This window comes from Sciurus carolinensis, chromosome 1 (genome assembly GCF_902686445.1).
Source record: "Sciurus carolinensis chromosome 1, mSciCar1.2, whole genome shotgun sequence".
NCBI lineage: Eukaryota > Metazoa > Chordata > Mammalia > Rodentia > Sciuridae > Sciurus > Sciurus carolinensis.
In genome coordinates this window covers 36,821,340-37,971,275 of record NC_062213.1, presented here as the reverse complement: position 1 = coordinate 37,971,275, position 1,149,936 = coordinate 36,821,340, and the positions used below count along the sequence as shown (strand labels likewise).

The following is a 1,149,936-nucleotide window of genomic DNA, read 5'->3' as shown; positions in this document are numbered from 1 at the left end:
ATTAAAGACTTTCGCCCTGAAACAATTATTTAGAAGTTACTTTGATTTTTGAAAATTAATATTTGTTACTTTCAAATTCAAAATTGTAAACTTTTACATTAAACATGTCCACTTTATTATTCTATTTATAAATCTAATAAACCAATGTCTGATCCACTTGGTTAATCATTTTAAACTGTATTTATTAATTTAATAACTTGACTTTTTTTGAAACACATCAATTTTATGATTAACAAACTTTTCCAAATTCTTAAGTAATTCTCATTAAACTAATAAACAAATGCATATGGTGAGTTGTAATTTCTCTTAAAATTCCAATATAGAGTATAAACTTATAAAAGATTTTTAACTTAAAATCAAAAGCTACATCAGGTAGTTATACATTTAAAATCAGCATTACAAGGTTAAATTTTAGATGCTTCATCAAACATTAAAAGTAGTTCTAGATGGTCATTGTGGTGCTCACCTATGTAATCCCAGCGACTAGGGAGCCTGAGGCATGAGGATTGCAAATTCGAGGCCAGCCTCAGCAACTTAACAAGATCCTCAGCAACTTAGTGAGACCATAAATAAAAAATAAAAAGGGCTGGGGATGTGGCTCAGTGTTAAAGAACCTGGCTTCAATTCCCAGGACCAAAAAAAAAAAAAAAAAAAAAAAAAAAAATTAATAAACATTTTAAAAAAGTATTTCTAATAAATACTAATAAACATTAAAAGTGCTTAAAATATCAAAACTAAAAGCTTTTAAAATATCAAATGTATAGATTCCTTAATACAAAAAAACACTATCAAGAGGTTTGATTTCCTTCATCATATCTCTATTTAATTCTAAACCTTCTCAAGATTGAGGGAGATGCATATCCATTAGAAAACAATCACATCATTCTAAGCAAATCTGGGAATACCTTCCCAAGAAATGTTTGGGTTTACATCCTTGGCTATGAGGTCCCTGTGATCAGAGAGTCCCTTGGCCTCTTTGTCTCCAATTCTTGCCTTCTCTCTCCTGGCATCCCGAAAAAAGGGGGTGCAACTTTCTCAGTGTAAGTAGAGTTGGCCAGGGACTCTCCCCACCGCCTCCTTCAAGGTTTGTACTCCTCGCTCAGGATTTCAGCGCAGTCGGGAATCCCTGGAGGCCCTGACCTCCTCCCCAAAGGCCTGTTCTGGGCCAGTTCTCATGGAGGACATACTACATACTGCAGCCTGAATGTCCTTGATCTATGGTCACCCCATAATGGGGAGAAAAGTACATCGCTGAGATTAAATTCAGTCCACACAGCGCCTCCTTGGAGAAAAGAACTGTTTTTAGCAAAGCCCTTTCTTGTGCCATCTCCATTATCAACAGGCAATCTTGAAGGAATGGTATGAATAAGGTCGGAGTCCGATGGCTTCACATAGAGGGAAGGGGAAGAAAATTAAAGTGAATGGGGAGAGACAGGAGGCAAGCTCTAAGAAGTAAGGCAGTTGGACTCTATGGGGAGGGCGCCTGCCAATTCTCCATGACAGGAAAGGGGCTGGTCATGGCTCTCCCCATTCCCCTCCCTCTTTGACCTTGGCAGTGTCTGATGCATTGTGGCTGGTCAGAGCGGGGAGAGACTTACAATCAAGAGAGCACCATGGGAAGCCCGTCTCAACTGACCAGGAATAACTTGATCACGGCATTGGCTGGAGTGGAATGGAAGCCACAGACTGAGGAGAGTCTCGGGGACACTGGGGAAAGTGAGAGTGAGAGTCCCAGTGACAGTGAACAGGGGAGACATTTGAGGAAGGAATGAAGTCAGACACGGTGCAGGGAGATCAGGGAGGCCAGAGGGAGGTAGAGAACATGGGGGAGCCATTTGAATAGGATATGCCAGGACCTTCAGATGGGATCTGAGGCAGGGAATTAGTCCACAGCAGCCATATGTGGAACAGGGTGAGTGACGTGAGTTTCTGAGGGACTGAATTTAGAGAGGAGAGCACGGAGTGTGTCCAACCAGACTGTGAGAACTCCGTACATCAGGATTAGGGAGATGAGGCGTGGGGAGAGGAGCCTTTGAAGAAACTGGAGAGGAATGTTGTGGAGGAGAACTTGAACTTGGATATTGCCAAATCACAGAGACTTGAGGGGCAAAATTAGCTTATTACAAATATAAATAAAATGCACAATTCAGCTCAGTCCATTAACCACTCTTAAAGGCCTTCTGTATACTTGACTAAGAAAATATGGACAGAGGTTAAACAAGGTCCCCAGGGCTGACCAGGGTAAAGCCACTTTCTAAACCCAGGGAAATTCACCTAGAAAATGGTCTGCCTGGGTGTGGGGGTGCGTTACCAGGAGGGCCACAGCCAAGCTGAAGGTCGGTGGTCAGCTTTCACTTGGGAATCACACTCACCCTGGGGGCCCAATAAGGCACAGATGACTGGGCTCCACCCCTGGGGTTTCCCCTTCAGGAGGTCGGGGGCGGAGCCTGAGACTAGGCACTTCTTTCAAGACTGCAGGTGATGCTGAGACTGAGGGTCGGGCAGCACTCTGCTGGGTTGGTGGTTGGGGGACACAGTGCTTCCCCCTCCTCCCTTCTCCATAAATCCTGGCTTCTGATCCCTGACATGCCTTTATTTCCTCTTGAGTCTTTTCATCACAATTTAAACAGCTGCTATAGCAACTTCTAACCCTAAAATATTGTTTAAAAGGTGCAGCCTTTGAAACTGGAGCTGGGGTGGAGGTGCGGGAAGGTAATCACTGCTTAAACTTCTCCCCACTACCCCCACATCCCACCGTGCCTCCCCAGCCAGCCCCACCCCTGCCTCTGATTATGGCAAATGTGTGTTAAAGTTTCGAGTTCCTATTTGTCTGCCACAGAAAGGCCTTCATCAAGAACTTGAAAATAAGGTACAGCGGCTCCTTCTTTTTGGTGCTGGAAATTGAATCTAGGCCCCCCCCTGTGCGTTCATGAGGTCTACCACTGAGCTCCAGCCTCAACCCCAAAGCTTGCCTCTTAAACTATGAAATCTACACTCAAAGGATCAAAGCATGAGCCAAAAGGATGGCCTTTGCTAACAGGGCCTTTTCAGTAACTACAGTAGAGGATTAATGAGAGAAAAGCACCCAGGCCAGGGATGGGGGAGCGACGTAATAAGGGGATCACAGAGGCTGGCATTGGCCCTGGATATGTAGGCCTTAGGCAGGGAAGAGGTAATACTAATTGATAGTCTTCTACTATCACGATTCCATCTGCAAGCCTTCTCTTAATGTGGAGATAGAGGCATGACACTTTTTAATCCTGATTCCAGTAGTTGATTGACCTAGTATCCATTGTTCTGAATTTCATTCATTTCTGTGGAGAGGTGTGTTTTCCGGAAAAAAAAAAAAAAAAATACACTGGTTTTTTACATTCTAATACAACAGTTTTTAGGAAAGTGTATAGTTCCTGTTGAAATTGGTCTGCTCATATTCCAACTTGATATATTTTTATAAGCAATTACTTAATTTCAGCCTGCCACGAAGAAATGGATCTGTTCTTAATATGCTAATGAAATCAGGTTTCTGAGACTGCCAGGTTGAGTATCAGATCCAGGACTGGTAAATTCACCAAGGGAACATCTTAGAAGACAGGTTGCTCATTTTCCCAGTTATTTCTCAGGATGTGTAATCACAGGGTAGGATGACAGGCAGCCACAACCCACCCTGAAGGATCAGAGAATTCTTGGAGATGATAACATCTGATTTTATCTTAAAGGGTGAGTTAGAGTTTGCTGTAAAGGGAGGTGAGCAGGGCATTCCCTGCATAATCAAGGGCAGAGAGAAAGAGCAAGTATAGAGAGTTGTGGACTTGACAAGTAAAGGCTGGAGGGTTGAGGGTGGTGGCTGAGAAATAGGGGTCATATCAAGGAGAACCAGGAGTCTCAGGGGAAGGAGGGAGCCCTTCATCTTTCTAAGCAGGAGAACAGGGAGAACTTGGATATATCCCTCCTGTTTTAGGGTAGCATATGGTTTTAAGTAGGAGTTAGTCCAGTTGCAGTTAGGTCCTCGTCTAGAGGAGAGATGGTGAGATCTGAACTGTTGTAGTGGAGGAGAAACATTTAAGAAGCAAACATCGGTAGGATTTAGTATTTGAACACAAAAAAGAAGAATAAAGGAAGGATAAAGGAAGGATAAAGGATAAAGGAAGGATAAAGGATAAAGGAAGAATAAAGAAGGATAAGGAAGATGGTGGCATCTAGGAAAACACCCAGGTTCTTGTTTGGATGTTTGAGTAGATAGTGGACCACGGGGTTAGTCTCCCAGGATTTATTTTGTAAAATCAGGGAGCAGGGGATAAGTGGAGTAAAAACAATGAGATTTTAAAGTACAGATGGTCAGCGTTCAGTTATATGACAGTTGTTGGCTGCTCAGAGGGTAAGTTAGAGCTAGATATAAAGATCTGTAGGTTATCCACGCAGAACCAGTAATTAAAAATATGGGACGGGATGAGATTGCACAGGTAAGACAGAGAAGGACACGGTCCAAGGAAAAGTCCCTGGGCAGCAACTCCTACGGAGTAGGCAGAGGATGAACCCATGGAGAGAAATAGTAGTCGGGATACCAGAAGGAGAAGGAGAACACAAGAGTCACAGGAGCCATGAGAACAGTGTCAAGGAGAAATCTAGGGACTTAAAAACGCCCCTTGGCTTCTACACAAAGGGCGCCTTTGGCAACCCTGCTAATGGTGGCCTCAGGGCTTTGGTGGGAGCAGTGGACTGAGGTGTGGGTGGGAGGGAGGAAGTGAAAACGGTGCTTGAGGAGCACCCTTCCATAAGTATTACTGAGATGCGGATCTACCCTGAGATGCTGGTGTGGACACGTTTGTGTCTGAGGGCCTTCCTTTCTTTCTGCCTTCTTCTTGCCTACAAAGCAGCTAGGAACACCCTGAAGCAGGCAGGAAGAAACCTTGAGGCCAGTACTAGTAGAGGAGTCAGGGGTGAGCCCTTTCCCCGATATCCTCGCTATCACTCTCTCACCGGACACCGCTAACCTCCATCTTTTTGCTTCCCTGCACTGGTGGATGAAGGATCCCCGTCCCCCAGTCCAACAGAGATCCCTCCTCAAAGGCGGGTAGGAGTCTGGAGGACCCTGTAGGAATGTGTACATCTCGCAGTGCTGCAATTTGGCTAAGAGGAAGAGGACGATCATCTACAGACTCTTGAAAGCATGTTTTCCTGAGCCCCTTCCCCTTCAGTTTGGGACAGAAAGCAAAGGTGATACCCCTGCTCTGATTCCTCACACCTTGCCCAGACCCCCATTTCTGGGGTCAGGAGAGCCAGCATTTCATGCATACAAGATTCCCCATCATTCCTGAGGAGTTCAGGCTTGTTCCTACTCAGCCACTTATGGATACTGGCTTTCTGGAGGAGAAGCATATTTAAAGTACAATTCTCTAACAGCGGGGTGGAGGAAAGTCCCAGGGCTTCTTTCCCTGCCAGGTCAAGTTTGAACTCAATTAAAATGGTGTGTGTGATTCTTCTGAAGGAAAACCTGTCTCTCACCTGGAATCTCCCCAGGTTCTCAAAAGCAGGGCAAAAACAAACCAATCAACAAGGAGGAATTAAGTCCCTTCCCTTTGTCAATGGTGGGTCCTTCCCATTCTACTCCAGCCCTCAGCCAGAACATAAGGGCTTCCCTACTTACCACCAACAGGGAATCAGCTTTTTGAAGAGGAAGGAAGTCTATTTAGCCTACAGTTTTGAGGTCATTCTGGAAGTTTTGTCCTAGCCCAATAGGTTGGGATCAGTCAGTCATACAGATTCTTCTATAAGCTTGCTTATTGAAAGTTTCCATGCTTCAGGGAACAAACAAAGCAAAACAACAAAACTTTTAGAAGAGAAAATAGAAGAGTGGGAGATAACAGAGAGCACACACAGGATTCACTGATGGGATTTTGTTTGTGTATGTGTGTGGGCCTCTCACGTGCTAGGCAAATGTTCTACTACTGAGCTATACTCTCAGACCATTGCTTTAAGCCTAAAAGACTCAAGCAAGCCTGAAAGAAAAGAGTCAATGGACAAAGACTCAAGATATAAGAGAGACTTTCAGTGATGGAAGTAGACCCCAGAGAAGACAGGATGAGGCTTGTGACAGAGGTCAGCAGCTGGGCAGCTGGCTCCATACAGGATGAGTGATGCTCTCTGCTTGGAGTCTAGCGGATGCTGATGCTGCATAGAGTCAGATAGAACCAGTCACAGAAGACGCTCTTGGGAGGATCATCTGAATTTTAAAGGCATTCAAAGTCATCTAATAAACTGCAGAGTGACTCCTTGATGAGAGGAATTTTACTTATTCCATTCAATCCTTACGACAATCCTATAAGGTAGATATTGTTCTTATTATATAATAGAGGAAAGCACTCAGAGAAGTTATATGACATGTCCTATGTCACACGGCTTGCAAGGTGCAGACCTCGTTTTGAATGCAGGCTTGCTTAGCACATGTTCTTCGTGTGACTCCAGGCCTTGGAGCAGAGTAGTTCTGTCTGTCAAGGAACTACTATGTGGGCGGTGTTGGGGGCAGTGAATCTTTTCATCTCTGAAATCACCACAGGGATTTTATTTCTCTAGGAGTCAAGCTTGTCCTGGTTTCCAGATTTTCGAGTTTGTCTAGAAATCTGTCCAATTGCAGCAAACAGCTCAGGCCCACCAAGAGCCTGACAAAGATTTTTGATTGTGAAAACTTTAACCAGGCTTCTGAATTTTCTGCTAGACCCTCCTGAGCCTTTTCTTGTATAAATCTAGCTTTATCAAAGAACCCTGTTAAGACAACTTAGCTGGGCCCCACACCACCCTGGATATCTGATCACCCTTGTTGTCTTACTGAGATCCTCATCTTCCACCATCCCCCAAGTGATGTCTGAGCTGGCCTTCCTTCAGCAGGAATCCTGTTAGGTCAGTTTAGTCACAATTCCCCTTAACCCTACTGCTTCCTCTTAATAATTTTCTTTTTTTTTTTTTGAGGTTTCAACATTTATTAATGTTTCTCATAGTATTTTTCATATTTTTATTGTTTGCTTAATTTAAAATAATTTATTATTTTTAGATATATATGACAGCAGGGTATATTTTGACATATTTTATACACACATGGAGTGCAACTCATTACAATTTTGATCCCATTCTTGTGGTTGAACATGATGCAGCGTTAGACTGGTTTTGTATTCATATGTGAACTTAGGAAAGTTACATCTGATTCATTCTACTGTCTTTTCTATTCCCATCCCCCTCCCTTCCCTTGATTCTCCTTTGTCTAATCCAAAGAACTATACTTCCCCTCTCTACCCTCCCTTGTCATAGGTTAGCATCCACATATCAGATAGAACATTTGGCCTTTGTTTTTTTGGGACTGGCTTATTTCCCTTAGTATGATAGTCTCTAGTTCCATCCATTTACTGGCAAATGTCATAAATTCATTCTTCTTTATGACTGAGTAATATTCCATTTTGTATATGTACCACATTTTCTTTATCCATTCATCTGTTGAAGGGCACCTAGGTTGGTTTCATAGCTTAGCTATTGTGAATTGAGCTGCTATAAACATTGGTATGGCTGTTTCACTTGTACTATGCTGATTTTAAGTACTTTGGGTATAAACTGAGGAGTAGGATAACTGGGTCAAATGGTGGTTCCATTCCAAGTTTTCTCTTAGTAATTTTCTACCCACCAACCCGACACTACTCATTGGCTATGAATTCCCACTTGCTCATGCTGCAGTCAGAGTAGAGCCCAACTTCTCTCCACCACTGTAAGACACTGTCGCAATGATTCCTGGAGCTATCACTGTGGTCCTAAATAGAGTCTTCATTAACAAATATTATTGAATAATTTTTTCTTTAACAGGGCTCAGTGGGTTAGGTAATAGTATAGTAAAATTTTGAATTAAAAATGGGTTAAAAAAGTTGTCTGATTTTTTTTTGTCATATTCATTCAGAAGACAGGATGAGGAATACCAAATATTTGTAGTACTGAAGATCCTTAATCAGTAAGTATAAATGAATCCAAAGACTTTGCATACTGTGGATTGCAGAGCAGAGAGAGCGCATCTGACAACCCTCTAGTAACAGCGCTTAAGGAGAACTGCTGTGGGCAAAAGTCCTTTTTTGTTGGCAGAGCTACCTCAGGACTTTGCATTTAATAAGTAAGTTTGCGCCATTATATATAGCTACGATTTTAAATGTGTTTAATTCAACATTTACGTACATAGACCAATATTCCCTGAATGATCCCCTCAATCCCTTAGAAGGTCTTACTAAGTTGCTGAGGCTGGCATTGAACTTGTGATTCTCCTGGCTCAGCCTCCTAACTTGCTGGTATTATAGGTATGTGCTAATGTGCTCAGTAATCATACTATTAATTAGAAAAAATTTCAGAAAAAAATCAATGTAGAAAATTAAAACTACCCAGCTACAGTCAGAATTAACAATTTTTCAGTGAATCATATACATATCTTTCATCAACTCCTTTCGGATATTCTTAATATATGACTTTGTATTTTGCCTTTTAAAAATAATTTTGCCCTGACTTAACCTCATTATCATACAAATTATTTGAAAGTGTTATTTCATTGGTTTGTGGGCACTTCTTTTTGGTCTCCATGAAACTGCCCTGGCAGCCATGCTCTGCTGGAGTTTAGGAACTCTGCCTTCATATGAACCACCATCTCCCCCCACAATTCCTGCTTAGTCAGTAAGTGCAGAGATACCTCAGCATGAGGCAGGGTCTTCCCAGGACCTGTCTCTAGAGTCCTGGGGTCCTCCAGAACAACAGACTTTGCCTCAGTGCCCTCATGCCAGCATCTCACCGTCCCTGCCACCAGGAAGAGGTCAACCCTGCAGGGCCTTTGGTGTTTGCCCACCTGGTATCATCTTTTGCAAAGCAAAAGGAAAACACACAGCCAGATGTAGTGATGTACACCTGTGATCCCAGCAACTCGGGAAACTGAGGCAGGAGGATCGTAAATTTCAGGCCAACCTGGACAACTTAGCAAGAACCTGTCTCAAAATAAAAAAATAAAAAAGGGCTGGGAATGTAGCTCAGTGTAAAGTGCTCTTGGGTTCAATTCCCAGTACCCAAAGCATGGCTGGGGTGTAGCTCAGAGGTAGAGCAATTGCCTAGCCCAGGATTAAATCTCCAGAAATGCAAAAAAAAAAAAAAAAAAAAAGGAAAAGTAATGAGGACCCTGAACGATCCTCAAATGTAGGTTTTTGTCATCTGAAATTTCCAGGGATGAGTTCTAGGTGGTTAGTTCTGAGCTTTTACCTTCCCACCACCCCTGGGGTCAGTGATAATGGCACAGCCAGGTGTTGCCTGCTCACCATACACTAAGCACAGAGTGCTCACCAGCTTCAACAGTGAGCTCACAAACTCACCTGAGCCACTTGGATCACCCCCATGACAGGGCCAAGCCCCACTGACAAGAGGAACTTGCCTGTTCCCTCCGCACACTTGAACTGGTCTGAACTTTCTGAGTTGCTCTCACATGCACCTGCTTCTGACTGCCCCCAATTCATCTTGCCACCTTTATCCTGGCCTTGCCTTTTTGATTTCCTCCCCACAACCTGGACACCTCTAGACATGACTCCAGAGCCGCCCTAGGGATGGAGCCCATCAGGACCAGCTAAAAGCACAGTGAGAACCAGAACCAGATCAAAGCCAGAGACCAAACATCAGTAAATGTTCCCTGTTCTCGTTGAGTGTGTGCACATGTGGCACATGACTCCTTGCTTTGGTAGGAGGGAACAGAGAGAGAGGAAGCCGGTGATGGCAGCTAGGGTGGCAGCAGCTAGATCCCAGGCACTTCCCTGCCTACCTGTCTCCCAGTCCTAATGAATGTTTCCAACCTGAATGTTTCCTTCTGAAATCTTCAGCTCAGTAATGTAAGCGTTTGGGGTTCCCCTTCTCCCTGTGGTAACTCTTCCCCACTGACCTATCCTGCCTTCCTCAGTCTGCAAGATATGCAGATCAAAAGACTGGTTTAGGGGGAAGGAGAATAACTTCTGATCTCAGTACCATTCAAAAAATTCTCAGGGCGGTGTGGTGGCACAGGCCTGTAATCCCAGTGGCTCAGGAGGCTGAGGCAGAAGGATCGTGATTTCAAAGCCAGCTTCAGCAACTTAGTGAGACGCTAAGTAACTCAGAGAGACCCTGTCTCTAAATAACATTAAAAAAGGGCTCAGGATGTGCCTCAGAGCTTAAATGCCCCTGGGTTCAATCCCCAGTAACAAAAACAAACAAATAAAATAAAATTCTAAGGGATAAGGTCAGAGGCCACATTTAAAGAGGGATGGGGAGCACATGAAGACTTGGATCCTGAAGCCAAGGAGGGTGTGGGAAGGAGCTCTGCCCACACTTGCTGAGTAACCTGGGCATTCTTTTATGTTGTAAAGTTTAGCAACTTTGACCCTTATGGGGACCTCATTGAATCAAAACTTTTTGTATACCCACTTTTACAGTTTATTATTATTATTTATTCTTAATCACTACTAACTATTGGGGCACACCATAAATTTTGGTCACCTTGCATTCATTTCCTTGAATCCTTAGAATGACTGTTCAAAATAGATGCTGTTGTCTACCCTTTTATAAGGAAGTTAAGGCTTAGAAGGTCAAGGAGTTTTTATAAGATCACACAACTAGTGTGATGGAGCTTAGCTTTGCAGTTGGGTCCATCTGATTCCAAACCTACTGGCAGTTAAGTCCACCTTCCATATTGTAGGGTTCTGCATCTTTGGATTCAACCAATGGCAGATGACAAATATTTAGAAAAAATTGCATTTTATTGAACATGTACAGATTCTTTTTTGTCTTGCCATTATTTCCAAAAGAACATACAATATGACAACAACTACCATAGCATTTACATTATATTATGTATTGTAAGTAACCTAGAGAGGATTTTAAGCATGTAGGAGGATGTGCATGGGTTATATGTAAATACTACACCATTTTGTATAAGGGACTTGAGCATCTATAGATCCAAGGGGAATCCTGGAAATAATTCCCCACAGATACTGTCCAATGCAATAGTTAGTATTGACTGCATTGCATTGACTGTCCAATGCAATAGTTAGTAATGGGTACCCCAAGCCTGGGTGCACATCAGGTATGTGAATGTGACAACTTTAAAACTTTATGTGTATCTTCTGTAGGAAAAGGATAATAATAGTTCTTAACCTGTGGGATTTTTATGTGAGCATTATGTTAACTTTTGGTATTACCCCTTCTATGTATATGGTGTGGATTCTTTTCTAAGTAATTTTATCCCCCTGTGGTGCTGGTGATCAAACCTGAGGCCTTGAATGTGCTAGGGAAAGGCTCTGCCATAAATTACCCCCTAAATTTATGTGTATATTTTTTTCTTTATTGGTTCACCATAACACATCTAAGATCTGTCCATATGTCTACTGGTACAGTGCGCTTATTCTGTAAACTACATATGGTAGGTCCAGGATTAAGTCATCCTTTTGAGGGCATTTTTTCTAGTCCCACTCTGATGAAGACAATGATGAACATGTTGCTAAAAAAGAAAACTTTGACTCTGGTCATTAGCCAGTTTCCTTTCCAGGCCAAACATCAGCCAGTGAGCCTACTGACTGGGTAGAGGTCCCTCTCCAGGGAGAAGAGGCTGTCTTCCTGGTAGGATGGGCTCATAGCATCATGCACATCCAGTTTGGGTTTACGAGGACGAAAGAATTATTTGCAAAACACGCTGTTCCTAGTTAAACTGCTGCTATATTTTGGCATAGTTCACATAACCTTATGCACAATTAATTGAAAAATAGTCTTTGGTTAAACAAATTTGCTTTTTAGCTCTGGGCTACTAGACAGTACAATTGGTGGACTATACAAAATTTATCTTTAGCAGCTAATGCAGAACTGATGGCTGATTCTGTCTCAATTTCTCAGGTTCTGGTTGGAGTTAAGTGTCTTGGATGACACCGATTTACATTATATAACTACAATGGGGAAGATTTATTCTAGATATGAGCAGTTTGAGAAGATTGGAAGAGTCAGAAAGAACAGGGACCAAGAAAATGTGGGAGAAAGGATATTTAGGGACCAGTGTTGCCAGGCTTAGGACAATTCTGGGAAGAGTTCAAAGAGTAACTCTGAACCAACACTGACTCCGGCTCTGATTCATTTTCCTTCCTTCTTTGCCCTTCTTTCTGTTCTGCAGTTGAAGGTTGGTGTCTATGGGGTGCACACATGGGCACCCTGTCTGCTTGCTCTCAGAGGTGGGTTTAGCCAACGGGAGGAGCTCTTGTGTGCTTAGGGACTGGAAATCGAGATCAGAATATTTATTCTCCCACATGTTCCTCTGGTTCTCCAATATGGATGGTAGTAACTGTGTCCTCTTAGGGACAGTTTCATGGAGCAGACCTTTTCCCATGACTCCAAAGCTTTTAACCCAGCTCTTTTAATGGCATTTCTTCTCCCTGACTCTTGGCATGGGGTGGCGATGTCTTCTACTATTGCTGGTCCCTAGGTGTCTCAGTATCTCTTACTACCTCCCCTTTGGGTATCTTAATCCTACCTATATTTGTCTTTTCATTAAAAATCTCTTTATAGGGGGCTAGGAATATAGCTCAGTTGGTAGAGTCTTGCATGCACAAGGCCCTGGGTTCAATCTCCAGCACCACACACACACACACACACACACATACACACACACCTCTTTATAGTGGTGGGTGCCGTGCGTGGTATATGCTCGTAGTTCCCTACTAAGGAAGCTGAAGCAGGAGGATCACTTGAGCCCAGGGGTTCAAGTCATTGTGGGCATCATAACAAGATCCTATCTTAACAGCAGCAACAACGATCTCTTTATATTCCAGCTGAGCTGGCCACCTGTCTCCTACCATGTCTGAGATTTTTAGTTTCCAAATGAATTCATAGAACATGCCTGGTGTCAAGCTGGGTGAGAGGAACACCCATTGACTTACTGTATTATACATTTTGTGATATCTCTCTTTCCTTCTCCTCATCTCTGGGATATCTCTGAAAATTATACCCTCCGAACTGACAGGAGATGAAGCTAATATCCCACGCTCATTTGGAAGAGGTAAATGAGCAAATGTCTTTTGCAAGTCCAGTGCCACCTGGAGAGAGTACTCAGTGCCTGCTTTATGATTGATTGATTGATTGATTGATTGACTATTGATGGGAAGATACATCTTTTTCATTGAAATCCCTGTAATCACTTTCTTATCACAGGCAAAGAGTTTCATCACTGTTATCCTGGAAAGGATTTGGTTTATTTTTAAACTATTGATGAATCTGATTTTTTATCACCAAAGTCTAAGCCACTGCCTACAAGTAAGCATGCTTCAGTTGCACAAATCCAAACTGCTACCGAGTGGAAAGCTGATGGATAATAATACTTTGTTTTTGTATCACATGGCCTGCGTTTTTACACTCTCTCTTCCGAATGATCACATTGGCTTATTCCAATAATTTGTCAAGGCAGGCAGAGTTAATATTTTTTTTTCCATTTTATAGGCTCAGGTCATCAAATATTTGTGGATCCCCTATATATATATATATATCCCTAGCCCTCTGGTGGGCACTATGATACTGAGAGAAGGATGGTATGGTTTCTGTCCTCAATACAGTGTAGTGGGAAACACAGACATAGCAACTATGACGTAAGTGAGCATTATGTGAGATATGAAGTGTACCAAGAGGGGTAAGGACAAGCAAATGTCTTTGAGTACCCACCATGAGCCAGGTTCGGGGCTAAGGCCTTACTGTGTGGTCTGTGGATTATAGGCAACTGCTTTACCTAGGAACTTGTTAGAAATGCAGAGTCTCAGGTCCCACCCCATCTCAGACTTGCTGATGTAGAATCTGCATTTTTTTTCTTTTTTTCTTTCTTTTTCTTTTTCTTTTTTTCTTTTTACTTTGGTATTAGTGATTGAACCTAGGGATGTTAAACCACTGAACCAAATCCCTGGCCCTTTTTATTTTTGAAACAAGGTCTCGTCAAGTTGCTTAGTGCCTCGCTAAGTTGCTGAGGCTGGCTTTGAACTTGTTATCCTCTAGCCTCAACCTCCCCAGCCACTGGAATTACAGGCCTGTATCATGGCATGGGGTTGGAATCTGCATTTTAACAAGTTGTTCAGGAAGTCTCTAGGCACAGTGAAGTTTGAGAAGGACTGGGCAAGGAGACCCGCAGATTTTACTTGATTCACAATCACTGAGGTAGTTGTTGGTGTCCCCATAATAAAGGTGAGAGGTGGTTATACAATTCCTCTGCATGTCACACAGCTATGTCATGGATCCGGAATTTGAAATCAGGCCTGACAGACTCCAGGGCTCCATTCACTCTTCGACGCAGCTCCTTCTTGTCTAGGGGCCTCTTGGAAGCATCACCAAGGAGATGAAGCTTCAGCTGTACTTGGAAGGACCTCACGGGGAGGACTGGGCATTCTAGTCAAAATGCCACTTGAACAAATGCTTGGCATGGCTTTAGAACAGGGCTCGTCAAGGAGAGTGCAGAGAAAAAGGTGAGCAGACTGGAATCACATGACACAGGGCCTTGAATGCCAGGCCAAAGACTTGAATCTATCCTGTGACAGGATTTCACAACCTGCTACGGACCTCGTGACGTGAGCAGATAGCTCCCATCACAAACGCCTCAGAAGCCCAGTCTTGCCACTTTCTGAGTGAGTTTCAGATTCGGTTCTCTGGAAGCAGACACGGGGACAGACTTTGGAGTGGAAGATGTTCATTAGGAATCAACACCTACAAGAGGAAGCAGGGTGGGGCCAAAGAAGAAGTGGGTCCAACAAAGTCCTGGCCAACTTGGCAGAAAGTTCTAGAGTGTGACCTGTTAGGGCTGACCTGTCTTGGACTGAAGTGGCCTTTAAACCCCCACCTAACTCAGTCACTGATGCAGGCTACCCCAGGCAGGGTGTGACCTTGGGTGATGTGGCCTCTTGCAACTGGGGTACACCCTGAAAGAGGTAGTGCTATTAACTAAGTCCTCAAAGGTGGACTGAGTCCTCCCTTGGGGTGGGGGGTTATGAGTAGCACAGGTAGTGTCCTGTCTCCTCCAGGTAGTTTGCTTACTACTTTGTCTCTATCTTTTCATTGGCAAACTAGAAACAGTAGTATATCCTCACAGGGCATTGAGGGCATGATATTCCTGCCACATAACCCAACAGATACTAGTTATTATTGTTATTGTTGTTAAACTGACAATTCAGTGTGTATTTTCTCCTGTGGGATCCCTCAGACTTTGAAAATCCCTCCGTGTGACCCGAGGAACAGAAGAGAATCACGCACAACCCCAGCTTGCCTCCTGGTGGAGTTGAGCTGCGCTAGGTGATAGGAAAGACTCCACGGATTTAAAGAAGGGAATGACACTTCAATCAATAGTAGTTTACAAAGATAATGCAAGTTGGATCATGAAGGATGAACCAGAGGGCGCATTATTTGGTATAGGCTAAGCTTCTGAAGCAGAGACTCAAAATAAGACCCAAACAAGAGTTTCAAGTGAGTGATTGTGAGCCCCAGAGGGAGCATGGCTCCTTGAGGCCACTCAAGGACTCAGGCCCCCTTGTCCTATTGCCCTATTATCCTGTAAATGACCCTTGAAGTATAGTCCTGGACCAGCAGCAGCACCTGGCAGTTTATTAGACATGCAGTTTCCAGGCCCCACTCGGCCCTGCCAAATCAGAAACTCTAGGGGTAGTGTCCAGCAATTGACCCGTAGTTCACAAGCTTTCCAGGGTGGGAACCTGGTTAGGTGGCCATGTGGTCATGTGATCTACCTATCTATAATTAACCTTGAGACACATAGTCTCTATCTTGTAGAGGCCTGGCACCTGGTTAAAACATGGGATTCTATGATAAAATAAAATAAGATAAAATTAAATTAAATTAAATAAAGGGAATCCATACTGGCAGAGAACTAACAGCCTCTGCCTTCTACCATAATAGGCAGACAAAAAAGCGAGAGGCAGAATTAAAGTACTAGGTGTGGATTGGAGGAGCGGATGCACTTGAGAAATAAATTCTGTTCTGATGAATGATTTGACTTTGTGGTGAGGGAGAGGAGGGAAAAGTGGCAAGTCCTAGGTTTCTAGGCAAATGGATGGTGATGATGGTAACTGTTGGCCAGGATGCTGGAGGAGGAGGGAGAGAAGAATATGAGTTTATCTTACAATTGGTGGATCTGAGTTGATGAAAGAGCATCCAGGTAGAGATGCCCAGTCCTGTGGTAGTTGGCACCACCTGTCCATGGGCCCTGGCAAAGGCTGAGGTGAGAGATAGAGATTTAGAAAACATGGTAATCAGAAACTGGATGGCGACAGGATTGCCCGAGTGTGAGGCGTGAAGAGGAAGAAGTGCTGAGAGAGCCAACCCTTCAGAGAGAGCAGTGGAAGGGAGGCTTCTGAAGGAGACGAGAAAGAGCCAATGGAGTGGACACCAGCGAGGGGACGCTGGCAAGAGGACTCAGTGGTCAGTGCAGCAGAGGTGACAGGAAAAGCACTTAGAAGTGGTCTTTGATGACAAATGAGGCAAACTGAGACCCAGCCAGCGTGAGAGAGATGGCCAAGGCTCCCTGGCTAGTAGGTGGCAGAGCCAGGACTAGCCTGTCTTCTGATTGTGGTCTTCCCCTGAGAAGCTGCTAAGGTGGCCCTGTCACTCTCCTTGGAGCACTGTGCCTATGCAGAAGTCCCTAGTATTTATTCCTTCACCAAGCAGGGTTATAAAATGTGTTTTCTGATCAGTGACTCTCTATCCAGCCTTACGACTCGTTTCCAAAATTATCATCATTCCATCTTCCTCCTGTTTGATTGAGTGGACCCGCCCTGAGTCTAATTGTGACACAGCAGGTTGGTTTATGGGCTTCTCTCTCCTTCCAAGCATTCCAGAGACAGGTCGTCCTTTTCCCTGTGGTGTGTCTTGCCCAGTAGCCCAGCTTCCTAGCAATGCAAATAGTTGGGAAGAGGAAGGTCATGGCTACACAGCATGACTCACATTCAGGTCCATGGCACTACCGATCCTACCTTTGCATATTTTCAAATGCAGAAAATTGATATTACTGAAATGACCCAGAGGTCAAGGACGATTCCCACCAACGTGACCTCATTGTCAATGCTGCCTGTTTAGTCTGGAGGTTGATGTCCCACTTGGCACTATATAAGGTGGTTAATCTCCAAAGTGCTTAGTTTGGTTTTTTTTCCCTCTATTTCTAAATCTCTGACAAATGAGCATCAAGGAGTTTTCAAGGTAGCTGAAGTCTACAGCCACTTTGCTACTGATGACTATTTTTGCCTGTTGGAAAGACTTTGCAGCTACAGGGAAACTCTCACTATCCACCAACAGGCTTATTCTCCACCCATAGCCGTGTGCTGACTGCAAAGTGGCCCCAGTTTTTTGCATATCTTGTGAGATCACTATGGGAACACAGTCATTATGATACAGCAGTTCTTGTCTTGAGAACTTTTGATAGCTTTATTTTTTTATGGTTTCATTTCCTATTGATATGAGAGAGACTCTTCATAACCAAAAATAAACATACCCACAAATTTCAGGTTGCTGGTTTCATTTGTGAGCATGACTTTGTAAACTAAATTGAATAAGCCCAGACTTATGCAACTGTGTACTCTCATAACAAGTGAGTCACACAGGACATGATGTATGACTTTGAGTTTAGCGATTACTTATGATGTAGAACTAAGATGATAGCTGCCAGCAGAAACCAGGAATAATGCTACTAGTAAATATTACTGAATGTTCCAAAATATATACAACTCACTTTCTGCTGCTACCATTCGTGTCTAAGTTATCATGACATTGATGACATTGCTGCTAAACTCCTTGGACTAATAACCCATCTCCCTGCTTTTATTCTGACCCCCTCTATTTTCCACACTGAAGCATGTGACCCCCTTTTTTTCAGTGTTGGGGATCCAATGCAGAGCCTGGCGATGCTAGACAGCATTCCACCACCGAGCTACACCCCCAGTCCCTAGTGTTATCTTATCATGACAGATCAAATCAGGTTATTCATGATTAATGCTACTCTTGATAAATCAGTTCATGTTATTCATCTGCTTAAAACTCATCTGCTTTCCATCTCATCTCAGAATAAAATCTAAGCTCATCATCAACAGTCTGAGTCCCCAGTGATCTGGCCATCCCATGCCGTCACCACGGTCCTCCCTTTTATGATGATCTACCTGCAAGGACTTTTCTGTGTCCTTGTACACAGCCTGCCATGAACTGACATGCAGGTTGCACCCTGCATAACTCTGGGACAGGCATTCAGCAGAGTGGCATCCCTGCTTACCCACCCCAGTCCCTGGGACATCCACCTGCAGGTTCTTTGCATGGCTGGCTCCTTCATGCCATCCCCTCAGCAAATATTCTGCAAGGCCCTGTGTTTATCAGACAGGACTGGTTATATACTTTGCAGAACCCGGTGCAAAATGAAAATCAGGGCCCTTATTCAAAAATGATTAAACAGAGCAGTAAACAGAACACAGGGTGCTTCTGAGCACAGGGTCTTGTGCCACACCAGTCACATCCCCATGAGGTTGACACTGGCATCTGTCTCAGCTTCAAGGTTACTCTTCTGGGAGTGGGCGGGGCTTCCTTCTGCACCACCCAAACCAAAGCAGGCTTCTGATCAATCTGCAAAGGCATCAGCTAAGCACTCCGCCTTTCCAGATAAAGTTGCAGCATTTTAAATTACAAATGAAACAAAGATCCACAGAGGATTCCACTTGCTCTGAATTTTAAGGCAGAACATCCAATCAATTTAAAAGGTTTTGGTTTCTTTTTAATGAGGTTTTGGACAGGTTTTCATTTTTCTATAAATTGGCTTTAAAGTCAATGACAGGCCTTGTAAGTTGAAGAGAACATTGGTGCACGAAGGTTATAAAGGACCCATCCCGACATTATAAATTTGAAAAGGATACTGTGGTTGGATTTTTTCCTAATTAAAAACAATAGCATGTATTTTATGGAACTGAGGGTTTCATATGTATTAATGAAGTTGGTTGCATTTTAAAGTTTAATAGAAATTGCATGTTTAATAATTGGCTGTTTCCCTCTGCTTTTGGAAGTTCATTTTTGTTTTTGATGAACTAAAACAAAATTATTTAAGTATAATTTCATTCTTGAAAAGTCAAAGTTGATTTTTCTTGGCAAAAACTTGTAAAGTTTTTATTTAAAATACAGTTGGTTGAAAATGTATTCATTGCCTTCATTCATAAGACATTTATAAATATTGGATTATAAAGTTACACATATGGTATTTAACTCAAGAGAGAAAGAGAGAGAGAGAGAGAGAGAGAGAGAGAGAGAGAGAGAGAGAGAGAGACATATAACAGTTTCTTTAAATGTAAGATCTCACTTATGAGTTTCTTTCCTAGTCCTAGGAATCCAAAACTCTCTGTCTAAATAACAACAGGAGAGACGAAAAGTTCAAGGATCTGTGACAGTGAGATAAGGCAAGAACTGGCCACTTTCAGAGGGACGCCATTGCTTCAGGCCCTCCTCTGGCTAGTCCACGCCATCTGGGGACTCAGATATGGGTTTCTGTCGCAGATTACTCTTGGGTTAGTGCCAGGAGCAAAGGAGTTATAAAAATGCAAACATCCTGAAAGTACTTGTAATCAATCAAGAAAACATGTTTCTGCCTCAATTTTGTTAATTTTGTAAGTGACTATTAAATAAGAAAGAAGAAGAAAAAAGGAACAGGCTGAAGAATGGAATGTGTTTACATTTGTGTAAAGAACAAAAGCCAGAGGTAAACACCCATGAGTTACCTCAGGAGAGCTTTATCCTGGACTAATTTATGAAGTAAACAAACCCTGACTTCTGCTTTCTTACTTCTTTTGCCGTCAGAAAAGCAGCTGATAAACTCATTTATATTAGGGCAGACATGACTAATAAGGATTCATGGATTATCGTGCGCGGGAGTGTTTGCTGTAGAGCAGGAGAAAAGTGGCATTGTTAAGAGCTGAAAGGTTTTGTGTTTTTATTGTAAATCGCCAATTCATAATTGTATAAGTTTTTGGGATGCAAAATGATGTAATGGTTTAAGAATACAATCCATAGAAGCACAAAGAACTGGAAGTTTTGTTTTGTTTTGTTTTTGCCATGCTGGGGACTGAACCCAGGGCTTTCCACATGTCAGGTGAGAGCTCTACCACGGAGCTGCGCCTCCAGCTGAGCAGAAAGTTTTAATGTAGAATTTCAGCAAAGTCCCTAATCATCCTTGGACAGATTATTCTACCTTGAGAGGATTAACTATTTGCTGGTCCCCTTTTCTCTCTCTCATTCTCCACACCCACCCGCTTTCTCCTTGTTGGTTTGGACTAATTTTAGACTTACAGAAAAGCTGCACAAATAATTCAGAGAACTGCCCTGTGCTTCTCATCCAGGTTCTCCTAGTGGTGACATTTTATGTCACAATGGCACATTGCAAAACCAAGAAAGTAACATTGGAACGTGACTATTCACTAAACTTTCACTAGTCTTATTTGGATTTCACTAGTTTTTCCACTAATGTACTTTTCTGTTTGATCCAGGCTACCACCTTCCATTTAGCCTCCTCTGCTTAAAACCTGATCTAATCAGAGCTTCACAAAACAGCTCCCGAGGAGACCATGGAGGACCTACCTGCTGCCAAGGCGCAGTCCTCTCATTACCCACCCAGCAGCTTCACCTGGCCCAGAGGCTCCTCCCTCCTTTTTAGACAGAAGGTTTTTTGCTCTGGCTCTGAGGTGCCCCTTCCTCTTGTGCTCCCGACCCAGCCCTTCCCTGAGGCCCTTACGCCTGCTCTGCCCCTACTCTTCCCGTTTCAGGGAATGGCAGCTTCACCCTGAAAATCTTAGACTGACCCTTGATCCCTTTTCTTGGTTAATGCCCCACACTCACATCGGTCAGCAAATCCCGTGAGCTGCACCTTTGAAACTCCTGATGCTGATCGACTTTCACGGCATCTGTGCCATTGGCTGGTCCAGGTCACCATCCTTCAATGTAGATCACAGCAGCACCATCAGACTGTTCGTCCTGCCCCTGCCCCCTCCCCAATTTATTCTTTTATTGTTTTTTTATTATTATGTTTTGTTGTCGATGGACCTTTATTTTATTTATTTATATGTGGTGCTGATAATCGAACCCAGGGCCTCACACATGCTAGGCAAACACTCTTCCACTGAGCTACAACCCCAGACTCTTAATTGAGTTTTAACACAGGATTGCTTTTTAAAATCTAAGTCTGAGGTGTCACTTCTTTATTCAAAGCCCTCCATTGTCTCCCATTCTCATAGAAAGTAGACTCCAAAGTCATTACCAAAACCCCACGGGCCTCATAGTGTGCTAGTCACTATTCTCGGCACTTGACAGATGGTGGCTTACTTGATCCCCACAACAACCCTGAACCATGAGCACTATTATCAGTACCATTTTACACATGAGAATGTTGAGGCCCAGAGAGGTCAAGTAACTTGCTAGAGGTCACTCAGTTAGCAACTATAAGAGCTAGAATTTAAACCCAGGCATTTTTGATTTAAACTCCCTGTCTCTGAACCCTGGGCTGGATTATGTTCCTGAAATCATTTTTGCTCCCTGGATCTAAGCCTTTATCAAAGAATGGTCTTCTACTTTGCAAGTGCTTCTTACATTCCTCTATAAAATCCACCCAGACAAAACTTAGGTTAAATAACCTAACGGCAGTCACCGTAAGAGGAGCAAATACGATTTTGGTTCAAGATGGCGGACTAGAGGGCGGCTGCATTTCATGTTGCTCCAGGACTCAAGATTCAAAAGAGGAGATAGTGACTTGGGACCAACTCAAAGCCGCCCGGGGAGTTTCTCCCATAGGGGAGGCGTCCCCGAAGGGGCAGTAGCCCTGGAACGCAGAGAACTTTGTGAAGTACAGTGACTCGGCGGGTCGCCCCTCCCCCGCCGGAGCGGTAAAAACGGACAGCGAAGCGGAGCGAAAAATGGCGGATTGAAGTTTCCAGGACCGCGGGCAGATTCTCTAACCTAAGGAGACTCGTCTGCGAAGGGTGAGGCTCCCAAGCCCAGGAGGGAGGTCCGGGCCCCTGGGAACGTTGCCTGCAAAGGATGCCCCTGCCCAGGCGGCAAGACACACCTCCCCTGCTGGAGCAGTGAACTCGGAAAGCGGGGATCTTTGCAAGGGAGGTTGTGCGACACACCGCTTGGTTTTGAAGCGATCTGCCAGGGCTCCAGCGGCTGCCAGAGAAAGAGTGGGGCGGCGAGTTGTTTGGATCCAGCAACCGCCTGAGCAACGGGGAGGGGGCTGCCCAGAGGAGGTGGAGGTACGCAGTGAGTGCCTTGGTCTCCAAGCGCCCACACCTGGAGGAAGAGACGAGCGACGGGTCACTGGGGCTTGGAGCATATGTACGAGGCTCCAAGTGACTGCTCAGAGGGCGGGTCGCATAGCCAGGCGATTAGGTGCATAGCAAGGTCCGGTCCAGGGACCTAGGCACCTTTTCTTGAATGAACTACACAGAGACAAACTGAGGGGCGAAGTGAAGGTTCCAGGACTTCAGGCAGCGTCTCTGAGAAGGGACAACCTAAGGAGACTCGTCTACGAAGGGTGAGGCTCCCAGGCCCAGGAGGTAGGTCTGGGCCCCTGGGAAGGCTGCCCTGCCCAGGCAGTAAGACACATCTACCCTCATTGGAACAGTGAGCTCGGAAAGTGGGAGACCTTGCAGAGGAGGCCGAGCAGCACACCGCTTGGTTTTTTGGTTTTTTGGACCAATCTGCCAGGGCTCCGGGGGCTGCCAGAGAAAGAGTTGGGTGGCGAACTATTTGGATTCAGCAACTGCCTGAACAACGGGGAGGGGGCTGTCCTGAGGAGGTGGAGGTGCGCAGTGAGTGGCTTGGTCTCCAAGCGCCCACACAGAACACCTGCCTGGAGGAAGAGACGAGTGACGGGTCACTGGGGCTTGGAGCATATGTACGAGGCTCCAAGTGACTCTTCAGAGGAGGGGTCGCATAGCCAAGTGATTAGGTGCAAAGCACGGTCTGAGCCGGGGATCTAAGCACCTTTTCTTGAAAGAGCTACACAGAGACCAGCTGAGGGGTGGAGCGAAGGTTCCAGGACTGTGGGCAGCTTCTCTGAGGAGGGGCCACCAAAGGAGACTCGTCTGCGAAGGGCAGGGCTCCCAAGCCCAGGAGGTAGGTCCAGGCCCCTGGAAACGCTGCTTGGGAAGGCTGCCCTGCACAGGCGGTAGTTGTGGACTGAGGAGAACCTCTAGGAGGGGAACGGACTAGTGAGACCTCCCCACCGGGTGGGTCTTCCCCACAGAGTGAGGTTTTCCCACAAAGACAGTAAAACCAGAGACACAGGCCCAAACAGGCATTGCCTTAGCCCGCAGTCTAGCTCCCCTTTGGATGACCATTGGTCAACAAGTAGAGGCACCTCTGCCCTCTAGCAGGGAATATACCCCACCTGAAGACCACCACCCCTAGAGAGGCAGCTACCTAGGGGAACACCGAAGTATCAACTTCCTCTAAGACTTCAGGCTACTGAAGGATAAGAGGGGATACACTAGCAATCTTCAGGGACATTATAAGTCAATAGAGGAAATCTGCAACATCTCTGCAGTCCACTGATACCTGAACAATATGAGAAAACAAGGGAAGAAAATGCCTCAAACAAATCTGGATGTTATATCAATAAAATCCAATGACAGCATGGCAGAAGAAATGTCAGAAAGGGAGTTCAGAATGTACATAATCAACATGATAAGGGAAGCAAACGATGAAATGAAAGAGCAAATGCAGGCATTGAATGAACGCACCAATAGACAGTTAAAAGAGCAAATACAGGAAGCAAAAGATCATTTCAATAAAGAGTTAGAGATATTGAAAAAAACCAAACAGAAATCCTTGAAATGAAGGAAACAATAAACCAAATTAAGAACTCCATAGAAAGCACAACCAATAGGATAGAACACCTGGAAGACAGAACCTCAGATATTGAAGACAAAATATTTAACCTCGAAAACAAAGTCGAACAAACAGAGAAGATGGTAAGAAATCATGAACAGAATCTCCAAGAACTATGGGATATCATGAAAAGGCCAAATTTGAGAATTATTGGGATTGAGGAAGGCTTAGAGAAACAAACCAAAGGAATGAACAACCTATTCAATGAGATAATTTCAGAAAATTTCCCAAATCTGAAGAACGAAATGGAAAATCAAGTTCAAGAGGCTTACAGGACTCCAAATACACAAAATTACAACAGACCCACACCAAGGCACATTATAATGAAAATACCTAACATACAAAATAAAGACAGAATCTTAAAGGCTGTGAGAGAAAAGAACCAAATTACATTCAGGGGGAAGCCAATACGGATATCAGCAGATTTTTCAATCCAGACCCTAAAAGCTAGAAGGGCCTGGAATAACATTTTTCAAGCCCTAAAAGAAAATGGATGCCAACCAAGAATCTTATACCCAGCAAAACTTACCTTCAGATTTGACGATGAAATAAAATCCTTCCATGATAAACAAAAGCTAAAAGAATATACAAAAAGAAAGCCAGCACTACAGAACATTCTCAGCAAAATATTCCATGAAGAAGAAATGAAAAACAAAGAAGCAAATCAGCAAAGGGAGGAGATATCCTAAAGGAACTCTCAAATAAAGAGGAACCAAGTCGTGTCAAAAATAAGCAAATAAATGAATAAAATGAGTCAAATGACCGGGAATACAAATCATATCTCAATAATTACCCTGAATATTAACGGCCTGAATTCATCAATCAAAAGACATAGACTGGCAGATTGGATAAAAAAGAAAGATCCAACAATATGTTGCCTGCAAGAGACTCATCTCTTAGAAAGAGATACCCAAAGACTAAAGGTGAAAGGATGGGAAAAAACTTACCATGCACATGGACCCAGCAAAAAAGCTGGGGTATCCATCCTCATTTCAGATAAAGTGGACTTCAAGCCAAAGTTAATCAGAAGGGATAAAGAAGGACATTTCATAATGCTTAAGGGAACCATAAATCAGCAAGACATAACAATCATAAATATCTATGCCCCAAACAGTGGCTCACCCATGTATGTCAAACAAATCCTTCTCAATCTCAGAAACCAAATAGACCACAATACAATAATACTAGGTGATTTTAACACGCCTCTCTCTCCACTGGACAGATCTTCCAAACAAAAATTGAATAAAGAAACCTTAGATCTCAATAACACAATCAATAATTTAGACTTAACAGACATTTATAGAATATACCATCCAATGAAGAGTGAATACACTTTCTTCTCAGCAGCACATGGATCCTTCTCTAAAATAGACCATATATTATGCCACAAAGCTAATGTTAGCAAATACAAGAAGATAGAGACACTTCCTTGTATTTTATCAGACCATAATGGATTGAAACTAGAAATAAATGAAAGAGCAAAAAACAGAAATTACTCCAACACCTGGAGATTAAACAATATGCTATTATATGAGGAATGGATAACAGAAGATATTAGGAAGGAAATTAAAAAATTCTTAGAGGTAAACGAGAACAAAGAAACATCGTATCAAAATCTCTGGGACACTATGAAAGCCGTACTTAGAGGAAGATTTATTTCATGGAGCGCATTTAATAAAAGAAGTAAAACTCAAAAAATAAATGAACTAACACTACAGCTCAAAGCCCTAGAAAAAGAAGAACAGACCAACACCAGAAGTAGTAGAAGACAGGAAATAGTTAAACTCAGAGCTGAAATCAACGAAATTGAAACGAAAGAAACAATACAAAAAATTGACAAAATAAATAGTTGGTTCTTCGAAAAAATAAACAAAATTGATAAACCTTTAGCCACACTAACAAAGAGAAGACGAGAGAAAACCCAAATCACCAAAATTCGGAATGAACAAGGAAGTATCACAACAGACACGACTGAAATACAAAACATAATTAGAAGCTATTTTGAAAATCTATATTCCAACAAAATAGAAAATTTCGAAGATATCAACAAGTTTCTAGAGACCTATGAATTGCCTAAACTAAACGAGGAGGACATGCACAATTTAAATAGACCAATTTCAAGTAATGAAATAGAAGAAGTCATCAAAAGCCTACCAACAAAGAAAAGTCCAGGACCTGATGGTTTCTCAGCCGAGTTCTACAAAACCTTTAAAGAAGAGCTCATTCCAATACTTTTCAAAGTATTCCATGAAATAGAAGAGGAGGGAACCCTCCCAAACTCATTCTACGAAGCCAATATCACCCTGATACCTAAACCAGACAGAGACACATCGAGGAAAGAAAATTTCAGACCAATTTCCTTAATGAACATCGACGCAAAAATTCTCAACAAAATTTTAGCAAATCGCATACAAAAATGTATTAAAAAGATAGTGCATCATGATCAAGTGGGTTTCATCCCAGGGATGCAAGGTTGGTTCAACATCAGGAAATCAATAAACGTAATTCACCATATCAACAGACTTAAAGTCAAGAACCACATGATTATTTCAATAGATGCAGAAAAAGCATTTGATAAAATACAGCACCCCTTCATGCTCAAAACACTAGAAAAAATAGGGATAGTGGGAACGTTCCTTAACATTGTAAAGGCCATCTATGCTAAGCCCATGGCTAATATTATTCTTAATGGTGAAAAACTGAAAGCATTCCCCCTAAAATCTGGAACAAGGCAGGGATGCCCTCTCTCACCACTCCTATTCAATATCGTCCTTGAAACTCTAGCCAGAGCAATTAGACAGACCAAAGAAATTAAAGGGATACGAATTGGAAAAGAAGAACTCAAACTATCCCTATTTGCTGATGATATGATTATATACTTAGAGGAACCAGGAAATTCCACCAGAAAACTCTTAGAACTCATAAGTGAATTCAGTAAAGTAGCAGGATACAAGATCAATGCTCATAAATCCAATGCATTTTTATACATAAGTGATGAATCTTCAGAAAGAGAAGTTAGGAAAACTACTCCATTCACAATAGCCTCAAAAAAAATAAAATACTTGGGAATCAATCTCACAAAAGAGGTGAAAGACCTCTACAATGAGAACTACAGAACACTAAAGAAAGAAATTAAAGAACACCTTAGAAGATGGAAAGATCTCCCATGTTCCTGGATAGGCAGAATTAATATTGTCAAAATGGCCATACTACCAAAAGTGCTATACAGATTCAATGCAATTCCAATTAAAATCCCAATGATGTACCTTGCAGAAATAGAGCAAGCAATTATGAAATTCATCTGGAAGAATAAGAAACCCAGAATTGCTAAAGCAATCCTTCGCAGGAAAAATGAAGCAGGGGGTATTGCAATACCTGAACTTCAACTTTACTACAAAGCAATAGTAACAAAAACGGCATGGTATTGGTACCAAAATAGACAGGTAGATCAATGGTACAGAATAGAAGACACGGACACAAACCCAAACAAATATAATTTCCTCATACTAGACAAAGGGGCCAAAAATATGCAATGGAGAAAAGATAGCCTCTTCAACAAATGGTGCTGGGAGAATTGGAAATCCATATGCAACAAAATGAAAATAAACCCATATCTCTCACCGTGCACAAAACTAAACTCAAAATGGATTAAGGACCTCGGAATCAGACCAGAGACCCTGCATCTTATAGAAGAAAATGTAGGTCCAGATCTTCAACATGTCGGCTTAGGACCAGACTTTCTCAACAGGACTCCCATAGCACAAGAAATAAAAGTAAGAATCAACAACTGGGATAGATTCAAACTAAAAAGCTTTCTCTCAGCAAAGGAAACTATCAGCAATGTGAAGAAAGAGCCTACAGAGTGGGAGAAAATCTTTGCCAATCATACTTCAGATAGAGCACTAATCTCCAGAATCTATAAAGAACTCAAAAAACTCAACACCAAGACTACAAATAATCCAATCGACAAATGGTCTAAGGAAATGAACAGACACTTCACAGAAGAAGACCTACAAACAATCAACAAACATATGGAAAAATGTTCAACATCTCTAGTAATAAAAGAAATGCAAATCAAAACCACCCTAAGATTCCATCTCACCCCAATCAGAATGGCGATTATCAAGAACACAAGCAACAACAGGTGTTGGCGAGGATGTGGGGAAAAAGGTACACTCATACATTGCTGGTGGGGTTGCAAATTAGTGCAACCACTCTGGAAGGCAGTATGGAGATTCCTTAAAAAACTTGGAATGGAACTACCATTTGACCCAGCTATCCCACTCCTTGGCCTATACCCAAAGGACTTAAAATCAGCATACTACAGAGATACAGCCACATCAATGTTCATTGCTGCTCAATTCACCATAGCCAGATTGTGGAACCAACCTAGATGCCCTTCAGTTGATGAATGGATAAAGAAACTGTGGCATATATATACAATGGAATATTACTCAGCCATAAAGAATGATAAAATTATGGCATTTGCAAGCAAATGGACGAAATTGGAGAATATCATGCTAAGTGAGATAAGCCAATCTCAAAAAACCAAAGGAAGAATGATCTCGCTGATAAGTGGATGATGATACATAATGGGGTGTGGGAGGGGTTAGTTTTAGGGTTAGAGTGAGGGTTAGGGAGGGGGGCAAGAATGGGGGAAGGAAGGACTGTATAGAGGGAAAAGAGGGATGGGAGGGGTGGGGGGAAGGGGAAAAAAATAACAGAATGAATCAACCAACATCACCCTATGTAAACGTATGATTACACAAATGGTATGCCTTTACTCTATGTACAAACAGTGAAAGAACATGTATCCCATTTGTTCACAATAAAAAAAAAAAAAAAAAAAAAAAAAAAAAAAAAAAAAAAAGAGGAGCAAATACTTTTTTCAAACCTCTGTGACTGGCCCTGGGCTCAGTGGCTCACATCTAACTTTTACAATTTGGTAAGGTTTTTATAAGTGAGGAAATTGAATCTCAGAGACAATAGCTTGCTCAAAGTCTGGGAGTTCTGTCCCAAGCCTAAGCCCTCCCCTGCGTGGTTGGGCCTCAGACCCCTCCTCCCCAGCCCCACCCACCACTCCTCCATTGCTGTTCTGCCCCAGCCATATTCACTCTTGGCCTATTTGGGAATTTGCACATGAGGCCTTGATGGGCCTCTTAGTCACTTGCCTCCCCAGCCTGGGCGCAGCCCCACAGGTCAGGAGCCACAGGAACACTTGTTGGGGCTTAAGAAATTCTAGGGTCCTAATGCTGAAAAGTCTCCAAAAATAATTGGATCCACTATCCACCCCAGCAGGATCTCCTCCTACAATAACCCTTGATCATTTATTCACGCGGCAAAGAATGCCTACTACGTGCCAAGCAGTCCTGAGCACCAGGGACAGGGCCGCAACAAAACAGGTCCAAACTCTCATGTCTAGGAGGGTCCCTGACCCTTCTAGTGGAGGGAGAATGGAAATGAACAAGAAAAAAGCAAAATGTGTGAGATGTGAGGTGGTGATGTATGCTAAGAAGGAAAACCAAAGACAAAAAGGGAGAGAGAGGATAAAAGAGGAAGAATGGTATGTGAGAGGGAGAAACAGAGACCTCAGGTAGGTAGCCTGTCTGAGAAGGATCTCTCCCTCAAAGTCCGTCATCTACCACTCTCTTGAAAATGTCCGCCTACAGAGATGCCTTCAAAGGCCTGGTGGCATTTTTACAAGCTCCGCATCTTCCGCACCTCATCGATCTTCTTGTGGTGGTTTCTATCTGTCGTGGAGTCTGTCCTCAGTAGCTGCTCAGGTAAGCATAGTTGCTCTCTCAGGGCGGCCCTTTTCCTGTCCGAGGATAGTTATTATGCTTCCTCCCGATAATTCCCCATGACCCTAACATCTCGTTTCTTCAGTTATTTCCCAGGTGACGTGGTTTGGGTACCTATCACTCTTGTGGCCTTTAAATATGCTGCCCTTTGTCTCAAGAACAGAACCATTTACAGTGTAAAGCTGTAGGTAGTGGGTTGATCGATGCAGAACATTTCAGGTGGTTGTTCCTTGTATATGGACCTCCTGTGATCTGTCCTCCAGGGGTTCATGGACTGGAAGCTCAGTCCCAAGTGTGGTAAAGCTAAGATGTGGGGCCTAATGGAAGGTGTGTCAGGTGTTTTTGGAGGCATTGTGTGTGTGTTTATGGCACCCGGAGTGAGTTCTAGATAGAGGGTTATTACAAAAGAACAAACCTGGCTACCTCTTAGCTGCTCTGACTGGTGATACTATCTGCCCTTCTTGCATACACTCCTGTCATGGTACCACCTGTCCTTAGGCTGTCACCAGAAACCAAACCAACGGGGTTGCCCAATTCTGGACTTTCAGCCTCTAGAACTTTGAGCTAAATAAATCTCTTTTCGTTACAAGTTACACAGTTTCAGGAATTTTGTTATAGTTACAGAACACTGACTACTATAGGACCCAATAATTCTATAAAAACAAAAGATGTTTTTAGGCACTATCCTAATCAGAGCTTAAGACCTCAACAGCAGGAGCCAGACTAGAATCTTCAGAACTCCGAAGCCAGAAGAAAAACAGGTGCCAATGGAGGAGGAAGCTTTTTTCTCAATGGACTTTCCATTCAGTAGGGTTCCTAAAAGAAGACAAGCAAGGGAGCCAGGTGAAGAGAGGGTAAAGAGAGTCCACACTCCTCCTTACCCTCAGGAGATAGATTAGGTCCTGCCAGGTAGATAAGGCAGGGTATTGAGAAAGGGTTTGTAGTCAGACAGCTTATTATGGTTTTGACTTGTCTGCTTGACTTCTTGCGAGTGAGGTTAAGGATCTTTTTATATGTTTAAGGAGAACAATTTAAATTTCTTCTAAATATCCTTTGCAAATTTTTAAAATTTGTTTAAGTCTTTTCCTTGTTGATTTCTAGAAGATTCTTATATATTAAGGAAAGCAATCCTTTGTGTTATATGGCACAAATACTTTTTTCCAGTATGTCATTTGTTCACTCGATGTTTTTTTTTTTTTCTTTTATTTTTCAAGTAGTCAAATCTATCAGTCTTTTTATTTTAAACTTCTTCTCCTTCTTCACATATATCATGTTTTAAAAAGGCTTCTCCATTCTGACATTATAAAAATAATCTCCCATGTTTCCTTCAACTATTTTTTACTACTTAACTTTTTACATTTCAACCTCCGATTCATCTGAAATTCAATGTGGCACATCATTTATTTTTCATTTACCGTATGTGTCAGGCAGAGTATTCAGCACTTCACCTCACCTAGTTTAACAGTGAAAACCATGAAAACCTCTATTATACTATGGGAATATCAAAGCTTTGCAAGACTAGGGCCAAGATCCTGTGTCTAATGTCAGGACAAAACTCAATTCAGCCTGAGTCCAATTTTTACACATTTAACTATTATGATTAAGAGATGTCTTATGTTACTCAGAAACCCCTAATTTCATAACGTTACATTTCAGGAAAGATTGTTTGGTATGTGATGACAACTGCTCATTCCGTGAGGTGTAAAGAACTAGGAAGACGCAATGGGTTAGCCACTGAATGTGGTGAGTCCAAGTCACTCTGCAGCCTGGAAGCCGAGACTTATACTCTTCTCACAAAAATATGGGTGATTGGACTAAGTTACACCAGGGTGACAGAACCGTGAGTGTAAAATTAATATGAGTCTCCTGAACTCTTATCATGGGACAGCATGGATCCTGAAGTCTGGAGGAGGTTCAACCTGCAAGCAGAGAATAAATAGTGATTTTGATTGATTCTTAAATACACAACGTTTTACATTTGACATCTCTGAACTTAGGATGCCTCTTCTGAGCAATGGAGTCTTGTAATTACTGTTGGGCAGGTGACACTGTGAGGTAAGTGTCACTGCCTACATACATGGCAATTTGCTTTGTATTTCTGGTGGTATAAATGCGCAGTTATGACCCATCAGCTTTTCATTCAACAAACGATTTCAGGAAGTAATACAATTCTTGTTGTTTTCTGAAATCCTTTGTTAACACTTTCTTAAAAGATTCAGAAAAGAGACCAGCATTAAAACATGAGAGGTAGGGCTGAATCAATACTGACTTGGAAGAAAAGCTTTGAAAGAATTCTTTAAAGAAATGCTGCAGAATGAGAGAGAGAGAGAGAGAGAGAGAGAGAGAGAGAGAGAGAGAGAGAGAAAGAAACACATTTATATGCAACTCTGAAGTGAAATATATTCCCAAAGATTAGACTCTGAATGAGAAGTTGAGGAACAACTGAACCCATTTCTTTCTCCTATATTTTCTTTTGTTTTATGCACACTTGATATGTGACAAAAATCTCTTTGCTAAATAAATTTTTAGCAATAATAAGTGATTGATTAAAGTAGTTGATTTAAGCATCAGCAACGGTGACTGCAATCTTGACGCTTGGCCAATACTGCCAGACACCTCTGCTTCACAGTCTCAGATGGGCTGCATGGATCAATGATCGTTTGCTTGTGGATTGTCATCTGGAAACAATCCTATGTCTTAGAAACCTTAGCACGAGCTTTGCTCCCAGTGATTCTTGGAGGCCTGGTAGATACTCAGGCAAGTCCTTTTATTTCGAGATGCTTATTTCTTTTGTATCTCTGATCAAGACTCTCTACACCTTCTCCAGGGGTTTTCCTTGACAGCTGGTTTGTGTGACTAAAATTTGTGCGACTAAAATACTGACTCCACAGTTGTCTTTCTGGTATTCTTAAAGGCCAAGGCCATGGCAAAGCTTCCTGACCGACCTGTTCTGAGGCCAGAGTGAACTGCTCAGGAGCTGAGTCAGGCTCAGGAGCGCCAACTCCACTGTAGTGGCCCCCTGAGAAGTCAGAAAGCAATTCACATTTAAAATTTCTTTCAAGCATTGTAAAATAAAAGATGCTAATACATTACATTTTAATGTAACTGATAGTGCTTTTCCTCCTTCCTCTTCAGTGGTACTAAATATGGGTGCATCTTGCAATTGATGGCATCACAGGTTTGATGAGATAAGTTCACTTCAGCTTTGGAGGGGCTAGGGTCAGGCAGTTAGTGAGATATAGAAGTACTTTAGGTCATTTTGTTGTTGCATGTATTTAACTTTAAATTCAATCTATAGAAAACTGTACTAATGGCTGTAATTAATCTTTAGGGTTCTAAATTTTTCTTTATGCTTGTAGGCTGGGTGTCCCTAATTGTACTTACCATTGAAACCAGAGTATAGGATTTTACTATGGTCCTTATTAAATTTCCTCTTGCTGACTCTGGCCTGTTATTTCATCTGCCAAGATCATTCTGAATCATGATTCTCTCATTTGCTCTATTAGCTATCCCTCCCCTCTAGCTTTCTGCCATCTGTAAATTTAATAAATTCAACTTTCTATAGCTTTATCCAAATTACTAATAAAAATGTCGAGCAGCCCCAGGACAATTTTGTAGAACCCTGGTAGTCACCAGTGAGTTCCCTCAGGTTGGCATGAATCCACAGATCAACTCTTTCTGAATGTGGCATTTTATCCGACTGTGACTCCATCCAACCATCTGAAATATTGTGCAGGTTTTAGTCACCCTAGCTTTGATCTCAGACTAGACCCCAGTTTAACCTGTTTCACCACATACTAGCTATGTGATTCTGAACAAGTTCCCCGATGAATCTCTGCTTAGTTTCCTCATCCATAAAATGGGACAATTATTTTTACTTTATGGGAATGGGGTAAGGATCAAATCAATTAGTACTTAACAAAACATTTAGCATCATTCCTAACATACAGTAGACTCTCAGTACATAATGATTAGTCTTACATTTTTTTTCAGATTCCGCATCTTGGCCTATGAATGTTGTGAGAGAGACAGTTTGTTCAATGCCTAAAAAAACGAACAAAACTTAATTTCATAATACTACCATTTTAGCAATCTTATCAAGAAAAGAAAGAGGCTATTTTCATATGTGTAGTTTTTTTATTTATAACTTGACTACTTTCAACAACAAGTTGATGTGGCTTGAAAGACACATATACGTTTACTTGTGGTGACTCCAAGCTGACTCTTAATGATCAACAAGCCATTTATAAGTGCTTATAAACACTGTAAACCTTTCCCAAAGTTTGAGTAGGAATCCACATAAAACTAGTGATTCTATACATTTTAAAATCCCTCTTTTTTCCACTTATTGACAGTAAACATTTGCTTGTCTCCAAGTTTCTAGCATTTCTGCCATTCTCCATGATTTTTTTCTTTTTTCTTTTGGTCCTGGGGATTGAACCCAGGGGTGCTTTACCACTGACCTACATCCAGCCCTTTTCATTTTTAATTTTGTCCAGGGTCCAAGTTGCTTAGGATCTTGCTAAGTTGCTGCTGACCTCAAACCTGAGATTCTCCTGCCTCAGTCTCCTAAGTGGCTGGGACTACAGGCGTTTGCCACTGTGCCCAACCTCTGTGATTTCTTAGGTTGATGTTGATGTTTGTATGGCCACTTATGCAAGTTATTTTATAATCTTGGATATAGTTCATAGACTTTGCAGAATTAAATTCATTTGAAGCAGCTGGTACTGTCTTACTGCCTCCTTGGGTATCTTGGTCTTTCATTTCCTTAGAACTAGTATTGTTCTGCCTTTAAGAGCTGTGGTTTTAATCCTTTAGAGTACATTGGAATCCTTTGGAAGTGGTGGAGTCTATTAAAAATGCAGTTTCCTAGTCTGCTTCCTGAGATTTAGGTTTAGTATTATGAGATGGGGTCTGAGAATAAACATTTTAATAAATACTTGGGGTGATTCAGATGTACCACCTAGTGAGAATTACCTTATAGAGAAGAAAATGATGGAGAAGAATAATTTGATCCTGAGGACTTTTCCATATGATGTGTTAGCTTTATGGATCTGTCTCAAGCTTGGTCTTTTTGTTCTAAACATGTTATACAAAGTTCATTTGTTTAGCCTTTTTCACAAACCTCTGATTATTCTGGATTTTGTCCTTCTTGAACTAGTCACAAAGTCTGTGCCTTTAACAGATAATTATTCATGGTCCCATCATCTTTAGCATGGGTGCTTTAAAAGATGGAACCAGTTATCAGGGAAAACATTCGGCCTTTGGTTTTTTGGGATTGGTTTATTTCACTTAGCATGATATTCTCCAATTCCATCCATTTATCTGCAAATGCCATAATATTCTTCTTCTTTATGGCTGAGTAATATTCCATTGTGTATATATACCACAGTTTCTTTATCCATTCAACTGTTGAAGGGCACCTAGGTTGATGGGGGTGGGGGCTGGGGGGTGAGAGAAGAATGGAGGAACTTTAGATGACAGAGGGAAATGAGGCGGGGTATGAAGAATGGTGGAATGAGACAGACAACATCACCCTATGTACATGCATGATTACATGAATGATATGAATCTACATCATGTACAACCATAGAAACAAAATGATGGACCCCATTTGTGTACAATGAATCAAAATGCAGTCTATAAAAAATTAAAAAAACAAAAGAGCTGGAGCCTATCGCAGGGCTTTCTACCTTGACTGCTTCAGAGGCCCACAGGGCAGTAGCCTACCCAGTGACATTCAGCAAGGATCCTCGATAATGAGATGAAGGCCGTGGATGACAGAGAGAAGTGTGTGCGAGCTACTTATTAGGATGCCTATAGGAAAGTTGCCCAGAAATGGGTAATACACTGGAGCTCTGCCATTTGGAAGCAGTTGAGGTGAGGAGGGGGTGGACCCAGGCCAAAGCTGAAGCCAGTCCAGCCTTCTGGAACTGCTGGTGTTGACCTTCCCCTCTTCAGCTCCTTCCCTGATGCTCCCATCTGCTCCTTCCTCTGACACTGCGCACCTGTGCACACTCCCATTATTGCACATGCCATACTATATTTTAATTGCTCTCAACTTCTTAGAGGAAGAAATCATGTCTCTTCTACTTAAAATAAAAACAGTACAAAGCAAACAACAAAAATACTTTTACTTTTCTCACTACTTACAGCAGACACTCCATAAATATTTGCAGAACCAAACTAAGGACAGCAGATATTTGACGCGCGTGCTCACCTCTTCTCCGATACCGGGCAGACATTTAATGGATCTTAGCACTTTTTCCTCCTGAGCCTAGAAGCAGCCTCAATATCCTTCAAACATGGCTTTCCAGTCAAATCAACCAGAGCCGGCTTGCAAAAGCAAACCGACCTGCTAATTCGAAACAAAATGGAAGCACTTTTCTCCTATAGTTCAGTTGTTAACTCCATTCATGAAATTAAAAAAAAAAAAAAAAAAAAAAAAAAAAAAAAAAAAATATATATATATATATATATATATATATAAATTAAGTACTCGATGAATCTGTTCAAGTTGGTGGGATAAATACTAAGGGGAAAAGACAAAGAATTGCTTTGAGATGATGGTGCCCGAGTAGTCAGCCGCTTGCCATAAACAGATGGGTAGGTTTTTACACTTTGGAGATTCTGGAATGATACTGAAATTGTTTTAAAGAGAGTAATATCATAGGGAGGAAAAGTTTCCTCATGGTGCAGGATTCCTGGTTAGGGTCTGAAATAAAAATCGACAGATTAATGAAGAAAAGCATAACATTGATTTTGTGACATGAAAGACTTTCAGAAATAAAGACCTAAAGATGCAGGGCAAACTGTTCGTTTTATGCTTAGTTTTTATGAGACATGGACGGTTAGGCAGAAATACAGATGTCATTATTCCCTAAACAATGCAGTGTGACAACTGTTTACATAGCATTTACATTGAATATTTGGTATTACGAGTAATCTAGAGATGATTTGAAGTATACAGAGGATGTGCATGGGTTATACGCAAATATGCATCATTTTATATAAGGCACTTGAACATTTGTGGATTTGGGTATCTGTGGGGTCCTGAAACCAATCCAATATGGATACCAAGGGACAACTGTATTCAGCATGCCAAGGCACCGTGTTTTGCGTTATTGTGTTTGGAGCCCCAACAATTCTAAAACTCAGTATCTTATCTCATGGATCAGCAAGAACTGAAACCCTTCAAGTAATGATTTTTTAAAATTTTTTCAGTGCTGAGGACAGAGCCCAGGGCCTTGCACATGCTAGGCAAGTACTCTACCATTGAGCTGCACCCCAGCCCTAAATGATGATTCTAGTACCACATTTGGGCCTGCATTTCAGTTGGACCCAAAATCAAGGTGTAACTTGATGATCCTGACTTGTAATTTAATTTACATCAGGAGCCGGGGTGACATTTTTTGTGCTGAGATTGGGAGTGGGTGGGGATGGGGGTAGGGGGGTGAGGGATGGGCCAGGTGGGGGAGGGGCAAACAAAAACAGGGCAGTCTGGGAAGCATTTTCTTTCCTACAGCTGCCTTCACCCTGGCTTCCCCATCATTATCTATCACTCAACAATCCTGTTGTTTTCATTTTGCATTGGTAAAGTTCTCTTTTGCATATCGGAATAACCTGCCCAAAGTAGGTAGCTCTGGAGGAAGGCCAGACCCTCCATTTCCAACTTTGCTGCAAACCTGACCACTACAGTTGTTTTCTCTTAAATCCATCCTTTAAACTGCTCAATGATCCTGAAAAAAATACTTTCTCTTTAGTTCCAAGATTGGAGGGAAAAGGACTTAAAGGCATACTTAAAGAATTTATAAACTGAATTTTCTGGAGCCAGTCTCAAGGGAAACTGGATTTTAAGAGGCTATAAAGTAGAATGTGTATTTACTGGTCCCTACTAGCAAGTGAGATTCTCCAAATCAGAAAAAAATATTAAATGTAACTCCATATAAATATAGAACATAGTATGGAAAAGTGTTAAGGTACTACATCCCACTCTACCTTCAGAAACAGTCTCACGGTTCATCTTGGCCTCAAGATCAGTACTAAGGGCACAAATGCTGACTTCCTACACTGCGGAGCAGGGCAGGGAGCCTCCCTTAAACTTTTGTGCCTTCTTGGGCCAAATGTTTCCACTGTGCCTCTTCTTGAGGTTTTGGATGGGTTTTTATAGTCCTGTCTATTCTCTGTTCATGGGACTGTCAGATGCCATTCTTGACTCTTACAGGGAGACTTCTTTTCAAAATGCATGCTTATTTTCAAGTTATTGTTCCTAAGGGTTATGGGCTGGAAAACTGCAGCATCAGGTGTGTTTGAATTGTGTATAAAATCAGAGTTAATAGACTCTGAACAAGATCTTAGAGACTTTCTGCTGAATAAAGTCCATAAGGTAAGGTGATGAATCTTGGGCCACCTAATTGAATTATGTAGAGTCATTTTACACTTACTCCTGGATTCTTGGATGTCTGAGTTTGCTGGAAAAGTAATTTCTGGGTAAAGTATTGCAATTTTAAAATAATTTAATAGTGGTTAGAAAATTAAATTTTGAAAACAAAAACACCAAAACAATTTCCTAGAAAATTTCAAATATGTTCTGAAAGCTTGCTGTGATTTTTTTTCCTGAAGTACAGGAGACTTAAAAAACATGTTTGCAAGGACTGGGTTTGTGGTTCAGTGGTAGAGTGCTTGCATCACATGTGTGAGAAAATTTAATTTTGAAAAACAAAAATTTCCTAGAAAAATTCAAATATGTTCTGAAAGCTTGCTGTGATTTTTTTTTCCTGAAGTACAGGAGACCTAAAAAACATGTTTGCTTTTTCCATGTGTTAACTTGCTGAAAGCAGGGCATGTTGGGTGTTTAGTTTCTAAGGGTGCAATTCAAAGAAGGCTAGGAAGAGCAGGGATTTCCACATTCAGGATAAGGCCAGATAAGTATTCAGAACAAACTCCCACTGAGAAACAAGCCAAAAATATCCACACACGTGCACGCGCATACACGCGCGCACACACACACACATTTTTTCCCTTCTTAAGAGCATCAAATATCTGACAAGATAGTGAAAAAATAAAATCCAAAATCAAAGAGCAAATAAAAACTTTGAAAATTAAGTGGTGCTCTGAAGTTATTTTTGCATTAAGGGCATTTGCCAATTTAGGCAAATTTGAACCTTGATTCTGAGAGTTTCTTGGGACAAAGAGGACAGAATCACAGTCCAGGACCTGCCCCTTCCCTTACTAAAATGGGTCAATGTCACAGAACAAGGGTGAAACAAAAGTAAACGTGCTTCACTATCAGGTCCTGGAGATGATCTGCTGAGAAGAGTAGGGCAGTGGGAACTGCTCTTAGAAGCTGTAACTGCAGGTTGGTATTCCCACAGCTTTCAAATTCATGTCACTCCAATGTTCGAAAAATAAGTAAACAAAAACAAACAAACTAAAGAAAACAAAAACCTTCTGTAAAATCCTTGTGAATTTAGCTTAAAGTAACTTCATGTAAAGTGCCTCTGGGTCCTTGGAACAGGCAAATGAAAGGTATCTCTGGAGAAAATAAACCACCAGGAATGTGAGCTAGAAGAAGGAGACCAGCAAATGTTTCTAGTTTTGCAGTGATTAAATGGAGTATGAAAACCACTACGCTTAGGCAATTTAAAGAAAAACTGATATGGAACTATAAAAGTGACCTGGCAGATGTGAAAAAACAAACAAACAGAACTTCCTGAAATAAAACATGCAATACCAAAATTAAAAACTTCATAGATATGTTTAATAGCAGTCTAGACATAACTGAAGAGAGAATTAAAGAACTGAAATATAGATCAGAAGAAATTATTCAGATAATAACAAAGAAAATGTGAAAAAGGACTTAAGAGGCTTGGAGAAAAGAGTGAAAAGGTCCAATATTCCTTTAATCAGACTCTCAGAAGAAGAGGAGAGAAGGACTTGGAGAAAAAAAACATTTGATGATATAACAACTGAAAATTTTTTAGAACTGATCAAAGATTTCAATTCATGGATTCAAGAATGGTAAGCAGGAAACGAGAGAGAGAGAGAGAGAGAGAGAGAGAGAGAAATCTCCTGGTATCATCATTGTTAAATTAAAAAAAAATTTATGCATTTTTTTCAGTTGTTGATGGACCTTTATTTTATTCATTTATTTATATGCAGTGCTGGGAATCAAACACAGTACCTCACACATGCTAGGCAAGCACTCTACCACTAAGCCACAACCCCAGCCCATTGTTAAATTTTAATCAGCCAAAGATAAACAAAATCTTAAAATCAACCAAGGAAAATCTGATCTTCAAATTAGCAGTAACTAGATAATAACCAAATTCTCAGTAGTAACAAAGGAAGTAACCAGGAAAGCCAGAAGTCAGTGAAATGAAACCGTCCACAAACTTACGCTAGAATTCTACACCCTGCAAAAGTTATTTTTCAAGAATGAGGGTAGAATCAAGTCATTGTCAGATCCATTGGGAGCATTTGTTACTAGCAAGTTCTGACTTCAGCCCTTTCTTTCAGGTAGAATAAAAATGATCTCACAAGGAAGATTTGAATGGAAGAAAGAAAAAAGAGCAAAGATGGTGGTAAGTACATGGATCACGTAAATGAATATTGTTTGTGTGCGACAATGATAATAATACCTTGAAGGGCAAAACCAAACAATAATAAAAGCAAGAAAGAGAAACAATAATAGCATGTAAGGAAGGAAAAATGGAACCAAAACGTTGCCCAGCTTTTGGATCATGTGGGATAGAGTAAAGGCATTAGTTAACTTCAGGCTTTAAGTAAAGGGATACATATTAATTTCTAGTATAATCACTAAAAAATTAGAGAGTGAGAACCTCCATACCAATAGAAGGGGAAACATGGAATGATAAAAAAAAAAAATAAAATGATAAAAAAATTTAAAAATCAAATAATCCAAGAAAGCAAGAAAGGAAACTGTGTACAACCAGAGAAATGAAAGTTGTATTCCATTTGTGTATAATTAATCAAAAAATAATAATTAAAAAATTACACTTGCCCAACATCAAAAAAAAAAGAAGGAAAGAAAGAAAGCCAATGCTGCATAATTGTAACAAATATAAATGATATGACAGTTTTAAACTCCAATATATAATTATATTATAATGTAAATGGATTATATGAACAAAATAACAATAAGATTCAGTATATATAAAATTGAAGAACAGGCAAAACTAAAGGAAGGTGTTTAGAGGTCATGATAAGCTGAATAGTGACCTTACATGGTGAAAGGAACTTTGTAAATTTCATTAAGTCAAGGGTCTTGAGACAGAGAGATTATTCTGGATTATCTAACTGAGCCCATTGTAATCCCAAAAGTCCTTTTAAAAAGAGGCAGGAAGGGCAGAGTCAGAAGAGAACAGGGAGTGGACAGAGAGGAGAGATGTTTTGCTACTGGATTTGAAGATGGAGGAAGGGTCCTCAAGTCAAGGAATGTAGGTAGCCTACAGAATCTGGAAAGCACAAGGACACAGATTTTCTTGTAGAGCCTCTAGGATCATAGTCCTACAGGTGAATTTTATATTTTTTGTCCTCAGAAGTGTATGATAATAGATTTGTGTTGATTTAGGCCATTAAGTTTGTGGTAATATGTTATAGCAATAGGAAACAATACAAATGTGTGTGTGTGTGTGTGATTTATAGCAAAGCTATAAACAAAAGCAAGGAAATAATTACCACAGAAGTCCGAAGAGTGGTTCTGCTAGGGGTTGGGTAGAGAGACAAGGGGCAGGGCTCGTTGGCACTGGCAGTTCTGTGTCTTAGCATGGGTGGGAATTGTTACAGGTATAATTTTCTTTAAACCACCTACATATATTTTATCCACTCTTCCGGTGGTAGCTGATATTTCATTATAACAAAAATGTGAAAAGTAAAGGAAACCAAACCAGGAAGCCTTGAATTTAGAGGGGATTCATATGTGATTTCATTATTAATTAGTTTTTTTTTTTTTTTTTTTTTTGCAGTGTTGGAGATTGAACCCAGGGCCTTGTGCACGCCAGACAAGCACTCTATCAACTGAGCTATATCCCAAGTCCTATTAACTAGTTTCTAATCATTGAGAGACAGATTATACAATCTGTAGAATATTCCTGCTCCTTATAGGTCCCCTAATGTCTCTTTTCATTTGACCTCTCCTCTGCTCATGAAGTCCCCTTCCACAGTTGGGAATGGAAAGAATCTGGAAGAACGAAGGCCGTGTTGGGCTCCATTGTTGATTAACTACATGAATTTGGACAGTTACTTACTCTTGGTTTCTTGATCCATAAAAAAGGAGGGAATAATAGAATCTTCCTCTATAAGGTTGTTGTAGGAAATAAATGACATAAAACATTTACAACAACGCCTATGCTAAATGTCACTTCATTTTAAATTTCATTTTTCCATTCCTCACTCCTTAGAATGTTTATGGAACTTGCACCAGGCCCTTTGCTAGGGTCTTGCAGATGCAAAATCAAGTAAACCATGAACTCGTCTTTGAAGTGCTAGTAGTTCAGTCCAGGAAGCAGATGAAAACTCCATAATTGTAATGCAAAGAGTTGGTGGTATAATTAAGTTATAACCTGTGTGCTGAGGCATTCCAGGGGAAGTCTTTAAATCTGTTTGGGGTGGAGTGAGGCAGGGGACTAGTCAGAGAAGATTGCCCAAGACACTTGAACGAGTGTCTTGAGAGGATGAGCAAGAAGTCACCAGTAGGAGAAAATGAGGGAGGGAGTGATATCTCTATAAAAGGATCAGTATAGGCAAGCTTAGAAGGAGACACTGGACTGGGGAAATGATGGGTTGTTGGGTGTTACAGTTTGGAAGGACATGAGATTGGAGTAAACAGCTGTGGTCAGAAATCACGTGAAGGAGTTTGGACTTCCTTCCCCAGGCAGTGAGGGCCATTATAAACAGGGATTGGGATGATCAGAGCTGTGTTTCAGAACTTCCACTCTGTCTCTGTGTGGATGAGGGAAAGAAAGAAGACTGTAACAATCCAGATGAGAGACCTTGAACCTTGGCCTTGGAATAGATACAGGGACATAGATTCAAGAGATACGTAGCAAGAGTAGACTTGGTAACCCATTAACTCCAAGTGGATTTCTAGCTTGTGCTAATTATGATGGTGGCTAATAAAACTATTAACCAAGCTTAAGGAAAGCAAGAGCAGGTTGTAGGATGAAAATAATAGGAAATTTATTTTAGATATACTAGTAGGGAGTTGGAGATTGTGTTCTGGACCTCAGGTTAGAAATGAAATGTGGACATGGAGATTTGGAAGCCAGAAAAACATAAGTGGAGGTGTGGGGTGGGCCAGGCCATTGATGTTTGTTGAATCACTTGAAAAGAATGAGCAGGTGTGCTCACCGAAGAGCCTTTCATCCTTTGTATGTATATTGGACCTGGATTAAGAATGTTTCTGGCTGGGTGTGGTGGTGTATACCTTGGAGTCCCAGGTACTTTGAAATTTGAGGTGGAACACTTGAACCCAGGAGTTGAGACCAGCCTGAGCAACATAGTAAGGCCCTGTTTAAAAAAAAAAAAAAAAAAAAAAAAAAAAAAAAATATATATATATATATATATATATATATATATATATATATATATATATTGGGCTGAAGGCATAATTCAGTGGTAGAGCACTTGCCTAGCATGCATGTACAAGGCCCTGGGTTAGTTCAATCTCTAGCACCCAAAAAAAAAAAAAAAAGAAAAGAAAGAAAAAGAAAAGATAAAAAGCAAGCAAAAACTTCTGTTGAACATCTGCCTTTACCCAAGATCATTTTAATCTTGGTAAGCAACTTATTAAAAATTTTCAGCATAAATTTAAAAAACCCTAATGTTTACATTTTTTTCATCTGATAGTGCGATGTTCAATAATACACCTTGAAAGTTTCAGACCTTTTGAATGTAGAATCGTATAATTTTTAGCCCTGAAAGTGACCTTAGATGTCATTTGGTCTAATCCTTCAAAATTTTCAATGGAGAATCAGAGACTAAAGGGACAGTGCTTTGCCATGGTCACTTACCTGGGATAAGTAACCTACCCACTCTCCTTCCTCTCAATAGAGTTCCATCTTGCTACAGTTTTAGAATAAAGATGAAAATCCAGTTGTCCAATTGAAAGGCTTTCACTTATTTATGAACTTAATGCATATCTGTAACACTTGGGACTAGATAAGAACAGAAGTCAAATGTGATTAAGATTCTTCCTTTGTCTCCTTCTGTCCCAGGCTTCTTGGCAGAATGCATTTTTGGAGCTCCACCAGGACAGACCCAGAGGATAGGACAATGGCGAGAGTCTGATCTCAGGTAGGGTTGCCACGTTTAGCAAGTAAAAATAATGGATGCCCAGTTGATTTGGAATTTTAAGCAAAAAAATAATTTTTTAGCATAAGTATGTTCCAATGCAATATTTGGGGCATACTTATACTAAAAAACGTAATCATTGTTTATCAGCAATTTGCATTTAACTGGGAATCTTCCATTTTTTACCTGGCAACCTTGATCTTAAGGTAAAGGACACAGACTTGTAAACTTTGACAGATTAGTGAGGCAACCAGAGTTTGGTTGAGGAAAGATGGCTGGTGTTTTACCAAATTGCAAGTTTGGAATCATCCTGGAATCTACTACTCTTTGTGTAAAAGTCAAGCATTTTCATGCTCTGCCACTCCCATCCCCTCCCAGAAAATTGTAGCAAAATGTGAGACTGATCTTTCACAAGATCAGCAAGCCTGGTGGCGGAGGGGGAGGAGGGTAGGAGGTAGTGTTCTGGAGTGAAAGCAGCTGTAGCTCCCCTTTGTCTTCAATAGTATGGAAAGATGTTGTAGAAAAAGAATCAGAGGGCTGGGGATATGGCTCAGTTGGTACAGTGATTGCCTCACAAGCACAAGGCCCTAGGTTCAAATCCCCAGCACTGCAAAAAAAGAAAAAAAAAAGAATCAGAATTCATTACAGCAGCAGGGATTATGTAATGAAAACCAAAGCTAAATTGTAGAAAAATACAATATTACATCATGGAAAACCATAAAAAAGATTTTGCAAGACCACCTCTCACCCCAGCATCTAAGGCCAGCATCCTCCACGTAAGCCTCATTTAACAAGAGGCGAAGCATTGATGTCTTACGGTGCAGCTGGGAGCCTCGACACAAAATCCAGGGCTGAGCGATGAGGGCGATGAAATGCCAGCTGAGAGTCAGCACAGTAGCAGAGTTTGGCCACGCAGTCAGCAGCAGTAAGATATCATGTCGGTGCTAAGTATAAGAGTGGTCTTCAAGTTTGGCCACTGGTTACACTGCAACACAGCTGTGGGCCTCGGTCTGAATTTATGAAATTAACTGCCTACGTGGCTCAGATGTCCCTAGCTGGAAGCGGTAGGGGTGGTGGCATCCGTGTCAGTGGTGGTGGGAGAGGGGTACAGTGATTTGACAGATTGGAGGAGGAACGCAAGTTAATCAACCTATGAAACTGGAGCATAGTTGCAAGCATATTTGCGACAGCACACCTAGAGCCCTGGCCAGGTCCCTAGGGCAGTGGCAAACATCTCTTTCATCAGTTATATGAAACAGAAATGCTTTCATAGGACATTTGTGTTCAGTATTTTCTGAAAACTGGTAATTCAGTCTTAATGTTGCATATAGCAAAAAACAAATGTTGAAACCAGGACATTATGGGTTTAAGAATATGGTTAATCATAGGAAATCATATGTAGCTACCACAGCCAAAATTCACATCAAGCAACACATAATAGTTGTAAAACTTTAGTGAAAAAGGAAGCCAAGAATATTTCAGTATCTACCATGGCCAAGTGATTTATAAAAGAGCTTCTTATAAACTTATTCAATTCTTTTAACTAAAAAAAATTTTTGGTATTTTTTTGTGGTACAATACACATAACTTCAAATTTACCATGTTAGCCATTTTTCAGAACGAATTCAGTAGCACTAAGCATATTCTCAGCATTGTGCGACCATCACCACCATCTCCAGAACTTTTTCATGATCCCAAACTAAAATTCTACCCATTAAACAAAAACTCCCCATTCCCTTCTCCCTCCAGACCCTGCTTACCCCCTACTTTCTGCTGCTATGAATTTGCCTATTAGAGATTCCACTTGTATAAGTGGAATCAGGATATTTGTCCTTCTGTACCTTTATTTTACTTAGCACAATACCTACAAGGTGCACCCTTGATGTAACAAGTACTAGCTTATCTAATTCTTATAACCAACAAGATTGGTTCTATTATTATCCTAAGGAAATGACCTTGCCCCCAAGCACTGCATGCTATACCTGGAGTTAAAGTGAAAGCGAGTGACCTGTTCTGGTGGAACTGTCCTCTGATACCATAGACCACACCCAAGCCCTCAGAACCATCCTGGAAGAAGGTTCAATGATGAATTTCCAGGTGTTTCTAAGTTCTTTCAACTTTCAAGGAAAGATGAACAGGCTTGAAGTGAGGAATAGAATTGACTGATGACTTTTGAGGGATCAAAACCCAATTTGCCCAAAGTTGGTTTCAGAGGCCGTGAGCCCTAAATGATTCTGGAGTTCATCTTCCCATTCCCCAACCGCAGTGAGGAAATCACAAAAGAAACAACAGCAACTTTTTCAACTAATACGAGGAAGACTTTTTTTTTTTTTGGTACCAGGGATTGAATCCAGGGGCACTTAGTGGCTGAGTCACCTTCCTAGTCCTTTTAGATATTTTATTTAGAGACAGGGTCTCACTGAGTTACTTAGGTCCTTGCTAAGTTGCTGAGGCTGGCTTTGATCTTCCTGCCTCTGCCTCCTGAGCCACTGGGATTACAGGTGTGTGCCACCGTGCCTGGCTTGATGTCTATTTTTTTAAATTCTTTTATTTTGACACAATTTTAGACTTGCAGAAAAGTTTAAAAAATAACACAAAGGGGTTCCCTAACTGTTTCACCTAACTTTCCCTGAGTTTAACCTCTTGCATTACCACAGTACAATGATTACAATTCAGAAATTCACATGAGCACAGTACTACTACTGATCTTGCTCAGATTTCACCAGTATTCCCCTAATGCCCTTTACCTGATCTTATATCCACTCCAGAGCCTCAGTCGTCATGTCTCCTTCATCAGCTCCAATTTGTTGCAGCCTTCTCTTGTCTATCACAACTTTGACTCTTTTCAAGATTACTGCTCAGATATTTTATAGAATGCCCTTCAATTTGTGCTCGTCTAATATTTTCTCATAAGTACTTTGGAGTCATGCATTTTTGACAAGAATGCCCTTCTCAGTGAAAACTATCTGGGCAGTGCATATATCAGTGCTAATCTTGATTACTAAATTACAATGATGATGGGGATTTCTTCACCATTAAAGTCACTATTTTTCCCTTTGTAATTAATAAGCACAATGAGAAAAATGCTTTTGAGACTATGCAAATATCCTGCTTCTCTTCTAACTTTCACCCACGAATTTTAGCATCCATTGGTGGAGCTTGCCTGCAGCAATGATTATTGTAGTATTTTACTAGTGATATTCTATTCTCTTAATTCTTTCTACATTTATGCACTGGAATTCTTACATAAAGAAGTGCTGTCTTTTCTCTCACATTGGTTTTTATTTGTTTATTTGCATTTCAATATGGATGTATAGATATTTGTTTTATACTTTGATGCTTTAAAAATTAATTAGATGGCAAAATTATTTCTAAAAAAAATTCCTTTTCTCTCCCCCGTGTTCATTCTCTGGCCCACCTTGTGTGACTGCCTTACCCTGTAGTGGGTCTGCCTCTGAGCCATCCTGCTCTGAAGGAAGGAGAGGGAGTTTGTGGAGAGCCATCACTCAAAGCATGGACCAGGGCGCCTCTCCTTGCTGCGTGGGGCCAGCATTGAGGAGGTATGTCCTAGAATCTGCTGTGATTCACTTGGAAAGAGGGGTGGAACATCTGAGCACCACGGTAAGGTGAAAAAAAGGGTGTTGTGGTTTGGATATGAGGTGTCCCCCAAAACTCCTGTGCTAATGCAGGAATGTTCAGAGGTAAAGTGATTGCATCGTGAGAGCTGTGACCTAATCAGTCCTTCCTAGTTTGAAAGAACTGAGTGGTAACTGTAGGCAGGTGGGGCATGACTGGAGGAGGTGGTCACTGGGGGTGTACCCTGGAAGGACCTCTGAGGCTCCTGTCCTCCTCCTGCTTCCTGATTCCACCATGAGCTGAGCAGCTTTCCCCTGCTGGACCCTTCTGCCATGACATGCTACCTCACTTTGGGCCCAGAGTAATGGACTCAGCTATCTCTGGACTGAGACATCTGAAATCGTGAGCCGCAGATAAACTTCTCCTCCTCTAAGTTGTTCCTGTTGGGTATTTTGGTTACAGCAATGCAAACCTAACCAAAACAGATAGCTAATTTGGGGTGTCAGCTTAGCTTGATAGAGGAATACCCAGAGACCTGGTGAAGCATCATTACTTCTGTGAGGATGTTTCTGGAGGGGATTGGCTGTGGGTCAGTGGGCTGAGTGGGCTAGACCCATCCTCATTGCGGACAGCACCATCCAATCTGCTGGTGGAAAGTAGAAGAGGGAACTGTTCTCTCTCTCTCTCTCTCTGGCTCTTCCTTCTGCTATGGGACATGTTCTTCCTGTAGCTGGCCTTGCACAGCAGACTCCAGGTTCATTGGCCTTTGACCTTTGGGAGCTGCACTAGCAGCCCTACCGGGACTCCGGGTCCAGAACTGCTGGTTCTCCTGGTTCTGAGGCCTCCAGATTCTTGGACTAAACCACACTACTGGCTTCTCTGGCTCTCTCTACCTCTGCTCGTCTGTTCAGCCTCTGTGATCACGGGAGCCAATCTTGTAATAAATCCCTTTCTTAGTATATACTTTCTACTGGTTTTGTTTCTCTGGAGAACCCCAACTAATACAGGGGACCCTCAACTTCAGCATGGGCAGGAGAGGAAAGGACTGGTGCTTGGGAACACCTGGGGGCTGGTGAGGTCTCACACCTGGCATTTCTCAAGTCGAATAGCTCACATCTGAAAGAAAAGGTGATTATGTAGGTCAAAGTCTCCAACTGCAGAAAACCACAAATTAGCTGGGGTTACGCTCAAGGCCACCTCTGTAATGAATAGCTGTTTGCTTTTTGTTCTCGGTGATGATTCGGGCATATGAGGACAAGGTGATAATTTGGGTGAAAGGTCTCCTTTATGAAAGGATTTGCTTTGAATGGCAGAAAACAACCCCTTCTTCTCCTAGGTACACTTTAAAATTATTCCTTTTATAAAGGTAGGAGTCAAACTAGGACTTGGTAGTCTGGCCAAGAACTGGATTCAGGGTGTGAATGAGCCTTTTTGACTCTCTATGTATCCACACATCACCTTGGAATTCCCCAACCTGACCTTATGCATGCTTGTCCTATTGAATCAGAAGTCCCCAGTGATGGCACAGGGTGACCACCCTGCGGGAACAGGAAGAAGCAAGGCTCAGTCCTGCCGCTGTGCTTGTAAGTCTTCATATGGAGCCCTTCTATTTGGTCTCTGAGCTTCAATTTTGTCAGAAATGTAAGGCTTTGGCCTTTGCTCAGGAGAGCCCTGGTCCATGCAGGGCCCGGCAGATCTGCAGTTGGTAGTCACCTCCATTTTCTTTGGCATTCAGTGTGCATGGTGTGTGCAGGTGTCTCTCTGAATTCACCTGTGAGCACCTTCTATGTACCAGGCCCTACTCCAAGCACTTACCATCAGGATGAAACTTCCAGGTGGTAGTGATAGCCCATGTCATACACAGACTGAGACGCACCGATTCCCAGCATAGGGGAGGGCAGAGCGAGGGCTGAGGTCTCCCCGACTGCAAAGGGGAGCCTTCTGCCATCATGCCAGGCCACCTTTGGAGAGAGTATATCCCATGTCATACCTTCCATTCTTTACCCTGGTCATTCTAGGTGCTGGCACTTGGAACTTCTTCCTTGGCCTTGGGCTCTGGGTCTCCCTGGGGAAGAAACACGATGTATAACCTTCCTACCAGAGAAGTTCCTTTTCTTCAAATTGTGAGCTCTTGGGGTGGCAGGGCCCATGGTAGGAGAGTCAGAGCTTCAGAGCCCAGTGTTTCTCGTGGGCAGATTCCAGAATGACAAGGACAGAACCATACTAACTTGAACATTTTTAATCTTTTAAAAAATATTTAAAATTTTGAATGGACACATAATTGTGTATATTTATGGGGTACAATGTGATATTTCAATATATGTATGTAATGTATAATGATCAGATTAGGAAAGATTAGGGTAATTGGCATATCCATCAATTTGAAGTATTCTAATGCTTTTATATTTTATTTTATTTTATACTGGGGACTAAACCCAGGGGCACTTGCCACTGAGCTGCATTCCCAATCCCCTATTCCTTTTTAAATTTGATACAGGGTCTTGCTACATTGCTGAAGCTGTAATCCTCCACCCTCAGCCTCCCGAGTAACTGGAATTATAGATGCGTGCCAGCTATTTCAGTGTTTTTAGGTAATAAATTATAGTTCATATTTCCTGAGCATTTACAAAATGTCAGGCATTATTACAAGCACTTCACACACATTCTCTCACTAGTTCTTTCAACCTCCAAACTACAGGTCCCCAATCCCTTATGCAGATGTCATCCAAATGCAGGAATGTTTCAGAATCCAGAATTATTTATATTGTTAAAAAAAAAATCTATGCCTAGATTGTATTTTTCATAACAGCCCCCAGCAAGGTCTGGGGCAGTATCCATCATCAGTCAGTCATGTTAATGTTTCTCAGCAAACATGTGAATGGTCAGGATTACTGGGATAAGTAAAAAAACTATATAAAATCTCATAAGAATTGAGGTCAAGTTTTTCCATCAAATGAATGTCCATCTAACTTTAAAAATGATCTGTTTGTTTTCAGAGCCCTTTGTATTTCAGAATTGTTGCCAAGGGATTATGGATCTGGCAGATTATTATTCCCATTATATAGATGAGAAAACTGAGGGTTAATTAAGAGTCATTTGGGACCTTTCCCAGGTCATACTATTAAGTGGTGGAGCCAGGATTTGGACCTGGTCTGAGTACACACAGCCTGTTTTTACTTCTGCTCTAACTTCAAAGCTTCACAGGGCAGGAGATAAAAATAGCCAAACCCTGTAATAGCCAAACCCCATCTACTTCAATACTACCCAAGGAGCCACTTATGCCTCAATTCAAATGCATTGTCACTGGGAAAGAATAATAGGTTTTCTTACAAATTCACAAGATAGCATTTCCATATCCAAACACCTTTTCAAAGAGGTTGGGAAAGAAGAAAAAAAAAAAAAACAAAAAAAACAAACCAAAACTAAACACAGGCAAGGGCCAGGCACCCGGCTCAGTGGTGGTGCTGCTTTTCTAGCATGCAGAGGCCCTGGGGTTGATCCCCAGCACCAACAAAAAGAAAAAAGAAAAGTTTAAAAAACCCACCAAAAATGTCTGGGGAGGGGTGGGGGTATGTGACTTTTCCATTCTCAGTAAGAAAGTACTTTGTCTTTCTCTGTTCGTTCCACCTTCTTGTGATTTCTTTTGTAGTTCCATCTCTGGTTTCTGCTCACCTAGGCTCCAGGAGCTGCTGCTTCCCATTGCTGGCTGCCCTTGCTGCTGTTATTTTGGTCTCTTCCTCTTCCCTAAGATGGGGCCTCTTTACCACTCCATCGACCCCATTGTCCACTGCTCAAAGTTCTCACAAATCCTTCTCTCATCCATTGATTTCGACTTGTAAACCGAGTCTTACAAACCAAGTCTCAACAGCCACCTGCCTATTGAATACTAGAAAAATGGCATAATTTCACATAAACATCTTCAGCTTTATTCTAGAACTTGAAAGTTTGCTATTCCAAGTGAAGCAGAAGAGCCTGTTTCAGGGAACCATAGAGGAAAGAAGTGAGGTGTGTGTGTGTGCATGCGCACGCTCCTTTGCCAAGTCTCCCAGCCTCCTCCAAGTCACCAAGTATGTGAATACCTGGCCAGCTACTCAGCAAGACTTAGCTTCCAGGGAGCAGAGGAGAAAAGCAGAAAGAGATTTACTGTTTGGCCCTTGAATCTTTGCATTCCTGTTGATCTGGGTCTCCACTGAGTGATTATTGGCTACCTGTTCTGAATAATGAGTTCTGAGACGGTGATGAATTGATGTGGTTGACTTTGTCTTTATATTTTTTCAGTTAAGTATATTGTCCTTCGTAAGCCAATCTTGAAACATATCCAGACTTTTTGGTGGGGCAGAGCAATTGCTGTATTTGTTCAGTTTATTTGGTGGAGTCTGAGGATGAGGAAAGCAAAATGAATAGAAAACGATCTGTCCTCTTTTAAAAGTTTGTTTTTCCAGTGATCTTTCTTCTTGTGAAATCCTGTTTCACCCTTGATGATCTTATAAAAAATATTCTTTTGTTTTTCAAGTTATGAGAAGACAGACCACAGAAAGAAATGGAATACCACTAACTTTCATTAAGAACGAAAGAATATGTGTGTCCAGTCTCTTAATTAGAGAGATCAAAGGAGAATAATATATTTTAACTCAAAGTTCTTTTTTTTTCCCTCCAAAAGAATAGACCTCAGTGAAAGCAAGTATTTCCTAACCCAGTAAAGAAACCTGCAACAATCTATTCTACTAGTTAATGTACTTAGAGTTTCATGTTTGTCTGAATTACATTGTGGTGTGGTGGCTCCTATGCTCCCTGTCTTCCTGACACTTCCATGGCTTAATGGCTCAACAGGGACTTTCATGGGCACCTACTCTTCTGACAGTGGAGCATCTCACTTCTTCTTAGTGCATGTTCTGTAGAACAACCTCACACCAAGTCAGCCTTCTGACTACCCTGTCCACTGGTGCTAACATCCTCAAGTGTAAGTCTGATTTTTTCCCTCTTCCTTAAAACTCTCCCAGTGAACCCATTCATTTACAAAACGAAGTCCTATCTTCTAGGCACTGTGTTCAAGTCTCTCCATGTTCCATGCCTGTTATCTGCCTTTTCTTTTGCTGCTTCTTGCCTTGCATGCCTGAACAGCTCAGATGTTTCTGGCATGTGGGTTCACAGTGATGGACCTCTACACCCGAAGTTCTCAATACCTGGAATACTCTTCCCCTCCTCTGCCTAGGAGACACCCACGTGGTCACCCATGTGAACAAACATTTACCAAGAGTCTACTGTGTGCCTCGGGACAGTGGAGACACATGAATGAGAAGAATGGCCCTCTTCCTGACCACCCAGTTGAAACATCACTTCTCCAAACTCCCCTTAAACATCCCTTCCCCATCACCACTACCAATGCATAGTGGACAGTTTTTTTCTTTCTAATTTTCTTAGAACTTCTTAAATAATTCCTTCACTGCACTAATGAGATTTAACTTCTGTTTGTCTGCCTAGGCCAAGAATCAATGTCTGCAACTTTGGGGAGAAGAAGTGCATAGTTTAAGAATATGTTGCCCAGGCTGGTCTCAAAATCTTGGGTTCAAGCGATCCTCCTGCCTCAGTCTCCTGATTAGTTGGGACAACTGTGCCTATCAATGGGTGATATTTTAAGCCATTAACTTTGTGAAAATTAGTTGCACAGCAAGAAAAAAAAAAAAACTAATGCAATCTGATAAACTTGTGTTTAATTCCTGCTCTCTAGTTATTATTCATGTGCTCTTGGACATAATTCTCTGTACTTGAGTTTCTTGATCTGTAAAATGGGAATACTGATACCTCCCTTATGGTACATCTGTAAAGGTAAAGTGTGCTGGAAACATTAGGGTGCTCAAAAAAGTCATTTCCTTGAAGGCAGGGACCAGGTCTTTCCCTAATATCCTAAGGCCTCGCACCAGACGACCACATGGAAGATGTTCAAAGCACTTAAGTTGAATGAATAACAGTGCTCAGTGTCCTTAAAGAACTAATATAAGCCCACGCCTTTTTTTTTTCTTCAGCATTTTTTTTTCTGTGCTGTGTATTCAGTGCTAATACAGTCCTTGTTTATTCATATGTGAAATTGGAGATCATATAGATGGGCTTTCTGGGACCTTCTAGTTGCAAATTCCATGAAACTGATGAAACTTGAGATAAGATCTTGGAAGAAAAATATTAAATTTCAAAAAATATTAGTATTCTTAGAGAGTACCCCAAAGGAGTTATTTGTCAATGAGATATTCTTCTGTGCTAAGCCTCTCTCCTGAGCCAGTAACCATCTTCAAGACAAGATAATGAGTATTAATTTCCAGATGTCTGCACTGGTGGCTGCTGGTATTAGTGCAATGTTTTGCCAGCTGTAAATGCAAAAGAGTTTGTTTTGTTTTGCAGCACTGGATATTGGACCCTGGGCCTCGCACATGCTAGACAAGCACTCCACCACTGTGCTACAGCCCTAGGCCTTTTCATTTTATTTTGAGACCAAGTCTAAGTTTTCCATGCTGACCTTGAACTTGCTATCTTCCTGCTTCGGTCTCCCGAATAGCTGGGATTATGGGTGTGCACCTGCAAAATAATTTAAGTTTTTATTGGTTCTTTTTAGTTATATATGACAGCAGAATCCATTTTGATATAATTATACAAGCATAGGATTATTCTAGTTAGAAGCAAAATAATTTTTGATTGATAATTTTTGATAAAGACAAATTTGATTTTTTAATTTTCTTTTTGGTACTGGGGATTGAACTCAGGGGCACTTGACCACTGGGCCGCATCCCCAGCCCTTTTTGTATTTTATTTAGAGACAAAGTCTCACTAAGTTGCTCAGAGCCTCACTAAGTTGTTGAGTTTGGCTTTGAACTTTCTATCCTCCTGCCTCAGCCTCCTGAGTCACTAGGATTACAGGTGTGGGTCACGGCACCTGGCTAATTTTTTTTTTTACTTACAGTATTAATGTATAGTTCAGTCAAACATTTTCAAATTCTTAGTAATAGAAGGAGTATTGTATGGCTTAAAGGTAGAATTAAAGGAGAATTTAATAGGCGATGGGATTTTGTTTTGCTTATACCTTTTTCTGGAAAGTATGGGAGATTCAGTTCCTGATAATTGGCAGAGGGAGGTGATAAGGAATCCTGCTCTGTTTTCTTGTGGTTTGTACAAGTTGAATATGTATACATACACTTAATTATAAATATGAATGTTAGTATTGACTTCCATTGGGACGTTTAGCTACTATCTTTGGATGAAGATCCCAAAGGGATCCTGATTACCATCCAGAGATCAAGTTTATCCTCAGAGCTATTTTTCAACTTTAAGTGATGTCCTTATTGACAGGAGGGAATCAGAAATTCCTGCTCAAAGGAGCATGCTTTGGGTGGAGGACTATGGGGAGGACCATGTTGTACCAGCTCATTCTATCCTAAGCCACAAATCTTACATTAAACTTCTCAGTTAAAACCAGAAAGTGATGTTCCCAGAAACCCTCTGAAAACCAATCTGAGCAACAGTTTGTGAAGAATGAAATCTGGTAAGAATGACTAGTTAACGTGTGTGTGTGCGCGCGTGTGTGTGTAGCACTGTAGGTTAGGGAGTTAGTCAGCTCTTACAGAATATCCCCAGAACCCACAATTTCTTCATTGCCTGGGTAAGAATCCAGACCAAGGCAAAACCCCAGGCCTGGGGCATCCTTGGAAACCAAGGGCTCTCCTTCTCCCGTAGTGATAGGATGCAGAGTGGAGGAGGACTGGTCACTCAGGGAATGCCACAAAGTTACAAAGAACTTCCTGCCTGGTCTCAACAGCCCTAGGAGATAGAAATTGGTATCCTTAACCATGATTATTGTTCTATAGAGGGGGAAACAGTGTCCTCTACCTTTCCAGATGAGAGCCAAAAAATGATAAAGATGACCCTGAATTTTGTGATGTAGCAATTGTAACTAGACCATTTTAATTTGGGTTCTCAACAAAGAAGACTCAGCCTGGTTTGTTGTCTTATTTAAGTGACAATTCAGTGTATGGTCCGTGATTGAGTCAGTTCCTTCAGTTTGAGTCTGCGAGAGCTACAGACTCAGGGATGAATTAGTATGATGTCAGTAGCCCACAGGCGCCCGCGGATCCTAGGACCAAGGTAGTGGTGATTTGTTTAGACTGCATTTTATATTTAATTTTCATGAATTTTAAGGCAAATGTAGGTATGGCAAGAATGAGCCTGCACAAGCGAACACACACCCAGGCACATATGATTGGGTACAAAGTCCCCTAGACCCCAGGAATGCTCCTAGTTGGCAGCTGTGGTGGGCAAATCACATTTGAGAAGCACTGCTCTTGGGTAAGGGGCCACCTTTGCAGAAAGTGCAGGGCACACGGGTTTTAGGCACCTGCTTGCCTCTCCTAGAGCAGCTGGAAAGTGTCAGATTGGGCTTGTGAGAGACCTTGGCATAAAGAGAGATGGTCCTTGGGAGGGTTAACCTGTTTCCTTGAATGCATTTCCTACTGAGGAATTTTCATGGCTTTTTTCTGAATCCTTTTGTACCCCATTTACAGTGGTAAACAGGTTATGTGACACTGCATCCTAGTCTAGATCCTATTGGTAACAGCCGCAGACTAATAGCTGAAGGGGAATGATAATATTTTGCTCTTTTTCTTTTTCTTTCTTTTTTTGGTACTGGGGATTGAACTCAGGGACACTTAACCACTGAGCCACCTCCCCCGCCCTATTTTGTATTTTATTTAGATACAGGGTCTCACTGAGTTGCTTAGCTCCTCGCTAAGTGGCTGAGGCCGGCTTTGAACTCTGGATCCTCCTGCCTCAGCCTCCGGAGGCACTGGGATTACAAGTATGTGCCACCACACCTGACTGTTTTGTTCTTTTGAAGAAACTTTCAGCAAAATATTTGAGGCCATTTTACCAACAATTCATCACCCCCAGGCATAGTGAAGCCCGGGAACCCAGTGAGGAGTGAGTGAAAGGGGGTGGAGCTTCCTCCCCTGCGGCTTAACCCCTGCCTATAGATCCTGGAGAGGTGCAGCACCTCTGTGGCTTACCTGTTGCGTGAACATTGCTCGGAGCTCTCAGTTGCTTCCCCAGCTTGGAGGAGGCTGTGTCTGGGCAGGAAGTGCGCATGTACCATTCAAAGCAAAACCACTGCTCAGGAAGCCCCACCGTGTCACGTCCCTTTCTCCTCCCATCTTCTACCCCAGTTTGTGGCTCTACAAATCATCGTATTTGGGGTGCCTGTTCACCTGCTTCACCTGTCATGATTGTCATCCCATTTTTATGAAGACCAGCTTGGCCAGCTTTCTGTCCCTAGACTTTCTGTGGTGCCACCAGTTCGCACCCTGAATTCTTCCTCCGGGTGGAGTTCTTTCCTCTACCCGACTTCTGAAGGAAAAATCGAAAGCAATCACGTTTGAGATTTGTATTTGGGAAGACCTCACAGAACTTAGATAGGGTTTTATAGAGATAAGGGCAAAGCAGAAATGCTCCCAAGGATAAGATTCCATCAAAACCTAATCCTTACATTAAAGTCCCAAACAAATGCTTCTTTTGCCAAGTGGCATCCATTCCTTTCCATGTGCCTGGTAAGAAACTGTGAATATTTGTAGAAGTTAGGTGTGAGGGAAATCAGGTTTGTTTTCCATTTTTCCTTTGGTAGGCAGTAAGCTATGAATGCTTTCTTTAAGAATATTTGTAAATGCGCCCAAAGGTTAGCGAAAAATGAGAACATTGGATGCGGCAAATAATACCGGCTTTGTGTGTTCTCCCGGAAGTCCCCTGAGCTTGGATCCTAAGCTGGAATCATTTTCTCCAATATCCTAAGAGATTATAGAAAATAAAAGCTAGAGTAACCTGTGTAACCTAGAAAAGGAATGATTCCAAGCCAATAAAGGGACTCCTCAATTATCTGTAAGTAAGTGAACATTTAGAAATTAAAATGGTTGTGACAAAGCCCAAGCACTTAAGCGTTGCCAAGGAAGAGAGAGGCCCTTTGATGGACCCTGGGGCTTGTTGACTCAGTTTATACACTTTGCTACAAGACACGGTTACCTGACTTTTCAGACTCCAACCAGCATAGGGGAACTGAAAAGGGAGAGGAAAGCCAGCAGAGATCATATAAACAGCCAGGAAAGAAACAAAAACAAATATGCTTAAAGCATCATTTAAGGATTATTAATACACAATTATTATGTGTCAATTAAAAATAAAGCTTAAGAAAGATTTATTATCCATTATCCAGAGCATGATTCATCAAGAAAAAGTTAGATGATGCTCAGAATCCTCCTCAGAGTAGAGCAGGGACAGACGTGATCTCTTTGGGTCTTTTGTTAAAAAGTGGTTACTAGGCAGGGCTGCAGGCATCCAAGCCATCCCCTTAGGTGGAATGTGCTATTGCCCAACCAGGAAGGCTTCGTGGGGACATCCTTCCACTGCCATGCCAGTGGGGTGGGAGAGGTGCTGTTCCTGCCCTGACTCACTGTTGATGGGCAGTTGCTGGCTTCATGGGTGCTTCCCCTCCAGTAAAAAGGGGGAAGAAGCTCATGAGGGTTGGCAAGGAGCCTTGGAGACCTTTGATGGCAGGTTCTGAAACAAGGCCCAACTTCATAATAGGGCAATTACCCTTTAGACTGCTGGTGCGGAGACGCTGTAAACCACCTTCCTGGAACACAGACAAAATGGCACGAGGTGTTAGGCAGTGATATTACAACACCTGGAGGTGGGGTTGGGGAGGGAGCTGGAGAACTGGGGAGACGCTGGGCATTGAGAGACAAACCCTTTGGAAGGGCAATCCTCTGAGCCTGGGCCTAGCTAAGGCTGGGACCACTGGGAAGGGCAGCTTCCCACTGACCCCTTGACAGCTCCTTGGTTCCCTACCCACTCCCAAAAAGGAATCTGGAAGAGAGTTGACCCTTCTAGCTCCAGGCACAGCCAGGGCAGCCTCTCAGGCACTGTGGAAATGTGAGGGAGGTGACCCAGAGGTGGTCAAAACAAGCAGGGTGGTGACCATTTCTGCCACACTCCATGCCTGCTCCACCCCTGCATCCCATCCCCTCCTAAGTTCAGTAACAAGGCTATCTTCAGGACTATGCGTCCTATCCTAGAGACATGGAAATAAAGTGGGCAGGTGACATTTAAAAATATCCACAGAGGCTTTTCCCCTCCCTCCCCTGGCTCTTGTCTTGCTGTCCTATAGGAAACTGCCAGCCACAGGTGGCCACTGACCACTTGAAATGTGGCCAGTGCTATAAGCATAAAACATACAGCAATTCAAAGACAAATGCTAAGCAAAGGCAAATCAGCTTACCAATGTAACTCTTTAACTGCACATTGAAATAATATTTTGGATATATTGAGTTACACAAAATATGATTAAAACCAACATCACCTGTTTCTTTTTACATTTTTTAGAAGATGAGAGTACTAGAAAATTTGAAATTACATATGTGGCTGAAATTTTCCTGGATGTTACTGCTGGCAGCTCTTTGCCTCCCAGGCAGCTCAGCTTGCCTGTCTTCAGCTCACTACCTTAGGGACTCAGAGGAAAGCAGTCATTTATGACCTTTAAGTTTCAATTGCTTGAGCTTCTGGGGAAAAGGAAACAGTCCTGCAAAGGCAGTAGATCCATGGGATTGTCACGGATGATATCTCCCAGATTAGGCAAGGAATATTTGGTTGCAGGGGAAGTAGCAGAATTTGGGTCCTGGTGTGTCCCTGAAAAGGGGCACAGGGCCAGTCACACTATAGAATTATACTGAGCACCTGGCACGTGAGCAAGACACTCGTTCAGCTGCTGGGCTTCCAAAAGTAAGAAGCAGACAGAGCCCCTGTCTCTGGGCATCAGACAGAGAAGATACATGTAACAAATAAGGAAGATGGCTTCAGGGACTGCTAAGTGCTGTGAAGACTTGCTGGCGGGTCTGTGGAACTGAACGGCAGGGGCAACTTGGGACCCATTCTTCTGCCTTCCTCAAGCCAGAGTGGAAGTGGCTGTCTGATGAGTCTAGGTAGGCTGTCCAAGGACGGTGTCCCAGCTTTGCCTGGGCCGAGCATAGTGAACAGGCAGCAGAGAGATCCCAGGCCGCCTGGGAGAGCTGGGCCCATAGAGGCCACAAAGGACAGGTGACAAGAAGTGGGTGGTGAGGACGGGGGCAATTGGGACTCAGCTTGACATGTCTGAGTCATAACCCCTATGAATATCCCAAATAACTCTGGTCGGTTTCCCAGTCAGCACAGTGTCTCAACATACTACAAATAAACAAAACCATTAGATTGGTGCGTGGGGCTTTAAGACCAGACCTGGCACCATTAGCACCGGGAGTGCCTGATGCCCTTGGTATTAGCCTAAGATAAACCAGGTGCGTTCCAGCCTGCTGAAGTCACTTTTGTCCTGACCACTTCATAAGACCCCTACTTCTGGTCTTGCTGCCACCCAGGACCGCCATTCGTGCAATCCTGGACCTGTGTGTCTCTTTCTCAGGCGCATGGCTCATGTAATCACGTGCCTTAAGTAATGGGAGAGGTAAACAATTTACAAGATTTACTAAAGCAATGGTCTTGGACTTCTGGTATATTAAATTAGAAGTCTGCAGAGTGTTGCTGGTGGCAGGAAGGGGTTGCCTAATTGATTTTTGGTAAGTATCACCCACTTGCAGATGTTAGCCTGTGGAGGGTACCCATCTCCCTCCTAAACCCTTAGACCTCGTGCGACTCACTTGTCTTCTGTGTGAGGTTTTGCTCTTCCCTCAGTTTCTCTGGAAATATGGTTCCCATCTTGCCTGCTTTCTAGATCAATCTGCAAATCTGGGTTTTACGTATAGTATAGCTCTGCTAACTCTTGGGTCTTATTTGGCATTTCTAATTTTCCAGAGCCTTCTCCAAAGTTGCTAATTGAACTTTCTTAGAATGTCAGTTCCCTGTCAGTCTACTCCTTTTCATTAATTTGTTAAAATTCCATTTGTTCCATCAATTTGTAAATGTATTTAATTTCCTTCTATTTTTCCACTTGTGCCTCTGAATGTAATTTTTCCTCAGAGGTTTCTGTGAGTATGCCAACCCAGGGAGTCTACCCTCTAAGCTTCAACCAACAGTTAGGTGTTCTTGCTATAATTAAAGTTAAAAATGTGTTGTTTAATCTGCCTTGCAGAGAAGCAGGCACCTCGTTGGAATTTTTTAAATGTTTTGTAATAATCTAGTTAGCTTGATATTAAATTTCCCCCTCATGTTTATAGTTTATATTTTTCCCTTTTATTTTATTTCATTACATCTGATTATATCTTTTGTACAACCTGATTTAATTTATCAACCTTCCTTTGTATTATAAACCAATATTCATTTAATTACTGTGCAATTATTATTCATCTCCCAATTTATGTGAACTGCCCCTGCTCTCTAGGACTCCTACTCCGAAGGTAGCATGGAGCATCTGTGAGCTAAGCTTTGGTCTCTCTCATATGTGAGAAATAAACCTGGAGGGCTTCCTTAGTGAGAAGTTGGGCCTATTCCCCACCAACACAGTGGATATGTCCCCAAACACAGGGGAGGGTTTCAGTACTTGAACCCAGGTCCCCCACCTAAGTATGACTGTCTCCTACAGTGAGACAAGGTCTCAAGAGATACATAGCTTATAACAGGAGAATGAGGGGTAGCCAGGTGCTCTGTGGTCTTTCTTTTCTACCCGTAGCTTCTACATCTGTGGAAGTAGGAGATGTATCAGGGGAATGTGTACCCAGTAGTTTTAATGGGAAGATCTGCAAGTGGAACCCATTACTTCCGCTCACAGGCTCTCGGGAAGAGCCTAGTCATGTGGCCAACTTGCTGTAAAGGGTACTGGGAAATGTAGTCTTTGCTAAGTGGCCCTGAATTCAGTCAAACCCTGTTGAAGGAAGGGAAGACTGGATAGAAGGACAGCTAGCAGTCAACCACAGGTGTCATCACCATTCTCAAGTGCAACTAAGAACCTGAAGTACAGGACCCCAGAAAGGGAGCTGGTGGTCAGTCAAGTTCTCCATACACCTGTAGCTGTCATCTACCTCTTATAGGCCTTGTGTGGCCTCCTAGGCTGCTGCAGGATTATTTTCAGGAGTCTGCAAGGACAAACCTGTTTCGAACCAGCACTTTTTGAGAATTTAAATTCTTCAGTCTGTCCTGGGCTTTCTAGCACATTAAATGGTTTTTAGCTGCTCTCCCTCTGATTGCAGTGACTCTGTCTGTTTTCAGAACAACAAAGAAGGACATGCATGCTGACACATGGTTTGACAATGGAACAGGATACCTAAAAAGACTGGGAATTTTAGCAATTATGGTCACCCTGTTTGAGATCATATATTGTGTCATCTTACTCCTGAGGGAGTCCATTGAAGGGACCTGGGGATGCATCCTCTTTCCCAATGAAACTGTTATTCACACAGCTCCACACCCCTTCTTGACAAGCTACTGTGCACAAAAACACAATGACATGAAAATATCAAAAGAAACACTAGTTACCCAAAATAGGCTGATTTCCAATTAAGAGAAAAGGAAAGATTTTGCAGCCATATCTCTACAATAGTCATTAAACCACATTGCCTAGAACAGGACCAAGTCAGAAACGTTTGGCAAATACAGAACAGAGAAGAGACCCAATTAGCTGAAGATAAACTCTTATTACCAGACTGACTGGGATAAGATTTTCTAGGTGGTACAAATATTAATCGACCTTTATTGTTCCCCATCCTTCCTCAGCAAAGAAATTCAGATTCCTTAGCCTGGCATTCGGGACTTCAAAATTAAGGTCTTCATCTCCTTTGTGAATCGAGGTGCAAAGATACTAAATAAAACATGTTTTAAATGGTGTATTGTGATCAAGCGTGGTTAATTCTGGGGAAGCAAAAGTAGTTCAACATTAGAAAATCTGAATGTAATTCAGTATGTTAAGATATTAGAGGAGGAATACCATTTGAGTACATCAGTAGATGCTGAAAAGATATTTGATTTAATTCGGAACACATTGTTATTAAAAACATAGTAGATGAAAGAGGTAGAAGCAGCCACTGGGAACACTGTTAATGGAGTAAATGTAGTATTCCCAACAAGACGGTGTGTCTACCATTGCCATTATTCATTGACATCTACTACCATGGTAGGAATCCAATGAAATAGGTGCAAGAAAAATAACCTGAAGATAGAAAGGAAGGCATCAGCTGTCACCATAAACACTATCACTGCCCAGATAGAAAAGGCAAGAAAATAGAATGTGAGGTCATGAGAAATTATTGAATTAAAAAGGAAGATACAAAATCAACCTCTTGGAAAAATCACAAAAAAATGCTAAAATACATAGGCATACGTATCTAAAAAATATGGGCGATCTATGTGGGCAAAATTAAAGTTTGTGGAAAAACACAAAAGACATTGTGGCTGCTGGATGGGGAAATTTGTTATTATATAGATGTTGATTTCCTTGATAATTAATCTTATGCATTCAATTCAGGAACTAAGCAAAATTTTAATTGAAATTTTTGGTAGCACTTGGTAAACATATTTTAAAGTGCATATGTATGGCCTATACCTGGGAGGACAGATGGAAAGTTGGTAAAGTAATTGAATTGTAGAATATAGAGGAGAGGGACTTAGGCATGCATGTGTACCTGCCTGTGTTCATGTGCACGAGTTCAGAACCTTGTGCAAGAGTTCCCTAGACAACAAACTAAATCAAATTACAATATAGGGCTCATATGGATGAAATCCATCTGAGGAAAAAAAACACATTATTTTGGGGGGAAAAAGTGTAATGATATCAAATAGGAAAATGTAATCCATTATTCAAGGCTTTGTTATTGAGGCAGAAATGGTTGAATATACCAATGGGATTAAGAGAGTTTAAAAATAGTTATATATGTATGGTAATTTACTTTATAGTAAAGGCAGCACTTTCAATCAGTGGGTAAAATAATGAACTATTTAAATAAATATCGAACTTCCTGTTTTCTGTCTGTAAAGTGGTGCTAGTGGCTTCAGAGGATTCTTAGGATTACAAAATTCTATTCGGTCTTAAAAAGGAAGGAATTTCTGACACATGCCACATACAACATGGATGAACCTTGAGGCTATTCGGGTAAGTGATAAATATTGCATGATTCCAGTCCTGTGAAGTACTGAGAGTAGTCAGATTCATAGATACAGAAGGTAGAAAGGGTTACTGGTGGTTACTGGTGTTGGGACAGGGCAAATAGGGAACTAGTGTTGGGTTTTTTGCTTTGTTTTTGCTTTGGCACCAGGTATTGAACCCAGGGCTGCTTAACCACTGAGCCACATCCCCAGCCCTTTTTATCTTTTATTTTGAGAGACAGAGTCTCGCTAAGTTGCTGAGACTGGCTTGTGAACTCTCGATCCTCCTGCCTCAGCCTCCCGAGTCACTGGGATCACACTTGTGGTGGAACTAGTGTTTAATGGGTACAGAGTTTTAACTTTGCAGGTGAAGAGAGTTCTGGAGACAGATGGGGATGATGGTCACACAACAGTGATCGTCCTTCATGTCACTGAGCAGTGTACTTGAAAATGGTTAAAATTTTATTTTATTTTACTATAATTTACAAAAATCTTGTGATATGTATTACTTATAATTGTATGCTAATTCTACACCGTTGGAAGATTGCAACAAGTCCAGAATGTTCTATGTGGCTTCGCATTTAGGATTTTAAAAAATCTGTTTGTTTTCGTTCCTGTTCGTTTCTGTTTTTTAATCTTCTGAAGCGACTGAGAACAGGCAGGGATGGGAATACCCAGGTGTGGCAGGGAGGTCTCATGAAGCTAATGCCTGTATCGTTTTTCCTCAATACTTTCCCAGGACGTCTCCGATTGCTTTTTTTAAGGTGGGGGTGGGTGCAGTAGGAGTTTAAGTGGTTGTCACTTTGAACACTGTTTGAGTTGCCTCCCAAAAGAAGCCAGGTGGCCTGGGCTGTGGGTGTTGGTGTAAACAACCGTGGGTGGGTGGGTGGGCGGATTGGGTGCAGCCTCAGGCCTCCGCTCAGCAAGGCCAGACACGTACATTAGCACATTAGCACGGGGGCAGGGGAGCAGGGGACAGGTGCTTCCCATGACTGTCCTTTGGGTGTCACTTCTTTATACTTTGCCCATTATTCAGTTTTTCCTTAGGACACCGGGTTTCTTTGTCAGGATCTCTGGTCATGGATGAAGAGCAGAGAAGTAGGCATCTTCATGTCACCTCAACCACAAATACAGGACTGGGCCCATCTCATTGCCCTGGCTTCCCTCTCCCTACCAAGTGGCTTCCCAGCTCCAGGTGGCTGAGCCTTCTGGCCCTGGCCAAACCACAGACAAGGACCCCGTCAGACCTCCTGTCTCTGGACAGAGCTCTCCAAGGCCCTCTGGTCACATGGTCCCAGGACACAAGGAATTCTCTGGACTGGAGGATTTCCATAGTGCTTCAGTGCTCTGAGAAGCTGAGAGCTGTCACCTATCTTAATTTTCGGTGGGCTGAGTGGATACACAATGAGTTAAAATAGTAACTACCCTGGCATCTTTTCTTCCACTAAATGACATTCTCAGTTCTCAGCAGGGAGTTGAACTGAACCCAAAGTAGGAAACTGATATTTTAATTTGAATTGAAACTGAACTCAAATAACAATATTGTTCTCTCTTTGAAGCTTGAATTAGATCTGACCTGGACAAAATCCAGAAAATTTCTTACCCTATTTCTTCCCTCCAAAAACAACCCACAGGACCAACTGAGATCTTTCTGAATTCTGAAACTGTTTTTTGTTTTTTTACATTTTTCCACCTGAGTAGAGTAATAGGTCAAATAACTTTTTCCAAAAAAAAAAAGAAAAACCCCCAAAAAACAAAACTTCATGTTATCATGATAGAAGCCTGACCTCTCAAATGCAGATTTTATCTTTGCCATTGCAAGAATAATGTTTGTGAGCTTCGAGGGTTATTTTTTTTAATTAGAAAATTTTAAGAAACTTACATGAAATCGATTTGAAGTTCCATTTCATGTGTTAATTTTTTGTGTCTTTTGATTAAAGCAATAAACTCAAGCAACTACACAGAATTTTTGAAACTTTGGTGGTCATTGTATTCCTATATTTATGTTGCAGGGTCTTCAATGAGTATGAGCAGGGTGGTCATAAATGTAGACTCTACGTGTCAAATGCAGTTATCTCAAGATTTGGGACAACATCTAGAATACACTGGAGCTCAGGATCTCCTTGTAGAATGAATGAATTCAGGGGGAGGTCCCTTGACTACCTTCAATTCCGGGACATACTTGCTTCTATTACATTGTTGACCCTTTGATGTTGATTTCAAATGTTTTCTTGGCTCACATGTTTTGGTTTTCCAGACTTGTCTATGGGATCTCTCTCTCCCTCCCCACCCACCTCCACTTCCCCCATTCCTGGTGGGCATCTGTATTAATCATTTTTCATTTTCTTCCCGACTTGTCAATTCATCACCAGAGTCTGTGTGTGTCTGGCTTTTCTGAATGTTTGCTCTCCACTATGACCTTATCTTTCTTCACTAGAAGCTTCCATGTTCGTTTTTCTTAGTTGGAGTCATGTACTTTTAAACTGAGTTGAGAGGGACTGTGTATGATCTAAGAAATTGATTTTGATTTTCTTTAGACACTTAAATATTTCTAGCTCTCACATTTTGATTCAAAGTTTGACTTGGTAAATTTGTTCTATTTGTTTCTTCCTATTTTGTCTCTGGTTAGCACCAGTGTTTTCCCTTGTGCAATAATTGGAGCATTTCCCCCAGGTTGCACGTCGGAACTCCAAGCAGCAGTGAACAGGAAGAGAAGAAATTATTCCCATACCCCACCCCACCCCCTGATGAACCTACTGTAGTCTTCAAGTTGCTCCTTTTGTCGTTGGCTCCCCCATTCTTTTGATTTGGTCGATTGATTTTGGGTACTGGGGATTGAACCCAGGGGGCACTTTACCACTGAACCACATCCCCAGTCCTTTTTTTAAAAAAAATTTTGAGACAGGGTCTTGCTAAGTTGTTTAGGCCCTCAATAAGTTACTGAGATTTGCCTCAAACTTGAGATCCTCCTGCCTCTGCCCTCAGACCTTTTGGGATTACAGGTGTGTGCCAGGGTACCTGGTATTTCCCATTCCTTTTTTCCTGCAACAGTATCTCTATTTCTGTGTCTAATATTTCTAATTGCAGTTCCAATAACTAATGCTACCTTAAAATTTATTCCTCTAAGATTCTACCTGTACCCTATGGGGAAAGTCTGGTGGATAAATAATGACATATGGCATAGCCCCTGTGTCCCCAGCTATTTTCTGCTGAAACACTACCTTTCACTCATTGTGTCTTTAGCACAGAGCAAGTCTGTGAGGCAGCATCTCTTGAGAACTTTCCTCAAGAAGGACACATATCTTGTCTGTCAACTGAGGTGACTGACCCCTAACCAAAGGTGAGGGTGTGATCAGAACTAAGCGAAGGGGAATCTTGTCCTGTGGACATTAGATCTGAAGCCATGTGACAGATGGACCCTGCTACTGTCTGAATGTTTATGTCCCCTGAAAGTTCTAATGTTGAATCTTTATCTCCAAAGTGAGAGAGTCGAGAGGGCCTTTAAGAGGTGACTAGGTCTCCTGAGTGGGATTGGTGCCCTCATAAAAGGGTCTGAAGGAGTGAGCCTGCCCCTTCTGCCATGTGAGGACATGTAGAACACATCATCGATGAGGAGCAGGCCCCATTAACTCTACTGGTGCCTTCATCTTGAACTTCCCAGCCTCCATAATTGTGAGCAATGGAAATCTGTCATTTATAAGTCGCCCATTTTAAAGTAGTATATGGCAGCAGCCTGAATGGACTAAGACAAATCCCAGATGGCAAAGCAAGTCCATCCCAAAGGACAGGACCACCTGTTAATTCTGCTCCCTGGAGCTGCCCTAGTACCTGTCCCCTCTGAGGGCTCTTCCTGTCATTCTGGGGCTACAGTGTGGCCTTTCGATCCACTTCCGGTCTTCAGTCCTCCAGAGCTCATTTTCCTTATTTGGAACCAAAAAGTCCCTAGTCAGGGCTGGGGAGATAACTCAGCTGGTAGAGTGCTTGCCTCGCAAACACAAGGCCCTGAGTTCGATCCCCAGTACCGCAAAAAAAAAAAAAAAAAAAAAAAAAAGAAGTCCCTAGTGATATAAGTCTTTGCAATTATTTGAGGTCTTCTTGTGTTTCTTCACCGTGCTTTAGCCAAGACTTTCCGGCTGCTCTGTAGGTCCTCCATAGATGTGGGTCCTCAAACGTTGGCCACCAGATTGTTGTTGGTCTCTGAAGTCCACTTTGCCAGCCTCTTTTCAAATACCTGGGTGTCCACCTGTGCTTCTCCTGATTCCATTTTCTTTGCAAGTTATAGTTTGTATTAATTTTTTTTCTATCACTTTGGGATGCAGGGTGTATTTCACTGCCTTTTGGAGAACAATTGAAACTCTACCATTATTTATTTATTTAAACAGAAACCAGCTAAACCAGAATGAGCTCAGCCTATCAGAATCCCTCCCACCTCACTTTCCACCTGGGCTCCCTCTGACAGCAGATGACCTTTGGGTGAAGTTGGCACAGAGTGGCTAGAGAGAGGATTCCCAGTTGGGTGATATTTTCAGCATAGAGCAAGTCTTTGTGAGGCAGCATTTCTGAGAGATTTTATCTCTGCCTTCTTCTCCCCTCCTTCCTCTCTCTCTTGGTTTTCCAGTCTCTACATCTGACTCTCTGGGCAGATATGGTTCTGCTGACCCTCATTAATCACCTATCCTGGGAGGACTGAGGTTTCCCTCTGCAGGGCAGTGGCTGTGGGGAGAGCTCTGGGTGATTCCCTGGGTCAAGATGAATGCAGACAGTCCTTCCCTTGGCTTTTAGCTGTGTTGATAGGCTTGATGGCCTTAAGCAATGACAGGGGATATTTGTTTGCACCCACCCTGAATGGTCAGTCAGTCCTGAACTATCTCAGAGCAGAGTGCTCACAATAGTTAGACATGTCCTTCTGGAGGGCACCCTCTGGGTCTGCCTCCTCTTTCCACCTTGGCTGATGGAGTAAATTAATTGTTGATTGCAGTATGGCAGGGTACACACAGCTGCTTAATTTTAACCCCGACGAGCACCAGGACACAAGTGTCATCACAGCAAAGTGGGAAAGGGAGGATTCTAGGAGCTTCCTGAGAGGAAGTTTTCCTAGTATGTAAACTCTTAGGGTCAGCCTGGGCTCTGAGTGTGAAGTCCAGTTCTGCTCCTCAGCTGTCAATTTGGGCAAATTGCTTGTGTGTTCTGAGCCTTTTCTACAAAGTTGTGATAATATTAGTATCTATTTCATAGGATTTTTTTGTGATAATTAACTGAGATAAAACTTAACAAGTGTCCAGCCTGTAAACTGGCATGTAGTAAGAGTGCAATAAATGTTAGCTATCATTATTGGTAGTAAAATCATCATTAACTAGTCCCTGGGGGAAGAGCAATCTGTGTGCATTTGACCGGCATTGGGTCCTTCTGGAAGCAAAGGCTGCAGGAGGACCTCTTACCTGGGAAGTCAGAACTGGAGACCATGGTGGTCCCCCCAGATGGCAACAGAGGTCAGCATAAGACCAATCAAAGCCATTGCATGAGCCATGATATTTAGAACTCACCCCAGAGAGAAGAAAGAGGAGATGTGAACCCATAAGTTTTGGGGTAGAAAATATTCATACCTAAGTTCGTCCTGATAGAACTGAAGCAGAACTGCAGAACCATTTGGTATAAGGAGCAAAACAGCCCACCTCCAACCTCTCACCCCATCCTTCACTAGCACCCTTGTCTCCTGGAGGGAGAAGGAAAGTCTGGTCAGAAGAGTGGCAGTTACTGCTGGAAAACCCTACCGTGCCCACTTTTTGGTCTCTGTCGCTGGCATTGGAGCAGGAGGTTGACCCAGTGGTGTCTGGCGGGGAGGTGACTGACTTGCCAGCAGAGCATAGGTGCTATGATTTGGATGTGGTCTGACCCCACCAAAATGCATGTTAAAATTTGGTTGTCAACTTAGCCATGTCGGGAAGTGGTACCTTTAAGAGGAATTAGAGTCTTTCTTGTGAAACTGGATCCGTTCCCTGGAGAGTGGAGTGTCATAAAGTGGGTCAACTCCTCTGTCCTCTCCCTCTGTGCCACATGATCTCACTCACCATTCTCCCACATGCTTTGGCCACGTGATGCTGTCTCCATGTAACGACACAGCATGAGGCCCTTGTAAGTTGTGGCCACCCAATCTTAAACTTCCCTGCCTCTAGAACTGTGAGCTAAATAAACTTCTTTTTTAATTATTTAGTCTCAGTTATTTTGTTATAGCAACAACAACAAAGTAGATTAACACAATGGGGCAGCTGGATGTGCAGAGAGGCAGGATGGTCGTTGAGCTTGATGGTGAGAGGCAAGTGGAATGGGAGTGGGAGAGATAGAGTGGGAAAAGTTAGAGAGATGAGATTTTGGACCCAGGTGTCCAGAGAATGATGATGTAGGAGGAATAGCCTGAGGGTAGGGGAATCTGGCAAGTAACCTTTCAAGCTGAGCTAAGGTGCTATTAGGTTGTCCAAGCGGGCATTTTGGGTATACTCTTGGAAATAGGATCATAGGTCTAGAGTGGCACTTCTCTAACTTTTGAATTCAAAATCATTTTACACTCTTAAAATTATTGAGCACCCAAAGAACTTTCGATGGAATGGGTTTTATCTATCAATATTCATTGTATTAGGCATTAGAACTAAAACACAAACTACTTTTTAATTTGCATAAAAGTAACTACCATAAATCTATTATGCTTGTACATCAACAACATTAAGAAGTTTTCTGAAAAAATGTAAGTGATCATTTTCCATTTTCATAAGTCTCTTAATATCTGGTTTAACAACAAAAAAAAAGCTTGATTCTCAGAGCTGGTTTTACATTCAGTTGCTATGAAATATATTGTTTCAGTTAAAGTTTATGAAGAAAGTGCAGATGCACATAGGCAGGTGCTTGGACAAGGGATGATCTTACAGCTACCTCCACGAGGGATCTTAGAGCCACACTCTAGAACTCTTGGTCTAGAGAGAGTTCGTGGCTTTAGATAAATGTTTTGAAGTGGTCTGTTTAGAGATGATGGTTGTGATTTGAGAGTAGGACTCTTGTTGGGAGAAGGGAGAAAGACAACGCAGAGAGCCAAGATCTGACCACTGGGCACACTTGTCCAGTGGATCTTCATTATTCGTGAATTATCTACATGCAAATTTGCCTAGTTGCTAAAATTTATTTGTGATCCCCAAATCAATACTGGTAGCACATTTCGGTAGTCCTTTATAGTAGATGAAAATTCTGTCACCTCATGTGCATATTTTCTGCTAGTTCTGCTGGGGCTCAGAAAAACAGTTCAAAATGAAGGGCTCAGAGGCAAAAAGTTTCCCTCTGACCTCTGTCCTCCTGTCTCTCACCCTGTTCTCCTGAGGCAAGTCAGAGAAATTAGAATTCCTTTTCCCCAAGGTAGGTCATAGAAACCACAGCTCCTTTGCCCCAAAGTCAGTCATAACACCTAAAAATATCACTTTAGCATTTTCCTCATTTTTCTGGATAACAATTAGTCATAAAAAATAATTAAGACCCTCATTCGAGAGGAGTCCTGACTCATACCTGGAAAGAAGAAATGCTTACTGAACTGAGAAACCAAGAAGAAGCTGGACAGATGGACTGAGCTGGGTGTCCCCACTCCATCTGTTTCCATCAGCTCAGACCCTTTCTGCCCATTTTTCCACACGGCTGCCCCTACTGAGCAGAGCCTGCCCCCCAAAATGGATGCTTCCCCCAGGTGTTCTTCAGAAGCCTTCAGTCTTCAGTCTCCTGTGTTATGTGAGACTGTGATCAGATAGTCACTATGCTTTTCTCTTCTTACAGGTCTTTGGTATAGGGGTGCCAGTTATGACCCTTTATCGTGGGAAAGAAGGGAGTCACCCCCTTTTCCACCCCAAAGGTCCAACAAGGTGCAGTTCTGACTTCCTGGTTCAGCTTTCAGGATGTAATCCCAAGTCCTTTTCACTAGTCTGTTATGTTGCCCCCATCCCCCCTTTTTTTTGCATTTTTGTTGACAATTTTTAAAAATTTGTTTTTGTGGTCCCCCAGCATAGTGCTGAAGAACAGTACAGAGTTCCTAAGCACAATAAGACTGTGATGCACCTTACGGCGTCTAATACATGTGTTAGAAAACTTAGAGTGCTGTCGTCTGTGAGTTCAATGTTAATCAATATTTATTATATAAAGTGGCTTTAGACAGAAACGTACATAAGACAAGGTTATGTATTGATCACTTGACAAAAATGTGACCAGAGGCTCATATACTTATATATCCCACGTGAGCTCAATTCCCCTGTGAACTCAGGATTCGCTGATTCAGTATTTACAACAATGTCATGAGCAAAACTACCTTTAATAAAGACTGTACTTGGAGGCGGGAAGAGGGAAGGCAATCAGTGAAGGGTAGAGTACAAGTGAGAAGAGGGTAGGGGTCCTCTTATCAGAGGGAAAGCAAAGAGGAGCTGCTCAGTCCCTTCCTTCGCAGCACCACCCCAGGAGGCTCTCTTACCCGCTTTGCCACCTGGGCAGGTTTTTCCTAGACTTTTGCCATCGCTATGGTAAGTAATGCCTAAAGGCTGGGCCTGGCATTCCTTCCTGGGAAGGTAACCAGGGTAAGGCTGCCCTCCTCCTGTAAGAGCGGGCAGGGAAACAGAAATACCACGGCAAATGACAAAGATGAGCTTATGGAAAAAGGAACATTCGAGGCTTCTGCACTTTCTCAGGAGCCCTTCACTTTCTCAGAGGTAGACAGAAAGATGAAATTTGCCTGCAAAGGTGTTCAGGGTTACAACACAGACTCTCTTAGCCAAGAACTGCGAGAAGGCAAACACCTTTCCATTAACTCCAGGTGGAACACGGCTGCAAGGGAGGAGGTAGGATCCTTCTGTTTTTATGTAACTTGATGCCAGGTGAGCTGGGCCTGGCTTGCCACTCTGTAGACTGCACAGCTGCGGTTCGCTTCCACCACCTGGTGACCACACACTTAAATTGCAAGGCCTGCTTCTCAGGTCAGGGAAACATCCTTTGCCTCAATGGTAAAAACTTGGGATGAAGTTACAGCCAACAGTTGCTAATTCTTTATTAAGTATAAATAATGTTTGATAATTCTAGATCACACCGTACTGATTGCTGTCTTCTCAGGATCAGTGTGTAGTTTTTGGTGTTTTTCACCAATACCTGGAAGACATTCAGCTGTTTTCAACTTGAGGATGGGTGTTGACTGGAAGTCAACCCACTGCGAGGGAGGACCTCGCAGGTCTCCTCCTCCTGGCTCCCCAAAGACTTTCAGACCAAGCCTCAGGCAGGAAGCTGGAGCTCCACTGGCCTCAGCTAGTTTTACATCGGTGGGATCTAAAAAGCAAAGGCAGACTTTGAAGTAAACAAACACCCTTCTTCCTCAGAAGTACCCAGGACCTTAAAATTCCTGCATTGCTAATTAATTTTATTTCCTGAGTGTTCACTTTGAAAAAGTGGACATCTATTGTGTGGGGTGAGTTGTTAAGCCATTAACACTTTAATGTGAAAATCCTCACCGTCTTGGTTTTCCTAGAGGGTCCTGGAGTGGGGTTAAGGAAAGGGCTCACCGTGGAGGAGAGGGCCTCTGCTGTGGTCTTTATATTACCCTGGGGACAACAGGGTCAGGTAGCTCCTGGTAAGAGGCTGCCCGTGGTAACCAGGGCCTGCAGGAATGTGGAAAAACCCTGGTGGCCAACTGACCACAGGAAGTCACAGGGTGACTCTGCTCGGATGCAGGGCAAATGTTAAGGACTCATAATTTGGATTCTGTCTTTTCCTGAAGAAAGGAAATAGAATGAGGATAATAATGAGCAGACCAGCGTTTTCATCTGACAGAACTCAATTGGGGCTGGTCCATTGAGAGGGGGCTTGTACCCTCCACCATGCCACAGTCCCCAGAAGGCCCACCCGCTTCACTAATGTTCCCGGCCTGGCTTCTAAAACCATCTGAGGTTGTGACTCTACTTTCAAACACCAATGAAAACAACTAAAACCATGATAAAAGTGATGAAAATACCAGTAACAGCTATTTAATGTTTCTTCAAGTCAGATACTGTGCTACCAATGTAGCCACAGATTATCTCTAATTCTCACAAAACAGGGGTGTTTTTACCCCCATGTTAGAGATAAGGAAACCAAGTGACAAGCGGGAGATTTTTTAGTATTTGTTTGTTTGCTTTTTGGTACTGGGGATTGAACCCAGGGCACTTAACCACTGAGCCACATCCCCGGCCCTTTTTTGTTGTTGTTATTTTGAGTTGCGAAATTGCTTCGGGCCTCACTAAGTTGCTAAGACTGGCTTTGAACTCACAATCCTCCTGCCTCAACCTCCTGAGTTGCTGGGATTACAGGCGTGTGTCCCCCGACCCCCACACACAAATGGGAGTTTAGAGTCACATGCTTCTCTTCATATTTATGTTAGGACATTGCCATGGTAGATTTTCTTGGGTATTTATTTCCCCCAGTTTTTTGCCATTAGATCAAGCCCACTTTTGTCCAGTCCTGCTTCTGTATCATGGCCAACCTTCACCAAACCTGAGCATAAATATACACCAATTTCCTCGTTTCTTTGGGTCTTCATTTCTGGAGGTTTCCATGTCACCTAAAACTTAACATTAAATAAATTCGTATTTTTTCTCTTGTTAATCAGATTTTTTTTTTTTTTTTTTAGTTATAGATGGACACAATAACTTTACTTTTTTTTTTTTCTAATGTGGTGCTGAGGATCGAACCCAGTGCCTCACATGTGCCAGGTAAGCACTCTAACACTGAGCCACAACCTCGGACCTGTTAATCAGTCTTTTGTGATAGGCTGGCTCAGCCATGAACCCATTTGTGAAGAAAAGATATTTCTTTTCTCCTATGTCCCAATCCTCCCAAAATAATGACATCAATTTTGATCAGACAAGTTTTCAGTATTGTATCAGTCAAGATACAATTGGGAGACAAAAACTACATGGTAATTTGTATAGGGAAAATTAAGTATAAAGAAGTATAAGATGGAGCAGGGCATGGTGACACACACCTCTCATCCCAGCAACTCAGGAGGTTGAGGCGGGAGGATTTCAAGTTTGAGGTCAGTCTGGGCAACACAGAGACCCTGCCTCAAAAAAAAAAAAAAAAAAAAAAAAAAAAGCCTGGGCAAGTAGAGATAAAGCAACCCTAGGGTCAATCCCCAGTAAAATTCCCCCAACCAACTCACCGGGGGCCAAAAATAAATTACAATATGGAATTATTATAGTCATCCTACAACAGGATTCGGGCGAAAGAGAACTCTTTAAAGTCCCGTGGAGTTGAGCAAAGACACTCAGAAAGGAGTGTCCCTCCCTAAGCCTGGGGTGGCAGAGAGGTTTGCTGGGTTACTCCAGGCTAGAGCTGGGCCACAGTCACTAGACAAGCGGGGACATCACTCCAGGGTACAGAAAGTAGAAAGTCATGGCCAGGACTAGCAAGCAGGATCACCTCTCTGGAGAGCCGGCAGGACAGGCTGAGAAGCCAACACAGGGATCCAGGAGGTGCTGCTGAACCTCCATGGGGCTCGATGTCAACCTCCCACCAGCCTCATTCCCCACACTGCTGGCCACCAAACAATTAGTAGGAGCAACAGGCTGCACAGCACTGGAGACGGAAGACAGCCCCTCCTCCTGCCGCGTGCCTCGCGCGCCCTCTACTGGCAAAGCTTTTAACACCATGCCAGACCGCAGGAGAAACATGCTAAGAACCCAGATCCATTTTCATCAGGCAAGACGGTGTGAATTTGGAGCGATTTAAAGAGGCAGTATATTGATAACTGCACAAAAATTTGTCTCGGATTTTATGAACGTTATGAATAACTGAGTCATTAGTACACTTCTCTGTTCCTACTTAACTGCTGGTTTTCTCCTGTGCTGAAAAATTGACCTTGTTATTTTTGTTTCTTTAATCATTGTCAATCTCCAAACTCTACCTCAGATTTAGAAATCCAGTCCCTGCCCTCGCTCTGTCGGGACAGCAGTAGTCTCAGTTCTGACAACATTCAGTGCCAACCTCCAGTTAGGTGAGGGCAGCAGCAGAGTCCATGGTCATCAGTTTGAAGTTATCATTTTGCATCTTCAGCAGGATGGCCCCACAGTGGCCTGGGGCCAATTCGCAAATCACTGAGGCCACTAGGGCCTTTTCTCTGCCCTTTCCTTTCTTCTCCCCTAAAGATGATGTCACAAGAGCGATGTGCATTCTGTCAATCACTGCCCTCCTGACTCCCAGGTCCCTCATGTTAATTGAACACAGTTAACATAATTGCAATAATGTTGGCAGGACCAGCAATGGGCAGCTCGTTGAATGAATGACAAGGACAAGAACCATCATGACAGTTCAGACCCCTGCCATCAACTTTGAAAAATTCTCCTGATCTTTTCTGAATTTTCCCACAAACTATTCTTTTTGTACTAAACTATAAACTTCCTAAGGATTATCATTCTAGATAAATTATGTTTTAATAAATTGTATTGTTTTTCTCTTTTAATTACTAGTGTTATAGCTGAAAAGCATTCCTCTAAATGATTTCAACTATCATAAAATTCATATAATTCCTTTTTTTCTTTTTGAAGGTTAGATCTTATTTATTTGTTACTCTTAAACATTCATATTTTTGACTTGACTCAGACTTGGAAATGGATGTACTCAGCAAGGACAGCCTGTGTCTTTTGGTGATCTGTTCCTGGTGTTTTTCATAGACTTCTTTCATTCTCTTGGTCAAAAATTTAGCATATTCGGCAGCCTCTTCCTTATTCTTCTTAGAATGCTGTTTTGCTTCAGAGCAATATACCAGTGTCTGCATTGCAGGACACATGGGTGACAAGATGCTGAATCTTAGATGTTTTGGTACTGGGTTTCTTGCCTTCCTTGTTTAAGGGTTTCTGACAATATATTGGCAGACATCAGCTTCTTTAAAGAGACTGAAAAGTTTGTGGATTCAACTAGCTCTCTTGGGTCCCAAGCAATGAAACACAATAGTATCCATAGGTCCAGGAATATCTTTCTCTCTCTTTCTTTTTTTACAATAATCAAGTCGGGAATGCTCAGATTGGCATCCACAATGCAACCCCAAATAGATTCATGCTTTCTCTCTTCAGTTCTTGATCTGCCCCTTCACTTCTGTTGACCCAGCAATGGGTCAAGACACCTGCTTCACGCAAAAAAACTTGTTTGTTGTTCCTGCCACTGATTTGGACCACCTAACATATTTTTCACCCAGAGTATCAGCAGCAATTTCTGTGGCCATATGCTTCTCATATAAAGTGTGAAGTTTGCATTCATCATCCATTTCAATGAATTTTTGATGGTTGGGAAGGAGATTCTCAGCTTCATCTTGGTGCAGCTCAGAATTCATATAATTTCAATCAAACAAGAACCTATGCCTAGGCTGACTTTCTCTAGTACTTAGAATATCTCTCTCTCTCTCTCTCTCTCTCTCTCTCTCTCTCTCTCTCTCTCTCTTACTCTTTTTTGGGGGGGCAGAGGTTTCTGGGGGTTGAACCAGAGGCCTAAACCACTTAGCCACATCTCCAGCCCTTTTTTATATGTTATTTAGAGTCAGGGTCTCATTGAGTTGCTTAGGGTCTCACTAAGTTGCTGAGGCCAGTCTTGATCTTGTAATCCTCCTGTCTCAGCCTCCCAAGTTTCTGGGATTACAGGTGTGTACCATCATGCCTGGCTGGACACAAACATTTTGTGCTGGCCTTGTGCAGGACACTGAGTGACCCCCAAAGGATGAAGCACAAGTTTTTATAGTAGTTTTTTCAGATATCTAAGTAGATTGCTTTCATGGGAAGGTTTTACTTGTTTTTTCACTTCTTTTGAGGATCAAATAACTTTAGGATTCAAAGAAATGTGAAAGACATAAATTTCCATTCCAACAAGTTGATTGCAAATTGCTACCCAGGTAAACTGTTCGAGCCTGAAATATTAAAGAAACTCACTGTGTCCTTAAAAAGGGGGGGAGGAGGTTGGCTTTAGTTGATATTTACTGAATGAATGAATTTTCCAGATAGACCAAAAAAAAAAAAAAGTTTTCTCCAACTAGCATAGAAAGGGAAGTGGTAAAATGAGTTGTAACAGGCCAATGTTCAGATGATGGTAAATCCAGGGCTCCAGGCTTTGGTTAGAGGTCTAAGTGCTTAAAGATTATGTGAAGTTCTATTTAAAAGAAAAGAAAATGGCAACCAAAGTAGTTGGACAAAAATAAGTCGGAACTGACTGCAAATTAAGATTCCAGAATGATTAAAACTTGAATGTAAAATAAAACAAAGGCATAAAAATTAAAGAACAGAGTGTATGTGCATGCTTATTAGTCTTGAGTGAGAGAAACCTTGCTAAGCTAAAATTTCTGAAGTGGAAAAACATCCAGAATAAGACTGACACTTCAGAGGCAGTGACAGAGACTCTGATATACCAAGATATCTGTTGCAGTATTATTTATAATCAGAAACTAATTCATATCCTCAAATAGGAAGGGTGAACAGGTGTGACCTACTCCACACTTACTGTTATATTGCTGTTGTAAATGTTGTTCTAAAGGGATTTTGGAGGAGATCATTGGGAAATGTAGTGATAAACAAGAACTGCACATGCCTGCCCTCTTGGAGCCCCTGTCCTACTGGGAGAGACAGATAACAAGCAAGCAGACATAAAAGACAATTCCAGATTGCAGCATGTACACAGAGGGCTGTGGTGGAGGGTCACAAGTGGGTCAAGGGGGGCTATTTAGAAGAGGCATACAAGGAAGGCCTGTCCTAGGAGGTGGCATTTGAAGGGAAAGAGGAATCACGAGAGGGAGCTAGCAAAATCAACAGTCAGGCAGATGGAACAACAGTTTCTAAGATGCTGGAATCTGCTGTGTGAAGGATGGAATGGAAGTTGTGTGACCCCAGCAGGGAGCCAGGAGGAAGTTGGAACTCCAAGGAGGGAAAAAGTGAGCAAGGCCAAACCGCAAGGCCTTGTGGGCTGTGGATGGAATTGGGATTGGTTTCTCAGAATGGAATGCTCCAGAGCAGTTGGAGAGGAACGTCTCTTGGTCTAGAAGTTGCTGAAGACCTCAAGGACAAGGTGACAGGGACGCTACTTTAATCCATATTAAGTAAACAAGTCTGACATAGAATAATGTCAACTCTCTCATTTCTACCATAGCAAAAAATGACTAGGAAACCAGGTTTGCAAGCAAACAATAAAAAAGGTGACGGCGATTGCTTCCAGGTTGTGCAATGACACATGACTCTACTCGTTTCTCGTAGGTTCTTCTGTATCTCATCCTACAAAACACTAGAGGTGACTTTGGAACTTGAATATGTATCAGTCATGGAACTTAGTTGCAGATGACAGAATCCCCTCTTTCTATTGACTTGAGGGTAATTTTATCCTGGGTGTTCGGGTTGAGATTCCAGGAAGACAGAGAGCAAGCCTGGATACCTATAGCCGGGAGCAACATGGCCTGGACCATTTCCTAAGCCCATTCCAGACCTTCCAGGTTGCCACAGGCGCCACCAACCTCCGTGCCCCTGAGTGTGCTGATTCCACCATGGGAAGCCCATGTGCCGGGCACCCTGCTAAACTCCCTGGGCTCTCTCAGCAGGACAGACATAGATCCTCCCATGAAGTCCTCGCAGCCCAGCCTGGAAGATGAAAAGGGACTTAACTGTCACATGTTCAAAGGTACAAAAGATGGACCCGCCCACCTGCACCTGCAGGTATCAGCACACCTTCTGAGGAGGATGTGGGCCTGGAGGTGACCCCAGGAAATGAAAAGAAGTCATTCTGGGCAGAGGGAGGCCAGAGAGCAAGGAAACAGGGATGGAGGTAGGGACGGCGGGGAGCTGGGTGGAGTAGCTCCTTGTTTCAGGGACAATCCTTACCAGCCCTTTTGGCTCGGGATCTCCAAACTGAAGCATCCTCATGGTTCTGTTCCTATGACAGGATGGCCGCAATTAGTGAGCTTCCTCAATGTCCTCGGGCCTCACCAAGCCCCATCTCTCCTGGCACGTCACCAGCATCAACCCTTGACACATATTAGTCCTCTAGGTCCTGCTCCTCTCTTCTTTGCCTGGGTGTTACTGAGCTCCCAGAGTCAGTATGCCCCAAAGTGAGGCCAGCCCTTGTCCCAGGACTGTCTTCTCCCCACATCCTTTTTGGTGAGGGAAGAGGGCTGGTGGCCATACCCTGGAGCCTGAGTATGGCCTTTCTCCATGTCCCCTCCACAGTGTGTCCCTCTGTGACAGAGCTCCCGTTGCCTCTCCCTTCTCATAACTGCCTTTGGCTGCACACCCACCTCCTCTTATGAAGTCCCCAAGAGTTGGATGCAATTTCACATGGGGCTACTGAGACCACCCAGGCTGTGTCTTGGGAGACGGAGGAGCAGAATCCCAGAGCAGAGGACAGACAATGCTACTGCAGAAACAAAAGGGACACGAAGGGGAGGTTCGAGCCCACTGCAATGGCTTCTATCTCCCGGGAACTGAGGAATGGTCAGACCAGCCTCGTGAGACCCCTTCCCAAGGGTAGCCTCCCACCATCCTTCCTCAAGGACCCAAAGGCAGCAGAGAGGTATGAGGATGTATGCCCAGAACCCAGATGCTGGGCACAGCTGGGAAAGACCTCAGTTGGGCAGTGCCCCTGAGGAGAGCTGGGTCCTCTCTTGCCCTCCGGTGCTGTCCTCTGACCAGTGGCCCTTCTCCCCAGCCTCCATGCTCACTCCATCCAGGCATCCACCAGCACTGGCAGTGCTGGGTGCAGGTTCCAGGATCAGCACTAACAGCTGTAGTACCTCCCGGGGACTGAGGGCCAGGCGTCTGGCCCCACATACAGAGACTCACCTAACCCAGCATGGTTCAGAGGTGGCCACTGTCACATCGGTTTTTTTTTTCTTTCTTTATTTGGGTACTTGGGATTGAACTCAGGGTCACTCGACCACTGAGCCACATCCCCAGCCCTATTTCATATTTAATTTAGAGTCAGGGTCTCACTGAGTTGCTTAGCACCTCGCTGGTGCTGAGGCTGGCTTTGAATTCACGATCCTCCTGCCTCAGCCTCCCAAGCTGCTGGGATTATAGGTGTGCACCACTGTGCCCAGCTATCAAATTTGTTTTTAAAAAACTTTTTGATTTTTGTTCTTTTGGTTATACATGACAGTAGAATGTAATTTGACTTGTTTATACAAACATGGAGTACATCTTATTCTAATTAGGATCCCAGTCTTGTGGTTGTACGTGACGTGGAGATTCACTGTGGCGTATTCATATACGTACATGGGAGAGTTATGCCAGAATCACTTCACCGTCTTTCCCATTCATCCCCCGCACCCGCCGGTTCTTTCATTCCCCTTTGACTAATCTACTAAACTTCTATTCTTCTCCTCCCCATCTTGTTGTGTGTGAGTATCCACATATCAAAGAGAACAATCAGCCTTTGGTTTTTGGGATGGGCTCATTTTGCTTAGCATGACAGTCTCCAGAACCATCCATTTTCTGGCAAATGTCATAAAGTCATTGTTTTTTTATGGCTGAGTAGTACTCTATTGTGTATGCATACCACATTTTCTTTATCCATTCATTCGTTGAAGGTCACGTAGGTTGGTTCCATAGTTTAGCTATTGTGAATTGAGCTGCTATGAACATTGATGTGGCTGTGTCACTGTAATAAACTGATCTGAAGTCCTTTGGGTATATACTAAGGAGTGGGATAGTTGGGTCAATGGTGGCTCTAGTCCAGGTTTTCTGAGGAATTTCTATACTGCTTTCCAGAGTGGTTGCACCAATTTGCAGTCCTACCAACAATGTATGAGTGAACCGTTTTTCCCACATCTTTGCCCACATTTATTGTTACTTATATTCTTGATTGGCACATCCATTTTTAAAGAGAAACCAAGGCTCCCAAGGGACAAGGACCTTGCCCACAGTCACATCCAAGGCTTAGATCCTAGATCAGTCGGTCTCTGAAGCCATCTCTGAACAACAGAAATCCCCCAAGGGGACAGTCTGATCCCATACAGAGATGGGGTGGGGGGTGGAGGGAGGGTGCATCAGCTTGAGGCTGGGGCAGTGAACCAGCAGGGGCAGAATAAATTCCCCAGAAAAGCAGAATCTGGAAGGGTGAGGGGCACTGCCAGCTGATAAAGAGAGGAGCAGCTGTTCCTGGTGGAAGGCCAGCCTGTGCCCAGGTCTGGAGGTGGAACCCAGCCCAGGAAGTCTGCTCTGCCGTGGCAGCAGGAGCAGCAGGAGGTGAGACTGGAAGCCCTAGCCCTGTGGGTGGAAGTCCCGGCCTCCCTGCCTCCCTGCCTCCCTGGCAGCTCTGGCAGCTCTGCCTCCCCCTGCCTGTCTCCCTTTCTTTGCTGGCCCCAGGCTCAGTCACGGAGCTGTCTCCTCACATCTGGTGCTTCCACATTGTCCTGCCTTGGCTCAGACACTACAGACAGATTGCTGCATACTGAAGTGCTATAGTCACAGCATATCTGTAAAGGTTATGAAAAATTAAAATTTGGCAGATTTGACCATATGAAAAGCCAAAGGCTTCCATACAACCTGTTATATATGTGCCCCCCCAAATCATATGTTGAAGCCCGAATGCTCAAAGTGAGGGTATTTAAAGACGGGACCTTTGAGAGGTCAATGAGGTCATGAGGTCCTCAGTGTCCTCAAAAGATGAGACACCAGAGGGCTCCCTCTCTTTCCACCATGTGAGGATGCAATGAGAAGGCCAGCATCTGCAAGACAGAGAAGCCTCCCCAGAAATGTACCCTACTGGGACCCTGATCTAGATGGCCAGCTCCTGGAACTGTGGGGAAATAAATACCTACTACTTTAGCCATGGAATCTAAGGTGTTTTATTAGGGCAGCTACAGCAGATTAATACCCAGTCTAGGGGAAGGTTAAAGACCTGAAATGTGGAAAAAAATAATTTGCAACATAGGTAAGAGTAATGTGATCATAATATTCAAAGTTTTATAAAGAAACCAGCTAAAAAATGTACAAATATCTCAATAAAAAATGAACATGAAGAGACAGTTTATGAAAGAGCTACAAATTGTCAATAAACAAACACATTTTCTATCATTCTGTACAGAACAATGGATCCCAGATCTGTCCAGGACCTAGTTCCCAGGCCCTGTGATCACATTATCTTCATGTCAAAAGGGACTTTATAGATGTGGTGAAGTTAAGGATGTTGAGATGGGGAGATGATCCTGGGTTATCTAGTGGTCCAGTGTGATCACAAGGGTCCTAGTGAGTGACAGAAGGAGGCAAAGAATCTGGTTTGAGAAGAGACGTGATGATGGAAGTGAGAGTTGGAGGGATGACTTTGAAGATGGACGAAGGGGCCCAAGTCAAGGAAGGCAGGTGACTTCCATAAACTGGAAAAGGCAAGGAAATAGCCTCTTCTAGACCTTCTAGAAGGAAATGCAACCCTTCTGGTTCCTCGATTTCAGCCTGTGTGGGACTCATTTGGACCTCCAGACCTGTAAGATATACATTGTACTGTTTTAAGCCACCAACTCTGGTCATTTGTACAGCAGCAAAAGGAAAATAAGACAATTACTAGTCAGGGAAATATAAATGAAAAAAATGATACTTAAGCCTTTAGATCAGTATAAATGAACAGTGTTAACATGGTAGAATATAGACACACCGACGCCTTTGGTAGAATATAAACTTGTATGCCTCCTGAGGAGTGTCATTTGGCCATATCCATGAAATCTTTAAACATGAACGCTTTTTGAGCTAATAATTTTATTTTTGACTACCTCCCAAAGTACTGATTGCCAACTGCATTTCTTTTTTTATTGTAAACAAATGGGATACATGTTGTTTCTCTGTTTGTACACATGGAGTCAAGGCATACCATTTGTGTAATCATAAATTTACATAGGGTAATGTTGTTTGATTCATTCTGTTATTTTTCCCTTCCCCCCACCCCTCCCACTCCTCTTTTCCCTCTATATAGTCCTTCCTTCCCCTATTCTTGCCACCCTCCCTAACCCTAACCCTAACCCCTCCCACCCCCCATTATGTGTCATCATCCACTTATCAGCGAGATCATTCATCCTTTGGTTTTTTGAGATTGGCTTATCTCACTTAGCATGATATTCTCCAATTTCATCCATTTGCCTGCAAATGCCATAATTTTATCATTCTTTATGGTGGAGTAATATTCCATTATATATATATATCACAGTTTCTTTATCCATTCATCAATTGAAGGATATCTAGGTTGGTTCCACAATCTGGCTATTGTGAATTGAGCAGCTATGAACATTGATGTGGCTGTGTCTCTGTAGTATGCTGATTTTAAGTCCTTTGGGAATAGGCCAAGGAGTGGGATAGCTGGGTCAAATGGTGGTTCCATTCCAAGCTTTCTGAGGAATCTCCACACTGCTTTCCAGAGTGGCTGCACTAATTTGCAACCCCATCAGCAATGTATGAGTGTACCTTTTTCCCCATATCCTCGCCAACACCTATTGTGGCTTGTGTTCTTGATAATCGCCATTCTAATTGGGGTGAGATGGAATCTTAGGGTAGTTTTGATTTGCATTTCTCTTATTACTAGAGATGTTGAACATTTTTTCATATATCTGTTGATTGTTTGTACATCTTCTTCTGTGAAGTGTCTGTTCATTTCCTTAGCCCATTTGTTGATTGGATTGTTTGTATTCTTGGTGTAGAGTTTTTTGAGTTCTTTATATATTATGGAAATTAGCGCTCTACCTGAAGTATGAGTGGCAAAGATTTTCTCCCACTCTGTAGGCTCTCTCTTCACATTGCTGATAGTTTCCTTTGCTGAGAGAAAGCTTTTTAGTTTGAATCTATCCCAGTTGTTGATTCTTACTTTTATTTCTTGTGCTATGGGAGTCCTGTTAAGGAAGTCTGATCCTAAGCCAACATGTTGAAGATTTGGACCTACTTTTTCTTCTGTAAGATGCAGGGTCTCTGGTCTGATTCCAAGGTCCTTGATCCATTTTGAGTTGAGTTTTGTGCAGGGTGAGAGATAGGGGTTTAGTTTCATTCTGTTGCATATGGTTTTCCAGTTTTCCCAGCACCATTTGTTGAAGAGGCTATCTTTTCTCCATTGCATATTTTTGGCCCCTTTGTCTAGTATGAGAAAATTGTATTTATGCCAACTGCATTTCTAATGGAACTCTTCCACTAGAACAGAGGGAAGTGAGGCTGCAACTGCTAAAGCTGGGTTAGGGGCTGAGCTGATACCTGTCCTCACTTTGCCCTTGCAGAAGCTCCCTGGGCCTTTCCAGGGTTCCAAGGAACACATTTTGAGAACCACTATCCTAGAGGGATAAGTGGACAAACAAAAAACTATACAAGGATGTTTAATACAACATTATTTCCAATTGCAAAAAAAACACCTAGTCTCTCCAAAAAGAGACATGAAAAACTGCCCAACATCATTAATCAAATGATTAATTCAATGCAAATCGAAACCACAATGAGATATCAAACATGTATAGAAAAGACAGGTAAAGGGATATATCATAGCTTAGTATGGCTTAGATATGAGGGGTTCCCCCAAAAGCTCATGTGTGAGCCAGTGCAAGAAAGTTTAGAGAATATTAACCTAATCAGTGCATTACTCCTCTGGGTGCTGACTATAGACAGGTAGGCTGTGGCTGGAGGAGGTGGGTCACTGGGGGTGTGCCATTAGGTTTTACATTTGTCCTTGATGAGAAGAGAACTCCCTCTCTGCTTCCTGGCGCCATGTTCCCAGCTGCTTTCCTCTGCCACGCACCTCCGCCATGATGTTCTGCCGCCTCATCTCGGGCCCTGAGGAATGGAGCTGACTGTCTGTGGACTGAGACCTCTAAAACCCTGAGCCCCCAAATAAACTTTTCTTCCTCTAATTGTTCTTGTCAGGTCTTTTTGGTCACAGCAGCAAAAAAGCTGACTTAAACACAACAAGAACAGTGACCATCTCTGGGTGGTGGAATTAAGATGATCTTGACTTTCTCTGTTACACCTTCATGTATTTTCTGTTTAGAAAAATAAATATGTGTTTCTTTTACAATCAGAAAAAAAAGCTAGTTAAATCTTAAATAATGAATGAATGACGAATGCATGGTTAGACTGGGGGGGAGAAGAAAAAGGAAGTTAGAAATTGATGAGTTTAGAGAGCTGATGGAGTGGGACGTAAACATATTTTAAGTGACAAAGTTTGAACAAAGCACTAGCACCAGATACCTTCCCTGGCACCTCTAACTCCCTGTTCTCCCTTTACCACCTGACTCTGGGCCTGGGGAGACTGAACCGCCTGAGTCCTGTCAGCCACACCTTTGCCCTCTGATCGGTTCTGATGGTGCCCTGGTGGCGATGAGAGAGTGGCGGGTTGATCCCCAAGCTCCCTCCCTGTGTCAGTGCCAAGAGTGTGCTACAGACGGCAGCTCCTACCCTTCGGCTCCTGTCCCTCTGGGTTCTCCCCCGCCCCTCAGGTCCAGGGGTAAAAGTCTCCTGCTTTGATTATTCCCAGGGCCCAGGGTACTGCATGATCCCTTGTTAGTTTCTAAAAATTCCACCCATAACTTTGTAAACTAGCCATTTTGAATCTGTTGTCAGTTTCAAGCTAGAATCTTGACTCATACACAAGTCGTGTGTGTGTGTGTGTGTGTGTGTGTGTGTGTGTGTGTATTTCCTATAAAGCAGTATTGTTTTCAAAATATCTTAAACCTCCCCTCTCCTTTTTCTTTGGTGCTGGGGATAGAACCCAGGGGTGCATTGCCATTGAGCTACATCCCCAGCTCTTTCTAGTTTGTATTTTGAGACAAGATCTTGCTGAGTTGCTCAGGCTAGTCCCAAATTTGTGATCTTCCTGCCTCAGCCTCCCAAGTCACTGAGATCACAGGTGTGTACAACCCCGCTTGGCGTTAACAGTCCTATTTTAAAAATGAGAACACACCAAGTGTGTGTCATACATCTCAGTCCATAAATACAAGCACTAAAAAAATTTTTTTTAGATAATATTCTGTGGTCCAACTTACTTCAATTGTGCATCTTCATTGTATTGGGGAGGCAGATCTTAGGGTCCCTCAGTCTGGGACTTACTCCCCTACCTATCCAGTTCCATGACTCATAACTCCCAGTGTTGAGGCACAGCAGGCAGCATGTCATCTGGTCACATCATCTTCTTCTGGTGGGAACGTAGGGCAACTGCAACCCCATGTGCTCCTGTCGGAAGTGGAAATTGATATAGCTTCTTTGGAAACAGTTTTTCAGAATTTACCAAAGTTAAACAAAACATCGTCTATGCTCCAGCAAGGTCACCCCTAGTGACCTCTCCTAGGAAATGAATATGTACATACAAAAGAAGAATGTCTGTGACAACATTATTCTTAACAGCTCAAAACTAGAAACAACTCAGTGTCCACTGAGATAAGCTAATGTATTCACGCTATGGAATTTCGTACACCAATAATAATGTGACCTATTTATTTTTTGAGAATGAACTATGTTCACATGCAACACCAAAGAGAGGCTCTCATGAACATAATGTGAAGCAGAAGAAGACAAACACGACAGGACAGCCATTGGATAACTCCATTCATATGAATTTCACCAAACAGTAGGAGCTCATCCACAGCATCAGAAGTCAGGGGAGTGGTGTTGTAGGGAGACTGGAAGGGTGGATAATCCGAGGCACTCTGGGAGGGGCTGGGAAGGCTTGAACTTGAACTGATCATGGGTCACAAAGACAGGCTCAGGTGTGATGGCATCACGCTGTACTATTTGCGTCGTCTGAAATTCCCTGAAGCTATGTTATACACTTAGTTTTAAAAAAGCACAGTTGACTTATGTCCTAAGTCCTGTATAGACCCTAAAATGTTTTTAAACTCAAAAGCCGTAGAGATCCCTTTTTCCTCTGCTGTCACATTTCACCTCTAAAGTATTTGCCCCAAATAGCCCCCAAGCGACAAGTAAAGAGCAAAAAGAAAAGAAAATGGGTAGAGATGGGGGGAATTAATGAAAGAATATTGTTCTGTATAATTAATACATATTTTTTAACATGTAAGACCAATTTGTAATAATTATGAAACGGGTGGCAAAGTTAATCACATCCCAAAGTTCCACATCAGAGCAGACGAATGTGTAAAGGAGGGCGACAGAGTCATTCTATTTGGATTTCTCTCTGTTGTACACTGTACACAATTGCATGCATTTAAAACTTTGGGAGGAAATAGGATTAAGGTTGTGCTTTTTATTTTTATTTTTTTTTTTATCTTTTGGGTACTGGGGATTGAACTCAGGGGCGTCAACCACTGAGCCACATCCCAGCCCTATTTTGTATTTTATTTAGAGACAAGGTCTCACTGAGTTGCTCGGAGCCTCGCTGTTGTGAGGCTAGCTTTGAACTCTCAATCCTCCTGTCCCAACCTCCCTAGCCTCTGGGATTACAGGCCTGCGCCACCACGCCAGCTGTGTGCATTCATTTTCTATCAAAGTAATTTAACCCAAAGCCTTCCAATATGGGTATGTACAAAAGTTTAAATCTTTTTTTCAGTCATTAGTTTGGGGACTTGTACCAGCTAGGACTGCAGATATAATTTTCTGCCACTAGATGGCTCTGAGCCTCACAGTGGCGCAGCAATGAGGATTTCGTCTATTTATATAGACAGATCACCGACCCTCCTGTTACAGTTTCATAATCCTCTTATGTAATGCTTGCTTCTCCGTTGCGGTTCATCACTCAGAAGACGTGCAGGGGGACTTCAAGGACGCGATGCCCCAACACAGGGCTGGAAGTGTTGAGAGAAGTGTCTGTCCCTGTGACCCAGCAGAACCCCATCCCTCTGGAATTTGTCCCTGGAGATGCTGGTGAGCATGGAAAACAAAAAGCTAGCTGCCTGTAGCACGAAAGCAGCGGGATGCGGAGACCAAGTCATCCTCCTCTTACAATTTGGAACCAGCAGAGGAGCCTGTGGTCAGGGAATACTTCGGTCCCGCTTTTCTGCCCTGGCTGCAGGCGCCACTTGAAACAGCTAGGGTCCTATCCGCCCCGCCCCACCAGGGTCCCCGGGGACCAACACAGCCGAAGAACTCTCCCGACTCCTAGAGCCCGGGGCCAGGGCCTCGCATCAGTCTCTTGCCTACTGTGCTTTTCTGTACCTGCAGGGACCCCGGAGGACGCAAAACGTTTCTTGTTGGCGTTTATAGCGCGCACAGCACGTTGAGCGCAGTGCCTCACGCTCAGCAGGTGTGCGTGAAGCATCTGATGAAACCAAAGTGGGCTGGTGGAAAGCCGTTTATCTGAAAGGCTGACGAAATGATCACCAAGTTTTTGTTCTTAAAAAAGAAAATAGCTCATATTCTCCAATAACAGCAATTGCTTCTAATGAATAGCCCGGAATGGCCTCCTGGAGGCTGATGTGTTCAGCTCCTTAAATACTGCCCATTTTAGTAGAAGGGTTAAGTTTGAGAACTCCGGAGTAAGATTGTGTGGGTTAAATCCCAGTGTCTCTTAGCTGTGTGATGTTGGGTGAGTGATTAAACTTCCCCCACCCTAGTGAGGCTTCTGTAAAATGGGAACAATATTATTTCATGCGTTTGTTGTGAAGATTAAATAATACTCAACATGCTCAGCACAGCTCCTGGGACATGGTAGGAGTTCGATAGTGACCAAGAGTTAGGGTCCAAGCAGAATACCTCCAGCTGTAACCCTCTGTGTAACTTAGAAAAGTTGCCTAAACTCTCTAGGCCTCAATATCTTCATCAGTAAAGTGGGGATAATAGTATTTATCTCATAAAGTTGGTATGGAGAATAAGCAAGATAGGGAGTTAATATCTATAAGCAAGATATTAGTTACTGTTGTGACTCAGGACACAAAGGAAGTAGCCTTGGGTAGCCTTGGGTAACTTGGGCATCAGTCATTATACTAACTTTCAAATGCACGACCCTCCATATCACAGGCTCTGCATTTGCAGATTCAACTGGTCACAAATTGAAAACGTAGTGAGACCTGTGATGGCCGAGTCTGTACAAAGCATATTCAGACTTTTCCCCTTGTCATCAGTCCCTAAATAATGCAGTATAGCAACTATTGCATAACGTCTACACTGCATTCTGTATTAAAAGTAATGTAGAGATGATTTAAAGTACATGGGAAGATGTGTTTAGGTTATATGCAAATGCTACACCATTTTATAGAAGGGACCTGAGCATCCACAATTTGGTATCCACAGGTGCTCCTGCAATCCACTGCAGATACCAGGGATGCCTGTACTGGCAACTCCCTACCTTTTCTTTAACTCCCTACTCCCCTATGATTTCATATAACATTTTTACATTTACTGTTTAACTTGCATCACAAAACTACTCAGACCTTTTTTCCTTTTTTCAGGCCTTGCTTTAATTTTAAAATTGGTGGTGATTAGTAAAATAAGTGGTTCTCAAAACAGACAAGTGTCAGATCAACTCAGAGCTAAGTCAAAAAGAACAGAAACTCTTGGCCAGAGGGAAGGAGAGAAGGCAGGACAGCTGGGACTGACTTGTGAGCTTTATCAAAGCCAGTGGTTCCCACCCTTTTCTGACTGATGGGGCTTATGGCACTTTTGAAAATGCAGCAATAACTGTGAGTACTCACCCAAAGAACTGTACTTAGAACACCAGTTTCAAAGGGTCTACACAGGGTCAGATTGAGATCTGTGGCAAGATAGAAGTGGGCACCCCTTTCAAATTAGTCTTTGAAAAAAATTGGTATTTATTAGTAATATCAGAGAGAAACTAATTTTGTAATAATAAAAATCATGCACTTTTTGTGTTTGAGTTTAGAAGTTATCATATACATGCAGTTTTCTGAACTTCTTGAACCCATTTAAAAGTTAGCTGAATATCTGACTGAGCTGGGCGTGGTGCTGCACGCCTGTAATCCCAGCAACTGGGAAGTCTGAGGCAGGAGGATTGCCAAGTTTGAGGCCAACCTAGGCAACTTAGCAAGACCCTATCTCAAAATGGAAGGCAGGGAGGGAGGGGGCTGGGGATATAGCTTAGTGGTACAGTGACTTTGGGTTCAATTCCCAGTACCTAAAAACAAAGCAAAACCAAAAACCACCTGACTGATCTCTGGTAGTGAACTCAACCCCATTTGTACCACTGACTGAACGGAAGTAGCCACGACCAGCAGACCACCATGCAAAATCGCACAATAGAAAGAGCCCCAGGGAGGGGTGGTCTCTTTTTTCACTTGAGGCTGAAAGAGGGCAATTTTACGTTTTTCCCTCAGGCAAGGATTGTGTGTAGAAACCTGGGGAGCTGGTTCCGCCTTTCTTAATTACTTTATAGACAAGTACCTGAGCTTCCGCCAACCTACTACAATTCAGTTCACGTTTGGGTTCAGGGTTCAGGTTAAGACACTTGAACTAGACTGTCTAGGTTTAAACCCCGAAGAGGCCATTAGCAGATCTCTGTGTATGCAGATGCTTCCCTCTGACATGCATAATGATGGGACAGAGGTGGCCAGGAGGCAGAGAGGCCTACAGGAAAAGTAACTACCTGGAAGCCACAAAGTTGCTGTAGGCTCTCAGAGGGACCTCGTGTCCTGAATGCCCATGTGCCCGAGCAGCCACCTGGACTCTCTGCAATCAGGGACTTGGTCTAGTGTTGTGTACTAGGACTGGCACACCAGGCAGAGAGCACTTACAGCATTGTGAGGAGCCCTGAGTCTCTTTATCCATACCTGAGCGGCCAGGCCCGAGTGTCTTGGTAGCACAGGAAGCCCTTCTTAGACGGCTATGGGCCAGGCCCCATTTGGGGCCTTCTGCTCAGTGTGCCTGCACGGGGGTTTCCATGGGGTGGTTGTCCGGGAGAGGCAGACTGTGCTTACATTTGTTTTCAGAGCCAGGAATCCATGGGTCTGACAGTTTTGAAGATTTGGTTCATTCCCAAACACAGGGTGGTGATTGTCAGCAAGTCTGTGTCACAGCAAAGGCTTTGTGTGGAGAACCAGGATAAACAGAGGGCTGGGGCCTCAGGGGTGTCTGTCTTCGGCTTCCCATGGCTTTTGCTGACACTGACCAGCTCAATGCTAGGAGGAGGCCCCGGGGCTGCTCCCAGTCTGGCTGTCGGCAAAAATGTAGCTGTCAGTATTGAAATAGCGCCATGCTTCAGAGGCCTCAGGGGAGGCCATATTATGGAAAGCAGTGGTTATTGAAGTACAGTCCCCTTCGCAGAGCTAGGGACATAAACCAGGAGCTTATAAGAAAAGCAAATTCACAGACCCCATCTCAGCCCCTCAGTCAGCAGCTCTGGGCATGTGGCCTGTGTGTTAAGCCTTCAGGGGGATTCTGAAGCAGGCCCAAGTTTAATACAGGGATCCACGACCAGCCCTTAGTCTGTCTTTTTGGTGGCCGTGGGAGGCCCTAGGGACAGAGCCTGGTTATAAGTCCCAACATTCCCCCCACCCCAGGTGGATGGTGCCAGCTGAATAGGTTCCTTACCTAGGTGGAAAAATCTAAGGAGTCAGTCTTGGAGATTGGATCAGGGAAGCCTGAGGGCTCCCTGTTAAATTGGCACTGCCCACAGCAGTCCCAGGGGTGGGACCCAAGAACCAGAAACCTGTGCACCTCTGAGGAGGCTGGACCACGCCACATTGACGTCAGTTCTTGGGGACAGCGGAGCTGGTGCAGACATGGGCAAGGGATTTCTGAGCAGGAAGCAGAAGGAACAGGAAGCTGGGAGGCACGCAGGTGTCCCTGGCCCTGCTAATGGCCAACTTGCTCCGTAATAAAAGGGCTGGAGAGGTGGCTGGACATTTTTGTGACTCCCGTGGCAGAGGCAGGATTAATAGTCATGGTTAAAGACCTCCAGGCTGTGGCTACACAAGGAGGGGTCCTGTGCTGAAGAGCTCTGGGGAGCAGAGTGGGGTTTGTTTGTTAAGCCTGATGAGGCGCAGAGAGGCGCAGCACGCAGAAGCTGCTCCAGAGCTCTTCCCAGCCTGGGGACGCAGCTCGCAGAGCCCACAGCCCTCAAACAGGAGGTGGCCAGAGGGCAGCACCACACCCTTCCTGTGGGTGGGAAGGAGCCCACCTCCTGCTCTGCCCGCAGGAACTCTTCCTGAGGTCAAAGTAGGGGAGCCCGTGAGGTGCAGAATGCAGATCCTCCAGCAGCTGGTTCTCATCTTGACTAGAACATTGATTCCTTAGTACAAAAAACTCACCAAACCACTTTCATTGAGGAAGTCCAAAATAAAAACACAGACAATCAAATAAACAAATAACTCTCCAAATAAAGCTCTACAGCTCACTAGTTTTTACTTCTAAGTAGTCATTTGGCCATGGGGCAATGCTGTCTTTGCATAGCATAGTGGTAGGTATATGTATTCTGGAATCAGACTCTCTGGGTTAGAAGCCTCACATTGCCAATCACCTACTGTGCGACTTTAAGCACATAACCTAACCTCTTTGTTCTCAGTTTCTCCATCTATAAAATAGTGTTATTAATAATAATAACTACTTCATAAAAGCATTATAAAAATTAAGTGATATATATATCACTCAGAACAATAGCTGACTCATAGCTATATGTTACATGAGTGTTAAAAATGCTTTATGAGTGTTAAATAAGATTTTGAAGGAAGTCATAGTGGCTTTGTCATGTGTCAACTTGGTTAGGCTACATGACCTTTCCCAGAGTTCCCTTTTTAGGTTAGGGTAGGCCACAAGAGAGTGAAAGTGAAGCAGTCAGAGACTTGCAGCTGGAATGACTGGTGTTCAATTACTGATGTTCAACTCCTGGTGTGAACAGTGGGTTCTAGCCGCTCACCTGGGCCAGCAGACACCCACACCACACTGCCAGCATCGCAGAGCAATGATCTTAACTATCCCTGAGGGGCTCCAGCTCCTGCCTGTGACCCACCCGGTCCTTGTTCTTCCCAGGTCACTCCTTCCTTCCTGGCTCTGCACTCTGGACCTCAAGCTGATGTAGTACTGAATTCCAACAAGGCGAACGTGGGAAATAAAAATAGAAAAGTTTTCTGAAGCCGAAGGACATACATCTTCAAAGAGAAATATTGATAATATACAAAGAGTCTGCTATAATTTACAAGAAGGCATTCAGAGAAAAGACGGAGATGACAGAGAGAGAGAGAGAGAGAGAGAGAGAGAGAGAGAGAGAGAGAGGGGAAGAAACGAAGGAAGGAAGGGAGGAGGAAGGGAAAGAAAAGGGATGAAAAGAAATTAGCAATTTAAAGACCAGCAGAACTCCATAGTCACAAAAATATGAAAAAAAAAAATACCCAAATTCACCAGAGCTCAAAGAAATGGAAATTAAAGTAACTTTAATGTACCAGACTGGAAACAAATGAAAATAGCTATAATACCTATGTTGGCAGCATGCAGAGAAAAGGGGAGCCCCCTGCATGGTGGTGGAACTGCAAATGTTCCAGACTTCGGGAACACAATCTGACAACATCTATTGCAACAAAAAAGTTAGTTTTTGACTCAACAATTCTACTTCTGGGAATCTGCCCCACAGAAGCCAAAACGCCCAAGACTCATGTACAAGGAAGTTCACAGCCACGCTGTTGGCAATAGCAACAACCTGAGGCGGGGAAAAGGTGAGCATGGAGGAGGTAGAATAAGTCATGGGGCATCTGTGCGCTGGCTCAGGACACATAGGGAGGCTGGTGCAGGCTGAGCGGGGAGTACCTGGAAAGAGGACCAGGGTCTCCATACCACTGTGGAACCCATTACAGAATTTTATCTCCTCTTCTAGTCAGTTTTTTCGATGCTGTGACTAAGAGATTTGATAAGAACAATTGTAGAGGAGGAAAAGTTTATTTGGGGGTCACGTTTCAGAGGTCTCAGTCCATAGACAGCTGACTCCATTCCTCAAGGCCCAAGGTGAGGCAGAAGATCATGGCGGAAGAGTGTGGTGGGGGGAAACAGCTCACATGATGATCAGAAAGCAGAGACAGAGAGTCCACTTGCCAGATACAGATAAATACCCCAAAGGCATGCCGCCAGGGACCACCTCCTCCAGCCCTACCCTACCCACCTGCAGTTACCACCCAGTTAATCCCATCAGAGATTAAGTCACTGACTGAGTTAAGGCTCTCATAACCCATTCATCTTACCTCTGAACCTTGCATTGTCTCACTCACGAGTTTTGGGGGAACACCTCACATCCAAACCATAACATTTCCCAACACAAATTCTGCCCTCTCTCTCACTATCCTTTAAAAATACCCTGACCTGGTGTCCTTTTGAATCACTGTGAAGGGTGGAGTGACAGCAGGAGGAACTTTGAGAACCCCTGGACATTGAAATTTAACAAATAATAGCTGCCTTTTTAACAGTAATTCAGTGAGTGACGGTTGTGACAGAGCCACCACAGTGCCTGACATGTACAGTTATCTAATATCTGACAGCTGGGCTTCATTTGTAATCTACTGTCCTATTTTTAAAAGGTTAAGAAATGCTGACTGCTGTCAGGAAAATACATGCAGCAAAGCCCAGCCTCAGGCACGGTCCCCTTTAGGTGAGCCGCAGAGCGCCTGCAGGGCACAGACCCTGGGCAGTACCGCTGGTCAGGAATGCCACAGTGGCCTGACAACACGGGGACAGATGAAATCAAAATTGGTATGGAGATGCTGAGTTTGCAAATGAGAGCAGATTAAAAACAAATTTTGTACAGCAGAGAAATGCCAGGGAAAAGTTTGAAATGCATGAAACATTTTATAAATATATACAAATATGCAAAGGAAGGATGGACGCTGGCCCTGGGGCAGTGGCTTCCTCTGGCGAAGGGCTGAGAGAAAAGGCATTAGGGAGACATGAAACCTGACAGGTATTTTTTGTCCTTTTCTTTCCTTCTTTTCTCTTTCGTCCTGGGGGTTGAACCCAGGAGTGCTTTACTACTAAGCTACATCCCTAGACCCTTTCTTTTTGATTTTTATTTTGAGACCAGCCTTGTAAATTGCTGATCTCAAACTTGCAATCCTCCTGCCTCAGCCTCTCGAGTTGCTGGGATTACTGGTGTGTTACCACCGAACCTGGTTTGTTTCTTTAAAAGACATGAAATTTGAGGGGAAGAAGAATCTTTGTAGGTAGAGTTCAGTGGTCTCAGTGAGGATGATTTAGTCAACTGCACCGAAACATCCAGAAGTCAATAGGGAGCATGGTTTTACATTGGATCCCAGGATAGTAGAACTAAGGGACACCCCTGGCATCCGATAGTGTCATCTGAAGAATAATTAATACAAATAGTAATAGACATCACCATTTGCTGAAGACGTGCTGTAGGCCCTCCAACTCCATACCAATGTTGGTGTTCTGATTTTATGGATGGAGAAACTGAGGTGGAGAGTCTGGGTCTCAAGGTCAGTGTGGTAGAGTCAGAGCTTGAATTCAGGCCTGTTGAACCCCAACGTCTCTCCACTGTGTCTTGATGTCTTTATATACTTTTCCAATAAAGATTTAAAGCACAGCAGTGAGTTGTGAAACTAATTTCCATAAGAAGCTTAAAATAAAAATAGCTCAAGGAAAGGTTTGTGTAAGTTATTGGGTAACGGATCTGTTCTGGATATTTAGGGAAGCCAGGCATTGCAGCCTTCAGCATGGAGTGATGCAAAGCACATGTCCTTGGAGGGTCCTACCTTTTGTACCAGGACTTCTACAGTCCACGTGTTAAAGGCTTGGTCCCCAGGCTGGCAGTACTGGGAAGTACTACTGCATCTTTAAAAAGAGATTCTAGTGGGAGGTCCTTGGTCACTGGGGGTGTGTGACTCCATTCTCTCTCTGTTTATCTTGAGATGTGAGTCCTTGCTCTGACACTTGCTTTTGCTATGATGTGCCACTCTTGCCAGAGGCCCAAACCAATAAGGCTGTCAATCTTGGACTTGAACCTCCAAGACTGTGAATCAAAATAAACCTCTTTTTATTTCCTAAGTAGCTTGTGATGGGTATTTTCTTATAGTATCACAAAGCTGACCAATACAGGGACCATGAACAGAAGTAAGCAGTCAGAATTAATACGAAGACAGGGCTAACAATGAGACAATTTATGTTCTAGTCCATCTGGGGTTTAAATCCCAACTTTTCTTCTTGCTAGCTTCATGAGCTTGGGTAAGTTCTTTAAACTTCCCAAACCTTGGTTTTCTTATCTGAAAAGCGGAGATAACAAAGATCTCTGTGTTAGCCAACTTTTTGTTGCTATGATCAAAATACCTGACATTAACAGCTGAAAGGAGGAAAGTTTTACTTCGGCTCCTGGTTTCAGAGGTTTTGAGTCATGGTTGGCTAGCTCCATTGTTCTAGGCCTGAGGTGAGGCACAGCGTCATGGTGGAAGGGTGGGACAAAGGAAAGCTGTTCAGCTCATGGCAGCTAGGAAGCAAAGAAAGAGAGAGGGGAGGGGGCCAGGGAGAAGACCAGTCTTTCCAGGACAGCCCCCAGTGATCTACTTCTTCCAACTCAGTCTTACCTCCCAATGGTCATGAGGGCAGAGACCTCATGATCCAATCTTTGCCTAAAAGCTCCACCTCTGAACCTTTCTGCTATGGGGGGGCTATAATTTCAACACAGGAGCTTTGGGGGGACATTCTAGATCCAGACGGTAACAGCGTTTTCCTAAGCCTATTGAGAAGAGCAAAGATGATAAGCACAAAATATTTAGCACAGTGCTTAACATGTAGCATTCTGTCAGCATTGTTATTATTATTTAGCCCTTTAAACTTGAGTCTGTATCATTTAGATGTGTTTAGCTGCAAATAACCAAAAAAAAGAATTCACGCAGGCTTCTTTGAAAGACGTTTAATTTTCTCATGTAAAGAAAGGACAGCTCCAGGTGGGGTGCAGTGTAGCTCGCCAGTACTATTAAGGATTCAGACTCTATTATCTTCTTATCCTGTTGCCTCATGGTTGCAAGATGGCTGCCAAAATGCCATATGGCAGTGTTAGGGAGGATGAAAGGAAATGAGCAAAAAGTCATGAGCTCTGGTTTTTGTTGTGGTTGTTTATTTAAGGAGAAATTTAAAAAAAAAAATCTTCCTTCTAGACTTCTCATTACTCAGTGGTAAAGTCATTTAACAATCAGCTTTGAGCAAATGCTGATGGTAGCCCTGGAGGGAAGCCTTGGAGACTTCCTTCTATATCCTACATAACCTTGTGGATACTGCATTGTGGGAAGATGCAGGAGGTCTGGGGCAGGAGGGAGGGAGTAGTTATCACCTGGTACAAAAGCATTTTAATATTTTGTCAACTAATACACCATTCTGGTGGGTTCTAGCTAAATATTAGCCCCACCCTTATCCCTAATTGACTAGAACTAGGCCACACACTCACCCTGAGGCCTATCAGCACACAGGGAAATAGAATTGCCTGTGGTTTGAACTAATTATGATCCATTCTTCAGCATAGAAGAAATGTCTCCCTAATAATTGGATATAATAGTTCCTGTCAACAGGCGCACATTTGTGTGTTCATTTGACAAATATTTACTAATCACTACAGGTTGTGCGTGGCATGGAAGGTGGTGGGAGGTGGTGGGAGGTGGCGGGGAGAACAGAAACGGTGGGTCATCACCCAATATCCATAGTTTACATTTGGTTCCCTGTTGGGGGACATTCTGTGGGGTTGACAAAAGCAAAAGGACATGTCTCCACCATTAAGGTATCATACAGAACAGTTCCACTGCCCTGGAAACCTTCTATGTTCCACCTGCTCATCCCCCCAAATCCCGGGAATACTGATCTTTCCACTCTGTTCATAATTTTACCTTTTCCAAAATGTCATATAGTTGGAATCATATAGTACATAACCTTTTCAGATCGGTTGCTTTCCTTTGGTAATATCCACTCAAGGTTCCGCCATGATTTGACAGCTCATTTCTTTTCAGTGCTAAAAGATATTCCATTGTCTGGATCTACCACGGTTTATTTATTCATCCACCTATTGAAAGGAATTATCAGAAGGGTTTTTTTCTTACCTATAAAATGGAGACAATTAAAACAGTACCTTCCTCATGGAGTCATTACTAGAATGAAGCAGGAGGATGTTGGTGCTTAATTAATGGTTTCTACTGTATTACCCAAAGTTCTCATTCGGAGTTGTCATCATCTGCCCCACTGGATTTCCTTTTTGTTGATTTTGGTCAGTAGCTGGCCTTTAGGAAGAATGACACTTAAGTCATTTCTGGCTAGAGAGAGTTGAGCCTAATACTGTTGCAGGAAACAGACTGGTTGAGAAGTAGCAAGCAGCACTCCGAGAGGAGAACTCCAAACTTTATTTTATGCCAGCAGGCACAGAAGAAAACAAAATTCCAAAGTGGGGCTTTTTTCCTCTTTAAAAACAAAAGCCCTTCCTGGGTCCTTCCTGGTCCTGAGTCAGCACTTGGAATGAACTCCAGAATTCATGGTGCACGCCTGTAATCCCAGTGGCTCAGGAGGCTGAGGCAGGAGGATCAAAAGTTCAAAGCCAGCCTCAGCAAAAGCGAGGTGCTAAGCAACTCAGTGAGACCTTGTTTCTAAATAAAATACAAAATAGGGCTGGGGATGTGGCTCAGTGGTCAAGAGCCCCTAAGTTCAATCCCTAGTATCCCACCCCTCCCCACAAACATTCCTAATCTACTGAAGACCTTGTGCAGGGTCTCTAACATAAAGCATGCTCACAGAAATAGACAAGAAGAAATGGCTCTTTTCACAGGCATCTGTTACATTTCAAGAGGAGTCAGACTCCTAAGGCAGTTATTTACAATCCAAAATGTAGGGACCTGTGGTTAATTAGGCTTTCTGGAGAAAGACTGAGAGAAGAGAGGGGAACTGGCCCCTTCCCCGGGCATTGGTTTCTGACCGTAATGTTTTTATAATTTCATTTCACAACCAGGTCTGGTTTTGCCATCACAAACTACAGGCTGCCTGGGAAGGACACTCCGCCGCCTCCCGGGAAGGTTTCTGTGCCTCTCAGCCTTCATGTGGAATGCAGGTTTTTATCTAGAAGTCACTAGAAATGTGAGTTGCTTGTTTTTCTTTTCTTTCCAGGCAAAAGTTTATTTTTAAATAAATTGTTCCTTTCAGAACGAGGCCTGGATCTTACTGTTAAGTCACTTTATTCCAAAGCGGATACAATAGTTTACCTTGACTCACCGAGGACTCCAGGGTGCTAACCAGTGACCACGGCAGGGCCTGCTCATCAGCTCCGTTGTTCGTCTCTCCTGCTGGGGAGTTATCAGTGGTGTCACGATGCCCACGGGCTGTGACACAACTGCTTTGTAAAAACAGTAAGGATTAAATAAAAATCCTCTGTGAGCCATCCATTAGTCATCTGATCTCACCGGACTTGTCACTCTATCACCTGAGTCAAAATAAAGCCTCTTAATTTAATTCTTTTCTCAGGGAGGGAAATGTCTATTTGATCCCCAAATGAAACGCATGCTTCTGTAAGAGCTGACTGCTTAGGGAACACTTCCGCTTCCGGAGCACTGAGCTTCGACTGACTGGATGTTAGTCAGCCTGTCTCCCTGTGAAGGCAGCCTGGAGAGCAGGCCCCAGACGAGAACATTTGGCCTCCTGTGTGTTTCGCGCAGAGTGACAGGATGGCAGAGTCACCTCCACTTTCCCCAGCTCTCCAGGTCAGAGGACGGGGCAGGGACAGCTGCAGGGACACTGCAGCTCCTTAGGACAGAAAACACACTTTTGAGACCCCCAAATCCAGACCACCAGGGTGCTCCCCCACTGGCAAGGCTGCTTTCCTGATTGCCCTGCAAGAAAGGAGGTGGGAGCGAGGTGGTGGGGGTCTCTCCAGGGAACACAGGGCCTTGAGCAGGCCCAGCAGAGCCCAGGCTAGAGCACACCTGGTGCAAGAATCAGAGGTTGCAAGATTCCTCTTCTCTCCCCTATAGCCTCTGCAGGTTGTCCCTCTCTCCAAAAAAGCACATTCCTTAACCCACACCATGTGAATTGTGGGGTTCATCCCAAGTGCTGGCTCAGGACCAGGAAGGACACACCCATCTTGGCGCTGCATAGAGAGGCCTGCTCAGACCAGGCTAGATGACTGATTAAGCTCCAGGAGGGGTCCCCACCTGCCATGGTTTTGAATGCTTGTGCCCCCTAAATACACATGCTGAAACCTAATTCCCAAGGTAACAGTATTAGAAGGTGGGACCTTTGGGACACCTTAGGTCATGAGGGTGGAGCCTTCACAAATGGGATTGGAGACCTTATAAGAGACTCCCAAGAACCAGTTGGTGCTTCCACCATTTGGGGACACAGCCAGAGGTGCAGCTAGGAGAAAGTGAGCCCTCAACAGACACCAGTTCTGCTGGCACTTTGATCTTGGACCTCCAAGCCTCCAGAACTGTGAGCTACACATTCCTGTTGTTCAGAGGTCACCTGGTCTCAGGTGTTCTGTTAGTGACCAGAACAGACTAAGCAGCTCCCCTTTGCTTTCTCTTTCTCCAGGGACTATGTCTGGGTACAGCACCTGATGAGCATGAAACGTGTGCTTTCTACAGTCCTGAGAGTGGCCTTGTTAGCAGAGGAAAGCTTCTCACAGTCCCACAGGGTGCTTGTAGCTCCAGGTGGAGCCAAAGGACATTCGCAGAGCCTCCTTCTGCCTCACAGCCAGGCAGCCTAAAGATGGCACCAGGTCACCCCAGGGACAAGCCCATCTTCTCATACTGTGCTACCCAGTGGAGGTGGGAAACCAGGTCCTGTAGGCTCTAACTTGTGGAGAGGGGAACTGAGGTACAGAGATTGTTCCGGGTCATTTGGTTATTAAATGGAAAGACTGGGATTCAAGTCTAAGTGATCAGACTCTTAGCCTTTGGTGTTTCTTTTTTCTGCTGGGTTGCTTTACTAGGCAAATGAAGTTGCAAGGTCATCAACAGCTTTTAAGAATGTAAAGACTTTTGGGAAAAATAGAATCAGAATGCATTTCTCTTCAGAAATCAGGAAGGGGCTGGGATGTGTCTCAGTGGGAGAGTGCTTGCCTAGCATGTGCAAGACCCTGGGTTCAATCCCAGAACCGTAAAAATTAAGATTGAAAAAAAATAAACAAACAGAAGTCAGGGAGGAATACTCTTCCACCCCCCATCCCTGGGCCTGGGAAATGAGTGAGTAAGAGAGCTCTATTCTCTCTCCTACAGATGGAACCTTCTTCCATAACCTCCTGGTGCTCTCTCCCCTTCCCCACGCCCCCCTGGGTTTGGGCCATACCCACCCTGGGCATGTGCCAGCCTCCCCATCTTGGGCAGTCCAGTGGAAGAGTCTTGAACAGGGGGTTACACCTGTTCACTGAGTCTCAGGAGGTCTCAGACCTGCAGAACTCCAGGAGGTTCCACTCTTGCAGGTGGTCAGGGGTCTGCTGGTGGCTTGACCAGCTCCGGGCAGGGCCACTGAAGCTGCTTTGGACTGATGCTGGTTCTACTCTCGTACCAGCCAGCACGCTAGGCAGGCCCCAGAGCTGCGCCTCCTCCACTGCCAGGCCCTGAGACCCCCATTAGTGCTCAGGAGGCAAGCCACACAGCAGAGCCGTGGATGGACTCCTTGCTGTTGAGCCCTCTCAAGTGCTTGTCTGTTGCATTATCCTGTCCACATTTAAAAGGGTAAACCACCAACACCCTCTGTCACTCACGAGGCATTACCTCTCTATGCTGGGCACGGCCTCAGGGGCAGTTAAGGGGATGCTTACTCACTCTCTCTCTGGCTTTTGAATCATAGGGCAGAATGGCAAAAAGTTGAAAAGAGTTGACTCTCTGACTCTCACCCACCTGTCAAAGGTGCCCTGAAATACTGCCCCCCTGCCCCCACGTCCCTTGGTTTCCCTCTGTATTCTGGGTACTCCTTAAAAATGCACTCCAAATTGAATAGCTTAAAAGAAACTTTACTGTCTCACAGTCCTGGAGACTAGAAGTCTGGGATCAAGATCAGCAGGGTGGGTTTTTCTGAGGCCTTCTCCTGGCTTGCGACAGCCATCTTCACGTCCTCATTTTGCTCTCTACCGATGTCTGCCTCTCAGTTTCTCTTCTTTTTCTCTTCTTCCTTTCTGGTAGTGCTGGGGATTGAACCCAGGGACTTGACATGCCAGGCAAGTGTTCTACTGCTCCGCAACATCCCCAGCCCTTTTATTTTATTTTGAGACTGCCAAGTCTGGCCTGGAACTTTCCTCCTGCCTCATTCTCCAGAGTAGCTGGGATTACAGGTGTGTGTCACTGGGCCCGGCTGAAATTCTGCTCTTTACTAGGACACAAGAATTATTAATTATATCCTCAACACATTTATTTCCAAGTAAGTTTCCATTCGGAAATACTAGAGGTTAACTGTTCATTATAATTTCTGGGGGACTCAATTCAGTTCCTAACACCCTCCTTTCTTAACCCAATTTCCGTGACACCCTACCAGTTCTGTGAACTTCCATATATTATCCCAACAAATTCACTGAAGTTCACATGTGTCCTCCAGAATCTATTTCTGTTGCTGGCAATCCTAGAACTCTGATTGAACATGGGTTTCCATCAGTCAGAGGAAGGGTTCTACCTTCAGATGAAATTTTGACTTTCTGATCATTCCATCAGGGTCAGATGCCATTTTAACCAGCAGAACTTTCTTTACAGGAGTCAGAGTGAGTTGTCAGGCAATGACCCACAGCGGGTAAGGGACTTACTCTCAAAGGGGACCTCTAAAGACAGTGTCACTCACACTTCAGAGCTGACTCCTCAGGGGCAAGGAACGGGGAGAGGTATTTCCCACACCAGTCAGCCACTGCTAAGGGTTTGGGGGCAAGGAGGTGTGTGCACTCTCAGGCAGACCAGACCAGAGTAGTCCTCCAGCAAAGAGAAATGGCTGCAGGCTACTGGAAGAGCACAAAACAGCAAAGAGTTAAGTCAGAGGTGACGTAAGCAGGGCACTGGTAGTCTGCCAAAGTCTGAGTCTGTGGTCTCATTTCCTACAACAAAATCTTTGGTGTTGAGCTGGGCGTGGTGGTGCACGCCTGTAATCCCAGAGACTCAGGAGGCTGAGGCAGGAGGATTGAGAGTTCAAAACCAGCCTTAGCAATTTAGCGAGACCCTGTCTCAAAATAAAACATAAAAAGGCTGTTTTAGTCATCTATTTCACTCCTGTGACTAAATGATCTGATCAGCACAATCATAGAGGAGGAAAGGTTTATTTGAGGGTTCACAGTTTCAGAGGTCTTAGTCCATAGGAGTCCGGCTCCATTCCTGGGGACTCTAGGTGAGGCAGAACATCATGGTGGAAAAGTGTGGCAGAGGGAAGCAGCTCACATCATCAGGAAGCAGAGAGAGAGACTCCACTCTCCAGATACAAAATATATACCCAAAAGCCACACCCCAATTCCAATCTCCTCCAGTCACTCCCTACCACTTCAATTAATCCCATCAGGGATTAATTCACTGATTGGGTTAAGACTCAACATAGTCATTTCTCCTCTGAACCTCCCTGCATTGTCTCATATGTGAGCTTTTGGGGGACACCTCACATCCAAACCATAACAAAGGTCTGGGGATGTGTCTCAGTCGTTAAGTACCCCTGGGTTCAATCCCCAGTACCAAAAGAAAATAAAATCTATGGTGTCCGCCTTCCTGATTGGACCCTATGGGACCAGTCAGGCAGGGTGCTTGATACCCAGTACCACTCTGGTAGACTCTGCCCCATAGGCCTGGGCCCTGTTCTGCCCCAGCAGTGGTGCTGCCCACAGTTGATAAGCTTTTGGAGTTAGTGCCTCCTGTCACCCTTCCCAAGTGGGGTACACAGATAGTTCTGAGCTGTGATACCTATTAATAACAGCAGCCAAAATATTCTGTACCAAGTACATTACATATATATTCCCATTTCATTTTCATAATGATCCTATGATACAGGCATATTATTATCAAATGAGGCACTGAGAGGTTCAATAACTAATTCAAGGTCATGCTGCTAGAAAATGGCAGGACCAGGACATAGCCTGCTATGTTAACTTCTAGTGCCCTCTCCTGGCCAATACCCTGCCTCTATCAGTGTTTAAATCCCATTCAGGTCTTTTCCTCCTAACCTCTTCCTAACACCCACCCAACATTCCTCACTTCCTTTGATTCCTACTTCTTTAGGCACCATCCAAACCTCAATCTCACATGTGATGACTATGATGGCATTAAACTTACTGTCCCACCTCCAGCTTTTTTTTTTTTTTTTTGAAATTTTTTCCACCTCCAGTTTTATCTCTTTTATTTCTTCATTATGCAACATGCATTTACCAAGCACCTATTTCCTGGGAACCCTACCAGGCACTGGGGGTGCAGAGAAATAGGACAGGCACACACATAAAATGTAGTGTTCCAAATACAGGATTCGCTTTCTCCATCTGTACACACACCTTCTAAGGAGGGTCTCCAAGTTCCATTTCAGCCTTTAAGGCTTTTGTGAGATTGAGCAGAAGTGAATTGGAAAGGGCCACAAAACAAACAACGGAAGGGAAGAACCAGTTAGAACCAGGAAGGTGGAGTAGAAGGAGGGAGAAGAGCTAGTGGTGGGCATTGAGTTTCGTGCAATTTTTTTGGAAGTTTGGGGAGAAAAACAACCTTGAGAGGTACAACAGCCCTGCAGTCCCAAGTGGAATTTTCAGAAAGAGGTTTTTTTCTGAGTTTAGGAATTCCATCTTTTCAAGAAACTTCGACAGAGATATTGTAAAAATTTGCATCAGACTGATGCACTTTAATGTGATCCAGTGCTTCTATTGGCCACGAAGCGACCAAGTTACAGAAGAATAAGACATTGTTCTTTGTTAGGGGCACAGTCTAGTTGGCAGAGGCAGCCCGGTGCACAAAATAATTTCAATCCTTTCTACTCAGATTTCACTCTCTCTTTTCAAGGCCTTGCATGGTTTACCTGTTCTTATAGGAGAGAGTCCCCAGTGCTTAGCCTGGTGATCACCCATCCACTTGCTCAGTCAGCAACCTCGTCTATTCCCTGAACTCCCCTGATTAGCCAGCTACATGCCTTTTCTTTAAAGGTTCTGAGTCTCAGGTTTGCATCTGTGAAATGAATGCAAAACCTGTTTATTGTACTTGAAATTCAATACACAGAGAGATTTATGTGTAGAGCCCATTACAGTGGCCCAGAGGAGGTTCTCAATAAAATCCTATCACTTTGATGATAAAAGCAAACCCAATATGTGCTGGAGAGCCTGGTCTGCAAACAGGATACACGCCCACTCGGCCCTGTCCCATGCTCCAAGTGCAAACACTCTCTATAGATCAGCTAGTGTGCCCTGCCGTTGGTTCCACTCTTCCTTTTCTGATCCTTACCCTTAGCAGATATGACTTCTGCAGATAATTAGAAATGCAAAAATGGAAGTCTATTTTCCTATCACTGAACATAACCCTGCTCTTATCCTCATGTCTTGCTAAGAGTCATTTCATCATAACCTCAACGATTATCTTCTTTCCTACCAGCTGGTAGGATGTTCATTCATCTTCTTTCCCAGAGATGGGAAAATTATTTTTCCATCATCAACTTCCCACCCCTCTACCTCCTATTGAATTTACTCTAGGATTTCTGGCAACCTTTTCTATAAAGGGCCAGCTAGTAAATATTTCTGGTTTTGTAGAACATTCTCTCCCTGTGGCACCTACTCAACTCTGCTCTTGTCACTTGAAAGCCACTATTCAATATGCAGATGATGGGTGTGGCATGTTCTGGGGAATCTATATATACAAAACCAGGTCACTGAATAATAACCCTCTTATTTCAGTTTTAGAGAATTTAGCTTTTGATACCTAAAGTTAAACTTTTGAAATCCATAAGACTCTCCCCAACTTAAGCCTTGGTCCTTTTATCTGTAAGTCACAGCTATTATTAGTTATTACTGATTGCCTATTAATTATATTGCCTATTAGTTATTTGGTTATTGCCTCTCTGAAAGAGATTTAAGGAAGTCCCCTTAAGGTCAGGAGGCAAGAGGAGTCTGCCCTCTCCCTTGATATCTACTGAGCAGGAGGGTTCCTGATATAAGGGAACACAGGAAATTACCCCACTACTGAAATTATATCTTAAGTGGTTTTTAAAGAATGATTGCCAGACCAGCAGCACCAGATCCCCTTGGAAACTTGTTAGAAATGCGAATTCTTGGCCTGCCCCATACTTACAGAATGGGAAGACCTAGATGGATCCAGCATGCCATGGTTTCAGAATTCCTCTGGGGAGCTTCAATGTCACCTAGTTTGAGAACCCTTGCTCTTCAATTTTATATTGTGTACCTTGGTTTTTCTTGCTTCATATTTTTGTCCACGACATTCCCTCCTCCATGGGTTTCTGCCATCATCCATGAAAACCTTCTACCTCTGAAACTGTGCATCCATTTCCCTGTCCCTCCAGATGGCCATTGTTACTTCTTTTACCTTTTTGTGTGTCCGTTTTGCCTCTGTAATAAACCAAAGAGTGTTTGCCAAGGAAGAATCACGGTTTAACATGGTGGCAGACCTCACTTCACCTTGCAAACTTCCTCAGTTCAGTTTCTAGAAGGGTTCTAAGAAAGGATCTCGAAGCCTGTGAAATTTTAAGGCAAATTTTAAGGCAGGGCCCTAAACAGACCCTCTAAGCAGGAGCAGGAGATGGGACAGGGGTAGCTGCTGATCAAGGAAGTGACTCAAGTTAAACTTACCTTGATTTTCAGGAGCATAAGCCACCCCATTTGAAGACGGGCGTTGGCACCCTGTGCACCATGTCGGTCAGTCATGGACTGTGTGCCATACCAAGGAGCCTCACTTCCTGGAGGGAGCGGGGGTGGGGGAGTCACTTTTATCTAAAGGATGGCACCCAAAGGCCATCTGTAGCCACCATAATGGCAGCTGTGAGATGGGCACTTGGACCCCCAAAAGTGAATCTGAGTGGGGCTCTAAAGCCATTTCTTATACAAACTAGGTGTTAATAAATAGTGGGTGATTGATTAGCTCCTGCCCTCCCTACCCTCCTTTATACAGGAGAATACTACTATAAAAGAATACTATGGTGTGAGTGATCTGTCTAGTTCTTGAAGCATTTTATAGACACACAATATTGAAGAAATACCAAATTCACTTTGTGAACGGAAATAAAGAGTTGCCTAGCAAATCTATGCCTCTCTATCCGTGGGGGTGAGTGTGGACACAGGCGTGCAGGAAGAGAAGAGGTACCATCTGGAACCATTGAGACGCAGGGGAAAAGTTAGAGCCCCAAGCACCACAACCCTCCTTGACTAATGCAATTCGCGTGTTTCATCTGGAGGGTGAATCATCGCCCACTTTCTTTCTCTCATCCTCCCCAAAGTCCAACTGAACCAAGGAGGAGCTCCAGATGGTTCACCCACAAGTAGGTCTTCTTCCATGGTTCTGGGAGGATTAATTAGTCACTGCCATGAGTCTGAAGACCAAATCAAGAGGCAATATGTCTGAGAAGGAGAGAGGGAGGAAGAGACCGGCGGCTACTGAGGGAAGCACAAGAAGGGCCTGTGGATCACCCAGATGCTGTGTCACTCAAGAGCTCTTCTGAGAACACCAGTGCAGGGCGGGACCAGGTGTTCATTGCACACCAGCTCAGTGATTTGCAGGCCCAATGCACTTCAGAATCCCCCGAGAAGTTTTCAAAAAGACTGATGCCCAGGCCCTTCCCCTGAGATTCTCTTTCAAGTGGTGCATTGGAATCTGGGGATCAATATATCTCTTCTTAAAGCTCCCTGATGATTTCAGTGTGCACTTAGTGTGGAGGAACACTTGTAATACTTGTAGTTTATTTGAACTGCAGTTAAGGTTTATTGCATTTCCCAAAGTGTTTATTATCTGTCCATCCAGTCCTGTGTTTTACACTAGGGAGAATATAGGGCAATTGAAACTGGAAGGAGTGAAGGATATGGGAAATTCAAAGGTTTGGGTTCCAAGACCAACTCTTGTCACTTAACTATGTGACTGGGAAAGCCACCAAAGTCATTTGCTTCTCAGTTTCTTCACGGGTAAAAAAACTAGAGTAAGTAAAACTGAGGGAAACTGGGTTTAGCTCCTCAATGAGTTCAGAGTTCACATCAAGACAATTCACCATTCCCAGAATCCACTGTCTTAAACCTCACTGAACACGCGCTAGCCACACATAATTTCCTTCCTGTAGGAACAGCAGTGCTGGCCTTTGTAGCTTCCCTGCCACTTCAGCATTTTGTCCCCTCCCCCCCAGGCACCCAGAGTCCACTCCCTGAATGGCCTGGGTTCTTTCTTCTACTCTGCCTGTCATGCTGTCAGCCCATCCCTGTGTCCCCTCAGCTTCACCTCCTCACCTGCCACCATCCCAAGTCTCAAGATGAGTCCTCTCTCTCCTAAATCATCTCAGGGGATTGAGTTTATTCACACCTGTCTCTGTCTCTTCTGAATTCCTTACTATCAGTGGAGATAATTCAGAACCTATTCTTTCATTGCCATATGCACTGGTTTCCCCATGACTTTGGATGCTTTGTCGTCTGAAGGTCAAATCTTCTTAGTCTTCTATTACATGCTCCACCTAGGGACAGTTCCCACTGTGTGCCATTCACAGCACTGTCCATGCCTACAGGAAGAGAAACTGAGGCTCGGATGACATCAGCTTGTCTGAGGGCCTGGAAGAGGAGTCAGGGGTCAAGGCCACACTTGTCTGGCTTCAAAACTGTGCTGTTCCGACTACTCTACATTGCCTCCATGGTGGAACATTTGACAAATGATGAATTTGAACATCCATGAGTAAATGCAAGTGACCTGAGTGTAAAGGGCAACCTGGGTGGAAGGCAGGGAAGCCCCTTTGGTTCCACCTTCTCTAAACAGAAAATGGACACCTCTGCCCAACCCCAGTCTGAACAACTGTTTGGTACAGTTAATTTGTTAATTCAGCTTAATAGATAATGTCCAATCTGCAGAGCACAAAACTGACACAGAAATTATAAATTCCTCGAGGGTGGCACGTGAAACAGAAAGAGAAACAGGACCTGAGCTAAGCACCCCAGGTTTGAATTCTTCCACCTTCGCTGTTCATTTGCTGTGTGACTTTGAGCAAGTTACACTGCTTCTCTAGGTTTTCGTTTTTCTGTGGGTAAAAGAAAAGAGTAAGACTAGATGAGTGGATTCCAGTGTTGGTTTTGAGAGATGGAACCCTGTGGTGGGAAATGTTTTGTCTAAAGGATGGGAAGGCAAGGAGACCCATATGTTTGAGGACTCTTCTTCTTCCAGGAAATCCCTGGTCACGTGGGAGAACGCATTTGAAATCCACTGGACTAGAATATGAGCTCCCAGATGCCCCGCTGTGAAGTCCAGTAGTCTCGCTGCACCTGCTCAGTACAACCCCTCCAAGCAGCACTTCCTGCACTTAGGTGCCTACTTAATACTTCAAGATGTCGACTGGGGATTGTTTCTGGACCTAGTCCACAAGGCACAGTTTCCTCCTAAGTGCATTGCGGCTCCCCCTGCCTGACTTCCTCTTGCATCCCACCATCGGTTAGTTCTACTTAGCAAGTGTGCCTTAATTTCCTCTCTGCCAAATTCCTCTTTCCTTGTAGGATGAGCGAACCTTAACGACAATGATGCATCTGTACACCGGGGATTCTAGAAGAGGGGGACTTCCCAAACTATGTGTTCCTGTGAGTTCCACGACTCCCCTCTACCAGGAGCCTTGGGTTACCTCACTCAGCCCCAATCTGGGAGAGTAATATTTGTTCCCACAGTTGAGCCTGTTCCAGCCTGCACTAGAGGAGATGGTGTTTCCCGATCGATGAGGCCTTTATTAAATTTTTATAACTTGAAAGCTGTTGCAGGGCTAGATCAAAACCCAGAGCTTCTGGCCATGTTTCCAGCTCTTCTGTGTCAGTCTTCTGAGAAGCCGGTACCAATATGGGATTTAATGAGCCAGAGACCCAGAGGGGAAACACCTGTGAGGATACAGGGGCAGAATAGGAGAAGGCAGGAGAGATTTCTGACCACTGTGCAGATCGGGTGTCTGTGCAAGGAGAGTAGAAGTAACTTGGCTGCAGTGCAGCTCTGGGGTGGCTTGACCAGGTAATGGCGGGGGTCCCCAAGCAAAGGCTGTCTGTGCCGGGCAGGAAGGCCCAGTTATAGAACCTGTTGAGCCCAGTCGCTGGCTGGGAGCAGCCTGGGAAAGTGTGGTCTGGGTGAGGTCACCCTATGGAGAAACAGGAGGGTGCTTGTCAGGGACCAAGAAGTTCTTATTCTGAGAACATTCTGATCTTTACAATAAGCAGCAGCGCCCCTCCCTTCCCACCGGCGCAAACTTCACCTTCCCGGCGGCGCGAACCTCACCTCCCGGCCGGCGCGAATTTGCACCCTATCAGGAACCCAGCAGAAGAACACAGCCAACCAGCCTGCACCTTGTCACACCCCTCCTTCCCTCAGTATAAATACCCCTGTGTGAACAATAAAAATTTGCAGCTTGATCAGAATTCCTGTCTTGCTGCCTCTCCCTGCGTCTCTTGTCCCTTCATTCCTTCTCTCTCAGGTTTGCGGTCCCGTGTTGATGTCCCGCGGGTCGGGACAGTTGGCGCCCAACGTGGTCGATTGGAAACTTTGAGAAGCGGAACGCTGCCCTCCGGGGAAGACTTGGCCAAGCAGGATTCGGGATCGCCCTGGTAGACGCAACCGGGAGTCAGATCCAGGAGGAGAGTGAGGTCAGCGCAAGGTAAGTGACGTACCATGGGACAAGCAGTCTCGTCACATGATTTGTTTCTGACGGGTCTCGAGGAGGCCCTCAAGACTCGGGGAGCGCGTGTTAAGAAAAAGGATTTAAGATTATTCTTTTCATACATAGAGGATTTGTGTCCTTGGTTTCCCCTCGAGGGATCGATTGATGGTAAAAGGTGGCTCAGAGTAGGAGACTGCCTCAAAGATTATTATGAGACTTTTGGTCCTCAAAAGGTGCCCGTCACTGTCTTTTCTTATTGGAATTTAATTAATGAGATTCTTAAAAGTTCACCCTTTGACAGTGGTACTTTAAAACTTGTAAAGATTGGGGAGCAGGCAATGCAATCCACCTCTCGCCCCCCATCGGCATGCCCTTCGGTTAGTATTCAAATGCCCCCTGCTCAGCCTTCTCAGGACCCTGGGACCCTCCCAGACCCTGGGAACCTCCCAGACCCCACCTTACCAAAGGAGTCCCCTAAAAATCCCCCTAAGATTTATCCGGTTTTAAATCCCCATGATGAGTTGACCCCAGAGGATGAGGCCACCCTGGAGGAGGCAGTGGCTCAACACCATTTTCCAGACCTGCCACCTCTTACAAATCCACTTCCCACTTATACACCCCCTGCCTTTTGTGCTCCGGTCCCTCAGGGACCTACTGCCCCCCCAGACATTTTTTCCCCGCTTCCCTTGCCTAATCTAACCCCTTTACGCGAGTCTCTCCAACATAGGCGGGAACAAATCCAACTTTTAAAAGAACTAAAAGCCCTTGATGCCGAGCTTCGCTCACTGGCCTTGGGCACGGAGTTAACACAAACTGGCCCAAAACCCCTTAATACTCGTAAGGTGAAGCCACGTGGTCAGCCTGTTCTTGCCTTTCCAGTCACTCGCAGTCAAGCAGATCAGCCCCCCCAAACTGAAGCAGAGAATTTAGAAGGAAGTCAGGAAGAGGAACCAGGGGAGGAACAAGAGGTAGAACCAGAGAGGGAACAAGAGGAGGACCAGGAATCAGGGGATGAGGAGGAGCCCACCTCTGGACAGAGTGGAGCCCTTGGTTCTTATAAAAGGCTGAGCCTCCGCTTTCTTGAAAGACTTAAAAAGGCTTGTACACAGTATGGCCCCACTGCACCTTATACACTGGCCTTGCTAGAGAACCATAGTACACAGTGGCTCACCCCTAATGATTGGAAATTTTTGGCCCGAGCCACCCTCAGTGCAGGTGACTTCCTGTTGTGGAACGCAGACTTTAGGGAATACTGTCGGGAAACTGCCCAAAAAAATTCAACCAAGGCTTCCTCTAAATCCTGGACCTATGTTAAATTAGTGGGTAATGCGCCATTTGATACCAACCCTAAACAGGCGCGCTTTCCTACTGGGCTCCTAGCGCAGGTTCAAACTGCTGGTTTGCATGCTTGGAGACGGCTCCCTCAAAAGGGCTCGGCCACCACCTCCCTAGCAAAAATTCATCAGGGTCCAGACGAGCCTTATAGTGACTTTGTTGCCCGGCTTAATCTAACTGCGGAGCGCCTACTTGGACCAAGTGAAAACGAGAGCTCCTTTGTAAAATATCTTGCCTTTGAAAATGCCAACCCAATATGTCAAGATGTTCTTCGGCCCCACAAAGATAAAGGGGACCTTTCTGACTTCATTAGGCTGTGTGCCGGGGTAGGAACAGCCCATGCCATGGGTCTCGCCATTGGTGCCGCCTTCACCAAGGCCCTTCACCACCCTGGCCCACGTACTTGCTTTACTTGCAAACAACCTGGCCATTTTGCGCGAGACTGCCCAACAGGGAAACTGGGTCAAGGACCCATATTTCCTCAAACAGGGACTAAACCACCTCCGCTCACCCTTTGCCCTAAATGTGGTAAAGGTCGCCACTGGGCCAAGGAGTGTAGATCCAAGACCAATGCCCTTGGACAGCCTATTCCCTCTAACTTCTCGGGAAACTCCTCTCGGGGCCAGCCCCTGGCCCCGACCACCCCCAGAGCAAACCCAGGGGCAATAAGGTTTGTTCCCTCTCAGACTCCCAACCCAATCCAGGCTCCCTGTCCTTCTCCACAATCACCTCCCTCCAACGTGCTACCCCAGGCAGCGCAGGATTGGACCTCTGTGCCTCCACCGATACAATATTAGACTCTATGCAAGGACCTCAAATAATACCCACTGGGGTTGTAGGCCCCCCTCCACCTCATATGTGTGCTCTTATTCTTGGGAGAGCTCCTACCACCTTACAAGGTGTTCAGGTCTTCCCTGGCATCATTGATGATGATTACACTGGAGAAATTAAAATACTGGCCACAGCTGTTAACGGAGTAGCTGCCATCCCTGCAGGAACAAAAATTGCACAATTAATACTCCTTCCCCTCAATTCAGGAAATTCACCAGGAAACACAGCCTCTTTAGGTTCCTCTGATGTGTATTGGGTCCAACCTATCTCCCACAAAAGACCCACTCTTACCTTATTTATTGAAGGAAAGAAATTCCGAGGGATCCTAGATACTGGTGCGGATGCCACAGTTATTTCTCAAAAATATTGGCCATCAGAATGGCCCCTCACCTCATCACTAACTGACCTTAAAGGAATAGGGCAATCAAGAAACCCCTTAGTTAGCTCCAGGGTGCTTAATTGGACTGACACAAAAGATAACACAGGGAATAAAGGAACCGTTACCCCCTTTGTTGTTCCTGATCTCCCTGTCAACCTTTGGGGACGAGACATTCTAAGCCAAATGAAAGTTATTCTTGCTAGTCCCGACTCTTTAGTCACTCATCAAATGCTTCGTATGGGCTTTATCCCTGGTACAGGCCTTGGGAGGCTAGGACAAGGACAGGTTGAGCCTGTACAGCCCATACAAAAAACAGACAAATTTGGACTTGGGTATGTGGATTTTTAGTGTCAGTCCCTGACCCTCCTGTACCCCATGCAGACAAAATTATTTGGGAAACTCAAACTCCTGTGTGGGTGGATCAGTGGCCCCTTACCCAAGAAAAATTAGAGGCTGCCTCTATGTTAGTACAGGAACAGTTGACAGCCGGCCATGTGGAACCCTCAACCTCACCCTGGAATACTCCTATTTTTGTTATTAAGAAGAAATCAGGCAAATGGCACCTTTTACAGGATTTGCGCGCTATCAATAAGGTTATGCGCCCGATGGGGGCATTACAGCCAGGCATCCCTACACCGGTAGCTATTCCTAGGGACTATTATAAAATGGTCATCGACTTAAAAGATTGCTTTTTTACTATTCCTTTACATCCTGATGACAGACCCTATTTTGCTTTCAGCCTCCCCCGCATCAATTTTCAGGGCCCTATGCAAAGATTTCAATGGAAGGTCCTTCCCCAGGGTATGGCTAACAGCCCTAGTCTTTGCCAAAAATATGTTGCTCAAGCAGTAGACCCTGTGAGAGAGCGGTGGCCACAAGTTTATATATTACATTATATGGATGATTTGTTAATTGCTGCACCTAATACCTATGATCTTAATAATTGTTATTTGGATCTCTATAAAGCCCTTACTGCCTTGGGACTTCAGATAGCCCCTGATAAGGTTCAGACACAGGACCCCTACACCTACTTGGGCCTCAAACTTCAAACTAATCAAATTCAAATCCCTAATATACAATTGCGTGTGGACCATCTCCACACTCTTAACGATTTCCAAAAACTACTAGGGGATATCCAATGGCTAAGACCATATTTAAAACTGCCCACCTATGTGCTTTTGCCTCTTAATGATATTTTAAGGGGAGATTCTGACCCTTCTTCTCCTCGAGAGCTTACTCCCGAGGCACAGCAAGCATTAATTCAAGTCACAGAAGCCATTGCTCAACAATTTGTTACACAAATATCTTATAACCTTCCTTTGGTTTTGGTTATATTACACACCCCTCATACACCCACGGGACTATTCTGGCAGCGGGATCCACATTTTAAAAATAAAGGTTGCCCCTTGCTCTGGGTTCATTTGCCCGCCACATCCTCTAAAGTTATTGCTGTCTATCCTGCTCAGGTAGCTTCTATCATTATTAAAGGTCGCTTGCTTTCTCGACAACATTTTGGCAAAGACCCTGATAGCATTCTGATTCCATACACTAAGGATCAAACCCAATTTTTGCTACAGACGAGGGATGAATGGGGTATTGCTCTATCAGGCTTTTTGGGAATAATCGATAACCATCTTCCCAATGACCCCCTTTTGCATTTTGCTCAGTTACATCCATTTATTTTTCCTCGGGTTACTCGGAAGGCTCCTATTCCACAAGCCCTTACTGTTTTTACAGATGGCTCCAGCAATGGCCGTGCAGCCTTTGTTGTTGATAATCAGCCCACCACCTTTGACACTGCCTATCCATCAGCACAGCTTGTAGAATTGTTTGCTATAACACAAGTCTTTATGACATTTTTTGATAAACCTATTAATATTTATACAGACAGTGCTTACATTGCCCATTCTGTGCCCCTATTGGAGATTTCACCCGCCATTAAGGCTTCCTCCAACGCAGCCTTTTTGTTTAACCAGCTTCAACGACTAATTCAGGCTAGAAAACATCCATTTTTCTTAGGACACATTAGAGCACATTCTGATCTTCCCGGTCCCCTATCACGGGGTAATGCTCAGGCTGATGCAGCCACTCGGTCCCTTTTCCCAGTTCTTATTGGATCCATCCGAGAGGCCACAGATTTACACAAACTTCACCACTTAAATTCTCAGAGCCTTCGGCTACTTTGTAAAATTACCAGGCAACAAGCAAGGGAAATTGTAAAAGCGTGTCCTGCTTGCGTTGTCTCCCTTCCTATTCAACATCTGGGTGTTAACCCTCGAGGATTACTGCCCAATCAGATTTGGCAGATGGATGTTACTCACTTTCCTGAATTTGGGAAAACAAAGTACATACATGTTTCCATAGATACCTTTAGTGGCTTTATTTTTGCATCACCGCATTGCGGAGAAGCTACCAAGGATGTCATTTCTCATCTTGTCTCAGCCTTTTCCATAATGGGAAAGCCAGCACATATTAAGACAGATAATGGCCCTGCATATACCAGTACCAAGTTCAAACAGTTTTGTGCCACTCTTCAAATCTCTCATACTACTGGAATTCCATATAACCCTCAAGGTCAAGGCATTGTGGAACGTGCACACCTCACCTTAAAAACCTGGCTTACCCGCCTTAAGGCCTCTTCCCTTGCATTTACCACTCCCAGGGATCGCCTTAATCATGCATTATTTGCTCTTAACTTTCTTACCCTAGACAATGAAGGACATTCGACCGCAGACAGACATTGGCATCCCTCTTCTAGTTCTGCTCGCCCATCTGTTATGTGGCGCGATCCTTTAACAAATAAATGGAAAGGCCCAGATCCCATCCTCATTTGGGGACGAGGCTCAGCTTGTATTTTAGATCAAGAACAAGCAGCCCCAAGATGGTTACCAGAACGCCTGGTCAAACAGGTCAATGATTTACCACAACCCAGGGACGGAAACCTTCCCCCTGAGGATGAATCTTCCTCTCTTATAGATGCAGCTAACAATCTATGCGAAAAATCCCCTGAATGACAGACCCTGTTCTTGCACAACCTCTACAGCAGTGGCCTCAGGTACTGCTGGTTTGGGGGTCTCTCTTACTCAATATACAAAATTATCCAGACAATTGATTTCTGATGTACAGATACTCTCAAGCACCATACAAGATCTTCAAGATCAGGTGGATTCCTTAGCAGAAGTGGTCCTACAAAATAGGAGAGGTTTAGACCTTCTAACTGCCGAACAGGGAGGCATTTGTCTGTCTTTGCAGGAAAAATGCTGTTTCTATGCCAACAAGTCAGGAATTGTTAAGGACAAGATCAAACAGCTGCAGGAAGACTCAGAAAAACGCCGACAAGCACTGGCTGATAATCCACTATGGACTGGATTCAGTGGACTCCTTCCCTATCTTCTTCCCTTCTTAGGTCCCCTCCTTTGCTTGCTGCTTATTGTATCTATAGGTCCTTTGATATTCAACAAGATCATGGCTTTTCTTAAAGCTCAAATTGAGGCTATACAGGCGAAACCTATTCAGGTTCATTACCATCGACTGGAGATGATGGATCGTGATGATGATCTTAAAAGACCATCACCCCTGTGAGCTGAACTGGACAGCCAATGACGGGTAAGATTCGTGAGAGCTCATACCAACCTAAGACAGGAAATGAGGGCTAGAGCCTCATTATCCAATGACGGGTAAGGATGTTGTTCTGCCACGGACAACCTAAGACAGGCGCAGTTCCCGAGGGATTGTCACTCCAGCTCTGTACCTGTTCGGGCAAGCCGCGCCCCCGCCTCAGCGCATAGCCTCTATCACCCCCTTAAAATATGGCTATCGAAAAATGGTCAATAATTTTATATAAGAAAGGGGGAAATGTCAGGGACCAAGAAGTTCTTATTCTGAGAACATTCTGATCTTTACAATAAGCAGCAGCGCCCCTCCCTTCCCACCGGCGCAAACTTCACCTTCCCGGCGGCGCGAACCTCACCTCCCGGCCGGCGCGAATTTGCACCCTATCAGGAACCCAGCAGAAGAACACAGCCAACCAGCCTGCACCTTGTCACACCCCTCCTTCCCTCAGTATAAATACCCCTGTGTGAACAATAAAAATTTGCAGCTTGATCAGAATTCCTGTCTTGCTGCCTCTCCCTGTGTCTCTTGTCCCTTCATTCCTTCTCTCTCAGGTTTGCGGTCCCGTGTTGATGTCCCGCGGGTCGGGACAGGTGCTGCTGGAGGGTACCAGTGACCGGTGCTCCCAGAGGAGATTGGGGGAACTCTTCCCAGCTGCTGTGCCTCCATTCTTGATTCAGTGGATGTGGATTTCACCCATGGGTCCCAAGAAATCAGGGCATGCTTGTCATTGGTAACACAGACTATTGGAAGGTGGGCCACTGGCTGGCTCTGGGTGTCATTGGAGCTGGTAACTGCATATGTGGCAGAACTGGAAGACCTTGGCAGTGCTCAGTCCCCACTTGACTAGACCTACTGTGGGACATGTCAGCCAGCCCACAGTTAAAGCCCTTCTGAAGTGCAGATGTAGTGAGGGTAGTGCTCACTGCACACTGCAGCTCAAATCCATCAAAATGGCCTTGTACGATGGCAGCAGTTCTAGAAGAAATTCTGGGAGGTCTCATTCCTTGAATTTATAGGTAAGAAAATGGAGGCTCAGAGAGGCTGAAGTGACTGACCCAAAGCCACAGACTCAGTAAAGGGTGGGGCAGAGAGCAAAGTCCTTGTGATGCATGAAGAACACAGCTGTGTCTGGTTGACAAATACCCTGCCTTCAGGGAACCCATCCTGCTCTTGAGAGAGAGGCAATGACCACAAAAACTGATTTCGGAGAGCGGTGAGCACTATGCAGAGAATAAAATAGAGCAGTGGGACAAAAAGTGATGGGAGAGAAGGAGAAAGTGCTCAGAGAGGGCTTGGGGAGGCTGCTCTTTGGTGGGAGTTTGGCCTGAGTCCTGAGCCATAAGAACGGGCAAGCCATGGGAAGAAGGGGAGCAGAGGAGGTCATGTGATTTCTATTCTAATTTCATTGGAAGGCAATCTATGAGACAATAAATGGCACTGAGAGGTCAGTGAGATGGGGAAATAACTCCTCTTGGGGCAAACCCTGTCAGCTGTCATATTTTTGATAAGTGTCTGCACCGACGAGGACCCATCTTTCGGGTTGCCTCCAGGTACAGAGATGGACATTAACAACATTGTAGGAGAGTGGTGTTGGTTCTGGGCGGGGAGAGCAGAAGAAGAGCAGAGGAAGAGCATAAAGCTGTCCCTCTTCCTGCTGCAGCTTCCCCTGCAGAGCGTTCAGGTTCATTCTCAAAATCATGGTTCTCAACCTTAGTTCACTTTGGGAGAGCTTTAAAAAATTATAGGAGATGGATGCTGTGAAGTACACCTACAATCCCAGGGACTCGGAGGCTGAGGCAGGGAGATCACAAGTTTGAGACCAGCCTGGACAACTTAGGGAGAACCTAAGTAACTGGTGAGACCCTATCTCAAAATAAAAAATTGAAAGGTCTGGGAAGGTAGCTCAGTGGTAAAGCATCATGGGGTTCCATCCCCAGTACTTTAAATAAGTAATATGGAAACCTGAATTCTGCCCTCACTGATTCTGATTTAAGTGGTTAGATTATTTCCTTTGAGAATATAAAGGATTCTGAATATACAGTGCATGGTAACCAGACCATTTACAGAAATAGAACTCTGACCTGCAATCTGCACCAACCAGTCCAGGAAGCCAAATCCTAACCTCTGTAGCAACTGACCCCAAACACTCAGGACTCACCAGTGACTGCCAGATTCCCTAATATCTGCCCATTTCCCACTTAGGACCTTCCAGTGAAAGTCAAATACGCACACCTCACCTAACAGCTGGGTTAGGAGTTGGAGCTTCTCCATGTCTATGAGCCCCAATCAGAGCACATCTGAGGCTGTCCCTTTTCCCAACTCCTCTGCCTGCCTGTGAGTCTCTGCCAAACACAAGCATGGTGTCTCCCTTCCTTGCTAGAGCAAGCTCTGAACAAATGGCCTTTGTTTCATTGGGCTTGGGAGAGTTTTCATTTATTTTCACAGAAGCAGCTTGGAAATTGGGTCAGATGCTTCCCATGTGGTTCTGATAGACAACCAAGGCTCTAAATCAGTGGTTCTCAAATGTGGCCCCTAGAACGACAGCATTGACTTGTTAGAAAAGCAAACTTGTCAGCACAAGATCTATTGAATCAGACATTTGGGGGCATGCATTCTGATGCATGTCAAAGTTTGAAAACCACTGCCCTAAATAAACATATATTTAATAATATTGGTTTGAAGGGTCATTAAATCATTGCTCTCCTTGGGATGCCCATATGTCTCCATTTTGGAGGAACTTTATGTTCACCTATGAATAAAAACCTCTTGAGCATCTGGTGCTGTTCTAAACGCTTCACATACATTAATTTTTTGTGACAATTTTATGAGGTAGGAACCATTATTATTCTTTTCCTAGTTAGAATCTGAACTTGAGGAGCCTGGCACAGAGTCTTGCCATTCTGTCTGGCTTAATCTCTCAGTGGTCATTAGCTTGTTGACTGGCAAACAGTGTAAATCATACTCATTAATTCTGAACGTGGAAAGGTGGGGGTCATGAAGGAGATTCATATTGAGTAGAATGTGCAGGGATTAGGGAACTCTGAGGGTGGGGTAGGAGGCCATGGGAGAAAGATGAAGAGAGGAAGAGAGAACCAGGAGGCAAAGCTGACCTATTAGGTGCCTAGAAACATACCGAAGAGGGGAGAGGGGACGTAGGTACGACAAACACCGCCAAGCTCACAAGGACCCCACGTGTTTTGGGGATGCATCAATTTACTGGCTAGAGAAGAGGCCAAGGTCAAGCTAGCGCCTTGGAGCTGCTGTGGGAAGTTCACAATGAGGGGTGCAGGTTTGATTCCCGAAGCCTTCCTCTGTGTCCTCTTCCTCAACAGTCCCACCCAGGGTGACCTCCAACTCCACGGATCTGGAGGGAGTGCCTAGTTGAGAGGAGTAGTTGAGATTACTTATTACGTATTTCCGGTAGTGTGTCAGTGTGGACAGCGATGCTGCTAAGTGGGTCAGAGACTACAAAAGAGGAAGAATGGGGAAGGGGACAGAGAATAGAGGGTGTGAGAAAGTGGGGCTAGTTTTGAGGACACCAAGTTTGAGAGAGAAAGAAACTGATGAATTGCATTCTGTTCCTTCCCCTGAACCCCTCGAAGCAAGTTACATTGCTAGTAAAGGAGAATTGGTGGCATTATAAAATTAGTCTCATCTTACTGGTTAGTAATTATGAAATCAGGAGGAAGCTGAGTCTAGAAGACAGTGTGCCAGTCAGCTCTGTAACCTTGAGAAAATTACTCCTTTGAGAATATAAAGAAAGCTACTGACACTCTCTCCTCATACAGATGCACAAGCACAACTTTAAACAAAACCCCTGTAATTTGAGGGGACATGGATCCCGTGAAATTCATCCCAGAACCCCAAAGGAAGAAGTTCTGCTAGCAAGGATAAGTTAGCCAGGTACTTTAATCATCCTTCCAAATCCAGTCTCAGCTTATTAATTTGTAATGTAGCTCCCTGGAAATCTCTCTGCAATATTGAAATTCATTTGCTCACTTATCATGCTCTGCCCTTGAGACACTTGTGGAATTAGCTGCAGAGAACAATTCAGACGGACAGGCATCGTTTCTCACCTGATGTGGCATTATATCAGGAGTTATGTCCTGTCTTGCCAGCCCAGGATACACAATAAGGTTTTATCCCTGAAAATTCAAATGAAATGACTCTAAGCCCTCATCTTGACTATAAGGGCAACTCTGTTCTTATTACAAGGTTATTCTCCCCTAAATAATTTCTGAATACCCTGAGAAATAGTTTTGTGGTCAGTCAGGCATCCTTCTAGTTGCTTCTGAAGTCCATTACACCCCCTCTTAGGGCAGTTGCTGTGCTGGTCAAGGCATGAAAAGCCAGTCACAGCTCAGAAAGGACTTTCTTAGTGGGACTTTCTCTTACCCCATGGTGCTGCTGATGGAGTAGTGGGATTGGGGGGCGGGGGTTGGCTCTTCTGTAGTTTTCACTGACCAGTTCTCAGCTAACACATTACCTCACATATTGCTCAAGTGATGGACAGTGGGACATTTATCACCTCAGGAGCTACAGGAATATCAGTGCTCATGAGCTTACTAGTTCAGTAACTAAGTGCAGAAATTCAATATATTTACTTTTGCATTAAGTCATCCAGGCAATAATAAAATATTGTAATTGCCAAGCACAGTGGCAAACGCCTTATAGTCTCTGCTACTTGGGAGAGCTGAGACAGGAAGCTCACTTGAGCCCAGGAGTTTGTGGCCTGCCTGGGGAACATAGTGAGACCTCATCTAAATTCTAAATTTTATATGTCTATCTATCTATCTATCTATCTATCTATCTATCTATCTATCTATCTACAATAGATTACAAGTCAGTATTTACTATGTGTATTACCTCCAGCTCTTCCAGAAGGACAGTTCTAGCTTCCAGATTAAGTAGGCAGGGGTCAAGAGTCAGGACAGAAAAGACACGTTCCAAAAACATTTATCTCACTCTTACCCTTCCCCAAGGCCTGAGTTTAATAAGTGTGGTACAAAAGTGCCCTGGGGAGGGTAGCCAGTTCATCAGTCTTTCACTGCATTATGAATTTGTTTAACTAGACAGACGTCCTCCTAAAGGCTCACAGGTCTTTCCAGCTGAGAGACTGAGAAGTCTAATGGAGGACTGGGAGGAAGACCTAGCAGAGCCAGGAAGCCTTAGAAGGACGTGCTGGCAGACAGTGAGCACATTCTGGGAAGAGAGAAATGGGAATGGTGGAAAAACAAGATATCTAAGATCAATGTCCATTTATACATAAGCCCCAGCCCAGTGCTGCTCTTCCAGATTCACCCAAGAAATGGCCCGGAATGCCTGTTCCTGTGGGGTCAGGTGAAAGCCTCTCCCAGCGACCTGATTTCTGTTTCACACTGGAATGTGGAGAGTACTAATTTGCAAAGTCATTCTACAATCGTTTGCAAAATAAACCACCACCTCAGAACTTGGTAGCTTAAAACACCACCATAACCATCTTGAGCAACTTTTGAAAAAAGGATTTGAATCATTTACCCTGAAGTTAGAGACAAAAACCATCTGTAAAGACTGAACTCAAGTCCACAGGTTTGTGTGAGTGTGTGTGTGTGTTATTGTTCTGCAGGAGTATGGGCTCAATTTTGAAACTGCTCTCTGCATATTCTAGGATTAAGAAAATAAGACAATACATCATGGATAATAGGATCCAGGTTTTTAGCAACTGGGAAAGGTGAGCTCATGATTTGAAAAGTTTTTGGTTCTTTTGTTTGTTTGGTTTTGGTACTAGGGATTGAACTCAGGGGCACTTAATCACTGAGCCACATACCCAGCCCTTTTAATTTTTTATTTTGAGACAGGGTCTCATTATGTTGCTTAAGGCCTTGCTAAGTGGCTGAAGCTGATCTCGAACTTGTGAACCTCCTGCCTCAGCCTTCTGAGTCCCTGGGATTATAGACATGTGCCACCATGCAGCTGAACTAAAGATTTTTAATAAAAAGAGATAGGAGTATCCCTTCAACGCTGAACACTGAAGCTGAATCTTCTGATCAAATTACCTGGTGGATTCTCTCTCCTCACTGAAGTGGAACTCACTCTCCCTGAGTCCTATTTTAGCCAAGCTTACGTGACATCATACTGTGCTTGGCCTTGTTGCAGGCCAGAATCAAACAAGGTTTAATTTAGATCCATATGTTCAACCAGAAGCTGATGATCACAGGGAAGTATGACTCAGATAAGCAAATGACAATTTTTTTCCACTTATTTGATTTGACCAAATGTTTGTTAAACAACAAAAACTCTGCTAACACCAAGGATGCTAAGAAGAATAAAAAATAATCATAGTAAACAAAGAAGAAAGAAAAGTAGCAATTTACAGAAAGTTGTGAAACTCTCAGAAAAAAATTCAAATTTAACAGTATTCAAATTGGCCCAGTAATGTGACAAATAAACATTGCTTACCTCCTGATATAAGGCACTGAGAAAAATAAAACACCCATTCTGTTATACTTCTACAAAATATGTATGACATGAATTTAGTCATAATGAAATACCAGATTAAACCCAAGTTGAGAAAAATTCTGCAAAGTGACTGGTCAGTGCTTTTCAAAAGTACATGTTAGCCAGGCATGGTGGCATACACCTGTGATTCCGGAGACTGGAGAGGCTGAGGCAGGAGGATCACAAGTTCAAGGTCAGCCTCACCAATTTAGTGAGACCCTATCTCAAAATAAAAAATAAAAAGGACTGGGAGGGCATCTCAGTGGTACAGTGCCCCTGGGTTCAAGCCCCAGTATAAAAATAAATAAATAAACAAACAAACAAACAAATAAAACCAAAAGCGTAATGTCATGAAAGGCAAAGAAAGAGGAACTGGTGGAGGTTATGGAAAAACAAGGGAATGTAATTTATGATCCAAGATTTTCTTTTGCTATAAAGGACATTTTGGGGACAGTTGGCAAAATTTGCACAAGATAATAGTATCATTGAAAGTAATTTTCTGATTTTAAAAATCATACTATCTTTATATAAGAAAATTGTCTTGCTTTTAGGGGATACCGTCTTACAAGGCATAAAGTAGTATAGTGTTTACAACTTACCCTAAGTTGGGGACAAATGTTAACATTTGGGCAATTTGGGCAAAAGATTCTGGAATTTTTTGGTACTATGTAGTTCTATATATTTTCTGTAAATCTATAATTATATCAAAGTAGAAAGAATTTAAGAATGTTTTCTTATTTCTCCCAATCCTATTGGTGGTCTGGAGCTTAGCTGGTCAGCTTTTCTTCTGGTCTTACTTGGGATCTTTTGCATCTGCAGTCAGGAATATTCCAGATGGTTCCATGTGTAGCTCCTTTCCTCCTGTACTGTGGTGCAGGTGGCTTGGTAGCAGGGCTCAGCAAGAACACCGGGACAGAGATCTTCTCTTCCCATAATCTCAAAACTTCTCCCCTTCAGACTTTCCCACATGGTCCCTCCAACCAGGTAGCTGACTCCATTACAGAGGGACTACAAGTTGGTAAAAGTGCCAAAGTAGAAATCACCAGACTTTCTTGAGTCTTAGGGTCAGAAAAGGCATGTGTTACTTCCACTGTCATGAAAGTCTGTTAATTGAAAAGGGCCACTTTGTGTGACTTCACAAAGGTGTGGCTACTTGGGTGGTGAGGTTAACAAGATGCCGTATGTGGAGAGCAACTTCAATGACCCTCATAGCCAGGGTCCAATCAAGAAGCAGAAGCAGCTCAGGAAGCTGAGGCAGGAGGATCGTCAATTCAAAGCCAGCCTCAGCAACTTAGCGAGGCCCAACTCAGTGAGACCCTGTCTCCAAATAAAATACAAAAGGGCTGGGGATGTGGCTCAGTGGTTGAGTGCCCCTGAGTTCAATCCCCAGTACCAGGAAAACAAAACAAAACAACAACAACAACAGAAAGAAAAGAAACAACAACAACAACAACAACAAAAACCAGACCTCACACAATTGGGGGAGAAACTGAAGAAGAGAAATTAAAAAGGAATGATTTGAAGATTAGCTGAAGTGCTGGCATGGATGGCCAGGTCAGAGCTTATGAGGGAACCTGGGAAAGCAGGCCTGTCTACTGCTGGAGGAGGACCACAAGAAGGTTGGCAGAAAAGTCACAGGAGGTGGTCCCAGAGCCAGAGGGAGTGAGGACAAGATGGAATCCTGCAGCACCCCTGCATCCGTCTTTCTCCTGCTTAAACCATGGTGACTTTCAGAGAACATTGGTCACTGTTTTTCTACCCTCCAAATCTCACACAAATTTCTCTTTGGCCAAGTCTAATCTGGAACCACACTGTAAGGGGGATTGTGACAAATCTGGTTTCAGCCTAGCAGAGGTGACACAGTATAAAACCAGCAGAAGAGGAAAATGGAAAGGACTATGACTAAAGGCTTACAACTTGACTGGAAGCTGCAAGCACATTTCTTATAACTAGAAAAAGATTCCCATGCAAAGGGTCATAATTAAATATGTTTGTTAAGCCTCAGAACTGTAATGCAAATTGTAATCAAGAACATCATTTTTGGGCTGGGGATATAGCTCAGTTGGTACAGTGCTTGCGCTGCAAGCATAAGGCCCTGGGTTCGACCCCCAGCACCGCAAAAAAAAAAAAAGAACATCATTTTCCCATAGATTTGATAAACTGTATCCCCTCTGTACTATTGGCCTCCAACAAAACCTCAATTAACAAGAAACAGCTGAAGTTTAAAGCTTAGTCTAAATTCCTTAAAAAAAGATCAAAAGGATTACAGGAGTGTATCCAAAAATAGTTATCTAGCTTTAATTATGCAGATAACCAACATTTTTCTCTTTATTTCTACTTCCTAGGCAAAGTACTAAGGGTGTTATTTCATTTAATCCTTATTACAACCTTATAAAACAGGCATTATTATTCTTATCACCATTTTATAGATAAGGACTCAAGGGCACTGGTGGGGTCAGAAGTCTGCCCAAGGTCACATGCAGGAATGCGGCAAAGCCAGGGTTTGGACCCCTGCAGTGCAGTAGTGGAGGCTGCCCTGAACCCCTGAAATGAATGGTCTGTTATAATGTTTCCACGCCACCTATGCCCAGGGACTGGGCAATAAGAACGATGCTCAGAATGAGAGCCTTGGGCATCGTCAGACGCCTTTGTTGGTAATGACCTTGTTTGCTCATTTTGTCAGCCAAGATTGAGCCAAAGTTCACCATCATGCTAGGTTCCGGGTTCGTGCGGTGAGCAAGGCGTGGCCCAGACCTTATTCTGGAGCATATAGATGGTGGAGGAGGAAGCCATTTCTCCAGTGCGCTCACAAATGAGAGTGTAATTGCAGGTTGTGTCTATTTTCTTGGGAAGATGAGTCAACCACCTGCAATTCCATTATTTTCTGCATGTTTCAGCAGGAAAGTGTATATTTTCTGGAGAACCTTTTGATAAAAGGAGTCAAAGTCAATTACTCTCAGTGTCCCCACTCCCTGCCTCTCCCTCCATCAGGGTCCTCCCACAGCTGCAGAGGGCCAGGGTGGCACTCACCTCTCTGTCAGCTTTGCTTCCTCATCTCACCCTGACCTGCTTCTTTTCCCTCCTCTTCCTAACATTGCTTTCACCTGTTGGGGTTGTTGGGGTACCAGCTCACCCTCTGGCCTCTGCTACAGAAGTATCATCACACAAATTAAAGGGAAAAAATAAGTCGTTGGCTAATAATTGAATAGACTGTCCCAAGAACACTGAGGATGTTTTGAAACTGTGCAGTTATTTCCCCAATAGGTGCCATGGTGCTGGAAAGCAGCGAATGGATTTAAATCTCTCCAAGGAGGGTATGAGTAGAAAATACATAATTTAAATTGAAACAATCTCTCTTATGCCCTAAGAGTTAAATGTGGTTAGAAAGTTCCTTCATCCCAGTTCCCTTCTTAGGGACAATGGAAGCTAAGTTGACAGCATACTGCAAAGACCCAAAACACAAGGATAGGACTTTTTTTTTTTTTGCTACCATGGATTAAACCCAGGGCCACTTAACTGCTGAACCATCTAAAGAGCCTGTTTCATTTTAAATTTTGAGACACAATCACTAAGTTGCTCAGGGCCTTACTAAGTTGCTGAGGCTGGCTTTGAACCTCAGCCTCCCAAGTTGCTGGGATTATAGGCATGTGCCACCCAGCAAGGAAAGGACTTTTTATGTGTATCTTTGAGGCCCCGTGTTTTCTTTTGGGTATTGTTTTGCCTTGGGGAGTCACAGCTCCAAGGTGTTTTGGACTAATGCTATGTCTCCCCCAAAATTCACATGTTGAAGCCTAGTGCCCTATGCAATGGGATTAGGAAGAGGCCTTTGGGAGGTAATTAGATCATAAGAGCAGAACCCTCATGAATGGGATCAACAACCTTATGAGTAGCGACAGAGAGAGACTATAGGGAACCTTCCTCAAGCTTATCTGACAGCAGTCACTGACACCATGGTTTAAGTAAGCCAAACAGTCTGAACAGAGAAACTGAGGTAATGGTAAAGACTCGCCATGGAATGAAGGTCTTTGCAGTTGCCGAGGCTTGAGTTTGAGCTGAGGGTAGGCCTCGTTCCATCATGTATCACAGAAAGCTGTGATGTGAGCTCGCTCGCACTGCCTTGCCTCATGCTGTGTGCAGGAGCTTGCCATTCCTCCAGTCCTTTGTCTCAGACCTGTTGCTGGGCAGAATTGCTTAGGCATACTTGGTTTGTTTACACTACCTCAACCCTCGACGTATAGTTCACCTATGGCTGACTCTGTTATACTTTAACAAGCATGTTAACCTGATTGGATAATGTGGTCTATATATGTCTTGAGCAACCCTAAATAAAATTAGATCCGTGCCTTCAGAGTTCCATCTCCGATCCTGAGTAAGCACCTGGGTAAGGCTAGGTAGAGTAGGCATGGTTCGTCCTCACCCTCAGCAAACCCGTCTCTGAACATCTACAAGAGACAATCTCTCCATCATGGAAGGACGCAGCAGGAAGGCAAGAGAGCCCTCACCAAGAACCCAGCCAAGCTGGCGCCCTGGTCTCCAACTTCCAGCTCCAGAATTGTGGGAAATAAATGTCTGTTGTTTAAACTAGTCTGTGACCTTTTTGTTATAGCAGCCCAAATTGACCAAGATAGAGGGGTGAAAACATAAGGAAACAGATGCAAACATTTTCATATGCACAGAATTTCTGTATTCTTAAAGTTAATGCTTCAGATCTTTAACTCTTTAAGAATGACATGGAAGTTCCAAAACCTGCTGTAGCTAATGACTCACCAAAGTCGTGTCCCTGAGGCTGGTGGGAAGGAGTTAGTCACTAGTGTTGAGTGGGGTTAACTAGCCGCCCAGCCGTTCCTTCTCAGTGTGGCCGTGTGGTTCTCGACTGTTAACTTGATCTTATTTAATCATCACATCCACTCTCTGGGGCAGAGGAGAGACATCAAAGCTGTTCACAATTTGTCAGGCTCTTTTGTCTTTCTGGTGGGGAGGATTGTGCTTCCTTGCCCCCTTGAAATTAGGCTTCTTCATCTAATCTGCTCTGGTCATCAATGAAATTGGAGTGAAAGTGTCACATTTCATGGGCACAGAAGCCTTTGAACCCAGCCTGCCTTCTGCTGCAGTGATTTGGGAAGCACATGTTGATACAGAACTGCCTTAAGATCAAAACTCCCTGGCAAGCTGAACCACCATGGAGAATAGCATCTGAAGAATTACCTGGACCCACAGTGGACATTTTGCATAAGTGAGAGACAAACTGTAGTCACAGCAATGCAACTGAGATTGAGTCTTTGTTACTGTAGCAGAAAAAAAGCCTATGGTGCCTGATACAAGTAGAAATAATTCTGATTTTAAAAGTAAGGAAACTCTACGTGATGGGGAAATTTTTAAATTCAAAGTCCTCCCTCCCATAACTTATGACTTCTGTCTCTCCCTTTTTCCTTTTTCTTCTACCTTTTTTAAAACAGCACTACAACCTCCCCCTAAATTCCATCTCTTGCTTCCCTTGGTCCCCATGTTCTAGAATGAGGTCCCTGAGGGTAGAGATAATGCCATGTTGTGTTGGGCACACAGCAGTTGCTCAATAATGATTAGTTTAATTCGATCGCTTCCAATAATGTCATTCTTGCATTAGTTTTTGAGATACAGAACAACTCGTTGGGGCCCAAGAGATGTGCATGGTGGCCTTGGAGGAGACCCAGGGTGACACGGCAGGGGTCCTAGGCTTGCTACGGGGTGCAGGGTGGCAGGGCTTGTGTCGATGCAATTCTCGCAGGCCCACCAGCTCCTGCTTTTTCAGGGCCATTCTCAGCTTTCTCCGGCTGCACCCCTTGCTCCCTGCTGCCCCAGCGCTGACACGCCCTTGGCAGGCAGCACCCAGCTCTGGTACGTGCTGGGACTGGATAAGGGCTTCCTGGAGTCTGCCACCCTGCAGGCCGTACAGCCCTGGGTACTTCTTCCCACCTATTTGCTCTTCTCGTCGCCCTGGGCCAGCACATCGGGGATCTCACAGGGCTCACTATGCAACAAGGGCAGCTCCCCAGACATATAACTTTGGGAAAGAGGTGGACGGGTTGTTGAGCCTTTCAGAAGAAATACATGATTCCCTGTCCCTTAATATGTCAGGCCCCAGGACATGAAGAATGGGTTGGGTCTCCGCCTAGAATGCAGATGCTTTGGATTTAGTGCTCTCGATGTTACAAATTTTGTAGTTTCTGTAAATGAAGTCTATGTATCCCTGTGATCAGTTATTTGCATTTGCCATTATACCTTCAATTCATTAAGTATTAGCCCCTTAAAATTCAGGGAAGTTTAATATTTTTTCTTAATCTGTAAAATGTGGAAATTAGAATTGATTTCTTAAGATTTTTTGTGAAGATTAAAAGCATTAATAAAATAAAGTACTTATGGAGGAAAAACTTGTTGTTTGATTATTTTTCTTTTACTTTTTTTTGGGGGGGTGGTGGTGGTGGTGCAGGTGATAGAACCCAGGACTTCTTGCATGCTAAGCAAGCCCATTACCACTGAGCTACATCCCCAATCTGTGTTTTTTCATAATTGGGAAGTCTGAACATTTTGGGAACAATAAAATACATATTACCACATTTAAAAATTATTATTGGCAGACATTTGTAGAATACCAGACCACTGTGCTGTGAATTTTATGTAAATTAACTGGATCCTGATGTGGTAGGTAGTCTGCAATGTAACTGTGGACCAGTCTTCTCCTCCTGGCTTCACATGGCACTCCTTGCACCCAGAGGTGGAGTCTTTTTGCCCTTACCTTGAATCTGGTCTGTTCTTGAGATGGTTTTGACTAGCAAACAGGTGGAAGTGGCACTGTGAGTTGAGTTTAGCTCTTAAGAGACCTGGCAGCTTCTACTTACACTCTGAAGAACTCAGGAACCACACTGTAAATAAGTTTTTGTAGGCTACTGAATAAAGAGAGAAAGGGAAGAATCGAGGTACTGACATGTGAGTGACATCTAACTTTCCAGATGAGCCAAATAGTTAGCTAAATGAGAGTGGCCCTAGCTGAAGCCAAGGGAAGCAGAAGAACCACCCAGCAGAGCATTTTCTGATTTCCTGACCTGCAGCATCATAAGAAATAAATTCCCGTTCACTGTTTTGGGGTGGTTGCTGTACAGCAATGATTAATGGAAACACTTGATACCAACTTTATAGTGTAAGTACTACTGAGGCTGGGAGAGGTTAAGAATCTTCCTCTAAGGTCACATAGCTAATAAATGACAGAGACCAGCACAAGAGCCCAGCTTCATCTGATTCTAAAGCCTAACACTTGATCATACCCTATATTGTTTTCAAAGTCCATTCCTTAGTTTAGGAACTTTAAAATATATTTTTTTGTAACTTAGCCTTTTCATCAACTCAACACAATTAGTATAGGAGGAAATTCAGTGACAATTGCAAACGTTCCAAAAGTCATTACTTAGTCATCTCCTGAACTTCGTGTTTAAACCACTCTCCCTTATTAGTCTCAAGAAAATGAAGGGACACATCAAGGTCACCATCTCAGTCATTGTCATTGATAAGAGATGGTGAGTCTGAAGTAAATCTATTGATTAATATGTGCCATGTGACACAAGGGATGATAGTAAACATTTGTAAAGATCACAGGAACAACTAAGATTGTTTATTTTCAACTAGTTTTAACTATGTTACACATTCATGCATAATGTACTTAAGCGTGTGGCAGATTGTTTTCCAAAGATGGTCATATCAGTACCTCCCCTTCCACATTCTCAGTGTGCATTTGCCATTCCCCTGTCAGGTAGGGGGTCTATGTCGTCACTCCTTTGGCCCAGGAGGACTCCATGCTTTCTCCTATTAATATTGTACAGTGGAAACCATCCTGGGCCAGTTCCTGTTGTAGCCCTTACTTGGACTGACCCTTGGAATCCAGCTGCCACTTAAGAAAAGTAGCTGCCCTGAGACTCCCAGGCTGTAAGGTCAAGTCACATGCACAGTTGGCCCTGGGGGATGTGCATCACTGGGGGTTGGGGGTCAAGGAGCGCTAAATGACCCAGACATTAGAGAGAACCCCCTCCTGGAAGTGTGTCCTCCAGCTTCCCGGGGTTACACCACAGACAGATGTAAACCATTCAGGGGAGCCCTTTCCAAATTCCTGACTTACACAATCTTGAGAAAAATAAATGGTTGTATTAAGCTATTAAATGTTGGGGTATTTTGTTTCATAGCTCTAGATAACCAGAATACTGAATAATAAATGTTAGAAAATCATTCTTAACTCTTTAAATCATCATGTATTTAGGATATAAATCATATATTGCAGGCTTCCACAGGCTATGAGTTCCAAGGATACCATGTTAACATTAATGTCCCAAATTCGTAAGATCTGAGTGCTCAACCACCTGATTACAGAATGATAGACTCTGTCACCACCATTGCTATTTAATTCTCTGAGATACTTCTGGGGGTGCCTGTGTACCTCACACTAATCTACTAGTTGCAGTCACCATGGATGGTCCCCACATTATTCCTCTTTGGCTCCAAATCTTACTTGTTCCTGTCCACTGCCTGGGATGCTACTTAAAGCTGTCTCACCATCATCGCTGCTGACTGGTCTTGTCACAGGTTCTGTCCCTGGGTGCTCCCTTGGTCTTCAAATCCAGGCTTGTCAGGACAGTGCAGGATGAACTTGGCAAAACCAGGTGCTTCACCTCTGGCAATCATCCAAAGTAATGGCTTCTGTCCAATTCAAGGTGCCAGGCAGGGAACACCAGCACTCTGTTGACACAATGTTCTGATTCCATCTCCCAGCCCTGTGCTCACAGCACAGGCCACAGCACGACCCCCACCCACTACCACTTACAAAGCCACCACTCCCAGGCAATGGGTGGGTTCAAAGGAACTATCGGAGGAATACCAAAGTCCCTCTCTGGGGTCTGCCAAGGTGCCCTTTATAAAAATTTAAACTGGGCGTGGTGGCACATGCCTGTAATTCCAGAAGCTTGGGAGACTGAGGCAGGAGGATCATGAGTTCAAAGCCAGCCTTAGCAATTTAGGGAGACCCTGTCTCAAAATTAAAATACAAATAAAATTTAAAAAGGGCTGGGGATGTGGTTAAGTGCCCTGGGTTCAATTCCCAGTATCCCCCCAAAATTGAAAAGATCTTGGGGAAAATTAAGCAACAAACAAACAAACACAATCTATGAATGCACAAATCAACCCTTTTTAAGCATGGCCCATAACTAATAGAAACCTTAAATACATCTTTTCTCTTAGACTTTGCATTTCTGCTTGTGTTATACAGCAAGATGTAGATGTGGATAAGTACAAAATCTGAAAGATCTCCACATCAGAGGACAGGAATCAACCTCAGAGAAGGAGCAGAAAAAGACAGGGACGAACAGCAGGGAGAGGAAGAGAGGAGTACTGGGGAGGGGGTCTAGCCTGGAGCAGGGTCCCCCAGAGCTCAGGGTTAGGCTATAAGAGCCCCCTCAATAATGAATGGAGAGAGTCAGCTCTCTAGGGACCCCCTGGAGTCTCTATTCCTGAGATGGTTAAATTATTGATGGAAAATATTATGATGTTATGGCCTGAGCTGACAGCTGGAAGACAAGCTGACAGTAATTTAAATGGATTCTGTCCCCAGTCAAGTGAAGGCCACTCTTCACTTCTCAGAGATGCCTCAGGCCCCTGTCAGGAAGGCTGCTGAGGAGACTGGGGTTTCAAAGAGCCCATGACTCTCCTCGTCCATGACTAGAGGCAGTGGGAGACCTTAGATTGGATGGTGGGCTTATTAAGTGATGCTCTTTATTTATGTGTGACCCCCTGGGGCCCTTGATGACTCCTCCAGACCTTGGGACACGGGAGCTGGCTCTGGGGGTCTCCTAAGCTGCGCCCATTCTCCACTGTCATCAGCTGAGACTGCTGACCTAGGCAAGAGCCTGCACTAGTTTGCTAGGACTTCCATAACCAAACATCACAATCAAGTCTACAGTCTTGCAGTTCTGGAGGCTGGAAGTTCAAGACCAAGGTGTCAGCAGGGTCAGTTCTTCCTGAGAGCTGTATGGGAGACTCTCTTCCATGCCTCCCTCGAAGATTCTTTTTTTTTTTTGCTGCAAGATTCCATGCTCCTTGGCTTGTAGAAGCATCACCATGGCCTCAGCCTTCAACTCCATGTGGTTTCTCCCTGTGTGTGTTTTTTGGGTTCAAATGTCCCCTTTTGATAAAGAAACAGTCATATGAGAATCGGGTCTTCCCTAATCACCTCACCTTACCCTGATCATTGCAAGACCCTATTTCCAAACAAGGTCACAGTCACAGGTACTGGGGGTTAGGACTTCAGCTTCTTTCAGGGAATACAATGCAGCCTGTAGCAGCCCTTTTTGTCAAAGCTGGCATTTCTGTCCCTGCACTGACTCCTGGTCCCCATCACCACTGAAGTCCTGCATTCTGCCTCTCTTGGGTCCCAGCCCAGGACATTCTGGCCCACTCCTGGAGCTCTATGCCACTTCTGTGTTCAGCTCTGGTTCCAGAGCCCCGTTCAGGTCAGCACCCGACCTGGGAGACCCTGGACCTTTGGATGACACAGCTTCCTCTCTCGCTGTTGTTGGCCTTTTCAGCTCCTAAAAGGCTCAGACCTCTTCTGTTCACCTGGTGTGTGCAGGAACCAGCCCAGTAAACTGCTAAACTACATGCAGGGTGGGGAAAGGTAATCACCACCTCAATAAACTGCATGTGCTTCCGTGTCCACATTATCTCAAAAGCAAGGAGAAGTAAACCTGAATTGGCCTCTGGAGTCACTCCCAGGGCATAAAACTGACCTCAAGGGACCTGTGTACCAGTCCCAGCTCTCAAGTAGCCAGAGAGTAGCTTTGAGCAAATCACTTAACTTCTCTGGAACTTTCTTCCCTTACCTATAAAATGCATTCATTGAACTAGGTGTTTCTAAGTTCTTTGGGTTCTATGATTCAAGAAGGGCAGGTAGAAATGAAGCATGTGTCTGTATGACGTATGGTGACATATTCCCCCTGGAAGCTACCTAGGGCAGATAAAGTCTCTGCTGTTCTTTAATAAAAATTCAGGGGTCAGTACATCACCTGGGGAATGAAAGGTGCCCAGTTGATACTTGTAGACCATGTAGAAGGATCAACAAATTAATGAATGTCACAGAAATGCAATGCTTTTCATGAGTTCTGATCTTTTTATCCTTTCTCAGACAAGCTTGAAACAGAATCCTTTATTCTGTTGAATTGACTCCCCTTAGCAGAATAGAGCAGCAACAGCCTTGGGGTGGTCGTGGGTGGGCCCCACAGAGAGCACAGACCTGGCAAGGCGACTGCTGTCCAGACTTTTCAGGTGTCTTTGAGCTTCTCAGATCCTTTCTCAGAAGCACCCCTCTACCCTGGTGTTGACACATGCTCTCTGGCACTGACTCAATAGCAAAATTGTGTAAAACTCTAGCGCTTCAGAAAAAATTCCCAAGAAAGGGCAAGATCTTCAAACAAAGCATAAAAGCGATGGCTTCACTGTGTTTGTCTGTAGGTGGGAATCAAGGAGAACAAAAATATTCTTCCAGGGGAACAAGTTTTTAAGATTTTTTTTTTTTTCTTCTGAAAAAATTAGTCCTACTCTACCCTTCTCCCACTCTTGGTCCTTCCTTTATTCCCCAGAGTTAGAAAAATAATAACAAGATAAAGTAAGTCCAGGAAGAATAGGAGCAAAGGGGAAGGAATGGCCCAGAGACGCTTCACAGAATTCTGGAGAGATTTTTTTTTTCCCTTACCAGGAAAAGGAGAAAATTATGTGCAATTGGCATCTCAGCAAAAGAAAAACGGAAAGCTCTACTCTCCCTTCCCACTCGGCTAAGACTTTGCAGAACTTCCCGACTCTGCCTTTCAGATTATTTTGTCTAGTCATAGGCTCCATGACTTCTCTGCTTATCAGGATGACTCTCAGGGACTGGCCCAGGGGACTGGGAAAGTGGACACAGTGTCAAAGAGCAGGTATTATTGGGAGGTTACAGCCAGCTGTGGTGCTAGGCCCTAGGTAGCTGCAAAGATGGGAAGGCAAGGCCTTATAGCAAAGGCTATAAGACAGACCCTGTAGGTATTATAGTGACCTGTAGGAATGAGTTCTTAAGTCTACAGGGGGACAGCAGAAAGCCTTCACAGAAGGTTAAATGGTGTCAGCCAAGTAGAAAAACAAGGAGAGGGCAATTCCAGGAAAAGGGAAGAGCATGTCCAAAGGCACAGTGGGGTGATGGGCCCTGGTACCTGGTCACCCAAAGCAGTAAAGTACTACTAAATTGCAAAACTTAAGGTGCAAGGAGCAGGAGATGAGGTGAATCAGGCCAGAGGTTTGGATTGTTCCTTGGGGTGAGGAAGGAGTGTACAGGAAAGGGACATGTTGAGGTTTGTAATCTAGATTGAGTTCCACCCAAGATTATGTAACCAGAAAAAGGTGTCAGGAAGAGAATACAGATCTAGAAGCAGTATGGCAGGGTAGAGGTCAGGGGTCAAAGTTATTACAAACTATTCTCATGAGAACTAGCCCATTCCCATGATAATGACACTAATCCATTCATTAGGGCAGAACCCTCCTCATCTAATCTTTTCTTATTAACTCCACCTTCCAACACGGTTGTGTTGGGGATTGAGATTTCAACACATGAACTTTGTGTAACACATTCAAACCATGTGAGCATAATAGAATCTACACTTCAAGGTGTCGCAATTGTGAGAAATAATGCAGATAAGATGCAGGTAGGCAGTGCCAGGTTTAGAGGAAGCCCTTAGTGCATAGGAGCTATAAGTAGCAGCAGGATAGCAAAGCCCTTAGTCCCACTGAGACCATGCAGATTAAACAGTTATATACTTAGCAGCCACCCACTCCCTAAAAAGCAAGAGAAAAAATAGGCCTTCTTTTTGCTTATTACGGTGCATTGAAAATGCTACAAATTCTTTGCTACTCCTCTCATAGATAGGTGGAGTCTTGTCTTTTCCCCTTGAGTTTGGGCAGTCTTTGTGACTACTTTGACCAATAGATGTAAAACCAAAAGTGATACTCTTCCAGTGACCAGGATCAGACACTAAGGAACTATCAGCTCCTACAGTCTGCCTCTTGGAGCACTCTCAGAAACCCCAGGGTAAGGGTCCAGCTACCCTGAGCACATGCTAGAGATTCCACACCCAGGAGTTCTAGTGACAGCACCCCCACCCCAAACTCAGCCTGGCAGTGTCCCTACCAACACACAAGGCAGGTGAGTGAAGCCATCTTACCATATAGGTGACTTCAATCACTGCCCCACAGCAGAAGTTATCCCCTTGAGTCTTCCCTACGGTCCTAACTCTATTAACTCCTTAACTATAATAAATGGTAAATTTTAAGCCAATACACCTTGGGGCAATTTGTTATGTGGCAGCAATAGATAACTGAAAATATGCACATTCTTTAATCCTCATACTCTAACCCACTGAGATAAAAACTATTATTACCTGCATTTTGCAGAAGAGAAAACTAAGGTAAAGACAACCGAAGTCATCTCCTTTAGGGACTACTGGCAAGTGGTAAAGCCAGGCTCCGGCACTGACATATAGGCCCAGAGAGAGGCACTGACCCTAGTTTCAATCTCCATACTTACAAGTCCTTGATTTTCTTCTTCCACACCCCAAGGCGTAAAAGGGAGTAGAAAGGGGAAACAGGCCACCAGGCAGAGGGAGGCACCTGCAAGCCAGCTAGGGAGAGCTTGACCCTGTTCAGCATGCTCAGGCCCTCGCTTTGAGGCCAGGCTGTTTCAGTGTAAACCAGGTCTTCTACCTGGGCTGATAAAATGGGCGAAGCCTTTCTGGGACAACAGGACAAGTCTCTGCCACGTTCGCCAACCTCAGTGCCTGTCTGAGTCGTGTTAAGTCCACTACCATGTTGTGTAGAAGAACTTAACGTGCCAATGGCAAGGCAGATGCCCTTGGCTTCACTTGGGTGGTGGCCAGTGGGTCTCTGTAAGGGACTAGTCATCTCAAAACTTGAGTAAGGTGCAGGGGGCATAAGTTAGGCTGTCTAATCACAAGCTTTGCTTCATTTCATTAAATCACTTAGTCTTCACCTCCAAAACTTTACCTTAAAAACTTGACTTTGAGGTAAATATCACTATTCCCAATTTACACATAGGAAAACTGAGGCTCTAGAAGGAAAAAGTAACTTGTCAAACAAATACTTTGCTTTGGCTTCTCACATGAGGAAGCAAGGGTCACAAAACAGGGGACCAAAAATAACCTCACTCCATTAATGCAGTTGCCTGGGGCAGTCCCAGAATAGTCAAGGACACTGTAGGCTTTGCTGCTTGGTCCCAACATGCCTATCTTAACTGCTAAGCAGATTACTCCTGATATTAAAATGAGGTTAAAAAACAGAACTACAAGAGAATTCAACTTGTCATTTTGGAATATCAGAGTGGGAAGGAAGAGGATGTGAGAGAGACTGTGGGCAGGAGGCAGGCTGCTGGCATCGAGGGCATTATCACTCAAAATGGAGCAGTCAGAACTCTCATCATGGCCCATAGCCCGGCTGGCCAGGCATGGAGCAAGTGTCCCCACAGAGGGGTCAGGGGCATGGGCTGTTAATCACAGCTCTGCCCAGCTAGTGACAACTCATTGCCTACTCTGTTATGCAGTTTCTTAACTTTGGAATAAAGGTTTGGACTTAGGTGATCTTAAAGATCATTTTCAGCTCTAACCTCCTTGCTTCTCTGCTTTGGGGACTGGGGAAACGTTTTTCCTGTTTCTGTCTGCCAGGAGCTGAACCTTTTCAGCAAAAGCAATGATTTAAACAGATGACCAGAGTTCAGGTTCTGGACTTCCTCAGATCTGCCTCAAATTCTAACTCAGTCAGTTTTTAGTGGTGTGACCTTGGACAAGCTCTTCTCCCTTTCCACAGTCTCATTTTATCTGTCTATGTAATATGAATACCAATTGTTAATGTGTGTTATAGACTACATGTTTATGCACTATGAAAATCTCTATTTTGAAGTCCTCACTGGCAGTGCGATAACATTTGGAGGTGGAACCTGTGGGAGGTAAATAGGGTTAAATGAAGTCATGAGGAAGGGTCCCCATTAATGGGATTAATGTCCTAGTAAGAAAAGGAAAAGAAATGAGATCAGCTCTCTCTGGCAGACACTCTCTCTTTCTCTCTCCCCCCCTCTCTCTCTGTGCCATGAGAGAATGGTCATCGGTAAGCCAAGAAGAGAGCCCTCACCAGACCTTGAATCTCCTGGTTAGAATTCCTTAAAGCAAGACTTCCCAGCTTGCAGAACATTGAGAAATACATGTTGTTTAAGTCACATGTTATGTGATATTTTGTTTCAGCAACCTGAGCTGACTAATATATGTTGCAATGAAAAGAAAAGGCAGCACAGTTCTTGGCACACAGGGTCTGGTGAACAGGCATCTCTCAGTTCATTGTAACTATGGGTATGATGGTCTTGCCCCTGATTTACCCTGATGTCATCCTGATTTCTCCTGACAACTAGATCACTTTCTGAGAAATGGCTTGCCAGCCCGGGCACCCCAGTAGTTGCACTTTGTGGACTTCTTTATGCAGGACTGTCTTTGCAAATGCATTGCCCAGTCTCTGGGGTAAGAGATGGAAGTCAGTAATGACATGAAAGAGCACTATCTCATTTTCCCTATGTATGTAATGTGAATACCAATTGTTAATATGTGTCCTAGACTACATGTTTGTGTGCTGTGAAAATATGAAATGTCCCTTTGTTTCAGCAAGCCTGAATCTGTGGGACTGAACTTTCAGTGCCTTGCTCAGATAGACTCTGATCTTCTGCATTTCTAGGGACCTTAGTAGACTAGGAGCCAAAGGAAGTCATTCAGTCACATACTAACAAAAGGCTAGGTTCCATACCCAGTGCCATATTATTATTTTGACGAGCCAGAAAGAGAGTCCTCAGCAGACCTGGCTAGAATTCCTTAATGTAAGATTTCCCAGCTTGCAGAACATTGAGAAGTAAATATTATATGTGACTTAAACAATGTGTGGCTTAAATAATAATAATTTTTATTATTAAAGAAAGCTTCGAAGAATGTGTGGCTTTAATAATAATTATGTTATTACTATATTAATTATAACATTGTTATTATTATTGTAATACAAAGCTCCCCGCCCCCTTTCCGTTGCATCACAACCTAGCTTGTCAGTCTGAAAGCTGCTCTCCCCGCCCCTTCCGGTGCAGCCATTTTCCCCTGCCTCCCAACTACTGTCAGTCTGTGAACATCCTAGCTAGCTATTGGTTCATCAGTCAGCTTGCAAGTATCCTTCTCCATTATTGGTCCCCTGTTAGCCGAGGGGGGATTCTTAAAGATAGCTTCACCCCCATCTTTTCTCTCTTGCTTTTCTCTCCCCCTGACTCACTTTCTTTCTCCTCCTCGCTTTTCACACTTTTTCTTGTGCACGCCCTGCAGGGAGACACTCTGTTTGCTTAATAAACTCCCTTATGTGATTTCCCGTGTCTGGCGTGGTTTTATTATTGTTGTTATTGGATGTTTCCCCTTCCAAAAAAAAGCTTCAAAGAATGTTTTGTATTAGTCAAAAGTGATACATGCTATAGTTGTCACGGAGGACCAAATGCACAATAACAGGATGAGCCATTTTCTTTGATAAACCTGATAGCTTTCTGGTTTTCCAAGATACTAAAATGAGTTTCATTCTACCAATTATTGGAATGTACCCAGAATATTTGTTTAGTATACAGTATAAGCTTCCAGGATTCCAAATCTCTTACATGTAGAAAAAAAAAATCGCACATGTGAATATTCGGAATTTGAAGTTCCACTTAAAACTCTGCAGGGAACTCTTATCAAAGAGCATACTGATTAAAGGGTAGTATTTTGAGGGAAAAAAACACCTCACGCACTGTTTTGGGGGAAAAGTGGATAATAAGAACTAGGAAGGAATGATGCTCTTTTTCTGAGCTTGGAAGTTTCATTTAGCATTTTCAGTGGTGATGAGAAATGATGGGTGGGGTGGGAGTCACTGGAAGGTGCCGTGGGGAAGAAGAGCAAGGAGAGGCGTGAGTCAAGGAGGAATGCTGGGACAGGGGACCTCGTGGAGCTCAGAACCTGACTATTGTAGTTCCATGAGCATTACGGGCCCCAGCAAGCAGCCAGGGAGACGACTTCTGGTGCAAAGCTTTAAGCTGGCAGTGCTGCCCTGTTTCCTGGCGAGACTATGTCCCCTAAGACCTTGTCCTGGACTTGCTGATCAGTCCCTGGTACAACACAAGGCCTCTCAGACAGAGGTGACTAAAAGCCTTCAAGGATTGGCTTAGCATCTTGGAGGACCATTACAACCTGTTTCACTAAGATGAAGATAAATATAAGATGCTGATTATGAGTAAAGGAAACACCCCAATTCTGGGTCAGAACACCTGACCGACAGTTCCAGTGAAATCTATGAAGCCCAAACTCAGGAAATGAGTTATGTCATCTGGGGGTCACTGAATGGGAATAGGACATGAATTCAGTCAGCAGAGTGAGATAATCTATGGTATTCTCTTTTCCAAGGATGAGGAGCCAGACATGTTACAGGAGAATGTTCTGGTTTCAGTTTTGTTTTTTTCTATCTGGTGGAGAGGAAACAGGAGGAGAAATAGAAAGGAAAAGAAGCGCTGCCTGCAGAAAGTTCCAGGCGTAAGAGCTGGGAGTGTGAAAACACCATGACACTTTGGGGTGTCTTCAGATATTTAGTAATGGATAGTACTTCACTCAGAGGTACTGTTTTGTGAGCAGCTGTCATGGTAGAAATGTCTGAACATCAGGTCAGTCTTGATGTGTTATGAAGTCTTGGTTTGTGTGTGCATTGTACTGAGGTGTATGGTCCTCTCTCATCAGCATTGCATGACTTAATTTCCTCCTTTGTCAAGTGAACAGTTCTAAGACTCCAGGAGAAGGATTGGCTCTGTGGAGTTGGGCCAGGCTCGGAGGCACCTTCAGGCTACCTGTGGAAGGACTTTTCAGTTGTGCCTCTATTGTTTGAGTCTTAAGGTACTCAATCTCCCTGAGGGGGGTTGGAAGCTGCTTTTCCCTTCTCAAGGCTCCCAGGGAATCAGGGGAAGGCGGAAGCAGTTTGAGCTCTGTCACAGGCTTCAGAGAGTTCTAGGTGAGTAAGCACTGAAATTGTGGGAAGTTTCTGGACAGAGTTTCTCCACCAGCAATACTTCTACTCCTTGCTGGGGCAAGTGATTGCCATTCCACGTGTACAGATGACTCATCTGAGTGACTCTTTCCCTCCCAGGCTGTCTTCAGCAGTGTGGACATGGGAAGGAGATGCAGAGGAGAAAGGAATGATGCTTATCAAGTACTTCCTATGACCAGGCTCTGTACCGGTCACCATGTCAATGTATTTACTTATCCAAAATAACTTTGTGAGAATTTGGTCCCAGATGCTCTGGCTCTCCACCCACATTTGGATTCCACTTATTTCATATGAAGCTCCAGATACTGTCAGAAGAAACATCCAGCACATGGAAATAAGGCACATAAGGTGGACAGCACATTCTCTCAGTATCATAGTAGGTAAAATGTCACTTAAAGCTCAACCAAAATCTCACTGTCCAATGCAATAGCCACAGGCCACATGTGGTTAATCAGCTCCTGACACATGGCCAGTCTGAAATGAGACATGCTGTGAGCATACAATCCACACAGGATCTCAAAAGGCTTAGTATGACAAAATTGAAACATTAATGTTTTTATATTGAGTACATGATATTATTTTGGATATATTGGGTTAAATAAAACACATTATTAAAATTAATTTCTAATTTTAATTTTGAATTTAATTTTGATTTAATTTTTGTGTTTTTTTTTAATGTAGCTACAAAATTAAAATTAAGAATGTGGCTTGTCTTATATTTCTGTTGGACAATACTGGTCCAGTGAAGTATATTTAGCACATCTCACTGTTTCCTATTAAAAGTTAAAAGTCCCAGACCTAGTGAAGTTACCTGTTAATTTGTAAATAACTGTCCAGTAGAGATAGAAATAATTTCTGTTGAGTGGACAGACAACTCCAAAGATTTATGGCCTGCTGGATATTCACCAGTTTTACATCTAACCCTGTAATTGTACCCTAACATTTTGTTGTTAATTGTCTGTACATATCTTAGCATCTCACACATTATTAATACTGGTCATAACACCTTGTAGGTTTCTTTATTCACTGAGTTAAATAATATATCTGACACATGTTCATATACATTTTTTTCTGAAAGATGTGATTTTTACATTTTAGAACAGCTCTAGTAGGAATAGAATGCAAGCTACTTTTGTGATTTAAAACTTTCCAGTATTCACATTTAAAATCTAAAATTAAATTTAAAAATGTTATTTAACTCTATGTGCCTAAACTATTACGATTTTTACAAGTAATCAATATAAAAACGTTATCAATGAGAAATTCTGTATTTTTTTTCATATTGTCCTTTAAATCCAGCAAATCTCTGTTTGGACCAGACACACTGCATGTTCTTATTGGTCATATGTGGCAAGTGGCTACCATATTGGGCAGTGAAATTTTTGACCCTGTACTTAGAAGTAAGTGACTATGGTCAACAAATGAAAGCAGCTCAAGTCACCTAGGGTTCAATGTGAGCTGGAAGGCAGATGTCTTTACAAAGAGCTCTTCTGATGTCTAAGGCAAGCAGTGTCTGAAAGTCTAGGTCAGTGCTGGAAATCTGCCTTGCCTCCAGTAATTTCCTCTTCTCTATGCACTGGCTCCATGACCTTGAACAAAACACCTCCACTCTTGCATTCTCAGTTTCCTCATTTGAAACCTGGGGTACTGGATTTGAAGTTTCCTGAGTCCTTTCTGTCACTGATGTGCCATCACTATCTGAACTAACACTAGGGCAGCATCCTCTGGGGAAGGTGACCAACTGCTCTTGGAAGTTCTCAGGTGCCTCTGAGAATTCTTTCTGTCCTTGCTCATCTCTCCAATAAGTGGTGCTGAGAGGTTGGGTAAAAGATAGGAAGCTGGGCTGGGGAGATAGCTCAGTTGGTAGAGTGCCTGCCTTGCAAGCACAAGGCCCTGGGTTCAATCCCCAGCACCGCAAAAAAAAAAAAAAAAAAAAAAAAGATGTGAAGCTACATTCCTAACCAAGAAGTGGCTACTCCCTTTAGATAGGTGGGGGAAACAAGAGTGTGGACATGTTGAATTAGAGGAAATGCAAAATTGATCTAAACGGTCAATTATCTTCCTCTTGGGCCTACATGTGTGAGGATCTTTTGCTTCCTGAGCTATAGTTAATCTTAAGCAATAGATAAAGGAAAATGTAGTAATGGAATTCCTTTCGAGGATCCCCAGGGGACTGTAAAGGAAATTAGGAGCCAGAGTGTAACAAAGTAGAGAGGGAAATGGGGCACTGATGACTTACTTTAAAGGAGTGGAAACAAAATCTTGATTTTTGTGGTAAAAATCACTAAAGCCACAGATTAAGACAAGGGATTAGGCTGAGACAATTTATTTTAAATAAATCAGTGGGGGAACTCAAAATTGTATATGCCTTCTCCCAACCCAACAAGATATATATCATTAGTTGTCAGGGACCTAACAACTAAGTAAGGAAATAACTCATCTATTGTGTGCTCCCAAACCAGGACCTATGGGATAGAAGCTGCAGGGAGATCAATTTCTATCTGTAAGTACAGAGAACCTCCAGGGAAGGAAACACCCAAAAAATCAATGGGCAACCTCCAAAGGCAGGTCCCTGGATGTCCAGGAAAGGTCAAATGACTACCTGGAAGAAATAGTACACGGAGAAGCTTAGGACCCCCTTTCTGTTCTTCCCTATTAAGTTACCCGACTACATTGACATTGTTTAATAATAGTTGCTACATGTATTGAATTGTCACTGCACTCCATAAATATGTACAATTAAAAATATAAAAATAGAGCCACACATGCACACCTACAGTTTCAGTACTCAGGAGACAGAGTCTGTTGAGCCTGTGAGTTTGAGACCAGGTTGGTCAACATAATAAGATCCCATCTCAAAAGACCAAAAAAATTAATAAATAAAAATAAGTAAAACAACAAAATAGAGTTATGAGGTGGGAGAAAACAGTAAATGAGAAAAAATTATTTATTAGTATATTTTCCTATTAAAGCCTAATATTAAAACAAGCAAATGATGAGACATCAAAATAATAACTGCTTGAATCCTTATCAGACTGAGGGTCCTATACATTTATCTCTGCTTTTCCACATCACTTGATCCTGAGTAGATGTTGAATGAATCAAACAAGAAATGAATCAATGGATAAATGAATGAATGAATGAATGAATGAATATGTGATTCTTACATAAGAAAAGTAGTTAGGCTAAGTCATTTTCTCCAGCTCTGAGAAATAACGGTTCAATGAAGGAAGTATGGACAGGAGAATATGACTCCTTTCTTCTATGACAGGAGAATATGACTCCTTTCTTCTATGCTGAAACCTGGCAGGTGACAGTTCTTTCTCCTTACATTTCTTCAGAATAGGATGGCCAAGAGCTCATAAAGCAGGTCTCCTCCTCCTCTGGCTGGTGACTTCTTGGGGCCTTCTGCTGGCAGAGAAGGTGGAGCGGAAAGGGTAGCAGCGATGCCGTCTGTCACATCAGAGCTTTCCCATTCAGGCCAGTTCTCATTTGTAACAAGTCACAAGACTAACCTTATATACGAGGGTAGTAGAGAACTACTCAGTGGCACAAAGTATCTACTCCACTGCTTCCCCTAACTTGCAGCGTTTGAGGTATATTAATGACTCAAGTGCGTCAGAAGGGATAGGAACCATAGGAGTTCTTAGAGTAGATGTTAATCTGGGAGAGCAGGCAACTTCCATCCCCAGCGTGCATCAGTTCAGACCTTAGGTGGAAGGAACCACAGCGAGATGTGCTTGAGATAAACTTTGCTGCCTTCCTCCCCTAACAATGCAGGACTCTGTGCCCTTCCCTCCCTGGAGCATGGGGACATCAGTCATACCCTTGATAGGACATCTAATTGCCCTGTGTGTCTCCTGGGCTCTGTTTCCACCTGCATCTCCATGCCCATGATTCCAATGATGTCCAAACATTGGGTTCACCCAAATGTGCCTTCTCCTTCCCATCCCTGGTTCCCATTCTGTCTTCCCTTCCCCTGGCCTGCCTGCCTGCCTTCAAATCCAGGGTGCAGCTCTGCCTGATAAGCCTTGGATGTAAGTTAATTTGTCTAAATAGTTGCTTCAGTGCCAAAGCAGAAAGATGAGTACCAGCCCTGTGACCTTGTAGAGTAGTGAGAAATAAGGACATCTCCTGTTTGTGAAAATGTTTGAAAATTTCAAGTACCTCATACATGTAATGATATGCCATGATACTGACTAGCAAAGACAGGCATGAAGGCAAATTTGGAATTTCCAAGTCTATCATAGCTAAGTTTTTAGAAGAAAGTTGATTCATGGGATTGCTAGCTGTGTAAAGTGTGGGTGGCATCTGCCACACCACTTTCTTATGCTGCAGGTATGTCAGATGTGAAGGAGAGGAAATAGTCTTTGGTACTTTTTCCCTGTTCTATTTTTATCATGAAAGTCTAAGAATAGTCTTCTGGACATGGGTGGATAAGTGCACTGTGGAATTTTTTTTTTTTTTTAATTTCTTCTAGGCTGAGTTTTTGAAATTGAAGACATTAGATTCCGAGGTACCTGAGAGATGATGTGAAGAAGGAATGACTCCCTGTTTCTCTCCCTCTCTCTATTCCACTTTAACCTGGATGCCAGATGAAGAATAGAAGCACAAGAGCAATTAGCAAAACCTACCTGTCTGAGCCCTCCTGCTCGCTCTATCTTTGGAATCCCAGCTCCTTACAAATCCCCTTCTTGTTTGAGGAGAGTATCTAACTTCAAATCCCATCATCGGAATTCTTTTAACAGATGAGGAAAATGAGCTCAGAGGCAAGAAAGTTGTGACCTGTGCAAATGCACCGGCAATCAATCACTAGGAGATGTGACGAAGGCCTGATCTTCTCTCCACTGGCCCATGATAATAAATTCTTTACAAAGATAGTGTTACCCACTTTTACCTATCATTTACAAACATGGGTCAAAAATTCAAATTTTTTCCTAGTTATCCTTTTCGTCTTTATCCTTTAAGCAGCCAGTTCTCCTAAGAGACAACCAAACATTTGTTTTTTAAATATTCTTTCAGAAATTATTTTTATATAAGGAATTTTATTCCTTTTGCTTTTTGGTTTTTTTTAAACAAATGATCCTCATCTAGCTTATTTTACTTAATTTAGTTTGCAGATTTTTTTGTATGAGAATATAAAGAGCTTCCTTTTCTTTTTATGGCTGCTGTACGTATTGATGGAAATGTAAGTAACTTCAAGTCATGTGCTCTTTAAGCAAAACTGTACCGAATAGCTTTGTGTGTATATCAGCAGCATAACTTCCTAGAGGTAGGAAGTTACGTGTTGGAGAAACTGGATATTGCCAAATGCCCACCCAAGTGGTTTTATCAAGTAACTCCCCAGAGGGATGCCCAAGAACACTTTCTTCTCACCAATAATGTGCTTTCAAACTTTGTGATCCTTGACCATGTCTCTCTGCCCTTATGGATCAACAGCTTAGGCCTGACCAGACTTATTTCCTTTTGTATCCAAAATGACCTCCCAGTTAGTTTAAAACCAGATGTCACTCTTCTGGCAACTAATGAAATACAACTTTCTGGGAAAAACAAAGCAAATCCTTCCTGTAAGCCATGCCCAGTCTATCCAAACAGCCATTGCATTTTAAAGTATGATTTATTTTTTATTTAACCAAATTCCTTCTTGCCAAGATCACATTGGCTGTGTGTAGGATATGGCTCTCCCATGTTCGCTTAACACCCTGCACACAGGCATATAGGCACAGGCTTGGGCCGCAGTTTATCTGAGTTTTTTAGTTGTAGTTGGACATAATACCTGTTTTATTTATTTTTATGTGGTGCCGAGGACTGAACCCAGTATCTCACATGTGTTAGGCAAGGGCTCTATCACTAAGCTGCAATCCCAGTCCCTTTATCTGAGTTTTGACAGAGACCCTGTGAATTTTCTGGAACACAAAGGCAGGGAGGCCACTGAGGAGCTACTAAAAGGCCATCTTGAACTTGCCTCTCCTGTCCCCAGGAGAGGTTTCTCATTGCCTCCCAGGTTCAGATGAGGTGTGGGACCTTGTGCCCAGCACACCTCTGAATAGAGCTGCAGGACATAAAACCCCCTTGCTGCAGGCTGTGAGTGGCCCCTCTGGAATAGGGCACCATACAACTTTGATTACAGTCAGCTGGGCCCTCCCTATCATTATTTCAGTGTCAACTTTATGCAGGGAGGCAAGGATCTTGGAAGCTGACCCTTTGCTACTTCTTTGTGTATCTACATAAGTATGATAAACTGAATCTAAAAGTAATTTGTGGTCTCTTTTTTAATCAATCAGACCTTGGTGTTGGCCTTGTCTTGTGTTTTATGTGTGATTTTCACACTCTGCAGCACTTCACATTTTATTACTCATTTAATAAAAAACATATCACTTTCTTTAGGCCAGGCACTTTATAAGGTTCATTTAATACTTGCAACAACCCTATGAAGGAGATGCTATCCCCATTTTAAAAAGGAGGAAACCTGGAGCAACTAAGACACATGTCCAAAGCTGGGCACGATGGTGCAAACTGTGTAATCCTCGCTCTCAGGAGGCTAAACAAGAGGATCACAAGTTTAAAGCCAGCCTGGGCAATTTAGTGAGACCCTGTCTCAAAATAAAAAAATAAAGGACTGGGGATGTAGCTCAGTTGTAGAGCACTTTGGGATTCAATTCTCAGTACTAAAAACAAACAAACAAAATACAACAAAGATGACCTAGATCACACAATTAAGTGGCAAGCCTCACACCACTGCTCTGCTGTCAGTACTCTAAACCACTGTTTTGCTGCTTTACATCACAGAGTATGCACCTGGGGCACTCTTTCTTAACTGTGGTCTACACAACACTTATATCAGAATCACCAGGATTGCTCATTTGTCACGCGGTTTCTTGGACTCCAAATCTATGCTATGAGAATCACTGATAATGGGTCCTGAAATTTCTAGACACCTTGCAGGAAGATGTACCTGGAGGACAACAGACATGAGACTGGGTCTCTGAAGACCAAGGAATCACCATTAAATCTTGAACTCATCACCTTCAGACTCTATTGTGTGGAGAAAGATGATTCCTATTTGGCTAAGCCACTGAAGTTGGGTTTTTGTTATATGCAGCTGACTGTAATCCTAACAAATGCACAGTTTCTTTAAATAGGAATGATATATACTTATTGACAATGATATATATACGTATATATATTTATTTATTTATTTTCTGGAGCAGCACTGAAAAACAGAAATATGTGAGCCCCATTAAAGTAATTTAACATTGTCTAATAGCCACATTTTGAAAAGGTGGAAAAAAAAACAGGTAAGATTTTAGTAACACATCTTAACCCATTATATCCAAAGCATTATCATTTCAACATGACAATATAAAAATTTTCAGTGATATATTTTACATCCTTTTTTAAAAAGTAGTTATTTGTGATTCGGTGTGCATGTTACACATTTTGTTCATGGCATCTCAGTTCTGACTGGCCACATTTCCAGCCTCAGTGGCTACACACGGCAGTTGGCTGCTGTGCGGAACAGGACAGCCCTTCAGCTCCTCATCTTTGACCTGTTTCATTCCAGTTCCTCAAATGTGTCTGTACTGTAAGGGGAGCTTACAAGAATGACACCTGAGTCCTAGCTCAGCTACCATTATACGGCAGGTCTGAGCATTGTGGGGGAAGTGGGATTTCTTCAAGTTCTCTGGGTGATGCTAACGGGAAGTCAAGTTTGGCAATCACTGACCTTAAGTTTTTATTTCATGAGCCTCATTATCAGTCTGGAAGTAGTTGGGAGTTTATCTCAGGACCCTCTCTTTCCAAATAGGAACTAGCAGACTTACTCTGGATTCAGTCTGTGTCTGTCTCTGCCTCTTCTGCACACATACCCACTCTGGGCCCCAGAAGTGTTATTTAATATCACTGTATATTAACAGGAAAATATAGCTCTGGTTCCAGGCTGAGCAGACTGTACTTAACCATCAAAAAGGTATGCTCTACAATCTCAAAGATGACCGGGGTAACAACAGAAACTTGGAGCCATGAACACACAAAGACACGTGTTCTTCTGCTCGTGGGCTTGTAAATGAGGGCAATGTGCAGCACAGATACCTACCATACCTACCATAAAGCTGGCTTTAGGTTAGAGCTACAGAAGTCAGCTACACTTGTCCATAACATCTCTTCTAAATAATGAACCAGTAACTTAAAGTGTTATCCATACTCTGTGAAACACTCTTATATACTGAAAAAAAAAAGCAACTGTTAAATACAAAACAGAACAAGTTTATTTTAGAAATAAGGTCTTGAAAGCAAATTACTCAAGTGAGGATCACTCCCTCCAACCCCCAAAATATTTCTTGAGCACTTATTCTGAGTCAGCTATGATGTAACTTGATTGCAAAGCAAGAAAATGTAGTGTTGTTAGTAAGTAGTACAGATGTAGGGGTGTGGCTTAAGGTTTCTTCACAAATTCTTGCTCAGGATCCATTCTATGCCAGATTCTATGCTGAATGCTGAGAGAATGATGAACAGAACTGAAGTCCTGCCTTCTGGAAGCTGAAATTGTACTGGGTGCCGCACCTGGCTGGGGCACCTGCGGCCATGTTTGTCCGGAGGCTGGGCAGGCTCTGCTTCTCCTGACCCCTTGTGCATGCAGGGCTGACTGAGGACAGGCTTCATTATCAAGATTTCCTGCCTGAGGTCAGTTAGGTAACTGCAGCAAACAGGAAAGGTCTCCTGCTGGAAAGGGGTGCAAGTGTGGTGTTGGCACTTTATGTTTTACTTAAGTAACTTTAAGACAATGGAAACTGTTGAATAAGTAAGATATCCTCCACTTTTTTGAGAAGTTTTCTTTAATAACATTAGTACCAGAACAAAGACATATCATGTGCTTCCTCTTGTGATGCTCACACCACTTCAGTTAGATTATTGAAATCAAGCATGTGACCTGAACTTAATGACAAAACATTAGGGTAGGATAGGGATATTCGACAAATTTACTGGTCCATACTATTCAAGAACACCAAGAACTTAAAAGACAAAGCTGAGAAATTGTTTCAGAAAAAAAGAAACTAAAGATAAAAAGACACAACAAAATGTAACTAGAGCCTATGATGAGATCTTGGACACAGAAAGACATTCTTTTCCCCTTTTGCTACAAAGGTCATCTGGTGATACAATGGGCAGATTTGAATAAGGTTTGTAAATTAGATAATAGTATTACATTGCTATAAATTTTCTGATTTGGGTAATTACATAGTTTATATTTGCTTATGAGAAAAAAAAAACACTGAAATCTGTAGATGTAACAGGTTTCATAAACTTTTTAAAAAATTTAAAAATGGCAGAATACTTAATTCCTGCTCCTGTAGTTAAGAATATGCAGCAATCCAAAAATAGTCTTTAACTCCAAATAACCTAAAATAACAAAAGTACATGTCTTTTGATGAGAAGCCACTCTTCAGGACATGACAAATCAAGACTTTTTTCTTAATAAATGAGTAAGACTTCATCCTCTGGAAAAAGTAAAGCTGCTGTTTTGTTATTAGCAGAAAATATTTTATTTCCTAGGAAAAATACAGTTCTTCATGGTTAGCATTTTACTTTAAAGTCCTTCGAAGGAAAAGAAAATGAAAACAAAAATCAAGTAGGGAATGGAAATACGCTTTTTAGTTACAGTGGACTTTAGTATTCTATCAAATGACTTGTTACCAACTGTTCACTTTATATCAGTTCCCAGTGAAAACGTTATTTTCAGTATTTTTCCATTTTAGTTTCTATTCTTTCATGTTAATAATATTCAATATTTGTTTTAGAGTTTCTTTCCTGTGGCTCTTCAGTTCAAGTTTGTGGTGTGCCAATCCTTCAGTTAGTTCAGTTTAGACTTTGATATATATTTTTTATTTTTTATTTTTTTTTTTTACTGTGAGCTGAGATTGTTTTACAAGTGGGGATGAAAGGATCTAGTCCCACAGAGCAATGATTGTTAGAGTCCAGACTCCCTAACCACATTTCACAGTCCCTTCTCCTGTCCTCTCCTGTTTGGTCCAATGGATTCCAGGACCCGTGGGCAGTTGTCTCTGGGTCCTCACCTTTCCCACTCCATCCTTACCCCTAACTGCTCTGGTTCTACCTCGGTGCAGTGGGGTGCAAGCAGGAAGACTTACTTGACTGGAACTGAAGGAAAACTGGCATAGGTCTCTTCTGACCCCAACAGATGTTTAAGCCATTCTTCCTGGTTCCGTTCATCAATTCTCTAGAAACAGATTGCTGATTTATCTCTTGGAAGCCACCTCCTGCTTCTCTGATTTCTGCTGGTGTGTTCCATGGACTCTTTCTGTAGAGGATCTACCTCATCCAGGCAGCCCTTTTAAGCCAAGTTCTTTTTCAGATAGCAATGGGCTGCCTGGATCCTGGCCTACTGGAAACATGCCTACATTCCTTGCCTCCTTAGCCTTTAGGACTGTAGACCAATTCTGATGCAGTTACCTTCCATTCCACCATCCGTATGGCCAGCTAGCTCCCACCGTTTGGCTTAGACTTTCTGATGGGGCTGACAAGACCACCTACCACACAGATTACATTCCAGAATAGCCTGTGAGGTCCCAGCGGCACACCCTTTCCTTTCCACCACTGGGCAAGCAGATGATGGTGGAGAAATGCCTGGCACTCTAGAGCTTTTCTCTATAGAAATTCATTTCCCAATCTTTTGGACTGTTCAAGTTTGACCCTTTATAAGACTCTCTAAGGAGGAAAGAAGGTCTCCAAAATTGATTTTTCTGGGTACCTCTCTTGCAAATCCTGGAAAAGACAAAAAACAAAGACCCAAGGACCATATTTCTGTGTTTAAGGATCAAGTAGAATCTCTGTAGTCAGTAGATTCTTCCTTCAAAAAAGCAAATTCAGTTAAAAACAGAACTTGTGAAGAATTACAAAGTATTGAAAATCTCAAGATTTGGCTACATGTATGATGTGATAGGAGATGCCTAAGTGATTTGAACCAAATTGACTTCCTCAAAAATTTCAGAAGCTAGGAATCTTGAGACAGGCTGAATTTGCTGAAGTGGTTTGCTGAGTGTGATGTGAAATTCTTCAGGCCCCATAGGAATGAAAGACTCAGCACTACCAAAGGTTATTAAAGATGTTCCCGGCTCCCTCCTTTCAGAAGGTACTTCTAGTTCATTTAGTACTTCATAATACAGCCTTCCCCCGACCAAATTCTCCAGTTCTTGCTCTTTTAACGTTAACTGGAAATAAAACTAGCCAATTTGGGGGCAAATGAATAAGGTAGCAGTTTTTGTCTATGCTACAGTTCTATATGTTTTATTTACCTGTCATTTAAACAAACTCACTCTTTCCCAGATATTTTCTGCCAATGTTATTTTTACTTATTCAAGCAAGTTTTCAACTAATTTTTTGGCCTGCTGGATCTTGTTTTCGTTTAGTTCTTTTCCTTTCTGTAAATTCTGATGCCCAGAACAGAATCGCTGGATGCCCAGACTGTCAACCTTGTTCATGGAATGATCTTTCTCTAATGGGCATTTGTGAACCCACCAGCTCAGCCTGAAGCTGAAAGCATTACTTAAAATTATTACTAACATGCATTTGTCCATGTCTTCCTACCTTAGTCACTTCTACTCTATAGGCGACCTCTAATTAAATTTTTAACATTTTAAAAATTTGTTCTAATTAGCTATACATGACAGAAGGCATTTAGATACATCATACATAAATGGGGTATAACTTCTCATTCTTCTGGTTGCACATGACAGTTTCACAGGTCATGTAATCATATATGCATATAGGGTAATGTCTCATTCATTCTATCATTCCTATGCCCATATCCCCTCCCTTCCATTCACTTCTCTCTGCCTAATCCAGAGTTCCTTCATTCTTCCCTACTCACCACCCACCCCCAGCATTATGGATCAGCATATACTTATCAGAGAAAATATTCGGCCTTTGGTTTTTTGGATTTGGCTTATTTCACTTAGCATGATATTCTCCAGTTCCATCCATTTACCTGCAAATGTCATAATTTCATTCTTCTTTAAGGCTGAGTAATATTCCATTGTGTATATGTATCAGTTTCTTTATACACTCATCCGTTGAAGAATACCTAGGTTGGTTCCACAGTTTAGTTATTGTGAACTGAGCTGCTATAAACATTGACGCGGCTGCATCACTGTAGTATACTGATTTTAAGTCCTTTGGGTATAAACTGAGGAGTGGGATAACTGGGTCAAATGATGCAACCTCTAAGTTTTGAACTTATTTTTCATCACCTTGGTTGAAGTTTTATAAGCAAAAGATTTTATTTTTGGATTTTATAGGGAACATACCATACATATATAGTTATTTGGGTTTTTTCAACCAACATTGTTATTAATGTTCAACCATGTTGCCAACTAGTTATATAGCTCATTCACTTTCACTGTGGAAAATTATGTCATTAAAGTAAATAACCATCCATTCTCTTTTCAAAGGCTACTGGATTATTTCCAGTTTTTTGTTGATCCCAACAGTGCACCTGTAAATATTCTTTCATGACTTCCTGGTACATACAAGATCCCTAGGAGCTAACACTAAGGAGGATTACTGGGATGTGAATGTTCAACTTTACAAGATAATGACAAATTGTTTTCTAAAGGGATGTACCAATCTCAACTCCCAGCAGCAATGTGTAAAAATCTCATTCCACATCATTTACAACAGCTGATATGATCAACTTACACTACTCTAATGGAGGTAAAAAAGGAGGTATCTCCTTGTAATCTTGGCTTGCATTTCCCTAGTTAAATATCTCATATTTCACTGGCTCTGTATTTTCATGAAAATATCTGTTAACAATCTTTGCCTGTTTTTTACTTGGGTGTCTCCCCATCCCACACTTTTTGTTTTAAATTGATTTGTAGAGATACTTTTGACATTCTGTTGGTAGTGGGGATTGAACCCAGGGGTACTCTGCCACTGAGCAAAATTCCCAGTCTTTCTTTTGAGGCACGATCTTGCTGAATTGCTGAGGCTGGCTGGTCTCAGACTTGAAATCCTCCTGCCTCAGGCTCTGAAGTCATTGAGATTAGAGGCATGTGCCATCCTCATCTTTTCAGTTATATTTTGTCTCAATTGCCTTTTCATGTTCAGATGCCTTAATATGTAGTTGTTTCAAGATGCAGAATTTATCTATTCTCTTCTAGCTGGTGCTTTGTGCGTCCATTTTAACACTTTGAAGTCAACAAGTTACTCACATACATCCTTATGAACATCCCAGTTTGATTTTTTTAAGTCGTTTACTTGGAGTTGAATTCTGTGCATGGTAAAGAAACTAGGTGTATTCATGTAAAAACCTGTTTTGACAACAGTTTTAAACTCCTTCGAAAAATGTGATCTTCCAAAGTAGGTTCACAAACTTGTTTTGTAGATATTTCTAGTTTTAGAATTAGTCTTTTTTTGGCTCAAAATGTAAAGTCCAGCACATCCACATTTCCCTGAATGTCATCTGCATCCACCCTCCCCTTATAGCCTCAGCTGTGCAGATACATTAACACCCATGAGACTTGCTAAAAATAATGCATACTCCTGGGCTCCAACCTAAAAAATTAGAATCCTTGAAAATGGAAATAGGCATTTCAAACAAGTTCTTAAAGTGATTCTAAGGCATTAGAAATGAAAACTACAGGCTGTTAGAAAATGGTCTTAACATAGCCCACTTTTTACAATCTGAGAGTCCCCAAATGCTTGAGTGCACATTGCTTTCTTAATTTCCTAGCTCCTCTTGATGCTCTGATACATGCTCTACTGTCTATGAGGAGCACATTAATCTACAAGTCTTAAAACATAAATCTTCTCTGAAGAGACTAAATAGTGGATGGCTGAAGTAAACACCCAGTTGTTAGAAAAAATATATAAGCACCTATTGAAAAACATTAATAGGGGCTATAATTTAAGTGTTGGAGTTGAAATTAATACTGAGAAGCCTTTATGATTAGTCAATTTAAGTTTGGGTTTTCTGAAATGTCATGGAATGGATTATGATCAAATATTTGGATCTCTGGCATTACCCAGGGTTAAGTATGCTTGAATATATTCACTCTTCATTTCTGCATCCCAAAGTCACATATGCTTGCTTGTTCAGCATAATGACTGAACACCCTCTTACAAATCGAGTATTTATGGTAATACAGGACAGGTACAAATGTGTTCCAAATGGCTGGCCTATCAAGGGTTTATTCCAGTGATTTCCAAATTGTAACATATTTTGGGTTCACAGTCAATCAAACAGATTTCAAAGCATTCAAGTAAGTAGAATAATCAGATTTGGACTCATACAGGTAGTATTAGGTTAAAGCAGCTGTATTACTGTGTGATGGGTTTTCTCAGAGGCCTATCATGGAGTTTGTTAAAAACCAAAAACTTACCTAGACCCAACAGTCTTATTTTTAGTTCTTTCAACAATTATAGGGAGTTAGAATTGATCAATGAGATTGTGACTGTTAAAAGTAACATTAAAGATAAAAACATAGTTTCACGTTCAGGAAAAGGAGCCAACTAGCCATTTTCTAGTACTCAGTCTCATCACATTAAGATAAAGTTACCACTGTAATTTCCTATGTGATGTACATATAGCATAACCTACAGGAATGTGATAAGCACTATGCAAAACAGCATCAAATGAAAGTTTCTAACACACTGCACACTCTCACGCAATGATTATAATGCACTTGCATTCAAATTGTTTTCCCCCTATAAACAAATCATTTAAATGATGCTATTAAATGCTTATCTCTAAAATTGATTTTTTTTTTAAAAAAACACCTCACCATTAAGTTTCCAGTCACTCAGTTTCACTCTCAAGTTGAGATCTGACCACAAATAATCTTAAACTGCAGCTTCCAAATTAGTCTTGATTAGTTAGAAAAGATTTTGGGTTCTGGTGAGACTGGCAACTACTTTGTAGGGAAGAATGGAAGGAAAAAATATTGAGCCCCTATAATTAAGTCACTTGATATATATTCTCTCATCCTCCTGCTTGCCAAGTCTGTAATCTATATAGAATAAAAAACTAATAGAGCAGCCCATAGACAAAAGAAATTGCTTCCTTTTCCCTAAGCAGAGCACTGTCTCACTCTCCTAGGACAACTGTGGTCTTTCTTTTTAAAAAAACAGTTCTAATAATTCACCCACACAAAACATATCACTGGATTTTTCAATTTCCTGGTGTTATGTTGACAAAATAGACATGAAGCCTTGACTTGGGACAATTAGGGAAATAAGTTATAAACAAATTTATTATTCAAATTCCAAGGGAAAAAAAATCTTCCAAGTTGGAAATCATCCTTCATTTATTGGCACTACTATGTAGAAAACATTAAATCACTAATACCAGTAGAGTACTATCACAATTTATTTCAGAACTGAACTAGTTTAGATGATGAATGCCTGTAAGTAGCTAATAGGCAAACTTTGACAAGTTTCAGATTTTACTTTTAATTTACTTAAATGAGATCCCATCCTTAACTACTAACTTAATTAATTCTCCTTAGCTATAAAAATGATTATTTCACCAACTTGGCCTGGGGGGGGGCGTAATCCAGGAGAAACCAATAGGTAAGGTAGGAGCTGTGAAGAAGATACACTATGTTATCCCAAATGCATGAGATCTTTTCTCCTGTAAATAAAGACCCCAAGGCCTCCATTGCACTTTTATTTGAATGGACAATTGTCCCCAAAGGCCGATATTTCCCAATTTAATCTGATATCATAATAAAACAAGCAACAAAACAGTGTTTGGGATTTCAGTTTCTCACCCTCATCACCAAGACTCACTGCCTCCCATCATCAATATTTATTGAGCATTTACAGTGTACTAGGCACAATAGAACATACAGAAAACATTGTCCCTGCTCTTGAGGAGCTTACATTCTAAAAGGGGGAAAAAATACAACTCTTTTAAAATGGCATTTTGTTTGGTGTTTTCTGTAAAGTACTGAGGAAATATTCTGTAGGGTGAGCTTTGGGTATAACTTAGCCCCATCATTATTTAGAGAGAAAGAGGAAGGATTTTAAAGGCAGACAATGACAGACCATTCAGGATTGGTGGGGTTTACAGGGAGATAAACACAATCTCATCAACTAAGGAGAGATGTGCTGCAGTAAACAGGATATGGGAAATAGTTGGTGGGATGCAAGCAAAGGAAGCAGGGTGGGTATCTTAGACATTGAGTGGAGCCAGAAAGATCATGCGGCCTTTTCCCAAGTACATGGCCACCAAATAGGAATGGTTGGTGACAAGACAGAAGGCTAAAAAAGGAAGGTAATCTTGTGCACCTGACAAATAGAATAAAGGATCAAAATTGAAGGCAGGCCATAGAATATCAAGAAATTCTTAAAAACCAAAATGATTTGGAAGCACAAAACTTACAGTTAATGCTACCCAATGTCATGATGGGCCAAGAACATTGTGGCTTCCTAAGTTAGAAAATGCCATATACCAAAATTTTGAATGGAATATAATACACTTTTCCAATCAATCTCATCCTCCCCCAGAAAAAATTTTTTTCATTTTTTTTTGGGGGGAAGGAGGAGGGGGAACATGGGACATGGTTGAGAATGGTAGTTATATTAGTAGTATTTTTGTTGTTATAAACTTTGCATTTAAACTTGGTAAAAGCCCATTAGCTGCCAAGAGGGAATAAGGAATACATTTCCAAGAATGTACAATTTACTTTAGAGAAGTTTCAAAACCAAAAGACTAATTTACATGAAAAGCTGTAGAGAAAGTAGTTGAAAAGTCCATTCATAAAACTTTTATTCCACTTACATGAACTTAATACACGGGTTCTTAACAATTATGCTTGGATTGTTCATGAAAATTTCATAAGACATTAAACAAAGCTAGCCATCATCTCAAGTTATTTCCCTGTTAACTATTTTTTACAGCACATGCATGTTAGGCAAGTATCAAAAAAAAAAAAAAAAAAAAAAAATCACAAAAGCAAAAAAAAAAAAAAAACCTAAAAAAAAGTTAAATACATGGGTTTTGTTTTGTTTACTGCTGAGCTTGATATACATAAAGTAATGGATATCAAGCAATTCATTTTTACTGCATCTTTACTTTTACATTTGTTCTTAGGTTGCCTAAAACATTTAAATACAAATAAAATGTGTAGCAAAAATAATGAAAGCAAACAGCAGGTAACTTTACAAATAATGGAATGTGAACCGTTTCTGCCCTTATCCAGAGTAAATTGGGTCACAACTTTGTCCAAAGGAGCACTTCTGCAGCGGTAGTCAAAGCTGTGCACACTGAGATCGACTATTCCACAGAAACACATGATTCACACATGTAGGATCCATGGGATATCTGTTTCTACTACAGCCTTGTAAGTGCTCCAAGCCTTAAAGTACCCACAATAACTACACCTGTGACTGGAACCAATGATCCCTTTTATTCCCCACCAGGACAAACCAATATGTAGGCAGTTTTCTTTGCTTAGACATGGAAGCAGTTTTAACACTGGCCCTTGTGAAGCCACAATGTACCTAAAAGTACTATGCCAAACATTTATAACTTGTATAAAAATTCCACATCCCCATATTGGCCACCTCAAGATGAAAACAAATAACTCCCTAAATGTTAACTGGCTCTACTCCCCTAATATTAAACATAAAAACCACATGGGAAATATAGAAATTCAAATAGAAGTAACATAAACCTGTCATAAATCGTAAACAAAAAACTATTTGTGGGACAGCATGGATGACAAATGGTCTACTGTGTAAATTTTAGAATGAGGCAGACAAAAGTTGGAAGGCCGGTTAATTTTCCCCTCCTTCTCCTGCTTCAGCTTCGTCTCCTTGGGTATCTGATGTCCACAACTGGTTTGAAAAAAAAAAAAAAGGAAGGAAAGGTTTTTTCAGCATGTGTCAGTTTGGAAAAAAGGGAAAACTTTCATATGTATGCCAAGTCCTCAAATGTAATTATGCATTTCAGTTGAAAAGCATTCTTAAAAAGATAGCTCTACAGAAAGCAGCTTCAAAAATACTTCAATATAATACATTTATTTCCCTCCTACTGTCTTGTAAGCCTGATACATACACAACACAGATGTCTTCAAATAACAAAATCAGATATAGCAAACTCTGGTTACTCATAAACAGCAAAACAGTAAAATAGAAGAAATCAAAGTATTAAAAAACAAAAACAAAAAAACACTTAAGTGTCAAAAGCTATCAGAATATCTTGTCCAGAAGAAAAGCTATAATCTGAGAGATGTATATACTAGTTGAGTGCAACTAAAGCAGAATCAACCTAATTTGGCCGTGCTCAAGGAACTAAGGCTGACCACTCTCTCCTCATAGAGCTTAGACTGAGTTCCACTCCAAAGAAAATCCTACAGCGCATGAAAAGTCCAGTCAGCATCTACTCTCCGAGCTAAACTGCAAATTTAGCTTTTCTGACACTTTTAGCTTAGAAAAGCATACCTTAATTTTTATGACTCAAAATGAGTGCTGAACCAACAATATGGTCAGAATTGAATACTTTAAGAGGCAAAACCAAAACTTGTTTTATAATGTGGCAGATTACAATACTGATTCTACTATTAATTTTTTCCACTAATGTTACTATCGTGCAACAGGTGAAAAAAATTCCAATAATCCATTTATTTATTAATCAAATATATCTCTGGCCTGGAAAGAAGACTACTTCCAAGGTCACAGAGTTAGCCAAATGACCTCTTGTAGCCTGTGCTGTTACATCAACAAGGAATTCTGTGGGACAAGATGAAAATGCCTATGCGGTCTCTTTCTGGTTCTAGCCTTCAAGGAGTTTTGAATTTTATATATAAATGCTAAAAATTTGATACAAGATAGTTCTCTTTTTGGGGTAGTATTTTGATAATCATAGTCAACCAAATTCAGATTCAAATACTTGGTTAGGTTTTGGCAAAATTTCTTCACTTGAGGATCAGTCAAATCAACCTATAATTCTATCAGCTGATGATAATAATAAGGCTCAGAGAAAATATAGTAAATAGTGACAATTAGAATGGGAACACTGCCTTTCTTCTTACTCAGTTGTTGCAGTATATACTTTAAGCTATCCTGACACCAAAATTCAGCTGCCATGTGTACTTTAGATTAGGCCCTCTTGAAAAAGTGATGAGAACACAATATAGTAACTCAGGCTCTACCTTAGCACTTCCAACAAGAACTGTCAAGTTACTTATCCAAAAAAAAAAAAAAAAAAAAAAAAATTAAAATTAGCTAAGAAAGTGAAGTATCTCTTTCATTTGATATAAAGATTCTTTCATATAGGTTGGGTTTATTCATTGTGGTGCTGGTTATTGAACCTAAGGTCTCACACATGCTAGGTGACTACTTCACCACTGAGCTATACTCAGAATCTTTATTAAATTTATTTTGAAGACACAGGGTCTTGGAGAAGTTTCTCAGGCTGGCCTTGAACTAGCAATCCTCCAGCTTCAGCCTCCTGAGTAGCGAGGATTAGAGGTGTGCAACTACTATGCCTGACTCACTCTTGATTAAATAAAATACAAGTTCATAGATAGCTACAAATTGCATGTACTAAAGTAATTTAAGCTATTTAATTGGCAGTGGACTACAATGAAGTTGGAACTGAAACATAAAACAATATGTAGTCCCCCAAGAGAAATGTCTTAAAGCTAATAAAACCTAGCAAAACTAGACTACAATCTCTTAATTTCTACCTCTACCTGACAGAGATACATGGTGATTTTTTTTCACATGAACTTCAAACTTCAAATTTAATATTTATCTAAAGAGAAAGAATGGGACAATCTAAGGAACCAAGGAGACATAAACTAACTACAATCTGTGGATTTCATTTAGATCCCAATTCAAATAAAAAACTGTTAAAGAGGGTGGGAAGGAGGTAAGAATGGAGGAAAGAGGAACTGTGTAGAGGGAAAAGAGGGGTGGGAGGCATGGGGGAAGAGGAAAAAATAATGGAATGAATCAAACACTATTAGCCTATGTAAAAGTATGACTACACAAATGGTATGCCTTTACTTCATGTACAAACAGAGAAACAGTATGTACAGTATGTATCCCATTTGTGTACAATAAAAGTAAATTAAAAAAAAAAACTGTTAAAGATACTGCTGAAAATTGACTTAGATATTTCATATCATTTAAGGAACTACTGTTCATTTTTTGTGTGATGTTATTGAAGTTCTTTTTCTAAATATGAGTATAACAAGGACAATTATAGCCTTCTACAAGTTGTTCTTTTTTTTTTTTTTAAGAGACCAAGTAAAACAGATTTCCATTTGGATTCTGAAAAGCACATGAAATTTTTCAACTGATGTTATTATCAGTATCTTACTGCTATTCTATGCAAATATGGAAGCAACTTAATGAATAACAAAACAACTTCTAAAGAAATTTTAACATGGTCTCTACTTTTGATACTAAACTGTTCTGAGACTAATATGAAAACATTCAAGATCTGAAATGGAAAATGTCATTTAAAAATTAAAATTCATGGATCACAAAATTTTGAAAGTTAAAAAATTAATAATAGACCTGTAACTAAAGAAAAGTGTACATTTTTAGTACTTGTTTCTAACTACATGAAGACAGTTTTAACAACAGGGTAGACAGAATATTACATGTAATAAAAATCCCAGAAATTTTCCTTGAAGTAAAATGTTTCTTCATTCATATTAATCATTAATGATGCTACTATGTACTTACTGTCAAGTTGTCTCTCAGTAATTGCATTATTAGCGTGCTGTCTTTGTATGATTCTTCACTTAATGTATCAAGTTCAGCAATGGCTTCATCAAAAGCCTGTGATTTAAAAAGAAGTAAATTTCAGTGCTCAAATAATAAAGATTGGTAAATCTCCACATAACAAGTAAAATACATACTGTCTTTGCAAGAGAGCAGGCTTTCTCTGGTGAGTTCAGAATCTCATAATAGAACACAGAGAAGTTAAGGGCCAGACCCAATCTGATAGGATGTGTTGGCTGCATTTCCTTTTTGCTGATTTCAAAAGCTTCTTGGTAGGCTTGTTGTGACTGATCCACAATCCCTGGATAATAAAACGCCAAAATGTACTGATAAAGTAGTCTGCACTTAATCTTCATTCCTTGAATCAAAACTTTCATTTAATACCCTGTTGACTGAAACAAGCTTGTAATGACCTCAACTGAACAAGACTTTAAAAGGGGGTGAGGGGCTTCTTTGAGATCAGATTAGTCATTTGTTAATGTCAAAATAAAACAACCTTGTAATCTCACTGTTCCATTTTCAATACTTAGTTTATACTGCTTGTTAGTTATGCTGTGGCCATTTTTTTTTTTTTTTAACCAATTCTGGGAAAACATCTTTGTACACAAAACTTGCTTTTCAGAAAGCACAGACTTTAGAATAGCAATATTAAGCAGTAGATATATATATTCTCAGAACTCAAAAACAAAACCTACCTAAACATTTCTGCTTGTTATTCAGTGCTCAAAAGCAATTAAAAAACAACAAAAACTTGTTTTTACTTCAGAAGGCAACTACTTTCACACTATCACATTTTCACAAGTTCAGCCAAAAGGTTTAAAACAAAAACTGCATACCTTTCTTATCATCACCAGCAGCAACCTCAGCCAAGTAACGGTAATAGTCTCCTTTCATTTTCAAATAGAAGACTTTGCTCTCTGCTTGTGAAGCATTGGGGATCAAGAATTTTTCCAAAAGAGACTTAAGAAGAAAAGAAACAGATATAATAAGAACAAAACATTTACAATACAATGTAACTGCATTTCTTAAGCACATACTGTGGCCTAAGAACTTTCACACCCAATCACTGTCATTAAGATAATTAAGAATGCAAAAGGGTCATAATTTGTGGTCTAAAAATTAGTAGGATGCTTTGGTCAGTGATACTTAATTTGAAGTTAGTACTTGGTTTGTTATTTAAGTATAAAACTGAATAAAGGTCCTTAACAGTAGTTATTCTTGTGCTGGTTTCAATGAATATGAAGGATGATAGTTAATATTAAAGAACATTTTCTAACGAGCTGGCAAAATTTTCATTTAAATGTAATCATGGCATGAAAACACGAAGAACCTCAGACAGATCTTTTGGGCCTCTGGAAAAATAACTAAAGCAGAAACCATAATGTAACAACCAAAGTTCACGCCAGAGGAAGCAGAAAAAGAATTAAACTCATTTGTAAGAATACAATTTGAAGTAATACCTCACAACAGGTTATACCTCAAATAAAAGCTTAATTTTCAAAAGTAAATTAAGATAGTGAAAGGACTGAGATTCGCAAATCTAAAGAGTAGACTTTAATCTCATTAAAATCTTTTATCTAAAATACATGTTTAGAAATCATCACATAAAAGTAGATAAAAGTATCTTTAGCCTGTAGTTCTGTTTAAAACTCTTAACAATTTAAGCTTATCTGAATCCTAACATAGTAAAAATCACCTTCTACAACCATTTTAAAGCAAAAAATGTGACTGTATTGAAGGAGAAGGCTCTTAAATGGATTTTTTATTTTCATTTAAGGGGGAAGAAAATAATTTCAGTAGCAGCATTAGACAAAAAATAGGGCCACTCTCACCTAACCCATTCCCTTCTGGTAAGTGTTAAGTATACTCTAGGACTCAAAGTGAGGTTCATTTTTAACTGGACTCAATGAACCTCAAATACACCAATTCTTACAAGGGGGAAAAAAAAAAAAAGATGTAACACATGGTTTCTATTCCATAAGTTAGTGGCCTACTAGTGTGTATCTATTTATAAGCACAATCATTAGAAAAATGCTTTTTAATAATAATTCTGCATGTGTTTACCCACTATGTTCCAGTGGTGGGTAAATAAGACACTTTAACCCAGTTACTCACTCTGTATGTAGAAATGAAGACCATAAGCAGATACATTTTTAAACTGCACCAGAAAACTTAACCTCTTTAAACGAGATATTGATAAATGTTGCTAGAATTAGTAATTTATCTTTGTATTACCTTCTATATTCCTAAAACCCCTTATTTGACCCCTGGGGTAAACCATGCTAAACTGACAAACTGCCTGGGAATTAAAGTAACAGTTAAGTTGAACCCTGAATTAGCCACAAAATAATAACTTTAATGCTATCAACCAGCACCCATAAGAAACAGGTGGGCTGGATAACAGTAGTCAGGCTGCTCACTGACCTGAGGAACAACTGTCAACAGTGGTAAATGTTTCTGGCGAAACACTGACACTAACAAGTTGATTCTCCTTTTGTTCTCTTAGAGCCCTGAACTGTTGTATGAGAAGTTAAACTACCCTGTTAAAAAGAATGACATGCTACCCCCAGTCATCCAAGTGAAGCCATGTTAATTAAGATATTTTGGTTCCAGCTGAAATCACAGTTGAAAGCAGCAAAGAGTGGTTCTACTCAATGCCATATGAAAAAATTTCTATTAAGAGCAGGTGCAGTGGTGCATGCCTGTTTAGAGGTTTAGGAGGCTGAGGCAGGAGGATCTCGAGTCTGGGGAACTCAATGAGACCCTGTCTCAAAATAAACTTTTAAAAAATGGCTGAGAATGAGGATGTAGCTCAGTTGGTAGCATGCACAAGGCACTGGGTTCAAACCCCAGCACCACCACCAACACACACACACACACACACACACACACACACAGCAGCACATGTCAAAAACAAAGCCCTAAATTCAATTCCCCAGTACCTTAATGGGAGCTGGGGGGACTTGGGGTCTTTTTCAACTGTAAGGGAAAAATACAGAGTTTACTGGATTAAATTAATTGTAACACAAAAGAGAAACCCAGGTAATGTTAACTTGTCAAACTCAAAGAATAATGAAAGTTAATTTTCCAGATCTGAAAGACAAATTTTCCAGATCTGAAAGCAACAAATGCAGAAAGAAAAGAAAGAATAACGCATAAAAGGAAACAGCACTGATCAGAAAGTAGTGGAACAATGAAGCAAGGGAAAAGATGGAGGGAAAGTAGAAAACAGAAATGTAGAAAGGAATGATAGCCGTTTTCAAAATGTCCCCCAAATTAAGAGACTATCCTATTAAATACACAATGCAACCTTCAAAATTTTGTTCAACTACAAAAAGTATAAGGAAAGCAATGATGAGAACTTGAATTTACAAGGAGTGGTTGTGGGCACAGCATTATACAAGGAAGGTATTGCAACTTCCAACTATAAAATAAGGCTAGCTGGGTGTGGTAGCACATACCTGTAATCCCAGCGGCATGGGAGTCTGAGGCAGGAGAATTCAAAATTCAAAGCCAGCCTAAGCAACTTAGCCAGACTCTCTCAAAAAGGGCTGGGGATGTGGTTCAGTGGCTAAGCACTCATGGGTTCAATTCCCCGGTCCCCCATAAAGAGGTCTATGCTGTTTATTACCTAAGTTCAAATTCCAGTTCACTAACTGTTGTCACTGACAAAATTCTGCAATCTCCCTGGGCTGCAGGTTTCTCATCTGTTAAGAAGGTAATATCAACAGCTCTGGAAGGATGAATGAGTTAATATACACTATAGAAAACATTTAGTACAGAGTCTTGGCAACTAATAATCAACAAAGTAATGCTGTCATCCTTTTTTTTTTTGGAAGGAAAAATAATCTAGTATGAGCCAAGCTTTCTTTTCCTCTTTAAGTACTACCCAAGTTAATTAAGCAAATTACCTTAAGAAAACATGCATATTATAGTAATCTTAAAACAGCCTTGTAACCAGTCAACTCACCTTAGATTTTAACTTTCCTTTTATGTGAACTTATTTCCTCATATTTAAAAAATACCACTTTATTTCTCCCAACTGTGGTACTTATTTCTCTCAACAGGTATACTTTCCAGAAAAAAACCCTCAATATTAACAATAGTTTCATATTTATGGTTAAAAATTTTTTGCTCTCAAGACACTTTTATATTCATAAAAATATACTGCAAAGCTGTTAGGATCACAGTAATGAACTTTAAGTTTTTCAGGGTTCTCATTTTTATCACTTTCACAAATACCATTTAATTTCCTCGAAGAGCCAGGCTTACTTCACTGATTTTCAAGATGTTTGCCAAATACCCAAATCATATAATCAGTCTGTCTGTAGTTCTCTGAAGTAAAAAGAACATTCCACAATGACAGCTAGTTTAATACACAATTCAAATACTAACACGGATTTTCCCTGGAGACAATCATGGTACAGCCAAGCCTCCATATTCACAGGTTTCATATTCATGTATTCAACCAACCACAGCTCAAAAACATTTAAGGAAGGAAAAAAACAAAAACACTGTGCCTGTACAAGACACAATTTTTTTCTTGTCATTATTCTCTATACAATATAACAGAGCATTATATTACATTAGGTATTAAGTAATCTAATGATGGTTTCAAGTGTAAGGGAGGACACTTATTGGTTATGTGCAAATACTACCATTATTTTTTTTATGTATGGGACTTGACCATCAACAGATATGGGGGAGGGGTGTCTTAGGACCAATCTCCCATGGACAGGAGGACACGTGTACTTTTTATTCAGCCACACAAAGATGTCTGTAAGAACTATTATAATTAATTTTATTGTTCCAAGGATACTAAAACCTGAAACCACTCTTTTTTCACTATGAATCCATGGTGCATTATGAATTACTACCTAGATTAGTGCAAGGGAACCAGATATTTAGCCATCCTTGCTTTTATACCATCAGTGATGATGTCAAAACAGGGATAATAATTATTTAGTATTGTCATGAAAATAGTCATGACCTAATAATGGGAGTCATTCTAAAAAAACTCCCAAGGATCTCATACCACTTTTAAGAACTGTTGGTTAAAAGAAGTTTTGCTACGTTGTACACCTTAAAATATATAATACATTTTTTCCCCCAATCACACCTCAATACAACTGGAAAGAAACAGCTGTCTTAAATACTTAGCTCTAAATGCTATGTTCTCCCTAAAGCTAATTCTTATAAGCTATTCAGCTTCCTATACACTGCCTGTACCACTAATGTCTAGTGGAGAGTTTTTAGTTAAAGGAGAAAATACTGATTTCTGTTAATAAGGGACAGACATTTAAAAAAGCAGGCAGCTTGTCAATATAGGAAGAAGCATTAAGCGCGTGTGTGTGGCGGGGGGGGGGGGGGGGGGGGACGGACACCAATTACAAAATACCAAGTAAACAACACTACTCTTCAAGAACATAATTATTTTCTTGGCACTGAAATTCCCGGAAGGATACTCAAAGGACTAACAGAGAATACTTCTGAGGAAGTGGAATGAGGTCACAGTAGCTTAATTTTTTCACTCTATATTATATGTTCTATAACACCTGAATTATTATCCAGAGCAAATGTAATTTAAAATACACTTTGTAATAGTTTTACACCTTTAATTTTTCACATACACATGTATTCTTTTTTAAGACAGAATCTTGCTATGCTTCCCAGGCTGATCTTGAACTCAGGCTCAAGCAATCCTCCTGTCTCAGTCTCCTGAGAAGCTGGACTACAGGTGTGCACCATCCCCTCGTACACATGTACTGTAAACTTACAGGCTCCATAAAGACATTTTACACAAACATTAAATCCCAACTGAATCGCAAAATATGCATAATTTGAACAGCTTCATTTAAATAAAACAATACTTTAAAAGAATTTAGAGTGTGGAGGGAATTTTATTAGCTTAGTACCCCAAAGAAAACTTTTCAAAACAGTCTTCATGATTAAAAGCTCATTATGTACCAAACTTCTAATAGTTAGAATATGACAGAAATTACTGAGGTTGATGCTATGTCAGATAATAAATATTTTTCTAGAAGAGGAAAAAGTGTTTCCCTGAAAATCTAAGAAATTGCTCTTTTAAAATGACAAGTATCTGGGCACTACACTAAGCACATATGTTCAGAAAGAGTAGCAAAGGCACAGGCTAAGTACTTCTTAATTATACTTGCATGACCTTTGGAAAACTGCTTTCTATGCAATGATTCTTAAAGAGGAGGAACTAAGAAAAAGCCAGCAGAGAATGGGAAGATGTGAAGTAAATGAATTTGTTTGAAAGTCAGGAAACCTGATTTATCAACTGCCCCAAGATGAGATGAGAGTTTCAAAGAAAATTATGACACGACTGTCTAATTAACGCTATTTCACTACAACATTAGTTTCAAAACTCCCTTCCCATTTTACCCCAGGAAAGTACCAAACACTATCCATTATACCACTATTCCTTGGATTTCCTTACTAAGGCCACTTTTTTTTCTCCTTTCTTTTTGAAAAGGAATAAGAAGTTATAGACTAAACATCTTCAGACCAAACTCTTAAAAAAATTTAAAATTAACATTAAAAATAAAAACAAGTACTCAATTATTAAGAGTTTATATTTTGACCTCAGCTCTAATGAATGGTCATCTGCCACTATACATTCGGATTAAAACTCTGAGTTACATGCTATGATTTGGGTTTGGCAACTAGAATACATGAAGACAGATAACAAAAAATATATTTCAAAGGAAAATTACAAGTTACAGAACTGTGATCATATTTACCCCTTTGAAGAAGTAACCCACTCATTACAAATCAACATAACCTATAGGGAAGGCACTTTGGCAAAAACACATATTAGTACATAACCTCTGACAAAGTAATCATAATTATAGGGTGTCTATCTTTAAAAAATGATTCAAATGATCAAATGATTGCAACACAGGATGCTTTCAGAAGTCCTCCGTGCTGTTTAAATTTTAAAAATGTACTACTGGTTAAGTAACAGAACAAAAAATCACATGCCTCCCAATGATTCACTGAGGAGGACACAATATCAATTCCAGGATCCCTGTCAAAAACACAGTTATGAATTTAATGGTGCAGAGTAACAAGGCAAATAAAAATAAAGGGAAAATCTACAAAATAACTGGTAGGTACTCTTGAAAGTGTATCAAAACCATAAAAGGCAAAGATTGAAAAACTGACCCATGATAAAAGAGAGTAAACAAAATGCAAAGTGTATCCTGGATAGAATTCTGGAACAATCCAGGAAATACGGTGATAAAATTTATGAAATTTAAATAAGATCTGTAATACCTTATTATTTTTATTAAATTCCTGGTTCTGTTGGTTATACAACATGACAACATAATTTTCTCTTTGGTTATTTAATATTATGATTATTATCCATAAACAAATTTTAAAGAGAAATTCTCTTAAATAGTGATTACTTCTGGAAGATGGGACTAACACTGTTCATATACCCTCGTATTCTTTTGTACTCTTTTATTTTTTCAGTATCCATACTGTGCTGGTATTACTTTTGAATTCAGGAAAGAAATGGCACAAAAATATATTTTTGTAAAGAAAAACAAACTAGGAGTTATATTTTATAGAATCATTGAATTTTAAGGTGGAGGGGGGAAAAAGGTTCTCACCATGTCTTGATGGAATTTTTCACCAACTGGTTATAACATTATGTCTAATTTTCACAAAGGTAATTATGCATACAAAAGCAGTAGCAAAACAAATCAAACCCTAATGAGACATTCATGGGAGTCTGAAAATATAGCTGGACTAACTATGACAAGACCTTGCCAAATAAAGACCAAGGATCCATAAGCCTTTCCTCTGTTTGAGATTATACTATCAGGGTCTGTTCCATGAACACAACAAATCACAATACAGACATGCCTATTTCCAAACAAAGCATGCACAAAAAAAAGAGGAGAGGGAGGAAAAATAAAAACCCACCAGCAGTTAAAAGGAAGAAAGCAAAAATAGAGGTACAAGAGCCCTCAAATGTGATTCTCATTAAATACAGAAGCCAAAGTCTATCATCTTTAGTAAAATCAAAAGTGCACTCACAAAATCCCCCAACTCTCTTATAACAGAGAAAAAAAAAAGTTTCAATGAGGTGGTACTATGTAAGGGACTAAAAATATTAATGCTTACTGTATGACTTAATGTAAGTCATGAAACTGCTCATCTTTAGATTCTCAGTCCATTAAAATGAGAAAGTTTAGGCTGGAGAGCCCTTCAACTCTAAAAATCCAATAATTCTGTAAAACTCAATTCTCTATTTTGTTATTCAATTTAAAAACTCACAAAATACTCCACAAATGTCACTTGTTAAAAATAAAACATTCAATCTGGCATGGATTGAATTACTGGATACACCTGTAATCCCAGTGAATAAGAAAGCAAAGCAGCAGAAGGATCCCAAGTTCAAGGTCAGCCACAGCAATTTAATGAGACCTTCTCAAAATAAAATAAAAAGGGCTGGGGCATTGGTAGAGGGCCTCTGAGTTCTATTCTCAGCACCACAAAAATAAATAAAACATCTTCCTTAACAGGAAATAATTTAATTCCAATTCTCAAGCACAATGTAATTCAAGTTTCTTGTACAATTCTTCCATGCATAGAGAAAAATATTTACAAAACTTTTACTTTACACTGTAGAGTTACCCCAGCAACATATCATTCCTACATCTGTTAATATTCTTAAAAAAAAAAAAAAAAAAGGCATCAATTTCTTGCAACAGAGCCCTTCAACAGAGCCCATTAATCTGGAAATTAGTCTCTTACTCCCCCTTGTGGCTAGAGGGGCTTCCATTCATCTCTGAACTGCAACTTCCTCAGCTCCTTCCAACCATCAGAGAAAAGAACTACATTAAAAATGTTAATGACAGCCAGGCCCGGGGGCACACACCTATAATCCTAGCTACTCAAGAGGCTGAGGCAGGAGGAGAAAGACCCTCAGTAACTTAGCAAGACACTGTCTCAAAATAAAAAAGGACTGGGGATGTAAGCTTACTGGAAGAGCACCCCAAGCCATGCCCAGTAAATCCAAAAACTAATTTAGTAAATAGGTATTTCCAGACATTTTTACTTTATGCAATGTCTAGCCTACTGGAGTAAAATTTTAAGAGTTCTATGAGGAAGTCATATATAGAAAGAATTGTTTGACTTCAGTAACAGAAGACTGAAGATAAAAAGATAAGAGAATTTTTGGCTAGTCACTTAACTGAATACAGTTTTCAACAATAAACAGATGGCAAATCTTCACCCTTTAATTTATTAAAATCAATCAGGTATATTTGATAAAGCAAAGGTATACTTGAGAAATATTAATGCTACCCTAAAATACTGTACTTCCTGTAGAATGTAGTTGCTCCCTAATTTATACTCCAAGAAAATCAAGATTACTGCACAAAACAATGGCAACTTTATGTTAAGACTGTTATTTACTGCTGATTTTTAGAAAAATCAACTGGGTGAAATGACTAATAAGTGGGAATAAAAATTGCTAAGTTAAATCAGGTTCAGGGAATTGCTTGCCTCTGGATCACTAAAGATGGCAAAATAATCTCAAAGTACAAAGTTTTTTGATATTGTTGGTTAGTGGGGATTAACTCAAGGGCACTATTCCTCTGGGTTACATCCCCAGTCTCTTTTATGTTGAGACAGGGTCTCACTAAGTTGTCTAGTCTGGCCTCCAACTTGGGATTCTCCTTCCCCAGCTGCTGGAATCTGCAGGATTACAGGTGTTCCACTGCTACGCTGGTATAAAGTACAGTGTTTTAAAAAACATTTTAGCTGAGCACACATCTGTAAATCCCAGACTTGGGAGGCTGAGGTGGAAGGACAAAATCGAGACCAGCCAGGACAACTTAGTGAAATCCTGTCTTAAAATAAGAATAAATGAAAAGGGTTGGGGATATAGCTTAGTGGTAAAGTGCCCTGGGGTTCAATTTCCAGTACCACAACAGAAAAAAAAAAATTTAAACAAACCCCAAATGTAACCCCTAGAGACAATCAAATGGTAAAAAGTACCAAAAAGAACTCCCTGAGCAGTAATTGGTACCCATTAAATTTGACCCTCTTGAGAGATTTCCTTTTTCTCTCCTCCTCCAGAGCTCCTTTACAGATGGCCTCATCCTTGACCTAGGTTAAAGTTTCTAATAAACCAAGGCCCCATTCCCCCATTATTTTCATCACAAAACTTTGTTTGCTTAAAATGTCTCATTTTATACTGTTGTTTAAACTTGTATATACCACATTGCATATTATGTGTAAATTCCCTAATGGGATTACATTTTATTAGAACCTTTTTTATTTCTTGTGATACTGGGAGCTGAACCAAGGGGGCACTCTACCATTGAGATACATCCCCAATCCTTTTTGAGACAAGAGTCTTGCTAAGTTGCCCAGGCTGGTCTTGAACTTGCAATCCTACCTCAGCTATGGGAGTTGTTGGGATCACAGGCAGTGGAGCACTATTTATCAGAACCTTCTAAAGTCAGTTGAAGACAAGCTCTTCAATGTACTTTTTAATCTCTCTCTCTCATTATTTTAAAAATTTACTTGGTGGTGCTGGGGATTAAATCCAAAGTCTCACACATGCTAGATAAGTGCTCTACCTCTGAACTACATCCCTATCCTTTCTCTTTTATTCTTTGACTTGGTCTCACTGATTTGCCCAGGTTGGCCAGAAGTTGCAATCCTCCTGCCTCAGCCTCCTGAGTAGCTGGGATTACAGGCTTGTGCTAACACCACATTCAATCTAACTCTTATTTTATTATTTGTGTACATGTCTTTTTTCCTCTCTAGGTTGTCAAGACAAGAGCAGGGGCTTTTTATATTTATTATTCTATGGCAAAAGGCTTACAAAATTTTAGATAGTTAATAAACGTTAAACAGAAAAAAAGTTTCACAGTTAAGTCTGAAGAACCTGTACAAGTTCAACTCCCTAAAATAAGGCAGAATATACCTTAGTGTCCTTTTTAGAAATATTAAATGTGAATACCCTTCAAGGTTTTATTCCTGTGATCCAGAAACTTACTTATCAATCCAGACTTTGGATTTAATCCCCAGCAAACAATCTGGCTGGGCATGGGGGGGTGCATGCCTCTAATCCCAGGTACTAGGGAAGATGAGGTAGATGGCAAATTCAAGGACAGCCTGGGCAATTTAAATTTATCAAGATTCTGTCACAAAAAATAAAAAGGGCCAGGGGAGTCAGGTGTGGTGAGGCACATCTGTAATCCCAGCAGCTCAGGAAGCTAAGGCAGAAGAAACATGAGTTCAAAGGCAGAAGAACTGTGAGTTCAAAACCAGCCTCAGCAACTCAGCAAGGCCATAAGCAACTTAGTGAGAACCTGTCTCTAAATAAAATATAAAAAAGGGCTAAGGATATAGCTCAATGGTAAAGCACCCCTGGGTTCAATCTCTGCTCAATAAATACATACATACATACATACATAAAATCAAAGGGCTAGGGGGGATGTAGTGGTAGAGCACCTCTGGACGCAACTCCCAGTAAAGCAAAATCACCACCATCAAAACAAAACAAGAAGAGCCTGTAATCTCTTATTAGAAAGGAACAAGTAGAAAAACAGCATTTTGGGATGCTATTCTTCCCAATGACTTCCATAGTACTAAAGTACTCATCACATTGAATTGAAAACTTGCTTTCACTATAGTACAGCCTGTCTAATTAGAAGGTCCTCAATGTCAATTCCAAAGAATTCTATTTTAAGTAATGTATTTTTGGTGAATTTTCATCAAGAGTCTCTGGGTTGAAATGAGGTCCAAGTGCGTCATTCTAAACTCTGGGCAATGGTGTTTATTATGTTTTAAGAAGAAGAAAAGAGCTAACATTTCTGAGAAAAGCAAGTAATGAATGAGAATGAAGTCAAATAAATGAAATTCCAATGCAACAAAAATTGGCCACTCCCCGTAAATTAAATGTGATACAGGGAATTACTGAGGGGAAAACAAGCTGAGTATGACCTCTTGTACACAATTGCCCCTAGTAAAATGGGAAATGCTGTATTAGGGTAGCCTGGCATGATATTCCTCACAGGCCAAATTCAAATTTGTGCCACTTGAGAAATTAAGGATAACGTATTCCCCTTCAGTGTACTTTATTACAAATTAAATATCTCAGAAGTCAATGGTCCTGTTTTCAAGGAGATTGAGGGAATGGAGCCAATCTCCTCAAGTTGAAAACAACTTACTTATCAAGATTAAAGTAAGTTCTAAATGAGAGTATGAAACAAACCCCTTAGGTCAGAAAGAAGAGAATTAGCAATGGCTTGAATCAGGGACAATGAGAACAACAAATTAGAGCTAAAAGCTTTACATAGGGAACTTGGGCAAAGAAGGAGCAAATGAAAACAGCTTTTTAGAAAATTACAATGAGAAATATGTGCAACAAAGAACCGGGAAGTAGCAAGTGCAGGTGAATGACGAGCAGCAACAGTAAAAGAACGTTTATAATTTATCTTTTGTTCATTAAAATTAGATCAAGTTCATCCTCACAATATCATTTTTCTTACTTGTGAATGCACACTTCTTTTTTGAGTCTAATCCTGGGTAATGCCCGTGGGGGTGTATTATATAAATGAATATCAGCATGAATGTAAAAGACTGAAAACCTATGATCCAGGCAACACAGCAGTAACAGACTGTAGTGAGACAAAAATCGGGACAAGCAGCTTCAAAATGAAGATGAACTATGGCCTTGAATACACTGAAATCCTGAGTCCCTAAAAACCTAGGGCACACTTTATAATCCTCAATGTAAAACTCTAATAGTACTTTAAGAGCTATGGGAACTACGATGAAATTACAATAGGGATCCTAGGAATTCCAGAAAAGCTCTTAAAAGGCTTATTAGAATTTCAAAGAAGTGAAAGTTATTTAACTTAGTTGACATGAGAACACCCATAATTTGAACTTACAAAAATTTTCCTCATACATTCTTCAGTAACGTACAATCATCTATTTTGAAATCGAGAATTTGTGGTGGAATTAATTCAATACTGTAAAAGTTATAAAGGCAGACTACTTCCTAATATTGGGCTCCCTTTTTTAAGCACTTTCAGATGTGAAAACAGGAACTTTATACAGGGGGAAAAAACCTTAAGCCTTTCATAGGTTAAAGATGACCCAGAAATCAAAACCAATTCTGTAAAATTAGTGTGTAAGCAATGATTAAAGACCTGATGGAGGACATTAAGAAACTATTATTATTAAGAAGCTCTAAATTTCTTTATAAAACAGGATGAGACAAAATGTGGTGCTGTTTCCTTTTCATAAGGTATTTTCCCTGACCTTTAAAAGTTCCCAATCCTACTACATTTAGCATTACAGTAGGCCTTCAAGATCTGACTTGTATCCATCTCTCCTAATCTCATCTCTTCCAAAACTGGAAAAGGCTTTTAATTGCAGCAAGGCTATCCCTCCTAAAGTTCTGAAAGAATGATCTTGAACATAACAACTCTTGTTAAAAAAAAAAAAAAAAAATTAATTTTGTTGGATCTACTAGTTCCACTTAATATATAAGATTTGTTTATGCTAGGTTCTTCATTCCTAGAACACTGATGCCCATAAATCAGGCTCAATGCTTGAGGCCTGTCAGTTTTACAGTCACTCTCAGGAATACCCTTCTAAAAGCAATTACATGCTTACCAAGAGTCTGCTATTTGTTTACAAAATTATGCCACTATACTGGCTAGAATTATTTGAATGTTAACTAATGAAATACAATTATGAAAAGATGTGGATGAACAACTAAAAGATCAGGAAAAAACTGCACATATAGCCAATGGCCTCTTAGTTCTCACTCCAAACTGCATTTTATGGAGCATGCATTTGCATTTAGAAGGGTAGCTTATGCAAGAAATATAGAAAATGATTTCTGAACTGTGGATCTATACATATTTAAAGAAGATGTCTTAATTCCACATGAAAAACAGCCAAGTGAATATATGTTTTAATTTAAATAAATGTTTAAAACCAAGTATGATCACACATATGAGCCATTTTTCAAACAGCCAACATGAAGCTTCTACACTATCATTTTAGAGGTGCTACCAGGATTTCTTTAATGATAAATCAGCTAGTCTTAAAATGTAAAAAAATGAAAAAAATTACTCATTGTAAGTACAATCCTAAAATGGCTTATTTCCCACTTGTCTAATTAAATATATAAAATAAGGCCAAAAAGACTTTTTCTTAGACAAAAAAGCTGGATTCATTATATTTCACAAGTGTCTGTTATTCCTATACTTTTGAGACTTTCCTCATACTTTTCATTCTAATTTCAATCTCAAATACTATAATTTTCCCCCCTTAATTCACTTTTAACTATTTTCCCCATTCATCACTGAACATCTTCAGGTAATCCAGCATCTCTCACAGGTAGGACCTCATTCCTAAGTACTGCTTGCTACAAATGGGCAATCTGTTGCTCTTGATCACATTAATTGGTTATTCTCTTTTACACTAAACAAGGAACACCTGCCTGCCTACCTTCATCTTCCTTTTTTATCACTTCCACTTCACATAACTCAGACTGCCCAACTGTACAAAATACCACTCCTGAAAGCCAGTACTTACCATTAAAAAAGACTACTGAAACTCATTACCAAAATGACATTATCTAATTTATTCTTTCCTGGAAGGCACTATAGGCATCTATATCACATAAATTCTCAGTACTTTAAAACACATCAAAAGCTACATGTGACAGACATGTAAATATATGAAGTATTAAAGATGGGTAAGCACTGCAGAATTCTTTTAAGAGGTCCTTATCCCAATAAATGAACTGCCTAATGAGTTCTAGCCTAAAAACTAACACTACATAGAAGTCTTTTTAAAAGCCCAAGGGACCTATTGATAAATTAAAACTAGGCAAGAACCAAACTCTGCCTGGTTTCCTACTTGCCCCTGTTCTGCTTATTAGTAGAGTTCTGTGGGCTTAAGATAAAAATCAGTACTGGGCAACCAACCACAACTTAACACTGTTCCAGGCAAAAAAAATGTACAGCAGCATAGCAAAATGCAGTTCAGTCAAGTTACTGAATCACTATTACAATAGTTGATTACTTAACTGAAGTTGCCAACTGTTACAAATGGTAAACAATTTTACAGCTTCCTCTCTCCCAGACCTCCTTTAATAAGGAAAGAAAGTTGTTCTTTGCCTTATACCACCGTTTTCAAATTTTTAAATTGAACATTTGAAAATCTGATGGCTGGCATGGACCCTCTGGCCCCAAAACACACACAACTTCTTGGATCATTTAAAGCCCATTCATGAACTGAGTTGAGAGACCCCTGTACTATTACAGGCAGATTCATGACTGTTTTTAAAAGAGCCACAAAGCTGAAAACACAGAGGGAAGTCAAGGTGCTTTACCAGATTCTCCTCCTTCACAACCACCCTATGGGGTGGGGGTATTGCTCCTATTCAATTAGGTTTTCCAGTATGTATTTTCTTATATTTTCATTTTATCATTACTTCCAAGATAAAAATTGCCTATTTTTTGGCTGTATCTTTCAGATTTAAGCAGTATTAGCATCAGATTACCACTAGCATTAAGTCCCTCCAACCACCGAGAGAGCACCTGGCAGAAAAGGCAGACTGCATTAGTTCACGTACTACAATTTCAAATCAACAAGGTAATAATTTCAAGGGTATTTTGCATTAAAAAAAATGTTGTAAAGATTACTCCAGTGACCATTTCCCACAGTAATGCTCTGTAACTCCCATAAAGTAACTCTGGTCTTTTTCTGTCTGCTTCTTAAATAGCATAAACTAAACATTTGATAAATGCACATAACCAGAATGGGTTACTAAAGGGATTCTCAGAAAAACCGAGAACTCCAGCAATTAAGCCACTATTTTCGGGAAGAAAAGATACTGTCTCAGCTATTATGATATAGGTACTCAATATAACAATGACATCTTCTTGTTCATCACTGATGCTACCAACCAACATTAATTCTGCAAAAGAATTACGTGCTTTTTTTCCCCTCTGAAATTAAGAAAATCAAACAGCACATGCTTTTACTAATCAAGTATAATGGTTCAGGGAAAAAAAATTTAAGAGAAATGTCAGCTCGGCTACATTTCTTCCATTTTTACTAGAAAGAGGAAAAGGAATTTTATGTTCCCAAGTTAACATTGCCTCGGAAAAACAAGGTAGGGAAACACCCATATGTGAAGAATAAGGTTATCATCAATAAATGCTCACTTTTCCTACCAAGTTGAAACAGAAAAAGCCTAGGAATATTAGCAGTGCTGCTGACTTAATCCTATTATCCTCTTTCCCCAAAGTAAACTGGTTTATTTAACAAATACTTGAACACCTAATCTATATCATGAACCATGGAAAGATCACTGAGAGATTACTCTAGAAAAGACCAAGCATGGAAGCAAAACTTATTTAGAAATCTCTAAGCCATTTATAATGTAAAGGAATTAAACTTTCAAAGTGAAATCTGAGAAGTCAGTGCTATCTCAAAGAGGTGAACATGCCATGCCTAGTGACAGGAATTGACCCCTTATAAATTTTAGAGGGTATTTAGGGACTAATACAATCATCTTCATCCACTGCTTCTATGTAGGTTTCTTTTTCTTGATAAGGAAATCAAAGTTAGAACTGCTACAGTCTTTTCCTAGGAAAATCCTCACAAGAGTTTTTATACCTTGTGTGTGGAAAACATGCAAAGATCTATCTGGAATTGCAAATAAGCTTGTTAGTGAAGGTAAATGTTAACCATATCCCCCTTTATTCCTAAAACTGACTCCTATTCTAAGGGAAATTACAATTTGTTATATACCTCTTTAAAACTAAAATAAAAGTTAAGTACTTGGGGGTTGGGGGGATACCAGAAGGAAGGAAAGCAGAAAGGAAAAAAAAAAAAACAAAAAAAAAAAACCCATGTTTTATTATAGAAAAAATAACACTTTCAAAATTTAAATGCTTAATTTAGCAAATCATAAGTACATCATTTAACCTCAGTAAAAGTTTAATACTCCTTTTTTCATTTTAGAATAGCTATGATAGTAAAGATTTCAAATAAGCAAACAACAAAAATTAGACCCAAGACTGTAAAATGCCACGTGAGCCCACTTTAAAATAAAAATAAATAAATAAATAAAAAAGGTAGGCTGAAAAAAATGCCATGAGGAAAACACAATTTAGGAATTCAAACTTTTCCATTAATAAAAGACTAGTGTTAAAGGAACTGTAAAATCAACACAACTTTAACAAAACCAAAAACCCCACAACCACAGCAAAAAGAATCCTCTATTGCCCATTACAACAGTTCTTCCATGAACATGGTTCAAATAGTAAGTACTACACACCTGCATTTCCAGAGTCCCAGATTTAGTAACCTGTCCAGAGATTAGGATACTACTCATTTCTATATACCAGAGACCTGTCACACTAAGACCCAGTATGTGTAACCCTAAGTTCTATAACTATAATCATTTGGTAAAACCACTCAAGTATTATTCCAAAAACTTTCCATTTATTAAAAAGTATTCATATATATAAGATGTTATATGCTAGTTGGCTGGACTCTTTACTAGATTATTCTCAAACTTTCTGGATCAGAAAACCATAGCTTATACAAAGATATTAAAATTAACCAAAATATAACATCTAGTTCTTTTAGAGAAACAGAGCTTTTAACCAGTAGGTACTACATGTTTGAAATACTTCTTATATCTGGAAAATCAAGCTTGAGTTATTCATAACCTTTCACAGTGGATGTCAGTATTCAAAGGTGACTTCCAACACTTAAATACAGGAAGGGAAGGAAGCAACTGTGAAGTCAGAGTTTTCTGCATGGCTGACTCATTTCATTAACATTATAGCAGATAATCCAGAGGGGCACTATACATACAGTGAGTAACCTATTACTTTCCTTCCATAAAACAAAATATGTAAAATTCCTGTATCCATGTACATATATTTCAGATAATCACCTTTGGAATTAGTAGATATTTTAACCATAATTGAAATGTAATGCAATCTAGTTTTTTATTCCAACTAGTCTATAAGATATCTCCATAGCTTATTGTTTTTAGCAGAACTAAACTGATACTCATTATTGCATTTATTTTATACAAACTGTCTATAATTGTTCCAACACATTTTAAGTAATGAAACCTTGACGACTTCTAAGATTAGAACAATTTTCCAAAGAAAAAGAAAACCAAAGGGAGGGAAAAAGTCAATATTATAACTGATACTCATTATAAGAACCCTATGTTATAATGAAGCTAAACAGATTCTCACCAGTACATCATTGCAGATATCTCTTAGTTCAGTCTCAATTTTCTCTCTGTACTCTCGAGCCATCTGCTGCTTTTTCTCAGCACCTTCCGTCTTTTGCTCAATACTTGAGACGACCCTCCAAGATGACCTACGGGCTCCTACAACATTTTTATAAGCAACCGAGAGAAGATTCCTCTCCTCATTAGACAATTCAGCTCCTTGTTCAGTTACAGACTTCATGCAGGCTGCCATGTCATCATATCGTTCAGCCTGCTCGGCCAGTTTGGCCTTCTGCACCAGCTCATTTTTATCCATGGCTGTATGTTCTGTAGGGGGAAAAAAAAGGAGTATTCAGAAAATTTTCCCCAAATATACAGATCCAAAAATTATATATGGTTCATAAGCTATATTAACACCTCAACCCTAGTTGTCTGTGAAAGATTCTTCACATGGGGAATTAAAATTTAGGCATCTTAAGAGGATGATCATAATAGAGAAAAATTATCATACTCTCAGAGGTATACTGACAGCCAATTACATCAGTTTAGCAAAACTAAAACTGCTTAACCACATCTCTGCTTAGAATCTCATTTTACACAGGGTCAAAGCACATTTGGGCAAAAGGGCGATTTCAGAACCACTTCTTGGGTTACCCGACAAAAATCTCAAGTTGTTTCCAATATCACTAAGTGATCCAAAACTTATGCAGCTTTTCTTCATTCAGTAAAAACAATGCCTAAAAAGAACATTAAAATTTCTATACTTCCAGAACCATGAGTCATGTCAGTTTGATGTAATTCATGTCTTTTAACTTTCATCATACTTACTTTTGTCAGGAGTCAAAGTTTTAGTTGGTTCTATTCCCACCGCAAATCTACTAGATCTTACCAGCCAATTATAGCATGACAATTTTCTGGGGAAAACGAATATGGTTCTTCTTAGATATTTTGATTATTAAAACATCAAGGAGCAATATCTAACCCTAACACCTCATCTCTCTCTTGCACTTGCTTAAAAAATATCCAAAAGTCCTGGAACTCCAGTTCCAGTAACCACCAGTACACCCTAAAATATGTCACTTTGGAAGCACCCACAATGTCACTGCTCCAGTGTAAATGTAAGATCAATGCATTTTACTTCTAGCAGTAACAGCCTGATTATGTTATCACTCAAGCTGCCCTTTCCCATGTCTTTTCACCTAATTCACTTTCCCTCATTTTAAAGTTCCCTAGACTTCAATTTCTCTGCGGGTCTTCTTCAAAGATATCCTTCTTAAAGGGTCTGCAACACAGAGAAAGATACTAAACTACAAAGGGATCCCACAGAATGATGCCAGAAATGCGCCATTAAAAATTAAAAGATGGACAAAAGAGCCACTGCCACTCACACCATGAAAGGGGCATACACTTCACCATCCCAGGGAAATCCCACTTTTTAAAAAACCAAACGAGAACAGTTAGCACTATTTAACAAGCAATCACCTAGCTTCCGAAAGAGCTGTACTGTTTCAATGAATAACATTTGTGATCTCTTTCCTCCTGTTCTCGAAATATTAATTTTTCCCCAAAAAACTCTAAGATGCTCTCTGGTTAATACTGGGTTTAATGAAAAATGTTTAAAACCAATATAAAGGTTTCCCTCCCCACTTTGGTACAAGAGGAAGTGGATTAGGTTCTCATAGAATAACTTGGGTTCCCAGGTCTCGCCTCTACACTGCAGTGAAGACTCGCCGCACCCACTTAACCCTCAAATGACTTACGAAGTAGGGTAGGGTGAAAAGAAATCGCTCAGACCGTGACTTTAAAGAGCAAATCCTACGGTCCGCGCCATCGGCAACCACCTCCCCTCCTTGGCTCCGCCCAAGCCTGAGCCTCCGCACAAGTCCCCGACTCTCTTTGTCACAGCGGATCTGTGTCAAGGAGCCCAACCTACCGCTGAGTGTTAATTCCACCCCCCTCCCCAGCCGCAACAGAGCAAGAGGGAGGAGCAGCCCGCGCCCCCGCCCAACTCAGATGTGGGGGGAGCCGCCCGCCCCACCCGGGGGCAGAGACACCAGCGCCGCCCGCAAAAGCGGAACCGCTACCAGTCCCGCTGCGGACACACCCCGCTCTCCCACCGGCGTCTTCCCCACCACCGGACACCACGGGTGTCCTAGCAGAGTCCAGAAGCAGCCGACAGCTGCGGCAGGCGGGGGAGGGGGCGAGAGCCACACCCAACCCAGAGGGGCCACCACCGGCTGTTAGGTTCAAGCCTACCCGCCCCGCAAAGCAGGATGTGCGTCTCAATACCCGGCGCAGGGACCCTGCAGTTCTCCTCCTCGGGGAGTCTCCGACGCCGACCGCGGTCTTCCCCAGCCCCTGCTCTAGCCCAAGGGAAGCGGGGCCCCCACCCGCACCTCCCGCGCCCGTTCCCAAGTAGGAAAAGCCGGCCCCTCCCCCACCCCGACCGGGAAAATTTAAGTCCTTCCTCCCACTGCAGAACCCAGGAAATCCAGCGCTAGGTCCCAGCCTGGCCCCACCCCAAACCTCACTCGTAGTGGGTTCGCCCTCCACACCAGAGAGCGGTCTCGCCCTGGTATACCTGGCGGTACGCTGGCCCGGCCAGACCTCGGCCCGCTCTCGGCCAGGCCCTCCCCCCGCCCAGGTCCCCGCGGTCCCCAGCCCCTCCCCGCCGCCGCAGCGCGGGGCGCGGAGGCTGCGCCGCGGAGGAGGGAGAGGGGGAGGGGAACGGGAGGCGAGGCTAGGAAGGGGAGCCGAGGGGAGGGGGCGGCCTCACCTGCGCCACTGCAATGCCCGCCGCCGCCGAATCATTATCTCCGGCGGAAGCGAGGGGCAGGGGGGTGAGCACCGAGAGTGTGGGGGCCGCAAGGGTGGGGACGGATCGCGGCCGGGGGCGTCTCGGCCATGCCTCATCCGTCCTCCAGAGCCGGGGGACCCCCGGGGATCCGCGCGTGGGCGCTTCTCCACCTCGGGAGGAAGAGTGAGGGGAAAGATCGCCGATCGGCGCTGAGGTGTCGGTCCGGAAGCAGGTAGCCGGAGGCGGCCGCAAGTGCCCGCCCGAGCCCAGCGGAAGAGGAGCCGCCGCCCGTGTCCGCCTAAGGAGACTCCGCCTCAGCCCAGCGCCGCTACCGGGCGAGCGGCTGAGGGGACTCCGAGCCAGGACAGCTCCCACGCCTTCGCAAGGCTGGCTTGGGGCAGGAAAAAGCGGGGCGAGGCGGCGGCGCCCGGGTGCCTTACCTGTGTCCGGAGTGGGTGGCGGCGGACGGACGGGGGCTCAGCAGTCTCTGGGCGGCGGCGGCAGCGGCGAGGCTGAGACTCTGTCCCTGGATCTCGCTGCTCACAGGCTACAGCCGCTCCGCAGACACGGGGTTTCCTCCAATCACCAGCCCCGGCAGCAGGGGCACCACACGCACGATGACGTCAAACGCTGCTATGGCAACCGTTGATTGGTGCCCACAGCTCTCGGGGCCCAGCGCAACTGCCGCTCCCCAGCGCGCGCGCCCTGCCCGCCCGCGCTAGAGAGCAAGCGGAGGAGCGCGCGTCCTCGCCCGCTACCAACGCTCCTCCCCACCCTGCTCAGCTCTCAACTTTTCTGGTCCCCAGTGCACCTGGAAAGGGAGCTGCTTTGTTTTCCTCCCAGCCACTACCCTTGTTCCTCGCCTTCCCTTTGAGTTTCCCACAATCTTTCTGTTTCCCCGGCGATCTCTCTCGACTCCCTCTTGCTATAAGCCTGCGGGAAGGCAGCCTCTCCCCATCCCCCACCTTCGCCGTGGTTCGGACCTTCTGCGCCGGCGCCAGTCACTCCCTCTAGAAGGGGCTCCGGTTCAGCCACATCCGGGACCTTTTACATCCCCCCACCCCCCCTCCTCCCCGCTGCCTGGCTGCCCCGCCCTCCGAGCTCCGCGGTGGTAACTGCCCAGGGGCAGCCCCAGGGCGGGATGACGAGTGGCTAGGCGACTCTAGCATTATGAGCAGGACTGGCGGTGGGGGGTCGGGCGCGGTCAGACGTGGGGTTGGGGCACGGCTTGCTGCGCTGCCCGGCACCCGCCCGCCGCTCCCCAACGCCCGGCGGGACGACCTGGGCACGCGGCCCCTCCCTTCCTCCTTTCCTCCCTTCCGCTGCCGCAGCTTTACCTGCTGGCTCGAAGGAAGCGGCCTTAGACCTTTTAAGGCTCGGAAAAGAGAGTGAGGCGTCCAGCCCCCGAGTGTGGCTGAGTGACGCGGAGGCTTTCCAATCGGGAGCTCGGGATCTGCGCGCTGTGACAGCCGCGAGGGGACAATGGGTGGGCGCCGAGGTGGGGGCGAGGTGGGCCGGGCCAGGCGGAGCCGGCGGGAGGTGAGGCCGCTTTCAGAGAGCGGCAGTTCCCGAGGGGTAAAGAGGCGACAAACGGAGGGTCGGACGTGACCGTGGAAGCCTTAACAGGAAGCGAGGCGATGACACCGGCTCGAACGCACTAATTCGTTTTTCGTAAACTATTTTTTTCATCCAAATAAAGCTTTCACTTGAAGACCTCATACTGTATTGACTTAAAACATGAAAATCACTGTTTTTGTCTTTTGGAAGCAAGGTTTGTGGGCGTCGTTGTTCCCAGGGCCCTGGCCGACAGTGGGAGCGGGCTGCAGGCTTGATGAGGAGCGGGTACAAGAGCCTGGAAGTGGGGCAAGGAGAAGGGCGGAAATTGCAGGTGCTTGGGATGGTAGGTCCTCCACCCAGTCCACTGAAGGAAGTTGAAGATGCATTCACAATGTTAAGTGTCTGCCCCTTCGCCCTTTAAATGTTCTCGAGCTAAGAAAGAACAGTGCTTGATGCCCTGCAAAAACCACTTGTAAAGGTCATCGACTTTGTAGTTGGCGTAAGAAAACTCGGAACTCTTCAATTACCCTCATTGGGTGAATGATTTTTTTCTAATATATTGTTACTGAGCACCTGCAAGGGGCCTGCACTAAATACAGCACACAAAAGTACCTCAGGAATTTAGCCCCAAGTTCTCTAGCCGTTTCAATTTCTCACTAGCAGACACAAAATGATTCCTCACCCTCTCGAACTTTGTGATGGATACAATGTCGGGATGGCAACACTCTTCCCCAGATTACTTTTTGCCTGAAATGACTGCTGAGCTAAATAATATAGACCTAGCATTTCCAGTGACCAGTTCAATTTCAATGTTAATTTTCCTCCCAAGTTTTGGGTCAGCATAGCAGGGTGAATGGATGAACAAATTGATAGAGGTTTTGTTCTGAGATGTTAAAGTCAACTTGCTTTGACTCCCAAGTAATTTCAAAACTTTTTTAAGAAGTTGTTTCCAGACTTGGAGTAGACACTGGAAATTTGACAGAAGATACGATGTTAAATCTTTTTGACAAAGGAAAGTTTTTTTTATGTCAAATATATATTATATATATATATATTTATATATATATATATGTCTATATAGACTATATGCCTTTTGTTTTTAGAAAATTAAGGGATTTTTCACTGCATAAATAAACTGCAGATTTAGTTTGGGAAACAGCTAAGTTAGTCTTTTGCCTCATGCATTAAGTAGTAAGGTATTTTTTAGTGAAACAATAGGTGCTAGCTAGTAGGTTTTACAAACTCAAATCAACCCATGCACATATTAAAGATGGAATGAGGTTATAAGGAAACAGGAATAAGGTATGTCATGACTGCCTTAAGAGAAAAGTAATTTGAGCAATTAAGGAATAACTTATGGCAAAAACAAAACAATAAATAGAACCTGTGGACTTGACCGCTGGGAAATTAGTAGAGACTTTCACTTGTAGTCTGACCCGTTTAATTTTCTACTCTGCTTAACTCTTACCTCAGTCAAGTTGATAAACCTCTCTTTGCCTTGATATTCACAGCAATAAAATATTAGTAATAAAAACACTTAACTCATTAGCTGGTATTGAGGATTACATGAATACACGCACGTATATTTATTAGCACCATTCCTGGGGCAGTCATTTAACTATTATTTGTAAATGGATATATCCGATGGATGTATTCTATGCAAAGGGTAGTAAAAATAAAATGAAACTAGTTTTAAAATGTCTTTTTAAAGTGTGCGGTCTAAAGTTCACTCTGAAAATGAACATTTGCATTAGTCTGTTAGCACTAATGAGACATAAGTGATGGCACTAAATATTACTCCATTCCTCACAGGAGGCTGCAGTGATTTCTGAAGAGCTGTGCCATACATTATATCAGGAAAGAATTCCAGTAAATTAGCATGACTCCATCACTCCAATTGGAAAAAATCTCTCAAAGAATGAACTCATGAAGATGCGGCAGTTACATGACCTCTTAAATGTATTAACAATTCAATCAGGTTATAATCTCACTTTAACATTAATTTAGTTGTAGAAAGCCATGTTGTGCATGGGGCTTTGCAATCAGAAGTGAGCCCTATCTTGGTTTGTCATTCAGAAATATGTGACCTTAGGTTACTAAATTGGACATATTAATTCCAGATTCCATGAGATTATTGCAATGATTAAGTGAGAAAATAAGGAGAGGGTTGTATATAGTGCTATAGATCCTGACTATCTATTGCTGAAATAACCTGGAGTTAGTGGCAGAGGCTCAGTCTTCTCCAAACTCATTTTTTTAAAATCACAGCCACAGCTGTGTTCCTGCCCAGTCTCCCTTGTAGTTAGATATGATCTTGTGATTGAGTGCTAGCTATTGAGATACGACCAAAGTAATGTGCTCCGCCTGTGGGCCTGTCCATAAAATTTTCCCTGTTCGAACTCTGTTATGCTCCTAATGTGACTGCTGAATGGAAAGCAGTTGAAACCTTAGAGGAGGATGGGATTATAAAATGCATCCCCGAAAGCCCAGTAGACCTGCTTAATCAACTTGCAGTTTATTGAGGGGTAAATTCTATTTTTAAGACATTGCAATTTAAATTTTATTTGTCACCACTACTAGTTACTGTAATATTTAGATGTCCTTGGCAAGTCCAAAACATGGTAAAGACTTTTAAAAAAAGAAGCAAGAAAGAAAGAAAATGGGAAAAAAATAAAAGGAGAAGGAAAAAAAATGAAGAAAAGGAAAATTGATCTTGTGATAAAAGGCAGTTAAAATAAACATAAGTATTTTATTATGTTGACATCTAGAATGACATTAGAAAAGGAATATTTCCTCACTTAATTGTGAATTGCTCCTGCAGACTCACTATTTAGCACCTCCTAATAGCTTCATGACTGGAGACCAAACCTTTAACTCATACGTCTTCCTGAAGACGTTTCAGATCTAAAATGGAAAAACAGGTAAGTCATGGTTTCTTTTTGCAGAAACTCACAGTCTAAGGCAGATAGACAGCAGATGCAATTATAGTGCAGCAGAATGAAGTAAGAACTAATAAATATGAATTTGAGAAATCTGAACTATGAGCCTGTTTATGAAAAGGTGAGAAAGACTCTCTGAAAAAAACTAATATTCATTCTGAAAATTACTGATTTGATTGCAATCATAATCATGCTTTCTTGCCTCCAATGGCATTTTAAATTTTTAATTGCAGTTAAATTTTTAGTCTCCTATTCTTACCTTATGGGTCGCTGATTGATAGCATGTCTTCACATTCCATTGAGGACACAAACAGGCATTTTATAAAATTTTCCTCTTAAATTTTGTCACACATGTTCTTCCTTGGAGTCTTCAAACATCTATGTATTCCGTTTCCTTGCATTCTAGAATTTTGGGTAGCTCTTACAATGTGGTAGTGATTGTTTTCCTATTATAAGTCAATGAAGGAAGTTCCTTCCAAATGATGACATTTCTTTGCCTCTTTTTACTCTCCTCTTGAAAACTGATAGATCTAACATCATAGGACAGGGTAACTGTGTACTCTATTGCCCAAATTCTGAAATCAAACAAATGTTCACCTTTATCATTTACTGACCGGTCGCCATGACAACAGAAGAATCTTTCCCCCATCCAATTGTCCAGTTGTCTGCAACGAGGGGAATATATATTGTCAAGAATCAGAGGCTATCTGTGGTTCTTCTTTAATCAGCTCTGATAAATGGAAAAATTACAAACTTAAACACTGTGGACTGTCGTCGTGTTTCCGCATATGACCTTATCTGTGGTTCTTTATTCCAGGGATCTATCCACCACTTTCTGTAACCAACTGTCTCCTAGTCTTTGGTATTTTTCTTATGATTTCTCCTGGGATTTGTACATTCTGGTTTAATAAACATTTTGAAAGCTTAAAAGGTTTTTTTTTTTTTTTTTTTTTTGACGAGGTCATGTTATGTTGCAGGTGCAAATCTTAAACTCCTGGGCTCAAGTGATCAATTCTCCCACCACAATCTCCCAAGTATGTGGAATTTGAAAGTTTAAATTTTTCCCTATCAACTTTGCTCTTTTTCAGAGGACAAAGTATCCATAATAGAATTTCCTGATTTGGCCTCACATACAATGTAGACAGTGGAAATTACTCCTAGGTTCTTGCAAAAGGTTTATGCTTACTTTTCAAAAACACATGATCTTTCAATGAGAAGACAGGAAAGGTTATATTAAGAATCTTAACTTGGCACCATTTAAACATTTGAACCCTAAATCTTTAGTCAATGATAATTTTGCTATATATTTTTTTTCATTTTATAAGCAAATGTGAAGACCTTGATTTGGTGTGAAGCATTAGGAATAACTTTTAGAAGTGATCATTGGACCAGAAATGAGGGTGTTGGATTGTAATACCCTCAGAAACTTTGTCTGAATTTGGGAATCATTTCTATGGAGAGAAGGAAACAATTAAAATGAAAGTATTGGCACTACCCTGTCTGCTGGACCAATGGAGCTTGCCACCCTGTGGCCACGCCTTGAGGCATGTAAAGACATCTGGGAGCTCACAGTTTCAATTGTGCACTCATTTAACATTCAGAAATGATCAGTTCACCTTCAGAAGTAATCATGGAGTGAAGAGGTCAGAAGATCAAGTCCCTTTCTTGGCATGGATTTCAGTCCTGAGTACTCAGGAGTAAGCAAAGTGAACATTTGGAATTCATTGAGGGTTTAAAATACAATTAAAAAAATGCATATATATGAAAAGAAAAATTTTGTTTTATTTTTCCCCTTTCTAGCAAAAACACACATCTGAAAAAGGAATCAAGAATAATGTAAATTTCTGGCAGTTTTCCTGGGACCTGATATAAATTTTTCTTGGACCTATGAGCAGAATTTCTGTGTTCTAACTTCCTCCATCATTCCTCTGGGGCAATTGCTCTGAACTTGAAGTTATTTTTTAGGAGGTGGTGTCCCTAATTTTTTTAGTCATAAAATCCTCCGACATTCCTGAGATATTTCAATATTTCATTGACTTGATAGAAAATGTAAACCAAACCCACTATATGGAACATGAGATGGTTATTTTGGTCAAGTCAGATGTGTTTTTGACATTATTGACTTTTCACACAATTAATGCCTCACTTATTTGTTAAACATTGATTTTTTTTTTTTTTCCAGTCAGCCTAACACTGTCAGTAGGCTTCAGGTTTGAATAATTAAAACAAACAAACAAACAAACAAACAAAAAACTGTAGGAACATGTTAATTGGTAAGTGACCAGTGGAAGAAAAGCACACATGTCAATAGGTTTTCTAAAGGACCATTTGTCCAAAGATCTATCTAAGCAGTTCCGAGGTCACCTTTCTTTTGTGACTTTCCTAACACAGCTAGCCATAGCTTATGCATGCAAATGATACAAATAAGTTAACAATATCTCAGGTAGGCAGCCTCTGCAGAGAGGTTACAAGTTGAAAATGGTACCAAGGTCAAGTTTTAGAAAGAAAAATTAACCCTTGGCTACTGACAGAAAAGTTTGATTGTTCTATTAGAGAAAGCAGAGAGTCAGAGGACTGGAAGAAGTGGCTGTTGAACTTGCCCTGAGGATAAAGAGACTACCAAATCCAGAGACCTGAGGTACAGAGACAGTAGAGAGCACATTTCACCATGAGGCCTTGATTATTACATTCTACAATTCTTTGTCAAATGTCCCAAGGGCCTTTCTAGAAGGGTAAGTAAATAATATCAGGACCAGGGGATTCTGTAATGTCAGTAAAATGTTTGATGCCCCTGTGAATGGTTGTCCTCATCTTTAGAAAAAGAACAAAGCTGGGCTCAATGCTAGAATGCTTGCTTAGCATGCAGGAGGTCTGGGTTCAATATCTGGTACTGAGGGGGAAAAAAAGAAGGAAAAGAAGAAGAAAAAGAAAAAGCAGAACAACATCAATGGATATAGGTTCTGGGAAGGTCACATTTGTTCTTTAAAAAATATTTAACAAATGACTATTTTAGTTATTTTATAGATTGAACCCAGGGGTACACTACCACTGAGCTAGATCTTCAGCCTTTTTTATTTTTTATATTGAGACAGGGTCTCACTAAGTTTCTCAGGCTGTCTTCAAACTTGTGATCCTCCTGCCTGAGCCTCCTGTCCTTGGGTTTACAGGTGTGCACCACTCTGCCCAGCTGGAATAGCTGTTTAAATACCAGATAGATCAGGTGTCAAGACTAGAAAGATGAAAACCACAAAGACACTTTTGGACCACAATACAATCATATTTTGGGATGGGGGAAAATAAAATGGCCACTTCTTTATAGATAACTGGTAAAGATTGGTTCAATGAAAGAATAATGAAATAAAGTAAACAAATCTTTTTAAAGAAGAAATCAGCATCTTGGTGATTATTAATACTAATATATATGGATAATAACATGGATGTATGAAATTCACTGGTAAACACATTCTAAATATTTAAACCTGGAAATAGTAGGGAGTATTTCTAATTAGGAAAAGTGAATATATTTTATTTTACTCTATTTATGTTTGTTTCTTTGCAAAGAAACCTGGTCTAGGTTTGGTAGCAATAAAAATGAGATAGGGAGTAAAAATGAGGAAGAGAAACAAGACTTGGGTAATCCAGTTATGTATAAATACTAACAATAAATGGGACATTGTGTTTTCTGAAACATTTACTTAATTCAGGGAACAGACTCAAGAAATCATTTAAAATGGACTATTAAATTCCAAATATCATCTTTAAGTGTATTTCTGAAAATATAGAAAAGGATTATATAGATAAAGATATAGGATTATATAGAAAAACAAAACCTAATATTTTTAAAAGCCAAATTTTAATCCCTTGATGCATAGATTGTATTTATAGAAAGTTTTAAGAAAGGCATATTTTAAATATCACAGATTAGTGATAAGTTTTTAGCTTAAGTGCTACCAAAGAGAGTACATAAATTTTTAAATTGTTATTGATAATGAGGGTTTTTTCCCTCCATATGTATTTTTGCCTTGGTAATTTTGAACTTAGCAAAATTTCTTAGAAAAATGAAGTATTTATAATTATTGAATAAATGTAAATCAATTCATGAGTGTTGAATGTTTTAGCATTTTTACTTTTTTTTTTTTTCCCCAGTGCTGGGAATTGAACCCAGGACCTCACACATGCTAGGGAAGGGCTTTACCACATTCCCAGCATGTTGCATGTTTTAAATTTTTAGAAAAGTCAAAATTCTTGTTCAGACTTATCAAGAGATAGAGACTTGAGAACATTTGAAGAAGCAAAGTAAGTATGATCTTTGGATGGGTCTGTAAGTTTTTTCCTGTATACTTTCTTCCTTTTTAAAATATTTTTCCTTATTTTTAACTATGATTATTATCATATGTTAGTTGTAAAAAGTAATGATATTTACTGTGATATTTCTATACCTGAATATACCATGTGTGGATTGTGTCTACCCTCCATTCTTCTTTATCCCTACCCCCTCTCCTCTCTACCCAATCTCTATAGTCCCTCTTTTATTTTCAGGTAATTTAATTTTTCACATATGGGAGAACATGTACAATACTTATCTTTCTGTGTCTGGTTTATTTCACTTAACATCGTGTCTTCTGATTCCATCCATTTTCCTGCAAATGGCAGGATTTCATTCTTATTTATGGCTGAATAATAAATATGTATGTAATATATATATATATATATATATATATTCTATTTCTTTATTCATTTATCCATCGACAGCCACCTAGACTGATTCCATATCTTGTTCATTGGGAATACTGCCCCTTTCTTCTCATTTCTGATACTCAACTGAGCACATGGCTCTCTGGAATAAAGTCCATATTTCTTTCCTTCCTTCCTCTCTTTTTATGAACATGTACTTCTTAATTTTTATTTTATTACACATGTTTTTGGTGCATTATAATTGTACTTTATGATGGAATTTGTTGTTACATATTCATACATGCACACAGAAAGACAATATTATTTGGTCAATATCACTCCCCAGCACTACCCCACTCCCTCTGTACCTCCCACCCTTTGTCTCTTTCCTTTACTCATCTCCTTTTGATTTTCATGAGATCCGCTCACATTTTTCTTTTCCTTTTTCCTCTCTAGCTTCCCCACATGATAGCAAATATACGACCCTGGACCTGAGTTTGACTTCTTTTGCTTAACATAATGTTTTGTAGTTCTATTCATTTTCTTGCAAATAACATAATTTCATTTTTCTTTATGGCTGGATAAAACTCTATTGTGTATATACAGCACATTTTCTTTGTCCATACATCTGTTGATGAACACCTAGGCTGGTACCGTAGTTTGGCTATGTGGATTGTGCTCCTATAAACATGGGTATGCATGTTTCACTGTAGTATGATGACTTTAATTCTTCAGGGTAAATTCTAAGGAGTGGTATAGCTGGGTCATTGGGTGGTTCTATGCCTAGTCTTTTGAGAAACCTCATATTGATTTCCATAGTGATTGTGCTAATTTACAATCCCACCAACAGTGTATAAGTGTTCCTTTTTCTCCACATCCTCCCCAGCATTTATTAATGTTTGTATTCTTGATAATTACCATCTCTGGTATGAGATGGAATCTCAGTACAGTTTTGATTTGCTCTTCCCTAATTGCCAATGAGGTTGAGTATTTTTTCACATATTTGTCGGCCATTTGTATTTCTTCTTTTGAGAAGTGTTAAAGACCACATTTCTTAGCTTTCCTTTCAATTGAGTGTGTCCTGTAAATAAGAAATGGCCAAAGAGATGTAAGGATATGTTTCATGTGAGACCTCTAGAGATTGTCCTCTGGGTTATAAGTGTTTTGTCTTTTCCCCTTCCAGAATGTGGACGCAGTCAAGAGCCTGGCAAGTGAATCTGTGTGAGGCAGAATGCAAAGGAAAACAGAACCCTGAAGTTCAAGGTGGCTGGGCTCTTGAAACTTAGGCTTGCCAGACCAACCCTGACCTATGGACCTCTGCATTGTCGTTGCTCTTGCTGAGTAAAATTTTATGTAATTAGCCACTGCTTATTTGGAATTTCTGTCATTTGCAGTTAAACCTAATCCTAACCAATAGTGACCTAAATAGCCCTTAAATTGTTACATAATTCACATAGTTGTTGTGGATTCTATGGCTCTAGAGCATTTTCTGAGCATGAGTGTCTTTTAGTAGATTACATTACATTTTTCCTGGCTAGGATAACTGTTAAAATAATCTATCACCATATTGTATCACATTCATATCTACTATGCACAGTAATTCCAATGTCTCTTTTCCTAATATGTCAAAATTATTTTATTTTGTTTTATACTTTATAAAAATGTATAAATTATTTAATCAATGGTATATAAACATTAAGGAACTTTCTCTTTGATTTATGCATTTGATGCAGTTTTAAATTTTTTCTAAAATATTGAATAGAATTTACATCTACTAAAATTCAATAATTTTAGGTGAACAATATGGTGAGTTTTGATAAAACTTGCTTTCCCATCACTCCAAAATTTCCCTTGTGCCCCTTTGCATTCAAATGTTTCACCATACTCCCAGGTCTCACAACCCTTTTCTGTTAGTTTTTGCATATATATAAAAAATATATACATATATATGTACACACACACACGTATATATATGCAATTTTATATAAAAGAAATCATATAGTATGTAGTATTATCTGACTTTTTCACTTAGCAAAATAAAGCAGAGAAGTCCTATGTAACCTCTCTCCAGGTTCCCCCAATGGTACTGTCTTTCAGACCATAGTACAATATCACAACCAAGATATTGACATTGAGACAGTCAAGATACAGAACGCTTCCATCATCAGAGGAGTGGCCTGTTGTCCGTTTACAGTCACACTTTTCCCATCTCTACCCTCTCTACATGTCTTGCCAACCACTAATCTCTCTCTGTTTTTTATGATTTTGTCATTTTAAGAATGTTATATGCATGCAATCACAGTGTGTAGCCTTTTGGGGATGGGTTTGTGGCACTCACTCTCTGGTGATTCATCCAGGTTGCTGCACATATTGATGGTCGGCTCCTTTGTATTCTGAATAGTATTCCATGCTATGGTTATATCTCAGTTTATTTAATCATTCATTGTTTTACCCTTGGGTTGTTTCCAATTTGGGGTTATTACAAATAAAGCTGCTATCAGCATTTGTGAACTGTTTTTTTTGTGTGTGTGTGAACATAGGTTTCGTTTCTTTGGAATAAATGCCTAGGAGTGCAATTAATGGCTCATATGGTAATGAAATGTTTAGTTTTCAAACTAAACTGTTTTCCAGAGTGGTTATACCATTTTATATTCTCACTAGCAGTGTCTGACTGATCTAGTTTCTCTGCATCCTCACTGACATTTGGTAGTGTTAATACTTTTTATTTAGTCAAACTGATAGTTGGGTAGGGATTAACTCCTGGTGATTTTAATTTGCACTTCATGTTGGTTATTGATGTTAAACTTCATTCTGTGTACTTATTTGCCATCCATATGTCTTTTTATCCATTTTCAAACTGGATTTTTTTTTTTTTTTTTTTTTTTTTACCTCTTGAGCTTTGAGAATTCTTTGTATATTCTAGACACTACACCTTTGTCAGATACAGAGTTTGCAAATATTTTCTCTCAGTCTGCAGCTTATTTTTTTTGTATGTGTATGTAGTTTTTATATTTATATTTTAAATCATCCTAACAGGGTTTTTCACAGAGCAAAAGTCTTTAATTTGGATAAACCTAGTTTATCAGGATTTTCTTTATGGATTGTGATTTTGGTATCAAGTCTAAGGACCCTTTGCCTAGTCCTAAATCCCAAAGATTTTTTTTCTTCTACATATTTTAAATTTTCTAGTTTTGCATTCAAATTCATGGTCTATTTTAAGTACATTTTATATACTATAAAGTATGGAGGTCAGGTCAAAGTCCTTTTCTTTCTTTCTTTCTTACTTTATTTGCTTTCAGTTATGAATGTCCAATTGTCCCAGCATCATTTGTTAAAAAGTGTATCCATCCATCATTAAATTACTTTTTCACATTTGTTAGTCCATTTCTTTTTATTACAGAGTAATATTCCTTCATATGAATATACCCCAATGTGTTTATCTATTCACCCATTGTTGGACATCTGGTTATTTCTAGTTTTTGACTAGTGTGAATAAAGATGCTGTAAACTTGCACATACTGCTTTAAGTGTGGCCGTATGCTTTTATATTTCTGGGTTAAACATCTAGGAGTGGGATTGAGGGGTTAAATAGTAACTGTGGGTTGAACTTTATAAGAATCCATTTCCAAAGTGGAACCATTTTGCATTATTTTTTTCCATTTTGCATTCTTACCAGCAATATCCAAGTGTTCCAGTTCTACATCCTTGCCAACACTTAGTATTGTCAGTATCTTTGATTGTAGCCCCTCTTGTGAGTGTACAGTGGTATCTTGTGTTTTTAGACTGCATTTCTCTAACGGCTAATGATGTTGGGTATTTTTTTCATGTGTGTGCTTGCCATTTCCTTTTCTTCATTTTTAATTGGTTTCTTTGCTTTCTTGGCTGTGTTTTTAAAACCACAAATAAATATTTTGAGGGATATTACCTTCAAAGGAAGCCTGACAATTTTTTCCCAGCCTCAAGGGATCTTAGGTCATCAAGAAAATAAAAGTTACTCCTCATTTGAGAGAGAGAGGAAAGGGGGGACTTTCCTGGTTTATTTGGTGAATATATTTGAATGTCTGTGTGTAGTACTCAATTGTTTAAAGAAGGGTATATAGCAGTAACTAAAAAACAATACTTACTACTCATCCTCTGATGAGTGAAAGTGAACATGATATTTTGGTCATTCTTGTTGCTGATCTAAAGTGAATAACTTCGTTTCTTCAAGCCACCATGTTCTCATTTTAGTGAATTACTCTAAATAATTTTTCCAACCCTTCTCCAAGGTAATCATTCATTTCTCTAACTTTGAAAATCCCCTCAGTGTCTTGTGGTATGCATTTTAAAGGAATGGTAGTAAAGGTCACAAATCCAGAAAAGTTGTGACACCACAGGGAGATGGACAGTGTGAAGTCTTCCATCTTGCTTTTTGTTCCATTCAGGGATTCTTTAAGACCAGGGTCCACAAGGTATTCCAAGAGTCACGATGCCAAATCAGGAACGCAAGTTAATCACACCGTGAAAATTGTTAAAACGCTACTTAACAGAAGGCAATTCTGCTTCTTTCGTTCTGTAAATCAACCACTGGAGCACACATCACTAAAACAAAGAACTCTGCTGGCATCAAACTGTTCAGCAATGAACGGTACTGCCTCTGAGAGAGCAGCAAACTCCTCACCCGTGGGATATCCAAGCAGAAGTTCCATGGCATCTGATAAGTATGATATGGAAGTTAACAATTGGTTGTGTTGCTTAAAATGTCACATTAATTTCATTTACAATTTAATTTGATTTCATCCCAACTCTTACAAGCAACATAGCATAATGAAAGAGGTTGGGTTATTGAATCACTTGCAACCTCTTTCACCTGATATTCTCTTTCCTCATCTATAAAAAAGAGATAATGATACCAGACATAATGTGAACATTAGGAAGAGATAAAGTGTCTGGTACTATGTTTGGCTCTAGGTAGAAGTTCAATGAATAATTGTAATTCTCATATTTCAGGTTTCCTGCTCTACAACTTAACCACTTAAAAATTAGAAGTAGTGTTGGGAGTGTAGCTCAGCAAGCATAAGGCCTTGGGTTCTATCCACAGCACTGCAAAAAAAAAAAAAAAAAAAAAAATGCAACTTTTATTTTAAATTTATATTTTGTTATAGAACATTTTCATTCTCATATAAAAGTGGACACTTACCATGTACCAAATTGTGTGCCAAATGCTTTATATGTGAAATCTCACAAAACCAAAATGAAGTTGGTTTCCTTATTCTTATTTAAGAGAAAATAGAGACATACTTGCTCAGGATTCTTCAGAGGTAAAACTTGAATCCAACCTAGAACTGGAATCTGACATCAGTGTTTTTAACCATTATGTCTCCTTCCTCTCTCTTATTTTTATTTGCATTTTAACTTTTATCTAATCTTAAAACTCAACTTGTCTTAAACCTACCCTCAGCTGTTTGCAGATATTATTAATTGACTTATCTAAATTACTGAAGTTGTAACAATATAAACCTGAATATATGTGATCTGCTTAGCAGGTCTTAATTTTCTCCCATTGGAGTGTAAGATCTAGAAACTGATTTCATCTGTTACATGCTATTCGACTAAAAAATCTGCATTTCCTAAGGTTTATTATAAAGGTGAAACATTGGTTTTTGTTAATATAACTCTGATTTTTAATTGAAATAGTGAAAAGCAATGAACCAGTTTGAGTTTTATTCTTGTAACTTTTTCTTATTTCTTCTTTTGTTTTTTACCTTTGAGCCCTTTAAAATTTTAATTTTCACACTAAAGTTTTTTGTCGTTGTTCTTTTGGTGGTACTGAGAATTGAACCCAGAACTTTATACAGGTTAAGCAAGTCTCTATTACTGAGCTAAATCCCCAGCTCTTTTTAAATTTTATTTTGAGGCAGGGTCTCAATATATTGCCCAGGCTGGCCTAGAACTTGGAATTCTCCTGCCTCAGCCTCCCAGGTAGCTAGGATTACAGGTGTGTACTACCATGTATGCCTTAAACTTTTGATTACTGTTTCAAAAATTAAAATTTCTTGCAACATGACCTCTTAATGGTTCCCAGTTTCCATTTTAAACTAGCTTCTACCTGGGCAAAAGCTCAAGGAAATAGATGATTCTAACCTCATGATCTGAAAGTCAAAAAGAATTCTGCTATAAACATTGATGTGGCTGTGCTACTGTAGTGTGCTAATTTTAAGTCCTTTGGGTTTATAGCCGCTCAATTCACAATAGCTAGATTGTGGAACCAACCTAGATGCCCTTCAACAGATGAATGGATAAAGAAACTGTGGTATATATAAACAATGGAATATTATTCAGTCATAAAGAAGAATAATATTATGGCATTTGCAGATAAATGGATGGAATTGGAGACTATCATGCTAAGTGAAATAAGCCAATCCCAAAAAACCAAAGGCTGAATGTTTTCCCTGATAAGTGAATAATGATATATAAGGGGGTGGTGAGTGGGATTGAGAGAAGAATGGAGGAACTTTAGATTACATAGAGGGAAATGAGAGGGAGGGAGTATGAAAAATGGTGGAATGAGACAGACATCATCACCCTATGTACATGTATGATTACACGAATGGAATGAATCTACATCGTGCACAACCATAGAAACGAAATGATGGACTCCATTTGTGTACAATGAATCAAAATGCAATCTGTAAAAATAAAAAAAGAAAAAAGAAAAAAGAATTCTAATCATTCCAAATCTATAGTAGGGGGAGGAGATTACAGGAACTGGAGCTCTCCTACTTCAGTGTTGTGTGCATATATTTAGCTCAATTCTAATTTTTAGATACGCTTTGAAAGCTCCACGTATTGAGAGAATATATAAAGATTTGGTATTGATGGATTATTGAGATAGTATTTTAAACACTTTTGTTTATACTGTGTATGCCTTTAATTAAGGTCTGCATAAAATAGGGTCATGTTTATTAGATTGAGAACTATTAAAGTCAAAGACAGTTTTCTGTAACCCACAGGAAATAAAGAATGGAGGCTTCACAATAGAATCATAGAACCTGGACTTTACAATTCACAAGGTCAATTGCTCAATCAACGAATCCAGCTTTTCTGGTGGTAGGTGTTCCCTAACTCAGGTAGCAAATATTTCGGCTGTTGAATTCTTTTCATTGCTAAATAAGATGATGATGAAGAGGAAGAAGAAAAGAAAAAATAAACAGAAGGAAAAGTCCAATATTGAACCCAAACCTGGAGGTTTAAATCAATTTTTTCTTCTCCTAATGATGGTTATTCCAGTTCTAAGCACATCATTTGTTTCCTTTAAACCTGTTCCCTCAGGTAAAGCTCAGTGGTGCTTCCCACTGTCCCTAGTGGGGTTATCAGCCCCGCCTTGGATGGGTGCAGGGTCTGGGGAGATCACTTCAAACAAGTATCTTGGTCAGTGGCCTCTGTCACACACACCCTCAGGGTCAGGGGAAGGACCCTGTTGCAGTTAGGTTCTCCTGGCGGAAAGAAAAATTTTAAAAAAATAAATAAATAAATAAAAGAAGGGAAAAGAAGAGGAAGAAGAAGAAGCAGATTCCATAAGCAGAAGATCAGAAGTTGCTGCAGCTTGTCAGCAGGAACTCTGCCCCTGCAATGGCCCGCCTGTCAGAGGAGTTTAATGCAGAGTAGGAATGACGAGACCTTGGCAAACGATTGTTTAGTCATTGATTGGGGGTCTCTCCAAGAAGAGTGTGACTCTTATGGTTCGAATGTTCCCACCAAAACTCAGGTTAAAAGGTACTCAGAGGAAGGCCCAGGTGGAACCTTTAAGAGGTAATTAAGTCATTAGTATCATGGATTATAGATTAATGGATTATCTCTGGAGAGTGTGTCTATAATAAAAGCCAGTGTGGCTCTGTCTCTTTTATGCACCCCTTTTGCTCTGTGGTGTGCTGTGCCAGCTTGGAACTCCTTGGAGAGTCCCCAGTAACAAGAAGGCCTCCACCAGATGCAGCCCCTAGACTTTGCACCTCCCTGTCTCCAGAACCATGATCTGAACAAACCTTTATTCTTTATAAGTTATCCAGTGTGTGGAATTAAGTTATAGCAACAGCAAACCAATGAAGACAGTAACCTTAGCTTGAAAGCTGAGGCTGAGTCTGAAGAAGCTGACAGCTGGAGGCCCTTGGCAACGACCCTCTTACATCTGGGCAGCAAGTCACTTTCTTAAAGAAGGCTTGGAGCAACATGTTTGTGCCTGCCCCAGGAAGAAAGGAAGGGAAGAATCTAAAAGATATTTTAGAGAAATCTTGACAAGTCTTGGTGATTGGGTAGATATACAGAAAGGAAGGTCAAAGATAACCCCATAAAGCAGGAGAGTATTGCCATTGACCAATGCAATTTGCCTGGGTATAACCTCCATTCACCTTGCCCACAGCTGCCTTTCATTGAAAGTAGTTGATTATTTTTTGCAGAAATTGCCACATCTTGAGTCTTTGTGTTTAATGACCAATCACCTTCCTCAGCTGCAGCTGATGGGACTGGCCAAGGGATGGACCCATGGACAAAGGTAGCCAGCCATATCAGGCTGGAGGTGACTGAATGTGAAACTGCCCCTTTTGAATGGGGACAAACCAACTGTTTTTGTAAGACTCTAATGAGAGGTTGAAGCAGGTGCTCGAACTGTATCCTACAGAACGTGGAGTTATTATTCTCATTCTCTCCTTTTGCCTCAGCTGTCCAAATGGTAGTGGGACCTAGAAGCCCCATCACTGTCCAAAGAGGCAATATGTCCTTTGCTACCCGATATGTCCTTGCAGTAAACCCCAAACATCACGAGTGATCTGGGCATGCCACTTTCTTAAAGACAGTGTCCTTTAAATTTGAATGTGGTAATGCTGATGTTTATTTCTTCTTTGTGAGTAAAAGATGAGAACTGACTCTGAGCCTCTAAGAATTGTCCCTTAATTTTCTTTTGGGCAACCTCGAGCATGCACAGCTTGCTTCTGCACCTCCCTGGTTATTTTTCCCATAGCAGGAATGTCAGCTTGATCTGTCTGCTGCACTTTCATGGCGTTCCAAAAAACTGTCAGGCTACTGAAAGTAGCCTGAAGTGCTTATTCTCTACATAATATTTTTTCTGCATCATTTCACTCACTCACACTTAGTTCCAAAAAGAGAGAAAGGCTTCTGAAGTGAATGTCTACTTTTGTGCTGCCATAAAACAGTCCTACAATCTGTTCTTTCATTCATTTACTGGTTCATTCATTCCTTCACTCAATTTTGTCTCTCTCTACCACCCCACACGGTGTTTCCTGCTCACAGAGTTCAAAGGCAGTGAGTGAAAAGTGCATTTTAAGACCTTTGTGATTGCCCTTTATCGTGAACCAGGGTTTCCATATTTAATCATGTCACTTAAGCCAGATGTGTCACTTACATATAGTGTGAGTAGGATAAGGATACAACAGGATAGAACAAGGGATAATTTCTTGCTTTGCAGAGAATTCTTTTTCATTTTTAAAGCAAAACTATTCAAAAAATTATTCCAAGACAAAAAAAAAAATGTCTTGGAATTTGTCCATGAGTTTAAACTCTTTGCTTTATAATATTTGAATTTACACTTTACTTTTCTTAAAAAGTAGTCATAAAGTTAACTAGACATTATAATGCTCCCAAATAATTGTTCTTCACAATCGTAGATATCACATAGTGACAGCTTTGTTATTTTCTTCTCTTTTTTGGCTTATGCAGTAGTCCCTCCATATCCAAGGTGGGTACATTTCAGGATCCTGTGTGGCTGCCTGAAGTCATGGATGGTACTGAACCCTATCCTATGTATACTGTGTTTTATTTATACCTATGGTTAAGTTTAATTTATAAAGAAGGCATGGTAAGAAATCAGCAATAATCACTAATAAAATGTGGTAATGTGGCAATTACAATATACTACAATAAAATTTATGTTAATGTGATCTCTTTCTTCTCTCTCTCAAAATGTCTTATTCAGCTGGGCACGGTGGCGCATGCTTGTCATTCCAGTGGTTCGGGAGTTTGAGGCAGGAGGATCACAAGTTCAAAGTCAGTCTTAGCAAAAGTGAGGTACTAAGCAACTCAGTTAGACCCTAAATAAAAAATACAAAATAGAGCTGGGGATGTGGCTCAGTGGTCAAGTGCCCCTGAGCTCATTTCCTGGTATGCCCCCCCCAAAATGTCTTATTCTACTCTATTCACCCTCCTGCTTGTGTTAATGTGAGATGATATAATGTCAACATGAGGACATAAAATGGAGTTGCATACGCATTGTGACACACACTTGGTGTTACTGTGACAGTTGATCTGAAAACTGAGATGGCATATAAGTGACTAGTGGGTGGGTAGCATATACAATGTACAAACACTGGACAAAAAGATAATTCACATCCCAGGCAGAAAGGATTAGGATGGCATGAGATTCTAGCACACTACTCAGAATGGTGAGCAATTTAAAACTTATAGATTGTTTATTTCTGGAATTTTCCATTTAATATTTTCAGATCACTGTTGACTGAGGAAGAAAAATGACAGATAAGGAGGGACTGCAGTGTACGTCTGAAGATACTTTAAAAAACTGAAGAAACACTGAAGTATGACTTAAAACAGGTTAAACAACTCTCAAAATAAGGAATGAATATCCCAAACAATCTGTCATTTTGTGAGGTGCAAACAATAACGATGAAAATTACTTTTACACTAAAAGTAAATGAGACATTGTAAAAATATCTTTCAAGTAAGATAATCATGGAAAGTAATGTTGAGATGGTGAAGCCTCTTCTTGGGGGAAGGAGGGAGATGGTCATATTTTTCTTTTCCCTTTTTTAAGTAGTGACTATTTTCACATGATTCAAACTTCAAAAATCACAATACAATATACAATGAAGTCTCCTTCTCCAGAAATAGAGCTTCATAAATAGTCAGTTGATCTTTAATGAAGGAGCAAAGGCAGTATGATGGAAGAAAGGATATTGAATAACTGGACATCCACATGCAAACAACTGAATCATAAACCTAAATATAAAATGCAAAACTATAAAACTCTTACAATACCAAAGGCACTGCCCATGAAGAAAGAATTCATAAATTGGCCAACATTAGGATAAAAAGTTTCTAGTCAAGTGCAGTTGCACATACCTATAGTCCCTGCAACTTGGAAGCTGAGGCAGGAGGATTGCAAGTTCAAGGTCAGCTGGGTAACTTCGCAAATACATATCTATTTGAAAAAATTTTTTTTTTATCTGTGAAGGAAAGACACTGTTAGAATGAAAAGACAAGCCACGTACTAGGGAAAATATTGGCAAAAAGCATCTGATAGCCAGGCGTGGTGGCTCATCCCTGTAATCCCAGTGACTCAAGGGATGGAGGCAGGAAGATTGGAAGTTCAAAGCCAGCCTCAGCAAATCAGCAAGGCCCCAAGTAACTTAGTGAGATCCTGTCTCATACTAAAAAATAGAAGAGGGTAGGGATGTGACTCAGGGGTTAAGTATTCCTGGGTTGTAATCTCAGTATCCACCCCCCCAAAAAAAAATCTGATAAAGGACTGTTATACAAAATTCCAAAATGTAAAGAATTCTTTTACTTTTATTCTTTTATTTTTGGAACTAGGGATTGAGCCCAGGAGCATTCTACCTCTGAGCTACAACTCCAGATTTTTCTATTTTGAGATGGGAGTCTCCCTAAGTTGACTAGTTTGGCCTCAAACCTTGCCTAAGCTTCCAGAGCAGCTGGCATTACAGCTCTGCACCGCCATGCCCAGTTGAGCTTGACTTCTTAAAACTCAACAGTAAGGAAACCAGTAACCTGATTTTAAAATGGTCCAAAGACCTTAACAGACATTGCTTCAGAGAAGACATACTAGTAAATAAGCATATGAAGAGATGCTCCACATCATAGGTCATCAGGGAAATGCAAATGACAACATAAAGAGACACGACTGCACTTCTATTAGAGTGGCAGAAATTTGGATAGAAATCTGACAGCACCGTATGCTGGCAATGATATGGAGCACCAGGTACTCCCATTCTCTGCTGGTGGGAATGCTAAATGGGACACCACTGTGGAAGACAGTTTGGAGGTTTCTTACAAAACCAACTAGCATACAGTACAACAATCATACATTTTGTGTAATTCCAAAAGAGTTGAAAAAACCTGCACATGGATACCTATAGCTTTATTCACACTTGCCCCAAGTTGAAGGCAACAAAAATGTCCTTCAGGAGATGAATGGATAAATAAACTGTGATATGTCCAAACAATGGAATATTATTCAGTGCTAAAAAGAATGCTGCTGTCAAGCCATGAAAAACAATGGAAGAAACTTGAAAGTGTATTACTAAGTGAAGGAAGTCAATCTGAAAAGGCTATGTGCTATGTAGTTCCAGCTCTATAGCATTCTGGAAAAGGCAAAGCTAGAGAGATAGTTACAAGGTGAGTAGCTTCCAGGGTTTAGGAGGAGGGAGGGATAATAAGTGGAGCATAGAGGGTTTTTATGGCAGTGAAAGCAGGCCGTATGATACCATAATGGTAGACACACGTCATTATGTATTTGTCAAAATCCATAGAATGTTTGACACCAAGAGTGAATCCTAATGTAAACTATGGACTTTGAATGGTAATAGTGTAGGTTCCTCAATGGTAACAAATCTCCCATGCTGGTGGCGGGTGTTGATAACAGGGGAGGTGATGTATGGATGGGGCAGAGTATGTATGGGAAATCTCTGTACTTTTTGCTTAGGTTTCTGTGGACTTAAAACTGCTCTAAAAAATACAGTCAATTTTTTGTTAAAGAAGTCTTCCTTTCACCCCAGTCCTCAGAACACTTTCAGATTTTCTTGGCATTTAACCTCTCCCTGCCCACTGCCAATCACTTCCATTTTTTTTTCCCCCTTTGACAAATATTTATTAAGCACTGACCTGGAGCTAGACACCATTTCCTCTGCAAGGACACAGTAGAGAATAACATGAAATCTCTGCTCTCTGGAGCTGACACTTTAGCAGATTAGAAACAGATAGTAAGGAAAAGCTGAATACAGACAGTCATTGTCTTACAATGGGGCCACTTGCAGTTCCTCAGCTTTATGACAATGTAAAAGTAACACTCTTTCAGTAAAAATATTTGTAGTAACTTTATTCAGAATTCTAATTTTGAGTTTTGATCTTTTCTTGGGTTAGTTAGTGATCATGGAGTCTGAAACTGTCGCCTGATGCTGGACAGCGGCAGCAAGTCACAGCTCTAAGTCAGTCAGCCAAGAGCAGAGAGTCTACAGCATGCTCTGTTGCTAAGCTGTAATGTTCCATGAGGTATATTACATAAATATTTTTAGTTTACCATGGGACATGACCCAATCGTAAGTGAAGGATCATTTGTATGTGGTCTGGTTGAAGTTGATAAGCCTTATAGAGGATAAGTGCACCAGATCAGGGACTGTGGATCTTGGGAGGCCTTCCCGGTGAGGAGCTATTTAAGGAGATACCTGAACAAGGTATGTAAGAAAACAAGCCATAAACCCAGAGGTTAACCTTGAACTGGTAGATATCTTTCTTCACACTTCCAATAATATATATTAATCCAAACATATGTATATAAGAAAAGAATTTTTTTTTCTTTGTACTAGGAATTGAACCTAGTGGTACTTAAACACTGAGCCACATCCCCAGTCCTTTGTTATACTTTACTTAGAGACAGGGTCTCCCTTAGTTGCTTAGGTACAGCCATGTTGCAGAGACTGACTTTGAACTTGTGATCCTCCTACCTTAGCCTCCCAAGCTGCTAGGATTATGGGCATGCACCACCATGCCTAGTTGGAAAAGAATTTTTTTTATGTATAGGTGTTTCTTTGAAAAACAATATTCTTTTATGAAAAATGACTTACTTGATTGGATTTTTATAAATCAAATGTTTTGTATTTGATAATGATAACTTCATATGAGTTCCGGACCCAGTATTGTAAGTTCATCTAATGTCTCATCAATGAAGACTTCAGGGCAGTGGTTTTTAAACGGGTGATTTCATACCTCAGAGAATACGTGGCAGTGTCTGGAGACATTTTGGATTGTGACAACTTTGTTGGAGGGAGAAGTTGCTATGGGCATCAACAAGTGGAGACCAGGGAGGCTGTTCAACATCCTTTACCAATGTACAGGCCTGACCCCAAACAAAAAATTGTCTAGTTCCAAATAGCAATAGTGTGAAGGTGGAGAAACCCTGCTTTAGGGTTCTAAGCCCAAGTTAAAATTGAAGGACTGAGAAGGGGTCTGACCATGCATATCAGGCTAAGGCAGGGGTGTCTGGCTCTGTTTTATGTTGTTTTCAATCTAAACTCATTTTCATTCATTTGTTCACCAAACATTTATTGAGTGCTGATATTTAAAAAAATAGTACCATATATAAATACTTAACTTAGCAACTTAAAGTCACAATAAACGTTATTTTTTTCTTTACAGCTTCTATGCATGAGGAATTTGGAAGCGGTGCAGCTGAGTGGTTCTGGTTCAAGGTGTTTCATGAGGCTGCAGTCCAAATGTCAGACAAAACGCAGTTGTTTGAGGGTTGGACAGAGGCTGGAGGCTCTGCTTCTCAGGCAGCTCACTGGAGTTGATGCAGGTTACTGGCAGAAGATCTCAGTTCCTTGCCACATGGAACTTTCTAAGGCTGCTTTCTACAGCTTCTAAGGCTTCCCTCATAGCAAGGGATCCAGGAGAGAGCAAGGCAGAAACCACACCTTTTATTATCTGATCTTGGAAGTCACACAGTCACTTCTGCAATATTTTATTGGTTTTATAAGACTGCTCTATTCAATGTGGAAGGGACTACATACGAATGTGGATAATCAGAAGGTGAAAATCATGGGGTGGGGGCCTTTTGCAAGCCAGCTACCACACTGCCCCACTACGGCCAGACCCTGTTCTAGACGTGGGTGATATGACACAATAGTGAACTTGATAACAGGTAAGTACCCAGTTCGCATGGAGCCCTCTTCTAGCCCGGGGCAGATAAGTAATTGATAAGCTGATAGATTAACAGGGCAACGGCAAGTGCTAGATAGGAAATAAAGCAGGGAAGTGCAACAATGAGTGATGTAACGGGAGGCCTTGCTGAGACCTAAATGACAAGAAGGATGGCCCTGGGAACAACCAGTGACAGAGTGTTCCAGGCTGAGAGAACAGCAGGTACAACTATTATGAATCGCAACTGGTGGAACCTGGTTTCTATGTGAAGGCTGAGAATGTACGGTAACCAAAAGAATGTATTTTGTTTCACAACCCCTACTCCTACCCCTACCCCTACTCCTTTAAGGCAGGAAGTAGTATAGTAATATGAGTATAAAATGGTACAAACACCTTATGAACTTGTTCAGCAGTATTTGAATATGTGTCTGAATATGTGTCTCCTTTATGAATGAGGAATTCCTTCTAATAGCAGGAAAAATGAACGCAGGGTTCATCTAAAGACAGACAAATGTTCAAAGCAGCTTTATTCATAATGGTCCCAAGCTGGAAATCACCTAAAGGTCAACAACAAAGAACACATAAATTGTGATGTATTAGTACAATGGAATACTGCATGGGAATAAAAGAGAACAAGCTACTGTTATGTGCAACAACCTGCATGAATCTCACAGGTAGTACTGAATAAAAAGAGTCAGTCACACATGAGTACCTACTGTGCAATTCCACGTACACACAGTTCAAGGGTGTAAGAAACCAGCTCCTGATGACAGACACCAACAATGGTTTCTGGTGTGGGGTGGGATATTTTGACTTGGGGTGTAAGAAGACTCTATGGAATTAAAAATGCTCCTTGTATTGAACTGGGGGTGCAGCTCTGCGGTAGAGCACTTGCCCAGCAGGCTCAGGACCTGGGTTCAATCCCCAGCGTTGAAAAAAAAAAAGGAAAAAAAATTCCATAACTGATCAGAGTTAGCTCTGGCCGTATCTATCAGTAAAAATTCCCAAACCCAAGTAGCAAATTATATGCATAATTCTTATTAAAAACAGCAACCACCAGGTCAAGGTTTATATATGATTACATTGAAAATAAAATATGCCCAAAGGGTCTCAAATTTCATCTAGTATTCAAGCTTGCAAGCAGGAAAACTGAGGACATGGGGGCAAGAGTGGCCTTGGGGACCCACTTCTTTCAGAGGACAATCTTTACACTAAATTGCCCAATCCCCAGGGACCCACCCCAGGAAGGCCATCCAGGCCTGGGCATCCTGCTGGCTTTCCTACCAGCATCTTCCTTCTTTCTCTTCTATGCTGTCTTTTTGTTCCCTTGCTCTCCCCTAGACAAAAGGTGCTAAAAGCACCTTATTGTGGCTTTAAGTTGCTAAAGGAGGAGCGAGCACAGGTGATGACTCAGTCACCCAGGTAACCACACTCAGTGGAAGGAAATCTGCAGGGCTCCTGGAAGCCAGAGGAGAGGCGCCTGGTCTCTCCCTCTTTGCAGTTCCCTATGACATTTGGGAACATCTGGGGATGGGAGGAGAGTAATATTGATTGGCACCAAATTTGTGTTAAATTCAGTGCCACTGTATAGGAATAGGGAGCAGGGGGGTAAACTTACTTAGTACTTGAAACTATATATGTCCCCATAGCATTGGTGTCCCCTATCTCAGTAGTATGGATACACAAGGGCATGGGTTCTGAATTTTGGTTTTGTGGCCTGACTAAAAATAGCTACTTTTTAATTTTTTATTTATTTATTTTTTTAAATGTAGACTTGGTGGACAGGTGCTGTGTTAAATAAAACATCATTTTTTCACTTAATCTTTTGAACACCCTACAGGTCTGTATTATTATCCTCAGAGGCAGAGCTCAGAGAGGTAAGGTCAGACGTTCAAGGTCACCCAGCAGAGCCAGAAAAACAAACCTAGAGCCACTTCCTGTACGAAGTTCTTAAGACCCTCCCGCCTGCCCCTGGCCTTTCCTGTTCTAAGGAGGTGCTGAAAATGCTCCCCCTTCCAAACTTAAATGCAAGCTTTGCTACACAATTCCGTGAATGGAGCAAGCAATCTGATAAACTTTGAGCGTGGAAAATACCACATTTCCTGTCCACTGCAAATCACCCTGGCAGCAGATGAGCAGGCCTTTTCTAAGTTCTTTGCTATTTTATTACCTTCAGTCCCCAAAGAGTTGAACACCTCTTTGAATCCACCTGCACGCGGACTCGCGCATGCGCACACAAACACGCGACTCCCTGGTTCCAGGTGGATGCCTACGGGTCCTGGGCCTTTGGTGCACATTTCTGGTATGCATTCGTCACACTGCTCTTCACACGTTTGGCACAGGTGTGTGAGACCTCTACGTGCCTGGCAGTGTTCAGGTCCTAGCGATGCCACTGTGACCGAGACACGGGAGGCCTCACGGAACTTGCATTCCAGCTGGGGCGAGACTGACGATTAAAAAAACATACAGGGAACTCAGAGGGCAATGAGCGGCATGGAGAAAAATCAGGCAGGCGGAGAGGTAGGAAATGGGAGAAGGAATGTCACCAGTGGGTGACATTTTTATTATTTGGTGACTCCTGTGTCTTTTCTAAGACTGTGCCATCATGGTTTCTCAAGCGCGTCACTTTCACTCTGCCAGACCCTGTGACGCTCAAGAACGATGTGTTGACTGAACAAGGATCAGTTTCGTTGAGCTCATTGGTAGAGAAATAGTTTGCTTTTCATGGCATTTGACAAAAGAAGTGCTCCTTGTACTACTTACTAATGGCCCTTCCAAGAAGGAAGTGACTTGTTTATTTTTGGGGTGGGTTCTTGCTTTCTATGGTTTTTATCAGGACCCAGTGTCCACTGGCAGTGTTGAACAGGACTTCAACATGAGCCCACAGAGAACAAAAAATAGACAGACTTGGTCAGCAATGATGAAATTTATTCCTTTTATGGAAGAGATGAGAAATAGGAAATTAGAAGGCAAGAAATGATGCCTGTGTCAGAAAAGAAGACAAGAAAAGGCAATGAAAGGAAACAAGAAAAAAAGAGCATGAGATAAATATAAAGGGAATGAATTGGCAGTAAATAAATAAATAGCCAAAACCAAGCTCAGAAAACTGGAAGGAGGGGCATGGAGCAGAGGGGAGGGAGAGCATCCAGTAGTGAACCCAAGTGGGCAGATCCCAATTTATTTCTATTTTGAACTGATTGTGACTAATTCTGAAAGTCTGGAAAGAGCTTATGTCTCCCCCACCTTGCACAACTAGCCCAATTAATCTCCACAGTCCTTAATCTCAGACACATGTGCTTCTGAAAGAAACACCTCAGATGCAAACCTTTTAAATGACGGATGGTCCCAGAAAGTACCCTGGACTCCGTGCAGTCGGTTTCAAAGAGGGTCAAAACATGTCCCTTCTTGTGGAAGTTCACAGTGGAAAGCATCAAGAGGCATGTGCAATCTTAGTAGGTCTACAAGGAGAACTTTTCTCATTCCTCATAAAAATACTGAAAAATGAAGAGCTGAAAGCCAAGAATGAGGTCTCTTTCTAAGGACCACGAACCAACCTACAGTTTGACTCCTGGAAGAGGCAAAGAGATGGTGAGTGGTTGTAATGCAGGTGGCGGCTAGCGGGTGGCAGCTGACAGCCAGGTGGAAGAACCTGAGGATCACAGTGGGTAAGCTCTGTGTGGGTTTCACTATGCTCACCTCAGAATGTTCCAAGGGCTTTTCCAAATAGCAATATTTAAGCTCTCTTAAGAATTACATCAAAACTGGGGGCAGTGGTGCGTGCCTGTTATCCCAGTGACTTTGGAGGCTGAGGCAGGAGGATCACAAGTTCAAAATCAGCCTCAGCAACCTAGCAAGGCCCTAAGCAATTTAGTGAGACAGAGACAGAGTCTCACTAAATAAAATAAAATGTAAAAAGGGTTGGGGATGTGGCTCAGAGATTAAGCACCCCTGGATTCCATCCCCTTTACCAAAAAATAAAAAATTACATCAAGCTGGAGGCCCCTAAAGAAACTCCTCACCCCCTCTAGAGCCATCCACCCCCTGCCCCTGGGAGGGGCAGAACTGGCATTCACTGTCTGCTGTCTAATTTCTTCCAGCAGAACTAAGTATTTTCCTTCTTCTCATTCTTATATTCTGGGAGCTGACGGAGACACTGAGTTGTTAGGTAACTTGCTGGGGACCCCATGGCTAGTCCTGGCTGGAGTTGGAACTTGAACCTGACTCTGACCTTGCATTTACCCTCTTCTCACAGCACTAGGCTGCTCAGTGGTATTCATATGGGGGCAACCACAGGGCACTGAGAGGATATAGCTGCGAGATATTTATGGTTGTTTCTTTTATTTTTCTCCATTTTATCTCTCCCCAAATTAAAAAAAGGGGGGAAGTATTTTGTGTTGGAACACTGCAGAATAATAAATGCAATTTTAAATAAGATATTCATAAAGTTTTTTCAGCTGTATCTTTGACACAATAAAAATTTGAAAGGTGAGCATAAGATCCATGCAATAAGATCCTACATCCATCTGTATTCCTCTTCCATGTGAACTTGATCCAATGCTCCTGTTGCTTATTTATATATAAAAAAATTTTTTTAAAGCACCATTGCAAGGAGCATCTCATCATTAGCCTCAAGAAATTAAATATTCAAAGCTATCAAATAGAAATTCTCCCCACTTCATTGCTGCTCCAGGGGAGGGGAGGGAGTGATTAGAGCAATCTATATTTTCTGGAACACTTAAGAGTCAACAACTGAAAATGCATCCTGGCAGGAAGCGTTTTAATTATTAAGATAAGCACAGCATTTGTCCTGCAGACGTACTCTGAGAAAAAGCTTCTCCTAGAGCCAGAGTATGATCAGGAAGAGAATCTGCTCAAGGAGCAAATCGCGTGGCTTCATTTTTCAAAATGCTTTTGGATGAATGGACAGAGGGGGTCATAGTTTGTACAATACCAAAACCCAATGAGGTTTCGGTTACTTTGTTTTATGGACAGTAGAAGACAACAGAGATGGAAGATACCAGTTTTCAGTACAGAAGGCCCCCCAAAAGACAGAGAGAGGTGTCTGTGGTTTGCAGACCCTGCAGAAAATGGGCCAGCAGGGAAGACAATCAGGATCAGTGGTTACAAATTACTTTCACAGAGACACTCTTCAGAGCCAAAACCTGTTTCTTCCGACATCAAGTTGGGTACTCTCGGCCCTTGGGGCGACCCGTTTTAACCTACGGCTTCTCTGCAGCCTGGCCGCGGTGGAGTCCGAGTTCTGCCCTTGCCACGGCCTTGGTTCCCAGTTCCTACAGCCTGGTGGTTAAGATGTTAGGGTTGACCGCTCTAAGGTTCTTCGTTCCCTGCTGTTTTTGATTGATAATCTCACTGAGTTCCTGAGGATCTCACTACATTGAGGTTGGCCTTCAGCTTGCAATCTTCGTGCTTCAGGCTCCGGAGTTGGTGGAAATACAGGTGGCATTCAAGGGATTGGAGCACAGGATATTTTCGCTCCTGACCTGTCTGCCTTATCATTGTCATGATGCCATCAACTTTAAGTTTAAAAATAATATACTTGGCATCCTTAGTTGCCAAAAAAGTAAACCTTCAAGTGAGGAAGAAGAAGAGGAAAAAGGAGGAGGAGGAGAAGGAGGAGGAGGAGAGGAAAATAACCACGTAGGTAACTTCATTCATTTCAGCACTCACCCCCAGATGCCTTTACAACCTGCTCTTCCCCAACCAGACTTCTACCATGGACCCCTCGATTGACCCAATTTCTAAAAAGGGAACACCAAACTGCTTGCCCCATGCTGCCCCCTTCCAGCTCAAAGAAGCCAGAGTGGTCATTGGCCCCCTTTCCCTACAGCAGTAAAGGAGTTCCTAAAACTAGAGGGGGGAATGAAGCTAGAATTGGGGACAGGCAGTTAGTGTAGAAATACGGGATCAGTCAAATGGAGGAAATGAAGTACATGAAAGCCATCTGCCTCTGAAGTCTGGAAGTTGACAACTGCCCCTGGGAGAGTGGACTTTTTACATCTCACCTGCAAAACCAGCCCTAGTCACGTAGGCAGGAAGGAGAGAGAAGGCGGGAAAGAACGGGAGAGCAAATTTCTTATAAAAACAGAAACAGGAGAATATAAGATAAAGCTGCTCCCCGGCCCTTCACGTTGCATTCATTTTCCCACCTCCCCACTTCTTGTCAGTCTGTGAACATCCTAGCTAGCTATTGGTTCATCAGTCAGCTTGCAAGTATCCTTCTCCATTTTTGGTCCCCTTGTTAGCCCGGTGGAATTACAGCTTCACCACCATCTTTTCTCATGCTTTTCTCTCTCCTACTCACTTTCTTTCTTCTCCTCGTTTTTCACACTCTTTCTTGTGCACACCCTTTCTCTTTTCCTCTCATACCCTGCAGGGAGACACTCTGTTTTCTTAATAAACTCCCTTATGTGAAAAAAAAAAAAAAAAAAAAAAAAAAAAAAAGTTGGGTACTCTCCGGAGCTCCAGGAAATCCAAGAACACAATAAGGAATACAAAAAGCTGAGGTGGCACATACTTGTAATCCCAGTGACTTGGGAGGCAGAGGCAGGAGAATCTTGAGTTCAAAGCTAGTCTCAGCAACTTAGTGAGGTCCTGAGCAACTTAGTGAGGTTCTGTCCCAAAATAAAACATAAAAGGGTCTGGGGTTATGGCTCAGTGATCAGCCACCCCTCAATTCAATCCCTAGTACCAAAAACAAACAAAACCAAAACATTATTTCAAATCAGGAGTTCACTCTTTCCTAGGGTCTCAAGTCTATGTTTAAGAGTTTTTGCTTTAGATGAAGTTAAGCATACAATCAGAGATACCTGACAGATTCAAATAAGATGATCTTCATATAACTTTGACTTCCCCAAACAAGCTGCAACAAGCATAGCTATATGAATTAACCTTCTAACAAATTCTATAATTATCTATCCTCATTATACAGCATTATATTTTTGTACGTGTATACATTAAGAGTTTTCACTTGTTAAAACTATGCATTTAAAAAATATTTTACTATTTTATCCTGTTTTGTAATGTTCTCATTACAAGAAAATAAGACCCGGAGCCTCAAAGGGAACCTTCCTTTCCTTTGTTAACCTCTCCAAGACTTGATCTAAAAAACCAGTGTCCCTTTGCCAGCCATCTCTCCAGCAATGACCTTGACAAATACAATTTTATTTTTAAAGACTTCCAGTTCATTTCCACTTGGAAGGGATGAAAGGAAGCAAATCAAAATGCTTGTTAAGAAGCAGGAAAGACTCAGCTGAAATAGCTCAGCTGGAAGAGGGTTAGACTGAAGAAGCAGGAAGTAGCCGCAGTGCTACAAAACTCTGGGATTCAAAGCCATGCCCATAAATTACAGTGCTACTGAATTTATTGGAATTACAGAGCATGTCTGGCCACTGATGTAGGGAATGTGGTTAAGTTTTGCAGAGCACAAAAAGACAGGTGCAGCTCAGCTTCTGACACCTTCACTCAGGCCCTAGAAGGAACCAACCTCCACCTGTCCATGTTGAGGAAGAATAAAAACCATCTGGCCTTCAGAAAGGTAAAGCTGTGTGTCCCAAGAGCGGTGCTCAACATTCAAGGTCCTCTGAGATTGAAATGAAGCAATAAGTATAAGGACTCTTCTTTGAATAGTTTAGGAAAATGAAGGATATGAGAAAACATGAGGTGAACTGAACTTTTGTATTTGAGGAGGCTCCTTGTTCCCTCCCTCCCTCCTTTCCTTCTTCCTTTTTTCTCAGTCTATTTCTGAAAATGGATGGGTACTTCTTGTGTCTTGGGGGCACTTGAGGGGCACACACATTTTTTTAATAATGTTGATGTTTTATTCTTGACTTGGCTCCATTTTTCATAAATTGGCAAACCCTAAAAGGCTCTATTAGTGGTATAGAACTTCTTTTGTGTGAAAAAGGGCTTACAATTTAGAACAAAAAGCAATCAGCAAACTTGTAATTGACAATGATTAATTTGTTTGACTTCTATAGATATATATTTATTTTTTATTTTATTTTATTTTTTTGTGGTACTGGAGATCAAACCTAGGGCCTTGCACATTCTAAGCAAGTACTCTATCACTTAGCTATACTCCCTTCCAACCCCAATGATTATTTTTAAAAGAAAAAATATGCTACAATTAATAATTTAGTGGTGAAATAAAGTTGAACTTAATACTGTGTGTGTGATATATGCTGAGGATTGAACCCAAGGCTTTATACATGATAAGGGTAGAACTGAGCTACCCCCCTGCCCTGCACCCATACTCTTAAATAGGTTACTTTGATTTGTGAAGTATTGAAATTAAACATTGACTTTATTCAATTTTTTAAAAATTTCCATCTCCTTCAGGCTTAGGCAATTTTATTTCCGCAAAAGCAGATAAACTCTCGTTGTCGTGAATGCTCTTCCCCACCTTGTGCCTTTGGTTCTGTATATTGACAAGCAATTTCAGGTTCTAGTGATTTTGGAAACCTCAGGCAGCAGGGGCAGCCACAAGCCTGTCTCCCCTTTAAATCTAAGGCCTCTGTGGAACCAAGAGGGGGCCTGATTTGTCTCTAACCACAGCCACATTCCGGGTGAATGCCAAGTAAATATTTGTTGACCAAAGTGTCTAAATGCAAGTCATTCTTGAGGTTCTCTGGAAGTGTGCTTGTTATTTATTAAGCGCCCACAATGGGTCAGAAAGTCAATGAATTTCAGAGCTGGAAGGGATTTTAGAGGTGACCTGGTTCAACCCCTTCATTTTATAAACAAGGAAATTGAGATCCAGAGAAAAAGGCCCTGCCCAAGGTCAAACACATAGTACTCAGTAAAGCTGGAAATGAAACGCCCAACCCAGGGCTTCTCTCTCCTGCCACAGCTGGACCGCACTGGGTCCGGCAGTACTCCTGCTCTCTGGAAAGTCGTAATTTAATTATACCATTTTTTTTTTTTTTTTTTAGTGTAAAGTATTTGCATAAGAATGATGGTGATGGAATCTACATTTGGATAGATTAAGAAGAAGAGAAATAAACACCTCTCAGCATATATTTTAAAGCTGATTTGACTTGATTTATATTCTACTTTATTCTAAAAAGTTGTTCAGAATCTTCAAAAGGGCCGTGGTGGTGACCTAGGGCTGTAATCTTAGACGCTCAGGATGCTGAGGCAGGAGGATCTCAAATTCAAAGCCAGCCTCAGCAAATTAGCCAGATGCTAAGCAATTCAGTGAGACCTGTCTCTAAATAAAATACAGAAAGAACTGGAAATGTGGCACAGTGGTTAAGTGCCTCTGAGTTCAATCCCTGTTACCCAAAACCAAAAAAACCCAAAAAACAAAACAAAACAAACAAACAAACAAACAAAAAACAAAACTTCAAAAGGGCAAGAAAGAACAAGTAAGAGGAACACAATAAAATAGGTTAAAAAAGGTGACATAAAGGAAAATAAAGGTTGTAAAGTAAATCGGGCACTATAATGAGATTAGTGTAGAAAACATGTCAGGAAGTGCTCAAGATTTCCCGGAGGGAGACCACAAATTTTCTGCTAAGCCTGGTCAGAAGAAGGAAAGTGTGAGCTGTTACACAATTCCCAAATAAAAAACACACGAGCCCTGGAAAAGCACAACTCTTTTTACTAAAAAGCCCAGAAAGTTCTCCTCCAAGTGCTCACATACTCTGAAGTATATTAGGATCAACTGGAATTGGAATCACAGCCTTTCTGTTGGGAATCATCTGGTTCAACTCCCTCCCCAAGAACCGAACAGAGACCTCCCAAGGTCATGTCAAGACATGGGGTGTCTGGATGTGGGGAAGGTAGCCAGGGAGCCCATTCCATACACAGCAGAGCTCAGGAGAAGGTGGGGCATATCTGGACATAAACATTAGTGCCCTTCTACCTAACTCTGGGGTTCTTTTCCTCCTCTTCCTGGGTCTGGATCCCCAAGGCTGCTGTTAAGGATCCTCCAAATTGGTGCCCCTCCCCCCATCTGTCATGGAGTTCCTCAAGGCTCCAGAGGGAGGGTTCTCGGGGGAGGGTAGAGTGTGGGACCAACTTCTAAAAATGCTGTTTTTCTAAACTGATTGGCAGAATTGATTAAAAGATATGGAAATTATTTCCTCAGGTAAAAGGCAGGGGGCCATTTAGACCTCTAAATGCCCTGATATCCCTGAGGCTGAGTTACCATACCTGAGGGGGGAGGGCAGGGCAGGTTTCTGAAGCGACAGAGGAGCTCATTCTACCCTTTCTGCCTTAGGGAGAACACAGAAGAAATCGCTTGGGTCTCTTTGATCTTAAATAAAAAGGTTGAGCTAGTTTCCAAAAAGTTCTTTGTATTCTGGGTTTTATTTCTCATTTGGTCTTCTGGTCTACCTAGGAAAGTGCTACTGATAGAAAAACAAATTGGAATTTGATCAGCTAAAAAATATTAGGATGATATTCCACTACACAAGGGAAAAGAAATACGTGTCCACATAGAAAAAAATCATGTTTTCACTTTTAAACTTTACTCTTGATTTCCAACCAATTACATAACCTCTGTGGAAAATGTAAGAAATTTTAAAGAGTGGAGGATAAATGGTCCCATAATCTTATCCATCCAAATGTTTCCTTCCATTTTGTTTACAGGCATTATTTTATACATAATTAACTTTCGGTTAGAGAATTAACTAATTTGGAAATCAATTTCAAGTTGCAAGACTGTTCCTGGATTTGCTTTTGCTCATCATTCTTTAAGCCAGGACGGTTCCATTTCTTCCACCAAGAAATCTGCAAGGTTTGACTATAAAGCAATGATACAGATACAGCGAATCTCCCACAATTTAACCATCTGAATGAACATGTTCCCTTGAAGGTAACTTGGGAGAAAGTGACACGATACCATCATACATTTATTTTAATGCTGCTGACTTTGCTTGCAATGTTTCTAGAATTCCTCTTATGAAATTACTTTCAGAGCCTCTAGCACTTTCTTTTGTGCATTATCAGATTGACAAGTTCTCCTCCTTTGAGAGTGGGTTGGATACTCAGAAACTGCCAAGTTATTAGGGGTTATGTTGAATGAATAAGGTGAGTGATCCCTCAAGCTGGGTAATATTGTTTGTGGTTGAGAACATGTTGGGTCCAAAATGTAATGAAACTTATTTTTTCATTCAGTAATAGGATTTTGAAGAGGAAATGTTTTAGTAGAAGGGAGATTTTACCCTCTATGAATCCCAAGGAATTCTATAGTGTGGAGTGGAAAATTGTCTCCACAGGACTAATCCATATCGAGTCCTCTGACTTGTAATTACATTTCTAGTGGCCAAAAGCTGTTTGTTTTATAAGCTTCATGATAATTCCATTCTGAGCTTCTGGCAAAGCAAAAAGGATTCCATATTCAAATGTAAGACAGTCACTGAGGCAAATTGTTCTTAACCAACTAATTAACTAAAATCACACTTGCCATACCGTCATCTCGAGATGCGAAAGGCTCTTTCCAGCTTTAGTTTCCCTGTTACCCATTTGTAATGTTCTCTCCCTTTATTTTGGCTTGAACATTCTTTCCTTAGTTTCTACCTTGATCTGGTAGCATAAAAGAAAATTAAATGGCCCTGTTGTCAGTACAGATTGCTAATATTTCTGAAGGTTGTATGTAGAGTCATGTATGATTTTCTGAATCCTCAAGCTTGCATAATATTTTAAGTACAAAGCATAATTCTCAATGTTCTTTTATTATATTTCTTATATTGTGCAAGTTTTTTAAAAAATATAATTCAAGGATTTTAGTAAACAACTAGAAGAGCCAACAATATTTCCCCTTACATGTTTTCCTTATGAATTCCTCTTTCTTCCTGAGAAGTTGAGTTATATAAATGGTGTAGCTGGAAAAAAATACAAATATGTACACATACACATATTTAAAAATGTTCTTGCTGTTTTTCTCTTCACTCGTTTTCTCATTCCTTGAATACTAGTTTCCTTGTCTTCACTTAAATTTTTTTTGCCCTTTTGGGTTCATCAATTCTAAGAATTCTGTAAAGGATAAAACAAAATACTATCTGTGGTCTGTGTCTAATTATGCTGCCATTTGACTAAGAAAAAATGGAGCATGGGGAGCTGTACATATGTATTACTATGCATAGATTATTTCTATGTAAGACCTGGTGACATTGCTTGATTCTGGGAGAGGAATTGTATATAGCAGGGGTGGGGAGGGAAAGAATCCTGGCCTCATATCTTTTCTTTAACCTTTCAAGTTTTGAACCAAGAAGAATGCAATGCCAATTACTAATTAAAATCAAAACAAAACAAACTACCTGTATGTTTATGAAAAGAGAAGAAGAATCAAGGAAAAAGTAAAAAAAACCTCTGGAATTTAGTGTGAAGATCAAAAGAAAACCATTCTAGTCAGGCACAGTGGTACACACCTTTAATACCAGCTCTTCAGGAGGCTGAGGCAGAAAGATGGCAAGTTCCAGGCCAGTGTGAGCAACTTAGTGAGGTCCTGCCTAAAAATAGGATAAAGAGGGCTGGGGGTGTAGCTCAGTAGTAGAGTACTTGTGTAATATGTGCAAAACTTTCAGTTAAATCCTTGGTAAAAGGAAGAAAAAAGAGAAAGAAAAAAAAAAAAAGGAAGGAAGGAAGGTAGGAAGGAAGGAAGGAAGGAAGGGAAAGGAAAGGAAAGGAAAGAGGAAAGGAAAGGAGAACCATTCCCTTTCTTATTAACTCCATATCTTCTTCACTTCTTTTTCATTTGGGCCAACAGCTTACAGCTTCTGTTGATCCACTAAGAATTGAGAGCACACAGGTAGCAAGTGCATTAAGTATCCTCGAGCTGCCCTTAAACCCTGCAGTATCCTCAGTAGACAGCTGGGGTCCTTCACAGAACAGGGGCAGAGGTCACCCCCTCTGCTTCTCTCATCACAGCCTATTCTGGCTTTTGATCAATATGTTCAAAGCCAAGTCCTTCTTGAAGTTCTCCAGAAGTACTCCTGTCTTCCGCTATTCATTAAGTACCTGGGTTTCTCTCACCCCTTGGCCTTCTCTTTGTCTCGATAACTCTTGCCAACTTTGAGGCTTAGTAGCTGGTTGGATGGGCTGCCTCCTCCCCAAGTGGGAGAGGATGCCTCTGACAGTGGGGGAGATAGGAGGAGACCTTCTTGCCGTGTATTTCCTCTTTCCCCCTTACACCCCCAGAGCATAATTTAGGACCCCAAGTTTTATGCTTCCCTGTTGAACCTGACAAATGAATCCATGACTCAGTCAGTGAATAGAACTTGTCCATGTGTTCTGCCTTGCTTCCTAGCTGGAAGAGATTGTACTTGAACAGCTGTCTAGTTTTGCAGGGTTTCTAAGGAAGGGGATTTTCTTAGGCCCTGAGCAGAACAGACCACCCATGTTAAACCTGCATTCACTGAGTGCCCCTTCAGTTGAAGGGCACTGACATTTTCTTGCCATGTGATGGGTAAACACTCAAAATTTGAGTTTGAGTAGAAAGACTGTATGAAGAATAATATACTCAAATTCGGCCTCCTAGAAGTTTTATTTTTTTGTCCAGGTCTCTGTCTTTTTCAACATCTGTAATAAGGGCAAGGTAAATAGCCATCTTTTGAGAGCTAAACCATAAAAAGCACATTCTATGGAAAGTGCACTTATTAAACATGCTTATGCAATACAATCAGGAAGACTGATGACAAAGTAATTATCCAAAGAGCATTTGTTACATTGTGAAAATTTGAAGGTAAAAAAAATGATGTTTAGTAGGAGTAAATTAAAGTTCTGCATTTGGGGTTTCAATTGCATAAGCATAGGGTGAGGGAAAGGAGTCTTAGAAACTCTTTTTATGGAGTATTACAGATTTAACTGACTCAACCATTCAGTCAGCAATATCATGATGTGACTTTAAAATCGAATGCACAGACACTACTTTAAAATTAAGACACCAAATTTTGGGCTCAGGAAGTAGAAACCCTTTTTGGTCACATCGATCAGCCTGCAGTATCAGGGTACTACCTAAGAACATTTACAGGCCAGAGTACATCCAGAACAGTGATTTTTGAACTATGGGTTGCCACCCATAAATGAGTATGAAATTTATTTAGTGGATAGCAATCAGTATTTAAAAAGAAAAATAACAAAATGGAACCAAAAAAAAAAAAAAGAAAAGAAAAGAAAAAGAAAAAGGAATAGAGAGTAAACAAAAGAAAAATAAAGAATACCATAGTGCAGAATAAAATAGAGTTGAACTGGAAAATGTATGTGTTCATAGCAACTAATGAGGCTAAATATTGTTTTATGAAACTTCTTTTGCAATAATATGTATATAGATTATATATAAGATGAATTTCTGTGGATCATAGTTGACTGAATTTGAGAAAACATTAATGTAGAGAAAGATGGCCAGATAATGCAAGAGACCTCTTAGGATGTATTTACTTAAGAAACAGTTGCAATAACCAAGAATATTTAGCTTGAAGAAAAGATTAAGAGATGACATAAAAACTATTTTCTACTAGTTCTGGAATTGTCACAGAGAGGAGAGAATGACTTTATTCTCTGTTGACTCAGGAGATAGCAGTTCAAGGGAGGGATTTTTTAGATTACCATCCAGTTGACTATCTGACAATTGGAGTTGTCCATCAATGGAACTGCAAAATAGCACACTCCAGGAATGCTTAAGCCCAAGAGGGTACCATCTGTTAGAGTTATTGAGGCAGAGGATCCTGTATTGGGAAAGAGCTTGCTTAGACATCCTGAAATGTCTCTCAGTCATTTTGTTTTATCCCACGGGAATGTTTGAATTTTCTAAGTTAAGTCAGGCAATTAATTTAGCAGAAGCTTTAACCAAGTGGTTATCTCCCATGAATGGAAACGTACAAAAAAATGCAGTTCACTAATTTGCTGATTATTCTTACAATGTTCTTATAATATCACAACATTAAACATTTAGCCATGATGTATCTATTTTACTGATGAGATTATTAAGGTCACTTGGATACTTGGGTAGAAGTGAGAATAGAATTAGGGACCCCCGACTTCTAGGTTTTATACTTAACTATGGTAGCCTCTCAATCCTGAGCATCAGCAGTGACATTAGTCAGGTTGTGACAGAGACCCCTGAATCTCTTTCACAATACCTGCTTTCTCCTTGCTTGTAACAGAGCTACCAATTTTTATCTGGCACCATGACTGCCAATAAACACAGTATTTCCTAAGTCCTCTTGCAGTATATATGGCCAGTTGGACTTAATTAGGTAATACGAATGAAAGGCACTTTCAGGGAAACTCAAGAAAAAGAAAACTTAACTTCTCTACTTCTTCCTCCTTCCCTTTGTCTTTCCTCTTGGGTGGATTTCAAGCAGCCATCTTGAACCATGAAGTGGAAATCACAGTCAGAGGATGGTGGAGTCCTTTTGCTTAAAATCATACTATATCAGCCCTAGAGCGTTTCTTTTACAGACAAAGAACAAAACTTCTGTCCTATCTGTTATTTATTTGTTATATATAGTTGAAACCCAATCTTAATTGATAAGCCTGGTCTTTCACCTGTGGACATTGGGTACCTCACTTTTGTTTTCTGAGATATCCTGATGCCAGATATCCTGAAGTTAGAATATTAACATCTTTCATAATAGACAAGCACGTGAAAGTGGTTTCTGTTTAGCTCTCTCAGGATTAAGATGGGGTATATTTGCTCTTGTGGTGTGTTAAATGCTTCCTTCCTTAGTGGACACAATTGGTAAAGCTTTCAAAGGGTCCTGACTCCAGCGTTTAGAGATATGGACGTACCCATAGCTCTTCTTTCTTACAGAGAACCTGGGCAAAACAGTAACCCTTCGCTCTTTTTTTAATCTCCATTCACCCTAGCAAACAAACTGGACCTTGTTTGACCCTTCTTTACCACTTAATACAACTCAATGGGAGTTTAGTTGACCATGATTTGGGGCAGGATCAGGATGTCAGAGAACTCAGAGAACTTGTAAAATCCTTCCCATTTTCTCAGACAAGGGGAATCTGAGATGTTCCTAGCATCTTCACACAATCAGTCTAGCTGACATTAATTATTGCAGAGCCCTTGTGCAAAAGAGAAGAATGATGCATAAGCCACGAAGTGGAACTTTCTGTTTCTACTGCTACTGTCTCCTTTTAGATTTGCAGCAGCAAGTAGACGCTACTAGACCTTCTGGTCAGTCTGGTTCTATAACCAGACTTGGAAGTTTATCTTGGGACTTGAAATCACTGTGATATTTGAGGATAATAGAAGACTCTGTGTGTGTGTGTGTGTGTGTGTGCGCGCGCGTGCGTGCGTGTACTCGGGTGTGTGGTGCTGGGGACTGAACTCAAGGCCTCAGGCATGCTAAGCAAGCACTCAATCACTGAGCTGCTCCCCAGCCTTGGCAGAAGACTTTTTGATTCCTGGTTGTGAGCTGTACTCATAGTGGTATTCAGTGGTCTCTCTTGATGATCTCTGAGAAGAAATTTTACATATTGAAAATTAGTATTATGCTTATATGTCTTCCATAAGTTTATAAAATTAGAACAGAGAAAAATTGTTAAGAAGATAAGTCATGGTTTTGAGGCTATGATATCCATAGGAACAAAAATCCTGATGATGTCATAAAATTGAAAGATTCATGGCGTTATTGAACTTTGATCTAAAATCCAGAGTTCTGCCAAGAGTTTCTTTGAAAAGTTTATTTTGCTTTATGGTTAAAAATAATGCACATGTGTAAAGGGAATGCTATGCATATACTACAGGAGAAAAATAATTATAACCCACTGAATAGCACTGACAGCTACAAATATCTATTTCAGAGACAATCTAGAGTCTTTATAAGAAAATTCCATATTGAACTACAGTAGAACAAACCAGTCTTTGCAGAAACATCTGGTGTGATCCTGCAGAGCCAGCTTGCAGTCCTTTCTTTAGCCACCTCAAGCCTCCAGACACACTTTCTTTAATACTTCAAAAATATTTTTGCAAGTATTTTGTTAAAAGACTCATTCATAATGAGACATCAGAGAAAATTAGCATAAACCAATGTTGAGACTCAGAAAACAAAACCCCTAAGTATGGCTTTTGACCTTCTGAGTACTTTGAATAGGTTTCAGGATCAAGATCTCTCTGGCCTTTTCTTGTCCCCTACCTCTCTCCCTTTTGTTTCTCCCAAGCACAAGGAGGGCTTTTTCTGAGGTTTCCTTATCTAACTAAGGGAAGTTCTTCCAGAAGGAATGCATTTTTCAAGAGCCCTCTCCCTATAATCTCATCTAACAGGGGCCATTAACTTGCAGGAAAGACTAGGGTTGACACTTCACCTAGAGGCCAGATGAGCTTTGTCCTAGACCGTATCTGTTCTGGAGCCTATTCATCTCCCCTAAAAATCATTTACTCTCCCTCTAAAATTACCTACAGTCCTTTATAGGACTTGAAGAATGTATATAAGCTTCTAAATCTTTTTTTTTTTTGTACTGGGGATTGAAATCAGGGGTGCTTGAAGAATGTATATAAGCTTCTAAATCTTTTTTTTTTTTTTGTATTGGGGATTGAAATCAGGGGTGCTCAACCACTGAGCCACATCCCCAGCCCTATTTTGTATTATATTTAGAGATAGGGTCTCACTGAATTGCTTTGCACTACCGGGTCCAGTGAGCTTCTAAATCTTATTGGGCTACTGGTGACTCACTTTTCATTGTTGTGATGTTATGTTTGTAATAACGTTTGTGCCTTCTGTCACTCTCTCTAATGTCCATTTATTTCAGCAGACTCCATTATCAAGACTTCAGAGGGCAAAGGGGAAGTTACCTTCACTCCTATATTTCTAAAATTTAACTGCAACACACACACACACACACACACACACACACACACCTCTCTTTTTCTCTTATGCTTCTTTCCTTCCTCTCCCTCTTTTTGGGGTGCTGGGGATTGAACCCAGGGCCTTGTGTACGTTAGGCAAGTGCTCTACCACTGAGCCATAGCCCCAGCCTTCATTGTCTCTCCTTTAAAGTGGACCACTAGGTTGTCATGAAAAACGAAGACCATTAAAGCAAAAGGGTTTTATTTATTTTTCACATCAAGCCCTTTCAGAAGGAATTTTTTTCAGTGAATGTCTTTAACGTGAGATGCATGACTAAACCACAGTCACTACATAGCCATAAGAATGGAGTGTGCCAAGTGGTTAAACTGGGAGTCTTTTATTTCATATTTGACCTCACCCTGTGTCACTTTGGATCAATCAGATCCCACACTGCTCTTTTCACCACATATAAGGAGAGAGCAATACCTGATTCTTAAAGATAACAATACTTTATTGTCTTGGCTTAAAGGAAGTCTGTTCTCATGATCACCAATGTTTTATGAAATTAAGAATCATTTTAAAATTTGATGGGTCAAAAATTATTTTGATATAAAAATTCTGGTAGAACAAAAGTCTTAGGGCAAATATATTTTGCCCCAACAAAGCTCACTGAGTTAAAACTTACTTATGTTCCATCTGTACCCAGTCATCACAGGACCAAATGTAACTTAAATGCAATGTCTGTGAAATTCTGCCAGCTTGAAAATCTTCACCTAGAGGAGTTTGCTGACAAAGAGGTATTTCCATCCTGGGGACTGAAGGCTGCATTACTCAGGCTTTCCCTCCCAGGTGACTCTTTCCAGTATGATCACCAAATAAGGTGACCCTGCGGTGGAGCTAGCCTCCTATTTACTGGAATTGTTTATGAATAGGAGGATTGCTAAAAGGGTAGCCAATTCTATTTAGATGTCATTTTCTTTTCAATACTCTTGACTCATCAGCCAGGGAGAGGATTGGATACCTTATAGGAGAATGAATCTCAAACTTGGTGAACAATGGAATCACCAAGGAAATTTATAAATTTCTTGGCCTGGGCAGTGGGACTTGTAAAACGTTCCTCAGGTGATTATAATGAATGTGTAGGTTGGGGTGGGAGGAGTTGTTGAGAACCACTGTTAGAATTTAAAATGCGTATCCCTTTAATTCCAGAAGCCTCAGATGATAGTACAATTAGTTATCACTAATTGAGCACTTGCCGGGCCAAGCACTATGGTAAGTGCTTTACATACATGACGTCATTGTATCCTCACCACAACTGTGTGTCAAGCCCTGGTGATAATCTTCATCATCAGCCTAATGCAGCAACTATTAATTGAACACCCGTATTGTTCTAAACACCGTATGAATAAATAGATGAGTGAGACACAGTTCATGCCCTTGGAAACTTAACAGTCTAAGACAGCATGATAATGAGGATTCATTATGCCCACATTATAATGCAGGATACTCTTCATCAGGGAGTACAAATTACTAATAGTTTCAAAAGAGGGAAAACTGTGCATTGAAAATATTTAGAAAGATGATATTTGTGACTAGGTAGAATGCTAACGTCAGTTCCTAGTAGCCTCTGGGATATGTTAAATCTAAACCTTCCATGTAAATGTCCAATATAGTCTGATACATAGTTGGTATCCAAGAAAAAGAAAAAAAAAAGTCAATATTCTTTTTTTTCCCCAATTTACTTCTCAAATAAAGTTCAGACTACTAACATTTAGGGCTTTCTACAAAAGTCCTACAGGGTAGGTATTTTTTTTTAAATAAATAGATGATGAGATAGAACTAGTGAGGGAAAGAAACTTTACAAAGAACATACAATTGTTGTGCTTATGGCAGTAAGGTGAAGCGAACTGCGATTCCAAGATGGTACCTGGGAGGGTGGAGGATGGCAGCACCATCCACAGATGGTAGAGAAGAATTCAGGATAGATGCACTGAACCAGAATGTTGGTTGTACACACGTGTGGCAATTGGTGGCAGCAAAGGTGGAATTTGAGAAAGAAGCTGAGGCTAGATGCATGGTTTGCAAGTCGGCATCCAGGGCCAGGTAAGCATGAACCTATTTTCCATTTCTTATAATCCACTGGACTTTAGGACCTGGGCTCCTTCCTTTCTTGTTCCCTTCTTAGAGCCTGGGCAATCTGTAGCAATCTCAGGGATCCTGGCTCAGCTCCAGCTCACTAAAAGTACTAAGAATTCAGTAGACCATAGAGATTCAGCTCAGTCTCTAGATACTGGGGCTTCTTGGGAGTCTCAAACCTCACCAGACTCTTGAAATTTCAGCTATGATCTCCGTTCATAGGGCAGGGGATCTCTAAGCTAATCTGGTCTCTTCCTGGCTCTCAGGACTGGGAAAACTTGGCCTTTGGTCAAGCAAATGAGGCAGATTTCTGTAATTCTTCCCAGTGTAGCCTGACCACCTGATGGTAGCTAAGTGGATAGTGGGACGACATGCCCTTCTCTCTGTGACTGGCCTATAGAATATAGTCCATCCCAGCAGAGCCTAAGGAATGGGTTTGAGGTCAGAGGAATCCATTTGAGAAACAGCCATTCTCTCTAGTCTCATCTCGAACAGCTGTTCCAGCCACAGACTCCTGAAGCACAAAAACTAGCCAGGGATGGAAAGCCCTGCTTCTTTGCTCTTTTTCTGAACCCTTACATACTCTGAAGAACATCTTTTAATCCTAGACTGCATTAAAAAATTTCTGGGTACAGATTGTTCCAATTAAATTCTTAAATGTCAAAAGTTTCTTAAAATAAAACTCCTTAAAATAAACGAAATCAGCCATTCTGGATCATGGCCAACATAAATCAAAGTACCTAACCAGATGGGGAGTCTGTAAACTAAAGGTAAGAACAGTTGTTCACAGCACAGGGCCTGATGGGAAAAGCAAAAGGCTTTGCACAGGCCATTTTTCCTTTTCAAATTGTTTTTCAAAACACAGGCTAACAGCCCAATAAACAAATGAGTCATACTTCCTGCAGCACCTGTTCACAAACAGAAACCCCAAGACATGCCTGCGAGTCTTTGAAAAAAGAAGCCATAGTCCAGTTAGCAAAGCAACCGACTTTATTCACAGTGGGGAAGAAACCAGGAGCTCCCTGTGCAACCTGGAGAGAAGGCTGGGAGAGACGTCACTCACTGAAGTCTCCAGCCAGCCAGGATGAGGGCATCAGCAAGATGCAACCTGCCCTGATCCAGCGAGCATGGTTCTACTGGCTGTGCCACTGAGACCCGGTGGGGTCCTTGACAATGAGAAGATGCAGCTGTGTTCGAAATGAATTGTTTCTGTGCGAGCGCTGGCCACCCCATGAACATACACCCTGCATGGAACTGAATGATTGTCTCAGCCCCCAGAGCAAACCTAATTCTGCTGGGAAAGAAAATGCTTTCTAATAAACCGAAAGGAAAGTGACACCATCACGTCTCTTGCCACCCAACTGGGTGGGGACCCTGTGGGCTGTCAGCACCAATATGGGAGAAATGGGGCGGAAAATGGCCCAGGCCAAGGTCAGACAGAGACAAGAATAGAGGCAAGTCTCCAAGCCCTGGCTGTGAGCTGTCAGCACTGCGAGGCACTGGGCAAGGTCAGGATGGAGTCAACAACTGGAGGTGCCAAGTCAGAGCAGGGGCACTCCATGGACAATCCAGGAGCTGGGCTGGCTGGGCTGGGGAAGAGGCCAGGTAGGGAGCAGGGAGCTAGCTCCCACCTTTCTTCCCCTGGCTCACCATTACTCACCCTTTGGGCCTGGACATTGTTTTGTCATGGAAGCCTCTATTATACACTCTGCTACTACCCTGCAATTCACCTACATAATCCTTAATAACTGAAGATATTTGGTTGATGATTGATTTTGCAATTCCCCCTACTAGGACATAAATGCTCTGAGCTGGGTCCTGTGTCTGTCTCCTTGTATGATTCTGTGTGTGTCTTTTTTTATGGCTGCATCTGTATCTCTAGGACCCAGCACAGAGTGTGACCCATTGTCAGTCTTCAACTTACCCTATTGCAAGGAGAGAAATATGAATAAAGGTCATAAAAGTGGAAGAAGGAGAGGGAGAGGGAGGGAGGCTACGATGGAAAAACCAGAGGGAGGTGTACCAGAGTCTTCCTCTTATTCCAGATCCCCTTCTGAGGACCTCAGGGCAGGCTTATGAATGCAGGTGGGCTTGACTGATCCTGAAGGCACCAGCAACTGACCCACATGGTGCACACGGTGAGGGCATATGGTTACTGAGCCTGAAACATGAATCCCTCCTGGAAAAACAGTTGCATTTTCTTTCTTACTGTTTTATCTCCTGATGGGGTATTTTTCTTTCTCCAGTATTTGAGATGAAAACAAGCTGGAACCTGAAAGTACACTTCTCAAGGATGACGGTATGTTGAAAGAATGCAGTTAAAATGCTCATTAGGAATCATCCGCTGTTGTAAAGAAGGGGATAGGAGAACAGATTCTCTTAATCCTTGGATTTACTCAACAGGATTTTACCAAAACAGGATGAATCTCTGGGGGGGTGGGGGTGGGAAGACAAGCATTTACAACAGCACAGCAAACAAAATCTAATGAGAGACATCTGAAAGGGAGAGGCCAAGGAGTAGCTTTGAGAAGCCTGCACTTTACAGGCCGAGACTTCTGCCAATAGCATTGAGAACCATTGAATTATTAATGTGGGTTATTGAATCTGTGAGAGATGGGCATCCAGAAGTGAAAAGTTGGGACTATTGCTGAGGAGGGCAGTGGGGGAGGGGTCCTCAAACCATAATGTCCTCATGATTGACTTGGGTTGAGCAGGCCTGAGGTGGGGCTGCAAATTCTACTTTTTGACAGTCTCCTGGGTGATGCCCATGTGGGTGAGTTTTGGGCCACATGTGGGGTGGCAAGGTTGTAGACCACCACAAGGGGGTGAGATGCTGTGAGGGAAAGCATGGGTGAAGACAAGTAAGCTCCTGGTCTGGAGGGACCACCTCCAGGAGTTTTGTCTTTCCCTACAGGCCCTGGTACACAATAAACTCTCACATATTTCTGTTTTGCTTGGAGTCATTGGGTTGTAAGGAATAAAGGGGTCACTCAACATAATTTAAGTGATGAGATTTGTGGTGAAAAAACTGCAAAACAGTGAGAGTGATGGAAACTTCCAGAAAACAGAATCTGTGGACTAGTGAGGTCTCTCTAAAGTACTGGAACTACATGTCATCCTGAATCCAAGGGCAGCTCAAGAGACCTCAGGGGAGGAATTTGCCTGTCATTCTTCACCCACCCGCTATTGTTTGAAGGGCTTTCTTCTGTCTCCTAGTTTTTATTACCTTATGCTCCTCATGACTTCTGCCTGCTCACCGCCTCATTGAGCACGCCCTCTGACTCAGAGCCTCTGTTTCTTGTTGGTGTTACTCCACTAAACCCAGGACCCTCTCTAGTTCCTAATTCAGGCTCTCAAGAGCAGGCAGAGCACATCACCCAGCAGCCTCCTGGGCCATGCCAGTCCTTGGACCAGCAGGGCAGGATGGGCAGCTGGGTATAAGCCAACTGCCATGCGAGCAGGTGCAGCCTTCCAGGAAGGGCCTATTAAGGACATAGTGGGTGTGGTCTTTGCCTCCTCCAGGAAATCAGGGCTGGCTAAGATCCAGGTCCTTGGAGAGTTACTTGATCTTGCTTGTTCTCTGAGGCAAAAAAATATCTTTCTTTAGAAAACTTTCGGGAAACTTCCTATTTGGAATTTCTGGTCTAATCCACAGAAGTGGGGGAGGGGTCATTTTATAGTTTTAAAGGAGATGGTGGTTTTCCCAAGTCTTCTACTGGGGTTCAGAATGCTAATCACAGCTAAACCCAGGATCCTTCCCTGGACCTCCTGGGGGCAAGGAGTAGCTCAGGGTCAGTCTGTCCCTGTTTCTCCTGAGGGTTCAAGGGTGCATGCAACATATACATAGGTGCACATTTATTCATTCCTTCTCTTAGTATTTATGGAGAACCTGATATGCCAGGCATAATTCTTGGACCTGGGAATACAGCAGTGAACCAAAAAGACAAACATCTAGGTCTTTAGAGAGATGATGTTCAAGTGCAGGGAAGCAATTAATAAATACAATAAATACATGAACTATACCCCATGTTAGATGGTAGTAAATTCTTTGGAGAAGAAAAACAGCAGGATAAGGGGTAGGAAATATGGGTGAGAGAAAGGAGATGGCAGAAATTTCTAACAGCATGGGGAGGGCAAGGATCTTTGAGAAACTGACATCTAAGCCAAGCTCCGATGGAGGGGAGGGGAATTCTGAGAATTTTGTAATATGCCTCAGGATGAGACGCTAGAGGCACCTTGGAGTCTTGCAAAACCAGCGCTGAGAACTCTGGGGATAAACAATGGAGGAGTAAGAGCATGACAAGTCAGGGATATTCCATGACTGTGCCCCAAGAATAGCCCAACACAAATATTGTAGGAGCAGTGGCAACGAGAGGATCTGAGAAAGAGGAGCACTGAAGTCATGTGACAAATCACACACTGAAGTCATGTGACAAATCACAGCAAAGACGAGGTTCATTTCAGTGTGTCTCGCTTTCAACTTTTCTACAGCTTTGAGAAACTTCAAAACAATGGTGAAAAAAGTTGCCATGATAATGTCGGAGATCGGCCTATTTGGGGGGTAATGTGATGTCTGCAACTTTCTTTTCAATAGTTGATAAAAATACAGAGAGATAAAGCAAATATGGCAAAATATTACCAACTGAGGAATAGAGGTAAAGGATTTATAAGGTATCAGTCTTTCCGTTGTATTATGGATTTTTAAATTTTCAAAATAAAAAGTTGGATTTTGTTCTTTGGTATCTACTCAAAAGAAATGAAAATATATGACCACACACAGGTTTGTATGTGGCTGTTTATAGCAATGTCATTCCCAATAGCCCAAACTGGAATTAAGCCAAATGTACCTCAATTGTTCATGGATAAACAAAATGTGGCATAGCCATACAATGGCATGCAACTCAGCAATAAGGACCAACCACTGATATTTGCTGTAGCCTCGATCAACCTCAAAAACATGCAATGTGAAAGATGCTAGAAGCAAAAGATTACATATCATATGATTTCATTTGCATTAAAGCTCTTGAAAGGAAAAATCTATAGAGACAGAATGCAGATCAGTGACTGCCTGGGGCTGGGGTGGAAGTGGGGATTGCAAATGAGCATGAGGGAACTTTCTGGGGTAATGGGAATGTCCTAAAACTAAATTATGGTGCTGAATGCACACTCTACAAGTAATTTATGAAAAATCATTATATTGGCCACTTAATGAGGGATGAATTTTATTGTATGCAAGTGAGACTTCAATAAAGCTGTAAAAAAAAAGTTAAGAAAAAAGATGAAGGTTTACTTCTCCACCTAAGAATCTGCTGGTGTGACCATTCGTTCATCAAATGCTTTTCTGAGCCTTTACTATGTGCTAGACACCAGGCGCTAAACCCTGGGGGTAGAATGTTACATCAGGCCTGAAGTTTGGTATAATTTATGAGCTTTGGGGTGTGTTTTCCATGAGAGGTAGTGAGGTGTGGGCTGGATAACCTGCAGTTCCTTTTCCATCTGGTTTGTTTAGGTTCTGCTAAAAGCAACCTGGGACCAGAATTTGTATGGAGTTGTTTATTTGGCAATGAGTTGAATGGTGGCCCCCAGAAGATATGTTTGTATCCTAGCCTCTGCTACCTGTGAAAGTTACATTATTTGGGGGGGGGGGGTCTTTTCATTTGTAATTAAGTTAAAGATCTTGAGATGAGATATTCCTGAATCAAACCATGTGGGCCCTGCATTCATATCAAGTTTCCTTAGAAGAGACAGATGAGAAGACACACAGGAGGAGGCCGTCATGTAAAAATGGAGGCAGAGATTAGAGGGAGGCAGTCACAAGCCAGGGAACACCTGGAGCCACCAGAAACTGGAAGAGTAAGGTGGGATAGTTCCCTGGAGACTTCGGAGTGAGCACAGCTCTGTCAACACCTCGATTGTGGACTCCTGGTCTCTAAAACTGAGGGGAAAACGAATTTCTATTGTCTTAAGTCACCAGGTTTGTAGTTGTTCCTTATGGCAACCCTAGGAAAGGAAAGTAGCAGGTGACCCCAGAGGCACAGCAAGGGAGGGGGAAGGGAGATGCAGAGGGAGGCAAACCAGTAAAACAAGGTAAAGGAGTAGTTTCTACCCTGAGGACCTTCTGAGAGACTGTGAGGTAGGGGTGAGAAATATGGGGACCATTAGCTCATCCTTGCTGGTTGAGGGTCACTCCTGGGCCACCACAGCCAGGACTCCTGATCTGCAGAGCAGCTGCCAGGGTGTTGTCTGTACAGCTCTGGGGTGGGCTTGGGGACTTCTGACGGGATGGAGCCCTCTGGATCTGCTCCCGGCCCTTTGGCTTCATATCGATTAGCTGATAGCCCTATGCACACAGGTGTGGGAAGAAAAATGAAGGTAGAGACTAGCCCACTTTGACATCTAGACCAGTGGACTCTGGTTAGACTGTGCGAGGCTTGATCAACTTGTGCATAAGTACCTGGCAAGAACAACACAGTGATACTGACCCTCTTTTTTTTTTTTTTTTTAAGGATCATATTGGTTGGAATATGAGTTTTTTCAGGGATCCTTTGAGAATATATTTACTTACTCTGTTTATTGATATTAGTGGAGGGTTCTTAGGTTTCCATTATATGTGTCTTACATGTAAGCTCTACCCCGTTGCATCCAGCCAACCATCTTCTTGTGGTTTGTACTAGAAATGCTGCTAGATGCTGTGTGGAGATGGAATCTCCTCTGGCTCCAGATCTCGGGGCACCTAGCGCAGGAAATAAAACAGCTGGGCATGGCTATATACATATATATCCCACCCCTTCCTGATCTCTCCCAGCATCCTGATCTCCCTCACAGTCATTGCCAAGCGGGGCCCCCTCAGCTTTCGTCTTTACTAGTCTGTTTTTTGTTGCTCCTGGCCGGCAATCTTCTTTTCTGGTCTCTTTTCTTCTCGTCTCTCTGGGTAGAAGCCGGCAGTGCTTTTTGGCACGGCTGGGTGGGGAGCTCTCAGAGACTGTCTATGTCATTTTGCAGAGCTCTTGACATCAGACTTGGCATTTCAGATCCAGCTTCAAACATGGGTTAACTGGTGCCTTCATTCCTCCCACCCCTCAGTGGGGGTTCCAGGGTATGATTTAACACAGAATAAATGTGTATGTCCAGAATGAAATTTAAAATGTTATCTGCTCATTTTCAAACTCAGCTTCTCTTTTTCAGACTGGAGAAAGTGCTGGAAATGGCCTATTTTTGCTGGTGGGTTCCTATCAGTCCTCCTGGGTATGATCCTGGCTGCAGTCTCCCTCTTTTCTTAGCTGTTTACTTCTCTTATGAGTTGGAACCAGGAGGAAAAAGCATTCAGAGGACTCAGGTCATTTAGTTTGTAGCCATCTTTGGCTTGAATCCCTTTGACACCCTCTGACAAGCAGAAATAGCATCTTCTGTCTGTACTAATGGCATTATCTTAGCTGGAAGAAGGGATTTATTCCAGTGCTCTAATAATAGCTTACATCTACTGAATGCTTTCCACATGCCAGTGTCTTTGTGCTAAGTGCTTGGAATTCTTTATCTCCATTTTAATCTTTACAAAAACTTCATGAAGTCACTTTTATCATCCCCGTTTTACAGATGAGGAAACTGAGACTTGGGAAGTCTACACACCTGGTGGAGGCCACACAGATGTGGAGCTGGGAGTCAAGCCTAGGTCTGATTCTGAACACAACCTTCAGGGCATGTGGCCTTAGATCAGAGGAACCCTCAGGGCATGTGGCCTTAGATCAGAGGGACCCTCATCTTTTGCTCTTTTCAAGAGAGTGAAACAGGGAGGTTGAAAAGGAAACCACTTCTGAAAGTGTCCTTAGAGAACCGCACAGTTAGAAGCCAGGTCTAGCCAAGTCAGGGTAAATAAAGCAAGGGATGCTGGCTAATCACAGAGTAGGCTTTTTCATTTAGAAAAACAGGATCGCCTTTTTGTTTGGGGGGGTGGTGCTGGGGATTGAACTCAGGGGCTCTTGACCACTGAGTCACATCCCCAGCCCTACTTTGTATTTTATTTAGAGACAGGGTCTCACTGAATTGCTTAGCACCTCACTTTTGCTGAGGCTGGCTTTGAACTCGAGATCCTCCTGCTTCAGCCTCCTGAGCCACTGGGATTACAGGTGTGCACCACCACGCCCAGCAGGATTGCCTTTAAAAGGAGATTTACTGCAAGTGACATTAGAAGGAGAGTGTGAACACTTTGAACCATGGAGACGGAGGGGGACTGAGACCTGAGCATGTTAAAGCATGTGGAGCCACAGCAATGTTTCCTGGCACACAGCACAGCTCTAATCATTCAAGCTTGGTGTTCTTTGGGGTGTGGGGAGAGCAGGACAGAGTACTGACAACCGAGCATCGAAGGCTTCACTAGGGGCTGAGGATGGATGATATGGGGTCACATGTTCCTTCAAGTATCAGTGAATAAGTGGCACCCTGACCCCTGGCCTAGTCAGATGGTGGGTGTGGCCTGGCACGATGTCGCTGGCCCAGCCTGTTCCTGCTGAAGTATGACCTGGCTTCCTGTCTCTCCTGGCCTGGCCATCTGGCCTTTATCACACAGGAATAGAAGAGTAAAATACATAAGGAAGATGGATAACATTTAAGTGACTCTGAAAGTTTCGTGGCAACATGGACCTGTTTCAAAAATTATTTTTAGCTGCAGACATTTGGTCCCGGTGGGAAATAAAACTTAAAAGGACAGTTATAATTAGGTCACATTTGGAGAAACTTATTACATTTTGTTGGGGTGTCCCAGGAGTAGTGGATCTTAAATGATTTTAGTATTTAGATTCAATCGTGGTGCAGAATTCCATTTTTCTATGCAATCATGGGAAGCAAACAAGAGAAATTATTATTGCAGTGTTAGATAAAAGTAAAGACTGGAATACATCTAATTTAGGACAGAAGAAAGAGAAGTGTCATTCAGTTGTCTCCTCCCTCCTCTCCTTTTTTTTCTCCTAAAGTAACATCCAGCGAGGGTACCTGGAGACACCCTACATTCCCCATGACATGTCTCTTTACTTCTGCTCAGGATGACTGTTTGTTCAAAGACAATCTTTTTATTGCCCAAGTACAATTTAGTGAAGCAATTTAGTGGAGGAAAGGCTGGTGTCTTGTTGGGAACAAAATAAACTTTAATGGTGGCCTCAATATTGTTTCTATGATCTCTGTACAGGTTTCAGAGCTGAGGGCCAACAAGGGACTAGTTATAGGGCCCTTGGGAGTGTGGCTGGCATGAAAAGGGAAGAAAGGTTGGAGGTGGGGTGAGGAGAAGACAGTGGCCAAAACAAGGGGTCACACTGCTCTTCTGTGAAAAGTGTCCCTGGAGAACTTTATAGGACTGGAGACCAGCAGAGGCGCCAGCCCTTTGCCCTGGGTTCTATAAGCACTTGAACAAATGGTGAACTCTGGCCAACTGCCTTTTCCCCAGGCCATCCCAGATACTAAAAGGAAGATTTGAAACAAGGACACTAAAATTTATCTGTATGTTAGCAAATTAAAATGGGCCAGCAATGTTCTCTTCCTCTGGAAAATACATAATGCATTCTTAAAACTAAGCACCTGACCACAGAAATGATTTTACCAGATATCCCCTAATCTTTTCAGTTTATAACATCAGTGTTCTTTAGCATTCATCTGGAATTAAATCATAATTTGCCTTGGATAAGTGAATTCGTGGTCATTACCAGTTAAATAAGATAGAAGACTTGTACAGAGAGATCAAAGCTCTATGATCAAAGCTATATGTCCCCCAAATCCATTTGCATTTGATGCATGAGGGATGTTGCTTAGGGACAGATGGCCATAATGGGTTGTGTCCCTGACTGTAGAGAAAATGGTGATGAGTCAACCTTGGTAATCAGCAATGTGAGGGCTAGTGGCAACCATTCATGATGCAGTAGCCATGGCAACGGACAGCTCACCCTGAGCGTCCACTCCCTGTATCAGGTCAATGTCTCTAGTGTTTCCTACCTCGGTTAACTGTCTACCTACCCTACCACTCAGAAGTCAAAAAGTGTGTTTTGCTGTTGTGGAATCTATCTTGAGGAGATCAGTGGAAGTAATATCACTCAGGGAAGTCAGGGATCAGTGTGTCATCTATAGCTAGTGAGGTCGTCCTGTCTTCTAGGTCCACCTCACTGACCCAGGTTCTAGTCTACCCCAGCCCACTGTTCTCTATGTCATTCGGAAGGCAGGCCTTCCCTCTTATTGTGCTTCTGTCTGGAAGGCCTTCCTATGTACCTGGTAGACTAATCTGATGAATGATAGAAGCATTACGATTTCCAGAGCACACATCACCAACACCTTAACCTGGAGGTTACCCACTCCAACACTTACAGGACCCAGGCAAGTAATATAAGAGAGCATAGGTCAATTGGGGACTAGGAGAAGTGAAGAAAACATACTCTTTCATGATATGGGTACATGGTCCTGTGTTGTCAGACATATCCCCTGCCACCACCCCCCCTTTTTTTAAGAGAATTTAAGAATCTGGATTTGAATGTTATCTAATATTTAAACATTGGGTAATTAATTCAAATAATAACTCTCATAGATCAAATGAACAAATTAAAACACAAAACACACACACACACACACACAAACACACACACACAGAAAACCTCAGCACTGACTGGGGAGGAATCGGTCTGTGTGGTGGAATGTCCTCTTGGTACACAAAACTGAGGCCAGTGGTTACTTTGGGAACAGGAGTGGGAGTGAGTGGGGACTTTTGCATTTTTCTCAGTATACTTTCCTATTGTTTGAATCTTTGGCAATGAGAACACATTCATGTATTACTTTTACAATTATTTTTGAAAATCAACAATCTGAAAACTCCAAGAGAGAATGGATTTAGGAATTGGAAGACATTTAAGAATGGTTGGAGGTCGACAAATTGATTGCATGCAGAAGAGAAAGAAACTTGGAAAAAGTCAAGAAAGAATTTGAAGAAAGTAGAAAAAGATCAAAAGGATAATCAAGTTATGAAATTTAAGCAGGATCCTATAAAAATCAGACAAGAAAGAGCTCTTAGAAATTAAAAGTACAATATTAGATATAATAACATTCAAAAGAAGGGTGAAGTCAAAATTGGTGGGGTGGTATATACCTGTAATCCCAAATACTTGGGAGGCTGAAGCAGGAAAATTCAAGACCAGCTTGGCTATACAGAGAACCTGTCTTAAAAAACACAACAAAGAAAAACAAAACAAACAAAATAAAAAAGAAGTTGGTGAAATCTCACAGAAAGTTCTTACTATGAGTGAAGTTAAGAATCTCTTACATATATGAGTCACTTATTTTTCTTTTTCTCTAGACTCTGATTATGTCCTTTCCCCACATTTCTACTAGCTTTTGACTTTTTCCTTGTTGATTTCTAAGAGCTCTTTACATTTTAGGAAAAATGATTGTTCATGCTACAATTTTGGGGGGCAGGGGGAGTTTCTTTTGTCCTTACTATTCTGCTAAGTTTTCGATCCTATGTAGTAATATTTATAAATATTTTATTTTATAGATTCTGGGACTATAATTAGATTCTCCCCACTCAAAAATTATAAATAGGATATAATCCCTTTATTTTTCATGTTTTCTTCTAGCAACTTTAAGATTTTCTTTTCTACCTTTAAATCTTTGATCAATTTAGAATATACCCTCATATATAGGCCCAACTCCATCTTTCCAGATGGCTACAAACATACTCCAACTTTATTTTTTTTATTTGACATATGTATTACCATTATTTAAAAAAAAAAAAAAAAAAATTAGCAGCAGAGAAGCTGCCCTGATAACCTGATGTGGAGAGAGAAGGATGTGGAAGGGTCACATCCTTTTCTCCAGCCTCTGTGTCCCCTCACTCCTATGGTACTGTGCCCTGTGGAGGTTTTGTCAGGTGGGGATACTGGACTACAAAAAATAAAACAAAAAAAATGACCCCGAGTCATCGAAGCCCCTGAGGGGCCTGGTTGGGGGATCCGGCCATGCTCAGACACCGGAAGAGTGAGCTGGATACCAGACCCTGGGAGGGAGGCAGCAGGAGCAGCTCCGGGAAGTCATGGTGGAATTCCCTGCCACGGGGTGACTCAGCGTGAACTAACTTCCTGTGTGTCTGTGTTTAGGCTTCCAATCCCTGGGAGAGAGCATCTATTGGCTGGGCTTGGTCACTTGCCTCTTCCCTGTCAGTAACGGTCCTGGTCCTTGGATTAGCAGACTACCAGAGCCCTGTGGGCGGGTGGGGGGCAGTTTATCCAAGGAAGAAATGCTGGGCAACAAAGCCAAACAAAGCCTGGTAGCAGCTGCCCACAACATTTGTAAAAAATAGTAACAATAAAAATAGCAACTATTTGCTGACTGTTTTCCTAGAGACCAGGGACTGTGTTAAGTATTTTATCTCAGTTACCTTTTTCTTCTTTTTTTTTATTTTCTTATGTGTTCTAATTAGTTGTACAGGACAGTAGAATGCACTTTGATACATCATACATGGATAGAGTATAATTTCATTCTTCTGGTTGTACATGATGTAGAATCCCACGGGTCTTATAGCTATATATGTACATAGGGTAGTGATGTCCGATTTAGTCTACTACCCTTCCTACGTCCATCCCCCTCCCCTCCCTCATTCCCCTCTACCTAAAGTGCCGGCCTGTGAAATAGATATTGTTCTTCCCTTTGACAGGTGAGGAAACTAAGGCTAAAGAGAGAATAAGGGGCTTCTCGAAGACACAACTTGTTAATGACATAACCAGGGCACAAACCTGAACATGTCTGCCCCAACCCAGCCTTCTGCCTTGTAACCATGAGGTGACATTGCCCTCTGAGGAAGAGACTGAGCTCTGAATGCTGTGCCTCTGACCTCCACAGACTTCAAACAGTGGCACAGGCTTATTCTCCACCTAGGAGGCTCCTTCCTGTCCCCATCAGTCATCTGGGTGATCGCTGCTGTTCTCATGGGAGGCCCTGGAGGTTCCCAGCAAGAAGCTTCTCATTCATTCTTGCATCACTGCCATCTTCTGCAAAAGTCCTCTGGGCCAGCTGAGCACAGTAGGTCATCATCTCTTGCCACACGCATAGACTCTCCTTGGACCCTGCAGCCAATGTCTGGGAAGTCTGTGCACCTTCTACTCTCTTTCCTTGGGTTGGGGCACCTCCCCATTGCATGCACTGTGTGGGATACTGAGTGATGGCCTTTGTCCCACGGTCTTATTCCCCATAGTCTAAGTCAATAACTATCCCTCAAATAGGATTCATACAGGCAAACACACTGCCCTCCTTTCACCTGTCCTGGAGTCTTTTCAGCTGTGCCTGGATGACCGAATTAGAACTGGGTGCTGCGTAACTTATCCTTACCCTGGAACCTACCCCTCATGACATCCCAGTCAGCACCGGTAAGGGTTTCCTGCAGGACTACAAGTCCAGCAGTGTGCTGGCTCCTGTAGGCCACATGCAATCTGCAAAGTCTTCCAATTTCCTCCCTTTCACGTTGCAGAGATCTTCAAATTCTGCCAGTCCCTGGCACTTTGGGGGATGTCAGCTGCCTCGTTGTGAGGATATTCAACAGGACCACGAGGTACACAGGTGGAGCACAACCTGACAGCCATGTGAGCGAGCCATTTTGGAAACAGGTTCTCTAGATGACCATAGCCCTTGTTGATGTTTTAGCTGTAACCTCCTGAGAGTCCCCAAACCAGAACTGCCAGCAAAGGCGGTCCTGATCCCTGACCCACAGACATTGTGTGGATAATAAACATTTAGCTTTGTTTAATCCACTGTGTTTTGGGATACTTTGTGACAAGGAGATAGAGAACTAACATAATTTCAAATTTACCCAATGCATTTAAAATATGACTTGCTTTGTTAAAATTTGGTGTACTCTCAACTTTATAGGAAAGTGCAACGATGAATTTAATTACAAGTGCAGATATGTAAATAGGGAAAAGAGGTCTGGAGACATAAAAAGTGAAAAGTTCTCATAGTCCCCAACCTGGCCTTCATCTTGAGACTTGGGAATGTCCTTTGGAGGCAGTGAGTCCCTGGGAACGGCCTGTGTCAGCCATGATGGAGACACAAAGGCTGGAGCCCAGCTCAGTGGCACATGCTCAGTGAAAGCACTTGTCCGCTGGTTCAGTTGCCCATTGTTGGCTTATTAACGGTGCCTGCACATAATGAAGTGCAGGACTGGGGCCGGCTCCGCAGCTCCCAATCTGGATACAACAAAGGCTGCAGCTGTTGTTCTTGTCTTCACTTAACTTCAGAGTGACCTTAAATTATATCCCCAAGTGATGACACAGCCAGAATAGTATACCATTGGGGATGTTAATTAACCCCCCACAGGATACACAAGATAGAAAATAACCACTTAGAGAGCGGCACAGGCTCCCGCACCCTCTTCAGATTCACGTAGCCACCATTGCTCTGTAACACGTTTCTATTTACTGCTGTGAATGGTGCCAGATGAGAGGCTCAGGGGCCTTCCAGTGCCTGCCCTTTTGCCACTGAGAATCACCAGTTAAGGCCTGATGACCTGATCTTACAGAGGTATTTGGTCCATAGAACCCTTTCCTGCTCCTGGTGTCGCTACTTGCCTGGCTCACAGAGGTGCGGATAAGGCCATTCTGAGTGGCCTTTGGGCTATTTGAGAAACTTGATCCTCATGAGAATGGTTGGGTTGACTTTTAGCAGAATGATTGCAAGTTCTCCTTTGGCTCAAATTCTCTGAAAGTCCATCAGATAATGGGAGGAAAAGTAGGCAAGGCTTTCTATCAGCCTTGTTAACAGGTGGAAGCAAAAATTCATAAAAAGGGGTGTTTATGAGTATTGTGAAGAGGAAGTCGAAGTTTCCTGGAGATTTTGCTTGCTAGTGATAATAATAAGAACAATTATAATAGTAGGTGATGTTTATTGAGCATTTGCTCTCTGCCAATGGTATGCTAAGCATTTGACATCTATTTTCCTCTACAAGTAAAGTATTGCTTTTATCCCACTGAAACAGTGAGGTGGCTGAGATTCAGGATGGGAAGTTATTCTAGGTTACATGGTTGAAATACATTCTGCCTCCAGGTCTGCCCACCAAAGAACCCAGGTCTCTATCTAGATGTGATCACTGTCATGAACATTGGTGGTTTTGGAATGTCTACCTGTTCCCAAGATTGGTGAATGTGTTCCATCTCAAGACCATATATCCAGATAATGCCTGCTGTCAAAAAGACAGAAAAGCCAAAGGGTGGGTCTAGCCTGAGCCACCCCTCCATACTGCATCAGGTGTTCATGAGGATGATCCTGTGCTATAAAAAGATAAATCATTTCCTTCTCTTTGACAAGAAGAGAGGTGGATAGTATATTGTATAATTACAATTTTGGAGAAAAGTTGGTTCTTGAAAATGTCTATTAATCTGCCATATGCAGAATACAATTCCCAGTGATGTTCATGCAACAACAAAATCACCTAATGTGGCATTTCTCATATTGCAACCCCACTGTTAAGGGATATGTGACTGTGTTATGTATCATTCTTATATTACACAGATAAGAAAACCAAAGTTCAGCAAGTTTAAGCAACTTGCTCAACATTAGAGAAAGAATAAGTAGTTGAGGCACAGATTTGCAGACCGATCTTTTCATCAAATCCATGACTTTTTCAGATAATCTCTTGGCTTTTGGTTATGAGAGACAAGGAAGACATCGTGGTCAGGTAAGGTTCATATGTAGAGAAGGAATTGAGAACAACTTCTGTGAATATAACATTATAAAGTGACAATGATTTAAGCAAAAACATGTATTTGATCTCTTCATGCAGAATGAAAGCTTTAAAATAGTCATCATGAAAAACCATAACGTCTTCCAAACATTTCCAATGTTTGCAATTCCTCTTTGAAAACTGTATTTACAAAATTTCTCATCCAGGGAAGTTTGCTCTACCCTTTATGTCTTAATGGAACTAAGAAATATCTAGTACCATGGTAGGCAAATCAACTCAAGGTTGAACTGATTTTGATGTCACTGAAACAAGGGACTTTCAACTGGCAACTGGGATAAAGTGTCAATATACTTTCCTCCACTCCTGGTTTCCTTTGGTTGCAGTGGTTTGACCAAATAATGGTGTTCCCAGCTCTAACACACACTTGGCAGTCAGATTTACTTTCAAATGATTTTAGTTGTTTCAAAAAAAGAAAAAAAAATTCACTCATGGAGGAGTATTTGAGGCCATGGAGAATTTTCTGAAAAATTTGTAACAGGCCCTAGGGACAATTTGTGAATGTTGAGCCATGGCAGCATGGTTGGAAGAAAAGTGTACCACTTGGCTGTGTAAGCTCTGATTTATTTATTCAAATAACAAATAAGGTCAATCTTACTATTTTCAGTTACCCAGCATATCACACTAACCCCTCCTGGCACTTTGCACTTTGTTTCCTTGTGCTTCGCTGGCTGCCCTGGGTTTCTCAGTTGACATGGAATTTGGAAGTCTATCAATGAGACTGGATTTCACTTGGTAAAACAGTAACTGCAGAGGATAGGACTTCATGATAACCTAGTGCCTTGATTCTCCCGTGAAGACCAAGACTCCTTCAATATTCATGAGTTCTGTGTGGGATCTAGGAACATTGGTGTGGGGCTTGAATGAGAGAACCAGGGGATGAAATGAGCAATATTGTTAAGGGTCTCAGGTTTTACTCCAATTATCTCGCTGTAGAATGAATAATGGAAAGAGAAGAGGTGAGAGTAGTCAAGGGGACAGATGCTGTGATGAGGGTTTGTGGCATCTCCTTTTTGTCTGCCCTCTGGTGTTCCCATGATGAGGCTTTAATTTTCTCTGGGTGGTGTCTGGTGTTGGTACATTCCCTAATGTTAATAGAGCAATCATTGATTCTGCCATACTTATCCATGGAAGTTTGCTGTCCTCTGCACTTCTGCAATGGAGTTAAGAAACATCTAGTACAATGGTAGGCAATCAGCTCAAGTTGGTCTGAACTTGATGTCACTGAAACAAGGACTGTTCAACTGGCAACTGGGATAAAGTGTCAACATCATTATCAAACAACATTTATTGATATACCAATAAGTAAGTACCATTGTACTGCCTGTGAGGCATTAAGAAATCATACTCTCTAATGTACTATGTCTGAGTATCTAAATCAGACCTATTCAGACTTTAGTGCAAATGATAATTACAGGAAGAACTTATTAAAACAGCACCTAAGTCAGACTTATCCCTTGAAATTCAGGTTCCTGATGAACATGAACATCTTCATATTTGAGGACTTCAATGTTGATATGGATTCATACTTAAGACTGAAAGCCAGTGTCTTTGTGGAATATGGAGAGTGCACTAGAATGTTGAAAGGAAATTATAATTTTAAAAAAATTGCTATATCTTTATTTGCATTATATATTCTTCTTCAACACAACAGAGTGGGTTCACCTAGAGAAGAACTAATATTTTTGGGGGCAGTCTAAATGCATTTAGCACATTGCATTCCATATCATTCAAAATCCAATCAGAAAAAACTGAAATTATGCTAGGTATTTCAACCGAGGGTATTTAATACAGTGTATGGATTTCACAAGTATTGAAACATCCAAAAGGGAAAAGTGAAATTCATAAATACAGGAAGCAATCTTAGGGCTGGAGGGACAGAAGTAAAGAGGCATAACAAGAACCTAGGAATGCAGAGGAAGGGCCATCTTAGGAGCTGAGCTGCTGCAAGGTCATCATGTATCTGGTACTGGGGCTGCCAGTGGGGTCCTGTGTGGCTGGAGATAGAACAGTGGCTTGACCCTGAGGCTAAAAATATTAAATGATGCTAGAATTGTAGTTGTACAAAGCAAGGTGCAAGCATGGATGGAGTCCTTTCCGCTCTCCTGCCTTCTAGTCTTCCAACTGTACCTGCCAATTGCAGATCAGAATTGAAAATTGGTTTGCCAGGGAATTTGTAATTTTTAGCCTCCAAAGCCCCAGTATCACCAATTGCAGTACAGAAGGATACACATGGTACTGAGAGAGAGTAGATAAAGGCAAGCACACATTAGTCAATTCAATTCATACTCTGCAACCCTGTGAAGAGTAAGGCAAAGAACCAAAGTTCAACCACAAAATCTAATACCAGAATCTTTGCTGTTCCTATTGTAGTAATTTTTAAATGCTCTAACTCAGTTTATGCTTATACTTTACTCTTGACTATTTTCTCTGAACTTTTATTTAGTACTGGGTATGTACCAGGTCCTAAGTTAAATGCTTAGGTTATGTTTATCCTACTTAATTTTGAAAATTGTGCAGGTAATATTGATGCAAAGTTGCTCAATAAACAAGTGAAAAAAACCCTATGTAATAAAGCCTGTTTCTTGAATTGGGAAGTTGTGTGTGTGTGTGTGTGTGTGTGTTAGGAAATATCAATTAAGACCATTCTGGTGAAAAATACCATGATTAAAGAATATTGTCCTAAATCATTCAACATATTCTACTGATAAAATTCAATTAATTTCAGAGTATAATTGTTAAATATATATTTGTGTTCAGCACTAGAGATCCAGGAGATGCCAGAAAAATACACAATAAGGGCCCTGTTCTTAAGAAGTCTACTGTTTAGGTCTGAACAACAGCATGATGCATCATGAAAACATAAATGTTGGGGACACTGTGGGAAATCTTTGTAGGCTGTAGTTGTCAGGGAAGGTTCAGGGGAAGACATGTGACATGAGGGGACATGAAGGCAGTACAGGTGTAAAGAAGTGGATAGAACTTTCCCTGTTGGGGAAGAATGTGAGTAAAGGCTCAGAGGTGGGGCACAAACCCACCATTTTGAATGACAATGAAGGGAATATTGGTGAGAGAAGCAATGCCAAGTTGGCTAGTGGGGCTGAGTCACAGCTGAGTTTCCCAACGTCCATTCTCTCCATTGTTTTTTAAGTCATAGAAGTTTAAGTTGGGCACGTGGCCAGCCTCCTTTGCAGCTAGGTTTGATGGTGCAACTAGATTCTGGTTAATGGAATATCAGCAGAAGTGTTATGTGAAATTCCCAGGTTCGTGTTTTTTTTTTGTGTGTGTGATTTAAGTTCAAATATTTACAATAATCAAAGGAAGTATCAAATTGTTTTCTCAAACTGATACCATGAATACAGAGCTGAAATCTCTCTTTGGCTCCTCTATATGCAAAGTTGAATCAGTCTTCACTGAAGACAATATATTGTTAGTTCCATTTGCAGAAGGAAACAGCCATACAAGGTCCTAAAGAACACATGCTCCTAACCCTACCCTATATACCTGGAAGTCCTTGAATTCCAGTCCCTGCATGGGTAGGCTGTACACATGGGTGTAGAGCAAACCTACTGGTTCGTGTTTTAAAAGGAAATGGATTTATCCTCCACTCTTTCCCTTCTTTTCCTGCAGGCCAGAGGTGGACATGGTGTTGAATCTTCCTGGATTATATGGATAAGGATGACATTCTAGGGTGAGCAGAGAATGTGGAAGAATCTAGATTCCCAACACTGACAAACTGCCCTACTAGCCCTGGACTACCAGACAGAGACAGAAGCAAGAGGAAGACTCCATGTGGGAGGCACAGGGGACTTATTTGCTCTCAGGCACCCAGAGCACTGAATTGAAGATTCTGGCATTTGTCCATCTGAAGTGGAAATAGTTCCTCCAAATGTAACTTTACCTTATCCGCACATTTGCATGACTGCTACAGGGAATGTCATTTGGGAAGACCTTTTAGAGAATGGGTACAGCAGTGGGTAGAGCAATTTTTCTCCATATGTCAGGTAGGGACACTCAAGACTTTGGCCAAACATGTTCAGAAGAAATCAGGGGCTTGCTGCAAATCCAGAAAGCTGCTGTGAGATCTTACAGTTGGTGTGGGGGAGGTATTAAAAAACACTAATATTTCTGGAATTGAATGCATGAAAGATACCATAACTTAGAACAAGTTGCTTTTGAAATTAAATACATCTCTTGCAGATGGCCTGACCTGGCTTTTTGGTTGCCTCTTTTCAAAATAGTCCTCATTAAAGGATGAGTCATTGCATTGGCTCCAAATTTGCAGTCTCTTTCTTTTCCCTGGGCAATAAGCAAAGCTCTCAGAACCAGACTTGTGGAGAAGAGATGACTTTTGGGCTCTGGATTGTTTCAATGTTAAAGGCATAAGTAGCATTTTTAAAAAAAAATTGAGATGAAATTCACATAACATAAAATTAATCATTTAAAGTGAACAATTCAGTGGCATTTAGTACATTCACAATGTTATGCAACTACCACCTCTATCTAGTCCTAAAATATTGCCATTACCCCAAAAGGAAATCCTGTGTCCATTAAGCTGTTGATTCTTATTCCGCTCTCCCTGTGGCTCTTGGCAACCACCAATCTGCTTTTCATCTCTATGGATTTACTCTTTTGGGTATTTCATATAAATGAAATCATACAATATATGAGTTTACATATGGCTTTTTAAAAAATTATTTATTTTTATTTTTACAGACTTCATTTTGACTAAACATAATGTTCTTGAGGTTTATCCAAGCTGTACCATGTATCAGCACCTCATTCCTTTTTATGGCTGAATATTATTCCACTTATGGACCTACCACAGTTCATTTATTCATTATGTGTTGATGGATATTTGGGCTGTGTCCACTTTTTGACTATCACAAGTAGTTATTATGAATATGCAGTATAAGTATTTTGAGTGCAAAATGTCATTTTTAATGATTTTAAAGCTTGGGACTCAGGGAGGAGAAAATGAGAAGCATCTAGAAGCCCCAGTCCTTGTTGGTTTTCAATATGCAGGAGAATCAGGCTACATGAAAGGGCTACCATGTGGCTCACGGCCAGTTCTCATGGTCCACCACTGTTGCTTAACAAAGTGTTTTTGAGTGAGAGGGAGGCAGGGTCAAGGAGCCCCACTTCCTCTGTGCTGCTGCCTTTTCCTTGCCTTGAATATCCGGGCAGGCCTATGGTTGAGTGAAGCTAGAAGCCCCACTGCCTCTTGCTGTGGTCCTTCTCTACCAGGCTGTTCTTTTCATTGCTGCTTGATTCAGTTACTCAAGGTCAGTTGCACCCACACGTTCTGCAACCTGCTTTCATATGAAAAACCACAACTTCCCAGGTTAGACCAGAGGACCCCGGGCCTCCTGGTGGGAGAGAGAGGAATCTAAGAAAGGTGTCAGTTCTGCAAAAATAAGAGCTGTTATTTATTGATAGAAACTAGACACTGTCTGACTTAATCCATTGAAGAACCCTATAAGGCAGACACTATTATCTCTATTTGATAGACAAGGAAACCGAGGCAAAGAAATAGTAAATAGTAATAGTTTACTAGACTCATAAATGGCAAAGTCAGGGATCAAACTCAAGCAGTGTGACTCCAGGCTGGAATGTTCAATTCAATGGAATTTATTGGTAGCTGGGCCAGGAAAGAAAAGATGTGGCTGGGAATAGGTTCTGGGGACCAGAGAGGTGAGGCTGGAGAGGATCCAGGGAGCCAGGATAGTGAAGTGTACCCTGGATCAAAGTCTTGCAAAGTTGAGGAAAAGACTGGACCAGGCCTATCAAGGACTGAGGAAGGAATGGTCCTGGATCAGACCAGTTCAGGCACGAAGCAGTGTGCCTAGGAATCTCATCAATGAATGATTTATTCATTGGTAAGGGGTGCCTTAGACCAAGTGATGCTCGGGATATCAGCTTTGAAGCTACATCCTCCCCAGGATGTTTGGATTATCATTGTATAATCAGCAGTGAACTTGATGCCTAGAACATGGTTGGCACTCAATAGAGACCTGTTCAGGGGATGAATTAACACACACAGCTTCTCTGTGTTATTACAACTCTGATGAGCTTGTATATATATGTGGCTGCTCTCTGTATATAGTTTCTATATAGCAAGGCACTATATTTGCCTCCCATCAGGCAATTTGATAGTGTTTATTTTGTTTCTTTCAAAAGCCTGAATCTGGGATGCCTCAGATAAGTTCAAAGGGTATTAGTTTTCTGGGACGGCTGCAACATATTACCATAAACTTGGTAGTTTAAAGCCACACATTTTTTTTTTTTCTCTCCCATGTTTGAAACCCAGGAGTCTGAAATCAAAGGTGTCCAAGGTTTTGGGGGAAAATACTTCCTTGCCTCATCCAGCTTCTGGTGGCTCCACGAATGTGCATAGCCACAGTCTCCACCTCCCCTTTCCAATGCTTCTTCCTCTTCCTCAAGTGTCCCCTGCCTTCTCTTACAAGGAAACTTGTCATTGGATTTAGGACCCACCTGATAAGCATGATGATCTTGAGATTCTTAATTTAATTATGCCCCAAGAGTCCCTTTTTCTACCTAAGCTCATATTGACAGGGATTTGGGTGTGCACGGATCTTTTGGTGGTGGTGGGGCACCATTTAACCTTCTACCCAGGGTCCAAAGTTCCTGACTGGGATGAAGAGGAGCTGAGAGTCCCAGTGGGGCTAAATCCCACTTTGAACTCGCTTGTGTGCAGCGCCTCCCAGCAGCCCCAGGCCAGGCTGGGTCCTCCCTGACTCCGCAGAGTGGCCTACCTGGTCCCAGTTCCCTCCCCTGCAACCACAGGTAAACTCTGCAAACCCGAGAAGAGCTAAAGACACTCAGGAATTAAAAGAAGGCAATCCAGGTTCTCAGTCTGATGTGACAACAGAGGAAACAAGCCACCAGGGTAGTTTGACTGCAAGATCACACACTGAACTGGCTCATTTTAGCAACTCAATAAAAAGTCCTTGACAAACTGGAAGGGAGGACAGGTTGCAAGGCCTCTCTAGGGAGCAGGGGAGAGAAGTTAGAACTGGACAGCTGAGCAACAGGCTCTGCTTGGTTGTCCTAATGCCCTCCTGTTTGGCTACTTGGAAGCCATGATTTCCTTTGCCTTTTCCCAGACCCAGCTTTGTTCTTCAGCAGAGACTAAGCTGAAGTCTCTGGACCCCAACCACTGGATCCTACAACCCAGGCTAGGTCCTGAGGATGTGTGATGGGTCAACTTGCCTGGGTCAAAGTGCCCAGATCAAACATTATTCTGGATGTTTCTGTGGAGGTGTTTTGAGATGAGGTTCACATTCAGATCTGTGGACTTTGAGGCAGGCAGATTGCCTTGGTAATAAGGGTGAGCCTCCCAATCAGTTGAAGGCCTGAAGAGAACAAAAGACTGAGCCTTCCCCAAGCAAGAGTGAGCCGAATGAACTGCAATATAAGCTCTCCCGCATCTCCAGTCTGCTGGCCCATCCTGCAGAAACTCATCATTTTGTGAGTCAATTCCTTAAAGGAGGTTTCTTCTCCTCTCCATGTCCACATTCTATTGATCCTATTTTTCTGGGTAACCCAGACTCACACAGAACCCCTCTGCCTTCCCAGCAACATTCTTGAAAGCAGGAACACGGCTCTTCCGAGCTCTGTATACAGCCTCAGGCACCTTCCTTTGCCCTCCAGTCTCCATCTAGACCCCAGTTTCTAGCTCAGAGAAGTTCTGGCTTTGAATATAAACCAGATACTCCTTTGGGATCTATAGTTTATTTCTCTTTGTTTCAAACAGCTGATTATAATTTTACCCCAGCCAGGAGCCACCTCACCCACCAGCTCAGGAGGATTCATGGAGGGAACTGTTTGACTCAGGGGAATTGTCAGGGGAACAGAATCACAGATGGACCTGGCTGGGGTTCCAGAGGGGTCAGGCAGGCTGAATCAGACAGAAGGCAGCCCCAGAGCAAGTGACTGCAGAGCCTGCCACTGAGGGACACAGCCAATCAAACGTTCCCAACAAGCCTGATGTGAAGTGGGGAGCAGACAGGCCCAGGAAGGCAGGACTGTGTGGGTAAAGACTTGCCTGGCAGCCACCAGGGATAGGTCATGAACCAGGGGGGGTGAAGAGACAGGAGTGGGCCTGACAATTTTTACTGACTCGGGGAATTATTTAAACTGCCTTTGACCTTTGCTTTTGCCACTCAGTAAAGGGACAGGTAAGGTTTCACAAAGCGAAGTGTCAAAAGACAAGGTAACAACAAAGATCATAATTGGCTTTTATTTGCAGTTCTGGAATTGAGCAACACCTCATTCTGTAAAACAGGATGAGTGTTTCCATGAGCCTGTTTGATGAGCTGAGCAGAGGAGGTTGACCTCATAGACAGAAGAGGGCTGAGAAAAGTCAGATTGGTTCAAAGTCGTTGTGCTTTTCCTTATCATAATTGAAGCAGAGGGGACTCCCTTGTGTCATGCTGTCTTGAACTGCCTTGTTTAGGAAACATGACTATTCTCTCTCTCCTGGTTTCTTGGACTGTCTGACAAGCACCTCAGTTTCGGCTTGGTGATGGGGAACTTTAGCATCAATGACTCCATTTTGCTTTGGTCTTTGGGGTGTAGTTCAGGAGCTCACTTGGGTTCTTATACATGTTATTCAACAGAAGCCACCATTTGGTGGTAGGAAATGTCATCAGCGCTGGAAGGAAAGTTCACTGACAATTCAGGGCAGGAATATGGGAGAAGGGTCTTTCTAACCCACAGGGTAACCAAGAGTTCTCTCCTTATAACCCTGGAGGGACACTGCAGCATCCTGGAGGGCTAGAAGGAGAGACTGTGGTCAATATGATGAAGGCTCACGCCTGGCATTTAGAGCTCAACCAGATTTTAGAAATGTAGGAAAAAATTGTGACCGATTTTGAAATTCAGTGGGTGGGCAGACTGGTGCAACCATCTGCCTTTATCTCTGACTAGGCTATTTGACAAGTCTGGAGAAAGAAAGATGTTTGCTTATAGGAACCAAATGGTAAGAATCCTTGTCCATAGGAATGCAAATTTGTCCAGTGGAACGTGCTATCACCCTGTGGATACTGAGCAGTTCGGCCATGTCTGTGCGTCAATTCATGTCAGCATTCCCAAACTGATTGTAAATGTGTGCAAGTGTGAATTCTCTTTTGAACTCTTTTGTAATAGCACTGAGTCCTCTTATTAATTCATGAGTTAAATATAAGTCTTTGATGTATCTTCATTTTATATCTGAATGAGGGAAATGATTTTACCTTATTTTTAAAAATAATTATTCTTTGAACCCACTCTCCAAATTGAGACTGCTTCATCTCACTTAATTTCCTCTACAACAAACAAATATACAGTATGTATAATAAATACGTAATAGAGGTTTAATATGTTCACAGGATGGGATCAACCATGCAAACAAGTAGACACGTTTTCAAAATTTCTTCCTTCCTTATCTTAAAGGTGGTAGATGGAGGAGGGCCAGAGTTTCTGTGCCCCGAACTTGCCCTTCCCCCTCCCTCCACATAAGAAGTATTATATAGAATTACATAGGACTGTGAATACAACTCATAAAAGTGATTTAAAGGACTTACTGTGTTTTAAGAAAGGATTATGGTAATGTTGATAGTATAGAGATTTTTGTCATTCATGAGTTTGAAACTACCAGACGACTTCCTTCTCCCTCGAAAACTGCTTGCACCCTAATACCCTAATTGCACTCAATATCCAGATGCCTGGGATCCTAACACTATCACTTCTTTTATTTCACATTGCATTTCACTAGGAAGGCAGGTCTTAGGTAACTGAGGTCTTAACTATTTTGGAGGGGTACGGGGGATTGAACTCAGGGGCACTCAGCCACTGAATCGCATCCCCAGCCCTAATTTTAGTATTTTTTTTAGAGATGGGATCTCACTGAGTTGCTTAGCATCTAGCTTTTGCTGAGTCTGGCTTTGAACTTGTGATCTTCCTGCTTCAGCTTCCCAAGCCGCTGGGATTACAGGTACATGCCACCGTGTCTGGCTTAACTTATTTTTTTTTAACTATTATTGAAGTGAAATTCACATAACATAAAATTAACCATTTAAAAATGTCACTCCCTGGCAGCCACCAATCTGCTTTCTGTCTGTGTGCATTTTTCTGTTCTGGATATCTCATGTCAACAAACTCATCCCGTATAACCACTCCCAGGTAGATATGTACTTTAAATTCTGAAAGAATTTAAAGCAGGTATTCAAACAGATTTTGGTATACTTAAGTTCATAGAGGCTGAAACTAGGCAGTTTGCCCTGATTTGGGAAAGTTTCCCTCTCTGCCTGCTTCCTTGTGGTAGATACATCTTCCTTCATCTGAGCAGGCTGGGTAAAGGCCAAAATGATATTGGCAACCGAGGGGAGACAGGAGCAGTGCTCAGTTACCCCTGTTGGGTTGCTTGCTGATTGAGAAAACCCAAGTGATCAGTGACTGCTGTCCACTGAGGGGTGCTGACAATGATGATTCAAATGTACCCAGACAGGGGAGGCCTTGGGGACACCCTCAGGTGGCTCACTGAATTCCCAGGAAGCTGGGAGTGACTGCTATGGAAGCCACAGAAAAGGAGCCAGGGCAGAGTCCCTTGCCTAGAAGATGAGTGTTGCCTTGAAGTTTATTATAAAAAACAGCTGGATTTCCAGCCTAAGGCACCCGTGTGCCCATGAGCCTTCCTATGGGTGGGGCTGGGTTCTTGTGGTCATTCTGGTCATTGCCAGTAATGAGTCGGAGGCTGGCGGACCCACTGTAAAGCAGGCTGTTTCTAAATCTGTTCTCAGCTCATTAGTTGTGAAGCATTTTTATTCTAGCCCTCTGTGGGCTTGGCTGGCACTACAGCCCCAGGTCTGCAGATGAAGAAACTGAAACCAAGGCCTGTTCCAATATTTTCTTCCCTGTTCTCACTTCCGGCAATTATTATAAAGTGCACTCATTATCTTTACAATGGTTTAGAGATTAAAGCTTAATTCAGTTTGTTATTTCTGTGGCTTTGCCTAATAACATTTGTACCTGTACCAATGCCACAAGGCTATGGAGCCAAATGACTCCTTAAATCACCAGAGGCTGTAGCTTGCATCCTCAACTTTGTCAGAGGCAGTTTTCCTGAGAACATTTTAATGGGTCACCAGGGTTTTCCATGGGGACAGCTGTCTCCAAATCAGGCAAAATGGAACTTTCTTAAAAGGAAAGCTGACCTGCAGGAGAAAAGATCAGGTTCAATTTTTTTTTTTTTTTGGTGGGGGCAGTACTGGGGATTGAACTCAGGGGCACTCCATCACTGAGCCACATCCCAAGTCCCACATCCCGTGTATTCTATTTAGAGATAGGGTCTCACTGATTTGCCTAGTGCCTCTCTTTTGATGAGGCTGGCTTTGAACCTGCAATCCTCCTGCCTCAGCCTCCTGAGCTACTTGGATTACAGATGTGTGCCACCGCCCCTGGCAAGCTTAAATTTTTAAATGCTGTAGTTGGGATAGTTTGCATCTTTTGTTGGAAGTAAATGTGGACAAGGCCACTCTCCTCTTTGGGTAAGGTAGCTAGACAGGTAGTTGGGAACTAGACAGATCTGGGTTCAAATTCTGGCTCTGCCAGTGATCCACGTGATACGTGGACAAGTCCTTTAAACTCCCTAAACTTCAGTGTGCTCAGTTGTGGGGTAGGACAATAGAGCCAGGATTATTGTACTACTGCATGGGATAATCTGTGAGATAATTTACAGAAGGCCCTAAAACATAATAGGCACCCAAATATGATGGTATCAGTCTGAGTTTGGCCAAAAATGATCTGAAATATGGGGAACTTTTTTTAGTCTCACAAGGGGTGGCTTTGCTGACATCAGATCTAATAGAGCTTTTCAGACCTCGACTTGGCAGTGGTCTGAGGTTGTCTCCTATAATAGTGAGCCCTCCATTCACCAGGTATGTGGGTTATTCATTTTGAGGCTGAGCCAAGTCAAAGCAGTATTTTTAGATCCATAGCTCCTGGAGCAGGGACAGTGTCCAGAGAAGCCAAAGGAAGGGTAAGTTAGAAAAGGAAGGAGAGAACAATCTATTTTTTTCTATATTGCATTCAATGCTCTTTTGGTTCTATGTGAGCGAGCCAGATTCTGTCTGTCAATCATTCAATGGATGTCAGCTGAACGCCTGCTCTGGGGATGCAATTTCCACGCTCTCCTTCCGCACATACTCTTGCCTCCTTGCTCTCTGCTGCCCTGACATGGAAGGGCCACTGTGATGTGATACATATTTCCCCCCTAAGAAGAGGAAGGGGCAGGTGGGGCACACGGAGGGCAGTGTGAACCAAGAGAAGATCTGAGAGGGGGCAGCCAGAGAGATTTAGAAAGGAGATGCGAGACTAGAGAAGGCCTCCTGCCATGGGACCCGTGTCACTGAAAGCCACCCCTGGGGCAGCTCTGACGTCCAGGCCAAGGTGGTGGGGGTCTTGCTGAATAACCTTGACCCGACAACACTCAAGCTTCTTCTTTATCAACATTGCCTGTGTGAGACTGAGGGGACTCTGGAGAGATATGGCACTGTCACACAGAGCACAGCCAGACTCCAGGGAGGGACCAGGCAAAGGCAAAGACAAACTCAAGGGAGAGGGGAGTTGGTTCTGCCTGGTTTGTTCAGAATTACAGCTCAGAAGGAGCAATGTGTGCACTGCTCTGTTGCAGTGGAAACTGTGCCTGCTCAAAATTTCCCCCTTTTCCTTTCTCTTCAGCTTTCTCCTCCCTCAATTGCCCAACAGCCCAAGATGACTTCCAACACTGGCAGCATCCTTATCTTCTCAGGAGGTGAGAAGAGAGTTGCTAATACCCTCTGGGTGATTTGTTTAATTAAAGTTCAGGACATATGTTAGCTCTTGGCATAGGTGAAGAAATGGAAAGAAAATGAGAGGTCAGGTGAATTAATTACCCATAGCCAGGTCGGTAAGCTCTCCGGATTTCTTGTATCCTTTGTCAGTCAAAGAAAGGAGCGAAATGAGGAATCCTGGCTAGGTGGTCAGCTCTGTCTGGTGGAGTTCATGCCCGTGCACAAGTGATGGATTCCTTGTGGCATTAAGCACAATATAGTCCACATCGGTTTATATGTTGGATCTCCACTGGATTAAAATGGCAGTTGAATTTGTACTGCCTTTGTTGGTTTTGCAGTTTAACCAGACCTGCTGCATTGCTCCACCAGTCACTGGAAAACAAAAGTCCCCTCAGCCTGACACTTCTGAGACTTTGAAAGTCTCCCTGTTACACTCCAACTGGTTTTATAAGATCAATCATTTGAAGAGAAGAAATTGGCGATCCAGTGAGGTTCACTGTTTACTCTTGTGGTGCGTTTAATATTACCCATCTACGTCTTCAAACATTCAAGGCAAGTGGCCAGGCGAAACAGCACGATACCCTCAATGGGGTCCTCCCCACATACTCTCACCCCAGGAAAACCTGGAGTCTGCCTGTTCTGCAATTTCTATCTAACCACTAGATCCATTATGATAGAGAGTTTTTTTTTTTTTTTTTTTTTTGGTGCTGGGGATTGAACCCAGGGCCTTGTGCTTGCAAGGCAAGCACTCTACCAACTGAGCTATATCCCCAGCCCTTTAAATCTTGTAATGTGCTCTTTTGGGTGATGTTATTAGTTGTAGTACCATATTGGATTTATAAACACATGCCTTATTCACTTACTCATTACACATATGTCATATGTCTGTCACCACAGGTATTGCTGTTGGTGCAGAAAGCACAGAATTATTCCCTTTCCTCTGCTTTAGCCACTTAGACTTCTGGTAAACCTGCACCTTGATATTCAACCAAGTTACCTGGTGGAAATGTGGCCACTGGTCATGAGGCTTTCAGTATTTGTCATCCCTGTGGAAACATTCTGTCTTCTCCCTAATGTATGCAGAAGAAATTTGTGCTCTTTATTCATCATCTCAGTTTGGGTCACGTGATCACACCTAACTCTCTCTACCCTGGGCATTGGCACTTACCTTGGGTATGCCTGTATTAAATGTCTACTCACAGAGGTTAGGAGGCTAGTTTCTCACCGCCACATGTTTTCCCCAAATGGTAGTTTCTCAGAATAAGACAGCTTAAAAAAATAAAAATAAAAAAGGCAGCACATGGCCACTATGCTACCTACGCCTCCCCTGTGAGTCCCAGACCTGGATCACCTAGGAGCTTACTCAACATCTCCATTGGATGCCCCACATGCTCCTCCCAGGTACCATGTTGAAAACTGGATTCATCGTCTCTCCCCACAAATTTACATCTCTCCCTGCATACCTCATCTTGGCGAATCATACAGTCTCCCCAACCACCCAAACCAGGACCTGGTCATTGAACTAGGGTCCTAGAAACTCCTCTCCTTCAAGAGTGACCTGTCACCAGTCTACAGCATTTCCTTGTCTCTTTCTTTTCGCTAGCCTTCCCACCACCTCCTTTGTTTGGCTCATCATCATCCTCTCTTTCCAGATGGCTGTAGGGGTCCCTTAACTGGCTTTCTTCCCCTTAGCCTTGCCCCTCTCCAATTCACCTTGACATTTCTAGAACTAAAATTTGACCATGTAACTCACCTATTTCAAATCATTCAATGGCTATCCAGTTCCTTCAGGATAAAATGCAAACTTTTAAAACTTGGTATACAAAGCTTTATCTTTTATACAAATTCCCCTCACCTGGCTTGGGGACTATTCCTCTGGCTTTCACAGCCCACCTGACTGCTGTGGTAACTCACAAAGTTTGTTTGCATGCTTGACTCTCTCCCTAAGCTGGAGCTCTTTAAAAGCAAAGACATTGCAACTTGATTCATTTAAACACCTTTCCAAACCCCTAGTGCTTGCTTTCCTGTTCAAACTGAGAAGCTAAATTTCACTTGTGAGACTTTCTTGAGGCTGGGATAGGATCGTGATGGAGGTCCCATCAAGCAGATACACACCTGTGTGTGATCTCAAATAGACATGAGAAATGAAGATGGAATCTTCTGCAAACCTGGTGGCAATATCTAGTCTTTTTGGGGCAGGTATGGTTGAGTTTCTGAGATCCAGTCCCCAGCTCACAGTAGTTATAGCAATGATGCTTCCTTTAGAACATGTCCTTAGTGTGGTTGGTCATTTTCCTTGGTCCATACAGTTCTCAGCTGCATTGTTGCTATTATATAAACAAGAAGATTGGTCCTGGTCCTTCTCAAGATTCTGCAAACAACCTGTCTTTTAAATGACAAAACTCTTTCTGCCCACCCTGGTTAAGGGGGCACTGTTGTCTGCAACTAAGCACCTATTAATATGATGGTGTCTAATACATTTGTGTTTACGGTGTCTAGCACATTGGCTAACCCTTATAATTGCCACATGCTTGTTTGCTGAAAGAGTGGCTAAATGGATACATTTTTTTCTGCTCTTGGTGTGCTCACTATATGATAAGGGAAGAAAAATAAACAAAGAAAAATTTACGAGCTAGTAGCAAGACAAAGAGGTAAAGGTCACATGAGATAGCAGGAGAGTGGTATAAAGGTGAATGTTTCTGGTACTTTCTGGATACCTGATATTGAACTATGTCACTTTACACGTGATCTTTCTCTCTGTGATTTTTGTTCTTGTTGTTGTTTTTCTTTTATTGCAGGTCTGGGGATTGAACACAGGGCCTTGTGCCTCCTAGACAAGTACTCTACTGCTAAATCACATTCCCAGCCCTTCTTATTTCATTTTGAGACAGGGCCATGCTAGGTTGCCCAGGCTGGTCTTGAACTTGTGATCTTCCTGCCTCAGCCTCCTGAGAAGCACATTCTCTCTTTTAACTTTCACTGTTATTACTCTCATTTTACAGGCTAAAAGACTTGCCCAAGGTTGTAGAGTTACAAGTGGTAGAACTCATATTCAAACTGAGCTCCCTCTGACTAACACACTAAACAGTGGAGACTTTACCCCTATGTTCCTAAAAACCAGTCATTGTTAGATATTAATATTTCAAAATTGTTGAGGCCAAAGGATTAGAAAAAAGGAGTCTGACTGGAAGAATGAGTTAAGAATCTAGAAGAGGAGACGGAGCTGCTGTAGCTCAGTGGAAGAGTGCTTGCCTAGTTTGAACAAAGCTTCATTCTGATCCCCAGCAACACAAAATAAATAAATACTAATTAATTAATTAATTATTTCATGAATCATCTAGAGGAGAGATGGTAACAGCTCCAACAAGTCAAGAGTAGTGAGAACAGGGAGGGCTGAATGAATGTATTTGAGAAACATTTTAGAAGCACAAACTGTAGATTGTTTGTTCACATGTGGCAGGGCTAAGGGGGTGGCCAAGGCAGGGGGCTTGGGCAGCTGTGGGAGGGCGCCATTGGTAAAAATAGAAACACAGGTGAAGAAACTGGTGCCTTCCGATCTGATGCCTTCAGAACAATAGCTGGGAGGTCATGGAGCTATCCATTTGCCCAGCTCTGTGCTCCCCACGGCCCTGGAGCTCGGCCTAGTGCCCTGGGGTGCCTTGGCGGCTGTTCAAGCATGACTGGAATCTGGCTCAGCGTGAGGCCCAGTGAGCACAGAGCCTGGCGTTGCTGCATATTTAAAATTACTTGTCAGGCCAAGGAGCGACAGACAAGAAAGGCTCTGACGGGGGAAGGCAAACGTTCGCACTGTTCGGTTCAATAATTCAGCGCAAAGCCTGTCTTGGCTGCAGAGTTTCTGTCACAAGGAGAATTTTTAAAGTCAAATCAATTTCCGTGCTAAGTCATGCCTGGGCAAGCTGGAGAGTTGCCAAAAGACAAGAGAAGAATCCAGACCTCTTTATAAACAGGCCCTGAGAGATACAGGGTGCTGTTCGATAAAGCTGTCAGTCTGGTATCAGCAGTCAGGCACGTGACTCATTTGCATATGTCACTTCCTTCAGCATAATCCAGTCCCTGGGCCCCTAACTCCAAATCCTGTGGGCAAATAAAGCTGTCCAGCACAAGCTGCCACTACTAGATTCAGGCTGTACTTATGGAGGAGGGGTCTGGCCTCACGTCCCTCTTCCTTAGGCTGCTCTGGACCACCTGACAGTCCCTCTAACCAGAATGCAGCTTCTCTAAGTGAGGGCCATTTCAGAGAGCCCCAGGGACAGGTGGGGATAGGGGTCTGGGGTGGAGATTCCAGGTGGGGGAAAAGTAGTTGCTGGGGCTCTGTTAACCCTTGTTGCCAGCAGCCAAAGGCCTTGACTAGAGGGACTAGTTGAGACAGCTTTCTCAGCACGTTCTTGTCCAACCAGCCTGGAGGGTACACCCTCTGTGCAGCTGTCTCCTGACCCCTTCTGGCCCATGTCTCCTTAGAGTCCATCCCACCCTGATTGGGGGGTCAATGAATATGCAGAGAACCTGTAAGGAAACCTTGATGGGGTGCTTGCAAGTTAGAGTATTGATGTTTGTGGAATGCAAGCGACTGGGTGGGACTAGATTTGTGCCTTTTCAGAGTGGGACACTGGGCAAGGCTGTTTCCAGCAGGAAGAACCTGGCCTGGGTGCTCCAGCTGCGCTTGTCTGCTTGGCCTGTCTAAGGGGCCATATCCCAACTCATCCACAACTCCTTAGCAGAGCTAGCAGCTAGCAGAAACAGGGGACAACAAAAATATGTTCTTTCTTTGCAATCTGGTGCAGCCCTGGATCAGATGCCAGGTTTGGTGGTCAGGACACAAGACTGGATTTCAGCTCCCAAGTGCCCCTTCTGTCGGCTTCCTTGTGTAGGCGTTGGTGGCCCAGCTGTGGGCGGGGGCCCTGCCCATGAGCAGGACGCCACTGTGAGTGATGTGCCAGTTGAAAGTTGGGCTTTAGAGACCCTTTTGCAATTTCCTCCAGCTCCCACCATTGTGTAATTCATAATAAAAAAAACACTGACTCTTTAAAACACAAGCTAACACAAATGCTGAACTTCAAATGATTTTACTTGAGATGATTAGATTGCAACATGTGGGTGTTCTTGCTGAAACTGAACATTTTTTTTTCAGTTTTGTGGAAGGGGTCTGAGAAACCAGGTCTCTCAGCCAATATTTAGGCTGTCCCTTGGGCAGTCTGCCTTTGCACCGGGACCCATGGCTGCTTCCTTACCCTGCAAGCCCGTCTCCCAGGTCCCAGGTCTCTTCCTCTGTGTGCAGAACGCCTGACGCTGCCTGCCTTCTAGCCTTGCCCATCCCTCCGGGATTCCAGCACCCTGCTGGACGGGACGGTCAGATCTTGGCTATCAGAACTTGTCTGCCTTCTACTTTCCCTCTCATGCTGATTCCCCGAGTTTCTGGAGGGACTTTCTGGACTGGTCCCATCCCAGGAGTGAGGCAGTTTTGCCTGTACTTTACATTTAGAACCATCATCTTCCCAAACTCTGTCTGAATCCCAATTCCAGTCCTGCCAAGAGTCTTCCTCTTGCTATTCTAACTGGATCTGCTCTCATTCATCACATTTGGATGGTCAGGACAGTGGAGGAAGTCCAAGAAATCTGACTTCTTTGTGCCATTTGGTGGTTTTAAAATAAGTCTACTTTACACCCAAAATACAAAGAACCCAATCAATAAATGGGCTAAGGAAATGGGCAGAAGAAGATATACAGGTGATCAACAAATATATGAAAAAGTGCTCATCATCCCTAGTAATTAGATAAATGCAAATTAAAACCACCCTAAGATTTCATCGAACTCTAATTAGAATGGCTATTACCAAGAATACAAGCAATAATAAGCGTTGGTGTGGATGTGGGTAAAAAGGCACACTCATGCATTGCTGGTGGAGTTGCAAATTGATGCAGCCACTCTGGAAAGCAGTATGGAGATTCCTCAGAAAGCCTGGAATGGACCCACCATTTGACCCAGCTATCCCAGTTCTCGGTTTATCCCCAAGGACTTAAAATCAGCATACTATAGTGATGCAGCTACATCAATGTTCATAGCAGCTCAATTCACAATAGCTAGATTGTGGAACCAACCTAGATGCCCTTCAACTGACAAATGGATAAAGAAACTGTGGTGTAGATACACAATGGAATATTACTCAGCCATAAAGAAGAGTAAAATTATGGCATTTGCTGGTTAATGGATGAAGTTGGAAAATATTATGCTAAGTGAAATAAGCCAAGCCCAAAAAAACAAAGGCTGAATGTTTTCTCTGATAAGTGCATGACAATATATAACGAGGGGGTTGGCAGGGGGAAGAGAAGAATAAAGGAACTTTGGATGGTATAGAGGAAAATGGGGTGAAAGGGGGTGGAGGACAGAAAGATAGTAGAATGAAACAGACAGTATTACCCCATGTATATGTATGATTACATGAATGGTGTGAATCTACATTGTGTACAAACATAGAAATGAAAAGTTGTACCCCATTTGTGTACAATGAATCAAAATGCAGTCTGCAAAATTAAAAAAGATTTTAATAAAAAATAAAATAAGTCTACACATTACTTAGTACTCCTTCCTTTAAGAGGCGGCACTTGGTTCTTCCCCCCTAGAGTATGGCTAGACTTAATAAGTTGCTCATTGTGAACAGAACATGGCTTCTTCCTTGTTATCTCTTGAATTATTCACTCCAGGGGAAACCAACTGAGGACACTCAAGTGGCCCTGTGGACAGGTCCATGTGGCAATCAACTGTGGCCTCCTGTGAGTGGCCCACACTAGACTCACTCATGTGGCTGCCTCAGAGCTTCATCTTCACTTAGTTATACCCCTCTAATTCCTGCCCCTGCCGACCCTTCAGATGACTGTAGCTCCAGTCAACTTTTTAGTCCTGCTGAATAAAGACCCTGGGCCAGCTGGGTTGCTTCCCAAACTTCCACTTGGTGAAATAATAATAAATGGTTATTTTAAACTGTCAAGTTTGGAGGTAATTTGTTATGCAGCCATAGCTAACTGATACATACCCCGAAGATGAAACTGAAGAGGGGGATAGAAGAGGTGTCACAAAATTGCTTTTCATACAAGGAGCTTCCATTTCACTTAGTACCCCATTTCCTCAGAGAGGATCACATTTTAATAACTTGTTTATTTCTCAGTCTCCTAGATAAACCATGGTTCCTGAGAGCAAGCATTTTGACTTACTCATCTTTAGTTTGGCCAAATTCTAAAGTTACAGGCAATATAAAATTCTTTATTTCATCTAATATCTATTTGGGGTGTCTGTTCTGAGGCTGTCAGAAATAGCAAGTTCTGGGGTCTTCTACCTCTTAGATCCTTCTCTCAGTTCCTTCCAGGCCCCTTTTGGGTTAGGGGAAACATTTAGTGACCAGGGGACATATTTAGTGGCCACAGCAGGAGATAGGACATTCTGCCAGGTGTTCTCAGGCCCACTGGGACTCTGAAAGTCTTGTCGCAAAAAGGGCCTTGACTCTCAGATGACCCACTTGATCCTCTTCCCCAGAAAGGAAGCTCAAATTCTCCTCCCCCAGGCCTCTGCAAGCTTTGAACTCCCCATTCTCCTACTTTCTTCTTCACTCTTAGTTATTTTCCTCTCACTTCCAAATATATGGTTTAGGAACAGAGACATTTAGAGCCGTAAGGGTGTGTATGTGTATTTATGTGCATGGCTTTCAAGCTGAGTAGAAATTAAAAAACATTTTAATATCCAGAAAATCAGAAAATAATACTTTTGTACCCATTGCCAAGATTAAACAGATGCTAACACTGAAACATGCTACCATGTTTGATTTAGCTCTTTCCCTCTTAAAAAATAATCACTATAGACAGTGACAAACATACCCCTTTTCTTTGTTCCCTGGAAGTAATGACTATGTGGAACTGTTGTTCACCTGTCCCCTATGGATTCTTGCTCTTTTGTTTCTTGTTATGCATTTAAAAAGAATATGTTCTCTTGTTATCTACATTTTAAAAGTTTTACATACATGGTATCATATTGTACATAGTAATTTGTCACTTTTCCTGCTTCATATTATTCTTGTTTTCCTCATTTTAAGGCAATAATTTAAATATAGCACAATGCATTCTTTTTAAAAAAAAGTATACTTCTGCCTGTTTTGACAAATGTATCCGCCATGTAATTAACCACCATAATCAAGATACAGAACAGATTCATCACCCCAAAAGTTGCAATCAGGACCTTGATTTTTGACACTTATATACTAGGCTCTAGCAAATGGGAAGCCCAACCTTGCTTTCGAATCTCAAGAATGTTTTGTCTGCCTGTTGGTGATGTCATTCTCTGCCTGAAGCAGTGAATGCCTGAGAACTGAGGGGGAGTTGACTGGAGGCAGCTAGGCAATTCACAAACAGGAATCTTAGTCCATACCCCTCAATGAAATCCTAATACCCAACCACCCAAAGAAAGACTGGGCAACTAGTGAACGAATGAATGAAACGATTTGTGAGTAGGAAGGTGGGTAAGGGACTCTTCCTCTTTCTATTCTTTCTAAATACCAAGTATCACCAAAGAGACTTCAGGGCTGGATCACTGGTCCTCAGTGCTCTTCTTGTTCCTTTGGTCTCCAACTGCTGGGGAAGATAGGGATTCATTTCAACCCAGGGACAAATATGGATGTCCCGCATTCCCACCTCCGATATTGCTCAGTGCACTTGTGCAGGCCCTTCCTGGATTAGGAACCTGTCCCCTCAAGGCCCACCCCTGCTCTTGCCTGCCATCATTCACCCAATAAATCAGCAGCTCATTGGGTTTTCCCCCCATGAGGATAAATGAATTCACCTGAACTCCTAAAGTAGCAAAGTGTCAATAAAGGACTCCTTACAACTGTTAACTACAAGACTTAACCTTCTCAGCAAAGGCAATCGATGCTTCTCTCTGCATTTCCTCTGCCATCCAGGGAGCTTTGTCAGCAACTTTGGCTCCCAGATGATACGTATCTTCAAGAGAAAAATGGGTTATGATCGATTAGTAATGTCTGTATGAAGGAGAGCTGGAGAGAGCAAGAGAGTAAACAAAGTCCTGTATATTGACCAGTCCTGACTACGGCTTTGGTGAGACCATATTGCTTCTCCAAGATGTTAGGGAATGTGCCCTGTTGTGGCAAAGAGCCTTCCTGCCCTTCCAGGTCCAGTTTCTGATGGTGTCTCACAGCCAGCTGACCTAGGAAGAGTCTGGCTGGCATCATGGTGGTGACCTTCTTCTTGTAACTATGTTGAGAAGACACACAGCGACAGTAGGGTTGGGCACAGCAGACCCTCAGTGCTGGAGGCAAATCAATACAGATGTCTGAACTGACCTTCACTTCTCATTCAAAGTCTTGGCAGCAAGTCCAAGGGTGCTTTCATTATTTAGCATCCTGACTGAGCAAGAACTAGTGTGAGAGAATGAGCCACATGGGTCCTGCCATCTCACTCCTTCCTGTGATGAAAGAAGACAGGTCACCTGGCCTTGGGATTTCTAAGTTGCAATGGGAAAAAGAGTAGTCCTAACTCAAATCCACTTTCCAGTTGCCTGTGCTGGCCCTGCTGGGGAGGGCTATCCATTGAGGGCTTGTTGATGTTTTTGCTTCGGCTAACTGGTCACGATTTAAAAAAAAAGAAAAAGAAAAAAGAAAAAAAGCAAGGCAGGATCTGTGGGGTTTAAAAAAGAATTTGATAAAGCTTGAAACAGAGCTTTTTCCACTGCCCCATGGGGACTGGAAGGTTTCTATCATGTTCGGTGAAGGATAATCTCTGCACAGAGGATATGCCTTTACCCTGCAGAGCTGGGGAGAGATGGCCCCTGGGGATGGGGACATATGGGAAACAGTAGTCCAGAAAGCTGCCGAGGGCCAACCTCTGCTGATCTCCAGCTCTCACTGCAGATCAAAGCAGGCTCGTTGTGTCCATAAATATTGAATAAGGCTGCTGGGAAAATGAGATACCCTTAAAGGAGTTGGGGAGAGGAGGAGGAATACAGTGCAGAAGATGGTACCAGAAAATGCTGACCCTCAGCTAAGTGCTGAGAGAAAAGTCAGCAACAAAAGGATGAGAATGGATCCTATCAGGCTCAGCTTCTATTCTTGGCTTGGAACTTGCTCATGCACTGCTTTTAAGGTATACGCTGTGCAAGAATTTGTCTGGGTTAGAGCAGCTGGCAGAAAGAAAGTGCTCGCCTCTTGGTCTGGTTTCCTGAAGTTTCTTCCTTCAACTGTAAGTACAGGGCATTGAACTTCTGGGTAGGGCCTCAGTCTCCTGCACTGTAGGAGAGCTTTCTACCCTGTTCCTGGGACAATATTCTCAGGGGCCTTTCAGGGGTAGGCCTTCCTCCTAGGGAACCCAGTTGGTTAGGAAGCTTCCCTGTTCCCTCAAACCTGGTCCAGACCCTTCTGACTGCATCCACATAAGCCCAGTGCTCACTTCTGCCAGAAAACCGAGAGCCCTGGCTCGAATGTGTGTCTCTCTCTTCTACTGGACTAGGGTGGCCGGGTCAGGCTCGGTGCCTTCCTCACTGTTACATCCTCAGCCCATTGCTGGACCCAGGATTTAGTAAGTGCTTAAAAAATTCACTGAATGAATACATGAAAAATTATACAAGGACCCTCAGAGTGGGTCACGTTGAACAGATGTTCCTTCCAACCAGATAATTGCTGTGAGTTCTGTTCCTGTGAGATGCTAGGGATGGGACCCAGGGCCTTGTGCAGGATAAGCCAGCTCTTTACCACTGAGTGACACCCCCAGTTCTCTGAGTTCTTATTCTGACTTCTCCAGGGTAACTGTTGGCATCAACCAGGAGATGAGGTAGGGATGCCCCTCCTGCAAGAGAAAAGCCCTGGGTTTTCTCATCTACCTTTTTCCTTTCCTAGTGGTGCCCACCTCTCCCTCAGCTTGCCTGCCCTGGAGTGTGGTACACACAGAGACTCTTCCTTGCAGTGTGGCTAAGCCCTTTTGAAAAGGGTGGTAGGCCTGTATCAGGCCTGTGAAACACAGTGATTTCTGCTGTGTGGTTTAGGGTGAAAGCGTTTCATGAGTCTTTTCTCAGACTTTCAATTTCTCTCACCAACTCTGGCTCTAGGCCCAGATTCTTGCGGGGGGCAGGGGTTGTCTTTCTTTGTACTTACCCTGACTTATTTTTCTTGCCAAAGACTGAGACACCTCTCTTTCTTGCTCTGCTTTGCGAGTTCTTGGAAGAGCTGGGCACTTTTGGATCTGGGCTCCCTAGGTGTTCAGTTGAAATTCCTTGTGATTCAACCCCCTAAAGGATGCTGTAGGACCTGTCCAGAGTCTCCTGTGTTCACACTCTGTCTTTCTGAGATCTCTGTTCTCTGTCCTCCTCCCTCCCAGAAGCACTGTCCACTGAGCACATACATCAGAGTCTCACACCCCCCAGACTGGCCCTCCACAACCCCTGCTCTGCAGAAGAGTCCTCACTCCACCACATCCTCACCTGTGCTCTCCTGCATTCTCGCAGTGAATGCCCCCAACCCCAGCTATACCACTTCCGGGTCACTTGCCCATCTGGGGTCTCCCTTTGGCTCACTGTGCTTTGGGAAAGGGTCTTGCGGTTTCCAATGGTTACTCTCCTCTTTTCTCACTTCCTCTTCTAATGAGAAGGTGTCATAGACCTTGAGAAAGTGAGCAGGAATTTGCCAGGAGGACCAAGGGGAAACTTTATTCCAGGAAGAGGAAACAGTCAATACAAAGGCCCCAAGGAAGCAAACAAAGCGAACGAAGTGTGACGCACACAGCAAGGGCAGGGCGGGGTACCTGGGGAACTGGGTTAACCTTGCCTTGGAAAGAATATTCAGGTGAATCATTGAAATGGGGCAAGAGAGTTATTTATTAGCTCCATGTTTGCATTAATTGTTTCTCAGCTCATAGACAAAGGATTAGTCTTGAAATGGATAAGAATACTGGAGAAAAATTGATAAGAAATTGATTTTTTAAAATAGACAATACAGTAGAAAAAGAGCAAAAGATACGATCAGAAGTTCACAGAAAAATACAACTGGTTCTTATATACAAAATGTTTGACCTCAATAAGAGAAACGCAAATTAATTCTCTATTGAACAATGATTTTCACCTCCTATACTGGCAGAAATCCAAGAAATTGATAGCACATTCTGTTGGCTCTCAAGCATTGCTGGTGGAAGCATGAATTAGCATAAGTTAAATGGAGAGCAATCTGGCAATATCGACCCAAATTGTAAAGGCTTATTTCCTTTGATCCAATAATTGCTTCTGAGATTTTACTACCAAGATAGTCTATACATTTGTGAAATAAAGGATATTCAGGGTTATTAACTGCAGCATTGTTTTTATGGCAAAATATAGGCAGCAGCTAAGTGTCCATGCATAAGGTACCATTAAATAGCTTATGGTCTAATTCTACAATGGACTACTATAGAACTGTAAAAAAGAATGAGGATGTGCTCTCTGTACTGACAGAAAAGTTCCAAGACATCCAAGACCTATCATTAAATAATTAAGCAATGTGCAGAATAGGGTATATAATATGCTACATTTTGTGTATAATTGGATGGGAGAAAAAAGTATGCATTTTCTCATGAAACTATGAAGGAATTTGGGATGGATGCAAAAGAGCCTATGGGTATTTTCCAGGTGAAGGCAGAAGTGTGGGAACCAGGCAGATGTGGGGTGAGAAGGGACTTTTCACTGTGAACCTTTTCATATTTTCTTAGCTTCTGAATCATGCAAACATTTGCCCTAATCTGAACCTACATGAACAAAATTAATTCCTTGTGTTTGTAGTCTCATTTTTTTTTTTTAAGCACAGTTCTTCTGCAGCCTAACTGTCCAGAGAGCCCAGCACCTGGTTTTATGACTCACAAGCCAACTTTAGTCATCTTTAAGTATTAAAAAAATATTCCCCCCAAACAAATTCATTAATATTGTTAGAAGCTGTGGGGTATCACCCCCATAAGTGGTTATAATTCCCACGAGGTTGGAAATGTCTCTTCATTCTCTGGGGGCTCTGATTTAGGTTTCTGCATTTTCCCACAAGCTGATTTCCCATACAAGTCACCCTTTTCATTTGGTGTCTACTGGATAAAACCAGTGTCTGCCCTTTGTTCTGGTGTCTTTCTTGGGAACCCTCTCCCAAAGATGACCTCGCCCGGGAGCTGTGTCAACCAGCCTCTATCTCCATGCTGTGAGATCACTCTTCCAGATCCTGTGCTTTTTGCTTATCAAATGTGGTTGCCCAATTTGAACACCTTGTAAAAACACTTTAAATTACTGGGAGAAAATCCTTCAGACAAGGAGCAGCTGTGCTAGAGAGAGAGTCAGCTGCTAGCTCACCAATTTCTCAGAAGTGTGGTGGGAAGCAGAGTGTTCGAGAGTTCCAGGAGGTAAATGGCTACATACACCTCCACATGCCCTTTGGTTGGGATGTCACTACCTGAGACAATGGGTCCTTCCTTTCCAGTCATGTCCATAAATTGACCTCTTTAGGGACTCTATCCAAAATTTTTAGGAGGTTGTTGTGATTTAGATATTAGGTATCTCCCTACCCCAAAGCTCATGTGTGAGACAATGCAAGAAAGTCTAGAGGCGACATGATTGTATTATGAGAGCCTTGACTCAATCAGTGGATTAATCCCCCAGTGGGATTAACCTAGTGGTATCTGAAGGTGGGTAGAGTGTGGCTGGAGGAGGTGCGTCCCTGGGGGCACCTTTGGGGTATATATTTTGTATCTAGAGAGTCTCTCTCTCTCTCTCTCTCTCTCTCTCTCTCTCTCTCTCTCTCTCTCTCTCTCTCTCTCTCTCTCTCTCTCTTTCTCTCTCTTCCTCCCTCCCTCCCTCTCTCTCTCTGCTTTCCAATCATCATGTGAGCTGCTTTCCCCTGCCACACTCTTCTCCCATGATGTTCTACCCTCACCTTAAGCCCCAAAGAATGGAGTCGACTGTTAATGGACTGAGACCTCTGAAATTGTGAGCTCCCAAATATACTCTTTCTCCTCCAAAATTGTTCTGGTCAGGTCTTTTAGTCACAGTAGTGAAAGAGCTGACTAAAACAGAGGTCTTTGGGTCTTGGTTTCCCTTCTCTCGGTCTCATTACTTGGTTGGTGACACCTGTCACTCTTGTTTAAGCTACCTTACCACCTACTCCTCTTCAACAGATGCTGAATGGTTCAGTTGAAGTCGAATCAGATTGACTTGTTCCTCTGCTCTTATTCCCTACAGCTGACCTTTTGTACAACTTCATTTGTGCAGAGTATGCTTCCTTCCCAGGATGAAAGGTGTCTGCATCTCTGATTCTGCATGTTTCCTTCCAGCCAGTTTTAAACTCTTAGAATGCAGAGACTGCCTGTTTGACATCTTTCTTCACCCCACAGCCATTAACACACAACTGCCCCTTTGCTTATTGAACAAATGAATGAATGAATGGTTGAGTGGATTTCTACACTCTGTACTTAAATCACTGTCCAGTAGAAATTTCTATGATGAGGGAGATATTCTATAGCTTTGCTGTCCACAGCCACTAGGCACATGGGGCTCCTGAGCACTTGAAATGTGGTAAGTGCAGTTGGGTACTAAAGTTTTAATTTTAATTAATTTTATTAAATGGTCACATATTTAAGTGGTTACCATATCAAATGGTGTAGATTTCAATTATTGGCTTTATAATTTGACTAACTTCATTGATAAACTATGCAGCCTTCCCGAGATAATTTGTCTTGTTTCATAAGGCCCAGAAACTATCAACTCGTTTTGGAAATGCATTAGCATGTTTTTCTTTTTGGGAAAAGAATATTAGCACTTTCCATGATCACCACAGGTGAACAGAGGCCAAAAGGAAGGAGAGTGAATAGAAGTTGATTCTGCCTGCTTTTTTCTGAGAAAGATCTGCAGCCCCCAGGAGTGAAAATAGTCAGCCTCTTGGTGTATGACTCACCCTAGAGCCACCCCCTGCAACTGCTCCAAGCCCCCGCCAGCAGGCGGGCACAGAGTCAGGGCTGAGGCAGAGTGGCATGTGGTGAGTCACCGGCACCATTTCTCAGAACAGGTGTTCTTTGGTGAGATTCCTGGGAGGGCACCCCACCCAACCTGCCTTTTATGTGCACGGTGACTTTGGTCTGGTGACAGGCATGAAGTTCATTCCTGTTCAGGAATGAGTAAGCGTGGAGCTACCAGGGACTTGTGTCTAGAGACCCTGTGAGGAATTAGATGGAGGAGTAGGTTCTATGCTCCGGAGAATTCCCTGGATGTGTATCAGCAACAACTTTAATGCCAACAACGACCCTTTCTCCAACAGTTGGTCCATCTGGTTACACCTGTTGTTGCCACTGGTAAAAAGCAGAAGAGTTTCACACACAGGTGCCTGGGGCCGAGTAAGCCCAGCAGGAGGACAGCATGAGAGTGGGCATCCACATGTCCATGCATGCACGGAATCCCCTAGGTGCCAGTGTCCTCCGCTGCATGGCACAGGGCGAAGTGCTAACAACCACAGTGGACAGTAACTCCCTGCTGAATAAAGGCAGTTCCTACTGGCTTTCTGAGCTAGACAGTGTGCACAGAGCAAGATCCCATGATGCCAGGTCACTAAGCCAGAACTCCCACAGATGCCAGGGTCCTGGTGCTCTTATCCCTCAGGGGTATGGGCAACAGGTACATGCCACCTCATGTGCTCTAGTCGCAAGTGACACTGTCCCCTGTGGAGTGGCCCAGCCTGTTTTCTACTTCTTCTCTGGAAGACAGAAAGACTAGCACTGCGTCCCTGACGCAGCAGAACTCACAAGCGCCTGAGGCCCAAGGCAGTGTCTGAGAGCAGTCTTCTGTTGGGGGTGAGCCATTTTCTGGAGCCCAGAGTTGTTTCAACACATCCAACACACCCTACAGGCCCAGCAGGCAGGGTGGGTGACGCCTGTCCTGTACATGACACACCGGAGAAGCTCCGATTACCAGTTGCACAAACAATGCTGCATTCAGGAACCCAGGGAGCAGAGGGTGCTTGTCCCTCCACACCGAGGCACCTCACCCTGCCCTCACTGTGACTCTTCTGCTAATCACTTCTTCAAGTCCTTTGGAGAACCTGGCATCCAGGTACCCAAGCCCTGCAAGAATCAAGTGCAGACAGCATGGAAGTCTAGTGTCATTTGTCATCTGGACTTTCCTTCTTGAAATTTCATCCAGCTTTGTCTAAAAGACTGGTGGTTTCCATCTCCCTACTTTCTCAGAGCCATTCATGCCTGCAGATTGGGTTTCTGTGTCAAGTGTGGCTGAAAGGCCAGTGCAAGCAGGTCACCTTGGCTGCCCACAGGACTCCTTTCAGGTTTCCCAGAGAAGGATTCTGTCTCAGCCCACAGTGTGTGACTCCATGAGTTTCTTGGGATGCTGAAGGTTAATAGCTGCACAAACTGTTCCCTAGACAAGGGTCACTTATTTAGGGATGAGCCATCCCTGGGCAGCATAGTCACAGCTTTTTAGATTCTGATGACTACAAGACATTCTGAAGGTCGTACCTTCATTTTTCCGTTTTTGTTTTTTATCAGAGCATTATAGTTATACATAGCATTTGAGGTCATCATAACTTCATGTTAAATGTGAAGAAAACAGTGCCAAATACAACTTGGCCAAAGTCACTCAACCTGGAGGCAAAGCTCCCAGAACCTTGGATAGACAGGTGACCAAGGTAATGCGTCAATCAGTTGAGGTTGGTTCCCAGTGGTAACTGCAACTTCTCCTGGATTTCTCACTTACAAAAAGAAGGATAGATTCAGAATTATTTTGGTTAATGTTTCCCCTTTTCCCCAGCATCAGATCTCTAAATTTTATCATCTATTAAGTGGGATGATAACCTGTCCCCACTTTTATGATAAAGCACTTCACTTTTTCTTTTCTCCTAGATTGCACAAAGTGAATCTATGTAACTGGCTCATGTGATTGATTTAATATGGTCATAGGAGGAGGCGCAAGTGAAACTCTTACTGCCAAAACAGGCAAGTCATCTCTACGTCTTCGGTACTCTGGTTCCATGTGTCAAAAGACATTGAGAACTCTTGAGAGGAGTCTTGTCCAAGGTTGAACCAGGGACAAAGTTTGCTTCCCTTTCCATGGTAATGTCCTGTCAGTTGTCAGGAGATGTGGACTGTGATGGTATTGAGATGGGACTGGGAGGTTGTGATGGAAGTTTCGGACAGATGAACTCTTTTGACCTGGTGACAGTCTAGAGACTTGATGCCATGGAATAGGATATACCATGAGACCAGCGAAACTCCCTCATTTTCTGTGAACCAATGAGTCTCTTTCCTCCACCTTATTCTGGAGACACAAGGGTTAGAATATGGCCCTGTTAAAAGTAGGACCTGTTAAAAGAATCAGTTAATGTTTTCCACAGGGTTCTTTATAGAAAGTTTTTCTTAAATTGTCCCTTTGGAGGTCATTCCAGTTCTGTTCACGAAATAATGGCTAGTTAAGAATCTGGCTGTCAACCGTCCTCAGTGTCAGGCCTGTTCTGTGGTTGGAATCTACTTTTCTGGAGACGTCAGTGTTTTAAACTGGTACTTGGGCTGATGGTGTGGGTATCCCATGGCTCTAACACCATATTCACACTGTTTGGTAAAATTCTCTTAACACAACTTCACGTTCCTTGAGCCCAAATAATGTGGTTTATATTTTTTGATCTTTTAGTACATAGCCTGAGTACACTGTAATAGTAAACAACTTGATTTGAGTTTTTAAAGGCTTAAGTTAGACAAAAACATATTTACAGTAAAATACATATGTATTGTATGTGGAGTACACATGTACAGTAAAAGCATAGTGTCACTTATTCAAGTTGTCAACGAGAAACAGAATGGTTTTTCACAAATTATTCTGGTGGGAGACTTTGACTCCAAAGTCCAAGAGTTTTCAATAACATCCCTCAAAAAACTTGCTAGTGAATGTGGCAGAGGGCAGTCAGTTAGCCCAGAATGTGCGAATTTGGTATTCGCATATGTGAGGAAGACAGGTGACACCTCTGGAAAAAAAAAATGTTGAGAAAAGCCACAGGTATTGACCACATCCCCGCCAGCAGATGGTTTATCGCCCTAGTAAGTGTCAGGAGGATGCACTGGGCATAAATCTCAGGTATTTGAACAGATAAGGGGAAAGCAAGCCTTAAGAATGCTGTCCCTGGGCTGGAGAGCCGTGGCTGAGCTATGACCAAGGGTCACCATGAAGCATTCCTCAAGGGGCTTTTCACACACCTGAGGTCTGATGGGAAAGGAAGCTTAGTCCCCCCAGAAATGTTGCAACCAGTGTGCACCTGGAAATGGAAAAGAACACCTGGTTCCTGTCCTCAAAGCTGAGTCAAAGGCAGAGTGGTGCCTGACTTTTATTTAATTTTTTTTTTTTTAACAACATGAAGGGCTTATGCAGTCCCTGCCTTGTGCTGTGATTTACAGTTGACAGAGCAGGAGACAGGAATTCTAGCTCTGGAAAGTAGCACTTTGCTAGGGGAAAAGTAGCCCTTTACTAGGGCTCATATTTAAGTCCAAATTGCTCAGTTCTGGAAGGTTCTGTCAGGGCAGGAGGCTGAGGAAGGTTGAAGGGAGGAATTATTTTACTCTCTTGGGTCCTGGTAACAGATCAAGTATCAACATAATGCGTGCAGTTCAACCATTCCAATGTTAGTCCAAGGTCACTTGTTTCACTTTGAGGTAAAATGATCTAAGTTATAGCCTTAAATTTTTCAGAGGCATTCTTGAATTGGACTTTGGCCACACTGTGAGGCAGGCACTTGGGAAAACATTGTTAGTTTTGGAAACTGCTCCTTCTGCAAGGACCCTTACAGCCTGGAGAGGTTAATCCGTTTCTCAGGCTCCTCTTTGGGCCTGGAGATTTTAGCACCCTCTGAACTACTTTTCTTCTGGTTCCTGGTCAGAAGTATCCATATTTGCTTTTTCTGAAACACCCTCCCAATGCTGGGGGTAAAAAATACAACAAATAAAACCCAAATATAAGCCGAGTGTGGTGGCACACGCCTGTAATCCCAGAGGCTTGGAGTCTGAGACAGAAGGAGTTCAAATCCAGCCTTAGCAACAGTGAAGCACTAAGCAACTCAGTGAGACCCTGTCTTTAAATATAATACAAAATAGGACTGGGGATGTGACTCAGTGGTCGACGAGTGTCTCTGGTACTCACCCCCCCCCCAAAATATAAACTTATATGTTAGATTTTTGTGTTTGGATGCTGCTTAGTAATAGTAATGTCTGTTTCTTAAAAATGTGCTGTGGCCCAGTGGCTGATGTGACTCTGTGGTTGAGTGTGTGTGTGTGTGTGTGTGAGGCCCTGGTTTCAATTCCCAGCACCACAACCAAAAAAAGAAGAGAACAATGTGCCCCTCCCTGACTTACTTCGGTGGTCATGTCAACTTTAACAGTAGATTTGATGTTTGAAACACTGAATGTTTACAGGCTGTGGCCACCTCCACCAAGATCAGTATGGACAGGCCCAGAAAAAATGTGTGCTCATGAGCATGACCCCTTGGCTCACTACTCATCCCCATTCTGCTTTCTGTGTAGGGGACTCCACAGCAAATGGAGGGTGAAGGGGATTGAACTCTCCTGAAACCCTTCTTTCCTTTCCTTCCCAGGCCTGACTAGAGGAATTGCTTTATTGTGGAGTCAGGTGACACACCTGCGTGTCTTCAGCTGTGTTAACCTGGATATGATCAAAAGTAGAGGGGGCTTTGTTGTTTCCATAGTTAGGGTGTAGACCGAGGAGGGCTCAATGGAGGCTGGGGACTTTCCAGGGACATCTCTCGCCAAGCTTAAATATCCGGTGGCACTGGAAATGTACTCACTCGGGGTGGCATTGAGAATGACAACCTTGGGACACAGTGGTGAACTTTGAACTTTGAAATGAACCTCCAAAATGGGTATGTTTGACGTTTAACAACTGACTATCTGGTTGGAGAGAAACCCTGATATAGTATTATTTACCAATTTCTGTGGTGTAAATACTCCTAACCCACCAGATTCTAAGCTCTCAATATGATGTCAGTTGGCTTGCAAATTTCCTGAAAATCAACAACGAATTTTCACAAGTAAAATGCAGCTCCAGCTCACCACTGGCTCTAGCCCAGCCTGGTACTATTGAAACTGAACCCAAGACACGGAATGCTGGCTCTGGAGTCATAGAGCCTGGGAAGGACATCTAGCACATTCTGATTTTACTCTCTAAGTCTTACCAGACTCAAATAAACATGGGAGCCATTCTGATAAGGATAAATCCCTACTCATGATTCAGTGCAAGGGAAAAGGAGGTGGAATTTCATTGTCCACATCATTGTTAAGTATTTTCTGTGTATCACAATCAGTCCCAGGAGCTGGGAGAGACTCAGGAGGACCATGACCTGCCTTCATGGAGATCCCAACCGAATTGGAGGGACACAGAGGCACCTCCACCAGCTGCAGAATGGAGCAACGTGCAAAACCCCAGGAAGTATCTGATCCAACAAAGCACTGAAGGAGGAAGGCAGAGGACCAGTGTTCGATACAGATTCATGGGTCTGGGAGAGACATCACATATTTGACGAATGGATGTAAATCTTCTAGCAGGACAGACGCATGTAGGAGCACCTTAAACTCCGATTCACACCTAGAGTCCTTTCTACCCTAAGAGTTTTGTGTACAAAGGCATGGAGAAAATCTAGCAGAGGCAATCTACAATCATCTGCAAAATGGAGTGCAAAAGCCAAGGGTCTGTCTGTCGTTGAAATACAGACGCTGAGAGGATCTGCCTGGTGGGAACTGTTTGGCTGTCCTGCTGCCTGAAGCTAGGTACAGTTTCCTACTGTCCATCTCACTGGAATGAGTGGCCATAGCTAGTGGGGAGGAGGAGGAGACAGGGTGGGTGTGCAGAGTGTTGGGGGTGTACCAATTCTGGAAGGATGCAGAATAAGCAGCATTTTGGGTAGGGCCCCGGTGCCTTTGCTGATGTGCTTACTGCAAGCCAGTGCCCTCCAGCAGGGATGTGCTGGAGGATGGGCTCCCGCAGGGAAGACTGAGACACCAGACAAATTGGCAAGGCCCTCTCTGCTGTTTGTGGGGGAGTGAGTGTGCTGTGTGCCTGGGGGTGGGAACAATGGCTAGGCTGTTCCAGGGGGTGGGAAGGAGAGAGGAAAGGGAAACATCAGAATGCTGGGGCCCAAGTCCAGGACCTCCAAGTGAAGTCCCTGCAGGCGGTGCAGGCCATCTCATCCTCATCCTCATTTTGAGATGAAGGGAGCGCTGGCCGTTTGCACCCCTGGGGAATTTTCCCCAATCCTCCTACACGGTGAGGAAAAAAAAAAGAAAAGATGCTCTGCAAAGCCTGCGTGCCCGCCTCTGTGTGCCCGCCTGTCTGCTGCCTGGAGAGGCGCCTGCTCTCACCAGGCAGCCCTGCCAGCTTATGGAGCCTGGAAGGGTGTGTGGGAGCAGGGCAGGGATGCGCACCAAGAGGGGCCTTTGGGGTTCTGATTGGCTGTGGTGGGGACATCTGCTCAGCGGGGAGAGCAGAGCAAGAGGGTGCTTGAGCCAGAGCAAGGGTAATTGCTAGCTGGCTTACCGAGCTTGCTCACTCTCAGAAGGCCAGGAAGAAATGGTTTGTAAGTGGTGTAGGGGGCGGGGGGCGGGGGAGGAGAGAGAGAGAGAGGAATCACGAGAAAGCAACTTGAGAAAATAGGTAATATTTATCTTTAGCATCCTTTGTACTAATCAAAAGTAATTTAATGCATTTTACAAATAAATTTATTTGTCAAATCTGATCTACTTACAAATTGGAATGTTGATTTTGTTGTTGTTGCTGTTATTTGTTGATTTGTTTAAGAGATGTTAAGGAATGAGAACATTTGCTGGAACCACCAGGCCTTTCCTCCCTCTTGCTACTCCCTGCAAAAGAAAAACATCTTCCAAGAAAAATGGTCTGTTTCTCCCTTCCTTCCCACCAACCCACTACCTCTCATTGCAATTACTTTCTCTCCTTTCCTTTTTTCCTCTTACCAATTTATTCTGCTTAATTGTACATTTATTCAACCAGTCAGTTGATTAACCAACATATACATTAGAGGCACATATGCCAGGCGTTAGTATGTATAGGTGGAAAATAGTAAATAAGCAGATTTATTTTGTTTTGTTTGTTTTTGTACCGGAGATTGAACCCAGGGGTGCTTTACCACTAAGCTACATCCCTGGATCTTTTTATTTTTTATTTTGAGGCAGGGTCTCATTAAGTTGCCCAGACTGGTCTCCTGCCTCAGCCTCCTGAGTCACTGGGACTACAGGCGTGCATCACCACGACCTGCGAATAAGACTTTAATTTTCATTTAGTTTGAGAAAGCATTTTCTAACAGTTAATTTCACTCACCAAAGGAGTGTGTTCTATTAGGGAAATGTCTGATTATTTGAGCTACCAGAAGCAGGTTAAGATGCTGACAGACGATTCTTGCATCATGTGGGTTTGGCCCAGACGACACCTAAGGTTACTTTTAATGCTGATTCCATGATTTTGTTACTGTACTTTTTAATGTAATGGAAGACATGTCAGGGAAGGACTGAGGTCCCTATATTAGATTTATGTCCCCAACCCTCAAGGGATCAGTCCCAACAAAGTAAATGTCAAACAGGCTCCTGATTCACACTGAGCTCCTGTTTTCTCTCCAGCACTTGATTTCTTGGAAGTTGGTTAGACTGAGCTGAGGAATTAAGGGTCCAGGAAGCCTCTAGCCTGGCCACAGACCTTGTGGAGAGGAGGCAGGGCCTGTGATAATCCGTCTTGTACTATTTCCAGGACTTGACAGGGGTCGACCCCAACAAGGGTACAGGAATTCCCTCAGAATGGAGGGTAATGGCAGGAAGAAAAGGCAGAAAACTGAACACAAGACAGTGCTGCAATGGGAGGTCCAGCAGCGTCTCCAACTCTCACTGGGTGGAATGAAGGGGAGGTTTCACTTGGGGTTCACTCACTGTGCTCTCACCAGATCATTGTGCATGCCTACTGTGCACTCTGCACTCTGGGGCCTGCAGGTGGGCTGCCTAATGACACCAACCCTCCCCCTGTACCCCTGCTGGTAGGCTATGAGGACAGCTGCATTTCCGGGAATGAAGAGGACAGGGTGGGAAGAATCTCTTACTGCAGCTTAGTGCCTTCCCTTTGCACCTGGTGGGCACCATTCCTATCAGAAAAGGCCTGATTCTTGTCTCAAGTTCCCATGATGAACAGGGAGAATCACCCTCCTCTTGACTTCTGTCTGTAAACTAAGTATAAATGAGAAGTTTTTCCTTTCCTCTCTGGCCCGGGGCTACTCTGTACCACTGTGGGGCTTGGGAGATTTGCAGTGAAGTGTCTGTCAAAGGCAGTAGGGACCTGCCTGCTGTGGGTGATGAGGTACTTTCTCCTTAAGCTTTGGTATCCAAGGAGAAGAAAGAAGAGCAAAACAAGGTGTGCTAATAAAGGCATGAGTCTCAGGGTATTTGCTGTTGTTAGAGAGACCAAAGCCGCTGCTAGACCGGAAGCAAAACTTTGTCAAGGGTTTTATTTTAGAAAATTCAGAAGATGTGAGAGAGAGAGAGAGAGAGAGAGAGAGAGAGAGAGAGAGAGAAAGAGAGAGAGAATGAGATGAAGAAGGGCAGAGGTGCAGGTGACATAACAGTCATGAATACAGACTCTAGTAGTTGGATATCTGCGAAGATATTTGGATCTCTGGGAAGATCCTTTCTGCTAAGGGTTAGCACAATGCAAGAGAGAAATCATTTTTTGCTGTTTGCTTTTGCTCCTGCAGCTCTGTTTGCCTAGAATGTTCTGCCCATCTATTCTAAAGGGCTCAGTTCAAATACTCCATCCTTCCCCAAGTCTTCTTTAGGATCCTTGGTTAAACGTATAATGATTTCACCTTCTGTAGGTCAATAGTATTTGTTTTTTATTTGCATTTAAAATTTTTCTAATCATAGTAAAATATACATAAATTATGTAAATTTTACCACCCTAACCAATTTTAAGTGTGTGTGGCCCAGTAATGTTGAATATATTCACAAGCTTCAAAACTTTTTTGTCTTGAAAAACTGAAACTCTACCTACTCACTAACAATCCCCCATTGTCCCTCCCTCTGCCCCTGTGTCCACCATGCTGTTTTCTGTCACTGTGTTTGACTGGTCTAGGTGCCTCCTTAGTTGAGTCACACAGCAGTTGTTTTTATGACTCACTTATAGCACTTGGCATAATGTCCCTAAGGTTTAACCATGCTGTAACATGTGTCAGAATGTCCTTCCTTTTTAAGTAATACAAATTTGATTTAATTTCCTAATGGCATTTATAAGATGCTGTCTTATTTTTAAGCTGTGTATGCATATTATATTTTTCCCTATAGACTCTAAATCCCTTGAGGGCAGGGTCTGAGTCTCCCTGTTGAGTCTCCATTTTACCCACTAGCCAGTGCTTGTGAGAGTTTGTGCTAACTAAACATCTGTTGGGGGCTCAATTGCTCAACTGGGCTCTTCTAGCCCACTGTGTCCCTTCCCAACCATACCCTTTAAAGGTTCAAAAGCAATTTAACCATTCCATGTCATCAAGTTGAGGTGAACAGAAAGAAATTGGCCCGCCCTCTTCCCTAGTGTACTTGTACCAGTCTCTCATCTTGTCCTGGCTTAAGCCTTCTGCTTTCTTTCATGAAACACCTCCTTGGAGACAGGAAAGCTGACCTGATCTCCAAAGAACAGCAGAAATTCAAGATGGAAAGAATGAGGAGAGAGGAAGAGGGTTTATGCAAGAATAGAAGATGGTATTAAGATTTTCCATCCTGTTAATTTTCTGGTTATGAATGTCTTCATTTTTAGTAGGCATTTTCTAATAAATGCGGGGCCGAAAATAGGGGACAAAGGACTGTGGAGATCTTGTTTTTAATTGTACTAAGCATCCTTGCTGTGGTTTGAATACATCCTCGAAGTTTATGTATCAGAAGCTTAATCTCCAATGCAATAGTATCAAGAGGTGGAACCTTTAAGAGGTGATTAGTCACCAGGGCTCACCTTCATGAATGGACTAATGCCATCATCAGGGGAGAAGCTCCTGATAAACAGATGATTTCATCCTGTCTCCCCGCTCCCCTTTCTCTCGCACTCTCTCCTTTGCCCTCTCTCATACTTTCCTACCCTTCTGCCCCCTGCCATGGGATAATGTATCCAAAAATTTCTCACCAGATGCATGTCCCTTAACTTGGACTTCTCAGTTTCCAGAACTGTAAGAAATATATCTCTGGCACTCGCCTGTTATCCCAGTTACTCAGGAGGCTGAGGCAGGAGGATTGTAAATTCTGGGCCCGCCTCAGCAACTTAGCCAGACTCTATCTCAAAAAAAAAAAAAAAAAGAAGGGTTGGGGATGTAGCTCAGTGGTAAAACAGCTCTAGGTTTGATCCTCAGTATTGCAAAAAGGAGAGCAGTGTGGGGTGGCAGAGGGAGGGAGAAGAAATGCATCTCTGTTCTTTATAAATTATCTAGTCTCAGTTATTTTGTCATAGCAGCATAAAATGGACTTTCTCTCCCAATTTGTCCCTGTAGAAGATTTGCTTATTGTGCAACTCAGGAACAATAAGGGAAGACTTGCTAAAATTTGGCTTAGAAGGATCCTGGAGAGCTAAATGTAACTTCATGCTTGGTCTGTAATAACTATTTTTGGAGTTACGTTTGTTAGCTTGGCTCATAACCCTTCTGTTCCCTTTGTTCTTCCACAATCATTTTTTAAAGGGATTATGGAATGAACACAGGCACTGAGTCAAGCAGTTCTGTATTCCATGAGAGGTGTGACTTGGGGCAGCCATTTCACCTCACTGAACCTCAGTTTCCTCATCTGAAAATGTAGAAATAACACCTTCTCATTAGGCTTTTCTGAGGATTCAGTAAGATCATGTGTATATTCATTGCTCAGTTCAGTGTCTGGTACCCTGTGAGTGTATAATGTGCGTAAATTTCTTTCCCTTCTCCTCCTAAATTGCCTTGATGCCCCTCTGCTGAGAACTGTGGTCAAATTGGCTTCATTTGGATCCAAGATTCCACACCCATATTTGCTGCACTGGCTGTCTCTTCCCTTATTTCCCATAACCCCCATGGACACCCAGGGGAAGTTCATCTTTGGAAACTACTAGACCTAGTAAGAGAACAATATTCTGGTGTGGAATAAGCCCTTTTCAGGCCCAAGGGAGACTTGTTGGAAGTTGAAATTTTCAAACTCACAAGAGACTTCATAGAAGAATGAACCACCCACGGATTTCTCTTCCAAAGAATTTATTTCCATGTTGAGCAGATGGCTCTTGTCTGAATGTGTTAGTTAGCTTTCTGTTGCTATGACAAAATATCTGATATAATCGACTTAAAAGGAGGAAACATTAATATTTGCTGATGGTTTCATAGTTTCCAGTCCATAGTCACTTGGCCCCATTGCTTTGGGCCTGTAGCAAGGCAGAGCATCATTGTGGGGAGCGTGGGTGGAACAAAGCAGCTCACCTCATGGTGGTCAGAAAGCAAAAAAGTGAGGGAAGGGACAGAGTCCCAATATATCCTTCAAGTGTGTTTCCCTCAGTGACCTAACTTCCATTAGGCCCCATCTCTTAAAGGTTCCTTTATTTCCCAATAGCGCCACAGGTTGGTGACTGAGTTTTCAACACAGGCCTTTGGGAGATACTTCAGACCAAACCATAATATTTCATATGTTATTAGGGCTATTGGAGCTCAGTTTTCAGAGGAGTCCTCAGTTTTTGATCTACATCACCTTGATTAGAGAAGCCTAGCCTTATGGATTAGCACATGGGTGAGTGCTCAGCTAGCTCAGCACAAGCAGAGATATGAAAGCAGTTTCTGCCATAATCTACCAAAACGGGTGCCTCATTGATTCAGGATGCATCAAACTGAAAGCCTGTTTGTCTATTCTTCCTTCAAGGGCATTTGAGACTGAAATAACTACTTTCTGCAAGCAGGTGATTTTCAAAAGTTTCACGGAAGTAGCATTTGAGTCTGGCCTGACAAGATGGGTTGGAGTGGGAAATAGAAATATCTGGAAGAAGTATTCCTGGAAGCATGAATAGCAACAGCAAAACAGAAGTGGAAACTTGTAGTGGCCCAAATGGAGAAAAGTTTGCGGAATAAGATACAAAAATGGAATAATAAAAACAGGTACCCTGGCGTGGTGGCACATGTCTGTGATTCTAGCAGCTTGGGAGGCTGAGGCAGGAGGATCACAAGTTCAACACCAACCTCAGCAACTTAGCAAGACCCTGTCTCAAAATATACAATAAAAAAAGCTGGGGATGTGGTTAAGTGTTTGAGGACCCCTGGGTTCGATTCCTGGTACAAAAAGAAAAAAAAAAAAAAAAGGTAACATTAAACACTGTGTTAGGCATTCTCTAAGGTGGTCCCCAATGGGACCTCTGCCTCCTTGCCTTCATACCCTGTATAACACCTCTCTTTGAATGTGGGCTTCTAATGAATAGGCTATATCAGAAGTGATGGGCTATCCCCTCTGAAATTAGGTTATAAAAAGACTATGACGTCCTTCTTGGACTCTTGCTCTTTCTCTCTTTTGCGTTGTGTGTCCAGAAAACTAGCTGCAAGGTTTTGAGGCAGCCCTGTGTAGAGGACCACATGGTGAAGGACTGAGGCTCCCAGTGACCATGTGATTGGTCTGGTGTGTGCCTCTCTCCATCTCCAGCCAAGCCTTCAGCTCAGACCACTTGGTCAACTGTTTGACTGCAATCTCATGAGATACTGAGCCGTAAGTGTCCAGTTAAGCTGTTCACAGATCCCTCACCCACAGAAACTCTCAGGTAATAATTGCTGTTGTTCTAAGCCACTGAATTTGGGGTTAACTTGTTATGCAGCATAGTTCCAGACGCTGTGATAAGTACTTCCTATATCTCATATTTAATGAACAATATTAGGTGAGTATTTTTTTTTTTTTGTACCTGGGATGTTTAATCACTGAACCACATCCCCTGCCCTTTTAAAATATTTTATTTAGAGATAGGGTCTCAATGAGTTGCTAAGTGCCTCTTGCTAAGTTGCTTTGAACTCACAATCCTCCTGCCTCAGCTTCAGGAGCTGCCGGGATTACAGGTGTGCACCACCATGCCCAGCTAGGTGAGTATTATTATTTCGATTATTTTTAACTGAGATTTAGGCATCTGCCAAATACCTGTTCCCTGTCTAATAAGTGGAGAAGCTGTGATTTAAACTCAAGTGGTTATACCCTGGACTTGTACATGTAACTTAGGTTCTGTATGCTCTAAGAGTCCCCGTAGGCTACAGTTAGATCCACTCATTCTGCCCCACCTCCCTGAGGTCTGTTGGCTTCCCAGCCCTCAATGTGTCAGCAGAGCTGGATGGCGCCTTGGAAATTATTTCTCAATATCGAGTGGCCTCAGCAGGCTGAGCCATCTACTTGCAACTCCGTCCTCCTAGTCTCTTATTTCCTGCCTCTTTGCCTCTCCCCCAATCCTTGGCACTTCCTATGGTCTTGGAAATCAGGGTTAGTGGTACCTGAAGTCAGTGGTGGGAACTTTCTCTTACCCTGGACTGGAGCTTGTTTCCTTGGAGACCACATCATATTCTCCAGGACCCTAAAGATGCAACTTTTCCAATGACTTATAGCATGGAGCTGGGGGAACCTAGAGGAGGATGGAGAACTCCAAGTGTCCTTCTCATCTCTGACAAGGAAGTAGAAACTCTGTCCAGCCTTACTATCCTCCTGAGTTACTATTCTCTTTGCTTAGTTAATCTTCTTAGCTTGCTTGGACAATGGTTGGTTTCAGGGCATTCCTTGGAGGTTGGAACTTGCTGCTGCCCTTTAACCATGGGGCAAGGGGTGCAGACACGGGGGATGCTGCATGCTGGGTCCTGGGAGACTGTGGCGCTCCTTCCTGTCACGGCATTACTGGCCATCTCACCCAGACCTTTGACACATTGGCTGAGTCTCAAGAGCTCCACATGATTATCTTTGTTGAAAATGAAAACCAAAGAAACAAACTACTTAAACAAAATCTTAAAAGTTAGAAATGACCTTTACATCTTGGTTCTCTGTTAATCCTTGGCAAGAATGAACAGGGACCTAAGGCACCGAAGAAGCTTACAATGGGTGAATCAAGTCCAAAGGCAACCTCTCCCTGGTGGCAGAGGGCTGAGCTCTTGTCCCAGCCCCACCACTGGTGGGCTGGAGGATGTATCCTGGGAGGTTCACCTTACCTCCCTTGAGTCTGCTTCCCTATGTGTTAAACCAGGGGGCTGGAGCAGGGCACCCCTAAGATCCTTTCTAATCTCAACTGGGGAGTTGCACAGGACTTTGGCATTGCATTTAGAGAGCAAGGTACTCCCCCTTCTGTTTCCTTTTCCTCTGTCATGCAGGTCCCCCACCCCTCTGCTTCTTCTTGACCAGACTGGTTTACATGAACAGGGTTTCACACAGAAATGTTCTGTGGGTTTGAGGCTGCAGTGCTTGGAAGCCAACTCTCTGATAGAGGACCAAAGCGTCCTGGTTTCCCAGATGTATCTGAACAAGCCAGAACTTTCCTTTTAGAAACAGCCCAGGGTACTGGTCTCTAAGCATTCAAAACAGCTCGCCCAGTTCCCATTCACAGGTGGGGAATAGGGTGGAACAGTGACTAACTTTCAACCAGCTCCCTCCTTCCAGAAATGGGGCACCACACCACACCATAACCCTATCTGTAGGCTCCATTTGACAGACACTGAAAGTCAGAAAATGCTAGAAGCAAGACTAAAATTCAGGGGACCCCAAGTTTATAAGAGAAGAGACATTTTTTCATTAATCGATGCCACAGACATGTATTAGGGTTAAAGGAGCCTCCGCAGGGCATCTGGATTGGCTTTTATGTGGTTTATCAAGCAGAGAACTGAAATGATATGCTAGAGAATGCCTTTGATTTGCATTCTGTATTTCCTTTCACTCCCTCACCCAGCTCGCTGCTCACTCCGCTGGCTCATAGGACTGATTCGAGCTCTCTTAAAATCAGTTCAAGAAAATGTAAGTTGGAGACAGTTGGGGACTGTGCCTTCCCTCTGGTTTCTTACAGGACTTTTCTTTTTCAAAGGATGCTCTTTGGCCTGCATGGCGGAGGCTCCACCTATTATTGAAGGGCCAGCATGTAAACAGCCTTCCTCTATCTTATCCTGGTGAGGCTTATTAGGGGTGACTCATTCCCAGAGGTCCTTGCAGCAGGGCTAATCAGGAACTGCCTTTCCACCACCTTCACCTCTACCTCCCCTGCCAAGTTCCCCCAACCAGAAGCTCAAGGGCAGTTAAGTTTCAGGCCCTTTCCCTAGCAGTGGCTCTTATGGGTACTTAACCCTGAGGAAGTCAGACACCTAGGGGCGAGGTTGGGGAGGGGGTACATAGGAACCAGAGCTGGTGGTGGCAGGAAAGAAAGCAAATGCTTTGAAAGGTGAGCCAGATGGCAGGTCCCCCATGCCAAGGCAGGGGCTCAAGGAACACTTCATGCTGGAAGTATTGACTGCTTCCACAATACTGGGTGAGCTGGGAGCAGTGGCACACACCTGTAGTCCTAACTACTCAGGAGGCTGAGGCAGGAGGACTGTTAGTGTGAGGCTCAGTCTGGGAAACTTAGTGAGACTCTGCCACCACCTCCCCCCCCCCCAACACACACACAAAAGAAAGAGAAAAACATTTTGGGGAATAAGACAAATGATTGGATTTGAGGAGCTCAGTGCCCTTCATACTCATAATATTTTTATCATTATCCTGGTCTCAGTCAACAGAAGACCAGGAGGCAAGGGGACACTATCAAAATTGTGCCAGGTGTGGGGGACTGGAGGGGAACAGAGACAAGGCTGGCCCCTCCAGTCAGGGCTAGAGACCTCCTCCTACCTAGACATGGAGGGGAAATGCTTCTACGCGCAGGTCCTGGGGGCCCCAGTGGTGACGTGATGGGTCTAGGAGGCCAAGACAGGCTTTGCTGAAAAAGCGAGGTTCAGACTGATATCTTAAGGGGCAGAAGAGGGGACAGGAGTAGGGCCTCCAGGATAGAGGGAAGGACGCACAATGGCCCTATAAGAAAGCTTCAAGGAGCAGAATGTTGCCACTGAATATATAGTAGGGCAGCCGACATAGTGACAGTGATGATCCTGCGGCCTCTCTCCCCTTCCTGTCAAGTGCATCTGTGGGCAGGGTCCCAAGGCTCAGCCATCAGGCAGGGAGTGGACAAGGAAATAGCAGGGGGTGGGCTGGGCAGGGACGAAAGGCCAGAGAGACTGCTCTCCGAATCTACCTTCTGTGCAACCCGCCTTCCCCAATGCTGCAGGCCCCTTCTGGAGCCCGCCCAGCCTGAGCGTCCCAGGGGGAGGCTTCCCTGTGCCGCCTCTGCCCGTTACACCCCAGGTGTGGTGAGTCACCCACCTGCGTGGTGAGTCAGGGGAGGAGGCTAGGCAGGTGGGTGTGTGGCACGGCAGCGCACCCAACTTCCTGGGGGGCGGGGGAGCCATCCCTTGCCTAGCACCTGTCCCCAGGAGCTTCTTCACAGAAATCTGCTTGCCCATCCCCTGCAGGATGCCTCTACTGGTTCTCTCTCCTTCTTCCCTCTCCCCCACTCTCCCTCTCCCTCTGCTGTCAGCAGACTGCCACCATCACCATGGCTACGCTTGCTCCTGCTCCAGGTTCCACAATCAGCAGGAGTCAGAGCAGGGGGAGGGAGGCCGGTCTCATTAGTCTTCCTATTGAACTGGGTTCTTTGAAAATCAGCTCATGGCTGCATGCTGCAGATTCCAGACCCAGCCTCACCTTCCACAGACAGATGAGAACGACTCAACAGGACAACATATGGCCAAGGGGGCTTATTTGCACCATGAAAGGATGTACCCTGGCTGCCCTTTTTAAGCACCGATGTATAATAGTATGTTGATGTGACAGATTAGCCAGGATTTGATTCAGGCCCACACACTGTGTGATTTGAGGTAGATTCATAAATCTTTGGATGTCATGGGTAGCTTGGGGCCACATAGATCTGGATTCAAATTCTACCTCTGCCACTTACCAAAGGCATGGAGCAGGACAAATTGTGCATGTAATGTTGCTGGGCCTTAGTTTCCTCATCTGCAAAATGGGAATGAGAATATCTACTTTGCAGGTTGGGGTGATGATTAAAGGTAATTTATGCAAAGTGATTGCCACACACTAGATGCCAAGAAATGCTTGTTGTAGTTGTTATCATTTCAGAGTTCTGGGCCCTTTGAGATGCCCCACAAGTATTTGCCCACTCAATGGCAGCACCAAAGGCCATTTTCTAACCTGGGACAGAAGATTTCAAGATGGCGGGTGTTTTAGTCAGCTATTTCACTGCTGTGACTAGAAGATCTGACCAGACCAATTTTAAAGGAGGAAAAGTTTATTAGAGGGCTCACAATTTGAGAGGTCTTAGTCCATAGAAGGCTGGTTCCATTCCTTGGGGCTGGAGGTGAAGCTGAACATCATAGCAGGTGAGGGTGGTGGATGGAAGCAACTCATCATGGTGGTCAGGAAGCAGAGAGAGATTCTGCTGGCCAGATACAAATATATACCTAAAGCCACACCCCAATTCCCACCTCCTCCAGTCACACCCTACCACTGACTAGATTAAGACTCTCACAACCCAAGCATTTCTCCTCTGAACCTTCTTTCACTGTCCCACATGTGAGCTTTTGGGGGACACCTCATATCCAAACCATAACAGTGGGGTAGAAAAATTTCCACCCCATTGTCTTAATCTTCCACCAGACATATGTAACTCTGAACCTCAGTAGATAAAGATGGTGTCAAGGTAAGGAAATACCAGAGAGGAAAAGTCTATGATGACTGTCTCCATCAGAGGAGAGTGTTGCTAAGTTTTTAGAATTGGGACACTAGATGTGTGAAGGGAAGAAGGTGGGACCTGAAAACAGAGTATTTAAAAGTATTTACTTACAGGACCCAAACCCTATTCCCCTCGCTGCAGGAGAGGAAGTTGATTTTCTAAAGAAACTGAACCAGAGACCCTTTGTGCTGGTCACATCAGGTCTAGAGGATGGGTTGGGAGGGGCGAAAGTTTGTACACTAAATGAGTTCTCTCCCCTCCCCACATCCCTAGGTGACCTCAGAACAACAGGGCAGGAAAATGAAGGATTCTTTTCTGCAGAAACTGACTCATGCCAGAAAAACAGACCTTGGGAAGTTCTTGATCTCACTCTGGAGTAAAACCAGCATACATACACAGAACTTGAAATGAACTCTTTGTTTTTGGAGTTGCTTAGGGTCTCACTAAGTTGCTGAGGCTGGCTTTGAACTCTCGATCCTCCTGCCTCGGGCTCCTCCCGAGACTCTGGGATTACAGGCGTGCTCTGCTCTGCCCACCGACATGAATTCTTTATGGTCTCCTTAAGTTTGAGTGGCAGCCAAGGATCTTCACCAAGGAAAATATCCAACATGACAGAGAATAATGTAATTAGAGAGGAAAACAAAAGAACCCATGAAGACAATGGAAATAATGAACGAGTAGGAATAACTGAAAATAAGAGTGTTTTTTGAGGTGTGAGAGAAGATGTTGCATCCACAGGATGCGATGGAAAGAAAACAAGGCGGGACAAGAAGGAGCTCCTGGGAGTTGGAAATAGGGGAATGAAATTTCAAAAGTTTTATCACAGTGTTGGAAGATAAAGTTAATGAAATATCCCTGAAAGTCAAACAAGGACAATGGGAGGGAAAAAAAAAATAAGAAAATCACAAGAGCAATCTAAAAGGCCTAACATTTGATAAGTAGTTCTAGAAAGAGAGATCAGAGAAGATGGTGGCAAGAAATGATCAAAGAAACAACACAGAAAATAGACTAGAGGGGAGAGGCATGAGTCTTAACTGAAGTGCTCCAAATGCCCAGGATAATAGGTGACCATGCCCCCAGACCAACATACACCATTGTGTATGTTGGAGAACCAGAGGCAAGATCTTCGGAGTTTTCAAAAAGACAGCTTCAAAGTGTCCATGTAAAAGATCAAGAATTAGAACGACACTAAATTTCTCACTAGCAGCATGGGGAGAGATTCACATTGGTAAAATGACTTCAATGTTCTAAGGGGAAATTTTTTTTTTTTTTTTCTGCCTAAAACTCTATTTCCAGTCATGCTATCAATCAAGTGATTGACAGCATTAATCATTATTAATAAAGACCTGTTCAAACATGCAAGATATGCAAAAATTTACATTCAACATAGCCGTTCTTGGGAAGTTACAGGAAGATGTTCCACCACAGAAGAGGAAGGCTTATAATCTAACTAAGGGAAGAGCAGAAGGAAGTTCCGGAAGACAGTCAGAGGCAGGTCTAGGAACTAGCCCATCTAGGGTAGAGCAGCATTGGTATTTCTCCAGGAAAAATAATGGAATACTTATCAAAAGTTTCGAGATGTCAAAAATTATATAAAGAGCTGGGTGTGGTGGCACACACCTATAATCCCAGTGGCTTGGGAGGTTGAGGCAGGAGGATCACCAGTTCAAAGCCAGTCTCAGCAAATTAGTGAGGCCCTAAGCAATTTTGCAAGAACCTGTCTCAAAATAAAACATAAAAAGTGCTGGGGATGTGGCTCAATGGTTAAGCACCTCTGGGTTCAATCAAACAAACAGACAAACAATACAACATTGTGTAAAGAGTCAGTTGTTGGAGATATGGACTTAGGTGTTTAGAGAAAACAAAGCAAAAGCAAAATATTGAGGAATTATGACCTCTGGAAAGAAAATAGGTTGAGAAAAAGAAATCTCTCAGTTTACTACTTGGCAGAGCAGGGAATAATAGTTATTCTACATAATCATAAAAATGAAAATGCCACATATGGATTTAACCAAAAATTGGTAAACAATTATGTTGGAAGGATAGAAAGGACAGGAAGGGGAGGGTGAAGGATCTAAAATATTCATTTGCTATAGAGGAAAATATTTAAAATAAGTGAATCAAGAGAAAACAGTATATGTCTGTTATCTAAAAAGATCAATGTAAATACAAAAAATTTATGAATGCTGTAAGTTTTTGCTTCTGGGGAAGAAAAGGAAAATGACGTAAGAAGGTGGTCAGGGACTTTTAGATATATTTTGATAAAAATATAAATAAAAACAGGTAGGGGGTGCAACTCAGTGGTAGTGTCTACTTTGCATGTGCAAAATCCTGAGTTCAATCTCTAGAAAACACACAGAATTCTAAATCCAATGAAAGTAAGAAGACTGATCCACACAGTTCAAATGGTGGCATTACCTCCCAGTTAAAACCTCTGGTGTGCTTTTCAAATACTTCAATCATTAACTCAACAAAAATGAAGTACAGCTGTGGCCACAGCATTAGGAGAATACTAGAAGTGACATTTCTACCAATAGGAAATCACCAACAGTAACCAGCAATGGTTACCACGGCAAGGCACCCCAGCAAGTTAGACACCATGCTAATGCCTGTTTTAAAGGCAAGCACCACGACCCAAAGAGTTCAGAATATAAATAAGTTCCTGATATAGTGCGTGATAGAGATAGGACCTAAAGCCAGGTGCTCCGTGGCAGATTAAATTTTCAAAGATTCATTCTTCATGCTCTGCTTCCATCCCTCAGTGAAAGGTGAAGTCTATTTCTCCAACCCCTTGAGTCTGGGACGGTCTTGTGACAATTTTGACCAAAGTAATACAATGGAAGTGATGCTGGTTGACTTTTAAGCCTAGGTGAAAGCCTGCAGCTTTGGCTCTGATTCTGTGGGATGTTCCCTCTGTGACACTCCATTTTGGAAATAAGCTGCTATCCTGGGAGAAGCCTAAGCTACGCAAGGAGGCCTCATAGGCACTTTAAGCACATCCCAGCTGAACCAGCATTATTGACCAGCAATGCAAGTAGGGCCAACATCTTCGACACCAGTAGTGACTTCAGCTGACCCCAGCCCTGGTCACTATCTGACTGAAACTTCTTAGGAGACCCAGGGAAAGTCACCCAAATGAAGCATTGACCAGAACTATAAGAGATGATAGAAAGTTTTTTTGTTTTTTTTTTTGTTTTTTAAATCCACTAAGTTTTGGGGTAAATTTTTTGTCTGACAATAAATAAACAGAACATTATCTGACCCCAAGGTTCGTATTCTTTCCTCAACACCACCCTATAAGTATTCTCAGCATACACATTACTGGAATTTGAATGGGACAATTTTTACTTTCAGGACCTGCCTCCACACAATAGGACTCCTATCATCTGGCTCTTACCCACAAATCTGATAACCCTCCTTCTATACCATTGTGATAGCTAAAAAGGCTCTCACATTATTCCAGATGATTCCTGAAGACAACATCCCCAGGTGAAATCTCCAAGTAGACAAAGCCACCTTGAGATGGTTTAAAACTAAATTCCAAACATACACATTGAAAAGACAAAGAGGTTCTGTTAGCAGGATAAGATAGAAAGGGAAAACACACAGCGGTACCAGTCCATCTGCAAGCATCACCATAGCCCAACATTGAAAGTACTGAGTGAGACCTCTTTGGACCTGGTCTCAGGAGTCTTGCGGAGATGGTTCTGCAGGAACCAGAATGCAGGGGAAAGAGTGTGGGGCTAAGAGAGCCATAGAGTGTGGTTGGAGAGGGCGTTGAGATATCATGTGTCCAAGCCATTTTATACTTCACTGAAGCCAGAGAGAGGAAAATGCCAGAACTACAACCTAGGACTCCCAATCCAGCCCTATTCTTTGCGCCACTCAAACAAGGGGACAATTATGACTGAGGTTATTTAGATAGTCATATGGAAACATTTACTTTAGGCATGCAGAATGACGTTGTCCAAGTTGGCCTAACACAAGTGCTGGCTGTATTCATTTGCTGGGGCTGTCGTAACAAGTTACCATGAACTGACTGATTTCAATGACAGAGGTTTGTTATATCACAGTTTTGGGTGCTAAAAGTTCATGATGAAGCTGTCCACAGGGCTAAGTTCTTCTTAGGCCTCTGGGAGAGAATCTGTTCCATGAACTCCCCTAGCTTCTGGTGACTTGCTTGCAACCTTTGGTGCTCCTTAGGAGGATATCTACGTCAGTATAACATCATCTTGATCAATTGCATCTGGAAGGACTATGTTTCCATATAAAGTCACACTCTGAGGCATTTCTATGAATAACTATCTGTGGAAAATCCTATTGCCCCATGCTGGCTCATCACACCTGTATTTCCTGGTCCTCACCTGGCCCTCCAGCCAGGTGTTATGAATATGGGGAGGGGGGTTATGAATTTGGGGAGAGGGTATACATTTATTCAACTCATAACACAATGCAATGAACTTTTATGCTCTGTATTTCCCACATGAGAATGTTACCTTGGGTTTCTTCAACTTACATCTTGCCTTGACGCTATGCTTCAAACTCTTTATAACAATAGATCTGCTTGAAAAATCTCACTAGCCAAAATGAGCCAGGGGATCTATCTCATTCCCTGAGACAGCGTGTTGCAGCCTGAGATTTGCTTTGGTAACCATAGAAAAAGTCTGATGGGCCTCTACTCTGCTCTGGTGGACACACCTGTGATAGGTGTGACCTATCTGTGAGTCACACTTTGCCTTCAGAAGGATCCCAAAGTATATTAGCTGACTAAAAATACCCAGGAAGTGCAGCAATGTGGGGGGATGAGGCATCTTCTAGCTTTAGAAACCCCAAGTGTGAATGGGCTGACAATGGAGTTGAGAGAATTTGCGAATAGCCCAACGTCACTGGAAGTTCAGGGAGAAGTATTCGCTCATTTATTTATTCATACATTCTTTAAGCAAGTTCTTATTGAGTACCTGAGATGAGCCAGAAGACACTGAAACTTAAAATCTAGTGGGGAGAAAAGTAAACATACAAGGAATTTCTGTTTGTGATAAGTGATCTGAAAATAATCAACAGTCTGCTGTAATAGGCAACAATAAAGGTATCAGCTTTAAAGGAGGCCACGGAGCCCTGAGAGGGAACTCTGGAGTTGAGACCTGAAGGATTCAGACCAGGGAGCTCCAGGTGGCAGGAGCAGCTTGTGCAAGGGTCCTGAATTGGGAATGACCATGGTATGTTTAAAACCAAACGTTCAGTGGAGGAGGCAAGAGAAGAGGCTGGAGGGCCAGGTGTGGGCCAGGAAATACAGGTGTGATGAGGAGTCAGCATGGGGTGATAGGATTTTCTTTCTTTTTTTTTTTTTCTTTCTGTTTTTAAATAACTTTTATAATTTCCTAATGGATTTAGTTTGTGAATAAAAAAAACAAAACAAAACAAAAAACAAACAAACAAAAAAAAAACCGAACAAAGTGTTTACAGTAATTATTAAGGCAAAGTTGAACAGAACACAGTTCCTTTGCAATGTCATTATCTGACAGGCAACATGACTCCAGCGATCACACACATACAGTTGAAGGCAGCAGGTGTGTTTGCATCACAGATACCACCATATAGGCGGTTGCTGCTGTTATCAAAAGGGACTCAAGTCACAAGGAGCCAGTACCCAGTGCTCCCCAGCTTCCTACTACAGTGCAACACATCTCTTCTGAAGCAGGGTAGTGAATCCCAAGTCCCCATCCTGGACATCCTGATGTGCATGGCAGGTTCCTAGTCCTGCAGTGAGGCAGGCTGGCCCAGAAGGTTGGCATGTGTCCCCAGGTAGGTCTAGCTGCTTTAGAGGATGGATGCCTACAGATACTTTGAAAATCATCGAGGAATTTAAGTAGGAGAGTGACATGGTTTGATTTCTGTTTTAAAAATAATTCTCCTCATACTTCAGAATGGCGAAGATTAAAGTCTGAAACACATGGTGTTGACAAAGGTGTGGGAAACAGAACACATATATTTTTAGTGGAAGTATAAATTAATATAGACCCTAAGAAGATAAATATGTCAATATTTATGAGAAGGAAAAAGGCACAAATGCTTTGATCCAGTATTTTTCTTCCATGAATTTATCCTGCAGGTATGTTTCAACATCAATCTGTACAGTTATTCATAGAAGCATCATATATAATTGCAAAAAATCAGGGAAGACCTAAATATCAAAAAGGGACTAACTACAGCATATCAACTAATAAGGGTTTGGATAATAATTGAACGTTGACCTACACAATGCACTGCTGTGCAGCTGTAGCCATCGGGAGACTTCTCTATGTACTGATGTGGGTTAGACTCTGAGATATACATACAGTCAATTTTTGAAAGCAAGGCACTGAGCTTTGTGTATAGTGTCTATAGCATCTGAGTAAGTATAGTGTGTGTGTTTGTGTGTGTGTCCCTTTTGAACCTCCAGGAAGTAGGCACCAAGATGAAATTAGAAATGACAAAGACTTATTAGAGAAAATAACAACAGAGGGAAAAGATGAGAGAAAGCAGAAGGCAGAAGGGAGAACTTGGGAAAGGAGAGGAGGAAGGCTTGGGCAGAGGAGTGTCAGGCGCAGCGCAGCTCTGGGACAAGAGTGCCTGCTAAAGGAGACTTGTGTCGGGCAGACTGGCCCTGCCTAAAGTCCCCCACTGGGATCTGTCTGTATACATGCCTTCCGTGTGACCTGCAGAGGTTGCCAAGGTGCAGCAGCTGGAAGCTGCCTGCTAACTACGCTGCTCACAGTAGGCTCACTCTTGAGACAGCTGCGCTGTGCGCCTGCGTGCTGCTGCCGCATCTCAGGAGGAACGCAGAGGGCAATGCTGGCTACCTAGGGAGAGGAACTGGGGGCTGCAGCACGCAAGTGGGAGGCAGAATTTTTACCATATTCTCTTTTGCATCATTTCCATTTTTTTTTACATTTATTTATTTTTTGGTACAGGAATTGAACCCAGAGGTGCTTTACCACTGAGCTATATCCCCAGCCCTTTTGGTTTTATTTTGAGACAGGGTCTCATTAAGTTGCTCAGGGTCTCACTGAGTTGCTGAATCTGGCTTTGAACTTGTGATCCTCCTTCCTCAGCCTCTGGAGTTGCTGGGATTACAGGCAGGTGCCACCACGACTGGCCTTTTCTTACTTTTAATTCAATGGCATTTAGTGCATTCACAATGTCATACAATGCCACCTCTATCCAGTTTCAAAATATTTTCATCACCCCCAAAGGAAACCCTGTACCCATCAAACAATAGCTCCCTTTTCTCTCCCCCTCTTCCCTCCTCAAACCCCTGGCAACCACTAATCTGCTTTCCATCTCAATGGATTTACCTATTTTGGATATTTTATAGAAATGGAATTATATGACCCGTGTCCTTTTTTGTGGGGCTTCTTTCACTTGGCGTCATGATTTAAAAGGTCGTCCATGCCGTGGCATGTGTCAGCTCTTCATTCCTTTCTGTGGCAGGATAATATTCCACTGAATAAACGTACCACAATTCATCACCCATTCATCAGTTGATGGACATTTGGGTTATTTCCACCTTTTGGTTGTTGTGACTGGTGCCGCTATGAACATGTATGTATATGTATATGTTTGAGTACTCATTTTAAATTATTTTGAGCATATAACTGGGAGTAAAAGTACTGGATCATATGACAATTTCATGCTTTACTTTTTGAGAAGGGCCAAATCATTTTTCAAAGTAACTGCATCATTTTGTAACCCTACCAACAGTACATAAAATTTCCCATTTCTCTACAACCTTACCTTTTTTTTTCCCTTTATGATAGTCATCTTAACAGGTGGGAGATAGAATTGTTTGTATTTCCCTAATGACTAGTGACATTGAGCATCTTTAACTGTGATTGCTGCACATTTACATATCTTTGAAGAAATGTCTATTTAAGTCCCTTGTCATTTTTCAATTGAGTTGTTTGTCTTTGGTTGCGGTTGTTAACTAATCAGAGTTCTTTATATAATCTAGATACTGGACCCTTGTCACCATTGACATTTTCGTCCATGTGAATAGATTACTTAGTCAAAAAAGAAATAAAATATAAAATGCATTAAGGGAATAAAACTTTCTTTAACCAGAGAGGATGACAAGTGGAAGTGACGTAAGGATGGAAGCCAGGGCAGCAGTCAGGCTACCTCAGTCAGCATCCCTGCTGAGGATGGGTTTCCTGGGTGGAGGTGCCTGGCCCAGAGGAGGGGCAGGCTCAGGATGGCATTCTGGAGGAAGGGAATGAAGCGCTTGGTTTGGACATGTTGAGTCTGAAGTGCTGTGAGTCATCCAAGTCGTGATGCCATGTGAGGAGCGTGGTCTGTGAGTCTGGAGTTCAGACTTTCTGCTATGCTCTTCCCCCTGCAGAATACTGCCAGTATCTGTACTGGACAACTGGCCATTTTCAAGTGAGGAGAGAGACTCGCACACTCCTGGCGGCGGGGAGATGAACAAGGAAGTGTGGCAGATTGTGGTCGATTGGGAAGACAGCAGGCTCGGTCCCCAGAAAAGCATGGCACGATTTGCTTAGTAGAAAAGATGTCTCTGGTGGCAACATGGCAGATCAGAGGGAAGCAAGATGGAGGTGGTCTTACTCTATTTTCTGCTGCTATAACTAAATACCACAGACTGGATAATTGATAAATAATAAAGGGTTATTCCCTTCACAGTTTTGCAGCTGGGAGGTCCAGGGGACTTTCTGTAGAACCTGAGGCAACATAAGGCATCACGTGACTAGAAAGGCACACATAAGGGACTGGGCCAAATTGACTTTTATAACAGACCCACCCTCAAGATAACACTTTAACCCATGACAGGATTAATTCGTTCATGAGGGCAGAGCCCTTATGACCTAATAACCTCTTAAAGATTCCACCTCCTAATGGAATTAGATTTTCCAAAGGAATTAGATTTCAACATGAGTTTTGGTGGGGACATTAAACCTAGTGGAGGCAGAGGGAGGAATAAAGGAACTGAACAAACAGAGCTGGTGCGGGTGATGAAAGGGTATGGCTTAGATGAGGATGGGTTAGGGGGACAGGCCAGAATTACTGCCAACTTCCTGGCTTGAGTGACCGTATTGGCCATAGCACCATGTCCCCAGAGAAAATGCAGGAGGAAGAGCGGGACTGAGTTGGAGGAGGAAGGAGGAAGCAAATCCTCAACCAACTTAACCTTGACTCTGTTCCAGAACAGTCCTGGTGTATGAGGACGCCTTTCTGTGGCCACGCCACCACACCACACAGCAGTCCTGTGCTGGGAGCCACAGGAGATTTTTCTTCTACCCTCGTCAGTTTTGAGCCTTTCCTCTTGGCCCCCATATCAGACCTACCGTGAAAGCCTAACATGTGGCCATCGAACGGTCTCACTTCTGCCCCCACCTTCTTGTCCTAAATGGGGGCACCCACAATGTCCTCTTGACTTAGCTCTCAGCCTTCGGCCTTTCCCACATCTGTCTTTGGTACAGCTGCCAAACTCCTTTTCATGAGTTTCATCTTGCTACCGCACACTCCCCACATTCTTGTCAAAACTGCCAGTGGTTTCCTGTTGCCTAAGAGTTGAAATCCAGCTCCTCAGTCAGGCTTCATGGTCCTCATATTATGCTCTTTCCCTTCCTTTTACCTGTTAAAATACTTCTCTTCTCTCCAGCCCAGCAAAAGCAGTGCCCTCTCCAACCTCCCTCCCTCAAGGCAGCTTATTCCATTAAGCCTTCTCAGGCCCCTCTAGCCCTGCCGACTTCCTTTCCTGAGCTGTCACAGTGCCTGAGGGTCTTTGTCACACAGTTAGCACTTCCTGATATGGAACTCTGTGCCTTCATCACTTGCCTTCCCAATTTGCAAAAGACACTAAGGCTAGAATCCAGGGTGTCCTTCATGGAGAGAGGCCTGGCAGCTCCCACTGTCCCCAACCAATTCTCCTTCAGTTCTTGGTTTGATGAATAAGAAACTGCGCCAGCTTCAGACCATGACCTGACTGCTGCTTCCCCAGACCCCAGAGAGAGTCTTTTTCACAGCCCTGACTATGTGGGGCTGGGCCTACACTGGCCATTCCAAAACCCCGCCTGGGAAGCTGCACCCAGTAGTGCAGAACTACAGCAGAGGGGAAGTGGCTGAGGGCACCCTTCCTTTCACCTTTGGGGTCCTTCCAACCTTCCTTTCCTCACAGCTGGAGCCCTTGGCTGTGTTATAGGAAGGTAAATTCTGACTTGGTGGAAGAATTGAGAGGCATTTTAAAAAATATCAGCCTAAATATCAGATTAGGCTAAAGAGTTGTGAGAAAATTGTAACTTCCTTAAGTAAAACTAAAACCAGATCTTCCAAGGTTCACTACAAAGGAGGACTCTTGCAATGGTTTGGATCTCGAAGGTCCCCCAGAGGCCCATGTGGTAAAGACTTGGTCATGGGGCGGTACTATTGGGAGGAGGTGGAACCCTCAAGAGGTGGGGCCTTTGGGGAAGTCCTCAGGTCCCTGGGGCTGTGCCCTGGAAGGTAACTGTGGGACTGAGGCTCCTTCCTTGTTCTCAGTTCCACGACTCATGAGATGAGCAGTTCTGCTGGACCACACTGTTATGGCTTGGATCTGGAATGTTCCCCAAGGTCTTATGTTGAAAGCATGGTCCCCAGTGAAGGAAGGTTCAGAGGTGGAGCTTTTTCAGGCAATGATTAGATCGTGAGGCCTCTGACTCAGTGGGTTCATCCATTTGATGGATTAATCCATTGATAGCTAAATGGATTACTGGGAAGTAGGACCTACTAGTTGGAGGAAGTAGGTCTTTGGGGGCATGCCCTGGAAGGTTTGTCTTCTCCCTGGCCTCTTCCTTTCTTTCTGCTTCCTGGCTGCCATGAGCTGATAGCTTTTCCCCTCCGTGCCCTTCCACCATGATGTTTTGCCTCACCTGAGGCCCAGAGCAATGGAGTCTCCAACCATGGACTAAAACCTCTGAAACCATTAGTCAAAATAAACTTCCTTCTTTAAGTTGTGCTTGTCAGGTATTTTGGTCACAGTGATGGAAAACTGACTAACACATACCTTCCTGCTCAGATGTGCTGCCTTACCACAGGCCCAAAGCAACAGGACCAGCAGATCACAGACTGGAACTGCTGATGCTGTGAGTCAAAAAAATCTTTTCTCCCTATACATTGATGATGTCAGGATTTTGTCATAGCAATAGAAAGCTGACTAACCCAACTCCATACAAAAGGAGGAGCATTTTCACCTTAAATCTCTGTGATTCTGCTTCTCAGGAATCAATTCTCACTGGGACTCCCTGCCTAAATTAATCACTGCTACACAAGATGTGTAATCAATAGGAAATGATCAAAGGCCAAGGGATAACTAAAGGTTATGTGCATCTGCCCAGAGAGCCAGAGGCCCAGCCTGGCTGTGTAGAAGGCCAACACTTACTTGAGTTCTTGAATCCTCTGACTCCCTGCCAGCCCATAAATCTATGTTGGACTCATAACAGGCCTCTGATAAATATCTGTTAAATAGATGAATACATATAAATTATTGAAATTTTTCTCAGAAATCAATATATTCAGACAATGTTTCACAAATTGCTTGGGATTTTTCATACGTTGTTTTGTTTCACAACTCATCTTTGAAAAATCACTTTATTTTCATGGTTGGAGGCTCCCATGGCTAGAGATGGTTAGGACCACTCTGGATCCTGGGAACCATTATTGGTCACATTGTATCTTACTTCAAGGTCATATAAGAGGCACTTTGCTGCAATACAGGATGCTGTGCCCAGGACATGCTGCTATAGACTCAGGTCAAATCCATGACAATTATTAGGAGTTTTTCTCCCAATAGCGTGATGTCAAGCCATCGTCTCTTCTCATAAATAATGCTGGTTAAACTTGAGGTCCAAATTCAGTGGAAGTATCTCCAAAGCCGTAGAAGTAGGAAGTCATTTGGAAAATGGCTGACCACTGTCCATGTGGTTGCCTACCCCAGAAAGAGCCTGACTACTGAGCACAGAATGTCTGATACGTGAGGCCTTCTTGACTCTGTGGACACACCACCCTCCAAGGGTCACAGAGCCCAGCCAAACCTCAGCTTCCTGTTTTGCAGTTGAAAAAGCATGAGAATGGAGGAAAAAGCAAGAATGGAGGAAGTAGGGACTGTATAGAGGGAAAAGAGTGGTGGGAGGGGTGGGGGGGAAGGAAAAAATAACAGAATGAATCAAACCTCATTACCCTATGTGAATGTATGATTACACAAATGGTATGCTGTTACTCCATGTACAAACAGAAACAACATGTATCCCATTTGTTTACAATAAAAATAAATTAAAAAAAAAAAAAAAAAAAGAGTAGCCAGGCCAGAAGGGTCCTAGCACAGGGCTTCCTGTAAGTCAGACTAGGAGTCAGCCTGCTGAAAAACAAAAAAAAAAAAAAACAAAAACAAGAGCATGAGATTTATACCAAGACAGCCAAGATTCCAAACATTATGAGTTCAGCTAAGAAAAGTCAGGTGTGTGCACGTGCATGTGCATGTGCACACGTGTATGCACACACAACTGTGTTCTTTGTGGTCAGGTGGGAGGGGTGATGGCTAAGGAGGGAAGAACACTCTGGTTTGGTAGTTAAGAGCCAGTGAGACCTGGGCACAAGTGCTCAGTGCCATGTTCATGGGCTGTCAAGGGACAGCGCCTGGACCTGAAGCTTCAGATGCTTTTTAGACTCAAAGAGAGAAAGAGAAGAGGACTCCAGTGAGCTGGGGTGCTGGGGTGGGGAGATGGCCTTTGCCCCTTACCCTCAAAAGTACTGCTTCTTCTCTCTACTGGCTGCATGTGAGAGCTGGGCTGTGGCCTCAGCTGTTCCTCAGATCCCAGCAAGGTGGCCCGGAAGGTGAGGGGGAAGAAGGAGTAGGTTTGCCTCATCTGTTTGACTCATGGCTATAACCTGTCAGCACACTGACAGATTTTTGTTTTTCAATCAAATGAAACTTTTGTTGGTTGTTTGAGTGAAAAGCACAATACGCTCACATAATCAAAACCCTACCAAGCAGAGGGAAAAAAAAAAAATCAGTCTTTATTGTGTGAGCAATTGTGTGTTCATGAAAGCCACAAAGTATAATTTAAAGCACAGAATCTAAATAGACTTCTCTTATTAAACTGCTTGAATGCATTTTGTGTGTGTGTGAGAGAAAGAGTGTGGGAGAGAGCTTTTTCTTCTCCCCCATCCACCCTCTGAGGTGGGGTGGCTGCTCACCCACCATCTGGGGACAGTTCTACTGGGCAAGGAGGAGGAACTGGGTGATGTGGGCATGAGGCTCTGTCTGGGGCAGAGGCTCTGTCTTCATTTTTGACCCTCTGCAGGTCCAGCACTGTCCAGGACACATCCTGGGCATCCCTAGGTGCTGGTGAGGGAGTAACTTAGAAATCCTGGATGAGTGTTAAGCATGTATATATCCAGGGCCACAGCAAACTTCTGTAGGAGTTGTGAGACTCTGGCCTGTTCAGGTGAGCTCTCTGACCCCTGGGCTTTCTGTATCAGGGTCACCTCCAAGACTTGTCCTTAAACTCTTACAGCTGGGGCTCAGCCCTGGCCCCACCTAGGTGCAGTCACTCACTGACCCAGCATGGCTCCCCTAATTTCTTCAGAATTAAGCACCTACCTTGTCACCCCTCAGATGCCCAATGCAATTCTTGATGATTTCTGTAGCCTTGGAGATGGTCCCTTTAATACCTGTTCTCTTGTTCCTCGATGTCTTCCTCTTCATAGTCCCTAGACCTCACCACTGCCAAGAACTGCAAAGCCTCCTTAACTTTTCCCACCCCCCAACTTACCAGTTCTGCTCACTCCTTCCAGAACCTCAATTCTCACTGTTCTTTGACTGAATCACAACCTAAAATCACTGGTCCTATCACATTAACTGTCCCCTTCCACCCTCATGTTACCTATTTCTTCCTTCTCCAACATAAATTCCATGGTCAACCAATATGATGTCCCCTTCATGTGTGCATTGACCTGTGAATATGTTAATTCACATGGCAAAAGAAATTCTGCAGCTGTGGTAAAGGATCTTGAGATGCGGGATTGACCTTAATTATTTGGGTGGCCCAATGTAATCACAAGGGTCCTTATAAGAGTGAAGTAAGAGGGTCAAAGTCAGAAAAGGTGATGTGCCCATGGAGGCAAAGAGAGAAATTAGATGTGCTACATGGCTGGCTTTGAACTTGAACAAAGGGGTTGGGAACCAAGGAATGAGGTAAACTTTAGAAGTTAGAAAAGGAAAAGAAACAGATTGTTCTCTGGAGCTTCCAGTAGATATGTGGTCTTCCTGACACTTGATATTAGGACTTCTGACCCATAGAACTGTAAGATAATTAAATTGCATTTGTTTTAAGCCACTACATTTGAACTAGTCTGTTACAGCAGCAATAGGAAACTAATACAGCCTTAAAATCAGTGGCTCCCCTTTAACTCCAGGCAGTCATTCTCCCCTCTCTTTTACATTATTCAAATTGTCCCTCTCTGCTGGATATTTCCATTAATACATAAACATTTTGTTCTTTCTCTCATCTTTAGAAAAACACAAAACCTCTTAACTCAACATTCATCTCCAGCTACGAGTCTATTTCTCTGGTCCTCATTATGCTGAAGAGTTTGCCTTCCCTACCATTTCTCTGTTATGCCCAGCTCAATTAGCCTTGTCACCTCTCCACCCTTCCTCTGAAATTACTCTTTCCAAGATGGCAGATGACCCACAGTTACCACATCTGGTCCATTCTGCTTGTCTTCTTAGTTGACTCACCATAGCATTCGATACAATCAGCTATTCACTTCTTGAAACCTTCTCTTGATGGTTGTGGGAATCACATTTTATTAGTTCTCCTATCTTGGCGGCCCTTCGCTGTTCCCTCTGTGGGTTCTCCCATCTCCTGGGTTTCTAACTGCTGGTGTTCTACCCTCAGATCCCTCTCCTCTACCTATTCCCGGTGATTTCATCCAGTCCCATGGTTTCTAGAGCCATGTCTTGAGTCCGTACATCCAACTCTGGACTCGTGTGTCCAGCCACGAGTCCAGTGTCTCTACCTGAGTGCCTGTCACTATCTTACACTTACCTCTCTGAAACTAAACTTCTTAGTTCCTCTTTCTCTCACAGGCTCTCCCATCTCAAGTGATGTCATGTTGTCCTCTAATTTCCCAGGTGAAACACCTTGGAGTCATCCCTCTCAGCCACCTTGATTCACTCATTAGCAAATTCTTAGAACTTGACTTTTCATGACCTCTGCCACTCTGGCTATATTTCCAGTCATCTTTATCTTTCTCCTGGTTTAAAACGATGGTCATACCATATCATTCTTCTCGTTATTTCCATGACTTTAAACCAGAATCCTTTGAAGTTCCCATGAAACTCTCCCTGATTTGACTTTGTCCCCTGCCACTTGGCCTTTGCTCATACTCTGCAGCCCCCTACCCCCTGCTGGTCCCCTGAACATGCCAAGCACACTCCCCTCTCAGGCCTGTCCTGCTTGCTGACCCCTTGCATTTGATTCCTGTTGCAGCTGCAACAAATAACAAACTCAATGGATTGAAACAACAAAATGTATTATCTTACATCCTGGAGACCAGAAGTTCTCGACTCAAGGTGTGGGGGGACCTGTTCTTTCTGGAGGAGGGCCCATTTTCTTCCGTTTTGTACTTCTGTAGAGTCCGCCTGCATCCCTTGGCTCCAGGCCAGATCCTCCAGAATCAAAACCAGCATAGCAGCCTTTTCCTATCTTCCTCTAATCCTATCAATACTTCACTTTTTCTGACTTCGACTAGCCTACCTTCCTCTTGTAAGAACCCTTGGACTTACATTGAGACCACCCAGATAATGTGGGTTAATCACTCCATCTCAAGATTCTCAATTCAATCACATCTACAAAGTCTATTTTGCTACATAGAGCAACATATTCTTAGATTCTGGGGATGAGGACTTGGATATTTTGGAGGCCATTATACAGTTTACCACACTCTTTTGCATCAATTAAACTTCCTCTATTCACACGTCTCTTCTGCTTCTTTTAGCTCATATGCAACCTTATCATTAAGACCCCCACCTTGACCATTCCATGCAAAACACTTGTGTTCCCTTTCCTCCCTACCTGTGATTTTTATCCCTAGCACTCAGCATATACTGGCATATTGTAAGGGTTCTCGTTTTGTTTTTGTAGTTGTTTTTTGCAGCGCTGGGGATGGAATCTAGGGCTTTCACATACTAAGCAAGTGCTCTACTAGTGAGCTATACCACCAGCCCTTCTTGTTTGTTTTCTATCTCTCCCGATGAGGATGCAAGCTACATGAGGGCACTCCTGGTTTACTGCTAGATGCCTAGCAACCAGACTATGTCTGGCACATTGCAAGTACTTAGGCCTTCTGGAAGAATAAATGGCTTACAGCAATGTCAGTCTCCCAACATTAGCTATGGGTACTCAGTGGTGCCTGTAAGACACCAACAAGCATCAGGATACCCCAGCAATGAGCTAGTGTAAGGTAAGCTTCCCAAAGTAAACTGTGAAGTCCAACTTAACCAGCTTCTTCCTCACTGTGTCCATATAATGGTCATTCATTCCATGTGCATCCCTGACCCAAACACTGCCATGTTGTTTTACCAATCCTTCCATCACCAATGTGTTCCTCCCAGTATGGGAGGAACACAGGTGCCCATTTTTCAGAGGAAGTCTTTGTAAATCTGAGCTGCAAAGGACTTATCCCCACCTACAGATTCACATCTGCTGAGTCCAGAACTCACGTTCTTTTATTCATTTATTTTTTGGTACTGGGGATTGAACTCAGGGGCACTCGACCACTGCGCCACATCCCCAGTCCTATTTTGTATTTTATTTAGAGACAGGGTCTCACTGAGTTGCTTAGCACCTCACTTCTGCTGAGGCTGGCTTTGAACTCCAGATCCTCCTGCCTCAGGCTCTGGAGCTACTGGGGTTACAGATGTTGGCCACAGCGTCCAGCCAGAACTCATGTTCTAAAGTAATGTCCTTCCACCAAAACCAAAGAACAGCCTCCTCTCTGCCCCCGGACACAGGTGCAGTCATGCCAACACTCCTTGTTCTTGCCACAACTCCAGGAAGACAAGCTAGTTAGGTGCTCAGCTAAAGTCACATAATCATTTTATTCTACGGCTCCTAGCCTTACAGAAGGCCCTACTTCCTGTCCACCCCATGCCCAGAAAGCCCACCCCTTCCCCAGCACACAAGCTCTGCAGTCCTGGCCCTTCCATGATGCCTGAGCCCCCTCAGGCCAGGATTGAGCCACACTCCCTGCAGTAAAGTTTTATTGCACTTTTGAACAACTTTGAGTTTTTTTCAATCACTTCCCTAATACTGACAGAACACAAAGAAATAATGGAATTCCTAGAAGGTCAAGTGCTTTGTTGAACAGAGGTTGGCTCCATGTTGGTAGAAGAAATTATCTTAGACAGGCCTAAGGAGGCAGAGGATGCGGTCTCTCCCTCTCTCTTCCTCTGCCTCAGCCTGGCTGACTTTGGCTCCCGGCAGCTTCCATTCCAGGACTCTGCCCAGGAAGGCCAAGCCACAGCATTTGGGCCCAAATGGGAGAAGAGAATCAAGGCAACCCTAAAAGCTTATTGGACATTGCTTTCTGCTCGTCAATTAAACTGAGCCCAGCAACAGAGCTCTTAAACCAGGAAGGGCAATAAGTTAGAAGAAGAAAACAATTTCCCTGGACCCTTTGGTATTTTTCTCAATTCCTCCTAGCTTTCTATTTTATTGTTTGGGGGATTTTCTTTCTTTCCTTCTTCATAATGATTTTATGTCCCATCATCTTAAGAATGGAAGGAGTCTCCAGTGTTTCTTTGTTTGCCTCTCAGGCCTATAACTTGCTAGCTCCTGACTCCAATCACCTTGAGGCATTTGCCCGGAACACTAATGATCAATTAAAACATGGAGCCGCTCGCTGCAAAGGGGACTGGTATAGATTAAAATCCAGGGGACAAAAATGGTAAAAGGTCATTTCCTTTCAGACTCTGGGTTGCTTTTCTTTCCTCAGGCAGAACTCAGAGTCGAGCACTTCTGATTTTCCTAAAAGAGAGGAATTCCAGGCTTTTCTTATCAACTCCTTTGTTTTAACTAAGGCATTTCTCTTCACCAATGGAGTCCTCAAGCTGTGACTTCAGCCTCTTTCTTGTCTTTCTCTTTTTCTTTTTTCTTCTTTGGTACAGGAGATTGAACCTAGGGGCACTTAACCCCTGAGTCACATTCCTCAGCCCTTTTTAAAAATATTTTATTTAGGGACAGGGTCTCACTGAGTTGCTCAGGGCCTCACTAAGATGTTGAGGCTGGCTTTGAACTCGTGATCCTCCTGCCTCAGGCTCCTGAGCAGCTGGGATTACAGGTGTGTACCACCACACCCAACCAGGCTAACTTTTTTAAAGTTAGGTTTTGACTATTTTCCTGCTTTTCCCCCTACTTTTATCATCATAATTCTCGCTATTTTTTAAATCCCCTCTGTTTTTCCTCTCTTTCTAATTCCTTTACTTCATGTCAGAGCACCAAATGTCCTGGGGACAGTAGTGAATGTTTCACATTAGTGAGTGTCCTGTGCCTGAAGCTCCTGTCCACTGCTCACTTACCACCTGGCAGTTCAGTGTCACATGTCTACGGGACCGCTGGACACTTGTGGCTGCCAACAGGGGCTTGGGATTAGGGGAGCCACACAGGATACCTAGGGTGAGGCATTTAGGAACAATCCACCCTCACGGCCATGCGAAGGCAGCATCGGCACCCAAGAGAGCCTCCCTTGGCCCCAGCCCTGGTTGATCCTGTTCTCCATTTCCATCTTGGCATATAAGGGAACCAGGTCACTCGTCCAAGGTCAGAGAGCTAAAGAATAAGCAGAACTAGAACACAGGACTAGTTGACTCCAGGGCCCACACGCATAAGGATCATAATACATACCTCCCCAGAACATTCAAACAGCCTTAATGGCACCTTTGTTAAATAAGGAAGGGCCAGTAGAGCATTTCCAGATGTTTGAGGAAAGCCTCTAACACAAATGCCAGGGACCTACCTAAGCAAAAGAAAACTTCAGACTATCCCAAAGCTAAAATTAGGCAGAAAGCAGAAGAAAACTTCAAATAACTTGAAACCAATATCCTTGAAGAATTAGAAGATATTGCACCAAGAAACAAGAATAGGAAAAAAAAAAAAAAAAAAAAAAAAAAGGAAAAGCATTCAGAAGATAAGAAAACACTTGTAGAATTTTAAAAGTTCATAATGGAAATGAATATAGTAATCACTCCTCTTATCCATAGGGAATACAGTCCAAGACCTCTAGGGATGTCTGAAACTGCAGATACTTCCAAAACCTATATATACTATTTTTCCTATGCATATGTATGTATGCTAAAGTTTAACTTATAAATTAGGCACAGAAAGAGATTAACAAAAACTAACACTATAATAGAACAATTATAAAACATGATGTAATAAAAGTTATGTGGAGATGCTTTTTCTCTCAAAATATTTATTTTACTGTACTCCCTCTTCTTGTGTAAGATGATACAAATGCCTGTATGATGAGATAAAGAGAGGTGAATGAAGTGAATGAATACTGTGATGTCACATGAGGCTACTAGTAAGGGTTCCTTGACGTCTGACAGTCTATCTAAGGGCTACCGTGGAATCCTGATAGTCCCTCTAATAAGAGAGATGAGTAAAGGGAAGGCAGCATATACAGCATGGATACACTGGACAAGGGGATGATTCATATGTGGGGCAGGACAGAATGGGATAGCATGAGACTTCATCACAACTACTCAGAACAGTGCACCATTTAAAACATATGAGTTGTTTACATCTGGATTTTTCTATTTAACATTTCAGATCATGATTGACTCCAAGTCATCAAAACTATGGAAAGCAAAACTGCAGACATGGGGCGACTACTGTATTTCAATAAAAGAACTGAATAATACCGTTGAAGAAATCTCCCAGGAAAGACAATGATATAAGCAATGGGAGAGAAAAGATAAAGCCAGAGAACCAATCCAAGAAGTCCAACATCAAACTAATAGGAATTCCATAAAAGAAAGGGAAATAAAAATAGAGAGCAAGAAATAAAATCGTTAAGAAAATTTGTAGTAAATGCCCAGAGGATCTGTTAAAAATTAGATAAAACAGTGTGAAAAATGTAAAAGACCAGAGATAAAGACATGGTCACAAAATCTTCTAGAAGAAAATATATATAATAAAAAAATAAAAATATAAAAAATCAGGAATCTGAACAGTATTTGGACTTCTTATTAACACCGTTGGACACTAGACGACAACACTGCAATGCTTGTGAAATTCTGAAGGGCAATGACTTCTGAGCTGCTGGTTAAATGTAAGGATAAACATTTTTCAGACAAACAGTCTCAGTAAACTCACTCTCCATGGACCTTTCTCAAGAAGCTACTAAAATGTATCAACAAAACATGGATGTAAACTACCACCACCATCACCAACAGCACCAACAGACAGCCCAGGAAACGGGTAGTTGAACACAGGAGAGGTGAAGGGAAGTCCAGGGCAATGTGGTGCTGTCACGGGACAGGGCGACTAGTTCAGATGGAGCCACAGGATGGAGGACACCGGCCATCCGGAGTCAAGCAATAACAAGGGTAAGGTCAGAGATCTGACAGCAGCTTCCTGTGTTTGCTCTGTTAAGAAGTTTGGTGGAAGAGGTCAGAGAGTTAGTGAATGACACCTAAAAATCTGAGCAAATGTGACAAATGAGGTCATTCTTACCTCCAGGAAAAACATATATTGTACAAAAAAGGAAATGTAACTATAGTAAACCCTGAGGCTTAGCTGTGAGCAATACTTAATGACATTTGCAGAAGCATGTTAACGTAAATTGAGTATTAATTTATCCTCAAAGGGTGACATAGCATAGAGAAGAATGTTTGAGTGTGTATGTCACCACGTGTGTATATAAAAAGCGACATTCTCCTCTTCTATGGTAGGAAGTTAATACATGTCTACAATTAAGAGAAGCAAAAAAATATATATATTACTTAAAACTATGGAGGAAAATTCCAGAAAAATGTCTGAGTTGAAAGTGCTTCCCTCTGAGAAGTAAGATTCCAGGCTGCAACGTGGTCGGGTAAGGGATCCCTGTTTTTCGTTATAAAACTTATAGCACCTTTTGACCTTTTGATGTTTAAACATTTATTACCCCGATCAAAATTCATGTTAAAAGGCTTTTTTTTTTTTTTTTTTTTTTTTTTTTTGGTCCCGGGGATTGAACCCAGGGGCACTTAACCACTGAGCCACATCTCCAGCCCTTTTATTTTATATTTTTATTTTGAGACAAGGTCTTACTAAGTTACTGAGGCTGGCCTCAAACTTGCAATCCTCCTGCCTCAGGCTCCTAAGTCACTGGGATTACAGGTGTGTGCCAAAGCACCCTGCTTAAAAGGCCATTTCAAAATTAGCTTACTTGCCTTTTTTTCCTCACGAAACTAGAATCTAGAGAGGGAAAGCATTCCCTCCCTGGGCCATTTGGTCTTTGAACAGAATGCACTGTCTGACTCCTCCTACTTCTTCATTATGGAACAGAGCAGTCGTTTTAATAACCCCAAAGATCACTTAATCCTCAACCCAATATTTGACTCTGAAATTAATTTTATGGTTATATTTAACTATGCTTAGGTCATCAATTACATTGTGAAAAGCCAGATGGGGACAAATTTAAGGGCTGTCCACTTTTCCCATCATGCCTCTGTCTAGTTTACTCTTTCTCTGATGAAAAGTATCAATTGCAGCAACTTGGTTCCCTCCCTCTAATTTTGTCCTTTTCGGGTTCCCACCCTTTGCTAGGAACCAGCTATTCAATTCAGAGGCCCCAACCCTCCAGTCAAACCGTCCTTCCCTCCTCACTCTATGTTTATTAGCTCAACACTGACAGCCCCAGGGTGGGGTAGGGGCTGTGGAAAGTACCAGAAAGTACCTGCCTTCAAGGACTTAAAAATCCAGTTAAAAAAAGAGACCCTGACCAAACACTTCCCTCCCACAACAATAAAACCAAACCAAACCCCCGCTCTGTGAACAAAGCAAGACAGAGGGGTGAGATAAAGGACCATGTGCTATTTGCACCCCTCGCAGAGGAGTCTAGGACAATGGGCGTGGCCAGGGCAAGCTGCAGAGGGAGAGTCGTGGCCATGTGCTTAGAGGTCACATTCTGTTCAAAACCGTCTTCCCGGGGTCCTCTGCCTGGTTACGCTCTCCTCCTGCGGCCCCTGCCCGGAAAAGTAGTACCGCCCTCCCCGGGGCTACGGCTGTGTGTGGACACTGCAGTCACTCCACTGTGCGACAACTTGTTAGCTGTTTGGTTCCCCTCTGTACCCGGAGTCCCACGGGCTTGAGACAGTATTGTGACAGCCCAGCCCCAGGCTCAAGCCTGTGAGCTGAAGGCAAGAGGAAACATGAGACACTATCCCCATGGGCCACCCTCTCCCACCCTGCTGGGTTACGTCTGCACGTGGGGGTGGCGTGGGCAGCTCGTGAAAGAGGACCAGGAGTCCTTCTTAACGGGTGTCTGGGAGGAGAGACTGAGTTCCCGCTGGTTCCGGTGCATGGCAGACCCCAGGGGATCACACGTCCACCTCTGAGGGTGGGTAGGGTCAGCAGCCACATCTGCCCCATGAAGGCTCAGCAGGTGGAATGTCCCCTCCTGACTTCTCCAAACCACAGAGCTGAGCAGCTGCAGAAGTTGGCTTTTGAAGGGGAAGCTCTGAGTGTGGCCAGGATTGATCCTCAGACCTGTGGGTCTCCCGGCACCTGAGTCCATCTTTTAAGAAGAGACCAGACCTTCCAGGAGGCAGCCAAGCCCACTGGCTCTGAGGTTGTCCACCGAAGTTACCTGGCGAAGCTGATATCCAGTCTCACCTCACATGTCTCAGTGTGGCATCTGCCACCACTAAGTCAGCCTCTTCATTTGTAACACCTCTCTTATAGGTGGCCAGGCACAAACGTGACCAGCCCAGTGCCAGCACCTCAGGGTTTCATGGTCATTGCTCTGTCACTGTTATCCCAGCCCCCTGACAGGACCAGTGGCTCTCCCACGCAGAAGAGCACAGCGAGGCAGCATCCTAAAGCCTGACAAGAGTTCTAACCATGACTTGCATTTTTCATAATTCTGTTTTTCTCTTGACCCAGTTAAAAGAAGAAGAAGGTTTCCATCCTTTTTCTCTCAGGTGCAAAGGTCGTGCTCGTTTACCTGTCTGTGGGTGTAGTATATTAACCAGAGTGAGCAGGGGGACCCCGAGCATCTGCAGAAGACAGAGCTATGCCAGGTGGGGCAACGTCAGCCCTCTTGGGCTCTGTTTGGCATTGGGGGACTGGGGTGGGGGGAGGGAGAAGATCAGTAAGGACAACTCCCCTGACAGATAACTGTCTGGGAACCACGTAAAACGTTTTTAGAAGACATTTATGCCCAGAGCCACCTTCCGGCAGGATTCTCATTCCCTTGGTCTGGGAGGGGGCTGAATTGTAGGTCTTTTTATAAAGGTCCCTTCAGGATCATTATGGGTAGCCAGGTTGGGATGCTCTGGTCAAATACGACTGACTGCAAAATTAACTCCTTCTTGTAAGTAGTCTTTGGACAAACCACTCTGCAGGTGAGAGGCTTGCATGCGCACTCATCAGGGAACTCGGGTTTGCTCCTGGCTCTGCCTCTCCAGGCTGTGTGCGACCTGAGGCAAGCTATCTAGCGCTCCTGAACCTCAGTTTCCACATCCACAAAATGGAAATGATACGGACATTTCCTCTCACAGCGTCATAGGACTAGATGAGGTCAGGCATCTTGTTAGAGAAGCAGAACTATTAGGCAGGTAGGATGGATGGATAGATAAACAGACAGGACAACAGACAGAGAGGGTTAAGGAATTGACTCATGTTATCATGGAAGCTAGTAAGTCCCAACATATGGTTGGCAGGCTGGAATGCTGATGGGGTCATTCCAGTCCCAGTCTGAAGGCCCAAGACCCCAGGAGAGTCTGGATGTCGAAGTTCTAGTTCAAAGGCCAGAATGATGATGTTGCAGCTCAAAGTAGTCAGGCAGGAAGGGTTCCCATTTTCTCAAGCATGGTCTTCTTGAAGGAAGGCCAGGCATTGGTCTCTGCAGGTCTCCAGTTGATGGATGAGGTCCACCCCACTCAGGGAGCACCCTCCACTGTGCTCCGTCTACTGATTTGAATGTCAATCTGTTCCAGAAACACCCTTACAGACACACCTAGAATAATATTCCACTAAATGTCGAATGTTAAACATAAAATGAACTGTTACAAGAATGTAAAGATGGTGAGCTCAATACTTGACATGCAATTACCATTAATAGCAATTATTAGTTTTTATTATTATCAGTTGGAGAAACATATTCTTATTTCCGGTTTAACCTTCCGAGTGGAGAAAGTTTTGGAGTTTTTCCAGGTACTTGTCTAGTGGATTCTGCAAATTACCACATGCACAGCCTTACTCTAGATGGTTCCTTTTCTTCACGCTTTACCTGGAACTCCCAGAAAAATCCTCTGAGACAGGCTTTTGAGCCCCTTAATACATGGTTTCCACAGCATTTTTCAGGGGCTTTCTCATTTAACAATGGCTCCTACCCTCATAAAAATTCCATGACCTCTTCTTGAGCTGAATGACAAACTGAGCCCTGTGTCTGGGGCTTGGGCACCAGCTCCCACTTGCACGGTACAAATCTTAGACTCATGTGACATGCTGACCATTCACTCAAGGACACCTGCCTGTGTAGTCATTGGGCCTGAAAAAGCATGTCTCCCTTTCCTGTTTGGGAAAGGGTGGAGCGCCTGCCTCCCCCTCTGGCCCATGTACTGAAAATGTCCTGTGGCTTAGGATGGGGGCTTCCAGCTTTCTTCCTGCCACTGACACTGTGAAAGTAGGGACGGGCCAAGAAACCTGGACTCCAAGAGAGCAGCAGCCTGGGGTGCGCTGCGCATCCAGCCCCAGGAGCCAGAGGAAACCCTGGAGCAACAGGAGCAGCCAGGGAGCCCAGTCCTAATTCCTTGGCAAAGCCTCACCTCTTTCCTGGGGTTACTTTCCCCTCAGATCCTAAGAGCAGGGTACTGCCAGGATGGCTCTCCCCACTCCTCTGGATTCTAGAAAGATGGAAGCAGGAGGGACATATATGGAGGTAACACCAAAAAAGGTCAAATGTCACTTCCTGAGAAAGTGAACTATGACCTGTCATGCAAAGACAGGCTAGGCATTGACTAGGTGAAAGGAAGTGGAGCAGGAGAAGCAGATGTGCAAAGTACTGAGACAGGAAGAGGCCCTGAGACAGGAAGTAAGTCCTGTGGCTGGTACAAGTGAACAAGGGCGAGAGTGGAGGCCAGGAAGCAAATGGGTGCCTGTGTGGGCTTTTGAGATATGGGAAAGTGTCTTTACTCCTCAGACAGTGGGAAGTCCCCAGGGTCCCTGCCAGTGGGAGATGCTGTGACCAGATTTATATTTTAGATTTACAATCCTTTATTCTTTCTAACAGACAGACCGACAGGTCAACAGGTGTGGAGTGCTTTTCTGTGCCTGTCATCTAGAGTCCTTTGGCATCCTTCCAAATGGAGAGGAATACATGTCTAGTGAATAGAGGCCAAGGGAGCAGCTATACATCCTCCAATGTACAGGAGGCTCCAACAGAGAACTGTCTGGTACAAACATCAGTAGTGCTGAGGCTGACAAGCCTTGGCCTGGACCATCCTTTCAAGAAGGAAAGTTGAATAGGAGAGTAGTAAGAAATACAGCAGGAAGGAAAATGGGAGAGACACCAGCCTGAGAGTCCAGAGGAAAGGACTAGAGTCCTGAAGGCTGGAGAGGCCCTGGAGAGGGGGTTGAAGGGAATCTCCAATAGGAAGGACACCTACAGCCCTGAAACTATAGAAGAGAAAACAAGTGAGGTGTCTCAGTCCATGTTCTGTTGCTATGACAAAATACCACAGACTGGGTAGTTTATAGAGAAAAGAAGTTTATTGAGTTAGCGGTTCTGGAGGTTGGAAAATCCAAGGACTTCACAACAGTGTCTGGTGAGGGCTTTCATGCTCTGTCATCTTATGGATGAAAAGTAGAAGGCAAGTGAGCACAGGTGGAAAAGAGGCCCCTCTTCCCAGCACTACATTGGAGATGACTTTGGGGACACACCTAGCCACAGCAAGCAGGGAGGAGGTGGTATGTTTATAGGTGTGGGGCCACCTGCTGCAGGAACTCAGTTGTGTGACATCAAAGGAGAAGAGGTCTGCTGTGTTCAGGGTGGAGGGAAGCCAAGCAAGCAGGGAAGGGACTGTCCGGAAGTGTAGTGAAGAGGAGTGAAGATGGGCAGACCTGGCACGGGAGATGGATCGCAGAGGACCTGTGGGCCTTGCTGACATTGGAGGCTAGAGTCCGTGTTGGCCACAATCCTCACAGCAGTGTGGTTTTCTCCAGAATGCTCAGCACCCGGAGCAGCGAGGAGACTGCCTCCCATCAGGTGGGACTGATGCGTGGGTCCACAGTCGAGTGTGCACAGTGAGAATTTGCTGAGAGAAATGGCGGGAAAATGGTTCAGGTGATCAGCCCTGAGGCCTGGGTAATGGACAAGTCATTGAAACTCTCAAGCCCTCCACTGGATCATCTGTAAAATGGAGCTCACTGTACTTCTCTGTCCACCTCATGGGATGGGTGTGAGGTTCAGTGACAGAATTTATTAGAGGGGCTTTGTAAGCTTGACTTCCCAACCTGCCCCAACCTCGCCCTGTCAAATGCTAGTTATTATTATGAGGCCATCTGTCACCTCTACTGTCCTCCTTCACTCATTGCCCTCAGGATGGAGGATTCTGTCCTAGTGTAACGGCTGGGCAAGCAGAGTTACCCCGGGACACACAGCAGGCCCACAGATCCTCCGTGGCTTCAGGTTGCCTCTGCTAAGGAGGTTGCCTCACCCTGACCAGGCCTCTTTATGTCTATGGTGCTCTTGAGTCTGTCGTGTGACCTTTCAGCAAGGCTGGCAGGGGAGAGGATGTCTTCATGGCCACATGCTGCAAAGTCCAATTAGAGCCACTAGAGCCAACCAGGACCAGGGAAGGGGGAAGAGAAAATAGTGAGAAAAAGGGGTGGAGAAGCAGAAAGAAGCCCAAGATCCACGCTGGCAAAGAATTAAAGGTAGAAAAAGATGAGGGAATGGGTTGACCATAAGTGTCCTCTGTCTCTGAGTGGACACAGTCCACGTGACAAGTGGTAGACGCCCAGGCCAGTGGTGGAAGCCAAAGCCCAGTGCCACGGTGGGAGAAAGGAGAGACGGGACCACCAGGAGAGACGGGGAGAAAGGTAGGGCTAGCCCTCGGGGGCATGAGTGGAGTGCCCAGGAGACCAGAAACAGGGTCACCAGGGCAGGACCCACTCTGAGAAGGAAGATCAGACTAGTAATCATCACTGACTCGTTTGTGGCTCTGATTTGTGTCATAACAGTGACAGTCACCATTTGTTGGCCATGGACTTAGTCAGACACATTACCTGCGATGTTTATTTCATCCTAAGCCATCAGGCAGTTATCCACATGCTGCTGGCAGATGAGAGACTCGCCCCAGGTCCCACAGCCAGCAAGAGGCATGGGCACCTTGAACCCAGCTCACAGCCTTCCAGGCCTGCCTGCCTGTCCCCTTGCAGAACGCGTGACTCCTTGTTCCTCTCTCCTCATATACGGTGCCACCTCTTCTAGGAGCTTAGGCCTCCCCTAGAAATTCCAGTGGCTTCAGGCATGGTCAATAATTGCCACTGCTCCGATTTTTAAGGGACATTTTTTGAAGATAATGATATTAAAAACCCAAAGGATGTACTTCAATAGCACATTCAGTGCCTATGAAACCCATAACGGAGGGAATCTTTTTGAACAGAGGGCTTTCATGTCGTGGCCTCCACAAAATCATTAACTGCCTTATTCATTCCTTCACTTATTCATCCATTATTTACTTATTCACTGTAGTGCAATGGTAAAAAACCGGATTCTGGAGCCTGGCTACCTGAATCCAAAGTCTGATGTTCCCACTTAAGAGCTTTATGAACCTAATCTTTCTGTGAGTCAGTTTTCTTATCAGAAAAATGGGTATAACACCCTTGGAAGTGGGGTGAGGCATAAGTGGAGAAATTTCTCAAAACATCCAGACCTTGCTTGGGCTCAGTAAGGGACACCATGTGCCAGGAGATACCAAGTCCAATAGGGCCTGGTTCCTATCCTTGAGATGCCCACAGGTCAGTGAGGAGGTCAAGGCTGTTCTGTCTATCTCACTGACCAGCCAGGACCAGGATGAAATGAGGTCGCATCTATTTTGGCCTCTCCAAGGAGTTTTCTTTCAAAAGCAGATGCCGCAACACAGAAGGAGCCCAGAGGTGCCAGATGCTGCCGTTTGCCTTTGCACTTGGAATTGGCTTCCTCCCCAGGCGTGAAGACCTGTTTGAGGCCAGGTAGTGCTATGCATTCCTCTGATTAGGTTTTCTTCCTGATCCAAGAAACACCTGCCGGGTTGAGGCAGGAGAGGCTTTTCAGATGCCAAGGGTTCTTCTTCCCAGGAGGCTGCTGGCTGAGGAAGATCAAGTCCCAGTACCAGTAATGCTGACCCCAGGCATCTCACAGCAGAAAGCAGAGCCCAATGAGAAAAGCCACAGCCATAAGTAGGGCACTGGCTCAGGCTTTGTTACCTGCTAAAGACATCCGCTGCCCCCGGCGCTTTGTGCCTTGGCTCTTGGCTGCTGCTCCATCAAGGCGACAGCCTGTGATCTCTGCTTTTTTGCAGAGCTTGGGCAGAATAAGGCTGGAGTCTCATTTGTCTGTCTGAGAAGGAGACTTTCAGAGCCAGGCAGCTTGGAAAAATGAAGTGACAAAAGAAGCTGGCCAGCAATTAGGTAATGCCAGCCTGCCTGCTGGGCAGCCCTCCTCAGCTTGTTCCAGAGTCCACTAGGGAGCCCAGGGAAGGAGGAAAACCTGGATGCGGGGGTGGAGGTGCAGGGCCATGCACTAGGAGAACGGTCAGGGTGTGTGGGGGTGGAGGGACCTTGAGAAGTGGTCAGTGAGCTCCCCTCTCCCAGCCTCACTGTACAATTCTTCCTGGAAGGTTTAAGATCCTGTGGCATCCTGCTTTGATCACAGGTAACATGACAAGTGGTCAGAGGTGCCAGGGTCTTTCTCTTGTGTCCCTCTGGGGCAGGTTGCAAGACCCTCTAGAAATGACAAAGGCAACCCCAAGTTGTACCCACAGAGGTCGATTCTCTGTCATGGAAAAACAAAATGTCTGTGAATTTTTTCTCAGGCTTGTCCTCATCAAAAACCTTTACCAAAGGTCTATCTTTTCCCTCCAGCAAAGTTTGACTCAATAGAGGACCCATAAGGTGGGCCCAAGAGAATTGACAAAGCCCCAGGGTTCGTTTTCCAGGGATCTGCACCCTCCTCTATAACCAAGCACTTGAGTTTTATTTATTTTTATTTTTATTTTTTTTAAGAATGAGGATCTGGGTTTCTTTTAGGGAATCAGAAAAGACTAAAAGTACTGAATTTAAGTTCTGGCTTCACTATTTACTAGTCGTGTTCCTGTTTGCAAATCACTTAACCTCTCTGAATCTCAATTCTCTCACCAAATCATAGTTTATAGAACTGTTTCCCCCATGATTTGTCTCAGCTGCTCTTCAGAATTGCCCTATAACATAAGAGCGGTTGGGAAGTCCAGTTTTACACATGAAGAAACAAAGGCTTTGAGAAGTGAAGTTGCCTCTCTGGGCCCCACAGGGGCCAGGGACAGAACCTTGACTCCAAATTCCAACACTTACTTTGGGATCAGGAGAGATAAGAACCTCTTTTGTGGTGAAGATCATAGGATAGGACCCATTCATTTCTTTAGCAAACATCTGTTGGGGGACCTCAGAGCACCAGCCTCAGTCTCAAGGAGTGGAGGGTGGGTAGTGTCTCTGAGCAGCCAGGAGCTGGGCAGGCGGGAGCTGAGGTTAGGTACCATCCCTGGCCTGTCTGTCATCCTTGCAGAGTGAGCCAGCCCCTAGCTAGCGCCTGGTACGTGGCCACGGGCCATCTCTTCCCACTCTCCAGACCCCTCTTCCCAGGCACAGCCACCCTGTGGGGAGGCATCACTGACCCCATTACACAAATGAAGGGTAGGAAAGCTCATGGTGGGCTGTGTGTTAGAATCACCTGGGAAATTTAAATAGCCACACGAATGACAAGTTGAGTCCCAGGCTTATTTGAGGAACTCGGGGAGGGGGGCCAGGGAGGAGAGGGCGGTCTTAGTGGCTGGCGTCTGCTGGGGCATCTGACAGAAAACGCAGAGGATGCTAGTGGTCCAGAAGCAGATGTGTCAGCTTGGGAACCAGCGAGGTCCTTGGCCTCCTCTTTCTTGAATACAGAATGCTGTAGGGGAGAGAACTTGCCTTTGGGGTGGTCCAAGAGTTTCCCTCCTGCCCTCCTCTGGCCCCCTGGACAGGTGCTCTTGGGCAACTTGCTTGGCTTCTCCCAGCCTGTTTGCACAGGGGTGTTTGGGTGGTTCCCAAATGGGTAAAGCAATTTGAGGCTTCATAAATATGGGTTATCTCCTTCCTCTTCCCACTTCTGCTGCCCAAGTTTGGGTCATTTTTCTGTTTATTTCCATCTTCCCAGAGGAAATAAAACTCAGACCAGTTCTCCCTCTAATCAATGGTCCTGGCCAGGGACCAGATGGACATGGAAATGGGAAAGGAGAAGCTCTGAGATGCAGGTACAATCCTGCTATCTGCTATTTACAGCCTGTAGGCCTGGCAGGGTCTTGTCCATGCATGGTCCAGGCCTCGGTGTGGAGAGTCCTGTCAAGGGGACCTATCTGCTGTGGGTTACATGCATGAGTCCCATCAAGGGGACTTATCTGCTGTGGGTTACATGCATGAGTCCCATCAAGGGGACCTATCTGCTGTGGGTTACATGCGTGTTCCCAGTTGTTGGTGCTGAGGTGGGGGTGTGGTCACCCTGCCGGGTCTATGCAGGTAGGTTTGAGAAGTGAGGATTAAGGGCTGCCTGGAGGGCTAGTTGGCTAACAGCAGCCAGAAATAACTCCCTTAGGTATTTGTGGGACCAGAGGCAGTGTTACCCTAGGGCGAAGCTTATCGCAGTGCCTAGAACAAGGTGGAGATTCAGCCCATTCCTGTCTTGAAATAAAGTTCTTTGCTTTTCTTCCCTTCCTACCCCGTCCCCCAGCTCTCTGGGTAAGTGTCTCCCTAAGCTGGACACCTAGCAGTAACCTCATTGCCTCAGGAAGCTCAGGGTTTTTAAACGTACAAAACAGGTCTTTTAGAATTATCTTAGTCAACTATAACAAAATGTCATTGACGGGTCACTCAAACAACACAACTTTATTTTTTCACAGATCTGGGGACTGGAAAGTCTGAGATCAAGGTGTTGACAAGGTCAGTGTCCGCAGCAGACGATCCGCCTGGGGTGCAGATGGCTGCCTTCTCTCCATGTCCTCTCCCTATGGGGGGAGAGAGAACAGGAGTGAGTGCCAACACGCACGCGCCAGCTCTTATCTCTTCTTACCAAGGCTCTGTTCCCATCGTGACCTCATCTAATCCTACCTCCAAAGACCCAAATACCATTATTTTGGGGGTCGGTCTTTGTCTTAGTCTATTTTGTTTTAGTGGTTGTAACAATCCACTACAGGTTGGGTAATTATATTATAAAGAACAGAGATTTCTTTCTTAGTGCGGGACATTGGGAAGTCCAAGGCCAAGCCACTGCCTGTGGCAAGGGCCTTCTTGCTGCATCATACCATGATGGAAGGAGGAAGGGCACACACAGGAGAGAGCAAAAACTCTAGCGCACAGCCTCAAGCCCTCTTATGATGGGCGTTAATCCATCCACCAGGGCAGAGCCCCTTTAACACTTGCTGTGAGGTTACGATCTCCACACACAACAGACTTTACCATCTGAAACTGCAGGGAGGGAGAGATACAATTCAGCCCATGGCAAGAATCAAAAAGGATGACTTGACGGATGTAATGGCGTAGAGTTCTAAAAATCACAATAAACTGGAAAGAGAAGAGGCAAGAGTGAGACTTCTCCCCTCTCCCCCACCACCACTGCTATTGCCGCCACAAACACAAGAATGGTGCTCTGGAGGGCGGGGGTGCAGAGGACAGTCTGGGGTTTGACCCTGGAGAGGGTGAGGGACTGAAGACAAGCGACTCAGTGGAGGGTGTGGAGGAAGGAGGTGAGGAGGAACACGTCAGCAGGAGAACAGTTGCCATGCGGGGTTGGCGCCAGGTGGTCCTGCAGGAGACCAGATGGATGACAGCTAAGCTGACCCCTGTGAGCCACTCCCCTGCACCCAGGGGGCACTGCTCAGCCCCTGGGCAGTTCAGTGTCCACCCCTGCCTCAGAATGCACCTTTGCTAAAGGCTCCCAGTGTGTCTCCTACAGATCATGTGCTTGCTGTATACAGGCTTTCCAAATAACCTCCAATTTTCAAAGGTGAGAGAGCCATAAATTTCCCAAAAGTAAATAGAAGGGATCCTTGTATCCAGAGGCAGGGACCTGAGGTAAGGAAAAATCCTGCCTCCCAGCCTTGCCTCTCTGATGGGTCAGCCCCTCCCTCCTTATATAACCCGTGTGATTATATCAGAGCAGCAGTGCAGGGCAGCGGTTGGGTACCCTTGGTCACGTTTAAGTTTGGACTTTGCCCCTTCCTCACAGTGCAGTCTTAGGTAAGCTTCTCAATACCTCTGTGCTTCTGTTCCTCCTCTGAGAGATGAAGATGAAAATAATAATTCCTATTTCATAGGGTAAGAGTAAAAATTAGATGAATTAACTCGAGTGAAGTGTTTACACTGGTTCATGGCACACAAAACCTGTTAGTCATTATGAGTATTGATGAGAACACCCAGGGCCAGTGTCTGAGAGCCAGTCAGGAGAGATGAGGAGTGGTCAAAGGCAGGGGCTAAGGGCAAACAGGCCTGGCCTGAAAGGTGGCATCCCTTGTACCTAGCCTCCAGTCTCCATTTCCTTTTTTGTAAAATGTGGATTACATAAATGAACCTTTGCCATCTCTTCATGTAGTCAGTGTCAGCTATTTATGCCTTTTTTCAGTCAGGGAAACCGAGGCACGAATGCTATAAACTTGCCTGAAACAGCTTGGAAGTGGAAATGCTGAGATCTGAGTCAAAGTCATCTGCCCCCAGACACATATGTGTCCACACTTCAAATTGTTGAAAATGTAATTTATTTTTACTCATTTTTTTCCATTATGGGTTTTTAACAGGATAAGATGACATTTGCCAAGCAAAGGGATAAATTTGTCTTAAGACTAATTTTCAGTGAATTTTTTTCTCTATCTTCTTTTGATAGACTAACAGCCCTTAAACTAGAGATTATATAAAAATCCATTTGAGCTGACATCTACCTAGAAATAATAGACTCTTCTGGGTGTTTGTGTCTATTAGTAACTGATAGGCTTAAGGTAGAATATCCCCAAATCCACATACCATACCAACATCCCTATAAAACCAAACAGTGGCCTGGCCAGGTGGCGCACACCTGCAAACCCAGCCGCCCAGGAGGCTCAGGCAGGAGGATCATGAGTTCAAAGCCTGCCTCATCAATGGCAAGGCGCTAAGTCCTGTTTCTAATAAAATACAAAATAGGGCTAGGGATGTGGCTCAGAGGTTGAGTGCCCCTGAGTTCAACCCCTGGTACTCCCCAAAATAAATAAAAAGAAATAAAAACCAAACAGCATACAAATGTCAGAAGAATGCTTATCTCTGGTGGCATCCAATACTGTAAAAGTACAAGGGAAGTTTTTAGAAGCTTCCTGGGAATTACCCTAGAGTAGGTTTGGCCTGTGCTTATAAACATAAATGTGGGGACTGATGACCCTGCTTTGACTTCCACTTCTGCCAACTGCTCCTTGGGGTAAACTCCTCAACTTGTTATTATTCAGGGGCACCCATATGTGGTCAAAGGTTTCTGTTCATGGAAACTTCTACAACATCAGTGATTCTCAAACTGCACTGTACCAACCACCTATTTAAAAAACACCTGGCATGCCTGCTAAAATGGTTTTCAGCCCAGTTCTAAGGAATCTCATTCATTGGGAACAAAGCCAGGGAATCTGCATTTCTGACAAGTCCTCCAGACGGCCCCAGGCCAGCCACTCTCGCCTGCACCCCACACCTCAGGAACGTGCAGGGACCTGGAGCAGTCCAGGGTCCTTTCTGCACCCCGCTGCTCCAGGTCTGTCGTGGAGCTGTGCCCAAGCCCCTCACAGGTGTCTTAAAAGCATGCTCCCTTAAGCTGTGGCATCTTCAGGGACTGCGGCTGCTGCTTTGCTTCCTAATCTGCTCAAGGCTGAAGGCTGGGGTGACCTTGATTATGGAGTCACACCGTCTGAGGGTGGCCTGACTCCCCACCTCCCGAAGGGGTTTTGTAGAATAGAAGCCGCCTTTCCCCCGGCTCCTGTTCCTTCTAGCTCATCAGACAGGCCAGCTTCAGGACAGGGATGCATCCTCGCGGGTGGGGCCCTCTGGCCACTTGCCCGGCCGTGACTCAGCTTTGGCAGGCTGGCGCACAGGCCTGGGGCCCCGGGCTGTGCGGGACCGAAACAAAGCCGCGCTCGAACGCGCCCTCCCCGGGCCGCGCCGCACCTGCAGCGCCGCTTGGGCTCCCTCCCCTCCCGGGGGCGGCGCTGGCTGTTGCCAGGCAGGCCGGGCCCGCGGCGGCTGCAGTTGGCTCCCGGCCTCCCGCCGCCCGTCGCCTCCGCGCCGCCTCCGCCCGGTGAGTCACCCCGCCCAGCAGCCGCCGCCGCCCTGCCGCTCTCACGCCTCTGCGCCTGCGCGCGATGCACGCTGCGCCCCCTTGGCTCAGCACCCTGCCTTGGGCGCCGCAGGCCCCCGGAGGTCGCTGGGCATCGCCTCTCTGGCTTCCCAGCACGCGTGTTCTTCCTCCGCTGCCGGTGTCTGTACAACCGCGCACCGGCGGGAAGGACACCCTGTCACCGTCCTGTCACTGTGTCTCCCCAGCCTCCTGATGCTAGTCACATATCTCTGCCTCTGGTGTTAACACCCTGCGCTGCCTTCAGTCTTCCCCTTTGTCCTGCCAGTGGGCTGCCCGTGAAGCTCGCGCGGGAAGATGTAAAAATCCGATGTCAGGCTGTACCCACACCCTTAACTCAGAAGCGCGGGTAGGGGACCCAGGTAGTTTGTAAAGTTCCCCAGGTAATTCCCACTGTTTGGCCAGGGTGGGCAACCACCACCAGCCCTGGGCTTCTCAAATTTTAGTAGGCTTTGCTGGGAGCTCCATAAAATGCCGATTTCCCCGTTTAGTTAGTTCAGCAGGGCCTAGGAGGGGCTGTCAGTGTGCATTTCTGACATGTTCCCCATGATGCCAAGGTTGTTGATCTGAGAGTTACATTTGGAGTTCCAAGACACCCTCATTGTCCCTTTGTGTTTCCTCTAGTGATGAAGAAGACATGGGCTTTGGAGCAGATGGACATGGGTTTGTATCCTATCTCTGCCACTTCCTCGTTTGATGAAATTGGACTCTGGTCTTTGTGTGTAAATGGGGAGGGGAGAATGGTGTGAGGTGGAAGATGTCTAGGAGAAACCTGGTGGCAGTGAGTGAAAGTCAACTGTATTGGGATGTTTTAACTCCCCTAGGGTCCCCTTGGTGGAGTAGGCCAGAGAATGGCAGAAGCTGAGGAAGAACCTTCCAGGTCTCCTCTCTGCTGTCTCTTACAGGACAGGGTTGAAAGTCATATACGGTGCTGTCTCTCTAGGGAGCGGAAATGGTATCAGATTTGCTGTGGTTGCTGCAGTTGAAGGGAGGGAGGGGCAAGGAGGATCAGTGTCAGAGCCTGGAGCTGACCAGAGGGACCCCCGCCCCCTAGGCCTGAGTTCCCAGGAGAGGAGGTCTCCTGAAGGCAGAAGGGAGGCTGCAGGAGGGGTGCTCTGAGCAGATGGTAAGAGCCACAGAAGGCCAAAGAGTAGGATCAGGTTCCCAGGAGAGAGCTGCGAGAAAGGGGAATGGAGCCCAGAGAAGGAGAGCTTCCCCTGTTTTGTTTCTCCTGAGAAAAAAAAAAAAAGGTGTAGCCAGAGTTCACAGGCTTTCCTGAGACTACGTGGGGCTGCATCTGGACACCCCTCCCCAGTTGTGTGACCTTGGGCAAGGTAACTTAAGCCCTCAAGGCTGTGTTCCTTCATGTGTAAAATGGAGTCATTGTCATTGCTGACTCATAGAATTGTGTGCAGACTGAAAGATAATTTGGTAAAGCCTCAGATCAGTCCCTGTTGCACTGTGGGCACCCTGTGGGTGTTTGCTATTATTATTATTCTTCCCATTGGACAAGTGAGCAGCCTGAAGCTCCCAGAGTTTGACTCCCAGGCTTGTGCTGTCCTTTCTCTGGATTCCCCTCAGCTCTGAACACCCTTCGAAACACTCTTAGGACTTTGTCAAGGGCTGTGACCAGGCATGCTGATGGATGGTGGACTCCAGTCATGGTCTGGCTATCCTGAGTCTCCAGCTAGAATACATCTCATTTTGTGGTGCAGAGAAGGAGCTGGAAACCAGAGGCTCTGGATTAAAGCTTACCGCCTCCCTCAGGACAGTTGGTAAGGTCACATTCTGTGAGACTGCATATGACATGCCCAGGGTCTGCTTACAGGCAAGCCATGTGTAGGATTTTCTCTTGTTAATGCACATGAATGCAATTTCTTTTAAATCATGGTGTTCCAGTGTAGCTCTGATGGGCAGCTCAGTAGACAAACTGTTTTGAAACCCCCCCCAACAACAACCTGGGTTCCCAAGGTGCCCTCCGGACACACACTGCTGAGGTCATAGCTTGCTTCTGCTGTCCTGCATACCCTGCCTCCACTGTCAGCTATGCCCTTCCCCACCTTGAATTCCCATCACCAGGCAAAACACTTGACATCTAATCTAACCAGTGCTTGCTAAGCACTCATTAGCAATTTGAAAGTAACGGAAAGCTTCAGAACCCACACAAAGGCCTCACTTCTCTGGACCTCAGTCTTCTCATGTATGAAATGGGACTTGGACCAGATTTGATTTCTTAGGCTACCTCTGACTCTAGCAATTCCTAAGTTTGAAATATACTTCATCTCATCATAATCCACTTTAGTTTTTCATCCCAGAACACATTCCTGTATTTGACCTTGAATTTTGTTTGCTTCTTACTCAGGTAGGTGAATGAGTTTTATAAAATGACTGCAAATGCCCAGCTGGTTAAGGCCTAGAATTTATTTTCTTACTAAATTCTTCTGAACCAGGCCATTGGTCTGGTTTTTGTTAGAGGCACATGGAGCCCATCATTTTCAGTGGATGGAGTTCATTCTCCCTACCTCCCTTACCTTGGCAGCCTCTGCAACAGCCTTGGGCACACTGCCTCTGTGTCCTTGGTGGAGTGGACATCCCCCTACACAGACGAGGCCCTGCCCCTTCCCTTTGCACAGGGCTCTGCCTTGGCAGAGAGAATGTGCAGACTGCTTGGGTCAAGGGAAGGTGTCCCCCACCCCGGCTGAATTGAACTGGTCACATAGGCCCATGAGACCACCCACAGGAATAGATGAGTGACGCCAGCTCCCAGCCCCCTAAAATATCTTCCACATTTACTTGTTAGGGCTGAAAAAATCTGAACAATATAATTTCTAAGGGAATCTTTTCCCTTCCAGGGAAGCAGCCACAGTGGAATTTTCTGTAACATTAGCCTAATGCTTGGATACCTGCTGCTCCAAAGGCACTATATGGTAGATAATTTGCAAGGATGGTCACAACTCAGTATCCAAAAGTGAATCTGTTCCCTCCACTTGAATCTAGGCTGGTCCTATGACCAGCTTCACGCGGTCAAATAAGACAGAGGGATGCTGTTCCAGTCTGGGCGAGGCAGAACCAGCAGCCTACCCCGAGGCCTGAGTGTGTGAGAGAGGCCCTGCTCCGGCCAGCCTGGCCAACGCACATGGATCCATCCTGACATGGCACTGCTAAGCTCTGCCAAAGTTCTGGCCCACAGAATCGGGAGCAATAAAAACAATTTGTGATTTAAGACACCACCTTTTAGGTTTTTTGCTATGCATCAGTAAGTAACAAAAACGTCATAGTCTCTGGACTATAGCGTCTTCACCTACAAATGGAGCTTCTATCTCCATCTTTGATATTGGGCCTCTATAACTCATGTTCATCTCTCTTTCCATAAGTGTGTCTATCAACGTCTGGCTGCCAAACAAACAGCTAAAATCATGGGAAGTGCCCCCCAAACTCCAGAGATTACTATCACTCATCCACCTGGAATTTATCAAGGAAAAATGTACCATCTTAAAGCCCTGGCTTGGGAGTGGCTTTGAGTTCCAGTGCTGCCCCTTCCTGGCCATTTGATTTTGGACTAGCTTCTTTCTCCAGGTCTCAGTCTCTTCATCTGTAAAATGGGATAATAGTAGTACCTCCTTTAGTGCGAATGTGAGGATTATATGAGGTAGTGATGTCAGAGTGTTACTCAGCATGGTGCCTGCATGTGGAAGGTATTTAATAAAGTGTGCAGCTTTCTCTTTAAGGGCTCCTATGCAATTTTTTTCCCCACTTTTACATCTGTCTATAGAGGGAATAAAAATTAACCAAAACATGATAACCTAGCCCTGCCCCAGTCAGTAAGAAAATGAAATCACACATCCCCAGGGTCCTCATTGCATTGTGAATATCATCTCTGTAGATTTGGAAAAAATGTAAATGATTTCTCTGGTATAAACAAAAAAAATGTGGAAAGCACAAGAGGGACAGAAGGAAGGAGCTGGGTAATGATTTGCTTTGGTTTCTAAAAGGATATCGTTCCTTACATTTATGATCCGAGGATGGTCAGATAAAAGGGGTTAAGTTAATTTAAAAATGAAAGTGGCTTTGTAGGAATCAAGCAGAAGAAAGCAGCATGTTGGTTAGCACTTTTTCTCTTTTTTAAAAAAAGAAAAACAACAGTGGAATAAGAGAAATCAAAACCTAACCTTCTACCATCTGCCGCAGATGATTTTCTAGCTCTCTATAAGGATCTCATTAGCATCTTCCAAGAGGCTGATTGTAGCCACCAGCACAGCAGTGGTGCAGAAAGGGGCACCCACACCCCACTGCCCTGGGCACCTGCAGAGGGACCTGGGTCCTGCCAGGCTTTCCCAATTCCCTCCTTCAAACACAGTCCCACAAAAGAGCTCCTCCGTTGCAGCAAGGAGAGAATTACCCCTTTTAAAGGATCTGCTCCAGGCCCTGAGAACAATGAAAAGGGGAGATTGGCCTTCCAGCCTCCAAGCCCCTGAGGACAACACTTCAAACCTGCTTTGGCTACTGGTTCTGGTCTCCTGGGTCTGCTCTCTCTGCCCTAATCAAGAGCTGCATATTCTGGGCCTGCCAGATGTAAGGTTCAGGGAGAATATGCCCTCCCCTCTTCCGACTCCTCAAGGCGACTTCCTACCCCACTTCCCAGCAGAAAGCAAGATCATGCAAGATGGTTCTGAACTGGCTCTCACCTGCTTAGTGGCTGTGCAAGGAGAGTGGAGCTACTAGATCAAAGTGTTTCCAGAGGAAAGGAGGTGACAGCCAGGAAGGAATTCCTAAGAAATTTTAAGGAACTATGGCAGGCTTTCTCTCTCTTTCTCTCTCTCTCTCTCTTTCTTTCTTTTCTAAGAAGCTCATGAGGCTGGAAACTGAGTGTGTCTGTACACACATCTATACACATAGTAGCCTCCCTTATCTGTACTTCTGTCTTTCAAAGTTTCAGATACCTGCAGTCAACCACAGCACAATAAGTTTAAATGGAAAATTCAATATTTTGAGAGAGACATTATATTAATACAATTTATTATAGTGTATTATTACTTGTGTCCTATTTTATTACCAGTTATTATTAATCTCTTACTGTGTCACCTTTTATAAGTTAAGCTTTATCGTTGGTATGTTTGCAGAGGGAAGAACATAGTATATATAGGGTTCAGTGCTACTTGCAGTTTTAGGCTTCCGTAGAGGCATTGAACATGAAGGATCAAGGGGGACCACTACACACACACACACACACATGCGTGCGCGCACACACACACAGAGGTATATGTGTACATGTTCATATGAATAAAGTAGAGGCTACCCAGTGACTTAGTCTCTGTGGGAAGACTGGATTCCATGATATTCTAGATGGCTAAATCTTTTAGGCATTCATAATTCAACTGGAGCCTATTGCTGAGGCCACAATTGTAAAACCTCAAGTCCAAATGGTACCTTTGATTTGGTCCGGTGTGAACTTAAATTCAGTCTTTCGGGCTCCTTTGCCTTGGTCTCCCTAAGAAATATTCTAGCTCCCCAAGCTAAGTATAAGCCATTTTAGTGTTACCTTGTCTTCAAATACTCTGTCCACATGAGTTGGGGCTGCTTCTTCTTTGCTTTTTTTTTTTGATGGGGTTGGGGCAAGGACTTTAGAAGCTACATGGGCAGAAGGTGTGAGATAAACTAAAAATAGATCACGAAATCTCTGTTGGCTGGTTCGTTTAAATGCCGTGGACCTTGGACTGGAACTTTAAACCTTCCAGGTTCGTTATTCATGAAACTCAATGGCAGCCATGAATCACTCACAAAGTGAGTTTCAGTTCACTCTGTGAAGATTAGCACTTACTCAATTCTAATGTGAATCAGCTAGTCAGAGCTTTATGGCTATGAAGGACCCCAATACCAACTAGCTTAAGCAAATGTCAGGAACACATTGACCCATCATGGAATAGAGCTCACAGGCCTGGCCCAGACAGCAGGATCCAGGGACTAGATGAAGTCACCCAAGCTCTCTGTCTCCTGGTTTTAACTCTGTCTGTGGCTTTGTTCTCTCTTGGCTGACGCACAAAGGAAGCTAAGGACAGAGATAGTCCCACGTGTGTCACTGCAGCCAGCAATCCCTGAGGGAAAAAAGGTAGTTCTGCTAATACCTGTAAAATCAAGGGGGACAACTCTTGGTTGGTGCAGATTTGATCCCCCATCCATCCTCTGGGCAGGCAGGGGGCTGGGGTCTGAAGCACACAGCGTGGGGCAGGGCAGCAGGGGATGCTGTTACCAAGAGTAGGGGCCAAGGAGAACGGTGCTCCCCAAAGTCAGGTGTTTGCCCAGGCACAGCAAATTTGTTCTATGTGCACTAGAGCTTTCTCTTCTCTTGCCTCCAGATTCAACTTTTGTGGCATAGGTGCTACCTGGAGGAATCCGAGTCATGACTGGACAACAAATGTCACCCAGGTCCATTAGCAGGACTCCCATGTATAATTCCAGGGAAAGGCCCTTGCTCGCTTGGTTCTGTCCCTGGATTGAACCACAATGTCCTCTGACTGCAGCCCCACCCTGGCCCAGTGACAGTGCCACAATCCACCTTCAGGGGGATGGGTAAAACTTATCCACACCCAGTGGTTTCTGGGGCCAGTGGTTGCCCTAGCAGCAAATAGAAAGGTCTCCCATCTGGGCCAGACCCACCTTGTCTGACCCGGCCTGTGTCCCCATCACATACTAACAGTGCCATCTGGAGCCAGCTCACCTGGCTCCCTGGCTGTGCAGATGTGGAATTTCTCATCTCCTCTTCCCTACCTCTGAGGCCTGCATGCTCTTACCCTGTGGCTCACATAACATTGGCTGATCACACTGTCCTAAGCACTTCAATTATATTTTATACTCACACTGCCCTATGTGGTATGTATGTGTCATTATAATGATCCTCACATCACACACAAGGAAGCTGAGACTCTGAGGGGTTAAGCAATTTGTTTGAAATTACATGGCATTTCAGTGGTACAGTTGAGAAACCTCAGACATTATAAGTAGGTGGACCCTGGAACAAGACCAGCTTTGTCATGCTGTATGATCTTGGAGAACTTGTTTAGCTTCTCTGAGCCTCAGTCTCCTCATCTATAGAATGGAACTGCAAATTCTCAGTATTCCAAGACTGCTCCATCCTTTTCTTGGCCTACTTTCTCTTTCTATGTAATTCCATCTAGTCCTTCAGCTTTCAAATGCATCTACATGCTGGTGATTCTCAAAGTTATTATCTTCAGGTTGGCTTTCTAGAACTCTGGGCTCTGTAAGCCACTTGAAAATTCATTTGCACCTCAAAGTTAGCAAAATGGACCTATTGGTTTTCCTCCCCCACCCCAGTCATCCCAACCTCAGTGCAGGGCACCATCCTCTATCCAGCTGCTAGAATCAGCACCCAGAATTTGAACTGGATTCCTCCTATTGGTTACCTCATGATCCACCTTTCATTAATGTTCGATTGGTTCAACCTCCAAAATAGATCTTGAATGTAGAGCATCCTCACGGTTTCCATGGCCACAGCCGTCATCCCAATCCGGGTCTCCAGCCTGCACCACTACCTGCCTACTCCCAGGTCTCCCTCCTCCATCCTTCCTTCATCCACTCAAGTCCATCATTTCTGCCTCTCTGCTTAGAACCCTTCTGTGGTTCCCACTGCTCCAGGGGAAAATCCAAATTCCTTTCCATGATCTAAACAGTCCTACTGACCTTGGCCTCTGCTTACTCCTCCACATTCTCCCATCTGCTCTTTCCTGCTTGTTCTGTGACAGCACAATATCCATCTTGTTCACGGCTAGGGCGCCAGAGCCTAGAACAGTGCCCAACACATAGTAGAAGTCGGAGCTCAATTATGCTTATTTGTTGAGTGAATGAATGGATGACGGTGTGCCAGCCTCAGGGACCTTCTTTCTCTCTCCTGAACCCACCATGCTCTCTGCTGTCCTGGGGCAACTGCACCTGCTATTCCCTCTGCTGCCAGCACTCTTTCCCAAGCTCCACGCTGCTGATTATCATCTGTTTTTCAGATCTGCGTTCAGTGATCAGCTCCTCAAGCAGACCTTCCCTGGGTGCAACAGCAGAAGGAGCACATGGCCATCCTGCTCCAACATGTGACTTTTTCGGGGGAGTACCAGGAATTGAACCTGGGGCGCTCAGCCCCTGAGCTACATTGCCAGCCCTTTGCATTTTTTATTTTGAGACCGGGTCTCGCTAAGTTGCTTAGGGCCTCCCCTGCTAACTTGCTGAGGCTGTCTTTGAACTTGCAATCCTCTTGCCTCAGCCTCCAGAGTCACTGGGATCATAGGTGTGCACCACCACAGCGTGCTATGTGACTGTTTTTCAGAGTGTGGGTCAGCCCCTGAAATTACCTTCTTTGTTCATTTAGGTTGTCTTGCTCACCTTCATGAGGATGGGTCAAGGCAGGGGCCTCATGTTCCTTATTCAATGCTGTGTCCCACACCTAGAACAGTGCTTGGCATAGACCTGGTGCTCAGTAGACCACTGTGAGCGGACTGAACAACACTTGAGATTGCTAAGAGAATGAAACACAGATTAAAGCATATGTTAAAACAACCACTTTGGAAAATTGGCAGTTTCTAATAAATCTAAGCATATGGTGACAAGGAACAGCAGTTCTCCTGAATATACACAGGAGAGGAATGATGCATATATCCAGAAGACTCCTAGCCTAAGAATGTATGCAGCCTCATTCACAACAGCTTGAACCTGGAAATGACCCAAATGGCCATCAATGAGGGAATAGAAGAATAAATAAACAAATTATAATATGCTTTTGTTTTTGTTTTTTGTTTTTTTTTTTTTGGTACTAGGGATTGAACATAGGGGTGCTTAACTACTGAGACACAGTCCCAATGCTTTTTATTTTTTATCTCGAGACAGGGTCTTGCCAAGTTGCTTAGGGCCTTGCTAAGTTGCTGAGGCTGGCTTTGAACTCACAATCCTCCTGCCTCAGTCTCCAGAGCTGCTGGGATTATGGGAGTACGCCACTGACCGACAAAGAAGTTCTTAAATACTGATCAACACAACACAGGTGAAGCTTACAGACATGTGTTGATCCAAAGAAGTCACATAAGAAAAGGACACATGGTGTGGCTCTATTTATGTTAAAATCGAGAGCAGAGCCAACCACTCCTGCTGACCCCTTTCCAGTGCGACTCAGAGGCCGAGAGTGACGCACACAGTTTTTTTTTTTTTTTTTTTTTTTTGATACGTGGAAGTGAGAAAAACTGTAAGAAGGGGAGAGGATTTGCATTAAGGGATGCTGGAGGGGTCAGTGCGGATGCTGTGGGTGGAAAGAACGCCCGTGTCCGTGTAATTTTGGAAAGCTATGTGCAAGGCTGCCCCGGCCAGAGAAGGTTTGTGGAACAGCTAGAAAAACGAAACTTTCAAAGAACAGGAAGGAGGCTGCTGCGGCTTCACGCAGAAATCAGACCTCGGAATGTAATGCACACGAGTCTGTGACCCAGCAGTGACCGATGCTGTGGCAGGTGGCTTCCTGCCCAGCCAGAGAGGGGAGGGAAAGGGGGGCTGGGAGAGAGGTGACGAATCTTCTCTTGTGCTGTGGACCCTTATCCTCAGGGTCTTATGGGCCAGAGGCGTTCCTCCAGCAAGTGGAGGGCAAAGCCCCTCTTGGATCCCTTTTGACTTCATCTGAAACCACCAAAAGAGGAAACGAAGCAGGAGAAGACCTGGAAGGTATGGACCTAATAACCCAAGGTCAAGATTTCCTTAACAGTCAAAGACTCCAGAGGCAGCACACCTAACGGCACGGCCCTTCCTCCCTCCCTCCCCAGCAGCAGCCCTATAGTCATTTTCCCTGTCGCTTATCTGTCATGTTGCTGCAGTGACTTTAGCTAGTCAGGAAAGGAAACACAGACATCCAAAGGAAGAGCTCACTGCGCACCCAGAATTTTGTGAAACCTAAAGTCAGTCAAATTCAGAAAATGTGCATTGATAGGACCATAGAAGTAGACCACAGAGAAAGCACGACCTGGGGCTATAGACATGTGCCAGAAGGGTCATTTGAGGATGCTGTCCATTAGGTTAATTCTGCACGGTATTTACAGTGGTCTGTCTCATTAAATGAACTTGCTTTGAACTAATGAAAAACTTTTCCACTATCTGGTAAGTTGAGCATGTGTTTTATTATTTTCAATTATGTCTAGTTTAAAAAAAGAGAATTTCATAAGTGCTTTTTGGAAAGTGGGTAAATACCATTGAGGATCCCACATGGTGATTCTAATCTTGTTTTGGTTAAAATGCATGCATTCCCTCAAGCACTACTCCAACCCAAAGATAACCAAGGAAAGAAGATGAGAGAAGTTGAAAGTTCAAGAAAATGGAAATTTGGATTTCAGTTTGCATAGAAATGCTGAGTGTGTCATGTGGGACTGCAAACTGGTGCAACTACTCTGGAAAGCAGTATGGAGATTCCTCAGAAAACTTGGACTGGAACCACCATTTGACCCAGCTATCCTACTCCTTGGTTTATACCCAAAGGAGTTAAAATCAGCATAGTACAGTGACACAGCCACATCAATGTTTAGAGCAGTTCAATTCACAATAGCTAGGCTATGGAACTAACATAGGTGCCCTTCAACAGATAAATGGGTAAAGAAAATGTGGTACATATGCACAATGGAATGTTCAGCCTTAAGGAAGAATGAAATTATAGTACTTGCAGGTAAATGGATAGAACTAGAGAATATTATGCTAAGTGAAATAAGCCAATCTCCCCAAAACAAAGGTTGAATGTTTTCTCTGATAAGCTAATGCTGATCCATAGTTGGGGAGGTGGGTAGGGAAGAATGAAGGAACTTTGGATTGTGCAGAGGGGAGTGAGGGGAGGGGTGGGGCAATGGGGATGGGAAGGACAGTAGAATGAGACAGACATTATTACCCTATATACATGTATGATTACACTACTGGTGTGACTCAGCTCCATGTAAAGTCAGAGGAATGAGAAGTTAAGCTCCATTTGTGTACAATGTGTTGAAATGTGTTCTATTGTCATGTATAACCAATTAGAATTAATAAAAAAAAGAAATGCTGAGTGTGTTCGCTCATACCTAAAGTTAAGAGTGTTGTTGATTATCCCAGAATGAAATCTGGAGAAATCAAGAGGGTAACATATGAGATCAGTTTTCTGTGGGTGTGTCAAGGACCGAGTGAATAAGCTTCAGAGGATAAAAAGCCTGCAATTCCATCTCAGCAGTCAAGGCACAGTCCCAAGGATCACTGTGGGGAAGGGATCACTGAGCCACTTGCAGTGGGTAAAGGACTGGAAGAAAAGAGACCACGGAGCCCAAATCTTAGTGGTTACAGAAAAATGACTGAAGCAAATGATGCTGACAATAAGTTACATCAGCCAAGATGAAGTCTAATTAGTCTCAGGTTGCTTAGATAATGTGTATGCATTTTTCCTATTCAGCCCTCTTAGGTCTCGGAGGGAATTGCCAATCTCCATTTGAAGTGGTTCTGGTGAGTTATCAGTTAAGGCTCTTGGCCACTGGGGTGGGTTTATTTGGGCTCCCAGCAACAGTGATCGGAATAAAAAGGATGTGTGCAGACCTGACAGGGCAGAGCCATTGGTAAACAGATAGTGGGACAAAGCACTCTTTTTTTTTTTTTTTTTTTTTTTTGTCTATTGAGATCCTTGTACTGGGAAGTTGGCATCTGAGGTTGTGGAAGGAGGAACTTTCTATAGGAAGGAAGCAGGGAGAAACAGTGAGAGAACATGAGAAGAGACTTCCTCTTCTTGAACACTGGAATCTCCTGGAGAGCCTGAGAAAATACCGGTACCTGGGTGCCCGCCCAGAAGTTTTTACTGGTCTGTCCTGCTGCACATCCCGGGCCTTGCTCGGGGTGATTTTTAGGTGCAGCAGAGGAGCCGGACCACTCGTCTAGAGCACCAGATCACGGTCGACCCTCAAGGCCTTGATTCCGACAGCAGTTCCTGATTCTTTAACCCCCCATCTCATTGTCTCCAGCTGTGATAACGTCCCTTTTTTGTTGCTCATATAGTTTGTATTGGATTTCTATTTGTGACCGAAAGAAATCTAACTAACACACAAGGATCCTTCATCATTAGAGCCAGCATCCATTTGACACAGCACTGATTGAAGAGCAGTACTTCTGTTGGCTCATTTAATGTAATCCTGGATGGATTCCTGGAGTTCAAAAGCCATTTTTGCCCCCATTTTACAGATGAGGAAATGAGACATCAAAAGAGGAAATGACTCACCAAGATGAACACAACTAATAAAGTCAGAGCTGGAATGATTTCCAGAAATGGTCCTTACCCATCTCAGCTTACCACCTCCCAAGATGGAGCCAAGAAGGAGGCAGTGTCTCTACAGGAGTCCAGAAAGGGGATCTCTGAACAGCCTTTGCAGGAAGGTGCTTTGGGCTATAATACGGGGAAGACCCTGCTCCACTCCTTTGCACGATTATTTAACACATGAAGGGGGCAGTTCCAGGACTGGCTGATCCAAGGACTCATCTGAAGCCAGCAGGTACTAGCTTGCTCACCTTTCTTCTCCACAGTGGCCTCTTCTGTAGCCAGCTCCCCCAAGCAGACACGACAGATGCAGTCCCCAGATGTCATATCCTCATAGAACAGCACAGAGGAAGGGACTGTCTATCCACCTGTGTCTTTATCAGCTAGAACAGCTTATGCAAAAGGCCTGCCATAAAGTTCCCCTCACATTGCATCACAGGAAAGGGGAACAGGGCCCCAGGATCACTTGGTTCCATGGGCTACTGTGGAAATGTGCAGGGGGTATTTTTGGATATCACAATAATGTAGGGAGGGCACTAATCAGGTAGTGGTTAGAGGCCAGAACTAGACAACCCGCAATGCACGGATAGTTCCACTTTGTCACCTGCATGATTTTTTAATGTCTTTTTAACCATTTGCACAGATGAAAAAACTGTTCGGAATTATCTGAGCTAAAATCTGACTCTCTTTTATTTATAAACCCAAAGCATCTTTACAATACACTGTGTTTTCCAGGAAAGCGACTGTTGTGTACCTCAAGAAAAGATCATGTTCTGTTCTGTTTAGAATTTTTCCAAGAGTTGTTCACCATTTTGGAAAATCACATTCTCAACATCAGCCTCACTCATGGAATTCAAGACTCCAAAGCAGCAAGCTGTTTGGGCCTGCATTAGCAGCTGCCAAGGGGACAGTGATTCTGGATATGGATCTAGCACCTGTGACTGTTATTTTTTCTAAAGTAACCCTGCTCAATATTGCATTTAATATATTCTATTTTATTTTAAATTATTTTCTTTATATTCTACTCCATAATCCAGTTATTGAATGTTTTGAAATTATGACTGACAATGTTGGTATGCCCTATAGTTCCAGCACTCACAGTGCTGAGGCAGGACAATCACTTGAGCCCAGGAGTTTAGGGCCAGCCTGGGCAACATGAGATCCTGTCTCTCTTTTTTTTTTTTTTTTGCGGTACTGGGGATCGAACCCAGGGCCTTGAGCTTGCAAGGCAAGCACTCTACCAACTGAGCTATATCCCCAGCCCGATCCTGTCTCATTTAAATAAATAAAAAAGAAAGAAAAGAAAAGGAAGAAAAAAAAAAAAAGAAATGATGTGTACAGGTGAATCATATTACCTATACATTTCATTTGTAGTAAAAGGAAAGTTACCAAAATGTTTTTTTATAAAAAGAGGGGGCTGGCGCCTGCAGTTAGCTACTTGGGAGGCTGAGGCAAAAAGATCACTTAATTCAGGAGTTCAAAAACAGACTAAGCAACATAGCAAGACCTTGCCTCACATAAATAGATAGAAAAAGATAATAAATACGCTAGGAAAAAAGAAGGCGTTGAGTCTGACAGGGGTGAGAGTCATGGGTTTGACTAGTGACGAACGAGTCATTTCCTGGGGCTGAGAATGACTCGCCTCCCTGAAGCCCGCACCTAGGCCGAGTAGGTTGGGTACCAGGACAAAATCAGCATTTGTTTGGGAAGGATGAAGTGAGAATGGACCACAGAGTAGAAAGAGCATTGTCCGCGCCAAGCTGTGCCACCCAGGAGAGGAAGAGAGGCCCTGGAGCCAGAAGCAGCAGCTCTCCAGGAAGAGAGAAGGGGGTATTGTTGAGGAGGATGCGTATCCTTAGCCACCTCAGCCTTGATCAAATCCATTGACGGAGGCCACCTTCCTTCCTTTGCTTCCAATTGCACTAGGCAGTCTTCCGATGACCATTCTGGCCTTCAGTGGTGACTCTCAGGCCTGGCCACCAGGGTTCTGGTCCCTGAAAAGGAGAATCCTCAGTTATAAGCAGGCACTCTGGAATTCTTATTAATGTAGCATTCCTTGTGAACTTGGTTAAGTCCATCCGGAGTCTCAGAACCAAGTTCCTGACAAAGGGGTCCTAGGACTTGAGACACTGAAAGGGAAGAAAGACCACCTGGAGGGGTTGCTGCCCTGTGAGACCCTCTCTGGGTAACCAGTGGCTTCCCTGGATGGCAGGGTGTCCAAACTTCCCCTGGCCAGGCAGCCTTTGAGCTAATGAAATGCTGTGATACGGACAACGACTTGCAGAGCTAGCTAAAGGGGAGCGCTCTATCAGGGAGGCTGGAGATGCGAGGCCTGGGACGGCTACCGGGTGGTCCCGCAGGCCTCTCCCGTGGTGGAGGCTTTGCTGAACATTTCCAGTCTCTGACAGCTTTTGTCCTCTCTCTGAGTCACAGTAAGCCATCTCAGGACCTCTGTTATCACCAGTTCCTTCTTAAGGGTGGGAGAGAGATCCAACCCCACAGAAGCTTCAACTCAGGGCTGGTCCCCTGAGCCCACCCCTGGTGCCCTGGGGTTGGGCCACTCTGTTCTCTGTAGAGGCAGGAAGCCATGAGCAGGAGTCTTCATCACTCTTCTTTTGCATCTTAAATGTGCAGAGGGGCAAATGTTGTAGTTTAGGCCTCTGTTGAATGGACAGTTGGGGAACAGGTCCCAACAGGCCTCTGCTGCTGTGACAGAAACAAACACCAAAATATTCAACACATACAAAACTCACTAAAACCAAGGCACTGGCAGAATGAACTACCAGTTTTTCTCCCTTTAGGACAAAAGGGAGGGGACAGTTTTCTCTCTAGTCCTGAAGGGTATATGGTGCAGTTTTGCTCCTTGGGGAAATAAAGAAAAAACAGGACTCTTAAGCTGAGATACAGCCAGTGACCTTCCCAGACCCCAAGGCCTAGGACCCCAAATGCAGAAGAATTGCCTGACAGCCACAGAGTCCAGAGGTGCTGCAGTCCTGGAGCACCAAGGTGGCAGTAGCTTCCAGCCTGGTGACTGTTGTGAGGACACACCCAGGAGCTGTGGCTCAGGGCTGCTCAGGGAGGTGCCCTCCCTTGATGCACTGAGCAGCTGATGGCTATTCTTTCTGCAAACGTTTATTGTCACGTGTCTATTCTATGCTCAGCTGTTCTGGGGGCTCAAGGTGGGCCTGGCCATGGTCACGACAGAAAGCCCTGTCCCGGTGGAACAGGATGGCCTCAGAAAGTCCATTCTACAAATGTGACAGTGTTTTCTTTATACTTCTCTGTACACAACTGGGCTTGTGATACTTTTTAAATTAGGGGAAAAGTTATTCAAGTAAGTGATCAGAAATTGTTTTTTAATAAATATCCATGAAGGAAATAAAAATGTGGAAAGGAAATGTCAGGTAATCACACGTCTGCAGGAACAGCACACTTTGGACTCTGAGGGGACCCTGATGGGTGTGGACGGAAAATCAACACCAGACGAGTCTAGGTGAATCCATTCTGAACTCTTATTGTCCAAGAAATCCTGAAAGAGGAGCCTCTGTATCAGTCTTGTAATGTGCTGTTCATTGATTTAATTATTTGCTCAAGAAATGGTTTCTGTATTAGATTCAGGGGATTACAGAGATAAGCAAGTCATCGTCCTGTCCTCCAGGATCACATTCCTTTTGAGGAGCCGCTATGTTAACAGTTGCGCATGATGGAAGGGTAAAGGTGCCAGTGAAGAATTAGGGTGTGGAAGGGAGGGTGGGTGGGGCCACTTTCTGTGTCCACCATTTGATCCCTATTTTATCTTGGCCTGTAACACAGAGCGGGCTCTCACTTCCTGAACAAATAGTGTTCAGGCAAAGCTCTAGGAATTTGGTTGCCTGGTGAGAGGAAGGGTGGTCTTTGGCTAGTGCCTGTTTCAGCTGCCCTTTTCCTTACTTAGTAATACCAAAAATGTTGAGGTGCTCTGTCACCCACTGCTGACTCTCATCATGATCACTATACATCCTTGTGTTTTTATTTTTCTCTCAGTAGTTTTTTATTTAATTCCTCTCGTTTCATTTCAACCTGCTTTCTCATGATTTACTGCTCCTACTTCACAAAGACCATGTTCTCTTATGTTCTAACAAAGATGAAAAACAGTTTTCTAGAACTCTCTTCTGGTTCCTGAAGTAGATCATCTTCAGAAATACGCTCTTCCTCTAGGCTTCCAAATGACACTTCCTTTCATCTGTAGGATTCCGGAACTTTAAAACCAGAATCCATGACTCACTACATCTTTATTCACTTATTGATTCACCCAGTTAATATTTATCAAATATAAACCATGTACCTGGCCCCATAGTAGACACTGATAGGTCTGCATAAAGCTTAGAGTCTAGAGGGTATTGCAGGATCCAGAGAGTTACAATACTTTATAATAAAAATTTTAAGACTGAGTAGACTTGTCCATCCTACACTCTGAGGCATGAAACAGACATCATGGGAGAAAACACTGGAATGATAGGTTGGGGCTCAGTATTCTTGAATAATGTGCTAATAAGCTTAGACTTTGATGGGGGCTGGACATTGAGGGACTGAGTGCAAGGAAGCCAGTGAACCTTTTTAAAGCTGTGATTTGGGAAGTTACTCCAGGAGTCAGGTAAGAGGTGGTTTGAAGTGGAAAGATGGTGGAAGTAGAAGGTCAAAGAGGCAATCCCAGCAGGCCAGTGGAGGTACTGGGAGAACCTGGGTTAAGAGTAACAGCATTGGAAAATAGAGGCAGAACATGTGTGGAAGGATCTGGCAACTGAGGGCCTGTGGGTGGCAAGAAACAGACACTGAAGATGACGTAGTTCGAGACTGGACTTGTGGAGAGGAATAATATACACTGCTCGCTCTTTCCTTCACACTTTTATTCAGTGTATTAACCCCAACCTAGGCTGTAATACATGGAGTATTAAAAGGTCCTACAGGGCTGGGGCTATAGCTCAGTTGGTAGAGTGCTTGCCTGTCAAGCACAAGGCCCTGCGTTCAATCCTAAGCACCTTCTACAAAGAAAAACTCCAAAAAAAATGACTTGATAAAGACAGTAAGACTCAATCAACTGCAATTATGCTAAATCAAATCATCACTTGATTCTATGTTTCAGGGTCCAATGTATCTAGCTGGTACTTTTCATCATCAAAATACAGCTCCCTTCCAACCTAGCAATTCACTTTTTACACTCCCAAAGGGTAGGTGTTGGTTGTAATTTTCCATATGGAACCCATAGGGCAGAAAGATAGGAGACGTTGCCCAAACCACAAAAAGTATTAACTGTCAGGACAAAATGAAATTCTAGAAATTTGATCGCTCAGTCTCAAATATTCAAAACTATCACTATTTTGAAGGAAAAAGGTAAGATTAAGCTCAGCTCTGCTTTAGACTTAGCAAGATCTGTTTCTTCTCTTCAGTATGTGAATTCCCAGTAAAATTCCACTCTGATTTACCAGTCCCTGTGGGTATGATAGAAGTCACAGATTAGTTCTGATTAATTTCCATCATGAGAGAGAGAGTCAACTTTTGCTTTTCAGGGAGAGAGTAGAGAAAGAATGACATGGATAATTAAAATCCACAGATAGCACAAACACCCAATTTAACTGGCAGTTTCAAATCCTCCTCCACTGATTTTTTTTTTATTATTATTTTTTATTAGAGGTGCCAAGTAACAGGGCTCAGCCTACCTTTTGGGTCTGAATCTAGCAAATGTGAAGGCAATTTGCTTCCATCAGAAGGCAAGCAGGTGGGAACAAGAAGAACAATGAGAAGTCTGGATTGTCGGCCTTTCTCGGTTGACTAGTTGGCGCCTCTTGCCTACTCTCTGTTGGTTTCATTTAGAGGAATCGCACCAGCACTCTGAGCTTAAATTGCCAGCTGCCAGGCAAAATTTTTCCAAAGGCCAGTTGACTCTTTGTTCAGCCCCTGTTGGAGAATGCCTCTCAGTGTCAAGTGGCTTTGCAGTGACTGCAGGCAGAGCAGAGTGACAGAGCAGAAGCTGACCCCCAGGGACACAGGGCCTCCTCATTTGCCTCCAACTTCAGCTCTCACAGTCAAAGCTCCCGATAGGATCCAGACCCAATCCAACTTGCAACTGCCACCATTTTAGATGCCCTCAACCTTTGGCCCTCCCAGTCCTTCCCAGTGGCCTTCAGAGATGGCCCTTCCCTTCAAGGCTGCGTACCACCTAACCCAAATCATTCCTTGCTTCCCACCACTCCCCAAACTACATCACCCCTGGCCAGGTTTACTCACTTGTGCCAAAATATTTCTGTACATTTCACAACCTGACTTTGCTCTTGTCTCTCCATGGTCTTATCCATTCTCCACTTCCCTCCCTTGCTGAAAATCAGGCTACTTTTCAATATCCAGCCCTGTTTGCCCCATCTCAAAATGACCATTCCCTCTTATGATGATCCTTTATATGGTGTCTGTATGACACCCCATATGCTTCCTATTCTATCACGGTAGCTGACATTCTCTATGACTTCAATGTTCTCCAGAATGTGGGCCATGACCCATTAGACAGCTTTGAAATCATTTTAGTGGGTTATGACTTGAATTTTTAAAAAATGAAATAGAATAAAGTGCATTACATATAAACATATTTCTTACTTTTGTTTATGGTTAAACAGTTGAAAAATCGCTGGGCACAGTGGCACATGCCTGTAATCCCAGTGGCTGGGGAGGTTGAGGTAGGAGGATAGTGTATTCAAAGTCAGCCTCAGCAAAAGTGAGGTGCTGAGCAACTCAGTGAGAGCCTGTCTCTAAATAAAATAGAAAATAGGGCTGGGGGTGTGGTACAGTGGTCGAGTGCCCCTGAGCTCAATCCCCAGTACCAAAAAAAAAGTAAAAAGTCACTGCTTCATGTAATAATGATATTTTCAGTTTTTTTTTTTTTTTTTTTTTTAACAGAAAGCCTTGATCTGACCAGTTCAAATAACAAAGAATTTATTAGCTCACGTAATGAGAAGTCTGGAGACAGGGAAACTCTACGTTTGGTTTATGAGCAACTTATCAACATCAGGGACCTGGATGTTTGCCATCCCTGTCGTTTTTCCAGTTCCTTCTTCTCAGATTTGCAAACTAGATGCAGGGATTCCTTGCATCATACCAATATTCAGGGGCAGAAAAAAAAGGACCTATTTATTTTTTGACTTTTTTTACCTGCAAAGAATTTTTCCCAGAACCCTCCCTGCTCCCCAGATATCTTTCCTTTTGAGCTTTGAAGTAAATTGAGATAAAATGAATGATATGCCTAGCCAGGAGAGGCAAGGAAAACCGAAATTAGCTGAAGACAAGAGCACCTTCTTGTGAGCGTGCGTTTGGTTTTACTGGTCAGGAAAAGGGGGAGAGTGATGGGTTGGGGGTAGGACAGCCAAAGTCCCCATCAGTCGCACACAAGGTACATTCTAGTAAGGCCAGTGTCCCTTTCTTTTCATGTTCCCTGCAACACTCACCACATAGCAAGTCTAGACAGTCACTTCAGTTTCCACTGATAAATTAAATCAATCACTTTGCCTCAGAGTATAAATATTCATGGGATGCAGAGATCAAATATCCAATCTGAGATACTGGAAGCATTCTGCAGACATCGCTCATGGTTTGTTGATACCTAATTCACCAGAGACCAGGATTTTTTCCCAGTTCCTCATTTCTCTATCATATTATTAACCTGGCAATACCATTTAAATAATAAAATGCATATTCGTCACAATGCAGATGGCAGCCGATGGCTCCACAGATGGAACAGCGGCTCTCGAGACTCGATGGCAAGCGTGGAGAGACGGCCGCGTCAGAGGAGGAGAGACATTACGTCATTCCAGATTTGGGCTTTCTTTGGGAACCCTGGCAGGATTACTGCTGAATCATTCTGCCAGGCAAATTGTTGGCACGTTAGTTGGACAAAGGTCCCTGTCATTAAACTCTTGTTCCACCCCTCGCCTGGTCATTTTTCTATGTTACAATTTAAGGCTAGACTCAAAAAACACAATTATGTGGAATGATCATACCTGTCAGAAGCCAGTGCCGCTCTTGTATGCACATATGTGTGCGTGTGCATGTGTGTATGCACACACATCGTTTATCAGAGGAAGCACAGGGTTAAAGAACTCTGAACTGCAGTAAAGCTTTCATCTCTGAGGTAGTTAGAATCTTTCTGTTTGTTCCTGTTACAAATGCAAGATCCTTCCGTGCGCCCAGCAGATAAAGCCGGACTTGAGAGTGTTGTGCGTTTCCTTGAGTAGCAGCTTTTCCCTCTGGAGAAACACCGCAAACCTTTTCTCATCTGCCAGAACACAGGTGCACCTGGAAGACCTGGTGGGCCCAGGATGGGAAGGCAGCAGACATGGCTTTGACTCTGTTGTTCTTCTGGAGCTAACTTGTTGCTTAGTGGTGAGGCTGCCTTGGGTCAGTGGGCCTCGGGCCAGTCCCACTTGAGAGCCCCCTGTCAATCTTATAAGGTATTTACTCTTGCTTTCGAAATATTCTAGAGACCGTAGACCAGAAAGCTGAGGCAGGTGCTCAGGAACATTTTTTTAAACTTTATTTATTTATTTTTAGATGAACACAGCAACTTTTTTATTTTATTTATTTTCATGGGGTGCTGACGATCAAACCCAGTGCCTCATACATGCAAGGCGAGCTACCACTCTGTCACTGAGCCACAACACCAGCCCTCAGGAACATTCTTGAATGGATTATTGAACAGATGGCTTGGGATAACTTGGAGAAGGAAGTGGTAATTGCAGAGAGCCTGCGTGGCCTTACCCTCATTCTACATCATATCCCCGTAATCGAAAACAAGAGCTAGTATATCTTAAGTGCTTTCTATGTGGTCAGCACTATGCTAAGTGCTTCAGTGCATTTGGGTTCCACAACAAACTGCAAGCTAGGTGCCTGGAATATCATGGGAACTCGACTCAAATATCTGATTGAAGGATGAGTGCCTGCACACATGAGCGAGTGTAGTGAGTTAGTGGGATGTGCACGCGAGTGTGTCTTGTGCCAGAGGCCAAGTGTTCAGCACCTTTGGTCTGCTCACCTGGCACTCACTCATCCATATATCAAGCATCTAATAAATTATCAGCAAGTGCCAGGCACTGAGATAGGTGCTGGACAATTGAACCAGTGAGACACAGTCTCTGCCATTGAAAATCTCAGCTAGGAGAGGTAGGGGTGGCAGCTGGAAGCGGAGAGAAAGGGGGTTTAGAAAAAAGCTTATCGTATAACCAAGAGTTAAGTATAAAGTGACATACCAGCAAGAAGAGACTACTCCCTGGCTCCACCAGACCAGGGAGACTACAGGTACTCGGGACACTTCTAACCTGGCAGAGGCTTGGTTTTACATTTGGAAAGCTGTTGGCTTCTTTTCCCCATGATACATACTTTACCTTTCAAGGCAGAGGTCCTGAAGAAAGTTCTCTGGTCAAGCACAGTGGCTCAGGAGGCTGAGGCAGGAGGATTGCAAATTCAAAGCTGACCTCAGCAACTCAGTGAGGCCCTAAGCAACTTAGCAAGACATTGTCTCAAAATAAAAATTTAAAAAGGGCTAGAGATGTGACTCAGTGGTTAAGCACCCCCTGAATTAAGTCCCCAGTACAAAAAAGAAAGAAAGAAAGGAAAAAAGAAAGAAAGGAAGGAAGAAAGAAAGGAAGAAAGAAAGAAAAGAAAGTTCTCTGAACCATCTGGCACAGCCAGGGAAGAATCACTCCCAATCCCTGCCCTTTACTGACTCTCCTAGGTCTATTTCATCACCTAGAATTTTGCTATGGAGAAAGAAGAGGAGAAACTGATGGAATTGGAAAGACGGGATATGATCTGAACCCACAGAGGTGGGCAGTCTCTAATCGACAGAGGCACAGATGTGTCGTGGAACAGTGCTGCTGCCGCCGCTGCTGCTAAGGTGCACCCACTCACCGGCTTCTCCGGCACATGGCTGTGCTAACTGGGCCTGACACAGTTGGGAAGGAGGGGGAGGGCAGAGGCCGGGAGCTTCCTTTTCTAAAAGCTTTCTCCAGGCCTTCCTGCCTCTCCCTTGGAAGGTGGTGTCTGTGGGGTGAGGCCTACCACACTCCAGAAGAGATTGTCAGAGTGGATCCAAGTCCGTGACTCTGAGGCTAAGGTCTGCAGACCCCCGCCAAGGCTGTGCCTGGGAAAGCAGACCCTGCCTGGTCTCTTTAGGATCCAGGCAAGTCCATACTGCCTCCCTCCACCCCCGGAGGCATCCATGTCCTGATTGTATCACAGCTTCAAAATTCCCTGACTCATGCCATCTTCAGATTGTAGAGATGTGGTGTAGGCTGCCAGCTCCTCCCCCTCCCACCTGATTCGGCTATTTAATGACGTGTGTGTGTGTGTGTGTGTGTGTGTGTGTGTGTGTGTGTGGCAGAGGGGCCAAGAAGGAAGGGGCTGGGCAAGGGGAGAGGGGCTCCTGAAACCGGAAGGAGAGGCCCTTGTGTATGACTGACCCTTAACCCTGAATATGGGCAGGTCATAAAAAGGGACAACCTTTGAGGTCATCCAGGTCAGCTAAGGAAAAGTGACTGAGCTGGCAGGAGAGATTTCTCTCCCCCATCACAGTCGGATCTGTTCTCTTACACTTCTAAGTAGCCAGGCTGTCATGTGATTTGCTAGTAACCATGGCAACAAACCCCATTTCATGAAATGTATGGTGAGAGATCCCACAGAAAGATCACAGCGCAGGGCATGGTTCTTTGCCCAAAGGCAGCTCGCCTCCAACTCAGCCTGTCCTCCAGGACTGTGGTGGCAATTGTTGTTGCTGCTGCTGCTGGTGAAATGGCGGTGATTTGCCTTCTCCTGAGCCAGAGCCATTGGCTATTTTTTTTTCTCCTCCTGATACTTGTCTCCCCTATTTTGGAACACAGTCTCTGAAGATGAAAGACAAAAATAGCTCTCTCCAAAGGAGATGATGCTAGCGTGCATTCTGTGCTCAGAGATGGGCTTCTTATTGTAAAACACCCACCCCTAGCAACTCAGATCTGCAGGTCAGCGCTGCTCTCCTGACCACAGGAGAAAGCACTCGAGAAAGTCAGCAGGGTTAGCACGCTGCTGTCTGCCATGAGAAGCTGCAGAGAGCGGGGCGCAGTGGTGCATCCCTGTAATCCCAGTGGATTGGGAGGCTGAGGCAGGAGGATCACGAGTTCAAAGGTAGCCTCAGCAACTTAGCAAGGAGTTAAGCAACTCAGAAAGACTTTGTCTCTAGCTAAAATATTTAAAAAGATTGGGGATGTGGCTCAGTGGTAAAGTGCCCCTGGGTTCAATCTTTGGTACAAAAAAACACAAAACAACAACAACAAAAACACAAGACTTCAGAGAAGTGGGTTGCATCGTGATGGAAGTCAGCGTAGCAAGACAGGCACACTGACCTCCTGATCGCAGGTGTAGCTAGAGCAAGTGACTCAGATATTCTTTGTTGCAAATGAAGGACATACTTAAAATGTGGTGAAACTCAAATTGCTCAGTGATTCAGCACCCAGCATCCATGTGACTGCCACAGAGCAACATCTGAGCACGCACTGGGGCCAACCTGCCCGGTGCAAACAAGCAAGGCAGGTGCTGCCTTTTTAGCAGGATGCCATTACTGACTCAACCCTGTGCTGCCTTTTCTGCCCTTGAATCAGTCACTCAGTCTCTTCATGTGTCAGTTTCTTCACCTTTAAAATAGAGGAACATTTGTGTGGCCTTTCTCACTGGGCTTTGGCAACAATCCTATCTGATAATGTAGAAAAAGCACTTCAAAACTACACATCATTACAAGGTATCGTTATCCTTCTTCTTAGTTGTGGAAATCTCTTCCTAAAGGATTCAACCAGTTGGGATGAGTGAGTCAAAAAGTTATGTCAGCTCAGAACTGCAGAAGCCACCACAGGCTTCTAGTGTTCAAGCTAACAGGTGAGGAGTGCCAAGCAAAGGTCATGTTTCATTTAATCCTAACAACATCCTCATTGGTATATAATTTCCATTTTGCAGATGAGACCTGAGTTCATCTAGCCAGTGACAGAATCAGCATCTCGTCCTGTCCAGTCTGATTCTCAAGTCTAGGCTCCTAACCTATGACTGGAACATCGTATTGTGCCATTTGAAATAGGCTCTGTGCTGTTGCATAAACTTGCCAGGTGGTCTCCTGGGAGCTCATAGAGCAGTACAGTGCCTGTGTGTGTGTGTTTGTGTGTGTGTATGTGTGTGTTTATAAAGAGGGGCTGTTGTGCTGCTTTATTTTGGGGTCACTCATTTGTCCTATGCTGACATGACACCTTTTAGGGTCTTCATGGAAAACTAGCTCAGCCCAGAATGCTGTGTCTGGCCTGGTTTCAATGGTGACAACAGAAGAACAGCTAGTGAGCATATGAAGTCAGAGAAATGGAGTCATTGGACTGTCGTGGAGGCCGGAGAGTGGAGCCACAGGGTGGAACCTGGCCACCTAGATTGCAGCCACTTGCACTCTCTAATCTCAACGTCAGGATCTTCCAAAGTCCCTCTCCGCTCACCCTTCTGGACCCCACCAGTAGGCTTCCTTGCCTTTGTCTTCTGGTTCATCTGGTCAATGGGGCGCTCTGGCAGAGGGAGGTCAGGGTATTAGTCTCCTGGCTCCTTCCCTCCTGGGTGGCTGAGGGTTGGCTGCTCCTCACCCACTCAGAGATGAAGACCCCCACATGTTGCTGACCCTGGTATACCACACTATTCTTTGCAGGACTCCTTTCCTTGTTCTTTCTAAAAGTCCTCTGCTCACCTCTCCTCAGTCACCCAGCTGGAGCATGCTAATCTGACCCCACTGGACCCTGCCTGATACGGCTGGACACAGCACCTACCTCCCAGTGCTACTGGGGATGAAATGTGCCAATTCGTGTAAAGCATGGGCTTCGCATGCTTGGCAGGTAGAAGCAGGACTAGCCCCCTACCCCAGTGCGCTTGCGGATGGCCTCTCTAGGGCTACGGTGTGATCGGGAAACACCCTGACTACATAATTCCTGTGTCTTGTCCCATAGTCCAGCCTCCTTTCTTTCCCCAACTTTGGTTGGTTGACAAAAGGAAGCAGTGCATGTCAAATAAATTGAAGTTAGTAATTTATACAATGGGAAAAAGGGAAAAAAATCATCAAGTTCATTGGAGGAACAAATGAATGACCAAATAAACATATATGGAAGTTGTTCATTTATATTAAAAATATATATTAAGCTCCTGTCATATGCAAAAAAAAAAAAAAAAAGTTTAGCCAAATATTATAGAGGTGGTCCATTTTCTCACCAAGCTGTGATCAGATAGGAGAGATACACATTTAAACAAAGAGTATGGAGAAAGCCTTCCCCTTTTAACTAAAATTGTTGCAGGAGGATAAATGGAATGAGGAAAGTGATTTTTAATTGAGCTCTTACTATGAGCCAGCCCCAGAGCAAGGCATTTCTTTTCTTTGTCTTTCTTTTCTCTTTCTTTCTTTTTCTCTTCCTTCCTTTCTTCCTTCCTTTCTTCCTTCCTTCCTTTCTTTCTTTCTTTCTTTCTTTCTTTCTTTCTTTCTTTCTTTCTTTCTTTCTTTCTTTCTTTCTTTCTTTCCCTTCCTTCCTTCCTTTCTCTCTCTCTCTTTCTTTCTTTTTTTGTACCCAGGGGCACTTAACTACTGAGGACATCCCCAGCACCCCCCACCACCATTTTTAAATTTTGAGACAGGTCTCACTAAGTTGCTCAGGACTTTGCTAAATTGCTGAGACTGGCTTTGAACTCATGATCCTCCTACCTCAGGCTCCAGAGCCTCTGATTACAGGTGTTCACCACAATGCCCAGTCAGAGCAAGGCGTTTTATTTGTATATCTCATTTAATTTCACAGCATGGGGGAGGTAATTATCTCCTTTTTGCAATGAGGGAGCTGAAACCCAGAGAGTTAATATGATTTACCAAGATCAGTAATCATTCAGAAACATCCATTGAGCACCTACCATGTACCTTGTTCTGTCCCAGCTTTTCAAGAACTTATAGAGATAGTAACAGACATTTAACCAAAACTGGGCTATGGGCAGTAATAGTAATATGTTCAAGGCATCATGGAAACACGAAGGAGGTGTCCTCAAGTCAATGTGAGCTGTCAGGGAAGACTTAAGGGAAGACAGCCTGGGGAAGTGAGGTCTCAGAGAGCTATAAAGAGGGGTTGCTAATAGTCAGAGGTTAGGGACAGGGTGGGAGGGATATAGGGGACCTCTCAGGCACAGGGGGATCCATAATCAAAGAATATGGCTGCAGGGTGGCCAGCAGAGCCAGAAAGTGGACTGAGTTGCAGGCAGGGGCCAGACACTGGCAGAATTTGTTTTTTATATCAAAAAACCCAGACTGCAAGTCCCATGGCTCACTCTCAGGTAAAGGGTTTAAACAGGGGAGTCACATGGTCAGCTTTGGGTTTCGATAGATCATTCTGCTCTCAGGTGGTGGACGGATTTGTAGTAGACAAAGCTGAAAACAGGCAGACTTTGTAGGAGGCTTCATAATCATCAGGAGAAGAGACCGTAAGACCCTAAGCTAGGTCTAAATGATGGGGAAGAGGAAACTGTTTGGAGAACTACTTTAAGAGGTAAAATCTTAGGACTACGTGATTATTAACTTTGGAGACAATGAGAGGCTGGAGGAGACTGTCCTAGGGTAGATGGATGGATGGCAGAGCTACCAAGATGGAGACTGTAGAAGAAACAGCAGATTTGGAAGGCAGATTTGTCTTGTCATCCAGGATGGTGCACACCTCACTCTATTCTGATAACAGTTGCCAAGAAGTGGAGTCATGATCCATGCTGGGCAGGTCAGAGCTGCTCCTGGGATCTTGAATCTCTAGAAAGACTTAGTTTTTGTCCCCAAGATACCAGGTTGTTCAGTGGCCCCTTGCAGTCATTCTGGTTAACATCTCTTGTGCATAAGTGAGGCAGAACCAGTTCCTTGGGTTCCTATTGTAACCAATTAATAGAGAGATGAGGAGCCCAGCTTTGGATCTGGTGAGTTTCAGGTCCATGACACCCATGTGGTGGCCAGCAGCCCCAGGAACTATGAATCAGAGGGGAAAGAAAAGCCTGGGCTGGAGTTATCAGCACAAGGACTGCAGATAAAACCAAGAAATAATCAGACCACAGAGAGAGCATGGGGGGTGGGAGTCAAAATGGGCAGAGGAGAGAACCCCAGAGCAAGTACAGGCTGAGGGGAGGAAGAAACAGAAGTAGGAAATTAAATGGCCAGGGGGAACCAAGGAGAACCAGAAGAGCTTGATTTCATAGAAGCCAAGGGAATAAGAGTTTGCAGAATGAATGAATAATTGAAGATCTGAGCTGTGCATGAGCACAGCTGAGAGGGGCTGCACTTGGACTTGGTGGTAAGCAGTTGATGACCACGGAGCAGTAGAGTCATTAAAGAAGTAAAACAGAGTGAGGCCACGTGGGGCAGCAAGGTGCATCGAAAGGGAGGTAGTAGAGATGGTAACTTGGGGGAGTTTTAAATGAGATGGAAGAAACGTGATGGTAGTGGGGAGGGAGGGAAGTCAGATCCAGGAAGTGGTATGTGAGAAACACCCATCAGGACTAGCCTGACTCCAAAGTCTTCCATGCAAAACCTACTCTCCTGAGTTCTGAGAGAGTCAGGATTGGGATGGTAAAAATAACCCCCAGTGTGTGGAGGTCCTTCCCAGGTGGGAACTTTGCCTACCATGAGATACAACATGGCGGTGCCTCAAAGGAGCCGATGGAAATTTTGAAAGTAAGTCAACTGGAAGATCTCTTGTGCTGCTTCATGCCTGACTTGGTTCCTGAACAGGTCCAAACCAAGACAACTAAGTGAAGAAAAGAGCAAAAAAAAATCTATTTGCTTTATCCCCAGAATGGTTCCTTGTCATGTCTACTGAAGCTCCATTGAATTGTCTTCTGTATGTGTTCCCTTTTGTGTTCACACTAAAAGTCTCCTCTCCACCACTTTGAAATTAGTTTTAAGAATGACAATAACTGCCCCTGTGTTAGTTGATGAGAATATGTCCCTTCAGGAAGCCGTGGCCTGGCAGGTCCTCTGTGCTGACTCATGCTTCCTAGATAGAATTTTCCTTCAGATAGTTCCTGGCATAGGGTAGATGAGAAGAGAATGGAGCCAATGACAGGATTTATTTTTTTTTAAATCATAAAAAATACTTGAAATTATAAAATTTATTTTTGTACATTGTGGAAAGTTTGAAAAATTTAAAAAGACACAAAAATAGCTGGAAGTTCCATCCCTCCTAGTAACATTTTGGAATATTTCCTTCTAGCCTTTTCATCAACAGCTTGTCCAATATGGACAGTGTTTTTAAGGCAGCTCCACTGGTGCTCAGTCGCAAGGCTGTTTGGAGGGGCTACTGTACAGCAGGATTCTAGTCACAGCATCGAGGGGAAGGGAAAGGATGAGAAAGTTAGAAGTAGCAAGAAGTTCCTCGTGGTGGTCTTGAAGCAACATCTTTGGCAGAAAGATAGCAGCAAGAGAAAGGCCGAGGGTGCCCCAGAGTTAGATCTGGAGCCCGATGCTTGTCATATCACAGGTGCAGAGGTCAATGAAACCCAATCACTCCACTCGTCATTTCCATATTTAGGAAATTCTTCAGTTGCTCGATGGGTAGGGTGGATTAGTGCGCCATATTCTTTTACCTTTTCCATGATGTGACCTTGGGATGCCTCTTGGAGAGTTGGCCAATACCTTGTGGCCCCTTTGGTGTTGGACTTGACCATGTGACTTGCTTTGACTAACAGGAACCTTCTTGGAATTGATGTGAGCAGAGGCGTTCCATGTGCTTTTGTGGCTTGGTTTCCTCTCTTGCATTTCTGTTGTCTGCCTCAAGCTGGATTTACATGGATGGCCTCTGGCCCCAGAGGGAAGAGATAATTGGAATAGGTCTAAACACAACTAGCATCCTGGGTCCAGCCACCCTTCAGAGTCACAGCTGATCTGCACACCCATAAGCAATTAGTAAGTGCTTATTGTTGTAATGAGCTGGCTGCGTGGGATTATTTGTTACACGGCACTCCAGTAGCAGGCATCTGTCTACTGAAATTGCTCAGTCATCTGGACATTGCATTTCCTTTATCCCCAGAGTGGTTCCTTGTCGTGTCCACTGAAGTGCCTTTGAATTGTCTTCTGTGTGTTCCCTGATTTCTATTCTGGTGCCACCACCCATTCTAACTTTATAGCTGGGATCCTGCAATGGCTTCCTCGGAAAACTCCTGTTTCTTCCCCAGTCACTATGCTACAGGGTTTCAACTACCTTACAAACTCCTTGCACAATAGGAAAGCTCTGCTCAAAAGCCTGGGAAGGCTTCTGTCTTTTCAGACCCTAAGCAGCCAGGCAATTCAGAGCTAAATTGAATGCACAATTCTAATGACTATCCTTAGCCTAGGGTTCTGGTCAAATTCTCTCCCCTGTTTTCCATAGCTTTTGCCTTTTATCTTTATGGGATGGTCCTGGTGATTATGGGTCATTTAAGTTTAATAAAATTCTCAAATGAAATTTTAGAAACAACAAATATAAGCTTTGCCTCACATCAAGGTCAAATCTCTCTTTTTGATTTTCAAGTCCTTCCATAATTTGATTCCACTTCATTCATTATTTGACACAAAATAATAACAGTTATTCAACTCTTATTGAAGTGCCTATTATGTGCCAGACATCATTTTATGTGTTTGGCATGTTGTACAGATAAGATTATATTCAACCACAAGTAACAAAGACCCCAAGTAACAGTAGCTTGAATAAGATAGTTGTTTATTTCTCTTTCATGTGAAAGTAAAGGAATAGGACCCAGAGGACTGGTTTGATGGCTTTGCTCATGAAATCTTAGAGGTCACAGGTTTCTTCCAATCCACCATCCTTAGAGTGTCCACTGCACTCATCCTCATGGTCCAAAAGGGCAGCTAGAATGCCAGATATCACATCCACATTCCAGGCCACAGAATGGGAAGAAGGGATCCACAGGGTTCACTTGACAAGAACATCCATCGACAGTTCATTCTTTAGACATGACTCTGAATGACTGGTAAGAGTCACAGGCTTTGACTCTCTTGGTTTGGAATTTGCTTAGTGGGGGAAATGCTACTATTTAACAGATGTGAAATATCATTCTTGGATGAGACACAAAGCAACAACGGCATCCTCCAAAGGGAATAGTTTTTTATACACAAAGCATTTCCTATCAGAGCACATATAAATCTAGAGAACAGTTGCACTTTAAGAACAAACAGATGAAATACCTTTGTTGAACTGCAGAGTGGAGGAGAACGAGTCACATTATTTTAAAATTCGGTAATGCTTTTTACTGACTTTGAACAGAGACGAAAATCAGGACAGAGTGAGAAAAAACACTTCTGCGTGCACAAAACGCCCTCTCATGAGTGGAGCCGACTGTGATGCTCCTTGTGCTACAGAGAAGAACCGGCTCTCCTTCCTGGGCTTGGGAAGATGCAGCACCGCCCACTCCTGACCATGGAGAGGGAGGCTCCCCGGATTGACCTTCAGCATCTCTGCGCCGGCCCATCGAATGCACTTCCCAGAGCTGCCTTTCCCTGTGCCCTGCAGCCTCTGAGGGACACGCACAGGCCGCCTGGGCTGAGCCACACGTCTGGTTTATTCTCTATCCTGCGGTCTCTCCTCACCCATCCCTCCTGGCTGCTCCTCGCTGCTTCGGTCAGAGCTGGGTTCACTTCCAGGGCCTCTCTTCCACCCCACCCTCAAGGCCGACCAGACAGGTACACTTCTCCAACCTCTCTTTAAGTACCAATTCTTCTGACCATTTTTCTTGATCACTTTTGGAAGCAGAGAAGACTGACGCTCAAGTTAGCCCATTTCTTCTTTCAGAATTTAAGATTTTTCCTATTAAATCCATATCTATGCTCCTGGTACCATCCACTCAGCTGAGATGGAATGAATCAGCTCCCTCTCCTGCCGCTTTTCTCCTCACGTGGAATTCTCCTTCTCCTCGTGGCAGGCTGCCAGTTGTCTTCCCAGGGGACTGTTCTGTTGCCCCCTTAGTGCCATGAAGTTTTAGCTGGGCGTGGAGCTCTCCAGGGTAAGACTACATTTCCCAGACTCCCTTTCACCTGTGTGTGGTCACATGACCATCCTCAGGCCAGTGTGATTGAGAAGCCATGGATGCAGCTTCCTGGTTCTGTCCTTAGAATGACTGACCTCTTGGTATCTCCCTTCCTTCTGATTGGGAGGTGGTGAAGACTGGAGCAGTCACCTTGAACACACAGGTGGCAGGCTCATATTGAGGAGGGCAGAGCAAGTGAACTTGGATCACCTGCCTATCTTGACTGGAGAGAAAAAATGAACTGCCATTGTGGCAAAGCTCTGCATTTGGTCTGTTGTTGTCACAGCAGCTTAGCAGCTGAACCTGTGCTTTATCTCACTTATGAAAAACCCATTCTGGGAGAACTCACCTAGCTAGGACTGAACCTTGCCATCCTTGGAATCTCCCTTGGACCTACCTCTTGTGATTTGCCTCCCATTCTACCCGGACTCCAATGTTCTCTACGTCTTATTTGCTCTTTACAGCTTAAAGAGGGACAGGGACCAAATTTTAATCATTGTTTCATATGATTATCATACTGCTCTGTACATAAATGCTTCCCAATAAATGGACTGAATGAGTTAATAAGATTATCCTTTGTTCTCTGTACACACAATGAATTATCAAAATAAGGGGTTAGTCGTAGATGGTTAAATAACTATATCAAAAGATTGCTAGGTAAGAGATCGTTGTCAAGATAGAGGACGGGTGCCAAGCTGGCAAACAACTGGGTTTTCTCCTGCATCAATAACGTCAATGAAACATGGTCACAATACACATTGTCCTTGTGAATAACACAAAGCCAATAAACTAGATAAGAGACTCAGTCCAAAAGACCTAGAGACAAGAACAATGGGTAAAAATTAAACTTTAATCATGTTCTGGATATTGATTTAAAAGTAGGCAAAAGGAAAGAATGGAGGAGAGCTAGCTTAGCTGAAGATTATATAAAAACGGTGCAGGGATTTGGTTTGGAAGCCCAGTGTGAGTGCAGAATGGGATATGATGGCTGAGAAAACCCAGTGTGATTCTGGGCTGAATTTGAGGGCTATTCCCCGGGTACCTACTGGGTGCTGGGTGTCGTGTGGAGGAGAGCGTGAAGAAGGGGTGTCCCTCGCTTGCAAGCAGCTCACACAGATGTGGCATATGCTCCACCTGTGTCACAGGGTGGAAAGTGCTAGGTGCTGTTAGAGCAAAACGATGTGAAAGCTCAGCACACGTGTTTTGAGAAGGGAGTAGCTGACATGAGCTGCAGGGTGGGCTCGTGGAGAGCAGCAGGCAGGAGGAACCAGGAAAAAGGCACTCGGTGCCAGTCTCTAGCGGGTCTCCCGTGCCAGGCTAAGGAGATTGGGTTTTATGTGAAAGGAGCAGTAACGGAAGAATTTTGCAGCGGGGGAAAGAAGAATGGTCAATGATTTAGAAAGGTTCCTTTGGAAGCAGTCTGTTGGACAGAGTGGAGTGAGGAGACAGACTGAGAATTGTTAAATTGGAGGCCTCTTTTTGGAGATTGACTCTATTTCAGAAGTGGAGAAACTGAAGCTAAAGGTTTAAGTGCTAAGCCACAGAGATGATGGGATCCAGTTTACCCTGAAGCCAGGATGGTGCTTCCCGGTAGGGTACAGTTACTTTCTGTGACGATTAGGAAAGCATCTCCAGACAGACTTGATTCAAGGATACCCACTAAGTGGCCTGTCCCACAGTTCAGACAAAAAAATGACTGAACAGTGGAATCTGAAGAGGGTTGGTTATGGATGCTGCACAGGGTTGCAGGGAAGGAGGAGAAAACAATGACTGGCATTTTCATGCTGGGAGACAGGAAGGACAGCAGTGGGATTAATGCACATGGGAATCCAAGGATGAGGAAGGAGCTGGTGGAGCACCATCTTGGGTGGGTCCCTTTGAAGATGAAATGTGTCCAGAAGGAGGAAACCAGAAAGAAAATCACAGGAAGGAACGAACGAACTGCCGAGTCTAGAGAAACCTAAGGTGACTGCACAGTGAAGTTGAGATTTGGGGAGACAGATGGCTGGCTTCACATCCCTGGAGGGTCACCACAGGACAATGTCAAATTGCCTCCTAATTAGCTTTAGCGAGCTACCAATGGAAGGCACTGCTGAGTGACAGTGTTGTGAGGCTGTGGAAAGAGCAAGTGTCAAGTGCTGGGGGCAGATCATCACCTCTGTGAAATGATGGAGTGGCAGGGGCACAGACAGTGTCATGCAGACCTGGGTTCTAGTCACAGCCTACTCTTGTATTTTACCAGCTGTGTGACCTGGGTAAGTTGTTGAACCTCTCTGTGCCTCCGTTTCTATATGTACAAAATAAAGAAGCTGGACTGAAAAGGCTTCAAGGATCTCATCTAGATATAAAATCCTTTGGTTCTAACCAAGTAACTTGTGCACATAAAATAAGGGGGTGGAAGTTTTAGGGTTTTCTTATTTGGATTTGGCTCCTGTATTGTATTGATGATCAAGTATGAACAACCAGCCTGCTTCTGCCTCACTCCATGGTGGCGTGTAATGATGGAACAGAGCTGACATGTTCACAAAAGCACTTTTCTCTGTGGGTAGGAGTGGGAAATAGTCCCACTTAGCTGATATCACTAATTTTTAAAGAAAACCATCTGAGCTCCAGGGAACTGAAGATGGATGTAGGAGCCATGAGTCAGCCACTGAATTTCAACTGCTTTAATTTTACATTACAAATGACACAGTTTTAAAGTTTCTGAGATTTTATAAAACTTGTAAATTTTCTTCAAAAAGCTCATCCAGATACACCCAGATCCATGCTTAAAAGATTCAACATTTACTCTCATTCCAAAGCATCTTTGTAACAATGACTGTGTGCTTAGTTATTTTTAATGTAAAATTTTCTAGCACTTTTTGTAAAAACTGGATTCTTCTGATGAAAAACAGTTTTTGTTACCCCATGGGATCCCCCCCGCCTTTTCAAATTGTTTTATGAGGGATAATGTTGCTTAAAACCATCCCACGCTTCCATTAGAATTGAAATATTCAGAAGGCTTCCGCAAGGCAATGTTCGTAGATAGTTCCTTTAATCTTAACCATTGATCTTAACTTAAATATCATGGAAGAGAATTGTTTCCTTTCTGTGTCACATTCCAGTGACTCTACAAATCTTCAGGTACGGAACTGAAATATCAGACCTGTAAATGAAGAAAGCAGCATCTGTGCCTGCCACCCTGACCTCAAACAAAGCAGGACCCAGGGGCAGAAAAGAACTGCAGAGTCTGACTTGGGGATTGTGGAAAATAATTCTATCAAATCAAAGTTTAGGACAATCTTGGACTATGGAAAGAAGAAAGGAACATTTAGCACATTGTTAAAAATAGATATTCTCTTTAACCATAGACAGCTCTTGGACAGAGACACAGAGACAGATTGGGCCCAGTTTTAGTTCACTCTCTGTCATTTACCCATTCTGAGCCTCAATTTTTTCATCACCAAAATGGGGGTGACGTTACTTATTTCCTAACAGGGTATGTGTGTGGCTGATAGGAGACAAATGCATGTGAAATGCTTTGTGAATCGTACAGTACAGCAAACCTGGGGTCACGCAGTACTGTGTCTGTCAGGAAGCTCATGGCCAAGGCAACCTGAAAGGATCAGTAGCCTGTGTCTAATACACGCCCTTTCCTATCAGAGCTGCAAGCAGGATTCAGTTGGAAAGAGCATTATTAAGGGAAGGAATTGGCTCTGCAGATAGCAACTGCGATGTGGTGCCCTGTTTCTTGGCGTGGACCTCCCACTTGAACTAATTAAAGTTCTACACAGGTGGAAAAAGAACGTTCAACTTGAGATCCGCCATGTGGACCCAAAGGACGAAATTGTCTCTAGTGGGGTTTTTTTTTTTCTTTTTTTCTTTTTTTTCTGTAACAGAAAGCAGCATTCTCTTTGTTTAAAAAAGAAAAGTGAGGGAAGGAGAATGGGGAATGTATGTGGGTTTGTTCAAATGCTGGAGAAAATTGTTTTAAGCAGCTGGAGGAATAAAGGGGAGGAGCACTAAGGAAAGAATGTGCTAAATCGAAAGGTATAAGAAAAAACGCCCAGAATTGATTGAAAATGCTTTGGTGACAAGTGAGGCATGTAATGACAAGAAAGCAGAATGTGTGCATATTGAAGAGGCACATGTGGAAAACAGGTTTCTCTTTTAATTAGCTCTGCTGCGGGTGGGCAGGACCCATTCTCTCCACTCTGGCTGGCTCTTCGGCCCAGAATCCCGTGTGCGGTGCTAATGAGGCTGAGGCCAGTGCTGGTGGGGGCGGGGAACTCTGGCTCCAGACACCTTGAGGAGCCAGGAGCCTTCCCTCCAGCTTGCCTGATGGCCCTGCCTTTCTGGTTGGTGCTCAGCTGCTTGAAGTCCGATGTCCATGTTGTTCTTTGGATGAACGAATGACTCTTCCCTCCCTGGACCACCCACTGCTCCTTCTGAGATTTTATATTTTTCAGGAACATTCTGGAAAAATTTCTCATCGGTCACCAATGTCTGTCCTCTTCTCTCTCCATAGAATCTGCTTTTATCAGTTGTCCAAATAAAGGCATTTTCCAGACTTCCTCGCAGCTTGTGGTGTGTGTGTGTGTGTGTGTGTGTGTGTGCATGCTTATGTGTGTAAACGGAAGTACTGGCTGCAATCTCTGAGGAGGGGGCATTCCCCTCCCCCTCTCTCCTGCCTGGACTGAGGATGTAGATGCTGTGGGCCCTCTGGACTCTGCAGAAGAGGGCCATCCATGAGAGATGATGAAGCAATAAGACAGGAACATTGGTCCCTGACACCACAGAGCTCCTTGTACCAGGCCTGGGCTACAGACCCTTACACTATTAGGCAAGAGAAACAAACTTCCATATTGCCTAAGCCATTCATACTTTAGGTCTCTATTGCACACAGATGAACCCATAGTCCTACAAATGCACCTTCTTATCTAAATTGTACCTTCTTACCCTGATGATATATATTCAAAGAACAAATTTAACTTTGTCTACATCTGCAGCAAAGACAGTTTTAAAGGACTCAGCAGCATTTAAAAAAATCTGATTCTCTCCAAAAATATTCCAGAAAATTCATGTGATTGGAAAACTATACTAAAAGGATAAAAATGGGGCTCTTTGGGAAGCAAACACCTCCAAAACTTAGTCTTCAGCTATGTCTGCAGAACGCACATAGTACATGTCTTATCCATTTAGAGGTGGTGAACTTGGCCAGCAAAGCTTGCGGAGGCAGAGAATGTGGATGTGCATGGTGTGACAGAGGGTTGAGCTTTGGTCGGACAGCTACTGGGAAATAAAAAGTCAGCTCAGCTTTCTTGCTAAAATGGTTCTCTATTGTCTGGATCAGAACTGAGCATCAGTGAGTCACCAAAGTGAAAGCTAGAAAACAACAGCTGAGGGTGGACTGAGAGACCAATAGCCAAAGCCAAGGCTGTTGTGTATTTTTTCATGCACTATGGGGAGAGGGAGAGATTTTGAAGAGGAATAATGTAGCAGGATCCATGTTGGGCAGTTCCAAACTATACATAGATCTGCTCCTGGCCTGGAATAAAACCTCACTTTGGACAAGATCCTTTACATTAAACTTTGCCTCCATAAATGAAGAGGTTCACAACTACAGCTTTCAAAGAGTCTCAGAACTAGACGGAAGACTAGAGATCCCCCTTCCTCTAGGTTAAACATTGTTCCATTATCAGTGGGGTTTGGATATGGTTCAAACAACTGTAAATTCACCTTAATTGCCAGTAACTTGGTCTACATTTCCCCATCATATAACATGAAACTATTTTGAGTGATTTGGTCAGATGTAGGAATAACCTTTACAGCCGCCAGTACCCCCTGATGGACCCAAATAGGATGCTCTACTCTTCCTTGTTGATTCCTTTGTCAAGTGTAATGAATTATCTTTTAAATTAAGCATTCAAGCATTCTGTTAAGTTTTGCAGGAAACAGACTCAAACTTACTGGCTTGTATTGTCCATGAATTGCCTTTTGAACATTTCCTTGATTTCTGTCTTGTGGCCATTGTCATTTGCCGTGAACTTTAAGAACTTACCTATTCAGTTATTTCTGCAAATATATTATTTCAGTGCCCTGAAAGCAGGAGTTTAGGGCCTAGAGACATAAATATATTTTGCACTGCTACTCTATAGAATGTTCTCTTTTAACCATGTTTGTTTCATCCTTTCTAATTTTGAGAAGACAGTCTTTGATGGAGAAGAAATGAAAAGACAGACTTGGGTGGTGTGAAAAGAAAATAGGTATCCTATAGAATGAAAAGCCTTTTTAAAAGGTTTCAAAGTTTCTTGACCCTAGCCACACATTGAGTCACCTGTAAAGTTTAAAACAACCAACAAACCATGCCAGGTCCACTTCAGAGATCCAGATTTCACTGGGGTCTGGGGTGGGCACAGGCATCTATATTTTTAAATGTTTTCTAGGCGAGTCTAACATGCAGAGCTATGAATCACTGCAAACATAACCACTAGAAAAGTAGAACATTTCTTTCTTTCCTTTTTTTTTTTTTAAAGGCTTGCTTCCATAGGAAATCTTATCTATTGTCCTGTAAGTTAGGTTGCAGTCAAGCCTTGATAAAATGTATTTTTGGGCTGTAGCCCATTTACTCATGGGGCCTGAGCAACCAGAGGCGCTTGCTGACCTAGCTTGGTGATGCTGAAATGCTATTTTTGACTAGTCACCTGAGGAAAGTGTTTAAAATGCAGATTCCTAGAGCCATGGAGCCACCTCCCTCACCTTCCTTGAATTCCAAATTCTTTGGGAAGACAAGGCGGAGAAGGGAGATGGGAACATGCAGTCCTAACATGTAGGCCTGGCGATTCTGAGCTGCTCCCTACTCCAAGACCATAGTCTGAGCCCCTACAGCACACTGCCTTAAGAAACCCTGGAAGCTATTCCTTGAGAAAGCCTTAGTGTGTTCAAAGTAGAGTTTTTCAGTCTTAAATGTCAATGAGCAAGATCCTCACTGACCAAGCAGGCTGAGTTCAGCTCTACCCTTTGACTAGCAGATCTAAAAGGAAAACCTTGCTGAGTGTGGTGGCACACGCCTATACTCCCAGTAGCTTGGGAGGCTGAGGCAAGAGGATCACAGGTTCAAAGTCAGCCTCAGCAACTTTGTGAGGCTGTAAGCAACCTAGTGAGACCCTGTCTGTAAATAAATAAATAAATAAATAAAGGGCTAGGGACGTGGCTCAGTAGTTAAGCTCCCTGGGTTCAATCCCTGGTGATAAAAAATAAATAAATGGAAAACCCTAGGCTGGATCAGAGAAACAGATGCCAACACACCTGTTTTCTGGAAGGTTCTCAGCATTTCTGGTTTTTTTTTTTTTTTTTTTTTTTTTAACCGATCTCTCTCCAACACAGTGAAGTTCTGGTCTAACCTTCCTGCTGGTTCTTACTGGCTTGTGTTTTGCAGTGCTCTGCTGATACCTCACTTCCATTCAGCTGGGTATTCTAGCCCAGGGCCTCTTGAGGTACCTGGGTGACTTTCTCCTTTCGATCATGTGTGATAGTGTGACAGAATTGCTGTTTTAGGGCTCTATTCCACTTGTACCGTATTCTCTTTTGCCTTTTGGTCATGGAATACCAACAGTTGTCTAAGCTTTTTACAGTCCATACCTCATTAACAGGTCTCTGTTGTGGTTTGGATGTGAGGTGTCCCCGAAAAGCTCACATGTGAGACAATGCAGGAAAGTTCAGAGGAGAAATGATTGGGTTGTAAGAGTCTCAACCCAATCAGTGAATGGATCCCAGATGGGATTAATTGAAGTGGTAGGGTATGGCTGGAGGAGTTGGGAACTGGGGCATGGTTTTGGGATATGTATTTTGTAGCTGGATAGTGGAGTCCCTCTCTCTCTGCTTCCTGATGATGCGAGCTGCTTCCCTCTGCCATGCTCTTCTGACATGATGTTCAGCCTCACCTCCAGCCCGGAGGACTGGAGCCGGGGCTAATTCGCAGCTACTCTGTGAATGGACTAAGACCTCTGAAACGGTGAGCCCTCGAATAAACCTTTCCCCCTCTATAATTGTGCTGGTCAGATCATTTAGTCACAGCAGCGAAATAGCTGTCTAAAATAGTCTCCTAGACGAGAGTCTCCATCCCACCACCTGGGCACAGCTTTTGTTCTTTTTTTGTTCGATTTTTCACACTTTTCCTCTGATAGTCTCAATACTTTTTCTACCTGTATTTGAGAACTCTACAATGACACAATTTTCCTTCTTGGTAAGAATCAGCTCGAGATAGTTGACCCTCACATTTTCATTTGTCTTCTCAGCTATGACAAGTCAAAAATGTACTGAAGGTGCTCACTGGGCAGACCGGACATTCTAGCCAAGGCTGGCAGGGAGGACCTAGGTTTGTACGACATTTGGCCTTCTTGATTTGGAAGTGGGATTAGGAGACCCTGGCTACAACTACTGGTAAATTTTAAACTGCTCCATGGCAAAAATCACTTCTGACTCTCTTGCCTTTCATTTCCATCGGATATTCTCCATCAAGTTTCTTCACACAGATTTCTGGCTGTGTACTTTGATAGCTTTTGGTCATACACTGCTTCTCTGCTGCGCCTTTTGTCAGGGCTTCTGAATTCTCGCCTGAGCCCTGTTTTTCTGAGGTGAACAGGAAGTGTGATTTCTTCCAGGTGCTAACATCTCGAGTTCCCTTGGTTTCACACTCACTCTCCTGACTTGAAATTGGCCAGTTCATCCTTCACCTTTTCCTCCTGCTATTCTTCCACGCGAGTTACAGGATTCTCCAACGTTTTGTATCTGTGACATGTTTTCTTATGAAAAACTGCTTATGGTTTCACAGAAGCCATTTTCCAACCTCTCAAATTTGAATTTAAATTCTTTTTGAGGTTACTGAATCTTTACAAGCACATTCTTTCCAGTCTTCACAGGGCAAACTTGGGCCCTTGTTAGGAGTCCATCTTTCTGTCATACCACTCGTCCCCCAGGTCATCTGCTTGCAAGAGGCAATCCAGAGTTTGGGAAACCCTTACAAAATTAAGGCCAATCAAGGCTTTTTGGCCCTGACTTTTTGTGCTGTTGGTACCCAGTGAAGCTTTCTGTCCCACAGCCTGACTTGGGAGTAAGTGGTGCCGCTGTATCTCAGAATCAGAATTTATTTCAGGGTTAGTCTTAATGTCCCCAAGGCCCAGAGGCTGACCCCGTCCTTCCTGCAGCTGCTGTCCTTGGTGGTGGGCTGTTTTTGAGCTCTGGGGCTGGCCTGGTTTCTGTTATCATTCAACTTTCTATAGGAGTTGTAGACTCATTACCACAGGGCTATGTCAAAGACATCTGAGTGACCCCACCCAGGACCAAGCTCCCAGGACTCCCACCTGCCGGAAGCCTGTCCCTCAGTCACCAGCCGTGCTGACCAGGGATCCCTGCTGACCTGGGTGCTGTCCACCCTGGTCGCTGGGTAGCTTGTGCCCTCCCTTCTTGTTCTCCTAGCCAGGGGGATGAAAACTATTAGTCCCATTGTTCTTTTTGCAACTTCTACCCTTAGACAAATAAATAAAAATTATATGCTTCCTTAACTCCACATCCTCTTCCTGTGATGAAACCATCTCTCAGTTCCCTTTCACAACAGAACTCTTGAAAAGAGTCTACACGAGCTGTTTCTGCTTTCCCACATCCCAAGTCTTTAACCCACTCATTTGGCTCCCTTCCTTCTCCTCTATTAAGATGACCACCAGGCCCCAGGTTGCTGAGACTTCCCCTCTCCTTACTCCTCCCCAGGATGGCTGCCCCTTCCCTAAGCTTATGGGCTCTGTCTCTCCCTAGTTCTCTAAGAATCTGCCTCCTATTCCTCTACTGCACCTCTGAATGTTGGGGTTCCTCAGGGCTTGATCCTGGGACTCTTTCCCATCTGTGATCCTAAGTAACTTCTGCTCCTGTGGCTTTAAAAACATTCTACACGCGGACAACTCTGGAATCTGTACCTCCAGGCAATCTCCTGCCCAGAATCATGTGTCTGGACATACATGCTGCAAGTACAGTGTATTTGGCACTGCCACTTGGCTAAGGGGCATCCCAAATTCACGTCCAGAACTGTGCCCTTCCTCACACACTGCTCCCAATCTGTCCCTTCCCTCATCTTCCCTATCATGTCAGCACAGGGCATTGCCATCCACCCAGCTGAGTAAGCCAGAAACCAGAGTGGCTTGGTTGCTCCTCTTCTCTCCACCTCTAGGTATCTCCGGCCAGATCCGAGTCTCTGCCATCCTTCGCTTGGATTACTGTCACTGCAGATTATTCCTGATCTGTCTCCTACAGTCACACTCACTCCTTTTCAAAAGATCCTGCGCACAGCAGGTAGAGTGCTCTTTGCCAAACATACATCAGATCAGCCATCTCCCTCCTCCCGCTCACATTTCCAGGTTTAAACAAAGTCCAAAAGGCTGGCCGTGGCTGACGAAGTCTTGCACCATCTGGTTCCTGTTCATCTCTCAACTTCATCCCATCCCTTTTGTCCCCTGGAGTGGACCTTTTGCTCTGGCACGTGGGTGCTCTTCCCACAGCTACAATGGATGAAGTGCTTTCCTGTCTCTGGGCCTCTGTACTGCTATTCCTATAGCCTGCAAGCCCAGGTGACCGGACCCCCAGGGACATTTGATGGGCCCCCTCCAGGATGCCTCAGTAGAGAAGGAATGGCATGAAGTGGAAGTCCTTTCTTATCATGTTCAGGGTTGCATCTGGGTGCCTCTCACCTAGATCAATATTGAAAGGTGAGTTAGAAGGTATGTAAATTAGTGTCCCTGTCCCCTCCCAGGCTGCTTCCTGTCAGTGACCTAGCATAGCAGGTCTGGTGCTGGCCTGTCCCTGTCCTCCCTGGAATTTTCTCCTGGGCAACTTTTGCTTGTGTGTGATCACTGGCCCTTAGCAGCTCTCTCGGAACCGTGACACGGTCTGAGTCCTTTTTAACCGACTCTTCCTTGTGGCCCTTCTCTCTTCATATTGAGAGAACTGTGTGGTGCTATGAAGGCTGCCCTAGCCTACTTCTGCTTTGTCCCCTCTACCTTTTTATAGGCATCTCACCTGTTACACTTCCAATCCAATTTTGGCATCCGTTTCTGAGTCCTCTTTGGAACCTTGAAATATTCAGACTCTAGCTCTTATCAGATGCTACGTATAAAACCATCTCTTCAGTTCCCATACCGCTTCCAGACTTGGTCTTCAAGTGGAAGAGATTAAAAAATAATAAAACAAAACAAAACAAACCCACCTCTGCCCCAGAGCCTTTGGTTTGCCACCTATGACCAGGACTTCATTAAGCATTTGTCTCCACAGTTGTTAATAGGATGGGTAGCCATTGGCAGACACAGTACATTTTAGCGTATTTCAGGATTCTACAGAAACACAACCTTAAATTCACGCTTGGGGTTCTATAAATCCTTTAGTAACCAGGCAGCAACTGCTACTATTCCTCTCGGTACTAGTGACATAACCTTTGAAGCTTCTGGTGACTAGAAATCTTCATTAATTTTGTGTGCTCTCGAGATGCAGAGGGAGGCCTGCATTCTGATTTTAATTGTGCAGGGTAGCATTTCTTTCCCTTCTCCCATTGAAATTAATATGTATTTATTCCTACTCCATGAATACCAAAACTGTTGTCTGTTTTGTTCACTGCTGTACCCCACAGAAGGCAGCAAGTCATTTTGTGTTCAGCAAATTGTGCTACACCTAGGTGCTGTCAAATGATCTCAGTTAAACTTCAAAACAACCGCAGGAGGTAGGTACTGTTTTCGTTATACTGAAATTCAGAACAAGTGACTTTTCCACGGTCATTTGATGCTCTCCAATAATTCAGACACCAAATATTAAAGAAACATATCTACTAGGGTCAGACAAGGAGGTTGCCACATTTCAAATGAAGCAATCACGCCCCTAAACCAGCAGAACTTTTAACAGAATGTAATTACACCTTCAAGAACCTAGTAAAAGCTCAATAAAACAAATCTGGTAGAAGCAGTAAACCACAGGCAAAATTCCATTTTGTTTTATCTTAAAAGAAAATAACAAGGACATTTGTGTTAAGACAGTACCTCAGGAAGGAAAACAACATTGACAGTGTTCTGTTAACACTTACTACGGACGTAAGGAACACATTTTCATTAGACAAAAGCACAAAATAGGGCCACATCTTCTCAGAATGTAATAAAAGAAAATTTGTGTGTACAAGGAAGACAGGGACAGGGGATCACAGTGTTAGGAGAGTTAAGCAAGCAGGGGATGCTTTTCCCAGGTGTGGTGCTCCCAAGTTTTACATTTGGTCATTTAAATCATCCATCACATTCCTAAATTTAGTATTAAGTAAAAGAAAAAAATCCAGTGTGGGTTTTAGATGATCTATTGCTGTGCCCTTTGGCTACTTTAGCTGCAGACAAGGATGAACCCGCAAATGATGGAATTTAACAACTGGCAGGGCCCTTCCTAATCAAGCTAGACCTTGGGCCACAGTGCTCAGCAGGGCCCAGCAAGCCCCCTACTCTGGCAGGCATTGCCTCTTTAGTTGCTAGGTATAAAGAAGTGGGGAACAGGGTGGCTGAAGGGGTGGGCATCACTTGGGTCGTGAGGCTGGTGAAATTCCTAGCAGGCTACATGTATTCAACATGGTCACTAGCAGAGGCCATGCAGGCTGGTACAACTGAAGATCAGCTTTGGATACAGGTCAGTTGGATGCTAATTTTAACCCTTTATGTGAAAATGTTTGACACAGCTTTTCCTTTATTTTTACTTTAGATGAAACTAAAGAACTAGCTTAGAATAAAAGAGACTATCCTCTCTGTTCTGACATATGATTCGCTCACTGTCCTGGTGCATTTAAGTTATTTTATATGAAACAACTTTTTTCCTTTTAATCTGTCTTTTCCCTGGACTGAGGGTCATCACAACCATCACCAAAAGACACATTTATTCTTATTCTTAGGCCTACAGACTTTCAAGAACTAAACAGAAAAACACTAGCAACCCTCACTTTACATAATCATGCGATCAATGATTATGTAAATGAAGTTGGAGTGTTGAGCTGTGACATCAAGCTGCAGGCCTCCCTCACACAGGGAGCTTCTGCAGTACCAGTGGGCTGTGGCATCTCCTTCAAGTGGCACGCTCTATTATTAGAGCCTTTCATAACACAGCTCAATTAAATTCTGGTTTTGTAGAGGTGGTGAGCTCTGGAGCTGGAGCTGCTGAGGTGCTCTAAATCACAGAAGCCCTGCGTGGTTCAGAGGCAGTGTTCGTCACTAGGATGACCACTGACGAACAGGGTTTTTTTTTTCCCCCTTTAGACAATACAGGCAATTACTGAAAAAAGGGGGGAGGGGAAAAAAAGGAAAGTGTTATTTTAAATATGAAAACCAAAATCGAAACTAATCAACATATTAGCCAACAAACCAATCAAGATCAAAACAAAAGGAAAATCAGTTTTATGGTATGGATGGAAAAGCAAGGGACTTTCACTGATTTGTTATCTGTCTGTATCCTTGAATTGTTTCTCTCTAAAAAATACCTCAAGTTCTAGATTATTTTGGAACTAAAAAAGGTGTTTTCCACTATTAATAATTCAAAACATTAAAAAACTAAACTCTCTTGAACACTTCCACCTACCCAGACTACATACACAGCAGTACGTTTCAACAACACTGTATCCAGGAGGGCTCCCTTTAGATGGCTACCAAGAGGCTGCTGCTTCATCTTCTGTCATTTTAGAGATGAGGACAGTGAAGTTCAGGGCCTTGAGGTTGCATTTATAACTCAAAGTCAAATTCTAAGTGGCAGTGATGATTTAAACCTAGGTTTACCTGGCTAGGAAAGTCTTTGATATTTCCTCTACCTCAGTGATTCTAAAATATTTTCTTCCTGCTGTGACACATATGCCATTTTACATCCATGTTTGACACACAAATAGGAATATCTGTTGTCAGACATGATTCTTGACCAGCTGGCTGTAACTTGAGCTCTTCTCCTTTCTCTCAAAAAGGACCCTGAATTGCTATGGAGTGATATTCTTATGGGGAAAACCTTGAATCCCTTCTCACTGCTAGCTGGCCCCTTGCTTTCCACAGCAGGAATCCACACACCAGCACACCAAGTTTGACAAAATGGACTTTCACATCTTTAGGAAAAATCCTCCTCACAGTGTTGTGAGGTGGGAGAGGAGGTGGATTTAGAGGTGATGAAGCTAGGCCTCAGACACACTGCTGTTATTTGCTGCCTATCAAACAGGCTTTTTGAATGGTCCCTCTACTACTTTCCCATGCCAAACCTGGCTTTCTAACCCAGGTCAAAGGACAGCCAAGGTGAAAGCTCTAGGCATACTTCTCACCCAGGAATTTCACTTCCAGGAATCTTTTCAAGAAAATAACCACTATTATTATTATTATTTCTTTTTTTGACTGAAGAGAATAAAATGGACCTCAGGGTTGGTGGAAAAGGATATCATGAGCTCACTGGTATTTCTCTATTCAGTCCCACATGAGTGGCTCTGGGAAGTTCTGGTTTCATGCTACTATTAAAGACCAGTATATTGTATGTATAAAATATACAATAACATTGTATGTATACAACATAATCATTTAAGGATAAAACACTAAAGAACATAGGTTAAGATGTTATATTTAAATATAACATAGTCATGTCTAAATATTTTGCCAACATTTTGAGCATTAAGCTTACTGTGCCTAAAAAAGTGGGCTGGTCACACTACATTTTGAGCTGAGTCTTGCCAGATGGCAGGCAGGTGTGCTTGGGTCATCAGTGCTGCAGCCCCAGCACAGAAGCCCTGAGCCCATGTGCATGGCCCTTTCCTGTGTGCAGCTACCTGCATCTGGAGGCATAGCTGGACATCCACTCCTCCTTCCTTGAAGCCATGCTCCCTCCGCCTCAGCAAAGCGCTGGGATTGCTGAGCACTGCTGCTGAGCGCTAACCTGCGCATGGACACTCTTCTGGCACTTGGTTCCTATCCTGGGGTTCCCAGTCTTTGCCCAAACTTGTCTCACATTTCCTCTTTGAGCCTGTATTATCCCAGGCATCTTCCCTCCCCTTCCAAATGTTCTTTCAGTTACTTCCTCAGTCCTTTTCTACCCATCCCCTAAAAGTGAGGGTTTTCCAAAGTTTTAATCTTGGCTTGTTTGTTCTTTTGACTACATTTTGCCTTAAAGATATCATCTGTTTCTAAAGACTTCATCTTTATGCATATTTATGCAAACCTCTCTTCATCCTAACTTAAGTCCCAGTGTTCCAAACCACACATGCTAAATGCTCAAAAAATGATGCCATGGGCTGGGGATGTGGCTCGAGGTAGAGTGCTTGCTTAGCATGCACAAGGCCCTGGTTCGAGTCCCAGCACACCACACGCACGCGCACACACACACACACAGCATGCACGAAGCCCTGGTTCAAGTCCCAGCACAGCACACACATACACGCACACACAAGTGTTGCCATGTACCCTTTGCAAATGTTCTTTTTCAAGAGTTTACTGTGCCTTGCATTTTTTTACATGATTTGCAGAATATTTTATACACAGTACAAAGCCTTATTACATTTCATTTGCAAGATCTTATTAATATATAAAGAGCTGTTTCTGTGAGCTACTAAAAACTCTTCAGCTTAAAAACAAATGGGAGGAGCCCAAAAGAAAAACACAGCCAACCAGCCTGTGTCTCATCATACCCCCTCATTCCCTCAGCATAAATATCCATGAGAACAATAAAAATTTGCAGCTTGATCAGAAAAAAAAAAAAAAAAACAAAAAACAAATGGGAAAACAAAGTTCCTAGTTCTATGACAAAAAACAATGGTTTCCAAAATGAGATATATGTCTCCCAGGAGGCAACAAAAGATGATCTATTGGGATGTAGAAGTTATTAGAATACTTTTTCATCTCATCCAGTGAATGCTCTATAATTACAACTGAAGTGCACACAATTTAATCGGTAGTGTGTAGTGAAAAAAAATTTTAACTGATGGAATTTTGTGATTTAATTGTGTGATCTCGATCTAATATTATTACAATAGCACTTACTGGGTGATAAAATGCTGTTCAAAACTAAGTATAACATCTAGGAGCTTAAAAAAATGTAGAACACTGATTATCTATAGTCAGAAGTATACCTCAAGTCCAAGAATGACAAAGATATCCTAACTCCTATTCTGATGCAATATTCTTCCCATTTAAAATTTATAAGCATCAGAGAAAGATGAGAACAAAAAAAGATCAAGTAGTTTGTATGTTAAAATAAGTCCATATAACAGTAGTTCTTCCCAGCTGACAAAACTTGTTTAAAGTATAGAACTAACTATGGGTTTATAGGAACATGAATGACTTGATGTCAAAGGACTGCTGAGGGATTCCAATGGAGGAAGAATCTCAGTGCCTATCTAGTTACTTCCCAATAATTTGTAGAAAATCCTGTTGCACTGTCACAGATACAATAAGGTGACTTCTTTGCTAAGAACTTAGGAAAGGGACACTCATTCCCTAAGGTAAGCTATTCTGATACCGAACAGATCTAGGCACTGTAACAAAACAGTATTTCTTACATTACAGTGCCCCAGGAACAATAAAACACAGCCATTTTCCAAGTGTCTCTCCTGTAGGCATAGTTTAGTCTATTCACTATTCTAGACCTCTGCATGGAATCCTGCCAAGCAACATTTCACTGAAAAAAAAAAAAAAAAAGACCCCCCAATCACACAATTTCAGGAGAAAGCTACTTATCAAAGAATGAAGACGACTTTGTGTGATTAAGATATATGTTCTCTTAAAGTAAGGTTACATTCCCATCTTTTAAAGCAAAAGTAGTTATGCTTGGCTCATACAGTAAGCCTGCAATAAACACATTGGTTCTTATGTGAAAAAATGCCAAGACAGATTGCTGTCCATATTTTGGACTCATGCAATGCAATTTTCATAAACTCTAAATGGATTCACATTTATTCCATTTAAACTATTTCTTGTTGGTTTTACTTTGGTGTTCTTGAAATTTTTGAGCTGTAATTCTTTATTAGTTTTCTCTTCACACTTTGTGTCATCTACAAACTGATAACACACACACACATGCACACACACTTAAGCAGACAGGACAGACCTAAGTGGAACTCATCAAATTGATACATATCTATTAAAAGTTTCAGTATAGAAACTTAAAAAGGGGTTTACAATAAAATATATATTTACCTAGAGACCAAGAGCAAATTTATTCTGTACTTTTTTCAGTATTTTCTTTTGTGCTTTAATAGGTAAGACACAAATTACTTATCTCTAGTCTTCTAGCTATCTTTCTGTCTTTGTCACTTTTCTGGATTGACAATGGTGCAGACTTGATGTCAAATTCTCCACATTGTATGTGGTCTGAGTTATAATTAATCAAGCCCAAGTTTAAAGCCTAATGAAATCACTTCTTAGTATTTCATTGTATTAGGTTTGTTGCATTTTTACAATGAGTTTTACAAATTACAAGGCAAATAAAAAGGAGTTGGTATGTCAGTGCTACCTAACAATCATTCCTTGTTACTGCTGCACAATGAAAAAATTTTTCTTTATCACTTTTTAGGAACCTTACCTTCTAAAATTTAGTCTCTGAATACTATGTTGCAGAGTTTGCTGTCTTGTTTCATACTTACTATTATATATCTTTCCCCCACACTTAGAACACCTTTTAAAGTGCTAAACTTCATGAAAAAAAATCAGCATTTGAGTACTAAAGAATGGACAGCATTTCCATAGGAAGAAGTTGGATTGGGTAGTAAGAAAACAATACATTTCAATCCTAAGAAAAGCATAAACAGCAATGAGAAGGGTATGCATGGAGACACATTCTAAATTTCAGTAGGAGGAGGAAGGAAAGGAAGACAAGGAGTAGAAAGCTAACAGTTACTGAGCACAGGCACTTCTGCTCATTTTACTTATTTCTTAAGTTACAACAACCCTTGGAGGCAGGTATTTGTTTCTGCATTTTAAAAGATGAATAAAGAAATGGTAATTCAGAAAGGTAAGGTAATTTGTTCAAGCTCACCTAGGAAGATGCAGAACCAGATTTGAATTTGGGTGTTTTCCAGTGTTCTAAATGGATCGCTCAACCACAGCTTTAAATTCTCATGTTTTAACATCTTCCACCCTACTTTAGTGAGGAGCACCAGAAATATTTCTGCCTCTTCAAAACAAAGCTTAAAATACAGTCTATTTTGTTACTATGGAAATCATAAATATATACACATATGAAATAATATACAAAAATATGAAATAATAAAACCTAACAAAAAGCAGATTAGAAATAAGATCTAGAAACCCAAAAGGTTATTTTCTTACTATAACTTGCTGAATTAACAATGTAATTAAATTACTTTTCCTATTTCTTCATAGCAGGCAGGTATCAGTGAAAGAAAACCAAATTTCATTAGTCTTGAATAAAAAATATGCCTTGAATGGCAGTTTATACTTAAGTCACCTGGTAATTAAGAATTCTAGCAAGTACAGCAGACAGAACCTACAATTCTTTACTCTGGGTTATAAAATTTCACAACCTTGGTTATCTGATGTTCCCTGGCAATGTTCAGTTCTTCTTAGTTTCTTGTGGATAACAGATTGGGTATTTAGAAGACCCCAACAAATAAGTGAGTAATGGACATTTCACAAAATAGAAACTATATCTGGCTAACAAGTATAATAAAAATGGCTTAAAAAAAAAAAAGGCCTATAGACTCAACCCTATGGATGATCATAAGGTAGCCACAAATATTCTACTTACACAAAGTTTATAGCATGAAGAAAACTCCCCTTGTTATGTTAAACAAAAGAGTAAAATATAAAATATGTAAAAATGACTGCAACATTCATAAGTATGACTTAACTTTAAAAGCATATATGCATACGTGTGGACCCATGTGAGACAGAGATATTCTACTATTCAAAAAAGGTTTTGTAAAAAGAATTTAAAAAATTCCAACTTACTATATTCTCCAAATTTCTAAACAAAATGAAATGTATTTCAAAATGCATTACTTTTATAATGAAGTAGACAATAAATATCATGTACAGACACAATGCAGTCTGGGATCATTTAGTTCACAGGCCAAAATTCCAAAACACAGTTCTTTGGGTCCTTGAAGTACCACTGCATTAGAGAACAAAATTCTTGCCTGTTAATCTACATTTGTAATTACCTTAAAAATCAAATTAAATTCTGGACAGTATATTCAGTTAATAAACAAGGGATGGTATAGAAGAATGTAGAAAGATCCCATTAAAGCAATACCAATAGTTTTTCCAGTGATAACTGTAAATCTAACATACTTGCATCACACCCCTCTCCTTATACCCACAACCTGAACGGGTTCCCAGTGTCGAGAGTAATTTGAACAATTTACTGTAGTGTGCACACATTGCACAATCTGGTCCCATTCTCATTTCTCCCCACTCTCATCCATGGGCTCAAAGGCTCTCATTCACAAGACTGAAGCTCTGTCTGGCCTACTCGCTTTCTCTCAAAGAAACATTATGTACTTGCCTGAGTTTTTGCTCACTCAGCCACCCCCACCTTGCTTTCTCTATTTGCTCATTCTCCTTTCCCCACCCGCCAGCTGACACTGACTTCCTTAACTCGCCAGCCATCTACCCCCAATATCTACTATCCCTCCTCCATATTCCTATAGATGTTGTCAGTTATAGAAGACACCAAGCATCTAACCATGTAGCCTAAAATCATATAGATATATGCATTATCTCCAAAAGGTTATTTTAATATCTAAAGATAAGGACTTTTACTCTTTATTTATATAATACACTCACTTCTATAATGCTTTACAACTCAGAAAGCAACTTCACATATATTATTCTTAATAACTATATTGGTTACTTAAAAGAAGGCTTCAGTAATGTGTAGAAAACTCAAAGAGCTTATCCTCCCAAAAATCTGTGATGATGTTGTTCCAATTACCTTCAAATATTACTAACATTTCATAATTAAAACAAACAAAACCAGCAGCAGATCAACTCACACTCAACACGAAGATCTGAGTTTCTAAATATCATTCTCCAATCAAAGGACCCAAGTTTCCTTAGAGAAATGGCTAATTCTAAGGCTGGGAAAATACTAGATGAGCCTGAAGCATCTTATACTATTAATAGTAAGGACAATTCTCAAATCCAGAAAACAAAACAACCTCCACCACCAAAAAGATGAAGCATACCAAAAGAAACAGAAGTCAACTGAAAAAGCTGCCCAAACCAAAGTTGGAATAATGTGAATAACAAAATAAATAATGTCTTTGATTATGAGTCCATATAAATATAAGTGACTAAACAAGTAAATGGGGTAAAGAAACAAATATTCTATAAGAACCTCAGGGTTGGGAATGTAGCTCAGTGGTAAAGTACTTACCTAGCAAGTACTAGGCTCTGGGTTTGATGCCCTATAATCCTCGCTCTCTCACATGTAGAGACACATTAGATCAGGACTCCAAATAAACAAACATGCATAAACACACACACACAATCCCTCCAACAGGTAAGAATTAAGTCCCCATTCCCTTTGTGTAAGGGTTGGACTTACTCCCTAAAGTTGCCCATGGAAAGGAAAACATAGTAACTTCCCGGTAGAGAAACCTGGCAGACACTACTTTAATGAAGTAATGAAGGGTAGCATTACCTTTGCTAACATTGTATACCTGAGATGATATGATAAGAAGGGCACTATACTTCTGTGCCTTCTTTCTAATGATCTGTTATCCCAGGGAAACCAAGAGGCAAATGTCAGGCAAATCCAAAAGGAGGGACCTTCTACATCATATTTAACCCATGTAGATAACTGTCAGTGCATGAAAACCTAGGGAGACTGAGAAACTGTCACAGACCAGAGAAGACTAAGGAGGAAAAAACCAAGAGCAACGGGGTGCCCTGAATTGGATATTGGAACAGAAGAAGGTCACTCAGAAAAACTGGTTAAGAGAAACATACCAATGCTGGTTTCTTAGTTTTAGCAAACATACCACAGTAATATGATTGTATTAGGGGAAACTAAAATTTGATGAGTGGTATATGAGTATTCTCTTGTATAATTTTTCTGTAAGTCTAAAATTATCCCCAAACTAAGTATTTTCTCAAAAGAAAGTTGCAGAGATCCAGATTTAAAAAATATACAGAAATCTTCTATATCAAAAATGTAAAAACTTGATATAATTTTCAAAACTATTAGTACCAAGGTCACCTAAATTGCAGCTGATTTCCCTGCAAAAGTGTCCTGCATCAACAAGCAGTATTCTCAGCCCAAAAGGCCACTGTATATAAGTCTTCCTGGTGAAAGGATTATGAGGGAACAAAAGTCTGAACTTGGTACAAACTATAATATAAAGTTTAGATGAATGCCTGTGAAAAAGGTATTTCAAATTTTTATAATCTAATTCATTTTACTAGATATTTAAGTCTTAACATGATTTTTTTAAAGTAGAGAGAAAACAAATCTTGCCATGTTCCCATTTAATGAGTAAGAATTTCTGGTACTATAAAGAGCTTAAAAAGATTCTAGATCTGGAAAAAGTACCTTAGTTGTTTGATAAATGTGACCCAGAAACTAGATGACATTGTTATAGAGGAAATATGGTGTCCTTCTTGGCAATTAGGATTTAAATAAAGTAGAATCCAAAATGCAAGTCCCATTTGAAAATTTATAATACAAAAGGTAGTGACAAAGTGAGATACTTATTTGGTCTACAAAAAATAAGCCAATAGAGATAATGATGCTATGTACATAAAAAAATGAATAAAAGCAGGATTTTAACATTCATACTGAAAACATGCCCATATGAATACAAATAATAAATGAATTCTGTCTCTGTAGGTACAAATTTTAAATTTGGAGCCACATTATTATACACAAAGAATTGAAACTAAAGAATAGTGGCAAAAAAAAAAGTAACTCAGTAAACAACTTATCAAAGGAACATTTAAAATGAAAGATTATTTTTCAGTTTAACATGGTAATCCACAATTAATAATGACAGGATGAGTTTTTCTTAATAAAACATCTGTTTTCTCAAATAGATGTTTTATTAAATCTGCACAATGAAAGGTCTTATGATTTTAAAAAAATTTCAATGGTAAAATTAAGCTAGTTTGAACTATTTCAGAATGTAAAGTCACAGTAAACACAATCCCCTAGTGTTGTCTTTACTGCCATACACTCAAAACAACAAACCCCCAAACTAGAAATCTAGTACAAATTAATTCAGACTAAGTAGTTTAAATATGGCATTTCAATCATAGTTCGGACTGTGGTTGATCACTGTATTGTGGAAAAAGTTCCTCACATCAGCCACATTATTTATTTGGTACAGGAAATAAACCCAGGGGTGCCTAACCACTGAGCCATAACCCCACTCCTTTTTTATTTTGAGACAGAATCTCATAAAGTTGCTTAGGGCCTTGTTAAATTGCTGAGGCTGGCTTTGAACTTGCAATCCTCTTGCCTCAGCCTCCCAAGCTCTTGGGATTATAGGTCAAGTATGTTCCATATATTACAAAATTGAAAAACAAGGGATTGGTGGGTCAGTAATGTTGGAAAATTTTACCTTATTCATGCTGCATCTCAGGTTTGAATTATGATGTGATATTACCTATGTAGTGTCAAAAAATGTTACCATAAAATTCAAGGAAGTCAAGGTCATCAAGGACTTAACCATATAGTTCAATTAACTGATCTAAGCATTTTCTGTTTTTATATTATTTTTATGTTAATAGTCAATTACTTTCCCCTTCCAACAACTCACACTTATTCTAAATTGCAAGGTTTCAGAATGACAAACTCTTTCTGTTCATTCTTAAGAAGTATTCTACAGACCCAAAACAGACAAAAGAATGTAGGAAAAACAATGAAAAATGAAAGAAATCTCTTGTCACGCTTAGAACTCAAGCTACACTCAAGAGACAATTCTTTTTAAGTTTAGAAAGGAAGAAAAAGAGGCAATATCAAAACCTCTTAAAATGTAAAAGAAATTAGACTAGTTTAGTTTTCTTTAATATCTTCTTTAATAAGACATTACAGCACACAACTGAGGCCCCATTGTGTCAATTAAACATGGGGATATCCATTTGAAGAGAATGGAGACAAGTTTAACCTTAATCCCGTTTCTTTTGGCAACTAATGTAAATACAGAATGGCATTCTCTCTCAGTGTATTTTATCAAATTTTTGAAGACACCATAACAGTCTTTAAATAAACTTTGCTATTATCTGTTAAAGAATCTTCAAATTAAGTAATAGAGATATTTAAGACTTGGAATTTTTTCCTTATAGCAGATTTATCTCAAACACAAAAAGGGGATTGTACTAATAATCCCCATATTGAGAATTAATATCTTATATAAGATCAATTTGTCTATTTCCCTATCACTGAGATACAGTTAAATATGGTGTCTTCAGCTGCTTGTAAAAAAGGGTTAAATACAAGAACAAAAAATTTTATTCTGAATTACAGTCAGTAAAACAAATGAAAAAAAAAAATTAAACCAAAATCTGTGAATGGGTTTTAAATGATTTGTTATTAAAAATAAACATACATATGCTCAAAGCACTTTCAAAAACTTATATACTGTAATTTAACCAGAACTTCTACAACAACCACCACAAGAAATTAGGTAGAACTAATGTTCTGGCAATTGACATATTAGGAAACAACAGATATTAAGTATGAAACTTAGGAAATTAAATTAAATACATGAAACAAAAGGACTGTATTTTAAAAATAAGGGTCTAAGAATAGGAGTTGCTAAGAAACTATCAGCACTGAAGCTTTTCCTTGCAAACATCTTATTTTAAACTTACAGTGAAGACAAACAAGGTGGGCAGAGTATGTGGAGCTACAAAACAAATGCAGCAATGAGTTACAGCAGGAGGAGGGAATGCATTTTGTAATCCACAGGATCAGATATGCGGCTCTAAGCAATTAGCAGTAAATACTTGAGTGTTCTTCCTATCATGTTAATTTAAAAATTTAAACTGAGTTACAGCAGTTTCATTTGTACAAGTTAATAGTTGACAAAAGCAAATTAAAAGAACACTAAAGTTCGCTTTTCCTTAGTTGGGTAGCATTTACCTTATCCAATGGAACAAAACCACTTCCCCAACCTTAGTTCCAAAAGAATGAACATATTGGCTGATTTTAATACTTTTCTAGTTCAAATGGAAGTCATACTGTACACATGGTCTGATTTTAGGAAACACCAGAAAGCCAATTCCTAAAATCAACAATTCAGGAGAGAGGATTCTGGGAATTAGCCAACCACAAGTAATTCCAATATTCTTGTTAATGCAAATATTCATTCACAAAGTTGGCCAAATAACTTCCTAAAACTCCTTCAAAAATTAATGCTTCAATATCAAATTAAAGAACTTGAACAATTTGCAAAAAATCCACTATAATTTATAAAAGACCTTTTTACCAGTTCACATTTGTTCCATCATATTTTCTATTAAACAACAGGACTAATGATTATTTTGTTTTGACATACTTCAGAACTTTATCTTTTAGAAGGGCTCACTGACAATCCAACTGTTTTTACAAATGGATGAATTATCTACAGGGCACCCCTGTAGTTAAACCCAATTCATACAGGAAATTTAAACATTTCAATTCCAAACACATGAAATGATCATTGGGGGCATGATATATAATTGCAATATTCTAAGGCAGCAGGTAAGTCATTCTTCACCTAGATCATCAGCTGCCAATAAGATCATGTGCATAATTTAAATGAATGAGTCTGCTCTAGTTTAAGGAACCTGCACTGAGCTGAGAAAGGGAGATAAAAGTTGAACTTGCAATTCTAGTTGCTGAATTCATTAATTTTTATAAGGCAAATAAGGAAAATTAGAACAGAATTTGTAGAACCATTTATCCTGTGATGTTGTAAAATCAAAGTACTACTTTATTAAATGAGTTATTTTACACAATATGAACATCAATATAATTACAATTGTAAAAAAATTTTTATAACAAGGATGGACTGATTTTCAGATTTCCAAATCAGAGTCAACTGTACATTTACACAGAATTGTCTTTGCAATGAAGCCCAAAAGGGAACAGCATAAAAATGAGTGTTTCTGTAGCCCCTTTATTTTTGCTGATCAACAGTTTGTTAGAAAAGCAGCTGCAGGTTTGTTACCTAAGGTCTGAGACAGTAGAAGAGTCAAAGGTGTCATGAATTCACCTATAAAACATAAGGAAAATTTCAGTGAACAAATCCATTGCACATGCATTTGAAATGTCTAAGATGAAAGACTACATACACACACCACCATATAGGGTTAAAAAACCCAAACATATAAAAAGTGTAAACTGATTATTTTCAGAAAAGTTTACAGTGCATGACTACATTCTGTACTACCTACTTAGTAGCTTTGCTAATAAGCACATTAAATAAAATAACTGTAAAGATGTGCTCAGAAAATTGGTCTGCATTATTTCTGGGAAGAAGACCCTTAAAAACCTTTGAAATAACTATTACTATTTTCTTATAGCTAGTCAGTCTCTTTCATTCTTAAGCTAGAGATGGCTAGTGTCCATTCTCTCCCAATTTTGGTACAGTAGTAAAAATTTGGATGTTTCAAAGGCATGGAAGGCAAACGGTCTGAGAAAAAACTTTTAACAATTGTAATGCGTTCTAGTAAACTGTAAGTAACAATTGTTAAGTTCTAGTAATAAAGTTAAACATTAAAAAGTAGCAGTGATAAAGACTCAGAAGGCAGAAATTGACTTCACAGTTAAAGAAGATAGTTTTGCTCTTCTATCTAAGTATGACATTAAAAACAATTTAAAAAAAAGGTCAATTACCTGTAAACAACTTTATGCCTGAACATCAGCCAATTCTGGAGGAAGTGGAGTCTTAGGATGCTTGCTCTCAAAGTGCTGCTTGAAGGTCTTAGGGTCTGGCATTTGTGTCTAATTTAAAAATTTTGCAAAAAAGAAGAAACGGACTTCATGTGTGAAATAAAAAAAATGTGTTACCTTTTAAAACCCTAAACTTGTTCATAATAGACAATTATTACAAAATGTCTTTAAGCTCCAACAACTTAGCTACTAGCGTATCAAGAGGAACTTTGCAAAAGAAATTCCTAACATTCTTACATTTAACACAGAAGAAGAAAGTCACATAGGAAAGTATTTTGTTTATCTCATTCACAGCAAACAACAGTGATACTTACTGAACTCTTATTGGGCCAAATATATTACCTTAATTCTCACAGAACCTTCACAGTCATTCCTGTTCTACATGCTAAGGAAAAATACCAGAGTTCACTCTACCTAAGACTTGTTTTTAACCCAATGCTAGGCATTTCGGCTCTCAAATAACACACTGCATAGCAATGAATTCCTTGGCAAGGACCTTCATTTATTGACTCTTTAACATGCTCAATTATATAAAACATGAAATAAAAGGCTTTGAGTCTTTAAATATGTGGACTAACTCTTGTACTTTTAGATCAAGGTATTTCTTCATTACTAACCTAGTGAAATTCATTTTCACCAAACGGAATCAGAAGCTGCTCAGTTTCATCATTTTGAATGTGTCAAAGCTCAATATGAATAAGGAGTTTAGTGTAATACGTTCCCGCTAAATTAATGAGCTTTTTTTTTTTTTGGGTACTAGAGGCACTTAACCACTGAGCCACATCCCCAGCCCTTTCTTTTTATTTTTTGAGACAGTGTTTTGCTCAGTTGCTGAGGCTGGCTTTGAACCTGTGATCCTCCTGCCTCAATTTCCAAGTTGCTAGGACTATAGGTAAGCACTGCCACCCTCAGCTATTAATGAGATTTCTTGTGTAGTTATAAGCTTCTATTTCATCCATTATAACTTAAACAGATAACAAAAATCAGTTCAGCAATCACATCTTATCAAGATCCTTTGCCATCCATTACCATCGATTCCACTCAGGAATAGGGGCTGGAGAGATATGTGTGTGATTATGTAAGGACCAACCCCATTGTTTTATCCCTCTGGTACTTCCTTTCATTAATTAGGGTAATGAGCTTATACAAACAGGCAAGAGCCTGATTTGGGACTTCAGAAAAACTTCTTTGAGAGGCAGTGTGGAACAGTGTTCCAAAAGGTGGACTCAAGCTGGGTTGATTCCTATCTTTTCTATTTCATTAGCTGAATGGCCTGCATAAGTTACTTAGTTCCCATGACTCAGTTTACTCTTCTGTACAATGAGAACTGAAACTCATAGGGCTGTTGTGTGGGTTAAATGGGTGACTATCTGTAAAATACCTGGATTGATGTCTGACACAGGCTAAGTACTCCACAGATGCTGTTGTTCAATTCTTTAAATTTATAAAAATAAATTAATTCCGGTAAGAGCCTTCAACATGAATATATTCTATATGGTTTTCATATACACCCTAACTATGGATTTTAGTGAAAGGAAAAAAAAATGTAAAAGCCATATACATAAGTATTTTTCCTAGCATAATACAAAGTTTAGTCAAATAAAAATCAAGAAATATAGACCTAAGTTTCTTACAGAGTTCAAGGTATAATACATGCCCTCATGAAGACATCTTTATTCTACAAAAGGAAAAGGATTTTGTTTTCTTCTTTGTTTCCCACCTCATGGAGATCTGTGTCTGGCCAAAGAAGCCATGCACAAAGTTTTGGTGAATTAAGACAAATTCCTAAGATAACAAAATAACAAGCTGTCAAATCTACTATTTCAAATGCACCATCTATTTTGATAGGGTTACAAAATTTTAACCTATACAAATCAATTTACAATGAAAGAACTGTCCACCAAGCAATGTCTTTCAAGTCCTCTTACCCTACAGACAGTGCAGGTATATATTAAGGCAGCTTTGGCAGCAGCCTTTTGGTCATGTCCTTGTTTCTTCTTTTGTCCAGCCTGTTTTTTGGCATTTTTTTGCTGAGACTGAATCTTTTGCTGTCCACGAGCCATATCTAAAAACAGAAGTTGAGGCATTAGAGTGACTTAATTATTCTAATACTGAGTAATCGAAATAACTATCTCAGAGTTAAACCCTTAAATTTTATAAAAACTTTGGCAATCAAAATGTATGGGTTTTCAAACTCTCACAGACAATACTACTGGATTATAAACTAAAAAAAACTACTGAAAAAAATTGGTTGGCAGTTGTCTACGATCTAGTAATTCCTTGCTTGGTATATATTCAACAGAAATAAAAATGTATACACACAAGATCAGACAAGAATGTTCAGAAAACCTGTTCCAAAACTAGGAACAATCCAAATGCCCATCAATATACACAAACACAATACACACAATGAAATACTAAGCAGTAGTCTAAAATAATTATTGTTTCAAGTCAGACCATGTTTGTATATCAATGTTAAAGAAACCAGTTACAAAGAATATATGTTATACAAAATTCAGGCAAAGGAGCCTGGGGGTATGAGGCTGTGCTTGAGCATCAGCCTAGCCTGTACTAGGTGCTGGGTTCCAATCCTAGCACTGCCAGGTCCATGGCAAGGCTCTATAGTGAAAGAGGTCACATTGGGGTTTATGGAGCAATGATTTAGGAAGAGAGGACAGAGAGGAGCTTAAAGGATGCTGAAAATGTACTATATTTTGAACCAGGTAATGGTTACACAGGTATGTTTATTTGTAAAAATTCATTGAGCTATTTACCTAAGATTGTTCACTTTATTAAAAGCTTCCAAAAAATGTTTAGTTTTCCCCTATCATTTACTTGGTTACTTTGCAAAGCTACTTTCCCTTTCAGGTATTTACTGTTGTGACTTGCAATTCTTAAATGTTTAAGAGAAATAAGAGTTTTTAACTAATCCTTCTAAAGGAGATCATGTTACCAAAGGCGAATTGTTCTCTTAAATACTTAGGTTTCAAGAAATTACTGTGCCATTCTAAATTTTCCTAAAAAGTTGGTCACAATGAGATTTAATTAGTTTCCAGTTAAGAGAATGAACCTGGTGTAAGAGTAGGGACACTCTTACAAAGCTGAAAGGTATCACATTTTATTACTGATGATCAAAAGGGAACATATATGAATTAAAAATCATTGCCACTGAAAAAAGTTATTTTATTTTCTCATTAAAACCAAAGACTTCTATTAGACAAGTTAAAATTTCATAAAGCATCTATGAGTCTCAAGTGTTTTAAAAAATATATTAAAATTGGATCCTAAGTAGAACTCCTGAATATAGCTTTGATTACCATTACAATTTTTAAACTTTTAAATCACTGCAGAACATGAATACACAAGGACTGACATCAATTTCACCAGGAAAGAGCTGCTTTTTCTGATGGGAACCCTAATTAGATGATGATTATAAGGTCTAAGCATTTCATAGACACAAAACTCCCCTTCCACCTCCAAAAAAGGGGGTGGACATAGTAAGTAAATAAACTGATTAGACAAGTTCCCACTAGCATTATAAACTGAAAGTCAAACAATATAGAACAGGATCAATACTTTCCTTTTTTCCTTCTTCAAAGCCATTTGAGGTTCTTACCAATTATAAAAATGTTTAGTATGCTAGCTTAATATCAGAACCCCACTCCCACCAAACAATGGTGACTACTACTAGCTGTAAGCCCTTAAAACTATGCTTCAATTTTTCATTAAACCAAGGCCTTATTAAAGTCAAATGGCATTATTTTTTCAAAAGTGTACTTAAAGTATATTTGGATGAATGCAGTTCAATTTTTATGTACACAAATGTTTTGTAACATTCTTACTGTCTCAATGTCTTAGTATCAGAACCTTAAGTTAGAATAATCTAGTTATCTCTTGCATCTTCATCTTAATTCTTCCAATGTATTTTATGTGTGTTAATACACTGCTTTTCTGGATAAAATTGTTTTAAACAATTTTTAACAATTAAAATCCTAATTGTTATACTGGAGAAAAATCTTAAGCAATGGCAGACCACTAATTCCATAAGTTTCCTTGCTATCTAGAAGCTATTAACTATTTTGATAACATTTTCATGCAGTGATCTGTACAAGCAATGTCATAAGATGAACAAAATAAAACATTACATGACAGATTAACCCATTTTTCATTGTCACATATTAACAGCAACAAAAATAAGAACTTTAACAAATAAAAAGCAGCTGTCATTTGTTCTTATTTTTGAGACAGTAAACCAGGCAGAAGAAATTTTGCCAAACAGGCTAACAGCATGGGGTAGGGCCCCTAACTTCTGACAGCACACTGCACTGATTTCCCTTCTGAAAGCAAAAATGCAAACGAACAAACCACCTGCTTTTGGACAGCTCAACTTAGGATTGGTTCTCAAACCAATCGAATTTTCTGCAAAATCGTATGCATAACTGCCCCCTGATTAAATGTGACAAATCGAAAGGTAAGAAATAGTTCACAAATAACCTAAAATCTGAGTTATATTTAATAAGTCTTATTTAGTGCGGTTTTCCGAGAGGGCTGCAAAAAAGGAAGTTGTTAATAGAACGGACGAGTTCTTTCAAAATGAGCTCTCGCAGGAGGCAACAAGTAAGCCCTGTTCCAAAGATCCTTTTAAAAGCAAACCAAGTTATTAAGAGCAGAAAAGGATTTTGGATTCAGGAAGTAGGCTGATTATCCGTAACCTTCTAAAAGGAAGAGGCCCAAGCAGTAGTGCTCAACATCCTGACCCTAGTTTAAAACTATATCCATCTGGGGAGAAGGGCGGGAGAAATCACCAGAGTAAAGGGCTCCTACACTCAACACTCCAATACCCCAGTTGCAGCCTGGAGCACCTTTCCTAGGTCTTCTCCCGCCTCAGTGAGCCCCCTCCTCCTTCCTGCCACCAAAGACCACATAGCCCTCACCTACCCGCCAGTCCTCACAGACCCGGGCCCGAGATTTGTCAGCTGGAGGCCTTGGTGGTACGAAACCCGGCCCCTTGGATCGCCGGGAGCCCGGCCTCGAGATACTGACCAGCTGCTGTCGCCAGCGGGTAGGGTTACCGCTGCTCCCGCGGCCGGCCTGCGACCCGGCCACCTGCAGGGCCTGGCAGGCACCCGAGCTTCCCCTCCTTCCCGCGGCCCGCGCTGGGAAGGGCCCCGCCGCCTCCCGGGAGGCCGGCGCTCCCGCGCCCCTCGCGCCCCGCGGTCCCCGCCGCCCCTCGTCGGCCGTCCCCCACCCCGATTTCCGAGCGTCCTGCGGCGTCAGCGCCGCCCCTGCCGCCGCTCACCCGGGCCGGGACAGTCTTGCGTCGGAGAGACCGCGCAGCGCGAGAGGGCCGGGGAAAGTCGCGGAGGGAAGGAAGGGGGAGCGCGCCCAGCACCGCTTCGGCCTCCTCCACCCGCCAAGGAGGGGAAAGAGGAGAGCCGGGAACACAACAGCCCGCGCCTCGCACACCCGCCGCCGCCGCGCGCGCCCGAAGCCGCCTGAGCCTTAGGCAGGCTACTCGGCCTCGTGCTCGCGCACGCCGCACCGCGCTCCCAGTCACCCCAGCGCCGCCAGCGCCTCGCGGCCCCGCCCCCTCGCCTTCCTGCGGCGGCCTCCCGCTCCACCCCTCTCGCACGCCTGCACCCTTCCGGTCGCGAGGGCCAATGGCAGAGCGCCGCTATTACATAAGCGCGAGGGGCGGGGCCTCGCGGACGGGAACTGCAGGGGATGTCGCCCTCTGTCCCCAGGCGCTCCTCCCTCCCCGCGTGCTCTCTGGGCGGTTTCTACTACCGGCCCTGGCATCCTCGTGATCTCGGTCCTGTCCAGGGACGAGGCCACGGCGTGTTTCACAAGTCTCCCGCCCGCTCACTACCTCGACCGGCGGCTGGCCTCGGCCCCCGCGTCCCTTCTCAAGCGCCTTCCCGGCCGGCGTGCCCGAGTTGGCTGCGCCCTTCCGTACACCAGCTGAGGCGCCTGCCCCGGGCGGACCCCGTAGAGGAGCGCCGGGGACGCGCGGCACGGGGCACCCACCCGGGAACCCTCTACTCGCGGCCCCCGTCTGCCGTAAGGCCTGGGCCGGACGGCCTTTTACGGGGACGCGCCGCCTTTGTTCTCTCACCAGTCACCTTTTACCTCACTCCTACGGAAACCCCCAGTATTTTTACCAACGAGTTCGAGATTTAAGACTGAAGCCGCATTAAAAATTGCTGGCCATGCCTCCTTGGCCGATTTAGACAGATTACCAACAGTTTACTGAGTAGCTCATTTGTGGGAGCGGGGAGGGTAGATAGTAAAGTTCACCCTCCTCCGATTTACAGGCAGTGACAGTAAACTTCAAATATCTTATTGATAGCGACTGTAATTACATGTCTGTTGATGATCAGAAATGTCATTTTAGAAATGTGCTTTATTCGTTATTTTAACCCTCTACGACTTTGGTTTCTAATGAGGTCCATTGATGAACCTTCCCCTCAAAGGAAGCTTGTGCATTTGATGTTCTCACCTGGTCCATAGCCTTGAGTCTCCCAAATTTGTCTGTCAGTGACTAAGAAATGTTAGTTGAATAGGAACATATTCCAAATGACCTGAACTGGGATATAGATATCACAGACTTCTTTAAACTAGCCAGCAAGGAATTAGTTGCCTATGGGATTTTGAGTGGAATCAAATACTGAATGGAACATGGTGTGCAGTGACCTTGAATGTGCAGTCCTCCCTGCTCATCCTTTCAGCCTCTGACCTTCACTCTTCACACTCTTCCTTATTGACTTTTAAATTACACATTTTAATATTGTTAATATCTTTCTGGTACTAAGTTGTAAGTTCATCACCATAGGCCTATTGACTAGCAGTGTGGTTAAACATGGTAGGCACTGAGTAAGTGGATTTTGATAAATGAACTGTATCGTATCATGAAGCTATAACTTAGTCATCAGAAATCATAATCGTTTTGTTCCTGCTAATTAAGGAATGGGTTACTTGGAGGACCTAGAGATGGGAAATCCATGAATGACATGAAATGAAATCTGGCTGGCATAGATAAGTCTTAATTAGATAAGTGACTTCTGTTTGTAAAGTGGAATTAATAGGTCTTTTTCTTTTTTATACTATGGCCAAGATGATGTTTCCATAAAAGCCAATATTTAAGTTTTTGAGGTATATCTCCTTTCAGAACTTAGTAAGAGCTATAGACTTGCCCCCAGAATGTTCATGTACATATAAATATACATTAAAACTTACCCCATAGGTGGAGTTTCACAATCTCTGTGCCACGTATATTTGGATTGGATGATGCTTTTTTGTGGGAGTCTGTTCTGGGGATGGTTGGATGTTTAGCAACATCCCTGCTTTCTACCCACTTGATGCCTGTATCACCCCATTTTAGTTGTGACAATTAAATATCTTCAAATGTTGTCAATTGTTCTCTGGGGTTAGACTGTCCTCTGGTTGTGAACCACTGCCTAGAGGATATGCTGTAATGGTCCTGGATGTGAGGAATAGAAATGGATAAGATTCAACATCAGTGAAGTGATAAATGGTAAATGAAAAGCAGATGAATTAGCATGACTACCAGTTGGTGTCCTTATTGCTTAAGTTGCCCTGCCTATGTTATAGAAATGTGATAACAAATGGAATATGAACACCTTAGGAGATTTTTGTACACATTTCTGGTTTTAATTGTGAGTGCTACAGTACTTCTGACTGGTTTTTCTCTTCTGCCTTTAGACTATTACTCTAGGTAATTGAGCAATAAGCACTTGCTTAGTTTCTGTCCACAATCAAAATCAGATTAAAATGCTTCTCTGAAGACCTGAAAGGTTTATTTATTTGTATTCATGTAGGATTTTCTGAGATAAAAAGAGATGGTGAGAAATCAATATATTATTTCTGAAGTAGACATAGATATTCCAAATGACTTTTTCCAGTTTATCTGTGGCATGTAGGTGTTAATATCTAAATGTAGTAAAGTGTTCAACTCAGGGGTTTATTAGAGAACTAATGGGACAAAGTCCTGTCCCCATAGGGCCTTCTGTCAATAGGGACAATAATCTCAAAAACATTTTCTTTGCTGGTTCCTCCTCTTCTACTCAAATTCTATTTATTGACATAAATTTCTTGGGGCTGCAACCTGGGTCCTCTTGTCTTCTCTGTGCTCTTTTCCCTAAAGGAATCTCATTGTTGTGACTTTAAATATCAAACTTAAGATGATCCCCACATTTCTATCTGTAGTTCTGCCTTTTCTTCTGGGTTCCCTATCGACATTTCCAAAAGCCTAGTGCTCATCTCCACTTAGATATTTTATAGACATTTCACATCTGATACCATATTGTATTGAATCTAAGGTTGATTGTAACATGTCCACTAATATTAAAAAAAAATCAACTGAACTATGATACAATACTTGAACACTTTAAGATATAGCTTGATTTCAGAGAAGTCAATATAGGTTTAAAACCTAATGTGATATGTTGGAATAGCATTCAAAAGAGTAAAATACTTAGAAATGGCTTTACCAAGAGAAGTGTAAAACTTTTTTTATTCTGAACACTAAACAACATTGCTGAAAGAAAGAAGACCTAAATACATGAAAAGACATCCTAACTTTTTAAGATCAGAAGACTTACTATTTTAAAAATGAAAATAATCTCCAAATTTATCTATAGATTCTGTGCCGTACCTATCAAAACCCCAAATGGCATCTTTAAACAAATCAACAAGCCTATTCCACATCCATATGGAAGTTCAAGGAACTCAGAATAGCTAAAATAATCTTGAAATGAAGAACAAAGTTGAAAGACATACTTTCCAATTTCAAAACTACTACAAAACTGTATTAAGTAAGACAGTGTGGTATTGGCCTAAGAATAGACATATACATCAGTGGAATAGAATCGAGAATCTAGAAATAAACCTTAGCATCTAGTCAATTGGTTTTCAATACAGGTGTCAAAAATGTCAATAAAAGTAAGGAATAATTTTTTCAATAAATGGTGCTGGGACAACTGTGTATTCACAGGTAAAAAAATGAAGGTGAATCCCAATTGTGTGTCACATAAAAAAACAGGTCAAAATCGGTCAAAGTCCTAAAAATATAAAAATCCTAAGAAGAAAATATAGGAATAAATCTGTATGACCATGGATTAATCAAAATCTTAGCAACAAGTGCTGGCACAATGAATGGGAAAAGCCCACACCAAGAAATTTCACAACACTGGGAACAAAGAGAAAAGTCTCTAAAATTCCAGAAAGGGAAAAGTAAAATAGTTTCTTCAAAGAATTAAGAACAAAAATGGTGAGCTGGGGACATAGCTCAGTGGTAAGTGCTTGTCTAGCATAAACAAGGCCCTGAATTCAATCCCAGCACTGCCAAAACAAAAACAAAACAGAAAGGCATTGGAATTCCTAACAGCCATATTGAACATTAGAAAACAATAGAGAAAGAAATACAACATTCTAGGTATTGAACTATTTCACTTGTGTGCACCCTTCCTTACTGAGCTTATAAGTAGATGAGTTCTGCCACAGTAAGGGAGTAAACAGGGAAAGTGAGTGATGCAGGATTCAGGAAATAGGAGTTCAACCCACCAGCGAGATGAAGGAAACATGCAAGAAGAGAATGTAGAGCTCAAGATGGCAGCCTGCAGACTCTTAAACCAGTCAGCATAGTTCAATGCAGGAGAACCTTTCAGCAAATGAAATTAATAGATTGCCTTAGGAGTGTGAACTATAGAGAGATTGCATAACTTGGGTTTAATTGTAATAAGCACATTGGGCAAAAAAGTCAAGAATAAGCAAAACAATGATCAGCTACTTGAAAGATTAAAAGTTACACAAGAATGACAAGTTCATCATAGTGCATTCCATGACTCAGCAATGAATAGCATTTACATAATGAAAATAATGTAAATAAGGCTTTAACCACAATTCTAACTACAAATAAAAGTTTCTTGAGAGTACAAAGGAATGTAAAGTCTGTGTGGTGGGGCCTAGAGTGTGTCTTGTTGGGGAGGAGCTGAAAGAGAGTTACACTGCCATTTGTCAAAGTGGGAAATCCATAGAAAATGCCGAAAATTGAAGATGAAAATGCTTAAAACCGCTGAGAAGAGGAAATTTGGTAGGTGGAAAACTGTTGTTTTTTTCATAACTAGTTTTCTAGAACTAGTTGAATTTTTAACCTGTGTGCATTTTTACTGTGATAACTAAATTAAAGAAATGATTTTTATTTTTGATAGACTTCTCACCATATTTGTTTCTAGGCAGTATGTATGTCTTCATAGTACTCTGCACTTCAGAAAGGTACACAGGTCCAGGTATGATGACAATCAGTCCAGGCATCACTGGTACCCTTGGCATCTCCCTGCAATTAGAGTTTCTATTTTTCATTCCAGAAAGACATGCTTCATGTTCCACCATTCTGTTTTTCTAGTTCCCTGCATACCATCCTTTTTTTTTTTTTTTTTTTTTTTTTTTTTTTTTTGTGGTGCTGGGGATTGAACGCAGGGCCTTGTGCATGAGAGACAGGCACTCTACCAACTGAGCTATATCCCCAGGCCCACCATCCCACTTTCAGGCAGCTGAATGATCTAGGGAGAAGAAAGTATCTAAATTTAATGTAGCCATTCTTGCTGTCTTTCTATTATTACTTTTAAGCAGGGAGGTAGGGAACAGAACTAGACAAGAAAATCAAGAATGGAGTCATTCATTCTTTTCCAGGAAGGAATTCATACAGGTGTCTATTGGGTGAGGGATTGTGCCTTTTAGCCATGAAGCTATGTTGGCCTGATGGGTGGCCTTGACTGTTTGAGGTCTGTTGACTGCACTGATGACTTCAGGATGAGCCCATATACAGAAATATGTCCTGAGAATGGCTCCTGTAGTTTTCTGTTGATCTGCAAAGACTTGAAAAAAGAATCTCCACTTTATAACTTTGGAGGAGAGAAGACAATGAAAGGAAAAAAATTTTAGTTGTACTCTGAAATTTAACCACTTTTTGGCGGGGTGTGGTTATTAGTTCTTTTAATCACATGCTTAACTATATTCTGTGTTTGATTTTAATGTTACTTAAGCCGTTAAGCCTCAAAAGAATGTTTAATGACTGATTCCCCAGATGGAAAATGAAGTTGAACTGAGTGACTTCCAAGACCCCTTTAGTCCTTGGACTTCTGTGACTTGATGACTCAACAGAACATCATGGGTTTTAAGTGAATTTTATTTAGGCAGAGTAAAAGTCACTCCAAACTCCATCTGTATGAAAATTTAAAACAAGGCTGCTTACTACTCACATATTTAAAAAAAAAGAGAGAAATTTCTGTATTCCATAGAGGAGAACTAGTCAGTTGAGGGATAAATAGAAAATAACATGAACTAAGGGGAAATACTTATTGGAACTCTGATGACTGCTAATCATGACCCTTTTTTTTTTTCTATCTTATGATCTGCCATGGGGCTCAGGGTTTATATCCCTGGAGAGAGACAATCCCTCCTGGGGCTAATTCCTAAAGATAATACAACTTACCTCAGAATAACTTTCATATCTCAACCAACCAAGTCCAGGTCTACTCACAACCACCTCCTTTATCTAACTTTCATATGCTGTGTCAATATTTCTTTTTTTTTTAATTTAATAGTTTTTACGATTTATAAATGTCATTTTAAAAACATTAGTCCCTTAAATCATGTAGAAATAAGTATGCAAAAGGTTTGCCAGACAAAATGTTCTTTAAACATGTTTAGGTAGACAGATTATCTGAAATTCTGAAGTGTCCTGTCACTTCATTATTATGCTATGGCAGCCAAATAATCCTTAACTTCAGTTGAGTAAGCCGCCTAAATCCAGCTTCACTGCAGATTCCAACTTCTATATTATCTTCTGTCATTTGCCCTTCAAAACTTTCCTTTAGGGTTAAGATGGCTGTATGAATGGCACCTTCAAGTTCCAAATCTTCATTATATCTTTTCTCAAGGAATGTTTTCCCATTCACATAGTTCTTTCCCATGGCTGTGGCCTTCCAGGAAACGTGAGCTCCAGATGGATCTGACTGAAATAAATATGTTCGTCCCTCATTCCATCCACAAATAAGTATAAAGAAACTCCAAATGGATGGATACCACCTGACTGGGTGTATTCTTGCATCACAGAAGCTGCTGCTTGTACCAGCTGAGCCGTGGGGATGGGTTCTTGGTAAACTAGATGATATTGCTGAGCAAGTTTTCGAGCCCTGTGCACCCCATGTGGCCCTGTGTGGCTTGGCACTCTGTAATCTGGGCCCATGCCACTGCAGACCAAACCTCTATGTTTGGTAATTGGTTCCACTTTGTGTACACTTCGCTCATCATACAGAATGGATTTCTGTTTCTTTTCAGTTGCTAATACCACATGACTTGCAGCTTTAATTCCCACTGAAGGGACTCCTCTAGCTACAGCAGCCAAAGCATATTCAATCTGGACAAGTTTACCAGGTGGGCTGCCTTCAGTAGTCAGACAGGACAACTAAATGGGGCATTACTGATCCTTAAGAAAATGGGCACACCAGAATCCTTCCCTGGTTGTTATTTAAAATTCTACAGTGATGGTTTTCTTATATTGGGTACGATGTTTCACCTCAACTGAATATAGTCAGGAAAAGCTGTAACTGTGCTCTGCCATCTTTACCTGGAGAACCAAATCACCCATGTCGATATTTCCAACCTGCTTAGTCATCCCAGGACCACAGATGACTGGCCCTAGAGACCACTCTGATTGTCCCAAGCCTCCTGAAGTTATTCACACTGGCCAGCCCTATGCTGTTTACCCTGACTTCCTTTGCCTTCTCTGGGAAGCCCCAGTAAAGACTCTGGTCTAGACTCATCTTTCCTCCTTCTGCCTCCTGACCAAACTCAGTGCTCCCCATGTGGCCCTGTGTGGCTTGGCATGCCTCCTTCTCTAGGAAATTCAAGTAATAAGTTCTTCTTTCAATGGCATTGGCCTTCTTGTGTCATCACTCAGTCATTTCCATAATATAAAATCCTCTGGGTACAACAGGACAATGACCTGTGCTTAGTTCTTGTTGTCTGTAAACTCCTTCCCATCATCCTTTCCACTACAGTGGGTTGGTTTTCTTGTTCAGGATATCTTTTGATACCCCATTGTTCAACTCAGGCCCTGTGAGGGCTGTGTAGCCAACTTTCCAATATTTTATGATCACATATGAAACTTCTAGACTAGGCCAGATACCTCAAAATAAATGACTTTAATCCTAAAGTACAAGGTGCTAAAGGTATCTGGGGATAGGGATGGGGAGAATGAGAGTAGTCCCTGTAGCTATTATTTGTTTCTTCTGGAACAATTAGACATGGAACATACCCTACTGAGGCTAAGTCTTTAGTAGTCTCTTTTTATATAAAAGTCTCAAGATAATAGTATTAGCTACAATTTATTGGTGCACCTGATCAGTGTCCGTAACCCCTTACAACAAAATAGGTCTGATGATACCCAATTTATTGATAAACTATGACTACTAGAGATTTCTTGTTCTACAACTGCAAGATATATGGCTGGTAAGTAAGGGAGCCAGTATTGAGAATTCAGAACTGTCTGATTCTAAATCCTGATTTCTCTTCCCCATGGCATGCTGCCTGGAGAATGAATGCCAGTGTGGAGAATTCTGCTTCCAGCTGGCTGTGAATGGCTGATACGATGTATCAGACTTAAGATGGGCAACCTGTGTGCCAAATTTTATTGTCATGAACACACCCAGCTACCTTTCTGGGCTGCACAAGGAAGCCTCATCATGTCTGGCTTGTGTTTCTTAATCTGAAAAATTAAGGATTTGGAGTAGATTTCTTTTATAACAGTTTAGATTATCTTAAAACATGATTATAGCTTTGCTAATTATAACATACAAGAAATTTATTGTTTATACCCTTCTTATTTCTTCTTAACTGGAGTACCCAAATAGCCAAATGTGAGTTTTATTTAACTGACATTTTATCTTTTTTTCTTTCATATAATTTCAGAAAGTCAACAATAAACATGAATTGTTTAACATTAAAGAGAACTATCTTTAGTGGCTTGGAATTTAAAGTATGAATAAACGAAGGATGTCTTTAATAAACAGGTGATGTGTCATTTGGGGGAAATGACGTATAGGTTCATCCAATATAGCCATCAGGATGCTTTTGCATATTTGGTATAGTTAAAATTCCCAAGATGGATGTGTGTATACATGCCAGTCTTAGTAGTTAATTGGTCTCTGCTACAGCTATCTTTCTGTTTGTGGGAATGAATGAACATACACAGGTCCTCTTGACATATTCATCTTTTGACCCATGGCTTACATGTATCAGATGTTTGGCTTGCTAGAATTTGTGACCATAATAGTGTGTTATTATCTGTTCCATCGGGTGTTACACCCCAAGCACTTGCCCAATTAGCCCTAGAGTCTGCTCAGCTATCCTAACCAACCAGGAGATGTGAAATGCTTGCATCAGCTGGACAAGTCATGCTGCCTTACTGTGTCTCAGCTTTGACATTTGTCCACAGGGATAATCTAAGACCAACATTTTGCCCCATAGTTTGTTTTACCATCTAGAGGACTGCCTGCAAGTAGTTGACTTATTTCTGAAATAACCCAATGAACTGAAGGGAAAGATGATATGGAACATGAAAAACTATGGTATCAACTAAAAAGTAACTATAATTAATGGAAAACTTGTCTTTAAAAAAAAAAAGAAAATTTCACTTTGGGGAACAATTCAATATGGGGGAAATAAAGAGAAAGTAAGAGAAATAGAGATTTTTCCTATTTTTGAGCAAGAAGTTTTTGGGGAAACATATTTTAACATGATTTTTCTAGCTATTCAGTAAAATGCATATTGGTTATAACATGATGGGTCCTGAGTTCTTTAATATTCAGACAAATTATTTTTTTTTGTTTTATTATTATTACAATTATGAGAGTGTATCTTTCAGCTGGCACAGCATTTTCTGCTTTCATAATATAAAGTGCTTAGCTTGAATTTTGATCACAAAGTGGCAGAATGAAAACTTCAGGTCATAAATAGGTATTGAAATGTAAATGAAGGTAGAAGTTCCAAATTATTGGAAATGCAGCTGAATAAGCATTTAGAGAAGGGTGTGCTCCTAAATGACATCAATTTATCTGGTTGCTGCCTAGTTAGGAAAAGGGAGAGTCAACATGCTAGACAAGTCCAGCAGAGACAAATGCGAAGAGTCTGAAATTGTGAGTTCCCATGTCCTGTTCCCATACAGTGGCATTTGTCAGGTTAAGGGTGGAAAGATGAGAAGGGAGGGAGTGAGGGAATTGTCAAGGAATTTGCTTTTCAGAACAGTGCAGAACTGGCCATGGGATCTTCACGTTAAAGCAGGGGTTGATACTTTCAGAGTTTAGTGTCTGAGAGCAATCCTTTTTTTTTTTTTTTTTTTTTTTTTTTTTTTGCGTCTCATACCTGAATACTATATGTGCCATGTCCCTGATTCCTTTAATAATCTCTGGAGAGTTCCAGTAGCATGATGCACCTGCAGTATTACTACATGGACAGTCATTTCCAATGGTCCAAAAATATGCCCTCTGTTGGCAAGAGGAGCTGTCTTCGCAGATTTGATATTTTCTCATTCATCTTCCTCCTTCCAAACACAGTAAACCAGACAACTGTGGACATTTTCTTAAGTCATAATTGCTTGATTGCCATCCCAAAACATGTATCAAAGAAGGGAACAAGAGAGGGACTGGCTTAATTTAGGAATCACTATGAAAAATTAGAGGAGACAAATCAAGGCCTAATCAAACAGAATAATCTTGAGGTTGATCTTATGTATAAAACATATGTTGATTTCTATGAATAACTAAAATATGTCTTGCCTACTCACTTATTGGCCTTTTTCTAATTACATTGTAAGGTTTTTTTTTTTTTTTTAGCTCTGTACATCATTTACTTCTGCGGATAATTTGAATCTTCATTACAGCAGGAAAAGCATTTGCTTAAAGTAAGAAGGGTGCCACTGTATCTGTAAACAGTGTGAAGCAAGCGCTTTGACCAAGGGTTTAGAGGTTTGATGGCTTCTGGGTTCCTGCAGGAGTTGGGGAAGCTGGGATCACTGGAGACCATGGGGGTGATAGATGCACCTGATTCATCTTGTGAGCAATGAGAAGGGGTCGCTGCAAATCAATTGGTCATCTAACCTCTAAAAGAGAATAGAATTGAGTGAATGAACATGGCAAATCATTCTCATTATTATTTTTCATATAAACAAAACCCTCAGTTAAAGATCAGAGTTGAGACATGGATTGCAAATTTTGTTCTGTGTCCCGTATAATGAATTCCATGTTAAGGTCTGCAGATCTGTTAACAGAAGCAATAAAATATCTTCTATTATTCATTTTAGAAATGTGCACAGCTTCTGTGATTTCTTTTCTCTGCCACCCTGTGGATTTTACTTAAAACTGCAGCAGTGATATCCTGAGTTGAATGTATCAGTAGATGTTTGCATGGTTTGGAATTACCTCATTTGAATTTTTCTGAAGAATTGACATATACTATTAACAAACGTTTTTAAAATCCACTATAGGCTAATGACAAAAATCCCAAGGACATCTAGGTCTATTTTATAATTTTTTAAAAACAATTTAATTATTAAATTATTTTTAAATTTATGCCCATTTCTGTGTACATTTCTATGGGTGTACTTATGCCTGTTTCTATATTTGGGCAGGCATTTTGGTTGACTTCTCATTTCTTTAGGATTTTTTTAAATGTAAAAACTTTGAAGCATACTGGAAAGTTGGAAGAATTTTAGAGTACATGGTTATATATCTACCAGCTAGAGTCTACCATTAACATTGTACTTACTTGCTTTATCAGTGATCCACATACCTATCCCTCTATTAACCTGTTTTTTTTTAGCAAATTTTAAATTAAGTTGTAGACATTAATACACTTCCCTCTAAATGTTCTTCACTAATGAGAGCTTGATATTTATTTGTAGCTTTCTTTTGAGCTAAAATATTTGTACAAAGGGATGCTCTGATCTTAAGTACCATTTGATGAAATTTGGTCTTTTTTAACTGCCTATGATAAATAAAATGCTGTTTATTTATCCAGGTTCCTATTGATGGAAAACAGACTCCATTTTTAATTACTATGATAATATGCTATGAACTTTTTTCTGCAAATTCTTTTTTGAGCATCTGTATTTATTTATCTTGGGTAAATAACTAGGAGTGAAATACATAGGTCTTATGATTCATGAATGTCTAGTTTTGGAGAAATGGCCAAACTTTTTTCAGAGTGGTTGTACAATCTTATATCCTAACACAAGTGTGTGAAAATTCTCACTGCTCCTCATTCTTATCAACATTTGATGTTGTCTAATCCTTTTAATTTTAACGAAGGAGTACCAGGCCTATTTTCTGCTTGTAGGATTTCTCCATACATCAACTTTCCCATAATAAATATCATGGGCAAAGAGTGGGAGAATATCTTTGCCAACCATACCTCAGATAGAGCGCTAATTTCCAGAATCTATAAAGAACTCAAAAAACTCTACACGAAGAATACAAATAATCCAATCAACAAATGGGCTAAGGAAATGAACAGACACTTCACAGAAGAAGATGTACAAGTAATCACCAGATATATGAAAAAATGTTCAACATCCCTAGTAATAAGGGAAATGCAAATCAAAACTACCCTAAGATTTCATCTCACCCCAATTAGAATGGCGATTATCAAGAATACAAGCAACAATAGGTGTTGGCGAGGATGTGGTGAAAAAGGAACACTCATACATTGCTGGTGGGGTTGCAAATTAGTGCAACCACTCTGGAAAGCAGTGTGGAGATTCCTCAGAAAGCTTGGAATGGAAACACCATTTGACCCAGCTATCTCACTCCTTGGCCTATACCCAAAGGACTTAAAAGCAGCATACTACAGAGATACAGCCACATCAATGTTCATTGCTGCTCAATTCACCATAGCCAGATTGTGGAACCAACCTAGATGTCCTTCGGTTGATGAATGGATAAAGAAACTGTGGCATATTTATACAATGGAATATTACTCCGCAATGAAGAATGATAAAATTATGGCATTTGTAGGCAAATGGTCGAAATTGGAGAATATCATGCTAAGTGAGATAAGCCAATCTCAAAAAACTAAAGGACGAATGATCTCGCTGATAAGCGGATGAGGACATATAATGGGGGGTGGGACGGGCTAGCATTAGGTTTAGGGTTAGGTTTAGAGTTAGGCTAAGGAGAGCAGTAAGAATGAAGGAAAGAAGGACTGTGTAGAGGGAAAAGAGGGGTGGGAGGGGTGGGGGGGAGGGGGAAAATATAATAAACATCATTACCCTATGTAAACGTAAAAAAAAAAAAAAAAAAAAAAAAATATCATGGGCAGAGGATTTCCAGGTTCTTCTCAGGAATAGAATCTAAACTTCACTGCTACTCGATTCATGAAAAATTTTCTTCTAAGAAATAATTAAGAGCTAGGTGCAGTTCCGCATGCCTATAATCTCAGCAACTTGGGAGGCTGAGACAGGAGATTCACAAGTTCAAAGCCAGCCTCAGCAACTTAGTAAGACCCTAAGTAACTTGGCAAGAACTTGTCTCAACGAAACAAAACAAAACAAAAACACCCAAAAACAAACAAACAAAAACCCAGAAAGAAAGAATTCAAAAAGCTTTAATTTGCCACTTCCTCTTTGTATCTCTTTGTAATCGTTTCTTCTGAATTCTACTTCATGTTATACTTTTACCTTTCATGAGCAACACTGTCAGAAATAGCCACATGAAACTCAGTTTGTATTCATATAAGAAAGCTAATATAGTTGTAATCTATTACAGTAAGTGGTTCTCCCCAATCTCTTGTAATTCAATGTGGGGAACTTCTGTGCTTATTTCTCCTGAGCTGCTGAAAGTTTCTTGTTTGCTTGTCTTACAGACCCTGTGACATGTGACTGATCTTCTCTCCATTCAATCACTAGGAGGCCTAGAAATTGTGACCTACTTCCTTTACAAAAATTTCTAGTACATTAAACATTATTGTGTATGTTACCTTTGGCTTTGTTTTACAATGCCATCCTTGGTTTTCTCTTCATTTCCCTCTATTTACCTATTTTGATTCTTTTGTATTTTGTAAACCTCCTCAAATAATTCCCAGATTGAGGCTAGTTCACAAATAAATTAAAAATTAGGCTAGTTTGGTATAGTGTTTAAAGCACTGATTATTCAGAAAGAATGTGGCTAATAGGAAATGTTTAGAACAGAGATGAATCATAAGAACAGATTAAATACCATTCTTTTATAATTAGGGTAATTAGAATTGCTAGTCATTTAATAAGAGCAACATTATTCACAATAGCCAAAAGGAGGAAATAACCCAAATGTTCATCAATAGGTAAATGGATAAACAAACTGTGGCATATACCTATAATGGATTATTATTTAACCATAAAGAGGAATGGAATTTTGATACATGCTACAACGTGGATGAGCACTAAAAACATTATGCTAAGTAAAATAAGCCAGTCACAAAAAGATAATATTGTATGATTCCACTTATATGAGGTATTTAGAATATACAAGTACATAGAGACAGAAAGCAAAATAGACGTTACCAGGTTTGAGAGATGAAGGAATGAGGAAGTTATTGCTTAATAGTTACAGTTTCTGTTTGAGGTTGAGTTTTGGAAGTAAGCAGCAATGATGGTTGTATGACTTTGTAGATATTCTTCATACTACTGAATGTACACTAAAAAATGGTTAAAATGATAAAATTCCAGTTATGCATATTTTTGTACAATAAAAAACTTAAAAAACAAGTTAAATGCCATTCTTTTGTGATGTAGGTAATTAGAATTGCTAGTCTTAATGAGTTGCTAGTAGTTGTCATCTAGTTTTTTCAGAGGGTATCCTGGAACCCATGCTATGTAGTTGATTATTATAAAGAAGATCATGTTAAAGGGACATGTTATAATTGGGAGTCAGGTTTAAGAGTACATTACCAAGGAAGCAATATTATGTAAATTGCAGGGATGACCAGAAATAGCCTTTAAGAGTGGAGGCATTACAAAAGTTGTCAGAGCTTGGGACTCTGTGTCCCACGACAGTCATAAAAACAGAGGGCAATAGGGAAAAGCAGAACCTGACTCTGGACACCTGCTAGGCAGGAGACCCTGGGCAATGGGCTGAAAAATGCCTCTTTAGAAAAACAGTCCATCTCAGGAGTAGGCGGTAGCACAGAGAATCTGTGGAGGGAGCCAGGGCCAGAGGCAGGCAGGAAGTGGGTGTCTGGGAGGCTCTACAGGAGGGTCAGAGCCCCACCCACTGGGCAGGGCAAAGGGCAGGTGAAGTTAAGGGTCTTGGCCACTTCACAGATCAAGAACTCAGAACCAGGGTGTCTGGGGAAAGTTATCAAAACCTTAAGAAAATTCATATTTGAAATGAGATAGGCAGGCAGGGATAGGGAAAAGGAAAGATTGAGTCTGAAAAGAAAAGTGCCCACAAGCCCTTGGAATGCAGGAAACACCCATGAACCTTTGAAATGCAAAGCATAACCCAGCCCATGTCCTTAGCCCTTGCCCTTGACCCTTGATCCAAGCCCTTGTGTGCACAAAGGAACAGGAGGGGCAAAGAGCAAATGCTAGAAAAACTGGCACAAAATAGCATTACTCTGCTCTGCCTCTACCTCTAGCCCAGCCCCTAACTACTGTCCCTTTATAAATATTAATGCCCATGTCAAGGGCTTGCTGTCTCTCTCTATTGTGTACATCCCTTGCTTTACCCCAAAAGCTTCTCACTGTCAAGATGGCTACATTCTCACCTGAACGTGTATTTCTTACTTTAACCAAAAGATGTATGTCACTGGAGACAGCCTGCGTTCTCCCTTGAATGTGTATCTGCTTTCCTAAATAAATCTGTCATGGATCTGCTTTTCCTAAATAAACCTCTCCAGATAAATAAATCTGTGAAAAAAAGGATATTCATATTCTCCAATCTAACAATATGTTTTCAAGGGATTTGTTCCATAGAATCATCATCTAGTTTGAAGATGTAACTTTTAATACGAACCTTTTTTATAGCAAGAGTCCTTAAAATAATGAGACATTATGATAAATGTCCAACAATAAAGAAATTCATAGAGTAAAATAACATAAAGTCATTGAATATGTTGTTGTGGAAGATTTGGAAAGGCATGCAAAGATTATTTCTATTTTTGCAACTACTATAGACTATTCCTTGGTTAGACAGTACTCGAGTCTTAGTCCTGTTTATATAAGTACTCCACTAAAAAATAAAAGGAGATTTTATTGTCAATGTTTTATTTCTAAAACTATCTGGGTTATTCAGAACTCCTTTTGGTTACAGAGTGAACTTATGGGGTAAGAGAGGTCTTTCTTCTTATTATTTCATCTCATGTTGCTGAAGTGTTTTATTATCTTTAGATGTTTTACAGAAAGGATTCTTTTATGTCTGAATTCAGAGGTCAAAAACTGTATTTTAAAAATTTTGCTTTTAGCTGGATGTGGTGATGTTTGCCTGTAATCCTAGTGACTAGGAGGTTGAGGCAGGAGGATTACAAATTTGAGGTCAGCCTCAGCAATTTAGCAAGATGCTGTCTCAAAATAAAAAATAATAAGGGCTGAGATGTGACTCAGTGGTACAACACCCCTGGGTTCAATCCCTAGTACTGCAAAATTAAAAAGAAAAAGAAGTTGCTTGCTTCTATTATTGCAGAAGGGGCTATGCAGTAATAAATTCCACATCCATTCATCCATCCATCCATCCATATATACATCCATCCATTCACTGAACACCTACCATGCAACCTGGCTTTGTTTGCTTCATGTGTTGGAAAGCTAACATCAGACAAGCCCAGATTTCCAGGTAGCCTGTATTTTAGAGAGTGAAGGTGGGGCAGACCATCAATAAGTAAACCATACATGATTGTAGGTAATAATAAGTGTTATCAAAAATTGAACAGGAGAGAGCTAGATTGGTGGCTAGGTGGCTGCTGTAGGTATAATGACCAGGAAAGGACACTCTCTGACAATTGAGTATGCCCAGCCATACATGTCAGCAGAGTAAGAGGAGGTACAGGGTTCAATTTTATCCTTCACACTCCTGTTAAATAATAAACTATTATAGTTCATGTAATTTATAATTATATGCTCTGGGTTAGTATGGAAAGATGCAGGTGTTGTATTATTTAGAAGAAACTTCCCCAATAAATGTCATTCTTGACTCTGGTACCTGCATTACTGAAAACCCAGAAAAAATATGATCAGGTCATCAGTTTAGATTTTATAAAATGAACTTCAAAATTTCTAAGCTCAGGAAAGTTCTAGAATTGTTCTCTAAGTGGACTGAGTCCCAGACTTACTGCCCTGGGGTGGGAGTAGGGGATGCCTGACACCTGCAGGGTTGATGGGCCATGACGTCAGTACTCACCTGGCCAGTGCCTAGGTAGTGCCTGCCCTTCCTCGCCATCCTGTGCCAGACCATACAACAAGGTAGCGGCTGCTCTGCTGGAAACCACATAGTTCATTTTATTCATTCATTTGGCAATGATTTACTGAGCTTCTGCCATGTGCTAAGCTCTGGAGATTGCAGCAAGCTTATAGCCTCGTGGGAAAGGCAGACAATAAATGAGCAACTACAGGAAATTACAGCAATGTTATGTGAAGGCGTGTTGGGGACATGAAAAGGGTCCCTTCACTTGGTCTGGAGGTGCCAGGAAGGAAGGGTTTCCCAAAGAAAATGCTGTTTGTTTAAATTGGCCTGAGAGGCTGAGATGGGATGGGGTGGTGGTGGTGGGAGGAAGGTATGGGGGGAGGCACGCAGGGAGGGGTGGGTAGGGTGAAGAAGATAGGGTCATAGCAGCAGGAGCATGCGAGGCTTGGGGAGTCAAATGCTGGACTGTTTGAGGAGCTGAAGGCATGCATAGTCAGGCGTGGAGAACATGGAGAGCCACGAAGAGAAGGGGATCCAGAGGCATGCTTTTCTGTCCATTCATCATGTCTTCAACAGGAAAATTTCAAACATACAGGAGAAAATAATATAATGAAGCCCCATACCTTCACCCAGATCCCAAAGTCATCAGTTCAAGGTCAATTCATGGTCATGTTTTGTCTGTATCTCTCCCATTGTGTCAACTCCCCTTCCCCCACCCCCTGGATTATTTGGAAGCAAATCCTAGATGTCTTATCATTTCAATGGTGAATTGTTTTTGTATTCATTCTCCATTTATTTTATCTTCATTTCTGTTATAATATCTTCTTGTGGTAGACAACCAATAAATAAATTCACGTATCTGCTGGATCAAGAGATCAATATTGAGTGGAAGAGAGAAAGGCAGGCACTAAGTCAACAATGAAGAGTACTATCCTCCATATTGGAGTTTGGGCTCTATTCTATGGGTGCTGGGAACTGAGTGTAGGGTCTTGGATCAGGGAGTGACATAAAGAGGGGAGGAAGAATTAGAGGGGGTAGTTGCATTTGCAGAGAGAGTTTTGGAGGCTGCTTTACAAAATCAGGCAACTAGATTATGACTGTGTATGGGAAAGGGTAAGAAACGACATGTGGAAGAGAACTAAAGGCATGGGGGAAAGTCCAAATAGAAAAACAGGAAGGAAACTGAACAGTGGAAAGGACAAAGAAAAGCAATGAGTCAGAGGAAGATGGAGGAAGACGTTTAAAGGAGGAGGATGCTGAGAAATACTGACAGAGGGGACAGAGCACAAAGGGCCTGAAAGGTTTTCACCACTGATTCTCACTGGCCATGCCAAGCCAATGCCTGCTGAAAAGGGCTTGTCCATTTCCTGCCAGTTTTCTTTGCCTCAATGGGCAATGTGCCAACAGCACTCCAGGGGAGAAGTCTGGTCTCAACATCGGGTCCAAGGAGAAAGGGAGGAATAGAGGGAAGGGCAGTGACAGTAGTTCTCAGGGTCTTTGGGTATTCAAGGAGTACTGGACAATGTAAGGGAAGTGAAATATGGACAGGAAAAGAGCTGGAAGGGGGCTGGGGTTGTGGCTCAGTGGTAGAGCGCTTGCCTAGCACGTGTGAGGCACTGGGTTCGATTCTCAGCACCACATATAAATAAATGTATAAAATAAAGGTTCATCAACAACTATATATATACATAAAAGAGCTGGAAGGAATCGGGGAGGAAGAACCTCTAGCCAATTGGCAAATGGTTCAGGGACTGGTCTCTCCCAAAAATAGCTGGAATGGGAACAAGTGCCAGGACTCTGGACAGAAGACCATTGTCCCTGGCACATCTGAGTTGTGTTTAATAGAATGCCCACTGCTGAAGGCTGTCGTGGACGCTGGCACAAACCCAGCCCACGCTGTGCTCCAGGTGCGGGAGCTACCTGCTGTTCCTAGCACTACCACTCCCATCATACCTTTGGGATCAGGGTCTTGATGAAGAGCATCTTGCAAATGAACATTCTTTAGAACTTGAAGTATAGCAGGCAGGTTACCAGTATTTGAGATATTCCTATTTTCTAAACTGGCAAGATGTAATGAGGTTTCATGACCATCATTTATTTTAGGATTGGACAGACCTGGGGCTGCTTCTCCTCTATGAACCGGGTAGTGATGTGAGACATTTTCCTAATTATAGCCACCTCTCACCCCACTCCTTCCTCTGTGGTGTGAGGGGGACCAAGTCCTAGGATGGTGGGTAACAGTTGTGGTCCATGTTCACTTGCTGGGTGCAGTGATCTCCAGTAGCTCCTCAGCGTGAATGAGGCAAGGTTTATTTTTGTCTTTCTTCATTCTTTATTGGGACCAGCAAGAGGTCACCACCTAGAAGTGTGTTTGCTTGGCAGCCTTCACTTCACCCGAGTGATGGCTAACCTTAGACTGAGGTTGGCAGACCATTCAGAAATTACCCAGAGCTGTGTTCCCTGTTAGAGTTCAGATATTCCATGAGCCCCAGGAGTCCACATGCTAAGGGTTTGGTCCCTAGGGGGCGCTACCAGGAATTTGCGGAACTTTTAAGAGGTGTAGTGTAGTGGGAGGTCTTCCGGTCTCTGTGGGCATGCCCTTGAAGGGGATAGTGGAACTTCAGGCCTTTCCTCTTGCTGTCTTTCACTTCCCAGTCCTGGGTTGAGAGACTGCTCTGCTACACACCACCCATGATGTGCAGTCTTGCCACAAGCAATGGGACCAACACCCAATGATGGAAGGAAACTTCTGAGCCAAAATAAACCTTTTCACTTTGTCAGTTGACAACCTCAGGCATTTGCTACAGTAGTGAAGGGCTAACACACTAACAACTTTCATCAACAACTTTTAGTAAGCGATCCGGTGGCTTCTCTATCCAGAACTTGGGGGTTCGCTCTTTATGGGGATCCTGGGCAATGCTGTATGTGGCCAACCCTCCATAGACAAGTTTCAGCCTCTAGCAAAGGAAGACAATGTCCTGACCGAGGGCCATGCAGAGACACACTCCAAATGTCTTTGGCTTATTTGTGATATAGATGGACAAATCTTTCCAAAAGTCTTTACAGACACATTTGTACCAAAAGAGAAACTAACAGGGACAGGAGGTGGTGGATGTCTTTTATATGTTCTCAGCAAGAAACTGCATATGTTTTATTGAAAAGGCAGTAACCACTTAGCTAATCTCTCAAGAACATTTGTCACAGTTACTGTGTTCTTTGTTCTTCATGAAGAACAACCTGTGACATGGCAGTTTCTGGGGACTTCAGACACCATTGGATGATTTTCTTATTTCTCTCCTGTCCTTTCACATGGTGATGGATTGATCAGACATAAATGTCTGCCCTTTCATCTGAATATCTGTGCTTAAAGTCCCGAACAAAAGAGCAATAGTTCATCATGCTTTATCAGAGAATAGTTCTAGGTAAGAATGTGCTCTTAGAAACATGACCAGGGGATCATTCTGAAATTTATAGGGCATAATCACTTAAAAATAGCTTTCAACCATATATGTTCATGATGCTGCCTTAGTTAGAGATGGGCAGGAGTATCACTTAGATTTTGTACCAGGGATTGAACTCAGGGGGTACTCAACCACTGAGCCACATCCCTGACCCTTGTATTTTATTTAGAGACAGAGTCTCACTGAGTTGCTTAATGTCTCACTGTTGCTGAGGCTGGTTTTGAACTCAATCCTCCTGCCTCAGCCTCCTGAGCTGCTGGGATTACAGGCCTGTGCCACCACGCTTGACTCACTTAGACTTCTTAAAGTGTTAATTTGAATTGCTGTTAGACTCTTTTGAGGACATATTCTGCCCAAGGAAAAAACTTAACCTGACTTTTTCCCCTGAGTTCTGCTACATTGCCAGCAAGACATCCATCTTCATCTCTCTTTCTATTTCTTAAAGTTTAATACTTCAATAGTTTTACTTTTTGTACCAGTATCCCTTTAGTAGGCTCTCTACAGCTCCAGATATTCATACAATGAGGATTTTTAGAGCTGGAAAGAAATTGGTGCTTCTGCAGTCTTAGATTGTCACCTAGGGCAAAACTTCAGGTTACCAAGGAAACCAAATAGTCCAATATTGTTTGTAATAACTAAGTCAAAAGTGCTCTTTGTGCATGTGAAGAAACAAGGTGAAGACTTGGATGCAGTTGCTGTTGCCTAGGTCAAGAGTCTTTTAAACTTATTTATAGATTATTTCATACTCTGCTTTCTTTTCAGAGTCTATAAATCTTTCACCCTTTATAGCTAATTTTTACTCTTACTGTTAATCTGGAACTGGGACAAGGAAGGGAATGCTACCGCCCCCAGATTTTGTCCCTTCTGCACCGTCTCAGGCATGCATCACCTAAGGCTATTAGGAGGGGGTATGAAAGAGTCCCAATTAAAGACCAGGAAGCCATGATGAGAGCACAAGTGGAGACTAATTTGCTCACTGTCCCCAAGTTATAATTGGCATGTTGGGCACTGGTTTCTGGGACACAGAGAGTGAAGTAGAGAGATAGTGCTTGAGAATCCAGCTTTCTCACTTGGGTGGTGACACACACCAAGATTTGGAGCACAAGGTAGAAGCTATTTTAAAAGTGTGGATAGCAGGTTTCTCCAGTACTGTATTTGAGCAGCCCAGGGGATATGCAGGGGAAATGTAATCTTCCCCGGCTAACAAATGTTCAGGTTTCAACTGCCCTGAGAGATGTTTACAGGATTGCCCTGACTATGAACATCATGTGGTGAAAAGAGACACAACATTGATTCTTCTGGGACACATTCTTCCACTAACTAATTATGTGACTTTAAGGAAGCCCTGACTTTTCTGGAACTTCCCATTGCTGAAGACCCTGAAATAAGAAGACTTTAAAGGTGTCTTTCAACAGTGACATCCAGAGCCGAAGGTGTGTTGACCCACTGTCTCCTTTCCCAGGGTGGCATATTTACTCATTTGGTCAGTCATTATTTTTGTGCGTTACCATGGAGCAGCTATGTCAGCTAGTCCCACAGCTTGATCAGCTGAGAAAGTAAAATCCTTGCCTCTGGGACAGAACATTGCTTGCCTGTTGTGTTCAAATCTACTGCCTGGTATGACGGTTGCTCTCTAAAATAGTTGCAGAGTTTAGACTTTCACCACTGGGACAGTTTATGTGCCAAGATTTGTTGTCACACATACTTAAGTAGCCTTCTTGGTTTTTGTTTTTTGGTACTGGGGATGAACCCAGTGGCACTTTACCACGGAGCCACATCTCCAGCCCTTTCTATTTCTTGTTTTGAGGCAGAGTCTTGCTAAGTTGCTTAAGGCCTCTCTGAATTACTCAGGCTGTCTTTGAACTTGGGATCCTCCTGCATCAGCCTCTGGAGTCACTGGGATTACAGGCATGTGCCACCACACCCAGCTTGTTTTCTTTCTTTCTTTTTGGTACGGGGGATTGAATTCAGGGGCACTCAATCACTGAGCCACATCCCCAGCCCTATTTTGTATTTTATTTAGAGACAGGGTCTCACTGAGTTGCTTAGCACTTCATTTTTGCTGAGTCTGGCTTTGAACTCTGATCCTCCTGCCTCAGCCTCCGAGCCACTGGGATTACAGGCATGCACCACCGCACCCGGCTGTTTTCATTTTTTTTTTTTTTTTTTAATGGTGGTGAAAGTTATGTAACATAACATTTACCATTTTAAAGCGTACAATTCAGCAGCCTTTTGTGTACTCACAATGCTCTGAGACATTAACACGATCCAGTTCCAGGCTGTTTTCATCATCCTAAGAGGAAACCCTGTACCCATTAAGCAGTCAGTCCCGGGTCCCTCTTCGACAGGCCCTGACAACCACTCATCTGCTTTTTGCCTATATGAATTTGTCCGTTCTGGGCATTTCATACAACTGATAGCATACAGTAAGAGGTCCTTTGTGTCTGTTTCTTTCACTTAGCATATGTTTTCAAGGCTCATCTTAGGCAAGGCCATGCATCAGTACTTCACCCCTTTTATGACTGGATTACATCCTGTTACACAGAGACATCACACTTCTTTTACCTGTTCATCCACTGATGGGCATTTGAATTGTTCCCACCTTTTGGCTGTTGTGAATAGTTCTGTCATGGACAGTGCAAGTTTTTGTTTGAACACCTGGTTTTGCTTCTTTTGATTACATTCCTAGAAATGGAACTGCTGGGTCACATGGTAATTCTGTTTAATGTTTTGAGGAACTGCCAAACTATTTTCAAAAGCAGCAGGACCATTTTATATTTCCTCCCCCAGCAATGCATGATGGTCTAGGAAGGTATTTACTGTCCTTTACCTGGAGTTTGGTGTGCAGTGAGGCATTCTGGGATATAAGGAAGTCTTTCTCTTGTTGTTCATTCTCTGATCACACCTCCTGGTTGGTCCTCCTGGCTTGCCTTTCATGTTGCTCTGGATCCTGTCTTGGACATATAAGGTTTTTGCCTGCTAAGTATTCATACTATTCATACTGCTTCTTCTGGAAGCAGCATCCATAGCATTCTGATTGTCCTCTGAGGAACCAAGCCTTCCCTCAGTGCATGCAGTTTTCTGGTGACTATTACTGCAGGTATGTTCTCCATTACCTGCCAAAGAGAAGGCACCAGGTTCAAGCTCAACCAACAAGGTTCTCTCTGCCCTTGGAAACTGAATCTTGGTTGAAGAGAGGAAAGTATAGAAAATTGTTGAAGTCGACTCTTGGAAGAAATTTTTCATGTGTCCTTGTTACAGGAATCTTCAGAATTGTACTAGTTCCTACCCCTTCTAAGGGGTATTATTATTATTTAATAATAAATTATTATTTGCCTAAAGGAGCCAGAGTCTGATTCTGTGACTTTTAACCAAGGTCTTAGATAGATATGGAAACCAGTCTGAGTGCTCTCCTACATGGCTGGGACTCTGATGCTTCATGCTGAGCCTGCTGTGCCTCCCACCTATAGATCAGGGGCTTGATGGACAATACATGGAATTAATTAACTTGGCTAACATACCTGGCACTGTTGTCTGAGTGTGCCCTCCCAAAATTCATGTGTTAGAAACATAAACCCCAGTGCAGTAGTGTTGGGATGTGGGTCCTATCGGTGTTGTTAAGGTCATGAGGTTCTGCCCCTGTGATGCTCTGCTGCTCCTCTCTCACGTGAAGACACAAGGTTCATCTATTCCTTGTTTGCCCTTCTGCCTTCCACCATGTGAGGACACAGTGATAAGGCTCTCACCAGATGCCAATACCTTGGACTTTGAACCTCCAGAACTGTCAAAAATAAATTTCCGGTCTTAATTAAATTACCAATCTATGGTATTGTTATAGCAGCACGAGGGACTAAGATACTTGGTTGGACTTGCACCATCCATTCATCTGCTCACATCTCTATGGACATGGAACACCGGATGCGCCAAGCCTGAGCTCTCCTTGTCCAAGTGTACAAGCTATAGCCTACTTGTCTTCCTGAGGACTAGGTACAGCCCCGTTCTGATTCCTTTCTTTCCAACACCAGTTCTGTGCTTTAAAGTTTCCAACATTCTTCAGACCCAAAATGTTAATGAATTGACAGTGGAGAAAGGATCATATTTATTTAAAAAAATTTTTTTTTTAATTTTTACAGACTGCATTTTGATTCATTGTGCACAAACGGGGTACATCTTTTCGTTTCTATGATTGTGCACAATGTATTTTTTTTATATATATTGGAGAGCATGGGGACCAGAATAAGACCACCTGAACTCAAATCTCAGCTTTCCTACTGGCAGTGTGGCCTTGGGCAACTCTTTCAACTTCTCCTGAATCCCAGTTTCCATCTTTGTGAGATGAGAGTTGTGATGGTCCCTGCTTTGCTTCTCTCTCGGAGAGGTTGTAAGGATCATATCAGTTGACTGTGACAGCGGCCTCGCTTCCTTGCGATTCTCAAGGAGTAGGTTCTGACTTTTTTCTGCATTCCAAGTACTTGGCATGGCACCTGACTCACAGAAAATGCAACATGTTGGTTGAGTGAATCCACCTTGGGAGGGAGATGTTTCAAAACTCAACTAGAACTGAGAGTAAGTTGGTGATGGGAAAAAAAGAAGAGCAGCAGGTAGCCTCATTGTCCTGTAGTCTTGTTCTTTGGCTGCTCTTTTAGATTCCTTTATTCTGGACTGAACATTTAATCACACTGAAAATTCTGTTTTTTTTTTTCGTTTTCTTTTTTTTATCTCCCCCACTTGCTACTGAAACCAGAACTGCCTGAAAGAGCAGCTGAGCAATTCATCAGTCTCTCTGTGGCTTAGATGGAGATGCCAGTCCACTCTAAATGAGATTTCCAATGACACACAGGCTCCAGGGGGGATGTTACGATTTCATGGTCACACGTTGCAGGCATTGTTCTAAGCTTGCATGAAAGCTTTTGCTAAGCCCAGCTACCTCTAGGTTTCCACCAACGGCCTGGGCAAACTGCCAGTCCTCTGCCACATTCTTTCAAACCGGAAGGATTGCTGAGTAGCCCTCACAGATTTTTCTAGTTTGAAACTATCCAGCAGATATGGGCATGTACCCTTGGTATGAGGCAAAGACTGGAAAGTTTTTTTTTTTAGTTAATCAATATTTTAATTTTATTGAGGTAAAATTTATATATAATAAAAATTGTGGCTCTTAAGTATATAATTGTATACATTCTATTAAATGTATACACCTAAGTCACCAACTCCCCAATCAAGATGTAGAACATTTCTGTCACCCCAGGAAGTTGTTTTCTATTTCTTTCCTTTCAATATCTGCTCCATCTAGTAGACAACAATAGTCTTGATTTCCATTACCATAGGTGAGTTTTGACTTGTCTAGAATTTCATATAAATGGAATAAAATAGAAGGTACCTTTTTTCCTCTTTTTTTGCATCTAGATTCTTATTTTTTTTAAAAAAAATTTTTAGTTTTAGACAGACACAGTATCTTTTTATTTTATTTTTATGTGGTGCTGAGGATCGAACCCAGTGCTTCCCTCATGGGAGACAAGCACTCTACCACTGAGCTACAACCCCAGCCCTAGATTTTTATTTTTGATATTAAGCCTTGTTGCATGTATCCATAGTTCATTATTTTACACTGATGATTAATATGTCATTGTATAAATATGCCACAATTTGTTTATTCATAATGTTTTATATTTATCTTTGTTGTTGCAAGTATCAGCATTTGTTATTTTTTTATTGCTGAGTAATATTTCATTTACAGAAATATACCACAATTTGTTTACATATATTTTTAGTTGAGGGGCATCTGGGTTATTTCCATTTTTTTTGTCTCTCATGAATAAAGCTGCTATAAGAATTTCTATACAAGTATTGTAATGGAGACATATTTTACCTAGGAGTGGAATTCCAGGGTCATGTGGCAGGCATGTGTTTAACTTCATAAGAAACTGCCAGACATTTTTTCATAATTGTATCTTTTTACATTCTCACCAACGATATATGAAGTTCCAATTGTTCCATATCCTCACTTACACCTGTTCTTCTTTTAATCATTTTAATGGAAGTGACATGATTGCTATCTCAGAGCATCCTTGGAATTTTAATGGAATATCTGTTTGCTGTCCACAGCTCTAGAGAGGACAGGTGAGAGCAATAGGAGGACCCTGGTAGCAATTAGGGGTTTTGGCATTCCTTGCTCTCTCTCTCTCCCCCTCCTTCACCAACTTCCATTTAAATGTCCTTCACAATGTGAAGGAAATATGACCTTTTCCATTTTTAGAATTATTGCTATATTTAATATCCAGGTGGTTTCTATTTTGGAGTTGAATCCTTGAATTTGGGCCAATTGCTGTTCTATAAGTGAAGGGGTCCTTAAGCACCTCAAGAAAGATGCTTTCCTCTCACCTCCATTTCATCTTGGCCTTCTGGCCTTCTATAGCAATTATAATTTCACTGAAGGATGCAAATCAGATCAGACTCCCAGGCTCTTCAATTGTTTGAAGAGGAGCCCCAGGATTCATAGAACTTAATCTAGCCATCATATGAGCTTCCCCAAAAAGATGACTTGAAGGTTTTCAGGCTGAAATGGTGTCTCTCTGTAGATCCTTAGACATTCATCTTCAATCATGGGCTTATGGGAGCTCTCCAGGGTACTGGACTTCTGCCCCAAGTGTCTCTGACACCAGACTCTCCATGCCTGCATCCTATCACTATCTCCATGTGTCTTGACTACTGTCCTTCTGAGGTCTGCTTTTAATTCCAACACAAATCCAGAGGACTATCTTTAAGATATCCCCTCTACATTTCCATCACCTCAGTCACTACTTCAGGCCAAGCTACTTCCAACTTAGTGCTTCTCGAACTCTGAGGTGCAAATGAATCTCTTGAGGCTCTTATTCAGATACAGATTCTGATTCTAGGTCGGTGGAGGGAACCACAACTCTGCCTATCCAACAAACTCCCATGTGAATCTGCCGCTGCTGGTCTGTGGTCTAGCTCATCTTGCCACTTCTCTTCTTGTCCATCTCAACGTGAGCACAGGGTGTTTGCCGTCACTTCTGCTCGGAACTCACTCTTTTCAGTGAGGTTGCCTCCTAAATCTTCAGGGCTCAGCTCGAACATTTACTTCTTAGAAACATCGAACTAGAAAATGAACCTATGGAGAAAGAAACATGTCTATTTTGTTTACTGTTGTAATCCCAGCATATAGTACACACTCAACAAATATTTGAATGAATAAGGATAAATACTCCAAACCCTACCCAAGCTTGTCTCTATTAACATAGTTTTTCACCACTTTTGATTAGATAACTTGATTTTCTTGTTGGTACTCCAGTCATTGATTGTCACATTCCCAGAGAATTACCTCTAACTTTCTATATCTATATCTATCTATAAAATATATCTATATATATATATTTATATATATATATTATATATATATTTATATATATTTATATATATATCTATATATTTAGATATATTTTATATATCTATATTTTGCTTTATCGCTAGGATTTCATGCTCGCTTATTAATCCTACTTTCCAACATTAGTTCATGAACCTGAAGTACTGTTTTTGTTGTTTTATTCTTCTGTTTTAAAAACAAAAATTCTTACTCTCCATTACTTCTGAGTAGTATCCAAGCACTTAACAAGTTTCATTCACATTTATGGTCCCAACTAAGATCCTTACAGTGTCCATACCCAATGCAGCAAGATTTTTGGAGAGTCCCATCAAAAGTAGAGTTTATCGCTCCATCCCTTGAATATGGGTCTGTCTTGTGACTTGCTTTGGCCAGTGGAGCACACTAGAATTAACAGGGTGCCAGTTTTAGGCTGAAGTCTCAAGAAGCCTTGCAGCTTCCACTCGGTTTCAGGACCTCCCATGAAAAGGACAGCCTGGACTGATCTGTGGAAGACAAGAGAGCTCACGATGAGGTAGGGCTGGGACAAATTGTCCTAGTTGAAACTAGTTTTTGATCATCCTTTTCTGGGGTCGGGAGGGAGAAGTTCTATGACCACCCACCTATTTGGTTGCTCACAAGTGCTCCTAAGTCTCAGAAGTTGTACCCATGGTTATGGTTTACTACGGAAAAAAGACACGTTGCAGGATCAGCAAGTGGGAGTGACACATGAGGCAGACATGGAAGGGTCCAAGTGCAGGCTTCCAAAGTTTCCCTCCCGTGCAGGAGGAGGACTGCCTGGAACACACTTCTTCCTCTAGCACTGATGTTATCAAGTAACACGTCACAGAGTTTCTATCTGAGGAAGCTGACTTGAGACTCAGAGTCCAGGGGACTGGTCACATAAGTAGACGATGCTTATATGACCAGCTGCAGTTATGAAAAGTTCCTCCCACTGTAAATTACATTGTTTGCACAATCCAGGTAAGCAGGTACAGTGGTGTTCAGTGCCCCAGGTGTACAAAACAGCCTCACTGGTTAATGTGGTGGACAGAATGAGAGAACTGTTCCTTCCAAAAATATCTAAATCCTAATACCCAGAATCTATTAGTATGTTACATGACTAAAGGGACATTTCACCTGTGAGTAAGTTGAGGATCTTGAGTGGGAAGGATTTTCCTGGATTATCCACCATTAGGCAGGGGGGTTGGGATTTGGAAATGCTATGCTGTTGGTTTTGAAGATAGAGGAAGGAGGCATGAGCCAAGGGAATGTAGCTGACCTCTTGAAGTACAAAAAGCCAGGGAAACAGATTATTCTGTAGAGCCCCAAGAAGATATGCAGTCCTCACCCACTTCAAACCTTTTGTCTCTAGAGCTATAATTTGTTTGTGTTGTTTTAAGCCACAAGTTTATGGTAGGTTTTTTTTTTTGTTGTTGTTTTTTCTTTTTTTTTTTACATCAGAAATAGAAAACTAACACAATTAATATCAGGGAAGCTGCCAAGGGTCAGCTCTGTAAGCAGACATCATCTGTATCAGGCCACATCAGGCCCGTGATGTAAACTATCTCCTGTATAAGCCTATAGCCAGCCAATCACCAAATATGTGAGCAGAAGCAGCCAAGATCAGCAGAACTGTCTGTCCAACCCCCAGCAGACTGCAGAAGCATGAGTGAGCAGAGTCAAAGCCCAAAGAACTTCGATGCTGTGGGCAGTGATATTATTATTATGGGCAATACTTCCATTGTGGACAATAATACATGCTCTTTATCTTAAACCACCAAGTTTCATCATGGTTTGATACACAGTGATAGCCATGAATTCATGGAATGCAAAGCCTTCAAGTAGAACTGGGGATGTAGCTCAGTGGTAGGGCACTTGCTTAGCATTCACAGGTCCCTGGGTTCAATCCCCAGTCACACACACACATACACACACACACACCAAACCTTCAAGTGGGGAGTTTGGGACCGAATCCATATATTCTATCTTATTTCTTGTTCACAAACTTTGTTTTATTTATGCTAATCTATTTACTATCACCCAAATAATCCTTGTTCTGTCCTTATCTCCTTATCATCCCTGTATCTGGGATGTCTCTTACATTCACAGCTTGGCCTACTATTTCAGAATATAATTGACAGGCATTTGGCAAGCATTTTTGTGAGCATCTAAGTTTCCAAGTCTAGTGAGCTGATGCCATTTGGAATTTGGTTAGGATCATGCAGCGTGTTACTAGAATTAAACAGGCTTGTAAGTCCTTGCCATCTGCAAGCTCTCAAAAGAACAAATACTTTTAGAAAACACTCCTCTCAGATGAGAGACTAGAGTTGGTCAGAGCTGCCAAAGTTATTATCTTTTTTAATTAGTAAGAGGGAGGTGTATTGATTGAATGCTTATGGGACTCTTATTTCTTCAGTCCCAGTGCTAAGCTGTCTGGGATTCTCACTGGCATGTTGATTATTACTGTATTTATAAATGCTAAGAGCTTATCTGGCCAGAAGTTAGGCTGCTCATATTTCATTTTTTTGTCTAAGAGTTAAAGTCAGCTACAAAGGCTTGAAACCAGCCAGTGTTCTGAGGTAAAAGTCACAAATCTTGTGGACAATCACAAAATAGCAAGTTGGCAAATGCAGTTGGGTTGTAAAAAGGAAACACAACCACCAATATTTATGAAGTACTTACTGTCTACTGAGCCTTGGATGTAGTCTTGGGAATATAGAGGTAAATAACATAGAAAGAGCCCTTAATCTTGTGGAATTCATAATATAATATAAAAACAATAATAATTAAAATCCAGAGTGAGCAATTTCTCTAGGTCAGCAGTGACATATAAGGGCATTTGAAGATGAAAAAAAATCTGATGGTCATAATGTCATCCTAAGAATATTCCAATATCCTTTGCTTAATGTGACCTATTTATTTCTAGTTTTTGTGCTACTATGCCATGATAATTCCATAGTCAGGAAATTCTTATTGATGTTAGCTATATCTTAGGCACTTTGTTTGACACCAAGAAAAACATAAGAAAGACCAATAAATAAAAAAGATATAAGTTTCCTGCCCTCACAACTCATTCACTTCACCCAAACATTAATAGCAATAAGAACAAAATATCTGGACCACAAAAGTATGGTTCGCATTGCATTCAATCAATTTAATTAGGGTGTTTTATTTAAATTAACAAACACACTCATAAACATTGTACTTTTTTTAATGGTCAAGCTCTTTGATATAGATACTTGTAGCTCAAAAAGATGGTAGAGTTAGACTAGGAATAGATTGCAAGAGTGAAAGAAACGCTCTTGGGACTTCTGGCCACGTTTCCAATGGACATTTCCTCAACTATTTTGTCATTTGGATGGTGGATATCTTGAAAAGAACACTCGGTCTGAAATCATGAGTTCTAGTTTCTACTCCAATTTGGCAAATCATTTAGCCCTTTGTCCTGTGAAAGGGCTGAAAGGGTGTGTTACCTTTCCTCACTCATCAGGTCACTTCAGACACTCCAGTGACAAAAGACAAATCAAAGAAGAAAGCATAATGGATTTATTTGATCCAAGTATTACAAGACATGGGAACCCTCAGATTGTTGACCCAAAGATCCAGGAAAAACTGCCCCTTTTTATGCTTAAATTTGACAAAGAAGGATAGCCATAGAGAAATATGACTGGAGTAAAAGGACCTGACCTGATGTGATAGACAGGTGGGGAACCCAGCAAGACCTGCCAGTTCAGATTCCTCTCAGCCTCTCGAGGCAGCCTTCCTTCCTCCCAGGTGTTGGGCAGGACCCCTTCTGGAATGAAGGTCTTAGTATCTGATGTCAAAAAAAATGTAGTCCAGGCTGGGCATGGAAGTACATGCTTATAATTCCAGTGACTCAGGAGGCTGAGGCATAAGGATTGCAAGCTCAAAGCTAGCCTTAGCAACTTAGAGAGGCCTAAGCAACTTAGCAAGACCTTGTCTCAAAATTAAAAAATAAAAAGGGTTAGAGATGTGGCTCAGTGGTTAAGCGCCCCTAGGTTCAATCTCTGCCACAAAAAAAAAAAAAAAAGTAGGCCAGAGAATTTCTTTATGGCAACTCTTACACAGACAGGCAGGAAAAGTTAAAGGCATATTTTTTAGCTTTATGACTTGCTTTAGAGAAAAGGGGTTCCAGTTCCTATGACCTGCCTTGGGGAAGAGGAATTCTGGTCTCTATGACTCACTTTGAGGAAGAATAAGTAGCTAGAGGCAGGAAGACAGGGGGAGATCAGAAAGAAACCATGCATCTGAGGCCCTTTCAATGTCCTCCAGCTCAAAGTGCTCAGCATGCCACCATGTCACTTAGTATATCATTTTCTGAGCCCCAACATTCCCCTATAAAAACAGATATTTTATGTTGGTTCTACTCAGCTCCAAAGACCTTTAACTCTCTGATATATTTGTCTCATAAAGTTTTTATTTATATACCTGCACATGGCTTCTGAAAGTTTAAACTCATTAGCTAGAGGGAAAAACTGTCCTATAAGACTTATGATCATACAGCACTACCAATAACTTCAGGAGCAAGAACTCTGAAGGAGCAAAGAACACTTGCTTATCAAAGAAGGTTTCTTTGTGTTTTGTCCAGCAGGATCTGGGGCACTGGCCCTGCCGGATCACTGCTTGTGAAAGCCTGTTTTTGCAACTGTTTTAGGAAGAACATTTGGCTTTGATTTCAGGATGTTAGTTCTGGGTGGAGCTGGGGTGTGTGTGGCTTTTGTAACTCTGCCGACCCGTAGACCCATGGACTGGAACTGGTTCTTGGATTTGCCTTTATAATTTTTTTTTTTTTTCTGTTGAAGAGTATGAATGGTTTCTACCCTGGCAGTTGAGGAATCTCCAGAGATGCAGGTTTTGCAACTCAACTGCCTTAAAAGCAACCAAGGGTAGGATAGGGAGATTTTTTAACTTGAGGATGTAAAGAAGATTCAAACAAAATGAAAAGATAGTATTATTACTAAGATCCCACAAACAAGTATTGGAGCTTTAAGAATTTCAGGAGCCAGGTATGGTGGTACATGCCTGTAATCCCAGTGTCTTGGCAGGGTGAGGCAGGAAGATTACAAATTCAAGGCCAGCCTCAGCAATTTAGTGAGGCCCTAAACAACTTAGCAAGACCCTGTCTCTAAATAAAATATAAAAAGGGCTGGAGATGTGGCTCAGTGGTTAAGCGCCCCTGGGTGCAATCCCTGGTACCAAAAACAAAAACAACCTCCCACAAAAAACCCCCCAGAATCTCAGGATACTGATTAGAAGTGAGTGCATCCAATGGGTTCTCACTAAGGAATCCCGCACACAAAATCCCTGACCATACTGAATTGATGGCTTAGTTCTTAAACCTGCACTAAAGAACGGTGGTAGGGGTAAGGAAATATTCATGAAGCCATCTAGGGCATCAATATTTATGAAGAACCACTAATGCATTAAAACACAGGGCACAAACAACAGAGTGCATGCTGTTCTACAAGCTGTCACCTGGCTGGAGAGGAGTTCTTGTACTTCACTGAATGACATCTCCCCAAGTGGTCTCATGTACCCCCCTCGCTCCTCTCAATCATGGCTATTATATAAAGAGTCAACTTCTTGTTGCATTTTGCATTATTCCTGGTTGAATATTTCCTTTTGCATACTCATGACAAATATTTAATCCAACTGTGGTCTCTCTTGTGCTACAGTTGGTTCGAGAGTCTTCTGATATCTATTTACTGCTCAGGAAATGCAAGCATTTTAAAATATTACCTTGAGTAAAACACAATGTCAAAGTGTGTTTGCTCTGGGTAAAGCCTTTTGGACAGGCTAGACACCATAGCATGGAGAGGAAGGTGTTAGACTCTGGAGTGAGAGGCCCTGGATGGGACTGGCAGCTCAGTCACCTGCTGTTTTTGCGAGTTAACCCTAGTCTTTTCCATCTCTAGAGTGAACACTGTCATTCTACTCACCTCATAAGTCGTTGTTAGGATTACATGAGTTAATACATTGGAAGTTCCTGGGACACCTGCCAGGTATAGACTTTACTGGTGGTGACATATAATTTACTCCTGGGTCCTGGCTGAGCCAGACAGCCATTCAAACTGGGTAGTCTGAGTTGAGATTAATAAAGGGTCTGCAGGTATTTACAAAGGTGTGGGCAGGGTTTAAGGTTTTAGGTTTGAGGATAAGGAATGTTGAAGTGCTGCCAGCAGCAATCAGGCATTCCATAATGAGGTTTTGAATGTTCCACATACACTGCTGTGGTCCCATAATATTACGTGGAGATGAAAAATTCCTATTGCCTAGTGACATAGTTGGTGTCTTAACAAAACACATTACTCATGTGTTGTGGTGACACTGGTGTAAACAACCTAATGCTCTGCCAGTCTTATAAAGTATAGCACCTACAATTACACAATGCACCTAATGCTGGATAACAATAATAATGAGCATGTCACTGGTGTCTGTATTTACTACACTATACTTTTAATCATTATTTGATAATGTATTACTACTAAGGTTTAAAAAAAGGTTTACATAAAGCAGGATGCTTTACATCTTCACATCTTCACATCTCACATTTATAGCATCTTGATGGCATCAGGAGCCACGTGGACTAACTGACCTATGCCATGAAGGTTTGTGTAGGTGTACCCTGTGAAGTTCACACAATGAGGAAGTCGTCTAATGACGATTTTCTCAGAACATCCTCCTATGGTTAAGTGACACCCGACTTTAGTAGTGGTATGACCACTAAATGCATCAGGTAAGGAGCAATTCACAAAATGCAGAAAGGTAAGCTATGTGGAACAGCAACCCCCATAGGAGCTGTAGTCTTCTTAGAAGGGCACAGTAGTCCACTCCATCTGCAGGCGGGGAGCATCCTATCCCAGGGATAAATACTCTACTCCTCCTCCCCCCTCCAGTCTTCCCTCCCTCTCTCAGTTCCTGCCAGCACCTTCTTCTAGCTAAACCCACTGGAAGGAAACTTATTTTTGCAGTGCATGTGGGTCAACCTTTCAGTGCTCAGAGTAGGATGGAAAAGGCCAGCAGAAACTGCCTAGTAGAACTAGTATTAAAATCTCATCTGTTTCTAATAACTGAAGAGACAACTAGTCAATGTTAAGTTAAACGTTTGGACTACAGACTAACCAAAGAGAACAGCAGCTTGATTATGCTTAACTACAAATAGCATCAGAAACAGAAAACTCCCTGGGGTGGGGGTCCCTCAACAAGTAAATAAGAACCACTTCTAATTAGCACTTCAGCTGTGTGTAAATAGCACTTCTAAACCAAGTGAGAGTTTGAAGACAATTTGTTTCCTTAAGTAGTTTATACTCTCTCTTTTATTCAGCAAACATGATGATAATACAGTGGCAGAATTTGTTTAGCGCTCTTCTGAATTCATCATAATTCTTGATTTAGTTGAATCTCAATGAATAAAAATTCCGTTCTGATACGTTTCAAGTGACTTTGGGATATTCAAATTTGAAATTTGTACTCAATTTCTAGATCCTCCATTTAAAAAGTACCACAGAGTGACAAGAGAGATTTATTCTCCCATGATTCTGGAGGTTAGAAGTTCAAGACCAAGATGTAGGCGGTGCCATAATCTCTTTGAATGTGCTAAGAAATGATCTGCTTCAATTCTTTTTCCTAGCTTCTGGTAGTTCCTTTGCGGACTAGCATGATGCTAATCTTCACATGAAGTTCTCCTTTGGTGTGTCTATCTATGTCCAAATTCTCTCTTTTATGAGAACACCAGCCATATTGGATTAGGACCCATGCCGATGATCTCATTTTAACTTGCCTACCTCTGTAGAGACCCTGTATCCAAATCACATACTGAGCTACTGGAGGGAGTCATAATTAAACCCATAACAGGATCATTTTTGCCACTGTTTCCTCCTTAGAGCAGACAGTAAGAGCTGGTTGTGGAGTCGTCTCTCTGTGTCTTGCTTTCATTAACCTAGGTAAGTATCTGCTTATGATATGATGGGTTCTAGCTGAGAGTAACTTCATGAAACTTTGGGCTCCATCATATTCTTTAAGAAACAAGGAATAAGGGCAAAATTAATGGAAATCACCCAGTTTAAAGGAAATCCAGGGTTACACATGAGAAAACAAAGCCCCAGGAATTATGGTAGCAGCAGGAAGAAAGCTCCTTAGGGATTTGCTGGATGAATGTCCCTCTTGGAGTTAGCCTTTTCCTGCAACAGTCTTCAGGCACTCTCTGTAGACTGCCCAGGAGTCTATGACACATTTCTGGTCAAGCCACGTAGCCAGAACAGCTAAGACTGTCCCCCTTTCCACCCTACAGCTACTTGAACATGGCTAGCCAGTGACTTCTCCCCAGCTTCTTGTAACCATAATGATGGTCAATGGCAAAAGGCAACTCCTCTCTTCCTCTGGCTCTCCTTTTCCTGCTGGCCCTCCTCATTCCCTGGATCCCCTGCTCTTAGGCTTATTGCCTTTCTGTCAGGCAACCTCTTCAATGTTTCCCAGGATTTTGTTCTTGGTCCACCAACTTTTCTCCCTTTTTGTACTCCAAAGATAACTTGATTTGGTGCTAGGGTTTCAATCACAGCCTGTTATCTGATTTCTTGAAACCTGTGTCAAACAGAGCCCTGTGTTTTCTCTAGTAAGCAACTTGTAATGACGGCTGTTTCTGTCCCCTTCACTAAACCATAAGCTTCATAAAAGATGTCACCCAAGTCATGTTTTGTGTTTCCTTGTGTCTCCAAATGGTTGGCCTATGATCATCACTCAACAGGTATTTACTGAATTATATAAGACACAAATAGTGCAAAATATTTATCTTGAACATCCTTCCTAAGTTGCAGAGGCCTATGTACATCTGCCAGCTTTGTTTCATAGATGTCAGTGCATCCACAACTGAACAAGTCCTGGTCTAGTGTGCTTATGTCTGGATTGCCCTGATCTCCCATACGGGTAGCCTAAGAATTCATTCTTCACTCCTCTGTCTCTCTACATCCAATCAATTGGGAGACTCTTCCAAATCTGTCTCCTAAAATACTTCTCAAACCCATCCTATCTCTCCAGTCCATTTCCCCACTAGAATATAAGTTCCACGAGGACAGAGATGTTTGTTTTGTCCTCTGTAGTAACCACAGTGCCTAGATTAGAGCCTGCCACATAATAGATACTTAAAATATTTGTTGAATCAAGGAATCCTCCTGGGCCCTTAAGAACCAGCCTTGGAAGACATACAGGTTCCCATTCATTGCATTCTACGGATAAAATCATGTCACAAGGCTAGGGAAGATTCAAAGGCATGAAGAAGTAGACTCATCCTGGTGCTGTGGTTTCAGTTCACACATTGAAACCTAATCACCCAAGGGGTGATGTGGGAAGAAGGTGTCTCTGGGATGTGATTAAATGCTGAGAGTGCTTCCTCTGGGTGAGATTAGCACCCTTATAAAAGAGCTTAAAGCCGTGTGTCTGCCCTTCTTGCCTCCCTGCTCTTCTGCTATCTGAGGACACCGTGTCCACCCTTTTTGCCCTTCTGCTGTGTGTGGTCATAGCCAGAGGCTCTCACGGACGTCAAACTCTGTGCCTTAATCTTGGACTTCCTGGCTGGTAGAACAGTGAGAAATAAGATTCTGTTCTTTATAAGTTACCCATACTTGGGTATTGTGTGTGTGTGTGTGTGTGTGTGTGTTGCTGGGGATTGAACTCAGGGCCTTGTGCATGTGAGACAAGCATTCTACCAACTGAGCTATATCCCCAGCCCAGATATATTTTTTAGTAGCAGCACAAATGAACTAAGATGGCAAAAATTGTGAACACAGTAAGGTTCATCAGGAGCCATTATGATACTAGTAGGCCATACCATCTCTCTCACTGCCCAGGTTGTGCACAGTCAAATCTGTTCCCTACATAGCAGCTGATGCTGTTTCCTGAGGCATAAACCTGATGTTGTTGTCAATTCCTTCATTTTTTTTCCCCTAAAAGATGGAAGATACCAAAATGATATTCTTTGAATAACAAGTAATGAACTATAATTCCAACTCCATCTACTCCACTGGCAGTCTTTGGTGCAATGTGGAAGGAAGTCCATAAACTTGTACATTCACTGCTTGGTTTAGGAGATGACCACAAGGACATTTGACCCATCTGTGGACAGAACAGTGATGCCCCACTAGGGTGCGCTTGCTTTTGCAATTAGGCTATCTCCCCATTTTGTTTGTGGACTAAAATTTTAAAAGGGGATGTGTCAAAAGGGAAAAAACTAAATAGAAAGGAGACTCAGAAACTAAAGGCAGGTGATTTGGAATAGACAAAACCTGTTGGAAGAAGGGATGAGAAGGGAAATGAAACCCGGATCTTTTCTCACTTTTTAAATTTTCTTTCAATAACCAAAACTTATAATATGAAGCTGGAAATTATGGAGAATGTGCATGTTTTTCTTTATATTATTTTTAATTCAATATATAGGTTTTAAGTGTATGAGCGACATGGCGAGAATCAGAAATGCCTTTGGTAACAAGCATTGAAGTGCTATGCTGCCATCATTAGTACTGTAGGAAAATACTTCCTATGTGCCCGCCACATAATCCTGTGGATTTTTTTCTGGTTTTATTTCTGTATGGGCTCAGAGTCTCCTGCAGGAGATGACATGCAGAAACCCAAAATGATAAGAATGCAGTTACAGCCCTAGATTCACAAAATGTCTTTTTTGCCTACTACCTGACAAGGAGCTGTGGGGTTGAGGTAGAATGGCAAATGCAACTCAGCTATGGGGAAAGTTTGGGGAGTGAGTGGGTAAAGGTGGAATTCAACTCAAAAGGCACCTGCTCCTCCCTTCATTAACAGGCCCTAATGCCAGTGTGCAGTTTGTGGTCCTTATTCTGAAGTGGAAGCTCATAGAATGCCAGATGGGATGGAGTTAGCAGATTAAGAAAAGAATTAGTTGTAGCTCCAGAGAAAACCAGAGAAGAAGATATGCACTGGTGTCATGGGGTGGGCATCTGGAGCCAGGTGTCATATGTGAAGTGTGGCTTGCTTTCCTAACTTACCTGATGAGGTTGAGGATGCTGGAATGTTCATGTGGTGGCCACCAAGACAGGACTGCAGGAGCCTAGGACTTTGGAACTTGAAGACCCTAGAGGGGGCAGGGGGGAACAGACACGAGAAGAAACAATGGAACTGGAGCAGGGACCCAAGCACACCTGCCAGTGCACTCTGCCTTCTCTCTTGCTTGCAATTTGACCTTGAGACAGAATTTGGGAAAGTGCAAATGCCACCTTCCCCTCACAGAAGAGGAAAAAATTTTTTAATGTGACCTTGCTCAACCAGGTTGAGTACAGTGACCCCTACCCCACCCCACCAAGAGCAGTGTTCTAAGATCCACCATCAGAGGTCGCTTTTGCCTCCATCAGCAGGAAGTCCAAACTGCCTCACAGGGTTGTCTTCCAAGATATTACAGAGCCCCAAAGGGCTGCCCCAGGGCAAGAGGTCAGCTCTGTCTCTCCTACTTCATGGACTGAAACCAGAAGTCCAGTCATTCCATCAAAAGCACTTCTTATCTGCTATTGTTACTTCTGAGTGCTCTAACCAGATGTCTAGTGTCCCTGCAAGCTCTTGCCTACTTAAGAAAGACCCTCACTTTCAAGCAACTTCAACCCTCCTCCAACTGCCCTGGAGCTCCTTCCTCTACTTTTCTTCAGCAGGTTTCTTAGCCACACCTCTTTGAAAAGCATTCTCTCCTTAAATATCTCCATCTTCATCTATGTGAGCTCACAGAACTTGTGTAATGCCTGATATATGGGATAAATGTTGGTTGAGTAAATTCATAGAACAGTACCTTAGGAAATAGCTATGTTTATGGTATGCATCATGAAGTTTATTATTATTATTTTTTCTGGTGCTGGGGATTGAACCCAGGCCCTTATGCATGCAAGGCAAGTTCTTTACTTCTAGGATACATCCCCAGCCCCTTAGGGAATATCTAAAATTCCTATTTATGGTCAGGTAGACTAAGAAGTGAGTAAAGGAGAAAAACAGGGTATAAAGGTAGGTTAAAATCTTCAAGTTATATAGGAGATGTCAAAAATGCCATTAAATACTATTATTTGGATAATTACAAAAGTAAACATGCAAGTGTTTTTTTTTAAAATTAAAGATAAATGACTTTTTCAACACTCTGAAGTTATTGGTACAGGTGGCTACCTTGACTGTCACTTCACAATGTGGAGACTGAGTCTCAGGTTGGTTGAATGATTTGCCTAAGGTAACTTACTTAGTAAGCAGCAGAGGCAAGTCCTACACTGAGGACTCTACCCCCAAGTCTTTTCCTACTGAACCTCATATCTTCTGTCTGGCCCTCACATAAAACCATGGATTGATTGGTTGACTGGTTGATTTACTTATTCATTTGATAAACTCATAGCTTGAATTGAGCACTGTTTTAGGCATTAGGGAAATAAAGATAAATAAATGCCATATGCAGATAGCTCAAAGAGAGGAGTGATTTGTCCTGTTTGGCAGGTCACAGAAGGTGTGACAGGGCAGAGGCATTTGAACAAGGTTCGTCCTTCATGGTCAAGTGCACAAATCCCTCTTTAGGCTCAAGTTACATGAGCTATGCTACTGTAAGTTGCAGCTAGAAGAATCCTCCTGTGTGCTCTATGGATAAACTAGAATTTATTAACCAGGGCTAGGGTGTAGCTCAGCAGTAGAGGGTTTGCCTAGCATATGTGAGGCCCTGGGTTCAATTCCCAGCATAGGGAAAAAGAAAAAAAAGAACTTATTAACTAATCTCATAATGTTGGATATTTAGTTTTTTTTTTCTGAAATTTCATTATTAGTAACAAGATTATGGTGAACATTTTGCATATAGATTTTTATGTACATGTCCTGAAAGGTCAAAGATTATGTCTCAATTTGCTGTTATGTATTCTTTTCCAGAAAGATGTATTAAATACCTTCCATCATCATAGTAAAAGAATATTAAGTTTTACCCAGCAAACTGACTCCTAACTGCCAGACTCTGTAGTAGGATCAAGATAATACATATAAAACTACTTTACCAGTAGTTATTTGCTTTTCCTTTATTGTATAGCAGAACTTTTTCCCTGAGAAGGGAACAAGTATTATTTGAGTTCTTGGCATTGCACTAAGAACTTTATATACATGTTTAGTAAACTTCACAACAACTTTTTGAGGAATGGATTATGGTTATCCCCGTTTTACAGATGAGAAAGCTGAGGTTCATATAATTGAAGTAATTTATCCAAGGTCATATGCAAAGTCAGTATTTGAAACTAGGTCAGTCTGGTTTTGCGTCCTACCTTTTATCATTATCAGATTAAGTTGAAATGTGAAAGTGTGAAATAGTGGGGGCGTCAGACCTATGCACAGTTAACAATTCTACCAGGTGGAGTTAGATGATAGACAAGTTAAATAGCTGGTATATAAGGTAAATGTGCTCTTTCCAGGATGACTCAGCCCTAGCTCCATGACAGCAGTTGAAGAGGAAGAAATAAGCCATCTGGGATACCAGTTTCCATGGTGCTTTCCCCTCAATTTCCTCTTCCACCTATAGGCTTCCTTCAACCCAGCTGGAATATTCCTCACTAATGGCAGAGCTGGAGGTGGGTCCAGAATGCCCTTTATGTCATCCCATGACTATCCTCTAGTTTTTAAAAACTTCAGAGTCATTAAAGTTCCATTTTATTCTCATCAGTTGTTAATTATTAGACAGCTCTTTGTCCATAAATATCAGTTTTTCTCCTTTATGCCCTTGTATTTTTATTCAAATACATAAAACCTTACTTATTTATAAATGAATCCATTTTTATGCTACTAAAAACTCAAACTGAGTCAAATACTCCAGAGACAATTACTTTTCTCTCCTTCTAGCATTTTTTTAGGATCCTGTGAAAACTGCTCACGAATCTTTAGTGACAACCCACTAACTTCCATTCTCCTCCAGCTTGGGACTCGGGTATCCGGGTCTCAGACTGTGACTGCCGCTAAGCACAAGCTCAGTCTTCTTAGTTTTGGACCTGAGGCCTTGCACACACCTGTCATACTCCCACATCACCCCTTTGGGGCAAAGTGGAGTGAGCTGGTGGGATGTTACCAAGGTGGCACTTCCTGGTGATGAGACATGGACACTCTGCCAGTTGACTAGATTTGTGACCTCAGGTCAGCATCTAAACCTGTTTCCTCATCTTCAGAATGGTGATGAAAGATATTCTCAGAACTGTGTGGGGGAATAAATGAGATAAGGTATTTTAACCATTAGCCTGGGACATACCATACTCAAAGCATGGTGATTATGAGCAGTTTCGTCCTGGCAACAGGAAGGGAAGACATGTCCACTGTGACTGTTTTGGACACTCAAACAGTTATGCTTTGCCATCCCCTTGGCTCTGTGTTTTGTGCTCTGAGGACAGGAAAGCAATCACTGTTGAGCAAACTCACTGACATCATTGTAGATTCACTACCTCCTAGTTATTCTCAGTTGTACATTTTCAGACATTACCCTGATCCTGTTTTATCATCCATATTCCCTTAGAGCAAATCCAAATCCAGGGGCACGTCTCAGTCTTCATCTCACTTGGCTTCCTGCATGGTTATTGCATGAACACTGAAAACTGCAGAATTTAAGAAAGTTACTTTCATAAAATCAGAAGGTAAAAGAACATGAACATTCCTAATCTGTTTCAAATTATTTAGTTCCATCCTTATAACAAATCTAGATTCCATAGAAGGATTTGCTTATAATTCAGTGCTCACATACTACTCTATTTTAAATCTGCATCTCTCAATGCATGCTCTATGAGATGCCTCTTCTGAAGAATATTAGTAGGAGTTAACACAACAATACAGATAATCCTTTGCCATAATACATGAAAAAAGATGGGTAACACAAAATTTAAATCATGGGACCTCTCAGAGCCTTTGAAATTCAAGTGTGTACTGTAAGTCTCTAAAGGAGGCAGGCGAGAGTGTGCAATATTTTCCAGATTGGCTCTCAAGCTCTGTGAGAAATATCTCCCAGGACTCGTGTTCTTCTAAACACACTCTGAAAAACAGATATAAACCCAAGGAAGAAGAAACCACGATTGTTTTATACATTCAGATGTGGAAGTGAGCCTGAAAATAACACTTGGAAAGAGCCAGAGAAACTCTCCCTCTTACCAGATATCAGTAATGTAAGAGAGAGAAAAGGACAGCCGTCCTTGATGGATGTCCAGTATGAGGCAGGTCCACGCTGCTGGGGAAGGAAAAGTGTGTGTGGGTGGTGACTTGTCAGGGGACAGCAAATCTCATAGCTAATTTAGTTTAAGAAAATAATCATAGATAAGCCTAAGGATAAGATTTTAGCATTTTTAGAATAGCAAAAAATGGAAATAATATAATATCCAATAATGGGGGATTGAGTAAACAAATCATAATCGATTTATTTCAAATAACCATGTATTAGGCTTATTATATATAACCAAATAATAGCTAAATAGTAGATATAAAAACATATCAGAAGTCTTAAGAACATGAGATAATGTGTATTACGTTTGTTTGGACTTCTCTGGTACCTCCTCCCTTCCTTATCTTTGGGGCCCTCTAGGGTGATTCAGGACTGTGGTCCCACACTGCAGCTGTCTGCCCTTCTACCTCTATATCCAGTTAGAACCCAATGCCTGCTGTTCACTCCTCTGCTTTCTGTCTCATCAGTTGTTCTAGGAAGACCACTTGGGTGTTGGGGTGACCTAGGGGAAACAGATGATAGAGTCTTTTTTTAGGTACCAGGGGTACCAGGAATTGAACCCAGGGTGCTTAACCACTGAGCCACATCCCCGGCCCTTTTTCATATTTTATTTAGAGACAGGGTCTTGCCAAGTTGCTTAGAGCCTCACTACATTGCTGAGGCTGCTTTTGAACTTGGGATCCTCCTGCCTCAGCTCCCAAGAGATTGGGATAAATGATGGAGTCATTCAACCTCATTATTACATATATACATATCAAGCACTTACTGATAACATGTAGTTGCTGGGCAGTTAGGGAAGCCAGGTGAACCCTTGGGGCTACCTGACCATGCCTGAGTTTAGCTAAGGTGGAAGGTTTCATGAGAGAAGATAATACAGGATGAGAATCGAGAAGTAAGCTGTGAAGGATAGGTAGGTTTAGACGGAGGGGAGCAGAGAGCGGGTATGCCGGCGGTGTTTGTGAGGACTGTGATGTTTGACTTGCTGGAGCAGAGAAGTACATTTGAATAGACCAGAATGTAGACAGGTCCTGCAAGACCTCGGGGTGTTCACTGTAATGAGAACTTGTTATCCTCGAAGAACTGCAAGGGCTATAATCAAGTTTCTTCTGATTGCCAGCAACAGAAACCCCACCAGGCTAGCTCAATTAGAAGGAATGTTTATTGCAGGTCTCATGGGATCCTGAAGCTCTTAGCAATGAGGCTGCGGGCTTCCTTTCCTTCTGGCTTACTCCAGCCTTGGTTCCAGGCTGATCTCTCTGCAGACCAGTGCCCTCTGCAGGCTCATCTGCTTTCCCACTGCCCAGAGTCATCTCACCTACAGGACCTCTTAGCTCATTGGTTCCTATGCTCACGGACCCCATTCTCAGGTTATGAAAGGAGAATCTGATTCATCCCAGCCTTCGAGGCCGAAGGGGAATGATTTATTCTAGGTTCTCCTCTGCCCTCGACCACACTGACTGTGAACTTCCAAGGGAAGACACTGTGCCTGTATATATCCAGTAAGTGTCACTGACCTTGAAACTTGGTCAGTCCTCAAGAGATATTTGCTGCATGAATAAGATGGACAGTTTATGGGAGGATCACATCCATCCAGCCAGCTGTGGGTATAACTGAGTGTGCTCGGGAGGCCGAAGGTGCTGTGAGCACCAGCAGCCTCCTCCATAGCACCAGGAGGCACGAAAATAGCAATGGACATCTCTAGTGTCCATGAGTTTGTTAGAACCTCACTGAGTTGCTGGTTTAGATATGGTTGTCTTAAAGCTGATATAAATTTTGTGCTTAATTTTTACAACTCTCTGTGACTTAGATTTTTCCAATATGAGCATTCGTATCTACTCCTTTTTTTAAAATTTATTTTTATTGTAAACAAATGGGATACATCTTGTTTCTCTGTTTGTATGTGAAGTAAAGGCATACCATTTGTGTAATCATACATTTACATAGGGTAATGGTGTTTGATTCATTCTGTTATTTTTTCCCTTCCCCTCACCCTTCCCACCCCTCTTTTCCCTCTATACAGTCCCTCCTTCCTCCATTCTTGCCCCCCTCCCACCCCACATTATGTGTCATCATCCGCTTATCAGCGAGATCATTCGTCCTTTGGTTTTTTGAGATTGGCTTATCTCACTTAGCATGATATTCTCCAATTTCATCCATTTGCCTGCAAATACCATAATTTTATTATTCTTTATAGCTGAGTAATATTCCATTGTATATATATACCACAGTTTCTTTATCCATTCATCAATTGAAGGACATCTAGGTTGGTTCCACAACCTGGTTATTGTGAATTGAGCAGCAATGAACATTGATGTGGCTGTATCTCTGTAGTATGCTGATCATAAGTCCTTTGGGTATAGGCCAAGGAGTGGGATAGCTAGGTCAAATGGTGGGTCCATTTCAAGTCTTCTAAGGAATCCCCACACTGCTTTCCAGAGTGACTGCACTAATTTGCAACCCCACCAGCAATGTATGAGTGTACCTTTTTCCCCACATCCTCTCCAACACCTATTGTTGCTTGTATTCTTGATAATCACCATTCTAATTGGGATGAGATGGAATTTTAGGGTAGTTTTGATTTGCATTTCTCTTATTACTAGAGATGTTGAACATTTTTTCATATATCTGTTGATTGCTTGTAGATCTTCTTCTGTGAAGTGTCTGTTCATTTCCTTAGCCCATTTGTTGATTGGGTTATTTGTATTCTTGGTGTAGAGTTTTTTGAGTTCTTTATATATTCTGGAAATTAGTGCTCTATCTGAAGTATGAGTGGCAAAGATTTTCTCCCATTCTGTAGGCTCTCTCTTCACATTGCTGATAGTTTCCTATCAAACTTTTTAGTTTGAATCTATCCCAGTTGTTGATTCTTGCTTTTATTTCTTGTGTCTTATCTACTCCTTGATCAGCCTTCTCCTACATCTAATTTCATGTATTTTCACCTAATGATTATTTTAATAACCCATTGCCTTTGTATCTTAATAAAGTTATAAATCATGACAATACGCAATACGAGTTTTAAATGCCGTATGAATAAGGTGAAAATGAGTGAGTCAAGGCCAGAAGGCCTGCCTGGATGGAGAGCAGGTGAAAGGGATTCCTCTTCAGGTCCAGGAGGGAGTAGAAGCCTCTTCCCTCTTCATACTCCAGAGGAGATCAAGACTTTACCTTCCTAAACTTTGAGAGGGCCTTGGACTTTCTCTGCAGGTCACATGGGGACAGAGTAAACACAGGGCCTTTGATCAGAGTAGTGATGGGGTAGAAGCAGACAATCATTCGTATTAATATCTTTGTCTCCCTCTGTTGGACCTTTAGAATATTCTAGAATCTTCAACTGTACTTTCCAGGGATTCACCATGGTTCATTACAGGGTTAGCCAGGTTAACGTGCATGATGCACTGGTGTGAACTTTGTGAGTGGGTTTGCGTTCTGGTTCACTCATGTTTGCTTCTTGCCAGCAATATTCTGGATCCCACTCTCATCTCTATGTAGCTGCTGTGTCTCCCAGTCCTATACCTCTAAACTCACTAGTATCCCCTCTCTCTCACCTACCTCTGCCCACAATCTACCTCCACCTTCCAGCCCACCCTGTCTGTCCTGCCCTCCTCTATAAAGGCACAATAGGGTTCAAACATCAGAGTTTCCTGTCCATTGGTGACAAGGTTATTGTATCATCCTGCAACCTTCTCAGTCAAGGCCTTGGGAAGGTGGACAGTCTGAGGCACTCCCTCGCCCTCCACCTGATTTCTTTCTGCTGGCAGCATAGCTATGGCGGGCTCCCCCACATCAACCTCTGTCCTGTTGCCTTAGTAACAAGACTGAGAAAGTGGCTTTCCTGGTATCCAAGGTTACGCAGTGTTCAGACAACTGCTACATGCTTCCTGTACATGGATCCACAGTTGGTTCAATGAGAGGAGGTTTTAATTGCATGCAGGTGTATACAGGTGGCATGCCAGATCTGGATCTGATCATGAGATTCTCTTTTGTTTGTCTAACTATAACTCAGGGTTGTAACTAGAAATATTGAGTCCCCTTTGCATTGTTTAATGTGACCTTTCCTGAATCAGTGGAAACAGCTCCCCTGCCTTCTCCCCAGGGGTTAAGAGAAGTGGACTGTTAATGAAGGAGTGAGGAAAAGAGGGTGGAACAGGAGGATGAATATTCTTATTTATTTTTGGTTTAGCTAAATGGATTTTCAAAATAACAAGAGGGTGTTTCTTAATGTTTTATAATTCCAGACCTGGCTATCGTCTTGGGCATCTCCTCCAACAGTCAGGGGTCAGTCTTCTGGTTCAAGGGACACACATTGCCCACTCGAGGTGCTCAGATCTGAGGCAGCAGGTCCTCCTTCTGGTCTCTTTGTCCTCCACTTGGCTTCCTGCAGCTCCCAGCTTCTCTGCAGCCAAGTTTCTTCCCTAGCTGTCACCTCTCAGCCCAGCTCAGTGACAGCTTCCTCAGGCCCACGGGTCCAGCCCTGGACTCCTGACTCCATCGTGGTTCACTGTTGATGTCCCTGTTGTTTTCCAAAGCAGTTTCACAGACATCTCCTATGACCCTGGAAGGTGCGAGGGGGAAGAAGTCCTTAAGGGGCCCCTTGTGAAGAGTGAGCAAACAGGGACTTTGGGCAGCCCATGTGGAGCTGGAGCCCCCTGGGCCTGATGCCTGAGCTCGGAGGTTCAGTTCCTCTCAATTGCTTGGCTCTGTAATCAGGGAATGTGGTCCTGGTGAAGGCAAATCCACCACCTTGTTGGAGAGATTCCACACGCCCCTTTTACATGGTGTTCTCTCAGAGAAGTTGGGAGACATTAAAAAGTTTGTATTGGTTGTAGTAGTATGGTTTTCAGTCAAAGTTCACAGTTACAGTGACAATATTTTCCAAAATAAAAAGGATATGTGGTTTGACCAAGGGTTCTTTGTGATTTCTAAATTTGACTTATGAAAAAGAAAGTTCATAAAAATTATCTGTTTCTTAATTGTTTTCTTTGATGTGCAGGGAATTTTGATGCCACTTGTCAATTCTTGGTTTTATTTCCTAAGCTATAGGAGTACTTTTCAGGATGTTGTTGCCTGCATCTATATCTTGGGGTGTTTGCTGTGTGTTTTCTTCTAGCAGTTGTTAAGTTTCAGTCTTATACCTACGTCTTTGATTCATTTTGAGTTGACTTTTGTTCAGAGTGAAGGAGAGGGATCTAGCTTTATTCTTCTACTAAAGAATTTTTAAAAATACTCAACATCCCCCAAACAAGTAACCCATTCAATAAACAGGCAAATGAACTAAATAGACACATTTCAAAAGAAATACAAATGGCCAACAATTTAAAAAAATGTTCAAACATCTTCGGCATCAAAGAAATACAAATTAAAACTACATTGAGGCGGTCTAAGATTGCGGACAAGAGTGTGACTGCATCTCCTGTTGCTCCAGAACCCAGGATTCAAGAACGGGAGGCATTGAGAGACTCGGACTAAAATAGAGCCATGGAGTGAGTCTCCTCCACCGGGTGAAGCTCGGCCTGGGTGGCAGGCCTGGATAGGGGCGGTTTCTCAGAGCAGGGCAGGGCAGCTAGAGTCTTCCCTGGTAGCCCTGCTCCCTCTGGTGGTGGGCTCCTCCCACAGGGCCAGCTTCTCGGAGCAGACCGCCCAGTGAGAGCGTTTCCGCACAGAGCCAGCTCCAAGCTCTGGAACCAGTAGCGGGCTAGGGGTAGCTTTCTTCGGAAGCACTGCATTATCAAGTTCCTCCAAGACTTCAGGCTACTGAAGGCTGGGAGGTGATACACTGGAAATCTATAAGGACACTATAAGCCAATAGAGGAAATCTGCAATATCTCAGAGTCCCACTGACATCTGACCAATATGAGAAAACAAGGGAAGAAAATGTCCCAAACAAACCTAGATACTATATCAATAAAACCCAATGACAGCACAGCAGAAGAAATGTCAGAAAGGGAGTTCAGAATGTACATAATTAAAACAATCAGGGAAGCAAATGAGGAGATGTTTGAGCAAATGCAGGCATTGAAGGAGGAGATGAAAAAGCAAATGCAGGCATTAAATGATCACACCAATCAACAGTTAAAAGACCAAATACGGGAAGCAAGAGATCATTTCAATAAAGAGTTAGAGATACTGAAAAAAAAAAAAAAACTAACAGAAATCCTTGAAATGAAGGAAACAATAAACCAAGTTAAAAACTCCATAGAAAACATAACCAATAGGATAGAACACATGGAAGACAGAACCTCAGACATTGAAGACAAAATATTTAATCTTGAAAACAAAGTTGACCAAACAGAAGATGGTAAGAAATCATGAACAGAATCTACAAGAATTATGGGATATCATGAAAAGGCCAAATTTAAGAATTATTGGGATTGAGGAAGGCTTAGAGAAACAAACCAAAGGAATGAACATTATTTCATTGAATAATGAAATAATATCAGAAAATTTCCCAAATCTGAAGAATGAAATGGAAAACCAAGTACAAGAGGCTTATAGGACTCCAAATATACAAAATTATAACAGATCTACACCAAGGCACATTATTATGAAAATACCTAACATACAAAATAAAGACAGAATTTTAAAGGCTGCGAGAAAAAAGAATCAAATTACATTCAGGGGGAAACCAATAAGAATATCAGCAGATTTTTCAATCCAGACCCTAAAAACTAGAAGGACCTGGAACAATATTTACCAAGCCCTGAAAGAAAATGATGCTGGGTATAAGAATCTTATACCCAGCAAAACTTACTTTCAGATTTGACAACGAAATAAGATCCTTCCATGATAAACAAAAGCTAAAGGAATTTACAAAAAGAAAGCCGGCATTACAGAACATTCTCAGCAAAATATTCCATGAAGAAGAGACGAAAAACAACGATGCAAATCAGCAACAGGAGGCGCTAGCCTAAAGGAATAGCCAAATAAAGGAGAAACCAAATCATGTCAAAAAACAAAAATGAGTCCAATGACTGGGAATACAAATGATATCACAATAATAACCCTGAATGTTAGTGGTCTGAACTCATCAATCAAAAGACATAGACTGGCAGATTGGATTAAAAAGAAAAATCCAACAATATGCTGCCTGCAAGAGACTCATCTCACAGAAAGAGATACCCATAGACTAAAGGTGAAAGGATGGAAAAAACATACCATGCACATGGACACAGCAAAAAAGCTGGAGTATCCATCCACATTTCAGATAATGTGGACTTTAAGCCAAAACTCATCAGAAGGGATAAAGAAGGACATTATATACTGCTTAAGGGAAGCATAAATCAGCAAGACATTACAATCATAAATATCTATGCCCTGAACATTGGCTCATCCATGTACGTCAAACAAATCCTTCTTAATTCCAGAAATCAAATAGATCACAACACAATAATACTAGGCAATTTTAACACACCTCTTTCACCATTGGATAGATCCTCCAAACAAAAATTGAATAAAGAAACCATAGATCTCAATAACACAATCAACAATTTAGACTTAATGGACATATATAGAATATACCACCCAACAAAGAACGAATACACTTTCTTCTCAGCAGCACATGGATCCTTCTCTAAAATAGACCATATTTTATGCCACAAAGCTACTGTTAGCAAATACAAGAAGATAGAGATACTACCTTGTATTCTATCAGATCATAATGGACTGAAATTAGAAATAAATGACAGAATAAAAAACAGAAACTTCTCCAATACCTGGAGATTAAATAATACTCTATTATATGATGAATGGATAACAGAAGACATCAGGAAGGAAATAAAAAAATTCTAGAGGTAAACGAGAACAAAGACACATCATATCAAAATCTCTGGGACACTATGAAAGCAGTACTTAGAGGAAGATTTATTTCATGGGGTGCATTCAACAAAAGAAGTAGAAATCAACAAATAAACAACTTAACACTACAGCTCAAAGCCCTAAAGAAAGAAGAACAGACCAACACCAAAAGTAGTAGAAGACAGGAAATAGTTAAAATCAGAGCCGAAATCAACGAAATTGAAACAAAAGAAACAATCAGAAAAATTAACAAAATAGTTGGTTCTTTGAAAAAATAAACAAAATTGATAAACCCTTAGCCACACTAACAAAGAGAAAGAGGGAGAAAACTCAAATTACTAAAATTTGGAATGAACAAGGAAACATCACAACTCACACGAGTGAAATACAAAACATAATTAGAAGCTATTTTGAAAATCCATACTCCAAAAAAACAGAAAACCTCGAAGACATCAACAAGTTTCTAGAGACATATGAATTACCTAAACTGAACGAGGAGGATATACACAACTTAAATAAATCAATTTCAAGCAATGAAATAGAAGAGGTCATCAAAAGCCTACCAACAAAGAAAAGCCCAGGAACAGATGGGTTCTCAGCCAAGTTCTACAAAACCTTTAAAGAAGAGCTCATTCCAATACTCCTCAAAGTATTCCATGAAATAGAAGAGGAGGGAACCCTCCCAAACTCATTCTATGAAGCCAATATCACCCTGATACCTAAACCAGACAGAGACACATCGAGGAAAGAAAATTTCAGACCAATATCCTTAATGAACATCAACACAAAAATTCTCAACAAAATTTTAGCAAATCGCATACAAAAATATATTAAAAAGATAGTGCACCATGATCAAGTGGGTTTTATCCCAGGGATGCAAGGTTGGTTCAACATTCGGAAATCAATAAATGTCATTCACCATATCAACAGACTTAAAGTTAAGAATCACATGATTATTTCAATAGATGCAGAAAAAGCATTTGATAAAATACAGCATCCCTTCATGCTCAAAACACTAGAAAAAATTGGGGTAGTGGGAACATTCCTTAACATTGTAAAGGCCATCTACACTAAGCCCATGGCCAATATCATTCTAAATGGTGAAAAACTGAAAGCATTCCCCCTAAAAACTGGAACAAGGCAGGGATGCCCTCTTTCACCACTTCTACTCAACATTGTCCTTGAAACTCTAGCCAGAGCAATTAGACAAACCAAAGAAATTAAAGGGATACGAATTGGAAAAGAAGAACTCAAACTATCCCTGTTTGCTGACGACATGATTATATATTTAGAGGAACCTGGAAATTCCTCCAGAAAACTTTTAGAACTCATAAGTGAATTCAGTAAAGTAGCAGGTTACAAGATCAATGCTCATAAATCCAATGCATTTTTATACATAAGTGATGAATCTTCAGAAAGAGAAATTAGGAAAACTACCCCATTCACAATAACATTGAAAAAAATAAAATACTTGGGAATCAATCTCACAAAAGAGGTGAAAGACCTCTACAATGAGAACTACAGAACACTAAAGAAAGAAATTAAAGAAAACCTTAGAAGATGGAAAGATCTCTCATGTTCTTGGATAGGAGGAATTAATATTGTCAAAATGACCATACTACCAAAAGTGCTATACAGATTCAATGCAATTCCAATTAAAATCCCAATGATGTACCTTACAGAAATAGAGCAAGCAATTATGAAATTCATCTGGAAGAATAAAAAACCCAGAATAGCTAAAGCAATCCTTGGCAGAAAGAGCGAAGCAGGGGGTATCGCAATACCAGATCTTCAACTCTGTTACAAAGCAATAGTAACAAAAACGGCATAGTATTGGTACCAAAATAGACAGGTAGATCAATGGTACAGAATAGAGGACATGGACACAAACCCAAATAAATACAATTTTCTCATACTAGACAAAGGGGCCAAAAATATGTAATGGAGAAAAGATAGCCTCTTCTACAAATGGTGCTGGGAAAACTGGAGAACCATGTGCAACAGAATGAAATTAAACCCCTATCTCTCACCCTGCACGAAACTCAACTCAAAATGGATCAAGCACCTTGGAATCAGACCAGAGACCGAGCATCTTATAGAAGAAAAAGTAGATCCAGATCTTCAACTTGTTGGCTTAGGATCAGACTTCCTTAACAGGACTCCCATAGCACAAGAAATAAAAGCAAGAATCAAAAACTGGGATAGATTCAAACTAAAAAGCTTTCTCTCAGCAAAGGAAACTATCAGAAATGTGAAGAGAGAGCCTACAGAGTGGGAGAAAATCTTTGCCACTCATACTTCAGATAGAGCACTAATTTCCAGAATATATAAAGAACTCAAAAAACTCTACACCAAGAATACAAATAACCCAATCAACAAATGGGCTAAGGAAATGAACAGACACTTCACAGAAGAAGATCTACAAGCAATCAACAGATATATGAAAAAATGTTCAGCATCTCTAGTAATAAGAGAAATGCAAATCAAAATTATCCTAAGATTCCATCTCATCCCAATTAGAATGGCGATTATCAAGAACACAAGCAACAATAGGTGTTGGTGAGGATGTGGGGAGAAGGTACACTCATACATTGCTGGTGGGTTTGCAAATTAGTGTAGCCACTCTGGAAAGCAGTATGGAGATTCCTCAGAAAGCTTGGAATGGACCCACCATTTGACCCAGTTATCCCACTTCTTAGCCTATACCCAAAGGACTTAAAATCAGCAGCTATATAGAGATACAGCTACATCAATGTTCATTGCTGCTCAATTCACAATAGCCAGGTTGTGGAACCAACCTAGATGTCCTTCAATTGATGAATGGATAAAGAAACTGTGGTATATATATACAATGGAATATTACTCCGCCATAAAGAATGATAAAATTATGGCATTTGCAGGCAAATGGATGAAATTGGAGAATATCATGCTAAGTGAGATAAGCAATCTCAAAAAACTAAAGGACGAATGATCTCACTGATAAGCAGATGAGGACATATAATGGGGGGTGGGAGGGGTTAGTGTTAGAGTTAGGGTTAGGTTTAGGATTAGGGTTAAGGAGGATGGTAAGAATGGAGGAAAAAAGGACTGTATAGAGGGAAAAGAGGGTTGGGAGGGGTGGGGGGGAAGGGAAAAAATAATAACAGAATGAATCAAACAACATTACCCTATGTAAATTTATGATTACACAAATGGTATGCCTTGACTCCATGTACAAATAGAGAAACAACATGTATCCCATTTGTTTACAATAAAAAAAAAAACCCACATTGATTTAAAAAAAAAAAAAACTACATTGAGATTCTCTCTCCCTCCAGTCAGCATGGCAATCATCAAAAATGCAAATAACAAATGCTGGTGAGGATGTGGGGGGAAAGGAACTTTTAGATACTGTTGGTAGGATTGTAAATTAGAACAGCTACTACAAAAATCAATTTGGAGGGTCCTCAAAAAACTCAAAATTGAACTATAATATGATTCAGAAATATAACTCCTTGGCATTTTTCTGAAAGAATTAAAATCAGCATAATTTAGAGATACATGCACACCACAATAGCCAAATTATGAAACCAGTGTAGTTGTCAACAGAAGAATGGATAAAGAAAATGTGGTATACATATACCACTGAGTTTTATTCAGTCATAAAGAAGAATGAAATGATGCCATTTGTAGGATGAATGGATGAATCTGGAGTATCAAGTTGAGCAAGATAAGCCAGATTCAGATAGTCAAGGTGTTTTGGTCAGCTTTTTTGGTGCTGTGACCAAAACACCTGATGGGAAAAATGTAGAGGAGGAAAAGTTTATTTGGGGCTCTTGTTTTTAGAGGTCTCAGTTCAAGTTAGGCTTACTGCATTGCTTTGGGCCCAAGGTGAGGCAGAACATCATGGCGGAAGAATATGGTGGAGGAAAACAGCTCAGAACATGATAATAAGGAAGCAGAGAGAGAGAGAGAGAGAGAGAGAGAGAGAGAGAGAGAGAGAGAGAGTTACTCACCAGAGACAAAACATATACCCCAAGAATGACCGTGACCTATTTCCTCCAGTCATACCCTACCTGCCTATACTTTACCACCCAGCTAACCCTTATCAGTGAATTAATGCACTGATTAGGTCAAGGTTCTCAAAACCCAGTCATGTCACCTTGGCATGTTCTACTATTGTCTTACGCATTAGCCTTTGGGGGACACCTCATATCTAAACCATAACACAAGGATTTTATGTTCTCTCTTCTCCGTGGAAGTTAGAGGGGAAGAAGTATTGTTATAAAAGTAGAAGGGAGATGGCTGAACTAGAGGAAAGGAATAACAGAGGGAGGAGGAGAGAGTAAGGAGAGGTATTAAGGAGAACTGATGAAATTATGTTATATGCCTATATGAATATGCCACAATAAAACTCACCACTCTGTTATTAATATGCACCAATAAGAACTCACCTCATTCAGTTATACATTTAACCAATTGTCATCAGTAGAAAAAAATCAGTAGGAAAAAATCATGATTCCCCCTGATTTAAGTTTGGGACGTTTTTTGGGACATTAATGATGCTACATTGACCAGTTATGTTTTTAATTCACATGTTCTTTTTCTTTCAAGAAGATCAAAATGATTTCTAAACAATTTATAGTAATTGTTTTGTGAATATTGATATCAAATTCAAAGAAATTGAGCAGGGAAATGCAAATCAAAACTACACTAAGATTTCATCTCACCCCAGCCAGAATGGCAATTATTGAAAAAACAAATAATAATAAATGCTGGAGAGGATGTGGGGGAAAATGTGCACTCATCCATTGCTGGTGGGACTGCAAATTGGTACAACAACTATGGACAACAGTGTGGGGACTCCTCAAAAAGCGAGGAATGGAACCACCATATGAGCCAGCTATCTTCACTCCCTGGTATTTATCCCAAAGATATAAACGCAGCACATATAGGGATAGAGCCACTTCAATGTTTATAGCAGCACAATTCACAAGAGGCAGATTATGAAATCAACCCAGATGCCCATTGACAGATGAATGGGTCAAGAAAATGTGCTATGTGTACACAGTAGTACAATGGAGTTCTACTCAGTCATAAAAAAGAATGAAATAATGGCATTTGTTGGTAAATGAATGGAAATGGAGAACACTGTGCTAAGTGAAATAAGCCAGACTCAAAAAATCAAAAGCCAAATGTTTTCTCTCATATGTAAAAGGTAGGGCAAAATAAGGGAAGAAAGATGGTAGGGAAGGAGACTGCATATCATAAAGACATAAGGTAGATCGGTAGAGAAGAAAGAGAATGAGAAGGAGGAAGGAGAGAAGGGAAAAGAGTAGAAATGAGGAATGAATTAAACCATAGCATATTACATATATAAATGCACCCAAAAGAAATTCACCTGTCTGTAGAAAATACCAAGCAAAAACAAAGAAAGGAGTGAAAGGAAGATCAATAGAGGAGAGGAGAGAAAATAGGGGGAGGGAGGGTCAAGGGAAAGGGGTGAGGGGAAAGAGTGTTGAAGTCAAATTCCTTGTAGGTATTATTTTGTTAAAATGAACCCAAATGCCATGTGTTCTCATAGTACTCAAATACAAAATTAAAAAAAAGAAATTGATTGCTTGACCAGTCTTTGAAGATACATGACTGAATCAATGTAGAAGGGGGACCACAGGGTTCTGATTATTTATTATACCCTTTAAAAATCTAGATTAAAAAATTAGTGATGTCAGCTCTTCCAACTTGAAAAAAAAATATGTGCTTTGATTTCTAAGTCATGATTCATTTTCTGTAGCTTTTAAAGGAAATTTTATCCTGGTTTTGGGTGTTTTCCTGGTTGCCTTTTGAGGGAGTTTCAGAAGGATTTAATCAATATTCAGGTCAGGCAAATGTCTGGAATTTATAAGAAAGAGATTGTAAATTCTTTGCCGCCAGTGCTCTTCTAAAAAGAAAAGTAGGTGATGGCTATGTGTTGAGAGTTTATTTTATGAGAATTGGAAATAGTGAAATCTTTCGTATTAACTTGATTAAACTATGCTCCTGGGCAGCACAGCAACCATATCGCATCTTATAGGTTTTTAAATTAATAAAAACCTAATTGCAGTATAATTTTATGACATTTTTATATTGCTTATAAAATGATAATTATGCAAATATGAGAATACCCTTCTGTTGTGCCGCCCTGGGGGGGAATAGTCTATTAAACAACACTAAGCACCTTTAAGTTGCTAGTTTTACAACACCCACAAAATAAAGTTCCTTGTTTGTCTTAAAGTATTTTGCAAGAAAATACTCTTAAGATTTAATAAATGTTTTACAGCTTTGAAATACAGAGTTACATAGTAGCTTTTTAAAAACAGGATTTACCTTGTCCCTGTAGGTGATCATAAAAAATAAAGACTAGAAGAAAGCCACAGCAACTATGGTGGTGCATCCTCACCCTAACCACATGTTTTTATTTAACTTTTTAAAATTGCAAATCACCAACCACCAAAATGAGGTTCATTCGTGGTCACATGTCCAGGAGCTCAAGTTTCTTTCCACGTTTATTTCCATAAATGCTCAGAAACTCACGAAGGGCACACGTCCACATGCTAGGAGGATATTCACATCTTACCCTCTATCTGACTGGTATTCCAACTTTGAGCAGGTGCAAGATAACCTTTTCTGGAGTCCAGGTCTGCAGTAATTAAACTGCTTCCTGGGGAAACCACACACCAGAGCAAAACATGGTACAAAATGTAACCAGGGTGAACTGGATTCCAGAAACTGTCACCAGATTCACCCAGATTCGATGGTGTTACACTCACAACCAGCCACGGTGAAAATGGGTCATAAACACAGCTTGTATTACAGAGGCAGCCAGGTTTTGGGCGCTGCACCAGGATCCTCCTTTTCCTGCCTCCTGCCTTTGGTCAGGCGACACAGTAGCACAGCCAGACCTTGGTTCTGCTGCGCACCCAGAAAAGTCAATAGGGCTTCCAATTCTTATGCTTTTCCTCCACCTGCACAAAAGGGGCCTCTTTCTGCTTTCTAAATCAAGCCTCATACAGTGGGCAGAAGCTTTTGCCACTAGAACTTGAACTTGAAGGATGAAAGAGGAAAATAGAATTGAGTTGCCTTTGGGGGCTAATTGAAATCAATCTTGGATGGAATTAAGGACTTGCGTGTTACGGTTCTTCCTCTGTCTTCCCTACATGCTGCTCCTACTGCTGCAACTCCTGGTTTCCTGACACGCTGTGACAGGGTTAGGTTCTTCACAGAGCTTTGCACTGCCCATTCATTCTTCCCCATCTGTCCTTTAGAGCTCAGTCAGCCCTGTGTTCAGTGGTTCACCTCACATGTACATCTTTTGCTATGGACCAGACATTGTGCTGGGGACACAAAGATCTACTCTTTCAATCGCTCGATCAACCGTCCAAAGGTTTTGAATAGCTATTAGGTGTTTTAGATGTTAGTTATACAGTTAGAGAATAAAGTAGTCTTTGTGGAGCTTCGTGAAATGGGAGGTAGAGACAACAAATTACATCCATAAATCATATGCTATGTTATATAAGTGCCCCGAAGAAAAACAAAACAGGGAAGACACATGGGGAGGGTTACATGGGATGTGGCAACTTAAAATTGGGTGGTTAGGGGTGGCCTCTCTGTGTGATGATGTTAAGACCTGAGTGAGGTGAGGTGGCATGCCATTTGGAGCCTGGATGTGACAGTTGTTTCATGTGTCAACTTGATTGGGCTACATGATGCCCAGATAACTAATAAGGTATTATTTCTGGGTGCATCTGTGCGTGTTTCCAAAAGATATTATTTGAATCAGTAGAATGTGGAAAGAAGATCCACCCTCAGCGATGTGGGCAGTTTGCATCTAATCCCAAGAGAACAAAAAGGCACAGTTGAAAGGTGAATATTCTCTCTGTTTGAGCTGGGACATCCATCTTCTTTCTTCTGCCTGTGGACATCAGAGCTCCTGGTTCTTGGGCCTTTGACTGGGAGTTAGCATCAGCAGCTCCCTTGGTTTTCAAAGCCTTCAGACTTGGACTAAATTACCTCGCTAATTTTCCTGGTTCTCCATATGCACATGCATATGGAGGGACTTCTTAGCCTCCAAAGTCACAGGAACCAAGTTTCATAATCAATTTCCTCTTATATAGCCAAATAGATCCTATTGACTTTGTTATTCTGGAGAACCCTGACTAATATACAGGGGTAGAGCTGTGCAGTCCAAAGAAGTAATCAAGCAAAGGTCCTGAGGCAGGAGCATGCTTAGTGTGTTCTAAGATCAGCAAAGAGCCCAGGGTGGTACAGGATTCGTGAAGGAAGGAGTAGTGAAACTGTGATTAGAGAGGTAAGGAGTTGGGGAAGATCCCAGAGGCCTTAGAAGACATGAAAAGGATTATGACTTCAACTCTGAGTGAAATGGGAAGCCACTGGGGGTTTGAAGTAGAGGGGTGACATAATCTGCTGTGATTAAACTGGACTAATAAGGGGAAGAGTAGTCAGCTGTTCCCAACCCCTTTCTCCCTTGACATCTTACCATGGTGGAAAAGCTAAACCTGCATGGTCTCCACCTCTTTTGTAGAACATGGGACATAGTTCTTGGCCAGCGACAGCGAGCTTATTATCTACTGGTTTTCAGCAGAGCTGTGCTTTGCTCCCCTAAGCAAGGACAGTCATGGCTGCTGGTCAGAAGCCTTTCTAGCTTGGAATGCACATGTGAAGTGGCATTGTGACAACCAGCTTGCAACCTCGAGGTGGTAAACCCACATGCTAAGGACAGGACGGGGAAAGGTGGGCCGAGAGTGAGGAGGGTGAGCTGCTGGTCAGTGCAGGGCGCCTACCTCCAGACTTCCTTGTCTCCAATACCCTTCCTACTTAAGGCTCTCCAGCCAGGTGTTCTGGTCCACAGTGTTTCTAATTGGTGGAGCCGAGGCCTTCTAGACCAGGCAGAGTGGCTCTGACAGTGGACAGCGGGAACCGCTGAGGTGAGGAGTGATGTGAATGATCTTTTTTAAATCAATTTTTATTAGTATGTTATAATTCGACCTAATCGTGAGATACTTTGTGACACATTCTCACCTGTACTTAGCATAAATTTGGTCACGTTTATTCCCCAGTAATTCCCCTTTCCATCTGGAGCTGCATATTTCTGAAGTCTGGTCTTGGCAAGGAGGTTTCCCTGAAGTTCATGCCTAAGGACAGGCAGCAGGAAGTCTGCAGAGGCTGCACCGGCATGGTCTTGCCACCCACAGTCAGGCATCAGTGAGACCCTTGATCCTCAGGGTTGAGGGACAACTGGTTTCACTGCCCCTGCTGCTGAACCTGGCTGGGACACTGGGGACCAAGGTAGAGATGTAAGGTATAAGGGTTCAGTGCTTCATACTCACTATATTCTTTTTTTTTTTTTTTTTTTTTTTTTTTTGTGGTGCTGGGGATTAGAACCCAGGGCCTTGTGCTTGCAAGGCAAGCGCTCTACCAACGGAGCTATATTCCCAGCCCCTCACTATATTCTGATATAAGATACTTCTTCATGGGTATTGTCAGTAGCTTCATGGAAAATGGAGACTGTCAGGTGGGCACTGTCTGGGTCAGTGTGCTGTCCCCAGTCATGCTAAAGAGTGAAAGAGCAATGTAGCATTAATGATGGGTGACACATCATGCAGCACCCACACTCTCCTTGGGGACTTGGGGAAGGGGTGAACTCTATTGGTCTCTCCCCAGGGTCTCTCTCTCACTTACTCTCTGAAGAGTCAGACTACAGAGGATCTGCACCTGAGCCCCCAGGGACATGCTGGCAGAGAGTACAGCTCAGAGGAATTGCTTGAGTGATGTGCACTTGTCCTTCCTCCATCTTGAAGAGAACGGAAACTGGAGGACAGAAATGATCAGGGTTCATGTTGATCCTAATCCAGATTCAGTTTCAGAGGTCTCAGTCTATAGGTGGATGACCCTATAGCTCTGGGTCCATGGTGAGGCAGAGCATCATGGCGGGATGGCGTGGGAGAAGAAAGTAGCTCAGGCCATGGCATTGGAAAAGCAGAAAGAGCTAATTTGTCTCTTAGAGTGGGGATGAATGCTCGCCTGGCATGCATGAGGTCCTGAGTTCAATCCCAGCAAGATTGATCCATCTAGCAGCAGTGTGGGGACAGAATGGAGATGGGAGGCAGGAGGCTCACGAAGGGGCTGCTGCACCTGTTTGGCAGAGCTCGAGGCCAGGCCTAAAGGGCAGCAATAACGCTTTCTCACAGTCTTGCTGGCCTGCCCCTTCTGCTTGCTGTTCACACCGCCTCTCCCTGAGAGCTCTTCACTTGGGGCAACCTTCCCTTTGGCTCCCTTGGGGGCCTCCAACTGCAGCCAGATCAGTAGGTGACCTCATTTGGCTTCCCTTTCCCCTTTGAGCCTCTTGACCTTTCTGGATTCCTTCCACATCCATTCATGCTGGTGACAATGGAATTATGTGGATCAGTAGTCCCTCCTCAAGGGCCTTCATTCTAGACAAAGCCCTGCCTCTAAGAAAGGAGAAATGAGGAGCTTTGGACATATTACTTTAACCTTGGCAGACCCTGCTTCTCTAGTCTAAAGTTAGGGGAGTAAAAATGGAAGTTTTCTTGATGTCCTGGAACATTTGGCCCTAACCAGTAGTCAGATGGACAGCTGCCAACATCTGGACTGGGGACTCCTGGAAGTTTACTGCCTGCTCGCCCACCCCCCACACCCACACGGCCTCCTCCATTCTGTGTCCCCACCATTCATTATTTCATTCTTCAGGGTCCTGAAGGTCTCTGGACTTCCCACACTTTTCTACTCGTGTGCAAATAGCCCCGGAGAGGGCACCTATATTCTCTACCTACTGGCGAGGGAGCACAAGGTAAAGGAAGGACTTAGACCTTTTTTTTTTAAGTAAAAGTTGCTACTAGGAACAGAGCATGGAGGTGAAAAGGAAAGAGGGAACTGATGGGGAATATCCAGAATTAGGCTACCCTGGCTTAGAATCCACGCATCATGGAGTCAACCCTCCTGTCCCATCCTCTCTCCATCAGCACCTGGGCCACCTCCCTCCTCCCCAGCTCAGGCCTTGACCCAGTTTTGAATCTTCCTCTTATCACTACCCCCTACCTCCTGCCCTCTACCCAGTTCAGGTGACCACATTATCTTTTCTTCTCAGGGCCTTGGGATGTCTACCAAATGCTCATCTTTAATTTTTAAGGAGAGAATCTGCCACGCTGGAGGTAGAGGAATCTTTCCCTCTGAACGAGCCCATGCAGCTGTCCCCGGGCACACATACCCCAGACCTCCCAGGCCTTCAGTTAAGGCATGTGGTAGCATGACGATGGTGGTGGGGGGACTGTGGAAGAGCCCCCCAAGGCATCAGATCCAGGTGGAGCCTCTGAATGTAAGAGAACTGTCGCCCACATGGGGAAGACTCTGAGCACCCAGAGCTGGGAGATTCTCTGTCCCAGCATCTCTTCTATAGCCTTCTCTCTCTATTTTTTTCTTTTCTTTCTTTTGTTTTTTTTTTTTTGTTCCAGGGTTTAAACCCAGAGACGTTTAACCACTGAGCCACATTCCCAGCCCATTTTTTATTTTTAATTTTGAGACAGGCTCTTGCTAAATTGCTGAGGCTGGCTTAGGACTTGCGATCCTCCTAACTCAGCCTCCTCAGCTGCTGGGATTACTGGCACGTGCCACTGTGTCCGGCTCCTTGGCCTTATCAAAGCACTCTCTGTACCTGTGGGGAAGCAGGCAAAGGATAAGAAGGAACTCTAATGCTGCTCTTCCCTGAGGAGGTAGTTTCTATGTCGTGTAACAAATGACCACAAGTTAGCAGCTGAAAATAATTTGCTTCGCATCTCAGAATTTCCATAGATCAGAAGTTTGGGCATGGCCCAGCTGTGTTTCCTGCTCAGGGTGTTACAGACTGAGTTCAAGGTTCTCATCTTGAGCTCAGGGGCCTATTTCCAGTTCATTCAGGTTGTTGGTGGAACTTATTTCTTACAGTTCTTGGACTTGGTTTTCCTGTGTTCTGGAGGTGATGAATCTGTGCCATGACTCTTCTCTTAAGAGCCATGCCAAGTTGCCGGTGGCTGTCACTTCATGGTGAGGTGGAGTGGGCTTGGGGTGCAGAACAACAAAGGTATCTCTCAGAGTGACTTTCCTCCACTGCAGTAAGTAGGGAACAAAACCGACTTCCCAGCTGTCCACAGCTGGTGCGTTGGCCAGCTCCCTTTGCTTTTCCATGACTGATGGTGTCGACATTTTAACGTCAGCTTCCGCCATCCTCATTAGAAACACAACTTTGAATAAGAGAACATGAATTTTAAACCTCAGGAGTCAGAAAGAAGAGACTCTGTATGAGTTAAACCCAAGGTAGAGCTTCCAGCATTTAGGACATGTATACATTTGGAGGAGGAATCAGTAGGTCATGGCATAGAAATGCTGACTGGCCCTGAACAGAGTGCGTCCTTGCCCTGGGTCCATCTCCCAGGCCTTTGCAGAGACCAGTACCATCCTGGCATTGGTTCTTCAGACTTGAGTGCTTAATTTTTTGCTACCAAGGTTTTTGGCAAGACTTACAAAGGAAACAGGAAGCCAATGGCACAAAATGGCCACACTGTTTTATCAACTCGTGTGGACTGAGAAAACACTGCTTAAAGCCCCAGGAATGTGTGAGGGAAAACCTCGAAGCACCATGGTTAAGGCACAAGCTTTCGCCCAAGTCCTTTGAAGACCTGCTTTGCCATTGAATAGGTATTTGACTTTGGGAAGTTTCTTTCCTTCTCTGAGCCTCAGTTATCTTGTCTGTAAGCTGGGGACATACATGCCTACTGTGGGATGGTTTCAATGAGATACCAACACCCCGGCCTATAGCAAAGCACCTACCCACCCACAACAGGTGTGTATAAGGGACAGTGGGTGTGCCGTTGCACAGTCTTCCACGTCCTAGCAGATGTAACTCCCTCTACCAGTGAGAGCTTAGTCAAATCACAGGCAGAGTATGTCATAACTACTAAGGAGCCTCCTTTCAGGAGATGCTCTGAACCAAAACTGGGGTACCAAAGAAGTTTCTGATATGAGGGGATGATTCAGTTATGCTGGTGGATGCTTCAGAGTTAGCCAAAGAGGAAAATGTGGAAAGGTACTCCAGGGAGAGGGAACAGCATGTGCAAAGGCCCAGAGGTGAGAAACTGTGTTCTTAGCACTCTGCTGTTCGCTCCTGCTGAAGCTTAAGTCCCTTATGCTAAGTCCCTGCTCTGATGGCTAGAAAAATGCATGTGGGCATAAACACACACACACACACACACACACACAGAGTAAGTGTCACCACCTGTGTTGCTTAAAGATGTAAATGTTTGGCACATGCACATAAAATTGAACACAGTTTCTTTAAAGCCATGCATCCCAAAGTTCAGTGATGCTTCCAGTCTTAGGAATGAGAACCTATTCTACACACTGAGACCAAGAGCAAGAAGCCTGCTACCTCCTTGGTACTTCCTCTGCCAACCTTTTAGCTCAAGACCAAGCGCCCTGCTAAGCACCTGGGTGCGTGATGTCAGATGCATTTCTTTCTCCAGTCCCCTTAGCTTGGTCTGTTGCAGTTTCATTTCAGGCAGATACAGATCCCTTGGCAGGAAGACTGATTTGGTTGTAGCTTTTATTGTTGTTGTGTTTTGAAACTTGAATGGAAGCTCTTTGTACCCTTGGGCTTGTGACCTGGAAGGGGCAGAGACCCAAGGACTGTCTGCACTGACCGAGAGGGACAAAGTGCTTAGGGCTTCAGGTTTGCAGTTCTTCCTTTCCAGCGCTTTGATTTCATCCTCGTATCACATGCAGCTTTGTCTGCCTCCTGTCTTTTTCAAACTGTGCCACAGAATGACATCATTTGCAACAAAAGTATCTTACTCTAGATCTCCCAGAAAGGAGGAGGAGGAGGAGAAGGAGAAGAGAAGAAGAAGAAAACAGGTAGAAAGTCCTCATGCCAATGAAATGAAAACTGGGGCAGTGTCCCTATTCTTGGACTTCCCAATACTATAGTTCTATAGGAAATACGGCAGCAGAAGAAACTAAAGACTGTCCCACTTTTGGGACCAGGTCAGACCAGGTGGAGACCCCAGGCCACCCTGGCAGGGTCAGGCCTGTGACCAGCCCAATCTGCCTGCTCCTCTCTTCCAATGTTCCCTTCTGAACCTTGGGTTTCTCTGCATCTCAGCTCCTTTTCTCTCTGGAGCCTGCCTTTTACACACTGGGGTTGCTATGGTAATAGGAAAACCCTGTTGTGTTAGCAATTTTGTAGGGTGATAGCTTAGGCAGAAGCGTGAAACTGGTGTGTTTCTCTTTCCATGGAGATTGAAGCCTGTACTCCGAGTTTCCCGAAGAGTGAGAGGAGTTCTGGTCTACCCACAAGGGTCCAAACCACCTGGCGATAGGTCATCACCTGGGCCACTGCACGGGGATGGACTGTTAGACCTGCGCAGATCAGAAAGGAGGTTCAGGGGACAAGCAGTCCTGCCCCTTACTCCTTTGGGTAATGAGACAGAATCCAGGTGCCCTCATCGACATCTGAACAATCTTTGCAAGGTGAATAAAAGAACATGTGTTCTCCTTTTCTGTTCGGTCTGCGAGGGTTCTCTCTTCTACCTTCAGAGTTGTGTTGCTGGGGACAGAAGGGGGGGGCGCTGCAAGCTTCCTGAGATCACGACCTGAAACTCGTTTGCTTCTGTCCCCACTTCCTTTGCTCCCCATCTGGCCGGATTCCAAACTCAGTGGACACTCAATAAATGCTTATGCTGACTTGACCTGACTAGCTGGTAATCCACAGCAGTAGAGAGCGGAGAGTTGAGCTTATGGTAAAAAGAAGGAAGGTACATGGAGAGCCTCCTTTGGACAGAGTGATCTGGGTAGATATCCTGGATGGGGGAACCTTGGGTTATCACATGAGTCTTGAGACGTCTTCTCAGTAGGACTGGGAGTGACCCTTGTCTCCTCTCCCATGTGAACCCGGGGCAACCTATAATCTTGAATTCTACATGACTCTGTGATGTCTGTGCTTCATAACATGACCCACTAGCATATTCTGCCTCCCCTTCTACTCTTTTAAGACTCATTATCTTTTCCTATGCTTTGCAAAATAAATCATAGGGAGGTGACTTAGCTATTCATATTAGTGTTTTCTAGAAATTGTGGCCTCATAGAATGCTCATGACTAAGCATTGACATGGATCTTTTTTGGGGGGGGTACCAGGGATTGAATTCAGAAGCACTTGACCATTGAGACACATCCTCAGTCCTTTTTTGTATTTTATTTAGAGACAGGGTCTCACTGGTTTGCTTAGTGCTTTGCTTTTGCTAAGGCTGACTTAGCAAAATCCTCCAGCCTCAGCCTCCTGAGTTGCTGGGATTACAGGTGTGCACCACCGCACCCCCGCTTGACAGGGATCTTAAGTTCATGTGATATAATGAGTTATTCACAATATTTCTTCCACCCTAGAAATGATGAGCCATGTTTCCATCATCAGGAAAAGCCTTCTACAGGTTTGATTGAGACTGGAATTGAAATGGGGAGGGTCCCACTGGAATCTCGGGGACAGGAGTGGTAGATGTCAGGTGTGCTCTCTGTCATCTAGAGGGAAGCTCCTTAGTTGAAGTGGCACAGGAGCGCTGTGATAAAGGTGCTAGGGACAGCCTGGAACACATCCCTAGAGGAAGTCCTACACTTCTGGTTCTGGTGCCTCTTGTCTGCTCTGCCATAGATTGGAATTCACTGGTCCAGTCAGCACCTTATTTTTCAGGTGTGAGAAGCTAGGAGATCCAGAGAAGTGAATCCTCCAGAAACAGAGTAAAAGACAATGCTATATATCAAGTCCAGGTGCCCCAACTCCTGGTCCGGGTTAGGATGTAGCATAACATACAAACTTCTCAAAAAAACTCATGTGCTTTCAGAGGGAGAAGAGTAATAGATATTGATCTCTTCATCTATTAGTTTAAAATGCAGGAAGGAGAGTGTGCCCTGGGAGGTCCTGAAATAGGCTGAAGAAGGCGGGGACACCTGGGTATCAGCTAGTGGCATGCAAGAGGAAGGACTGGTGCTTGGTGGCACAGGAGGGTCCTGCTGCAGCTGAAAGCAGAGTGTGCTCTCCAGGCTGAACAGGACCGGGAAGGAGAGGGCTGATGCGCCTGCCGAGCTTGGTGCTGGACACTTGCCGCTGGTTTTCTCCAGGTGCTTCCGCCCTCCTCCTAGTGTCTGCGTGCATCGCCCTGCGTGCATCTGGCAGTGGGTGTTACCTCTCTATCACATGGTTAGCTCCCCAGGCAGGGAGACTTGAATTTGCAGCTTTATTTGTAGTTGCCTTTAAGTCTTTCCTGTCTTCAAGTCCCTGTGCCCCAGTAGGTGACAAATTGCTATATCTGTGAATACAATCTAAACAACCATGAACGCTGCTCTCCCAGTATGAGCAGGCTTCATAACCATCTCAGGGGATGGTCACAATGTTTAAAATCAGCATTCCAGGGAGGACCATGGTTCACTCACCACGAAGAAAGGACTCTTAGTCACACAAGGTCATCCTATCACTTTCCCAGGGTGGTCTAGACTAATCTCACTATTTCTTCTACTGCTTACTAAATCCCGAATGTTGCTGTTACATCTACATGTAAGTCCTAAAGACCCCTCCAGTTACATCTGTCCCAACCAACTGCATTGTCTCAATTTTAAGACCAGCTTCTCTTATGTTCATTTTCACAGGTGATTGCAAACCCCATAATTTTCTAAGTCTGAAATAGATAGCTCATTCTTGGTCCCTTTATCTCCTTTAACCCCTTGCTACTTTGCTGGATTTCGGGTGACCAACCACCCTGGTTTAGTGCAAAATTCAGGCAAGTCCTGGGAAACGAGTGATGAATTAGTCACTCTAGGTGACTTTCACCTCCCAAATATTTCTTGGTCCATTCCTCCTCCCATCTTTGGGGCTTCCCTGCTAGTCTAGATTCTTCTTGCCACTCTTCTGGAGCACTGCTTTGGCCTCCTAATGTGTCTTGATTCCTCCAGCCTCATCCTTCTAATTCACCCTCCAAAGAGTTAGAAGGACCATCTTTCCAGAAGTAACTCTGAGCAGGTCACTTTCCATCATGACTCCTTTGGCCCTTTTGACTTCTGCTTATAGGACAGAACCAAGATCTTTACTCCATACGCAGTGGCCTGTGTGATCTGGCCATGACCATAACTCCCAACTCTCACCAACTTGCCAGGCACCTTTATACATCAGAAAAACAAGTCAGCCTCTCGAATTCTCCATGCCCTCATTTCAAAGTATAGGCCCTTGCCTTGGTATCTTTGTTTCTGATATTTGCCTTAATTTGGGCTCCCAGAGAAGCAGAGCCCGAGACAAGGATTTGTATGCAAGTTAGATGGCAGGTACCAGAGAGAGGGAAGCATAAGGCAGGGGAGGAAGAACAGCCATTGAGTAAGTGTTCACAGTCACTACCAGAGGCCAGGGGGACCCACTTCTGACTGGACCTCAGAAGCTCATGCCACCCATTCTGTTCTGCTCCAAAGACGGGAGGCTGGAGCTGTTACCCACTAGCTCCCATTCCCTTTCATTGGGCATACCTCTGGGTTTAACATTACCCAAGTTGCAGGTCTGGCTTACAAGAGGGCTTAGGGTGGGAATCAGAAAGGTGCATGGTGCAGTTTCAGGGGAGCAGGGATGATGCACCAAGTCTGAGCCCAGTGCAGCTGAGGCTAGAATCAGAAGCAGACCAAAGGGAATTCTCTTTACCCAGCATGACCTTCCCCATCTTAGAGGCATCTTGTGGGGAGAATCCAGGCTTGCTCTCACTCATCTTTAAGACTCCCAAACTGGCATCTCCTCCCAGACTTCCTAACTGAAAGACTGCTTACTAAGGCAGCGCGTATCCCCTCAGCACCTGGCCTATGGTGCAGCTGAGGCCTGGCCTCCCTCGGTGCACATCAACCCCCAAATCTCATGTTTTCCTGGTCCAGGGCCTCAAAGCTAGGATTTATTCATATTATCACTTAAGTTGATTAGTATGTTGCCAGGCATTGTTCTAAATCCTTCATAAATTTTAACTCATTAACTTTTTATGAAAACCCTGTAAGCCAAGTATGATTATTCTTCCCATTTTACAACTAAGGAAACTGAATCATGAAGACATTTAGTAACTTGCCCAAGGTCACGCAGCTGAGCGTGGCAGAGCTGGGATGCAAACACAGACAAATAGCTCAGAAGCCAAGTTCTTCACCTGCATGCTCTCGTGCTAAGCAAGACAGGGCCCAGGGACACTTAATGGGAAGGGAGAGGAGCCTTAAAGGGACATATTAGTTTGCTAGTTCTGCCATAACAAAGTTGCACATACTGTATGACTTAAACACCAGAAATAACGTAGTTCTGGAGGCTAGAAGTCCAAGATTGGCAAATCTTAGAGAGGGTTTTGTCTCTCTAAGGGAGGGAGACAATCTGTTCCTTTCCTTCTGGTTGCCTCCAGTATTGGTAACTCGTAGATGACATTCTCCCTGTTTTCATACCATCTTCTTCCTCTATGCATCTGTCTCTGTTCAAATTTCACTCCTTTTAAGAGCACCAGTCATGCTGCATTAAGGTCCTCCCTAACTAGGTCATCTGCAAACACTCTATTTACAAATAAGGTCAGGTTCACAGGTATGGGGTATTAGGACTTCAATATCTTGGGGGTGGTGAGAGGGCTCACAAACTTACCCCATGGGAAGGGGGATGCTCTAGACTTCCAGGTCCAGATGGGTGATGGGGTGGCGTTTGAGCACTTGAACTCTGGATACCTGACCCATGAGGGCTACCCCCAGGCTCCTTGTGGTTTGATCTGGCTTTGACCTCTGTGATACATCTCATAACACACAGAGGGCAGCACTCAGAGTCGGCGAACGACATTTCTTTACTTTCCCCGCTGGTGGACCTTCCATGCTGTATGGAGTCCGCCCTGCTGAGCACCCTTGAGCTTCTGTTCTCAGCGCTGTCTCCTTCCCTCTCACTTCACATCCCCTGAGCTTTTCTGGTCAGAATGGCAAAAATCAAAGACATGGGCATAATGTTCCAGGAAGAATTCTGGGGGCAAGGAGATCCTTCAACATCACTGAGGCAGTTGGTACAGCATGTGTTTCTCTCAAAACTTTGGGGGTACTCTGGCTGGTCTCCATCTCTGACCCTGGGGATTTCTCCTCCCACTCTCAGCCCCGCCTTGGAAATCTCTGCCTGCTCAGGTAGACCAGAAGGCCTGGGAAATTGATGGCCTTGGGAAGGGGTCCTCAGGAGCTCCCTCTCTTCTCGGGTGGGATACTTCTGTTTCTCCTCAGGTTTAGACAGGTTGATTGGCAGCCCTTCCCTGTGCTACTTCCCTATTAGTGTCCCCTGCACTTCTTGAGTAAACTGCTTCACCTGAATTCTTACCCCCAATTGGCTTCTGGGAAAACCCAAAGGAGCACAAGAGCAGAGCTCCAGGCCTTTCTTTTTTCTTTTCTTTTCTTTCTTTTTTTTTTTTTTTGCAGTGCTGGGGATTGAACCCAGGGCCTTGTGCTTGCAAGGTAAGTACTCTACCAACTGAGCTATCTCCCCAGCTCCCCAGGTCTTTTAGATTCCTTAGAGCAGAATTTCTGAATCAGTACTGCCCCCAAGCCCTACGTGGACCTGGCTCTGCACCACCCACATTGGTACCCTCGAGGCCCCGGGGGGCTGTGAGCACTTCCATGTGGCTGGTGTGCCTGAAAAGCTGAATTTTACATTTTACTGAATTTCTATTTAAATCGCCACACGCTCATGACTACAGTGGCAGAGAGCGGTGTCCAGAGGACAGCCACATCTTTCCCTTGCTCTTCCTTCACAGCAGAATTAAAAAGTGATTTGATTTGTCCATATAAATGGGGCTGCTAAGGGGCAGAGCTGGGCTGGGGAGAAGACTCTGGCTTTTCACAATTTCCATTTCACCTGTTTCTCTGGAAGAAAGTTGTGTGGTTAGAGGATTATGATTTCTCTTCTGGCAGACACTGTCCACAAAAGAATCCCCCTGGCAAGGCTTGCGAATGATAGACTTCCCTGCAGTAATTATAAGGCTCTACCGCTCAGGACTTGGAGGTCTTGTAATTAGTTCACATAAAACCATTCCAGTGTTTTCTTCAGAATCCAAGCTAATTTAAGCCCCTTGTTCCTCCCTTAGCCACATGTTCTTAGAGACATTTCCCATTTTCTTGAGTGTATTTGGTTGTTGTGAGAGTTTAAGAGCAGAGTTCTTTGGAAAACCTTGAAGGCAATTTCCTTAAAGATAACGTTTACTAGTAACCATTTGTAGGGCGGAGAAAGAAATCAAAATCTCTTCTGCATAAAGAGTGAAACCAGGCCGCATGCCTGTGCCGAGGAAACTGCGATTGTGAAGAGTGTACTGCCAGCAGTCACATCTCTCTTGCTGCTGTCGAGACAACGACATCGTACAGTAAAGGGGTGAGGGCTTGGCCTTGGGGGTCGCCTTGATCTGGGCTTGATGCCTGACTCTTCCTCTCAGTGACTGTGAGACTTTGGGATGGTTTGTAAATCCTTCCTCATCTGTAAAATGGGCATAATAGCAGCCCCTGCCCCATAGCGGTCGTGTGAAGATTAAATGATTCAATGAAGCAACGTGTGTGCGTTAGAGGTCAGTCCTTGTGTGGTTTTAGAGAACACTCCCCCAGTGCCATTGTCTTTCCCATTTCTGACCTACCCACTCAAGGTCAATCCCAGCTCAGTCATGTATTGAGTGTGTGATCTTGCCTAAATTTCCAATGTCTTTACTTTCAAAGTGGATATAATTTCTAGCTTAAAGGATAGGAAGGAATCCTATCCTTCCTATCATTTGTAGAGAGTATTTGGCTTGCAAAATGTGCTGGTTTCACAATTATTATTATATTATTTTTCTACCTATAGGGATAGGCACAGAGTAGGAAAGTGACAAAGATCAAAAATCAAAGCTTTTTTGATTGAACGTCATCCTTCTTGTACTGAAAAATACCAGGCCTCTGTGAATTCACCTCAGTGAGCCAGTAGAATTACTTTTTGGTGGACTCTACGTCGCGTTCTATGCTACATTAAGACATACCAGGGATATACTCTCACTTGACTTCCTTGGTTTACTGACCATGTTCATGGATAAACTTTGAATTTTACATGTTAATTTTATGTTTTTGTGATATTTAAGTCCATTTCAGGGATGAGATGTTTGGGTTAGAAATAGAAATAATTAACATTGACTGAGCACCTTGTGTTCAGCACTGGGCCCAGATTTACTCATACCATCTCATTTTGACGGCAATCTGTTGCTCTCTTTCTAAGGAGCTATTATTATACCAGTTTCACAGGTAGCGAAACGAAGGCAAAGAGAGGTTCCATATATCACCCAAGATTACACAGAGCAGAGCAAAGTTTCAAAACCGGGCGGTTGCCTTTGGAAGGTATCTCCTAATTTCTCTGGAATCTCTTGTCAAATGACCCTCAGAGATACTTCAAGGAGAGTGGGTGAAGATGGGTGGAGCTTCCTGGTGGTCAACTCTATAACCTGCGGAAGACTTGACCTTGGGCATCCCTGCCTCTGCTCTTCTTAGAATTTCTCTGCTCTTTCCTATCCTTGAGCCATTGGGTGCCAATAGCAGTTCTACCCCCACCTACCCACCTCTCAAAGTCTAAGTGTGCAGCAGCTGTCCCCACTTGCCATGCAGTAGGGACAGCTCCTCTGCTTAGAGTCAAGGAACTCAATGAAGCATATAATGGGATTGTGGTTTTCCAATTGCTTTAGCTACCATCTTGGCAAATTGGTTTTCTGCTCCAGTTCCATTGCGCATCTTCCACCATGCTGATGTAAAGTAAGGAGAAGATTGGTGGCAAGTGAGAAAGTACTATGGGCTGGCATCATATTGCCGGGGATCAAAAGCAAGTTTGCTGGCTGGGTCTAATCTCTTCCTCTGTCTCTTTATCCAGAAAATTGGATGGTTATTATTTCACAAACACAAAAGTGTCACAAAATCCCCCCCATCCCAGTTTTTTTAGCAAGATGGCTTGCTCTGGAGGTTGAACAATAACCTAACATGGTCTGGATCCAGATCATGTGTCACATAATTCACATTCTTGGTCTCCTGAGTCACTGTCATTATCTAACCTCTTCTGAGAGCCAGAAGTGTGTGGGTGTAGATGGACAGGAAACCAGATAAGCTCCATCTGTGTGCACATCTGTTTCAGGACCTCTTTACCTGGTTCTGGAGAAAGGGTTTCACATTTAAAGCAAGGCGACTGGAAAATTGTCTGAATTTCTTAATCCCTCATTGGAGTCGGTGGACATTTTTGGACCGGAAGACGTATGGCTGCCAAGAAAGCCTGAATCAGAAAGCAGGAAGCATCTCTTTAAATCTAAGTCCTTTTTAACTGTTGAGTAAAAAATCAGAGTTCAAAATAGTGGCAGATTGTAAAATTGTTCTCAGAGTGAGAATTGTTCTCCAAATCTGGTCTTCGTTCCAAAGCATTCCTCTTCTCTTTAATCTCACAACTGCTGGGTTGGATTCTTCTTCTGCACCAGATCTAACTTCGCCTGAATGGGAAGCATCTTTGGAAGCTATCTCTGCAAAGTTATCTCTGAGTGGCAGAAAACGTTTAGGCCTTCTTGTCCCTTTCTCCATTGGTCACAGGCTCACTCCTTACATCTTTGTCCCCTGGTTTATGTGGAGAGTCTAAATAAAACCAGTCCTGGGGAACTCTCCAGGGGTGTACAGTGAGGGCGAGACTGAAGGAGTGTGTCCCATCCCACAGTGGTTGCTTTGTGTGGTGCGGCTTAGAGTGACAACATCCACACTCACCTGAGGGACTGGTGGCTTCTGTCCCAGGGACCTTGGAAACAGTCTAACTTGGGCTCTACTCTCAAGGGCCCAATGGAGCAATGCAGGTAACCTGAGGAAAGAGGCTGCAAAGGGGTCAAGAGAGGTGTGGTGTTTAGAAGGAAAGTCACTTTCTCTCAACTGCCTGGTGGGAAAGCTGGCCCAGTGTTGCCATGTCTTTTTTTTTTTTTTTTTTAAAGAAGTCAGAAGTACAGATTTTTTATTTAACACAACAGATTTTTTTATTATTTATTTATTTATTTATTTTGTGGTGCTGGGGATTGAACCCAGGGCCTTGTGCATGTGAGGCAAGCACTTTACCAACTGAGCTATATCCCCAGTCCAGAAGTACAGTTTTTTTTAAAAAATATAAAGTATCTCAACTTTTCAAGGTTGGGCAACTGCTATGGTTTGGATCTGGTTTCAGTGTGCTCCCCAGAGGTTCTTGTATTGAAAGCATAGTCCCAGTGTGGCTATGTGAGAGGCAGTGGAACCATTAAGAGGTGGACCTAGTGGAAGGTAATAACGTCACTGGGAATGTCACTCTTGGAGAGATTAAAACTGTTCTTGAGGAGTGAGTTAGTTCTCAGGAGAGTGGGTTGTTATAAAATGAGGCTACTTATGAACTTGTCCCCTTCCACATGCAGTTGTTCCCATTTCTACTTCTCTGTGATGTTGTGACATAGCCAGGAGGGCCCTCACCAGATGTGGCTGCCCAATCGAATTTTCAGCTTCCAGAACTGTGAGCTTAATGAAGCTTTTTACTTCAGTGTACCCACTGTACCCAGTCTCAGGTATTTGGGAATAGCAACAGAAAAAGGATTACTACAAGAACCAACCAACTGAAAAACCAATAATATTGCCAAGACCCAAATACAACATAACCACAGACTACATTTGGCTCTCAAACCACCCTTGGCAAGCTTTGGAGAATCCTCTCTGAACTGATGATTAGACCCAGGCTGGTGATCCACCTGAGGATATCATGGTATGAATTTTTGGTACTTGATCATATTTCAGTCTTTATTTTACATATCCTTATTTTTTCTTTGTTTCCTCCTCATCATTTAGTTCTATTGAATGTTTTCTTATCCAGTCGCATTTATCACTGAAGACACCATTCGGGAATAAAAAAGGGAAATGAATCATTTAACTACAACATACTTGTCAACATACTATCTTCCCCAATCTCCCAGGCCCACCTGTTTGGTCTCATTTTCAGGTGAGTGCTGATGAGTCTAAGACAATCATCACAATTCCACTCCTCTCACTAATGATTGGGTTAGGCATGGTCGTGTAACATAACAGTGGCCAATGAGATGCAAGGTGAAATCTAGGAAGAAGTACACTCTGAGAAAGTTTTCCTAATTGGAAAAGTTTTGGGTTCCTGAAACCATTGTAAGTCCTAGAGCTAACAACCATGGAACTTTCTCCTCCAACTTCTGGTTAGATAAGATAGTCAATTTTTCATATCATTCAGGCTATTTTTAATTAGATCTTTTTGTTGTTTGCAGTAAAAAACATTCAGACTCATGCCAAAAAAAAAAAAAAAAAAAAAAAAATTCTGAGTCCCTAACCAACCTTGCTCCACTCATGAGATCAGACTGTACCTATCAGAGGGGATAAGCTGGCTGCTCTCAAGAGCTGTCACATTGAGAAGACCAGATTGAAGACTACCCCTCCAGTGCTATTGCTAAGTTGGTGGAGGAAAGTCAGAGGCACATTCACTCAATCACATGTACTGAGTGCCTGCATGGCTAACCCTTACCTCCAATGGTCATGGTGAATAGGAACAGGGGGCACTAGATATATGTTTAAGCAGAGCCTTATAAAATTCTAGAGATGATGGGAGTGATTGTTGGGAAAATTGAGTAAATGCATTTTTTTTTTAACAATTTGTTTGGCTTCTTAAATTGTCAGGATTGTGTCTGGTTTTGCTGAATTTTTTTTTGGTATCAAAAATTTTAACCATGCTCAGCTCTCTTGTTCTAGGAAATGTGGGTTGCAACACGTAGTAGGAGCACCAGGGGCTCAACAACGCTTCTAGGTCATGAGTAGCCCTAAATGGATGAATAGTTCTGATGTGACAGAGCCTCCCACAGTGGACGTGGCCTCAAGTGTGCTGCCCTCTGGCCTGGGAGTCCCCTCCCTCATTCTAGATTTATTCCAAGACTGTTCATTTCTGGAGCATTGAGGCTACCAAAAACCCTATGGGTGATGATGGTAGTGGAGGTGGTGGCAGAGGCCGAAGCAACAGTAGTAATGGTCAATTCATTGAGGCTCTGTTCGTGTCATGCTTTTGAGGTGCCCCCCCTATATTAGCTCAGTTAAGTCTCACAACAAACCTTTGAACTAAGTTATCCCCATCTTACAGATGAGAAAACTGGGACCAACGTTATGAAGCTAGTGAGTGGCAATGCTGGGATTCAAAGGCAGGGGTTCTTGTTCTGGGGCTTGTGCCAAGTGGCTACACCACAGTTCTCCCAAGTGCTGATGGTACTTACTCCTGGGGACAGGAAGAAGGGATAGGAGGATTTTTGCTTCTCACTCTGTGTGATTTTGACTTATTTTTAAATCTTGAAGATACACTACTTTTAGCTGGGTTAAAAATACTAGACATGGCTGCCAGCACACACTCTTGGGCATATGTGTCTAGAGACTATACACCTTAACATCTGCTGTGCTAACTTTCACGAAAGCCCATATGCCTATATATCTTATTCCAAAAAAATCTCTCCCATTTCTCCATTGATGAGATACAGGAAGAGGGGAGATTAAGGATGGACGTTATTGTAACAGTGAGGAGACCTCCATATGGTCCTAGGCAACCTTGGCTAGAAAACCTTGGTGGAGATGGGGGTGGCAGTAAAGTGGGGAATTAGTCAAGAAAGGACAAACAGAAGGTGGGACTGATGGGGTGCTTATCTTGGCTCTTAGATTTCAAGGTACATAGCTCAAGAACTGGGCTACTGATGTTTTCACAAAATGATCACTGATTTTCTTGGTTAGATGATTTTCTTGGTTAGATGATTTTCTTTCTTCAGTTGGATGATATTGCTGTACTACAAATGCCGGCATGTGATCCAGCTACTATAGCTGGATGACAGTTCTCTCCCAAATTTACTGGCATGAAATGACCATTCGTGATGCTCCTGGATTCTGGAACTTGGCCAGGGCAGAGTAAGGATGGCTAGCTTGTCTCTGCTCCTAGTGACTGGGGCTTCAGCGGGAAGCCTGCAAGGCTGGGGGCCTAGACTTTCTGAAATTCATCCATTCACATGTCCAGTAGTGGAGGCTGGCTATTGGCTGAGGGCCTCAGTTTCTCTCTGTGTGGACTGCCCAGTTGGACTAATTTAGACTTCCTTACTGCCAGGTGGCTGGATTCCAAAAGCAAACATTGAGAGGGTTGGGGTGGAGGAAGAAGAGATAGTAAGCAATATCAGCACGAGATGGAAGCTGCGATCTTTTCATGATGTAGCCTCTGGGGTCTTGTAGCATCATTCACTTCACTATTCTCCAATGGTCTAAGTAGTCATAGGCTTGGGTCTAAATTCAAAGGGAGGAAAACAGACTCCACTTCTCAGTGGGTGGAAGAGTGTGTGGGATGGGTAGATATCTCCATCTTTGAAAAATACAAACCACCCATCATAAGGATGATGGCACCAGGGTCAATAATGGTGGCAGCAGCAGAATGAACCTTGACCATCCTTCCTCTATGAGAGAGACCACCACCCCTGTTACAGTTTAGAAAGACTCCTAAGACTGGTTTTAACAGGTATCCTATATCACATTCTGTCAGAGTCTTGTTCAGAGCCAGGTAATCTGAGAAGTTCATCTCTGTTAGTGGGTGTTAATGGGCTCCATATCCTATGAGAATTCATTGCATATAATAGGGATCTGCCTTTGGAGACAGGATTACTTAGCCTAAGTGACTTAATCATGGCCTAGAAGAAGGGAGTGTGCACATGCTTGGTGTCAGAGCTCATACTGCATGGGCAGCCATCTGCTTCCCCAAATATAAGCCAGACGTATATGATAGTTCGATTAGTGCAAGATTGTAAAATTTGGGTATCTACTACAGTATGGGCTTACAGAAGTCCCTTGTTTTCTGCCTCTCAAATTTCCATTTTGATCTGAAAAACAACATACTGATGTTAAAAAATAATGGAGTGGGCTGGGGATATAGCTCAGTTGGTAGAGTGCTTGCCTCGCATGCACAAGGCCCTGGGTTCAATCCCCAGCACCAAAAAAAATAAATAAATAAATAAATAAATAAATAAAAAATAATGGAGTGGTAGAATTAAAGATGATTTTGTTCTTTCCCTTTTCTGATTTTTTTCCTCATGAAGACATAAAACCTTTATCATAAGAGGAAAAATAATTATTTTTTAAATGTGTGTCAATGAGGACAAAGCAGGTGACCTGGGCTCCACCCTGCTCAGCCACTAGCTTGCAACACTGCCCAGGCCTTGCCATCTCTGTGGCTTTGTTTCCTCAAGGGTTGGTGTTGGCATCATTGTTAACTCTCACTACTTTAACACAGTGGATGAGATTATCGTATGAATGAGCAGGTGTCATGAATTTGGAAAAAAAAGGTATTATGCAGGGATCAGATTTATTATCTGATCTTTGTCTTCCTAAATAAACTAGGCTTCTTTAAAAAAATAAGTCCAAGTGAGACCGAGTTATTTCCCTGCTTACCATAACTTGCATGTCCACTGCAAAGTCTGAGACTCAAATATAGGATTCACAGCATGTTTTGAAGTTACACAAAGCTCCACAAGTCTCTCTTTCTTTGACATGTTTGTGTGTGCACACGCACACACACACACACACACACACACAGACACACTAGTTGTGATAAGAGGTTGATGGGAAGATTGCCTTAAGAGACATTTAGGGACTAAAATAAATTTCTTTTAGCATTCTCTTCTTTGGCCTTCTTGATATCTGTCTTAAAACTCTGCAGCACCTGTGAGCTAATAAATAATGTATCCAAAGAATGCTACGAATCCAGAAAGGTCACTGTTTACATCTCATCTGTCTGTCAGGCAACATTTTTGGTTCAAAGCAAAAAAGCAAGTTTATTTTGGAGACTGGTAGCTTGGAATAACAGCTGCAAAAAGAAATAGCAAATAAGACCCATCACCTAATCCTCTTTCTAAATGTTCACTTAAAGTCCAATTTTCATAACATTTGATTTCTCTTAATGAACAAAATCTGGCCAGATGGGGACATGAATATTAGGAAAACAGCATAACCTAGAATCCATCATTTTCAGTTTTATAGAAGAATCTGTTAAGTATTGAGGGCATACACAGCCTCAAGTTCATGTCAGTTCAACTGTGACCTGTCCCTTCCTTGTCCGCACAGGCGAGGTTGATGATGCTGTGGAGACCTATCACTGTGTCCTTGGACGCCCAAGCAATCCCAAGCAAGCCCTGAGCATTGTGCAGTACCACGTGCCTCTTGCCTCCAAACAGAGAATGCTGTGTGTTGAAAGACGTCAGCCCCACCTGCCCCAGACCAACCGTGGCTTCTGCATTGTTTCTCATTCTGCCCCAACTCCTTCCTTCCCATTTTTCCCCCTTGCTGATGATGTGACCTGCAACAGCCTTCTCCTCGGAGTCCTCTAACAGCCTCGAGGACCAGGCAGCTGGCATCCCCATCCTCCCAGAGAGGAAGCTCTTGCTCAGAGGCCAGGGGACCTGCTGAAGGCATACACAAATGGCCCAGCCAAGCCTGTCTGTCCCAATTCCTCCCTCTTGACCGCTATGCTGTCCTGCCTCCCCAGGCTTCTGATGGGGTCCACCTCTGGGTCTCCTTCCCACTGTCTTCTGCCTTCACCTGGTCGGGCTGGCACATAGGTTAATGCCTGTGTGCTTCTCTGGGCCACTCACCGTTGCTTCCTGTGTACTGTGTACTGTGGGCACCAAACCACCACGATTCAGGGTTCGGCAATTTGCGGAGTGTAATCTGTGAATGCTGGAAGTTCAGTTTTTGGGGAGAAGGGAGCACTTCTGTTCCTTTCTCAGCCTAAACAGAGATTGCCACCAGGGAACAAAACCTAGTCGATTTCCTCTTCTCTCCAGGCTCTGAAGTCTGATTGGAGCTCAGATCTTTGGTGTCTTTGTCCCAAAGAGCAGCCACTGCCTTTATAAATAAGCATCCCATCTCTGAAAGATGGCATCCTGACCTTGGGAGAGCTGAGTTACCCATGTTTACAGCAACTCCCACAAGTGAAAAGGTACATACTTCAGACACAGAAAAGCTATACCCCAGGTGACTCTGACCTCTTCTAACCTCCTCAGACGCCACAGTCCTGGAAGGAAGCCAAGCAATGATAGGCCTGCTTTGTATTTTTCCAAACCCACACATTTTTATCTGTTTTTTGTTAGGGTAGGCTAGTCGACATGGGAGTCTTTCAGAATGGCCAAAAACATATGGAAATTCCAAATAGGTTTTTAAAATTCAAAATAACGCATTCGACACAGAGATCTTACTCTACAAGAGAGAAAAATGTGCTTTTGTGTATTCTTTCTCTCATTTGCTCAAGAATATAGACTCCCATATATTGTAACAAAAGGCCTTGGGTCCCAGAGGCTGTGTGGGTTTGGATCCTGGCAGCCCTTGAATTCCAGCTTCTAATCTTTTACAGATTTTTCTATGAGACTCAACTAGAAATGTCTTCAAAAGGCAGCTTTCTAACTCTGCCACTGCTGGCTATTTTCTGGGCTCAAGTTCATGCCTTGGCTGTCAGAACGGCTTTCCTTAGAGAGGTGGACTCATTTCTCTTCAGCTCTTCAATCTGTATTTGTGTTAGGCTTGATCAAACTTTCTGAAGGACAACTAATTTCAAATAAGTGGCCACAGGTTCACAAATAGTCCACATTTCAAATACAGTATAGTAATGGGCACACATATAACCCATGTGAATCAGAGAAGGCAAGTGAGAGAGGAGGGTCAGCCCAGGACAGGAAGGGAATAAATCTGTCCACAAATTACATAATCCACAAATTATATAATACATTAGCAAGTAACATGTTAGCTCCCAAACTCCCAGGGAGAAAAAAATAATTTTTCCCTTGTCTTTTTCTTCTCTTTAATACCGAAAATGAGTTATGATGCAAAATCAAATGACTTCAAACCTATAATAACACCCACCCTTGGAGACAGTATTAAAACAAGTAGGGAATGACTCCTCTCCTTTAATTTCTCCTGTTACTATAACTACCACTACTAACTACAGCATTGGGACAGGCTTTCTCAGATTACAAAACTCTTGTTCCATTTGTCACCTGGAACAACTCTGTGACTTCTTGTTTCTACGATCTCTGCTTCAGAGGTGAGTTTTCTCATCTGTTTGCTACAGCTGTTTGACTCTGGAGAGGTCCAGAGTCAACACTATTGAATGAGGAGTCTCATTGGAATTTATAGCTGGAGGGCCCCTCAATTTCTACCCTCAGACTCTATAGAAAGTGATTAGCACACAGCATGTGACAACCTTCAACATTAGCTCCTGTTCACAATGGCTGTGTAACAATGACCCTAAGATGGAGAAGCTTCACTCCGCAATCATGTACTTAACTCACAATTTCGTGGGTCAGGAATCCAGGAGGATGTTTGTGGGTGATTCTCCTGCTGCCTCGGTAGGCACTGGTGTCATTTGGTGGTACTCAGCTGGCAGTTGGTCGGGTTGGGAAGGTCAGCGGGCTCCTGGACCTGGTAGGAGCAGTTGGAATGCTATGCTCAATTCTGCCCTGTTCCTCTCCTGGTGACCTCAGGGCCTCTCCCTGTGCTTCTTGCAGCAAAGTAGCTGGACTTAATGAAAGCTCAGATACCCTAGTGCTAGAGTTCTGAGTCAGAAAGTGAAAGTGACCCAAGTCTTAAGACCTGGACCTGGTAGTAGCAGGTTCAGAGTCACCCAGATTCAAGGGATATAGCAAGTTTATGTAACATCTGTACAACCCATACAAAGAGGGAGTCCCCAACTGATACTCTGTGATGGTGGTAGCTGAATAACTATTTATGAATGGATGCTTGCAGTTTTAAGGAATTTCCATAAAAGGAGAGAAAAGAGCTACAGGTTATCTGCTTTGGAATCCCCAGATACCTCCTCTCAGATCAATGGACAGCTCTGGATTTCCTGGAGCATGTTACTGTCAATTGTCCATCCTAGGAAGACCATCAAAGAGGAGAAAGTTCTGATGTGGTTTGTGAGCCTGGGTGTCCAGCAGCTCTTTCCTCCCTAGTGGTAGGATAACAAATGTCCCCCCCAAAGATGTCCACATCCAAGTCCCCTGAACCTGTGAACTTTACTACCTATAGAGAAAGGGACTTCACAGCTGTGATTCAGTTAAGGATGTTGTGGTAGGGAGATTATCTTGAATTATCTGGAGCGGGAGTGGGCAATGTAATCACAAGGACTCTTACAACAGGGAACCAGGAGAACAGAATGGGCGGTAGCGGAAGTGACATTGGCAGCGGCATGTTGGAGTGTCATGAGGAAGAGCTCAAGACCAGGGAATGTGCGCAGCCTCTTGAAACCAGAAGCAGCAAGAAAAAACACTCCAGTGGAGCCTGCAGAGTACAGCCCTGCCAACACCTGGGCTTCCCCTCTCAGGACATGTTGTAAGATTGGGAGTCCCTGGACCATTTCTGAAGCTGGGAGATGTAAGCAGCATCTTGGGTTTCCAACTTTAGTATTCTTTTGACTTTGCATATGTTTTGAATTTTCCATGATCAAAAGTGAAGTGAAAGAGAACTGTGGGGACAGGGCAAATACCAAGGATACGACTCTAGAGAGGGCTCTCTCCTCTGAGAACGTGTCCTCACTCTAGACCTGAGACTGGCCTCCCTGAGCACTTCCAAGTGTAAGGAAGACAACTGTGGTGAGCTGCTCCTGCTCAGCCTTCAGGAAAAGGTCTGCTCCAGCTTCTTGAAAAAGCAACCAGGAGATGCTCTAGGGCAGCCCAGTAGCATCTGTCACCACTCTGAATGGCACCAGTGAGAGGGACCCATCTGCCTCAGGGAAGATACACAGAGGAGGAAGACTCATGGCCCAGGGCTGGAGCCCATCAGGCTCAGAGAGTCCCCTGTGTCCTCTTTCCAGGTCAGAATGAGGACTCCCTTTCCCTTTCAGTGCTTGATGAATTCCAGAGCCCAAGGGGAGAGACAGGGAGTTCTGTACAAGGTCAGAAGCACAGGATTGGGTAGCAGCTCAGGCCCGTCACCTGCATTTGTCTGGGTAGAAAAACAATGGAGCTGCTCCTTTCCTGACACAGAGAGATGGTAGGTAGACAGTGCCCCTCCCACACAGGCCACTGGAGTGAATCCAAATTGGGGGAGGAGGGTGGCAACAGTCCCCCTACTCCTCAGGGAACAGGTGAGGAGTGAACTCTGAGGTCCAGCTTGACAAAATTTCAGCCAGCGACAGAGAATCCCCGACACGTTTTTACTCTTCTGAATAGTGCTTTCCATTCAGTTACAGGATAATTTCCCAAACAAATAGCATGACGTCCTACTTAGATATTCAGAGTTAACGTTCTCAACCCTGGCTGCACTTTTAGATCACCCAGAAAAGTCCCAAACCCTGGTATCTGAACCTGCCCCTGACCAGTAAAGTCAGCAGCCCGGGGTTAGCCAGGCTGGCTAAGTCCCCGGGTGACTCCAGTGTGCAATTATGGTCGGAACCACTTGGTTAGAATCATTCAGGTCTCAGCTCACCACCACCCCCAGCCCCCAAAAGACTTTCCCTGACCAGTCCTTCTAAAAGACTTTATTTGTAATTCTGAGTATTGATAACAGACATTACAGAAGAGTTATTTATTGAGTTCATTGTCTGACTGCTCCCATAGACAGTTCTGTGTGGGCATGACATCACTGAGTCATCTCATTTGCCCACCTCCACATCCCCACTACCCAGAAGTGTGCCTGGCACCTGGGAGCCACTCACTGAACAGTTGCTGAATGGATGAATAGACTAGAAAAACTAGAGACAATTTTGCACATTTTCGGATCCATTGTCAGTCGTGTTCTGGATAAGTAAAGTTTGTAAGGTTTCAGAAAAGAGGAAGGTGTGCTAAAGGACACTGGCCCTAATTCCAGACTTTTTTGGGAAAGGCTCCTGTTAAGGAGTTGATAGAATCCCCAAATTGCATTTAGACAGTCCCCGCAGAGCACGGTCCACAGCGCCACCTGCTGGACAAAACATAAAACTGTGTTTATTCTAAAAAGGGCAAAGGCTGTTTCAGGGCCGCTCTGCTTGGAAGAGAGCCTTATCCTGGGCATATCCAATTATTTGGAGGTACAGCACCATGTATGTGCATGTGAGTGTGTGGATGTGTGTGTGTGTGTATGTGTGTGTGTGTGTGTGTGTGTGTGTGTGTGTGTGTGTGTGTGAAGGGAGACAGTGATTGAAATTTCACCATGCCCAAATGCAAAACCAAAGCCCATCCCTCTAGGTTTGATCAAGGAGAGAAGAATCTACTGGGTCTGGGCCAGGGAAGTCAAACCTAATAATCTTGAAATAACTCTAACAAGTGAAAAAATGTCAAGCTTGAGCTCAGTGGGAGACACTGCTCTCTCTCTCATTCAACATCTGTTGCTCTGGGGCCAGACTGAGGTGACCACATAAAGGGCTGATTTTTGGTCTTTGATCAATTTCCTGGAGCTAAAATGACAGAGGGCCCAGCTGTTGAAAGAGCTATTCCAAGTACTTAAGAGGGTTTCCAAATGCTTACCTTATGTTCATTAAAATTTAGATGGGTTTGACATTTTTATATTGTAACCTGATCTTAAGAAAGAAATCTCCATTGTCTCTCTCTCTCTCTCTCACATACACACACACACACACACACACACACACACACACACACACGATTTAATATATTGAAAAGCCTCTCTTAGGCCCTTACAAGAATACCATAGTCTATAGTCTATTTCAACTTGACAATATTGAAAAAGGCTGGAAATCACCCTGGGAGAGCTGAGGTTATTGAATGCGCAGAGGAAAAAGTAGACTTAACAGAATCTTCCAATGAAAAATGAATTAGGTAGAAGTAGGACAAAAACTCTATGTGTGAGCTAGTTACACCATGGGGGCTTGTACTTCATGGAGTCCTGTGCTGGGGACATGAAGCCATTCTGTGATAGACATGCTGCCCTGTGTGGCTGAATTCTAAGGTCTACCAAGAATGTTATGCCAAGGATGGACACCAGTTGTTTTCCAAAGTTTGGAGGTGACAATAAAGAGGATCGGCTTCCAGTGTGGCTAGAGGAATGAAATGGAACATGGGGAGAAATTTCCCAACAGTTTTTATGTTCTAAACCAAGACATGGGGAGAAGCTGTAAATACTCTTTTCAGTGAATCTTTTCAAGTGAAGGTAAATTCTCATCTGAGATTTCTGGGATCTGAGTTTTGTTGAATTGGAGGTAGTGAAAATACTAAGTCAACACTGTAACTGTTTAGCATATGTTTAATAAGTACCAGGTCTATGTTAGGCCTGGTCTCTGGGGAGTATCTAGACATGCACTTGATGTGGTTCTACCCCTCTGGGAGGATATGGTGAGGGTAGGAGGGGCAGCAAGGAAAGATGTGAAGACACACTACGCACCCTGGGAAAGGTGGCTTCTTGTGGGGGTAACAAGATTGTCCTTAAACTGAGCCCTTTATTTATTATTATTATTATTATTATTATTATTATTATTATTTGGTGGTAGCCAGGATTGCACCCAGGGGCACTTACCACATCCCCAGCCTTTTTTAAAAAAATTTTTGAGACAAGGTCTCACTAAGTTGCTTATAGCCTTGCTAAGTTGCTGAGGCTGGCATTGAACTTGCAATCCTCCTGCCTCAGCCTCCCAAGCGGCTGGGATTACAGGTGTGCCCCACTGCATCTGGCTTTAAATTGAGACTTTCCAGGATGGGTTGGGTTTTGTTTGGTGGGCAGCTGGAGGTGTAGGACAGTGCACGGAGTCAGTCAAAGCAACATGGGTGTTGAAAACCCAGTCCTATAAAAATGCAAGTTAGGTCTTAGTGAGTCCTTTAGGCTGGTGCAGAGGGGTGCATGTAGTGGGGGCAGGGAGAGGGAGGTACTGGTGATAGACGAATCTGGAAAGGTAGTTATAGTGGCCTCAAATGCAAAGTTGAGGAAGTTAACCTTTGCTCCATTCAGTGACAACAGGATGCTCATTCTGACCATCGGATGTCAGTGATCAAGAAGAATGGTGTGGCCACGTATATCCTGAGCCTCCTTTTTATACTGCTAGCTGCTGGGACTCAGGGTCCCCTGTACATTCTGGTGAATCTACGAGGTAGAGAAGAGAGCGCTGGTGACTTCTGCCGCAGGAAAAGAGACTTTCACAGGAAAAGATGCCACATTCCATTAAACAGGCCTAAGTTAGCATTGCCTTAAAGCATCATAAGCAAATTTCCGTTTAATTATGTTTGTACATAATAATCTCATATGGACAATATCCCAGCTATTCTACAGACGGGGAGATGTATAAATGTCTTGCTCTTTTTCTAAAAGGATTCTGTTTTGGTTCATATTCTGTTGCTGTAACAGAATACCCAAGACTGGATGATATAGAGGTTTATTTTGGCTCAGTTTTCTGGTGGCTGCAAAGTCCAAGAGCCTGGGGCTGGAATCTGCTCAACTTCTGGGAGGACCTTGCGCTGCTTCTACTCCTGGCAGAAAGCAGGGGAGCGAGTGGGTGCAGCGGAGGAGACAGAACACGGGGCAGGCTCACTTTGCAGCACAACCCACTCTCAGGACAGGAACCTGCTCCCTTGGGAAATCAGCTCATTAACCCTTCGTAAGGACCTAATCACCTCCTAACACTGTTACATTGGGGGCAAACTTGAACATGCCTTTCAGAGGGCACAAGCCATATACAAACCTTAGCAAGTATCCTTCCTTGGTGTTTCGAGTGTGGTTTATCCCTGTTATTATAGTTTTTTATTTCCCCCTACACTGTATTTGCTCCCTCCAAAAGACCTAGTGCTATTTGAAAGCATTTTAATAACTGAAATTCAGCATTTGGGGAGTAAGATGAGCAAACTCATTAAAGTTGAATTTTGGAGTCATACTTCCTGAAAACATATTTGCTTTGGGAAAATTACTTGCCCTCTCTAGCTCTAAAGTTTCCTCATCTGTAAATTGGGGAAGCATGGTGTTATTACCTGATAGGCCTGTGAGGATCTAGACCTAATACCCGTGAATTGAGTAGAACAGTACCTAACACAGCCCAAGCCCAGCAGGTGCCACTTGTATCCTTCTTGTCCCTGGGTCACAGTTGACTCTGTGTTAACATCTCACCTGGTTCTCAGTCACCTTGGTTTTCTGATTCTTGCCCTTTCTTGCCTGGCCCCTACCTCCTCAACCTCAGGTCTTGCCTGCTCCTCCCTTTCCAGCACTAAACTCTGCTTCCCTTCCCAGATGCACTGAGCTCTTTCATGCTTCAATCTTTTTTTTTTTTTTCCCATGCTGAGGATTGAACTCAGGGCCTTCAACATAAGTTGCCCAGGCTGGCCTCAAACTTGTGATCCTCCTGCCTCAGCCTCTTGAGTCACTAGGATGACAGGTGTGAGCTCCCACACCCAGCCCTTCAGTGCCTTTGCACGCAGTATTCCCAGGATTTTTAACCTCTCTTCTCCACCATTTATACCCAGCACCGGGATCACCTGCCTGGGGAAAACTTACCTGCTCTACACCCCAGGCCTCCCAGCTGGGCCCTCCCCAGTGAGGGGGTGCTCTATCCTTTCTGGGCCTTTCTTGTATTACCTCACTGCACTCTTCACACTGGTGGGTGATTCCTGCTTCACAGGCCTGTCCCACTGCACTGAGAGTCCCCTGAACATGAGAACCTCATCTTACTCATTTCTATATTTTTATCACCCAGAATAACGTGAGACAGGGCAGGTACCTAATGAAGCTTTGCACAAACTGAATTAAATTGAGCTGAGAAGATTCAAGATCCAACTTGGAGCTCCAGATGTGTAAAAGATACCGTCTCAGGTGCCTTGGAGGAAGACGAATCAGGAAGTAGCATTCCATGCAGCTCATGGTCTATGTCGGGAGTCCATAGTCTGCAGGTGACAAGATCCAAGAGGAGCAAAAGAACAAGATAAATAAACACAAAATACTGTAAAGCTGGCAGCTACCAGGCACGGGTGCTGAGAATGGAACCAGGTGAATTTGGATCTAGAGATACTAGGAAAGCAGTTGTTTTAGGCAGCAAGGTAAATCTCATCCTTCACTTGAAGCAGAGATCTTCGTGTTTGTTTTAATTTGTATCAAACCTGGTAATATGCTGGAGACCTGAAGCCCAAAGTGCAGCATCTGGCACTTGACCCACAATTAGCTCTTTTATTCTTCCTTTTAAAATGGTACAGCAACCATCAGAGCTGTCAGATCAACTACCTGGCTTCAAATCCCAGCTCTGCTGTGACTTTGGAAGTTACTTAATCTCTCCATAATTCAACTTCTTCATCTATAAATTGAAGATGAAATAAAGAAAAGTGAATAACGTGTTTGGAACTTCTCCCAGTTCAGGGAGATACAAGGACAGTACAAGGATAGCAATAAGTGTTAACTTATTTAGCACCTACTGTCTCCCAGGCATGCAGTAACAATAATTTACTGGACAAAGCCTAATTATTACCGGAATGCCTAAAAGTTGGTACTCAATAAACGTTACTTAAATGGTAAGGTAATGCACTCTTCTCATTTAAATCCTTCTCATCCTTCAAAGTTAAATTCTTTCCTTTGGGAGCTCCTCTCTTTAGGCCACCTCTTCCTCTCACTCTTCAATGCAGTTCATTTGATATCAAACCGTAAGTGGCCTTGAGTTCTCAGAGCATGTATCATCATTTAAAATGTTGTCACCTACTTTCCAGGTTTATTTTGTCCTTTGGTGCTCTCCCTCCAGCACCCAGGACAGTGCCTCACACAAAATACTGCTTATTGACTGAATGAATAAAGCCTTTCTATTGTTATACGCCATTATTTTTATTGTTTGCTTTTTCTCCACTTTTTTCTTTATCTCCCAAGCTAAAGACTAAGTTCCTTGAGTAACTTTCTGATCATCAGTTCAGGATGGTTATGAAAATTAAATTAGCCAGGCACTGTGCCACACACCTGCAAGTTTAGCCACTCAGGAGGCTAAGGCAAGTTCAAGGGCAGCCTGGGCAACTTGGTGAGACCTTGTCTCAAAATAAAACATAAACCAAAAGGTGCTTGAGCACTTACTTGCCTAGCATGCGAAAGGTTCTGCGTTCCATCCCCAGCACCAAAAGGAGAAGAAAAGAAAAAAGAAATTCAAATCAACTCATTTAAGTGTCTAGCCCAGATTTCGGTGTACATAAAGGCCCTATAGATGTCAACTGCTTGTCTCTAATTCAGCCTTTCTTCTATTCATTTCATAAATATTTGCTTTCTGGTTACCATGCAAAGAACTAAAAGGAAGATTCTTAGACAGATATGGCATCTAAGACACGGACTGAGAAGTGTCAACAATGCTCCGTGAAATTGTCATATTTTAAATTCACAGTTCTGCAGGAAAGTAGTGGTATTTTTGTCACAGCCCACATCAAAGTCCAGATGGAGTGAGGGAGGGATGGAGCTGGGCCCCCTAACCCCCAGGAACTCTTAAGATTTCATCTCCTAAGTGATACTGTCCATCTGTTTCTGTAACTTCCTCCCCAACTTGACAAGTAAACCCTTAAATAGTAACTGCCAGCACTACTTCAGTTGTTTGGCTTCCTTATTATGTCAGAAAGCCAGCAAGGTGGACCCTTCATAAGCCGCATGATATTTGAGTTGTCCAGTGGACCGTTCTTGACCCCAGTTCCTTTGGATTTGTCTCTAAGGGGAATTCCATGCTTGGTTGTAACGAGCCAACACCCACAAATCCTGTGTAGAAACATCTATTATTTCAGCTGGTCCAGTACCGAGACCCCTTCTGAAGACAGAGCTCCCTAACCTTCCTTGGACCCCCTTCCCCATTTCAGACTCAGATGGATACGGTGGGGATGGTACCCCCTGAATATTTATTTATGTAGACAATCATTCTGAAAAGTAAGACTCCTTTTTTAAAAATACATAAAAACTAATGCTTGTTCTTGTAACTTTGATCTCTTGGATGTCTGTGAAGAGTTTCAAAAAAAAATAAAAATACAGAGAAAACATTTTGTTAGACATTGTGATTTGATTGGAAGTCTGATGGTCAGGCCTGGGGATATGATGAATGTGTTCAGACATCAAATAGATTTCTTGTTTTAGATGTTTTTCAAGCCAGAAGTTTTTGTTTTACTTTGTTATATATTTTTTTTATATGACTCAAGTTTTATTCATCACCAGAATTTATTATTCAAACTCCTCAGCGGCCCCAACTCCGATCTTGGAAAATGTGAGCCTTCTAACTCCGCTGACCGTCATGGAATGATAGCTGCAGATTGGAATAGGAGCCTTTGTTTTTCTTCATGTCAGGGCTAAGACCACACTGGCCAAGTTCCCAGCACACAGGAAGCCCAGATAGAACAACCACGTGGCCTAGGATTTTCAGTGCTCATTTTGAAAGGGTCCCTTTATCCCCGTCCACTTCTTGCTGGAGGTTCTACCATCTTTGTCACCTGTATTCTCAGTTCCTCTACCCCACCTTTCCTTCTCCTTCAGGGGTCCCTCTTGTTTTTCCAACCACTGGAATGTGGGTCTTTGGCTTTCTGCCCTTCTAATGGCAAACTGATCCTTCTATTCTAATGACCACTGTAGTGAAAAATGGTGGTGCTGCTTCTAATCCCATTGATTTCTTTTTTAAAAAATTATATTAGTGTGTTTTTAACCACACAAAGATACACCCAGCTCTGGAAGTGCCCAGCAATTTCCTCCATAGCTCTGAAGCCATTAGCCACTGATCATCAGCACCAGAACATAAAGCCCAGTTCAGACTGGGACAAGCGAAGCCATTTCCTACACCCACAGTTCCCTACGGACGAAGCTGTAGCTACGCCCTGGAGAGCCAGTCACTTAGATCTCACCCTTGCATGATGTGAGTTACAGTCCTAATGTAGAATGTGACTTCGTTTGGTAATAGGATGTTGCAGATATAAGTGAGGGAGCTGGGCAGAACCCTGGTGGAAGCCTTCCTAAGACCTGCTTTTAGTGGAGGCTATAGAACCTCCTGGGCAGAGTCTGCAGTCCATGCAGGTGCTACGCTATTGATTTAAAGGTAACTTAAACAATTTATCATCTCAAACATATTAAACAATTTATCTCAAACATTTGTAGTATTAAACACTAAAGATTATGCCATTGAAAATGTGGGAAATATATAAATTTCTGCTTTATTTTCATTTTCTTTTTTACTCCTCATATCTTCTATATTGCCTAAAATTAACATGTATTAACTTTGCAATAAAATTTTAGAACTTCAAAAAAATAAAAATAAAAAAAATAAAGGTAACTTAAGCTCTTTGTTATCGAACTAGTGGTATTTTCTTTGACACCATGTTCCTGAAAATTAAGTCCAGAATCACCATCCCCTCTCCTTTTCCTGATTAATGTCACCTTATCCTGGGACCCATACACACTGCGCCCTTTATTCTCAGCAAAAGGAAAGATAATTTTCCTTTCACAGCTTGGAGGATTATGGAAGCCTTCTGTGTGAATGAATGTGGTGTAATCCCAGCTCAGGAAAGTGGATGATGTTCAACTTTAGACCCATGAGCCTTTTCCATTTCCATCTCTTGTCTGTTGTTTTAATGTAAGGTCTTTCACCCTTAAATCAGAAGTCATTTGGACTTTAAGTAGATTAAGATGGAGGTAATCAAAGCATGAATTGTATAAAGGCATTTTATTTTTATCCTTACAGAGTTTATGCTGAAAAGTTTGTGCTCTGTTACTCTGACCTGACAGTCATTCATTTGGCAAGAATTAGCTAAGCATCTACCATGTGCCAGGCACTGGGCTAGGTGCAAAAATTACTGAGAAATTATGTCTCTTCAGACCCATGTCAAAACACTTCAGGAGTTGGGCATGGTGGTACATGCCCATAATACCAGGAGCTTGGGAGACTGAGGCAGGAGAATTGAAAGTTTAAAGCCAGCCTCAGCAACTTAGTGAGGGAGGCCCTCAGCAACTTCAAAAGACCCTGTCTCGAAATAAAAAGAGCTTGGAATGTGGCTCAGTGGTTAACCACCCCTGGGTTCAATCTCCCTTCAGTCTTCTTCACAATAACAGAGTTTTCTCAGCTTCTTTGAAAACCTGAAGTAAGAAAGGGCTTAGAACTCTGAGAGGCCAAGAGGAAAGAGCAAGGGTGGGGTCGGGAGCGGAGTGGGGGCACTTTTGAGAAGTAGAGAGGAAAGAATCTTTGCAACAACACATGCGACCCAAACTTCAAGTCTGCCGGTCCTTCCTTTCAGACCTACTCTGTGAATGCTGATTCCAGTTTATAATCTTAAACCTTGTGCTTGTGAAAAATCACATGGCAAGCTTGCTTGGTCAAACAGTCATGAGAATCACCCTGTTTGTTCCAGAGTCAAATGTGGCCCAGCTGGTGACCGAGGCCTGCTCTTTATGGCCAACTTGTTAGCAGCTTTGAAATAGAGAAATAGGAACTACAAAGGGATCCAAGTTCCCTCTGCCCCCTTCAATATTGTCTATTCTGAAAAAGAAAGAAAGAAAAAAAAAAAAGCATGGAAGAAAGTAAGAGAAAAGAAAAAGAGAAAGAAAGAAAGAAAAGAAATAAGAATTTGAGAATTTGGTTAAAGACTTCTGATAAAATTCATCTCTAGTTTCTGTTCTGGCACCTGCCTTCTCTGACTCCTGATCCGAGTTTCTTATTCAATTCTTACAGGTCTCTTCAGGCTTCAGTAGTCTTCAGATGATCTAAAATGAGTAAAAGAACAGTTGAACCTTTGGAGGCAACTGTCTCTCCTGAGTTCAGAAATCCCTTTTCCAGAGACCTCGCCATTCCTGCCCATCCCGATCTTGTGTCAGGACAACATTGCAACGACTCTCTGCCCCAAGCTCAGGAATTTGTTGATGAAGGGTTTCCCAAGGCCATCTTCTCCCTTCTCCCATCCACACTGGAATTTCATGGAGCAAATCCTTTGACTCAACCAGAGAAAGATTACTTAGTGCTTTCTTTCATCCTTCATTTTAATTTTCATTTAAATGCATTAAAACTTCACCATCTAAGGCTTTGATTTTCTTTTAACTACACTTCAAGGCCATTCAGGATTTAAAGACTAATCTTTCTGTTTCTAGTTTTTACTTTACCATTTGAATTAGTCAGAAAAAACCTTCTTTCTTTGTAAAATTGTCTTTGTGACTTGGAGGTTATTCATCTCCTAAAAATATTCTTGGGACACATACAAAGCTAGAAATGCATGCACATTATGCCCAGAAAGTAAGTACATAACCACAAGATTTTTGCATGTAATTTCAGTCATTCGTCTATTTAAACTTAGTACTTAAACTTTCACTAGTTACACTATGGAAAACTCATTTCTTTCAATGGCAGAGAAATGGGATTCATTATAAATGATTTTGTCTGGTAAGTGAAAGTTCTCAAACTGCATCAGTGATGACCATGTCCAAATAAGACCCCAGGAAAACGTACTTAGCCCTTCGAACATTCTTGGATTTTTCTTTGATGATTCAGGAGGTCTTCTTAGTCTTGCAGTACATTATATTCAGTGCTTCAGGGGACTATTGATAATCCACCCTGAGAGGACTATCTCAATTATTTGAACTGGGAATTTGGCACTCTGGACAATAGAGAGTTTATTCTAAAACATATCCATAAATATGTTTATTTATAAATGGCCCATTTTGAGCAGATTAAATGCTAACAGATAAGAAAGGATTTTTTCTCAAAATAGATAAGCAACTACAGATGCTAAGATCCAGTTGCTTTATTTATTTCTTTTCCCCCAGGGTAGGGACAGAAGGAGCAGCAAGGAAATACACACAGTTAACCATTCAGACTCTGGAGTTCCTGTTCTTTGTTTTTAGGAAACTTGAAGAGCAGAGTCCATGAGTTTCACTTGTCATCAGCCTGGCTGCTCATTTATTTGTTCTGTTTCCAAAAGTTATTTAATACTCACATTGTTCTGACTGTATGCCAGGACTCTTCAACTAAGATAGCCTTGTGTGGCAGATGAGCTGATGTCCTTTCTGATTTGGTTGGTGTTTGTTCTGATTAGGTGAACTCATGCCATGCAGGTTGTTAAATATTTAGATGTACATTTCTGTAATGGAATTGTAATGGAATAATAGTAAAATTGTAATGGAATAATAACTTATAAAACCAATCAATATTTTCTTGTTTGTTTCTTTTCTTTTTTTTCCCTCCAAGAATCTCATTGTGTTTCCTGGTACTGCTGTTAGTTTGCAAGAGCATACCAGCCTATGGTATTAGTCAGTATAAGCTAGATTTTGCTGCAGTAATAAAATGCAAAATCTCAAAAATCTGCAAAAATCTCAATGACTCAACATAATATAATTTCTCATTCATGTGGGTCACTTAGGATTCTACCTCATACTCAGGGACTCAGGCTAATGGATTATCTTATAGCTGAACCATGCAGGTGTGTCCTCCTCCATAGCCACAATAGGAAAACTGAGCACATGGAGATTCATATACAGGTGCAGAGACTTGACATTCTAATTTTAACCCACAATTTGTGGCCAGAACTAGTCGAGTGACCCTGCAAGGTCATGAAAGAGAAGAACAAGCAAAAATGTTGAGATAAAGAAAAGAGTCAACTGAGCTTCAAAACATTTGGTAATGAGAAAAGCTGGGAGATAAAGAGGTCTAAAATTGCAAGTATTTGGACTTTGAGCCTCAGTAACCATACCAAAGAATTAAAAGAGAAATATATTATATAATATGGACTGAGAGGTAGGAATGGTGGTATTTAAGAGTATAACGAACAAGTCCACTACGAAAACACGCTGTGATAACAGGCTGGAAATGGCAGCATGTATGTCTGGGAGGAGATGGTCTAAGACAACCCTCTGCATTCTTATTGATTTTTTTTTTTTTGGTACTGGGGATTGAACCCAGGGGCACTTTACCCCTGAGCCACATCCTCAGTCCCTTTATTTTATTTTGAGACAGGGTCTTGCAACTTAGCCCAGGCTGGCTTCAAACTGACAAACTTTCTGCCCAAGCTAGCTGAGAAGGCAGGGTTCCAAACCTGTGCCATTGTGTCTAGCCACATTCTTATTTCCCAAGAGCACCAAAAACATCCCCAAATCCCAGGGATGTCCAAGAAGGTGTCAGAGATGGACTGGGAGAGGGCCAGACAACCTGCCTTGTGGTAGGAGGATGCAGACTGTGTGGAAGGTTAGGTAACCTGGGAGTAGATGGAAAACAGAAGCCACAGCAAGAGCAGCAGAGAAGGCTGAGGACTGCAGACCTGCTGGATCACGTATGCCTCCAGGGACACATGGTGAGCAAGAACTCAGACTTTTGGACATTCTCAACACCCTTCCTTTAATGTGTAGCTCGTAACCATTTTCTTTCCACCCGCTGTGTACCACGACTAGATCCCTGCTCGGGTTCTTCCCCTCACACAAGATTCCCCAGCACTTGCCCATGTAATGCACACGTCTAAACCCAGTACAGAAGCAATGGGCCCCAGCAGAGGACTGGAGTGTCCTCGAGGTAGGGTGACTGGCTTTCCCCAGAGCAAGTGATTCAGGACAGCAGGATAGATGTCACAGTGCCTTTGATGGTCTAACCTTGGAAGTCACATTCCATCATTTCTACATTATTCTGTCGGTCCACCCCACCAAAGTCACAGGGACACAGAGTTAGGGAGAACAATGTCCTAAAAGGGGAACTAAGGTTTCATTATTAGAAGTCAAACGCATGTTGGGTAGGCAGAACTAGAGTCCACTACACCTGTAATCTGGATCTATTTCTTTATCCCAATCTGCTCTTAGAAAATTGAAAATGACTTGAAAATTCACCCAGAAGTGTTAAAACAATTGATGTTCTACAAAGAGTTATTCATCTTTACATTTTAATGGGAATATAATTTTAGTCCCAAAGAAGGAAACTATGATGAGGTAATTTTAGGAATTCGTGAAATACACATGAGAGTCTTTTGGAATAGGGAAGCAAAAGAGTCCTAGTGCCCCTCAAATGAAGTTACAGTCAGTTCTCTGTGTCCCTGGGTCCCACATCCATGGATTCAACCAACTATACATGGAAAAATATTTGGAAAACAAAATTGCATCTGCACTGAATATGTACAGACATTTTTCCTGGTCACTATTCCCTGAGTAATATAATGTAACAACTATTTGCAGAGCACTGACATTGTATCAGATATTATAAGTAATCTAGAGACAATTTAAAGTATATGGGAAGATGTGCACAGGTTATAGGCAACTACCATGCCATTTTATAGAGGGAAATTGAGCAATCTTGAATTTTGGGATCTGTAAGAAATGGATCCAATCTTCTGTGGCTACCCAGAGATTGTATTTCTTTTTCTTCTTCTTCTTTTTTTTTATTTGGAATCCTGTGCTATAATGTGGACCATGACTAACATGAGAAAAATGAATGAAAATAAAGCCCCAGACATTGAAGGTATGGAGGCTGACACCAGATAATGATCCCTACCTCTAATAAAACACTGATTTAACATCTTGATCTTTTCCCTCCCTCGCTTGCTTTCTCTCTCTCTCTCTCTCTCTCTCTCTCTCTCTCTCTCTCCCTCTCTTTTTTTCTTTCTTTCTTCTTCATTTTTTCTTAGCAACATGGTATGATTTAGGAAAATAAACAAGATTTCATGTCCTTTGTTCTGAGGAGACTGGAGAGATCATTTGGGAAGGACAAGGGCAAACATGTGAACCAGGTATGAGTTGCAGATCTGTCCAAGGAAGGAAGGTAAAAATCCTGTAACAGTAGGTACTTTTGTGATATTAAGTAAATGAATCTGATCATTGATCCCAAATCAGCTCATTGGAGTATAGTCAGCACTGAAAACAAAACTCTTGAATACACAAGTAAAAATTTGAATGTTAAATTTACATAATTTATACTTATGTTTTCAAATACTTTGATAATTATAGTCAGTCTATTATTTTTAGTTGATTGTAATGATTAAGGAGTTAGTTTCAGTTATTAGGGAATTTGAGAGTGGTAAGAGAAAAAACCTTTAGTACTGATCCTTAGAAACTATTTTCAATGAAATTGATGATCAAATATCTTTATTAAAAAACAGGATATTTGGGTTCTACTTTTTCTAAGGGCAACATTAACAATCAGACAACTTCAATCTAAATATAAATATAAAAATATGTAAAAGTAATACCAAGAACCAAGGAAATTGGAAAATGTCCATAGACCAGCAACCATGTGATGTGTATTTATTTAGGAAAACAATGCTGCTGCTTCAAGTAAAAGGGTCAGTTTTGTTGTGAAAAAAAAAAAAAAGATTGTATTTCTTTATCCCTACTTGTAGCTATTCTATATCTGTCCATTTTATGTCACATCTTAAAAACAGCTTTATTGAGATATACTTTATATATAACTATACATAGTTAAAAATGTATTATTTGATAAATTTGACTTAGATATACTCTCATGAAACCAATCAAGATAATAAAGATATCTTTTAACCCCCAAACTTTCCTGTGTTCCCTTGTGATCCCTCCCTACTGCCCCACCCTCAGTCCTACCTTGGCCTCCAGGAACCATTGATCTTCTTTTCATCACTATAGATCAGTTTGCATTGTCTATAATTTTATATAAATGGCACCATATAGTATATACTCCTTTTCCTTTGTTTTCTTTCACTAAGCATAAGTATTTTGAGATTCATCCATTTTCTGGTATATATCAATAGCTCCTTTCTTTATATTTTGGAGAACTACTTCATTGCATGAATATATCACATTTGTTTATGTTTTCACCTGTGGATGGACAGAACTTTCACATATTTTGTCCATTTGACCCCAAAGTATTTCATGTTTTCTGATGCCCATTGTAATAGTTTAATTTCTGATATTCACTGCTAGTTCATAGAAATAAAATTGATTTTGTACATTGGTCTTGTGTCCTTCAACCTCATCAAACTCACATATTTGTTCTAGCAACTTTTTGTAGGTTCCACTGGTGTTCTACATAGTCAAACATGTCTGCATATATAGATAATTTTATTTCTTCCTTTTCAATCTGGATACCTTTTCTTTATTTTTCTTGCTTTATTGTTTTTGTTAGAATCTTCAGTACAATGGTGATTAGAAGATATCAATGGTGAGAGAAGATATCTTTTTCTTATCTTACGCTGTGTTTGTTAGCTTTCTGTTGCTGTGATAAAATACCTGAGAAAATAAACTTAAAAGGAGGAAAGACTTACTTTGGATCCCATGGTTGCTTGACCCCATTGCTTTGGGTCTATGGCAAGGCAACCGTCATGGTACAGAATGTGTGGCAGAGGAAGCTGTTCACCTCATGGTGACTGGGAAGCAGAAAAAAGAAAGAGAGGAAGGGGCTAGGGACAAAATATGACCTTCAAAAGCATATCTCTAATGGTTACTTCTTCTGACCAGGACCCACCTTCTAAAGTTTCCAGCACCTACCAATATCCCATTAACCTATTAATTCATACATGGATTAATACATTCATGAGGACAGAGTCCTCATGATCAATTCACGTCCCAAAGGCCCCACCTCTGAACATTACTCAATTGGGGAGCAAGTCTTCAACACATGAACTTATGGGAGACATTTAACATCCAAATAGTAACATCCTCTTAAATAGAAAATAATCTTTGAAAGTACTGAAAGAGAGAAAGTATTTGTTTTTTTTTCCTACTAAGCACATTAACTGTAGGTTTTTGGCAGGCAAGATTTGTCAAGTTGATAAAGCTTAAATAAAATTCTCTTCTAACTCTTCTCTCTGTAAGCTTTTTAAAACTCAGGAGTGGGTATTAGACTTCATTAAATGCTTTTTCTGCATCTGTTACATGATCTTTTTTTTTTTCTTAACATGATGCATTATATTGATTGATTTCCAAATATTAAACCAATCATGCACTTCTGGGTTAAACTTCAATGATTTATGTACTGTTGGGTTTGAATTGTTAAAACACAAAGAATATTTGAAATTATAGTCATAAGGGATTTTGGTTTATGGTTTCTTATACTATCTTTGTCTGATTTTAGAATTAGGGTAATGCTGACTTCATAAAATGAGTTGGGAAATACTTTCTCCCCTTTGATTTACTGGAAGATTTTGCATAGGTTTGGTATTATTTTTTCCTTAAGTCTTTGGTAGAATTTACCAATAAAGCCTTCTGTTCTAGGAAGTGTCTTTGTGGGAAAGTTTTTAATGGCAAATTCATTATCTTTAGTAGTTATAGGAACTTTCAGTTTATCTATTTCTTTTCTGAGTAGGCTTGTTAATTTGTGTTTTTCAGGGACAGTCCATTTCATCTAAGTTGTAAGTTAATTGACGCAAAGTTGTTAACAATTCTCCATTGTTGCCTTTTAATATCTGTGGAATCTACAGCAATGCCATCTGTCTTATATGATACTTGTAATTTCTGGTAATTTGCATCTTCTTTTTGATCAATTTGGCTGGTGAGTTATAAATTTTATTGATCTCAACGCTTTTAGTTTTATTGATTTTTCTGTATTTTTTTGGCTTATTTCTTTTACTGATTTCTTTCTCTTTTACTGATTTGTAGGGAGCCATCCATATCTAGCAGAATCAAACTTGGCTGAGCCATGGAATACAGAGGTCTGTCTCGTGGGAACTGGTGGTCAAGGGAGTCTGTTTCAGATACTTAGGAGTAAGTGGCCCTGTATGGGAATGATTTACCATCTGATAATATGCTAGTTCCCTAAGCAAATGGCTTCCTTAACTCCACCCCCTCCTGTTCCTCACAGAAGACTCGCGCGGTTGGGGGCCCCTTTACCTGTGTAACTATAAATAAAGGTAAAGATGGGGTTCTCCATCTTGTTAGAGGCCAGATCTGGTATGGCCCAATCTGTCACACTCCTTCCATTTGAAAAGAGTATTGGCTCTTGTGTGTTTATTGATTAGATAAATTTATTGGTAATTAATTGATTTATGGCCGGCATCCTCATTCTCCAGCAATTAACCCTTCCCTCATCCACAATGGACATGGCAGAAACCCCCACACGGATTACTTTCTTTCTTTACTTTTCTTTTTTCTTTCTTTCTTTTTTTTTTTTTTTTTTTTGTTAGATGAGGTTTTGCGACGTGGCCCAGGCTGGTCTTGAACTCATGACTTCCTACCTCAGTCTACCTGGGATCATAGGTGTGTGCCTGCATGTCCAACTTTGATTTCTACTCTTATATTCATTATTTTCTTGAATTTACTTATCCCTTGGCTTCACTTGGTCTTTTTATTTAATTTTTTTTCTACTTTCCTAAAATGGAAGCAAAAGTCATTGATTGGAAGGCTCTCTTTTTTTCTAACATTAAGATTTGGCACTATAAGTTTACTGCAAAGAATTGCATTAGCAGAATTCACATTTTGAGTTTTTATTTTCATATAGTTCAAAATACCTTCTATTTTGCCTTTTATTTCTTCTTTGATTCATGGGTTAACATGTGTTATTCAGTTTCAAAATCCTTGGGGTTTCAGAGCCTTTAGTTTCATTATGGTCATAAAACAGGCCTAGTATAACTTGAACCTTTTCAGGATTATTGAGATTTGTTTTATGATCTAAAATATGATCCAAGCTGGTCACTGTTCTGTGAACACTTGAAAAGGATGTATATACAGATTTTTGGTGGCTTGTTCATAAAATGTCAGAAAAATTAGTAGATAATGTTATTCAAAGTTTGCATATCATTGTTGATTTTCTTTCTACCTGTTCTATCAATTATCGAGAAAGATTTTGAAATTATAGATTTTTAAATTTATATCTCCCAGATAAATCAGCTTTTGTTTTATGTATTTTGAATCTCTGTTATTAGATACATAAACATTTAGGATTGTTATATTTTCTGGATGAATGAATTTCTTTATCACTAAAAATATCTTTTAAAAAACCTTAAAAGTTGATAGACCTTTATTTTTATTCATTTATTTATATGTTGTGCTGAGAATCAAACCCAGTGCCTCACCCATGCCAGGCAAGAGCTGTACCATTGAGTCACACTCAGTCCCAAAATTGACTTTTATTTTTCATTCCTGGTAATATTCTTTGCTGACATATATTCTGGCTGGTACTGATAAGGCACTGGGTGCATTACTTCATTTAACACTAGCAATAACCCCACAAGGAAGGAGTAGGGGGTTCAGGTAGCTTATTCAGGCCCAGGACTTGAGGCTTTTAGTTTGACTCTAGCAATCATCTTCTTAACCAGTACACCATTAATAGGGACTACCATGAGCTCTTATGAAATCAAAGTAAAGCAATTACAATACTTTGAGAAGAAGGCACTTCATGTCAGGGTATCAGATAAACAAAGACAACTGGGGACAGTTACCTCTGCTCTCCGAATGCAGTACTTGCCTTTGCAGACTCCCATAACAGCCACTCTTGGAGACTTGCAGGTTTGACAGCTGATAGAGGTCAGTTACCCAGACCTCTTTGCTGCTTCCTCGGATAAAATTGTTGAGTTCACTTTAAAAATAAAATGTATGTTTGTAAGAGTATAACTTCACTACACTGACTTCTATTCCCTTGATAAGCTTCAGTGAAAATTAACCATTAAGGTAAAAAAACCACCGATTCTACCATCTGAATTATGCCTTTGCTTTCAGAATCTTGCATGAAATTTATGCTTTCAAATCATATTTCTCTTATAACAGTCCTGGAGGAAGTATGGTGGATGTGTGCATTTTCATTTTAAAAAAATGATTGTTTCTTTAACAGCAGGGGGGCTAAACACTTGTTGACTATGTTGTTGATTTTGCATGCTTGAGCTCTATGGTAGGTATTCTTATTTTCTTTTGGCATTGGGGATTGAACCCAGGGATGCTTTACCACTGAGTCACATCCCCAGCACCCCCCTTTTTGTCTTCCCATTTTGAGACAGAGTTTTTCTAAGTTGCTTAGGGCCTTGCTAAGTTGCTGAGGCTAGCCTTAAATTTTTGGTCCTCCTGTCTTAGCCTCCTGAGTCACTAGGATTACAGGTGTGCCCCATTGCACCTGGCTCAGGTATTCTTATTTTCATTTTACAAATGAAACTGAGTCTCAAGTTTACACAGTCAAGAAATGGGAAGGGGTGATTGTGACATCAGATATTTTTTCAGCACACAGCATGACTTCTTGTTTAAAATTATTTGTTCTAATTGGTTATATGTGACAGTAGAATTCATTTTGTTTTTGTCTTTTTTTTTTTTTTTTTTTTTTTTGCGGTGCTGGGGATTTGAACCCAGAGCCTTGTGCTTGCAAGGCAAGCACTCTACCCCAGCCCTAGAATTCATTTTGACACATTGTACACAAATGGAGCAATCATTCCTTTGGCACACAGCATGACTTCTGTTATCAGGCAATGCATCCATCATCATTTTCTTTCCATAATTCATATTTATTAAATGTAAAGGCTAAACTAAAATTAAAAAACAAAAGATTTAATCTTGTAATTTTTGCTTTTAAATGGAAGCATATTCCCTGCAGAAAGGGGATATAATTGGAAGTTGATGTTTGGGTTGGTGAGTTCTATAAATGTCATACTAAGTTGTGGGTTGGAACACAAAAATTGCTGCAACCCATATTTAGTTTAAAGACTGATAGCTGGTTCATTCACATTCTGACAGTGTTTGATACACAAAATTCTGCTGTGATGTTTTGACCAGCAGGTGGCGACATTGTGTCACTACGAATGCAAATCTTTATTAGAACTGCAGGACTTTGGTAGGCGGCCCCTCTGGGCTCTTGAAAAAAGGCGCTAGTCACAGAGGTCAGGGACCTAATGGAAAGAGGTAAGTTCTCCTAGTATGTTTCATTTTTTAAGAGATCCACAATCCAGTCATTTCAGCTCTTAAGATCTCACTCAAAAATCGAAACAGGGTAGAAAATAGAAGCATTTGCTCCAACAAAATGGTTGAGATTTAACACCTAGAGATGAATTCCTGTCACTTGTTTGTGAGAGAGGTACTGAGAACTTTCACTTGGGTCTAAACTGTTATTTTAGATATCGTTGTAATCTAACTGGCTTCTGGTACATAACAGATCAAAAATAGTTATTTGGGAGAAGGAAAATTGTTAGAGGCAAGTATGAAGGCTCAAGTTCAGAAAGCCACGTAAGACTGGGAATTTTAAAAAAAAGGAAAGAAAAGAGAAAAAAAAAGAACCAAAAAATTGGTTCTGGAAACTTGAAGACCTGGGACTAAATAGACAAAGACAGACAGGCCCTGAGTGCGTCAGTATATTAGGGCTCAGCTCAGCTGAGAAGGCTCCAGGCATCAATGTGCGGGTGAGAGATGTTTAGAATGCTCAGGTTTATAAAGCAAGCAAATGCACAAGGCAGCAGAGATGAAGAAAATTCCATGGCAATGGGGGGAAATGTTTTGCTGCCAGCAGTAGTTTCAGTGACTGGGAGAATGGATTCTGCCCAGTGAGAGGAAAAATGAGCTCTTGGGCTCTGGAGGCAGATCGCTGGGGAACACATCCCAGCTGAGGTGTGTGTGGTATGAGCCTCAGCAGGTGACTGGAGCTTCCTAAGCCTTGATGTCCTCATCTATAAAATGGGGACTGAAAGGTTTGGGTGAGCACAACTAGAGACAACGTAGCGCAGGCCAGGCTTGTGTTATTTTTCACTTTTTAAATTCCAGTTTAGCTAAAGTGAAAATGCGTCATCATAATCGCCACCATTATTAGGATTCCCAGAACCTTCAGTTTCCCCTTCCCTTTGACAGGCCTGGGGCTGGCCCCACACTTGGGTTCAGGGGTCTGGCTGCAGCTGGCAGTATATACCCTTCTCTGTGCTTGTTGCAAAAGTACCCAGCCCCCAGTCCTGGCTCTGTGATTAGGGGTCCCTAAATAATTGCTCTGTCTCCTGTGTCACTGGTCACTCCTGGTAGAGGGAGCACTCAGGGTCACTTGAGCACTAAGCAGTGTCCAGGGGAGATCTGGCTAAGCAACTGCCGGAAGATGGAATCCAGGTTCATGAACAGCACTGACCTCGGGATGAGCCACCCAACCCTGATGGAACTGCCTGTCTGATTCCTTTATGTGAAACATTCATCCCCCAACACCGCACTTCCCTGCTTCTCCTAGGTAACTATTTTTAGCATCTGGTGGCTTTGAGGACAGCTCAGGGTTCCCATGTTCAGCTGCAAAGTAGAATCCTGCTGTAGCAAAGTGCCATAAACTTGGTGGCTGAGGTAGGGCTCTCGCCTAGTGTACATGAGGCCCTGGGTTTGATCCCCAGCATTGTGAAGAAAAATAAAATGAAAGAAAGTTTACTCTCTCCCACTCTGGAATCCAGGGGTCTGAATTCAGTGCCGGCAGGATCATGCTCTCTCTGAAGACTCTGTGGGAGACTTGTTCTAGGCCTCTTCTAGCTGCTGGTGGCGCTAAGCTCCCTGGGCTTGTGACTCCATCATTCTGACCTCTGCCCCCATCTTCACGTGGCCTTCTTCTCTGTGTCCATGTTTTCTCCTCTTCCATTTCTCTTAGGGACACTTATCATTGGATTTAGGGCTCCCTTGGGCAATCCAGGATGATCTCAAAGATCCATCTGCAAAAATCCATTTCCCCCGATCAAGTCAACGGGTTGCAGGAGGTGGGCATAGCTTTTGGGGGGCTACCCGAAACACACCCCACAGTTTATCCCCTGAGGACCACTGAAGGTGGAGGGGAGCGGTGGAGGGCGGCTGTGAAGTTTATGGTTTTGAACCATCTCCCAGCCTATACACTAAGCCAGTCGAGGTACCCACCTACCCCTGCCCACCCCACCTCCTTTCTGCACACCCCAATGTCACACATACTGAGCACCAACTGGATAGATCTCCAGCATCTCAGATCCCTCTGTAGGAGGTTGGTTGCTGTCCGCCCCTTTCCACCCGTGCCAGGAACACCTGCCCCCTCAGAGCTTGGACGCTGCTGTCCATGAACCCAAGCTGAGGCCTCTGTGCTCTTCCTCATACCACAGGAGTGGGGCTGTGGTGGAAGCCGGCTCCTCCAGTTTCAGTCCTATCGAGAGCCCTCAGCACCTCACACATACCCTTCACACACGCACACACCCCTCTGTGCCTCAAGGTAGACAGTGGCACTGTTAATCCCATGGATTTTCTGAAGGCTTCTATCTACATCGGGCTTTTAGGAGTTGGCTCCAAGTTTCCTAAGGAGTGTCAATATTGTAAGAGGGTCTGTGTCTCTTTCCTCATTACTTTTCTGATAATTTAAGTGTTTCTGACTTGTGCCTTGTAAACATTAAAGTCAACCAAGACAGTAGCTGTTAAAGGAAACTAATTATTAGAGAATGAAAACAATTTCTGGATCTCTTGTTTCCTTCTCCGTCATTCAGTACTGTCTGTAAGCAGCTTTGTTTGTTTTCTAAGAATAGAAGAAAGTTGCTTTATTTATTCATGACAAGTACACAGTGTCTAGAAGAAGCTGGATTGAGTAGACACTTATATTTTGGATTTTCATTTTTGACTAAGAGTCTATGGAAACTCCTCTTTTCCTCCCCTCTCCCCATCCCGTTCCCCCCATCCCTTATCTGGGGTCCCCAAAGCACACAAAGTGTATTAGTCAGATTTTTGTTACTGTGATAAAAATCCTGAGAAAAACAACTTAGAGGAGGAAAGATTTGTTGTGGTTCAAGGTTTCAGAGGTTTCAATCTATGGTTGGCTGTCTCCATCGCTTCAGGCCTAAGGTGAGGCAGAACATCATGGTTGAAGGACAAGGTGGAAGGAAGTTGATCACCCTTAAGGCAACAGAAAGCAGAGAGAAAGAGAAAGGTGGGCGAGGGGCATGGGGCAAGATACAGTCCCCAAGAGCATGCCCCCAGAGACCCACTTCTTTCAACTAGATCCCACTGCTGTAGCTTCCATCACCTCCTAGTGATAACATCAAATTATGAATCTTTCACTGGACTAGTCCAGTGACGAGATCAGCGCCCTCACCATCCAGTCACTTCTGAGACCCCAGCACCAGCAGGAGAGCTCTGTGTTCTTGAACCACACACACAGAGCCGGCTCATCCAGCAGGCACAAAAGGCACGGCACCTAGGGCATACCATGCTTTTAGGAGCCCAGGAAAGTGTTCTTTAATTTTTTTAGTCTGGAAAAAAAGTTAACTTTAGTTTGAAGTAAGGGTGGACATGGAACCTCAGCCACAAGCCACGTTGTCCACAAGGGGTCCTAGATGGGGCTGAGTTGGATGGGAAGGGACCAAAGTGTGGAGAGTCTGGGGCCTTGCCCCTAGTCATGGCTCCATTTATAAGAATATCTCTTACCTGACTTTCTGTGGTAAATTTTGATGACTATTTGCTGGTTACACTGATGAATGCCAAAGCAGTTTTAGAGTTTGATCTTATAACATTCAGTAATCTGAAAATCTGCTGGCTATGCCTTATAGGTGGAAATTTACATATATGCAAATGAATGCAGCCAAATGCAAAGCAGCCCTTCAGGTCTTTCAGATTGGTAGCCCCTGAGATGGTCTGAGGTGGCGAATCAACAGATCCTTGCTTAAGGGGAAACTGTCTGATGGTTCTCTTTCTAATTCCTTAAAGTCAAAGTATCTAGCAGAACTTTCTAGTGAGGTCCTTAGCTTTGTTTATTGCACTTTCCTGTATGTGCAGCTAACTTTCATATTTACATTCCTAATTACCCACCTGCCCAGTTAGCTTGTATGTCTTTGGGGTATTGAAGATTCTTAGAATTTTTACTCTTTCATGAAAGAGTGTCAGGTGACATGCAACCAGGAGCTCCCAAGCTTGCCACCAGGGGACAACCTTTTACCTGGCTTGGCTCAGCCAGCAGGTGACTCCAGGAAGTTGAAAGTCTTCCTGGAGGCATGGCAGGGTGGGAGTGGCTTGTCTTTCCTGCAGGGTTAATACTGACTAGTGAGGTGCTGGTGACTGAACCCACTGTCTTGCCTATGCTAGGCAAATGCTCTACCACTGAGTTACATCCCCAGCTCTCCACACACCCCACCACCACTTTTTAAAAATTTCATTTTGAGACAGGATCTGGTTAAGTTGCTCAGACTGACTTTGACTAGTGATCCTCTTGCGTCTGTCTCCTGAGTCTTTGGGATTCCAAGCTTGCTGCACTGTACCTGCTGGCTTCTGGCTTTGCCTCAGTAACTAAGGCTCTTCCTGCCCTGACCCTTCATACTCTGGACTCCCACCCCCTTCTGTACGCTGACTGCCACTACCATTCTATCCACACAATCTTATTTCCCACAACACGCTGAAAATAGGGATAAAAATTCCCTTTGATTCATTTGCTCAGGTTCTTCTAAATTATCTTTCCCGTGTTTTTCTGGCAGAAGCTTTCTCCTGCTTCCAGGCCTTGAAGAAGTCTTGCTAGCCCTGCCTGGGACACTCTATCCCACAGAGCGGCTTTCAAGGTGAGGCCTAAAGTTGGATCAGGTGTCCCAGCCTTGGGCTGCCTTACGGTTTGAGTCTGGGTTAGCTGACAGGTGCTTCCTCAGCATCCTGACCATAAATTCCACCAAAGTGTGTACCTTGCTGGATCACAGTGGCGGCTTTGCTGTTGTGGCTCCAATCCTTTGCAAAGTCACTGTCACAGATAATATGTACTCAGCTCGGTTGATTGCATTAATAAATTAGCATTTTCAGAGAGAAGTGAAGGAAAACTCATTTACTTGAGAGATCCTCACAGTTCTGAGAAGCAAAATGGGTTGACTAACCTAAACCAGCAATAAATGGTACAATAAAGACTTAACCAAAGTAACCAAGTAGTTCCAGCACTTGCTTTTTCCTCTAGTTGTGTTCACAAGGATATTTTTTCTTCCATGTGAAATTCACTCAGCAATCTGCTGAGAGCTAGGTGCTCCCAATATATTGTAGTCAACTCTCATTGAATGAATGAAGGAATAAATAGATCAAAGAACGAGTGTCCTGCCTACATTTAAACTGTGTAATGTGAAGTGGACATACATACAGAAAAGTGCACAAAATCCAACTCTACAACACAAAAATTCTCACAAAGTGAACCCATTGAACCATCACCTCATGTCAAAAAATAGAACAATGCAGTACCCCAACAGTCTTTCAGTGTCCTCTCCCAATTACTGCCTGTCCCCTCCTCTTCACAAGGAACCACTTTCCTGACCCTTATCATCATAAATTTGTTTCATCTGTTTTCTATCTTTTCAAAACATTTTAAAATCTTTTTTTATTTTTACAGACTGCAGTTTGATTCATTGTACACAAATGGTATACAACTTTTCATTTCTGTGGTTGTACATGAAGTAGAGTCACACCATTTGTGTAATCAAACATGTACATAGGATAATGATGTCTGTCTCAGTCCACTATCTTCCCTTTCCCCACACCCCCATTTTCCTCTATACACTCCAAATTCCTCCATTCTTCTTTTATCCACCCCCAGCTGTTATGTATCATCATCCACTTATCAGAGAAAACATTCAGCCTTTGGTTTTTGGGGATTGGCTTATTTCACTTAGCATGATATTCTCCAACTCCATCCATTTACCTGCAAATGTCATAATTTTATTCTTCTTTATGGCTGAATAATATTCCATTGTGTATATATACACCACAGTTTCTTTATCCATTCATCTATTGAAGGGTGTTTCATATCTTTATCTAAATGAAATAATAAAGTACAATTTCTCTGCATCCAGCTTCTCTTAACATGTTTGAGAGATTCTAGTCTGTCATGGTATATATGTGTGATATGATTCATGATTTTTAATTTCAGTGATGCTAATGAGTGAGTCGTCATAATCATTTACAGAACTCATTTCCATTACTCTCAAGAAAATCATTCAATAATTGCATGATGGTATTTCCTTCTTCTACTGATAGAGAGACCTGTGTTCTTTCTGTCCTACCTATGAGCATTCTTGTCCATGGATTTTTGTGCATATAAATATTTATTTCCCTTTAGAATATTCATGAGAATAGAGTTGCTGTATCATAGTATGCATATGTGTAGCTTTAGTTGATAATGCCAAACTGTTTTCCAAAGTAGACCCACCATTGGCTGGGGATATAGCTCAGCTGGTAGAGTGCTTGCCTTGCATGCACAAGGTCCTGGGTTCGATCCCCAGCACCACAAAAAAAAAAAAAAAAAAGTACACCCATCAGTTTACATGCTCATCACAAGTGTGTGAACATCCCCTTTGGTTCACATCTTTCACCATCATTTGGTATTGTCCATCTTTTTAATTTCAGTGATTCTGGTGGGTGTGTTGTTATAATCATTATGGTTTAAATTTTTCCCCCCTGAAACTTGGGATTGAATCCAGGTGTGCCTTACTACTGACCCACATCCCTAGTCCTTTTCATTTATTTATTTTTTTTAAATTTTGAGACGCAATCTCACTTATTGCAAAAGCTGACCTTGAACTTGTGACCCTCCCACTCTTAAGTAGCTGGGATTATAGGCATGCACCTGTGCTCCTGAATGGTTTAATTATTTTTTGCCTGATTAATAATGAAATCAGTTTAGTGATCATTTGAACATCATCTTGGGTATGCAGTGTAGCTTCACGATCATTTGAATATCCCGTATGCGTGTATGAAGCAACTGTTCATGTCTCTTGCCTTACTTTCTATTTGGTGGTCTGCTGTTTTTCTTCTTCTCCCTCTCACTGTAGTGCTGGAGGTTGAACCTAGAGCTTCAAGAATATAAGAAAGCAAGCACTCTACCCCTGAGCTACATCCCAGCCCTTTTATTTTATTTTGAGACGATGTCTTCATAAATTGCCTAGGCTGACCTTGAATTTATGATCCTCCTGCTTCAGCCTCCTAACAAGCTGGGATTACAGCTTGTCTATAGTTCTTATAAAATTAGCTTGTAGGAACTCAACATATTCTGGACACTGTCTCTTTGTTGCTTACATATATTGTAAATTATAATCTACAGCTTTATTTTTTGTCATTTTGCTCTTATGCTTTTTTTTTTAATCATGAAAAATTTCAATGCATACAAAAATAGAGGAAAGTAATAGTTATGGTTGTCTGATACAACAAAAATACATGTTGGTCTTTTTAACAAATGGTGCTGAGAAAACTGGATATCCATATGCAGAAGAATGAAACTAGCTCCCTGTTACTCACCCTGCACCCAAGTCAAATCAAAGTGAATTAAAGACCTAGGAATTAGAGTAGAAACTTTGCAACTGCTAGAAAAAATAGGTTCAACATTCCAATGTATTGGTGCAGGCACCAACCTCCTTAACAAGACCCCTAAAATTCAAGAAATGAAATTGAGAATCAATAAGTGGGATAATATTAAAATAAAAAACTTCTGAGCAGCAAAAAAAAAAAAAAAAGCAGTTAAGAATGTGAAGAGAGAGCCTACAGAATGGGAAAAAAATCTTCGCTATTTACTCTTCTGACAGGAGATTAATATCTAGAATAAATATAGAACTCAAAAAACTAAACACCCTCAAAACCAAATAACTCAATCAGTAAATGGGCAAATGAACTAAACAGACATTTCATGAAAAAATAAATGCAGCCTGTGGCTCATACCTGTAATCCCAGTGGTTCAGGAAGCTAAGGCAGGAGGATCACAAGTTCAAAGCCAGCCTCAGCAAAAGCAAGGTGCTAAGCAACTCGGTGAGACCCTGTCTCTAGATAAAATACAAAATAAGACTAGGGATGTGTCTCAGTGGTCAAGTGCCCTGAGTGCAATCCCCAGTACCTCCCCCCAAAAAGTAATGCAAATGACCTACAAATATATGAAAGAATGTTCAATATTTCTAGCAATCAGGGAAATGCAAAGCAAAACTACAATGAAATTCCATTGCAATCCGGTAATCATCAAGAATACAAATAATAATAATGCTGGTGAGGATGTGGGAAAAGGCACACTTATACACATTGTTGGTGGGACTTAAAATTAGTACAACCACTTTGGAAAGCAGTACAGGGATTCCTCAAAAGAATAGGAATAGGACCACCATATGACTAAATTATCCCACTCCTCAGCATTTATCCAAAATAATTAAAATCAGCACACTGTAGAGATACAGCCACATCAACATTTATAGCAGCACAATTTATAATTGCCAAGTTATGAAATCAGCCCAGGTGACTGTCAAGAGATGAATGGATTAAAAAATGTGGTATATTTACACACAGTGGAGTTTTACTCAGCCATAAGAAGAATGAAATGATAGCATTTACCTGTAAATTACCTGGAGCACATCATGCTAAGTGAAATAAGCCAGACTCAGGGTTGACTATTTTCTCTCACCTGTGGAAAGCTAGAACGAAGTAGGATCTCACAAAAAGAGAGGGAAGATCAGTGGAGAAGAGGAAGAAGATTGAGGGGGAGGGTGGAAGGACAAGAAAAGGGAGGAAGTGTGGAAAGAATTGAACAAAATTAAACTATATATATGCATGAATATACCACAGTCAATCCCACCTTTATGTATATCTATAAAGCACCAGTTTAAAAACCAATAAATAGAAGGAAAACCAATCGAGTAGAAGAGGGGCAACAGGGGGGCAGTAAAAGGAAGCACTGGAGACTGAAATGGAGCAAATTAAATTCCATGCATGATTGATTATGTCACAACGAACCCTGCTATTATGCACTAATCAAAGTATCTTGAAAAAGAGTATTGGGCTTTGTTATGGTAGGCAGTTTAGTTAGTTGTGGATCTGTTTGATCCATTAGTGGATTATTTCTTAGCACACTTGGGAAGGTGACCTGGAATCGTCTTTGCAGCTATTTTAGCCCCACGTATTAAGTATGACTCCTCTGCAGTCTTCATGTAGTCAACCAGTCCTTTCCACTCTAGTTGGTAGGATTCAAACATCCCCTGGCCCAATGTGAAAATATGTCTTAGGTTAAATTTCTAGCAATATATTGCCGGATTAAAAGTCACATACATATTAAATCTTGATTAAATTGTTCTCCCAAGAGGGTATACCAGTTTCTTTTCTCAGTAACCACATATGAAACAACATGCATTTCAACAGCAATGAACACTATACCAAACTTGATTTTTGAAAATTGGATGGGTCTAACATTATAATCTTATTCTTCACTTTTTATGCTTTTTAAGATTATAAATTGAGTATTTTATGCTTAAGGGGAATTTGTATCTACTGACTTTTATTTATAGTTTATTTTTATACTTGATTATTTCTCAGTTTTTTAACAGATTTTTAGATGATTTAAGTTAAAACTTATACGTTAAAGGAATATGTTACATATAGTTTCCTCCCATTTGATTATCTTAGCTGTTTTTTAAAAATACTTTTTTTAGAGCAGTTTTAGATTCACAGAAGATTCAGAGATTTCCTATATACATCCTGCTCCTACACATGCAGACTCTCTCCATTATCAACATCTCCCACCAGGGTAGCATATTGTTTTTTATTTGATGAACCTGTATTGATGTGTTAATCATCACCCAAGATGCACTAGATTTCATTCTTGATGTACATTAGATGGGTTGGGCAAATGTATAGTGACAGGTGGGTATCATAGTATCGTACAGAGAAATTTCACTCCCCTAAAAATCCTGTGTGCTCTTCCTATTCACCACTTTCCCTCCTCTGGAAACACTGACCTTTTAATTGTCTCCACAGTTTGGTCTTTTCAAAGCTCGATAGCTCTTTTCTTTTTAGTGATGAATAACTTTCCATTTTCTCCATGTACCAGAGTTTATTTACCCATTCATCTACCGAAGAACATCTTGGTTGCTTCCAAGTTTTGGCAGTTATGAATTAGCTGCTGCATAAACATTCATGTGCAGGTTTTTCTGAGGACATAAGTGTTCATCTCCTTTGGGTAAATGCCAACGAGTGCAATTTCTGGGTTTGTATGGTAACAGTACATTTAGTTTTGTAAGAAACTATCTCCCAAAGTGGCTGTATCATTTTGCGTTTCCACCAGCAATGAAAGAGAGTTGTTTTGTTCCACATCCTCACCAACCTTGGGTGGTCAGTGTTCTGTTGTACAACTTAAGATGGTTGATTGCCTTGTGGCTTTGGGTCTTATGTTTTGCTCTGTCACTCTGAGCTTATATTTTATTTCTGTACTTCCGTAGTGTTTTTTTAAAATGTTAGAACATCTGTCTTATTTAGGATTTACTTTACGGGAGGAATAGAGGAAGAATCAAGTTTTATATTTTTTCTACATAGCTAGTCAGTTTTCCCACGATTTATTGACTAATCTAACTCGTCTGTCCGGTTTGGAATGCCACCTTTATAAGATACCAAATAAGCCTATGTGTTTGGCTTTCTTCATGGGTTCTTTTCCATTGCGTTGAATCACCTGTTTATTTCCTTTCCAAAAGAAAAATGGGACTCTGTTCATTCATAGGCTTTAATATCCAATAGGGCCTCCCTCAATACTGACTCTTTTTTTCCCCCAGGAATTTTCTTTGTACTCGTTCCTTTGAATTCCAGTTGTTCTGTAAAATTCTTTCTGTTACAGAATGCTATTTCGTTGAAGTAACATTAAGTCCATGGACTAATTGCTTTGAATATGGTTTGTCACAACCAAAACTCATGGTGAGGCTTGGTGCACAATGTAATGGTGTCATGAGGTAATAGGACTTGTAAAACGTTTAGGGGGACATGAGGAACCTGCCCTCAGGAATGGATTAATGTTTTTTTCAAGAGACTGGATTAATTCTTACAAGACTATATTAGATCTTGTGGGACCGTACTAGTTACCACTAGACAAGATTGTCATAAAGCAAGCTTGGCTTTCTCAGCTGGCTCTTACTTCCTCTCTTGCCATATGAATTCTCTCTCACACACACATACACCTGCCATGTGATGCCATCCACCATGAGGCCCTCACTAGAATCTGGCATTGGCATAATGCTCTTGGCTTCCAGAAATGTGAGATAAATTACCTCTTTTTCTTTATAAAGTACTCAGTGGCAGGCATTTTATTATAGTGACACAAAGCAGAATAGACTTTGATTTAAAGATATTTGACTTTTTTACAAAAAGTCCTCTTTTCCAAAAATAAGAATCTTACTCAAGCCTTTAATTTTTTCTATGTATAAGGTTTCCATATTTTTAAATTCAGTTTTTCATATTTTTTTTATTGGCTGTGTTAAATGGAATATTTCTCTTTATATTTCTCAACTGGTTATTGTTTGTTTGTATTAAAATACTATGTACTTTAAAAAATAACTACCTTTGGATATTCTCTTTAGTTCCAAAGTTTTGTGATGAGCTTCCTGAGTTCTCTAAAAATATAATCATCCTATCAGTCAACCATGATATTTTTGCCTTGCTTCTAATATTTACACTTCTTGTTTCTTTACCTAACTGCACTGGATGGTGCTCCCAGAACACTTAGGTGACTGTGGGGGCGTGAGCACTGTGTCTTGTTCCTGATTTGATGTTGTCTTTCTCTTTGGTGTGGGAAGACTTGCTGCTGAGTGGAGGGAAAGCTTCGCTGTTTCTTTCCGAGGCCAGGCTGGGAAACTGAACTTGGGGAGGGAGTTCTGCCTGGGGTCCAGTCACCCCCATGGGACTGTGCACTGAGGTATGAGTTCAGTGACAAAGGATTTGTTACTTGCTTTATTCACAAGGTGTCTCTCTCCATTGCAGTCTGTAAGAATGCATGATTGAAAGGAGTAGCTGCCTCCACAGGATTTGGGTATTTCTGGTCTCCTGGTCAAGCAGTTTTTCATATCATATGTCATTTCCTATATTGTATTTTTTAGTTATTAACTATAACTCATTTGCCTTTTGACATTTGTACCTTGTGTGTGCGTTTATTCAAATAGTTTCTTTTTCCAACTGCACTTGAAGTTTTTAAAGTTCGAATCATGTGCCTTTACACACAGCCAGGCCCAGCATAAAGCCTTGCACTCATTAAACCCTCAGCGAGTGATTAGCTGTAGCTAATTAAGTGAAAGCACTTTCAAATTAGGAAAGTATACTTTGCATAAGTCACATAAGTTCTTAACAGCGATGAGGGTGGTTGTCTTTGTCATCTCTTGGTGTCGTTTCCAGGATCAAATGAGAGAATGGACAGGACAGCACTTTGAATATGTGTAACATTACTCAAGCTGACTTTCCATTTCACGTATCATATTGTAATGAAGTGATGAGTTTTGTTTGTTTTCTTAACTAGACCATGACCTCCCCAAGGATAGGAACCAAATTGTTATTTATCTTTGAATTCCTGGCACCCACCCCAAGTCTTGACATGTCGTGAGTAATCAATGTATGTGGAACTGAAAATGTCTTATGATATGAGGCCACTTTTGCTGTTGGTCTGAGGGTCACATGAGATACAGCTCCCATTCAAAACAGTCACAATGGACCAACCACCAAAAAGAGGCCCGGTCCTGAGGACTTCCCGCATCAGTCCCTGGAGTTGCCCAACTCTGATTTTGATGGCTCATCTGGTAATTAATCTCATGCTACCTGGGGCTGTATCTACTGCTGTTAAGTGCTATTAAATTATTTTATCCTTTTACTATTTTTCTTTTCACTTAGGTCGTTCCCTAACCAGAAGGTATACAACTTAAGGAGAATGGATATTATTGTATTTTTAAAAGATGTCTGTGCTTCAGGCACAAAATAGTATCCCTAGTGCTGACCCAGGCTTTTCTGAAACCTTTTTCTTCTTTTCTATCCCTGAATCGATTCCTTAATTTCCTTAACTCCAGGCTTTCCATATTTTTAAACTCTGGAATCTTCTTTTGCTACTCTCTGGATGTTTGGTTCACTAAATGATACCAATAATCACCATTTATGGGGGGATGACCATCTGCCAAGCACTGCATGAGAACTGTTTTAGTCAGCTTTTTTGCAACTATGACAAGAAGACCTGATGAAAGCAATTTTAGGGGAGGGAAAGTCTATTTGAGGGCTCATGGTTTCAGATGATAGATGATTGGCTCCATTTCTCAGAGCCTGAGGTGAGGCAGAACATCATGGTGGAAAAGTGAGGTGGAGGAAAGCAGCGCAAGATGTGGCACCAGGAAGCAAAAAGAGAACTCTGCTCAACAAGGACAAAGTGTGAACCCCAAGGCCACACCCCAATGACTCACCGCTTCCAGCTACACCATACCTGCCTAGCTAATCCATTCAAGTGAATTCATGCACTGATTCGGTTAAGGCTTTCATAACCCAATCAGTCCACCTCTGAAATTTCTTGCATGGTCTCAAACATGAGCTTTATGGGACACCTCACATCTAAACCATAACAAGCACTAAACGCAGAGAAAGTGTCACCACACACACTTTGCAATGACCATACATTTGGAAGTTCTTTTCTGCTTGACTCAAACAAGACAATTTGGCCACTGGGATTTTTAGGAGGAACACACAGTCTCCGTGGAGAGTTTCAATTGCTCTACTTCATGATGTGATGAAAAGATTCCACTAAAACTTAACATGATTATTCAATTTCCTAGTTGACTTAGAAGATCTTAGAAACCCTTGAAGGTGCAACTTCTGCAGTTTTTTTAAGTGTAGAATTGCAGTGGGGATTTTTGAAAGGACACCCGTGTCTTTTGGCCTTCCTAGGTGAAGACCTTATTTGGACACCATATTCTGTGTGATCCCCTGTCATGAAAGCCTTCCAGGACCACGGAGAGGCCCTGGGGAATGAACATGTAGTGAGTCTGAAGGGCTCACCCTATAAATCTAACAGGGAAGGACACACCAGAATGTGAGTCTGTGCAGACTGGAATAGTAGTTGCTGAATGTTTCGAATTATGTCCCTCATGAGTGAAACTGAAATAGATATTTTGGTTCATGCCTCTGCATTTTTATATCTCTTTAAAAATCATGAACGTATACAACTACACCATTACATTATGTATAACATAAAATATATATAAAATGGGAACATTTGAAAAGATATGAGGAAACCTGGAAAAAAATTTTAACAATAACTTTAGTATCTGAATGAGACCAAATTATAGTGGAAGCTATATGATTGAAAGTTTTTTATTACTACTATTTTTAAATCTATTTCAGCACTCAATAATTCCATATCTGAGTCTAAAGTTGGCATATTTCAATCCTGGTTTTTGACAGCTGTCCAAGTCTTTTAAAATTACCTCATAGAGATGGCAAAGCCAAGCACAAGAAGTAGGTCACTGGCCACATTTACTGAATGATATTTGTTTTTTTTTACTTTGTTCACATTGTCCACTTTACAGACATGTAAATGAAAGTCCAGGGATGTTCAGAACTTCCCAAGAGCCCATCTCCTGAGCCCCAGGACAACACTTCTACACTCCAAGGAAAATATGGTTCCATCTATTTATATCTTGCTTTACAAAATCCTCATGTCAGTTCACATGTGTGTGTTTGGGGTTTGTCTCTCTTCAAGTAACTGATTTCTCAAGGCTAAAGTCTTTGTTTTGTTGTAGTCCCCCAGTGCCTAGGGGGCAGTGTGGAGAAAGGAGAGAGGAAGGAGTCGGCTTCCACGTCTCCTAACCCAGAGCCTCCACTAGCTGGGGCTCCCTAACACAGACTTTCTCCTCTCAGAGGAAGAGGTTCCCTCTTGTGCTACGGAGGCTTGCTGTCTCCTTCACTCTCCCATCTGAAAAGTGTCCAGTGGTTCCTGGCACCCTGGACCCAGCATGTGATTATCAGCCATCAAACTGACTTTATTGACCTTTTTGATCATAAACATTGGGGCAGTCGGTTCCTTGTTTGCAGTGGCTTATTAACTCACACACTGATTTACGAAGCACAGCATGGCCTGCAGTAGAAGTGCAGATTGAAAAGTGACCATGTATTCAAGTAAAACCTCAGAACAGGATTAGCCAGGACTTCCTGTGCTCCTGTGGGAAGATTGTGAAATGGCCCACTGAAACATCTTTGTGTGCTGTTTCTCCTAGTTCCTCATATTTCCCTTCTTATTCTTATGACATACGGATGCTGGGGGCACATATCACTCCCAGGTATTTCCACTGGCCTCCTGAGAAAGAGCTTCAGGTGGGGCCAAGGTGTCTCTGGAGAATGAAGACTGTGCAATCCAGTTCCCCTGGTGGCGCTGGCACAGGTCCAAACCCATTTCAGTTCAACAAGAGTGAACTGGAGCTCTATGGGAGAAACGAGTTCTTTTGTTTGCCTAACACTCATGTTGGTTCTTAGCAGATTCACACACACACACACACACACACACACACACACACCCTTTTGGGGAGGAATTGCTCCTTCTCCCTGCCTTCAACCATGTTGTTCTGCTCATGGCTGCCAATCACAACATCCCCATCTGATCACATTGAGAGTAGGGATATGACTCAAGTCATGCTTGAGAGTTCAGGGTAGACTTTGTAGGGTTGGAAGGCTTCGGTGATGGTGATGGATGGGGCACCACCGTCTCAGTGGACAAGGATGGGAAGATATGGAGGGAGCAGCCATGTTGCCTGTGCGTGGATTAAGTCCAGCCCAAAGAGCTTATGAGTCCCGAGAAGCAAAATGAGAGCAGAAAGACCGTCATCTTTAGCTACCACCCTGGCCTTTCCTAGACATGTGAGCTCCTAAATAACACCTTTCACCTAATCTAGTCTGAATTGAGTTTACATTACTTAAAATGACCCCGATTAAGACAACTCTCCCTTACCCAGTGCCTGGATCCATGCACAGTTTAAGAAGATGAAGATGAATATAACCTACATCTGTGTGCAAGGAACTCAGAGTCTATGAGAGATGAAAGACGACAAATAACAATGCAGAGGCTGCTGTGAGGGAGGAAATGAGTACCAAGTAAAGGTCGAGGAAAAGAGCTAAAAACAAATTGAAAGTTCAGAACTGGCCCGAAAGTCTCTGGAGACCAAGCAAATAAAGACCATGAGGGTGAGCGCCTGTCCTCTTCACTGACTAGAATTTAACTCACTTTCTCAATGTCCTAGATCCTCATCTGTAAATTGGGGATAGTAATAGTGCCTGTCTCGTTGGTGTGAGTGAATATTAAATGACAGAATGCTTATAAAACATTCAAAAGTTTAGAAATATTCATAACTGTTATCATCTTAGTCTAAGGACAAGGACCACACCCCTATGTTTTAGGGTTATACTTCTTCAGTGGGACTGACTAGTCAGGGCAAAACTTCCAGGAGGGAAACATCTTATACTTTTGCCTGATGGATTCATAAGAGAGGAATACTTACATCACTGGGTCATGACCTATAAATGAGTTCTGGATCCTTCTTTTTGGAGAGGAGAACCTCAGAAGGAAGGAGCGAACTTCACTTGGAACTCAATGGGCTCAGAGTAATATCAACAGAATCTAAGTGGAAGACAGAAAGTCCATTAATTTATGATCTTTAATATAGAGGTTTAATAATCTCCTGCTTGTTATTCTTCACAAAATCCATGGTGGTAATTTTATTTATTCAACTTTGCAAATTAATAAACAATGTATAAAAAAACACCATGAGGCAGAGTCCCAAATTTTCTTCAATGATGATTCCTCAAAATCTAAGACCAAATGAATCTAGTCCTAATTGTGCTTGCTGGACTTTCCTGGAAACTAGGACATAAAACAATTCTAATGAGCCTTGATGATTGGGTGATTAAGTTTTGCTTATTATGAAAATCCCTTCAGACATTGTACGTGGCAAATTATTGTGACTTAGCAGAAACAACACAGAATTGGAAATCTGGCCACAGCAACGCAATGGATTGAGCTAATATGGATGCTCCTCCTGCTGTAACTACACAGAAATGCCAGCTAAGATGCAACTACCTGACTTTTTCTGATTTAAGTATGAGAGAGAGAGAGAGGGATGAGGGAGAAATTCTTTCCAAGTGCCTGAAATGTAGAACCATAAATGAAAAAGATCTAACATAACAGTGATAAGATGTTATAGCTGGCTACTAAGCACATGGGTGTCTGTTAGGTAATTTTCTTTATTTCTTTATCAGTTTGAAATGTTTCATTATTTAAAATGATGATTGTAGTTACTTATTTTTTAGATCCAGGGTAAGTGGCCCAGCTGGAATTGAACTAGGGATCCACAAGCTTTACTCTCCCAAGGAGCTGGGTTTACAGGCATAAAAGTGCTGGTTTTTAAAAGGAAGAGAGAAGACTTTGCATTTGCAGTTAGTGCCTCTGAGTCTAATGCTGCTGTATGACTGGCAAATGGTTAACTCAGTTTCCTCGTCTGGAAGCTGTCAAAGGATGATTGTGGGCATTAGAAGAAGGAGGTAACACCCATGCCCAGCCTTTGGGCTCAGCATCCTCACTTTCCCTCCAATTGTTCCTTCTTCTAATCTATCAGCCTCATGAGGCATGAATCATGTTCTTGGTGACTCCTTCTGGATCCAGGATGAGGCCAGGGCCACCATGGACATGTCAATACTATAACATCCATGATCATCCAGGGCATCATAAATTTTTTTCCCTTTCATGATACAAAAATTTCCAACCGTCCAGACCAGTTTTTGTTTATTTGTTTGTTTTGGTTCCTGGGATTGAATCCAGGGGTGCTTACCCACCGAGTCACATCCTTAGCCCTTTTTTATATTTTTTTATTTAGAGACTGGATCTCACTAAGTTGCTTAAGGCCCCGCTAAGTTGCTGAGGCTGGCTTTGACCTTGCGATTCTCCTGCCTCGATCTTTGGAGTCACTGGGATTACAGGCATGTACCACTGTATCTGGTTCCAGGCCAGTTTTAAAACATGTTGTTCTATTTGGCTTGCCTGATTGTTTTCTCACAATTACAGTTAGGTTTGGTGTTTTCAGGAAGAATGTGATATAGGAGATGGTGTTCCTCTCATCATCCCATTTGTGTCATATAAATTCTGTTAGTTCCTTTATTGATAAGGTTGCATTTATCTCTTGGATAAGGTGGTGGCTCCTGGATTTATTCATTGTGAAGGTGACTTTTCCCTTTATAATTAATGAATAATCTATGTGGTTAAACAGCGGTTTAACATCACACAATGATTTTAACATCAATTGATATTTTGGCATGAACTATTACTTTGGTGGTTATAACATTCTTGAGTTTCTTTTTGTCTGGTTTCCTGTTCTCCATATTGTTTTACAGTTTCCTATTTTGATTTAGTCCATCCCTTGTGTTTCAACTCTCCCTAAATCCCTCACTTCTAAATCTGTGACTCATTTTCTTCTTGTCTCACCTGTTTGTCTTGTTGTGATCCACAATCTCATCTGGTTGGTGGTGTGCCTCCTTCAGGGTTTATTATTGTTCATTTTGTAACACAAAACCTCATGCTCTGACCTGCCTAGGTTGACCTGCAGACCAACTCTGCTGAACTGTACTTCCACATGTCCATCATGGACAGTCAGACACGATGGGAATGGTAGGTTCTAGGACTCTATGTAGTTTTCATGATTTCAAAACAAAATTTTAAGCCACATTCATAGTAAATAATGCACAAACACATGCACAGTTACCTGGTCTCTCCTACTTATGATGCATTCTGCTTCTATTCAATTTTATATTTTCAAAATGCTTGTCAACTACCTGATTTCATACAATGAGATGACTGTCAGTCCCATATTTTCCAAAACATTGTATTAAAGCTTAATGCACCAGATGCTCAGTGATCCCTCCTTCTTGTGAATACAGAACTTTCATTTGGTGACCACTCTGTCCCTGCCCTTTTTGAGTTTTAATTATGGAAACTTAGGGTTGGAAGGGCCCTCGAAAGTGTCCAGGTTCACTACCCACTTGGCACTTGAATCCCTCCACCATTATCCCACCTACTTGAACTATAACTACCTTCTCTTTAAACATTTCCAGTGATGCAGAGTTTATCATCCTTCCCACTTTTGGTAAATTCTCAATCCTGGCTAAGGCCATCATTTTATTTAGGGTCCCAGAGGCCGTGTAAAACAAGTTGAATCCCTCTTCCACTTGACCGATGACTGAAGATGGCCATGATGCTTTCAAGACCTTCTTTCTCCATTTCCATCCGTGAATCCCTGGATGGGTCCCTGCATGGTTTCTACAATTTCTGCCTTTGTGATCACCTTCCTTGGGGCACTTTGTCAATGTTCTTCTAGAACTGTTACTAGCATTGGGTTCATTATTCTGGCTCTTTTCTGTTGCTATACTTTCTCTTAGGTTGTTACCTACTTTGCAGTTTTATGTCTTGTCTGTCTTATTAATTAACATCCTTTATATATGGTGACTGAATTTTATAAAGTGAATGTACTTTACTTATGTAACTCTTACTTATGTAAGTAAGAGAGTCTTTATCTTCCAATAAAACAAAAGTACATCCAAATGAAGTATTTTAGAAGCTACATGCTCACTCTGTGAATACCTTAATCACTCTTTAGAAAACTGCATTCCAGCTGGGAGAGAATGATGGAGAAACATTTGGGGCAAGGCACAGAGGGGACTTTCAAATAAGTTCAGGGTTGACCTTGTAGAAGTGTGACCCATGCGGTCACATGGGGCTCCATTCTCAGAAAAGTCCCACACTTGGTTTAATGCCCTGCTGTAGTGGTTAGAAATTCTTGGTGTTGTTCCCCTTGAGCATGTGTTTTGTAAGTGAAATTTGATGAGATAGTGGAACATGAACGTGATCAGAGGAGAAACATGGAAGAAAGCAAAACTTGACATTTCAATGCATTTAATAGCATTTTGTTCTTGCTTTTTGAGCAAGGGGTCCTTCATGTTCATTTTGCATACAACCCCATAATTATGTAGCCAGTTCTGGCTAAGAGTCTATTTCTTAACCTGAATGGTAAATATGTAGGGATATATTTTATTATTCTTTAGGCAGTTTATATTTGTTTTACACTCTTTCGAATGTATGGTATTTTTAGAAGAAAGGAAAAGAAGATAAAATTTTAAAAAATACTCAAGAAGTGCTTTCAGAACCTGAGGGACTCTTTTTATAGCTTCAGGAAGGGCTGGTCTACCTTTTGGAAAATGGATTTTATTTTTAGGTGCAGTTAAAGTACTTTTGGAGATGATTCTGATGGAAATGTCTTTGGTAATGACTTTAATGGAAAATGTCACTTTAATTTACACACAAAATTGTTATTAAGACTGATTTCACATATGGTTTATAATAAAACTGAGTCTTACAAAGCTCTAAAAACTGTTTTGAATATACTTTGTTACACATAAGCATCACTAGCTTCCTTGGAAGCTTCTAGATTGACTGAAGGACCTGTGAAAGCCCCAGTACTGAAATGATTGTTTAGAAATTAGGCAAACAATTTAAAGTTCTTTTCTCTATGCAGTCCTTAGACACTGAGAAAGAATAATAAGAATTTATTTCACAATTTATTCTTCCAAAAATTTAAGGACAGTTTTCCTTGTGAGATAGCATAAATGACTTTTGACTTATAAAGGAATTATATTTGTCATTTGGCTATAATTTATGTAGAAAACGTGCATATATGATAAACAGGGTGTCCATAATCAACACTCCACTCCACCTGAAGACCTGAGATAAGGTTTGAAGATAATGTTTCTTTGCTTTTAACTAATCACCACCTTTTCCTCCGCTTGGCTTGACATTAGGTAGGACTTTATTTTTCTTTTCCATGACTTTAATCATTATGGTTTAATTTAGATAAAAATAGATGAGCCAGATCATTGTGTCTGAATTCTAATGTAATTTCTAACATGTTTAACCTGTAAATCGTGCTCTGCGTAATGACTTCTGGCAAGGGTAACACAGTGGACATAATTAATGACATTCACGGGCAACATTTTTCCATGATGCTAGTTTCTTTTCTTTCTCTGGAAGAGGAATGGGACAGAAGAGTCATTAAGGTGATAAAATAAGACTCCGTGGTCCATGAGACTTCCCATCTGGACCAAGTGCTTTCCTGCTTCACCAAGTCAGCAGTGAACCTGGTCGCTCTGTTCACCAGGAAAGGAAGGTAAGGAACTCTGGCACAGTCTCCAGGGAGCTGGCCCCCAGGTCCGAGACAGTGTTATTGTGGAGCCAGCTCCTGATAGCTTGCTAGAACCCGTTTTGCACACTTTTCCCAACTCCTTATTGAGTTAACTTCCTGTCAATAGCCTGAAATTGGCCTTGGTGGGATTCTTTTCACTAAGGGAACAAGAACAAGGAAAACTTCTCTTTTGGGGAAGCCCATCGTTAAAACACCAGCACTCCACTGGCCAACACCCTGACCACTGGGACCAGGGCCCACTGAGAGACAAACAGCAGCAGGTCCTGGGAAGAGTCCGGCCTGATGTCCCTTCACTCATGATTTACTTGATCACACTGCAGGGAAATAATCCAGGACCAAACCAGTGGAAACTGTTCTAGAAAACACACACCTGCAGGTTGGCTGACTCCTGCAAGGTAAGGATGAACAGAATTTATTAAATTGTCCTGACATTTTTCTACTCAACTATTATGGGAGAAGGGGCACGTTTGTTCTTCCATGTGCAGGTCTGGCCTGTCATGAGAACGAGAAAGATGTCCATGGGCACTCTACATTTGGAATACGCCCCTGAAAGCCACGTAGTCTCTTCGTATATGTGATGGTTTCTTTTGTGTCTAAACATCAAAGAAAAATAATAGAGAATTAGATAAAATTTTATTTGCTTAAGGAAAAAATATGCAAAGAAAATATTAATCGGGATTTATCTAGAAGAAAATGATCGAGTAGCATTGTTAGATGTCTTCCTCATGCTTTCCCATGTCTGTAGTTTTCCACTTGCTTTTGCATGTGTTTACACATCCTAGTGGAATGGAATGGGAACCATTTTGAATGACACCCGTTTTGTCACCCTCTGTGAATTTGGGTGGAGGGTGTATTGACCGGTTGAAGATGAACATTGTTGAAGAAATCCAGGGCTGAGTGTGTGTTGGATGGAGTCTGTCATCACTGTTATTACCTCTGCCGATTTGAAGTCAAAGTGTGCTGCTTCCATTCAAGCTGACATTATCTAAACTGAATGGGGAGGATGATGGATTGACTCCACTTACCAGAACCACACAAAGTAATACCCAGAAAAGCGCAGTTTTAAATATTTCTGTCTCTGCAGAAGTGAAATAATTTCTTTTCCCCCCTTTAAGACTCATATCCTGTTCCCAGTCTCATTAAATTGTCATTTTTGCATTCGAAATTGACATTACCGGTCACATCAGTTTTAAGCTCACTTAACACTGTGAATACTTTTTTAAAAAAAGAAATATAAAATGTTCACTTTGGAAATGTTTGGAGACTCTCTTCTACCTCTATGTGATTATATGTGGAGAAGAATCAAGGGTAACGGCTGCAGGAAGTGTGAGAAATAGGTAGCATTTAATTAAATGCGTTCTGGATGTTTGGGGAAAATATTCTAGGTTTATTCAACATTTGGGCAACTGCCATCTTTGCAGACTGCAGCTAATATTCAACTCTGGAGAAGCAAGCTTCCAATCCCAGAACTTATTAAATGCTAAATACCTTGTTGAAAAAAAGATCGAGGCTGAAAATGTCAACTACGAAATGTCAGAAAAAGCTGACGTTCTCAGAGCAATGTTAATTTGCTCTTCTCATTAGCTGCTTTCGTGTTGGTAAAGATGGGAAAATGTGACTCCCTCTGAGTGACGTGGAGTAAGCTCTTAATTAAGTTACAAGGTTCCTCCATTTCCTGGCTGGACACAGAAAAGACTTTGTTGGTCTGCTAGAACAAGAACAAAAGGGCCCTTTGTGATCCTGATGGGTGGAAGCTATGGCTGGGGAGAAACAAGAGGAGAGAAATGCTCTTGGAAAGACTCTGGGCTGTAGAGGGCTGGCCAGGGTCAGTCTCTGCTGCTTTATCATAAAGTCCGTTGCTTCAGTTTGGACATGGTTGGCGTGTATCCCCCAAAGATTCATGTCTTGGACCCTGATGTGGCAGTGTTGAGGTGGTGGAACCTTTAAGAGGTGGAGCCAAGTGGAAGGTGATTAGGTCATTGGGGGTGCACCTTCCAAGGGGATTAATGTAGAAGGTCTCAAGTGATTCCAATTCATTCTGGTGAGAACTATAAAGGAGCCTGGCACTTCCCTCCAAATCTCTCTTGTTTCCTGTCTCTTTTTTTTTTTTTTTTTTTTTTTTTATTGTATACAAATGGGATACATGTTGTTTCTCTATTTGTACATGGAGTCAAGGCATACCATTTGTGTAATCATACGTTTACATAGGGCAATGATGTTTGGTTTCCTGTCTCTTCATGTCATTTCTCCCTCTTGCTCCATGTCTTACATGATGCCACCCACGTCATGGTGATGTAGCTAGAAGGCCCTGACCAGAACTGAACAGAGGTTGGTGCCTCCAGAATTCTGAGCTCAATAAACTTCTTTTCTTTATAAGTTTTTGGCTTCAGATATTTTGTTATAGCAACACAAAACAGTCAAAGACATAGTTAATGACAATTGAATTTCATGATGACTGCACCCACTGAGAAGCAGGTGACCTTGGGACTCTGGGAGGTTTAGAATTCTGGGGGAACCACACAGAAATGGGACTTTGGCCACAATTTGGCTCACAATTTATTTTTAGGGACTAAATCTTACATTTTTTGTTTAACTCTCTTTAATTCCTGAATTGTTCTGGAAGCAATAGTCATCATTGGTTTCTTTTTTATTTCTCACCTATTCTTTTGTCCTGCTTCCAAGAGACCATGGCTCAATAACTGCTGCAATGGCACTCAGGTTAATGTCTTAATCTAAAATAAACCTTTGAGATCACCTGTTCCAAGTGCTTCAAAACTGGCCTGGAGAGGCAAGTTCCAAGAAAATGTACAGAGCCACCTGGTGAGTTAGGGACAAAATGGAAACTATATTTCCTGATCCTTGCTAGCCAACTGAATGATCCTGGATGTGGAATTTTAATCTCTGACTTGGATCCCATTTAAAATAGAGATAGCAATGCCTACTCCACATTTTCCCATGTGTGACAAATTAAATGAAATAATAAATTCTAAATGCTTAATTCAGTATCTGGGTTAAGATCTCATGATTTATTTATTTAGATTCCTTTCCTCCCCCATGCCAAATTCTCTTCTCCTTGGCCCTACATATGTTGCTCTAAAAAGGATTTCAAATGGGATGCTTTATGCATATTCTTTGTTTTCTTCTCTTCCTAACTCTAAACTCTTCGTTTATCTGCCTACTTGGGATTTCTTGTTAGGAAAGAACAAGAAATGTTGTTAAAGTGATGTCTAGTTGGTTCCTTGCAGCCAAAAACATCCCATTTACTATATCTGGTTCCTTTGAATCCTTGAAGAATTTTAATTTGGATCAAGTCCAATCAACTGAAAGCAAAGTTTAAGGTATATTCCTTAGAGAATTAATCAGAGGCAGTCCATAAACTCTAACCCGGTGATTCTCCACAGAGGCAGTACATTGTGATCCGCTGGAAACCTGCCCAAATACTAAGGCTTTTAAGAATGAAGAGCCTTTAAAATTTCATGCTAGTTGACTCAGAAATTCCACCTCCAGGAATCCGTCTATTCTAAGAAAGTAGAAATGTAGACAAAGAAATATGCTGAGAACATGGCACATGTATTTTTTAAAAGCATCCTCCAAGTACAGTTAGAACATTGAGGAATGATTAGGTAAAATATGATATATGTATAAACTATTTCAGATCCATTAAAATTAGACTTATGCTATTGTGTTGAAAGTCATGGCAGCATGCCACTTGGGGTGAAGAGCAACTGGAAGGGGCCAGGGTGGGGGGCTTGTAGGGTGCTGGTAAGATCTATTTTTTCATCTGAGTGCTGGTTATACAAGTGTGTTCACCTTGCAAAAATTTGTCAAGCTATGCTCTTGGAAAATGCACTTTTAAAAAGCACAGTAAAATATACATAAAAATTACTGTCTTAGCCATTTGACGTGTACAGTACAGTATGTAGTGTTAAGTATGTTCACACTGCTGTGATATCAATAGTTTCATCTTGCAAAACTGCCACTCTGTACCCATTAAGCACTGACACCCATTCCCCCTCCTCCCAGCCCCTGGCACCCACCATTCTAGTTTCTGTGTCTCTGAATTTGATGACTCTAGTTATTTGAAATCGCACAGTAGTTATCTTTTTGTAACTGTTTTATTTCACTTAGCATAATGTTTTTATGTGTCATCTGTATTGTAGCAGAATTTTCTTCCTTTTTAAGGGTGAATCATATTTCAGTATATGTGTATCCCACGTTTTGTTTACCTGTACATCTGTTGATAGATGCTTGAGTTACTTTCACCTCTGGGGACTGTGAATATTGCTGCTATGGACATAGGTGTACAGATACTGATTCAAGATTCTTTCAACATTTTTGGATATAGACACAGAAATGGTATTACTAGGGATATAGGCACTTTAAATGTATCTGTTGTACTTCAATAAAAATTAACTTAAAAATACTGATGTCTGGTTGTACCTCTAGAAGTTCTTAATAAAAGATCTGGGGATTGATCTGGGCATTAAAATTTGTGAAGCCTCTCCAGGGGGTTCTCACATACCACCAAGGTTGAGAAGCCATGCCCCAAGAGATGTATTTCGTACATTTTTGCAAATAATTGGCACAGAGATGTACATAAGTAGGCATCTTTTAACTTGGAATCATTTCCATCCCATGATGACCTGACCTGACCAGGATGGTGTCAGTCAATACTTGTGCTTCCCACCATTTGCAGGTAGAGGGAGACGGCACACCTGGGTCCTCAGCTCAGTCTTCGACAGTGAGTGGAAAGGGTTCGTCTTTCTACTGCTGGAACAATAGAGTGGGTGCCTTCGAAAGGCAACTGCAGGAATGCCAGGGAGGGCCTGGCTGACACACACATACGAAATATTTCTCCCTGAGAGCTGCCCTAAAGTTTTCTTCTCCTTTTTTGGCTTTATTTACAATCTTTCCAACAAATAAGAATTCCTTAAAACCTAACTGGCCCTGAAGGGTTTATATGTGGACTATTTGCCATTCAAACCATATTGTGAATTAGTTCAAATAGATGCTTTTCCATAAGAGATCAGGACGTGAACGCAGGGGTTTCCAGCCTGAGCATTGTTGACTAACTTCTGGCTAATTCTTTGATGGTGTGGGGTTGTGCTGTGCATTGTGAGACATTTAGCAACATCTCTGGTCTCTAGCCATGAGAGATGACAGCAGCACTCCGCCCTCAGTCATAACCAATGAAAATGACTTTAGACATTAATGAATGTCCCTCTGCAGTTGAGAATCATTACACTGAAGGAATTTGGAGGGAAAATAAAATTTTGAAACAAAGAAAAGTGAGAGGCTAGTTGACCTGGATACAGTTGATACCCTCTGACTTCTCATGGTCCACTTGTATGTCAGCTCCAGGAAACCCCCTGACTGTTGTAGGAGTGACATGCAGGTGCACCTTGGGAAATAGCAGAGCACTGTTATGAAATGCGCCTTGCACCTACGTGGACGCCGTGCCATCTGGCACCTTCCCACTCCCCTCGCGGTCCTACTGCTTCCAAGATGTGAATGTGGTGTGGTTAGGTTTATCATGGGAACCATCTTGCCTCAGCCCTGGAGCCACAGAGATGTTTTCAGTTTTCATGGTGACAAAGCTACGTCTCCTCAATGCCATGAATACAGCTCGTTCATGGACACGGCCTCGTGTCATTCACCACATTGAAGCACCCATACGAGTTCCCAAAGTGCTTTCAAATCTGCCCTGATTCTAATGGACCCTGCTGCTGAAGTGGAGGCTTATAAACACACAGATGGAAGGGAGGCGTGTTGCTGCTGAGGACTGAGGCCTGCTTTCCTGAGGGACCAGAACCTCTGGTGCAGGTCCAGCCACCTCTTCTTCTCAGCCTCTTTGTGGAGCATGAAACTTAAAAGGAACTTTCCAAGGCAGTTTCTGAGGGATACCTTTTCCCCTCCCACTTTGCTCTCTCCAGTTGGCTTCTGTTTCATCAGGACAGTGGGCTCCTAAGTCCCTCTCTGTGAGGAAGAGTCAGTCAGCACACATGGAGGTGCGGCCACCGCCCAGGCCTGAGTCTCCTCTGGGCAGCTCCACCCAAGTCGGCTCCTGCCCCAACCCGGCGGCCATTTTGCAATAAGAGGCGCTGAGTAAACAAAGCATTTGCCCAGGGAGATTGGCTCAGATTTACCAGAGGATGTGTGCAGGCTTTCAGAGCTCCTCGGCCCACAAGCTTTAACCACTGTACAAACTGATTTAGAACACTAAAGCGCAACTATTTGTTTAGCGCCTTTATTGACTCAATTCCGGCCTCTCAGGCAGGTGGCCTGGCGGCCACTCAGTCATTGTTCTGTCTTGGTTCTCCTCAGTGACACTGGTGGCCTCCCTGCAGAGAGTTCCTTTCTTTATTTCTTTTTCTGGTCCTTGAAAAATCGGCTATCAGCTCACACTTACAGGTGTAGTGTTTCATTTTTAAAGAGGCATAGTTCACTCAAGTCAGTATTTTCAGCTGTCACATGGGGTGTGTTGCGTAACAGGGACTTTTTGGCTTTCCTCTTGGAAAGCTTAAGGCTCATTTCACGAGGAGTGCTATCACTGTTCCAGTGTGTTAACTCCTTCTGATCCTGGGACCTCATTAGCCAATGGCTTCCAAAGTGCCCTAATGGCCAATTAAGATGGGTCACAAAGCTTCTGCAAACCTTACCTGGCGCCTGGCTCCACTGTTGATTAGACCTAAAGTAACATCTTGGAAAAAAGAAACAGGAAAGAAAAATATTTTCATGGTCCATTGGTATAATGATACCATTTATTAAGTGTAGACTTTAAGCAAAGACCTATGCCTAGTGTTTTTGTTTTAGGTGAATTGGCTAATGTTATCATCACCACAAACTTTCATCCTGCATCTTATTGCTATCTGTTATCAGACAAGGAAAGTAAGGACCAGAAAAATTAAGTGACTTGCCCACAGTCCAGAAGCATCTGGAGGCAAAGCAGGAATTCGAGCCCAAGTCTGTCTGACTCCAAAGTCTGTGCTCTGAACCCCACCTCAGCCATCTCTGTATGACCTAGCCACCTTCCTGTGCACCCCAGTCCCTCGGGAGAAAAGGAAACCCTACCAGACCCTAAGCGGGGATAGCAGTCATGGGGAGTGGTCCAGAGAGCTCTGTTGGCAGTGACACAGGACACACATTCACTCAGACACACGGGCACACACTTAGGTAATCACACACATACACATTTGCACACTCATGCATGAAATGCACATGCATGCATATACTTAGGAACACACGCACACTGCCACACCCACATGCACACTCACACATTCACAAAGTTCATCCTCAATACTTGCATGCATGTATTTATTCACACTCCCTCTATCTTCCTCTCTCACACTCACAAATGCATTCATGTAGTTACAAACCTCCCACTTACACAAATCCTTACACACTCACTCATATACATTCATTTATACAACACTTACACTTGCACGCATGCACTCTCACACGCACGGACACACAGATACTCGTGCACATGTATACTTCTCCCTTTCCTGAACAGCAGCCGAGCACACACTGTAGTTCAAGGTCAGAAGGCTAATACCCAACATCAATAACCTGATGGGGTACCATGGGGGGTCATGAAACTTTCCAAAGTCACTTGAAATGATCAGAGATCTTAACAGCAAGGACCCTCGACTTGTTGAAAGGAAATGTGGTCTCCATGCTAACTTTAATTGCCGTTAGCATTCATGAGTCAGGTGCTTGGCACCAGACCCTCTGCTCAGAGTACACCCTTTGGAGCCTCAGATGTTCACTCTGTGACTTTGGCAAGTAATTTACCTTCTTTTTGCCTTTATTTCCTCACCTGTGGATTGATGCTAATGATGGTGCTTGTCTTATAGAGTTATAAGTATTAAAAAGGCTAACACAGCTATAGGACCAGAGTGGAGACCATATGTGTTTAAAGAATGGGCTATCAATGGCTTGGCTTGGCTCCCCATTATCAATCAGTAACAGTGAACACTAACGGCCTACATGGATTTGAGATTTTGATACAGATATGTCTCCACAGAGACATTAATCAAGCTTTAAAGTCTTTCTGTTCTGGTGGCTCCAATTTGAAAACCCTTACACTGGAAAAAGTCGCAGGGAAGGGGAGATGGTCCTTTACCTTCTCAGTCTCAGAGAATCGTTGACTCCCTTAGGTGGCCAATAATAAACTCAGTCACCCAGATCAGACGGGCAGCATCACAGACTGCTGGAAAGGCCAGGATTGGCAATTTTCTGCCCCCCACTTTAGTTAAATTAATCCTCATTAATGAGAATCTTGCCAAACCCAATTGGAGAAGAAATCATGCCATAAATAGAATTTCATTTTTGCACTCAGCTTAAATTGAAAGAATTGAAAGAATCTAAGAATTAACATATACAACCTGTGATTCAAAGACATATAAGATACAAAAGATGGAGTTATATCTTTTATCTTCTATATAAGTTATAGAAGGAACTGAAATTATTTCAACTAAGAGCAGCTAAGTTATGGGCACATGATTTTTGTTGTTTCTTTCCTTGGATCAGCTCTGAGATCAGTTGTCAAATCCCCCAAGTCTTCATTATCCCAGTCACCATTCTCTTCTGGCTTGTTCAGCTGCCTGGGTCCCCTGGTGGCTTGTGGCATTGGCAGTAACTGAGGCCACACCTTTTCTCTTCTTTGCTGTGCTTTCTCTCTTCTTCTTTCCACTTTGGTCTTATGTGAGTGGATCTCACAGAAAGTTCCCAGAGCAAATGAAGTAGAGGTCCCTCTCTTTTCTATCACCTCCCACCCCCAAGGTAGGTTGATCAGAAAGACACGATTTGCCTTAGAATTCCAACTATTTCCTTATCAGAGCACTCATCTCATCAAAGGAGGGACCAGAAAGAGGATACTTTACAATCTTCAGAAGTACAAGTTCCTTTCTCCTTCACCCTGTTGGAGATGAATGGGGGTTACCCATGTGATTTTCCTTTATGATTTGTTTTTTGTTTAAGATTACACCCATGTTTACAAAATAATTCCTATCTATGTCTAGAGAATTGTTAGAGTGATATTCACTGAATACCAGGAAAGTGGCATCTAGGTTGATTCTTATTTATTATATTGATTTCTGCTTGTGCTTTGCTGCATTGATTGACTTAAAAGTGATCACCCATCTAATTCTGCATGTAAATATAGATAATTCATTTTCTATATAGCATTTTGCATGTGAATACATCACAATTTATTTATTCATTCTACTGTAGACAGTTATTTGGTTATTTTGCAGTTTTGAGCTATTATGATAAGTGGTATGAAGATTCTAGTATTATTTGTCTTTTGGTAAACATACGCAGGCATTTCCATGGGGCATGAGCATAGGAGTAAAATAAGATATCCAAATGTTCATCTTTACTGGGTACTACTAACAGTTTTCCAAAGTGTTTGTACCAATTTACATTCCCATCAGTTATATCTGAAGATTTCCATGACCCTGAAATGGAGAGTTTCAGTTTTTACAAGATTTGTGCTAGATGATAATTCTGGAAATATTTTTCTGAGTCTTAAGATGATGATAGATGGAGTCTTACTACAGGGTCCAAAGGACCATTCATTTTTTACTTTAATTTTCAGATTAAAATCTTCTATGAAATAGATGGAGGTGTATCTTATGCTTCCTGAAGAAGAGGGAATACAACAAAAAAGATAGAAATGCTTTTCCTAAGCACTCTGCTAAACCCCCTCTCTCCACCTCCAGCCCTGGGGCTTTGATTATATCCACACGCATATTTGTGAATTCGCTTCAGGAATGTCATGCTCATGCTGACATCTCCACGATCACATTTGCTAGTTTCAAATAACAAAGTCTGAGTCTACTACTCCTATGCCTTAGGTGTGTGAGAAGTTTTCTGTGTTCTTTTTCCTGTTATTTTTCTACTGCCAGTTTATTGCATAGACCAGGACTATTGAACTTCCAGAGAGAAAAAGAGTAAATTTAAAACTTCCCTACAGTTTTGGTGACCCAGATGGGACAATAAATATCACTCAACTCATTTTAGGGGCTGAACTCCAACTAAACCAGCACAGATTTAAGAAAACTAATTTTGAGGGGGTGTTTACAGCTCATAGCAGTTTGGTAAGGATGCAATTAGTAATAGTGGTCATGCTACCAAGGCTTGGCCTAGAATGTTATATCTTCAGATGTGACCAGACCACTTTAAGGAACTGAAGATGGAGTTTATGAAGTCAATAACTCTTAGAGAAACTGCCATTAGGGAGTATCAGTTATTCAGAACCAAGACCTTACCAGCCTCACCTCTCCAGAAAACAGGGACCCAGAAACTCCCCTCACCCGGACCATGTGAGAGCTGGAGACCTGGGCTGACTGCCTTGGAGGGTTTGATGCAGGCAGGCTGTCCTCCTGGAGTCTGAAAACCAGCACCTCTAACTGGGAACTACTCAGTGGCTGTGTACCCTTAACTGCTAGAGAACCCTTTTTCCTGAGTGGGGCAAACGATAGAACTTGTTCCTGTCAGGGAGTGAGGACATGGAGTTGCTCAGGATCCCAGAAAAACAGAAGACAAGAAGGAGGGACAGAGCAAGGAGTGGAACCAGTGTTCTCTTTTTATCTGGGGAAAAGTATGTCTGCTGGATTAATGAAATCGCGACTGCTGGCTTGAGTGACACCTTTGACTTCTTTGTGACTGGGCCCTGGGAAAACATGTTACAAGGAGTTGGGGGTATAGCTCAGTGGTACTGGTCTTGTCCTACATGCACCATAAAATAAATAAAAAGAAAGATGTTACAAGTAGCAATTAGAAGAAGTGTTTACTTTGAAGTTCAAAGTAAATAAATAAATCTCCTAAAGAAAACAAACATACAAACCAAAAAACCCCAAAATCTAATGCCATGAATCTTCCGAGCATCTTCTAGGTAACTGACCCGTTAGTTAGAAGGAACATATTTGCAAATTCTCTTGTCTGATTCAGTTAAAATTGTTCTGATAACTTTAAGTGGAAAAAGAAATCTATCCAGGTTCTTGAATGACTGTGCCTCAGATGCAGCTAGAAAAGCTCTTTCTTTTCCTTCCTTCCTTTTCTTCCTTCCTTTTCTTCCTTCCTTCCTTCCTTCCTTCCTTCCTTCCTTCCTTCCTTCCTTCCTTCCTTTCTCCCTTCCTTCCTCCCTTCCTTTTTTCTTTTTGTGTTGGACCTTGAACCCAGGGCCTTGTGCATGCTCTATCACTGGGCTGCACCCTCAGCCCCTGGGCAGCTTGTTAACCTATGGATTTCCCTGAGCTGGGTGTGTGGCTTACTGGTAGAATGCTTGCCTAGCATAGGTAAGGTCCTGGGTTCAATCCTTAGCACTGCAAAACAAACAAAAAATAAATTTCTCCATCCCCACTCTAGAAGGATGGAGTGGAATTCTTTGAGATTAGGACTTGGAAATCTGTGTTTAGGTTCTCAAGTGGTTCTGATTTGACTGGAGGCTACTGATTAGCCTTTGCTCTCAGTTTAAGAATATGATAACCCTCCAATGAAGATTCTATAGCAAAATACTAATCTAAGAAAGAAACATGAGTTAAAGATCAGAACTTTTCCCTCCTTTAAAATATTCTATCACGATACAATGCTTTGCACAGATGGAGGGTTCAGTTGTTGGCCTTGACTGTAGGGTCATAATAATAGTAACAATTGCGTGATACTTCATAATTTGCTGAATGCTTTCACATTATTTTATTTCATTTAATTGTTCAAGACCTCTTTAAGGTAGAGGTAATGATCCCTAATCTAGTGTCGAGGACACAAAGGCTTGGCAGTGAAGTGCCTCTGCTAAGGACATACACATAGATGGCAGAGCTTGGGCACAGATCTAATCTCTCCCCACCCCATGTCTCCAGGGATGAAGCGTTTGACGGCTCTGAATGAGTTATGAATCTCACCCAACCCCCTTCCCTTCCCGTTCCCTCCTTCCCTTTCCACCTTTCCTTTCGTTCTGTATGTTTTGAGTATCTCCCATGCAGCAAATGATCTGCAGTGTTCTGGGGAATGAGAGATTAAAGAGAAAGTCTCTACTCCAGAAAGATCACATTCTGGGGGGGAGATGGCAGATCGTTGTGGGTGATGCACCAAAGGTCAACGGGACAAGGTCAAAAGAGAAGAAGGGACCACTCCACGCTGGTGGGTATGTGGGATTCATATTCCCCAGTTAGAGGAAAAGTCCAGATTCCTAAAGATAAGAGGAACTTACTTTGATGTAGTCTCACTCCAAAGAGGGGCTATTTCACTTTGAAACAATCCCACTGCCTTCAATATCCTGTTAGTACGCCCTTCAAAATGTGTCTGTAGATCTTTTGTCTACGTTCTGTAACATGTGTTTATCCTTTCCTGATGGAATTTAAGAGCATGCCATCTTCTTAGTGGTTCACTTACATACTTTTAAAAGAATTGTCGATGTGCAGAGACCTTAAATAAATGTAGAGAGGGCCTTCGGGATTCCCTTCTTAGTCTGATATACAGGAAAAAACAACTTCCAATGTACCTGGATGCAGTTTTATTTATAATTGCCACCCAGGCTGGAGAAACTGTGGGTCAGTTGGTGTGTGTTTTCATGCATGTGCGGCAGAGTTTGGTAGCAGGTAAGTTTCCAACATACTATTTCAATTGCTGCTCTATTTCTGTGAGGTACATCATTGGGATTTTAATTGGAATTGCATTGAATCTGTATAGCACTTTTGGTAGTATGGCCATTTTGACAATATTAATTCTTCCTATCCAAGAACAGGGGAGATCTTTCCATCTTCTAAGGTTTTCTTTAATTTCTTTCTTTAGTGTTCTGTAGTTCTCATTGTAGAGGTCTTTCACCTCTTTTGTGAGATTGATTCCCAAGTATTTTGTTTTTTTCGATGCTATTGTGAATGGGGTAGTTTTCCTAATTTCTCTTTCTGAAGATTCATCACTTATGTATAAAAATGCATTGGATTTATGAGCATTGATCTTGTAACCTGCTACTTTACTGAATTCACTTATGAGTTCTAAAAGTTTTCTGGTGGAATTTCCTGGTTCCTCTAAGTATATAATCATATCATCAGCTGTTTGCATTAGTGGCAATAAACTACCCATTTTGTTTGCAAACACCTAAGTTGGTCGGTGCCTACTGGATACCAGCAATTTCTTAGGCACAGGGTCCCCAGTGGCAAAGGAGACAGATCTATCCCTGCTCCACACCTTTCCAAATAGACTACTGAGAACCAATTAGATCTTTCTAGAAGACTGAATGCAAGCATTCACTTTACATCATTGCTCACCCTGCTTGACGTTTCTGGATGTGTGACACACTGTCGAATGCCCCCGTATCCGTGGGCTTGTTCATCCTTGGGTTTCTGGGCCTCTGCATTTTTCTGAGTCCTTGGTCCCCTCTTCATTGTGTCCCCTGGACAACAGTGCATCATCTTCCCCTGCTTTCTTGCTCCACCATCAGCAACTTTTAATCTAATCCCATCTTTCACTTTTTCACTGAAATTATCTTTTTTTTTTCCCCTTTTCCCAACTCTAAATAATAATACCTGACAATTGTGTGGGTTTTTCAGGCATTTAACGGAGAAAGTTCCATCCTCACCTGAATCTGCAAGCATCTGTTGAGAGCCATGCATCTGCCAAGCACAGAGCTCTGCACCAGGCCTCTGGGAGAACTGGGGCTGGTCCCAGGAACTCAGGCTGTGACAGACTCAAGCACAGTCTCCTAATCCTTGACTCCAGTGCTTCCCTGTGTTGACAGGTGGTTCTCTAGGAAGCAGACCCTGAGATGAGGATTAATGTAAAAGAATTACTTTGGGGATCAGTGCCTGTAGAGGGGAAGGGGAGGAAGCAGGACAGGGCAGAGGGTAAAGCTGAGTTGCAGCACAACCTCAAAGGAAGGGTCAGTCAACTTGGATGACTCTACACCCTTCTGAGGGCTGGAGGTCGGGGCTCAGCAGTGGGGGAAGAGAGTCCGTTGTCAGCTGGGATGGACCTGGACAGTGCCTCCCAGCACCCACCACGCAGCACAAAGCAGCCAACTTGACTTGCTGCCTGGAAGCTTTGTGCTCAGTCAGTGCATGGAGGAGGGCTGAGCTCGGAGGCCAGGATTACTGCTGTGTGGCCCAATGGGTGTGAGTAAATAAACAACCAGATAAGCAAGCAAAGACCAAAGGCATGCAGAGGTAGGTGGTCTCATTTTCCTGCATCAGGTCTCCCTTTATCAATGCTATCCCCTCTGCCTGGAATGTTCTTCACCAAGTCTTCACATCTTTGCTTGCATAGGCCATCTTCTATGCTCCAATCTGTTTTAATATCCTACAGATCCATTTGCTTAATATCCTGTTCTTTGCCTTTATAAACACCTGTCATTCTGTGGCTGGTAGGGGACTATTTATTCATTGTTTTCTTCCTACTTTTCTGAGGGCCTCTTGAAGGCAGGCATTCTTTATTTTTAATATGGTATTCCTGCATGTCCAATGAGTTTCCTAATACATACATTGATGTTCAATAAACACTTTTGAAATGATTAAAATTGTAGTAGGGGCTATATCTAGGTTCTCTGCAACCAATAGAAAGAGATTCTGAAATGATTAAGTAAAATAAATATGGGGGCCTCCCCAGGATCACAGAGAAAGCTGGGAACAAGGGAAAGGAAAAAATAAATAAATAAAGAACCAGACACAAGGAGTCACAAGGCAGGAACTGGACAAAGCAATGTTTTTTGCTCTGCCATTTAACTTGAGTTGATTTCCATAGTGGAGAAGGATAGAAGTCTAGCCTGGGTCACATGCTGTTCCCCTAACTATAAGAGGACTGAGAGCTGATAACAATGCCACCACACTGTAGCTGAAAGAAAATCAGGATACAAAATACATTCCCTCTGCAGAGGGAGAAAGGAGAGTCCTACCTGCCTGGAAGCATCAGGGAAGAATCTATGGGAGCGGGCAGGCATAGGTCTACCTTGTTCATCTCTTATCCCAGTGCTGAGCATTATGGCTGCCATGCTGCAGATGTGTAGCAGACTCACCTAGGCCCATCCTCTGCCCTCAGCTCTTATCCTTTCTGTGCCTGCGGCTAGCTTTCCCTTTGCAATACTGAGACTCCAGCCAGTGGGCCATGCCTGCACAGGGACGGCTCTGCCGGAGTTCAGGAAGTGTTGGGCGGTTTACCCCTGGGGACAGTCTGCAGCCAGTGACGGCAAGGAGTGGTGGGAGGCAGTGTCTCAGTTTCCTTGCCCTGTTCTACACAATCGCCGGGAAGTCTCCACTGTGACTTCTTCCCTGTCACCCTCAGCGGTAACCTGCCCTCTTGCACGCTGTAGAGACCTCCTCCTTCCCTGCCTCACTTCCCCACTCCCCTGCTAGGGATTCCTAGGATCGCTCTCCACATAAAGGACTTTTGAATCTTTGTCCCAGGTCTCCTTCCCAAGACAGTAGGCCAGAAGGAAGGAGCTGAGGGACAACTGTCTCTTAGTCATTCAGCCTCAGGGCACTGTCCCTTGGGCTGACTCCTCCTTCCACTTCTCGCCCCTTCCCTCTTGCCCTCAGCTCTGGACCTTCCATATTGGCTGGCCCCAGGGATTGTGTGTGAGCAGAGTGGTGACGTCTTTCCAGCCAGCCTCAGGAGAACGTCACTGGGTGGACAAACTGCTGTTGAGGAACACCACACATACCATGGGGTGGTGGCCGCCAAGGTGGAATGGACGCGCCCTGGGATCCTTGCTGCTTCCACAGCCTCTCCTGTGGCTCTCCTCCTTCCTGGGACATGGGATTCCACAGACCACCCCCATCATTTCTAAAATGCTAACCCCAGGAGTATTGCCACATTAATTTTATTTTTTACATTATTTATTTATTTTTTACAGACTGCATTTTGATTCATTGTACACAAATGGGATCCATCATTTCATTTCTATGGTTGTGCACGATATGGATTCATACCATTTGTGTAATCATACATGTACATAGGGTGATGATGTCTGTCTCATTCCACCATTTTTCATACCCACCTCCCTCTCTTTCCTTCTATATAATCTAAAGTTCCTCCATTCTTCTCTTACTCCCCACTCCCTACCCCCATTATATATCATCATTCACTTATCAGGGAAAACATTTGGCCTTTGGTTTTTTTTGAGATTGGCTTATTTCACTTAGCATGATATAGGAGATCTCGAATAGCCAAAACAATCCTGAGAAGGAAAAGTGAAGCAGGAGGTATCACAATACCAGACCTTAAACTATTCTACAGAGCAATAGTAACAAAAACAGCATGGTATTGGCATCAAAATAGACAGGCAGACCAATTATACAGAATAGAAGGCACAGAGACAAACCCATATAAATACAGTCACCTCATACTAGACAAAGGATCCAAAACATACAATGGAGAAAAGATAGCCTATTCAACAAATGGTGCTGGGGAAACTGGAAATCCATATGCAGTCAAAAGAAATTAAACCCCTATCTCTCATCCTGCTCATTAATTTCTGGTCAAGGTGGGGAGCCCATCTCAGAGTGATCTTTAACATAGAGCTAACCATAACCTCCTTTTGCTCAAAAGGTTTCAATAGCTCCCATTGATTGTGGGATGACATTTGAATCTCAAAGTGGACTCCTCTGGTTCTTCATATCTGCCCTACCCACTTTCTGTCGGACCATCTTTGGTCACTCCTCCCAGGACCCTGGGAGAGCCACACTGGCTGCTATTCTCACTGTCCTACAAATGGGCAACCTGTTGTTCCATCCATGGTCTTTGCTTTTCCCATCTCAGTTGAGTGACCCTCCTTTTTTTTTTTTTTTTTGATCTCTTAAAATCTCTCTTCTGTGAGGTTCTTGGGAACACTTCCTGCATATCTTCTCTTTCCCTCTGCTGTGTTTTTACCATGACAGTAGCACTTAACAAACTTCATTGCTGTTGGTGACAGGCAAATCTGATTCTGTAATACAATGTAAGCAATCTGAAGGACAGGTTTGCAGTTTTGGATCCGTCTGTCACTAGAACTCCATAAATTTTATTAGGTTTTAAATGAGTAACAAATACTCTGTTTTTTTAAAAAAAATGCTTTTCTCTTTTATTGCTATCAGATCTTTCCAGAAGGACTAAATCAGAGATAAATTGTTTCTATAGAGAATTCATTTTAATATAATGTTTCATGAGACAGGGGTCTGAAATCAATAAACAGCAGGCAGCATTGAGAAATTCTAGAACTATTCCTGGTAGAAACCTGAAGTTTCCATTAGGAAACGAAGTGCCTGGGGCCAGAATCTTGGGAGAGTTTCTGGGACGATCTCTTCCTTAGACAGAATGTTTTAAAAAAGAAAAATTTTTCATATGGTTCTTTCAAATTAAAAACTCAAATACAATCAATGTATACATTTAAGTCCTCAAAAGGACTGATAGTTCCTCACCAACCTCTTGCAACTGCAATATCAATGTTCTTCATTTTTCTCTAAGAGATTAGAGCAGGCTTATGAACAATGAAGAGTTTACTAACATCAAAGAGAGACTGGGGTTCTAAAAGTTCAAGAAGTTTCTTTGCTAAGCAATTCCGACCATATTCTCAGAAAAAAAGTGAGGCATAATGCAACCAGTTTCTCTGTTATTAAGCAGGTGGGCACAACCATCACAGAGAAGTAGAGTCCCATCCTCTCCCCTCAGAACCTTGTTGGTTTCTTAGCACTTACTACGTGTCATTCACCATGAGCTTGAGCTCCATGCTCGTATATCTCATTTAATCTTCACAGGCACTTGGGAGATAAGAAAGACTTTTATGACTTGCATTTTGCAGATGAGGTTTGGAGAATTAAGAAACTGCCCAAGGTCATGGGGCTTCTCAGCTACAAGGCAAGAGTGGAATTCAATTCAGGATAACTCTGAAGCCAACACCCTTGAGCTGCTCCTTATGAACTTGCTGCATGTTAGAATCATCCTGGCATCTTGGAAAACTGCAAAAGATGTCCCATAAACAGCAAAGACAAAGAAAAAAAATATGAAAAAATATATATTACATATATATATATTTACATGGTGTTTGGGTTTTCTAGAAAAAAAATGGAGCAGAGGTGGGAGAGAGAGAGAGAGAGAGCATTGTGTGGAGATATGGTAGGTTACAATTTGAAATTATCAGGACAATGGCTAGGAAAATCATCTGTGAGCTAACATCAGAAGTGCCATGTGCATACCCAGGAAAGAGATTTCCACACAGGGACATGTGGCAGATACAAGGCTCCATTGTAGAGCAATTGACTGGTCTAGCCAGAGTGCCTGGGGTGGGGAATGGAGGCAGGGGAGCAGAAGATAAGATCAGGGAATCACGAGGGACCTTATAAGTCATCTTTTCCCTCTTACTGCGTAAATCTACAGGTCAAATTACTCATATTTTCACCTTTGTACAAATATTTAAAATAACATATATAAAAGTGGAATTGACCTGGATTACACTAAGGTTGAAGCATCTGAGCTAATGTTTGGAATACAGAGAGGTTAGGTCAGAAGATAAGGAAAGACGGGAGAGAGAAGCAACCAGAGAACCACCTGACCACCCACTGGGCCTTCACAACTGTAAATTAGGGAAGAACATCTGAAGAACAAATCAGAAATACAAGCTTCCTCATTTTAAAAATTATGGAACCAAGGATGTAAGTGTTCCCCCCCCACTGCAATTTCTATTTATGAAAAATCAGCAATTTTTTTCTCTCCTTGATTAATTTCTGTTGTGCCACCTACCTGGTGGCTTTGATTTTTATTCTACTCTCCTGAACTTGTCATGGGCTGCCTTTATTTAACCAGCCACCATAAACCTGTCTTCATCTTCTCAGTTGGATTCCCTTGCTCCACCCCTAACTCCAATTAGGCCACAGTCTTGGGTGGTGGCCATGTTCTTATTGTGGCCTCTGCTCTACAACCTTCCCCTGCTACAACCATCTTTTACGCCCTCAACCTACTTCTATTTCCTGGTCTTGGTAACTGGGATAGACTGTTCGAATGATGGCGCCTACGGAACCACACCTCAGAATACTCACAGCTTACGTGGTGCCTCCTAAATAAACTCGGGGAATGGGCCACATGACTGGCTTTGGTCAAAGGGAAATAAGATGCAAGTAGATGCCTCACTAGAGCTTACACATTGAGGCTTGTATTCTGGAGGTCATCTGCCATATTTTAAAGTCACTCAGGTTAGACTCATGAATATTGGTACTACACATACAGAGAGACCCTAAAGGGAGAGGCGCCATCTTGGACTGTCAGTTGGAGCCAAGTTCCCAGCTGAAGACAGTTGGGTTCTTTCAGCTACAACATGTAAACCAAGATAGCTGCCCAGCTGAGCCTGTTCAGCTCCCAGACTCATGAAAACTGAATAGACACTGTATTTGTTTTAAACCACTATGTTTTGTGGTATGTTATTACTCAGCAATAGATAACTAAATCCTCACGTCATCTGGATGAAAGACTGTATGTCCTGGGCCAGGCAGGCTTTCTGCATGCCTCTGACAGCCTCAGTTTCAGCCTGTTTGTCCATTTTCACCAAGACCTGTTGACCCAGCTTCACCTGAACTTGAGGTCACATCTGGTTCGGGACAGTTCAGCATTTTCAGCATTTGAACCTGCAGAGCAAGAAACAAATTGAGAGAAAACTGAATATATGAAGTGTTCATTTTTCTTGTGCTATGTTATGACTTGTGCATGACTCTTCCCAGTCATTCCTAGGGCTGTATTTTATCTGTCACTGTGCTGAGTCATTGTGCTGGGAAATGAATTTCTGTCCACATGTCTGTCAGCAGGGACCACAGATTTTATGATCTTCTTGCACAAGTGCACTTTTTCTAACAGCCTTTTGTCTGACTTTCTCTTCCTCCTGTCCTATAAGGTAAGGAGAACACCTTTGTTAACACCTTTACTCATTAATTTATTTCTTAAAAGTTGAAATTTCTTAAGACTCAAATATGTAAAATTTAGTTTTGGAAATACTTGAATAAAATACTATCTTCTCAGTAAGAGAGTTATAGTCTTTTTTTGTGTGTGTGCATGTGTCTGTGTGTGTGTGTACTGAAGATAGAACCCAGGACAGCTTTACAACTAAACTATATCTCTACTCCTTTATATTGTTTATTTTGAGTCAGGATCTAAGTTGCTAAATCTTCCTTTTGAACTTGCAATCCTCCTGCTTCAGCCTCCCAAGTTACTGGGATGACAGATGTGTGCCACAACACCTGAGGACAGTCTAATTTTGAAAGGATGAGTTGCAAGCTTATGCCAAAAAACTGGGGCATTAAATGTGCATGGAAGGGCTCCGGACTTTTGAAGGAGTGGTTTCCATTAGAAAACTGACCTCAGATGATTGCTAAGTATGACTTGTCTGGTCAGAATGACACTGGACCTTGTGCACCACAATTGCAGAGACGGTTGGTCTATGTCACCACCATGTTCTTTTTCTTTGGCATGTGGCACCGAGATGTGCTTAGCAAATACTCATTACACCAGTAAATGGATTATCTTTGTATGGAATTAGGTACTTTGGAAATAATGTTCCTTTCCTATAAGAAACCATATATTGTGATAAGATGAAAAGAAAAAAATGGAATAAAGAAAAAAGAACCCAATCAATAAATGGGCCAAGGAACTGGACAGACATTACAGAAGAAGACATATAGGCAATTAATAAATATATAAAAAAGTGTTCAACATCTCTAGTAATTAGAGAAATGCAAATTAAAACAACTCTAAGATTTCATTTACTCCAATTAGAATGGCTATTATCAAGAACACAAACGATAACAGATGTTGGTGTAGATGTGGGGAAAAGGCTCACTTTTACATTGTTGGTGGAGTTGCAAATTGGTGCAGCCACTCTGGAAAGCAGTGTGGAGAATCCTCAGAAAACTTGGAATGGACCCACCTTTTGACTCAGTTATCCCACTCCTTGGTTTATACACAAAGGACTTAAAATTAGCATACTATAGTGACATGGCCACATCAATCTTTGTAGCAGCTTAATTCACAATAGCTATTTTGTGGAACCAACCTAGAAGTCCTTCAACAGATGAATGAATAAAGAAACTGTGGTATATATACACAATGGAATATTATTCAGTCATAAAGAAGAATAATATTATGGCATTTGCAGAGAAATGGATGGAATTGGAGAATATTGTGCTAAGTGAAAGAAGCCAATCCTGAAAAACCAAAGACCGAATGTTTTCCTTGATAAGTGGATGATGATATATAATGGGGATGGGAGGTTGGGGGGTGAGAGAAGAATGGAGGAACTTTAGATTATGTAGAGGGAAACGAGAGGGAAGGGGGTATGAAAAGTGGTGGAATGAGACAGACATCATTACCCTATGTACACGTATGATTACACAAATGGTGTGAATCTACATCATGTACAACCATAGAAATGAAATGATGTACTCCATTTGTGTACAATGACTCAAAATGCAGTCTGTAAAAAATAAAAAAATTAAAAATAAAAAAGTAATATATGTTGGCTTTAGGTATTTTATAAATACAGATAAGTAAAAGTGAATAAAATTAAAACAACCTCTAAAAACAATGACAAAAATCATTGTCTAACCTGACTACCTATAACAAAAGAAAAATTATATTGTTTTGCAACTTGCTTTATTCCTTACTAATATAATATGCTTCCTTTTTCATTTTATTAAATCTTCTCCACTGTTATCTATTTTTGTGTGTGTGCACTGGGGTTTGACTCAGGGTCTTGCACATGAAGCTTGAGCTCTACCCCTGAGCTACATGTCTAGCCCCAGTCCTGTTTTATTTATTTAATTATTTGGGTACCAGGGATTGAACTCAGGGCCACTCAACCTCTGAGCCACATCCCCAGCCCTATTTTGTATTTTATTTAAAGATAGGATCTCACTGAGTTGCTTAGTGCCTTGCTTTTGCTGAGGCTGGCTTTGAGCTCACAATCCTCCTGCCTCAGCCTCCTGAGCTGCTGGGATTACAGGCAAGTGCCACCATGCCTGGCTTTCCTGTTATCATTTTATCTGGTTAAACTGTATTACTCTATCACATTGAGTGTGGTTACCAAATGTCTTGTTTTTGTTTTTGATGCTGGGGATAGAACCCAGGCCTTGCACATACCCAGTATGAAATTTACCACTGAGATATACTACCCCACAAATATTTTTTTACCAGCCCTCTAATTTTGGATGTTTATATAGTTTACACTTTTTAAAACTTCAGTTAACAGTGCTGTAATAAACATATGTGTAAAAACATCTTTGCATATTTCCATGATTATTTCCCAAGGCAAAATTCCTAATAGATTTCCTGAACTGAGTGGTTTGCATTTAAGACTTTTGAGATATATTGTTAGACTTTTCTCCAGAAAAACGTCATCACTGTTTCTGTTCCCTACATTAGCTCTTAGAGACTCATCACCACTGATTATTATTCTTGCCTTTGTTACCTGTGTAATACATAAAGTTTTTCTTTTATGTATTGATTTGCATATGCTCTTTACATAGGAATGTTACAAACTCCTTATCATAGGATTTGGAAATATTCTGCCTGTGTGGTCATTTGTCTTGTAGGTAGTATCTTTTGTAGTGATGTTGACATGTATATTTTTAAAAAAGTAAACAGTCAAATCGATCTATCTTTTTTCTTTATCGTTTTAACCTTGGGTACCATACTTAGGTTGTTTGTGTTCCAACTACTTAAAAAAATACTCATTTGTATTTTCTTTTAGTATTATTGTGGTTTTGTAAAGATTTATTTTATGTTTAATCTTTTTTGTACTCTTGCTCTTCAGTGTGTCTTTTCTTCTTTTTTCTTTTCTTTTTTTTTTTTTTTGAGGGGGGTGAGCTTAATTTCTTGTACTTCTTCAATTTCTTGAAATAGATGATGAGTATATTGATATTCAACTTTTCTTCCTTTCTGAATTGCATTTAAGACCCTATGTTGCTCTTCAACAATATCCCAAAAGTTTTGGGGTATGCTCCTTTTGTTACCATTCAAATTTCTGTTACGATTTCTTCTTTAACCCATTGATTATTAATATGTGTAATGTTAGACTTCTAAACATATGGTGAATTTCTAGTTAAGATTTGTTTAAAAATTTCATTTCTAGTCTAATTCTACTCCAAAGAACATATTTGGCATGACTTCTGTCTTAAAGCATATAGACAATTTTTGTTTATATTCCATGTGTGCTTAAAAAGAGTACCCATCTGCAGTGGGTGGGTGTTATGTTCTATATATGTCAATTAGATTAAATTTATTAGTCATCTTGTTCAGGTTTTTATCCTGCTGCTTTTATCAGATATGCAGACAAATGTGTTAAATCTCCCACTTTGATTTGGGCATTTTCTGTTGCAGTGTTATTCACAATGTGGTCTGCTGGTCAGTTGTAATCTGCAAACTGTCACCTAAGAGCACATAAGTAGGAAACTGAAATAAGCTTTTAGTAACTTTTTTATCAATTTAATATTGGTACAACATGCATACATGTGATCAGTGAACTTGTATTCTCTCCTTTTTTATTAATTCATTTTTATTGCATTTTATGGAAGAGTAATCTGCAACAGGTTAAATTTTTAATGTCCCTTCACCACAGATCCCATGAAAAGTACCACTTTATCTTGTAGCTCTGTCAGTCCTTGTTCATGTATTTCATCTATGCTATTAAAGGCATAGAATCTTAGAACTGCAAAAATCTTTCTAGTGAACTGAATATTTTATCTTTATGCTTTATCCCCATTTATCTCTGGATATTCCTTCTGCATCAAAAATCCACTTTTGTGTTATTAAAAAAAATGACTCCAGCTTTCTTTTTCCATCTACTTCCATACCTTTGTACTTTAGATGAATATTTAATAAGCAGCATACAGTAACTTTTTAAATCCTCTCTGACAAACTTTATTTTTTAATTGGAGAGTTTACGTATATTAAATGTAATTATTGAATATTTAGCTTTAATCTATCATTTTACTATTTGATTCTTTTCCCCTTGCTGGTCTAGATTCCTTTTGCCTTCTTTTTTTTTTTTTTTTTTTTTTTTTCTGCAGTGCTGGGGACTGAACCCAGGGCCTTGTGCTTACAAGGCAAGCACTCTGCCAACTGACCTATATCTCCAGCCTTTCTTGCCTTCTTTAGGGCTCAGAATTTTTTTAATATTCCATTTTTTCCTTCCATTAACTTAGTACTTCTATATAATTTTACTCTTCTGTAAAATATACATACTTTCTTATTAACGTCTAATATTGCTTGGTATTTCTACCCTTTTCCAAGGTAATATGAGAAACTTAGAATAACTCCAATTACCTCCTCATGATTTATATGCCATAATTTTTGTTTACTTCTTTATGTATACTTTACAGGAAGGTATTATTATTATTATTATTTTATACAGTCAGTTGTCACTTGAATTAATTATATATTTATCATTTTGTGCTTTTTGTTTTGTGACCTTCAGTACGAGATAATGCCATTTCCCCTGACTGCTCTTCATTTCTTTTCTTAATCTTTAGCTTTGAGAAGTTTTGCTATGGTAATTTTAATTTTATTTCTCATGGTTTGGATTTGTAGCACTTCTCAAATCTGGGGATTGATGTCTATCATCAGTTTTAGGTAATCACCAGCCATTATGTCTTGAAATATTGCTTCTGCCCCATTTGGACTTCTTTTTCCTGAAGAAATCCCAATTATACATGTATTACAAATGTTTCACTACATACTCTGGGATTGTTTGTTTGTTATAGTACTGGGAATACCAGATGTTGCTATGTTGCCCAGGCTGGCCTTGAACTTATAGGTTCAAGAAATTGGTGTCAGCCTCCCAAGTAACAGGGACTATAGCCAAGTGCCACTGAGTCCAGCACTTTATATTCTGGTTTTAATGCTCTTCATGATTTTTCATCTTTTTCCTCCCCTATGTGCTTTAATCTGAGCTAGTTTCCACTTTTCTTTCTTTTTTTAAAAATATTTTTAAATTTTCAATGGACCTTTATTTTACCTATTTTTTTATTGTGGTGCTGAGAATCAAACTTGCCTCACACATGCTAGGCAAGTGCTATACCACTGAGCCACAACCGAGTCCACATCGTTTCCATTTTTTTAATTCACTTTTCAACTTAGTCTTAAACTGTGGTTCAACTTATCCACTAAGTTGTTATTTTAATTATTTTATTTTCAATTTTAGAATTTCCATTTGGTAGGTGCTTTACAGTTTATAATCCTCTACAAAATCCTCAGTCTTGTGTTTTATCTCCCTAAACATAGTAAGCACCCTTATTTTAAAATACGTAATCACTCTATTTTCTGTATTTTCTCTTAATCTGTTTCTGTGTTCTCATATCCTTTTTGAATTTTAGTACAGGCATCCAGCATTGTGTGTTAGGTTACTTATTTTTAGGTTTCACATATTGCATATGCAAATTATAGAACAATTTGAGGTCTATGAGGACTTTATCTTCTCTCAGAAAAGATTTGTCTTGGCTTTTAGCAGGTACCTCAGGTTCTAACAATTCAGAATCAATCTGATCCTGTTTCAGGGTTTCAAATGATTGGAAATCATGTTCAATGTGAGGGTTCCTCTGTTCCTGCATTCACCTACCAGTTTAACCCTTCCAGATCCCAAACCAATATATTGGGAAATTTCCAGAAGTTTCCTTTTAAAATTATATTTAAAATTTTTATTATTTATATATCAATGTTTGGTCCCTTAGTACCCAGGCTCTCAAAACTACTGTAGTCTGTCTGCTCTGAAACTGGTCTGTACTTCTGGGAGCAAAACATCGCCACACACTGGACTTACTTCTCTGAGTTTCCTTAAACTCTTAGATCTTAACTCTTAATCTTCACTGGCTCTTTAGCTCTCAGATGCCTTCATATTTCATACCTTTTTTCAGATTTCCTGACTTCTCAGTAGGAACCTGGATCTGAATTGCCTAGGCTGTCACAGCAAGAAAACTAAAGTTCTTTTGCAAACTTTAATTCACTTGGGATAGATTTCATTTTGGGCTGAATTGTCTTTTTATTTATTTATTTTTTGTGGTGCTGGGAATTAAACCCAGGGCCTTGTGCTTGCAAGGCAAGCACTCTACCACCTGAGCTATATCCCCAGTCCCTGAGTTGTCTTTTTATTCCCAACATCATTCATTTAATATTTTCATGATTAAAAACCATCACCATTATCAGATTCAGATGTTTATACAACTGCCATATTCTGAATGATTATACAAGCATTTGAATCTGATTCTGAGCTTTTTATTCTGTGCTACTCTTAATATTTGAATTCCAGAACTATGTCATTTGCTGGTTCCAGTCTATTACTGTAATTTTATAATACATTTTAAATATGGTGAGAAAAGACTTCCTTAGTTTAGTTTTTTTCTCTCTCTCTCTCTTTTAACAGATAAATTTTAGAAACTTAATTATATTTCTCCACCAAAATATTAAAAATTTGATGGGGATTTTATTAAATGTATGTATTCGAGAATTCATCATTTTAATATAAATTTTTAATTCAGCAACATGCCTTAAATTTCTAATTACATAAGTCTTTTAAGATTTGTCCTAGCCTAAGGCAAGGGAGCTGGGCTCTTATACTCTCAAACTAGTTAATCATTGAATAAGTTTGGCCGAGGGAGGTATAAATCCCAGGTACTGCTTGTGCAGGTAATGTGTTCCAGTTACCCAAGGAAAGTTATTCCAAAGAAAAATCCATAGTTTGAAGTTATTAGAGGTCAAAGCACACCAAAACCAGGGAAAGGGCATGCAGTAAAGATGTGTGAGGGTGGGTCTCATGGAATTGATAGTTTTTGCTATAACACATTTGCCTGTTTGGAGTGTGTGTACATTTATCAGTCAAAATTTTTCACCAAATGTGTCCAGCGTTTTTTCTTGGAAATCTGCCAAACCTACTCAGAGTAGCTTCTGTAGAGCTACTTCCTGGGTAAACAATAGATCATTTCAGCTTCCTTCTTCCTTAACTTGGGCATCACCTACCAACAAAGTATTGTAAACCCTACTTTGCTATATTTTGCTATACTCCAACATCTGTAACTTTATATTTTAGAACAACCTTAACTCCACAGTTGCCCCCAAAGCTATGAAATACAAAACAACAACAAAGTGGTCAAGTAGAAATATTGGTAAAGTATCATCAAGTGTGTAAGCAAGTGGCAGAAAGGAATTACAAGTTAAATGTAGTACATGTGTCACCAAGCTGTTGCTTCAGTTCAGGACTGGGTCTAAGCTCTAAGAGAAGGAGACTGGGTAAATACCCACGGTGACCTCTTCTCACGAAAGGTAACATGTGGCAATGGAGAACCAGGAAGCCCCACCTGGGGAGTCTTATAATGAGTGAAAGTAACTTCTCAGAGCACACAGCTTGAATGCATCTGTCCGCAGTGGACTTCACTTCAGACCATCCTGGGATTCTAATGTGTTCTGACTTCTGAAGCATCTGCAGAAAGTGAGTTTCAGGGACCCCAAGAATGGGGAAAGAGGTGTCAGCAGCACTGTGGGACCGTATAAGGCTTTGGGAACAGCAATTACTATGAGATAGGTATTTCTCTAGGAAGTCAGAGTTGGAGCAGGAGGTGAGAGAGAGAGAGTGGATGTTTTGCAGCCCATGTTCATGAACACATCTGAGATCCTGCTGCAGATAGCTGGGAATGGGATGGAGCTGACTTTAAGAGAAAGAAGGCTAGAGGTTTCTGTGCTAGTTCAGGTCCTCCAAGAGGCAGACACCAAGTCAAGGTTAGATATGCAAAGCATTTCTTGAGGGTAATGCCTGTGATGGAGTAAAAGAAGGGATCTAGTGAAGGTGGGGTAAATTTCAGACCATGATGCAGGTCTGACTCCTGTGAAGGAGGATTAACTAGAAAGAAAGTCTCAGCCACATGGATGGGGAGTCATTAGCCAGCATCTCCTGGTGAGGAGTCCCGTGTCCTACAGGAACCCCATTATGTTCAGCCCTTGGCTGGGAGCAGCCCATGGGAAACACAGTCTTGGTACAAATGTGATGATGGATCCAGAGAGGTAGCAGTTGAACCCTCCCACTGTAGGAGATCTAAGCCTCTCCTCTTCATGGCTACCACAATTCTATACTAGCAGACAGGGCCGGGGCAGAGAAATACCTTTTAAGAGTTAAGAGATTTTGAAGCCCCAGTTTGAACCCTGGGCTAGTGTAATCTAGGTAGAAACTTGGATTGCAAAGGGTTACAGATTTTTAAACTTTGAGAGTTTAAAGAGTTATACATCTAGTTTTTGGAACTCCTTTATCCAGAATTGTGCTTTTATTCCCTCATGATGTCTATTAACTGAGGCAAACCTATATTAGATAATATTGGAAGGCGTCTAAGAGGTCCTGGGATTGCTAACTTGTACAGAGATGGCCAGAATGAGATTTCCTCACCTCAGCATGTCAGAAGATAATATATTTTCACTTTCTCTAAAGATACACAGGATTGGCTGGGGTGACAAAGGAGAGGACACATGAAGAATCCAGGAAACGGAGGGGAAATTACAAGCATCATCTACTCTCGCTGCTCAGAAAGTTGTCCAAGGAGTCCTGTCTGAGGAAAGAAAAGCTGCTCAGAACATTCAACATTTCACAACACTGGCAATTCCTCCCCCAGGAAGGATTTTAACAGACTGAAAATCTGACCAATATGCATTTGCGATGATGCCTTCTGTCAGGCCTGTCAATCCCGAATTATTTGTTCAGCTGGTGCTTCAGTCACATCAGGTTGAACTTGTTTGCCAACACATACACTAAGGGGTCACCCCTGGAAAGGAAGAAAGGTAAATATAGGGCAGGTAAAAGGAAATGTGTCAGGGTGGCCACTTACTGAACTGGTTATACCAAGAGGTAATGACAGCCAACAGCATAAATTTTTACTCTATTCCAAGGTTTGATAAGTTGGTACTTGAGAGATCACTAGCTACGATGTGGGGTATCCCATTTTAGTCTTTTGAGGGTGACATCAGAAAGATTGTTCTGTTGGTCCCACAATATTGTCCACTAGGACTAGATTGCTGAGACAGACCATAATGATTCTATTCAATTATTATTGAGCAAATGAATGCATGTGAAGAAATTTTAAGGCAGCTGTCCACTTCTGTGGTTGAACTCAGCTTGGAGAAATAACTTTCGTTGGAGTCATGGGACTCTTCCACCAAGGAGACAATGTCCTGGCAGCCGCCCGGACGTCTTCATCTGCGCAGCTCCAGACAACCCCGAAGTCCATCTTGTTTCTGTGCTTTCTCTCACACAATATGTTGAACCAGAGGCTGGAGCTTTTGGAAGACCAGATATTGCCTAAATCCTTTTCAAACACATAATCCAACCCTGTAGAAATGAGTAGCTATGGTTGAAGGGAGGGGGGATAGAAGTTGGTTGAAGAAGGCAGATGATTTGTGTCCATCCTTCTCCATTCCTATGAAGTCCTTAGAGCCTCTCTTCAGGGTACGATTTGAGAACCACTATGACAAAGGAAATCTAGAGGTGTATGGATTGCTCAGTGACATCTTTTCAGTCCTAGACTGCACGTTTGACTCTATGATTAGAGAATACCATCCTACATCCATCGGTCCAAGTTCCCTGGTGAATATAGATGAGCTTTTCTAGAAAGCTGCATAGTGACCTGGACAGAACATGAGCTTCAGATTCAGAGAACTGGACTTCAGACTTGACTCTGGCACTAATAAGCTGGTGATTTCTGCAAGTAATTGTTCCAAGTCTCAGTTTCCTGGTCTTTAAAGTGGGGCAAATAATATTCACCTCAAAGAACTGTCTGGGAAGGTCAAGTGTGACACGTACATGCCCTTGGCTGAGGCAGGGAAGAACAGCATACCCAAACGTTCCCCAGAAGCTCTTGTCTGATTTTTCTTTTGTTTGTTATTTCCACAATCCCACAGTGCTGGGGACTCGAACCTGGGCCTCCAGCATGAGAGGCAGGCACTCTACCAGGCGCGCTATATGGCCTGTTGTCTGATTTTTCTGACACCCTTTTGTACCTTCAGAGGTCCCATCTTTGGCGTCCCACTTTGTATCCGGCACTGCAGGCCAGTATCAGTGGGGCCTAGTGGGAAGTACTTAGGTCACTGGGGACCTTGCACTTGGAAGGAAATACTTGTCTCCTGAGTGAGTTATCACTAACAGGGGGTTGCCATCAGATTGGATCTGAGCCCTGTGTTGCTGTCTGTTTCCCTGTTTGATGGTGTGATCTTTTCCTCTCTCCTGCACTCTTGCCATCCGCCATGAGGTCCTCACCAGAGCTGAGCTGATACCAGTGCTGTGCCCTGAATCTCCAGAACTGTGAAATAAACACACTTCTTTTCTCTATAAAGTCAGCCTGCTGCAGGTATTTCATTGTAGTTAGAGAAAATAGGCCAACAGACTCCTGTCTTGGCTTTCCTGGAATCCAACCATGAGAGCCCAGGCACATCACCATAGTTTCCTCATCAGTCAAATAAAGAGCATGGATGGAATGATCCCTACAGGCATAAACTACGAATATGGTGACCTGAGTTACCTGCATCATTTGTCCCCTAGTGTCCCACCCTATGGGCACGTGGGAAAGTGGATGAAAGCCAACCTTTCCATGGGCTTGAGCCTGGGAGGCTTTAGGGCAGGCAGGGTACTCCCTGGGGTCATTCTCTACAAGTGACCCCAAATCTATGCCTTGCCTCTCTATCAGAGAAGTTTCATTTGATGAACTCACTTTTGTGAAAACTCTTTATACGCTGTGTGCCAAGTACGTGTCTTATGTCATGATCTTTCTGGATCTTGAGAAAAGAGACCCTCAGTTCTGAGGAAATCTAGCAGAAGCAACACTTTGGACTTATCCCAATTCTTGCTGAGACACCACCGGTGTCTGTAGCCGTGGTTTTGCAATTCTTTGATCCCCACAAACTGCTCCCTCTGTTCACTGTGGAAGGGCCAGCAAGAGTGAAAGGGTGTGGGGAAGTGAGTAATAGGGGGGGCAAGTTTGCGGAGCCCCATGACTGTGAAAGCCAGGTAATTTAATCTGGGGACTATCAGATAAGCAAACAAATCTGTTAATGGTAGGAAACCATTGTGAAGTCTAGCTTCACAAACGAAGAAGAGAGATTGGGCCAGATATTAAAGGACCCTTTCCCCTTCAGAGGACAATGTTTCTATCTTACTGCTGATTAAAAAAAAAAAAAAAAAAAAAAAGATGAGGCAGGCATTTACATTTTACTAAGAAGCATTATCATGGTAGATGCATGTCCCAAAAGATAAGAAGTCTGGCAGGGAACAAAACTCACAGACTTTAGCAGAAAGGAGGCAATAAAACAAGAAGCAAGAACCTCAGTGATTCTGAAGGAAAAATTGGAGGAGCCAGTTCACAGGCTGCCTTCCAGGCTCATCCTGGAGGCCAGGCAGGGTACCATCTGGTATCATCTCCAGTGACCCCAAAGTTGCACCTTGCCTGTCTAAATTATCAGAGGGATTGCATTTGATGAAATCATATATGTGAAAACTTTATACTCAGTGCTAAGTATGCATCTTGCGTCAGGCTTACTGTGGGTAAGAATACTTCTGGGTCCTAGGGGACCCGAGAATAACAAGGTGGGTGATGGCGATGGCAGCTGAGTTCTGACACTCTCCAAGCACTGCATGTGTCTTTATTCTTTGAGTCTTCACAGCAGACTCTTGAGGAAGCTACCACGGTCACTGTTTTACAGAAGGGAAACTGAAGCCCCAAGAGCCGAAGGCATTTCCTCACGCTTACAAAGCTACTCCACAGTGAGACAGGTGCTCCATCCGGCACCAAATTATTACTCTTAGCTCCCGTGCTATACAATGCAGGCGACAGTGAGCAGGGGACATGTAACGAGCACAAAATTATGCTCAGCCTCTCCCGAGCACCTGACATCTCAAGCCTCATTTCAACATTTACAGCAGCCCATAAGATAGGAGCCCTTTATTGTTGTTGCTGTTGTTTACAGAAGAAAACCATGAGACTTGATTGACTCCACAACTTGTCCAAGGTTACACAGTGATTCAAGTGATCGACTTTGGATGTAACACTGTGCAGTCTGATTTGCAAGCTCCGCTCTTTGCCATTGATTTAAACTTCAAGAATCCATCTGCCTCTCGCTGACCCAGCAGCACACAAAACCAGGATTTTTACAGTCAATCCCATCAGTTTGGAAAGTTCAGTGTTGTATTTTAACCACTTAAGGCCCTTCCACGGGAGCAATGTGTTGGCATCTCGTGGATCACCCACGATTTGGACCCTTGGAGCAGTTTCGCCTCTCCCCTATTTAAGCTTGGTTTGAAATATTTATTATGCACCCCCAGCAACTTCCCAGGCAAAGGTGATGCTCCATATGTAAATCAAAGGATGATAAACTCTGGCCCCCACCTCGACATCAAACTTTGTCCAAAGCTTTGCCAAAACGGATAGATTTGCAACTCGGCATTTATTTTGCTCCTCTTTTATATTCCATTAGGCTCCCAGCCCTGTCATTAGGGAGGGCCACACTGCCAGAACAATGCTGGCTATTCTACATTGAGCCTCTGCATGGTAAGAGGCTTGAGGATTTTCTAACACTGGACCTCCTTCAGCCTGAACATTCTAATCTCTTCTAGGCTTCCTGTCCCCAGATTTAGCATTGCCTCACCCATTTGAGACCTGCCCTTTTGAAAAGACCCACTAAAGCGTTTCTAATGTCCACCTCCATTTCCTTCAGTGAATTTAGATGTAAGTTTCCTGGAGTCTTATCAGAATGAAGGATCTTAGCCATTTCTGACGTAATCTACCCCCTTCTCAAATCCTCCTCATCCATCCCTTGTACTTTGGTTCCAGATTAAGAAAATATCAGTTCATCTATACAAATGAATGCAGGTGCTCCAAGGCCTTCACAATTTCTTTGTCCTTGTCTTTTGTATGACACATCATCTTTTGGCATGTGAAGGAGAAATTATTTTTTACATCCTTAATCTTTGTTTATTGTTAATTGCTTTTGTTCCTTTGGATGTTTTGAAATGACCTTTTTTATATCTTTCTATATGCTTTGTCTTTTGGAAGCAGGACCTGGACCAACTCAGTTAGCTCTGAGTTTTGATTTCTTGTCTGTCTGGTGGTTGGACCATGGTCAGTATCTTTTCACTATAAAGGACCGGGTAGTATATTAGGTTTGTGGGCCACGGGTCTCCATGGAACTGCTCTCTGCAGCCACTATACAGGGAAGGCAGCCATAGAAAATGATTGACAAGTGAGTTTGGCTATGTTCCAGTACAACTGTATTCATGGACACTGAAATTTAAATTCCATGTGATTTTCACCTTATATGAAATACATATTTCCAATTATTTAAAAATGTAAAAGCTATTCCTAGCTTGCCGGATATACAAAATCAGTCAGTGGAACAGATCTGGGCCTGGACTAGATGATCTAAATTTTCTCCTTTTTCAATGTCTCAGAAGTAGATAGGGGTCTTCTAAGCCCAGCAAGAGCCATTGCCCTGTTTACCAAAGAAAGGAACAGTGACCCATAAAGGCAAGGTGACACATTCACCTTCACAGAGATGGCATGTGAGCAGAAGCTGAATTCAGGGCAAGAGTGTGGCTATAGTGTGACTCCATGACTGCTCCTACCTCCGGCATGAGCTGGTGCCATTTATTAGCAGGATGGAGTTATAAGTTGCAAAGTGATTCTATTGACAGAAAATGGTATTTTGTGTCTTTGGATTTAAATAAAAACATGGCAGGAGCACTTTATTAGAATGAATGCTTCCATAAAACATGACAATTTGTGTTGAATATGCTTTTTAAATTATTGTTGTTATGATTAAGGTCAAATTAGACAACAGCTCAAATCAATTCAGGGCAATTTGCAGATGACTAACATTTGCGACATTTGAACTAAAAAAACATAAATAAACGAAATTATCTTTAAATAAGTGAAATTTTTCTTGGATGACTTGTACTAAGTATTAATAGACAAACAATCACCTTGATTGAAGAGCAAAGAAGATACACAGGGGAAAAGACAGTCTCTTCAATAAATGGTACTAGGGCCAGACCCAGTGGTGCAGGCCTGCAATCCCAGCAACTTGGGAGGCTGAGGCAGGAGGATCACAAGTTTGAGGACAACCTCAGCAACTTCCTATCTCAAAATAAAAAAAATAATAATAAAAACCAGACTGGGGACATAGCTCAGTAATAAAACATGTCTGCATCCAATCTCCAGTACCAAAAATCAATCAATCAATCAATAAGTAGCATTGGTGTTTCCACATGCAAAAAAATGAAAATAGATTCATATCTCTCACCATATTAAAAAAATCAACTCAAAACGGATTAGAGGGGCTGAGGAGATAGCTCAGTCGGTAGAGTGCTTGCCTTATAAGCACAAGGCCCTGGGTTCAATCCCCAGCATCCAAAAAAAAAAAAAAAAAAAGGATTAGAGACTTAAATGCAAGATCCCAAACTATAAAACTAAAAGAAAATACAGGAGAAGTACTTCCTGACATTGGAATGGGCAAGGATATTTTTTGAATAAGAACCTAAAAATGCAGTAACAAGAGCAAAAATAGACCAAAGGGACTGCATCAAGCTAGAAGTCTCCTGCACAACAAACGAAGCCATCAAAAGAATGAAGAGACGATCTATGGAATGAGAGAAACTATTTGAAAACTCTGCATCTGACAAGGGGTTAATACTCAGAATAGATATGGAATTCAACTCAACAACAAACAAAGCTCCCTAATAATCCAATTAAAATGGGCAAAATGACCTGAAAAGACATGGCTTAAAAGAAGACAAACCAATGGCCAATGGGTATATGAAAAAATGCTCATCATCCCCAATTATCAGAGAAATGCAAATCAAAACCACAATCTCACCTGAGCCCAATTAGAATGGCTATTATCAAAAAGACAAAAAATAGTAAATGTTAGCATGGTTGTGGAGAAATGGGAACACTTGTATACTATTGGTGGTAAATTACTACACTCATGGAAAATGCTATGGAGGTTCCTTAAAAAACTAACAGTAGCTGTGTGTGGTGGTGCACACCTGTAATCTCAGAGGCTCAGGAGGCTGAGGCAGGAGGATCTTGAGTTCAAAATCAGCCTCAGCATAAGCGAGGCACTAAGCAACTCAGTGAGACCCTGTCCCTAAATAAAGTACAAAATAGAGCTGGGGATGTGACTCAGTGGTGAAGTGCCCAAGTTCAATCCCTGGTAAACACCACCCAACAACAACAACAACAACAACAAAAAAAACCTAACAGAATTAGCATATGATCCAGAAATCTCACTACTGGGTATATACCCAAAGAAAATGAAACCAGTATATCAAAAAGACATCTACACTGTCATGTTTATTGCACAATTATTCACAATAGCCAAGATATGGAATCAATAAATGTCCATCAATGGATGAATGGATAAAGAAAATGTAATATATATACACAATGGAATACTATTCAGTCGTGAAAAAGAATGAAATTCGGTCATTTGTGGCAACATGATGAGCCTGTAGGACATTATGTTAAGTTAAATAAGCCAGGTGCAGAAAGACAAACCCTGCATGCATGTTCTCACTCATTTGTGGAATCTAGAAAAATTGATCTCATGAAAAAAGAAAGTAGAATGGTAGTTACAGATATTTGGGAAGGTAGGGATAATAATAATAATAATAATGTATATATATTATATATATATATCATATATAAGATTGAGTCCACCAAAGTTCAGGAGGCTTAAACTACGAGGGGTCTATTTTAACCTCTATTGGTTACAATTCAAATGGGTTGACTAGACAATAAGAAAGATCACTGCAAAAAAATAAAATAAAACATTACTTTTCTTTTCCCCTTTTGTATTTTACAAATGGATACAGTGTTTTGGAAAGGGTGTGTGTGTGTGTGTGTTGTGTGTGTGTGTTGCAGTGGGGACTGGGCAGCTGCTTTAAAAATTCAGTGTTCTTCCTTCCATTTTTGGTGAGCAGGAAGATGGAAGCAGAGTCTGGGGATGAGAAGGAATTTTATAAAAACAGCCCATTAAAAGGAGTTTCAGGATGGTGGGGAAGGAGGAGGAAGTGCCCCAGAAAGAGAAGACTGCTCCAGCAATTTTCATCTGGGGCTTGGCTTATTCTCCCTGGATCTCCACACTGTTTCTGCACTTCCTCAACTTCCTTGGGAGGCCCTGTACTAGCACCCAACTCTGGCCAGCACTGTCTAGGGACAAGGAGGAAGAGTCGTACAAAGCGAGGGACGGGCTACCACGCTGAGCTTTTTCAGACAGGCTGCATCCTCCTGGTCATACTGCTGGAAACTGCAGACTCGCTCACCTACCTTCGCTCTCCCTGAGGCTCTGCACTCACACCTGGAAGGGAGAGAGATTGGACGTTCTAGCAGCAACCCCAAATGGTGCATGCTAAGGTCTCTACCTAGACAAAGCCAATCCACCACCAGTCAGGCCTGTGTGATTCAGGAATTCAGCCAGACACACTAAGAGCCAAGGGACTGAGATCCACCCTTCGTGTGGAAACCCAAACGTGCGCGTTTCTAAAGTATTTCCCCTTCTTCAGGACTTTTTTTTTTTTTTTAAATCTGTTTAGTTGTAGATGACACAATACTTTTATTTGTTTATTTTTATGTGGTGCTGAGGTTCGAACCTAGCGCTTCCTGAGTGCTAGGCGGAGGGCTACAGCCCCAGCCCCTTCAGGGACGTTTTGGGAACTTAACTCCTCACCACACATGGATCCCAGCTTATCCATCGCAGAGTTGGAAAAAAAAAAAAAAAAAAAAAAAAGGCTTAGCTTTCTTTAGAGGAAACAGAGGCCCTGGGACTTGACTAGTCATTTCTGGTGGGATGGCTGCTTCCTGTTCCCGTGGCTATACCTGAAAGAAGAGTCTGGGCATCCCACGTGCATCGGTGCAAAACCCCTGGACCTCTTGCGCTCCTCTCTGCTGGCTCCATTCCCGGACATATTTAACGTCTACCCTTTCAGTGCTATCTTTCTTTTCCTACCCATTTCTAGATCTTTAGACTTGATTCACGTTTGTTAATTTATTTATTATTTATTCTTGTCGTCCATATCCAGGGTGGTCATGCCCAAGTGCCATACTGAGGATACATGAGAGGGAGAATAGATAAAGGCGGTTCTCTGCTTTGGGGATTTACAGTTCACCGAGGAAGACGATGGTCAAGAAATAACCATCTGCCTACTTCCCTCCTTAGGATGTGGTGAGTGCTGTGTGGGACACGAGTTCACTCAACGTTCCTAGGGAACCTACTAATACCAGGCTGAGGACACAGTGTCCAGCACAAGGACAGTCCCCTTCTGCTATTCCTCTTTTCATGGAAACAGACCATTAACCAAATAGTCACATTCATGAATGGTACAATCACACTCTGAGGGTATAACAGGAGGGCTTAACAAAGCCCAAAAGTCAAGGGTGGTCTCTGGAACCGGTACTGAAGCAGATACCTGGAAGGTACACAAGAGTCAGGGAGGCCCAGGGAACTCTGGTGCCTCTGCCACATACACACCAGCAGGGTTACAGGGTGCCCTTCCATGGATGTGGTTTCTGCTCCTGCCTTTTATCTTTATTTGGTCTTGCCAGGAAACCACACAGACTACTCCAAACCCCCATCGCTCACCCAGAACTATACCAAGGCATCGGCCTACCTGGTCAGCATCCCTGATCCCTGATTGCATATTTCACACAGAGAACATTCAACTGCTTTGGCTTTGCTGACCTCTTACCACAGGGTCCAAACATAATAGTCACTCATTAAATTGCAACATTTAATATCAAGTACTTTATTTCAATTTCTTTGGTAATTACCTCTGATTCTTAGTGGGTAGGTGGTCTCTTCCATTATTCTCATAGTCCCTTGATCTCTGGGGAAAACTTAGTGCTAACACACTTCTAACTGCCTGATAACTACCCACAAACACAATGCCAATACTGAACTTCTATTTTTGTCTCTTTTTACTTTGAGAAACCCAAACCCCGTAGCAGGCCACCCTTGCTTGGCCTCTCCTTATTCAGGGCAGGAGGAATGTGCAGGGCTTGATTGACTTGCTCAGGACAATAGGACAAGCAGGCGCAGGGAAGCATGGCTGCTCATTCAGGGACACAGCTTGGGTGACAAGTCCACCTCCCCGTCACCATTGTCACCATTTACTCTTTTCAGTTCTTGCTCACCAGGCGTGGCTGGGCTCAGTGACTTCAGGAAGGCTCTGAGCCACAGGAACGCAGAGTTCTTGTCCTGTTTTCCCAGTGGGTCTCTGAGCAAGCCAGTCAAGCACCTGTTGGGACTCTGTGAAGAAAGAGCCCCAGGACAACCCTCCAGCTGACCTCTCTGGAGGTCAGAGGGAGTCCTCATTAAGAAAATTTGGGGAACATTTAGCAAAAATGAATTTCAGGGTTAGTGCTCAACTTGGTTCACACTAAAGCCCTTGGTGCTTTCAGGAGTGATGTTGAGGAAGGTCAGGTGCTGCAGACGGCAGGCACTGGGGGCCAGGGAACAGCAGAGTCTGGCCCAGGCGTCAGCCGCACACTCATCTAGAGGACACGGACTGCCTTTTCTGGCACTTGGCTGCCATTACATGCAGTATTCCTGCCATGGGAACTGGCTGCAAGACCTGACTGCTCAAGCGGCCACCAGTTCTTGTCTTGGGCTGTTTTGAAGGACCACAATTCATTTCCCTGGTCAGGAGGTGGGCGTCCCTTTGATCCAAACAACCACTTCCTCTGATGACTTTCTCCTGCCCTAATTCTTGAATAGATGTTTCCTTTTTCAGGATAAGATGCATGATGATTTGAAGGTTCCTGGAAACCATTAACCTACTTAGGTCTAAGCTTTACAAAGGGATTTTTTAATTGCCTACACAATATAGTCCCCATTTTAAAGAATAAAATAGAGAAAACCAGGGGAAAATACCTTAAACATGGCTGCTATAGGTTAAGTATCCCTTATGAGAAATGCATAGAGAAGAAATATTTCAGATTTTAGATTTTGAAATACTTGCATAGATATACTGTCAGATTTCTGTTACTATAACAAAATGATTGAGGCAACAAATTAAAAAGAGAAAAGGTTTATAAGGGTTCACTGTTTTAGAGCCTTCAGTTAATGATCAGTTGACTCTATTGATTTTGGGCCTATGGTGGGGCAGCACAATGTGGCAAGGAGCATGTGGTAGAGCAAAGTTGCTCACCTCGTGGCATCTGGGAAGTGAAAGAGGGAGAGAGGAGGGGAAGAGACCAGAGTCTTACAGTCCCCCTCCAAGGAATGGACCAAATGACCTAACTTCCCTACTGTGCCCCACTTAAAGCTTTTCACTACCTTCCATTAACACCACAGGCTGGGGATCAAGCCTCCAATTCATGTGCCTTTGGGGGAACACTTATCCCAACCATAGCAACTGGCATTCCAGGTTTCAGATTTTCAGATTAGAGATGCTCAACCTGTATTACCATTTTGATGTGTTTTTCTCTCTTTTTTCCCAAATTCATTTTTTTTTTTAACAAGGCCATCATAAATAGGCATTAAATTCAGGGCCCTACTTTGCTTTATGTTTCTATCTACTCTTCATCATAATAACTGTAATAACTTTGAATGCTTAGATACCATTCATTGAAAGAACAGATCCTGTTTATCCTAATTGTTCCTTAGATTTTACATTGTCTTGCTTCCAGTCCTTTCACTGTTTGGGATGGAGCTAGAAGGATCATTTCTGTACAAGATCCATGGAATGATTCTAGGGAAGGGCCTGAGTCATGGGGCAGGGTGGCCCTTTCTGTTAAAGTTGGCTGACATCAAGAGCGTCTTCTGGGGTGTCCACCTGAGACTAATTTCAACTCGGTCAGGCCGTATTCCAAATTGTAGGTAATTTACATTGCAAAAATCAGTGCCTCGTTAGAGACAAATTTAGCAAAGTGGGACTTCTGTAGTAAAGACAAATATTTGGTGGCATATAAGAGATCTACAGGCAGGTCTCAGGAAAGGCCTGGACTTGTAAAGTCACCAAAAACTTACCTCATTTCTCATTGCTACACATATTTACTTCAGGTCTCTCCATCTTCTGAGTACATGATAGGTGGAAAGTAGCCACTCCTTAGAGGGAACGTTCCAAAATCAACATTCAAGAGGCATTCCTGAGGGCTGGGGCTGTAGCTCTGTGGGAGAGCATGTGCTTAGCATGTGTGAGGTCCTGAGTTCCAACCCTAGCACAGAAGGAGGAAGAGGAGGAGAAGAGGAGGAAGAGGAGGAGAAGGGGAGGAGGAAGACCTCTGTCTTAATCTCTACTGAAAATTCCAAGGACAAAGAATCTTGTTAGGCTCAGTGGCACACACCTGTAATCTCAATGACTCAGGAGGCTGAGACAGGAGGATCACAAATTAGAGGCCAACCTAGTAAACTTAGTGAGACCCTGTCTCAAAATAAAAAATAAAAAGGACTGAGAGTGTAGCTCAGTGCAGTTAAAGAACCCCTGGATTCAATCAATCCCAGTACCTTTTAAAAAATAATCTGATGGCTCCATTTGGTCTGGAATCTCCTCCTTCACTCAGCAGAGGCAGGGAGGCACACGGCCTCGTGCCCACTGGAGACCTGCTCTATTACTCACATGGCTCATGTTTCCCTGCCCCCAGCCAAGGCCAGCACCCCCAGCTGTGCCCTGGACCTGTTCCCTCTTGCCTTCTCACGACACAAGCAACTGTTCCCTCCCTCTCTGACATCTCAGTTTCTCCCATCACTCATGTCATTTTGTCACCAAGCAAACATGTTCTACTATCTTTTAACATAAATATTAGATCTCCCTTGGCCCCTGTCTCTCTCCACTTAATACCCAATCTCTGTTCCTCTTGACTGATAAAAATCTTAGAAAATTATTGATATGGTCTCCATTTCCTCGTCTTCCACTCTCTTCTCAGTCCCTCCAATGGGATTCGCCTCCTTCCAGTTCCACTAAAATTGCTCTGGTTAAGATCAACGATGACCTGGTCTTGCCCTCTCTGTCTCCCCTCTAACCGCTATTTCGGAACTAATCCATACAGTTGGCCGCTTCTTTCGTGAAACGTTCTCTCGAGGCTACCCTAGCTAATAGATGTCCTGGTGTGGTGCCCAGACTCCTCCTGTGGGACCAAAGAACTGCTTGCTCCAGTAGCCAGGAACATTGGTGACTGACTGATGGCCCCGGGCTCAGTCCCCCTCTGGAAATCTCTCTAGGGTGAAGGAAGCTGGCTTGACCCAACTTATGCCCCTTGCCCATGGCTAGCTTGCATTCAGGACTGGCTGGTGTGGTTGGTGGCAGAGTCCAGTAGCCCACCTCGATCTGGACCAACCCTGAAGGACCACCAGAGTGCGTTGGCTTCCTGTGAGATGGTCTGTGGCTCTGTTGCAATGACATGACCGTTCCCTTGCCCTCTCCACCCTATCCTGCCCCCTCATTTCCTGGCAGGTGCTATTTCTAAGACCTCCCCAAATCTCTGACTCAGCATTCGTTTCTAAGGGGCCTGACCGAAGCTACCAAAGTCTGGGTTTTCTTCTTTCTGTCTGTCACCTGAATTTCTCACAAGTTTGTTCAACTTTTCTGTTTTGTTTTGGTCACAACAATTTTAAAATACTTCTCTTAAAACTTTTTATTTAGACTTTATATTTCAGAGCAGTTCTAAGTTGAGAGTAAAATTGAGCAGAAGGTACAGAGAAATCCCATATGCCTCTGCTCTGCACATGCACAGCCTCCTCATTACAACATCTCCCACCAGAGCCATGCATTTGTTAGCCATGGACACATCTTTACCACTTAAAGTCCTCGGTTTACACTAGCACTCACTCTGGGTGCTGTATGCTCTGCGGGTTTGGATGGATGTATGTTACAGAATCATGGACTTGTGTTGCTGCTGTAAGAATTCTCTGTCCTTCTCTGCATTCTCTGCCAAACTTCTGGCAACCACCGATCTTTTCACTTCCTCCAGAGTTCTGCCTTTTCCTAAAAGGAATGGTGGAGTATGTAGCCTTTTCAGATTGGCTACTTTTTCTTAGTAATATGCATTTAAGCTTCCTCCATGTCTTTCCATGAAAATATTTCTTTTTTCTCTTCCCCTCGCTGCTTCTGTTCTCCACCTTCTTTTCTTTGTATGATCTGACTGTTACACAGACGCGAAATAGAAAACTAATAAGACAATGGTCCCATCTAATAGTTTTCTTTAGAAATAACTACACTACCCAGTGGCGGTGTTTAAGTGCTCTTGCTAAGGAAGCAAGAAATTGCTGGATGGATTTTATCCACTGGGTCAGATGATGTAAATCCAGCAGGAACTGATACTGTATTCTTCCATAGTTAATTAAGTACATGCATTGAACCCATGGGTGCAAACCTGAAAACTTGATTTGAAAATCAGACCAGTGATGATAAAATTATATACTTTGTTGCTATTTTGTTGTGTGTATATTTCATTCTTTACTTTAATTCATTCTTTCCTTTAATTCACTCTTTCCTTTAATTCACTCTTTCCTCTAATTCACTCTTTTAAGGACCCCACTTCTGGCAATAACAAACCCCTTTCTGTGATAATGACATCAGTCCACTCATGAGAACAGAGTCCTTGTGACCTAATCACCTCTTAAAGGCCCCACCTGCCAACATTTGCCTGCGGGATTAAGTTTCCAGCAGATGAACGCTGGGGACACATTCAAATCATAGTAGATGCATATTCCACTAGGATTGCTGTGAATTCTATATTGGAATTTTTTATAAAACAGCTAGCAAGAGCCTGGCACTCGATGGGTATGAGTTCAGGAAAGCCAGGCATTGTGCACACCTGGAAACCCAGGACTTGGGAGGCTAAGGCAGGAGGATTGTAAGTGTGAGGCCAGCCTGGGCAACTAGCAAGACCCTGCCAAGAAGAATAAGGAGAAGAGGAAGAGTGGGGGGATAAATACACATCTGACTGGGTCGGCTGAGTCCTGCTGCTCAGATAGGCTCCCTGGCTATAATTCCTCACTTTTCCCCTTTCTGTTCTGTCTGAAGGCAAAATGGACCCATATGAATTAGGTGACGAATTTCTCAGGTCACAGGATGAGGATGAAAGTTACAGGGTAAAGAGTGAGGCGATCAGAAGCTCTGGCATCTTCCTGGCCCTGCCTTTGTGACCTGGCTTTCTGTCATCTCCTCTGCATCCCTCCTTCCCGCAGCTAGCACAGGGTTCTCTCAGGATTAAAGCTATCCCTCAAGCCCCTCCAATCCACAGGCACCACCTGACTCCTGGACTCCCTGGAGGGGTGATCTGTTGCCTGCTTGGACTGGATGACCAGTCACATCCCTGGTCTGTACTGAGCCTCGGCTTAAAGGACCTGGTCTCAGCCCACTGCTTAGTGTCTGTGGTCCAATGCCCTGGTCAGAAAAGTACACCCTGTGTCACAGAAAAACATCTGTTCAAAACGGTTCAGTAGACAAGGATCGATGGTCAACAAAGTACCAGGGATTATAAGAACCTATAAACGTGAGATACTATATGCATCTAGACATAAATGGGGACACACAAGTCAAGTGCACTTTCCCTGACCATCCTTGAATGGGTTAGAAATTTGGGAAAGAGAACTTCTTGAGTTTGGCCTCTTTTCTCTTGAAAGTGCCCACCCTGTGGCCCCGGCTCTCTCTGCTGAGAAAGAGCTCTCATATGTCCCCTGGCTGCCTGTTCCTTTGGGAATTTGGAAATGAGGACATCAGCCACTTTCCGACATACTTGAATTCAGTTCTTGGTGACAGGTTTTCCTTTCTGATTTGCCGTGTCTCCTGTAGTCTAAACACAGGATAACAATAGTCCTAAGACGTCCTGCTTTGAACTACTTGTGCAAAGAGGGCAATAATCAAAACAGTTCCTGTCCTATTTCAGGAGAGACAACTTCCCTCCTTCTCACCTCCTTCCCTGTCCCATCAGCTCTGTCCTCGCCAGATCCCATAGGAAGGCTCCCTCCTAGTGGTTGTCTTAGCTTCATCAGCTCCTGCAGCTCCTTTCCCATCAAGCTCTCTCTTAGGAGTATGACCCTCTTTCCCCCTCAGAGCATAGTGGCTGCCCTTTGGCTCCCAAAGATCTTCTTGCCAACACCCAACTCCCCTTGTCAGAGGGTACCCTGTATTTAGTCTTAAGGAGCAAGTGACTTGACTTTTTAAAAAATTCCATCCTCGAGGCTGGGTAGCTCAGTGGTAGAGCTCTTCCCTAGCATGTTGAAGACCCTGGATTCAGATCCCCAGCACCACAAAGAGTTAAAATAAATAAGCTGGTGTGTGCCTGTAATCCCAGCTCCTTTGGAGTCCGAGGTAGGGTGAGTTTAATTTCAAGGTCAGCCTGGGCAATTTAGCCACACTCCATCTGAAAATAAAAATCGAAACTGTCTGGGGTTGTGACTGAGTGGTGGTAGAGCCCTGGGGAGCCCTGGGTTCAACCCCCAGGCAAGTAAAAATAAGTAAATAAACTCTTAGAGACAGGTGTGGATATGGATGCAGGGAGATAAGAAGTCTATTTTATCTAGCAATTGTCAGAGCACATAGAAAAGGTGAACCCAAGAAAGGGCCCCACAGGGCTGGGGATGTAGCTCAGTTGGTAGAGTGCTTGCCTTGTAAGCACAAGGCCCTGGGTTCAATCCCCAGCACCCCAAAAATAAAAAGGCCCCACATGTATTCAATGAATCTATAAGAGAAACATGAAGAAATCCATTGTATGTTGGCTTTTGGTGATAAAAACGAACCAACATGGAGAAGAGGACATGCTTGCCTTTAGCGTTCGTCTTCACCTTCCTGCATCCCTTCCTCACTGGCTATGGAGCTCCCACTTGGCTCTGTCCTGCGGGCCTGGAGCTGGTCCCATAAGATCATTCTCACTATGGAGACAGAGAACCCCAAACTCTTGGTGGTGCTTGACACAGAGGAATGAATCACTAATGGAGAATTTAAAAGAGACTGTTTATCTTTTGGAGTCAAATATGGAGCAGGGAGATGGATTGAATGGATCCAGTCTTAGCTATTGCACACTGACTAATGCTATCTTGCACATGTCATGCTGGCCCAGAGGCCGGGAACCACTTGGACACTTGTGGAATTGCTCTACAGTGCCAAATCATGAGGGAGAAACTTTCTGAATTCTCACTGATTTTCTTGTTATTTCCCCAATCTTCAGACACTTGGGTGACTGGATAAAGGCCAGTTTCCCTGTGCTAGAGACACAAATACAGTTGAGTCTCCTTTCCACCCTGGGGGACCTCACAGTCCAGGAGCGAGCACACATACTGTTCATCTCCTGAGGAGCTCCTGCAGGAATAGCTCACTACAGGAGCACCAAGGAAGAACAGGAAGGTAACCAGATGGAGAAGGGCTGTAGGAGGGTCTTCTCCAGGCCATCTTGGGCCCGATTCAGGGAGTTTTAGGTCCAGACCACCTGACCTCCAGGTGGGGTAGGGAGTGGGATAGGGCAGAGACCCAGCTGACCCTTCATTGCCTGGGGTGAGAGGACCATTTTCTTAGAAATGTCACCTACCCTTCTACAAGTCCCTCCCATTTTAGTTCATGATTCCATAGGTGTCCTGACCCTGAAGTTCTGCTGGGATTCTTCTAGAAGCCACCTAACCCTGTCCTCAACACCTGACTAAGATAGAGTTCTCTAGGGAGACACCAGGCATTTTTTTCCCAAGAGTATTCTATGTGAAGCCCCAGCAACGACTGAAATTTGCTGACACTAACAGGCTGTCAACTCCAGTTCTCTGCAAACCACAAACTAGAAGATGGATGATTCCATTTCACCTCCCTCCTCTGTTGACCTCCACTTCTGGTCAAAATGCAAGATTCTGCAGCTATGGAGACTGTTATCCTTAGAATGTTCCATGTTTTCTTTCAAATTCTTCCTGTTAGTACTGACCTTCCTCCAAATTTGTTTCCATGTGTACCCTGAACCTTTTCTTTATTGAGATCAAACTCTTCTGCATCTTCCTCCTTGTTGGCACAAAACTTTTCTCCTTTCTTGATTAAAATCTAAAACCTGGCACTTTCCCAAGAGCCTCCTTATTTACTGTCCTTTTAAGGGGACATCCCTCCTTTCTCCCATTTGTTGCCTCAGATCCTTACTTCACTCTCTCATGCAAAAATCTTTACTTCTTTGAGATTCATGGACTCATGTCATTTGACCAACAACGAAATCCATTGCTGTTCAACTATAGATTGTTCACTCACTTTCCTTGGGTCATTGAGATCTTGTCTTCCGGCTCACACTTCTCCTTTCCCCCTAAACCCTGCCATCATCACAGAGACCATAAATGACTTTGTGGACAACCCATTCAACATCCTAGTCTCAAGGTGTCTGATGCTCTCTGTTCCAGCAACCTTACCTATGCAGCTTGCCTATCCGCCTATGTTCCTTCCTTCCTTCCTTCCTTCCTTCCTTCCTTCCTTCCTTCCTTCCTTCCTTCCTTCCTTCTTCCTTCCTCCCTTCCTCCATTTCTTCCCATAAACATTTATTGAAGATCTCTGCCAAGCACTGTGATCCACACCCATCACTCCAGTAGAAGGAGTCAAAGATGTTACTAAATATGCTCAGTTGGTAGTAATTTCTGGAGGTGATTTTTCATCTCATGCACAGATATCTGAAGAGCCCCAGTCCCTCTTTGCTCTCCATCCTATACTCACTTCCTGGTGATCTCATCCAATCTTAAAGTTTTAAAACTCACCTTTATACTGATACCTACCAAATTTGCATCTCCCATCTTGTACCTGTCCCCTAAATTCCAGTCTCATATGTCCAGTGATGACTTGTTATACCATTTTAAATGTCTCCAAATACACTCCTCATTCCCAAGTTTCCCTATTCCTACCCTGTACTGTAGCCTCTTCCTTCTTCAGACTCCATCTCAGTAGAATGGCAACTCCATCCTTCCAGTTTCTCAAGAGAAATCCCTGGGGCCATGCTTGACTCCTCCCCTTCTCTCACATCTACTTTCAGTTTATCTGCATATCATTTAGGTTCCACCTCCAAAATAAATGCTGAACTGACCAAGTCTTTCCATAGACGTACTCCTACCACCTCTTCCAGGCCACCATCACCCCTCAACTGGGTTTTTGCAGAAGCCTCCTAACTGGTCTCCTGGCTTCCATGCTTGCTCTTCTCCTATCTAATCTTGACACAGCTGTCAGAGGGATCCTGTTACAACCTTCATCAGATCCTGCTACCCCTTTGCTACAAATGCTCCAATGCCCTCCAATCTCCAAGTAAAAGCCAAAGTGTCTCAGTGGCCTTTAGGTCATGACTGACCCACTCCAACCTTGCTGACCTACTTCCTGTCACTCCCTCCTCTTCCTCCTCCTCACTGGCCTCCTGGCTGTTTCTTAAAGGCACCAAACACATTCCGGGCTCAGATCCTTTGCTCTTGCTCTTCCCTTGGGGTAGGAAAATCTTCCCTCAGAAATTTCCCTGCCTCCTCCCTCACTTCCTGCAGACCTCTGCTCCAGTTCTGCCTTAGTGGTAAGGCCTTGCCTCGTCAACACCTGACGTAAGTTGACAACGATCTCGCTCCTGCCTCCTGTTCTACTGCCCCCTTACACTTACCACTGCCTGCTGCATGTATTTATGGTTTAGCTTTGGTGTTCTCATCCAGGAGGAGCCTGGCTTGATAAAGTCAGAGACTTTGTCTACTTGACTTACTGCTGTACCTCCAGGGCCACGAGTTCCTGATGTGCAATGAGGTATGGTGGTGATCTAGATCTAGGATTCTAGTTGTTGAGCCTTCCTACCCACTGACTCCTTTAAATGAAACAAAAGAGTGGAAGAGGTGGGAAGAGTCGGGGGTCTGGAGACACATTCACTGTCTCCCCTCCCCAAGGAAGTCCCCAACATGCCTTGGCTGATCCCACAGGCATCTGAAGAGCACAATTCAAAGACCAGTGACCCAGGAGATAATGTCAAGCTTGTGACTGTTTATGGGGTTAGAGGATGTTTTGTCCTGTGTCTCTTTGGACACATACATGGGTTCTTTTAAGATGTTCTCTAATTTAAATACCTCTATCTCTTAAGAAAGTCACTCTCCTTCTAAGAAGATAGAATTTGCTTCGCAGGGATCCACTTTTTGATGCAGTTTTCTGGAACACTGTATGGTTAAAAGCAATGACTTCTTTGGACGCTTCTAAGTGGCAGGTGAAGAATAAGAAACTAAGATGTTCGTTTTCCAACACTTTTGCAAAGTGGCTGTCTTGTGCTGGGTGCCTGCGGTGACTGGAGGTTCCACTGAGAACCAGACAGGGAGAATCCCTGACCTATGGAGTTGACGTTTCAGAGGGCCATGCAGATAGAAGACACTCCATAAGTAGAGGAATTATTTATTTTGGGGTAGTGTTGCATGCTATAAATAAGATTAAATGAAGACCCTGTCATGGAGAATGACCAGGGATGTGTGAAATAACTGTAGATTTGGTCACTGTTCAATTGTCCTGAGAATCAAATGAATTTCCCTGTCTCAAGACTACACTGTAAAATTTAGTGTTCAGAATGATTATCCAGAGGAGCTGAAATATTAAATTTTTATATTTATATTTCCTCATTTCAAAGGAGAGAAAATAGAAAGGAAAAAGGAAAGAAGCAGGAAGAGAAGGATAAGACTATGTTCTAGAAAACTTTGCTACGAGATACACACAATCCAATTAACCTAAGCACAACATGCCCAATGAATTTCTGCCCATCAGGAACTCACGGCACTAATTAAAGCTACATCTTGCTGCTTTGGCTATTTAGATAGGAAATCTAGAAACTAGTACTTACAATTACTTTATTTTTTCCTGATTTAAAAATCACCTTTCTTCAGAGAAAATTCTGGACTGTTTTTAATAACTAAGTGTCTTGCATTCTAGTCTATCTCATTCCATAATTTACTTCCTTTTGGATTTATGAATGATATCTTCATCATCTGTGGTCTTCGTGTAACCAGGAAGAAATATGTCTTCAAATATTACACATTTGGGGGAGCTGGGATGTCGTTCAGCTACCATACAGCAGCACATGGTTCAATCCTCAGGACATAGAAAAAATTTACCAAAATTTTGCCAAAATCGCCATATATTATTAGATCAAAGTGACCCAATTTAATTCAAATTGATTCACATCGTTCCTGATGTTGAAAAGGGTTCTGTGTTTATGCTGGCCATACCAACAGCTTTGGTTTTCTTGGATTGACTAAAGAGGCAGTTGTGTCCTTCAGAGTGAATCCAGTTACACTCATTGTGACAGAGACAGGCCCCACATCACTTGGACACTACCTGCTTCCCATTCATAAACATGACTTTTAAACTCAGAGATAAAGAACATGTGCCCAAGCATGGAGGGGACTTGAGATTTTTCCCAAACAAATTTCTGTCATATTGAAGTTCATGGAGAAAAACCAATGACTTGGTCAGAGTAGAAGCACTCTAGAATGTTCCTGATTGAGATGCCATTATTTGAGATAGATGTGAAATCAGAACTGTGTGATCAGTAGGATCTGAAGTTTTAACATGTAAGATGGAGATGCCCAGCACTTGGAGATGCCCAAGTGCTGGGCTGGCACATCTTCTCCTCCACCATCGCACAAATAGTTAATGATGGTCATTAACTTCCCGGTGCACTCGAGGTGCTGGTTGTAATATTCCTTAGTTCATGCAGTAGCTCTGACACATGCATACCATTGTTACACACATTGTTCAGATGTAGAAATTGAGGTGCAATTGGACGATTTGAGCATCATACACACCATAGGTGTAAGTGAGGATTCCAACTGAGGTAGGTAGGTCCGGAAACTGCACTCAGAAACATCATGCATGAAGAAATCTGTTTTCATCTCATTGGCATTATTTATTAATTTTGTTAAAAGTGAAAAGACTGTTTACATTGTTAAAACCCAGAACTCCCTTCCCAAACCAGGTTTGGAGACCACCCACTGAGAACAATCAGAACTTCTCTACCTAGTGTGGCCCTACTTTATCAAGAGTAAACTGTAATCTCCTTGGAAAGCCTAAACCTTTACTGTAGGGAAGGGGCTTAGAGTACTCCACTAAGCTTAGACACCTGGAATAATAACAACAATGAGGGAACAATGGTACTATTTTATTTTTATTGAGTGCTTGCTATGTGCTAGGCATTAAGGCATTGTACTAAATAAGTTACATAGATTATTTCAATTTATCCTTTTTCAAACTTTGTGAGATTGGTGCTGTTGTTTTTCTGAACACTAAGATGAGGAAACTAGATTTAAGTCATTTGTCTTGCTCAAGGACATTCAAGACAGGGTCCTGAGGGACACATATTTGAACTTTCTTCTATCTGATTGCAGAGCTAGAGTCCTTAACCATTAAATTCCAAGGTCAAACTGAGCCAAGTGTCACGGGTAGTTGGAATCAGGTTCAATACCTGAGTCAGAAATATCAGGACCTGGTAAAAAGAAGGTGGAGTAAGGGTACCGCAGTTTTTGCATTCATGGCTCCTTTGGTTCATTCTCTTATTCAACACATGTTTCTTGTATGCTCACTGTTTGTTCAGCTAAGCTAGTTCCATTCATGAGCTCTTTAATTCGTTCAGCAAACATTTACTGAGTGCTTCATTCTAAGGACAAAAGATAAGTAAGTCCCTGTCTCCAGAAGCTCCAGTCTGGCAAAGAGGTTGTGTTGACAACTCTGGAAAAAAATAATCAATAACCCAAACACACAAACAAACAAACCTCCACCAACCCCAGGGCTTCGTTGCTGGCCTGCTCCCTTCCCATCTGCAGAGCCTGTGTGGGACTGAGAGCTCACCTACGCCTGTGGGGGTGAGGGGAAACTGGCTTCATATCTGTTGTTGATGGACCCTGACAAATAGTGCTGATCTGCAGAAGGCTGCACGTCTCCATTCACTGGTGGGTTTGAGGTATTCAAAAGGCAGACTTGGATCTCAGTTAGAAGAGGGAATGAAGACCAGAAGTCTATACCCGAGGACTTAACAGGAATCGGGGTTAAGTGGTGGAGAGAAGAAGGGCAGGCACTGATGGACTTCGGAGTGAGACAAGCCCCATGACAGAGAAGAAAGTAAACAAGGCTCTCTGGAGAGACACAGCTGAAGGCAGGAAAAGGTTGATAGAAATTTAGGACACCGCTATTTAAAACACTGTTTTAAAGGAAGGGACTATGGAATAAAGTTGACCAAATTATGCTGTAGACATACATGAATATACCACAGTGAACTTCACCTTGATGTATATCTCTAAAGCACCAACTGAAAAAACTATCAATAAGTGGAGGAAGATCAGCAGAGGAAGGGGAGATGGAAAGAGGAAGCCCTGAGAATTGAAATGGAGCAAATGATACTCCATGCCTGTGCGATTATGTCAAATCAAACCCTGATATCATGTATAACTGTTACATTAATAAAAACACTTTTTAAAAAAATTCTAAGATGTAATCATTGAAAACTTACAAAAACACACCTAGATGGTTTTAAGTGCTGGACTGTGTCATGCTGGACTGCAGTCTAACTGTCTCCTCACCCCCACCCCCACCCCCACCCCCGAAGTCTTTACTAAGAAGTCTGACACTCGGGTGTTTTTTGGAGGAGGGAGAGAGAAGAGCCACTTTGAGGACCCAGGAAGCAACAGGAAAGCTGGATGCAGACTGACTATGGGACCTGTAGTTGCTAAATGGTCTCAGAAACCTCGAGGAAGGAGCTGCATATGCCAGGCAGCCACAGATGCAGGTGTGCTGGGGGCCTGGAGTCAGGTCAGTGGGGAGGGTGGAGCGCTCCCTGGGGTAACTCTGCAGACTTTGCACTCAAGCAGGAAGGCAATCTGAGTTGTAAATTTGGAATTTGGTTCAGTAACTATTTATGAAGCATCAAGTATATGCCCAGCACAGTCACAGCTAAGTGCAAAACACAAGCACAGAAACAGACCAATTCAGTAGAATACAATAAGTGCTAAAAAGAAATGAGCAGAGTGCTATAGGATACAAAAAGGGCAAGGGAGACTTCCACCAGCAGAAGGCCTACTGGAATGAGACCCTGCCTGGGCAAGGCCTTGCAGCACAGGGAAGAAGAATCCAGAAGTGAAAGGGTGCATGAGCGTTGGGCACAGGAGAGGAGCGAAGATGCTTGGGGAGGAACAGCAAGGTCTGTGGGAGGAGCCCCAGGGCTCTGCCAGACTCATGCACAGCCGGACTAGGGAGAGATGCAAGGAGGGGTAGGTCAGAGAGGTACGGGTGCATCCTGGGCACATGGGCTATCCATCCATCAGTCCCAGGTTCCTAAACTGTGTTCCATGATGAAATTTTCACAGACCAAGCTGAACTGAGAAAATATGGACATCTGTCTAATTTAGAAGACTTTCCCCCTAAAATTATATTAATTTTTTAACAGTATGGTTGTAATGACTTTTCTTTTATGAAAATATAGTGATCATTAAATGGTCATTGTTGGTTCCAAATGCATTATTTGGCAAAATAAAAAATTGGCAGATAGCCAGGTACAGTGGCACATGCCTGTAATCCCAGTGGTTTGGGAGGCTGAGGTAGAAGGATCGAGAGTTCAAAGCCTGCCTTAACAAAAGCAAGGTGCTAAGCAACTCAGTGAGATGTCTCTAAATAAAATACAAAATAGGACTGGGGAAGTGGCTCAGTGGTCGAGTGCCCCTGAGTTCAATCCCTGGTACCAAAAAAAAAAAAAAAAAAAAAAAAAAAAAAAACATTGGCAGACAGCTCTACATAACTTCCCAGTAATAGTTTATTTTACCACTTATTTTTTACTTTGCTTCATTTACCTGTCCTTTAAACTGCCCTATGAGATCCAGATGGCTGGGAACTGGGGTTGGGGGGATGGAGAAGCTCAGCAAGGGAGTGAGTGACACAGATGAGCATTCAGAATGTAAACTGGTGACCTCAGGGAGGGAGTAAGCAGGCTGGAGTCACAGGCTGGTGTGGTATCAGCCAGGATAGGGACAGCAGGGACAGGGACAGATGGAAAGGGCAAGTACAAGAAATATTGGGGCTGTAAAAGTTCCAGGAGCTGCAGAGCCTGTCTTGTTCCCCTCTGGATTCCAGGCTTTAAGCCAGTGCCTGGCCTGGCCTGGCCGGTGGCAATGTGTGCTTGTTGGTGAGTGGACAAGTTTGGGATTGATTAGACAGGGAAGTGAAGGGTGGGGGCAGCTTAGTGTGATTCCTGTCTTGTTCCACTAGATGGATAGTGATGCCCCCAGCTGATGTGGAAGACAATAGGGAGAGGCTGGATTGGAAGAGAGGACAACTTCTGCTTTGGAGGTACCAGGTTTGGGGACTCATGGGATATTCAGGACAGCAAAGAAGCCCTTGGTGGACCTAAAGTTCTGGGGAGAGGTCCTGGCTGGAGCTGAACTCTGGAATTTCCCTTGACACCCCTGGAATGTAGCCAGCTGCAGAAGGAGGAGGGAGTGCTACCATATGCTGTTTAAAGGGCTCTTTTACATGACTACTATCTGGCACACCAAATTTTATTAAATATTCCAGAACACATCGGTACAAGAAACAGCTGCCATACTTTCGCTAAAAGGCTAGGGCTGTCCTTCCCTCCCAAATTCAGATCCTGAAGGCTAACTCAGTTTCTTCTTCCAGGTTGATGTGATGTTTATTCTATTTTAGTTTTATTGCAAGAACTAGAGGCAGAAAAATAGATGAATGAATAAGCATGTAGCATGAGGATGGAGGACGCTTTTTTTTTGAGTTCTTGATATTTGCCAGGCACTGTGCCAACATTTGCCTGCTCCTCTGCTACAACCAAAGACCTACCTCTGCCCATTTCCCCTGAGCCCAGAGTGATCATGGTCTCAGACCTGACCTGCCCTGAGGAGCCAGGCCAGCTGGAGCTGGTCTCAGTGAAGTCACCAGCTGGTCCTTAGCACACATGAAGACTGGGGAGTGTGGGAATCGACTCTGTTGTTATAAACTTTGAGTTTTGGGGGGATTCATTATACACTGTTATGTGGCAATAGCTCATTGATACAACCAGTAAGGTGCCAAGAGGCATTTGGGAGCGTTGGTCCCCTCTTTCTCAAAACAATCTGAGAGAAAAACAATGAGTGTGCTATGCAAATGGAGCATTTAAAAAAAAAAAAAAAAAACCTTTAGCAATGACCTTCCTATCGAATGAGCCACCTTCAGTTCCCACAGGAATTCTGGAGCTACCGCTGTGAGTACAGCTTCTGCCTGGGAAAGCGAGCACTCTGTGTGGGCCCCGCCACCTCCAGGGGCTCAGGTGACTCTGTTCATTCTAGTCTTTGGCTTATGGTAGCTCTGACCTCCAGGGTTAAAGTTGGAAACTGGCATTTCCAAGGTTCCTTGAGGACTGGAACTCTCTGGGGGCGTAGACCAAGGTCTCACATGGAGTCTGTCAGCCACTAGCTCTGTGTGAAGAACCACAAGGTGGATGTGGGTTATGGATACCCCAGAACAGGATGGGGCATGGAGGGAGGAGAAAGGTGATTCTGGAGGAGGCATTTCATCTGAAGGGACTGTCACTTTCTGCCAGAGTGGATATGCTGCTAACTTCCCTCTCTCAAGGCTGTCCCTGGCTCTGGGTAAGATTTTTCCAGTCTACTACCAGGAGTGTTGGGGATTATCTACTTCTTTCTCTTAAGTGTCCTTTCTGTTCTTGCCGCCAATCTGCTCTCTCCAGTATGCATTGCATATAGGAGGCTCAAGATGTCAACTAAATCTGTCTCTTTACTCTGGCTATCTTCTCTCCTTTTCTCTCCTCTTTCTCCTTCTCTGTTTCCTCCTCCCACTCCTCTTCTCTTTTCCCTCCTCTTCTTTTTCTCTTTCACTTTCTCCTATCTCTCCCCCTCTCCTCTCTCTCCTTTCCCCCCTCACTCCTACCCACCCCCCATTTCCTGGTTCTATGTAGGCCGAACAGACATCTGTTCAGTCAACTGGTCCACAGAGCAGGAAAGAGCCCACATCTTGTGACTGGGTGTTAATTTAGGAGAATTTTGAAAGTTCAGCAAAAGTCCCAGAGCAGTCTCTTCTGGGCAAGGTCACCCCCTGTCATTCCTGTTTCACACAGTGCTGGGCACACACATGGGGGATCTGCAGAAGTTGAAGACTGATTGGCTGCTTGATTTGTTGTTTGACTGCAGTAGCATTTTTTATCAGGCAAAATTATCTTGACAATGATACATACCCAGTTTCAAGGGACCAAGACTTCTCAGCCTCCTCAGGTAACCTCAGACAAATAGCCAGTCAGCTAATGAATAGTCCCAACACTGCAGTCCCAGGGCTTTTCCTGTCTCTTCCTCACTTCTTTTCCCTGTTCTTTTACTTCCTTTGAGTAGGAGTCCAAACCTCCTTCCTTCATTAGCACCTCTGCTTTGTCCCTTCCAGTCTACCCTAGCATGATAGTAAAGGGGGAAAAATAACAATCCAAAAGCAAACAGTGGGCAGGGTTCTGAGGTCTTAATCAGGTTTTGGTGTTGATGTAATCTAACTATGTCACCTTGGGCAAATGACTTGATTTCCCAACAATAAAAAGAGTGGATATATGGTCTGTATATTATGCTCCAGGATCCTTAAGGATCTGCAGATGTGCTTCAGGGGCAGCCACTGGACAGGAAGGCTGGTGGAGGGCCTTCCACAAAAGAAGACCTGAGATTTTATAACACCAGGTCTAAGAATGAGAGTTCTAAAAAACTTAAGACCCAATGAATAAATGGGCAAAAGATCTAAATAGACATTTCTCAGAAGAAGTACATGTGGCCTACTACTAAAAACCATCTGTGGAGTCAATACAATCCCTACCAAAATTCCAATGACATTCTAGAACTAGGAAAAATGGCTCTAAAATTTAGATGGAATATAAAAGACCCAGAATCACCACAGCAGACTTATCAAGAAGAGCAATGCTGACTTCCTCAACAGGACTCCCATAGCACAAGAAATAAAAGCAAGAATCAATAACTGGGATAGATTCAAACTAAAAAGCTTTCTCTCAGCAAAGGAAACTATCAGCAATGCAAAGAAAGAGCCTACAGAGTGGGAGAAAATCTTTGCCAATCATACTTCAGATAGAGCACTAATCTCCAGAATCAAAAAGAACTCAAAAAACTCTACACCAAGAATGCAAATAATGCAATCGACAAATGGGCTAAGGAAATGAATAGACACTTCACAGAAGAAGATCTACAAGCAATCAACAAACATATGGAAAAATGTTCAACATCTCTAGTAATAAGAGAAATGCAAATCAAAACCACCCTAAGATTCCATCTCACCCCAATTAGAATGGCGATTATCAAGAATACAAGCAACAACAGGTGTTGGCGAGGATGTGGGGAGAAAGGTACACTCATACATTGCTGCTGGGGCTGCAAATTAGTGCAGCCACTCTGGAAAGCAGTGTGGGAATTCCTTAGAAAACTTGGAATGGAACCACCATTTGACCCAGCTATCCCACTCCTTGGCCTATACCCAAAGGACTTAAAATCAGCATATTACAGAGATACAGCCACATCAATGTTCATAGCTGCTCAGTTCACCATAGCCAGATTGTGGAACCAACCTAGATGTCCTTCAATTGATGAATGGATAAAGAAACTGTGGTATATATATACAATGGAATATTACTCAGCCATAAAGAATGATAAAATGATGGCATTTGCAGGCAAATGGATGAAATTAGAGAATATCATGCTAAGTGAGATAAGCCAATCTCAAAAAACCAAAGGACAAATGATATTGCTAATAAGTGGATGATGACACATAATGGGGAGTGGGAGGGGTTAGTGTTAAGGTTAGAGTTAGGGTTAGGGAGGGGGGCAAGAATGGAGGAAGGACGGACTGTATAGAGGGAAAAGAGGGGTAGGAGGGGTGGGGGGGGGAAGGGGAAAAATAACAGAATGAATCAAACAGCATTACCCTATGTAAATTTATGATTACACAATGGAATGCCTTTACACCATGTACAAACAGAGAAACAACATGTATCCCATTTGTTTACAATAAAATAAAAAAAAAAGAAGAGCAATGCTGTAGGCATCATAATACCCATTCTCAAATTATACCACAGAACTATTGTGAAAAACAACATGATATTGGTATCAAAACAGACATGAAGGCCAAAGGAATAGAATTGAAAACAGAGACAAGCAGCCATAGATAAAGTCATCTGATATTGAACAAAGATGTCAAAAACATGTTGGAGAAAAGATAAGTCTTTGAAACAAATGGTGTTGGGAAAACTGAGTATCCATATGAAGAAGAACGAAACCAGATCCCTATCTCTCACCCTGCACAAAAGTCAACTCAAAGTAGGTCAAAGACCTAGGAATTAGACCAGAAACTGCAACTGCTAGAGAAAACACAAAATGCTCTAACACATTGGCACAGGCATTGATTTCCTTAACAAGACCCCAAAGGTCAAGAAATAAAACCAAGAATCAATAAGTGGGATGGTACCAATTAAAAAGCTTTTGCACAGCAATGGAAACAATTAAGAGCATAAAGAGAGAACCTACAGAATAGAAGATCTTTTGCAGCTACTTCTCTGACAGAGGATGCAGAATACATAAAGAAGTAAAAAAAAAAAAAAAAAAAAAAAAAAACCACAAAAAAAATACACCCAAACAAAACAACATCAATAATCCAGTCAATAAATGGGCCCAAGAACTAAACAGGCTTTTCTCAATAGAAGAAATACAAATGACCAACAAATATATGAAAACATGTTCGACATCCCTAGCAATCAGGGAAATGCAAATGCAAACTACTCTGAAATTTCAGCTCACTCCAGTTAGAATGACAATCTTCAAGAGCAAAGAAATGATAAATGTTGGCAAGGGGAAATATGAGAGGAAAATTACACTCATATATTTTGGTGGGACTTCAAGTCAATTTGTAAAGCGGTATGGAGATTCTTCAAAAGACCAGGAATGGAGCCACTATATGACCCAGCTATCACACTCCTTGGCATTTAGTCACAGAAACTGAAAGCAACATACTATAGAGATATAGGCACACTTTACAGCAGTGCAATTCACAATAACCAAATTATGGCCAGCCCAGATGCCCGTCAAGAGATGAACAGATAATGTGGTATCTAAAAACAATGGGGTTTTACTCAGCCATAAAGAAGAATAAAATTATGACTTTTGCTGGTAAATGGATGGAACTGGAGAGCATCATGTTAAGTCAAATTAGCTGGAGTCAGAATGTCAAAGGTCAAACGTTTTCTCTCATATGCGGAAGCTAGAAAGAAATAAGGAAATAAAAAAAGGGAGGGGGGTTCCCCTGAAAATAGAAGAGAAATCAGTGCAGTAGAGCAAGGGGAGTAAGGGGCAGTGAGGAGGGATGGAAAAGGGAAAAACTGCAGAAGAAAGTTGACCAAATTGAATTATGTACATATATAGCTATGTACATATATACCACAGTGTATTCCATTTTATGCATATCTATAAAACTTCAATTAAAAAAATCAATAAATAAATAGAAGGAAGACCAGTTTAATAGAGGAAGGGGAACTGGGGTAAGGAGGAGAGGATGGAAAAAAAGTACTGGGGATTGTAAAGGAATAAATTATATTCCATGCATATATGAATATGTCAAAATGAACCCCAATATTATGTGTAACTATAATACACTAATAAAAAAAAATTTAAAAAAAGAAACACAAATGGCCAAAAATACATGAAAAAATGTTCAACATCATTAGCAATCAGGGAAACACAAATCAACTACAGTAAGATTTCAGCTCCTTAAAAAACTCTCCATACATTTTTCTCAATTTAGCATTTGACTCAATTATCCAGACATTCTAGGTTTTATCTATGAATTAAGGACAGATTTACAAAACCTCTCTGGTACTATCATGTTTTAACAACTCCAGAAAAGTAAGTGACTGTGCTTCAGCATTAAGTAACTATTTCCACTAAAAAACCTCCAAAGTGTCTTCAGGTTGGTAATAAAAAAAAAGTTTCCACTTCTTCATGTGATCCATGAAGATGGTAAAGGACACTGGTGCCAGCAGGTCTTCATAGCCCGTGGGAATTTTGCAAGTTATTTCCTCAGGCTCATTTGAATCATGTAGAAATATGACTGTTTTTTTCCATGAAATCAGAAATCTCAAAGAAAAATTTGTCTTCAATCTAGATGGCTAATTCTTACAAACTGCTATATCTACATGCCAACTTTACCCTATTTAAGTACATTTCCTTCCAGAGGTTTTACTTGTTTCTGAAGTTCCATTTTAGTTCTTGGGTCAGATAAATCTTATAAAATACAATATGAAGCAAAGTGAATAATAATAATTCATTGGAGATTTATTCATTTTTTGTTGCTATTACAAATGCCTAGGACACTTTGAAAGCACAGCTAGGGTAAAGGTAAGTGGAATTAATAGAAAAATGGTTTGTTGGCTCCTAGATTTTCCTCCCCCAAATTTTCTGTGTCTTAGGTGGAAAATACCTGAAAAATTGCATTTGCGTGGTGGAATAGTCCTTTACACCTGAAGAAAGTGCAAAAGTGACTTTATTAAAGATTCATCTATAAGTACATTAATGGGCATAGTTGGACATACAATTCATTTGGCTATATAGAATTATATATTGCCTATTGATTTAGCATAACTAATTCTACCCAAAGATAAGATTTTATAACATAAAGAGAGATATATTATAACTTTACTAAAAATAAAAAATGATTTCATCTCACTTCAATTAGAATGGCAACCATCAAGAATACTAGTAACAATATTAGTTACAATAATTACTGGTGAGAATGTGGGGGAAAGGGAAACTCATACATTGTTGGTGCAAATTAGTACAACCACTTTGGAAAGCAGTATGGAGAGTCCTCAAAAGAATTGGCATAGAACCACCAAAAGACCCAGCTATCCCACTCCTTGGTATTTACCCAAAAGAACTAAAATCAGTATACTATAGTGATACATCCACATCAATGTATATAGCAGATAATTCACAATAGCTGAGTTATGGAACTTTACCAGATGTCTATTATCAGATGAGTGAATAAGGAAAATAGGGTGTCTATACACCATAGAATTTTACTCAGCCATAAAGAAGAATGAAATTATGGCATTTGCCCCTAAATGGATGGAACTGGAGAACATCATGCTAAGTGAAATAAGCTAGACTCAGAAAGTCAAGATCAAATGTTTTCTCTCATATGTAGAACCCACCGCAAAACATGGACGGAAAAGCTGGACACTGGGAGACACCATGAAAAAGGAAGGGAGACCAATGGAGTGGAGGAGGGGATTGAGGGAGATGGAGGAGGGACGGGACAGGGGAGGAAGAGTGGGATGAGGTTGACCAAATTATGCTGTGTGCAGGTGTGACCGTACCACAGTGAATTCCACCTTTATGCAAGCCTATAAAGTGCCAATTTATAAAAACAAAAAGTAGATGGAGGGTTAGGGAAAGGTAATGGGTGAAGGAAACTGGGAGGGAGGGGAGAGGTACTGGAAACTGAAATGGAACAAATTATATTCCATTCATGTGTAATTATGTAAAAATGAACCCACTATTATGCATAGTTATAATGCACTAATAAAATATTTTTAAAAGACTAGGAATATGATTACCATATGACCCTACTATTCCACTTCTTGGCATTTATCTAAAAGATCTAAAATCAATATACTATAGGGATAAATGCATACCAATATTTATAGCAATGCAATTCACAATAGCCAAGTTAGAAAACCAGCTTAGGGGCTGGGGATATAGCTCAGTCGGTAGGGTGGTTAAAATCCCCAGCACCGCAAAAAAAAAAAAAAAAGAAAACCAGCTTAGGTGTCCATCAATAGATGAATGGATGAAGAAAATGTGGTATATATGCACAAAGGAGCTTTGCTCAGTCACAAAAAAGAATGAAATTATATCATTTGCTGGCAAGTGGATAGGACTGGAGAATATCATGCTAAGTAAAATAATTCAGACTCAGAAAATCAAGGGTTGAATGTTTTCTCTCATATGTGGAAATTAGAGTCGGGTGGTGGGGGAAGAGAAAGAGAAATCAAGAAAAAAAGTGTAAAAAGGGGATCTCACAAAAATAGAAGGGAGACCAACTGAGTAGAGGGGAAGGGGATCAAGAGGGAGGGAAGAGGAGAGGGCATGGGGAAATACTGGGGAATTAAATCTACCAAATTATGCTTTGTTCATGTATGAATATATGAATATAGCACAATGAATCATTCATATATGTGAAATTATAATTAACGAATTAAAATGACAATAGCAATAATAGAAGGGAGATCAGCAGAGTAGAACAAGCAAAGCGGATCTGGGGAGGGAACAGGAAGGTACTTGGAAATGAGATTGATTAAATTGTTGTGTATGACTATGGCATAATGAACCCCATTAGTCTGAATACTTATAATGTACCAACAAATAAAGATTGAGAGTTCTGCTGTTAAATGGGAGCAGATGACCTCCAAGACTCTTTTCCTGTAAAAAAGTTAAGGATGTCAGAGGGAGCAAGGAAGGTGTTTCCAGAAGCTTTATAAAGAGAGTGCTCTACTTTCCTCTGGTGTGAAATGAAACTGGATTTCAGGGTCAGGATGACTGCTCTGTCGACTCTTCTGTGGACTTCTCTAAGACCCTGTGACCCTGGCCACCTTCTTATTGATTCTCCACTCTTAGCACCAAATACTGGTTTCCATACTTGCAGTTGCTAAATATTTACTGAACATCTATCCACACATACTTGAATGCCCATGTATTTAAAAGTTCAGAGACCTCCAGGAATATCTCCAGATACCTTGTCTGTGAAAAATGTCTATAGGCAGTTAGTAATCCCCACCTCTGGGTACCCATTCTGTTTTGTTATATCCGTTAAGAATTGTGTTTGCCCTATTTTATTATCCATCATATCTCTAGATGTCACATGGATCTGACCTCCTTGACAGTGGGCACTATGTCTTCCAATCACCTTTGGGTTCTGGGTGCCTAGCGTAGTGCTCAACTTCAGCAGCAACATGGTGCTTGTGGAACGGATGAGTGGATGGACCAATGGATGGAAGAGTTAACACATCATTCTGTCCTCACCTCCCAAAGTCCCCATAGAATTAGGCTGTTTGGTCACATTTGTATCCCCAGGGTCTAGCTTGTGTGAGGCCCTGGGTTCAATCCCCCCAACACAGCAAAGAAGAGAAGAAAAAGGAGGAGGAGGAGAAAGAAAAAGAGGATGCAGCAAAGGAGACTGAGAAGGAACGGGAGGCAGGAAGAGAACTGAGGCAGAAGGGAGCTTGAGAAGGAAGACACAGTCAATCATGTCATAGGCTACACCTAGATCAAGAGACCCTCTGGGCCCCTCTTGACCTACCTTTAGAGCATAAGGGCTCTGAATGAACTTGGACCTGCTCCTCATGCTCTGTTATGGTTTGGATATGATGTGTCCCCTGCTCCAGTGCCTATTAATGCAGGAATATTCAGAGGTAAGATGATTAGCTTATGACAGCTATCAGTCAATCTAATTTGAATGGACTGACTGGGTGGAAACCGTAGGCAGGTAAGGCGTGGCTGGAGGAGGTCGATCACTAGGGGCATGCTCTGGAAGGCTCATCTTCCCTGCAGCCCCTCCCTCTTCCTTCTCTCTGCTTCCTGACCCCACCATAAGCTGAGTAGCTTTTCTCTGCTGGGCCATATGTGTACTGAGACTGCTGAAATTGTGAGTCCCAAATAAACTTTTCCTCCTCTAAGTTACTCTTGTTGGGTATTTTGCTTGCAGGGATGCAAAAGCTGATTAAAACATGCTCAATACCCTCTGGAAGAAGCAAGTTTTCCAGAAGGTCAGAGGAATTTATTCCCCACAACAGACTCATCCAACTATTGCCACAACACTTCCTCCACTGCAAAAGCTAAGCTGGATACATACTGAAGAAGGTGAGCAACTCTTCGTGCTGAGGTTTAAGTCTGGGGTGATCCTAGCCTCAGATTCCCCTGTGGTAACACAGCCAAAACTAAACCAGAACTCAGAGGACAATCAGAATCCCAGCTAGGGCTCCCGTGTGGGGCACAAGTGCAACAGTGTTAAGCCAGGTGCATGCCAAGAAGCTCTGGTTTTAGGGACTGGACATAGCTGTGAAAACAAAACAGAGCTTTTTTTTTATCATTTTTTAATTGTTTGTTCTATCTAGTCACACATGACAGCAGAATGCATTTTGATTCATTGTACACAAATGGAATATGACTTTTCATTTCTCTGGATGTACACAATGTAGAATCACACCATCCGTGTAACCTTACATGTACATAGGGAATGTGACACAACAAATCTTGTGGTTAAATACGAACAGAAGATGAGAATCAGCTCACTGAGCCAGAGTCTGGAAGACAGAAGCTCCCAGTCAAGAGCAAAAGAGGAAGCTCTGGAGTTTGACCTCAAAGAGTGGAGCACAGTGAACCCAGAAGTACCAAATCCATAGCAGAAACTGAAAAACAAAATGCTGGGCCGGGCTGTACCTCGGGGGCGGAACCCTTGCCTGGCATGTGCGAGGGCCTGGGGTTCCACCCCAATTGCTCTGCCAAAGGAGAAAGGCAGGCAGGCAGGCTAAGGGCACTGGGGGAGGCGAGGTGATGCCTAGCAGGGGGCTAGGAAATGAGAAAGTGTGCCCACAGGCAGCAGGTGCTCGTGTGGCATGCTGAGTCAGAAAGGATGTGAGCGGCACTCGGAAGAGCAGCAGATACGGAGGTGGCAAGCTCATTGTGGCCAGGGGGGAGGGGGAGGGGAGGTGTGGGGGGGGTGTCCAAACAGTTGCCTGGAGTGTAGGGTTGTTCTGGCTGCAGGTGGCCAGAATGGGGAGCAAAAGGCTGTAGTTCAGTGCACTCTCAGCATCTCCCCAGGGAAGGAAGAGCTACTTTTAGCCTGGTGCTGTTTCAGGGTGCAGCCCTGGAATGAAACTGGACCCGCTGCCCTCATCAATGCCAGCTTTTGACTGAGAGCAGGCTGAGCCCTGGGCCAGGCAGCCCAAATTCCCGCCTACACAAAGCAGACTCCCAAACTCTCCTGGCCTGGGCTACCTGTGTGGGGCCTGCTGAGCAGAGCTCAGAAACAGCGTCTCCATTACTCTGAGCTCAGGAAGTCTCCATTACACTGAGCTGAGTGCTCCTAAGCAGGGCCCTGCTGCTTTGTTTGGAGCTGCTTCTTGGAGCAGAGAAGGACAGAGATGCTGGTGTCTCCTCCCCAGCCAGGTGCTCACTTTGTTCTCAAGGACAGTCCCACTGTTGTACGCTCGGTCACCTGTTCCAAGGTCTTCCTCTCAGCCTACACTCCTAGGCCATATGAGCGGGAGATGCTGTGACCTTGATTTAAAAAGCTCGAGAGCTCCTGGGCAGAAGGGAGAAGGCAGAACAACATGTCAAGGGAAAGGGAAGCAATCTTGGAAACCCAGCATGGAACATTCTGGAAGGACTTGAAATAAACTGCATATTCAAAATATAAAGTAAAAATAGAAAGCCTTCCTACTGTTCAATAGTCACCTACAAGAGACTGAAGAAGGCTGGAAGACATTAAGAAGTAAAAATCCTTTTCTGGCCTCCTCTCAATAGTTCTATTAAGCTCCTAATAGTTGTTTTTTTTTTTTTTTTTTTCTCCCTGCCTGTAAAATAGGTCACCTCTGTCCACAAGTCCCCAGGCAGCTATTGTGAAATATATTGAAAGCATTGATAAAGAGAAAATAAGTATGGCTCGTGAAGACTGAGATACAGCTTGGTGAATTCCTCCATCCCAACTCCTTCTTCCAGGGAAAGAATATTTCACTGAATGTGAGTGGATATTTCAACAGCAAAACAGGGAGACTTCCTGTCATTTTGGCTCTCTACCTGCTGGTCAAACGGGGTGGAACTATTTAAGTTAGTCTCCTCATCTCTTCAGTGGAGATGTTCACGTCTACCTTGAGAGCAGGGAGGTGCAGGGAAATAATGGGTGTACAGCATCTAGCACAGCCTGACGCTCAGTGCTCATGAGCTCTCCACTCTGATGGCCACATCTGTCACCTTCCTCCCACACAGGTGACTCTCACCTTCGTGGACCATGATCCAGTATTCCCTTTCCCGGGAGTGTATCTTAAGAAATGATGCAACCAAGAAATAAGAGGTATAGGCATAAGGGTATTCTTAACAAAATTAATGACAGTACAAAAAAAGACAGAAAAAAATAAAGGATAAAATGTATAGGAAACACCTATTTTATGTACTATTCTGCAACCACTAAAAATTATTATGAAGAAAAGCCAAAAGAGTCTGAAAATGGAGAATGAAGTTGGAGAATTTACACGACCCATTTTGAAGACTTGCTATGAGGCTACAGAAATCACAACAGTACAGTACGAACACAAAGATAGACATACAGATTAACAAATTAAAATTGGAAGTCCAGCTAAATCCTTACATTTATGGCCTATTGACTTTTTACAAAGGTACCAAGGTGAGTCAATGGGAAAAGGAGTCTTTTTAACAAGTGGTGATGGGATAGTTGGATTGGGTCCTACATCACACCAAACACAAAAAATGGATCATAGACATTAATAGAAGAACTGAAAGTATATAAATCAATAGGATAAAACAGAGAAAAAAACTCTTTGTGACCTTGGATTAGGCAAAGATTTCATAAAAATGCTACCCAAAGTGCAAACACTAAAAGAAAAAATATAATTAAATTTGACCTCATCAAAAATTTAAAACTTTTTCCTCTTCAAAAAATGCCATTGAGGCTGGGGGTACACAGTGATAAAGCAGTTGCCTAGAAGCACAAGATCCTAGGTGTGATTCCCAAAAATGCAAAACAAAAACAAAAACAAAAGTCACAGATTGGTAGAAAATATTTGCAAATCATATATCCAACAAAGGACTTGAATTCATATATAAGATATGATATACATATGATATATATATATATATATATATCTTACAACTCAGTAACAAGAAGGCAAACAACCTATTTTTAAAATAGCAAAAGATTTGAATTGACATTTTTCACCAACAAAGATGCATAAATGCCCAAAAAGATGCTCAACATCATTAGTTATTAGAGAAATGCAAATTGAAGCCTCATAAAACATCACTTTGTACCTATTTTAAAGGTATAATAAAATATATAGACAATAATGGGCTAGGATGTAGCTCAGTGGTAGAGCCTTTGCATGAGGCCCTGGATTCAATCCCCTGTACTGAAAATGTATATGAGGACATGGAGAAATTGGAACTGTCATACATTATCGATAGGAATGTCATACAGTACAGCCACCTTGCAAAAAAGTTTGGTAATATTTTTAAAAAGTTAAACTGGAGTTATCCAATGACTCAACATTTCCACTCCTAGTTATCTGGCCAAGAGAAATGAAAGCATATATCCACACAGAGACATATGTTCATTGCAACATCATCCATAACAGCTAAAGTCTGGGATCAACCTAAACGCCCATCACTTGGTGACTGGTGAATGGAATATTATTCAACAACAAAAAGGGAAAACACCTGCTGAAAACTGCATTGTGGATGGGCCCCAAAAATGTTTTGCTAAGTGAATTAAGCCAGACATGGATTTAAATGAAATGTCTAGGAAATTCAAATCTGTAAGACTAAGAGCAGATCAGTCCTTGTCTGGGGCAGAGGGGTGAGTCAGGGAACTGCACATGGGCACAAAGCAATTTCAGGAGTGACGGAATGTCCTGAAACTGGATTTATTGATGGTTGCATAACTCTATGAAGTGTACCAAAAATCACTGAATCATACACTAAAATGGGCAAATTTATAATATATAAATCACCCTTCAACAGTATAGCACTTTTTAAAAATTGTTATGAAGATTGTGTAGCATCATATTATATGTTAAGTAAAATCAAAAGACCTAAGGCAAAATATGAAAGTATTTAAAATACTAAGTATAGGCGCTAAGGTGTCACTGGTTGGTTCAGTGCATGCTTAGCATTTGCAAGACCCTGGGTTCAAGAAATAGCACCCAAGAAATAAATATAGTAAAATGCAAAGCACATATGATTACAATCATGAATGAGTCAGAATAAAAATGGAGAAACTATGGAGCCATAAAAGTTGCCATATCGATAAAATGAAGGATTATTCTGCTTTTATTAATAAAATATATTTCATAATATACTTATATTAATGATGAGAACATAGGTATTGGTATTAATTAATACTGATGTATATTAATTAATGTAATTAATATATAAATAATAAGTATAAATGATGAGAATTTTATGTGAAACCAGTTAAAACACTTTGGTATAGTATAAATCTCCACAAATATACACACCAGCGTAAATAGATTAAATTTTAACTACCTCCTCTGTACTAGGTTATTTCTCCCCCATTTCCATTGTCTTCAGTCATCCTAAGCTAACACTGAGGGGTCAGGTTACCTACACCTCCGAACAGAAAAACACAAGCCTGGCTACCTGCTTCTGATGGACCCAAAGGAGAATTTATTTTGGGGGCTAATTGTCTGAACAGTAGAAATGAATGTCCAGGCAGCAGGGTGTCCAGTTCACTAACTGCATTCCACTTGAGCTTTGGTTAGGATTTACCTGGTCTCCATCATCAACAGGTGAGGCCCCATGTTACTGAGCAAAGGATTCCTACCTCACAAATCCTGAACAAGTTCTGGTCACACAAAATTCCACTGTAGGCGCTGTCCCACCTTATCTACCAAGTGACCTTCCTAGATCTGTCCAGACTTAGCATCCATCACGACCTTTGACCTTATCTCCTTTACTCTTTGAGCTCGGCCGGCGCCCACTCTTTGTCCCGTAAGGTCAGGCTTTCCCTCTTCTGGGTTCTAATGGCACATACCACTACTTATGGCATGTACCTCCTATTTCTGTCCTTTTCACCCTGTGTTGTAAAATTTAATGTTATAATCATCTGCGAATTCCAGCACATCATGATTATGATGATGATTATGTTGATGATAATGATGATGATGATTATATTAGTTTGTTAGGGCTGCGTTAGGAATTCCACAGCCTGGCTGGCTTAACCCCAGAAGTTTTCTCACAGTTCTGGAGGCTAGAAATTCTGAATCTAGTTGTTGTCAGGTTTGATTGCATTCTGAGGGCTCTTTCCTTGCATGCAGATGGACGTGTAGCACATTTGCATCTTCCTATGTATCTTTAAATGGTGGTCTTCCCTCTATGTGCATCTGTGTCTTAGTCTTCCCATTTTATATAGACAACAGCCATGTTGGGCCCACACATGATACTTCATTTTATCTTAATTACCTCTTTAAAGCCTCTCTCTCCAAATTGCCAAATACACTCCATTCTGAGGTACTGGGGACAGGACTTCCACATATGAGTTGGAGCATTTGGTGTTAGACACAATGCAACCGATAACAATGCCAAGGAAGAGGAATAAAACAGCTCTCATTTACTGAGTGCTAACTACATTTTGAGCGCTAGACTTTTTCCACCTGTTATCACTTAGTCTTCAATTCCCCTGTAATTATGATCAATACTACTCTCATTTTGGGCTGATAGATAAGGAAACAAGGCTTCAGGGAGGTTAAGTAACTTACCCAAGGTCACAGAGCTAACATTTAGTGGAAATGGGATTTAATCCATGCTACTTTGCTTCCAGAGTTACACTCTGAATCACTCTGCTCTATCGCCTGGTATATAACAAACCTGCACCATATGTTTGGAGAATAACTGAGTAAGTGAATGAAAAAATGAATAGCATGGACAAGCACCATTTAGATTTAGGTGTTCTACAGACTGTCTCATAGCTCTGAAGTTTACAAAAACTATACATGTAAACATTTGATAGATTATTATCCCAAAAGGCAGTTTTATTCTTTTCTTCTAATGCAGATGTATTAGAAGGGATTCTATCAAGTTAAAAATCTAGAACTTTTTATTTAAAAAACACATGAAATCATGCCAAAATCATGTTGAAATCATGCCATCAGAGAACTCCAGAGCTGGGAGAAGTCTCATCAATCAAATACTTCAAACTTAATGGTTGTGCAAAGGAGGAAATAAATGCACAGTGAACGAACTGACTTGCCATTACTTTACGAGACGGTAACACATGATTAATTATTCATCATTGTTCACATTATGTATCATTAGTGTGAAGTAATCAAATCAGGTTTTCCTCTTCCTCAAGATGGTTCCAGAGTAGCTGGGGCATTATGCATGTAAGGAGGCAATAGAAAAGGAAATGTATTTCTTCAAAACCACCCACCAAATTCTGTTTTCTCATTTGCTTTTTTTCTGACTGTCGCTCATCCAAGCTAGAGAAAGGGGGCTTTTTCTTCCATACTCTGGCTTAGAGGAGTATTTCCTAACCATTGTTGAGTGGGGGAGGGGACACGTTTTGTAAAATTCCCAGGGAGATTAAACGCGTTGTTGGGACTGGGCCTGGGAACTGACTTGGATTCACAACCACACAGCTCTTGACATCATCTCCTGCTTGCGTGCTGGGCTCTGCAAGTTCAATTCTAGAAACTCATAAATAGAAAGAAACTCAGAGTGTGTTTTGCCAAGCTTCCTCACACGAGGAAATGATGTTGTCGGAGGTGAGGGTCCATCAGCAGTTACAGCTTTGGACCCAAAGGGCCCTTTCCATGGACAAATTCAGCTGATGTTGTCAAGTTTCACTCCGACTCGCAATCTCCCTAGAGTCAGGCAGAATTTTCCAAAATGTGATCTGCACACTCGCATGGCTACCCAAGATATCGTTAGCTATTTTTAGAAAACAGGACCATATTATTTTTAAGTAGTTATATATCTATTTCAACAAGCTTAATAAAAAAAATAATTAGCTCAACAAAGCTGAAAACTCATAGATAAGGCTTATCTGGCAGAAGCTAACAATTTTATTCAGAAATAGTCTACCTTGAGGGCTGGAGTTGGGGCTCAGTGGTAGAGCACTTGCCTGCCATGTGTGAGGCCCTGGGTTCCATTCTCAGCACCGCATATAAATAAATGAACTAAATAAAGGTCTATCAACATCTAAAAATTAAAAAAAAAAAAAAGAAATAGTCTACCTTGGGAGTGAGTTGTTTTCAAGCAGAAATTAATAAATAATATTAGGCATTCTGAAGATATGGCAAAAAATTATGAAGGGGTCACATGCCAATTGTTGATGGGTGGGATACAAGGGATTACAAGGATACAATCTCCTTTCTAAAGATGCATTAACTGGCTCATGGAGAGAGATGGGAACCTGCTTATAAATAGGATGAAAAAATTTTTACCTGTAGTTTAGGGATCAGCCCTCTCCCATGAGCACGAGGGCTGCTCATTCTGTGGGACGGGTCATGGAATGTCAGTGTTTTTCGGGTTGCTGTCAAATGGAACTCTTTTCCCCCTTGAACGAGCATAGTAAATACATCACAGAAAGCAATGGTCTTGAAATTTTATTGATAGACTCACATGTTTGGTGCTGAAATGATGAACCAGAAAGAATCCCACTGCAGATGTTCTCATGGTAATCTGTCACTTATCAGATCCTGGTCTTTTATCTGAAAATTGGCAGATTAGACAGCAACCAGTCGACACTTGTTTTCGACAGCTGCTGTTCTGACATGTTTACTGTGAACAAATACATTTTGTTTTTATAGGGTGAATAATATCCTCAAAGGGCACCTTAGGCTTCTCATTGCCCAATTTAAGCTGGTCCCAGGTATCCTTAGCCTTTAAGTCATTCCTTTCTTTATTTAAAATGCCTCGTTGAGCCTTCAAAATTCACGAAGTTGAGTAATGAATTAAGCTCAGGCTCTCCACAGAGTTTTACTGTGGTTGTTTTTCTTATCCACAAAGTTCCCACCTTAAAGATTTGTATCCGGGACATTTGTAATCAACCAGCAAAGAACAACGCTCCACCCTGACCCCGCAACCCCGAGAAGGATCAAGTTTAATCCTCAGATTTGAAGTGTGTGGGACCCAAACTCTGGGCCTGGACTCTTTAACCTGGTCCCCAGAGGCCCATGGGTAATTCATTCAACCTCCCACTCCTACTCAGATCGATGGAAATGTTTACTCTGAGGTGTTACCAAAGGAATATTCCAAAACAAATTGGAATGACATGGGCTCAGCCCTGGGATCAGATCTCACAGCCATGTGAATGAAATGCAGGACTATAACCAATGATGGGCAATTCCTGGGCTGGCTTTCAAAATGTCCCAGGGAACATTATGTCCAAGGCCCTACTAAGATGTTCCACCCTCCCGTGTATTAAATGTGGCTTAAGGCATCTTCCTAGTCTTAGCACTATATCCTCCTTCTTACTTCCCTAAGCCCACTTGGACAGAGGCCATGAGACGACAGTAGCTAAGAGTTTACAAGTGTTGAAACTGCAATTGGTTGGCAGTTGGAGGCCCCCAAGGGAAATGCAGCTCCAAGGTTGGGAAAGACCTTCCCTTCATAATTGCTCAAGTCCAGCCCTTACCTAGCGCAGCTCTTCCAGTGTACCTGACTTTCCACGCTCCTTTTCTAGCTCCATACTAGATGTTTTGCACTCCCCACCCCCACCCCCATCCCAGATGCAAGTAGAAGCCCTTGTCTGATTTTTGGTCCTGGCTGGCGCTCCTGCTCCAAGAGGTAGTTCTCATCTGGACTCTGTTCGTACCCAGCTCCTTTGCTTAATTCCTTCCACTTCTTCCTGTCACCTCTCCCCATCCCCAGGTCCTGAAGTCATCCTTGCACCTTTTCTTCTACTAGAAACCAAGTTAAAACACTTTACTGCTAGCTCAGGAATTCTATACAACACAGGTGAAGACACAGTGGCTTGAAGTTGACATTGATAACCTTCTTTGAAAGGAAATTTCATATCTCCATAGAGGGTCTTCTTTAAGGGCAACCACTTCCTAAAGAGCTTGAGTGGGAGATGTAAACTTTGGAGTTTCTCTTTAAAAACTGAAGGAAAATGGTGGGAGATTATGTCTTAGGAGGTAACTCTAATGGTTCCTGACCAGCTAACAGATTCTGCAAAGCAGGCTACAAATTAGTGAGGCTGGCAAACTAGGTTCTGCTCATTGTACTTGATGAGGATAAAGGTCTCAAGAAGACCCCTTCAATGGGCCAGCAGCCCGTGACACATAGTTCACTCAATAGCTGAGTCAGTCAAATCCGTCTCTCAGGAATTTAGCCAAGAGAGAAGTTAATTCTGGGGTCTGGACCTTGGGAGATCAAGCACATGTGGCTACTGAATAATAGTTTTGGATCATATGTAGGTAAGTAGCCAGAAACACAGAGCAGGGAAGGAGGAGGATAATGGAGGCAGCCTAGAGAGAGCCACTGTGCTATGAAGGGAAAAGGGAAATGTGAAAAGAGTAGATCACTGAGCTGCCTTGGCTCCTGTCTTTTCTGAGGTTGGGTTCTCAATTTTCTTGCATGTGGGTTCTTTCAATAAACCCAGTTATTTCTGGAACAACTTGAGTGAGTCCGTCCCTGTTCCTAATGAAAACCATGATGCTATCTCTAAGAGAGAGAGAGAGAGAGAGAGTCCTTATGGACACTTACCTGGAGTCCATCAGAGCTCTTTCCAAGGACAGGTAGACTACTGACCCTGTGTCAGCATTGGCTTGGACATCCTGGGGGGTGCAGGGGATGCAGCCCTCTTACCAGAGATGACTAATGGTTTCTTCCACTTCCACTATGGGAATTTCTAAGTTCCAGGGACAAGAACCAGTTCTTTGTGTGGTCAGGGAACTTCTCAGGGAAGAATCAGTTCCTGCCATGTTTCCATTTTTAGGTTATGCAGCTCAGGACTGGGACACCTTGGGCCACATGCCAACTCTTGGCAGACTGGTGGAGGGTGATGAGATGGAGGATTGGGGGGAAGTATAAATTGATTGGTTGTCTCATCGAGATTTCTCTCAATAGGTAAATGTAGCTTCTCCAAAGGAAATCAGGCCATTGCTTTCAAACTTAAGGGAAATGGATTCTGGAAAGTAAAGACAACAAATGCTTGCCAGTAGCAGAACTGGAATTCAAATATGTTTTCTACAACTTTACAAACTGAAGAATAATAATCCTGTGTTTGAATTAATGATCTGTCTCCCTCCAGCTTCCTCATATTGGCCCTGGTTTTCCAACTTGGAGTCTTATCACACCAACCTATTCTTTCTTCCTTCTGTCCTTCAATTATTTAAAGTTACTTAGCATACTTTCCCCAGTCCCTAGTCTCCTCAATTCTTAGCTATAAATATAAATATTCCCACTTCCTTAAACTCTTCCCCACATGATGTGGTTTGAATATCTTCTTCACTCTGGTTGTTCTCTTAAAGACAAGATTCAGATTGCTTATTTTCCATTTAAAGTGGAAAAACACCTTTTGGTTGTGGTTATTGCTCTTTGCAGTAATGGGGACTGAACCCAGGGCCTCCCTCATGCTAACCAAGGGCTCTATCATTCAAAAAATACACTTTTTTTGAACTAAGTTGCCCCAGCTAGCCTCAAAATTGCCATCTTCCTGCCTCAGCCTCCCAAGTAGCTGGAGAAAAACCACTTTGGGAGTGATCAGAGGTGACATTTCTCATATGCTTTGTCCCAAACAGAAGAAGAGAACATCGCAGAATCATAAAACCTTAAAGACCAAATGGACATTTGCTTCCACATCCTGCTCTATGTAAGCTCTAGTGTCTTATGGGTGTTGTTCTGCATCTTAGTGTTGCCATTTGGTAGCTATGTGGTCTCAGGTCAGTTATTTAACTTCCATGAGCATGTTCCTTACCTGTCGCCTGCAATCACTGGTTCCTACAATTATTAATGAGACAGTATCATTCAGAGTATTTAACATAGTGCCCAGAACACAGCAGGCCCTCCATTTATTATTATTTATTATTTTTTTAACTCCATGTTATTATTATTATTACTATTTTTTTTTTTTTACTCCACTCCAAGTAAGTGGCCATCCAGCTTTCCTGTGGCCTCTGAAAGCAGGGTCAGTACCAGAGAGGTCACATCTGTCCTTCAGAGTTTGCTCAAAGACACAGGAGGAATGGACTACCTCAAGAATGCAAAGTTCAGCATCCACATATACTATTAAAAGAAAATAGTATCAGTTGGAAATAAAAGCAGGACTTTGTGGGAAAATGTGCAACTCTTTAGGATCAGGAAAAGGTCTGGGGGTGCTTCCCTTCACATAGGTAAACTGCAAGCTATTTTGCCATTTTTCCCCTCAGGATTTGAGGAAGCAATCAATATGTCAGAATCCATAAAGATCGAGTTCCAGTTATCAGGAGTGAGAACAGATATGCAAATATTTGTCATTGATAAGATACTCTGTGGTCAGTGACTTCTCACACCCACAGTTAAGCCTTGCTCCACAGGACTCCTGAACTTGAATTTTCTGATCCTCCATGAATTAGATAAATAAAACAAAGTAGTCCTGGCATATAAACCGAATATATGGCCCAGAAAATGGTCATTGTCCTATCCCCGCTGAGACACAACTGCTGAACTGTGTGTCTTAGCATGTCTGAGACGTGGCAGTGGTGAAGGTCAAGGTCTCTGACATGGTCCATGGAGTAAGAGACAAGGACTGAATTTAAAGAGTGTGCACCACTAAGAGGCTGCCTAGGGGGCAGTTGAAGGTCAGGTTTTGGAGTCAGAGACAATAGCAGAGTCTGTGAAGTCTAATTTGTCCATGAAGGACCAACTCCATCTTGTTGATAATTGTGTTGTAAACCCCTGCATGGCGCCTGCCTCAGAACAGGAGTTCAATAACTCAAGGAATGGATACACTGTCTTGGTTCAGATCCTAGCTCTGCCACTCACCAACAGTATGATCTTAGGTAAGTTCTGGAATTTTTCTGGGCCTCAGTGTTCTTGTCCGAGGGTCTTGGTACTATCTGCCTGAGGGTCGTTGTAGAGATTAAGTAAGAAACCATTCACAGTTTGGCATAGCACAGAGTAAGAATTCAGTTAGTGCACAGCGTTATTGTTCTAGCTTTTCATTAATATTCCTGACTTTTGAGTTAATTCTGGCAAATGACCTGTGAAAAACAATCTTCATATTACACAAAGAGTTAAGTTGACATATTAGTGCCTGTTTCACCACCAGCTGTAGTTAACAAGGGGACAGCTAGGTTTTTCTTTGCTTGTTTGTTTTCTGCCAATTGAATTTTAAGATGCTGTGCTTGGCTGTAATTAACTCTTTGAACTGGCAAAGGTAATCACCAGCTGCCTCTTCTTCCTGGTTCCCTAACTGCTCTGCCTGGAGGGGATAGAACCCCCTGAAACTGAATCTTAGGGTTGCAGAGCTTTGGGACGCACAGAAGAATAGTAAGTGACTATCATTTATTTGAAGCCAATTTACGTTCTGCAGTGAAAAGAATAATATGAAAGAAGAGGGGAATTTTTTTAGAGAACTAATGTGGTAAATTTTTTAAAAAGATTGATTACTTGGAAATTTTCAGTGTTTTTTGAGTTTGTTTTAGCCATGTTCCTATTACATTACAGTTTTCAAGTCCCAGTCTCACTGAATTTGAATTTTCCCCTCCAATCAGCCATGAATATGATACAGGGAAGTTGAACTGATAGCATCAAAAACTCCTTTAAATTTATAAGGAAGTCATGTTATGTATGTGGGTCCATGCCCTGTATAGATTCTACATTGTGTGTATCTTATACATGGATACATAATATGAAATATCATTCAAATCTCTGATTATTTTAAACTCCTTAAAGAGAGAAACTAATTACTTGCAATGACTTTCTCTTAGTATGTTTTACCAAAGCAATACATATTGTCCTCTTTTTGCAGTACTGGGGATTGAATCCAGAGCCTCATGCTAGGCAAGCGCTGTAGGGATCTACACTCTCATTTCCAAAACGGTGCTTTTTAACTTTTAAAACTTACACATCACCTACAATTTATTGAGAGGAAGAAAAAAGCATTATTTTGTCTTTGAGGGAATCTTCTTCAGCAACACTAAAAGAAATAGCCAACATTTCTAGACCATGTCAGGCAAGATATTACCCTTCAAAGAACACATGTACTTTCAACAATATTATGACCTCTTTAAAGAGGAAAAAGAAATAATAAAGGATGAGGGTGATGACTTCTCTATTCTATTATCTTTGCATTTTGTACCAGTCTGGGGTTTCTCAAGTCTCGAGACAAAAAGGACACATTCATTTTAGACATTTAAAAAAAAAAAAGTTCTGAATGCCTTTGCAGTTTCTTCCTTGAGCTGTCTTCGCGGAACTATTTATTTTGCTTCTTTACTTTGCAAATAGCTAACGGCTTCCAGCCAGGGCTCAACCCAACCCTTTTGTGCCCTGCAGTCATTGATGGTCTTTAAAAGAAAACCGATTCTTTGGAATGCAGTGCGTGTACATGCCTGTCCTAGCAGCAGGCCCCACCTGCTGAGCAGGTAAACCAGATCCCCCGAGCGGCCTCTGCCGCCACATTCCAGCCCAGCAAACTCTTACTCTCTAATTGTTACCTGTCAAACAGGTCAACCAGGCACTTGGGTCTGGTCCAAACACACGCATGTTCCCACGAAACTCTAAACCTGCAAACCTTTGACCTTTCCATAGTTCCCAAGTTCCCCTGATTATTTTCAACAGGCCGATGGAAAGCCGAGGGATGACTTTTAACTGGCCACAGGTTGTCTCTTCTCCCTTCCTTTGCGTGGTAAGGCTGGTGGTGCACGGTGCGGGGTACCCGGACCAGCAGGCCAGAGTCATTCTAGATGGCAGGAAAGAAGGCCCCATGGGGTAGAGAGGACTCCTGAAATTAAATCCATGAGTCCCAAATCCCTCGTGGCAGTCACAACCTGTCCCTCCTGAACAAATAAAGGATGAATTCCCTAGAGTGGGTAAAAACTGTGAGCAGGCACTCACCGGTGAAAACCTCCTCCTCTCTCTGGGCTGGCAGCCAGGATGGTGGCCCACGCCTCAGCCTGAAAGCTACTATCTGGAAGACCTTGGGAAGGTTACAGGAATTATTCAGGCCTCAACTTTCCTGTCTAGGAAAGTGAAGAAATAAATGGCCTCTTCCTGCACCAGTTCTACGTTTTCTTCGTGTTGTGGGCATTTTTAGGGTTGTGGGGATTAAACCTTGGGCATACTAGGCAAGCACTCTACCACCGAGTTACACCCGCAGGCCCAGTTCTGTGTTCTTTTCTCTCGTTGGTGCCTGCTACCTAAAGTCCGGCATCACACCACAGCGAGGTGCTACCCCACTGCTATTTAGGGCTGGAGCGAGGTGGGCATGGTTGACGGGACCGTGGTTCAGTGAGGGCTTGAGTTACTAGGTTGGGGGATTCCCTTAGTAGAAAAATCCTGGGCTTCCCCTTCTGGGGGACATCTGGGTAGGGATACAAGCCATCTTAACCTCAGCTTCCTCCTGGATTTCACCCACTGAGTTTGTTCTTTTCTAAGTGGGAGAGGTGACTGTTTTGATGGCTTCGGAAGTACTGACTCTCATTTTTATTCTTCCCAGGATGAATTGAGAATCAAAACTACCGTATAGGACTACTGAATCCAAGTGCTTCCTTTTACAGAGGCAGAAACCGGGGTCTGGAGAGGAGGTACGAGTGTATAGCCAGATGTCCCTCGACTAGTCCGCTTCCTCACTTCAGGGATTGTGGGAGCTGTGTGTGGAAGTGGTGTGTGAGCGAAAGCACTGTCAGAGAGGTGACATCAGAAGGTGCTTCCAGGACTGCTCCGATTACAGAATTTCAAAAATCCTGCCAAAGAACATGAGCCTCTCAAGCCGGTTTCTGAGACTGTGTGGTGTGGTTAGGCCAGTTTGCTGGGGCTCTCTCCCCTTTTTGGGCTGGCTGGTTCTTCCACAAAGAGCTCAGGATTGCTTTGTGCAGAGCAGGAACTGGCACTTCCTGCTTTGTTCGTCCAGCTCAGACTCGTCTGCCAGAGCCAAACCGGCTGGGCTGGATCCCAGGACAGAAACTTCTTCAGGGCTCTGGGCTGGTGGAGGCGGGCAACTGGCAATCTGCGGGCCTGCTTAACATCTTCCTGTTAGCTGCTCACTTCCGAGAGCATGGAGTATGGAGGGCCTGCACTCCAACCAGAAGCCCTCCTGGCCTGGCCTCTGGGTGCTGGTAATTCCTCCTTTGTGCTATGGACATCATTATCTCCACAAAGGGGCTCTACATTCTGAAGGAGCCTTCAGAGGTCAAACTGGACAAACCAGCACTTCCCCTCCTTGGAAAGATCTCCAACTGGGCTTGAGGGCACACGCCTGTAATCCCAGCAGCTCAGGAGGCTGAGGCAGGAGGACAGCAAGTTCAAAACCAGCCTCAGCAACTTAGCGAAACCCTAAGCAACATAGTGAGACCCTGACTCTAAATAAAAAATAAAATGGGCTTGGATGTGACTTAGTGGTTAAACACCCTGTGTTCAATTGTTCAATTCCTAGTACCCCCTTCCCCCCCAAAAAAGGCCAGGAACAGATAGACCACAATGTGGTTGCTTTCAAATAAATTTTAAACAGTATGTATATAATACAAATAATTAGCATTATTTTCCTGTTACCAAATACAAACTTTCCACAAATAATAAATTTTTAACTGTTAACTTTGACCAAACCTAATTTTAATGCTTTGCCAGGTTTACTCTACCACGTACAAGCTGTGGAACATACACCAAGTTTCATGGACTTTCTGGTCCCAAAGTTCCTAATCTGCAAAATGGGAACAATTGCTCTATTTACCTGAGAGCTGTAAGGAATAAATGCTGGTATGGGTTGCACATAATATACATTTAGTAAGTATCAGCTGTTTTTGCCTGTTGTTGATTTAAAACTCATTCAAATAACGACCCACAGGGCCCAGTTTCAGAATGGCATACCTGACAATCAGAAAGTAGCTTCAAAGTAACTCCAAGCTCTTTCCTAGGCATTCTCGTACTGCAAATGGAAGACTCGGTTCCTCACCTGCCATGGCGGTTCTGTCCCAGCAACACCTTACGTTCTAGGTTGTCTTCCCCACCATCTCCCATGCTGTTCACTGTCCCCACTTGCCATTGGTTGACAAGGAATCAGGAATTTTAGGCAGATTTTAGCATCAAAAACAAAACATGATTAGAAAAGGCTGTTTGAAGGAGAGGGTGTTTTTGAGTTGTGCTCTGTTCCAGTATGGTCGTCCTCCCTCCACTGACTGGGCTAACTGACTGCAGAGCAGCAGCTTACACTGAGTGTCATTCTTTGCCCACCCTCTTCTTAGGCCACCATGCTGATCACAAAACAGGCTTTCAGAGAAAGGAGAAGAATCCCAAGACTGAGAAAATCCACCCACTGGGTAATCAATGCCCAAATCCTCAAGTGGTGACAGTTTTGGTCTTTAAAATGGGCCCATGACTACGCCAAACCTACAACCTGGGATGGAAGGAGATGGACAGGTCCAGCGAGATTTGTTGGACATTTGACCCAGGGACTGAAGGCCAATCAGTCAAGGTCCTGCAAGGGATGATGGTCCACCCCACCAGTATTTATTGACCCCTGCTGACTCAACCCACTGCAACCAGAATCCCAGATCCCATCAGTTCCACCTCCTAAGTCTCTCTCAGATCCTTAGAGGACTTCGCAGCTCTTTGTTTCCAGGGCATTCAGAGCATCAATGATTTGCATTTGGATTAATGCCATAGCCTCTGAACTGATCTTCTAAGAATAGCCATGTGGCCTCTGGTGTCCTGTCCTGTTTCTCTCCGGCCTCAGCCCCGATCTCTCACCCTTTTCTGCTCCAGGTCACCCTCCCCTCGTCCCTCAGCTTGGAGTATTACCCTACCCCATGACCCCTCTTCATTCTTCAGGTCTCTGCTTAGAGATGGACTTTCTACGGGATGTCTACACCCATGGAAACTGGTCTGACTCCCTCCCAGCCTCCAAGTGTCACCGCAGGCTTGACTTCCATCTCTGTCACCAGGGTGTGCTGCACCTGGTACAGTGCCTGACCCCTGTGGCCCTTCCGCCTGTTTTTTCTCATAATCTGTATAACTGTCCTAGAATACAGCTGTGACCGTGTCCTCCTGACAGGTGAAGAAAGTGAGGTTTAGATCCGTGATGTAACTGGGCCAAGGTCATCCAGCTAGTGCAGAGGCAGAGTCCGCATTTTCGTCCGGGTTCCTGGGAGGCCAAGACCTGTGCTTTTGGCTTCTACAAGATGCTGCCCCATCAATGCTCAATCTGCTCCCCGAGGAAACAAGGCAGGGGTCAAACGGCTAGTTAATGAGGGGCTGAGTCACTCCTAAAGGAGATCAAAAGGTTCTGGCTCCTCTGAAATTCAAATCCAAGCAAAACTCTGCCTACCCCTAAGGAGGCGTGGGCTGCTCAGGAGCAGTTGCCATTTGAGTCACACTAGATTATCATTTTTGGTTCCATGCATATTAAAAAGACATGTTTAAGGCTGCATTTTGAAAATGTTTTTACAATGATTAAGAACACTGTGGACACAGAGTACATTTTTGCTTTTTGATTAGACTCCAGCATTCATACTGTTTTGTGAGAGGAGGTGTCTAAGGGGTCGGTCCTCCAAATGCAGAAATGTAGGGAGTGGCCTTAGATTTTCTTAAACATCATCACAAGCATACTTGCTGAGTATCTCAGGGTTTACTATATGCAAAGTGTGTTATGTCATTTGCACCACCAGCAAAAGTCACCCTAAAAATAAGTGGCAAGATGAGCAACTCGGGCCATGTGTAAGAATGCCAATATCCTACCTTCCCAGGGACCCTCAGACCTCCTGAGTTCAGAGAAGAGAGACTAAATTTGAAGTTAAAGAAACAGGAACAAACAGGCATGGTAGCACATGCCTATAATCCCAGTGGCTCAGGAGGCTGAGGCAAGAGGATTGCAAGTTCAAGGTCAGCCTCAGCCTCAGTCTCAGTAACTTAGTGAGGCCCTAAGCAACTTAGCAAGACCCTGTCTCAAAATAAAAAAAATAAAAAGGGCCACGGATGTGGCTCAGTGGTTAAGTGTCCCTGGGTTCAATCCCTGGTATCAAGAGGGAGAGAGAGAGAGAGAGAGAGAGAGAGAGAGAGAGAGAGAGAGAGAGAGAGAGAGAGATGACAATGGTGTTTATAAAAATTACTGGAATATAGAAACAGAACTAAAACCCACTGAGACAACAGTAGCAGCTAAGCAGTAGTCATGTCAGAAGGGGAAATATGACAGAAAGAACAATGACTTTTGAAGAAACCAGTTGGGACTTTAAGTGTGAGCATTTGCACACTCGAGGCCCTGGGCTTGATACCTAGCGCTACAAATCCAAGGAACATGAGAAGGTCATATCCTCATGTGGAGAGCCCTGCTCCTGTTTATGGAAGCCCTGTGCCTAAACTTGAATGTCAGAAAACTACAGGAATCAATTAGTGGCAGAGTGAAGCAATTGAAATGCATCCAACTTCCTACCTGTAAAAGGTAATAATGTTTCATAACATTGTGTGATCATAACTTTCAGTGGTATGCGAACAGTGGGAAAAGGGAAAAGTCAGTGTAAAAATACTGACTTTAAAACAGCCACACACATGTGCACGCACTCACCTGTACACGTGCCCGCACACACGCACACACACACAGCTTGTACTGCTCAATTACTTTAACAGTAAGTTCCTCCGTGGAAAGAGTCATAGGATTTGAAGATGTGTCTGGGTCCAGAGCAAATCAATACCAACCCAAGTAAAAGTTTTGGAGAGAAAGAAATAATACCATGGACTAAAACTGGTTAAAATAGGTTGGAAAACACAGGTTGGAGAAAAACACCAGCTCAACCTCTTTTAAAAAGAGAGAATGAAAAGGTATATATATATATATTTATCTATCATATATATACAGAGAGAGAGAGAAAATTAAGATAGTAGAGTGAAACAGACATTATTACCTCATGTACCTATATGTCTGCATGGCCATTGTGATCCTACAATATGTACAATCAGAAAAATGAGAGATTACACTCTATGTATGTATGATCTATCAAAATGTATAAATGCATTCTACTGTCATACACAACTAATTAGAGCAATAAAATTTAAAAATTAAAAACAATTTAAAAAGTCAACAAAAAGAAAAAAAATTACAATTCTTATACCAGCACAAATTTTAAGGAAATTTGTAAATTACTACCAAAAGGAACATTCTGCCTGTCTATTGTGTGTCCTTGAACTTGCCAAGGGCTCTCTGAGATACAAAGTAAATAGAGGTCATGGTCACTTCCCTTCTATTTTAATCCAGCTGGAAGGACAAAATAAATGCACACTGAAGCCATGGGCGAGTGAAGCAGGGTTGGACGGTTTAGATGTCTGGGCCACAGGAAGTCAGAGATCATGAGCTGTGGAATTAATTAGAGAAGGAAAATCAACTTGGAGTTGAAAGGTCCCAGTTCTGACCAGAATCCCCAAATAAATCATCCCGTGGATAGTTGCTGAGTATTCCCAGGGTTTATTATGCTCTAGGGCTCATGTGGTGGTATATTTTTTTTGGTGGTGGTAATGAGACTTGAACCCTGGGCCCTGCACATGCTAAGCAAGTGCTCTACCCCTGAGCCACAGCCCCAGTCCACAGACTTGCAACCTGTCCAGTACCTGAGAGTACCTGTTGTTTCATTTTGTTCTTATACTACCACCAAAAGGCAGGCCCTAATACAGTCCCTGTTTTTCAGACTAGGAAACTAAAGCACAGAGAGTATAATCCTTTGGCCCTAAGACACAGAACTAGTGAGCAACTTGCAATATTAATCACTCACCTTACCAGCCAGAATAAATGCTCAATAGCTATACAAGTGCTTGGTCCAGTAGAAAACCTATCATAGATCTCACAATTGACCTAAATATTTCTTCACATTAACAACTGATTTAAAATACAGAGATTTGGAAATCTCACAGCCATCATTGAATGACCTAACATAGCTACCATACAAAGGATTTTTCAATAGATTATGATGTTTGCTAATTCAACGTTGAAGTCTTCTCAACGTTCCATTTAGCTTAGAGTGTTATTATACAGAGTTTGTTACACATATTATATAATACAAAACTTATATAATAAGTTTATATATAAGTTTAATATGTAAACATGTAAGTTTAAAGAGTGTATTATACAGGTAATTCTACAGGATTTTGGCAAAATTTCATTCTTCCCTAAATTGGAATGTATGATACTGCCTGATGTTGTCAGTAGAAGTTAAATTTAGTGCATACTAACTGATTTCTTGAATCAGATTTGCCTTTGACCCTATTTAGCCTGTAAGAAAGATCCATAGGAGTTGGAAGTCTTTTACACAGTGACATTTTGGAATGAGTCAAGAAATGGCGAAATTTTACTGACATTTCATTTGAGATAACACAGTGGTCCCTGCTGGAGACTACCCCTTCTACTAAAATCCAACCTGAGAGGATATCAGGATAAAATAAAACTGAGATCTCAAATTCTCAGTCTTTTCTATGGCATTAGAAATATGTTGGGGGCTGGGGATATAGCTCAGTTGGTAGAGTGCTTGCCTCGTAAGCACAAAACCCTGGGTTCTATCTCCAGTACCATGAAAAAAAAAGAAAAGAAAAGAAATATGTTGGATTGTTTTTTTTTTTTAATTGTTTTGCTCTTTTTAGTTATACATGACAGTAGAATGTATTTTGACATATACATACATGGGGTATCACTTCCCATTCTTGGGGTTGTACATGATGTGGAGTTACACTGGTCAGGTTTCATATGAAAGTGATGTCCAATTCATTCTATTGTCTTTCCTATTCCCATCCCCCCTTCCTTCTCTTCATTTCCTTTTGTTTAATCCAATGAACTTCTATTCACCCCCCCACCCCACACACACACTTATTGTTAGCATCTGCACATCAGAGAGAACTCTCAGCCTTTGGTTTTTTGGGACTGGCTTATTTCACTTAGCATGATAGTCTCCAGTTCCATCCATTTACCAGCAAATGCCATAATTTCATTTTTCTTTATGTCTGAGTAATATTGGTTGGATTGTTTTCTTACAGTCACTCATACAAGAGTATTTTGATCCATTATTATAGCCAATACATTATATGAGACATTTGGATTTTTTGGTATGTATTGGTGTACAAATATCAATTATTGGGCTGAGGATATGGCTCAGTGGTAAGATACTTGCCTGTCATGCACAAGGCCCTGGGTTCAATCCTCAGCATGAAAAAGAAGGAGGAGGAGGAGGAGAAAGAGGAGGAAGAGGAGGAGGAAGAGAAGAAGAAGCAGAAGAAGAAGGAGGAGAAGGAAGAAAAATAACCAATTATGTAAAAACACATAAGACCTAAAATATCTATCTCGTAGACCTGAGAGAGGGTATTTATCCCAGGCACACTCTCATACATCTCCACAAGTGTACCTGAGAAGGGATGATTATTGAACGACTGTAGGGCTAGGAGCCAGCATCGAGTGGGAGAATACCAGGAGCGTGCATGGGAAAGGAGATGGAAGCAGACTGGATCCTCTGCCATCATGAGGCGTAACAGTCTAGATGCGCCCATAGTAACACACACACAGAGTAAAAAATTAACAATCAGAACTAGTCTTGAACACAATGCATGTAATCAAGTAAAAATGCAGGCATAAAACAACAGCAAAACATGTCTTTTATAAGAATGCATATAAACAACAAAGCATATACTGTATCTACAGTAAATGCATTAGGATGGGTTCCTGAGGCACGAAGACAAAAGAAAATAAAGGCATAACACTAGAGGGGAGACTTGAAGGAACCAGGATAATGTGCTATGAACTAATGAATGTGACCAGCTCAACCTCCACATCCAAGGTCCACACCACTGAGAAGAAATCCGAGCAACTCAGAAAGGGGTTTATTTTGGGTGTTTATCCCTGTAGCTCCTGAACCAGGTGCTTAAGAGTGAGATTAATGATTGCCAGGGGGGTTTCTGAAGCTCTCTGGATATACTTGGATGCTTCTAGGTCAGAGGCAATCAAACTTGTGTGTACATTAGAGACATCTGGGGATATATTCAAAAATACTACTAGTGGGCCCTGCCCCCAGAGGTTCTGCTTAAGTACTCTGTGGACCCAGGAATTGGGATTTTTTTTTTTTTTTTTTTTTTTTTTTTTTTTTTGATACCAGGGATTGAACCCAGAGGCACTTACCACTGAGCAACATCTCCAGCCCTTTTTATTTTTTATTTTGATACGGGATCTTGCTGAGTTGCTTAGGGTCTCACTAAGTTGCTGAAGGCTGGTTTCAAACCTGCCATCCTCCTGCCTCAGCCTCCAGAGCTGCTGGGATTATAAATGTGCACCACTGCATCCAGAGGCACTGGGATTTTTTTAAGGTGATTCTAAAGTACATCTAGAAGTACATCTAGAATTTAGAATCATTGCTTTAGTTTTTCCTTTTCCTTTTTTTTTTTTTTTTTCTAGTTGCAAATATTCTATTTTGGGGCACTTGAAAAGAGACTACTGAAGTCAGATTATTTTCCTTTTGCCAAACACTAAATTCATTATTAACAATGAACATAAAAGAGCAAAATTCATTTTATTCCTTTAATCACACATCCAAACTATTTGCTGAGCTGTCATAGGTAGGGCACTGCATAATTCTAGGAAATATGTCCACAGTGCACTATGGACATATTTGCCCTACTGTACACAACAGCCCAAGTGTTCACTGTCTGTCATGCTCTAGACTAAGTACCTTGGCTACACTGCTGAATACGATGATATGATCACCGCCCTGGTAGAGCTGCCAGCCTCCAGGGAAGTCGGTCACATAGGTGAGCTTCCATGAAGTGTGATAATCCTGGGGTGGGACTTACATCAGGACCCCTTACACAGTCTAGGGGTGGGGACGGGAAGGGCTTGCATGAGGAGTTGAAATTTGAATCAAAAACTGAAGAATAAATACTGGTAATGGGAAGAAGGAAGAGTTAGCCACCTGGAGGCAACATCCCTGGAAAGGCATGGGGACTTTACCGTGCTCCCAACGTGACACGGAAGTTAGATGAGAAACAGAAGAAAGCAAGCAAAGCATGGTCCCCAGGGGCCTTGTGAGTCTAGCTGGGAAGTCTGGACTTTACCATGTGGACGCTGGGGAGGAAATAACCACACCTGGGACTTGAAGCTCATTCCGGCTACAGGGGAGTGGGCTGCAGGAGCCAAGAGTGAGTGCAGGGACTGTCATGGGACTGCTGTGCACTCCTGGGTGAGGGCTCTGGCTTGGGTGGGGTAGCAGCCTGCAGGAGAGAGACAGACTCCTGGGAGAGAGCACCAGGAGAGCCACGAGGAGGCTGCCTGGATCTGAGAGAGCGGGTCAGCCGCACCCAGCGGTGGTCTGTCTGCAGAGATAAGGAGGAGGCGAGAAGCAGCTCGGGTGAGAAGACGGGCTTTGAGGGTCTGGTCTCGCAGGATGTTTCTTAGCATCTTAACGTAGGCTCTTGAGGGTGACACCCACGGGGTGGGGCGGGAGACATGGAGCTGCAGGTCAGGCCTAAGGATGGTCTTGGTGGTGGGGGGGTGGAATCTTCCAAAGACGGCCCCAGCAGCATGCTTCCCATCCTCCGCAGGCTTCTGGCAGTAACAATACTGATGCTGTTCCATGCGGATGTGGAGTCTGTGTTCCGTACCTTTGAACCTGGGTGGACTTTGTAACCGCCTGACCAGAGCGATGCTGCATGATCAAGGCAATGTGGCTTCTGCCGGGTGCTCTTGGGAGCCCTGTGTGGACAAGTAAGTTTGGCCACCCTGAAGCCTCTGTGCTGGAGAGGGGACATGGAGAGATCACACAGAGACAGAGAGAGATGCCCAGAAGCCAGCAGTTCCAGTCCCGAGAAATTTGAGACAGGTACCAGATTGGCAAGGGAGTGGGCTTTTGGATGTATCCAACCCTGGCCCCAAACACCTCGCAGACACTGAGTGAACCAAGACAGACTACGTACTTTCTTCCCTCACTCCCAGCCCCGCCCAGACAGCACTCTCAAGACCAAAATGAATGTCATTGTCATTTTCAACATCTAGATTTTGAGGTGGTTTATTCTATGGCATTAGATGATCATCATCCTCTTCGGAGAGCTCTGGAGCCCAGGTGGCCTTTCAGAGCTTCCCAAGTTGGGTCAAGATGGCTGAGCCCTTATTCCTGCACTGACCGGTGATCAGAGGTGGGCTTCCCCAAGAAGTGGCCTGACCTGGGACGAGGGGCTCTCACAGCAGAGGTGCTCACAGAAGGAAGATGCTCATAGCTGAAGCCTGGGTGCCTACAGGACCTCCAGTAGCTGGGAAAACATCTTCCCTGGAGGAGAACTTGCAGGATACAGAATGGTGGCTCCCACCGCCAAGGAGACATATCAACTCATGCATGGCAGGGAGCTAGCTCTTGAGGTGCAGAGTGTGGAAGTAGGAGGTGCTGGCTTCGCACTCCATGTGTTTCCTCCTGTGGGCTGGAAATCGGGCATCATCCGACTGTAGCCCCTCTCTCCCCAGACCTGACTAACGAACCAGTAATCAGTCATTAGCAGAGCACCCCGAGTCCTGCTAGCACTGAGAATCTCTGGATGCATATGATGTTGAAGCCAGGGGACAGTGGATGTGGTATCCCTGGGAGATGCTTCGGGATGCAGAGAGAGAACATCAGCACACCCCTGCTTGGGAAAGAGAGAGAGGTTACAAAGGACAGGAGTGGGGACCAGTGTGGTTCTCAGTGTGTGCAGTCAACAGTAGCAAATGCGGCTGAGTGGGCAAGAACTCCGGAGTGCCCAAGGGACCTGGCAAAGAGGTAGTTATTGTTGGCTCTAGTCAGGAGAGTCGGGCTGGCTGTTAATTACATGGTGCAGTCTTTGTGCTTCTTGGCTGGGGCCCTGGGCAGAGGAAGAGCCCAGAACTAAGAAGCATCCAGAAGATTAGATGGAGTTGTTTGGAGATGGTCATTCTGCTCAGAGCAAATGGAAAGGAACTGATACCAAGTAAGACAGGAGAAAGCAGATGGGTGCAAAGTTAGAAGAGAGGACACAATCTATCAGGGGGGTGGGGTCTGGCTAGATCCAGAAGACAGGCGATCAAGCAAGTGTCCTTTGGGGTTCACATGACCAACCAGGGCAGCTGTCTCTGGAGCAGTCACTTTAGTAGCTGCGAGGGAAAATGTGTTTGGAATAACCAACGGGGGTTCAATTCCCAGCACCACAGCACAGTCTCTCCTTGGAAGACCCTTTCCCTTTTCTAAGCACCATCTTCCCTTGTCTATAAAGTGACGATAATAATGCCTCATCTGGGACTTGGCTGGAAAGATGGTCATCATTCTTTCAATGAGCATTACTAAACATATGCCAAATGCCGTGCTAGACAAGGACAGTTCAGCAGCAAATGGCACAGATCAGGCCATGCCCTCCTGGAATTTGTCATCTGATGAGAGAAATGTGAATAGATTGTAACCATGAAGCCATGCCACTTGTGACCAGTGCTGTAAGCGGGAGTGATGCCCATAGTGCATGGGGCACAGTTGATGCTCAAAAAGTGGAGCTTAGAGCCATCGGTACCATTGAGAAGAGGTGTCATGAAATCATTTGCAGCAAAATTGTGAAAAGAGCTATTTTATCTTCAGTATCTGCTGACTTCCTCTAAAGTCTTCCTCTACTGGGGAACTAAACACTATGGCATTTTATTTTCTTTCTCTATTGGTACTTAGGGTTGGAAGTATAGCTCAATGAAACAGGTGTTAGGTCCTAGGTGTGATCCCCAGCACTGCAAAAACAACAACAATAGACAATACTTAGCACTACTAAATACAGATTGTGGGAGAGGGAATGGTATTTCCAGGCCTAAGAATCAGACACGGAGAAGGCCACTTGTGTTAGACACAGTGTAACTTCACTCTTGAACTTCTTACACGTGAAAGCAAAGGTTCTTTTCTCAAACTGTCCCTATTTGATAATGACATAGTTCTAAATTTAGAAGACACCCCCCCAAAAAAAAACTCCACAAGAAAACTTCTAGAGCTCCTAAATTAATTAAGCAAAGTAGCTGGATATAAAATTAATACCCATAAATCAATTCCTATACATCAGTGATGAATCAACTGAAAGAGAAATTAGGAAAAGCGTCCCATTCACAATAGCCTCGAAAAAATAAAATATTTGGAAATCAATTTAACAACAAATGGTGAAAGACCTCTACAGTGAAAACTATAGTGCACTGAAGAAAGAAATTGAAGATCTTAAGAGATGGAAAGATCTTCCACATTCTTGGACAGGCAGAATAAATGTTGTCAAAATGGCCATATTACCAAAAGTGCTATACAGATTTAATGCAATTCCTATTAAAATTCCAATGATGTTCTTCATGGAAATAGAAAAAGCACTCATGAAATTTAAATGCAAAAATAGAGGCCCAGAATAGCCAAAGCAATTTTTAGCACAAAGAGTGAAGTAGGAGCATCACAATACCAGATCTTACGTTATTCTACAAAGACATAGTAACAAAAATGACATTCTATTGGTTCCAAAACAGACATGATGACCAATGGTACAGAATAGAAGACACAGAGACAAACTCACAAAAATACAGGTATCTCATACTGGACAAAGTTATCATCAACATACATTGGAGAAAAGATAACCTCTTCAACAAATGTTGCTGGGAAAACTGGAAAGTCATATGTAGCAAAATGAAATTAAACCCCTATCTCTCACCCTATACAAAACTCAACTCAAAGTGGATCAGGGACTTAGGCGTTAGACCAAAGACCTTTAGCATACTAGAAGAAAAAGTAGGCCTAACTCTCCATCATGTTGGCTTAGGAAACAAATTCCTCAACAAGACTCTTAAAGCCCAAGAAGTAAAATCAATAATCAATAAATGGGATGTATTCAAACTAAAAAGCTTCTTAGCAAAGGAAACAATCAAGAACATGAAGAGAGAGCCTACAGACTGGGAGAAAATCTTTACTACATGCACCTCAGATAAAGCACTAATCTGTAGGATATATAAAGAACTTAAAAAACTTTTAACACCAAAAAAACAAATAACCCAATCAATAAATAAGCAAAGGAACTGAACAGACACTTCACAGAAGAAATACGATTGGTCAACAAATATATGAAAAAATGTTCAACACTTCTAGCAATTAGAGAAATGCAAATTAAAACTACACTGAGATATCATCTCACTCCAGTCAGAATGGTAATTATCAAGAATACAAGTAAGAATGAATGTTAGTGAGGATGTGAGGAAAAGGTACACTCACACGTGGCTGGTGGGACTGCAAATTGGTGCAACCACTCCAGTAAGCCATATGGAGATTCCTCAGAAAACTGGGAATGGAACCACCATTTGAGCCAGTTATCCCACTCCTCACTAATATACCCAAAGGACTTAAAATTAGCATACTACAGCCACATCAATATTTATGGCAGCTCAATTCACAATAGCTAAACTATGGAACCAGCCTAGGTGTCTTCCAACAGATAAATGGATAAAAACAAATGTTCTATATATACACAATGGACAATTACTCAGTCATAAAGAGGAATGAAATGACATTTGCAGGTGAATGGATGGAGCTGGAGAATATCATGTTAAGTGAAATAAGCCAATCCCAAAAAACCAAAAGCCAATTGTTTTCTCTGATATGCAAATGCTAACTCACAGTAAGGGGTAGGGGGAAGAATAGAAGTTCATTGGATTAGACAAAGGGAAATGAAGGGAAGGGAGGGAGGATGGTAATGGGAAAGACAGTGGAATGAATCTGACATAACTTTCCTATGTTCATACATGAACACATAACCAGTGGAACTCCACATCATGTACAACCACAAGAATGGGAAGTTATGCTCCATGTATGTATAATATGTCAAAATGCACACTACTGTCAGGTATAATTAAAAAGAACAAATAAAGAAATAATTTTAGAAAAAGAAAGCAGAGGTTCTTTTTAGAGTTTTCTCCACATATGCTCATTGATTAGAAAAGGCATAATGGTGATTTTCTCAGGATGGCAATCTGTGTACTAGATTGGTGTCTTTTTTAAATATAAAAATTTTTATTTGGAGCAATATTGACACAATGCTGACTCATTTGGCAGGAAAGTTTGCCAGGAGGAGTTGGGAGTGAGTAGGAGAGGCATTTTACCACTTATCGGCCAGAAGAGTCACTGATAATAACCCCCCTGGGACAGCAAGTTCATGTCAACTTTAGGATCTGTAACATATTAACTCCATTTTACAGCAGACTCAGACATTGAAGCAGCCCACAAGGTCCCAGAACCATGATGTGGCCTATGTATCCCAAAGCCCTGTGCACCACACCAAGCGGTCTCAGGAAGAGGAAGAAGCCAGAGGGGACTAAGGTACCAGCTGGCACCTGGGAGGGGCCAGTTCAGGGGCTGCCACCCGCCACCCCAATGACACTCACTCACATGACCACACCTACTTGGCAGCAGCCTTTGATCTCTCACATACACATTTGAAATGAGGGACAGTGTGACCAGGCTCAGAGGGAAAGAAGACCGCATGGAACCTGAGGGAATGCCAACGGGGGCTGGGCCCAGAAGAGACTTGGGCAGGTCAGTAAGCTTCAGCAGTTTTGCCAGAACTCTGTGTGTGTATGTGTGTGTGTGTGTGTGTGTGTGTGTGTGTGTGTGTGGCAGAGAGAGAGAGAGACAGCGCATAAGCAGGAATGTTTGTGAAGGAGATAATATGTGTGAATGTGAATGTGGAAGTGTTAGTGAGCTGGGGTGTGGTTTTTGCACAATATGAGACTGTGTGTCTGTGCTGTGTGCATGGATGCAAGTTTGAGAGTGTACACGTGTCTGAGTATGCTGCCTGCATGTATGTAGACAGCCGTCCACCTGAAGGGGTTCAGATTCAAGGTGCCTTTGCTGCCTGGGGTTACTCTGAACCGTATCTGCTACTGACTGCAGTAGGTGCTCGAATAATTTTTTAGTTTTCTTGAAGGGAACCAGTTTGAAGGAACACAGGCCCAGAGTTACCCTGCGTCACTCATCCCTGGGAGAGAAATTCTTCCACCCTGAAAGGTTTCGTTTAGAGACTTTCTCAATTAGCAATCATAACACCTGAAGCTTTGAGCAGTTGTATGTTTATCTTTCTCTTCAAGTTCACTCTGTTGGCTCCCTTAACCAGCCAAGTTCAAACAACCTTCTGTCTGGCAGCCACAAAGACAACTCCCCAGCCCCCACCCCGGAGCAGTTAGAACCAGACAGAGGTTAGGCCGATTTCCATGATCTCTGTGTGTGTTCTGCTGCTGTTTTTAAAGATTGTGCTTTAGTACTCACTTTGGCAGCACGTAAACTAAAATCGGAATGATGCAGAGAAGATTAGTATGACCCCTGTGCAAGGTGACACACAAATTTGTGGAGTATTCCATATTTTGTGTAGTTCTTGGAAGGCTAGTTGACCTTGATTCTTTCCAAGAAGACAGACTCAGGGTACGATGGCTAGCACCCAATATTGAGATGGCGACTTTCATACAAAAATATTCATGTAATTGATGTATGAAATGAGAATAGAGCAGAGTTACATGAGAAAAGTTGTGTGTAATATGTTGTTAGTATGTTAGTACCTCGGATATGAGAAAGTGTCAACATGTTTCTCCCCTTCATTTAAATTTATAAATAAATAAAAATAATAAAATAGTGCTTTATCAGCTGCCTACTTCCCTCAAGCACTTGTGTTAGCTAACAGTATTAAAAACACACATCCAACAGAAATACAAAAACCCAAATCTGAACAAAATTCAACCCATAGGAAGAGAAATATGCTCCAAGGTGTGCATTCTGCTGCTTAATCTCCACTTTTGGTGAAGCAGAACCCTTTAATATGCAATAGTGGGTAAGAGATGAACATGTGCCTCTAGGAGTTACACTCTCTGGATTTAATTATTTTCCTCAAGCCTCAGTTCCTCTTTGGCAAAAATGGGAACAATGCTAGACGTATTTTGTCGGATTGAAGAACAAAATAAGATAATGCATATAAAATGCGTGACACAGTGCCTAGCGCCAAATGAGCTGGGGCTTGTGGGGAAGGACCACTTTCAATTTGGCTGTGTTGTGATTTTCCCTGCATGTTAGGATTTGAATCATATCCATATGGCAATTCTTTTTGATTACCTGCACAGATCTAGATGGGATTTCCCCCTCTGAGGCCCAATGGAAAGAAAGGTGAATAGATGTGTTATTGGAGTCCCACATTCAGTGTCCTAAGAGTGGCCGCTGTGGCCTTATGGATGGCAGCAAGATTGTTCAGGCTACACTGGAGAGTACATGACTTGGGATGTCCTTAATTTTCCCCTCTGTTGGACATTTGCAGGGGCTGGTTTGGTTTGTGACTCTGTGATTGTCAGGCATGGAGCAAAGCTGATCGAGGTGATACCCTGTACTCTACTGCCGGCTGGGCTGTAGCCACCTGACACACGGTCCTGGAAGACCTCTGGGTCTCCTTCCAGGGTCTCCTTGAACTGCTGCTCTCTGAAAAACAATAGAGCTTCAAGGCAACCCATCTCAGAGAACCTTCACATCCTGTGTCACACACAGCCTGTAGCACAAACACCTCCACACGCTCTGTACTCAAACAGAATGCCTAGACACACAGTCATTGAGAGCACTCATTCCTCAGTCTCCAGGGGGTGGGTGAGAGGTGATCCATGAACTGCTCACATGTGCCTCAGCACTCAGCTCCCACACGTTCAAGAACCTCCTGGACCTCCCAGCTTCCCTTTGGAATTGCCTCAGTTTCCCAGGTTCCTGAGGTCTGAGTTGGCCAGTATGGGGAGGTGCCCCAGGAGCTGTCAATCTAATCCTGCCAGATGAGTCTTGCAGGTGAATGTCTGTCTCCCATTCTTACACTCCATCCAGCAAGGACTTTTTCTCTTCATCCCGTCTACCCATTCCCTCCTAGTTCTTCTTGGTGCCCAAGACTTAGTAAGCACTCTATAAATTATTTGCCAAATCAGGGTAGGAGTGAGCAAAGAAATGAAGTCTATCACAAAATGAGAAGATGTTTAGAAATAAACCCCTCAAGACTTTGCATTGAGATCCCACAAGCCATAGTCAGGACACTGGGGCTATGACTCCCTGGATTGCTGAGGAGACCCAGAAGCCAGCCAGAGTCCCAGTGCACTGCTGTTTGTTCCTTCTTCTGGGTCTTCTATCACTCTTCTCGGAGAAAGACTTCAGAAAATACCGAGGAACAGAGGGGTCTGCCTGGACCTGCTCTTTGTGAGCTCCACCTCTCACTAGTTTATTAGCTAGGGCAAAACTTGGTCTGTGATCTTGACAAAACCAAATTGATAAATGTCAATTGAGTACCTACTATGTTGATAGCCAGGTGAGAGTGACGGAGGGCAGGAAATCTGAGCAGAGAGGAGCTGCATGCAACTTGCACACCCAAACCTCAAATCATGTCGGTAGCACAGTCCTGAGAAGGCAGTAGGCTTGCCTGTGTGCTTTCAGTGTTAAAGATATGCATGCGTGTGTGCATTTGTGCATGCGTGCGTGTGTGTGTGTGTGTGTGTGTGTGTCTACTGGTTCCAGAGAAAGCCCTTTTCTCCCTCACATAAAAGGGAGAGGGGAGGAAAATGTTATGTAAATAATGAGCCCATAACTACACCCTGTTCATGTATGAAAATTCCAAGAATGATTAAACCTGGCTGAGGCTCCAGGATAAACAGAAATTTTACGTTGCAATCTCCCCGTGTGCTTGCTTTCTCTTGCCGTCACCCAGACACACACAATATAATGGTGCATGGCTGCAACCTTGTAACTGACCCCTAAGGAAAACAGTTGAGTGTGATGGAAAGGCAGGACCGACAGTAGTCAAAAGATTGGATCCCTGTTCCCGCTCAGTCACTCAAGCACTGTCGTCCTGGGCACATCCGTTAATTGCTCTAGAGCTCAACTTGTCCATTTTTCAAAAAGTACAATAGTAATATCATTATTTATCTGCTTTACAGGGATACTGTGATTACAGTGTGCTTCATAGATTAAAAACGCTCTTTAGCAGCTGAACCTCTGTGCTTCAGATAATTGAAGACTTCTTCAAAAGTCAACTATGGACTTCAGTATATTCCTTTCAATAGAGAAGAGACCAGCTAGACAGATCAACAAGGAAACAGACCTGAACAATATTATAAGCCAATAATACCTCATAGACATCTGTAGAACATGCCACTCAGTAACAGAGTACACATTCTTAGCCAGTGAGGTGGCAATGTCTGTAGTTTCAACCTCTCAAGAGGCTGAGACAGGAGGATCACTTACACTCAGGAGTTGGAGACCACTCTGGACAACACAGTGAGACCCAGAACCCCTGGCCTCCACCCCCAAAAAAGGATGAACATTTTCTCAAGTGTACCTGGAAAACTACAAGTTAGGCTATAAAACCTTAATACATTTAAAAAGATAGACATAATAAAAAAAATGTTCTCTGAGCATAGTGCAATAAAATTAGAAATGAATAGTTGGAAGAAATTGGGGAAACTCATAAATGTTGAGGATTAAATGACATACTCCTAAGGAACCAATGGGTCAAAGAAGAAATCAAAAGGGAAATTAGAAAAAAAATCCTTGAGATTAATGAAAAGGAAGACACAATTTGAGAAATTATAGGACACAGTTAAAGCAGTGCTAAAAGGGAACTTTCTAGCTCTAAATGCTTAGGTTCAGGAAAGAAGTTCTCAAATCAATAACCTAAACCTCCACCTGAAGACACTGGAAAAAAAACACACTGTACTTAAAATAGCAGACAGAAGGGAATAACAGAAAATAAATTAATAAAGTAAACAAATGTTTATTAATAAATAAATTAATAAATTTTATTAATAAATTAATAATAATTAATAATGGCTTATAATATTGTTCAGGTCTGTTTCCTTGTTGATCTGTCTAGCTGGTCTCTTCTCTATTGAAAGGAATATACTGAAGTCCATAGTTGACTTTTGAAGAAGTCTTCAAAATTAATAAATTTTATTAATAAATTAATAAAATAAACAAGTGTTTATTTTATTAAACATTTTATTAAACATTAAACAAATGTTTTCTCAAAAAGAAGAGACAAAAATGACACAGAAAGCTGGTTCTTTGAAAAGATCAACAAACTTGACAAACGTTTAGCTAGATTGGCCAAAAGTCACCTGTAAACAGACTTCACTGTAGATAGGACCCTCAGACCATCTGTCTGTCCTTTACCAAGGTCACAGAGACTCTGAGAGTTGCGTGTGTGACCAAGGCAGAGATATAATTGGAATCCAAGTATCTTGACCCCCACCAGGACTTCCGACACTCAGCTCCTTCGTTTACCCTGCGATACCAAATCAAATGCTTATGTATCTACTCTTAGTTGAAAAGAAACAGTAAATTATTATAGAGAATATTACCATGAAATTAAGATACTACATCCTGGGCTGGGGCTGAGGTTCAGTGGTAGAGCACTCGCCTAGTATGTGTGAGGTACTGGGTTTGATTCTCAGCACCATATAAAAATAAATAAAATAAAGATATTGTGTCCATCTAAAACTAAAGAAAAAAATATTTTTTAAAAAGATGCTACATCCTTGAATAAGTCAAATAATTTCCTTCTACTCTTTCATGTAAATCAAAAAGTGTCTTACTTAGATTTGCTTGAAGTACACTGTCTGAGAGTCGTACCTGTTTTTTCTGGTTCCTTAAGAACAACCCAAGGCTATAATAGATGTGGCAAGAAAGAATTTAAATGACATGCCTATAAATAGTTGTTCTCTTTCTGGGTAGTTGTGATTCTTCTGGAATTATAATCCCAGACAGGAAAAAGTAGGGCAGTAGAAGAGCCAGGGCAGGCATGTATTAGAAAATAAGGTTGAGTTTGGGGAATGACAATTTGCAGAACACTCCCCATTTCTTTCAGTTTCACAGAAACACTACTCAGGTTCCGCACAGCGGAGGCCAAGGAGGCAAGACTCAGAGAAAGCAAACTGGGTATTACACACAAGAACAAAATCAAGTTCCCAAACAGTGCTCCGATGGAGGATCCTAACATGTTGGAAAAGGAGCTTGCACAGTCTCTAGTATCCCATGTGGTGGGTGGTGGGTAGGGGAAGAACCACTTTTGAACATCTAGATTTTGCTCTTTGTAAATATTTCACTTCATAGATTAATAATCCGATTGGACTACTGAGTGGTAACCGTAGGTAGGTGGAGCATGGCTGGAAGCAGGTCACTGAGGCACGCCATTGGGACTATACCTTGTCTGCCTCCTTGCTCTCTCTGCTTCCCAGCTTCACATCTTCCCTCTGTGCTTTTTACTCCTGATTCTCACAGTCCTAAGCAACTTAGCAAGGCCTGATTCTAAATAAAATATTAAAAAGGTCTAGGGATGTGGCTCAGTGGTAAAGTGTCCCTGGGTTCAATCCCTGGTACAGAGAGAGAGAGAGAAAAAGAGAGAGAGAGAGAGAGAGAGAGAGAGAGAGAGAGAGAGAGAGACTGACTATGGGGATACCCTGCTTGCATAGGAGGCCCTAGAAAGTCATTTCCACAGGATTCATTTCATGGTGTTCACTGGCAAAAAAATGTCTAAGAACTGTCAAACAATAAGCCTTCCTCATAGATCCTTCTAAAATAAATTATGGATCTTCTGTAAATAAGAGAGCCTAACACAAATATTCCGAATCCAGGTTACCTTTAGAATCACCTGAAGAACTTGTAAAGAACTCTTATGTCCAGGCCCATTGAATCAGAATCTCTGGAGTAGAACTTGAGCAACTGCATATATTTATATTTTTAAATCACCTCCTGGTGAATCCCAAATGTAGTGAAGGTCGAGAAACATCAGCTTAGTCAATACGTTATAAACTATTGCCACATGACCAAACTGACACTTTGTTTCCTCAAGGACACCATTGGGGACAGTGGAATAGTTTTTTTATTCCACAGGTTGCACTTCCCAGAGTTTGGGCATCATCTTAGAAAAGCAAAGTTAGTATGGCTGTTGCTGTCTTGACCCTTTTTTGTGAATAATAAAAATACCTTCATGGCATGCAACCATTTCCTAGTATTTCAAAAGCATGCCATTAAGTTTAAGCAGATGAACGTAGAAGAGAAAACACAGCTTCTGGAAGTAAACTGGTTTATGACACTTGTTGCAGACCTACCTGATATCCTTCTGCCTTGGTCTCCCCTCTAATAGCATGCAAAGGTCTTGGGCTTCCAGTTCCACCAGGGGGTCCCCACATTAAAACCAAGCTAAAATCTAAACACACTTAGTTATAGAACAATAAATATATGCATCCTCCCAACAGAAACAACCAGTCTGCTTGTCCAGAGGGCAAGCGCTCATGTATTAGAAGAAAGGAATGAAATAGAGAGGAAATAGAATGTCATCTGCCCAGCCTGATCCCCAGTGCCCGCATGCACTAAATGACTGTCTAGTCATTTCAATCACTTTGGTTCTTTTTTATTCTACAGAATGATAAAGATCAGCTCTGTAGTATTTTTAGGGCTGGTGTTGCATAGAACTGCATTTTGTCAGTTTGAATAAGTCATCTTGAATGAGTCGAAAATTTTTATAAACCCTGGTATCAAGCAGAGCTGAAGAAAAGCAGGGGCTGGGGGTTAAACGGCCCATTTGTGATGTTTGCCTTCAGTAATGGGAGAAGAAAAGCAGAACACCCAGGACTGGGTGATGCAGGCCATCAAGGCACAAGGCTAACACTAACCTGAAAGAGGCAGGGACACAGGTCGGACCCAATGTGCCAGTGCCTTAATACAAGCTCTCTGAGAGGCAGCAATGAACAGAGAGTAAGGCATCGGGATCCAAAGAAAGCAATTACAAATGGAAAAAACAATTAGAATATTTCTTGCACTTGGAAATAGACAAAGTGTGTGCTGGGAACATTGAATTTCTCTGTGAGTTTTACCTGGATCACCTGGGTACTGATGAAAATGATTGCCTTGAAGTCTGAAATCTGTGATTTTTATGCATTGTTCCTACAGCCCCCAGATGCCTCTTCTCTGCACGGTTCACAGCACACAGAAGAGTCAACTGCAACCTCACCCTCCCCTTCCTCCTCTCCTTCCATCTCTTCCATCTAAGGTTTGACCCATCTTCTAATGACAAAGGGAGCCCTGAGAGTTGAAAGCTCCCCACCCACAGCCCTTTGGTGCCCAGCATGGGCTGGAGCCAGGGAAGGGGCAGGCTCACCCCATCAGAGTCAGAGTGGCCCAATCAGGAGCCTCAGCAGCTTTCCCAGGTGGAAAGCTGGTGATTAGCCAGATTGTAAGCAGAGATAGGGATCCTCTGGCCAAGGTTTCTTAACCTCTCTTTATTTTTCATTTGCATATTCACCAACAAAGATCCTCATTGTTAAGAAACCGCCTGAAACCTTTTTATATGCATTTAAGCAAAGTGATGTTGCTTTCTCTAATCCCTAGGAGGAGGGTGGAGAACCAGTGTTTAGTAAAGTCTTAATCCGTGCTAGGCCCCTTACAGAAACAGTCATTTAAATCCCTGTTCTTTTGGATTCAGTGAGATCAACTTTATTAGTCCTCTTTTATACAGATAGGGAAATGAAGTCACAGGAAACGAAGATAACTTTTCCAAGATCCCACAGCAAACCAGCGGTGGAGGCAGATTTTGAACCTGGCTCCAGAATCCTTGCTGTGAATCCCTGTGCCACAAGACCTCCTTCTCCACTCCTTTCTTCTTTCCACCCATCAATATCTTACTCGCTCCTTTCTTGAAGAGTGGTTTTACCCAGCACCGCATCTTCCTGCCCGACTCCTAACTACCAGGGACAGGGCAGTCAGTCTTCCCTGATGGAGCCCCACCCCCGCCGCAGGGCCTCACTAAGCACTTGGGAATCTTTGAACAATTGCAACCTGATGACATTTTATGACCCAAAGAAAGAACTATCTTCCCATAGTCTTGCATCTCTCCTCTGGCTGTTCTTCTCTTCCTTCTTGAGGATGGGATCATATGCTTTCCATTCCATCTTGGATCTCCAGGGCTCTGGAACAAGAGAGGGCAGGGTTGAAATGCACTGTGGGTCTTGGGTTGGTGAGTTCTGTGTGAAAACAGAACATTCGTTGAATAAGGGTAACTACGGACTCTGATGAACTGCACAAGAAAGAACATGAGTGGGGGTCTTAGTGTGGTGGCTGGCTCACAGAAGTCACCTCCTCCCTGGAGTGGGATGCAAGCAGAGGTTCTGAACTGTGTCCTGTCACCTCACTGCATCAAGCCTGCAGTTCTCAGCATTGCACATTTTGTGGGTTTGGTGAGGGTGCTGAGCAGGTACCAGCAGTACTCCATCTGAGGCAGAGCTGCTTGTCTTTGCCCTTGTTTCTGGTAGCAGAGACCCAGACCCAGAAGACCACCTCAGAGACTTCACTGGTAATGTGACTAAGAATTGGGGATGACTGTTGGGGGATTCCAGGGAGCAGAGCAGAGGGGGCTACCAAGACTAAGGTTTATATTTATATGAACAACTATCAAAGCAGAACAGGGGGCTGGGGAGGAGGCTCAGTGTTTGAACTCTCACTTAGAATTTGCTTGCTGAGTCTGGTCTGGGACATGAGATCTCCTGCCTCAGCCTCCGCCCGAGTAGCTGGGATGGTGGGAGCAGCACACACCCTGCTTGGGCTTTGAATTCAACCAAATACACTCGTTTGTCACCATGGCTTGTTAGCTATTTATCTTTGGGTATGTCATTTCACCTCTCTGAAAGACTCAGCCTCAGATATTTTCCTAACTTGGGTGGAGCTGCTACCACCACCAGGCATCTTTACGCTCACTTATCATATATATTTCCTATGTAAAGGGGCTTACATTCATAAGCACTCTGCAAAATGTTACTACAGCCCAGTCTATTTTATGCCACTGCTTATTTATTTGCTTAATGAATACCTTCTTTTCTTTTTTAAAAAAAATTGTTCTTTTTAGATACACATAACAGTAGAGTGTATTTTGACATATTCTACATACATGGATTATAACTTATTCCAATTAGGTTTCACGAATATCTTCTGAGTCATGTATTCAATACCTTCATATGTTTGTGTTCCTGCAGTTATGATGCTTAGCTTCAAAAACAAATCAGCAGCGCTCTCCTCCTTCTGCCTAAGTCACCCCACTGTCACCACAGAGTTCAACTATTACATTGAATCATATAAAATTTTTCAGATTTAAAAAATAAAAAATGGTTAAACATGGGCAGAAATTTAAAAAAAATGACTAAAATTCTTTTGGAATCTCAAGGGGCCCCAATTTAGCCAAAACATTCTGGAAAAAGAAGAACAAAGCTGGAAGACTCACACTTTCTGTCTTCAAAACTTATCACAAAGTAACAGTAATCAAAACAGCAGGGCATTAATGTAAAGATAGACCCATAAGCCAATGGGACAGCATAAACAGTTCAGAAATAAACCCTCACGTATATGATGAGATACCTATTGACAAAAGGGCAGAGATCATTCAATAAGGAAAGGAAAGTCTTTTTGGCAGATGGTACTGGGAAAAATGAATATCCACATGCAAAAGAATGAAGTTGGACCCTAGTCCAATACCATACAGAAAATTAACCCAAAATATGCCAAAGACTTGATTTTAAGACCTAAACCATAACACTTTTAGAAGAAAACACAGGGCAAACATTTCATAGAAATTTGTTTCAATAGTGATTTTTTTTTTTTTTTTGGATATGGATACCAATGGCACAAGCAACAAGAGAAAAAATAGATAAATTGGAGTTCCTGAGAAATTTTCAATTTTATTCAACAAAAGATGCTCTCAACAGGGCTGGGGTTGTGGTTCAATGGTAGAGTGTTTGCCTCGAGTGTGTGAGGCACTAGATTCAATTCTCAGCACTTCATATAAAGAAATGAATAAAAAATAAAGGTTCATCAACAACTAAAATTTTTTTAAAAAGTAAAAACATTTTAAAAAATGCTCTCAACAGAGTTAAAAGGCAACCCACATGAGGGAGAACTATTTGCAAATCATACATCTGATAAGGTATTGATAACCGGAATATAGAAAGAAATCTTAAAAGTCAGAACAACAAAAAACAGACAATGCAATTTATGGGCAGGGGACTTGAATAGACGTCTCTCCAAAGAAGATATAGAAATGGTCAATAAGCATATGTAAAGATGTTCACCCCCATTAATCATTAGGGAGATGCAAATTAAAGCAATGAGATACCACCTAATATCCAGGGATGGGCACTATTGAAAAACAACAAGAACAACAACAACAACAGGTATTGGTGAGGATATGGAGATACTGCAACCCTGCACACCATTGGTGGAAACAGTAGGGGGTGGGGTTCCTCAAAAAAGTTAAACATGGAATTACCATTTAATGCAGCAATTCCACTTCTGAGAATATATGCAAAGACAACCTCAACCAAACAAACAAAACCTGAAAGTAGAGTCTCAAAGAGACATTTGTACACTCATCTTCAGCAGCATTATTCCCAATAGCTAAAACATGGAAGAAAGCTGAGTGTGTATCAACAAATTAACAAAAGAGCAAAATGTGGTGTACACATATAATGGAAAACTATTCAGCCTTTAAAAGGAAGTTATGACATGTGCTACAACCTGGATCAACCTTGCGGACATTATGCTGAGTGAAATAAGCCAGACACAAAAAAAATAGATATCATATCATTCCTCTTAAAGGAGATAGAGTAGTCAAAACCACAAAACAAACAAACAAACAAACACAACACATAAAATGGTGGTTGCTGGGGGGTGGTGGTAAGGGAGAAATGGTGAATCAGTATCTAATGGGTACAAAATTTCCATTTGGGAAAATTAAAAAAAGGTATGGAGATGAATGGTAGAGATAATCACACGTTATGAATGTGTTTAATACCACTGACCTGTACACTCAAAAACTGGTACGTGGCAAATGTCATATCTGTTAAATGTTGTATCTCTTACCACAATTTTTAAAAAACCAGTAATGTTTAAATTGGTAAAACAGCAATGCATACATTCCAACATAATATGGAAGGGAGAAGTCGTGCTTTGATTTACAACAGTAATAGCAGCAACCATCTGCCTGTAAAAACTTGATTGGATCCATTTTTTTCTTGACTTCCAAGAAGGCGATTCTGTTCTGGCTTTATTAAATCTGACTCCAAAAGCAAGTCATCAAAATAAATTGTTGAATGCTCACCTAGACAGAAAACCAGAGCTCAACAGCAGTGTCCCACATCAGCAGCTAACAGGTAAAAAGGAGGATGGAAAGGTGAAATAGCAAACAGAGGCAGTCTGGCTGGACAGACTGGCCACAGCCTCCAGCCTCAGCCGGGGCCATGTGAATGCCGCCTGGGCTCTCTCCCTTTTCCAAAGCTGATCCAATAAAGAGACAGGCCCCCAAGAGAAAATAGCAAAGTCAGTCCTCTATGTCCAGGGGTTCTGCACCTGCCTATTCAATCAGCTGTGGATCAAAAATATTTCTTGGGGAAAAAAAAATTGTCCATGCAGAACATTTTTTTCCCTTTTTTTCCCTTGTCATTTGTTCCCTGAATGATACAGTGTTAACTATTTACAGCATTGACATTGTATGAATTATTACAAATCATCTAGAGATGACTTCAAGCATATAGAAGGATGTGTGTAGGTTGTATGCAAATACTAAGCCATTTTACATAAAGGACTGGAGCATCCTTCAATTTTAGTATCTGTGGAGGGTGTGGGGTGGGGATGGGGTATCCTGGAACAATTCCCAAACGGATATAGGACAACTATACCACTTTGAACCCCTGAACCCTGGTGAGGCACTGGCAAAGGGGACTTCCAGAAAATCTTCTGCCCAGATGTAATGGTCCTTTTATAAAAACTGCAACAACTCATAGAATTCAACTCTATTAGTACATAAATGCCTTCAAACATTTGATTACCATATCTCATCAATAACTGCTGTAGAGGGCAATTATCTATCATTATCTATGTGTTGCCTTATCCTTTTAATTAGGATGCTAATGTGCATTGTAAATAAAGCCTTCTTTCCTAATTTCAGTTGTGCACAAAGAAAAGTCTTTTTTTCTTTTTCTTTCCCCCTAGGGTTCTGGGGACTGAATTTACTCTGGTTCCTGAAGTGTGGAAAAAGTAAACACAGTTTTGTTTGGATTTCACCCTTCAGTTTCTCCAGACTAAGACACAGCAAAATGCCAGAAAGTGACCCCAAAGAAAATGATCATTGTGGGGCATGATAATAATGAATGTTAATGGCGATGAGATACAAAAACAACAACAAATAAATCCTAAAGATTTTATAAAGGCGATAAAATACAAAAACAACAACAAATAAATCCTAAAGATTTTATAACTAAAGAGATTAGAAAGGAAATACTTGGCCTATTTTCATTTGCTTTGCATTTCCATAGAAAGGTAAACGATTTTAAAATTTGTTGAATTTTATCTAAGCAGGTATTCATGCCTTTAGAAACAGCGTCCCAGATGGCAGGCAATATTTTACATGATTAAATCAAATCCTGCTACAGGAACTTAAAGCAAGTAATATATGAAATTTCTGAAGGAAGAATGAAACAATTATCAGGGATTTAAAAGTACACATAAAAAAACCAAAAATCTGCCAGGTACAGTGACACACATCTGTAATCTCAGTGACTCAGGAGGTTGAGGCAGGAGGATCACAAGTTCAAAGCCGGCCTGGGCAACTTAGTGAGGCCTGCCTGAAAGTAAAATAAAAAGGGTTGGGGATGTTCAGTGGTAGCGAGCTTGCCCAGTATGTGCTAGGTTTGATCCCTGGTAGCATTGAATGAATGAATGGATGAACGAATGAATGAATGAATGAAGGAAGGAAGGAAGGAAGGAATGATCTACCTAAGTGACTTTAGTATTTCTTTGTGGTCCTTAATGATCCTTGCTTGTAGAGTAGTCTAGTTAGTGAGAATTGACTTATCTCTGGAGATTGTGCTAATTGCTCCTCAGGGTACAGGTGTCCCTTGCTGGACACAGCCAGCTTGCCTCTGGAAACAGTACCTGGCATAGGGGTCAGCATAGGACTCACCAATGGGATGGCATGGGACCATTTAACCAGAGCTAACACACTCAGATGCCTTCTCCCTGGGACATGGCTGTCTTGAGCTAAGGGGCAACACAAGGCATGACAGTGCCCTAAGTTGACATCATCTAATGACCACTACCTGAAAGCCAGAGAAGCAGCCCAGCTTCTACTCTTCCTGGGCCCAGATATTCAGATTTCCCTTTGAGTCTGTCAGTTGCCCATATCTCTCCACTGAAATCTGTTCTTGGCGTAGGTTGTCAGAATTCATTCCTTCCAATCATAACTGAAAAAAATCCTGAGGGACACAGCTCCTCAGTAGTGTGTGTGTGTGTGTGTGTGTGTGTGTGTGTGTGTATGTGTGTGTTTTCAGTTTTCAGCCTGGAGAAAAGTCAGTACGCTTGTACACCATGTTTTAGTGGGACATTTACTGGATTGTCAGTCTGATCCTTCTAAATAGGTGGTCTTAATGCTGGAGGAGAGGCAGGAAGGGACAGCTATGTTCCTACTGGAGCCTGCCTGCCTAGGGGCAGCAGAGTGGCCCACAGGTGAACAGCCGATCTAACCTAGGCCAATCAGATTTTTTCTCCTGGGCATTTAGAATGGGAATGGAGCAAGAGGAGAGAAGGAGAGAGAAAGGATGAGAGAGAATCAGTCAGTTTTCTCCTTACACAAGCGGACTTGTGTAAAGCAGAGCAAAGCAGGTTGCCAAGGTAGAAAGGAGGAACTGTCAGAGAGAGGCCAAGGAAGAGGCAGCAGGAGATTGCTCTGGGCAGGGTGACAGCCCCTGGCAGCAGCCCCTTTTGAGGCCTGGCTCCAAGTGTGTCTTTGGTTTCTGAGGGACAGCCTGGATCTTATATATGTTTCCACTTGTAACTAGCTCAAGTAGGTTTCTGTATTTGCAATGCAGAGTGCTAACTAGTACAAACCAAAGTTCCAAGTGCTGTGGGAACCCAACCCACAGAACGACCATGTCTCTAGAGGTGAGAAGAGGCCTTTTAAGGCTGCCCAGAGGAGGTGACATTTCATTCCTCTTTTGTTTAGAACCACAGACGTCTGCCCTCCTTTTCTTATACACTGTAATGCTGTACTGGGTCTTGCATATTATGCTGCCCTGCTCCAAGCTTAGCATTAAAGCCTCTAAGTGAGATTAGTTTCATTCTATTTATAAAGGAAAGCAGCTATGTGAATGTAGGTACCTGTTTTTATATTTAGGGTAACTACTCCCAAGATACTTATGGAATTAGAATTCCAATGTTGGCATATTTCCTTTGGGGTGCCACATTGTACTGCATATAGTTACTTCCACTTGTATGTACCATGAATACAGAGCAAATTTCCACTATAGATTAGGATTTGAAGCAACTGGACTTTGATACCGTCCTTCACAGGAACACCAGCAATGGTCACCTTTCATGAGTGTTACCAGGGTAGTTTACACGTAAAACCAAAGCCTTTCGTGTCATGGTCAGCACATCTAAGAATTCTTTGGACCCATCTAAATCCTCATTAATGCCATTCACTAAGAGCTAACTGGAGGGTGATGTTTTTACCTGCCTTTTCCTCAACAGAACACATCATTGGTGATTTGTGAGTGGCTTACCTGATTTGAAAATTTGGGAAGATAAACCAGGTATGTTTGCTTGGCTTCTTGCTTTCAACTTCATTCTCTTGAACAAAATCTGCCTGCAGGTTTGCTCTTCCGAAGGTTTAGTCTGTAGGCCTGAGTGTGGGTGGGGCTGGAACCCTGGAATTCAATCTGCAGGCTCCAAGTGGCTCTTCCATTAAATCACATTCTCAATGGTGCCTCTCAATGGAAGAGGTGACGTTTTGGCCTCCATCTTCAACCTTTATTTCTCATCCTCTTGAGAACCTAGGTTGGAAAAAGAGATGCAGCTTATTTGGATCCTCCATGGAGACCTCGACAAAGGGCTCCTTCTTTTTTCCAGCCCTGTGTTCAGCATGGATAGTTGGCCCCCTGTGCTGATTAGGGAAAATCTCTTTTGCTACATTCAATAGATATTTTTATAAATCCTCCATCTATAAAATGGTTTAAATGTTCTGGCATCAAATTCCTAACTACATTTTCGCAGCATTTTTCATTTTATTCATATGTAAAAACAAACTCTTGAAATTTCTATCCTCATTTTCAGTTTGGTAATGTTTTCATCCTGTATTGTTTCATTTATCCTAGTTCTTCATTTGATTTTCAAAGACAATTAATATGTGGTCTTTAAAGTCAGTTGTTTTTTACATAACAAACATATAACCATATTCTTAATTTCCATAGAGAAATAGGATCTCTTTAAATTTTTTGTCTGAATTTTTTGCTCCATAAATGATAAAGACAGGGGTGCAGGGGGTGGGAGGTGGGGTAGCGTGGGAATGTTAGAAAAACAGTAGAAAACTGATGACAAATGAGAACTGCCACCCAGCCTGAGGATAGTAGAGATGCAGAATTTGGCAGAAATGGAACAAACAAGAGGTACCTATCTTTTTAAGGGCCATCATTGCCTTCAGAGCTCTGTGTTGCCACATTTGATTGTTTTTTAAATAAGATGAAATCAATTTTCATGGGAAATTTTACTTCAAAAATACTATCTTAATTTTTTTTTTTTTTTTTTTAATCGCTCGGCATATCAACAAAATACATTCTTGGACTGAATTCCTCCCATCCCCCATCCCCCAAGGGCTGCCAGTTTGCCTATCATCAGAGACAACCAAGAGTTTCTAAGGTTGTTTGGGGGAGGTGGTTACCTATATCAAGAAATCTGTGTTGGGGAGGGTCTAGGCCCCTCTTAGGGGACAGGCTGTCTTCCCTTCAAAGGACTGAGCTGCTTGCAGCAGGGAGTGGAGGGGTGGGGAAGCTGGCTAGATCCTGGCTGAGGACTCATTTTGCATTTGCCTGGGGCAACCCAGGCAGCTGGTGACTCACCAGTGCTTTCTCTCAGATTCCAAGCCTGCAAATTCTACTCTAAGACCTTTCTTTCCCTTCACTTTGGTTTCCCTTCTAATCTGCCCATTCTCACTGCTTCTATACAGTTTATATTCACAAGTCTTTTTAGTAAGTTGCATTAAAAACAAGTTTGTTTCTGTTTTTGCTTTAACTTTGAAACTGTACATATTCAGCAGCCTTCAGGAGTTCCCCAGTGGTCTTGTCTTCCCTGTGTAATTCCCTCTCATTTGCACAAATATTGGTCTGCAACTGGTTTTTCCAATAACTGACTAGTCTGAGGTTACGCTTTAAGGAGTAAGACCTGAGGTCATCTCTAACATCTAACATCCCAATAGGAGCCAGAAAGAGCTATATATAAGTTGCTCGGAGATTGTCAAGACACTCTCTGATGATTTATGCCAACTGATCACAAGAACCAGGAAGGACATCTGAATTAGGCAACACCATAGGACTCTCTTCCTAGCAAATTTGCCAGCTTACAACCTGGAAACCTTCAAAATGGAGATCATCCATGGCCTCAGAAGCCTTCCTTTATATGCCTTCTACCTCCCGTGCCTAAATTCATGACAGTCCCCACCTGCTGGGCTGGAACACCTAACTAAGTCACCCCCTACAAAAAACACACTGTGAAAAATGTACTGAACTCTGCTTCTCAATTAAGCAACACCATAGAGATTCTAAAACCTGGCAGACCTAGAAAGGCATGGACCAAAATCTGTCACAGACTCCTCTCTAATATTTTCAGAGAACCCCGAGAAAGATCAAAGCATTCTGCCAGGATCACCTAGGAAGAATTGACACCACTTAACACAGAGAGGGAGGGACGGTGCCAAGACCAGGGAAGACAATAAAAACAAACCATCCCCATCAGTGAATGCTACAGTGATTGTCTTTTGCTAAGTCTCATTCTCCCAGTGGGGTTTTACTCATTCATATCACTTGGCTTGAGATTCTACATCCATGGTCTCATTTCGAGATCTCTTTTTGACCACTTTAAGACCCTCCAAATAACCATACTGGCATTTTTTTTTTAACTCAACTCCCAATTTTCATTCATGGTTTGCAACTCCACTCATACTTGTGGTTTGGGGGTCCCAAGCCTTGCACAAGTAAAGCTGTCTTGGCATGTAGCCTTCAGACTCCATACCAGCCTTTATCAGGACACATCTAATAGCACTGGTGATGGATTTAGATAATGGAGGTTATTTGATTAAAGAAGGTCTTAATTGGTAGATAAGGTAGCTTCATGTATACTGAGGAATTATGGGAGGTTTTCAAATAGGGATGTGTCCATCTCATAATATTAGGTTATTTGAATATATTTTTTCCAGGTTGAGACACTTTCAAGATGGCAGCAAAAATAAATATGCCTCACTGAAAATCTCAGAGGAAACGTTCTAGTCTACATAGCCCCAGCTGTGGTCTTTGGGTTCTCATTTTTGTATTTTCTCTTGAGTCAATGTCATCTTTTCTCAGTTTACTTATAGTTTATTTAGACCATCAAAGCAATAATGATAATTCCCCTGAGAGACAGATGCTCTGATGATCAATGGGATACATGAGAAACATTTTCAGACAAGAGTGAAAGTGAGCTCCCCACCCGCTACATGGTATGGCATGCCTTTAATTCCAGCAACTGGGGTAGCTGAGGTAGGACAGGTTTTGAAAAAAGGCAGACCAAGGTTTGAATTGTAGCTCTGCTGCTTACATCATCTAAAATGAAGGTCAAATTTATCATCTGTACTATGAAGCTGTTAGTACTGTGAAATCACTGTTGATTCTTAAAACCAAATGCTCCCACTTGCTTAAGATAATCTACTTTGTCCAAATATTAGCGTGAATACTCCTTAATCTCATGGAAGACAGATCCAGCTCCTGATCTACACTGGTCAGATGACCTAGCTCTGGCCAGTGAAGTACAAGAAGAATTCTGATGGGGTCTTCTGGGAAAGATTTTCATTCCTGCAGTGGGCAAGTGTCCTGCCACCTTCTTTGTGCCTTTAAACTTGATTATGTAGGGACATAAGACATTTTATCATGTGTGACAGCAAGTGGAGATACTGACTCAGATCTTTGAGTTATGGCATTACTGATCTAACGTCATGAGTACAGGCCCCCTGTACCAGTCCCCAGACTTCCTGTTGTGCAAGAGAAGTTAACTGGTCTTACGCAGCTAGCTCAACCCTACCAGCTGGCTGCTTTTTGGCTTGCTGCTGAGAGCATCTTCAACTGCTACACTTACCATCTCAGAGCGCTGCTGAGGACTGAACGAGGAAGCCAGTTCACTGGAACACAGCAGATGGTGCATAGGTGCTTATAGCACTTACTTATTTGCTCAACATTGCTGATGAGGTGCTTAATTCAATGTCTCTCTCAACAGTTCCCCAACCAACGAATAGTGGTACAATGGAAGGGAATCTGTAATTCAGTCTAGGGTGGGCGACAGTCAAAAATCTAACACCACACAAATAGATGTGAAATGACCGGTGCCATAAGTCTTTGAAGAGAAGGAACATAGTGCTATGTGAATGAATCATGGAGAAATATATCTTCCTAATATTACTTCCCCTAATATGAGAGAGCTGAGGAACCCTTCCTGAAGGAGAGAGAATTGAGCACTGAGCCACGGGAAAGGTTGGGAGTTACTCAGATGAGGGAGAAGAGAGAGAGAGAGAGAGAGAGAGAGAGTTTTGAGGAGATTTATCTGCAAATACAAAGACCCCAGGCAAGAGAGAACATGATGTGTTTGGAAATTGTTCTGTAATATCTTAGATTAATTTTATTTTGATCAAAACTGAACATACATATATATGTATATGCATATATATATATATACATATATACACACATATAAACTATATGTGTGGGTAAAACTATATAGATAGTTTTAGTCAAATAAATACATTGAGTAATGGTAGTAAAAATCACATTGATTGATATTATTGAAATATAGCAATTCATGCCTGGTTCCTTCCCTCTTTCCAGTACTAAGAGACAATCCTTTTTCATTATTTTAGCTTTCTTTTGAAAATTCTAGCATTTGCTTCCATTTTTCTACATGATAAATTGACTGGCTAAACCAGAATGCATTTCCACTTTACTCTTTCTTGCCCGCCTCCACCTCAGCCATGCCTCACACAGTGTCACTGTGTGCCCAGGTTCTGGCCGATGGGACATCAGATGAAGGTCTGTTGAGGCTTCTAATGCCACCACTATCCTGATGAATGGCAGAGCTGAGGCTAGGACACGCCTTCCTCCTCCTTGCTGCTGGAAAAAGTGGCTAGAGTTAGAGAGACCTTCTTGTGCCCACAGGAGAAAAGCCAAGATAATCTCCAAGATGCCAGGCTGGCATCACTGAGCATCAGAACCAAAGCTAATGCTGCTGACTTTCAGATTATTCCTTTGTGAGGTAAGAAAAACTGAATGTATTTTTCTAGAGCTTCATCAGCAACATTAAGCCAATAAATAAATGCCGTAAGAGTGTATGGAACATCTGCTACATTCCAGGTGAACTGGCTTCCTCTTTCAAGCTTCAGCAGTGCTCAGAGATGGGTAAGCAGAACAGTTAAGGATGCTCTCAGCAGCCAGCCAGCTGGTAGGGGCCCAGCATTGCTAGTTCTTAATTGATGAGTTTTAGGCAACAAGTGACTTCCTGTTGTGGTAAGGATGATTTAACTCTCTTCCATAACCCTCCCCTTCCTTCTCACCCACACATCACCGGTATCTTTCTCCTACCTTCCCAACTGAGTTTTAATGAATTACTGGTCAGTAATTCCATTATTATGATCTATGATTATTAAGCACTGCTGAGCTAAGTGCGTACTAAGTAATATAATGACATTTCCATTCTTGTATAATTACCCCCCAGCTATGTATTTGCTTGCTTTTCTCTGTATCTATTACTGAAGAATTTTTCAATATGATTTTCCATATGTTCAATTGATGAGTGGGATTCTTCCCTTCATCTCCTCCCAGAGACTTCAGTTGAAAGTGAAGGTACATTTTCTCCATGCCTGCTGCTAAGTCCTGACACCTGACTTTCCTCACACTTTCTTTTCTACTAACATGATCCCTTTTCTGGTACTCCCCATGTCTTCAAGGAACATGCCATCTAAAATCTTTCTGAGAAAAGGTACAGCTTTTGAGATTCAGAATTTCTGAAATTAAATTTTATTTTGCTTGTATGCTTCATCAATTTCTTATCTAGGTCACAGAATTCTGTATTTAGAGACATTAGTCTAAATATTTGAAAGCAGGAAGTTATTGAAAAATCGAATCTGATCTGATTTTCTCCCCTCAGTGCTGGGGATTGAACCCAGGGCTTGTACATGCTGGACAAGACTCCCCCACTGAATTATATGCCCAGCCTTTACTCTGATTCTTTATCCTTCCTGTATGAGCTGTTTTTCTTTGCTTGTTTTATTTTCTTTTTACTCTTTGGAAAGGTCAATCCAGAAATTTAATGCTAACTGCCTCAATTTATATATTTTAGAATTCACTATGGGTCCTATCAACAAAGTCTCATAATAATTTAGTTCTTAAAATCATATTTTACTACTGTAATGTATATCTAAAAAGAACAAATTAAAAAAATTTTAAAAATCATATTTTATCTTTTTTTTTCTGATAATGTTCCCCTGGTTGTTTCCTGCACTCTCTTTGAAACACCTGTTAGCCATGAATTATACCTTCTTAATTTATCAAATAATTTTTTAAATGGTTCTTATTGTTCATTTTTTCAGTCTTCTATTTTCTGGGAAATTTTCTAGATTCTGTCTTTATATATTCCATTAAAGGCTCTAGTTCAGCTTTTATGTTTTAATGTCTATCAGCTTATTTTGCTTCTGTGATATTTCTTTCTTAAATAGTGTATTGATCTTGTTTTGGGAGTGCAGTATCTTTTGGGGAGGCATTGCTGGGGATTGAACCCAGAGCCTTGTGGTGCTAATATTAGGCAAGAACACTGTCATTGAGCTACAACTCCAGCTGTGAATGCAATTTACCTTCTAATTTATTAATTATATAAGCTTTATCTGATCTCTGTACGATCTGTCTTCCTCAAAGTTATCCTTTTTGTTAGACTTTTGTTCTGGTCTTGAGCCTACGTTCTGGAGGCGTTTCTCAAATATTAGTGATCCCTGACCTCAGGTTTATATTTCACAGTGTAGCATAAAAAGCCTGTCAGATGCTCTCTGAGGGACAATGAACTTTGTGGAAAGGAGCTCTCCTAGAGAGAGCTCTCCCTCCTCCGTATCTTCCTTCCACCCTCCCTCTTTTCCAAATTTTTTCTTCCCTCCCTCTCTTCCTCCATCTCTTTTCCTTCCCTCCCTCTCCTCTTCCTCCTTCTCTCTTTTTTTTTTCTTTCTGAGTGAGGAACACTAACACGTCAATATCAGCAGATCTTTTCTCTAGGAATTTATTCAAAGAAGGCCCCTCTGATCTCCTACCTTGGGGGAGAGATACGGCAGTGGGTGTCAGTGTGGGTCCTGGCTCAAAAGCTGTCTGTGTGGTGGAAGCTAGGAGACGGTATCTCACTGATGAGCCTGCAACCTTTTGCTTCCTCTCCTTGTCATGGGTCCAATGCCTCACTCTTGAGGGTTTTCCCCTGATGTGCACAGCCTGAAGTCTTCCTGCTTCAATTTGACTAGAATTTGTTTCTGGCTCCTGCCATCACGGAGGAGGGATGGTGGCTTGGGCTGAGGTTGAAGAGTCACAGTGGTCACCTCCAGCAATGGAGACATTCACTTTCCTGAAGGAAATATTCAAACTTCAGCTGGCTGCTGGCTGAATAAGTGGCTCCACACTGCAAGGGAACTGCCATTTAACACATAGCTGGTTGAGTTGTAACCCCTTTGTCAGTTTCAAATCCAGGCATCCAGGTATATCTTATTCTTCCAAAGATTCCTTCTTGGGGTTAATAGTTGAATGAACAAGATAGTGTTTTTATAGCACAAAATAACTAGGAGATACCACTTGTCACTGGCTCCATGGTAGATTCGATGACGCACCTGGGCAGTGGCCCTGTGTATAACATGTAGTGGGACATTGAGCAGCAGGCAGACTTGTTTGACTAGATCTGCAGTCCTTTAAAACTGGATTCTTCTGCTCAGACGTCTCAGAATGACATTCTTGTCCCCAACTCTCACTATAAAAGATTCACCATGATAAAATGACAACAGTTTAGCATCAACTACAGAACTTTCTACTTGAAGAAAATGGAATGAGTCATCTTAGTAGATGCTAAAGATCATTACTTAAAATGACAGTACAAATAATATTTTCCTCATTAGAATTTAAATAAAACTTTAATCTCATAAAATAATTTAGCCTAAAAATAGTACTGTCGTGTTACTAGTTTTTATGTGAGCATCTTTTGCTGCTAACTCCAAAAATGGCTCTCAAATTCCACACAGTGCTGAAACTCCTAAGATCATGATGGATACCACGGAAGATTCCAGGCTCATGTTTTTAAATGTGCTAACTGCTCCAATTAAGGGCAGTGGTCAAGCATTAAATAAAATCACTGGGCTGGGAATGGGATAATACACACAGATAAAATCCATAACTTACCTCCTGATTGTTTGCTAGAAAACTCCATGTCCACCTGAGGATGATGGTCTTCAATGGCCAAGGATGTGCTACTTCATCCTGTCAGAATACCACACTGCTGTGCTTTTCAAACTCAACCATGCATTACTACACAGGTGGAATTTTTAGAAACACGTGCTGCTGCTCACTTCCTTGAGTTTCTGATTCAATGGGTCTGGGTCAAGTTGGTGAATCTGCATTTTTAACAAGCTCCCAGATGATCTGATGCTGATGGTCCATCCAGGGACCATATTTTGGGAATCAATGCTATACTTCAATATTTATGGATAAAGATGTTTGGAGAGAGAAGAGCATAGTCTCATGATCTATGTGGCAGAAACTTGCATGTTTATTTACAATTCATCTGCCAAAGGAATCAAAACAATTGGGTAACAGAGGTAATTTCAGGATTGAAAATATAAGCTAATCCATTGGAGCCTTATTCATGGGTGTAATCAATCAATATGCCAGTAGTTAGCCAATTAGGGGAATACCAAGCCACATAATCAAAGTGGAGTTATCAAGTGAAGAGAAGAAGAAAGGAATCTTGACCACTATAAACCAATGAAAGAAATAGTTTAGCCATAAACAATGGGTGTTTTTTGCACAAACAAGTTTGGGACAGTTTGGTAGAAGCTTTTTTATAATATTGGAAACAGAAATTTGAATAATGATGATAAATTGACCTGTACTTTTTTATTTTCATTTCCCTCTAAAAAGGACAGTAAAGGAACAGAAAAGGACATGTCCATCCAAAGGGACAAAGAGAATGAAGAAGAGTCATCAGCAAGAAATAAACACAATTCTCAAAGATGGGGTGGAAACTGTTTTAAAAATATAGTGGAAATGATACTCTAAAGTGGTCATAGAGGTCAGTACAGAAAAAGCCCAGTTGCCCTACAAAACCCTTGTGAGCTGGGCCTTGGAGATGCCAGAGATCATCATAGAGGGGTGCTGATGAAGAGACCCCAGGATTGCAGAAGGGCAAAGGAGAGGAGAAAAGCTAAAGTCAGGGGTCTGGGTAAATACTGGCAATTGAGTCATTGGACCCTGGGCCATCAGAGTGTTCACTGGGTCATGGACAGTCTTAACTCCCCATTCACAGGTAAGAATGAGGTCAAAAGAAGCTCATTAGAAGCTCTGTTGGGGAGGAAAGTGTGCTTGCTCACTGGGGGGCCTGCTATGTGACCATCAGGTGAAAGCCTGTCTCTTCCTGCAAATATATCTACCCTGAACGTCAGAAACTGAATGTCTTTTCTTTTGGGCTCTTCGATTTCTTATGGAAAATGCCCTCAGATCCTTTTGGCTCATTTCTTGCAGCCAGCTGGAGAAAGGAGAGAGGTGTGTGTGCCAGGTGCAAAGAAAAGCTGTACAGTAAGCAGTGGCTCATCCAGGCCCCTTCCCTGAACAGCTTCCAGAACACTGGCAGCCAGGTGAACGCCCCCTCAGGCAAGAGACTGCAGGATATTTCTCCTGAGAAACTGAAGAACCCAACAGAAAAGACTTCCAGTCTCTGACATTTGGGGTATCTTCCAGTGAAAAGACAGGCTTACTCACCACATGCAAGCCCACCCGTGAGCAGGCACGTTCCTCCATGCCCACAGAGTTATGTGGTAAGGTTCTGAGGACCTTCATTTTTACCTATGAATGGAGAGCAGTTTGCAGACAGCCCACGAAAACAGAATTATTGCAACTATGACATAATCACAGAATCATATTGAAAGCATAACAGAAAACACAAAATGAGGGTTTATAATGCTTGGGATCACTTCAATAGCAAGCAAAGGAAGGAGCTAGCCTTCAAAATAAAACAAAAGAGAAGGAGATGTCCAAAAGGAAGAAGAATATTCTAAGAGTAATCCAAGTGGAGCACTGTAGCACATACCTGTTGTCCCAGCATCTCAGGAAGCTGAGGCAGAAGGATTGCAAGTTCGAGCCCAGACAGAGCAACTTAGATCCTGTTTCAAAATAAAGAGAAATAAAAAGGGTTGGGGATGTAGCTCAGTGGTAGAGTACCCCTGGATCCAATTCCCCAGTACTTAAAAAGAAGAAGAAAAGAGTACCCCAGGAGATCCTATATTCAACTAAGAAGAGTTTCAAAAGGAAATAACAAGAGTAGACAAGCATTAAAGCTTTCTATGTGTCTGGCACTGTTTGAAATGACTCAGATATATTATCAAGGTAATTACTATTATGATCCTCATTTTATAGATGAGGAAACTGAAGCACAGCAAAACTAAGAGACTTGCCCAAGGTCATATGGTACAGCTAGGATTCGAACTCAGCTCCGAACCTTCAGGAGCTTAACTACACTACTATGATGACCTGAGAGGAAATTATTGAAGAAATATTTTAAAATAATTTCCTGAACTATACATAAGCACCCAGACTGAAAGTGTCCTATTGAGTACCCTGCATGATGAACAAAAGAACAACTAAACTAAGGTGTATAATTATGACATTTCAGAATACTGGAGTTAAAAAGATCATTCTGCGAGATTCCAGAAAGAAAATTCCAAAAGGAAGGGGAATCAGGATGACATTGGAATTCTCAGCAGTAATACTAAAAACTAGAAGATTTTTTAAAATGTGTTTTTTATGGGATTATCAATGAAAAGGTTCAATTTAGGATTCTACACTCAGTAGAATCCTAAACTGTCCATTAAAAGTGAAAGTTGAAGGCATTTTGAGTATATAAGGACTTAACATTTTACCTTCTGTACCTTTCTTGGACTGTTATTGGAGCACAAACCAAGAAGTCACTAGACACAGAAAGGGAGTTCTCATCCGACAAATTAAGGAGCATCTCAGAATGACAATGGAGCTACAGGTCCACAGAGCTCCTCATCTCCACTGTCACAGGACAACAGTGGAGTCTTGAAGGAGTGCTTCCAGGGGAAAGATGGAATTGCTTGTCTGATCGTTCAAAAAATAAATTAGATGGTCATTGGATAGATCAGTTGTAGAAAAATACCAGGATAGGCATATGATAAAACAGACAAAAGATTTTATAAGAAAGAAAACAAGCATAGTACACTAGTTGTCTGCGCTGTCCCTGGTGTTTGCACAGTCACTTACTATTCAGCCCCTAAACTATGAAAAAACTATAATGGAAGAATGGCTAGAAGGGGAAGCTGGGTAGAGTGAAAGGGTTAAATCCTTAACCAAGGCAACTGGTCCTCAAAGCACAACTTCTCTATAATGATAAATCAAGAGATAGCAGCATAAATTATTTCAAAGTAGGGAGGTAAATGACAGTAGAGACAGCTGAAAATGGAACATGGTTGCCTCTGGAAGGAAGATAAAGAAGGTAGGGTTGTTTTGTGTTAAAATATATTATGTTTATATATTATATTTAAAAGATACATGTGTGGATATATGTGATAAAATTGTGAAATTCGTTTGCTGAGAGTGAAAACATGTAACAACCAAACCTTGCCTTATTTTGTAATTTTCAGGAAATATGTGATCCATAAAGATTTAAAGTAGAAGTTGCATCAAGTCTGCTAGCTTTAGTATTAACTCGTAGTAAAATATGGTAAGCTTTCCATGTCCTCCTTTGCTTCCACGATCCATGTGTATGGGCTAGATCCTTGTCAGAAGAACTACCACAAATACTTCCCTTTGGTAGCTGCAGTTATAAATTACACCTTTGCTAATTCGAGTTGTACCAACCAGGAGGAACAGAACCACAAGAAAGCCAGTTTCATCCTGCATTGTTCCCCTAGCAACCATATTAAACTGCAAGGATAAAGAACCTTTGTAGTAGCTGCTTCTATTGAATTACAATGTAAATGTTGATGCCTGCCTGGAAACGTCAAATGACAACAGGTTTATAGAACGGATTCAGCGGTTGTTTGCAGCTCTGGAATCCCGGGCTGCAGAGTTGAGATCAAAGAAGTGCTCCTGGGTCATGTTAAGTGTCTATTCAACCAAATCTCCTTTTTCTACCAAAAGTTCGCCACTCTTCATCAGCCCAGCTCATGAAAGGATGTTCACGTATTTGAAAACCTGTAAACTACCTGGATACGAAAAGTGTTTGTTGTAGATAAGAATGTTAAAAATGTAATTACGCAACAGACCCGACAAACTTTGTGTTTCTTTCCCGCCTTAACAAAAAGTCACTTTAGTCCCATAATTACTCTTCTGCCGCAAAGTTCGTTTACAGTGGGTATTAAATGCCTTGTGGTGTGTTGCCCATTTGATTCCGGTTGGCTTGGGATTTCTGAGTTCAGTTCTCTCTCGTCCTTCCGTTTGACCCACAATCCCTAGTGCTTGCAGGTGCTGCTTTTCCCCCGGTTCCTTGTCTCCCACCAGTCCCCCGACCTCCCCAGCCGGCCTCGGGGAAGATGGAAAACGTAGTGGAAGTCTGTTCGAAGCACTGACCCTCAGCTCCCGCAGGCTGCCGCAGAGCTGCAAGCGTGCCATCGCTCCACTCAGGTAAACTTCGGAGTGAGTTACCTGCACTTGGAGAAGGGCCTTACCTGAGCGCGCCTCTGCCAATGACAGCTCACCTGAGGGAGCTCCGCAGCCAATCACCGCGCAGCTCGTCCCTCGGGCTTGTACCCTTTAGTGAAAGAATTCAGCTCCTTGCGAGAAAGTTACCTGTGGCCGCCCAAGTCCGCCACTTTCTGCTCTGTGTCTGCCCATTGCCACGATCCAGGAGGACTCCGCGCCGCCCGGCCGCCTCCGAGCTCGGGCCCCATGTGAGGGGCCCCCCCTTATCCCACCTTTCCGGCTAGGTGAGGGCGCGAGCGGGCGAGCGAGCGAGAGTGGTGAGGGGGGACGGAAAAGCAGAATTACCTGTAGCTCTTGTTCTGCCATCTCGGGCGCTCTCACACACCTTCACCTGCACAGACTTGAAAGTCCAGTTTCACCAGAGGCTGAGGCTCCAGGAAAAGGGGAGCGAGTTCATTGGATCAAACATGTCACAAGAGTCGGACAAGTAAGTGGATCACACGCGCCGGCTGCTGCTGCTACCACTTTGGGCTGATGGCAACTGGTTTGTTATGTTTTTTTTTTTTTTTTTTTTTTTTAAGTTGCTATTGTTGGTATTTTTTTCTTTATTTTTTCTTTTTCTTTTTGGTGGATGCAGACGTTCCCGGATTATGTTTCTACCCTGTTTAAGGGCAGAAACCCTACAAGAACGTGGATGTTTAATACCCCATTTGGGCCTTGATAGTAAAAGTAGATTTTCCTCTTTCCTTCCTCCCTTATGAATGATCTCAGCGCCCGCTCCCCGGACGAATATGTGAATAGTGACAGATTTTGGTAGATGGGGGCGGGAGGCCAGTCCCCCCTCTCCTGGAGGTGCTCCTGTTTCTCAGATTTCAGGGGACCCCTTTGGAAGTTCAATTGAGTTCCTTCGATTTGTCCAAAAGGCCTGCTGGAAAAGCGGGTCTTGGACGCTTTTGTGTGAGGGCAACAAAGAGCTTTTATATCCAAGCAGAAACGGCCATCTTCCCGCACTAAGGCAGGAGGGTGTGCGTGTGTGCGCCCGCGTGTGCGCCCCGGAGCGAGGCCAGGCGAAGCGCGGGGCAGGCCCTGGTCGCGGGGACCTCGGGCAGCGTCTCCCCACACCCCGCCCCCATCCTCCCTGCTCCCGCCCCCGCCAACCCTGTCTGCTCCCGCGTCCTGTGGCCACCTTACGCAGGTGCTGGGGGACAGGGCCTGCTGGATGTGTGGGGAACTGATTGGAGGCCCCGAGTAAGCGCGTCGGCGAGGCTCGGAGGGGCGCCTGTAAATGAGCGATGGCTCGGGCCCCGATGTCATTCCCACGCCCCCGGAGCCCGCAGCTCTCGGCGGCCGGGCCAGACCAGGCGCAGCCAGCTGGAGGCCGCCACCTCGGGCGTGGCGGGAGAGACTGCGCGGGTCGCGCAAAACCTTCTCGGGGGCTCTGGATAGAAAGGCGGGGGACCTGGGGCGGTGGAAACTCTAGATTCGGGTCCTTCCCTTCCGGAACGGGAATTCTAGACTCGCCCGGGAGCAGCGGCCTGCGCGGCCTGAGCCGCAGGTCGCCGGGCCTGGTTCGTCGCGTCCAGGCGGCCTTCCAGAGGTCCCGGCCCCCGCCTTTGGGACGGCTTTGTGCTAGCCGGCGGAGGTGGGGCCAAGGGCGGGAGCGGGAGGGAGCCGGAGGTGGGTCCCGCTGCCCTTCATGGGATTCGGTGGCGACACTCCCTGCCCCCTTCTTGGGCGCGTCCGGGCCTGGGAACTGGTTGCGTTCTATTGCAAGTGCGCAGAGGCCGCCGTTTTGCTTTCCCTGGTAACTTTACCCTGGTGGTGTGACCATCCTAAGGAGACCTTCCTGAGGGTGACTCCGCCTGGGCAGAGGCCGGGCGCCGGGAGAAGTGACCAGGGGCCCTCCCAAGCTGAGGGACCACGAGGGAGGAAGGATGAGGGCTGGAGGGGAAGGTCTATCTTCATAGTAAAGCGCTGGTAGAAAAGGGGACTCTTAAGAACACATGCGTCATATTTTTATTAAACTACCAGGTATTAGTATCACCGTAGCCTCCAATGGAGAATTAACTGCATACTCCATACCGGATGGGAAGAACTGGTGTAATAAAACCCTGCAAGGGGTTATAGGTAGGAGTTGAGATGGGAGTGTCCGCTAAGGGAAGACCCCCACTCGCACCGCAAAGCTTTTGGCAGTCTCAGGAACCTTTCTGAGTTTGAAAATTCAAGTAACCCCAAAGCCACGTTGATGGTAAATTTTTTTTTTTTCCTTTCTTTGGTTTGTTTTGATCTTTGTATCAAAAGTGGTTGCAAAATCTAGTCTAATTAATCACACAACGTACAGTTCGACTGCTTAGTTTTGTGATACATGACAAACGAATTGAGAATGAAAATGGATCGGTTTTTATTTTAACCTAATTATACTTAGCACCAATAATGACAGTTTATTTACCATTAAAAATAAGTACTGAGCACTAACAATCTGTTTTCACTAAGATGCATTACCTAGTTTTTATGGGTAATAACTCTCTGGGATTTCCTATACTTAACACTTAACAAAAGTCGTTCTTAACTAGTCGTGGTTTTCAAAACTTCTTTTGTACAATGGGAAAAGTTATAGTAACCATACTGCAGAGATCTGCAATTGTACCTCTTTGACTTTCTCCCTTGGTCTGTTGAAAAATGTTTGAAATAATAAATGATTTTTGGGTTATTTTGGCCAATTCTGGACTGGTTTTCTTAATGTTAATAATATAATGGAGACTTGGCAGGAATGGGTCCATGTTTTATGGGCCTGAACCTTGTGCAATTGTGTGCCTTAGATGGGGGTGGGGACTCTGAAGAGCAAGAGCACCTGGGCATGTTGCTTAGTTTTCCTCACCTGAGCAAGTGAGGGGCCCTGAAGTCTGAGCCAGCTTCCTGGTAAATCCACCCCAGGAGGCCTGCCTGTGTTTTCTGAAAATAATCTAGAAAAGTACACCTTGGATATGTTCCCATAATCTCAGTAAAATATAGGTGATCTTTTTGGATAGTGTAGGAAGGTATTTCCGGTTACTGAGGCTGGATTGGAGGAACGTCACATTTTTTACAGTGTGGACTTTTCAGATTGAAACGTTCTGCTTTTTATGTTCTGCAGTGCTGATGCTATCGCTCATTAAAACAAAAATTTGAGGACATTTTGTCTTTGTACATATTTAAAAATGGTCTGCTCCCCCATTTTAAATTTTACGGAGATTTATGAACTTTGTCCACAAGCATGTGTATAAGCAAGGCACAATAGTTAAGAAACTCTTCATATTACTGCCAAAATTTACAAACTATTTGTAGAAGACACACACACACACACACACACACACACACACACAATATTTGATTTGATAGAGGCATTTTTCATCAGTTAAACATTTTTTTTGATTACCTGGTATTTGCAACAGATACAGATAGGCATTATAGGAGAAAATAAAAATGTATAAGGTGAACCCATCTTTAAGAGTCCTTACACTACAGAATAAGGTGAGACATAAGTAGACCTGATTTCAATTAAGGCAATACCTGGTAAGTGCCTAAAAGTTAAAAAAAAAAAAATAGTTACAAAATAGTTTTAAAAAATGCAACACAAGCCATGTTAAATCCCCACTTTTCCCTACCTACCCCATTTTTTATCTAAGATAATTATTTTCAGCCATTTTGTGTGTTTTAGCTGAAGGAGTTCTGCTATTATACAGAAAATGCCCAAGGTCATAGTCATCTCATGTGGACATGTTTTTAGGTAATTGGATGCCTTTATACATTTAATTAAACTTTCTACTGTTTATTTTTGTAAATGTATATATTCTTTTCCATTTGGCTATATAAACTATCCAAGATCACAGATGTCAGTAATTCATTGTATCTTCCGCAAACCAATACAAATATCCTTTCCTTTTTTCCCAAAAAATATCTTACTGGGTATTGATGCCAGCATTGAGATTTGCTGGTGAGTAGAACATAGTCCCTGCCCTCAGAGTGCTTACGTTCTAGTATATATGAGGGAACAGGCAGTAAATCAATCAAGAAGTAAATATATAATGAATTAGGTGATGGTAGTTACTATGCAGGAAATTGAAGCAGGCAAAAGGGATTAAGAGCAATGAGGAGCTAGTTTATATACAGTGTCTTGGAACAGCCTCTACAAAGGTGAATAGGGACCTGTAGGAAGTGAGAGATGGAGCCCTAAAGATTAGATTTGGATGTTATAGGCAGATGGTAGAGCAAGTGCAAAGGTCCTGAGGTGAACATGCTTAGCATGTTCTAGAACCAGAATGGACTCCAGAGTGGGAGAATCAGAGGTGAAGAGATAATGTTACCATCAAGTAATTGAACATAATGAATTATCTACTTATTAATCCACACATTTACATACTCAAAAACAGATAAAATTGTACTACAAATGACTTTGATAGTTAAGAAGTAGTAATACTCAGTGAACAAATAAAAAGTCAGCTAATACTATCAATCCTGCCTGCTTCCCCAGGAATCATCAGTTTAATGCTTAGGGTCCAGCATTCCGTTCCCTCCAATGGATTAATTCCTATATGCTCTCTTATTTCAGAGGTAAATAAATGCATACACACTGGAAGATCCCTGCAAGCTAGGATTGAAGAAGGACAAAGTGTAGATGGCATTTGCTCTGATTCTCCTACTTTTCTAAAACTTACTTGTACTTACCACCCTTCAGTATTATCTCAGATTCTAACATGAGCCTTGTGCAAAATCAAGCTTTCCTTTCTTGTTTTTCTTTTGCTCTCGTTCAGTTTTCACAAACTGCATCCACCACAAAACACAGACTTGCCAAAGAGAAGACACTGCATAGAGTGTGCTTTGGTTAGTGTCTCAGCTTCATGAAGTATAGTGATATATAGACAACGTAAACCTACCTAAAAAATAAGAACATGCTACACAACAAAATGACAATCTGAGCTAATAAAAAAAATTGAAGATAATTGTATGCATGCTGAATAATAGGAATTCCAGTGGAGATCATTTAAATCATTACTTCCCAAACTTCTGATTCTAAAAATATCATCTGAGGCAATCAGTAAACCACAGTCAAGATCAGTTGACCCCATCCTAGAGAGTTGAATTAGATTCTCGAGGACAGGGCTAGGGCATCTGCATTTAAGCAGTGTCCTAGATAATTTATGATCGGGCTCTTTATGGAAATACTACTTTAAATGAATACTTAGTTTTACATAATAATGTAACTTACATGCAACTTTACAGGTACATAACTAGTGTGTAAGTGACATGAAACCTGTGTGCTTTTATTTTACCTTATGTTACATCTGGACGAGCAGCTTCTCATGTAATCTTAACTTGGATGAAATCCTTGGGTCCCTTCTCAACGTTGTTTGCTTTTGTTGTCTTGCTGACCGGTAGGTCCCTTCTGAAGGAAGGTGATCCTTTTGACAGTCATGTGTTTCCAGAGCTGCTAATGACCTGATTTGAAGTGGTGTCACCCCCGTGCAGGGTTCTGGCAGGACCCTGCTCATCTGGGAGCTGGGTTGGAGTAGGAAGGCTCCTGTCCCTCTCCAACTTCACATTATGACCTAAAAGTAGTATTCATTTTTCTGGAGACTGTTCTTTCATTGAATTATATTCTATTTTCTAGCTCATGGCCAAGGGTAAAGAGCTCCAATGTGATGCTGGTTACTGGTGAAATGATTTGATAGTTTGATAATCTACCTGACTCTGCAAAGTAAAAAAGGGGGATTTAAAAAGCAGCCAACTAAGTCAAACATAAAGAAACATTTGAACAAGAGCAATAGCGCCCCGTAACCCCAACAAGCGCATTTAGAAATCGATAGATAATTTAAATAAGAATTCTAAAAATGTTAAGTTGTTAAATTTACTTTTTAAAAAGTCTTAGATAATTCAGGCAACAACTTTAGTTCCTCTTTATGACTTTGGTCTAACGAGGTATACATTAGTGGTTAAAAAATGAGTGATTTGGTTAAATGGTATTTTTTTCCTCCCTGGTCTGCATGGCGACAGGTGTCCCTCCTCCTTCCCTCTCTCCATCTGTCTTTGATCTGTCTCCCTGAGCCACTTTCTTGATGTTTTTTTCCTTCCATATTGTTCATCAAGAATTGACACATGCCCTGTTGTGTGTTGGGAGGAATGTGAGTCTGATTTTAGTGCTGTTTTGGTTAGTGAATTTTGCCGCGTTCTTTCAGTCTTTACAGCCTCAGCAGCCCATCCTTGTTACCTGGGCTGAGGGCCAAGACAATGGCAGCAGGTGATGTCTGCCTGTTCCAAGTTTTACCCTGGACAAGTTTTAAGTGTTTTTAGTATAAGGAAAGCTTTACCCTGCACTAATTGGGGTGGGGGGAGGGCCTTACTCATGATGTTTGGTAATCACTTGGGATGCTCACACTTTGTGTCTTTGGGAGAGGTATCCAGGGACTCCTGCTCAACTACACAAACTAGGTCTACCCTGAAACAAGGGAGGGATTGGTTTGGCAAACTTGTCCAGGAAAAATTCCTTAGCGAGCAGCAACAGGCTGAGTAGGAATTTTTGCTTTGGCCCAGGATACCCAGTGGGTTGCTTAGTAACAACAATTCATACTTGGAGTGCCTCGACAGCTTCGCTGGCCTTCCAACTTAGGCCTTCAAAATTCTGATTGACTCCTCTGTCCACCTGTCTGTGCAGTTCCGTCCATCCTTTAGATAAACCCAGGTTCCTAACATCAGTTTTGTTGATTTATACATTTTTTCCATTACCAGCAAAATGCACTTAATGCTGTACATTTCTTTTTCTTTTCGCAGTGCTGGGGATCCATCTGAGAACCTCACACATGCTAGGCAAATTCTTTAACACACACCCCCCACCCCAGCGCCGCTGTAATTTTTTAATAGTAAATGGTAACCAGATCTAGAACTGTAATGGGTTAAGTGGGACAGAAGCAAGAAAGCCTTTCTGTGGGGATCTTTACCCTCCTCCTCCCAAATGTACTGGGAAGAGTTAGAAATGTTTTAGCTTGATGCATTTTGGTGAGTAGTAATAATATTATTTATAAAAACAAGCACATTCTGAATTGCCTCATACAGTACCGAACACATACACATTAAGAATTTTATGGAAAGTGCTAGAAAAGTTGGTACATTTCAGGGGATTTAAACATAGATTATGAAAATGTCAGTAAGTTGGGGTTGTGGAAATTGCCGGTGCCTCTGAATGGGCATGCAGTGGAAAGCAATTGCTGCCTTATTTTACTTTGTAATGAACATGGCAATGAACTTTGAGGGGAGCACTTTTAAAGTGATCTAATTTCACTGGCACTCTCAAGGAAATGCTTCCTCGGGAAATGTGAATGTAGAAAAGGAAAGCAAGATTTGTTTGCTGCCTCTATTTTGGTCCTTACCTGTCATCTGAACCCTGAAGGTCCAGAGCCTCTTCTTTTTGAAAGGCCTGTGCATTTGAATTAGGGTTGTGTTTGTTGTCTTTGCAGTACAGGGATTGACCCCAGGTCTGTGCATGCTAGGCAAGCACCCTTCCTCTGGGCCACATCCCTGGCCCTGGAGCAGGGTTTTCCAAGACAGGGAAAGGTGGAAGTGAAGAGGAAAGGAAGGGAGAAAAAAGACAAGAGCAAGCAGGAATGCTAGGTATCGAGGAGTGGCTGGTGTTCCCACGCAGGCCAAGTGTGAGTTGCCTGGCAGGTCCTGGGGTTTGGGTTCGGGCAGGATGACGTGTGCCTATTTGACCTCCTGGGAAATTGGGTTTGATTTTAACTTGAAGCTTAGAATCCTAGAGCTAGGATAAATCCTAGGGATCATTTAGGGCACATAAGTAATCAAGTTTAGGATTCGGAGCTAAAAGTTTTTTGAAGAAAAGAGTCGCATGTTGGGATTGTGTAAGTGTGAGTTGAAAATTTGAAGTTTTGACTAGTTTGAAAAATCATGTTTTCCTTCTGCGAGGAGAGTGGGAGAAGGGAAGGCATTGAGTGTTTACTTCTTAGAATGTGAACATGAGCATAGGAAGTAACTGCTTAAGATTCCGAGCACATTGCTGTGAGTTGAAATGGGCTTTCTTTCCCACACTCACCACACGTCACTGTTTCAGTTCTCAGTTCAGTGAGCCCCATAAAGTAACTGCTTTCTGTATTTCTTGGATCTAACTTTCAAAGGAGCGAGGAACAAAAGTAGCTCTTTCCTGTATTGCCAATAAGATCATTAACATAAGATCAGAGGCTTCTCCTTTCATTATTTTTCTTCTGTAAAATGGAGTTGAACTAAATGATCTGAGGATAATCACCTTGTGAGTCTCCTTCTCCTCCTCCAGAGTAGTCTGGGCTGGTGGAGCTTCCCAGAAGGAGCAAGCGATGCAGGCAAGACAGGAGACTGCCCAGCACAGTGGCTTCCCGTGCTGGAGCCCCCTCTCTCTCCTTTCCAGAATCAAAGGTGATGGGACTCAAATGACAAAGAAATAGACAATCTGGCAGCAGGAGGACCTTGAGGGCCACATGAGTTCAGAAGGGCAGCGGGCGGTGCCCTCCACGGCTTCACAAGAGGACTCGGGCACAGCTCACTGGGCTGGTAGACGGGTGGTATGGGGAAAATCAGATAAAAAGGGCTGGCAGGGACGCCGGGTACTTCTTCCTAGAGGGGGTCAGGAAGTGGCTTTCTCTAGGCATGCTCTTGGAGCCAATGAGGCAACATCAGAATGAATGGAACATTGAATAAAATGTAATAAGCCGAAAACCTCAAGGCGGTGAATGGGAGGATCTCCTCCGCCCTCTTCCTTCCCTTTTCTCCTCCTCCTTCCCTTCGTTCTTCTCCTCTCCTCTCTTTCTCTTTCTCCTCTGTCTTTTTAACATCCTCCTCCACCTCCTCCTCCTTTTTCTTTCCTCCCCCTTCTCTTTTCTTCTCTTCCTCCTCCTCCCCTTTCTCCCACTCTTCCTCCTTTCTCCATTTCCTCCTTCTTCTCCTCCCTCTTTTCTCTTTCTCCTCCTTCTCCTCCAGTTCCCTTTCCTCCTCTTCCTCCTCCTCTGCCCACTCCTGCTCCTCCTCTTTCCTCCTTTCTTTTCCTCCCTCCTCCCTCTCCCTTTCTCTACTCCTTCTTTGAATAAAACATAGTTCAGGGACACCCATTATCAGAAAATATTGCCAATAGTTTAATAGTGTTCAGAAAAGGCATTGTATAATATAAGGGTAAGAAGAGCAGCTGTAGTTACACTTCGAGTACATGCTGTTGTGTTATTTCACTCCAGGGCACATGACCAGAGGAGTAAGATGTCCTCTGGTCCCTGTGGTGCTGCAGAATGGGAAAGCCTCTGGGTGGGTCTTCTCTGGCATCAGCCTCTGGGTGGTTCCCGTGATGGAAGGATTTTGATTAGGGCACAAGACATTTATGCTCCTCTGCAGACCAGAATTTATTTATTTACTTATGTATTTATAGCTGCTTTGGAGTCTTGGTGTATACTTGTTTTGGGGATATGGAGAGAACTTTAATTGCTTTAGGTGGCTTAACTGTTTCTGAGATGGTAACAATAAGAGAATAAGGAAGCCTTAACTTTTTCCAATCTGTAAGCAAATTTTAGTGCATTGGAAAAGGTTTTTTGGATCATTTGGATTATTTCGAAGGAGCCAAGTCCTGGTGTGTGGCTTAATCCATGTGTTCTTCTTACTCCTCAGGAGCTCCATCCCAGGAGCCTTTCCACTCTGTCCCATCCGTCGTCCCTCTATGGCTTGTAGCTCTCCCTGTTAGACTGTCCAGCACCTCCATCATATCTCCTGTGCCTCTTTTACCTTCCTGCCTCATTGTCCCGCAGTCACTTGTACCAGGCCATCGGCCCACCCCACCAGGGACAGTCCTAACTGCCCTCCTTTTTCCAGCCTGCACCTGAGTTGAGGTGGAATCTCTCGCCAGGTAGGTGGATGCCTCTGGGCAGTGGACGCCACACAGTCTCCAGCCAGCGTTCTTGTGCAGCATCTATAAAAACCCAACACTTCCTCCCTCCTCACACTACCCCCCACCCACCACCTGATCTTAGAGCTGGTCTCTCATTTCTAGAAGGAATCAGAGCCCTTCACAGGAACGGTTTTTCATCTTTCTCTTCCCGGCCTCATCCCTCACCCGCTTTCCTGGGCATGGCCCTCATCTTTGCTCCCTTTTCAATGGGCGAATGACCCTTTCTCATGCCTGGGTCACCTTTCTACCTGTGCTTCCCATCCCACTCCTGAACGACCTCACTCCCTCCAGGAGTCCCAGTGCTCTCCTCTGTTTATCACCCTTTCTCCACTGCCCCTTCCTCAATGTGTAGCAGTGTGTTCCAGCACCTTCCATCTGGTGGATTCCGATAGGTGGTTGGGAATACTTTCTTCCTTAGGGAACTGTCTTCCCAGGCTGGCCCTCTGATCAGGTCTGAGGAGAGGCAAGGGCAGCATATCTGGTTGGTCCCCAAAGCCAGGCTCTGCCCCAGTGCTGGGCCCCCACCAGCGTCCTCCAGCCTTGGTGTGTGCTTCTTAAAATGTGTATCTTACATATTTTGAAAACATTTGGATAAAGGACAAATGCTACAATAGAAATATGATCGCATGAATGTGAGCGGACAATTCACATAAGTTATGCAAGTGACAAATAACCATATAACATTTAGCTTTATTAATAATCCAAGAAATTACAGATGATGTAACAGAAATGATCCAAATTCCCCTAAAAATTGGGATTAGCAGAACCAGATTTGAGGAAAATTCACTACTGAAGGATTATAAGTCCTTCCACTTTCTGGAAGGCAGGTTGGCAAAACTGATTGAAATGACTCTATCAATTGACTGAATTTCAGTTTTAAGGATTTATCTTAAGGAAATAAACAAGGATAAATGCAGCATTAGTTTTACAAGTGAAAAATCAGAAAAACCCCAAATGCCTGATTCCAGAGGGTTGGTTTAGTAAATCACACAGTTCAACACTATAAATCACATTATGAAAAAATAGTAACAGAAGAAAATATTCATACTACATAGGAATACAATTAATACAATGTTTATAGGCATAGAAAATGAAAAATAAATATTACACATAAGGTTAAAAGTGGTTTTGAAAATGCAGGCACTTCTGTGCCTCAGTGTTTTCCTGGTTTGATGAAGTGAGCTTGCACTGCTCTTGTAGTTAAGGAGAAATTTTAAAGGTGATTTGGAAAAACAGTCATTCTGTCATAGAGACATTTAAAAATAAGAGACAAACACATACCCTAAATAAAAATGGAAAAAGCCTGCTGCTTGGTTGTTCCAGGTGGAATTGACCAGGTCCCTTGTCTAACACATGGTGCTCCTGCCTCATGAGCTGTAGATGTTTGGATCTGAGTCTCAAAAACCCTGTCTTCAGAATTTGTGTGTAAGTCCAAAGATTAAATCCAGTCATTTCTCAAAATAACACAAGAAGGTGTAGAGTTTCTGACCTTTGTCTGATGAGAAGCCAGAGACTAAGAATAGGAGAAACTCAGTTCATTCCCCTGAGTGGGCTGCATGTGACCACGTAGTTCCTTGAAGAAAATTCTCTGTGGGCAGGTCTGCCTTTCCTACAGTCTCAGATCCCACCTGAATGCTCTTGAGAGAAACTTGGTGTAGGTTCCAATTATATTTAACTTTTTGAGAGATTGGAGAGGCTGAGATATGATTTCCTTTAAAAACCGAAAAGCAATGTAGGCAAGTTTGAGTTTTTATGATTTTTTTTAATGACTATTTTTTCCATAACGTAGACTTGCTTCTCCCTGGAGGGATGAGCATGTGACTCATCTAACTGCTGCTACAAGCTGGTACACAGATCAGGCCAGACAAGCTCGAGTCTGTTAGCTGAGCTGCAGGAGATTGCATCACTGGATTGACTGCAGGCGCCTTTAAGGAAGCTTTGTGGCAAACATGAACTTATTTGCTTATCAATCTATCCAAGGAGCATCCACAGCAGGGAACAAAAAGTACATGATGTGAACTTGTTGGAAAAAATGGACTTGCAGGGTCACTGATGTTGCCAGATTATGTCAAGAGAGAGAAAGAGGGAGAGAAGAGAAGAGTTAAAAAGAGTGGAAGTGAACTTTTGTAAAATGTGAGCCTAACCAAAGCAATCTCTGGCTGTAGAAATGAACAAAGTTGGCCAAGCAGGATTAGTACTGGCACACTTTTTGGTTGTATGTTCACAAGTGAAATTCACAATTGTCTCCTTCTCTCCCACTCCTACCTGCCTCTCCCCTTCTCCAAATAGAAATTCATCACATCTCAAATACTGTATCTGATGTTTTAAAAAAAAATCATTATCTTCTTGGAAAGTTGAGAGTCTAAATAAAGGCATTCCTCCTTAAGGGTCTTGGGGGAAGCTGTTGAGGGAAGGGCTATCTTTTTCTCCTCCATTTATTTTATTTTATTGCGGTGCTGGGGATCGAACCCAGGGCCTTGTGCTTGCAAGGCAAGCACTCTACTGACTGAGCTATCTCCTCAGTCCCTCCTGCATTTATTTTAAATTTTAAAAAACAACCTACGATATGGTTTGTTTTATATTCAACCATACAAAAACACAAGCTTGCTTATTTAGTTCGACCAAAAATCTTGGGACACAATTCATCAATCACTTCTAGTATCCTGAGATTGAAATGAACTGGGGTGGCAGTATTGTTTACCTTCCTTTTCCTTTTTTTTTTTTTTTTTTTTTTTTTTGACTTCCTGATCCTTCCTAAACAATGAAGTACCTGGGTGGTCAAATCTCAGGACATCTTTAGTTCCAAGTTCCAAATGGTCCTAATTGCAGGATGTCCATGCATGCTAGACCAATGAACAAAGTCCAATGGACTCTTCAGAACCTCCACAGCCAGCTAGAATTTATTGGGGTGGTTGTTGTACCAAATATTCCCGGAGTACGAAAGAAGTTGAAAATGTTTTCATGATTGTGAGATTTTTATTGTGCTGTGTGCTGGGTGGATTATTTTATAAATCATTGTTTTGAAGCACTTCTAAATGACCCCATGACTTTCAATGTTATTGTGCAGGCTTATTTTAATTGCAACTGTTTTATGATACAGTTTTGCATGTATTTTCTTTTCTATTTTTGCAGTACTGGGGATGTTCTACCACTGAGTTACATCCCCAGCCCTTTTTAATTTTCATCTTGAATTTTTTTTTTTTTTTTTTTTTTTTTGGTGGTGCTGGGGATTTGAACCCAGGGCCTTGTGTTTGTGAGGCAAGCACTCTACCAGCTGAGCTATATCGCCAACCCCTAATTTTCATCTTGAGACAGGGTCTCACTAAGTTGCCCAGGCTGGCCTCCAACTTGTGATCCTCCCTGCCTCAGCCTCCTGATTCTCTGGGATTTCAGGTGTGTACCACCGTGCCCGGCTACATTTAATTTCTTTTTTAAGAAACATTTCTTGGTGAGTCTTTTTTTTTCTGATTATGGAAATAGTATGTGCCTGTGAGGAAAACCTGGCAAATAAAGTATGGAGAAAAAAAATCCTTATAATTCCAGCACCCTGTTAACAGTTAATGCATTTTCTTATAATTTCTAATATGTGTATGCATATTATATTAAGGCGGTTATAAGAGTATGCAAATTATAAATCATCTTTTTTTACATCATTCATTGCATTCTGCATTTTTCATTTAATGCTCTATTATTATACCAGTTTTGATTATTCTCCTATCATAGCATGAAATCTGTCTCCTGTTTTTTATATTTAGATTGTTCTGAGTTTTAATTATAATAAATCATGTTTGTACATAAATTTTTATACTCTGGTTATTACTTCAGAATAGGTTTCTGGAAGTGTGAGAACAAAAGACATCAGTATATTCGGGTCCTTGATACGTAATTTGAAAATGACTTCTAGAAAGATTGTAACAATTTCTTTCTCTCAACCATATTTGAGTGTGTCTTTCTCACATGGTCTCACCATGTGGCAAAATCTTTTTTCAAATTTTGGTCTATTTGAATGGTTAAAAAAGTAGTGTATCTTTTGCCGTTTAATAATTAATGAGATGAAATGTTTTCTAGAATTTGCAGTGTTAATTTATTTCCTTTCTAGTGAAGACATTGCCCTTCTTGATACTACACACGGTGGTGGTGTGCGCTGGAGGAGTGCAGCTGGCTGAGGGGGCTTTGGGCCTGAGGCCCGGCTGGGCTTCCTCTTGGTGTCTACCCAGGGGAAGGAGAACTTTCCACCACTGTACAAATGGATTGGCAGTGGCCCGTTCTTGCTATGCACTCATTTTTTTTTTCAAAAAATTGGGATGCTGATTTTTTTTTAAATATTTTTATTAGTTGTTGACGGACCTTTATTTTTTTATTTACTTATTTTTATGAGGTGCTGAGAATTGAACCCAGTACCTCACACATGCCAGGCAAGTGCTCTACCACTGAGCCACAACCCCAGGCCTGGGATCCTGATATTTTTATCATTGACTTGTAAGAATTCTTTATTTACACATCAAAAACTGTTAAACCTTTCATTAAAATTCTGCTTATTATTTTCTTGAAATTGAGTTCATGATTTAAAAAATATTCAGAGCTTTACCCTTTTTTGATGTCAAATATATTGCTCGTGTGTGTGTGTGTGTGTGTGTGTGTGTGTGTGTGTGTACACTCCCCTCCCCTTTTTTGGTGGGGGTGGGGCAGGGAGAGCGTGCTAGAGATGGAACCCAGGGCCTTTGTGCATGCTGGATAAGCACTCCGCCACTGAGCCACGCTGTGTAGATATTTCCAATTTTTAAAAAATGTTGAAAGTTTAAGATCAATCTTTATGGGCGTCGTTCATTACATTTTTCCTGTACTTCAATTTATTTTGAAGGTTATATAAAACTGTAAGAAGTTAACTCATCCTTAGTTGTAAAATATCCTTAAATAACAATTTTCTTTCTTTTCTTTTTCTTTTTTTTTTCTTTTTTTTGGTACCAGGGCTTTAGCCCAGGGACACTTTTTATTTTTTATTTTGAGACAGGGCCTCAATAAGTTGCTGAGGTTGGTCCTGATCTTGACCTTTCAATCCTCCTGCCTCAGCCTCCCAAGTCATTGGGATTATAGGTGTGTGTCACCACACCTGGCTTACAAAGATTTTTTTTTTTTCTGTGCTGGGAATTGAACCCAGGGCCTTTAGCATTCTTGGCCAGGACCCTACCATTGAGCTACATTCCCAGCCCCTGCCCACCAAATAATAATTTTCTACCTGTCAACATTTTGAAATCTTTATATTTTTACTCCCTCTTCTACCCATGTACATACAAATATAGTACTTATTCTGAGATGAGATAGTGATTTATATAACGTTTAGTAACTTTTTAAAAAAATCGTTGTTTATTACAGATTGCTCCCCAAGGCAATAAATAGTTCTATTGACCCCCATAGTTTTACATTGAATGGAAATATCCAAATTAATTCAACCATTTTCTATTGTTGTAGATTTGGATTTTTCTTTTACTTTTTTATTGTTCAGTACTTGAATGATTATTTTTATAACTAAATCTTTGCACACTTCTTAAACACATTCCAGTGAACAGAAATTTTTGACCAAAAGGCATACACTTTTTGAAGTCATTGGGTTCATATTTCCAAATTGCTCTTCACATACTTTCTCCTCATTAACAGTCCCACCAGCGGTGCTTCTGAGGGAGTAGGATTCTACATAATTTCTCCAACAATGCATGCTAGCCTCTTTTCAGTCCTCACCAACTTGATAGGTTAAACATGGCAACTCTTTTTGAGCTCCATTTCTTTCTTTCCATTTACTCAAGGTATATTTCCTTCCTCCCTCCTTTCCTTCCTCCTCCCTCTTTCTTCCCTCCTTTCTTTCTCGGAGCTGGAAATCCAAGCCAGGTCCTCACACACACTGTTCTTCTTCTGAAGTCCTTCAAATTGTATGTTCAATGCTAGTGAAGTTTTATGTTTATTTGTTTGGCATTTTCATATCTTAAAAGCCCTTGGGGTTTTATAGAGAGCTCAGCTATAGGTTGTTTTTTATGCTAGCATTTAGTCATGATCTCTTCTTTTAGGGCAAGTCATTGGGCCTGACAATTCCCTAATGCTCAGGCCTCATCCCTTTGCCAGTGAGAACAGTGATTCAGATCAGCAATTCAAGCTCCCTAATCGAAGGCTGTAAGTTCAGGAAACTTAATCAAGGAATGGGACCCTTATGTCCATGCTAATGGTGAATGAGCTCAGGATAAATATATTCCAGCAGTAACACGGGCAAGCACTCATTTCATTGCTTGGTTTATTACATGCCTAGAGGCTGGCTCCAGAGCTAGGTACCAGCTAGTCATCGAGACCTCCAAGATGAACCAAGACCACCAAGATGAACCAGGCTAGTGTTTAAAGTTTAAGACTGTAATTAGAATAAATAAATAAATAAATAACTTAGAAAAAAATTGCCCATTTGCCTCCCATTCTTCAGATAATTAGTTGTGGGAAAAGTGGAGACAGGTGCAGAAGATGAGACAAGATAGTGAGTCTTCTAATTTTTTGCTTCCTTTCAATTTGAGAAGTCTTGCCATTGTTTTTCATTCCTCAGGTTTGGTCAGGGTTTCATCCGTTCACTTCGTTTTTCTTTTTGGCCTATTATTAGTGGTTAAGAAACACTTTGGTTGTTTATCTAAATAGTAGGGCTATTTAAAATGAAGTCACTTTTCAAAGATAAATCTCCAGGGCCCTGTAATTAAACTTTATATTTAAAAAACCCTTTTAGGACCAGAGGTTAAAGCATCTGGTTGTGTTCTCTGTCATCTGTGTGTTGTTAATCGAGTTAAAGGTAACATCTGCACAAACTTGCATTTTATGGGAGTGACGTGACACTTTTCTGAACTGAGATGCAACATGAAAACCTCTAGGACAATTAGGAATTCGCTTTAAAAGTGTTGTGGCCTTAAAGCCAGCTGCATTAATCAGGAGTCATTATTTGGTGAATTATCGAGGCTATTTCCTTTAGTCTCCTTCCTATGATTAGCCTTTTGTATATGTAATTTTTCCCTCTCTAGAGATCTAGCAGAGAGGGTATGAAAAGGAAATTTCAGCTTAATTAGTTTGGCTACTGATTAAAGGAAAAAAAAAACATTCAATTCCAGTAGAAGGTTGAACTCATTATTTTAAATACATTCTTAGATTATCTAGGGTTTCTGATCCACACGCGCAGCATGTTCTTGAGGCTGAAGTTTAACGATTCCTTGATTAGGAAGTCTATCATTTGCAAAGTACAAATAATGACTTTCTCCCATGAAAACCCATAAAATATTGTGTAAATGAAGCATAATCTTCAAGTAATTGGTCCTGTTGCATATTTTTGTTTTTGGATACTAACTCTGTAAGTATTTGTCTCTGATTTTGATTTTGTTTTCCAAATATTTTAATGGCTATAGAGCATTGGATGCTATGGTTTTACTGCCATCGACTTATATTTTGGTTACGTGGAGGTTGTTACCATAATTTTCACTATTAGAAAATCAAACATTTATAAAAATCCAGCCTAGCTCAATGGCACACACCTGTAATGTCAGCAACCCAAGAGGCTGAGGCAGGAGGATTGCAAGTGGGAGGCCAACCTCATCAATTTAGCAATTTGGGGGGGTACTGGGGATTAAATTCAGGGGCACTCAACCACTGAGCCACATCCCCAGTCCTATTTTGCATTTTATTTAGAGGCAGGATCTCACTGAGTTGCTTAGCACCTCGCCCTTGCTGAGGCTGACTTTGAACTCACGATCCTCCTCTTTGAGCCCCCAGCTGCTAGGACAGGCGTGGGCCACTGTGCCAGCTTTTGGAGGGTGTTAAAAGTTTTCATTTGTATTGTTTTTTACATAAGTGATTTTATACATATTGTTCTATGAATTTAATTTTCCATGTCAATAGTACAGAAATTGTCTCATTTTTAATAACTGTGCCAGGCATGGTGACGCATGCTTGTAATTCTGGCTGCTTAGGAGGCTGAGGCAGGAGCTCTCAAGTTCAAAGCCAGTCTCAGCAACTTAGTGACACCCTGTCTCAAAATAAAAAATTAAAAGGACTGGGGATGTGGCTCAGTGGTTGAGCACCCCTGAGTTTAATCCCTGGTACTGAAAAAAGATTGCATAATATTCCATGGTGTAAATTATAGGAGTGGAAATTCTGAGGCCCATTGTAACTTTTGATAATTTATTCTTGTAAATCAATATGCTATTTTAATTTATACACCAGTGATATCTTAATATGCCTATGTCCGCATACCTCCATAGCAATGGGTCCTATCAATCTTCATATTTTTTGCCCCATGAAAAAGTGTATTTACATATCTTTAGTTCTTATATTTAAAAGCCATTTGTATTTATTTTCATGTGAACTCTTCTGGTGTTCTTTGCCTGTTTTGTGTTTACCAAATCTCCAATTATCTAATAAGTTATTGTTATTGGTCTTTTCTTGATGGATTTCAGGAACTATTTATAAATGGAGAGATTAGCCCATTGTTTACCACTGTTTATCAAAAACCCAGACTTCTTTCTGGGTGGTGTGTGTGTGTGCTGGAGTTTGAACCTAGGGCCTCTGGCAGGCTAGGCAAGTGCTGTATTACTGAGCTGCACCCCTAATCCTCAAATTTTATTCTATCATCCTATTACTTTTTTGGTTTCACATGTCCACTGAAAACTTCAATCCATCTGAAATTTATTGATGAAGAACCGAAGTAAGTTTTTAAATTGCTTTTCTAGATGCCCACCCTGTTGTGCTAATACAATTGATTGAATAATACATATTTCCTTCATTTATTTGAAGTCCCAGTTTTATCATACATTAATTTCTTAGGTGAATTCGGGACAATTTCTGAACACTCAATTCTGTTCCATTGATCTATCTGTTTATGTTTCAAAAGCAACTGGTAATTTAAATGTATAAAATATTTTAATATCTGAAAGTGCTGTTATCTCATTATTCTTCTTTTTAAAAAAATCTTTCTGCATATTTTGGCTTTTTTTTCATGTGAACTTTAGAATGAACTTCTGTTCTCAAGAAATCCTATTTTGGGAGCTGGGAGAAAGAGATAATGCGTTAACTTTTCTGGATAACTTTGGTTTCAAATTGACACTAATATTGGGTACTCCTACAAGAATATATATGTTTTGCTTTACTTATTTAAATTTTCTTTGATGTTCTTCAGTATCACTAAAATATTTTTTTCAAATAGATCTTGCATTTTTATTGTTCATTATATGTTTTGATTTTTAAATGTTTTTGGAGCATTCTAAACATGGTAGCATATGCAAATGTCTAGTCACCTCTTACAGTTTGTATTCCTTTTATTTTATTCTCATCTCTAATCCTGTGAACCTATCATTATGGAACAATGTTAACTAATATTGATGAATAGGGTTAAGAGTGGAATGGTTGTCTAATGTCCTTAGGAGTTCAGCATTAAATATAAGCTGGTTTTTGAAAAGTTCTTGGTTTTATATGATCTTATATCTGGTCCCCCAACTAAACTATTCTAATATCTATTTATCTATTCATCTCCCCTCTTCTGTCTTTCTTTTACTGAATCTCAAATTATCTATTAGGTGCTTATGTTGTTTACAAATAATTGTTCTTACCCCTTTCTTCCCATTATGTAAAATTTTCTCTTTATTACATTAGACAGTTTCAAGTACACTGTTGAAAGGTAGTATAGCAGGTATGTTCTATGAAGGAATTGTTTGAATGTGCCCCTGCATCATCTTACCTGTTTGGGCTGCTATAACAAAGTACCATTGACAAGGTGGCTTATAAACCATAGAAATTCGTTCCTCACAGTTCTATAGGCTGCAAGTTTGAGGTCAGGTTGCCATCATGGTTGAGCTCTGGTGAAGGCCCTTTCCTGAGTTAGCTAGCCTTCTGATCTCTTCTCATAAGGACACTAATCTCATTCTTGGGGGCTCCACCCTCATCACCTAATTACCTCTCAAAGGGATCCATCTCTGCAGAGAGCCCTAGGATGGCAACTGGCATTGAGCCAAGAGGTGGCGCATAATTAGTGTTAACACGGCGTGATCTACTTTTGCCTGATTAGTTAATGTCTCCTTGTGCTAGTGGTCAACAGATATTCCTCATTCTTTCTTAATTGGTACCGTGGTGCATGCTCCAACCATGCTACTTAATCCTAAACTGATTGGCTGCCTGAGGGTATATAAGACATGCTCTTCGCCTGGGAGGAGATCACAGGATGGAGGACTAAAGCCACACCTCTAGATGGCAGATCGCAGAACGCAGGACTAGGAACACACCACTAGATCGTGGGTTGCAGGTCACAGGACACCACCACTAAGAAGCACCTCTGATAGCACGCACCTCTAGCATGCACCTTTAGGACGCAGGATGCAGGACGCACCTCTAAGAAGAAGCAGTAGACCTTTGATAAGCGTAGCCTCTCTGAAAGAGTAGCACCTCTAAAATTAAGCAAAGTCTCTCTTCCTCTAAGCAAAGCCTCTCTTCCTCTAAAACTAAAAGTAAGCAAAGCCTCTCTTCCTCTATAAACTAGCGAACAAGCAAGTAAGCAAGGAAGTAGCCCAGATAAAGAAAATAGAAGTAGTTCAGTTCCAGTCCACCTCCGTTAAATAACCGTGGGATTGTTGCTGTGGGCGGCAACACACCTCCAATACCATCACACTGGGAATGTTGGGGATTACATCTTAGTGTATGACTTTTGGAGGGACACAAATATTCGGTCCATTGTAGCTATTAATAAAGATTTTCACATTGAGCTTTCCCTTTGTTGTCCTCTCAATGTAGTGATATTCATAATAAATTTCTTATTTTTTTTTTTTTTATTTTGAGCAGTTGTATCCCTGGGATAAACCTTATGTGGTCATGATGTATTATTATTATTATTGATTTTTTAATAATTAATTCAGTTCATCAATTTTTTTGAGGATTTAATTTTTAAAAAATTTTAAACTCTATTTTTCTTTTTCAAACTATATCTCATTGCTAACTAGTATTTTTTTTTGGTGGGGGCAGGTGGTTCTGTGACTTGAACCCAGGGTCCATGCTAAGGAAGGTGCTCTTTTCACTGAGCTACACCATCTGCTGACACACATTTTTTTCTGGATATTTTATATCTATATTCGTCCTAGTCCTACTGCTTACCATTGGTATGGCTTTGAGTAAATTATTTAGTCTCTCTGTGCCTCTGTTCTTTATAAAAAAGGGATAATAGATATCTTGCCTCCTAGCATTGGGGTGAGATATATAATCTTTGCAGCAGCTCATGGGACATGGGAAACTCTTGTAAATGTTGGCTGTTGTAACCGACATGGATCTCATTTCTGAGTGTACGTGTGTGCACACAGGTTTCTGCTCTCTTTGCTGCATTTTGATGTCCATGTTAGGCCAACCTGTTAGGACGGGTTGGGAACCTCTCCAGGTTTCATTACGCTCTGCAGTAATTCAAACAATGTTGGCATGATCTATTCCTTGAAGGTTGCCTGGGCCTATGAAGGTCCTTGACTAACCTTCCCACTTCTTCCATGCTTCCTTTGTCTTTTCAGACTTTGACTGGAGGCCAAGTCTCAGCGTTTCTATTTTACAGGAAGAAATCAGTTTCAGATCTCCTTTGTGTCTGAGGTTGTGACTTCTCACCCTTTGTGAGATTTCATGGGTCTTGAAATCCTCCCACTGACCTTACCCTTACACGCACACAAATAGACCTGCTCACACTCACACAGAGGACAGCTCATCTCTGCCTTTATGAATACTTGACTAGAAAAACTGGCACAGTAGAGCAGACTCATGCAGTGATTCCTGCAGATAGATCTGGGGCTGATAGGTGGAAACGAAGATCTTTTGTCTCTCTTAGTTCAGATCTTCTAAGAGACAGACACCATGATGAAACTAAGTGCACAAGAGTTTTGTTAGGGGAATGCCCGGTGAGGGGCTGGAGCAGGGAGCAGGGAAGGCAAAGAGCCTCCAGAGTTTAGGGATTTGATCTCAGTCCTGGAGAGCGGAGGGGAGAGGAGGTGGAAGCTCCTTTTGGCCCAGTAGTCTAAGAAGACTCTCATAGCCTTGGATCCTGTCCTTTGTGCCCACTGGGGAGTCCTGCCTCTGCCCTGGAATTGGGCTAATTCAGTCACTGACTGGAAGTAGTCCCTGGGAGGCCTGGGTCCATGGACAGTTCCTCTCCTACAGCTGGGCAGCAAGTTACACTCCTGTGCTGCCACAAAGTAAGTCACTTAACACTTAGAGCTTCCTACAGTCCATGAGCTACTGTTAAAAGCGGTGAGTTCTGGTTGTTACAGATGTTTAGGCAGAAAGAAGCTGGTGGAGCTATTCACATTGAAGGGAGGAGGTGTCAGCCTTCAAGTTCCATCTCTGTTCTCCTCTGTCTCCCTCCCCAACCTTCCTTTTCTCTCTCCTCTCATCCTCTCCTTCCTCTATGTCTTGCCTCCCCCTCTGCCTCTTCTTCTTCCTCTTGCCTGCCTCTTCCCCTTTCTTCTCTGTCTCTCTCTGTCTCTCTCTCTCTGCTTTTTTCACTTTTTTTTTCTCTCTCCATTTATTTACACATGTACATGTATACTCACACACAAATGGATAGTCCGTGTGATTGGGATGTGTGTGGCCAATTTTCTTACTTCATCAACTTTGCAGACAAATAAAAATATCCCTTGTCATGGTGAAGCAGTTCAACACCCTCTCCCTCCCTCCCATCCGGAGAAAGCCTTCTTTCCCTCTCCCTCTTGCTCTCCCTCTCCTAGGGCCTCTGTCTCTCCATCCACATATTCATGAATATAGAGGCTTGCTTAAGACAAGGTTTCAGTTCTGGTTACAGGAGAGTTAGGGAAGAAAGGAAGGAAGGAAAGAAGGGAAAAGGAAAGAAAGAAAGAAGGAAAGCAAAGAAAGAAAAAGAATGAAGGAAGGAAGGAAAGAAAGAAAGAGAGAGAAAGAAAGAAAGAAAGAAAGAAAGAAAGAAAGAAGGAAAAGAAAGAAAGAGAAAGAAAAAGAAAGAAAGAAAGAAGTAGGCAAACAAGCTGGGCATGAAGGTACACACCTGTAATCCTGGTGCTCGGTAGGCTGAGGCAGGAGAATTGCAAGTTCGAAGTCAGCCTCAGCAACTTAGTGAGGCCCTAAGCAACTTAAGCAGACTGTTTCAAAATAAAAAAATAAATAGGGCTGGGGATATGGCACAGTGGCTAATTTCCCCTGGGTTCAATCCCTGGTACAAAAAAAAAAAAAAAAAAAAAGTGAAAGAAAGAGAGGGAAGGAAATAAAAATTTAAAATGGGAGCAGGAAGCCTGGATCTGTCCTGCCTTTACAGTTTTTGCTGTCCTTTGGAATCTCTGTTGAAACCAAGACATGATGTGTTCTGGGCACAAAATTTTCAGATTTCAGTGAGGCAGTTCAGAGGCTGAATCAGGGAAGAGTTCAACCTTTGGCAGGTGGGTCACCCAGGGAAACCTGATGCTGCGCCCGAGGGGTTAGTCTCAACTTCCTCTCTCAGTGAGGGACTCATGTTGGGGTCACTTGTGTCTACCAGAGAAAGCTCAATAAATTTCAACCTTAAAGTCACCTGAATGCTAATAGTTTGCATAGATACAGTGCAGAGTGCGTCACAGGTACTACTCTAAATACTTTACAGGTATTAACTCGATTGATTCTCAAATCGAACCTCTAAAGTTGATAAAAAGTGGGGACACAGATAAATTAGTAGCTTGCCTAAGGTCATGAGCTAACAGTAGCCCCTTATGGTCTGACTATCATCTATGAATTTAGCTGCCTTCCTGCCTGTTCTCCAATGGGGTCTTGGTTCCTATTTCTTAGGAGGTCCCATTACTACTGTTTCTTACAAAAAACCTGCAGTTTAGTGGTTGGAAATGACCAAACATAGGATGCTTCTGGAATGTAGGTATGTTGTATGGAACCACATAGTATTTTCTTAAAATATTTATTTTTTTAATCAAAGAATTGTATTTAGAAATACTTAAATACTATTGGAAAGGTTTGTGAAAAATAGCAGTTTTCTTAGACCTACTCTTCTGCCTGGATTCTGACATCCAGAGACAGCTAAGCTTGACTCTTTGGCCTTTTTTCCTCTTCACTCACCTCCATGTATCTTAGTAATTCATTCTGCAATTTCGCGAGTGATCCATTTTAGGTGTGATCCATTAACTTCCAGACATGAGGACAGAGATTCTAACACACCCCACTTGCATGAATGCTCTTTTTTTTCTGTCTTTCTGTCAGCTGAGATCTGTTTGTGCATCCTTTCAAGGTCAGTTGCCACCTAGGCTTGTGAAGATGTGGCAGGGTAGGAAAACTTGGCTTTGTGTGCCTTGGGAAGCTGTTCTGTCCTGAGTTCACTCCACATCTGGAAGAAAGCAGCCTCTTCCTGGAGGGAGGGATGCCTTGGGGGGTTTGAGGTCAGTTTCTTGCTTGATCACAGAGTCCTGGAGCCTCTGCTTCAGTTATTTGCATTTTCCATGTGCACTGTCACACCTCTCAGACACTAAGTTTAAAAGAAAAGGGTATCTGAGGTTGTTGGAGCCATGTTAACAGTTCCCAGTGGAAAATGGTCATGAAACTTCATCTGGAACATTCAATGATCTTCTCCCTACCCCTTCCCCAAAGGGAAGTTTTCCTTCCTTCAAAGAGTCTTGTTACATTTATCTAGTGTATTCGTCGGGGTACTCCAGAGGAACAGAACCAACAAAATGTATGTATAAGAGGGAATTTATTCAATTGACTTGCATGATCAGAGGCTGGACTTCCCACAATGGCTGCCTACAGGCTGGAGTGCTGGGAAGACCAGGAGCTGCCCAATCTGAGAAGTTGGAAGCCTCAGAATAAGAGGGACCAATGATGCAGCCCCAGATTGAGGCTAAAGGCCTGGAAGTTCTCTGAAGAGTCACTGGGGCAAATCTGCATTCAAAATTTAAAGAACCTGGAGTCTCGTGTCCTTGGGCAATGGCAGTGGAAAAAATGCACAGGCTTAAGAAGAGCTGAGTCAAGTCTATGGGCGAGCTTCCCCCTTCTTTGACTTTCTGTTCCATCCAGGTCCCCAGTCTTTTGGATAGTGCTGCCCACATTCAGGGTGGGTCTTTCCCCCTTAGTTGGCTGATCCAAGATTAGCAATCACATCTACCATTTTGTTTTCAGTCCTATTAAATACTCGAATCTCTGCTGGGGATGATTACTAATGGCTCCTTCTTCCATTGGGTCTAATCCTTCTGGATGGACCAACGCTCCCAGGACAATGAAGAAGGCAGGGACTATGTCTAGACAGTAACCCAACCAAGTCACAAAAGCCACCAGGGCCAATGGCTGTGCTCTCAAACCAGTGGCCTCTTTCTGTCAAAGAAACCAGCCTGTGTATGGTATTTAATTCAACTCCATAAAACACTTTTATTGGCAATATTCTAACAGTTGTTGAGGAATTTATACAATTTTTAAAAATGCTCACTTTCCTCAGAGATGAGACAGACAAGACAAGGCATTCCTAGAGGGTCAAATGGTCTAAAAAGCCCAGCACTGACATTTGGTTTTCTTTCAGGGTTTCAGGTCTGTTTGAAGTCGTCTGACACAGCATCCCAAGTGTAGTAATTAAGCAGCTAGGATTCCTGGAAAGCTTTATGCCTCTTGCAACCCCACCTGTCTTTCTAGTAGGCTCGTTTGGCTAGCCTCTGCTTGATATGTGTGAGGCTGGGCCGGAGAACCTCACATTACCGTGCAGCGGTGACACTAGAGACTAGGTAACTGGTCTCACCCACTCCTGGCTGCTCACGCCGATCTTATCACTCAGCCAGCAGGACAGTCAGTGTCTGCAGGACCTACAGGTTCTCGAGCTTTCAGACCCAACATGGTCTTCTTCATTTATAGTGCAAGTTTGTCCCCTGGAATCTCATACTGTGGCACAGCACAGCTTTCTCTGGATTTCTCTGTGCATTTGCACTAAGGTGGAGACACCCACATCATGTATCACCCTGGCCCTGGTCTGCAGTCACTGTACTGAATGTGACATTTCTGTTGAACAATCATTATATAAGGAAGGGGAACCTTGACCAGGGACCCAGCAGTGGCATCCACATAAGATCTCCTTGCTGGTGGAACTCCACCTCCATTCTGGTCTCTCCTTGTGTGTTTGGTTACAAGATAAAACCACTCTCCAGACTCTTGATTCTCATCTTGGCTATTTTTGCCAGTATCTCTGGTCACCAATATGACATGCAACCTTTTTACATATAACCCTCAATATAGAGCAATTCACTCTTAGCCAACCATGGCTGCACTGGTTGAGATCATTCTGCATTTCTTTTCTCCTCTTCTTCCAGGCTAGAAAGACTTCAAGTTCTTTTCATCTCTGTTGATGAAATGCCGATGCTGGAGGGAATGACTTACCTCAGAGGCTTTTCCAAGCATTCACCCCTCTTTGGGCTCCCCTCCCAAATGGGAGGATATTAGCAAAAACGATCATTTGTTGATTTTAACTGTCTCTTTTGCTGCTAAAGGCGAGTCATTGCTATGACAATCGTTTTGTTTCTTGTCTTCAGTCACATCTATCAGGATGTGTGCTGTACCTCAGGTAATTGGCAATTGGGATTTTACACCTTAATTGTGCAGTGGGTAAATTTTTGAGACACACATAGAGTTTTTTTGTTCCCTTTTTTTAGGTCTTATGAGAGAGAGGATTTGTGGTTAGCCTCACTGTGATGACTTTCCCCTGAGACCTACTCATTTTTAATGTTTAAGTGATTAAAGTTATCATTTTTCTTCATAAATGTGTCCATTGTATTTATGCCTAAATTATTAATATTAAATGCAAATTAGATTAAAGACTCATGCACATATTCTTCATTTTTTGGGTGGTTGAATGTGAAGGTCAACTGAAAACTTGTCTGGGATTTATTTTAAAGGACTCAATTGAGGGTCTAATTTAAATCGGTCGACATACAAATGAAATAAAACTTCTCAACTACTTGCCCAACATCATTAATTAGAAGGGAAATTCTTTCAATCCTCTCCCATCAGCCCCTCCCTTTCTTCCTTCCTCTCTTCAAAGTTTCTTTAGTTGTGAACATTTTACATAGACATATGATTTACTGGCTCACAGCCCCTGCGAGATCCCTATGACATTTTCACCTAGTACCCTGTACTTTTTCTTTATTAAGACTTGCCACATCTCCAATGGCATATTCACCTGTAAAAGTTTCACTAGGGCAGAGACTGGATCTGTCTTTTTCATTACTGTATCAAAGTATTCAGAGGAGTACCAGTTCATAGTAGGTGCTCAGTTGCTCAGTTATGATCTGTTGAGTGAACGTTGTCTTAATTTTCAAGGTTTTTAAGTAGCAGTACTCAAAAACAAACAAATAAACAAAAACATCCTTTTGGCCTGGGGATGTAGCTTAGTGGTAGACTTCTTGCCTAGCAAGCATGAGACTCTGGGTTTGATCTTCAGTACTGCCAAAACAATAGGAAAATACTGTTCATGGTACAATGTTCTATTACAACTTTATGCCTGGGTTTAGTATATCTAGCGATTAGAGCCTATTAGGAGCCCTCTAGGTAATCATTGCTAGCTTTTAGAGGACTCTCTGGTGATGAGATTACTTGGATGAATGAATGGATGAATGAATGAATGAATGAATGAATGAGAGAAATTTTCTTAGCTCTGTGCTCCTTACACCTAGATTGGCACAGTTGAAGTTCCATCAGGTTTTATTCTGTGAACTGGGGGGGAAGTTAACAGGGGTTGTGCATAGAGAAGGGGAACTTTTGCATGAAAATGTCCATGATGTCCACTTCATCCTCATGAAAGAATGCTTGAGGGTTCACAAAACACTACAAATCAGTCAACAGTGTATGTGTCTTCCAGCAATTTGTCCTTTAATCATTTCACGGTTAATAAAGATAACTGTGATTCCAGGGAAATGGTAAATCTCATTGGACCACAGTTTCCCCATTCGTAAAATAAGCAATTTAGAGTGAATGATCATGATAGTCATGATAATCATTTGCATGCTATGAATCTATTGATAAATATAAAAGCAAGCTGTACCTCAGGTCATTGGCAAGCATTAGGTTACATCGACATCTGAGTAGTTTAGGAATTAAAGTTGCATACAATATAGTGTACTTTTTTGGTTTTTGTTTCTTTCTAAATAGTCCTTTCTGTTAGAGACTTGGTCTAGAGGGTAGAAATCTATTCTTAAAAGGAATCAAAGGGAACTTTTCCATATAGGTGAAAAGAGAAATGTACATGGTAGAAGTCTCGTGCCTTGGACTGGGGGATTGTATAAAGATTGCTGTGACCAGACACTATATGTGGGTAGCAGAGGAAGATAAATCAGGAATTTTAGATGCCACAAGGAGGAAGCTTCTTGGCTCCTCAGCTCATTTCTTCTGTCCACTATCAGTTGGATGGTCGTATCTGCATTTATTATAATATTGCATAAGCAATATTAAAGGGAAATTGCTAAATAAAGACAAGTCACTCACAGTTCAACCTCCCAAAGTTAGCTGCTTTGCTCTCTTTGGGTTAATAACCTGCTTCTTTACTAACATATTTACTCCGTGGTTTGTTTCAACTCAGTTAATATGACAGTCATCAGTTGTCAGTGGCCTTCTCGATGTTAGAAGGCCTTCTCGATGAGTTTGCCAGTTTTCCTTCATTGTCTCTGGTTACAACTTCATCACCTGCTTAAGGAACTAGCTTGTTAGGATTCTTTAATGGAATGTTAATGTTTTTCTCTTTCCAAATAATTGAATCAATTTAGATTATTTATATATTTCTTGAAATGTTTCCATTTGGTCTGTTTTCAAATTAATTAGCATATAAGGATTCATAATGCTTTTTTGGGGAGTGGATGGGGGATAGAACCCAGGGTGCTGTACTCCTACATCCCCAGCTACATCCCCAGCCCTTTTTATTTTTTAGTTTGAGACAGGGTCTTGCTGAGTTTCTGAGGCTGGCCTCAAACTTGTGTCCTCCTGCCTTAACCTCCTGAGTCACTGGGATTACAAGCATGCCCCAGTATGCCCAGCCAGAATACCCTTTTAAAAATACTATTTGATTATCTTTGTCAATTTGTTAGTTTTCTTTCCTATTTCAAAGAACCAACTTTTGTCTTAAATTGCCCTTTCTAGTGTCTTTACTTCAATACTTTCTACTTTTACCTTTTTATATCACTTTTTCATTTATTCTATGCTTACATCCATATGTTTAACTCTTTAACTTTATTCATTTCTAAAACTAGCATTTAAAGCTATGAAATGAACACCTCTAAGTTCTGATGTATTTATCTTCTACAACATATGCTACCTATCTTATCACTGAGCTAATTTTCAAAAAATTGTCTTTAAGAGCTATTCTTTCACTGTAAGTATTTAGCAGAGTATGTTATAATGTGAAACATATAGTATTTAAATTTAATCTTTTTCGATGATTTGATTTTTAAATTTTTATTTCAGTCTTGGGGATCAAATCCAAGGTTTGGCTCATGCCAGGCAAATGTTCTACCAATGAGCCACATCCCCAGCTCTTTAAATTTGATCTTTTTTGATGTTGATTTAATATTTAACTACATAGTGGTCAGAGAACTTCATTTGTATGTTGAGAGTTCTTTCAAATGAATAGTCTTCCTTAGTGGCTTGATAAATGGTCATTTCTTCTGTTTCCTGCGTGCTTAACAAAGAACTTAAAAAAAAAAATATCCAGTTTGAAAGTATTTCTTTTAAAGGTGGAGCAAACTCATTTTCACTTATTTCAATTGCAGATATGAAAGATTTACTTTTCTTGGTATGTCATTATTTTCATTTTTGTTTTATTGATCAATATTTTTTCCATGATTTAGCTCTAGTGATTTTCTAGAGAAGTGGTTCTCAAACTCACTGGTTTCAGAATCTTTTTAGCTCTCTGAAATTATTGAAGAATGTTGCATTTGAGCTTGTGTTTGTGTGGGTTACATCAATATTCATCCCATTAGAAGTTCAAGAGGATAAGTCTAAAAAATTTATTAATGATTGAATTAAAATAACAGTAAACCGATTGTGTGTTAATATAAATTGTTAAAATGAAATTTTTCAAAATAAAATTTTCAAAATAAAATAAAAATACTCAAAACAAAAAAATTTAGGGAGAAAAGTGTTATTTTACATTTTTTGCAATTCTCTCTGATGCTGACTTATCAGATGACTTCTGGATTCTTCTGTTTCTTCATTCAATATGTTGAACATTGTTATTTTGGTTAAAGAATCCTATTTCACATTGAGAGTTGAAAAAGGAAAATGTACTTTCATAGTCTTCTCAAATAATTGTAGATATTCTTTGATATTGCACCCAAATTCCATAACCAGTAGTTTCTGAAAGGCTGATTGCATTGTAGAAAGCAGAATTATATAGTGAACGTTCTATACTGTGTTTCCTTAGGCCTGTCGTGTACTTTGAATGGATCTGTTACCTGTCTTTAATTTCATAGCATAATTCATTGGTATTTGTCAATACTGGTTATAAGTTATTCATATATTCCAAATGCTAACATTTTTCCTGAGACAGTAAAAAATTGCCTCCATTAATATCTCCATCGACTACATCAGAAAAATTTTAAGTATTAGTAAATTGTCAATACTTTTGGGTGCAAGTTTTCTACATTTCTAAATATTGATATTCACTCTTTGAATATCAAATTTCAAGCAAAATATTCTAAATATTGCTTGGAAGCTCAAATGTTTTTCATTGTCGGCAAATGCTGTCAGTTGTTTGCCTTAAAGTGATGGACACACACTTCATTTTTTTGAGAAAATGTCAGCTAAATACACAAGTCTGAACACAAAGTTGTTCAGTCTGTCATTCTTTGTGTGAAAATGGAATTTCCAGGAAAAAAAAAAAATCCTTGTAACTCAACTTCAACCCAGACAAGGACTTTTCCTCCAGTCAGTCATTGTGTTTCAGTTCGAGGTCTCAAGTGTTTTGTAGGGACCTCCTGTTCTGTCACACACAGGCTCAAGAAGGCATGCACCCAAAGGTTGAGAGTAATACAATTAGAATTCTGTTCTGCTTCATAAAGGGCATTCTCAAACAAAACCGGCATTCATTTGTTTTGTTTTTATTTTGAGTGTGTGGCACAAGAGCGTAATGCCTCTAGTACAGTTCGATGTCACTGCCCTGATCTGCGGAGGAAACCAGAACTGTCACCCACCACTAGTTTTGTATCGTGAGTGCAAATGTCAACACAGTGGATAGCCAAATACGGCTTCGTATTATCGTGAAAACCATTATTTTTCTTCAAGGACCCTGAAAGTATCTAAGGAGCCTCTCTAGGAGTCTGCACACTGCATCTGGGAATTGCTGCTCTAAAAGTTCTACAGCCTATCTTTAATTAGTAATGATTACCAATGAATTTTGTTTTGTCTTGCTTTTGCAATGCTGGGGATTGATCAAAGGGCCTTAGACATGCTAGACAAACATCTACCACTGAGCCACATCCCCAGCCAACCATGGAATTTTGTGTGTTTCTATTTTTGTTTTTGTTTGTGTGTGTGTGGTGCTGGGGATTGAACCCAGGGCCTTGTGCATGCAAGGCACATACTCTACCAACTGAGCTATCTCCCCAGCCCCCACCATGGAATTTTTAATCAGCATATTTAAACTTATATTTTCTATCAGCATTGGGAATTAATCGTTATCTATGATTCATTCGTACAAAGCAAAACCTTCAATATAGTTGTTAAACAATTATTCTCCTATCATATCTGAGATATTTCTTATTTGTTTAGCATTATAGTTAAGAACCCTTTCCTTGTGACATAAATTTTATTTCCCTGATCAGAAATTCATTAAAACTAATATTTTCAGGTTTATTTGATATCCTCTGGTAGCTGTACTGATTTTCTTTTCTATCCTTGCACACCTCTTTCACTTTGAATCAAGGAATAATTCTTTAGAACAGAATAGATGAATAGAATGATTTTTGAACCCTTCCATGACTAAATATATCTTTGTTTTTCTATCACACTTAAGTGATCTTTTGCTGTGTTTAAAATTCCATGTTCAAATCCTTTTTTTCTTGTCCTGCAGCATTTCAGAATGCAGATAAGGTTACTGGCTGTCTGTTTTTTATTCTGTTGAAAGTTACTTAGTTTTTTTTCCCCAAGCAAGTGTAGCATTTTTCTATTTTAACTTTAAGAAAGAAATATTGGCAGGACATGGCTAGATGTATTTCTTTTTATTACTCTTTTGAGAACTTTGGGGCCTTGCATTCTCAAGGTCCATTTTTCCTTTGCTCCAGGATATTTTTCTTTCATTATTGTTTGATTATTTATTTCTTCCCTTTCACTCTCTTCATTGTGTTCTAACTCCTGTTAGTAGAATATTACCCAGAATCACTCTGCAGGCTTTTAACTTTGTTTCATGATTTCTCTTATTATTTGTTTAGAAACTTGAGGGGATTGGGGATGTAGCTTGATGGTAAAACTCTTGCCTGGCATGCACAAGGACCTGGGTTTGACCCCTGGCACCACAAAATAATAGCAAAAACTACAAAAACCTGGATAATTCTTTGCTTTTGTCTCTCAGTTCATTAATTCATTGCTATCTTTTCCATTCAGCCTTCAGACATTTTTTTAAATTTAGAAATCTTGCATATCATTTTGTGATTATTTTTTCCAAGTAGGCTGTGCTTGTCTTATGGATGTGTGTGTGTGTGTGTGTGTGTGTGTGTGTGTGTTTTGCAGTGCTGGGGATTGAACCCAGGGCCTTGGGCTTGCAAGGCAAGCACTCTACCAACTGAGCTATATCCCCAGCCCTAGTATCTTCTTTTTAACAGTATTTATCTTGGAGTTTTTCCTTCATTCTTGTAAGGTTTCCTTGAACACCTGGTGGTTCTTAATCCTCACCTTAAAAGTGGAGAGTTAGACCCCTTGCACTGTGATGCTGGCAGGGGCTTGTCAGCAGAGTGGAGCTCACTGTTGCCGTGGTGGGCTGTTCTGCTAAATGTTCTGGCCACAGGTGCTGCGGGGACCTGGAGGTTTTCTTTCAAGTGAGGCCCAAGAAGACAAAACTGAGGGTTGGACACATTAGAGAATTTTAATGTTGCTTTAAACTAATTTTTTAAAACATTTTTTCCATTTTTTTTTTTTTTTTTTTTGTGGTAGTTTAAACTTACTCTAGGCATTTTACCAAGTTGTTTCTCTCTCTGGACCTAGGACCCCTCAAAGGCAGACTTCTGCATTGATGAAGTGAATGTTTAGCTAGTTCCTCTGGCTAGCTGTGCAGGAACTGGCTTGGCCATCCATCCCGAAGACCCTGAGCCTTTTCCCAGCTGGGTGGGAACCACAGTCCTCAGTTACACATTAACCCTTCCTGTACCAGAGTTGAGGTGCAGCCTTCTCAACTCTGGTTTCTCTTTTATTCCTATCTTTTCTGCTTTTGATCTTTGAGAATTGCACTAAAATCTCACTTTTCCACATTGACTGTAAGCCTTTGAGGTAAACGCATGAAAGGGTTTTGAAATGGAAATCTGCCCTGCAAGTCTGGTAAGGTGCTTTTGTGTTTGCTTTCCTGCTGCTAGACATTTGAGCACTGTTAAGTTCCTTAGAAAAACTGATTCTCTTTTAAAATTCCATAGCTATTGTGGTTACCAAATAATTTTTCCCTTTAAAAATCATGCTCTCTAAATATACTCTTTTCTAATTCTTTAATTCATATATGTGATATGTTCTTGTATTCATATGTATATCACATAGATTATTTGTTAATATTTTTCCACAGGCCATTTAAAAACAGATGGCCTCTAATTATGTCAAACTAAACATGAATAAGGATTTACTACTTATCACCTCACATAATTTATTCAATAAATATGTGTTGCCTGTCTGATATGCATACTGTAGAATGTGCCAGGATCTTGGAATTCTACAAATGATTTAATAAATGATCTCTTTCTTTAGGAAACTTACAGAGTTCCCCTTTGCACAATTTCTATATTGCCCTGAATTCAGACATCTCAATTATTTCCAAGTAAGAAGTCTCCTGTCTTCTGTCTTATTGTTCTCTTGTCTCCACAGTATTTCCTAGTGCCCCTTTTTAAATATCTTTTTTTTTTTTTCTAATTATGAAAGTAGAGTAGAGTCAAGAATTGGCAACACAGAAGGATGCTTAGGAATTCATGCTCTGGGATGAAATCCAGTTGTGACCTGATTGCTACATGACTCTTGGCAAGTTACTCAGCAATTTCCTCATCTGTATAAAGAGCACGATAACCATATCTGACTCTAAGGTTGGTTTAAGGAGTATGTGATTTAACCCATGTAAGTGCTTCCAATATGATCTGCCATATGGCAGTTGCTTTGTAAGTAATATAATATTATTAGAGATTATTTTCAAAGTGAAAAGGTAAAAGATCTCCTATAATCACTGTTTACATTTTGAATTTTGATTCACATACACACATAACCAATTTTAGTGATTTTATTGTCATCTTTATAAATTCTCTCCATTTTAAAAATTATTTTCTTATATTTTCTTCCACTTTCCACCATGGTCTTTTTCTCCTTATGATTTATTTGTAGTACTCCATGTACCTTTCCTGCAGCTCCTTTATTTTTATTCCTAACTATTTCAGTTTGGGTTACTTAATAGGTGACCTAAGAGCATGTTTAGTGCATTAGCAAAGTCGTAGTACCGAAGAAGAGAGAGAGGAATTTCACTTCAATTGGTGGATCAATATATTTTGCAATCAGTTTATCCCCAGAACTAACTTAATTTCCATAGACATAAGTTTTGTTTCACAGCTTCTTATTTTTAAAATCCATGCATTTTACTTGGTGAAGATCTTCGTCATTTTTTTCATCGAATTAATTGAACCCTCTCTTTCCCCAATGCAGTTGTCTTCGACATGAAGATGTTCAGTACCCCGCTTCGATCCACTTTGAGTTGAGTTTTGTGCAGGTTGGGATATAGAGGTTTCATTTCATTTCATTACATATGGATTTCCAGGATTATAAATTCATTTCATTTCCCTTGACTCCTACACAGGATAGGTCAAGGGCCACAAGTCAGAGTCCTTAAGCACAAGCAGTGAGTGCAGAAACTTTCTAATAAGTTTCACCCCTGGTTCTGGCATGGGAAGTTTGTATTATCTCTTGTGATTTGCCTCTAGCAAATACCTAAAGGAGGGATGTTACTGAAAGTAGCCAGCAGTGAAACAACTAGCATCCTTGGCATTTAAATTGTGACATTAACCCTAACAAGGATGATCGGTTCATTAATTTTCATTTGAAAGTCTTATCCTGTTAATGGGAAAAAAATGCCAAGATTCCAATAGAAAACAATAATTGTCCCTTCTTCAATTTTTGCTATTTAGGGTCTGAATATGGTTGGGATTTTTCTTGCCTAGAATTGAAGTGATTTTGTAAGTCAGTAATTAGCTATAGTGACTCAGCTACAAGAAGCAGAAATGGATGAAAAAAGTGAATATTTGTGCTGAAGACTCAGAACATGAGTCAAGATGATTGGAGAATAGAACTTGTGATCTCAAGACAGAGACTGTGTGTGTGGGCGGGGGCATGTTTGAGGCAGAATATATGACATGAAATCCTGAGCATCATGTAAAAACTTTACTATTTCTTCTTTTATTTACTTTTTTTTTTCATTTAAAAAATTTGTTCTAATTAGTTATACCTGACAGCCGAATGCATTTTGACATATTGTACACAAATGGAGCAAAGCTTCTCCTGCTATACATGGTGCAGTCACACCAGTTGTCCTTCTCATTCCACCATTCTTACCACCCCCAAAACCCCCTCCTTTTCCCTCACTTCCCTCTGCCCAATCCAAAGTTCCTTCATTCTTCCCTACCCACCACTGCCATTATGGATCAACATCTGCTTTTCAGAGAAAACATGGTTTTTTGTGTTTGGCTTATTTCGCTTAGCATGATATTCTCTATTTCCATCCATTTACCAGAAAATGTCATAATATCTTTCTTCTTTAAGGCTGAGTAATATTCCATCATGTATATATACCACATTTTATTTATCCATTCATGTGCTGAAGGACATCTAGGTTGGTTCCAGAGTTTGGCTATTGCGAATTGAGCTACTATAAACATTGATATGACTTCATCACTATAGTATGCTGATTTTAAGTCTTTTGGGTATAAACTGAGGAGTGGGGTAGCTGGGTCAAATGGTGGTTCCATTCCAAGTTTTCTGAGGAATCTCCATACTGCTTTCCACAGTGGTTGCACCAATTTCAGTCCCACCAGCAATGTATGAGTGAAACTTTTTCCCACACATCCTCACCGATACTTATTATTACTTGTATTCTTGATAATTGCCATTCTGACTGGAGTGAGATGAAATCTTATCCTAGTTTTAATTTAGACTTCTCTAATTACTAGAGATATTGAACATTTTTTCATGTTTGTTGATTGTATTTCTTCTGTGAAGTGTCTGTTCAGTTCCATTGATTGATTAGGTTATTTGGTTTTTTTGATGTTAAGTTTTTTGAGTTCTTTATATATCCTGGAGATTAGTGCTTTATCTGAGGTGTGTGTGATAAAGATCCTCTCCCATCTGTAGACTATTTCTTCACATTATTGATTGCTTCCTTTGCTGAGAAGAAGCTTTTTAGTTTGAATCCATCCCATTTATTGATTCTTGATTTTACTTCTTGTGCTTTAGGAGTCTCGTTTAAGGAAGTCAGGTTCGAAGCTGACATGATGAAGATTTGGGCCTACTTTTTCTTCTATTAGGCACAGGGTTTCTGTTCTAGTGTATAAGTCTTTAAATCCACTTTGAGTTAATTTTTGTGCAGGTTGAGAGATAGAGGTTTACTTTCATTTTGTTACATATGGTTTTCCAGTTTTCCCAACACCATTTGTTGAAGAGGCTAGTTTTTCTCCAGTGGATGTTTTTGATGCCTTTGTCTGGCAGAAGATAACCATATTGATGGGGGTTCGTCTCTGTATCCTATTCTGTACCATTGATCTACATCTCTATTTTGGTACAATACTAAGCCATTACTATTGCTCTGTAGTATAGTTTAAAGTCTGGTATTGTGATGCCAAAAAATTCCACCAGAAAACTTCTAGAGTTAATAAACAAATTCATCAAAGTAGCAGGATATAAAATCAACACCCATAAATCAAATGCTTTCCTATGCATCAGTGATGAATCCCCTGAAAGAGAAATTAGGAAAACTACCCTATTCACAATAGCCTCAAAAAACATAAAATGCTTGGGAATCAATCTAACAAAAGATGTGAAAGACCTCTACAATGAACACTACAGAACACTAAAGAAAGAAATTGAAGAAGACCTTAGAAAATAGATCTCCCATGCTCCTGGATAGGCAGAATTAATATTGTCAAAATGGTCATACTACCAAAAGCGTTACATAGATTTAATGTAACTTCTATTAAAATACCAATGACAATCTTCATAGAATTAGAAAAAGCAATCATGAAATTCACTTATGTTCTTTTTAGATATACATGACAGTAGAGTATATTTTGGCATATTTTACATACATGGAGGATCCTCCCATTCTTGCAGTTGTACATGAAGTGGTGGCATATTCATATATGAACAAAGGAAAGTTATGTCCAATTCAATCTACTGTCTCTACACTTCTTCTTAAAGGGAGGGAAGCCATATGGTGATGGCCGAAGAGAAGATGTTTGGCTTTACCATTTTATCTTGCTCTTCTATAATCTTCTTAGTGGCCCAGTCAGAGGACACTACTCTGTGCTGGCTCTTTGCTAGGAATGTTGCATACATTTCTCTCACTTAATTTATGCAACAACTCTTCCATAATGAGAGAACTGAGGTTCAGACAGGTAATAGGGTGAGTGAGATTCAGGGCCAGGGCCATCTGTTGTGGGCATTTTCTATAAACAAATAATTGAACACATATTTTAAGAACTGTATTACATGTTTCTTAAGATTTAAGTACTCAGGCTCAGTCTAGGTATATTAATTTACTTGGGGAGATGTGTGTTTGTGAGAATACCCTGGGGAATGGGATGGAAATTGGAACTTCTAGAAGGACACCAAAGGTGAAGGTAGAGAAGAAGAGTTTCCAGATTTTAGACTGAAACCAGATGGGTCAGGGATCCAAGACAGGCCAAGGACAGTGGCACAGGACAAAGGCTATGGACCTTGCAGGGGAGCTGCTGGGGGTTTTGTTGAATGGAAGTCACTTTCTTGGTGGGTCTGACACTTGAATGAGTCTCCTTGATAGACTATATGATGAATAATACACATGTCATAGGAATTCTTGGCAAGGGGATGCTCTGAAGGGCTAAAACAGGGAAAATTCTGGAACATTTTCTGTTGGATAGAATGTTGCAATTGGACTTACATAAGAGTAATTATAGAGAGAAGCAAGAAGGAAATTTCAGGAGGGGGACAGCCTGAGCAAAGGAAGGCATGGAGGTAGGAATGGGCTTCTTTAGGGAGCTGCAGAGAAAATGGCTTAATTCTTTTTTTTTTATTTTATATATATTTTTATATTTTATATTTATGTCAGATGGAGGATTTTGGACTTGATGTTATAGGCAGTAAAGAATTATACTACTCTCTAGAAGATCATGTTCTGTGAAGAGATTATTCCAGAGGATTTCATTATGGGTCAAAGAGGGGACAGAGATTAGTTAGAGGCATGAAGAGCTAAGACAAAAGCTGAATATGGGGACTGACTTCCTACAAGGGACACATATTTTTAGAAGGAAAGATATTATGTTCTAAGTTCCCTGCGTTCCTCCCCAGAATCTTTATTCTGTGCAAAGGGAGGAGCAGGTGGAGGTGGGCTGACCCTGGCAGAGTGATCCAGAGTTTTGGTGGACTGGTAGGTTATCATCTCAGTTGAGTGTTGTCTCTCTCTCTCATCTCCTCTCCCTCCCCCTCCCTCACCTCCTCTCCCTCCCCCTCCCTCCTCCCTGCCCCTGTGTCTCCTTCAACTGATGACTCAGTTTTCAACCTTGCTCTCTACATCTGCAAAATGAAGTAGTAGCTCAATAAAACAAATAAAGGAAAAAAAAAAAAGAAATTGTATGTGTCACCTAACTTCACCTTAGCCTCGCAGTGAATGGACTGGTGTTCATTTGCATTTTTCTTCAAAGAAGGACCCAGGCCACAAGTTTATAGTTGTTGTTCAGAGTTCTCTGTCCAAGGCTTCTCAGAACACAGCAAACCTGAAACTTCACAAAGGACATTTAAGAAAGTGACCAAAGCAGAATTTGAATCATCATTCCCCATGAAGGATGATAAAAGTCAGCTTCAGAAAGTGTTTTTAACTTTGGTAAACACTGCACTGTGAAACTTTCCTGTTTTTACAAATCTACATTTTTGATCAGTGTACCAGAGAGATGATTCCATTTTTATTACACCAAACTTCATTCAATAGTGCTCTGTAATGGAGAGATTATAATCTATGAAGAAGAAGAAGAAAAAAAGCCCCTCATTGCATAGTTAAAGGAAAGGCCACAAAGGGTCCCTTGGGCCATTAAGTGTGAAAAGAAATGGTCAGTAAAATTGCACTGTCCCTGCTTAATTCTTTCCATTTTTGCAAGGATTTATCAACAGTTTCATCCTATGGGAAAGGCTGATGAAGCTCCTACATTCATGAGCTAACATCTGTGCTGAGAACAGATGACATCAGCAATCCAGGAGTCTTAGCAGGAGGAGTGAGGATCCTATGAGGGAAGACTCAGGAAAAATATCTCCAGTGGAGCAAGACAGCACTTAGTGTAAATCAAGACTTGGCTACGATCGCTCAGCCTGAGCTTCCTGGTGAACTTTTGGAAATTAGCCCATGTTGTAATGAACACTCCTCCTTCATAGCAATACGTGCTTCTCTCAGGCATGACAGAGAATAAGAGCCCCGTCTTTTTCAGTGGTGAAGTCCTTGCAAATACAGACAGTTCTCACATGAGAATGCTTTGACTGACAATTTTTTGACTTAATGATGTGAAAGCAATATGCTTTTGGTAGAAATCATACTGCGAATTTTGAATTTGTATCTTTTCATCAATCTTGGAGCATCTGTACCATGAAGTTCTTTATTCCTTTCCGTGGGACAGAGCATTTTAGAAAGCATGCATGATGCCTTTGTCCTTATAGGCCACTAATGGGGGTTCAGAATCTATTTTTGCAATATGGAGACGCTATTTTATTGTTAGATCAAAATATGCAAATTTCTCCAGCAGACTCTCCGAAATGAATACAGTTGTGCTTTTGTTGCCAGAAAATTCCATTATTCTACTCTATGAAATACATTCTTCAATTTAAAAAATATTGCCCACATCTCTCCTTCTCGAAACTGATGAGCACATTCCTTCCTCTCTATCTTTCAGATCTGTTCCTCCTCGATCCTCTGATGCCTCTGACTGTCCATTTGCTTTCTCATGCTCCTGACCTTTGCAATAGCTGCACTCTGTCTAGCCTGCTAGGTTGCAGCAGTGCGGGATAAGTACAGTGTCTGTCTCATCCCTTCATACTCACATCTGGCATGATGCCTAGCATGTATTGGACAGTCTATAAATACTTGTGGAATATTGCTGAATAAATAGCTGCTTTCTTTTTAATTAATGATTATCTTTAGTGCTTTAAAATTATAGTCAACTTTACCAAAAACTGATACATACACAAACTTTACAGAATTGTGCAGTAAGAGTATCACCTGTCATCTGCATAGCACAGGAGTTAAGAGGACCCTATTTTACCAATTATTTTATTTGAGCTTCACAATCACATTGTGAGGTAAGTTAGTGGCATTGCTATCCCTATTTAAGACAGAAGAAACTGAAGTTCAATGTCCAGCCAATTTTCCTTCACTGTAGGTGACTGAGCAAGGACTCACTTGTACCGCCCATGCTATTCCATGTCACCACACTGCCTGTGACTGGTAAGTCCTTCAATCAGGGTTTTCCTCATTTGCTCCAAGAAACCTGATTATACACTTTTAATTCAATTCATCTGCAATTGGGGGCAATATTCTTTCTTCCTAATCAGCTCCACCAAACCTCTGGGACAAAAAGCTCAAACCTGAATCCTAGAGACCATCTATCCTACAATTTCATTCTGATAAAGGTACAATTCCCACCCACCCCACCCCCATCCTCAGATGTATTTTACCAGTGCCAGTGTTGTTTTCTGACCTTACACCAGTGCATGGCATGCCAGCATATAAAGGGCCTTCAGTACATTCTGTGTCGAGGGTTCACACCAGTTCTCCGTCACAGAGGGAGCTGCCGGACCATCTACCACTGGATGATCCTAAAGTAGTGTTGGCAAAAGGGGACCTCTTTTATAACTATGGGCCGTCAGGAGGTCTTGGTAGCTGCATTTCTGTTGATCACTGTTAGTGTTACCTCAACTCACCCTGTGACTTGTCTGTGTGATGTTACTGTGTGCCAAAGTAGGTGTTACCGAAATACAATGTCTCATTGTTCCGTTTCGGTTCCACTTCCGTGAACAAGCAAAAGACTTGGGAAATGAGCGAAAAACTTCTCCAGGCTCTTTTACTTGACACTTTGGGTCCCAGCATGGGGAGCTGCTGGAACGTTATGGTCTTTGGATATTTGAGTCATTCTCACACCCGCCTGAAGACACTGACCTGTGTGTTCATTGTGGAGTTGTGTAATGTTGACTTGGCCAGAAATGATGGACCGACTGATTGTCCCTTTCTATCTCTTCTGAAAGTTCTCCAGATATGCTCCTCCCTCTCCATGTTGGTCATTATAACCTGAAGCTCCTAAATCACCCAGATACAGTGGAATCATCCAGCAATGTAGGGTTTGAGTAGCATCTCATGGCTGTTGCTGTATCTCCTTATTATGTGGCAATATCAGGATGTAATATGTTGTGTTTGCCAAGTGGCTTGCTTATATTGCCCATTTAATTGAGAGACTTAGCCTGTAATTTGTTAATAATGTCAAGCATAGATTAAACTAGATAAAAACAATGTTTAATAATCATTAATGTATTGATTACACTTAATGTATTGCATACTTATAATTAGAACTCAGTTAAATGAAACCTACTCTCGCAGGGTTCCATTCCAGTACTCATTAACAAAGAATAATTAGATAAAATTGCTCAGAGTAATTGGATGTGGAAAGCCAAGTTTGGAGGGGACTAACTGAGGGCTACTTATGATACCTTTTGAAGACTGTTAGTACTTTTCACAGTGAAAAAAATCAATCAGTGTCTATAAATGCAGCATAGCTGTTGCCTTTGTTTTAATCTTTCCTTTCTTCCCCCTCAGTCTAGGAAATAAAAACCAATGCCTGTAAAGTATTGTATTAGGGGCAAAAAGGAAAATTCCCTGACAATGAGCCCCACATTTCTCATGTCTTCACAGTAATAAAAGACTAGTGGCCTTAGTGCCCATGCCCAGTGACCCTCCGTTCAACACCCGAAGAGCCTACACCAGCGAGGATGAAGCCTGGAAGTCGTACCTGGAGAACCCCCTGACCGCGGCCACCAAGGCGATGATGAGCATCAACGGGGACGAGGACAGTGCTGCGGCCCTGGGCCTGCTCTACGACTACTACAAGGTGGGCTCCACCCTCTTGCTCCTGTCCTTCCTGCCTCAGGGCCTTCCCTGCCCACGGCAGAGGAGACCCATTCTGTCCCAGGCCAGTGGACCGATGTGGGATCAGCCTCTTCTGTTCGTGTTGCCTTGCCTCCTCATCTGCGAAGCCCAACCTCACACCCAGAGCAATTTTCTGTGCGGGACAATTATTTCTTATGTCCTTTGTACACATTTGTAGATATTATGTACATTTAGTTCTTACATAACATCATATTACCAAGACTTCCTTACTGTCATGTTTAATTTATGGTTATGATTTTTAGTGAGTAAAGTATATTACATTGTGTGGCTATACCAAAATTTAGCTATTGCTCAGTTCTTGGGTAATTAGGTTGCCTCTAAAGTTTTTAGTTTTATAGGGAATATTGTAGGGGAAAACTTACAGTAATTTCAATCCTTACTGCCTCCATTTGTTTCAATAGACACTAAACTTCTATTTTGAAAAATGCTTTAAGTGAAATAAATGTTACATTAGGAAAAAATACTTGCTCTACAGTACTTATAAAACAGGAATAGTTCAGGAAACCCAGTCTGTCATGAAGGGCTATACTTGATATGACCTGTTCTCTTAGAATTGTTGAAATGTGAAAAAAAAAAAAAAAAAAAAATCAACCGTGTTTGCTGAATGAGGAGACACTTTCCTGAATTTGACTGTGAACATTTTTGGTTTATGCTGGGAATTGAAACAATGGTGAGCTGGCTGTGTTGCTCTTATTTGGGGATGAGAACTGAATCCTACCTCCCCTCTCCCTCCATCATGGGAATACCTTCTTTGGACAACACCACCAGGAAGAACAATTTCCCTTTTTGTGATCCTCAGTCTCTACCTCCTGTTGCCTTATTTGGGATGAAGAGCAAGGGTGAGTGACAGTTGTGAATGACAGACAGGTCCACCAATCCAGGGTATTTTAAATGAGGATCAATGGACATGTCATTGTTGTCAGGGAATGCTGGAGAACTCTATGAAGGGCTTTTCATCTGTACCCTTTCTGGTCTAGGCAGACATATCCCCCCCATCCCCTACCCCCATCCCCATCCAGTAGGTAGAGTTGGCAAATGTTGTGGCCTTTTATTAAAGTGTGAAACTCCCAACATGACTCCTGACATGGTGAGAAGGGCTTTAACTTTGGAGGAAAATAGTTTCCAGATGCAAAGATGCTTTAAGGCCTAAATTGCATTTCATTTCCTGACAATAAAGGAGTAACTTAAACTTGAAAAAATTAAGCCTGAGAACCAAAGTGGTTTCATGGTAGACTTTTCTTTTTTCTTTCCTGTTTGTGGTTGTTTCTTTTTCTTCATCTTTTCCAGCTAATGATCTCATCTGAAAAACACAAGGATAAATCTAAATGTTTGGAGTGAAATTTTTCAAAATCGTTTTTGGGATGATTCTGAAGGTCTGATCTCATCAAATTAGACTGCTTTGTGTCCTAGACCATTTCTTGAGTTGGATCTCATCAAATTAGACTTTTTGTGTCTTAGACTATTTCTTGAGGTTCAGCTTTTTTTGGTCTCATCCTTAGAAGGTAGTTTTCCCTTATTAGGGAAAAATAATCAAAATTTGACAGTTTTGTCAAATTTTAAAATCTATTGGCACATCATTAAAGTGATACTGATTTAATCATTGAGATCATTACAACTTTTTTTTTGGCTTTTATAATGTTAATATTTCAGTTAATAACTTTACTAGGGCTATAAAGAAATATTGATCTATTTAGAAATATACTATTCTTATTCTTTAAGAATAGATTTTATAGGGGCTGGGGATATAGCTCAGTTGGTAGAGTGCTTGCCTTGCAAACACAAGGCCCTGGGTTCAGTCCACAACTCTGCAAAAAAAAAAAAAAAAAAAAGAAAGAAAGAAAAGAAAAAGAAAAAAAGAATAGATTTTATTCTATCAATTGTGAAATTAACATAATTTTAGATGTCTATATTTGATGAAAATTCTTTTTTTAATCAGTGAAAAAAAGATTACCTTAAAATGTATTTTACATAGGTTCAGAGAATAATCAAGTATTAGTAAATATTGATAATCAAGTATTAGGAAATGTGGTACCTAGATTACCTCTCCTTACACATTTGCTAAGATTCAAAGGAAAGTTGAAATATTGATTTCTGTCAATATTTTGTGATGTAGGATATGGAGTGCATAAAACTCAAACTGTAGCCAAGTCTACAGCTCTTTGTACTGAATTAATATTGTCTAAGATTTGTTAGGGTTATGGCTCCTTTCATTTCACAGAAGATTTACTTTCTTTTTGCTTAACATCCTAGTGCCTGTGGAAAGAATTATTGGTCTTGTTTCCCATGATCATTTTGAGGCTTTGTCTGTTCTCTGGATGTTCACAGTGTATGTATACTGGGTTTAGAATTATAAAGTTAGACATCCTGTGAAGATAGGCCCTCTCCTATGGCAAAGTGAGGATGTTAATGAAAAAGGAGTGATTCTCCTTTTTTGAATATAAATTGAGAAGTTAATGTTAACAATTGCTGTCACATCATCATTTAAATTTTATCAACTTTTATACCTCTTTTGAAGTTCAAATTGATCCTTTTTGTCAAGGACTTCATTTTTCCTCACTTTTAAAGTTGGAGTACATTGTCCCTAAAGGGACCTTTGTGAGCTCAGTCTAGAGAAAAGAGTTTGTGGGACACAAACAGGTACTTAAGAAATAGTACTCCCTGTCCTTGGAATTTAGTAAAGGCATGTCTTTGTGTAATACTTTATAAATCTCAAGTTTTGTTCTCCTTCCTTTTTAACTGTCACCATAGAATCATTGCAGTGAAGCCCATCAGATTTTACATTTTATAGTTCAGACAACCAAGTGAAATTTACCCATGCTCACAGGACAATCCTGTGTTTCCTAACATCCCTTTCATTACAATGATAAAAATGCTCTTATTTGAGCCTATTTGTAAGCAGTTCAAATTTTTAAAACACACATTTGAAGTTTACTATGTTGTTTACTAACTCAATGGTATTTTTTAAATCCCCAAATTTATAGAATCTCTTATAATTTAGGGACTCAATTTTAGTGTAGTTCTCACTGTAGTTTAAGCTACTTGCCAATAGCAGCTCCAAAGTCAAGTGTAAACTTTCCAGAATTTCAGGCATGACAGAAAAGCTGAATGGATTTAATTAGATATTTAAAAAATTAGTTGGATTTATGTCTTAGTCTGTTTTCTGTTGCTATAACTGAATACTACAGACTGATAATTTATAAAGAGTAAAGGTTAACTTAACTCAATTCTGGAGTCTGTGAAATTCAAGGGCATGGCACTGGCATTTGGTAAGGGAATTCTTACTGCACAATAACATGGTGAAGGACATCAAATAGCAAGACAGGTAACGTGTTCTAGTTCAGTTCTCTCAGTCTTTTCATAAAGTCACAAATGTCACTTTAAAGGTCCCATCCTCATAATATAGTCTAATCCTGATTATTTCCCAAATGCTCCGCCTCCAAATCTCATTACCATCAATCTGAAGATTAAATTTCCAATAGCTGAACTTTTGGGGGATATGTTCAAACCATAGCAACTTACTCTCTTACTGAGAGAACTAGTGGTTTGTTATAATCTGGTTCCAGCTCTAGTGAAAGTATACTTCCTGGTTAGTCGTTCCTGTCTATTCTGCTGACCTGGTATTGCTGCAAGTAGTTTGTTGCTTTGTTCATCCAACAAATATTCACAACTTAGCTATGATCTTCTAGCAATAGTGATGGACATTATGAGGGTGGATTGGATATCCACCTCAAGCTGCAGAGTCACAGTTCAGGATAAACCACCTATAAACCTGTAACCAGTGAAAGGAGGTAAGTGCTATGTTTTAGGAGCAGTAAAATTGACTGACAGCTTTCCAGAGTCCACAGTTGTACCAGAGGAAGCAATGCCTGCTCTACCCCAGAATAGAGGAGATTGTCAGGTGGATGAGGAGAGAACCTGTCAGGCAAAGGGAAGAGGAGACAAGAAAAATTGGACTATAAAATGCCACGTTGTAGTCAGTGGAATTCAAGTAATCAGTGCTGCTGAACAGTGGAGAACTGAGGCGGGTGAGGGAACAGAGGTTGGTTAAGAAGGTGGCAACTCCCTCTTAAAGATTCTTGCCAGAGCAGGCTGAAGGACAGGGGCAGCCCAGGGTTGGGTGCATGGGCTTGCTTTTTGCAAATGAATGAATGAATGAGTGATCTGATAAATATTTACATGCTGTTGAAAAATTATTTTAAAGAGCAGTGTTTCTACTTTTTTTCCTAGCTCCTTGGGTATAATTGATCCAATTGATAGAAATTGTATATATTTAAGGTCAACAACTTGATGTTTTGAAATATCAACTTCTCATTTGTTTGTATAAGTCTATTATAGACAATGAAGGAAAGCTTACAAAAGAAAATGAAAAGTTTATAATCTTTGTTATAATATTTGACTTAATTTTCTCCAATTTCAAAGAATTTTGAACCTACGCCTCATAGATGAGAGAGATTAGCCACACATATTATAGCAACAGCAGCAGCAGCAACAGCAACAGCAGTAGTGAAGAGGTGGGTTGAGGGGAGAGAGTTCAAAAAGCAGTCCATTGCAATAGTTCAGATGAAAAATACTGACCTAAAGGATGAGTATGGGGAGGAGGTGCCTGGATTAGCATTTGTGAGCATTTTCCCAAAATTATCCACTAAAACAGGCACGACAGAGACACAAAGCAATATGTTCACAAAATCATTATTCATTTGAATAAAAACTGGCAACTGATTGCATGTGTGAGAAAGTTGGTCAGGGGGAACTCAGAACTAAGAGCAAAATGCCTAAGATGAGTCTGAGGTGATCAAGAGTTTGATGAGCTTGTAGGATGTCCAGGTGTGATACAGTAAATGTGGGTCTAATACCAAGAGAGGGGACTGAGTTCAGAGGTCTCAGTTTCTCTGAAGATTGTCTGCAAAGCCCAAGGTGAACATGGTTCGGAGAGGCCAGGATTGGAGCAAAGCCAAATAATGATCAAAAAATAATCATCTCTACGACTTATGCTCAATGCTGTAGAATGAGCACAGTTGTCTGCCCAGATCTTAAACTAGTGACTCTGGGCAACAGTAACTTTCCCTTCCATGCATCTTTGGAGTTAGAGTTTGGAATCCCATTTTTTTTCTCTATTTCTTTTGTTCTTTCCTAGGCTATTGGAATTGATTTATTCTTGCAGTAAGTATTTTGAGAGACTCTACTACATCCAAGGCACTTGGGATGGAACTGCATAGGAAAGGCAATCATGGAGATTGTAGTCTTATCATGGATACAGAAATTCAAATGGGACTTGAGGTCTGGTCAGGACTATAAGTCTGGAGAAGCTGTGGAGGTGGGGAGTGGGTTGTGTTCTAGGATGAGAAGACTTTGTGTGAGGGCTCTGTTTTGAGAAGGAGCTTTGCATGGTCATCGACACCCTGCGACCCAAGGTGAACAGCAACTGGGATGCTCATGCTGCGATGGGAGACTTTTTGGAGGTCAGGTTCCTGAGAGTACGGGGAGCATTTTATGTATCAGTATGAGAAAATCAGACTTGCATTCTTATGAAGACCTCTTGGAGAAAGAAAGGATTTATGGGAATTGAGTGAAGAAGAGGAGAGATGAGTCAGGAGATGGTTCCAACCCAGGCAAGCAGCACCAGGGGCTGAGCTGAAGGGCTGAGCTGAAGGGTGGATTTCAGCCACAGGGTATTTGTGCCACCTGGTTGGTGCAGAAGGCTTGAAGGTCAAGGAGAATAACCTATGGAAGGGACCATAATGAAGTAAAATGTCAGTTCTGGTGCAAGACCCTTCCTCAACTGGCTTTCACTCATCTCTGAAGCCACCGCTCCCCCTCATACAGTTCTTGCTCTGGCAATGATTTCCTTATTCTGTCATATCCTGGAGTTTTATGTAAGCAGTTTCCCATGACTAGAAAACCTTCTCCAGTCACCCAATAAATTCTCACCCAGGTCTCCGCGACACTGGAAGCTCTGTCCTGTTGGTTTTCAGAGAACCCCACGCGTAGCTGGGTGTTAATGACTGCGTATGTGTAGAGAAGCCAAGTGCCACCTGGTGGGATGAGCTGTGTGAAAAACCCGGGCACAGCAGTAGGAAGGCTGGGGAGACAGGGTCTTCTCCTTAAATACTGTTTTCTCCCTACCACCTTAAAAGAACATATTATGGTAAAATATGCATGATATAACATTTATCATTTTAGTCATTTTTAAGTGTACAGTTCACTGGCACTAAATTATGCAAGCATCTCCACCATTTGTCTCTAGAATGTCTGTTTCATCTTCCCAAACTGAAATTCTACTCATTCGCCACTAACTCCTCATCCTCCCCCACTGCGACCCCTGGGGATTCTCTATTCTGCCTTCTCTTTGAAGGTACCTCATATAAGTGGAGTCATACAATATTTTCCCCTTTGTGTCTTAGTTAATTTAGCATAATATCTTCAAGTTTCATCCATAGTGTAGCATAATTTCCATATTATAGCAGAATTTTATTCCTTGTTAAGCTCGAATAATACTCCCTTGTATGGATATACCACATTTTTTTTACCCATTCCTCTGTTGATAGATACTTGAGTTGTCTCCTTTGCATTATTATGAATAAAACTGCAAGGGACATTGGTGTACTGGGTATTGAGATTTTATGATCTGTCATCTTTAATACATGACAGGAACCATGTTTTATTCATTTTATTCCTATATAGTACTTAATAATGCCTGGTACATTGTAGACTCTCAAAATTGACACAAATAAAGGACTTATGATTGATTTATTTTACTTTAACAAATACTTATAAAGCACCAGACATTCTAAATGCTTTTAAAAATTTACCTCATTTAATTTTACTAAAAGCCTGCAAAGCATAGGACAATCAGTAAACTCAGTTTACAGAGATGAGGAAAGCTGAGTTTAGTCAGATTCAAGCCCTGGCAACCTGGCTCTAGGTCTTGACCCTTGGTAACCCTTCTGTCACCTCCCCAGTCCAGCTGCCTGGACTTGCGTACATATCTGGTCAGTGAAAACCATAGGAATTGCTCAAGTTGTCCAGTGGAGGGATGTGTCTCATAAATGCAAAGGAGATTGGCTAAAAGAAAATCTGAAGATGTATTGAAAATCCAAAAACAAACAAACAAGCAAAAAAAAAAAAAAAATCTGAACAACCTAACAAAGCCCAACCTAATTACTCATGTGTTTGGAAACAATGGCCAAGCAGAGGATCCGTGATATAGTAGGGACATGAGATGATGGTTGGAGAACTGCTGGTGGGGTGTCCTCTTAAGCACCTTTTTAGGAATGCTTCAGGTAAGGTGTTGTCATTAGGGTTGAGATGATAATGAAAGACAAGATTCTCTCATGTACATAGACGACTGTGTGACCCATGTGATCCTACAATATGTACAATCAGAAAAATGAGAAATTATACTCCATTTATGTATGATTTATTGAAATGCATAAATGTATTCTACTGTCATGTATAAGTAATTAGAACCAATACAAAAATTAAAAAAATGAATGTAATGAAATTAAAAATAAGAAAAAAAATGTGCATTGGAAAAAGAAATTGTGGGTCAAGTTCCCAAGCTGTGTAGGGAGGGTGGTTAATGTATGGTCCAGGCATATTAACTGCTTGTTCCCTCACTGGATGACAGTGTGGTCCCCTCCTCAATCCCCCTGCTCTTGCGGGCACCTGATGCCCCTTATCAGAGGAAAGGGACAGTCCTTGCTCATTAAAGGAGTGCTTATTGTAACTGCACAATGCTTTCTGTCTGCTCAAGGCACCCAGGTCCTGATTCAAACCATACATGTTGCTCTCTCCCCTCTTTCACACCAAGAGTGGAGAGGGCACGGAGGTATCAGGGACAGGGACAAGGTCAGCCAAATCATGTTTCTCACCACCCCTTTGTATCCTGGGTCCACTATCATTGTCACTCAGGCTACTCACTCTTTACCATCTCCCGACAGTAACAGATTTGCTATTTTTTCCTGGAGAATGTTCCATTGCGATTCCTTTGTTTACACCGGTGTCTAGTTCTGCACATGGTCACAGTTGCCTACGTGTCATTCTGATTGATTGCTTGATGATGTTTCCAGGTTCCTCGAGACAAGAGGTTGCTGTCTGTCAGCAAAGCAAGTGACAATCAAGAAGACCAGGATAAAAGGTATGATGGGTGTAAAGGAATGTACTGGGACCCCAGAATATCTCCTTTTCTGCTTTTTTTTGAAAAAAGTAGTATTCAATTAATACATTTTGTTTTGGAGAGTTAATGGGGTCAAAAAGCTTTGCCCTCCTCTGCCTGTTGGAGTTTGGACCCAAACTGAAACTCTCACTAGGGAGAGAGAAAATTCCATTTTTTTGGTTGTGCATCCAGAAGGTCATGAGCAAGCTCTTCAGATGAGGAGCCTGTCAAAGAGGCTTAGAATCCTGAGAACATGCTGGCAGGGGAGCCCACTTCCGGTGTTAACATTTCTGATCGATCCCACAGCTCCTTAACTGCTCCAGGCCTGGAGAGAGTAAGAACAGGAGAATCTCTCTTGCTGAGGGAGGTGGAGGGTCAGGAGTGCCCTTAGGGTGCAAGGGTGGGAGAGCTGTTAAGAGATCATTATGTCACTCTCCTCTTCTGCCCCTTTGAATTAAGAACCAGGTGACAACCAGGACACAGATAAATTGAGATTTAAAAGGGGGAAAATGCCAACAATTTTATGTCTAATGAAACCAACTGGAGGATGTGACTTGGAATCTGTGGCCCATAAATGTTCAGTTCTGACTTAGATACCTGCAGGCAGGACTTCACACACTGCGATATGGCAGGGTCCTGCCTCTTGGGTCAGGATGATTCAAACAAAAAGAGGGGACCACCCTTCAGCTACTTCCCTTCAAATTGCCCATCAAGTAAATCCTTTCCTCTGCAGTGGGATGGAAAGAAGTCACTGGGGTTTTCTCTAGGAGGTTCTTTCACACGGAAATATGAAGCCAGGAAAAAGTAAAATCCCCAGCCAGCGCTTACGTGAGAATCTTACCTGGCCTGGATAGGAACTGCTATGACATTATGATCTTGCTCTATGCCTAGCAGCAGAGGTCACTCTGCTCCCTGGCAGCCCTGGCTCTGCAGCCCCTGTTTGTAACCCGCCCCCCCAGCAGATTCCACCGTATGTGCCTGATTTACTCTTCTCCTAGGGATTTTCTGAAGCTCTGTGTTGCCCTGAGGGACCTCACTGGCAGGAAGGATGATGGGAAACTAGAGGTGACACTCTTCAGGTCTTGTGACATTTCCTCATACAGCTGGTTTTATTGAGCTAATGACTCAAGCTGCCTGCTAAACCTAGACTAGCAATCACAATGGGGTCAGGGCGAAATGAGCCTAGGCTGTGTGCTCTGTCTTCATGATATGTCAGAGGCAAGAGAAGTCATTTTTATTAAGGTAGATTTTAGAACAACATTTCAACGTGAAAGCACTTGTATTTCAGCAATTATTTTTGTGATTTCCATGAAGCACCTAAAAAAAAAAAAAAAAAAAAACCTGGCAATGAGATACAGAAAAACCACCTTGTATAGAATAATTATGACTTAGCAGACTTCTCATTGAATGTAATTTGGAAGGATATCATTTTGGTCTGCAGTGTGTTCATGAATTAAGGTGCCATGTGCTAACATGATATCATTACAACTGTTTGTATACAGAAGTTGCTACTTGGGGAAAATAACAGACTCTCAATGACACAATCCAATTTTTTATAAAGTATATTTAGTACACCATTCTTTGCATGGCATTTTTTCTTACAATATTGTTCGATTCTAGGTTCTATTGTAAGTAAGTTGGTATCTCACAATAATTCTTCTTTTGTTCTAATTGTCTACTTCTTGGATGGATGTCTTTCTAAAAGTTTCTGACATCAACTTCTGAAGTTAATTTTAACAGAGGCATAGACCCACATCACAATGGTGCCTGAGTCAATTATTTCATGGTGATATGGTAATAGCAATTCAGCTAGATGTGTACAACTCTATAGTTTGCTTATTTATCAGTTAATAAGAACACCAGAAGATATTTTGACTTGTGTTCTTTGTTTAAAATTCGTGTTTTACATGAAATAAAGAATTGAAAAATCTGGCTTGAAATAGACTATAAAGAAGTTTGACTATTTTGGCAAAGCCAATAACACTGTGCTATGAGAAGTCCAGAGTGGAAAGTGGAATTGCCTTGGCAGCCAATCAATATAGACAAACCCTTCTACACTCAACCTGCAGGACTTATCAAGAAGTATTTTTCCTCCACTAAAGGAGTCTAGTGAATTCTAGGTTACAATTTAACTGATGAAGGAATGCCCAGGGGCCCTTACTGTGTTCATGATGTTGGGGCCCGCTCAGGGTGGTCTTGTTATGGCAATACTTTTTTCTATTTTTTTAAACACTGATTTTATCATGGGTTTCTTTTTTAAAGGAACATCTATTAACATTCCATGCAATGTTCTAAACAATGAGGCTTAGTCGGTGCTAATGTAAATGGGTGGTCTGGTTTTTGGCACTATCCTCCTAACTGGATTCAGATGAAACATAATTTCTAAATCTTCACTGTGTCTTATATGTGATTTGCTCCATTGATTTGACCATGACCAGCAGGTTATTGCTGAAAGCCAGAAAGTCTGTATGAGTCCTAGAATTATTATTATTGTTTCTATAGAACTGTGACAGACTTAGATGGTTAGCTGTTTTTCTGTTGACTTTGTTCATGGGGACCCATTCTTTCCTCAAACTTCACTTTGAAGTTTTATTTGAAAAGTTAAATCTAAAAACAGGAAACCTTGCTTGATAGGTGAGCTCAGAGGCTATTGGACTTCTTCTTATAGTTAGGAACCAGGAGAGCCCAATTTTTGGAAGGCAAAATTTTATTCAAGTATTTCTCTCAATAAGAGGTACTAATCAGCCCCAGAAAGTAACATATTAGATAAAAAACAAAAACAAAAACATCCCAGATAATCTAAAACAAGGATTCATGGAAAATGTGTATTTATCTCCATAATACCTCTTCCAATTTTACTGAACAGAGGGATCTTGCTAGTAAAATCATTTTTCTATCACTAGTTATCTTCCATTTGTATGTTGCTCTTTGCTTCTGCTCTCTCCAGGAATTTTTTAGTCTAAATGAAAGTATTTCATTCTAATCTGCCAAGAATTAATTTTCTAAACCCTCTCCTTTCTCTCTACCAGTCAAGAGGTCAGAGATCTTGTTATCCATAAGCCCAGTTTCAGTACTTCCTTAAGCTCCAAATGTAACTCAATGCTAAGCATGTCTATCCATGTACTCAAGCAATTTTTCAATTTGGGAAAGATACTTTAATGATAAATTCTTATTTCTCTTTTCCTTTAAGAATGGTGAAAAATATCCCTCCTACCACCCTTCAAATTACCATGCTTATCCTGTTATTCATTTTCTTTCTCTCTTTTTTATATTTAAAAACTTTGAGATATACAGAAGTGCAGGGGACAGTACAATGAAGTCCCCAAATGCTCATTCTGTCTTCCAATTCATAATGATAAATTTTCATCACACCACCTTGGTCTCCATCATTTCCCCCTTTCCCTTTCTTCCTTTTTAATCACAACACCATGTCTTTTTACTTCTAACCTTTCCTGATTTAGACTTCCAAAGACAAGGATATTTTATTACATAAGCACAAAATCATTATCACAACCAATTAACTTAATGATACTTTCTTAATATTGTCAAGTTCCTGATCCACATTAATCTCCTCAAAAGTCCCACTGCCTCCTACGTGCCTCTTCAGTTTGTTCAAGTCAGGATCCAAACAGTCACTCATCATATTTGATTGTTAGGCTTTTTGGTTCTTTTTGTTTTAAAACAATCAGTCCTCCTTTATCCTTGATTTTTTTTTTTTTTGTTTGTTTTTTGTTGTTTGTTCTTTTTGTGTGTGCCTTTGACTTGTTGACAAATTTAGGTCAGTAAGTTGTGCTACATTCTGGTTTTTTTTTTTTTTTTTATTTTTTGATTTTTAAATCATTCTTCCAGCCCCTGTATCCCTGAGAGCTGGAAGTTAGGTCTAAAGGTATGATCAGATTCAGAGTCAACCCTATTTTTGGATAGTAGTGCTCTACAATGGGATTGAGCAGTTGACATTCCATGATACCAGGCGTGCACATGGCTAGTTGTCCTACTTCTAGTGATGCAAAGATCCTTTGCATTCCATTGTGAGGTTCCCTGTCAACCATTCCCCTTAATGGCATTAGCATCCTCGAATGGCTGCCTGCATTGGGTATTTTATTAAGAGTTGCAAAGTGGTAATTTTTCTAATTCTATCACATTGCGGGGGTGGGTCTGTACACACAGAAACTGTCTTGGCACCAGTGAAGCTCAGAATAATTTGAGCGGAGGAGAAAACCGAGTGCAGGTCCTAAAGACTGTTCCAGTGAACCTTTCCCTAAATCAAGAGCACCTGGAGAATTCAAAGCGGGAACAGTACAGCGTCAACATCGCTGAGAGCCCCGCCCTCATCCCGGTGTCAGGAATCACCGTGGTCAAGGCTGAGGATTTCACGCCGGTGTTCATGACCCAGCCTGGGCACTACACCCGGGGAGACGGGGAGGAGCAGCGCGTGGTTATCTTTGAACAGACTCAGTACGACCTGCCCTCCATAGCCACCCACAGCACCTATCTCAAGGACGACCAGCGCAGCACCCCGGACAGCACCTACAGCGAGGGCTTCAAAGACGGTAGCACCGAGGTGAGCGCGGCCGCGGGCGGGTCTGTGTTCTCTGTTCTATTTTTAAGTGGATTAAATGAATGGAACTGTGAGCTTGGGTGTTTTTATGTGTTTGTTGGCATTCCGGTCTTCTTTCTAGCTGTGTGGATGTTTGCGGAATATTTCCATTTTTCTTGATTCTTAAATGACAGATTCTTTTAGTTTTAGTCTTAAAATTAAATATTTTTGAGGAATTAAGAAATGTCCTAGCCAGACTTGATGGTGCACGCCTGTAATCACCGTGGCTTTGGAGGTTGAAGCAGAAAGATCTTGGGTTCAAAGCCAGCTTCAGCAACAGCCAGCCTCTAAGCAACTCAGTGAGACCCAGTCTCTAAATAAAATACAAAAAAGGGTTGGGGATGTGGCTCAGTGGTTGGGTGCCCCAGGGTTCAATCCCTACCAAAAAGAAAAAAGAAATGTTCTTGTTTGGTAAAGTTTCCACCTCGACCTCTTCTAGTTGTAACCTCCCAAATGGTAGGTGGTAGGTAGCTAATGATGTTGTATGTCAATTCTTTTTTTTTTTTAAACAATGTCATCCTTTAAAACCTTGTTGGATTGAATATTCAAGGACAGGTGTGCTATCAAGAATCCAGTATATGTGCATGCACTTTGTATTTTACAGTTAGAGACTACATATTCTCAGGTGCCCATAGAATGAACAGGAATAATTATCTTTGCTTGCTTGCTTGTTTAAGTTCACAAGTTCCAAGGGCTGAGTTTGAGAAATTTGGTTTGTATGCAGTTGTGTAGACAGCTTAAAAATCATCACATAGAAAGTTCCTTTACCTAAAAGTTCCCTTGAACCCCTTTGTACTTAATTAAGCCCTCCCCCCTCCCTCCCTTGGCTCTTGGCAAGTGCTAATATGCCCTTTGTTATCATATTGTTGCCTTTTCTAAAATTTCATGTAAATAGAATGATAGAATGTATGTATAGTCTTCTATGTTGTCTTCTTTCGCTTAGCATATTTTTAAGGTTCACTTATGTTGTTGCTTATGTCAGTTTTTTTAGATTGCTGAGTAGTATTCCATGGTAATTGCATATTGCAGTTACTGACATGTCAGTTGATGGAGTTTTGGTTGCATGTAGTTTTGGGCTATTATGAATAATGCTGCTATGGACATTTATGTGTATGTTTTGCTTTATTTTATTTTATTGGTAGTAGGGATTGAACCAGGGGTACTTAACCACTGAGCCACATCCTCAGCCTTTTTTTGTATTTTATTTAGAGACAGGGTCTCAGTGAGTTGCCTAGGGCCTCACTAAGTTGCTAAGGCTGGCTTTGAACTCGATATTCCTGCCTCAGCCTCCCAAGCCACAGGAATTACAGGTGTACACCACTGCGCATGGCTTCATATATATGTTTTAATGTGGACAGAGGCCTTCATTTCTCATGAGCAAATACCTAGGGCTGGAATTGCTGGGTCATGTGGTAAATGCATGTTTAAGTTTACAAGGGACACAGTGCTTCAAAGTGGTGGTACCGTTTTCATTCTCATCCACAGTGTATGAAGATGCCTGTCTTCCACACTCTTTCTAAAACTTGGTATAGTCACTCTTTCTAACGACAGCAACTTTAGTGTCTCATTTTGATTTGAGTCTGCATTCTCTGATTTCTGGTGATGCTGAGCTGTTTCGTACACTTATTTGGCCTTCCCTGCAACTTCTTTTGTGAATTATTTCTTCAAATCCTTTGCCCAATTTTCAAATAAGTTTATTTATGTTTCTTTCATTAGGTTGTAAGAGTTCTTTAAGTGAATGTAAGCTCCTTATCATTTTATTTTGCATCCTGTGTCTCTTTGTTTTCTGAATTGTCTTTCAAAGAGTAACAATTTTTAATCTGATGAAGTTTACTTTGTCAATTTTGTCTTTCATCATTTATATTTTTGGATATTGTTTAAGAAGTCTTTCCCTAACCCAATGTTACAACGATTTTCTCTTGTGTTTTTTTCCCTCAGACACCTAATACTTTTCCTCTTACAAGTAGGTTTCTGGTCCATGCTGAGATAATTTTTTATATTTGATATTAAGTAAGGATTGAGATCTGTTTCCCCACACTCTGATATCCAGTAGTTCCAACACCCTTCGTTGAAAAAACGATCTTGCATCCATTTAATGGCCTTGGGATCTTCTCAGAATATCTGTTCATGATATAATTGTGGGCCATCTCTCCAATTTTTGACCTAGAATAGGTAATGCATACTCTTATTAATTCATCAGCTTCTCTGCCTTTCAGGTACAGTGCCTCTGGGTTTGAGACGATAGTCATTGGCTTCCCAATTTTAAAACAATGGCAGAAGGGGGCAAATGGGTGCTTTTTGATTTCCTAAAGAGGAGAAGCGTGGTGGCAGCATGCCAGATATCTTCAGTTGGATACCTGTTTGGGACAAAAATGTATAGCTATTTGAGTTTGAGATTTCATTGCTAAATAATAACATTAAAAAATAATAAAGACTTGGTAAGCACTTGCCCTGTGCTAGGCATCCATCTTCATCTGTTTTGTGCTGTGATAACAATTTCCAAGACTGGGGGGTTCACAGTGACCAGAAATGCCTTTGGCAAGCTGTTCTGGAGATCGAGAAGTTCAGGATCAAGGAAAGCTCAAGGGGCCACATCAGCTGAAGGCCTCCTCCTGCATCATCCCATGGCAGAAGGGCAAAAGGACAAAAGGTACACTCACGTGACAGAGTGCCGAATTTGCTTTTATAACAAGCCCACTCTGAAATTCATACTTTATCAAAGTTTTGTCATTCTTACACAAATTATTCTGATTGATGCACACTTTTCTTCATGCTAGTTCAACAAACCCTGAGTTTTGCTTTTCCATCTGTGGTTAAAAACATATCTCTATGTAAACAAAAAAAATGTTTGAAGAGTCCCATAGGTTCATATCTAGTTATTTGAAATCAGGTTTTCATTTTGAAACGTTTCAATAAAAAGTTTGTATCATTAAAAAAAAAAAAAAAAAACAAGCCCACTCTGTCAGTAAGAACCCACTTTCTCAGTAACAATCAACTGAGTGGCTTTAATCCCATCATGACAGCTACCCTCACAACCTAGCACCTAGTCAATATCCTGCCTCTCAACACTTTTGCATTGGGGTTAAGGTTTCAACACAGGCACTTTGAAGGACACATTGAAACCATAGCAGCATCAGTCTAAGCAATGTGTACTCATTAATCCTTGGGAAAGCCATATGAGTATAGTCAAATCTGTTTTTCTTAATGAGGAAATCAGGGCATAGAGAACATGAGAAATGGTCATTTAGCAGCAAGCGGGAGCAGTGGAACTTGACCCAAGCTGTGTGCTCTAGCACCTGCCTCCTTAACTTTCACCTCTGCACTCTTAAAGAAGACTGTGTGGAACCTTCCAGTTCTCAGTGGTTCCATTGCTTAAGTCAGTGACTCATCCAAGTGTTTGTTTAAAATCTGGGTTTCCTTTATCTGCAGCCATAGATAGTTCTTATCTTGTAGGAGGGGGGAAGAGGCTGAAAGGGTTGGCAAGCAGCAGTAGCTCTCTGCAGCACTGGCGGGAGCTAGTGCACCTAGCCCTGCCACTCCTGGCACCAGTTATTTATGAGCACCTGCTGTATTCTCTGCAATCAGAGTGACCAGAGCCAGACATGAGAAATTCCCTGCCCATAGGAGGCTATCAGATTTCTTGGGGTTTGGTAGCTTTACAACTAAACTTTTATTGTCCTCCTAATAAAAAAGATAAAATGTCTTACAGTTAGCTTCCTGTTATAATGCTTAAAATAATTCTAAAAAGTTTCTATTAACTGAGTGGGGGACCTTGTAGAGTCTTTGATATTATTGAATACTCAATTTGCCCCCAGCAGTCAGGGATGCTTCTGTAGGAAAAGCAAATACCTGAAACTACCAGTCCATAATCCCAGGTGAGGTATGTGCTTCCTCAGCAGTGGGTTGCCACTGTTGTGTTTTCTCACACATTCTAGAGACATTCTGTTAGTCTCAGAAGAGTGTGTGGACATGGTCCAATGTCAACCGAAACATCATACTATTTGGGGGATGTGATATCAGTTGTGTTTGTGTTGTAGATAAAGAGCCATGTGAAAGGAAGCTATTGTGTTTGGAGCTTTATTTTGGAGTCAATGAGAAAGCAAAGAAACTTGCCAAAAGCTAAATGTGAAGCTTTTGGGTTGAGCTGCTGTTCTTCTAGTCTTGGAGGTTGGAGTTTGTCTTGAAGGTTGTATTTCAGCCTGATGTAAGTTAAATCAGATGATCTGCTATGATCTTTCACCTTTTTTTGTTTTTTTTTTGGTTTAAAATCTAGTAATTTTTAGGCAAACAAAGAACATACCTGGAACCCTTGTTGAATGAGTGAATTTCATTTGCTGTTTGGGATGGATTCCTTTGTGTGTTTATGTAGCAGGAGGGAAGGGAGCAGTTTGGACTGGATCCTGTCCAGATGTGGGGGCCCTCAGAAACCTGGTATCTCAGTAATCATCATTCCAGAAATAGGATGATCAAAGTGGGACTGAGAGTATCTTTACAAAGAAGTCTGAAATCGCTTAGGGAAGGGGATGTTACCTGCTCTAATAGCTGTGCCATCATGTCCCAGGCTTCTGCTGGAGACTGCTAATCTGCTGCCTTGTCTGTGATCCACCGGAAGTACTGAGCTCTCTTGGGACCCTCCAGACTGATTGTCAGTAGTGCTAATTTTCACCTTCTCAGTTGTGTGCTCTTCCTGCTGCTCTTCTTGTTGAGAACACTTGCTTTTCTTCAGAGAGCTTGCACACAGTTTATAATGTTTTTGATGTCTTAGAAAGAGATACTTGGGGAAAAAAAGGTCACAGTGTGACCGCGTGTGTGTGTGACTAACCTAGTGCTTTTCCACCGATGTTCTATTGTTTCACTTTAGGATCAAGAGTTAGGGTTTTGGGGCATATACTTTTGAAAATGTTCTAAAATATAGCCAAGTGCATCCTATTTGTACCATATGTATAACCAAACACCTCTGGACCCAGGCTGCTTCTTGTACAATACTAGGCTTAGAGTTTCCTCCAAAACCTAATCTTAAAATATGATTAATGAAGACCCTTAGAGAAGGGAATTGACCGTGGTCAAACTATTACCACTTACTAGTGCTTAATACACATACATAGTGCTCACTGTGTACCAATCACTTTTAGTAATATTTGTTAACCTGTTTAGTCCCTCTAATTAGTATCCATAGACACTTAATAGAGAAAATACCAAGTTTGCTTCATTTTATATGAGTATCAAGTAAGAGAGTTAGAACTTGACCCTGGACAGTCTCGCTCTAGAACCTGTGCTTCTAACCACCCTCCTACATTGCTATGCTAATGTGGCCTCTGTGTAATTAAAACTCCACAAATTCAGTTTGTGGCATTTGTAATAAGTGGTAGAGAAAATAAAAAATAAGAGATATTTTATATGTTTGAAAAAATAGTTTCTAAACTGTGAATGATTTGGGAACTCCTGTGGACATGTGAATAACATACAAAACCCAAATGTATCTTCTGTTGAGTGTAGTCCTCAGGGTGAAGGTGGTATGTGAACTCTGTAAAGAAGTAGAAATTATTTTTGTCATTTGAAAACAAAATGCCCCAAATATTCTAAGGAGCAGCTAAAACAGAATATGCTTCTCATTTTTTTCCCACCTAATTGTTTTATTTTATGACTTAAATTTTGCAGAAATTTCGGAGTGCTTCGGTTGGGGCTGAGGAGTACATGTATGACCAGACATCAGGGTAGGTGAACCAGGAGCTGCACCTTCATCGAGGACCCTTTAAATGTTCCTCTCGGTTATACTTTTGAACAATTTTGTCTTTGTGTACTTTCATAGAGCCATCTGATTTCCTTTGCCTTCCAGTCTTTGCTCTATGCAAATGAGCTTTTACATCATTATTTCCAGTCTTGACAAATCAACCTTCTAAAATATGGAAATGCATAGATAGTTTGTGTGTTAGAAATCCAGAGCATGGTGTGATTGGCTCTCAGGTCAGCCAACAGCATTGACCTCCCAGTCGCTTGGCCTGGTTTATTTTCTGCTGCTACCTTGTCAGATGGCATAAACAGGTCTCTTAGACACTCCTGAGCTGTGGAAGGAGGAAGGTGGGCTGAATCCTGAGTTCTTATCCTATGTTCTGGACAACCTTGGTGGACACAAACCTCTGCAATTAAATTAAAAATTATTTATATTTGTATATGACTGTTTCTGGGAAGAGAGTTCCCAGCTTTCTTCATATGTTAAAAGCAATCTTTGACCTCGTTAGCTAGGTGACCAGTAGCTTGTAATCAGGTCTAAAATTTTATTATTTTATGGTACTGTATCAAAATTGCTTTTTTGAGCAAAATAGCACTGCAGTTGGTTCTGTTGTGATTAATTTATTTCCCACCTTTCTAAGACACATTTGGAATTTACTTAGCTCATTTGCTTAAGTCTCAGATTTTTATCATGTAAGAGGAGTATTATTTTGCCCCTTAGAATTTTTTCTCATTATAAAAGTTAAAGCACAACTAAAATAATCTTACAGAAGTATTTAACAGAGAAGGCAAAGTAGTTCCCCCTACTCCTTGTAAATAGGCCATTTTAAGAGAGAATTTGAGAATCACCTTTGCTTCCAGTCTTTAAAGTCTGAAATGAGAGGACTAAAAAAAATACTCAACGGAGAGGGTCAGATGATTCAGTAAATACAGTGTTTGTAACTGGATCATCACTGTAGCCCATCCTGCAGTGTAGCAGAAGTCCTTCCTTCCTTCCTTCCTTCCTTCCTTCCTTCCTTCCTTCTTTTCTTTGGAGAGGTCAAACCCAGGCTTCATATGTGCCAGGTAGGTGTTCTACCTGGGAGCCATATCCCCAGTGCAGAAATAAATATTTCCATGTGAACATGTTGAACAAAAGATGGTGGTCACATCTATTGTGTTCATTTTAAGCAATTGATATGTTCTTCAAAGTTGGGAAAAATCGGTATTTTTGTTTTGTAAATTATATTATTTAAACAATATTAAGGAAACTTTTGAAAAAGGATTTGTAAACTTTGCCTGTGATGAACTAGAGAGTACACATTTTGGATAAGCTACAGTCCTTATCACACCCATTCATCCCTGCAGTTGTAGCATGGGAACAGTCTTATACAATGTATGTAGTTGTGTTCCAATAAAACTTTATTTATGCAAATAGACGGTAAGCAGTTTTCAGCCCTTTGATCATCATTTGAAAACCCCTGATTTAGAGCATCTTTATCATGAGTTCTTTTGCAAACTTCAGAACTAGAAACAGAAGACAGAAAACACTCAATGTGAGAGAACTAGGTTCTCAGTTGAATGTTTGAGTTTTGAATTTTCTCATTTTGAAATATTTTTAAATAAAATACGACTATTTGCAATATCTTAGCTAGATACAAAGAAGGTTAAACAACCTGAATTGAACAGAAGCATCCAGATTTTTGGCAAGTGGTTAGGTTAAAAGTGGCAAATTCTATCAATTGTTGTTTCAGGCATCACTTGAATGCTAACTAAGATACACCAGAGGTTCTCTGCAACAAGCTTGCACAACTGGCCAAGCACGCCCTGGACTTTGTCCCCTTCTAAACCATCTGTTTTATGGAACACTATTAGAAATGTTGTATACATTGTACCAGCAATGACCTTTGGTCTGGTCTCATCTCTTTTGCCATATGCTGTATTTTGTCTCTATTTAAAATAGAGTAAACATTGGTTAATATTCATACAAGATGCTATTGATGTGAAATTAGTTAGAAATGTAGAAATGTCCAAGGGAGCACATCTGACAACTGTTTTCTGTTCACAGCGGCACATTTCAGTACACCCTGGAAGCCACCAAATCTCTCCGTCAGAAGCAGGGGGAGGGCCCCATGACCTACCTCAACAAAGGACAGTTCTATGCCATAACGCTCAGTGAGACCGGTGATAACAAATGCTTCCGACATCCCATCAGCAAAGTCAGGGTATGGACCACATTTCTCCAAATAGAGTACAGAGGGATCAGATGAATGGAACTGCTATCTCACAGCCTTGTGGGAACAGCTTGGGGAAAAAAAAATTCCAAAATAAATCATTCTAGAACAAATGTCAGAAAGTTGAAGCAAGAGAACTTATTGGCTAGTTTCTCATTTTAATCAATAACCAATGAGTCTTAGGGAAGGAACATGGTTGAACATGCTTTCTGACTGAGTCCAGGGACTTTTCCTTGCTTCATTACTGCCTAGATTGCTATATGTTTTCAATTGATCTTAATTGCTTTCAATTGATCTTTCAATTGATCTTCACTTTTCAAAGTAACTGTAAATCAGGATATGTTTATGAATGAGAAGGAGCTAATGCCTGATGTAAAGGAGAAAGAAATTAATTCTGAGTCCCTGGATCCTTTGCAACTTGGTTTAAAGGCTTTTTACTGCCCAGAGCTTACTCAGAATTGAAGGGATGAGGCCTGATCCCCACCAGGAACAATCTGGTGGAATTTTCTGGTTCATGAGCATTAGTCCTATTTGTGGGAAATGAAACTGGAGCCCTAACTCCCTGCTCTGGAAGCCTGCCAGTTTCTGGCATGCTCACAATTGCCAAGAAGGGTAATCCCTGGCAATCCCTCTCTACTGAAAAGGAAAATTATAGCCAAGCTCTGAAAAGAGGCTGAAGGACTTTCCAGGTCTGTCGTAAGCTCCTGGGAACGCTAGGAGTGGAACAGTGTGCCATGTTGAGAGCATGATACAGGCCAAGCTTATTTCCAGCACACGTGGAGCCAAGGTCCCACACAAGGGCTGAGCTGATTGTAGGCCAGGATGCTGTGTGCATCAGGAGAATTTGAATACTCCACCCATGTGGTCAAAACCATGGTGGAGGATGTACCATGACAACAGCCACAAGTCGTATAATAACGAGAGTTCTTGAGTATCTTCCATGCGTTGCACATCTAGTAACTCACTCAAACTAACAACAACCCTATGACAAAGACACTACATTATCATAGTGTTACAGATAAGGAAACTTGGACTTTCAGAAGCTGGTAACTGGCCAAAGTTACAGAAACCTAGGATGTATCCCAGGCCATCAGACTTCTGAGACCACCTCTCTGAATCACAATAGTATGCTGTGTTGAGCAACGTTGGTGGGTGAAAGGCAGAGAAATTTCATCCTGGTCCACTTCTGGATGGTTAACCTAGAGTTTACACCCTATCCCTCACATATGGGTGTCTGAGAAGAAGAAGACACTGGATACATTTGCTTTTCTTTTTAAAAGTCTTATAAATTCCAAGTAAGAATTTAATTATATACATCCTCTTAATGTCACCATCACCATCACCCTGAAAACTGGTGGATGATTAGTATTCTAAGGCACGACACCATAATGGAGTACAGGAACTTTTCCAAGAATTCCACTTTGTGGGAATCATGGAAGTATTTTAATATGAAAAAATATATTTCCTTTTGTTCTATTTTGGTTAAAATAAGAACCCCCTTCTTCTCTTAAGGACTTCTCTCTAAAATTCTGAATCAAGGCACTTAAAGCTTGATGATAACAGTTTCAAACTGATTTTTTTTTTCTTTATCCTGGAAGAAACAAATTTTGATGACTAGAATGCACCATTACTTATGCTAATTTAATCTTTTGCTTGGGAAAAAAATATTTTAAATGTTATTTTTATTTTGGACCAGAAATAAACATGAGGAAGCCACACAGTAAACTTCTAAGTAAACGTGAACACATCTGAGGAAGAACCAGGGGCTGGCTGAGCTCAGGGCTCACCACACAGTGAACGGCTTCCCCTGCGGTCACTAATCTATGCCTTTGAAGCTCTTGATGCTTGTGAGTTCAAATGATATGGACTCATAATTCTAAGCTAGTTTTTCTAACAAGCACCTGCTGTCTTGTATAAAACATGTTTACAGTCCACTAGGAATGAGCCGGATTTTGAGTTAACAGTCAGTCACCAGCATGAATTTGCTGTCTATTTTCATTTCTCAGGCTCCAGAGCTACAGTGCTGAACAGCAGCATTATTCCTGACCTTGTTGAGTTCAAAGTCAATGGGAAGACATTGCCCTTGGCTGAATAATTAAGTAAATGATTTCAAATCAACAGTAGTAGTAGTGTCAAACACTACACAGGGCAAGTTTTGTTTCTTTGTGGCTCTAGGGATCAAACCTTGTGTACCCACAAGGCAAGTGCTTTACCACTGAGCTACATCCCCAGCCCAAAGAAGTTCTTAAGGAAAGAGAGTCGATGAGATAGTCTTCTGAAATGTCAGAAAGTGTCTAAGAAGTGCTTTGGATATGGAGTGAGAGAAGTATTCCTGACACCACAGTTTAAGTGTTTTGTTTGTTTGTTTTAGTACCATCTCTATTTCATTCATTCTTGGTACTATCTTCATTTTATAAATGACAGGGAATTTATGTGTATTTAATTTAATGAGGCTGCTTGTAGCTTAGAACCAAAAGAGGTTTTGGATTTTTATTTCTTCAAGATAAAAATAGTTTCTCAAACTCATTTTTCAAGTACATCTTCATTATATTTAAATAGGTAACATTATTGCCCTTGGATTTTGTTTGTTTGTTTGTTTGTTTTTGTTTTGGGGGATGTTTTGTTTTGTTTTGTTTTGGTACTGGGGATTGAACCCAGGGTGCTTAACCACTGAGCACTGAGTCACATTCCCCAGCCCTGTTTAAAAATATTTTATTTAGAGACAGGTTCTCTCTGAGTTGCTTAGGGCCTGGCTAAGTTACTGAGGCTGGTTTTGAACTCGAGATCCTCCTGCCTCAGCCTCCCAAGCCTTTGGGACTCCAGGCATGTGCCACATGCCCAGTTGCCCTTGTATTTTTCAGCATGTGAAATACCTGTAGTTTAACTCTGTGCATCAATAGGGCTGCATCTTTCAGCATTCCCCTCATTTCCTTAGTATTTCTCTCCTTATCTGCCCTATTCCTGCCCAGACATTAAGTTAGGCCAGAGGTGAATGTTGCTTCTTTACAAATGTTACCAAATTCTGTTTCAGGAAACAAGATTTCAGAAGTGTGTTTATTTACAATATAAGAAAAAGTGTTTTGGCATTCTGGCTGATCTAATGATATAATCAAACTTGCTGTAGGATTCTTTTTTTCTCTTTGTGTGGTTCTCATTTCCTATTTTTTTTTTTTTTTTAAGTAGGCCCATTTTAAATCAAAACCATCAGTACAAGTGAACTCGTCTGAGCTTTTCTTGCTTAAGAAACGTACCTGTGCTAGAATGGGGGACCCTCTGAGGCAACAGGAGCACTGGGCAGAGCGTAATCTCCCCGTTCTCCCCCTCTGCAGAGCGTGGTGATGGTGGTCTTCAGCGAAGACAAGAACCGAGACGAACAGCTGAAGTACTGGAAGTACTGGCACTCGCGGCAGCACACAGCAAAGCAGAGGGTCCTGGACATCGGTACGTTGGTCCTGCCCTCCTTGAGGTCTTGATAAACTAAATGTTGTGATGCCAAGGGGCCCAGTACAGGGATCACATCGAGAACCCTGCAGCTTCTGTGCCATGCCTATGTGCCTCCCTGTGTTAGTACCCTTAGCACAGTCTGCCTTGGAAATTAAAGTAGGACTAAGCTAAGAGCCAAGCACTTTCCCTCCCATGAAGGTTAACCATGGCATTATAATAAAAACAGAACATCAGATTTGTAAGAACCACTTGGGTTTCTGAAACCTGTTCTCATGCCATCCTTGTTTGAGTCTAAGGCAATCAGCAGGTTAGATGAGGGCTCTAAGGCCCTTGGCAAAGTTGACATCACTGCACAGCAAGATGGAGGCTCTAGTGTTCTGTGCAGTGTTCCTCCCACACCTCACACACCTAGTGCAAGTAGTACTTGGTGGTCAGGTTAATGACCACTGAAGACACCTTCTCTGCCAAGGATAGAAGGAGTGTATGTGCCAAGTCCATTGTCTGGGGGGCTGTACACTCCTAAATGTGATGTCTGTTCTAGGGAGACCATAGCCCCCACAACAGTCCTCCACAGTCCATATAGAAAGGTAGAGCCCATGCCAAGAAGTTCAGTGGAGGGGATTCATTGCCAAGGTTGGAGAGGCTGAAGGCACAGTGAGGCAATCCAGCTATTACCTGTTGGGCGGGAGAATCAAAGGGAGGTGGTGGTGGGTGTTGGGGAGCCACCCAGCAGGAGCTGGGACCACAGAGGGAGCAGTTTTCCATTGGGAGGTGGAGCCACAGAGGAATCGCTGCCAGAGACACTCTCAGTGCCAAGAGGGACAGAAGAAATGCCCTGGCCTTCCTGTCTCCCAGGATCCTGCCAGTGATCCTCCTGAACCAGACTTAACCCATAGCCAGAGGGCCTGTGACCTTAAAAAGTGCAATTTTTAGAAATTGACTTCTGAGATACAGAGCCAAGGAGGGAAAGTCAAAGCATGGATTTCAAAGTCTTCAAAAATTATTGAACACACAGACAATCATGCAAGCATTTGTAAGTATTTTAACATTTTAGTTACATGCCGTTTCCATAAGAGAAAAAAATCTTTTCTCGTATTCTAGGCTTTATTGCCCCATTTTGTAGACCAAGAGGCTACGGTCCCATGAGTGTAGGCACAGCGAAGTTTTCCATTGTGCTGGGCATCAGAAGGCATTGCCGAGTGGCTAGAAGGATATTTGCTTCGATTTCTTGCACAATACAATGAAGGACTTTTCAGACCTTCCTCTCACTCTTGCTAGGACCTCTTGACCAATGGCCGAGGTTGGTTAGTGACTAGGTTAAGTTAAAACACTCAGCATAGAACATATTGAGACTAATTATTGGTTTGTCCTACAGATGATTTAAGCCCCTCCCACCTCTCATCAAATACACGCGCGTGCACACACGCACACACATCTGTGATAACTAGTCAAACATATTAATCTAATACACAAGGAAACTAAGGTCTAGAGAAGGCTCCCTGACCTACTGTCTCAAGTGACTTACCCCCAAGACTGGGATAGGGGTTTGGGGAACTTGCCTTAGCCTGCTTTGTAACTAGTCTGCATAGAGCAGAGGAACAATTTTATTTTATTTGAAAAGTTAGCCTTATAATTATTACCCAAGAAAATGAGAGGAGCAATTAAATGGAAAAAATGGGCTAGGTTCAAATAAGGCAAATAATAAAAAGCATTTTACTGGCATACCTGTTGATTCAACTTTGATATTGTAACAGGGTTTAGTTGTCTGAGTCCAGAATGTTTTCTTCAGCTCTGGTAGCCCTTCAAATCTTCTTTTCTCTCTCCTTTCTCACCTTCTGTCTACCTTCAAAACTTTTCTCCCTTATGTAATCCATGTACATGCGTGAGAACACACACAAGCCCATGGACAGACCACATGCTTTGTCTTTGAGATTTTTGACTTTTAATAAGGAACATCATGAGAAGTTGGGTTACTTGCTTCCCACCAGAGACCACGGTACAAAATCAATCCATTGAATTCGATTGGAGCAAATGTTTTCGGAGCACAATGTCTACCCCTAACCTCAACTTGACAGCTGCTCACAGGGTAAGAAAATGTGCAAAAATATTACGGATTTCCTTTAAAAAGTCAAGCCATGTATCCCTGTGCCCGAGAGGTGTAAACATGCTTCTAGTCTTATGGAGAACTGAGACTGTGAGGCTGTACACCGGGTACTGTGCACCACCATCCATGGGAACCGAGTGTGGGAGGAAGAGCAGCCCGAGGTGCCCTCCTCTCTACAGGAGTCTGGCAGAGCTATCAATGCCGGCTAGGTGTGCAGGAAGACCAGAGAGCACATGTGCCATACCTTTGCCAGTCTCGATTGACAGCCTTCTAAAGACCAAAAACAGAAAGGAAAGAGTTCAAAATTATTTAAGGAAACTCCTTTTTAAAACTTCCATGAGGCTAGAGGTTGAAGTCAGGGTTCAGAAATCACAGTTACCATATTTCCTCTAGCATCTGTCTGTGGTCAGCAAGTTCAACTGAGTCATCCAGGCAGTGACCTTGAAGCTGGAATTGAGAGTCCAGTTTGGGGTTCCTTTAGCTAAAGTTTATAACTGGTAGTCCTTGGGGTCTTGGTGTTAGAGGAATCTCAAACTCCAAATTATGCATGGCACATTTTGTGTGTATGGGCATGAGTGCTTTCCATCTAGCTTTGCAGGGTGCCCGGGATAACTGGCCCTCCCTCTGCACTCTGCCCTCCTCCTCCATTCCCCCGCTCCACCAGCAGCCAAGTCCAGTGCAGCTTCCACCTTCCATGGTGTCTTTCCCTTACCCCACATCCCTACTGCAACACACCCAGAGATGCGTGTGACTCCTGCACACTGTCATCCTGACACTGGAGAACATTCTCTCCTAATACACACTTACCTCCCTTGGACGGGGTGGTCATCTTGGAGGCCTCTCCTCATCTCCCACACCTAATCCTCTGGTGTGCTAGCCAGGCCCAGACTGCCAGACTCTGGGGGAGTCCTGTTTTTGGTTCCCTGCAAAAGAGAGCCGAGGGTTCTGAGGCTCAGGGCAGAGCAGGAGGCTTGCTCCAGGTTCCTGTGGCTTGAGTGGAGATTCCAGGGGCTGTCTCTGCACTCAGTCCCCCTCTGCCTGGGATGCCGTTCACACAGATACTTAGGTGGCCTCTTCCCTCATTTTTTTCAAGCCTTGTCACCAAGACCTTCCCTGTCACCTACACACCCTCATCACTCTCTATCTCCATTATCTTTAACTTCAGGGCACTTATCACCACCTGACGTGTTCTTTATTTATGTTCATATTTCTTAGAGTTTTGCTTCCTACTAAGTTGTAAGCTCCATGAGTGCAGAGCTTGTCTGTTTGTTCCTTGCTCCAGCCTCAGTGCTTAGCACATCCTGCAGCGTACCAGTGTTGGTAAATATTCCATGAGTGGGTGAGATGGACGAACATGTGCGTGAAACTCTGATTATGTTGGCAGAGGGTCGGCCTGAAGGGATGGCCACACCTTTAACAGCTACTGTGTGATCATTGCCACCTGTGTTCCAGGCTCTAGAAACATCACCCATTAGCATTTTCTCCTTTATCCTCAAAATCACCACTGTGTAGTTTAAAAGCTGAGATGGTAGCCGGGCACAGTGATGCAGGCCTGAATTCCCAGTGGCTCGGGAGGCTGAGGCAGGAGGATCTCAAGGTCAAAGACAGCTCAGCAAGAGCGAGGCACTAAGCAACTCAGTGAGACTCTGTCTCTAAATAAAATACAAAATAGGGCTCAGTGGTCGAGTGCCCCTAAGTTCAATCCCTGGTACCCACCCCGCCAAAGAAAAACTGAAATGGTGATGGGTAAGAATTTTACCCAAGGTTCCACACTTGATAAGTGGTAGGATGGAAACCCAAGAATGCCAGAGTTTGTCCCCTCTCTCCATATATCACCTTTGTATCTGAGCCTCTAGCTAGTTCCTGAGGGCGCAGGTTACATGCAGAGGGACTGAAGACGTTCATTAATTGACCTCACATGGAAGTCTTGCCTTTTACCCTTACCTTCCGACACTGGGGACATTTTACAGTCTGGGAGGTGAGACTGTTAGCTGCTGCTAGTTCTACAATTTCCAAAAAGCCTGTTCAGATATGTGGTTCTTAAAGTATTTGGGGGCGGGGAAAGAAACATGAGTAATTAGCTCTGACTTGATAGAAGTAAAACAAACAAACCCAGGTCCAAGTAGATTCTGCTGCTTTTCAAAACACACAAGCAAAGTTCTCCTCGGCTCACAGGTTCTTTCTTGTAAGCTTCTTGAATAACAGCAATTATTCAGGGTCATAAATAAGTTCATTCTCTGCAGCCCAAGGGATATTCCTGTGTCAATTATACCTCCTATGTGGAAAAGCCACTTAATTCTATTTGTAGTTTGTCTCTAAGTTTAACAGCCACATTATATTGAGATATGGAGTTAATGATGATCCCATGTTTATTGACACCAGTTTGAGAAAATGCATACATTCATTCTGCAAGCATTTATTGAGCACCTTCTGTGTGCCAGACCTTTTCTTAGGCACTGGTGAGTAAAATAGGATTAGTGCAGGAACTTTCTCTCAAGCTGCCGGCATCTAGAGGCAAAAAGATGAACAGCTAAAATGTCAAATGATAAGAGGTAGCACAGAGGAGTTCTTCCCAGAGGAGATGTTTCTGAAAGGATATCAAAGGCATCTGAGGTCTAAAAGGTAGAGGGACAGTGGTGCTACAAGTCAAGGAAATAGCACATGCCAGGTAAAATGATCAAGAAAAAAAAATCAAAATGATATTGGAAAATTGTTTCATCAAGTCTAATAAAACTGATGGCAAAGATTGGCGGGACATGAACTACCATGCACACTAGTGAGAATTCATTGAACTATGCAGAATAGGGGGAAGGAAGGAAGTCCCATATAAATGAGATTGGGGAAAGGCTTACTAAATTTAAGGGGAATCTTGGAGACCTTAGGGTGACAAGAATGTGAAGCCTAGATGGAACTTGTTGGTCTCCAGCTCTGAAAGGACCCCTGTGTCAAGCTCTCCCCATGCAGCACAGGCTGAAGCCTTTGGACCTAGTGCTGGCTAGCTGTGCCCAGGAGGGAGTCCCACTGGCCACACATCTGGATGGCCACTGGTGTTAGAAGGTCATTGCTGCTTACATCCTGGCAGCAAACCTGAGCTGCAGGTAGAACATAGGGGTCATGCTGGTTCAGCTTCTCTGCAAACACCCCCACATCTTTGCAGAGGAGCATCACTGAGCCAGATGCTGAGGGTAACTAAGCTCAGATTTTATTGTCCTATGTTGCTTTAGCACTGACGTGGAGTCACAAAGCCTTTTTTGTGGCTTTGTAGGTACACACAGGAGCATGTGTGCACTTATCCTCTATATTGAAGTTTAACATGCATTCCTTGTTTATAGCTAATCCATGTTTTTTCTATTATTGAACAAAGTGGATTTTGAGATTCAGGGATACATAAAGAGGGATGATAGAAATTGCACCTACATATTGCCATTTATGTAAATGACTGTGTTTTAGTCAGCTTTTTTGCTGCTGTGACTAAAAACCTTGATCAGAACAATTGTAAAGAAGAAAAGGTTTATTTAGGGCTCACAGTTTCAGAGGTCTTACTCCTTAGAGGGACATCTTCATTCCATGGGGCTCGAGGTGAGACAGAATATCATGGTGGAAGAGTATGGTGGAAGGAAGAAACTCACATGTCGATCAGGAAGCAGAGAGAAGTCTCCACTTGCCAGATACAAATATATACCCCAAAGTCACACACCCAATTCCCACTTCCTCCAACCACACCCTACCACATCAGTCATGACTCAGTTAATCCCTATCAGGGGATTAATTCGCTGATTGGGTTAAGACTCTCACAACCCAATCTTTTCTCCTCTGAACTTTCTTGCATGGTCTGACACGTGAGCTTTTGGGGAACGCCTCACATCCAAACCATAACAGGCTGCATTACATATATGCACCTGTCTTCCCAGAACTCCTGTAAGAACAGATGGTGGAAAATATGAGAGGTAATAGGCAATAGAATACTGTGATGAAATTTCTTTTTTTTTTTTTTTTTTTTTTTTATTTTTTATTGTGAACAAATGGGATACATGTTCTTTCACTGTTTGTACATAGAGTAAAGGCATACCATTTGTGTAATCATACGTTTACATAGGGTGATGTTGGTTGATTCATTCTGTTATTTTTTTCCCCTTCCCCCCACCCCTCCCATCCCTCTTTTCCCTCTATACAGTCCTTCCTTCCCCCATTCTTGCCCCCCTCCCTAACCCTCACTCTAACCCTAAAACTAACCCCTCCCACACCCCATTATGTATCATCATCCACTTATCAGCGAGATCATTCTTCCTTTGGTTTTTTGAGATTGGCTTATCTCACTTAGCATGATATTCTCCAATTTTGTCCATTTGCTTGCAAATGCCATAATTTTATCATTCTTTATGGCTGAGTAATATTCCATTGTATATATATGCCACAGTTTCTTTATCCATTCATCAACTGAAGGGCATCTAGGTTGGTTCCACAATCTGGCTATGGTGAATTGAGCAGCAATGAACATTGATGTGGCTGTATCTCTGTAGTATGCTGATTTTAAGTCCTTTGGGTATAGGCCAAGGAGTGGGATAGCTGGGTCAAATGGTAGTTCCATTCCAAGTTTTTTAAGGAATCTCCATACTGCCTTCCAGAGTGGTTGCACTAATTTGCAACCCCACCAGCAATGTATGAGTGTACCTTTTTCCCCACATCCTCGCCAACACCTGTTGTTGCTTGTGTTCTTGATTGTGATGAAATTTCTACTTAATGAGTTGCAGTACTGGATTTTGGAGGCTTCGGATAATCTTTGAGGATGTATGGTGGAATTGTAATGGGATGATCCTGTATTTTAGAGAGGGGATTTTGGGCCAGCTGGGGAAGGGTCTGCATTGGATTAGAGACTGGTAACAGGGAGGCCAGTAACAGCCAGGTGAAGAACCAATATGCAAAGGCATGAATTGTGAAGGAGGAAGTACGAAGTTACTGGCTGTGGGGATAAAGCAGAAGGGTCATGAAAGAAAAACACAGCATTGCTGATTGGGTGGGTGTGGCATCCCAAGGGAAGGAGCTGGGGAAGCAGGATGGCCAGGTGCTGAGGGTGTGGAGGTGGGCCAGGTCCTGAGTTCAGCAGGGGCCTCTTGATTTTGAGGCACCCTCCATACCTGGAGCAAGATGGCAGCCCTAGACTCATTTGCTTGGTGGACTTGCCCATTTTGGCCCAGTGTACGAGCCATCTAAAACTATTTAAAATGAATTGCCCATCAAAATAAGAGGGGGACTAGATATCGAGTCTATTCAGTGAATCATTCCAACACCACTTTCTGGGGTTGGACATTTTTCAATTTGTTACCTTTCAAGTAGGGAAGGCAAATTAGGAGGGGTTCAACAACTCATACTAACTTCATAGAATGAAAACCAGAAGCTACAACAGTTAATTTGTTAACATTCACATGTCAATTCCTGAACAGAATTCAGAATTCCCTCAGTACTTTATGATGCAGACGTTCCAAAATAATACACATCACAGTTGGTGCAATTTCAGAATTACCTGATTGCCCATTGTGATGTAATAAGACTGATTCCACCAATACATCATTATTTTTCACTTATAGCTCATGTTACCAATATTGATCAAAGTTTGTAGCTAATCGTGAAACCAGTGGTACATCCTTTGTTCATTCTCTGACTTATAATTTTGGTTCATGGTAATCTTTCCTGTATCAGGATGTATTAGTTATTTGGTTACATTAATCCTTTAATTTTCCATGGTACTTAGCTGACAATTACACTTCATTTTCAGTTATTAGCATGTCATTATAGGATTATTGTCTGTACCCTAATACAAATGTATTTATTAAGAGCTATTTTAATATTGTGTGTGGTTGATAGCAGTTTTATATTAAAGTAATATTTTCCCTGAAAACTTAAGTTCCAATGACATCAACCATTTCTCCAGGTTTACTTCTCCACGTTTTTCCTTGAGTATCCCAGAAAGCCTTTGGAAAGATTCTCAAACCAGAGCTTAGATGTCCTCTGTGGGACTTGGACCTCTTTCTATTCTGGAGTCATGCTCCACTCTCTAGGAATTGTGATTCAAATTAAGCAGCACTGTTTTCCTGAGGTTTCTAGAGGCAGCTGGCTTTCTGAGTGGCCTTGGTTCCCTCCTGCAGTTTTTATAGGCAGTTATGGGCTGGGCTCCTCTGAACACTGTGCAGAAAAGTAGGAGGTGGGAGATTTGGGGTTGTGTGTGGGAAGAGGCCACTATGTTCTTTTTGGAGGTCAGGTGTCCAGATGGTCAGGAAGTAGGTGACTAGAAAGAGTCCTCAGTAGTTCACCACTCTCTCTCATCGGTTTTCTACCCTCCCATTTAGCTTAGCTCTCAGGGGGCCTGCTCTAGTCCCAGACTTCCACACACTTGCTATCTCCCTGCAGATGGAAAATGTGGGTCTTCTTTCCTTTAAAAATAACTCAATGACTGGACACAGTGGTGCATGCCTGTAATCCTAGCAACTCTGGAGGCTGAATGAGACAGGAGGATCAAGAGTTCAAAACCAGCCTCAGCAACTTAGTCTGGCCCTAAGCAACTCAGTGAGACCCTGTCTCTAAATAAAATATAAAAAAGGGCTGGGAATGTGGTTCAATGGTTAAGTGCTCCTAGGTTCAATCCCCGGAATAAAAAATAAAAAATAAAAATAACTCAAGCAAATGGAATTTTATTTTCTGATGTTTTTCTAGGCTATTTCCATACTTCTTAATAGATAGGATAGATATTTGATAAAAAAGCAAGACAACAAGAGTCCTCAACTTCAAAAACTAACTCTGAGACCTAGTGAGAATTCAGGCTGTGAGCCAGAGAGCAAAGCGGTGTCCCTTCTTCCCCCATAGGACCAGACAGGTGGGCACCAGGGTCTCCGGGCTTCACCAGCTCTCACTGTTACCACATTCACGTGCAACGTGAGACGTGCTCTGTGTCATAGGGAGGTGCCCAAGCCACAGTTACTGAAGATTCCTTTTCATCTTCAACTTTGGTTAGAAAACTTTTACGTGATAAAAGCATGGTAGGGGATGAACGTCAAGCATTTTAAAGCATTGTAAAATGCATGTACTCTTTAAAGTTAACATTTGTTCTTCAGGCAGAATAATGAAAAAATTCAATAATAATTGAGCCATTTATCACAGGCATGTCTCAGTATGAATCTCAGAAATGGATTCTGTTGAGGCCAACACCTCTGGAGACAATCATTTCCCCCTCGGAGTGAGTGACTAGGGTGGCCCTAGGGTTCCCCCTATTTCCCTTCATAGAAAGGTCAAGGTCAGGGCTGGAGCTTATAAACCACCCAGAGTTTTGGAATCACACTCCAGTTCCTAGTCCCCAGACTCCCTCTCAAGTTATTGCGGGGTCCTCCTCTTTTCTACACTACTATCTCACTCCTAACTTATCATTCATATCTATCTAGTGTGATCATTTACTAAAATTTCTTAATGTCATATCGATAGGAGTCTTTTCACCCTTTGCTACTTTTTCCTAGTAACTTCTGACCCCTCTGTTCTCCTCCAGGGCTCTCAGGCCTAGAACAGCCCTCTCTTCCCTCCTCCGTCTGGAAGACCTCTCCTACCTTAAGACCTCGCTCCCTTGTCCCCTCCTGGGTGGGAACTCCCCAGTCTCTCCAGGAAGTCAGCTGCTTCCTCTGGGCCTGGTTTGTCTCTAAGCACTGGCACGTTGCCATGCTTTACTTGGTGTGTCAGTTTAATTCTGTCCAGTCACTGGTTCTGACTTTTTGAATGGATGAAGACTCTCTTTTTAACTTCTATATACCCAGAACCTGGTGCAGAACTGGGCATAGAACAGGGGACCAACTTGTGTGAGCGGTTCATGAACAAACTGCTCTAGGCAGTTTTATGCTTTTAGGCGACAGTTGTGGTAAACATGTTTATTTAACTGGCTGGGGTTGAACCCTCCCCTTTCATTCAGAAAGACTTGTTTTTGGTAGCATTATTTTCTGCATGCCAGGAGGCAAGTTGTGCTTTTGGTACTTTATTTTTTTATATTTAAATATTGTGGGATTTTTGGAGGGGTAGGTAACCAGGGATTGAACTCAGGGGCACTCAACCACTGAACCACATCCCCAACCCTTTTCGTATTTTATTTTGTGACAGGGTGTTGCTGACTTGCTTAGGGCCTTGCAAAGTTGCTGAGGCTGGCTTTGAACTTGTGATCCTCCTGCCTCAGTCTCCTGAGTTGCCGGGATTACAGGCACGTGCTACCGTGCCTGGCTTAAATACTGTTTTATTACATGATAGACCTCTGATAAAACTTTGGCAACTCTTAAGATTTAATCGCTAGCACAGAAACATAATGCATATACTGATAAACCAGGGGAGTTTTCTTTTTTTTTTTTTAAATCATAACTAAAAATCATTACTGTTTGCCTGAAGCAAACAAATGGAAAATTATTTAAAAGCAATTTTTTTAAAATGTTGCAATATTTGGAAATTAAAAATTACAATGAATGTAACCTTTTACATATGTTTTTCTTCTCTGCTCCTAGGAAGTGCCTTTTATCTGGGCCAGGATATTATTGCTTAATAAACCTTTTCTGGTAAAGAGTTTTCCTACTCCTGGGAATTTTAAAACTCTGAGTGGTTAACCAAAAGGAATGTTCCAGAGAGAACTGAAGCATGGAATGGATGCTTGAAACCCTCTTGACTGTTTTATTGAGAGAGCTGAGCTGCCCTATAGGAATGCTGGTTTAGATGAGATTTTTAAAACTAAAGCACACATACACACGTGTACACACACAGGTAACCAAAACAACCTGATAGATTCACTGTGTTCAGTTAAATAAAATGCTATATTTCCTATCTTCTATTTTTTTTTTTTTTTTAACATTTACTAGGCATTGTGTTTTTTCCCCCCTAAGTGATGGGCCTTTTCTATATTCATAGTTACCACACCATGTTTTCATCAAATAATTTATACTTTTTATTTTATTTCTTTTTTTCTTTTTTCTTTCTTTTTCTTTTTTTGCTTGGAACCTAATTATTATTTTTTCCTTCAGAGATGCATTTAATGAAATCTCAGTTAATGTGATATTCTCACATTTTAAAATTATTGCATTGTCTTAAAAATGACAAAAAACACCTGAAGATACAGCCTGTTTGTTTTGTGAGATCCATATGTTTCCTGAACAAAAGTATAAAGCTAGTATTTTTAGCCACCTTCCAGCACTTTCTAGAAGCTTCTCTGACCCTATATCTTTCAACTGAAATGAATTTATGTCTTTGAAATATTCCCAAGTGCAAAATTAGGCAAACTTAGTTTCCTGCTTTGTTTACAAAACCTAAAACAGCAAGACAAAGTTTTTCCAAAATTAAATTAAACTCTTTGAGGTTGTTGAAGCTAACATAAGATGAAATTAATCTGAAGAAAACTCTTTGAACCTGCTCCAGGAATGTGGAGCCACCAGCGGTGTTTCTGCTTTTGAAAAGATGAGTTTTAAAATAAGCGAGGGCTTCATGGGTGATGGCCCCACATCCCGTGAGGCTGTGTCCCTAGCATCTCTGTTTGAAAGATAGGAAACCAGCCGAGAGAGGTCTGCTGCTTTTCAGGCGGTTCATACCTCCCGTCCCCATGTGCTGTGGTCAGCATTACAAAGGTAAGCTGGAGCTGCAGCTTCCTTCCTGTGAAGGACAAATTTATCTTCTTGAAGAAATATATTGAAAGGAATAGAATTTCAAATTTGAAACAATATTGAAATCCTCTAATATAATTAGAAATGGCAGGTTATATAGTAAAAGCAAATGGGAATAGCAATACGAATCATTTACATAGCACTTAATGAAAAAATTAACTTTTCTAATACAGTCAGTTAGATGAGTCATTTCAGCCCCCACCTCCACAGCATGGAACGGATTTGTCTTCCTGTGTCTGCTCGCTAGTTCCATCCATGTGACAGGGCAGCCAGGGCCTACCGTGGAGGTGAAAAATGGAGGTTAATCTTAATGTATCTTAAGTCTCTGAAGGAATTGGGCTTTTGGTTCAAATTTAGTAAAAGATAATCCACGTGAGGATTGACAGTCCTTGTAATACATCTGTGTATGGCACCACCAAAAACCAAAAAGTCGTTACTCTTGTTTGAATCTACTCAGTCTGTGACTCTCAATATGACTATCTGTGCTCGAAAATTATTTCTGACATTGACGGTTGTTAGACACCAGGATGATCTTTTGACAGACTGTGGAATGTCTGATAGAACACAATTCTCAAGATTCTTACTAATGATAGAAGGGGCCATCATTTGAGGAAGAGTTCCATTTTCCTTTGTCAATTCCATTGGTTTAATCAAGTGATACTGTTTCTCCAGAATATCGTCTGGGTGGGAGGAGCGTAGGGAATTTGTGGTAGAGGGAACCAAGGATGACCAATTAACCACTTTGGGTGGTAACTGCTAATCCCATGTGCCCATAACTTCTTGTCTGCGTACCCACCCCCAAGGGCATTAGTGTGTCAAGGGATGAAATGAAGATTAGAAAACCAGACTCAATCATGAATAATTCATGCTGAGTAGACGTATATAAATTATTTACCAAAATATCATCCATATCTTTACTCACTCAGACAATTCTTAGAAAACACCAGGATTTATTTATTTATTTATTTATTTTTTCCTTGTTATTCACAAACTAACTTTGTGGACCAGGGATGAGATAAAGTTAAATCTCTCTAAGTCAAATGGACTGATGGAAAGAGTTCAACTTCAAGTCCATCCAAGTTGATTAGATTCAAAACTATAAGCCATGGTTCATGTATGAACACATGCATGTGCATTTGAGTCTCTACACACAGGGTATGACCCATGTGGAATTAAATTTGTGGTTTTTAAAAAAATGAAATCAAATAGTATTTAAAAATACCAGCATACATGGAACATAATGAGTTACAACATAAAACATTTTTCTTACTTTAAATTTATAGTTGATACAATTTGAAATCTGTAACATTGGCTTATATAATTCCTTCTCTAGAAAAAAAAAAGAGTACAGAAGACACAAATAAAATACTGAATTGGCCTAAAGAGAAAATCCTTAAAGAGATGTTTTCTTAAATAATCTCTGTGAAGGTATTATAATAAACCATGGATAGTAAATAGTAATAATGCTATTGATTATTGCAGTTTTAATAATATTGAGGTATTGTTCTATCATAGTCATGTATTTTGTACTCACAATTTCAGCTTCCATCATTGTTCTGGATCATTTATCAAAAAGTGCTCATTTAGAAGATTATATGTCACAGAAGTTAAAAGTTCGGGCTTTATGTATAGAAAGAACTTTGTAGGTTCCAACCCCAGCTCAGCCCCCTATGTGCTACGGTTTGAGTGTGTCCCCCAAGAGTTCATGTTGGAAACTTAATCCTCAAATTCATATGTTAATAGTATTTGGTGGTGGGACCTTTGGTAGGTAACTAAGTTTAGGTGAGATCCTGAGGGGGGTGGCCCAAGATGCATTAGTGACTTTAAAAGAAAAGGAAGAGACACCTGAGCTAGCATGCATGCTCTGTCTCACCATGAGATCCCATCTGCCATGTCTTGATGCAATAAGAAGGGCCTCACCAGATACCAGCCGCATGCTCTTGAACTTCCCAGTCTCTAGAACTATGAGCTAAATAATCCTCTATTCTTTGTAATTTTCCCAGTCTGTGGTATTCAGTTAGTTATAGCAAACAAAAACAGACAAGAGCTGGGCTCATTGGCACATGCCTGTAATCCCAGTGGCTCGGGAGTCTGAGACAGGAGGACTGTGAGTTCGAAACCAGCCTCAGCAAATTAACCAGGCCCTAAGCAACTCAGCAACACCCTGTCTCGGAATAAAATATTAAATAGGGCTGGGGCTGTGACTCAGTTGTTAAGCACCCCTGGGTTCAATCTCCGATACCAAAAATAAAAAAAAATAAAAAATCAGGCAGGATACAAACCAAGTGACTGCAGGGAAAGGGAGGATCTAAAAGTATGGACTTATTTTCTATTTTAGTAAGTGAAAATTAAAAAAAAAAAAAGAATTGTCTGTGGTAATGTTTGTGAAGTGCGTATATTAAGAACAGAGCCTAGCACACGCTTGGCTCACAAAAAATGTTGTCCATTCCTTTTTGTTCAAAATAACGAGTTCATTTGCAAGTTCTCGTGAGTCACTCGGGTTTTAAAAAGCTGTTTCTTGGATTTTGAAAAACAAAACAAAACAAAAATCTTGGAACCCACTTAGATTAGGGTTTATTTATTTCACTTATTTCAAGTCAGAGCAAATGCTCCTCGGCTGACCTTCTACTGTTTCCTGAAAATTTAAGTTGATGTTAGAGGACAGGCGGGTTAGAGGTAAATGGGGACTTGGATTGTTCCCATGATCCACGATGGACAAGCAGCTTCTATTATATTGTTTCTGTTTTTTATAAATGAGGAAATACAAGTTCAGAGAGGTTGGGTAACTCACTGAAGGTCACAGGGTTTGGTGAGAGAAGGACAAAAAACTAAATCCAGTTTGTGTTGGCACTGCCGATGTCCTTTCTCCCTTTGACTGCCACCATATAGATGGACTTGTGGTACCAAGACCCCAAATACATAAACTATGCCAAGTTTTCTGCTTAAAAAAAAAAAAAAAAACTGCATTGTGTACACTAAATTGGCAACGGTGCCCAGAGACGTTCCAGCATTCCAGCTTCATTATATTACTAGCCCAGGCAGAATCCATACCTTTCAGAAGAGAGGCAATTTTTATATTAATTATACCACTCCTTTTAATCTCCAACAATATATACAAAAATAATTAAAAGGGGCAGTTACAACTTACCATGCACATGAAGCTTAATTAGGGTGAAGGAATTAGCATTTCCTTTGACAGCATTCCAGCATCAACTCGCTCATACAATCAGTTAGAGGAAAACTCAGTCTTCAAAAGCCTGAATTGAAAAACCTATTAACAAACCACTGATTATATGCAAAAGATAAAAAAATAAAAAGATAACAAAAGGATTCGCCATCATCCCTCCCGTAACAATTAAAATAGAATTGAATACAATCATTTCTGGGCAGAGTATAACTTGTCAGAAACATGCAGGGCGAGCATGGTACACTCATGTGTGCTTAGCAGCCCTTTCATGAAACACTGTGAAGTTCATCAGCCTTTTCCAACCCTTGTTTTCTGAAGAGGGCTGACTTTTGAACTTTTCTCTCAATCTTCATGGTGCTTGCTAGCAGAATGTGGAGATGTCTTCTTGCTTGCCTCCTCCTCTACGGCTGACCCAACCCTGCCTTCCTTTGTGGATAAATTTGCAGTAGTCCCAAAATGCTCTCTGCCTCACGAACTTGGTTTTTCTCAGTGCTTCTTCACAACTCAGTTGCATTGAAGGTCACGCTGTGGTACCAATATCTGGTGACAATTTATTGTTTAATTTGCAAGCTAAATATAGGCAGTGGTTTACGGTATGGCCTTTGGCATCAAACAGATGCGGATTCAAAGCACAGATTGGCTTGTTACCAGCTATGTGATGTTCCACAGGCAGCTTACCTCCGCTGCAGGAGGGTTCAGACTCCTACCTCATGGAGTGGTTGCAAAGGTTGGATCAGGTCAAAGGTCTCATGTTGGCAAAAGGCTTGGCATAGGCATGGGATGGACAGTAAGTTCTTGATTGGGACAGTTCTTATTCCAAGATCATTGACATTTTAATACCAGGAGATGACAGTGCCTTTATCTGAAGGAATGGTATTTCTGGATGGCAGGCAGGAGGACAGACACATCCTGGAGTGAGTAGTGCCTGAGTCTCCCTGTGTAAGTAACTGTCTGGTCCTCTATATGTGGTGTTTGTGTTCATCAAGAGGGAAGGCCTTTTGAGAAGAACAATCTGTCACATGACCTTCATTGATAAAGGACCTCAATGACAGATATAGTACTTTATAAGACTGTATTTGGAATGAACCAAATGTACCCAAAGGATCCAGTTTTTTTTTTTTTTTTTTTTTTTTCCAGTAGAACCAAATTTACCAAAATGTAGAACCATTGTTACCTGAAGTGTGGTTCCCGGATCAGCTGCAGTGGCCTTTCCTGGGAACCTACTAGAAGTACACATTCTTGGCCATATTCCAAATCAACTGAGTCAGAATCTCTGGGGTGGCTTGGATATCTGCATTTTACTAAAGTCCTCTAAGTGATCCTGATGTACCCCAACATTGAGAAGCACTGTTAGAGAGTACTTCTTGTTACACACAAGCTTGTCAGCTCTGGGAATCCAGAAACATCCTTTCTACTTTGGTTCATCCTGACAGGCTCTGGAGACTGCAGAGATGTGCATTCCTGTACTCTAACCTATCAACAGCACAGCCTTAGATATGACTTGGAGATTTGGGTCCTATTGCAGCATGACATTAACAATGAGATCAACTTTATTCTTAACTTTATTAGGCGTACTCCTGTGTCTATGGTTTCATTCTTTTTATACTTCAAGCTGGGTGTGTACTTTAGGATTGTTCACTTGTGTGTAAATTACCAAGATTAATAAGAACTATCTTCATCATCCCTCTCTTTTTTTTTTTTTTTGAATGGGCAAGAAGCATTAGGGAAAAGAAAAATCAAGAACTTATTTACATGTGGCAAGAACAACCTTGTAAGAGTTCATTTATTTCCCATGCTTCCGTGTTCACCTAGAATACAGTATTTAGACTACTGTAATAGAGGCTAAGTCAAGGACACAGGTACATAGCTAGTGTCGATACAAACTTCCAAATGCTTTCACATGTCACTTTTCCAACCTCATCCTTCTTTCTAACATTAATGCAAGTTTTATGAATATGTATTTATCTGTACAGTGCAGATTAAAGCAGCTTTAAAGAAGTGAGGTGAAAGAGGGAAGACCTGTGAATGAAGAAATGTAATCACAACTTCAGTGGGGCCTAGGTGACATGAAATCTGTCACACCAGTTATTGCCAGAGTTGCTCTGGTGATCCTGCTGGGCAGGCTGATGTGTATAAAAACTACCTTCTTAAGTCAGTTGACATAATTAAAAAAAAAAAAAAAAAAAACGCTTGTTATAGTCAAGAATAATTTTGCCTCATCATGTTTGTTTTAGAAATACCTAAGCAAATTTCCTACTTATATTTCCATCCTCACCAAATAGATATCGGAATTATGTTTACAAACCAGTATCAAAAATGTAGTTTTTAATATTGCCTTATTAATTTTTTAGAGAAATTTGATTCAAAATTTAATAAGTTCACATGATGTGATTTATAATTCCTTTCAAGTGGGGTGATTATTTTTCAACCTATAGTGGTTCTTGTGCAAGAGCAAGCCATTCACTCGAATCATGATTCTTTTTTTTTTTTTTTTGGGTGCTGGGGATCGAACCCAGGGCCTTGTGCTTGCAAGGCAAGCACTCTACCGACTGAGCTATCTCCCCAGGCTGACTCATGATTCTTAGGAAGGAATATAGGAAGGAATCTCTTTTAAGACATTGAATGGAGACTCTCAAAAATTATATGTCCATGGCCCAACTTCCCAAACTTGTAAACAAGACCTAATTTTGGAAAAAGGTCTTTGCAGATATAATTAGTTAAGAGACTTAAGATGAGATCATGCAAAATCTAATGACAGGTCCTTAGAAGAGAAGGGGAAATGCATTCAGCAATGCAGAAGAGAACACCCTGTGAAGACAGGCAGAGACTGAGCGACCGCGTAGCACGTCACTGAGCAGGAAGGCTTGCTGGCCACCATCAGAAGCTAGGGAGGCACCCAGCAGATTATCCTCCAGAAGCAGGGCCTCCAGAAGGCACCGACGACACTCCTGACACCTTGATTTCAAACTTCCAGCTTCCAGACCTGAGTGGGAGTACATTTCTGTTGTTTTAAGCCACAAGATTTGTGACCATCTGCGATGGTAGCTCTGGGAAACTAATAGAGCAGCAGGACCTTCTCCTGGTTGTGACTGTCAATATTTGCAAAATTTGAGCTTGAGAAACTTTCCTGAGGAAACTAGTCAAGGAAGGCTTAACCCCGGTTGCTGAGTTTCTATTCCTACCCCATAGGTCATAAACCCTGAAACAAACAACACTTACCATAGGATATGAACACAGCTTCCAGAAACAGGAGACGCAGCTCGTAGCATGCTATTGCCTGGACGGACGCGCGTATGGAGAGAGCAACCTCGCGTAGTCCGACCATCCCCATTGTAGACATGAGAAATGGAGGGTAGCAATGCACAGACGTTTCTCCTCTAAGGCTTCAGAGAAGTTATATATTTTTGTTTAGAACATCTATAGATCCATGTGTGCATTCTTGAATTTCACACATTTATGGGGTGCATCTTAAATGATAAAAAATATTCTTATCCACCCTTTTGTAGGGGCATAAAAAAGCATATTAAGGGTGTTTGTCTAATTGTCTTGTTCATTTATGTATTTACTTGTTTATATTCTGGCTCCCTTTGGACTGAAAGAGTCACACTATTCATGACCTAGTCCTGTTCTCTGCTGTCCCTCCATCTGAGGACATGGCATGGAACAGAGCAGGGGTGTGTGAGCATTTGTTACATCTGTTGATTGACTAAGAGAGGCAACCTGTGTAGGATTAAGAGACCCAGAAAGGGTTTTGTTCATGTGTTTATTACACTTGTTTTTAAATTTTTTACTATTTTCAAGTGACACACTTAAAAAAAATTATTGTATTGGTTTTTCTTAGTTGCAGATGACAATAGAATCCATTTTGATAAAATAATATATGTGTAGGATACATCTTATTCTAATAAGGACCCAATTCTTATGGGCTGGCACCATGGTGAGTTTCACTTAGGTATTTTCATATGTGTGCATAGGAAAATTATGTTAGATTCATTCCACTGTCTTTCCTATTCCTATTCTCCCTCCCTTCCCTTCATTCCCCATTATCTAATCTATTGAACTTCTCTTCTTCCCCTTTATTGTGGTTTAGCTTCCACATATCAGCAAAAACATTCGACCTTTGGTTGGGGGGATTGGCTTATTTCGCTTAGCACAATATCCTCCAGATCCGTCCATTTACTGGCAAATGTTGTAAAGTCATTCTTTAGTGACACATTTTTTTAGGGAAGAAAACTTTCAGTTAGAGAAGTTATGAAAAAATAAAACTCTCAGAGAAGTTATGAAAAAATGAAACCCTGTAAACTATCAAACAGCTCCTGAGATCTAGAATAGGTATTTGACCTAAGTACCTTGGTTTGTCTTAGTTTCTAGATACCTCATTTGCTTTCGTATTTACAGTTGACCTATAAACTGTTTTTAAAAATGTTGACCAAAAACTCAAACAAAATTGTAACACAATCTTTTAAACCTGTTATAAAGAATCAAGGAATTCAATTTCTTATTCAAATTCAGTGGTCTACTTCTTCATAATTTCAAGAGCTTGTTGGCTGGCTGAAAGCACAGGTTTGCATTTAAAATTATCCCAGGTAGAGTCATAAACAGCATCATCTAAGTTTGTAGGCTATAAAACTGTTTTTCTTTGCTTTCTGTTTTCTCTTTTAGCTTTAAATATTTATTTTAAAACCGGTAAGAAAATTTGAATATTTTAAGAGAAAAGTGGGCAAAGAATAGAAATGGAAACTGTTGCAAGTGAATATATTTTAAAAACAAAGAGAAAGATAAAAAGAAATACAAACAGCCAGAAGCCAAATGAAAGACTGTGCAACCTCTTTAGCAATCAAGGAATTACAGATTAAAATAATAAGGTGGCAGGTTTTGCATGTCAATTTAGAAAGACACAGTGTGAGGAAAGAGGATACTGTTACTGTGAATGTTAGCTGTTTCAACCTTTTCAGGAACAATTAGATACAATCAATAAGTCCTAAGAATATATTGCTCTCTGGCCTATTTCACTTCTGAGAATATCTCTTTGTTGTTGTTGTCATTATTGTTTTTGTTTTATTTATTTATTTTTTGATCCAGGAGATCGAACCTAAGGTGCTCTACCTCTGAGTTATACCCCCAGTTCCTGAGAATATATCTTAATAAAATATAATTAAGTATATGTAAGTTTTTAGCTGTAAATATAATTAAATAAAATGGTATTAGAGATAGCAAAGTGCTATATCATCTAATGACCAACAAGAGCAAAATTAAGTTGTGACACAGATCTAATGTGATGGTACCTAGCCCTTTTTTTTCAAATAATTTTTATTTGTTCTTATTAGTTATACATGATAGTAGAATGTATGGTGACATATTATGCATATATGGAGTATAACTTCTCATTTTTCTGGTTGTACATGATGTAGAATTACATTGAAGGTGTAATCATATATGAATATAGGAAAGTAATGTTCTATTCATTCTATTTTCTTTTCTATTCCCATTCCTCTTCCCTTCCCTTTATTCCCCTTTGTCTAATCCAAAGTACTTCTATTCTTCCCTATCCCATCCCCTTATTGTGAGTTAGCATCCACATATCAGAGAAAACATTCAGCCTTTGGTTCTTTGGGATTGACTTATTTCACTTAGCATGATATTCTCCAGTTCCATCCATTTAGTGGCAAGTGCCATAATTTCATCCTTCTTTATGACTGAGCAATATTCCATTGTGTGTATATACCACATTATTCTTTATTCATTAATCTGTTGAAGGGTACCTAGGCTTGTTCCATAGTTTAGCTAATGTGAATTGAGCTGCTATAAACATTGATGTGGCAGTGTCACTGTAGTATGCTGATTTTAAGTTCTTTGGGTATAAACCGAGGAGTGGGATAGCTGAGTCAAATGTTGGTTCCATTCCCAGTTTTCTGAGGAATCTCCATACTGCTTTCCAGAGTGGTTGCAACAATCTGCAGTCCCACTAGCAATGAGTGTACGTTTTTCCTCACATCCTCACCAACATTTATTGTTACTTGTATTCTTGATAGTTGCCATTCTGACTGGAGTGAGATTTCTGTGTAGTTTTAATTTGCATTTCTCTCATTGCTACAGATGCCTTAACAGTAGTTTTACAACAGTTTATTAACATGGCAACATGGTAAAGATGTGCTAAGTAACAAGAATGACACCAAGCAAATTAAAAAATAATTGTGAAAATATTATGTAAAAGAAATGTTTTGAAGAAAAAGAGAAAGATAGGAAAGATAATGTACATAGTGGTTATTGTGAATGAGTACATTGTGGTTGCTTTGAAGTATTTTTCTTACTTGTTCATAGCTTTTGACTTTTTTATGGTGAACACACATGCTTTTATAATTTAAGTTTTTGTTCTTTGTTTAAAATGTAAAGATTTGGCTAAGCGTGGTGGCACATGCCCGTAATCCCAGTGGTTCAGGAGGCTGAGGCAGGAGGATTGCAAATTCAAAGCTAGCCTCAGCAATTTAGCAAGACACTGTCTCAAAATTAAAACAATTTTAAAAGACCAGGGGATGTAGCTTAGTGAACCCCTGGGTTCAATCCTCAGGTAAAAAAATAAAAAAAGAAAAGAGTAAATTTATGTAGTTTTACTAGGGGAGGTGATTGCGAATACGGACAAACAACAGGAGTGAGCAGTTTACAGGAGAACTTGATTGGTTAGCTTGTGTGAGGAGCTGCTTGGCCCCACCAGAAGAAATTCAAATATAACATCAAGGGGATTCCACTCGATACCCATCAGATCGGCTAAAGAAAGGGAAAGAGAATTCTGGGGTGAGGTTAAATTGGACAACCCATTTTGGAGAGAGTCTGGAGGGTCATTCTGGAGGGCATAGTTGGTAGGTTTTTCTAAGGTCAGTCATGAATTCCGTTCCCAGGAATAAGGACTTTTCTTGCATTGTTTTCTGCGAGAGTAGAGACTAGGGAAGGGCCCATCTCTGGAGGAAGGGAATAAATAAACCATGACTGGTGGTCACTATATTGTTCTCTGCAGTCACAGTTAGAAATAGATTTGCAACCTGCAATGTGGTCAGTTCTGAAGAGGTTCACAGTCAGGACTGCCACATAAGGTACGGGGTGCCCAGTTAAATTTGTGGTTTGATAAAAAGAGCTAGGACTTTTTTTAAGGATAAGTATATCCCAAATATTTGCTAAAGCTGGCAGCCCTAGCCATAACATAACACAACTTATCAACAATTAAGTTACATATACAAGCAAGCCAATCTAACATGTTTCATAAGAATGCCTGTCAACCACATTGATAGCTTTTGTGTTTGTAGGAGAGGTGTTAATGGGGATGATTATTTCTTCTTCTTCTTCTTCTTCTTCTTCTTCTTTCTCTTCCTTTTTTTTTTTTTTTTTTTTTTTTTTTTTTTCCTTTTTTTGGAACTGGGGATTGAACTCAGGGACACTTACACTAAGCCACATCCCCACCCCTTTTTATACTTTATTTAGAGACGGCATCTCACTGAGTTGTTTAGATCCTTGCTAAATTGCTGAGACTGGTTTTGAACTCAAGATCCTCCTGCCTCAGCCTCCAGAACTGCTAGGATTACTGGCATGTGCCACTGCAGCCAGCGGGAAGATTTCTTTCTTTACATAACTAAAGCAATACAGTAAGAGAAGGCCTTGAATGGTCAGCCATTGATGGTGAACTGAGTATTATGAACTCAGCTCTCCATACCTGAGTCCAAAAAGTGTTTTCCTTTGGACGGGAGGTGCAGGTCAATTGTAGTCTTTGTGCTTAGCACGTGTGAGGCCCTGGGTTTGATCCCCAGTACACACACACACATACACACACACACACACACACACACACACACACACACACACACAAAAGTTTTGCAGATTGAAGTTTCCTGCAATCTCTTTGCTAAAGTCCTGGTTGACAGTGCCTGACTGATATACGGAATATTCCATTTTATAAAAAACTCCTGAGGAATACGGTGGCACTACTAGCAAAATGCAGTGATAGGAAAGAGTATAGGAAGGAAAGTAAGTAGGACTCAGGAGGGAAGTGCACCTAAATAATTTTTAAACCTAGAGTGAAATGAAACTGATAAATTAGATAAAGACATTGCTTCACTTAGATTTTCTCTTTTAATAGAGGAGCGTGTTTACGTTCTTATGTTCTTATTGAGTAAATATTAACCAAAGAATATCAATAAGTTCCTATCCTTAACTGTTGCCATAGAGATAGCCAGAAAAATAGACAAACTTTAAATTTTTCCTTTGGAAAACACATACCACCAAGTAATTCTTACTCTCTGAAACCTTTTTCTTCTTTACTGTTACAGCTGATTACAAGGAGAGCTTTAATACCATTGGCAACATCGAAGAGATCGCCTATAATGCTGTCTCCTTTACCTGGGACGTGAACGAAGAGGCCAAGGTGAGTGAACACTAGCGAGGGTTCATCCTTCAGGCTTTTCAATTCAGAAGATTCTTTTTCCAAACCCTCTACAGGTAGCTTCCTATTAACCGGAGCCAGAAAAAAAGGGAATGAACCTATTGTCTTTTTCCTGAGGTTACACATTTTCAGTTATGTACTGTTCAGTGCTGATTTTGGGGTGAGGGGAGACGGGGGACTGTGCTTCTGCTCTGTGGTGTCTGGAGATGGTGATGCGCCAAGGTGACACTCTCCCAGGTCCTTCAGGACACATGCTCCATCTGAGAACCTGGAACTGGCGGGGGTAGGCCAGGAAACCTTTCCTCAGAACCCCCAAACACCCATCCCAGGCCTTTTGGTGCAACCCCCTGAGGCAGGGCAGGGCCCGGAGCTACTGTCTTAATGGCTTAGGCCGGGAAAGGGAGGGGTGCAGGAAGCAGGGCTGAGGGCTGTGGCTTCGCTGACTGGGTGCCACCACCATGAATTTCACCACCTCTTTTGCTGACTGCTTGACCTTTGTCTATTCCTCTGGGGACCAATGTGGTTAAGAAGCACAAGGGTAATATCTTGGCAGCCAGAAGTACCCCAAGGACAGACGCCCACCATTGCCCATTGTGGATAAGAAAGTGGACTCACTGATACCCACGCTTGCTTTCCAGCCCCAAGTCTCTGATTTTATGAATGTTCCAAACCCTTCTGCCATGCCCACTCTTCTTTCTGAGTGCCTTAGCTTTTCTGATCCTTCATCCTTGTTTTGTACTTAAGGGAAAGTTCCGGATGAAACCTAAGCATGTTTTCTGCTTCAGTTAGGTACCACCTAGGTGAGTGTGAGAAGACTTTGTCTTCAAACTCACGAGAAGGTCAATGTCAACAACTCCTGTCAATGCTGTATTGTCCTCGGGCAGGGGCAGGCTGGGTGAGAAAGGAAACTGGCTGGGAGTTTGCAGCATGACTTCCAGAAGAAGATGAATCGCTCAGTGTCTCATTTCACTCATGTATAAAACAATGTAGGTGAAATTGGCTGTCCGCCCAAGAAAGGTGACCCAAATGGGCACACAGTGACAGAATGTCAGCACAGCCTTGAGAATCTTCCAGGGGATCAGGGCCTCCCGGGGAAGGAAGCAGACCTTGCCACGGTCTCTGCCAGAAGTGCAGAGAAAGTGGGTATGTGAGGCCCATGGCCCCTGCACTGGGCATTCCCATGTGTTCTCAGTCCTGTATGAACATCCTTGGCTGCCTGAGCACGGTTGTCCCTGCCCCTTTACATCTGCAGATTTAAAGTTCCCTTCCCAGGAACTCTGCCTCTGGCCTTGTGCAAGTCTGTCTGCACCTGGCTTCCTGTCCAACCCCTACTCACTGCAGCCAGTGCCTGCTCTTTTTCTTCGTGCCCATTCTCTTGGAAGCGAGACAGGCAGGAGGCAGTCTGTGACAGCACACTTGGAGAAGGGACCAGAATCCTTAGCACGTCGTTGACATTCTCTGGGTCTCCATTCCTGCATTCAAGACAGACATTTCCAAACCTCTCTGCTGCGCCAAGCATCATGCCGAGGGTGGGATGCAAGGGGATCCAGTGCTCTGGGAGGGAGGCAAGGGAGCCACACCGTCTGGTAGTGTGAGCCAGGGAGTCAGGGCCACCTCAGGGTCACTGGGAAGACACTGCGATCATGTCGCTGGAAGTATCTTGTCAGTGTTAGAGCAAGCTCTGAATGTGCGTGTCAACATCAACACCCTTTTCGTTGTCGTGCAGTGTGATAAGTGGTGCTAGTAGGGGAATGTGTTAAGTGTTACATGTCAGTAGGGACCTTCTGAAGAAAATACCTAAGCTGGAAGGGACAGCTCTGAGGTAAGCCCGTGAGATAGCTGGTTTGGGCTCAAGTTGGTCTTTTGGTCCAGTTCATTCTATATCCCTCATTGGCCATGGGCAGGAGCTCTTTCTTGTCTAAATATGTGTGTACATGTGTGTATGTGTGCATGTTGTTCCAGATGTTCAAGTTTAAGCTCACATATGCTCTGACAGATGACATTAAAGGATATTTTATAATCGTTATTGTAGCAAAATTTGTTTTATTTCTTTAATGTCTATTTTAAGTGACTGTTACTTGGCTGCTGCAATTGTATGAGATCTGGGTTAGTCAATAAGTAATAAAGCATAGTTCCCAATGGTTTTCTCCAAACTAATGAAGAGCTTTTAAAGAAAGCCATAATAGTTAAATCTACTTCATGAGGAAGGCTGAGAGGGTTTTTTAAAATCTGCAGAGCCTAAGGCACTTCTTTAAGGTATTATTGATTTTGTAATAAAGAGGCTGCAAAAAACTAAAATAGGATGGTGGTTCAAAAAAAGATTTTTGAACAAAGCAAGCAGAAGGTGTCCCTCAGCCTGGCACAGTGGCGCACATTGTAATCCCAGCCACTCAGGAGGCTGAGGCAGAAGGATCACAAGTGTGAGGCCAGCCTGGACAAATTAAGATCTTGTCTCAAAAAATAAAAAGAACTGGGGAATATAGCCAGTGATAGACCTCTCCTGGGTTCAATCTGCAGTACTAGGAAAAATAAAAAGTCTCCCTCTCACAGGGAACCATTCGTAATTTCCATATTATAGACTTCTTTTCAGGAGCAGTTATGTTTTACTTTTAAATTCCTATTGATGACATCCGCCCAGGATTCTTTGTAGTTTTCAAGACTGGGGTCCCATTCAGTGTCACATGAATTTTTGGCTTGTGTGGTCAAAGGACACAAACTCACAACCTCAGCCTTTGTGTGGACCACAGAACAAATGTGGGTATGTTATATGTTTATGTACTTATGTTTCAAATTTTAACATTTTGCCCACATTTAATAATAAGGAAAAATTTTTTTAAAAAAATCCAGGTCACTGCGTCTAGTAATTTGGTAATTAAAGATTCTGGCCAGAGTGTTTTCAAGGAGAGTGGTCTTCATGGCCCTCATTGGTACTGGCTGCTCTATATTGCTTTTTTAGACTTCTTTATTCTAGAAGTTTCCCTGCCTGACTCTGTTGGACATTTGAGTCTTCATGCTCAATCACATCACCTCCAGACAGCTGGTATACAGCTTGGGTCTTCACTGGCTTTCAGTGTTGGGGGAGGTTCAGAGGAAAGGGGTGAGGCGCCCCACCAGCAGGCAGTCCCTGGTTCCCTTGATGGTCCTTAGTGCACACAGCGAGTGACAGCAGACCAGAGGCAGACTCCTGTCACTGTGGTTCGAGGGAGATGCCACAATATCCTTTTGAATGCCTACCAAAGTCATAAATGTTGACCTCTGAAGGTGTTTTAAAAAACACCAGAAGTAAAATCGATCCACTTGTGAAGACATATCCACAGGCTGGAAGATATCCGAGTTTTGTTGTCGTCATTGTTTTTCTTTGCTCGAGGTTTTGTAAACCAATTTGAGCAGGCAGTGACAGAAGAGATGCTACTCGTGGACCTAGAGCGACAACAGTATCGCTTGAGAAAACTGCATTTTCCCAAGATGAGCACCTGAAGGAGAGCTTTTATTTGGATATTCTCATTTTGATGACTTTATTTAAAAAAAAAAAAAGTCCACCATTTGATATTCTTGCCACATATGTACAGTCGAGACCTGGTGATAACGTCATAGAGTTTTCCAGGGCACACTTCCACTTGTTTCTTTTGTGACTGACTTACAAGTTTTCTCTCTCCTCGCGCACAAACGGAAGAAAGGAGAGTGTATGAAATGTTAATCATTCAGCGTAATTTAATTGTATGAATAGTATCTGGCCGGGGAAGGTGTCAGAAGTATTAGTCACAGCGAGGTTTGGGGATCATTCCCAGACTTCCAGGGTGTCAACTGCAGCCGGATTCTGGCAGAATTGCTATTGCAGGGTTCTTCCACCCAGAACCGGTTTTGCTGGTTGCTCCAGCGTCTTTCTACATGATGACACAAGCAGCCAACTTACTCTCCCACAGGCCCTGCTTCCCCCTTGGGATCTGTGCAGTCTGGAAGTCTAGGTAACGTGACTGGTGTCACTGCTCTCTAGGTGGGTGTGGCTCTGAGTGTCCACACTTAACAACCTGGAAACTGGCCGGGAATGGTCCAGGGCAATGCAGCAGAAAGAGCATCTGAAATGGGGTTCAGATGCCCCAAGTCGAGTCCTAGCACTGGAGTAGCTGCCATTTGACCTCCTGTCTCCCGGCTTCAGTTTGCTGAGCCATAAAGTCGTGGGAAGCAGGAAGGAGGACCCTTCCACGTGATTCTAATGGGAGGACTTCTGTGCTTCCTTCTTTCACGTGACTCCCATTTACAAGGATGTTTTCATTTTACTTTCTCCCCTTCGTCAAACACAAGTACCCGAAAACTAGCTTTGGCAATCACCCATCCTCACGATGAGGAATTCCCACACAAGACCCCACTGAGTAATTGGTGAGCAGCGAGCTCAGAGTCCTGGGAGCGAGCACTACCTTTCTCCAGCAATGATGTCATCCCCCAAGCAGGAGCGAAGTCAGTCCTGATCATGGGCTTCCCTTTCTCCCAGGTTTCTAAGGACAGTCTTGAAACCAGGCCCCTATTTTCATCCAATGCTATTTTCTCTGGTCACAATGATTTCAAGATTAACCCAACCCAGTGTGCTAGCAAATCCTCTCCCATGGGACACAGGAGGAAGACACGAGCATTCAGGTGCTACTTGGTGCCTTGTACCAACAAGGAGGGCTAAGTTTCCTTTTGGTGTCTTTTCACCCATGCACTGTACTAATTTCCCCCCATTTCTAGGCTTTGGTCTTCCCACAGTTTATAAATTCCTTAGCATGAAGGAAACTTCTTTCCATGACTCTCTTTTTGATTGTTCTGCATCTAACCATTTTGGAATGGTCTCGATTCAGTGAAAATCTTTCTCCCCTGTCTCTACCATCCCCACTACATAATCAAGAAGACAAACCAACTACCACGCCCTCTTGCTATACCTGTGCCTTTGTGAGAAACTGGTCAGATGAGTAGATGGTAAGAAACTGTCTCTGTGGGCCACTCTTTGCTACTTTCTAGTCCAGCACCTTTGCTTGCAGGAGCAGAGTGGCTGCCTCCTGTGTGATGAGGTCTACCCTGCTCTCTGTCCACCCTTCCTGCTAAGCTGCTGGGCAGTTGGCTTGCCCTGGCCTCCATTTTGTTAGATCATTGGAGAACATTCTTTCTGTATTTGGGAGCTGGGAGAGAATCTTTCAGACAAGAAATTATTGTCATTCTATAGAGGGCCAAAGACACAAAAAAGGCATATGTTTTCTTCTCTGTTAATAAATGTTTGTGGCAAGATTGGGGTTGGGCAGGTTGAGACTTGGTTGGGGTGGAGAGCGGAGCAGAGAGGCTAAGAGTTGTCACATAGTATTCCTTTCACCTCAGATTCCGATTCCTTTCTATAAGGACCTTTGATATCCCAGACCCTACAAGATTAGGCAAAAGTAAAGATGGCTCCTTCTAAATCCAGAGCCCATGTTGTTACCAGCCCAACAGAAGAAAATTTGATTTTTTTTTTGTCTTTAGATCAAAGCATACTATAATTTTCCTCCTCCAAGAAATCTCTAGGTTACAATTTCTTTGGGTTCAAAAAGAAAGAAAATAAATGGTCAGTCTCATTTCCATGGACAAAGCAGTTCAATCAGGCCATCCTGCTTAGCTATTTGCCTTATGCTCACACCCTACTACCCCAGGCCCAGCAGAGATGGCTTGCTCGTCCAATACTTCCAACGCCCAGGATTCTCCCTACCTGTATTTATTGACCAGGTATGTTCCCTGTTCAAATCATACAAGTCATTGACCATAATGGACATGGGAGTGAGGACTATTTAAGAAGCCTTACCCTCTTTAGCAGGGTGAATATGTGTGAATATGTGTGTGTGTATGTGTGTGTGTGTTTGTGTGTGTGTGTGTGTGTGTGTGGTATTGATTGACTATGGAACTCCTTAAAGAAGATAATGAAATTGATTTAATGCCCCCACAGCACTCTGGACTTAAGCATGCACATGATGTGGCCTGAGTCATGGTGACTACACAGTGACAGCTTCTTATTGTGAGATGCAACTGGAGCTGTCATACAGGGTGACTTACTCTTTCCATGTAAAGTCCAGGTGTCTTCCTTTTCTCACTGTAGGATTTGACCCTTTCTTTTCCCAGTATTATCTTCTCAAAGTACTGCTGGTGGGCAGCAAGACAGACTTAGCTTTTTGCTCCACGTTCTGCTATTGGACAGGAAAAGCAGTCTCCCTTGCTCATAATCCCAATTTTACTGGCTTAGAGACAGGATGGTGAAAATAGCAGGACTATGATCATAGCCTCTAAAAAGGTGGTAAATAAAAGAAAACATGAGCATTCTAACCTTATACACTGCAAATTATTCAGTCTCTTTCAGTGAAAAATAATATTATGCTAATTAAAAGGCTGGCTTGAAATTCAGTATCCATTATGTTGTTCCAAATTTGCTATTTCTCTTCCTTCCTACTTTTTTTCTGGGTCTGTCTTTTTTCCAGCAATTTTGGTTTTTTTGGTCTAAAATGTTTAATTGATTTTTATTGTGCCCCCACTAAATGCCCATCACAACACTTCAGAATATTTTTGGTAGTTTTGATGAACCATGCTTCTCAAAGGGATGCTCTGAAATGGACAATATTCTCTTTCTATTGAACTTTGTTGCAGGACACCAGGGGAGAAGAGAAGTTGTATAAATATGAATTTTTAGCCTATAAGAGAAAACCAAGAAATTGCCCAAAGGAGATTATATGCCTGAGGGACCCATTGCTTCATGATCTTGCTTAACCCCTACAACCCACAGTGATCTGATGTCTTTACCTGTCAAGTTCTATTTCTGCTTACAAGACAGTCCAGGATGAAATAGGGTTCATAGATACTAACAATCAAGAAAAAGTTATATCCCAATTGATTGCCTAAGTTGACCCAATTTTTAACAGATCACCTTATGGAAGGCTGAAGAATATTATAGGCCATATTCCATGGTCTTTAAAAGTAAAGATAGGGTTGGGGAAGCTCCTGGGAGGAGTCCTGAAAGATTGAGTTACACACTGCAGAGCAGGGCAAATGGCAGTTTTATGTGTTTGCTGGGGCGTGGTGTGGGTGAAGGAAACTTTAAAAGGGAAAGGTAAACATTTGCTGGAGTCTTTGGTATTGAACTTAAACAAAGCCATGCCTTTGTTCCAGTTTTATAAGGTAATGGATGGCAGGAAAAACTATAAAGCTGGAGTTAATTCATTTATAAAAGGAATAATCTTTGGAAGGCATCTCACTGAAGATATCAATGATTCGATCTTTTATTAGAATGTGGAGTATCCATGGTTCCTGGCCTGAATTCTATTCAGGGCTCTGTAACTAACAGGTATGAACTGCTGTATTGTGCAGAAAATTAGACTATAGACTTGGGTTTCATAAAATGATGGTGTGTGCTTGTGTGCACAATGACTAATATTTGTTCAGTAATTACTATACACCAGGCACTCTGCCAGGCACTTTATGAACATTATGCAATATTCATGCTTTTAAGTAGGTAGGATATTTCATTTAACTAATGAGGAATTTAAAGTCCAGAGAGTTTAGCTATCTTACCTAATGTAGTGCAGCTAATGTATAATAGAGCTGGAATTCCAACCCTGGGCCCTCTGGTTCAAAAGGATGATCTCTTCCCACCATGCTTTCTGAAGTTGGGAAAATCTAGCCATGCTATCTCTTTCATTATCTCTGACAAGGGTATACTCATTCCTTGGAAGCAAGCATGAGGAACTAGCCCAGGACAGAGGGATTTGTGGACAAGCAAGCCTGGTAGAATCCCTGCTCTCAGACCATGTTAGGTCCAGGCCCAGAATTGAGACATGGATGTAAGTAACTGTAATGTGAGGTAGAAAGGGACAATGACTGATGGAGAGAAAATGCTAGGAGAGTTCTAGAGACATAAGTTCAATTTATTTTAAAAATTTTTTGTCTACTTTTTATTAAAAAAAAAAAAACCTATAGCAAATGCAGTTAACATCCTACACCCTTCATCTAGATCAACACATTGTTAATATTTTGCCAGATTTGCTTTCTCTCCCCCCACCCCATTGCATCACTTCATCAGCATATAGAGAGGTCCCCTTTCTGTGGGATCAGGAAAGACATGAGGAAGGCTGCATCATGTAAGCTGTGTCTTAAGGGTAGAATTGAAGCATGTGTAAGTTGGAAGGAGGAACGTGCCTGGGAGACTGGGGTAGCCAAAGATGCAGAGGCTGGAAAGCACATGAAGAGCAGGGGATCATGGAGCTCAGGAGGGAAGTTAGACTTGATTGTCAAGAGGGGTTATAGAAATCAGGACAAAGGATGAGACTGGTGGAGAGAATTGGAATGTGAGCAAAAGAGGGTCACAAACCAGGCTTCAGATGTTCTGTATTTAGAGAAAGTGGAGGACAAGGAACCAGAGAAGGAAGGGTGGTGAGTAAAGAGAGTAGGGGGAAAAAAGAGAAGAACTGGAAGAGGAGATGGCTGAGGAAGTCAAATGCTGCAGGGTGGGATTTTTCAAAGTGTGGTTCTCAAAAAGCAGCTTCGGCAACTTGGTAAATCGTTAGAAATGCAAAAGCTAGGGTCTCTCAGCCAGGCCTGCTGAGTTGGAAACTTTGTGGGCTCACCTGTAACATGGATGTTGGGTGCTGTGGCTGCACCTGTCTGCCCTTCCTGGCCTCAGGGATAGACACTTAGGCTCAGCAGCACATTGTTTGATTGCAGCATAATTCCTGCACAGTTCCCTCCTGTTCTGCCCTTTCAGGCCCGTTCTTATCCTCCCAAATTGAAACCCTACTTCCCTATTGTCTGGTTCTTTTGCTATTTTCAGAGCCAGCATGTATTTTCATTCCCTCTGTATCTCTCCTATCTTAAGACTCTTGCAAGTAGTCTTCCCTGGCTACCTTATTGAATTCTTCCTTCTCTTCAAGTCCTTACAGCAACTGTAGTCCGGATCATCTTACTTAATAGCTAATTATATACATTCCACATCAGTGGCTAGAACAGTGAGTGAACAGAGCTCTTTTCCTTGAGGGCAGGACCTTTTTATGTGTACCTGTATCTTAATTTGGAAGCCAACAGATAGCAATTTCTTGGGGAAAAAAACTCTTTATAATTCCAGGCATTAACAAATACGTGCCTTTCTTAGTCTTAGACCAGAAAGATTTTTAAAAATGCAAAATGCAATCATTTAAAGAGGCATATAAACACATTACATAAAATCATGGGTGTTGTGATTTTTTTTTTTAATAAATCTCAAATTGCTTTCCAAATCAATCAAAGGTAAACCCACTTATTTTAATGGAAAGTCCTCAGAAAAATCTTGGGAGCTAATAATCAAGTTAATGTATCAATTTCAGAGCTCACTGATTTGTATTTATTTTAATAAATCTTTCTATACACATAGTGCAGAACTGAGATTTATTGAGACCTCATTTATCTGGGTAGAAACTGCAAAATAAGAATTGGTATTCATATGTAACAAATGATTTTATTAAAAAATGTCCAGTGTCATGAGACTGCCACTCTTTTTTGGAAAAATCTTGGTACATTCAGAAATAATCCATCTGAATCAATCTTTGAGCCCAAGACAAAAATAAAATTGTATCTATTATCCACTTGAATACATCTGATTTAATTTTTCTAAGAAATGTACTATTAGAATTATAGGAAAACAAGTAACTGAGGTTTTGATAATATTATATGAACATATCTGCAGCATTCATAACTTGGGTGACAGATCAATTATTTATGACATTTGTCTGCTTTTTACATAATCGGTATTCCCATTGAAGTTGAAAAGAACTCTCTGTGCTTGACATTTGGATGAACATTTGGCAAGTGAAATCATGCCTTTTCCTTAGGCCTCTCTAACACAAGTGCTTTGTAGATAAATGTCCAAGAAATCAGCACTCACATTTGCCCACTCTGCATGGAGCTGGGACATGGTTGGGTTTGCAAAATAAAACAATTTAATGCGCATCTGTTCCCAGGCAAGGTTTTAGTTAATGTCCCTCAGTGCTTTCCCAACCTCCAGCCCTAGTCCTTCAGTTAAAGTTCAACCATTTGGGTTTTGCATGCAGCATAGCGAGACTGTGACTGATGCCATCAGGACCTGAAACTGCACTTTCACTGCCAGGAGCCAGACAAGAGGACTGCAGTGCCAACCCCCTTATAAAATCCCTGCCTGTTAGGCTAATACCAGGAGCTGCCAACACAATGTAGCAGAGAAGGCAGAGTCTCATGTTGTTTACTTGTTAGGAAATCAGGATGCCTTGAGTCAAAGAGAGCCCATTAGGCCTTAAACCAAGGACTTTTCTCTATTAAGAGAAACTATTTCAAGTGTCTCCCCGTGGAGTCTAGTCTGTGGTAGCTCATGTGACCTTTAAAGACCATCTCTACTGCATAACTGATTTTTATAGGCCCTCTAAGGAGGATTTAGTCTATTTATTGTAGTATATTGCCAATAGCCATCTGTGATTTCAGCGACTTTGTCTACTTAAGTGGCCCTTGTAAACAGTCACGATCCATCACTCTAGCTCTCTTAGTTGAGACTTGGAGCCGATAAAACCACAATGAATATTTCTTGCTGCCTGACAGAGTATATATATCTCCACCATGAGTGATGCATCATTAAATCGGCGAGCCAACCATGAAATCTATTAGCTTGGGAAATAGTCCTCAGAACACTTTCTTTTCTGGCTTCTGTAGAACTAGGCAGGCTTTTTAAGGGAACACACACACACACAGAGTCTGGGTTGCTGCTGGAGCTCTGGGAGGCTCTTTCTGGATTGAGGACCCTGTGAATTACAGCCGCCTCCAGGAAGTTCTCTAAGAAAGAGTCAAGACGTCCAGAGTGAAGGACGACTGCATAGCTCAGAAGAGTGAACATTTGATTTGCTAACATAAAACAGTGTTTATGCATTCTGGCCAAGATAACCCTGTATTGTCAGTAACAACAATAAAAGAAGGCAAGTGTTCCTGGAAAAGGACTTTTATGTCTATATATTTTTACCAAAGGATCAGTGTTCAATGAAATTATTGTCATCTTTAGAGCACCGTCCCATTTCTGTCTCACATCTCATTTCTGACTTCTATGATTGCAGGAACCATGCCTGACACATCTGTGCCGGCAATCTCTGGAACTTGGAAGGCATTTTCAAATGTTTGTTGCATGAATGAATATCAAATAAAATTTCTCTGCCATTAAGGAGTATCTGGGAGCTCTAGGTAGTGTTTTCTGTCTTTGTGACCATCGTGGACAAAATGCTTTTATGCTGGAGTGTCAATAGGAATATCAGATCTGGCACATTCTTTCTTAGGAGTCCTTGTCACTCAAGTCCCCTGCATCAACTGACATTGGCCTCTGTGGTTGCTCTCATTTTCTTTCCCATTCCTCAGTATTTATGAGACCTCTGCTCAGAGCCCAGCATCTATGTGGTTTGTATTTCATTAGTATCTCCCAGGACCAGGGTTCTGCTCTACATTTTTGGAACCTCTGGACATATGTCTCATTAGGACAGTCTTGACCACTGTGTGTGGATCATTACTGGATTTCTTATCTCTCTTCTCATTAGACTCTCAGCTCTATGAGACAGGGTTGACTTTCCTTTTTATTCCTGACATCTAATGCGGTTTGGCCAATAATGGGTGTTATGGTTTAGATGTGAAGTGTCCCCCAAAAACTCAGGTATGAGACAGTACAATAAGGTTCAGAGGAGAAATGATAGGGTTGTTAAGAATCTTAATCAAATCAGTGATTTAATCCCCCAGTTAACTTAGTGGTAACTGAAGTGGTAGGGTGTGGCTGGAGGAGATGGAATTGGGGTGTGGCTTTGGGGCACATATATCTGATTCTGGCAAGTGAAGGCTTCTCTCTGCTTCCTGATCACCATGTGAGCTATTTCCTCTGCCACACTCTTCTTCCATGACGTCTGCCTCACCTCTAGCCCCAAGGAATGGAGCCAGCCTTCCGTGGACTAAGACCTCTGAAACCATGAGCTCTTAAATAAAATTTTTCTCCTCCGCAATTGTGCTGGTTGTGTCCTTTAGTCACAGGAGTGAAAGAGCTGACTAAAACAATGGACTTCCGTGGATATTTACAGACTGAATGAGTGAGCAAATGAATTAAAGAAGTGAATGAATGAAATGAGCATATCATCCATAGTTAGATCAACTTTTAAAACCTTTTTATTGTGTATAAAATATGCAGCATGCTGTTATTTATTTATTTATTGGTACCAGGGATTGAACTGAGAATTGCTTAACCACTGAACTACTGAGCCACACCCCTGGTTCTTTTTTTTTCATAGTTTTTAAAATTTTTAAAAATTTGTCCTTTTTAGATATACATGGCAATAGAGTGTATTTTGACATATTATGCATCATGGAGTATAACTTATTCTAATTAGGATCCCATTCTTGTGGTTGTACATGATGTAGAGTTTCACTGTTTATATATTCATATATAAGCATAGGAAAGTTATGTCCAATTTGTTCTACTGTCTTTCCTACTCCCATCCCCTGACCCTTCCCTTCATTCCCTTTTGCTTAGTCCAATGAACTTCTATTCTCTTCCCATCTCTTATTGTTTGTTGGCATCCACGTATCAGAGAGAACATTCAACCTTTGGTTTTTGGGGATTGGCTTATTTCACTTAGCATGTAGTCTCCAGTGCAGCATGATGTTATGGGATACAAATAGTTAGTAAAAGTGAAGCAATTAATGTATCTATCAGTTCATATAGTTACCCTTCTTTTGTGTTTTTGTGGCCAGAGCAGTTCAAGTTTACTTACTTAGCAGTACAACCTCAATTCTTCATAGTCTTCTGGATCTCCAACCTTGGTCACGCAGTCAGGTCATCTTTATTCATTTGTTTTTAGATGGAGGCTGGAAATGTGAGAGCCTATGGCCCATGGCTATTGCAATTAGTGTGTCTTTAAGACCTGTCAGCTGGACTTGTCACTACTGAACCAGTGTCTCACTAATACATTTCTCATTGCCAAGTGATAAGCTCAAAAACAAAGGAAAATGATGTTTATGGAGATATAGCACTAAAAATTAGGTGCCTGGTGACAAAAATTATCAAATGGTTATAGCAGAGGACTTGAAATGAATCAAATCAGTCCTCGTAGTTACATAAAAAATTCAAAAGGCCTGTGACTATTCACTTCTTTCTGGTTTCTCTGTGACACACAAGGCTTTTTGTCTAGGGTTTGAAGATAAATAAAAAGCTACGGGGACCAAATAAAATAAAGATTAAATAATACATCTGATGAGATGGTTTTCAGAATACAAAATTATACAATTTGAAAGCAATGAGTGCTTCAAACTTCTTTTAAAAATAAAAGTAAACTGGGTGTGGTGGGGCAAGCCTGTAATCCCAGTGGCTTGGGAGGCTGAGGCAGGAGGATTTTGAGTTCAAAGCCAGTCTCAGCAACTTAGTGAGGCCTAAGCAACTCAGTGAGACCCTGTCTCTAAACAAAAAAGGGCTGGGGATGTGGCTCAGTGGTTCAGCACCCCTGACTTCAACCCCTGGTACCAATAATAATAATAATAATAATAATAATAATAATAACAACAACAACAACAACATGTCATCAAATGAGAATAGTACAAAGGGAATAGCCTAGTATGCCTGGTTCTTCTCATAGACTGCCTCTTAATTGTCTATGTAGTTCCCACTTAGTGTGAATGCTATACTTATAGCTCAATTCTGTGATAAATCACCTTAAGTGATTTCTATTGACAGCTACCCACTATGTAAAGTGAAGGTAAATTCAGTGCCTTTGAATCTCTCTCTCTCTCTCTCTCTGTTCCTCCCAACATTTCATAATGAAACTACTTTTAGTTCTTTCGTTAGTCATTGCTGTAAGCTTTAGTACCTTACCCCTTTTATGGATTCACATGATTTCTGTCGTATATCTTGACGTGCCATTCCTATAAGATGGGGTGTTCACGCCATTATACTTTCTCCCACCTAACATGGAGTGTATTAGTATTTACCTTCTGTCCTGCAGGGAGAGATCTCAATGATGGTTCAAAGGGAAAATTGAAAGCTGAAGACACAGTGGCTTTCATGGGTCTCTTGGCTGGTTAATGCTAGATCTGGGGCTTAAACTTGGAATCTTTGACTCCCGACCTAGTGGACTTTCTGCAGATCAACTCTGCTTCATTCATCAACTGCTCATTGAATGCCTTTTCTCCTCCAGGTACTGTACTAGGTGCCAGCAGTACAAAAACAAAAATAAATGATTTTGCATCTGATGCTTCATAGTCATGTAAGAAAGACAGACACAACAGATAACTAGGTTCCAGTGCAAGAATATGCAAAGGAAGATGATATCTAAATTTATTTATTTTCTATCCCACAGGTCAGAGATTAGAGAGACCAATATATTAGAAGTGACAACCTGAATATATTGAGAAGATAGTGTTTACTCACTTACGCATGTTTAAGAAAATAAGACTTTGCTGATGTGTTTTCAGGAAACTAATTTAAATGGTCTCTTTCAGTCAGATATGAAAGGAAAAGTGTTTAGAATTTTATGATTTTAAATTATATAACGTATATATATCATGTTTTATGCATTCAATGGGTTTTTATGTGTCACAAAATTTTTTGTTTTCCTTATACGTTTGTTCATTATTTTCCCTCGAGTTTAAGGTTGATGCCTAGTTTTAGAGATTCTTTGTATGGTGACTTATAAACTTTCTCCTTTCTTTTTCCCAGATTTTCATCACTGTGAATTGCCTGAGTACAGATTTCTCCTCCCAGAAAGGAGTGAAAGGACTTCCTTTGATGATTCAGATTGATACATACAGTTATAATAATCGAAGCAATAAACCCATTCACAGAGCTTATTGCCAGATCAAGGTCTTCTGTGACAAAGTGAGTAAAGATGACAGTTTGTCATAAAGGTATCTTTGTTATTGGATATTGCTTTTAGTGACATGTCCCCCCTGTCCCTTTCTCTTGTCTAGTAGTGGCAAAATGACCACTTCATCGATCACCATGGGCGTGGTCATCTTTTATTCTTAGTTCCCATGAGATGGTGGGAAGTCACTAGTCAACTGTTTTTTAAAATTTGTTTAGTTATACAGCTGATTTAATCATTGATTGACATTGTAGCCTCTTGGTCAACTCAGGCTGCTAGAACAGAAAAACCTCAAACGGAGTGACTTGAACAACAGAAATTTATTTTTCACAGTTCTGGAGGCAGGAAAGTCCAGGATTGAGGTGCTGAACAGTTCAGTTCCTGGTGAATGTCCTCTCCTGCTTACAGATGTCATCTTCCTTCTTTGTTGTCACATGATGGAGAAAGAAAGACTGCTTGTGTGTCTGTTTTTATAAGGACACTAATTGTATCATCAGAGCCCCATCCTTACCACCTCATCTAAACCGAGGGCCCCATTTCCAGACATCATCACATTGCGGGCAGAGCTTCAGCATATGACAGGAGAGGGGACAAACACTTGGCCTAAAACACACTCTGTCCTATGGTCCCTTTCAATTAGATAACTGAATAATAGATCAATAGTTTCTATTGCATGCAGATGCTATCTCAGAACATATCAATGTAACTTTATGGGTTAAATGGGCCTTATGTGGGTCTTTTTAGAATGAAAACCATACCCATAAAGTGAGTTCTTCAGTACACATGCACTCAGTAAGCATGTGCTTTGAATCTCTCTGAATCTTACCATAAAAACAGCAGAGCAGTTAGAATAGCAAGTTTAAAATCCCTTGGTTAGGTGACAAGAGATCCTCACAAACCCAAATATGAGTGGCATTATGCATCAGTAATGTTAAGATGGTGAGATGTCGGCATCTGAGGGGGAAAGTCACAGGACAACTTGATGACCACAGAGCAGGAAACCCTCCAGTACTCCCAAGGCACTCTCTGGAAAGCACAGAAGTGGGCATTCTGAGCGAGTGCATGGGACTGGGGTGGAGGGAACAGATTCTGTGGACTCCAGTTTACTGTTGAGTGCAAAGTACTGAACATTGAAGTGTTCAGTACTTCATTGAAGTGTTTTGTTCTTTATGAAAAGTGATAAACTGAAGTTTTCTTTTTTAGAACAAAACCTTGTTCTGGGGAAAACTGCTGACAGTTGAATTAAATTGAGTTTGGGCGAAAAAGAAAGGGAAAGTTGAAATAAAAGTGAAGATAAAGATGTGAAGGGAGACAGAGTAGGCAGATCTTAGAAAATACAAGGCAGATCTTAGACTACACCAGAAGAGAGAGCATGAGACCAGTTAGGCTGGAAGTATGCTGGCCCATACATTTCACTTAAAAAAGGCCAACATTAAACTGTCAAATCTTCAAAAAAGAGATCAAGTCAAAGCCAGCCTCAGCAAAAGTGAAGTGCTAAGCAACTCAGTGAGACTCTGTCTCTAAATAAAATATTAGGTAGGGCTGGGGATGTGGCTCAGTGGTAGAGTGCCCCTGAATTCAAGCCCTGGTACCCCCCAACACCAAAAAAAAAAAAAAAAAAAAAAGGAAAGAGATAAGATTAAGATCAGACTTTCCTGTGGACAATGAATGCATGTTGCAAAGACATCACTACAAAACCAGTGAACGCTACAGGCCAGTGTACCAGTTGAGCTAAACGCCATTAAGAAAACAACAGAAGTTAAGAAGATCAACATAAATCACAATTTGAAAGATGCACACACAAGATGTTTGGAGAAAAGGTGATTTGAAAAGATATGTGTTAGAATTCAGGAAAGAAACAAAAGAAAAAAATATTTCAGAAGACAGCACTGAAGGCAACAGAAGGATGAATAAATATGACAGATAATGTCTTAAAGAACATAAGTTGGATAGTAGTACAGTTTTTAAAATTGGGAAAAAAAGAAAAAGAACTATGAGAGAAAATAATAAATATAAAAAAGAAGTAAAGAAGATCTCTCTCTCTCTCTCTCTCTCTCTCTGTCTCTCTCTCTTTCTCCATACATTTCTAATATGTGGATATATATTAGAAACTTTTGAGCAAAAGACAAAACAATGAAATAGAACAAATACTAAAAATAATAAATCAGGAAAACTTGAAATGGAAAGTATACATCTTTAAGTGGTCTACCATATAGTTAACAAAATTGAACCAGGATAACTAATACCAAGTAGTTGAGCTATTGACTTTCAAAAACAGAGAAAATATTCTTTGGAGAATTCTTTGGAGATCTAAGTAAGATAATTTGTCACTAATGGGAAAACATTTATCATCCTACTTCAACAGCAATGCCTTGTCAGAAGACCATGATGTTTAATCAGGTAAAGAAAATATAACCAAGAATTTTATATCCAGCCAAATTAACTTTCAAGTATGACTGTAGGCATAAGAAGTAAAAAAAAAATAGCAACAACAACCCCCGCCCCCCAAATTCAGTGAATGCTCCCTCTTGAAAAACTTACTAGAGAATAAACTGTAGATGGTAACCACAACAGCATTGCTGAAAGTGCTGATGGTGAGCATTAAGTACATATTTCCCTATAGATCTAATTCTACGTGGTGGAAGAGACAGTGTGGGCTGACGATATTGATATAGGACAATTATCAAAAAATTGGGGAGGAGGAGGAGACTATATGAAGAATAAAGAAGGTGACTAACTGCTTTTAGGTACTGAGTGTGAGTAGAAGGACACTACTTCAGATTAGATGCTGGGGAAAGAGAAAGAAGAAAACGAGCTAGTAGCCGGGTCAGTACTGGCCATTGCTCTGAAATCAAGAACTGCAGTCCCACATGTTAAAGGTATATAGTGCCATTAAAATGCCTGAAAGTCAGGGTTTAGCAATGAAAGGGTATAGGGAGAAGCGGGCTCCATGAGCGGAGAACAGTGACAGCAGAAGGTAGAGATGATCAAGAGAAGGGGACACAGTAGCTTGAGCCGCACAGCAGTGTAGGGACATGCAACCATAGCCCCAAACTCAATAGCCTTTTACACCATGATGATTTCCGTTAGTATCAATTACCCAATTCACAGGCAGCACCGTGCTCTGAGGGACAGTTGGGCAGCCTCCATGACACAGGCCAATCACAACAATGTAGGTCAGAAGTCATAAACCAGTGGGCCAGAGTCATAGAGTAGAAGAGAGCTGGATACAAATACAGGTCTGGTTTCAAGCTCATACTACTTGAATTAATGAATACCTTGATGCATAAAATAACAAAATGATAACTAATTCAAAACCTCGACAAAGGCCCAAGGTAGACTTTAAAACAAACAAACAAAAAAATCAGTTTATGTCTTTAGTTCAACATATTAAGCATTAGGAAAACATTTTCAAATAAGGTACAGTATAAAATTTTTAGATGTACAAATGGGAAAGCATTTAAATAATTTGAATTCCCTTACTTTATTCCAGATATTCTCAGGGAGATGGTAGAATCCCCTTCATGGAGGTTTACTCCATGGGACTAAAGAGTAAAGTTAAGAGCAAGAAGAAAGGAAGGAGGGCCAGGGATTTAACTCAGGAGTAGGGAGTTTGCTTATCACGCATAAGGCCCTGGGTTCAATCCCCAGTACCCCTACCCTAGAAAAAAAAGAAGAAAGGGAGGAAAGGATGGGATAGAAATATTTAACAACCAATTTACCTTTACTCTGGCAGTTGGAATTGAGAGTGGGAAAAAGAAGACCAAAAGGATGTTTATATGGTTATCTGATTGCATAGTGTTGATGTGATAAGTACCAAAAAATAAGACGAGACCAAAAGACCTTGCAGAATAAATGGAGAATGTTACACTGTTAAGCAGTGCTCTAGAATAAGAGGGACTATAGGAAACTAAGAGTGTCTTATAAGTTTTCATTCAAAGTTTACCTCTAAAAGAGAGGATGGGAAAGAGGATTGAGTGAGTTTTTCCAAAGTTTTGGCATAGTAGCATGACTTCAGTAATGGTAATCTATAGCAAGAAAAGAAATGGTTGGGAGGACTACGTACCCATTTGGGCAAGTTTGTAAACATGAATACCTCCCCAGAAGAAATCATGTTAACATGGACTCTGCCAATCAGAAAATAGGTGACATTTCCAATACCTCCTATTTTAAATATCAATTAAATAAATAATAGTGCTAAGTAAAAGAAAATGGAGAATGTTGGGTAAATGGTATTTACTCCAAGCAACTAGTGAAGGAAAGAGTTTCTAGTGGGTATTAGAAATCCTGTTATTGAGGGTCAGAAGGGGGATCAAGAAACTTACATGAGGAAATCTCATCTGGGGATTGACTATAATTGCTCTCAGTTTTTCTAATAAGATGGATACAGGCTTTTGTTACAATTTTTCATCATATTTACAGTTCTAATTTCAAACACAGGCAAAAAATCACTCCTGGGAGATTAAAAAGAGAAATAAAAATTTTATTTTTACACTTTTCAAATGGGTGTGTAAATGCAAAAGCTTAATTTGAATTATCTTCTAAAGCAAAAGAGTGGAGAACTATTCTATTTTAAAACTATAAGTTTCCCAAACACAGTCTGGAGTCTTTAACAGATGGAATTCTGCACTATTTATAATCCTCCAGTTTGATATCTAATTAATGCACCTGTGAGCCTACAGGTGGAAAATAAGGACTTTTTTTTTAAATTATGAAAATTCTATTGAAATGCATGTTTATGCATTAGAAATTCAGGAACTATCTATATAACTACTTAGATACTTATATATACTAATTTTATACTACATTTAGTTTCTTCATTATCTTCCATGAAAAACAAGAATTTGTATTACTGCAAACAGTAACTATACTGCACAAAACTTGAGAATGGAGTTGCATTCTTAAATAAATTTAAGAGGAACAATGTAAGTGTTAAATAAAAGACAGAAATAGCCATTACCTCTGGAGTGTTGGCAAAAGTGATCACAATATAGTCAGAACTCTTCAGATACATTTTTCAAATTTAACACTCCATAGTGAAGTAACATTGAGATGAGGAAATTATTTTCAAGTGATAACTTTCATCTTTGTAGCAAATTATACTCTTCTGGAAGAACTAGACCTTCTTTTTGCATTTTAATAAAAGTAGAAGTAATGTTTCCTATAAGCTTCAGGTAACAAATAATCCTAGAAAGGAAGGGATTCTTGGGAGACCTTATGAGGGAAACTCTCTCCATCTTAATGGAGTGTATTAAAACTTCCCTGGGGCATTGTCAAGTCAAAACTTTATTTTTGTCAAATCAAAAACTTTATTTTAGAAAAGAGGACTGTGGTTCTCCCATGAATGTTTGGATATTGTTAGAATTGTTTTGTCATGCTGATATCTGGGCATTCTGGGCAGGAAATTCCTTGTATGGAAGTGGATGGAAGTGGCACCAAGGCTGTGTTCGCTAGAGACCTGCTGTTTTATGTCAATCCTTTGGGTTTAGTATATCAAAGAATGCCTAAAAATCTACATTGAACTTATATAGATCTTGAAAAAAGATTAATTCCAGACCTATTTCTCACAGAAATAGTATAAAATAAAACACTAATTTAGAAATAAAAATGCTGGGCCAAACTTGGGCTGTGTCTTGAACGACCTGTAACTTAGATGATAAAAAGTCCTACTTCTATTCATATTAAATACTATATTGTACAGAACTCCCAACACATGGAAAAATTGCTTTTATGGACCTAAAAAAAAAAAAGAACACTTTCCTTTATAAACTTCAGTATTTTGGAGGGTCTTTTGCTAGTATTTCACATCCATTTGAGCAAGGTGATGTCTGTGCATTTAACCCTTTATTTCCTGAAAATATTACATTTTTTTAAACACAAACACTGTGCGAAGCTGATATTTCAATATTTTATCTCTCTCTTGCTAGGAATTTGCATAATCTGTGTCAATGACAAAACTAAAAGGGAAACGCTAGAAAATAATCACTTCCCTTAGTAGTAAGCAAAACAGTTGCTCCCTTTGGTGGTTTTTGGATATAAAAATGTGTATCTAAATTATCTGGCTAACATACTGTAACTGTTTGATGCTGTGTAAAGCTCTTAGAAATCATCTGGCACAGGACGAGAGCCTGTATGCATTAGCTATTATTATTAATCTTTAAGAACTGGCTCAAAATCCATCTCCTTCATGATGCCTTTGTTGACCACGAGTCCCCATTGTGCCATGACTGGCCTCACCTTGACCACAATTGGCAAACCACATTTTTTTTTTAAAGAGCCAATTTGATAACCAAAAAGTTGATGTCATTCTTTTAAATAAAACCATTCATGTGTCTTTTTCTGTGAACCTCCTGTTTCATGATCCTTGTCTCTTTTTCTATTAGTACATTAGTTGTTCTTTTCATCTGAATCATTATTTATCTATTGAGAGTTTGACACTGTGTGATATTTTATTGCAAGTATTTTCACTCAACTGTCTTTTGCCATTTCTTTTTTGGCATGTGGAAAATTAAAATTGTATCTTGTCAAATCTCTTTCATGTGTGATGATATGGGGGCAAGTTTCTAAAGAGGTAGAGCTTGGTGACCAGACTGAGTTCCACTACTCCTTAAATCTGCTACTGCAAGGGGCAGGATCTGCAAACAAGGAAGTCCTTCAGGCTGGGGTGTCCATGTGAATGTCATCTGTCCAGGGCATTGTGAAAACATGGTGCAGAAGAATTCTGCAAAAATGGAGAGAAAGCAAAAGAGAAACCTTGCTAGAATATCTGTGTTGGGGGATGAGAAGAGGAAAATAGCCAATGACCAAAGTTGCTCCAGGGGATGAAAGGAAAGATTTATTAAGGTGATGATCAACTAGTTAAACAGGATGAGATTTGGTAACATGGCAAAAGGAGACAATGGAAAAATCGATTGCAAAGAGCAGAGTAGCAGTCAGGAAGAGAATAGACATAACCTTTTCTATTTGGTTGAATGAGCACTATATTTAAGAACATACGAGAATATTGATAAGGAAATGAAATTATACTTGTGCATGTTGTGATCCTATATCTTTGTGTGGTTACAGAGTAAGGCAGGAATTCCCTCTCTTATTTCTACCCCTGTAGTGATTTTTTTAAAAAGTTTATAACGAGCAATGGAAAAAATTTATAGGGATGTCACATTTAATTTTAAAGACTTCTCCATGCCTAGGAATGAGTTTTAATGGGTCAATGCTTCATCATATGACATTTTATTATAATCACTAAAATTACTTACTGGGCATCACTGAGTTAGGAATCAGGGTTTTTCCACACTGAATCAAAACTGAAGTTCTTTAAATAGGCAAGAGACCATAAAAGGAGGAAATCTGGGAGAGACGGAATTACCCATAGGTCAGACACGTCGCACAGACTTGTGGAAGCACTCAGCTTCCAGAATTGAAGGCTGACCTTGCGACAGGAATGAACATGGAGCCGCCAGGTCTCCTTCTCATATCACTGTGATTTGTATATGTGACAATTTATTGCATGTTTTGACACATGGCCTGTATTTGTTTTTCTCTATCAGGGAGCAGAAAGAAAAATCCGAGATGAAGAGAGGAAGCAGAACAGGAAGAAAGGGAAAGGCCAGCCCTCCCAAACCCAATGCAACAACTGTGAGTGTCTCTGAAACTGACTGTGCTAAGGAAAGGGCTCCAGGTGGGTGGGACCCCTTCGGGAAACAGGTGGAAAGAAGTGCGTTAGAGAGAAAAGCATGAATACAGAAGGCATGGCCTGCTGTGCCCCGGGAGTGCAGTCAGGGTGATTGTCCCAATGAGAAGCAAATAGAATCACATGAGCACGCTGCTGGAGGTCAGAGGGACTTTGTAATGTAGCATCCTCCAGCAGGGTGTGAGGACCCAAGCTCCACCTCCAGTGCTCACCCTTTCTATTCGTTGAGGGACGGGGAGTTGGGGGAGGCTTTTAAATTGTGTTCACATCTATGGTTTTAGGAAAGGTTTGTGGGAGAGAGCCAAGAACTTTCGCTAAGACAGGGCTGGTAGTTGAGAATTCTCAGTCATGCATAACCCTGTCGTTTATGGGTTTTGTGGTCGCATCCAGCCTCTGATGGGAAGTTGGCCGCCATACCTTTACAGAAGAAAAGTGACATCACCTACTTCAAAACCATGCCGGATCTGCACTCACAGCCCGTCCTCTTCATACCTGATGTTCACTTTGCAAACCTGCAGAGGACTGGACAGGTACGCCCTCCCTGCCGACCCCCACCTATTGTCCGTCCATGGGCCTGGTAGTGCCTTAAGACAGAAATGCTTTGGGCAGCGTTGCCCACAAAAATAAAACCCACTTTCCATTCATTAGGGGAAAAGTCAACAACATTGTCTTCAAAAAGTGAATTTTAATGAAGAAAAATGTCAGGGCTTCCCTTATAGCGGGAAAAGGAGGATAGGCTGATGCTAGTGAAGTGTTGGTAATGCAATGAAAGAGGAAGCAAGCAGAAGACCGACAACCTGTAGGAAAAGTTATTTTGTTGGCTTGTCATGGGGCATTACCCAGATGTGGCAGAGCGCCACCTAATGCTAGTAAGTATAACTGCACCTATAGCTTCATAAAGTTGAGCAAGGGGAAAGATTCTTTGATCAAGTAAGGTCCTATCAACAAATTCTCCTTTGTTAAATTAGCAGATCCCATTGAGAGGGTAAATCATTTCTCACCTAAAGAAAAATAAGGTTGTAGACAAGGTCCTCCTTCAAAATATAAAATTAAAAACCAAAGTCTTATAAGTATGTCTACAAGTGAGATGAAAGATCTAATACTAAACCATCCTGAAAGTCTAATAATTGACTGTTTTTACACTTGCTCAGGTTGGTGGAGTATTATACATCCACTAAAATTTTAATTATGGAAACTATGTAACAACATGGAAAACATGATAATGATTGATGAAATAAAAGTAGACTGGGCATGGTGGCTCATGACTATATTCCCAGCAGCTCAGAACTGAGGCAGGAGGATCACAAGTTTGAGGTCAACCTCATCAACTTAGTGAGGTCCTAAGCAACTTAGTGGGATGCTGTCTCAAAAAATAAAAAGGACTGGAGACAAGACTTAGTGTTAAAGTGCCTTGGGGCTCAATCCCTAGTACCAAAAGCGGGGAAAAGAAAAGTAGGATACCAATTTGTGTCTATAACAAAATCCTAGTCATCTAACTGGACTGGAAGAGAAATTGCACCATTTTTTTAAACCAGATTATGGGAGAAAGCTGATTTTTTTCCCCTTTTGTTTTTACTATATTTCTGTTATGTGACAAATTAAAATTGTGGGGGGAAAAGAAAAAAAAATATTTTCTGAAGGTTAGCCAGAATTGTCTTACCAGACCAATTGGGTTTGGAATTTTGCATTGATTGGTCTTGGTTTGAACCCCAGGTCCCTGAGGAAAGACTGTTTTGAGGAACAAGGGCACAGCAAGACACTCAAGTTTTTCTCTCATCCTAAGTGTGCAGACACTCATTGGAATTGATCCTAGTCTAGAAGGAAAAATCATTATTGACCTCTCACTCTCTTTCTGGAGAGTATTTATTTCACTGTGCAGAGCAGCTAAACAACCAGAGGGGTAGTGGTGGTAGTGGTTCCTGTTGCCGTTCATGACATCATGTGGTAACAGAACCCCTGTGGCCTTTCCTTAGAGCCATTTCCGGTAAGACTAATTTAGCGTTTCCATCTTGTCTTACTTGCTTCATAAGAACAAGGACACAAGGGGAAAAGGAAAAAAATTATAATTTATCCAGACAGGAGTTGCAGCATCTAATTTTTTCTCTTTTTAATTCCCAAGTATGTGGTGGTAATTTGTGTCTGTATTGCCTTTGCTCCATGATTTTATGGAGCTGGGTTTCTGCACCTTCCAGAAGAGGGACTCACGGAGTTAGACTGATCTTACTGTTTGCTGTCCTGATTCTGGTTGCAGTTCCGGGTCTATGCTGACAACCTGACCTTCTCTTTTGGCAAGACGTCCCTGAAATATACAGATGAGTTTAAGAGCAAAGGCGAGCCAAGCTGGCCGCCCATGACTCGGTCCTCTGGCCTCATTTGCCCCTCAGGGTTGTGAGCTGGGTTTCAGCTGGAGACTGACTTAGAAGAAAAGCAAAGACTTTATAGTCTTGGTTTCAAAGCAGCCTGATCAGCAACCCCCTGGGCCATCAGTGTCCTTAAGTCCTACTATCTGGAGACCACCCTCACAGAGCCCTTAGGCTTCCCCTGTGACTTTGGGTTCAGAGTGAAGGAGTCAGTGAGGGAGCCTCCCCTGCACTCCTGGTGGCAGAGGAATGTTCATCTGTGCGCTAGAACGGCCTGTGAACATCCCATGGTGGATCAACTTGCTTAGCTCGAGGAAGGGACAGTGGACGGTTGGGGCTTTTAAAGTGCCTTTTCTGGGGAAAACTCCATACCTGGGGAATCTTTCAGAGACAGGAGGAAAGTTGCAGTGTTCTGGCTTAGAAGTGAGGATGGGTCTGGGGTTGGCACACTTGGGCATGCAAAACAAGAGCTGGTAGCCACGGTTGGAAGAGAGACGGGTTTGTCGTGGGAGAAGGGAAGCTCAGTAACTGCTACAGGTGTGGGCCTTGCTAAAATCATCCTCCCTACAGCTGTGTGCACAGCAGGGTCAACTGCTCTGTGCTCTCGCAGTGAGTGCTAAGCGTGTGGAGCACACCCCTACTAAGGCACAGCAGTTCCTGTCTACCCAAGATGCTGGCCAGGGATAGGGGTTTGTGGTGTCCAGTCCATATGTCTCCCACTCCTCCATTATCTCATTGACTCACATGCGGACTGGAATATTCTTCAGAGGGTTATTAAGAACTGATTGACAGGAGGGAATGAATCCACTCTGTGGGCACCATGGACGTCTTTAGTCTCACACCTCATTTTAAAGCCCTGTGACCTCAGCTGCTCATGTTGGGAAGTCCTTTAATGGGCAAGTGATTAGGGGAGCTTGATGGGAGACACTGGCATTTGGAGGCATCATCCTTTGGATAATGGCACTTGGCAGCCTTCCTCAAGGCACCTGAACCCAAGTAGCACCTTTCCTCCCCCTCCCCCCCTCTTTTTTTTTTTTTTTTTTTTTAATAAACATAAATTTATTGGCTTGCATTTGTGGAAGCTGGGAAGTCCAAGATTGAGAGTCTTCTTGCTGTGTTATTTTGAGCTTCTCCACAGGTGGTGAGGTCATTAATGGAAACAGGGAACAAAGGAGAGGATCCTTCTGCATGCAAGATGGTGGGTAGGGACAAGAGAATCTGTGCCAAGAATCTGTTGGCAGGAGGGCTGCGTGACACAGTGGACCATGCACTCCCTTGCCTCCCCACCCCATAATGTGCAGGTGCTGCCCTGCTCTTCCCTGGTCAAGTCAGGAAGGGTCTCTTGAATCATGGTTTGTCCACAATCTCCCCCAGCTCACAGGAGTTTTAGTAAGGATTCCAATTTGAGTTCAGAGTTAGAATCTCCAAGTGGATTCTTGGAATTCACAATAATAATAAGGTCTCCACATGTTTTGTAGGCACTTTAAGGTTTGAAAAACATGCTCAAAAAACTTGTGAGTGTGCCAGATATGGTGGCACATGCCTGAAATCGCAGCAGCTTAGGAGGCTAAGGCAGGAGGATCATGAGTTCAAAGCCAGCCTCAGCAACTTAGTGAAGCCCTAAGCAACTTAGCGAGACCCAGTCTCTAAATATATATATATGGACTGGGGATGTGGCTCAGTGGTTAAGCACCTCTCAGTTTAATTCCCAGTATTAAAAAGAAAAAAATTGTGAGTGCAATGGACCCAATAGTCAACGGGGAAGAAACAGCAGGTTGTTATGTGAGAGGAAAAGAAATAAGAGTGAATGGACAGTGACAGGGAGGGTGAAGGAGGGGCCGCTCAGGAGGGCAGGAAATCCTTAGGAGAATGCTCTTCCACGTTGGAACAGCAACCAGCTCTGCCTTGAAGACTGTTAACCTTACAGGGAGTCAGCCAGGCAGGTGGGTGCATGATGCCACATTTACAGAAGCTGATAAAACACAAGTCACCACCAGAAACTTCTGTGAAATAATCTGGGTGTGTGGTCAGTAGTATGGTCCAGGCTCCCTCGCTCACGTCCCTCACTCACGTTGGTCACTCCCTGTGCATCTAAGTGGACTGCCCATTTCTGGTCCATCACAGTGACAGGTGCTCTGGATGCCACACTGCACCTTGGAGTGGAAAAAAACACAACTTACCTTATTGTTTTCTGTTTAAGAAGAAATGGAGTATACATTACAACAATAGCCACATCCCCAAAAATATTAAGAGGGAAAAGTTCCCATAGAAATATGAGCTCAAAACTAGAATGACTCATTCCAGAGAGTCAAACAAGGTAAGAGGTTTATTATACAACTAGGCCTGTGCTGGGCAGCATCCAAGGAGCTTCCAGGAGTCTTTGAGAACATCTGTGGGCAAGGTGTCTGTTCCGGCCCATGCCGGACAGGGATAATGACTAAGGTATTAGATTTAGAGACATCTTTGGAAGTGAATATTAAACATTTGTTTATTACTGATTTAGATATCACTTTCCATCCAAACAACTGGCCCTGAAGCACACAGATAAAGCTCACAAAAGGCCCAAGATCAATTTTTAAGAAAAAATTGGGTGAGGAGGATACACATACATAACAGATCCCCTCTGGACTTCTCCCATCTTCCATCAAATAATAAGGATGCTTCAGAAATGTTTAAATTCTGATCTGCTGCCCCTGTACTGACCACCTCATGATGTTTGTCCTCAGAGAGCTTCCTTGTGGCTAGGAGTGGGTCTCTATCATATGACCTTCACTAGCCTGAATGCAACCGGTGCCTAAATTTGTCTGGCTGTGGAATGCCAGGGTAACCCAGACCTTTTCAGGGTCACAGCAGTCGAAAGACCTGGGGTTACTGCTGGTCCGCATGGGGCGCTCTTGCCCATCCCCTCCCCAGTAATACGGTGCCTGGAGGCTGCTTGCCTGTGGACCAAGTGGGATCGGCGACTCATAAGCCTGCTCTCAGAGCCACCCTGCAAGCCACAGCTTTTCTAAACAATGAATTTAGATCCTGCCAACATATTTCCTTAATGGCGAGAGCAAGATTTGGGTTAGGGCCAAAGTAATCTAATCAGATTGACTTCAGCTAGAAATCATCAGATTTCCTATTTTATTTCATTAAAATCTAAGAGTTAACCCCCAAGGAGAATGTGAGGAGGTTAAAATCTGCATTTCCTTAGCAACACAGACAGCATCACTAAACGCATTTGTGTTTTTAAGAGACAGTTGGGAAAGTCTGTGTGTCACATGCTGTGTTTCCATTTGCCATCTCTGACCTACAGTAAGCCTATTGTTTTGTTCCGCAGGTGTATTACAACACAGATGATGAGCGAGAAGGGTAAGACACTTGGCTGTTTCACCTCAACACCCAGAGTCAGTTCACGTCAGTGGATGTGGTACTTTCAGCACTGGGTAGCCCTGGGCACGAAGCGGGACCTTCCACTGGGCTCAGCACTCAGGAGCTGAGAAGGGGACCACCTGGGAGGGAGGAGGATAGCCCTTGCTGCCCATTGCTTGGTCCCAACACAGGATCAAGATGTGCCTGAGGCAAGAGCCAAAGGAGACTGCTCTACTTCCGCGGAACACACACATACTTCTTGAAGGTCTCACTCAGCTGGTTTCAGTGGGACCAGGGACAGCTGAGAACCTGCTTGCTGTCTGTACCCTAGGATTAGATAAAGGGTTGTCACTGAAGGCTGCCAATGCTTTCTGTATAACAGTGATAGGGGATGTTCTCCATCTGCATAGAACACATGCTCACCAGAATATGGTACTACAGAATTTTAGGGGCAGTCAAATCTTTGAAGTTCTTTCTATTCTTAACTCATAAACTCCAAAGTTTAGAGACAAGAAAGAACCTTCAAAGTCATAGAGCTGACCACTTCTTCCAGGCAATGGTAGCATCTACTCTGTATCTCTGAGAGGTGGTCAGCCAGCTTCCACCTGAATGTTGCCAGTAATGGAGAGCTCGGTATGTGTGTGCGTGTGTGTGTGTGCGCGCGTGCACACGCATGTGTGTCAGGGGATTAATACACTGTTTTATTACTTCAGCTCCTGGCAAGTCATATTGTCCGTTGAGCTGACATCTACCTGCTCTTGATTTTGATCCATCAGATCTTGTCCTGCTCTCTGAATTAAGTCTCATTCTCCCTCAACATCCAAATGTCCCTTCCTTCCCTGCAGCTGTTCTTTATATTCTTTAAAATATAGTTTTACCCCTTAACATCCCAATTTCTCTCCAGGAGATATTACTGAATTTGTTAATAGTCTCCTTAAAATTGGCCTTTAGAATAAAACATGTGTCTGAACCATATGAATTGCAGATTATATTCGTATAACTTCTATGGCCTGGATGTTGTTATTTTTTCTCTCAAAGCAAGCTAGAACTGCATTCCTTTTTAAGATGCTTTTAGTTTGCATTAGATAGGTGTAACTAGAATTTCTAGATATCTTTTCCTTCCAAACCACAGTCAAACCTGGGCTTCCTATTCCTAGGTAATGAATGAATATATTTACCGGTAAAACATTTCACAGCTGGTGAAGTAAATGGAGCAGATGTTCCTGAGCTCATTCCTAGAGCAGAGGTGGCACGTAGTGACCTGAGGACCATCTCAAGCCTGCCATCTGTTTTTGACTAGTCTGAAAACTAAGAATGGTTCTCATATTTTTCAACAGTTAAAAAAATTTCAAAAGAAGAATAATATTGCATGACTTATGAAAATGATATGAAATCCCAATGTCCATAAATAAAGTCTTAGTGGGACCCAAACATTAAATTCCTTTATGTATTGTCTGTGACTGTTTTGGTTCTATAGCAACAGGATCAAGTAGTTACAACAGAGATCATATGGGCCGTGATGCCTAAATATTTATTGTCTGGCTCTTGACAGAAAATATTAGCCACCATGCTTTCCAAGGGAACACCATCTCAAATGAGTAAGATGATTCTCCAACCTTGGGGCAGAACCTAAGTTCAGAGTTCTAAATTTTCTAAATACTTATTAGATTGTTCTTTATATCTTGACACATAAATAATACATTTCCAGCAGCTGAATGAACAGAAATCATTAGCACTATCAATTCTAATATGTTATTCACACGTCTTACAACAGACCATGTGACGTCTTACAACAGACCATGTGGCGTCATATAAAGAATGTTGATTCAGCTTGGGAAACCTGAGTTCTTCACCTGGCTGCCATTTACTAATGTGAAGTCTCCGACCAGCTTCTTGATCTCTGGGATTTGATGATCTCAATTTTGTACTTGTAAATTTTGTGTAGGACTATTGCTAAGATGCAATCTAGCATTAACATTCCACTCAGTATTATGAATAAAAAATAAAATAAAAACCTCTGGGGAAAAGTTAGTGTCAGAGTGAGAAGGCCTGAGATCCTGAATGCTCCTGATGAGCAGATCTTAGTTGTAATGGAATACTACTCATTCTTCTACTAAGAAGAATGAAATTATGGCATTTGCAGGTAAATGGATGGAACTGGAGAATATCATGCTAAGTGAAATAAGCCAATCCCCCAAAACCAAAAGCCGAATGTTTTCTCTGATAAGTGGATGCTGATCCATAGTGGGGGGTGGGTAAAGGAGAATGAAGGAACTTTGGATTGTACAGAGGGGAGTGAGGGGAGGGGTGGGCGGGTAGGGATGGGAAGGGCAGTAGATTGAGACAGACATTATTACCCTATATACATGTATGAAAAGAAAATTTTTTAAAAATTTATCACTGTAAAAAAAAGTTAAAGAAGAAATAAATAAAAGTTTTTTCAAAAAGAATTACCCTTACACAATTATGAGTCCTGAGACCCAAGTCTCATACTCTTACACATTTGTTTGAGTTATATGGGCAGCATTGGAGCCTCAGTGTTAATATAGAGGTAGTTGGCTATTGTTATCTATAAAAGTCATATTAACGTTCATTGGATACCTCGACTAGGCACAGAACTAGGTGCCTTATGTGCAGTATATCATTCAGTTCTTCAAGATTTCCTATTATCTCCATTTGATTATGAGGAAATTGAGGCTTCAGTGGATTAGAAAACTTGCTAATTGTCACCTGGCCAGGAAGTGATAGAAGGCAGGAATTGAATGAATATCTACCTGCACGTCCCATGACGTGCTTTTAACTATTGTGCCTTATTGTCTACCGCTCTCAATTCTTGACATGTGCCTGCAAAGGAAGCCTCAAGAGGCAGGCCCTCATTGGGGTATCTTTTTGGCCTGCCCAAAAGCACAACCTTGGTTCATCCCTTGAAGTGTGGAACCCAAGTGGTAAAAAGTTCTGATGAGTTTATGGGGCAGCAGGAACCAGATTTGAGGCTTCCATATACATTCACCTGGCCCTGAGCAGGTACTGTCCTTAGTGACATGTGCACAGCTTCCATCAAGGGTGGTTTTTGGGCCAAGTTCTTCCTCCTCTATGCTTTTCAAGGCCTTTCTGCTTAACTTCTTAGTCCATTGTCTTGTGTAACTTAGCATGGCACACACCTCAATAAGAAGATGGCAGAATATCTGGTTCAAGTTTTTGTGCCTCCTTGCTCTCTAGAAATTTGAATATAAGTCTTGGGTAACTTTCAGTCTCAAGTCCAAACTTCTGTGTATCTAACACTGCAAAATTGTCAAAAGCTGTGCGAGTTTCTTTGCCCTTAAGTAATAGTGGAAATGAGTGCCATGCTCTTTATCCAAACCTAGAATCAACAGATGCTCTAAGAAGGAATCAGCTATCTTCTGAGTTCACCTCTCTGTGTCTATCTTCTCTGAGCTCTCTGCTCAAGTTTGGGCAGCTCTCCGATAACTTTAGTAAGATTTTTTTTTTTATTTAGACAGTTTTTCAAGTTATTCTTGGCTGGAACACTGGCTTGCCTCAACCTATAACATTTTAGTGAGGAAAAAAAATCTGTGCTGCTTTTTAAAATGATCCTTCTGGAGTTTACTGACCTAATAATTTGTAACTTACATTTTTGAGTTCATTCTTGCCATAGTAGTTCATAAACCCCACATGTTTTCTTCCTTCCTTCCTTCCTTCCTTGCTTCCTTCTTCTTTTTTATTTTTTTACTGATTTTGTCAAGTGGATTCTATAAGTACCCCAAATTAACATCGATTAATGTCATTTTGGGATGACTTCCTCAAAGAGTAAACTGTTGAAAACAAATTAATCAAGATTATACTCTATAACGTAAAAGACTCTGTGAGGGTTTGAATATAAGATGACATGGAGAGGGGACTCCATTTATTCAGGGCATTCACAGTAACTAGCATCTATGGGCCATAAGCAGAGTGATGAAATGAACAAACGATGTCCCCATGGTGCCTACCACCCTGTTTTGCACTTTCATTTGACATCTCCTCACTGGGCACCTGACGCCTAGGGCAGTTCAACCTGGCAGGGAGGACGCAGCATTATCTCTCCTGGGTGTGACCAGAGACTCTTTGCTTCAGGTCTGACACCTTCCCAATATTTTCTGATGAAATTTAATACTCCTCTGTTTGTACCTCAGGGACTTGCTTTCCCTGAGATGGAGCCTATAAGCCAGTGGCTGAATGTGCTGCTGGCCCTGGGTCACTCTACATGTTGACCAGCTTGTAGCACCAGTGGATGGAGATTGCTGTCAGAGAAAGCACCTTTTCCTAGTCCTCCAGGCCTTCTGTGGTATAGTTCGTCATAATTGCCCTGCTCACCAGGAGACCTGAAATGTGTGCTTTTTTCATCTGGCAAACAGGCCAGTCATACCTGCTCTTCCCTTCTGGCCTTGCTTTGAAAACAATTGAAAAAGTAGAATTCAGAGCACATGACACTTATTGACCCCTAATGGGTTTATAGATTTGAAAGTGTGGAAGAGCATGTTTGAACTCCCAAGAGAAATGTGGTTTATCCAAGACGCTATTTTAATGGCAAAGTCAGTCACGGCTCAGAATAGGGTGCTATCGAGGCAACAGAACTGGAAAAATATAAATGCATTTTGCTTGGTGAAAGAGAGAGAGAGAGAGAGAGAGAGAGAGAGAGAGAGAGAGAGAGAGCGCACATTAGCCCAGGAACCTTCACACAGCGTGAAACCGCGTCTGGTGGTATTTCAGACCATTTTCCCATTATTAACCTAATGGCCACTGACTGCTGTGTGAATGGATTTTAAATCTTTCAGTCTTGAGGCCATGGTCACTCTAGTTCCAAGACATGACAGAGTAACATGACCTGCTTTTAGGACACAGCGGTGAGGGGAAGGCAGAGGGAACAGTCCTACAAGCTTACTAACACTTTCAGCTGGGACGTGAGGTTTAGATTTTTCCTCTCTTTTCATTATCTGACATACTAGGGAATAAAATAAAAGAAGACAGCCTCAGTGATATTTCTAATACCCTTCCTCATCATCTGGGATTTATTAGGCAACCTTATGGTGAGGCTGTTCCCTCAGAGGTCAGCCTGGTTCACTTACTGCCCCCATCATCCCGCTTAGGACCCTTAACCCACTGAGACATCTGTCGTCACTGAGGTGGGATGAAACTGGTCCTTGTCCTGGTCGACTCAGAATGTTCCTGAGACTTAAGTGATGGAGGAGATGAAACTATAAAATCTCAAGTCTTAATAGGAGTTTGTTTGATACACCCTTTGGACCAGCTAGAATATGAGAAGATAAATGAAAGCCTCCTTGACTTAAGCTATTAGAATTCATAGAAATACTTTTTGGACTGTTTCCAGTTCTGTACCGTGTGATCTTTCTACTTCTGGATCCTACCATTAACTTGACTTGAGAATTGACAAATGACTTCCTGGTGACAATAATGCCAGCAGGGAGTTGTAGGGTCTTGCATTAACTGGATACTTGGGATTGTGCCATGTCAGCCTCCTGTGCAAGGAGTGTTACCAACACCAGTCCTTAAAGTGGACCCAAGTGATGGTTTGGACTGTTTGCTGGGAGGGTGAGTGGAAATTCCAACCTCTTTCAAATTGTCTGCTTTATTTAGTCTTCTCCATATCTCTCTTGTGCAATGTGTTCAACTTGTAATCACCATGTTCCTCTAACACTTCAGTGGTACTTACAGGGGATCAGGGAATCTCTTATGAGTGTGCTTCCAAAGTGAGTTCACTCCATTCTCTCAACAGCATCCTTTTAAAATTTAATTGATTAATTAATTTCTGACACTTATTTTTCAATTGACATATAATATTTGTACTTACTCATGGGGTATGGTTTGATAATTTGATGCATGTTTACCATCTTTAACGATCAACTCAGGGTCATTAGCATTTCCATCTCCTTAAATATTGTCATTTCTATGTCAACAGCCTCCTTTTAAAGTCAAGGAGACTGAGGCCCAGGGAAGTTGAGAAACTTGTCCAGGATCCCATTCTAGTAAATTATAAAGTAGGGTTTTAAACCAAGGTAGTCTGGCCCCAGAGCTCCTGTCTTAACAATTCCGCTGAACTGTCTGTCTGGCATTGCTTCATGGGCCCAGAAATCCCAGAGAGAATTCAAATTTCTAAAACCCCGCAGTCTTCTCCCTTGAAAACTTAAAGAATGGTAAGATTCCACCTAGGAGCATTGTCATGCCATCTGTGACTTCTAATTTCTGTTGCTCGCAGTCCTTCCCTTCCTTAGAGTGCCTGGAATGGACGGGGACTTTGGGAGGAAATACAGGAACACCGGAACTGATCCAACAGAGGTCATTTGGGGCCTCAGCTCTGTGGCTTCCAGGGATGGGGACTGGCACCTCCCTTGAGGAGGAGGAAAGGACAAGGCTGCTGGGTCTGAGAGGAACCCCCACCAGTGCAGCCTCACCTACTCTGACCCGGGGAGAGGGATCACAGCGGGCATTGGGACAGTGTTACAACCAAGTCACAGTCAAGCAGGTCCCTGCTGTGCCCTAAGCGGCTGGCAAACCTGCTGTGGTGGCGCACACTGTAACCCCAGCTACTCAAGAAGCCGAGGCAGGAGAATCACAAGTTAGAGACCAGCTTGGGCAACACAGAGAAATCCTGTCTCAAAAAGAAAAAAAACAGGGAAGGGGGTTGGCCAGATGGGGCAGAAGAGCAGGCCACAGCTGGATGCAAGAGGGCTGACCTGGGAACCACGCCGTTAACCCCTGCTTCCCCCCAGCCCTGCTCTTCTCCAGAAAGAGGAAGGCAGGAGAAGTCTAGAGTGGGCAAAATCCAGAACTCTCCCGCTTCATAACCAGCAATGTAGAGCAGGTCTTCAGTCTATGCCTGGAAGATGGCAGAGTGCATTTTCTGCCTCCAACAGGGATGAGTTGGGACCTGTAAGGGCAGGAAGGAGGCTGGTAAGTGGATCCAGCTGTGGAGAACCAGGGGCAGTATGAACAGGGGGAAAGGAGAGGGACCGCCACATACATGACCTTGTGCTTCCACACCTTGTCTGCTGCCCTTAACCATTTCTGCTCATTTTTTCCTCAGCAGCGTCCTTGTTAAACGGATGTTCAGGCCCATGGAAGAGGAGTTTGGTCCAGCACCTTCTAAGCAGATGAAAGAAGAAGGGATAAAGCGAGGTATCTCTCCATTTGGAGCCTGCCACTGGCATGGCTCCCCTGACCAGCCCTCCCAGCGCGAGGGGTGGGGCGTTTCACCAAGAAGAGCTTGCAGGCCCTGGCTTGGGAGTCAGGGCCAGCCCTCCTGAGTTTTTATTTACACAGGAAGCTCACAGTCTTCTCCTTTGCATTAAACTGTGCCCTTTTATACATCTTAAGTAAGGCTCGTTCTTTCTGGGCACTGGTTCTTTCCTTTGTCTTGGGAGAACGAAGGTACTGACTCATGCACCAGCGAGATACCAGGTTACAAAGAAACCCTTGCTGTGTATATGACAAAAACACCTCATGAGAAGCAGTGACTGGGCCAGGGGTGTGACTCAGTAGCAGAGGGCTTGCCTAGCATCATGTGTGAGTCTCTGGGTTCCACTCCTAGCCCTGAAAAAAAAAAAAAAAACCAACAACCGAAAGAAGCAGAACCCAAGGACCGTTCATAATGAATGCAAACAATGATTAATCTCACACAAATAAAGGGACCTCTGTTTTCCATGATGTCACAACTTACTCATTTTCTCGTGGTCAAGGGTCTTATTTCACTTCACCAACAAGGAAAGAAACAAGCCTGAGAATCAACGTCTTGCCCAACGTTGCTGTACAATGTTGTCCTCCCTCAGGGTGAGAGGGCAGGGTGTGGGAAAGCCACCTCCCCTCTGTCCTGCTGCAGCCAATGCTGAGGGCTTCCAGAGACTTTAAACTTATACTGCCCCATGTTAAACATGAACTCAGCCTTGTTTTGCTATTGAGAAATTTTATTTATTTTTTCCTATTTGTTGTAATGGAGTTTGAGTGATGGTCAAGAGCACTCCTCGGGAGCCTGCCTCAGCCTCTTGGAGTCGTACGACCTTGCACAGGTCCTTCACTCTCTTGTTCCCCAGAGTCCTCATCTGTATGAAAGTAGCTACCCAGAGAGTTGTTGTGAGGACGGATGGGTTAATGCACGTAGGATGCTCTGTTCAGGTTCTTGGCCTGTGGCAAGCACTGTGTTTACTATTATAAATACTACTCTGATTATTAGGCGTGTATCTACCTAAGTTGTAGTATCATAATTGTGGATGAGTAATTAGAATTGCAGAATGGAAAGAAACTATGTGCAACAGTTAAGCCTTTAAAAGATTTTCTGACTTCACAGTATTCGAGTATTCAAGTATATTCAGTATTCAAGTATATTTCGAACTCCGTTCCTGGATGTCTTTTCTACCCTACATTTTAGAATTAGGGCAGAGTTCCCTGGAAATCAAGAATCTGCAGGCTTACGTCATCATAACTTACTTCCATAGTTAGGACTTGGTGGCTAAACACTATTTTTCAGATATTGTGAATCCCACACAAAAATTTCCACTAGAAATTGCCTGGAGTTGCCATTAAAAGGAAAGATGTAACTTTGAAACATAGAGACACATGAGGGCGCCGTATCCCACCGGCAAAGAGGACAGTAGAGTTCCTGAGTCCCTGACTTGGAGCTTCTGCTCTGAGCTGAAGTTTGACAGGCTCAGGGAATCGGGGTCACTGATGGTTTCTATTGTTTATTTGTCTGTCAGAAGTTCCCCAAGAGAGGGATTGATCGCAATTATCACTAAAGCTGTTATTATTGGTTGTTTTGGCTTTGTCAGGGGGTCTGGTTGGAGTCACTAGGGGGCTGCCCCCTGTGGCTCTCTGCCTTCAGCTGTACGACATCTGGGAGGCTCTGCTGCCCTTGGCAGAGCGATTATTGCCATTACCGCTCTGCCACAGCCAGGAGCTAATGAAAGCTGACTCCCCGGGCAAACCGTCAGGGTGTGCTGTGATCCCAGCAGGCCCAGGTGTGGCTGCCAACCAGCCCAGCAGGAGCAGGGAGGAACCACCCTGCGCCCCTGCTGTTCCTCCTATGGCTCTAGAACACCTTGAGCACGGTCCAGTCACTCCTGAAACAAGCTTGGCAGCCATCTTATATTAAAGATAATAATTTGAAAAGAAGCAATTTGTAAATACAGTGGCAGCAGTACTCTTTTTAATAGACTGTGGTTTGGGGTTTCCTGAAGGTCAGCCTGCTGGAAATTCCTTTTTTTTTTTCCTCCCCAGTTGAGAGCTTTGGGAAGAACAGAAATTTTATCTGTAACAGTCACCCACATTTCCCCTCCCCTTTTAATTTTTCTTATTGATATATATATGTTTTAATTATTTTTCTGTATACTGCTAACATGGATTCCTCTCATAATAACCAGTAGATCACTGGATCGTCTTAGCTGAAATGGAAGCTATGAAATATTCCTTCCAAAGGACTAATTTTGGAAATCTTTATAGAGACATGTTCACTCTATTTAATGGATACTTTATATTTGATAAAGAGAAGAAATTCTGCAATTCTTAAGCTCCCTCCTTCCTCCCTCCCTTCTTCCTCCCTCCCTCACTCCCTCCCTTCCTTTGTCATAACTACTGAGCATTCTCTGCTGCAAAAAAGGCAATTGAGACCCAGCCCCTATGCATCCATGTTGAATTGGACTTTGGAAAGCAGCAGCTTTAATGAAGTCCTTGGGAATGGGGAGGTGGGGGAGGAGAAGTGGGAGTTTGGATTAGAGCTGATTTCACTTTCTACCTCCAACTTTCTTCTTGTGGCAGATGGCGACTGTAGCTCAGTTGGTATTCAATTGTAGTTGGGACCTAGGCTCAGTGGGGCTTTATGACCTAGGTATATTTTTCCTACAGTGGCCAGGTGCCTGGAGCTTTGGCCTTGACCCTCCTTCTTCCCTCTGAAGAATCAGAAGTCACATCAGAAGGAGGGAGACCCAAAGGGCTGCAGATGCACGGTTGCATCTGAGTGGCAGTTGCCAGTTCTTTCTGGGAACAGAGCTCCAGCACAATTGCTATTAGGAAAGGAATAGAGAGGACAAGGACAAGCCAGAGAAACAGCAGCCAGCAGCTGTCATGTGCCCCATAGGACCCCGGGGAGTAGATTACCCTCTCTGAGCTCCATGTGCACATCTTAAGAATACCTGGGGTCCCTACCATCCCTTATTCTCTTATTTTAAAGAGAAAGGAGGAGAAAAGCTGCATTCTACTTCAGTGAGAGAACTAGAACCACAGTTGCTTCCTAATAGCTTTTCTGGGTTGAGGACTAAGTGTTGGCCCTGTACCAGTGCTGCACTAAAGCGTGCCACGTGGACCTTATTTCATGAACCCCCTCGTGGCAACCATATGCATTCCTCTTATAGAGAAAAGCTAGGTTATGTGACCAGACCCATAGCTTGGACTCCTGGCCCAGATGATGTGCAAGTGTGACTGAGACATCTACAAACATGTCCTGTAGCTAGGAACTTCTAACAAGTGATTCAATGACATAACGGATACCCTGGTAACACCTACCAGGCTGTAAGATGCTTTGACACATGCATTTACCTCTGAGTTCGTCAAAGTGGGCATGGGATCTGCTCAAACCCAGATCCATGCTGCTTCACATCCTGAGCGCCTCCCTCCGCTGATGGTTCCCCACCACCCTCCAGGACCTGTGCATGTGTTGGTCATCTGCCTGGAATCCTCAGTCCCCACTCCCTCCCCCCTACATCACTTGCCAGCACTGAAGCCCCCACAATCTTTCTGACTCAGATCTCTCCTTCAAGGTCAACCTCTCTGAGCTTGGCCCCACCCTCACCCTGGCAAGTTCTGGCTGTAAAGCACCCTAGACTCTGTCTAGCTTACTTCTCTGCCTCTCCAAATGGACACTGAACTCCCTAAGGGCAGGGACTAGGACTCAGCTTTTGCTATAACTTCAACTCCTAGTGCACAGGGCCTAGTGGTCCTGGGGGTTGTTCAGTAATATTTGTTGAACGAACAAGTCAGCAGTTAGAAGAAAAAACATTGCAGGAAAGATGTCATAAAAAGATCACATATGCATCTTGAGAAATTCAAGTGTGAATATATGTGTCAGAGAAACTGACAGCATGGTAGGTATTACCAGGGTGTCCATTTATGTCAATGATTCACTCCTTAGAAGTTCCTAGCCACAGGGCATCTGTGTAGATGTCGCAGTGTCCCTTACATATCATCTGGTCTGGGGTCCAAGCTCATCAGGTGATATCTGCCTGAGATGCCTGTATGACAGGAAGCAGGGCCCCCTTCAATCACACAGCTCTTGTCCCTTCTCTTCCAGTGCTCTTGTATGTGAGGAAGGAGACAGATGACGTGTTTGATGCTTTGATGCTGAAATCTCCCACAGTGAAGGGCCTGATGGATGCGGTAAGTTAAGAACCCCTTTCCCAGGAGACCAATGCTCCTTGGCTAAACCCAGTTATTAGAATGGAGCCACCAAGATGGCTCCAGAATGAGACTTATGGAGAAAAATGAAAAACTGAGATCTGTGGAGACACTGATGTCTATATGTTGTTACTTATTAGCATCATAAGATGGGAATTTTGAAAAACTGCCAATTCCCTAATCACAGAAAGATGTGTGGAGGAAGGTTAAACGGAGTTTTCATTTGTCTCTTTGTATGAAACCAAATTTGGTACAGTTAGCTTCCAAATATTTGCACAACAGAACAACTAAGTGTCCTGTTAGCTATGGTAGTGCAGTCCAAAATAAAAATATGACCTCTTGCCTAAGGAAAAAAATATTGCAGGATTATAGTGATTTGTGGTATGATTCTTCCCCTTTCTCCCTGATTTAGGCTAGTGTTAGTCATCTTGAACCCAGGAAAAGTTACCTTCAGTTTAACCACATATTAACCACCAAACTGTGATTTGATTTTAAGTTCTAACCCCCCATCAGTCCCCCACCCTGTACGACTGAGTTGTAAAAGATCCAAGTTTTTTAATACTGATGGAAATACCAGGATGGCTTGCAACACAATCTAAAATTGTTGGTTGTTCTGGAAAACTGTTGCACTGGAATAACATCTTGGATTATGGGACCATAATCGTTAAAAATCCTATGAGTGAAATCATACAATGTGGACTTTTGTGACTGATTTCTTTTATTTAGCACTTTTTTCAATGTCCATCCATGTGATAGCATAAACCTGAGCTTGGTTTTCTAATAGATCAATAAATTTCCATGCTATGTATATGCCACATTTTGTTTTCAATCTATCAGTTGATAGACACTGGATTTTTTTCCGCTTTTGGTTATGGCCAACAATGCTGCTTTGAAAATTCATGGACAAGTTTTTGCATGAGCCCCTGTTTATAATTCTTTGGGGTATATTCTGAGTGGGATTGCTAAACTAGACACAGAAAGCCAAATATTGTATGATTCAATTTATAGATAATATCCAAAGTAATCAAATCCCTAGAGAGAGCAGGCAGGTTAGTGGTTGGTAGGAGCTGGAAGCAGGAGATGGAGGGACAATTTGATGAGTTTCTCTTTAAGTTTGAGACTTAAAGAGAGATGATGGTTTTATAATATTGTGAGTGAACAGAAATGTCACTGAATTGTGATTTCTAAGTGGTTAGCATTATGAATTGTGTGATATATGTATTTAGTATTTGTTGTTCATCAGAAATTTTTTTAGATTAATACTTAGGAAAGTTACCAGTGGAGATGCTGTGCTGTGCCTCCATGAGGCACTGTTAGCAGATCTGCACCCAATCCTAAACAGGGCAGCAAGGACCACTCCCAAAAAACACTTATGGAGAGCGTGGTGGTTTTTTTCTGTTCCACAGGATTTTTCTTTGGAATAAAATTTGTGTTACTGACTCTACTTCACATAAAAGAAAAACAAAAACAGAAATGAATGGATCTATATCTTCAAATGAACCAAGATTTTAAAGATGACCCTAAAATTGCTAGATAATAGGTTAAAGAGCCAGAAAAGCCCATAAAATATTCAGACCTCTCTGGGCCACTTTGGACAATTTCATACTTCAGCCTGGTTTTTCAAAGACCACATTGTTGAAACTGACTTCCTAGGACAGCAGTGTATCCGTTTCCAAAACATTTGTTTCAAACTTGTATTGTTGATCCTGGAAACTCTGATTCTGCTGAAAGGGAGGTGGAGTGGGGTGGGGGCCTGGGGATTAGGAATCTATTTTAACAAGCTCCTCAGGCATTCGGAGCTGAGCTAGGTGTGGGAACCACTGATCTAGACCAGTTGGGAGTGGATCTGGTGTGCCTTGATCCTGCCTTTGTTCTTGGTCTTTTCTTTTCCTTCTATAACATCTGGGCGGTTTTATAAGTGTTCTGTAGATGTGATCTCACTGGACCAGAGAGGAACTAAATGTCACCTCCACTCCCACCAGAACTGCAGCCCAGCACCTCTGCGGACACTCCCCATCACAGAGGCATCTGGCTCTCCATCCATTGTAGGAGGAGCTCATCATACCTGCCTTGCTTTGGTTAGACTCAGGGACAGATGATGGAGGCGATACCTGGTTGACCCTGTAAACCATGGAGAAGTCAGGTTTCCTAGGCCGACTCTGGTCAGATCCCTCAGGGCAATTCAGACTTCACCTCTCCTTTAAGTCCAGAAAGAAAAGGTTTCGTGAAAGCACCGACACAAGCTATTTCCGTGCTTCCTGAGTTGCACAAATGTGCTGGCAAGAGGAGCCCCTTCAGGAGCCTTGGGACATGTGTAATGAGCTGCAAAGGAGTGACATGGCAACCCTGCAGGTTGGGGTGGTCACGGAGAACCCCAGGCTCTGTTGAAGTGTGGACTTGAGCGCATCGTGAAGATGGTAGGATTCTCAAGAACACTGGGTCCTGCTCACTGTACTTGTACTCTGAGTTTATTTGGGGTCCTGGGTGGGGTAACAAAGCATAACGAGTCTGAGTTCTCTGAGGATCAGGATGTCACTAGTGTTTAATATTTTATTACAGTGGTATTTACCATACACATTTGAATATTATAATATATATGTGTATATATAATACCCATATGATATAATAAATACATACACATGTATTAGAATACATAATATATATGTGTGTGTATACGATAATATATACAGTACAATTATAGTCATCCCCCAGCATTCAAGACTGGTTCCAGGACCTGCTGCAATTCCAAACTCCACAAACGCTCAAGTCCCTTGATACTTGCATAGAACCTAATTTAAATCATCTCTAGTTAACTATAATACCTCATGCAATGTAAATGCTAGGTAAATAGTGGATAGTGGCTTTATATATATGTATATGTATCTATATAAATAGATATATATCTATATAAATAGATATATATATGGAAGAATGACAAGAAAAAATGTCTGTGCATGTTATAAACAGACATACTTTTTTTAAAAAAAATGATTTTGATCCATAGTTGTTTCAACCCAGTTTCAGAATAATATCATCGTGCGGGGAGGTTTATATTTTTAACAACTCAAAGTTGCATAGAACAAATGCTCAGTAAGAAAAAGAAAATCCTAACTTTTAAGTAAGTTTGTTTAATCAAGAGATATTGTACTTGACCTCAAGCCATCATTTGAACCCTGACACTGGTTGAAAATGGCTTCCCCTGAACATAGACACAGACCCTTCTCACTACTATGGACCCAGGGCTTTCCTTCCCTGAGTGGGTCTATCAGAATCTCCAGGGTACATTTCAAAGATGCCATACCAGAATTCCAACTACAACCTTCAGTGTCAGATTTTCTGGAGGTGGCCCCCAGAATAGCAGTGATGATAAACTCCCTAGTTAAATTGAAGCGCACTAAAGTTTGAGAGGTACTACCTGGTGTATTCCTTGACTGGGGAACTGGTGTCTATTCTGTCCTGAGATCTCAAATGTACATTCACTTAGAATAAGAATAAGCCCCCTTATCCTACTCCTGTGAAGCCAAATCTGTGTAAATACAGTTTTAAGCCAAGGAGTGGCCCTGTAAGCTATTTTGTAACCTTATCCCTGTGGATTTTAGGAATTGACCTGGGTCCAGGCTAGTTCATCTTCATTGATGGTTTAGGAAGGCCAACTACTTCTCTGTTGAGGAAAGAGCTTACAGTCTTTCGGGGACAGCAGACTTCACAACTCCAAATGTAAAATCATGGCTTGTACGAAGTAGGTGTTTGTGACCTGCCTTTACTTCTGAAATAGGAACACCTGCTTTATAGCAATTTTCACATTACTTTACTCCTTTTCTGAATGAGCAGTTAAAAAGTTTGTTAGGCTAGGCATGGTGATGCTCTCCTGTAATCCCAGCAGCTCAGGAGGCTGAGGCAGGAGGATCGCAAGTTCAAAGCCAGCCTCAGCAACTTTGCAAGGCCCTAAGCAACTTAGTGAGACTTGACTCAAAATAAAAGATAAAAAGCACTGATTGAGTGCACCTGGGTTCAATCCCCAGTACAAAAAAGAAAAAAGAAAGAAAGAAAAGTTGGTTAGGCCTCAACTTCCTCATCTATAAAATGGAGTCATCGAGGGCATTAAATGACAACTCCAACACTGGATATCTATTATCTCGTGACAATGGCATTGATGACAATGCAGAAAGATTTGGATTGCTTTCCTGTGGAGATCCTGCTCTTACCTCTCCAGTTGAACCCCAAATTCCCTATCCTCAGCCAAGTGTTACTTAGATGTAGAAGAAAATTCATACTAGAGGATAAAGAGCCATAATATAATTTTTTTATTTTAAAAAGCATATTGGAAATTGTGAAATGTGGATTAGTCATCTGGAGAGAATAGTACAGTTTTGCCCCCCTTCCTTCAGGTGGGAACTGAGGTTTGAGTCAGAAGGTGCCACATCAGGCAGATTCGTGAAGGGTTTGGGGGAGGTGACTGTGTTCCTGAAGCCTACACACACTCCCTACGTTCTGGAAGCCTCTTTATAGGCTGGAGTGGTTCTGCTATCTAGAATTTGGGGTACTCTTATACTCAACAGACACTATTCCTAGAGTTGATATTTTTGGGTTTCTCCTTGAGATCACCACATGAGATTAATGTCCTGCCACAGGCAGACCCAGCAGCAGTTGGAGGAAGAGTGGATCCATCTGGCAGCTTGGCTGACGGGGACTCAGATCAGGACTGGGGAGTCTTGACTATGGAAATCTTAGACTCATTGGTTTCCTTCCTGGAAAATGTGGATAGTGCCTACCTCAAAAAAATAGTTTTATGAGTACTGGGCCTCTTTCTGTCTTGAAAAGAACTCTGAACCACAAAAAGAGTTGGAACTGTTGGTTGATCTGTGCCAAATGGGGTCCTTTTTCTGTAGGACAGACCGAATGATTCTTCTTATTTAATGGCCTTGAACCTTCATTTCATACCTTCATTTCATACCTTCATTTCACCTGCCAGAAAAACCTTCCTTATCCATAAGACTCTAGATACTGAGATAGGAAAAAAAAAAAAAACATCCATCAGATGTTACTGAATAGTTTTGTGCTTGGTATCATGAGGAGAAAATAGACTAGTTTTCTTTTTTATCTGCATGCTTGATATCACGTCAGTCAAGTCATCCAGGTAACATTGGTGATGATTCACTTTAGCTTCTTTATTGTTATAATTACACTTAAAATTTTAAAGTAAAGAATTTGGTGGTGACAGTCATGGTGGTGAATTTTTTCCTTTTTTTTTTCTTTTCTTTTCTTTGCATTTCAGAGTGACTTTATAATTTTATAAATTATGAGTTGTACTTCTGTTGCTCATCCTCAAGCCCAGCAAAGCCGCTCATACCTCAGGGCCTTTGCATTTCCCTTCTCCTCTGTCATGAGGGCTCTTCTTCCATGTCAGCAGGGCTTGCTTCTTTCAGGTCTCTGCTCACATTGTGGCAGTATCAGTGGGCCTTTCCAGACCACCTTCATCAATAGCATTTCCATCACTCTCTGTCTTCTTACTGCTTTGTTTACTTCAGCCTGACATCTTTAATGTTTGTTGGACGTTCATTTTTTCTCTTTCCCCCAATAAAATATAAAGTTCATGAAGTCAGGAGCTGTGTCTCTTATTGTCTGCTGTATATCCCCAGACTCTTGAGTATAAATATCTGTTGACTGCACCAGCGTCTGCCACCACGTGCCACCATGCTGAGTGCTGTGGGTGGCATGATCTTCACAAGCACCACTTCATTTAACTCTTACAACAACCCCTGTGAGCATGGCCAGTAAATACTGTCATTGCCACTTCCCAGATGTGCAAACAGAGGCTGAGAAGGGGAGGGGGCTTCCCAAGGTCTGACAGCTCCCCCAAATGGTGGAGCCAACTTAAGTCCTCAAGCAACTTAAGTCCACTTAGGGATAGTCCATATGTGAAAATATTACAAGGAGAATAAACATTCCAAGGCATGCTCACAATGACTAAAGGAAAAAAATTGGGCAATAGTAAGCATTTGAACAAGAGTCATAGTGCGTGGTGGTTGATTCCACACAAGTCTGTGGCTGAGTTCAGACCCTGATTCTGCCACTTAGAAGTGATATGACCTTGAGCAAGTTACACAATGCCTTGATATCACAGTGCCATCATTTCTGAAATGAGAATAATAATAAGAGAGATATTATGAGGATAATAAAAAGGGATATAGACTTGGTGCAAGAATTAAATGAGCTCATGTGCTTGATGCTTCAAGTAGTCCACAGAAATTCTCTGAGTGTACATAAACATGCATAGTGGGAGATGGCTGTGAGTACTGAGTTGAAGAGGTAGACTGATTCCTCCAAGCTGAAAGGGTCAGAGAAAGTGATAGAAATGCAGGGCTGGGGATATAGCTCAGTTGGTAGAGTGCTTGCCTTGCAAACCCAAGTTCCTGGGTTCGATTCCCCAGCACCGACCCCCCCCCAAAAAAAAAAAGTGGTACAAATGTTATGGTGAAAGCTATGCTTCTCTTCGAGAAGCTAGTCAAAGGGAAAGGTCACTTGTGGCTTCATTGGCACCACTTAATTGACCTGAGTGAGTTCTTCGTGTGTGCAGGTGACAACCTATCCTCCCTGGAGCTCCTGATGGGTCAAATGTAGCCTCCTGGGAAGTGTTTGCAAGCAAGACTCCCTGGCTTTCTTAATGTGCATTTATGGGTCCATGTGGAACAGTTTATAACTCCAGGTGAAAGGAATTGGCTTTGTGAGCTGAATTCCATGCTAGCGAAATGGATGGGAGTATATCTTCTACTATCACATTATAAAGTTGTTGGGCAGAAATTCTCCACAAAATCGATTTCTAATAATTATAAGTCATGAGACAACCAGTAACATAGTGATGAGATGTATCCAGGATCCAGAACCCTCCTGGGTGTTCAGGATGTCTTTGGGGTCTTTATACATATTGATAATGGGTTTCTAAAAATTATTTTAAAAGTTTGCTCAGCTCAGACTACTTGAATAAACGGGGGAAACATCTAAGCACTCCTAATCACCCCATGAAAGAACTATCCAGTAGTACATTTTCCATGCATAAAAGGGAGGGGTGCTGGGTGATCTCATCCAGGCCCTGGGCAGAAGAAAGCCTCTGTAACCCCCTGATGGAGGACCAGCTTCTGCCACACAACCTCCTGCACAGTGTCACTTCTTTCCAGGGTTCTGAATTTGGCAAAGCACACCTCTCTGCCTTGCATGGAGACAGAGAATGTCATCTCAGGGTGGCATGTTGTCAGCGCCTTTGTTGACTACGTGGAAAGCAGACCTGGCCTTCTGCAGGCACCTGTTTTAGCTTTGCCAGGGTCTGGCTAGGGTCCATGAATCTTGCTCCCAAACTGTTCTAACAGAAGCCCATTTTCTCTAAGAGTTCAGAATCTGAAGCCAGACGGCCAGGTAGTTCCCTTTTAAATCCTATCCCTGACACTTACTAGCTGAGGGACCTGAGAAAGTTCCTTAATGACTAGAAGCTTCATTTTCCTCTTCTGAGACACAAAACCCTTTCTTGAAAGTACCTATTGCATCCTAACAGTGTGAGGATTAACAGATGCAGAGCTCTTCATGCCTGTGTGCTGGTCATGTAGTAAATGTTCAGTGAATGCTGCCGCTGTCAGCAGACCCAAGTAGAAGCTGGAATTGTGCACATTATATGCCTTTTGTCTAGTTTTGACTCTTATTAAATGATTTGTGATTCAAGGTATTTTTATTCATGCTTTGGGGGAGCTGAGAGTCAAATCTCTGAAAAGAGAAGACCCAAGAATTAGTATGCTTCTCTTTCAGAACAAACAGATTTTATACACACACACACACACACACACACACACACACACGCACATACACACACACACATATATATGCCTGTTGATGCCGAGTAGAAAATTGTATTTCATTTTTCCATTTGCATTGAAAAAGGAGTTCCAAGGGACACTAACCCAAGTTCAAAAAACCAACTATTAGAGGCCAACCAAGTCAGAGTACCAATTGGGTACAAATAACATGAACTCCAGAGACTCTGAGCACACAGCAAGCCCTTCTATACAGCAAAATATATTTTTTAGAGCTTCTTACCTTTTTGAGAAAATGGATGCCTTTGGCAATCTGGTGAAATCCATGGACCCTTTTCAGAATAAGTTTTTAAATATATAAAATAAGAAACATAGGATTGTAAAAGAAACCAATTACATTGATATACAGTCATCAAAATAATAAAAAGCATGTTTGTGATATAGGAATAGATGTACTCCTTACTTATGCATTAAATATCATGGTCTATGGTGGGCTAATAACTAGTATAATTTCAAAGTGTGATGGATGAATGTAATCAATATTTTGAAATATCTGCAGAATTCTAATATGACATGAAAATACCTGTGATTTCCATTGGCAACAAGACACAGTCACTGCCAATATTACTATATGTCATGATTGAAGGAAAATGCTAAATCGCAGGTTGAAGTTAGTGGAAATAAGGATATATGTTTTCCCACTCAAGTTCATGTACATACTCTTGGTCACCGGTAGACCTCAGGTTAAGAAGCCATGGCTGAGACCAGCCATGCTAAGGAAATAGCTCCAAAAATAATGTGGCAGCAGATTGATCTTTCTTCTCAAACATATTTCCTATGCACCAGCTCTGTTAACTGAGTGGTTCCAGAACCCCAGGGAATGGATGACTAGTGAGTTCACTCTTGAGAATTGTCTACATCCAGGGCTTCCTTCATCCCTTCACAAGGCTTCACTCAAAACCCTATGGGTGCAGAGTCAACTTGCCTTGGCTGGTCCCTTTTGATTTGCATGTGTAAGTATGGGCACCAGGAGATGTGATAAACAGTACAGGGGCCAACATGAGAGGAAAAGAGAAGGAGATCGAAATTTTTCCAAAGGGACCTTTGGGGAAGAGTGACGAAAGCCGGGTCAACTCTACATTATTGAGTGTCTTACCAGATGTGGAAACATTGAGATATTAAAAGAAACTCTTTCGTGTTAGTTTAGGGAGATATGACTTAACATCTTCCCGAGCAATTACTACAGGGATTTGAGTTTCTAAGGAAGAGATGATGTGCTGCTCTGTAGTCAGGGTAATTGTTACGGCTCAGATCTAAAAATGTCCCCCAAAGAACTCACATGTTAGGCAGTGTAGCAATGTTACAGGTGAAAAACTCAGATTCTGAGAGCTATAAACTCAGGAGTGGATTAATCCTTTTGATGGATTAGTAATTGAATGAACTACTAGGCTGTCAGGGCATGGCTGGAGTAGGTAGGTCACTGGCTGTGTGGCCTTGGACTATATCTGACCCTGACTCCTTCTTCTCTCTGGCTTTCGCTGCTTCCTGGCTGCCATGAGCTGAGTTTTCCTCTGCCAAGCCCTTCTGCCTGCCTTACCTCAGGCTCAGAGCAATGACGTCCACTGACCACGGACTGAACCTCTGAAACCACGAAACTCAAACAAACTTTTTCTCCTCTAAATTGTTCTTGTCAAGTATTTTGGCCACAGCGACCCAAAACTGACCAACACAGTCATGTAATAGTATCCCCCAGAGGGTAGACATTTCTGATAATTTTAAAAAATTTTATTTCCATTTTATTGAATCATAATCCAATTCTAAAAGAACTATAGAAAAGAAGTTTCCCTACTTAATTGTATATTTTACAACTTGCTCTACATCTGTTGCAGTTTTGGCTTCAATGCTATGCTGTTGGATATAGAAAGTTTCATGATTGCTGAACTTTTCCCACAGACTGTGTTTTTTGTTGCTACATCATGCCCCTTCCTACCTCATCAGCCTTACCTTACATTTTGTCTAATTTTAATCTCCTTCCTCCCACTTTCTTCACTGGCTTTCGTTTGCTGTGGCTGTTCATCCACCTTGACTTTATCACATTTTATTTCATGGCTTCCTTTCAAACAGCATGCAATTGGTCTTTTTATTCTTCTTCCCTTTATTTATTATTTTTTTCTTTTTTCACATACTCACACATTCTGGCTTTTACTGGACAAATGAAGTTTGTTTTCATTTGGTGTAATGACCAAAGTATTTGATTTTATTCCTTCCATCTTTTTGTTCATTTATTTACTTTTCATGTTGTGGTTTCCTTTTACTTTCTCATTTTGCAGTCAGATGAATTTTTGGGTTTTTGCCTTTTTCTGACTTAAAAGTTTCCCCCCACTTTTCCTAAATTGTTTCAATCCCTTTTCCTTATTTCTTTTATTTGAAAATGAAATTCCAACTCTTTTCTACACCAAGACCCAACTCTCTCCACGAAACTTTTAGAGCTTTCATTTCTCCCTTTTCCTACCCACTGACAAGATGAGCCCACAGAAATGGCTCCACTGTCTCCACAAATTCCCAACTTCCTAGATTTTGCCAAAATTGGTTTAATACTTTTTATCTGGGAAATGGTTAGATTTTTCTATGCATTGTGTCCTTCTTACTTCAAGAACCCTTATTTAGCACTCGTATTTCACATTCTAAGTCTGGGTAACTAAAGTTCATGGCACAACACTGATTTCTTGCTTTCTCCCCCTTTATCTACTTTGAAGTCTGATGTATTTCTGTTCAGATAGAGTTATTTTGTATTTTCCTCAATTGAAATGTCTGGGTGGAACACTCTCAGAATCCTTGCACTTCTTGAAGATCGTTCTTTCACCTTAATAAGTGAGGGATGGCTTCATAGGTGATATTCTTAGGAGGAAGTCATAGGGGGAAGTCCTTCCTGGTTTTGTTTTGTTTTTTTTTTTTCCTTTGCTGTAGTCTTTGGGATTATTCCAATGTCCTTTAGTTTCTAGTGTTGCCAATTAGAAGAGTGAAGCTAGGTTTATCTTTTGGTAACTTTTTCTCTCCATTTGGAAGGTTCTAGAAAGTTTTCTTTTCAGAGTGACCAGATGTCTGAATCTTTTCTCACTGATCTCCCCTGGCATTCAGGAGACCTCCCCCCACCACAACTTTTATCCAGAAACATGGGTCTCTCTTCTATTATTTGTTTAACTATTTCCTCCTTTCCATCTGTTTCTTCTCTAAGATGATTTTCATATTGTAGATGACTATTCTTCAAGTCTCTTTTCCTTCATGATTTCTGTCTATTTCTGTTTCGCATTTTGAGATTATTTTTAACTTGATTTTTCCTAACAATATTTGGTTTGTTGAACTTACCACCTAGCCTTCAATTTATTTCCTGAAGTTTTAAATATTTTAATTCACTGATCATATTTTTAGATTGGAATTTTTGCACACGTGTACTTCATAGGCGTTCTTCCTAACTGTTCTTCCGTAGTCTTCTTAAGTACGCTTTTATGTTGTTCTCAAATGGATGCCTCCTACATAAGTTTTGTGGATTTTCTTCACTGCCTACAGGGCTCACTTGGATGTGCTCTTCTTCACACTTGACTCATTTGGGCTTAGGTGTGGCTGTGGGGGAACCTCATCAGTGACATATCAATTGTGTGTATCAGGCAGGGGTGCTGATAGTCCACTTCTCTGCTCTCCCCCAGCCCTCTGCCAGCTATTCTGCTCCTTCTATGTATATTGCGGGGGAGGAAGTTCATTCTACACGCTGGGAAGAGTGGGAACCTGTGATTCTCTGGAGAATAAGCTCTTCCCAAGATCCAAAGTAGTCTAAATTTTCTTTTCTTTCTTTTTTCTTTCAGATTTTTAAAAAATTTTTATTTTTTACAGACTGCATTTTGATTCATTGTACACAAATGGGGTACATCATTTTGTTTGTATGACTGTGCACAATGTAGATTCATACCATTTGTGTAATTGTACATGTGCGTAGGGTAACGATGTCCATCTCATTCCACCATTTTCATACCCCCCCCATTTCATTTCCCTCTACATAATCTAAAGTTCCTCCTAGAGTTCTTCAGCCTCTTTTTTTAGACTCTGGGAGACTTTCCACTAATTAAGTCCCAGTGCTCACCTGCCTCAACTATCTCTGAGCCCCACTGGACACTGGGGGAGAGGAAAGGACATGGCAGGTATTTGGGACAGGTCTTCCCAGAATCCATCTCTCAATTACTACTTGGTATTTATAAAAGTGACATAATGATTGTGAAAATAAACAGTACAGACCTGTACAAAGCACAGATTTCTGTCTAGTTTTCAATGGTAGCCACTGTAAGTAGATTGGTGGGGCCTTTAAATAATAAATCTGTATCTAAATCTCTATCTCTCTCAATATATATCTTTTAAAATACAAACAGAATTTCACAATAGATATTGTTTTGCAACTTGTTTATCTCTCAATTAAATATGTTATGGATATTTTTTAAAATATGAAAACTTTCCCTGTTTTTTAATGACTGCAGTTTTCAATTGTGAAAATATCAAAATGCTTAATGAATATTTGTTATATGCAGTTTTCTCCATTATAGACAATGATTTTTTTGAAAATCTTTGCATACTTCTGCATGTATTTCTTAGATCAGATTATTAGATATGGAACATATGAGTCAAAGGATATATGCATATAAATTTTTGATAGTTTCTGCCACATTTCTTTCCCATTACTGTATTACTAATTGTTTTTTTCATTTTTGTTAGTCTGATAAATTAAAAATAGTATCCTACTATTGCTTTAATTCAAAAATTGTAAATTGTGAGGGCAGTGTTGCATTTTTTCGTAAGTTTATTGTCTGGTTATATTTTTCTTCTATGAACTGCTTTTCTGAGTTGTTCACATTATTTTCTTTTTTTCCCATTGAATTGTTAGTTTATTTATTTTTTCTTGATTTGCAGTTCTTTTTAACTTAATATTGGTTCTGCATCTGTCACTATCAGTTGTTTTACAGTGATTTTTATATACAGGTATTTAAAATTCTGTTGCTTTTTAAACTTTTAACTTTTTTCCCCCAGGTTTCAGGTCTCATTTAGAAAAAAACTTCCTTACTTTAAGATGATAATTACATAAAGAATTTACTCCTGATTTTATGGTTTTGTGTTTCATATATAAATCTTTGATCCACTTGAAATTTATTTTGATATAAGGAATAAAGAAAGAGTCAAAGTTAACTTGTTTTACTTTTTTTTCTGTATGGCTATCTACCTAATCCAGCATAGTGATTAGATCCCATCTTTTCCTGACTGATCTGAAATGCCACTTTTATCATTGATTCAAACTCCAGGTGGCCGAACCTTTCATTGAATAATTAAGGTCTGTTCAAATGGAGAACTTATGAGTGTTCAGAGGATTTAACTCATGAGTCAAGACCATGCTGTGCTCAGGAAAATGTCCAAGAGAGGGAAGTTGGAGCCTCTTCCCTTGCTTCCACTCACGCTCCACTTCATCTCTCTTCTTGTTGGTGTTATAGATCTCTGAGAAGTACGGGCTGCCCGTGGAGAAGATAGCAAAGCTGTACAAGAAAAGCAAAAAAGGGTAAGAAAGAAACTGAACTTAAATGAACTTGCACATCAGACAAGTCTGCATGATGCATTTTTTAAAATGGCTCTTATCTTTTGTTACTTGTTATCCATCTTTTATAAAAATGGTGTCCTTCTAAAGGACTGCAGAGCGGCCTGCAAGTGCAGTGCATGTCAAAGATCTTTCACAAGGGAGGAAGAGATCGCAGGGTCATGATGGTAGCCGAGATGCCCTACTCCAATGGCAGGATTAGCAGGTGGACTAGAGGGGTCTGGAGGAGGCAAGGACACTGGGAGAACCACAGAGTCATCCTTCTGAGAAGAGTGAAGTCACATATGGCTCTCAGGGTTGGTTTCAGGCTGGGAACAAAAAGTGGTCCAGGACATAGGGAAATTTTCCAAGGTAATTATTAACAAAATGTTCTCAAAGCATCCTTGGACCTGCTTGTTCTTGATGTTCAAATCCATAGTTCTTATTATTGGGCGTGCAGTAGGTTCTGGGTCCTCTGCTAAGTGCTTTACAATGCATTCCTCTGTTTACTCTTTGCTATTCTGAGGTAGAAATATATTATCACCTCTAGTTTACTGTTGAGGAAACTAAGCCAGGTGCTTCTAAAGCATCTTGCCCTGGGTCTCATCTTCAGTAAGTAGAATACAGATTTGAACCCAGGTCTGTGGCTCAAAGCTCAGGTGCCTATGAGTATCCACATTCTGCTATCTATCACTTTGGAGTCCCTCCTGGGGCTTCCTCTGTATGAAGTCTTAAGAGTAGTGGCCACAGGATTTAATCCCCACTGACTCTATTCTTGCAGCTATTTTCCTATGAAAGCAGGAAATAGATCTTTAAATTCTTTTCTAGGCCTCTTTCATAAAGGAAATGGATAATGTGGAATTCTCAGGCTTTCTGAGTGATAGAGCTCTGGCTTATTGGGAGTCAAGCAGGAAACCCCTTCAACTTGAACTTTCATTGGAAAGCTCACAAAAGTACATTATAATTCTGTCTGAGGTCAATGCAATAGACTGGGTATATTCCTCTGAGTGGTATTTCAAGTCCTACTGCTGTGCAGAAATCCTCAGTGCAGATGTTTGTGCTGCTGATAGTAACAGAGTGTGCTTATGACCCTGAGCTAAATGCTTGTATTCCATCAACGACCTTCTATAACTGGATGGTTCTTTATTTTTGCAAAAGAATAAATGGAGACTTCAAAAGTCTAAACAGCTTTTCTGATGACACCTAGCTGCAAAATAATAGAGTCCATGGTTCATTCTCAGACTAAGATCTGTCTGACTTCCAAAAATGAGACTGACTTAAGGACTTCTAAATCATGGATAGACTCTGGAAGTTGTTTGTTTTCTTAGAACTAAATCCACCAGGGGTAGTTTGCCAAGGACTAAGTCACATGAGGTGAAGTAAGAGATTCTGAATGAGGCAAAGCGAATTTCAAAATCTAGGATAGCCATGCACCAGGGGGATGAAGTTGGGGAAATGGTTGCCCCTCACTGAGCTCAGTTTCTCCTTTGCAAGTGGTAATGATAAAACCTACCTTTTAGGTTGCCATGACTATTAAATAGGAGATCTCTGATACACAGACACATGTTAGGTATTCAACAAAGGGCAGCTGCGTATGTTTATTTTTCTTTGCTTGCTAAGAGCAGAGGCCATATGGCTTAATGAAAATAGATAGGAAGTCTAGTTATTCAGGTTGGGGTTCGGTCTGTAGCTAACTCTGTGACTTCTGTCGCTGCTAAGTTCTCTGAGCCTTACTTTAGTAATCTGTCAAGCAGGAGGACTGGACTGAATTGCACTCAATACTCTACCAGGTCCTGGTTAATAAGGAACCATGAGGATCATTCTAAGAAATTGAGGTTTTGCTTTCCTCAAACAGGGTTGTGGGGAAACAAAAGAAAATGAGGGTCTTTCCTGGCCTTGTCCTCTCTCTCTTCCACCCCTCTCAGCCTCCTTTGCAAAAGAAAGGCTAAGAGAGCCCCCAGCCTGCAGCTCACCCTTACGCTGAGCCCGCTGTTCACAGTGTCTGTTTCCTACCCCACCCCCGTCCCCTTGGCAGCATCTTGGTGAACATGGATGACAACATCATTGAGCACTACTCCAACGAGGACACCTTCATCCTCAACATGGAGAGCATGGTGGAAGGCTTCAAGATCACACTCATGGAGATCTGAGCTCTGAGCTCAGTGTCCCCTTGGCAGGAGCTCTCGGCATGTTCCTCCCTGGGAGAGATGGGGCCCCCTGCTGCCCCAGAACCCAGAGGCCCATCTCACCCATCTCGTACCTGCTGTTACAAGACTGCGCTGGGAAGCCGGGCGAGGCCAAAGTCTCCGCTGATTGTCAGAGTGCTGGACCCATCCACCAGCTCACCCTGTATGGCTGAAGCCTGCGCCCCTCACGAAGCTGCCTTGGGCCTGTGGGTCCTTATTTATTGCCCACCTTTTTCCAGAGCCTGGAGTTCAGGCCCACTGGGACTCTACAGGTCACTGCTGGCTCCATATGAGACCGTCCAGAGTCCCCTTTCAAGAGAAACACAACCTGTCCACTCATCCCAAAGAGTCTGAAAAGTCCTTGCTCCTTCTTTCTCTCCTCTACATCTCTGGAGTGACTGGACAAAGTGAGCTCCTTCTTGATGAAGTAGTCACAGGTGGGCTAAGAGAAGGATGCCCTCTCCCTGGTTAAAAACCCTTAGGTTGCTCTGGGGAAGGCCATCTTGCTAAACACCTCCAGGGGATCCCAGCAAGTGACCACTGGGCCTTATCCCAGAGGACATTCAGCTACCATGTAGGGGGGAAGGAACACAGACAATATGCCAGACGGCCATGTACATATTGTTTATAATATTGCAATAATATATTTTACCTGTGGTGTGTGGGCATGTTTAATGCCACCGGCCTAGGAGAGGCACACACCCCGAGACTCAGAGCTTTCTGCCTCTGCACCTGTTGACGCATGCTGGGCTAGGGCCTTTGAGGTATTTGTGACTATGCCCAGTACCAAGATGGATATTCCACTGGGCACGTCTGGGGAGACTTGTTCCCTATCCCCAAAGAGAGCGCCCTGTCTGTGGGCATCACTTTCCCTCGAGGCCACAGTGTTTGTCTCATGCCAATATGCTGTGCTGGACTCTTCCTTTGAGCTCTCTTGCAGGAAAGACCATACTGTCTGAGGTCCTAACTTCTCTGGCTTTGGTATGGGCACAGCCTGAGCTTTGTGGAGAGACTGTGCAGGGGTTTTCATAGGGCCCCGTCACTGGAACCTGCTGCAAAGCTCCTTGGCCATCCTAAGACTCCCGGACACTATGTAGTGCCTCACAGTTTACAAGCATGTCCTTCATCTCAAGTGGCCCCTTTAAAAGCCCAACTGCAGTGCTGAGAGTCGTGCCAACAGCTCAGCTCTGAATTGCAGGCCCGGGCTTCCTCCTGTGCCTGAAGACTGGAATGGGAGGGATTATCTGCCACTGCTTCTAGGTGTGAGTTTTTGAGGAACTGAGTGAGTTAGCAAGAAAGCCCCAGGAACCCTGGCTCTTCTGATGCCAGCCTCAGGAGGAGACTGGGAGAGAGGAGGCCTTGTCCCCTCTGCACGTGCCGTGGGAGGTGAAGAGGAGAAAGACCAGAGCTTGAACCCAAGCATCCAAGAAGGATGCATTGCTGTGGGCCACTCTTCTCTTAGAGGGCACGGGTAGGGGTTTATGGGTTTGTAGGCTGAAGCACTAGATTTTGTAGCCACACCCAAGGCCCAGATGTAGGACAAACTCCGCATAAAGGTTCAGATTTGTTCGTAAAGCACTTTGACGTCTTACCTGCAGGTCCCATGCTCAGTGCTCCTGCCCTCTCCCCTCATGCCTCTGAGGCCCAGAGCAGGAGGGCGAGCTGCCTGTAGCCCAGCTATTGCTCCTTGAGGCTGCAGAGGAATGGAATGGAGTGGAGAGCAGACGACATGCCCAAGAGGATCCCAGGGGTGTTAAGGGGGCACCTTATCGTGTGTCTCCTGGACATGTTACCCATCCCAGTGGTGCCAAAGGTTTGCATGCTGGGTTCAGCTCTGCTCCATTCTGTTCCCTCATCCTACATACACTCCAGCTGCCACATACTGGACCTGAAGCTTAGGGACCATCCTGGGTATTAATGGGGCTCTGTTCTGAGATGAACAGATTCAGCATTGGAAATACACGGTGTACTATGCACTTGCCATGCTCCTTGGGGTTAGGAATCATTTCCAGCATGATTGGCAGGACTGATGGTTGAGCATAGAACGCCAGAGTAGGGAAAAGGCCAAATCTGTGGCACCTGACAGGCTACACACCCTCCTCTCTCCAGCCCCTGTTTACTGGTCTCATTCTAGACAGAAAATGAATTAGAAAGGCTTTGAATTTGTCCTAAGTCCCTGAGCAGTCACTAGGGTGGCCAGGCTAAAGATATGAGACCAGTGTCACCAAAGAGTGGTGTGGCACGTCAGGTCCCATCTGACCACCTCCCTCTGCATTCTCAGAGTGACTGGTCGTTAGCTTCCATGTCAGCCTCACTGTGTAAGCAGAGCTTTGATGAGCACGTTTCCCAAGCAGAAACACTCCAGAAAGATAGGAAAACTTGCCTCCTCTTTTTTTCTGTTCCCGTAATCATACCCAAATAAATAAGCTTCTTTTTTTTTTTGTAATTCATAAAAGATGAGGACTTGTGAAACAAGTGTTTTTCCTTAAGCATCCCAAATTGTTTAGAATTTACCAGTGTTTGGAAATTGGGACCAACAGAAAAATGAAGTCAGGTGTCATCTTAGAATTGGTTCCTGAAAGACTAAGGCATATCCCAGTCCAGAACCTTGGGAAGTGTGAAATGAATCAAATGTTTATTTTTCTTCTTATTTAAAATCATGAAGATGCAACCAAAATAGAGGGTTTGTGCCAAATTCTAAGAATGGCCCTTTCTTAAAGACAAGCAAGGGAGACTGTCTTATGTACAATTTGCTCCAATGTTAAAAAAAAAAAAGGTAAATGTAACTTAATAGTTTTGTAAATGGGAGAGGGGGAATCTATAAACTATAAATACAGTTATTTTATTTTTTGTACATTTTTAAGAAGAAAATAAATATTCATAACATAAGAGTAAAACAACAGGGTCTCGTGTTTTCTCTGAGGAGTGTCGGGGCTCTCTGCCTGATTGGAAAGAAGTCACTGTGTGACCTGGGAAAGTTCTTGGCTCCTAGCACCTTTAGGTCTTGAACTTCAACAGAGCAGGCTTGTGCTCTTGACGTTTCTCTGAGCTGTCCCACCCCAGGGTTGAAGGAGAGGGCTGTGAAAGACATCAAGAGGTCTTCGATGGGAAGGGCAGGTCCCCAGGGCGATTGACCTGGAGTAGGTTCTGTCATTCGCTGTCCTCTGTTAACTTCCCACGGAAGCTACCTGCTTCTTTAGTTCATCCAACCAGACTTTTTGTACAGAGGCTTAAACCATGTGGCTCAAACTCAATCACATCACGACCCTCCCTTGCCCAGAATCCATACCTCAAAGCACCTTTCCCATATATATTGGGTTTTCCTTGGTGACCACTATGCACATTCCTTCAGCCATTATTCACAATGATCTCCCAAAAGCATCTCTGTTCCAAAAATGTAACACATCTTTGTTTTTCCTCATGTCTCATCTGTCTAAGTATCCATGTCCTCAGCTTTCAAATCTTGGCTAAAAATTGGCCTCCAAGAATATCTCCCTGATGGATTTCAACCCATGCCATCTCTAGCAACCTCTATGTTTGGATCAGGGGCATAGCAGAGGAAGCTGGGGTGGGGACTGTTGATTGAATACCCTTCTAAAGAGATCGTGAGATTAGAAATGGGCCAATGAGCTGGGGTTTCACCACTTCATTAGGCGGTCTAAATGCTCTCCACCTCCGTCTGAGATTTTGGGGATGTAAGTGGTCTCCACCCTCCCCAGAGGCAGTTTTCTCCCTGGGTCATGTATACCACTCCCCACCCATCTTCCTGGACCAGGACATTCCCTAGGTGAGTTTCCTGGACTATCACCTTGGTACCATAATACCCTTTGTCCCTAGGAATCCTTCATCCATTTCTTTCTAAGTTCCTCTACATGGGTACACAGGTTAATTTTAGAGACTCAGGAATTTGAGGCAAGGTACTGGGGTCCTGTGATCAGCCAGAAGCATCCAAAGAGAAGAGCATGGTGAAAAGACAGCAAAGATGAACTTCACCTCTGTTTTTACTGAGCAGCAAATGCTACTCATGTATCACTCAGAAAAGAACTTGACTTCTACTCTGCCATTGGGCAGAAATGTTAGCTACTTTGCACCTGTTTTTAAGACTGGATAGAAAATACCAGCTGAACTGTGAACTTGGTTTCCTACTACTTTGCTAATAACTCCCCCACCCATCCCCACAGCTCCAAGACTATAGTGCTTGATCCTCTTTGGGGTCACCATTCATTTTAGTCAGCTTTTTTGCTGCTATGACCAAAGAATCTGACCAGCACAATTGTAGAGGAGAAGTTTATTTGAGGGCTCATGGTTTCAGAGGTCTTAGTTCATAGAAGGTCAGCTCCATTCCTTGGGGCTCAAGGTAAAGCAGAACATCATAACAGAAGAAGGTGGTGGAGGGAAGCAACTCACATGGTGATCAGAAAGCAAAGAGAGTCTTTACTCTCCACATACAAAATATACACCCCATAGCCACACCCCCAATGAACCACTTCCTCCAGCCATACCCCACCTCCCTCCTGAGTTACCACTCAGTTAATTCCATGAGGGATTAATTTATGGTTGGATTAAGGCTATAACCCAATCATTTCTCCTCCAAACCTGAGCTCACACATGAGCTTTTGTGGGATCACATCTAAATCATAACACTATTGAATACTCAATCAGCCCAATGAAGTGATTTACATGCTGCTATTGGAAAGATATGTCTTGAGAAAGAGGGAGAGAGAGTCCATCGACCTCCCTGTCTTTAAGAGCATGGAGTACTGGTGAATGAGTTGAAAATGTATTAAAGGTTGAGGTTGGCAGGCCCAGGTGCCCCATGTTTTGAACTCCTCATCGTTTCTTATAGGGAACTCTAAAATGCCAGCCAATTCCTGGAATAGCACTGAGGAAAGTCATGAAGTAAGTCTCCTTGAGGCCCTGGTCATGCTGAACTGAACCTGTGACTTAGCTGTACACTACCATCATTGTTTGCATCCCCAGGGATGTCTTGGGCTGTGTATTACACATGAGCACCCAGTATGGTAAATTCCCAGGACCTGTCCAAGTCCTAGAGATGAGGTCAGGATTCAATTGTAGAGAAGTCTGCTAGAACTGAGTTAAGTCCTTGGTAATACCCTTGGCCTGAATAGCTCTTCCCCATGCAATGACAATCTTTCTATTTTAGGTGAATTTGATATTCTACCAACTTGAAAAATACAGGACTCAATGCTTTTTCTCTTGTTTCTTCAACAACCTCAAAAACTAGAAAATTTTAGGACGTATGGAGCACACACCTGTCCATAATAGAGACACATGGGAAGCATCTCCATTTCTTCCGAGGGAAGATCTCACCTCGATGGAAAGAACTCTGATTCCACCTCAGCTGGTGGGTTCCTTCCATCCTTGAACTAACTGAGGTTGGGTTGGGACACTGGTCCAATACCCTGGAAATGGGAGCCTTAGATTTGGAAATGTGCTGGAAATTGCCAGGATGCTGGTACGCAGCCTCCTCATCAGATTGGAAGCTCCCAGCCACCTTTTTGTGGTTTAGATATGAGGTGTCCCCCAAAAGCTCATGTGTGAGATGGTGCAACAATTTTCAAAGGTAAAACTATGAGTGTGTGTTTAACTGGGTGATAACCATAGGGAGGGATGGTATGATTGGAGGAGCTTGCCTTTGGGGTTTTTATTTTCTCTCTAGTGAGACCATCTCTCTGCTTCCTATTGTTGCCATGTCCTGAGCTGCTTTTCTGCACCATACTCTTCCACCATGTTGTTCTGCCTCACCTTGGACCCAGAGCTACTGGGTTGACATTCTATGAACTAAGACTCTGAAACCATGAGCCAAAATAAGATTTTCCTCCTCTATATTGTTCTTGCTGGTCTTTTGATCACAGCAATGAAAAAGTTGACTAAAATATACATTTTCACCATCACCAGCATAAATGATTGGTATTATCCATACCCAACTCAGTGCCACACAAGGTCTCCTTGGTCCAGGAGGCACTTGACAAGCAAATTAGTAGCCCCTCTCTGTTACTGTATTGACTTTCTGAGATGGAAGCAAGCTAAAGACAGCTACAAAACCTAAACACCTTCATTGGAATGGCTTTGGCGGTGTAGACTGCATCATGTCATCTCTTCCACTAAATCTTCTTAGACTGGGAGACTGAGAAGGGAGAGGAGCATTCATTTTCTTAGCTTACCCAGACCCACTGAAGAGGAGGTTGCCTCAGATTGTCTTTTTTTGGCAGGGGAGAGTAGTAGGGATTGAACCCAGGGATGATTTACCACTGATCCACAACTCCCCAGATCTTTTTTTTTTTTTGAGACAGGTTTTCACTAAGTTGCTTAGGGCCTCCATAAGTTGCTGATGCTGGCCTCAAACTTGCAATCCTCTTGCCTCAGTCTTCTAAGTTGCTGGGACCATAGGCATGTGCCACCACATCTGGCTAGATTCTCCTTCTGTTGTGCCTAATGTTTGGACTCCAGTTTGAGAAAGGAAAGGAAATTGGAAGAAAGTAAAGGCTATCATGGAAAGAAAGCAAGAAAACCCCACGGACCAAGAAAGCTTTTGGATAGGCCTTTGTCTCTGGGGTAGAAATGATACCCACGAGGAGGTCAAAATTCAAACCTGGAACCTCTCTAAGTACAAATTCAGGCTAGGGCATCAGGGTAGTCAGGAAAATCTCATGTTCCACGTTCCATGTTCCAAACAATCATATTAAATAATAAACATGCTTTAATGCCAGGCAGGAGTTACACAAAGTCAATTGATTAAGGGGCTGCTCCAAATGATTGACAATTCTTGATTTCCCGTTATGGAAAGTCTCCTTGGGACACATTGCTGGGATGGGACAGCACACACAGCAGACCCCTTCCCCACCCTAAGCAAGATATGAACAAACATTCCGTAGCATCCTTCAGGTCATAAATCATTTTATTCCAGTCCCTTGCACACCACAGTCTGGTTTTACTTGGGACAGAACAGACTCCATTTCCAGAGTCCTGAAAACAGCAAAGACAATGAACAACCCAGTATAGGAGCAATAGAAGCCTTCAGGCATTCAGCCCTCTGGGTGCAGTGCAGTCCCTTGGCCAAACTTGAGTGCATTGGATTAGACCTACCAAGGTCTTCCTGGGAAGAGGAGGAGGAGAAAAACAGCCTGGAGAAGATTCAGTGTCGGTCAGTGGCTTGGCAACACCAGGGCCACCTCAGTACCTTCTGGGGCCCAGCAGTGTCCATCTGTCAAGGACACTGGCTCTCTTTCTTGCCTGAACAGCTGGAGACCTTCTCTGCTCCTCACCCCAGCTCTCATTCTAGGGAACAGAGTTTGACAACACATCAGAACCTAGGGCAGAATCCAGCGGTTTCCTCCAACCTTAACTGAGTCTACTTATTGAAAGAACTAAAAGGAGGAATTAGGTCTTCAATCCAGATCAGAAAAAAGTGGGGTGCAACTCCCAAACACTACGGCTGGACCCTCTTTCCCCTCTGCACTCCACAAATTAGGTTAATTCCCTATTTTTCAGAAACAGATTTGACCACTTGGCCCATGGAGGAATTTGGCAAGTCTTGGCATAGAATATGAAGAAGGGACACTCGGAGATTAAGAGTACTGAGTCCAGGTCTCAACATTTTACCCTGCAAATGTAGTTTTGTGTCTACCACACAAATTTGGATTTTTGAAACCAATTAGAATAGATTCAAATCATACACAGGAACCTGGAGGTTAGGAGGTACTCAGTAGCATTTTCCTCCGAGTTATATTTGTCTTTCTGTGGTTCCTGTTTCACAGGAAGTGACTTGGCAGCAGACAGATCCCTGGGGGGACCTCTCTGCCTTCACTTGGGACAGGTCCCCCCTTTATCCTGGAGTGTTCAGCCCCCTCCCCCACCCCATGTCACCCAACTGCTGCTAGGGTGACTTTCCAGTGACGGGAGGTTTTCCCTCTTAGCCTTCAATTCAAATTAGTGTGCATGAGGTGACCAACCCAAAGAGCAACTCAAGTTTGTGTTGTCACTTCTGGAAAGAGAAATGTGCATTCAAATAAAACAGTGATGGAAAATACCATTAGCAGGACCTTGGACACCATTGATGGACTTGCTTGGGCCTTCTTACAGTGAATTAAATGACTGTCCCCCTCAGACTCTTTGAACAGGCAAAAAAAAAGTGAGCATTCCTAATATGATATTCCTTCCTAACCAGGAAGGTGACTAAACCACTGGGAAGTCCCAAGAACTTAGGCCACTGTTCTTCAGTCTGCGGAATAGTCATCTGCTCAGGAAAGTATGGCACCTCCATTCCCATGCTGCCAATGGGCTGCTGAGCTTAGCCAGCAAACCACGAGCGGGCCCCTCTCAGAAGTCTTATCCTCCTGGTGCCCCCATGACCTGATCCCCTCCCTCTTACCCTGCTTCTGTTCTCCAGTCACTGTGACTCTGGAAAAGCATTCTGAATCAAAGTTGGGCCCTTGTCAGGATTACCTTGTACTTTTATGGAATATACAAAATATACTTGTAGATTGGTACATTTGTGCAAAGACAGATCTGACTTTGAAACAAGACAACATGGACATTCATCATAGTTGGCTTACAATAAGCTACTAAAAACAGTCTTCTGTAATCAGATTGTATTAGTGCTCACTAAACATGCATTTACAAGGCAAAACACTTAATTTGGTTTGCAATCCCAGTATTTTATATACAGCAGTCTTTTTTTCTTTTTCTTTCTTTCTTTCTTTCTTTCTTTCTTTCTTTCTTTCTTTCTTTCTTTCTTTCTTTCTTTTTTTAAATCACAATAGGCAACAAGATGGGTCTGGTTTTGGATTGTTACCCATTTGTGTTTGATTTCCAAAGAAAACTCCTATGAGCTCAACCAGTGTAAACCTGTGAAAAAAATAGCTGAGCCATCTTTTTTCTTCTCTATTAATTTACCTTGAAATGTTCACAGCTTAGAAACTACAGCCTGCTGGGGCGGAGGGCGGAGTGGACCTCGTGGGGGATGTCCCCGCTCCCTTTAGTAGCCTCGCCCCAGAGGGTAACTTGTTCTTGGGGAATCCAGCATCTGGTGCCATCCATTGCCCCAAGGGCATGTGTGACAACAGACCCAGGTGGGGAGTTTTGTCTTTCAAACAAAGCCCCTGGAAGCTTGCAGGGGAATCACTGGATTAAATTGGATTCCCTTCTCTTGCCCCCGCCCCCCGAGTCTTAGGTTTTAGAACAAAAACATTAGAATCAGAAGAAAAAAAAATAATAATAACGATTAGGAAGTCATTAAACAAGGAACACCACGAAGTCTGTTCATGCTTTCCACACACGCTGGGGCTCTGGGCATTCCCACGAAGCGTCCACGATGAAAGAAGCGGAAGGCGAAGGCGTCACGGAGGAAGGTGCCTCTGACTGCACAGGGGACAGCATCACCATCGATATTGTTTGGCAAAAAAAATAAAAATAAAAATGTTAAAAAGAAGAATCAAAAGGGAACACAAGCAGCTCTACAGATGGTGGGGTGCTGGGATCAGAACTGGCCGGCGCTGCTCGGGTCACACTGCAGGAGGCGCACAATGGACGGGTCGCTTTTGGCCCCTCGGATGAACTCTTCCAGGGAGAGTTTTCCTAGGAAGTGAGAGAAGGGAGGAGTTGAGTGGCAGGTGGTGGCAGCTGCCTGAGTTCCCACCTCCCCACTGCATGTTGCTGGCAGCAATTGCTCACCTGCCCCTGGCCTCCCAAGGCAGAACCCAGGGGACCGTCTTTCAATATGAGACCTACAGGGCAGGGACTCTGCTGCCTGGTTCACAGTGTCATTGCCAGCCCCTTAGCACAGCTGGTCTTGAAAACCCACCAGGACTGGGGACAAGGTAGCGGATCTCCTACCTGGTCCCTGCCCTCCTGGTTCTTCTGACTTCCCCACCCTGGAGAGGCCCACTCAGTAGCTGTGGAGTGAATGGCCTCACACCTTTATGGGAACAAGCTGGGCTCTCACAGCTCCAAGGCTGTCCCGACAATGTTACTGGGAGCCTTCTGGGCCCTTCAGACAGCTGGGCATACATAGGTTTGCTGCAAGATCCCTCCCCTGGCATGAGGAGAGGCCCTGGACGTGATCCTTGGTTCTTTCCCATCACAAATGAAGACAGCTGTGCCCCATGAGGTCAGCTGAGTAAAGGGGCGTGTGCCAGGCAGAAGGGGACTTCTTATGAGCTAGAGGAGAGAATCCCTTTTACTCCAGTGTCCCTTTTCTTTCCTGTAGAAGCTAATGTGTATCCTGAATTCTCTTCTGGGTGGGCCCCTCTGTTGCTGCAAGGAAGAGGGTGGGTGGTGTGGGGGAGCAATGCTATCTCCCATTGCTGGCCCTTCTACATGTCCCTTCCTCCTAACCTACTCTGCCCCTGGAGTGAAGTGACTCATTTGATTAGTAAATCTAGGGCTGGGGCAGAGACAACGGCTGGATATTTCTGCTTGGTCTTGCCCTCCTTTCCTTGGAAAGAGTTCCCTTGGAGACATTTCTGTCTGCTCTTCCAAGGACAGGCATCAGATCTGCCTGGTTCCACTCAGCCTACAGGGTTTTGTTGACACGCCCTTGGTCTCACACTAAGACACTTCCTCCGTTGGAGTTCATATCTTTTGGCTTCAGTTATTGCACTTTTTCAATTTCTCAACTTGTTCCAAACCCCGGTAGGAAAGGGTGCTATATATTGAAGTCCTGTTACCCACAACACAAATCAACAAACATGTCTTCCCCTCAGTCACCCCGCTCCCCACCAGAACCTAGTTCTTATCTTGCAAACTTACTGTTTGTACCTGATGGAGAAAGGTGGGGAATCATTGATTAGACTGACTGACTGATAGTACATAAGCAGTTGCCCTCCAAGCTTTGTGTGTGGCCAGCGTTAGTAGCTATGCCCCTGCCCATGCTCTACTTAAAATGGCAATGACTCTCTCAGGCTTCAAAAGATTTGAGGGAAAGGAAACAGGAGCGGCCACTTGAACTCTTTGGACTCTCTCAAAGGTAGATTGGGAACACAAATGAGCTGGGGAACCCTGTATTCGACACGAGCATCCAGCTTTCTGGCACTGACTTTGTGTACTTACAGCTGACTCAAGAGCTCACTTGCCTGTGGGCCTAGATTTTCCCTAGGTCAGAGGCCAGGGGTGAGATGCGAAGAGCTTCCATCAGGAGGAATCTCATGGCAGGAGACTGTACCTGCTCTGTTCCAGGTGGGAAGTGGGCAGGTGGCCCTGGTCCTGGATCTAAGGTAAAGCCCCGAGTTTCCTGAGTCCCCTGAGATTCTTCTGACCGCTGTCTGACTTCAAGCCTTTCCCTCTTCCTCTTCCCCTCTACTGCTCTCCATCCACATTGTTTTCTTTTTTTAAACATAAACCTTTCCCTTGGGTGGGCACAGCACCTTCAGTGAGCTGTTTTCTAGGAATGTTGACCTAGGGCCCTTGGATCTCATGGCAGCAACTCCACAGAAAGACACTAATTTACTGCCTATGACTCACATGTGGGGAGGGTCTTATCCTGTGGTATCTTGGCCTTCTTCCATCTGTTAGCCCTTCTCTAAAAAGGAGGCTGAATTTAGAGCAGAGCTCAAAGCCATTGAGCTCCCAGGGGCACCAGCTAAATGTGCAGCTTAACACCAGCAAGTTCATTAGCTATTAAAACAATCCCATGCTTGTTTAATCTTTGCAAAACAGTTTGCTGTAAATCAGGACACATAAGGGCAATAGGATATAAGAGGATGTGTTGGCGTCTAGGGGTACTAACAATCCCTCTCTGCATTCTGACACCCTGGCCTGTAGGGATCCTGTCTACAAAGGCCAAGGCCTGTCCCGAGGACTGATCTTGCTAACAGTGGTTTGTTGGGTTCTTCTATTTCTACTCCACGAGACCCATCTGATTTTCTTGGAGGTAGCTGATGACACAGAAAGAGGACAGAATGGCCTAGAAATAAAGCATTTCCCCCTAAAGTAGGACCAGCTCTCTGGTGGCCACCCTGGTTCTCCTCCAGGGACTTTTGGGATGAGCTACTCTTATAATAGGCTTTGGGCCAGGTCCTTGAGCTGAGACTTTATCTTCAGCAGCATTTCCCTGCCTGGACTCTGCAGCAGCCCTGACCAGAGCAAAGTCAAGCAGCCCCAGCCTCCTACCATCTCTGTTGGTGTCCATCTGGCGGAAGATCTTTTCTGTCCTTTTCTCAGGAGTTGACTCATCTTCAGGCATTTTCATGACAGAAGAGACCATCTTGTAGATCGCCTGGGGACAGAAGTGACAGGGTGGTCAAACAGAAACAGGGCTTGGCACACAGTAGCCTTACTGATAACCCTCCCAAATACTAGATGGAGGGAAGGTTCTCCAGGCCCAGGTAGAGCTGGTCCTGTCCCTGCTGATTTATCACAGGGCACCATGTATAGTTACTGGTAGAACCCAGGCCAATAGAGCTTCCTTTCCTCCAGCGATACCCTCATTAGTGACAACTGGCAGGAGGACCCACAAAGGCCATGTCTGAAATGTTAATGTGTGTGCGAATTCCCTGGGGCTCTTCTTTAAATGCAGAATCTGGGAGTGGAACTGGGAGAAGGGGCAAGGGTTGAAGTTTTGTCCTTGTAACCAGCACCCATGCTGACAAGAGCGGATGCCACTGTGCTCAGGCCTCACCTTGAAGAGAGACTGCAGATGACATTCCCTAGGTGGCAAAGACAAGTAGGGACTACTGTGGTCTCCTCCTAGACCTCAGGAGGATGACAGACAACTGACAGTCTTTTCCCAGACAGACATTCTCAATCTATCCCAATCCACCCTGATGTTCCTCCCCATTGTAGCATGTGACCCTAATCTCACATTTCTTCTCAGCAAATTTCCAGGGACCTCTGAGATGGAAACAATCTGCCCTCAGGGTTTGGGATCAAAATAATTGTCCAATTTCGGGCCCGAGATAGACTGGGCACAGCCATGAATCTGATGAGCATTAGAGGATTCTACCAAAACAGGTTTGTAATTACTACAGAAACTGTCACCACCACCTGTGACCTCTCCAGGGTACTCAGGAAGGGCCCAGAAGGCCTCAGGTATCAAATACAGTCTTTCTTTAGGAAGAGTAATGTAAAGTCATTGTTTTTCATCCCCAGATCATGGCTTTGCTGATCAGAGTCATTTTGAGCACCTTAGCCCTGGGGGAAAACTTCAGTAGATTTGCCAGAGGGTGAACAGGAGGTTTCAGAAAGTTCTAGAGTTCTGGGTACAGCAGGGTAGCTGGAGAGATCAGAGAAAAGGCAGCTAAGTGAAGATAATCTCTGACTGGGAAATGTAGGAGCAAAAGGGTTGCTAATGGTTAAACTTCTCTGCTTTACACTCTTGTTTAGGATCAACCTTGTCTGAAGTCCCTGAAATATTCTGGACAAATGAGCAGATACTCCAATCTCAGTCAATACAATCAGAACAAATAATGGAACCAACCACCCATGATACTGATCCTGGGGCTGATTCCATTCCAAACCTGATCCCTCAGGTCAGGCTTCCCAGTCTGTCTGTCTGTCTGTCTGTCTCTCTCTCTCTCTCTCTCTCTCTCTCTCTCTGTTTTTTCAGTACCAGGGATTAAACCCAGGGATGCTTTACCACTGAGCTACATCTCCTGCCCTTTTTATTTTATTTTGAGACAAAGTCTCACTATGTTGCCCTGACTTCGAACTTGCGATCCTCCTGCCTTGGTCTCTTGAGTAGCAGGATTACAAGTGTGTGGCTCTGAGTCTGTCTTGAACCTATCCAAGCTCTTGCTGAACTCCAGGGCTGCCTCCACAGTGAATGATCTAGAAAGAAGGTGACACTCAGGAGCACAGCCCTCTTCAGGGTGATGAGTGTCATTGCTAAACACAGTCAGTTAGCTTTCCCAAGAGTGTTCATTGAAGTGTCTCTGGAGGCAAAAGAGAGTCATCATCTGTCCTCCTCCTGGACCTTGATGTCCCCTCTGCCCCAGGTCTACGCTACCACCTGTACTAGAGTTATAGTGTCATGTGCCAAGCTGTCAGGGACACCTAATTCCTTGGGGGATCCAGGAAAGGCCCTTGAGGTAGAGCTCCTTTTTCAAGTGGAGAAACAGAAGCCCTGAATATTCAGGGCCAGCTGAATATTCAGTAAGAGGAGTAGAAAGCACAAGCGTCCCCACACCAGCAAATGTCTTGAGGTCTTTCCACACCTCAGCTTTCTGTGTTAAATGGATAGCTTTCCTGTAACTTCCAACCTGGGTGAAGTAGAGTCAGTGACACACACATGGATTTCGGGCTTACAGCAGTTGTGTGTTTTGTGAGTTCATAAGCCCAGGAACCTTAGATCGACAACAGCAGAACAGTAACTAGACCTCAGTGCCCACCAGGCCACACCAGTACAACCTCAACGGGGTAAGCCTGACCCACTTCAGGAGGGTGAGGTGTTGAGGGAGGAGCGTGTATAGACAGAATGAGTTTATTTTTGCCACAAGTCTTAGGGGAGCTGTGTAATTACCCATCCTCTGCCTTCTTTGGGCCTGGATTGCTCTTCCCAGGGTCTGTTCTAGCCCCTAGGATCATCTCACTGGCTCCTTATAGTTACGCCTGCCCTGTGTCCATGACTGGTCCAAGGGGCAACTCCCAGCTCAGATACTCACAAAGGCTCTGAGGAGTCCACTGACCTGTCTGACATACACCTTATTTTCCTGAACCAGTGACATTATTCATACTCCTTTCTCATCTGAACCTTCCCCTTCACTTCCCTCCTCCCTGATATGCATCCAAGTCTTGGGGGAGATGAAATGTTACCCTCCTCCAGGAAGCCCTCCATAATTTTCCTTCCATCTATTGCTGTGTAATCTCCCTTCCACTGCACTAGCAAATGGATCCATACCACCTCTTTGGGAATATTTCATTCCACTTACCCTAAATCATAATTAGCTAGAATATTCTCTTTTTAGATGTGACAGTGACAATCCGGTACAACTACTCATTAGACCACCGATGGTGCTTAACACAGGGTCTCACAGAGAGTCAGGCTCACTAAGTTCAGAGACTTTGTTCAAAGATAGCTGACCCACTCCATCACCTTATCTATGTTCTCCTCTCTCACCTCTCAGTTCCACTTCTCTCTATAAAGTTCTCCTTTTATCTTTTTATATTTTTCATTCCCATCCTTTTTTTGTTTTCTCCTTCCTCTTGTCACATAATTACCATATCCATGTAAAACTCAGACTCCTAATCTGTCAAAAGCTATGGCCTCTACCCTTAGAAATTTTACAAATGCTCCTCTGGATACACAGGCCCCACTGCAGGTGATTTCAGGGGCTTGTGGATTCAGAAGCTCATCCATGGATCCCAGGTTATGAAAACCTCCACTCCTAGTTTATTCTATCTCCTGCTTTCATTCATTTATCCATTCATTCATTCATCAACTATTTACTGAGACACCATTATATACCAGGTACTATGATTGACCCAATCTTTGCTCTTGTGGAGTTTACTGTTAAATAAGGATGATACGCATTGTTAAAGTGGATGATATATAATGGGGGTAGGGGGTGGAGGGGTGAGAGAAGAATGGAGGAACTTTAGATTATATAGAAGTAAATGAGAGGGAGAGGGGTATGAAAAATCGTGGAATGAGACAGACATCATTACCCTATGTACATTTATGATTACACGAATGGTAGGAATCTACATCATGCACAACCATAGAAATGATGTACCCGATTTGTGTACGATGAGTCAAAATGCAGTCTGTAAAAAATAAAATAATAATTAAAATAAAATGTAGTCAGATAAAAAACAAACAAACAAAAATGATCAGAGAAAGAAACGTAAGGTCACTATTGACTGCTACAGAGGAGGGTGTGTAATCTTGCCAGATCGTTGGGGATTGGCAGGATGGTTAGGACAGGCTTCCCCGAGGACCCATGACTGAACAAAGAGAGGAAGAGAGCTTGGGTTTAAAGAGGTAAAGGACACAGGGACACACTCTAGAAGCCCAGGGTGGGGGAAATGGTGGGGAGACCACCCAACGTGTAAGAGCAGGTGAGGACAGTCAATGTGGCCTCATAGACCAGGCTAAGGAACATATTTCTTCTGCGAGCAACAAAAAGGTGCAAGTGGTATTAAATTTGATTTTTGTATTTACACCACTTCTTAAATCTGCCTCTATTCCCTTTTTTTCTCAAGCAACCATGTTCAGAGAATTTTAAAAAATTGTCATTCAACATTGTTCCACAATTATTTCTTATCTGCTCTGTGTTCAGGGTGTGGATATAGTAGTCGACAAGACAGGTTTGGTCTGTCTTCTCTTCTATGTCACCATCCTCTGGGAAAGGACTTGCAGATACCCTCCTGCAGCCCCAAAGTGCCCCTTGCAGGAGCCGTGTTGAAATGGACCGTGGTCATTCCCGCAAGGCGCCCTCCCCTAGGCGCCTCTGGATCTCCTGACAGCCAGTAAGACCCACTGTTCTGGGAGACTGTGGAACCTTCCGCCCCCAGGGTTGGGGCTCATGAAACACCCTTCTGGGGATTCTGAAGCGAAACCGACTGGTGCTGGCCCAGAGCCATTCCTCCAACACTCTTGGTTGAGCAGAAGCTTTGAAGATGAAGCGCACGTGCGCCTGGGTTAGAAAACGGGCCGCGCACGCTACCGAGTGGTCAGTCCTAGTCTCTCGCTCTAGGCTGAAGGAGCGGAGCTGGCACGGCGACTGAGGGCAGGTTGTATAAAACACAAACAAGCAGCTCTCCCTCCCACCCACCTGCCCCATGGGAGCGAGCGCCGTGGAGCAGACTGGAGGGAAGCTTTGTACCCTGGGCTTGGGGACACCTGTGTCTGGGCGCAATGGGGGTTGAGGCGCAAGGGAGATCACCTTAAGAGGCTCACACTTCCAGGTGGCTTTTTCGTGGCACTCAGATTAGACTTTTCTCTTTAATGTGTATCAAGTCTCCACTAGAGATGAGTGGACTCTAAAAACCAAGTCCATGATGGGGGTGGTTCCAGAGAAGTCAGCAGACAGCCGAGGGCATGGTGCCCAGGGCCAGAAAGTGGAGGACCGTTGTGCAAGCCACATTTGGGGAGTTATCTCTGGGTTCCCCATCAACAACCAACAGTTGATTGTTCTAGAATTCAAAATCTGGGACTCCAGAGAAAAGAGAAAGAAAAGACACAACCCCAGACAGCAACTGAAGCGAAGCCTGTTTTTTTTATTAGCTCCAGTTCCCCTGCCCCCAAAAGTTAATGGGATTAAACTATGAAGAAACCAGGCTACTTCCCCACTTTATTTTTAGCAATGTCAGTGAGAGACCTAACAGGACCATCCTGTTTTTAATTAAACTCGGGGAGTCCTATTCTTGTCTCTGGGTAAATGTGAAGCTTTGGGACACCCAGGAGCCTAGCACTGGCTCCGCCCCAGCAAGCTCCCGACTGTGACCTGGGTCCCTACCACCCTCCTCGTGACCTATCTGAATATTTTCTTCTCTCTCCCTCCGAAGGAGCACACTCTTGGAAGGCTGGAATGGAAGGACTCAGTCTGGTGAACTGCGAAAGGTTGTGGGATTAACAGAGGCCAGGCTCAGTTCCAAAAGTCAACGCTCTGTGCTCTCTCTGAAGAAAACCAGACTGACTCTTTCCATCAGAAAATTTAGCGTCTTCCAACAGGGAACCAGAAATTCAAGACTCTCTGACAGCAGACTAAGGGCAAAAGAGGTTAGGCTGTGCTGGGTTGTTTTTAGATTATAGATAAAGAACACCCTTCTTAGAAGGATTTATATACCAGGAAAAGAGGTTGGAACAGGCCATGAAAATCTTTAGAAAATTTAAAAATAGGATCATTATCTATGTAGCTAAATGACATAAATACTTTCTCACTTAGAGCTAGAAGAATATTATTGAATCAGTAACTTCCATACTTCCATAGTGTTCTACCCTGATCCTTGAGCCTTAAGCACCTTTGTCACCAGGGAGAGGGTGAGAGAACAGGGGTCCCACCCCTCTTTCAACCAGAGTTTCCCCTCTGACATTAAGTTTCATGTAAGTTTCCTAAAAAAAAAAAAAAAAAAAAAAAAAAAAAAATGCAAAACACAATTTTTGCTGCTAAAATTGGAATCCCACTCCTCTGAACCACTATGTATATTTTTCCCTTGGTGGTAATAGGATCCTTTTTGAAGACAATTAGTCAAAGATTTATGTGCTGACTTATACTCTCAGCACAATAACTTACTGTATAAAAGAACCCAGCCCCCTGCCCTTTTTTAAATCAAAGAGTTACAGGAAGTCAGGTGTGGCCTCAACGTGGGAAGAGCATTCTTCTGCTCAGAGGTCTCCAAAGGCAGAATTGTGATAGGCTTCATCTCAGAAGTCCTTGGAAATTAAATTTATATAAGCAGAAACTAGACAACCATTGTTGGTGAGGCTATAACGAAGTTTTTTTTTTTTTTTTTCCAAAACTCTTTCCAAGAAATATCAGTCTTCCAAGATGCTGTAAGACCAGAGAAAGGCTGTCATCAAAACAGCTTGAGAAATATTGCTTACTTTACACTTCTTGGAGAATCACAATGCACATGAGCATATTAGAGACTGAGAATTCCTGCGGTGAAGACACCCCTTGAATTCTATTTAACCCAGAGTCTGCCAAACTGGTTTGAACAGAACCTTTTTGTTGTAGAGACAGTGTCTGCGAACAGCTGATGAAACTAGCCTCGGAGCCAGGACTGAGTCTGGCTCCTTCTTCAGCTGGGCTCTATTCTCTGTCCCCCTGTTTTACAGAAGAGGTAACCTGGTTTGTCTTCCCAGGGGTGTCTAAGCCTCTTCGAGACAGAGATGTTGTTCTTTTTCATCTGTGTGTGTGTCAGAGTCTGAGACTTTAGTTAACAAATGATTGTTGGCTTTACAAGCAGAAGGGATGATGCTAACTCCTTCAGATTTAGGAAGGGATATGAAGTCCTGCCTTCGAGAGCTCACAGGACAGGTGGGAGAAGGACAGGTAGGGACGTAAGTACACTAAAATGAGAGCAGAGAGTGCTGCTTCTGACCAGGAAGGAGTAGTAGGAAGTGAACTCACTCTCCAACTTCAAGCAACAACAAAACCCAAAGGACAATATATATATAAAGCCATCGTTTTCAGGAAATTGGGCAGCAAAGGAGAGTGGGCCCTGAGAAAACAGAAACAGAAGAGGTAGCTCCCTGATGACAACCCCAGCTCAGGCCTTGAGGAAGTTTTCAAGCCACAGTGGCAGGAGGGGACCCACAGGTGCTTGGGTTCACTGACTTGAGGGGATGGAGTTCACAGTCCAGGAGACGGAAGTGGCTAGCATTTGCAGGACAGAATGCAAGAGAAGAGAAAGCTGCAGAGAGAACTCCAGGGAGCTGTGGCAAGTCCCCTCGCATGTCCAGCTGGGTCATGTATGTGTGAGAGGAAGCTACCCAACACAGGGGCAGGGGAGGAAAGAACCAAGCAAAAGGATTAGGATTAGAAGGAAGAGTGCCTCACCCTCCTACAAGGTCATAAAGTGCACCTGTTTTCACCTCAGAAGGCCTCAGGATTTGTGGGGTACTGGCTACTCCGAAGGGTCTCAGCTCAGTATTGAGGAGTAATTAGCCCTACGTGAGCACTGCTCTGGTGTTATCTAATGAATCTTAAAACAAAGTTTTAGAAAGTTCCAACTGCTTCCAAGTAACTTATTTGCATCTCAGAACAAAGCTCAGAATATTTATAGGACTCCAAAAATATCCAGCATGGTAAAACTCACAATCCCTAGCATCTAATTAAAAAAAAAATGCCAGTCATGCAAAGAAGTAGGGAAATACAACACAGAAGGAAGAGAAAAAAAAAATCAATCAATTAAAAGTGATCCAGAATTGACTCAGATATTAGAATTTGCAGGACACTGAAACAGATACAAAAATTGTTTCCATATTAAAAAATTACAAATATAGAAAGCATAAAAAATACCTCAATCAAACTTCTAGCAATGAAAGCCACAATGTCTGATCTGAAGGATACACAGAGAGATTAGTGGCAAATTAAATCTTGCAGAAAAAAACTATTTAGTGACTTTGAAGAAAATGGATTAAAATGGATTTCCAAAAGAATACGGAAAATAAAAAATTATAAGGTAACAAAACATCAGTGAACTGTTTGATAATGTCAAGCTGCCTAACATATGCAATTAAAGACCTTGAGGAGAGGAGAGTGGAACATGGAACTATATTTGAAAATATAATTTACTGCAAACATTCCACATTTAATGAAAACCATGAACCCACAGATTCAAGAGGCAAACAAAACAAAACAAAACAAAAACAAAAAACTTCCAGACAAGTAGAAATAGATAACCTGCATATCCTTCCATCTAACAAGAAATGAGATTTGTAGCTAACCTTCTCATAAAGAAAACTCCAGGCCCAGATAGCTGCACTGGAGAATTCTACTAACTTTAATGAAGAAATAATACCACTTTAAATGTATTGCCAGAAAATTGGGAAGAAGGGAGGAGATCTCAATGTGTTTCATAAACCAGCAGCTGTCACTCTGATACCCAAAGTGAATGTAACAACTTATTCTGTAAGTCCAGTATAGCCTGACACCCTGACGAAACAAAAGATATCACAAGAAAACTTCAGACCAATAGACCACGTAGACAGAGATGCAGAAATGCTAAAAAAGTTTTCAGCAAGTTGAATCTACAATATATTAAAAGGATAAGACATCATGATTTATCTCAGGAATGTGAGGCTAGTTTACTACACAAAAGTTAATAAATGAAATTAACCATATTAACAAACTAAGAATAAATATGTCATGATTTTCTTAGAGCATAGCAAAAATTGACAACACCCAACATTCATTCGTGATTAAAAAATAAAGAAAGAAAAACTTTCAGCAAGCTAAGAAAGAAAAGGAGCTTGCCCAAACTAATAAAGTACATTCTATGAAAAACTTACAGCTAATATCTTACATTATGGTGAAGACTGAGTGCTTTTCCCCTAAGACTGATATCTAGATAAAAAGTCCACTCCACACTCTCTTATTCAATATTGTGTGGAGGTTCTAGCCAGTGCAATAAGGCAAATAAACCAGATAAAAGGAACCCAGACTAGAAATAAAAGAGTAAAATTCTCTTTTTTTACAGACAACATAATTGTCTATGCAAAAAAAATCTGTTGAACCTCCCCCAAAAAACCTTCATAGAAGCTAATAAATTAGTATAGCCAAGGTTCTAGTGTTCAATATACAAAGATGATTGTATTTTTATATATTAGTAACAGCTAGAAATTGATATTTTTAAAAATATGATTGATAATAATATCATTTATAATACTATAAACTATATTAAATAATTCAGACAAAATTATTTAATATAGTAGACTAAAGACCACAGTTATTGTTGACATAACTCTATGGAGAGATTTACCAAGTTCATGGGTTGTAAGACTCAATGTTGTTACAATGTTAGTTCTCTTCAAATAGATCTGTGGAATCAGTACTATCCCAATCAAAATCCCAATAGATTTTTCTGCAAAAATTGATAAGTTCATTTTAAAGTTTTTGTGGAAAGATATCAAATAGCCAAAATGACTTTGAAAAAGGGTGACAAAGTCAGAGGACTAACACTATCTGACTTCAGGACTTCTTTTAAAGCTACAGCAATCAAGACAGTGTGATATTATCATTATAATAGAAAAATAAATCAATGGAATGGAATAATGTCCAGAAATAGGTTTATATATATGTGGACAACTGATTTTCAACAAGGTGCAGAAGCAATTCAGTGGGAGAAAAAAGGATATTTTTTTCAATAAATGATGCTAAAACCATTGGATGTTCATATACAGAAGGGTGGGTACCTCACATCATATTAAAAAGTTAACTCAAAATGCATGATAGGGCTGGGGAGATAGCTCAGTCAAGCACAAGGCCCTGGGTTTGATCCCCAGCACCGCAAAAAAAAAAAAAAAAAAAAAAAAAAAAAACAAAACATGATAGACGTGACACATCAGACATAAGGCTTGTGGAGGAAAATGTAATAGAAAACTTTTCTGACCTTGGGTTAATCAGATTTCTTAGATATTACATCTGAAGCTTCTTCCATAAAAGAACAAGAATGTTCAAGAATGTCAAACTTGGAATTTTCTACTTGTATAAATACATGTTCAGAGATTTAAAAGGTAGGCTAAAGAATGAGAGAGAATAAAAAAAGTAAATAAATTTTAAATTTTTTTTAAAAAGAATGAGAGAAAATATATGCAAAGCAGGCATCTGATAAAGAGCCTGTTACTGAGAACAGATTTTAAAAAGTCTCAAAACTCAATACTAAAGAAACAAAGAATTCAGTTTTTTTAAATGGGCAAAAATTTGAACAGATACTTCAACAAAACATACATAAGAATAACGAATCTCACTCAGAAAGATACTCAAGTTATTAGTCATTAAGAAAATGCAGATTAAAGCCACATGCCTATTAGAATAGCTAAAATTACAGACTGACTGGCCAAGTGTTGGCAAGGATCTAGAGGAATTAGAAGTCTCACACACTGCTGTTGGGGATGTAAAATTTTGCAACCACATTGGAAAACAGTTTCTTAGAAAGTTAAACCTACTATATTCCATTCGGTAATACAGCATGTTTATTCCAACATAAACCTACTAACCATTCCATTCCTATTTATCCAAGAGAAATGAAGGCCTATGTCCATACAAAAAACTACACAAATGTATATAGCTGATTTTTTTTTGTAATAGGCAAAGATTGAAAACAAATGTTCCTGTACAGGTTAATGAACAACAATGATAAAAGAATGTGGTATCTGCATATTGTGGAATAGTACTCAGTAAAGAAAAGGAATAAATTACTGGTACATACAACATGATGAATCTCAAAATAATTATTCTGAGTGAGAAAAGCCAGAAACAAAGAATACATAATATATGCTTCAATTTATATAAACTTCTAGAAAACACAAAATAATCTATAGTGACATAAAGCAGATCAGTGGGAAAGTAGATCAGTTGTTGCCTAAGGAGAGTAAGTTGTGGGTGGGGATGGGTGTGAGGGGAAGATTTTAAAGGGGCAAAAATAAATTTTGGGGGGTGGAGGATATGTTCATTACTTTGATTATAATATATGCATAGGTCAAGACTTAGACTTTAAATATATACAATTTATTTTATTTTATGTCAACTTTACTTCAAAAAAGTTATTTTCATTTATTTTATTATTGTTATTTTTTGTAGTGTTGGGGATCAAATCCAGGGTCTCATGCATGTCAGGCATGTATCTTACCACTAAGCTACACACCCAATCCTAAAGCTATTTTTTAAAATCCTATTGATAAGATTATATAGTCATTATATCTTTTAGGGATTAAACAGCAACACTCTTTAAAATTAATAGGAAATAAGGGCAGGATTATGATGGTGATGAATATAAGACACTATAGGAAAATGGGTATGGTTTGGTTAAAGGGATGGGTGGAGAGTAGAGGAGTGAGAGAGAAACAGGTGTCAAGAGGTTACTCTGGCGCACTGCCTGAGGACAGGCTATAGGATGTGAGAGAACATGGTGCCTTCTGGAATCTTTCAGGTGACCTTTGGCTGAGGTGAGACGTATTCAAAGACTATAGCATGAGAGAGTTTTAAGGGACATGGGACCCCAGTCACAAAGGCCTTATTAAGGAATTTAGATATTTGAAGTGAGTAGGAAGGCATTGTGTTAGCTTTCCACTGCTATAATGAAATACCTGAGACAACCAACTTATAAAGAGAAAGGGCTTATTTTGGCTCACAGTTTTGGAGGTTTCAGTTCATGATCAGTAGCCTCATTGATTTGGGCCTGTGGCAAGGCAGCATATCATGGCAGGAGAACTTAGTGGTGCAACACCTTTTACCTCATGGCCAGGAAGTAAAAGAGGGAGTGAGACTGGAGCTGGGGTCCCACGATCCCCTTTGAGGGCATCCTCCACTGACTCTAGGACTCTCCCCAGGGCCCCACCTCCTGGAGACTTCCACTAGCACCACCCTACAGACCAAGGCTTTAACATGGGGCGCTTTGGGGACACTCAAGACCCTAAAACTACAGCAGGTACTAAGAGCAGGAGAGGAACACAATTCTATCTGCATTTTTGGAAGATCCCTCTGGCATCCTTAGGGGGAAAGAATCATGGTAGGGCCGACATGGAGCAGAAGACCTGCTGAAATGTGTAGTGCAAGACCGCATTTTCCAAAGAAGGACAGAACAGTATTTCAGGTTCCACACAATTTTCCAAAACCTCGCCACCACCCATGGAGAAGTAGACTCTAGGTTCCCTGCCCCTTCATGAACTGTAGAGGCCTTCCTGATTGCTTTGAGTAGGAGCAGATGGTGACAGTGACGTTGTGTGACCTCCAAGTTAGGTCATAAAGAGAGACAGCTGTGCCTGGCTCCCTTTCTGGGGACCTACATCTCTAAAGCCCTGAGTTGCCTTGTAAAATGTCTAACCACCTCAAAGTCACCACACGGAGAGATCTCCACTGACTTGAAAGCAGACTGGCAGGAGGCAGGACAGGAGTGACAGGTTTACAAATGTTGAGGAGGCTGGTGTAATAGTTTTGGTGACTGTCTGTGTGTGGGGTGGGGATAGAAGGTGGAAGGCGCCCAGGTGTCTGACTTGGTGGCAGATGAGTGGTAAGGTTATATACAAAAAGAAAGGGAGGAAGAACAGGAGGGAGGAGAGAGGAAGAAAGGAAAAAAGTTTGGGGGGCGGGAGACAAGGATGCATTTTGTAACGCGGACTTTGAAGTAAGTTCCAGCACACCAGCTTGGTGGAGATGTCCATTAACAGTCAGACATGGTGGAGATGAAGAGCTGGAAGTAATCTGTTTCTTCATCCATTAAATGGGGCTAATAAAAAGTTGATGAATGGATAAAGAAACTGTGGCATATATATACAATGGCATATTACTCCGCAATAAAGAATGATAAAATTATGGCATTTGCAGGCAAATGGATGAAATTAAAGAATATCATGCTAAGTGAGATAAGCCAATCTCAAAAAACTAAAGGACGAATGATCTCACTGATAAGCAGATGAGGACATATAATGGGGGGTGGGAGGGGTTGCGTTAGGGTTAGGGTTAGGTTTAGGGTTAGGGATAAGGAGGGTGGTAAGAATGGAGGAAAGAAGGACTGTATAGAGGGAAAAGAGGGGTGGGAGGGGTGGGGGGAAGGGAAAAAATAATGAATCAAACATCATTGCCCTATGAAAATTTATGATTACACAAATGGTATGCCTTGACTCCATGTACAAATAGAGAAACAACATGTATCCCATTTGTATACAATAATAAAAAAAAAGAGAAAAAAAAAGTGATTGTGCAGTTAAACAAGACAACCCTTGTGTACTAGATTGAACGGTGTCCTGCAAAAAATTCCTGTCTACCCAGAATCTGTGGATGTGACTTGGTTTGAGAAGAGGGTCTTTGCAAATGTAATCGAGTTAAAACACGGTCATACTGGAGTAGGGTATGCCCTAATCTATGATTGGTGTCCTTATAAGAGAGAAATTTCAACACGGACATAGAGGGATAATGGCGTGTGCCCGTGGAGGCACAGACAGAAGTGACGCAGGTGTAAGCCAAGGGCCCCAAGAAGTGTGGCAAGCACAGGAAGTGAGAGAGAGGCATGGGACACATCCCCTGCAGAACCTCTAAAGGGAGCCTTGCTGATGCTTTAATTTTGGACGTCTGGATTATGGGACTGAGATAGAACACCTTTCTGTTGTCTGACGCCACCTTGTTTTGTAATGGTAGCCCTGGGAACTGGCACAGGATGGAAATCTCCCACCACGACGCCTAGTCCATAACACACGCGTGGGAGATGAGACTTCCCAGAGGCAGTGGAAGGAAGAGAGCCGTGCTGGATCCCTGCTTGGGAATATCTACATTTAGGAAGCAGGAAAAGAAGAGGAATTCACAAAGGAGTCTGGGAGGGAACAGCCCGAGAGGGGCCATTTGGTAGTGGAGACTCTTGCCTGCCAGATGTCATGCTGGGCGCTGAGAGTTAAACTCTTATACTGTAGTGTGATTCATAATGTCATCCCCTTAATGAGAAAGGGACAAATCCGACACAGCGGATAAGCAGGCACTAAGGCAAGTTCTTAGAGAAAGTCACTCGCCTATGCCGTTGCTTTAAAGAGTTTCCTCCAGGAAGGAAATCCAAGTTGCCTTCCAGAGTAACATCTGTGGTCCACAATCATGAATGAGAACAAGGCAAAGGTTTTGGAGCTGAGTGCCCAGGAGCCACGTCGGATGGACTCAAAGATCTTTCCTCCTCTCACTCCCTTCCCACCCTAGAATCAGTATAGTGTATCAGGTCTCCAAGGAGCATATTAAAAGCGACATAGTGTCTATGACACCAGTTTAGAAAAGTCTTCGGGGAAAAAATGCAAATGCCACTCAGAATATGTGTCTAAAATATATGTAAAGACATCTCTCTGGCCCTTATTTTGATCCTCTGTGGCATAACTACTCACAGGAGGGTTGTCTGAATTTATCACAGTTGGTGCTCTTGAAACCATGTGGGATTAATCATTTGGACTAACCTCCTTTACAGGGTCACCACCATGCCCCGCCCCCCATGAACCCATTGCTGGACCTTGTTCATCACAAGGGTGAATTTGAAAAAAAAAAAAAAAAAAATCCCACATTTCTAAAAGAAAATCAAAATCTACTGTGATGTGGTGTCAGTGTGCCCCAAACTTCCCTTTTTCAAGTTTCTTGGAATCAAAAAGTATGAAAATGTAGATTAGGGGTGTTCTAAAGTTCACCCTGCTATCATCCAAAGTGCCGGTGAACCCTGGGTCATAACCGGGAGAGAGCTACTCTGCTTGTAAGACAGCAGGTATTTTTGACTCCAAGTATTTTCAAAGCAGTCATTAACATCCAAGTGGTGAACATGCTAATTACAAATTATTACAACCAGATGTTTAAAGTAAGCTCCCCAAAGACTGCTGTAACATTACATCAGTCCATAGATTCCTTTTTAAAAAACTCAAACTTGAAAATAAATCTAGATAGCTGTTCCCCAAATAGTCCCTGTGTGTGACTGTGGGCTGGGTCAATGGGTTTGGGGAATTCCTGTGATTTCCACCAGTGGGAGATTTAGTGGGTTACCTCCCTTTGCTCTGTGAACACACATTTCACAATGAGGTCAATTTAATGGAGGATCCTGCCCTTGGAAGTACTCTGTCTACTGAATTGGAAATAAGCTGACTTTATTGAGCCGGGAGACATCCTGTCCCAGCTTTGGAAAGTATGGTAGTGATAATTACAGTCAAAATTTATTGAGTGATGCTCCACCACAGGCACCGTACTAGCTGCGTTACTTGAAATAACTGATTGAATCCTCACAATCATCCAGGAGTCACAACACCAAACTGCCTGTGTACAAAGGGGAAGTTGAGCCCAGAGACCCAGGAATAAGACATTGTGACTCAAGGAGATGGGAAAGAAGGAAAAGGGAGATTGAACCAGTTAAAAGGTAAGGGATGTTGACCCCCTTTGCCCAGGATGCCTAGCCACACGCCCGTACTTCTTTTGGCTTCCTCTTACTTTGGGTATAGATGATCAATCTTTGTGGAAGACTATACTTGTCATTCAACCCTAAGTGTAATGCAGTTCATAGTCATGTAACCAAGGACAGTTCCGTAACTGACGTTTCAGGGATCCTATTTAGTTACCTTCTGGGAACAGAAGGAAGGCGGTAGAATTCCATTTTCTTCCTACATTCTCTCCCTGGGCATGCTGTGGCCCCCATGCATGGACTCCTCCCACCATCTCCCGTTCTCCAGTCCTCAGCCTATACTGTGATGGGCGTGGGTATTCAGACTATTTCCAGTGTTGGAGGAGGTCAGGGAGCTGTGAGGGGAAGGAGGATTCTCCATCTTACAGTACAGCCCCCCGCCACACCCCATGGAGAGGAGAGGATCTGGCATAAGATGGGGGAAGGTCGGTATTTTTGTCTGTCTTAAGGCTCCTAAGAGATAATTTTGTTGCGATAATAAAATACTGAGCCTAAATCATGCTCCTATATTAGTCATTTAAAAAACAAACACATGAATGTGAAAAAGTTCATTGAAAGCTCTAAAAATAAATCTGCATATGGTTTTGCTTGTTTATCCAGATGTTGATATTGCACACACACAAAAAAGTTTCCTTTAAAAAGGAAAACAACTAGGGCTGGGGTGGTAGCCCAGTTGGTAGAGTGCTTGCCTGGCCCTAGGTTCAATCCCCAGCATGGCAAAAAAATTTAAAAAAAGGGACACAACTGCATTTTAGCATATATGGTAAACTGAGTAATAAATGAATATCCATGTCCTAATCCCAAGATATTCGTGTCCAAATCCTTGAAACCTATGAATATGTTACCTTAAACAGTAAAAGATGGTTTGCAGATGTGATTAAATTAAGGATATTGAGATGGGAGGATTCTTCTAGATGGTTCGAGTAGAAGAAAAAGAATAAGATACCCAGAGGAATTGGTGGCATGATGTTGCTAACTTAGAAAGTAGAAAAAGAGAGGTGCATACCAAGGAATATAAGCAGCTTCTAGAAGCTGGAAAAAGCAAGGAAAAGGATCTTTCCCCAAAGCATCCAAAAGGAACAAAGCCCTAATACACCTGAATTGTAGCCCAATGAATCTGATTTTAGATTTGTGACTTACAGAACTATAAGATCATACATTCCAGTTGTCTTAAGCTACTACTAGGTTTGTGGTATTTTGTTACAGCAGCCATAGGAAACTAATACCATGCATTTAGTACTACATAGAATCCATAGTAGTCATAAATTTTGGAGTCTTTTCTACCAAAATTAGGACATACAAAAGAATCCCATCTTGTTACCACAAATAATATTCTGTGGATACCAAAACTAAACTACAAGAAATGACGTCTAAGAAAAACAATTAGAAAATTAATGAATTGCAGTTCTACACCCCAATTTTTATCTACCCTAATTAAACTTGTTTTCATCCCCACCTGCACCCTGACCAGTTTTTAGTCTTTGTAGATAAATGATCATAAATCATTAATTAATCATTAACCATTAATTTTTGCAGGGCACAGTGGTGCATGCCTGAAATTACAGAGACCAGGGAGTCTGATTCAGAGGATCACAAGGTCAAGACCAGACTTAACAACTTAGCAAGACCTTACCTCAAAATTTAAAATAATAATAATAATAATAATAATAATAATAATAATAATGAGGTATAGCTCAGTGGTGAAAGCACCCCTGGGGTCCAATCCCCAGTGTAAAAAAAATCATTAATTTTCATTAAGTTGCTTAAATTTTTAAGTCTTGGAGAGATGGAGATTCAGTCAAGAATTTATGTATCTACACTCGTCATCAAACCACAACAGTTAGGTTAACAACTAGAATCTTGACTTCTTTATGGTTCTCCTGGGCCACAGCTAGCTCCACATCATCACTTTCTAAGGTTTAAAACAGAAGTTTTACCCAGGAACAAAGCAGAAACTTAACACTGTTACTTCTTTGAACCCAATGAACGTAAGCAGTGCAGACCAGCTAGAACAAAGAAAAGAGAATCCCACAAAGGCACAAAGTGACAACTACAGAGTATGGGTCTTTAGAGGGAATGGGAAAAAAGATTAAAAAAAAAAATTAGAATGAGAAGCTCAGTAAGATCCTACAGTAAATTCCAATTCACCCAGAATAATTGAAAACAGGAGATTAGCATAAGAATGTGACAGAATACAAGAATTGTCAGTTTGCAAAGTAGCAGAACAAAATAACATAGCTCTTAATATGAAAATGGCTTGAAATTTAATTTAATCTCTTTGATGATGTGGACGTCGCTTCAGGGTGCTGCAATATTTCCTGCAGTCATGAATATTAATCATCAGGGTGTGGCGCTGGGAGACAGGAAATTTGAGCCTTCCATGGCAGGCATCTTGAGAATCCCCGCCCCCACATAGATGTTTCTTAAGGAATGTGTGTCCTTACCGCTAAGACCTGGAAACTTACTGTGGGCCTGTGAGTGCGTGTTGGAACTCTACAGTGACAAGTCTGTCAGGCTGAGTGCACCTTCATTTTCGTGATCACTTTTTTATGATCTGTACTGAACTGTGGTGGAATAAGTTGCCAGGGGCTGGGTGAGTGTCTGCTAGTGCCTTCTGAACATTCTCTGTGATTTTTCCATTCCGTCTTGCAACCTGCATTCCACAGCACAGCGATAGTGTCTATTTTCCCCTTTACTATTTATTCCTAATGCCAGGTACTTTGTAGGTGCCAAATGAATGCGTGTAGGTATAAAATGAATGCGTGAGTGATTCTTGAGCTCCCATAAGCCCACATGTCTGAAGGCTGCTCACTGCCCCTACATCTTCAATACTGGCTATGAAACCAACCAGGACAGGTGGGTGAAAATGTTAAATAGGAAATTACACTGTGGCTGATGGGAATTTGTTTTTCAGATCCTAGTAAGGAAGCAGTTCTCTCCTAAAGAAAAATATACCCATGTTGTTGTGGTTTGGATGTGAGGTGTCACCCAAAAGCTCACACGTGAGACAATGCAGGAAGGTTCAGAGGAGAAATGATTGGGTGGTAAGAGTCTTAATCTAATCAGTGAATTAATCCCTGATGGAATTAATTGAAGTGGTAGGGTATGGTTGGAGGAGACTGGAATTGGGGTGTGGCATTGGGATATATATTTTGTGATATATATATCTGGAGAGTGGAGTCTCTCTCTCTCCCTCTCTCTCTCTGCTTCCTGATGATGTGAGCTGCTTCCCTCTGCCACACTCTTCCGCCATGATATTCTGCCTCACCTAGAGCCCCGAGGAATGGAGCCGGCATTCAATGGACTAAGACCTCTGAAACCATGAGCCCTCGAATAAACCTTTCCTCTTCTATAATTGTGCTGGTTGGGTCATTTAGTCACAGCAGCAAAATAGCTGACTAAAACATGTTTTTTTTCTCTATAGAGGAGTAGCACTCCCAGATTGAGAGAGAGAGATATGAAATAAGGCCGGTTATAATTAAAATAAATGTTATAGTTCAGATCTAAAGTGTTCCCCTAAGGTCCATGGGTCCATGTGTTAAAGACTTGATGCCTAGCCTGTAGCACTACTGGGAGGTGGTGGGAACTTTAAGAAGTGAGGCCTAATAGGCCTTCTAGTCATTGTGGGCATGTCTTTTAAGGGAATTGTGGGACTCCAGTCTCTTCCTCAAGTCTCTCTGCTTCCTAGCCATGAGGTGTGCAGTTTTGCTTTGTTATATACTCCTTCCATGATGTGCTGCTGCCTTGCCACAGGACCCAAAGTAATGGGGCCAACCAATCATGGACTGAAACCTCCAACTATAAGCGAAAATAAACCTTTTCTCTCTGTAAGTTGATTATCTCAGGCATTTGTTATAGTAATAGAAAGCTGATTAATATAATGAATCATCTTTGAAACTTTAATTTTGCTTAATTAGCAAAGGTTAAGAAAAATCAGAAGAGTAAAATGATATGGAAACACCCTTCACATACTTGGGGGTACATTTGGAAAAGCAAATCAGAAGAGTATATCAAGAAACTTAGAAATGATCATCCTACTTGATCTAGTATTGTACTTCTAGGAATCCATTCTTAGGGAATAATCCTAAAATATAAAAAAACTTTAAACAGAAGGATTATTGATTTGTTATTTTATTTTTAAAAATTATAATATGTCTAACAATGAAAGTTGGAAATAACCTAAATATCCAGCAATAGGGTAAAATAAGGTAAATTATGATATATGTAGGATTATTATACAACCATTGAATTGTCTTTATTAAAATTTTTATACATGAGAAATACTTGTGTTACTATGTTAAGTAAAAATGACAAGATAGAAAACTTCTATAAATTATTAAATCAGTTGGATATTTTTAAATGCATGGAAAGATATATTTAAAATATCATCAGCACTGATTCTCTTTGTTGGTAGGGTGGGATTACAGATAACTTTCCCTTTATCTTTTATCTTTTTCTATACTGCTTCTATTTTTTATAGATGTTATACTTTTTATACACTGATCCTCAGGAGAGGGGAGGTAGCCTTTATTTTTGCTTACGATTCATATCTCTGAGGGATTAATTTAACCCAATTTTTGCAGATGCTATGGGTGTGAGAAAAAAGTTTTACCAGTGGCCCAACCACGTAGGGTTGTCAGATCTTGAAGAGTTCCCGGATGCGTGTGCCTGGGGAGGGGGGTGTCATTCAGATCCCTGCTCCTGCGTCCCTCCAGTGGGTCCTTCAAAGGCCCATGCAGGTTCAGTCCCATTAGCCTCAAGCCTCAGTGTCAAGGTTCCATCCCGGGTCAGTGTTTTAGGTCTCTGTCCCCAATTTCCACACCCAGGTTCCTGGAGGTTCTTCATAGGCAAGGCCCTGCCTCCACCCTCATCCTCCCCAGTTGTTGAGTTCCTTCATCTCCTTGTGGTGTATCCCATCCAGCCCTCCCACCATTCTCCTGGGGGCTGCAGCTCTACCTCAGCTGGACATGCACCCAGATGCCCAAGGATGAGTGTGGCCTCTGCACTGAGTCCCCTGGAAGCCAAATGCCCACTCTCTTGGACCTGGTGTCTGCCTTCAGTTGCTTCCCGATATGCTCCATTCACTGCCAAGGTCCTGAGCTACCCCAGCCGTCACTGTGTGTCCACCCACCTAGTCCTTCTTATCACCTGTGGCTGAGGCCCTTCTACCCTTTCCTGAGTCCTGTGTCTGTCTCTTTAAGTTGGTCTCTGGGTCCCACTTTTGGACAAGCCATCCTTGCCTTGACCATAGCGCCTTACCTGCTTCCCCACCTCCCCAAAGTGTGCTTGGGTCCCCTACGGAAAATGTAGCTAACACTAGGACCCCTTCTCCTGTTTCGTTCCAGGAGTTTTCTCTGAATAACCTGGAGAAAACAAAGGGAGTATCTCTTGTTAAAGTGACGAAGACCCCGATGCTACAGTGCTATATCTTTGATGGAATGAATCTGAAGTCTAGATTTTGCTCTTATTCAAGAGTCTAGTCAATTTTTAAATTAATGATGATGATAATGAGCTTATTTGTATGGCTGGCACCGGGCTAGGTATTTAACACCGTGTCACGTCTAATCTTAAACTAACCTCGCATCATGGGTGGGTACCACAGTAGTTCACAGATGAGGACACTGCTTATGTGAACTAACGTGGTCAAAGTCACAGAGGTAGTGAAAAAAGATGCAGGATATGAGCCCAGGTCAGAGTTGAATCATTACACCACTCCAGAGGATGTGGACCTCAACCCCAGGGCTCCAGGTCCAGGGAGGTCACTGCAATGGGTACATATGACCTACTCAAGAGCACATGTCCATCTTCAGTGTAGGGCTTACCCTAAGGCAACAGATGACATGATAGGTAGGAATGTGGGCCCAGAGTTGCCAGAGTTCCTAAGTTTTCAAGAAATGCCACCCCATGTGGATTTTTATGTGCAATCTCCCTGTATTATAATGCAGGTTCAAACTCTTTATAAATGTTGAATGAACTAAATACAATGCCCTGGTGATGCGCCAGCTTGCAACCTCTGCTCTGTGCACTTTTCTAATTCTTACTCATGACACACACTCTTCTCTTGAAAGGGTCACATACCTGCACAATCTCCAGCATCTCTGCCTTGCTGATGTAGCCATTTCCATCCAGGTCGTACATGCTGAAGGCCCATTTCAGCTTCTGCTCCAGCTTCCCCCTCGACGTTACACTCAGAGCTATGATGAATTCTCTAAAGTCTATTGTCCCATCTCCATTTGCATCAAAGGTACGGAAGACATGCTCTGCAAATTTGGAAGCATCCCCGTAAGGGAAAAAGTTCCCGTATATTTTCTTAAATTCTTCCATTGACAAATGTCCGCTGGGGCAGTCTCTCAAGAAGCCTTTGTACCATTCCTGGATCTCGTGCTCTGTAAAGTCTGTGCTCTCCAGCAAGTCCTGCATGACCTCGGGGCGAAGCTTGCTGTTCTGTTTCCCCATGCTGGTGGCAAGGACTCAAGCTGCAGAGAGAAAAGAAAACACATGTAATTTCCAGAACTGTTCTTCAGGGCCATAGCAGATCATTTGTGATTGTTCCTTGGAAAAAAGAAACAAACTCGACACAAGTCCAATAACGTTGTCTAGGTTTTGCAGTCAGTCGCACAGAATAATGGAAAGACAGTTTAGCTGAAGATGCAGGGCAGAAATATCACTGACCAGAAAACTGACATTTCTTTTATACAGAGCTAACCTGAGAGCCAAAGATGACAGACAATGATGATGATAGACAGATAGATAGAGACACAGAGAATTAATTGGTTATGTAGTTTCAGATTATCAAGTTCCAAGAAGTTAAGCCTGGTTTTATAAAGACTGATTCTAATACCCTATCCAAGTACTAGCAGGGAGAAATAAAAGAGAGGAAGAGGAGGAAGAGACTAAAGGAGAAGTTAACACGTTTTTATTGCTAGAGTATTTCCAAGGAAAGTGTGGCTTGGGTACCTCCAGGACATTAAAACATGGACACAAGCAAAGTAAATGGAACACCCCTAATAAAAGGAAGGGCTACCAAGACAGTTCAGGTATTCAAGTACGAAGTAAATCACTAACCATGTTGGGTTTAGATGGTAAAGATGATGCTTCATAAAGTCACATATGTCCTACAATTGTGGTTTATGAAATAAGGTCAAGGTTCCTTTTTAAAATACAAATGACTTTGTATTTTCTTATCACAACAGTAGCACATAGCCATAGTAAAATAATAAGACACTTATCCATAGTAAAATACTAAGTGCCGTATAAAGAAAAAAGTTAGCATCATTTCAAGTCCTAACCCTTAAAGAGAACACTATTAGCATATTGGTGTGTGTCCTTTCAGAGTTTTGGGGTGCGTCCTTGTTTAAATGTGCTATTAATATACAGACAGTCCTGAAATTAACTATTTTTTGACTTTATAATGGTGTGAGAGCAAAAAACATTTAGTATAGTAGAGACTGAACTTTGAATTTTAATTTCCTTCTTGCCCGACCTAGCGAGAGTTGGCTCCATACTATTTCTGGTTTCCAGGCAGTGACCGTGAGTAACAGCTCTGTCAACCATACAGTCACTGGTGGGGGTGGGGGGTGTTAAATGCTCACTGCATTCAACACAGTTTTGACTCACAATATTTTCAACTTACACGGGTTTACTAAGACATAATACCATTATAAGTTGAAGATCATCTGTATGTTTGAATATGTTTTTATTTTTTTAATTTTTTAAAATTTTTACAGACTGCATTTTGATTCATTGTACACAAATGGGGTGCATCATTTCGCTTCTATGGTTGTTCACGATGTAGATTCACACCATTTGTGCAATCATACATGTACATAGGGTAATCATGTCTGTCTCATTCCACCATTTTTCATACCCCCCTCCTTCTCATTTCCTTCTATATAATCTAAAGTTCCTCCATTCTTCTCTCACTCCCCACCTCCATTATATATCATCCTCCACTTATCAGGGAAAACATTTGACCTTTGGTTTTTTAAATTGAAACAACTCTAAGATTTCATCTTACTCCAATTAGAATGGCTATTATCAAGAACACAAACAATAATAGATGTTGGTGTGGATGTGGGGGAAAAGGCACACTTTTACATTGCTGGTGGAGTTGAAAATTGGTGCAGCCACTCTGGAAAGCAGTGTGGAAAATCGTCAGAAAACTTGGAATGGACCCACCTTTTGACCCAGCTATCCCACTCCTCTGTTTATACCCAAAGGACTTAAAATTAGCATACTACAGTAATGTAGCCACATCAGTGTTTATGTTCTTATTTTTAAAAAAACAAAAATGCATACCCTTTTCCTATTTTTTAACTTATTATGGTGTAGGGAATGAAGGCAACTTTTCCTGGAGGAGGGAAACATCTGTAAATACCATCTTCCTTTCACATCGCCATTTGTAGTTCCCTGGCCCGCTTCTGGTGCTGTGTATGCAAAGAGTAAGACATGGCTCTCCCCCTAACAGCACCCAGCTGTGTCTACAGGGCTGGTGGTGGCAGTGAGGGGACAATATGACAGACAGGCCACATGTGGAACCAGAGGAGCAGACAGTGAGTGTGGTGGGGGGCGGTGGGGAGCGCCTGGGAAGGATGCCCAAGCCAACTGCAGTGTGCTACCGGGACGCTTCCTTGGCGGAGGTGATGTCTGACTTGGTGCCCAGTCCTGGGGTCTTAGGATTGAGGCATGTTCAAGACAAGACCCTTCTCATAAAAGGCCTCTGCATTTGTACTTGGCACTTTTTTTCCATTGGAAAATCCTGAAAGTAGGTTTGGAAAATTACAGAATATCTAAAAGAAAGCATAGCCCCATTTTCACCCTGAGAGCTGATTTTCCACACCACGGTGTTTATCTGTTTATATCGGCCCTGAGGGCAGAGTCTCCTTGGAGGTTGCTTTGTCTCTCCAGGGCCCCCTACACAGAGCCTCTGGTGAACTAATGAAGGAAGTAATGACTGAAAAACATGGTTAGGAGGCAGAAAAATAATTAAAAGTGGAAATATGGAATAGTCTTTCTGGAAGAGGAGGCTTTTGCTAAAAGGAGGAAGGTCTGGCTTTCAGAATGCTATTTGTCACACTAAAAGCTATCTGTAGTTAAGACTTGGTCTTGGGATCTCTGATACTGAACTATCTGTCTGGGCACCTCCCTGTAAGGAAATTCCTACCTGAGAGTTTGTGCACCTCAACAATTCTGGCTTCTTTTGTATTACCTACAGACCAGGAAACAAGGAGGAATCCTTATGAATTGCCAGGTTCATTGACTGGTTATTATTTTTATTTGTAATTAACACGTAATAGTTGTTCATCTTCATGGGATACAATGTGCTGTTTAGATACATGTATATATTATGTGATGATCAAATCAGGGTAATCAGCATATGCATCACTTCAAACAATTATCATTTCTTTGTGGTGAGATCATTCAAATTCCTCTTTCAACTCTTTTAAAATATACCATGCACCTTACTATCTATAGTCACCTTACTGTGCAATAGGACGCCAGACCTTCTTCCTGCTAACTGTAACTTTCATGTCTCACTCATACATAGAATCTAAAAAAGTCGATTTTGTTTTCTAAATTCTACACTGGAGGTGAAACTTGGATAAGGTTTTGCTCATATGCAAGCATCCTCCCAAGGGTAGGGAGAGTGGACAACACTTCCTAGTAGTATGATGCACAGCTGCAGGAAGGTATTTGTTTTGGAGATCCCTCTGTATGTGGAATCGAGCAAACCTACTTTTTACACAAGAGCAAAATAAACTATAACTCCAAAATGAGCACAAATAGAATTTAATTGAACATTCCAATAACTTCCACTTCCCTCCTGTGTCGTTTTCATTCTAGATGTTAAAAAACAAACAAACACCAAAGTTAGGCTGATTTGTAGTAAAAATTTAAACCTGACATTTAGTTGCTAAGTTGGCAATTTGCCTGAGGTCAGAACTCAGAAACATGAGGTAATACATAATACATGGGTTTACAGAGCTCCAAAATATTTAATGGAATTTACAAGTCATTTCAAGTTTTCCTTTTGGGGAGATCGTTAGAATTTAGCTCTTTGGTGCAATGCTCAATCAAATCACCATTATTATATGTGCACATTACTGTATGCCCAGTTTTGGAGGGAAAAATTGCCATGTTGATATTTAAATCTATTCCTTTAAAGAATAATTTGTTTCCCTGAATATACAAAGCACTATTTCTTCAAAACTCAACTTAAGTTCCCTTCCAAACATTCAAAAAAGTGCTTCTCATTTATTAGCTGTTTTGCACTAGAAGCAAATTGCCTCAGCATTTTGGCTAAGTCTCCCACCGAGAATGATCTGTGTGCAGCTATTTTTCAGTAAACAGTAATTAAACCACATTTACAAAATCATTAGCACAGAAAGGCCATAACACAAACAAGGCAGAAGAGCAGAGAATAAGTTATTCGGGAAGCGGGTGTTTGCAATTTAGTCCAGAATCTGTTTCAGTAGATGACTACGAATACTCAGTACGGTGACTGAACTTGAGAGAGCCATCTGGACTTGGTTAGACCGCACAGCAAAAAATCTCCAGGGACGCATGGTAGAGTTTCATTTGGTGGGTGGGGAGGAAGAAGCGAGGAGCGCCTACAATACCTTCTTCTTTTGGAAGGCAGGAATTTCTGCCTGTGTGAGTTGAAGCTGGGCAGGGGTGGCACAGAGAATACCACGGGGAAAATGCGACATTAATTAGCAATCAAGAAAAAAATATAGTATGGAGACAAAAGCTGCCCCTCAGGTCAAATCCTTTTACTCCATTCAGTCACTAAAACACTTACTTTGTGCCAGAAGAACGTACTGGAGAAAAGCTCAGGACGTGGAATAAATAGCTTGGGTTCACAGCCTGCTCTGTTGCTTATTAGCTGTTGGGTAAGTCACTTAATTTCTTGGCGTACCTCAGTTTTTTCACCTATAAAATGAATTCAACCTTCTGAATTCATACTTTATTGATTTAAGGTGAAAATTCAATGAGATAACCATATATGGAAAGCTCCAGTACTGAGTTAGGGTTAGACTCTATGGTAAATGGAAATAAAATCTTATCCCTGATGACTGCCTGTGTTTGGATATGGTTCGTTCCCCAAAGAGCCATGGGCTCGAAGGCAGTGTTGAGGTGGTGATGTGAAGAGGTGTTTTAAAAGGTCAAATCCATTCACTGCTCTCCTAGCCACTATCTTAGTCCAAACCACCACCAGCTTCCTCCTGGTCTTCTACGACACTGCAGCCTCACTTTTCACTCTTGTCTTCCTTCTCCCCACCTCTGACCCCAATCTGTTGTCCACTCAGTTCTCCAGAGTGACCTTTTAAAACACAAGTCAGACTCTGTCACTCCCCTACTTAAAGCTCTGAAGGGCTTCCCGGCACACTTAGAATAAACTTCGGACTCCCTCTGATGGCCCACAAGGCTATGTGTGAGCCCTGGCCATCTATGACTTCTCCCTCGGAACCCTTCGTTCCAGGTGCCCTAGTCTCCTGGATGCTGCATCCTTTACCTCTCGAGGGCCTTTGCTTCAGCCCTGCATGTTCTGAAGTGAAGGCACACCTATTCCATTAAATACCAGCATCCTGTTTTTCAGTGATTTACTCTAAGAAGGGAAATGTGGAACTTCCCAACTTATTCTGGGCCACATCCAGTCTTCCAGGGTTCAAAAAATAAATCTGTAGTAAATATTGACCACAGATGAAAAACAAAAAATATAGGAGAAAAGAAGACACCCAACCACTAAAGAACCAAAAGAATCAAAACCAGGAATCTAAAATGCAAAGTCAACTTTCCATTTAAAAAGAATAATAAAGAAATAGCAAATAATTTCCTTTCCACCAGGAAAGGAAATGGCAGACAGAGGACAATCTTTTGGAATGAGTACGCTCTGCTCCCTTCTTTATTTTTGTACTGTGAAGGGAAAGATCTGCAGCATTGCATTTCTGCAATTCTCCATAAGATTCTAAAAACTTTGTGTCTTAATTCCTTAGAGCCCAGAATAAGATTTTCCAGGGAAAAGTCCATAACTTACCCTGGACAGCCTGGTTAACTTCAGAGAAAAAGTCCCAATGCAAGCCGCATGAGGTCTCCTAAAATGGGATTTACAAGGTACTGGCAGCTAAAGTCAAGTTTGGCTACAACAAGGAGCACAGAGCCCAAAGCAGTCCCCGAAAGAGAGCAGGTTAATTAAAATGTTTGCCTCATCTGGGGTGATGCAAACTTGTGCGCTAAAAGTTGCTTTCACTTTTCAGCCAACGGGATGTCTAAATTATGAAAACATAGCTAGAAAAAGTTTCCTAAAATATAAGGAAGGAAATTATAAAAGTTACAGATAAAGTGAGATAAGTGCTCATTCACCATGACTTAAGCATCAGGTGTTTTAGTCACCTGAATTTTACTGGTGGCTGAAAGCCACAGATTCATTTCTAGGTCAGTTGTCTTTGATTCTCACTAAGCTCATGGCTTCAGAATCTCCCTCCAATGAAATAGTGGGAATTTGAAAGAGGACCATACATACAAACTGACATATTTACATATAACTGGCAAATTAGGAAAATACAGCAGTTCATCAAGGGAAACATTAAAATATTAGAGGAAGAACCAGAGTCGTAGAAAGATCCTACTAACTTTGTCTTTATCCTAACCTAAGAATATTCTTTCCTCTGCCTCTGGTGAGATGAGCTGAGGTAAGGAAATGAGACCCACTGCCCCATCTGAATGGCAAGATGGTCTTGCTGAAATCACATGAAATGTGGTTCAAAGCGGCTGCTTGCAGGGAGGCCTTCTTCCCAGTGAGGAGGGGCTCACGTCTCTTCTGGGAGGGGTCACACGCCTGCACTTGCCTCCCCTGCAGAGAGACGATGGCTTTTGGGATGAGAAATGAATTGGCACAAACATATCTTCCAAGCAAGAGACTCACTAGAAACAAATTATTCTTCCTTTTGCCTTCTGGGTATGAAATAAAACCCAGGAAGTCATATGATCTTCTCAGGGCGAGCAGAGGTTGCAGTTTCTGAAATACCTGAACAATTTCTTCTATCAGTATACATTTTAGACTAGGGAAGGCCTGGTCTTGAGCTCTTTTCAAATTCTGGTTTCCATGTCACTGCCAATAAGACATGTATTTCTGATAATCTGAGTAGCATATTATCTAAAAACAACTCTCTCTCTACACCAAAACATGGAAATATCATTTGGTTTGACTAATTACCAAACGTTACATCATTACAGTAATCCCCCATTAGCCACAGGTTCATGTTCCTAGGCTTCCAGTGGATGCCTAAAACTGCAGATAATACTGAACCCCATGTATGCTCTGCTTTTATCATATATATATATATATATATATATATATATACACACACACACACACACACACACACACACACATAGGTGTATATATATATATATATACACCTATGTATATTTGATAAAGTTTAATTTATAAATTAGTATAAGACTAACAATGATAATTATAACAAAATAGAATTTTCCATGTAATATTTTTGGACACAGTTAATCACCGGCAACTGAAACTGCAGAAAGTTAAACCGCAGATAAGCAGGGACTACTATATTGCTAAAAAATATTCTTAACAAAGGGGTATAAAAATGAGAAAGCAAACACCTGTATTCTGATCCAACAGCACTCCACAGAAAGTAACCACCATTAACAGTTTTATTTATATGGCCTCTTAGGCATTTAAATGCATATATATAATATCTGTTTAATCATAAATGGGATCACTCTGTACAGTTCTTAAATCGGTGTTAAACATTTCTCCATGTTATAAATAAGGATGCACCTCATCTTTTTAAATTGCTGAATTTTCATTTATTGAATCAGTACAATGGTTTTGAGCACTGACATGTCAGGCATTGAATTAGGTAACAGACACAATGGTTAATAATGTGAGGTTACAGCCCTTAGTATTTCATTATATCCATTATATTTAACTAACCTTCCTTTATGGACATTTAGGTGGATTCCATTTTTCTTTTATTGCCTTGGCATTTCCCTTCATCTTGATTCCCATATTCATTAGATAGAATTTATTGTAAAGTGGTTCTTGATGTCAGTGACAAGTATTCTAGATCCTCGCTTAAAAGTTTTCCAATAAGCCGTTTTCCTCTGGAGACTTTATATCCTGACTAGGATTAGAACTGAGCTGAAATTGGGATTGAAGTTGGAATTCCATCCCACTCTTATCCTGCCGGAGTCACAGAGACTCAGGAGTGAGGTTAGCATTTACTATTCCAGTGTCAAAAGGAACACTCACCCTATTCATTCAGCAGTACACTGTGGTAACCATGTAATTGCCCTCATTTCAGCCTAAAGACGATAATTTACCTAAATAGCACTCTAAATCCTCTCCTGCTGGATCTTCAACTTCTGACTTTGATGGCATCTTTGTTTCTTGCAACTTCAAGTCCAGCTAATGGCCCTCTGTCCCCACCCACTCCTAGACTGCCAGCAATGGGAGTGTATTTACACTGCGAGCTTGAAGTGCACACGAGAAAGTGGACACAGGTCATGTGAAATGGTCATCCCCAGGCCCATGAAAACTACAAAACTGTCATTGTGAGAGTGTCTGCAGTCAAGAGCTTTGAAATCCACGTGTCCCTCCAGTATCAGACTGCCTGGCCATCAGACCACTGCAGCAGAGCTGCCTGTTTGAGCCACCTCAGGGACGGATGCTGGACCAGGGTTGGGCTGCCCCAAGGTGAGGAGGAGGGAGCCCTGGGGCCTCCACAGTTCCTCAGGGCTGCCACAGGCTAAGACCTTACCATGGAATTCCAATTGCCATAAATGTCTACTTAACAAACAGTACTAAATATTCTTATTTTAAACCCAGATATATACTTACATTCTGATAAATCCATAACACAGAACAGCGAGCCTTCCTGGACTGGAGAGGCAAGTAGATCAGGCACAGCTGTCCAGGCCTCACCACTCAACTAGCTCCAGGAGGACAAGAAGACCCCAAGTTCCCATTTTTAGATATCCTCCCGGGGCCACAGATGCATTTAGTAAATGGATCCAAGCCCCTCCATAAAGTCTAATAATAGGTCATAATTTTTTTATTTATTCAGTAGACATGTGTTTAACATCTACTGCTTCCTGCCTTAGAAGGAATATTTCTATAAAAAGTAATATCCTACATGGGATAGGGAAATGACAGGAATCTAGGATTATGGATACAATTCAGAGCATTTTCATCAGTTTTTTCTTTAAATTTATTTTCATAGAATTGGTGTGATTGATATAATACCTTGGTTTTACTCCAGGAATGAGGGGCATAGTCATACCAAAGTCATGCAGCTTGTGGTGGCAGGAAAGGGGGACCTGAATGACCTTCCCCACTTTTACCCTTCCCATGTCTCTGGCTGGGTCATTTTTGGTATTTGAATGGCTGTTCTGTTGGAGGGTACTGACGATCACTCCCTATCCTGGCCAGCATGGCTGAAAATACTAATGTTTGTCCATCAAACACACAAATGAGAATAACTGAATAGCAATGAGAAACTATGAGGTCACTCCTTTGAACCTTTGTTTCCTCCCGCAGGGCGTGTGGGAAGAGAACTGGTCTTGATAACAGGAAGACTATGCTGAAGTCTTTTTTGATGGCACTGTTATGTGATCTTGGACAAGTCCTTTGACATTTCTCAGTCTCATTTCTTCAACAGTAAAATAGGCACAAAACTATGTCTTTCATAGGGTTGTTTGCAGGACTGAGGAGAAGGAGGAAAATTCAGTTTCCTCAACAAATGGGGGAAAACTCTACCTCAGGCCTGGCATCTAGTAGGTGTCCAATAAACATTGACCATCCACTGAAAGAGGGAAGAGTTTGTGAGAATTGGTTGTTTATAAAGATGAGCCTCCAGAGTAGGGAAAATTCCCCCCTTGCTTTGCTTCTATGGAGAATTAAAAGAACAAGAAAATGACACAAGAGAGAAAGAAGGAAAGAGAACCACTGTGACTTCCAGCCTGACTCCCCTCCTTGGATCATTAGCCACATGTGAAAGACACTGGTGGGTTTGTACCACCAGCCTCTGGCTGAGAGTTCTCCCCATGTGGTGGCCATTGTTTCAATCCAACATGAAGCACACCATCAGAGAAGCAGCTGATGGAAAGCAAGGCACTGTTTTCCCTCTGGTCTCCCCTCCTGGGATTATGGAGGCCATGGCCCTGCACTTTGACCCCATGAGGCCTGTGTGGCAGTCACTGCAACCACATGACCCTTCACTTGGCTCCCAGATGTCAGTGGTGCCCTAGGGGGACGTAGGAGTTTCTTGGATCACTGTCTCCAGCTGGTCTCCCTGCCTCCTCCATCCCTGCTCCATCAGATCTTTCCTGAAAACTGTGGCCATACTCTTTCTTTACCTTATATTCTTGTCTTTTTGACCTAATTCGTATGTATTCACCTCTCAGATCTCCACTGAGACATCCTGTCCTTCCAAAGACCTATGACCTCCATGACTAGGCTGTGTCTCCTATTACACATTCCAATCGCATCTTGTACTTTTCCTTCTTAGCACATCCTACAACTGGTATTAATTATTTGCACAATTTGCTGAAAATTGACATCTCTTGTCAGATGCTAAACTCAATTACAGGATTGTCTTGCTTCCTATTGTATCTCCATCATCTAGTGTCATGCTTGCAGATAATGTGTGTTTAATAAGTATCTGTTGTCATTGGCAAAGGGACAATTTGTTGTCACTGGCAAACATTTTCTGCTGTAGCACCCCAAGAGTGGGCTTTTTGCTTTTCTGGAAAAAAGCAAATCACTGTCCTTTACTGAACACAGCTCTGGCTATAAGGAATATATTCCCTGAAGGAAGCAGACAACACAATCAAGGAACTTCTGCTTTAGAAGTCAATACTTTTCAGATAGAATCATATCATATTTCTTCTACTACCATGCGAAAAATGAGAAGAAAAAAAAAGTGTTTTCTAACCTCATTCTGAATCTCAACACAGAAAGCTGTGTCCTTGCTCTGATGTTCCCTAAGTAGAATCTTCATTGATTAGATAATTTGCATTTTGAATTTGTTGTACACATGGGCCCAAAGCAGCTAGGATAAGACTAACTGTGGGTCAGAAGAGGTGAAACAACTGTGAAAAATTAGAAATTATTAAGTGCCCAAAAATATCTGTTAAAGGAAAAGCAAGAGGAATGGGAAGATGAATGTTAGGGTGGAGAAAAGGATGAAATGATGAATTTAAACAAGGGTAGGGAGTGATGAGGAATGAAGAAAATAAAATCAAAGCTATAAACAAAATCAACTAGTCATGTCTGCAGGTTACCAACATAGCTAGCCACCCATTGAACTGGCAAGAGAGAAAAAAAGAATGGGAGGTTATAACCAGCCAGTCCTCTAGCTAAGCTCATCACTTAAATAAGAACATTTATTAAAAGAAGCTTTGTTTCTTCTGCTTTACCAAGTCCCTTATAGAAGTTTGTTTTAGTCAGCTTTTTCAAAAGCCTACAAGAATAATTTTAGAGGAGGAAAAGTTTATTTGGAGTTCAAAGTTTCAGAGCTCTCAGTGCATACAGAGCCAACTCCCTTGCTCTGGGCCTGAGGTGAGGCAGAACAACATGGCGGAAGGGTGTGGGGGAGGAGAGCAGCTAAGGACATGGCAATCAGGAAACAGAGAGCTCTGCTCACCAGGGACAAAATATATACCCCAAAGGCATGTTCCCAGAGACCTATCTCTTCTAGTCACAAACTACTTGCTTATAGTTATCACCCATTTAATCCATACCAGTGGATTAATGCACAGATTAGGTTAAAGTTTTCATAACCCAATCATTTCACCACTGAAAGTTCTTGCATTTTCTCATACATGAGCTTTTGGGGGACACATCCCATCTAAACCATAACAAAGGTAACACCCAACAGCATCCTTGGTAGAAAGATAGGTGCTAGCCAGTGGGTTCTGAAAGGGTGGCAGAAAGATGCTCATGCCACCTAAAGGAATATGTCCCACTATCATCTCCCTACCCTCCCAAGGTTCTTAGAGAGTTTCTAAATAAAATACAGAATGCCCAAGTGATCTGAAAAGATATTTTTTCAGAAGATGACATAAATGGACAAGTATATGAAAAGTGCTCAATAGCACTAGTCATCAGGGAAATGCAAATAAAAACTATGGTCTTACCCCAGTAGGAATAGCTATTTTCAAAAAACAAACAAACAAAAAAATGCTGGCAAGGCAGTAGAAAGGTAGAGAAAAGGGAACTCTCATACTCTCATATGCAGTTGGTAGGAATATAAATTAGTACAGCCATTATGAGAAACAATATGGAAGTTCCTTAAAAAACTAAAATTAGAACTACCAGATGTTCCAAAAATCTCACCACTAGCTGTATATCCAAAGGAAATGAATCATTATATCAAAAATATGCCTGCACTCCCACATTTATTGTAGCATTATTCGCAATAGCCAAGATGTAGATTCAACCAAGGTGTCCAGTTACAGATAAATCGATAAAGAAAATGTGATATACACTCAACAGTGTATTATTCAGCCACACACAAAAAAAAATGAAATACTATCATTTGCAGCAGCATAATTGAACTAGAGGACATCATGTTAAGTGAAATAATGCAGGCACAGAAAAATAACTACATGTTCCCACTAATTTTTTAAAAGCCAAAATAGTTTCCCAAAGATATGGAGAGTAGAATAGCAGTCACTAGCGACTAGGAAAGGGTAGAGGGGAGGAAGATGGAGAGAGGTTAGATAATAATACCACAAAGCAGGAGAAATTATCTGTTTTCTAAAATAATTATTTTAGTTTTTCATAGTAGGGTAACTATAGTCTACAACAATTTATTATATATTTCAAAATAACCAGAAGAGTCTGAAGTTTCCAAACATAGATATGTTAACTGTTGGAGGAGTTGAAAGGCTAATTACATCAACTTGATCATTATACATTGAATACATATATTGAATTATACCTTACCCCATAAATTATATACAGATATTGTGTGTTAATCAAAAAAATAAATTTTGGTTACCAAAAAAATATAAAATGGACAGTTAAATTTGAATTTCAGATAAACCGGGGATGGTTTACATATTTACGAAAATTACTTTTTGTTTATTTGAAATTCACATTTAACTGAGCACCTTGCATTTTCATTTGCTAATTCCAGCAGCTCACATAATTCAATATAGCATTTCCTCCTTCAGATGTTCTGTGTTTGTGGCTGAAAAGAAAACCATTTTGTTATACCTCGGCAGCCTGAGATTCCATTTGTTCCAGGATTATAATTACCTATTCACTGTGGCCAGTGGAGGCTAAAGGTCTCTCTGAGGTTAGGAGTGAGGCTTCTCCTTCTTTCCAATGCATCGCTTGATCTCATTTCCATCTACTCTATTCCAATATCATGCCTCTTGTAATAAGAAGTCAGATCAAGGTTTTGATGTTTGACTGTGACAGATTTTAAGCCTCACCTACTCCTTTTCCCCTCACGTCCCATGTCTGGGCTAGTTAGTAAGAAAGGATGCCCTCCTTGGCACCAGTGGAGATTCAAACCAGAAAATCTCCTGTCCACCCTTGGGAGTCAGCCTGGCTACATCCTCAAGCCGGCTTTCTTTCCCTCTCTTCTCAAGTCATTTCCAGACCAGCATGGGAGGATGCCCTGCTTTTTTCAGAAGCTTCATTATGTAAGTACCAATTATTTTTACACACTCTTGGTGTGTGTGTGTCCCACCAGCGGTCTTGATATCTGAGCTCAATTTCCTTCCCTAATTCATTCACATCTCAGCAATTAAACTGCAGAGATAAGAATGAAAGGGAATTTCTATTTTGTGTTCCTAACAACTTACCAACTACAGTGCTGGAAGTGTGTATAAATTGCACAAAACTCTGCTGCATAAACACATCTTGGTTGATGGTGGATCACAGATGATGGTGGACCATGAGATTCTACTAGTGACGTCATAGCTGTCATAGTTTAATTATGCTCTATGATGTTCACACAACGACAAAATTGTCTAATAATGCAATTCCCAGACCACATCCCTGCCATGTATATATAAGACATGACAAGAGACCCATGATAAGTTGTCCTCACAAAAGTTTGTAGAAGAATTCTTATTGTTCCCATTTATAACAGATGAGGAAACTTGAGGCTCTGAGAGACCTGGATGAATACACAGTTCCATCTGTACCATAAGCCTGTGCATTCTGTTCAAGTTGCATAGCATCCCAACAGAAGCCTTGGTTCTAAGTTTCTGCACTGGGGGTGTCTCATAGCTCCAGATTGGCCCTTGCATTGCCATAGGAATGTCTTAGTCATATAAGTGCAAGAAATAGCTCCATGAGCTCCATTGCTATGATCACAATCCTTCCCACCTTCTTCTCTGTTTATTTCTGCAAAGAGCAGGATTGAATGGCAGTGGTAGAAATGACCTGATGGCGTTTCTGCTTCACCCTGGGGGGCTCAGAGTGATATCTTAAAAGAACAGAGTTAAATTTGGATATGTCTAAGAAAGGGTAAATCACTTCCCAAGTCCAGCAAATCAAACACCCAGTAGAGAGTGGAAATGTTGGTAGGGTTCAAAGTTGAGGGAGGAAAGAAGATCCCAATGAGAGGAGAACCTCTGGAGTTTTCAAGGACTATCAACCATCAAAACAGAGTTTTGGTTAAAGCAAGCTCAGAGAAGCCCCACTGCAAATATCCAGCTAGCTCTGGAAAGGTCCTTGTGCTGTTTAAGAAGGACTGAAACCCACCCCTAGCATGCTGTTGGGCAAGAATGGCATCTTCAGAACAACCTGGATACCACAGGATGTCAACTGATGGACCAAATCATTTTCCTTCCCTAGGGAAAGAAAATTACCAAGGGGAAGAAAATGATTCTCAATTATTCTATTGCTTAAAAAAAAAAAAAAACAGCTTTTCATAAGAACATCAGAGAGGCAAGAAAGAGGAATAAACTCTTAAAGCAAAACCTCCACTTGTCATTAGAATGAACAATGCAGTCAGGGGAGATCCTTGTCTCTCAATTTCATTTCCTGTCACTGCCACTGTTTCTTAACCCAAGCCTCTAGCATCTCCCACCTGAACCCAGGAATATCAACTGTTCAGTTTTGTTTTGTTTTGTTTTTCCCTCAAAACTCTTCTGTGGTTCCTTCTGTGTTCCTGATGACGGATCAGCCTTGCACTTAAAAGCCTTCTGAGATCACACCCACCTGAGGAATCACCAAATTCCTCTATACTAACTGGACAAGCGCATACATGCTTTCATTCATCCCCAGTCCTCAGAATGGTCAAGTGAAGTTCATGAGAAAATAAACTCAAAATTCTTTGTCAATGTCAAAGTGTTTCCCATGGTCAATATCATAAGTAGGAAGCCTTCCTTCTCTGCCTGTTGAAGGTATGTTGGTATTCAGGGGAGGTAACTGCTTCTTCCTTTCTGCTGTTCTTGTACCTCCAGTGAGCACTAAATGAACCTTAAAGGAGTTCTGTTGGTACTTTTCTCTTTATTTCAAAAATGATGGCAGCAAGATCCAAGATGGCGGACTAGAGGGAGGCTGTGTTCCTTGTCGCTCTGTAACTCCGGTTTCAAGCAGAGGATATCTGTTTCTTGGTGAGGCAGTTTTTGCGGCTTATCGATCCCCTGCTGTTTACCCCATTTGTCTGTGTGATCACCTGCAGTCTGCCAGCATATCGACACATTTTTTGAGTGCAGATTGCTCACTGTCAGGCATCTATCATCCGCCATTTGCCTGCCTCTCGCCTGTCCATCCCCTGCTTTACACCTATCCATCACCCAACGCATGAGGTTCACCTCCTGATCGTCCGACAACAGTCAGCGATCTGATCGCCGACCGCCAGTGGAGCACCAGCTGCCTGCTGTTGCCTGGAAGTTCACTGTCACAGTACCTGCAGGTTTGATTACACGTGGCTGCTGCCATTTTGAGACAACAGCCAGGCCCGGTAGGACTCCTGGCCTGACTGACTGAGCCCCGTCTCCAGGATCCCTCAGCCCGATCAATCACTCCCTGCCTCTGGGGCCCTCACATCGACTGACTGCTCCCTGCCGCCAGGACCCCCAGACCAACTGACTGAGCCCTATCACTGGGACCCCAGACCGACTACACCCGGCCTCCAGGATCCCGCAACCACACCAAACACACCCGACCTCCAGGACCCCTGCCTGACCAACCGCAACCTGCCTCCATGACCTCCAGCTGACCATGTCCACACCCTGAGCTGCAGCTCCCCATTTGCCAATACATTTGGAAGCCAGAGTGGCCATCTTGGATAATTCTGGAAGCCGCAACTCCGATCTTTAGGTGGGGCAAATCCCATCCTGAGACACCTGCTGGAGGATTGAGGCTCATTGTCAGGTACTTCTCATGCATCAGGCTACTGAAGACTGGGAGGTTTCATTACTATATGACTGTTATACTGTAGATTTTCTTTTTTCTCCTTATTGAAAAAATTTAAGTTTTTATTTCTTTACTTTTCTTGCTCTCTTTTCCTTTTGTTTACCTGTTACCTCAGAGTCTCTTTCTCCCTTTTTTGCATGCTAACATCCAATTTCTTTTGATTACACTCTCACCCTTTCTATTATCTAGAACTTCTGTATATTCTTTTCTTATCCCATTAACAGCCACATTCTACATCCCTCTGCATCCTCTTTGTCCTCCATTAGAAACTGCAGACCTTTTTGCAAATTTGTTTGTTTTACTGAAGATAATATTTGAACTCATTCTGTTTATTATGACAATTTTGTCACTGTCCTCATAGGGGCTATTTGGTCTAGGATTGCATAGTGTCTGAATTGGGCACTGCTAATATTGATCTCCCCTTAAAGAAAGGGTTTTGGAAACCTATAGTGCCACTATAAGTCTATAGGGGGAAATCTGCAATACCCCAGATCTGTACTGCTAGAGGAGAAGATACATGAACAACATGAAAAAACAAGGGAAGAAAATGATCCAAAAAAATCTAGATTCTATATTAATAGAATCCAATGACAGTATGTTAGAAGAAATGTCAGAAAAGGACTTCAGATTATACATGATTAAGATGATTCACGAAGCAAAGGATGAGATAAGATAGCAAATGCAGGCAATGAATGATAATACCAATAAGCTGAAAGAGCACCTGCAGGAAGCAAAAGATCATTTCAACAAAGAGATAGAGATTCTCAAAAAAAAAAAAACCAAACAGAAATCCTTGAAAGGAAGGAAACAATAAACCAAATAAAAAACTCAATGGAAAACATCACCAAAAGACTAGACCACTTGGAAGACAGAACCTCAGACAATGAAGACAAAATATTTAATCTTGAAAATAAAGTTGCCCAAACAGAGAAGATGGTAAGAAATCATGAACAGAAACTCCAAGAACTATGGGACATCATGAAAAGACCAAATTTAAGAATTATTGAGATTGAGGAAGGCACAGAGATACAAACCAAAGGAATGAACAACCTATTCAATGAAATAATAGCAGCAAATTTCCCAAACCTGAAGAATGAAATGGAAAATCAAATAGAAGAGGCTTACGGAACACCAAATGCACAGAATCACAACAGGGCCACACCAAGGCACATTATAATGAAAATGCCTAATATTCAAAATAAAGATAGGATTTTGAAGGCCGGGAGAGAAAAGCATCAGAATACATATAGGGGGAGACCAATACGGATAGCAGCCGACTTCTCAACCCAGACTCTAAAAGCTAGAAGGGCCTGGAACAACATATTTCAAGCTCTGAAAGAACATCGTTGCCAACCAAGAATCCTATACCCAGCAAAATTAACCTTCATATTTGAAGAGGAAATAAAATCCTTCCATGATAAACAAAAGCTAAAAGAATTTACAAATAGAAAGCCTGCGCTACAGAATGTTCTCAACAAAATATTCCATGAGGAGGAAATGAAACACAACAATGTAGGTCAGTAAAGGGATGAACTACCTTAGAGAAAAACCACTCAAAGGAGAAACCAAGCCAACCTAAAAACCAAAAGTAAGTCAAATGACTGGGAATACAAATCATATCTCAATAATAAAACCCTGAACGTTAATGGCCTAAACTCATCAATCAAAAGACATAGACTGGCAGAATGGATTAAAAAGAAAGACCCAACAATATGCTGCCTGCAAGAGACTCATTTCATAGAAAAAGACATCCACAGACTAAAGGTGAAAGGATGGGGAAAAACTTACCACGCACATGGACTCAGTAAAAAAGCGGGGGTTTCCATCCTTATATCACATAAAGTGGACTTCAAGCCAAAGTTAGTCAGAAGGGATAAAGAAGGACATTTCATACTGCTTTAGGGAACCATAAATCAGTAAGACATAACGATAGTAAGTATTTATGCCCTAAACAATGGTGCATCCCTGTACATCAAACAAATCCTTCTCAGTTTCAGGAATCACATAGACCACAACACAATAATTCTGGGTGACTTTAACACACTGCTGTCACCACTAGATAGATCTTCCAAATAAAAACCAACCAAAGAAACCATAGAACTCAATAACACAATCAATAACCTAGACTTAATAGGCATATGTAGAATATTCCATCCATCAACGAGAGGATTCACTTTCTTCTCAGCAGCACATGGAACCTTCTCGAAAATAGAACATATGTTATGCCACAAAGCAGTCCTTAGGAAATGCAAAAAAATAGATATATTGCCTTATGTTCTATCAGATCATAATGGACTGAGAATAGAAATCAATGACAAAATAAAAAACAGAAATTGCTCCAACACCTGGAGACTAAATAACATACTATTGAATGAAACATGGATAACAAAAAGTATCAGGGAGGAGATAAAAAAAATCCTTAGTGGTCAATGAGAATGATGATACAATATATCAAAATCTCTGGGACACTATGAAAGCAGTACTAAGAGGAAAATTCATTGCATGGAGCACATTCCAGAAAAGAATGAAAAGTCAACAACTAAATGACCTAACATTACAGCTCAAAACCCTAGAAAAAGAAGAATGGAATAACAGCAAAAGTAGTAGAAGACAGGAAATAATTAAAATCAGAGCTGAAATCAATGAAATTGAAACAAAAGAAACAATTCAAAAAATTGACAAAACAAACAGTTGGTTCTTTGAGAAAGTAAACAAAATAGACAAACTCTTAGCCACACTAACAAAGAGAAGGAGAGAGAAAACTCAAATTACTAAAATTCGTGATAAAAAAGGAAATATCACGACAGACACCACTGAGATACAGAACATGATGAGAAGTTACTTTGAAAATCTGTATTGCAACAAAATAGAAACTACCAAAGACATTGACAAATTTCTAGAGACATATGCTTCTCCCAAACTGAACCAGGACATACACAATTTAAACAGATCAATATCAAGTCATGAAATAGAAGAAGCCATTAAAAATCTACCAATCAAGAAAATCCCAGGACCAGACAGATTCTCAGCCAAGTTCTACAAGACCTTCAAAGAAGAACTCATTCCAATACTTCTCAAAGTATTCCAGGAAATAGAAAAGGAGGGTACCCTACCAAACTCATTCTATGAAGCTAATATCACCCTCATACCCAAACCAGGAAAAGACACATCAAGGAAAGAATATTTTAGACCAATATCTCTGATGAATATAGATGCAAAGATCCTTAACAAAATATTGGCAAACCGTATCCAAAAACATATTAAGAAAATCGTGCACCACGATCAAGTGGGGTTCATCCCTGGAATGCAAGGATGGTTTAACAGCCATAAATCAAAAACCGTAATCCATCATGTCAATAGACTTAAGGATAAGAATCATATGGTTATTTCCATTGATGCAGAAAAAGCGTTTGACAAAATACCACACCCCTTCATGCTCAAAACACTAGAAAAAATAAGGATAGTAGGAACATACCTGAACATTGTAAAGGCTATTTATGCTAAACCCATGGCCAACATCATTCTTAATGGAGAAAAACTGAAACCGTTCCCCTTAAATACAGGAACAAGAAAGGGATGTCCTCTTTCACCACTTCTATTCAACACTGTCCTCGAAACTCTAGTCAGAGCAATTAGGCAGACTAAAGAAATTAAAAGGATACAAATAGGAAAAGAGGAACTTAAGCTGTCACTATTTGCTGATGACATGATTCTATATTTAGAGGATCCAAAAACCTCCTCCAGAAAACTTCTAGACCTAATCAATGAATTCAGCAAAATAGCAGGCTGTAAAATCAACATGCATAAATCTAAAGCATTTTTATACGCAAGTGATGAAACAGATGAAAGGGAAATGAGGAAAACAACTCCATTTGCAATAGCCTCAAAAAAAATAAAATACTTGGGAATCAATCTAACCAAAGAGGTAAAAGATCTCTACAATGAAAACTACAAAACATTGATTGAAGAAAGAAATTGAGGAAGACCTTAGAAGATGGAAAGATCTCCCATGTTCTTGGATAGGAAGAATTAATATTGTCAAAATGGCCATACTACTAAAAGTGCTATACGGATTCAATGCAATTCCAATTAAAATCCCAATGATGTACCTTACAGAAATAGAGCAAGCAATCATCAAATTCATCTGGAAGAATAAGAAACCCAGAATAGCTAAAGCAATTCTTAGCAGGAAGAATGAAACAGGGGGTATTGCAATACCAGAACGTCAACTACACTGCAAAGCAATAGTAACAAAAACAGCATGGTATTAGCACCAAAATAGACAGGAAGATCAATGGTATGGAATAGAGGACACAGACACAAACCCAAATAAATACAATTTTCTCATACTAGACAAAGGGGCCAAAAATATGCAATGGAGAAAAGATAGCCTCTTCAACAAATGGTGCTGGGAAAACTGGAAATCCATATGCAACAGAATGAAACTAAACCCCTATCTCTCACCCTGCACAAAAATCAACTCACAACGGATCAAGGCCCTTGAAATCAGACCAGAGACCCTGCATCTTATAAAAGAAAAAGTAGGTCCAAATCTTCAACTTGTTGGCTTAGGATCAGACTTCCTTAACAGGACTCCCATAGCACAAGAAATAAAAGCAAGAATCAATAAGTGGGATAGATTCAAACTAAATAGCTTTCTCTCAACAAAGGAAACTATCAACAATGTGAAGAGAGAGCATACAGAGTGGGAGAAAATCTTTGCCAATCATACTTCAGATAGAGCACTAATTTCCAGAATATATAAAGAACTCAAAAAACTCTACACCAAGAATACAAATAACCCAATCAACAAATGGCTAAGGATATGAACAGACACTTCACAGAAGAAGATGTACAAGCAATCCACAAACATATGAAAAAATGTTCACCATCTTTAGTAATAAGAGAAATGCAAATGAAAACTACACTAAGATTCCATCTCACCCCAATTAGAATGGCAATTATCAAGAATACAAGCAACAATAGGTGTTGGAGAGGATGTGGGGAGAAAGGTACACTCATACATTGCTGGTGGGGCTGCAAATTAGTGCAGCCACTCTGGAAAGCAGTGTGGAGATTCCTTAGAAAACTTGGAATGGACCCACCATTTGACCCAGCTATCCCACTCCTCAGCCTATACCCAAAGGACTTCAAATCAGCATACTACAGAGATATAGCCACATCAATGTTCATAGCTGCTCAATTCACAATAGCCAGACTGTGGAACCAACCTAGATGTTCTTCATTTGATGAATGGATAAAGAAACTGTGGTATATATATATACAATGGAATATTACTCAGCTATAAAGAATAATAAAATTATGGCATTTGCTGGCAAATGGATGAAATTGGAGAATATTATGCTAAGTGAGATAAGCCAATCTCAAAAAACCAGAGGAGGAATGATCTCGATGATAAGTGGATGATGACACATAATGTGGGGTGGGAGAGGGGCAAGAATGGAGGAAGGAGGGACTGTATAGAGGGAAAAGAGGGGTGGGAGGGGTGGGGGGAAGGAAAAATAACAGAATGAATCAAACATCATTACCCTATGTAAATGTATGATTACGCAAATGGTATGCTGTTACTCCATGTACAAACAGAAACAACATGTATCCCATTTGTTTACAATAAAAATAAATTAAAATAAAAAAAAGATGGCATCTAGATCTACAAATTATGACTCTGTTATGTTGACCCTATTTCTATTAATCACTGATTGTTATGGTTTAGATGTGAGGTGTCCCCCAAAGCTCATGTGTGAGGTATAGAGGAGAAATGATTTTTTTATGAGAACCTTAACCCAGTCAATGAATTGATCACCTGATGGGATTGAGGGGTAACTGAAGGCTGAAAGGGCGCGGCTGGAGGAGGTGGGCATTGGGGGCTTTGGGGTATATATTTTGTATTGGCAAGTGGAGTCTTTCTCTCTCTGCTGTCTGATCATCATGTGAGCTGCTTCCATCCACCACACTCTTCTGCCATGATGATCTGCCTCACCTTGAGCCCTGAGGAATATAGCAGCTGCCTGTGGACTGAGACCTCTGAAACTGTGAGCGCCCAAATAAACTTTTCCTTCTCTATAGCTGTTCTGGTTGAGTCTTTTAGTCATAAGAGTGAAAAAGCTGACTGATACACTGATAGTTTTACATTGCTTATATCACTTTAAACTATTCCATGAAGGAGAGCAAAACTGGAATATTTATAACTATTGGTGTTGGGTAAATACTATAGTAGCTGGCAAAAAATCTTGGCAATTGTTCAATTGGTATTAACTAAAAACTATTCTTTGCCAAAGCTACTGTCTATGGACTTCTCCTTAGTGAGTCTTCGTTTATACAAGGACTTTCTGGGGAACTAAAGTTTTTCTTTGTTGAAGGACAAAGTTTATTCAATAACCTTAGTATTGGTTTTCTCCTTACATTTTGTTTTTCTTAGGAAATCTAGAGTAGTATGAGGAGAAATTTAAAAATTGTAGTATCACCACTGTAAGCTGGTTAGGGACAAGGAAAAGTCTCTAGGCCAAGACAACAAAAATTGTGTGAGGATGATCTGCTTGCAGAGGAGAGGTGATCAAGCACAGTGGTTAAGAACATGGGTGTTGGGATTGGAAGACCCTGGGTTCCATTCCCAGCTCCAAGACTTCCTGAATAGTTGTATGACCCTTAGGAACTGATGCTTCTTCATACACCAGTTTCCTCACCTGCAGTTTGGGTTGTTGTTGTTGTTGTTTTTTGTTTGTTTTGTTTTTAATCAAATAACAATGTAACACAGCCTTCACAGCTCTTACCATATCTCCATCCTTCTCTTGCTCCTCCTTCTCATCTCTCTGCCTGTATATCCTTCTGTTCTCAAGTTCTCTCCCTCTACTTCAGCTTCACAATCTCTTTTTTAAACATGCCTGGCATGTTCCTTCCTTAGGGCCTGTGCATTCTATTTCCTCTGCCCCAGAGGCCCTCTTCTTCATGGCTGGAATGCCATTACCCTATATCCTCAGAGCTCCGGGAATCACCAAGTCCTCCCCGCTCCTGTGTCTTCACCCCTCACCCCTCACCTCCTTCAAGTCAACTCCAATTCACCTTCCCAGTGGTACCACCTTCAGTTCAAATTATAACACCTCATCCTCCTTCTCTACTTTATTACAACTTCTAATGTACTATCCATTTTATTTTGTTAATTGAGTATCTTACCCTATTATAATGGAGGCTTCATGAGGTCACAGATTTGGGTCTGTTTTGCTCACTATAATCCCAACTCCTAGAAGAAAACTCAGTGCCTACAGGTTGCTCAGTAAAAACCTGCTGACCTATTGAATGAATTATTAAAACTCGGTTGGGTCACAATTCCAATTTGACTTATTTTCCCTTTGCTCCTCACCTCATTATACAGCTTATAAAACTTTCAGATAAAAGGATATATTGCTTTGGATATCACACCCAGGTTAGGTTATAAATCCACTCACTCTCAACACTAATATCTGCTGGGTTCAAAGCACAGGCAGAGCATTATGCCAGCTGCCCAAAGCCACAAATGAAACAAAGCACAGAGCCTTCTTATTTGATTGGATAGAACTTTTACATATTTCAGTGGATTCTCAAAAAACCATGAGAAAAGAACAGGCGAGCTCATCCCCATATTAGAGGAACAGAGGTTAAGATGTAAGTGTCCTCCCTGGGTCATACAGCGGGGTTTCAATGGCGGACATACAACGTAGACCTCTAGTCTCCTTCCCATCAGCAAGTGCCTCATGGTAGAAGGCAGAGCAGAGGCTCAGAGAGGATGTTCCACATGTCTGTGACATGTGTGTCTGCAGGCTTGAGGAAATGCCATCCTGTTTAGACCCTTACTCTCTGGTTACTGTTTTCATTTCTTGTTAAGAGAAAATGAAGCAGGAAGCATCATCTAAAGAGATCAAAAGTGAACATGTATCCACAAAATGATGAAATGCACCCAGCAAAAGCACCTGGTGTCTCTGAAAGACAGGCTCTGGAGACAACTGTCCACATGTGCCTAGGGGGTGGGCTCACATACCATCCTGCATACCCACCCACTCTCCTTCCCACCAGGAACCACCAAAGATGGTCCCTCCTCCTTCTGAACTCTCATGAGTGGATCACTTCCAGCAAACTACCTATATTTTCTCCAGTCCTTACATTACAGCAAGCACTCTTGAACAACACCACTATAGAATCAGTGCAAAAAGGAAGAGTTCCTGAAATACTCTAAAATTGTTCAAAAGAGCTTGTAGTGTTTTCCTAGAATGTCACTACCTAGGTTAGAGTTAGCTGAAGCAACATCAGGTAGACCCTACCCTCAACTTACCTGGCCAGGACTTGCAGAAGTATCCTGTATTCTATGTCTCCACGCACATACATAAAACACCCACGCTGCTGAACCCCCAAATGTACTAACATCTTTGAAAGAAATTGTAAAGAAAATTACATTCCGCTTTTCTCAGAATAATGTGAACTTTGGCCTTTTAAATATAATCTTGCAGTACCAAAGGACTTATTGGCACACATAACGTAGTAGCCAGTGTCAGCAAACGCAGCCCCAGCCTTGAACTGCCAAGACGAACTAAGGAGGGGGATGTTAGAGTTACACATCTTTCATGTACAACTAGTAAACACCTTAAATTTGTGAAGCAGACACACAGTGTATACTCAGCATAATCAAAACCATAATACAAATGGCTAGAACTGACAACTCACATCTTCCTCATGATAATTCAACTAAAAATTCAAATATACTTTCTCCTAGAGTCCAATTCACACTTTGTGATGGGGTTGGAACAAAATGATTATGGTTAAAAACAACCAAAAGGAGATCTGAAATTCACTGCAACAATTTTTCTGAAGGAGAAAGAAATAAAGGACAGGGGTTACATTATATGTAACTACTCTTATTTGAATAATAGTGAAGGTAAAATTGCCTGTACTTCCCTTTCCCTTCATCAGTGAATTGTGATGTGCAACAGTGTCTGAAATGATACAAATCCAATCAATGGAATCAACTGCTTACTTCTTTAAGAGCAGCACTTCCCATTATAATAAAAGTATGCAAACTAGAATTTGATTATTCAAAGAGAAAGTGCTAATACAAGGACATAGAGGTACAGAGAATAGCACATATCATTGATCAAATCTTGAGTTGGATCATTTTTTTTAAACTCAAAAACCTGTATTTTAACAGTGTTATATAGATAGTTTAATAAATTAATCTTCATTTTTTTCCACATTAATTAAAAGATTTTGAATGCACATTAAAGGATGTATTTTAAAGAGATTAAATTTATCTGCACTAGGTCAAATAATAGGATTGAAAAGTTAGAATGAACATTATTGTAGAATAAAGCTGTAAGCCATATACCATGGTACATGTGAAAAGCTTAGGATAATGTCTTTACCCAAGGAGATCCCATTTCCTTTTGAATTATTTCACAAGAATTTCCCGAAGGCTGATTGTGTATCTGAATGTTACAGTGGAGTCAAAGAATTACTCAGGATGGACTGTTAGGGGGGTCTGGATGGCTGGTAGACCAGATAGACCACTGTTTAACATAAAACAATAGCCTCTGCATTCACAGAGTTTGATCTTTAGATGAAACATGAAACACTTAAATCTGCAATGAGGGTAGGAGTTCTCTTCATGACGAAATCCGTTTAAGGAGCAATTGGAATGGTTGGGCTTTGCCTATACCCAATGGTTAAGTCAGCTTTTTCACTGCTGTGACTAAAGGACCTGACCAGAACAACTATAGGGGAGGAAAAGTTTATTTGGGGGTTCACAGTTTCAGACATCTCAATCCACAGAAGACTGGCTCCATTCCTTGGGGCTCGAGGTGAGGCTGAGCAGCATGGCGGAAGAGTGTGGCAGAGGGAAGTGGCTCACATGATGATCAGTAAGCAGAGAGAGAGAGAGAGAGAGAGGTCTCCCCTGGACAAATACAAATATACACTCCCAAGTCACATCCCAATTCCCACCTTCTCCAGACAGAACCTACCACTTCAGTTACCAGTTAATCCCTATCAAGATTAATTCACTGAGTTAAGATTCTTACAACCCAATCAATTCTCTTCTGAACATTCTTGCATTGTCTCACATGTGAGCTTTTGAGGGACACCTCACATCCAAACCATAACACCCAAACTATTAAGGAAGGCAAAGGTGGTTTTGTGGGCATGGGGGATGGGACAGGGTATATGGGGCATGTTCATGGGTAAGGACAAGAACAGTGCTGCTTTCCTCCTGAAATTTCCCTGTCCTCCATTCCTCAGATGCCCTCAAGTAACACTGAGCTGTGAGGGACCCTGCAAACTCTATTTTCATTTTCGTAGATGCCCAAAGAAGCAGGATGAACAATAAACCAATCTCTTTGTGGATTTATGAGGACATATGATATTAGAATCCAATCATAAAAATGAGAATGAAGCACATGGTGAAGCTCTGGATCTAGCACATCCTGACCATGCTTTGTGTGAACCTGCTCCTAATGCCTTGGGTGGGAATTGTGAAGGAGCTAAGATCCCACTAACTCACAGGCAAGGACAGTAGGTACAAAAGGATCCCTTCAGGCCAAGGTGTTGAATGGGAAGCTACAGATTGAGAGGTGCTGGACAAACATCAAAATGCAAAGAGCAAGTGGCCTTGACTTAGAGGAAGTACCTATGCAGCTTCCAAGGAAAATGCAATTCATCGGTGGTGGGAATCAAAGACAGGTGAAGGCGCTGTCCCTGGGCATCACTCCAGCCTCTACCATCCTTGCGTTCAGGGGCCGCATGACCTAAAGACTCCAGCTCAGGTCCCCAGGCCACCTGTGCTCACCTGGGGGAGGCAGGGCAATAGGACAGGTGGGGTGCAGCCTACCTGTAGCCCTCCATGAAGAGTTCTTCTACCCCAGCAGAATATCCAACCCCAACCTCTTCCCAAAGCAAAACTAATGTTCAGCTTCTCGAAACCAGGGCATTGTTTAACTGACTCCATTTTAAAAGAGAATCATGACTTTACATTTGCATAATCCACAGTCCACTTCAAAGACATCCAGAAGTCTCCTTGTCTAGCAAGATAGAATGTGCTGGCAGATCTTGAACAGACTTTTGCTCATTTGGGTTTTTGCGTGTTTGGTTGGTTGGTTGGTGCTGAGACTGAACCCCGGGTCCTGTCATGTTCTGTCACTAGAGCTACACACTCAGCCCTTGTTTTTTTGTGTAAAGTTTCTCCCTATGAAAACTTTAAAATCTTAGGAGCTAAGTTTCAGTGGCAGTAGGAATCCCATTTCAGGGTTAGCTTCACTGTCGAGGTCAAGCTTAGGTAGGAAATGACCTGTGAGAGTCCCTACTAACCACGTGTCCCCATAGTTGTAGCAGGAAGCAGGGTCCCTCGTCAGACAGTTACAGCACTGTTTCCTGGCCTTTTCTACCTTGAGGGACACACAGAAAAAGACACTATTGATGCAGGGCCCTGGGTTGGCGGATGAGGGCACCGATCACCTGTAGGCCTCACAGCCAGGTGAACAGTCCCAACTTAAATGACAAAAGTAAGTTATTAGTTGTAGAATAGAGAAAAATCTCACAAATCTAGTCTGCACACTCCATTACTTCCCCTTAGGTAGCAGATCCACACTCCCATTTTAGTCTGTCATTTCTTGTTGTTTTTAAAATACACAGGAGCTCAGCTCAGCCTTCGTGCCCTGGCGAGCAGCAGTTTCAATGGTGTGGAAATGGATTTTGAAAGTGGCGACTGCGATTTAGGTGAAGAAAATCAGTCACTAGATAATTTTTTTTCATCTCGCAGTCTCATTCAAACTGTGCCGGGTTTGCTTTGAATATTCAGAAATGACTCTACTGAAATCAAGGAGTACCACACAATAGTCTTTCTAAGGACTAGAGCAACTGGAGTTCGTTGGAAGATTTTATAGACAGGATTCAGTGAAAAATCATTATTTTGGGGGGAAAGACTTAATAACCTGCTCTATGATAAATACCTTACCTTCACCAGGCCTAGAAAACACTGTTCATGTACCTGGTAAGGTGCTAAATGTTTTCTGCATACTATCTCATTTAATTCCTGTAACAACCTTATGAGGGAAGAAAAGTTCAGCCCATTTCACAGATGAGGGCACTGAGGTTTAGAGAGATTAAATAATTTCTCCATGATTGGTCAAATAGTAAGTGATAGGGCCAGATTAGAATCCAGGTGCCAGAATCTAAGTCCCAACTTTGATCATTACAGAATGCTGTGTCACATATAAAGAAAGGTAGCTGGGAATGAACGATAAGCCTGCCTCATACAATACTGTACACTTTCACAAAGCACCTTCACATCCACTACCTTCTTAATTCGCCTCAGCAATACTCTGAGCTAGTTATCACCCATATTTGCAGAAAAGGAAATAGGCTCAGAGAGGGCAAATTGTTGAATCAGGATTCAGGTCTCCAGTAAAAAGATGAAATACTACCAAGTTAGGAGTAAGGAGTAAGAGGAAACATGGACTTTGAGGTTGAAGATCTGAATTTCAAATCCTGTTCTGTGATATAGTAATCATTTAATCTGTTTAGTCTCAGTTGTATAAAATAAGTACACTAATAATAATACATAATACCTCATAAGGTATGTGGAAGTGTGTGAATTACCCAGTGTAATACAAATATTAATAGCACCAATAACAATGGCAGTAATAAAAGTTGTAATACATATATTTAATGTTATTTTATATTCATTTCGGCCTCTGTGGGATGCAAACAGTAATAGACTCAAGGCAGATATTCATAACAAGACATGTTGATTCAGAGTCTGTGATGAGATTTGAAATGCAGGTCTTTAAGTACAAAACAAGATATTTTTCCAGAGCTTTTGCTAGGTGGATTTGTCCTCTTTTCATCCACCAAAACTAATACTTCCATTCATCACTACCTTGCATCTCTTTGGCACAATTTTTATATTACACTATACTGACATCTTTAATATAATTTCTGATTAGATAAAGCTTTGCACAGTACAAACCTATAGTTAGGTAAGGACTCCATTTTACTTGATTGTTTTTGTAAAATTCCACCCAAAAGATGCCACATCTGAGATGCCAAGACACCTTGATGGAATTCCAACGGGTTCTAGAATATTCCCCCTTATTCAAGAGGTGTTAGGGGAAAGATCTGTCAGAAGACAATGAATATGTCCTGAGCAGCAGACATGATCCAGTCTCAGTGAGGTCAACACTAGCCTGACGCTCAAAATGTCCAACTCTGTAATAGCCAGTTCAGGGGTTCCAACTAGAAACCCAAAGCAGACACCTCTGCATCTGGAGGTCACGGCCACGTAGGTCGGTGCATGCCCAGGCAGCTCTGTTCCTGTTCTGCATCAACAGAGCCCTGACGTCAACCTGACCTCTTCCCCAGCTCCCACCTGACACAGGCAAACGCAGCGCGGTCTAAGCCAGAGATGGCGGCTGCGTTCTCCTTGCAGGAACTAGTGCAGGGAAGGCAGGAGCCCTGGTTCTGGTCAGGGAGCCACCGCAGAGGGGCTGCTGCCGCCTGGGGGGAAAGGCGTTCCTTGCTAATAAAGTGGGACAAAGGGGGCTGGGGTTGTGGCTCAGTGGTAGAGTGCTTGCCTGGCACATGTGAGGCACTGGGTTTGATCCTCAGCACCACATATAAATACATGAATAAAATAAAAGTCCATTGACAACGAAAGAAATATTTGTTTAAAAAATGAGACACAAGGAAGAGAAAGAGCTTTCTCCCGCGGTTGGATGTGCTGGCTGAAACTGCTGTGGTCATCTTGTGTCCACAAAGTCTTAGGATGAAGATGTGAGAAAGACAAGACCTAAGGAAAGAGAGTGGAAACCCTTTGGTGCGAGTCCTGAGCCACCAGTCAGGCAGGCAACCAGGTGAGAGAGGACCCTTTCCTGCGGCAGGCTAAGGCTGGAGTCCTGAGACCCTCCTCCTCTGATGAAATGAGATCCGTTCATGTCAGAAAAGGTGTAAAGGCTTGCATCCGATCCCAGAGCTCCAGGGGGACCTGGCCACTTTCTTGTGTGTGTGTTCCCAGGGCTTTAAAAAAAAAAAAAAGTGAAAAAAAAAAAAAAACAGATTTTTAAAAATTGTGACTTCCTCTGACATTTAGTAAATGCATGCCTAAGTGACAAATTCACTGCACTATAACAGAGGACTCAGAGAGAACACTCCTTCGTCGGGCACCCTAGCTGCCATGGTCTAGGGACCCAAGTGTAAGAGGCACAGTGGAAACTCCACTCATCAATCTTGTCATGTAGCTCTGAGTCCATGCATTAGCTTACATGGAAAGAGTGACAGTCTGAATGTGTGACTCTTTGAGAATGTGAGGCCTAAGTTAGAAGAAATAAAACAACTCTCCCCTTCTGCTGCTCATCCTGTCCTTGGTAGGCAGTGGTCAGCTACTGTGATTTTTTTTTTTTAATTACTGACAATATTCCTACAAAGCAGTCTTTATGGTTCAGTGCTTTACACACACGAGTGCGTTTAATCCTCATAACACCTCCTGAAGCTGATGCTCCCACCATCCCTGTTTTACAGATGAAGAAACCAAAGTCCAGAGAAGTTAAACTAGTTATCCAAGATCACACAGCTAATAAGTGGTAGGCTGAGGATTAAAATGTAGGGGCATAACTCCAAACTCCTGCTTTTTAGCCCTGGAGAAAAGAACTGGGTTAGGGCTCTGCAGGTCAGGAGCCTATGAGGTCTGCTGATGCCACGGGGTAATCATGGCGTAGGCAGGTGTGAGGTCTTTCTGTCTCTCACTGTGGAGCGTGCACGCACATCTTTGTGCGTGCGTTGGAATACGCACTAGAGGCCAGTGTGATCGTGTGGCAGCGTCCTGTCAGCAGGTTTGACTCCATGTGCTTTTACATTTCCTTCAGTCAAACTTTTTGAAGTTACTGCTTTGCTCTCTTATTTTCTAACCAGGCTCTGGCTGTTGATTAGGAAGCAGCCCCTTAAAATAATTGCATTATCCTGAAATGAGGCCATTCATCTTTTTCTTTTAAAATAATTATCTTATAATCACTTCAATTGTTTCTAAATTAAGCCTCATAACTGGCTCTGCAGATGGTCTCTAGGGTCAGAAGTGCTTCCCCAAAGAACCAAAAATTATCACTGGAACTGACCTGTCACAGCCCTTCCGCTCTACCCACGGGACAGGATTGGAAAGAGGGCTGACTGCGCTGGTGTTCTGGGACTGGGGGGCTCTCCCGGGGACCACGCCTGGTCATAGCACGACCATGGAAAAATTGTTGGATCACAGAAAATGGTGTCCAACAGACCCGGGGACAGTCCTGTTCTTCCACACATGAGTGTGGAAGGCTGTTATCGATATCCCTGGAGCCTCAGTATTCCCACCTGCAAAGTAGGAATAAGAAGGAGTGCGTGGTGTCTGCAATTGTTATAAAGAAGCAAACACGAAGCATTAAAACCCCTACATGGGCTGGAACCTTCTCTCGGTCCCTCCGACATCCTTCCTGCGCAGGAGTGGAGGGGAGGAGGTAAACAGCCCCATATCTCCTCTTCTCCAGGCTACAAGGCACAAGGAAGCAGAACTGAGTTCTCTGGGAGGTATTTGCATTTGGCTCTGAGAAACACAAACCATAAAATGGTCCCCACTGGGTGGCAGCCCCTCCACAGAGCAGGCTCTCTTTTTCAGTAAAGAAGTCACAAGTTTTTCAGGTAAATATCCTACAAGATTTTAGGTGGGGAAAACACCTGGATGTCTCTTTTTCATCAGAAATAGATGCAAATGTCTAAATGACCAAGGTCAATACATGTTTCCACACTATTAGAAACCACGCATTGCCAAAAGATGGAAATAACCCACATGTTCAACACTGAAAGGGTAGACACAGATGTGATGTAGGTGTACAATGAGTGTCATTCAACCTCAAAAAGGCATGGCGTTCTGACGCAGGCTGCGTCATGGATGAGCCTGAAGACCTGCTACGTGAAAGAAGCCAGACTGAAGGTCAATATGGCATGATTATACTTCCACGTAGCACCTACAATGGGTAAATTCCTAGGAACAGAAAATAATTTACCCAGAGCTAGGGGGAGGGAAGAGGGTGGGGGGGGTGTGCTTCGTGGGTACGGAGCTTCTGTTTAGGGTGATGGAAATGAATAGTGAGAATGGCTTCATGATGTTATGAATGTGCTCCAGGCCACATTTACACCTAAAAATGGTGAATTCTATGTTATACATACTTTACTACCAAAGAGAGAGACGGAAGAAAGGAGAGGGAAAGAAGGAGAGAAAGAGAAGAAGGAAGGAAGAGGAATAGAAGAGAAGGAAAGGGAAGAGAAAAGGTGTCCCCCAGCTGTCCAGGGTCAGCTACTTCATGAAATGGAGTGGCCCAAATTCTACTTCTGCTTCCCGGAATCCACATGTCACTGGGGCAGAGTTTTTCTTGGTGACTGACAAAAGATCAAAGTCTATGGAAACAATGCTCTTCCCAAGACCAGGCAGAGAGCACTTATTAAAGTGTCCCACTGAGAAAACAAAGGACTCCGTGATTACTTCTGTTCATTCAGGGAGACGGGCCTGGAAGGAGGAGGAGGGTGGACAGGATTGGGCTTCCAGAGGCTGCAGGGCCCTGGGGCCCGCGAGCGCGATCGGCTCATCCTGCTGTGTTCTTCAGGATGTGATTCGTGACCGTGAATTATTTATTTCCAAACTGGAAGTATAAATTCATCAGACATTTCTGGAAAAAGATAATTTCCCCCCAAAGATAGCAGGTTGTTTTGCCTTGCTAAAACTGTAAAACATCGTTTCCTCATTTCTGCTCATGAAATATGAAAGAAAAGTTTGATTTCACCGTGCCGCTATAAATAGATTTTCTCTTAAATATGTTCTAGAACATATTCATTTTCTTGGCCTTCTAAATAATCCTTGCAAAGAATACAATAAAGAGTAATTAATGTGTGTGTGTGTGTGTGTGTGTGTGTGTGTGTATACACTGCCAGATTTAATTCAGTGGAATCGAATAGAAATAACATAATTTATATCTGCTTCTTTATTCCTAATAGTGATTGTAAAAATAACTAAAATATTCTGAAGGTTGTAGTCATGGAGACACCAGCACCTCTAAAATGTAAAATATAAGTTGTTGAGGAACGTATAAACAGACAGAATGAAAACTGACAGAGATAAGCAACCCTAATTAAAATCTTTGAATTCTAGTGCCTGCCTTTCTGCAATTCAGATGAATCCATTACAACTTCATGCCCTGTATGCCCCACAACAAAGAGTGTTTTCCAAACCTGGGAAAAAACAAAAAACAAAACAAAACAAAAAAAACTTCGGGTTAGTGAGAATGCAGAAGAAAACAACTCATGTGTCAGAAACCCAGTCGCAGGCGTGCTTCTATCAACCCTAAAGTGATTGTTCTTGCACTTTATTTTAACCAAGTAGAGTCTTTTGATGGCGCTGCCACTCTGCTGGGTGCTGTGGGGGGAAAGGAACTGAAGTGATGAATTTTGGATTAGTGAGGTGCTGCCTCTGCTCAGTAGCATCCAGCAATCCAGTACACAGAAGCAAAGGGTGAGCTACAAATACGAACTGTGGATGTAATTGGAAGGATTCTTGTCACCACGTTAAAAATGAAAGAGAAAGAGCTGGGATTAATTTTAATGATACATCCTATTTAACCAAAGTATATCCAAAGAACATTGTTATTTCAACATGTAACTAAGTTTTAAAATCATTAATGAACCATCTTACAATTTTTTATTTAAAAAATTCTAAATATTGTCAATTCAAAGTATATTTTATGATTATGATTCCAATTGGGCTAGCCACATTTCAGGTGCTCAAAATCCATATGTGGCCATATTGGACAGACAGCAGGAAGCAAGGGAAACATTTCAATGGATGACCATCCTGAATGGGGGCTATAAAATAAACAAATAGCAGTCTTATCTTCAGGAGATACCTCCTGTTTTAGTCAGCTTTGTCACTACTGTGACCAAAAGACCTGGCAAGAACAATTTTAGAGCAGGAGAGTTTATTTGGTGCTCATGGTTTCACAGGTCTAGTTCATAATAGACAGCCAGCTCCATTGCTCTTGGCCCAAGGTGAGGCAGAACAACATGGCGGAAGAGTGTGGTGGAGGGAAGTAGCTCAGGATAAGATACTAGGAAGCAGAGAGAGAGAGAGAGAGAGAGAGAGAGAGAGAGAGAGAGAGAGAGAGACTCCCTGCATCATGGACAAAATATATGCCCTAAAGACACATCCCTAATGATCCACCTTCTCCAGTTATACCCCACCTTCCTATAGTTACCACCCAGTTAATCTCTATCAGTAGATTAATGCACTGATTAGGTTAAGGCTCTCATAACCCAATCATTTCATCTCTAAGCTTTCTGGCATTGTTTCACACATGGGCTTTTAGGGGACACCTGATATCTAAACCATAACACCTCCCAAGACCCTATGTATCTAATAACCCAGATGATTACTAAGCAACTAATTGGCAGGTAGTATACACAGTGTGGATACACAGAATGAAGGGATGATTGGTGTAGAGGACAGAACAAAGTAGGACAGCATGCAATCTTATCATGCTACTCAGAACAGTGTGCAATTTCAAACATCTGGGGCATTTTCAAAGAAGTCTTGAGTCTTAAGTTAGAAAATGCTATAGTCAGATTTGAAGGAACCAAGAGTCTAGGCAGGAGATGTGAAGAAAATGGACAAAGACCAGAGTGTGTTTGAGAGATATTTTAGAGGTGGAAATTGAAGAATGTAGTAGTCACTGTGCTAGTTATCAGCAACCATTTCACTTTACTTCCCTATTAAGAGGAACTTAACTTTGTTCGAGTGTCCACACCCTCTGCAATGCCATGTTTTTAGGAAAGATAAAAAGATCATCAATCCAGTGAGGGTTACTTAGCATAGACAATTATACTGTTTTTATTTTACTATTAACTGGCTTAGGAAAGGATTGGGATCTAATTACAGACTTAGATAAGACTTACATATAAGCCTGAAAGTAAATACGGGGACAGGATTCTAAGAACAGCTTCTTAGACACAAGGAAAAGATAGTCTCTTTCTATCTCTAGTGTGTGGTATGTTGAAGATGTAGTGCCTGGAACTGCTGCAGCTAGTGTGTCACCCTGAAGTGAGTCAATCAACATCTGGTTATAGTAGAGTATAAATATGGACTCTGGATGACATCATTTAACCACAGAATTAACCAACTCTGGAAACATTCCACCTCTGGACTTCTTCTTCTGTGAGATAATGTATAAATGTATCATTCAAGACATCTGAGGTTAAGTTCTCTCTTATTTGCAACTGACAGCATCCTAATAGATAGGCAAAGGGAAGCGTCTAGACCATTCCCCAAGCACTGGTAATAACCATAAGGGCTTTCTTTCCTGCAGTGTGTTATAGCTACAGTCCTCACTGGATTCTTCTAATTGTCCTGGGAGGTGTCCATGTTCACCTCCAAGGTACATCCCTCTTCCCATTGCATCCGCAGTCACCAGTTCAGTCCACAGAATGACACCATTTCTCAGGCTTTCTCTGGCTGTAGAAACTGTTGGATATTTTGTATACCAACCTTACTTTATTTCCTCATTTATAATAGTGTACAATGGTTCTATGAATTAGTTATTATCACAGCTCAATTGAGTAGCTATAAAAAAATACCATCAACTAGGAAGAGATTTATTTCTCACAGTTGCTGAGTCTGGAAAGTCCAAGCCTAAGGAGCTAGCAGATCTGGTGTCTGATGAGGACCCACTTCCTAGCTCACAGATGGCACTTTCTTGCTGCTAGTTGAGGAGTGGAAGAAGCAAGGGTCTCTGGGGCCTCTTTTCTGAGGACACTAATCCCCTTTATGAGGACTCCACCCTCACAATCTAATCACTTCCCAAAGCCTCCACCTACTGATGCCATCAATTCAGGGGCTTGGATTACAAAATCTGAAATTTGAAGAACACAGTATTCAAATCATAACAAGTGTTATTATTACCATCTAACAGAGGAGATATTGAAACTCAGAAGGGTTAAACTCCAAGTTCAAGGTCTCAAAGTTAGTGACAGACCTGCCACTTGACCTCTGGTATGTCTCCCATGAAGACTATGTGCTTTACTACCATGATGCCATGGCACAGGGCAAACACATATTTCCATTGAATGAATGAGTCATTCAAAATAAATGGGCGCTCAAACAGATCGCATCTTGTACAAGGCTGCCCAACCCAAGACTGACATGGGTCTTGACACAAGTCTTGTGACTCCAAGGCCAACACTCTTCCTACCATACCCTAGGGGCACCACTCATTCGGCACTTGGTTAGACACTGTCTTGAATGGTTAGTGGCAATTTCCTTGTATATGAGTCTTTTCTCTACAACCAACCAATTCTTTGAGGTGGCATAGGATTTTTTATTTTTATTCATTTTTTGTACTTCCTACAGCAATCAGAATAATGTATTGTTCATACTTAAAGCCTCGATTTTTAAATAAAGTACCTTTAAAGTACAGATGATTCTAAGTCCCGGTTTGCCCTCAACAGTCCCTCCTGTTACCCACCTGTGTTCCAGCTTCATTACTCTCAAAAATACTCTAGTCAGTCAAATAGGTGGACCAGGGCTCAGTTTAATCAGTTTGGCTACGTTCTCTTAACTGCACCCAGCGCAGCTGTCCAGATAAAGACGGATCTAACTGCCATCAGGGTTGATACCCCAGGCAGGAAGGCAGAGTTTTCACAAAGCACAGTGACACCTCTCTACCTCTTTCCTCCATTGACCCACCCTCTCTTGCCCGTCAACATCTCTTCTCCTTCCTATTGCTACTTCCCCTTCCAGGAGTCTCTTTCCAGCCTGCAACTCACAGCCTAAGGTTGACCAGCAGAAATGGGGTATCATAAAGTGTTTTGGAAAATAACCAGGGAAATGCATTGTAATAGTGCTCCTACTGTCGAGCTGTCATTCTTGGCTAGAATCCTTTTTAACTAAAGAGCAAGACCCTTTTGTAAAAAGCAAAATAGGGAAAAGTCAATCTTTGGCGGTTAATGCCTTATCTTTGGCCTCTATGCTGTGTATGAATTTGCATGTATGGGAATGTGCAGATGGACACGTGACAAACCAGAATACTCTTCGACTAGTCAACATCTTTGGTGGGATAAGAGGTTTCCAAAAGGTTACATGACATGGTGAACTCAGCTTGAACCACTTCAAGTTCTGGAATCATGACTGATGTTGGGAAGAAGAAAACAATTTCTAAACACATGATTCATACTGAAGTGTTATCAGAGAGGACCTACCAGAGATTAAGTCCTCTGCCTTTGTTTTTATTGTGTGAGGAGTACTGGGTCACCCAGGAGTATTTAACCACTGAGCAACATCCCCAGCCTTTTTTATTTTTTATTTTGAGACAAGGTCTCACTAAGTTGCTGAGGGCCTTGCTAAGTTGCTGAAGCTGGCTTTGAACTAGTGATCCTCCTGCCTCAGCTTCCCCAGTTGCTGGGATTATAGATGTGTGCCGCCACCCTGGCTTTTCTGTCTTTTAAAATAAGATAAATGTCAGAATATCCAATCAGAAGTGACCTCATTCATGAATATATTTGTACAGTTAGCAGCTCCACTGTCTATGGACAAAAGTGTTTCAAGATCCTTTATTTTGAAGATTTCATAGAAAAGTTGGTCTATTGTTTGAGGAAAAGGCCTCAGGAGGAAGATTCCATGATGTGGAAGAACCTTAAGAGGCCTTGACTTAGCACAACATGGGCTGTCTTGAACCCCAAGAAGTGGCTGTACAGGTGCAAGGAACCCCCTGACAAGCAGTGACTCAGACTGTCCTGGGCTTGTATTCCTCGTCACCTCCCTGTGGCAGTGAGAAGAAATTGCAGGGTGGACCAGTAAGACCCCAGTCACCCAGGAGAGACCAGTGGGAAATCCAGGGCCATCTTTGAACCAAACACACCCTGGAGATTCCTGAACAATTAAGGGAAGGGTTAAAATCAAGACAGAGAGACTGATTTGTCTGCTAAGAGGATATATAGGATTTCTGAAGAATTAACTAAAAATATGTGGGATAAGACTCCTTTTTGTATATGGAGGACCTGTCTCCAGTTACATGTGTAATTGACAAGAGAGTCTGGTTGGATGAGATTTTCTAGTAAGAATCTGGCTCAATATACATGATGTGTCTTGTTTCATGATTATCCTATTAGACTCTCTACTATGTAATAAAGTATTAACTTATTCACTCTGGAAGTAAATTATGTCACAGACCCAGGGTCATCTTTCCAATAATGGTGCTGCTAGTAGTTTCTGGAAAGATTAACACAAAACCAATAGGTGCTTCCTCCTTAGTCTCTGATGTCTGTCTTTCCCTTAGGATTTTATTATTCTTCATGAAAAACATCTTTCCAATAAGCAAAAACCATTCCCCCCGCCTCCCGTTTCCTCCTGGGATCCATGTCAATATTTACACACCATGGCTCACTCTCACTGTTGACCAAAGATGGCCTTCAGAGTCGGTCCTCCACCTCCCATCAAATAACCCCATATTTTCCATTATTCCATATCGTCTCTCCTAACATTTCCATTTCAATAGGAAAACAGCTTTCCAAAGTCAAGTGCTAGCCTGTTTTAAAAAGAAAATCAGTGGAACATGCAAGATGTCATCATGAGCTATGAGAATATTGACCAAAGCTGTCGGTCACTTTATCATTGTCCACTCGGCTTTCATAATCTCTCCGGAAGCTAACACAGAGCATGTCCTGACCTCAGAGGGACACTGGAGCCACTGCTCAGAGGAGGCTGGCTGTCACTAGCCCCTGTGATATCTTTTCCCAAAGAATGAGACAGAGGGGAGGAGTCAGCCAAGACATAAAGTAGTCATTTTTGTTTTCTTCCCACCTCTGAGTATTTTGAATTCCAACATTCCACAAGATTTCATTTTCCATCATCCCACTTCTAGATGGTCCCCAATTTCTGTCATTTTGACCTCAGAAAATATCCCCTGTGTATGTTGGTCTTGCCTACATTCTACCTTCATTTACATCTAGCAAAGTACATGGCACACAGTAGGCCTCCAACAAATTCGAGTAGAATGAAGGTGAACATAGTTTCTTGCTTGCATAAATGTACTCATTTCCTGTGTCCTCACAGCGACCAGAGAGGTTATTTTTGAAAACTCACATCTCTCTATGCCACTTCCTTGCTTGCAAGCCACATGGACTCCCCACAGTCTTCAATGTAAGTCTAACCCTCAGTCTGACTACAAATGGCTTCACAACTGAGCCCCGCCTACCTTTTCTATAGCACTCCATCCTCTCTCCACTTCTGCACTAACCACGGAGGGTGGGCTCTGCCAAACAGGCCTGGCCTCTCCCTCCACAGGCTGTGTCTCAGCCTCCGCTGCCTGTAATCAGCCAGGGTCCCACCAGATACAGTAAGAAGAAACAGCTTGTCCTCCAAAGCAACGTTAAGCAAGGGAGCATGTTCTAGATGTCAGACACTATCCTGAGCATTTTGTATAACACTCCAGTACATCTTTGAAGCCCCAAACATTGAAAGTTATTGATTCATTTAGTAACTTGTTCACCAAGTTAATTGGAAGGCCCAGGATTTAACCCTATATGTCTGCTATCAAGGATCAAGGGCATTCACCCACGTTGAACAGGGCAACCTTACCTGCCCCCAGGTATCTCTGACTCTGCATGCCCTCCCCTACCTGAGTTCTCCACCCCAGTGCATCTCATTATAACAGAGTCACTATGTAGAGATGAGAGGTTCCTTCATGGGGCTGTGAGCACTTTGACAACAGAGGGTTTTATATATCTGTGCTAAAACATGGGATTGCAAATTTTTTTTATATAATTTAATTTAAATCTGTGCATACAACAGATGCAGTAGGGGAAAGATCAATCCAGATTTGAATTAGAGACTTGACATGTCAACCTTGGAGTTCTTTTACTAGAAAGTGCAAATCCAGTGGCTCAACTGGATACTAAGGAAGCTAAATCTTCACTTCCATTTCCAACCTTCTTCGTGAACTAATATTTTTAGCTGGCTTTTAGGGACCTGGCATTGTAATATTTGTAGCAACCATCTGCAATTCAATCAGCCAAGCATACAAGCAGAAACCTCCCACGTTTTCAATAACAGCATGGTTTCATCTGAAATGCTTTGGGGAAGACAAAGAAGCATTCATAAAATGAAACAGTAGTGAATGTTGATAATGAGAAAGTTGTACAACAAAGTGTCTCACTGATTTATATGGTGCGCCCATGCCAATGGCCAGGAGAAATTTTTACAAAGATTCTCTCTCCTCAGCCAAGGCAACATGCCAGAGAGGTTGTTAGTGTCTTTAAAGACAAACAGAGGAAAACTAAGAGAAATCAGGGAGGGAAAGGAGAGAGAGAGGGGGGAAGGGAAGAGGAAGGAAGCAGAGGAGGAGGAGGGAATCAGGAACTTGCCTTTCATTTCCTGATTCCTAGATGGGGCAACCATAAGCAGTGAAATGAAGAAAAGATGCCATTTGATTTTCTGTAAAAATCTCTCATCTGAATGTAAGACAGATCCCAAAGAGTGTCTCAGGGACTGGCCTGCTTTCTAGGTGGGACAGCAGTATTTTCTTTACTACTCTTACTCTGATTCACCCATGCAAAAAAGAGTTTAGGAAGGCAAGGAGCCAGAAGCCCTCGAGCTAGACACACATCCCCAAGGAAGACCAGAAAAGAGCACCAATGTCTCAGGTGGCCAGACTGCATTCCCAGGAGCTATAGTCACTTCCTCTGCCTGACAAATTTAAAAACATACAGCTTCCGCCAAAGCCTGACTTGGGTCATAGTCTCTGATACCCAGAGTATTTACTATAAACATATCACCAGCAGGGTACAGCAGGGCAGAGACTGGCCTGATCCTGGAGGAAATAAGGCCCAGCAGTTATTCTCCGTTGGAGTTCAGTTAAGGGCAGCCCAGCCTGCCTTCTGACACTGAGGTTCCCAAGGCCACACCAGACTCCAAGGGGCTGTCAAGATGGTGACCAATAAGCAAGCAGACCCAAGGTTATGGCTCTGGTCCCGCGAGCCTGGTTCTTACATGATTCTCAAGAACTGCTGACTGATGATAATACACAGATTAGGCTCCGTTAGAGAACATCTCATCCCATCTCTAAGCAGAACACCTCAGATATCGACAATCTGTCACGCCAAGAACATAGCCCAAATTTTCCACTCCTCCCATGCTGCTTGGCTGGCCTGGCTAGCAACGGGCTTTATTTTTTACAATGCTTATCGCTCTGTAGCTTCACCTCCTGGCCAGTGGGTTCTGAGGCAGCTGGAAACTAGAGCCAGCTGGGGGCCGGCTGAGCAGGCTCTGAGTCTTCCATACTGGGAAGGAGAGGACTGGCCAAAGGCCATGCTGCTAACTATTCTGGGAAGGGCAGATGACAACCCGTGGGGGAAGGGACCTCCACTCATCTTAAAGTCAATGCAAACTGACATCTGGATTGGGGGTGGGGTGGTTGAGGATCCAGGAGCATCGGACTGTCTTAATGACTTAACCAAATGCTGCAAACTTCTTGCTAATTCAGACAAATGAGGAAAGACAGTGCGTGTTAGGGAAGTTCCAGAACCACAGAGCAGAGGCTGTCCTTTCAAGTCTATAGAGCAGCTCAGCTTTATACTAAGCAAAGTTCTCAAACTGAGCTGCGGCCACACCCTCTGCCACTGAAACTTGCATCTCCTTTGGCATCAGTGGTAATCCTTTAAATTCAGACAGTTCATGAAGTTACATCCTGCAAGGGTTTGCCCTCATGAATATGAAAAAGCACCACCCTTTACTCTTTTGTTTATCCTATTTATTTACCAACTTGGCCTTTCTTCAAAGGCATCCTAGAGATAAACCCAGGGCTAGGTCAGGGCAAATCAGCATAAATCTCAAGTTAGCAGAGAACAAATGCATGAAGTCTTCCCTTTATAGTCTGAAGCCTGGTGTTCTGCCCGCTTCCTCCTGGGAGCTGTGAAAAGTTTGAACAGATGTTCAGATTCGGGAAGGGTGGGGGGATGCCTTACTGCCGCTCTATTTACTTCCTCTAGAAAGATCCATTTACATTTCCTTATGGACTATAGAGAACAATTCTAGCAGCTTAACTGCTACCTGGGGGAGGGGAAGTCTGAGATCCTGGTTCCCATGAAGCATGATGAATTAAGAAAGGAATGTGGGCATGCCATGAAACCACACTTAGCTCTGTCTTTTAGCTCCAAAATTAGGTCAGCAAATTTGCTAGAGCAGTAGCCTAATCTCTGGGTGCCTTACTGAGGCAGCCAATCAGCAATCAGCAGGAGCAGGAGCCCATTGGGTCAGAGTCTGTCTTATGCATCTGCCTGAAGTATATGCCTTGTGGCAGGCAGACTCTCCACCCTTAAGGGGAGGGGCGGGTAGGTGTACGGGACAACCTATTTCTGACTCTGTGGCCCCATTTATTTTCCTGCAGTATTTGCCCTGTGATCAAAGAGTGTTTGTTTTGGGTATTATGATAACAACTCTTCACAAAATCTCTTGGATGAAAATACAATAGCCACATCACCCAATCAACAAATATTTACTGAGAACTTCAAATGCTCAAAGCGTGGAGGGTGTAAATGAGGCCCTCTCCTTGAAGACCTGAGTTGGAGGTAACAGAGGTATTTACAGATATGGCCAAGCAGGGACTTACTTGTTCCCTAGTGTCAATGTCCCCTTCTTCCTTTATCATTAGTAGAATCCACTGAACTGGGCACGTGATTACCCTAAAGACTGATTCTTGGCTTGTCTTAAGCATGGCCATGTGACTAGGTTTTGGCCAATCTGATATGAGTAGAAGTGAGATGTATAACCCCTGGGTCATATCCTCCTGGGAAGCCACCTGCTCATGCTTCTCCCTGTCTCAGGGCCTAGAATGAGCCGAATTCTACTATTTGATGAAATCGCAGTAGAGGATGGTAGAGCAAAACCACAGAAGGCATGGGGCCCCAGATGACCTTGGGAGCACAAATTCTTCTCCCTTAATTGTTTATTAGCTGGATGAGAGTGAGAGAACCCTACCATCTAGTTTAAGGCACTATTACATAGTCTGTTAAAGCAGTTGAATCATATTATATCGAATATTTATGCATTCTCCCAAATAGACCAGGTACTTTGGGACGTCTCTTTATTTCCCCAGTCCCATCACAGAGTTCCCAAAGGGTAAGTATGCACCTCATGTTTGTGGATCATAATATAAAGATACTAAAAATTCCATTTTGCTCTGGTGAGATAACTTAATCCTATTATTAAGTATTATAAGAGGATGAAAGGATTAACTTATAAGGAAGGTTCCAAAGTGATGTCTGGCTTGGCTTCTTAAGAGCTTAAATAAGCAAGAGGAACATAACATTAATTTATAAGTGTCTGAAATGTGAAAATATTTCAGAACAAGGGGACTTCATCAGAGGACAGAAAGGCACAGAGTTAAGAATAAGGGAATAACCTTAGCTTATGATTAGACATAATTATGTAAATGAGCACTGGTCTGTGGACACCGGTGTCTGGAAACGGTCTACTTACAAACAATGAAAATAGTTGGCAACAATAGTAGTATGGAAACTTACTCAATGTCAGCACTTCTTGCCTATGAGTCTGTTGAGTACTGTTCTAGAATAGCTTTATTTTTACTATGTGACCTTGGGAGATCACCTAATTCCTCTAAGCTCCAGTTTCCTAATCTCTGCAACAGCCCTTGATTCGACACATGTTTTCCTTGCAGGTATTCTTCATATTATGAACTGTTCTAGGCATTCCACCTGTGACAGACGGCAAAATGACAATCAGAACAAGGAAGGAAAGTGTATGCTATATTAAGAGGTGATAAGTGTATGGATAAAATGAGAGCAATGGACAACAGGGGTGCTTGTGGCAGCCATTTTAAACATGGCATTCCAGCGGGTCTGCTGGTGCAGTGACTGGCTCCCAGTAGTGTAGTAGCAAGGGAAGCGGCAAGCACTGGGTGACTTCTGAATATGGTTTGGAGATAAACAGGATTTTCTGACAGGTTGTGTGATGAGATGTTAGAAGAGGACAGGAATCAATGATGAATCCAAGTTTCTTAGCTTGAACCCAAACTGGAAGGGTATAGTTGCTGACCAATGAAAGGGGAAGGTGCAGATAGAGTAACTTTTGTCCAAAAGAAGAACAGTCCACTATTTGGACTTGCTGTGGTATGTGATGGTTAATTTTATGTGTCAACTTGACTGGGCCACAGGATACCTGATTAGGGTCCAAGGTTATTCTGGGTGTTTTTATGAGGATGTATTTGAATTGATAAACTAGTAAAGAAGATTCTGACACCTTCCTCCCCAATCCCAACGTGGATGGGCTACATTCAATCAGTTGAAGGCCTGAATAGAACAAAAATCTGTCGCTCTCCCAAGTAGGAGAGAATTCCTCAGCCTGCCTTCAAACTGGGATGTGGGTTTTTTTACTTCCTTCAGATTTGAACTGAAACATTGTCTCCCAAACTGGCTGTTATACTGGAACTGTATCTGGGTCACCAGTTTCCTCACTCACCCTAAAGATCTTGGGACTCGGGTGTCTTCATAAATGGTTATTCCTTAAGAAGAAATCTCTCTGTTTTCTCCTTTGGTGAAGAGAACTACTAGGGTCCCCACATACATCTCTGGGGAACCTCAATTAATGTACCATGCTTGCTGTCCCTATTAGACATTGAAGAGAAGACTCAAACCTGGAGTTGGATATGAGTCTGGAATTTGGGACTGGGCTTAAGGCTGGTAATGATATATTTGGAAAGCACAGGCACAAAAGCATATTCAAGGGCCTAAGACAGGTGGACTCCTTGGGGAAATAAACATTGATAGAAAAGCGGAACAATGACTGAGTCCTGGGTCCTGAAATATCTCAAGTTTAAGGACCTCAGCCGCAGAGACTGAGAAGGAGTAGTCATTGAGATAGGAAGAAACCAAGGAAGCAGAGTGTCATGAAGCTGAGGGGAAAAACACAAGAAAGAGGGGGGAGTGATTTCCTCTACTGAATGCTCCCAATGGTGATTGCCACTGGTAAATACCATTGCATCTAGCAATGGAGTGGTCACTGGTGACCTCTGCAACAAAAGCATCATTGTAGAAGTGGGGTCAAAGCCCCATTGGAGTGGGTATAGGAGCAGATATGAGGATGGAAGTCAGAGACAATGAACATGGGCTCTCTTTGGAAGACCTTTGTTGAAAGGAAAACGGGATAGCCATTGGCATGGAAACAGGAGTGGAGAGAAGTTTGTTTGGATTTATTTTTAAACGGGAGTGCTAAGAGCATGTTAATATTAGCTGCCATTTCTGGAGCACTTCATGTGGTGGCAGGTGTGAGAACCAATTTAATCCTACTAATGGTTTTGCAATGGAGATATTAATACCACTATGCAAGGAAACAGATGTTAAGAGAAAGTGAGAAATTTTACAGAACCACAGTCAGTGAGTGGCTGCATCACAATTTAAACCCAGGTTGTTCTAACTAGAATGCAGGGACTCTCTACTACGATGGTGTATTGCACCCCACCCAGCCATGTGATACAGCCTGCTCCTGCAGGGAGATCGGGCTTGTGAAAGGGCCAAGCAAATGGAACCATCAGATCATCACGGATCAGATCAGTAGGAAGCTCTTAATTGTGTGCAGATGTATGCAAAGAAATTTGTATCCTTCTTTAGTCCCAACCTTAAGGAACAAGATATAAAAATATGATTTCTTAACATGGACTTCTATCCACAGTGCTCCATGAAAATGGTCTTGCATCAACTCTCAAGGAGGAGAACAAACAGTAACATGCAAATTCTATTTTCATATTGAACAGAGTAGTAGAAAGAAGTCCTGCCTTTTTCTACCTAGCACACTGGTATGGATCAAAAGAACTTCCTGTTGGTGGCTCCTGTAGTTGTTATATTAAACTGAGAAGGGCAGTGTTCCAGAGATGGGAGGTCATGAGAAGGGTTAACTGCTGTCCTTGGCAAAGAGAACTACTAGGGTCTCTAGGTGTTGTCACAGCCCAACATGTAGAAAAATCCAGATTGCATCCAGAATGAAGCAGGTTGTAAGATTACAGAGTCCTTTCAAAGCATGGATGACTCAACATGTTTTCTTGGGGAAAGTAAGGAGCTCCTGGAATCCTCATTTATGTACAGAATAAGAGTTGATTATCAAATTTGTGGGAATTCCTGCACTGAAGAGAGGTGATGCATGTATGTGAGGGGGAGATAAGCCTGAGAACAGAAAGTGTTTTTGGAATTCAGCCCTACTAGATGAGGTGATAATACTGACCCCTCAACTCATGGGCACTGCAACAGGGAGCAGGTCAAGAGGCTAAGGGGACTCCTTCTGTGAAGTACTAGGGTGCCCAGGAAACAACCATTTCAATCATTGCCAGATTGAGTTAAAATGAAGATTAATAGGACATTTCAAACAATATCCTAAGAATAATTTGCTTGGCATACAGATCTCTACCTCAATCCACTTCTGCTCTTCTCTGCAAAGCAACATTAACCTCATTTACTCTACAGTTCTCACAAAGCACATATGACGGGTCATGAAGGTCCCTGTTCCTCCCAGAAAAAACTCCATTGACAGTCTCATGCACCAGCTCCTTCATTGTGGTCAACATTAAGACTGTCGTCAAAAATGTTCTTTGTTGGGGCTGGAGTTGTAGCTCGGTGGTAGAGCACTTACCTCGCACATGTGAGGCACTGGATTTGATCCTCAGCATCACATAAAAATAAATAAAGGTATCATGTCCATCTACAACTAAAATTTTTTTTAATGTTCTTTATTATTTCCCCTACTCCATTCAACATCTTATTTCCAGTTACTCTTAACTGGAAATTTTTAGGAAAAGTTTCTTTTCAGAGAAAATATAAAACATTCACAAAGGTGTTCTTTGAATTTTTTTTCAGAGAGGGCATCAATCACCTCTGAGTTATAACACAAGAAAACATTAGAAAACTGTCCATCAGGAGAAAAGTAAGCATTAAACTCCATTTTAAATCAGAGATAATTGACCTTCCTTTAAAATGTTTTTGTTATAGAAATAATCCTCATTGAAAACAAATTTAATCATATGGAAAAAATATAAAGGACACTGAAATATGATTCTGCTCTAGTTTGGATCTTAAATGTCCCCCAAACCCCCCTTGTGTTGAAGGCTTGGTCCCCTGTCCATGGTGCTATTGGGAAATGGTGAGACCTTTAAGAGGTGGGGCCTAATGGAAGAAAGTTAGGTCATTAGGGATGTGCCCCTGAAGGGGATATTGGGACTCCAGCCTCTTCCTCTCTCACTTTGCTTTCTGGCTGCCATGAAGTGAATAGGCCACAGGCACTCCTGCCAAATGTACTGTGCGGCCACAGGCCCAAGCAACAGGGCCCAACAATTGTTCCATTTTAGTAATGGTTGCTGTTTGATTCTTGATAGTATTTATTTTCACTTGGTTTACCAGAATCTAGAGCTTAGAGAGAAACAGACCCAGCTTGGTCTCCTGACTCCATCATTTAAAAGCTGTGTAAGTTTGAACCAGTTTCTCAGATTTTTGCAGTCTGCTTTGTCATCTGAAAAGTCAAGGTAAGAACAGAATTATTAGAATTACAATAGAGTTACTGCAAAGAATATGAAATAAAATATATTTTAGGCAGTTAGTACTTACAATTGTTGGCATCGAGTAAATATACAATAAACATCAGTATTTTGGGTAAGTAGAACTCACTGGTTCAAATTTATACACACACACACACACACACATATACATACATATACACATATATCACAACATCTGGAAAAGATTTTTAAATTGGTGCTTTGGATAACAGTGAACAAAATTATTGAGAATAAAGCTGAAGCCACACTCTGGGATAAGATGGCACCATTCATTATTTAGGAGTATATGACTATGGAGTAAGTTAAATAATTATTTTATAGCTGTATTTATTACCATGGATAAGGTGTCACTCACAACAAGTATGGCTAAGGGAACTGCCTATAAACTAAGCTGATCTGGACTCTTCTCCTCTGGATACTAACCCTTTTTCTTCTTCTGTGATGTTGAGAAGGTCATGATCCACTGATCAACCATTCCAAGTTGGGGTTGCCTTTCCATTACTGGGTCTTATTCTAAATTCTCAGACTTTACATCTGCAATTGCTGCACGTTCAATATAAGTGCAAAATTCTACTTTCTTCACATGGTGTTTGCGACCAGCCTCATTTATTGATGGAAAATGGTTTTGTTTTTTGGACTGACCAGCACCTTTATCTGAATAGAAGAAACTTGTGCAATATCACACACTTAGGAAGGGGCAGATTAACCATTTGAACTGCTTCCTTCTAGATTCATGTCACCCACCAACACTACCACAATCAACTTCTGATTCTGTGTGGTGAGCTACATGTGACATTGCAAGACTCTGGTGGCAAACTGATTAATTTGAGGCCCACTGGAAGAGTCCCTGGAACAGAGCAGATTCTACAGCACCAACAGACCTTGTTCTCACAGGAAGTCTTCTGCAAGATGCATGTTCAAAGACACGGTCCACACATGCAGACTGCTGCAACAGCGAACCCCTTGAGATTTGCAAGAAAGTCAATGAGAAAACTGATCAGAAAGGGTAAACTAGTTTATTTGTGATGTCTCTGTGTGTAGTGGGGTAAAATCATGACCCCCAAAGCCTTCCACATCCTTATCCCTGAAACCTGTGGGTATCTTGCATTGCATGGCAAAAAGGATCAGGCAAACCTGATGAAGCTGAGAATATTGAGGTGGGAAGGTTAGTCTGATTATCCAATATGCACGATGTTATCACAAGAGTCTGTGTAGGAAAGAGGAAGGAGCATTGGGAGTCAGAGAAAGTGATGTGATAATGGAACACTCTGGGAGCTATGGGCTATGAGCTAAAGGCATGCAGGTCACCTCCAGAAACTGAAAAAAATGAGGGAACAAATTCTCCCCAGCTCCTCTGGAAGGCAAGGCCCCATGGCTGGCCCATTATATGTGTCTAACTCCAAAATTAAAAAATAATCAATTTATTGTTTTTAGGTCACTATATTTGTGGTGACTTTTTATAGTAGCAATAGGAAACTAATACAATGTCTACATCTAAAGTGCCCTATGACAAATGTGTTCAGTATTAAACTACTGCCAATTTATTTAAATTCATAAGATTAAAATTTCCTAGTATTTCAGATAGCTCATTAGTAATGTCCTGATTGATTAGATGATCCTTCTTCATAAGGAAAATGAATTACAGTACACTACCTACAGGCTCTTAATACTATTGGTATTTTCAGAACTTAATAGTGGAAGGCCATTTCCCTTCCCTTAGAAAATAATCAAGGCATGTTAACCTTGAATTGATGCCCACTCATTCTGACTTAGAGCATTATAAAACTAAAACAGGCAGGCATGATTAGAAGTGAATGTAGATCCACGCTCTCTTTTCCTTTTTTTTTTTTTTAAATCTGAGATACTTACAAACATTTTCAACACCCACCTATAATAGCATCTCTTATCAGCTCAATTGTTTGAAGACTAAAAGTCCTTCCTAATTTTGATTCTAATAAATGACTGGAAGAAGCATGTGTCTCTGTGTGCATATATAAATTTAGAAGCACTGTGAATTCTCAAATAAAATTAGCCATGGGGATCATGGGGGCAGAATCAGACAAACTAATGAACCAAGCTGAGCCACCTGCAGTCGCAGGGCTCTGACTAATGCTGACCAGCCAGGTGAAGGACAGACAAGCACAAATGGGGAACCCAGAGAGGACCAGGAGTAGAATCCAAACAGGAGCAAATATCGTTAACAGATTGATGAGGCTTTTGTTCTTATTATTCAGCATGAAAGATAGAGGAGTCCTTAGCTCTGGAAAGTCCTTAACATTTTAAGATCATCATTATTATTTGAATAAGCTAGGAAATATCAGGAATGCATCCTTATTTCAGTAATACATTTTCAGGAAACCTGCTGTATATCTGTGTTCTTCAACTGGAATAATCCTTCAACCAAAAAAAAAAAAAAAAAACAATGTTTTCATGCAGATACTAGACCACTTTGGAATGGCCAAAAGTGCATTGGTTGGATGCTCTTTAGAAATGAATTATTATTCACATCCAAATAGTTTAATATGCCTGGCAAAGTAGACTAACTCCCTTGAAGAACTCTCTTCTATTATAATCATTAGCCAAAATTAGTGTAAATAGTATTTTTTTCTGGACATTCCCTCCCAACATTACTTAAGGTCTCCGTATGAACATGCTCCTTCTTACTCTCTGGTGGTAACAATTTACACTGAATAAATGATTAAAAATGACAGCTGTACCCTGTAAACTCTTCATTGGCTTCCTGCAAAGCAGTAGGCTGGCAAGTAGCTGCTATTTCTTTACCAGGAAAAAATTAAGTCAGAGTGAGGACTTGTCTGTATGTGCCAGCTGTCATCTGGGACAACGAGGACTCTTGACACACTTGGCAAGCAGCATGAACTTACGAGCCTCTTTCTTACTCTCAAAACACAGGACACAGACAGCCACAGTCCAGCTTTACCAAAATTCATGATTTCAAATAAATTTCTTTTCAACACAGTGATTTATTTAATCTAAAACTAAATGTGTCTTAATCCTTATGCTGGGTTTTAAATAAAAACTTAAAAGTAGAATCCTCAGACTCAATTATGATTCAAGTTTAAGAAAATATGGTCACTGTGCTTTTACATTATCAAATGTGATAATAGGGTTTAAATTTAACTCCCCCAAATCAAGCACAACTTGCAACACACAGTTTGGTCAAATTAACTCCTTTTCTGTCATTGCCTATGTGGCTCTGATAGAAGTCCCAATTCCTTCCTATCAAAGTCGCCTGCTTCTCTTTCTATCTATCCTCTCCAGAAAACAAAAATTTTAGTGTAGGTGCCAATGAATAAAACCCACAAGCATTAACAAAATATGGCTCCCGCAACCTTGGCTGGGGCCTGTCCACAGGGACCTTCTGCAGAGATCTGGCAGAGACCACTCTCGTATCATGGTGCCTTCAGATCAGCAAGTCCACAGGGGAGGTGAGATGGGCAAAACTTCCCACAAAAATGCATCATTCCTAGGATGATGGATGCATTCCTGCACAAGAAGCATAGAAGAAAAGCTTTACTTATTTGGGAACTTCCTTAAAATAAACACTACCCAGCATAAACTCGACAGGGAAAATAGCCCATTCTTATTCCCTCTCTCTTCTCCATTTAAACTTAGAAAACCTGTGATCACAAAACTTACTTGGTGGCAACTTTTACTGCCATGTGCCTAGAATTTCACCAAGGTTTACACTAGGTACAAAAGGGCCTAAAAAGAACACCAACAGATGGACCTAATTCCTAAAGAAATAATTAGGATACCATTTTATATTTATGAAGAGTTTAATTTTGGCGAGCTCTTTCCATCACTGTTTTGAGGTGAGATGGGCATATTATGAGGGTCATTTTGGATAAAGAAAAGCACAAAGTTAGGACAACTCATATCTCCTGCTTCTTAGTTTTATGTGAAATAACCTCAGAAAGCAGTTCCTTCCAATAAGTGTGGGTCAGTGGTATCTGTCTGCAACTGGTGTGTACCATGAACCACATCACCCCATTCATTCAACAAATATCCCACAAATAGGCTATGTGAGTTGCAGCTATGTATCAGAGAAAATATGGAAAAGGCAGGAGTGGGTCTTACCCTCCTTCAGCTTACAGCCTTGCCTTATTAGTACAGGGACTTGGGAATGAAGCCCCATCGTACTGAGGGTTCTCTACACACCAGAGAAGTGAGGAAGGGGCTAAAGGCAGAAGCTCCAGGAGGGGAGATGGCAAGAAAGTCATAAGAGTTGGGGATTCTAATTTCAAGAAAATGGTTTCTACAGTGAAATCTGGGAAACATAAGATAACATGTCTTATCATACCCTCCTCTTAGAGATTTACAAAAAATTAAAACTACTTACAGGTCTTGCCATCAAAGAACATGCTTAATTTCATTCACCTAGCAAATGCATTTACCATGCAACATCCCACAGAGTCAGCCTCTTGTGGGCCCCACTGTGGAAAGTACTAGTAAGCCCATAGCCTTAAAGCAGAGACAGAGGATGATGATTTAGAAATGGAATTTTCTCTGGAGTACAAACACACACACACACACACACACACACACACACACACACACGAATGGCCTGCTACAATCCTCACTTCTGGGGCCTTCTTGGCATAAGTAATTTTCAGAAGAGACAGAGCACAAAGAATTCCTGCTGGTGTTTTAGTGCTACTCTTGAACCCACCTCCTTGGGCACCTTTCCTGGCTTCTGGGACCTTCTTGGAACTTGGCTTCACACCTCTTGCTTTGGTTGCATTCTGTGCTCTTTGACTCAAGTCTTGTCACAATTCCATTCGTCTGCCTGGTACCTGTTTAAATTCTTTGGTTCAAGACCATAGCCTGACCCTAGATCCCATAGCTCTACCCTACCATTCTGAGGTCAAGGGGTTCTCTTCTAAAGTTTTCACATGAAATCTCTTGCTTTTGAATCCACATATGGCTCACCACCTTATATTTTCTTGTCAGAATTGATTATATTGAAGGAGAAGGTAAAGGTCCACACCCATTTTAATAAAAAGCATTTAATGGTGGGCCAGTAACCCTGAAAAGCAATGGGGGTGGGCATTAGTATATTATAGTAAATATTATCTCATGTCACTGTCATTATAAGTTATTACATTATAATTTTTATCTCTGTTTCCCAGAACATAGAAACTGATTATTTGAGAGGTACCAGTTGAGTATCCCTTATCCAAAATACTTGGGATCAGAGGGTTTCCTATTCAAATATTTTCAGATTTTGGAAGGTTTGAATATCCATAATGGGATATCTTGGGGGTAAAACCCAAGTATAAACACAAAATTAATTAATGCTTCATACACATTTCATGTACATAGCCTGAAGGAAAATTATAAGCAATATTTAATATAATTTTGTGGGCATAAAACAAAGTTTCATGATGCAGTTTTCCACTTACAGTGCCATATTGGTGATAAAAACTTTTGAATTTGGAGCATATTCAAGGTTTTTAACTTTTAAATTAGGGATGCTCAACCTGTAGTAACTTTCCCAAGGTCACAGAGCTTAAGGATAGAGCCAGGACTGAACCCAAGCAGTCTGACTTCAAAGTGCATGCTGCTCAGAATCCATACCTCCATGGCCAGACCTACCAAACCCTCTTCAGGAAACACTGGCCCAGAGCACAGCACTCCTGAGTGCTCATAACCTGGGATTCCAGGCCAGGGTTTCTAGTACCACCCTCCCTCCCCAACCTGGGCAGCACACCATACCCTGGGTTTGCTCTTCTCTCCCTGTTCCTCTGCCAGGGAGATCCATTTCTACTTGAGTTGAACTGGTAGACCACTCTGTGCTAATGTTCCATTGCTGGTCACAAAATTCTTTAACCCATGCTAAAGTATACATATCTCCAGAGGACTCCATGTGCAGAGACTCTAACCCTGAGGATGGTAGAGACCTCTGGGGCAGACTGCTGGGTCAGATTTGGAACTTTGGCATCCCATGAGCTCCTGCTTTGTCTGGATCAGCATTCTCAAACCTCCTTGTACGCAAGTTCCACCTAGGAAGCTGTATTAATTTTTTTTAATATAAAAGACCCATGCTCAGGTCTCATTCTAGACCATATAAAGCAGAAGAGACCCTAGTAGTGGTATTTTATTAAAGTTCTCTAGGACATTCTTATGTGAGACTAAAGTTGACTTTCCTTTCTTAAACAGCAGACCAGTTAAACAAACAGAACAAATTTTCTAAATTTTGGTTTACACACATCCCACTAAGCCTGATGAAAAATGACAAATGTACCTCCTCAGAGGCTTAAGAATCATGAGTCTGACTCTGATTACGAAGTGCTCTTAAGCCAAAATCAACTTCCTTGGGATTTGGTTTTCTCATCCAGTAATGAGAGATTAATACTGACTTACTTCAAAGGTAAGTAATGAGAAATGACTAATTCCAAAGGGCATGAGGTATTGCTTAAGCAAAGCTATAATGTGCTATGACAAATAACAGAATTTGAGTAATTTCCCTCTTGAATGTTGCCAAGAATTCCCTAATAATTATAAATGGAAAGCTGGCACTCTCCAGCAAAGCCACTACTGTCTTTTGACCAACTGTCCCCTGGAAACAGGTGTGCCCCGACTTAAAGAGAATTGGGACCTATAATGAAAGAAAAAAAAAAAAACTGAATAAAGTAATTCCACCACACAAAGTGGAAGCAGGAACTTCCCTTGTTCGTAGCTCATTAACTTATTACCCTTGAGGAGAAAAAAATCAATCCAAAATGAAGATGTAACTCCGAAATGATCAGGTTAACCAGTGGGGAAATGTGATTTAATTTCTGAAACTCCTAAAGTAACTCATGTATTATGTGAATGGTGGTTTATGCCTATGAAACTAGAAATAGCTACAAGAGAAAGAGACATATAAGATATGACTTTAAGCTCTTGCCAGATGGTACATCTTGTTGAATTGGGGGTACATTTGTGACTTCATAGCGTCCTCTAAAGGCAAGACTTGCCTTCGAGGCCTGAAGCAGGGCCTTTATTCTGCATTACTGTATAAATGCAAGCACACAGAACCTGTCTCCTTGTTATGTGCTGAGCAGTCACAGGCTTGGTTGGAACTCCCGGTGCTTAGCCATCTGCCCACAGTGAGAGATCACCTCCCACTGGTGGCAGGTGGCTCTTGAGGGTCAGTTGGTGTGAATTAAGAATCACTTAGGAAGTCTTATAAAGTGGCAGATGCCCTGCTGCACCTCCATAGATTCCGACTTTTGAATTGGGCTCAGGAATTTGCATCCTTCTAAAATGCTGCCGTGATTGTGACTCAGGTGGCTGGAGGGGCCTGTGATTAGACACCCTAACTCTCAGGCTCCCAGGAAGATTCCAGGCTGGGGCACTTGGGATCAGCTCGGGCTGAGGCTCCTCTCCACTGACCCAGCAGCTCAGATCCAGCTGGGACTTTGAGCAATGTGAGGACCTTAGCTTCTCTGCCCACGTCACCTTCAGTCAGTCACGATTCTCTCCCTCCAGCCCTGAGGACTGCAAGGGCTGCTGAGAATGTGTCCCTGAAGCCAGGTATTCATCATACCCTAGGCATCCCCAGACCTCATTTTCCTATCAGGACAGACTGGCATATCCTGAGGCCTGCCAAGGCAGCTTCTGACTCAGGAATGGGAATATCCTGTGTTACATGGTCACACATCTGACACCACATTGCTGATGGGCCCGCTAGCTTCATTCTTAAAAAACAAACCCAGCTTGAAGCTGAGAAGTTGGGACAGATGAACTGCCCTGTGAATTAGGGTCTGTGCCTCAGGAACAAGGAACAAGGAACAAGGCAGCCCCCAGATAATCCTGTGTTCTGGATAAATAAAAGGACCCTACTGAGATGCTTTTAGTAATATAACATTCTAAAGGAATGAATTTGAATGAATTATCCTCAAAGATGAGAGATAGATGCTGTGTGCTAACCTGATGAGACTGAAATGGCTGAAGGGGAGATGGTGAATGAAGGGTTACCGGGATCACTTGATTCAAAGCGGATCCCTGTGCTTACCTGGGATAATGTCCAGCAAATGTGCCCCTCTACTCCATCTTCAGGAAAGGCAAACCCAAGCTCCCCACTATGTTCTGTTTATCCTTCCACTCACTCAACAAGTATTTATTGAGCTACTATTTTGTGGATAGAATAGCATATGTCAAAATTGAAAGGTTCATTTTAATTAACCAGGAATTAAGAGTCTACTTGCTTCTGACAACATGTCTTTTCATTTTTTTTAAGTTATTGGAAATAGTAGGCAAGAAACTAAGACCTTTGAGAAGGACTTTCAGGTGGTGATTAGAGTTGGAGCATTTGAGCAAAGAAGTTCTGTGAAGCAATCTCATGAGCAGCAGAAGGATTCCTGAGGGCTTAGCTTTACCAATTTTCAGGAGGCATTAGTAGCCCAGGAATGACTTGAAGGCTCCACTCTGGCTATCAGTGGTTTTATAATGTTCGTGTGAAGGGAAGGCTCAATAAAACTAATGCTACTTTGTACAAATGTAAGCAGATCCTTTAATGTAAATTTGCAAAGAAGATTGGCATAGGTTTAAAATCATGATTATATAAAACCAAATAGAAGCCTTTACTGACACCTATAGAAATTGAGGCCCCAGCCTGTCTGCTAAAATAGAACAGCTCTACTTAGACCCCAACTTGCTGAACTGGCAACGATCCAAGAACCCTGTAATGAGACCATCCATAAGGTAATGAGACCATAAAACACACAAGGCCACTACAGTGATTAGTTTATTTGGACAAACTGACCATTGACAGTCTACTGGAAACTACTTCCATGAGTCTCCCCAAAATATGTTCCCATTTGCCTTTGAGCCTTCACGTGCAGCCCCTTCCTCAGAGCTTCTCCTAACAAGGAAGTCCATGGACTTGTTTTCAGTAAGGAAACACAACACATCTGTGTTCACGGTGAACATCAAGCTTGTTCATCTCTTTGTCCTTTCATTCGGCTACTCAGCCTGTACGATGCACTTCACACCCGCCTCTGTGGAGTGCACTGAGGTGCCAACATAAGATAAGGACCTTGTTTACCTGGAGGGAGCTTAGAGGCTGTTAGAGGAGACAGACAGGAAACTGTAGAACTGTGTGGTCAGTGTCATAACTGGGGTTTGTGATACTTTATTGTACAGTATTGAGGGAGTTAGGAATGGCCTGCCCCAAGTTCTAAAGGATAAGGGAGTACCTGCAGGTCTGTGGGTCTGATGAGGGACTGGCTCCTGGGACCTATCTGCTTTCCTTTTTTGCTTTTTATATAAATTAACCATATGGATAATAGGGCAAACCAGAGTTGGGAGTGCTATCTGTAGCCATGAAAGAAATAGCTGCAGAGAGAGTAAGACGTGTCTTGGTCTCATGACCAGCACGCACCAGCACACTGAGACAGCCATTCTGCAGGTTAATATAATATCACTTCAAGATGGGACTAAGCACGAGAGCTTACCTATCCTCAGTGGCAGCAGATAAATATGTGAGAAAAAGAATAAATCTCTATCAGGTAGAAAGTGGGAAAGGTTACTCCTGGTAGACAGAAATTTTGAGAAATTTCCAGAAAATAGCAAATTGATATGGTTAGATTGAGCCAATAACCAGAGTATAAAACATATTTCAGAGAGAGCTAAAGAAAGGTGAGAGCTATTCTTCTCAATAGAACCCTGAAGAATTTAGGTCTAGAGTTACAGGGAAAAGGAACAGTCAAGGTAATTCATAAAAAGACTTTCCAGAATGCTGTTTTCCTTCTCTTTTTACTCCACTCTAAGATTTGCATGAAAGGGTGGATAGCATAGTAGTCCACTCACAAAAACAAGGCCTTCCTGATTTGGGCAGTTCGGACAGTTAGAAGTTTACTTGGCTGCTTCTCTTACCTCTCATGAACTACCCTGCCATTCGTGATGATTGGAAAACCTAACCTTATCACTGACAAGGAAATACCACCAATTACCTCTGCTCGTCGACCCAGTCCTTCATTTATAAATGTGACTGGGTGAATCAAAATCCCTGATGACTGAAAGAAAGCCAAGAGTATCAGAGAGAAGGATCCAGAAGGACAACAGAAAAATGGGTGCCAAAGGAAATAGAAGAGAAACAGGACAAAGAGATGGACTCTTTTTAAAAAGTACTATGTTAAGGGAAATTGGAGAGAAAACTGTATCCATAAGCATAAAGAGTAAAGGATAACTTTAAAAAAATAGTAAACCAGGTGCAGGTAGCATGTACCTGTAATTCCAGCAACTAGGAAGTTGAGGCAGGAGGATTGCAAGTTTGAGACCAGTCTTGGTAGCTAGTGAGACTCTGCCCCATCCCCATCCCAAAATGGCAGGGGACTGGGATGTAGTTCAGTGTGTGAGGTCCTGGTATCAATCCCAGTACCACAACACCAAAACACAAACAAACAAAAAGACGTGTTGTAGAAAGGCTGAGTAATTGAAATGAAATAATAAAAAAATTACTTTGAGATCCAGAACACAAAATTGAGGATATCCTTGAATGTACATAATAGGGAAGAAAGAAAATATGAGAGTAAAGGTAAGAATACAGAAGACAGATTCAAGAGACCTAACATCTCCTAGAACTAAGAGACTAATATCCTATTCATAGTGTTATTGGAGGAGAAAATGAAGAGCATAGAGAAGATGAATATTTCAATAATATAACAGAAGAATGTTTTCCTAAGATGAATAAACCTTGATTGAGTCTGCTGATTCAAAAATCCCTAAGAGAAATAGAAAGAAAGAAAGAAAGAAAGAAAGAAAGAAAGAAAGAAAGAAAGAAAGAAGAAAGAAAGAGAAAGAAAGAAAGAAAGAAAGAAAGAAAGAAAGAAAGAAAGAAAGAAAGAAAGAAAGAAAGAAAGAAAGAAAGATGAGGAGGGAGGAAGGAAGGAAGAAAGATAGATAGATCTGAAGACTTCCTGGTGAAATTTACAATCTCCAGGTACAATTAGAAAATCCTAGCTCCCAAAGGAGGGGAAGGAATCAAAACAAAAAAAGGCAACAGGCTTTACGTCTGCTTTTCAGGTTGCTGGAAGATAGTGGAACAAAGTCCATAAAATTGTGAAAGGAAATTATTTCGCATCTGTTTTTCAATTATGAGGGCAAATTAAAAATCTGTAAGAACATAGCCCTTCTGCCATTTTGAAAAAAAATCATAAATATATTCTAGCAAAATTGAAAATGAATCCAAGAAAGGGACAGATGATGGAAATAATTCATTTATGATGGGAAGACATCCCAGAGGAGCAGCCTATATTTAGTCCGGGTCAGAATAATAAGAGGACTTGGTGAAGAACATCCTTAACAAGAAACAAGATTTGACCAAGACATTCAAATTCTCAGTTTCCTTTCAGAGTTCTTTGTTTTTTTTTTTTTCCATTAAAGTAAAACTAAATGTAAAATTTTCTACTTTAAAATATTAGTAGTGATTATCTTCAGACATTAGAATATTAGTAGCAATACTTTTTCTTTATATTCTGTGTTTTCTCAATGTCCTATCATAAATACATATTAATTCTGTACTTGCTACTTAAACTGACCTTCCCAAAGGTCAGTTTATCATGACCAAACTAAATAATTAATCATCAAAAAGTTACTAATGAAATTTACAACAGTTAAACTATGGAACCAACCTAAATGCCCTTCAACATATGAATAGAAAAAGAAAATGTGGTATATGTACACAATGGAATATTACTCAGCCTTAAAGAAGAATGAAATTATGGCATTTGAAGGTAAACGGATGGAACTAAAGAATATCATGCTAAGTGAAATAAGCCAATCCCAAAAATCCAAAGGCCAAATGTTTCCTCTGATAAGCAGATGCTGATCCATAGTGTGTGTTGGGGGAGTGATAGGGAAGAATGAAGGAACTTTAGATTGTGCAGAGGGGAGTGAGGGGAGGGGTGGGGCGGTGAGGATGGGAAGGACCACAGCATGAGACAGACATTATTACTCTATATACATGCATGATTACACTACCAATGTGACTCAGCACCATGTACAGCCAGAGGAATGAGAACTTGTGCTCCATTTCTGTACAGCATGTCAAAATGCATTCTACTGTCACTTATAACTAATTAGAACAAATTAATAAAAAAAAAACCAATGATATATCATGTATATTTATTAAAGATTTCATTTTCTCAGGGTCAATCAGAGAAGATAATTAGGAACTATTTCTAAAGTAAATGTACCTGAAGGATAATGATGGTCTAAATGTGAAGCAAACTAACATACAGTAGGTATTTAAGCAATTGATAAAATATACAAAACATGAGTGTCTGAAACAGACAAAGCTAAGGCTCTGGTGAAGGAAGAGGGTCCAAGGACACAATGAGCATTTCTGTCTTCTGAGTCCTAGCTCAGGGGAAATAACTGCCTTTCTGTCGTATGGTTTATTGTTTCTTCTTCTTTCTTTCTTTCTTTTTTTTTTTTTTTTTTTTTTTGGTACTGCGGATGGCGCGCAGGGGTGTTCTATCACTGCGCTACATCCCCAGTCCTTTTATTTTGAAACAGTTCTAAGCTGACTTGCTGAGGCTGGCCTAGAACTTGTGGTCCTCCTGCCTCAACCTCCGAAATTGCTGGGATTATAGGCATGCGCCACTGTGCCTGGCTGATTATTGTTTCTTCTGCAAGTGGTGGTTTGTGTCTTTGTGGGCTATTCCCTTTGCAGTTTACCCTTTGGATCTAATTTTCTATAGAAGAACAATCCTAAAGGTGGGATTAGGTTTTAAACTCTGTTTTAGAACCTTTTGTTTTCTTCCCCAAGGGTATTTTTGATTATCCATGATCTTCTCTGGTCTTCATGAGAGAGTTTATTAAGCTTTGGCAACTAAAAATATAGACCTATACCCATTAAGAAATGATTTTAAAATAAAGTTGACTACTAATCTCTTAATATCAAGTTAATTTTAATTTTTAATTAGAAATTTAATTTAGTTAGCAACCAATAAATTAAAGAAATGGTTATCTGAGTTTCAAATCTTCAAGTTTCATTTTGGAGTTCTTTTCTTCTATTAAAGTAAGTCAAATTCAATGTAATATTAAAATAATGATTATCTTTAGGCAGTACAATAAGAGTAATATTTCTTTCCTTCATTTTTTTTTTCTTTTTGGTACTAGACTGAACCCAGGACCTACCTCACACATTTAGGCAAGTGCTCTACCACTGCACTACATCCCAATCTTTTCTTCTCTTTATTTTTCTATATTTTCTAAACGTTCTACCACAATTATATATTGTTTCCGTACTTCAATTGCTTAATATGAGTATAAATTGAAGGCCACTATAAGGCTACTGAGATTAACACTAGGATTAGGAAATCCCCCTGAAGCAATGGCTTTCTTTTGACGATTACGTGAAGACCACCTGCCTGTGGCATTGGTAGGTGATTCAGCAGTCTCCTGCCCCTTCCTCATAAGATCATCTGCCCACTGCCCCACATCTGAAATCTCTATGTTGTAGAACTCTGGGTAAATCATGTCCACCTGTATAAATCTAAGACACTCCCAATCATCTGAGGACCATCAACAGGGATCCTATCACCTGAAGAGCTTATACAAGAGAGAGAGGAACAGTAAGTTTATTTTAAACTCCCTTAAAATGTTCCTGTTCAAAAACTGTAAAAAGGAAGTCACCAGGAGCTGGCTGAGGGGAAGAATGACCAGTTAGTTTAATGGGTGTGGAGCTTCAGCTTGGAAAGATGGAAAGTTCTGGAGAGGGCTGGTGGAAATGGTTGTGTGAGAATGTGAACTCACTTAATGCGACTGAATCATACCCTCAAAATGGCCAAAATGGTAAATTCTATATGTATATTTTACCACAATAAAGAAAAGTTTCCTGTTCATCTTAGATCCAGGCATGGATTGTAGCATAACCAAGTTTTGTGCCTTTTGTGACTTTAATAAAGTAATCATCCTAACAAGATTCTGATGCAGCAGTTAGCAGTCTCCTTGGTCAGTTCTTGGCATTAATTTGTAGGCTGTTTCAAGGATCAGAGGAGAAAGAGAGAACTTTTTCCAATAGCAGTGGACTGGACTTTTCAAGTTGGAAGTTAACCAACATTTTTGGAAATGAGCACCACACACTTTAATGATGGTTTTTCCTACAAAGTGGAATCTGAACCAGAGATTACATCTTTCTTAAATGGCTTCCACTTTTGAAAACATCTTCTGATTACTTCGGAAAAAAATAATTTCATGGAAAAAATAAGAAATAATTTCCCCTTAAATTTTTGTTCAAGTTCTCTAAGAAGAAAATCCCCAAGAGAGGGCATGCTTGGCTTTGCCCACCCAGACAGTTGGACTTGCAAGGGTTCAGGGCTCACCAACATTCCAGGACATTCCTTCTAGAACATCTAGGAGGGAACAAGGCCTCAGGACACAGAAATCAATTTCCATTTCCAAACATCCACAACTGCCAGCAGCACTGGTCTTCAAAGTGGAAAGTACACTTCTCACTCACTCGCAGAGCTGAGGTAACTGACTGTCCTCCACTGTTTTAAAATATTTAAGCAATTGGAGAGTTGAACAATGCATTGCTGATTCAATTTCCTTCAGGCATAGGACCTCAGGGACAGTCCTCATCTACAAGCTGCTGTGAAGAAGTTACCATCAACATCAATGTCTAACCTTGCACTTCACCAGAATGATTATCAAATATTTTTGTCAGCTACAGAGGGATTTGTCCCCTGCTATGCTTTACACTGTACATATGTTATATCTACTGACCTTTTTGCACATATCACTTATAATACTTATCTTAAGAATGGAATGTTCTGGTTAAGAACATTCTGAGATTCACCAAACTATCAGAATATATTGTTAGCCAGGGTTCAAAGACTTCAGATACAATCACATGATATAAAGACTTAGAACTAAAACTTCACTGAACATAATTTAGTCTTCCATTGGTGTCTTGATTCAAAGATTTTTCAGAATGGTTCAATGTCCCAAGAGTTTCATTGTAAGTATTAATTATAATTACATAATCATTATAGTAGAGTTTGATAGAAAATGTTATGAAAGCATGAATTATTCAGTTGGTTTGGGTTTTATATGAATATGACTTTACTGAGTAATAGATTATATATTTAAAACTCTGACAACACACAGCTCCACCTACAAATATCACCTGGCTAAAGTTTAAAAAGCCACTTGTGGTACTGAGGACAAACAAAAATTCACAGTTTTTAAATGTAAAGAATTAGAATTTGTATATGATCAAAATGGAGAAAACTAAAACACCTGGCACATATTCAGCCTTTTAGCATAACCTGTCTAAAGCAAAAGGAAAAGGGTTTTTAAAATTTAATAACACTATATAACACATACATCACTTACCTGCTTCTGATCTTTCTCTAGTTTCCTGTTGTCTATCAGATCAAATCCAATTTACACTAATAAGTTCTAGATTGTTCATGGACCTGCCCTATAGATTATACCTTTTCCCCCCCTTTACCCAATCATTCTCTGTTACCTGACATATTATTGATGGATTATACTTTCCCTGCTGTTGACCATGCCAGATATTCTCCCTTCTTTGAAGCCCAAAGCTCTTTTCCTCTTTGAAGGCATCTCAATGTCACATATGCTTAATCTATGAGGGATCCAGCATGGCGACCATGACATCATGAAAGGTTTTAACCAGGATAGAAAGTACAACTCTGGCCCTCAGCTGCACAGCTGCCCAGCCTCCCTAACTGAACTATATATAACCTTTTCTAAGACTGGCTAGTCCTACTATCCTGCAGTATCCCACTTTGCTGGAACATCTTAGATGTAGCGGGACATAATGTTTCCGATTATTTAAAAGTCTAGGTGATTGGACCACATCTGCTCAATGTCTATGGTAAGCAAATGAGGGACCACAGGAGAAAGTTTACCAATCCCTGGACACAGGTGAGGAATTTTCATAGGTACCTAAATGCAGAATTCACCATGTGGATTTAACAAGCATTGAATGACTAAATGAATAGACACGTTCTTAGGGGAAAGTGGGAAGGTCATCAGAAAGGGGTAAAGTTCAAGCAAGAAGAGAGTCGGGGTATAGATTTCCCTGCAGTGAAGAAACCAAGATGCCCCTTGAGTAAGGACAAAAAGGCTGCATTTTTGAGGATTCTGAATGCTATGTTTCACCAACATATTGAGCCAAAAGCCAGAGGGACAGCTGCCATGGAAGCAGCTTTGTTAAAAGGAAAAAGACTTTGCAGAGCGAGCTAAATCTTACCTGGCCAAGGGAAATTCCCTGGATTTACTATAAACCATTAGAGCAGAAAATATGCCTGGAAGCACTGGAAATGGGCCAAAAGAGAGTGTCAAGGAGACAGCAGGGTCTAACGACAGAATGCTAGGCAGCAGGTTCGACAGAGCAGGCGTGAGCGAGGAGACGAAGGTGGAGAAGCTGGGAAGCAGCGACAGGAAGGACGGCGCCAAGACTGCCATCTACACGGCACCGTCCTGCGGAGGGGTCCACGGGCAGGAGGTCGTGAGTGAGATTTTACTAGAGCATACAGTCTAGTCTCAGTGAAGCCAAATCTTCTAGAACCAGCAACAGCAGTGACATGCTCCAAATTTACAAATAGGAGGTGTTCCCAAATCTCATTTGTAACTTGGTTGGTAGTTGAAATTCATTTTTTTTTTAGAAATTATTTTAGATTAGGTTAGATATTATGGTCAAAGTACAAAAACCTTTTTAATCTATATGTTCCTGAAGTTTAACCCTCTATACATGTATTACACTTGGTTCTAGCTGCTGCCGATGTTCCAGTTACTCTGACTGCCTAAGAAACTACCCCGAAACTTATGGGTTTAAAACAACAATTTTTATTTTGTTCATGAATCTGTACTTTGGGGCAAGGTTCTGCAGGGATAGCTCACCTTAGTCCAGCCAGCATCAGAGGGGGAAGGCAGACCCCATGGCTGGGGCTGGGAGAGCTTCGCTCATTCTCCTGTCCAGCAATGATGCTGGGTGTTGGCCATGGTCATAGTTGGAGCTCTTTGCTGAAATACCTACTCATGCCACTCCATATTGTCTGGGCTTCTTTCCAACATGGGATCCCAGGACAAATGTCAAGCATGAGATAAACAAAGAGTAACCCAAAAGAAAAAGAAATTGTATCTTTTTGTCATCAAACCTTGGAAGACATCTACAGAGTTTCCACTGTAATCTATCAGTTGGACCAATCATAAGCCATTTGGGTTCCAAGGGTGGGGCGACAGACTGCAGGTCTTGATGGAGACTGATAAGGGTCTACAAGAGCAGGTAGGATTGCATGACCTTTTTTGAAGATTACAGTCTTCCATGGCATATAACAATATTTCTAGGGAAAGTGCAATGTATTCCAGTTTGAAAAGCAATACACCATAGTGAAGAAAGAGCCAGGACTCTGCAGCCAAACTTCTAGAGATCCATTATGTGCTCCTATGACACGGAGTGATTTGCTTAAGCTCTCTCTGTTTCTTTTTCCTCATTTATAAAATTGGGATGGTGTCAAAAAACAGTTATTTTGAAAAAAGTTTAGAAGACTTTGTTGCTTTCTATGAATCAACTATTATAACAAGAGGGACACACCTTCTCCAGCTCTGTGGTGATTCTTCACAGACCCTGGGGGGATGGTGGTGGCAGGATATCAGAGATAGAAAATGACTGATAACAGGTCACATTATTAAATGCTCAACACTTGTTAATTACTATGCCAAGTAAGTTGACTCAAGAATCCATGAGGTAGATACTAATATTATCCAGATAAGAAAACTGTGACTTAAGTAACTTTCCCAAAGAGTCATTAGTAAGTGGTAGAGTCAGGATCTGTGTTTAGACCAGTTTAACTAGATAGAAGGAACCTGAGTCCCTGGATGACTGGGTGGATCAGAACCCTTATCCTCAATCTGATTTGTGAATGAGTGAAAAATGAGTGCTGGTATTATGCCTTTGGGACTTGGGGATATTTATAAAGCAATGAGCCTTTTCTGATAAGAAAAGGAAAGATGAGAAAGAATTGGGCACCAATTTAAAGATTTCCTTACAAAAAAATAAAATGGCTCCCACGATTTGCATAAAACAGGATCTTGGCATAAAAGAAAATCATTCTCTAAGTCAGTCCCTACCACTCTCATTTATCCCTTGAATGAGATGACAGCCAGCCTCTGGCTTGCTGGGAGTAGGGCTGGGAGTACTGACCTGGAATCCCTGACACTGGTAGAAAGAGATTGCTCACAAATGAGGCCAGCTGTTCACTGGCTGAAAGGCCTCCTGTAAGTTTCAACGCTGGTGTAGAATCTATGGGTGTGTTTCTCTTCTGTTTTGATGTTTTTCCTTTTAGTAAGGAACCTCTTTTTGACTACTGTGGCCCAAGTTGCTGTAATGGAGAGAAGCGTGGTTGCTGATGCGCACAGGTCTCTGAGCGGAGTCCCCAGACAAGACTATAAGTTCCATGACAGTTTGGGCCTTGCTTGTCTTGTTCCCCACAGCATCCCTGGTGGTTGGTCTAATGCCTGACACACAGGTACTCAAAATTGATTGAATGCAGCAAAGAATGAATATTTGAATGAAAGCTCAAGCAAACAGAAGCCAAAGTCCATAAAGCAATAGGGATTCTCTATGCTAGTGATAGACATCGCCCAAGGATCACCTTAGGGAGGGACTCAAAATACCTAATATAATTCTGTCGATTCTAGACCTACCTCATACATGTTTGCTGATTGAGTGATCATGCCACATCTGATCCATGGTAAGACATGGAAAGGGTTAAGACGGTATAACTTAGGTGGGATGGCATTTTTATTATATCTTTAACAATGTTGTAAATATGGCCATCACAAATTTGATCACAGCTTTAATTGTGGGAATCTGTTGAGCAGACAGCCGAAGAACACAACACTCTTCTCAACATTTACCTCTAATAGATGGGTTCACATTCACAAAAGTAAAGAAAAACCAAAATCAACATTTTAAAAATTTATCTTTTCATAAAGGCATCATGCAGGCTTTGGTTTTCCTGAGTCACTGGCACAGAATTCAGAAACTATGGACAATCCTCACATTAAGATAAGCAACGGCTGGAATCTCTTCCAGACTAGAAAGTTCTTTCCTGAAAATCAAATGTAGAACTTCATTGTGACCTGATTGTATTCTGTTTTACATTAACATAAACTGAAATTTAAAGTGATGCTGTGTCTTTAATTAAAGGCATTTATAGATATATATTCTAAAAAAAAAACCTCTAAATTTAACCACAGAGATAAAAAGAACAGACTGTTTTTAGTTTGGAGAATGTGGCTCCAGTGAATTTAAATATTTATCATATAATTTTATATCAAAGTCTTAATGAGCACTAACTTATGGCATCACTTCGGGAAACAATTAAAAAAATGCTATATTTTAGAATGCTATTTCTAGTTGGATTTGCATCATGAGGCACTATTTAAATAAAAGCTGATTTCATAAAAAGTAATGACACATTCCTTTCTGAACCTAAAATTTCAAACATCTCCGATCAAGAAACAAAGTACAGCTTGCAGTCAGATATTTTAGACTTTTTCCAAGTTTCTCTCTCACGTTGCCACAGACCCAAAGTCTCCAAAGCAGGTGTTCTGTTCTAATCCAAAGAATAAGAAATGTTCGAGAAAATCCTCTTTCGTAATTCCTCGGAGGAGATGCAAAGAAAAATTGCTCAGCTTCCATTTCGAATGCAAGGGATTTGGATTGAGTTTAAGCAACAGCTTGTACAAAATGTCATTGCTCCTGTTCTCTTACGCTGAGATGGTGGGTGCTGATGTAATAGAAAGAATGATTTTGGACCCTCTAAAGGCAGCACAGTGACAACAGTCAACCAACCACAAAGCTACCCAATTGCTGGAGAGGAAAATCCAGCTACATTTTCTGCACATCCAAAGTGAGTTGGGGAATAAGACCATCGCTTACACAGGTCAGACTTAACAATATTAACCTCTCTTGTATGGATCTTAAATGTTCCGAAAGTCCAAGTAAGTTTCTGTACTTGGGAAATGCCTCCATTTCCCACTTCATTTTGAAATGTGTCCCATCCTGGAGACTTGAGGCAGATAAATCTTAAGTAACTGGAAGTAACATTAACAATTTGTCAATGACACACACATGTGCTTTCCATTAACTGGAAAGTCACATATGTCTGTAATGCTCACTTCAAATGTCATGAACATACAAAGTCCCTTCTTCATCTATGATCTCATTTAGCATCCAGCAGGGCTGGAGATGTGGCTCAGTGGTAGAGCACTTGCCTAGAATATGCCAAGCCCTGGGTTCAATCCCCTGCACTGAAAAAAAAAAAAAAAAAAAGCATCATATAGCATCCAGCATTCTTCATGTAAGTACTATCTGCTTATCTTCTGAGTGGATAAATATCCCCTTGTAAATAGCTATAGTCTTCTATGGTCCAGGGTTTGAACTTGCATAACTCGCATAGATACACTGAGTTTTCCTCTTAACTTCTACCTAACCCATTAACAGTTTCTCAGTGCAGGTAACATAAGACTAGTTATGGATCTCAGGGAGGAAAACAAAGGAAAGTTACAGATTAGTAGCCATGTGGACATTTAGAAGATATGGTGAAATTCACACATTCAGAGAATAAATCAGATGTGGTGAAATTGAATGTGAAAACGAGATGATGGATTTTGTCCAACATGGTTCTGTGACCTTCTGATATCACCAGTTTACATATCACTTCACTTAGGTGTAAACAGAATTCAAGAGGGTCCAGTGAACTTGGATGGAAAAAATATCACATCTTTATTTTTTACAACCTCAAACTGAAATTTAGTATTTCTTTCAATTAAAATGTAGGCCACATGCCATGGCACCTGAGGTATTGCTGCCAAAAAAAAAAAAAAAAAAAAAATCCCAGATATTGTCACATCCTATTACAATTGTCATAGATATACTGACTCAATTAAAAATAGCATTTACTCTCACCACTATGTCAAAATCATGGTAGTTAGTATATCTGCTGCTAGTTTGTATTATTTAATAATGTATATGAACAAAGCATATATCACAAGTTTTAAAATTTTGGTTAAGGGATTTTAATAAATGTGGTTTTCTTTGTAACCCTGCATGCTCTACTTTATGCATCTAAAAACATCATTCTAAAAAGTCTGTAAGTTTCACCAGAGGACCATGGCACCAGAAAGGTTAAGAATCCCTGAAACCATACACAAAGCACTCAATAATGCAACAGCCAGCTTTCTAGAGTAAATCATTCCTTGCCAGCATCTTTAGAAGCTGAAACAAACTTGACCTTGAAATCAACAGTCTCATTGCTGTAAATAGACCATTCTGAGGAGTCATTTTTATATATGTGTTTTTTTTTTTTTTTTTTTTTTTGCCATAGGAAAAGACTTATAGATTTCAGAGCATCTCTGCTTTCAGAACATAGGTTGTTTTCTTTAAAATTCATCATTGACATTCTGCTACTAACACTAAATTGTTCTCTTATATCTTATACTGTTGAAATCCAGCCTATTTTATCAGAGTGTTAAATACAATCATCTTATGACTTAAATTTTAAAAAGAGAACCAAGAAAAACTATCATGATAATACCATAGTTTGAATGAAATAAGGATCAAAGTGTGCTCCATCAAAGACAGTGCTTCTAAATGGCAATGCTAATTGGTCCTACCATTTGATCAACTGAAATGTAACTTATCAATTAACATATTGCTAGAGGTATTAAGAATACAGACTCTGGGTTATTATAATTAAATAATGAGATGATGTCTCAGTAGATGTGCCTTGAATGTAAGCACATTAGACTTTTGGAAAATCCTCCATGGAGACTCTGATGGAAGATAGATGTATCAAATGCCAGCAAGTTAAATGAATTTCCACTCACTGAAAGCTATTGAGAAATCATTGATATAACCACAATTATTCACTTATCACTGCAGCTAAGTACTGTTCAAAATTCTTACCTACAAGAGTAAAAGAAATAACTATTAGAATTCTGAAACTAATGAAGAACATAAAAAATAAAAATACTGTATTGAATTGAGATATAATTCACAGGTAATGATAATTCTCATGTAATCTTCATATAGTCATACCAGTTTTTTTCTATCCCTTAAAATACTAGCTGTTACTATGTGTGGTTCTCTAAAATTTGCCTTTTTTCTATCATATTTGTTATAAATCTAGGCTTCCTTTAATTTCAGTACAGTACGTTTTATTCAAATTACAATCTACAAAATATTCCAAGTTGTATGCAATAAAAGAAAACCTAAAAATACCAAACTTGGAAATGAAATGAACTAACAACAATGCAAATAAAACAATTTGTAGTATAGTATATCATGGAGACAGAGAGATTAAAATCCTTTTTAAACACAGTTACAAAATTATTCGTTCAAGATCTTAAACAGATTTTTAAAGACTATTTATATCTACGTTTAAGTCGACCTTGTGTCAATGGTACATTTAGTTTTAGGGCTATCATTTGCCTCTCTAGAAATTCATTTCAATTAAAAATAATAATAAAAACAGTTTTCATAACTCCTTAGTTAAAAAAAAAAAAAAGAACTGTCCAATGCCATTCTCTTCACAGTTGAATTTCCAGGGAAAGACTCGGAAAATGTGCACTTTGCTTTAACAACCAAAAAGCAACTGCATGCACACACGTAAAGGTTCCACCCCAACTTCCTTGGCATATTCCACATTATTTTTCTCTAAACAGGAAGCTGTTGACAGTTTTCCCTGGCATTTTCAGAATGCCAAAGGCCTTACTTACAAGAAAAATCCCAACTTTCAAAGAATAATATTCTTTTCCACTATTCCCATTGTTGCTAGTTATGAATGCTGCAAGTGAGGTAGAAACCAAATTCCACACTGTTCTGTACTGATTGAGAACCCGATCACAATTGCAAAAAGCAAAAAGTTAGTTGCACATTGCACAGCAATGCTGGAGTTTTTAAACCCAAAACGATACTGAAGGGAGGATTCCTGGAATTCAAGAAGTGTATTTGGCTCAAGCTGCAAAAGCCATATCTCTAAATAACGTTGTTAGCAAGTGTTGAGCAAGAAAGGCGATTATATTTTAACCTATTTCGCAGAACATTAATCCAAATTTAACCAAATTCCAGAGGCTGCATGAAATTCTTGACTGGAAGCTGCTTCACATTCTTTGCCCGGCACAACAATAATTGCTCATGAACACAAACTTGTAAGAGGTAAAAGAGAAGGGAAAATCACGGTGAGCTATAAAACATCTAACTATTGTATATAAAGCAAATTCATTACCTCACACAGAGAAGTGCAGGATTTAACAGTCCATGCTCCACAGCCCCCAGGAAGCAACAGCCACAGCAGTCGCAGAGGCGGCAGCAACGTCCAGCATCCACCAGATTCTCACAAGCCTTTGCCTGTGCGGACTCAGACACAGACTCTGCCTCTAGCTGACGTCAAAGTCCCTGTCACATGGCCAGATGAAAGCCAAGAGAGCATTGGTTGTCGTAGCAACCACAGAATGGCTCTGAAATTATTTCAATAGGTCATCTGTCACTGTGGTGTGTGTGTGTGTGTGTGTGTGTGTGTGTGTGTGTGTATACACCCAGCACATAATCATCACGGACAGCTCCTGACAACCTCAGCTCCCAAAGTTGTGACTCAGAAGTGCCTGCAACTTTCCTCTTTAAGGCTTCCCCGTCTTTTCTTTACAGTTTGCTTACAGGAAAATGCATACTACTCTGAAGTTCATTGATCTCACTATCATCAGCATGAAGAGTCAGTCTCTCTCTCTCTCTCTCTCTCCCCCTCCCTCCCTCTCTCCTCTCTTTCTTTCAGTTTCTGAAAAATTCTGGAGGTAGTTTTCTTACCAAATTACAGTTGCTTGTAAGCAAATGAGAAAACCAGAAGCACAAAGGGACTTGGAAGAAAAGATAAAATGATGTCAGAGTTCACATCAATGTGCTAGGGATGGAAAGAAAATAGTCAAGTGATCCTGACACCAAGCTGGGTGTGGAAAGCAGGTAAGAGAAATTCAGGGCATGGGCATTGTGTATCATCTATGCAAAAACGATGACCAGAAGAGTTTCAGGACAGCCCTACTTTAAAGTAGCTTTGTGATTAAGCCAAAAACTTTGCTTTGGGGCCATCCTGCTGCTACCAAGTCCTAAATCCTCCAACCTACACCTCTTCGCTGGGGCTCAATACGAAATAAATGGTCTAGTGTCCCACAAACTTCACATTCAGTTATAAAAACCCAGAACAGCAGAACAAAAGGACAGTCTCACCTGTTTGCTAACTTCTGCTTCATTTCCTTCAGGATTGCCTAGTTTACTTTTAACTCTGCACACATGCTTATGACCTAGTTAATACTCCTTCTTAATTAACGGGAAGTCAATTAAACAAAACTAAATTAAACCCATAGGAAAACACTCTGAAAAAGACATTTAGAAAATGTACACCTAATCAAAGGACAAAGGAGTTAAGAGGCAGGGAGCAGAGATTCCTTTAAAAACCCCAAGGACCCTTAAGTGCTTAGGGTTATCAGAACTTCTATTCTAGTTTCTTGCATACATATTTTTTTAAAGAGGAGCTCTGGGGTGCGAGAAAACATAAATTGAATTTAAACTGGGTGAGCAGATATGTCTGTGTCATTCTAAAAACCTGAAATTTCTTCTGTAAAGTCAGAAATCTCTTCTTGAATGATATCAGACTGCTTGACCATACAGTCTTCCTATTCCTCTGCCTCTTCATCTTTCTTTACTTCCATCTTAGCCCCAATTAAGAGAAAAGAAAGATTTTTATTTGAAAAGTCATTTTCCTGGTGCTACTAGCTATAGCACTGCAAAAGCAAAAGCGAACTACAAAGAATTCTCCCCCTTTAATTTTGGATAAATGACAGTTGGGAACTCACATGTTTGAAGGCAGGCAATTGACTCCAATGTCTATCTAAATTAGTCAAGATGTCAGAAGGAGCAGATTTCAGCAATGGCGACGATTCACGAATTTGCAATTTGCTCCATTTGTGGTTTTGGATTTCTGTACACATCATGATAACTGGGGATGGGAAGAGGATAGAGAAAGCAGAGCTTTTCAGGGCCTCCAGTGTTCTAGGCAGCCTGATTTAGCATCTCTCTGGCTTCAAATGCGTGGCTGCCTAATCAACTCTTTTTATGCAGTTTTAGTATCCAAGAGATCAAACTGCCACACCACACTGTGGATAGGTTATGTCCTCTGAATTAAGAAGCTCTCATTTCTAAAAATCCCTAAAATTCAGGATTTTAAATTGACTGATTTGAAAATTGGCAAAGATGGATACCCTTCCGTTTTGAATTTTCTTTCATTTTTACAAAGTACACTTTGTTATATACTGATTTGTTAAACTCATAAGTTGATCTAACCAGTGAACTTCAAAATAAAAAATGGGTCATGTAGCCCTCTTTTCAATAGCATGCTTCCAATCTGCCATCACTAACTATCTTTTGCAAACCACGAAGGCTTTGAGATTCTTCTTACAAATCAGGATGCCGCCAGTCACCTGCAGGACTCACGCCATAATGCACATCTCTTGGCAGATCAGAGTGCCACCGATTTGGCTAATTAATCCAAATGCTGTTGAAAGTATCGTAGGAAATGCATATGAGGGCTTCTCCAGTCGTGGTCCATCACATTGAAGCAAACACATATAATTCGATTTTCTAAATGCCAGCTCATTTCTTAAGGCGAAAATGATTCAGCAAATAATAAATACCCATTCAAAAGTATTTATATACCTTTTTTTTTTATTTACTCTAAGAATTTTAGGGCTTCTCATTATTCATGAGCCTGACCATTTCCCCAGAAATAACTGGTAAATGCCACTAAATAAGCAGTCTGACCCGGATTCAAACACCTGAACTAACAGGTGGTTTGGGCCATGAGAAGAAAATTCTAATCAGTCTTTTCTCATTGTTTCTAAGTAGACATGTTGCCATCTCCTCTGTCTTAGTGTTAGTGGGAAGGCCATGGACCCACTGGAGCTACCTGGTTGAAATCGCATCTCTTTTACGGTGGGACCTTGGGCAAGTTACAAGAGTGTTCTGTGCTGTACAGCCTACACCCTGAGGTTGTTATGAGAATTATAAAGTTAATGTGTTATAAAATTCTGACACCTCGCCACATGATAATTAGCTCAATGTATATGTCATTTTTGTTTATTTGTCTGACTCTGATATGTCTATGATGACTTTTATGAAAGATAAAATCTTTTTCATCTCTACAGCCCTTTGGTGAGCACAGAACCCAGACATAATGAGTGCTCAATGTTGAGTGACTTGCCTATGGGGAAATAAATTCTCAAAAATAGAATGCCATGATTCCTTTTCTTCCCAACTGACAGGGAAGACAAAGGCTCTCCCCAACCCTAAAAAAGGCAAAGGAAGAAAAAAATGTTGAGTTATTACAAAATCATCTAGCAATAGATAAGTCTAAATAAATTTACCAAGTAAATCCAACTTATCCTTAATAAATCATAAATATTTATGATGAGTATATGAAACTTATATGCTGTTGTATTTTATGATTATTGCTGTTGATTTTGGATAATCATTTACATTGACCAACACTGAGTATTTACTATATGTAGAACTTTGTCCTAAGTGCTGTGCATACACTAAATCATTCACTATAATAACCCTCTGAGACAGGTGTTGTTCTTTTCCACATTTCACAACTGAAGAAATTTAAAACATGGAGAGATTAAGTAACTTGCCTACCTAGTACATGGCAGGGCCAGGATTTATGCCACAAATTTTTGGAAATAAATTATATTTGATATATTTTTAAAAGAATTGAATTATGTTTAATGTTTATTTTATATTTTAGGGGAATCTTATTTTTATTTCTTATGAGAGGGGGAAAGCCTGAAGTTTCTGCCTCTGAGAATTTTTTAAAATCTTAACCTACCTTTGATCTAAGGAGTATCAGAAAGGCAAGGAAAACTCAAATCAAAAAGATTGTAAGCAAGAAAAGTGGTAAAAGTATGATCCAAATTATTATAGTCATTAACTGACTTGTTAAACTCATTCACAAGTTTGTGAGTTTAACAAGTTTGTGAGTTTTTCAAGTATGTTAAACAATGCCCAAATTACTGTAGTCCTAATGGAAGCAAATATTTAGATTGCACAGGCTTGGGTGACTTCTGTTTCCCATTATGATGTACTAGCATGTATTCAAATTAACATTCTCACTGAGTTAACAATAATTGCTAGATATAATTTTTTTAAAAAGTGGTCAGACAACCTCAAAGAATAGCAGAGGCAACAAAGATTTTAAATGCCAAGATCTCAAATAAAAGGAAATAATATTGAGAGTCTTAGTCTGTTTGAGCTCCTATAACAAAATACTATTAACTGGGTGGTTTATAAACAACAGAAATCTATTTCTCATAGTTCTGGAGTTTGGAAATCCAAGAAAGGTGCCCTCAGCTTTGGTGTCCTGTGAGGGCCTGTTTCCTGGTTTATAGATGGCACCTTCTAGTCATGACTTCACATGGTAGAAGGGACAAAGCAACTCTTTAGAGCTTCTTTTAACAGGACACTGATTCCATTTGCAAAGCTTCCACCTTCAAGACCTAATCTTCTAAAAGTTCCTACCTCATGATACTATTACCTGGGGGTTCAACATACGAATCTTGGGCAAACACAAACATTTAGTCCATAGCATTGAGGGAACCCCAACATTCCCCAATGATTATCCTCAGATTATTGGAATTATTGGATGATGTTTTTTTCTTGTGGTATTAGGGACTGGAGTCAGGGCCTCACATATACTAGACAAGTGCTCTACCCTTAGCTCCTCCTGCTCCTCCTCCTTTTTTTTGAGACAGAATCTGCCCAGGCTGATAACCTCAAATTTGTGATCCTCCCACCTCAGCTTCCTGAGTAGCTGGGATTACAAGCATGTGCCACCATGTCTGGCTTAGTAGGTGACTGCTAAGTGGCACGGGACTTCTTAGCATGCTCAGAAACTGAAGAGACAAAAATTGGAGTATGAATCTTCAAAAGCATTCAAAGACTGAAGGGACTGTGGTCCTGGTTCAAAAAACAAGTAAAAAGAAATCACAGGGAAGAAGTTTCAGCAATCTGCACTGTTTTTCCCTTGAAGCATTTGCAAATTCCTACATGACATAAGGAAAAAAAAAAAAGTATAGCAAAGAGGCTAAAAACATAAAGGTAGAGTCCAGCAGTTCAGCAGTACTAGGGAGACAAAATTAGTATTGGGGAGTTGGAACCTGGTGAACACCTTCAGTTTCCAGGCCTCGTGACAGAAAGGTTACATGTTAGAAGTAATGGAACACAGGAAATAGAGGAGCCCTCACAAGAGCCAGGACCCATCCTAAATCATTATGATCTCTGATCTTTTTTTTTCTTTTTTTTATTGTACACAAATGGGATACATGTTGTTTCTCTGTTTGTACATGGCGTAAAGGCATACCATTTGTGTAATCATAAATTTACATAGGGTAATGTTTGATTCATTCTGTTATTTTTTTCCCTTCCCCCCACCCCTCCCACCCCTCTTTTCCCTCTATACAGTCCTTCCTTCCTCCATTCTTGCCCCCCTCCCTAAACCTAACTCTAACTCTAACACTAACTCTTCCCACCCCCCATTATGTGTCCTCATCCACTTATTAGCGATATCATTCGTCCTTTGGTTTTTTGAGATTGGCTTATCTCACTTAGCATGATATTCTCCAATTTCATCCATTTGCCTGCAAATGCCATAATTTTATCATTCTTTATGGCAGAGTAATATTCCATTGTATATATATACCACATTTTCTTTATCCATTCATCAATTGAAGGACATCTAGGTTGGTTCCACAATCTGGCTATTGTGAACTGAGCAGCTATGAACATTGATGTGGCTGTATCTCTGTAATATGCTGATTTTAAGTCCTTTGGGTATAGGCCAAGGAGTGGGATAGCTGGGTCAAATGGTGGTTCCATTCCAAGTTTTCTAAGGAGTCTCCACACTGCTTTCCAGAGTGGCTGCACTAATTTGCAGCCCCACCAGCAATGTATGAGTGTACCTTTCTCCCCACATCCTCTCCAACACCTGTTGTTGGTTGTATTCTTGATAATCGCCATTCTAATTGGGGTGAGATGGAATCTTAGGGTGGTTTTGATTTGCATTTCTCTTATTACTAGAGATGTTGAACATTTTTCCATATGTTTGTTGATTGCTTGTGCATCTTCTTCTGTGAAGTGCCTATTCATTTCCTTAGCCCATTTGTCGATTGGATTATTTGCATTCTTGGTGTAGAGTTGTTTTTTTTTTTTTTGTGTGTGTGTGTGTGTGTGTGTATCCTTTAAAATGAAAGCTCCCAAGAATACAAACTGCAAAGAAAATGAACACAGTTTTAGAGAACTGTGAGACTATTAAAAAAAAAAAAACAAGTTTAACATTAATATGTTGAAGTCCTAAAAGGAGAGGGGACAAAGGATGACTAATTGAAGAAATAATGACAAGAAACTCCCCAAATTTTGCAGAAGTCAAAAGATTACTGATTCAAGAAGATGGAAAACTCCAAGCAGGATCAACCCCAAGAAATTCACACCCAGACACATCATAACTGAACTTCTGAAAACTAGAGCCAAAGAAAAAGGCTTGCAAGCAGTTTGAGAGCAATGACACTATTTCTATAGGGAAAAACAATTTGAGTGACAGCAGATTTCTCATGGGAAACCAAGGAGGCCATACATCCAGTGGTACAGTTTTCAACTGCTGAATGCAAATAACTAAATCCAGAATCCTCTACTCAGCAAAAATATTCTTCAGAAATGAAGATTAAATCAAGGTATTCTCAAGACCTCTGGGCGGGGCCAACATGGTAAAGATGGCCAGAAAATCATGAGCATCTGGTACACATAATGAAACATCAAGTTCAGGTACCAAAGCGAGGAAGAAGGGGAAGATTCCTCATCAAGCCAAATGCAAAAAAGGCAAGAAAGCCCCTTGGAGGAGGCTCGAGAAAGCCTCAGCCAGAGCTGCCGCTGATGCAGTTAAGTCAAGAAAAGGAGAGGGCCAACCCGATTCAGCCATTATCACCAGCAGAGAAAGAAACTCAGTGAGGATGAGCCAGAGCAGGACCAAGGGAGCCTGAAATACTCCAGTACCCCAAGTGAGAACCCAAACAGCCTGTAACACCAGTGAGGCCAGAGACCTCAGGACTGCCCCTGATGTTCCCAGGTCTGGCTGCTAGGAGATAGTCACTGGGGTAAAAGAGAAAGTTTATATCAACAGTACAGTGACAGTGAAAATAATTAAGTAACCCTGTAAACTATTAATGAAATTGAACTCATCACTTTATACTCCCCAAAATAAAATCTCTAGAACCAGTTGATTTTGGTGGAGGATTCTAAGAAACATATAAAGAATTAGCACCATTTAGACACATCTCTTCCAGAAAATAAATGTGAAGACTTTCAATTTATTTTATAAAAGTAGTATTAACTCTAGGGTAAAAACCAAACAAATACAATAGCAAAAATGAAACTACAGAACAATATCTCTCTTGAATATACATTTTAAAAATCCTTAACAAGTACTAAGGAAATACAATCCATCAATGTATGTGTAAATAATTATAGACCATAACCCAGTGGAGTTTATTATGGTGCCAAACTGGATTCATATTTGAAAATCGTTCTATGTGTCCTGCCATATTAGCAGGTTAAGGAGGAAGAATCATATGGTTATATTTACTGAAACAGGAAAAAACATTTGACAAAATTCAATACCCATTCATAAAAAAAAAAAAAAACTCATAGAAAATAGGAATGAGGGTAATATTCTCCACTTGATAAAGAGTCCACAGCTCACTTCATACTTCATAGTGGAAGAGTATTTTCTCCCTAAGATCAGGAACAAGGCAAAGATAGGCACTTTTATTCAACAATAGACTAGAATTTCTAGTCATTTCGACAAAGTGAAGAAAGAAATTAAAGGCATAGGGGAAAGGAAGAAATAAAATGGTCTCCTTCCAACTGGGGATAAAATGACTGTGTGGAAAATCCCAGGGAGTTTACAACAACAAAACAAAAACAAAAAACCTCCTACAACACACGTGTGTTAAAAAATGTCACAGAGTACAAAATAAACCTAAAAAATCAATTGTATTTCTATGTATTAGTTACCTTCACATGAAGACTGAAGTTTTAAAATATAATATCATTTATAATTGCCAAAAAAATGTGATATATTGTAAATCTAATAAAACATACACAGGACTTCTATTTTGCAAGGTACAAAATGCCAGTGGGAAAAAATTAAAGAACATTCAGATATATGGAGAGATACCAGGTATATAGATTTCAAGACTCAATATGGTAACTATCCATTCTCTTCTAGTTGGAGTACAGGATTAACACCATTCCAAGTTTAAAAATCTTAGCAAGTTTCTTTTTGTAGATATATACAAAATTATTCTTAAATTTATGTGGAAAGAGAATGGAATTAAAATAAAGTTGAAAAGAATATTAAAATGGAAGGAATCATTCTATCCTGATTTCAGAACATATTATATAGCTATAATTATCAAGAATTTGTGGTATTGGCATAAGGACAGAATGCAACAGAGACCAGAAATAGCCTCCACATAAGTATGGCCAATTGATTTTTGAAAAACATTCAGAAGCAATTCAATGGAAGAAGGATGTTCCTTTAAACATGTGGTACTGGAACAAATGGATATCCATGGGGCAGGGGAAATGGGGCGTAGTACCTCAACCTAAACTTCATACATAATATGAAAGTCAGAGTGGCTACTCTACAACTTTCAAAAGAAAACATCAAGGAAAACTTTGAAGATCTAAGCACAGGTGAACACCACTTAGATACAATACCCAAATCACACTTTATAAAAGAAATAGTTAACAGACAGGACAAGCAACCTGTTAGGATGGAAAGACAGGGTACAGGCTGGGGGAGGTAGGAATATTTGCAAATTGAAAATCTGATGAAGGATTCATATTTAGAATATGTAAAGAACTCTCAATTCAAGTAGAAAATGGGCAAAGATATGAAGAGATATCTCATCAAAGAATACAGGTGAAAAATAAGCACACTAAAAGATGTTCGATATCACCAGCCATTAGAGAAATTCAAGTTAAAACCACTATGCATGGTGGCACACACCTGTAATCCCAGCAGCTCAGGAGGCTGAGGGGAGGATGGAGAGTTCAAAACCAGCCTCAGCAAAAGCAAGGCACTGAGTAACTCAGTGAGACCCTGATACAAAATAAGGCTGCGGATATGACTCAGTGGTCGAGTGCCCCTGATTTTCATCCTGGTAACCCCCACCCCCCAAAAAAACAAAAAACAATAAACACAATGAGATTCAGAATGGTTAAAATAAAATAAATGGTGATAACACCAGATGTTGACAAGGATGCAGAAAAACTGAACCATGCATACATTGCTGGTGAGAATGTAAGGTGACATGGCCATTCTGGAAAACAGACTGGCCATTTCTTTAAAAATCCAACCTGCAATTACAATATGACTTGGCAGTTGCTTTCCTGAGACTTATGGTAACACAGAAACCTGTACTCACCTGGTTTTTATTTGTTTGTTTGTTTGTTTGTTTTCCGATAGCCAAGAACTAGAGATGACCCACGTGCTTTCGGTAGGTGAAGGAGTAAACAAACTATAATACATGAGTACCATGGGCTGCTGCTCAGTGTTAAAATGGAATGAATCAGTGATGTAGACAAAAACTTGCATGAATATCGAGAGAAATTAGCTGAGTGGGAAATCCAATCTCAAAAGTTCACAGACTATTGATTCCATTCACATATGGTGTGATTTAGACATGGTTCCTGTTTGCCCCTCGAGGGTGTGTATATTGGGAGCTAGTCCACAGTGTGGCAATGTTGGAAGGTGGTGTGGAACCTTTAAGGGGTATGGGCTAATGTGAGGCAATTAGGTCATGGAGGGCACTGCCCTCAAAAGGAACCCAGGTGGTTTTCGCGGGACCCTCATTAGTTCCTGTGAGAGGGTTGTTATGAAAGAATAAAAGTGCGCCCTCCTCCATCTCTTTGGCTTCCAGTCTCACCATGTGACCTGTCTTCCTTGCACATGTTTCCACTATTGTGAAGACCTCTGTAGGAGATCTTCATTAAAACTGAGCAAATGCAGCCAGATGCAGTGGTGCACACCTGTCATCCCAGTGACTTGGTAGGCTGAGATGGAAGGATCACATGTTCAAGGCCAGTCTCAGTTATTTAGCAAGGCCCTCAGCAGCTTGGTGAGATGCTGTCTCAAAATAAAAAATAAAAAGTGTTGGGGATGTAGCTACATGGTAAAGAGTCTCTGGGTTCCATCCCCAGTACCAAAAACCAAAACAACAACAAAAACAAACAAACAAACAAAAAACCTGAGCAAATGCTGGCACCATGCCTTTGAATCTCCACAACTGTAAGCTAAATGAACTCTTCCTTTCTTTACAAAATTTGTCATAGGTATTTTATTATAGTATTAGAAAATGGACTGATGCAAGAGAAATACAAATTAAAACTATACTGAGATTTCATCACACTCCAGTCAGAATGGCAATCATCAAGAATAAAAGCAATAATAAATGTTGACTAGGAAATGGGGGAGAATGTTCACATATACATTGCTGGTGGGACTTCAAATTGGTGCAACCACTCTGGAAAGCAGTATGGAGATTCTTCACAAAACTTGGGATGGAACTACCATTTGATCCAGTTATCCCACTCCTCAGTATATAACCCAAAGGACTTAAAATCAGCATACTATAGTGACAAGGCTACATCAATGTTTGTAGCAGCTCAGTTCACAATAGCTAAGCTATGGAACCAACCTATGTGCCCTTCAACAAATTAATGGATAAAGAAAATGTGTTTATACACAATATTCCTCAGCCATAAAGAAGAATGAAATCATGACATTTGCCCATAAATGAATGGAACTGGAGACTATCATGCTAAGTGAAATAAGCCAATCCCCAAAAACCAAAGGACAAATGTTCTTGCTGATACATGGATGCCAACACACAATAAGGGTTGGAGGAGAATAGAAGATCATTGGATTAGACAAAAGGGAACAAAGGGAAGGGAGAGGAGATGGTAATGAAAAAGACAGTGGATGAATCAGACATGACTTTCTTATATTCACATATGAATACACAGCCAGTGAAACTCCACATCAAGTACAACCAGAAGAATGGGAAGTTATACTCCATGTATGTATACTATGTCAAAATACACTCTACTGTCACGTATGTCTAAAAATAACAAATAAAAAATTAAGAAGAAAGAAAATGGACTAATACATATAACTTTCTTATATGACAAAGTGATGGAAATGAAAAACATATTGGTGATTGCCAGGGATTAAGGAGAGGATAGGAAAGGGAGAAAAGTCCCCTTAGTCATAAAAGGACAATGTGAGGATCCTCATGGTGCTGGAAATGTTCTGGATCTCGACTGAATCAACATCAATTCCTGCATGTAATACTGCACTACGATTCTGCAAGATATTATCTTTGGAGAAAGTATATAAGGGCATATGAGTTTTCTCTGTATTATTGTTTACAACTGCATGTGAATCTATACTTACTTCAAGATAACAATTTAATTAGAATTTTTTTTAAATGAAGGTGATATATTTTCAGTCAAAGTCTGAATTAGTCTCTGCAGAATTACACTAAATTTCTAAATTTCTTCTATTTGGACAGAAGAAAATGATCATAGATGAAAACATCTAGAAAGGCCAAATAAAGAGATAAATCTAAATGAACCCTAAATCTATAAACTAAGAATATCTTGTGGATTATGAAATATAGATTTAAAATATAGCACATTAGTACAAAAGTAGGAGAGGATGGATATAATTAAAGTGTTCTAAGATTCTTGCAAAAGTACTAATAATAGCCTCTAATAAGGTAAGAGTACACAAAGTAATTCTTGTAGTATGCTCTGAAAGAATATATAGCTAATAGATAAAAGAAGAGGAAAATAATTTTTAAAACACTTGATTTCCAAAAGAAATAAGAAGGGATGAAAATGACATATGATAAAATAAATAGAAAATAACAGTAATATTAAAGATTGGCATATAAATAATTGCCATGATATACAAAATGACTGAATATTCCAGTTAAAAGACAATGAACATCAGATTATGTTAATAAGCATATTCCAACTCTTTACTTCATACAAGGGACGAACTTTGAAAATAAGAGGACAGGAAGGCTAAAAGCAAAAAGATGGAAGAGTATATACTACAAAACTCTACCAAACAAGAGCTGGGGTAGTGATACTACCAACAAGAAATGGTACTTGATGGAATGTAAGCACAAAATACCACAAGAGATATAAGTAACACTTGGTAATTCTGCTTTCTAAATATGCATGCATTTAATAAAAGAGCATCAAGATGAATAGAAAAAAAAAATACCATTGATTTAAAACATTTTCTCATTAACTTATAAAACAAGCAGAAAAAAAGTTGAGATACAGATTGTAATGACAAAATTAACAAACCTGAACTAATATGATGAATTTGACAATTGCAAAATATACATTATTTTTTTCAAACATATGTATCAAAATTGAGTACTTTCTGGGCCATAAGGAAGGCTTCAACACATTATAAATGATTGAAATCTTTGTAAACAGTGGAATAAAGCTAGGAATCAATATTTAAAAAAGACAAATAGCAAACCCTCCATGGAAACTAAGTAATGCATTTCTCAATAATCAATGATTTAGGAAGATTTACATAATGATTATTCAAAATATCTTAAATCCCACAACAAAAATATGTCAAAACTTACACGGAGCTAAAATAGTTTAATGAAAATGAATATTTTTAAAAATTGAGTTTCTACTTCTGTAATGACACATTGAAGAGCCCCATAGACCTGTCCTATAGTGACACAAATATAACTGGTAAAAGTTATTTTTAAATATCATATAAAGTCCCTGAAAGTTGTCCTAAGCACATATTGATAATGAAGAAATATTCAAGAAAATACACTAAAACTCTGAAAGAACATTGAGACTCTGCAGCACTTGAATCATGATTCCCTTCTCCTGAGTCCTTGGTTCAGGGTTATGGAAGCTTCTTTCTGATAAGGTGTGCCCTATAAGTTTGGACTCCTTTCTCCCTCACTTCTCAATCAAGGTGTATGGTATCTCACTAGGAAAAGCAGACTGCCAGAATCTCTCCAGCTTTGCAGTTAAATTCCTGGTGAATGCAGGCAAGAGATTGGCTTGCCCTCAATCATAAGACAGAAGTCATACTCAGGGCATAGCAGGCCCAAAAGACTGGGATCTACATTTCCTAACCACAGCTTTCTAGGCCAGGTAAGGCAACATGAGAAGGCCAGATGCTACCACCATTATGTAGTGCCCAGAGCGACTGTGCAGAAATTTCCCAGAGGGAGAGGCAGTTCATAAGAACAAAGAACTTTGAAGATCTTCCAAAAGGAGCTGACTTTATTTGAAACAGTTCAAGATTAAGGGTGCTCCAGCAAAGGAAATGATTAGGAGGGTAAAGAAAGAGCCCACAGAATGGGAGAAAACCTTGACCAGCTACTCCTTCTATAGGGGATTAATATCCAGAATATACAAAGAATTCAAAAAACTTAACACCAAAATAGCAGCAACAACGACTCAGTCAATAAATGGGCAAAAGAACTAAATAGAAACTTCTCACAAATGACCAACAAATATATGAAGAAATAATCAACATCTCTAGCAATCAGGGAAATTAAAATCAAAACTACACTAAGATTTCATTTCACTCCAGTTAGAAGGGCAACAATCAAGAATACAAACAACAGTAAATGCTGGTGAGGTTGTGAGAAAAGAGGTATGCTTTTACTTTATTGTTGTGACTGCAAACTGATACAAATACTCTGGAAATCAGGATGGAGATTCCTCAAAAAACTAGAATTGGAACCATCATATGATCAAGCTACCCCACCCCTTGGTCTTTTCCCAAAAGATCTAAAATTGGCATACTACACAGCCACATCAATGTTTATAGCAGCACAATTCACAAGAGCTAAATTATGGAATCAACTCTGATGCCTGTCAACAGATGAATGGATTAAGAGATTTTATATGTATGTGGAGTTTTACTCAGCCATAAAAAAGAATGAAATTATGGCATTTGCTGGTAAATGAATGTAAATGGAGAATATCATGCTAAGTGAAATAAGCCAAAATCAGAAACCCAAAGGTCAAATGTTTTCATTCTTATGTGGAAGCTAGAGTAAAATAAAGGAAAGGGAGAGGGAAGGATAGGCTAATATAAGCATGAATCAAATATAAATTAATAGACAAGGGAAAGGAGGTCAAGTTGAATAGAGGAAGGAGAGTGAAAGAAGGGAGGGAGGATGGGAAGGAAAAGGGGGGGGTCAGGGGGAAGTTGGGATCATGAACTGAAATCAATTTTAATGCATATATGAGTTAGTATGCATACTACTATGTATAACTATAAAGTTCTAAGAGAGAGAGAGAGAGAGAAGAAAAAAAGAAAAAAAGATTAAGGGTGCACTTGAAAACCAAGGAGATTTTGGTGGTAAACAATGGAGAAGAGGCTGATAATTATATGAAAGCAAAAGCTAACCTGTAGACCAGTTAGTTCATCAGAGAGAACCAGGGAAAGAGATGGCAAAAGAACCGTCCCAGGATTAGAACCGACTTTAAACTGCTTAGCCTCCAAAACTGCACTTGATGAGTTTAACTGGATCACATTGTGAAGTCGTTGATGTCCCTGGGCATTGTAAGAAATACTAGAGCAATTAACCAAAAATCAAGAGCCTGACAGCTAGGTGTGATACCAAATGAGGCAGATAGCATAAATGATCAGGGAATGAAGCAAAGACAGCCCTGCTATAACAAGTCACTCCAGTCATTGTGAGTATGTCCAAAGCTGTGCCCTCTGAAAATAATAAATAACATAACTTTCACAATATGGAAAATAGACCTCACTGAAACAGTCTAGCCAATACACCAAACAAATAAAAAAACAAACAACAACACAAACAAGTCCCAGAGAAAGAAAGGAGTAGAATTGGTATCCAAAATTGCTACACTACAGTACCTTAAGGGTCTAGTTTTTAACAAAAAGTCATGAGATATGCAAAGAAAAAGGAAAGTTTTAATGCATACACAGGTGGGGAGAGTAGCCAAAATAAGCTGCCTGTGAGAAGACCCAGGGTTATTTAACATAGACTTCAAAACAACTATTATAAACATGTTCAAAAAACTAAAGGAAATCATGCTTTTTAAAAAATATTTTTAGTGTTAGTTGTCAATTGTCCTTTATTTTATATATTTATTTTTATGTGGTGCTGAGAATCAAAACCAGTACCTCGCACATGCTAGGCAAATGCTCTACCACTGAGCCACAACCCCAACCCAAAACTATGCTTTTTGAAGTAAAAGAAGTTATAGTGACTATCTCATCAAGCAGAAAAATATCAATAGATAGAAATTATATAAAAAGAACTAAATGGAAATTCTGAGATTTCTAGAATTTCTCAAATTAAAATTTCATTATAGGAAATCAACAGTGGATTTGAACTGGCAGAATAAAGAATTAGTGAAGCAGAAGATGGATGGTAGAGATAATGCAATCCAAAAAACAAAAATAAAAAGAATGAAGGAAAATGAATAGTGTCAGAGAATTGTATAATAAATAAACAAACATATGCCTTTATGCACAAACTTCTCATACTTAAGGGAAAACATTAATCTATAAATCCAAGAATCTCAATGAAGGTCAAGTGGGATAAAAACAAAAAGAACTCTACTAGACACATCATAATAAAAATACTGAAAGTTGAAGATTTTTTTTATAAGATTGAAAGCAGCAAGAGAAAATATCGTTCATCTCATATTAGGGAACCTTCATAAGATTGACAACTGTCCTCTCAGCAGAAAAATGAAGACCAGAAGGCAGTGGGATGGCATATTCAAAGTACTGAAAGAACCCTGTCAACACTGTCAATCTTATATGCAACAAAATTCTTTCAAAAATAAAGACAAAATAGAGCTATCCCTAGATAAACTAAAACAGAGAATACATTGATAGTAGGCCTGTCTCACAAGAAATCCTCGGAGTTCTTCATGATTAAAGTAAGTGAACTCAATTTCAAGAAATCATTATTTGAATTACTTTTAAAAAGCATCAGAAAAAACAATTATAAAAGCTATCATAAGTGTGTATTTTCCTCCCTTTTCTTATCAAAAAGGAAATTGTACAAAACAGTATGTATACAATTGTAATATTGAAGCTATAACCATTAGAATTGTAAAATATTGAACAATAGCACAAAGAAAAGGGTGGGAACAAAGCCATATTTGAATAAGGAAATAATTCCATATGGTAATTTGAATTCATAAAGACAAGTAAAGAACTAGAAATGGTACAGAAGTTGAGAGATAGAGAGATTAAATTATTTGTCCAAAGTCACAAAGTCAAAGAATTTTTACTCACTCTGCACCTGTTAACAGGTTTGGTTATCTGGTTTTACAACCCAGTAGAAATAGCAAAGTAGAATAAAGACCAGGTGCTCATGAAAATAAAATGGACAGTTAAAGGACATGTGTAAACTATAAAGAGCAGACACAGAATCTCTCATCCTGCTCTCCAAACCTGTTATAAAGGATTAGGACACAGTCACTGAAACACTGGTAAAAATAGCACCCTTGTACTGAGTCCCATGGTTTAGTATTTCCATAGTTCCATTCCATTTGACTCTGAGTAAATAAAAGCATTTAATTTCTAAAAAGGTTGATAATCCCTTACTTAAATTCGCACCTTAGGAAAAATGAGCACAGGGAACTCAAATAGAATTTTTAAAAGAAAAATTATTAAAGATGAAGAAGTTAATTAAATGGAAAACAGTGTACAATAGAGAAAACAAGAAAGCCAGCAGGAGGTTTTTGGATTGAATAACAGGATGAATAGGTCCCTAGAAGAGTGATCAAGACAAATATTATCAATATTTGTAATAAAAAGAGGGAAATCATTACAGATCATACAGATGTGAAAAAATAATGGAGGAGCGGTAAACATGGACAACTGGGATCATCCTAGAGGAGGCGGCTCAGCACAGCGCTTGGACTCGGAGCAACCACTGGGGCTCTGGGTGGCTGCCTGAGGAGGAGCTGCGTGGCGAGCTGTTTGGACTCAGAACGACCGCTTCTGAACACTGGGGGGCTACCCGGAGGAAGAGGAGGAGCGCGGCGGGTCGCTTGGTCTAGGAGTGATTCTACTTCTGTACCATTTCTAGTTCTTTATTTGTCTTTATGAATTCAAATTACCATATGGAATTATTTCCTTATTCAAATATGGCATCAGAGCCACAGGTGGCTGCCTGAGGAGGAGGCAAGTGGTGAGTTGTTTGGACTCAAAGCGACCACTCCTGAACACCCGGGGGGCTTCCCCGAGGAGGAGGAGGAGGAACAGGATGGGTCACTTGGACTCGGAGTGACTGCCTAGGGCTATGGGCGGTTGGCAGGAGGAGGAGACGCGAAGTGAGTTGCTTGGACTCCTAGTGACTGCGTCAGAAACCGGGCGGCTGTCCGGAGGAGGAGGTGTGTGGTGAGTCTCTGGATCTCGGAGCTATTGTACGGGGCTCCAGGTGGTGGCTCAGAGGAGGGGCCGCATAGCCAGGCGATTAGGTGCAGAGCAGGGTCCCAGGACCGGCTTCTTGGTGGAAGAGACGCACAGAGACACACCTAGGGGTGGAGCGAAGTTTCCAGGACTGCGGGCAGATTCTCTGATGAGGGGCAACTTAAGGAGACTCGTCTGCGAAGGGTGAGGCTCCCAGGCCCAGGAGGTAGGTCCGGGCCCCTGGGAACGTTGCAGAGGAAGACAGCCCAGTGCAGGCGGTAGTTGTAGAGTGATCGGAACCTCTAGGAGGGGAACTGACAAGCGAGACCTCCCCACTGGGTGAGTCTTCCCTGCTGGGTGAGGTTTTCCCACAAGGACGGTAAAACCAGAGACACAGGCACAAACAGGCCTTGCCTCAGCCTGCAGCCTAGTTCCCCTTTGGATGACCATTGGTCAACAAGTGGAGGCACCTCTGCCCACTATCAGGGAATATACCCCACCTGAGGGTCACCATCCCTAGAGAGGCAACGTCCTTGTGGAGCACCACATTATCAACTTCCTCCAAGACTGCAGGTTACTGAAGGATAAGAGGGGATATACTAGCAATCTTCAGGGACATTATAAGTCAATAGAGGAAATCTGCAATATCTTAAGGACACACTGATTCCTGAACAATATGAGAAAATAAGGGAAGAAAATGCCCCAAACAAATCTAGATGTTACATCAATAAAATCCAACGACAGCACGGCAGAAGAAATGACAGAAAGGGAGTTCAGAATGTACATAATTAAAATGATCAGGGACGCAAACGATGAGATGAAAGAGCAAATGCAGGCATTGAATGATGAGATGAAAGAGCAAATGCAGGCAATGAATGATAGCACCAATCGACAGTTAAAAGAGCAAATACAGGAAGCAAAAGATCATTTCAATAAAGAGTTAGAGATATTGAAAAAAAGCCAAACAGAAATCCTTGAAATGAAGGAAACAATAAACCAAATTAAGAACTCCATAGAAAGCACAACCAATAGGATAGAACACCTGGAAGACAGAACCTCAGATATTGAAGACAAAATATTTAACCTTGAAAACAAAGTTGAACAAACATAGAAGATGGTAAGAAATCATGAACAGAATCTCCAAGAACTATGGGACATCATGAGAAGGCCAAATTTGAGAATTATTGGGATTCAGGAAGGCTTAGAGAAACAAACCAAAGGAATGAACAATCTATTCAATGAAATAATATCAGAAAATTTCCCAAAGCTGAAGAATGAAATGGAAAATCAAGTTCAAGAGGCTTATAGGACTCCAAATACACAAAATTACAACAGACCCACACCAAGGCACATTATAATGAAAATAACGAACATACAAAATAAAGACAGAATTTTAAAGGCTGTGAGAGAAAAGAACCAAATTACATTCAGGGGAAAACCAATACGGATATCAGCAGATTTTTCAATCCAGACCCTAAAAGCTAGAAGGGCCTGGAACAACATTTTTCAAGCTCTGAAAGAAAATGGATGCCAACCAAGAATCTTATACCCAGCAAAACTTACCTTCAAATTTGATGATGAAATAAAATCATTCGATGATAAACAAAAGCTAAAAGAATTTACAAAAAGAAAGCTAGCATTACAGAACATTCTCAGCAAAATATTCCATGAGAAAGAGACAAAAAACAAAGAAGCAAATCAGCAAAGGGAGGAATTATCCTAAAGGAACTTTCAAATAAAGGAGGAACCAAGGTGTGTCAAAAAAATAAATAAATAAATAAAATTTAAAAGATGAACCAAATGACCGGGAATACAAATCATATCTCAATAATAACCCTGAATGTTAATGGCCTGAATTCATCAATCAAAAGACATAGACTGGCAGATTGGATTAAAAAGAAAGATCCAACAATATGTTGGCTGCAAGAGACTCACCTCATAGAGATACCCATAGACTAAAGGTGAAAGGATGGGGAAAAACATACCATCCACATGGACTCAGCAAAAAAGTTGGAGTATCCATCCTCATTTCAGATAATGTGGACTTCAAGCCAAAGTTAGTCAGAAGGGATAAAGAAGGACATTTCATACAGCTTAAGGGAAGCATAAATCAGCAAGATATAACAATCATAAACATCTATGCCCCAAACAGTGGCTCATCCATGTATGTCAAACAAATCCTTCTCAATTTTAGAAACCAAATAGACTGTAACACAATAATATTAGGTGATTTTAACACGCCTCTCTCACCATTGGACAGATCATCCAAACAAAAATTGAACAAAGAAACCATAGATCTCAATAACACAATCAATAATGTAGACTTAACAGACATTTATAGAATATACCATCCAACCAAGAGCGAATACACTTTCTTCTCAGCAGCACATGGATCCTTCTCTAAAATAGACCATATATTATGCCACAAAGCTAATGTTAGCAAATACAAGAAGATAGAGACACTACCTTGTATTCTATCAGATCATAATGGATTGAAGTTAGAAATAAATGACAGAATAAAAAACAGAAACTACTCCGATACCTGGAGATTAAACAATATGCTATTATATGATGAATGGATAACAGAAGATATTAGGAAGGAAATTAAAAAATTCTTAGAGGTAAATGAGAACAAAGAAACATCATATCAAAATCTCTGGGACACTATGAAAGCAGTACTTAGAGGAAAATTTATTTCATGGAGCGCATTTAATAAAAGAAGTAAAACTCAAAAAATAAATGACCTAACACTACAGCTCAAAGTCCTAGAAAAAGAAGAACAGACCAACACCAAAAGTAGTAGAAGACAGGAAATAGTTAAACTCAGAGCTGAAATCAACAAAATTGAAACAAAAAAAAAATACAAAAAATTGACAAAATAAATAGTTGGTTCTTCGAAAAAATAAACAAAATTGATAAACCTAACAAAGAGAAGACGAGAGAAAACCCAAATTACTAAAATTCAGAATGAACAAGGAAATATCACAACAGACACGACTGAAATACAAAACATAATTTAGAAGTTATTTTGAAAATCTATACTCCAACAAAATAGAAAATTTCGAAGACATCAACAGGTTTCTAGAGACATATGAATTGCCTAAACTGAACGAGGAGGACATACACAATTTAAATAGACCAATTTCAAGTAATGAAATAGATGAAGTCATCAAAAGCCTACCAACAAAGAAAAGTCCAGGACCAGATGGGTTTTCAGCCGAGTTCTACAAAACCTTTAAAGAAGAGCTCATTCCAATACTTCTCAAAGTATTCCATAAAATAGAAGAGGAGGGAACCCTTCTAAACTCGTTCTATGAAGCCAATATCACCCTGATACCTAAACCAGACAGAGACACATCGAGGAAAGAAAATTTCAGACCAATATCCTTAATGAACATCGACGCAAAAATTCTCAACAAAATTTTAGCAAATCGCATACAAAAACATATTAAAAAGATAGTGCACCATGATCAAGTGGGTTTCATCCCAGGAATGCAAGGTTGGTTCAACATCAGGAAATCAATAAATGTAATTCACCATATCAATAGACTTAAAGTCAAGAATCACATGATTATTTCAATAGATGCAGAAAAAGCATTTGATAAAATACAGCACCCCTTCATGCTCAAAACACTAGAAAAAATTGGGATAGTGGGAATATTCCTTAACATTGTAAAGGCCATCTATGCTAAGCCCATGGCTAATATCATTCTAAATGGTGAAAAACTGAAAGCATTCCCCCTAAAAACTGGAACAAGGCAGGGATGCCCTCTTTCACCACTTCTTTTCAATATTGTCATTGAAACTCTAGCCAGAGCAATTAGACAGACCAAAGAAATTAAAGGGATACGAATAGGAAAAGAACTCAAACTATCCCTATTTGCTGATGATATGATTATATACTTAGAGGAACCAGGAAATTCCACCAGAAAACTTTTAGATCTCATAAGTGAATTCAGTAAAGTAGCGGGATATAAGATCAATGCACATAAATCTAAGGCATTTTTATACACAAGTGATGAATCTTCCGAAAGAGAAATTAGGAAAACTACCCCATTCACAATAGCATCGAAAAAAACAAAATACTTGGGAATCAATCTCACAAAAGAGGTGAAAGACCTCTACAATGAGAACTACAGAACACTAAAGAAAGAAATTAAAGAAAACCTTAGAAGATGGAAAGATCTCCCCTGTTCTTGGATAGGAAGAATTAATATTGTCAAAATGGCCATACTACCAAAAGTGCTATACAGATTCAATGCAATTCCAATTAAAATCCCAATGATGTACCTTACAGAAATAGAGCAAGAAATTATGAAATTCATCTGGAAGAATAAAAAACCCAGAATATCTAAAGCAATCCTCAGTAGAAAGAGTGAAGCAGGCGGTATCGGAATACCAGATCTTCAACTCTACTACAAAGCAATAGTAACAAAAACAGCATGGTATTGGTACCAAAATATAAAGGTGGATCAATGGTACCAAATAGAGGACACGGACAAAAACCCAAATAAATACAATATTCTTATACTAGACAAATGTTCCAAAAATATGCAATGGAGAAAAGATAGCCTCTTCAACAAATGGTGCTGGGAGAAGTGGAAATCCATATGCAACAGAATGAAACTAAACCCATATCTCTCACCATGCACAAAACTAAACTCAAAATGGATTAAGGACCTCAGAATCAGACCAGAGACCTTGCATCTTATAGAAGAAAAAGTAGGTCCAGAGCTTCAACATGTTGGCTTAGGACCAGACGTCCTCAACAGGACTCCCATAGCACAAGAAATAAAAGCAAGAATCAATAATTGGGATAGATTCAAACTAAAAAGCTTTCTCTGAGGAAAGGAAACTATCAGTAATGCAAAGAAAGAGCCTACAGAGTGGGAGAAAATCTTTGCCAATCATACTTCAGATAGAGCACTAATCTCCAGAATCTATAAAGAACTCAAAAAACTCTACACCAAGAATGCAAATAATCCAATCGACAAATGGGCTAAGGAAATGAACAGACACTTCATAGAAGAAGATCTACAAGCAATCAACAAACATATGGAAAAATGTTCAACATCTCTAGTAATAAGAGAAATGCAAATCAAAACCACCCTAAGATTCCATCTCACCCCAATTAGAATGGCGATTATCAAGAATACAAGCAACAACAGGTGTTGGCGAGGATGTAGGGCGAAAGGTACACTCATACATTGCTGGTGGGGCTGCAAATTAGTGCAACCACTCTGGAAAGCAGTGTGGAGACTCCTTAGAAAACTTGGAATGGAACCACCATTTGACCCAGCTATCCCACTCCTTGGCCTATACCCAAAGGACTTAAAATCAGCATATTACAGAGATACAGCCACATCAATGTTCATAGCTGCTCAGTTCACAATAGCCAGATTGTGGAACCAACCTAGATGTCCTTCAGTTGATGAATGGATAAAGAAACTGTGGTATATATATACAATGGAATATTACTCAGCCATAAAGAATGATAAAATTATGGCATTTGCAGGCAAATGGATGAAATTGGAGAATATCATGCTAAGTGAGATAAGCCAATCTCAAAAAACCAAAGGACGAATGATATCGCTAATAAGTGGATGATGACACATAATGGGGAGTGGGAGAGGTTAGTGTTAGGGTTAGGGTTAGGTTTAGTATTAGGGTTAGGGAGGGGGGCAAGAATGGAGGAAGGAAGGACTGTGAGGGAAAAGAGGGATGGGAGGGGTGGGGGGAAGGGAAAAAATAACAAAATGAATCAAACAGCATTACCCTATGTAAATTTATGATTACACAAATGGTATGCCTTTACGCCATGTACAAATAGAGAAACAACATGCATCCCATTTGTTTACAATAAAATAATAAAAAAAAAATAATGGATTTTACAGACTCTTAGAAGAAGAAAACTTAGTGGTCCCCCTGACCCATCTTTATTCTAGTAGAGGAATCTGCTCCACACTATCCCAGAGGAGTAAGCACCTGCTGTTTGAATACCTCCAGAAATGGTGAACTCTCCACTATCAAATGTCAGGTCACCCAGTTGTGGGAATGTTCTGTTATAAAATCCTTGCTTATGATGACCCAATTGTCCCCTCCCTAAAACTTTCATATCAGGTTGATATTAAAGTCTCTGATTTTTTCAGAGATCTGAAAAGCAGCTCTTATGTCTATGGCTGAAGTTACTAGTTTTCACCCAAAACCCATTTTATCTTTCTTTCATAGAAATAGAATCTTAGAAATAGTTCCAAAATAAAGACATTTTTCAGCTTCCCTTTTGACTCTGTGACTTTTTGATTAATGGGATGTCCAGTAGGATGTAATAAAATGCCACGTGGTAGCTTCCAGAACCTTTCTTAAAAACAAATGAGCAAACACATTTGCCTGAGCCCTTTGTCCCTTTTTCTTCTTCATACCTTTTACCATTCTACAGTGTGGAAGCATGGAAGTGACGGCCACCACTGTAGACCATGAAGAAATGTGCTATACACCCTAGAGATGCATGTTATTGCAAAAGCCTGGGTCGCTGAAGACTTCATGGGGAGAAGCTCCTATTAATGCCTATGTTGCTTCTCTCTGGACTTGAGAGGGATGGAGGGAGGGAGGGAGTGTGGAGAGATGGGGAGGGAGAGAGGGAGATTTCTATTTTATTTAAGGCAGTTATTATATATCAAGCCTATTCCTAGCTGTTACAGTGATCATCATCACAATTACTGGGAACTTTGTCCAGGTGAAATGCTACATGTTAAAAAACTAAGGAATTTCATGACATTTCCAGGAATCCCTAGAGAAGAAACTAGAATGAAATACCTTCAAAAAACACAGTATAAGAGATACTAGAGTTGCACCTTTCGGAGCTGTGAAGGTAAGCAGTCGCTGATTGGGGTCTCTTGATGACAGTTGACCAAGGTTTGGTCAAACAACTTCATTTTGGGAATTTACAAGGCAAAAGAAAAATAGACTGATAGAGAAGTAAATGGAGAGAAACTCAAATGAAAATTCAACTCGAAGTACTGCAGGTTTTAAAGTCACAGACTGAATGGAAGGAGTAAATTCTTCTGAGAGAGAGAGAGAGAAAATTCTTCACATGAAACTAAGAATTTTGTTTTGTAGAGAAAAGGTCCACAAATCATCTCTTTATGTTTAATTTCTCACACAAAAGTAAAGATCCAAAATATCATTTTCCTATCATCAACATCCAGTACAATTACAGAAAAGGTTCTAATAGGACTTTTTTTTTTTTTTTTTCTTTTTTGATACCAGAGATTGAACCGAGGGACACTTAACAACTGAGCAACATCCCCAGCCCTTTTTCTTTAACTTTTTAAATTTTGAGACAGGGTCTCACTGAGTCCTTAGTACCTTGCTAAGTTGCTGAGGTTGACTTTGAACTTGTGATCCTCCTGCCTCATCCTGGATTACAAGTGTGCACAACCATGCTTGACTTTGCTTTTACTTTTTATTTTATTTATTTTTATTTTTTAAAGGCTGTATTTTCATTCATTGTACACAAATGGGGTACATCATTTCATTTCTATAGTTGTACACCATGTAGATTCATACCATTCGTGTAATCGTACATGTACATAGGGTAATGATGTCTGTCTCATTCCACCATTTTTCATAACCCCCTCTCATTTCCCTCTGTGTAATCTAAAGTTCCTCCATTCTTCTCTCACCCCCACTCCCTCCCCCATTTTATATCATCATCCACTTATCAGGGAAAACATTTGGCCTTTGGTTTTTTTGGGATTGGCTTATTTCACTTAGCATGATATTCTCCAATTCCATCCATTTATCTGCAAATGCCATAACACTTTTCTTCTTTATGACTGAATAATATTCTTGTAATGCAGTCACGTCAATGTTTATAGCAGCTCAATTCACAATAGCCAGATTGTGGAACCAAGCTAGATGCCCTTCAATGGATGAATGGATAAAGAAACTGTGGTATATACACTTTTTATTTTTTAAAAAGATTATTTTTAAGACTAGTATTCTCTCTTTGCTGTCAGACTGATACTGTTGTACATCTATGAATCTCACTGTCACAAATCATTAAAGAACTCTATTCCTATGTCCAGAGGGTAAGGAATTCAGCCTGAAAAGAATGAGAATCTAGATGTTTTCCCTGTGATGTTGGTGCTGAAAGTGCAACTCCTGTGAACACAGAGAAGCAATTCTGAACTTGATCTTCAGTACAAAGTCAATATTTTATTGAGTTTTTGTGCAAAATGTTGGCATTAAGGATTTGCTGTGCTACCATGGAAGGAGTATGAACTTTAGAGACAAGCAGACTCAGATTTATTTAAATGTAGCTTCCCCAAACATCACATTTTATTTCTTTGGGTAATTTACTTTACTTCTCTGATCCTTGATTTTAATATCTACAATATGTAAATGCTAATGACTACAGCAGGGCAGTTATGAGGAGGGATGCTCACATCATTATATTCAGTGCAATTAGAGGGTCAGAACTAATCTCCACAACTAGGAAGAATAATTTTAAAATGTCCTAATTAGGGCTCTGTTTACCCAGAAATAGATGTTTTCTAAAAAGGGATCCACCTGGAATATGATTTTGTTTTTATTGAATACCTTAGTAAATTATGATAGTTCCTAACATCAAGGTAATTAGGAATTAACGAATATTTTCATAGCCAGCATGTCCACTTAATAACTTTTAATGCCAGCTAAAACCACAGCATAGGGTTATATTTACCCTATTAAATTATTGATTCTTTGTAAAAGAGGGAAAATAGAATATTTGTTAATTAATTTGCTGTTAGCTTCTAAAGAAGTCATCTTTAAAAGGACACATATACCAGAGACTGCTGATACTACTTGTTTTATAATGCAAAGACTTTTCTACAATAACCCTTTCACAGTGTTACAGAAAATAAGTGTGTTCTAACATTGTGATATATGTGACTCTCACGTCAATAAAATCAAATCCTAATGTTGGACAAACAATTAGGACATTAAAAGTCTGACTACCTTATTGGGCAATTATATAAAAAATGATTTTGGGAAGAAAATGATTTATTGCAACTTTTCAGAAAACCACTTGAATTAAAGAGGCAGACACCAATATGGCTGATTCCAGTTATTCTGTTTGAGCAATATGATAGACAGATGAATGCTTCCTCCTCCTCTCTGTCCTAATCCTCGGAATCTGTGAATATGTTATTTTACATACAAAGAGGAATTTAAGTTACAAATCAGCTGACTTTAAAACCAGAAGATCCTCCTAGATTGCCCACTGACTCCAAGGTGATCAATCAAGAGAGTTCTTTAAAATGGAAAAGGGAGAAAGATGGCGGCATGAGAAGGTCTAGGTCCGTTGTTGCTGGCTTTGAAGATGGAGGAAGGTGCCAGGAGCCAAATCTGAGGGCAGACTCTAGAGGCCCAAAGGGAAAGGAAAGAGCTTCTTTGGTACAGAAGCCAACAAAGCCCTAGCTACGCAGTGAAACCCATTTCAAACTTCCCACATCTAGACTTATAAGATAAACTGCGAAGGTTGTTACAGCAGCAATAGAAAATAAAAACAGGCAACAAAGCATGTTTTGAAAAAGACTTTATAGAGGAAATAAAGGTGAGACCAGCACCTAGGAGCTGGTAGAGAAGAGAAAGGAAGACAGCAAATATCTTGTCACAGGGCCTCAGGGGAGAAGAGATGTCTCTTCCAGCTGGGAGCAAACCCACTACTGAAAACCCTGCTGTAGTGTCTTCATCGTAGGCCTCCCAGAAGTCAATTCCATGTAAGAGCCAACCCAGCATTGTGGAAAAGGATTTGAATGGAATGAGATGGCAAATATCCAAAGCTATCCTGAAAGTCTGCTTAGTCAAACCTGCTTGAGGCTGTGTTAATTTCCTGTACTCTTATCTGTGAGAAGTCATAACATTTTTTTTTTAAAGTATAGATACCAATCAAAGAACCAAAATTTAAGTGCTCTCTGAAGAGGCACTGAGGTCATTCAAAGGGTGCTGGTAGAGAATCAACAGTTATTTAATTCCAGCCCCTCACTCACCTGTGAGGCAGTCAAGTTCATTACTGAAGTGTACAGGGCTTTGATTTTTCGACATGCAAAATGAGATGTTTGTTTATTGAGTTTCCCATAATGATAAGTTGTCAGTGTCCTCTGAGCTCAGCTATGATATCTGCAACTTCATCAAAAAGAAGTGAGCCAGAGAGATTGGATCTACCTGTGCCAGGCATAGCAGGAAATGAAAAAAGAATTTTTTTTTCCAGAGCGACAAGACTTGACATTGGCCTTTTCTAGAAGCAATTGTATTATAAAGAATTTCACCATAAAATTTTCACTTGCCAGTAAAAAGAGTTGAAACAGAGATGGGAGTCAAGAGGCAGTAGGGGGATTCCTTCAGCAAAGGAATAAAATCATGAAGTCAAGACGAAAGGAAGATTGCCAACCCATGAAAGCTGTCCGCTCAGGAATAATGAACAGAGGAAACTTCTAAAAGGATCAGGGGTTTGGAGTCAGATTCCTACCAACAGGAGTTCCCAGTTACAGTCTCTGAGTTCCCCAGGGTCTCTACAGTTCTTACAATTCCTTTCTAGGTTCTCTGAACCACTTCAGCATCATACCAAGAACTTCTCTTTTTGCCCAACCAAGCTTAAGGGATGCCTAACTGCTTAAAAACAAATGAGTTCCCATTTAGCACATTTTTGTCCTTTCCAGGATTAGTGACACTGACTCTTCATTATGGTTGAGACATCAGGTAGCCCCTAAAAGCTCATGTGAGACAACTCGAGAAGTTGCAGAGATGAAGTGATTACAGTAGGAAAGGTTTAATCGAATCAGTCGTTTTATCCACTGATATGGATTAACTGGGTGGTAACTATAGGCAGGTGGGATGTGGCTAGAGGAGGTGGGTCACAAGGGACATGACTTTAGAGTTTATATTTTGTTCCTGGTAAGTGGAGCTAGCTCTCTGCTTTCTGAGCCCTTCATGAACAACTTTTCTTCCCTGAGCCCTTCCTCCATAATGTACCTTACCTTGTGCCCAGAGCTACGGAGTTAGCTGACTATGGACTGAACATCTGAAATCAGGACCAAAAATAAATTTTTCCTTATCTATGTTGATCTTGTCAAGTCTTTTTTTACAGTGACAAAAAAAATCTGATTAAAACAGAAAAGGACATTATCTAGCTCAATTCATTCATTCATTGTAAAATGTTTAATGAGTGCTTTTTGTGTTGCAGGCATGGTACTAGACTAGGATGTACATCTGTGCACAAGAAAGACACAGACCTTGACCTCGTGGAGTTTTACAATTACTAAAGAACTTCAACAATTAACAAATAACAAGTGCTATAGAATGATAGCTACTGGGGCCTGTTCAGGAGAACCTAGCTCAGTCTGGGGTTTCATAGAAGGGCTTCCTGAGAACATGACCCTTTAGTGAAGAATAAAGAGAGGACACAGTAGCCTCGAAAAAAATAAAATACTTGGGAATCCATCTCACTAAAGAGGTGAAAGACCTCTACAATGAGAACTACAGAACACTAAAGAAAGAAATTAAAGAAAACCTTAGAAGATGGAAAGATCTCCCATGTTCTTGGATAGGAAGAATTAATATTGTCAAAATGGCCATACTACCAAAAGTGCTATACAGATTCAATGCAATTCCAATTAAAATCCCAATGATGTACCTTACAGAAATAGAGCAAGCAATTATGAAACTCATCTGGAAGAATAAGAAACCCAGAATAGCTAAAGCAATCCTTAGCAGGAAGAATGAAACAGGGGGTATCACAATACCAGATCTTCTACTACAAAGCAATAGTAACAAAAACGGCATGGTATTGGTACCAAAATAGACAGGTAGATCAATGGTACAGAATAGAGGACACGGACACAAACCCAAATAAATACAACTTTCTTATATTAGACAAAGGGGCCAAAAATATGCAATGGAGAAAAGATAGCCTCTTCAACAAATGGTGCTGGGAAAACTGGAAATCCATATGCAACAGAATGAAATTAAACCCCTATCTCTCACCCTGCACAAAACTCAACTCAAAATGGATCAGGGACCTCAGAATCAGACCAGAGACCCTTCATCTTATAGAAAAAGAAGTAGGTCCAAATCTTCAACATGTCGGTTTAGGATCAGACTTCCTTAACAGGACTCCCATAGCATAAGAAATAAAAGCAAGAATCAACAACTGGGATAGATTAAAACTAAAAAGCTTTCTCTCAGCAAAGGAAACTATCAGTAATGTGAAGAGAGAGCCTTCAGAGTGGGAGAAAATCTTTGCCACTCATACTTCAGATACAGCACTAATTTCTAGAATATATAAAGAACTCAAAAAACTCTACACAAAGAATACAAATAATCCAATCAACAAATGGGCTAAGGAAATGAACAGACACTTCACAGAAGAAGATGTACAAGCAATCAACAGATATATGAAAAAATGTTCAACATCTCTAGTAATAAGAAAAATGCAAATCAAAACCACCCTAAGATTCCATCTCACCCCAATTAAAATGGCGATTATCAAGAACACAAGCAACAATAGGTGTTGGAGAGGATGTGGGGAAAAAGGTACACTCATACATGGTGGGGTTGCAAATTAGTGCAGCCACTCTGGAAAGCAGTGTGGAGATTCCTCAGAAAGTTTGGAATAGAACCACCATTTGACCCAGCTATCCCACTCCTTGGCCTATACCCAAAGGACTTAAAATCAGCATACTACAGAGATATAGCCACATCAGTGTTCATAGCTGCTCAATTCACAATAGCCAGACTGTGGAACCAACCTAGATGTCCTTCAATTGATGAATGGATAAAGAAACTGTGGTATATATATATATACAATGGAATATGACTCAGCCAAAAAGAATAATAAAATTATGGCATTTGCAGGCAAATGGATGGAATTGGAGAATATCATGCTAAGTGAGATAAGCCAGGGTTAGGGTTAAGGAGGGAGTAAGAATGGAGGAAGGAAGGACTGTATAGAGGGAAAAGAGGGATGGGAGGGGTGGAGGGGAAGGAAAAAAAAAGAATGAATCAAACAACATTACCCTATGTAAATTTATGATTACACAAATGGTATGCCTTTACTCCATGTACAAACAGAGAAACAACATGTATCCCATTTGTTTACAATAAAAATAAATAAATAAAGAGAGGAATAAGCCAATGGAGGAGTTGTGAGAAGCGCTGAGCAGAGTCAACAGAGTGTTACAAGCTCAGAGTTGAGAGGTAGCATAGCATGTTAAGGGAGTTAGAGAAGAAAACAGGACTGCAGAATGCTAAGAGTAAGGGTACAGAATGAACTAGGGATCTCGGGGGCGGTCTATGGAGCACTTTGTAAACCAATGTAACAAGGAGCCGACTGAGCTACTTGCTGAAAGACACAGCTAGTAGGTGGCAGATCGGAACCTAGGTCATCTGATTTCAAGACCAATTACAAAATACATTTTAAGTATGCTGTTCTAAAATTCATCTTCTGAATTCTAAAGGTAACACATGCTCATTATAAAGTACACATATTTTTTTACTGGCACAAAGACCATTATGTAAATGGTCCCCCAGTTTGCACAGTACACAGCCTGCACAATGTGCCTTGAAGACTTGCACAACCTCACATGATCACCTCAGAAAGCAGATTTTTCTCCAAAACTAGACCTCTTTAAAATGCATTCTATTATTAAAATGGTCCAGATTATGCCATAGAAATTTCCAGGTTAGGGCTTGTGGTAAAAATCTGTTCATGTACACAAGGGACCACCCCCCTCCCCATATGTTAGCTACTTTTCCAGTTTTACTATCTAAAACTTCAGACTTGAAGATATTCTAGTGATTACACTCAGAAAAATACCTCTGAAAATAGTATTAGAATATCTGAATAGCATATATTTGTTAAAGAAATTGAATCAACCAATAATAACCATGCAAAATAGAAAACAAAAGTCCATATGGGTTTCCTGGGGAATTCTACCAAACATTTAAGGAAGAAGTTGTATCAATTTTCTACAATCAGAAGGAATAATTCCTAAACTTTCTATGAAGTTTATCCTTAATACCAAATGCATTACAATGAAAGAAAACAACAGACTAATATCCCTCATGAACATGGTTGCAAAAGTCCTCAACAAAATATTAGCAAATTAAACAATGTATAAGAGAAATATACACTACAACCAAATGGGACTTATGCCAGGCATAACACAACATTTGAAAAGCAATTCATGTAGTTCATCACATCAACAGGTTAAAAAAGAAATAGCATATAATCATATGAAAAGATACAGAAAAAAGTCTGACAAAATCCAACACTATTTGAAATTCTCAATAAATGAGAAATAAGAGGAACTTCCTCAACTTGATAAATAAAGAATATCTACAAAAACTCTACAACTAGCATTATTATTAACGGTAAGAAACTTGAAACTTCCCCACTAAGAATAGCAACAAAGCAGGAATTTTCCCCCTTCTTCCTTTTCAATATCAAACTGGAAATACTAGCTTAGGCAATAAAACCAGAAAAGGAAATAGAAGGCATACATATTTAAAGGAAGAATTAAAACTCTATTTTCAGACAATACAATCTTCTACATAGAATCAACCACAAAAACAACAAAATCCTGGATCTAATAAGCAATTATAAGAAGGTTGCAAGATACAAGATTAATATACAAAAGTCAATTGCTTTCCCATGCATCGCCAAAGAACAAGTGGAATTTGAAATGAAAAGCACAATACCATTTACACTGATACTGCCCCAAAATGAAATGCTTAGGTATATATTTAACCTAAGATCTATGTAGAAGATCTGTATTAGGAAAACTACAAAACTTCAATGAATGAAATCAAAGAACTGAAAAAATGGAGTGACATTCCACATTCATGGACAAAAGACTCAATATTGTCAAAATGTCAGTTCTTCCCAATGTGATCTATAGATGAACTACAGATGCATAGATTCAAAGTAATCCATCAAAATCCCAGAAAGTTTATAACAGTTTATAAAGAGGCAATAGACCTAGAAGAGTCAGTGTGGTATTGAAGAACATCAAAGTTGGATGACTGGCACTACTTGATACCAAGAATCACTATAAAGCTATAGTTAATAAGACAGTGTAGTATTTAAGAGAATAAATGAATAGGTCAATGGAATAGAATAAAGAACTCACAAATGAACTCAAATAAACATAGTCAATCAATCTTTGACAAAGGAGAAAGGCAATGAAATGGAGCAAAGATAGTTTTTCAACAAATGGTCTTAAGGATTGGGGATACAGCTCAGTGCTAGAGTACTTACTCACCATGTGTGAGGCTCTGGGTTCAATCCCCAGCACTGCAAAAAAATTAAAAACAGTGCTAGAACAACTGGATATCCAGTTGCAAAAAAAATGAATCTAGACATGGACCTTACACCCATCACAAAAACTATCCCAAAATGGACCATAATCAAAATGTAAAATGCAAAGCTATAAATCTCCTAAGAGATTTATAGGAGAAAACCTAGATGACATTGGGTATGGCAATGACTTTTTGGATACAAAATGATGGTTCAAAGCCAGGCATGGTGGCACACACCTGTAATCCCAGTGACTCAGGAGGCTGAGGCAGGAGGATCTCAAGTTCAAAATCAGTCTCAGCAACTTAGCAAGGCCCTGAGCAACTTAGTGAGACATTATTTCAAAATAAAAAATTTAAACAACAACCAAAACCACAAAAAGATCATGATTCATAAAGCAAGAAATTTACAAGCTGGATTTGGTTAAAATGAAAATTTTTTAAAAATCAACTTCTGTGAAGAGTGTCAAGAGCATGAGAAGACAAGCCATAGACTAAGAGAAGATATTTGCAAAAGACACATCTGAAAGATGTTAACCAAAATATGCAAAGAACTTACAAAACTCAACAATAAGAAAAGAACCTTATTAAAAATTGACCCACAAACATCATTACCCTATGTACATATATGAGTACACAAATGGTATGACTCTTCACATACAAGAGAAGAAACAAGTTGTACTCCACTGTTTATAATGAATCAAAATAAGTAATTTATAAAAAAAAAATTGGCCCAAAGACCTAAACAGACACCTCACCAAAAAAGATATATAAACAGATGGCAAAAAGCATATGAAAAGATGCTCCACATCATATGCCATCAGAGAAATGTAAATTAAACCAATGAGACACCACTACACATTTATTAGAAGGCTCCAGATCTCAAATACAACACCAAAGGCTGGTGAGGATGTGGAGAAACAAGAACTCTCATTCATTGCTGGTAGGAATGCAAAATAGCACATTTTAGAAGACAGTTTGACATTTTCTTACAAAAATAAACAATCTTTTCTTTTTAGATTTCTAATAGTTTATTGAGGGCATTATTAACACAGTCTTTCTATTTTTTATTTCTTATTGGTCCATGTTAACTACACAAAATGAAGGGTTTCACTTAGATATACTGGTACATGCATATATTATAATTTGATCAATTTCACTCCCAATAACTCCCTTTACCCCCTCGTCCTTCCTCTCTGATTCTCCTCCTATTGTCTCCTCTCTGCTTCCATGAAGCCCCCTTTTCTGTTTTCCCCTCTAGGTTACCCATTCAAGAGAAAATGTGTAATACTTGTCTAAGTCTTGTTTATCATAATGTTCACCATTATTGCTTAACATAATATTCACCAGTTTCATCCATTTTCCTGCAAGTGACATAATTTTGTTCTTATTTATGGGTGAATAAAACTTCATTGTATATATGTATACATTTTCTTCATCCATTCATCTGTTGATGGACACCTAGGTTGATTCCACAACTTGGCTATTACAAATCCTACTGACCTGCAATGACCATGGGTATTCATGTATTACTAAGTTTGTTGACACTAATTCTTTAGGATAAGTACCAAGGAATGGTATAACTGTATCAGAAGGCAATTCTATTGTTTGTTTTTGAGGAACCTTCATACTGACTTTAACCATGGTTGTACTAATTTATATTCCCACCAACAGTATATAAGAGTTCCTTCATCTCTGCATCCTCACCAGCATTTATTATTGTTTGTATGCTCTTTTTTTCCTTTACTTTTATTTTTACAGTGCTGGGGACTGAACTGAGGTACACTCTACCACAAGTATGTCCCCAGGCCTTTTATAATTTTAATTTTGAGACAGGCTCTTACTAAGTTGTCAAGGCCAGCCTCTGTTTTGCCATCCTACTGCCTCAACATCTCCAATAGCTGGACTTACAGGCATGCACCACCATTCCTGGCCCCTGTTATTTGTATTTATTTCTTGTACCAGACATTGAACCCAAGGGCACTTTACCACTGAGCCACATCCCCAGTCTTTTTTTTTTTATTTTTAATCTGAAACTATTTTATTGATAAATTATTTTTTTATTATGTTTTAAATTTTTACAGATTGCCCTCTTTTTATACTTTATTTAGAGACCAGGTCTCACTGAGTTGCTTAGGGTCTTGCTAAGTTGTTGAGACTGGCTTTGAACTTGCAATCCTCCTGCCTCAGCCTCCAGAGTCACTGGGATTACAGGCATTCACCACCAGGCCCAGCTCTTATTTGTATTCTTAATGACTGCCATTCTTACTAGAATGAGAAGGAATCTCAGTGTACTTCTTATATGCAAAAAAATAAACATACTGTTAGCATGTGATCCAGCAATCTTATTCCTTATTATTTACCTGAAGGAATGAAAACTTGCACACAGTTTACAACTTTATTCATAATTTCCTTAACTTCAAAACAAAGAAGATGTCCTTTATTAGGTGAACAGATAAATAAATTTTGGTCCATCGAATGATAAAATGTTATTCAGCATTAAAAAGGAATGAGATATAAAGCCATGAAAAGACATGGAAAAAACTTGAAATGCATCTAACTATGAGACAGATGCCAATCCAAAAAGGCTACACACTATATGATTCCAACTATAAGATATTCTGGAAAGGCAAAACTATGGAGAAAATATAAAGATCAGAGGTTGTTAGGGGTTAGTGGGAGGGAGAGTTGAACAGGCCGAGCAGAGGATTTCTATGGCAGTGTGCCTACTGCCTGTGATACTGAGCAGTGGCCGAATAGGCACCTCAAAATACAGCCTTTTGATAGAGGGATTATCTTGAGCTAAAAGCACTTAGAAAATAGCATGCAAGAAGGGCATTTTAATCTCCCTCTTTTCCCCCTGAAATCAGAAGATAAAAACTCCCTGTACCATAAGAAAAGACATATTCTTCAATGAGAAATCATCACTGGGAGAATTTTGCTAAAATAGTCCTTGTCTTCCTTTAGCCTCCACCACATAATTTAGTTACCTTCCCACCATGCCCATCTTTGTTCAGTTATTATGCAGGTTTTGCCACTTCATTGACTCCTTGCTTCCTCATGGGGGTCGCTGTGCCATCTGAAACATGTTCAATGTGTGTGCTTCTGTCCTGTTGATTTGCCTTATATCAATTTAATTGTTAGGCCAAGCTAAAAAAAAATCCCTAAGGAATAGAGGTAAATTTTTATCTTTCCCACTATACCACCATGGTGGGTGTAAGATGAGACTAGGGTAATCTGATCAGACGATGGTAACCGGGGAACAGACAGGCCATGTGACTCAAAAAAGAAAAACTTTATTGAGACAGCTCTCTGGCAAGGTTCGCAGGTCCACCAGGGTGCTGGACTGGGGAAGTTGCACGTGGCCCCGATGGGGTGGTGTTTTTACAACCTGGAGAGGGGGAGGGGAAGCTTGAGGACTCCGTGTCCTCCTGGGATTGGCTGGGGTCGTTTGTCAGCGCCTGATTGGTTGCTCCCTCCGCATGAGCAGGCTACATTGTTTCTCTGCGCATGCGCGAACTGCTTGATGCCGTGCCCCCATCCAGCCATCCTAAACTGCCCTGACGGTGGATGTATGTCATTATACATTTGTCTGAACCCACAGCCTGCACAAAAAGGAATCCTTTTTTAAAATTTTTATTTATTTTCTTTTTTAATTTTGATTTATTATACGCAAATGGGGTACAACTCTGGGTTCTCTGGTGGTACAAGTAGAGTCACACCATTCTGTAATCATACATGTACATAGGGTAATGATGTTTGTCTCATTCTATTAAGTTTCCTTCCTCCCACCCTCTCCCCACCCCTCATTTTCCTCTATACAATCCATCCTCCGTCCATTCTTGCCTCCCTCTCACCAACAAAGAACAATCCTAATACCAACTATGGGCTTGGGTGACTAGGTGTCAGTGTAGCTTCATCAGTTGGAACCAATGTACCAATGTGGATGTTGATAATGGGGCAGGCCAGGCATATGGGGGGACAGGACATTTACAGGAAATCTCTGCATCTTCCTCTTCATTTTAATGTGAACCTAAAATGGCTCTTGAAAGAATGTCTTGAAAATGCTATCAGCACATCCCCTGGTCTCTTCATGGCTTGTAGTTCAGAAAGTTTCTGTCAGTTTCAAAACTGGAAGATATTTTCAATAGTCAAGGCACAGAAAATGTTCTGGATTTCTCTGCCTTTCTCTTCACTGCTGGCCCCTCCAGTTCCTTAGTCAAATCCAAACTGGGTCCTTCTCATAATGATTCATGTGCAAAAATAGAAGACCCTTGTTTTTCCTCCTGGGAAGGTGCTCTCAAGGCTAACAGAATCAGCTTTTCCTGGCCTTATTGGTGTAGCCAGCAGAAAAGATTCAGGAAGCCCAGAAGCAGAGAAAGCACTTGATTACGATGCCATCCTCTTCACAGTTAATTGGCAGATCATTTGTGAGAGTTCATGACTTAGAATTTGTTCTTTCCGGATTGTCATTTTATTTTCCTGCCACCCACATTAAAAGAAAGTCTCTTGTGCTTGTCTTGTCTTCACAGTTTCCAAGCCTAATAATAATCACAGTTGCAGCCTCTTGCCTTGAGTTTCTGACACCATGAAGAATGCAGGTGCACAGGAATAAAACAGAGCTGTGCTGGGTTTTGCTTTAGCCAAGCAACTACTAAAAGGGATATAGAGAGAGAGAGAGAGAGAGAGAGAGAGAGAGAGAGGAACTGAATTGATAGAAAGATACTTTTTACTATCCAGCTGCTGAGAAGGCACTGCAGACAATGAAGATTTCAGAATACTAACCCTAAAGAGAAGACTTCAGAGTGCCTCATTCACTGCCTGGTGGTCTGAAAGATGCATTATTTCCAACAGGTCAGGTGGAAGAGCCCTCTCGTGAATGTCGCCTTCTGAGGCGACACTAAGCCATCCGTTTTTTAAGGACCCTCTGACACCAGAAATTTCCAACACGATCTGGTTCTGTATCCTCACAGGTGTAGAATAATCAGACGTGTTAAACCAGCAGTTTCTCTCAAAACAGCTGCAGAAAGGATAAAGACACAATGGGTACATTTTAATCTGCATGGTGAACTCCGACTAAATGTTAGCATTCTGGGCACTTGGGATAGGGATGCAAAATCAGGCTTCTCAGCTGCTCAAAGGAAGCCCTGGTAAGAGGACTTTGCCCTGGAAAGTATTTGAATTTAGAAAAAAAAAATTTTTAAATGTCAACATTTAAAAATTACAAAACATTATAAAGTGAAATGTTCAAAAATAAACATTTCACCCATTCCATTATCATGCACAAGACTTTTCTTCCATTTTTCTCATGGTCTCTTTTAACCTTTAATTTGGAAAGGAAAAAATAAACATAGTTACAATAATAATATTTAGGTAGTGATTCCCTTGGCTTGTTTTGCACTTGGCACTGTGGTGCATGCTTCATTCCGATTATCTCACTGGATCTTCATAACAGCCCCGTGAGGTAAGTACCATCATTCCAGAAATGAGAAAACCGAGCCCTGGGAGAGCTTTTGTCCCCTGCCTGAGATGCCTGACTTCACAGAGGGAGCCGGATAGTTCTGGCAAGAGTTGGCGCTCAGATCCTGAACTTTGAGCAGTCAAAGGATTTTTTCCCCTTTACTTTTCACTCACTCTGGGCTAAGGGACACCTTGGACCAGCTCTCAAAGCCCCCATGTTTGTCCTTTCCGTATTCTTTTCAGCCATTACTTAAATCCCCAGGAACTGATGTGCCATGGAATAGTCAACCATTTCCAGGTTGCTGCAGAGTTCAGTTGCTTCTAGATTTTTCCTATTATAAATGGCAGCAAATAAGCATCTTCATACATTACTTCTTCCTTCAAGTTGTTTTCTTAGGAATAATCCTTAAAAGGGTGATTATTCAATCATAGGTAGGAAAATTGGTAATGATTATGGTAACTTCTCTTCAAACTTGCAAATGAACTGTAATTGTTTCACTGCCAGTAATAGGAATTAAATATACCATTGCTTCAAAGGCTTATCATCTACATAACATATTATATATTTGTTTATTTATATATACACACAATATTTGTATTTACTTATTTTTATTTATCACTCTTAGTTTAAGAGTCAAATAATTTGTCATCATTTGGATTTTTGGAGAGGTTGAACATTTTTTAATACATTGGTTTGCCATTTTTAGTTCCTCATGTGGAAATTCCATTGATGACTGCGGCTCCCTTTTTGATCGAGACCCAAATTTTGATCCTTTACCAGATGTCTTTGCACAATTCCCAAACCGATATCATTCTCTCCCCAATTGGTGATTTATTCACATGAGATTATTATTATTGTTATTATTACTATATTAGCTCTGTGTCAATCTCTATTGAAATCCCTTCCCATACCATGTGTTATGTTTTAGATATGAGATAGCCCCAAAAAGCTTACATGGGAGACAATGCAAGAAAGTTTAGAGGTGAAATAACTAGGTTATGAGAGCTTTAACCTAATAGTTCATTAATCCCCTGGTAAGTATCAACTGGGTGGTAACTGAAGGCAGGTAGAATGTGGCTGAAGAAGAGGGCTTTGGGGGTGTGCCTTTGGGACTTATATTTTTGTCCCTGTGAGTGGAGTAGTCTGTCTGTCTGTCTCTGCTTCCTGGTTCCATGTTCTGACCACATTCCTCTACCACGCCCTTCCTCCACGATGCTCTTCCTCACCTTGGGCCCTGAGCAGCACAGTTGGCTATCTGTGGATTGAGATCTCTGAAACCATGAGCCCCAAAATAAACTTTTCCTCCTCCATTTGCTCTTATCAGGTCTTTTGGTCACAGCAGTGAAAAAGCTCACTAAAACACCATGGATCTTGCCAGAATAGTTTGTAACAGTGTCAGGCCATTTCTTTGATACTTGCTGTCACTCACGCACATCTGTACGTATTGTTTAAGGAATTTTGTCAAAAAGAAGGAATAAACTCAATCCCAGCAGCTCTGAAGGCTGAGACAAGAAGGATCATGAGTTCAAAGTCAGCTTCAACAACTTAGCAAGGCCCTAGGCAACATAGCAAGACCCTGTCTCTAAATAAAATATATTAAAAGGGGGGGGTCGTGGTTGGGGGAGTTAAGGGCCCCTGGGCTCAATCCCCAGTACCAAAAAAAAGAGAGAGAAGGAATGAGCTCATTTGAAGTTTCACTAATCTAATGCCTTTTGAAAGTCTTGCCTGATGAGATGAAGAACAACAGCACCATTTAGTAGTGAACAGGAGAGGCGAGAATCCACCTGTATCCACCTGCATCGAGGGCAGGAGCAGATGACAGGTCATGAGAATTTCAGAAATCTGGAGGCTGGAGCCATATCACCACCTACACCTGGGGAAGAAGCAGAACTAAAGCCACTCTTCCTGTTAACCTTTTGTTTTGCTAAACTCTTTTTATTGCCTAATGGTTCTGAATTAGGTTATCTGTAACTAACAATGAGCAGCATTTTACTTATCTTCCTTTTATAACTGAGTAAATATTTTACTTTTTATATTAAGAAGGACTTTAGATGTGAAGCAAAGCTGGTGTAATCAGATTCTTGATTTAATGAAAAGATGGCATCCAAATTTAAGGTGTTTGGAAATATTCAGAAGTTGGGGATTATTTAGCTTTAAGATTTTAAAACCAGGGACTTTGCCTTGTATTTACCTGGCATGTACCTGGCATGTGGTAGGTGATCAAAATGTTAAATGAATAAATGAATGGTTAAAGGAATAGACATTCGTTTTGGGATGTGAAGACTTGCAAAAAGGATGGGTTTATACTCTGAATTTAAAGAACTATCTCGAATGTGGCTTTTCCAATGTGGGCTAGGGTTCTAGACTGAAGAAAATCATAAGGAAACCCAGTTATTATCAGTTTAGAATTTTCTGAAAATTGATACCCAGTCTCTACAGCTTTTGCCCAAGTAACATGGGCCCTGCAAAGAAGGACTCTCTGCTGAAGGATGGGCTGGGCTCTAAAAGCAGTCAGCTAATTTCAAATGAATTTTTCCAGAGATGCAAATGTCCAAATAGGTTGTCCTTTGACTCTCAACTTCTCCAAAACAACACATTTAAAAATAAGCAGCCAATATTTGAGTTATCTACATTGGCATCAACTTTCTGGTGCTTTCACTGCAGGAAATGACAAATAACCAGTATGGGATAGCAACCAGGGAGCAGGACCAAATGGGGACAATGTAATCATCAATTATATCAAAAATTCATGGTAGGTTAATGAGAACACAAAATTCCAAAGAATAGTTTTTTTGGAAGGGAATAACATCATAAAGATGCCTCATGCACCAGTAGGTGCATAAGTGCATATACACAGATAATTGGATTTACCCATGCTTGCACTTGAAAATGCAGATCATTTCAAGTTCAACCAGTTGCTTTTTCCTCCAGAGAACCTCAGATGCTCAACATATGAAAGAGTTAAAACTTGTTTATATAGAGATGATTTCTCATTTATAATCCATTTAAAAATCACTTAATGCATCATTTACTGAGTACCCAACAAACCAATTCTATAGATGTTAACTTCAATAAGAAATGGTAATATGGCAAATGGGTGTTTATTAAGTACTCAGTATATGCTAGCTACATTGCCAAGAGCTTTATCTCTACAATGAAAACTACACAACACACACACACACACAAAGAAAGAAGACCTTAGAAGATGGAAAGACCTCCCATGCTCCTGGATAGGCAGAATTAATATTGTCAAAATGACCCTACTCCCAAAAACATTATATGGATTTAATGCAATTCCTATTAAAATCCCAATGATGTTCTTCATGCACTAACCAACATGTTTTTACAATGACCTTTAAAGGTTAGGTTATTATCTTCATTTTATAGAAGAAATTGCAGAAACATTCTCCCAAGGTCACACAACTAGAAAGTGGTGGCAACTGGATTTGAACCAAGTGATCTCTGAAGGTCACGGTTCCTGTGCCTAGAGTGGCTCATGAAGGAGGCAGAACCTTCCACAAATGAATGGCCACACATTTGTTGACCCCCTCTAAGTTTCAGCACTTCACCAGGCCCTGTGTGAGGTCCAGAGATGAATCTGACACCTCTGCAGTCCTCAAGCTGCTTCCAGCATATCAGGAAGAAATGACAGGTAAGCAAATAAGCACTGTACAAGACAGTCCCCTGTGCCATGGAGAGACTCAAGCAAAGAGAAGATCGGCTCTTCTACCCACTGACACGCACATAGTTTTTTGAGCTCATAGTAGCTTTTCACAGCGGAGAAAAAAACACTTTGGCAACCTCCTCAGAAATCCTGTTCCTCCAGTTCCCATGCACCTCTTGGATTATAAGTGAAAATTTATAACACTGCCCAGATACAAGGTCACCACATGCTGGCTGGGAATATTTAGGCAGAGTGTCCCCGCTCTGAGAATGAAGAGCTTCAAAGCCTTCTCTGAGACAGGCTTTTGGGAAAGAAAAGGTAATTCCTCCCTTATAAGGTGCTATAAATATTCAGTGAGAGATGTTTGTGTGTTATCTAGCACCTTTGTAAAAGCATTCATTAGTGTCAGTTTATTTTTCTCCAAAAATTTTCTTAAGATAAACTACAGATCACATTGTTTGATTTTTCTAGTCATATTCTATGCTTAAATATTAAATAAATAGAAGCTACTCAAAATTAAAAATGTTTTTGGGGAAAAAAAAAAGCCAAGCGAACATTTGCTTATTCATGGAGCTGGAGAGGAGGAGACTCATGGCGCTGGTTCCTGTTGGGTGCATTCCACCTCTTTGTGAAGCAGGGAAATGATCTGTCCCTTTTCCCACTTGCTTTCCATTTCATTCCCTCCCTTGATTCTGTTTTACAGGGAGCTGGACCCTGCAGGCCACATCGCTCAGAACCCTGATACTTTTCAGTTAGATCCAAGTAGTAGGAGTCACCAGCAGGTGTTTGGAAGCAGCAGGGCTGGGGCGGGGGCAGGGGAAGCAGGGGCAGCATTTCTGAGCCCCAGGGGTGCTGGTTGTTATAGCAGCAATCACCACCTTGAGCAGCAGTGGCTTCCTGCGGCCTTCACACTTACAGTAGGAAAATCCAGAGGTTCAGAAACAAATGCAGGTTGGGTGTTGGGGCACACACCTGTAATCCCAGTAGCTGGGGAGGCTGAGGCAGGAGGATCTGAGTTCAAAGCCAGCCTCAGCAACAGTGAAGCGCTAAGCAACTGAGACCCTGTCTCTAAATAAAATACAAAATAGAGCTGGGGATGTGACTCAGTGGTCAAGTGCCCCTGAGTTCAATCCCCAATACCCGCACCCAAATTCCCCCCCAAAAGAACCAAAAACAAATGTAGACTCCAACATTCAATGAGTGCACACCCAGCTGGGCACTGGAGCACGGCCTTTTAGTTCTTTTAGTTCTTCCCATAATCACAGTTTTACACTCTACTTTTTGTTACCCCACCTCCCCTTTTTTATTCCTTTGGCTCCTACTTTTATAATCAATCCCCTATTTTAAAAGTCCTTTGTTTGATATAGTTAACATATTTTCTCACTTCCTGATAAGAACTTTACTCATGTTGTAGTGACCTCCCCCCGACCAAAGAGTCATAATTAAGCTTCTCCAAAGACCCTCACCATAATTGTTCTCATCAACAGAATATAAGCAAAAATTTCTGCAGAAAACTCAAGGTAGTTTGAAGCTTCTTCTTTCTTGTAAATGTCAGGTTTGCAGACAAAACGTGTGAAACCTCTGTTTAGCCTAAGAATACAGGACAAAGAGTAACTGTTAGGTTCCCTCCCACTGTCTTGTAACCTCACCACTGAGTAAAGGGTCAGAGATTTTCAGGCATTAGCCCTTCTGGACTACTGCAGCTTAAATAAACCTTCTTCCTGAAAATTCCTTGGGTGTCCAAACTCATCTGTCCTACATCGATGTAATTTATCAAAAAATGAATGAGAAATCTCTTTCTGATAACCAGAACCACATTCGGCCCACACAAAACCCATAAAATCCAATCTAATTGTTTTTATAAGCCTGGTCAGGATACTACAATGTCCTCTGACATTTTGAATTTAGGTAGAGTTCAAAAGTTTTCTGATAACAAATGGCATCTCCTCATAGAATGCCAGAATAATTTTGGCAAGTTGTCACAGTTTTAAGAAATTAAAAATACAATGAGCATACAGAATGTAAAATTCTCCATGCCAGATCCCTGCTTAATCAAAAAAAGAAGAAATAGAAAGATCCAAGAACTAGCTGAAACACTGGGCCTTGGAATCTCTATTCACAAGATTGCAATTCTAAGAGGCACCAAGACGGAAGACAAAAGGGACTCTCCAGTGTTCTTTCTTCAAGACCAAAGAGGCATGTTCATAAGAACTTCCCATGGGTGAACGTCACTCCAACCAACATCCTGAGTTTGGGCTGCCTTTAATTTCCAAGCGTTCTTTAAGACAAAGGTTTTAGAATGGTATTTCTGGACAAGAAAATATTTTCTGACATGCCTTTGAGCTAATGAAAACCTAAAAATCATCCATCTCCAGGCGTAACATCAACAAATATGGAAAAGTCACTTCTAGAAAGAGGGAAAGAACTGGTAGATATTTACAGGTCTGATGGGTTCTCAAAATACTAGAAAATTTAAGACTACACTCAGAATGTGCTGACGTGTAGGGAGAGGAATGCAGCAGAGCCCAAAAAGGGAACCACAGAGTTCCCTGAGCATGGCGGAGGACGGTGATCCCCCAGCAGCAGTGTTAATGAAGCAAGCACACAAGGGGGCACCAGCTGAGGAGGAAAATTCTGGAAAGACCCCCTCAGTTCACCTTCCAGAGTCCTAGGAAGCAAATTAAATGCAGTAGCTTATTTATTGATCTACATGGGGGCAGTTTGCCTAGCAAATTTTAATTTCCTTTTTGATCAACTGAAAAAAGGAAACAATGTAAGCCCTACAATTATCTTCAACAAAATGTCATTTACTTGTCATGAAACTTCTATATCCAGTCAATTGTTTCTTTGTTCTGATCTCACATAATAAGTGAAGGGGTGGAAAATCCTTTTTGTAAGTAGAGAACAGAACCTATGCTCTGTTCTAAATTGTCATCTTGGCCCATTCCCAATCTTTATATAGAAGCTGGACTACGTTATTGTTACTGGCAGTATTTGTTACTGATCAGTGCCAACCTTTCTATCTATTAAGCCCTCTCAGTTTCCACTGGCCTTTTGTACCATGGCCCAAAGCTGTGCCCATGAATGAAACATTATTTCTGTTATTCTCACAAGCCGAAAACAGCTTCCAGAATTAAAAATAAAATCACCATACTGGGGTACAAATAACACAGACTCTCTTTTCTCTTAATAATTGAGGCTAAATCTATCCTCATTTCTTTATATAAACTTATATTTTGGCTTCTAACACCTCTTTAGAGAATGAGTTTGATAAATTTTCTAATTCTCCATGTGAATTTTGTTTAAATCAACAATAAGACAAGATGAAAAGGACAAATAATTGAATAAGCGCTCTTTGCCCAGCACCATGTAAACCTTTTCAATTAACTCTTTTACATGACAAGAACAGTATGAATCAAGTATTATTCCCATATCACAGGTGATAAAACTGAAGGTAAACAAATTGAACAAACTAGAAAAGGTAGAATGAGACAAACCCAAGATTCGAACCCAGGTCTGTTTGACCTGAAAATCTACACTCTTTTGAGTGTCCCCTGCTATAGTAACCATATGGGATAGAGGCCATAATCCATCCTGTGTAAACTAACAAGAGGTGGTATCTGATGCTGAAGAGGAATCTACCCTTGACGACATCTTTATATAGTGGGCTACAGTTCTGCAAAGTGATAGGAAGTTTTTTATGTGAGGTAATTATATAGGCATCATTTTCATTCCCTCTCCTTTATTTGTGAAGTGTTGTCCAGGATGAACATTCCCACAACTAACCCAGCTTTCAGAATTTAATAGATATGTCCTGCCCGGCAGTGGTTCCTCCAGATTCAGAGGTCACCAATGTCTTCAAAAAGCACTTCCCAAATAACAAGCCTAGAACCACCTGAATCCATCTGTCATAATCCTCAGCAGAAGGTTGGGACTCATAATTAATTGAGCACAGAATAAGGTTCTCTTGCATATCCCAGACCAGCACAGCATGCCAGTGGATCTTGAACAACTCATTGCCTGGAGGACTTGACCTTGAGCACATGTCCAGTTGAGTACACACATAAAGTAGCATAAGGACTTAAGGAAGTCTGAGAAAACCTATGAGGATGATCTGGGTCAACTCAGAAAGTGGATAAATGGGGAGTAAGGCCTTCGTTAGGACGGGTGTTCCCACCACCATTGCAATAGCTCAAGAGTTAAGGGTTGACCTGGATAGAAACATGCTTGAGCTTCCAAGCTAATTCAGAAGTCCAGCAACATTGGGACCTATATGGCAGAATACTCTGTAGCACTCCTTAGCTTGGGTCCTATCCTCTCTACTTTCCATCACTATTAAAAGATAGTAGCCATACTTGGACTCCCCTTGATTTACTCCAAATTCCTTTGATTTAGAGTAGGAGTCTACACACTTATTCTATAAAGGGTTGATATTAAGTATTTTAAGTTTTGTAGGTCATACCACCTCTGTTTCAAGTACTCCATTCAGTCATGATAGCACAAGGCAAAACATAAATAAATGGACATGGTTGTGTTCCAATAAAACTTTATTTAAAATAAAAACAAGAGGCAGGTTGGATTTGGCCCACAGACAATGGTTTTTTTGACTCCTGATTAGAGGATTTAGGTGGCAAGGCCAAAAAAATGTTACTTGAGGACTGTTTACCTTACGGTTTATGTTTCCAGAATCAAAATTCATCAAAGATGCTTTAAAATGAGGAGAACGTTGAAGGCCTTTAGAAGGTACATAAAAGCTTTGAATCAGTAATACATCATTTTCAAAGTTCACTGGGTTCCATAAGTAGCTCTGGGACCAGCACTCAAGATACCTGAAGAGATAGCAGCATTCACAGAAGAACCATTTTATGACCCACCCCCAAATACTGGACCCTTATTATCTTTAGTATTAAGTTCCATGTCTAAATGGGGAATGTTAGGAAAGAATCACTTTGGAAGATCTACAGACTTAGGCAATGAGCACCTCAGCTAAGCTAACTTCACTATTTCCCAGTGTTTTGCTCTTCAGGAGACTTCCAGGGTCTTCCCATGATTCTGGGATTGGAGCATTGCAAGGTGTTAGGATGAAGAAAGCTCAAGGATAGTGGAAGTTAAAATCATATTTAACTAGCTTTCATCATGTGTAGTGTAAAGTCATCTGTTGCATGTCAAATAAACCAAATACCCCAGATAAAAGCTTGCTCTTAATTCTTTTAAGGGAAAAAAATGGATAAATATGTTGGTGCTTTGAATAAATCAAAATTTAACACAATGTGACTAAAACCATAAAGCAAGATGGCTCAATGGTATGATTTTCTTCCAACCCCTATTCATAAAAATGCTAATTTGTCAGCAATCTCACACCCTAAATTAGAAGGATCCTGGTTTAACAGCTAAGCAGGTATCAGGATACCCCAGACCAGAGAGTGTTTTGATCACCTTGCCTCCACTTTAAAACCATTTTTATGCATAGTATCATTGCTGAAATATTCAATACAATGTAGTTGCTTGTTTTTCTGACCACCTGAGAAACAGGCTAAAGCTTAGTTCATTACTGTATTAGTTTCCTGTAGCTTCTGTAACAACATGCACTTGATGGCTTAACACAACAGAAATTTATTTGCTCATAGTTCTGGAGGACAGAAGATCAAAAATCAGTCTTGTTGAGCCGAAGTTAAGGTATCAGCAGAGACAAACTCTTTTCAAAGATCTAGAGGACAACCCATTCCTAGCCTCTTGCAGCTCCTGGTGGCTGTCAGCCTTCCTAGGTTTATGGCTGCATCTCTACAGTCTCTGCCTCTGTGTCACATTTCCTTCTCCTCTTCTATGTCAAATCTTTTGCCTTCTTTATAAAAACACTCGTGATTCCATTAAACCTACTTGCATAATCCAGAATTATCTCCCCATCTCAAGAGCCTTAATATAATTACATCTGCAAAGACCCTTTCTACACATATAGAAATATTTATGGGTTCCAGGGTTAAGGAACTGATATCTTTGGGAACCATTATTTGATTTTACTGTAACTACTCAAACCAACAATTCCTTTAACAAATAGTTTGTAAAGATGGTGGAGCTGTTTCTGCAATGATGTGAATTTGTGACTCTTCCCAATGATTGGAGACTCCCTGAAGACATACATAGATGATATCCATAAATCATCGCCACACTGCACAACCTCAGAGATCCATGCTGCAGTCTATGGGAAAGTGATACCCTGGAATTGTGTAATTCAGTGCCCCCAAACATTGCATCAGACTGAAACAGTTTATGTCTTAGACCCAAACACCCAAAGTTGAGAAAGGAAGCTTCCTTAAAATTGGCCTCCATAAGTGAGACATGGTGCACATACCTGTAATCCCAGTGGCTTGGGAGGCTGAGGCAGGAGGATTGCAAGTTCAAAGCCAGCCTCAGCAATTTAGTGAGGTGCTAAGCAACTCAGTGAGACCCTATCTCTAAATAAAATACAAAAAGTGCTGAGGATGTGGTTCAGTGGTTGAGTGCCCCAAATTCAATCCACAGTACCAAAAAAAAAAAAAAACAAACAAAAAGCAACTGGCCTCCATGGCCAAGAATATACTTCACCCATCACCCTCTTGTTCATAATACCATGCTATCAATCATGTGTTTTTCCTTTAATCCTTAAATGACTTTTTCTACCTCAACTACCTCTTACCCACAACTCGATGTGTTCAATACGATTGTGATTTGCATGGGTGAGGCACCATGATAGGCACTGCATGTGCATGCAGGTAGAAGAGACAAAGAAGAGACAAAGAGTCCGCAGATAATTTCAGCATAGTGTGGTGATGAAGAATCCAAGCCCTTCTCACCACCTCGTCTGGTCCAAGCCACTTTGAACCATTTCTCGCCTCGATGACTGCAGTCTCCTTTTAACTCTGTACTTCTGCACATGTCTCCATCCAGTCTATTCTCTATCGAAAGCAAAACAATCCTATTAAACATAAAGCAAAGCATGTCCTGTCCTCTGCATGGGACCCTCCAGGGACTTCCCATCTCGTGTGGAATTTTAAAGTCAAAATCTTGCACGTCCGCCAAGACTCTGCCCAGTCTGCTGCCTCCCAACTCCACCTCCCTGACTCAGTGGCTTCCTCGTCCCCTCATTCATTCAAATCCAACTGAAACCCAAAGCCCAATCTCTCCTCAGGGTTTCTGTACTTACCGTTCCCTCCACTCATAAACCCCTGCCCCAGATACCCACAGGTCTCCCCCCTCACTTCCTTTGAGTCTTTATTCAACATCATATTCTGCATGATGCCTCCTCTGATTATTAAAATTAAAATATCATTGTGTCCCCCAGAGTCCCTTAATTCCCTTCCCTCTTTTGTTTTTTCTCATAACATTTATTGCCATCTAATTTATATATCTTAATTTGTTTTAAAATTACCTGTTTCTCCCTCTTAGGATATGAGTTCCATGAGAGCTGAGATTTTTGGTGGTTTTGCCCAGTCTGTTCTGTATATTCACCATCTAGAACACTGATACCTAACACATAATCAATACCTACTTTTCGGATGGGCAGGTGGGAGGGTAGAGGGATGAAGGCAGGGTATTATGGGAATGCAGAGAGGAAGAAGACACTTAACTAGACTAAGGTGATGGGTTTAAGGCGGGCAAAACATTTCATTCACCTCGATCATGCCCTTCCTGAGTCAATTTGACAATGAAAATGTCTCCTTCCCACCTTCATTTTTTATGGTGGTTTTACAGCATTAATTCTTATTTTTTTCAAAACTATTTTCTAGATAGAATAATTGTTCACAGGAAAGGTCAGCATATTTGAGTCTCATTTTCTAAAAGAAAAATGCAAAACTCATCTTAAGTCTATACTTCCTTTAATATTTTGACAGAAGATAACTTACAAGAAGGTTACAGGGAACCTAGTCTGTGTATTACAAAAGATTTTCACGATTACTAGCCATCTCATTATACAAAGTTAAAAAGACTCCACTTTCATTTAAAGGTCTTGTTTTCATAAAGTTGTCCCACATGGATGACATCCTGTAACATTTTCTGCACTTCTGGTATTAACTACTTTGCTCAAAAAGCTTTCCTGTGAATGATTCAAGGAAGGACTTTCATCTGGCCCAGTCCCTGTCTCAATGGGTACAGAGGTTTCCCATAAATTTTTTTTTTTTTTTTTTTTTTTTTTTTTGTGGTGCGGGGGACTGAACCCAGGGCCTTGTGCTTGCAAGGCAAGCAATCTACCAACTGAGCTATATCCCCAGCTCCATAAAACATTTTTTAATTAAAGAAATAATTTAATTGTTGAAGTTCTGTCTTCTCTCGTATACTTCCCATACGTGCCATAAGTGTGTGCACACACACAAATTTAAAGTAGCTCTTTAGGATCTGGATTACTAAAACAGAATCAAGCAACACCCTAAAGTGAAACAGATTGACAACATACATGCTTTCAAACAACTAAAGAGCAAACATCCCACACCGCATGGTCTTTCCTAATCCCCGCTTTTTCAGACAACAATATTTTCTATTTCTAGTTCCACAGTATTAGCTGACAAAGAAAGGCATTTGGTATTTTGTTTTTTACTATATATATATTTTTAGGTACAAAAATAAATATTTTTAGGCATAAACAGCATCTGGAAGAACAAACATTTACCGGCCACATGTAAGTGAGAAATCTCAAAAAAGGCTTCTAAATATTTATCAGTACATTTAACGGATTTTTAAAGTACTGTTGAGAATCTCAGGCCTATAATCCCCACTGGAGGTGGAGGTGGGGGCAGGGGGCTGTAGGTGCTTTTCTCCCTGCCTGGATGTGTGGTGGTACAACAGGTTGCTAATCAGGAGGGTTTCTCAGTGTCCTTGAGCTTTTATTGTAAGGTACAATGGATACTGGGTGACATTCAGGGTCAGAGAATATAATATAATAGTGAAGATAATTCACCTTTCAAATCATCTGCTTAAAAATGTTTTGGCAACTTGTTATCTCAGGTAGAATGTCATTGTTTCCAGTCTCACTTTATGGCTGACAACGGGTACCCAGCAGGGGTAGGAGAAGCACGCACCCTGCTATTTTCTGGCCTTGGTGCATGCTTGCATCAACAGTAATGCCTTCATTCTGTTCTGTTTTCTTCCTCCCTTTCTTCTTTCATTCTTTGTTTTCTTCTTTCCTTTTTTTAGAAGAATCATTTTCAGTCTCTTAGACATTCTGTCAGGGTAAGGAGCATGATGACATCTCTAAATTCACTTCACTAGAGCCAAGTGCAAAAGGGCAACAGGAGATGTCCTGAATGCCAAGGAACAGGCCAGCGGTCACTCTGACCCTCTGAAATGTGGAAAGTCCCTCCATCCTAAGGAGACCGTGCTTGGTCAAATGCAACGTGGAGTTGTCTGAAATACCACTGAGGCAATAGGCCAGGTTCAATCCATACTTCCAATATTGGGAAAGCTTAATTCCTTTCTCAGTTTAAAAAGAATTATCTAAATGTATCATTTTGTAAGCAAAAGATTATCTTGTACACCCTACATTTAGAGGCCACTGGTGTAGGTGGAAAGAGCACTTGTCTTGGGACTCAAAGCTCTCTTGGCCAATTACTGCAAAATTCCTTCTGAGATTGCTGTGAGGACCAAATGAGAATGACCTATACGGTAGGTCACAATGCCACCTGTGGTGTTACTGCTCAGGAACCCCTACCTGGTAAATCAGAACTGTAACAGTTTGAGAAGTGAAATGAATCAAAGGGTATTGGAAAGTCTAAGTACTGTAGACCATATCCCATTGCCCTCTCTATATTATCTACCTATATTCTTTTTAAGAAACACTGAGATCATTGGACAGACTTTCTTCTAAAATGTTTGCTTTGTGGGCTCCTCTTAGCCTTTCCCATGAATCCAAAGTTGCATTAGGTTCCTGAGAATCAGCTCCCGGGGTGCTGCACTTGTACCCCCGACATCTTCCCTTCTGTTTCAGGGAATTTGAGTGCAGCTACCTAAACCAGAATTGTCATATCCTGCTGACCTCATTGGAATATTCTAGATCAGAACCACCAACCCATGAAGCAGGGTAAGACCCTATTCCTATCATTTCAGGTTGAGGCCCCAGGAACTCTGGTGCTTGTCAGAAAACCCAAATTTCCCATGACCCCAGAGGCACCGAGAATCATGCTGCTGCTGCTGTTCTCACCAAGCAGCCAAGATTCACAGAGTAGCTCTTTTACTAGAAACAATGGGAACATTCTCCTTTATGTTTGCCAGTACAGATAAAGAGCTCTTTAGCAAGCCAAATCTGCCTCTGGGTTTTGCCTGACCTGTGCCATCAGCCTGATTCACCAAAGGATGGAGAAAGGAGCAGGAAGGAGCACCTACTGAGTGTCTCCTATGGCCCAGCTTTGGGGCTGGTCCTCATTTTTACAGATGCTGTTATCTCATTTACATGCATCAGATCCTCACTAACAAAGGGATGCAAATCCCCCTCTTTCTGCCTCTACCAAGAGAAAGGAACAACTCCTTCTCTTCCTCTTGTCCCCTTTCCATGACAATAAACCCATGGGACTCCAGACACAGGCTCTAACAGCCTGACCCTTCTGCCTTAGGTGGAGAATTCAGGCCTTTGCCCAGGACAGGGCACTGATATTTCTTTCTCCTATCAGACATACACAGCATTTTAGTTTCTCCATCTTGGCTTCTAAAATAACTGCTTCCCAGCACATAGGAAGGTTGGATAATCAACAATGATTTCTTTGTAATATTGACAGTAAAATGTTAGAAGCTTGTACAGGGCTGGCCCATTCAACTAAACGTATAGACCTATTTCCAGTGAAAATAAAACCTAACAAAGCACCAAAGAGTTGGGCTACCTCAGGTGGTTAATTTCATCAAATCTGAAATAGAAGGAATAGGTTATGTTTATTGTTTTAAGCAAACTCCTGATTTCAGGGCCCTACTCGATAACAGACATGTTTGGGATTAATGAGGATATTTCCTTATGCAAACAGTAAAAATTCCAACATAAATATTGTGAGTTCTGACCTCCTGCTTCCTTGTGGTCTTGCTGCCCTTGAGAAGCTATTCACAGCCTGTTGTCTCAACAGATGGTGACTCACTCTTTACCTGTTGAGATTACCTGATATGGTAATATTAGCCCTTATCTGTCTACCAGGTAAGTCTTTCATAGTAAAGTTTAGAAGAGTACCTGCCACGGAAGCAGCTCTAAAACACTCTCCACATTGTGGCCATCTTTAAGTATGATTGAGAACAGATATCACAGAGCTTTCACCACAGACCCAGAAAGGCTGTGAAGTTTGTGACAGTTTGCCTTCCAAGTGAAGACTTTCCTCCTCAGTCACGACTTCATCTTGCACTCTGAGAACCTATGTGGGCCTCAGTTTCCTCGTGTGACAGATGAAGGACTCAGAATAGACCACTGCGTCTAAAATTTTAATTTGGACATGGATTACTGGAGGAGCTTGTTCAACTGCAAATACTTCTTATTCCATAGGTTGGGTTGGGGCCTAGAGGTCTGCATTTCTATCCTGCCGTTACTGCTGTCCGTGGAAGACACTCTGAGTAGCAGGGATACATGACTCCTAAAGAAACTCTCAGTGCTGAAGACTTCTATTCAAAATGATGCAAAAAAGACTAAATAGCAAATTAAATATACAAAATCATACCAAAAAGCTAAATATATAAAGTTTGAAATCTCTTGACAGTAACATAGTTCAGTGAATTTCCAAACTGCCTTGGCCAGGACTGTTTATAGTTTAGTGTAACAAAGCACAGAGGACCCCAAATGTCTACCCATTTCTTTACTCTTTGTCCCATAAGCAATTAAGATGAAATTATTATGATTTAACAATTCCATTGGCTTAGCAAAATTCAACAATTAACCCCCAGCTCAGACATCCTGAGGCCAAGGTTTAATTCCAAGAACTATTATCCTAACTACAAAAAAAAAAAAAAAAAAAAAAAAAAAAGGTTTAAAACTGGTGAATGTCCCAGTTTAAAATAAAATTTGTGATTTTCAAAGAATGAAGATAATTGTTCCCTTTGTCTCAACTGAAGTTTTGGTTGGGAGGAATAGTTAGCAGAAGAGAAAAACAAGCGTTTTCAATGCACTTGGCAATGGTAGGGCCAATGCTCAGCCTTCGCTGGTAGGCGAGAGCCTGGCTTCTGTTCCTTGTGAGAATTTATAGAAACTTAACACCTGGGACAGGTGATCATTATCTCATAATAACCTCAGGGAAGGGAAACCCATTTTTTTCTCTATCTATCACTGGGGGGAAAAAATAAAAGCAAAAGAAAGGTACTAGATTATGGGTGCCTTCTTGTGGAATGTGTAAATCTTGGAGTGACACCAGGTCCCCCAAGTCAGATCTGGCAAGAAGGTGGAGAGAATGAGTTGGAAGTATAGGAAGGAGTTTGTAAACATGTGTGCAAGGCACATTAGCTAATGCTCTTACTTCACAGCTTTCTAATACGTGAAGAGGTGCCAGTGCTGCCCACCAGGGAAAGTCTCACCATCTACCCTGGGACTGCTCTGCCAGGTTAGCACTGCCCAGGGCCTGAGCTTACAGGAGCAGGCCTTCAAGGTCAGCTGGAAGCAGCTTCTCCACACTCAGTGCCCCACCAAGTATGGTTAGGGCATCCCATGGGCCTTCAGTCTTCCTGGGTTCCTCGTTCCTTAATCCAGCCAGTCCTGCTCTGGGGACTGACCTGCCCAGGACCCCATTTTAAGGTCCTGCCAATTCTGGGGTAATTGTCTAATCTAATAAAAGAATTTATATAGAGAGATGTAGCACATGTAAACATGTTATTCCCCCAGGAATAGACTGCATTTTAACAAGGTCTTTGACTAGTGAGGTAATTAATGCCTTACCTTCAAATATGGACTCAGATGATATAAGAGATTTAGTGACCATGGTCATGTTGGAGAAACGAATGGGGAGAAGGGAGGGACTTAAGGTGTTCTCTCCACCATCCTATCTGTAGGACTGCACTGACACTGGCCCATGATTTGGCTAAATTAAATGGCGCCAGGTTTTTTAAGATTGTGCTACTTTCCCGTGTGGCTGGTTTTATCTCTTTCATGTGTTGCTGTTTGGAGGGAGTTAAAGGAGGATGACTTCTGGTTATGGTATAGGATGAAGCTTCCAGAAGCCTGAGTTCTAGGCCTGCCTCTGCATCTTACCAGCCATGTGGTCTCGGACAAGTCACCTCACTTTTCTGTACCTGGTCCTTATCTGTCAAGCGAAAAGACTGGACTAGGTCAAAAGTTTCCAAAAGTTTTATTCATTTTCTTGTTTAGGGAAACATTTATTTAAAAGGGATCTTACCTAGAAGTTCAATCTTCAAAGCAAATGAAAAAGCAATGTGTCTGATGCGGTACCGTGAGGTGCTATAACAAGTAAACCTCAGCGTTTCCATACATTCTCAGGGCACGCAGAGATTCATGGTTGGCTTTTTGTCTCATGGCAATGCAGGGACCCACACTCCTTCCTTCTGTGCCTCTGCAATCCTCCAGGCAGTGGTTCTCAGGGTTCAGTTTGTCTTTATCCCCCTCTTCCCTTCCACCTTTGCCAAATCAAGGGACATGTGGCAACACCAGAAGACATTTGGGTGACTTCAACTGGGGGAAGTCTACTGGCATCAAGTTAGAGGCCAGGGATGTTATTAAACACCCTACAATGCACAGGACAGGCCCTCACAACCAAGCATCATCCAACCTCAAATGCCAATAGTGCTGAGCTTAAGAATGTTTGCCCTAGGTTCTTAAATTCTGCATTCCCAGCCAACAAATGAAGGAGAGAGCACTGCGGAGCTCTGCCTCTGGGAGGAGGAGGTGGGTTTGACCTGGAACGGTCACACTTTGTTGGGACTAATGACACTTTAACTAACTCAGGCTGACTCCTTACTCCCTGGCGAGTGAGCAAAATCAAGGCCTCAAAGGCGGTTTCAAAGGTTCATGACGATAAACCGGACCACTGTCAGGGACTGGTTAACAACAGTTCCGCGATCGTGATCAGCTCGTGCTTGCCATATAGTCCAATGGGACTCTCGCCTGCGTGAACCCCCCATGCCTTGCTGACCTTTAAGCTGATTGGTTCCTGCCTAACCCCCACCCTACATAAAAGCTGTGTGACTTCCTCAATAAACGAGTTCCTGCTGTGACGGGTCTCCCTGACGTCTGATTGTCCTCCACCCGGAGGGCTGGGAGCGGGTGGTCAGTCGGCCCTACCTATCCAGGTCTGACCTTGTTGGGGAGTGTCCCCTTCCCTTGTTGCTGGTCGAGAAGAGCAAGGGGGTTTAAGACCCCGACAACACTTCACCTCTACTCATGTTTCATGAGCTCAAACTTGGTCATATGCTTTACTTGACCCTGTGTATGTGTGTGTGCATGAACGTGTGTGGCCACGGTGGTAGTAGAGGAGAGATGTGGTCTCTGACTGAGGAGCTGCTTCCAGAAACAAAGCTATCTACACAGGAAGCTGGTAGAGCTGGTGGACAGCTGTCTGTCACCCAGAGTACCCTCCAGTAAACAGGTTGTCACCAACGATGGAAGTGATAACCTTCACAAGTAGCAAGGCAGAATCCTGGCAATCCTTGCTATCTGAAGTGTGGCAACATCTGGGAGTCTAGGGAGAACCCTAGTGCTCTGAAAAGTGTGACAAGAGCCAACCTGCACTAGCTGCGGGACACCAAAGCACGCAGAAGTCCACAGAGATGCACAGGGCAGTCTGCCATCTCTGTGGAATTGCATTTCCCACTGCAGACAGGGGGCTGTGACTGGGGATCATGGAAGGCTGTCTTTTCTGTGTGGAGAGCAAAGATGAATAGGGTCAAATCCAATAAGGGGATAAAGAAAGATACAGTGGATTTAACCTATTTCCCCTCAGCCTGGAACACAGCAGTCTTTCTTTCCTCAGTTACTTTCACTAATCGGACAGTGGCCCAATTTCAGAAGCTAAGGCATTCGGAAACACAAATGAAAAGATACACAAATCATGTTCGATTTTCAGAAGAAAGCTCAATGCAAAATAAAATAAGTCAAAAGCCCTGGACCTGTTTCTGCCTGTGACCAGCAGTTCCAGGGGAGAGTCACTTACACGTCCTAGGCTTGGTAACTTTCAATAATCATATGTGGAAACTGACCTGGAGCAAGAATTTTCCAACTGTGTCCTGGAGAACCCCTGGGTGGAGGTAATCTGGGGTACCCATTGGAGATTCAGATGGAGTAAGCCAATAGGGAATATAGCTCACCTCCGATTCCTTTTTGTCCATTTGACATACCACACCTCAGTGTAAAACTTTGCTTAAATGAAGGAGTCTATGGCTAAGCAACATTTGAAAATCCCTGATTGACTCACTCATTTCTAATTCTAACAGTCTGTGACTATAAGATTAGAACAACTTTGGTAAAAATTTCTATTCATTCCTCCATAAGGCAATATTTGTCTTTAAGTTTTATTTAATTTTATTTATTTTTGGTACCAGGGATTAAATCCAGGGGCGCTTAACCACTGAGGCACATCCCCAGTCTATTTTTTTTAAACTTACTTTTTAAGCTTAAACTTTACAAAGCAGCATTTAAAAGTAAATCATCTCATAACTAAAAATAATTTCTGCTAGTGCTGCCCTCACGTTGGCTGGAAGATGCTGATTGTGTTCTGCCCCATGCCAGGCACGTGTGCAGCCTCTCGCTGCCCCTCCCGGGGGGACACCTTCAGCACTTCTTCCAGGTAAACTTTCTGCAGGTTGCCTCTTGGCCTGGCTTCTTTCATTCTGTCACGTGGATCAGTAGTAGGTATTCAGCTTGTCTCGTCCACTTGACCTCATTCTCAGTCATGAAGCTGCACAGGGCTTTTGCCAGTGCCAAGCATAGGGCTCCTGCCTGTGCTGACCTCCCACCCCTGAGACTGTGCAGGTCACATCATGTTTTCCAAAGCAGTCAAGGAAGTGAAAAGGGAACATCAGCTGTTCTGTCCTGTGTGACTGGAATGTTCAGTAGATAATCAGCTCCATTCACTGTTATTCTTCCACTTCTGTTTCATAAGCAGCTGCTTCTGCTTTTGCACTCTTTCTTCTATCTTCACCTGTGCTGAAGGCCCTTCCTTGCTGGTCATATGGCACAGGTTCAATCAGCTGTTTTTTTGATTGAAGAGCTACATTTCTGCAAAACTTCTGCACAAATTCTTCTTCAGCAGGATCACACTGCAATGTCAATAACTTTTCTAGCAACCAAATGAACTGCATATGATCTTGATCTGACAGTTTTTCCACTGACATTTCTTCTAGTTCCTCCTTAATCAGCCATCTGCTGCCAATCAGATCTTTGGTTTCCATTTTTTCTGGAAGTAGACCTTTGGCTCACGACTGATTTTCACATTTTTCTATATGGAGTAGCTTTCCATATACTTCATGCATTCATGAATAACATGATTGTTTGCCAGTATAGAAGAGAAAATGAAATGGGTAACCATCTTCTCCCCATTGGTTTGCTCTTTGTCTTGGAAAAATCTGTTTCAAGTGCTTCATTATTGACCTGGCTTGCTTCTCAAACAAACCACTTGGAAATAGGTAGACCACAGCTCTGTCAATATCCTCTTGGGTAAAAGTTTCTGGATCTTCTCCCATCATGTTGGCCAAGTGTCTCTTTCCTATGTTGAACTCTCCAATCTGCTTTTTAATAAAATCCTCTGTGTATGTTCCACATTTTGAGGCTGGAACATTTTTCTTTGTTGTTACAATGGTGGTGTGTACTGACCTTCATATCTGCAGGCACTCTGGCAGTGGTCCTTTGGGTACAGCTGCAGCGGGTTAGCAGCAGTGGGCAGCGGGGTTGTGGGCAGTGGGGTTGTGGGCAGCGACACCAAGAGAAAAGACCTCCAGGGGCCCCTTTGGTTTTCTTTTTATGTTTTTATTTAGAGACAGGGTCTTGCTAAGTTGCTTAGGGCCTCACTAAGTTGCCCCAGCTGGCTTTGAACTTGTGATCCTCCTACTTCCATCTTCCGAGCCACTGGGATAACAGGCATGTGCCACCATGCCCAGCTCTGAATTTTAAATTACCATTGACATTAGCTTGGCCCAATCTCTAATTCCCTACATGTTTGTCAGACAGTCTTTAAACCTTAAAGTTAGTCTCATTCACACAGAAGAATACGTGATGGAATCCCTCATGACCTACAGAATCTTGGGAGTTTCTAAATCCAACTTTCATAGACTGAACACAGGTAACTTTGATCTTAAAATTTTATAATAAATTTGATTTTCAGTGTGACCTTTGACAGTTGTTCTCATACCCACAAGCCTGCTATTATCAACCACCCTTCTTCAATAGGTTACAGAATCCTTCTCTTTGCCCAGGACCTGGGGGAAGTCTCCACTGCCAATCACTGCATGGGGATGAAGTTCTAAAACAGACTCACATAGTACTTCTGTTTTCCCATTAGGAACCAAGATCTGCCTCTATTCCCAGTAGTCATTCTCCCTGTGACCGTGAACCTGCATGTTCTCTGTCCTTGACTGAAGTCATTCCTAAATTGTAAACCCACTGAGATAATACAGAGTCCCCTCAATTATCTAGTGAGGGTCTCTGCATAGATTAGATTCCCAATAAATAAGCATTAGTGTAAAACAAAGGTGACAAAAACCATGTTAAGTGTAAATTAGGCAACTTAATTCCATTAAACTATGTGGATTTCTATATAAATGTTATATTTTGATGCATAAACAAAATATGTTCCAGAAATTCCCCAAGTTGGAGCTTTTGCTCCAACTTCTGGCAGCAGCAATTATTTGCCATGTTCTTTATTAAGACATAAAGAACATGTTGGTTGCATTGGGAATATCATTGGTGACTGCCATCTACCCCTATTGATAGGTATCACCACTCTCATCCACGTACAAACCCCTGAGATTTTCAATACAGGCCTTAATAAATGCAGCCTGCCCCCAATTCTACCACAAACTCCAAGAGTAATAATATCTACAGAAATCACTGCAGACCCTCATGAAGATCCTGATCCTGCCATCAGAGAAGTACCATGGTCTCTTGAACCAGCAATGTAAAGGTTGTAGGAATTTCTAGTAATCCAATAAGGATGGCCAATGTTTCATGGACTGGTGAAAGTTTTAAAATTGAAACATACTGTGTATTTCAATTCTCTTCATTGGTTTGTCTCCTCTCTAAACATGAAGTACCTGAGGAGGATCACATCTATTTTATTCACTCTTAATTCCTCAGACCCTCATAATATCCACATGGTACTCACTGAATGACTGGATGAATAAAAGACAGTCATTTAGTATGATGTTATAAATACGGTGTGTAGTCATTTTTGTTGTGACAACCTGATCTCTAAAGGAGGTGCAAGAAAAACTTAATGAAAAAGGAAATATGGGTCAAGTTCATATAATCTTCTACAATCAGAGAATATTTATAAGTTTCCTCCCTGAGTAGCAATACTTCAAAAAAAAATGAAATAGGAAAATTTTTGGAGTTCACCCTAAATAATCTCGGAAAAGAGCAGTATATCCCAGATGCTTTGAAAACCAGATCAACCTGATTTCGTTCATGGAAATCAAATTCTAACAAAATACAATAACATTTGGTGCTTCTTTGGAAGGTCACAGGAGGGACCAATGCTTTGTTTTGTCAACATGTATATCGTATTTAAAAACACATTAATTGACGCCACTTGGGGCACCTTCATGGCTGGTTGAACATGGCTAACAGAGTTCAGCATAATAACCAATTTTTACAACAGGATTCTGACATTTTGAAGTAAAGTGTATCTTAAACCTTTTTACTAAGGAAGGCTCATGTTTAATTTTTTTTTTTCATCAAGAAAGTGGTTCAGCATTTATAGAGCTGTGCTTCAGCTACCTGTTGACCATAGGATTATGGGGACACCCCCCCCCCCACATTGATGCTGGTAAAGATGGAGTCCCACTGTAACAAGAGCTTAATGCTGTGCACATTTATGGCAGGCAGTAAATATCAGAAGCCATCTGGGCACTTATGATGTCAAGGCAAGTAAGAAATGACACTCACCTTCAAAGAGCTCTTAGTCTGATGCTGAGGAGAACTGTGTGTTGGACAACTAGAATTCCATGACTGACCTGTGGTGACTAGTGGAATGGAGAAAGGGTTATTAGCACACAGGAAGAGAGGGATGGAAATCTAGAGTTGGGGAACAACCAAAACCAAGCAACAGAAGAAAAAGCCATGTGTCCTGTTCATGGAATGGTCACAGCTTGACCAAGTGGGGAGCTGGGGTGGGCAGGAGCAGAACATAAGGTCCAAGAGACAGGTTGAGGCCATATTCTGGAAAGCGGTGCTAGGAGGTGTGACCTTCAGCGGTGGCACAAAAAGGGGTTTTCCATGGGGAAAGTGGCCAGTGGATTGGCCAAAGGATGATTCAGGGTACCTATACTCCCCTTCCCAACCAAATCTCCATCAACTTCCTCATAGCTCCCCCCACCAAACAAAACAAAACAAAACAAAAATGCCCTGAAAGCATACACTTAATTCAAGTCCCCTAGCCCACTTCATATTGCTATTTCTATATGGAAATGCAGAAGCTACCCTTGAAGGCTCTCATATCCCACAAGGATGGGTATGGAAAAAAAATCAAACCTAGAGGCAGATTTGCCTCCTTGATTTCAGTCATGGCACCAAACCAGAGAGAGTTGGGATAATGAGGGACACAGAGGTCACAGAGAGGAAAGCTGTCGAGAAAGCATGTCTTGGATTTGGTCTTCGAGGGCAGGATCTCATCAATTAACTTGAGGCTCCCTGTGGCATAAGCTGTATATATTGGCAGAAAAGTAACTAAGAAGCAATTGTGTCACCGCAGGCAGCGCTAAATTAGATGCACAGTGCATCTTCAGTAGCTATTAATAGTAAGAAGCCTGGAGCCAACTAGAGATATGTCTGTATAATAAGGAAATGTAGTGCTCTTAAATGCGTAAAACATTGTTATCTGTCATCTATAGGCAGCTAAATAGAAAAACACAGCTGAAGAGCATTTGCAAACTGAGTGAATATTCCTATGAAGACCCTAAGTCTATAATCAGTTGGAGAATGAATTAAAGATGACGACTTTGACTTCTAGATACTGCTTGGTTAAAATAAAAGAAATGAGTGTAAGAAATGTACATGAATATATAGTAGCACATATAAGTGAATACGTTAGTGATTTTTTTTTTAAATGAAGTCCAGTGCAGTCTTTGTTAATTGACTAAGGAATGTGTGAACAAACAATGCTACTGTATAGGTTTGAAAAATGGAAAATGCTTTGCAGTTTAGGCTAACTACATGCTTTATGACATATTCATCATAACATAGAGTCATTCTGTGTATCCACAGGGGATTGGCTTCAGGACCCCTCTGGACACCAAAGTCCATGGAAGCTCAAGCCTCTTACGTAAAATGCCATAGTGTTTGCATACAGCATATGTACATCCTGTCAGGCACTTTAAATCATCTCTAGATTACTTATAATACCTAATCTAATGTAAATGATATATAAACAGTCATCAACTGTCTCATTAAGGCAAGAGAAGTCTGTATATTTTCAGTACAGTGGCAATTATTTTCCCCAGATATTTTCAATTCGTGGTTGGTTGAATCCACAGAAGCCTAACCCACAGCATTTCTGACAGGGAGCCAAATGTATATAAAAGTAAATGCATGATCACTTCCAACGAAACCAAACACCATGATGCCGGGAGCCCATTTGCCCAAGTTGTCTATGCTACTTCTTTTATTTTTATTTCAGAGGAAAATATGATGTTGCAAACAACAACCATAATACAAACAGGACAAATTGTATATTTGCAAAGGAAATGGCAGGTCACGGCACTGTTTTGTTTTGTTTTAATCTTTATCTTTGTGGAAACAAGGGTACCTATTATTCACATATATATAGCATATTCAAAGAATACAAAGAAGTTTAAAAACCACTGAGGTATTACTTAGGCTACAAATATATTTTATTGTACTGTTAATTACTTAGAACAAAATGAGGAGATGGGCAGATATAAAAAAACCTAAGCATTGATTACAATGCATTAAGAGCTACTTTTTGAAATTATGAAAGTAATTTAAATATATACCAACAAAATTCCAAAACAAGGTTATTAATATCTTTTAAGTATTAAAAGATATTACTTCAACACAATGACGAAAGCATTACTCCATGCGAAGCTAGTGAGATTTAGTGACTAGAGTGACAGCATCGCATATTTTCATATTTTTAGCTCTGTTTATGTGTCAGACTGCAGTCTCACAGGATCGAAATAGGCATATTCAAATTTATTTCCAAATAATCACTTTTTGTCTCCTTTCTAATTTTAGCCTGCACAAATCTTTCTGATTCACTTGGGTCTCTGGCAGACAGTTGTGGACTGTGGGCCGACTGGCCAGTGTGACCAGGTCAATTTGCACCTTAGGACTGTTGCAGCCTGAAGCCAGCTAGACATACAGGAGCTACATATACAGTTACACCCATGGCAGACCCTACTGTGCTCCCCAAAGACACCCTTCTTCCTTCCTTCTCTCACAGGGCTTCTTGTCCTCAGCACTATTGATAACTGGGCTGGGTTCCTCTTTGTTGTGGGGACTTTCCTGTGCCCGGTAGCCTGTTTGGCAGCATCTCTGGTCTCTACCCATTAGATGCCAATGGCAACTTCTCCCTTCTCCAAGTTGTAACAACCAATAATATCACCAGACATTACCAAATGCCCCTTGAGTTGGGGAAAAGGGGAGAGAGGGAAAATCAACCCTGGTTGATAAGTCGTTTTTACAGAATGCTGTTTGTAGTCTTGTCTCCACCATTCTGTGAACATCTATAAGCTGTACATAAAGTAGCCAAATCCCAGGCAAAGAGAGTGAATCTTGATTGGTTTAGATCAATCATGGTGGGCCTATCCCCTATCTCAGACACTGGCTTATGCAAGTATATGCAACACAATGCTGGCCAAGAAGACAAGGAGACGTCAGCTGAGGGGTCCTGTGTTACCAACTTTTCATCCCCATAATGAAAACCTGAGAGAATTTACCTACAGAGAAAACAGGTTTATTTTGGCTCATAGTTCTGGAGGTTCCAGTTCAAGATCAGGTAGATTCATTGCTTTGGGCCTGTGGGGGGCATGCTGGAGAGTGGGAGCACCAGAGGAATAGAACTACCCACCTCATCTGCCAGGATGCCAGGAAGCAAAGAGAAAAAGGAGGCCAGGGTCCCAGGACCTTCTTCAAGGACACACCCTCAATAACCAAGGACCTCCCACCAGGCCCCTCCTCCTAAAGGGTCCACCACCTCCAGTTTGCACTACCTTGTTTGATACATGGACCTTTGGCAGACATTCAACATCCAAACTACAGCAGGCCACACAGGAGGAATGCCTCACTCTCAGGTATCCTTTGTTATATATACATAAAACAAAAATCACATGTGCACACACCTACACAGGAAGTATAAGAAAGAATAGAACGAAGAAAAGCAAAATAAGGGGTATTTTAATTTGCTACAGCTGCCTTAACAAAGTACCACAGATTGAGCTGTTTAAGCAGCAGAAATTTATTTTCCAGGGAGTTTTGGAGGGTAGAAGTTACAAGCTCAAGGTGTCAGCAGGTAGTTTCATCAAAGGCTTTACTTCTTGGCATGTAGGTGACCATCTTCTCCCTCTGTCTACACATAGTCTTCCCTCTGTGGGTGTCTGTGTTCAGATTTCCTCTTATTTCGAGGACACCAGTTATACTGAATTAGGTTCCACCCTAATAACCTCATTTTAACCTAACTTTCTCTTTAAAGAACTTATCTCCAAATAAATTCACATTCTGATGTTCCACATGTTAGAAATTCAATGCCTGAATTTGGGAGGCAGGGCACAATTCAGGAATAACAAGGAGAGAAGAAAAAGGAAGAAAAAAGGGAGAATGGACTGTATTAGTTGGTAATGACCTCCTCTGTGTTAGAAATTAGTGATCCATTAAAATAAAGCTTTGTTTTTATAACTAACATGAAGTCTGAATATGGGTGACTTGCTAACTTTTGGGTTGGGGTGATTAAAAGTGTTACTGATGACCAGACTCTTTTTCTAGTTAATATTTTGAAGCTTTCATCTCCTCACTAGTTGCCTCAAGGTTGCAAGATGACCCTTGCAGCTCCAAGTCAGGAAGACAAGGAAATGGGCAGTACAAATAATCTTACTCTTATTCTTGTCTTTTAAATAGAAGTGAACTCTTCCCCCAAGAGTCCCCCAACATATTTCCATTTACATCTCATTGACCATAACTAGGACATACGGCCAGCCCCAGCTGTGAGGGAAGCTGGCAGAGCAAATATTGGGCTTCCTAGAAACTTTGGGAATAGGCAGCAAGCCGGAAGTGAATTGAGATTGCTGTGGAAATAGTCAGCCACCTCTGTCCAGAGGAGTTAGGGAAAGAAAAGAAAAGGTGGGGGCAGGGAGAAGACAAGAAGAGAAAAGGAAAATTGTCTGCATTCATAATTAAGTACTATATATAAAAAAACTAAGACTAGATACTCAGCCCTCCCAGCGGGTTCCCCATCCCATTGATTAGCTACTATAATATCCAACAGCTTGCTTCGTGTCAAAATGACTGCTCATCTTTGGCCATAAAAATATGTATCATATTTAATGATTGCTTCTAGATAAAGAGTTATACATGAACAACGAACCCCACATCCCTAACTTGTAATGTAGTATTTGGCTCAACGTAGGTAATTACTAACTATCTGTTGAATAACTGAGTCAACTGTGGGAAGAGCACATACTATCTAGTCAATTAGAGAAGGAATCACCAGGATTTCTTTGTTGTGGAAACTGGTTAGAAATGCAAATTCTTAGACCTTGACCCAAACCTACTGAATCAGAAATAGGTCAGCAATCTGCATTTTAAACACCCTATCAGGGATTTTGACAAGCTTCTGAACACACAGGCAAAGCTAAACTATCTCTGTCCTTCATAATTTCAGGGCCATGAATATTTTCTTTATTAATATTTCTCTTCTATGCTACATTGATCATCTGAAAGTACAAGTCTGTTCTAAGGATCTAAAATATTTTAAACAGTAAATTATGAAATATTAAAACATAAAGGTCCACAGAACTAAAATAAAATACCCACATATACACTCAGATTTAACACTGCTCAGATTTGCCATTTGCAGTTTTGCAAGTCTTTTTGAGTTCCTAGGCCCACCCCATGTTCTCTTTCATTCTTCCAAGCTCCTCTGACAATAGATCTCTATTCCTCAGCATCCTGACCCTTTCCTGATGAATCCTGAGTCCCTTGGCCAAGAGAACACCTTTGTGGAAGTGCGTCCTCTCCCTGGTAATCTCCAGAGACCAAGTTACCAGCACCTTCCCTACCTGGAGCTAAATAGCCTTTCACCGAGGCTCTGATGATGTACACCTTATGTTGAGACGCCCAGGAGCAAGGGTGGGAGTCAAATAAATTGTCAGTATCATATGCTTCTCATCTGAAATGCAACTCTGAATCCTCAAACTCAAGAACAATGTTTTTACAGGTGAGATGTACCCCAGACAGAGAAAGGAAGGAGGCAAATGTAGCCAAAAGTAAGGATGCTTGGGCATGGTGAGTTCTTATTCTAGCAATATTTTGTGGGATGCTTATTCTCTTAACACCTTTGAGTCCATCTATCAGGAGCCAGGGAATACTCATTGTTAAATATAATTAAATTTCTAAAGTACTTCCACATGTATTATCCCACTGGATGAGAACTGGCGTCCTCAGAGACTGTCTGGTGGCCCACTGTGCTCCTAGCACCCCACATACTTCTTGGTACATGAGAGACACCAATTGAATGTTGATTAAAGTGAAGGACAGAAAGATGCTCAAAGTGGCAGGTTCAGAATTCCCATGAAGGGCAGGGATGATCATCTAGTTGGAAGGAGGCTGCTTGAAGGAGCCTGTTTGCAAACTAATTGTTTTGTTTTACACTGATTTCTTCTTTGAGAAAGTTTTAGTAGGAAAATATGTTAACTGAACAATATGTCAACTGAAGGTTGACCTTGGTAATGTACTTGACTTACATTCTGATTGAAGTTGTCTCATTAAGGAAGAGTTCTCAGATTGGATCTGCCTGTGGACCTTGCTTTGAGTAATGACTGAGTAATATTCCATTATGCATATATATCTCATTTTCTTTATTTATTCATCTGTTGAAGGGGCACCTACATTTGTTTCTTAGTTTAGCAATTATGAATTGAGCTGCTATAACATTGATGTGGCCATGTCACTATAGTATACTGACTTAAAGTCCTTTGGGTATAAGCTGAGGAATGGGATAACTGGGTCAAGTGGTGGTTTCATGTTAAGTTTTCTAAGGCATCTCCATACTGCTTTCCAGAGTGGTTGCACCAATTTGCAGGCCTACCAGCAATGTATGAGTGAACATTTTCCCCACATCCTCTCCAACATTTATTGTTACTTGTATTCTTGATAATTGCCACTTTGGAGTACAATGAATTCTCAATGTAATTTTGATTTGCATTTCTCTAATTGCTAGATACATTGAACATTTTCTCATATATTTGTCGACTGATCATATTTTTCATCTTCTGTGAAGGGCCTGTTCAGTTCCTTTGATGGGGGTGACACAGGTTTTATCAATGATGTACATGCAAGTAGAAATCACCAGGTGGAACCAGGTGCAGAAGCTCACGCCTGTAATCCCAGTGTTTCAGAAGGCTGAGGCAGGAGGATCTCAAGTTCAAAGCCAGCCTCAGCAACAGCAAGGTGCTAAGCAACTCAGTGAGACCCTGTTTCTAACTCAAATACAAAATAGGGCTGGGGATGTGGTTCAGTAGTCAAGTGCCCCGGGTTCAATCCCCAGTAACCCTCCCCCCCCCCAAAAAAAAAAAAGAAGGAAAAGAAAGAAAGAATCAACAGGTGGCACTTCTGGAAGCCCTTCAAGGAAGTTTGGCTGACCACTGCTTTGTTGGTGTTTTCCACCAGCAAATTTATTCATCACCAAATGCTCATTTCCCTTCTCCTTCTCCTTTAATGGATTGTGGACATGAGGCTGGAACAGGCTCAGACAGCTTGGAACCACAGACGACAAGCGAATGGTAAGGGTGCTTGAGAGCACAGAAGTGTGGGGTTTCGGACAGCACCGGGGGTGTCATGCCAACCTCAGACTGCCCACCTTTAGACCTCTGATTATGGGAGAAAGGAAAACTCCTAATTTATTTATTAAAGTCATTGTTTGGGGGTTTATATAATTTTTAGCCTATTAAATTCTTAACTAATACATATACCATGTTAAATACAAGTGCTCGATGTAAAGATGAGGAATATAAAATATGTTTCCTACCCTCAAGGAACTTATGGTACCACTTCAAAGACAGGAAACAGATACAGCTCCTGGGCAAACATGGGACCACAGGTCTTGAAGAATAACAGCAGCTGGGATACCTCCTAGGCATGCTGAATAACTGTTTTGAAAATATTGAAGAGGGCAGAGTTGAAGTATGAGGTTGAATTTAGAGATTTTGAGATAAGACAGGTATTTCAGCTCATAAGAAATTGGGATTCTACATGAAAAGAAGATGCTGGAAATGCCAAGGTCTATAGCAGGGAGGGGAAATGGAACAGAGTTATTGAGGTGCAAAAAAAAAAAAAAAAAAGGAAAAACTAACTACTACAGAAGTCTAAGGAAGCTGAAATCTCGAGGAAGAAGGGAAACAACCTAAAGCTTACATAAAGAGACTGGGGAATTTGGGTGACTAATACCAAGCAAGACACACACGGTTCTGATGGGGCAGAAAAGTCATTTTTGAAAACATTTTCAACATTATGCCAGGAAATCCTTATTTTAGGAAAGTATAAGAAAAACAGCTAAAATGGAGCCACTCTGGTTAAATAAGGAGTAGAGAACCCACAGGCTCAGCTAGGGACCCTCTCTTCCCCACTGCATTCCAGGGTCCCCATCAAGCTCTGAGGAGCGGCAAGGACCAAGTCACTTGGGAAAGACAAAGGTACAAGTGGGAAATGAAGTAGCTTAGACCCAGTGAAATCATTCAGAGAAGAAAGAGCAAGAGAAACTAGAAAAAAGTCATCTTTGGGGATTTAGGAGATCCGAATTCCAGGTCTACTGAATCAATAACTCTCAGTCTGACACACAAGCCCTTGAGCCTCTGAGATGATCCATTTTCAAGATGTTTTCCAGACTTAAAAGTAATGGATCCTAATTTGGAGGAAATCATGTTCAGAAAAGAAGAGGCCACAATCCCCAGAATCTGGGGTTTTATATGAAGAATCACGCTGAAATGGTCTTAAGATTTTTAATGTTCAATTGCATTTTGCTCTTGAAAGCTATAGTTTCTCTGACTCATTCCCTTCTTCACTTTCTATTTTAAAGGATAAAATCTGTGATACGAACTTTGGATTTTTACATGTATCTAATAATAACAAAGAAAAGAAAAAGGTAAAGGAAAATGTGGTTCTACATTTTGCTTCTCTGAATCTTAAGACAAATGAAAAAAATTTGGTAAGTGATTCAAAAAGTGGTGGGAATTTGTGATCATCTCATCTTTTTTTTAAGTTAACAATTACATGTCGCCATAGAGCAAGAATATGGAGTTGTTAATCTGTAAAGCACCCAGAACCAAATTTTTGGTCAACTATTCATTTTGTCATTCTGTAGAAAGTCTTCATTTCTCTGCCCATTTTCCAGATGGGAAAACAGAAGCACACAAAAGTAAAATCAATGAACACGGCTTGCTATTGGTGGTAACTTGCCTGGCTGCAGAAGCATAGGAACAGAAGACCCCTGAAGTCTAATCTTTCTAAAATTAGCCAACCGTGATGGAAAGAGTCATCCCGTATAGGCCTGCCCTGAACAGAATTGTAAGTGAACAGAGGTAAACTAGCACCCGTGTTTATCTCTGCTGGTATGACTGACATTGGACTTGAAAGGAAGAAGTACAGCGAAAAGACAGGCTCTGAGCAGGCAACATGGTGCATTTGCCTTAAAGAAAGGCCTTTTCCTGTGGCCTCCCAGTTATTCACATAATTCAAGAAGTCTTTCTACATTTAATAAAACTAATTCAAAAGTTTTTTGGTTTTTTTTTTTTTTTTTTTCCAGATACAATGAGTTCAATCACATCTGATTCTGGCCACTCCCTGTCACATCCAAAGAGGCCTCTAGTGCAAGCATGTACCTAAGTCCAGTTCTGCTGGGTGTTACCCAGAAAGATCCAGTACTCCCCTTTGGAGTCCCTGTCACTGAAGAGGTCCTCCACTTCCAAAGCAGTGTCACAAGCCCTGGCATCAGGCCATGCCCTGCACAGGAAAACTCTCCCTTTACCTGGACTCTAGTGTTCTCTGGGGGTCACTAATATCCTGAAGCCCTCCGTCCATGGGACAGAAGCTAGATGGACTGAGTCAAAGCTCTCAGACACTGGGAGGTGGCTGCTCACAACTAGAGGCAGGACACCCCACTGACCTGTTGCACAAATGAACCTATCATTGAACAAACCACTTTCTAATAGATTTTATATCTGTAAGTAGACAGTGAGAGAAAAAGAACAGACAGGGCCCGTAAGGAGAAAAAAATCCTACACACTCAGTTTAAAGAACTTATGTCAGGTAAATGCTTTCCTTAAATGCAAGGGAAGAAAAGGAATATGCAAAGTTACAGGCTGTTGGAGGTCTCGTGGATGTTTTGACTAAACAAAACAAAAATAAAATCACTCTGCCTGAGTCATTATAAAACAGAAGATACAATTTTGAAAGACTTTTAATGACTTTCACATATATTGTCTATGAGCTATTTCATTTTGTATACTATTCATTCAAAGATGTGTGAAGTGGAAGGTAGAAAGCATGCCCTTCAGATTTTTCTTTTTTAAGTTAGGTCTTTGAGAATTAGAAAAATCTATAAATATAAAAGATAACACCTTTAATGAAAGCAGCAGCAACAACAATCAGGTCAGTTCCAAGGTTAGGAAGTCATATAATGAGCAGACTTAGGTCAACTGTTCTCCAAGTAGATCCTGCAGGGTGTTAATAGGGTTTACTCAAGAGAGGGAAAGTTCCATGATAAAGTACATTTGAGAAATCTGAATTAAAAGTTCTTGTCTATTTTTTTTTTGCATGTCTTACTTCAAGGCAATTCAAAGTCTTCATATGTTTGAACATGCATAGCAAATCTCAAAATGGGAGATAAAATAGGAAGCATTCCCCAAATGTCCTTGGTCACCAAAACCTTTTATTTCTAATGAATCTTGTGGAATTCATGTTCCTTGGCTTGCATTTTTCAAAATGCTTAACTAGATAGGACAAATGTGTAGATTGCTGAGAGGAAGGAAGGGAGGGAGAAAGGAAGGGGGAAAAAAGCAAAATTTGAGCTCATTTGAAGTTGCATGCACCTTATGAAATCACTGGCCAAACAATATTGGAAGGTGTAAAGAGAGAAGTGTATGTCATTCTAACTAAACTTAAAAAATCATACGAAGAGTGAGTGTGATAAAAACACTGAGCATCCTCCACAGTCTACCCTAGCTCTCCATCTGTCACACTGACTTTTTGAAAATAAAAGTAAATATAAGTGTACTAAAAATAAAAATAAAATAGATGATGACAACACAGTGTTAAGGCTGTGAATATGCCTACTCTTAGATTTGCCTTGTGAACTGATGGAACCCACCCAGACGGTCACCCAGCTCTGCACACAGGCAAACTGAAAATACCTGTTTGTATTCTTTGGGGTCACTCAGGACCTCCTGGGGGCTTTGGGTTGCCACTGATCCCACCAGGCACCATACTAATTACTTAGAGTACATTATCTCATTTAATTCCTACAGCAGCACCTTGAAGCTGGGACACTGATGTCATTGGATGTTGTTATGGTCTGAATGTATCCTTCCAAAAACTATGTTGAAACCTAATCCCATTGTGATTGTATTAACAGATGGGGCCTTTTTGGAAGTGATTAAGTCATAAGGGCTCTGACCTCATGGATGAGGATGTGCCCTTATAAAAGAGGTCAAAGGGCATGCCCTTGCCCCTTCTGCCATGTGAGGACCAAGCAAGAAGGCAACAGCTCTGGAGAAAGAGGCCATCACCAAACACCAAGTCAATCAGCACCTTGATTTTGGATTTTCTAGCCTTCAGAATTGTATGAACAATAAATTTCAATTATTTAGAAATTACCCAGTATATTTTCTTCATAGCAGCCTGAACAGACTAAGACATATGGAAAATGTCTTAGTTGCTGTGACAAAATACCTGAGGTAATCACCCTGAAGGAGGAAAGATTTATTTTGGCTCATGGTTTCAGATGTTTCAGTCCATGGTTGGCTAGCTCTGTTGTTTTGGGGCCGTGGCAAGGTAGGACATCATGGCAGGGAGCACGTGGCAAAGCTTCTCGCCTCATGGTAGCCAGGAAGCAAATTGAGAGAGAGGAAGACGACTGGGGTCCCTTCAAGGGCATGCCCCCAATTATGTAACTTCCTTCCACTAGGCCCCACCTCTTAAAGGTTCTACCTCCCAATACCTGATGACCACAGGCTGGTGACCAAGTCTTTAGCATTTGGGCCTTTAGGGGAAACCATAGCAGACAATGAAGTATAAATTCAGCTGCATGAAGTGACATTCCTGAGGGAGTTACAGCCACCTGATTGACATTCCTCCTCTGATGTGCTGACTTGTGTCATGTGCGTTTCATTTCCTTTCTTGCCTAAGTCCTTCTGGGCCCAACTCTGAATTTCTGGACCTCAGTAATACCTTTCATCTCCCAGGCAGGAGCTGCTATTGACTTTTGAATCTTGCTTTTCTCTACTGGATCAGTTTGGCTTGTCCTCTGATCTGGCTCTGAGCTGGGATGCAGCTCATTTTTAGAGTGCTTGCCTGGCATATTTCCTGGATTCGATCCCCAGCACCAAAAAGAAAAGAAAAGAATCCAGCTCTGGCTCCACAACATCAACCACTTGGCTAGAATCTTTGCCAGAACAATAGGGGTTTGGGAACTCAGGCCAGAGAAAGGGACTCACTCACATTCAGTTTTTATCTTTGAGACAGATCAACCATTAGCTACAAATTACCAGAAATCAAGTTATAGAGGGAAGTGACTGAATTTGGTGTCTGGGAGACTGAGGAATGCATTTTGGAGGCAGTCCCTTGTTAAACTGGAGTAGTATCCATACACACGGCATTAAGAATAGAGGTTATAAGCCCAAAAGCTTCTAGAAGTCAGATAAGAATTGATCAGGATGCTGTGGTCTGCCGTGGTGAGGGCTGTGGCAATCCCAAGTGGGAGTCTTTTCCAAACAGATGATTGTTGCTCACCTGATTGCTGAGTTGGGAATGTAAGCCTAATGATGCTTAGCATTCTTGTTTTTTTTTTTAATTTTTATTTTTACAGACTGCATTTTGATTCACCGAACACAAATGGAGTACAACTTTTTATTAGCATTCTTATTTTCAAAAGAAATCAGAAAATTCAGATTCCCAAATAAATTTTCTGAGTTTGGGAATTGTATATGGGTCATCCAAAATACATTTATAGACCAATCTACATCCTCTAATTTAGAACATTGGGAAGATAAGTGGCTAGAGAGACAGTATAGCAAAGTAGTTAAGAAAGTGCACATTAAAACCAGTGTGCTTATGTCCAAAGCCTGGCTCACTGATCACTAGCTATCATTCACCTCCCTCTCTGCCTCAGTTTCCTCCTGTATAAAATGAAGATAATACCATCTGTCAATGAAGATAGTATGAATTAACCTCCCTAAAGTGTTTTTCATAGTATCAGGTATATAGTTATATGCTTAATAAATGCTTAAAACAAAAATTCTGAAATCATCTCAAATATTCCTGCCCAGGCCAGCTTAGAATTTTCTGGATGGCAGACATATTCAATTTTCTTACTTGGACTTCAACTTATTGGGATGGAAAGACATTTGGGAATGAAAGATTCCACAAAAATAAATGGGAGAAATGAGAAAACTTCTTTATGGCATTTACAGTTGGCGGAGTCTTAAAGATGGAGGGATTCAAATATTCCAGCACTAAAACCGGACAGCTTTATGTGGAAATGAGATTTAAGTTGATAAGAGTGTATTTCTTTCTGTTGTTAATAGTCCTCCACAAAACCTGGGCCATTTTGAAAGAGAGAAAGCAAATATTTCCTCTTACATACTAGAAGGAACAAGTGACTGTTTAATTTTCATAATCCACAGATTTCTGGTAGGGACATGGGAGAAAGTTAATGGGGAGCTGGTACTTGTTCTCTGTTAATAAGCACAAAAGAAGTGGCTGGGGTGGGGCAGGAGCTCAGCAACCTCCTCTTTTTTCTAAGACAATTAATTTCCATCTGCTTAAACCTCCCAGGGGACCTTCCCCACCACTACCTCCATCCCACTGAACCTCCTTCCCACCAACCCAGTGTGAAGTTAAGAAAACCAAACCCTTTTGAAACACAAGCCCTTGAACATCAGAAGACCTGGGAGAGGCCCATCTGACCTGCGGGTCACCACAGGAGACACGAGAAGCACACAAGTACTTTGAAGAACAACTGTGCTTCAAGGATTATAAATCAGAGACTTGCCATCTGCTGTGGCCCATGAGCAAGCCTAAGCTCCATAAAATGAGGGATATAAAGTGTATTTTAAAAACGAAACTTTTAGTTCTACTTGATGTTTTACCCAGAAAGATGAAAGCGTCCCTTTGTACCAGGGAGGTCTCTCCGAGTTGTTTGAAGTGTGGTAGCGTGCGCTGCCTGGGGTCAGTCCTAGGGTCTGGACTTGGTGCACCCCAGCAGCTGGCCTGGAGATTCGCGTGGGTGGCTGGGTCCAAGCAGCCTCCTTAAAACAGCTCAAGTGATTCTCACAATGACAACCGTCTGGTTTCAACAATTAGGTCACTTGCAGCCTGAACAGCATTTGGGGAGACTTGCAATCTGAAGTGTGTAGGACAGAACGTTCCTATATGGATCCTCTACTATACTTTTTCTCTTCTACTCTCTGCCTTCCCACCCTACCTTATAACCTATGGTTTGCTATTCTATTTTCTAATTTCCTTGATCTCTTCTTCTTGATGCTTCGTTCTTTCTTATATGAGACCAGCAATTGATCAACCATTTATTTAAATTTGAAGTTATTTTTTACTACATGAACATAGTTTTTCCTGTCTCTGTAAGAAAAATGCGGCTCAGCTCGGGTCCCAAGGCAGCTCAGACAGACCCTTAAATCCAGGGGAGCAGGCACTCTGGGTGCCCGGCCTGAGTCGCGGTCCAGTGACAGCACCCAGAAAGCCACTCTGGACAGGGGAACTCACACTTCTCCCAGATTGGAATCTCACCAACTGGTGGGAACCAATAGTGGAGAAGAATACTTGCAAGCTGACTGATGAACCAATGGCTAGCTAGGATGTTCACTGATTGACAAGCTAGGTTGTAATTTGGGAGGTGGGGAAATGACTGCAGTGTAAAGGGCACCAGGAGCAGCTTTATATTATAGTCTCTATGAAAAAAAAAATATATATATATATGCCTTAATTCTAATTTTTTTTTTTTTTTTTTTGGTGCTGGGGATTGAACTCAGGGCTTATGCATGCAAGGGATGCTCTTTACCAACTGAGCTATATCCCCAGCCCTGCCTTAATTCTAAATGCAGGCCCAGTGCACTAATTATCCCAGATTTTAACATGTTTTGAAAATATGGCTTCTTTAAGACAATTTCACAAGGCAGTCATGATTTAGACATGATTTGAGTGTATCCCCCAAAGATTCATGAGCTGGAAGACTGGTCCTCCATGCACCCATGTTGAGGCATGGGAGCTTTAAGCAATGGGACCTGATGGAAGGTAATTAGTCACTGGGGCACTGCTCTTAGAAGATATTGAATATATCGTTCTTGCCGGCTAGTTCCTGAGAGAGAGTGTTGTTACTTTAAAAAAGTTAGCCTGGCCCCTAAGTCCTTCTGGCTTCCCTGTCTCACCATGTGATCTCTTACAGATGCACCCCTACCATTGTAATGCCATCTGTCATTAGACTTTCACCAGAGGTCAAACTGATGGGGCCCCCGAATCTTGGACTTTCAGCCTCTAACACTGTGAGCCTATGTAAACTTCTTTTCTTTATACATTATGCAATCTCGCGTATTTTGTTATAGCATCATAAAATGGTCTAATACAAGGTGCAGATTAAGATTGGGAATCTGAAGCACCTACTTAGGAACTTGAAACATTCATGCATATTATACAATAAACCTAATGAGAGCAGGTGTTTTAGTTGAGTTTTCATAACTATGACCAAAAGACATGACAAGAACAACTCAGAGGAGGAAAAGCTTATTTTGGCTCATTGTTTCACAGGTTCAGTCCGTGGTCAGTCAAGTCCTTAGCTCTGGGCCTGAGGTGAGGCAAAACAACATGGCAGAAGGGCACGGTGGAGGGAAGCTGCTCAGTTCACAACAGCCAGGATGTACAGAGAGAGGGAGAGCTCCACTAGTCAGGAACAAAATATGAACCCTGAAGCCATGCTCCCAGTGACCTACTTTCTCCAGCCAAATTATTAATCCATCAAATGGATTAACACACTGATTAGGTTACAGGTCTTGTAATCTAATCAGATCACCTCTGAATGTTCCTGCATGGTCTCACACATGAGCTTTGGGGACACTTCATATCAAAGCCATTACAACTGCCAATGTACCAAGCACTATAGGCATGGGGATACTGTGGTGGTCCAACTGGGAAAGACTGGCACTCTCACACCAGGAAAGCACTGAGAGCAGGGCTGGGGTAGAAGTGAGCAGAGTGCTTTGGATGCACCTACTGACAAATTCCTGCCTTTTCTTTGAGAGCCAGTTCAGACGGGTGCCTTCAATGAAGTCTGGTCACTTTGTCTCCCTCCTCACTGCGTAAGTAAACCCTTCCTTACACCTACAGCCCTTGACTAATATTTCTGTGCTAATCTGTTTTATTTATTTCTGACTCTCTTCCCCATGATGCTGTGAGCTCTTTCACTTCTAGGTCTCAAGAGCCCACCAAGTGAATCAATGAAGACAACATCAAAATCACTAATGAGTTAAGCATTGTTACCACAGGTTGTATCATAGCAACACAGCAAATAAATATTTGGATGACAAGATTTGTTTTAAATTTAACTTGCAGTTAGTATACAACACTGCCCATCTTTCTCTTCTAACTATGTCTGCTTCTGGTTGACATAGTTTTAGGGAGACCTGTTTTGGGGTACATCTCCTCAGTTCCTCTTTGGCATGATGAATTTCCAACATGGCTGCCATCCCAAACACAATCTAACAGTGAGGCAGCCAAAGAGACACAGATGCATGTATCTACCCACTCAAAGACATCCTGACTTCTCTCCCACAGAGCTCTCATTTTTCACTGAGTTCTAACCTTCAAGTCAAAGGTCCAAGGAAATAATACAATGCTGGCTTCAGACTTCTCTGCTAATACGTTAATCCTGCTCCCCCACACCTGAAGCACCTCCAATGTTCTCCACTGTCTCCAGAGGGATAGGGGTTGGGAGTTCATGCAGAGTAGGGTAGCATGTCTAAGTCTTGTGTTTGACATGCAGGAAACAGAGACAAAAGAGAAAGGACAAGTAATAGTTCTTTTTCTTCCAACCTCAATAATTTCCTCAGTTTCAAAATGTTTTTGGATAAATCAAGATTAGTCAACCAATTAATACAATTATTGGGGTGACCAATTTGCTTTGGTTTGCTCACGACTTTTTTCGTTTCATACTGAGTATTTCACATCCCAGAAAACCCCTCAGATATGGACAAACCAGGATGGTTGTTTGCTGTAGCCATGAGATATCAACTTTTTTCCTGAAAAGTGGTAAAGATATAAATTTGTAATTATAATACCTAATATTAGCAAGCATACAAGGGAATAGGCACTTACACTGTTGATGGTATGTCTTAAAATAATGCATACTGATTCCATGATAGATATGAAAAATTGAATACCCATTGTTCTCTTCCCAAACAATACCCTAACAGAAGGACAGTCAAGGAAAAGAAAAATTTAAATCCATAGGTCAAAAAGAGGAAAGAAATCAACAAAAATTTCAGAAAATGGAAAGAAATTTCACACATGGTTGGATTTACAGAGGAGAGAAGACTAAAATGAACTATCTGTACAGAACCCAGGAACTGCTCAGGAACTAGATGCACCAGAAACCACTAAAGATGAGAGAAAAGGGTGGAACAGAAATGGAGGAGAGTGCTGGGAAGGTGTCTTTGTCTCACACCCTCTTTCCTACTCAGCAAGGCAATGGCCTCCTCTGACCTAGCAGAAAGATGCTGAAAATGGAACCCACAGCCCCATCCTCACCTCAGCCTCTAAACTATGAGTAGCCTGGCAAGAAATTAGAGGATATTTGTGGGGAGAAAGAGGACAGCCCCAGGAAAAGACCCACGGTGCAGATAATGATAGGCTCCCCAACAGGACATACAAGTGTCTGCCTGATAACCCCATGGAGAGCCCCAGAGCTCCATTCCTGCACACAGGGCTTCCAGCGGGCTTCCCAGCATCTCACTCTTAATTGTGAATGAACAGCTGGGCATTACCGGACATTTGGGGACAGTCTCAAATGAAAGACGAACAATAAAAAATTAGGGGTAGAAATGAACTTGTAGGAAACAAAAAAGGTCGGAATCAGGAGAAAACTTGAAGGTGATCATCAATAGCCTTAGAAAGGCAAGATCTTGTATCCATGAAACAAGAAGAGGAGGCTAAACAAGAACCCTCAGTGAATTAAGAAAGAGCTCCTAGAAATTAAAATACGAGAGCAGAAATTTTAAAAACTTTAATGAAAGATTTTGAAGACACACTTAGGAAATTTCACACATAATATAAAAAGAAAGAGGAAAATAGGGAGGAAGAAAAGGAAAATGGAGAAAAAGGATAAGAAGGGTAGATCATCAAACCAAGATGTCCATACCGAATAATGGAAATTCTAGAAGAAAAAATATCAGTGAGTAAATTTTCAAAACAAAAAATCAAAAAATATAAAACTCCCCAGAGTGAAGAACATTCAATTTCCAGATTGAGCATGCCTATGTGCCAATAGGCCTGGCACATTCAGTGAAAAAAGATCGCAGTAACACACATCATTGTGAAAATTTCAGAATGCCAGCGATAAAGATTTGAAAGTTTCCAGACACCCATAATAGGCTATTTAAAAAATTTGGAAATCAGAATTGAATCTCTGAAACATTTCAAAAGTAACACTGGACATTAGAAGACAATGGAACATTGCCTTCAAAATGTTAAGGGGAACCAGGCATGGTGTTACATGCCCGTAATCCCAGCTGCTAGGGGGCTGAGGCAGAAGGATTGCAAGTTCAAAGCCAGCCTCAGCAATTTAGCAAGGCCCTAAGCAACTCAGTGAACCCTGTCTCTAAAATACAAAAAAAAGGACTGGGGATGTGGCTCAGTGTTTAAGTGCTCCTGAGTTCAATCCCCAGTACCAAAAAAGAAAGGAAGGGAATATCAAAGTTGAAAAGTCAAAAAAAAAAGCAGTAATAAGCATGTTATTGGGAAATACAGTGACAGAGGTTGATTATAACTGGTTTGTACTGACTCCCAAAAGCTAACACTAAATTTTCAGGAATTTTGTGAGTTGGTTGTCAAACATTCATTATTAAAAATTAAATTATATAAATTTAATGTTAAATAAATTACATTTAAGGCAAAGGTGATAAATCTGAGAACTCATCACTCTTGTTGGCATGGAAAAGGAAGAAAATGAATTCTCCACTGCAGAGGGTAACAGCCCTGCCTACACATACTTTTCAGCCCAGTGGGTCTCTGTTTGGACTTCCAACTTCCAGAACTGTAGCTAATAAATTGGTGGTATTTTAAGACACTAAATTTGTAGTAATGTGTTAAGAGCAGCTAGAACAAACTAATACAGGAGGCTTTGACCTTTTCAGCTTGAGTTCTTGGTAGGGGTGAAGGGGCAAGAGAGATGAGCCCTGGCCTTAGGGTCAGTCCCCTGTGGAGCTCATTCAATTCCTGTTACTCTCTGAGCCAGTGGGGTTTTCCAATCCACGATCTGTCACTCCATTTGTCAGAGCACAATCTATACGGAAATGCTAAAGCAGGAGTTGAACATATGGACCAGGAGAGCCCAGGGAACAAAGGACTAACAAAAAAACCCTGGATGACATAACCTGAGCAACCCCAAAAGAGTATTTTAAGACCATATGTGCTGTATTTACAAAAATAAAAATGAAAAGGCTCACCAAAGTATACCAGTGCCCTACTTTGAGGAAAAACATTCCTTAAATTTGCCAAAGAATATACTGACTGTTCTTAAATAGTAAACAAGACCATGGCTTTCCCTGGTGCCACCAAGTATTCCTCTGCATGTTTTTAATGACCACGTCTGACAAAGAATTAGAAATTACCATGAATTAAAATCAATCAGAAATGAAGATAATGTTATACAGACATCATAAAAGTTAGTGGGGAAATAAATTATAAGAATTTGATTTAGGAATAGTTTTTCAGGAACAGACTTATGAATTAAAGTACATCTACATGATAATAAGCCACTTATGCAATTGTGACATTTTCTGGGTGGATTTCCCCTAAGTAAGTTTTCCCTTTGGGGCCACAGGCAAAGGCTGTAATTTGGGAGCTGGGTCCAGCTCAGGGATGTTTTCTTCATCATGACCCATGTGGCCTTTCTTTGGTTTGACTTTTCTAAGTCTTGGACAAAAGTTAGAAAATATTCAGCATGTGCTTCTCTGTACTGTGCTTTGCCTAAAAGTAAACTAGTCAAATCATAAACAAATATTAATTAGTGATTAATTTATATGGAATATAATTTTGATTTTTGTTTGTTTGTTTGTTTGTTTGTTTTGGTACCAGGGATTAAACCTAGAGGGACTTTACCAATGACCCACATCCTCAGTCCTTTTTATTTTTTATTTTGAGAAAGGGTCTTGCTAAGTTGCTTATACCCTGGCTAAATTGCTGACACTGTCCTTGAAATTGTAATCCTACTGCCTCAGCATCTTGAGTTGCTGGGATTACAGGTATGGGCCACCATGGCCAGCCTGATTAACACTTTTTAAAATGATAAATACCCAAGTACAGCTGTGTACATTTCACACTAACTTTGACTACTGTCACTTAGCATTCAATCTACCACTAGTTTTTCCCAAGAGAGACAAATATAGGATCCTCCCAGCATTTGGGGAAGAGTCAAAGTCAGCTCCCTCGGCCCATTCCAGGTTTCCTAGGGTTACTACCATGTGGTTAAAAGAAAAAACTTTCACCAGCCTTCTCTGGCAGATTACTACTTTTTAAAAAGTCATCAACAATAATAAGCATTAACATTTGCCAACTACTGTGCTACAAACTTGTCCATATTATTTTGCTTAATCTTCGCAACGACTGAATGAAGCGGGGGCTGGTGCTGTTCTCCCTCACGGAGGATGCGGAGGGGCCAGGAAGGACAGGAAGGCGTGACAAGTCCTCACAGCTCCGAGGCATGCGTGCTGGGCTCCAACCCTACAGGCGGACGCGGGAGGCTGTCGCTGCGCCACGTGCCGAGCCCGCCTCCCCAGGCCTCCTGCCCGGCGCCCCCAATGCCCCCCACTCCACAGTCTTCTCATTTCCTCTCCTCTGTCACCGAGGAAGGCGTGGGATGAAAGGAGATCAGAGCACGCAGCTGTCGCTCGTGACTATTTTTCTTTTTCATCAACTTCGAGGTTCTTTGACCAGCTAGACTTACCCACTCAATCTGGATATTGATTCTGCAACTGCAGGATGAGGTTTCTTTCCATTTGTCAACTTGTCTTCTGCCAAAGATTTGCTTTCAATTTTTAGAAAGATTGGATTCCCTCCCTTTTCTTTTGGAACATCTTAAAACCATGTTTCTCACTTTAGAAAAACAAAACAGCCTTCCTTTATCATCGGCTGCCCCTACCCTCAGTTGGGAGGACTCAGTCTGGCCCTGAATTCTTAAAACTATAGGGGACCAGAAATTTAGGGATGTCTCCTTGAAGGGCGGACCCCCATTCCTCCACTGGATAGAATTCAAGCCTCATCATCCCACATATATGAACATCATGTCAGGTGACCCTTAAAGGCTTGAAAGACCCAAAAGCGTTTTGAGGAGGTAGGGAGCACTGGCCAGGGTGGGAGGACTGTTTAAATGGAGGGGTGGAGGCAGGATTCTTTTAGGCAGTGACATTTAACAAAGATCCGGATGAAATGCGGATGGGACTCCCATGAAGCATCCAGAGGAAGAGTCGGTGGAAAATCGAACAAGGGCAATGGTTCAAGGGCGTGCAGAGGAGAGCTTTGCACAAATACCGATGCCTAGCCTGCCTCCGCGAGCAACAGGTCCGAATCTCAGGGGGGAGGTCGAGCCCTGGTGTTAGTGTTTCATTAAAGCTCCGAGGTGAGTCTAACATACAGCAGGACTGAGAGCTGAACAGTGTTAATTAGCAATCAGAACACCCTCCCACAATCAGATTGCATATAATATTTTGAAAGCATTGTCCCATACCATATGTAATTTCCATTAACCATGATCAACCTTATGAGGCACATGAAGCAAGTCTACTTACGGCCATATGGTGATTCAGGGGACATAGAGCTTTTCCCTTCAAGTCACCCATGGAGGCAACTCTGAACTGCAGTCCTTTTCTAACACACTAACAGTGTGGGTAAGTGGGTCTATTAACTACCCAAGGACATCAACAAGCAAGGAGAAAATGGGACTGTGACCAATAAGAGTCACTGTGGGGGTTAGGTTGCTAGAATGCTAGCACTGGCCTGTAAGCCAGATCTTGTCAGTCTTCTGCTCCAAATGTTCCAGCGGTTTCCATGTATCTTAATGAGGTCACTTAGTCTCTCCACTAAACCTCTGCTGAGCCTGTTGGGCGGTGTGACATGATGATGGATGTAATTGTCAGCTTTAAGCAATTTAATTAGCGTACCACCTCTGAACCAAGCATTGAGGTCCAGTGTTGACACGTTCCATGAGATGTTGTCTGTGCCCAGGGATGCTATGCTTATGTGTTTAAATCAGAGTCAGTTGCAAATAGGAGGACAGGGGCCACATCTGCCCTTTGTGCACATTTTGTCCTTTTCAGCTTGCACAGTGTTTAAAACAAAATAAAAATAGATTTCTAATTTGTTCATAAATTCCAGGAGATGTAACCCTGGTCCCCCTTCCCCTGGCACTGCATCTCTGCTATTTCCTTTAGAAGAGGTAGTTGATTCTCCTTCGAAGGTAGTTCATCTCTAGGCAATTATGATTATGTTGCCTATCTATAAAACTCAGTGTAACCTCCAGCACCTGGAGCTTGTTCTGGGCACCCAGCTTCAGAGGGCCCTACTCTGGCCTTGCTTTGGTTGTACTTCTCCTCAGGAATCAAGGAGTCCCAAAGTCAATGGCATGGGACTCTCCTTGAGCTTGTTCTATTCTTCTCTTAAACCTAACCACCCTCCAGGTAGCTGGTATCCCAGAATTTCCTTTTCAATTGGTCTGAGCCACTTCCAGACCTGAGTGAGCCCTTACCTGGGTAGATCCTCCTGTGTATGTGTGTGTGTGTGTGTGTGTGTGTGTATAGGGGATAGTGGGTGTGTGTAAGATGAAGCTTGAAAATGTGAAGCTGGAGATTTGACATAGTGAAAGACTTCCAAAAATGTCTACCTCCTAGTCCTCAGAACCTGGGAATTCATTACCTTACACAGTAGAAAGACTTTACAGATTGGATTCGGTTAAGGGTCTGAGGATGGAAGATTGTCCTGGAGGAACTGGATGGGTCTTGTAATCACAAGAGGGAGGTGGGAGGTTCAGAACCATGAGTAAGAGGTGTGATGGTGGAAGCCAGAGGCTGGAGTGGTAGGAGGAAGGGCCTATGAGCTGAGAAAGGCCGGCAGCCTCTAGAAGGAACGAATTCCCTCTCAAAGCCCTAGAGCACAGCCTTGCTGAGACCTTCCCTTTAGACTCTGTCAGAACTGTACTCTAATAAGTGGCATTGTTTCAGGCCACTAAATTTGTAGTAAATTGCCACAGAAGCTTCGGGAAACTAATACAGCATGCTTGCCTGGCAGTCCTGCCTTCGGCAGCCAGAGACAACAAGGGAAGAGAGGGGTCAGGATGGAGGCTGAGGCTTCCATCTGAACTCCTGCCTCCGGCACCCTCAAAGATTATTTGCAATAACATAGACTCATAAAATGCTGTGTAAATGAAAGACTTAAGCTAAAATCTACACATGTATTCTAATTTTTAAGTGCCATGTCTGTGCAGTGACCACTTATTGCATTAGTTATGAAACTATTCATGAGGGGGCCACAAAGAATAATTTCATCAAAACATGATAAACCAGATGCAAGGAAGAACAAGTCTTTTTTATTGGGGCTCGATTTCATGCATCTTTTTGACAAGCTTCAGACCAAATTTCTCTGTATCTAATTTCTCAAATATTTACTTGTGTTTTCTGTTTCTAGGAAACAGACACCATAATATGTTATTCTACAGTTTGAAAATTGAGGAAATTAAAAACAGAAAATACAACCAGCTATCAGCATGGGCATAATGCTACTGCACCAGAAGAGAAGACTGAATTAGATGTCGTCATCTTTTCAACTCAGCTTCCTGTGCTCCTCCCCCAACTCACTGCATAAACTTAAAAATTTTCAGTGGTTTAGATCTAGAGAAGATGATTTTCCCCTGCAACTAACAAGCAGCACTAGACATGAGTTTTTCAGAGGATGGACAGAACAGACCTTTCCCCATGGTCTGTTTCATCTGAGGGGAGGCTGTTAGATTTTGGTTTGGTTTTAATGTATATGCACCAGAGTCATTTTGTTCACATAAAATTCATGTGAAACAAACAAGCAAGGACCAAAATTATATAAAAGAAAGTGAATCGAAGACTCTGGTTTCTTCTGGTCCCATGATCTAAGTTTTTACTTCATTTGAATCATCCCAGGAACTCGCCAAGGGTAGGGAGGCGGGTTCTTCTATTTATGTTAATTCAGTGGAGCATAACATGCCATGAATTTTCTTCTGGAAGTGGCCAGCCACACTGGTGCTGCTGAGATCCGTGGGCTCCAAAGAGATGTTTGCTTTGGTCAAAGCCTCGGCATGGTTTTGAAAATTCTGAAAAATCAAAGGAGGGGGCTGGGGTGCAAAGGTTTGGAGAAATAATTTTAGCCCTGGGTCTGCCTCTAAGTGAACTTAAGAACAATATGGAAAAGTGATCATAAATAGTTAAACAAAAAAGGGCTCTTCAAGGGACAATGCTCTGACTAAAGAAGAGTATTTGTAATTTATTTGACGAACATCTGGCAGAAATTGACCTGAAAATGTAATTTCAGATGAGTGTTCTCTCAAATCTGGGAAAAAACAAAACCTTATTATAAATATCCTAGTTGAGGTTTTGGAAGAACAGTACATGGGACTGCATTTCATGTGCTTTGAATGCAATTTAATTCTTGAGGTTTTCCTACATTCATCATGGGAAAGGGTAATCAATAATATTCTTGGCACAGCTTAACAAAGAGCTTCTTGTCTTTTGGTCGAATCTGTTCTCTCTGATGTATAGACCATACTCAGCCTGCTCAGAGCCTCCCAGTTCCTGTCCTCCTTTGAAAAGTATGGAAACCATACAGCACTCCCTCTACGTGGGCACTATTTTTACATGTATCTGGAACGATACAAAACAATGCAGACATTTTTTCTTGATAGACCTTTGCAAAGGTGAATTGGCCCCTAACATATCTCCCTACCCCTAATCAATAACCTATGATGTTAGAATGTATTTGCTCCTACAAGGGCAAAATGCAATGCAGGTCAGACCCCAACATGATCCTCCTCAACAGAGCTGTGACCATGTGCAGACAGTAAGTTCAGCTATGTGCCAGGAGAGATGTTCCCAAACAGATATTTTAATCCTCTGGAATTCAGATTTTTTTCTAAGTATTTACTCTTTAAATATTGACCACTGAGGATGTGTGGGTCTGAGTCAATAAGATCTGTATTATGATAAAGGCTAAGATCTTTCCCTTTCTTTATTAAGTGTGAAAGGATGCTAGAAGAAATAAAGAAGCATTATTAACTCTTTCTGTCTGGTAGTGCTAAATCTATCTCTCATGCCAAAGCCATGTCTGTGTCAGGCAGGGGCTAACCTGAGAATGAGCCCATGAGCAAGAAATTTATTGAGAATACCATCCCCCTGGACAGTCAAGCTGAGCCCTTGGGGCATCTAATCAGCCTTCCCTGATTATAAGTGACACTTAAGAAAATTGCAAGTTCTTATAAGTGAAAAGAGTCAAAAGGTCCAAGAGGAGGAAGACTTGAGGACATCCAGAAAGTTTCTTGCCTCCCACTTAATGCTCTGCTTCTTTGAGCAAATGCATTTCTCCCCAACATTTCCCCCCCACCACTCCTCTTCTTGTTCATCTACTTTCTCTCACTCAATTACTTGCTCTTTCTCTCCAGCCCTTCCCTCTACCATTGATTCTTATTTTTGCAGCCAGCAAAATGCCTTTCTTAAAAAAAAAAAAAAAAAAAAAATGCCTTTCTTTCTTCCAACTCTCTTTGTCATCTCCCTCAAAAAAGAAGGCTTAGTCACTTCCATACCTCATTCCAACAACCCCCCCAAAGTTGATAATCCCAGTGCTTTAGAATGGGACCCTCAGTACTTTCTTTGAGAAGGATGGCTTTTCCTTTCCTCCCAAGGAAAAGGATACCAATGGCAATGGAGTTCCCAGGGTCCTGTGCACAATGTTCAGCTATTCAACTTCATGGGGGTACTTCCCAAAATGTGGAATGTGTCCCATGAGTGCCCCTCAAGGCCATTTTGGGTTACACATAATTCTGGCAGATTGTAGCTATGTATTTATTTTAATGTGCATTACAAAAAAATAGCTGGCATGTCCAACCTGCAATTTCACAGCCATTACTGCTTGGAGCAAGTGTAAGTTAAAATGTAAAGGGGAGGTGGTTTAAAAGAAGATATTAGCTAAAAAGTAGTATACACAGAATGCAGAATGGTAAAAATCATGGAGATAGACTCAGTGATTAACACTGGGAAGCGCTGTTTTTTGGAAATGACCTGGAGTTAGGAAGGATGGACATGATGTCAGCCTCTTTCCTCCTTCTTTGCAAAAGCCTTGAGGGTGGGAAAGCAGCTGTTACCCTATGATTCACCAGGTTAAGATTTACAATTTCACACCAGGGACCAAAAATTTGTAGAAATGTTTCCGAATGGATGAATCAATAGCCACACTGCCATTAGATCTACAACTAGAAGCACCCTGGTCCAATCCTTTTTCAATTTGGAGGCTTACGCCTAGAGAGGTCCCACGATTGGCCCAGTAGCGCCCCAATGAATAGTACAACTAGAATTTAAACCCCAACTTTTACTGATTCTAAATCTTCCTATAACATTATTGCTGCTGAATGAGTCTTTCTGATGCCTACAGCTTTATCTTCCTGATTATGTAAGAGAGTAGGAGGAGATAAAAATCAGAGAGGTAACACAGGGTGAGGGAGATTATGGGGGATTTGTAGGCTAGTGTGAGGACATTCAGGAGGTTCAGCCCAAAAGTGGAGCTGACGGCCATAACTAGACATTAGGGGCTTCACAGTGAACATAAAAAACAAAAATCCTAGCCATGCTGAAGGTTTACATTTCAATAGGGGAAAAACTCTAGAATCTGAAGCTGCAAATCACCTATGTCTAAATGCCAAGTAAGTAGCAGCCCAGGATGATCAAAAACACATTGGGAATGGTTTCCAGGGGTTACTTGGCCAGCTTCAGTCTAGTGGCCTCTCAGCATTTCCCACACTTCCATGATAGCCCAGCAACCCAAGGTCCCACCAAACAGCTGCACTCTTCCTATCCAATTTTTTTTAATATTCCTTCTCTCCCAAATACAGGAGGGAGCATGGTAAGGGGAGAAAGCAAACTGTCCAGAAAGAGCACGTAGAGGAAGGGACAGGAACAATGACTTTCCTACAACATGTGTTGAATCCCGAGTCGTGCCAGGCTAAGTAATTACCTATGTTAATGTTTTATTATTGCATCACAAAAATCAACAAAAATAAATAATACTTGCACAATAAAATGGCTAACCAGTACTAAGAGTTTGCTGTGTGCCAGGAAGTGGTCTAGACACTCTAACCAGCTCGATTCCATTCAACGTGATCTAACCAACTTTTCCCTTACCAAACCTTCATGACACAACTACTGTTGTTTGTCATTTCACACATGAACTACTGGATGTTCAGAGAGTTTAAGTCATTTGTTCCAAGCACCACAGCTAATAAATGAGTCCAGAGACAGATCTCAGCATGCCAAACACTAAAGTCCTGGTCCTTCACCCTGGGTTGAGGGAAACCCCCTTTCCCAACAGGAGCACCAGCTACCGAGGGCTCTATAGCCAGTGAACCAGACAGAACTTCCTTCCCACAGACGTTCTCAAGAATAGGCTATCTTGCAGATCCTGACCTTTTTGGCACTTCCTTATGAATATTTTTTTTCTAACCCCTCTGCCCCAAGTGCTCTGTCTCCCCTGGTTACTAGGGTAACAGCTATCTCGGGTGACTTTTGCTGGATTTTCACAACCATTATGGTCTCTGACTTTCTCAGCACCTCTCAGCCTTTGAATTCTCTATGTGTTATTGAAGCCAGCATGGAGCAATTTTTCAAATCATCCAATTAGCAAGTGCACAGAAGGAACTGGGCCCACAATTAATTAGTGATTCTAGGACACAATAAAGCAAAAATAAAGCCAAGGATGTGGAAAGCACCGGAAACTGAAGCTGTGAGGAAGATGTACACATTCAGGACAGTACCCTGTGAAGACGAAGTACTCCTTCTGCTCACTGACACGAATCCCTAAAGCACAGCCACGTGTCTTGGGGTCAGGCAGGCATCAATCACTGGGTGACAGTCCCAAGTAGGACATCTCTCCCCTCCAGGATGAATGACTGTTTCTGTGGTAGACTGATTCTTCCCCTGTCATTGTTCTGAGGGAAAGCTGGGCCCTCTTTCCTCTGAAAACTGTTGAAGCCTCTTTAGAGACAGTCTTTCTTACCAGACAGTCCTAGATCTGGGTATTCTTTGCTCTTCCCAGGGCAGACTAGGATGTAAGAGATCAAGTTAGGATGGATGATTATGGAAGCTGAGAATAGGAAAATAGCAGAGGAAAACCAGGATTCTCAGCTGTACTGAGGTTAGTCTAATTTAGAGAAGAAAGGATGGCGGGGGTAGAAGAGCACCCAGAGCAAATTCTCCCAGATGCTCACTTGTTCTCCACACACACAGTGAAGTATAAATGACAAGGGAGTGCTAGCACCCTTAGTAACCAAAGCATTGCCTTTTCATTAGAGTGAAATGGGAATTCTGTTCCCTTTTGGTTAGTATGTGGAATCTAGTTGCATCCTGAAGTCCTAGAGCCAAAAGAACAAAAAGCCTGAGCAATATTACAGCGAGTTCCTGCATCTCACGGAGGTAACATTGCCACCAAATAGACTTACCAGCAGTGAAAACTAGAAACTTACACAGGTCATGAGAGCTGTAGGAATTCTTAACTATTTATCCTTCGCTACAGCCTCATATCCTATTGGTTCTAGATTGGGCTAATGCCAGGCTTCAGGTCTGATCTCTGTACTTCAGGGAGTACACCTAAACCCATGCCCTGAAGCCATAATAAAAGCTCTTTGTTTAATCCTATGGCAATGGGTACAAGTAATGTTCATTGGAAAGTAAAAGGAAAATACCCACCAGGACATTTATAAGACATATCACTTATGACTGCTGCTGCTCAAAAGAGCAAATACTATTATGTTTGTTGCTAAGCAATCTTGCATTTCCAATCCTTAATAACTGCTTTAGTAACATGGGGGAAACTACATCTGCATATGGATGAGATGCTTCACTTTACTTCTTTGCATAATTAGCCTCGGCAACCAATGGTTTCCAAAACAATGCAAAAGTGATTATTCTGTGTCCCCTAGCTGGAACATGTATGAGAACTCAGTAGAAAATCTCCTGTTGGAAAGTCTGAGGATTCTCTGCCAACTCTTAAAAGTCTTCAAACACCTCTCCATCCAAATAAGCAAAGACTGCAATTGGTAAAGGAGAAAAAAAGCTGACTCCAGAATGCACGGTTAGGGGCTCTACTTGCTTTTATATATAAAAGGAAGTTACAGATCTAATGAAGCTGGAAATGGCTAAATTTTGAATTCCTATAACATCAAACTGTTACTAATTATGGTTCTGGTCATATGCCATATGTTTCCCAGAAATAACAAATGTTCCATGGAAAAGTAAGTGGCTAATAAGGGTGGGAAAAACATATAGTGACTGTCTTTGTTTTTCTTGGCTATTAACTTTAGATATAATGAAATAGTCAATGAAAAACTGAGCATTCAGCTTCAACCTCTCACCACTTCAGAAAAGTACTCTTGAACTACTGAAGGTTAGAAATACAAGTTCACATAGAATTGTCAAGTAGCTTATTCTGAATTGCTTACATTTTAAATTTTGAAAAATGTTACTCGTGTCTCAGGTGTTTTCCTAGTAGAAATGACAGTGGTAGATGCTAAACTAACTCCATATGATTCTTATTTTCAGAAATACACTTTTAGACTGTTCAACAGTTTCAAGAGTAGCATCAAAGGAAGCTATTTTGGTATTAAATATAAATATAGGGTTTTTTGGGGGGAGGTGATTGCATTGGTAACATGTTTCTCTCAATATTGCTATTTAATGGCTCATTGTTTTAGATTTCCTTTAAGTTCCTCTTATTTTGCTTGAACAGGTGAACCTGAATTAAGTGGATTTTTGCGACTCTCCTAGTGAAAGAAAATTAAATTATTAATCAAGTGATCTTCCCTTATAAAAGTCATGCCAGTGCCAGCACTAGGGGTAAGAACTATGTCTTATGTTAGTAGATTTTACACTAAAAAGTATAGGTTTTTAAAATAAATTAGTCTGAGAGTATCATTTCTATTTTCTGTTGTAGTTGAGGCATGGTAATCCTGTGGATGCTAAAGTGTGATCAAGCTCTGATCCAAGCCACTTTGGAGGCAGGTGCTTTTACCTATGGAATGATCGGTTCTACGTGTACCTAATGTGTTTACGATGGGACAGACAGTGCCAGGTGCTGGGTTTATGATAATGAACAGGAGCAGACCTGGGTTCTGTCCTTATGGAGCTCAGAATCTAGGACAGTGCCGGTTCCTGTAGGGTCCAAAGACCAGTCTCATCAGATTGCAACCAGACAAGTGCAGGTAACAGTCTAGAAACATTGACAGCAGTTGGGCATTACTGCAATGTCCAAATCTGTGGTCAGCAGCACTTGCCTCATGAATGGGATGCAGAATGTCTTGAATATCATTGAACTTTGCTGTCAGATTCCATGTGGCAGGGTTTAAGTACAAGTTCTAGACAGGAAGACAGGAACTGACTTGTGACAAACTGGAAATTAAAAAAAAAATAATAGCAAGACTAGTCCTTCCCACAGAGTTTGAGAAGCTCTAGTCTAGAGCTTTCAAAGCTTTGTAGGAAAAAGAGAGAAAGATCCTTAAATATTCCTGAACATATCAGTGACACAAAAGAAAGCTCTATTTTACAAATAATATTGGCTTCATTTGAACTATAGGCAACACTTTGAGGCAGGAGGCCCTTAAGTGAGAGAAATAATAACAGTAAAAAGGAATTTAAAAAATAGTTTTCTTAATAGTGTCATATATTAGTCATATGTCTAGTAAACTTACCCAACCTTAAGCCTTCCAGGGCACCACAGCATAGTAAAATACCACTTTGGAAGATCTAATCATGTATGATGAAAGTGATTTTGAAATGTCATTCCTTAACTTTACAGTGATGGAGAGAATACATTCTTTCCATTTTCAGAAACTTTGATTAAACCACAGATATTAAGGGAACATTAAACCAATATATTATTATAATAACTTAAACTAAAATGTCAAGTATCGTCACCAAAAGACACAAGAGCAGCACTTTTTCCCACTCTCTGTTGTTCCCAGTTTCCTATAAAACTATAATTGATCTCATTAAATGTGCCTCATTTAAGTTCCTATGTGTCACCAAAACACTATTAATTCTTGAAGCTGACTGAGTTGGAGTCCTTGGTAGCATTAAGATTCTTGCAAATGTAACATTTAAAAAACAGTTGAAATCACTATGTAAGTTTTCAACTTTGAGGGCAAAACTATAGAAGGTTTTAACAAATGAACTAAGGCTCTCAAAGTGTATAACCCCCAGGAAAACTCACTATTATCATGTTAGGATTTCATATATTTGGTTAAGTAAATATCTAATTATTTAGTCTTCTAATACTGGTTTCATCATAGTTTTTATTTGTTCTTTTCAGTTATAATAACAGTAGAATCTATTTTGATATATTTCATAATAGTATTTTTAATTATGATATAAGAACTATGGAACTGTGAAGACACCATCCTATTAAACTGAAGGCTATATATTTAGAATTGGACACATTGGCAAGAAAACTATAATAAAAAGCTAAAATTCATTACCATGAGTCATTGATTATGACGTACTGAGGCAGTGGTTCTTAACGGAGGGTGATTTTGTACCTCCCAGGAGATATTTGGCAATGTCGAGACTATTGTCATGACTGGGGTCATATATTACTAGCACTGGGAAGCTGCTAAGCATCCTACATTGCACTGAACAGCACCTTGCAACAGAATAATCTGGTCTAAAATGAAAATAGCACCACACTGAGAAAGCTTATAGTAAAGGAGCACATGACCAACATTTCCATCACTCCTCCCGACTGAGACTCTGAGCGTAGGCTCTGGTTGGAAGGTTTGTTTTCCCCCAAATTTGTTCTTTGAAATCCTAAACCCCAAGGCAGTGAGATTAGGAAATACATGGAGCCTTTGAGAAGTGATTAGATCATGAGGACAGAGACCTCATGAATGAGATTCCGTGCCCTTATCAAGAGAGCTCATTCACCCTCTCACCATGTGAGGACATAGCCAGGAAGCACCATCTATGAACCAGGAGACAGCCCCTCACCTGCCATTGAATCTGCCAGAATATTAATGTTGGACTTCTCAGCATCTAGAACTGTAAGAAATAAACTGCAGTAGTTTATAAGACATTCTATTAATAGCATTTCATTAGAGTAGCTGGAACAAACTAAGACAGAAGGTAGAGAGACAATCATTTTCATTCATACACAGTGAAGGTCAGAAAGAAGTTCCTAAAGATTAAAACAGATAATTCTTTTTGCTTCCCTTTGATATAATGAACTACTTATATCAAACCCTCTGACTTTTGCAACCAAGGCATGAAGGTGACCCTCACAGGTGCCCTGCTTAATCTCATCAACAGCATTAACACTTTCTATACTTTCTATGCAGATTTGCAAACTTTGCCATGAAGAGGTCTTCAAACAGATGTTCAGAGAACACAGACCCAACCGTAAACCTCCATCAAGGTTCCAGGGATTTACTATTATCTGTGGGAAGTTACTGATGATTTTAAGAAGCACCAACAGATACCAGCTTTGGGGAATGTGGAAAAGGAGTACTCTCCTTAAAGGTGTGCATTGCATGTAAGATGTGAGCCTTTCTTAGAGATGGTCAATGTGCACGGTGTATGAACTACATCAAGTGTCTCATAAGGTGTACCAAGCTCATCTTGTTATAAGAAACAGGAATACTCTGACTCTCAGATCCTTCTCAGTCAGTATTAGACTCAGTTATTTGCTCTAAATACATATGTTGCTCCCCTCATCCTTTCCCTGTTCCCCACAACTCCAGAGAGAGGCAGAGGGAACAGTGGCATCACCAGAACCACAGAATCAAGAATAAATTGATCTCTGCACAGTTTCCCTCTCTTATTTTCCTCTCTTGGCATTTCTCCAAAGTCTCTTATTGAGAATGGAGTGCTATGAAGGATGTCTGTCCTGAGCTTCATCCCAGGACTGTTAGGACACATAACTTTATTTCACTCAACAGAATAACCACACTTGGACACAGTCCAAGGTATACTTAAATTCCATTTACTACTTATTCATAAATAAAAATTTACTATAAAACATTTGCTTATTGGCATACTATCTGCCTACTAGAATTTATAGGGATTTTGTCTTGTGTTTATTGGCTGAATGAATGAATACCTTCTCCAGAGGTATAACAGCAGTCATCGAATAACTGCAAACTCCTTTTATTTTAACACCAATGACAGGAGACAGAGGAGTTATCCCTTATTATCAGCTACTGAGATTTGTTCATTCATTCATTCATTCTCTACCAAGCCTCATGATCTGGTCCCTGCTACTTCTTCAGCTTTCTTTCTTATCATGACCTGTTGCTTTCCAGCATCTCTGGCTTGCATTTCCAACCTAGTAAGCTCCATGCTCCTTCTGTTTAACTCAGGGCCTTTACCCATCTCTAACCCCTTCTGAATTCTTGAAGGAAGACTTCCCTGATCCCTGATGAGCCTACAGATAATTCCTGTTATTTTATGTTGTTGTTTTTTCCCATCTGAGTACTTAGCATGTTTATAAAACATATTTGTGTGATACTTTGATTATCATCCCTCCCCACCTCTCCCTCCTGTTCCCCGTGAATCTCCCCATCATCTACCACAGTGCCTGTCACAAGCAAGTGCTCAACTGATATTTGTTGAAGTATGTGAATGAATTATATTTCTAGGAACACAATCTGATATCCTGAGGTCGTACCATGCCCTATCATTCTCCTCCAGACAGTAGGTCAATTAAAGTCACCATTAATCCCCTACAAACTACATTCTGTGCCAATATAACATTAAAAGAACATGTTGCAAAATTTCTGGGAAATTAACAACCTCTTTCTCTTCTTTTACTGTATTTTAATAGAAAGGCAGTTTGTGTTCGTTTTTTCTTTGTAGAATTTATTAGTTTTTGTCATTAAAAGCATGATCAAGTGGAAAATAGTTGACAGAAAATCAATTACTTGGATGATCAGTATTTGTCTCCATGTCTACATTTGAAAACATTTGGAAGCAGACTTTAATCATCCCCTGGATATTTGGCATCTTATGTTCTCAGTCTCTGAGATAATCTCTCTCCTGAATGAAAGGTATGCTGTTGACAAATGGGTGTTTCGTGACAGAGAAGCATTTATGAGACATTAAAAATAAAGTGTAGGGAGCTCTCGGGCTAAGAGGATTAAAACAGTCATTATTTTTAAGAGGAGGAGGAAAGAATTTATAAATGCAGAAAACTACAGAAAAATATAATTCCAATGTAACATCCTGAAATGGAGAAGCTAGAGACACTCAAGCAACAGGACATCAGTAATAATCATAAGCCTGGGGTCAATTCATATACTTCACATTAACGTGACTTTACATATATCCTTCCATCTCTTGTTAGCTGGTTCTTTGCCTCTAGGCTATTTTTACTAGAGTGTTTGGATTTCTTGCATAAAATTCCACAAAGCCCAGGAAATTTGGGGTATTTGCTGACTTACGCCATTCTCTTGGAAAGTCCTGGTTAGGAGACTAACCTCTGCTCTAGAAGGCATCCTCTTCCCGCCTGTCCACTGCTCTCTCCCGCCAGCACCCACCAACCCAGGAGCGGCTTCTTCCCTGTTCCAAGAGCTTAAAGAAATGCACCTACAAGAATTCTGACTTATCTCAGCCCTATTGGTCTTTGGCTCAAAGGACTCAGCGGTGAATCTTGTGCCACAGGAGTAATAAGAACCATTAACAGGACGCTGTCCTCTTTACATCTGGCAGATGCTATGAATGTGCACCGTGAACTCCTGTGACTTCTTCTTGCTCCCCATAAACCAGAGGTGAAACAGAGTTTCTTTGGGGCTCACTCTAGAGAGGAATCTACAGCAAGGAATCATGGGTCCCTGTGGTCCCTGGCATAGAAGGGGAGCCTGGAGGCTGGAGGAGGGGCAGGAATGGCAGGAGGCAACACCATCTATGAGTCTCCACATGGAAGGGGAGGGCTTCTCACGTTGGATCTCACTCCAGCTTCTCTGTCTTTAACAAGGACATGTATTGACCTCTTATGGTTTAGTTTGATGTCAGAAAGGTCTGGTGGCTACTGCCATATCTCAGTTATAATATCCATGGGCAGTCCAACCAAGTTCCCCAGAACAAGGCACTTCTCAGGCGGCCTGATCTTAGCCCATTTATACATCTAGTTCTGTCCTGGCCTTCTGTCCAGAAGAAAAGCAAAAGGATTCTCGGTGACACCAGGGGAAAAAAATGTTAATTTTCATTAACATGACTTCAAACATTTTATTACTATTCTTTAGATGTCATGAAAAGGACTGGCCTTTTAGATGTGGAATAAAGAGTTTTTGCTTTTACTTTCTTGTTATATCCAGATGAGCCGTGTTGCTCGTGTAATAGTTAATTAAACCATGGAGGCCAAACAGGAAAAACGGAAGTAGCATGAAGAGCTACGTGCATTTGAGTTTCATGTTACATCAGTTTAGCTGCTTTCCCTGCAAAGGCAGCAAAATACAAAAAAAAAAAAAAGAAAAGGTTTCGTTTTCGCTCCCATTTATCTTATTTTTGTCATTTGTTCCTCATATAAAATTAGTTAGCCAAGAAAATATTAGATTTATAGGTATGCTTTGTTTCCAAGAAGCACAAAAAGCATTCCCCAGGCCTAAGCCATACTGCTTCCTCGACAAACCTTGGCTGGCTCTTATCTGAGGTCATTAGTTTATTTTGAAAAATTTCCAAGAAATTGATACATCAATAGATGTCCCTTCCTAAAAAACCAATTTCCCAAATGTTCAATGAGATGACTTTGGAGACTCATAGCAACAAATTAGGAAAGTTATAATGTTACTAGCTCAACAGGAAATTCGCTATTGCTGTTGCTGCTGCCCTAATTATACTATAATAGATTTTCAAAAGAACCTTCTCTGAATTAGAAAACATCCCATCTCCTTGCTGCACAATATTCTCTTCAATTTCCCATCCCAAATGAGTAGATTTGGAAAGCAAGGGGAAGCACACACTACCCATTTTTTCCAGGAAGCAACGAGTCAGGTTTTTATTTCATTATCATATCTCTTGTTTTATTTTAGCAAATCTCGTTGATACTTAAATAAGGTTTCCATTTAATCAGTTGCCATAGAAGAGACCAGGAATATTTCTAATTATTAGAAAGGGTGTAGAGCTTTCTTTGGAATACAAATTCCCAAGAGGTACAGAGGGAAAGGAATACTCCATGGCAAAGCTTTCAAGACGGGTATGTCAGTATTATCTATTGCTTATGTTCTATACAAGCATGAACACACAGCCTAGCCAGGACACAACATCTTTGCATTTTCAATCATAATTGATACAATCTAAAACCCAGGCATTTTAAGAGAATAAAAAGTAACTCACGGTACACAGTCACACAGCGCCCCAGACCTCCAAGCCTTCCTCGGGTTACGACAGATTTTACCACCAGCAGGTCAACAGCCCTGCAACTGAGATTACTCATGGTTAGTGAATGCCTTACTAGAACAGCTGGCAACTCACGAAAACATTTAGGTAAGGCTGATACTTTTATTTCTACTGTAGCTGCCTCTGCAAATAGGAAACAGGCAATGCACCTACAATCACACTGACTTATCTCAGCCCTACTGGTCTTTGGCTCAAAGGACTCAAGGGTGAGCCTTGTACCACTGGAGTAAGAAGCACAGTCCTCAACAGGACAGGAATCAGGACCCAGCATTTCACAGTCTGAAGTGCTCTGGAGAGATGCTAGGCAGACCATTGATGACTGGGAGAAATAAGCATTTTTAGTCACATTCATTCAGATCTTTCAGTCTTAATTCAGAAAGGACTTTAAATTTCAGAATATATATATAAATATATACTCACACACACATATAAATATATATATGTATATATATATACTCACACATATGCATGTATATTCATATATACATAATGGGCATATATAATGTTAAAATATTATCTAAACATATAATTTATTTAAAATAATAAATAGAATAGAATACTATGATATTCTGGAAAAGATATAGAAACTATCATTTAGAAATCCTTTGGTTACATGTAACAGAAAACACAATTCAAATTCACTTATATAAAGAACAAAACAAGGATATATTCTGGCTCATTGAGCCAGGAAAAAAAATAAAACAAAACAGAAGAAATAGGGTTACTTTGGGAAACCAAAAATTTGCTATGTCATTTGATCTTCTGTAGTTTTCACAATATAGGTATTCTCTGTGGATTGACTTCACCCTTAGACCACTTGGTACAAAAAATGGCTGCAGTGCTTTACGATTGTATAGATACGGATATAGTTATAGATACAGATATAGATAGATATATCATCCAAGAGGATGTCAGACTCATGGCAGTCACAACAAAGTTCTGAGGTCACTCAGGGAGCCCATCACTGAATCAATCACTATTCTTCGGGGTCTAGAATGTTGAACTGCTTAAACTATTCCAGGCTTATCCTTGGAGGTAAAGGTAGAGTTAATATAAACAGAAATCACATGGAAAAACATTCAAGGGTCTTTAAAGAATGGAAAAGGGGGAAAGGATCAGCAAATGTCCACCACAACAATGCTCCACAATATTCTGAAGACTGATATTTGAGCATGTGTATCCACAAAGATGTTAATACTTGGTTATAGGAAGATGTCTGAAAGAGAAGGAACCAAGGTTCAATAGATACTGATTACCCAAGGGATCCAGTAGAACTTACCATTATCATTGAATTTGCTCTCTAGTTCAGAACATTTCTACTCTGATTATGAAATGCATTTTATAGTGTATAAAGTACTCTTGCATTTGATCTTCCATTTTGTCAACCAAACAACCCTTCCATGGGTGGACAGGCATCCCTGCTGGAAGCTTAGACAGTGGGACAGGTACTGCCAGTTACCTCTCCAATGTTCAGTCTGTCCTTTTTCCTTCCAGAACCTTAATGTTGTTCAGGGCTGGAATTTTCCATGCTAAAACTGCCGCTGAGAATGATGGGCAGGTGAAAGAGTTTTGACTCCAGAGATGTAAATACAGGTTACTAGGTTGGACTCCGGGGAAGGCTCTGTAAAAGGAACTTGGCATTCACTCTTTGTTCTTTGCTCCTCTTCTTCATGCCTGACATGCCGATACAGTGCCAGAAGAAGGGCTCTTACAGTCACAAAAACAAAAAAACAAAAGCACAAAGACAAAATCCACGTGCTGTAAAGCTAAACTGAAAGGAGTCTCCACACTGGGCCAGCCTTACCTTTTCTGGGGATGTTATTTGAGAAAAAATAAACTATATGGTTAAGCCACTGTAGTTAGGGTTATAGTCCACTGAATATAATCCTAACCGATACAGAAAGGTTTTTCAACCAGGTAATGACAGATCGAGGCTTAAACCCAGGTAGCTTGACTTCCTGTCTAAACTGCATTGCTCTCCAAATGCAGAACCTGTTTTCTGAATACTTTTAAAACTGGCATTTTGAATTTGTACTTCTTTTAAAAAAATCAAATAACATGTTCAAATGACCTAAGTCAGAGTTCAAATGCTGAGAGTGGATCCACTGCCTTTGGGGCAGGGTTGTTTTTGACTTTCTAACATGTGACGCTCCGACATTTAAAAAATCGATGATGCGAGAATATCATTACACCATCCATTCAAGGCTACCTAAGGGGAGAGTAAGCCATCTTCCCAAATCTTCTGCAGATAACTTTTCTTCCTTGATTTTTCTCATTCACTCCGCTGTTAAAAGGTAACAGAGCTCTCATAGAGGTTGGAACGATTTACCCAAAGATCAATTCCAGAGGGATTAAGGATTTAGTTGTGAAAAGCAGGGGGCTTAAACTTCGAGAGGGAAATGCAAGAGAACTTCTTCTGACCTCGAAATGGGAAAGGAGTTCTTAAGGCACAAAAGTGCTAACGGTAGAAAGAAATCAAAAAGATAAGCCAGTATCTGAGATGAGCGCGCCACATGTAAAATGAGCAAGAGACCAGTACGCTGATTATATACGGAAACGCTACCAATCTGTCATAAAAAGATAAGGCAATAGAAAAATGAGCCACAGATCAGACAGGCCTGTCACAGAGGAGAAAAATAAGAATGGTGACTAGACAGATGAAAAGACAGGAGGTCACTGCCACAGACGCCCAGCAGTGTTTTCTCCTGGTGCCACTGCTGCCCACCCCCCACTGTGGACACCCAGAGGTCTTTTCTCTGGACACCGCTGCCGTCTACACTGCTGCCACCAACGCTGCTACTGCCAAAGCCACTGCTGCTCCCAGTAGGTCACCTGGAGTTCTTCTCTCTGGTGCCGTCGCTGACCCCCCTACCTGCTGCCAGTGCCACCAACGACTGCAGCTGCTGCTGACCCCCTGCCAGTTGCCACTGACCCCCACCACTCCCACTTCCACCACTGCCCAGAGGTCCACTGCCAGGCTGCATCCATTGTGAGACACTAGCCAGAGCCTGGGGTTTGGGATGCTGGTGGATTTGCTATCACCGCCATCTTGGGGCACAACTGCCCCTTCTGGGGACACCAGACAGGACTTAGAGGTTTAGTGTCAGGGTGCCTGTGGGTTTGGCTGTGCCTGGGGTCTTCCTCCTGGGAGTGCTGGTGGCCGCCATGTAGCTACTGTTTCTCAGGAAATTCTCATCCCTGGTGCTCTCTCTCCAAATTCCAATGGCATTAAGATCTTGGGACTGCAACATGGCCAAACCCAGGACATCTGAGGCCCAGATTGGTGGGATAGTGACTGGGTCTACCAGGGCCGGTCTGGGTCAGGCAATCTTGTGAGAAGTCAGAGGCAGGGCTGAGAAGCTTTCGGATGCCAGCAGAGACAGTGTTCCATTTTCCAGCGAGATTTATTTTATTTTTTTTCTTCTCTGGCATCTCCTCTGTACCATATTTGGAGCATCAGTTTGTTGAGGACAGTGATCTATGCATGGTATTTTGCAGTTCTGCTGTATAGACTTATATATATATATATATATATATTTTTTTTTCTGTTATATGTATTCTTCCTCTCACTTGTCTGTTTTCCTGGATTCCCTTTCTACCTTTTCTCCACCTAACAACCAATCACTGTTGGTTCCTCTTCCACTCTTCCTGAGGATTTTTGCTTCTGGCTTCTCTCTTTCTCCCTCATGAACATCATGTCCTGCACTATTTATGTTCTCTCTTTGTCCACTACTCGAGATTGTAAATCCTTTTGACAAATTTTCTGTTTATATGGTGGACAGTGATTGAATTCATCATTGCTGTTTATAGCCAGAAGGCAGTGGACACCTTGGTGGGAGCTATTAGATTTGAGGTTGTATTTATTTACACTGAATGTGTCTCCTTCTTCAAGGTGGGATACTGGAAATCTTCAGGGACAATACAGGTCTACAGGGTAGACTGGTATTGCCCCAGATCCATACAGCTAGATGGGAAAACACAAGAGCAACATGAAAAAAATAAGGGAACAAAGTGCCCCAGACAAACCAAGATGCCCCAATAAGAGAATCCACTGACAATGCAGTAAAAGAAATGTCTGAGAAGGAGTGTAGAATGTACATAGTTAAACTGATCTGTGAAGGAAAGGATAGTACAAAGAGTGAAAGCAAAGAGAAAACACAGGAAGTGAAAGATCAATAAAGAGTTAGAGATGGTGGAGAGGGGAACCAAGCAGAAATCCTTGAAATGAAGGAATCAATGAACCAAATTGTAAATTCAATGGAAAGCATTACCAACAGACTAGACCATTTGGAAGACAGAACCTCAGGCAATGAAGACAAAATATTTTATATTGAAAATAAAGTTGACCATGCAGAGAATATGGTAAAAATTCATGAAAAGAACTTTCAAGAATTATGGAATAACATGAAAAATCAAATTTAAGAGTTTATCGAAATAGATGAAGGAGCAGAGATACAAACCAAAGGAATGTACACTCTTTGCAAAGACATAATATCCAAAAATTTCCCAAACCTAAAGAATGAAATGGAAAAATCAAATACAGGAGGCCTACAGGACCCCAAATGTACAAAAATTACAGCAGATGCACACCAAGACACATACTAATGAGAATGACTAAAATACAGAATAAGGATAAAATCTTAAAGGCCATGAGAGAAAAAAGCAAATTACATATAGGGGAAAACCAATTTGGATCTCAATTGATTTCTCAACCCAGGCCCTCAAAGCTAGGAGGTAATAGAACAACATATTTCAAGTTCTGAAAGAAATGGATGCCAACCAAGAATTTTGTATCCAGCAAAATTAAGTTTCAGATGTGAAGACAAAATAAAAACCTTCCATGATAAACAAAAGTTAAAAGAATTTACAATTAGAAATCCTGCACTAGAGAACATTCTCAACAAAATATTCCATGAGGACGAAATGAAAAAAAAAAAAAAATGTGAAAACCGGCAGAGGGAGGAGCTATACTAAAGGAATAGTCAAAGGAGAAACTAAATCAAATTAAAATCCAGAAATAAACCAAAATGACCAGGAATACAAATCATATCTAAATAATAACATTGAATGTTAATGGCCTAAAGTCATCAATCAAAAGACATAGATTTGCAGATTGAATTAAAAAACAAGACCCAACAGTATGCTGTCTCCGAGAGACTCACCTCATAGAAAAAGACGTTCACAAACTGCAGGTGAAAGGATGGGGAAAAAGCTTATCATTCATATGAACTGCATAAACAAGCAGGGGCTTCCATCCTCACATCAGATAAAGTGGACTTCAAGCCAAAGTTAATCAGAAGGGACATAGAAGGTCATTTCATTCGACTGAAGGGAATTATACATCAGCAAGATATAACAATTGTAAATATTTATGCCCCAAACAATGGAGCATCTATGTACGTCAAACAACCCCTTCTCAATTTGAAGAATCAGATAGACCACAACACAATAATACTGGGTGACTTTAACACACCTCTCTCACTACTGGACAGATCTTCTAAACAAAAACTAAATAGAGAAACTATAGAACTAAATAATTTAAACTTAACAGACACATATAGAATATTTCATCCATCAATGAGCAAATACACTTTTTTCTCAGCAGCACATGTATCCTTCTCTAAAATAGACCATATCTTATGCCACAAAGCAACTCTTAGTAAATACAAAGAAAAAAAATGGGCATAATACCCTGCATTCTATCAGATCATAATGGACTTAATCAGATCAATGATAAAATAAAAAATAGAAACTACTCTTACACATGGAGACTAAATAATACTCTATTGAATGATGAATGGATAGTAGACGAAATCAAGGATGAAATAAAAAATACTTAGAGGTAAATGAGAATACTGATACAACATACCAAAATCTCTGGAACACTGTGAAGGCTGTACAAAGAGGAAAGTTCATTGCATTGAGCTCATTTATTAAAATAATAGAAAGTCAACAAATCATTGACCTAATATTACATCTCAAAGTCCTAGAAAAAGAACAAATCAACACCAAAAAACAGTAGAAGACAGGAAATAATTAAAATCAGAGCTGAAATCATTGAAACTGAAACAAAAGAAACAATTGAAAAAATTGCCAAAAGTTGGTTCTTTGAAAAAATCAATAAAATTGATAAACCCTAACTAAGCCACACTAATGAAGAGAAAAAGAGAAAACCCAGATTACTAAAATACGTGATGAAAAAGGAAATATCACAATGGACACAACTGAAATATAGAAAATAATTATAAATTATTTTGAAAATTTATACTCCAATAAAATAGAAAATATTGAAGACATTGACAAATATCTACAGACATATAACCCACCTAAACTGAATCAGAAGGTCACACATGATTAGAACAGAATAATTTCAAATAATGAAATAGAAAACGCCATCAAAAGTCTACCAACCAAGAGAAGCCTAGAACCAGATTAATTCTTAGCCAAGTTCTACAAGAACTTCAAAGAAGAATTAACACCAATGTTCCTCAAATTATTCCATGAAATAGAAAAGGAGAAAACCCTTCCAGACTCATTCTATGAGGCTAATATCACCCTGATACCAAAACCAGACAAACACACATTGAGGAAACAAAACTTCAGACCAATATTCCTGATGAACAAATGGAAAAATGCTCAATAAAATTCTGGCAGATCATATACAAAATATATTAAAAAGATAGTGCACCACAACAATTGGGGTTCATCCCAGGGACGCAGGGTTGGAACAACATACAAAAAACAATAAATGTAATCCACCATATCAATAGAATTAAAAACAAGAATCATATGATCATCCTAATAGATACAGAAAAAAATTTGACAAAATACAGCACCCTTTCATGTTCAAAACACTAGAAAAACTAGGGATAGTAGAAACATACTTCAACATTGTAAAAGTCATTTATGCTAAACCCAAGGCCAACATCATTCTAAACAGAGAAAAATTGAAAACATTCCCTCTAAAAACTGGAAGAAGACAAGGATGCCCTCTTTCACCACTTTTACTCGACATTGTCCTTGAAACTCTAGCCAGAGCAATTAGAGAGAAGAAAGAAATTAAAGGTATACAAATAAGTAAAGAAGAACTCAAACTATCATTATTTGCCAATGACATGATTTTATAATTAGAATATACAAAAACTTCCACCAAAAAACTTCTAGAACTAATTAATGAATTCAGCAAAGTAGCAGGATATAAAATCAACACCCATAAATCAAACATATTCCTGTACATCAGTAATGAGTTCACTGAAAGAGAAATAAAGAAAACTACCCCATTCACAGTAACCTCAAATAAAATAAAAAAATAAAATACTTGGGACTCAATCTAACAAAAGAGGTGAAAGACCTCTCCAGTGAAAACTACAGAACACTAAAGAAAGAAATTGAAGAAGACCTTAGCAGAAGGAAAGACCTCCCATGCTCCTGGATAGGCAGAATTAATATTGTCAAAATGGCCATACTACTGAAAGCATTATATAAATTTAATGCAATTCATATTAAAATCCCAATGACATTCTTCATAGAACTAGAAAAAGCAATCATGAAATTCATTTGGAAAAATAAGGAACCCAAAATAGCCAAAGCAATACTTAGCAATACTTATTTCCTGTGAAGCAGGAGGCATCACAATACCAGACCTCAAACTATACTACAGAGCTACAGTAATAAAAACAGCATGGTATTGCCACCAAAACAGACATGTAGACCAAAGATACAGAATAAAAGACACAGAGACAAACCCACATAAATACAGTTATCTCATACTAGAAAAAGGTACCAAAAACATTCACTGGAGAAAAGATAGCCTATTCAACAAATGGTGTTGGGAAAAATGGAAAGCCATGTGTAACAAAATGAAATTAAACCTTTATCTCTCATCCTGCATGAAACTCAACTCAAAGTGGATCAAAGACTTAGGAAGTAGAACAGAGACCCTTTGACTACTAGAAGAAAAAGTAGGCCTAAATCTTCACCGTGTCAGCTTAGATCTGACTTCCTTAACAAGACCCCTAAAGTGCAAGAAGTTAAATCAAGAATCAATAAAATGGGATGAACTCAAATTTAAAAGTTTCTTCTTAGCAAAAGAAACAATCAGTAAATGAAAAGAGAACCTACAGATTGGGAGAAAATCTTTACCACATGCACCTCAGATAAAGCATTAATCTCTAGGATGCATAAAGAACTCAAAAAACTTAACACCAAAAAAAAAAAAAAAAAATAACCCAATCAATAAATGAACTAAGGAACTAAAAAGGTACTTCACAGAGTAAGACATACAATCAATTAACAAATATATGAAAAATGTTCAACATCTCTACCTATTAGAGAAATACAAATCAAAACTAAGATTTCATCTCACTCCAACCAAAATGGCAATTATCAAGAATACAAGCAACAATAAATGTTGGTGAGGATGTAGGGAAAAAGATACACTCAAACATTGCTGGTAGGACTGCAAAATGGTGCAATCATTATGGAAAGCAGTATGGAGATTCCTCAGAAAACTTGTAATGGAACCACCATTTGACCCAGTTATCCCACTCCTTGGTTTATACCCAAAGGACTTAAAGTCAGCACACTACAGTGATGTAGCCACATCAAAGTTTATAGCAGCTCAACTCACAATAGCTAAACTATGGAACCAACGTAGGTACTCTTCAACAAATGAATGGATAGAGAAAATGTGAGGTATATATATATATCTCAAACATAATGGAATATTACTCGGCTTTAAAGAAGAATGAAATTATGGCATTTGCTGGTAAATGAATGGAGTTAGAGAATATCATGCTAAGAGAAAAAAAGCCAAACCCAAAAAACCAAAGGCTGAATGTTTTCTCTGATATGTGGATGCTAATTCACAATGGGGTTGGGGGGGGTGGATAGGGAAGAATAGCTTTACTTTATATTAGGTAGAGGGGAGTGGAGGAAGGGGAAGGGGTATGGGGTTAGGGAGGATAGTAGAGTGAAAGAGATATTATTTCCTCATGTACATATATGACACCATAACCTATGTGATCCTACAATATGTACAATCAGAAAAACAGAAGTTACACTCCATTTATGCATGATCTATCAAAATATATAAATGCATTCTACTGTCACATACAACTAATTAGAACAAATAAAATTAAAAAAAAAACAACATAAAACACACACACACACACACACACAAAAACACAAATTAAACTTACAGGGGAGGTTACAAATGGATTTAACCACTAGGAACGAACTAGCCTTATCTTATGAAGTTGCATGCTCACACACCATTGACCTGAGCCAACCCCTACCTGCATTGCCTTCTTCAAGAGTTTGAGCGATTTCAAATTTCAAGTTGAAACGTAACACCCAATGCAGCAGTGTTAAGGATGTGGCCTTGGGAGGTGATTGTCATGAGGATTTTGTCTTCATGAGTGGGATTAACAACCTTTAAGAAAAGTGACCCAATTTCAAGGAAGAATCCTCTTGTCCTTCTGCCCTGTGAGTATACAGCATTTGTTTTTCCAGAGGATAAAACAACTAGGTTCCATCTTGAAAGAGGAGACTGAGCCCCATCAGATTATACACCTCTAAGAACCTTGATCTTGCACTTTGCAGCCTCCCAAACTGTGAGAAATTTATTTATAAATTACCCAGTCTCAGGTATTTTGTTATAGCAGAGCATATAGACTGAAACATCTAGAGAAACACTTGCATATTTGTACCAGAAGACAAGTAGAAGATTAGAACAAAAAGTTAGACCTAACATAAATGTCCTTCAACAGGAGAGCAAAAAAATAAATATAATCATGTTCATATAATGGAATATTAGACAACAGAGAAAATTGAATTGCAGCTGCTTGCAACACCTCAGGTGAGCCTTAGAAATATAATGAAAGGAAGAAAGAATCAGTCAACTACATACAAGTGATAACTTTCTTTTAAATAAAATCTAAGAATAGCAAGATTAACAAATATTTTGCTTAGGCACACATATTTTACAGTTCTACATTGCTTTATCACATGCACAGATTCATGCAACCACCACTGCAACCAAGATACAGAAGTGTTCCGTCACTGTGCTGGACTCCATCTTCCTACCACTTTATAGACACACCCACCCTCTGGGCCCCAATTACTCATCTCTGGCAACCACGAACATATTTTCCATCTTTATAATTTTACCATTTTCATAAATTACAAATAAAATAAAATCATTATTGAGCATGTGACCTTTGGATAACTTTCTTAAATTTGCCTTACAGTTTTTAAACTCCATCCACGTTGTTGCATGTATTGGTAGTTCATTCCTTTTCATTGCCGAGTAGTATCCCATGGAATGAAAGTACTGCATGTATTTTTTTCTTTTATAGATCATGTTTAAGAACTCTTCAGCAGCTCATAGGTCCTCAAGATGTTTTTCTATGTTTTCTTCTAAAAAATTTATAATTTTATGTTTTATATTTAAATCTATGATATTGAGATGTATATACTTTTTTTTAAGTTTTTACTTTTGTTTTTGTTTGTCTTAAATTATGGATATACAATTGCTCCAGCACCATTTGTTGCAAAGGATATCTTTTCTCCATGAAATTACTGTTACATACTTGTCAAAAAAATAGTTGGCTATAGTACTTAAATATGTCTATTTCTAGATTCTTTATTCTGTTCCCTTGATCATTGTCTCTAGTTGTCTCTAGTTGTTGTTTTTGTGCATCAATTAGAATTACTGTGGCTTTTTTCCTTTTAGACTACTGCTAATTTCATATAGTCTTGATTATTGTAGCTATATAAAACTTGAAATCAGGTTTAGTGATTCCTCCCACTTAATTCTTTTTTAAAATGGTTTTAGACCTCCTGGTGTCTTTTCCTTTTCATATAAATATTAAAATAATCTTGATCTATATATCCAAAACTCTTGCAGGAATTTTTTTAAAAATTGCATCAAACCTAAATCTGAATATCGATTTGGGGAGACTTTACATCTTTTCTATATTGTCTTCTCATCCATGATCATTGTATGTTTCTTCATTTACTTAGATGTTCTTTGATTTCTCTTATTGGCATTTGGCAATTTTCATCATACCAATCCAATAAATGTTTTGGTAGATATGAACATAAGTATTTCATATGTGATTACAACTGATATTGTATATTTAATATCAATGTTCATGTGTGCATTACTAGAATTTAGAAACAGTCACATTCTAATAATCTAGTTGAACTCGCTTATTAGTTCTAGGTGTTTTTTGTAGGTTCCATCATATTTTCCTAGTCGATCATCATGTCATACGCAAAAGGAGCATTTAATTTCTTCCTTTTTGATCTTTGTAACTTTTATTTCCTCTCTTATTTGCATGGTGTGGAACTTATACTTATGTTGAATAGGACTAGTGAGAGAGGACATTCTTGCCTTGTTCTGATCTTATAAAGGATTCAGTTCTTTATTATTAAGTATAATATTCACTACAGGCATTTTGCAGATATTCTTTATCAATTTAATGATACATTTTCCCTTATTCCTATTTTTCTGATTTTTTACTATGAATAGTTGTTGAATTCTGTCAAATAATTTTTGTGCATCAATTAGAATTACTGTGGCTTTTTTTCTTTTAGACTACTGTTGTGGCTTACATTGATTTATCTTTTCAAATATTGAACCAGCTTTTCATCCTGGAATAAATCCTATTTGGTTATAGTATATAATTATTTTTAGATATTGCTGGATGCCATTTGCTGAAATTTTTTCAAGGATTTTTGCATCCATATTCATGAGAGTCATTAGTCTCTAGTTTCCTTCTGATATATACTTTTCCTAGTTTTGGCATCACAGTATTATTAGCTTCATAAAGTGAATCAGGAAAATGTTTCCTTATCTTCTCTTTTCTGTAAGAAGTTGTAGAAATTGGTATTAATTTTTCCGTAAAAGTTTGGTAGAATTTTCCAATTAATAATCTGAGCCTGGAATTTTCGGTCTTGCAAGCTTCTAAAGTACTAATTCATTTTCCTCAGACATAAGGCTATTAAATCATCAATTTTATATTGTGTGAATTGTAGTTTGTGCTCTCTTGGAAACTGGTCTATTTTGTATAAGTTATCAAACTTAAATGTATAAAGTTGTTTGTATTCCCTTACTATTCTTTTAGTGTCTCTAGGTTTAATATCCCCTTTTGGATTCTAGACACTGGTAATTTATATCTTTTTTTGTTTGTTTCAAGTTTGTCGATTTTATTGACTTTTCCCAAAAAAACAGTTTTTTATTTAACTTATTTTCTCTATTGTTTTTATCTTTTCAATTTAATTGATTTCTGCTCTTGCCTTTTCTATGTCTTTCCTTGTACTTGCTTTGGGTTTATTTTGCTCTTTGTTCTAGTTTTTTGAAAAATGAGTTTCTTATGATGGGAGCTTAGATTATTGATTTGAGACTTCTCTTTTCTAATGTAAGTATTATACGCATCCTGTAGATTTCTCTCTCAGAACTGCTTTAGCCAAGTGTCACAATTTTTATATGTTGTATTTTCACTTCAATGCACTTTAATGTATGGTTTTTTTCTTTGAGACTTCTTCTTTGGGACACAAATTATTTAGCAGGTTTTTGGGTTTTGGTACTGGGATTTGAACACAAGGTTGTTCTACCACTAAGCTACATCCCCAGAATTTTGTTTATCATAAAACAGGTCTCACCAAGATGCCTGGGCTAACCTCAAACTTACAGTTCTCCCACCTCAGCTTTCCAAGTGACTGATATTACAGGTATGCACGCCCACCACCAATAGTCAATAATAGCTCATGATAAAAGTGCCAACTGTTTGGCAATTTTCCAGTCATTTTCCTGTTATGGAATTCTAGTTTGATTTCATCGTGGTCTGAGAATATATACTGTATGATTTCAATTATTTTAAATTTGTCAAGATTGGTTGTATAGTTTATCTATCATGACATATTTTTTGTGAGTGCTTAAAAGTAATGTCCAGCCTGTTGTTGGATGGAGTCTATAAATGCAAATTAGAACTACTTCATTGACAATATTGTTGTGTTCTCTAGACTTGGTTGTTTTCTATTGTTATATTTAAGGAAGTTTCTTATCACAACATACATTTTTTTTCTTAAACCCATTGTTGTATTCTTTGTCTTTTAATTTATATGTTGAGACCAAGATCTCCTGCCCAGTTTAGCAAAATCGCTAATACATTTTTAGCCGTGCACTCTTTCTTCTCTCCTCCCAGGATGCTGATGATAAATGTTAGACAACTTTTTTATACCCATACATCCCCAAGACCAGGATCCTTTTTTCTAAATTTTTTTTATAAATTATCAGTCTATTTTTTTCTGTTTTTCAGACTATTTACAGTTCACTGATTCTCTCCTCTGTTTACTCTGCTATTAGCCTATTCATTGAGTTTTTCTTTTTGCTCCTTTATTATATTTTTCTAGAAATTGAAAATGATCATAAAGTTCAAAAGAATGCAAAAATGAATCAAATACTTGTTTTGGTTTTTTGTTTTGTTTGTTTGAAGCTGCAAAAGGAAACAATTCTTTTCTGCATCCCAAGAAATAAATACACCGATGGGCAGGTAAGGCCTCCTATGACCCAATGACCATGCAGACGATAAGACTCATATTTGAAAAGGCTCTGCTTTTGTGCAATAGCTCTCTGTTAAAACATGTCCTGGGAGCTTCTCTATGGAAGGATATCACTACTCTGGGCATGGCTGGTGACAGGTGACAGGACGGGTAGTTGAGGCAGGAACAAGCAGGGTTGCAGCGTGAAGCCACGGCATGCTACAGTGCTACAGAGTTTTCCTCCTCCGGCCTTTTCAAACCCAGCCCTACCCCATCTTTCTCTAGCCCTTCAGTTCTCTCAAAATCCTAGCTATCTACATGGATTTTAATATTTTTTCTCTCCTCTGACATCTACTTCCCCTTGATTTCTACTTGTTTACCTGGCCTCTGGCCCATTTCTGTCCACGTGATGACATTTGTTAAGTGACATTTTTTTCCTGACTCAACTCTTTGACCTGGGCCCAGGACCCAACTTAACACCACCTAGACATTCTAATGGATTCACTTGCACCATTGCTCGTGTTGATCTCCAGAGCGAACGGAATACAGATCCTTCTTTCTCCTTGCTTCAGGGATGGAGTGGGGGAGACTGATTTTAAAGGTTCAGGTCTCCTCTCTCTAGGACACGTTTCTGCGAGGTCACCAGCTGCTTCTTATGTGTGTTCCTTCCATCCTCAGCCCAGAACACAGAAGCAGGAAGAGAAATGGGTGGGAGGACAAATTAACACTGAAAAGCTTGATAAATACTAACAGCAAATACTAAAAATAACTAGACAGCAGTATTCTACTTTTAGGAATTTCATTTGTGCCTTTGTGTTGGAGAGAGGGGGAGGGAGAGAGAAGACTGTGGAGAAGGGGCTGGAAATGTTAATGTTCTCTGGAGGTGGAGGCACTGAAGAGCTTCCCTAGGCAGACAGCAACACCCCACCCCCTCCTTGAAATAACTCTCTCTCTTCCTCCCGAGCTTCCACAGCTCTGCAAATGGCTCCCTCCCCATGCTGCAGAGGACATCCCTGCTCTTTCTGGAAGGCCGGGAAGCAGCTATGAGATGGCCGACTGAGTTTCTTAACCTCCTTTTCTCCCATTTGCAGAATAGCCTGCCACCTCTCCACCTTAGCTTCCAGAGAACAGAAGGGTGCTTGGGACCAGCATGTGTCACATGTAAATCCGTGAGTCCCTGGCACACTGAGTGTGACAGGGCAAAGCCATTAATCCCACCTGACACAATCTGCACAGAGGGGGACAGAAACCCCAGACTAGAAATTCCAGGCGTCCCCCAAAATGCCCACTGCTAGGCATTCCTGTTGCCCATTCTAGGACTGGGGCTGGAGATAAACAGCCTTGATCCTTTTATAGCCAGAATCTCCTGATTTCATAAAACAGAGGAGAAAGTCTGTTCAGTTCTGTTTCTGTTATCTTCCCCTCTCTAGCGGGCAATCTTGGATGGAATCAATATGAATTGCTAGAGCTGAAGGAAAACTCAAGATGAGAGCAACATGTTCCCACTAGGATGAATTACAAGCACCTTTGAGCTCTTCATCGTATCTGTCCTGCACAATCAGCAAAGAGGTGGTAATTTGAGCCTGAGTCTTTCCCTTCCACTCCCCTAATTCTTCCTCCATAACATACATTCTCAATAGCACAGGCTGATAGCAAATAGAAACAAAGAGTCTTCCTTCTCTTTCCCTACTCTCAAAATCACCATATCTTTGTCCACATCTCCACGCTTCCTTCGTGGCTGGTGAACAGGGAGCACCCTCTATGTGAAGGTTAACTCCTCCATTTATGTCCTGAAGGTCTCCTACACTGCCATCACGCCTCACTCCACCTCTTCCCCATCACTCCTCTTTGGAGACCATCTCTCTGGGCTTCTTTTCAAAGCTAGAGAACAGCCCCAGCCTGTGGAATCCTGCAAACCTGCCTTCTATTTTGTTGTTGTTTGCATTTCCATCATGCTTCCCATTGCAGGATCTACAGGATTGTTCCATGATCTCTACCTTTATTTACTTCTTAACTCCCTGCATCAGGCTCTCCATCTGCTTTCTGTAAGGTGCCTGCTGATTTTCTAGTTGCCAAATGCAATGACCTTGACTTTTCTGCTCCACTCTTCTGAAACTCATTCTGTCCTTTCATTCCATGACAGTATAACATCCTGATTTTCCTGGGAACCGTCTTCCTTTCCAAGGCTCTTCTCCTGTGTCCTTTTTTGATCATCGCATAAATGAAGGCAATCACCACAGTCTGGGGCTCCCAGATTTAGCAAAGAAAAATGTAGAAATTTTAGTTACATTTGAATTTCTGATCAACAATGAATATAGGTTTTTTAAATAAATATATCTAAAATTTTGCATGGGACAGTCTTCCACTAAGACATTATTCTTTATTGATCTCAAGTTGAATTTTAACTGAGCTTCCCACTTTTTATCTGACAGACTACCAAAGTTGTTTCTTAAGAGTTCATTTGTCTCTAACTTCTTTCCTGGATGTTTTTTATGCCTATGGTTTCAATGGTTACTTTTTCTCTCATAATTCACCTCTAGCACCAATCCCTGTCTCTCTCCCTCTTCTCCTCTCCTCCCATTCCTCCTCCTCCTCCTTCTTTCTCCTTCTCTCTCCCCGCTCTCTCTGATGCATTTCCGTGTTTTCCCCGTGTGTTTTATACCACTTCCAATTCATTCTAAATAAAACTGAAATTATTCTTCTTGACCCCCAACCCTGCTTCCTCCACTTGAACTCTATTTTTATTGATACCTTCCGCAGCCTCCAATGACCTCAATTCATTCAGTCATTCCAAATCCAGGAACCCTCTGTCTTCAAATGGCTGAATCTTTGTTGGTTTCACCCTAAACAGCAATCTCAGATCTGTCTTTCCTTCCATTTTCATGGCTACTACCACTGACAGGAGGCCTTCATCATTTATTTCTGATCACAAATCCTACCAGGCTACTGAAATCGCCATTAACTAGTCCCACTACATCTATTCTCACCACCCTCCACAGACTGCCAATTAACCCCTTAGTCAAAGCATAGTGAGGTCATGCTACCTCCTTGATCAAAGAAGTTCCCTGCTGGCTAATGGTTATAGTCCCAGCTCCCTCGCCAGCATTCACAGCCTTCTATGAGCTCATCTCCTCCTCTCTTCTCCCTGTGGCCTCCTCTATGCACCCCAAACTCAAAGAACATGAGAACATGATTCCAGGGCCTTCCTATCTCCATCTGCTAGGGCTCAGACTGAGATGTAAACCCCTTAGAAGATGACTCAGACAGTTTCTGCACAAATAGATGTTCACTAAATGCTTGTAGAATTACTGAATTCAGTCAGCTAAAAAGTTAACATTAAGAGAATGAAGTGATTAAATGCATGAATCATTTATGGATGATGCAAATGAATGCACTTTTCCTCAAATCTAGTGGAAAACTCAATATGCTTATTACCAGTTATGGGCAATGTCAGGTTCACATAAGTATCTCATGTGAGCCAGATTTCAACAGGACTCCCAGCTCTGCAGAGACCCCATCCACCCACTGCTCCTTCTCCAATCCCTTCCCCACATCCCGACTTCTTACAGAAGGAGGGTTATAAAAGCCCCTGTATTCTCTGTTACATAAATCTCTGAACAGCTGGGAATTCTCAGTTGCTACCAAACATACATTCTTATCCAAGAACATCTGAGTGCTTTAATAATCTAAGTTGGAGGTCCACAACCTTTTACTATAATGGGCCATATAGCAAGTATTTTCAGCTTTGCAGATATGTTCTCTGTTGCAACAACTCAATTCTGCCATTGTAGCACAAAAGCAGTCATGGATGACACAAAAACAAACAAGGGGGTCTGTGTGCCAAATAAAACTTTACCTAAAACAAGTAGCCAGGATCCTGGCTATTGCACGAGACGCTCAACCTAAATCAAGCTCCTGAAGAAGTTTTACTTTATGTTTCTTTCCAAATTATACCTTTCATTGTAGTCACTTAACTGGAAAGAACGTCAACATTTCAGTTGGTATAGTCTGTTCACTAGATTATGGTTGAATTTAATTCAGGACCACAGAGTGGGTTGGGGAACAGAAGGAATGGGGCCTTGGGACCTAAGGCTTCTCTGGAACTTCCTGCCCAGCACAGTTCAGGGCAGGAACAGGGTGAAGTCAGACAGGTGAGCATCACATTCACCCTGGACAAAATTTAAGAAGGCACAAAAGAAACCATAGCAACCAACATAAGTCCTATTTTAATGTAAATATTCTTAAATCAAAAATAATGAAAGACACCCGTGATGTGTATAAATAAAACATCAAAACTTTAAATAAAGGCTTTTTTTGGGGGGCCTGGGATTTCAACATGGCCCTGCATAGCACTGCTATTAACCCCATCTTAGAGAATAATGTCCACCTATTTAATGTCACCTTTGGATTAGGTCCTCCTTCCTGTTAATGCCATTTTCAGTTATTTGGATCTATCTCACATATGTAGTGAAGTATGCAGAAACTCTTGTGCCAGACACCCTAGAGTCACTCTTAAAGTGCATGTTAAAGAGAGACAAGAACGAACATTGCATTACATACTAAGTGACAAGTGGCACTATGCTCAGGGACTTTATGCCCATCATCTCCTTTATAGACGTTCCTGACTGGGGATGTTTAGACTTACAATTTTTCTACTTTACAGAAGTGTGAAAGCAATCTGCTCAGCAGAGACCATAACTTGAATTTTGAATCTGGATCTCTTCCTGGGTTAGTAGGTCTCTCTCCATGATGGAAGGCAACCATGAGCCACAGTGCCCAGGCAGCCATGGTCCTGAGGAGAAAAAGCCCACACTCTGCCGTGCTCCATGTTACCAAGCTGTCACATTCAGTATGCGAGGAGTTTTTAATGAATTTCCAACGTATGATGTTTTCATCCTGTGATGTGTTCCCTGGGACATCACCCATCATAAACCTAGGACCATCTCCAACCCTCTCCGTAACCCTGTGAGGGTTGAGTGCATTCTCTTTTATAACAAGGAAGCAGGTTCAGACAAACTGTGGTTATAGGAAACATTAAAACCTGGCTGAAGTCTTTTCCTTTGTCAAATTTTGCAAAGACGCTATGCTTTGGGGGAGGGTTAAGGCTTTTTTCTTTTTTTTTTTTTTTTGCCTTCCTGCCTTACACCTGCATAGTACCTCTTATGTATAAGGAGATCTCAACAGCCTCATCTCATTAGAGCATTACAATAATCCTGGCAGGAAAAGTCTCGTGTTCTTTGAGCAACAATTCCATCATGTAGACAAGGACACAGGTATCCAGAAAGGCGAAGTAGCCTAACCCACGCTCACCCGCTAATAAGTGACCAAACTGGAAATGAAAACCCAGGTCTTCTGAGGCCTGGTGAGTTGTGTGTTTCTTTATATTCCTTTCATCCTAGTGGAACACACCCAGCATAAGTATCTGACCCAGTACATGTTCATGCAGTATTAAATTAGATAGCTTTATCCCTAAGGAATAAAATCCGACTAGAAATTCTGATGGGAAGAAAGGAGCACACAGGGAAAGGCACCTGAAGGCCCAAGCCCTGTCTGCCCTGATGAGGAAGGCCTGACAGAGGCAGACAGGCCATCAGGAGCAGAGAAGGACATGTGGAAGGGGAGGGAGCCAGAAGGCTTCCTGAGCCGACACAGCCCGGAAGAGGCTCAGAAAGGCCTGGGAAATTTGACCTGCTTTACCACTTTAACCAGGTCCACGCCACTTGGTTCCAGGAGCCATCAAAATTATAATTAAAGCAAATGTTCAAAGCAACTTCTACTCAAATCCCTTGACCTTTCTGCATTCCATGCTTCAAGAAATCAAATCTATAATTTCTGACTTCCATTTCCCCTTTGCTCAGGGGCCACCATGTTTGGGTGACCAGGTAGAGCATCATCTGATCACGGGACCCAGGATGGGTCAGATGGGTGGGAAAGACCAGATCAAGGTGAAGACGGGAAGCAGAGGGGGAGGGGCAGGAGGCAATGGTACATCATCTCTAATCCAGTTCTGGGGAGAAAATGGCAAGTGCTTCACTTGGGAAAGAAACCACCTTTCATGTTACTCCAGCATGAGGCACCAGCCCTCTGAGAAGCATGCCTGATATCATATCTCTATAATGAGATGCACAACAGCACTTTTAAGCATTTAAAATACTGGAATGTGCAAAATTTCACAGTTGGTCACAAGTTCATAATAGCTATGTGCCTTTATCACTGGGGAGATGCCATGCCAGGCTGGGATTCCACAGGACAGCATGGCTCCCCCGTTCTTCAAAACAGAACAGCTCAAAAAACTCCTTTGGCAATTTTAACTACATGATAATAGAAAACACCCCAGGCAGAGCGTGAGAGACCAATCTTGTAAACAGCAGGATGGCAAGGTGTAAACAAGAACGGAAGGAAAACATCCAGCCCTTTAAAAACATTGCTTTTGACAAGGGAATGGGAATAAATTCAGCCCCAAATATCATGGAACAAAAGCTCAGAGAAGTGTTAAATCACACACCAGGTGGTTGCAGGAATTCGCAATGATCCATTACAATCTGCCAACTCGTCTTTTGGCATCAGGCTTGATTTTATAGACTCTTCTTCCAGTTTTATATGCTTGGAGTTAGGAGGGTTGTTTTGTTGTTTTTTTCTTCTTTCATGCACCACAACCATCGTTTTCAAGGTTGTTGCAACTTTTCTAGGTCCTAAATTTCTTCTGCTGCTGACCTCACAATGTTGTTGTAGAGAGCCACAGACCACATCGCCAGCTTCCCTTTAACTGAATCATGTTCTTGTACAGAGAGAAAATGTGTACGACATACTTGTGCAGAGTTTCAGTAAATACTTCACATCATCACTTGTGCTGTTAGATTTGGTGCATACCACTCCAGCGTTGTCTCTCCTTTCAAACACCCTACCCACCAGTAATTAAGCACTGAGCATACTCTTAACAGAGGTCTGGGGATAATAGGAAGGTATAGGCAGACTCTGGCTATGAGGAACCCATAGTCCAATGGAGAAGAGACACTCAGAAACACAAATAGTTATGATAAGGGAGAAAATCACCTTTACCCCTCACTTGTAGAGTGATAATGTATATGTGTTTGTTAAACAAAATCTATAGGAGGTCATTATTTAGGCTCCTGAACAGACCAGCCAAGATTAGATGGAGTCATGCATGGCAAGTGCCATGTAATCAAAATGAACTCTAAATGGGCCAGTTAAAAAAACAAAACAACAACAACATAAAGAAAAAAAAAAGGAAATTCACAGCAACCAATCCAAAGTGGACCATTTCATCTGAGTCTGCAGCCTGCATGATGGGGGTATCCTCTCACCCTATAAGGGCAGTAACTTTAAATGACCGAGTGACTTTTATTCACTATTTCTGCCTTCTTAAGCCTTTTTTCCCCTTCTTCTTTGCCTATAAAGCCAACCCTTCCACTCAACACCCTGGAAACCCGTTCTGCATTATAGAATGAGATACGTTCTGATTTTAGAATCTTCACTAAAAGCCATTTCGACCTTTAAGCTCAATTTGCTATGAGTTTGTCTTTGGCAGATTTCACTCGTACTTTTTACTACTCCCCAGCAGCTGTTTCCAGGAATGGATCGGGGATGAGGGAGGCTCCTGTGATGGAGTGAGCGAGAGTGTGGACCAGCACATGGAGCTTCCCAAGGGGCAAAGAGGTGCTCCTCTGCAAAGCTCTCCTCCAGCGCATCATCGCCTTTCTCAACAGACCTGTTCTCAGACCTGCAAACTGCCTTGCTTAGACTTCATACTGATGGCACTCATGTCGTACACACGCACTGTGTCTGGAGACCAGCACACCAGCAACTTACGGATCTTCATAACATCCTCAGAATAGGTCTTGTTACCCTGGCACTACAGATAAAGAAAATGAGCCTCCAAATTTTTCAGAAACTTACCCAAGGACATACAATTGGTAAGCAGAAAAGCTGAGATTAGAATCTGGGATCGTGTGATGAGATTCAACAATACGTTAGTCATCCTTCATCGCATGTACAGTCTAAGCTTCCTGCAAGGACATTTGCTCCGTAAGGACAGAAAGCAATCTTCTCACTTTTTTGAAACAGCTCCCAAGCAGGGCTGACCCATGGGCAAGAAGAGTAGGCCTCTACCTATGGGATGCCATTGATGGGAAACCAAATAGGTTCAACTATCCCTGTCATTCACCAAGCCAGGAATTTCACAATTGGAGGTGCATTACTTTGGCCTTAAAGACTTTCTGGTCCTCAAGTTCTTTTGGAATGTGGTTGGCCTAGGAGGGTAATGCTCAGCTGAAACCTCAGTAAGAGGAAGACTCAAAATGAAAAGTAAGGAAGATACCTAGGGAGGAGCCTGGGAGCTCCAAGATGGGTAAGGGGACCTGAGAGGAGGGTGGGGACTTTCTATAGACAGATGTGGATGTTTGGTTTGGTTGAGCCCATCTTTGTGTCCCTGGACATAGGGAAAGAATATACTGCACTCAATTTGGAGAATCACTGCTTTGGCCAGGTGCGGTGGTGCACGCCTGTAATCCAAGTGGCTCAGGAGGCTGAGGCAGGAGGATGGTGAGTTTAAAGCCAGCCTCAGCAACTTAGCAAGGCACTGAGAAACTCAGTGAGACCCTGTCTCTAGATAAAATCTTTTTAAAGGGTTGGAGATGTGGCTTATGATTAAGTGCCCCTGGGTTCAATCCCTGGTACAAGAAAAAAAAAAAAAAACCACTGTTTTGATCAGGTTATAAGTAGGTACAGAGGATAATAGCAGGTGAACATCAAGTGTTACAGCATCATGAAGATGTAAAAGACAAGGCAGAATCTTTGTCCTTAGAGAGCTTACAGATTCCCCGACAGAAAAAGAATCAACAGTAAATAAGTCAAGACAGGAAATATCCATGCATAGAATACACACCTCAGGAGAAGGAGAAGCCAGAGGGGGAGGAGGTAGTATCAGCATCACTGCAGACACAGAGCCTCAGGAAGAGTACCAGATAAAGAGAAATAACAAACAAGTTGCCTGGTGCCTGGTCTTGTGCCAAAACATGCCCAAACGGTCAAGCCAGTTGCTATGTGGATGCTCCCAGACAAAGAACTCCAACCTGGATTTAATCACCATGATGCAAAATGATGTTAAATGGTCTAGAAACAAAATTTGAAGACAAATACAATAGACAGAGATACTATTTATAAAACACATTTCCAAATAAACCCAGATCTCTGAATAAAAAAAATCTAATGGTTGTTTCACTCATAAGATAACCCAACCCAGAATTTCAGTAATAAGTGAAAATAACAGATTTATATATGAAGGTTTATGGCAAATAAATCTGACCAAACTATTAGACAAGCCTACACCCTGGGGAAACTTGATGGAAACCGTGGGATAGAAATCCAATGAACCACAGGCCAAAAACCTGGAGAAACATCAAGACTTTCCACTGGATTCAGCTCTGATAAAGAATCACTTCATTCTGTGACCTTCCATCCAAAGACAAATGCACTTCTTCCGGGTTTTCACTCTTTTTTCTCTGACAGGAAAGGTTACTTCTGTTTACCTTATTTTGTAATTTTTAAAAAAGACCCTTTTATTTAATTCCTACAAAGAAAACAACCCCAAGGAGACAATGAAGGAAGCAAGGAAGGGTTGACCTTTCTGTGCTACAAGAGCTGTTTTGCCCAGAGCTACAGGTGATTGTGTCCTCACTGCCCTGAATAACAACACTTGGTACCCCTTGGCATAAGAGGAACCCATAGCCACAGCCAATGGCTCATTGTCATTAAGTAGAAAAAGGAAAATATAGGTAGGAAGAGACTGGAAAGGAAAGGAGAGAAGAAACCACAAGAAGACTTTCCTTCTGCAAGTTTCTTAATTGAGTTATTGCGATTTATTTTTCGTCTTCATTTCAACTTGGCAGCTAATGGGCTGTGTCTCCACTAGTCAAGGTGGCTGTATATCTGAGACCCAAGTAGCAAAGGTCTCTGGTTCAGTCCGCTAATGGGTTTGTAGTGACCTCTGTGGCCACTCACCGACATAGCAATTACATGACAAGCCCTCTGTCAGACGCAGCTAGCAAAGGTGACTTGTGCTTTTTTGGGAACAGGTTCTGATGCCTAATTATCATTAGGATTTCTGAGTCTTTGGTATTATAAGGCACGATCAGATTTTTTTTTTAATGAGATCCTAAAAATCTGACTGTTGATTATAAGACTGGAACAAAAGGGCAATACGAGTATTTCTGCTTTTAATATTTTATAAAAAAAGAACATTGAATGTATCGAAAGAAATGGTGAAAATGAATATTTGATACAAATCTATAAGCATCATGTAAAATGTAAAAGAGTATAACTTGAACAGAATCCTTCTACTAATAGTTATTAGCAGACAGAATTTCAAAAGAGAAGCATTTTTGAAAACTAGTCATAAAAAATTAATATTCATCTAGAGTGGAAAATGAGATCATGTTATTTGAACTTTTACATGGTGAGTTTTTAAGGTGCATAAACATTGTTGCCATGGAGTTCAGAGCATATTTATGTGCAAATTTCCTCACTGCTAGAAAAAAAAGTACTAGTCAGAAAAATGCTGATGTCTTTATGAGCTATCTCCAAATGTTTTCCTCTGATGATCTTCATAGGACCCTCTTGTTAACTTTGAGGGGTATTGTTGGCAACTTTTTGGGGCAGGGGATGAAACCTATTTATCGACCTCCAGCTGTCACATGCATGAAAGCAAGAGGCTTTCCCTGTTTGTCCTCACCTTCCTTGGTTTGCTCTTCTGTGATGGAGATCCCAATGCCAGCTACCTGTGTGTCTTATGACTCTCAAATTGCAATCCACACATCCTCAGGAGATCCCCACTGAGTCGTGCCCTCATGTAACCTTCTCCTATGGAGCATAGCCACAAACTGCCAGTTTCCTTCAGTCAACGGAATATGGGAATGACAAATGAATAGACAATGCCTGATTAGGTCACTTGGCAGAGTGGAGTGAGTTTTCCCTGCTGGCTTTGAAGAAATAAGCCGCCATATTGTGACAGGACTATGACATGCCACCTGGGAAAGAATGGTGGGTGATATCTAGGAGAAGATAGTGGCTCTGGTGACAGCCAGAGAGAAAATGGGGACTTCAGTCTTTCGATCTCAACTGGATTCTGCCAACCACCACATGAGCTGGGAGGAAGAGCTCAAGTTCTAGAGAGGAGTAGGGCCAGACAATACCTTCATCACACCTTTGTGGAAACCTAAGCAGAGGATGGAGCCTAGCCTCACCCAGACCTCTGACCTGTCTAAACCTTGGGATAACAAAGGGATGTTGTTTGAAGTCACTGTGTTTGTGGTAATTTCTTAGGCAGCAGTAGAGGAGGAAAGCAATTTGCTCGGCCATTTGCTTTGTTCCTCCTCTTGAGGATTACAGAAGTATAGCAGAATGCTTTATAAGTGTGCAATCCATTAGACACTTTGAAACTTCGTGTGGAAGTTACTTTTCCATGTGTGAATCTTGAAACATGATTTGGAAAATGTTTTTCAAAATATCAAAATATTTCTTTGAGTACTAAAAAATTAGGAAGCATACCTTCAAACTAGCTTTTTGTTTGTGTTTGTGTTTGTTGTTTGGTTTTGGAGAAGAGATGTAGTTGGTTTAAAAAATAAATGTTTTTTTTCCCCAAACATTTATAGACTCATAGAATCATTGTGAAGATAGTTCAAAGAGTTCCTATGTAACCCAAACCCAGTTTCCCTAATAGTAACATGTGAGTATGGTACACCTATCACATTTAGTGAGCCAATATGATATTATTAACTGCCTCCATACTTTATTCTGACCTCTTTAGTTTTAGTCTTGTTTAGTCCCAGAAGCCCATGCAGGGTATCACATTACAGTTAGTTATCCTATCTGCTTAGGCTTTTCCTTATTGTGAGAAGACTGACTTAGCAAGTCTGATTGACAAGGCTTCAAGAAACTGGGTATGGTCTATCAGGTCCCATTGCTAATAGACACAAGTCTAGACAACCTAATTGGTCTCTCTAATTCAATTTCAAAACTATCAAAAGGGCCAAGTTCCTCTGGGGAGATCAGTAAAAAAAGAAAAAAAATCCCAACTCAGAACTGAATTATTAAATATCATTGTCATTTTCATTAGGAATAAACCCCCAAGAATTATACCATTGTTTAGATTTCTAAACATCCTTTCATTATTTTTAAAAATCAATTATAATTAATCTATAAGAAAAGATATCCCAACTGACATGTTACCAATTTCTGTATATTTGAGTATGTACTGATTATTGCAAAATGTGTCTCAGTCAATACACTAAGAATTCATATTCCTCTGAGCACTTAGACAATTGCGTACAGGTAAAGAAGAACAAGAGCGTAATAAAATAGCCAATAAATTTGTCCTTTTGAACATAGTATAGAGGAAATATATTTCATTGGTAAGGACCTCAGGCAAGTTATTGAACCACTGCATGCTCCAGAAACAATAGCTACTATTTTATATTTAGTTTTAGCAACCAAAAATTCTGATCTAAGATATAGTCTTAATTTTTCCTTACTCCTAATAACCTGAACAATTAGTAGATATTATAGAAGCAGTTTGGCTTAATAAAATGTTATCTTTCCAACCACACTTTTTTTTTTTATTTAGCTTTTAATTTTTTACAGACTGCATTTTGATTCATTGTACACAAATGGGGTACGTGATTTCATACCAGTTTTTAACTGGAAAAAAAAATCTGAAATGAGTGTTATAAATTCTCCTTTTTGTTGTATAATATGTTTAGACATCCAAACACTTTATAACTTGAGGAATGACATTCCAAGATTTCTTTCATTGCTAAGATGTGGCAACAAACCAACATGAAATCAGGGTGTTTTTTGCATTGTAAAGTGTATGTAGTTAAAATCAGATTTTCAGAATTCACTAGGGGAAAAAAGATACTGGTTAAAATGGTCAGGTAAATAAATGAATGAAACTGTTAGGGACCCAATAGCTTTCTCCAGCATCTACCATTAAAGACCAAATTAGTTAGTAGAGACAAAGTCAGATGGGTGAGACCAGGAGAAGAATTCTGTCTGCTCTCTGTGCTGCTAGACAAGTTGCATTGATCTGCTCTTGGAAGTACATTGAAATCCACCCTCTCTTACCAACTTTTTTCTCAGAAATTGATAAAAAAACAATAGAGGTAGGGAGGGAGGACTATAGACATGTAGAAACACAAGTCCCAATATTCCACAGAGTATATATTCCATTCTTTACATAATAGCAGTCTTTATAAAAACATATACAGAAAAATTTTATAGGTTACTGCTGTATTTGTGTTCCTCCAAAAATTTATGTTGGAACTTAAACTCCAATGCAATAGTATTAAGGTGGGTAGCTTTAGGAGATGATTAAGCCCATGAGGGCTTCCTCCTTCCTGAACACGATTAAGATCCTTATATAAGAGGCTTCTCATAGCATTCAACCCTTTTGCCCTCTGTCCCTTTCTTCTAGTGAGGTCATGGAGTTCAAAGACAGATAGCAGCTTTCATCCGTCATCAAAATTGCTAGCACCTTGATCTTGGACTTCCCAGTCTCCAGAACTGTGAGAAATAAATTTCTTTTCTTGATATCTTACCCAATTTCAAGTATTTTGTTTCAGCAGCACAAACAGACTAAGACAACCACATCTGTATCTTGCTAATTTAAATTATGACTTCTGGAAGGCAAGGGGATAAGGAAAAAAAAGCACAGGAATGAAAGTCAGGAAGTCTGAGGTCTGCCCCATCTTGGCATTTGTTAGCAGGGGAATGACCATGACCTTGGAGCAGCCACTCAGCATCACTGTCCATATACAGAAAGGGATGGGTAATCACTCCAAAATCCCTTCCAGTTTTAACATCGAAGTCAAGTTGGTCTTAACTTCTCCTTTAAAATCTCTATTGGGAAGTTTATGATTTATGAACAGACAAGTAAATGCAGTTGATCAAATTTGCTTTTTCAGTAGCCTCGGGTGAATCCTTATAATAGTGATAATGCTGAAAATACTTTAGACACTTTAATTTGCATATACAAATTTCAAGTTTTATTCACTCTTGAAAATATGAAAGTCAAAACATTTGGCTGAAAAAACAGCCTTGCAAAGTTCCAAATGTTATATGAAGATATTGTCTAGTTACTAACACCATTTAACCACTCTCTCTAACCTCCTATCATTTAACCAATTATCCATTCCTGCTCATGGTGAATGGAGAATTTCTAGTCTGTCATTATTGAGTTCCAACTTTTCACCCAAACCATGGTATTTTCATCGAGCAATATATTTTGACAGGTGCTTATAACTAGAGTCAATAACTCTTTACATTTAGTCTTCATTTCACTTAATAAATTTGACAATTTGTACTTCAGAATCCAATCCTAACTTTTCCTAAGTTAAAAAAAAAGGCTTAATATTTGTTCATCTGGGGAAAAAAATGTACCATGTTCCAAAACACAATTAAACTGGAAACATGGTATTCATCCTCACAGGAGTATTTAGCACCAGCTAAATATACTCACGACACAGCTGACCATTATAAACACAGCTACTGTTGGAACCAGAGCTGTATCAATGGCAGCCCCTTCATTGGTCCGTGGTGGGAAGTCATGCATCCTACTACGGTGGGGGCCACGTCGGAACATCATGCAATCAACATGCTTTATTTGCACAAATGTCTGATAAAATATTTTAAAGTGTTACATTGTCTTGTTTTTTACTTTAGACTGAGTCCTTAAAAGCTTAATCTAGTTCTCTCCACTTCAGAAAACAGACATTAAATACGGATGTTGAAGATTTAATAGGATTCAACCTTCCCTTCTAAAACCATTGCTGGGTCAAGGGGTATAACTCAGAAGTATGGTCCATGCTTAGCATATGCAAGGTCCCGAGTTCAATCCCCAGCACCAAAAAACAACAACAAAAACCAAGCAAAACAAAAACCAAAACCAAAAGAACTCGCTACTGCCACTGTTACTCATGGCACAACTAGTCCTGATGTCCCTCCACGTGCTGAGATTCATTCTCATGTCATCATTCTGTGACTGAAGTTATGAGAGATGGATAGTTTTATCATTTAAATCTCAGAGGTGATCTTATATTCAGAAAGCACATATGAGAAAATAAAATAATAAGAATACAGAGAAACCAATCTGATTCTAGGGAAGAGAGAGTCATTAAAAAGGGATTAAGAAAATGGCTAAGTCAACCAGTCAAACAAAACATTACCAAGTATCAATGAGGGCAGAGCCACAAGCACCTCTCCTCTCTGTCCTGGCCACCTGCAAGTCCCCACTTGAGACAATGGTCGGTTTGCTCACCTGTAGAAAAGAACAATCCCCCAGTAGACATATTCTAAGGGTATTGTTATATCCATTATCCCATTATTTATCCATTCATGCAACAATCATGCCACAAACATTTATTCAGCATTCACCATGAGGCAGGTGCAAGGGCACCTTAAGGTTCTCACGCCAGAAGAAAGGAGCCAGACAGTCATCATAGCAGACAAACGAACCAAGTAATCAAAATGGGATCTGTTGAAACACATAGATGTGAATAACTAATCTGGGCAATATCCTTCCCTGCCTTACTTTTTTTTAAATTAGCATTTGATTATTAGCACCATTGCCATTTGATGTTATATATTTTGGGCTGTGGGTCCCTCCACATTAGGAAGTAAGACCTTGAGGGCATGAAATGTCTTTGTTTCATTGAGGTAAACCAATCCCCAGAATAGAACCTGATATCTAATAGGTATTGAATAAATATTTGTTGACTAAATAGGTGGATGCACAAATCAACATTGTAGAAGTCATTTGGAAGAAGGAACAACTATCTGGAAAAGCAGGAGTATGTGCAGCTGGGTTATGATAGAGGCAATTCGATTTTGACTTGGAAGAAATTTAAACATCAGGCAAAAGAAATCTTTCTGATAGGTCCCAGGAACAGAGCCATGGTCTGTGCGGTACAGGTAGTTTTGTCTACTCAGCCTCCTGTCTGTACAGAACTGTACTTCCCAGCTCCATGTGGATTTGTGGGTCAACTGGTCCCAGACTTCTGCTCTTCTGACCACAGAGGAGGACCCAAGCTCAAGGTAGGCCATCAAATTCTCCCTCTGAGCATTTCCACCTGAGAGCCAAAAAAATTCAGAGAGCTGGCAGCTGGGCCAGGAGCTGCAGTAGTGCTTTGGAAAGTGGTTCATGGATTCTTGTTCCTTGTACCCCCAATTGCCCATCTTTCCCAAGTCCTGTTTGCTCAACTCTTCCCTCAGTTCTTTAAGCTATTCCAATGGGCTTTTTTTCTGATTCCATTAGTCAGTTTATTGCTGTTGATCATATTCTTAGCTTTTTATGACTACAGAAGTTAATTTAAAAAATAAATGTGGCTTGGAAGAACTCGCAGAAATGAAATTTTATTGAACACTAGCCATGTGTAGTTACTGAGCTAAACTCTTCAGATGAGGTGTTCAATTCAATCTTTAGAACCATTTCTAGCAGCAACTATTTCCATTTTTTCAATTCAAGATTTAAAGACATTAAGAATCCAAGATGGCACTCCACCAAGAGGTAGAGCCAGCATTCGACTCTAACTTAGGAACTTTCCACTGGTTCTTCTCACTTGGTTCACCAAGAACTCCTGAGAAACACAAGTCTCAGTGTGTGATAAGTAAATAGAAATGGCACCAGTCATGGACAGGTCAGGAAGTGTTAGGGTTTGGGATAAGGTGATGAGGTGTCAGCAGACCTCCCTAGGGAACACGTGCAATTAAAGGTAACAGCAGCAGTTTCTATGGCGATCCCAGGGCTGCTTCTTCCACATCTGAATTGTGCTCTGGGTTATTATTTTTTTCTATACCAGACAAGAAAATTAGGACAATAAATTTCCTACTGGAAAGATCTACAAGGGGTGCCTGAAACAGGTGGCTCCAAAATGTCTCTTCACTCCATAGACTCTGACCTGTTTTCCCCTGGGTCTCCCATTTCCTTCCACTTATTGCTGTTTTGCAGTCATCTCCCACCAAGGACCAGATCCTAGCAAGTTTATTTTCCCTCCAGCATGGTCCTCACTCTGCCATCCTGTCACCCATTCCTCCTTCTCCTCTGGCCTATTTTACCTTTTCACCAATTTATTCATTTATTATTAGTCATTTAGAAAATATCTGGGGACCTGAATTTGCCAGGCACCAGGAGTACACAACCCATAGCAGAAGCAGTGTCCCTGTTCTCATGGAGCATACAGTCTCTGGGAAGAAATGGCAAAGAACAAGGGAACATGGGTATCAGCATAACACGTGCATGGGCCCTGGGTTCAATCCCCAGCTCCACGCAAGTGTGCGTGCGTGTGTGTGTGTGTGTGTGTGTGTGTAGCAAATGCATATTGTTATAAAGCCAAGGCAGAGAAGTCAGAACTGAGATGGACATAACAGAGAAGGGTCTAGGTAGGAAGAAGAACTCTGAGCTGAGAAGTGAAGGGCGAGAGGAAGCCAACCTTGCCAAGAGCTAGGGAAGAGCAATACAAGTAGAAGGACCAGCTCATGCAACGGCCCCTGGGAAAGGGTTTGGTGTGCTCAGCGGTTTGAGCAGTGAATAGAGAAGAGACTGGAAAGAGAGAAGATCCACTGGGAAGGGTCTGTTTGGAGTTTGGATTTTATTCAGATTGCAACCTATTCTCCTTTTTACTCTCAGAAGAAAACATTAGAGAAAACCAGCCTAAAATTAACAGGAAATATTTTTTTTTATTGTAAACAAATGGGATACATGTTGTTTCTCTGTTTGTACATGGCATAAAGGCATACCATTTGTGTAATCATAAATTTACATAGGGTAATGTTGTTTGGTTCATTCTGTTATTTTTCCCTTCCCCCCACCCCTCCCACCCCTCTTTTCCCTCTATACAGTCCTTCCTTCCTCCATTCTTGCCCCCCTCCCTAACCCTAATACTAAACCTAACCCTAACCCTAACACTAACCCCTCCCACTCCCCATTATGTGTCATCATCCGCTTATCAGCGAGATCATTCGTCCTTTGGTTTTTTGAGATTGGCTTTTCTCACTTAGCATGATGTTCTCCAATTTCATCCATTTGCCTGCAAATGCCATAATTTTATCATTCTTTATGGCTGAGTAATATTCCATTGTATATATATATATACCACACAGTTTCTTTATCCATTCATCCATTGAAGGACATCTAGGTTCCACAGTCTGGCTATTGTGAATTGAGCAGCTATGAACATTGATGTGGCTGTATCTCTGTAGTATGTTGATTTTAAGTCCTTTGGGTATAGGCCAAGGAGTGGGAGAGCTGGTCAAATGGTGGTTCCATTCTAAGTTTTCTAAGGAGTCTCCACACTGCTTTCCAGAGTGGCTGCACTAATTTGCAACCCCACCAGCAATGTATGAGTGTACCTTTCTCCCCACATCCTCGCCAACACCTACTGTTGCTTGTGTTCTTGATCATCGCCATTCTAATTGGGGTGAGATGGAATCTTAGGGTTGTTTTGATTTGCATTTCTCTTATTACTAGAGATGTTGAACATTTTTCCATATGTTTGTTGATTGCTTGTACATCTTCTTCTGTGAAGTGTCTGTTCATTTCCTTAGCCCATTTGTTGATTGGATTATTTGTATTCTTGGTGTAGAGTTTTTTGAGTTCTTTATATATTCTGGAAATTAGTGCTCTATCTGAAGTATGAGTGGCAAAGATTTTCTCCCACTCTGTAGACTCTCTCTTCACATTACTGATAGTTTCTTTTGCTGAGAGAAAGCTTTTTAGTTTTAATCTATCCCAGTTGTTGATTCTTGCTTTTATTTCTTGTACTATGGGAGTCCCAATAAGGAAGTCTGATCCTAAGCCAACATGTTAAAGATTTGGACCTACTTCTTTTTCTATAAGATGAAGGGTCTCTGGTCTGATTCTGAGGTCCTTGATCCATTTTGAGTTGAGTTTTGTGCAGGGTGAGAGATAAGGCTTTAATTTCATTCTGTTGCATATGGATTTCCAGTTTTCCCAGCACCATTTGTGGAAGAGGCTATCTTTTCTCCATTGCATATTTTTGGTCCCTTTGTCTAATATGAGAAAGTTGTATTTATTTGGGTTTGTGTCCATGTCCTCTATTCTGTACCATTGATCTACCTGTCTATTTTGGAACCAATACCATGCCATTTTTGTTACTATTGCTTTGTAGTAGAAGATCTGGTATTGCGATACCCCTGTTTCATTCTTCCTGCTAAGGACTGCTTTAGCTATTCTGGGTTTCTTATTCTTCCAGATGAATTTCATAATTGCTTACTCTATTTCTGTAAGGTGCGTCATTGGGATTTTAATTGGAATTGCATTGAATCTGTATAGCACTTTTGGTAGTATGACCATTTTGACAATATTAATTCTGCCTATCCAAGAACATGGGAGATCTTTCCATCTTCTAAGGTTTTCTTTAATTTCTTTCTTTAGTGTTCTGTAGTTCTCATTGTAGAGGTCTTTCACCTCTTTTGTGAGATTGATTCCTAAGTATTTTATTTTTTTCAAGGCTATTGTGAATGGGATAATTTTCCTAATTTCTCTTTCTGAAGATTCATCACTTATGTATAAAAACGCATTGGATTTATGAGCATTGATCTTATAACCTGTTTGAGTTCTAAAAGTTTTCTGGTGGAATTTCCAGGTTCCTCTAAATATATAATCATGTCATCAGCAAACAGGGATAGTTTGAGTTCTTCTTTTCCAATTTGTATCCCTTTAATATCTTTGGTTTGTCTAATTGCTCTGGCTAGAGTCTCAAGGACGATGTTGAATAGAAGTGGTGAAAGAGGGCATCCCTGCCTTGTTCCAGTTTTAGGGGGAATGCTTTCAGTTTTTCACCATTTAGAATGATATTAGCCATGGGCTTAGCATAGATGGCCTTGACAATGTTAAGGAATGTTCCCACTATCCCTATTTTTTCTAGTGTTTTGAGCATGAAGGGATGCTGTATTTATCAAATGCTTTTTCTACATCTATCGAAATATTCATGTGATTCTTAACTTTAAGTCTGTTGATATGGTGAATGACATTTATTGATTTCCGGATGTTGAATCAACCTTGCATCCCTGGGATAAACCCACTTGATCGTGCTGCACTATCTTTTTAATACATTTTTGTATGTGATTTGCTAAAATGTTGAGCATTTTTGTGTCGATGTTCATATTGGTCTGAAATTTTCTTTCCTCGATGTTTCTCTGGTTTAGGTATCATGGCAATACTGGCTTCATAGAATGAGTTTGGGAGGGTTCCCTCCTCTTCTACTTCATGGAATACTTTGAGGAGTATTGGAATGAGCTCTTCTTTAAAGGTTTTGTAGAACTTGGCTGAGAACCCATCTGGTCCCGGACTTTTCTTTGTTGGTAGGCTTTTGATGACCTCTTCTATTTCATTGCTTGAAATTGATTTATTTAAGTTATGTATGTCCTCCTGGTTCAGTTTAGGTAATTCATATGTCTCTAGAAACTTGTTGACATCTTCGAGGTTTTCTGTTTTGTTGGAGTATGGATTTTCCAAACAGCTTCTAATTATGTTTTGTATTTCACTCGTGTCTGTAGTGATATTTCCTTGTTCATTCCAAATTTTAGTAATTTGAGTTTTCTCTCTCTCTTTGTTAGTGTGGCTAAGGGTTTATCAATTTTGTTTATTTTTTCAAAGAACCAACTCTTATTTTGTTAATTTTTTCGATTGTTTCTTTTGTTTCAATTTCGTTGATTTCAGCTCTGATTTTAACTATTTCCTGTCTTCTACTACTTTTGGTGTTGGTCTGCTCTTCTTTTTCTAGGGCTTTGAGCTGTACTGTTAAGTCATTTATTTTGATTTTTACTTCTTTTGTTGAATGCGCTCCATGAAATAAATCTTCCTCTAAGTACTGCTTTCATAGTATCCCAGAGATTTTGATATGATGTGTCTTTGTTCTCGTTTACTTCTAAGAATTTTTTTATTTCCCTCCTGATGTCTTCTGTTATCCATTCATCATATAATAGCATATTTTTTAATCTCCAGGTATTGGAGAAGTTTCTGTTTTTTATTCTGTCATTTGTTTCTAATTTCAATCCATTATGATCTGATAGAATACAAGGTAGTATCTCTATCTTCTTGTATTTGCTAACAGTAGCTTTGTGGCATAAAATATGGTCTATTTTAGAGAAGGATCCATGTGCTGCTGAGAAGAAAGTGTATTCATTCTTCGTTGGATGGTATATTCTATATATGTCCGTTAAGTCTAAATTGTTGATTGTGTTATTGAGATCTATGGTTTCTTTATTCAATTTTTGTTAGGAAGTTCTATCCAGTAGTGAGAGAAGTGTGTTAAAATCACCTAGTATCATTGTGTTGTGGTCTATTTGATTTCTGGAATTGAGAAGGATTTTTTTGACATACATGGATGAGCCAATGTTCGGGGCATAGATATTTATGATTGTTATGTCTTGCTGATTTATGCTTCCCTTAAGCAGTATGTAATGTCCTTCTTTATCCCTTCTGACTAACTTTGGCTTGAAGTCCACATTATCTGAAATGAGGATGGATACTCCAGTTTTTTTGCTGTGTCCGTGTGCATGGTATGTTTTTTCCCATCCTTTCACCTTTAGTCTATGGGTATCTCTTTCTATGAGATGAGTCTCTTGCAGGCAGAATATTGTTGGATTTTTCTTTTTAATCCAATCTGCCAGTCTATGTCTTTTAATTGATAAGTTCAGGCCATTAACATTCAGGATTATTATTGTGATATGATTTGTATTCCTAGTCACTTGACTCATTTTTGTTTTTTGACATGATTTGGTTTCTCCTTTATTTGGCTATTTCTTTAGGCTAGTGCCTCCTGTTGCTGATTTGCATCATTGTTTTTCATCTCTTCCTCATGGAATATTTTGCTGAGAATGTTCTGTAATACTGGCTTTCTTTTTGTAAATTCCTTTAGCTTTTGTTTATCATGGAAGGATTTTATTTTGTCGTCAAATCTGAAAGTAAGTTTTGCTGGGTATAAGATTCTTGGTTGGCATCCGTTTTCTTTCAGGGGTTGGTAAATGTTGTTCCAGGCCCTTCTAGCTTTTAGGGTCTGGATTGAAAAATCTGCTGATATTCTTATTGGTTTCCCCCTGAATATAATTTGATTCTTTTCTCTCGCGGCCTTTAAAATTCTGTCTTTATTTTGTATGTTAGGTATTTTCATAATAATGTGCCTTGGTGTGGGTCTGTTGTAATTTTGTATATTTGGAGTCCTATAAGCCTCTTGTACCTGGTTTTCCATTTCATTCTTCAGATTTGGGAAATTTTCTGTTATGATTTCATTGAATAGATTGTTCATTCCTTTGGTTTATTTCTTTAAGCCTTCCTCAATCCCAATAATTCTTAAATTTGGCCTTTTCATGATATCCCATAATTCTTGTAGATTCTGTTCATGATTTCTTACCATCTTCTCTGTTTGGTCAACTTTGTTTTCAAGATTAAATATTTCGTCTTCAATGTCTGAGGTTCTGTCTTCCAGGTGTTCTATCCTATTGGTTATGCTTTCTATGGAGTTTTTAACTTGATTTATTGTTTCCTTCATTTCAAGGATTTCTATTTGTTTTTTTTTCAGTATCTCTAACTCTTTATTGAAATGATCTTTTGCTTCCCGTATTTGGTCTTTTAACTGTTGATTGGTGCAATCATTTAATGCCTGCATTTGCTCTTTCATCTCTTCCTTCAATGCCTGCATTTGCTCTTTCATCTCCTCGTTTGCTTCCCTGATTGTTTTAATTATGTACATTCTGAACTCCCTTTCTGTCATTTCTTCTGCTGTGCTGTCATGGGGTTTTATTGATATAGTATCTAGGTTTGTTTGGGACATTTTCTTCCTTTGTTTTCTCATATTGGTCAGATGTCAGTGGGACTCTGAGATATTGCAGATTTCCTCTATTGGCTTATAGTGTCCCTGTAGATTTCCAGTATATCACCTCCCAGCCTTCAGTAGCCTGAAGTCTTGGAGGAACTTGATATGCAGTGCTTCCGAAGAAAGCTGCCCCTAGCCCGCTACTGGGTCCAGGGCTGGGGGCTGGTTCTACATGGAAATCCTCTCACTTGGCGGTCCTGCTCCTAGAGGCTGGCTGTAGACAGGGCCTGCCCCTGCCTGAGGGAGCTGGGCTGCTCAGGGAAAGCCTCTCCCTGTCCTTCCTTGGTTCCAGAAGCCACCTGTGGGCCGGGGCCGCCGCTGAGTTCAGGGCTTGGGGTTGGCTCTGTGCGGAAAAGTTCTCACTGGGCGGGCCTGCCCTGAGAACCTGGCTGTGGACCCCGCCTGCTGCCAAGGGAGCCGGGCTGCTCAGGAAAGCCTCTTACTGCCCTGCCCTGCTCCGAGAAGCTACCCCTGTCCGGGCCTGCTGCCCGGGCCGAGCTTCACCTGGTGGGAGAGACTCATCCCATGGCTCTATGTTGGTCCGAGTCTCTCAATACCTCCCCTTCTTGAATCCTGAGTTCTGGAGCGACGGGAGATGCAGTCATCCTCTAGTCCACCATCTTGGATCTTGACAGGAAATATTTTTAACAAACATTTTTGTGTCTTTTGAATACTTAAATGGCTGTTGAAGTGCTCTACTCTTGCAACTTTGAAAATCAGTCTGGGATCCTGTTCTACAAAGCCTTAACAGAAATTAATTAATAAATGAACAACTTTCTGTAGGTCTTATAGCAATTCTGATCTTATTTTACAGATGAGGAAAATGTATCTCAGAGAGATCCCATGGCTAATCAGAAGAAGTAGGATTTACACCCAGGCTTTTCTGACTCTAAAATTTGACCTTAACCATTACATTACCCTTCCTCCCAAGTCTAGCAACATGGAGGTCCCTGGTGACCTTCATAGGTTTTGGTGGAGTCATGGAGATGAAATTCTGAATGGAGTGAGATCCACAAAGAAAGTAGAAATGATGAGGCTAAACAATTCATTTGCCATAAAGGGGAATAGAGAAATGGGGCTATAGCTTGTAGAACCAAGAGACTCTCTTTTAAAAGATGGAAGACAGTATATTATGCTTATAAGATGATGAGGATTATCCAGGGAAAAGGGAAAATTGATGAAGCAGAAGTAATTGGGGGCTAGTAGCAGGAGCCAAATCCTTCTAAGCAAGGGAGAATATGGGACACAGGGCATAAGGTCATGGTAAAGGTTCTCTGTCTTGCCTATATGTTGGAATTGCTTGGGAACTAAGGCAGAAAAAGCAAAATGAAACAAAACAATAGTCAACTCCTTCCTAAAGCCAATTTAATCAACATCTCTGAGGGTGGGCATCAGTATGCTTTTGTTTGTTTGTTTGTTTGTCCCATCTCCAGTAGATTCTAACATACAGCAGAGGTTGAGAATCACTGGACTAGGGCAGCTTATGTGAAAAATCTACCATTATACAATGTTCCTGGTCAAAACTAGTGTGTGGTCTGTTAAACCCCCAAATCTCTTCCACAGACCTGCAGTAGGACCTTGTCTCTGTTTAGCTGGTTTTGCATCCAATCTGGGAAGCTGAGTTTTAAATCTAAATGGAGGCATTTTGTTTCCCTCTATTCGATTTTATTGACCTGGATTTTCATTTATTAAGATCATTTTAAATTTTGTTTCAAACTTTAGATACATTTTCCAATATCTGCCATCTACAGATAAGATTAACAAGCCTTCTGTGTCTTCTCATAAAAAACTAAGCTGTTAAATGAATCTAACCAAAGAGAATCTAACCAAGAAGTGACATTCTAATAGAGACCTCTTTGTAGAGATCCAGGACTATTTGGGTCACATCCAAGAATGTCTTTTTTTTTTTTTTTTTTTTTTTTTGGTGGTGCTTGGATGGAGTTTAGTGCCTTACACATACTAGGCAAGAGCTCTAATACTGATTGGCTTCCCCAGCCTCAACTGTCTCATTTCTTACTTATTCCATGAATATTTAATGATCACTTACTGAGAGTTAGTTCCCATAGTATTGATGCCTGGGGTGCAAATGTTATCAAGATAGGCAGGCTCATGCCCTCCTGGAGCTTAAATTCTTGTGAGGAGACAAATAATCAATATGTAAAAAAAGGAAATCAGTAAAATAATTAGATTTGTGGTAAGCATGATAAAGAAAAACAAACAAGACCCCCCAGCAACTCGGGAGGCTGAGACAGGAGGATCACAAGTCCAAAGCCAGCCTCAGCAACTTAGTGAGGCCCTAAGCAACTCAGCATGACCCTGTCTCTAAATAAAATAATAAAAAGGGCTGGGGATGTGGTTCAGTGTTGTTAAGGGCCCCTGGTTTTAATCCCTGGTTACAAAAAAAAAAAAAAAAGAAGAAGAAGAAAAAAAGGAAAACAAAATGATGTGATAGAGAACACTAGGAAAGATAATTAACAGAAATGGTTCTCCAAGCCATGTGTTAATCTTAAATTCTCAGTGGCCCCTAAGGACATTAGGAAAGACTTAGACAATATGCTTCTGGAATCCACAGACCCCACATCTAATGCACCTTCCCACACTAACCATGATTTGCATGGCTTGTTCTTCATGAATTTCCATTGCTTCTATTTCCAAAAGTGCCCATAAGCTATTTACTTACATAATCCATCACAAAGCTTATTAAATTCAATAAGCAATTATTTCAAGAACCCATCATTTTCTTATTTGAACATTAGAACATTTGGCCCATTATACTCCAACTAGTAATGACAAATTACTACTTTTTGTATTTTATATGTGTGTGTGTGTTTGAAGACATATTAAAATTTTACATGCAATATTGCATTTAACCTTTATCATTCTCTTATAAGGTACATACTCTTATTCTTTCCTAAGGGACAGGGAAGCTAGAGACCAAGGGATCAAACTCCTCAGTGATTACATAGTGCTTCTGTGGAGTCAAGGAGATTTGAATCCAGTTAGACTCAAAGCTGGAGCTCTTAGCAATTATGTTTTACAGAGCTTAGTAACAGTCTTGTTCTCAAAGATAACCAGCCATGGCTTTCAGATCACACATACTTCAATGATAATGAGCACAAAAGATCAAAATTGTAACATTGGGATGGGCAGGCAAACCATCTGATCCAACTCAGTCTTATTATTTTTAATTATTTTTTTATTAAGTCTAAACAAATAATTAATGATAAAAATTTGCAAGTGGCAATAAAAACAGGCAAAAAAGTATTTGCATTCGTGAAAATTCTGAATAACGCTAACAACCCATGGTGTATCCTCAAACCTGAAGCTGCGATCAGACCCTCAACCTGTGCTGAGCACAGGGACATGACTCTCCAGGTCTCTCATAATTGCTTGATGATCATCAGCATTATTTCCTGAAACTCAAAACAATTAAGTCTCACCTCGTTCAGAGGAGGGAGTGTAATGGCAATAGAAGTCATTATTAAACACCTTGTGAAGTCTGATATCTCTCTGTGTTTGGATCCAAGTGGGACTTCCCTGTGGGGGAAGAAAGCACATTTTCACTAGGACAGATGGCAAGATTTTTCTTTGTGCCCTGATGCCAGAAGGAAATTTCTTCTACATCAGTAATTGGATGCCAGGTCCATGGGGGCTGTCAATAAATGCTCAATGAATTCATGAAGGGACAGGAATCGGGAGTTGCAGCTACTATGTAAATGAGCACAAGTGAATGAAGTTCTTTCCCACAGTTCTGGCGACCAGTGGACAGAACTTCCCTCTATTCAGTGCTCCTTTTTTTTCCGGGTTAGAGAAACTCAAATTCAGATTCCTTGAAAGGAAAGCACATCTTAATTGATGAGATGTCTGAAACACAGGCGAGTTTTAATGAGGCACGCCTTTGTAAATCACACAGAAACTAATTGTACGGAACCAGAGGCAAGCAGTGCTAAATAGGTTGTCTCCCCGACCCTTTCAATGGCTTAGATAATGATTGTTTTTAATTAATTCTTTCTCTTTATGTGCAAATGGGAGTTTCTAAAAGCTTTAAGTAGCTTAACTTTTCCTCTTATCTCCATTCTGGGTTGAAAGAAGAATTTGCTTAGCTAATCCTTTCTTCTTAGTAAAAATAAATAAATAAATAAACTTCTGCTGGGCCCTATCCAAACAGCTATGAATTTTGATTTAATTAATGAGCTCTCATAATTAAATTTAGTGTACTTATCAACCTGTAGCACAACTGTCACATGGTTTTGACAAGCCCAGCAGAAAGAAACCAACACTGTCAAATGGCTGCCATTTGCAAGGTACATTCCACTTGATAATGTCATTTGAGCCTCATAATTCCAGGAGGCAGCTACTAATAACCCTGTTTTACAGGTGCTTACATTGAGATTCAGAATGATGACTGGTAAGTGGCAGTGGGACCCCAGGTCAGCCTCATTGAAAGGCTCATGGGTCATTCCCTATCACACTGTAAAAAGGACCAGATTCTCTAAGAGCCCACTCAGTATATAAGAAAAGCTCTCAGGAGAGTGGCTTTAGCATGCATTCATTGCTATTTTTTATCACTTAATGTTCTTTTCAAGGTTGAAGTTGTGCTTCTCTGAAAACGCATCCATATTTTGAGCACAGCAGATTTTGTTCCATTTGCAATTTTAAGAGGAGGAGTACCTAGAAGAATATTCTAAACATGGCATACTGAAATGAATCTCAAATACTTTTAGTAAAGTAGTTATGAAGACAAAGATGAAGGAAAATTGGTTGCTTTATGTAGCCATAGGAAGGGATGGGGTTAGATATTAAGGAGAATTTCCTGGCAACAGAACAGATGAGCTCTAAAATGAACTAAGGAAATTTAGTGGCATCCTTGTACAGAAGTAAACTGCTTTCATGAACCCATCCCCCATCAGAGGACACATGCATGGAAGCAAAAGTGTGGTCCATTTCAAGTGACCTCTACTCGTCTCCATCAATGATGGCACTAACAGTTAAAATGTGAGTGTACTGAACAGCACCAGCTACTTGGATCTGGATAGAGCCCTGGCATCTGTTTAACCTTCAGAGCTACAGCCTTTTTCTCCCACTGAGCCTCTGCAAACAGCAGTAAGCACAGCAGGTTTAGGACACTCAGAGGGCAAACACAGTATAATGAACACAGCTGTAAAGCCAACAGATGATCCAAACCCAGAATGAGACAAGCTGCAGGTTTGGACAAAAGATTTTACAAAGCATCACAACACATTGAATAAACTGCACAGAATCCAATTGGTCAGTGATGAATATAAACACAGAACAAAATCAAATGGTTTGTAAGTTGAAATTACATCACACAGAACAGCCAAATCTACTACTGCCACAATGAAGGACATCCAGAGACTTCCAAACAGGACCTGGAGTTCATGGAACATACCATCAAAGCTACAGAATATTTTAAGTAAAATTGAGGATGTTTACAAAGGATTTTTTGGCAACAAGGATAAAAATCAACTTTTCACCAAGGAACAAGCCCAATACAATTAGGATTTTAATCTGGTCAGAAATCATTTAAAATGTGATAGAGAAATCTCACTGGAGAAATTGTTCTCTGCAAGCTAGGTGGTCATCCAGTTTAAGTCTCAATGGTAATGGAGGCTTCTCTTTTATCAGACATCTCATAGAACATTCGTTCATTCACTATCTACATAAAGTAGTGCTTCTATTTCTGAAGCCTGACATAAATTTATGAACTAGTTTCCAGAAAAAACATCTGTGCATTCTTCCAAATAATATGACAAACAAGGACTTGTGTGGGTATTTTGTGGTCCACCTGTCAAGGGCAGGCACCTGCAAAGATGTTTAAGAGGTAGTTGGATGACAGATTGACACGGAGTGGGCACGGAAAGCACCACTCAGCTCTAACTACGGCAATTTCTGAGATAAATCATTGTTTGATGTCGCTCCTCACAGGTACTCATCTCTCACAAACACAGGCCAAATGGAGTCAAGGCAGAAAAAGGTACATCTTGCGTAAGGAAAATCAAAAACCATTGAGTGGTGTTTATTAATGGATATTTATCTTCCTTTTATCTCCCCCACCCAAACCTGAAGTCATAATCTTCATGAAGGAATTAGCATTCTCCTAAGTAAGTCATCTTTTGCATAGGACCTCTTTCAAAGCAAACAGTTCTTCGATTCCATTTCAAATCAAAGGGATGAAACCGGCATTTGAAACCAAGCAGATATTTTACATAACATGGGGAGAAAGAGAGAGGACCCAGGTTCCACGTAACACCCTTCATTTCAACCACTGCAAACAGCTCACTTGAAGGAAAGGTTAGCACCCATTCTTGGTACCAGAATCCACCGAGTCGGCAAGGAGGGGCAGGGTCTTCCAAACCAGAAGTCTTACCCCGTCTGCTGTCCACCTCTGAAGCAGAGAGCTTCACAGAAAAGCTATCCAACCCTATCTTGAGGCCAAAATCCTTGCTATGCTCTGGAAATTTTCCACCGTAACCAGTTGCAAACAATTACCAATTACCTGCTGTCGCCTGTGAAGAGCTCACAGACCCAGGAAGGAAAGCCGGATCAGAACAAAGTCGACAGTGTGGATAATGAACGTGAGTGAGTTGTGATCAACACACTGTAGGACGCAGAGTAGCCACAGCCCCTCCCTGGCCTGATGGAAAATAACAGTAAAAATGCAACATGACAACTTCCACAATCATTTCCTGAGAACTGAATACTAGGTGGTCACGTTTGACCTAACTGAATTCTTACCACACAGTGAGACAGGGAATGATAAAGCATCATCCATTAAAGGCTTACTACGTGTGAGGAGTTCTTCCAAGGGCTTTTTCTTTAACTCACTTAATACCCACAACAGACCTTTTATACCTCGTGCGATTTCCATTTTACAGATGGAGAAACTGAGGAATTGAAAGTTTCACTAACTTTCTGAAGATCATATGGTTTGCAGGTGATGGAGCCAGCATTTGAAACCAGGTACTCTGGATCTAATGCCCACATGCTTCACCATGGTACTATATAGTTAATTTCTCCACCTGTAAATATGGGCTGGTCATCGGATATCACCTTGCTGTGCTCTGGAACGTTTCCATCTTTTTAACCAATCTCAAACCATCACCAATTGCTCACTGTTGCCAGTAAAGAGCTCACAGACCAATAAGAAAAATGGAATCAGAACAATGGTAATATAGTGTGAAAAATGCTGGAAGGTGTGATCATCCAATTGCCACCCACATTTACAGATGGAGAAATTCAGGGTCTGCAGATGAGTGGGAGACGAGAGATACAGAACGCATGTGGCTAGCCTGCACAACCTCAGTGCTGTCTCATGAGAAGGGACATTGGCACTGGGGCTTGAGAAATGAGAACTGCAGAAGTTGGAGGTAAAGGGGAGGGTTGTCGGCTTTGCTCTGGAAGAGCCCACGCCCTGAAAGAACAGGCACTCCAGCAGAACAGCGTCCCTACTGCCACCAACCGACCAACAACCGGTTGCTGTCACTTTCTGGAAAGTCAACTTCTAACATAATTCAAAACACCAGAAAATGTTCATTTCCTATCTGCAGGAGGTTTTGCAGAGCTGATTAGGACTAAACAGAATCATGCCCTGTTCCTTTTATCAGAAACCTCATTGACAGATGCACTCACGTTTTATGAATATAAGTGACCATGCTTATTCTGATTAGAAGCAGAACAGCCACAGCTCACGAGCCAGACTCTGAACACAACAACTGGGGCAGCCAGACATCCCATCTAACCCTGGGTGCTGAGGATACATCATGTTTGAAGAACTTCAGTCCCTGGCAGCTCTTTTTTTTCTTTTTTTAATTTGTTCTTTTTAGACATACGTGACAGTAGAGTGTATTTTGACATATTATACATACATGGAGTTCAACTTCCCATTTTTGTGGTTGTACACGATGTGGAGTTTCACAGGTGGTATATTCACATATGAACATAAGAAAGTTACATCTGATTCATTCTGTCTTTCCTATTTCCATCCCTCCTCCCTTCCCTTCATTCCCCTTTGTCTAATCCAAAGAATTTTATTCTCACCACCCCCTCCTTAATGTGTATTAGCATCTGCATATCGGAGAGAACATTCAGTCTTTGTTTTGCGGGTGATTGACTTTTTTCACTTAGCATGATATTCTCCATTTCTATCCGTTTACTGGCAAGTGCCATAATTTCATTCTTCTTTATGGCTGAGTAATATTCCATTGTTTATATAGACCACATTTTCTTTATCCATTCATCTGTTGAAGGGCACCTATGCTAGTTCATAGCTTAGTTATTATAAATTGGGCTGCTATAAACATTTCCAGTTAGTTTTTATTTTGTTTGTTTGTGGTGCTGGGGATTGAACCCAGGGCATTGTGCTCGTGAGGCAAGCATTCTACCAACTGAGCTATATACCCAGTGAGCTGCTATAAACATCACTACGTTATGCTGATTTAAAATCCTTTGGGTAGTATATAACGAGGAGTGGGATAACTGGTTCAAATTGTGGTTCCATTACAAGTTTTCTGAGGAATTTCCATACTGCTTTCCAGAGTGGTTGCACGAATTTGCAGTTCCACCAGCAATGTATGAGTGTACCCTTTTCCCCACATCCTCGCCAACATTTATTGTTACTTGTATTCTTGATAATTGCCATCCTGGCTGAAGTGAGATGAAATCTCAGTGCAGTTTTAATTTACATTTCTCTAATTACTAGAGAAGTTGAACACTTTTTCATATATTTGAAAACATGTTGACTGATTATATTTCTTCTGTGAGGTACCTGTTCAGTTCCTTTGCCCATTTATTGACTGGGTTATTTGTTTTCTTGCTGTTAAGTTTTTTGAGTTCTTTTTATATCCTGGATGTTAATGCTGAAATGCAGATGGCAAATACTTTCTCCCATTCTGTAGACTCTCTCTTCACATTCTTCTTTTTTAGGTGCTGGGGATCGAACCCAGGGCCTTGTGTTTGCAAGGCAAGCACTCTACCTACTGAGCTATCTCCCCAGCCCTTCTCTTCACATTCTTGATTGTTACCCTATAGTTTTGATGAATCTGATCATCAGAAGCAACGTGTCCTGGGTTACTCTAATGGGGAGTATTAGCTGGTCCCTTCCAGCAACCTAATATTGATATTATCATCCTTCATATGTGAAGATGGTCACCACTGGGATAAAAGGGAGTGTGCTAGACAAGTCCGACAAAGGTGACTTTCAGTCAGACTGTGTCCTCTGAAGAATCTGCTGCCCATGACCCCTTCTGAGAGCCTTTATCATAGGCTGACCCAAGCATGTGAGCAAGAAGGAGTTGGGGAATCACAAAGAAGGAATCACCCACAAAAATGGCCCCTGATGGCTCTTCTCCTGCCTGTCTGTGCCTCAGGAAGCTGACATGTAAAGATGGCATTGCCTGGGATCCGTCCCATTGGACAGTGTCAACTGGAAGATGCAGGAGATCAAGAGGTGAGAGGAGAAAGACTTTGAGGCATGTCTTCCATCTTCCATCCCTCCGTAGGGATGGCGCCTGCTGCCGGCCCCTTCCACACCTCCAGCTTTAACCACCGGATTCAAGAGTAATAACAGCTTCTCACCAATGCTAGTTCCCAGGTGCTTTAGCAACCTGCCTGGCTCCCCTGCTCATTCCTGTACCTCTACAAATAATCCTGTCACTAAATTTTTATTCAAATCCCAGGCTTGTAACCTTTGCTTTTGGTTGGCACTGCAGTGTGACCGAAGATGAAATACACGGCAACCAACCCAGAAAGCAGTGGAACAATTGCTGGGCTATCAGAGCAGCGATTGTACTCAGCATGAGGAGAGGCCTTCTTATCCTTCCTTGTTCCTCTCTTGCAATTAATCTTTTCACCTAAGGTAGCCCAAGCAGGGCTCTGAAGAGCCAAGTTAATATGTGCAATAGTCACGGAGTCTCCTGCCCGTCTTTCCTCATTATGAGACTCATTCAACCAGCTACTTTTTAACCATGTATTTACTGAGGTCCTACTATGTGCCAGATGTTATGCTAGGCTCTGAGAAACAAAATAAACAAAGGCCCTGTCCTTGGTAGTCAAGGTGTAGGGTGGGAGTGGAGATAGGGAAAAGGAAGGAGGCAGGAGTTAAAATAGGGAAGGGAGCAGTTTTAAAAAATTATCATGCAAACAAGCTTAAAATTACAAACTATGCCATGTGATGCAGAAGAAAATTGGAGAGAGCTAAGAGACTAGGAGCTCTCATTTGGAACTTTATCTCTAATGACTGGAGAAGCCATTGGTCTATTCATATGGACGAAGAGACTGGGACAGAGGAAATTAAACCACAGTGAATAAGGAGAAGAGCGGGAGACAAGCACGTTTAGGGAAAAGTGATCCGGCTGATACGGTGAGTCCATGTCACCTCCAGCAATGTGTCTTCTGCCGTGGAACACAGGTGATGCTTGGCTTTGGGAAATATGTACGTAGAAGAGAAATTTCATGATGGCCAAGGTGAGTCTGGACCCTGTCCTCAATCCCTGCTTTCAAAGCCTCATCTCCTGCCAGGCCTGGATTCCAGTATTTGAACCAACTTCTTTGTTCAACTTGACAAAAAAGGAGGTCCTCAGATTTCCCCTTTCCTCAGGGGCATGAGGCATTTAGAAATACCCTCTAGAACCTCTTCAGCCTCATGACCCATTATCTCTCCATCACCTCCTCACTTCTCCGGGAGAACAAAAGATCAGAAATTAATAGGGCATCGAACTTTCTGAAAAAAAGGAGGAAAGTCTGCTTCTTACTGTCTTTAATCCCCCCGATATGTCTGGAATGATTTATTTCGGTGTGCCTTCTCACTTGGTGATCTCTTCAGGATAAAAGAATAATGATTTTCGGGGGGTGGTGTCTTATTTTGGAAATTTATAACCTTTGGTGTTTTTGTATGACATTCATTTAACATTCAATGAATCATTTTTGAGTTCTTGCTATGAGCCAGGCTTTGTGCTAGTTTCAAGAGAGACGGTCATAACCTAGACCTTCGTGGAACCTGCCCTTAAGGGATTTACAGCGTAGCCAGAGGGACAATCAACACAACAACTGCAATAAATGATAGTAAGTGTTATATAGGGCACTTAGTAAAGGTTAGAAGAGTCAGGAAAGGCTTCCCATGAAATTTTCCCTTTAAATTATTTCCTGAAATATGACTAGAAACTGGACCTTAACGTGTAGTGGATAAGCGAAGGAGATTGTTCTCGGTGAAAGTAACAGCTTCGTGTGCAGAGGTCCTGAAGTGAAACACAGGTGCATAAGATGCTGACAGAAGTTTGCTATTTCAGTAGAAAAGAATGTCAGAAAGTAGAATGGAAGCCAAACCTGAGGAAGTAGGATGGGCCAGGTCAGACCAACCTTGGGAGCCAAGTTAAAGAAGGTGGCCTTTATCTTAAGGTCCTGGAAGGGTTCTAAGCTGGAAGGTCCATGATTAGCTTCAAGTCATGAAAAGGTTCTATCGATGGCAATGTGAGACAAGGACAGGAGTGCAAGGCTAGAGGGAGGGAGACTGCTCAGAGAAGATGTCACTGTCGTGGAGGTGAGAGAGGGTGCTGGTCAGGACCAGGATGCAGGCCTAAGCTGTAAAGACATGGATGACATGGAGCCATTTAGGTTACTGAGTTAACAGGACTTACTGATGAACTGGATGGATACAGGAGGTGAATAAGGAGACTCAAGGGTGATCTCATGCCTCTTCCCTGCCCATTTTAGTGAAGGGCACTCCTAGAAGGAGCTGCTTTAGAGGGTAAGAAGAAAGGTCATGAGCAAAACTTTAAATAGGAGGAGTTGGAGGTGAATTTTAAGACTTGCAAGTGATGAAAATAGATCCCTCTGGGAGCCGAGAGAGAGAGAGAGAGAGAGAGAGAGAGAGAGAGAGAGAGAGAGAGACCTGGGTTGAACTTGGGTATGGAGTTCATTAGCATATAGATGCTGATTGAAGTCAGGGATGTGGAGCACCTATTTAGGGAAAGGGTATTGAGATGAAAATAAAGTCCAAGAGAGAGGACCCTGGAGACATGAACATGCAGTGGACCTTCAGAGGAAAAAAAGCCCAGAAAGGAGGGGCTAAGAGGATGGTGGTGTGCATGGAAGCCATTCCACAACGCCAGAGTGTAGGGCAGTAGACACCTGCAGACCCTGGAGCCAGGCTGTCTGTGGGGGGCCCTGGGCCTGCCAGTCAGTGAGGTAAGATTGATCAACTTACTTAAATTAACTTCCTAGGCCACAGCTTTCCTCATTTTAAAATGATAACAATCACAGCTAGAGAACCTGCTTTGTAGAGTTGTTCTGAGGATTAGATGACTTCATATGCTTAGAACAGGGCCTGGCACCAACCAAGTGCCCACTGGGTGTTTATTATTAAGTCCATTGAATAGTAAACAACTCACAGAGTTCATTCGGTTTTCCAGGAATAATGTATTTCAAGCAATAGAAAGCACATCAAAATGCACGGCTTACAACCAACCCACCTATATAAATTACTCATATTCAAAAGTATCTTCAAATAAAGACTTGTATTCGAATAGCACATTTATTTAGCAAACAGCTTTCCTTGGACCCTTTACTTTTCCTAACAACCCAATGAATAAGGAGACTTGTCTTCTCATTCAAGAGATGAAGAAAATGATCCCAGGTGATACAGAATGTAAGAGGCAGAATTGGAATTTGAACCCCTGTTTTCCAGTTGCAGGTTGGATTTAGTCAGTTTTTTCACTGCAGTGACTAAAAGACCCAACCAGAACAAATTTAGAGGAGGAAAACTTTATTTGGGGGCTCACAGTTTCAGAAGTCTCCATCCATACACAGCCGGCTCCATTCCTCAGGGCCTGAGGTAAGGCTGAACAACATGGCGGAAGAGTGTGGCAGAGGGAACCAGCTCACATGATGGTCAGGAAGCAGAGAGAGGTCTCCACTTGCCAGATACAAATATACACCCCAAAACCACACCCCAAAACCCTACCTCCTCCAGCCATACCGCACCTGCCAGTTACTTCTCAATTAATCCTATCAGGTGGCTCTTGTAACCCAATCATTTCTCCTCTGAATCTTCTCACACTGTTCCACACCTGAGCTTTTGGGGATGCCACATCCAAACCACAACAAGGTTCAATAATCATTTCAGGCCAATTTCCCTTCTTCCCCTGCCTATACCTTGTTCCACTGGCACTCCAAAATGTTTCCATTCAGTTTTGAGGTGGTTTTTCAACTTTGATGGCTACTATCATGCTAGCTGTGTATTCCCAGTGCTGTTAGAGAAACTGCAGGTCTAGCAAACTTTAGGACATAAGTGTTATTACTATTAGAGCATTCTTTGTCCTCAGTCTTCCCATCTGGCCGATGGGAGCTCCAATGGTCCATCCACATTAGAAAAAGTTAAGCAGCTGACTACATAATGACTTATAATGCACCCCTCCCACCCCAATCCTCCCCCATTATTTCCAATGAACTGATAGAAAATGATTGAAGGTAGTCCAAACAGACCACACAGATATATTTTGTGTTCTTTTGCATACGAAATTCTAGCTGGTTAATGTGTGTGTGTGTTAATCTAAATTTTTTTTTTTTTTTTGTACCAGAGATTGAACCCAAGTCACTTAATCACTGAGCCACATCCCCAGCCCTTATTGCTGAGGCTGGTTTTGAACTTGTAGTTCTGCCTCAGTCTCCCAAGCTGCTGGGATTATAGGCATGGCCACCTTGATGGCTCTAAATAATTCTTATGCCTCAGGGTCAGGTAAAAAATAAATATACTATGCACTCAGAACTTTGAAGAGGTAGACAGTGTCTATCATTTATTGGTGTTTGTGGACACAACATTGAGTCAGAAAGGGTTACTCTGCAGCTGATATTATTCCTGCAACCCAGACTGAGAGGTGAGTCACCAACCCGTCAGACACTTCATCGAAGTTCCTTCACTTGGTTGTCTCCGGGCAACAAGGGACTCTGAGTAGCTCATAATTAAAGCCAAAGCAGTCAATGAGGGCAAGGTGGCTGCTCATGGGTTGAAAGTCAGGTGGGAACCATGATGCATGTAACCCTACTCTTTCCCCAAACCCCATGAAAATGACAGTGAGAGGATTTTATTACAGACGGAAACCTACAAGGGCGAATAAAATGCAAAAAGAGACAACAGCAATGAAATTTCGGAAGCTGGAAAGCAGATGGGCAGGTGGTCACTGACTCAACGAACCTGAAAATGTGAATCCTAAGGCAGTAGTGGGAAATCTGAGAAGCAACCAGATCTATGTTGCATGATCCCAAATGGCTCAGGAATTAGCAGGACTGGGTATTTATGGAAGTAGGAGATGTGGAGGCTAAGTGCAAGAGGATTAATTGAAAGTCTTCTTAAGAGATGGTCAGAGCCCCAGAGACCCTTCTTATGCAGCAGTACAGCTAACAGATTATCTTGCCTTCCCAATCTCCCATCTCCCCTTTGCCATGTGATTTTGTAGTTGTTCCCACTAGAAGAATATATATCTCTGCCACACTGATGTTGTTCTTGGCTATGAGACTTGCTTTGGTCATTGGAATGTGGGCAGAAGTGATTATGCATAAGTTCTGAGTCTGGGTCCTAAAAGACATTGTTTGCTTCCACGGGTCCCTGTTGAATTTCTGATATTGTCATGAAAAGAATATGCCCCTGCAGCCTGATGGTCCAAGAAGAACGACAGCCATATGGGACAGACCTGATCCAAGCCTATAGCCTGGATCCACACCTGGCCAAGCCCAGCTGACCTGCAGTCACATGAGGTAGAAACAAGTGCTTGCAGCTGTAATGTGCCACTGATACTTTGTGTTTATTTGTTCCACAGCGTAGTTGACTGAGAAGGACATAGATACCCAGAGATGTAATGATGCTGTAATAAAGCCCTTACTGTGTGGCACTGGTTTGGGGGACAGGTCACCAGTGGCAATACAATCAGAAATAAGTTGCAGTATTTTTTTCCAAAGGCTAAAAAAGTGATAAGGAAAAAATGTTATAGGAGATTAGAAAAATCTGTTGTAATAGCAAAATATTTGGTATAATTGTCACTTACAACAACTTGGAAGATTAAAAATATACCAAATGAACATAGCCTTGAGAAAGGAGGTCTCCCAGCAGAATGTTGACAGAGGGAGAAGAAGCGTGCACAGCAATCTTAGGCCAAAGTCAGTAAGGATTTGACAAATAGGGAAGAGTTTCAAGGGAGGTCACGCTCCGTGGATGCGTGGGAGGCAGCACACCATAGGCTGACCTCAACACAAAACTGAGCCTGGGTCCCCTACTCTCACCTCCCCCAGCTGGGGCTTGAACACTTCCTGGCTTGGTTTGGAAGCATCTGGGTTTGCACCTGCCACTGGCCATGATCAGAGCCTGCTGGAACTGGTGACTTCAAAAGCACTTTATTCATGTCATATCTTAACATTCCTCCCAGAGCCTGGTACTCAGTAGATGTTTCTGGAACAAATAAATAAATGATCTTCAGCAAGTCATTTAACTCCACTGACATCAGTTTTCTTGGTCTCTTTCAATGTCATTTCCATGATGGATATTTGTCCTAATTCTCAAGCTAGAGAGGCCTGGGAACTTCTATGGTCTATTTGTTTAGCTTCAGACTGTCCCCCTGGCATCTGCTGGTAGGGCCAAGTGACCAGTGCCCTCCCTACTGAGCCCCTGTCCTTCTCAGAGCACGTAACCTAAAATCAGGGCACCAGCACTGTGGCCAGGTCTGGAGCAAGCAAGAGAGAGGAGGGGGTAACCTAGTTTAGTTGGCATTTAAAAACCTTATTCCTCTTCCAAGAGATTTTGTTTGTTTGTTTTGTTTATTTATTTATTTTTTATTTTTTTGGTCATGTCAGTTAAAAAAGGAGCAAGCTGTTGAGAGGACAGTGTTAGATCCAAGGGCATCCCTGATAGATGTTGGGCAGCAGGGCAAGTGGGAGTTGGCCACTGTGTGCCCTGGGAGCAGGCTCCAGTCAGCTGCCCTTCCTTGTCCTCTATTCCTGAGGCAACTGAGAGACTGGGTCTCATCCATGCAAAGAATGTCTCCTTCCTGCACTTCCATCTCACGTTAGACCAGCTGACTCCAGCAGGCTTGCAAGCAGGTTCTCTTCTGCCAGACACTGACATCTCTGATCCCAGCATCCCCTCTCCATCTTTCACAGTTCCCTGGTTGGCAGAACCACACTTCCTTTCCCTCCTGGTTTCCGTGGCCACAGGCACTTGGCAAGGCCTGGTGGGCAGTGCTGATTAGACACACTTCATCCCGCATTCCAGAGAAATCTTTCTAATGCTGACACCCCTGGGCCTTCTTCGCCCTGCTCATCTCTGATCGCAGATGCAGAGCACACATCTTATCAGCCAGCTCTTTCTGGGGGCCCTTCATCTGCTCCAAAAATAAGCCCAAAGAGTCTGAGGGCAAACTGAGCACCTACCATGCTCTGGCTGAGGGAAAGACGAAAGGAATCCGGGCTGGGGTGTGCGGGGTGTATCGACATGAATGCTGTGATGACCAGAGAGATTTAAGCATGGATGACACCGAAAGGTGTCTTGGGCTAATTTTTTCCAGTGGGCTTGCTAAGGGAGCCAGGAGATGCTCATCCAGATAAAAGCAGAGCTCTCCATGTAGCCACCAACTGTAACTCAGGCAAATGTACCTGACAGAACAGACCTGGCTGGCAGGAGGCAGCAGCAAGACACCCCCTTTTAGAAATTGCACATCTCTTTCCCACTGTTCCTTTCTGTCCTCCTCCTTCCCTTCAACCCCACAGGTCTGGAGGAGGCATTTGTGTGGCTGCACATCCTGGATCTCTGGTACCAAACCCCAATTTCTCTCAGGAGGGCTCTTCCTGCTGGCCAGCGACTCTGCTGTCTGCTAAGTGGAGCAGAGTTGTCAGGACCATCACACATTTGCATTTGGAAGAACAATAACCTCTCTTTCATCCTAAGGAGATGGGGACAGTGGCTCACTTCTGTCACCTGGTGAAGAACAGCTCCTGCTGACGTGACATGGCCCTCAGTCTGGGAGTTTCTGACTGCTGCATCTTTCTAACAGAGACATCAGTGTAGGAAGCACGAAACTGCCAGCGAAGTCTTCCTGATGTAAACTGAGGAGCAGCTGATGGCTGAGGCCCTTGACTTAGGCCAACCATCTTTCTCAGCATCTTTCTTGGCTCCCATCCAGAGAGACAGAGAGGAAGGCACTAAATGGTTCATCAAACAAAGACGGTGTGGCTGCCACTCTGCCTGTTATGGTTTGGATGTGAGGTGTCCCCCAAAAGCTCACATGTGAGACAATGCAGGAAGGTTCAGGGGATAAAGGATTGGGTTGTAAGAGTCCTAATCCAATCAGTGACTTAATACTCTGATAGGGATTAATTGAGTGGTAACCAAAACAGTAGGGTGTGGCTCGAGGAGGTGGAAATTAGGGCGTGACTTTGGGTACATATTTGCATCTGTTGAGTGGAAACTCTCTGTTTCCTGATGGTGTGAGCTGCTTCCCTCTACCACATTCTTCCGCCATGATGTTCAACCTTACCTTGAGCCCCAAAGAATGGAGCCGGCCTTCTATGCACTAAGACCTCTGAAACCATGAGCCCTCCAATAAACCTTTCCTCCTCTATAATTGTGCTGATCAGAGCAGTTAGTCACAGCAGTGGAAAAGCTGACTAAAACACTGCGCTTCTGAATTACTGAGGAAATCTTGCTAAAGAATCCGTTTGAAATGAAAGATGAGCGACTTCATACCAGGCAGTGTTGTTAGTGATCTACCTAAAAAATTTACTTAAACTGTATAGCAAACATATGAGGTAGGTGCTTTTATCATTCCCATTTTCTGATGCACAAAAGAGAGGTGAAGGGCTCATCCGAGGTCACATAACAGAAAGTGACAGAGCCGGGTCTAGCTCTAGACTGCGTACTTGTCACCCACAGCCCAGCATGTTGGTTCACCCTATGCTGTTTGCACTATGCAACTTTCTGTGTAGATAGAGTTCTGTTTGGGAGAAGGCCAAGGAAGGGAAGAGAGGGTAAGATGATGTATGGTTTCAAACACAAAGGAAGAAGTAAAGAGTAATTATCAATAGGAAATTGATACATACCCTCCTTCACTGAAAAGAGATTGAAAAAATACCTACATAATATTTCTGGAAGGACACAAAATATAGGTCTTCCCAGTGCAACCACCTTTTGAGCTGTTGCTGATGTTCCCAGATCCACTGAAATCACACACTGAGCTTCTTGCCCTGGACCTTCCTGACCCTCCTTCCCCCCACCCTTCCCTGTCCCTCTCCACCATACCACCCCATCAAAACCCTCCCTTGGCTCACTCAAATGACATCTTCTCTGAACATTGCATGCACACAGGGGTCATCCTCAGGCATGGTACCATTCTGCAAGGTTTTTAGGTGTTTATAATCCCTCTTGTTCTTTCTTTTGGAACAAAAACTTTTCTTGAGTACTTCTATTATAGAGCAAAGAATCTGACTGGTCTTTGTCCCTGGTTCCTGGGAGGGAGCTTCTAAATCCATGGACTTCCCCAAGTAGTAGGGGTGTCTGATATTCTTGATCCACACCTGAGTTTATTCTAATCCATGGTCAGTCTCTGGTAGTTTCAGGGTAGGGGATGACCATGCTGAAAAGACCAACCAAATGATTAGGGAGTTGGAGCTTTAAGCCACATGACCTTCTAGAGTGGGAGAGAAATTAGAAATGGAGACCAGCATGTGGCCAATGGTTAATAAATCATACCTTGGTAATGAAAACCTAAGAAAAACTCTGGACTCAAATCTCAGCTAAGTTTCTGTGTCGGTGATATACATCAAAACACCAAGAGGGTGATACATCTCGAGGGCAAGGAAGCTTCACACGTGGGATCCTCCCAGACCTCACCTTGTGCATCTGTTCATTGTCCAGTCCTGACTTGTATCCTTTACAATGAAGCTGTGATTAGGATAGACCCATTCTAGGATATTATTAATCTTGAGGGGTTAGGGAGAACCCCTAAATTTGTACCACGTTCATGAAAAGTGCAGGAGGCCTAAAAACCCCAGAGCTTGTGTCTGAAGTAAGGGAACTTCTACAGGGCTGAGTCTTTCACACCACTTAACCTGTGACATGTGGTCTAACTCAAGGTAGTTAGCAACAGAGTTGCGTTGCAACTCCCAATCAACTCTATAGATACCAAGGGGAGGAAGATAGACTCAAGCCTTCTCAGAGCTCAGAGTCTGGCCCAGAGGGCAGATCTGACTAAATAATTTACATGGGAAGCTTTGGTCAAATTTCAGGGAATGGCGGGGCCCTCAGCACCTAGGAACATCAGGGGTGAACATGTCTCTTAGTCATCCATATTTTTCAGTAATCAGGATGGTGATGTAGACATCATAGATATCAATGGAATACGACAGGACTGTTCAGACCATAATATTTTCTACTTTGAAAACTCCTAGGTGAGGGAGCCCTTCTTAGCTGCCCAGGTGGGTCATGCCACATGGAAACCAGAAATAGTTCCAGCCCTGAGACCCTCCTCATTTCCTCTGAGCTCTCCTGGCTTGCTTGCCCTCTGCTTTACAGTCTCATCTCAACCACCCCTCCTACTTCCCCCTCCCTTTCCTTCCTACTCACTCTCATCAGAGAAAAATATTCTTACTTTGGGGAGGAACAATCATCATCCTCCCTCAATCAAAAGAATGGTTGATTTTCTGCAATAAGAATCAAGAGTGATTTGTACATGAGGGGAGAAGAGGAGAGAGAGAGAAGAGGATAAGAGGGAAAGAGGAGCGTCTTAGGGCCAGAATTCTCCCCACAGGGCTCCGGGGGGGCCCCGCAGAGTGATCCAGTTAACACCCACATGTGACCTGCTTGTCACTGGCAGCAGCATAGGTAGACCAGTAGGCTATAACTTGTACTAAAGATAATATAAAACTAAAAACATCATCACACAGCTAAGTATTGACTACCTCCTACATGCCAGGCATGGTTCTAGAATGACAATTAGTGTTTTCATAAAAGATTGTTCCAAGATATTAACCCTTGCTCTAGTAAGTGGCACAGCTGAGACAAGGAGACCTGTCTTGTAACAAGCTATCCCTGGCTTCACCCGAGTTCTTGATCTTCTCTGAACCTCAGCTCTTGGTCTGCAAAATGGAGTTCAGAGGCATGTTTAAGATCACACAGCCAGAACGCGTGCCGGGAGCCCAGAGGTTCTTCATCCAACCCACAGAACTCTATCAGATCACTTCTCTCTTTGGCCAAGTGAACAAATGGCAGGATCAATAAATGCCATGAGAGTAAAGAAAAGCTTGAAAGATCTCCCAAAGTACCCACCCTAGAGTCGTTGATTAAATGCAGATTTAGAGATGGAACAATAGAGTCTCTAGACCTGGTTTGATATTTTTTAAAGGGAAGGAAGATGTGGACCCTGAAAACACAGAAGGGAAGTACCTTTCACAGAGCTCACAAAATATTCCCTTTTGTGGAGAGGGCAAATGCAGGCATGCACAATCCACTGGAAACAGACCTGTGGGGTCTCTCAGAGGCCACAGAACAGGGTAAGCTGAGGTGACACAAGGTGGTGCTTATACAAAGAATAATTAAGAAGCTGAGGCATCTGGAGCCTAAAATTGAGCTTTTCTCCATTTGTTCATTTAGCACATGTAGCAGTGACTTGAGAGTTTCAGGAGACAAAACTTCTAACATCAAGAGTCTCTGCCCAATAAGCGGATGGAATCGGAGAGTATCATGCTAAGTGAAATAAACCAATCCAAAAAACCAAAGGCCGAATGTTTTCCCTGATAAGTGGATGATGATATATAATAGGGAGGGGTGAGAGAAGAATGGAGGAACTTTAGATTACATAGCAGGAAATGAGAGGGAGGAGGGGATATGAAAAATGGTGGAATGAGACAGACATCATCACCCTATGTACATGTATGATTACACGAATGGTAGGAATCTACATCATGTACAATCATGGGAATGACAAGATGTACTCCATTTGTGTCCAATGAATCTAAATGCAGTCTGTAAAACTAACAAAAATATATTGTTTTTAAATAAAAAAAAAAAAAAGAGCCTCTGCCCTGTAGAAATGTGGGCTCATATTCAGGAAAGCTTCCAGTAAGACATAAGTCAGCACTTTAGAAAACAATGTAGTTTCAGTTCAATGAAATACACTAATGAAGAGGAAAATGGCCAAATACAAAGGTAACCAAATGAAAACTCAGTGTTTCCAAACATAATCAATTTTAAAAAATAATTATAGAAGATATTGGGATAATTGAGAAAATTTACATCTAGACTTGAATTGGATAATAGTTATTATGCTAACGTCAAATTTACTAATTTTGATTAGAGATATATGGTTATGGAAGGGAATATGTTTGATCTTAGAAAATATGCACTCCAATGTTTCAGGGTAAAGGGATGTGATATCTTCAACTTACTCTCAAATAGTTTAGAAAAAAAAGAGAATGATAGAGCAAATAAGTCAAAATGTGAACTATGGAGAGTCCAGAAATTCAAATTATTACTTGTGCTACTCTTGAACTTTTTCTCTAAGTTTGAAATTATATTAAAATTTCAAAGTGTCTTCAAGCCCCCATATTGATATAATGAATAAATTATGCATATTAAAGGAAACATTGCCCAACCCCAAAGAGGCTCTGTCTAGCCAGAACTGTGCCTGAATCATACTTTTTTCTTTATTCTATAGCCAATCTCAGGCTGGTTGCATGACAAAAATGGAAAGGTAACAGGTTTCAGAATGTGAATTCAATGTGGGTTAAATCAATCAACTCAAACTGGTTTCTCGAAGTGTTCATCCAAACACAGCTGGTAGAGAGACCTCATTAGAGTAGGACCATCCAAGTCACAGTAATCTTGGACCCCAATGGTCCCTAAGCCACAAATGCTTGTGCAAACACACACCAAAGGTAATTCCTGTGAAATTTTATAGCAAAAACAGGGATGTGTATGTGTATACATACATTATGAAGAGGGAGAGAGGGAAAGAGGGGGAGAGAGAGCACAAGAGCACATCTACTATAGACTATAAGATAATGCTTACTTGGATGCCAATCAAAAATAACAGGCTGGACACAGTTGGAGCTCCCTGTAATCCCAGCAGCTCCAGAGGCTGAGGCAGGAGAACTGCAAGTTCAAAGCCAGCTCAGAAACTTAGTGAAGCCCTAAGTATCTCAGTGAGAACCTGTCTCTAAATAAAATATAAGAAAGGGCTGGGGATTGTGGCTCAGTGGTTAAGTGCCCCTAAGGTCAATCCCTGATATAAAAAAAAAAAGTAACATAGAAAAACAGTTAAATTCTATAGTCCTCAGTTAAACTTAATTTTATATGACTGAGCAAGGAAAATGAAAGAAGAATACATATTATAAGGCTGCAACCTCTTCCCTAACACTGGCCATCATGCCCAGCTGGGAGAATATAATCGTGATATGCCAATTGCACTTCACTTCCATTCTCAAAATACATTGTATCTAAAGTTTATTTTGCAACTTAATAAAATATAGAGATGTCAATTGGGGAAAAGTTAAATCCTAAACAAGGCATATTTAAATTAAAATTTTAATGTCCCCCACCAAAAAAATAAATGGAAATAGGAAAGGTTTCTTCCTTAATGGATCTTGGAGATAAATACACACATTATTATTAACCCACTAGGATTTGTGAAAGTCATCTTGATTTTTGTATTATTGAGAGGGTTCTGACTCTGGCATATGATAAATTCTAACTAAACAAATAAGGAAAAAGATTTTAAAAGGAACAATGCAATCAAATATAGACATTCTATTTAGACACAATAATGTAGGCATAGCAAGCAAGTTAAAAAAAGAAAAGGGAAAATAATTATTAAACAGATGGGTGATGAAAAGAAAAGTTAGGATTTTTTTTATTTTCTTTTTAAGCACAGATCCTTAATCTGAAGCCAAGCAGAGATAAAGATAAACAAGAAGTTGCCCTCCACATCCAAAGAGCATAATACCCAGGAAATTAAATGAAATCAGTCTAAAATACTGACTGCAGTTAATATGAACTTAGCATCCTGATGCCAAACGAAACATTAAAGCAAGTTCGCTATTTTTAGGGCTTTGTATCTTGGTGGTTGTATAATGAATCAGGATGTGTCTTGGCAAACTTGCTGGCAGCCTGAAAGATATTTGTTTCCTTACCAAAAATAGTTGGAATCTCCTAAAATGTGGAATGGACACCAAGTGACCAGAGCACTTGAGGAATCTGGCTCAACCAATGAATCAGAAGAGACCTGTCAGGAGGCCAAGGCTAAGGGCCTGACACCTCATCTGGTTATACAACAGCCTGCTCGAACACAGGGGTGGCAATAAAAAGATTAAACAGCGCTTTGTCTACGGCCTGTGGGACACAATACACGGAATTCCAGAGAGAGTTGAGAGCTTATCAAGCTGTTGGTATGGAACTTCCAGGCTGAGGTGTGGTAGGTCAAGGTGTCCCACAGCATACGCCCCCCACTTGGAATCTTGTAAGTTCCTCCACCACCACCAGAAAGATTTGTAGTTCTCCAGAAACTTTTCCTCCTTTCCTCATGCAACCTCCAGATGGCCCAGATTATTTTACTTCTGTGTCAGGACATCTTGGCATTCCAACTCCAGTGGTATGATCTCACCTGAGGCCCCTTTGCCATTCTGGGCCTCAGTCCCCTCACCTATAAAATGGAGAGTCAGACCCAGTGATTTGAGTTTCCTTTGCATTAAAAAATGGAACAACCATAGGCAATTCTAGATTTCCAACCTGAAGAAATTAGCCTTTGACTGTCCACAATCTGGTTTGTGGACACTTTTGATCGACATGTTTTTATCTGGTCCCATCACACAATTCTATCTAGGTGGCCACAGAGAAACCGACAGGCTGCTCAGTGACTTTTAGGAGTCTATAACTCTGTTACCACAATCTTGTAATGTAATTTTACAGCATAATGGGTCACATAAACTGGAGCTCAGTTACAATACCATTGAGCATGGGAGGAGATCCAAGGATGGACTTTCTTGGAAATCATTCGGGGACCGGTTACTAAGGACTGAGGATGCTAACTTACATCGATGTTTTTAGCTGCTTATGGAATAATATGGACAATAACTGATACTTGACTCTTCACCATATGCCAGAATATTTTCTAAGTTTTGCATGATTATCTCACTGAAATATCACCTCAACCATGTAAAATGGGTTATTATCCTCCATGCATGCTGACAGAAGAGGAAACTAAGACATGAAGAGGATAAAGACCAAGGATGCAAACCCAGGCTGCCTGGTTTCTGAGCCAGGATGTTTCATAACAAGGTTTCATTTTAAATACAATTGTACAGCTTATGAGAGACACTAATTCCTTGAACTTCTACCCTGCTTTCATTTAATTTTTAAACATTTGATTTGGAAACAGTTACAAACATTAGAAAAATTGCAGGAAGAGTGCCTCTGAACAATTTGCAAGTAGCCACTGGCATTAAACATATCATCCTGGGAATGCTTTAGTGTATTTATCCCATAACCACATGCTGACCACCCAATCTGGAGAGCAATGTGGAAGTAACACCACATTCTCAACCCCATTTATAGTCATCCACTTGTCCCAGCAATGTCTTTTCTAGCAAAAGGAGCCAGACCTGAATCACAGGTTGCATTTACCTATCATGGCTGTTTAGCATCCTTCCATCCACAATAGCTTCTTGATCTTTCCTTAGCATTTTAAAAGATTATAGCCTAGTATTTTTAGGTATGACCCTCAGTTTGAATTTTTCTGGTATAGCATCATGATTTAATTCTGATTAGGCGTCTTGGGCAGGAGTATCAGAGGTGGTACTGTGCACCTTCCCGTGTCTTTAACAGATGACACATAATTTTCATTTGTTCCATTACCAATGATGTTAACTGGAGAAATTGGGCTGATGCGCAAATGTAAACCACTCATTTTTATTTTGTAATTTGTTAGTATTTCCCAAGAAGTCACTTTGAAACTGGGAATATCTCATTCCTCAAGAAATTTTCAAGTTTTATATTTGGTAATTAATTCATTTATATATGTTAATGTGGACTCTGATTCCTGTTTTATTCATTGGATTATAAGCTGTTATCACTTTTAGTGTCCAAATTATCCCAGATGCAGCCACTGGGAGCCCTTGCACTTGACCTCTGTGTCCTTTTTACATGCCTTCATCATTCTTTGAGTCTTATTTCTTGATACAATGTGATATTCCAGGCTCATCTTGTACTTTGCCTGCCCCAGCAGTGAAATAAGCCATTTCTCCAAGGAACCCTGGTGTTAGAAGCCAAACTCCGGGCACTGGGTGCTCATAGCTATTGCTCATTCTGTCATTGCTCTCTACACAACACCAGGACCAACAACCTTTTTACCGCTCTCAGGCTTCAACGCCTATGACTGCACAGATACTCTCCTCATCCTACTTAGGTTCCAGTGTCCTTCCCTGAGCCACCAAAGCATCCCTTCCTTCATCTTACAATATCTGTCCCCCACCACACACACACACACACACACACACACACACACACACACACACTGTGTGAACATCTACCTCACTCAGCTGTGTCAAACAGCATTTGGATGGAATTACGAAGGAAGGGCAGAAAAAAGGACTTAGCCCACCTTAAAATCACCTCTTTTGCTAATTCTTTCAGGTTTGCAGGAAAGAACATTAAAGAGTTCCCACGTCATTTTCGGTACATTTCCGTGGAAATGCATCAGTGTCCACTCCATGCTGTCTGCTTCATCAGCTTGGCCAGTGTCCAAAAGATAATGGCAAGACCAGTGAGAGCAAAACCCAGTGAAGTAGCTGCTGGAAGACTTTTAACAGCAGAATCCACTCAAGGAAAAAATAAGTTCCTTCAGAATTTTAAGAGCAGAATGCAGTAAAGCACACTGCCCCTGACCCATTTCTCAGGAGAAAAAAAAAATTAGCTCAAACTTAGTGAGTTTAGAAAAAGCTTTTAAAATTTTATTTCACATACGACTGTTTTACATGGAGGAATAGTGTGAGGAGAAGAGCAAAAAACTGGGGTAAAAAAAAATAGAAAATGGAGCAAGGTGGGATCTGGAGTTGTTCAAACCACAGCTGTTGCCACCCATGCCACTTAAGAGCCCAGTGGCCTTGGCCAAGTCACAGGACCTCTATGTTTCTTGGCTTCTCAGTTGTAAACCAAGAAAGTGGTAGAAAAGAAACAGAAACAATAATAACTGGAAATAGAGTCATTTCACTCTCCTGCTTTAAACTCCCCTCAAAGGCTTTCCACTTTTCCAAACTCTTTACCTTGGCCTTGAGGATGCTCCATGGTTCTTACCTTATTTTGTTTTTTTCCTCGCCGGTGATCACTCTGACTTTATTCCTATTTTTTGAATATACCAAGCTCCTTCCTTCCTTGGGGTTTTACATTTGCTGTCTTTTCTTCCTGAAACACCTTGCTTGTCACACATATTTTAGCCCTAATGTCACTTCCTCAATTGAAAACGAATCTCTCCCACCTCAGGCACCCCCATCCTCATCCTAGCCTGTATCCTTTTCACCTTAGCACTGTCACGGTCAAAATGATCCTATTCGTTGGCTTATTAAGTCATTGTCTTCTGCTCCCAGAATATTATAAGAATATTAAGGCAGGAGTCCAACATTCAGCAACTTAGACAGGGACTGGCACATAGTAGGTGCATAATGAGTATATATGACACACGTGAATGAATGGATTAATGAATGGTAGCTATTTTATATGGTTTTGTGGTGATTAAATGAGATAACACAAGTAAAATTGTTAGCATAGAACCTGGTACATAGAAAGTTGACAATTTATGGTATAATAAAGAACATCAGGGGACCTGAGTTCTAGTCTTGGCCCTGTCTCCAGGTAGCAGGGTGACTTTGGTTATAAAATCTCTGAGCCTTAGGTTTCTCATCTATAAATCCCGAAAGTTGGGTTAAAGTATTTCCTAGGGCTCTTCCAGGATTAAATTCAATGGTTCTTCCTTATCTCATTGTCAAAATTCTCAGGCCCGCCCAATGGTAAGTTAATTCTTTGGTGGTAAAAACGACCTACTGCTGTCTTAGTTATATCTTAAAAGTGCTGATTGAGGCATTTCTTGGGCATCCCAGTGTCCACTTGCTAACTGTACTTTCAGCTCAAGTTCACAAAGAAGTTTCCAGGCCACTCTGCAGAGTCCCTGCCTTTCCCACTGTTCCCTCATTTCCAGAGACAAAACAGAGTCTGGCTTGAGCCTAACAGTCATTCAGCTTGGGCCATAATAAAAGATTCATCAGAACAGAATCCAGAGGAATTTCAAAAATAGCAATAAAAGCTGACATTTCACCTAGATCAACTTTGTGAATTTACTAGATCCTGGATGGAGATCTACAATCCTAGATACATCAGATACTCCTGAGAAAGTTCCTTAAAACACTGTGAAAGCAGAGGCTCAAGCTGTGCCTAATTCACTTTGTTATTTCCAAGAAAAATGTAGACGCTTACACCTTTTCACCCCAAACCCCACAGTAATCTTTCAGTGACACAGAGATCTCAAGGGTGGTGCAATCATCCACCCTTGAAACTGATTCCTGGGCAACAAGGTTAAAAATAACACAATGTGTCATGTAGACAAAGCTGTGTCATGGTAGAGTCTGCCCAGCTCAAGTTAGGAGTCTGCATCCATTCTTTTTACCTTGATAGAACAATGGAACATATGATCACCTGCAACAGAAGCAAACACAAAAGAAAAAGGAGAAGCATTTCTTCCATTCTTACTCTCATTTCTTGATTGCTTGAGTCAATCAAGCTAATCTGACTGCTGATCTGTTCAGTAACTGGCTTCAGTCAAATCACTGTTAGTGCTTCCAACAATAGGCTCTCCTCACCCTTTTCTCCTGGAACAAATTAGAGAATTAATGGCTGAAGCCTTGTTACTCAAAGCCTCCCGTCGAGTAGTAATGGCATCAACAGGGAACTTGCTACATAGGCAAGACCTCAGACACCTCTCCAGATCTACTCCATCAGAAGCTACATTTAGAATCTCCAGGTAATCGACATGCACACTGAAGTTTGAGAAGTGCTAAGTTAGAATAATGCCTTTGAGGTACTTCAAATGAAATAAATCTAGTACCTACTCATTTGGAAAGAAGGGGAATAGATTATTAGGCATTTTTGCCATACAACAATAACTGGTCCTTGACCCCATGAGGTCTTGTGTGATATACTTTGGTCTTAGAAATTATTTTTCCATTTTATGTAATGGGAGTTCTTATAATCCTAGAGCAGATTAAGAAAATTAGAGGCACTGAGCAACCCCAGTGTTGTACCAATAAACTGACTTTACAGAGGGCGAAAGTCCTGACATGTACTGTTTGACATTTTCCGTGGTGTAAATATTTCTTCACAGTCAATTCAGGGTATCAACAAATGGCATGCAAAATTCCTGAAAACGTAATAATTGACCTTCAGAGGTTCTTATGAAATACTCTAATATGCCACTGAGACACCTTCAAAAAGGAAATTCTTTTCTCTAGTCACGGTCACTCCTTGCTCGAGACTACTCACAATGACATGACATTAGACTAGACTTCCTGAGCACACTTTTCATTATGTCATTCCTCTGCTCCAGAGCCTAAGGGACTTCCCTACTAATCATTGAGCACAATAATTAATAATCAATTAATTAGATTGAACCACCTTTTCCTGGTGTTTCAAGACTCTCATCATATCTCACTCATCCTACTTGATTTTCTACATCTCTTTGACATGCACCACATTTCCAAATTCTGTTTCCTGCAACTCATCTATTCTTGAGCTCATGATTGAGGAAACATGTTACACCAGTTGTTTCTGACATCACTTCCAACAATGAGGGACAGAACTGCAGAACAGAAATGGCACAGCAATAGCAGGTGGAGAGATGGAAAGAATCTGAGTGCTGATGATATCCTTAAGTTACTGGATCAGCTTTCCCTGAGACTTGGCCTTCTTCTGAACTTTCCATTATATGAGCCAGTAAAGATCCAGGTTTTACAACCTGTAACTGAAAGCAAACCTAATGGAGGGTCCAGGAAAGTTTCTTGATAGAACAACAAACTACATCACTGTGAATTCAAATGAAGCTGTCACAAACAGCCCATCAATCTGCAAAGCCAGGAAGAGAAACTATCTGGAAAGATGACTAAGAAGCCAACCATAACAATAAGGTGGCATAGTAGTTCACAGTCTCATTGACTTTCAAATGTGGAGAAGATCTTAATGGTCTCATAATTCTACTTCCACCAAAGGCATCCATGACAGGTAATTACCAACCACTTATAGTGAATGAGACTTCTTGTCCTCCCAAGGCAGTACATTCTATCATTTTAAAATTCTTTGTAATAAGCAAAATTTGTCTTCCCGTAATTTCTAGTTACTAGTCATAATTCTCTTCTCTTAAACCACATATAAAGACATTGAGATATATGATAATAGTGATCATGCCTTCTTCTAACTCTCATTCTTAAGTTTCTCACCCCTTGCAGGACAGAGCCCAATGGCATGTGCCTCTAGATAGATCCCTCCACTTTGACTCAGCCCACATCAATCTACTTTCTTTGCATACAATGTTGCAATCTGCCATGAATCTAAGTCTTTTTCTAATTTACCACAAAAATAGATATTGGTTAAGGTAACACCAATTTCTGCAGCCAATAACTCTCCAAGGACCACCAGCTGCTAAGCAGTTAAACAGAAATTGGTTTCTCTTTCACATAGATTCCAAAGAAAAGTTCTGATTGGTGATGATTCAGGGTCTCAGGATTCTTCCAACTCTTGGCTCCACCAGCTTTGATGCCTAACTTCCAAAGTCATCTTGGAAGCAGTAGAGGGTCTAGTAAGAGGTGTGATTGTGGACGAAGTGTAGGAGAGCACCTTGCATTTCATTGACCACAACCCAGTTGGCATGCCACAGTTAGCCAAACACATGGGACGGAGAAATGCATGTAACTGTGTGATCAGGAGGAAGAGCCAGCCAAAATCTGCCACAGATACCATATTAAACTATCTAAAATTTAAATACTGACAGAAATCCCAATTATCATGAGGGTAGTCCAGGATGTGCCTAACTCTGTTAGAAAGGAACACAGGCAAGGGAACAGATTCTTTATATTCCACACAAAGAGAAAGTATTTTGGCACAGAATGGAAAACACCTGAAAAAAAAAGTGTTTCCAAAACGTTTCCTAGGGAGTATATTAGGAAAACCCATTTCCCTTAAAGCATAATAGAAGAGCAATAGTAGGTCAACAGTAAAAACACTTATTTTTAGAAACGATTTTCTGTTGCCTGATATATTTATAAAGAATAGACTGAGCTGTGTTATGAAATATATCAAGGAGGGTAAATTGATAGATTTGAGTGCATAAAAATAAAAGCCATGTTAATAACTAGCTTAAAAGTCAGGAATACTCAGGGATTATGACAAAGAGGTAATTCCTAAACACAAATACACTTGAAAGTAATGAAATAATGAAAAGTACATACTCTGGTGGAGAAAACAATGAACATTATTAGGCAATTCACAAACTACCAAGAATCAGAATAATAAAATAGTTTGACTCAATACCTAAGTAAAGGAAAGCGAAAAATCAAGAGGGAGAGAAAGGTACCCAGCCTTCAGTGATCACATTGGCAAAAAAATAAATAAATAAATTTAAAGGTTAGCATCTATGCCAACAAGAACTGTCTGACTAGGCATGGAGATGCTTCAACTTGCTTTTGGACCCAGAAATTTCATAGTGAGAGGGAACCTTAACAGAATCATCAGAGATCACAGAGATAAACTGCAAGGATGTCCATCATAATGCTACTTTGAATGGTGAAGCTAGAAATACACAATATGTCTCAAACTTGCTCAAATAAATCAGAATGTGTTTATACAAGAGAATACAATGTGCCTTTTAAAAATCACACTTTTGAAAAATACTTAATATAATGTTAAGTGGGGAAACAAGGATGCAAAATTATATATATATACCACATGATCCTAGTTTTATAGAAAATGTGTGTATGCTTAGCAGTATGTGATAACATATCTGTGATAAACAAGAATTTGGAATGCTCAAGGAAGACAAAGAACAAGAACTTCCAAAAACAGCTACTAAAATTTCCAGAACAGACTAAGTTCTAATTATTTCCACTTCTTACTGTCTGTTGGTGATAACACAGTGCCTTACTATAACTAAAACCTTAACACTTTAGCAATTGGATCATAATCGGTGTTAAAAATCACAATAGAAACCACTACAGAAGTGTATGGAATTCTCATTTCTCCAAGAGGAAAAGGACAAACAAGACCAGGGAATTAGAAGAAACTTTTTAAATTCAAAATTTTGTACTAGGGAACCCTTTAAATGCATCGTCACCACACTTTGACATGAAAAGCATATGATCCCCAGATCACTTCCTATTCTGGTGAGGCTGTGTTTCTATCTGCAAACCCCTTGTCTGAATGGAACAAAAATCCCAGGGGCCCATATTCAAACCAAACACAGATGTGGTTACTATCCCTTTGCCCAGGAAGAGGTATAAAGTTGCCTCAATTAGTTAAAGCTCACTATCATCTGTGCTAGAGACACCCCACAGGGGTGCTGCTAAAAGCAGAACATAGAATTCTGGTGCCAGAACCTATCAACTAGCAAGGGTCCCAGACAAGGCCTTTGTGCTTGTCAATGCCAGGAAAAGTCATGGGAACCGAGGCTCAGAAACAGAAAAGCAGCTGAGGATAAAGATTTAACTCTCCCAGCCTCAATGACTTGGACTCTCCAGTCCAAAGAAACCTATGTTTCCAGCATGAGACCTACTCATCAGTACAGCTTTTGCAATTGATGGGGAAGAGGGAGCTATTTTCAGAGCAGAGCTTTCTGTAGGGCAGGTTAGCCAGGGGACTTGCAGCACCAGCAACCTCCCTTCTGACAGTGTGAAACCCAGATCAGAAACCCAGCAGGAGAACAAGTTAGATTCTCAAAGAGGAACAGAATGGATTTCCCCATAAGAGGCTTCATGGAGATTTGCCCATGACTCTGCCCAACAACCTTGAAGCTCTGCAAAATAATAAGTTTTGGAGAACATATAACCACCCCTACCCATCTGTGCCCCCCCCCCCAGGTTTCTTCAAGCCCCAGCAATAGTTGGTGGGTGTTCACTTTCTATCTACAAAACTAAAGGACCTTCCCAGAATAAAAAGTTTTGTTTCCAGCTAAGAAAAATCCAAAAAGCTAGCAACAATTGACCAGGAAATCTGAAGGACAGATTGTCTTGAGAAGAAAGGAATAACACACGTAAATTCCTCTTCACCAGGTCCCCTGCAATTTATGGCAACTTTCTGGTATCAAACAAGAAGATCAATACAAAATTTTTTGTAGCAAACAGATTTTTCTTTCCATGCTGCAGTTTTATCCATGTAATATTAAGTCATGATAAACAAAATTCTTCTTTTCAAGGTCAGGGCATTGTCTAGAATGCTTTGTTGTTGAAACTCAGTCTCTCTATCCATAAGATGGTACCTAACGCTGCCTGCCTTGCAGGATGCTAAGAAGGCATGACATAACACGTGCACTGTTATGGACCAGTAAGCGGCACAAGGAAAGTGGGTGGGATTTCCTTCCCACTCCCCATCTACACACCCCTTCCCCAAACACTCCATCCCCCTTTATGCTTAAAGAAAAGAAAAGAGAAAAAGAAACTCTGGTCCAAATGGCATAGGCTTTTCCACATTGTGTTCTTCAAACCCTATCAGTGATTTTTTTTCCCCTCCAAAGAAAATCTCAGCCAAACCTCCAACTGTAAACCAAGCTAACTGATGAGCGTGTTGGAAGCAGCTTGCCTGAAGCTCCACTGCCGGGGAGAAATACCTGTGGGCATCTCTGAGACCCAGGGTTGCTGAGAATCCAGTGCTGGGGGAGTTCTCATCGGATGCCACTGTGCTACAGGAGGAAAAGCAGGTGGGAGCTTTTATTGGCTCAGCCATTAAAACCACCTTGGAATTTGGCAACATGGTGTTCTTGGCAAGTGAGAAAAGCCCCCAGGGCAAAGCTGAGCACACCACCTGTCTCCACTAGATCTGGTGACATACAGAACCATTTGTTCCTTGCTCTTCTCGGCTGAAAGCTAAAGATATTTTTAATTTTAAAAAAATATGGTGCCATCCAAATGATGTCTCCATTTTCATCAAAGCCAAGCTCTGCAGGACCATTCTCACATTATGGGAAGAAATCTCCTGCTACATTAGCTGCTGGGTCTACTACTTAGAATGCAGAGAATGCTGGGTCTCTCTTATTCAAGGTTGTATTCTCCTGCCTGAAGGGTCTCAACCTAACTCCCCTGCTCTTAGTAACAATGAGACTATGTTTACCAACAAAGTCTCTCAACTTTTCAAAAACCTTCAACATTTATTTCATTTGACTAAAAGAAATTCTAAAAAAGTGTCATAGGTTAGAGGAAAGATATCACTTATATTAATTATATATTAATTATCATCTTTTTCTTTTATGTGTTTCTCTCTCGCTCTCTCTCTCTCTCTCTCTCTCTCTCTCTCTCTCTCTCTCTCTCTCTCTCCCCCTCTCTTTTTTTAACCAGTGTCTGGCTATGTTTCCCAGGCTGGTCTCAAATTCCTGACTCAAGGGATGCCTCCCAAATGCTAGTACTACAGGCATGTGCCACAATGCCCAGGGATCATCTCAATGAAGATGTAAATTAAAATCTAGGTCTTCTGACTCCCAGAGCCCAAGATGGTTCTATCTGGCCCAAAAGTTTGATGTTTTGGGATAAACTTCAGAAGGACTCTTTAACTTCAAGTGTGAAGCTTCATCCTTGATAACCACCACAGATGATATTTTATTATATTTTGTGACACATCTAGAATTTACCAAACCCGTCAACAGATTTGATCATGTGAAATTACTATTTGAACAAAAACTATTACAAAAACTATTTCAACTAGAGAATATCATGCTAAGCAAAATAAGCCAATCCCAAAAAACCAAAGGCTGAATGTTTTCTCTGATAAGTGGATGCGGATCCATATTGGGGTCAGAGGTAGGGAAGAACGAAGGAACTTTGGATTGTGCAGAGGGGAGTGAGGGGAGGGGTGGGGAGGTAGGGATGGGAAGGACAGTGGAATGAGACAGACATTATCACCCTATACACATGTATGATTACATGACTGGTGTGACTCAGCACCATGTACAGCCAGAGGAATGAAAAGTTATGCTCCATTTGTGTACAGTGTGTCAAAATGCATTCTACCATCATGTATAACCAATTAGAACAAATTAAAAAAAAAGAAAAAGAGAAAGTGTGTGCTTCAAAAAAAAAGAAAAACTATTTCATATTATTTAACCTAATACTTTACAACTTTCAACCTTCTGTGTAACAAATGGGTCCAAATTCTTAGATTTATTTCAGATCTGGAAAATGTAGAAAGTGAGAGTAAATCTAATGTGATACTCAGATGATAAAAAATAAATCATTTGACTTAGGTACAATCCCCAAAGTATACTCAAAAAATAATAGATGAAGAGAAGGAGGAAAAGGAAGAGAAAGAAGAGGTGGGGGAGGAGAAGCAGCATCTCTATAAACATTAACTGGTCTGTAACTTGCTTCTTACTAGTTTTACTTTTCTAATCACTGGTTTCTCTCTGTGGTAACCTAGCTGTCACACACCATTTCCAAATCCAGGTCCCTGTTTTAGCTTGTGCACTCCCCAAACTTAAAATGCATGCAATAGCAAGCTCTCACTTCTTTCTTCGTGAGGCAATTATTTATTTACTTATCTTTTTAAACTGCTTTTGCTGACCTCAACTTTTCCTTGCAACCTCTTTTCAGCCACACTGATTCTTTAATCACACTATATATTTTTGCACTGTAATATTACTGTAATAATAAAATCTTTTCCTTGCAAATTTTCCATCACTGTTACTGCCTGTCCCCTCCAGTAGGAAGATTCCTACCAAACAATCTGAACTTGTTACAGAATTTGTGTGGCCCTAACCAGAAAAGCTCTACCTCCAAAAGAGTTTCACAGCTATGCAGGATAACTACATTCTAGCCCTGTGTCACTGTATAGGGTGGTTCAGTCTGAAGGGCTCAAAACTTAAATGTGGTTTAACAAAAACTAGGTCATTCTTAAGAAGCCCTATTATAGAATTCTACTTCTACCATTGTTGTTAGGATTGATTTTTTTTTAAAAATCAGAAGAACCCACAAGCTTGCTAAGTTGAATCAAGTGTGCTTGTTACTGTCGTGTTTAAACCTCCATCCCCAATGCCAGAAGTCTTTCCCTAGAGATAGAAGCATGAGGCCTTGGTGTCAATAATGGTCCCCAACTTCATCTGTCCAGGCCTGGGAGTGGAAGGGTCAGGTGATGGTCCAATGTGGTGCTGGATGCCTCTATTGTTTACTGAAATGGCTTCATAAAAGACCCTGACACCCAAAGAGGACTGACCTGGCCTCCCAACTCTATTTTTCTCACCCTGGCTACCCACCTGACCTTAATTATGTTTCCTTTCCCTTTGTCATATAGCTACCATGGAAGAGAACTCTGGAAAAGTTCATGAGAACATAGGTCGTGAAAGTTATGCCATCCTCCCCACACGGCAGGGTAGCCCTGAGACTCATCTTGGGTCAAAAGAGAACAGAACTTGAATAACTTTTCCACGTCTTCTCACAAAATCCTCAGGAGGAATCTGCTGATCCTCTAGAGGCATGGGAGGATGAGGAGGAGCATGAGAGTGCTGAGGAGGATGAAAAGCAACTGGCAAAGGAAAACGTCTACCTCTGGAGAGCACTGGCAACAAACAAAGAGACGAGTCAAGGGCTGGGGAAAATCCAGCACTTTCCAAGACACTGGAGCCTGGCCTACTGGAGTGTACAGAGAGGCGGGGCAGGGCCATGAGCAGAGCCGAAGCTCCGGGGCCCAGCAGAGCTGAGCTGCACATTCTGGATGGGCCACTCTTAGACTGCTCAAGCTCATTCACTGTAGCCTCCATGCTTAACATTGGGACAAAAATATCTGCTTCAGATGTCCACGTGAGAACTAAACGAGATAACTGTGCTCCTCCAGCAAATTGCAACTACATCTCTTTTCCCCCCTCTTTTTATTCCCTTTTTTCTTCTTAGGATGACCTTGATGAGAACAACATGGATCTGAACCCACTATGCAACCTGAAGAGAATTCCAGTACAATGATATTTGAAAGCTAATGTAAAACCTTCTACTCAACAGCTTCAAGGAATTTACTTTTTCCCATCCTGAGTAAAATGATTTAGAAATATCTCAATGTTGGTTAGGAAAAAACATGTCATTAATATTAAGATAAAGACTTGAAAGATGAGCAAACCCTTCTCGCCACGATTAGCAGTGCTCCCCTAAGACACTGAGATGTCCTAGGCTGGGCTGCATTGAAAGATCATGATTCTCAGAGTCCCCAGGAACTGCCTAGGGTGAGTTGGATCTGGGCTGGGAATCAGTTCTTAACAAATAGTTTGTTTGAAGTGGGAAGAGACAATAATGGTATCTTCAAGAGCAACTGGATGAGCTAAGATGAGACTTAAAAATTTCCAAGTGCTCCACGAAAGAAATTAATGGGGATGGAGTTCTTCAGGAGTCAAGGAAGAGAAGAGGTATGAGGAGAAGGACCCCAATATGGGTGGTGCAGGATGACAGGTCCAGCCCCTGACAAACAATGCAAGGAGGATAGCTGATAGGGAGAAGTTTCCTGATCCAGGTATGAGACCAGGAACCACTGTTTATATGGATTTCCCTAATTTTTACCTACTATCCTTTTTCTGTTCTAGGATCCATATCACATTCATATCTCCTTAGATTATGACAGTTTCTTAGACTTCCCTTATTTTTGATGACCTTGAGAGTTTTGAGGAGTTCTAGTCAGGTATAGTATAGGATGCCTCTCTACTGAGACTTGTCTGATGCTTTTCTTATAATTAGATTGGGGTTGGGGGTTTGGGGAGAAATACCACAGAGGTCAATCGCCATTTTCGCTCTGAACAGGCTTTATCGCCCGTGCTGTTGATGGTGATTGGCTGGCTAAGGCAATGTGTGTCAGCCTTCTCTACCATAGTTACTCTGTCCACCCCACCAGCCTATTCCATACTGTACTCTCTGGAAAGAAACCATTATATGTAGTCCCTGCCTCAAGAGGAGGAATTATACTTTCCAGGAGAAGTCTCAAGAATCAAAGTAATATTTAATTCTAAATTATGTATGTGCTACTTCTCGCCAACTGGCACACCTGAATAGCTAGGAATGTCTACGGCACACAGATGCCATGTGTGAGAATTATTCAGGGAAACCCAGGAGAAGGGGCTGGTTGTGGGTCTGCATGGGAAAGAGAGGGCAAGAACCACAGGTAAGATAGGCCAGTAATGGAGAGTTCTGGAGCAACCACAGATCAGAGCAAGAGTAGAAGTAGACCATGAGACCATAAACTTCCAGAATTACAGAGCACCCAGGAGAGTGTTCACATTCTCTTTATTTCCATTTTAAAGAACAAGGTTGCAGTCATAAAATTTTAATCTCCAAGGGACCTTTCTTTCATTTTACTATTAAATGAGTAGTTATCTTATTCATAGTTAAGTTCTTAAAACTAGATCCACTGTTTCACATTTAAACACTTTTTTCAAACACCCAATGGCTATTGTAGAAGTATTCATTCTTCAAGGATCAGTATATTCAGTGAGAATACAGGCATGTCTTTAACATTGTAAGGGTTAATCCGGGTTTAACTGGCATAACGTGGTGTGTAACTAGGTGAGGTATTTGTAAATTCAAAAATGATTCAAAAGCAAGGGGAGGGCTTTAAAAGAAGAAATAGCATTCTTAGGTTATAGAGAGGCTAGAACTAACACAAAGTTGTACAGAAAATAGTCCACAATGTATTGACTCTAAACAGGTTTAGTTTTTTGACTGTCTTTTCATGTCTTTTGAAAAGCTGCACCATGGTCAGTAGGTCAATGACCATAAAGGAGGTAATATCTGATATTGGAAAGTCCACATGCCAGTCCTCTTCCCTGAATACTAACTTGCCATTCCTTTTAAACTCTTGAGTGCCCTAAAACAGGTGTTTCAAATGCATTTTTTTAAATTATTGTATTGAGTATGCTTGTGGCCAAAAGACTTGTACTTGTGACTTACTTAAGTACTTCTGCGAAGTCAGTGTGATACTCACTCATTCCACAGAGCCTTCAGCATTATCTTCAACACAGTAATGGACCAAACAAAAATTCTCGCCTTTGTGGAGCTTACTTTCTCACTTTCTATTTTTTTTTAAATTTAATTGTCATTAAACATAAATCTAATTGTTATTTAAATCCAGTTATGTCATTGATCTAGGGATGATCAGCTGGCATTTAACCAGAAAGGCCACACACCCAAGCAGCTGCTCTGAGCACTTTGGAAGCTCTTCAGGTAGCCTTTAAAGCTTTTACCATGGATACCAGAAATTGGCTCATCCTTGAAATCAGTGGTATTGGATTTATGTGAATTATGTAAAGTATTCAAGGGATTCCCTCCCTTTTAATCTAGGCATAAGATCCAGAGAACTCCACATCCTCTGCCTTTCAGAAGGGTGCTAGATTAGGGTCAAGTCTGAAGTTGATCTTGCTGATTTCAATTGGCCTGGGGACTCTAAAGTTAAGTCATGCCTTCAGAGTGCTGTTGCTCTGCCTAAAGAGAACATTCTAATGGAAGGTAGATGAAGCATCGAGAGGAACAAAAATGGGATATCACAGAGTTTACTTTACCAAATGATCTTATGACCTGTTTTTGTGCTAACATTTTGTCTAAAAATCATTTACTTATTAAAAAAAAAAAGGTAACCCCAGGTAACACCTATGTTGCATAGTTATCTGCACTTAAACCATTTATTTAACAGTTGTTATAAGGCAAGCACTGTACCAGGTGTTGAGGAGCTGGGGAAAGACATGAAGATAAATCAAACACTCCTCCTTTCCCTTATGACCTTTAAGGAAATACAAAAGTCACCAGCTTGCTAACCTTTTAATCTTGCACTTGTTCAGTTTTTTCATCAATTTATTATCTTCACAATATCCTAGGCTCACAGAGATCTAGGTCAAGAAGTGATTGGGGGCAAGAATGTTAATCCTCTCTGGCCTCATTCATTTTCCCCAAAAGCCAACCTAAGTTTAAAAAAAAAAAAAGTACACATTGTGTATAACCAGAATAATGAGAAATTATACTCATTATATATGTGCATCAAAGTGCATTCTACTGTCATGTAAAACTAATTAAATAAAAAAAATGTTTAAGTGGTATCTAATTAATTGCCATTTTATCCATTTTCTGTGTAGTACATATAAAGGCATCTTTGAAAACATTTTTCTAATTTTATGACTTTCAATAAATAAGCAAAAAATAACGTGATCACTTTGCAAATCTATCTTTAAGACAACTTTTTATCACACCTCCAGCAAAACAAGGACTATCCCTAATCCTTTCCAAATAGAAATTCTGGAGCTATCTCATATGACAGAATGAGGCATTGTATTATCAGGATCCTCTGACAAGTAAGAGTGCAAATGCAGAGGCTTTGAGTTTCAGGTAGTCCACACACAACCAAGACTAGAGCAACTGGAATCCTCATGCCAAGCCTCATCTCTCTCCACCGTCATTTTAGTCACTTTTTTGTTGCTGTGACTAAAGGATCTAACCAGAACCACTATAGTGGAGGAAAAGTTTACTTGAGGGCTCACAGTTTCAGAGGTCTTAGCCCATAGAAGGCCAGCTCCATTCCTTAGGGCTCATCATGGTGGGAGAGTGTGACAGAGGGAAGCAGCTCGCATCATGACCAGGAAGCAGAGAGACAGGTCTCCACTCGCCAGATACAAATATGTACCCCAAAGTCATGCCCCCAATGAACCACCTTTCCCAGCCACACCCCACCCACCTCCAGTTACCACTCAGTTAATCCCATTCGGGACTAATGCACTGATCAGGTTAAGGGCACAACCCAATCATTTCTCCTCCAAACCCTCTTGCATTGTCTCACATGTGAGCTTTTGAGGGACACCTCACATCCAAACCATAATAACTGTTAAGTATGTAGCAGCCGATGCTTACATGGATAGCTCAGACACAGGAGTTCATGCAAGCAGAATGCAATGATACTTTCTGCAATCCTTTTTTATGTTCAAAACAGAAATAAAAGTTATTAAAACAATTAAAGGCATGTTGCCAAGGGGTAACTTCCATTCTAGAAATCACAGGAGCATTCAGGGTGGAAAGGTCAATGGGCAAATATGTTTGGCTACAGCAGAAAGGACAGGAAATGGGAAAACAGCACCTCTGGTCATAAGCTAGTGCTAATATTTTGAAATAAAACAAAACAGACATTTATGCAAATACTAAGTACAGAAACCACACATACTGAATCAATGCAATTGATTTGATGTAGCACACAGCACCTTAGAACACAGATCAGGAGGGGAATCTTAGATCTTCTCAAGGGTTTTTCACATGCTTTTTAAGTCTTAGAATCCTATGTTCAAATGAAATATTTTTAAAATAAACATTACTTTGGTTGAGTAGATTGGCCCAGTGACCCCCTGGCTCTGAAGGGGATCAGATAAACACTGAAAACCACTTCTTGAATTCAATTTCCTTATTTTATAGAAGTATTTGAAAATATGCCAAGAATAAGATGAAATGGTGTGTATTGGGGTGATGAGGAGTGTGATAGGCAAAGCCCTAAGTTAATTTCGTCATGTTCCAAACATTTGCAATATCTGCAAAAGCAGTTCCTCTCAAACCTGGTTGTGTTTAGGAATCCCCTGGAGAACTGTTGAGATGTGGATTTCGGCTCCAACCCCAGAGATACTGATTTAGAGTGTAGTCATGGATTTTCATTTCTACTAGTAGGTGCTGGTGGTATGGCATCTCCCCTTGAATATCACTGCACTAAAGAAAAGCACGATGGAAAATGGGGTCACCAGACATCTCCCTTCCAAGGTTCTTGAGTCCAACACACTAAAATACTTGGGAGTTGATGAACAAATTACTCAGTTTCCGAGGCCTCTAGATTTAAGGTTAGCTCCTGCCACTGAGCAGCATCTTGATATTGGCTACAACACTTCTCACTGGAATGATGCAGAGCTGGGCTCTCCAAAGCTTTCACAGGAAGGGCCGCATTTCCTTATGGGATTGTCACACTCTTCAGAACTTCTGGGTGTCCCGGGAGGTTTCAGTGGAGAGCATGCAAGCTCTGTCTGCATGACTGGCCCTTACAGACTAAACAATGGCTTCCCTTATCCTTTGACTTCTGGTTGGGTTGCACCAATAGAAGTCACTGGAAGGAGATCAGAAGATGGGCAAGGAATGAGTTAGGGCTGCACCCCACCCTTCCTCCCTGCCATGAGGGTTGGCTATGCTGTTACCATGTATCAACCTCTGTCGGGGTTGGCCCTCTCTTTATAGCTACCCAATATGAGCTCCAGTAACTCTCCAATCCTTGACTCTTCAGGACTAGAGCGAGCAGCCTCCCAACTGTAGCCACGAAGCCAGCCCTGGGTGCTGCCGTTATCTCTCAACCATTTCTGTAAACACTTTCACAAGTCATCTCGTTCACATTCTCCTCAAATCACCAGTTTGAGAAAACCTGCCAGCTCCTGCTGGGACACAATGGTATTCGAGTCCTTTGATTGCTCTCATGAGTGACCTGTGCTGGGGACTCACTCCCACCAATGACCTACTTTCCTTGCGCTGATTTCAGTTGAACAAAACTACTCATCTCTTTTCTATCTCATGCAGGAATGAGAAGATAAAACAGTTTATTTGAAATCAATTCACATTTTTGGAAACTCCAATGTTTGCATCCAAGTTAGCTGGAACTTTTGAGGTATGCAATGGCTTAACAGTTCAGTCATATGCAAAACAAACCTCAGATGAGTGTTTTTAGATTTTATTTGCATGTTATTAATTTGTTTACAAGTATTTTGAAAACTGATAGATTCATAGCAGAATATCTGTCATTCAATAAATGTTAGTTATTTGACAACATAAATAGAGCTCCTACTATGTGCTAGGCACTGGGCCAGGCCTCTTTAAACCAATGTAAACAGAGTAATCTACTCTCTTACCCTCATGGGATTGCAGTCTAGTAAAGGAGGGAAATGCAGTAGAAACCCGGACAGTGTAAAAGTATACAAGGCAGCCAGACACGGTGGTGCATGACTATAATCCTAGCAGCTCGGGAGGCCGAGGCAGGGGAACTGCAAGTTCAAAGCCAGCCTCAGCAACAGTGAGGTGCTAAGCAACTCAACGAGACCTTGTCTCTAAATAAAATACAAAATTGGGTTGGGGATGTGGCTCAGAGGTCAAGTGCCCCTGAGTTCAGTCCCAGTACCCACCTTCAAAAGTATACAAGGCAAAGGAACAGGAGTCAGGAAGGAGTGGGAAGGGTGGTTGGGATTAGTATTGGGAAGTCGGGAGAAGGGGCCCTACCATGCCTATAAATAACAGGTTAACAAGCACATACTGCATCTCACTGTGATCTTTTCTAAATCTTTCTTTTTCTAATGGAAATTTAAATTTAAAGAAGAAACAGACACATAAGAAATACACATTCTTATTTGTTTGTTTGTTTGTTTACTGTGCAGTGGGGATCAAGTTCAGAGCTCACACATGCCAGTCACGTGCTCTAGGCTGGGTGGCACCCCAGTCCCATGCAAGTTCTCTGAAAAAGTGGAGGGAAGTGATCGGAGGACAGGAGAGGAGAAATAACTGTTTGCCCAGCATGAACTATTCCCCAGAAATGGTTGCAATGAAAAAAAGAGATATACAGTGAGCATTCCATGTGTTTTCATACAGAAGAACAACCTTCTCTTTTCTCTTTTGGTCCTACACTATTTTTATACAATATTCACACTCTAAACTATGTTTGGATCCCTCTTCTGAAAAGTAAAAAGGATTCTAAGAGAATTGGGAAACTACTTTCTGTTCCTTAAGACATTTTTGTGGTAATTATTGTGAAGTTTCTCAGAGAGTCATTTTCAGTACTCAGATTGCTAAAAAGGCACTTAAGGAAAAAAAAGAAGAACTAATTTTTAAATTAGTTGAGTTTTCAAGCAACAAACCTGTCAAGGAGGGAAATGAAGCTTGGCCCCTTAGACACATTTAACTGCTCTGAAATGACTTCAAACACCCCACTAAAGGGCATACCCAGGGGACAGTCAGAAGCAGAGCCCCTGTCCTTTCAGGAGTGTTCACTCTGCTCCAAGCATTTCTGGAGTCTGAAACCCTTACATAGCCAGAACTGTCACCAGTGCTGTTGGGACCTGCACCCTATCATGGTCACAAATCCCTCCTGTGTGACGCACAGCAGTCCTCAGAGTGTGCCGCACACGACTCACCCTAGTTCAGCACAGGTGATTGGGCATAGCACTTCCTAGTCCTGGTACTGAAGAGGATCTTCAATTATTCAAAGATAAGGCTAAAAAAGGAATGGGCAAAACACAGGAAATAGAGCAGGAAATGAGGAAGCCCAGCGGCTTTGTCTTCTCTTTCTCCTTCCCTCCTGCATGTGTCTCCTGTCCCCGATAGGCCCCTTGTCTTCTCTCGGTAGTGTTCTTATTTCAGGAGATGTGTACCCCAATATATACAGTAACCATTAGCCCAGATACTAATATTTGAACCCTCCCCAAAGAAATGCACATGCGTGCTTGTCAGACTACACATACTAAATTTTTCAAGTTCATAATATTAGACTCATAAGTATTCCAACTATGTTAACCTCTTTTTTCTCCCACTGTTAATTCAAGCAGATCCTATTATCCTTTGCCCAAGCAATTGGAGATTGTTATGGTTTGGATATGAGGTGTCCCCCAAAAGCTCACATGTGGGACAATGATGGAAGGTTCAGAGAAGAAATGATTGGGTTGTAAGAGTCTTAACCCAATCAGTGAATTAATCCCCAATGGGATTAATTGAAGTGGTAGGGTGTGGCTGGAGGAGGTGGGAATTGGGGTATGACTTTGGGGTAGATTTTGTATCTGGAGAGTAGAGTCTCCCTCTCCCTCTCTCTCTCTCTCTCTCTCTGCTTCCTGATGATGCAGCTGCTTCCCTCTGCCACACTCTTCTGCCATGATGTTCTTCTGCCTCACCTTGAGCCCTGAGGAATGGAGCCAGCCTTCTATGGACTAAGACCTCTGAAACTGTGAGCTCTCAAATAAACCTTTCCTCCTCTATAATTGTGCTGGTCAGATCATTTAGTCACAGCTGCAAAAAAAAGCTGACTAAAACAGAGATTAAGAGCATTTGTGTCATAACCAAGGTCAAACAACTTCCAAATGCTCCATCCGGGCTCCTGGCTATCGCCATCCTCCTTCTCTTACTCACATTTCTATTCTAAGTATTTTCCAGAAATTGCATTTTGTTATATCTTCCCACGAATTCTGCCAGGTGAATACCATCATGTTCCCCATTTACCAATGAGAAACCTAAAGCCTTAAGAGATTACATTACCTGCCTGTGGAATAAATGGAATGTGAGATGTCAGGCTGCCTCCATCGGATTCCACCACTGTCTCTGTATAATGACAGCTGTTAAAATGGAAGCTAAACCTTCAACTGGAGCATGTATCATGAGTGCGGTGGTGGCGGTGAGGGCTTGTTGCTGTAGGGTCTCTAATTAATATTCAGGACCAGGAACTCTGAGAGGGTGAGCACCCTGCTGCCAGATTCCCATTGCATCCCCAGCACCTAGCACAGGGCGAGGCATGCAGTAGCCGTTCAACAAATGCTGGATGAAGAGAGGGAGGGAGGCAGAGAGGGAGAAAAGAAGGAAGGAGGGAAGGCAAGCCCTTTAGAGAAAACTGTGTTTGGTAAAAAACAGATGGAACTGTATAACTGTCTGAAGTCAGATTCCTGGATCTGAATGCTATGGCCCCTTAAGAAATAAGGAAACTGCTTCCCTGTTGCTCAGGAGATGAAGGTGTCGTGAACAAGATGAGAAGAAAAACATCTGTCACGTGGTAAAGAACCCACCTCAATCTGTGCAGACCACATACAAATGGGCACAAGTGCTTGGAAAGCAAAATTCTAGGGAAGTATAAGGTGGGGCAGCTTTCATTCTAGAAGTTTCCAAGAGTAGAGGTGGGCACTGGTGGTAGGAGCCTGTGAGCAGCCACAGGGTATTAAGTAAGAAATCAGGAGGGCGTCTTTCAGGCAGCGCTTCACTGGAAAACTTTCTATCTCTGCTAAAACCTAACAAAGGTTATAGGGCCAGTTCTCCTCCAAAGTATAGAGAGGAATGCATTTTTCACCAAGAATGATTTAATGTTCATTTGACATTCATCCCACTACTCATCTACCACGTGCCCAATGCTGGGACCAAGTAATGAACAACGATGATGCGTCTACTCTCATGCAGCTGAAGATAGATCTGCAAATAAATCTGAGGAATGTCAGGAAATGATACGCACAGAGAATAAAAATAGGGTACAGGAGCTCTCATGGAGTTTACAGCAAATCAGTGACCACATATGAGGAATATTAGAATGAGATAAGGTCTGCGCTGAGGTCAGCAGCGAGGCCAGGGCAATTCCATTTCGGGCCCTGCAGAGAAGCCACGCTACCAACTGTAAAGTAACAAGGAAAGCAAGAAGGCATTCTGAGTTATCTCAGGAAAGCCAAAAGCTACGATCTATTCTTCTTCCTGGAATTTATAGACAGTTCTTTCAAAATGCTGAGAAAAGTGTGGCTGAGCTAGACTGCAGCATCTCAGATATTATAAAACAGAGTGAAAGCAGAAAATAGAAGTGAATGAAACTCCATCTATAGAGCGTTCAGGATGGATTCTGCAGGCCTCGGTCATCTGTCTTCCTGGCAACCAACCTCTTTTCCCAGCCAATCTAAATGCCATAGAAGATCCTGTTAGCTTCAGGGGGTGATGAAAATCAGAAAGGCAGCCAGTGTTAGCTTTTGTGTTACATCAGGGCTTTAGGGCCCTCTTGACCTCACACTCAGGGCAGGGGCGGTGTGAACCTTGCTTTTGCCAAAGGCTTGGCTGCTGGGAGAAGCAGGACACAGAGCTGAGCTGAAGCCAAATCTGGAAGGAAGTCAGGGCAATTCCATGTCAGCCTTGGCACCAGCAGAGGCCAACCCACAGTGGCCAGGGCAACCAAAATACAGAGCCTAGGGCACCCAGACAATAGTCTTGCTCCCTCTCCAAAGCCAAAAAAACAGGGAAAAGCTCACAACCACAGAACTCCACTCTCCTCCATCCCTGACCTCTAAGAACCTTGGCGGGGCTTAGCCAAATCCACTCACAGGGAAGAGAGGAGGCGTGGTGGATGCACATAAGATGCTGCGTTGCAGTTGTACCCTCTGGTACAGATGGCATTTGACCAACAGGGTGCATGGCACAAACATTTTTGGTACCCTATGAGGAATTACGTCCCAGCTGCCAGGTCAACTGGGACCCTGCATATATTCTGTGGACACTGATTAGGTGCTGAAAATTTTTAACAGGGGTACAATCAGCCCCATGATTTTCAGGAGAAATGTAAGTGAGTGAAGGCAGGGTCTCAGGGTGCATAGAAAAAAGTGGTCAAGGTGGCAGATTATCCAGAAGCAATGAAAAATGAGGCACAACTGGAAGGACTGGGAAGTGCAAGAAGACTTAGGGGACACAAAATAAATCCTTTTCCCGTGTTTTAAGGGCTCACATATGGAAGAGGAATCAACTTTCTCTGCAAGGAAAAAACTCAAGTGGACACTGAAGCGGGAGGGGGAGATTCCATCTGAAGACCAGACAAAAGAACTTCCAGATGACTAAAGCGGTGCAGAAATAGAGCAGGTCACCTGTGAAGTCAGCGAGTCACGGGGTGGCATTCAAGCACAGTCCAGATTAAGAAGCCATGAAGAGCTCAGTCTACTTTAAGCTCCATAATTGCATGCTTCCCCACTGTATTACCCAAGGCCCTTCTAAATTGATCCAAGTCCTGCTCATCCTTAGAACCCCAATGCAAGTTCCATCTCAAAGTCACTGCAGGACTTTCCATGGCCATCTCTCTCTTTTCTGAATAAAGAACTTATTCCTGTGTCATTAATATGGACGATAAATATGTACAACAGTGTGGCATTACTTCATTTGAACAGTTATTTAATTCTAGTGTATCAATTACTTGTCACTGGTTTTATATCTGTAATCAGATTAGTTCATTGGAAGAAATAACCTCATATTTCTCAAACTAGCCTTACACATAGAAATTGTCCAACTTGTTGGTTAGGACCAGAATTCCTTAGTGCCTACTCGGGAAACAGCAGATCTCAGTACAAATTTCTTATATACATACATACAAGAAATCTTGTGGGTTCTTTCAGATGTCTGATCTGATTATTTCATTTCCTGATTATACACAGTTTTATTTTAGCTTTAATGAGCTAAATATTTCTCCCATTTAAAATAGTATTCTTCCAGAGCATATTTTTAGAGAAGGGAATGAAAGATTAAAACTTTTAATTAAAAACATTGTATAACCTTTCTTTCCACCACAAAATAAAAGGAATGTTCCAGCTGTAAAACATCATTCAAAAAACCAGCTTCTTATGAAAGGATTAATTTCTCTCATGGTTGAATTTAAAAAGTGCAATTAACACTACTGATTTATTCTCCTACTCAAAAGTTACCTTTGTGAATATTTGAATTTAAAGTTCATGACAAATTAAGGTAACTTTCAAATTGATGACTACAAGGAGTTTCTTGACCTCTCTGGGTCTTAATTGGCTACACCTGCTGTCCGTGGCCCCTTTCTGGACCATAACCTATTTATGTGAATATTTCTATTTCTAAACACAGCACTTGATGTATGCTAACTACTAGTGTTGGAGGGAAATTCACATCCTTTTTTTCTTTTCTTTTTTTTTTTTTTTAAAGAAGTCAGCTTCATCCCAAAGCTAAAGACACTGAAACCACTTTTAGACACTTTTATTTTTCCCCAAAAGGCACCCTGAGTTTGACACAGAACAGGTCCTTCTGTACTTCAGAATGCAAGAGATTGAGTAGGAAACACCACAAGCCCACCATATAAGCTGAAAGTCATTACACAAACAGTTGGGCTTCTTATGAAAGATTAGAGTCTTGAAAAACCCCTGTGATTTCTTTACTTTAAAATTTTCACATACCATTTGCATGTGTCCTCTGTTCTGAGACCTCACATGTTGGTACATATTAAAAACTGTGCAGGGCTCTATACACACATGCTCTTCTCCTCCATCTTAGGTGGCTTGAACCCACTGGGTATGCAGAGTATGGACAATTCCATTGTAAAAGGAGAAATAACCCACAGTGTGCATAGTTCTAAACCCCCAAGTCATTAGATTTTACCAGAAAAAATATACTTCTGAGATACAGACTGAGTGCTTCTCACAAACTGCTCTCTCTTTGGGGCACGGTTATCATGGGAGTCCACTTCTCTCTGAGGTCTTACCCCTCTGTCTCCAGGTAGTGAGGGGTGTTATGATCTAACCGATGGACATATTTCCTCTTTGTCTTCTCCCCTTATCCATCCCAGGAGCTCTACCAATGGTTTGTATCCTGGTACATAACTAAGATCTCCTTTTTATTAATGAAAGATTTATTCCAAATACCTGATCTCTCTGCACCCCTGTGCCATGACCTGGAGAAAACCAGAAGTACAATCTCAAATTCCCTTTGTCCCAGAACTGATGAAATTTTGATAGGAATTTTATGCACTGTGATTTTCACCCTGGTCCTATTAGAGGGAAACTTGTTTAAATTCACCATGCACCTAAACCCATCTGATGAGTCTGTCTTTGTGGAGGAAAAAAAAAAAAAAATTATAAACCAAAGCTATAGGGCTGAGTTCATCTATTGTGATAGATATTTTCCATTGACCCCCTTCAAATTCACTCTCTGCTCTTCTCCAGACTGCTCTGTACCCAAGATGGCTCAGTTTTACAAAATGTGGCAATCAGCTTAAGGAAGCTCTCTGTCTGGGTTTTGGTTGGGATTTTCTTCCAGTGAAGCTATCTACACCTGGAAGAGACACTGAAGGGACTACTCTCTGACCATTTTCCTGGTGGGTGGATGTGTTCCTCTACTAAAGACAGCCCTTCCCCTTGACCCTCACCAGTATCCAAATGTTGGCTCCCTCTGAACAGCCCCATAGGCCTAGGAGTTCTTCATCCTTTGCTGGTTTCCCTTGGCCTTGACTACATAGGTCTTTCCTTAAACTCTCCTGAATTATCTGCTTGAGTGCCCTCTTTCTGGCTGAAGCCTGTGACATTATTTTCAGCATCTTCTTTCTCTACCTGACATTTCTACAAACCATGAACACCAAGGGAACAGGGTGAGAGAAAAGAAACAAACTGGTTATGTATTATTTATAAAAAGGACTTAGTTTTCATTCTTTGGTCGGTTCTTCATTTCTAAGTCTTTAAACTTTCTAAAGATTTTAATGCCAAAAAAAACCCTGTAATTAATTAAAATATCAATTCCACAACCCCAACACAACATCCACTAGAACAAGCTCTGCTTCCAAGAGCAATGGCATTGATGTAGACTTCTTCCAGCAGATGGTTTCATTACATAAATAATTTTAATAAATATTGGTAGAGCAATATATGTCCTTATGGTATCAAATGGTATTATTTATAGAGGAGATGATGTAAGCTTTTCAGAATGAAAGTAAAAACCTGCTCCACAGAGATGACTAATAAATGTGGAAGCTCTTAGGTAAAAGGGGTTTGGAATTTAATAAGGAAATTATTCAGCTGTTTCTAAATAACTCAAAAACAACTCTCAGAAACCCAGGAGATCAACCACCACCGAGGCGTGCTCTTTCCATCAGAGGAAAGGGTTTAACAGACTATCTACAATGTCCTCTCTCCCCTACATTTGAAATTAAAAACAAACCAGGAGCTATCTAATGTAACTTTAGCCATGCAGAACCCATTTGAAGAAAACAGAGTTCTATAATATTCTCTTGATTAAGTTTCATTCAGAACAAGATGAAGGGAGTGCTGGTCCTCACCTAGCAAAGAAAAGAAAGGTCTTCTATGCTGGACAGTGTCCCCCAAGACAGCTCTACCCAGGGAGGTAGCTCCCGTCAACATCTCAGAATCTGTCTTGTGACTAGGCTTCCCATCTCCGCTGAGAGCTCACACAGGGCACACAGGGCTGGAAAACTTCTAGACAACCACCCTTGAGTGACCCGTGACCGAGGACACCAGAGTCAGCGTCATGGATTTTAGAGCACTATGTACCAAAGGATTCAGCCAGAGACTGTTTTATTAGAGCATTAAAAAAAAAAAATCTCTAAACAAGGTCAGTCCTGTGCTCCCTTTAATCCAGCATTCTGTCCTTTGCTGAGAACTGTCATTTAACACCAACTTCGAAGAGGGAGGACATCCTCTCAAAGCATTTTTCCATTTCTGACCCATCATGGTTTATATCATCAGCCATCAAGAACTCAAAAGATGTAGAGTGCCTGCCTCTCATGCTGGAGGCCCGGGTTCAAGTCCCCAGCACTGTGGGATTGTGGAAATAACAAACAAAGAACTCAAAAGATAACTAAGGAGACTGATCAGACAACAGCACAAAGTCCAGGAAAGCACTGTGGTTACTTCCACCTCTCCAGCCAGATAGGCATTCTGGGTTGGTGGCTTGGAAGATGGGTCCATCGGCTTTAGGTGAACCACACTCTCTCTCTTACCTGGCTGGCCCCACACCCTGCTTCACTCATCTGTGCGAACTGTCTGGCCCTGTCCCAGATCCTAGGAATGGGCCTGGGAATGTTTACGGCCACGACTAAAGAGGGAAGAAGAAGGAATGCCATGGATGCTATGTGGTTTTCAAACATGTTGACAAAGTCTGTCCCATTTCTCACATCTCAAAGTGGAGTTGAATTCCCCTTCTTTTGAATGTGGAGGGCTTTAGTGATTTAGTGATTAAAAAATCAAATAGTGTAGTAATGGTGCTGGTAATTTTGACCAATTCAGGTTAAAGGGGCAATGTAGCTTGTAGTTGGTCCGTTCTCAGTCTCTCTCCTCCTCACTTCTGTAACTCAGTCACCCTGCCGCATGGAAGCCAAGAGGCTGTGGGCAGATCCAGGAGCCCAGGAAATGAGGGCTGCCCTACACTTCCAGCCTCCCTTCCGCTCCCAGTTGGCCAGGATCAGCCTGCCAGCCATATGAATGAGTTAGCTTGGCAGCTGATCCCCTGGCCTTCAGCTGAGCTGCTCCAGCTGATGCCACTTGGGTCAGAAATGCATCTTTCCATCCAGACCAGTTCAGACTAGAACTGTGAAATATACAAATGATTGTGTGTTCAACCCCCAGGTTTAGGAGTAATCTGTAATGCAGCAATAGATAGTCAGAACTTTTACAGGCAACCCCAATGTGGTACTTACTGTCTGTGTCCTTATTTAGGTAGAGGACAAAGAAATGTGAAGTCAGGCAGATTCTCTAGCTCCCCTAGTTTTTTAAAACATGAGAACCTAAATATAACAAAGAAAAGCACCCATGGTCTTTTACCATTTGAAATTTTATTCAATTTTGAGAGCTAGAAAAATCAGAAGAAGAAAGGGGCAAAGATGAACATCTATGGAACCAGAGAGCCAGACATGAGTGGGCATTCCAATTCCTGTCCTTCATTTTAGGATGCCTCAAACATTTCCTTTTTCTTCTCAAGTCGCTTATTTTTACTGGTAAGATTATTTATACTCAACGTTTATTCCTAGAAAGACCATCAGATCAAATTCTAAAAACACCCACTCATAACATTCAAGGGGTGAGGTCTAAAGCTCTGAGGCTTATCGGCTCTTTCCTCTTGAAAAAAATCCCACCCACACATTCCACACAAACTTCCTAAAATTTACCATTGCAAAAGAAGTATCAACTTTCCTTATTAATTAATGCATTAAATATGATTTTTTTCTTCGTCCATTTTTAGAGAACTATGGTTTCACTTTATACATTGGACTTCACTTCCTGACCTGCGTTGGCTATTCCCACCTTGAAGCTTTGATTCATGCCAAACTATAGGACTGTACCTGTCTTTTTTGTAGTCAACCTTCTTCAAGGCTCATCTCAATTTTTAAAAATAAAAATAAACAAAAAACATGATCACTGCAGCTGACAGCAATCTCTCCATTTTAAACACCCAAATTCTTACAGCACTTATCTGATATTTGCAAAGGTCTGCCCATTCTTCACCAGTTGTTACAGATCCATCAAGGGCAGGACTATATGTCATTCATCTATAAATTTCCACCTTTCCAAATACATCTTACTGTCATGTCAATTCAGAGTCTTGAATATCTTTTATGCTAATGACTATTATTGGATTAAATGAACTAGATAATTATGGCAAATGGCTAACAAAGATCCTTCCAGGAATATTTTAATTTTAACAAGTGCCTAATCCTAAGGAAAGAAGATCTAACTGGGCAGGTCTGAGCCTGAGCCAGCCAGCTGGGGTAATAGTTGGCAGGAGCGAGAGAATCCATGCCCACAACCCCTCCAGTCATATCATCACAGAATGGCAGGATCTTCAAGTTCATCTAGCACAGAAACTTATCTTGTGTTTATTTATGAAGAAAAATTTAGCAAGTATTTCATGTAAACCTTCTTTTTATAGATGAAGAAGTACAACTCAGAGAGGATAAGTAATAAGCCCACAGCAGCTGGTTATCAGTAGCCATGGCCTTGACCTCAGGTCTCCTGATTCCTATTCCAGCATTTTTTCCCACTGCAGAAAACCAGAAGACTTTTGCCTTTTTATAAAACAGGCACTCATCTTTGAAGGGCAGAGTATAGGCAGTGCTTCACACTGAACATTTGAATGATATTTTTAAAGTCAGTTTTTACTCTAAAGAGTGACCTAAATTGCTAGACGTTTTCTTCTCAAGCAAAACAAACACGCAAACAAAATGTCCATCTTTTTTTTTTCCTCTAAGAAAGATGTGTCCACATATCTAACTCTCAAGCAATGTTTCCAAAGGAAAAGGGGATTCTTATCTGAGCCATGCATCATATACTGTCTCTGGGCTGCAAACATGAACCAGACCAAGAAATCCGCATGTCCACAAGAGCAATATAAAAGATAAAAGCCGATGCATTAAGAAAAACCCAGACCACAGGCAGGATGTGTGTGTTTACTTGAGAAATTGACTAAAAGCAACTTAAATCACCAGTCTTTTTCTTTAAAGGCTCAGATTCTCCCTGTCAGTATCCCATCAAATCCCTTTTTAAACTAGATATGTACTCCAGATTCTGAGATGGATTACGTCTTTCCACTGACCTTGTCAAAACAGGCCTTTCGCATAACAAGAGTACTAAAAGCAACTCCAAGGCCTACATCAAGAAGATTCCACAGGTAGACCGACACAGAGAATAGCACAAAGTCCCCTGAAATAATGGGCTTTCATTAAAAGAAGTAACTCCTAAAAATTGACACTTTGCCTTGTTTTCAAGTTCTTGCTCTACACTGCCCATAAGAGAAATTTGAAACGTTACATGCAATATGTAACATTTTAAACAAGTATATATGTGTACATGTGTATATACAGTTGACTTTTTGTATCCACAGGTTCTGCAACTGTAGATTCAATCAACCACACTTTGAAAATACTCTGGAAAAAAATCCTATCTGTAATGAACAGGTAAAGATTTTTTAATGTCATTATTCCCTAAACACTACAGTATGACAACTATTTATATAGCATTTACATTGCATTAGGTATTTTAAGTAATCTAGAGATGATTTAAAATACACAGGAGGATGTGAGTAGATTATATGTAAATAATATGTCACTTTCTATAGGGGACTTGAGCATCTGAAGATTTTAGTAACTGAAGGGGATCCTGGATTAATTCCCCATAGATGCTGAGGGACAACTGTATATACACATAAAAGCAGTATACTACAGTAGTTAAAAACCCAAACTAGAACTAGACTGACCACTTTGTTCAAATTCCAGCTCTGTCACTTGCTATGAGACACTGAGAAAGTTACTTAAAACATTTCTATTTCAGTCTCTTTGTCTAAAACAACTTGATAATATTAATTAATTTATAAGGTTATGAGGATTCATTGACTATAAATACAAATGCTTAGAACAGGGTCTGACCTGCAGTCAACATATACTTATGGGTTGCTATTGTTATTGCTAACAGCATTATCTGTGACAGGGACAAAATGATTAACATGTGACTGTACAAGTTCTTCCTCATCCCCTCCTGCTTCTAAGGAGGGTATACTATTGTTGTCAGATCAGCTTTAGGGTTTTTCTCTAATTGTGTGAGTCCAGCTATGAGAAAATTCCTCAAGAGATGCTTAAACTATTCCCCAGGGGAGGCAAGAAGTACCCTGTGTAGTGTGGGGGCTTATGGGAAGATGGGTGAAAGGGAACATGAGACAATGTGTGTCCCGTAGAAAAGAAATGGAGAAGTCAGTTAGAAGTGAGATTGCATGTGAAGAAAGCATCAAGCAACTGCAGCATGTGATTGGACCATGACGGAGAGAAAAGGTATTTTTTAAGAATGCCCATTTAATGATATTTGAGAGACACAACAAATATTTGAAGTGATTTTTCTAATTGATTTGGATTGTTGGATATTTCCTTGAATGTGATACTGTGCCAAGACCCATCATAATGGAAACCTAGCTTTTACGTGGGCTACAGGGCAAGTGAGAGAGAGAGAGAGAGAGAGAGAGAGAGAGAGAACAATTTGGAGAACATGGTTTTAGATTTACAGCAAGAACAGATGATCACAAAGTGGTAAATGTCATTGAGCAGAACATTCGGCTTTCAAAAGGAGCTAAAATACTCCCTAGATGTATTCACTATAGCACTTTGAAAAATAGCCTGGCAATAGGTGTCCAGAGCCACAAAATGTTTTTCCCCATAATGCAGTACTAATTCATCCTAAAGGAAAACAATTAACTTTATACACAAAAAGACGTTCTTGGCAGTATTACTTAGAATAGTGGGAAAAAAATGCAATCAACAAACCAAATTAAAGCATGTTGCTTTACTAGAACGATAGGACTTTGTTTAACATGATAATGGTGCAACTTGAAACAATTTTATGATATGATGTTAAATTATAAAAGCCCAGATTACCAACTAGCTGGAGCTGCACATCCAGTTCAAGGATAGAAAATACTTCTCTTAGAGTCATTGGCTATAGCCCTGTTTACTAAGGTTTTTCTAGTTAATCTACTTGACTCTCCTGGATTTCCAAACTCCTTTCTTTCCCTGGGACTACATGACATTATGAGTCTAACCCTCATCCAGCTAGACTTACATCATATGCAATCGTTCACCCAGTTTAAAAAGATGTAGTCCTGGCCACTCTTAGTTCTACTAAAGGAATAACGAGAAAAAATATTCGCTCTTATTCTTCTGGTTTTGAAACTTTTTAAAATTTCACATTCTCTGACAATTGAATTCAGAGGGTTAACAAAGGCTTTCACAATGTGTTTCTTTAAATAACAGTCCCAGTATGCCCGGAACAGTAACAGGAGCAATGCTTTTGTGGAGAGACTGCATGATCCCTGCCACATATCCTGAAGAATTAGTCCTGCTTTTTAATCTAAGGAACTTGCAGAAAAGGAGAGAAACATAACATCCTAACACCATTCATTCATTCACTCATTCATTCCAATTATGTGCCAAAGGAGTACCAATTATGTGCCAGATCCTGTCTCGGGTACCAATTACATCACAGTCCTGACTTGCAAAAAAGTGCAGAGAACAGGTAATTCCTAGCAAATGTGATGAAGGCCTTGAGAAAGTATGGGCAGAGACAGAGAGTCCAATGAACTCAGCTTTGAGGAAGTCATTCTACTTTAAATTCCATTCTGATGAATCCGAAGCAATCAGGCAGGGAGAGAGGGAATGAAGAAATAGGTCTAGTTCAGATTCTGTTTGCTTGTTTCTTTTTTTTTCTTTTTTTTACGGTACGAGGGATCGAACTCAGGGCCTCGTGCTTGCAAGGCAAGCACTCTACCAGCTGAGCTACCTCCCCAGCCCCTGTTTGCTTGTTTCTAAGTCACATTCTCTAAGATGCCCCTGGCATTAGGGCAAGCAATATTCTCCTTAACACAGCTTCCCAATATCATCTCAAAAATGGATGTCATAAAAGTAAGTAGTGGAACAACCCCCTTCAGCAAATAGCAGATGAGCTAACAGACTCTGACTGCCATTGTGGACCATTGTGACTGCCATTGTGCCTGATACCAACTGCTAATCTTTGTCATTTTGATTTTCTCTAGGAAAAAAAAAAATCTCTTCCTCTATGTTGACTTCAATTTAGCTCTATGAATGGTAGTGGTAGGAAGTAGTTTTATTTGGATATAAATAGAAAGGAGGACACACTTTGTTATTTCTTAGCATGGTAAGGGCATGGTGAATCATCTTTAACTAGTATCTAATGGACAACATCCTGTTTTTATATAAAAGATTCATCACCTCCAATTCTGAGGATACCCTTGGTATAACAGGCCAGAGAAATAATATATCAACACAGCCTCATCACGACCACTGGAAACCATCAGGAGCTCCTCACCAAGGTCACCTGCACCCACAGGGCCATTGCCCTTAAAACTTTACACTGGATGGAAATTTAAGAAAAGTGCGTGTCTGTCTTTACCCATCTCTTTTATGATACTACTCATACAAAAACTTTAACCTTGAAATCTGATTTTGGCCTCCTCAATAAAATTTCAGGAGGAAATGAACAATTCTGAAGTATGTAGAAGTTTGCAAAAGTTATCTACTGGACATAAATAGTACTAGCTCTCATGCCTGAGTTCTCCTCTCAGACAGGAAGAAGCCAAGAAAGTCCAGGAAAGGCCAAGAGGGACATAAGCCACAAACGCCAACAGAGAGAAGCAAGCAAGACAGGCCCCTGGAGAGAGACAGAGTAATGGAGTTCAGAAAAACAGCAGATACAAATGGGCTGGCTAGGAAAACAGGGATCCAGGTAGCAAGTATAAAAGAGAAAAATGGAATAAATCTGCAGGTGCTCTCTGTGGGTTGTCTGTGGTCAAGGCATCAGGGCTCCTAAACTATTTCAGAAGGTCTCTAACCACCACCCATGGGGAAAGAGATCCCTTAAAGAGGACAGTCCTCTCAAAAATCATTCCGGAAAGTATCTTATGGGTATTTGCCATGACTCAGCATCACTGGTTTCTGCTCTGGCATTGGACTGGATCCTTGTTTCTTGGGTTGAGGACCAGCTGACATAGCTGGCTTCATTTATGGGCTAAGTTTTAGGAAAAAGCACATTATTAAAGTTCCAAGAAGCAAGATGCTAATATTACAAAAGTGAAATGAACCCATCTGAGCAAAGAGCATGGCTGGGGTCCCGTCCTTCACCGGAGCAAGCTGAACGGGCAGAGAGAATTGCTGGAAGTAGTCAAAAGTCCAATGAGCTCATTCTTACTCCCCCTGACCACTTCCTCCTTTCTTCTCTCTTCCTTAATCAAATAAATGAATTTCGGTAAGTAAAGGTACATGACCTTTTCCTAATCAAATTAATTTATGTATATTTATTACTAAAAAACTAAAATTACATATATTATTTCATAAAGGCTAAAAATACTGTTTCTAAGAAGTACTAAAATGCATAAGGACCACAAATGTGTTAATAAAGGAAATCACTCTATTAAGGAGATCTTCCTTTCATTTTGTGACTGACAGGAAAGAGGTGAACCAAGCCAGTTCACATCATAACAATATGAATGGCTAATATCCCAGCCTTGCCACAAACCAGTTGACTAAACTAGAGCAAGGGCAATAACATCTTTGTGTCTTAATCATTAACAGGAATAATAATGGGTAATTGTGAGGATTAAATAATCAACACATATAAAGCACTCAGAACAGTTCCTGGAATAGGTCATTGCACTGCACGATTTCAGAGATGGCCAGAAATGACAGTCCTATCATTGTTCATGTGAAGTGCCCCCACACCTCTGTGCCAGGGACTGTGTAGTTCTATTACCTGCACACAACCACGGCTTACTAATCATTTACTATTCTTATCATTTATCATTTACTGAGTTCTTACTATGTTCTGAGAAATGTGCTGCATGATTTTCAAGAATTTTCTTGCTTAGTCTTCAGACTGACCCTATGAGGTAAGGCCCCACATTATTCCCATTTTAGAAATGAAGGAGCTTAGATGCAGAAATTTAAGTAACTTGCCCAAGATGAACCAAGGTGGCCTAACTCTATAGTTCAGACTCTTCTTGGCCACTCTACCTACCACTGGTGACAGGGACAATCATAGGGTCAAAGTGACAAGTCAGTTTTAGGTTAACCAATTAATACAAGCTCACTGTATCAAAAACAAAGTGATAAGAAATCATTCCCTTCTTTTCCAGAATGTACAATCCAGGGACCGTTCCCTGATGCCACTACTTTTTGATTGATACAGACATTTAGAATGCCATACAGCATTAACAAAGGTCATTTCTTCAACAAACATTTCCTAATGAGGGCGCCTGGCATTAGTTAAATAAGCAAGCCATTAGGTTGGTCACAGAAAGGATGCCATAAATACATCTGTGAAGTGGCTAATGAACCCGTGTCCCCACAAACCAGAGAGGAGCTTCGTTGCCCAAGGAGGACCATGAATTTCAGTCCTTAACTTTTTACACTATTACTTGCTGGGCGAATGACACTGGGTGAAGATACTATTTTAAGCCATGAAGTTCCAGTGATGGGAAGAATTCAGAGAGGGCGGGTCTGACATAATGGGGGAGGAGTAGGCCAACTCTGAGAAGGTCCCTCCTCTTGTTCTCACCATTGCAACCACCTCTCCATACTGTTGCCTCACCATAGCCTGTGGTCCTGTTGTGTTTGGGACGTTCTGTACTTTCACAAGCCAAAAGGACACCAACTTCTTGAAGCAATATGGCAGAACAAGCACTAGAAATGAACTGGGTTGAACTCTTGGCTTTACCATCTACCTGTGTGTGACTTGCCAAAGTCTCTTGAGTCCTCTGAGTTCATTTCTTCATCTATACAACTGGGACCTGAATAGTATCTACCTTATAAGATTGATGTGAAGATTACATGCAAGGTCACTTTCCAGAAAGCTGTTCTTCCAGACTCAGGATTGATTAAAAGTGGTAATGTGTTTTTTCTTTAACTAGCAAACACATGGACATTAAAATGAGTGTTAGACTCTTCAAAGCAATTACTTTAGAATATGTCTAGGTGGCATTTCTTTTCTAAAGCTTCTTTTGTTTAACACATGCCTAGAACCTCTCTGGATTGCCTTCATCTTGAGTATCTGTGGTGATCCCTTTCCTTTTGAGAGGCATTGTGATCAGAATGAGCATTGAAAGTCAAGTGTGCTATTGTGGAAGACATTCTTTTGTGTAAAATTGAGAGGTGACTCAAGTCAGGATCTGGTGCCCACACCTCTCTCTAGCTCTACTGGCTGCCACCTACCACTCTCCCATCTTATAAATTCAGAGTCCCTCAAACCTCAATACTCCCTGACCCAGAAAAGCCATTCCTGTTCCCAGGGCTCCTCCAGGGCTATTTCTCCCGAATGGAAGGCAGACCTTTTCCCCATGATCTGTTCAGAAATATCCTATTTGTTTGCCAAGCCCCAGCCCACATGTCAGCCATTCTGTGAAGTTTCTCTTCTATCAATGAGCCATCCTAGCCCAGCAGTTAAGGACACCAGAGTAGAAGTCTGATGACAAGGGCTAGAGAGAAACCCCAGAACTAGCAGTGACATGTGCTGCCCTGGCCTCACTGCCCAGGTCTGAATCCTGCCTCTCCAATGCATCTACCAACTTTGTGATCTTAGACGGTAACTCCACATCCCCACGTCTCAGTTTCCTCAGTGATGAAATAGGATAAAAAGAGGTAGTTACTTCAAAGGTCTATATTGAAGATTATAGAAAGCACAAGAGTAATTCCCAGCAAATGTTTTCCTAACAAAGTCCTAAACCTTGTTATCTCTTAGCTGGGTGACCTTGAATGGTTATTTAAATTTTGTGCATCTCAGTTTCTGTTTAAATTTTTATTCATGCATTATAATTATATATAATAGTGGGATTCATTATACATGCACATAATATAATTTGATCAATCTCATTCTACAACAGCATCTCAGTTTCTTTACTTTAAAATGAAGAATACTAAAAATAACACCTATTTCATTTGATTGTTGGGGATTAAACAAAATAATGTATATAATTTGCCTAGTATATAATGTATGTAGAGCCTTGTGTTTGCTAGGTGTTAGGATTTGGACCTGGAATGTCCCCCCAGAAGCTCTTGTGTTGAAAGCATGGTTCCAATACCACAAGGTTCAGAGCTGGGGGTTTTAAGCAATGATCATATTCTGAGGGCTATGACCCCATTAGTGGATTGATCCATTTGATGGTGATGACTATACACGGTAGGATTTCAACAAAATGGTACCTTCAAAAAAAAAAGTTAGCTGCTTGTTCTGAAATCCTTAATGTCTTATTTATAATCTTCATTATGGCACATCAGATTCTAATAGCACAGATGAGGAACCTCTTGAGGACAGGAACTGTATCATTATTATTCTGATACAAGGAAAACCAGTTTAGTTGATAACTATCATGTGAAAGGGGATCTGAAAATTAAAACAGAAACCTCAACTTGCAAAATAGTCTCATGACTCACAACATTGAAAAACTGTGCCAAACCACAAAATGCAAAATGAACTGAATTCAAACTCTCAACATGAGCTCACTCAGACACATTTGTTCTAAATAAGGTCACAGACAAACCAATCTAATGATAATACCACACAGTCACGTGTTCTAAAGATAAGACCACTGATTATCCACAACTTCCTAATTTACAAATTCTAACCACTCTGATAAGAGCATCCTGTGACTCTCGTCCCATTAAACTCTGCACATGTTCTTCTCAACTCCCACCCATTGAAATACCCAGCAGCTCTCCATGATGTCTATTCTTCCTTGCTATGAGAAGTCATGTTAAATTGTTTCTTGCTAGTTTGTGTTCCTGATAGTCTTTGTTTGGCAGGACTTAACACATCTTTGTGTGCCAAGGATTTGGCACAGTGTCTGTTGCTAAACTGTACCTTGAATGGAAGAATGAAGTAATGAGACTCTTTTGTTTTTATAATTTATGAATTCTAAAGAGAATTCTAAATGGTGAATTAAATATTAGAAACCACATGAAGTAATCTGGAGGGAACTATGTATAAGATTTTCAAAGTTGTATGCATTAAATAATTATCCTCAACTAAAAATATATAAAAAAGGATACTGATAAAAAGTCAGTTTGCCCTTCAACAGATAAATGGATAAAGAAACTGTGGTATATATATACACAATGGAATATTATTCAGTCATAAAGAAGAATAATATTATGGCATTTGCAGATAAATGGATGGAACTGGAGAATATTATGCTAAGTAAAACAAGCCAGTCCCCCCAAAAAAGGGTGAATGCTTTCCCTGATAAGTGGATGATGATATACAATGGGGTGGATGGGTAGGCGGGGTGAGAGAAGAATGGAGAAACTTTTGATTACGTAGAGGGAAATGAGAGGGAGGTGGAGTATGAAAAATGGTGGACTGAGACAGACATTATTAACCCTATATACATGTATAATTACACAAATGGTATGAATCTACATCATGCACAACCATAGAAACAAAACGATGTACCCCATTTGTGTACAATGAATCAAAATGCAGCCTGTAAAAATTTTAAAAAATTTAAAAAAAAAACATAAGTTGGATCACATCAAAAAATAAAAAAAAATTAAAAAAGTCAGTTTGGTCACTATGCCCTTATACACAAATATAGCTCCTATCATAAAGGAAATTGTAAACTAATCAAGGACACAAGGTGAACAGGCACGTGGATGTGCCTGTGTTCCCACAGTGCCCAGAATTACGTCTTGCCCACAGCAGTTGCTCACAGAAATTTCTTCATTGGGTACCAACAGAGATTTCACTCTGTAGGTAAGAACTGACTGAGAGATTTTAAGAAGAGACAGATCTTGATAAATGTAACTGTCCAGGAAACCTGCTTGTGGCAAGCGCAAGGGAACATTATGAGTAGGCAGGCTTGCTGCAGATTATCTCAATAACTCAGGCCACAGGAAGGTCTCTGCCTATGGAGGTAACAGTACAAAAGGAAGTGGATCTACTGTGAGGAACTAGAAGAGTCAACCAAGGTAACTAGCAGACGTTGAGGGAATGTGGAAGGCAACATTTCCATAGGAGCTAACACCCATCATCATGGGATTCAGGTTCAGAGGTTAAAGCAAGCCAGCATGACGCTGCGTAGACTACCACCTACCTGCTCTGACACCTTGCACAGCTCAGATCAACAAGACCAAGAGTCTTGGTCTCTGCTAAGTCTATGGGTCACTAGTGATACTAACTACTCAAAGCCATGACCATTCTTTGAAAAGTCATGATAGTCAGATTTCTTTTTGCTTTCTAGCTTTGTTCAAAATTTCACTTAAACTCATTTAAGCTCCAAGAATCTGAGACCCTGAACTTTACTTAAGCCAATGGACCACGAGAGTAAATAGCGTAGGACCATTTTTTACCTTCTTACTGAAGACAGAGCCAGGCCACACATTTTCCAAGCTAACGAACAAGAGAAACACAGTGAAACCTAAAAGCAACATAACAACTAATGATCATAAATTAATTAATTAACAAAATATCGTTAAAGGCATGATTCTATTTTATTTTTTCTAAGCCTTTTAGATGAAGATAACTTTGGCCAGGAATCCATCACAAATATTCGAGGAAAAGCTGGACTATTTAAGATAAAAACTGTACAGCAAAGAAGAGGCTGAGGAGCCTTCACTGCATTGCGTTTAAAGATTTGATGTAAAGGATGTCAGAGGGAATCCACCAGGAAAAGGAAAATCAAACATGAACTCCTTCTCCCAGGAAAGCAATCTTCAGGGCACTGACATTTGTCACTCACTGAAACCCCAGCTAAAGGAAACCTCTTCGACTCCAGGTCTAGCAATCAATCTAGTTTCCTGCTCTCTTCCTCCTGAGCCTCACAGCAAAAATTCTTAAACGATCCTGGGACCAGGTTAAAGTTGCCAGAAGCATTGAAGATTGTTTTGTTGCTTTGCTTTTGTTTTCAAATAACCTGCAACTGGGGGATGGGCTTGAGGGAATGTTTTTCCCAGAAATGGGCCTTTCTACGATTGGGTCATTTGGGTCTCTTTTCATTAAATAATTCATGCACAAATAATCAATGAACAACTGGAAATGATTATTTAGTAATTACATTTAGCTCCAACAGAAACAGCCCATTAAGACAATAAGAGCATGCAGGCTGTGACGGCCACTTTTAACTCTGAGAATCCCAGCTGAAGTAACAAACTATGCTAGGTTCCCTCCCTCAGGGTCCCTGGAGGTCGAATTCAGTCTCCACATTACTGAAGGTCAATATCTTTCTCACCACAGTATGAGGCTAAGACACCTTAAGGAAACGAGGTCTTTGTGCACTAAGGCTTTGGAACAGGCTCAGAGAGTAGTGATTTTAAAACAATAAAATGAACTTGCTGACTAGTTTAATGCATCTTTGTTGCATTTTCTCCAAACCTAATGATGCCAGCAATAATTTTGGAAGTTGAGTTGCAATGGGCCATTCTGCAAGCCCCTGCACATCCCCACTCCGTAACACCCCAGACTCCCCTCCCCTGCCAGGTACCACCACACTCCTGTCTTCCAACTTCGATTGGGTTTGACCAATGAGAGGCCGCCAGCCACAGGTGGAAGGGTGGGAGGAGGGTGACGGGTGATGCTTCCCCGGCTCTCCTTCACAACAGTGCCTGACAATAGCCACATCCCTCCCGTGGCTATGGTTTCAGCCAAGCATGGTTACAAATATCATTGGACACTGCTATCTACTACTTTTGTCTCTTTGAACCAGGGATGGCAATGGTTTCCCACTGCTGCTAGTTTCCAGTGCCAGACCCACCCCCCAACACACACACACACACACACACACACACACACACACACTTTGTTTATTACTGTGACCCCACTCACAGGTCTGTAAAAGTCCCTTTGTTAAACTCTCTTCATTCAAACCCTCTGCCAAGGCCAAAATGTAACCATTTTTTAAAAATAAATGTAAAAGTGCTCCTTCCCTGGTAAGGGCTGAGCAAACACAAAAGAGAGCCCATATCTATGAAAAAATATGCACGAATAAGACAAACCCCCATCAAACCTTCTGTTTTGGCAAACCTAACCTATTTAATGTCAAGCTTAATGTCAAAAGATGCAAAATAGAGTTAATAGTCCTCTTTTCTAACTTTAACTACTCATTTGAAATGAGGAAAAGAAATCTCACCCCCTCACCCCCACCATAAAAAAAAGGAAAAGAAAAAAACTATGCATTGAATAAACCCCAGGAAAGTGCAGTTCTAAAAACTAGTGATTCCCATAAATCCCAAGGATGCATAAGATCAACTCTTCTCCATTTTTCAAATTGCCATTTCTTTATAATTGTAACAACAACAACAACAAAGGTGGTCAGAATCTGTTTTCTTTAATGCCCAGAATTTATTTTGCTATATTGCTGAAAAGGTAATCGTTTCTTCTTTCAAAAATTAGGGTCATTGGGCTGGGGCTGGGGCTCAGTGGTAGAGCCCTCGCCTAGCATGCATTGGGCCCTGGGTATGATCCTTTGCACCACATAAAGATAAAATAAAGATATTGCATCCACCTACAACCAAAACAAAATTTTTTTTTTAAATTAGGGTCAAGTAACAAAATAGAAAAATAAAACGTACTATTTTATCCAAATCTTACAAGGTAGCATAAGAATGTTATACTGTTAGAATTCATTATTAATTCTATGACTGTATCTCAGATGGTACTTCTTTTCTTCTGTCTGGGCATTTATTGATTTAGCTATAAGCTCTAGTTTCTCTTATGGCAGGAGATCCAGGGTAGAGGAGGTCAAGAGCAGGGTCTGTCTTAGTTTTGGTTGTGGCCGATTCTCCAAATATACATTTCTGATAACTGCCCTGGCTAGGTGGACTAAAAGCATTTTACTGCAGAGAGTTCCTGGCTGCTTTAACAACCTTTAGTCAGTCCCTTAACTCTGTCTGTACCTCTGTAAATAATATGTTAAACCCTTAAGTTCTCTCCAGAATCCTACAGAATGTGCCTTCTCCGTCCTACCAGATCCCTGATTGACGTGTGCTCAACTTGAGGCGCAGAGTATACTAAGTGCCGCTCAGGCAAAGAATGGTCCTTCTGCATGTTTCTCAGCACTTGTGAGCTGTATCCAGAGTCTGTCCCCGGCTTTGGAAGACATTAAACTTTGGTGACAAATTTTAATGTCCTAGAACCACCAGGAGAGCTTATTATAATAAATGCAAATACAAGAAAAACAAAGTATCACAGATCCAAGAAAACTAAGGAGATATAATAATTAAATGTCATAAAATGTCCTGGATTGAAAAAGGAAGTAGCAGAAAAACTGAAGAAATCTAAATTGACTGTAGTTTGGTTAATATTACTGTGCCTATGTTTATTAATTTTGACAAATATATTATGATCATTTAAGAAGTTATCCTTAGGGGAAGATAGATTAAGGAATTATAGGAACTCTCTTTACTACCTTTGTAAGTTTTCTATGAATTTAAATTATTCTAAAATAAAATGTTTATTAAGGGGTGGGGATAAAAGCAGATTCCAGGACCCCCTAAGTCAGAGTCAGCAGTTGATAACTAAGCAGGTCGTCTGAAGACAAGACAAAATCTTGAAAAGTAGGGCCCTGAAAAACTTGGAGAATATTAACTCTGGTTGAGATAAGGATGGAAGAAATTGTTTACTGATGCCAAATTACAGAATAATTACTTGACTATTTAAAGAAAAGATCCAATTGAAGCTTTGTCAAAGTTCACTTTCTCTTCCAGCTAATTAGAATGATTCACCCCTGGGCCAGTTGCTGAATTTAGTTTCTTACATAAAAACACTTGAAAAGGTACAGGTAATTTTAGAACCAAACAAAGAAAATAACAGTAGCATCCTTCCTCTTCTTCCTCCCCCTCAGATGAAGGTTTTTTGCAGCGGATCCTTGGAGTCCCCTTCCCAACTTTGAGTTTCTAAAGCAGCAGTCAATCAACCAGTCTGTTGGATGGTATTCTCCTCATCCTCTCTGTAGTGGGTGCTCTGTTTTTCTGAGTAGAGTTTGAGTTCTCCGAAGGCAGGAGTTATATTTTCAGTTCCTCCCTTGGTTTTTCCTACAGCTCAGTTCAGAACACCCCCGCCCCCCATTCAGTATTTTGACATTCACACATTGACAACCTGGGCTTTCCCCTCTAAGATCAAATTTTGGCCTATTTATTTTAGCTATAATTCTTAAATTCAAATTTTTCTATGAAATTGGTATATGGAAGAGGAGACTAAGCTGAGATGAAAGTAAAGATGTCCTTGTTATTCAGCTCTTCACAAAACTATTTGATGAGCATCTACTAGGTGCCAAGCACTGTTCTGGAAACTAGGGATCCAATAATGAGTAAGCAAGATAGCCTCTGCCTTCAAGGAGCTTAAAGTCAAATCAGAGAGGCAGACCAGTCAGCACATAATTTCTAAATAAGCTATAAATTCCTCCTTCCCATCCCTGCACTGTCCCTCCTGACAGGCAACTTGAGGTACATAGGATGAACAAGTTTAGAGATACCTTGTACAAAATGAGCCCTGAAGTTCATACAATTGCACTGTATTAGAGATTCTGTTGAATAAGTAGATTTTTTTTCAGTTCATATAATTTATTGCAGTTAGCACATAGTTTAAAAATTCACCAACACACCAATAGTACAAAACTAAACAGTATTATAAGTTATTCCCCCCCAAGAAAATAAAACATTACTGTGATTGTCAAAGCTAGATGTCAGTCTAAGTTTTAGAACAAAGAAAGAATGTGAAACTAAGAAAAAAAAAAAGCAATTGCTTGACAGTCTTGTTTTTAAAAAAGGTAACTGTGTGAGATGATAGATATGCTAATTGGCTTCACCATAGTAACCATTTTACTATCTATTTGTATCCCATAACATCATGTTGTAAGCCTTAAACATACTCAAGTCTAAATTAGGTTCCAGTTCCAGGTCTGCCTCCTGGAAAGAACTGACTTTAAAAGAGGCATTTCTGACCCTTAAAAGAGGTAAAAATGTGCCAGCCCAAATTATATGGCTCTGGGATATTGGCTATTTTAAATTAAAGGCAATTTAAAAAAAATAGCAGATGCAAGATCACTTTGACCCTCATTCTGTTTCTTAAAAGTAGAAGATGAAATTCCCACATGGAACTGTCCTCCCTATTCCACAAAGAAAGTATCATTCTTATCAAGGACTGGAAATTGAAGCCCAGGGAAATCTGCAGAGAGGAACCGGGTCGAGCAAGCCCTGGTCTTCCTAGTGGCTTCTCTGCCCCGTGGCCTGGCCTAGTCCAAGCCCTTCGGCCTCCTTGCATTACACAGCTTCTGTTCTCTGCCCAGTTGACTCTCAGTGATTGACTCTAACAGCTTCTTTGGGTCTTTATTGCCTTATTAAGGTTCCTGTGTCATGCAGAACTTACATTAAATAAATTTGTATGATTTTTCTCTTGTTCATCTGTTTTATGTCAATTTAATTCTCAGAGCCAGCCAGAAAAAAAGGGTGGGGAAGACTCTAAAAGGGAAGAAGTAAAATTTTGCTTTCTCTGTACACCCTCTATCCCTCACCTGAAAAAAAGACAGTATTTTTTTCTTTAAAGTTCAGTCTCCCTGCCTCAGGAGGGTCTGTTACCCCTTTTAGTTCAAAAAACAATGGGTAAAAAAGTACTTTGACCCTTCCAAGTGGCTCAAGCAAAACAAATTAATGACTTTAAACAGTCCACCGACAAACTCTAAGGCCAAAAGCTGGTAGTCGAGGAGAATTTCCATGAAGCAGAAATTTCAGACAATAAAAATTTATAAAAAACAATCCTTTCAATGATCTGAGCTCTGTTTCTTTGGAGTTAGCAATTAATGAGAATTAGATTAACATCTAAGAACTGTATCCCTAGAGAGAAAAATATGGCATGATCTCACTCGTGTGGAGACGGTGTGTGTGTGTGTGTGTGTGTGTGTGTGTGTGTGCGCGCGCACCATAATACCAGAGATGGAAAACAAAGTAGTGATTGGGGGCACAGGACAGGGAGAATGAGAAGTAGGTCAATTACAAAACAGCAGATAGGGACGATGAACAAGTTTAGAGATGTCACGTGGAAAATGAGCACAGACATTAATAAAACTGCATTGTAGTAGGGATTTTGTTGAATAAGTAGATTTTTGATGCTCTTGTCAAAAAAAGAAAGGTAACTGAGATAATAGATATGCTACTCTGCTTCATGATAGTAATCATCTCATTGCCTATATGTATCTTATAAAATCCTGCTGTAAACCTCAAATATTCACAATAAAATTTACTTTAAGTACAGAAACAGAACTCAGAAGAGGTCACTTGTAAAGAAAATAGACCCTGCATGTTATTCCTGGTAGACTCATTTTTACTTCAGTCTCCCTGAATAAACAGGAAGCCTCAATTACTTCAACTTTTCTCTGAAATTGAAAGGGATTTCTTAGCTAGGGTCATTCACATTTCTCTTTTATTCCAACAGAAGCTTCCAAATCAGAGATGAAAGAAAAGCTGCTAGCGAGCATTGCTAGGGTATATAAACCATTGAGCAGTTTTTGGCAAATAACTTATAAAAGATTATGCTTGAGAGAAGTTTTGAAAATCGGATTTCCTGTTTCAGATAAATATCATTTCTATTCTCAGCATATAAGGTAGAGAATGTTCCGTCAGAGTAGTTTACCATCTTTCTGTCTGGAGAAGTCGATGAGCTTCTAAAGACTGTTTTTGGATGCCATGGTAACCGCATGATTCTGGTCAAGTCTGTCGTGTCTGGAGTACAGTTTAAGAAATTTTAAAACGCTACCTGAGAAAATATGCAATGAGAACAGCCACCACTGCTTTACACAAACTGGACATAGGACACACTCACTTCAGGTGCACAGGGTTTAAAACTCTTGTTCCTAGCACTCGGACAACCAGATGAATACAGACACTATCTTAAAGGACTCAAGGTGTGTGGTGCCAGGCAATCAGCAAGTTAATCACAAAATACACAAGAACACAGACTAATTATGACATCGTAATGTGTAGGTTTTTCAGTCAATTTTTTTCAAATTTTATTCTCTAGTGTTTGCCGTGACTTCCATAGTGGAAGTCTTTCATGAGGATTACGTTGGTTAAATACAAAAAAAAAAAAAAAAACACAAGAAAAAGTTGGATGTTTAGCAGGAGGATAGTCATAGGATCAAAAAGAAGTTGAAGTTGCTCTATTGGGCCTTCAAATGCACTTAGCCTGAAAGACCAAGAAAGTAAAAGAACTTATACAAGGGAACAGCATTTCAGTTTTACTGGTAAGGCCAAATCATATCCACCATGTGGAACCTTCCGAAGTCTCCCTAGACTGTCTCTCTAGAGACAATAATTTCCCTTCACTTGAAAATTTTATGAGTCAGTTTTCTATTGCCATGACATAGTACTCAAGAAAAAGAACTTAGAGGAAAAAAGATTTGTGTTGGCTTATGATTTCGAGGTTCCAGTCCATGATCAGCTGGCCCCACTTCTATTAAGTATGTGGTAAAACAGAAACATGGCAGAAGGGCATTGAACTGGGAAGCTTCTCATCTCAGGGCAGTCAGGAAGCAGAGGGAGAAAGGGGATGGAGATGTAGTCCCCAAGGGCCTGTCCCAGGAACTCACTCCCTCCAGTTTGACCTCCCACCTCCTACAATTTCTACCACCTCTCACTAGTCCATTCAGTATGAATTCATCAGTGAACTAATTCATTGATGAGGTCAAAGGCTTCATGATCCAATCACTTCCCCAAATTTCTACCTCTGAACAATGCTGCTTTGGGGACAATGCCTTCAACACATGAGCCTTGGGGGAATGTTTTAGATCCAAAGTATAACAAAAGTATTAAACAAAATAATGTTTGTTTGAAGGACACTTCTTCACTGTGGTGTGTTTGGCTGTGTTTTTATCACCTTAAGATCATAGCGGGAACTCCTCTGGAGGCACTATATACATGAACCAGTGAGCATCTCAATCATTTCTGTATTTGAGAAATTTGATCACTGTAACTCATGATCTTCATAAATCCCATGAATGAGCTGAATTTCTTCAGGAAATACTTTAGAGGCACACACTTGAGAATCAAACAGAACCAAGAGCTGAAGGAGGTAAAAAAGAAATGTCATGCCTGGGCCATTTTTATCCTTCAGTTAAGGAGCCAAAGATAGACCCACAGAAAACAAAGACAGTAGTCATGCGCGCTCTCTCTCTCGCCCCCTACCCACTCTCCATTAGTCCTTCTTTAGCTTCTACCCACTCATCATGTCCACTAGTCACTTCATCCATCTTTATGACTAACCCTCACCACCCCTTTCACACACACACACACACACACACACACACACCTTGTTCTCCCTTTCTTTTGTTGCAAATTAGAACATTATGATCTTGCCAGAGTCCTCAATATCTGCTGGGATGTAGCTCAATAGTAGGTGCTTCTCAGGCACACAGGCCTGGGTTCAATTCCTAGCACCACATAACAAACAAGCAAACAAAAACGTTTTTGGCACAACTATAGTCCCAGTTACTTGAGAGGCTGAGGCAGGAGGATCATTTGAGCCCAAAATTGTTAAGACCTCAGGTCAAAAAAAACCCAACAATGAAAAGAATTCTCAATATCCTTGTTCTCTTATCAATTCTCCATCTTCATTCTGTCTATCACCAAGAACTCCCGGAGAAAAACCATGAGGCCTCTTAGATACCTGGGAAGAAGTCACGAGAGACTAGCTAACACCACTAACCTCCCAAGTAGAACTAAGTTCCTTGAGGACAGGGCACCCCAGCAAGATCAATAAAACCTTTGACAGAATAAATTAATCCCACAAATAAGAAACCAGAAGGGTCAATACTTTTCTGACAAATAATCTAGTTTTAAAACATTCATACCTAGTTTACATGAAGATAAACACATAAAGTATGTACGTTTGTGCTCTTACAAAATAAAGCATTCAAAAAAGCAGCCCCTTCCAGGGGACACTACTGCCTGAACAGGAGGTCCCGCGGGAGTGCTGAGTGCTTTGAGCCCACATGGGAATGTGGAAGACTCTTTCCTTAAGCAGGGGCAGACCTCCTGCCTGCTGGGCGGGCACCACTGCTCTGCCAAGCAGATCTCCCGCAGGCTGTGAACCTCGTAGCAGCTTGCCAGGAGCACGCCAAATGTTGCCCGATTCTCCTACAAATGTAATAATATCTGACAAGAGGCTGATTGGACAGCACACGATGTCATTTCCTCTAATTAAGGAACTCTCAAGAAAAACTGAAATAGCCACAAAGCACTGTCAGCAGAGCAATCAGGGCCCACAATTAGCTGTCAACTCCAACTCCTGGGCGAGCGTTTGTGGGGAGCCGGGTCAGTTGTTATGAGTTTCCAAATCAGCACTGCAGCAGGAGTCAAGGATGACAAGGACAGAGAGAGGGGCCGAGCCTGCTGCACACCAGTGCTGCCTGCATCAGCCTCCTCTGGTGAGGGGAGCAGCAGGGTGCAGTGGCCGCTGCCCGGTCCTGAGTGCCTTTGATTGCTTGTTTGTTGCAAGGTGATGCAGAGATCTAATGAAGGACCCTGCAGTGAGCTTCTCCGGCAGCTGGAAGTCTGTTTATATGTCCTCAATCACCTTTATTTACCTGGAACAGTTTCACCCATTCTTTAAAATCTAGAAGCAACTCCTGCTCGTCTCCTTTATGTGAGCTTCAACACACGTGAATCCCCGTTTCTCAGCTCCCATATTACCATCTATACCACAAGGTCATTAACAGCAGGAGCTGAGGAGATAGATAAAGCAACACATTTGACATGATTGTCACAATATACAGCCATCTATAACAATTAGACAGTTGATACCCTCACGCAAGCATACAAAACAATTATTAGGAGGAACATCATTTCTGCTTCCCAACATTCCTGCCTGGGCACATAAAATAAAATTGTTTGTCTCCTTGGAACTATTGGAAGGTGATTCCTCCCTGTCACTAAGTCCTTTCACCCTCAAGGGAGTGACTTTTTGAATTGTTGACATTGAGTATGCAAAAGTACATAGAGGTCTGGTCATCCTTCCTTCTATTTCTGCATTTTTCTTTCCCATGAAAGATTTTGGCAACAAAAGTAATAGAGGGCTCGGGTGTAGCAGAACCTCTTCATAATTTCAGCTCATTCTCCAACTTGGCATCACTGGTGTTATGTCCCCCAAAAGCTCATGTGTGAGACAATACAAGAAGGTTCAGAGGAGAAATGATTGGGTTGAAAGAGTCTTAATCCAATCAGTGGTTTGATTCCCTGAGAGGGATTAACTGAGTGGTAACTGAAGTGGTGGGTGTGGCTGGAGGAGGTGGGTATTGGGGCGTGGCTCTGGGTATATATTTGTATCTGTTGAGTGGAGACTCTCTCTCTGCTTCCTGAGGAAGCAAGATGCTCCACCTTGAGCCCTGAGGAATGGAGCTGACCTTCTACGGAGTAAGACCTCAAACCGTGAGCCCTCAAACTTTTCCTCCTTTAAAATTATTCTGGTCAGATCTTTTAGTCACAGCAGTGAAGAATAGCTGACTAAAACAACTAGTCACAAAGCTGACCTACAGGTCCCTGTTGGTCTGGCATCTGCATTTGGTTCTCCATCAGCAGCAAGCCTGACCCTGATTGCTTTGCAGCAGGAATCTACCCAATTTAAAGACACAATTGCAGTCTCCCCTGTAAGTCACAGTGGCCACTGAGATTAAAACAGAAATCATTGGTCAGGACAGACAAGTTTTTACCAGACACACAACCAAGAAGCATGACCTCTTGCCCTTCTCTGGTTCTATGCTTGGAACACATATGTGATGGTCCCAAAGTGAACAAGATACTTTTAAACAATTTAATGATATTGCCAGAAAACTTTGACTTCTTGACTCTTGCTAAATGGGGGAGAGGGATGAGTTTTAAATACCTGAGTCCAACAAGAAAAGGAAAGCCGATGCTACCTAATCATCACTTTGTGACCAGCATTTTTATGGGACCAGAGAAAAGAGAATAGCTTAAGAATAGGGATAGACGTAAAATTAACCTTCACCAAAAGTTGAGAAAGTGTTTTGAGCAGCACCCTCCCATCATTCCATCACATGATACTCGAAGTTGGGAAGATTAAAATGCTGAAGGTTCTTGGCGAGAACCTGGGCAGAAGAATGGGTTCTCTTGCAAGGACTCTGTAGGCCCAGTTTAGAAGGATGAAAAGCAGCTTCATTCAAGAACCTGTTTCTTGAGCAGAAACCAAGGCGGAGAGAGGGAGCTGCGGCCCAGGGGAGCAGACTCCATCAGCGTCTTCGTCTGTTTGGATGGCTATAACAAAACACCACAGAGGGGCTGGCTTACAAATGACAAACACTTGTCTCATAGTTCTGGAGGCCGAGAAATTTGAGATAAAGGTGCCAAAAGCTTCAGTGTTTGGTGAGGGCACTCTCCTGGTGCACAGACTCTCCTCACTGTGTATTCACGTTGGGTGAGGCAAACACGTTCCCTCAGGCTTCTTTTATAAGAGCATTAATTTCATTCATGACAGCACCACCCAATGATGTAATCACTGTGCGGAGCCATCATTATCTAGTAGAATCAGACAAATTTGAGTCATAGGACACACAGGTCTGACTTCTAGGAACTGACAGCCATGGAGGACTGCCCCAGACTGCCGGGAAGGATGTGGCGCTGTGGGAGTGGTTCCCTGCCTGGTTCTATGATAGTGTCCCTGAGAAAATGGCTCCCTAACTCCACCACATCCTGTCCATCACAGAAAAAGCCCCTCCTGTTCCAGGTCCCTTTACCTGTGTGACTATAAATAAAAGAGAGTTGGGCTACTCCATGTTGTTAGAGGCCAGAGCTGGTATGGCCCACTCATCATGCCCCCTCTCATTTAGAAAGAATATTGGCTCTTGTGTGCTTATTGATTAGATCAGTTTATGGGTAATCGATTGATTGATAGGCAACATCGTCCTCCGGCAGTTAACCCTTTTCTCATCCACGCAGGACGTGGCTAAGAGACTCCTACAAATCACCTCGCAAAGACCCTCAACTCTTAATACCATCACTTTGGGGTTTCAACATGTAAATTGGGGGTGGGGGGGGTAGGATGGACATTCAGATCCTAACAACACGTCTAAGAAATCCTTTTATAAGAGGAAACACCAGAAAAATCACTGCTAGAAGAAAGAGTCAAGGTTTTAGAGTGCTAGGAACACAAAGCTCAAAGAGGAAATTTAAAAATAAGCCTTAAATATTCATAACCATGCTAATTGTTCAATTAAACTAAGTTGAATAATTTAGCTATAAAATACATTTAAATTCCTTAATTTTGTGCCTTGTACCTCAGGGTATCCTTAGAGTTACCTTCACAATATTTTGATAGGAAGGATTTTAATCTCATTATTTAAAGTAGAGTTGACTACAAAAAAAAAAATAGAAACAGTGATTATGTAAAACATTGCTTCTCAGCCATTGAAGTGCAAAAGAATCACTCTTATCAATCTTGTTAAAATGCAAATTTGGATTCATCAGGTCTGAGCTGGGAACCACCATTCTGCATTTCAACAAGCTCTCAGGGGAAGCTGATGCTACTGGACCCAAGACCACCACAGGAGTAATAGTGACATTGAAGGTTAAGTACATCCAAGCTGGAAGTCGAGGGGACCACTCCTGAGATGGCAGGGAACCCTGAGGATCTGTCCGGAATTAGTGTGATACACCCCTTAGTTCCACAGTCCTCAGTGGTCCTCTTTCTGATCCTTCATTTGACACTCCTCCTCTGAAAAGCTGGGAACTTCTCCAGAGTACCTGTTGTGCTGTCTCCTCATCTTTTTCTTCTCCCTCTCATGAAGGCAATTCTGTCAGGGAGAAGCAAGTCTCCCTCTGCTCCTCACCCTAGACCTCAGATGAAGATATTCTATTGTTCGGCTGGGGATCTAGCTCAGTTGGTAAAGTGCATGCCTTGCATGCACAAGGTCCTGGGTTCAATCCCCAGCACCACAAATGGGGAAAAAAAAAAAAAGATATTCTACTGTTCAGTTTCAGCTACTAAGGCATGTATTTGCCTCGGAGGAGAAAAAAAAAAAAAAAGAAGACTGGGGAATGATTGGCCAAATTGTATTGTTATAACATGTACATGAACAAATATGTAAACAATAAATCACACTGTAATGTACAACTATAATGCATCAATAAAAATATTAAAAACACATATAAGGGAACCACCATTTGACCCAGCTATCCCACCCCTTGGCCTATACCCAAAGGACTTAAAATCACATTACTACAGAGATACAGCCACAACAATGCTCATAGCTGCTCAATTCACAATAGTAAGATTGTGGAACCAACTTAGATGCCCTTCAATGGATGAATGGATGAAGAAACTGTGGTATATATATAAACAATGGAATATTACTCAGCTATAAAGAATAATAAAATTATGGCATTTGCAGGCAAATGGATGAAATTGGAGAATATCATGCTAAGTGAGATAAGCCAATCTCAAAAAACCAAAGGATGAATGATATCACTAATAAGCGGATGATGACACATAATGGGGGGTGGGAGGGGGGCAAGAATGGAGGAAGGAAGGACTGTATAGAGGGAAAAGAGGGATGGCAGGGGTGGGGGGGAAGGAAAAATAACAGAATGAATCAAACACCATTACCCTGTGTAGATGTATGATTACACAAATAGTATGCCTTTACTTCATGTACAAACAGAAACAACATGTATCCCATTTGTTTACAATAAAAATAAATTTAAAAAAGAAACACATATAAGGAAAAAAAAGAAAAGAAAAGAATGTCAAATATAGCCAATCCAAGAAAAGAATAAAATTCTAATCCTCTCCATTTTCCTACTAAGTTTTAGATTCTGATTTTCTACTTTCTTTTGGTTCCACTTTTATTCATTTCTGACTGGCAAATTTATTTGCACCAAAATTTTCCTTTAATACCAGTGACTCTTAAAATGCTACAACACAGTTTGGCATCCACTTACACCGTAGAAAGCCACTGAGAACATCACTCTCATCCCAACAACAAGAAAAAGCTACATAATCAACAAGATCATAACTTGTGTTAAGCCAGTCAGAAAGCTAAGGCCTCAAGGCAACCAGGTGAACTAATTCACACACAGTGATATGCCTCCCCAAGAAGAAACAGGATACATACACCGTCACTTCTGGTGGGCACAGTAGGAAGAGGTAGCCCTGCATAAACGCAGGGATAAGAAAACAGCTAAACTTTGAATGAGCTTTTAAAAGGCAAGCGTGGACTAGCATGGCAGTATAGAATCCCTGGGAGCCTCAGAAATGTAAGGTGAGTCCAGACTCAGGTTGAGAAAAGCTTTTCTTCCCACTTGTCTGCAAATGGGAGCTCATGAGAAAGACTAAGGGTAGGGTCAAGGACTGGAGAATGCTTCCTTTAGCGGGACACAGGCAAGAAATTCCATCCATTTCTCAGAATTTTATTTCAGATTAATCCACAGCTTTCAACCACTGGACAAAGAGCAGAAAATCTCCCCAGTTACTATTTCTGAACAATGATCCTTTGGTTCTTGGAAAGGGATAGAAGCAAAAGTCTGCCATCTGTCCCAAGGGAAGAACAAGAAACTCTCAGGTCCAGGATCCTGTACTGTCATTAACAGGAAGACTCTTATCACTGGAGAGAGGGGCAGGAAACTCTCTCCCACCCAAGATCCTCCATAGATATAAGACAGAGCTTGGCCACTTTAACGAGCAGGAAACTAACAAAGCTCAGGCCCAAGGCCCAGATATAAAAGGCCTAAGACTGAGGAGAAACCATTTCCTCAGCTTTGCACTGAGGAACGACCAAGAGCAGTCAATTGCTAAAAGATGAGTGCAAACACGGAGAAAGATCACCTCTGGAGCAGCTGTGGAAGGTCATCTGGAAGTTGAGGATGGAGCTAGAACACTGACAGTTAGTCACACCTAAGCAAACTCGGCATAAGGTAACTCACTGGAGAAACCTGACATACACTTCATGACACTTTAGTTAACTACAGAAATTAGGAGCCCAACGCCACCCAAACTCACCATTCATAAATAACATCGTTAAACACCAATAAGATTGACTTGGCCTCTCAGATCAACGACCTTAAAGAAAGAGAGGTATATTCATTATTTATTTTATTAACCAGTAGTCCATGAAGAGAGAGCCTACAGAATGGAAGAAAATCTTTGCCACCTGTACCTCAGATAGAGCACTAATCTCCAGGATATATAAACAACTCAAAAAATTTAACACCAATAAAACCCAAATAACGCAATCAATAAATGAGCAAGGGAATTGAACAAACACTTCACAGAAGAAGAAATATGATCAATCGACAAATATATGAAGAGATATTCAACATCACTAGCAATTAGAGAAATGCAAATTAAAACAATACTGAGATTCCATTTCACTTCAGTCAGAATGGCAATCATCAAGAATACAATTAACAATAAATGTTGGCAAGGATGTGGGGGAAAAGCTTCACTCATATATTGCTGGTGGGAATGCAAATTGGTGCAACTGCTCTGGAAAGCCACATGGAGATTTCTCAGCAAACTTGGAATGGAACCACCATTTGACCCAGTTATCCCATTCCTTGGTTTATACCCATAGTACTTAAAATCAGTATACTATAGTGATATGGCCACATCAGTGTTCAAGCAGCTCAATTCACAATAGCTAAGCTATGGAACCAACATAGGTGCCCTTCAACAGATGAATGAATAAAGAAAATGTGGTGTATAGACATAATGGAATATTACTCAGCCATAAAGAAGAGTGAAATTAATGGATGGAACTGGAGACTAGCATGCTAAGTGAAATAAGCCAATCCCCAAAAACCAAAGATAGACTGTTCTCTCTGATATGTGGATGCTGACTCTCAATAGGCAGGGGGCAGATGGGGCAGAGAGGGAGGAGTATAGGTACACCAGATTGAACAGGGGGTAGGGATGGGAATGGGAAATACAGTAGAATGAGTCAGACATAACTTTCCTATGCTCATATATGAATACACAACCAGTGTAACTCCGCATCATGTATAACCATGAGAATGGGAAGTTAGTTTCCATGTATGTATGATATGTCAACATATATTCTACTGTCATGTATATAACTTAAAAGAACAAATAAAAAAGAGAAAAGAAACCAGAATTCTTCTATAAACAGTATCTAACATTCAATTAAAATTATAAAATACTCAAAAAAACAAGGAAAATAAAAACCAACTCATTGTCAAGATCAAACAATCAACAGAACTAAACAAAGAGAGGCCCCAGATACTGAAAGAAGCAGAGACTTTAAAATAATCTATGATTAATATATGAAAGGCTCTTACAGAAAATAAAAGGATAAATTGCAAGAAAAGATGAAGAGTCTCAGTAGAGAGAGGGAAACTATAGGAAAGAATCAAATACAAATTCTAGAAGTAAAAAGGCAATATCAGAAGTGAAGAATTTCTTTGATAGTCGAATCAGGAGACAGGAACAGTTAAGAAAGGAGTCAATAAACTTAAAGATAGTCAATAGAAATTATCCACACTGAAATCCAAAGGGAAATGAGAACTTAAAAAAAAAAAAAAAAAAGTCCTTGTACAGTACTAGTCTACAAAAAGTCTAATATGCTTGTTATTAGAGTTCCAGAGGAAGTAGAGTAACAGAGAGGTACAAAGTGATTAAAAGAGGGAAAGGATAGATTTTTAGCATGGAGTTCTAGAAACTTCAGTCATCCATATAAAAAGTGAACTTTGGCCATTTCTTCACACAGGATACAAAATCACCACAAAATAAATCAAATAACTAATTGTATAACTTAACACTACAAAATTTCTAGAAAAACAGTAAAATCTTTGTACTCATGGTTTTAGCAAGAATTTCTTAGGACACACAACTATTCCTCCCTAAAAAAAAAATCATAAAGTGAACTTTATCAAAATTTTTAGACTATTGCTCTTTGAATAACACTTTTTAGAACATGAACAAACAAGCTGGGGACTGAGAAAAGGGATTTGCAAAGCACATATTTGACAAAGGGTTTGCATACAGAATATATCCTGTAGAAGCTCCATAACATGAAGACATAATTTTAAAAACAGGTGAATGATTTGAACAAACAGTTCACTGAGATGCTCAATACCAGTTTGTGTGAAATTGAAACTATAATGGTATAACATTAAAAACTAATTTTAATTGCTAAAATTACAAAGACTCATAATTCCAAGTGTTAGAGAGGCTGTGGAGGAACAAAAGCTTTCATATATTGCTGATTGTAATGTAAAATATCATGGTCACTATGGGAAGAGTTTAGGGATTTTTTTAAAAAATAATGTTAAACATGTTCTTACTACAGTTCCAATGTGATGCAACAAATCCACTCCTGGTAAAAGACTGATTGGAAGAAGAGGCGTACCTGTTTCTGAGTTTAAGGGAAATGAAAACACATGTCCACACAGAGACATGTTCATGAATATTTATAGCAGCTTGATCCACAGTAGCCAAACACTGTAAGTAACCCAAACATTTATTAATTGGGGAAGGGATCAGTGAACCATGGTTCATCAACAGAGTGGATTTGTACTTGAGACTATGAAGGAACAAACTATTGGTATTTACCACAACATAGGTGAATCTCAATAAATGTATGCCAAGTGGAAGAAGTTAAAATAAAAGACTATATACTGCACAATTCCACTTATATATTCCGAGGACAAAAAAGGAAAAATGGAGGAACAAATCAGATCCTGGTTCTCGATGGCAGAAGCTAGGGGAGAATGGAATGAGCATTAAGGAGCACTTTTCAGGTATTGGGCATATTCTACATCTTTTTTTTTTTTTTTTTTTTTTTTTTTAGTTGTAGATGGACACAATACCTTTATTTTATTTATTTATTTTTATGTGGTGCTGAGGATGGAACCCATTGCCTCACACATAACCCCAGCCCCCATAGTCTCCATCTTGACTGTGGTGAGAGTTGCACCACTGTATACATTTGCTGAAATTTTCAAACCGTGGATTTTAAGAGAGTGAATTTTACTAGGTGTTAATTATAACTCAGAAAAACTAACCGAAATAAATGAATATGATAAATAGTGTCTTGACAAAAAAATGGACTTGGTCCACTGGCTATTCATATAGAAAAAAAATTAATCTTGACTCTCTGTGTCAGATCATGTATAAAGAAATTGATTCTGCATGAATTATAGATTAAAATGTAAGGGTAAAATAACAAAACTCTCAGAAGAAAGCATAAAATATCTTTGTGATCTTGGAATAAGACCAAGACTTTTTAAATAAGACATAATACTACTAACTACAAAGGAAAAAACTGATCCTTCACACTATTTTAAAGGACTTTTGGTTCCTTAGAAATAGAGTAAAAAAGGGAAATCATAGAAAAAGAGAAGATATTTGCAATATGTATATCCTACCAAGGTCTTATGTCCAGAATATGTCATTTAAATGTCTACAATTAAATTAAAAAGATGATTTAATGAGAAAGACAAGTCAATTTTTTCACATTTTTGAAAATATTTGAAAGAGCTTTTCACAAAACAAGGTATCTAAGTGGTCAGTTGATATACAAAAAGATTCCCAGCCACATTAATCTATACGGAAATGCAAATTAAAACTAGGATATTATACTACTACATATTCACAAGAAGTGTTTCAATGAAAAAAAAAAAAGCAGAAAACACCTGGTATTGGAAATTACATGGAGGAAGCAGAACACTCATGCACTCCGGGTTGAAGTGTAAATTTTGAAATTGATCCAACCATCTCAGCAAACTGTTTGATAGTATCTTCTAAAGCAAACCATAGATCCTAAGTCCCAGAAATTCCCCTCTTGTGCACATATCCAAAAAATCAAAAGCATAACAACAAAACTGACTTAAGAGAAAATACAAAGAAAATCATAAACAAAATTCATAAGTAAAAACACTGGGCCCAGTTTTACTGTCAAGTTCCAACATATAGTCAAATACCAAGTAATTCCAATATTTTGAAAATCATTCCCTGATAAGGAAAAAAACCAGAAAGAAATTTTTAGTTCAATCTCACTTATGACTACAGTTTTGCAAACTACATATAGATATATATCTCAATATAGAAAAGATAATGTATCATGAGCAAGTTGGTTATATCTCATCATTGCAAGTTAGCTTAATTTTTAAAAAATTAATAAATGTAAAAAAACACTTAAAAGATGAAAGAATACAAGTCATTTGATCATCTCAGTAAATGATCAGAAAAATATTTAATAAAATTCAATATGCATCTTTGATAAGAATTTTTAGTAAATTAGGAATAAAAGAAAAACTTCTTTTTTTTTTTTTTTTTTTTTTTTTTTTTTTTTTTGTACCAGGTATTGAATCCAGGGGTGCTTTGTTGCTGAGCCACATCCCCAGCCCCTTTTATTTTTTATTTTGAGATAGGGTCTCACAAAGTTGGTGAGGACCTCCTTAAATTGTGGAGGCTGGCCTTGAATTTGCAATCCTCCTGTCTCAGCCTCCCAAGCCACTGGGATTACAGGTGTGAGCTGCAGCACCCAGCAAAGAAACTTCTTAATTCGATACAGAATGTTATCAAAATACCTCCATCAAATGAGTGTACCATAATTGCTTTAATACAATTTGGCTACTGTTGAATATTTAGATTCCCTTCCTTTTTATTTTGTTATTAGAATTTAGGGTGAGATGAATAACTTTGTGTGCGTTCATCAAATTGCCTGACTTCTTGATGCCCTTGATTTCACATGGATAGGATAGATCTAAAATAGTACCTCACTCATATGGGTATGAAAAGGGTTAAATATAACATTGCATTTAGATCCTAGGGGGACTGGGGAGAAAAGTATAAATCTGAAAAAAAATTGTTCTTTATTTACCTGATGGTGGATCTCTCACAGCCAACTGAGGGTTCAAGTTAGAAGTCACTCTGTCAAAATAAAAACAAAAAAGTTGTTATCTTAGATTTTCAGGCACCAAAGATATAGTATCTGAAGAACGCGATCAGTGGGGGGACTGACGCCTGCTCTAGGATTCCCGGCAGCCCCGCTTCTACCCCTCTAACCCGCGAGTGTGACCCCGCCGCGGTGCCCTGGTCCGCCTGTGATCCACGGCACTTCATTTTTGCCAGCAGCCAGAGTGATAATTCTAAAACTTGAACGTGACACTCTTCTCCTGAAACCCCTTCCACAATTTCCTCTTACCCTTTATTTATTTTTGAAATTATGAAAGTTTATTAGATATAATACTAAAATTAACGACCAGGTCTCCTCTAACCCTGTAGATGAAGGACAAACGCCTGGCCATGATCAGAAGGCCCGCCCTCTCCTGGTGGCCACCTTCTTCACAACCTCGCGGCTCGTTCCCCTACCACTCTCTGGCCTCCAGCTGCTCCTGCGCCTCCCAGTTCCCATGGCGACTCACTCCACCAGCCCGGGTTTTCCTCCTTCCCCATCTCCTCCACCTGGCTCACTACCCCTCAGCCTTCTGCTCTCCACCCAAGAGCAGATCAGCTGCTGCCCCTGTGGGCTGGGCTCCCCTGTGCACGTGCCTTTTGTAATATCCTACCTGCGACGCATTACTCAATCTGTCTGGTCTCCCCTGTGACAAGGGATCATCTCTGTCCACAGCTGCACCCTCCATGCCCAGCCCAGCAGTGGTCACACAGAAGACACTTAAGTCCTCAGTGAGTGAAAAATGAGGAAGTCCGTCCCTCAATCCTTTGCTTTCCAACTCAGGATTCGATTCATACTGATAATTTCATAGGCATCTCACTTCAGTACCATGTTTCATTGATTGTCACCATTCAAAATGGTGAAATGCCACAGAAGGCCAAGACAATATTTTTATGCTATACTTATTACTTTTTTTAGACATGGTGTTTTTATTTTCCATCAAATGGAAAACATGAAAATGCAAGTGAAATAAATTGGTTAGGTAGTCCAATTAATTGGTGTTCATACTGTATTGTCCTCTATGCCACCAAAAGGGTTAATGATATGGCATTTCTTACAAGAATGCTCAAGTAGCCTTGTGAGGTGGTATATGCCTATAATCCCAGTGGCTAGGAAGGCTAAGGTAGGAGGATCAAGAGTCCAAAGCCAGGCTCAGCAATGGCAAGGCACTAAGGAACTCAGTGAAAACCTGTCTCTAAATAAAATACAAAATAGGGCTGGGGATGTGGCTCAGTGGTTGAGTGCCCCTGAGTTCAATCCCCAGGGCCAAAAATAGAAACAAAACAAAAGAATGCTCAAGTATTATCTTTGGGACTTTTTTCCTGATCTTATGACATCTTTACCTAAGTATTGATGGTGGCAAGAAAATCTTAGAAATAGGTGTCAGCAACAGATTTCAGCCTAAGACCCACATTCCTTCCCCAGTCATCCAGTGGATTACTGACAGAAACCATTAGGGGCTTCATGCACACAGAACAGTGATTTCACGCAGGCACAGAGACTCTTTAGAGACCTTTGCAAAGTTAAGAAAAGAATGCAAGTTTCTCTCTCTTTCTCTCTCACATACACACACACAGGCACACAAACACACACACACACTGTATTCACTCACATGGTTAAAGGCATGACCACACATTCGTACTCCCCACATATTGGGTGGGGAAATGGGTACCCAAAAGCATTGGGCAGAGAGTGGGGGATGAATCAGCCCACATTCCTGTACCAAGCCCCAGCCCTGGCGCTTCCTCTCTGAAGAAGAAGGCATTTCTGATTTTCCACTACCAAGTGGAGGGCAGTGTCCTCCCAGAGGGGTCTCTGCTAACTATTTTTTTTCCTATTAAAATATGTTTAAAGAGAGTTTTTGATAAATTTAAGTTTCTCAGAAACCTCTCATCGCATTAGGACAGAGAACCCTAGTATCAGAGGTTCCTAATCCCCAATCCAGCATTTCAAAACCTCATGATTTTCAGTTTTTAGAGACTGAAAAATGGTTGGAAAATGAGGAGTAAAGAGAGAACCCTGGAAAAGCCAATAGGCCTCTCTGTGACCCAGTTCCCTCATCTGTAAAAGGGGCATATAGGACTAGAAGATGCATTAATTCAGGTCACAGCAAGAAGAGATGATGTACTCACAAGGGAGCTTTAAGGAAGGGGACTGTTTAGAAGGTGTGGGGCGGGTTAAGGAAACCACCACAGGGTGGTGACATGGGTGCCTCCATGGGTCAATCCAACCAGAAGCCAAAGAACAGGGAGGCCAATTGGTGTATGTAGTTCAAGGAGGCGAGCCTCCCGGGACCCAGAGCAGCGTGGGGAAGGAGCAGAGTGGGCTGAAAGGATGAACAGAGAACGTGCAGCTGAGTCCCTGAGCGCCCAGTCTCTGTGATTGTCTTGATGCAGAATTAAGCGTTGCTACAATTCACAATAGCCAAACTACGGAACCAGTCCAGTTCCCCATCAATGGACAAATGGATAAAGAAAATGCAAAATATATACACAAGGAAGTTTTATTCAGCCATAAAGCAAAATGAAAGTATGTCACTTGCAGGAGAAAGGATAAAACTTGAGAATAGTCTATTATACCAAAAAAGCCAAACCCCGAAGGTCCAGGGTAGTATGTTTTCTCTCATATGTGGAAACTAGAGAGGAAAACGGAAAAAGAAAGGTGGGGAGGGGGAAATCTCATGAAAATCAATGGGAAATCAGTAGAATGGAGGAAAGAGACGGGGAGGAGGGAAAGGAAGGGGGAGGTGGTAGGGAGGGATATCGGCAGCATATATAATAGAATACTGTTATAATATGTGCATGTACTAATATGTAACAATAAATCTCACCATTTTGAACAACTATAACACACCAATAAAATGTGGGGAAAAAGAATTAAGTTTTGCTGTAGCAAGAAATCTGAGTATTTATTGCCAAGATCTGAGCAAAATCCACCAGGATACAGCTCCTCCTCATTCAGTGTGCTTAGCTCAGACAGCAGCTTTCACTCTGCTCTCAGAAACAGCTCCTACCTAGAGCACCTCACTAAACAGTCCCTGCTTTTCTTTAACTGAGCTCTTCCAAAGGTGGGATTCTCTTGAAAGCTACTAATTGATGTTTCTCCCCCTCATCTTATCTTCTGAGACCTTCTGCTGTTCCAGAAGTAGATCAGCCTGTTTGCTGCCTTAGAAAAAAGTTTCTAGCAGGAGCAAAGAAAAGGCTTTTGACCTCGGAAGCCAGGCCCTTAATGTGTCAGAGCATGGATGTCACAAAAAGCTGGAGGAATACCCACCACCCCTGCACACACACCAGGGCCAGAATGATTATTCCGTGTTAAGGGGAAGGATAGAGAAAAAGCTAGGACTGCGTAGACATTGTGGTTCTGATACCGCCGTTTACCGGTGACGAGTTCTGCTCCTTCTAATGTTGAAGATTGAACACTAGAGAAGCACGCCAAGGCAAGCATATTAAGCAGGTTTTATTTAAAGGTAATAATACAGACTTCTCCCGGCAGGAAGAAGGGGGCCATGGCTGATGTTCTAAAAGTCCCCAAGAAGTGTGCTCACCCTACATCTTTTATAGATTAAAGTCTCTTTTGTTCTCCAGTTCTCTCCCCCCTTATCTCTCCTTCCTGCCTACGTGACTAGGCCTGGTTTTGCATTAAGTGAGAAGCCATGGGCAGGGGCAGGGCCAAGGTGATTCAGGCAGGCAAGGGCCCAGGGGGCATTAATTAGCAGCTCCATGCTTGCAGTCCTTGATAAAGGCAGGTAAATTTGGTAATCAATGGGCTCTGGAGCTCCTTTACATTCCATTCTTCCAGAGGCAGTCTCCAACTTCTAGAGGCAGATGGCTTCATGGCTTCATTTCCTCGAATTGACCTGATTTCCTATTTCTACACTAACTACCTGTCCTTAATTTTGGCTTCAGTTCCTAAGGAAAGAATTCCTGAATCCTTTCTCACTGATGCAAGAAAGCTAATGGTAAGCACCACGTGGGTTCTTTCCTCCTCTCACTCACAACCCCTTTCAAAATCTCCCATTCTCTCCCTTAACTGGGCCAGTGCTCCAAGTATCACGTGCCTACCAGTGGTAGCCAAGACCCATGGGCCAGGAGTTATGGGGTGCTCAGTCCTAGGACCAACAGAAGTATGAAATTCTTAATTTGAAGAATCAAGGATCCTATTGAAAGTCCATTTGAATACACAGCTGCTTCTCAGGAAATTTCTACTATTGCCTCCCACCCTAAAGTCCCGGAGGTGATGCCAAACAATTCTAGCATCTGTTCCTAGCCTCTCCTGACTGGAGAGGAGGTGCCCTCCTCTAAGCTACATGGGGTTTTACCATAACCAAGAGGCAGCTCAGCCATTAGAGAGATGTCATGCTGTGCTGTGAAAGTCCTCTTAGAATAAAGGGGAAGCTCACGGGGTTAGAACGAAAACCCATTTGGAAAGAAACAAAAATAAGTTTTCAGAGGAAAACATGTGTTTTCTTCCTTCAAATGAGCCAAATTATTTCCGAGAGGCTTTATCAAGTGAAGGAAAACTCTTAACTTCTGACAAAGAACACAATAAACAGAGGAGAGAGATTGCCATCCCCACCATTCTGAAAAGGGAGTCCAACTGGGTCAGAGAGGGCAGTAATGAGCCAGCTGGATGACCGTGACCACGCCGCCTAACCTCTTTCCAAATGAGAAAAATCCCAACTGCAAAAGTGCCAGGAATGTTGGGAAAAGATAATTATCGAGGTCCCTTCCAACTCTAAGAATATATGAACTGCAAGCTGGGAAAGGGATTTTCAAGTTCAGAATCCAAGGATTTGACATTGAAAAATGAAGTAAAGATGGAAGAACTACCATGATCAGCCGACAGGGTTCGGGACTGACAAAGAACAGAAAGAAGCACCGAGCAGATCTTACCCTCCTGGCGCTTGGCGCAGCCTTGCTGCATCCCCGCCTCGGATGGGACCATACACATAGGCTATTCCATGTGCCCATCCATAAAAGGGACCCTCCCAAGGGGCTCCCCTATAACATTACACAGAGCAGCTCCTGTCACGGCGGCTCCACTCTGCTTTGGACTCAGCTTTGGATGAAACTATCCCAACTGGACGATCTGTCAAGTACAAAGTCTAATCTTTGTTGCTTCTTCCCCCAGAGTCCTTAGAAAGAAGAAAGCCAGATGTTGAACTTGAATGTTTCATGGGAAAACCGGGAAGCGAAGAAACACAGCAAGGCCAATGGTAATATTTTACAGTTTTCAAAAACCCACCATCTAAACATACCAGAAATAACAAATTTTCAAAACTGACAAAGCTGAATGTCTCTTGAACACCAAAAAATAAGCCTGTTATGAGTAATTCTATAAAGCAATCTGTCAGTGGTGAAATGCAAGTACTTCTTTATAAATAGTTTGCGTGCTTCCAACTCTCTCAATAGATACCATGTTAACATGTGAAAAATATCCAGAGAGAACTTCATCAACTTCAGAAAACATTAACTTCCCAGTTACTTCCGTAACATCAGGCGGGCTCTCCCGCAAGCCCTCTGCACTTACCAGGGACAAATCTAGCTCATCATCCCTTGCTCAAACCTGCCCCTCCTCTACCTGCTGCTTTCCACTCATCACACAAGCCAGGAGCCCGGACATCATGAAATCCTTCTCCTCATCTCACCAATAACCAGCGCCCATGGATTATGTCTTCAGAGCATCTTTGTCTCCTAAATCTTCCTTCTTGTTGCCACTGCCTTAGGTCAAGCCTTCATCCTCTATTTACTGAAAAATTTCAAGATCTTCCAGGCTTCAATGTGTTCAATGAATTTATCCATCCTTGTGATTTATCTTTCTCAGATACGTATTTGATATGTCACCCTGATTACAGCCACTCTTCAAAGTCTCCCTATTGCTTGTGGGAAGAACTCCAGATTCAGCGTGATATGCTTCCACATGCCCCATGCTTTACAAAATTGCTTACAGTTTTCCACTTATCACAATATTCAGGTCTTTGTGTCCTAACCCACAACTCCTCCCCATCACACCTGCAAAAGGGTCCGTCTTTTAATTTTGCTTCTTTCAGGATAAAAACTCCTTCCCCTGCATCCTTGTGATCTGTCCCTTGTCTCTCTTCACCTGACACCATCCTCCTCCTCCATTGCTCATCTCCAGCTGGCCCAGCCTGCTGTAGGTTCTACTTCCTTCCTGAGCAAAGTCATTCCTGAACTGGGGAGGCCCCTTCTCAACTATCTTCCCATGGCCTGACTTGAACTCATTGTTTGGGCAAACAGGCTTTGGGGCTCAATGTGACTCCCTTAGAAGTTATTTCTCCCTAAAAGGAAATCTGGTCCTTCTGCCAGTGACTCTGTAGCCCACTATTCTTTTCCTCCATTGCATTTATCACAACGGATGGCTCTATATTGATGACTATGTTATTATTTCAGAGCTCATCACCCTGAGTGGATACTCAACTCTGTGGAATATCCCCTGGAGCTAACACAGCACCTAGCACTTAATCAGTGCCTGGTAGCTCCAGCCTCCCTTTCTCCATGGATAGTTTTCTGCTAACTCCTACCAAGATCATAGAAGAGCCATTGTCTGCCTTGTACCTCAGTTGTGCCCTGAAGAGATTTAAATCAGAGCACCTATGATGTGTCATGCAGCTTCCATGTCATTTTTACTAGATTTTGAGCTTTGTGTCCGCAAAAATTAAATTATGCCTCTGAAGCACATGGATCTTTAAAGTATAATAGAAGGGGTGCAGGAGACATGTTCCTACAGGTGTCAATTTGTGAAGGTGCCACAGGAATGGCAACTGGCTGATTTTGTACTTGGACTTGCATTTTAGATTATTTTTTCAAACTCAAATAACAAATATGAACCTGCTGTACTTATCTGCTTATAGGACAATTCAAGCTGAAATGGGGGAAAGGACACAATTATATTACATTGGGTACTGGACACCCTTTCTATGCCACTGATCTATCCTCGAAATCTAGCACACCACCTACTTCTTATAGGTGCTCAATAAAAGTTTGATGAATGAATGTGTAAAGGAGGTAACAAAAATAAATAGAATAAAAAATGAATTTCCTTATTCTCAAAGAATTTACCACTTAAATAATAGCAGACAGATCAAAATTTTTGAGATCATTATGGATGTCATCTTGTTTTAGGTTGAACCAAATGAAATTGCTGCTTTTGTATCACACTTCCATCTGGGCCCATCTAATATTCATGTACAGAAGGAGACAGGCATGCATTTTTCTATTCATTTACCTGTAAGTTTTATCTATTTGTACAGGATAAGTTGAAGCTCAAACAATAAGAGTAGATAACCAGGATGAACATTTGGCTTCGGATATTATTCTGGCTTAAGCCTATTGCCCTGGAACAATTACTTGTATTACACTATTATAATCATCTTCTCTATAAATATTTTACCATCCCAAGTGTTCTAGTTTGGATGATAAAGCTCTGTGAGCTGCTAAAATCCTCTTAAGACTTCCTAAGGCTTCAGACCAGAGCCCTAAGGAAGCTCTGTCTCCCTGTGGACATTGATGCTTTCTCCTCTGAGGAGAAAGGAGTGTACATGGTCAGACTAACTGCTGGCTGTCCTTGGGGTCTAGACATCCCAGGGTGGGGGTCACACTCAGGGATCCACAGTCCAAAAGGAACTAATAAGTAAGCATAATCTTTTCTGCTTCCCAATGCACCCTGTTTTAGTCAGTTTTTTCACTGCTGTGACTAAATGGTCTGACCAGCACAATTATAGAAGAGGAAAAGTTCATTTGAGGGTTCACAGTTTCCGAGGTCTTAGTCCATAGAAGGCCGGCTCCATTCCTCGGGGCTCAAGGTAAAGCAGAACATCATGGCAGAAAAGAGTGGCAGAGGGAAGCAGCATCATCAGAAAGCAGAGTCTCCACGCTCCAGATATAAAATATATACCCCATAGCCACGTCCCAATTCCCCCCTCCTCCAGCCACACCCAGTTAATTAACTCACTGAGTTAAGACTCTTAAAATTCAATCATGTTTCCTCTGAAACTTCCTGCATTGACTCACATGTAAGCTTTTAGGGGACATCTCACATCCAAATCATAACACATACCAAGAGGATCTAATACATAGCCCACAGCAGTGCTTCTTAAAAGCTCCTTCCACATCTTTCCAAACCCCACAAGTCTTAGAGCAGTTGGGTTGGGGAAGGGGGACACAGGAAGAACCATGGCCTTTCTGAAGTCCAGGATCACTGCCTGACACACCTCTCCCTCCAACACCTCTCCCACCCTTTAACTCATCCCCAGTTTCCTCATGGTTGAATGATAAAAATCAGAGAGAAAATATGGTAAAGATCATCTCTCTTTAGAGGATAAGGAAGGAGGAAGAGGCTCAGTAGGTAAAAGCAGAACTCTTCCTAGGAGTATGGAGAAGGAAAGAATATCAAATATTACATATTAATGGGTCACTGCCTCTACCTCCAACCCATAACACATCATGACACATTAAAAAAAAAAAAAAAAATGGCAGAGGAACGTGCTAGGTCCAAAGAGATTTAAGAGATCTAATAAATTCAATGGAATCTGGATCCAAAAAGCTTTTTGAGGAAATTTGAATATGGACTATGTAAGGAAAAATGCAGCTCAGCTTGGGACTTGCGGCAGTTCCAGCCCCTCCTGCGGAACTGCTGCTGCGCACACCCATCTCAGTTGCGGCTGGACAATAGCTCCCAGAAAAATCCACGGCAGACCATAGGGAAGTTCAATTGGTCTTGATAATATTTCTCCATGTAGAGATGAAAGGGAAGGTCATAAGGGCCTCAGGCAAGAGACTTTATTATGTGGACTAGCACGTCCACTCCGGGGTGAAAAGAAGGGAAAAGAGAAAGATGGCATGGATGCTTCTCCCAGATATTGGAATCTCCCGGGCTGGAAGGAACCAATAGCAGAGGAGAATACTTGCAAGCTGGCTGATGAACCAATAGCTAGCTAGCTTGTTAGGACATAACATGGGAAGCAGGAAATGGCTTTAGCGTAGGCCGGAAATTCCTATAACATAAGAGGCAGGCGGAGCACAGATTGACAAGCGATTGGGAGGTGGGGAGAAATGGCTGCACTTGAAAGGGCAGAGTATTGGTTTTGTATTACAGACTACATTTCAGATGATTTTTAGGGAAAATTTAGGGGTAAAGTATCATGATGTCGTCCACTGCTACTCAAGTGGTTCAGGAAGAGAATGTGAATGTTCATGGGTGAATCTTCCTTAAACACAAGCTTACACCTATGGGTTGATACATGGAGTGGACAAAAGAGAAAACAAACCCAGCAATATGAAGGAGATGTGAGCGTACTCTTTTGTCATGGAGAGGCTGTGATTCTTTACTATCTTGTCAACTCTTCTGTACAAAAAAAAATTTTAAATAAAAATGAATTGAAAATAAAGAAATAATAAGTAAACAAAGTCCCTTCCACATATGTGCTAAATATTCTGCACAATACCCAAGTAGACTCCTTTGACATGCTCACTGTACTAGTCATGGAAGGGAACCAGTGCCCACAGCCCCGCAGTGGGGAGGGATTGTTTGTTAAATCCTCAGGGAACCCAGCCTTCTGAGAAGAAAAGAAGAGCTTCCCCGGCAGAGCCAGCAGGAAAACGTCTGAGAGGAATCAAGACTACTCTCTTCAAGTTATTTCCTGAGGACAAGACAAAGTGGTCCCTGCCCCAGAAAAAGGCTGCTTCTTTTCTGATTATTCTTTAGCTCACCACATGAGTTATACCACCCCAAGTAATCAGAGAATCAAAAATGTCTATGATGGAATCCTGATCCTCCATTTGCTTATTTCAAAGGTGACCTTTTAATTTACCACACAAATCAGGATACCTTTGAGAGTGAAGGCGGTTGTTATCCAGACAGGATGCTAAGACAACAGGTATAAACTTCCCAGGAAAATTGGAATTGTTTCAACAAAATTTGGACATAGAATCATTCCATTTATACCCCATGAATGGGTCACAAGGACATAAATGAAAGCAACAACTGTTAACTATATGACAAAATAAATACAAAGCAACTGTCATAAACAAATTGCTTGGATTTCAAAGAAGTGATGAAGTAAGTGTTTTGGAGAAATCAGAAAGAACTTCATGAAGAGGGGGAATTTCAATTGGTCTTGATAATATTTCTCCATGTAGAGATGAAAGGGAAGGTCATTCCAGATGGAAGGAATTCTGTGAGCAAATTTCCAGTAGGAAAGTGTGGGCTGTATCAGGGAAGCTGAGGCAATCTGATGGAGCTGATTTGAAGAGGAGTCCACAGGAGACACAGGGACATGAGTCTTAAGAGGGAAGCAGAACCACAGAGAAAGTTCATACCTAAGCCAACAGGTGATGGGGCCACTAAGCCATTCTAAGAAGGATAGTAATAAGACCATGGAGCACCTTGAAGGTCGTAAAGCTAGAGAATTAGACACACCTTTTACATAAGGCTCTTCTCAAATCCTTATCACGCAGCCTGTGAACTGAGTGATATAAACCAAAAGACGATTACCACAGACATTTCTGCCATAAGCTTTTCCAAACCACCTTCATTCTCTCTTCCGGGTGGTTCTGTTTTATGTTGCTGGTCAAGTATTAATTCTCCTGTTCATTTTTTCATATTAAACATTTTCATAGCCCTGTTTCCAGAAAGTAACCATCACAGAAACAAAAATGAGAGTTAAAAGGTTCAGAATTGTCCAAGCTAGAAGGAAAAAAAAAAAAAAAAAAAACAAATACCAGACAACAGCATGTGAGCTAAAGAAAAAGCATTTTCCTAAGAGGAGAGAGATGTGAGATGTTTTCTTTGAGGGTGGGAAATTACACATTGAAAGCACAGTTTTCAAAAAACTCAAGTCCTACTACACAAAAGCCTGAAGCAATCACACATTTAATAAGATTAACTACCTGTTCCCTACAGGTTAATAGGTACATTCTAACTCACAGAGAGAATTTCAAGGGTGGCGGAGATTAAAAGACAGTGTTTCAACCATTTTCAATTTTATCCCAGATATTTAACTAAAATAAGAATTTATACCTTGAAAAGAGAAGTCTTCTAGAGAAAACTATTAATATCAGATCTTTCCGGAAAAGGTGGACAAAACTGGTGAAGCAATCTCATTTCTAGAAGAGAATAGCCCAACAGGAAGCCAGGATTCTGGTCTCTAAATACAAAGCCAGGAATGTTTGTAAACAGAATCCACTTATTCCCTTTCTATAGAGGGTGTTCCCTGTCTCTTCAAAACATATTCCCTGGTCATTTCAGGTCATAAAGGAATTGGAGAAAAGCCTGATCTAGATTAGTAGTTCTTGACTTTTCAGTTCATGGAGTTTTATATTCACAAAAGACATTCAGAAATAATATCCAGGAAAAATAAACAGGAGTCAACTATAAGAGGCTTCCATCAGTCAAAGGTGCAATCATTTGAGCTTCCAAAAATAGCATTGCAATTAAATAGAACCCATCAAATATGCTGGAGTCCGCAGCTTATGTATGTATGTGCATCTTGGAAGGATACAAGAGAACCAATTCATTATTTTGAAACTTAGTAAATAAATAAAATAAAGAAGAATCATCAAATATTTACCTTGGCTCTCATACATGAATTGTACCACTGGGTAACCAAAAACTAGACAAGGGGAAGCAATTATTCTTTAAAGTATTATGACTGATAAATGAAAAATGTCAAAATTAGAACATCACCATATTATAAATCATAATAGATTATTCTAGGCATTAAACATCAACAATTGTTAACATTACAAATATGGACAACACAAATATTATGTGCTTACTGTGGAAAAATACCCCCATAATCTTGCCTAAGGAATTGTTCCTGAGACTGATCAACCCTCTAAACCCAGCTACAATGTTGCAGGAAATGCAGAGGACAGAGAAACATTTCTACGGTCCATGTGTATGCAATCAGCAAAATCCAGACTTTGAGAAATGCTACTAAACAGAAATCTTGATTCATCCCAGATAAACGATAAGAAAAAAGAAAGGAATGTAATAGGAATCTATAGATTACAAGAAACATCTACCATTTTTTTTAAATGAGCAAGACAAAACTATAATATCTAGAAATGCACATTTGGGGAATTATTATAAAAATCTAGATAATATATACTTATGAAGGGAAGGAGGAGGTTATGTCTGATATGGGACACATGGAAAGGACCTCTCGAGTGGGTGGTGGAATTCTATTCCCCGACCTGGATGGTGACTAAAGATGTGTTGGGTAATTCATTAAGTTATAGATTCAATTTGGAGTAAGAGTGGTATGTGTGATTTATTTCTACAAAAAATGTAGTTTGACCTAAAAATAAGCAAGATAAAGTAATTCCATCAGGTTCCTTAGAAGCATAAAATCTGATATTTTCTAAAGATATGGCAGATAAATAAGGCAATAAGAATTCCTTGAGTTAGATGAGTAAAAAATATACTCGATACATATTTTATGATTAATATTAGAAAAGTCTTAGCTAGAAACATGCACAAAACAAAAAGTGCATGGTGTGATAAGCCCTAGGCAAGACTCACAGCTTCAAATACCAGAATTTTGAAGCAAAAATTGCCTCTTCTACTGATTTTCTCCATCTGAAAAACAGCTGCTGATTTTCCCCCTTGAGAACCTATTCCTGGGCTCTTGTGGAAGACTCCTAACATTGGACACCTGAAGATCATATGACCTGAGATACACACCGTAAACTAACTGGTCATCATCTACCAAGCCATAACATCAGCTAAGCGTACTCTCAGCCTCTGTCACCAAGTGGAACTAATATATGTGATGAGTTGTCATAGATAGCAGGTCCTACAGATACAAATAAGGTAGATAATCAGATAACTCAGATTCCTGTGGTCACATATTTCTGCTGCATTGCTTTCTCTCCTCAACCCACATCTATAGCTGAGGAAGAGTTTCTTGTAACCAGCTGATGGTGGAAAAAAAAGACTCAGATAAGTTTTACAGATGATTCCCATATACATCAGCACTAGCTGGAAGTAAGTTACTGAGTATCCACTCAGGAGTAGCTATTCAAAAATAGTGAGTCAAGAAAATCCTCCCAGATGTTAAAACTTCACAATACATCTAAATATCTTCTTTGGACAGAAAGATGGTCAGAAGTATAAATCTGTACTGACTTATACATACTGACAAATGGTTTGGCCAGATAGAGATTTGGGAAGAACAGAATTGGAAAATTGGAAAAAAAAAAAAAAAAAAAAAAAAAAAGAACTGGGGAATAGGCACATGGATGACCTTTTGGAATGGGCAGAATTTATGAAAATTTTGTGTATTGTTTTCATGCTCCCATAAGAACATTCACTACAGAGGAGGCTTTTGATAATCAAGTGGACAAGATAACTTATTCTGAGGTTGTCAGTCAACCTTCCTTTGTTTCCCAGCACCCTAGTGCCTACTCCATGGACTCATCTTTTAAGTAATGACACAATCAAGGAACTATGTTTAGAATTACCAATGTAAATCCAGTTACCACCATCAATGAGTGTTCAAACTGCCAACTGCAGGACCAACATAAGCATAAATGGACCAGTTAACCATCTAATGGTTGGTTGATAATTACATTGAGTCTTTTCCATCATGAGTGGGCAAAGATTTATTCTCCCTGGAATAAGGGGTTATTTCAGATATAGATTTGCCTTTTGTAAACACTACCCATTCACATAGAGAATACCTTATTTACCATTGCATTATCCCTCACAACATTATTTCTGGCCAAAGCACTAATCTCACAACAGAAGAGCAGTTGCTGGCTAGTGGCCAGGGAATTCTCTGGTCTTGCTACACATCTCCACCAATAAGAGGCAGATGGCTTGACAGAATGGTAGAGTCCTACTGAAGGCTCAGTTATGTTGTTAAGTTGGTGTTTTAGTCAACTTTTTCACTGCTGTGACTAAAGGACCCCACTCAAACAATTGTAGAGAAGGAAAGATTTATGTAGGGGCTCATGGTTTCAGAGGTCTCAGTTCATAAGTGGCTGGTTCCATTCTTCTGGGCTCAAGATGACGCAGGACATGGCAGAAGAGTATGGCAGAGGGAAGCGACTTACATGATGATCAGAAAGCAGACAGAGGTCTCCACTTGCCAGATACAAATATATACCCCAAACCATGCTCCCAATGCCCACCTCCTCCAGTCACTCTATCATTTCAATTACCACTCAGTTAATCCCTATCAGGGGATTAATTCACCAATTGGATTAACACTCTAGCAACCCAATCTTCTCTTCTGAACTTTCTTGCATTGTCTCACAAGTGAGCTTTTGGGGGACACCTCACATCCAAATCATAACACTAGGAGATAACTCCTTGAAAGGTTAGAGGCTATCTATAGAGAATAAACTTTGAATCAAAACTTCAAGTAGAGTGTTATTTCTTCCATAACTAGAATACACAGGTCTGAGAACCAAGGGTTAAAGTTGGAGGATCTTTTTGAACTATCATACCTAAATACCTAATTGTAAAAATTTTGCTTTCCATTCCTGAGATTTTCCAGATAAAGTTATCAGTTCCCAAGGAAAAATATTTCCATTGTACACACAAGCATTGAACTAAAATTTGAGGCTCACACCTGGTAATTTTAAACTTCTGGTGCCATTGAGCCAACTGACAAAGGTTATATAGTACTACATAGGGTGATTGTTCACAATTATTAAGATGAAATAGAATTGCTGCTGAACAATGGAGACCTGAAGAACAATATCTATAATTTGAGGATTCTCTGGAGTGCTACTTTTTACGTCTTTGTCCAGTAGTAAAGTTCATAGAACATTTTACCAGACTAATAAAGGAGGGATGACTGAGGACAGACACTTGGCAAATGAAGATTTGTGTCAAGTCACCAGAAAAAGAATTCTCACCAACCAAAAGGCTAGTTGAAGGTAACAGAAATATGGGAATGGGTAAAGAAAGAAGGAAGATAGATATAAATAGATTAGATATGGATATGGAGATGGAGATTTTGACATATAACCTACCTATATCCATATACTATATCTATCATGGCCTTGTGATTAATTAGAAAAGAATTGTGTCAATTTTGTGCATTTTCTGCTTTATTTGTTACATATATACTTATATGTGGAAATCATTTTCTCCTTTTTTTCTTTTCCCTAATGTGTCATATAAAAAGTGTTGGTCAGTAATTAACTTTTTTATGTAGTCTTTGTATTACAAAATAAATGGGATTTTAACTAACTTAAAAGAGGAAGTAATACTGTAACAGTAGCTCACCCAATGCTTTGACTATATCCCTTGTTGCTCTAAAACTGACAAGTTTTTTTCTTTTTCCCAACCTTCTCCTCCCTGACCTCCTTCTCCCTGATCTTCTTCAGTGAACTTCTCCTTCCTAATCTTTTTTTCCTAATCTCAGAAATAGAATTTCTCTGAATCACCTCTTTAAACCACCCCACCCCACTCCCCTTGATGGGGAGAATCACAGACTCTGGGACAGGAGTGTTTCTCTTTTGCTAGCAAAGTAATAAAACTTTTTCCTTCTTCTCAAAACCTTGTCTTCATTATTGGATTGGCATCTGGGACAAGGAACAAGCTTTCAGTAACAATATCACCAAAATATGAAAGCACTGAGTGATGGGAACTTCGAATCACCCTCATGGGTAAACATACCTTCACTTGTGCAAGGCTCTGTTGATTTGTTGCATTGGCAGAAACATCGCAATACTGTTATTGTTTTATCAAGCGTATATACAGGTAGAAGACTCTGCATGAATGCAGAAGAGACAAAGGAGCAATTGTACCTAAATAGGGTCCCCTCTCAGTTGCACTTTGGCTCTTCTAGCCCACACCACTGATGGGGAAGGAAAGCAGCAGCACATCACATGCTTGAACTAATTTGCCAGCTCGTTTCTCCAATGAAGGCACTTGCAGGAGATTGACAGGAATAAGGCAGAAGTGGTCTTGTTTCTCCGGGTTTCTGGTAATGCCTTGGGGACCTGACACCCAGCTGGCTCCTGTGGGCTCATGGCTCCTGCTCAGGCTACAGAGGTCTAACAGCAGAGGTGGGCTCTAAGCCAGTGGAAATCAGGGACTGTCTTATACTTAAGGGTTCCCTACAGTGCATTACCTGGGGCTAAACTCAGAGCAGACAACTGGGGTTTTTGTATTTCTTTTGTTTTTTATTGTATTAAAAAAATCACATAAAATTTTACTATCTCAACCATTTTTAAGTGTTCACTAGTGTTCAGAATAGTCACATTGTTGTGTAATGAATCTCTAGAACTTTTTCATAGGACAAATCTGAAAGCTCACACTCATCAAACAGCAGTGACCCCACCCGCCCCCAATTACCATTCGACTTTATATTTCTATGAATTCGACCACTTTAGGTAAGTAGGCATATGGTTTTCTAAAACTACTTAACTGAGGCATCTCAGAGCTGAAAAAATAATCTTAGAAGTAACTTAGTGTTATGGTTAACATGTGAAGTGTTCCCCAAAAGCTCACATGTGAGAAAATACAAGGCTTGGAGGAAAAATGATTGGGTTGTGAGAGTCTTAACCCAATCAGTGCATGAATCCCCTGATGGGATTAACTGAGTGGTAACTGGAGGTAGGTGGGGTGTGGCTGGAGGAGGTGGGGCACTGGGGGTGTGGCTTCGGGTATATATTTGTATCTGGTCAGTGGAGTCGCTTTCTCTTTGCTTGCTGATCATCATGTAAGCTGCTTCCCTCCGCCACACTCTCCTGCCATGATGTTCTGCCTCACCTGGAACCCCAAGGAATGGAGTCTGCTGTCTGTAGATTGAGACCTCTGAAACCATAAGCCCTCCTCTACAATTGTGCTGGTTGGATCTTTAAGTCACAGTAACAAAAGCGGATTTAAACAGTTCATCCAGGATGTTACCCAGTGCATGGGTCCCAGTTTCTTCTCTCTTATCTCGATAACCTTTACTTTTTGATGATGTCTTCTCTGCTAAAGAATCCCAGTGACTGCTTCAAAAAGGTGAGCCATGCTCTGGTGGATACTCTTCTGACAACAAAGTCCTTCATCACTATACACCAAAACATCAGCCTTCTACTCTTTAGAACTCTTCTGTGTTCCAGAACAGAACATGTTCCCTCAGTCTTTCACAGTTCACATGTTGTGCTCTTAAAAAAAAAAAAAAAAAAAAAAAAAAAAAAATTTGTCACTTGTTTCAACCTGCCATGGGACAGCAAGATTCACATGGAGAAAATTCAGGAACACAAATAAAGAATATCAGCTTCTGTTGATATTCAACACTCAGCCAGAGTGTACCTACCACGTAGCCAGTGATCTCCGTGGCCCAGAGTAAGGCAGGAGAATTCTGGAATTAATTAAACAGTGAATCAGTGTGGGTTCCTGATGCTCTCTGCTCATTTAGTCTTTTAAAAATAAATAGTCCTCCACATGTTTGTGAGATTACTGACAGTTTCTCATGAGGTAACTGCTTATCTCTTTAATAAACCAGAAGATTCTCTCCCAGGTAGTTGCAATATTTACCGTGATTGCAAAGATGAAAATTCTTGCTGATGAAATTTCATCTACAAAAGTCTACTGATCCGAGATGATTTCTGAAGTCACGGAGGCAGGATCCACTCTCATGTGCAGCATTTCCTGCGGCATTTCCAGCAGCACTTGTGGCAATCCTTTCCCTAACTAATTGCACCTGTTATTTATATCAAAAATTTATATTGTTGCTATAGAAACATAACCAAAAATAATAATGAGTTTAAAGAACACAGACTATTGCAAAACATCTCTAACAGAAGATCAGAACCTTGTCCAGCCTTGAAAGGCTCTAAAAGTGAGGCCATTATGTGTTGGCTACGATATGTGCCTGGGGCAACTCTTCATCATCTTGGTTATTAAATGCACTCAGTATGTCTCTGATAGAGGAAAAAAAAATACTTCATGTCACTTTAAAATAAAAATGTAAAAACAAGGGACAATCACGAAGCAAGAATCGATGAAGACTAAGTATAAATTGCACATAAACATAAGAAAACTAACCTGTAATCAAAGAAATGCCAATCTAACAACCTAAGGCACTACTTTTGCCTGGACAATGAGGATAAGAGGAAATAGACACTTTTAATACTGCAGGTAGAAGTGCAAATTGATACAACCCTTCGGAAAATGAATTCGCCAAAACATAACAGAAAGCTTATTAAAAAGATGTATGTATTTGGGTCCAGAAATTTTATTTTCCTAGAACAGAGCCTAAAGAAATATTTTTAAATGGACATGCAATGAAGTACAGACTAAGGTTTTCTACTTTGTAATAATAAAAATTGGGAACACCTAAAGCAAGCAATATAATAAATTATGACTCAGAAGATGAAAATGTATACAACAATTAACAAAAGCAAAGAGGTTATATAAGAATTATTATGTGCAGTCTATATTCTAAGCATCTTATAGATGTGAACTTATTTAATCTTAACCATAATCCAATGAAGTATTATTATTATCCCTATTTAATAGAGAGAAAAGGAAGGCATAGAGAACTTATATAACTTGCCCAGAGGAAAGGAATTAGACAGAATTGAGTCAGTATATGTTCCAACTCAGGCAATTCTGGCTCCAGATTACATGCTTTTAACCATTGTACCCTTATACTATAGAAAAATATTTAATACGATGTTAAAAATCTCAAAATATACCTGTAGAATGCTTTAAATGAGGTTACTTATCACTCATAAGTTTGTACATATTTCATGTGTATAATTAATATATAAAAATCATCCATATATAGCAGAATATCAGCAATTATTATCTAGCCACATGGATTAAAGTCAATTAACTTTCTTGTATTTTTTCAATTTCCTTTTTTTCTAACATCACATTTATCCTAATAATTCAAGAACATTCTCAGTACCACCATCTCAGTGCTCCCTACGGGCCACTGCTTTGGCCTAGAACTCAGAGCACCTGATTCTTGGTGTGACCATTTGAAGTGCCTCCTTTCAGTTTACCTATTTTACCTGAGATATAGGGTCTTCTTGTTTTCTTCTTCATGAAAATAAAAAACACACCATCATGATCTGAACTCATAGCACTTCACAAATAGAAACATTTCATTTTAATAAAAGACTTATTGTTGCAATACCTAAGGTTTCAAAGAGTCCAACATGTGTCCAGATAAGATGCCTTTATCTCCCCTCTTCACCCTAGGTCATCTAAGTGTATCAGTTTGCAGATATCTAAGCTTCCAATAAAATTCCTGCCTGGTAAAGACAACACTGCTTATTACAGGGACTTATGCCAGGTGACTCACTGGGATTTCCTGATGGCCTCTGCCTTACTGTTTCAAGTTGACCCTGGAGCTCCTCAGTAGTAACTCCCAACTGAATCAATTTTGAGATTAAAATTGCTTCCAGAAAAAGGACAAATGAGATAAGACAGAAATTAAACCAGCACCTTCCCACACAGACTCTGCCCACACCATGCAGAAAGAAAACAATTGTCAATAGGTCAGTGAGACAGAGGCAATAATTATACTATCTCAAAGAACAATGCCTGCTTGGGGTAAGAAATGTTTATCACCCAGGGCTCTGCCTAGAGCTTTCAGAACCTAAAGAAACAGGCAAATCTACGGAGGCTCCATTCTACTCATCTGGGTCCATCCAGGAACTGCCAAAGCAGTTTCCACCAGCTGGCATTTGGTGGCCTTGATTATTCCCATGGCAGCAAAGCTCCTAAAACCTCTAAGTCAGAAGAGCTCCAAAGCCTTCAACATTAACCAGAAGAGCACACAAATTCTTTTTGATGGTATATCCGTATTCATGAGTAACCCATTCCACAATTTTCTCAACTCGTTTTAACATCTCACTAGCAATCCTCCATCCCACATGAGCTTCAAAACCACACTATAGTATGCAGAATTTCCAGACGGCCCCCAAGGGTACACATCTTGTATACTCCCCTACCCTACGGGAGGATGGATGGAATGGTCACTTCCTCCATTACGATACAACTTGTAGCCAGTGGTTACAGGACAGTCAATCCATCCTAGCCCACAAGAGAGCAGAAGTCAGACACACTCTGCCGACCTCTCTGCAAACTCTGTGGGGAATTGCAGGTGGCCTCCAGGTGATGAGAGAGGACCCACCCAACAGCCAACAAGAAAACAAGGACCTTACTCGACTCTGCGACTTCAAGAAATGCATCCTGCCAACAACCAGAGAGTCATAAGGAGAATATCGAGGCTTAGATGAGAATCACGGCCCTGCCTCCACCTTGATGTCAGCCTGTGGAGACACTGAGCAGAGGACCAGCTAACCTGGGCTGGACTCCTGATCCCCAGGAGCTGTGAGAATACAAATCACTGCTATTTTAAGGCCAAGTCCGAGGTGTGATCATTTGTTACACAGCAATAGAAAATGAACGTAAGGACCATTCTCAGGACACGAGTTGATGTTCTTTCTCATACTTCCACTGTCTTCAGAGGGAAATAACAACTTTAAAGGAAGGAATCCATGCTCATAACATTCACCCCTGAGAAACTTAAACAAGAGCGATAACTGATATCATTATAATAACTTAGAGATTAACTTGACTTTTATATATGATCTCTGTTATGGTTTGGAATGTGAGACAATGCAGGAAGTTTCAGAGGAGAAATGATTGGGTGGTAAGAGTCTCAACCCAATCAGTGAATTAATCCCTGATGCGGTTAATTGAAGTTGTAGAGTGTGGCTTTGGGATATATATTTTGTATCTGGAGAGTGGAATGAGTCTCTCTCTTTTCTCTCTCTCTCTCTCTCTCTCCTCCTCCCCCTCCGTCCCTCCTTCTCTCTCTCTCTCTCTCCCCCTCCCCCTCTCTCCCTCCTTCTCTCTCTCTCTCTCTCCCCTTCCCTCTCCCACCCTCTCCCTCTTCCCCTCTCCCCCCTCCTCCTCTCCCCCTCTTTCCGCCATCTCCCCCTCTCCTCCCTCCTTCCTGATAACGTAAGCTGCTTCCCTCTGCATGCTCTTCCACCATGATGTTCAGCCTCACCTCGAACCCCTGTGAATGGAGCCATTCTATACTTCTACTATGGACTAAGACTTCTAAAACTTTAAGCCCTCAAATAAACTCAGTTGTACTGGTCGGGTCATTTAGTCACAACAGCGAAATAGCTGACTAATACAATCTCATATTGTACATCATTCAAACCACAGAGCCTGGGTGGGAAGAAAGATGCTGAATGCTGGAGCCAGACAGCCTAGATTTGGCTCCTGTTCTTCCACTTACTCACTAGATGGGCTCAGGCTGGTATGTTGACCTCTCTGTACCTCAGATTCCTCGCCTGTAAAACAGGGATACAACAATACTTACCAGGGGTTGGCAAGAATTCAGGGAGTTTACATAAAGTCCAGCTGGGTAAGCACCAGGTAAGTGTTTATTGTTATTCTTATCAACAGCATTACCTAGACACATTAGGAAAGCAAAGTTGGCTTGGTTCATTTCCCATGATAACCCCTTGCAGCCTGAGGTTTAATAGGTTCCACAACAGTGAGACTACTGTCATCCTGGAGAAAGGTAACCTGTAGCTGGGAAAGAATGGGTCCCCCACCCTCTAGCTGTTGTTCTGAGTAGAAGCAGGGAATGCAGGCAGGAATGACTGAGCTCGCTACACACCCCAGAAATGATCCAGGGTGTGATCGCTTCCTTTTGTCCCCTTGAAAACAGAACCCTGGTTCCAACAGTTCTCTGGGTTTTAGATGAGAACACAGACACAAGTGGGTCCTGCCACTACGATCAGAGCCACATGGCCACATCACAGTGTGGAGCGCAGACAGGCTGGCTGTGGTTTACGGCAGGTCTATCAACTCTCAGGGTTGCTGCTTCCAGGTGGTCTTGTCTCTGCAAACAATTAAGAGCAACTCCTCCAAAGCTGCCTAGGCAGTTGGTTAGGGGAAAGGAGAGTTGGAAATGCCTCCTAAGGGGCTTCCAGATGCCACAAAGACAATAATGGTCTTGTCACCCAGACTACTCAATGCCAGGCTGCTTACTCTACACCTGCTCATAACAGAGACACTCATAAAGCGACACTCTAGTTGCAGATGACAGTGCCAGACCAAATGGGAAGTCCCATGTGTCGGGGCCACTGTGGTCCTGTGGTGCATGATGGTTCCTGAGTGCTACTGTGACTCTGTAAAAGTTTAAAGGGGAGAAGGGTGTATTTTTCCAATAGAGTTTTTTGTCCCAGTAAAGTACCATTGGCCAAAGGCCTATTTAGTCATCCCAACTGGTCTCCCAAGTTTTCAATTCAAGTTTTAAAGAACAACTCTTGTTGCTGAGGGGGAAAAAGTGTGAGGGTCTTAGTATCCAAGGATCTACCTTATTTATTTATTTATTATTTATTATTTATTTGGTGGCCATTCATTTGCCTCCATCCCACCCCCCGCCTCTTTGCAGTCTTCATGCCACATAGACATGCCCAGTGTCTTCTATTTCTATTTCCAAAGTCACTCCTCCCCAACAACGAATTATTGAACAGGGAAATGGAAAATACCAACTGAAGCACTTGACCTTATCTCCCATTCACACAAAGCCAGGTTGGTTTATTCCAGCTTGACTTAATTCACCTGGAAGATGTCCTAAGAGATTCAAGAAGAGGTAAAAGTAGAAAAGGTGAAGCTCAAAGGCCTATGTGCGGTTCGCATTCTGGACCTGTGTCATCTCAATCCAAAGGAACAAGCCTGGGTGGCTTACCTTTTACAGCACCTTGCAGACCTGATACAAATACAAATAAACAAGCCCACCAGGGGGTCATGTATGGCCTAGGGCTGCTGGTTTGGGATGACCCTTGGCCTCTTTCAAAAGCCAGTTTGATACAAGGAATGCAAACCCTTGGACAAAGGCATGAGGAAGTCAAACAAAACTGCTTTCTGAAAATGACTATCCTAGTGGATCTGTGGGCTCAGAATGCTCCACTTGGCATGTCCTAGAAATCCAGAGGAAAGCTGGAAGAGCACTCCAGTCTAAACACAAAAGGCAGAAATCAAGAGGAAATGCCTCAGCTGCTGACACCGATTAATTACCCTTGATATTTTGATCAAAGAAATATGTTTCCTCTTTCTAATCAAAAAAGTGAAATCACCTTCTATTGTAGGGTGAGTTGCAAACCATTTAGCACCAAGCTCCACCAATCAGGGCACTACTTACTGAGTAGAAGGCTTTTAAACAGGCTCTTTCCTGGAAAGGAATTCCCTACTAAAATCCCTTATGAGCAAATTCTGCCCTAGCAAGACTTGAACTTGTAATAGAACACACAGTTCACAAAAAGTTTGGTTTAATCATTACTTGTATTACAGGATGCCAAAAGGGAATTTTTTTCTCAGTTTAGAAATAACAGGCCTCCAAAGCAGAATTTCAAAGTTAGCATCCAAGAACTAGTTAGAGGATGCAGACCCCTCACTCACAACAACAATCAGAGATGAGAGAAAATCAAATCAGAGAATTTGTGAGGAGGATTTATTTGAGGAGAGATGTATGTAACCCAGGCAAAGGGGTATCTAGTCTCACTTCAAGCCTGATGAAGGGGAATTCAAAGGGACCACTCAGAGATCATCACATGAGCCTCAGATAGGAAGATGTTGTGGAATGAAAATTCTCCAGAGCACTGATAGGCTGGCGGTTGCTGATGTGAACTCAGGAGAGATGACCGTGTAGGAATCTGGCTGAGCCTGCACTCTCAGAGGTCATCAGCCCAGGGATGCCTGGATGATACCCATGGACTAGATATGGGTCACTCACAGGAGGGAGCCATTGCGGGGTCATGTTAAGCCCCATCTTGCAGGGTCTACCAGATGCTTGCTGAGACTTCAGCAAATGAAAGTTAGAGATGACTACCAGATTCCCTGGAGTAAAGATGGAATAGGTGATAAACTAGAGGAAAGAGTAGAAACTCCAAGTGAAAGGGCCCCATTGATTAGGGTATAATGAGGAGCAGGGGGAGGAAGTGGAGGAGGGAGTTGGAGGGGTCAGTCTTTGAATAATCCACAAAAATGTCCAGGAGGAACAGTTGCCTTAAATACCTGACAGGCCCAGAGAATATAAAGCCATCTAACCATCTAACCACAGCGACACCATATAAAAACTCTGGCTCCCCTTATCCCCCCATTCCAATAGGGAGGACTCAGACACCGTGGTCAAGGTGAAAGACACGAACACAGTGAAGGAGCCCACCACACCCCTGGGTGTGCTCCAGCACTGCACATTAAAAATAAAATACCCATCCTTCAAAAGCATCTCCTGAATTTATCTTCAATTTGTTCTCATCAGCATATTAAGACCAAAGCATAACCTCATCTCTCACGCAAGGAAGTCACACCAGCTTATTCTTATCTTTACATGATAAAGGACTTTAAATGTATTTCCCAGTTAACATATGGCTCAGATGTGTTTTCTACCCATTGAATTTTAGTTCAATATTTTGCTAAAGGTAAAATTTTGGAAACTGTTTATTTAAGAGTAAAAAGGGTTTAGAGTATGAGGGTTTCATTTCGTCTTTTAGTTGTGTTTATTTGTTTGGTTTTGAGGGTTTTCTGGTGGTATTCCTATGGCTTTCTGTGGCTTGATTTTCTGACAGCTATCTTGCTTTTTTTTGTTTGTGTGTTTTGGTACTGGGGATTTAACCCAGGAGTGCTAAACCACTGAGTCACAGCCCCAGTTCCACCCCCCTACCACCTTTTTTTTTTTTTTTTTTTCATTTATTTTGAGACAAGATCTCCTAAGTTGCTCAGGGACCCACTAAGTTGCAGAGGCTGGCTTTGAACTTGCAATCCTCCTGCCTCAGCCTCCTAAGCCCTGGGATTACAAATGTGCACCACTGCACCAGGCATTATCTTGCCCTTAACCTGATAACAAGAATCTATATTCTTGATTAAACATTAATAGGCTGTCGCAGGTTGAAAATCTGGATGTAAGCAAAATGCTGTAAAAATAAAGACTTGGACTTGGGCTTGGAAAAGTCAAACGATTTGAGACTATTAAGACCTAAAGTATAAAATGCAGAAAGAAAACTGTTGGGAGGATAGTAAGCAGCTGTTCTCCATCTCCAATAGAGGCAGAAATTTTTTTAAAAACTACATATGTTGTATTAAATCAGGCTGGAGTTGGAAGAAAGAGTTGGAAAGAGACTATTACATAACTGCTCTTCTGGTTTTTTGTTTTTGGATTTTTTTTTTTTGTTTTTTGTTGTTCTTTGTTTTGTTTTGTTTTGTTGCCTATTCCTACCTGAAGTAATGGCCAAGTCAAAAAGAAGACATCTGGTGACTACTCCTAACTTCTGAGACTCTGGTTACCTTTTCTATTAGGAAGAAAAACCACTTAAGCATTGCTTCAGGCTCTAATTGACCTCAAATGGCTGAAATTAAAATGTTCCCAGAATCTCTGAGCACCGACACTTGGAATTTCAATTTGCAATCATTTATAGCTTTCGTTTTCAGTAGATCATGTTAAAACAATCTTCAGGAAAATAACTTATAAATTGTTTTAAAATAATTATTTTTTAAAAACTTAAGGTGGATAAATTTAAGTGATTTTAAAAACTGGAAGATACAGAGGAGAGGTTTTGAAAAGGTAGTTGGAGATGCTGTAAAGTTATGATTAAACAAATAAAAATAATTAATCCTCACTACAGAATTTGAGGACACAAATAAATGTGCTCAGAAAGATAGGAGCATTTGGAACACTGCTTCTCTGGGCCGACAGAAACATCAGCACAACATTTACAGGGCTAAGAAGGAAGGAGTCAACTCCATTCCACTCATGGAGTTAGCAGGAGAGGAGAGTGACAGGGTGACAATACTGAGCGGGCATTTCTGCAAGTTCAAAAGCGCTTCCGGGGCAATCAGAGGGACTCAGAACGGTGCCCAAAGAATGGAGTATGGAAAATTTAAGAGGCACTCCTCAAACACATATAAGAGGCTCTTAGCGTCCTGGTTAGAGTGTGGATCTTGAGCAGGTCTACGTGGGTCGAAGTCCAGAATTGCCACATGCAGCTGTGTGACATTGGGGAAGGTTCTGATCCTCTATGGGCTTCAGTTTGAACACTAATAAAACCAGGATGCTAACAGGACCTCTCTCGGTCAGTGTCTGTGAGGATTCGAGTGTCCTTGCGTGGGAAGTGCTCACAACAGTGGCTGGCACACCGTAGATTTCAGTGCACTGTCCCCCACCAGACAACAGCAGTGCAAAAAAGAATGAAGGAACTGGACGAGAGCGCCAAGACAAAAAAGTCAGCAAATGCTCCACACCACACTCAGCCTGTCTGTATTTCTAAACTCGGGGCTTTCTAGAGTAACGCACACCTGCCATTGAGACCAGGGGCCTATGGCTACAGGAGTCAAGTTTAGTTTCATTTCCTTTTGCTTCTCTTAGCTGTACTCTGATGGCAGGGTCATCGGGCAGTGATTAAGGGGTTGAGAACTGCCTTGTTCAAAAGGCCTTAGAGGAAAACATGGCGATTCTCGTTCAATAACCCTGGAGGCAGAGAGGCACTTCAAATCTCAGCTCAACTTCTACCAGCTGTGTGACCTTGAGAATGGCACTTTAACCTCTCTGCAAAGTGCATAGCTTACACAGAAACTGGAATATTATGGCCTATCTTCCTGGATGTTTATGAAGATGAAATTAAAATCCTTTTTTTTTCCTTTATTACATAACTGAATTACACATAGCATTGTGGAATAAAATGTGACTTGTTCAAGGAAAAAAAAAACACTGGTCTATGATAAACACTCAGATTGTTGTTCTTGCCTTCATCATTATCATTAACAACCAACTATCCAACTGATACTTGAATTTTCTCTACACCCCTTGTTATGGAACATCTTTTACCACAATCTGTGGGAGAAAAAAAAAATCCACTGTGACTCAGTATGTCCATACATATATATCTGAAGCAATATTCCAATATTTTCCTTAATACATGCAACATACTCTATCATTTTCCAATCTATTTCACTTCATTTTATTTTTTAACTATTGGTCATGACCCACTAAACAGATTCTATGATCACAAACTGGTTCCACCCACTGTTTAACAATGCTGCATTTCATGGTTTCTGCCAACCATTTCTAGGAACTCACAAAGTTCACCAATGTTTACTGAGCCTAACATGGTAAGCACTGTGCTAGAAACTAAGTGCTTAGATAACTTTCAAATGATATTATCCAATCTCCACAATAGTTAGCATCTGTGCTCAAAATTCTTCCAGGTATTTTGTTATTAAGCAATACTGTTGTTAAATTTATTTTATGGGTCAGAGTTTACTGTCCACCAAATTAAAATAATTCATTGTCGGGTGAATATTTCCTGATGTTGCACCAAGTATCTGTAAACCCCATTTCATTGGTTGAAAAGAACGTGTGATAAATCCTCCCAAGTCCCTACAGTATCCTCCTGGTGCGGGGGGAGTCCTTTGCCAAGATGATGCCAGGCTTTTCTACAGTATTCCACCCACCTCCTGGTACCTGTTTGAGCTGCTGTCAGAACCACATATCAAGCATGTACTCCCCACACATGTTGTTAGGCAACTTTTACAAACAAGAAGAGCAATACAGTCTGCTGCCAAAGGAGTTTTACCAGATCAATCAACATCTAACTCTCTGATTACATTTTTTTCTATTATAGATTTATTTCAATTCGTTTCACTAACCGTGTTTTTTAAAAATGTTGTCGAGAGGTCCTATCTGACCTGGTGTTCATTCATCGATAAGTTGGTATTTGACAGACTCAGCCTAGTCGTTCTCAGTGCTGTCAAGGGGACTGCAGAGCAGTGTTGTCCAACAGAGTTTTCCAGGGCGATGAGGAGCTCTGTCTGTATCTTCACTGTCCCATGCAGCTGCCACCAGCCAAGGGTAGGACAGCCCTTGACATGTGGCTAAAGCAACTGAGAAACTGAATATTTTGTTTTTTATTTTATCTTAATTTAAATGTAAATACTTACATGTGACATGTAGTTATTATATTGGTGCAGATCAAGAGCATTTATCACAGGACCACATAATTCTGACAATAAAAATTCCAATAAAAGATGCGATTCACTGAGCATTTTTCAAGGGTCTAAACCCTTTCTGTGCACCTTATGTCATTTATTTCTTACAGCTATCCTACCAGGTAGGTGCTATTATTCTTCCTATTTTTCAGTGGAGGAAACTGAAATGACATGATTACTAAGCCCCAGAATTGAGATTCAAACCCAGGTCAGCTTCCAGGGCACAGAGCAGAGCTATATTCTTTCCCACAACAGAATCCACTGGCCTTATGTGTGTGTGCTTTTCATTTCAGTGAATAAGAAAATAAACTGTATGAGAGATTTGAGAATAAATCACCTTTTCTCTATCATTTAAAAATATCTCCACTTAGTACCCAAGAATGGCCCCTGAAGGAAGGAAAAATCTATGACAGAGGATCCCTCCTGTTCTAAAAACAAATGACTGGTGATTTAAATAAAAGGGGAATCGAGAGGTGAGCTACAATTCAGTTATATTTATGGTTTGGAGACTTTCTGCCCCTTGAGGGTAAGATACTATTTTTACATTTGCTTGAGATTTATTCTTGCCTACTTCTGAGAAGATTTGATCAGTTTATAGATTAGACAATGTGAGGCATCTAAGGATCATATAGAGTAAAGATCATGTGGGAAAAAAACTGACAGAATAAAGGTTTTTAAGCACCCATTCTGAAATAGAAGCCTGACTAAATCTTTCCAGCTAAGGCAAAAAATAAATAAAACAACAATTAATTAATTCATTAATAATGATGTCAAGGGCTCCATGTTGGACACAGAATTGTTGTTCTTCCTTGACAAAAAAAAATCAAACCGATATTCAGACTTCACTAAAGACACAGAATGTTCAAGTAATCCCCCCCCCCTTCCTCCACAAAAGCAATTGCCATAAAAGCAGACAATATTGTGGGAAAATAGAACTCAGTAAAGGAAATCATGTTGCCCCAGCATTCACCTCTCAATAGCATATAAGTGTCCCTTTGTCCATCCAGTGCTAACTCAGACGTGGCTTCCTAGCCTGGTCTCCTCTGAATGGCCTCTTGTGTCCATTGTTGTTGCTGACCGCTCAGAGTCTCTTTCTCTGGACTCTGGTTAGCAGCCTCCTCACTCCCAGGGCAGGAGAAGAGGAGATATGTAAAGTGGCCTCTTGACTTGATGAGCAAGTGGTCTCATGCCAATGTAGGAGATCTTTAGAGGCAGAGAACTGCTTGCTGCCATCTATTTGAATTGAGCCAAATGTGTTGTGTATGCATGGTGTGCATGTGTGTGCACGTGTGTCAGAGGTTTCAATAAGGGTTTTGAATTTGAATTTGTTTTGCTTCCTTACTTGTTTTCCTTCAGATAAAACACCACACACACACACACACACACACACACACACATTTTTCTACTTTAAAGAATACCTTTTATGGAGACTTTCCAAAGACAAGTGCTTGAACCAGGTCAAATGCAATTAAAGGACCTTTAACACTGACTTTTACTCTCCACTGCACAGCGGTCTCTAACCCAACTTTTTCTTTACTTCATGCTTTGAGTTGTCAATGATGACCGTTAGGATAAAGAAGTACAATACCTTCAACAGTCTTGATGCTCCTCCAATTCCATGGGCAGGGGAAGGAAGTTATCTATAATTTGTATGCTTATAAGTGTGAGGAGCTTCACATACCTTAATTCACTCCTCACAGATCAATCAGTGGTCTGTATGACCTCTCACCCCACTTTGAGATGAAATCACTTGGGTGAATCATCCAAGACTCCATGGCCAGTTGGCATCAGAGTCAGAATCAAAATCAAGATTGTCTACCCCAATCTCATGCTCAAAATCACCAGATTGTAAGTCCTCAAGAGGATGGACCACATTTATCTGAGTACCTGTATGCCTGGGGCCTGTCACAGCAAATCTTTGCTGGTTGATTGGCAGAGTATTCTTCACCACCCGCCTCCTCTTGGTTATACCACAATTACACTCTTCCATTCTAAAGAATAGGAATCCTAAAAACCTTTGACCCTTTGCTAAGGCCTCACCTGCTCCCTCAGAGTGCTTGCAGAGCCCATGAGTCTTCTCTGGGTTGATCTGCTCCATTCCTTCATCCAGCCCATTCTTATTCATTCTGCTCCACAAATATTTCAGCAGAATGTAACAATGGAAAATATATATTCCAATCAATTATCACTTTTGGTTATGTAAAAATTGGTGAATTGCTATTCTTTTATAAATAGGGTGAACATTTCAAAAATTAATGAATGTTAACAAGAAGGGTTAATAGATTAAGTTTATAATCCCTATTCATTTGTTTTAAATCAATAGACTTTATTTTTAAAGCAGCTGTCAGTTTAAGAAAAATGGAGCACAAAATAGTTTCCATACACATCCCTTTTCCCCCTTTCCCACTCCATAGTTTTCTCTACCATCTTGCATTAATAGGATATATGTACAAATAATCGAAGAACCAATATTGATACATTTTTAAAAATCTAAAGTCCATTGTTTACATCAGAACTCACTCTTGGTGGTGCACATTCTGTAGGCTTTGACAAGTGTATACTGGCAGGTATACGCCATGATGATGTCATACAGAATAGTTTCACTGCGCAACAATCCCCTGTGCTCCACAAATTCCTGTCTCCCTGCCCCTCACCACCACTTACCTTTTTATTATCTCTAAAGTTTGGCCTTTTCTACAATGTCTTAAGAGTTCAAATCATACAATATGTATTCTTTTCAGATTGGCTTCTTTCACTTAGCGATATGCATCTGAATGTCCTCTGTGTCTTTTCATGGCAAAATAGCTCACTTCTTTTTGTCACTAAGTGGTATTTTATTATACAAATGTACCATGGTTTATCCATTCACCTATTGAAGGACGTCTTGGTTGCTTCCAGGTTTTAGTAATTATAAATAAAACTGCTGAAACATTCCTGTTCAGGTTTTTTAGTGTACCTAAATTTTCAATTCATTTGGGTAAATACTAAGGAGTGTGATTACTAGATCGTATGGTAAGAGTATGTTTAGATTTATGAGAGATTGCCAACAGCTTTCCAAAATGACTGGACTATTTCACCCCAGAAATGATTAAGAGTTCCTATTGCTCCACACTCTTGCCAGCTATAGTGGTGCCAATGTTTTAGATTTTAGGTGTGTAGTGGTATCTCCTTGTTTGAACTGTAAAATCTCTAATGATAAAGGATGTTGAGACTCTTTTCATATGCTTACTTGCCAACTGTATAAGTTCTTTGGCAAAATATCTATTCAGATCTTTTGCCCATTTTTTTTAATTGGATAGTTTTTATTGTTGCATTCTAAGACTTCTTTGTAGATTTTTACTTTACAGATCAGATATGTACTTTACAAAGACTTCTCCAATTCTGTGAACTTTCATTCTCTTAATAATTCCCTGGGGATTTTGTTTTATTGTTGCATTGTTTTGTTTTGGTTTTGGAATTGGGGGTTGAACGCAGGGGTGTTCTTAAGATGGAGCTACCCCCATAGCCCTTTTTACTTTTCATTTTGAGTCAGGGTCTCACTTAGTTGCTGAGGCTGGCCTCAAATTTACAATCCTTCTGCCTCAGCCTCCCAAGTCTCTAGGATTACAGTTGTGTACCACCATGCTCAACAATAATCTCTTGTTTTTGAGAACATTCAGTCCAGAATTAGCCATGTATCTATTTTGGAATGTTTTAAATCAGCAGAGCTAATGTTACACAACTGAAATGGCATGACAAGATGAGATGCTGAACACTAAAATAATTACCCATTAATCAAGGATTTGGTTTGTTCTATGTATTAAGTAATAATATTACTCATAATATGCTAACAAAAATCTGAAGAACATGAAATTCACGTTTCTTTGTAAATAGGGCCTATCAGAGGATGAGAGAAATGTAGCACTTTCATTTTTTAAGACTCCCATCTTACCAAAAATAAGACTACAGTTTTAAAAGAGTATATTTACATGTTTTATAGTATATACTTCATATACAGTAAATCTTTCTTTTACATATAATTTATATATATAATATACTGTTTAGTATATACTAAATATATATGCAAAAAAGTAATCTTTTGTATAACATCACCAAAAAAATCACAATGAATTCATATACCCTCATTTGGAAGTAATGTCAAAAGCCTGAATGTGATGGTCGGACCAACCTTCAACAACCCATCCCTCAAATGCCCCCAACAAGCCCGAGCAGGCACCTTTCTTCCAGGTCTTGTTTTGAGTTGCATGTAAAGATTAGCTGACCTCATTGATTCACTGGAGCCAGGTGCTAAGTTGGATCTTGACTGCACCCCTAGGAGTTGCATGAATTTAGGCAAGTTGTTCAACCTCTTAGTGCCTAAAGTTACAACTGAAAAATGCAGCTGGTAAGAACTACCATCCAGAATGTTTTGTTGGGGATAAATGATATGATACATAAAAGGACAAGGACAGGTCTTGGTGCAGGATATCTATAAGAGTTCAGTAATGGCTAGGTAATAGCACTGTGTTCCCCAAAGAAAACTAGGAGCTTCTAATCTTGTCAATTTACCTAGAGTACCTCAATCGTCCTTGAGAATTTATGCTAACTTTTCTTTGTTATGAAACCATAAAGCCACTTTCTCCATACCATGATTCTTCTTTTCGTCCACTGAACTAGTATAACTCAACCATTGCTGCTTTTCCAGGACTGCTGAGTTCTACATCAACTCTCATTCAGTAGCACTGTACCCCAAATGGCAATAGATTAAAGACAACAGGAAGAAATACTGGAACCGTCTCAAAAGGAGCCTTGAATAGCCTCAGCCCACAACCAGGCTATCAGAACACAGATGTAAAAAATCACAGTGTGCCCTGTGGATTGGAACTACAGTGGGTCAGGTTAATACAATGTTCCATTAGTTTCATATTTTTAAAACATGAGATTTCTGGAACATACCATATTTCTAAAGCATTCTTCCTGAACAATAATGAGAAGCTATGTTGAAAAATAAATTTTAATAACAGTTGAAGTAAAGTAGGACTTCCAAATGAGCAGAAGGAACATTTCTAAACTGTAACTTGCCCCAGAAAACTGTATCCTCCAGAATTTGTGTATCTACAAAGAAGTTGAATTTTTGTGTTCTTTGAATTTTTATCAGCAGCAAGGTAAACAGGAAGATTCTCTCAGAAGCACTTTTAAAAGTTATACAAAGAACTGATTTTTAAGTATTTCATGGTTGGCAGCTTAAGATAATTTTTTTTTATTTTGAAAGGAAAGGTTTCTTAGTTCTTCTGACATATTGATAACATGTACTTCAGATCTCAGTAATTACTGCAGATGAATCCTGACGAAACAGTTGAGAAGATTGCAGCCTGAGAATATCAAAAATAAAAGGAGAAACTCTCCCACTGGGTTATACCCTTTTTATCTAATGCATTTGGGTCTAAAGAAAATAACAAATTACAGACCTCCATTCACAGGCTCCCTCCTGGCTGCTGAACCCCAGCATAGTCATGAGGACCTTCTGATAACAACTCTGCAGGCATTTGCCTTTCACACTCCACCCTCCCAGAGTGTTCCCACTTGTGTTATCCTGGAAGTTAAGGAGGACTTGAAGTGGTTAAATCCACACCCAATCAGGAGCTTGATTTTACTCTGGTCTCCTGTCTCTTCCCTCACCTGCTACCAGGTTCCCAAGTGAACTACGCCAAAGCTCACCTCTTTGATTTGTTTTTCTACATTTGGAAAGGAACAGACTTAAGCACACTCCCCCTGCAAGGAGCAGACAGTAAATGTTTTAGGGTCTGCAGGTCACACAGTCTCTGCCAAAAGTTCTCAGCTTTGCAGTTGCTGCACCAAAGCAGTCACGAGAAGATAAAAATGAATCAGTGTGGCTATGTTCCAATAAACCTGTAGATATTGAAATTGGAATTTCATGTCACTTTTACATATCATGAACACTTTTTATTTTTTCCAACTATTAAAATATATATATAAGCAAATATTTTAAAGTCTCTCTTTGTGTGTGTGTGTGTGTGTGTGTGTGTGTACACACAGTTGACTGTGTTCATGGATTCTGCATCCTTGAATTCAACCAACCTCAAAATAAAATATTTTGGGGGAAAAATTGTGTCTGTAGCTGGGCATGGTGGTTCACGCCTGTAATTCCAGCAACTCAGAAGGTTGAGGCAGGACGATCGCAAGTTCAAATCCAGCCTCAGTTAGCAAGGTCCTAAGCAACTCACTCAATAAGACCCTGTCTCTAAATAAAATACAAAGAAGGACTGGGGATGTGGCTCAGTGGTTAAGGGCCCCTGGGTTCAATCTCCAGTACCAAAAAAATACATGAAAATGTACTGAACATGTATAGGCTTTTTAATGTCATTATTCCTTAAATAATACAACATAGCAATAATTTACACAGCATTTACACTTAATTAGGTATCATAAATAATCTGGAAATGATAATGTATATAGGAAGATGTGCCTAGGTTATATGCAAATAGTACACCGTTTTATACAGTGACTCAAGCATCTTTAGATTTTGGTATATGCAAGGGTCCTCCAATCAATCCCCCAAGAATACTAAGGGATGACTGTATATGCCTCTCTCTCTTTCTCTCTCTCTGTTTTCTTTGGAGAACCTTAGTACATGTCTTTATGACCCCATCATATTGCAGAAAAAAATCTTAAAAATCTTAAACTTCACCAAGTGTTGATGAGGCAAGGAAGAGAGAGCTCTTCCACGTTGCAGACAGGAGTAGAGACTGTAGGACCATGGTGAAGAGCTATCTGTCACTATCTAGGACAGCTGAAGGTGCACTCACCTTGTCAACCAGCCCAAGAAGAGTAACTTAAAGGGCTGCAGAGCTAAACTCAGGTTTGCAGAACTGACAGAAATAATCACCAAGTGTATCAACAAAGGTGGTACTTAGATAATTTCAGAACAAATGATGGGAATTGATCAATTGTCAGCTGGTGCGTGAACTGCTCTTAAACACACAACACACCATTGTGAAAAATTTCACAATGAACAGTTGATAGAACAAAAGTAAACTAAAATCTCATTTCTTCTTCACCTTTCTTGTTGCTTTCTTTTTATTTCCTAGTGAACCAAAGTATGATTAGACTCTTATTTTTCCCACTCCCTATTGTCTAAAATCAAAATGGAGGTCTTCAAGTTTCAGACAGTGGAAACAAGATGGGTACAAAACAAAGACGCAGGGGTGTGTCTTGTTACATCCTTGGTTATCTTTTGGAGACAGGTTCATAGCATGAATACACATTTTGGGAAAGTAATTTGGTCCTCTGCCAGGCACATTTTTCAAGACTTAACATTTCATGTGCCTTTAAACTAAAGAAATCCACCTCTCAAAAATTATCCTAAAGCAAAAACGTCATAAGACATGTGGAAGGATTTAACTACATTGTCTATTTTCTCACATTTCAACAAAGAAATTTGCATCACTTTACTAGTAAAAACAACAGGGATTACATTCACTTTTGCTCATTTGTTTGATGAACTTGAGCTTTGGGAGAAGTATCCTGAGGCACAACTCTAAGGTTACCCCCTTTAATTACCTACAGGATCTTGAGAAAGTTGCCTGACTTCTTGGGGCACCAGCTTTGAGATCTGTAAGAGGGGGATAATACACACCTCCCTCAGTTTTCATTACTGTCTTGCATGCCTACAATTCATCATCAATGAATGTAGTAAGTGTATGTTTGAAAGAATGGATGCATGGGCAAATGAACAATTGAACAAATTATCCCCCAGGCTCTATGTGGAGATTGAGGAGGGGAGGACTCCAGGCACCCCATGGACTAGAGTCCTCCATCTTGGCCAGTTTCCCTGAGCTGTGGAAACCAAAAGAGTTATGGCTCCTTTACTCTCTTCCCCTATCTCACCAAAGACTTGTGATCTTAATATTGTGCACCTACCATGTCCAGCCACTCAGCAAGGGGTCAGGGATCTCTCAGTCAATGAGATCAGTGTGATTCTCATGAAGAAATACTTCATTTGATTTCTTAAACATTAGGTGTAACAGAATTTTTTTTATCTACTCATGTTTATAAATAATACCATGGGCAATGGTGCCATCATTTCAAATGTTTATTTTATTTTTGAGATGCAAACTTTGAATTTATTAAGAAAATAGAGTGTGACTGGAACCACCATAAATACTTCACTAAGATTCTATCACCTGTCCTTCAAAGATTCCCTACAACCCTTACACTCAAGTAAAACCTCTTAAATTGACCTATAAGAATCTTTGTGATCTGCCCCTGCTCATGCATCTGGTCTCATTTGTGGGCACCCCATGGCCAGACACACCAAAAAACCTTTAATTCCTCTAGCACTCTACCCTCTTCTCCCTTACCTCTGGGTTTTTCACATGCTTTACCTATTGCCTGGAACATTCTCCCTCCTATCTGGCTGGTTCCTACTTTCGGGTTCCTGTTGCTCCTGGTTCTTACGTTTCTTACTCCAATTATCAGGACTGATGGTGTTGGACTAGTCTGTGCTGGGCAGCATCAAGGACTTTCTAGGCATCCCTCACAGATTCCTCACAGCACACTCATGAGGTGGTCTGCAACTGTCATGGGGTTGGCAGAGATGAAAACTAAGAGTTACCACCATTCACAGACAAAGAACAAAAGTCGGGTCCAGGAAAGGAAAGGACATAGAACTTCCCCGCATGAAGGTTTATAGAGCTGACCTCTGAGCAGCAGCCATGTGACCACCAAGGACCCACAGAAACACCTTCAGCCCTTGAGATCACCAGAAAGAACTGAGGATTCCATCCAATTCCTCCAGTTTCTCCACCTTGGACCTTCTTAGTTCAGATGACTGGAGCTAAGTTAATAATGCATTATAAATGATATACTAATGTATTATAAGAGCAAAATAACTTTTAAAAGATAAAATATTAAATGTTTTCACCACAAAGAAATGATAAATATTTTGAGGTGATGGGTATGCTAAATGCTTTAAGTTAATTGTTCTATAATATGTACAGGTATCAAAACATCACCTTGTACACCATAAATATATACAATTATTTGTCAATTGAAAATATAATAAAATTCTACTGCATTAAAAATAAATAAAATTAAAAAGAGATATTTGTATCCTTGAGACAGCTTTCAGTATTCCCTGCTGATCTAGTGCACCAGGGTACAAGATATCCATTAAAAATATCAGAGTTTAAGGGCACCAGTACTAAAAATATTTACCCATGAGCTTGACCACTCACAGTTCAGAGCAATCTCAGCAGGCTGAAGCGAAGACTAATCCCAGGTACCCTTGAGATCTAACCACCTAGGTAACCAGCCTCCAAGATAGACAGACCCCAACAATCTCACCTTCTAATAATTCTCTAGAATTACTTAGTAATTATCCTTCTGCAATTCTGTAATTCTCTCCCACCATTACACCAGGATCAATCCCATCTGTCTCTATGACCAATTAAATGATGGCATGTACCTTCTGAGATGTGATTATAAGCGACTACAGCTCCCATCTCTCCTCTTGGATCCCCTTGGATCCTCATCCAGACCATCTTGAGGAGTTGCATGGAGAGGTTCATTAGGCAAGGAGCTAAATGAGGCCTGCTGACAACAGGTATGTAAGTGAACTTGAAAGTGGATTTTCCAGTCCTTTCCAAATCTTTAGAGACTACAGCTCTAACTAATAACTTAAGTGCAGTCTCATGAGAAACCCTGAGTCAGAACCACCCAGCTAAGCTACTTCTGGATTCCAGACCCTCAGAAATTATATAAGATAACAAATATTTGTTCTAGAAAGCACCTAACTTTGAGGGCAATTTGTTACACAGCAGTAAATAACTCATACACCAGCCCATATGTAACAGAGTTCCAGACTTAAGCATATATTATTATTGGACTTATTATTTAGAGATTGTGAAACTGAGGTAAAAAGAGGTTAAGTGACTTTTCCAAGGAACAGCAAACTCAGAAAAGGTAAAACCAGGATTTGAACAAAGATTTTCCTGATTCCAGAGCCAGTGCTTGTTAACTGTGTTATATACTACTTATACTTCCTCCCTGACCATCTGTAAGTCTGAGGTAGGAACCCTGCCTATTTACTTCAATAGTTCATATTTCCTCTATGACAGACACTATTTACCACACCATATCTTAATTTTCTGGAAGGCAAGAACATGTCTGTGTTAATTCTTTGACAAATGTTTATTGAGAGTCTACCGTAGTACGTGCTGGGATTACTCGTGAAAATAAATAGACAAGATTCTATCCTATGATCTAGTGGAGGAAATAAGCATTTATCAAGTAAACATCAAATTACAACTGCAAAGTGCTACACTGGCACTCTGGGAAGCAAGAGTCCTAGTGAGAAAGGGTACTGAAGATTTCCTTAGAGGTGGTCACTTAACATGAGGCTGAAGTGTGATAGCTCCAGATAGCTCCAGATAGTGCAGGAGCTATCCAGGGCAAAGGAAGAAGGAGGAGCCCTCTAGCAGGGAGAAAAACACTGTCCAAGTTCCTGAGAAAGGAGGAGGAAGCTGTGCATGGCTAACTGAAAGGAGGCCAGTAGGAGAGAGCACAGAAGCCCAGGGTGAGGAGGTGGGAGGAAGAAGAGACCAGAAGTAGACATCTTGCAGATGATTATCAAAAAACATGGAAGCAAAGACAAGAGGTAGGATTTCAGGACTGACAAGATAAGAACTTTTGGTGGAAACCCATCACTATTGTTTCAAACCAGGGAACAGCCTGAAAGAAGCTAGAATAAAGGCAGCCAGTTCATTGGCAGGCAGTGCCAGGAGCCATAATGAGAGCTTGTTGGTGTTGGGTTCCCAATGCCTTATGTGGCCCCTTACTCAAGCCAGCCCTCCAAATACATCAACTAAAATAAAATCTCTGTTGAAATGACTGAATGGCCACTTGCTACCAATAGGAATAGAGAAAGAATGGCATGTACAAGCTTTGAGACCTTTCATGTCTTGGGAGGTCACAGAACTCTCCACAGCCTCAAAATGGAAGGAAAAACATGGTTCATACATGACCAGGTGGGAGCTTTGCTAAACCTTCATAGTACAACATGTCAGACCTGGATGCCAGTTTTTTTCTTCCAAAACTTTTATAGGAAGACTTTCCTACTGATTACAGCTAAAACAAGAAATCAATAAGAGTAATCTATAACATACAGCATAGCCTGCATTATGATATTTGATATTTGAGCTTGTCTGGGTTCCCATGATTGTTTTTCACTCAGTCAAGTCAACCCCAAAGACCATTTATTTTTCAATTCGATTCAAAATTTCTTTTTATTTGTATATTATAATTATATATAATAATGGGATTCATTGTGATATCTTTGTAATATATTTTTATATTCAAAGACCACTTTTTTAAAGAAAAAAACAAAACATGAAACCCTGTGATCCTATATAACACTACAGTTTATAGAACTTTATGACTACATTCTCCTAAACCACAGCCAAATGAAAAGGAAAAAAGTAAGCTTTAGAAGTTTTAATTTTTATGTTTTCCCTTCAAAACTTATCCCACAGTCTCATACGTCTAAAAAAAATCATTGTTACTTATATATCTTCATGACCTTCAAATGACCTTCAGTGGGTCACGACCATTGACTGTCCCTTGTATTAGTTTATAAGTTTAAAGGAGATTGGATTCAGCAAACCCATTTGACTTAGAAAAGGGAAAGACTGAGAGACAGAAAGATATGGAAGGGGCAGGAAGGAATGAGAAGAGAACCAGTTACTGATAAGCTAAAATCAGAGTCCGCTGAAATGTCTACTGGGAACTTTTTTGGGTAGAAAAAGCTATCGGGCATGTGATGAAACTCCCCATCCTGTCCCCAAACTCCATCATGAAATCTTCAGTAAAAATCTAAGTGGATTCTGAGGCAGGAAAGCAAAGAAAGGCTAAGTTTAGCCTTACGGTTGGCCTGAGACAAGTCAGGGCCTGCCTGGAACAGCAGAAGTACAGGTTAATCGTTGCTGAATGGAACATGGAATTATCTGATGGACAGGTGAAGAGCAGCGGCCATGCCTTCTCTGCCTCTCTCCTCTCCACAGACCTGCCTGTGCATACAGTGTGGCCCTCTCCCTGCCTTTGACACATTCCAATTCCAGTACTGCCTGCAACTGACTCAGGGGACCGTTATGGTTTATATCTAGACTTGTCCCCCTAAAGCTCATGTTTTAAAGGCAAGGTCTCCTGCAGCAAGTTCAGGGGTGAGACTTTTAGACAATAGTTCAATCATTGGGCTGAAACCTCATCAGTGGATTAATCCATTTGATGGATTAATAAACTAAATGGGCTACTGGGTGGTAACTGTAGGCCAGTGGGGCATGTCTGGAGAAAGTAAGTCCCTGGGGGCATGCCCTTGGACTACATCTGTCCTTCTCCACCCCTGCCCCGCCCCCCCCAACCTCCCCACCCCCATCTCTTTCTGAATAAATTTTTCCTCCTCAAAGTTGTTCTTGTCAGATATTTTGGTCACATTGACAAAAAACTGCCTTATATAGGGCTAGAATTGGTAAACCTACTCAGCCTCACATCTAAAGACACATCCTCCAATCTAGCTTTTATCAGCAATAAAGCTGTTCTGCAGATACATACATACACACACACACACACACACACACACACACACATATATATATATATAGAGAGAGAGAGAGTATGTGGTATGAAAGAGAGAGAGAGAGGTTTTTTCCCTCTTCATGTGTCTGGGTCCTGTGTCTCTTAATTAGTTCCAGACTCAGGCAGGAAAGGAGAGTTATTTATAGACTCCCTCAACTTATATCCTCAACATCTGTGAGAATACTCTTAAAGAAGGTTTGCACGAATATATAGCCAGATATTCCATAGAAGTTATCTTTGGTTAAGTTTGAGTGTATTTTATGGTATTCCTGTTAGAAACATATATTGTTAAAATTGTCAAATTCCCACCTCTTCAAAAAATGTTATTTTACATTTCCACCTACCTTGACAAGCTAGGACTTAAATTCAAGTCAGCATGTTTCCACGATCCATGTTCTTTCACTATGTTACCATAAGTTTTCCATTTCTCTGAATTACCCTTCTTCCTTGTTTGGGTTAAAATTACTTCTTCCCATTCCATAACCTTTACATTTATCTCTCAGATCCATCCAACATTCACTGTCTGTCTATACTTCTCTCTCATTCCTTCTCCATGGGAAGTATTATGGGGAAAAAAAAGGTTTAATAATAACAACCTACTTACATTTTGAGTAGTCTTACAGCATGAAGCACTTGAATACCAGGTTCTTAAAATCTGGGTTTTTAATACAATACAACATTTTAAGAAGATTGGATCAGAGGAGGGTGTATACATTATGTCCTACTTAAAGTTCTTCATAAGTATTCAATAAATATTGACTGATGACCATTTGAAAATGCATTCCAGAGTACAAAGAAAGATGACTTCCCAGCTTTGAGACTTAAAGTTTAGGGACTTTAAAACAGTCAGCAAGGTCCCCTTTTATGATATGTCTCCTGGGAAAGCAGATAAAATGAGGACACAGGTCAAATAATGTGGTTGACAAGGAAACTAAGCAAAATTTACTGTTATTTCACTGCATAAGGACACTGTCCATACTGGATCGACCCCACCACCCCCACCCCACAACCCCAGGTAATGTGAATACGAGTTTTTCACCATAGCAATTCAATTGCTCACTATTATTGAAGAACAAGGTTTTTTTTTGCACCAGGACTCCTGTGATTCACAATGGTTTACCCAATAAATTTCTGGATCAGTGAATTAGACAAATAAGAAAAATAGAAAAGATGAAATAAATATTTTCTACCCATCTGTGTCTGTCCCTGTGGCTGCTGCCCATTTTGCTTTCCCCCTACAAAGAAAGGAATTTCTTTTCCAAAATAAAAGTCAGTAGATACCATAACTCAGTCATTAATGTCTTTAAAACTGGGACCTCGGCTGGGGGCACCTCTGCCCCATTTGGACACTCACACATTTCATTTCCCACAGTACTCTCTCCCTCACTTCCGGCCCTGGCACAGCTACCCTGGGCTTTCTTATTCTTTCTTAGAATTGTGTCCACAGTTTCAGACATTCATGTTGTTCCTGTGTTGGGCAGAATAATGGCAAAATAATGAGACAGATGGCAATGTGAGAAGGACTCTATCCATCTGCCATTGCTGACTTTGAAGGTGGAAGAAAAGGCCCCAGCCAAGGGATGCAGACAGCCCCCTCAGCTGGATTGTTCCCAAGCCTTCAGAAAGACATGCGTTTATTTAACTTAAAAAGAAAAAAACTTTTTTTGGCAGTACTGGGATTAAGCCCAAGGGTACTCAACCATTAAGCTGTATACCTGCCTTTTTAAATTTTTTTACTTTGAGACAGGGTCTTACTAAGTTGTCCAGACTGGCCTTGAACTTGCCATCCTCCTGCCTCAGTCTCCAAGTTGTTGCTGGAATTATAGGCATGCACCATGGTGCCTGACTGAGGTTGGTGTATTTTAGAATGCTAATACTTGTAGAATTATTTGTTATACTAGTATTTGTAAAACTACTTCTAACCTTAGAGAGGTTTAAGTTTTAGGTATCATTTTCCTACTTGGGCCTTGAGGATTAAGTAAACCAAACTTCATTATCCTGTCATGTATTTTGATTCAAACTTTATAAAAACATTTGTGTTTTAAAAAGGCTATTTATTTGTTTTTAAAGTTATCTAGTTCAACTGTTGCCTATAAAATATCTATATTAGCCTACACTATCTCTTTCTTAAATGTTTGAAAGATCCTAGAAAAAAAAAAAAAAAAAGAAAGATCTGCATGCCACCAACACCTTGATTCCAGCCGAGTGAGACCCAGGTCAAATTTCTGATCTACAGAGTAATAAATCTGTATTATTTAAGCTCCAAGTTTGTGGTAACTTATTAGAGCAAACAGAGTCTCACATGTATTTCTCCACCTAGAACATGAGTCAACTTTTTCACTACTGTGATCAAAAGACCTGACAAGAACAAGTTTAGAGGAGGAAAAGTCTATTTGTACTCACAGTTTCAGAGGTCTCAGTCCATAGATGGCCAACTCCATTACTCTGGGCCCAAGATGAAGCAGAACACTAAGGTGGAAGGGTTTGGAGGAGGAAAGCAGCTCAGGACATGACAACAAGGAAGCAAAGCATGAGCTCCACTCACCAGGGACAAAATATAAACCCCAGAGGCACATCTCCAGGGACCCACCTCCTCCAGCCACACCCTACCCGCCTATAGTTACCACCCAGTTAATCCAGTCAGTTAATTCACTGATTAGGTTAAGACTCTCATAACCCAATCACTTCACCTCTACACTGTCTTGCATTGTCTCACACATGAGCTTTTGGGGGAAAACTCATATCTAAACCATAACCATTCTTTCCTACCTTGACTACTTGGGAAATGCTTCCTTCCCTGAAATTCCCCAAATGTCACCTTCTCTGTAAAGACTTCCCAAGGACCAACCTCCTGTGAGTTCTTTGCCCCCAAATCTCTTTATTTTCACCTCAAGTGGACATAGCATGATAATTGTTATTAAAAGAACTCCATTATCTCCCCACGCCACTGTCCTTGATGGCCAAGACCCTGTTTTTCATGTAGTTCAGGAACTAACACATAGCAGAAACTCCATGATATTCAAATGAATGGATGAGTTTTGTAAACCTGTTTGTTAACCATTGGATAGAAGGAGAAAGTTCTCTTTTTCCATGGTGAGCTCCAGATACCCCGGGCACACTGATCCTGGGTAATAGATTTGTGCCCTTTAGTTATCCTTAAGGATGTGGTTCTCTAGCTTCACATGTGTTGGGATCCCTTAGAGAGTCTGTTAAGGCACAATGCCAAGAACCTGTCCCTTAGGGTGCCTGGGTACTCCAGTCTGGGATAGGGTAGGGAAGAATATATCTGAAAGGTTCCTGCTGATACAGAAGATGTGGTCAGAGAGCACTTTTTGAGAACCAATGTTCTATGGCAAAGCTCACCCCCAGATTCTGGTTCTGACCATTTCTGGCTTTTCTGGACAGTCAGCCTAAGGAGACCTCACTACCAAGTCCAAGCACTAGCCAGCATCACTGCCCCAGGCCCTTGGGGGTAAGGGATGAGGTCAGCAATGACTTCTTCCCTTCCCCAAGCACAGGGGGACTTTTCTGATGGAAACAGATCCTCAGGTTCACTGTAGCTTTCCCAGTGGTTGATCCTTTGCTACAGATGCCTGCAACACCTCTCTCTAAACTGAACCCCAGAGCTTGGTAATTAAAACACCAGCCACAGCATCTGGGCCCTAGGAAGCAAGAGGCTGCCAGACAAGCATGGAAAATCCAGCAGCCTTAACAACAGATCTGACCAGATCACATTACAGGTGCTCATCTGTGTCCCTAGTAACATGGACTTAATTCAATCAGGAAGGGGGAAAATTAACCTCTTTACCAGAAATAGAGTATTGTTTCTAGCTAAGAAAGTTGTTTTCAAAATATACCTAAAGACTCTCTCCCAGTTCCAGGTGGCTTGGCAGCATTATTTACATCTGGAAACAAAGCAATAATATCTGCATCTGTAGGATTACCAGAAGAGTGTCAGACCACTAACCAAAGGACAAAAGGAGTAGATGAGCAAACAAAAAAGTCCCAATTCCACTGCATTCCAAAGGGTAGTTAATGATTTTTTTAATTGCCTGTTCTTTATTATTACTCAGCACCAGCCTAGTCACCCAAGCCTCACCTCCTTCGTGTTAAACCTGGAATGGGCCTTTGTAGCTTTAAGGCATCTTAGAACTGATTATGGTACACAGCTGCATTTCTGCCGAGCTCTCCATGAAAAAAGAAATGTGAATTTTTGCTACTGATTCCCAGTAGTTGTAATTCCATAAAACTGAACTTTTGCAGTCATTTGAATAATATTTTTAAATGTATTCAACATTACATTCAAATTCCCTTCCCAGGACTATGTTTTCATTCCAGAGCAGCCGCCACAGACCTCCATAGTCGGCAGAATTTTCAGACATGCATAAATATAAGCACATACACAGCCATTTACCCTGCCTGGTGAGATTTCACGTACACAGGGAGATTATTTTTAGTTACGGAACCCAGTCCAAACGTTGTATAAAGCAAAATCAACCAAGAGTGAAATTGGTAGACAAAGTGATGATGTTCTTCTTTTTTCATCTATTTTTATATTCTTTCTAGACATTTCTAGACATGAGTCAAGAGAAGCAAATGCCTTAACAATGGCAGTTTTAATGATGATGGTGACAACAGCAGTAGCCAACTTATTCCCTGGCTTTCCTGTTCAACATAAATCCACAGGTAGACAAAATCACATTTACCTAGACTCCTGCCCTTCTCAAAATGTCAGAGTCGAGGTACTTTACTTTTTAGAAACAGGGGAAAAAATAAATTTTGAAAATCAAATGCATAAATAGTCAAGGAAAAATTACTGAACGTCCATTAGAATACACACTCCTGAGGGGCTAAGACGTGACCTGTCTTGTTCACTCTTGTAGTTCCAGTACTTACAACAATGACTGGCACATAATAATTACACAATAAAACCCAAGTTTGTGCCCCAGGATGTGACTAATCAATGTGCCAGACCATGTCTGTCAACTCTCGCTATAACAATGCTGTATGGAAAACAATCATGCATTCTCCATATCACCTAACAATTTAAGCATTTATTTCTTGCTCACACATCTGTTGATTGGCCAGAGTTTAGCTAATCTGGGTTAGGCTCAGCTGGATTCAGGTCACCTCTACATGACTGTCACCTGCACTTGAGGCATGATCTTCTCCCAGAGAAAAGAAAGAGCACAAGGAGTCAAGTGATAAACTCCCTTGGAGCTTCTGCTTTCACACGTAATAACATCCCATTGGCCAAAACAAGTCCAATAGCCAAGCCCAGCATCCCTGTAGTGGGCAAGTATACTCTCCCCCTGACAGTAAGAGAGGGGAAGGAGCAAAAACCCCAGGTCAGCATTTCTAGAATAAGATATTCTCTATTTAAAAAAAAAAAAAAAAAAAAAAAAATCACCAAGGACCTCCAGAGTTGACCAAAGTTATTTTTTATTGGTTCTTTTTAGTTATGTATGAGAATAATTCAATTAAATATATAGAAATACAAAATGACATATACATCTTGTGTTTGAAGTCTCAAATCACTACTAAAAAAAAAAGTTCAAACAAATAAAACTGCAACACCAATAAAACTCAAAGTAACTTTAGTGTCACGTAAAGGATAATACTGGTTTGCTGAAACTGAATTGCTGCTTTCAGTTTGAATATGAACTGACTAGTTTGACCCAATATGATATTCAATATTTAGTACGTCTGTGTTGCTACATGCCATGGGAAGACCCCACTTCCCAATGTTTTTTTTCTCTTCTAAAAACAGCACTCTGATATTTGGTCTGTATTTGACATAAATGCTTTATTTTTATATTAAGCCTGCTTCTATTTTTTTTTCTCATGAGACCATGACAACAAACAAATTCCTATTTAGTACCAGTGCTTCAGAAAATCAACAAGAATAAAGAGAAAGATAAGTGTTTATGGTATTAGGTATGATGCAGATAATTCAGAATAAATGAGCAAAGGGACCTATTTTTAAGATCATTATTTAAATGAAACTTTAAACATTTTAAAGTTCTCAGTGAGAATCTCTCAGAAAAATGCAGACCTGTTTGAGAAATACTGAGACCACAGCTGTGATCTGAATGTATCCCCTCCAAAATTCACGTGGTGAAATGTCATGGCCAATGGGACAGTCTTAAGAGGTGGGGCTTTGAGAATATGATTAGATCATGAGAGCTCTTCCCCACCTCCTCCCCATGGGATTAAGCCCTCACCAAAGAAGCCTCATGCAGCTTCCTTGCTTGCCTTTCCACCTCCCTCCATAGGTATCCAGCGTTTCTCTCCTCTGGAGGATGCAGCAACAAGGCCTATCTTGAAAGTCAAGAGCCTTAACAGACAACCCAACATGGTGGCCCTTAGATCTTGGCCTTCCAGCCTCCAGAACTCTGAGAAAACAAACTTCTGTGCTTGTCAATTTACTACTCTGTGATATTTTGTCATAGGCAGCAAAATGGACTAAGACAGACTCTTTCCCATCTCTGGCTTCCTAACCTCAGGACACTGTGAAGACACCCTGAGCCCAACCCCATGTTCAAGGATCTGCAGCTCCATCTGCTGCCCCCATGTTCCCGATATTTCTTCCATTCAGATACTTACATATCCACTACGACCCCAAGCCATGCTCTAAAGGCTCAAAAGACTATCTTAAACCAAATAGGCCAAAACAATTAGGAAGAAGGAGGTCTGAGGACCCAAGGGTCAGTTCACAGTCAGGAGTGGACAGCTGTCAGTTTCCACCTTTCCAGCATCCACACCTTATTTCCTTTGGAGACCATCTCTCCTCAGCTGCTTGCTTGGTGGGTCTTCCGGTAAGGGGATGGGCAGACTGACCCAGCCAACTCACTCTTCCAGGAATTAGAATCTCCAGGGAAGAACGTCAGGATGAAAAACAGTTGCTGCTGACTCATCCAGAGGTGAGTCCTAAAAAAACTATCCCTCGGTTTCCTCATACATGGAATGCCAGAACTACCCAACTTTCTTCTGAAGCCAGAGCCATGTATAATCCATGCTTTTCCTTCAATCCCAGTGACCACCCCATGGCCTTCCGGTGGAGTCCTTTTTGGCAGAAGTAGCCAGAGTTGGTTTCTGCACCCCGACTGATAAATATTCCAACGTGAGTTTCCAAACATAAACAATCTCAAACAAGGCAATGATCACATGAACAAATGCAACTGTGTTTGTCTTTAAGTTCCCAAAACAGAAGTGATCTCATCCCCAAATGCTGTTTGTGCTGTAGATTCAGCTGCTACAGCCCTGGAGTTAACCCTTCCTCTTCCATCCTCCAGCCCCGGAGCTCCAGGAATCCCACCAAGGGAAGACACAGAAAAGGTCATTCCCCACGCTGCAGTGCTCAGAGCAGAGCACCTGTTCTGTACAGTTATGCTCCTCAAACCTATCTCCAGGGCCCTCAAACAGGTGCCACTCGGACAAGGAGGCCTGAGCGAGAACCAATGGATGGGTCCCCACTCCTCCGTGGCACAACTAGGTCCCCGTCTACCAAACCCAAATAATACCAGCTGACTGCTTTATATTTTTGGTCCTTTGTATGAGCACTGTGCCCTCCCTTCCTGAAACATCTGTTGAGTCCTTTGTATTTCTACAATTGCTTCAGATCAAAAAACAAACAGCATTCCACAGTCGGGAGAGCCCCTTGGGGACAGGAACTAAATCTTATTAATCTCCCAGACTTCAGGGTCAAGTGCAATCCTTGCATGTAGCACTGCTCCAAGAACCTGTTTATTGTGTTGGATGACTGAATCGACTCCTCGGTCAATCCCAGAACATAAAGGCACTTCTGGAATGTAATAATACTAGTAGTAATAAGAGTAATAATAGTGACAAACACTGGTGAGGCACTAGCAAGATGCCAAATAGTGTTTGAAGAACCCACATATATCAGCTTATTTAACCCTCATAACTGTCCTCAGACTGAGTCACTATCATGGCCCAATTTTACAAGCAAGGAAGCAATGTAGAGATGTTAAGTAAAATGCCAAGATTACTAGTAAAGAGGGGATTCAGACCCAGGCAGTCAGGCCCCAGGGTCCCTGCTCTTAGCCACTACACTGTCTCACCTACGTAACAAGGATGTGCCAGGCCAACTCCACTACCAACCCTGGAGAAAAGAATAGAGGTCCTGCCTGCATCCTCCAAGGCACCTGATGGGCAAGGGTTGGTCAAATTGCTGGCTGCTTCAAGAGGAACAGAGTTCATTCCTGTCCCTTCCAGTGTCTGCTACAAAGGAGCAGTGGTGAGGAAAGAAAATGGCAATTTAATATTTTAAACATACTGTGTGCTGAATACCTCGGGTATCTATCCTGTTTCATACCCAGTAATTACAGCTATTAATTAAGTTCATTCAGAGACTCTTAATGAACTGTTAACAACAGAGCTCATCCTGGAACATTCTTGGATAACATGAGAATATTTATTACTTTTGAGTTTGTGTCTAATAATAGACATAAACATGTCCTAGGAGATGATAGTGACAATGGTTATTTTGCAGAGGAAAGGCTTTTATAAACTGTGGCTGAAGATGGGAATTGAAATAGAAACTTGAGCGTTGTTTACTGTCATTGACCCTGAAGCTCACCAATTAAAGGAGGAGCTAAGTCAAAAGCACACAGCACAAATCAATAGATGGGCACATTCCTGAGCTTAAGCGGAGGGCATTTTGACTTAGTAAAGTTAGCCAAGGTGGCCCTTATGTGTACAATAAAAGGAAAGGAGAAAGAACGTTTTTTATCATTTTATCTAGAATTGCTTATTTTTTATAGTGCATTACACTTACACATAAGATGGGGTTCGGGTTGACATATTCATAAATGCAGGTACCATAGTTTCCTCCATTTCAGCCCCTGCATTTCCTTTCTCCCTCCCCCTATCCCCTTTCTCTATTTTACTGGTCTTCCTTCTAGTTATTTATTTATTTATCTTTTAATTGGAATGCATTGTGATGTGTTCATATATGCACCTCTATTTTCATAAATACAATTGTTCTTTCATTTTCGTGTTACATGTTTCATAGTAAGGTTTTTTTCTTTTAATTTTATACTTGTTCTTTTTTAGTTATATTTGACAGTGTATTTTGACATATTATACATACATGGAGTCTGTTAGGGGCAGTTATGGTTCTCAATAACTCCCAGAAAAACGCTCCGCAGACACAGGTCTCACACGAGGAACTTTTATTTTATGCGGACTATTCGAGTCTACTGGGGGGAAAAGGAAAGAAGAAAAGAAGAACATGGCGCATGGTTTTCTTCTCAGACATTGAAATTTTGCGGGCTGGGAGGAACCAATCACGGAGGAGAATTATTACAGACTGACTGATGGACCAATGACATATTAGAACGTAATGTGGGAGGCAGGAAGATTACGGCAATGTAAACCGGAAATTCCTATAATGGGAGAGGCGGGCAGAACGCAGATTGACAGGTGGTTGGGAGGCCAGATGCCTTACAGAGTCTAACTTCCCAATCTTGTGGTTGTACATGATGTGGAGTTCCTCTGGTGGTATATTCACATATGAGCATAGGAAAGCGATGTCTGATTCATTCTACTGTCTTTCCTATTCCCATCTCCCCTCCCTTCCCTTCATTCCCCTTTGTCTAATCCAGTGAACTTCTATTCTCCCTTTATTGTGTATGAGCAAGGATAAATAACATTTTTGAAGCTTCAGTGTTCTCTAAAAATAAAGGGTCAAAGTTAAAAACAGTTATTTCTCTACCCTTGCGTGACATACCAGAAACAGCCTGTATTCGCAATTCAACAGCTTAGCAGTTTTATCTCTCTCAGTTGTCCCATCGCAGTAAATGGCCAGACACCTGCACTACCACCCAAGCCAGCACAGAGACTAGACACACATATGCATGCATGCATGCACACACAGGCACGCACACGCACATGCACACACACGCATACCCTAGTAAGCTACACATATAGTTCAGTTGTCTATAGCAACTAAACTAAATTCTAGTGTTCTGCTGATATGAAATATACAAAAATTCCATACCACTCAGGAGCACAAACTGTCTTCACACAGTGTTTGAGCTGATGCATAAAGTATTGTCAGTGGGAAGCACCTTTGCAAAGTGACCAGCACTGACTCTATTCTCTTTAAAAAAAAAAGTCCCATGCTCTATTCTTTGGTGGTGCTTTGTTCTAAATGTGTTCCCTCATCTGCTCATGCCCTCACTGGGTCAACTGGCATTTACAGAGAACCCAATCCTGTTTCTGTCTGCAATTTCTACAGTAGAGTCTAGCCTATGATAAAGTCTCAAATTGGACAATTCTCACTCCAGCAAACAACTGAACTCCTCAAGCCATGAACTCCTGGCTCCTCACACTGGCAAAAGGAAAAAGCCTAAAAAGCAAAGGGGATGGGGCATGGTGGTGCAGGCCTGTGATCCCAGTGGCTCAGGAGGCTGAGGCAGGAGGATTGCAAGTTCAAACCAGCCTCAGCAATTTAGAGAAGCCCTGAGCAACTTAGTGGGACCCTGTCTCTAAATAAAATATAAAAAGGACTGGGGATGTGGCTCATGGTTAGGTGCCCCTGGGTTCAATCCATCGTACCAAAAAAAAAAAAAAAAAAAGCAGAGGAGCCTTGAGGCCTGAAGGGGGAGCAGAGGAGGAAAAAAAAAAAAAAAAAACAGTTATTCTTCGAGCTCAAAATAGAAATGATGAGCACATGCAACAGATTTCAATCTGCTAATCTGAAAAGTCACATTACTTGGTCCTGATGTGAATCAGTGAAGCATTTTTCTCATATCCGCCCATGGATTTTCACCACCCCATCAGGAGGCACCACCTCCTGCGAGGGGCATCTGCAGCTTGCTTTTAGCTCAAAGAAGGAGTGAGGGCAGCCACTCAGCCCCGGGTCCAGCTGCAGGCAGGTCCCCAGGGAACGTTTGTTTCAGACATCCTGAGAGGTTATTGCCCCTTTTTCAAATTTTTAAAAATTTAGATTTTTCTTCTACCATCTGCATCCCCTCTTCCGAACTCAAGTTCTTCCTGGGCTACAGGAGTTATCTATTGGAGACACCAATATAACATCACCACCGCCCTCCCTAAAATAAAATTTTTAAAAAAGGATGTTTCCACACCATTGCATTTCCAAGCAGAAAGGGGTGGAGGCTTTCTGATCATTTTTAATCTTTTATAACTATATATAATTTCATATCTATAACTTGCAATTATTCACAGAAAGATAAGTAAATCTGCAGAAAAGTCCCAGGATTCTTTTAGCTTTTAGATTCACCCTTGCAGACCTGCCTCCCAGGTAGAAGGCAAAATGAGCCATTTTCCTTTGCCCACCCTCTCCCCAGAGGGCAATAAATGCTGAAATGATCAAAAGGCAGACCACCAGGTGAAAGTTCAAAATGAATAAATAAATACCACAGTCCTGTGCTCTGGGACTGTCGTGATAATATTAAACCCTGAACCAGAAATCAATTTTGTATTTTTTTTACTTTGGGGTGGCATCGCCCTAAGTTGCCAGGATGGCCTCAAACTTGAGATCCTCCTGTCTCAGCCTCCTGAGTAGCTGGGATTACAGGGGTGTGCCACCGCATCTGACTTGGAAGTAATTCTGGACTCTGAGATGACCCACAACCTCCTTCCTCACTCATTCTTTCTGAAATGTATCTGATGATGGGTTCTGATTTCTTAGCACTTTATTTGCTATGAAGAGCAGTTTAAGCTTTAGCACAGGCTGAGAGAAGGTTTGTGTCCAACCCCACCTTGGAGTTCATTAAAGCATTGGTTGGATAACAGACTCTTCAATGCATCTCTGTTCTGTGGGGTGTGGTGTTAGGAGAAGATATAAAGACAAAACAGAGCTCTGCCTTCTGGGGAATGGGGGACAGCATGAGGGACAGCCATGAAGGACACAGGTAGCCATCTGATTATAATTATGATACGATTTTTAAAAAAATATATCCCCTTTTCAAGGTAGGAAAGGGAGACCAGGAGCAAGGCCGGCATGCCCAACAGGTTAACATGACTGGGTGGCACATCCAAACAGAAACCCTCACCTAATTCTTCCTGGAAGTCTGAGAAAGTGACATGGGTTTGTACTCCACATCACTCATGCAAAATGCACAAATTTGTCAAATTAAAATAAGGGAGAAAGTCCTCAGATCACATTACAAAAAGAAAGACTTCCTGTGTGCAACCCCAACTCTTAAAGAAGGTTAGTTGGCCTGACGATAGTCCCTGATGTCATCCTTCCCTGGCTCCTGACACTTGACCTCCTCCGCCCCCCCCCACCACACTCCATTTGACCCTGGACACCAACGTACCCACAAGCTCATTTCTACTAATTTCAGCAGCAGAGGTGGTAATTGAAAATGGCCTGATGCAAAATTATTTGTTTTAAAGGAGGACTCTCAAAGACTCAAAGAAATCTTTCAGATTTTAGAAATTAAAATGATACAACTATGTTATCTGCTGACCCCATCAAACCACCCCAGAGTGCTGCTAACCATTACCCAATCCTACCCCACGGAGAGCCGTGGGTCACCTCTCCTCTTTGTAAACCCTGGACTTGGCCACATTTCTATTTATGCTTGTTTCTAGCACTGATCTCAGGAACACCTACAGTTACAAGGAAATCTCTCTCCCAACCTCAAGTTCTCCTAAAGCCATTTTAAAACAAAAACGGAATCTAAATCTGCAGCCCTGGCCAAGATATCAAGCTCAGATCAGACCACTGAAGAAATGTTATTAAAACCCTGAGCCCTGCAGTGGCTTTTTTCCCATCCTGCCACTGTGTACTTTTAAAGCAATACTGAATTGTCTTGTCCTAAACACACACACACACACACACACACACACACACACACACACTGCCCTTACATGACCTTGTCATAATTTCCTTGTCTCGAGAACTTTCCAGGAAGAGAATCTTGTAAAGGCATTATCTTTCTGAATCACAGCCACCACTTGCTCCCGTAGCACACTGGTAACTTTCAGTTGTGGAAAAATATACACCAGCCACAGAAAGTGAAACCCGCACCTTTTAGGCAGCAGAAGTCGGATCACTGTCACCCTCTCCTTATGATTAATACAATGTGTAGCTGGGAGTTCACTGCAGATGTGGCTGCGTGACTACACCTCACAATCCCGCAGCAGGAAGGAGCCACTCAAAGAAAGAGGGAGCAGGATAGAGAATTGAGAACTAAACAGGGTCAAGAGTTGTGGCTCAGTGGTAGAGCACTTGCCTAGCAGGTGTGAGGCACTGGGTTCGATTCTCAGTATCACATATAAATAAGTAAATAAAATAAAGGTCCACCAACCAAAAAAAAAAAAAAAAAAAAAAAACACTAAATGGGGTCACATCCAGCAAACAGATTCCCCCTTCCTATTAAACCAAGAGCTGATCAATGTTCATAACTGCTCAATTCACAATAGCCAGACTGTGGAACCAACCTAGATGCCCTTCAA

General features: G+C 41.4%; 5 protein-coding genes, 2 long non-coding RNA genes, 2 other non-coding genes and 2 pseudogenes across 19 annotated transcripts; 5 read left to right on the top strand and 6 right to left on the bottom strand.

The window, feature by feature from the left end:
* Positions 1–157,972: 157,972 nt before the first annotated feature.
* Ywhaz (tyrosine 3-monooxygenase/tryptophan 5-monooxygenase activation protein zeta) lies at positions 157,973–184,964 on the bottom strand. Of its 2 annotated transcripts, none has more exons than XM_047553118.1 (6): positions 184,448–184,964; positions 181,233–181,537; positions 163,758–163,881; positions 163,059–163,222; positions 162,883–162,978; positions 157,973–160,020 (listed from the first exon to the last, which is right to left on the bottom strand). In XM_047553118.1, exons 2-6 carry the CDS (start codon positions 181,524–181,526, stop codon positions 159,961–159,963), a joined length of 738 nt encoding a protein of 245 aa, XP_047409074.1. In that variant the 5' UTR covers positions 181,527–181,537; positions 184,448–184,964; the 3' UTR covers positions 157,973–159,960. The 2 variants fall into 2 exon arrangements, with proteins under 2 accessions (XP_047409074.1, XP_047409083.1); XM_047553127.1 differs by lacking the exon at positions 184,448–184,964 and adding an exon at positions 183,987–184,154.
* A 44,601-nt stretch (positions 184,965–229,565) lies between these two features.
* On the top strand, positions 229,566–248,038 carry LOC124967355 (uncharacterized). Of its 2 annotated transcripts, none has more exons than XR_007105517.1 (4): positions 229,566–229,620; positions 230,061–230,153; positions 230,262–230,314; positions 247,397–248,038. It is a non-coding gene; the product is annotated as an uncharacterized LOC124967355 (long non-coding RNA). The 2 variants fall into 2 exon arrangements; XR_007105518.1 differs by lacking the exon at positions 247,397–248,038 and adding an exon at positions 240,692–241,046.
* A 75,970-nt stretch (positions 248,039–324,008) lies between these two features.
* LOC124979781 (translation initiation factor IF-2-like) lies at positions 324,009–333,080 on the top strand. Its single transcript, XM_047544532.1, has 3 exons — positions 324,009–324,283; positions 324,965–325,003; positions 332,353–333,080. Exons 1-3 carry the CDS (start codon positions 324,009–324,011, stop codon positions 332,438–332,440), a joined length of 402 nt encoding a protein of 133 aa, XP_047400488.1. The 3' UTR covers positions 332,441–333,080.
* Positions 333,081–380,626: 47,546 nt separating this feature from the next.
* Positions 380,627–387,180, bottom strand: Znf706 (zinc finger protein 706). 2 transcript variants are annotated; one of them, XM_047519320.1, is made up of 4 exons: positions 386,914–387,180; positions 383,543–383,679; positions 381,558–381,665; positions 380,627–380,934 (listed from the first exon to the last, which is right to left on the bottom strand). In XM_047519320.1, exons 2-3 carry the CDS (start codon positions 383,675–383,677, stop codon positions 381,570–381,572), a joined length of 231 nt encoding a protein of 76 aa, XP_047375276.1. In that variant the 5' UTR covers positions 383,678–383,679; positions 386,914–387,180; the 3' UTR covers positions 380,627–380,934; positions 381,558–381,569. The 2 variants fall into 2 exon arrangements, with proteins under 2 accessions (XP_047375276.1, XP_047375266.1); XM_047519310.1 differs by lacking the exon at positions 386,914–387,180 and adding an exon at positions 386,553–386,808.
* Positions 387,181–393,389: 6,209 nt separating this feature from the next.
* On the bottom strand, positions 393,390–394,257 carry LOC124967424 (proteasome subunit alpha type-2-like; annotated as a pseudogene).
* A 161,061-nt stretch (positions 394,258–555,318) lies between these two features.
* Positions 555,319–555,392, top strand: Trnat-ugu (transfer RNA threonine (anticodon UGU)). Its single transcript has one exon. It is a non-coding gene; the product is annotated as a tRNA-Thr (tRNA).
* A 47,532-nt stretch (positions 555,393–602,924) lies between these two features.
* Positions 602,925–603,030, top strand: LOC124968395 (U6 spliceosomal RNA). The gene has a single exon (XR_007105704.1). It is a non-coding gene; the product is annotated as a U6 spliceosomal RNA (small nuclear RNA).
* A 6,921-nt stretch (positions 603,031–609,951) lies between these two features.
* LOC124979960 (uncharacterized) lies at positions 609,952–630,194 on the bottom strand. 3 transcript variants are annotated; one of them, XR_007107716.1, is made up of 6 exons: positions 629,694–630,194; positions 627,095–627,167; positions 625,192–625,573; positions 624,069–624,766; positions 617,269–617,538; positions 609,952–610,634 (listed from the first exon to the last, which is right to left on the bottom strand). It is a non-coding gene; the product is annotated as an uncharacterized LOC124979960 (long non-coding RNA). The 3 variants fall into 3 exon arrangements; XR_007107714.1 differs by having other exon boundaries at positions 609,958–610,634; positions 625,192–625,269; positions 629,694–630,188; XR_007107715.1 differs by having other exon boundaries at positions 609,958–610,634; positions 625,192–625,269; positions 629,815–630,188.
* Grhl2 (grainyhead like transcription factor 2) lies at positions 629,797–777,473 on the top strand. 5 transcript variants are annotated; one of them, XM_047544898.1, is made up of 16 exons: positions 629,797–630,154; positions 671,967–672,162; positions 680,291–680,358; positions 684,544–684,937; positions 690,632–690,687; positions 692,751–692,907; positions 696,246–696,357; positions 719,632–719,726; positions 734,458–734,616; positions 742,150–742,237; positions 742,683–742,822; positions 747,975–748,006; positions 755,091–755,179; positions 759,339–759,424; positions 772,767–772,831; positions 774,882–777,473. In XM_047544898.1, the coding sequence occupies exons 1-16, from the start codon at positions 630,135–630,137 to the stop codon at positions 774,994–774,996; spliced, it is 1,872 nt and encodes a 623-aa protein (XP_047400854.1). In that variant the 5' UTR covers positions 629,797–630,134; the 3' UTR covers positions 774,997–777,473. The 5 variants fall into 5 exon arrangements, with proteins under 5 accessions (XP_047400854.1, XP_047400845.1, XP_047400863.1 ...); XM_047544889.1 differs by having other exon boundaries at positions 755,088–755,179; XM_047544907.1 differs by having other exon boundaries at positions 629,797–630,211; positions 755,088–755,179.
* A 4,217-nt stretch (positions 777,474–781,690) lies between these two features.
* Ncald (neurocalcin delta) lies at positions 781,691–1,095,829 on the bottom strand. Of its 2 annotated transcripts, XM_047523323.1 has the most exons (5): positions 1,095,778–1,095,829; positions 977,129–977,214; positions 808,639–809,036; positions 787,162–787,267; positions 781,691–784,629 (listed from the first exon to the last, which is right to left on the bottom strand). In XM_047523323.1, exons 3-5 carry the CDS (start codon positions 809,014–809,016, stop codon positions 784,532–784,534), a joined length of 582 nt encoding a protein of 193 aa, XP_047379279.1. In that variant the 5' UTR covers positions 809,017–809,036; positions 977,129–977,214; positions 1,095,778–1,095,829; the 3' UTR covers positions 781,691–784,531. The 2 variants fall into 2 exon arrangements, with proteins under 2 accessions (XP_047379279.1, XP_047379272.1); XM_047523316.1 differs by lacking the exons at positions 977,129–977,214; positions 1,095,778–1,095,829 and adding an exon at positions 879,909–880,014.
* Positions 937,425–975,242, bottom strand: LOC124979738 (28S ribosomal protein S9, mitochondrial-like; annotated as a pseudogene).
* Positions 1,095,830–1,149,936: the final 54,107 nt, after the last annotated feature.

Excerpts from the sequence above, each read along its gene's own strand:
- Ywhaz (XM_047553118.1), bottom strand. The coding sequence starts at position 181,526 with ATGGATAAAAATGAGCTGGTGCAGAAGGCCAAACTGGCCGAGCAGGCT. Across the intron at positions 163,882-181,232 it reads ATATCTGCAATGATGTACTG|TCTCTTTTGGAAAAATTCTT; the intron begins GTGAGAATCTGT and ends TTTCTTCTTAAG. Across the intron at positions 163,223-163,757 it reads TGCTGGTGATGATAAGAAAG|GGATTGTGGATCAGTCACAA; the intron begins GTATGCAGTTTT and ends TTTATTATCCAG.
- LOC124979781 (XM_047544532.1), top strand. The coding sequence starts at position 324,009 with ATGCATCCTCGCGGGTGGGGCCCTCTGGCCACTTGCCCGGCCGTGACT. Across the intron at positions 324,284-324,964 it reads CTCCGCGCCGCCTCCGCCCG|TGATGAAGAAGACATGGGCT; the intron begins GTGAGTCACCCC and ends TGTTTCCTCTAG. Across the intron at positions 325,004-332,352 it reads TTTGGAGCAGATGGACATGG|ATCTGCGTTCAGTGATCAGC; the intron begins GTTTGTATCCTA and ends TCTGTTTTTCAG.
- Znf706 (XM_047519320.1), bottom strand. The coding sequence starts at position 383,677 with ATGGCTCGTGGACAGCAAAAGATTCAGTCTCAGCAAAAAAATGCCAAA. Across the intron at positions 381,666-383,542 it reads ATACCTGCACTGTCTGTAGG|ACACAAATGCCAGACCCTAA; the intron begins GTAAGAGGACTT and ends TTTTTAAATTAG.
- Grhl2 (XM_047544889.1), top strand. The coding sequence starts at position 630,135 with ATGTCACAAGAGTCGGACAA. Across the intron at positions 680,359-684,543 it reads CAAGAAGACCAGGATAAAAG|AAACTGTCTTGGCACCAGTG; the intron begins GTATGATGGGTG and ends CTGTACACACAG. Across the intron at positions 772,832-774,881 it reads TACAAGAAAAGCAAAAAAGG|CATCTTGGTGAACATGGATG; the intron begins GTAAGAAAGAAA and ends TCCCCTTGGCAG.
- Ncald (XM_047523323.1), bottom strand. The coding sequence starts at position 809,016 with ATGGGGAAACAGAACAGCAAGCTTCGCCCCGAGGTCATGCAGGACTTG. Across the intron at positions 787,268-808,638 it reads AGATGCTGGAGATTGTGCAG|GCGATCTACAAGATGGTCTC; the intron begins GTATGTGACCCT and ends TTCTGTCCCCAG. Across the intron at positions 784,630-787,161 it reads GATGGACACCAACAGAGATG|GAAAACTCTCCCTGGAAGAG; the intron begins GTAGGAGGCTGG and ends CTCACTTCCTAG.